The sequence below is a fragment of the Xiphophorus hellerii genome, chromosome 9 (genome assembly GCF_003331165.1).
Source record: "Xiphophorus hellerii strain 12219 chromosome 9, Xiphophorus_hellerii-4.1, whole genome shotgun sequence".
Classification (NCBI taxonomy): domain Eukaryota; kingdom Metazoa; phylum Chordata; class Actinopteri; order Cyprinodontiformes; family Poeciliidae; genus Xiphophorus; species Xiphophorus hellerii.
Window position 1 is genome coordinate 23611825 of NC_045680.1, and position 1144213 is coordinate 24756037.

At 40.4% G+C, this 1144213-nt stretch overlaps 51 protein-coding genes and 8 long non-coding RNA genes across 100 annotated transcripts in view; 30 read left to right on the forward strand and 29 right to left on the reverse strand.

Moving 5' to 3' along the window:
- The window catches only part of rai2 (retinoic acid induced 2), a 12599-nt gene extending 4235 nt beyond the window's left edge, over positions 1–8364 (forward strand). The window contains exon 2 of the mRNA XM_032572023.1: positions 4371–8364. Within this exon, the coding sequence (XP_032427914.1) occupies positions 4377–5993 (1617 nt within the window). The 5' untranslated portion in view covers positions 4371–4376 and the 3' untranslated portion in view covers positions 5994–8364. The remainder of the gene's footprint in view (positions 1–4370) is intronic.
- Positions 8365–11819: 3455 nt separating this feature from the next.
- LOC116725726 (sex comb on midleg-like protein 2) lies at positions 11820–28078 on the reverse strand. Of its 2 annotated transcripts, none has more exons than XM_032572022.1 (15): positions 27962–28078; positions 26035–26127; positions 25539–25613; positions 24946–25016; positions 22690–22924; positions 22513–22601; positions 22194–22437; positions 20002–20264; positions 18938–19031; positions 18611–18814; positions 18353–18514; positions 18143–18271; positions 16270–16491; positions 14983–15137; positions 11820–14900 (listed from the first exon to the last, which is right to left on the reverse strand). In XM_032572022.1, the coding sequence occupies exons 2-15, from the start codon at positions 26054–26056 to the stop codon at positions 14775–14777; spliced, it is 2091 nt and encodes a 696-aa protein (XP_032427913.1). In that variant the 5' UTR covers positions 26057–26127; positions 27962–28078; the 3' UTR covers positions 11820–14774. The 2 variants fall into 2 exon arrangements, with proteins under 2 accessions (XP_032427913.1, XP_032427912.1); XM_032572021.1 differs by having other exon boundaries at positions 14983–15140.
- Positions 28079–30940: 2862 nt separating this feature from the next.
- LOC116726332 (cyclin-dependent kinase-like 5) lies at positions 30941–86886 on the forward strand. Of its 2 annotated transcripts, XM_032573009.1 has the most exons (18): positions 30941–31076; positions 35112–35323; positions 39481–39515; positions 59384–59429; positions 60084–60220; positions 60314–60434; positions 60951–61010; positions 63034–63124; positions 63225–63414; positions 72940–73020; positions 73948–74114; positions 75035–76079; positions 77335–77436; positions 77817–77922; positions 79222–79345; positions 79554–79659; positions 81563–81724; positions 82853–86886. In XM_032573009.1, the coding sequence occupies exons 2-18, from the start codon at positions 35260–35262 to the stop codon at positions 83210–83212; spliced, it is 2997 nt and encodes a 998-aa protein (XP_032428900.1). In that variant the 5' UTR covers positions 30941–31076; positions 35112–35259; the 3' UTR covers positions 83213–86886. The 2 variants fall into 2 exon arrangements, with proteins under 2 accessions (XP_032428900.1, XP_032428901.1); XM_032573010.1 differs by lacking the exon at positions 77335–77436 and having other exon boundaries at positions 30942–31076.
- On the reverse strand, positions 68366–70139 carry LOC116726338 (uncharacterized). Its single transcript, XR_004340586.1, has 2 exons — positions 69131–70139; positions 68366–68897 (listed from the first exon to the last, which is right to left on the reverse strand). It is a non-coding gene; the product is annotated as an uncharacterized LOC116726338 (long non-coding RNA).
- Positions 86887–87077: 191 nt separating the features above from the next.
- On the reverse strand, positions 87078–91559 carry LOC116726334 (retinoschisin). Of its 2 annotated transcripts, XM_032573012.1 has the most exons (6): positions 91451–91559; positions 91141–91166; positions 90846–91047; positions 88327–88468; positions 88047–88242; positions 87078–87320 (listed from the first exon to the last, which is right to left on the reverse strand). In XM_032573012.1, exons 1-6 carry the CDS (start codon positions 91503–91505, stop codon positions 87168–87170), a joined length of 774 nt encoding a protein of 257 aa, XP_032428903.1. In that variant the 5' UTR covers positions 91506–91559; the 3' UTR covers positions 87078–87167. The 2 variants fall into 2 exon arrangements, with proteins under 2 accessions (XP_032428903.1, XP_032428904.1); XM_032573013.1 differs by lacking the exon at positions 91141–91166 and having other exon boundaries at positions 91451–91557.
- Positions 87328–88259, forward strand: LOC116726337 (uncharacterized). The gene is made up of 2 exons (XR_004340585.1): positions 87328–87980; positions 88075–88259. It is a non-coding gene; the product is annotated as an uncharacterized LOC116726337 (long non-coding RNA).
- Positions 91560–93219: 1660 nt separating the features above from the next.
- Positions 93220–112345, forward strand: LOC116726335 (AP-1 complex subunit sigma-2). Of its 7 annotated transcripts, none has more exons than XM_032573018.1 (7): positions 93220–93306; positions 95022–95200; positions 96991–97099; positions 97795–97932; positions 101973–102051; positions 109002–109010; positions 110138–112345. In XM_032573018.1, the coding sequence occupies exons 1-5, from the start codon at positions 93250–93252 to the stop codon at positions 102018–102020; spliced, it is 531 nt and encodes a 176-aa protein (XP_032428909.1). In that variant the 5' UTR covers positions 93220–93249; the 3' UTR covers positions 102021–102051; positions 109002–109010; positions 110138–112345. The 7 variants fall into 7 exon arrangements, with proteins under 7 accessions (XP_032428909.1, XP_032428905.1, XP_032428906.1 ...); XM_032573014.1 differs by lacking the exons at positions 101973–102051; positions 109002–109010; positions 110138–112345 and adding exons at positions 98914–98944; positions 105055–105117; positions 106377–106833; XM_032573015.1 differs by lacking the exon at positions 101973–102051.
- Positions 112346–113772: 1427 nt separating this feature from the next.
- LOC116726333 (synapse-associated protein 1) lies at positions 113773–118386 on the reverse strand. Its single transcript, XM_032573011.1, has 9 exons — positions 117927–118386; positions 117679–117797; positions 117513–117579; positions 116227–116300; positions 115978–116117; positions 115736–115857; positions 114664–114716; positions 114429–114558; positions 113773–114331 (listed from the first exon to the last, which is right to left on the reverse strand). Exons 1-9 carry the CDS (start codon positions 118099–118101, stop codon positions 114204–114206), a joined length of 1008 nt encoding a protein of 335 aa, XP_032428902.1. The 5' UTR covers positions 118102–118386; the 3' UTR covers positions 113773–114203.
- Positions 118387–119494: 1108 nt separating this feature from the next.
- Positions 119495–168917, forward strand: shroom2a (shroom family member 2a). 3 transcript variants are annotated; one of them, XM_032571761.1, is made up of 14 exons: positions 119495–119802; positions 121262–121463; positions 135244–135392; positions 148890–148991; positions 149296–149313; positions 149843–149965; positions 152381–154748; positions 155917–155987; positions 162415–162924; positions 163454–164011; positions 166322–166490; positions 166598–166870; positions 167578–167851; positions 167894–168917. In XM_032571761.1, the coding sequence occupies exons 2-13, from the start codon at positions 121266–121268 to the stop codon at positions 167848–167850; spliced, it is 4812 nt and encodes a 1603-aa protein (XP_032427652.1). In that variant the 5' UTR covers positions 119495–119802; positions 121262–121265; the 3' UTR covers position 167851; positions 167894–168917. The 3 variants fall into 3 exon arrangements, with proteins under 3 accessions (XP_032427652.1, XP_032427653.1, XP_032427654.1); XM_032571762.1 differs by lacking the exon at positions 149296–149313 and having other exon boundaries at positions 119512–119802; positions 167578–168917; XM_032571763.1 differs by lacking the exons at positions 148890–148991; positions 149296–149313 and having other exon boundaries at positions 119512–119802; positions 167578–168917.
- A 127-nt stretch (positions 168918–169044) lies between these two features.
- cldn34a (claudin 34a) lies at positions 169045–172469 on the forward strand. Of its 2 annotated transcripts, none has more exons than XM_032571764.1 (2): positions 169045–169163; positions 170723–172469. In XM_032571764.1, exon 2 carries the CDS (start codon positions 170790–170792, stop codon positions 171516–171518), a length of 729 nt encoding a protein of 242 aa, XP_032427655.1. In that variant the 5' UTR covers positions 169045–169163; positions 170723–170789; the 3' UTR covers positions 171519–172469. The 2 variants fall into 2 exon arrangements, with proteins under 2 accessions (XP_032427655.1, XP_032427656.1); XM_032571765.1 differs by having other exon boundaries at positions 170726–172469.
- Positions 172470–177509: 5040 nt separating this feature from the next.
- cldn33b (claudin 33b) lies at positions 177510–178658 on the reverse strand. The gene has a single exon (XM_032571267.1). It carries the CDS (start codon positions 178521–178523, stop codon positions 177825–177827), a length of 699 nt encoding a protein of 232 aa, XP_032427158.1. The 5' UTR covers positions 178524–178658; the 3' UTR covers positions 177510–177824.
- Positions 178659–180735: 2077 nt separating this feature from the next.
- wwc3 (WWC family member 3) lies at positions 180736–220006 on the forward strand. 4 transcript variants are annotated; one of them, XM_032572005.1, is made up of 23 exons: positions 180736–181242; positions 196687–196796; positions 197610–197876; positions 198478–198554; positions 200733–200812; positions 204136–204265; positions 204776–204925; positions 205671–205744; positions 208381–208629; positions 208756–208845; positions 209739–210304; positions 210984–211104; positions 211876–211956; positions 212053–212139; positions 213206–213401; positions 213490–213642; positions 215406–215512; positions 216025–216172; positions 216269–216433; positions 216527–216619; positions 217702–217935; positions 218511–218638; positions 219745–220006. In XM_032572005.1, the coding sequence occupies exons 1-23, from the start codon at positions 181097–181099 to the stop codon at positions 219809–219811; spliced, it is 3519 nt and encodes a 1172-aa protein (XP_032427896.1). In that variant the 5' UTR covers positions 180736–181096; the 3' UTR covers positions 219812–220006. The 4 variants fall into 4 exon arrangements, with proteins under 4 accessions (XP_032427896.1, XP_032427897.1, XP_032427898.1 ...); XM_032572006.1 differs by having other exon boundaries at positions 180739–181242; positions 217705–217935; XM_032572007.1 differs by having other exon boundaries at positions 180742–181242; positions 197610–197810.
- Positions 220007–220053: 47 nt separating this feature from the next.
- Positions 220054–231246, reverse strand: traf3ip2l (TRAF3 interacting protein 2-like). Of its 2 annotated transcripts, XM_032572009.1 has the most exons (10): positions 231060–231244; positions 228637–228745; positions 225242–225882; positions 225117–225159; positions 224139–224203; positions 223965–224062; positions 222712–222780; positions 222428–222544; positions 222274–222348; positions 220054–222178 (listed from the first exon to the last, which is right to left on the reverse strand). In XM_032572009.1, exons 2-10 carry the CDS (start codon positions 228699–228701, stop codon positions 222032–222034), a joined length of 1320 nt encoding a protein of 439 aa, XP_032427900.1. In that variant the 5' UTR covers positions 228702–228745; positions 231060–231244; the 3' UTR covers positions 220054–222031. The 2 variants fall into 2 exon arrangements, with proteins under 2 accessions (XP_032427900.1, XP_032427901.1); XM_032572010.1 differs by lacking the exon at positions 228637–228745 and having other exon boundaries at positions 231060–231246.
- A 1291-nt stretch (positions 231247–232537) lies between these two features.
- On the reverse strand, positions 232538–249909 carry chd1l (chromodomain helicase DNA binding protein 1-like). Its single transcript, XM_032573049.1, has 25 exons — positions 249712–249909; positions 249406–249518; positions 248271–248377; positions 248084–248195; positions 247963–247994; positions 247673–247754; positions 247402–247564; positions 246170–246325; positions 245982–246074; positions 245799–245895; positions 245536–245609; positions 243888–243998; positions 242629–242743; positions 240572–240725; positions 240295–240487; positions 239540–239685; positions 236796–236959; positions 236497–236702; positions 236270–236368; positions 236094–236164; positions 235615–235729; positions 234507–234615; positions 234181–234426; positions 233998–234079; positions 232538–233035 (listed from the first exon to the last, which is right to left on the reverse strand). The coding sequence occupies exons 1-25, from the start codon at positions 249803–249805 to the stop codon at positions 232916–232918; spliced, it is 3054 nt and encodes a 1017-aa protein (XP_032428940.1). The 5' UTR covers positions 249806–249909; the 3' UTR covers positions 232538–232915.
- Positions 249910–250729: 820 nt separating this feature from the next.
- On the reverse strand, positions 250730–253271 carry LOC116725241 (vesicle transport protein SFT2B-like). Its single transcript, XM_032571170.1, has 8 exons — positions 252989–253271; positions 252809–252898; positions 252217–252302; positions 251939–252020; positions 251710–251745; positions 251260–251318; positions 251139–251168; positions 250730–251049 (listed from the first exon to the last, which is right to left on the reverse strand). Exons 1-8 carry the CDS (start codon positions 253052–253054, stop codon positions 251010–251012), a joined length of 489 nt encoding a protein of 162 aa, XP_032427061.1. The 5' UTR covers positions 253055–253271; the 3' UTR covers positions 250730–251009.
- A 1810-nt stretch (positions 253272–255081) lies between these two features.
- LOC116726423 (vesicle transport protein SFT2B-like) lies at positions 255082–258204 on the reverse strand. The gene is made up of 9 exons (XM_032573145.1): positions 258072–258204; positions 257934–257975; positions 257755–257841; positions 257394–257479; positions 257196–257277; positions 256308–256343; positions 256152–256210; positions 256042–256071; positions 255082–255943 (listed from the first exon to the last, which is right to left on the reverse strand). The coding sequence occupies exons 1-9, from the start codon at positions 258129–258131 to the stop codon at positions 255850–255852; spliced, it is 576 nt and encodes a 191-aa protein (XP_032429036.1). The 5' UTR covers positions 258132–258204; the 3' UTR covers positions 255082–255849.
- A 1393-nt stretch (positions 258205–259597) lies between these two features.
- tmem45a (transmembrane protein 45a) lies at positions 259598–270064 on the reverse strand. 2 transcript variants are annotated; one of them, XM_032573219.1, is made up of 7 exons: positions 269849–270064; positions 265837–265891; positions 263281–263489; positions 262985–263197; positions 261641–261825; positions 261415–261557; positions 259598–260462 (listed from the first exon to the last, which is right to left on the reverse strand). In XM_032573219.1, exons 3-7 carry the CDS (start codon positions 263474–263476, stop codon positions 260366–260368), a joined length of 834 nt encoding a protein of 277 aa, XP_032429110.1. In that variant the 5' UTR covers positions 263477–263489; positions 265837–265891; positions 269849–270064; the 3' UTR covers positions 259598–260365. The 2 variants fall into 2 exon arrangements, with proteins under 2 accessions (XP_032429110.1, XP_032429109.1); XM_032573218.1 differs by lacking the exon at positions 265837–265891 and having other exon boundaries at positions 269849–270063.
- A 153-nt stretch (positions 270065–270217) lies between these two features.
- LOC116726474 (uncharacterized) lies at positions 270218–274626 on the forward strand. Its single transcript, XR_004340605.1, has 2 exons — positions 270218–270456; positions 274206–274626. It is a non-coding gene; the product is annotated as an uncharacterized LOC116726474 (long non-coding RNA).
- A 20353-nt stretch (positions 274627–294979) lies between these two features.
- lnp1 (leukemia NUP98 fusion partner 1) lies at positions 294980–302064 on the reverse strand. 3 transcript variants are annotated; one of them, XR_004340598.1, is made up of 5 exons: positions 301526–302064; positions 298047–298280; positions 297569–297667; positions 296327–297329; positions 295603–295694 (listed from the first exon to the last, which is right to left on the reverse strand). XR_004340598.1 is itself a non-coding variant. In XM_032573103.1 (4 exons), the coding sequence occupies exons 1-4, from the start codon at positions 301709–301711 to the stop codon at positions 295587–295589; spliced, it is 627 nt and encodes a 208-aa protein (XP_032428994.1). In that variant the 5' UTR covers positions 301712–302064; the 3' UTR covers positions 294980–295586. The 3 variants fall into 3 exon arrangements, 2 of the variants coding, with proteins under 2 accessions (XP_032428994.1, XP_032428993.1); XM_032573103.1 differs by lacking the exon at positions 296327–297329 and having other exon boundaries at positions 294980–295694; XM_032573102.1 differs by having other exon boundaries at positions 295578–297329.
- A 6723-nt stretch (positions 302065–308787) lies between these two features.
- Positions 308788–318744, forward strand: tomm70a (translocase of outer mitochondrial membrane 70 homolog A (S. cerevisiae)). Its single transcript, XM_032572422.1, has 12 exons — positions 308788–309098; positions 312094–312267; positions 312439–312565; positions 312658–312767; positions 314026–314174; positions 314575–314782; positions 314889–315023; positions 315564–315671; positions 315821–315937; positions 316758–316855; positions 316932–317054; positions 317135–318744. The coding sequence occupies exons 1-12, from the start codon at positions 308865–308867 to the stop codon at positions 317286–317288; spliced, it is 1737 nt and encodes a 578-aa protein (XP_032428313.1). The 5' UTR covers positions 308788–308864; the 3' UTR covers positions 317289–318744.
- Positions 318745–320042: 1298 nt separating this feature from the next.
- Positions 320043–333538, forward strand: tbc1d23 (TBC1 domain family, member 23). Of its 2 annotated transcripts, XM_032572965.1 has the most exons (19): positions 320043–320128; positions 321053–321164; positions 322281–322386; positions 323524–323728; positions 323811–323934; positions 324019–324143; positions 324221–324267; positions 324770–324873; positions 324969–325091; positions 325575–325667; positions 325752–325922; positions 327109–327151; positions 327325–327431; positions 328137–328279; positions 328461–328505; positions 329783–329871; positions 330421–330556; positions 330684–330878; positions 331832–333538. In XM_032572965.1, the coding sequence occupies exons 1-19, from the start codon at positions 320094–320096 to the stop codon at positions 331914–331916; spliced, it is 2088 nt and encodes a 695-aa protein (XP_032428856.1). In that variant the 5' UTR covers positions 320043–320093; the 3' UTR covers positions 331917–333538. The 2 variants fall into 2 exon arrangements, with proteins under 2 accessions (XP_032428856.1, XP_032428857.1); XM_032572966.1 differs by lacking the exon at positions 328461–328505.
- Positions 333539–334771: 1233 nt separating this feature from the next.
- nit2 (nitrilase family, member 2) lies at positions 334772–339893 on the forward strand. The gene is made up of 10 exons (XM_032572974.1): positions 334772–334877; positions 335029–335147; positions 335314–335434; positions 336391–336479; positions 336588–336681; positions 337708–337782; positions 337851–337929; positions 338026–338124; positions 339054–339109; positions 339419–339893. Exons 1-10 carry the CDS (start codon positions 334850–334852, stop codon positions 339517–339519), a joined length of 861 nt encoding a protein of 286 aa, XP_032428865.1. The 5' UTR covers positions 334772–334849; the 3' UTR covers positions 339520–339893.
- A 234-nt stretch (positions 339894–340127) lies between these two features.
- Positions 340128–346005, reverse strand: LOC116726303 (ICOS ligand-like). The gene is made up of 5 exons (XM_032572973.1): positions 345568–346005; positions 345160–345483; positions 343801–344064; positions 343049–343213; positions 340128–341461 (listed from the first exon to the last, which is right to left on the reverse strand). Exons 1-5 carry the CDS (start codon positions 345632–345634, stop codon positions 341394–341396), a joined length of 888 nt encoding a protein of 295 aa, XP_032428864.1. The 5' UTR covers positions 345635–346005; the 3' UTR covers positions 340128–341393.
- Positions 346006–346408: 403 nt separating this feature from the next.
- LOC116726300 (uncharacterized) lies at positions 346409–350923 on the forward strand. Its single transcript, XM_032572969.1, has 6 exons — positions 346409–347143; positions 347595–347769; positions 347919–348397; positions 348497–348671; positions 348760–349270; positions 350166–350923. Exons 1-5 carry the CDS (start codon positions 346997–346999, stop codon positions 349074–349076), a joined length of 1293 nt encoding a protein of 430 aa, XP_032428860.1. The 5' UTR covers positions 346409–346996; the 3' UTR covers positions 349077–349270; positions 350166–350923.
- A 613-nt stretch (positions 350924–351536) lies between these two features.
- gtpbp6 (GTP binding protein 6 (putative)) lies at positions 351537–355741 on the forward strand. The gene is made up of 10 exons (XM_032572967.1): positions 351537–352013; positions 352087–352224; positions 352298–352368; positions 352447–352577; positions 353075–353145; positions 353225–353383; positions 353495–353703; positions 354959–355107; positions 355266–355418; positions 355509–355741. The coding sequence occupies exons 1-10, from the start codon at positions 351662–351664 to the stop codon at positions 355633–355635; spliced, it is 1560 nt and encodes a 519-aa protein (XP_032428858.1). The 5' UTR covers positions 351537–351661; the 3' UTR covers positions 355636–355741.
- On the reverse strand, positions 355684–361508 carry plcxd1.2 (phospholipase C, X domain containing 1, tandem duplicate 2). 2 transcript variants are annotated; one of them, XM_032572970.1, is made up of 6 exons: positions 361273–361508; positions 359560–359696; positions 357680–357808; positions 357450–357605; positions 357186–357369; positions 355684–356170 (listed from the first exon to the last, which is right to left on the reverse strand). In XM_032572970.1, exons 1-6 carry the CDS (start codon positions 361352–361354, stop codon positions 355896–355898), a joined length of 963 nt encoding a protein of 320 aa, XP_032428861.1. In that variant the 5' UTR covers positions 361355–361508; the 3' UTR covers positions 355684–355895. The 2 variants fall into 2 exon arrangements, with proteins under 2 accessions (XP_032428861.1, XP_032428862.1); XM_032572971.1 differs by lacking the exons at positions 359560–359696; positions 361273–361508 and adding an exon at positions 358941–359482.
- Positions 357805–359137, forward strand: LOC116726305 (uncharacterized). Its single transcript, XR_004340576.1, has 2 exons — positions 357805–358249; positions 358423–359137. It is a non-coding gene; the product is annotated as an uncharacterized LOC116726305 (long non-coding RNA).
- Positions 361509–362185: 677 nt separating the features above from the next.
- plcxd1.1 (phosphatidylinositol-specific phospholipase C, X domain containing 1, tandem duplicate 1) lies at positions 362186–368179 on the reverse strand. The gene is made up of 7 exons (XM_032572972.1): positions 368076–368179; positions 367771–367903; positions 366350–366492; positions 366142–366270; positions 364826–364981; positions 364482–364662; positions 362186–364003 (listed from the first exon to the last, which is right to left on the reverse strand). Exons 2-7 carry the CDS (start codon positions 367877–367879, stop codon positions 363759–363761), a joined length of 963 nt encoding a protein of 320 aa, XP_032428863.1. The 5' UTR covers positions 367880–367903; positions 368076–368179; the 3' UTR covers positions 362186–363758.
- On the forward strand, positions 367746–368939 carry LOC116726306 (uncharacterized). Of its 2 annotated transcripts, none has more exons than XR_004340577.1 (3): positions 367746–367819; positions 368416–368597; positions 368771–368939. It is a non-coding gene; the product is annotated as an uncharacterized LOC116726306 (long non-coding RNA). The 2 variants fall into 2 exon arrangements; XR_004340578.1 differs by lacking the exon at positions 367746–367819 and adding an exon at positions 368047–368162.
- A 971-nt stretch (positions 368940–369910) lies between these two features.
- Positions 369911–382310, reverse strand: jade3 (jade family PHD finger 3). The gene is made up of 12 exons (XM_032571936.1): positions 382107–382310; positions 379626–379688; positions 378544–378603; positions 378358–378440; positions 378122–378279; positions 377855–378045; positions 376632–376843; positions 376144–376311; positions 375938–376054; positions 372830–373282; positions 372297–372414; positions 369911–371288 (listed from the first exon to the last, which is right to left on the reverse strand). The coding sequence occupies exons 3-12, from the start codon at positions 378590–378592 to the stop codon at positions 370492–370494; spliced, it is 2346 nt and encodes a 781-aa protein (XP_032427827.1). The 5' UTR covers positions 378593–378603; positions 379626–379688; positions 382107–382310; the 3' UTR covers positions 369911–370491.
- A 148-nt stretch (positions 382311–382458) lies between these two features.
- rp2 (RP2 activator of ARL3 GTPase) lies at positions 382459–390130 on the reverse strand. The gene is made up of 5 exons (XM_032571938.1): positions 389840–390130; positions 387914–388582; positions 386908–387022; positions 384118–384203; positions 382459–384002 (listed from the first exon to the last, which is right to left on the reverse strand). The coding sequence occupies exons 1-5, from the start codon at positions 389996–389998 to the stop codon at positions 383919–383921; spliced, it is 1113 nt and encodes a 370-aa protein (XP_032427829.1). The 5' UTR covers positions 389999–390130; the 3' UTR covers positions 382459–383918.
- A 3628-nt stretch (positions 390131–393758) lies between these two features.
- Positions 393759–426023, forward strand: slc9a7 (solute carrier family 9 member 7). Of its 2 annotated transcripts, XM_032571420.1 has the most exons (17): positions 393759–394673; positions 401160–401362; positions 401436–401513; positions 403801–403877; positions 403976–404088; positions 404190–404295; positions 405461–405602; positions 405736–405841; positions 406651–406739; positions 407105–407218; positions 408476–408587; positions 408675–408828; positions 413256–413324; positions 416210–416273; positions 417523–417605; positions 419161–419266; positions 422400–426023. In XM_032571420.1, exons 1-17 carry the CDS (start codon positions 394394–394396, stop codon positions 422661–422663), a joined length of 2160 nt encoding a protein of 719 aa, XP_032427311.1. In that variant the 5' UTR covers positions 393759–394393; the 3' UTR covers positions 422664–426023. The 2 variants fall into 2 exon arrangements, with proteins under 2 accessions (XP_032427311.1, XP_032427312.1); XM_032571421.1 differs by lacking the exon at positions 413256–413324 and having other exon boundaries at positions 393762–394673.
- chst7 (carbohydrate (N-acetylglucosamine 6-O) sulfotransferase 7) lies at positions 425617–435229 on the reverse strand. Of its 3 annotated transcripts, XM_032571423.1 has the most exons (3): positions 434990–435223; positions 431092–433758; positions 425617–429118 (listed from the first exon to the last, which is right to left on the reverse strand). In XM_032571423.1, the coding sequence occupies exon 2, from the start codon at positions 432378–432380 to the stop codon at positions 431109–431111; it is 1272 nt and encodes a 423-aa protein (XP_032427314.1). In that variant the 5' UTR covers positions 432381–433758; positions 434990–435223; the 3' UTR covers positions 425617–429118; positions 431092–431108. The 3 variants fall into 3 exon arrangements, with proteins under 3 accessions (XP_032427314.1, XP_032427315.1, XP_032427313.1); XM_032571424.1 differs by having other exon boundaries at positions 431086–435229; XM_032571422.1 differs by having other exon boundaries at positions 431092–435223.
- Positions 435230–435478: 249 nt separating this feature from the next.
- On the forward strand, positions 435479–449909 carry tubgcp5 (tubulin gamma complex component 5). 2 transcript variants are annotated; one of them, XM_032571418.1, is made up of 23 exons: positions 435479–435836; positions 435937–435990; positions 437502–437610; positions 437831–437927; positions 438005–438084; positions 438157–438292; positions 439043–439160; positions 439461–439550; positions 439752–439845; positions 440739–440991; positions 441428–441630; positions 442427–442542; positions 442829–443097; positions 443191–443389; positions 444119–444307; positions 444422–444604; positions 445231–445315; positions 445392–445512; positions 446374–446525; positions 447511–447636; positions 448707–448795; positions 448899–448999; positions 449104–449909. In XM_032571418.1, exons 1-23 carry the CDS (start codon positions 435703–435705, stop codon positions 449148–449150), a joined length of 3045 nt encoding a protein of 1014 aa, XP_032427309.1. In that variant the 5' UTR covers positions 435479–435702; the 3' UTR covers positions 449151–449909. The 2 variants fall into 2 exon arrangements, with proteins under 2 accessions (XP_032427309.1, XP_032427310.1); XM_032571419.1 differs by lacking the exons at positions 435479–435836; positions 435937–435990 and having other exon boundaries at positions 437835–437927.
- A 255-nt stretch (positions 449910–450164) lies between these two features.
- Positions 450165–486088, forward strand: cyfip1 (cytoplasmic FMR1 interacting protein 1). The gene is made up of 31 exons (XM_032571417.1): positions 450165–450412; positions 460880–461000; positions 462137–462226; positions 462650–462727; positions 463296–463397; positions 463477–463658; positions 464215–464311; positions 464647–464775; positions 465304–465408; positions 466659–466750; positions 466860–466977; positions 468256–468378; positions 468488–468613; positions 468695–468861; positions 469453–469600; positions 471686–471839; positions 471934–472090; positions 473833–473929; positions 474310–474386; positions 475787–475895; positions 475978–476097; positions 476198–476397; positions 477992–478079; positions 482792–482935; positions 483029–483119; positions 483224–483354; positions 483437–483509; positions 484353–484447; positions 484571–484809; positions 484908–485055; positions 485449–486088. Exons 2-31 carry the CDS (start codon positions 460884–460886, stop codon positions 485611–485613), a joined length of 3762 nt encoding a protein of 1253 aa, XP_032427308.1. The 5' UTR covers positions 450165–450412; positions 460880–460883; the 3' UTR covers positions 485614–486088.
- Positions 479391–481243, reverse strand: fndc9 (fibronectin type III domain containing 9). The gene is made up of 2 exons (XM_032571428.1): positions 481132–481243; positions 479391–480068 (listed from the first exon to the last, which is right to left on the reverse strand). The coding sequence occupies exon 2, from the start codon at positions 479994–479996 to the stop codon at positions 479391–479393; it is 606 nt and encodes a 201-aa protein (XP_032427319.1). The 5' UTR covers positions 479997–480068; positions 481132–481243.
- A 168-nt stretch (positions 486089–486256) lies between the features above and the next one.
- Positions 486257–492974, reverse strand: nipa2 (NIPA magnesium transporter 2). Of its 2 annotated transcripts, none has more exons than XM_032571426.1 (6): positions 492552–492974; positions 491696–491917; positions 490144–490200; positions 489786–489876; positions 489385–489545; positions 486257–488325 (listed from the first exon to the last, which is right to left on the reverse strand). In XM_032571426.1, exons 2-6 carry the CDS (start codon positions 491832–491834, stop codon positions 487679–487681), a joined length of 1095 nt encoding a protein of 364 aa, XP_032427317.1. In that variant the 5' UTR covers positions 491835–491917; positions 492552–492974; the 3' UTR covers positions 486257–487678. The 2 variants fall into 2 exon arrangements, with proteins under 2 accessions (XP_032427317.1, XP_032427316.1); XM_032571425.1 differs by lacking the exon at positions 492552–492974 and adding an exon at positions 492039–492149.
- A 1987-nt stretch (positions 492975–494961) lies between these two features.
- nipa1 (NIPA magnesium transporter 1) lies at positions 494962–498279 on the reverse strand. The gene is made up of 5 exons (XM_032571427.1): positions 498123–498279; positions 497945–497992; positions 497769–497859; positions 497096–497253; positions 494962–496434 (listed from the first exon to the last, which is right to left on the reverse strand). The coding sequence occupies exons 1-5, from the start codon at positions 498244–498246 to the stop codon at positions 495926–495928; spliced, it is 930 nt and encodes a 309-aa protein (XP_032427318.1). The 5' UTR covers positions 498247–498279; the 3' UTR covers positions 494962–495925.
- A 650-nt stretch (positions 498280–498929) lies between these two features.
- Positions 498930–572458, forward strand: herc2 (HECT and RLD domain containing E3 ubiquitin protein ligase 2). Of its 3 annotated transcripts, none has more exons than XM_032571166.1 (91): positions 498930–499054; positions 501902–502010; positions 506303–506396; positions 506496–506627; positions 509699–509921; positions 511581–511681; positions 514329–514470; positions 514870–514974; positions 515068–515239; positions 518704–518877; positions 519476–519664; positions 520142–520293; positions 521250–521407; positions 521529–521642; positions 521725–521976; positions 522663–522856; positions 523789–523989; positions 524072–524300; positions 524635–524759; positions 524914–525092; positions 525164–525348; positions 525900–526055; positions 526143–526328; positions 526451–526621; positions 526747–526850; positions 526968–527118; positions 533582–533796; positions 533893–534025; positions 534202–534329; positions 534905–535100; positions 535196–535329; positions 535776–535952; positions 536049–536185; positions 536949–537100; positions 537548–537739; positions 537820–538007; positions 538716–538908; positions 538995–539177; positions 539267–539451; positions 540908–541055; positions 541604–541800; positions 541897–542127; positions 542211–542349; positions 543116–543262; positions 543591–543733; positions 543840–544107; positions 544194–544327; positions 545041–545139; positions 545223–545391; positions 545489–545614; positions 545685–545793; positions 546080–546219; positions 546314–546504; positions 547367–547472; positions 548255–548346; positions 548444–548619; positions 548725–548836; positions 550341–550422; positions 550509–550743; positions 550821–550998; positions 551843–551924; positions 552779–552950; positions 553045–553189; positions 553315–553540; positions 554332–554503; positions 554618–554804; positions 554940–555083; positions 555974–556165; positions 556246–556399; positions 557220–557327; positions 557410–557541; positions 558043–558201; positions 558334–558452; positions 558822–558947; positions 559020–559175; positions 560338–560652; positions 560745–560959; positions 561299–561476; positions 561569–561730; positions 563638–563729; positions 563827–563966; positions 564908–565095; positions 565204–565401; positions 565489–565572; positions 566261–566402; positions 568128–568322; positions 568492–568604; positions 570194–570384; positions 570477–570582; positions 570682–570894; positions 571587–572458. In XM_032571166.1, the coding sequence occupies exons 2-91, from the start codon at positions 501939–501941 to the stop codon at positions 571857–571859; spliced, it is 14475 nt and encodes a 4824-aa protein (XP_032427057.1). In that variant the 5' UTR covers positions 498930–499054; positions 501902–501938; the 3' UTR covers positions 571860–572458. The 3 variants fall into 3 exon arrangements, with proteins under 3 accessions (XP_032427057.1, XP_032427059.1, XP_032427058.1); XM_032571168.1 differs by having other exon boundaries at positions 538998–539177; XM_032571167.1 differs by having other exon boundaries at positions 535779–535952; positions 571587–571859.
- Positions 572459–586785: 14327 nt separating this feature from the next.
- Positions 586786–637393, forward strand: oca2 (oculocutaneous albinism II). The gene is made up of 24 exons (XM_032572273.1): positions 586786–587069; positions 590083–590317; positions 595395–595496; positions 596253–596444; positions 596596–596653; positions 597663–597735; positions 598142–598299; positions 598811–598893; positions 599781–599934; positions 603771–603842; positions 604094–604159; positions 604468–604524; positions 605070–605194; positions 606131–606269; positions 609811–609943; positions 613875–614022; positions 614282–614339; positions 614542–614650; positions 620685–620812; positions 621454–621513; positions 622527–622631; positions 623931–624024; positions 625679–625772; positions 636556–637393. Exons 2-24 carry the CDS (start codon positions 590091–590093, stop codon positions 636641–636643), a joined length of 2523 nt encoding a protein of 840 aa, XP_032428164.1. The 5' UTR covers positions 586786–587069; positions 590083–590090; the 3' UTR covers positions 636644–637393.
- On the forward strand, positions 625779–633136 carry LOC116725874 (uncharacterized). Its single transcript, XR_004340503.1, has 3 exons — positions 625779–628364; positions 631269–631278; positions 633126–633136. It is a non-coding gene; the product is annotated as an uncharacterized LOC116725874 (long non-coding RNA).
- Positions 637394–657549: 20156 nt separating the features above from the next.
- gabrg3 (gamma-aminobutyric acid type A receptor subunit gamma3) lies at positions 657550–700213 on the reverse strand. Its single transcript, XM_032573280.1, has 9 exons — positions 699882–700213; positions 699539–699684; positions 686762–686829; positions 677248–677468; positions 674047–674129; positions 669391–669528; positions 664309–664461; positions 661482–661681; positions 657550–658542 (listed from the first exon to the last, which is right to left on the reverse strand). The coding sequence occupies exons 1-9, from the start codon at positions 699932–699934 to the stop codon at positions 658261–658263; spliced, it is 1344 nt and encodes a 447-aa protein (XP_032429171.1). The 5' UTR covers positions 699935–700213; the 3' UTR covers positions 657550–658260.
- Positions 700214–704032: 3819 nt separating this feature from the next.
- gabra5 (gamma-aminobutyric acid type A receptor subunit alpha5) lies at positions 704033–739179 on the reverse strand. Of its 3 annotated transcripts, XM_032572436.1 has the most exons (11): positions 738701–738967; positions 738611–738670; positions 736773–736857; positions 736554–736678; positions 734950–735017; positions 734194–734414; positions 728493–728575; positions 714799–714942; positions 707720–707872; positions 707227–707438; positions 704033–706479 (listed from the first exon to the last, which is right to left on the reverse strand). In XM_032572436.1, the coding sequence occupies exons 3-11, from the start codon at positions 736853–736855 to the stop codon at positions 706189–706191; spliced, it is 1380 nt and encodes a 459-aa protein (XP_032428327.1). In that variant the 5' UTR covers positions 736856–736857; positions 738611–738670; positions 738701–738967; the 3' UTR covers positions 704033–706188. The 3 variants fall into 3 exon arrangements, with proteins under 3 accessions (XP_032428327.1, XP_032428325.1, XP_032428326.1); XM_032572434.1 differs by lacking the exons at positions 738611–738670; positions 738701–738967 and adding an exon at positions 739047–739179; XM_032572435.1 differs by having other exon boundaries at positions 738611–738967.
- A 3899-nt stretch (positions 739180–743078) lies between these two features.
- Positions 743079–769124, forward strand: gabrb3 (gamma-aminobutyric acid type A receptor subunit beta3). The gene is made up of 10 exons (XM_032572438.1): positions 743079–743158; positions 743240–743331; positions 743473–743540; positions 755255–755475; positions 756611–756693; positions 757099–757236; positions 758154–758306; positions 761574–761818; positions 764365–764448; positions 765659–769124. The coding sequence occupies exons 1-10, from the start codon at positions 743079–743081 to the stop codon at positions 766004–766006; spliced, it is 1512 nt and encodes a 503-aa protein (XP_032428329.1). The 3' UTR covers positions 766007–769124.
- Positions 769125–789437: 20313 nt separating this feature from the next.
- On the forward strand, positions 789438–838369 carry atp10a (ATPase phospholipid transporting 10A). The gene is made up of 21 exons (XM_032572690.1): positions 789438–790385; positions 795322–795526; positions 796946–797031; positions 801154–801260; positions 801349–801480; positions 801977–802107; positions 804211–804463; positions 804545–804762; positions 804839–805033; positions 809422–809977; positions 815817–815920; positions 816293–816419; positions 817371–817555; positions 818796–819147; positions 821716–821792; positions 823427–823552; positions 823661–823861; positions 830590–830670; positions 830791–830895; positions 832613–832800; positions 832963–838369. Exons 1-21 carry the CDS (start codon positions 789961–789963, stop codon positions 833534–833536), a joined length of 4428 nt encoding a protein of 1475 aa, XP_032428581.1. The 5' UTR covers positions 789438–789960; the 3' UTR covers positions 833537–838369.
- A 3439-nt stretch (positions 838370–841808) lies between these two features.
- Positions 841809–852292, forward strand: ube3a (ubiquitin protein ligase E3A). 3 transcript variants are annotated; one of them, XM_032572840.1, is made up of 13 exons: positions 841809–842123; positions 842231–842294; positions 842370–842433; positions 844309–844354; positions 845669–845925; positions 846003–847204; positions 847304–847448; positions 847578–847783; positions 848532–848696; positions 849273–849428; positions 850334–850407; positions 850603–850746; positions 850856–852292. In XM_032572840.1, coding segments are annotated over exons 4-13 (2472 nt in total). In that variant the 5' UTR covers positions 841809–842123; positions 842231–842294; positions 842370–842433; positions 844309–844352; the 3' UTR covers positions 850977–852292. The 3 variants fall into 3 exon arrangements, with proteins under 3 accessions (XP_032428731.1, XP_032428729.1, XP_032428730.1); XM_032572838.1 differs by lacking the exon at positions 842370–842433; XM_032572839.1 differs by lacking the exons at positions 841809–842123; positions 842370–842433 and having other exon boundaries at positions 842150–842294.
- Positions 852293–853498: 1206 nt separating this feature from the next.
- Positions 853499–860943, reverse strand: cnga3a (cyclic nucleotide gated channel subunit alpha 3a). The gene is made up of 9 exons (XM_032572841.1): positions 860654–860943; positions 858728–858842; positions 858512–858601; positions 857052–857201; positions 856110–856169; positions 855440–855634; positions 855205–855306; positions 855017–855123; positions 853499–854909 (listed from the first exon to the last, which is right to left on the reverse strand). Exons 2-9 carry the CDS (start codon positions 858826–858828, stop codon positions 853513–853515), a joined length of 2202 nt encoding a protein of 733 aa, XP_032428732.1. The 5' UTR covers positions 858829–858842; positions 860654–860943; the 3' UTR covers positions 853499–853512.
- A 13624-nt stretch (positions 860944–874567) lies between these two features.
- tmem131 (transmembrane protein 131) lies at positions 874568–912827 on the forward strand. Of its 2 annotated transcripts, none has more exons than XM_032571306.1 (41): positions 874568–874862; positions 877717–877778; positions 877936–877976; positions 881616–881684; positions 883513–883633; positions 886952–887068; positions 887142–887264; positions 888189–888269; positions 888352–888502; positions 888589–888645; positions 889239–889300; positions 889389–889497; positions 889965–890073; positions 890160–890313; positions 890389–890559; positions 891876–891986; positions 892350–892484; positions 895188–895292; positions 895394–895480; positions 896101–896253; positions 896355–896430; positions 896856–896970; positions 897965–898103; positions 898197–898306; positions 898385–898457; positions 898564–898715; positions 898805–898947; positions 901668–901854; positions 903395–903580; positions 903661–903816; positions 905885–906297; positions 906378–906562; positions 906965–907095; positions 907179–907291; positions 907370–907522; positions 907621–907771; positions 910396–910511; positions 910999–911080; positions 911185–911288; positions 911386–911528; positions 911622–912827. In XM_032571306.1, exons 1-41 carry the CDS (start codon positions 874688–874690, stop codon positions 911898–911900), a joined length of 5400 nt encoding a protein of 1799 aa, XP_032427197.1. In that variant the 5' UTR covers positions 874568–874687; the 3' UTR covers positions 911901–912827. The 2 variants fall into 2 exon arrangements, with proteins under 2 accessions (XP_032427197.1, XP_032427199.1); XM_032571308.1 differs by having other exon boundaries at positions 907373–907522.
- Positions 912828–914047: 1220 nt separating this feature from the next.
- LOC116725341 (inosine-uridine preferring nucleoside hydrolase) lies at positions 914048–919008 on the reverse strand. 2 transcript variants are annotated; one of them, XM_032571310.1, is made up of 6 exons: positions 918908–919008; positions 916376–916577; positions 916080–916262; positions 915897–916008; positions 915686–915822; positions 914048–915124 (listed from the first exon to the last, which is right to left on the reverse strand). In XM_032571310.1, the coding sequence occupies exons 2-6, from the start codon at positions 916556–916558 to the stop codon at positions 914759–914761; spliced, it is 981 nt and encodes a 326-aa protein (XP_032427201.1). In that variant the 5' UTR covers positions 916559–916577; positions 918908–919008; the 3' UTR covers positions 914048–914758. The 2 variants fall into 2 exon arrangements, with proteins under 2 accessions (XP_032427201.1, XP_032427200.1); XM_032571309.1 differs by having other exon boundaries at positions 918813–918908.
- A 318-nt stretch (positions 919009–919326) lies between these two features.
- On the forward strand, positions 919327–926748 carry LOC116726013 (basic immunoglobulin-like variable motif-containing protein). 3 transcript variants are annotated; one of them, XM_032572467.1, is made up of 10 exons: positions 919327–919595; positions 919862–920402; positions 920530–920659; positions 922996–923091; positions 923966–924070; positions 924173–924267; positions 924341–924473; positions 924591–924674; positions 924753–924849; positions 925574–926748. In XM_032572467.1, the coding sequence occupies exons 2-10, from the start codon at positions 919919–919921 to the stop codon at positions 925877–925879; spliced, it is 1530 nt and encodes a 509-aa protein (XP_032428358.1). In that variant the 5' UTR covers positions 919327–919595; positions 919862–919918; the 3' UTR covers positions 925880–926748. The 3 variants fall into 3 exon arrangements, with proteins under 3 accessions (XP_032428358.1, XP_032428360.1, XP_032428359.1); XM_032572469.1 differs by having other exon boundaries at positions 919867–920402; XM_032572468.1 differs by lacking the exon at positions 919327–919595 and adding an exon at positions 919603–919707.
- Positions 926749–929057: 2309 nt separating this feature from the next.
- On the reverse strand, positions 929058–935806 carry LOC116726015 (homocysteine S-methyltransferase). Of its 2 annotated transcripts, none has more exons than XM_032572473.1 (9): positions 935698–935806; positions 934314–934426; positions 933243–933310; positions 932272–932429; positions 932078–932181; positions 931010–931171; positions 929765–929970; positions 929582–929661; positions 929058–929509 (listed from the first exon to the last, which is right to left on the reverse strand). In XM_032572473.1, exons 2-9 carry the CDS (start codon positions 934416–934418, stop codon positions 929409–929411), a joined length of 984 nt encoding a protein of 327 aa, XP_032428364.1. In that variant the 5' UTR covers positions 934419–934426; positions 935698–935806; the 3' UTR covers positions 929058–929408. The 2 variants fall into 2 exon arrangements, with proteins under 2 accessions (XP_032428364.1, XP_032428363.1); XM_032572472.1 differs by lacking the exon at positions 935698–935806 and adding an exon at positions 934535–934638.
- On the forward strand, positions 934804–960947 carry nme7 (NME/NM23 family member 7). Its single transcript, XM_032572471.1, has 12 exons — positions 934804–934970; positions 936791–936892; positions 936985–937151; positions 938398–938508; positions 941278–941328; positions 941492–941699; positions 941810–941915; positions 947051–947115; positions 948902–948970; positions 949166–949267; positions 957663–957770; positions 960587–960947. The coding sequence occupies exons 1-12, from the start codon at positions 934968–934970 to the stop codon at positions 960617–960619; spliced, it is 1125 nt and encodes a 374-aa protein (XP_032428362.1). The 5' UTR covers positions 934804–934967; the 3' UTR covers positions 960620–960947.
- On the reverse strand, positions 960667–972223 carry atp1b1a (ATPase Na+/K+ transporting subunit beta 1a). Its single transcript, XM_032572474.1, has 6 exons — positions 971959–972223; positions 966469–966597; positions 964986–965141; positions 964651–964835; positions 962313–962396; positions 960667–962204 (listed from the first exon to the last, which is right to left on the reverse strand). The coding sequence occupies exons 1-6, from the start codon at positions 972050–972052 to the stop codon at positions 961941–961943; spliced, it is 912 nt and encodes a 303-aa protein (XP_032428365.1). The 5' UTR covers positions 972053–972223; the 3' UTR covers positions 960667–961940.
- On the reverse strand, positions 966914–971952 carry LOC116726017 (uncharacterized). The gene is made up of 2 exons (XR_004340522.1): positions 968795–971952; positions 966914–968694 (listed from the first exon to the last, which is right to left on the reverse strand). It is a non-coding gene; the product is annotated as an uncharacterized LOC116726017 (long non-coding RNA).
- A 24945-nt stretch (positions 972224–997168) lies between the features above and the next one.
- On the forward strand, positions 997169–1003054 carry dpt (dermatopontin). The gene is made up of 4 exons (XM_032573270.1): positions 997169–997554; positions 1000424–1000549; positions 1002091–1002198; positions 1002358–1003054. Exons 1-4 carry the CDS (start codon positions 997280–997282, stop codon positions 1002422–1002424), a joined length of 576 nt encoding a protein of 191 aa, XP_032429161.1. The 5' UTR covers positions 997169–997279; the 3' UTR covers positions 1002425–1003054.
- Positions 1003055–1020458: 17404 nt separating this feature from the next.
- zbtb11 (zinc finger and BTB domain containing 11) lies at positions 1020459–1031798 on the forward strand. The gene is made up of 10 exons (XM_032571246.1): positions 1020459–1020990; positions 1022498–1022736; positions 1022831–1023062; positions 1023610–1024541; positions 1024847–1025149; positions 1026517–1026940; positions 1027936–1028053; positions 1028155–1028313; positions 1030645–1030820; positions 1030998–1031798. Exons 1-10 carry the CDS (start codon positions 1020681–1020683, stop codon positions 1031534–1031536), a joined length of 3432 nt encoding a protein of 1143 aa, XP_032427137.1. The 5' UTR covers positions 1020459–1020680; the 3' UTR covers positions 1031537–1031798.
- Positions 1031799–1031861: 63 nt separating this feature from the next.
- Positions 1031862–1071576, reverse strand: tp63 (tumor protein p63). Of its 4 annotated transcripts, XM_032571247.1 has the most exons (14): positions 1071524–1071576; positions 1066035–1066163; positions 1065806–1065935; positions 1051840–1052088; positions 1039413–1039599; positions 1039221–1039336; positions 1038157–1038266; positions 1037938–1038062; positions 1037608–1037690; positions 1037397–1037521; positions 1035159–1035304; positions 1033457–1033604; positions 1033086–1033179; positions 1031862–1032974 (listed from the first exon to the last, which is right to left on the reverse strand). In XM_032571247.1, exons 1-14 carry the CDS (start codon positions 1071574–1071576, stop codon positions 1032678–1032680), a joined length of 1992 nt encoding a protein of 663 aa, XP_032427138.1. In that variant the 3' UTR covers positions 1031862–1032677. The 4 variants fall into 4 exon arrangements, with proteins under 4 accessions (XP_032427138.1, XP_032427139.1, XP_032427140.1 ...); XM_032571249.1 differs by lacking the exon at positions 1033457–1033604 and having other exon boundaries at positions 1032849–1032974; XM_032571248.1 differs by lacking the exons at positions 1065806–1065935; positions 1066035–1066163; positions 1071524–1071576 and adding an exon at positions 1056976–1057234 and having other exon boundaries at positions 1032678–1032974.
- A 24147-nt stretch (positions 1071577–1095723) lies between these two features.
- LOC116725244 (uncharacterized) lies at positions 1095724–1101466 on the forward strand. Its single transcript, XR_004340353.1, has 2 exons — positions 1095724–1097079; positions 1097469–1101466. It is a non-coding gene; the product is annotated as an uncharacterized LOC116725244 (long non-coding RNA).
- Positions 1101467–1115898: 14432 nt separating this feature from the next.
- tprg1 (tumor protein p63 regulated 1) overlaps positions 1115899–1144213 on the reverse strand; it is a 33038-nt gene continuing 4723 nt past the window's right edge. Inside the window, exons 4-6 of the mRNA XM_032572917.1 lie at positions 1140036–1140212; positions 1123023–1123173; positions 1115899–1116993 (exon numbers count right to left, since the gene is read on the reverse strand). Of these exons, the coding sequence (XP_032428808.1) occupies positions 1116799–1116993; positions 1123023–1123173; positions 1140036–1140212 (523 nt within the window). The 3' untranslated portion in view covers positions 1115899–1116798. The remainder of the gene's footprint in view (positions 1116994–1123022; positions 1123174–1140035; positions 1140213–1144213) is intronic.

The window sequence follows — 1144213 nt, forward strand, 5'->3', positions numbered from 1 at the left end:
TTAAAAATACATATAGATCACTCGAGGAGTTCTGGGTGAAATATATTTATAGACAAAGAGGTTTTTTTTTTGTTTGTTGTTTTTTACCTGAAATGAAAAATGTTTTTGTACAGTTTTTGCTTAATTACTGTTCTGATGGTGTTCTTCACTCTAGTTAACCATTAATTAATTGCTAAATGAGTTTACGATTAATTTGATTAATTCTTTCAGGCATAAGTAAAGTGCACATAAAGTTTGTGGGTGAAACATGACAAAATGTGAAAGGATTATAGGGGTATATTAGTAATTTGCAAGGCGCTGTAAATAATGCTCGTGTCACAAGATCAAAGGATCTTCCCTATCTGAGACAACATTGACACAAAGAGAAGGCAGCGAGGTGGATAATGTGATAGGGGGGGGGAAGCGATGAGCACAGCCTCTCTGTGTACTTTGGATCGCTTGAGCAAGCTGGTTAGACTTCCTACTTTGAGTTTGACATTGTTCTCACATGATTCAAGTGAACTAGAGGCAAAGCAGTGACCTGTGAACACACCCGAGGAGGGGAAGGGGGGGACGGCTGATAACGTGTCACTCGAATGGCGATTACTTTTTAGCATCAGGTCATGTGATCTGGACTACTGCTAACACAGCTTTTAAATTCTCTCATAGCTGACTTATCTGAGCCTCAACACTTTTTTAAACGAGGGTTATGTTTATTTTCTTCTCCGTCTTCACTCGGGATTTTAGGACAGTGTTAAAGTCCCGACTGAGAAAGGCTTCTTTCTTGGGCATTATCGTGTCAAAGGCCTCATGACCGTCTTATCAAGCAGGAAATATGTTGCCTGTAATTTCCTGGAATGCATGCGAGGCCAGGGCATCTAAAATAATGGCGGGGGGGGGGAAGCGTTTCCGATTCATATTCCTAAATTAGATCCAGTTTTTTTTCTGCGTGCGTGTGTCTGTTTTATGCCTTTGATGAAAAGGGATCGTAAAATGAAAGTGATGAATGAACGATAAAAGGGTCTTGCCCATGGATTGTATCCAGCAAATGTGTGGTTTCTTGAGTCAACAGTCTGTCCTTTTGGCCCTGGCTGAGATCCCATGACTTGCACAATGAGTGAGGACATTATGAGGACAAAGCAGAGAGTGTGGCACATAAGTCTGTTAGTTGCATGTGTGCCGCCATGACAAGCTGGCTCATCATTCATGCATTTTTTTTTAATCCTCAAGTACAAGTTTTGTCTTGACAGTGTTTTAAAAAAAGAGCTTTGAACATGCAGGACATTGTAAAAATAAAGAAATACAAAAGTACTCATACGCCATGACGTTTTAGATTTCTAGATGATGGATGTGTAAAGCTTTATATTTTTCTTTATAACCTGCTTTTGAAACTTGTTTATCATCTTCTTCTTTGGCTAATGTAACTCAGACCATTGGTACCATCCAACGGCAGACATCAGGGGGCTCTGTGCTTATGATAAATAAAAAAGTAAAATAAATTTCTTGCATACATTTTGCTCTATTTGACTGTATATTTTAGACCAGACCATCATTTAAATGATCAAGAAAGCAGACAACAGATAAAAAGAGGAAACTATTGTATTTGTAGTACACCGACTAAACATGAACACAAGACTTTGTTTTAGATGAAGTGCTGCCAGCACATGCAGTACTTTCATATCAGCTAGGAATTTGTCCACCAGAGTTAAAACATTTACCAAGAGAAGGTCACAAAGGAAAACCTGACCAAGTTCTGATCAATACTTTTATCCATCAGTCCGATGGAGCCGATATCTCAGTTGCTGCTGTTGTTTTAACACTCTTATCCTACAGTGTGTGCTTTGTCTCACTACATGACACCGCTGTGCAACACATGTCCTGCCTGCGCCGACTCTCATCCCCCCACAGTCCCTCCTGTAATAATAAAACGTCTCTTGGGTGCTTGGAGAGATGATCACTCCAATATCAGCAGAGTCAATTATTCATACAGATGGGTGCAAGCAGGATAATGTTCAGCTCTTGGGGGGGGGGGGGGGGGGGGGGAAGGGGATGGGAAAAGTTTGATGTCTGTGACACATACCAACATAGGCAGCACCTTTATAGTGAATAACACCGTTAAATACACCCACGCAGTTTCAATTTTCTAATAAAAACGTGACCCTTCTCTTTCTTCGTGCAGCTTTCATGTAGTGTCGTGTTGCCTCAGTGAGCAGAGAGGAGTAGGCATGTTTCCCTTAGGCTGGTTTTATATTGTTCTGTAGCATAGATGAGACATTGTAATAAGGCTCTGATGGATTACTCTGGAAGCAGATGGTGGCTCGGTCATCTTGTCCTGCATTCATGCGTGAAAACATCCCTGAGCATGCTTTAACACAACCCAGTAAAAGCCTTTTGAAAGTTTTCACACCCTCGAACGTGTAGCTGCAGTGCAGCTAATGATTATTTTAGTAATAGATTATTCTGGATATTAATCCATTATTGGGTAAAAGAAATCTCGACACATTTTGCAGATTTTTTATTTAACCACTTATTTTAGACAATATTTGAAATACTTAAAAAAATTAAATTAAATTATGTAAAGAAAATAGAACAATTTATAAGAGCAAGAAGTGTTTTTTATCACAATAAAGGGATCTTTAAAATGTTCTGGAATACATATTTCTAAGGAGAAAAACTCAACATTTTGATAACTTTTAATGTCCCATCCCTGAACTCCTTACTGACTGAAGGTGAAAACAGTAGGTAAAAATCCCTTGGAGGAGTTTGTTACCGTTTGAGGGGAGTAAAAATGAAAAATGACCAAATATTGTCCTTTGACCCAAAATGGCTGCCTCTGTATATTTTAGGACATAGTATAAACATTTTTTTTTTCTTGATTTGAGGGGGGCGTGGATCTACCTACATACCAAATTACAGATCTCTACAAAGTACTGGTCGGCCTATCTCAGTTTAGGGGGCGATGTAGAGCAGTTTGATCACACCCACTTTCAATTTAATTAAAAACGTTTGATTTGTCAGGATTTCGAGTCAATTGTGGAACTCTTAAACCCTACTATGTGTTTATGTTTGGATAAATGTTTAAACTGGGCCACTTTTTGTAGCAGTCAGCAATGTCCTGGCATAATTCTTGGTGGATATCTGACCACTCTTTCTCAGGATGTTGGTCAAGTTCATGTAAATTGGGTGATTTCCTGCCATAGACTCAGCACAATCCACAATAGGGGGCATTACAGTATAGCTTAATACTAATCTGCTTTGTCTGTTCTAAAACCAGTTTTAAGTTGTGTTTTGGTATTGTTCTCTCCTTGGAACACAAAAGTGAAAAGTTAGAAAGTTCAACAGGAACCACCAAGGGGGAAGTCTACCATTAAATGAAAACCACCAGTGTAATGGTCACAGTGAAGCAAGTTTAACATTTTCTGCTTCCCTGGTGCATTGCCAAACAGTGTATGGGATAGTGAGGGACCTCTAAAGTTTTCATCTGAACAGCTAAGTAGTTGAAAGTTGGACACCTGTATGAACTTGTGTTCCAACACGACAATGATCCAAAACACACACCAAACCACTGGGTTTTGGAATAGATGCAGCTGGATAGTGGCTGGGCTCTCCCTTAGAGATAGGGTGAGAAGCTCAGTCATCCGGGAGGGACTCAGAGTAGAGCCGCTGCTCCTTCACATCGAGAGGAGCCAGTTGAGGTGGCTCGGGCATCTGGTCAGGATGCCTCCTGGATGCCTCCCTTGTGAGGTGGTCCGGGCACGTCCCACCGGGAGGAGGCCCCGGGGAAGACCCAGGACACGCTGGAGGGACTATGTCTCTCGGCTGGCCTGGGAAAGCCTCGGGATTCCCCCGGAGGAGCTGGAACAAGTGGCTGGGGAGAGGGAAGTCTGGGCCTCCCTTCTGAAGCTGCTACCCCCACGACCTGACCTCGAATAAGCAGAAGAAAATGGATGGATGGATGGATGCAGCTGGCTTACTTTGAGCTTTGCTGGCTTAAAGGTAGACCAAGTCTATGCCAGGAAACAAGTCCATTTAAATTAAATGGCACTTCCAAAAAGAAATGGGGTCAAATATGTAGTCAGAATTATGCCAATCATTGACAATAAAACTGCCTACAAAACTGTGTGGAAGATGGGCATTTTGTTAAGGGACATTCATCAAAATCATTACTGAGAGTAAATGTATATATTTGAGTCTTTATGTATGTATGATTTTGTTTTGGTGTGGATTAGAGACAATACACAAAAAACTGTGTACTGAGTGAGTTTCCACAATGAACTACTGACCGAACAGAAGTAGTTCTGAATCTCTGCTCATGATCATCAAATATTCAGGTTTTTGTGTTTCTGTATTAGCAGGAAGAACTAACTAAATGATATTTTTCACCTTTTCAGACCATCATGGAAGGCAATGACGATGTGCGTCTGAACGCAGCGCAGCCGCAGAATGATGCTGAGGAGGGAAGAGGGGAAGTCCTTGGTAAAGTGGAAGACGGATCAAACCCTCTCACCAGTGACTCTTGTGATGGCAGCGTGACCAAAGGAGGGCTCTCTAACCATGTAGACGATCCTTCGCCCTCAGTGGTCGGTCCCGCCGCCGAGTCTCCTGGAGGAGTGGCCCTGAAAGTGGCCACCACCGTTCTCCACCCGGTGTGTCTGGGAGAGAGTCCACTGATGCTGCCCATCCACCTCCAGATGGCCGGAGCGGCCGCGCCTCAGCTTGGACAAATAGGGGCGGCGCCATTTTTGATAGCAGGCCAAAGCCCGGTGTCACTCCCATTGGTCCTGGACCAGCAGGTCATCCAGCACATGAGTCCCAACATCATCCCTCAAACCGCCACCTGTGCGCAGCTGCCCCTCCAGAACAATGTCCTGTGTCAGAATCCTCTGTCGTTCGGTTTGCCTCCGGCTATCGATCCAAAGGCAGCTGGACAGACACAGGAAGCCAACCTGCTGTCCCTCCTGCAAAATCCGGCATTCGCAGCCATCCTGCAGGATCTTTTCCCTCCCCAGGCAGGATCTTCTGCCTGTCAGTCCCCAGGCTCTGCCTTTTTCCCCCTTCCTCCTCTCCCACCTCCCTACACCTCCCCTTTGGCTCCTCTGGTTCCACCTGCCACTCTCCTAGTCCCCTATCCCGTGATCATTCCCCTCCCAGTGCCTCTGCCTGTCCCTCTCCCCATTCCGATCCCCATTGCTCAAAGCGAGGACTCGAAAGGGAGCATGCCAAAACCAGTTTGCACTGTGAATAAAAGCACTCAAACGTCACCAAGAGATACTACCTCTCCCTCTTTATCTTCAAAGAAGTGCACACCTCATCCCCAGCCACAGAACGCGTCCCTGTCCTCACCGCCTCTAGAGGAAGGACAGGTCCTGGACCTCTCCGTCAGGGCGTGCCCGATCGAACCAAAACAGGAATATCCCAGTCCTCAACAGGACAACGTGCTTGATCTGTCTGTGCCCGGCGTCAGGAAAAAGTGTGTCCAGTCAGAGAGGAAAGTAGCTTTAGAGTCTGGCCAAGGCGCCACCAATGCCGCGTTGTCACTGGGCGTCGAATGTACTCCGGGTTTAGATTCCAAACTCCTGGGCAGCTTGACCTCGCTGGAGTTCAGCCGACAACACAAGTGGCTGGTCGACACCGGCGTCGCTGGATCCAGCTCTCTGAGCCAAGAGGCATCTCTTGGCGGAGCTGGGAACCTGGAGATAGTCAGCACATCGCAGACGGCCAAGGTCATCGTCTCCGTGAAGGATGCCATTCCTGCCATTTTGTGTGGGAAAATCAAAGGCCTTTCAGGGGTCTCCACCAAGAACTTCTCCATCAAACGGGATGGCAGCCAGGGGGCCTCCCTGCAGCAACTCTACGCCATGCCGTCATCGTCTCACGGGGAGCAAGACCCCAACAACCCCCATAAAAAGGTCACTAAAAACAGAGCCATCAAGCTAAAGAAGGTCAGCTCCCAGGAGATCCACTTCCTCCCAATTAAGAAGCAGAGACTTGCTGCGCTGCTGCCTAGGAAGTGAGAGGGCTCCCAGGAGGGAGGAGAGGGGAGATTAATGGCTGCATGGCTCCACCATCTCCCCGGATAGTATAATATAACACTCACATGAGGGGCATTCTGCACTGAGAATCAAACATTCATCTGTCCAATCAGAGAGCAGCTTTGGATCAGAAAGCGAAGCTCTGTGTGAGATATCAAATTTCTCTGAACTGCTGTGTTTTTTCTTTACTAAAGTGTGAGAATACGTTGTGTTATACTGAAATGTGTTGTGTATGGCAGCTTCACTCACCCATTGTGTGTCTCAGTAAACGGGAGACGTCGATTTTGTAACACCTCACATAAACTCAAACAATCCCTTTCAGGCACGGCTCCCATTCCTCCGTCCAAGCTTTCCGTTCCACATGTACGTTTTTCATGGAAGTGCACTGAAAACCTGACAAAAAAGTGTATACTTTGTTGACCAAGACTGTTCAAACATGTCACTGGAAATTCCCACTGACATCGAAGCTCACTGGAGCGAAGCGCGCCTTCCTGATTGGTCGGGGTGATTTAGCACGACAGGCTAACGACGACTTAGCATCTATTTGTCATAAATTCGTCGGACAAATCTTGCCAACAGGTGACAGTCGCAATGCAAAATGGCTTCTTAGTTTCCTGAAAAGCGAAGGCTTTTGTAACGGTTTTCACTTTTAATCCGCGAGTTGATGGGAACGTAGGGGAAACTAATGGGATGGGAATAAGAGCTGCTTTTGTTGCGTCACGATGCCTTGCGAACGTATTTTAGTTGTTTTGGGGGGTTTTTCCACATTTTGTCCGTTTATCACCACAAACTAGAGTCTGTTTTATTGGGATTTTATGTGATCAATCAACACAAAAAACAGCTCACAGCTGTAAAGTGAAAGGAAAATAATATTCCTAAAATAATGGCCATTTTTTGCCAGGAGATTTTGGCAACAAAATAATAATAATAAAAAAAAGGGGTTCCTTTGAAAAGATAATAAAAAAGTCACTTTTGACAAAAAAAAAAGAATAAAAAATCGACTTAGGCCCTTATTTTAGGAAGGTGATGATATATTTTACCATTGAAAAAAATATCTGAAAAGTGTGGCATGCAGATATCTTAAGTCACAACTTGTTTAAAAGCCTTTAACTCATTTTTGTCCCCAGTTTTTGCCTCTAATAATCTTAATTTGTCTCCCTATTAACCTCTGACCAGCTTCCCAATCACATCACCACATCATGATGCTGCCACCACCGTGTTTTATGGTGGGGAATGTACTGTATGTTCAGAGTGATTGGAACACAGTATATTTGTAAAAAAAAAAAAAAAGATAATCACAATGTAAATTTTCCTTTCATTTCATAACTTTGTATTTATTTGTGTTGGTTTGTCTAATAAAACCCCACTAAAAACAAATCAAAGATTGCAGTTTTAACTTGATAAAATGCGGAACATGTCAAGGAGTTTGAATACGTTGCAGATACTGTAGCCAAAGCTGATAAAATGCCTCACAGCGTACATGTAAAAGCCTGTAACACCTTACTGTTTGTTAACTTATTAACATTTATTTAACCTCCACAGTACGGAAAGTGTTTCCTTTACATTAGTGGAGAAAGAAAAAAAAACAACTACTTGTATTTTGTATGTGACTCGTCCATTATTAGTATTGATCTGACAACATCCTGCTTTCTTTTACCCAACATGTTGTGTAAAAGTAGCTCTTTTTTTCCCCCGTTTTGCTGTTGTTGTTGTTTCTCTGTGGTAAGGACCAGAGTTGTGAATGTGGAGCGTGTCGTTGATTTGAGTGCACTTTGTAATCGTTTTTAGTTGAAAAACTCCCCGGCCGCTCCGCCGAAACGTCGCCCTCGTCGTTTATGATGAGTTCAAGGGGTTGTGTAAAACGGACGAGCAGCAGGCCAAGAACTAACAGCAGCCACATGCAGACTGTCTGGATGAGCTGAGATGGAAAATACCTTGAAGCTCCACGTTTTTCCGTTTCTCTATATTTATGTCTCCTTTCCTCAGCAATCCCAGAATATCTGACGCCTGCGCTCCTCTCCAGAAGAGAGCGGCTTTGAAATAATCACTTTACATGGACTGGATCTCCCTCTAATTTATGATTTGTGCACCTTTTTATTTATGCAAATGTGTGTGTGTGTGTTTTTTTTTTTTCTTTCAATGTTCCAGACGGTCAAGCCAGGAGACCAGAAGTGAGGGATTATCAACAGCATTATTATCTCTCTACTTCTCCTCATGGCTGCAGTTTAAACAAATAATAATAATAAGGGTGAAGAATCAAATGTGGAAATGTGTATTTAATTATTTGCTATGTGTCGTGTGTGTGTGTGAGCTTTTTTTTATATGAGAGCAAACTACATTTTTCAAGCCCAGATCAGTGTGTCGACTTGATTCTTTCTTTGGGATTTCTCCTCATTTCACCTGACAACATGCCACACTTTTCCAGACCTAAATGTCCCTTTTTCATTTATGTTACATTTTAAGTGTGAATCAAGAACTTCTGGAAACTAAAACAAAACACACACACACACAAAAAAAACAAGATGTATGGATCGCTAACAGACAAACAGATGGGATTAACAATATAGCAACCTTGGAAGAAATATTTTTTTACGTTAATGAAAAGTAAAAAGTTCGTAGCAGGAGAGGAAGAATGTTTAGAGGAAGAATCTCGGCTGTTACCTTCGTCCAGGAATGTGTCAGAGCTAAACAGAACGTCAGGCCAGAAGGAGAGGAAAAAACTCCCAGAGAAAACATAAACACTTAACAGCAAGAGTGATCAGAGAGCAGATGCGACTCGTTGAAATTCAGCTTATTTTTGGCTCTGGGAGCACATTAGTTGGTGCCGATGCAAACACTATTTTAGAAGATTCTCTGCAAAATGTTCCTAACGTGGAAGATGTTAGCTAACTGCAAAGGACTAAGACTTTTCTGGTTAAGCAGGTAGAAAACATTGCAAAAAAAAAAAAAAAAATCCCACTTTTGTGGCAAAACGGTTTGGACATTAATGCTTTAGTTGAAGATGTCGGACTAGCTGAAATTTCTCTGACAGTCAAATTAGTGGGTCGATGGAGATAAAAGGGAGATAGATGTGCTTAAAGTCATCGTCTCTTAGCAACGGTTTCCACCAAAGCAAAGTGTGTAGCTATAATTGTTTTGCACCGCAATGGCCTCGCAGTCGTCATGGTTATAACAACTGACGTAAGACATTTGCAGTTTAGTAAGAGCATCAAGCTGAGCGACTAAAGGATTTCTCAAACACGAATCATAGCAACACTCCAGGTATGTTGTTGATGAAGGCATAACGTTATAACATGATGTAAAGCTCAAAAAAGTCAATTTCACATAATGCTGCCTCTTCAGTCTCCCGTGGCAACCACTCAGCTGTGCAAAACCCCTGGGTGGACATAGCCCCGCCTTCAAAGACGAAGCTCCTCCTCTGAGCTGCAATTTTCAAGTTTCCGAGCTCCGGTGTCACAGAGCAGCGCTCCTCCACCACTCTCCCATTCAGCTCCTTCAGACTAGCCAGCAGCAATCAGCAAACACCTGGTGGAACTGAGCGTCTGCTGAGCTCATTAAAAGAGCTACTTCTCAGTGAAAGGCGGGTAAAAACATTGATTAGGGGTTAATAGAGGAGCCATGTTGTGATGACTTCCAGAAGGCGGAGTTTCAGAAAGAGCAGGAGTTTTAAAAGTGATAGAGGCCCAATTTGAATATGAAGACATTAAACTAGACAGTTAAATTTCTTTTAAGTCATATTGGATTTGGATGTATATACAGTATATATATATAGCATTTTTATAACAACTGAAGGTAAAATGGTACTATGTGGTTGGAAAACACATAATACTGCCCCTTTAAGGATTGTGCTCTTGTGCTGCAGAAGCATGTTGCCACCGGAAACGTGCAACGACTGTTAAGACCAGACTAACATGCTGCAGGAAATACAAGGATGGACAGCAGATGAACTCTGCAGAGTCATTTTTCTCAATAAATCCTCCCGATTGTTGCATTTGGAAGACATCTTGTACAGGAAGTCCAACATCGAGGCATCCCGATGCCGTCTCACACTCTAACTAGATTTAGGATCAAAAGAACCTCCTCAATGAACTTCTTGCAACATTCCCAAACTCCACAATCTGGTCCACGATGGAGTGGACTGGTGATACCGCAAGAACGGCCAGGAAAGTTTCACAGAGTCCTCGTGTCAAAATGAATACAGTTCATTTGAATAATCTATTCAAAGCCACTGATTTGTCAAACTGTTTAGTGTGTTTATATCGACGGTGTCTTCACTCAGAAGTCAGGATGCGAGACGGTTGAGTGTAACATAATCAACGTACTTCTCCTGATGCTACAGATGACTTGATCTCCCAACAAGCACAAGTATTTACATTAGGTTAAATGGCGGATGACGCGCTTTGATTAATGGGGAATTTCCTTACTCTATCATTTGCAGAACAGATTTCTGGCCCCGTCTCTGCCTCTCAAGCTTGTGTTTCCACAGTGCTACTCCGAAGTTTACAGAGATTCATCATCGGCATTGCAGATGTCAAATTAATTTGAGGTTTTTTTAATGAATTTGAACTGTTGTTTTTTTTTTCAGGGTGATCTACAGTAGCAATTAGAAATTACACTTCAGTGATTTCTGAATACATAAATTTGGTGCACAAGTTTGAGCTGAAATATATACATACAGCCCCACCAATGTTTGGGTAAACGCCACATAATACGTCCTGCCTTGAAAACATGCTTTAATGAGCTTTTAGCATAGTTCTAGCTGAATATTTTACTTATCTTCCTATCAGAACTAGTGGGAGTTCATTTTAATGGATTGTTTTCTTCCATTAACCTTAGCTTTTAGTCATAATTTTTCAATAGAGGTCAAGGTTGTTACATAATCTTAATGTTGGCCTGTTTTATTCATCCCAGAAAAGATTTTGAGGAGTTATTTTGGACTGTTGTCCATTGGGAAACCCAATCCTGTCAGATGTTTTGAAGCATTGGAATAATAGAGATAGAACATTCCTAAACATCCTTGCAATTTTGAACCCATTTTGGCCGTTTACACTCTCCATTTCATCAAACTCATCTCAAAGCCTTTGGTCTTGAAATTTGGTGAGTTTGCTCATAAGGCATGGGGGACCTAAAGTTATCAAAATCCTCATGTTTCGCGCATGCTGAAGAGGCGTGGCCAGATCCTAAACTTTGACGCTATACTAAAAGAAATTTTAAATTATGACAACTCCAACAAAGAAAGTTGCAGAGGGACGAAATCTGCTGTGACTGATCCTCATCTGGTCCCAAACAAAACTCAGTGGTAAAATGGTGACCTTTGACCCAAGCCTCGTCTTGTGACAACAGGAGGTGCAACATTTGCTTTGAAAGGTCCTAATTTGACCCTCTTGATCTAATCAACATGATACAACTTTGAAGCATCAGACATGATGGATATTAATCCGACACTTAATAGATGTTTACACAAATATTTGTTGAGCGTGGCCCAAGTCATCCACAGCGCCCTCTAGAAGCAGTAAAATGGGAAGCCCCAAGTTATGCTTTGACTGAGGATTATGAAATTCAGTACACATATGTAATTTCTTAAGACCTACAAAAAAAGTCTCTTGAAACCATGGTCCAAACCTCATAGGAAGTCGGCCATTTTGGTCCAAAGCCGCCACTTACTTAGGGTATAGCTAACCAAACTCATCTCGGAGCTTTCCACTTACAGACTTAAGGAATTGGGGATCAAAAAGTTGACCGAAGAAAATTTAACCTTGTGTCAAATTCTTGCTTAAAAATTAAAAAATAAAATCATAATTCCACCCATCAAAAAGAATGATTTATAAACCCAAATCAAAGACATCCACACTGAGACACAGTAAATCAAAGTCTTCCCCTTTCTGAATATCCCTCATTAGTCAAAACAATCCCTTGTAGCTTCATGGTTGTAATTTCTTTATAGAAAAGGAAAAAAAATTACACATCGTAAACGCATAGACAAGTGATGTTTTGCGAAACAGATTTTTTTCAAGTACTTTAGAGAAGATGGGAGAGGGAAAATCGACAGCACTTCCGTCCTGTGTTGAATATAATATGGCACAAGTTTTAAAGTGGGGGAATGGGTAACAGGAGAAAAAAACTTTTTTCTTTTAATAGGTGTATTATAAACATTATGCTACAAAAGTTTCTACTAACAAAGACCACATGAACCTGAGAAATGTCATAGGTAAAGCAAGGCAGGATCTAGAACTGGAAGAAAGTGAACTAAAAGCACTGCGTTAAGTATTTATATATATATATATATATATATAAAAAAGACTGAAAACCACTGTTAAATACTCACACCTTTCCCCTTTTTTTAGCTTCACATTTCTATCTTATGCATATGATTTCCTTAAAATATTACGTTTCTACAAAATGTACATTCTGTTGCTGATATTCATGGTTAAACCCATAAAACTGTACAGATCTGTATACATAGCTAACAGTGATTGTTGTGGTCAATAGCAAAAACACTGAGGTTTCAGGCAGACCAACAAGCTTACATGAAACATGACTGATTACAAAAAACACACACTCTCTCACACTCACACACAAAGAGCAATACTTAACATAAGAAGCCCTTAGAAATGTCTCAAATCTGCATTCTTAAAACATTCTGCTTATTGAAATTGATAAACCAAAGCTTGTGACTTAAAAGAGTTTGACACTGAAGAACACGAAAAAGGTAGAGATGCTCCGAGAAATCATGGTGACCGGAATCGACACGCTGATCTTTTTTCTGTGAACACACCATTGTTGCTGAGAACAACACTCTTCGGTGTGCAGGCCGGTGTTGAGTGAAGAAGAAGTTATTAACGGTGAGGCGCTTGAAATCACGTCAGAGGAAGCACAGAAGTTCGAGAGACTCTAAAGCAAAGCTGCATCGTCTGCATGTCGTCAGATGAGCGTCGGGCCGCGGCGGAGCGAGAGAGAGCAAGACTTTCAGGAAGCAATTTAAAGCTGCATTCTCATGAAACGCATTGTTGTGTATGTGTTAGAGGGGAGCGGATCGATGCTAAATATCGATACTAAGTCAATATCAGTATCGCATCGATACTTTAGTTTCAGATTCCTTCTTGAAATTTGATTTTTGTATTGCAGTTTCTCAATTCTAACCTGAAAGACTTGCTCTCAAATTATAATTTCTTGCACTTTATTTAGAAAACAAAGCACACACACTTGTTCTGTTCTTCCATTGTTTCTGTTTGTCATGTAAATATGTCATTAAAGTATTTTAAACACTTTGAAACTTGATCAAAATTAATTTTGTCCTAAGTTTAAGCAAAAATAATTCAAAGAAAAAAAATCAAAAATGCATAAAAGGACAGAAGTTGGATTTATATATATATATAATACCTAGTAAGGTATTCTATAACTTATGTAGATATTGAATTGGCATTTCTATCTGCAAGAAATGAGATTTGTTTTTTTCTAAAACAAAAGCTGTTAACAAACACAACTGATTTCCCTTTTCATAAATTTACTCGGGTATTCGGGATGTGATGGTGAACGATAACGCTTTCGTCAACATTTATCAGTTCTTAACTGATAAAAAAACGTCTTGCAGTGACATTGCCCACTTCTTACGTAAAAGCAACATTATCCTTTTCAGCCTTTGACTGTTCTGCGACGGAATAATTTGGATTAGCAAAAGTCGGCATTTTGGAAACCTCAGACCTAAGATAAGAATGTACCTTCTCTCAGAAGTGCAGAGCCCGTTGTTTCAGGTCATGCTGACCGAGATAATACAAGAACTAAAGGAATTTTAAAGTTAAACGGCCTGTTTTACAGCAACTGCTCTCTCACACACATGGTGTGACGTCGCCTCCAACATAAATAGCTTATAAGCAGGGACTGTAGAACGGTTTGGTATATTATACCTAATAAAGAGAGATTGGCAAAAACTGAAGATCAGACATCGGCCACTGAATTCTGATCGGAGCATCTTTACCGATGAGAGGCAACTTCGAACCCGCTAAGACACAATAATATAGTTCATGATTCCAAAACCGTCCAGCTCAGTTAAAAAAATAAAAAATAGACAACGTTATTCCTGGCAATGACACTGACAGTCTGTGAAAATGTCTGTCTGGACAGCGCGGCATCCTTCAGGCAGATGATATACTTTTAGGCAGATGAGTAGGGAATGAAAATAATTAACGCAACAGTACAGATACAAGCAAAGAAATTCTCTTCTGACGAACGTTTCATGTTTGCCTTTTGTTTTTCTCAGTATACGAATCCTTTCTCATTAGGTAGAAATTCGACAGTAATAATAAGAATAAAAAAAAAAAACATTCTCCATCTTTGGGGATCCAAAAATCAGGATCAAAACATTTCAGCTCCTTTAAAAAAAAGAATAAAAAAGGGGAAAAAAGTCGTCCTTGTGTGATGCGACGTAAACACTACAGGGATCATTCTTGCTTTGGGATTTCTTAGAAGTCAGCGTTTGTTTATTAGACTTGAACAGCTTCTTATTCGCCGATGAGGGGGGATGAGGTAATGCGTCAGCGATGCACGGCACACTTTTTTCTTCTTCTTCTTCCCCCCCTAAACCCCTGCTCTGGAAGTCGCGTTGAAGTAGTAACATCGAAAAGTGCCCCCTCTCCTCCAGGAGGAGTCTAGTGTAACATGTAACCCCTGCGTGGCCCCATGAGTCAGGATCCAGCACCGCTGGCTCTTTCTCGGCTTATTGCTCACAGTTCTGATAGAGAATCACGGCCGCCCAGGCTCCTCTCTTTACAGTTTGCCTTGTTTCAGCCGCTCTATGTGATGGCAGAGCTTCAGAGCCGGCCCCAGTTTCAGACCCATGTACTTCATGATCATGTCACTCCGTAGAAGCATCAAAGCCTTTCCGTCGATCTCCTGCAGAAACCAAAAGAGAGACTCGTTACTGACGAAGACGAACCGTCACGCGGACTCCCAGAGTTTCTTTCTGTTGACTTACATGTTTTCTGAATAGTTCTGCGTGAGGCGCCAACGCCGTGGGGTCCGCGTCCCGGACGAACTGCATCACCTCCTCAATGGACCAGGAGGAAGGGTTTTTACTGGGCAGCTGCAATTTCTCTCGATCCATCGATTCGGAACCGGTGGTGGAGCTAGCTGCTGCCGAAGAACACACACAGAGAGCGCATGTAGCGTTCTTGCGGAACAACGTCTAAACAAATTTTGCTGGCCCATTAATTACCCCAGACATTATTGGGATGAACGACAATATCGTCGTTTGAGAGACAACTGTTAATTACTAGCACAAAAATGGCGTAATAGTGCAAGTACAAACTCTCAAAGATCAACAAACTCATTTCTGAAGAACATTTAACAGAGGAACTGGAAGAAAATTTTAAATAATCAACATAAATAAGCAAACCAAAAACAAACAAGATAGTTTTTGAAGTGTCTGAAAAACAAAGAGCAATTGCCGTGTATCTCGCACAAGTAAGTAAGCTTGTTCATTAAAAATCATGACGGTACGTACACAGCGTTTTGGGGAAATCTGAGAATTTACAGAAGAGTTATGAATTCAACATGTTTGAATGATGCACAACGTTTTATGAACTGTGATGTTGTGGAAGCTCTGGTGGAGCCAGCTGCACATTGCTCAAAAGAAAAAACAAAAACACAAAATCATCCACCCAAACACTTCCTGTCATCTTCATCGCCTCTGGCAGTAGCAACATCCAGCTGTTGATCACATGACTCGTGTCGGGAAAAAAGTGTTTCCATTGCAGTTTTACTAAATACATCTTTGTCTATATGGCTGAAAAATCACTTCATCTTCTTATTAAAAAACATGAATTTTTAAAAAATTGTCGTGTTTTCATTAGGCAAATTTATTTTCATAATTTCAATTTGCACAATTTTATGGCTAATGGAAACGCGGCTACTGTCTACCATTTTTGACTTTTTGTATTTTGTTTATTACACATCTCAGTGATTGTGGACTGTCGTGCCCCGTGTGCTAGATTCCCCCCCCACGGTTGGTGCGGTTTGTCGCTTCCTGCATGTTGAGCCCGTTACTAAGGAAACGAGGAGGGGAGGAGCAACTTGATGCACCGGAGTGAAGCTTTTAGTCATCAAGTCTCTTTGGTAGAAAGAGAGAGAGAGACGCGGCAAAAACAAACAAGCAAGCAGCTGAAAATCATCGCCTTCACTTGAATTATTAATGCGATCCATTGATTTACTGCTTATCGCGACACGTCTACGTGTAAAGCAGCGACGGAGTCTCGTGGCGTACCTTCGACTCGTCTGAGAGGCTGCATCGAGCTGAGCTCTGCCGAGTTAGATGAGTGGCGGCGCATCGCGGCGCTGCCGCTGTGATGGTAGAGGCTGTTGGCCTGAGGGTGGTACTCGGAGGAGCTCCGCGCCGTTTGGGGTCGGGGGGTCATGGAGTTGGAGGCTGAGTCCATGTACCGCTGCTCCTTGATGTGGCCGTTCTCTTCGTGCGGCAGAGTCTCTGCTGAAAGGGGGAAAACATAAAGAGGTTTTTTAAAACCGTCGGCCTTTTAACGGTGTTTGGTTTCAGTCCGCACGTGCTTCTAATCCTGAACCTACACGTAAAGGCAGACCTGCTCCCGAAATAGAGCTGCTGAGCAAAAACAGCAGCTCTCTGCACTGACACTTTGCAGACACTTAAACGAGGTATGACACACGCATTAATGGGGGAATCTATATTTAGGTAAATTACAGACAGAGTAAATACCAGAGCTTATTTGCGTCACATAGGTTGTGTGGGGAGAAAAAAAATGTCTGGCGAAATGTTACTGCAGAAGAAAACGCCAGATTTTTCACTTGATCTGTCCTGATCAATGATCAGCCTGTCGCAGTAAGCAGTTACTCTCATGATAAATTAAAATCAGCTCGATAATTTCCACCCTGCTGATTCATATTTTTTGAAGAGCTATTTTGTTTACACAGATTTTATTTATCGTTTGGGTTGTGTGTGGTTTTAATTTCCTTTTTATGTTTTGGTTGTCATGTTTTATTTTGGACATGTCTTTCAGTCACAGCGTGGAGTGTTCTGTAAAGTTTATTGCTCTTTGAGAGGACAAGCTTGATTACGTCGTTATCAATATATCACTTGAAAATGATCTCGAAATGATAATATTATCGTTTATCGCAATAATTAGCGGGACAATTTATCGTCCAGCATAATTTGATATTGTGACAGGCTAATGCGCCTGTACCTAAAACTCTACCAGGTCACAGTAATAACAACCGTCTTCGGTGTAGAAGTCCTAACTAAGTAAAAAACTCAAAAGCTGGCTATTTTCAGAATCAGCTTGGGTTTTTTGATATTGCCGATACCGACACTTAAGAATGATATCGTCAAACTTCTGGCATTGAGGCGTTATTGAGATTTTTTTATTTTTATTTGTGGAATTATTTTGTTAAAACCTAAAAAAAACAATTTAAATAGGTAGTTTATAGGTGTCTACAAAATACTTCAGTGACATATTTACATGATAAGCAGAAACAATAGACATTTATTTTCAAAATAAAGTGCAAAAAAGTATTGTTTGAGAGAAAATTCAAGCAAAATCTTTTTTACGGTAGAGTTGGACAACTACAATACAAAAATAAAATAAAATCTTCAAGAGAGGTCGTGAAACAAAAGTAGAAATCTTACCAAGCTAGTATCGATACGATACCGATACAATGATATTTTGGATCAATCTGCCACTCTCTAGTATTTCTACTAACAGGAAGGCTGAACATATTTGAGACAGTTTAATCATTTTGATCTTCCACCCTGAACATGGTGAAAGGCTGACAGGCTTTTAAATTAATATGTTGGAAATGCTAGCAACACTTAATGCTAACAGAAGTTTTTTTTTCCATAATGACTTTTATTTACCCATTCTTTGTTAATATACATAAAAGAAAAAAAAACTGAAATATTTTTCAGAGTGTCAATGGTGAGAATTGGCTGCATCAGCTGGACTTGATGGCGGGTTTTGCTTACAGCTATCTTTACAGCAACCTGCTTTGTGAATTCAGCGCAGAAATGCGGAAAATGCTAAATCGTAGCCGTTTGCAGTATTTCCTGGATTTCCTCTAGACTTTTTATAGAGTGAAATAAAAATAAAATAAAGAAATATGAGCGATACCTTCAGACGGGTGAGCCTCGGCTCGTAAATGTTTGGGGGAGAGAGGTGCGGCGTACAGAGGAGAGACCCCTGAGAGGCTGCGTTTACCGCCCCGGGCCAGAGAGGGAACGTCAAGCGCCTCTTCTTTCACTGGAAGCCAAAACATTTAGGAAAAAACTCATTTTATGAACAGTACAAGACCGCTGCGTACAGCTCGGCCGATTAATTTACCAGACTTGTTCCTGTCGTAGGCGGCGTAGTGGCTGAACGGCTGGCTGCTGAACAGGTTGTCACACTGAAGGTGACGGCACATGCTCTCTAGGAAGCGTAACACGAAAGAAGCACTGGAGGCGGACGGCAGTTTGATCACACGGACACCGCCGTCTGTTCTCACTTTGGAAACATTTTCATGGTAAAGTCATTAAATATGCTCCCTTTCTTCCCCTCCCCATGACACAAAACCTTATCTGTGTTTTTTTTTTTTTTTACCTTTGACAGCTTCGCCTCCCCCCGAGTCACTCTGCAGAGCGCTGAGGAGGACTTTCGGCTGGTAGGCGCAGTCTATACATGACTGGACCACTTGTTGGAGCACGGCGTTCACTGGCCCCGGCCCAAAGTGGTCCGGAAGACGCTGCATCTGCTTCCTGTCCAAGTGGGGGCCGCAGTTCCCGTGCTTATTCACGTACACGCACACTGAGGGCGGGACAGGAACACAAAGAGCCGCATTGAACGGATCGGGACCGGCTGAGCAGAGTCTTAAGTCGAAGCTGAACGTCCAGCGGTGGCGCTGGGAAGCAAAAGACGGTGTAGCCGTACCTGTTGAAACCACCGAGTTGAGGCAGGGAGGGTTTTCTTGTGGAACCTGGATGCTTGGCAGCTGCGTCGGGCTCTGCAGAAGCTTGGACCTTCGCTACAAAAACAGTAGAAATACTTTAGAATTCAAATAAATTGTTGGAACTGCAGAACAGGGCACCTAGAAATCTCAGAAAGACACATTTAAGACTTTTAAATGCCATTTTGAATGAAATTTAAGACCGAGATAAGTATAAATATAGGAGATGATTGGGGGATCCTGATGTACTACAATAAAGGACAGCAAAAAATTTAAAAATTCTGTAGTCTCTTGTTCTTCTCCCATTGCATATGGCGCTCTACAGCCGTAACACACGCTGTGACCTAGCTTAAAAGTTGATTTTTTCCACAGAATACATCTATCCTCATGTGGATTGGCAAAAGCAATGAGCGACAGTCGGAAGCAAACATCATTGATCAATAAATTTAAGCCTAAGAGTCGACACATGGATGGTGACGTCGCTCCCTCTTCGTTCATTTCCTATGGGTCTTGCAAGATGAGGTGACAGCTGCAAGCCCTCTTTCAGTAAAACGGCCGCTGACATTTTTGTATGTAAAATTTTGCACTTGTACGACACAAGAAAGTTGAAAAATGTTAAACTTTTGATGTTGTCGCAGCATTGGGTTTCATCCGGAGTGGTGCGCCACACCCAGTGTGTTAAGCCCACCACCCATGACAGGGTGAGAGGCAATAAAGCTACCTAGCTAGCTAGCTAGCAATGGTATATTAGCATCTAGTTAGCGGTAGCCTCATACACCTTGAGTTACAGAACGAAATAAAGTCTGTGCGCAACTCAAACTTTTGCCTTTTGCCTGACGGGGAAAAAAAACAAACTACATTTATAAAAATAAATACTTTCATGATAAAAATTTAAGAGCTGTAATTAACGTATTTATGGTTCACTTAAATTAAGACAGAAAATAAAGAATTTCAAACATTTTAAGGCTTTAATTTTAGATACATACATTTAATCCCTGTAGAAGCAACGTAAAATCAGATGAGGTGATGTGATTCCGGTTTTGCTCACCTTACTTCCTGATTTGGGTCCTCTTTTCTTGTGAACCCGGGGCACCAGCGGCATGTCGTCAGGAACGGCTCCGTTGTGGGAAGCCGCGGCCTCCGCCACGGCTTTGAGCAGAGCGAGCGTCTCGCTCTTGGGCCGACGGCCTCTCACCCCCTTCCTCACGGGCAGAGCGGGCAGAGTGGGGTATCTGTAGGGCAACTGCATGGAGCGCCTGCTGGGTTTGGAGGGCGACGACGGCAGAATCTGCAGGTTCTTCGGAAGAGTAACTGAAAGCACAGCGGAGAGAGGACGAACATGAGGAACGAAGGCCAACGCTTTTGTCACATTTCAATTTATTTCTCTTGTTTTGGTCAAAACACAGAAGAAAAAAAAATCCATCAATTATCAACTATAAAACAAAAGTGAAGACAGATTTACTAAATATTGTAGAAAAAAAAAATAAATGTACTTCTTTCAGTTTCAGCAGAATATCTCTTTTTAATAGTAGGCCTAAATTTTCATTTGATGAACCTACAAATTCCTCCAAGTTCATATTTAGTTTGTCAGATTTTGAACCCATTTCGGACATAGTTTGGAACTGTACTGTTGTGAAACTCTGAAAACTTAAAAGATAGTTATATTAAGAAATTATCTGGGAACAAAAATAGACGACCAACAATTCATTTTGCAATTGTTTACACCAAACAGCTCTGGGAGCGAGTTAAACGAACAATTCTTTTGTTGTCCACTCCAAACCTGCGGCTTTTTTTCTGAGCAGAACGTTGTAATAGAAATATAAAACCCCTCAGTGAGGATCGTAAATCTTGATGTATTTTGTCGGCGAGTCTTCTGCTCTCTCTGCCCACTCAGTCCGAGACGCGGCGTAATAGACACAGGACAGACCTCCTGCTTTAATGTAAACAGGTGAAATGTGAACCACATAAATTCTCCTCCTGCTCCATCCCACCCAGACAGCCACACTAACACACCGGCAGAAAGCGGTGCGTCGTTTCTGCACATCAATTCTCTTAGCTCAGTGCTTACGATATGCCTTCCTGCATTTTATCCACAAACGTTCCAAGAGATCCAAAAGAAAATCTGGACCTTCAAACTTAGACAGACTTATTTAAAACTTCAGGCAATGACACATTTTTTTTTATAAATAACAAAAAAAAAAAAACTCATCCAGAGCAAACAGATGGTGTATGAAAATGTATCATATCACCTCTTTTGCAGAGCAAATCTGACACGGTAAAAGCAGCCATCTTGTTTGCCTATTCTCTCTCCAGACAAGAAACGTTAAAAAAAAATGAAGCTCTGCTACTTTTTTCAACCATCTATCAACATAAATCAATATATTCTGATATTACATGGGTGGGATTGTTAAATTGTTCAATGTAAACAGCATTCTCAGTTTCTACACATAATTTATACCAGACTTATTCTTTTTCGGTAGGTCAGTGTTGAAATTGTTGGTAAGCTTCAGAAATCTTCAACCATGCATTTGCTTAGCAAATATTAATAAGATAAAGGCAAATTCTTTGAAGTGCAATTTGTGAACAATAAACAACTCTGACCCAAATAAAGAACCTTGTGGAACCCCGCAAGTAAACTTCAACAAAGGTTTTTCCACAAACCATACGGTTTTTTTTACGTTAACATTTTATTTGGAATGTAAATGTAACATGTCAGAAAAGATCCAATGATCAATGCAAAAATCTTTATTGACACGACAGTCAGCATATCCTACTTCTTAATTGTTGAGCTGCTTTTTATAATGTTTCCACTGGCATTTTTGTTATTTTTTTAAATTCAAAAATATTTCAGTTTTTTGTAGGCAGTTTGCACGGTCTAAAGACAGGAACAGTTCAACTTGATTTGATGCTCAAAAAGTCCCCAAAAATTTGTGAAGCTGCCTTTTGTTGCTTTTGAAAGAGTCAAAAGCAAAAATACCGACGTGAAAATGGTTAGAAATCAGAGTTAGATGTGTCAAAAAAAGCTACAAAAGAAGATTAAAAAGCATAATAAAATAGGGAAATGAATAAATTTTCCCACACTTTCCCAGACATTTAAAAAACTGTAAAGGAACGTTTAAGTTGCTGCGCTGCAACTCGAGGGGGAGATTTGAATCAAACACTGTTTACAAACAGCAACTTCTTCCCACAACAGTAACATCTGACGCAAATATCTGCTGCCACCTAGAGTCCAAACCTTACCACTGTTGCCTGGTGGCTGTAGGCTGTGCTTGGTGAGGGAGCACCAGCCCACGGGGAAGATGTCCCTGGAGTCGTACTTGCACCAGTAATCAAAGGCCCCCCTCCAGCCGTCGAACATGATGAACACCTCGTCGCCTCTCACTTCTCCGATGGTGGCGGGGCAGATGAGGTACGGGTTCTTCTTGTCCACCGCCTCCAGCTTCATGCCTGGCTTGAAACTGTTTTGAGGAGGTCTCAGAGGTTCCTAAGGAACAAAATCAGCGTTGAAAACATCGCCGTGTCGCTGTAATTTTAGAGTTTTTAAGGAGTCGGTACGAACATTTTTGAAGGCTGTTACTGGTGCCATCTCTGCTCCGTTCAGGGTTCTCAACAGGAACATGGGCCAGGAGGAGGCATTCATTCGAAATCCTTTGAGGGAGAAGAAGAACCTAAGACACGAGCGGCTGCAGGAAGCTCATGTCTTAGGTTTAGTGATGCGTCGCAGTGTCGGGCTTACCCAGCGGCGGCTGCAGCATATCTCCGTTCTTTTCGCAGGTGCCGATAGGCTGGATGTCGGACGAGTCCACCAGCCTCCAGAAGTCGTTGCTGTTGTCGCTGCCGTCCAGGCGGAGACGGAGACGAACCCCGGTTAAGCCCATCACCGTGGCGATACAAACCGAGGTGGAATTGCGAGGGTCGTGAGCCTCGAGCTTCATGCCCACTTTGAAGTCATTGGAGGGAGGGACTCTGGCCTGCAGACACGGCGTTATAGGTTTAGGACCTCAGGCGGAAGAAGCACAGTTTAGGTTAACAGTATAAAGTCACCTAAATAACACCTAAATAAATAATACATCAATCTCATATGTTAGTGTCTTAAGTAAGTGTAATATAACTTTGATAACTTATTTTTGTGTTTTTCAAGCCAGGCCTGGTTAAATATGCACAGGGCTCCAACATATTTATCCAGTTGTTTTAAACATTCTGCTCTAAATGTTAGCTGTAATACTTTAATACAATAATACTTTTTTACTTCCAATATGATACCAATATAATAGCTTTGAGTACTGGCCCTAACAATGAAACTATAGTAACACTAAACAACCTCTGGGTTGTAAATACTATTCATTATAACTACATTCTATCCAAACTATAAGTAAAATATAACCATCAATCAACTGTTTTGCATATAAAACTTGACAGAAATATTCACCCATGGTTGGTTTGAAATGTCGTTTAACTGTATGAAACGAACTCCAGGAGATTTCTTTCACTGCTTCTGGCAACAGGTTGAATGTCGGGCAATAAATTCCTCCTAACAGGGCTGCTTGTAGCCCCACATCATAAGCTTTATAGAACTGTCAGTACAGCCATTACATTCATCAGAAATAAAAGACAAAGAATGAATGGTGTTTGTCAGCGCATTTCTCAATTTAAAACTTTTACAAAATGTAAAAAGAAAAGACTGAAAACAGCAAAGAACAAATTACACCTCGTGAAGTAAAACCTGGACATATTCAGGACGGTTAGGGACTAAACCTTATACACTGGCTCCCTGCAGCTCAGAGAATAGATTTTAAAATACTTCTGTTAGTTTATAAATCACTGAATGGCTTAGCACCACGATACATTAACCCTCCAGCAGTCAATTTGACCTCACAAGCTTTTTACACTGGGGTTACGCTGATCCCGCGTGCGCTTTTATAAGGCTTTTTCTGTGTGGTTTTGGGAACTGATGTTCTGACGGGACAACATCCTGCTTTCCCATTGTCCAACCGTGACATCTGCTGCGTTCCTCCTGAGCATCATGCTAACACTTTGCTGGAGAGTTAAGGATCTGCTGTTGTTGAATCAACCTGCCACACCACACCACTCCAGAACCAGAACCAGAACCAGAACCAGAAACAAACATGGACAAGCAGCATTCAGTTTTTACGCTCCACAAATCTGGAACAAACTTCCAGAAAACTGCGAAACTGCCGAAACAATGAGTTGCTTTAAATCACCTAGAGTTGACATTGATCAATAAGTTTGGAGTATATTTGCTTGATGATTTTGGAGCTAGCTTTTGACAAAATGTGATGTTTATTTCTTGTTTCATAATTATTTTATTATTTATTATTAACATAATTGTTTTTTATGATGTAAAGCACTTTGAACTATCTTGTTCCTCAAAAATGTTACACAAATAAACTTGACTCGGCTATTAAATGTAACACTTTGTAAGGCCTTTAAGTCATCAAAGCAATTTTTCTAGACTAAGCTCAATATTTATAGAGACATGAAATAATAAAGATCCAAACTGAGAGCCTTCCAAGACACAAACATCTAATTTCTGGATTCATATGGGTGCCTTCATATTTCTGCCGTTTCTGTCTTCCGGTGAGACGTTTTAAAGAAAACGTGTTGAAACTGACCTGCTTTGGTGTTGTTTTCCCCCCCACTTTGACAACTTATTGTTTTCGACAATTTTCTATAATCGTCTTGTAGGAAAATGTGTTTACATGACACCGATAAATAATATATACCAGCAGCAGATCACATAGTTGGTATGGTCTGTTATATTTACTATCTCCCACAATTTATCAAAATTACTACAAAGAGGAATAAAAAGTAAATGCAATAGTTAACTACATGAGGATGAAATGTTTTCTTTTCAGGTAAGAAATGGAGGTGTGAATTTAGTGAAGAGCCAATCACACCCGCAGTTTTTTTAAACTGTCTTGTTTACAGTCAGTTTTTCCAAAGATCAAACTTCAGCTTCAATAAAACGTACCTGACGAAAGCAGCCTGCTGGCGCCGGTGTGGACGATGTTTCCTTCAGGTATTCTTCCCAGCTGAACGCATCTAGATGAAAAAAGTCAAAGTGCTGACGGTAATAACAGCTGAAACAACCTAAATAAAACATTTATAGTCCATAAAAGATTCCACTTAATGGCTTTAATGGAATGGTTCGGATTTAATTCTAAAATTTAGAAGCTAAGATGCTTCCCCACATTAAATCCTTTTGAATAAATGACACACTTGTATTTCCTTGCACCTGCTGGTTAATAATAAATATACAGTATATTAAAAGAAAGGTAAAAAAACATATGAAAAAATGCTTCTGCAATTTCATGAGAGGGGTGTGTTTTTTCTGCTCATGTTTCAGGTACATGATTATGAAAAACCGCCGCACCATAACCTGTGCCAAAAAACACATTAATTATTAAACTAATACAAGGAAACGGACGTTTAACGCGTCATATTTAAAAGAACTTGACTAAATAAACACATTCAAATGAAGCAAAATCGAGTTGGAAATAAGACAGAGAGAGACATCAAATCTAATAATCAAATGTCAAAACAAATCTAATAATCAAATGTTACCTTTAGTTGCTGCAGGGGTCGTACCTGGCAGTGGGAGAGGCTTTCCCAGTTTCTCTTTTTTGCCGTCTTTCTGATCTGAACAGAGAAAGTGCAAAAAGAAATGATGGTTTTATCTGAATGAGATATAATGCATAAAATATCAATGTCAATGGATTAAACCAATCAGATAATATTATATCATCCTAAACTTGAACATTTTGTTGATTAAAAAAACCTAATTCTAATATGTGAAAACACTGATATGAATACAAAGCACACAGAGACAATATTTAGGTCTGAAAGTGATTTAAGTGACACAAAACTACATGACGTCTTAATAGCAGTTGGTGAAATTGTTTCCCACACACTTTAAATTCAATTGAAGCTGCCAGGTAGATGTTTCCCAGCACCTAACGCTTCCAAAACAACATTTTTAAGCTCAACCCTGATCTCTAAAACCTCCAGCATGCTGTTTACATCAAACAAAGTAGAAAAAAAAAAAAGGACAAATTCTTGCCTTTTAGTGGAGTCTTTCCCATGTTGACGGATGAGGATGCCGTTAGGACGATAAACGGGGTGCGGGATGTTCACCCAGTTTGTCTGCGAAAATCTAAAAACGCAACAGATTAAAATCAGAGATGCTTAATGCTTCAAATCAAATTCACCATCCGAATTTCAAGGTGCGCAATGTCGCAACTGCAAATGCTTTTGCGAAAATGCAATAACGAGAGGTACACTGCGTTGATGTTCATCGTCAAGTGGACAAAACATGGTGCAAAAGTAGCATCAGCAAGAACTGGACATCTTTCCAAAATGGATGAAAAGACAGGAAAAAAAAAAAATCTGTCAGGAAAAGTCCAAAGAAGTCTCCAGTGAGACTAAATGAGCTGCAAGAACGTCTGGCAAATATTGGCTGTTTCACATGACAATTACCTGTTTTTCCTCGCATCTCTGGAGTCTGGTTTCGGGAACAACCAAGCTTGGTTAAATTTGCAAATAATAATACAAAATCTCATTTGAAGTCTCCTAAAGCTTGTGGGAAAATGTGAAGCTACTCCTGGATGTTATGGCCACAAACAGCACATTAGGTAAAAAAAAGAAACAAAAAAAAAAAAAACACCACGCCCACATTTTGAAGCACGGTGATGGTAGCATATTGCTTTGGGTTTGAACCGTTACTAATGCCTGTCAATTTCTGCTGGAAAAAAAAGAGCGTAATATGAACTTATAATAACGTTTTGAAATAGAGCCCAGAACTGAATCAGAGAGGATATCTCTGATTCGAAATGACTGGAAAATGTAATAAAATCTAAAAAAAAAAAAAGTGGTTCAACAACGTATTCGTTTATACAATTCGGTCAGCAGTTCAATTAAGTCACACATATCAATTAAGTTACACATAACTGAAAATACTTAACTTGATGTTATTTTTTTACATCACAAAAACTTGAAAAAGGGGAGGGAAGATGTTTTACTTCCACTGTAAATCGAATTAAACGCAATTATCTAAAAACAGTTATTATTAAAAATAATAATACTTTTTTTTTTTAAAGTATAAATGTGACGCTACAGTAGTGTGGTTTTCCAGTAACCCACTCCCACTCAGACAGGAAGCGTGAAGCGGACCGGGGTTTTTTTTTTTCACGAGCTCCAGAAGCCAGGCCCGTGGGGTGTGCTGGGGCTGCCCTCCACTCTGTGTACATTCCCTCAACTTTTCCATGTTTCAGTGAACGCAACTCTCCTGTAAGACCAAAAATGTCACAACAATGTCTGCTGAGAATAAAAATAATAATAAAAAATCTACCAACTACTAAAGTTAAGCTTCTATTTTTTTAGAAGAAGAAGAAAAAAAGCTAAATATTTCACGTTGAAGGTAACCAGACTTTGTATTGATTTTTTTTTAAAGTAAAATTCATATTACTGATATCTAGGTACACTGTTATTACTAATATTAGTAGCTAAAGTTACAACATAACCGAAACATTTCACCACGTAGAAAAGCACTATTTGGGTTTGGCGTTTCACAATATTTAACTCCCAAACTTGTTGTTCCTTGTCCACCTTCGGTGTGTGTCTCCCATCAGCAGCCTTCCAGTGTTTACTTGGTACCAGCCAACGGGAGTAAATATCGAGACGGGTTTACTTTCAATTAATCATTGCGCTAACATTTATTTCTGCATCACATTTGTGCTTCTAAAATATGTAGACGACGCCAACATGAACCACTTGCAGGTAATAGTCTGGGCCCAATGTTGACAACTGGAAGCGCTCAGTTGGCTAGCCACGGCTGCTGGCTAATAACTGGGCAGGCTAACCTTAGCCTTAACCTTCTTACAGTAGTTTCTTCCACATCATGAAGCAGAATTACATGTTTTTGGACTCGACTAGCTCTAAGTTTAAATGTTCTTAAAATGTATGTCATTTACTTTAACGAACGAACTTACAAGTGCCGTCTTTTTTTCGACTGAAGATCCACTTTTTTCTATTCGTCAGCTGCCATTTTTCGCAAATGTAGTGTATGCTTACACGCATGTAATTTATGCCGAAGATAGTATTGTGGCGAGGAGGAGTCACGAGACGACTAACTGGACGACGCTGTGCTCAATAAGGAGCTTCTCTAATGCCAATAAAGACGTGTGTTGTTCACGAGACTGTCCAACCAGAGTAAGGTTTACTCAACTTATCCAATCAGCGTCTAGACTGCGCCAGACGAACTTTTGGGATGCCATAAATAAATTGGAGTTATCCATCTTTCTTCGATATTTTTGTATACAGGATCTTTGTTATGGATTCTCCTGCTGTGGTTCAAAACAGAAAAAAAAAATGGAAACATGGATGTAAATTACATTTTGGTCATTTTAACAACATCTTTGTGAATGAAAAAACTCCTAATAATTGCGCTGCTGAGGAAATACGTCACGTAACGTGATGGACATTACATAACTCGTAAAAGGGTAACAGTTATCTAAATAAAAAAAATATAAACCCCCACACAATACATTTTAATAATATAAAACAGATATTTTTTTTGTCTTTGGGAAACATTAAGCTTATGGGAAAACATGTGCTAAGCAATCACACTCTGTATAAGAACATAGTGGTTACATTTCAACAGTGAATGGTAAAGTTTCCACAGGTCACAGTGCAAACTTTCATTATTATAAGAGCTAACGGTGCGTCATCACATGAACCAATCTGCAAATGATTCATAATCCAAGTTCGGTTTCTATTCAGACTGCCGTGTTTTCCCCACCCACCTTTTTTTCCGCAGGAGTTTACATTATCTACCCTACCCTATTAATCAACATGATAAGTCAAACTGATCAGTTCAAATCTGCGACTGTCTTTTTATTATAATAAATAAATAGCCCACAGCAAAGCGAAGAATCGTTTCTCAGAAATCTATTACTGTTTGTAAAGGAAATTGACACAAAACACAAACTGGCAGTAATACAAGTTGCAACAATATATTTTCTCTCATATGTATGCCATGCTAAGTTAAACCACAGTTTTACAACACGAAAATGTGTTCACTCAATGCATTTTTCTACAACTCTGTTGTGTTATATTGTTTTCAGTTTTCTGCAGTTAAAATACCTGCCTGTCAGATTTTACTTTTGACTACCCTTCTGGCTAATCATTTACTATTTAATTTCTTTTTCTAATAATTTATTGAATTTCAATTTAATTTAACTGTATTTGAGGTTACCTCTATCATGATTGGCAGCAAAATAATGCAAAAATCCATGTGCCTGCAGGTGTAATAATTTACACCTGCAGCCTACCAATCAAACAAGTTTTTGTTTCTCTATTGTTAATAGCAAAAAAAATAAAAAAAAGGTATATTATACTTCTACTTATTGCTGATGTATTTTTTTATACTTGGATGAAGTCGTGATTGTTTCACTGGACGTTTTACATTTTCGTCTTGCTGCATTCCCTGCAGCATATGATGGCTGAATTTTTTCATGATTTTTCTTCTTTTTTTAAATCATTGTGGTAAAATGCTTTTTTTTGCAAAGCTTTAGAATGTGAAATTTGTAGAATGTTGACAAAAACACTCCTAAAATGGACATTTTCAAGTATCAAGTTTGTTTTTTAATAGTTTTCGTTTATTTTTCAGTGTAATCTCTGAAAAATAGGACTTCACTGCAAATTTTCCTAAATTTCCAACATTGGATGTTTTGTATATAAAATGTTAGACTGGTTATTATTATTATTATTATTATTATTATTATTATTGAAGTATGTAACAAAAATGCACACAAAAAAACCCCCATTAGTTAAATGTTTTTTATGACTTTGCAACAATTCCTTATACTGTCCATGCATGTGGCAACAGTGGAAAGAAATGAAACCTTTGAAACAAGGGATGAAAAACACTTCCAGCAAAACCAAACGTGGTCCATGGTGTTTTTCATGGGAAAGAAAATCTAAGCCCATAAAGTTAGCAGTGGCAGTACCTCAGTTGACGATCCCAGAAAATAGCTAAATAGAAAAATCACTGGGCCAGTAGACCTATGAGTTGGAAACCAGAGAAAGGACACACCTTTAGTTGTAGCTCCTTCAATAGTTCTGTCTGCTGAGTGTAAGCAGAGTTTGCATTTTTTTTCAGCTATTTGTTTTTATTTTTTATCCCTACCAGCGTTATTCGTTTGTACATAGAAGGATTGCATTTCCCCAAACAAGTTCAGCATGGACAAATAACGAGAAATTGCTGATTTTAATCCCGGTTCAGTTACAGGTCAAATCCTGAAGGTGGCAGCACACGTTAGGGGAAATGCTGAGAAAGTTTTCCAGAAAATGCTAAAGTTGGCACGAGACCTAAAGATAAACGCAGATGCTGCAGGGATTCACCTTGCAAGTTCCCCAACTCTAACAACAACTGGGAAGTTCTGCCTATTCACATTTATGAGCTCGGCATCGATTTAGTGTGACTGCCAGTCAGAAAAAGGTTATTATACAACATCAAATCTTCACAGAGCAGGCCGTAGATATGGGGGGGGGGGGGCAAGTAAATTGTTATTACGCCATCGCAAACACCTGCCCCTGTCTTTTGTCATGTTTTATTTCACGCCGAAGGAATTTATGGCCCCCCACATTTTTTTTTTACGATATACTTTCCCTGTAGCTACAAGCCCTCGGTAATGACCCCTGGATGAATTATGCTATTATCACAGTGGACGCAGGGTGTGATTTTGTGAATTATGTAATAGAGGATTTGGAACAATCATTTCCCACTTCACACGAAACACCCTCACAGACCGCAACACAGTTCTTTCCCCCTCTCTCCCCGTGAAGCCGTACCTCTCTCTCTGATTGGCCCTCGCAGAGGGGGCGTGCACGTAAAAAAAAAACAAGCGCTTGGGCGTCTCTCATTGGTCGACGGCGGCGCCCATCAAAGCTGTTGCCTGGGCGATGCGCTTGCAGCTTGTCAACCTGCAACCGCACGATCCAGTTACTGTAGCCGCTTGCTGCAATGAAAACATCGTCGTTGGTGGGTGGATGTATGTCTGGGCCCGGTTCCGTCATTTTTTGCCCCCCAGAACCACTGACTGAGTGAGTAGTTTCTGTTATCTTATCGAGACGAGACTTGTCAGCTCTTTGCGGAGCGAGAATATTTTAAATACCAAAGCAAAAAAAAAAAAAAAAAAAAAAAAGGCAAAAGCTTGTGGTTTGTTTTGGGCTAATTTGTTGTAATGTATGTTTGAGGGAATCAGAATAGACACAAGTGGTTCTGTGAGAGCCCAATTAGAGCGCGACCAGGTTAGAAAGCTGCTAATGAGCCACTTCATATGAAGTTATCCTGATAGCCACTGTCTGTTTGACTTGTTGGATTTATTGCTCTGCATTAAAAATGAGGCTGCTACATTTATCCTGTGGGCAGTTGCTGCTAACACACATAACACCGCACAGGCTCCCACACACAATTTGCCCTGATGTTTAGCGCGTTGAAAACGATGGGAAGGCGTCTGGACGAGTCCGTGTGAAATACGAGTATTTGTTTTTCTTATATCTTCATCATTATGTTCCATTTGTGTTCTACGTTCGTGGAGCCTCCGAACAAATATGTTGTGACGTTGTTACACAGAGAGAAACACTCATCAGTTTGGCTCAATTTTAATGAGCACAGGTCCACTTCGGCGTCGGTAATAACTGTGATGGTTTACGGCGTCCTAATAGTGCCAACATTTTTACAACACTTTTTTTACAGTGGCTTTGCAAAACTATTCTCACCTTTTAATCTGTTAAATATTATGTTATTTTACAACTACTACTTATATATATATATACTATACTTATATATATATATATATATATATATATATATATATATATATATATATATATATATATATATTTAATTTTATGCGATGGACTGTCACAGTAGCACATATTTGTGAAATGGGAGGAAATTGCTGAGCTTTCAAAATATAATATATGCAAACAGCTGAATAGTGTGGCATGCATTTGTTTTTAGCCTCTTTTACTCAAAATAAGTCAGACAGGTTATGAAGGAAGTAGGGTTAGTATTGACAACAACATTTCAAAGAGCACCGTTCAGTCCAGAGAAGCAGTCACGGTAACTTTGGAGGAGCTGCACCAACACACAGCTCAGGTGAGGGATTCTGTTGACAAGTCTTCAGAATATTCAAAAATTGACAAAGTTTTTCAAATGTAATAAAAAAAAAATTCTCAGAACTTCAAAGAGTAGCTAGTAAAAAAAATAATTAGACATTTGGTTAGATTATTGTCAATAAATTAAGGAGAGCAGCTATTGCCAGTGCCTGGATCGATAAATTACAAAAACAATAAAACCACCTGAAAACGATCAGAGTTGTTATTTAGAATAAAACCTCTGACATTCGAGAATAATGAGTTTATTTACATAAATGTTGATACAAATGTCAGTTCAGCTCCGCTGTTGCTGAATAAGGAACATTAACTCTCCTTAAAAAGCAGACTTTAGTGATAGCTAGAAGTTCGCACAGTTTTGTTTTCGTCTTTTGTTTAAAAATTACACAGCGTCTGGTAGCACTGTGCACTTCTGCATGTTCAGCTTTAAACCAAACTATGTTTGTGTACAATTTCTGGTACATCATCAGTTAAATACGGTTGAGAGAAAATACAGAAAAAGCTAACTATACGCTTACCTAAATATGCCTTAATAATCCAAAAATAACTTCTTTTTTTTTTTTTTAAGTTCCTGGTGTTTATTTTTTACATTTTAACCATAATGTTTAAAGTGTGTGGGCGGGGTAACAACTGACTTTATCAATATAATCGCCCTCTAACCAATCAGAGGGTACATTTAAACGACTTAAGTTCGAAACGTGGAATAGGACCAACTAAACAACAATAAATGCCGAAGTAGTTTTCTGCTTATATTAAATTCGAACAATAGATACATTCCTCTACTTATTAAATTATTGCTTCCAATTGGATATTAATGAGGATGTATGCAAATAATCATTTGCTGATTTATTTATTATCATTATAATTATTGTGGCACTTTTGGCACTCGATACACACCACATGTATAGGCTTTGCCGTCAATTTGACACATTCCCTCCATTACCACGCATGAGTCATTCTGTTTATACAGACAGAAATATAAGATCCAAGGTGATGCTCAGTGCCTTTCTGATCATATAAGCCTTCTGGATGTAAGGAAATGACTTAAATCGGCTCTAAAACCAAAAGGTTGCATGCCAAGTGACACGATAACACACGACTGCAGGTGACTAAATGAAATATGTGTGTGTGTGTGTGCGTTTTTATATCTCCTTCTTTAAAATTGGCAACAGTTGCTGTCAGTTCACCCTCATCGATGCTTCGCTGGCTGAGTGAGATAAGACCACACAGCAATATTTAGCGATCAGGGAGACAGAGTTTATTTTTGGTGCCGAGGTTTTTGCATAGTGATGAGCGGCCCCAGTGCCCACAGCACCGTAGGAGACTGGGAGTGTGAGTAGGCAATGGTTAAGTCCTTGAGCTCTTCGGCAAGGGGAAGATGAATTGGGGAAAGTGGTATCTGGAGCCTTATCTGATTCAATAAGCCTAAAAAGAGTGCGTGGATACCAGAGGAGGAGCTTTAATCACGTTAAGGATGTGTGTGTTTCTGTTTCGTTCTGCTGAAAAGGTAGGGACAGTAGAAGAAGTCTGATGGCACATCTAAAGCTCAAAATTTCCCTATTGTATTCATAAATCTCTTGTCGGCTTTTGGTACGTACGCAATATTTAGAGTTCCCCACAGTCTGTGTTGCGTAGTGTCTCCAGTTGCTCCGAAGCTGTGTTATTTATGCTAATATTCCTAATAATATAATCAGTTATAGCCTAACGGGTGATACTTAAGACTTAAGTTATGAGGCAGAATGTTCGCGGTATAAACTGGGAGCGAGGAAATTGAATAATTAGGGCATTTTACAGGCGAGGGAGGTCTTTTAAAAGAGGATTATAAATGGTGGGATCCACTGGTTTTGGGACTGTGATTTAAAGCCTTCGCTGTGCTCATTTAGATCCTTCTTTATGCCCATCTTCTCACCAGACTTCAGCCTGTTCATACTGAACTGTATGAAGAGTTCACTTAATTTCTGATAAAGATACGATAACCAGCACCATGTGGTTTGGATGGGTAGTTTCTCATTTAAGCTAGCCAACAATCCCTAGATATCATACTGCAGGTATTTATTATAAAATCCATTGGTCTGAATGGTGACGTCTCTGCATTATGGAGTCTTATATGCAAGCATTAAAGGAAGTGTGAGAAATAACATGTCAGTTATAAACAAGGTTTTTCCACTGAGAGTTTACGATCTGATTATTTCACTAGTAGTTTTTCGTTAATACGAAGGAATTATTTACCTAAAACAAACTCTGGTAGCTTGCTGAAAAGTTACTTGTTAGTTATTTTGTCTTATTTCAAGTGTACTGAGGTAGAACCAAAAATAATTGGTAAGATTTTGTTGTTTTTCCAGTGTAGAAAATCTGTTATATTATAGTGTTACCTCTATAACAGAGATAGGGGGCACTTTGCTAGTTTTTGCACCATGACTCCAAATTTAACCTTTTTTTTTAAGTGAACCAGGGGTTAGGAGTAGTGCTGAGTTACTCTATCCTTAGTTCAATTGAACAGATTTTTTTCTGGCATTTCATTTTAAGGATTTTAAACATTAGGAATGGTATGATGGTGAATTTTTTCTCTAAATTCTCCCTAGGTGTGAGTGTGTGTGTGCATGGTTGTTTGTCCTGTATGTCTCTGTGTTGCCCTGCGACAGACTGGCGACCTGTCCAGGGTGTACCCTGCCTCTCGCCCGGAACGTAGCTGGAGATGGGCACCAGCAACCCTCCCGACCTCATTAGGGACAAGGGTGAACAGAAAATGGATGGATGGATGGATGATGGTGAATTTAAGCAGTTTTGAAAACTGCGAACTGTAGTGTGCATTGATGCTAGTAACTGCCCCACGCCTACAGTAGATAGTAGTTAATGCCATGATTTTGTCAAGACGATGGTTTAAACAATTTTCCCTAGTAATATTGTCTGCTGCCATTAGAGCTGTTTACGCTGTTTTAATTTGGTGCTTTTCTGCAGGTGAAGACGAGAAGGCATGAGGCCCATGTTATGGATTACGGCAGATGTGGCCGTCTGTGGGGCCGCCAGCTGGCCGCCGCATGCCGTCTTGTAGCCAGGGCCCCCGTGCCTGAGCTCCGTGCACCTCACACATCATACCTTTGACTTCATGAAGATTCCTGACATCTGTGATGTAATGAATAAATTTGAAGTCCTTGGGATTGTGGGTGAAGGTAAGGATGACTATTTGTTTTTATTTGATCTGTTAAAAACAGTGAGTACAAACCAGAAATGCTCTTATCAGGCTTTTTTTCTTTTTTTCTTTCTGGTTGATACCAATTTCAGGTTCTTCTTTGACGTCTGACATGCCAGATTTGGCTTTTTTTTTTAGCAGTTGTTTTAAATTAATAATAAGAAAAAAAGAAATTCAAGATTATCCCAGTTTATACATAAAAACACTTGTCCCTTATTCCTATCTATATTTTTTTATTTTATGCTTTCAGACTGAAATTGGTGGGAGTTCTAAGTTTTGATAGACTTCAGAATTAGAGGGAAAAAATTTTTTGATTTTGCAAAATAAGTCATACTTCTTGAATTTGTCACATGTTGCCACATTACAACCACGATTAACCTCCATCTAATCTGAGTCTGAGCTGTCTTTGCAAAGAACGTTCAAAATATCCTTTAGATGCGCAAAACACAAGTAATATTGACATACATAATTTTCCTTCTACTTACCAATATAATATATGATCTGTAATATAAAATCTTAATAAAATACAAATTATTTGTTTTTAACCTGAATAAAATATGAAAATGTTTATTGGGCACTCCAATTGCTTAATTTATTTCAATTATTGAACTAGATGTCTACAAAGAAGTTTAATAGAATCGCGTCTCTCACAGTGTTGGAGTAGCTGTTTGACTTTAGTCCTGATTTGTTCTTTTTTTTGTAGGCAATTGCGCTAATTGTTTTTGGTTGAGGCGTTTTCACAATTATTCCCTTCTGCTTTCGGACGCTGTGCGGCGGTTGCTTTATCACTTTGTTGGTGCGTAACCGTAGCAACAAGGTAGCGTTTTCTCACAACCGGGAGTACCTGATTAGCATCTCAAAAGCCAAAATCATACCTGAACTGCGACCCCCAAATCCCAGAGGAGACGGAGAGGAGGCTTCGTGGATGCGGGGGCAAAACCAGAGAGGAGAGGCAGAAGAAGGAAGTTCAATCCGTCTCTTTCATCGATCATAATGGGCCGTGATCAGAACCCTGACCCAGCCTCTCTCTGCCCAGCATCCTAACCACACCAACCAGATGTTCAAAGAGGGACAGCAAAAGCAAACCAGGTGGATTATCAGAGCTCGCCAAATACTCACGGTGTCACCCAGGATATGTTACAGTGGAACATCGTTTCTGCTGCCAGGAAGTTGAGCTGTAAGCATGCTATGCTAGTCATGATGCAGCAACAGTCTTCAGTCAGAGGCCTCTTCTGATTCACTGCAAGTCTGACTGCTACTGGAGATTCCTCCTGCCCACAGAGTCACCATCCACGACGACTCTGTGAAGATTCTTGCATAAAATGAGTTATGACACCATTTAACTTCGCTTTGTTTAAATAATATTATTTTTTAATGCTTTTTGAATACCGATCTACATAAAAGAATAGCATATAGTCAAAAAGATTGCAATTTGACATTAAGCATAATTCATTTGTACTACTCGACCTGTCACAGTAACAAACGTTGCTGGACGATAAATCGTCCCAGAAGCTATCACGGTAAATGATAATATTGCTGTTTTGAGCCCCGTTATCAAGTGATATAATGCTAACGCCTTAATAATTCAAGAACACATTCTCAAAGATCAATACACCTCAAATTCTAATGAGCATTTAACACTGGAAGACATTTCAAATATCCACAATAAACAAACAAAAACAACAGAAACAGCAAATAAAATAAATTACGAATTCTCTGCAAACAGAATTGTCCTTCAGACTAAAAAGACCAAAGCAGCACACTTTAATCATCCGGTTCTTGGCAGTAGAATAAAGAGAGAAACAATAAGTCATGCAAATGGAAATCATCGAGCTCGTTTTCGTCTGTCATGCGATTGATTGATTTGTTGCTTGTTGCGAGAGGTAGCAGGTTTACTCGGTTGCTTTACATTACAGTGAGTTTTGTATAAAACACGCATGCCGCATTTCCGAAGTGTCGTCAGCTTCAAGTGAACCACGGTGGGTCCGAGAGTTCGGCCCCTCAGAAAAGCTCCCTCTGGCTCGTCTTTTGCCTGGAGCGGCTCGCTCAGTGTAAAGTTGCAGCAGCTCTGAAGCGAGGCCACCCACTTGTCCCAGTTTTCACGCTCCTACACTGACATTTAGAATGTGCGTGTAGCGTGCCGCTAGAGGACACGGGGAAACTTTTGAGTTAGAGATTTAAAAAGCTGAGTGCCTCTCCAGTGATGAGTCGCTCTGGAAGGAAGGAACCCTGCGCTTTTAGGGCCACATTAAAATATAAAGCTGTACGAGTTTGTCTGTCTCACATCAACTTCAGCCTCTGCCTTCGCGCTCGTGGTCCAAACGTGTTCCTCTCGGTTCAGCGCTATTGATTTTGTCCTCCATTGATCGGGGGTCCAGTCAATTTTGCTAATGACTTAGGGCTAAGTGCTTTATGTAGGTTCACCCCAGCAATTAAAAGCTCTCTTATGTAACTATCTCCGCTATTTTTTTTTTTTTTTTTTTTAAAGAAGAAGGTTGTTATTAGGAAATACATTGCTGGGGTTAGTGTCTTTTAGCACACAAGCTAAAACTATGCTTTTGTTGTTTTTTTTTTTTTTTTGCTTAGCGTTTGGTGCGAGGTTACAATTCCTCACAAATGTGTTCATAACTCCTTGAACTTTTCTCCTTGCAGGCACAAACTTCACAGTTTTCCTTAGAGAGAATTTTGTTACAAAATATAATCTGAGGAATTTGTCATGCATTTGTATTCCCAGAGAAATAACGCTATGGTGCTGTGGGGGGATTCTTTTCTTCAGTTTCGATTGAGCAGTGACAATGTAATCCATCGGGATAAAAAGTATTTTTTATTTTTGTCTTTTTTCTCCATCTAATCCGACTGACTGAGCTATTTTGCAAAACAGAATGGGTAGAAATTGACAAAAGTGAATTTTAGAGATGATATTAATGCTTTTGAGACTTATGTTAGTAAAACATTTTTAAAGCTATGCTACTTAACAAATCAGTCCCAATAAAATACATTTAATTTTGTGGCTACTATGTGAAACGTACAACTTAAACATATAGGGACAAAAATGCTAGAGCAAGATATTGTATTTTAGAGCAGAAGCTTGCAGTTTATCCCATTTTACATGATCAATTAAACATTTTTTATAAAAAAAAAAAAAATTGGGGGGATAAACTTGAACATAAGAATTTACATCAAAAGAAAACTATCCCATTGATAAAATGTTTCTTTGATGCATTTGATTTAAATTCATGAGCACTAAATATTCAGCGATTGATCACAAATGAACAAATAGAAACTTCTATGCACCACAAATCTGGAACAAGTCATGAAACAGCCGAATCACCGAGTTCCTTTAAGTCTAGACTAAAAACAACGCAGATGTTTAGAGTTGCATTTGTGCCACAATAAATGAAACACTAACCAACAAGTTGATGTGTGAATTACGACACTTGGGGAAAAATTTGATGTTTCGATTGTTGATTTTTCTGTGTTTTTATGATGTAAAACACGTCGAACTGCCTTATTGCTGAAATGTGCGGCACAAATAAACTGGATTGATTGATTGATAGAAGCAACAAAAATATTTGTGGTATCAACAAGCCCGGGTTTTGTCCTCGGCATGTTAAGGTTGTCGGTGTTCCGCCGTTTTAGATTTGCAACCCGTTGGTCTGGATGTATTTACCGCATGTCAGAGCGGCTTCCTGCTGAGACAGACGACCAGCCGACAAACTGGAGAAGGAGCACAGAGCAGTTTGTCGTGTGCCTGCTCAGCCCAAGTCTGGTGTCCCCCAGGGGACACACGTTTGGGACTGCCAGGGTCGATAACATCAGAACCGCACCAGCTCGCCAACATTCCTATTACTGAACAACCTGTGCTTTTACAGGTTAAAGATGTTCTTAATTAATTTACATTAAGGTGTAAGAAGCATGACAGAAAAATAAAAAAAAAAAGATTTAAAACACTTTGTTGTTTTTGGACACTTGCTTCACTACCTTGACCAATGCAATAGAAGTTACATATATGCACTTATAATTGTTTTTATCAGCTTGAGGATGTTACCGCCCGCTCAGTTAATCCGAATGCATGACTGGGTGTTCGTAGAAATAGCTGTGATAAGTTATTATTAACACGGTTTGCTTTTGTTTTAGGTGCTTACGGTGTTGTTCTGAAGTGCAGACAAAAGGTAAGATCAAAACTTTGATTGCATTCCTGTCCTTTATATTATACACATAAAAAATGGTTTCAGAATGATTGCTTAATTATTACTTTAGGACGGATGTCCCAATCGGGACTTTTGGCACATTATACCTTGATACCTTGTATATGCTACAAAATAACCTGTATTACATGCTTAGTACTTTAGTACTTTTCAGATTAAGGATTTTGTAGATCTTTTTCTTTACAGGAACTGATATTTTCTCAAATGTAACATACCAAAATAAGGTTAACGAAGCTAAGAAAGCTGCTATAACATCTCATAGTGTGTCACCTGAAACGCTCCCATCTTAATCATTCATTCCAAAACATATATTTGACTCTACACATTAGGTTACATGCATCTTCATGTGAATAAAGTGACAGTTTTGAGGTTATTTAAAGCTTTCAGCATTTCACAATATCTCGTTTCAGATTTATTGGTTTGTTGAAAGGGAGCCGTCCTAACAGTTTGCACATGCTCTCTGAATGATTCGGGGGTTCGATCTGGTCTTTAGTCATATTTTATTGAAGCACACTGACCGCTAACCTTGGCACATTTGGTTTTTGTTCTAATACTATTCATTGATAATGTGTTTCATGAAATATTTCAGAGCTGTTGCAGTTACTGTTGTGCACACAATGCTTTGTTTTCCTGATTCATAAACGTAGCCCTTTTTATTGAACATCATAAATGTTAAGAATAGTGTTTCGGCTGCTCTCTGTGCAGTTCTCCTGGGACACCTCTGCTGTTGTTAGCTCATTAGTAAGGAAAGTAGCTAGTAGCTGGCCTAAAAGTCACCAGAGGTTGCTTGATGACCTCATCACCTAATTTGCAGAATTAACAGTTTCCCTGAAATTGTAACAGACGTCGGGGGAGAGATGAACAATAATAATAATAATAATAATTGCGTGACAATAAGGGAGTAAAAACTCAAATTTATTTTCTTATCTACAAATGAACTTTTTTTTAGTTGATTGCCGATCCATCCATCCTCGAGTGATCAGTCCATCACTTACTTGAGTCAATTTTGTTTATTTTTTTGTACATGGTTTTCTATTTTTAGTATTCTTTGTCAGCTTTCCAGTGGGGTGTTTTTGTCTTCTTTTTAAACCTATGACCATAGTAGGGATTGACAACTATGTACCATCTACATTACAGTAAGTCGTAAGTCGACCAAAAGGAGACGAAAGAAATGTAGTGATTTATTTTAGGAAAAACATATTGCACATTTTCACCCTGCTCTTCGCCGATACCTGATCTAGAAAGTTTTTATATATCGGGACCGATACAGACATTAATATCGTATCGGTGCATCTCTAGTTATGTAAGATGAGGAATGTTTTGAGTGAGGCATTTAGAGGGTTCTCTGACCTGACCCATTAGTCATTTTGTAGGAAAGTACCAAGAGGCTTCTGAACGCTCGAATACTGGTTGTAATCATTTTTGCATGAAATGGAGCTTCGCTGCGAAACCGTGTCTTAATTTCCTCCTTCTGTTTTCGTTTCTGCCAAAATGGCTCCCGGTTCGTCTTGTTGCTGTTTATTTTGTTTTCGTGTCCCCGTTTTTCAAGAAGCGGGGACACATCTACTGCTGCATAAAAGAAAATAGGAAGCCCATGAAAAGTAAGGCAGCCCACACTGCAGTAACAGCCCTTGTCATCTTAGTTCGTTTAAAGGAAGATGCCGTGGCAGAAATTGACAGCAATCCAATATGAGTGAGAGAAATTGCCTCCTACTTACAGAAATCTGCAAAAAAAAAAAAGAAAAAAAGAAAGAGGAGACAAAACATTTTCTTAACCTCCTTATTCAGAGTTCTTGATGGTTTTGTTCTCGCTCTGCAAACTGTTCGTCTGCCCTCATTACGTTGTGGAATCAGCTTTATCACTCAGTGCCGCTGCATTTTTCAATTCCAGGGAGTTGAGTTAAACCTAAGGAATGTAACACTTGTTTTTCAGCAAGCATTGTGAAACGATTAAGGCGAATTTGGGGGAGTGGGGGTGTGGAGGAGAAAAAAGGACAGTGCAGGGGCAGCACAGCCTGTAATTACTGGGCTTTATTATTCAAATTGATTGATCGCTCAGCCAGGCAGCTGCAAATGCCAATGTCTCCATTTTAAACAACAGGACGCACATCAATAGACCTCATTTCGGTTCACACAGCAGATGGAGTCTGCTTTCTGCCGCGCTTCCTTTGTTGTGTTTACTTGGGCAGAAATCCATCACCGGCGATCGTGACGGAACTGTTCAAAATGTTAGAACCGAGTAAAGGCCCCGTCTGCGTGATAGAAAGATAATTTCTCCACTAAGTTCTGCCCTTCTTCGTCACGTTCTCTGTGTTTTATGGGGTGTGTAAAAATACACTGCCTCGTATATATGTGACGCGTGAAAAGCATGCGGCTGAATTCTCTGGCCGCCGATCAATATGGACCGCTGCCATCTGGAAAATCTTTGCATTGTTTGTGTGAATGAACTGCCACGTCTTTCTCAGAGCTAACGCACAGATCCGGCCTGCACAATTACGCGCGCACAAAAAGCGCCGCAGAAATAGCACGCACGCTTTCAACACATCCAGTCTGCTGACGGTTAGCATTGCAAGCACAACACGCGGGCCCACAGAGGAGGGTTCACGATGCTGCGACTCTGGAGAAGTGAGTTCACTGTATGAGTCTGCAGCTGCTCGTTCTAACGGAATCCATCCGCTCGCCTAATCACGATGATTAGATGCAAAGAATGCGCGGATTTCGACGTAGAAGGGAAGCGAATACTCCCAACACGTACTTTCAGCAGTTTCCTCCCGGTAATCCGAATCTATTTGCGGACGCCGCATCTGCTGCACGGGATGCGTGCATGAAGAGAGGAGGCAGCTGGGACGATTATGATGGGAACAGAACGAGGGGGCTGATGCCACAGCGCGGAGGGTTCAGGTGTAATCTTTTGATTGTCGCCGATGCTCCATAGTCTGGGCATGCTGAAGGTGACCAGGTCCAACACACATAATCAGATTTTCACACAAAGAACTCGGCTGAAAAAAGATGGAGGGGGAAAAAAATGCAATAGATAAACATTGCAACGACAATGTTTGTTGCGATTCATAAAAACAAACGTCTTGCTCTCTCCCTGCTTCCAGTAGCTACTCTCTTGATTTTCAGCATTTTAGGTAAATCTGTGTCATATTTTGGGATGATATTGACATGAACAGTGAGAGTTAATAAATATATATGTACTGTACTTATACAGTATAAGTGAAGTTATTGCATTTATAGCTGTTCTTTTAAATATTAATGTTGCGCATACATACTACGATGATGATATATATTTGTGATTCGTATTGCTGTCTGACCAAAAACACATACAGATCAAATTCTAAAGCCTTGATCTGCTGATATATATTTTATCTAAACCTTTTTAAAGCACTAAAACTTTGTCATTTTCCTAAAAGTAAGTAGTTTTGTTTGCCAAAACTGATTTTGAAAAAAAAGAGTAAAACAATAAAATAAAAAAATGACGGCCTTTTTTTTTTTTTTGCCAAAAGATGATTTTGGTAAAAAAAAAAAATTGGCACAAAATGACTTAAGCCATTATTTTAGGAAGGTGACAATATAGGAGAATCAAAAGAACTGCATTTAACATTTTTTATGATCTTCCTGTCTTTATGTGTACTAGAAGCAGAGCAGATGTGTCATTGAGAGAGCAGTAGCTGTAAAAAGAAATATGTTGGAGGGTTTAAAGAGAAAGAAGTATAGAGAGAATACAAGGCAACACCCTAGAAGTTTGCTTCTACACCTGCAGAAAGAGAGAGAGAGAGAAAAAAGAAAAACAGAGCAGTCCAGGATTTCTAAATGGCAACTAATATTTCTAAATCTAGTGTGTTGCATAACCGGCAAAGAAGCTGGAAGCTTTAAATGCTAAAAAAAAGGCAAATGTGCAATCTGTTTAGCCTTCCTGTTATCTGCTGAAGACTCACTAGCAAACAGCCAACTTTAAATCTTTAATCTTTGTCACACGCTAAAGTATCAGTACACCCTGATTAGTAAAATGTCTGTTTTGGGTTGAGTTTCTAATAGTCAAGCTGAGAATAGTGTTCTCTGTGCATCTCCATACTTTGATATGTGGTTATCTCATTATTTAATATAAGTGAGGGCAAAACGTGTATAAACCTACGCTTTAACTAAAGCTTTGTTGTCGTATTGCACGGCCCATTTCTTAATGTTTTCTTGAGAATATGCTGGGAGATTTCAGAATCTGTCCTTCTTCCGATTTACATTCACCAAAAAGAAACTCGACCTTTTAAAATGACAGTATTTCGCCAATTCACAATCGATTTTTAGGGATTGTTTTTCTAAATTCTGTGTTTTTCAGTGCTACCCACACATTTATTCAGTCTTCCACCATGGCAGACGCACAGAATTAGTCAATATAAAGGACAGAAGATTTTATTTGCATTGTGACTTTACAGACAGCAACGCACGTTATTCTTGGACCGCTCTGTGTTGCTTGAATTTCCTTATTCTGTATATTTTTTTTTTATTTTTTGCTCTAAATATTTCAGGAATGATTCTAGAACCTTTGCATGCCTGCTGAAGATCAGCAAATATATTTTTTTGGAAGTCTTTTGAAATTGTGTTTTTGTTGTGTGATGATGATTCACACCCAGAAACGTTTGACCTGGAGGTCAGACTTTGGTAGCTCTTTTTTCCTTCAATGAAACATGGCACCCACTCACACCCGACTGCCGTTAAATTGGTTTTTAAAACTTAAATGTAGTTTCAAGCTCAAACTAGTTACTAATCGCGGAGGTTTGGATACTTTTGTCATAATAATGTAACAATAAAAATTTGTTATAGTAGAGTTTGGTATACCTTTATCCACAACGACAACAAAAAATAAAGAACCTTTTTATAGTTGGGTGAGAGTTGATCTGTACATATAATGATTTACATTGAACAAATTTGAGTTCTAAGATGCTCTACCTGCTTTGACCTCCATATACAGAGTAATTAGTGTTTACATCCTTTGAACATGTTCACGTTTTGTCATGCTGCAACACAAAACTCGGTTGTGTTTTATGAGGATTTTATGTGGCAGACATAAAAGTAGTGCATAATGGTAAAGTGGAAAGAGAAGGCTACACAACTTCAAAAAGATTTACTCACCAAAATGAGAGCCATGAATTAAAATGAAGCTCCCGTGATGAGTCAGTACCTTCCAGAAACTTCCTTACCTCGAACTACATCTGTGATTCTTTTTGGGCGGATGGGACCAGTTTTTCTTTTTTGGCTGTTCTTGGTGAAGAGTGTCTCTTTTTCATTACTTTCCTGGATTTAACTTTGACTGGGCCATTCATGGCATTAAAATTAGCCAAGTGCCTCAAAGCATTTTTTTAAGGAGTTACTGTTCATGATTAACTAACTTGGAAACAACATACTGAACTTGTATGTAGAAAGACAGTAAAATCAATAGGTGTTTTGTGTAAAGTTTATTATTTTATGAACCGGTCTTGCATGTTGACATTATATGACAGCTTAATGCATCCACATTTAATATATTGAAACAATGTCTGGAGTGCTACAGGTCAATAACATCGCCATACGAGGTATAAGATTCTGCTAATTCAGAAGAAATTTTTAAGAATAATGACTTTTCCAAACAGACTGTCTTCGTCTGCTCCTCTATTTTTTAATCAAACATAAGGTTTTGATTATATTTAATGTGAACATTTATTGTAGATTTATTTTTATGTATAAGTATGTACATCTAGCTTCAGATTTGCCAATAGTTTTTCAAATCTTTTTTGCTAAATATTCTGATTTTTACCCTTTTTCAACAAGACGCCGTCATGACTCTCACTTACGCAGAACAGCAATTAAGCAAAATGCACTTCAGCATAGATGGGCTTATCGGATACATACACTGAAATGTGGACTTTGAAAGTGACACAAGTGTGAAAAAATTTGAGTATGAATACTTTTCCAAAGCGCTGAATTAGTGAGTAATGTTTTTAGACCATTTCAGCCACTCAACCATTCCATCTATCCTACTGCAGAATGCATTTAAATATGGAGTTAAATTCTTTATGTGGCAGTGCTGAAAGTGTTACTTTGCACACCGATGAGATCTAGTCTCTTCTCACCAGAGCAAATTTTATCACAACTCTTTGGTACAGAAAGTACCCAGATTAAAAGTGCAGCATCCTGCTAAAGTACGTCAGATCGGGTCGAGCGCACTGGAACACGAAGAAGCTTTTGTTTTACTCCTCATCTTTAATTGATGTTTTTGTCAATGTAAATTATGGATACCAACAAAGAGGATCCAGCATTTCATTTGTGACACAATATGCTGTGAACTCGGTGTTTTATGGTGACGTTCCGGTAGGAAATGAGACGCTGCTAGATTCAGACATTGAGACTGTTGTTGCTAAGCATGGTTTCCAATAGAAATGCCGACATGCAACAGGAACGCGCACACACACTGAAATCTCGCTGTGTTGCGGCATCATGAGCGAAGAGCTGGCGTACCCCCAAAGAAAATAATCTTGCCTTCGAAACATTGTCTCATGACTTTTTGTGCTTCCTCAAATTTCATTTTTAAACTTCTGATGCTGAAAACTGCTACCTTTGAGTGTTCAACCTCTTGTGACAACTTACTCACCAAAGATTGTTGTTGTTGATGTTCAAAAGGAGAACTTTAAAAATAGTTTCCAACCACCTTCTAAAATCTGGTGAAACTTTGAAAAGTTTCATGATTTTTGTCTGTTTATATGACACGCGTGTTTAGGTTGTGTGTAGGGCTGGACGGTGTGGTTGAAAAACGCACCACGATATAAGCGTTTCATATCAGTCTTTATCGATAACTATTGATTTGTTTTTTGTTTTCAATATCTGAAATACATCCAAGCTGTTGCTGTTACCTTTCCTGTTTGTTCCACCGTTTTCACTCCATGCTTTTGTTGTTTTTTCTTATTTGTAAGCAGTTATGAGGCGCAGTGGTGAAGCCTTAGACTGCTGCTGCTCAAATTACACGACAGGTTGTTGCTAGGTAACCACAAGTTACTCGGCAGGTTGTTGCTAGGCAACCAGTGAGCAAGTGAGTTAGTCGATGCCCCCCACCTTTCTTAGCTGGCCATGAGAGGTTGAGAGGCTGAAGTCTTTCCTCTGCCTACATCCCCCAGAATGCCATGCGGCCCTGGATTGGAGTTCAGTGACATTATTGAACATTTCATCAGTCGTATTATCTTTTGATATTTATCAAAGTATGTAAGCAAAACATTTTTCTCTTTTTATTGAATTTGAATGGAATCATGTGTCTATTGCAATATATTATATTGTTATTGATCTATTGTCCAGATCTGGTTATGCATGTAAAAAAAAACAAGTTTTGCTTGCATGCTCTGGTAGAACTTTGTCAGTTCTCGATCACAGTAGATCATTTTCAGATCTTACTGATTTGTAGCTTTGAAATAAAAAAAATACAATTTTGAGAACATGTGGTTCTGGAGTTTTGCTGTGATTAAACCTTAGCTATTAGTCCCAGAAGCGATACCAACTTTTTGCTTGCGTTAGTTTCACCTTGGTTTCAGTGACTCACGTCAGAAGTCCTGTTTAATCTGTGTACGTCACAGAACACGCTTCATTCGTCAGCACCATCAGACGTATGTGACACACTTTTCAGCCGTCACTCTGCGGTATGTTTGCATTTAAAACTGTCCTGCCCATGTTTGGTAAATCTCGACCTGACAAAATGAGACCCTTTGTTGGAATACAAAGGCTTCTCTCTAGCAGATAATCTAAATCCTGGATAAGTCTTCAACATGCTCGCTGGTGGTTCCGTAGCATGTGGCTGTATGTGAGCTGTTTAAGTGAGTGGGTAAACACTAGTTGGTGTGAGTATTTGTGTAAGCGTGGGACTCCCCTTAGGAATGCATACGGAGGCACCCTGAATGTGCTTGGCCTCTTATTAACTCGTTCCCAAACCCACTTCGTATACGCAGAGGTAAAACATTAACTGTTCCTCATATGCATGCCATTTAGATCTGTTAGGCCCTTTTGTTAGTCAGACTAAATGTATCAAACTGAGCAGCATGTGGACGACCATGAGCATAGCTGCAAAGATATTCCTCGGCCGATCTAAACCGGGACATCCAAAAGATTTCAGAATGTTTAATTGCACCGTTAAAGTTTGTCCATCCCTGAAAAGCTGTCTGCCAACGACCAAAAACAATAACCCCTGCAGATCAATATGCTATTCATCAATACATTTCCATGGGGAGCCTGGATATTTACAATTTTTAAATATCCAACCTGAATAATAACTTTACTTTTTGTTGACATTATTTCTGGTATGTCTGGTTATGTAGAGTTTGTGGATTTGAAGCCTCCAGATATCTCACCTTTTGAAAACAACATCTCAGTGCAGTAAGGATGGGCAATATCAACTTAAAGTTTTATCGTGATACTTTGTGGTGCTTTTGTGATAACGATAAAAGTGATGATAACAAATTTTCATTACTCCATTAGGTAAATCTAGGTGTGGTTGTGACTACATGGCACGGCAATCAAAGCTCCACAAACACAAAACCTGGACACCAGTCAAGTACAAAAGTGTGATTTGTATCACCAAACTGTACACAGTAACTGCATTTAATCATATTTTCAAATTTAGGGATATTTACTCAATGGAAAAAATAGCAACTGTCGAGGAAAATTATTGATTTTGGTGCTTAATGCAGTTAATTTTATGCATGTGTAAAAGGGTAGGTTTGATACTCTTGTTTTGAACCGGACACACAGGGGTTAGAATGCAGATCATTAAATGGGGCCGCTTGCAGCCCGGCCAGAACACAGAAACATAAATTAACATTCTTGCAGGCAGTTGGGGAGAACTGCTGGAGGCCAGCATCTGCGATGGTGTAAAACTAATGCAAAATAGAAGATTGAAACCCCGTAACATTTAACTTCTAAGTATTAATACCATGTTCACTGAAGATTGTATTATCTCATATTAAAAACTATTAAAGGATGAATGTATTTGAAAAACTGTATTATCTGTGACGATATTAGAACCAAATGGAAATTGTTTGTATGAAAATGTTTTCTTTACTATTAGAAAATGGCTCAGGAATTATACTCTATTTTGTCCTGTATATTTTATGTATTATTTTGGCAGAACTTAATCTTTTGGGAGGCTGAGTGTGCAAAAGCAAAACTGGGGTTTGCAAAGATAACATTTTTTGAAAATTACAAGATGCAAGTCTCTTCGAGAACGTTAGGAGAGATAATGGAAGAGACGTCAGATTTATGGGTGTCTGCGAAATCTTATCTTAAGACTCTCGGCGCCGGGGACATTCGTACCTGGTATCGTCCAAGATTAACTGGTCCGCCTTTGTCTCTCGATAGAAACCAGACGCCTTTGGAACTTCGTTGTAAATTGGGAGACTTCTCAAGTTTCCTGTAGTCCATACGGGAGGTTCTAATTGGTTAAAGAGTGGAACGCCTTAGTAGAATATATTAAATTGAAGAAACGCCCACTCAGTATAAAACTTCATGTAAAACGTTAAAAATTCAGAATGCTACCACTGTTTTGCTTTTTGGCATAATAAGCTTTCTCCAGAGACGCGTCTCTGCCCCTTTTGTTTCTTTGTGTTTCATTTTCTATTTCTCCTGTTACAGGTAATGAATATATCTCTGTCTCTCTGCAGCTTTGTTATTGATTGCTTAGTTATGAATTAAACTCCGTGATCTGTGACGTCAACGCGCAGTGTCGTGGTTTCACTTCCTCCAGCCGCAGCCCGCCTGCCAGAGATTCCGGGACTCTAAGGAAGGAGAGGCCAAACTTTTTGTCCAAAGTTAAAGTTATATTATTCTTCCTTAATACAACGCAATCAATTCCAACAATACAGACAGTTTTTGAGGAGGTTTAGACATATTTGCAATGTCTAAACCCCTTCAAAAGCAGGAATTTATCATCACAATGGTAAATCATGTTAAAAAAAAAGATCACAATAAATGATAAACGATGCAATAAATGCCCACCCCTTAAATGCAGTACTGTCAAAAGTTCAGCACAGCTAAATTAAATGGATAAATAACATTCGAGGTAATTCAGTGATTTGAATTGGCAGTGTTGGAGTAAAAACTCATTTAAAACGTTTTGACAACTCAGACTTAACACAGTCATGAATCTATTAATTGTTTCTCATGATAAAGGTTTGCTGCAAAGTCAATGAATGTCCCGAATCTGGTTGAATTGTTTTTGTAGTGACTTGGATTGATTTGATTTGAGTCTGGATCTGATTGGATAGGAATTGGACCAGTCCAGTTGGTCCAATTTTGATTGGACCAATTAAATTTGGTTTAAATTGAACCAATTCAAACAAATTGGTGCTACCGTAATAAACTCCGTTCAAGAGAAGTATATACATGGAGAGAGTTGGAATAAAAGTGACAAACATTTTTTTCTCACCCTTGTTTTAGCTTAGGTTGAATTTCCAAAATTATTTCTACTTGCTAAATGCGAGAAACCTTGACGAGAACATTTTTAGAACGTTTTTTGTAACTTTCCTCAAATTCGACGTTTTGCATAGACTTTGGTCCGTATCAGGAAACTTACAAAAAATGTAGGACACTTACAAAAAAAAAATCTAAAAAATGTTCTTGTTAAGTTTTCTGGCATTTAACAAATAGAAATAATTTTGGTAATTCCAACTAAGCTAGAAGAAGTAAAGTTTGGTCTGATGTGACTTCACAGTGAGAAAAAAAAAATGCATTTGTGTCTTTGTATTCTGTTAATGTAAATGTCTTGTTTCAACTGTATATATACACATTTTAATAAAATAATGTAGACACTGTATTATTAAGACAGACAATAACCAGAGAGGAGCATCCTGGTTTGTCACGCGTACGGACCCTCTCGGTTCACAGTGTGCATTTTAGCTGTCACGTTCTCAAGTCGTGTGTCTTGCTGTGAGTTCCTCACTGCTGATTCTAAATTGCATGTATGAGCTTGCATAGTTGTAAGTGTTGGTATTATCGCTCTGACAGAGTGTCAACCTGTCCAGCGTTTCCACCGCCTCTGGATAATATTGGTATACACACTACATATAATTGCTGTTTTTTTAAAAGTAGCATACAGTGACTAAACCTCTAATATGTAACGCATGGTTTCAATTAACTTGAATTTTGGCTGCAATGAATACTATAAGCTATACTGTACATAACCAAAGCTACGTTCTTTTGGGCTGGTTAGTTTCTCTTCCAGAACCTTAGTTATTATTTCATGTCATGTATTGATGACGAGGAATCCAAGAGGAACGTATTGGTGAATGGCGAGAGACCGTATCTAGGGTAAAATGTACAAGGCAGAATAATCAGAAGTACTGAACATAGTAAAGGAAAGCTAATGAAGTTTAGTGTGATGCCAAAGAAAACTTCAAATCTTGAAGACTTGAAGCTCAACACCAAAGATAAGTCATTAAAACACCAGCGGAAAGAAATTACTGTAATGTCAGTAAAGATGTTTCTCTTTATTATTGAGAGAGCTTTAAAGAATTTCTGATACGCCATGTTGTAAATAAAAATGTACAGATGTTGCTTTTTTTGTCCAGACATTAAAAAGTGCTAACAGGAGCCGTAGCCCAGGGCCCCGAGTTTTTGGGGGCACCAAACATTTATTTTTAAAATTTTCTTACAAACACGTTTTACAAAAAAATGTACTTTACATAAAACTTAGTGACCAAGTGATTTGACAATGGTAGATTTTTCAGAATATTATAAGTAATTAAATCAGGAAAATTTTTAAATTATAAAGTTAATCTTTCAAATTAATAACAAAAATGCATTAATTTGTACCCACCGGCGTGTTGAACTACCTATTAATGTACTGTGATTACCCAGCAAAAAATGTGTTAAACGTGTAAAACACGTATTTGCTGGATAGAGCAAAAATATGTCCCATGTCCTTTCAAATTTCACCCTGGTTGTTTTATTCTTTTATAAGAAATCTTTGTTTCATTTCCTATAAAAAACAAATTTATTGGTTGAGGAAAAACTTTATAAATCTGAATCTTCCAGCTGTAGGAATAATTGTGGACTTAACTGTTTGAACAAGCATGAAAAGTCTCCAATACGGGGGTTTAAATTGACAATAACAGACTGTGGTTTGACGGTTCAGGCCGATGATATGCTGGCATGAAAATTAAAAAGAAAGAACATTAGTTCAAGTCGGACGGAAATACCTTTTGACAACGATGCCCCTGATTTACATGACATGCATGAAGGAAGAGACACATAAGCAAGCAAGATCATCAATTTAGCTCAATCGAGGAGTCGGGACTTTCATTTACTAGTCTAGAAGAAAAACTTGGAAGACAATAATATAAACTATCTAATGGCTGACATGATAAACAAGTCATTGCATGAGTTTAGCGGCTCATCAGAGCAGCGGAGACGACGAGCACATGGTCACAAGTCGCACTATTATTAGGAAGTGAGCAAGAACATATGTGGCACATGCCAGAACGAGTCTGCAGGCAGCGCTCGCTTGTTGTGGTGAATGCTCCTGGCAGCTCCGCCGTGGCGTGGGGTGGTATTTTCCTGGTGCGGGTTAGGTCCACAGAACCCCTGAGGGCTGACGACACATGCCGGCATGAAGGCATTCTATATGAACACGTTGAGCAAGTGAGGAAGCGGCAGCTATCATCTAGTCAGAGCTGTGTTTTTCAGAATGATAGCGTCAAGTACAAAAATATGCCACATTGCAAACTATATATCGTTTAAAAAAAATAAATCTGTCAATGCAGTAAGTGTCCGGTGGGATTTTAAAGAGTTTTTGTGTTAAAATGTACTCGGTGTTTATATCATTTTCACTTGTGTTAAAATTGCTTTCAGCCTGAGGCTTATGACTAATGCGCATGCTAGCTTGGCGCAAGTACTTCTGCTGTCAGTCAAGTTGATGAGCACAAACAGAGAAATGTTGTCTGGCTTTTACCACTTTAGAGATCGCCCTGCTCTTAGAAGTTTATAGGGCATTTTGGAAATTCATTTAAATGTGCGATTTTTAGGCAAAAAAGGAAAAAGTTTTGTTTTCTATGTTCATGTTCACGTAGCACCAGAACATTAAGGAAGAGTTTGGTTTTTATTTGAGACTAAGGGTGCATTCACACCAGCCCTATTTAATCCGCTTTAATCGAACTCTAGTTTGTTCCAGAAGGTCTGGTTTGTGTGAATCGAACTCTGATGTGAACCAAAACGGTGAACTTTTACCAAATACCTCGGTCTTGGTTTGGTTGAAGTGAACTCTAGCGCGGTTTGAACACATATGTGAACGCAAGCAGACCCACGGCTGCATTAAACACATAAAGAAGACTACAGCGCAAGGCATTCTGGGTAAATACAACCAAAACAAACGTGAGAGGCCAGGGTTAGGCTTTTCAAATGGTTTGGATCACTCAGTTGAAAATCTGAACTGTGTCAGTTGAAAATATAACAAATGTTGCAATTTGTTACATTGAAACATTTGCAATGTAACATCAAGATTTGTAGTCTGAATTTCAACTAAAACAAAATTTGCCTTATTTTATTTTTACGACACTATAACATAAAGCTGTTGCTTACATCACATAAGAAGTATTCACCCACTTGGATGTTTCAATTTTCTTATTGCTTTTACAAATCAGCCATGATCTACAACAATATGGATTTTTCTTTCACCCAAAAAAGGTAAATTAGTTTATTTCTGCAAAATAATATAATCTAAATAAAACATTTATATATTTCCTCAGGTCCTAATAATTTCTAGTTACAGTGTGTTATATCCTCAGGTCTTAAATGTCATATCCTGTAACAGAGCGGTGTAGTTAAAGAGTTATTTCTGTTTCTTTCCGCTTCATTCTTCCTCTCATATTGTTCCACTTTCCCCCCCCTGAGAAAGAAGTCTTGTAATTCCTCCAGTTTGCATTGTTTTTGTCTGCGGGTTTACTCTGTGATGAAAACAAACACGCTGCAATCTAAAATGAGTTATAATATACCGACTGGGTCTTTGAATCCCAGAACGTTCCACGTGAGATCCAGTGAGTCACCCTCCATCTGTGGTCAACTGTTGTTTGTCCTGATCAAGAACAAGGCAGGACATTTTTATTTTAGCATCACTCAAAGCTATTTTTGTTTCATAATCAATCTCCCTTTTGCAGCCAAAAAAAAAAAAAGGAGCTGATTCAATCGACGTAGATGCCGTTTTCTTCCAAATAAGACATTTATTTAGTCGGAGGAGAGAGAGAGAGAGAGAGAGAGAGAGAGAGAAAAAAGGAAAGACTGCCACCTCCTTTGACGGGAGCAGTTATTTTTGCAGCTTGTGAGTAGAAATTGGGACAGAAGAGACAGAAGGACTTTCACATCTAGCCTTAAATGGGTCACCTTGAGTGGAAGAGTTGCAGACGAGTTCCTATCAGGAGTCTGTGAGAAAAAAAGAAAAGAAATGAAGATGGCGACGGGACTCGTGTTTGCTGTCTGTGTCGTGAGGTTTTGCTTGTCCCCTGAGAGACACGGGCTGTTTAAAGTCCGTCTTACACTGAGGCCTGGTCCACTTGTTGATGCAGCCTGTTGTAGTGGTAAATACAACCAAAACAAAACGGGTGACTCTAGCAGGAGGAAATGGCTTGAAGTTTTCGCCAAAGACAAAAGAGAAATCCTACAAACGCTAAAGAAATCTGACGCTACTCCATTTCTGTTTGCATTTTGTCAAGAAGGACGTTTTTGTGTCATTTCCTTCCGCGGTTCTTGTTGCAGCGCCACCACAGGCGCGGAGGGGAGAACAGGTTTTTCAAATCGTTTGGATCGTTTGACGCAGTGCAACGTGAAAGAGAACCACACCACCTGAAGAAATAACAAATGTAGCCGTTTTGGTCCCCGATCGAAGCGAGTCTTCCGGGCTGTCGAGCGAGAAAATACCCACACAAATCAGCCTATGAGAGGCGATGGGAACGGTGTTCAACGCTTATTTTGCAGTGAAGGGGCAAAACTTTCTGTGTTCAAAAATACATGAATAAATGTTTAACTGGAGCACTTTGTTAATAAACCAACCCATCATGTTGCTTTAGCAGAAACTCCAGTACAGATGTTGCCAACTGGGATGCAGATGGAGGAACGTAGATGGAAGCTGTAGAGTAAGGCGGTGTGCTGCAGCAGCCCCAGCTGCTCTGAATCCACCCATCGCTGTCTTTGTGTATTGTGGTTTGAGAAACCATGCTGTAACATCAGCACTGCATCAGAGATGAATTTAAAAAATAAGAAGCATATGGTTTCTCCATTCCACACGCAGCAAATCATAAACCCAAACCTATTCTGTGCCTTTTGTAAATCAAAACAACACTGTATCATCTTTTCTGAATGAAATTGTTCCGCATGGGTGTGTGTGTGTTTTTTTTGTTGTTTTTTTACTCAGAGGATTTTGGGCATTGTTGTATCAACATTGTGATATTCTTCAAAACTTAAAAAAATAGGTATGGTTTCAGTAATCATTTGAAGATGAGTGATATTCTGGAAACGCTGACAGATCTGGATTTAAACGGAGTAAACTACTCCAGCTGAGATGAGTTTGTCTTAATTGAATGAAAATGGAACGCCATAAAAGCCATCAGCAGCTGGTTTACAACAATAAAGCAATAAGGTTGTGATTATTTCAGCGGTATAAACTTGTCACAGAAGTGTGTGGCCTTTCATCACTGTTAACTCTCTATCTGGGAAGCTCCTGAAGCTACGCACCAATCAGTTTTAGAATTTCTAAACTCAGTTTTTTTAAACAAAGTTTTGACCTGGCAATTTGGGTCAATTCAGATTTCTCTTTTAGAAAATGTTTATAATTAACAGAATTATTTTTTTTTTACTTTCCTGCTGTGTGAGATCAATAATTATGGAAAAAATGGTTCACAGCGATTTATCGCCCAGGTCTAGACGTCAAAGACCTGGGCGATAAATCGATTTTATCATTAAATCAAATTTTCTGTTTTTGAACATTTTATTTTCAGAAAATTTTGATTTTATTAATTTATTTTTTTTACCAATGCACTCCTTGATTTTCTCTAGTTCTATAGTTCAAAGTGTTAGCCCAAACAAGAACCACCATCTTTTTTGTTTTACAGCTTCTATTTATTTCGCTCAACTCACAGAAGGATTAATTGCCTATTTTTAATATATTTCATACCAATTGTATATTTTTAAGGATAAAATTAGGAGGAAAAAAAATATTGATTTAAACTCGAATTTGAATTGGAATTCTGAGATTTTATTTTTAAGTTTTATCGCCTGACCCTACTAGCATCTTTTATGAGAGACGAGAGACCCCCTACTTTAAATTTGAAGATTTCCAAATGGCTGCCAGTATTTCCAAATCCATCATGTTAAATAAGAGAGAGACTTGAAATATAAACAAATCAAGATTTACCTCCAATATTAATGTTTAAAGATTCTTGAAAAGGTCCATTAGCCTTCATGAACTGCCTTTTATGTCGTCAGGTCTTGTTACCTGTGAGCTGGGTTTTCATACAGCGCCTTACAAAAGTATTCAAATTTGTCACAAATGTGAATTTTATGTGACAGTCCAGTACAAAGTGGTGCATCATTGTGAAGTAGAAGTAAAATTGTGGAGCGCTGGCCCAGTCTCTAGTCTTTTGACGCCTCTAACAGGTTTTCTGTTCCTCACTGCCTTCTGTTTAACTCCACTCAGAGTATTCCACATTTCCACTGTGTATTTGGCTTTATGTTTTTTTTTTTTGTTCAGATGTCACCGATTAGAAAGAATGCTTTATCTTTGTAGGGACAGATTAACATAGTTCAGTGGGTATGAATATTTTTGAAGTGAGCTAGTGATTCTAGCAGAGGATTCGGTTTGACTCTCGGGGCTGAATCTTTACTATTCAGGTCATGGAAGAGTGACAGAGATTTTATATTAAATAATAATCCAACCCGTTTGGGTTTTTTTTTTTTCTCCCTCATAAATTAGCCACGCTGTCTCCCACATGGGAATTCCCCAAGATCTTAGAATAAATTGTTCTACAAAAAGGGTCAGAGCATCTAAACTGATCCCTCAATAGGTGTGTGAATTATTAACAAACGTACAAACGTAGAAAACCAGTTTGTCTGGCATGAGATGCTCGTCTGTTGAGATTAGCAAGCAAAACTTCTGCAGGACCTGCTCCCTGACTGCAGCTCGTTCTACGGTTTGCACTGGAAGCAGAAATAGCCTCAACTGTTACACATAGATGATGTAATGTGCTTCGTATTGGAATAAATGAACTGCATGTATGGGGTTTCCAAGGATTTTTAAAGTGACTAGCCACGAGGTTTGGTTGGTTTTCTGGAAATGAAAGGTGAATTTTGGTGCGTTATGTGACTCAAACCTTAGACATTTAGGTTATGTGATACAGAGCACATTCCTTCTAATTATCCGATAAAAATAGAAATAAACCTGCAGTTTTAGAGAATGAATTGAATTAAATTTATTTTTTGGTGATCTCAACACCAGGCTTTATATATATATACTGTATATACATGTATATATATATATATTTTTTTTTTTTCCAGTACAGTTTTTGTTAATGGAGACTGAGAATTAGGCCTGTCACGATAGCAAATTTTGCTCAACAATTAATTGTCTCAAAAATTATTGCGATAAACGATAATATTGTTTGAAGACTTTTTTACACTGATTTAATGTAAATGACATAATAATGCATGCGATTTCCTGCCAAAGATAGATACACTTTATTTTCAAAAGAACATTTAACACTTGAGCTGATAAACAAAATAAACAAAACAACCAAAACTAAAAATAAAATGGATTCTCAGTCTCCATTAACAAAAAACTCACTTGAAAAAAAAAACTAAACAACATAAAGCCAAAGTGGAAATAAATACTGCATTCAACCAAAAGAGTGCAGATTATGAAGTCTGTATACTATGTTGCCCTTCAGTAATCCGAAGGTTATCCGAAATTAACTTATTCACAAACAACTGAAGCAAAAAGTAGTACTGACTTCTTACTGACTTCCTCTTCCTGTAGGGTGAACTGAGGTCATTAAAACAGGCCATTGAGATCGCCATTATTGCAAAGCATCCTTTCACCATCTTGCACCGTCTTACTTAATGGTGTGGAACCATTCAAAATTATCGTCTGTGACGAATAACGAGGCTCCTTCTGGTCTCTTTTTCAGCCCAACAAACTGGGTCATAATTACTGACCCAATATTTGGTTAAAATTACCCAGCTGTTGTCCCCGGCAACATAAACCCAACATTTGGGTTAAAGAAATATGATGTATGAACACAAACTTTCACCACCATTTTTCTCTCTCACAGTAACAGGTGTGCAGTCATCTCTCTTCATTAAATTGCAACTTACAATGAAGTTTGTAGTTCACCCTTATTATTAATGGTGTGACAGCCAGCTTAAATGTTTTTAATGATACAACATTTTGGAGTTTTAAAATGTTAGAAAATGCTCTCTGAGGCATTTCGAAGAATAGAAACATGGAAACGTTACATGCAGTTTATGAACGTTCATGTAAGGTACATGCAGTACTCAATCTGTTATGTACTGCTCATAATGTATTATGAGCAGTACAGCTCATATAATGTGATCCAAGCGAAGTTTTTTTCCAGCCTTGATGTGCTGCTGCGGCACATGCATTTAAAGCCCGATGTTTCAACGTGCCGCATCCAGAAATCTTGATTGCTTGTTACCTACTGAGGAAGTCTATTTTTTCCTCCATTAGTGAGTAAAGGTTCGATAAAACACAGGTTATTTCGCTGTTCCTCGTTTCCTCTCTCAGCCGGGCTTGCATAAGGACAGCGCAGTGATGCATACGCAGCTCTGACCCCGCAGTGTGTCGTCTTATATCTCTCAGAGTCGGTAGGAGGGCTCTCTGTTCTCCCTCATCCGAGCTGGAGCGATTCGGTGCTGCCGCTGGCTTCATTTGGAGGGAGGGATGGAGTGCTGAACTGGAGCACAGCTCTGAGCCACAGGCAGAAATACCATGTCTAAATAGGACATGTCGAGGAAACGGGGCTGCTGGTGGTGGGGCACAGAACTTTGTGAACCGATAACAAGAAGTGACTTTAGATGACAGAGGCAAACTGCTGGCATTATCGCATGTCTGCCATACCTACGACAGACAGGAATTATTCATGCAGAACTGTCGTTAGCTGTCTGCTTCTGTACCACGTTTCTTCTGTGAGAGACATTTTAATGTAAAGCAATGTTTGTTTAATGTATTTCCATCTGGGCATCAGGTGTTGTTGAAAAAGACAATTGTCTAGTTTTGTTTTTACCTGGCCATACACTCATGAGCACAGCACAAAATTTATGGCTGGTATATATAATCCTGGTGGCAAATCTAGACTTTTGCCACGCAGTAAACTGTTTGCTCTGCTTTGCCTGCAAAGGCACATTATCATGTTTTGAACACCATGAAGTTTAATGAACCATGTTTCAGCTGCCGTCTGTGCAGCTTTCCGCTCACACTGGCTGTTCTCCAGGCGCTGTGACTGTAAAGCTACAGCAGAAAATACAGTTTCTTTCGTCATGGCTTGCTAAGCGTGCAACTGACATAAGGTGATAGAAGGTAGACCAAAAACTGAACACGTGCAGCTCAGTTTTGTCAGGGACCCCAATGGCAACCATTGGTCAGAAAGAAACGTTAGCCAATCGGACTGGACATTAAACCTAAGATTTAATATAATAAATGCTGGTAAAAAAACACTTTTTGTTTTGTTTTGTTCCAATGCTCTTGTTGTAACTATATACTGTATGTCATATGCAAGGATAAAGAGCATTAATTTCTCACAGAGTACATTCTCTTTCTAATGCAGGAAACCAATGAAATCGTGGCTATTAAGAAATTCAAGGACAGTGAAGGTAAAAAAATAATAATTCCAGTTAAGACTATTTGTTGTGGCCATTTTTGTTGAAATTCTTGCAATACACAAGTTCTATCCAATATATGTATATATATTTTTTAAATGTAACAATATGCTTAAGTTAGTTTGGTATCTAAATTTGTGATTAATTTGATAACTTTTAGACCCTCCCGTTAAGTAATCAGAGATGTTTTGTTTGTCAAATGTCAGTGTGGACTACAAGAGGCTTCTTTAAGTTATTGTTGACTTAAATGTCACAAACTTTTAAGTTCCAAAACAAAAACACTCCGCGAAAAGGCCGGGTGTGGCAACCGGTAGTTTGTTTCTGAACGCACCTTCTGAACTTGTGCGATCAGATTAAGTGTAGTTTAATTTACATCTGAGCTGTAAGCAATGACCTGTTCATATTTGGTCCATGTTTTTCAAAGAATCTGTTTCTGGAAATGTGTCCCAGAAACAGACTACCTGTTTCTGGGACAGACTACCCGCGGTCTTTTCTTGGAGTATTTTTCTTTTGGAAATTTAATGGCTGGGAGAGTCGTTGTGACGGAACCCCTTAAAATAATCCTTCACCCTTTACTTGATTTGTCCCCCAAATGGAAGTTCTTCTATACAATGGATTTGTTTCCCCCTCTCCCTTCCCTTAATGCAGAAAATGAGGAGGTTAAAGAAACAACACTACGGGAGCTTAAGATGCTCCGCACCCTCAAGCAGGAGAACATTGTCGAGCTCAAAGAGGCCTTCCGCAGAAGAGGGAAGCTCTATCTTGTCTTTGAGTATGTGGAGAAGGTAAGTTTCTACAAACAAGACATGGTGTTTGAACATATAAGCCCACCTGATCTGACCCGACGTGGTGTTTTGGATTTCTTTGCTCTCTTTTAGAATATGCTTGAGCTGCTTGAGGAGTTACCCACCGGTGTCCCGACTGACAAAGTGCGCAGCTACATCTTCCAGTTAATCAAAGCTATTCACTGGTGCCATAAGCACGACATTGTTCACAGAGGTAATGCCTAGATTCACCTTATGTTTTGGACTTTTTGTCGGAGCACAGAGGGTGCCCCTTGGTGATGAGGCAGCAAAAAGGCCCTCCAGTCTGAGAGAAACTCATGAAGCCACCAGAGAGCAGATCACAATGTGGTTTACTGTAGAACTGAGCTGTAAATTTTATCTTGAGAGAAGTCTAGTTTGAAAAGGTTAGCCGACGGATTCCGACGCCGTTCTATACTGTTCACGAATGAAGCTTTTGGTGAATCGCTGGCAGCAGATCAGGACGCCAGATGGCCAATGTGAGCCTTTGGCACCGTAGCAACAGAGCAGGGATCCAAAGGCGTGTCGTTTACCCGACTGCAATCTGTCCATTTTTACTTGTAGAAGGGCTTTTTTGGTTGTTGTTGTTTTTTCCCTTTCTTTTGAAAGAAAGTGCTGTTTTTCTTTTGAATGAGATGAATCCGTTGATGCAAGCACTGATGCAAGACAGTCCAGGTCGTCTCACTCCCTGGTCTGTTTTCTTCCTCTGCAGACATAAAGCCAGAAAACCTCCTCATCAGCTCCAATGACGTCCTCAAGCTGTGCGACTTTGGTGAGGCGCCTCTTGTTAAATTCTCGCGTTCGTTGCAGCTGCGGGAAAAGTTGCCAAACAGAAACAGTCAGGAGTGTTTCCAACAGCAGCCATATTTGGCTGACATATCAGTACTTGAGGAGTTCAGGCAAGCTTCGTCTGGTTATGTAAAGCTCCGCATGCGGCCCTCTCACACTGCTCCGCTTGCTGTCTTCGCTCATCTCAATTAACGAAACGTGTTGGGGAAACAAGAACCTAATCAGGCTTTGATTCAGTCTCGTGGCACCACAACAAGCAGAGGGGAGGGACGTAAAACATGGCAAAGCTGACACGACGCAGGCAATCTGGAGTGAGAGACTGACGGCCTGCTGTTTGCTCTGTCAGCCAAAGGCATTGAGAGAACAGACATAGGGCAAACAGTCTCCGCTGCGAAGGTTCATGTTTGGGCGCGTTCTCCTGCGGTGTCATTCTCACCGCGCTTTGTTTTGAAGAGACCCGCAAGCTTCCAAAACACTGTTGCCAATTCTCCAGTCAAGAAAGTAGCTTTTCGTTGTTCTAAAAGTTGCTCGAAACAATTAAATGATGTTTATAATCAAACCTGCATGGTTGGCTGCTGTGGGTAATTTTATTGGATGCTGTTGGAAGACACACTGCACAAAAAGTGGGATATTTGAGCCCGTTTATTTTTAATGCCACAAGTCCTACCATTGGAAATGAGATAATTACTTAGTTGTTTTTTTTTGCTCTGTTTTGTTTTCTTGTCTGTTTAGGGAATTTTTTTAAACTTTCTATTTCTATTTTAACACACGGTAAAAGGCCCGAATTTACAGTTGCATCAGGTTAAATACACTGAGTGATAAACGCATACGCCTTTTTATTCTCGCTGTCTGAAGTTAAATCAGACCAAACTTCTGTTGTTTCCACTTAGTTAAAATTACGAAATTTATTTGCATTTGATAAATACCACAATAATTATTTTGTTCTTAATTTTTTTTTCTGTACATGCAGAAGCTCCTTTGTGCATTTGACGGTCAATGTCTTAAGATACATAATACCGATCAGATCTGAGAAGATGAGTCTATTTGATCAATTTAATTCATGTAAGTTGATTAATTGTTTTTTTTAACTGGACTAAGAGGAAATGTAAGAATATTTCAGTTTAATACATTCAGTGTCAAATTTGAAGCCAGCTCTGCTGTTTTGAGTCCTGTCCCGGTCACACTGTGAACTAGAACCAAATTTAATTTGCACATTGACTGAAATTACTTTTTTTACTGCACTTTCTCGCAATCCTTGTAATATTTAAGGAAACATATGGCAAGTAAAAAATGGCTGGGATTTAAGATTAACCTTAAAAAGTTGCTGGCTGAGGTCTTCTAATGTCTTCAAATGTTTGTTTCCGCATTTTATTTTGCCGTTTGCTTGCTAAAGCTAACTTTAATACTCTGCTACAGTGTAAGTACTGTACGTCTTTATATATATATACATATACAGTATATAAGTGTTTTAAGTTCATTCCGAAAGAAAAAAGAGACACACAGGTGTTTTTCAGGTAAACAGCTCACTGTCTGTTATCCATTCAAAGTGAAACAAAGTAGAGAAAGCCTCTTAACTAATGCACAACGACCTACAGCTTTAGTCTTTCTGCATTAGTTAATTTATTTTGTTCTGCACATTCAGAGCTAAAAGCAGTTTCATTCTCGGTGCCATCCACAACTATTTATACCTATTGAACATTTTAATATTTTGTCATGTCAAAAACAGCTGTGTGTAATTGGGATTTTATGCGATCACCCAACACAAAGCAGTGCATACTTGTAAGAAATCTGAATTTAAAAAAGGCATCTGATTTTGAAAATGTGCGTAAACAACATGATTTGATCATTTATTACATATCTCATATCTCTCCCTCCGTACTTATTAGCACAGAGGCAGAACCTGATCTTGTACCATTTAAAAAAAAAAAAAAAAAAAGCTCATCTGTGTGTAGAGCATATCAGAAACCTTCCTTAATTACATCGCTCACCCTGTCTTCACTTTGCAGGTTTCGCTCGTAATCTCTCCGAAGGGACGGACGCCAATTACACCGAGTACGTGGCTACGAGATGGTACCGCTCTCCAGAGCTCCTGCTCGGGTACGCCCGCCGCCTCGTTAGCTTTGCTCGGCGGTCTCGCTCGATCGGCCATTGTCAAGCCGCGCCTTCGTTCACCAACCCCTTAAATCCTTGCTGGCAGGGCTCCTTACGGGAAGGCGGTGGACATGTGGTCGGTGGGCTGCATCTTGGGCGAGCTGAGCGACGGGCAGCCCCTGTTCCCAGGAGAGAGCGAGATCGACCAGCTCTTCACCATCCAGAAAGTGTTGGGACCCCTCCCTCCAGAGCAGATGAAGCTCTTCTATAACAACCCCCGCTTCCACGGGCTCAGGGTAACTCTTCCTTCGCCCTCAACTTCTTTGTCAACCTCCATCTTCTTTATATATATATATATCTATATCTATATCTATATATATCTATATCTATATATATATATATATATATATATATATATATATATATATATATATATATATACACTGTATATACAGTATATATATGTATACTGTATTTGTGTTGCAAGTTGGTGGGGACAAGCCCATATTTGGAGGCCTTGAGTCCTCGACGCGGACATCGCGGGTTTGCCTCCCGGACCCTGTGATCTTTGCCTTCATGTCTTTCCCCCTCAACTTCCCCCTGTCTTGTCAGCCTGCTGTCATATAAGGGACACTAGAGCCCACAAAAAGACCCCCTGGAGGGGAAAAAAAAGATATAAAATAAATAAATAAAGCTAAAACTTAAATGTGAATGCCATACAGTCTTCAATTCAATAAATTAGGATATACGTCCTGATCAGGCTTGTCAAATTAATAGTACCTTTCGAAAATAACCTTTTAGCAGGTATTAAACATACTACGAAATATAAATATGTTAAAACAGAAGTAATCTAATTAATCTATATAATGTATTTCGCTTGGTGATGGAACTGCTGACAAAGGAGCTTTTCAGTCATATTCTAATTTATGGAATCAGCCTTTATGTGCTCAATGCTTGCCTATATGAAAACAGTTTCACAATTCAGTAATATTTTTTGTGAAGAATTATCACATAGTTCCCTTTTATTGTCTGATTTTATCAAGTGCTAAAAACATCAACAACATGAGATTCTGTAACAATCAAAATGTTATTAAACATTTCAAAAGCAGAACAAGTAACTTCTGTGTAAAGCAAATGAATCCTTGTCAGTGCAAACTTTGTATTTTTCAATTATATGATTCTGATTTTACAGCTGTCCCTTAGTTGGTTGGCAAAACCTTTGTCCTGCTGAATTACACATAGCAGATGATATGATGTGTCTTTAATATAGCAAACATTAAAGACGCAAAAACTTTTTTTGGGTCTGGTTGGGCCAGTTGGTGAGTAAAGTGACCATTGATGTTACTGGATTCTATAAAATGTGGCTTAAAGCTGAGATGCTGATGTTTGGATATGTAAAAATATTATCTCTGCATATAAATCTATAAATAGTTCTGTTTCTGTCAGTTCTGTAAAGATACAAGAGAAAACAAAGCAAATTTCTCTTTTATATTGACCAATAATTTAATTTTACTTAATTGTCGCTGTAGGAGCCATGATTTAAAATTTAACAAACTTTGGCTCTTTATGCTTTATGAAATATTTCATCCTATTTGATGATTGCTCTGATTATCGCCACGGTCTACGAACAAATGATGCAATTTGTCCAGGGGAAAAATTTTGATAAACGGGTAATTGTATTTAAAAACACCAAACAGGGCATTCTGTGCGTTGCAGATTTATGTTTTTGAATTTGAACTTTGCGATCATTAGGAAGTGACCGCCTGAACTCTCGCGGTGGTTGATTAGCTCTAACTTAAGCACCTGCACTCCTGATTATCTGTCAGGAAATCTATGTGGCTCGTTGTTTTTGTGTTAATTAAACCGATATACTCCCAACTGCGCAGCAAGAGTACATGTTAAAGTGATGAAAGTTAAGCTAGCATAACTAACCTATTCTCCACTTTCTTTATATATATATATATATATATATATATATATATATATATATATATATATATATATATATATTTTTATTTTTTTTTTTTAATTAAAGCTTTTTACTGACCTGTGAAATCCGATCCCTTTGGACCTTGTTATCTTGCTGTCTTGCTGTTACCTTGTATTAGTGCTGACAATTAATAGACAATTAATATCAAGACTTTGCGTCTCCTTCTCAGATTCGTTGCTTGATTGTGTCATTTCCCCGACCACCGATATTCCTGACTCAGTGCAAAGCAGCAGCGCATGTGGCTCACTGCCGGCGCAGCAAGTCACGTGACGTCCAATCCACTAGATCTCTGAGCGTACTTGCCATTTACGTTTTCCAAAGGAATTTTAAAAATCATTACCTGTCTGTTAATGCAGCGTGCAGCTGCTGCCGGGTGACATAGACTCAGGCACATAAAGAAAAAAAGGTGCAGGAAATATTGGAAATATACAGTATATATGTATGCAGGATATATATGAGTCATGATAAGTCTTATGTGGCACGACGGCGGCTCATCAAACCTCTGTTGTCCTTTCCTTCTCCTTCCCCTCTCTGGCTGCAGCCGAAAACGTTTTGAATCGTTTTCGAACTGATTCTCTTGAAAAGTGATGTTTTTCTTTAAAAGAGATATCATCTATAAATTACTTCAAAGCCGTCCTTGAACAGATTAAGATAACACGTGTTCATAAAAATTTTTCTGGTTTAATATATTAGATAAGATTTCGGACTGCTCAGTTCTGCCTGTTTTGATCTCCGTACAAAATGAGCTGTTTTAGGGCTGTGTCACTTTAAATCCAAACCGGCTGCTGCTGGCCCCGCCCACCAACTCAAAGTTTACACTCGCACTCAAGGGCGAAAATCCCATCTCATTATTGGGGTGGACCATAAACAGGGACATTTTTTAAGAGCAATTTTGTGGCAAAGTTACAATGAAATGTAAGGTAAAATGTGGTTTAATTTTTTTGTGTCTGTTCAAGCTGCACCACCAAAAAAGCCTTTTGAATAACAAAAGTGTTTTTCTCAGTAAACAAGCTGTTGAGACCCATAGAAGTCAAACTAAGAGTCAAATGTTTAGATATGAGTTTGGTTCAGCGTCACAGATCTAATCTCTGCTACACCTTTACAAAAATTGAAGGCTCTGACTAAAAAGTTTTAATAAGTAACTCCACTTAATAAAATTCCTCATAAATATTGATTTATTGCAGTGGTTCTCAATACAAATCATGTGTTATTTAAATTAGAACTTAAGTTGCTCTAAACTATTTTTTTTTTTATTATTATTTTTGGGGGGGACGGGAGAGTTCATGTTCTTGAATGGCTGCGAACCTATAAATATGTAGAAATTGAATATTTGGTAAACTTAAGGGTCAGCACAAGAGTTTTCTAGAAAAATATTTAGATTTTATTTTGTGGTTTTAAAGGCTCTACGTTGAAGATGGTGAGAAATAAAGGGAAACTTTATTTACAAGTACAGCTGCTGTACCTCCTCTGCTCTACATACAGAGCTGTCGGCTAGTGCTAACGCGCAGCCGTTTCCTCCAGTTTCAAACTCTTCTTATTAAAGTAAGAGTTAAACAGCTAAATATAATTTAAAAACTGGTTACCGTCGACAGAAAAAAGGAGCTATGTCTATGAAAGCAATGTAGCAATTGAATATTTGGAAAGTATTGGGAAGCAGTTTTGCTAGTTTTGATTTCCAAGGCATAAGGTGGCAGATTATCATGATTCAGCCAAAGTAATGAAAAACAAACTGCAGTCTGATTTTTATTGATAATGTGTTTCTTCCTATTAAGCAGCGAAAGTAAATAAACGTGTTATATGTCTTTTGCTTTAAGTATTTACTTGCTGGAGGGTTTTTTATTTGTGCTGCAGAGCCACAGCAGCAACTAGCTCCTCACTTCAGCGGCTCTGACAGCCTGTGCCGTTCAGCGCTGCTGTTGCTCCTCCTACACTTTGGACTGAACCATTGTTCTAATAATGGTAGTAAAAATTAATTATTTTCTTCTTAGATGAATGGCAGATTTATTTCGTTCTTTGTTTCTATTGCCTTTATATATTGATATTATTTAAATACAAAGATTTATTTCATGATTTCTTTGGGGTATACAATTCTAGACTTTTCCAAGATTGGGGGGGGGTTCGGACCCCCCCGATCCTGCCAGGATTTACGCCTATCGCACTTAAAAGATGCACAATCACACCACTGCAAGTCTTTGAAAAGCAGAAGTGGAGCCTCCTGCCCAACTAACAAAAATGCAGCTCTTTAGATGTGCTCAAGCTCCATTTGGGTTGCTAGGTAACGGTCTGGGGTGAGCTGGGGTAGATCTGCCTGCTCATTTATGACATTACATTCGGAAGGTTTTTGGAACAACTCATTTTCCAGACACCAAAATGCATTAACTTATTGCCAAAAAAAAAGGCTGGGTGCTATTTTTTTTTAAAGTGCTTAGGTTGTTTTTAGAAGCAGTAGAAACCCAGATGGAATTATAAAAACATGCAAAATTTGACTTTTGCATGTCAAGTCTCCTTTAATTCTTGCAACAACATTTTTGTCATGTTGATCCTGAATTTAGTTTTAATATCAGGTGATACTCTCCAGCAAGATTGTTTGTGTTTGACGTCGAGGTCCAGAATTTGTAGTACATGCTAAATGAAATAAATAAATAAATCTCACAGTCCACCAGATTTCTGTGCGCGTTTGTCGTCTAAATGTGCGCCCACTCACTTAGTCTATGAGCCTAACTCATTACTAGACGTTTGCTTTTAAGCCCCTCTCCTGCAATTATCTTAACAACACAAAGAGATTAAGAATGCAAAAAAAAAAAAAAAAAAGGCTATTGCTTTCAATTCAAACATTCAGTGTTTGTAAAATGCTAATTTAAAAAGAAAAGCAGCCAGAAACACAGGATGTTTGATGGATGTTGTGCTGGCCGTCTACTGCTGCTTTCAGACGTGTGATTTGAAAAGAGCAGCTTCTGGATGTGAGAAGCACTCACAGTGGCGACGTCTTCTGTGGCGTTTAAAAAACGTTTAAAGCAACATCCACTGGCTTCCATTACATGCCTGTAAAATGTACACAGAGGAGATTTACACTGTCGGGGAATAACTCCACTGCTAGTTAGCTTAGCAGAAAGACCAGCAGATAAGCAAGGCCATACAAATGCATTCATTCCCCCTTAACCTTTTTTCATCTTGTCATTTTAGAGCCCCAGACTTCAGGGGGTTTAATATACATGTATATATATTACATTTTGTCACATTAAGAACGTAGGCTTCAATCGTTTTCTTTTTCGTTTTTATTTTAGACAAATACAGGGTGGAAAGAAACTTATACATGTTTTCAACATAATCCCATATTGTCCCACAGTGAGGAAATGCAGATGCATCAGTAGCAAGAGAAAGATGGATACAGGCATGCAAATTCACATAAAAGTAAAAAAAAAAAAAAGAAAAAAGAAAAACTGAAAAATGAAAGTAAGAAACTGCACAGTAATGGCAAATTTACTACATAAGAAAAACAGCACTGTGCAGTCATTAAAAATAGCATAGTTTGTTTCAAATTCAAAAATACTTCATTAAACCCAAAGCCAAATTAAATGTTAAATGTTGCTGTAGGTCATTAATTCAGATTCTTCAAAGAGTTCAAAGAAACTTAGTTCACACTCTTCAAAGGAATGTGCCACTGTAACCCTTCTCGTTCGTCACGGCGCCACTGTGGTCTTCCTTGCTTGGTTGTTTGTCACCTAGTACGATACAGAATGAAACATTCCTCACAATGTGACTTAGTGTCGCACGCATGTTGCCCCACAGCTGAAAAATAAAAGACACAGTTAGTGTCGTGACTGAGTGGTCAGCCACGACCACCAACTGGCTCAGCTCCCGCTCATAGGGTCATATTTTTCCAGCCTGACCACGAGAAAACTTTACAAATTATATCCGTAGATGTTAAATGTTCTTACAGTATTTTGCTAATTGTTGAACTAGAAAAATATGACCCTAAGTAAAAAAGAAATGTAGTGAAGAGCTGCTTCACTCGCACCTACCTCCACCAGCGTTCCTCAGAATCCTGGTGGGGGAAGCCGTGAGAGCGCCTGAAGGACCCGTTGCATGCAGTTACTCATCACACCACTAGGTGGCTCTAAACAAATGCATCAATTAAAAATCTCATCATAAATACATACTACTATTATTATTATTATTTTGGGTAAAATTCACATATACAGTACAGACCAAAAGTTTGGACACACCTGCTAATTCAATTCAAGCCCAGAAAGAGCCAGCGGTTCTGGATCCTGACTCATGGGGCCACGCAGGGGTTACATGTTACACTAGACTCCTCCTGGAGGAGAGGGGGCACTTTTCGATGTTACTACTTCAACGCGACTTCCAGAGCAGGGGTTTAGGGGGGGAAGAAGAAGAAGAAAAAAGTGTGCCGTGCATCGCTGACGCATTACCTCATCCCCCCTCATCGGCGAATAAGTAGCTGTTCAAGTCTAATAAACAAACGCTGACTTCTAAGAAATCCCAAAGCAAGAATGATCCCTGTAGTGTTTACGTCGCATCACACAAGGACGACTTTTTTCCCCCTTTTTAATTCTTTTTTTAAAGGAGCTGAAATGTTTTGATCCTGATTTTTGGATCCCCAAAGATGGAGAATGTTTTTTTTTTTTATTCTTATTATTACTGTCGAATTTCTACCTAATGAGAAAGGATTCGTATACTGAGAAAAACAAAAGGCAAACATGAAACGTTCTTCAGAAGAGAATTTCTTTGCTTGTATCTGTACTGTTGCGTTAATTATTTTCATTCCCTACTCATCTGCCTAAAAGTATATCATCTGCCTGAAGGATGCCGCGCTGTGCAGACAGACATTTTCACAGACTGTCAGTGTCATTGCCAGGAATAACGTTGTCTTTTTTTTTTTTTTTTAACTGAGCTGGACGGTTTTGGAATCATGAACTATATTATTGTGTCTTAGCGGGTTCGAAGTTGCCTCTCATCGGTAAAGATGCTCCGATCAGAATTCAGTGGCCGATGTCTGATCTTCAGTTTTTGTCAATCTCTCTTTATTAGGTATAATATACCAAACCGTTCTACAGTCCCTGCTTATAAGCTATTTATGTTAGAGGCGACGTCACACCATGTGTGTGAGAGAGCAGTTGCTGTAAAACAGGCCGTTTAACTTTAAAATTCCTTTAGTTCTTGTATTATCTCGGTCAACATGACCTGAAACAACGGGCTCTGCACTTCTGAGAGAAGGTACATTCTTATCTTAGGTCTGAGGTTTCCAAAACGCCGACTTTTGCTAATCCAAATTATTCCGTCGCAGAACAGTCAAAGGCTGAAAAGGATAATGTTGCTTTTACGTAAGAAGTGGGCAATGTCACTGCAAGACGTTTTTTTATCAGTTAAGAACTGATAAATGCAAAAACGTTATCGGTTGTTGACGAAAGCGTTATCGTTCACCATCACATCCCGAATACCCGAGTAATTTTATGAAAAGGGAAATCAGTTGTGTTTGTTAACAGCTTTTATTTTAGAAAAAAACAAATCTCATTTCTTGCAGATAGAAATGCCAATTCAATATCTACATAAGTTATAGAATACCTTACTAGGTATTATATATATATATATATATACAGTACAGGCCAAAAGTTGGGACACACCTTCTAATTCAATGGGTTTTCTTTATTTTCATGACTATTTATAAGGCAATAAATCCCACTTATTAACCTGACAGGGCAGGTTGACCTATGAAGTGAAAACCATTTCAGGTGACTACCTGTTGAAGCTCATCAAGAAAATGCAGAGTGTGTGCAAAGCAGTAATCACAGCAAAAGGTTGCTACTTTGAAGAAACTAGAATATAAGGGGTATTTTCAGTTGTTTTACACTTTTTTATTTAGTGCATATTTCCACATGTGTTATTCATAGTTTTGATGCCTTCAGTGTGAATCTACAATGTCAATAGTCATGAAAATAAAGGAAACTCATTGAATTAAAAGGTGTGTCCAAACTTTTGGTCTGTACTGTACATACATACACACTTTTCTCTCTGTTACACCACTTAGTACGATTAGCTAAAATAAATTACAAAATATTGCATATTTCTGCATAAAATCAACAACAAACTATGTATAAGAAATGAAAAAAAAAATGTGTTAAAACTTATTGAGTTTGTTGGAAGCAACAATGGTGATAAAATCTACTTCTCAGTGGAGAGGTCCTTCCTCTCCAGCGAGAGGAAGGACCTACGATTGTTCTCCTCTGGGCGCCTTGGATGCAGCAGTCTGTCACTAAAGGAGCTCCACAGTTCTGCAATAACTTTGTGAATGTGGACATTTATTTATTTTAGTAAGAAGTGATAAAGCTGGTAGAGACTAAAATATTTGCATCTGCCATTACAGTAAAAGCACCAGGGACATTTTTCTTCCACTTCCTGGTTATGTTTCTACTGGCCTGTCATGTGAAATCCCAACAGCATCCACCTGAAAGTTGTGTTTATGCCACCACAAACTTTGAAAATCTTTAAGGGGGAAAGAAATCCATCCATCCATTTTCTAACACACCAGAGGGGACAAGAGAGGTGTTGGTGTCTATCTCCAGCTACCGTTCCGGATGAGAGGCGGGGTCACCCTGGACAGGTCACCAGTCTGTCGCAGGGCAAAACAGAGACAGACAGGACAAACAACCATGCAAACACACACACTCACACCTAGGGAGAATTTGGAGAGACCAATTAACCTGACAGTCATGTTTTTGAGCTGTGGAAGGAAGCCGGAGAGAACCACCATGCACAGGGAGAACATGCAAACTCCGTGCAGAAAGACCCCGGGCCGGGAATCGAACCCAGGACCTTCTTGCTGCAAGACAACAGCTCTACCAACTGCTCCACTGTGCAGCGGGGGAAGGAAACAATTTTTTGTTTTTTTCAAATGCGGCCACAAGTGACACAATCACTAGAAACATACAGTAAATGTGGCCAAAACAGCACAAAAACCCACAGAGGTGTTTACATAACCACTTTCCTGCCAGATTGACCAAACATGTGGAATGGAAGGATAATGCCTCACAAACTGTGGCTAATTAAAGACAACAACTAAAAAGCTACTTAGTTATATTTTCTATTAAAATTCAAATCAGTCTCAACAAATGATACTCGTTATTTCTTATTATTCTTAAAAATCTATTTTAAATGAATGGGAGGAATAGATTATGGAAATGTATTTATTCTCTAAGTTACATTGTTAATTTGTCTATTGTAAATCGAATGGTTGGATTGAATCTGGTCAATTATAATCAACAATTATTTCCTTATTAATCACACTGACATATTTTAACAATAAAATTTAAGAAAATAAACAAGCAAGTATGAAAGCTAACTACTTAAACGAAGCTTATTAGTGGAGTGACGAGTGTTTTACTGTGGATACTTATTTAACTGTTAGGAAGAAAATATAGTGCACTTATTCCAGACTGTTTGTTTACCTTTTCAGAGGAATATCACCAGCCGGAGCGAGTTTACTCCTTCAAGGTCTCACATGTATGCACTGAGATATTTTTAGTAAGACAGAAGCACAGAGACTGTTCTCTCTTGGTCAGAGTGTCAAATCTGTGCATCTGTTTGTGTACAAGGTCAGTTTTATTGTGTTTTTTCAAAATAAGCTCACGTGTTCCCAAATGTCCAGAAAGGAGAAAAATTCACCAAATTATTAAGATCCTTTGTTAGATATTTGGTTCATCTTATGTCTAGTCCATGGTGTTTTCCTTAGAAAACTCCCCCAAAAAAACAAATTGTGGGGTCTATTCAATGAGTGGTCGCAAATAACGTTCTTAAAAATGTTGTATTTTAGTTTCCTGCTGTAAACCACCCCCAAACTTTGGAGCGAAGGTACCTGGGGATCATCGGCGGAGGCCTGCTCGATCTGCTGAAGGTAAGAAGAAAAGGGCTGGCAAAGATCAATTCTGCCTTGCTGAGCTGGTAGATTTATTTTTAGCATCTTGCTTTCACCTCTTTGCCAGTTCCAGTCAATTCCTCCTTATAGTAACATTGAAAAAAAAACAAAAAGAGAGGACAAAAAGAAAATCCTAAATTTGATTAAAATCCAGTTTTCCTAATAACTTGATCCTCGCGCTGACTGCACGCTGCCTCCTCGCCGCTCTGGCCTCTCTCGGCTCATATCCTGATTCTTAGCCCTGCTGTTATTGCTGCGTCTGCACTGTAAACAGGAGCTCCGTGTCAAGAATGTGGGCTGCGCAATTTTTGCACTTGCGCTTTTTTTTTCAGCAGATAAATGACTCACCGCTAACACGATGTCACCCTGGGACCGACTTCACAGAGGACACACACATCACCCTCGTTAATAATCAGCCTTCGGCGACGCGATCAAACATTTATTTTGCAAAACTTTTCGTCGATTCCTGCCGGGTTGCCAAAGAGAGTTTTGTTCTCTGTCAGTCCTTGTGGGAGAAGCGAGAGAAGTCGCTGCCCAAGGGAGTTTCAGTTGCGTGGAAGCAGGACGAGGCGAGTTCACGAACCGTCCTCACGTCCATGTTTCCAGCTTTTATTAAAGGCTACAGAGATAGGTTATTAAACATAGCAATAAGAGAAAGAGAGAGAGAAAAAAAGTGTCATAAATCATGTTTTATGTCAATGTTTTGCCTGTTTGGTGACTGTAAGACACAATTATGTGCAGCAGCAGCCTGACTTTCATGATAATGAAGATGACTCATAAAAAGGCATGACTGGATGTTCCAGCTTGTTTGTGAGGTCTTGATGTGCGGTGTGTGTGTGTGTGTGTTCGGAGGACTCATTTGCTGCCCCCCCCTCCACCTCTCCACCTCTCCTCCTCCCGCATCAGAACCTGCTCCTGCTCAACCCGACGGAGCGCTTCCTCACGGAGCAGTGCCTGAACCATCACGCCTTCCAGACGCTGCGGATGGTGGACCGGCCCGGCCCGCCCACGCCCACACCTGTACGCTCGGCCAAGAGGAAGCCTCACCACGGCGACAACACCACCCCCAGCAGGTCAGCGGCGAGCGCCGGAGCTGGTTCAGACGTGTCAACATCTCCCGGGTGTTCAGCTGTTTTCGAGCGGCAATATGTAACTTTTTATTTTTTACATATTTGATAAGACTGTCACTATGTTGTGATGGTATAATATAAGACAGATAATCTGTGAAAAAATCGAGTTCCTCCAACTCCTTCTAGTGGTTCTACAGTCATCTGCAGAAATGCACCGCTCCCGGGCAGGAAAGGCCAATAAGAGGCAGGAGGAGGGACTTAGCGCTGTCAATCAATCTCGTGTGATGTCATGACAAAGTGACAGTTTTAACAGATATGTAAAAAAAATAATATTTCTAAATTAACAGTTACATACTGCAGCTTTAGTTGACATGCTATTCACTTTGCAGTTCTGAAGAAGTCATGGTCAGCTAAGAGCTAACACTACCTACAGCAGTCAGCGCCACATCACATTTTAGCTGTCTTCATGCATATGAAGCATTTTAAGAATAGTTTGTTATGACACTTGTGTCCCAAACTGAAATGCCTATTAGACTAACTGGTTTGTAAAAGCTTCAGACCTCTGTGGGGGGTTATTATTGTTGTTGCCTATACCTCTTTATAAATTGGCTCAAGATTATGCAGTTGGGATGTAGACCATCTGAATAGAAATACTTAAGTCTTGCCAAAGATTATAACTTGGATTTTGGTCTGAAATTTGACCTAAATATTTTCAACATTTTGAAAACCCGTTTGAATTCCTTTCCAGGCCTGAATTGTAAGAGTCACTGGTGCAGGTCTTGGAACCTTTCATTAGAGTTTGATATTTTTTTTCTAAATCAAGAATGCAAATATTTAAATCTGTGTTTACCATTGCACCAATGACTCTTCAGTTTATTCTTTGAGTTGTTAGCTCTAGATGCTCACGTTGTCCTTTCACCCAGGAGCCACGGGGGGAAGAGCTCAGGAAGCCACCGGTCCAGCAGCAGAGAGTGCTCCAGCTTACCCCGCCAGGAAGACATCCTCCCGGGCAACGACAGCTTCCTCAACGGCAACATGTCGGCGGCCATCAACCTCAGCCCCACCCTGCATCCCAAGAACTACCAGCCGCAGATCTTCAACCACTCCACCGCCTACAGCATGGACCTGGCCGGCAGCAACCTGCCTCACCTGCTCAGCCCCGGCGAGGCCAAGGGCAAAGGCGACTTTGAGATCAGTCTGGGCTCCAAGGTGCTGGACGGACCCGGAGCGAAGTACCTCAAATCCAACTTCCGCTCGCAGCAGAACCGCCACTCCTTTGTGGAAGGCAAGACCAACACGCTGCAGTCGGGGGACAAACACAACCGACACAACTACGTGGACTCCCACGGTTCTGCGCCCTCCTCCTCCAAGTTCGGCTACCTGAACCTGTCCAAGAGCTACGGCACGCTCAGCGACGCCAAGTCGGTGGGAAACCTAAACGACGTGCATCTGTATGCCGACGAGCCCACGTCGCGCTACTTCCCGTCCAGCTGCCTCGACCTGACGGCTCCGAGCAGCCCGGCGTCCCGCAGGTTGGAGCGGCTCGGGCCCGGCACGACCGGCCGAGGGGGCATGCGCTCGGAGAGAGAGAGCAACACGCTGGACTCCTCGTACAGACGCTCGTCCACCCGCCACAAGGCCTCAGAGGAGGCCAAGTCGCCCGATTCCCTGGACCCGGGAGACGGCAGCATAGAGAGGAGCCACGGACACTCTCTGTCCGCGCCGCGCGACCCTCTGTCATACGGTCAGGGCTACACCAGCCCTTTCTCCTCGCAGCAGCGGCCGCACCGCCACTCCATGTACGTGCGGAGGGATCACCAGAGGACGCACGGCGGAGACGAGGGCCTGCTGGTGGGCCAGGGAATCCCCACCAGAGCCAGCAGCCTCCAGCTCCTGTCGCCCCAGCTCCAGCACCGCACGCTGCCGCGCCACTCCGGGAGCTCCTCCAGGGAGGACGACATGAGCAGGGTCAGTGGTTCGCCCACAGCGAACCTCTCTCGAACTAAGGAAAGCCTACACCCACAGAGTCCTGTCATATCGCACACCTACACCAGATTGCGTTGGATAACGCTGCCTCAGTCTCCTGTTTGTCCAGCAATGCAGCGCAGGATTTCTTCCTGCAGCATTGCAGCACACAGGCCTGTTACAATAACTAATTTTCCTGCGTGATAAATTGTCCTGCCGATTGTTGCGATAAGTGACGCTGTTTTTTTGAGCGCATTTAAAGCTGCACTATGCAACTCTTACAAAACATATGTTGTTTTCATATTTGTTAAAACTGTCACTACGTTGTGATGGTACGAAATGACACAGCATACACACAGCCATGATTGACAGCGCTAAGACCCGCCTCCTGGCTCTGATTGATTGTTTCTAGTTAGCACTGGGAGAAGGCAGAGGAGCTGGATTTTTTTCATAGATTATTTGTCTCATGACATACTGACACAACATAATGATAGTTTTAACAAAGATGTAAAAAGCATTTTTATAAAAGTTGCATCATGCAGATTTAAGTTCACGTTCAAGTTTCTTTTTAAAACTGCGGCAATATGTATTAATGAATATTTACAAGTAAATACATGAATTTATAGCCAGGTGGTTGATGTTAAATCAAAAATAATAAATACAGGAATAACTGGTAATGGTATGACAATGCAAGATCGCCTCTGAAAGACCAATAAACTTTAATTTTGCACACTTCACACTGGAATTGGAAGATATTTTTCATATCCAAAATAAAGCACAACCACCAAAAACAGTAAGCAAAAAGTAAAACCACACACAACCGAAACCATAAATAAAATGTATGATGAAGTTTCTGCAAATAAAATTACCCTTCAAAAATAAAAAAGAATGAAATCATCTGAATGGAAAAGATCAAGCTCATTTTAATTTATCACGCGATTAATTGATTAATTACTTAATCAATTAATTAATTGCTTATTGCGACAGCTTTAGCTGCATTCGAAAAAAGTCAGGATTTGTCCTTAGAAGTGAAGCTGGATCTGGTGACCCACTTAATTGCATAGACAGAAAAAAGCAGCAAAACAACTAAATAATAATAATAAAAAAAGGTCACATGTTCTTGTTAGGATGTAGGATGAATCATCCAATACGTATACTTATATACACAAACGGCATAAACGGCTTTTGCACTTGTGTGTATTTGCATGTGCTGTGATGCTGAGCTCGTCTTCATGCTTCGCCGTATCTCCATTGACAGAGCGAACAGGCACCCACTGAAGTTCCCCACAGCAGACCCCCAATAAGGGATTCCACCAGGGACAACACTGCATCTTTTCACACACAGCGGCAAAAAAGCGAGGTCCGACATTCTGCTTTGCACCCACCATTCCCCACCCACATCCAGCCTTCCGAGAGAGCGGATGTGGGTGGATGCTGCTGTCATGAACTGCTCTCTGTCTCTCTTTCTCCGTCTCTTTCTCCGTCTCTCTCTCTCTCTTTGCATCAGACGCCTCTTTATTTTTCTCTGTGTGCTTTGCTTCCATCTAATGTGACTCCTTATGGTAGCACAGCCAAGTTCGTCACTGCAGCTGTTTTATTATTACCAGTGATTGTAGGTAAAAACTCCCCCACATTCTTTTCCAATAAAAATGTTTTTGTTTTTTTTTTCTGATGAGACGCTTTGCTCAACGTTACCGGGCGAAGGTTTTATATGATCAGTGTTACTCCTGTCAAACTCAGGTTGGCCTGTATCATGACCAGCAAGCAGAAGACGGAGGTTCCTCCAAGGAGAATCGCAACATCTACAGTGAATCCATGCCCAGGAGGGTGGGCAGCTTCTACAGAGGTTTGTTTCCTATCGCTGCACCATGGAGGCAAACATGGCGGCTTAGATCAGGACCCCCTGGACCTTTTTGTAGGGAAGTTTAGTGAAGGGGCAGTAGTACATATTTCCGGGCACTTTGTGTCATTTTATAGCATAATCAAGTAAGAAGCAAGTGTTAACTTGAACTGTTTCAAAAATATCCTGTATATATAAAATATGACTAAAAATAAATTTGACTTTGGAATTTAACACCTTGAAATTGGGCTTCTGTCTCTTTAAGAAACTCCTGGTCTTTCTCAAACTCCGCCTTCAGGAAGTCATCACAACATGGCTCCTCTATTAACAGCATTTAAACCAGCGTTTCATTGAGAGGTAGCTCGTATAATCGAATCAAAATCAGATCAAATTTGATTTGTGTAGCACTTTTAAGCAACAAGGCATTTCAAAGTGCTCTGTATCATAAAAACACAACAATACAAAGTCATAGAACACACAGTCAACAACTGAAACACATCAGACTGGTGATTAATGTTTCACTGATTAAGTTTCAAAAGCAATTCTAGACAGCTGGGTTTTTAGTCAGCAAATGAGCTCAGCAGTTCCACCAGGTTTTTGCTAATTGCTGCTGGCTAGTCTGAAGGGACGTCTGCTGTGAGGTTGAAGCTCCAAAACTGCAGCTCTGAAAAAAAACCAAAAACACGATTAATAATAACAATAATAGTAATAGTCGTAAAAACCTATACAAAACTATAACAGAAAATTCTGTGCAGTTATTAGAAATAAGTAGGAATATCAACACAGAGTCATTAACATTCAGTCATTCACCCATAATACTTTTTTTTTCTTTTTCAAAGTGCTGCACTGCTGTAAATACGTTTAACCCAGAACTCCTCAAGTGGCCTAGTTTAACTTCACCTGGTTCAAATTCTTAAAAAAAAAATCTCCTATTAAGCATCTGATGGAATCCAATTATTAATCGGTTCCTCCGAAAAATCAACAGACATCGGCACTACATTATATTGATGCTAAGTCCAGCAGAAAGGTCTGTGCTTTTCACATGTTGATGTTAAAAGATTTTCTTTTTTTTATCTGCAAATGCATCCTTTGCTACAAATGATCAAACGTTCATAAAAGAAATGCTGTTACCGCACTTTAGACAATAAATGTTTTATGTTCTTATTCAAAAAATAAATTGAATCATTTATTTGCATTTTTTATGCATCTCTAATATATAACAAAAAAAAGACTTAAGTGGTGAAATGAAAAATCTTGCATTTTGCATCTGTTTATTGTGCTTTTTGGTGTTTGTTTGTCAAACAGTGCCATCTCCCCGGCCAGACAACTCTTTCCACGACAGCAGGGGCCCGGGCCGGGACTCCGGCTTGTCTGGGGACGGCAGCAGTTTGACAAATCACTCCAAGCGCCAGCCTGCCTTCGACCCCTGGTACCTGGATTCTGTCTTCGCTGAAGACGAAAAAAGACTAAATTCATTCACCATTTCTCCGGACAATGCTGCTACATTCAGTTACATCCTCCCCAAATTACATGGCGCCTTTAGCACAAGTTGTCAGATCTTTTTTTTTTTCTTCTTCTTCTTCTTCTTTTTTATGTCAGTTGGGATTCAACCTCTGTGCTCTTTGTTTTATTTTCAGGACTGGCCCAGATACTGTGGTCCTGAATGCGTCCGAGCCATCCAAAGAGAAGGAGAAGCAGGGTTTCTTTAGAGCAATAAAAAAGAAAAAGAAGAAAACTCAAATGGTAAGTTAAATTCTTTTCATGTCAACATTTCATTTCAACAACAAATCTTGCTTTAAAGAACAGTGATAGAGACCTGCTGTTGATGCACTGAGTGCATTGCTCAGGGACAATAAGGATTAAAACACTATAAATATAATCTGGTGAAATATTGCGTTATTCTTTCTCTTCAGTTCTTTCTTTGTCCTCCAATGTAAAGTATGAACCAGCGCGTCATCTTCCCCTAAGAGGTTGCAGTAAGAAGTTGTTCAATTAAGCTAAAAGTAGTATGTTCAGGAGGTCCATGAAGTCCAAGCAGCTTGCTGTGCGCTAACAAGGAGGAAAACTAAAAAGAGGTCTTCATTAGATCCTTCAGTAGCATAATGATCCAAACCATATGTCCAAATAACGGCAGAAATGGTTGATCAGACACAAAAACAATGGATACCTGAGGTCTAATCCACACGCAGTCAAGTACCTGCAAAAATAAACACATTTTTATGTGTTTTGACCTTTCATTCACATGAAAACACGGTTTAATGTCTGTAAAACAATTATTTATAGAAGCTCCAAACAAAGTAGGGCAATGAGAAAATTCTGTTTGTTTTGTGTTTTGCGTTGCTACATGGGGAACGCGGAGATTTGGGACAGTCTGCGACAAATAATGCGCCATTTTATCCACAGTCTTGCTTTGACACAATTCCCAAACAACATCATCTTGTGTTTTATTAACTTTATATTCTAATATAAATATGTACAGTACATATACGTATATGTAAAAACCGCCAAAACTGTCTGTCCGTCCACACAAGCGAGCCTCATGGCGTCTTCTTTAATTCCTAACGGGAAGCAATTTGATTGGCTGACTTATTGGTTTAGCTGGCCGTTACGCTGCCCCCTGCTGGTTTGGCATGTTTAAAACAACTCTCAGGGGCAGATTTGTGCGTGTGTGGATGAAATCTTTTTTGAAACCGTGTGTGCAATATCATGTTTTTAAACAATGTGTCGTGAATATTTATCTTTATAAAGACCTGGCGGCGTGTATACAAGGCCTCTGTCCCACAACCTAGATAAAACCTAGTAATCTAGAGAGATTGTTACCAACATTCAGAAGTCCCTCTCTGTACTCTCCAACCTTGTGAAATCTAAATAGAACACGGAACGTGCTGCAGTATTGGTGGTGGTGCAAAAACTCCCCCAAAAAACTCTATTCCACTTAAGTTAATGTATCAGACAGGTCCCTTTTTGTATTTGGCTCATCCAAAAGCAATTCAAGAGTGCTTAGGCTTCGGCTGAGCACATGTGATTCGCTGCTTATCAACGTAGCGCTAAACCATGAGATCAAGCTTTGCAAACCCACTGACTTGATAACAGAGTATAGATCAGAAAGGGAGTGGGGGTGGGGCTGGAGCTGCAGGAATAGTTCCTAAGCCACCATATTTTGACATATTAAACTGTCTACCACCTCTGCAGCGCTAATGGTGCAGCATGGAACCAGTATGTGAGACTCCATTCACATTTCTATTTATAATCGGCAGTTTGTTCAGATGCTGACAGTGGGTGGGTGTGAGTGGGGGGGGAGATACTGCTGATGACAGAGCACAAATAAACGCAATCTGGCCTCAGGGAATCAGGCAGCTAGAGCTGGTGGAAAAGAATATATGGTTTGGAAAGGCTAAACGCAGCTAATTTCTACTCTAGGTTATTTATTTGATGGAAGCGAGAAGAAGTTGGCATGTATTTTGCTTTTTAGATAAACAAATATCTTAGATGCAACTTTTATATTTAATTTCCTACAATTAAAGACAATCAAAGCAGAGATGAGTAACTATTGAATCAATATACACTTTAAAATGAGCTCACTGACTTTCCTTCTCAGTTTGACCACATAGTGTTTTGAATTGCACCTCTGCTCTCTGAATGTCAGGCTGCCAGCGAAGGCATCGACGCAGTCATCCAGAAGAGCTCCAGGTCCTCTGGTCACCAGAGCAGCCGCCACAGGAGCCGCGACAAGAGCAGAGACCGCAACCAGGAGCGAGACCGGGACAAGGACTGGCCACGGGAGAAACTCTCCGATTCACACTCTCCAGTGAGCCTCACACACACACACAAAAAATGTTTTTACCAATATGTACTGCTTTGTGATCTTTTTTTTTTTATGTAACTTTTTAAAAACTGCTAATTCCTGTAAAAGCAATCAAATTTCCTTTAAGGAAAGTGTGTCGTGGTCAATTTTTCACTTTGATTTGCTATTTTGGTTTCTAACCAAGATATTATCTGACTTTATTTGCATGTCTTAAATGAGGACAACGCATCAAACTTCTGGAAAACTGAAAATTTATAAACACAAGAGTGGTTTGTAAAGAAGATTTAGGAATGAAATCAAGTTTTCCTTCAAACTGTTCCAAAGTTTTTCATAAAATGCTAGCGAAAGGCATTTTAAAAGTAGAGGAGTTGCTCGGCGCTCTGTCTTCACACATTGCTAAAATGAGAAAGTCAGGTGTTTAGAAAGTTATACGCTGAAAACTAAAGAAGCAACAACTATTATCATTAAGGTAATAATTTTTTAGAAGTGCAGTTGGCTTCTAAGTGGCCAGAGCAGAGTGTATGTAAAGCAGCAGAGTTCAGGCTAGCTAACTGAACCAGCAGCCTGGCTTATTGACCAGCTAATATCAGCCTGTTAGACTCTGACTGTTACTCTGCAAAGACCAGAATGGCAAGTAAAACCCACAGTCACTTAAAAACGTAGTAAAAACTATGACTAGAACTGTGGGATCATCTAGAATCTCTTGATTGAAATATAACAATATTGCTATCTGCCCAGTGTGTGTGCCTTTTTGCAATCCTATAGAGAGCAAAAGGAGCAATAAAGAACAGGATTTTGTGAATGAAATGTAACAATACTGTCATCAATACAAAAAATAATACAATAGGCAGTGCCATTTATCTTTTGAATAAATGTGAAGTGGGAAAATTCAGAAACTCCTGAAATTTATGGTGAATGGCAAGTTGTTTCTTCTGTCAAAATATTTTTAAAATCATGTTTAAAATTAAATTTTGCTACTCATATTGTGTATACAGAATATGAGGAACACAGTAGGGCTAAGGACATGAAATTTGAGGGGGCATGTGCCCCCCATTTATCCCCCCTGTAGATCCGCCCCTGCTCTGCACTGAAAAACCCCACCACTGGGTCGTTTCTTTGTTGGTCTTTCAGAGTCAGCCCCTGAAGTCCCTGCGTAAGCTACTGCACCTCTCCTCCTCCTCCTCCAACCAGACGGCGTCCTCCGACATGCGCTACCAGCCGCTGCCTAACTCGGCCTCCGCTCAGGGCGGTTTCTCCGAAAGCCGGGGTCACTCAGGGGTCAGCACGCCCCAGCTCAAGAGCCGACAGGGAGCCTACCCGCTGCCGGGCCAGCTGGAGCCCGGCTGGCACTCGTCGGCCCTGGGGCGGCCCGAGGGCAACCCGTACCCCGAGCAAATGGGCGTCAAGGGGGGCCAGAACGGGCACGGCTTCGGACGCCCGTCCCGGTCGCGCATGCCGAACCTCAACGACCTGAAAGAGACAGCGCTGTAGTTGTCGGCCCCTCGCTCTCCTCCCGCCTCGGCGTCCCGCTTCCCTTCTGTTGCTCCTACACCTCTCACCCCCATAACTGGGTGCACACACTCAACACACACACACACACCAAAACACCAAACCTTCTGTCGTCAACACTGCTTGCAAACGGGCCGAAAGCCTTTTTATGTCGTAATTTTTTTTAAGCTTCCATGTTTGATAGACTTTATATTATTATTACTTCTGTAATTCTAAAATCAGATTTGTATTATAAAGTAAATATGTTATAAATTCAGTATATATATCTATATACATAGATATATATATATATATATGTATGGATAGGTAAAGTGTAGATTTTAAGTGTAAGTATTTTTTGCTTTTATTAAATATAGAAATATGGTACATTTTACTGTGTAGTATTAACTTAAGATTAAACTAAAGCATTCTGAACACATCAAGTCGAGCCAGTTGTTACAGCAGAAACTGGTCACATCAGAACTGATGTCCCTCTCACCCAGGATGGCAATTTCTTTCTGGCGAGTCGCCTTTTGGATTTGCTCTGTCATTCTTGTGCTACTAAAAAAAAGAAAAAAAGAAACAAAAGTCACAGCTGCACCGACAGTGAGATGGTCCAAACATCTGACTGCTCATTTGTAGGACATTAAGGTTATTGTGTCTTTATGAACTGCGGCCATTTTAGAAATAATGTAACCGTAAACTAAACTTCTATACTCTGACCTACAGCGCCCTCTGTAGGTCATGATAGAACACTGCATTGACTGTTTTCTAGCAGTCACGTCGTTATTCCTGCTTCAGTCTTACGCGGTTCAAATAGAGCGAAAAGTATGATAAATGTTTTTGAGATCATTTAGGTAGGAGCGTTTAAATTGAAGCAGCTCATTAAACTTGCTGTGCGTTGTGCACATTTTAGGGATGCAGTTAATGGTAGAGGACATCTGAAGCTGACGATGAAGTTTTTTTTTTTTTTTTTGGCGAATAAAAGAACCTTCACAGTGGCTCGACTTCAGTCCGTTTTAGAAATGAACTCTCTCCAACCTCTAGCTGCCATAGAAATAAGAAAAGCGTGTCTGACTCACTGTAAGAAAGTGTTTTTACAGCAGCTAGAGGATCATAGATTCATTCATACTGGTGCAGTGACTCTCAAAGGAACACTTTGTGTTTTTTTTATGTGGATATTATCAGTATTTGATCTTTTAGTTCTTAAGGTCAGAGCAGTTTATTTACCCTCATTTGCATCAGTGTTGTCACATTCTGCTAAAAGTAGCAGTGCGTGTGCTACTTCCAGCCTCTTTAAGCCTTTTTTACCAGGACTTTCTGCTCGTTATTATTATTTGCTATTTATAATTTATAAATTATTTGAGCAACTATTTCATCTAGTTATTCAGCCATAGCACCTTAATAGTTGTTGGCAACCTGGGTAAAGATGTGTAAAAAGTCTTTGAATGAATTATGTCCCCCTAATGGCATAATCTTACTGTGATTTTTTTTTTTTAAAAGCCAACTTTTACATTTAATATATTTATTCAGAGAGTAAAGAAAGGTCTACATTAATACAGAATTGTTTTTAACAAAATTGTAATTGTTGTTGCTGCTGGTACCTCTGAACTTAAAGTTGATCAGAATTTTATACAAATCTTCTAATAGTCGTCTCTCGTCTTCATGGGATGACACAGGGGCCCATTTCCTTTTCACTCACGCAGGACAAATCTCCACTGTTCACCTCTTACAGAGCATCCAGGAGCGTCACGTATTCAGTCTCCCCGGCTCCATGACAACCATCGTACGCTGTCTACACACCAAACTGTTATGTGTGAGTAATGCCAGAGAAAAGCCATTTCCGGCGAAACATAACAAAACTGGCGACTTCACCTGGAACCACTTGTTTATGTTGGAGGAGATTAAGATGAAGATTTTCACCAGTAAACACTCCAGGTGGGGTAGTGTGAAATAAAAGATTAAAATTAGCACCTCACACTCTCTGTGTTGTATAGTGGAGGATCTGAGATGCTGTCCGTTAATTTTGTCCTCTCAAGAACATTAAGAGTGCTTGGTCAGTCTTCAACATGAGAAATAGCTAATAACATTGAAACTAGAGACTCAAACAATCAATCGACTTACAAATAACTGTCGATTTAAATTAGTTCAAACGGATTAACTGATAAAGTCCACTTAGACCTTGTTTTAGTGTTGTAGTTTGGCCTCCATCCAGCAGAGGGCGATGCTGGTGAACCCTAAGCGGAGTCAGTCGATACAGGAATAAAAATGGCGGTGGCACACCAGAACGGGAAAGAGAGACGTTCTGGAGTGCGGGACGCAAAAGCAGCTTCATGCGGTTCTGTTTTAAAATATAAACACATAGTAGGTGACACAAAATGATGCTAACATTTAACAATGTTTTTCTTAAATTCAGCATAATATTAAAAAATGTAGCCCTTTATGTTGATACAAGAAAAACTTAAAATTTTAAGAAAATGGCAGCTCATCAACTAATCGTTATAGTCGATTGGTAAGATCAATCAACTTTAGATTAACTCATTATTTTTGATCACTTGTACTCCTAATTGAGGCCTAAATGGCCCATATTTACAGTCAGAGCAATAATCAAAAAGTGGGTGACAACCCCAGTTTACCATGTGAACACACAAACAGTAGGACTGTAAAGGGAGGTAGAAAATATTTTTAAAACTTGAAACTTTAAAACTTTAAAGTTTCGGGAAACATCTTTACCTGGCATGCCAATAATTTTTAATGTAACGGTTCGCTCATGTTTACAATATTACATGTCCTTTAAGTTGCAAAGCATGCTTTTATTTTATTTTTTATATTATTTAACCCATTCCGCTTCAATGCAGCGTTTTCAGGTACCTGCTCTCTGACCTGGCTGGGAGTTAATGCACCGCTGTGTTTCCGGACTGATTACCCACAGCCGAACCATTTGGTAGGAGCTTTTAAGATCATCTCAGAGTGAAGCCCAGTGATGGGACGATGTGTACTGTAACACTGTTTTGTTTTTGCTTCTTTTTTTTTTTATTGTTGGAAATGAAGTGCCATGAGAGAGCAAGCTCTGCAGAAACAAGTCTTAACCCCCCTTTTTTTTAAAGTTGCACCTTGAAGAGTCTTCGTGGCTCAGCAATATTGTCCTGACTCATGTAAATTCTTGCTCACTTCCTTTTCATCACATGCACTGTGTGTGCGTGCGTGTGTCGGCGTATGTGTGTGTGTGTGTGTGTGTATTTGAGAGAGGACCGAGGCATGTAACACACCGAGTCAGAGGCGTGACCGCGTCGTGTTGTGCGTCCGTACGGACTGTGCGCTCTGTACTTGTCACGGTACGTCGCTCTTTGAAATTTATCGTTTTTCCAAAGGAGCACCATGTATTATATTAATACTGACGTGTGACTACTTGTTTGGTAATATTTATAACAGAACAATGTTTTATCAGCTGTTTAAATGAGATCAAGTATTAAGTTTGTGCTTTTTGTTACAGACACGATTTAGTAGCATAGTCTGTGTTGACCTGCTTATTATTGTTTTCCTTTATCCTTCATCCCCCCCCCCCAAACAGGGAACATACGAATCCCTAACTCGACATAAGCGTAATGACTTTAGAATATTCATGTTTTACATCTGTGACTGTAAATCTCCAATAAAACAAGCTCATTTGATTCAAACAATGCAAAGCTTTTTCAAGTTTTTTAAATCCTCCAAAGCGAGATGTGAGCATCTCCTTGTTCGCAAACGACTGATCCAACACTGCCTTCATTTCGTTGGTGATTGAAAATGTGTGGATGTCTCCAGCAGGCATGTTCAAGGACAAATGTGAGATACTGAGTGTGTCAGTGTTGGATCGATGCCCTCTTTTTCTTTTTTTGGGCCCTTTTTTTTTATCCTTTTTTTGGCTTGTTGGCAGGAAACGAGTGAATGTGGGACGAAAGAGCGGGCCCCTTCGTCTTCAGATGCACTTGCTCATACACATCAGCAGCTCCATCCTGACGGCGATGCGGGTGTGCCAGCCCAGAGGCAGCAGGCGGATGTAACGCGCTACGATGGGGGGCCGCAGCAGGTTCTGCACGGTGGAGGAGCGGTCAGAGTTCCCGTAGAAGACCTGAGGAAAAGAGAAACGAAATGACTCGTTTTGTTGTCGTCGTTCCACACATTTTGTTGCAGCAGTGTGTAAAAAAAAAAAAAAAAAGAAAAGAAAAAAGTATTCATATCTTGTGAACCTTTGAACGTTTTGTCACATTGCAGCCACAAAACCTCAAGGTTCTCTGACAGACCAGCTCAGCCTGGCTGGCAAATGTGGAGGAGAAGGAGAAATGTTAGCTCCTATTTACGCTGACACGCCGAAAATGAAATCCAGCCCAATCTGTTGCTTCCAGATATCAGATATCTGATTGAACCTCTGAGAGATGGAAGAGAGTTAGAAATGATGGGAAAGGGAAAACAATCCTGGAAGTCCTGAAAGTTTATTTATGTGTCGGAATGGCCTTGTCAAAGTCCAAACCTTAATCTAATACAAATCTATGGCGAAACCAGAGTTATTTTTGCAGAGACGAATGGTAGTAAGCCTCAGTCTGGTCTAGATATCCCTCCCTCGTAGCTGTTTTTGCAACAAAATATATTTTTCCAAAGTGTTGAGCTGAAGACAAATGTCTATAAATGTTTTGTTTCTAATCCTTTTGCAGGATTAGAAACAAACCACCTCAGTGGGGTGGCAGAACCAATACCTTTGCTATTCACTGCATTAACAGGGTCACAAAAAGAGGTAGCTCTTACTAACGTTGCAGTTGTCAGTCACTCTTATGACCTGACTGCTGTTTGGTGGACCCACCCTGTTGTTTCCTGTTTGGTCTTTGTAGTAGATCCAGTTGAGCGTCTCCACGGTCCGGTACTGGATGCTGTATTTGGTGATCCACTCGTCTGCGTCGCAGCGGCCCTGGCTGAGGATCCCTGACACCACCCCGACCTCCTTCAGGTCGATCTGGATCCACTGGTGCTGGTCGTTGAACTTGGACAGCCAGGCACACCTATAGCAAAAAAAAAACAAACAAACAACAGATCCTGTTTCTGTTGCAGAATGTGCAGGGTAAGACGCTAACTGGGTCACTCACCCAAATCCTTGGTTGTTTAGGCGAGCCTTGCTGGGGGTCCAGGAGGAGTACCAGCCGGTGAACTGGTCCTGGCTGGAGCAGCTGATCTGGTCGGAGGACACGGATCCCGATTCGAAACCCAGGGGTGTGTGGTACGGGCATTCTGTGGAGGAAAAAGTGTTTTTTTGCCCCCTTCACCTTCCAGCTTTAAAACTACAGTACGTAACTTTTATAAAAAATATGTTTGTTTGTTTGTTGTTGTTTTTTTCATATTTGTGCAGCCGCACACAGGCATGATTTACAGCGCTAAGACCCGTCTCCTGACTGACTGGTTGTTTGCAGTTAGCACTGAGAGAAGGCAGAGGAGCTCGATTTCTGTCTCATACCATTCTGTCACAACATACAGACAGTTTCAACAAATACTGTATGTAAAAAAAAAAAAAAAAAATTATAATAATTTCTACAAAAGTTACATACTGCAGCCTTGATACAATTCAGTACGTTTATACAGATTAACAACACGTCAGAACAAATAGATCCAATATATACACAGCGACATGTAGTCAGTTCAAAGGTCAGTGACATGCAGAGTTTGAACCTGGCTGTAAAAAAGGCAAACTGCGACACCTTTTGGTAAAAGGCAAAAGGAGATTCATAACCTCCTCGAATTAAAATGAAGAAGTCGAGGATTGACTGGTTCTCTGTGGCTCTTTTAAACCATGTAGACTGTTTTTTTTTTTTTTTACTTGTCTCTAAACGGAATCAAAATTGAGAATTGTTAGGAACCGGAATCGGAGCTGAAACTGGAATGTTCAAAATCATAAGTTGCCCAACCCTAATTATGCTAGTTGTGTCCAAAAACATTTCATTTAATCGTCATTTAATCGCTCCTCCTGCAATCGCAGGGTGTTAAATTAACACGAAGTCAATTTAAAAAAGCTAATATGGAAGAAATATTTCTCTTTTACATTCTTATCAGAATGCTCTCTTCAGCATTTTTGATGAGCTGAATATGTTTTGAACTGCTTGATAGTAAAGAAAAAAGGTCCAGTCTTGAATAAACGACCATAAAGTTATGATTGGTCATTTACAGAAACTGTTAATATCTCAGAAACTTTCATCCATTTTGTCATGTTACCACCACAAATCTGAATATACTTTTGTTTCATCGACTAAAGTAGAGCATAATTATGCCCTACTTTGAAGTCGATTCAAAATAATTCAGCCACTGATCCGCAAATCAAACCTAACGGATTTCCTTAAAAAGTCGCCTAATTAGTAAGCAGTAAGTAATTCCCTGTGTGTAATTTAACATCAGTATAAATCCAGTTGTTCTCTGAAGGCCTCAGAGGTTTGTTAGGAAGCAGTAGAGCACCAGCAGCATCACGAAGACCAGCGAACACGGCAGAAAGGTCCAAGTTCCTGTACCCAGATTTACAGTGATCCGGCTTACGCTGAGCTTTGATACCGAAAGAATGGCGTGATAAGACAGGTGGAGATATTTGGGGCATTATCTGAAGCGCGCTACCTGCATACAGGGCAGGCCTTATTTTGAGCTCGCTAATCTGCTCACCACATTCCCGCACAGGTAATGGGATTACCCAAACAGCGTTTGTCATGCCAGGCTTGTTCAGCACAACGGCTCATATCTAAATCTCTAACTGTCATTGTTGATCCCCTTTCATTCACCATCCTGCGAAGAAAGTCGTACAATTGTCAAAGGTGGCAATGAAATCCACTGGAAACGACTGCGGGTCTGGATGAAGTGTTCGTCATTAGCATGTGTTGGTCAGGGGCGTGTCTAGATTTTATTTTTTTTCTTTGGGGGGCCAAACTTGAGTAACAAATTTAACGCCAAACAAAACACATATACCTGTTTAGTTTGTGAAAACCATGTAGTCGATTTGCTTGTTACAGTGGCTTAGGGCACAGGCTAATTTTTACGGATCACGCTATTTGCTAAGCTACGCTAGCCCTAGCTAATAATACAGCTGTATTTTTAGCACCGTCACGCTAACTCTATTCAACCGATCGACTTAAAAATCAAAATTATCGAACTGTTATGGACTGCAAATTGCAAACAACTGTTTGCTTACCCCCTTTTTCTCCATTATAAAGATTGTTTTTGTTTGTGTGTGTGCAAAAGCCTGAGGCTGATTTTTGTTATTGTTATTAAACAGTATTTACGTCAAAACGCCAATGGGACTAGAGACGGAAATGATCAACGTGGCTACAATCTCATGTATTTAGATATAAATGTCAGTTAACATGTATTGTTCCATTTAAAAGAAAAACTAATTGCAATTTTAAAACAACAAAAGGCGCATTTCTGTCATTTACTGCCATGGAGCGTGGACAAAACACTAATCTACGAATGATATGATATGAACAAACTGATTGACAGCTTTGGTCGGGGTGGGCAAATTATATTTCAAGGGCAAGGCGCCCCCCCGTAGTCACCCCTGGTGTTTCTCCTTCAAACCCTCCTAACAAATGGAGGACACTCGGCAGAAGCCAGAAGAGGCTTGCAGACTCCTCACCTGGCATGCAGTTCAGCTGGTGACCCTGAGGTGGTGGCAGTGAGGTCATCGACGGCACGGGCGAGATGGCAGCGGGGGTGCGCGTGGGCGAATCAACGGACTCGCAGTCACAGGTGCAGGCCTTGACGTTCCGCGTCCACGTCTCCATCACCTGCTGCTGCTCCTCCTGCAGCTCCTCCTCCTGCTGGACGGCCTCCTCTTCCTGAGGAACGGAGGGGAGGAGGGGAGGAGGAGTCAATCCAAGGTCACTCACCTTAAATCAGATCTCAGCCTTCTAGTGCAAGCGCAATCTCACCTCCTGTGATCTAACCGTGATCACGGCTGCACAAGTGTTAAAAAAAAAACAAACAGCAGTCAGAAGAACGGGTTACGTCAAAATTCAATATGCAAAGCTAAATCTCACAGAAAAAGAGAAATGACCCATCAGACACTTTTTTTTCTACCTTATTACTCAGTCTGTGTGTGAATAACCGTAATACTCTAAAGCAAAACTACAGAGCTCAGTCACAAAAAAGCAATCACTTGTGTCCTACAATATAAGCAGTGATTGTTGCAAATTCTATGAAGAAATATGAGGAAAATGTTTCACGTCCACAGCGACTTACCCTGAGAAAGGAGCAGGAGGAAGAACGCAGCAGCACAGTGAGTCGGGACCTCCATCTTCTTCTTCAGCTGTGCTGGAATGACGTGTGTGATACCCAACTCTGGTGGACAGGATTACTATAATCCACGGGCCTGTGATGGCCTCATAATACTCTTTAGTGGCACTTAGACGCCTCCCTTTGGGCAGCTCTGTTATACGGCATCTGTGCTTGTGTGGACAGCTTCATGTCAGCGCTGAGCAGAGAAAGAAGACAAGTGGTCATCAGTGGCCTGACGAACACGTCGCTTAGTTCAACACCGCTGACAGTTTCTGGTCTGTATTCTTCGATCGCCGGCTGCTGTCCAGCAGGAACGGCGTAGAAATCTGCAACCATTAAAAGACGACTTAATTTGGTGAAATAGTAAAAAGTATCTCTGTGACAAACGGTGCATTGCAAAAAAAGGGAAAAAAAGAGTTCTTCACATTATTGTAACAGTTTTTTTATGTCTTTTGTTTTATGTTTTAGTCACAGCTTTTTATGTAGACCCTTAACAGCTGAAGCTACAGATGATAAAGAACCAACTAATGACTTAAAATGTAGAGAAAATAATAAATGCATTATCAGGTTTTTAACAACTTCATCAAATTTCCATGACACTTAAAGTACCAGAAGTATTTTTAGGTGTATTTTTTGCCATTAGATTGGAAACTTTGTGCCTTTTTTTTTTTTTACAGAGGTGTCCACAAAAGGTTGTTCATGCTCTTAAACGAAATGTTTTTTATTGTTTTTTTGTTTTAAAACATCAAAATAGAAATGAAACGGTAGCTATTTAAAAATGACAAATTTCTAAATACATATCCAAAATTATAATTGTATATGTTTTTTTTGTTGTTGTTTTTTTGTTTTTGTTCTTTTTTCACGGCGTCATGTAACATTTGTGGCATGTTTTATTTTGCTGAACTGAGATCCAAAATGGCTCTTTGGATGGTAAGGGTTGTAGCCCACACTGCTCTAGACTCATGAGGGACGGATCAATAAAAACTTCAAGGTAACTGTTGTGTGCTTGAATAATAGTTTATCGGTCAAATCAAAAGTGTTTTTTATCAGTATGTGTTTTTAATGTTATGAATGTCAAAAAGTGCAAGGTATTTGAATACTGCGCTAAATAATCCCAGCTTTTGATTGTTTTTATTTTTGAGAAAAATTAAATTATCTATCTGAGATCAGAGTTCACGTTTGTTATTGTGATCTAAGTCTAATTATCAGCACTCAAACGCAGCACAGGAAAATTTTCAAAGGAGTCAGTGAACTAATTCTCATTAGGGCAATAAGTGTCTCTCTTCTGACATCAGTTTTTCATTGCTTTTTACTGGTCCACTGATATTTGTCACAGATTATTGTATTGTTGTACAGAAAATTGTAGATTTGGGGCAGGTTGGATCTGAGATTCATCCATTCACAACAGACTCCAAGTTGACCTAAATACTGGTCGATGCAGACCTGATTCTCGTTCCTTTTCCTTTAACATATGCTTAACTAAAATGTCATTGTCAGTGAACTACATTAAATAAACATTACTTTCTGTAAAACTTTAATAAAATCACGCTATCTCCGGGGGTTTTTGGTTTGATATTTGATGTTTTTAAGTTCTCATTAGCGCAAAGTCGTGATTTGATTGCTGTCAGAAGCAACCAATAAGATTTAGAGTGTTGAATTAAAGCGCTTAGAAGGCCGGCACTGTCGACACGTATTAGCCAATCACAGCCATCGCCAGCTTGTCGGTAGCCAATCGAAAGCGAGGTTTCACCTGCCTATGTTATATGGTGGAAGTGAGGCTGCTCATCTCTTCAGACGGAAATACAGTGCAGTTATTCATGGTGAGTAGCTTTAAAGCTGTGTTGCTGGAATGTGAAATTAAAAAGGCTTAAAATTATGGGTGGAATATCGTGTTTTAGACGATGTAGCTGACGTGAAAACCAGTGCTAACCGGAGAGTAATGGCGTTAAATGGCACTTCCGCTCCGCTGTGGTCATAACGGTGTGATGATGTTTAACCAACTGGTGATAATTGACCGAATAGTTTGGCAGCTAGAAGGACTTTGTCATAGAAACACCGTGAATGTGTCATGTTAATTTTAGGGGGTTATTATCTTAACTGTTTAGGTAAAAATTAAATCTGCTTTGTGAAAACAGTATACATAAACAGTAACCTTGTGAGACAGTTTTTTCCTTTTTTTATAGCAGGTTACTCTTTTGTACAAGAAAAATAAATTCTTTAAATTAATTTATTTATTTAGGTCACATTAGTTATTTATATTTCTGCTCCTCCAGGTGGCTGTAGTTGCCTCCAGAGACGTCACTACAATTGAAAGACACGGGAGGCTTTGCCCCAATATCTAGATTATTTTTCTTTTACGCATTTTCCAGGGGTTTTTTCTATATATTTTTTTCTCTCTCTCAACTTTAAGCGGTTCATATTAACAGGCAGATTTTATTTCCAAAGATACAATGAGTAAAGACAAAAAGCAATTTGCAAATACTCCATTAAGCGAAAAAAAATACCACACAATAAAAAATAAAAAATTCAGGAATAGTTGGGGAAGCAAAGTCATGTGTCAGCCTGGAGAGAGTCCATTGTCTACAAATGGAGAGAGCATGGGAGAATGTTGAACTTTCCCAGGAGGGGTTTACCCAAATTACTCCAAGAATTCATTAAAAAAAGATTCCCAAATGCTTGATGGGAGTTGTTGCCAAGGGGCAATTAGTGATTAGTTTTGCAAAATTACTTGCAATTAGATAGCAGGTGAGAGGTAACGATGTTTTTACACAGGGCCAGGTTGGTTTGGATAAGTTTTTTTTCTTTACCATCAGAAAGGGAAAATATGGTTTGAAAAATCCATTTTGTATATTTAAGCAGATTATTTTTGTCTGATATCAGAACTTGTTTCTGATCTTAAATGTTGTGACAAAAAGCAAAAAAAAGAGACATTTGTAAGGGGGGAAATTGTAATGTATTTATATTATTTATTTTAATACTTATAAACAAATAAAAAAGTATGTGTCTTGATTCATTGCACACTGATTGATATCTATTATTTTTCCAGATTTATTTTTGTATTTTTTGCTCACAGCTCAGACCCTCTCCCCCCAATAAATTTAGGTTAATAGAAAATAAGAATACATGAGATCAATAAAGTTATTTTTAATACAGAAATGCTATGTTGTAGCTTTTCAAAGACTTGATTGGAAGATACTTTTTTAAAATCAGTTTTATAAATAACTTGCTCATTTTTAGGACTTAATTCAATCTAGTATTTATAATAATCCATAATCTTTACGTAATTTTTAGTGAAACGTAGAATTATGGGTTGGCATGTTAAACATAACAACATCCATGTCGATGTTCTTAATTTGGCATAACTTGTCAGAACCAGAATGGCTTCCTTCTCCTTCACATAAAGAGAATTAGCTCTTTTTTATTTATTTATTTTTATACGTTTATTGTCGTATTGTGCGACTGTCTCTCCTTGCCGCCCACTCCTTCCTCTCATCTTTTCATTCACATCTCTTGTTTTGTCATCCCTTCATTTCAGATGCAGTTCATGCTTCTGTTCAGTCGTCAAGGCAAGCTCCGGCTGCAGAAATGGTACGTGCCTCTGTCTGACAAAGAGAAAAAGAAGATCACCAGAGAGCTGGTCCAGACCGTCTTAGCCCGGAAGCCTAAAATGTGCAGCTTTCTGGAGTGGAGAGACCTAAAGATTGTTTATAAGAGGTGGGTGGCGATTGGGCTTGTCCAAGAACCCGATCTTATCTGAACCTTCTTTGACTAATTGGTTATGTGGTTCGGTCAGGCGGATCAGGAACGGCTGTCAGCAATGAGATAAAACCATCATGAATAGACTACAAGTAGGAGGAGTATCAATTTTCCCCTCATTATATCCTGTTGCTGTGCCAACGGGCAAGCAGGCAGACTATTGGTGAGGCTGGGTGGCCCAGCCTGAACAGATTAACATGGTACTGAAGGTGCCTTAGCAGACAGGTTTATTTACAAGCTGTAGTTAAGTAATGAAAAGGGTTTTTGTCACTGCTGTTTTTTTTTCTGGACTGCCCATTTTCCTTAGTGAAATAGCTCAAACTCAGTCAGACTGGATGGAGTGTGTCTATGAACACCAGTTTTAAAGTCTCGCCTCAGATTCTCGATTTAAGTTTGTTTCCTGAATACGCACGGAGTGAATTGAAAGGGAAAAGCTGGTTTTGATCCTTTATGAGTAAGGTTCAAGCTGCATTGAAAGGTTAGGAGATATGAAACATGTTGGCTGTATTTTGATATTTGCATAAATGTATTATAAATTAGTGCAGTACTGTCACTGAAGTGGACTTGGAATATGACAAAACTAATTTAAAAGTGACTTTTCAGCAAGATATAGGAGTTTGTTTTAACTAAATAATCCCTTGACGTTGGTTAAAAAAGTACTAGCTCTACTGACAGACATTTTTTCCACGTTGTAACGTAATCTACCAGTGGGACTCATACTTTTTCATCAATATTAGGTAAGTATTGACTTTAAACAAGCTCCCATGTCTTTTTGAAAAGTTACTTGTAAGTTAGTTTTGTTTTATTTGAGGTGCATTAAGATGTTTGCAGTAGGAACTACACAACAACTTGGTAATATTTTGTGTTTTTGCAGTGACATGTCTTCTTTGTCTTCATAATGTTTGTCTAGATTAATACTTAGATTATGCAGCTGGACTATATTTAGCAATTAGCTTCTTCAGGGAATCAGCAGCAGGATCAGAAGTATATTGTTACTAAAGATAAACGTTTAAGGACATAAATCCTTATAAGAATTATTTTTATGAAGGAAAGCATCCTATTTATAATATATCATTTTAATGTGATGACTTGCAAAAGAGAGACGTAATGAAGTGCACAAAGAAAACCCCTATAGAGTTGAATCAATAACAGAAAATGGATCATAGTACAAGCAAGAAACTGCCTTTGTGTTTCCGGAAAGCAGGCAAGACCTTTATTCTTGTCTGAAACCAACTCTGCGGACCATCATCCCTCGCCGCCTCTGCTCGCCCCGCCCTGTGGCTGGAGGGGACCAGCTGACCAGCTTCTTTATTAGCCAATCATCACATGCTTAAAGAGAGCCTCTGGGATTATCGGGGATAAGGAACTGTGGCAGGGGCTTAACTGATTCAGCATCCTCCTCTGGCTTCTGGCGTTTTAATGAACACGCTGCGCACAATGAGCAGCCATCTTTAATAACGGCCGAGAACTCCTCTCTCAGCAGTATTTAAGTGCAAAGGGAAACCGCACTGAATATCACTTCTATGTAACGCGTAAAGTCATCTCTTCCTACCAGGTGCTGCACCAAACACATTTAAAGTTGCTGAAAATTATGACATGATCATTTACAATACCCTATACGATTGTACTGATGTTGTAATGATGATTGTGATTCTAAATATTGTGTTTTTCTGTTGTTTTTTTGTGTTGTTTTTGTTTTATGGTAAAAGAGGTTTATTTGAGCGCTTTGTGTTCTTGCTGTGTTGTAGATATGCCAGCCTGTATTTCTGCTGTGCCATAGAGGACCAGGACAATGAGCTCATCACTCTGGAAATCATCCACAGATATGTGGAGCTGCTGGATAAATACTTTGGCAGTGTGCGTTTGGATCTCTTGTTCAGTTTCCATTCATGTTGTATTGTTTTTTTTTTATTATTATTATTATTTTTTTTAAAGTGCATACGTAGCCAGATATCTGGGAAAACAGACACATTTTAATGTGTTTTGGCCTTTCAGCCACACAAAAACTCTGTTTAATGTCATTACAAATGATTACTTATAAAAGTTCCGACCAAAGTGGGGATTTGAGAAAACTTCGTGTTTGTGTGTGTGCATGGGAAAATGGAGATTTGGGGTCCTGCGCATTGCAGTCTGCGACAAAGTACCAATATATTATCCACATACTTGTTTGACACAATTCCCAATCGACATCGTCTTTGGTTTCATTCACTTCCTATTCTAACCCGGTTTTTAAAAGTAGTTTGCTCTATATGTCCACACAAACAAACATCCTGGTGCCATGTTTAATTCTTAACCGGAAGTTGCTTTGAAGCAATCTGATTGACTAAGAGGTTTTAGCTGTGCGCTACACTGCCCCCTATTGGTTTGGCATTTGTGCGGGTTCACAAAATCTTTTTTGAAACCGATCCCGTGTGTACAATGTTATTTTTAAACTATGTGACGAAGATATTTGTTTTTATAAAGACCCAGCTACGTGTGTACAAGGCCTAAGGCTGCCAGCAGTTGAGCTTAGCAATGACCACAGCGTGTACTGTGTATATTTACTTTTTCAGGTTTGTGAGCTTGACATTATTTTCAACTTTGAGAAGGCCTACTTCATTCTGGATGAGTTCTTGCTGGGCGGTGAGGCTCAGGAAACGTCCAAGAAGAACGTTCTGAAGGCCATCGAGCAGGCGGACCTACTGCAGGAGGTAAGACCTGCACTCACTGGTAAAGCAGTAATTATTATAATAATATAACATTTCAGCTAATTTCCATTTCTTTTTTTTACATCAACGACAAATAAAATGCATCTTTTACATTGTAGCAATGCTGCATTTTAGTAATGGTTAAATTAATGAGAATTTTGGTAACTAATGAGGTTAGGAACAAAAGGTCTTGTTCCTAAATAACAATAAACTTCCTTTATAGTTTTTACTTTTTCATTAGATTTGAACATAAATTTTAAATGTTTGTCAATTTAATAAAATGAGCAAGCTTTTAAAATGATGACTAATGTCTAGTAAGCAGACGCAAGTGATGCAGCTCATCAACTCACTGTGAAAAGCTGTAAATGTTGGTGAATGGGAGTCTCTGTGTATATTGTTTTCTTATTATAATCAGTTATTCTGTCTAGAAAAACTGACTTGGTGTCAGGATTGAAAATTCACTTTCCTACATGACATCAGACAGGATTTTGTCCTAAAACAAGTACAGTTGGAGCAATGTGTGTTGAAGCACATTACTTTCTTTGTTAGTTTTGTTGTTGGGAAGCCATGGAAGTGCTCTGGCACCACTTTGTCTGCAGGATATCAGTTTTTAAGATGTTACAGGAAGTCAAAAATATGGCAATGTACATCACCCAAACAAAAACAATACATTTCGGGCTTTGACTTTTTTTCTCAAAATCTAACAATCTTTGTACAAGGTCAGTGAGTGCAAAGGCATAGAAATGCCCCACATTTATAACAAAAAACATTTATATTTTGGTGTAAATGCACCACCACATATCTGCTGTAAGTCTTGGTTAAATTCTTTCTGGTTCTTAAATATTACCTCATTTTATTTTTTGTAATTTGTCTTGTCGTGCTTTTCAGTGTGCTTCATGTTTCTTGCACTTAATCGCTTAATCTCGATTGAAACTGACATGTTTCTCTCTGTGCTTGTGTATTCTTTGCTGTTGTGATTTGCAGAATATAGACTTTCAGATGCGTCTGTTTGCAGGTACAGTTTGTTAAACTCAATGTAGGCCTTCCTGTAGTTTTAGATCAGTAGCCCTAGATAGACTATAGCCATCAGAATTAACACACCGGCAATGGACAAATCTGACACCTGGATTATGACATGAAAATGAGAGTTTCTGGTGTGTTATCTGCTTCATACTGACCTCATAGCAAAGCGAATGTCTTATGGAGTCACAGTTTTCAAAGGGCAAATATCATCATAGCTTAAAGCCAAAAAACCTACAAATCTTCTAAATATGGAACAAATAAATTAAAGTTGGTATTTCTGTAAATATTTTACAGCAGAAATTTAAATTTGGCACTAGCTTGAAATTTTATTGCACCAAAACATATTTTGGTTAATATTACTCACAGTTAATAATCAAGTTAAGTGAAATGACAAAATAAAATTTTGCCAGATGCATTACTGTAGTGCAGCAAAGCCCTGGCAAGAAAGGCATAGGCTGATTACATGTTATGAAAAAAGTGACACTTTCAGCTGCTTCCATTCACTTCCACTACGTTTTACATATTAACAGGATAACTTTGGTAGTAGAGTTATCCTGGTGTCGCAGTAGCTTTTTTTTTTGTTTTTTTTAGAGAAATTACCAAATGAATAAATAAACTTGTTTTTGAGCAGGTGGTTTTGGGTCAGGGTACGTTATAATGACCATGGAGTTCAGTGTTCACACCTAAAGTCATCACTCTTCACAATTTAGTTTTTTTTTGGTGAAGTTCTTGTCTGCCCTTAGCTTGGGTGAGTTAAAAAAAAAAAAATACAGTTCTCCCTAAATACAAGTGAAAATAAAAAAGATGTAAACATGATATATGCCCTTTAAATGTTAACTCTGTAGCATAACTGAGCTTTTGTTCAGATGTTTAGAGGGTATCAGCGGGTTAACATCCATAGTAGTTCTGGGCTCAAGGCTTCACAGATTACTAGAAGAAAACTAAATGGAGATTCTCAGGCATCCAAGTTATGTTTGACCCGCTCACTGACCACAAAACAATCCAACTTCGCTATGATAAGGGACAAGCATATTTAGCACAAACATTGGAAAAATTTGTTTCTCCTTGTAAATGGTGCCTCATTTGTGGGTTGAGTAAAGTATACGGGTTGTGCCCAATAAATTTGCCAAATCCTTTCTGCCAATCCTAGACACCATATTCTGCTTTTTGACTTTTGTTTGGTGTTATGGGACTTGATTGAAGTTTGAAGAAATAAGATATATTCACACAGCTTATTGAGGGGACTCGGTGGTGTGTGGGAGAACTACTGTATACACAACCACAACCGCATGACACGTCTTCCTCATGCTGGTAGCCAGCTTGGTCACACACTGCTGTGGAACAGAATGCGATTCTTCAACCAGGATTTGTGGGAAACAACCAGCTTGGTTGTGTTCATCATTTTGACATGAACAGCATTCCAGAATGGATCCCTCCAGTGTTCAATGGGGATCAGGCCAGAACAAAACTGTATCCAAAGTATTTCATCTTCTCCAATCCCAAATCCTAGATGTATTGGTGCAGCGATGGTACTAAATGGACAGTAAGTTGTGGACATTAATGGACTTATTATTTAAATCGGACAGAGAAAAGATGGAGTTGAAGCAGGAGGGAAGGGAGACCACCGTAGAATCGCTCATGGTTTCACAATAGAAGACGAGGTCACACATTACGATTTGCCAAGGAAATATCACACACTTCTTGATATTTGTCGCAGGTTATCTTTGGTCATGGAAGCTCCTACTCAGTTCTCAACGTATCTGTAACGCCAAATGTCCACAGACCTCCGATTCAAGCTCATTGCCAGAGATTTTCTTTCACGACAAGAGATTTTGGCTAAGATGTCTGATAATTGCACAACATGGACCCTGCTTAGCAGTGGAGAAAAGGAATTGCTAATGGTTGCGATATTTCATGTCAATATCATTTTGTACAGAGATTGCCCCCAGTGATGACAAGCCTTGTTTTTTCCAGTGAGAGAGATGCTGCCTCATAACATCACACTGCCTCCACCAATAAGCTGTTTGGCACTGTCTAGGTGGATTTGACAAGCTTTTCATGAGCCTAACCCACATACCCAACTTGGCTGCACAAATGCATTTTGCATACAAATTGTGGCACCATTTAGGGTGAAATATCCAACGGTTTAAGATTTATTGCCAAGAAGCATTGCAAAGAAACTGTTGATATGAACCAGTTTACAATGAATGTAACCAGTTAGGCAGCAGGCTGATGGATTTGCTGTATGCCTTTCCTCAACATTTGGTGAGACGGCGCTCCAAAAGGCCCCAGCTAATGAGTTCTTGGAAGGGAAATCAGGTCACTGCTGACGAGCCCATTAACATCCACCAGAGAAAAGTAGTGTTATTTAGAGAGAACACAGGGACACTCTTTTCTATACACGGTGACAAAATGCTACACAGGTTTGGCTTTTTGGTGACAGAACCCCACAATGCATTACTAGCTTAAAATATACCAATAATACACAAACATCCTCCTGGTGGACTGCGCATGAATTAAAAATGCCCATCTTTAGTCATTCATCTTGAACCAATTCTATCTCATTGTGAAAGTATTGTACGTTAAAGTATAAAAACTGGGGGCATCAAGTTGTCTCCAATTTTACAAATTGGACCAAATTCAACTAAGAATTTGGACAAAACTGAAGTGAAACGGTTAGGTAACGTATTCATGGATCCAGTGTTGGGGAATGTAAATGAATCCCGTTGTAATTACCTGTGTGAAGCAGTTGCTGCTGCCAGGCAAGTCCAAAATGCCAGAGGACACAATGGTGAAGCCGTCTGTATTTACAGACAGCCGGGCTGTCTGTGCACAGACTGTCCTCTGATCCTTAGAGGATTGTGGTAAGTTCTTCCTCAGCTCTTTCCCTTTTAGTGTATACAATAGATCAGTGGGATGGTGTCTGATATTGGAAGAAGTGGAGTGAAAACAAGATGTCCATTTTAATCACCCCGAGAAGAGCAGAAAAAAAATTGATCGGCTCAATTCTGTATTTATAGAGCCAGAGTGAAGACTGGGGAAGTTTGCCAAATGAGGGGATCTTGTAAAGGCCTATCCGTGCCTCCATCCATTTAATTGGTAACTAGACTGGTGAAGTCAGTCAGTCAGCATGGGTTTTTGCAGCTCTGCGTGCCGTGAACTTCTGATTGCATGTGTTTCTGTCAGTCTGACTGTCTCTTAACTCTGAGCAAAACATACATCAGCACTAAAAGGGTTTTAGCTGGCATGAACACGGCTATACATTTTTCCGTACACACCCGCAGCCCTACTAACAGAGATTAAAATATAATCCAACTCTTTTCGGCTCAAGATAAGCTTTTTGTAGTTTACTTTTGAAGAAGAGTTGAAAATTAGATAAATTGTAAAGTTAAATAATATAAATGTTGATTTTGGTTTTTAAATGTGGATCTGTGGAGACCGGGGTTGATTTTTATACTGACAGCAGCAAGTACAATTGGTTAGCTTTCTGATTATTGAACAGGGAAATGATGTTGAAACTACTTATATTTATGACATCTTATGTTTTGGTCCCAAATTTAGTATTTTACTTTTGATCCTCAAAATCTGCAATATCAAATTATAGAATTAAAAAGTTGGACATGTTCATTTTCTTTCCACTACACATTCTCATTTCCTGCCTACATTTCAAGGGTCTCTGGTGCCCATGTTTAAGCTTTCTGAACTAATGCATTTAAAAACAGTCATACTTTGTCTTTTTGTTTTGCAGCCTCTAAAATTTCTTTTAGAAATCATGAAAATGAGATAGACGCAGTAAATAATGAATTTTAGTGCATTCAAGTTTGTTGGCTGGCAATGACATTGGCCTCGGCAAACTAATTCCTGGCAGCAGAGTCTAGAATGTCACCTTACTGGTAAGAAGCTGGTTGTGTGAGGCTGAGCGATACCAGCTAGAAATAGTTGGACTCACCCCTACTCTTCAACATTACGAAACTTGAACTGGTCCTGACCATGCCACACTTGACTATATCTTTACTCTTGCACAGCTGGTGAAGGGGTCATTGATGTTTGTCCAGTTCAAATATGTTTTGTGGATTTAGAAGACTTAGGACTTTGTCCCCCAGTGGCATTTTGTTGGAAGGTGTTATAGGACTATAGGATACTGGGTGGGGCTTTAAGGTTTAAGGACCTCAGCATAAAGTCAAGCTGGTCTCAATGCGTGTTGGGCTCCACCTTGTCCCCGCTGCTGTCTGTGGCATTGTGGGCCAGAATCAAGGTACACAGGTCTAGAGGACTGTGTCTGGCTTGGAAAGTGCAGGATCTTGTCATTGCTTTTTCCAAACGATATGATTTTTGTTGGTCTCTTATGAGCCAAACTTTCAGCGTGTACGAGGAAAATTCACAGTGAAGCTGCCAAATGAGAGTTGACTCCTGGCCTACGTCTGAGGCCATGGATCTCGACCTGAACAAGGGGAATGGCCTAAGGCTCAGTATCTACATCAAGCAGAAAAGTTTAGGTGTCTAGGTGTCTTGTTCATTGGTAATAGTATGATGGGTCAGTAGATGAATTGGGGCATTGTCTAGAGGCACTGCTGCTGTAATTGCGATATACAGTAGGAGCTGAGCCAAAAAGTAAAGCTCTCGATTCGCAGGACTGTCAATCGTCCGACCTCTAACTATGGTCCAGAGATATGGATCATGGCACAAAGAACAGGAGCAGCTTCCTTTGTAAAGATACTGAGAGGAACTCGGACTAGAGCTGCTGCCCCACCACATTAAAAGGAGATATTTGATATAGATTAAGCATCTGATCAAGATACCCAATGGGGACCTTGTTTTTTAAGTTTTCTGAGCACATCTAACTGGGTAGAACCCAGTGCTTACTAAAGAGTCCATGTACCACTGCTAGCCTGGGAATGTCTTAAGATGTTTAAGATCCAGTCTTCAACCTGTTACACTCACAACCCAATCTCAGATAAGTGGACGAATTGACAAATGGACCACATCTTCAGAAGTCATCAGGAAGAAGTTTGACTTTTGATAATGTCTGCGGCTACATAATCATTCCTTCATTTCAAAAAGATGCTTCTTGCTGAAAGTCAATTGGAGAAGTTTTTTTTTAAGACCGAGAGAAGAGGGTAAAACTATCCAGACAACATTTGTTATTTTTCTAACAGAGTAGATTTTTTTGAATGCAGTTCTTTTACTTGTGATTTCAGTCTGGAAGTCCAGAGTTATATCAGCCGCCCAATGACCATACACCCTGGAAAGACGTGAACCAGCTTCATGACCCTGAAATCCTTGAAGTAGAACATTAAGTTACCTATCTAGTGCTGCACCATTTCAAAATTGAGCTCTTTACTGGGTTAAACATTATATAAAATCTGAAAACGACAACAAAAAATCTATAATCCAATAAAGAACCAAGCTCATTTAACTATAAATTGTTTTTATTGTGGCGCCTCCTCTTGTTATGGTTGTTTTATAATCAAAGCAGCAGTCAGACCACATTAAAAGAAGACCTCCTGTGGTGAAGTTGCTGCAAGTTATACAAGAGGAAAACAATTTAACCAGCAATCTGCTTGATAGCACAGCGTAGAAATCAGGGTACACAGCTGGAGTTTTTAAAGCATTACTGTTACAATGAAGTTGTACAAGACAAAAAAACAGATGAGAAATCAGAATATAAGCCCTGTGTGGCTAAAACAGTGCAGGGGCAGTTGGGGCTTATTTTGGACCTGTTGCCTTGTGTTTCTAGGCATTAGTAAGGACATAGCCCAGTAATTAGAAAACATACCACAGCGGATTTGGTGGAAGCTATTTTGATAGGGCTGTAATTAAATTTTTCTCAAGCCCTGATCCTTCCTGTGCTGCCAGCGGGCAGATATTCTTTAGGATTAATGAAGCCTCAGAGGACTGTGAGCAGGTCAGCGTGGCAGACACCTGAGATAGGTTGAGAATAGATGAACTGGGCGGAGATGTTGAAGTTTTCCATATTTGATCTGGGGTTTTTTTGTGTTTTTTTTTTTTTTTTTCTTGAGCACATTCCCTAGACGAGTTGTAGAGTAGGTTGGTAGATTTGATCAAACGGTCTTTGTCCTTATGGAAATGTTTGCCTCACAGGTGTGATGGTCCCAAATATGGCGTCAGAAGCCTCTGGTCTTTTCCAGAATTAGGCCAGCTAAGGTGAATACTTTGTGTCTGTGGGTATAGGCTGTCTGTACCACTAGAGTCTGTAGGGTTTTTTTTTTTTGTATGTCTTTGTTTAGTTTAAGAATCTGTCTGTAGCTCAGTTTCTAGTACCATCCCTGGTTTCCTGGTAGTGGTGTCTTCACTGTTGACATTGTACAGTTGTGTTGTGAACAAAAATCTGTCTTTCTGTTTATTTTTGTTTATGTTGGCGTCATTACTGCCACTTTCCACTGCTCAACATAATATACAAACTCATTTGGGTTACCTTTGCACAACGGACTCACTCACTGACGGAGTTAAAGCATTGCAAACTATAAGATGTTCATAATGTCTGATTTCATGCCAATTACTTACGTTGCAAAAGTACTACAATATTAACTTCTTCCCATTTTGTCAGATTGCAACCACAAGCTTCAATGTAATTAATCTGGACTTCTATAGAAATATACGTCAGCAGGACAACTGTTGAGTTGAGTCTTGTACAAAGTGATTTTTCCATTATATATTGTTTATTGTAGTCAGTTATTGCATAATATTGAAAATAGTGTCTGTAAAAAGTATTCACACACCTTAGAAGTTTTACCCTTTACATTTTTTGTAGACAAATCAGTCATGATCAACAAAATTTGGCTTTTATGGGGGTTTTTTGCAAACAACATAAAAATTGTGAAATTGAACACTGATTTCTACCAAATAATTAAAAAGTTCACATAAAATAAGTACATATTCATCCCCCTTAAAAGTGACTGACCTAATTGAACAAAGGTCTAGCCAATTGGTGTTAGTAGTATTACACTGAGTGGAATGGAGAGCAGTGACTGTAGCATAAAGACAAGGGTCGAAGTTCACCTTCCAACAGAAACAGACCAGTTAAGATTAAGACTTTTTTTTTTCGCTTTTACTCTAAATCACAATTCCTCACTACTTACTCTCAGGCTATTACATTGAATCCCATTAAAACACATTAAAGATTGTGGTTGTAACCTGACAAACATTTAAGCAACAAGAAAACATTTGCTAGGATTAAAGCTAAGCTGAGTTACCCCACTTTACCCTGAAACATGATGTAGATGAGGATATTGTGTGACTCTCTTTGTCTAAATGGATAATTTAATACAAAGGACAGAATGAAGTGGTTAAATGCTGCATTTTGCCTGCTGCTCCGTGTCCTGCATGTCCTGCTGCTGAGGAGCAGAGTGTGAACGCGGTGGAGGCTGTTACCACTGAGTGTTGTCTTGTTTTCTCTCCCTCAGCCCCGTCATGAGTACTTTAATGTGCCTATGTACTGATTGGCTACCATCTGCTGCTGCTGCCGCTGCTGTCCGCCCTGCATGCTGCGCTTCTCAGTGCCTGGTACCTTTTCTCTCTGGCCTCTGAGCACCTGACCTTGTGTTCGGGGGTGTATCGTCGGCCTCACTTTCAATTCCACTCGAAACGTGGCAGCCGGGCTAAAGTGTTGTCCAGGAAGTTAACCACAGCTAAAATTCAGTGGTGGATTTTTTTATTATTATTATTTTTAAACTGCTCCTCTGGAACAAGAAAACATCACTTTTAAATCGAGCTAATATATTCATGTAGCTATTGTAATTGTTTACTTTATGCATTATTGCATGTCTGTCAACGGTCTGCTAAATTTTGTACATATTTTTTCTTTCTATATGTGGCACATTTGTGTATTTTCTTGCTGTAAAGAACAAAGTTTGCATCTTGTGTCCTCATGATCCATTGTATATATATATATATATATATATATATATATATATATATATACACTGCTCAAAAAAATAAAGGGAACACTTAAACAGGTGTTTAACACTTAAAGTGTTCCCTTTATTTTTTTGAGCAGTATATATATATATATATATATATATATATATATATATATATATATATATTTAATGAAGCTCAATTTCCTCTTATTAGACATTTTTGCTCCATCTTTTTCTCTTTGAGAAACTCTGACCGAAAATTTGAGTGAAATTCCTGGTTAATTAACTGGCGACATTCTTGGAACAAGAAGATATATTTCAAGCTCATTGATTTTTGGTTAAATAGGACACGTTAGCTCAGTTAGTCACGGGAGTCGCTTGTTCTGCGCAGCTCCCCGTCACTCTGTGGGGAAACACTGCCCCCTGTTGGAGATTCGGCAGCACAACCATGCAGGGAGTTTCACTGTGTTTCGGTCTTCTATTTGCTCTCAGGACCGGAGTATTTGCGTTTATAGGAAAAATATTTTAAAAATTAATAACAGCTCACTGTGTACGGTCATGCTAACTCTGAAGCTACTTAAACACAGACTGGAGGTTAATGTTAGTTATTTTATTCACAGATGTAATGGGTTTTTTTTGGTTCACAGAAGATGTTTTTGTCAGATTTTAATTCATGTTAAAATATGTGTGAATCTAAAACAAGTTATTAATTTACATATTTTGTGTGTGTGTGTGGGGGGGGTTCTGTCAGACTTGTTGCCATGATGACTAGAAGTTGTGTAACATTAAAATAAGTCTGAGACAATAGCAAAGACTAGCAATAATCTAGATTCTTAATTTCTGTTTGACATGACTCTATTTTCTTATTTTAAAATAAATGTTAAAAATATCACTAATTAGATATGTAATTTCCACTGAAGGTAAGTGTTTATAGATGAATTATATTAAAATTTATTTTGCACCAAATATAAATTGTGTGGATATATCAAGGACCACTTATTCTCAACCGAAATCTGTCCTCCTAACAAATATAAAAATCATAATTGGACCATTATGATGAGTTGAGTGATGTAATAATTGATTTTAACAATATATATAATAAATCACACATTTATGACCATTAAGCAAGTTTGTTTTTTTTTCTGTTGTAAACGTTTAATTTAAAATTTCTGTGAAGCCATGTAGCACATTTCTTAAACACTCAGGCAGATGTTTAGAAACGAAGTCATATTTTTTGTTGGAAAGAAACTCAATTGTGCCAAACATTGTGTGAAATATCCATACCACTTAAACTTTTTAAAATATTTTATGAGATTACAGACTTCGATTTTATTTGTACTTTATGTGAAAGACCAGCTTGAACTTTGACTGGTCCATTCCAACAAGAAGATGCTGACTCCATACCCACAGAGCCACATGTACCTTTTTACAGTATCCACTGAGACTCTATGTAATATTTGTCCAAAATGCTAAAGAATTAATATTTTAAACTGTATAAGTATTAAAAAATACATATTTTATGTAACTGCATTATCAGAAAAATACTGTGAATTTTTTTCTTTTTTGTAAAAATTTACTTTTTTTGTCTTTTGGTTGCAAAGTATGCATCTTTTTAAAATAATTATTTTCAATTGAAAAGTTTTGTGCGTTCCTTTTGTGCAAAAACAGTTTGATAACTTTATGTTAAAACTTAAAAAAACAAAAAATAAAAGTGCTTTTTTTTTACATTTAAAAATCTAACTATTTTTGATAAGCCAAGCTAAATAAGCTCATTGGTTTCATGTAGTTTTTAAACAAAGTTTGTTTAGCTGGACCAAAGTCCAAAATGGCTGTCTGGGTTGTGACGTTAGCCGACGCCTGGTCTGTCGCATAAAATAGAAAATAAAATATACTGAAGTTTGTAGTTCTACTCTGATCCAATATGGAAAAGGTTTAAGAGGCATAAATATATAACATGCTGTTAAAAAAAATATATTTAGAAAAGTTCTTGTGTAACATGCATCTCCGTGGTGTAGTCACAGAGTTTGAGCTTTCTTCTCTCGAAGTGCAACATCTTTACAGATGCATCAAAGTTGAAATGTTAGATCCTCTTTCTGTGTGAAGTCGATTTTCTGTCTCACTGCTCTGATGAAATTCCTCTCTTTACCTTTGTGCTGAACGCTGGCTTAGGACGCCAAAGTAAGTGTCTCTCCTTCTCTTTCTTTCACAAACTGATCCGTATGAGCGCGTGTGCACAGCTCCGCAGAGTCACAGTAACCTCCGACGTCTACATTTCAAATCTTGAACAATCGACAATAAGAAGAAAAAGATAGGCCCAATTTTAGGAAACGTTTTACTGGTCTACATCTACGCATGATGACACCAACTCCAACCTGTAAGATGGGTATCTGTTGCATGTTCTTGGTTTTAGTTATGGCAGAAATGTGACTCAACGTGTCGAAAAGCTAAACGGAGAGAAAAATTACAACAATATTTCAACATGTAGATTTCTTAAATAAACACTGACTAGAACAATATTAAGAGACATGCATAAACTAATGAAAAGTTAATCCAGTCCAAAACAGGGTGAAATAAAATGGAAAGGTTGACTTTTAAATCACAAAAACAATCTTAAAGGGGCAGTATTATATATTTTCCAGGCACCTAGTGCCGTTTTATAGCACAATTAAGTAACGACGTTACCTTTCATTATAAAAATATTCTGTATATTTCCAAACATAACTTAAAAGAAATTCAAATTTGCAAATTAACACCATGAAATGAGACTCTCTCTCTTTAAGGAGGTCCTACTTTTTCCGACACTCCACTTTCAAACGTCGTCACAGCAACGCTCCCCTTTTACGCCTTTAAAATCGTTCTTAGGAGATTCAATGTCAATGTCAAATTTATTTATATAGCACTTACATTATCCACTGAGGCTCTATGTAATATTTGTCCAAAATGCCAAAATTTACAAGAATCTCTCAAACATGCATGAAAGAATCAAAGCAACACTACAAGTATATTTTTGATGAGAAGAATAAAATTATGATGTAGAGCTAAAAAAAATTTTTTTAAAAGTCAATTTCACATAATACCGCCCCTTTAACATAGATCAGTTTCTTCTGAAACTCCCTCACTTGGTGACGTTTTGGTAGCTGGAAGGATGCGGTGAATTTAGAAGCGCTTCTTGTTTGTGCAGCAGCAAATAAAATAGATAGGAGCTGTTTATCATAACATGAGAAACCGTGTAAAAGTTCAAGAGGTCAGAACGTCTCTGCGGGGCGCCGAGGTTTCAGTGATTTCTCACCGCTCTCCCCCTACAGGATGCAGAGACCCCTCGCAGCGTGCTGGAGGAAATTGGACTCACATAAACATTTCCTCCGTCATCATCCTCCTCATCATCATCCTGCTTTGGCCTCAGATCCCTGTCCTGTGCTGGCTACTGTTCTTCATAGACCCGATAACTCTTATTCACAATCACACATTCTGACTGTAAAGTCATATCTAGCAGTTTCTGCTTTCTTATTTATTTATTTATTTTCCTTCTCAGTTTTCCAGTGCGCAGTGTGATGACATATGGGGAAAAACCCCCCAGCAGTTTATTATGCTTTTTATGTTTTGTTGTCAAATAAGGGAATAGATTGTGTCACGTTATTTAAAGGGAAGTCTAAAGTATTACGTTAGAACCAAAGAGTAAGGTCTCATCGTTGGGAGGTTATCAATAGCCGATAAGTTTTAAACTGAAGATGTGTGTGAATTAAAACGCACTCACTGTGATCACTCAACAACGCATCACTGTTCAGTCCGGAATAAACGCTGTAATATCTTCGTTTACAAGCTCACGCCGCTCTTATCGATCACACTTTGGCTTTACAAAAATAGCCAATTTACAGTCGAATGCCTTAAACCACTGACTAGTATTTTTTTTTTTTTTTATGGCAACAATGTAGCAGGTAAACGCGCTGGATTGGTTTTACTTCACGTAAAAGTGCAAGAATCAAGCCGACTGTTTTTCATTTCCATGTTTACAACTTTGTCGACTAAAAGTCAGAGACATGCAGCAGCTGTTAACGCCGCCCGAAACAAGAACTACCCATCCATCCATGGTTTATACCCACTTGTTCTTGGAGGGGCTGGTGTCTAACTTTAGACCCCCGGATAAATTTAGACGTCATTTCCTGCCTCACCGCTAACAAAGACATCTAGATGTTGCTGGACTAAATGTGGCAGCCAGTTGCCGATGCCGCTTTAAAGTGGTTTTGTAAGACAGATCAGGGGGTCATCAAAACGTTTACTGATTTTTAGTAACTTAATTCAAAAGTGAAACTTGTGTTTTATGTAGATTCTTTAGACACTTGGCGACATCTAGTTTTGATAGTGACAACTGAAAGCTGGCAAAAACTCCAAACTCAAGCAAATCTTAAACATTATTCCAAATTAATTAAAAGTTAATGGAAAGTTGATTGGAAGAAAACAATGTGGTCGAAAAAGGCAAACATGCACCTGAGCGAAGTTGTTCCCTCCTCCACCTTCTTCAAATTAAATAAACGTTTGTGCAGAAACAAATTTTCATTTGTGCGGCGACCATTTTAAAGATATTGATGTTTCAAGAGGTCATGAAAGGTCAAACAGACCCCCAGCTCCTCCCTCCCCTCAACATTTACCAGATCAAACAAAAATAACTTTCAGTAATATCCTCAAAACAAACTTTTTTTTTAATGCTGCAGCATTCTAAGACATTTTGGACAATTTGGAGATGGTCATCTAATGTTCAAATATGCCGGCAAAATAGGGCATTATGAAAGTCCATAAAGACACAGATGACTGAGTTTGTTGAGGGAAAGCTCGACTGGTCTGCTCAGAGCCACAACCTCAACCTGGAAGGACACTTTTCTGATCCATCAGAACAGAGTCCAGAGTATAGATTCTACCATGTCTGATGCCAAACGAGTGGATACTTTTGGCGGCATAATGAAATATTTTTCACTTTTGAACTGAATTACTGAAATGACCATTTCAGAGATGTTCCTGTGTGCTAAGTTGCACCTGTAAGCAGCAGAGTCCAAAAAAGCTGAATTGTGTACTGCCCGTACTTTCTAAACAAAGAGACGTCTCGCCGTAGGACGAAACGATGACACACTGTGGAGCATGTAAAGTACCTACTGACTGTGATCATAAAAATAATAATTTTAAAAAAAAAAAACTTCAGTGGTGAAACTTTCCGTTTCTAAGAAGCAATAGAAACATAAACCGTTGGAGTTTTTATGCATTGAAACAGTCATTTTTAACCATTTGATCAGAAAAGAAAAAGAAGCTGCACACATAAAATGCCTTGGACGCAGGACTGTACAAATTCCTTGTTATAAATGTGCATTCTTGTGTATGTCTTATTTTGGTTTACATGCTGATAAAATCCAAATTGTGCTGTTTACATCTTTTCTATACCTCCTGATGAGCGGTTTCTTGTCTAAAGAGTTTGTGTGACAGAATCTGTGTTGTGTTTACAGTAAAATAAAAGCCGTACATTACCAGAGTCGTGTTTATTGCTCGGTGTGAAGCGACTTGAAAATGCTTTCTTGTCGTGAGGGAGAACGATGCCGTCCTGAACAAGTTTACACTCTATCTTTTTTTTCTTTTTTTTGTTACCGATGACTTTTATAGGAGTGATAAAAAATAAAATGTAATTTAAGGAGTTGATGGAATTTTATTTTTTTTTTTCACAAAATTCATCAGATGGATTGTTCTATTGGTTATTCTGTCAATTAGTTAGTAGCGTAAAAATAAATTAGCATAATCTGCAGATTTTTCATTTAACACAATATTGCACAATTGGAAATACATTTTACAAATAGAGGCAAATAAACTAATGGCTAGAAAATTTCAGAAGAAATTTAAACGGGGCCTGCCAAAGTGTGCCTGTCGGTTCTGGTGCTGAAAATTAGCATCAATGCCAAAGTAAGCTACAATGTACTCAATAGCATGTGGAGAGTCACAAGCATGTTGAGTAACATGGATTTACTTCATTCAGTATGTTAGAATTAGTGTGTAAGCTAAAATTAGCCAGAATGCTAATGTTAGCCTAAATGCTGCCAGTGGCATGCGGGGTATCACTAGTATGTTGTCTTACAATGACTTCCTCCATTCAGTGTACTAAACATGGTCAATAAATAATAAAAAAAATAGCTAAAAAGCTTATTTTAGGGAAAAGGCTTCTGCTAATGCTCTGCAAGGCAGTGCACTAGTGGGGCGCAGTGCACTGCTACTGTTTATGCTAATGTTAATGCCCTGCCTCCTAATTTTTTATTTTGCAAAAGTAAAAATCAGACGTTTACTTTGTGGCACTTGGTTACCAGAAAACGCACTCATCTCTTAGCGACAGATTAACAAAAAAATATTGTCCTTGTTAAAAAATCATAAGATTTCTTCTGCTCTTTTGAAATTCTACTTGTCTTGTACTACTTAGCAAGAATTGTGCAGTTAGGGAATTTTGCAGAAAAGTGAAAATGTTATTTTTTTTATTTTTTTTGTCATTGGTGGTAAATATATTATAAAACAGATGTGCGACACAAATGTAAAAATCTGATTTATACTTCGTGACAGTTCATTGCCAGAAAAAAAACGGTCATCTCTTAACACCAAATTAATAACGTTATATTATTGTTTTAAAAACATAAGTTCTTTTGAAATACTACTTATCTGCTTAGGCACAAGAAATTTACAGTTGGTAAATTTTGCAAAAGTAAAAATCAGATGTTCTCTTCGTGGCACTAGGTTACCATAAAACGCTGTTGTCTCTTAGAAACAGACTAATAACAAATATTGTTCAAAAAACATAAGATTTCTTCTGCTCTTTTGAAATACTGCTTATCTTACACTACTTAAGAATTGTGCAGTTGGTGAATTTTGCAGAAAAGTTACGTTTCTTGTCATTGGTGGTAAATACATTATAAAACAGACATTCAGCACAAAAGTAAAAATCTTTATTCTTCATGGCGGTTCGTTACCAGAAAACAACGCTCATCTCTTAACACCAAATTAATAACAAGTAATATTATTGCTTATAAAACATAAGCTCTTTTGAAATACTGCTTATTCTGCTGACTCGTCCTTACTCGACTTTTGCCCAGCTAGGGAATTCTGGGTAAAACGCCTCACAGCGTGTCTCCAGCATTAGTCACAGCGACTCCATCAGAATACAAGCGGTTTCAGGTTCGAGTTGAAAGGAGGAAACTGAAACGGCAACAACTTCCTGAGCTTCATTGTCCAAACCAGGTCAGGACTTTCTGATAGTCGCATCACAGCCTTGCAAAGGATGTTAGACGGTAATTCTAGACTTCTTAGAGGACAACTAACGTGATCGTCGTTATGGTGATGCTGGTGAGGTCGTTATCACAGTTCCTCGTTAAGCAGCTCTTCGATCTCTCTGTCCCAGGCTTCATCGTGGATCTCGGTATCGGCCAACACGTCGTACTCCTCCAGCTCCTCCTGCAGCTCTCTCTCCCACTCAGGAATGACCTCTGAACAAAAAAGAAAGAAAAAAAGCAGTAAAATGACTGAATTCTAAACCAAAACATCCAGAAATGTTTCATGCTCCGGTTCAACCCAAAGATTTACCGTGTTTTTTCGGTTCCGTTTTGCCTAAAACCGGACGTTTGCGCAGCTCCTCCTCATCAATCGTGGACGACTTTAAAGCATTAATCACAAACTCAGACACGGGCAGCCAGGTGGAGATCTTCCCTTCGACCTTCGCCGGCACAAACAAAATGTGGGATAAGTTGTATTTTGTATAGTTATTTCCAAAGAAAAGCTTCGGCTGTGTTCGTGCTTTGAAAAAAATTTTATGAATTACCTCAGTCTGTGTGGGTTTCTGGGCAGCTGGGGAGCACAGATGTTTAACTGCATCTGGAGAAATGCGACATCAAACTGTGAGTGTTTTTGCTTTTTCAAAATACAAAACATGCAGGAGAAGGTGTTCTGGCCAGATGAGACCTAAAGTATCACTTTCCAGATGGGAAGCTTAGCTGCACGTCACCCTGAACGCATCGCTCCAGTGGGACTGTTATGAAGTGGTTGTGCTTTTCTGCATTGATCGAGGAAAATGCAATAAAGGAGGAAAGCCTTTCAGCGGCTAGGAAAGACAATTAACAGACACCCAGATCTGCAAGATCAAAGTACTGTATATCCATGTGTTTGAAGTGTTTAGACCTTAAGTAAGTGAATGGGAGAACAGGAAATTTTATTTGTCGAGGTCATAAGACAGGGGTGTCCGAACGTTTTTTGTCACATGGGCCAAAATCGTCAAGTCAAAATGATTTGGGGGCAAAAAAGAAAAAAAAAACCATAAAAAAGGAAAAATAAAAAAATATTGTGATTTTTGTGTTACCAACTTGCTAAACTAAACGAGACTACATTAAACGGGTAAAGTAGTCCCATTTTTTGTTGGAAGGGGACGTGTGAATTATTGTAGATTCAAAGAGTTCAGAACGTGGTTATATTGAATACTTTGTGTTGTCAACATTTTCCATTGTAAGACTTGATACTTGTAACGAGTTCACTCTGACTGAAAATAAAAAGTATCCTCCTGCATCAGCAACTTGAATTGCAATCGTGGGTCTCATAAAAATTAGTCCAGGGGGCCGCAAGTGGCCCCCCAGGGCCACACTTTCAACACTTCTGTCAAAGGTTGCTTTCGCTTTTACTCGGATTTGGGTGATTATGTGATTATGATGATGCACGGCATACTTTTCAGATATTTTATTTGTTAGAAATTAACAACTCAAATGTCTTGTCTTGATGTAAAAAAAATTACATTCAAGTTTAAGGAATATGCGTATGATACTGGACACTGTTCTAAAAGGTAAACATGTTAACCAGTCAAACTAAAAAACAAAGTAAGAGCTGTACATGACGGCAGATTGTACCTGTCTGATCAGAATCCAGGCATTCTGAGTCCTGCTGTGCCGTCAGAGTTGCGAGCTGAGCCGATTGTTTAATCAAAGACACTCGATAGAAGTAATTCCTCCAGAAGTCTTCCTCCTTCATCCTAAACCCAAGAAAATATTGAGAAAAGCAAACATACTCCATTCACTTATGTTTTGTTTTTCTTCTTTGAAATAAAACACTCCAAATATTGAACAGGAAGCCACCGGTGAAGCATTCTCACTCTTTGGGGACCAGATGGAAGCGCATCTTCCTGAGGAGCTCGTCTTCCTCCAGCATCGCCAAGGCGACGGGATGCGTTTGCTCAAAGTCGTAGTGAAACTGCACGCCAGCGGGAGGGTTTCGTAAAAAATTCCTTTTGTCCTGCCGTCCGTTGAAATCACACAAAACAGGGTTACAGTTCTTTTTTTTTTGTTTGTTTTATTTTTTAAATCACAACGATATACTGTTGAAGTTTTATGACGGTACTGACAGCTGAGAGAGCTAAGATTTGCTCTTGTATGACGTCCTCTTCGTCATAGCCGACCCACGGTGGCACAGGCACGCCTACAAACAATACCTCTGTTATTTCGACGGTGAATACAGGCTCTACAAGCTGCCATTTTTAATAAAAACGCTACAATAACGGCCATATTTATTAGCAACTCCAGTGAAGACGTGTGAAACGTAAATCCGTCTTTTATTGATGGAGTTAAAAATTTTGAAAAACACCAATTTTTCATTAGGGAATGAAGTTCAGAAATATATTCAAATATCTTCAAAAGAATGGAGCATGGAGAGAGGTGACCTTGGACCAGTGTTGTTGTTTTTAAGCTTTTGTGGCTCTGGCAGACTTTATTTCATGTTGTCATTATTTGAATTTGTTTGAAGTGTCTAGGTGGTGTAGTATTGGAGCTGGAGCAGTTCTAGTATGATCCAGATGCAAAAAAAAGTGGTAAAATCAACCTTTATTGAAGTTTCACAAATCATAAAAGTCCCACAAATCACAAACATTTTTTCTAAATATTCTGCTATTAGAGCGGAGTAATCCAGTCCAGGTTTGAAGAGTCTAGGTGTTGTAGTTTCTAAACAAGAGTCGATTAAAGATGCGGAAGGTAGTGAAAAATTAGGTGGAATCGCCCTTTAACCATTTCCCGAATCGGAAGCTGGAATCGGAAACCAACTTCAGCTTCCTGGAGAAATACGGCAGAAAAATACCGAAGATTGTTCCAGACCATCTGGCAGTATGAAGATGAAGATGCCAGAGAAAGACAAAATAGGACGGTAAGTAAATGGATACTAATGTTACCAGCTTTTTGCTACTTTATACTTTCATTGCTACAGTTACTTTTATCAGATTTCATATGAAAAAAGAGGGAGCTAAGCAAGGCTGGTGGCATCAACTCACTCACTCTTTAGTTACCAAGCAACAACCTGCTAGGTAACCAGTTTTGGGTACCTGGCAACAACCAGTTGAGTAACTTGAAGCAGCAGCTTAAGGTTTTGCCACCATGTCTCATAGCTGCTTAAACACACAAAAAACACGGCTTGGCATGAAAACTGTGGCTAAAACGGGAAAGGTTACACCACCAGTTTGGTTGTAATTAAGATATTTAAATAATAATTTAAAAAAAAAATAAAAATAATCATCAATATCGACTTGTATGAAACGCTTATATCGTGATAAGTTTTTCAGTCATACCGTCCAACCCTACATTAGCATGTAGCTTCACACATTTCATCATATATATCCACTGTTGGATAAAAGTGGCTACTTGCCAATGTTTTTAGCTTGTCTCTCAAGAACAAACTTGTCCTGCTCTTTCTGAAAATCACCCAGGATGGTCTGAGGGCAGGGAGATAAATCGCAGGTTATTCCTCCAATTATCACAAAAAACACAACAGCAAACAAACAAAAATCAAAGGACACACAACGAGCTCTCACCTTGTCTATGAACTCGTTTAGTTTGCCCCCCTCCACGCTTTCCCTGAGGCTTTGTGCCGTTTCTGCAACAGACTCCGTCAGTTTCTTGCAAGCTTTGCTGGCAAAGTTAAATATGGAGCCTGCAAGGGGAAAAAAAGGTCAAACGTATTCCAGCTTATTAGTAGCCTACAGGAAAAATAAACGAGCACATAAAAGAACCTGAGAGCAGAATGTAAAGGCCCACCCTGTGTTACTATGAGCCAACTTACCACTTAAACTGTGAGTTTCTTGAAGCAGCTGGGACAGTTCCGTGTCTTTTTCGGCAACATTTGTTTGTTTTTCTACGTCATATTCCATCGGGTTATCGTCCCTCCTCTTTTCACCAACAACACGCTGCCGTTTTTCTTTAACTTGGTCATTCTCGTTTTCCCAGTTCTTTAGCATATCTTTAAACTGAAGATTAACAACAATAATAAACTCCCTCTGAGATAAGCTTGTTGTGACTCTTTTAGTTCCCCTATTGGAAGCTGACTGCGTCTGGACGCGAACTTATTTCCGTGAAACGGGTGGGAACGTTACCTGTATGGCAGGCCGTTGTGATATATAATTCTGCTTTTATAAGTCAGTTATTAGTCTGCCTCCAAAACATTGGTTTTCCCCTCTTTGTGGAATAAAACCAAAAGACTTAAATTGGCAACCGTACACACTGTGGTGGATTTCAACATGGCTTCCTGCTCAGGGTGATACCCCCACAGGTGGATGGGGGGGAATTAAGCAATCTCCTCCTGCTACTTCTTTTTCATCTCGTTTTCTATCAGACGTCAATTTGTTGCATTACCCCCACCAATGGGTAAGGAGGCTGAACCAGGACAAGCAAGCAAAAGAAAGAAAGAAAAAAAAACAATAGAAAAAAACCCAACAACAACAAACTGTGGGGTATTCTTTTAACTAACCCGGTTACGATAAAATAATACAAAAAAGTAATCTTAAAGCATCCATGAAAATGACTTTTTCTTTGTTTTTTTCCCTTCTTTTTTTTAAATAAGACTATACAGTTCTTTTTTATGTTCGAGACTATGTATTGGGGCCTGCCACAGAAATGTTTATGTAATAAATATCAGATATCAATCGGCCCACATTTTCATAGTTCACTTTTTAAATCAACTTGGACAAAAAATACACAAAAATCTATATTAAAAACTTCTAAAGAATTATATTTAATTTAATGAAAAATATATTAAAACAATCATAACAAGGTATCAAGCTCACAAAGACAATAAAATATGTTTTTAGTTTATTCATCTTCAGTCCATTTAATAGATTAACTCTCGCTTTGCATTATCTTGTGTCCATGTGAGAGACGGGATCTTTGGCACAAGGCAATCCCGGACATTTCCCCTTTTAAATTTCTGCAGAAATGCTCTCATTAGTTATGTTCTTTATTTCTACTATTTCCCATTTAGCCATTACATGTTATTATATGCAACTTTTCAGCTTTGCTTTGTAGATTTATCTTCTTTTGTTAGATTCTCATGTCTTATATCTAATTAATTTTTAAACGACACATTTTAAAGTCTAAATGCTTGTTGTCGGTGAAGATGGACATCTTTTTATGCCTAAAGATTGTGTTTTTAATAATTTCTGAATAGAATAGAATAGAATAGAATAGAATCCCATTGATAGTCAGTGGTTTGTGTTGTTGCGTCAGATGTCCAGTAGGGGGTGTCTCATCCCAATCCTGGCCAGAGGTCCACCTGTAGTTGTCCAATGGCTGCTGTTAACTAACTAACTAACGGTAGATGGCACGCGTGTGCCGCTCGTGCCACACCGGTTATCCCTGTTGTCCGTGGATGGGAGCTAGGTTTAGCTTAGCTCATTTAAACTCTCAGAAGTGTGTCAGCGTTTCTTTGTGGGACTGTGTGTATGAAGCAGAGGACGGACTGAGCTGTCGCGGTCCGAACTGGACACATTCTCGACTGGAAGTGCCGCCCGGCGTCTAATTAAGAAGACCGAGGAGGTCGTTTGGTCGCATAAACTGTTGGAGAAGATGAAGTATGTGTAAGGAGGTAAAGCTGGGATATAGCTGCCTGCCACCCGACGAAGCTCTCCTGTTCGCCCCGGTTTATCCATAAGTTGAATTCCCAGGTAAGTCCAGTCGTATCGCTGGGAGTTTGGGAATAATATTTTTCGAAAACACAACTTGCGAAAAGGGAAGTTTACCTTGTACTTGTAAAAGCTTGTACTTTTTTCTATAAGGCTTTCTTTGGTAAACAAGTAGGTCGGTGTAACTTTATTTATTCGTCTAGCCGAGCGTGTTTTTTCGGTTTTTTTCATTGTCGGTCGACGACAGTGATAATGTGTTTAATTCTCTCTCATGTAAGAGCATTAAGTTTAATTCAGAGCGTCTGGACTATGACAGCAGCTCTGTACTTACTGCTACACACTTACATCCGTCCTGCACAACTGCGTTTTATACATAAAAATAACAAAAAATAATCATCCCCCCCTCAACCAGGGAAGTTAATATTTAATTTGTGTATTCGTGCTCTTTTCAGATTAATAGCTCTATAACTTAATGTAAATAAAAAATACTCAGCTATGCTCAATTATCTGTAATTTTTTTTAAATTGATCTATCTTGAATTTGTTAACAGTATTTTTGCTTAAAACTATTGTAATGTAGGACTTTGTAGTTACCTTTAATTATTCCAAGGGGTCATTTTTACTGTTGTTTTTAGGATCCTATGACTACAATACAAATGAGTTTATCTTTTAAACTGACGGCCCAATAAAGTGACATTCTATTTTATATGACTAAGTTGTTACAATTGTTGTCAGAAGTTAACAAATGTATTTCCCTGTCAGTTTTTAATGCCCACTTTGCCATAAAAACTCACTGTAAAACCCAACAGTGACATCAGTTTTCCATTGTTTGTCACAGTTAGGGGTTTACAGCTGCATTATGGAAACAATCACCAAGAAACCTCTGCTTGAGATGCAGTTCAGTACACAACTTGATTTCTAGCCGAATTAAAACCGTATAGCATACTGGAACATAATGGCATGTTTTGATATTATTTGAAGACTTCAGTTAAATGGCATTTTTGTCCATAAAAGAGACTTTCCATAACCCAGCTTTTATCCATTTACTGTGTGGACATAGGAATAACAAAAACAAAATCCTGCCTAAAGCAGTCATTGCAAATTGGGAAATAATGGAGGAGAAGATGGAAGTGCAACATGTGTATATAAAGAAAGCGTGATTTATATAGGTAATTAAAGGCACAATGCTTGAGATTTTTCATCGGTTTATCTAAAATGATTGCGGCGACTCTTGTGTTTTACTGTCAGCCTCTTGACGTCGAGTGAAACGCTTCAAAATTTGTAGCTGGTTTTAATCAACACAACACTGAAGCTGAGGCACAACAGTAAACAGAAACTGGAGACTGGGTCAGAAAATAAACCTCTTAAACCCTGTTCCTTTGGTAAACATCAGTTTGTAGTATTTGTACTAGAACTGCTTTGAGTTATGTCATGTGTGTCTGTTTAGTGGACATGTTTCAATGTTCTTGTTATTTTTTCCTTTTTCTTTTTTTGGTAAACAGTATAATGGATGCCGAGGGAGCCACTCGTTATCCGGAAGCAGAGAGTTTTTGGCATGCGTCGCAGAAATCTGCAGATCTGGATCACAGGACGAGAGATGCAGAGAGCTGGAGGCCGGTGCATGTGTTTCTGTCGGGAGGCGCACCGTGGGGGTTTACGCTCAGAGGAGGGCTGGAGCATCGGGAGCCTCTGCTTATAACAAAGGTAAATCCCCACAACACACACCCCCAACCCCTGCCTTATACATTTCAGAGCGAATGAAAGTTAAAGCTTACTGTCATCTGTGGTACTTTGCAAAAATAGCCAATTGCCATGAGATGTTTTTGAAATTTTGTCACACTGCAACCCCAAACTGCAATGTGTTTCTTTAGGATTTTATGTGAAAGCCCAACACAAAGTACTGGATAGTTACGAAGTGGAGAGAAAGAGGTGTGCGGGCTTAAAATGTGGCGTCAATTTGTCTTCAGTCCACTGTATTCTCATACTACTAAATAAAATAATGTCCGGCCAAGGGCCTTTAGAGGTCACCTTATTGGTAAATGTGTCATATGAGTATCAATTCTGAGAACAAAGTGAACATGAGGAAGATCATCCTAAAGTAAATGAGACGGACATTTTTTTGGTTGTTATTTAAAATGCTATATCTCGTAAGGTAAGGTAATTTTATTTATCCAGCACATTTTCAGCAACATGTCAGTTGCTGAAAATGTCCGAATTTATAAACTAGTAATAATTTCTCTGGATTATTGTTGGTTAAATGTTAAATGTTGGTTCTCCATCTTTGATTCTTGTTCTGGGTTGGTAAGTAGATGGTACTGTTTAAGTTTGTACTGGATTTGTAAACTAACTGGAGTTTCTCTAGGTCTTGCTCTAACATTATATTATATTATATTATATTATATTATATTATATTATATTATATTATATTATATTATATTATATTATATTATATTATATTATATTATATTATATTATATTATATTATATTATATTATGTTGGTCTAAAGTAATAGGTACGCCACAGTTTTATAAAAGTAGCTTGTGGAAAACTACGTTTGGGCTTCACCCCAAACACACCATCTTCACGAGAAACATGGTGGTGGAAGCATTATGCTGTGGAGGATGGTTTCTTCAACAGTGATGGGGAAACCGGTCAGATTTGGTGGGAAGGTAGACGGAGCTAAAAACAGGACAAGCGTGGAAGGAAATCTGTGAGAGGCTACAAAGGGTTTGAGACTGCTTCTGGGATTTTTGGGTGATGTCGGCCTAGTCAAAGCCAGGCATAAATACGTCTGAAAATCTGTGGCAATGCTTGAAAATCAATGTTTAAACATCCTCTATCCAAAGTAGTTGTGTTTTAAAAAAAGTGAGCTAAAGGTTTGTCCTCTAGTTGTACAAATCTTGTAGAGACACACTGCTAGGCCTGTCGCGATAAACGATAAATCGATTAATCGTACGATAAATTAAAACTATCGACGTCATTTCAATTATCGGCTTTATCGTCTCTTCCGGCCTTTTTCTCTTTCTGTTGATGACACTGAATGAAAAAAGGCTCAACTGCGGTGCTCTCCACTGACCCTCCTTCCTCATTTCCTTAGTGTAAAGCCCAGCGCACACGACACGATCTTAGAGCTGGCGGCCGATTGTCGGCCCATTTTTAAAACCTGACAGACCACACATTAGCCATGTGGTGTCCAACAATGGGCACAAAATAATGGCTACAAGTCCAGTGAACTAATTTTAAAACCAGGCATTAATCAATGCTTTACTACAATCTACCTGCAATGCATGTAACTAGTGTCAGCGTAAAGTCCTGACCGAATGAAAATCATTATAAACTATTTACGTCACGTTAACGAAGAACAGCTGAAAAGTTACCGGGTTTATAAACTGCGGTAGCAATTTCGCTCCAACTCCTCCCCTTGTCATTTCTATATTCTTTGCATGTTGAATAAACATTAATGTTGTTTCCACATCGGCTGGACTTCGGGTTGCGCCGTGTCAGCTGTTTGGGATTCCCCGACGTAATTTCCCCTCAAAAAACACAGAGGAGAATCCTCGCTTTCTGATTGGCTGCCTGTCACATTCAACAGGCTGCGTTAAGATCCCAGTCGGGGAAAAACCCTGATTTAGATCGGAGCGGCAACGAGGATCTACCGTAACAAACCACACAATCTTAGAAAGACCAACGATCTAAGATTGTCATAAGGGGAAAAATAGGAGCAAAAAATCATGTAGTGTGAATTATTGCATCAGGTAGTCGATGTGCCCATCTTCTCTATCTAAATCTAATTATTACTGAAGGGCAACATAATATACAGACTTCATAATCTGCACTCTTTTGGTTGAATGCAGTATTTATTTCCACTTTGGCTTTATGTTGTTTAGTTTTTATCAAGTACATTTTTTGTTTATGGAGACTGAGAATCCATTTTGTTTTTGGTTGTTTTGTTTATTTTGTTTATCAGCTCCAGTGTTAAGTATTCTTTTGAAAATAAAGTGTATCTAACTTTGGCAGGAAATCACATGCATTATTACGTCATTTCCATTAAATCAGTGTAAAAAGGTCTTCAGACAATATTATCGTTTATCGCAATAATTTTTTGAGACAATTAATCGCTCAGCAAAATTTGCTATCGTGACAGGCCTACACACTGCAAAAGACTAAAAATAGTGCTGGGTAGTAACTACTTAGATCTTCACTGTTTGTTATATTTACTAGAGTTTTGTTTTTTTTTCTAGATAGAAATACTTTTTGTAGTGTTACTGAACCACAGTTGAGTAAAATTCCTGGATAGTTTATCCAGTGTAGGTAACCTCCCCAATGGAGAACAAACATATTTTAAAGAAAAATGCACAAAACGCAGACAGCTGGAGTTTACATTAGAGTGAGACTTCTTGCTTGTGCACAAGCTTCATTATTCTAAGGTTATTTTGTTTCTGCTATTTGATAAACACTGTGTTTTGTATTGAAATAAAACTTTGTTGGAAAAATGTTTCTTCTTCTTTGAATTTTGTTGTATTCGTTATCTGTACGACACCATTGTAAAAAAAATCTAATCAGATTTTATGACCAGCTACTGAATACTCCAGTAGTCTTTATACAGTTTCTATTTGTAAAATGTAGAAAACTATAATTTTTTCTACTTTAGCTATGTATTACTTTGTATTGCTCCATCACATAAAATCCCAAAGGATTAGGAATGCTTTTGCAAGACACTTTTGTTACAAAACTCTGAATGTTCTGATTTCTTTATAGCTGACTGTATGCGACAAGCAGAGTGTTTTCCCCGTGTCACACATGGACAGTGAACTGAAATGTGAAAGTGCATGGCAGAGATGAGGATGACTAATTTTAATATGGTGAACACAGAGCTCTCTGTCTTGTCTAGTGGGATCTCTGACGTGAACAAGTTGTTTATAACCGTAGGAGTGAAGTGTAATATCAGCCTGTAACCTGTAGGTCACACCTCATCAACTAACACAGTGGTTGCTTATGCAGAAGTCCAGACATTTTTGTAATGAAAAAAGAAAACACAAAGGGGGAAATAATCATGGTTTGAAACTTGATGTTTGAACTTTTGAATTTAAAAGCTGAACATCGTGATCTCACCTTGTCTTTTTCATTCATTCATGCCTTTGGACGTCTCTGTTGGAGTAGGCCTGGGTGACACTTGTCATGTGTGATTTGTGGAAGAAAACCTCATAAACATAAAGCGAAGCAGAGGCTGCAGTTTGTCACTGCTGTATGTCGTCACCTTGTTAAATCGCTGTGTTTGGCTGCAGAATGTGCGCAGCGCCGCTGAGAGGGAGACTTCCTCTGGAACCTCATGTGGCCTCACTTCTCTGCTGCGCGTGTAATGATTTACTACGAAAGACCTTGCTTGTTAATTTGACACAGAAAAATACCAGCAACTGTTAGTCAGGAGCTACTGGTTCTCTTGAGTTTTTTTTGTGTGTGTGTGTGTGTCATATCTGCAGTGCTGCAAAGGGGTCTAAAGTTCATTACAGATGAGTAAAACTCCAGCATACGTATACGCAGGTTTTTAGCAGTCTGGTTTGTGTTGGTCTTTTGCAACATGATTAAATGTGTTTTTAAGCTTAGACTTTTTAAACTTTTTGCAGGTTTATAAGTATAAGTGGAGGCAGGTAGCAGTGAAAGGTGGAGGTCAATTATTGACTGCAGCTTAGTGGTTGAATTCAGACTCAACGTAATTGTTAATGTTTGGTCTCTGAGCAATACAGCTAAGCTCCAAGAGCTGACAGAAGTCAACCTTTTTGCATCAGATGATAAGGTTCTTTTTTTTTTTTCCATGTTCTGATGCAGTTCTTGTAAAAGTATTCACATCCTTTCTGCTTTCTTCGATGTATAAGTAGAGGACCACCGATCGGATATAAATATCTGTATCGGTCCCAATATTGAAAAAAAATTATAGATCGGGTATCGCTAACAATATGTTAGATACATTAATGCATGTCTATTTAGTCTTTTTAGGTTTAGGGTTAGAGCAGGGTATGCTTTTTCCTCTGAATAATGTAACGCTTTATTTATTTTACATACTATTTAGAATTTCTAGTTACGCTTTCTGAACCATTTGAAAGAAGCTTTGTTCCAGATTATTTTGCCAGTTTCTTTATTATTTATTTTATATTGGCTGCTATACACCTAATTGCACTGGCTGATCAGATTAAAATTAGTGAAGCTATTGGCGTATTTATATGTGTTGCACTGGTGCAGAGTTGCCAAATAAATTTGTAATTCGATACATTTATGTCTGTATTTAAAAAAAAGGAACAAAAAACATTTTAAGTCAATACAGCACTATTTTTCTGCATTGTATCGGTATTGGCCGCTACAGATGTCTGTATTGGTATCTGAAGTGAAAAAAGTGGATCGGCGCATTTACAGGTATGAAATTCTGTGTGTTTTGTTGGAATTTTATGTTTTAGTACGTCACAAATTAGTGCATTAAGTTGAAGTGGTAGCAAACGGTATTTATTTTTTCACAAATAGTCATGGAAGGTTTTCACATTGTCATTGTTTCTGGTTTTTGTGGCCTCTGAAAGATTTTTCTCCAGGATTGTCCTGTATTTAGCCTTAAACTATGACTAGCTTAACTTTGCCTCCTGAACACACTCATCCCTGCAGTAGGACGCTACCAACACCATGTTTTACAGTTGGAATGGTGTGTCCCAGGTGGTGTATAGTGTTAGAGTCCCATTACACAATTTAAGTCCCTCATACCTTTTCCCACATAGTCCTCACTGGCAGTATGTGAATCATTTTTTAGTAAATTCATGAAGAGAGTCGGTCATGTCTAGACTTCACACACGTTTTTTAGTTTGTTTTTTTTTAACACCACAACCTTCCTCTCTGTTACTGTTTTTTGAGTTTTCTGTTGGAGCTTTGGCATTTGTAGCATTTGGTTGAAGTTCAGCCTGAGGAGTATAGCTAGCGGTACCAGGAACAGGGAAGGAATCTTGGAGTTTTGTTGGATTTTCTGTGAATTATCAATGACAGCCAGGAGCCTGTCGGAATGACAGGATGGGATGAATTAAGCGAAGGTTGGCGCTATGCATTCTTTTAGTGTCTCTCAGATAAGAGTTAAAATGAGTTTGATTTAGTATGCTGTCATGAAATGAATTTGTTTTAAAATGTTTGAGGCTTTTCCTCTTTGATTTATGATGATCTAGAAAAGCTGGAGGATGATGTTTTCCAGCTTTATGTAATTCTAAGTGTTATATTCAGGTAGACTGAGTAAATAAAGTTTGCAAACATCTCTGCATTTTAGCCTATGAACAGAAGCCATCCCTTGAATCCACATTTCTGTCTGTTGCATTCCCACTTCTTTGCATATTTTCCAGCTCGCTTCAGGGAAATGTAATAACAAAGGTCCAACAGTCTGATGACAGGTTCACCGTATTGGTTAAAAAAATATCCTGGATCTAATTAAAATTCTCCAGATTCCTCTCATAGCTCAGGTTATGCTCAAAGTCCTCGTGGACTTAAAGTTCTTAGTCTCAATAAACCTAAATAATCCTGTTTTACACAAGACATCTGGGCACGCACCTCATACATGTGTTCCCTCTGCGAGGAACAGCCTTTATAAGGGAAAAAGTACCGTTGGCTCGTTCTGAACCAGTACCAGACGACGTACTGCAGAAATAACTCTGTTCTTACACGCTGCGATAAGTCACCCCCAGGTAAACAGGTTTTCCCAATTATTGAAACTTTTGTGTGGCAACATTGTGGGCTAGTTTTGAGTGCCGCAGGCCTGCTTAGCCTCCAGAGAAAAGAGGATTTAGAGAGCACAGTATGCATGCTGATGCCTCAGATAAGATTCAAAATGGATAGTTGTTGTGTGTGGGGGTGTGTGTGTGTGTGTGTTGCTGGAGGCACTTCCACATAAAGTAGATTTCTGCTGTATGTTAAGAGAGACTTGTACAAACTGATTATTACTGCTTCAAGTAAACAGGTTCATTCATTATCAGATACAGTGCAATGGTAGCAAAAATTGGATTAGCAAACACTAGCATGAAGTTCAGTAAACTGCTTTCTGAGTTCAATTTAGTTGAACTTTCAAAGTGGTTTTAATGATACGCGAACAAAAAAGTTAATATTGATAGATAACCACAAACAGACCTTACTCACCATGTTTACACTAAAATCTGGACGCTAACCAGAGACGTGGGCGATATTGCAAAAATGTCATATGAAATAAACATTTAGCTATCAGGTAAAGTGCATTCCTGCTACGTGAAAACTGATGTAGTCAGAAACTACACTTTTCATGCTGACCTATGCACACCTTTCACTCTTAAACATCTTATTAAAGGGGAATGTTCTTGTTCTGCTAGTTCAGAAGAACTCTATGCACTTTTAAAATTATCCCTTTTACAGATATTATACACTTCAAAAACTTCCTTGTCTTTTTGCCTATGCAGATTATAGTTCATGTTAGTGACCTTGAGCACTAACATGCTCAAAACTAGATAAATATATCTAGTTTGTTTTGAAAATGTCTCTCCCTGAATGTGTTTTTCAGCCTTGATCGTGTACAAACACATTTTCTGACCTTCTCTGGTGGGGTGACTTACACCTGATGATGTCACAACGAGTGGCTCTTCTTTGAGTCCTTCATCCTGGGTCAGAAGAACCCAGACCAACTTAGAAACTCATAGAAGACGCCCAATTGGGCAGATCAACCCTGATTCTAACAGACTCAGAATGTTATAAATTAAATAGGCAGTATTATGTAAAGTCAACTTTTTTGAGCTGTACATCATGTTATAATGTTATTCTGTCATCAGCAACATACCTGTACTGTTACTTAGATTTTTTTGAGAAATCCTTTTATCATGGCAACCTTAAAAACACTCAGTACCACCCACGAGATGTAGTTCCTCCTCAGTGTTGCAGTTTCCAAGCTTCCTCTGTGACTCCACCACTCAGCTCCTTCAGACTAGCCAGCAGCTATTAGCAAACACCTGGTGGAACTGAGCATCTGCTGAGCTCATCATACGAGCTACTTCTCAGTGCAACATTAGTAAAGAGGTTAAAGGGTTAATAAAAGGGCCATGTTGTGATGACTTTCTGAAGGTGGAGTTTCAGAAAGAGGGCAAAAGTTTTTAAAGAGACAATTTCAAGGTGTTAAATTACAAAGTACATTTCTTTTACGTCATATTTGATTAATACAGTATTTTTATAATAACTGAAGGTAAAAGTTACTAAAGTTGCTATGTTCCTGGAAAATGCATAATACCGCCCCTCTAAAGAAGAAAGTATACAATTACTGTCAAAACTTAAAAAAAGAAACATGAACATAAAAAATGTATGATGCTCTGGAGCTTAATTGATATGACACGTAAATAAATGATGGAAATCAAAAACCTTGATGTCCATAGCAAAGTGTGCATGAAGCTATGAGAGAATCACAAATATGAACCTGGCTGCTTTTATACGCCTTGGAGTGAGAGGCAGTTTTTAGTGTGGAAACATTTTTATTTTTATGAACCACACATGAGCTGGAAGCTGGTTCAGCAGAGCCGTACCTCAGGCAGGGAAACGCCAAAAAGCAGAAATGGATTTTAATGCCTGGTAGAACTGGAACCAAATCACCCCCCAGTGTTCACCGTCATGTTTACCTTTCAAAATATGAATCTTTTTATAGCTATGTAAAACAGCTACCTTTTTTAATATGTAAAGCTTCTTACCAGAGTTGCACTTCTTAAATTATTTTTTTAAAAGAATCAGCTGGATGATAGAGAATGACTTTTGCATTCATTATTAAAAATGTAATTCTTGAGATGAGCTTAACAAGCTCATCTCAAGACTTCAATGAATTTTATTTTTTTAATTTAACCTTTATTTAACCTTTATTTAGTCTCTTTGACATCAAAGATCTTTTTTATAAGGGAAACCTGTGCATGGCAGCAGCAGAATAGTTACAATAAAAACAAACATGCATTAAAATTTGCTCACAGAAACACTCACACACCGACCAAGTAGACGGGGATCTCCATTTTTCTAAAAGTCCTTCAATGTAACATTTGAGACATGCATCCTGAAACATTGTCTTCTAGACTTTTAGGCGTTTTCTCAGAATACAGAAAGGATTAACGGAGCGAAGGTGTGCGCGGCAATTGGTCCAAACTTATTTGTTTGTGTCAGAGTTTGACTGTGACTAAACCAAATCCCTGTTAAATGTGAAGACGAGAAGAGGAAACATTTTTATCTCGTTTAAACAGCTCTTTCCAGAACTTACAAACCAAATGCTAACCTCAGAGTTGTGAGAATGTATTTATGGAGATCTTTTGGTCTTTGAGGTCTTTATGCCCAAAGACAAAAATATTTTCCTGCTCTACCTTTTCAACCGAATGCATGAGCCAGATTCCATAATTTTTATAACAGCTTGGATCAAAATTATCTCTGCCGATGTTTGATAATGAAATATGTTAGAATCCTTCTTCATTAACACTTCGTTAATACCCTTTTGCAACGCATTTTGTGCATCTGGACTGCTGTCTAATTATTCATACAATTATGTAGTGTAGTGTTTTTTACATTCAGCTCTGATCTTGTCAGCTGAGCCACTAATGGATTCATTATGGAGTAATAGTGGAGTTATTAAACCATGCTCTGATCACTTCACCTGTATCCTCTGTGGTGTGTCTCAGTGATTATTTGTTTGAATGTTGAATCTTATCTGATTAATTCATTTAAAATAGAAAGCCATAATGAATTGAAACAATGAACCACTGCATGTTGTTTCATAGGTGACGGATTATAGCTCAAAATCTAAATCTAAGTAATTGATATAGTTCTTGTTTAAATTTGGGATTTTAAACAGCGACATTTTCCTTGAAACCAGGAAGTTTGATTTATTTAATTACACTTTACTCTAAGAAGAAACACTGAGAGCTTACAGTAACGCAGATACTGGTTTTTCCATCACTTAGATTGGATTACGAAATACTTCAAAGTCATTGTAAGCTTTGTTTCTATATGAACAAAGGATCAAGTGATTTTGTAATACGCAGTAAGAAGACATTCTAGTGACAAACCCACAGAGAATTATCAGCTTGCATTGTTTCATTGCTCCCAGCCTTTATGTTGCAACCCAGTGTGGGTGTCTGTGAGAGAGTTTAAGACGCTACTTTAAATAAGTAATGGGCAGAGGAGAACAGAAAAGACTTTGTATTTAGCATTTCCTTCTTAAAACTTGTTTGTCAAAGTATTTCCGTAGGATGTTTAAAGGAAAATCTCATTTACTTCTACATCTACCCTCCACTCCACCTCATTTGGGTAGTTGTTAAGGTATTCTTCTAAGAAATGGGACACTCCTTTAGGAAGCTCACTCATAACCTTTCCTCTCTGATTTCTCATTGTACTCGGATACAACGTAGTGTACCTGAATGCACCATGTAAACAGTTAATGGTTGTTAGCAAAGAACATCCACTACCAACACGATGCATCCAAATTAAGCCTGTCACGATAACAAATTATCCTGGACGATAAATTGTCTCAGTAATTATTACTATAAAAGATTATTTTGTTTTGAGACTACTTTGAAGTAATGCATTGATAATGGCACAGTAATGCAAGACCAATAAACTTACATTTTGTGAAGAACACTTGGTACTGGAACTGGAAGACATTTTAAATATCAAAAATCAAACACAACAACCACAAGCAACAAATAAGATGGAAATAAGTACCACACACAACCAAACCACAAACAAAATGGATTATGATGCCCCTGAAAAAATATTCTAACTCCTGTTAGTTTATTAAACAATTAATTGATTTATTGTGACAGACTTAGTCTGGATGTGTCAAATACAACAGTGTTTTTGTTTCTAACTATGTATATATGTTTTCTTATCAGAGTTTATGTAAAATATAGGTATGCATTTTATTTTTGTGTCTTACTGACCTTTAAGTTTTTTAGAAGACTCCAAAATAGTATTTACAATAGCGATTTATGTCACCAAGAAAGTGTTTTTTTTGTTGTTGTTGTTGGGTTTTTTTGTGTGTGTATTTTTCCCCCCTTGTATTTCAGTACATTCGTGAGTAAATTTGTAATCTTTTAAAGAAAATGTTAGAAAAGTTCTTTCCCTTCACCCACCCGCACAACCTCAGGTCACAGGATGTTTAAGAATCAAATGGGACTTAGTCAAAGTATTGTGTATTATTCCTTTTTTTTAAAAAAAAAAAAAACATTGTATTCGGATTATCTATTATCATTCTTTAATCTTACTTTCAAGCAAAGATCAACTTTGAAAAGCGAGGTCAGATTTACTTAAATAGCCGTGCAAATGCAACACTTAATTATTGGCTAGGATTGTCAAGTTAGTGTAACAACTCACTTGAAAGAGCTTAATATTCGCCTTGCAGCTTTATATACACAATGCTTGTGAACTTGTGTATATAAACGTCTGAAAGGTTGCTTTTAAGTGATGACCAATAATGTCAGTCAGTTTAGTGACGCGTCAGCTTGCTGCTCAGGACATCTGTCAGCAGAAATGACACATTCCTCACCCTCAGTGGCACCACATCCTTCCCTTCATGACACAAGGCAACTCCTTTTTTAGGATACGGTTTAGGATACAGCTGCTTTTGGACTGATTACAGCCTGGAGGACGACGAACAACAAGGGAAAGGCCTAACGCTCGGGCCCGTCGGGAGTCAGGAGGAGTGAAAACTGTTTAGAGAAGCAGACACTCTCCAGTTTTAACATTGAATGAACTTGAGCTTCATGTTTTCTTTGAAGAAGCTCCTGCTATTATTTAAAGTGTCTTCTTCCCATTGAGTAATGCTTCCTGTAAAAAGAACAGATTAACAAGTCGCTCTGGGAATGTTGCTGAATCTTTTGTGCACATAATACAGTTTATAGAAGACTCTTGGTACTGCACTGTTGATATGGCATGATCTTGACTTGAGCATAAATCAGGGCTGTCAGCTTCACACTAATATTTATTGTGCCCATTGCTTAGTCTGCACTGTTGTATTAAACACAACCTCCATCTACTATACTGACACAAAGAATACTTGTAAATGTTTTGGAAATGCTATGCCAGTGCAGCAAAATAATGTTGCTTTTTTTTTTGCTTTTTCCTTATCATTATATATTGTGTCTAACCATACTTGTCAAGTCTCCCGTTTTGGCCGGGGAGCTAGTTTTTTTTTCTTTTTTGCCTCCCTTTCCCACCATCCTCCCTTATCATTATTTTCTCGTAAATATCCCGTTTTGTGCCCCCCGCTCTCGCGTTAGTATACCCTCTATACTCTGTTACATTAGTCCTCCCTCCTCTAACAGTAGCACCGGATGGCAACACTCCCCGTATTCTCAAGTCCAAAACTTGACAGGTATGTGTCTAACCTAACCATAAATGTGTCAGTTGCTCTGTTATTGTAAGCTGCAGTCCTTTGTAGCTACAAAAATCTGAATGATCCAGGAGGTAAAAAAAAACACTTTTGGTCAGTTCTATTGATTTGTTTTTATCAGGACTATACCACACACACAAAAATAGGAAGCAGTTTAAATCAAAATCTTAGTATTAATGCATTGAATTTTTCAGCATTTAACATGGTAATGATGAATCAGAGCTGATTGAAGGGAAAACTAGCCACCATTTGGCCGGTCAGTGCAGCTCTAGTTGCACTATTGGTTTTCTGGAAAGTCACTTCCTAGTAAAAAAAAAAAAATGGAAACAAGAGATATGGAGACAAAATAGTGAAAGTAAAATAATTGCTATCTTTTTAGACAACTAAAGGCTCTCTGTTACTAAATGAGTCAACCTTATAGTTTGGCCAGGTGAGAAAAACACCTTTTTCTAGACATGGTTCTTCACAATGACTAAAATTAATTGTTGTTGGCATTTACATGTGGACAGATGCATTTGTGATGGTTATATTTCCTGTCTTTTCCACATAGATAGCAATTTTTAGACTAAACTTTCATGAAACCTAAATAGATGAGCTTTGAGTGACAGATTTGGATCACCAGATGGGGCCCCCTAAAGAAATAAATTCTGAAAACATTTATTCTTTCAGTAACTTTCCTACTTTGCCTCTTCACTAATATCTGAAGCCTTACTTTATGTCCTCTGCTTCACTGAAGTGTATCTCACGGCTTTGTTGAACAGGAATAGTTTTCCATCTTGAGTAATCCCAGGTGTTTTTTATCCGTTTTCAGCATTGTAGCTGTGTGAATGTATCAGGCTGTTTCTCCACAAAATCCACTACCATATCAGGACGAGCTCAGGAATCTTGCCAGCCAGCATGAAAACCGTTTGTCCAACCTCGCTTACTGCTCCCTTATAGAAAAATGAAAAGAACCATGGTTTGATCTTGGCTGCTGGAGGTTTTTGTTCTTTTTTTTTTGCAGTGAGGGTAATGGCCTACTAAGATATGAGAGTTGGTAAATCTACACATACCTCTCTGGTTGAGTCACAGCACCCTGCTACAGGTTGAGAGAAAAACTGATAATCAGCTGCAGAGCTGAGCTTTTTGTGTGCTAATGTGCCAGCTGCCAGGCAACGTCTCATGGCCTTTCTTTCCACGCTGAGCAGTTGTTGTTTTTTTTCCTTGTCTCAGATCAGACTTTCTGTGTCAGTGTGAGGACAGCGATGACCTTAACGATCAGTACTTATGACGCTTCAGAAATACCAGGCTGTAGCTGCCGTCAGCTTTAAGATGTTCTATCTCGGTTTGTCCAGCCTTTGTGTCAGTGTGTCCTCTGAGATATTCCAGCAGCAGAAATTGTGAGTCCAGTGTGCTGTGCTCTCTTCACTGTACATCCTCTTGTGTTATTTCAGGTGTCTGCCTTCAAACAAACACAGCGCTGTTTGTTTTTTCACTATGCCACAGGTTTGGAGTGCAGCTTTTTGAAGCATTTTGCTGCCTTTGAGTCTGGTCCTTAGAAGCTCGCACGCCTGCTGCTTATTTTGGGAAACAGCATATTTTGTCTGAAGTTGCTGTTCATCCATAACATTTAAACGTAATTAAAATCACAAGTGAATAAGTTTGTTCACACAGTCATTAAAAAAACACGCCATCATTCTCCTACCACTTCCTGTTGTCGTCTTTCTTTTCCGCCAGTAGTAACATCCGGTTGTTGATCACATGACTTGTGTGATGCGAAAAAAGTGTTTCTGTGCACCCGAAAAACCACCTTATCCTAGCAACAAAACATTTTATTGAAAAACATGGGATTTTTTTTTTTATTACCGTGTTTCTGTGAAGCAAATTTATTTTCGTAATTCCAGTTTGCACTATTATCTGGTCAATAGAAACAAAGCTACTGTAACTTTTATTGTTGTCACAATAGGACCGCTAAACATTGTGATAAAACTTGTGTCGCCCACCCTTACATCCCACATATACTCAATTTCTCTTACTTTGTACTGATGCATTTCAAATCATTGAGTCCCAATGTTGTCGGTTTATGTTTAGGTGCATTTTTTATGTTTTTGTTCCAGGTTGAGGAAGGCAGCAAGGCAGCAGCTGTGAGTCTCCAGGTGGGAGACGAGCTCGTCAACATCAACGAGGTTCCCCTGAGTGGCTACAGACAGGAGGCAATCTGCCTTGTCAAAGGCTCCCACAAGACCCTCAGTCTAGTAGTGAAAAGGTAGGTGCTCGGTCTCCTCCTGGATTTGCTGCCATCACCACCTAATAAGCATAAAAGTTCACCATGGCAACAGCTCCAAACACACCTAGGCGACAGAGAAGCAGAGATCCTGAACCCAGCAGCTGCGCGTCTGTAATTCAGTCCGTTCATTCTGGGATCCGCTTCACAGAGCTCGTGTTAGCTGGATGTTCCTGTTTAGCCAGGCTTGCTCTTAACTCTGCTTCCTGGTTTGTGGCAGAGTGTAAAAGAAGGAAGAGTGGGTGACATCATGTATGTTAGATCCCACACAGGCAGGTGTTGGGACATACAAGGGGAAGTTATTTTATTATGTGACTCTGAGATTTTTTTTCTTTTCTTTTTAAGTTCAGCACACCCTGTCAGTTGGTTTTGTGCTCTGTGTGATCAGGCAATACAGGTTTGTATAGTTTTGTCTGACATCAGTACCTTAACTAAACGCCTCGCTTGTTTTGCCCAGAAATATTCTAAACCTATACAGAATAGTAAGCCACTATTGTCACTAGAAGACACTTCTTATAGTGTGTTGATCCTTGTGTAATTCTTTAGGTTTGTTATGTGGGTTAAACTGATGAATCATTTGTCAACAGAGCAGCCGTCTTACTATTGGCCTTGTGTGTGTGTGAAACACTGGTGGCATTGTCTGTCATTGCCATCCGCATTTCTTTTTGCATTCTATCATATCATAGGGTAATCGCTGAACAGATTCGCTAGTACAAAGAAGTTCACTCACCATTTGTCTCTGCAAGGACAAGGCTTGGATTCTCACTTATTGTTATAGTCTCAAGAGATACGTTGTTTGTAGGATCTGGAAGCAAGTATGAGGTATTGTCTATTTCCATCTCTGGTCCTTTTTGTTTTAAGAAACACGGTCTAAATTTAACTAAAGAAGGCTTTTTGATTTGCCAGATTGTCTGTAATATGACATTTTAGTCTTAGGAAGTATTTCTAAACCATTTTTAGTTGAGATACACTGATCTTGCTGTCTCTTGCCAATATCAGTTTTGGGTTTTTTTGTTTTGTTTTTTTATTGTTTCACCTGCCAATTCTGTCAGATTCTAGTTTTTGATTCTAAAGACTATCACTAACCTTTCATATGATTTTCATTAAACTCAAAGTGTATCTAAGTACAGGTGATCAGCTGAGGTGTTTTTCAGACTGAGTACTCTGGCAGTTCTTAGCTTTGATATATCGAATCCAAAGCGGAAAAATAAATCAACTTTTTCGGTGTTTGACCTTCAAATCAGAGCAGATAAAGATAAAATTGTTTGATTTTAACTACTAAACAACTGAGTCATATGTATTTGTAGGCAAGAAGATTAGATAATTCTGATTTGGTAATGATAATAATAATACAATGTGATTCTAAAACCCTTCTAAATTTGAAAGAAATCTCAAAGTGCCGCATTAAAGGTAAAATGAGTAGAATGAGTTCTAGTCAATAAGAATAGAAATGTTCCTCGAAACAGTCTTCAGTCTTCAGTGGCTCTATGGCGAGGGCCATGGGACAGCAACAGCAAATGCTCAGTCATCCGACATGTGAACTTTAGTCCCGGTTGGCAGAGATGGTGAGTGTTTGAGTAGCAGATCCCGATGAGAAGGATATTATGGTTGTCTAAAGCAGCAGAGGTCCAGGAGGATAAGGAGTGATGGAGAGCCCTGCTAGAAGGTTGTTGGTGACTCTGATCTGAGTTGTTTCTGTACAAAGAGAAGACTGGAAATCAGACTGAAATTTTAGAAATGGATTGACTTGCTTGAGTTGGTCCTTAACAACTTTTCCAGAACCCTTTACAGAAAGGATTGGAAATGGGATTTGTCACATCAGACAGAAATTTGAGATTGTTAGCTCCATGGAGATAAAAAAGCCATACAGAAAGTTAACAGATTTAATCTGTTTCAATTACCTGCATTTCTGCTGACAGAGATCACAGCTGCATGTCTTGGAATGAAAACATAGATTTTGCAAACAGATAGACAATCTATGTGAAACCGAGTAGCTCCCCGTACTGGCGGACCTTTAGATAAGTCTCACTATTTTGGAGGCTAAAATATTCAAGTAGATTACAGGAAAAATAAAGATATTTTAAAGAAAGGTATTGGTATTTAGTATTTTGTACTGACTGTGATGGGTTATGCTCCATGAAACACTTCTAAAGTGGCATTAATCCCCTTCCTTGGAGGAATGATATGTAATCCCACATCGGCTTTTGAAAGGTATGGCTACTAAAGTTTTAACTCAGGATGGTTTGAATAAATGTTCTGTCTGGCTCTCTCATGGGTCTCAGTCAAGGAATTATTTTTACTCTCGGTGTTACCAAGAAATCTTGGTTAATGACTTTCTAGACAGTAGAGGAATCTCAGTTTTCACATGATTTTTGCCTGACACATTTTTCTTTTGAACCTGTGGGAGGAAGTGGATTACCTTCACAATACATTAAGCTGCTGGAGAGCAGAAGGCACGATTGGGGGATTCTGGATATTTTTACTTTAACATGCTTGTAATTCGTAATGGAGTGAGACATTACCTTTCAAGGACAAGTCTTGTTCGTATTGTGTTTAGCAGTGTTTGAATCCCACAGGACTCTCCGTTTGCTCGGATTGTCTGTGTTGAGGAATTCCTTTGTTCGGCTCGTCTCAAATAGCATCTCGAGTGAGTCATTTCCCAAGGCCATAATAACAAGTCTGGGTCACATTTAGAATACTGCGAAGTGATAGTGCGTTATTACTGAACCTCAAAGCTTCACTTCAAGTCCAATTTCTCCTACTTGTCATTCAGCTGCGATCTCCTTGCTTGCTTGTTGATGTCTGGAAATGTTCTATCCTCTGGCTTTGACATCGCTACCTGTAGTTTTCTTGGAGCCCTGGGGCCTCATGCATAAAATAGTGCGCAGTTTTCACACTAAAACTTGGCGTACGGAAAAATTTAGAAAAGTGCGGCGCACAAAACAAATCGGATGCATAGAGCTGTGCGCACGCAAGTGGCTGTGCGTCTTTCCTTTATTAATCCTAATTTGCGGGAAATAGAGCGCAGCTGGTGGTCCGCCCTGTCACCACCCATAAACACATATGTAAATTAGTATAAATACCTGGAAGTCTGCCACCACGTGAAGCAATAACCATGGCAACGTCCTTGTTCGAAGCAGTATAAGTATTTATAATAATAATACTTATATATTTTATTTAAAAGGTGCTTTGAGGTATGTGGTATTGTAGGAAAATTATACTGTTTTGAAAAGAGGTAAAAGATGTAAGTGAGAAAATAATTTCCAAACAATTTTTCAGCCAAAGCTGTTTGTGTTTGGATTGTACCTTGAAAAACATAATTATACTAAAAACGAACAAACTTTTATAAACTTAAGTTTGCTCAATGCAAAAAGATGTATATCATTGTTTTGGAAAAAGACTCATGGACCGACCATAAACCAATGGCTGCAGCAGATGTTATCTGCCCTCCCTCTGGAAAAGATTACGTATATATTAAAGGGAAAACAAGATTTGTTTGAGTTCATCTGGAATCCCTTCATTATGTATGTCAAGGATCTGAACATCTCGGAAGACGGTACAAGTGACTGAAGAACATGATAACTGCAGTTCCCAAAGACAATTCTATTTGAGGGCATATACTGTTGATTTTAATATCTCAATATAAAGATGATAGGTGGAATATGTGCTGGGTTGCATTAGGACCAGGATTGTGAGAGGCATTTGGTGTTTTTTTTGTTTGTATTTTGTTTTGACCTGAACAGCACTACTACTACTGCTGCTGCTGTCACACTTTGCAAACTGTTCAAGCTGTTTGTCTAAACTGCTAAAATTCCAATAAAGATATTTTGGAGAGAAAAAAAGTGCTTTGAGGACACATAATGTCACCTCACAAAAATAAAAGTACATTTTAAAGAAAAAAAATCCAAATTAAAAAAATAAAGAGATCCTGCAAGTGCCTGTTTGAACAGTAGAGCGTTCAGCCTGGATTTAAAGACAGAGAGTCCTTTAAGTGGGAATGTGGACGTTTATTCTAAATAGTAGAATCATGTACATGAGTTGTACATTTACAGAATAAAGATGTTTCATGTCCATAAGGCGCATTCACAAAGCGGTCGACTCGACTGAAGGATGACTGCAGCTGGACCGGTACCAGTACCGCACGGCTCTATAAGTTCTGCTTGGAGCTCCAGGATGATAAGTCTGGGCTATCTAAACGCTCATAAACCATCATCAACATTTCCCAGCAGATCAATATGATCTCTAATCAATTGCTCCCTCTGATTCCTTCCATTGGCGATGTTCTCCATCAGAGCCAAAGCGCTCCACAATTACGCGCCTCACCTTTGCGCAGTTACTTATATACGTGTGATTGCATACACACCTTGATCACCTTAAAAAAAATCAAACCTGTTGATTATTTTTAATCAGCAGGTTTGAGTTCATCTGCTGATCCAGTTTTAGTGAGAATGAAATGACCCCATAGATGCATCTAAATAACTGAATGTGGTCAGATCTCAGTGTATGTAGGTGAGTTTTGACGCTTTGTAGTTTGATATTGTCCACAGAAAAAGTTTGCGTGGCTGCCACACATTTTCACGCCAGCGAAAAAGTGTGCGTATATTCACGCAAACTTTGACGCAAAGTTAATTTTTTATACATGCTGACTTTGTGCGTAAAATATGGCGCCGCACATTTTTTGTGCGCACGAACGCTTTATGCATGAGGCCCCTGATGTTTTTCTTTGCTCTCCACCTCTGCCTGTGCACGTCAAATGTTATTTGTTAAACATCTTCCCATTCAGCTGAAGGATAATGTTGGATTGTTGGAATGGTTATCGGAAAGTTGTCAGAACCTGCCCCTGTTTACAGGTGTGGTTTCTCTGCACAAAGCATAAGGGCGGAGCTCGGTTTCCACACTTGTCCTTTTTGCACATGGTGACTCATGTGCGGTGGTTGGTGCAATGTCATTTTTGCGAGGGGAGGGGCAGAAACTTGTCACACGTCACATGGAGATCACATAGGTGTGGTTATATGTGGGAATGCATCTCACTCTCCCGAACGCCTTTTCAAAACTGCTTTGATCTTTTTGCTGTGTGAAGTTAAGTATCATTTTATAGGGCCTTGCAAACGTAATGACACCTCTTGAACCTTTACACATTTCACATTTACACATTTATCTTTACAGTCACAAACGTTGAGCTATTTTATCAGGATTTTTTATGTGATCAACACAAGCCAGAGTATAGCTGTGAAGTGGAAGCAAGATCAATTCTAAAGTTTTAGAAAAAAAAAACAACCTGTGGAGCATTCATGTTTAGACAAAATGAGCCAGAAAGAGAGATTTAACTAACTCTGAAGAATAAAAATTTACCAAAAATCCCTGAGGGATGGAGTTCTCGGGGCATGATAACAGAACCATCAAGTGTTTTGTTGCAGGCCATGCCGTGGTGGCGTAGGGGTTAGCGCGACCCACGTTTGGAGGCCTTGAGTCCTCGACGCGGCCGTCGCGGGTTCGACTCCCGGACCCGACGATATTTGCCGCATGTCTTCCCTCCTCTCCTTCCCCCTTTCCTGTCAGCCTACTTTCATATAAGGGGCACTAGAGCCCACAAAAGACCCCCTGGAGGGGGTAAAAAAAAAAAGTGTTTTGTTGCAAATAGTCAACAGGGTTACAAGAAAGAAAAAAAACACAAACGGACTGCCAAGGATGTGAGAAGAATAAAGCTACCATTAACCTGTTATCTTCCAATTCTGTCATATTCCAGAACTGCAACCAGATGTTCAGAGCTCAGAGACATGGGCAAGGTAAGGAAGGCTGAAACCCGACCACCACTGAACAAGACGTGCCAGCTGAAGCATCTAGACTAGGCCAAGAAATATCTGAAGACGAATTTTTAAAAGGTTTATTGATGAAATCAGATTGATGGACCCAGTAATGGACACAGAGCTCTACTTGGAGTTAGACACCAGGAAGATGGGGGTATTATTTGAGATTAATTGGTTGGATGAGTTATAGAAGGGTTACAAAATCAACTTCCAAACTTACTGCCAGTTTTCAGAAGACACTTTCTTCAAGAAGCAGTTGAGGAAAAAATCTGCATCCTTCAAAAAGAATAGTCTTTATGCAGGACAATACTCTATCACATGCATCTAAGTATTTCTCTATGTGGCTAGGCAATAAAGGCTTTAAAGATGAAAAATCTATTAGGGATGTCACAATCTCTTTTGTTTTTTTGTGTTTTGCCCCCTAGTCTAAGTCATTTGATTTTGCATATCGGCCAATACCGAGTTCCAATCCGATGCATAGGTCTCCAGTGAGTAGAGAAACGGTACACCATTGTTAAGTGTGATGATGGTTAAACAGTCATGGACTGACCTAAGATATTAAGATCCGTAGGTCAGAAAGTCCATGATTTCTGATCTACAGTCCATGATTATTCCAAGATTCCTACCTTGGTGTTTACCTTGGAGGGAATGGGTAATGACTTGAATCCTAAAATATTCCAAACTGAAGCTGTTTTGAATGTTTCATTTACGTTCCACTTTACAATTATGTACCACTACACTTTATCACATTAATCCCATTTGAAGTTTTTGCTTGTAAATTAAGAAATTCAAGAAATTTTAATATTTCTGCAAGGCAATGTGGATATACAACTTTTAAATCAATTTGATTGAAGGTATTTAGCATAAACATGAAATATGAATGGCTTGATTGTACTGCACAATTTGTTTAAGGCGTATTGTCAGGATACACTTGAATTATCCTGTTGGATTTGGAGTGAGTTGTTGACTGTTGTTCTGGCTAATAGTTTTAGCTATTCATAGTTAAAACCTTGCAGAGCTAGTATTAGTAATTTAACGACAGCTAAACCTGATAGTTAATTTTTACTTCAGTAGACCGTATAAAACAGTGACATTACCTTTTTCTATGGTCGCTAAATTCAGACAGTTTATATTTTGTGGCGATGCTACACACCCATACCCTCATTAGACATTTACTGCTGCATGAATGATTAAACTTCTCACACCTGTGGCATTGTGTTTCCCCCCTTCTGGAATCAGCATAAAAGTATCAGAGTGACTTCTAGGTTTCACCTTTTTTTTTTTTTTTTTTTTTTGCTGCTGGCACAATTATCTGCTGCTGCAAAGTTCAGTTTTAATGTTGTTGTCCTTGTAGCAACAAAATAAACATTCATACACACCAAGTGGCTGTTTTAGATTAACAAAAGCTTCAGCATTTCAGAGCAAAATCCAGTTATAGCAGGAAAAGATTACAGGGGTATGTTACAGTGTAAGCACTCAGTAGGGGTTCTGGGTAGTGGCTTACATTTAGCAAGCCTTATTTTTCTAATTAAGCTTACGCAGTATGTTTTGGAATGCAGATAACTAAATTCCTTTAAGTGGATTTCTTAAAATTGTTAGTATCTCAACATAACAAATTATACTTTAGAGACTAAAGCTTTTGTTTTTGTAGTTTTTAGTCATGCCTTTATTTCTCCACCATGCCTTCAGGCCCTTTAGGGAAATGTTGACAGTGACAGTCTACTAATATTGGCTGCTTTCAACTTGGCAATGTACTGTTTTACTTTGTACATGAACCCATATGGAGTCTTTAGGGTAGAATTATAAATTATACAGATTTTTTTCCTCATGAATTTTCACAGAATCCAATAGATTTATGAGCAATTTATCAAAGTTGTGGGGAATTTTTGTTCACTGATTTTTATCATTTTTTGATTGAGCAATGCTGATTTTGGTCAATTCTGATTCCTCTTTTAACCACTGTATAATGATATATATACTGTACATTTCCCTATCCTGCTGTTTTGATCTGGCATATTTATGTTGGCAGAAGAGGTAACTTCACACAACTCTTGACTGTAGCATCTTGCATTACCAATTTACCCTCTTTGGATCACCAAGACAACAGTCCCCATGTATATTCTCCCTCTCCCTCATTATCGTCTCCCTGATAATGAAATGGCTAACTAGTTTGAAGCTTACCCTCTGTTACAGCTTTGACCTGGAAGAGTGTTGTAACGGTGAGTTTGGGAATGGTGCGCAGATTAGAAAAAGATTGGATTTTGAAATGCTGCGTGTTAGGAGGTGTGAGTATGTGAATGTTGGACACAGTGTTATTGGAATGTGTAAAATGCTGTTTCAGAAACTGTAATATTTGGACTAGTTATGTCTAGTAAATATGTAGGTGATAAAATCTGTGTTGTTGCAGAGTTGTCTTTGATTTATTTTTTGCCATCTTCAGCCATGTTTTTGACTCATGCTTCATGTGTAACATTAGAAATGTTCTGTCATCAGGTAACGCCCATAAAAGAGTTGTAATGGGGAACATAGCCCTCCGGGATCCAGAATCAGAGCCAAGTCCTGGCTGACATCGCATATAAATATTTCACACCTTTTTGCCATTTTGACAGTTTTGTTAGGGTTGCTCACACTAATTATTCTTATTTTAGGTGCTCTAAATAATTACTTTTGAGGATTTTATGCATGTTGTGAGACACACAGAAGAATCCAATACAATTTGAGGTGGCATTTAACACATATGTAATGATACAGTTGGACGCGTCGTTCTCAGTCGGAAGGTTTCCAGGTGTTTCTGGGCCATGGGTCAGCACAGACAGCTCGTGACTTGGCAGCTGGTATGCCACTCAGCCCAGGAATGTGCCGGTCATTGCATGGTGCTCACAGTTCACCTCTCTCACCTACACCATGACTGGTCTGATTGTGGGGTTAGCTGAAGAAAGGCCTTTGTGAGCCTCCCTAGGGAGCAAACAGGACCCAGCAGCTCACCTGCAAAGTGCAGGTTTGGCAGTTTGAACCTTAGCGTTTTTTTTTTCCTGCCGTCCAATACTGTACATGATGCTGCACTTTCCTCCGTCACCGCCATGCTTTTCAACCTGGCTGATAATTACCAGCTGTCTATCATTTTTCTTGACAGCATTCCCCCTTTCAGCTGAAACTAATAGGTTTAGGAGTGAAAATATGTGAAGGTTTAGAGTCTGACTTTCCGTAACATCTCAGGGGACGCAGCACAAGCAGTGTTTCTAGATGGATTGCCTTTAGTTATTTTCTTTCTTCACAGTATTGAAACATAATGCTATTGAGGTTCTTGAAGAAAAATGCTTCCCCTGCAATAAGTTTTTGTGAACTTTAGTGCCTTTTATGTCAGCTTTAGGTTGCAGTATTTCTACACTAATCTGCATCCCATAATTTTTTTTTTTTTTGTCCATTAGAAAACGAAAACTGTGAACTGGAATGTTTTCCACTTTAAGAAGACAAGATAAAAACATGGGAATATTTTTAATTTCTTAGAAAAACTGTTGTGTTTTGTAATTTCTTATATAGTTATAAAGGAATATAAATTAAGAATTCTGAATAGATATTTACCTATTCAGCATGAGCACTTCAGGAGTATTTTCTTGTTATCGGTCAGGTTTAATTTGCACAAAACATGCAAACAAATCTGTAAACAATGATCCTAGCATTTTTATTTAAAACTGAAAAGCTACAATTATTCCTTCTGCTCCTGGAATAATGTTGCACTGATTAAGGAGATGTAGAAAATGGAAGGTTATCTATAACCTTATAGAATGTTAATCAATTTTGAACTCAAGGAAAAAAATGATTTTGAATAAATAATCTGATATTAACAAGGTAATTGCTCATACTATCTTCAAGAATAGTCATCCTGCAATCAGCTGCTAAAAAGAGTCACTATTTTTACCTTACCAGCTGTATTTTTAAATGGTATTGACATTCTTTATTTTTCAAATCCTGACTGTTTTTAATGACCAAAAATATCCAAACGACATTTTCTTTCTTCGAGGGAGTGAAAAGTGTCGTAGCCTTCTTTCATCCTGCTGACCAGCAGTATGCAGTAACAGGCGGCAACTGTTGCTCTGTTCAGAAAATTTCAAACAGTTAAAAATGTGTACAATTTTATTGTGGTTACCGCACCGTAATTAGTTTACTTGAAACCGTGTTCTTAGATCACAACATTGAATTTGATCATATCTACAATTACCAGTCAATACTTTTTGATATTGATCTGTGTTCACCAAGCAGGGGTAACAACCCCCGATGGTCAGCAGCTCCGCTCTTTACCGGATACTTTCAGGAAACCAAGCGCTCTCACACACTATAGATAAAGCTGTTGCCATGGTAATTGTTGAAATGCATGTGTGCCTCACAACAGGGGTGATGGCAAGACAAGAGTCCGGCATTTCATCCCCCCATTAGCATATTAGCCCCTTAGAACCAATGAGACAACGCAAGGAAGGGGGAATACTCACCGGGGACTGGCTATGACAATGGCCCTCCTCCCTTTTGGTGCACTTTTCTACCCCCTCTCTGGGGAAAGAAAGCCCCTGAAGAAAACCTCCCCTAAGTTGTATCTACTTCTGGTAGGAAAACTTGGTTTTACGTTCAGTGATGCCCATTTCAGGTTAAAATGTCTAAGTTGTCAGACAATATGAGTTTGTAGGTAATGTTGGTGCTCAGAAGTCAGTCCTTTTTATCTTGGTTTGTCTCTGAAGTATTGGGACCATTATGCCTGACCAGCACATGGATGCAGCTGGTCCCACTTTACAGCTCAAACTAAATTCCACTTTGATATTGGTGGACTGCTTTTAGGACTTGCATTAGTTGTGGTTGTTGTTGTTTCTGTATTCCTTCATCCACGTGTTTGGTGAGTCTGACTTCATCATTTATTTATTCATTTATTTTTACATTTTAACATTAAATAGTTTAAATCTACATCTTTCAATGCTGATGTTTTAGGTTGCCTGTTTATACATCAATGAATAATTGTGGATAACGGGACCTTCTTTGGTTTCCTTTGACCCTAATACTTTGTTATTGTTGTGAAAACCTTTTGTTTTACCTCTCAGTCTGAGGTCATCAGTCATTTAGGTTAAGTCGTGATCAGTAAGAATTAACATTTTAAAACAAAAAACCAAATTAAACTTTAAAGGATTGCATATAAAACAAATGATGAGGTTTTTGACCTTTTTTTTTTGTATTATGTGAATTTTTCTTTCTTGACTGCTCAGTAGAGCGTACGCTCTGTGTTCAGTCGGACTTCAAACTGGTCACTCAGAAAGCAATCTCTTCCCCTGCCCCCACTGCAGCCATCTGATTCACTTTCCTGACATATCTGTGCTTGCCCAGCTGTAGCCCTGACGATAGGCCTAATAAAACCAGGTTCATTTGCATACCAATGGCATGCGCCATGTGTGGCTAGCTGCCCCAGAAACAGGCCTGCAACGACACAAGGACGACTTGGGCTCCATGTTGGCTTGTCTTTGTCTTCTAAATAGGCCTTATCTCTAATCCTCAATTCATTTTATGGAATTGACCCACTTTACCGAGGCTTTACCAAATCTGTCTGTCTGAAAAAAGATCATAGGGTGTCAAAACTGTATTAATTTGATCCAAAAGCAAGAGTCATGTTTCCAAGAGAAACAAGCTGTTGGTTTGGACATTTCCTCATTACTTCAGTGAAGCAGCAGGTCCCGTTAACCTCACTTTTATGAGCAAATCTCCTCTTCAGTGAAAACCAAGGCAAGAAAACCTTTATCTACACTTCTGTACTACTGTAATGTTTTATATATATTCAACAGATTTATTGGCTGAATATTCTTCAGGTAACTCCATTAAAGAAATTGGAGCCTGATGCCCAGTAATCCTAGCAAAAAAACTAAAGAACTCAAATGTTTTTGAAACTGATTATTACAATTTTGGTTATTAGTTCATCATTTGTCCACCACAAACTACCGCCACGTCCTCTGTGGCTGCCAAACTGTGTCAGTTTTGAGCTCGAGTGGGGGCAGAAAAGATGTCTGGCATGCAGACGACAGCTTGAACAAAGCGGTGAAGTGGCTGATCTGATTGTGAGCGAGATTCTCTACTCTAAGCCCCCCTGACTCATGCTGGGCCTGTGTTCCCCCAGGGACCATATGGCCGTCTGATTATAGCTCACCTCAGCTTCACCCTCCTCTGACGATGAGAGATGGTTGCTGCAGTTTTGCTGTTGCCTGTAAATGATCATGTCCGTCTTACCTGGACTTTCTCATTTGCTCCAGCGTAATTAACTGAACACCGAAGTGTTTTTACCAGAAGGGGGGGCTGTTACATAGAGAATGAGTTAATTACTATTCAGAATTACTGCATGTTCCTTTGAATTAGAATCATTTGTACTTAAGTAGGATATGTTTTTAACCTCTGTTTTGTTGAGTTCGAAACTTCTTTCTGCCAGGTTCATACAGGTTTTCTGTTTGATCTAGAAAAGCTTGATATTTGGTCCAAATGGTTTAAGTTTTAGACAGATATGGAAGCCCAAAAGAAGGAAAAATGTTTGTCTTTTGATGCAATTTTCTCTTTTTCTCAAAGAGAAACAGCAAAGATTTTCACCAAAGCAAGTGGTTCAAATTCCCTGTATGTGTTAAGAGGACAGTTCATATAAAGCATTGTATGACCTCAGCTTATTCTGTAAATTTAGGGTGTTCTATGAAAACGTAGAAAAGAATATGTAAGCAGCTATGTGGAATACATAAAGTTGAATATTATAAATGTATTTATTCCAGTTTTATTTAAAATATGATTTTGATAAGATTTCTTAAATAAAATACTAAGCTTTAAAATGGGCATCTCAAAATCCAGTTTATATTAGAAAACTAGTACATATGAATAAGCAAAGCTTTTAAGTATCTGCAGTCAGACTGCCTTATGTTCACTGGAGGTGAAAATTCTTAAAGAGATAGTTTTTCTGTTGTTTTTTTATTAACTTGACTTCTGTTTAGTGGCTATGAGCTATTAGTATCTTGCACATACAGTAGCTGCTAAATCTCTTGCCATCCTTAATATAAAATTGATTGGAAAATAGAAATTAAAATGAATTGATTATTCCCAGAAGGTGAACTTAACTAGTCTGAACGGGGACAGCTCCGAAAACGATTTCTGTAATCCTTACAGATTAATAATCCTTTAAACTCCTGTCTCATTTGCATAAATAAATTATTTACATATTAGTCAATAGTTACAAGGTACTGTAGGTGGTAGGTCTGCAGTTCATGCCAATGAATTTCCCATGGGAAACGTGTAAGAGATCTGAGGAAAATTCCTAACAGAGTTCCTGTTACAAATGTCTTAAATGGTAAAATGACTTTACTAAATGAACACCATGTTTGATTCCTTGGTGATTAAAACCATAACTCTTTCATGTTCCAAATTATTTGTTTAGTTTTCCTTTTACAGGTGTGCTGTTTATCGCATGCATTTTGCAAAGCATCATCCTATTTTAGTTTTTTATTTTCTTTGGCTGCAGATGTTAAATTCAACCAACAGTATAGCGTCTTAAAACTGAAGCTATGTCCAACCTGTTCAGTGTTCACAAGCATATCAGCATTTTAGAATGTAAAATGGTGTTTGTGTTGTCCTGCTGGTGAGCCCTGTGTGTCTTCCTGCCCTTGCTGCCCAGGAATTTGAAAATGGTGGATATTGTAGCTCAGAAAATGCCCTCAGAGAATGACGTGCATGTGGCGAGAAGCTTTCTTACGAAGATTTTGCGAAGTTCCATGAGGTATGATTCTGTGACTTCACTGTAAAGAAGTAGTGCATATGTCCTGTCCACTCCCCCCCTCATCATGTCTGCCTTGTGAACGTTACTATAGAACTCATTTGCGTAGTAAAGTCCTTTAATATCAGCTTTCTGTCTCTGGGCATCTTCACCTGCATTGTCCTGTGATTCTTGTCATTCAGTAAAGTTCATTCCATTTGTGTGGCATGCTTTTTCATCCAGATAGACGTAGAATGCTTTTTGTTTGTAATTCTGAGCAAATGTGTTAAATTGTGTTTTGTGTTTGCCTTGTGACATGCTACCTCAGAAAGAACGGCTTTGAAGGGTATGTGACTTATGGCTAACTATCATCTGCACAAAGCTTCTGAAACAAATCTAAAATATATCATATTTCTTCCCACTGTGACTGATGGAGTGAATAAAACATATGACACATCAATGGTTTAAAGAGTTTGTTTGGATTTGTTTAAAAAGCTGAGTCCTTACAGTGCAACATACCATTTACTTGAAATCTCAACTCCAACGTCTGGCCTTATGAAATATCCATTTTCAGAGCTCAGACTGCTCAGGCATCCAGGTTTGCAAAAGACCTGTATGAGTGTACCAAAGTTTAATATACTAACACATACATCATCTGACACCTCAAAGCAAATGTGTTTTTAATACATACTTGTGTGCTCAATTTAAAAATTGTAAGTCAAACTCATGCTCAAACTTCTCACAAGACAACTATTGTCTTATTTTTGTACCTTTATGTTTGCTGATAAAGTCAACATGGAGTGGTTTATAGATGGAAAAACAGTGTTTTTCATCAGACTGGTCTGTAACCCAGTCTGTTTTTGCCCTCTCTGCAGACGGAATGAACCCATAAGCAGGCCTCACTCCTGGCACTCCACCAAGTTCAATGAAAGCCAATCAGAAGCTGGCAGAAGGCAGTCCCCGCCCACCACAGTGTGGCACCCCAGATATGATCCAAGGTAACTGAGATTTAGTTGTTTTGCTGCTGATTCTGAATTTGGGGTGTTTTTTCATTTACAGTACACAATTTCATGATTTTAGTTTTCAGAATTTAGAGTTGATTACTTCTCATTTAATTGTTTTACACAACTATTGCCTCAAACTTGTATTTTTATTTTTGAGATGACATGTTGGTGTATGGACCTTACCACAAGGGCTGCTTTTCATTGGCTGATGCCCATTCTATGTGGTCACGTGCGTGGCCGTCTCACAAACACATGCTTCCCGTTAGCTAAGTACAGCATAATGGCAGAACTGATACAACTTCTACACCTTGAAGCCTGTCTGCTACACAGTCTTACGTTAGCTAAACAGATCAATATGTATGTGTCTGTATCTGAAATACACTAAAGATTTTATTTTAGCAGAAAAGGCTTTGGACTAAACTGTTACTCGTGTTAGCCACGTTAGCACCAAAGCACCAAGTACAGCTAGTCAATCCACCATCGCTGTGTTCAGGGAATCAAGCCTGGAAACTTGATACCGTAACGGACTGAATGTTATGTTTTTAACGTAATCTTTGCTCGTCTTGCGGGGCGCAGGTGGTTGCCACGGTAACAGGTGTGCTTAAACTAGAAAAAGAGAGAGAGAGTAAAAAGGTAGGAGTGGTTTTGAGTTGATCACCTGTTCGGGTTATTTTACCTTTGTTTACCTTTGCTGTGGCTCATTACAGTCGCTGTAGTTTCTAAACGTTGGACTAATTACCTCGTTCGTTTGTGAGTATAGGTCATTCACAACAAACATCAAATAGAACAAATATATTTCATAAAATTTTAACAAACAAATGGCTTCTACCGTGGTAATTATGTGAAATTAAATTAATTATATCCCAACTTCAGAAGATTTGCCTTTACCTTTACAGAGCTTTTTGGTTCCTCCTATCAGTCTGTAGCTTCTCATATTGACGTCATCAAACCAAATTTCAGATCTACCATAACTGACTGACACCTGCTGGCCTCAGGTTTGCAACCAGCTTGTGACTGAGAAACCAGTAACCTCCTCCCAGATGATGACATGAACTTGTTAGTTCCTCTGTCCATTGTAGTAGCTGATATATTGTGAAAATCCGGTAGAAATGATGCACTACTCCAGTCATGTTTACATAGAAACAACGCGCTGCGAGGCTTTGCTTGTGAGACTTGCAGTCACGTGTGTCGGTTGTGGGCGGAGCTTGGTAAGGTCCATTCTGATGTCAATAGACCTTACTGAGTTACTCTAACTAGGCATGGAGCAGTGTGGGAGTCTTGTGGTGCAAAAATATGACATTTTCACAGGACATATATATAGAGTATTAAAAATATATATATTATTACAGGTAGAATTGTTTCTTTGGGAGTATTTATTTATCATTATTCTTATTTTGATGCATACATGCAGTAAAGAATCAAATAAACACCCTCTACATTTTGCGATAGTTTACAAATCCCTATTCATTATATATGTTTTAACAGATGATGTGAGCTCTGCTTAGCCTAACAGACACATGCTCTAAGGTAGTGATAGTGGTGTGTAATTACAACCAAAAATAACAGCCAAAATTGTCTCTCCCAGCAGTGTGCAGAAACAGGACAGGCAGCAGTTGAAGTAGCATTAATTAATGTTCCATATCATCTGATTACTCCGGCATATTCTCTAATGGAAATTCCTGTTAAAGTAACTCCAAACAGTTTGAAGGAAAATGTTTGCGGGTTTGAAGCTGTATCTTTGTCAAACCTTAGATTACTTTGATACCAGTAACTGGATAGTGTCCAGATCTTAATGAAAAAGTAAAATGTAGGGTGTCTCCTCATCCTTAAAAAGTTTAAAAGTTTAAATTCATGTATTTAAATTAAGGCCTTAAAATATCTTGAATTCCTAAAATATAAGTCCGCCATAAATATATTAATTACATGTCTTAAATTTTGCCGTATATGTATTTTTTATGTATGTAGTCGGTAATTAGCTGCTCTCTAGTTTTTAGTGTCCATCATGTGTAAGTGCAAATTTACCCCCAGCTGGCTACTTGGCTCACTTCTGCTGCCAACCCATACGAGGCGAGGTGTATTCTGTGCAAAAACAACAACAAAAAAGTTTTAACTTTGGGACTATGGCGGTAAGGCTACAGAGAGCCATATGCAGTGTGAGAATCACACAGTCACTGCCAAGAGCCCCAATCAGACCCCAGAAATGTAAGTTTTCATTAAGCTCTATTGATTGTAATACAGCACCGCCCCCAACCATCTCCTGTATTTATAGTTTTTTTTTGTCTTAAATTTTATTCAAGACGGCATGAAAAAGGTCTCAAAAGGTTTTAATTTTGACTCGCTGAAAGTTGCACATACCTCGCTATAGGAAAACCTCATTACTCATATGTTGTATTGTTTAATTTCTTGCAGCTCCAGCTCATCAATTACAGATCTCTCCTCTAGCTGGGAGCAGACAAACCTGCGCAGAGTGTCCGACCAGTTCAGCTCTCTTGGCAGCATGGACAGTCTAGAACATGGTCACATGTCGCCTGCTAAGTCAAACAACAGCATGGAGCACCTCGGAGGAGGGAAACGAGACTCTGCCTACAGCTCGTTCTCAACAAGCTCAAGCACTCCAGACTACTCGCTCTCAAAAAGCAATGCTGCCTCAACAGAGAACGTGGCCTATAAGGTCGGTCAGTGGGATGCAGGAGCAAAGCACAGCAATGGCAGAAACAGTCAGAATCTGGCTGCTGAGGGAGGCAGACAGGATGAAAGACTTGCATATTTTCAGATGCCAGGAGTTAACTCAGGCCACGGTGGCCCACAGGTTGAGGATTTGCCTGGGTCCCGGCACTCTTCTTCAAGCAGAACCGTCTTTGGACCTGTGTGGAATGTCCCTGAGAAAAAGAAGACTGTTTCAGCCTCTTCCCCTCCTCCGCTTCCGCCTGCACGTAGCGATAGCTTTGCTGCAACCAAGGCACACGAGAGAGGGAAGGTTAAAACTCACCCAGAAGGACCTGATTCACACCTGGCCTGTAAGGTTTCTGCCGAAAACCGTCGCAGTCACAACATTTCTCCAAAGAATGACAGTGAAAATGTTTATGGTGCATCTGATAAATACAGCCATACCCAATTTAGCTCCAACAAGCAATATTCCCCCTACAGCGCTGATGTTGGGCAACAACAAGCTCCCCATGCTAGCCAGCTCTCCCATCCAAGACAACACAGTGACAAAAGCACTTTCCATCCTCAACCCTGGTCTGTATCAAAGCAACAAAGTGTAGGTGGGTACCACAGCAGCTCACAGGAACCTCCCAATAATGGTTCTGCTCAACACTCGACCCAGAATCAGAGACGAAGTCTAAGCAGCTCGCTGTCTTCTGCAGCTACTGACCAAACCACAGAAGTCACTGGACCAAGCCGATATTACTGTGTCACCACATCCAATCCGCCTAACACCTCACCTTGGTCTGATGCACCAAATGACCGGAGGAGCGGTACCAGTGAAGATCCACCACAGGCTGGAACGGTCACCAAAGTCAAATATCATCTTCCTCAACAACATCAACACCCCTCTCACAACAAAGACAGCAATGCCTACAGCAAGCACCAAGTGACGACTGTTCCAGAAACTTCTGTACTCCAACACTTCTGTGACGATAGGGAAAGCCATAGAGGTCATGGTACACAAATGGCAGACCCTCCGTACGTCAGTAACCTTCCTAGGAGGCAGGCTGAGCAAAGACGGTCTCTGGCAGCTCAGCTCAAAGACTCTCACCAAGACATTAGACTTCAAACTCATGTGAGCAACAAGATCTGCCCTCAGACAACTCCAATGCTTCACTCTCTGTCCATGGATGCAGGAGATCAAGAGGAGAAAACCAGTGGCTCAAACGCCGAGGAGTACTTTGAAAGCAACCAGGTAAAACGCAGTGAGCGGTTTGCCACCACACTGAGAAATGAAATCCAGATGAGAAGAGCAAAGCTGCAGAAAAGCAAGAGTGCTGCTGCTCTCCCTGGGGCTCAATGTGAAGCAGACGAGCAAAATTCTTGGAAATCTACTGAAATTTCCACCCCAGCTTCTGCAGGGGTGTCCTTGCAGTCTAACTGCTACAAAGATCATGTAAAGGAAGCTCAAGCCAGGGTGCTCAAGGCAACCTCTTTCAGGAGGAGAGATCTGGAGCCTGTTTTGGTGGACCTTGCTGCCACTGAGGTCCAATCTAACTACCAGGCTCACAAAGATGGAAGTGCTCTGGCAACGGTCACGGAGTCGGGAACAAATCATTCCGCGGGTCACGTAACTCGCATTGGATCCCGAAAGCGTTTCCCTACAGAAAGGAAGGTCCGGTCATATTCTGAGCCAGACAAAATCTATGAGGTAGGGGTTAGTGAAGTCCCAGCTCTTACTAAAAACGCAAACTCTTCACTAGACCAACAAAAACTCTTAAATGAAACTGTGAAACAAGAATTTCCTGATTACATGCCGCCTAAAAGCCAATTGAAGTATCAAGGCAAAGATCAGGCTTCTAGCTGTGCAACAGAAAACACAAAGAAGGAAATCAAGAGCACTAAGGTTTCTTATTCTTCACCATCCTTCCAAGACAAGCAAAGACTCGGTACATTCGCTGAGTATGAAGCAAGTTGGAAAATACAGAGACAGCATCCAGAGAAAAAAGCGTCTGGACGGTATCATTCGGCCGAGAACATCCTAGATCCAGGACCAGAGGACCGGACCCAGAGGACGTGTTTCCATGAGAGATCCAGATCATCACCCTCAGCAGACATATACGGCCAGGTAAGTTAGAACGCCTTTGATTTCAGGTGTTCATTAATTGATAAAATTGATTAATTGAAGTTTTGGCTTATGAAGTTAAAATTTTTGGAAAATCTAGATTTTTTTCACTAATGCACTCCATAGGTCAGAGTGATGTCAGCACGCCCAAAGCCCACCATCTTGTTTGACAAGCGAGCTTTACAGCTTCTGTTGATTTGGACTTTGAATTCAGGTCAACTCTAGGACAAAATATAAGGCTCAGGCTAAGATTGTTTTTATTCTTTTACAATGATAAATTCTTAATATTAGCAGAGTAAAGCCATAATTGTTGGAGAGTGAATCAGTAATTTTATGAAAACTCCAACACAAAAAAGTAACAAGAAAAATATATATCATTCCTCATAAAGAGGACTTTTTTCCCCTCATAATTTTAAGTCATTCTCTTGGTAAAATAGCATCTTTATTCTGCTAATATTATGACAAGATTCTCGTACCCTGGTCCTCATACTGTGCCATACAATTCACAAAAGGAATGATTGAAATAAGTTGCTTTTTGACAGTATTTTATATGTATGTATATATTTTTCTAATAAGGAAAGTGAACAAATTTTTGAGATTTTATGTTTAAATCATATTGCCCAGCCCCAACATAAGAACAAAATTGAGTTGCTAGCAGTAATTATTAATTATAGGAACACTTGCTGAGTAAAGTCAATGCACTTCCTGGATTGGCTGCTTTGCAAACATCATTCCGTACCACTGGGCACAGGTATTTCAGCTTCCAAACTGCATTTTCTTTTGCATATTTTATATATGCTCTCTGGAAAAATTCTGCCAATAGGCAAATCTTCTGTGAATAATTTAGAGTTAACGCTTCACAGAAAAATGTATGAATACTGAATCCATGAATAGGTTTGATTAAAATGTGACAAATTCATCACGCCCTTCTGATTGCCTGTAGAGAAAGCACCAGAAGAAACGAGCCAAGTTAAATATTAATGTATACCTGTTTGCAAAGACACACCCTCATACTTGTAAATTACCTTGTAGGCATCAACCTGTTTAGTTTTGTATGGCAGTAAGAAAACCACCCAGCTGCAACATGAGCTGGTTTCAAGACGTTCATTTGAGTCTCTGGGATGTTTGAATGTTTTTGCATAAGACTGTGTTTGTTCATCCTCACTTACAGAAGATTCCAAAGCCCAACACAGGAGATTCCAAGAAGAGTGAACCTGCTGAAAAGCTCATCACAGACACAAGGTGAGTAAGTCTTGTGAGCATCAGCATAAATCTGCCAAAATACAATGTTTTGTTTTTTACATGTATGTGCACATGGGAATGTCTCTTTAAAGTTTTTATAGTCCCACTAGAAAAGTTACACACTGCTTGAATACTTTGACTTTTTTTAAATCTACCTTCATCATACTATCAGTAAATACAGTGTGATCTTCATCTTACCGCTGTTGCACTTTTCCTTTATCAATGAAAGAGGCCTGCGCAGGAACACTGGAGTCTTTATAATGTATAAAGGCGTTAACAGTGGCAACTGTGACAACAGAAGCCGTCTCTCTAGCCGAGCTTTGTGTCGATTACTGGAGGCTCAGCGGCGTAGGCGAGGCATCTGAATATGTCTGTGACAGTGAGGAAGTGTTTCTTCAGCACTTTGGGAATTTGATAGAGGGCCCAAGTTCACAGAATATACCTAGAGGCATGACATTTTTACCAATAAGGTCTATGATTGTTTTTTTGAGTTCTTCAGAATGCAGTTTATTATTTAGGAGTCTGCTTTAGTTCACGCTAACACAACTGTGTAAATGCAACTGTCTTGCAGTGAATTTGTGCAGTAGGTTGATCTCAATACTTCATAATTTACATTTTATTCTGCTTGGAAAAGTGCTTGTATTTAAGTCTGTTTGGCACTATAAGAGCGATAAAACAAATAGTTGACCGTCTTCTGCATTTTATATTGAGACTTGCTGGGCATACATTAGGAATGAACAATTATATATACTTATTGATGTTGTTTTTTGTTTGTTTTTTAAGTGTCAGAAGTATTTTAATTTATCTTCACAACAATAAGCTTGATATAATGATGCTGAATTTACAAACCTTACAAACTAAAAGTAGTATGAGGATTATTAATTTGACTATATTCCCACTGTTGGCTCCATGGAAGCAGCTAATAATATCAATATCTTTAAAAAATATGATTAAATGCAGTTATTGTGTGGTGTTACACTACTTAATGTCACTGGTGTCCCAAAGTAGTCCCCTGTTCTTTATTAATTTATTTTGCTAGTTTGGTCCTTGAAAGAGGTATATTGGTGATAATATCCAAAACAATATTACAGCTTTTATCAAAGGTGGGGACTCGAGTCACATGACTTGGACTCGAGTCTTTAAAATTAAGACTTGAGACTTGACCTGAAAAAAATGTTCAAAGACTTGGACTTGACTTGACTTGAAGCTGTTTACTTGAAAAGACTTGATAATTTACTGAGTCTTAAAATTTAAAACACATTATTTATAAAGTGGCCCCATTAATTTATTTCACTCATTCTGTATCAACATTCGCAGACCGTCCCTCTGTTCTTCCACACTCCGTATGTAGGTGTACGTAAGCTGCAGCACAACCAATCAAATTAACAGGATTTAAAAATAACAACGGGGGAAAAATTGAGACGAAAAAACACTCAAAGCAGATATGCTCCTGTGAGTAATTTCTTTTGGTTACATCAATCATGAAATATCCAACTAAAAACGGAGTGAAACATGAAAAACCTGCAAGACCAGGATCTCAGATGGAGATACAACAACTTCCAACTGTTCGGCATTTGAAGTTGCACAAAGAGATGAGCAGTATTTTTCTCTTTTACTGTGAGACAACTGACTAGCTAACGTCGTGTTAGCAACTCTGGGTTATGTTGGTGATACCGCTTATCTTTCACTTGTCTGCTATGTTTAGTCATGCTGTAAAAATCTGGTGATTCAAACGTATCCACATTAACGTGCACCGTGTTAGATCAGGAAGCCGGTGGATAGTGAGCGGGGTCCGGATCAGGAAGCAGGTTCTGGACCTGAACTCAGGGAAGAGAGTTTCTCTCTGTCTCATCATGATGATGAACCGGGTCCAGTTCCATCACAGGATGGATGGTGTATTTATAAGGGAAACTACGTTTTTTTTACACCCCTTTCCCTCCCTGCTCCCGTATTAGTATTTTCCCATAAATATCCCCTCCTCCTCTTACGTTAGTTTTACTCCCCCCCTCCTCTGACAATAGCACCGGACAGAGTCATTTTCCATATTCTCAAATCCAAAATATGACAGGTATGGGTGTATTTGAAGACATCTATGTTGGGAAATTATATTGACAATAAATGGATTGTTTACTGCAGTCGGTGCATTAAGTCTACTGCTTTTTCAGTAATAACTCTTAAAATGGCGGCGTGATGGTCGTTGCACAAAACCCATTTCCAAGTGGTATAACTTCCAAGTGGTATAATTTTGCTAGAAAAACAAATCAAAATCCAGTAATTTTGTTATCCTTCAAAAATTGCTGTAAAAGTAAAAAATTGTATAATTGTAAGGATCCTGAACGTAACGCTGTGGGGTAGCTCTGAGTGTTTCTGGATGGTAATGCAGCTCGTTATTTTGTGTCTTGGTTAGTGATTCTGGCAACATGTTTTTATCAATACTGAGATGTGAAATTGGCTGTAGATTTAACCCCACTTGGACTGACAGATATTTATTATACCACATTTATTATATTTATTATATCACATCCAAATTCAAAACCACTGTGCTTTATTTGCAATGAGTGCATTGCATGTTTGATTTTAAAAGAACACACAGTCTGTTATTTACATTTAGCATAATTTGAACATTGTTTAAAAAAAACAAACAACAAAACAAAACCCCACTCGAACGGACTTGAAATGCCAAGCTCCCGACTTGAGACTGGACTGGAGTTTTGCCTGTCTTACCTTGAGACTTGACTTGAGGAAAAAGACTTGAAATTTACTTGAGACTTGAAAAACAGTGACTTGGTCCCACCTCTGGCTTTTATCATTTTCACACTAAATACCACAAAACACTTACACTTTCTAGTTCATATTGCTATCCTTGATATACAAGTACAAATATAAGTCTTGGTATTTGAATGTTGTGCTTTAAAAAAAGTTAAAATGTTAAAACCGAGGCCAGCTGCTGTCAGTCTCCTGATATTTATGCTCTTTTGCACATTTATGTTTTTGATTTGTTTGGTATTTTTCCATGATTTCATCATTGGATGATGAAAGCCTGGCAAATCCATCCTTGTACCAATCAGGCTTGTCATGTGATTGTGGTAATTAAATAGCCACTGTGTAAAACTCCCAAATGCTTCACATACCTATAGGTTAGAGTAGTTCTTGGCATAACTAAAGCACCGTCAGGGTTAGGTTGATCTTGGTTTACAACCCACAACTTTTAAGAAGATATAAACATGCAGGGTTTGAGGAGAAGAGTTAACAGACAGTCTAAAAAACCCCCCACCAAACTACATTAAAAGAAAGCCGTTTTAGGGAACAGTACCCTCTATGTTCAAAATAGCTTCTGTGATTACACAAACTAATTCTTCGGCTGAGTATCATGATATGTGACTCACGACGTGACGTTTGCAGCCAGTTTTTCAAGAATGATCTTAAACTAAAGGAGTGTAAAGTAACTGATATTGAGCAACTTCATTGTTGAAGCAACTGCATACCACCCTCATGTTTGCGTTACAACAGCAGCGCAGACAGAGGATGTTATTGTTACGGTAAGGTCTGGTAGATGAGCTCATAGGCTTGCTCCACCCAGACGGTGATATTGATACAGGTGGAAAGTGACACCAGCAGGTGGCTTCAGTCACTGAGCGCTGATAGGCAGGACGCTCCCTTCATACTCCGTCGGATGGAAATTTAAGTGTGACATAAGGTGAGGTGGTTATCTTTCTAACATGTATTTGGATCATTTAAACTTGCTGACAATTTTATGAGATGTGTTTGATTTCTGTATTGTCAGTTTAGCCTGAACATTCATCTTCAGCCACAGATTGTGCCGTCCCTGGCAGAGGTAGCCTCCATCACTGGTTTGAAAGCCTACCTGTGGTTTACTCTTCTTTGCTCGGTTGTTTTAATTCAGCCATTAATTCAGGGCAATTTTCAACCATAATGAGCTTGCTGGGCTTGAAAGAGATTGAATTCTCTGCTCTGACTAGCAAACGTGAAGCAATAATAGATTCCTTAGATTTTTCAGTAAGATTATTGTAGTAATCAAAGAGGAAAAAAAAAAACTTTCACTGCAGATTTTTCATTTAATCGCGTAAGATTTTTTTATACAATATTTGAGGCATATAAAATACAGATGAACAAATAAATCAGTTCCCTTTTTTAAATAAAAGGAACATTTTATTCCTTTAGTGGATATTTGATTATCTGTAGCAAAGGATGTATCTGCAGCTAAAGAAAATACTTCTAATATCAACATGGGAAGTGCTCCGCTCTTTCTGCTTGGCTTAACAACAGTGTAGGGATGATCTGATTGTTTCTTTTGATAAAGCATTTTATAGTTTGATAGCATAATGTGCTTAGTTGTATTAACATATTTTACAGAATTTGAAACAAGTGAAACTAAAACAATGCCACTTAAGGAGTTCCATGTAGAAAATAGTATTTGTTTTTTTTTTCCTTAAATGCAATTATTTGTAGTTTTGTACAGTTTTGGTTTAATTTCTTCCCTGTCTGTTACTTTAGCAAATTGCATAATTAAGTCTGTATACTCTACTTAACAAAATTTGATTTTGTGTATTTTTGTTGTTAAAAGACAAGCTTACAAAAAGTATTTTGAGTTTAAATAAATCTGATTGTATTTTTCTTTTTCTAGTTCCACTGACAACTAAAAGCAGAGGTCCCCTGTAGCTCAGGGCCTCATTATGACTGCATTTAGTGTTGGTTTCATGCTTCCCCATTGAAACCTCCTCACATTATGTCGCAGGACAGAGGGAAGCTCTGAGCTCCACCAACAAACCTCCTTCAGGGCGACCTGTTAGAGCTTGTAAGGCTTTAAATCAGGAGCTTTGAGTTGTGGCGTCAGTCTGCTCCCGAGTCGCCATTTTTGATCTCGTGACTCCAGAATCAATTGAGCCTTTTAATCACGATTTGCCTGTTAATGACGCTGAGCAAAATTTGTTTCAGAAGACACAAGGAAATGTAATCTGTGTGTGTGAAACCATGATATTAGCCTGTTTGCTGCTCTCTTATGCATACAAAGCAAGCTGCATGGATCAGTTAATGACTGCTTTTAACTGTGCTGGGTGCGTAAATTATGCTGAATGATTGAACACTTAAAGGTTTACGTCTGTTTACAGTTCAGCAGCAGGCCTTTAATGACTACACTTCCAGTGACGTTTGCCTTATGGTGCACACTGCAAAAACACAAAATCATACTAAGGATCTTTGGTCTAGTTTCCAGTGCAAATATCTTAGTGCACTTGAAATAAGACGAAACTAATAACTTTTCAGCAGAAAGTAGGAGTTTGTTTTAAGTAAATAATTATTTAAAACTGGGGTATGTAACTTGTGTAAAAAATAAAACAAAACAAAAAAAATTTTTTTAGTAAATTTGTTAAAACTGTCACTTTGTCATAACTGTATGATATGAGACAGATAGTCTGTGAAGAAATTGAGCTCCTCTTCCTTCTTCCAGAACTAATTACAGAAATATATAGCTCGGTCAGAAACAACCAATCAGAGACAGGAGAAGGGTCTTAGCACTGTCAATCATCCTAGCGTATGTGCACTTCAAACACTCCCCTTTCTCTCGGCGTTGCTACAGCTACTTCATGATAGCGGTCCTGCCATGAATCCTCAGGCTAGGTAGCACAAACACCAATGACAGTAGATGAACTGTTTTCAATAAGTCGTTTCTTCACCATTAGCACATTTAGCAGCGCATACACAAAAGTGATTTACGGCACAAAGACACTCCTCCTGGCTCTGTTTGGTTGTTTTGGACTGGGAGTGGTGGGAGTTCATCAGATCAGTAGCGTTGCAAGGAGGTGGAGGAGATTGATCTTTTCACAGATTGTCTCATATTTAAAGAATTTTTTTAAAATAAAAGCTACATTAAAATTAATTTTAAAATGTGCTAGCTCCACTAGCAGATTTTTTAAACTTATAACAAGACATTTTTCCCACTTTGTAAGTGAAATAATCTGGCCAGTGGCATGAGCACTTTTTCATCAATATTAAGGAATTATTTGCAAGCTTCCATTTCTTGCTGAAAAGTTACTTGTGAGCTACTTTCATTTTATTTCAACTGCACTAAGATACTTGCACTGGGATCTACACTTTGTAAGATTTTGTGTTTTCCACTCTGACCTTTCCTCTAAAGAGTTAAAACTGGGACCACAACTCAGGCAGGAAAAAGTGATCTGCTCCGTGCAGACTTTGCGGGAACCAAAATATTCCTCTCCGCGCTGCCAGCTGAGCCGCTTGCTGAGCAGAGGGAGACGTGTGTCTTGTCATGGTGGCATAATCACAGTGGCTGATGCAGAGGGAGGGGGTGAACAAGACCCACTCTACAGCATATTATTTGAATAAGGTGCAGATGATAGGCTGTGCCTGCCCGCCTGTGTAATTAAAAGCTTTCTGCTGTGTTCCTCAGGTTCTCCAGCAGCAGTCCAGGTGACTGCAAAGTGGGAGAGGAGCCAGCAGAGATTGGGAATGACTCGGCGCCACCCCCTGCACTCATGACAGGAGCCAATCCTGACTGCAGACAGAAGTCTACTGCTGCTGCCACCAAGAACCACAAGTCTGTTTCTCCCAGTCCCACAGAGTCTTCCCACACTCAAGAAATCCACTTCACCGGCTCGCAGAGCGACGACGACGTCCTCGCCCAGTGCTCTTCAAACTTTGAACCGAACCTCACTTTTTGTCCCAATTTCTCTGCAAACACTGACTCTGAGCAGGGCAAGGGACTTGTGGACAAAGGACAAGAGGCAATACATCATCCATCAACATCCAATCCCCAGCCTGCCTCCTCTCCCCCGGCTTCCTCCTACAGACCCTCGGGGCTTTTCAGCATGGAGGGGCAGCGCTCTCCTTCTCCACAGTTCTCTCCACAGAGACTCAGCGACAAGCCTCCGGTCTCTCTGCACGACGACAAATCCCACAGGTAACGTTTGGATGAAAGGTTTACTCTAAAAGGGAGAGAGTCTGAGTTGCCGCACGCACAAAGGGAGCATAATGAGTCACTATTTCTGTCCGAGCAACATGTGAGTGTCATCAAGCTGTGGTAACTTGGAGGGGGGATTCTCTGCTTTTTTTTTGTGCCTTTTTTATTATTAAGGCTGCCACTAGTTTGGGATAATTCTTCTAACTAGTTAAATGTTTCTAAGACAAACACGGTTGTGTTTGTTCCTGGTTATTTTTTTCATATAAATCTAGCAAAATCAATGTCATCTGTTGTGAATTTCAGACGGATTTTTAACTGCGGCTAGTTGAAACTAAGAAAAGGGTGGGAGGAGTCTTAACTCGTCCTGGATGTTCCAGCACATTGGGCATGGAAAAAATTCCAGCTGCCAACATGCAGCCAAAGTTTGAAATCAAATCATTGGCTGCAGCGACTGCAAGAAGAGACCTTTTTTTTCACAGACTGAAATATCTTTAAATATTTTTTGTGTTTGGTTTTCTTTCTGTTTCAGGGTGGAGCACTTGGTAGAAACCCAGAATACAGCAGCGAGGAAAGTTCCCATCAGGATTGTACACTCTGAGGGAAGTGAGGAGCAGGAGAACTCTCCGTTCCTCCAGCAGAGCGACCTTCCTCACGGCGAGGTCGAGGGCCGGAGCGTGGCCGGGTTTGGCACTCCGCCGGCTCTGGGACAGGACTCCGTTTTCTGCGCCTTTACCCGGCAGAGGGAGCCCGAAACCACGGAGGGTACCGAGACACAGCAAGCTGCCCAGAGTAACCCCTACATGACCACGGTGGGAGATCATCCGAGCTCCAACATGGAGGAGCCCGGCAGCAAGACGGAAAGCACGGAGCTGAGCGAGGAGGAGGACCAGAAGAGAGAGGAGCTGGCGAGGGACATCATGGGGAAGGACAAGTCACTCGCTGATATTCTGGATCAGAGCAAGATGAGAACCACCATGGACTTGATGGAGGGGATCTTCCCACAGGAGGAGCAGCTGTTGGACGGAGCCCACCAGCGCAGGAAGGTGCAGACGAAGCAGAGCAACCCAAACCGGCCCGTCGAAGAGAGGTGAATCACTCTGTCCTTCATAGCGAACTGAGACGAACCAATCGTGCGGTTTTCACCTGATAGGCTATAAACCAAGGGTGTCCAAACTTTTTGTCACATTGGCAAAAAAAATGGTCAGCTCAAAAGTACTACTTGTGGGCCAAAAAATATCATTTTTAACAGGTAAAATCACCTGAAATGTTGATTCTTTTTACCTATAAAAAAATAATTATGCATGAACAATTTTAATTAAACAAAGTAATCCAATTTGTTTTTCAGGAACGGGATCATAGATCCAAAACTTCAGATTTTTTTTTTGCATGTTTTTCTTGTTAAATGAAAGTTTGCTTATTATTTTGGTGCGATGAAACCTCCCATGGTCTTAGCACTATGCTCAGGAGGAGTGCGGCAAATGTCACGGTCAGACAGTGGGGTGGGGGCTCTTTGAGCAGCGGAGGAAGGAGATTGTCCTGTCAGACCGTCAATTCACAAAACGACACAAAAACAGAAAAATTCATAAACGTACAAGTGAGATCAGTGCAACTCCACCAGAGTCAAAAACTGCTGGGGTCCAAGTGATCCAGGCTCTTAAGACCGCGGGTGAGTTGAAGAAAGCTGAAACAATATTTTGTCTAATCTCAGCAATAAAAAGTCTTTATTTGAAAACAATGTTTGTATTTAGCCATCTTTTAATACAGCAATTAAAAGCAGATTTGGGTACACAAAGATGTACTTTCAAGTTTAAGTGAATAAATAGATGTGGTCCTAGTTACCATGGCAACAGGAGGAACCCAAACTATAAACTCATCAATAAAACAGCATGGAACTTGATAATTTTTTTTATTTGAATAAAATCAGATATAGGTTAGGGACATGCTTCCATGCAGGGATGGGGAGAGTCTTGTAATTCATTCATACAATGCTGCTTTAAAAAAAAAAGTTTAATGTGAATTAGAACATTTAATGTCCCTTTTCGGATTAAGAAAGTACTTTTGAACCGAATTAAATAAAAACAATAGTCAGTTTGCACAACTCCAGAGTCCAAACAAAATGATGGGTGCACGGTTCAAAAGAACTGTTTCAGTCGCCTTTATAGTCTTGACCTAATCCCGACTTATCAGAAGGTCATCCAGCTCTGTTGGTCTGTTCACACGTTTGGTCTTTTTAAATCAAACCCAAGAGATTCTTCCTTCTTCAAATAACTAGCACATGTTCCTCCTCTGACGAGTCCTGCTTGCTTGCTGAACATTTTTGAATCCATGATCTCAAACTTTGCTGCCATTATGTCAGGATCTTAAATCGTGAAGGTTAAGATTTTTGTTGTGTTGTCGCTAAACTTTGAGTAGAATTGACAAAGCTGTTTGTTAGTCTTAGTAAAAGGGCTTGCTACTGTTTTGGCAGGAAACTGATGCAGCCACACTCGTTGGCATCCAGGCTAATGATGTGCAAGAAGCTTTCAATTTATACTGTTTTCAAATGAATCTTTAATCTCTGGTAAATATTCTTACACTCCCATCTAATAAAGATACAACAATCACTCAGGCAGCGATGGTCAGCAGGTCAAAAAGCTTTTTTTTTAATAAGTTCAAAGAAATCAAACAAAATTTCAGAACAGATGCACTGTTTTATAAATTAGAGTAAAATTTGAATCAATTTATGTTTAATTTAAAACTGCTTCATCAAAATTTGTCAAAATCACAATATGCAGGTCAGACCTCCCCAAAAAATTTGAAATTTTAGCAATATCACCTAAAAAAAAACCCCAACTTATTATTTTCCTGCTAAAAGACCCATTTCCCTGCAGAATCCTTTGGAAGAGAAACAGGCCCACATCATCACAGATTCTCCACCGTGCTTAGGAATGGGCCTGAAGCATTTTTTTAAAGAACATATCTAAATGGTTGCTATGGAGACCTATAGCCCAAAGATGACACTCTTTGCGGCTGTGTAACAGTGAGATCTGGGGATTTTAATGCCTTCCTGCTTACTTTGCAGTTTCTCATCATCCTAATAAACACGAGATAAAAGAATTTGACCGATAATTGTCACTTGTTTCCCCACTGACTAAATAAACTGGAAATAAACAAAAGATGAATACATTTAATGGGTTTTTTCTAATCTTGATCAGGAGTGCCAAAAATATGGTTGGCACTGTATTTATAGTTTGTTTTTTATAAAAGATCTTCTTCTGGTTTTAGAGCAGCTGTAGTTATTTTCTCTGAATCAGTTATGGCTTGGAAAGCTGCTCTCCTCTAACTAAAGGGGGTTAAAAATACTGCAGGTTGTTTTTCCTCTACTTTGATCAATTCCAACTAGTACTTTGCATTTCAGGGAGAAAGAGGACAACATGGCGGCGGCCGTCACTTTGGTGACCAATTCAACGTACTACAGCACCTCTGCTCCCAAAGCCGAGCTCCTTATCAAAATGAAGGACATGCAGGACCAGGAAGAGGAGGAAGACTCCGAGGACGAACTGGACATTGGTTTGAACAATAAAAAGGTACAAAGACGTGTTTCTGTCTCTTCTTACAGCATTCTAGAAGAACTTTCTTTTTTTATTTTTATTTTTTTACCTTAACGTTGGTGTTTTGGGACACTCCGTTGCAGCAAGAGCTGATCGACAGCCTCAGCAAAAAGCTGCAGGTGCTGCGAGAAGCTAAAGAGAGTCTTCTGGAGGACATCCTGGACAACAACGCGCTGGGAGACGAGGTGGAGGCCCGCGTCCAGCAGGTGTGCCGCCCCAACGAGCTGGAGAAGTTCCGGATGTTCGTCGGCGATTTGGACAAGGTGGTGAGCCTGCTGCTGTCCCTGTCGGGCCGCCTGGCCAGGGTGGAGAACGCCCTCAACAACCTGGAGGAGGACGCTACGCCCGAGGAAAGGGTGAGCAAACCGTTCATTACTGACAACGTCACCGTCCTAAAGTAACAGCCTGAGTCAGTTTCTGGTCAAAAGTGATTTCTCCCCCCAAAAATAAGTAAGTAAATAACCACCCCGTTATTGCCAAAAGATGATTTAGACCACACAAAAAAATAATAGTCACTTTTACTTGGATCATTATTTTATGACGGTGATGATGTATTCAATGACAGGACGAACTTTGTGCGGCCGCTGACTGCAGTTCAGGAAGAATGCAAATTTAGCCCCCAGAACAGGTTTTATTTTTAATTGGTGCAGAAAGATTACAGAAAATTGTTATTGGTAAAATCCAAACGGTTTATTTGTAAATAAAACACACTTTTTGCGTTCTGCCTATCCAGCTCCAAACACCTAAAGAGTGACCTAAATCCTGCTTTTATTTCTCCGAACTGACTACAAATACTTATTTTAATCAGGGAAATTTGAAAAACGCCTGAAGTTTTGACACTTCCAACAAAAAAGAAAAATCGGACTACTTATTGTGCTTAATTAATCTATCACATTATCAACTTGGTTAAAAAAGAAATATATGTTTTTATTAAAGATGTGACTTTTTTTGGGCCTCAAGTTTGTTTGACCTGACAAGTTTGGCCCATGTGACAAAAAGTTGAAAAAGTATGAAATTGTATTACCTGATTTAATTTTTTATAAAAAATGTTTTTTTATTTCAGCGCACATTGATCGAGAAGAGGAAGCTTTTGATCCGGCAACACGAGGACGCCAAGGAGCTGAAGGAGAACCTGGACCGTAGGGAGGGCGTGGTCTGTGATATCCTGGCCAACTACCTGCCAGAGGACAGCCTCGCGGACTACGAACACTTTGTGAAGATGAAGTCGGCTCTCATCATCGAGCAGCGAAAGCTCGAGGATAAAATCAAACTTGGCGAGGAGCAGCTCAAATGTCTGATAGACAGTCTGCCCATAGAGCAAAGACTGGCCATGTGATTAAAAAAAAAAAAAAAAGACAAGAAAGGATGGTGGTCATTAAAAAAAAAAACTGACCAGCTACAAAAAGTTTTGTCATGTACGTTCAGGCGTCAGTACAGTCCTGTCACCAGCAGAGGGAGACAGAGATCAGAACCTGCAGATGAAAAGCCAGTCCGGCACAAAGGAGTAGTGTTCTCTCCCTGCTTCGTCACTTCACCTTTTCCTTGTACCGTTTTGGACCGGACTGCATCGTCGGCACCGTTTGGACTGAATTCCTCTCCACCAACCACTGTACCCAACTTCCTGAACACCGTTTTTACTTTGTTTTGTTTTCCTAGTAATTTATTGTAGCCTTTTGAATCTGCAAAGTAAAGAAAAGAGGCAGGTGGGAGAGGAGTATTTTGTCGTCCGTTAATCTGAGCAGCCATGCTACCTGATGCGTGTTACAGTATTTATCGTGTTCTGAGTTTATTTTTTTGGTCACGTGATCTATTAAAAATCCAAATATTTCAGGTAACTTTAATGCAACGCCCTTTAGCAGATAAACTAGGAGCCTTTTCAGCCGAGTTCTTGTGGCCTTGCTTTCCTCTCTGAAGAAACGTCTCTTCACACGGCGCCGCCGAACAGAAGGAGCATCCAATTCAGACTTGAAGTAAATGTCCTGTTTGCAGTGGAAAACGTCACTATCATCACCTTCACTCACTGCTGTTCTTTTTATTTCACATTAACATGTTTATTGATTATTACCACTTCTATATGTTTGACCAAGTGTTTATATAATGTTTTATGACTTCACTGTACTTTGTTATGCACAGTGTAGAAACTGAATGTACAATTGCAGTTGTTGTTACTTGAATAGCACTATAAGAAGTTGTTTAGGTGGCGCCAAAAATCTCAAAGTAATTCGACCTGTCAGACTTTAAAACTGTGTGGCTTTTTCTGGGTTAAATCAAGCTGCTGGATGTTTGTTTTGCAGGTACACACTTTGCTACAGTTTTACACACTTCCATGCACCGCTGCATCCTGACACTAAACACTTCATCAGCTGTGCTCCCTCGTATAAAATAAAGAGTCTGCTGAAATCACACAGCTGTGAGAGGATTTCTTCGCTGCCATCCGTTCACTCCCCGGAGTTAACCATTAACTCCACCACACCCCTCTCTCCACTGATAAGCTTGAAGGTGAGGACTTTTTCAGGAAGTAGAGCGTTATTAAAAGTCAGATGTTGCTCATAGCTGAAGGAAAACCTACAGCGTTGCTCTGGTTGAGGCTCTCGTGAGCGCAGCGTCTGTGGAAGCACTGGGAGCAATCTGAACTACAGAATCATCAAGGTGAGTACGAGGAGGAAATGTAACTCAGTCATCTTATTTTGCTGCGTAACCTTCAAAGATTTAGACAATCATTGACAGTGAATTTTAATTTATTCTGGAGGGAAGATTCATCTAAATATAACCTTCAAACAAGCAAAAACATACTTTGAATTTTGAAATGTATTGCTAGCTCCTTATTGCCATTCACAGTTTACTCTTTACATGAAAGTAGGAAATATATGAACAGTAGTAGGAACAGCTGATCATACAAAAGGTGCTCAATAATTTATGTGTACATAGGAATATGATTTAATTAAAGCTGAACTTTGGCCTTGTTACATGATGACAGGTGGAAATTGTTAACAATTTAGAACCACGACTAACTGTAACAAAGCATTTTGGTGGAATGGACACTGGTAAAAGCAGAACTGAGGAATTTCCTTTGGCTGTTAATCCACGGCAGAAAACATTAACGTAAAATATTTCAGGTTTCATCGCGTGGACTTCATTCACTTTGATAATGAATGTAGAGAGTGAACTACGTTTCAAACGGTCCAGCTGCGGTCCTGGGAGGCCCGTTTCTCAAAGCGTTGGGTAGTTTTGTGTCTCGCCTTAAGGCCGTGTCTCGTTGAAGAAACAGGTTCAAGCAGTTTGGACTATAAAATCTATAGATTCTGCTGTATTTTCTTGCATTGACAAATTTAACTATAAAAAGTATTAAAAATGTTGTTGCATTCCTTTTCTTTTTTTGTCAATTTTGGAAATATATAATCGTACACAACTGCAATCAAGTCCACATAATTACAAATATTGCTCTTAAAAAAAATCTAAGAATAACTAGAACAACCTGCTATGTTGAAACTACAGTTACATTAAATAACTAATTATTTCACTATGAAACAGCACATTACTCCATCAAGTGACAAGATCATTTACATTTTATTGCTCCTCATTTCACCAATAGTTTAAAAGTAGCCACCCACACTACTTTTAGTGTTTAGAGGTTTGCTACAAATATCAAGTAGTTTATTATAAATTAAAGGTCTCGTGACCAAGTCCATTTCTCGATAAGTTAATAGTACAATAATTGCCTTTCCCAGGCGTCTTCATCAGAGGTCTTCATGAGCATGGTTCTTCTCTCTAAAATTAAAAAAAAATGCAAGTACCGCAACAAAGTTTACAATGGGATGGCTTAGATCAAACCATTTGCATGCGTTAGAATGGTTTAGTCAAAGTTCAGACTAATTAATTCGGAAGCTAAGCTTGAGCTGTTTTGCAAAAAAAAAGAATGGCTAAAAATATCATTAGATCTGCAGAGCTTGTGAAGCTTGTAATTCCACTCTCTGTGTTTCTACCAAGTCTTGACTCAGGAGGGCTGACCTGTACGCCACACGTTCCTCCCCTTTCTATTCCACTTTAACGTTAAGCACAGCTTCTTGTTGGTCGATCACCACAAATCCCTAAAACTACATTGGCGATTGTGGTTGTAACCTGAGAAAATGTTGAACAGTTGAAGGAGGTATGAAGAGTACACGTGTGTGTGATTTACACAACCTTGCATACCTTGTTTTCCTGTTTAGCAGAAGTAATGGCGCCCTGCGGCCTCTCGTCTCGTTGAGCATCAGCAGCCACACGCGGGGGGCAGGAATGATCTACCTGGCTCACACAGCTCACCGCCAGTTCCTGGGTCTTGTGTTGGGCTTCCTGGCGTGGCTCTTCATCATGACGACCACCGGCATCAACGAGTGGCGGCTCTGGTACGTGGACGACGTGTCCGTCGTCACGTCGGGCGTGGCCTGGGTGGGGATCTGGAGGGCGTGCTTTTACAGCCACGTCCTCCCAGAGGCCGAGTACTGTCGCAGCATCGGCATCTCGGACAGCTTCGCCCCTGCCGAGATCCCCTCGGCTCAGGTCCTGATGATGCTGGCGGTGATCACCGGCCTGCTGGGGAACGTCAGCGCGGCGGTGGCCGTGAGGTTCGCCTACTTCTCGGTGGAAGACCGCAGGAACATGAGGCTGAGCTTCGTGATTGCCGGGGCTCTCTACTCGGTCACGGCGGTGTTGTCCTTGGTGCCTCTGGTGTGGAACATGACCGCCGTTCTGAACAACAGCACCATAGACTTTCCTCCGGAGTTCAACCTGCCTGTTGCTCCGGTCCGGCAGAGTGTGGGAGCAGCCATCGGGATGGGAATGCTTGCTTCCATCCTGATGCTTACAAGCGGAGTGATTTTCTTCTGCTACAGGCATTCATCGCAAACCGCGGACCCGCTCAGCGGCCACTGGACGGTACCAACACTGCCGAAGAAGTCTGAGCTGCCCAACGGTGACCGTCAAGCGATGGATAACCCGGGGTTCTACAGTGAAGAAAGATTGTGATGGTTCTACATATTTTTCCTGCATTAACAAACACGTATATTTTGAGAACGTTTCCGAACTACAAAGCAGCCACATGTTGCTTTGTAGCCCGTATGTTAAAGATCAAAACATTCCTCCGGAATGGCAGGTATTGCAAAAACTCAACAAAGACGACAGCAGAAATCACCCTGATGAACGTCATCTCGTGTGCTACATACTCTGTGTGACAGGAATCCAAATCAATATAACCATCAATAACTAGATTATTCAATGTTTTTGTAGGAGACAATATTTTAAATGTTATCTCCGTCTAAGCTGACATGGCCGTCTCGTTTCCAGTGGTCTTTCACAAATGCCACCTGACCCTGATTTGTCAAGCTAGTGGCTCCTGAAGACCAGTAACGGTCTGCTGGTGTCTGGAACCAGACTGGTTGGAGAGGATACTCTGAACCCTGGAAGAACACAGACGAGACCTCTGTGAACCCGATTCATCTCTAAAGTACATCCTGCATGCAACGTCTGGCAGAAATATTCTCAGACTTTTAACCTTTATAGATTTTTTTTTTACTCTAAAACCACAAACTTCAGTGTAATGTCTCGCTACTGTATCTGACAGCATGAATGCTTAGTGTTCCAATAAGTTCTCAGAGGTGTTTTTAGAGAACAAATCCTGGAAGATCTAATAAATTTGGCAAAAAGACTTTGTTTTGAGATTGTTGCGGATCCTCTAGCACCGAACAAAAATCAGCCACCTTTACAATGTAATTGTTCAGATCGAAGCATTTTGACATCTTAAAACAGCCAAAACACCTGCAACACAATCAAACAATCGATTTAATTACAGGGTATTTTTCCTACACAACAGCAACACAAAGGGATTTCCACAGGGCGATATTTGGAGGTTGTAGAAAACAAACAAAAAAAACAACAAACAAATAATGAGCTCGTCAAGGCTAAGCACGAAAAAAAAAAGAGATGATAGTTAACAGAGATAAAGGACTGAGGAAACAACCATGGTAGCTATGGTGACACGTTTAACATAGACATTAAAATGATCAATCTAGATGCGTAAGTTCAGATAAGAGTGATAAAACCAACATCACAAATGGCAATATAGGAATGAAACAGTGAGAATCAATAGAGAAAGTAGAAAAAGATTCAAAAAACAAAATATGTACATGAAAATCTACATCTAATTCAAATAACTGATGTAGCGCTTCCTTCATCGCAACAGTAAAACAAAATATGTTGGCAAAAACAGTTGCGTCTTGTTCAGAATATATTTATTACAGGTTTTTCTAACACGATTTATTCTTTTCCTTCCGCTTCACAAGTCTCCTCAACGTCTGCTCGTCTATCATTTAAAATAAAAATACTTTAGATTACAGGGGCAGTATTCTATAAAATGGACTTTTAGAGCTTTAACATCGTGCTATAATTTGATCCCCTCGTCAAAAACATACCTGAGGCGTCGCCTTGAGAAATTATTTAATTTCCCATGGCAACCACTCACCTGCGCAAAACGCCTGGGTGGACCTAGCCCCGCCTTCCAGACCCGGCGGCTGACGAGCCTCTGATCTTCCACCTCCTCTCCCCTCCCCCACTGAGCTCCTTCAGACTAGCCAGCAGCAATTAGCTCACTTATTGACTTCTCACGGGAACGCTGTAAAAACTCTGTTAAAAGGGTTAAAGTTTCAGAAGGAGCAGGAGTTTCTCAAAGAGACAGAGACCCAATTTCAATTAAGTCATATTTGATGTATATATATATAGATATATAGTAGTTTTAAAACTGAAGGCAACAAAGTGATTGTGCTATAAAATGGCGCTGTGTGCGTGGAAAATACATAATAACTGAGGAGCTGGAGGATCATCCGACCTCTGATGATCGCTGCTGGCCTTCATAAATAAGGTGTTTCAATAAAAAATAAACAATAAAATAAAAATAAACAACAATAAAAGAGCCAGAATAGCTGAGTTTAATGTGTAAATAAAGGATACACGAGACATCATGTGTTGCTCGTTACGGCTGGGCTGAAGAAGGTCCCGGTGGGATTCTTCTCCTCTGATGGTCAGAAACTTGATTTCCGCTCCGTTGCCGCGCAGCGCCCCCAGCAGGCGGCCAGCCTTCTGGGCCCGTGACGACAGATCGGTGTCATCACAGCTCTGGCCGGTGGAGGGAGGCCGAGGTGTGGGGCTTCTGTCGGGCCTCCATGTGAGGACGGGTATCAGCGAGTCAGGTTGACCGGGGGGGCCTCGCTCACGTGACCCGCGTAGGACGAGAGCAGGCATGCGAGTACGCAGAGGGGCCCCGCCTTACTGGGGGGGGGGGGTATTGTTGCAAGGCAAGGCATTCCCCCCCCCCCCTCTCTCTCTCACACACAAACACACACGCAGGTCCAGCCGCTTGCTGCACCTCTCTGGAGGAGGAAAAGCAAAAGCTCCTCTTCTTGACTTCACTTCATTAGAACTCGGCTCCCTTTAAAAATCACGAAGTGGATTACAGCTGTGAGGCATTTACGTTAACATAATGGGTCAAGAACATTCCGGTAGGCTACATATTTAAAGAGTTGTTCATCAAATCCTGTAGCTCCCTCTCCCTGCGATCAACACACACACACACACACCTGCAGATAACGCTGGACAAACACACACGGTCCGTCCAGGCCCGGTTATCTAATCTGTCTCGCTTAGTCGTCAAATTCATCGGTTAGAAATCATTGCCAGAACACTAAAAAAAAAAACCACACACACACACAACTCTGATGATTGGTGCAGATGTTTCCAGTGTTTTTTTTGTTTTGTTTTTTTCCCGTAAGCCAACTGACTGGATGACAGTTTTGCTGGGATGTTGGCATTTTCCTGCGGTAAACTAAGATAAAGAGATAGAGAGAGATATAACTCACGGCGCAGGAGCAGCTGATCTCTAGCATAACTCCATGTTTTTATGTTGGTCAGAGATCAGTGATAACAGATCATAACATGTATGATTTGCTGCAATGGTGGAGCGTAACTAGCGCTATTTTTTTTTTTTTTAAGCTTTTAAACGTTTTACATTAGCAGGTCTGATTGAAGATTGACCGTCCTGTCAGATCTGTCGCTACAGAAAGAGCAGATGAAAAGTTCAAATCTGTAAGCGTAATAAAAAAAGAAAAAAAAATCTACTGGGAAAAACTCCATTGATTATGTATAAAAAAGATTTTTCTGAACTTTTTCTGCAAGTACATTTTTTTTATCCAGTATTTTTCACCAAAAAATGTATCTAAAACTCTTACAAATTATTTTCCTTGATCTAGGGGAAAATAACTTTTTACTTTACTTTCATTTATAAGAATAATATTTGGCTCACTCTTTCATGATTATTTAGACAAGTATGCCTTACCTTTACTATTTTAAACGGGCAGTATTGTGTATTTTCCAGGCATAGAGGGCCATTTCTAGCACAATCATTGTTACCGTCAGTTTTAAAAATGCTGTATACATCAAACATGACATAAAAGAAATGCAACATCGCAATTTAACGTCTTGAATTTGGGCCTCCGTCTCTCCAAGAAGCTCCTGCTCTTTCTGAAACTTCACCTCCAACACCTCATCACAACATTTGTCCAAAGTCCCATTTACAAACAACGTTTCACTGAGAAGTAGCCGCCATAACGAGTTCACCAGGTGCGCAGTTTCACCAGGTGTTTGCTAATTGCTAACAGCTAGCAATTAGCAGGGTGCTAGCAAGGAGCTGCGTTGAAACTGGGCGCTTGGTGAGGCCTGTGCTTTTGCTTCCTGAATGGTTGCCACGGGAGATTAAAGGATTTTCCCAGACACGCATGAAAGTATCAAAGCAACACTCCAGGAGAATAACATTATCACATGATGTAAAGCTTTTTGTAAAAAAAGTGGATTTTATGTAATACTGCACCTTTAAGGAAACTAATTTGTCGGCGACAATGTAAGCCTAAACATTTTTAAAAAAATTGTAGTACAGATTCTGGAACCATCTTGAAAACGTGGTTCAGTTTAAACAGCTTTCTTTGTTGTGTCATTAAACTGCGTTCCACGATTTAATAGTTTTTTGTTGTCTAGGATTTTTTTTTTTTTGAAACAGATAAAATATAGATATGTATAATTGAAATGCAATAAGTTAATTTCCAGGTCTTAATACAAAAGACGATGTCTAACATTGGGAATGTTTTGACCTGGGCTGTGGCTCAGCTAGTCAATTCCCCAGCCTGCTAATTATAAGCAGTGTATGAAAACTGTTTGTTTATCAAGCCCTCAGACTAAGTTTGTTTGTTTGAATTCGGATGTATTTAGACATAATCTGTCAAGACGCTGGCATATCATTTCCTTTTTATTGCGTCGCTGCCCAGACTCACAGGAGCTAGAAACATACTGCAATCCACAGGAGAGTCTCCACAATTGATATTGGACCCTTCCTACAGCTAATAGCTTTCAAAATGGTGGACTGGAGTCCTTCTCTGCAGTCCCTATAGTATGGAGGATCAAAACTGCCAAAATTAAAAACAAACGCCGAAATTAGCGGGCCAACAAAAGCCCTTTTATCTTTTCAGACGTTCCAAGTCGATGTTCTTTATTTGGAAAAGATTCTACCTGAAATGCCATGAAAAATATTGTTATTTTTGTCCCTGTAAATTCAATTGGTGACATCAACATCCACTCCTGATTGGCTAATCACTTTTTTTCTAACTCATGCTTGTCAGTAATATGTAAACAAATACAAAGATTTAGACTGCATTGTTGGTAACCTGCAGGAATACATAAATAAGGCTCATCACAGTGAAAACACATAAAATCTTATCGAGTATTTTTGGTTTAGTTTATAGTGCAAATATCTTAGTACACTTGAAAAGAGGCAAAACTAACTTACACGTAACTTTTCAGCAAGAGATGGATGCTTATTTTAAATCAATAATTCCTGAATATGCGAAATATAATCTGCCTGTATAATAATAATCAGATTATTTCACTTACAGCTTGTACTTTTTCATCAATGTTCAGGAATTATTGACTTCCAGTACGCTTAGGACATTTTGAACTTGAAACTAGACCAAAAACACTTTGTCAGATTGTGTGTGTTTTTGCAGTGCAGACGTTCTCTCTTTCTGCTCCGAGCGCCTCCGGCTCTGGGAGTCTCAACAGAACCACCGTCGGCGGGTCAGGAGTAGAGCCGGTCCCGTCTCGGGGGCCCCTCAGGAGACGTGCTCGTGTGACAACATCATTATCTCTTATTAACTTCATTCTGGAAGAGCTCGCTCCTCAGAAAGCACAACTGATAGAAAGGAAAGGTTTTCCGCAGCGTGTGACGCGTTATGCACCGCTGTACCTGTGTGCTTGCGAAGCCAATGCGGGCCCCGGCTCGGGACCGCGGTGAGCGGTGACACACTCTGACCCCTGGCAAATTTGTGTAATTATGTCAACGTGTGCTACATTCTTCGACCATTAAAGTATTCATTAAACACAGCTTAGCTCTGTGAGTCACCAGGAAATCTGATGGAATTAGCCTCAAGCTGTGTTTCCACCGCCGCAGACACACCTGACGGCTGTTTTTAGTCCCTTCGGCCCCCCCCCCCCTCCTGACCGGACCGGTCGTCTGAGGGTGGCTGTGGTTTGGCCGGTGCCTAAACCTGTGACATAACAGACCACAAACCAAGACACTGCTGCACACAGCCTCGGGTCTTTCAGCATTTTACCAACACAAAATTAACCCTTTGGTGGTTCCTTTGTTTTGTATTTACTTTTTTTTGTAACAACTTGTTCTGGTTTTTTTTTATCACATCTATATGCTTCAGATCATAAACTTAATTTTAATTACAGATAAAGGAAACCTGACTGCACATGTTTTTGCACAAGGATTTTATGCACGAGCAGAATGCTCACCTTTAGACCTGATCCGTATCAGACGATGCACCTCACCAGAAAACCAGAGCGGACTCACAAAAAATTAGGTTCTAAGAAACGATCTGAGCTTCAGGATTAAGAATAACAGACATTAGCAAAAAGCCTAATAAAAGCCTTTAATAGTTTATTTTTCATTTTGAAAGTGACAAATGAAAGCCATCCCATAATACTAAAGCCTCCCTTTATAAAAAATATTCACTTGTACTAATCACAGCAGGTCATCTTGTCATGATTGTGCATGTGAGTGTTTAAAAGAGCTAAAACATTACAAAGTAAAGCCTGTTTTTTTTGTTGTTTTTTTTTTGGCTGGATCAGCTATTACACATTATCTTGCATTTAATATATAAAAATCATTGACATCATTGGTGCAAAGCAGTTTGAAGTGCAGCTCTACAGGTGATCGTGTTGTTCTGTTCGTTAAACGTACTCGGAGCGTTTTCTGAGGTCACGGTCTCTCTTGGCGCGGCACCTCCTCTGTGGCGCAGGGTGGTGCTCCGCCTGGGAGCACCAGGTGGAGGTCACCATAATCAGCCCGGCCACCACGAGGAGGAACCCTGCTGCCCAGCCGCAGAACAGGGCGTCTCCGAACTCCCATCGAGGCACCACCTCGGGAACCTTCTCGTCAAAGAAATGCATCACAGCCAAATGGGCGACGTAGGACACGGGGACCAGACAGAGCACCCCGGACATCATCCCCAGCACCCCTCCAGTGATGGTCAGAGTCCTCTTGGTTCGGTGGCCTTTGTAGTCTTTGCAGCTGTTGATCAGGTGGAGCCCGGGTACAGCGACCACGATTCCCAGCAGGCCCACGGCGAGGGCGGTGCACATCGAGATGCGGGCCAGTTTGAGGTCGCTGGAAAGACCCAGCAGGCTGTCGTAAGACCTGCACTCCATGCCGCCGATGTCCTGGACCACGCAGGTCTCCCACAGTCCCAAGCCGTAGCTCTCGGTGGGCAGTAGAGAGGTGGACTTGGTCAGCCACTGCGGCAGGATGGTGCTGCCCAGAGCACAGAGCCATGCCCCGACGTAGACCAGCAGCCCCAGCAGTTCCAAGACGCAGGCAGGTGAGTCCATGCGTCTCCTTGCCTCTCCTGCCTCCACGTTCAAGAGATCCATGAGAGTTCCCCTTCACCGGCTGCGCCTGGGATGGAGAGGCCTCTCGGAGTCCGGTCAGGACGGAGGCTGCTCAAAGCGCCTGGTAATTAGAGCTGACTGCTCTGGCTCAGGGCTCGGCGCTTGTTCACAAACACTTTCCACTCAGAAGAGCACACATCTTCTGATGCAGGAAGGAGAGGGGGCTTGTTTGGACCTCCCCCTTTGTTATCCTGCCACCATGCCAATGGGCAGCAGGAGCAGAGGCAGAGATGGCTTTGTTTAGATGAAACCATTGTCAAGCATTTCCCCAAGCTGCAAGCCACAGGAGAGGTCATTAGACGTAGACAAGATACCAATCTATGTTACAGCAGAAAAAAAATAGACTTCTTTCATGTCTGTTTTTGCATCCTGTGTGTTTTATCCTGAGATATGTCGATGCCAGAAGACAGAAAGCCAAGCAGTTTGTTCTGTACACGTAAGAAGCAACTATTTCCAGATGTAAAACTCTTTAAAATGGAACCAAGACATGCAAAATGGCACAGAATGAGAAAGAAACGTAGATAAACAGGCTTCCATACATTCAAGAATCAATATAGTGCAAGAGCAACAGAACTGGGTTGCAAATTCTGTCGTGTTCATCAGTTTGGGCTAACTGCTTTTAGATTCGGTCTGCATGTGACTGAATGTGAAACAACAGAGCAGCTTATTGTCTCGTCTCTTACGAACACAGCAGAGCCTGTGGGAAACAATCGTAGGAGGCTGCAGATCAAAGCCGAGATGTGAGAAAATGTTTCCCGTTCTTAAGAACATTGTTCGAACCGCAAACAAAAAGGCAATAAAATCCCCAGCCGAGAGTTCTGATGTCCGGACAAAGACTCGGACAGAACAATACCAAATCAATCTCCTCGTGGAAGAGAAAAAGGAAGCTTCTCTTTGTATTCAAACAGTGTGAGAGGGACGACTTCAGAAGAAACTTCCCATACTGTTTGAAGTAAAAGAAAAAAAGATAAGGCAAAAAAACCCCCCTTCTTTGTTAATTTCTCTTCCTATTAAATTGCTTTGTTTGTTGTTGCTGCTGTAGCAGACACTTGTTAAAAAGTGACACCGCTGCAGTTCATTCATTCGGCCACATGAGGGCGGAAACACGAGCGATTTCTTCTGTTCCACTACAGTGAAGGCCAAATACACTCAAACATCAGACTCTAAAACACACAGTCAGAGCTACATTGGAAGGTGTTCGGGTTTGATTTTTCTGTTGTTATATTTAAGGTATGCAGGAAATGAACAAATAAATTCAGAGGCATAAATGAACTTATTGTTGGAATTCAGGTCAGCCATTTTTGTTAACTGTTGTAATATATGGAGACTTTACCCACCGACTGATGCATTTCACGTGTTTATTTCAGTTAGTTTTGATGACTTTGACTGACAGCTGTTCAAAACACCCCATTCTGCTTCTCTGAAAATTTGAATACAAATGGCAAAAAAATATATTTTTTTTAATACAAAAATGTCGACTTTAGGGGGGGGGAATTAGATATATGGGCCGTTATTTTAGGACGGTGACGATATGCACATAAACACGTTACATTACGTGAGCATGCTACATACACAAAACATATTTTTGACACTAATGGACCCCCAAATTTTTACCTTACGTTTTTTTTTTCCTTTTCTGTTTTCAGTTTTCTGAGGAACTGAATTTTGCATTTCTTGCTTGGAACATATCACTGTGTGTGAAATGAATTTCATCGGTGTCTGCAAAGAACTTTGTTTGAATTAAATTACTGAAACAAACTTTTTTTTAATAATAATTTTATTTTTTGACTAGTACGGCAGAGAAACCGATACGCTATGTGGATAGGAGACGCGAGATGGCGCTGTTGTACCGCTTGCCGCCGCAATCACAGCAGCAAACTTAGTGGGAGGAGTCCGGGTGTTTAAATCAAAGTTTTTCCTCGTTTTTACATTAAATATATTTACTGTTTTATCTTAGTTATAAAAAAAAACCTTATTTTTAAGCCGAACTAAAATGTGGACCAATACGTGAAATGTTTTTCTTTAACTTGTTTTGTAACGTAGCGATTCTTGGTGCGTTTTTATCTTCCAATGCTGTGGCGATAAAACTCTGAAGCGGCGCGACACTTTAAAGTGGCTTTAAATCCCCAGTCCGGGTGGTAGTAATTAGTCCTAATGAGAGCACTGGTTCCCAGTCCGCTCCCATTGGACGGAGGAACTCGCTCAGTCGTACGTCCGAGCGTTTATGCAAATCCGCCCCCAAATATGGACAGACACGAAGGAATGAAATATGGTGGAGAGGCGAACATGGAGGACCGCGCGGACGCCGCTGGACCGTTTTTAGGGGGCCAGTAGCGGAAGAAAGTGGATGTTCCTCCCGCGGGACTGTTTCAGCGGAGGACCTCGGTGGAAACTCGCCGTTTTCGCGTTTCCTTTCCCCATTGCGTCGAGGTGGAGTCGCTTTTGTAATGCAGTGAAGACCGACGACTTTTCTTTTTTTTCGGGGGTATAACAAAAAAAAAAAAAAAAAAAAGCAGGGCAAGGGGGGCTTCTGCCCGACTCGCCGTGTCGACGCTATGCCGTGGGTCAGCGGCGGTAAGCGGAGGGAGAGCTCGGAGCTGCCGCTGCCCGCGGGCTGGGAGGAAGCCCGGGATTACGACGGGAGAGTGTTTTATATCGACCACAACACCCGGCAAACTTCGTGGATTGACCCCAGAGATAGGTAGGTAGGCTGGAGGCCTGGGGGTAGTGGGAACACACACACACACTCACGGAGGTATGTTAATTCAACAAGTTAACTTTCTAAACTATGTGCGCACATGTAGGCGCTGCCTGAAAACGAAATATTTCCCCCAGATGTAGACTGGATGAGTGTTCCCTCCTTTTAATCAGATTCCAGCTTGATGTGACTTAATTAGCTGGGAACCTCTGATCAGCTGAGATTTAGCAGGAGATGTGGCCTCCTGAAACAGGGGTGTGCATCGTGTGTGTGTGTGTGTGTGTGTGTGTGTGTATCGTGTGTGTGTGTATCGTGTGTGTGTGTGTGCAACGCCCATCATATCAATGCACCATGCTGGTCACTTTAATGTGTTCCCATCGTGTCCCTCCACACACCAAGCCTGACAGTGTTTTGACAGGGAGTTGCTGCAGCCTCAGCCTTTCCGGTTTGTTGTGTTTCAGAGGAGTTTGGTGTCACCAGACCAGCAGCCTGTGTGTTGAACCAGTAGTAACCCAGTTTGTCTGGTCACCCAAGGCGCTTAGTCCTGAGCCTCAAGGAAGAGCAAGCTTGATGCTCCAATCACCTGAACCCATCAGTACACTCGTCGACTTGATGACTTTCAGTGACCTGAAACATTCCTGGCTGACGAATCTCAACAGAGAGCCATTGTTTTGCAGCTCTCCCTCTCCTCTTTCACACAGACACCTCCTTCAGATGAGCGGCGCGTCGAGAACGGCCTAAAAAGTCTGCTTGTTTATGTCAAAGTGGCCGTGGATTGTGTCTGTTTGTTTTTTTTCACTGGGGTTAAGGAGTGGAGCAGCAGCAGTAGTAGAGTGGCGAGCTTGAGACTCCAACTCCCAGAAACCTTTGTGGAAATATGTGAAGAATGCTAGTTGGGCCAGTGGGAAAGCTGCAAGGATGTGCTTTTGTGGGGACTTGGATTTCACCAGCCCAGAAACGGGCTCAAGAGGGGGAGTTGAAGCAGATTTACGAGATTACTGGGAATTATTGCAAGTACTTTACCTCTACTGTAATGTAAGGGAAAGGTGGAAATCGATCAAAGCAGCCCTTTATCGTACTTCTAGAGACAAGTGTCTTGTCTTTGTAGCTCATTTGAATCCTGCAAGGCGTAGAGCATGATAATGGGGGGGGGGGATGTCTTTTGCCAAATCCATATTGGGTCCAGTGTGTTAACTTGTAGATATTATTGATATTTTCAGAGATCGTTCTGTTCTTATTCAAACTCTGGCTGCTTTTTCACTCACTTTACACCCAGTCCATTATCCCCGGAGGTTGTTCTTGGACAAATGCTGCACTGGGTGAGGCTTCATCATTCTGTTCCTGGTACCCTTTTTTTTTTTTTTTTTTTTTTTTTTCCCCACGCAAAAAGAAAAAAATGATGATTTTACAAATTGAAACAATGGCTTAAACAGTCTGTAAGCAGTGTAAAATATTTTCATCTAGGGGAGTCGTAATGTCAGAAAAACAAGTAAACATGCCGTCTCGTGTGTATTCAGAAATGGTACAAAGGTTTCAGAAATGTCGCACAGTTTTTTTTTAGAAAATCCATGTTCAGTGCAAAATAAACCAGATGTGACCTCTCTCAATACTATGCATTTACAGCCAGATGAAAAGCAGGGTAAATTCTTTTAAAAAGAATAAAATAGTCATTTGATTTAGCACCAAATGCTAACATGATAAGAAGCAAACATCTGTATTTGTTTTCTATAGTGTGCAGTCATGTTTTCTCCATGCTTGAATTGTAAAAATATAAAAAAGTAATAGAAAACTCATTAGGGGAACCAATTACATACTTTTTTTGTTTTCTTATTTTTAACCTAAGTGCTTAGCGCCCTGGGCAACGATACCTATTGCCCATATTTAAAACAGTTGCATATCTTTTAATCATTTTTATTGATTTAACTTATAACTTTGCATTTTGCCAAAGTATACATCCTTCTGTAGAACAAGTTTTTGACATTAAATAGTAGAAATTGTTTTGCAAATTAACTTTTTGGTCCAAATGCTTGCAATCTCCAGCATTTATTTTTCTTTTTGAAATGGGACAAATCTTTTTAGTTCTGATCTCATCTGACCACAGCACCCAAATAGAACTTTTTTTTTTTTCTGTTTGGGTTTTTTAAACAGTGATGACAGATTTTTAATGGTCGTCCTGCCAACGAGCTCTCCTACCTGAGCTGTGGATCTTTGCAAATCTGATGGACGTCTTTGCTGCTGCTTCTCAGATTAATGGATTATATGTTAATAGGTTTTATTTAGGAGTATCGGCGTTGGGGAAACCATGAATACAGATGCACGCCACACATTTCAGATTTTTATTTGTAGAAATTTCTGTAAATTATTTTTCCTTCCTCTGTGCTGCTTTGTGTTTGCATAAAATCCCTGTAAAATATATCCAACTTTGTTGTTGTCGTTAGGGATATTTTGGAGAAGTTCACAGGGTGGAAAATACTTTAAGAAGGCAGCGAGACGAATCCACAGTTTTGCTGGCGAAAGGAAACTTTCAATTCTGAAATTCCCAGGAGATTACTGGCCGAGAACTTGTGATGCAGGTCACGTTTTAAAGAGCACAAGAAAAGTGGAAGCAAACTGTGAACCCTTATCTGTTGCAATGAGCAACTGAGGACTTGAAATGCTCGACATTTCTGGCCTCTGATTCCAGCAGGAGGGTGAACGCCATAGCTGGATGTAATCTAGATAAGAAAACCCAGATTTTCTTGAAGACAACCCCTCCCTGCTTTTTGATGAACCATTGTTGCACAGGGCTCATCGCTGTTTCACAACTTCTTCCAGTAGTGAGCGTCTGTCGGGAGGAGTTTGTAGGTTTGCATGACGAAAGGAATGTTTCCTGCATTTGTTCTGGTGCTGCTCGGTGATTTATTGGCCATCTAACAGAGGAATGTCTTCTGTCGCCACCTGAAACGGCCTTTCCTATAAATTTCTCTTTACCTGCTGCTAAATCTGACTGACATCAGATCAAAACGTTGTCAGGCTTTGACCTAATGTTTTTCTCCTTCACTTTGAAAGCTACTCAAGCGTTACGTAGACTTAAAAGCCTAGTTTGACAGCTCATCTGTTTAAAGCTAATTAAGAGGGCATATATCTTCTGCTCGCTCACTGTTGGTGATTTATAACTCTTTAGATGAGATAACATGTTATGATGTCATTTAGAGTCTTTAAAGATGGCATGAAGTCGCCTACTAAGATGAAACTGTCCTAATAGTTGGGTGCATTTGAGTCTAGCTAATAAAAGCTTGGTCTCTCGGTTTGTTTGTTTTTTGAAAGCAGTCCAAAAACGTAAAATTACACTGATCAGGTGTGAGATTCTCATAGTACTACAAAGAAAACACTTTCACTGTATTTGCTCAGAAATATCAAGGTAAACGATTTTAACATGATTGAATAGTTATTCCTGCTGGTCGATGTGGCTGAAGATGTATCACGGTATATTAGTCAGTATAGGTAATTATTGATCAGTCTAAATATCCAAATTGCTGCCAAACTGGTGGTGTGACCTTTCTTGTTTTATCCAGTTTTCACTACACGGCGGCGTTTTTATTTTTAAGCAGTTATGAGGCACGGTGGCGAAACCCGAAACTGCTGCTGCGCAAGTAACTACATGTTGTTGCTAGGTAACCAAAGAATGAGTTAGTTAATCCCACTAACTAGTTTACATCTTCTAACCTCTTCCTACATCTCCCAGAATGCTGTGTGGTTCTGGATTGGAGTTAAATGGAATTACTGAATATTCTCATCTATTGATCACTTATCTATTTCGATATATTGATTTATTGTCCATAACATTAAAAATTGTTTATTATAATAATTCTAATCGATGTAGAATTTATTATTTTTTTGATCACTTGACCTACACAAAAGTACTGCATGAATCGCTTGTGTGTAATCAGATGTCTTTTAATGTGGACCTTGGGGATAAATCTGCCTTCTGTGCGTGTAAAAGAGTTGGACTGGGCAATAAAGAGAAGGTAACCTCAGTAGCTTCAGCAAGAATTTGATTGGTATGTTGATCCCCGCCCACTTTCAAGGCGGGCCGAAGAGGGCTGACCTGGCCGACCTAGTCTGGAAATATGGGAAATAACATCTAGATGTTCCTTGATACCAGTAGTGAGCCCAGGCCTATAGTGGGCTATGATAAGGTTATGGGAAATGACTTTAAATGATCATCTGTTCCTCCAAAAGCATCTGCTATGACCTAAACTGATGAAGCTAGAAATGATGGGCTGGGTTGTTGATCTTAATCTCATACAAAGAGCCTCTTCAGGCCTTTTTTGAAGTGGTTCATCTACGCCATTGTACCGTGGTAGCGTCGTTTTTGAGAGTAAACTCATTCAGATGTTCCTGCGAGCTTCTCTTCTGTTTCTCAGCAGTTTGAGCGACCAATTCAGAGAGTGCTCTCCGCCTGCTGGGATCTAACGTCTCCCATGTGGGCGCCGGGGCCGTTCAGAGTGCACTAGCTCCGGGCTCGGCCAGTCCAGAGAATCGGCGGCGGATCATCGTCTCATCGCTGAAACGCAAGAACCATTCATCGCAATCATAATTGCCAGAGATGATAGTGATGTGCTGTAACGGAGCTGCATAGACCAGCCAGAGTTCATGCTTGTTCAGACGGACCTGCTTCGGGTTAGGTGGCGGCATGTAGTGAAAACTTGGATGGAAGTGTGAACGGATACTTGCGGTATACCTAGACAAACTCGCTTCGCCTTCAGTATCAGGGATGTTCACATCTCTACGAATGATGGACGTTTCTAGCAACGCCCGGCCATCTCCCGCAGATAACCCAGGCACTTCTGTGGGGCTTTTTTTTTTGTTGCTGTGGAATGAGCGTTTTGCTAGGCATCCCTACACTTATGCTCCAGGGGGTAAATGGGGGGCTCTTTGCTCACTCGTGCCCCAGACAAAGCAGCAGGACAGGGGCAGTTCCCATGTGTCTCCCTCCTCGCATCCCCGGGGCCCGCAGGCCTCCTTTATTAGCTCTGTTATGCAACAGTCATGGTCGGCCTGCCGCTCGGCAAAGGGAGGCCTTTATGCTTGGTCACAAAGCACACCAAATTCAATTATTCTGGAAAGGGTGAGCTGTGTTTCCAGCACTGAAAGGTTATTCACATGCACTGAACCCCGCTGTTATTTTGCTTCCCCCAGTGTTTTCATTATGATGGCTCTTTTTTGTCTTTCGCTGTGGAGGCTGTTGCTGAACATCGACTGTCATTTTGCCCTGTGTGTCTGAAGTGAGCCGACAATAAGGGTCAACCCACTTCTTGTTCTGGACCCCTTTCCTCCAGCTGACACCCCTTTGATGTCCCACTTCCTGTCTGCCTACCTCAGATTCCTTTACTACTATAAAGTTGACCATTAATTGCTTGAATTCTGCTCAGCATTCCTCTGTTTGCCCCTTTACCCTTTCATCACCATCATCATCAAGAGCAGCTGTGTGTTCTTTCCCTGTGTGTATATTGTGAAGAACACTACCTAAACAGGACATGCCAGAGTCAGTGGACTAACCTCGTGCTCAGGGGGCACCATTGTGTTTTTTCCCTCCCCTGTCCACACATCTGCACAATTCTCATTCAAAAAGGGGGGCGGAGGGGAAGCATGTAGTCGACAGGCCGGGGGGCTGGTATGAAGTTCTCACAGCATGATAGACTGGAGTAAAAATATTACGGGACTTACCCGAAAATTTAAAATCAAACGTGATACAATTTTTTTTTTTTCTTAAAGTAGGAAAAGCAACAATTAACACTGCAGCAAGAAAACCACAGTTTTCATTAATAAGATTTCTAAAAATTCCATGTGAAATGGGTTTTTTATATTGCATTTAAAATAAACACAAGCTGAGTTGTATCTTTCAGGTAAATATGCTCACTGCCCAGAAAAGTATGTTTTGTGTTTTTAAATGACACTGGAAGCATGACAAGCAGAGACCAGCCTATTTAGTCAGGCTGTCTTCTCCGACTGCTAGCCTGCAGTCTGCTGCTTTACAAGCATGTTGCGTGTAAAGCAACATGCCTGTTGCAATAAGCAAACGATCAATTAATCGCATGATGAAATAAAATGAGCTTAATTTTCATTCTGATTATCTCGTTTACAGAGACTTGATAATCCAGTTGGTTCCAGATGTTTGCGGCTTTTATTTTGGATATTTAAAATATCTTCCAGCTCCATTGTTAAGAGTTCTTGGAGAGCGCAATATACTACTTGAAAATGGTCTTAATATTGCATCTTATCGGAATAATTACTGGGACAATTTATCATCCAGCAAAATTTGGAAATCAGAAATATGTCATCACAATATTAATGTCGCTAAAGACCGTAAAGTAATAATGGTTGGATTCCTAATGTTTTGTGTTGCAGTTTGCATGGCAGACTGTATTTTATGCAAATCCCTGACAATGAACAAAAGTTGTAAAGATAACAGAGTGTTGGAGGCACAGCAAGAGAGCAGTGAGGAAAATGTGTATCTATTGTAGGTAATTTTGCCATCTCAGTATTTTCACATTATGAACACGGAAGAGTTCACACAACGTGTGTGTGTGTGTGTGTGTGATGGTCCATCGGGGGGAAAAAATCCATTTTGGCCAAAATCCAAAATGGCAGCCTTGACCTCAAAGGAAGGTTTATCAATCTCTTTCCATTTGTTGGTGCTAAGCTAACGTTAGCAGGGTGGACTTGCAGTCATACCATATGTGACAGGATTACTCCGCAGGCCACCTAACTTTTGTCAGTAAAAGCAAGAATTGAAAACAAAGAGTTACAATATATGGATTGCATGACTTAGAGTGTCATAATTCATTATTCTGCTGGTATTTGAGTATCGTCTCTGTTCACTAGGGTCAAACCCTTCGTCCCTGACAGCCGAGCTGCTTTACTTCGGTCGCGGTTGAGTCAGTGCTGCCTGGTCCGCTCCCGTCCATGTGTCCTGACGCCGTCTAAATGTGCACAGTGGCGGGACATCTCGGTCTACTTATAGAGACCTATTTCTATAAGATTCAACATTTAATGGGAGAAGCGCATGTGTCAGCTGCTTGCTCTGAAATGCAGCGCCAGAGAGGCTGGACATAAATGACATTCCTCCCAAAGTTGTTTTCCACGTTTCTTTTTTAACTCTGGCAGGAATTTCCAGGCCGGCGACGCTTGTGGCCCTTTTGTTTCCGATTGTCTGTGTCACGCAGTGGGAATTAAAGCAGGTGACATTCAGGGTAGAAGGAAAAAATGCGCAGAATTAGATGGGATCGTGTCGTCTGGGACGTCCGTTGTAGCATTTGCTGTTGTTCCCGGTCACAATTATGCAGAGGTTAAGCCCGCTTATTTCCTTAGCTCTTATTTGTTGTTTGGCAGCTTGTTTAGGGCGACGATAGGACAACGAAAAGGTTGTGATGGTTGGATGAGTTTATGATTTTGACTTCAGGAATGCAGCGTAGTAGGCGCTCTGCTGTAGCTGACATGAATTACAACAATATTTGTAGCATCTATGTCATGAAGATACACAGATTTAAACCCCACTGTCATATTGAGCTTTAAGACAACTTTATATTAAAGCGTTTTGAGGAGGAATACCATTCAGGTTTGGAAATGGAGAAGTTTCTGTTGGCAGCGTCGACTCATTTCAAAAGTTTTTGTAAAATCATGGTGATTTATCTCTTTATTGATTTAAAAAAAGAACAAATTAATATGCCGATTCAAATATAAATATACCATCATACAAACAAGGGAGGGGGAATGTGAAACAAATCAAATTACAATTTTCAGCGATGCAGCACTATCTTATTGTGTTTGAATAATTGCAGCTTTACAAGGGACTAAGGCAGGGGTGTCAAACTCATTTTTGTTTTGGGCCAAATCAAGATCATGAATGCACTTAAAGGGCCGGTTCTGCCGAATGTATTGATGGAAAACTCTTAAAATATCAGTAAATTCTTCAAAATTAAATGTTGTTGAACGTCTTTTCAGTCCGTCCAGGATTTTGATTATTTTTGTGTGTGGGGGTTTTTTGCGATAAAAGTCAGAGCTGGAATTATTTACAATATTTGCGCTTATTTTTGACAATAAATGTGACTTTTTATTACTCGCTGCATAGATCAAGGACTGTAATCTGACCTCCATTAAGGCTGAGGCAGCTGTTTAGGACAAGTAAGAGTTTTTGACACATTTTGAGAAAAATCTGCAATAAACTCCAAATTGTTAGCACAAAAAAGTGCAGGGATTTGTTGATTTTGTGTGAATTTCTACAGTAATTCTTAAGAAACTGGAGGGACTGATTGATTTAATTTGGCAATAAACAGATAAAAACTGCATTGATTTGAGTGAAAACATAATATTTAAGCACACTTGGTGTTTAGTCTAGAATCTAGAGGGCCACATAAAAAGCTATGATGGGCCGGATTTGGCCCACGGGCCTCAAGCTTGACACATGTGGACTAAGGGTTCATTCACACCAGCCCTGTTTAGTCCGCTTTTGTCCAACTCTAGTTTTTCCCAGAAAGTCTGGTTCTTTTCAGGAAGTTTGAATGCTCAATCAAACTCTGATGTGGACCAACAAAGCTAATTCTGGTTCCCCAAAAAACTGAGGTCTGGGTTCAACTGCAGATGCAAGCAGACCAGAGAGCACTCTGAAAGCAGGAAGTGGATTATAGCGCAGGGTATTCTGGGTAAATACAACCAAAACAAACTTGAGAGTCTAGCGCTAGCGGGAGGAATCGCTTGTGATCTTTTACCAAAGACAAAAGAAAAATCCTCCAACCGCCAAAATCCGACTCTACTCCATTTTGTGAAGAAGATTACGGTCATGTCGTCAATGGAGGTTTTTCTGAAAAAAACTGTGAAAAATGTAAACGCATGATTCATCTAAAAAAAAAATGTAGAGTAGATGACCACAAAACTGATGGATCCCTTAAATTTAAACATGTTCCGTTTATCATAAATTGCCTCACATCTGTACGCTACCAGTAAGGGAACTATTTACAACAACGGGGAACCTAGTTGACTGACATTTTACATCTTTGATTTACCTTGATACCAGTAGCCTACAGATCCAAAGTAACGGAAACATTTTATTTGGATTCTGTGATGAAATTCTAATAGTTATTCTTTCTTTTGAGAGATCTGCTGTTCACTTTGTGGAGACTTGCTGTTGCTGCCCAGGTGCAACGACTAGCTGTTGGGGACGACCCAACTTCACCGGCCGCTCAAGACTCCAGTTTCACATGCCTTTCCCATGCAGCAGCGCGTCGCCAGGCAGGGGGCTGTGGGGAGGGAGCTGTGGAGATAGAAATATCCTCTGGGACGACCCAAAATGGCTCAGATTATTCTAGAATTAGCAAATGTCTCCGACAACCAAATATGTTTATCTGAGACACTGCGAGACACGAGGGGACCCCGGAGCATCTCGTCCCTCCACAGCTGAACATGCTTGTCGTTTTCATGTTCTGCTTTTCCTTCGTCTTTAGATGACTGCCTCACTTTCTGTCTTCTGTGACCAAAGAGATGATGATGATCAGCGTGAAAAGCTTTGAAAATAAAAACATCCGTACCTACTTTGAAAGTTAGAAACGGCGCAAAAAAGCCTTTTCTTTAAATAGTGTGTGAATTTGGAAGGCAAGTATATTTATCTGTAATTTCAATGTAGTTAACATTTTAGTGATTATTCGCTTGTGGCTTCAAATGTGTGGGTCAGTTATCGATACCAAGATCTACAGAATCCTCCACAATTGACGGGAATCTAAAAAAATGCTGTTCCCACAGTTTACGAGTGAGCATAAAGTTATTCGGCTTCACCTTTTCCTGTGCACTGCTACCCAGCTGGCTGAAAAAGCATGTCCTACTTTGTTGTAGGACTGGTGATACGGTTGGAAAAACATTTCACGATGTATAATCGATAATTATTGATTAGTTTTGTTTAAAAATATTCAAAAGGCTGCTTGGTGACTTTACTTTTCCTCACATTTTCAAATCCTTTTTAAGTCAATGCACCAAAATATAAATTTTACACTTTACCAGCAGTAGGAATAATGGTTGCTTTTTAGGTTTAAATATTTGTATAAATGAGGTGAAAACACTGTATTTAAATTTTTTGTTTTTTTTTTACTAATCATCCAATATATATATATATTGGTGTTTGATCGACTCCTGTTTGAAAGTTTCTGAGGTGTGATGAGAGGGAGAGTTGATTGATTTAGGAGTTAGATGTAGTTTTGTAGTTGTTTGTTGTTGATGCATCTAACAAGCCAGTTATTACATTGTCCTTCATAAATAGCAGGATTATAGTTTGTAAATGATGGGCTGCTGATAACTTCTATTTGATTTTCAGTGTCAAGGAATTTTTTATTTTTTACAAATTTAAAGTGTCCTCTACACCGCTGGTAGCAATGAATAAATCAGAAATAATTGATTAAAAACGGCAGATTTGAAAAGTTGGTAAACTCAAAGTCCATGGCCTTGTTCAGCAGTACCACAGCTAATACTGTGATTTAATGGGTCACAAACCGTATTAGGAAGTAGAGAAAAACTGAACAGATTTAAAAACAAATATGACTCAAACAGAATACAAAGATATCTACGCTGCACTGGAAGACACTAAATTCAACTTTTCCGCACTCCTGGAGACTCGGAGTACGTAACAAAATGTATTTAAGAGCTAAAAAAAAAAAGCCAAAACATAAAGACGAAAAGCAAAGAGAGTGGAGGGTAGCCAGTCTTTCTTCTATCTCATGTCTGCCTAGTTTGCTGCCACAGCAGTTCTAGCTGTAGATCCGGAGGCTAATGATAATTAGACATGTTGTCATTTATACCCAATATTTCTACCAAAACAAAAAACAAGAAGATTATGAACTTCAAAAAGCCTAAAGGAATTTCAGGAAATAAAAAGTTGATGATCATCCTCTGGAAACTGCTCAGGGCCATTAATGCTGCGCTGCATTACATCTTAAACTGCTTTAAAGGCCGTCTTTAAATATGGACCATGAAGATGTGTGATGTTTCTATAAGCATCGGTCACCTAATGACTCACACAGCCAGCAGGGCAAGAATCTTCCTTAATACTCCTCTTCTAACACTCACTGCTGCGCTAATCCTGCAGCTGCCTTTTATAATGACGGCGTATAAATATAGTTATTATGAAAAGCCTTTTATAACCCTAAAAGCCAAAGGCAAGTTAATTTGGTGTTAGCCGTTTCACACTGTCAGCACTCCCAGGTTTAGTCCGGGTCACCGTGCCAGCCCGACAGGAGAATGACTCAAGGATTTCTCTCCCAGACGCAGACTGAGGTTAATCTCTAAAAATATTTTCGTAAACATTTCATATGAATCGGCTGCCACTCGCTCTTTAAACGGGTGGCATCATCACACCCCTCCCGTCCCGCTCCGCTCCGTCCTGCTGTGCGCCCGTCTCTTTAAGAGACCTCTCGGCAGTGGTTGGAGACTCTCTCCCAAGACATGAGTTGGAACACAAACGGCGCCATCACAAGACTGCGTAACAAACCAAACATTCAGAGACTCAGTGCTGTGAGCGGAGGACATGTTTTTTTTTTTTTGTCCCCCCCCCACTGTCTTTGTCTCTGTCGCTGGGTCAGAGGGCAGTTTGGGATTAAACTCCCGCTGACGTCACGTAGCTTCCCACATCCCCATGCATCTTCTGAACTTTCCTCTTTTTCCTTTAAGTCATTTTTTTTCTGTTTATACTCCAAGTATAGAGCAACTCCTTCATTTGAAACTCCTGTGTTGTATTTTTGTGTTTTTACCTCTGAATATGTGTGTAAAACCTAAAGTATTTCTCACTCTGTCCGATTGCTTCTTGTCCAAGTATTTAAAGAGCAGTTGGTGTCGGGACACTTGTTTGCCTTTCACAAACACTCAGAGCAGCAGCAGCAGGTAAGGAGCGTGGCCTTGTTTGCTTTGTCTCCAAACTCCACTTGTGCAGCTCCTTTTAACCCACTGCCGTCATGCCACTGGTTGTCTGTCATAGTTACCTGAAGCATGTATTTTCTTTTTTTGTAATCTTCTGATCATGGTTTAGTGAATCAAATGGGGGTTATTCAAACTTCAGTGAATTATTGTGGAATAAAATATATTTTTAATGCAAAGTCTTGGAGAAATAATATAAACCTCTTCCTAGATGAGATTGAAACTCTAGACATGGATTCAGATTTGATTATTTTCTGCAGATTTGTTATATTCTGACATAACATAAAAACACAGATTAACAGTCAGGTTTACCAAGGAGGATTTGGGCCACTGGGGGAAAAAAAAGACTTTATTCTCAGAATTTTGACTTTAATCTTCTGAGATCAAAGGTCAGAATTCTTTTTTTTGTTTTTCTGTGACCCTGATCTTCGTCACCCAAAATAAACCATCCAATTAATCATGAAAGATTTTTTTTTTTTAATTGATTGGTCAAAATAAGAAATGCTAAATATGCTGCGATAGTGACATGGCACATAGGACTTCTCATGGCCTTGTTGTATCAATGACTTTCTTTCTGTCAATCTCCCATAAAGCCAGATTTGTGGAATGCACCAATAATACTTGTCCTTTTGACAAATTCTTCCACTTGAGCTGCGGTTCCCTGCAGCACCTTCAGAGCCGACCGTGGTTAAAGACGGCCATGTTTCTGTAGGTGTGCCTTTACAATTTCTCATGAAATTTTACTTCATGTTACATCAACTGTAAGTTGTCTACAGGCCTCCGGTTCAGCGTTTTAAACCTGAACGTGTGCAGATAATGTTTATGTGCAGAACTAAGAGCACGACGCTGCAGTCCGTCGCACTACTTTAAAAAAAAACTAAACAATACAGAGCACTCCCAGCTGTCACCAGCATCCTCTGTTTGAACGCGCCAAGGTTTCTCATGCGATTTTTGCAGCAGCGATGAGGCATTCGCTGCAGCTCGTTTTACACTAAACTCAATTCCTCATGCCGGTGTAACCTGAAACGACCTCAACCTGAATGTAAACGTCACCGCTGCTTGAGAAGAATCAGGTTCAGGCCAAATGCGGCCGCCTGCGGCATTCGGCCAGACCAAGTGTTGCGAAGCATGTGACACCAGAGGAGTTCATTCAAGGATAACTCCTACACTGGATTGTCTGTTTATCAAGATTGTGATTTAAACACGTTTTACTGTCAAATGTCGGCACAGTCTTATTCAATAATTGTTATTGTGTATGTTCTGTCTGTCATCCTTAGTTGGAAATGTCTTGTCTAAATATCCCATCACTGAATTATTTTCAGAACCTTTCAGATTTTTGTCTAGTGCTTATTACTTACTGTTGGTTGATCTGTACAGCTGGATCTTTCACAGAACAGCTGTACGCCAAAACTAATGAGTCCATTAAACAGGTGGACTCGATGTAGTAGTTAGATGACTTTTAAAGGCGGCTGGTTGCACTGGATGTTTCTTTTCAGTACATGTCACATTGCAGCTTTTTTTTGTTTGTGAAACATGTAAAAAACCAACATTTGCCCCTTTTTTGTTCCTCACTTTTCTGAAGACAAAAATGTTTTTATCTTGTCAGAAACATGCTGCACTTTGTGTTGGTCTTTGACTTAAAATGCCTGTGTAAAACATAAAAGCTTGTGGTTGCAATGTGGCAAAAAAAGTTAAAGTGGTTTGAAGCCTTTTACAGGTGTAGAATATGTTTCATGCTATTCCTCAATTGCATAATTTTCTTACCCTGATGTACTGATTTATGAAAGTTTGTATGCTATCGATTATCTAACTTTAGTGAGTTTATTGTTTCATCTCCGTTTGAGGAAATAAATGAAAACATGACGAGGAAACCCACAGTCGTAACATTCTGGACTGCTGCACTATATCTCTGGAATGTCAAGAACAAACTTAACCTGTTGAATTCCCCAAAAATATGTGAAATGCTAAGGCAGTTCATTGAATTTGAAGCCCTGATTGTTTTTGACAAGCCCAACTCATTCATCGCGGAGTGTGATTCAGCACCGCTCCTTGATACTTTTATTGGAACATCAGACATTTTTATGAGAGTACGCCCTCTTTCGTAATGTCCTTTTTTTTTTTTTTTTTTTTTTTTGGAGAGAGAGAGGGAGAGAGTGGCTGACTAGCACGGTGCCTTCTTCTAATTTGAATCAGCAGCATGTGTCTGAGCGCCGACGGCATCGTGCCTGAAAACCATTTTGTTGACAGAGAAAAGAAAGCGGAAGTGAGATCCAGTGCAGTAGGTTTTTGGGAGAGGAAAGCTGAAGCGTGCGTCTCCTGAGGAATGCAGAGCAGAGTGTCTCGGCTACTCTCGCTTTGCAGTCCCGTCATTGTTTGCATGCCTTGCCAGTTACCAGGCCTCACGCTCCGAGTACAAGGAGCTCTGTGATTGATGATCAGCTACTGGTTTTAATGCCATCATCCAACCTGCTCACTGGTGGAAATGTTATGTGTACTGCTAGTTGCTGTAAACTGTGATTAAATAGTTTAGTGATTAAATGGAAACGTTTCTTTTTGTAGCTAGCATTCTGAACAAGCTTCAAAATGTTTTTATTGAAGAGTTCACGGTTTTCATTCTTTTTAATGGATAGGAAAAGCTTAAACTGATTTCACCTCGAAGCAATCATTTGTTCAATTTGATTTTAGTTATGTTAAATTTGATAGCATCTGAATGTATCTAAGCTTCTGAGGTGCCTTTCATTTGCTCTCTGAAATAGGAAATCCAGAATGTGAAGAAAATAGTCAAATGATTGAAAGTCTGTTTGCCACCAATCCTGACCCCATAATCCAATATGACAAGAAAATCTATAAAAAAAAAAAAGCACAACCGTTTTATTTTCACTTCTGACCATTTTGAGCTCATTGAATCAATTGTCAGTCATTGTGCTGTTCAAATTACGTTTATGATTGTATTTTTGATCTTTAAATGCAGAGAACATTCAGCTTCTGTTCGTAGTAGTGGCTGGCTCGTCAATAAGCACAACAATCTCATTAATTACTTCTACCAGCAATTTTATTATACTGGCCCATGCCTTTTCAATGGGCATACTTTACGTTTTGTGTCCCAAATCAGCCAAATATGGATTTTTTTCTACTACAATTTCCTATGCTAGAGCTGGTAAAATTGTTGCTGAAACAGGTTCAACCTGTGGTTGAATGTTGACTCTTTTTTTTTTTTTTTTATCTCTTTCATTAACTGACTAAACTCTAATTACATAATAAATGAGGCGAAAAACCCTGCAGGATGCGAACAGGAAAAAATTACATAATTAGGTGGGGAAAATACATGTTTTGATACTTCTCTGCTGCTTTGCTCGTCGTTATGCCAGAATCCTTAGTTTTTAAGGGCTCAAATAATGCTTCTCTGTTCACTAAAAATAAAATAGAAAGCAGCTATTGCCATATGTGAAGCAAAGTGCAAGATATTTAATGCCATGGCTAAATGTTCTCTCTTTTGTAACCAATTTATTCCAGGATTACGAAACCGCTAACGTTTGCCGACTGTGTTGGAGATGAGCTGCCTCTGGGGTGGGAGGAGGTTTACGACCAACAAGTGGGAGTTTACTACATCGACCACATCAACAGTGAGTAAATCTCTTTGGTCTCCACTTCCTATTGTAGTTGTGCAGAGGATGGTGAGAGGAGCTGGAAGCGTCACTGGAGTTCCTCTACCCACGGTACAGGATCTGTTTCAAAAAGGCTGCTGGAAATATGCTTTATTCAGCAGCTGTGTTCCCATTACAAATGTGTACAAAACTTTGTCGATATTCAACTCATGTCTGCAAAACACCATTTCTGAATTGTGGTGTTTCCATTAAGTAAATTTGTTCAAACAATAAGTCATTAAAAAACATGCCGTCACCATCCTACCACTTCCTGTCATCTTCTTCGTCATTTCCGCCAGTAGTAACATCCGGTTGTTAATCACATGTGATGCAAAAAAGTGTTTTCATTGTAGTTTTGCGAAATGCACAAATTTCTATTCACCTCATCCTAGAGCCAAAAACATTTTGCCATTTTATTTTCAAAATTGCCATGTTTCCATTAAGTGAATTTCATTTCATAATTCCAATTTGTGTGTTTATCTGGTCAGTGGAAACTCAGCTACTGTCAGAGAATCCTCAAACCAGCTGCATGAACTTTTTCTGGCAAAGCAGAACTTTAGCATACAGAGCTAATGTTTGTCTCTTTTCTATAATCAGTCCTATAAATATTTTTGTTCTAAATGCCCAAGAGACACCGTTTAGGTTTGCCATTTTAGTACACAATTAAATTATTTGATTTGAATGATCAAATTTCACAAGAAAAAAAATTATTTTGAAGCATTTCTTAACTTTAAAACGCAGTAATCCTACCTCAATTATTGCTGATGAATCAAGTTTGTTTCTTTTTGTCAGAAACCACCCAGATTGAGAACCCGCGGACACAATGGCGGCAGGAGCAGGAGCGCATGTTGAAGGAGTACCTGGTGGTGGCCCAGGAGGCCCTCACCGCCAAGAAGGAGATGTACCTGATCAAGCAGCAGCGACTGGAGCTGGCTCAGCAGGAAATGCTGCGATTGGACGAGCTTTCTGGAGACACCCACTCCATCACCAGCAGTAAGGATCGCCAATGTCAAGGTTATGCAAGACGGGACGGAGGGGAGAGACAAGAATATATCCCATGTAAACAAACGACGTTTATCATTTTTGATTTATCGTCACAATAAATTTCAGTCGTCAATTTCGGTAAATAAAAAAACAAAACTGACAGTGTTATCTGAAATGTTGTTTTTGCTACTTTCTCCACAGCATCAGTAAATGTCAAATTTGAAAAAGCAGGTACTGTGTGCAGTTCAGTGACATAAATCACACTTCTTTTAGTAAAATGGGGTCCTGAACAGTAGCCTGTTTCAAATGGGAATGTTTTTCAAGAACTATATTTGTGTTCACAGTAGAGGTGGGGGAGAAGGATTTAGAATTTTATTATGATATTTTATGGCACTTTTACAGTCTTTACTGTGACAATAATTTAAAAAACAACTATTTTTTACTTGTATCTGGTGATGGTGATTCACTGCTGGGGGAGATCTAAATCTATAGAAATTCTTCCAAAGCACAATTTTTTTTTCCCTCACTCCACCCTCTTGTTTTAGCACCTCCACCCAGTTCGCCCTCTGACCCCTTCACACAACGCTTCCATGGGGGCTCAGCTCCCAGGAAATATGAGGGCGAAGCCTCAAACCCATAACCACTATCCCTCTCTTCTCTCTCCTTTTGTCTGCAGCTTTTTCCGGCTCGTCTGCAAGTGCGAAATACGACCCTGATCAAATCAAAATGGAAATAGCCTGCAAACGAGAGCGGGTGAGTTGCTATCGATGGAGAACAATGGGATGTGGTGAGGGGCGCTTCGGGGGGCCCCGGGGTGTGGCCCCTACAGGATACCATGGCTCTGGCCGGGGGCCTCAGGAGGATGACAGTGAGGTCATCATCAAAGAGTTAGGCAAAGGAGAGGCCCAGGACTCGCAGGGCAAGGTTGGATGTTACTCTGAGATCAATGGCACGGGTCGGGGTCATTTTAAAGCAACGAGTTATGCCGCAAAAAAAGTGAGTGGGGGGGGAGGGAGTGTCGCTGTGTAAATCCATCTGCTGAAGCAAACTAGAGCCGTGTTAAAACACGTCCAGATTATGACAAAATCCCAGATTTAAAGCTGCATAAGAACTGATTATTATTCCAAAGCCATTCTTCAGCAGGGTGGGGTCAGATGTTCAGGTTTGACTAATTTAGGTTTTTAGTTGGGTACATTTTTATCAGAGATTCATTGATCAATCACTCAAAGATCAGAATTGACCAATTTTCTCTTCATCTGCTCTGATTGGCAGTCAATAAATGAGATAAAATGCCTCAAAACCAAGAACTCCCACTTATCCAGGGCAATAAATGCCAGTAACAAACTATACACAGACAGAAACAGGTTAGTAATCTGTCCTGTGTTGCATAAATTTACATTCAATTCAAACATACTTTATTGATCCCAAAGGGAAATTAAAGGCTGCTGTAATTCTTATTCATTCAATTTTCTTCAAAGAGTTATTGTAGACGGTGATGGCTGTGGGCAGGAAGGATCTCCTGTAGCAGTCTGTATTACAGTGAATCTGAAGAAGCCACTGACTGAAGACACTGTTTATCTATAATTTTTGCTTTTGCGATGTTAATTAGTTGTAAATCGCCCTGTTGCTATGGCTACACATCATAAAAGATGAGGAAAGTGTAAAAAGTATTGACAAAAATCAACCCGGCTGCTCAGCATCCAAAGCAGAAAGGAACAGCAGTCCAGAAAAAGAACATTTCAATATCGAAAGTAAACGATCCGCTCCAATGTGCTGCCAGCCTTGGTGACGCAAATGTAGATCTTCCATTTGATTCATAAACAACCCGAAACGCGTTTCTTCTCCTTTATGTGTTTTCTTTTAAGTTTGTTCAAAACTTAAAATGGACCAGTTGGAGACAAGGAAAGAGGGAAATTACTATTATCTGATTGATGCATCTCTATATTCTACAATAAACTTTGTTTATTGAAACATTATCTGCTTGTTAATGTGGGAGAGCGTTACTTTAACCATATTGTTTTGCCTACCTGTGGCGGTATTGATGCCGTTTGATCGCATTAGGCATTTTAGACTGAAAATTAACTTTTAGTGATTTAGTGGTAATGCTGCGCTCCACAGAGCTGGAGATTCCTCCGGTCACACTTTCTCTACCGTCTCACGACTTTTAGAAACGCGGTGATGGAAAAAGTGTCATTTCATCCTTTGCTAAGAAAATGCGGTCAAAAAGTCATGTCTGATTCCACAGTCAGGATGTTTTCAGGGTTACGTCAAATATGTTGATCAAAGTTCCTGTTACTATGAATCAAACTCAACTCTTAGCACGTGGATTTTAGTCTTGATTTAAGTAAGTCGGTGTTTTGGCAGTTTTTCAGTTTTCTGGAAGTTTTTTTCCAGATTAGTGGCGAATAGAAAACCAGAAGACCTGAGAGGTCTGGAAGGTTGAAGGAACAGAAGATCTTTAATGTATGTTGGTGCTAAGCCGTTCAGTGATTTATAAACTACAACAAATGTGTTTTAATGTCTGTTCTCTGAGCAAGGACTGTAAAACTGGATAGATGTTCTCTCACTTCCTGGTTTTAGTGAGAACCTGATTGAAATAGAACAAACTTAGAAGTGCTTTTCCAGTTTTTATTTTGAGTTTCTCTTGCAATGCTGAGCAGAGCTAAATAAATTTATTAATCCGATTGAATTTCAAGACTCTTAAAGCCGCGGCACGTTTGTCGGCCGCCCCTGATTGGGGTCAAGGTTTCCACGCTTCAGTCCAAAACCTCTTCAAGAGAGAAGGTCTCGGGGTGTGTGTGTGTGTGCCTCTGTACAAACACAGTCGAGCATTCCTCTGTGCCAGTAGTCATGATTTGGCAGTTTTTGTCCGTGGCGGTGAGAGGAGTCCATTGTTCACCATGGTAACCCAGCGCTTGCTTGTGTCCGCAGCTCTCCAGACTGAAGCAGGAGCTGGCCCAGGTGAAGCAGGAGCTGCAGTATAAGGAAATGGGAGTGGAGACCCTGCAGGAGTGAGTGTTTCTCTGCTTCTGTGTGTGTGTTTGTTCCCGGTCCACCCTTCCTCCCACAGCCAACCTTCTTCTTCCTACACTTGGCCCGGCTGCTCCCCACCCAGTGGCCTCTTCCCTCTTTTATTCCCTCTGTTTGGTCTCGTCCACAAAGTTCAGCTTCATCCCTGTCTGTGTTTCTGTCTCCTCTTCTTATCCAAATGACTACAGTTTTTTTTTTAAGGTTTAAAGTGGCCCTTTGACATATAAAACACCCTTTAAAGTAGTTCCAATGACTGAAAGGAGGAAGGTTCTTTCATAAGATCTATGAACTGGATTCTTTTGTTTACTTTCTTTTAATGTTTTGCTTTCAGACTGTTTCTTCTGACACATGCACACACACAAACCATCTCTCTGTGCTGGGAAGATTTCTGAGCCATTCCAAATTTCATGTTAGAAATAGAAGCTCCACCTCGCTGAGCGAGTGGGGAAAAGAGAGCTTTTGAGAAAAGCCAAATGGAGGGATTTTTTTTCTCTCTCTCTTTTTGATGGAAAAGGCGACTCCACCTCAGGAAGAGGATGCACCAGTGGAGTGCAGGGAGCCAAGGCTCAGCCTGGAGAGAGGAAGTTGTTCCACGGAGGGGATGGGAGCGGGGCGTGAGACGCGAAGAGGGAGGGGGCCTCTAAAGCGGTTTTCAAAAACACAGATATCTGGCTGCAAATTCCTCTGCACTTCCTGAGTCCTGGCAAAGAAGTTCCTTATCTCTTAGATAATACGCAACTCAAGTGATTCCCAGAATAGCCGGGAAGAATACACAGCTTGCAAAAAAAAAAGAGAAAGAAACACGGAGTGCTGCGATGTGTATACGTGCTCGTAGGCGTGTTTGTGACTTTGTTTGCTGGTCTGTGCGTGTCCCATTGTTCTGTGCGGATTGCTCGGGCTCAGAGCAGGAGTGACCCTTCAGGCTGTTGTGTTTTTTGTTTTTTCTGGTTAATCTTAGCTGTGATCAGCAATAAAGCAAATTGTTCACAACATCAGATAAGCTGATAAACAATTTCTGGTGTATATCCACCCCCAAACCAAACCCACTCGATAATAATCGTTACTATGACCCTTAAAGAAGTCAGGAGTTGCGGTTTAGGCTTCCTATCATCTTTGCGCCTCTTTATCTTTGCGAGTTTCACAAACGCTTTCAGGGCTTGTCCAGCCGACGTCCTGGTGGATTGTTGTCGCGCCTCGGCAGACTGAAGGAAATGCGAGCCTATGGAGTGGTTGGCACCGAGCGGTAGTTTTTAAATTTTCTTTTTTCGTTCTGGGGACATAAAAGTTTGAACCTCGCAGGCTCCACCAGAGGGTTGGAGAGGAGAGACGAAGCAGAACCTGTTTCTGGGTCAGGATGGACAGAACCTGCTGTTGAAGGAGAGCTAGCCACGCCCTCCCGGCCCCGCCCCTATGCAACCAGCCATTATTTTAGTAATCAATTAATCGGTTAATTGGATTTATTTTTTTAAAATGGCACATTCTGCAGATGTTTCATTTAACCACTTAAGCCTTTTTTATGCATTAGAAATTCATTTAAAAGTGCAAATAAATAACTCAATCCTATTCATAGCATTTCCTTTGTAAATCTGAAATGGGTGAATCTAAAACTATAGGAGTTCTGGGTAGAATATATTCACAAGGTTTTTATCTTAAATGCAAAATGCACACATTCTTTACACAGATTTGGATTAATTACTGCTTTATGTCTTTATTTCACCAAATGGCCTTTTTTTGAGTATTCGGTTAATGATTAATCGATTACTAAATTAGTTGACTATTTAAATAGTCTAAGCATATCCTCAATCAGAAAGCTCTTTATTTGGTATATTGTGTGATCATTTTGTCATATTTGAGTTCAGACGTTTGGGGGAATACCCGCTTAATATGAAAAACGCATGCCACACTTTTCAGATTTATTATTTTTAAGTTAACTTGATTTCTACATCGTCGGCCGCTTGCATAAAAAGACTTTCTAAATAAAATGAGTCTAATGTGGGGGGGAAAAACTGCAGTGTGTGAACACAGGAGGAGCCTTGCAGTTTGATTGGACTTATTCATTTCCTGTTAGCGCCTTGTGAATGAGCTGGCTCTAAAAATCATATTTCACTTACTAAACCTGGGAAAGCCTGGAAGAACATCTGAAAACAGAATCTGTGTCTCATGACTGAAACGGCCCAAAACCTAAAAATAAACTGCTGCGTTACTGATGAACGAAACCTCCCACAGAAATTCTTTCTCCCTTACAGATTCCTTTTGTTTTTGCTTTTCTTTGTCAAGTTTCACAAAATGAAACACAAATCAGTTTGAAATGATGTTTTTATTTATCAGGGAGGAGAAGGATATGCAATTATATTATTTTACATAACTAGGTCAAGTTAATTATGTGTAATTAACTATATTTTAGGTGTATTTCACCTTTATCATCCATTTCTGAACAAGACCTGTAGGATCTAGAAATCTCTTAAACAGAACCAACATGACCTCAGAAATGCAAAAGGTCACAGCATTTCCAGACTGAAATGCTGCGACCTTAAACAAGCTGTTAAAGGTGTAGTACGTAATTTTTAGAAAAAAATTCTTTTACGTATTTGTTAAAGCTGTCACTATGTGTAGTATGAGGCAGATAATCTGTGAAAAGATGGAGCGCCTCTGGCTTCTCCCAGTGGTCCTACTGCCATCTGCAGAAATATACAGCTGGAGCAGAATCAACCAATCAGAGCCAGGAGGAGGCTCCTGCTCTGTCAGTCATCCTCGTAAACAGCTGGTTCCCCATATCGGAGCCTGTAGTGAATGCTAAGGCTAGTTAGCATGGCCACTGATGACGCCACATTAACAGTTTACCTGGAGCGGTACGTTGTTTCTCTGCCATTAGCACATTTAGCTGCATATACAGGAGGGTGATTGACATCGCTAAGACCGTCCCCGTGGCTCTGACTGGTTGTTTCTGCCCTAACCGTGTATTTCTGCAGATGGCAGTAGGACCACATGGAGAAGGCAGAGGAGCTCGGGTTTTTCACAGATTCTCGCTCATATTATCCTACGTGACATAATGACCTGTTTTTTTTTTTTTTTCTTACATATTTGCTAAAACTATTTCTCATATTTGCTGTTTTGACATAGGGCCAGGTTGGTTTGGATAATCATTTGAAAATAACTTTTTGTATTTACTCATATTAAAATTACTCTGATCATTAAAGTGTCACAAAATGCCAAATCTAGCCTAATAGAGATACTTGAAGTGAATCAAAAGGAAGCTTAAGAGCTACTCGTTTGCTAAGCAACCATGTTTGATGTGTTTGTTCAGGATTGATAGGAAGATGTCCTGCAGTCAGACGAACTACAAGCTGGACGAGGCTCAGGCCATCTTCAACGAGCTGCGCAGCATCAAGAAGTCCATCAGCACAGGCGAGAAGGAGAGGCAGGACCTCATCCAGGTGACTGCCTCCTTCTCACTCCACCCACGGCTCGCTCAGCTGCAGTTTGCGTATTTGATGCTGACCTCTAGTGTCCGTTTCTGTCTACTGTTCTGTTCCACTCATCACAAAGAGACGAAGCTATCAGACATTTTTAGCTCTGATAAAGGAGCTGATTTTAATTGGAGATAAAAACAGAATCTTGTTTTATTAAATAAGTAAAATGGATATTAAAAAAAACAGCATAGGAAAAAGTAGTGTGATGTCAACAATTGGTTTATGCCAAACATGTTTTCTGTTCAGAGAACAATATTCCTGAAGCTCTGGTCTTTAGTTATCAGTCTGACCTTCATGTTTCTTTTAAAGATTTAAACTTTTCTACTTTTACACATCCAATGAAAGTCAAACAGCCTATCGATGCTGTTTAAGGGTTTCATTGATTTCTTTCGGTCTGCTTTCAGACTGAGGTTGTTTGAATATTTTTCTTTTGAATGTAAAGATTTATCTGAATATTTATTTTTTGTTTTTCAGAGCCTGGCTAAGCTGACTGTCCACTTCCAGACCAGCCTGTCTGTCAGCGACGCAGCCGGCGAGGTGGCGGACAGCACCGCCACCGCCGGCGACCCGTGCTATCCGCAGCAGTACTGCGACACCGGCTGCCAGACGGACATCATGGGAGAGGTCAGGGGTCATACAACTACCTTAATGTCTGATTTATACAGAGGTCGGCTTCGTGTATTAATGTCATAACGTCTCCAGCGAATAACTTCGTAGATTTGGATTGTGTTATCTGAGCTGCAACTATTGATTATTTTACTAATCGATTGTTCTACTGATTGAACGGTTTATCAGCTAAAATAAAATGGCCGAATTCTCCAGATTTTTCATTCAACCATTTAAGTTAATTTATACAGAATTGTAAACATGTTAAAAGATGCAAGTAAACAAGTAATTCAAATCATGTTTTAAGTAAGAAAAAGTTTAAAACTTTCTAATTGTCTAAAATGCAACAACGGAACATTTCTTTATTGTACGCTCGATCATTTATGGTTTGACTGACATTTTTTTTATATTAATTGGATAGCAAAGGATACTTAATAGGAGATTTTTGTTTTTACAAAATTTGAACCAGATGAAGCTAAAAACTACCAGAGTACTGGGTAGAACATATTCAGAGATTTTTTTTTTGTCTTAGACGCAAAATATGTGTGTGTATATATATATATGTGTAGAGTTTTGGCTTAATTACTGCTCTGAGTGTCTTTCAGCAAATGGCCTTTTTTGAGTCTGTATGCTCCAGTTAACGATTAATCAGTTACTAAATTAGTTGACAATTATTTCAATCGATTCATCACGATTAATCGTTTCAGTGCTCATCTGAGTCATCAGGCCTCGCTAACGTTTTGTGTTTTCCTCTTTTCTGAAGTACGGTTCCCAAGCTCCTTCCCATTTGGTGGACAAAGTCAAACTCAACTGGCAGTACGAAGAAGCCAAGAAGAAGTAAGTCTGCCCAGCTGTTTGTTTTGTCAGTGGTAGCACCGAGACACAGAGGCATGCAGCACCGAATCACTAACCTCTGCAGCAACGCGCCCCCCTCCCCCCACCACCACCTCCACATGCTGCCCCCTGGAAGGGTGGGAGGACGAGTTATGAATAGTATTTAGGTCCATCAGCCGCTGAGGGATGTCTGGTCAGCAGAAAGAGCTGGGTGGTCACATTCTTTGCTGGCCGTGCTGCTGCCGACTGTGTGCTGCCTTTGTGTGCTCAGCCAGAATAGGACTGCCCACTGCCCAGCCGCAGTGCACAGCCTGGTCCTCCACAAGGTGGCCCAAAATACAAACTGTGCTTTTAAACGACGCCGTTGGACCGCGCTTGACACTGCGGCGTTAAAAAAAAAAAAAAAGGGCTCGCGTTTCGTCTAATTGGGGAAACAAAAAGGCCGTATCATTACACCGGCTCAGTCGTAATCGTTTTTATGAGACTCATGTTGCTGTGGGGATCCACAAACGGCAGCACCAAGCCATGACATCAGAGTCAGAGCAGCAAAGAAGGGAAACTTTCATGCTGAGTCACTTCTTCTGAAATCCAGCTCATATAAACCGATTATTTTATCAACTGACAGCGCGATTCCTGAGATTGTTTCAGGTCTGAGTGAATCTCCCAGTCAGATTCCACCTGCAGGAGGTCGCAGCATGGAGACCGAGCGCTCTTGACTTCCTGTTGTTGCCATAAATACTTGTCCAGAGTAAACACATGTTGTGCTCTGCCAGCAGAATGAATATTGCTCTGTGTAGATAGTTACAGGTGGCTATTTAGAAACAACTTTTGTTATTAAATAGTTATTAAAAGTTGATCAGTTAAAAGATTTTTGTTGCTACCGTTAAAAGTATGGCGTGTTTTTACCATTTTCCATGTCTGGATTCACTTAAAGGAAGAGTTGCTTTTAAACCTGCTATCTAAAAGATTGTAGGTTTGTAGTTTTTTTTCCTACTACTTTAAAAAGTCAACAAATTGAAAATTAGTGGTGGGCTCAACTAACTAAAAAGATAATTTCCCTAACCTTATAGCGCTACACCAATATGGTATTTAGCCAAAGCTAATGCTAAAGCGCTAATTTCACTTCAAATTATATTTGGCCTTGAAAGACTAAAACATCAATTTAATGTTGACATTATGCAATGGAAATTTCGTTGAATTCTGTTCAATGACAATAAATGCTATCTATCTATCTATCTAACTTGTATGTTTTAAAATTCCCTTAGATATTGTATTTATATTTAGATCTTGTTCTGTCTGTTTCATATTATTTTCTTGTTTGAAATGGTTATTGGAGGAAAAAAAACAGAACTTGAGAGTAAACAGAACTGCTTCATTTCAAAATAAGAGCATGAATATAAATGTGTAACTACTTGAAGAATTAGTAGTGAACACAGATGGTGAACATTATTTAGCTTAAATTTGACAAAGCAGCCAAGTAAACTAGCGCTTTGTAGTTTACCCTGAAACATTAATTTAGGGAGAGCTAACGTTTTCAAAGTTAGCAAAAGCGCTAAACAAACATTTTGCTCTGCTAGTGGAGAATCAGCAGAAGTGTGCCCACTGTTGAAAAATATTTCGCTAATAACTGGGCTAATATTGTGCTTAGTGCTTTTCCTAACTTTTAGTTCTGCTAAATACCAGCGTAGCGCTTTGGCATTATCGAAAGCAATGTTTATGATTACTGCCTAAAGGTTAGCGCAAATAACCTTTTTAGTTATGACTATAAAGAAGGAAGCTTTATTGGCATAACCAGCTAATATTAGCTTGTTCTCTTTGTGATGTATTGTAAGGAGCAGAACAGGACAAAATATACAGAAATACGTCTTAATAAACACTCAAAGCTGCTTGATTATAATATTAAAACAGTCGTTCAGGCACAATATTAATCAGTCATACAAAACTGGACAGAACATGCAGGGATTTAAATTTATAGTTTATACACAGAAAAGATGAGAAACAGTTTTTTTTTTTTTATACATTATATTTTGTGGTGTGGAAAACTTAAAATATAATATACTAAATTTAGTTCCTGGAAGTCTACCTGCTTTTGATTTTTCTGCACCAACACAGATTGTAGAGGTTTTTGAAACAACAGACTAGGATTTGTATTGAGCTTCCCTGAGTGTATAGCTACATTAAACTGCAGGTCTGAAGCTTTACATATTTTGCCAGCTTTCTTTTTTTCTTTTGTGCAAAATAGCTTGAGCTCTTTCAGATTAGACGGGAAAACATCTGTGAACATCACTTTGTAGTGTTACACTGGCCTGTCAGTTTTAGTGGTTGTCCATGTCTTGGATAAGATAACGTACACTGAAGTTGTGGTAACACGACCGTCTTCATCACAGCTGATTTAAGTATATGGAATTACTGCACAAAACTGAAACTTGTTAGCTTGTTGATAGCATGACTAATATTTACATAAATGTTTGGTTTTTTCTGGTCTCCTGCTGGACGTCAGCCTGTGAACTTTGTAACTGTCATTTTTCCTTCCAACATGACTGAAAAAAATAAATGTACTTGCCTGCTCCTAACCATAAGAGTCCCAAGTATGAGGAGCAAATGAGAGAACTGAGCTGACTTCCTTGCTGTCCTGTCAGGGTGCAGAGCATCCAGCACCAACTCGCGCAGCTCGACAGCGAGAGCTGGTCGGGCCGCGCCGAGGCGGACCGCGACAGGGACTTCCTGCAGCTCCTGCGCGAGAAGGAGGCCCTCCTGCAGGAGCTCATCCTGGTCAGCAAGAAGCCACACGCAGCGGAGAAGCAGCAGCAGCTGGAGGAGGAGCGCTCCAGGCTGGAGGAGGAGGTGCAGAAAGCCCACAGCTCCCAGAGCCAGGGAGCCAATCAGAGGTGAGATGTCAGAAAAAGGAACACAAATCCCTCGAGGCCGTTTCTACTCGCACGTTTGATGCACCGCAACAGAGTCGGCTGGCGTTCTCATTTCACTTGTTGCGCTTTGGTTTCTCCTGCCAACAGGTTGCTGCAGCAGGAGAAGAGGAACGACCTGCTCAGGCAGCTGCAGGAGGCCACGCGCATCACCACCTACCTTCATTCCCAGCTGAAGAGGTGAGCCACACGCTGCTTCTTTCCTGCTATAGCAGTCAGCCTCACATGAGCTACGCAGTCGTTTAACCACCTAAACAACTTTGTTTCATGGCCGCTGTTTCTGTTTGTGTTCAAAGTCATGATTTCATCACGAGTCCTCCCAAAAACAAGCTTCCACTCAAAAATACCTCTGATCAGGTCACTTTACAGGAGGTCCTTCTTAAAGGGGCAGTATCATGTAAAATCAACTTTTTTTTTTTAAGCTTTAGATCACGTTATAATGTTCTCTCATCAAAAACACACCTGGAGTGTTGCCTTGATTCATATTGCATGTTTTAGAAATCCTTTAATCTCTATGGCAACCATTGGGAAAACACCTGAGTGAACCTAGCCCCGCCTTCCAGGGCAAAGCTCCTCCTCAGAGGTTTCCAGCATCCCTACACCTCTTCTTTGGGATTCCCCCACTCAGCTCCTTCAGACTAGCTAGAAGCAATTAGCAAACACTCTGGAACTGAGCGTCTGCTGAGCTCATTATAGGAGTTACTGCTCAGTGAAACGCTGATAAAAACATTAAGGGAGGAGCCATGTTGTGATGACTTCATGAAGGCGGCGTTTCAGAAAAAGCAGGAGTTCCTTAAAGAGACAGAGGCCCAATTTCAATTATGAAGTCAAATTTATTTTAAACCATATTTGATATGTACAGCATTTTTATAACTAGTGTAGCATAGCTTGTGCTAATAAATAGCGCTATGTGACTGGACTCACGTAATGCTGCCCCTTTTAGAGAGCTTTTCTAACTCATGCTGTATCCATACTTAATTACAAAGCTGTGTTTTTACAGTCGTTGTACTGAGGATAGAGAATAAAAACGCCTCTGGACAGTGTCTTCAGAGCTGTCTCTGGTCTGTCCCCAGCCTGTCTGCCAGTTCTCTGACGGTGTCCTCCAGCAGCAGCCGCGGCTCTCTGGCCTCCAGCCGGGGCTCCTTGGCGTCCAGCCGCGGCTCCCTCAGCTCCATCAGCTTCAGCGACATCTACGGCGTGCCGCAGTACGAGCGCCACGAAGGGGCGGCGGAGGCTCTCGACCCACATCTCCGATACCTGCTGCCCCCGGAGAGCGCGTCCAGGGACTGCTCGGTCTTCAACCCCGAACACATGACGCAGAGCAAGAGCAAGCGCTCTCACGACACCCCGCAGTCCCTGGCCTCCCTCTCCTCCCGCTCCTCGCTCTCGTCCCTGTCTCCGCCCAGCTCGCCCATGGACACGCCGTACCACTTGGCGCCGCAGGACTGCCCCCTCGCCCAGATGACGGAGGAGTACATGGAGCAGGCGGGGCGCGGCCTGCTGGAGGGGCTGCGGGCGCAAACCGTGTCGCACGGCGTCCTGATGGGCGGCGAGGACACGGTGAGCCCCGCCGCGCTGCACCAGCTGGACAGCAAGAGCCAGAGAGAAGGCGGGGCTCAGACGGCCTTCACCTCCACAGGTAGGCGGAGCGCAGCCCTCTCCTATAAACTATAGAAACTCATCTGTGGAATATTCTAGAGCTTAGTCTTCGATTTTTCTATCTATTTATTCTGACGATTAATCGGATAAAAATGTTTTAACACTTTGTAGATTTTTTATTTATTTAACCTTTTAAGCCTTTTTTGTACACTATTGGAAATGCATTAAAAGATGCACATAATTAAAAATTAATTATTTAAGAAAATAAACATTTCACTTCCATTAGTGAACGATTGATCATTGTGAGAAGCTCAGCTTTTCCTGCTTGACTTGGAGTCTATACAGCATAATGCTAACCTGCTGACTGTTCTATTAACCAATTAAAAATTGGATTGCAAAAGGTGCTAAATAATTTTTCGTTTTTACAGAAGTGAAGCTAAAACTATGATGCCACTAGAGGAGTTCTGGGTTGAACATATTTACAACCTTTTTTTCTTCTTTTTATCTTAAATACTGAATGTTTGTTCTGCATGTTTTGTACAGTTCTGGCTTTGTTGCTGCGCTCTTTGTGTTTTTGTTTCAACAGATTGCCCCTTTTTTTCAGTCTGTATACTCCAGTCAACAATTAATTGATTACTAAGTTACCTGACAGTTACGTCTGTAATTGATTAATCTCTTCAGCCGTAGCATATCCGGATTTTCTACTCCTCTGTTGCTAGGGGTGACGCTGCGGGGCAACAGCGCCAACCGGAGCGGCAGGAGAGCCAGGCGAGTCTCGGCGGGGGTTTCCGAGGACGCTCTGGCCACGGACAGCGGCGTGTTCGAGGCGTGGGGTAAAAGGTGAGAGAGCGCCCTTGCTCGTAACACATGAACAGGAACAATATGTTGTTGCTGATGATGTTGCCTTTAAATTCAAAGCAACAGCTAATCCCCACAGGAATCACTTCAGTTAAAATAATGATTCAGCTACTGCATGTCCTGAAGTGATTTCTGCAACTTGTTTCATGCATGGAAAGAAAACAGATTTTCCGCGCACCCTTAAAAAGTCTTTAATTCATGGATCTAAAATTAATTCCTAAAAATGTCTTTGATTCATAAAAGATGTAAGTTGGCCTTGAATCACAAGTCTTATATTTTGTTGTGGCAGAACTACTTAATCCCGTACATGTCGTGTTTTTTTTTTGTTTTTTTTCCTCTCAGAACTTTTCTATCAGGCAGAAGAGGATGCTAATCTACCCTTGCTAGCCTGCTAGCTAGAGTTTTTGCATCTGCAGCAAAGATCAGTTTTAGCTCCAGTTGGCTGGAGTTTGTTTGTTTTCACCGTTGACTGACTTCTGTTGGCAGACCTGCTACTTTTTGTGCTAAAGCAAACCTTTGAGCTCCGCATTATGGAGGTGAAAGCTGTAGAGAGCTGCACACGCAGTGTGTGAAACACAAAACCAAACAGAGCCCAGAAATGTTTGTGTTTGATCGTAACGCAGCAGAATCTCACTACTACACCGACAGACTTTTATGTCTTAAATTTCATTTAAGGAGGCATTAAAAGGGTCTTGAAAATGCTTAAATGTGTCTTGCTGAAACCTGCAGATGCCTTGTCTTTTGGTTCCACAGGCCAGAGGAGTACGACGAGGTTTCATACGCCAAAGAGGCGTCCGCTGCAAGCGAGCCCACCCAGATCCAGCTAGGACTGCTGTAAGTCTGTTCTGATCGAAGAGCGTTTTGTAGATGGCAGTGGGGCTGGGATCAGTTTCCCGCATGACCTCATGTTTTCTGTTTGTGTTTTTACAGGTGGGAATCCGCCTCTCAGTCTCTGCGGCTGCATGTGCTGCAGCTGAAGAGTCTGAACTGTTCGAATGTGAGAGAAAGCTATAAAGTGTGAGTATTTTTAGCTGTTTTAATTAAAGTAACACTTTTCCTTTGTAAATGCAGAATAGCAGAGAGCTAAAGTCTCTGACTATAGAACTGGTTTTCTTATTGAAATGATAAAGCATGACTATAAGACATTAGGTGGTTTTTCTGCTGTGATGAGCTGCCAGTTGGTGCACATGTAGTTATCAAGCATATATTTTTGGATTTTCATTGTTTCTTCTCACAATTGGTAGCTTTAAACTGCAACGCATACAAAAATATTCACACTCTTTCAACCATTTCACATGTTTATGGTGCAACCACCAACTTTGTGTGTTTGACAGACTGACACACACACTAGTACATAATTACTTTTGCAGTTTCCTTTACTAGCATAAGAAGTGTTGTGCACATTTCTGTTCACTCCCTTTTAGAGTTCAGTTCAAAGAATTTCCATCTGAAGACATTTAATTTTTCATTAACAGTTTTCTGTTGTCAGATTCTCCCACCCTGGCTGTGGATCTCCACTAATTAATGTCCGTTCATTCTTAAAAAGTTTTTAAATTTGTACGTCTAAAACAAGACCTTGAATAATAATAATAATTTAAAGGTAATTTATCCTTAATTACGTTAATCACGAGTCTTAATTTTTTTTTTTTTTTTCTTTTAGTGGAGTTTTTTTCCCCATGGGGACTTTTCTGTCGCACACAAAATGAAACATTTAATTTTATAAATATGCTACAGGGAAATTTAGAAAGTAAAAGGATTCATGTTGCTTTAATATGATCTTTGATACTACATGTATAAAAACAAAAAGGACATTTTGAGCCACACTCAGTACCAGTAGGTTGGCAGTAAAGCATACCAAATGTTTCTTGCCAACAAAACTCAAGAAAAGAAGATTTTCTTCAGACACGCCATAAAGATGAGAAGAAAAAAAAAAATCCAATCCATCAACCTTACTCTAAAATTAAACCTCAAACTACTGTGAATGTTTTCTTCTTCACGTGTTCAGCATAAACCCTGTTTAGATCTGTGCGATCCAGATGCGCGAAGCATCACCTGTTCTTCCTCTTGCCGTGTTTGTCTGAAGGTATGTGAAGGTCCACTTGATTCCCCTGGACGCCAGCAGGGCCTGTGCGTTCTACTGTTGCACCGCGTTGGAGCCGCGGAGCCAGATGACTTTCAACGAAGGCTTCCGCATCCCCGTCCCCGCCAACGCCCTGGCGGTGTGCGCCCTGCAGCTGTCGGTCTGCTCGCTGGGCCCTCAGGCTCAGGAGGAGCTCCTGGTGGGTCCGACGGGAAGCCGTCGCCGCTGAAGCCGCGCGCCTCCTCAGACGCCCCTCCTGACCCGTGTCCCTCCGTCGTTCCCCGCAGGGCACGGCCAAGCTGAGCCTGGCGGACTGCGAGGGAAGCGCCGACATGGTTTACCACTGGCTGCGAGTCCAGATGCTGACCGACTCGCAGAAGACCCTCTACAGCCGCCGGACCCACGACAGCCAGGAGGACGAGGCGCGGCCCAGAGCCACGGTAAACGGTCACAGCCACGTGGATGAATAGCGACTCGCGAAACTGTTCACACCCCTTTACCTTTTCCGCGTCGAGGCCACATATTTCAGCTCATCGGGTCAAAGCAGAGCTGTGCGTATTTGAGAGGCGGCGCAAAAGTTACGCAGGATTTTCAAGACTTAGAATCTAGAAAGATGATCTAGGTAGGTGTAGTTTCATTTTAGTATGTATGGAAGAAAAGAAAGTAAGTTATTGTTTAAAGAAATTAACAGGAAGTCCCCCTTAGAGTTTGTTACAACCTCTGAATTTGTTCTGATTTGTATTCGGCATTTATTGTTTTTATGGTGAAGAACGTGTTACTGTGGTGAGAATTTTGATTCATCACCTCATAAATTTCAATTAATAACAGTTTAATTAGTTTTAAATGATTAAATGCAGTCACTGCGTACAGTTTAGTGATATAAATCACACATTTATGTAAGCTGCATCCTGAAAAAACTGTTTGTTTTTCAAGAACAATATTTGTATTTGCGGAGCTATAATTACTGTTTTAACAGTCATAAGGTTAAACAAAAAACACCCAATAAATAGTTTATCATTATCACAAAAAATATTGTGATAAAATCTTAAGTCCAAGTCACTCAAAATTAGTTCTGATCATATGAAGCCTAACATTAACATTTGGTCTACATGGAGGTTTAAATTTAACACTGTTCCCGCTGTGGAACGGCATGGTGGTGGGAAATGAATGGAGCTAAATACGGGGCTGTAAAAGACCTGAGTGATAATTACTAATGTACTGAATACACACACCTCGCTTCTCTAATTTTAAGGGTATTTTAAGCCTAAAAAAATGGGGTTTAAATGTGTTTGAGATTTATATATATATATATATATATTACAGTTTTAAATTGTTAAAACTGTGTGACCTTTTCATCCACCTCATGATTACACACTATTTTATCAATCGCTTCCAGTCCTCAAAGAAATGCTCTGAAGTTCTTGGTTGTAATGTGAAAACTATTGAGTGACTTCAGTACTTTTATACCGATGGCAACAAACTCTGCTGTGTAATACGACTCGCCACCTGCAGGGGGTGCCGTGAGCGTGAGTTCAGTCCATCACAGTCTGTCCTGTTTGTGCAAAAGACTGGCTTTTTAAAATTTTTTTTTTTTATTATGATAACGAAGTCCTAATATTACAAGAATACACCGGTACTGATGCATGAATAAAGTTGTGATGACACATCAGTGATGTTCCCAGAATCCAGTCGTAATGTTAGGAGAATGAAATAAAAGTTTTACGAGAACCCCAACCCGAAAAATGACGCGGAAAGCCGAGCATCCTGTGAGGTTATACTGTGGTGTCAGTTTTACAGTTAAAGTAATACTTCATCTTCTAACACGTGTGTCAAACTAGAGGCCCGGGGGCCAAATCCAGCCCATCGCAACTCTTTATGCGGCCCTCCAGGCTCTAGAGAGCCACATTAATACAACCTTCAAGGTAACAGCTGTGTGCTTAAATACTGTTTTATCAGTCAAATCAAATCAGTTTTAATTTGTATGCTGCCAGGTTACATCAATGTGAAAATATGTTCCATATTATTTCGTTTTAAAAAGCACATCAAATGAACACACAGCTGTTATTATCTTAACGGGTTTTATCTGTTCATTCTGACCCAAACCAGTCCATCAAATGACCGAGTCAAAGCTTCAAAAAGAATCACTGACATGAGGAGGAAGAAGAGTTTTAGTGTGATGATGGTGTTTGCTCTCATGTCACAGGACGCTGTTGGCAACTTGCCGTCGCGCTCCTCCACCTCCACCCATCCGGAGGAGCTGGAGCTGCAGCGGTCGGAGAAGGACGTGCGTGGAAAGGCGACGCCTGAGAGGTGACTGTGTTGACGGCTCTGTCTGAGCTTAAATTCCTTCTGCTTCCAGTGTGAGGGGCTTTTGTTCTGTTTTTGTACTTTCCACCTAAAACTGGATGACAAACATCTTCAGATATCTCATAATTCATTTAATTTATTATTCCTGTCATTTTCTGTATTTATTCTGGACGATTAAAATGTCTTCCAATTCCAGTTCATTCGAATTTGAAGTTTATTGATCTTTGAGAATCTTTTGTTGCATTATTATGCCATTACCACTATATTACATAAACCAGCATTATCGTTTATCGTAATAACTTCTGGGACAATTTATGGTCCAGTAAATTTGATCATCATGACAGGCCTACATTTTGAATTTTAATCGCATCTTTAAATTTGAACTGCTTGAAGTCTCCTTGAGAAAATGGATTTGTCCGTCAGAAAGAAATGTGTCCTGGGATATCAGCTTAAGGCCGTGTCTTTGTAATTTGTGTTTTCATGACAAGTTGTGTGTGTGTATGTGTGTTTTCCAGGGGTCAGCAGGCAGAGTCTGTGGACAGCGGCTGCAGCACCAGCGCAGCGGTTCCAACTTTTTACTCGGAGGGTTTGTCCACCGAGGGTGTCTACCTCTCCACCGGGGGGCGCAGCGATCAGACTCCCAGCAGACACTTTACAGCAAAGGTAAAAGCTGCAGCTGTGTTTTGGAGGGTTTTTTTTTTTTTAAAGCTTTTTTTCCTCCATGAAAATGAGAATTCAGCAGCTCCGACGTGTTTCCAGGTCGAGAAGGCCACCATGACGGAGTCGCCGTTCCCGGAGCCGGTTTGGGTCCGACCCAAAGAGAGGGGGGGTCGCTGGGGTCACGGGTCCCCTTTCATGCGGGGCGGCACCCTCGTTCGCTCCCAGACCTTCTCGCCTGGCGCACAGAGTCACTACGTCTGCAGGGTGAGTTCAGATCAACAGCTTGTGTGTGAATCATTTTCTGGTTCTGAACATTGATTTAACTTTCTACATTTTTTATTTATCTGTTTTCCTCAGTTATATCGCAGTGACAGCGACAGCTCCACTTTACCAAAGAAGTTGCCTTTTGTCAGAAACACCATGGAGAGAAGAACACTGCGATACAAGCAGGTGCTGTCGCCTTACAAACAAACTTTAGTGTCCGTCAGGTGAATTTTAAGTGGATGGAGTTTTTTATTTATTTATTTTTCTTATATATAAAAAAAATGTTTTAAATCCTTGGTGGCAGGACCATGCTTCAGCAGGAATACATTCGAGTTGATGGAAGGAAAGGTGGAGCTAAATGCAGGATAATCCTAAATAAAAAACAAAACAAAAACATATTAGCAGTTCTGAGACTCTGAAGTGATGCAGAGGTTTGTTTACTTTCTGGCACCTTGTCCTTTTGTCCTCTGAGCCAAAATCACAGTTGATGTTACTCACCAACTATAAATGTTCATACTCATTTTATATTGGCAACACCTAATTAATTTACTTTTAAAATGTCTTATTTTGAATTCACCAATAAACTGTACATTTTACTAGACCACTGAATGTTTAAAGTAGCCAGATTTGGGTAGAAAAGTTATCTGTAGACAATAAAGATCCTGCGCTAATTAGCCTAATGTAATGAACACACGCATAAAGTTGAGCTGCAACTAACGATTATCTTATCAATAATCACTCGATTATTTTGATGATTAACTGATTATTTGGATTAAAATATTTGGTACTTTCTGCCAAATGTCGCCATGCAAGTGTCCTTTATACAATATTAGAATGACATTACAAGATGCAAAACAACCCAATATCTTGAAAAGAAAAAAATCTAAGATAACTCTTGAGGTGTATTTAGTAGAGCATGTTTATAAAGCTTTTTTTCCCACCTTGAATGCAAAACGTATATTTTTGTACACTTTTGACTTACTGCTCTGTGTGTTGTTCTGTCAACAATCTGTTTTTTTTATGCTGCATCCTACTGTTGAGGATTAATCAATTACTCAATTAGTTGACAATTGTTTCAATAGTCGATTAAACATGATCAATTAACAGTTTTAGCCATAGAGTGAAGCTTGTTGGATGCTTCGTATCTAATTTACTATGAAAAGAAAATCGTAAGCAGGTTTTTATTGGTCTGTCTCATGAAATCCGAATGAATCCTTCCAGCATCTTTGCTCGCTGTGTCGTTCAAGGCGTGTGTTTGTGTGTGCCAGCAGCCGTCGTACCGCTCCTCATTGGCCGAGCAGCCGACGCGGACCTCGCTGGACCTGGAGCTGGACCTCCAGGCCTGCAGGACGCGTCTGCGGCAGCTGATGGAGGAGCTGAGCGCCCTGAGGGAACTCAAGCTGCGGCTGGAGGAGCCGCAGGCCAGCGACGCCGACGAGCTGCCCACCTGGGCCCTGAGGGACGAGCGCTTCCGCTGCCTGCTCAGAGAGGCCCAGAGACAGGTAAAACCGGACATGGCGACGTTTACACGAGACCGCTGCCTGAAAACTGACGGCTATTTTCGGTCATTGAAAAGGGGAAAAGTTCCAGGTTTAGACTGAGTCGTCTTGAGTCAGCTGTAGTTGCAATTCCATGGCCACAAGACGGCGCTGTGGTTTTAGCGTGTTGTCTAACGCTCATTCGCTGTTGGCTTCAGCTTCCACCTCGCTAGCTTACATCTCATTATAAACAGAAATCCGTCTCCCATGAACAAAGTGTCCATGTAACATTTACTCCTTATCAGGAAGTGTGCTACACTGAATAGGTTTTGTCGCGCAACGCGTTCCGCCATTGTGTGCAACAGGCCGTGCATTCTTGCATAAACGGAGCAGCAGTGCGTTCTGCGCATGTGCGCTTTCATATCTGCCGAGTACTTCACACCAGCGCCGTTGAAGAGATTTTATTTTGAGAAAGAGAGAGTGACATGATGCTTATACGGACTGCTTCTCACCTCCGCGGGGTCTGTTACAGAAAAGTTTCATTCGGGGGCTTTGCTTGCCCCGCAGCAGCAAGTTGACTGTGGTGTCGCCCCCTGCAGGCCAACCAGAGCAAGCAGGAGCAGCGTCAGGAGGAGGCAGCAGAGAGGAGGCTGAGGAAGGCTTCCAGAGAGGTTCTGCAGATGAGAGGGCAGAACCAGAAGGAACCCCTGCCGGTGCAGACATTCAGGTTGGAAAACAAATTCACATCTTTTCACTTTACAGAAATTTAGATGCATTCTTTTTTCATAAAACATTTTGCAGAAATAGCTTCGTTTGCCTTGTTTCCGTCTGCGCCTGCTTGCAAGCAGCTACAATTTCCGGCGTTAAAGCAGCAGTGTTTTCGTCGGCACACCAACCCTGCCATAAATTATTGGGATATGACAACCATTTTCAGGCATGCCACTGCAAGAAAACAGAAACCTACCTGCAGAAGTGTTGCTTGGCTTCAGCTGCTGCTCTTTAAAAACAAAAATCCAGCACTTAATGCAAGCAAATTAGCTTCACCCTGTACACCACATGCCAAATTGGTAGCCAAATGAGCATTTTAGCCAAATCATAAGTATTTTTCAGCTCTAAACTGTTGCAAACTTGAAAGCTAATATGTTTTAATCAGATGATGTGTGTTTACGTAGGGATGATGGCCTGAAGAGATGGGCACTTTATATGAAGGTGACCATCGTTATTAGGCAACTTCTATTCCAAAAGACAGATTAGACTGACTGAAAAAATGGTAAAGTTTGCCAAAGAGATGCAGTAATCTTAAAAAAACATGATGCTGGGGTGTGATCACGGATCAAGTCAACACGTTCTTGTACAAAGTCAACAAGCCTCACGCTCAGAAAATGGGACGCTCATTAGCTGCCAACACAGAACCAACCATGACGCCGACACGTTTCTCAAAGGCTTTATGGGAAGATGAGAAGCTGCTTTGATTTTTTTTATTTTTCTCCTCCTTGTCACGTGTCCAAAAAGGCCAAAAATAGTTGGAAGTTGCCTGAGCTTTTCATCTCTGCAGCTCCTCCAGAGTTGCCACGATCCTCTCGGCCGTCTCTCTGATTGCTGCCCTCTCTCAAATCTACCATATCTGATAAATTGTCACAGCAGCGTCAATGTTTGTAACATGGCTGCAGAAAGCATGCTCAGTAAAATGCGTTCGCTAAATGCTACAATCTCACATAAATGTTTTTGGGTAAAGGTGGAAAAGAAGGATATAGAAGTAAAGGGGGTTAAGTATAAATACATGCCACACTTTTCAGCAACAGGTTTTGCATTAATCTGTGTTTTTTTCTGCAGAGAGAAGATGGCGTTTTTCACCAGACCAAGGTTCAACATACCTCCTTTGCCAGCTGACGATGTATGAGGGCTCACCTCTGTTTTTTGTGACTAAACATGAAGTATTTGTCCTTTTTTTTGTTTTTGTTTTTTTTTTCCCCCCCCTGGGCTCATGAAGTACAGAACTGTTTCTGTTGACGATACCAGACATGTGACCTGCAGATGAAGACCTGAATGTTTTTTACATTTTCAGAAGCCTTTGTGTGCCTTTTTCTTTTGTTGTTTTTTACAAACACCACACAGTTCTTGACGACACGGTTGTATAATTCCTTTTTTTTTTTTTTTTTCACGGGGGAGACGACGATTTTCAGACCTTGTTTCTGTCTGACCCTACTTCGGTTTGTGCTTACAAAAGGCTGGAAGACGGGAACAAAAGTCTGTTTGGACAAATTCACTGTACTGTAACTTATTTTATAGTACTTTTTTCTTTTTTTTTTCCTCGAAGGAAATAAAATGCTTCCTGCTTATTAAATGTATTTTGTAGTATTTGAACAAATAGCACTTCATTGTTTTTACAAGCATTAAAATTAAACTATTGCCTGATATTTGTTTCTGTTAAATCTTGAGAGATATTTACATAATAAAATGACTTTGTAACCAACTTTTGTTACAGATGTCATTATTTTGTCCTTAAAATTAATATTTCATGTGCCTTTCAAAATATATATGAGACTGTATTCAAATTTTCTTTTTAAATTACATGAACATTTTCAGTGAAGATAAAAAGCCCATTAATCTGCATGTCAACACCTGCTGTGGTGCATTTCAGGTGCAGGAGTTTTTATTTGTTGGCCGTAAACCTGCGCTGGGATGAACAACACCTATTCTGCCGACGCAGACGTTTTTATTTGATTTTTTTTTTTTTGCTTCAAATGTGTCACACAGCGTTACATGCAGATTCGTCTCAAACCGCACACGGGTTTTGATGACCCCGTTTTGAGTGCATTTCTGCCGATTCTTGAGAAGTCGTACCGCACAGCTGCGTCAGCTGCTTATCTCCTCATGACTTCCTGTCGAGGCGTTTTTCTACGCGAGCCGATGAGAGAGGAGCGCCGCCGGCCCCGAGGAGGAGGAGCGGCGAGACTGGATTTCTGCTGCATTCCTTCTGCCGTTTACAACGAAGGCGATGTTCCCACAGCTCGCCACTTGAAGGAGAAAAAACAAAACAAAACCCGACACTCCTCCAGGTGAAGAAAAAATGTAATAAAAATCCAGGCCTCTGCTTGTCTGATCGATGGCAACGAGGCGAGCCGACACTTTGGCTCCCGGAGAGACTAATGTACAGCGAGGTTAGCTTTTCAGCATCTTAATTTCATTTAAGGTTAAAATCAAAACAAACAAACAAAAAAAACCCAATGTAGACAGTAAGGTGTAAAGCAATGGTTTAAAGAGTTTTTAAAAAAGAAGCGATTTATGAAAACAGCAGGTGTTCGAAGTGACGTACCAGCTGCTGATCAGACCGATATGAGATCCTAGAGTCACTTTGAGTGAAAATACCACAAAGACAATGGATCTAAACACGATTTAACTGCTTTGATACGAAACAAAAATGATCCCTTCTGCTGCAAAAAACATCTTTATAGTGAAACTTTTGTTTTTAATCAAACATATTGAGAACTGGAAAAAAAAAAAAATTTTTAAAAAGAAAACAGATTCCTTACGTTGCAAAGCTCTGTAGGTTCTGATGTTCCTTTAGTTGGACTATTTGCGCTTCTTTTTTTGTTTTTGCAACAAGAAATTTCTCCTCCTTGGAAGCAAGAGGGAAGCTTTCAGCCAGCTGACAGGCAGTGCGGGAAATAGAAGTGCTTACAGAGAGAAAAATCCATACCCTAACCCTAACCCTTTTCTGTCGTCTCAAAAAAAAAAAACCCTACACTTTACACTTACTGGAAAAACTGCAGCGATTTTGTCTGTTTCTGTACCAGATGTCTCTGTATAGTTTTTACTTTTTTTTTTGTTTAACCAAGTAGTACATATGTGATTAGCTTGTAAAAAATGTATGAATGAGATTTTTAAACTGTTTTTAAAAAACAAAAGCAAACTGAACAAGATGTACCAAATAAAACTCTCCGATCCACGTTTCATGTCGACACCGACACGTTTCTCTTTGTGAATAAAAAAGAAAAAAAGTTAAGAATCTACAAAAGCACCTGAGAGTCTTTACAATCACAGATTAAAGGAGGACAGGCGCAGGAACATGTCCCCACTTGTCTCGGGGGACGGAGGACGCTGTCCTCGGGTCAGCGCTCTAGATGGGGATGGAAACGATGGTGGGCAGTTCCCCGATGGGGGGCGGGTTGTACTTCTCCACCCTCATCAGGCGTCTTAGGATGTCGTCTCGATCGCGCGGCCAGCCGTAGACGTGAGTGTTCTGGAGCCAGTTGGGAACGTGACACTGCAAAAAACACAAATCGAGACGCCAAGAGATTTTGTTTTTTTTATTTTTCTCCTCTCAACGCCATGGATCCGTGTGGCGTTACGACGACTTACCTTTTTAGCCCCGGGAAACAAAATGGGAATGAACCTGAAATTCTTGCTTCCGTTCTGGATGAACTCATTCTGAAGCTGAGTGACACACACACACACACACCGGTGAGTCTGGGCTGCGTTTTAAAGACGAGCTGAGAGCGGAGGCGACTCTGACCTGTTTGTGGATGTAAACGGTGTTGAAGGTCCTCTCGTCGTTCTCCAGGTCGAACGGAGACGTGGTCACCGTCTCGTAGTACTTGGGACTGATGATGATGATGATCAGGTACTCTTTCTGAGAGAGCAGATAAACATCGTCACTCATCAAAATCCACCGGAGGACGGCTTCCAAAGGCAAGTCTACTCTTGCTCCGGATGACACAACAGTCCATCAAAGAGATGAAAAGATTACCTCTGATGGGTTTTTAATGTTTCCATTCCTTTTTAAAGATCTGCTCTTACCTCGCTGAGGTACCGCTCCATGAAGTCGATCTTGCTTATGCTTCTGTACTGATGCTCAAAAATGTCAATCTAGAACAAAGACAGACATGTGTATGTTAAGCTCTTAACTAATTAAAGAAACCCCCAACATGGAGGTCCACACAGTCAGAAATGAACATTTATTGTTGAAACGTGTTACTATAAGCAGGGTTGCACTGCAAACTTAAATCTAGAAAAACTGAAATTTCACTTGGTCTTTTTTTTTTTTTAAGTCTGGGTAAGTGTTGATAAAAGTCTGATTTTCTGGAATTAATTTCATATTTAATTAGAAGAAAGATAAAAATTGGTATTTCCAGAAGATGAACTCCTAATCAACAATCACTGTGGTTTTGGAGCTGATGACAAACATTCATTTAAAGATTAAGAAAACTAACTTCTGGTTTTTAAACTAGACCCAAAGTCTCCGGCTGGGACCAGCTGAGACGCCAAGCATAGGATTGATCTTCCTACTCTTTATATTTCATGTTAAGACAGTTTCAGCACCAACAAAAAATAAACAATGGTGGAACACAATTTAAATAACTGGTTGTGTTTTAAGCTTCAAATCAAGGAGGGAATTATTATTTTAAGATTTTCCTCATTTTTGTATCGTTTATATCAACCATCAGCCACTCTAATTATTATTTCAACTTCATTTTCATAACTATTTTTCCTACTAATTCATGATAATAAAAGAAACATAAAGAACACGTCCCTTGTTTGGTTAGAGAAATGACGAAGAGTAAATTTAGCAACGCAGAGCCTCAGTCTGAGTGAAGCATAAGTTATGAAAAGGTAGAAATGAAGGGAGCATGTTGGCATGGCAACATTAACAAGGTGTGGTCAGCTGTGTGTCGTCAGGACGTCCCGTCCCACCACACATGTTGGCGCTCTGGTAAAGTTGGTCCACAGTGTGTGGAATCAGGCATCACCATCACTGTTGCTTAAAGCTCTCCGCTATAGACTCACTCTGAAGCTCTGATCATTCTGCGATGCATTCACTTGCACTCAGACATCTGACGTTAACTCATTAAGAACCAGTTCACACATATTCACATCCAACAGAGCGATAATATGCGCTTTTATTTAAAGATACATAGAACATTTTGAGTTGGGATGTTTGGACTTATCTGTAAGGGATTTCTACTGAGTATTGTGCTGCTTTGTTTTTCATTAGGAATGTCAAATAGTCGAAAGCACAGCCACAAAAAAAACAAACGACGATTGCCACATACGTGAGTGTCGAAGCCGTTGTGTCGCAGCAGAGCAACAAACTTGATGATCTCGTTGACGTGTTTGTCGTTGTCGGCTTCGTACGTGACGAAGACCCGCCCTGCGTTCAGAGACGGACAGTTAGAGGCGGCTCTGCAGCGGCGCCGTCTGCTGCTGCTGCGGCCGCCGAGACTTACTCTGCTCCAGAGAGAGCGGCGTGCTGTACGCAGGGTGTCTCTCTTTGACCGGGACGTTGTGGCCGCTGCAAGGAAACACAAAGAACTTCAGGGCCAAACCTTGTAATAAACACACAGTGAGGCTGGTTTAAAACTCGAGCAGGGCTGTCGGCGTTACGGCGTCTGAACATTTCATCACGCCGATATTGCATAACGCAGATTGGTCAAATGATCTGCTTTGGTCTAAAAGACAGCAGAAAGCTTTTGGGTTTGAACGACAGCGGGAGGTGAAAGGTATTTCCGCTGCAGCAACAAAAGTCGAACATTTTTCAACTTTCTTGTGTTGCGGCTACATGTTTGAGCTCGAAATTTCACATACGCGAATTATGCCATCGCACGAGTTCCACGTGGAGACGGACGTCTACAGATTAACGTTTAAACTTCCTTTAAAACTCCCTAAATATAAAACCCTGGAAAACGGAGAAATTTCACACATGTTTGGTTTGAGACGATAAAACATTTTCTGAACCATTTTTTAAACGTGCATGCAGCATGTTTCAAAAAAGAAATACAAAGAAGTTCTTGGTATTTCCTTGGTATGGGGGCAGTTGCCCAGGGCGACATCAGAAAGGGGTGGGACACCCAAGAACTGTAAAATAAAATATTTGATCTGTCAGTTGTTTCCTACTCTTTTTATGCATGTGTGATAAAGTAAGTTCCCCTTGATTGTCGTTGATAACAGAGAGACTATCTGCTTTCTAATACAAGAAAAACTAACCAGAAAAAAAAACAACATATAATTGCTTCCATTTTAACTGGTTGGAGTGCAGAAGAAGGAGGAGGTTGCCTGGGGCAACATTGCTGCAAAAACCACAACTGCGTGCATATTTATATTTCAAGCTTTCAAAGTTAGGCATAGTGATTAATCATGATTAATCACAGCATGAGAGAGATTAATCAGATACATTTTTTTTAATCAAATGCCAGCACTAAACTCACATGTGTGTGAATCCAGCTCCAGGGGTCCTGCAGTCTTCTGGGTCTAACAGACAAAAAACAGAATCAAGGAAACCTGCCAGCTGCACACTGAGCGCGGTTGTCAGAGAGTGGAGGACCAGACTTACAGTACGAGCTGTAAGCTGGGTTGTACTGAGGCCAGGCGCGGTTGTTGGCCACGGGCCGCCTGCTGAAGGCGTCCGCCGGACACTGAGCACAGCAGGGGGGGCCCTGTGGCGGGCACGAGTACGGAGACAGGGTGTGGTGGTAGAGCTCGGCCGAAGGCGGGTTGGAGTGCAGCGACAGCGGCTGCTCCAGGCTCATGTGGCCGCTGTGGTGGCTGGGGAGGGAGGCGGACTTGTCTCTGGACAGGCAGCTGTCCTGGGAGCAGCTGGAGTAATCCTTGTGGCCCAGGCAGGACGGCAGGCTGCTGGGGTAGCCCGTGCAGCTGCTGGCCAGGCTCGGGTGGAGCATGTTGACCTGGCTGGGGAACGGGGTGGGCTGGTTGTACCCGGCAGAGAGGCTGTGGGGCAGCCGTGAGAAGCAGAAGCTGGAGGAGGGGAACGACAGGCCCTGCTCTCGGTTCCACCCCCGCCGGCTGAACACGGAGTCGTCGGGGAACGGCGTGCGGTCCGAGGGCCGGCGGTGGGCGTCGAGGTCGGACGCGGGGTCCGCTCTGTGGACGGTGCTGGCTTTTCTCTCCTCTGTGTTCATGGTCTCATCGTCCTCTTCAGGCGTGTTGTGGCAGGTGCTCAGCTGGCTGACATAACTGGAAGCAGAAACAGACACTGTAAAACAAAAGTACTTTAAAAAATGAACAGTAAATAAAACTGTTAGGCTGTGAACAACAAAACATTATCTTACTGTAGAGAACACATTGAATAAAAATAATTCAATATAAATTTCAAATCATTTTAACAGTTATGAGATGTAGAAAATACAGAAATGTATTGCAAAAATCATTTTAAAATGTTTTTTTAATTCATAGAAAAATACCATGTTACTGCCAGCAGTTAATCAGGCTAAAATTAACTGCACTGATCGGCCAAAATGACAGATTTTGCTGATGTTTACATTTAAAGCTACAGTGTAAAACTGAAAACAAGACTGGAAACGTAATTTTTACAGAGCATAGAACTGCAGTTCTCAAACTGTGAGACAAATGTTGTTGTTTTTAAATTTATATACAAGCTAATTAACTTCTATGTAGAGCAAATAAGTAAAAACAGACACAAAGTTAAAAATCACTGACCTTTGTTCTAAAAAGCTAAAAGTCTCTCTTACTGAGGTGCCAGAGAAAGAGTCAGACAGATCAGTGTTTTCACCGGCTGAAAAATATCTCCTCTATTGCTGCTGCGCGCTGCTGGTCAGCTGGCTGATAGCTCCTACACTTTTTGATTGCTTATTGAAAAATTTGTCAAAATTTGTTTGTGCTCTGTGTAATTTCCCATTACACAGAGCACAAACTGTCATGGTTTCGAAAACTAAAGGAACAGCACAGTAACCTGTATTAATGAATGTAGGCTATGGAAACAGCTGCAGGGCATGGCAGGCGTGCTCAGCTGCGAACTGGTTATCCCAGAAAACAGCCCGACTCAAAATGCAGCTGCTTTTATCGTTCCTCCACTGTTCACTCTGATCACCATAAACAAAAGCCCACAGACGTCCTGTGCAGAGTTACACTGTAGCTTAAACAAATGCAGTAAATGTTAGCTGCAAAACATAACAGCTATCAATAAATGTTGGGCATAATTATTATTACTTTAAAAATCTATATTAAATAATTTTTGCAGCTGTAAGAACGGCGAATTAAACTTATTTTATATGTTTTGTTTTATATGTTAGTGTAAAAGACCATGATACTATTTTTGGGTTGAACAACATGTCGCCAATATATCATCATAGCAATATGAGTGTGTGCGATACTCATATCGCAGAGAGAGACTGTTTGCAGTGTGAAAATTCTTGGCTAACATAATATATAATAGTTTTAACTTTTAAGCTGTTTTTATGCTAACATTGTCATGGTTATATTGACCAGCTTTATCACAATCACAAATTTTGCCAATATCACACAGCCCAACTATTTTTTACAAGATATTATCAAACCGAGGGAAATGTCACACTGGGAATAGCATCAGATCCAGCTTAACAACGGTCTGCCAGGAAACTAGTGGGATATGCTAAATCCTGATAGCGTTTCTGGCTAATAACCATTTCAAACACTAACAGAATATGTTAAGTAACTGATATGCATTATATATGTAAGTGTTTAATATGATGAATCATATCACCAGAAGTGTAAATAAATGGTTTATATAACAGCCTATGTTTTAATCCCATGGCTGCTGTGTTGGTTTTTGACGTCAGCGTTACTGAAAAACACCAGACTTTACCACTTCAGCTTTTGGAGACTTCCTGTCTACCTTTTGAGTTTGGAACATGGACAACTCAACTTGATACACAAATCTGGATGCATCATTAATTTGCATCCTTCAACCATACTACACAGTAACACAGACAATAGTGATATATACTTTTTGCCTTCTGGTTTGTCGTTATTAAAAAGCAGCACCTCCAGGAAGTCCAAGTTCTGTCGCATTACTGTCTTCAAAGCGTCTCAGTTTGGTGGCTATCTGGAAACTTTAGTATTTTACTGAGCTGGAAATTGTCACAGAAAGAGTGAGAATACTTGTCCTAGATCACCGAGTGAAACTGAGCCATGATGCTGAACAGAAACGTCTGTTTTAAATCGCAATGGGTTTCCAAACGTCCCGAAAAACATTTGATGATTAGACTGTTTAAGTCAAAAAGCGATAAGGTTAGTCCTTTATTTACGAGGCCAGTCCTTTTTATTTAGGGTTTGAATGCAGCATCATATTAACCATACGAAGACATTCTCAAACTATTTTAGAAAAAACATACATTCACATCTTTACAAGTAGCGACACATGTATAGTTTTCTGTTTTAAATATCTTTTTTTCATATAAATTACTTGTTTGAATTGTGCACTGGCATTAATCAGCAACTTAAAAAAAACATTATGATGCAATCTATTAATTCATATTGGGGAAAACAGAACTCAGATGCATTACTGCGATGAAGAAATATGGAATATTGTCCTTTTTAATGGTTAGTGATTAAACAAAAGTCAGGACCAAAGACGTGGAGAAATAAATGAATAAGGTGATAAATATTTTTGATTCCTGTTTAAGTTGCTCACATTATAACCATTTTGTTCTACAGTTATTTTTTGTTGCAACAGCATTTTTCATTCAGTTCATCTTTCTGTTTGTTATTAATGGATTTCATTTCAAACAGGTTTTTTTTTTTAAAAAAATCAAGAGAACAAGCAAACAGTAGGACAGAGAGAAACACGTATAACCAAGAACAAAATTATTAGTTTGCCATCACTGTTCTGTTTCTTATCACAAAGATGCATCTACTGAAGCTCGCTGAAAACAACTTCCTAAAAAACAAAAAAAGCTCGCAGGTTCCCGTCGTCGTGTTCGTTGGGCTCACCTATTCGGGACGGGCAGAGAGCAGACCGAGGTGGGCAGCATCGTTGAGCTTATTCCACCTGACATCCATGTGTGTGTGTGTGAGCCTCTTTTAAGATGCGTTTGAACTTCTGTTAAGGATAAAACAAACAAACACAAAAAAAACAGATATCTGATGCAAAGGTCAGTATAGACAGAGCTGCGGCGTCTTGCTTTTTTTTTTTTCTGTTTTATCAGCCCACACCAGTGTGAGAGAGTGTTTGATTTGCATGTGTGCGCACCGGGACATGACAGCGTTTCTTCCACACAGGGGACTTTTCTCTAAGTGAGTGGAGTTAACACATGGGGATCAGGAAATGATGTCTGTCATTTACACAGGGGGAGAAATCAAACACTTTAACAGGTGAAACAGATATTCGCCCGCTGACAGATTTCTCATTTTTGTGTTTCGTCACCACTTGGATGTTTCAGATTGTCTAAACAAACTCTTCAAATGATGATTTTGCTCACTAAAAGGCAAATTCCCCTTATGTTAGAATGTAATCACACTCTTGTAATGACGTGTAACGATGGCACTTGACAACATGTAATGTTTCAATTGTTGACTGTGTGTTCTGACTTTGCATATTTGTGTTTTTATGATCTAAAGCACCTTGTTGCTGAAATGTGCTATAAAAAATAACATTTGATTTGATTGACTGATGAATTGGCTGAGATTACCCACAATGCTCTGTTCGGGTTCAGTCACCGCATCTCGACCTGGTTACGGCCAGATCTGCAGAATCAAGAGACGTGTCCCAGAACAGGCGAGAAACTAATTTATCAGCGTCTGTCAGTCTCGCAAGCGTTACAAAACCATAACGAAGGTTTTGGCGAACCAAAATTATTTCAAGAGTCCTTCAACGACTCAACAAGGCCACAAGGAACCCAGAAACAACATCTAAAGCACTGCAGGCTCATTCAAGGTCAGAGTTCACGATGTAACAATAAGAAAAAGACCGGGCAAAAAAACTGGCATCCATGAGAGATTTCCAAATCTTCACAAAAAAGACAAAAATTGAAAGTTTTGGAAGGTTTGCCACTCGTTACAACCAGCCGCGTAACGAGTTTTTCTAAAACATCATTTTAGAAAAATGATATCATACTAACAGTCAAACATGGTGGTGGCAGCATCATGGTCACAGTTGGGTTAAACAGCAGGAAAATGATCAAAATACACCAGCATGTCACCTGCTGAACGGTAAAAAAAAACAAAAAAACAAAGGCTCCAAAGTGGCTCTGATGTTACCTTAAATAGGTTGTAATGTTTCTTTAGTGTAGCGAAATCAAAACAATTCGGCTAAGAAAAGCAGGCCAAAATTCCTCCAGAGATGAAAAAGATTCATTTCCAGTTATCATTAACTTTCGATGGAGGTTGTTGCTGTCGAGGTACAACTAGTTATCAGGTTTGAGTGACAATCACTTTTCCACATAGGGTTATGTTGGTTTGGAAATTTACCCAGCTTATCTTATCTGCCTGCTACTAAAATTCGATCTGAAAGGGCAAATACTTTTTTTTCACATCACCATATAACTAATACAGTTCTGTAGCACTGCGTTTGCATTTTGAGGTGTTTCTTAAAACACTGGTTTCCCAACTTTGCGGCTTCCAAGCTGCAAAGCAACACTGCAATTATGATAATTATGAAGTCCAGGACGACAACAAGAGTCAGAACAACTGATGCTCTATTTTAAGACAAGTGGAAAACAAAAGTTTGGTAAGAGCTTCTGGTAGAAGTAATCATGAAACAAATGTTTGGAGGTAATTTCAAGACCCCAACATGGGTGTCTAGTGGCCTGTTATGGGTTCCCGACCCCACCTTCGGAAAACACTAGTTTTAAAGCACCACCTCACGATTCCTACCACCTGTTTAAATGCTCCGTGATGTTAACAATCCTTTCTGTTGACGGGGAAATAAAGCGGAGAGCTCTCTCTTCAAATCTGCATATAGGTTATTATCATAACAGCCGTATAAGCCAGTTTTAGGTGGGTTTGTCTTCCAACACCCCCCCCAGGATTCCCGTAAATGAAAATAACACTCGCTGATAACCTCCATGTGGTCGCACAGATAAAGCGGCTCGCTCTTTCCACTGAGGCTGACCCAGATACCGCTCCGTCAACTCGGACTCACTGCTCAACCTTCACGCATCCGTACACCTCCAGACACTCTGTAGGAGAATTATACAAAAAAAAAAAAAACCCCACAAAAAACCCTGTCACCTCCAAAACGCTTGTATGTTATCCAAGGGGTCCATGAGAACGCCGGTGTCCTCGTGACAGTTAACGGCATTTATTTAAAAAACCGTCATTTATTAAAAAACCGTCATTTATTAAAAAAACCGTCAGCTCAATTATCCAAAATAACAGACGGAATAACAACATGACGCAACTCCAGGTTAACTTACCGTCGGCGCTTCAGGTGAAAAAGTCTCATTTGAGTAGCTCAGCCAAAACTAGCAACGGTGAGTCGCCACTCCGGAACAGAAAGTGTACAGTTTTCAGTGCCGTCGTCCCGTCATGCCAGGTGGATGCTAGAGTGAAGCTTCAACTCGAGGCGAGGTGTTATTTAGTGCAGCTTTACCGCCCCGACACTGAAACCCCACCTTCCTCCTCCTCTTCCTCCTCCTCCACGCAGCATGGGCGAGGACAACAACTGCTCGGTTTCCTCTTCTAAACTAAACTAAATTTATCTTTTAAAAATTATCTCATTATAGATTAAATATGTTAACAATTTATCATCCAGGCAGGGGCGTATCAAGCTTCTTTTTTTTTTAAAGTAGGAGGTTCTGGGAAGGGAAATTACCCAGCAGGCAAAAATATAAAGCAATTTACACAGATAGAAATCACTGAGTGTTTCTAAAAGACACAGCATAGGACAGTGCAAAGAAAGCTGCTGCACAGAAACTGTCCAGTGAGTGGGAGTGAGTGGGTTGAACTATTTAGTAAAGTAAGAAAGGTCTTGGTAACACTTTATTTGAAAGGGTGTTCATAAGACTGACATGACATAATAACACCTGTTATGAACATGAAAGAGTCTTCATGAATGTTTGTTGTCATGAAGTGTCATTCGATAAATAATGACACTATTAATGCAAAGTTGACACTTTTAATGGACTTTCAATATAAATTTTAATAGAACTTTGCATCAGAAGGGTCATTATTGACCAAATAATACAAATTTTACACTTTTAATGAAACTTTGATGGCAACTTTGCATTAATAGTGTCACTATTTACAGAATAACACTTCATGACAACAGTTGTAAACATTCATGAATACTCCTTGATGTTCATGACTGTTATGTCATGTTTATGACAGTGTCATAAACCCCTTCAAATAAGGTGCTACCAAAGTCTTCATCATTGCAGAGCCCTGAAGGGTTAAGGCGGGTTTTCAAAAGTGAACTCTAAAATGAACTGGTAATCTAGCTTTTTACATGTGGAAAGTCCATTACAATAGTCTGGAACGAGAGGAAATGTGAGCATGAATAAGCATCTCAAGTTCCTGTTTTGACACAAACCTTATTCATACTTCAAAAGTCCAATCTGTCGCTTGATCAGAGAAAAAAACACGCTCTCCAGCTAAAGGGAGATATTTTTTAAGCTGGCTAATTTCTTCGTTTAGGCTCTCAAGAGTAAGCCAGGCAGAATAATTCATAATTTTTGAAGGCACAATACAGCTGAATGTTAACATAGATCACTTTTTTGTGCTTGCTTTTTGAACAAAACTGAATACATCCACAATAGCTAAATTTAGCTATTATGCTAATCCCTGCATATTTACACTGAAATGAATTGTGGTAATGTTGATTAATGTGTACTGTCCTAATCAAATGAGTAAAATATTGTTTACATCGCTTTTCCAATTCATCCACACCCCTTTGTTTTGGCACTATAGTGTGTGCCTGCATTTGATTCATTCAAGCACTAAAGGCACATGTTCACAAATAATTGTCATGTCATGTATAGGGAAGATGTTATGAGGGGGAAAAAAAACTACCAGACGTGCAAATAAACTGTTTATTCCTGCATGTATCTACCTTTAATAAAAGCAGCAGCCATAATTGAACTTTGAGTCAAGTGCAGGTGAGAAAACTTCATTTTCCCTTTTGGGAATTGAGTTAATTTATGAACTTCATATTCAGATTTGAATTAATCATCAGATTTAAAAATCATTGAAATGTAGTGTACATCCAAATGACACAATTTAAAAAATGGGATTTAATAAAATCTAATAATAACAACAATAACGCCGTGTGTCCTCAGAGCTGATGTTGGAAGTGTGCAGTTTTGACTTGTTGTTGTTTGGAGAAGCAGGACTCCAGCCAGGCCGTCTTCACAGGAACAGCCTGCTGGTTCTTATGGACCAGATCCAGCAGCTCCTGGTTTCACACAGAGCAGAGGAAAATTTCAGTGTTTAAGCGTCGAAAATTACTGCAGAACTGACACAGAGGCTTGCAAAGTTATTCACACCCCTTGAGCTTCCCCCCTTTGCAGCAACAAACTTCAATGTATTTTAATGGGATTTTATAGAGCAGCACAGAGTGAAGAGTGACTGTGAAGTGAATGAAAAAATATGTTTTTCTAAATACGCAAATATCGAAAGAATGTGGCAGTCAGATGTTCAGAGTCCATTGAAACAACGCTTTATTGAGCCACCTTCACTGACAACAGAGCTGCAAGTCTTTTAGCATATTCAGACTTTTGTTTTGGAGATTAATTTGGCCATTATATTACTAATTATGGGATGCTAACAGTCACCTAACAAAGAAAATGTAATGCTAAAACTGATCCAAAAGGTACTTTAACAAAGTACCTCATTCATCCACGAATGCGTGGGTGAATGAGTGTGATATTGTGTGTTTCAGGACGCAGTAAAAGTTATTTCTTTTCTTCTTTTTTTTTTTACATACTTGTTTTTTGTTTTGGTTAAATTGAACAGAATACATGTCACATTATATATGCAAAAAGTTTTGAAATGACTTCGTACTTGTTCTAATAACCTGGCATTTTAACAGCGGTGTACCATTTTGAGGCTGTTTTGGATAAACTACAGACAGGTGGTCTCTGTTTAATAATTAGGTGGTTTCTGGAGGAGATTAGCTGCACTGGATTTCATTTAGAGGCACCAAAGTGGTGGGGGTTGAATTCAAACACATGGTAAACTTATCAGATTTTTATTCGTTAGAACCAAATCGTCAATAATTTTCCTGCCACTTCACAATTAAATGCTGTGTTATGATGGCATATCGCAATAAAATACTTTGAAATTGGCGGCTGTTATGTGACAAAATGTGGAAAACCTTAAGGGGTGTGAATACTTCTGCTGTAAACTTGAGCTGACCTGTATTTGGATGTGATTCTCCACCTCTGCAACAATGTGTGTGACCTCTTCACTCATGACGTCCTCCTCGTCTCCGTCATACGTAGACTTCAGCTAAGGGGTTTCTCATTCTGTTCTCCATTACAAACCTCAAGCATTTAAAAAACTGTCGAATTTTGCACCCAGAAGTTAGGAAAAGGATATGTGATAAGGTAGCGGGCCAACCTCTTCCGTTCTGATGCGGGAATGTTGTAGAAAAACACTCGGACTCCCTTCATGAAGCTGGGCAGCTCCGCAGGGCTGAAGCTGCGTGGCAGAGCGGATGGACCGGGTTCTGTCTCATCCGTTGGCCCGTCTGTGCTCGGTAAAGGTGCTTGATTGGAAGCAGCAGTTGATGTTGCAGGTGTCTGATGAGAAACTGTTTTCTTGACAGCTCTGCTGTGATAATATCTGCCATTCAGATTAAGTGAAAACTGCAGCAGCTCTGCTCAGTACGGGCTCTGCCCTGGCAGGGGAACAATGAAGGATACATGAAGGTGGGAATGCCCCTGGAGGCCAGGTGTTTTCTGATGAGCCGCTCCGTCCCGTACCAGTTGAAACCTTTGGTGGAGTGACCGATGCGAGGAAGATGAACACTGGCTAAAGATACAAAAAGAGAAAACATGCTGAACTGAAGTCTGAACAAAATAAAACTGAGCACTAAACAAGAGATGCTCAGGTTATAAATATTATCTATGAGCTATTGCATGTCTGTCTTTCATTTTGGATCCATAGGAAGACATGATGCCTCAGAACCTACACTGAAAAAACACAAAATCTTACCAAGTATTTTTGGTGTAGTTTCTAGTGCAAATATCTTTGTACACTTGAAATAAGACAAAAGTAACTTACAAGTAACTTTTCAGCAAGCTACAGAAGCTTGTTTTAAGACAATAAATCCTTAATATTGATGAAAAACTACTGGTCCCACTGGCAGATTATTTCACTTACAACATGGAAAAATATCTTGTTACAAGTGAAACCAGACTAAAAATACTTGGCACGATTTTGTGTTTTTGGATGTTTTGGTGTTTTGACATGTCGAAACCTTCGGACCCTCATGCAGATTTGCTCCACTGGAACAAAGTCAATCCAACTGTGACACAAACTTTACACCACTGGCCCAGCATTGACATTAGGTGCCTGCATTCCTGAAGATTTACTCACCTCAGCATGATAAATGCTTGAAACTGAAACTAATGGCTTGCTCTACTTTATGATTAATTTGACTAATTACCATCTAACTTTTAAGGGGGCGTCCACAGACCACTGAAATATCATCCCATCAGTCGATCTTTAAATGAAACCAAACAGACATTATAAAGTAAGACGGCATCCTAGGCCGTACTGAAATGGTTAAATACCATTGAAGACCTTCACACCTTTGACCTCTGTATACATGCACTATTCTGAATAGAATAGCTTATAAAATGTCACCCATTCTTGAAAGACATGACATCACTTGGTGTCCCACAAATTTTGCTGTACCTTACTTACATTTAGACCTGCGTAACGCATTAATCAACACACCAACAAACAAGACCACAGGAGACAAAATTCATAGTAAACTTCATAAAATTGTTCCGTTCTTCCCCATACCGTTGTTTTTCTTAGCTGCAGAGTAAATCTTCTTCAGTCCTTCGTCCAAAGCACCGAGGAGGATCCCAGACAGGTTGTTGGCTTTGTCTCTTTTCTGTGCCACTATCAGGGCTAACTGGGGTGACGAGAAGGAGATTGAATCATGTTACCTCGTTATCTGATCACCGCTTGCAAGTCTGCAACCACACGAGAATCCAAGCAAGGTGCATCTTGTCATAATGAGCTCCAATATTGCAAAGATTTTGCACATATCGCAAAACACAAGCGTGAATTTTCCAAGCAGGTTTCAGCAACTCAGTTTGAAGGTTTTATGAGATGAAACAGTCCTGCCACGACAACATTTAAAACGTGTTTAAGGCCAACTTACTTTTTTTTTAAAGAATGTAAGATACTTTAAGACTATAGTTTAAGATACATAATTTTATTTTATTTTTGAAGCAGTTTGGAGTTTTACAGATTGCTCTGCGAACAGAACCTGCCTGATCTCGGCCGTCCAGTCTCGACTGTTTGTCGTCGATGGGGAAGAGGAGCACATTTCCCAGCTCCAAATCTGAAACAAAGATCCGCAGGGAATTCCAGTCTCCACCAAACCACAGAGACGAAGATGTCTAGTTGAATTACTGCTCATTTTCTTCGTCATTGCGGTTATCGTTACCTTTCATTTTCCCTGCCAACTCGTACCGCTTTCGTGGCTCATCTGATCTCACCTCCAGCGCCGTGAACAGGCCTCCTCTGCCCCACCGCCCTGAGTCATCTGCACACAAATTAACACTCTGATAAGAGGAAAATACAGCCCGAGACACGCTCCAAAGGTACTATGTTTTTGTTTATCAATTCCGTCACACAAACCATCCGGTCGCCATGGCTACATGGAGCCCTTACCAACACAGTGGACGATGATAGCACCTCCCCTCGCAGTGTGGGGATGAGTAACATCCCCCAGAACGTAGCGGATATCAGTGGAGGTTGAGTCTGTAGAGCACACGCTGATGTCATCCTCTTCCTCCTCTTCGTCTTCCTCCTCTTCTTCACTGTCTACAAGCTGCAGGCAAAGTGACTTATAGCCACAGGACTCCCACCAGGCCATTCTGCATGGATAGCCAAGAATCAAAAATAATTTATGAGTGACAAAAAACACAGGCATGTCAGAGCCCATGATGAAACAACTACAATATCTTTACTTTTTCCTGCGCTTCTCCTCTTCCTCCTGCCTCTTTTTGTCCTCCATCATCTTGGCTCTCTTGGCTGCAGCCTCCTGCCTCCTCTGCCGCCGGAGCTCCAGCTCTGCCTCAGTGAGAGGTTTCCTCTTCCTCGCTGGAATCGCAAACGCGACTGAAAGCGAAGACTGGAAGAGAATCGAATAATCAAGGACAAACGCCTCTCTAAATAATTCCTCATGGTTTTTAAAAATGTTAATAAAACCCCAGATAGTTGGGAGTAGCACATTATTAATAAAACTGTACATGTTTGTATGTATTTATGCTTCTCCATGTTGTAGACAGTAGGACCACAGGACAGGATGTTTTCTGTCTTAGTTACTTGATTTAATTTGGTCCTGTTTTACGTTACGTCGTTTTCTACTGAAGAATCTTTGGGAAGTGTAAAATATTAATCGCTCATTTCTACCTTCCTGGACTCAACACTTTCTGCTGCAGTTATGGGTAAGCTTATTGAAATAATTTATAAACCAATCAATTGCACGACAAATTTAAATGAGCTTTAGAAAGATTTTATAATTTGTTTGAGTTATGGTTTTGGTTGTGTGTGGATTTTATTTCAATTTTTACTTATTGTTTTGGGTTGTTTTGTTTATATATTTCGAACATTTAAAATGCCTTAATTCCAGTATTGATTGTTCTTTAGAAATGAACGTTTATTGATCCATAAGACGATGTTCTTGCATTATTTTTGTCATGATGTCTAAATTACTTGAAAATAGATCTCAAAATGACAATATTATTGTTTGTTGCAATAATTTCTTGGACAATTTATTGTCCAGAAAAATTCATTATCCGCCTTCGTTACTCCTGCTGTTTTTAATCTTTATTTCTGTACAGCATCTTTGAGTATCTGAAAATGAAGTTCAGAGATTCTCAGTTTGGATTTAGATGTTTGGACTTTGACTGGACCATTTACCCAAGAATATTGTTCTGTCCTTCGATCTATTGTATTATAAATCACCTTATACTTTTAAGTGTGTTGTCTTTTTGGAAGGCGAGACTAATCAATTAGTTTTCCCTGCTCAAGAGATTCATCATCTCCGCAGCATGATGCTGCCACCACCATGTTTCATTGTGGGGATGGTGTGTTTAGGGAAAGTTTTAGTCTCATCCAACCAGTTGCTACAGTATGTCTCCTAAATGGTCTGTGGTAACCAGCTTTTTCCTTCACCTTTGACCTTTTGGTCTTCATGATGCTTTTGGTTCTCTAAACCTGGATTTATACAAAGATTAAATTTTACACAATTTTACTCCATTTACTATTTAGGTGACTAAAAGCCTACCGGATTTTAATGAGAATTTTATCCCCAAAAATGTCTGACAAGTATTTTTCCCTTCACTACAAGACGCTGTAAAATTCAGAGTGACACCATAAACAAAACTAGATTTGTATTTCTTAGTCTATACATATCTAGAAAAGCAAATTACTTTCCTTTTCTTTTCTTTTTGTTTTAGATAAAAAAAAAAGGTTTTTGAAACATGGGAGACACAGAATGTGGGCCATGAGATCAAATGATCATTTGATCTTTTTTTTTTTTTCCCCCCCATCAGCTTTGGTGATTTCATGAGTCCACAAACTTCATTTCCTTTGCAGCTATTTCAAGTTAACTGGGACAAAACATCATCAGCTTTTCACTAAAGGAAACTGATCTCGTTTTATGCATCTGTGGCAGGAAAAGTAGAGCAAACCTCCAGGTTTCACATTTTGCTAAATGTGAAAGCTGGAATGAAACGCGTTTCATTAAACAAGTCAAATCAGTCGGTCAGGTGACAGTCGGCTGAGAGCAGGTCTGTGTTTTCAGCTTTATTAGTCCAAGTGGGACACCGACATCCTGGACTCAAAAGTGGAAGCAATGAATGTTTTTTTTCTTTAAGCAAAAACTAATTTAGTGGCTTGTCCTTAAGCTATAATGACTTAAATAAATAAATGATGCTGGGAGCAAAATGTTGATATTATTTTCTGATGATAACTGTTCAATGGTCATATGGAACAGATGAAAACTGCAAGGATTGACGGAAAACACTTTTAATGGGAAAATTATCTGGAATTACACTTCTTTTTTTTCAAACTTATCTAGAGCTGAAACGATTAATCGCCTTAATCATGATTAATCGATTATTGAAATAACTAATTTAGTAATCGATTAATCGCTAACTGGGGAACACAGAGTGTAAAACATGATATCTGGTGAGAGAAAACCACCTTCAGAGCAGTACTCTACAAACTCTACAAAGAGTTTTTTTGGCGGTAAAAATGTTCTCACCAGAACTCTTTAATAAAAACATAATTTTAGCTTCAGCAACTATTGATGTGAAGTTAAGCTAACTGGGTTGAGCTTTTCACTTGTTGATATTTGAAGTATTTTTGTTTAAGGTGTACACTAAAGAAATGTTCTTATACATTTGAGGCAATAACATGTTTATTTTAAATTAATTGAATTATTTGTTGATTTGCACTTTCTCATGCATTTCTATTGTATTAAATAAGCTGGTTAAATAAAAAATTTGCAGAATGTTATTTTGATTACTTGATTAATCGACGGAATACTCAGTTACTAAAAATAATCGTTAGCTGCAGCTTTATACTTATCCAGACTTGGAAAAAAACAACCTTGAATCAAATTCCAGACTTTACGAGATAGCAGAATTCCCAAATACCAGTGGAACATTTCTCTTAGTTGGAAGTGAAAGTGACAGAGTCTTACTCCAGCTTTGCGCCGCAGAGCTCGTCCCTCTCCTGCCGCTTTCTGAAACTCGGCCATCTGCTCTTCCAGGACCCGGTCAAAGCTCCTCTGGTCCTCTGAGCTCGGGTCTTTACTGTAGTCTTTCCCCTCAAAGAAGTACATGTGATCTGCAGGGTGAGACGATACGACGGTTGGATTAATCCAGGGCTGCAAATAACGATTATTTTAGTAATCAATTGATCAATTATTCTGACGATTAATCACGTTTTTTAAAGCAAATTTGACAGATTTTTCATTGAAGCAATATTAGAAATTCATTTTAAAAAACAAATAAAGAAAAATAACTCAAATCCTTTTTTAAATAATAAACATTTTGTTGCCTAAAATTTGAAAAACATGGCATTCCTTCAGTAAATCTGAAAAAGATGAAGCTGAAACTATGCCACCTGAGGAGTTTTGACTAAAACATTCTTATTTGTGAGCCTCTATACTTCAGTATTACGATTAATCATTAATCATTAATCATTTACTAAACTAGTTGACGATTATTTTAATAATCCAAACCTACATTAATCAAGCCAGGAAGTTGAGTCATGAAACAAACTGCAGACAAGAACAGGCTGATTCCTTACTGCTAAGTAGAAACTTGGACTAAAAAGCTATTTTTTAAAATTGTTTTACTAACTTTTGTAGACATGTTTGAGATTAAAGATAAAAATGACAGACATATAAAATGATTAGTCATTCAGACTAATTTGGGATTTAAAATCGCTTACTCTGCTCATCAGAATCAGACTCGTTCTCCACCTCTTCTTCTAGTGGTGAGAATCCATCATCATCATCATCATCATCATCCACCCACTGACCATCCTGTGACGGGCCCAGTATCTTCTCCAGTCTGACTTCCTGTATCGAGCTCTCGTCCGACGATAAAAGCTTATCTACTCCGAACTTCAAGATCTCGCTCAGCTGTTGAGGAGAAATCAAAAAGAGAGCTGGAAGAAGATCGGAGGGATCATGTTGACGGCGTGTTTCTGTTAAAAGATCACCGACCTGCAGACCCGCCGCAGCTGACTGCGCCTGATCCAGCAAAGAGAAGCGGCCCTCTTCAATAACAGTGTTGGTGAGCTGCAGCTTGGATACGGCTCGAGAGTACATGATCTCCTCCACGGTGTCTCTCGCAAGGAGGCGGATCACTTTCACAGGCCTGGAAAACATCAGGGTTCCTCAAAGGTTATCAATCAATCAATCAATCAATCAATCAATCAATCAATCAATCAATCAAATTTTATTTGTATAGCACATTTCAGCAGCAAGGCATTTCAAAGTGCTTTACATCATATCAAACACAGAAACACAATGCAAGATAGAATCAACAGTCAAAACACGACATTAAGTCAGGTTCCATCAATAAATTTGTAATTGATTACGTTTCAAATACAAAAGAATTTGTATTTAAAATGTTTTTGTATTTGAATTTCTGTGGGTTTTTAGTCGAGTTTGCATCCATAGAAGGTTTACCTGTTACACTCCTACTGTGTTATATGGAACTAAATATCTGTTGCTATTTTTATTCCCACTCACAATCACACAGTTTAAAACGATGTAAACAGCATTTTAATGGGCTTCTGGCACGAGGCTCCGTACACCTCTTTCATGAAATTTCGAGCAGGGACTCCGTCGTCCCTCACGGATTTTTGTGCAATTCTATGGTACCTGTTAGTGTCTAGAATTTACAGGGTTTGTGTTACGCGCACTGACCCTCAGTCACTCGCCGTTTTTCTTCCGGCACTAGGCTCCGTACACCTCTTTCGTTAGAGAGACGAACTGCGGAAACGATGGTAAATATCAAACCAGAGAGGACGCAGCTTCCACATTTTACCACGGGAGGGTCAGGTCCGCTTTTCAAATCTCAAAGCCAAGCTCAAAATTTGGTAAAAAAGAAAGAAATATTTTGCATCATTAGTGAATGCGTTCAAAGCGAATAGACATGTTTAGATCTGAGCAGGGTCTTTTTCAGACAATGACTTACACACATTTATATAACCAGACAAAAATGTCTAAGGGTCTTTTTTTCTAGAAACTTCTGGACATTTTAAGTGCAAAGTCCGAACTCTTGACACTGTTTGAACAATAACAGAGTCTCGTTGTGTTTGGATGCCAAAGATAATGAATCAACAAAATGATGAAAGTGGCTTCACATGTTCAAACTGTGCATAGGGTCATCGCTTCTTTTACTGATCTGGATCAGTTTAGATAAGCTTTATTTCAACATTCGCGGTTCTTAGACTTTTCAAATAAGGAGCATCAAAGCCTAAAGGCAAACATTTTATAGTAGACACTGAAAATTTTTATATCCATTCCTAAAAATAGCCACTTTAATGATTTTGTTTGGCAGTTTAGTTTAGCCACAGGTCGAGTTCAACCAGATTTAAAATTGGTCTAAAACCTAAACAAGGAGTACATTTAATATGAAGTACTAAGATTTTTGGTTAGAAAATGTAAGAAGTATCCTTAATTTTCCTTTTTCCATACTTATCAAGATTTGGAAAATTTTGCCAAAAGTAAATTCTATATGTTCACACACTTTTCGAGGCTCCATAGGAGTCCTGCGAGTCTACGTAATTTTCGCCATTTGCTCTGAACCTAAAAAGTATGAAAAGACGGGGGAGTAGATCAACAGAGAAGATAACTTAATTATTAAACATAATTGTTTCAGCGCTACACTGGTTGTGTCTCATTTGAATAAAAACTAAACTTAAAATAAATGGTAACCCATAAAAGCATCAGTCTGAAGAGAAAGGTCAGCGTTTTAGATGACGTTTCCTTCAGCAGGTAGCCTGAATGTTTCTAGTAGTTTCCATCAAGGTTGTCGGAGCACAATGCTGAGCTGTGAACAGGAAGAGCTCTTTCACACCAACAGGCAGATAACACTCCTGGCAGCTACAGATAACATTACTGGCATGAACAGGTCTACTTTCCCACACTTGCGAAAGCAATATCTGAAAATAAAAGGGAAGTCTTTCTTATGCAGAGTAAAATGCATTAATGCCAGTAATCAGATAGATTGTTTGCTATGCAGCTTCGTTGGAATGTTCAAAGTGCATCACCTGTTCTGGCCAATCCGATGGCAGCGCGCCGCGGCCTGCAGGTCGTTTTGGGGGTTGAAGTCACTGTCCACGAAAATAACAGTGTCAGCAGCTGTAAGGTTGAGGCCAACTCCGCCTGAAAGGACGGCGTTGTAAAGAGAAAACAGAGATCGTCTAAAGAGTCCAAACTTTCAGGTCTGACCGTTTCTGTGCTTCAGGATTTACAGCACAAAGCGTTAAAAAATGCCCTGCTGTATGGATTAAAAGGCCATAGAAACTGGAAACTTATACTGGAACTTATTTTTGTTAAAGATCCTTCAATAAGCTGCTAAGTGATTACGTCAGCTTTTTTTACTATTATTATTATTTTTTAACATGCCGTCTCAGTAGTTACATACTTTGAGCTAAGTGTGACTGTAGTGTGCAGTTGGGACATTTATAAAGCTTGAAGAAAGCGAAAGCTGTGACAGGAAATCGCCCTTGTTTCCCTCTGTTGAAAAAAAACAAAACAACTTCTGGCCTTGTTAGCACCAGACTAACATTCTGCTGCAGATCATATCGTTGTCTGATCCGTCCCTTTTCCTGTTTCTGTGTATTCTAGAAACTCAAAGTTTACGGACACGGTGTCTTGCAAGGGACCCCTTGAACTTTTTCACATTCTATAATGTTGCAACCGCATACATCAATGTGCTATGCTCAGATTGTGAGAGATGAGCCAACAAAAAAAACAGTAGCACATAATGCTAAAGTAAAAGAAAAATGGACTTATGGATTCCCCAAACTTTCAACATGTCTTAAAAATAGCAGTGTGGTCTGCAGTTACACGCTATACCGAATCATAATATCAGTATGTGCAATATTGCACCATGCGATATTGAGGAGGATGTGTGGTAATTCCAGTCTCTCGATGTGTCAGGCTGAAAACATGCATAGAAATAACAAAAGCAACGTTTTACTTTCCTTCAACTTTGGAATTTTTTAAAATCTGTTCTGTAAAATTTTAATAAAACTGACAGCGGTTTTAGTTTAATGTTATGAAGTTCACTTTTTCACTTTTGCAAGGCACCGTATGCAGAAAGGCTCACTTTTAAAACAACAAATTTAAATGAAGCAGAATTATGCTTCATTTTGCAGCAATCTGGGTGCTGCAAAATAAAAGTGAAAGGATAACAATGTCTGTAAACCGAGTTACTATGTAACAAAAGGTGAAAATCCAAGACATGGAACATTTTTCTAGCTTTTCATTCTGTATTTTAAACAAAAAAATAAATTCCAGTCACCTGCTTTAGTGCTGAGCAAAAACACAAAGATATCTTTGCTGCTGAAGTTCTTCACAGCAAGGTTTCGCTCTTCACCTCGAACCGACCCATCCATGCGTTCGTAGCTGTAACCTGAACAGAAAAACTAATTATGGTGCATGGCAAGGATTAAGCACAGAAAAGTGTCACTTGGCGAGAAGCGAGGCACATCCTGCATCGGTTGCTAGGGAAACACAGGACTAATAAACTTTTCAGCCTGTGATCCCCTATTTGCAACATAGTAACTTCCTAAAAGTTCACATATTATAATAATATAAGTAAAATAATTGTATGTATTTTAATATGAATTTATTTTATATAAATGATACAAAATATAAATGTTGCCTTGCAGCAAGAAGATCCTGGGTTTGATTCCCCGCCCGGGGTCTTTCTGCACGGAGTTTGCATGTTCTCCCTGTGTATGCGTGGGTTCTCTCCGGGTTCTACCCGGGTTCTCCGGCTTCCTCCCACAGTCCAAAAACATGACTGTCAGGTAAATTGGTCTCTCTAAATTCTCCCTAGGTGTGAGTGTGTGTGTGCATGGTTGTGTGTCTCTGTGTTGCCCTGCGACAGACTGGCGACCTGTCCAGGGTGACCCCGCCTCTCGCCCGGAACGTGAGCTAGAGATAGACACCAGCAACCCTCCTGACCCCACTAGGGACAAAGGTGTTAGAAAATCGATGGATGGATGATAATCATTTAATGAGACACTGACACTTAATGGGAGATTAAATCAACAACAACATATATTGCTATAGACAACTGATCAGTATCAACAGATAATACGTCTGATAGAATATTCAATATTGTCACCTTCCTAAAATAATGGACAAAAGTGTTTTTTTTTTAGGAAAGAAAGAGATGGTGACTTTTTTTTGGCAAAACGTGACGTAGGCCATTATCTTAGGAAGGTGACGACATACAAAACATTCACTAAACTCTGATCCGAACCGCACGGCATTCTGGGAGGTGTAAGCAGATGAAAGGCTTTAACCGCTTGGACCTCTCACGGCCAGCTAAGTTAAGTTGGTGGCATCAACTAACTCACACACTCTTTGGTTGCCTAGCAACTCACTCACATAATGGTAACGTGCACAGCAGTAGTTTCATGTTTTGCCACTGAGACTCATTACTGATTAAAAATAAAAAAACAACTGCAGGGAGTGAAAATTACTGATAAAACAGAAAGGGCACGCAGGCCACCAGTTTTCCTATAATTTAGTTATTTCAACCTAATACCAATCAATAATCATCGATATTGAATGATGTAAAATGTTTAAATTGTGTTATGTTTTTTTTGCCATTTCGTCCACAAATATTAGGATATTAATGTACTTATTTAATTTTCACCCAGTTGGCTCTACGTTCACCTCCAAGGGTCAAATCATATGATTCTGAATAACCTTTTGCGACCCCCACTTGGTGTCTCACAGAACCTGAATCAACACAGCAGTCCTGTCTCTGTATTGCAGACAAAGCTTTTTAGTGCAAAATAAATGAACTAATAATGTTGAGCAAAGTTTTAAAATGATAGAATAGGGTGTTGATACGCTTGAAAAGGCAAGTAACATAAATTGTGAGAATTACATTGACAGATGATGTCCAGACGTGTGTATTTTGTCCCACTCACCTCTGTACTCCATGTAGTCCTGAAGGATGTCCAGCATCCTCGTCATCTGAGAGAACAACAGGACACGGTGGCCCCTTCATCCAAAACAAAATGGAGAACTGTAAGATCATATCTGCTGAAGGGGTGTCCAGATTTTTCAACTTAGATTAAATTTGTTGCCTTCGTATTTAGAAATGCAGTAAACATCCCAGCAAACACAGACCCGACAGAGCTTAAAATTCCACTAGAGGGAGCCAAACAATAAGCATCGTGGATGTGCCCACCCTGTGTGTAGAAAGGCCAGGATGCTGTCCAGCAGGCACAGCTTTCCACTGGCTTCGATGAGGTGATCCCCGATCTGAAAGGGCTCCGGTTCCACCCCTAAAAACAGGAAGGAGGGACAGAATCACTCAGACACAACTCCAGCTTCTACAACCGAACCCCAGATGCATTTCGCCGCGTCTCACCGTCAAACAGGTATGGGTGGTCGACGCACTTTCTCAAATTCACCAAGATGTTCAGCAGTCTGTTTTTGCTGCCTTGCTCGTTTACAAAAGCGTCTGAAATTTTCCACACAGAGAGAGATAAGTGGATTTTTTTGTTTTGTTTTACAAATATCACCTTTGTTGCCAAGTGTCAGAACGCTGCGACTCACCATAATCCCGCATTAGAATGGCTTTGTAGTATTTCTTCTGCAAAGCTGACATGCCGTGGTACACCACCAGCTCTGTCTTCTTGGGCAGATCAAAAGCCACCTCCGACTTTACTCTACGGAGCAGAAAAGGCTCCAAGATGCTTTGAAGCTCTGAAGCTAGCAGACACGAAACATTGTATCATACGTATGTATCTTTTAACATGTCAACCTGAATCCTTTGTAGATAAGTAATAACATTTTGTTCAAACTAACCCCTTGAACCTCTTCCACAATGCACAACATGTGATAGACCAACACAAAGCGGTGCATGTTATGAAGAGAAAGAAAAAAAAAAGGCTACATGGTTTCGACAATGGAATTAGAAACGGTTTTCAACAAAGAAGAACAGGAATTGTGTCAATTGGTAACTTCTTATAGGAGCGGACAGAAGACACATGCAGGATACTTTTAGGTTCAGTCCTGGGATTCCTCACGTTTCATTCCTACATGTGTACAGTCTTTACACTGGCTCCCTGTAGCTCAAAGAATAGACTACAAAATACTGTTGTTAGTTTATAAATCACTGAACCTAGCAGCACAACACTGAAGATCTGCTGTTGTCATAGCAACCTTCCAGACCTCTCAGGTCTTCTGGTTCTGGTTCTGGTTCTGGTTCTGCTCTGCGTCCCCAGAATCAGAACCAAACATGGAGACGCAGCATTCAAATCTGGAACAAACTTCCAGAAAACTGCAAAACAGCTGAAACACTGACTTCCTTTAATTCTAGTCTAAAGGCCCACCTGTTTAGAGTTGCCTCTGATTAGCAGTTAGTGGAACATTAATGAATATTGATGTGCATTTTGGTTGATGATTTTAATAATGGCATCAGACACCAACTTTATAATGTTTATATGACATAAAGTCCTGTTGCTTAAATGTGCTACACAACTAACCATCATTATTATTATTATCTTGTTTCACAAATAAAAGTCTGAAAAGTATGGCATGCATTTGTGCTCAGGACCAATTACTCCAATGATACCTCTAAATAAAAGCCAATGCAATCAACTGCTCTCAGAACCCACCTAATTAGTAAACAGAGACTAAACACTGAGGTGGAGGTTCACTTTCCAACAGGTCAATGATCTTTTGTGTCGGTTTATCACATAAAACAACATTAAAGTTTATGGTTGTAATGTTTAAATATACTTTTACTCTGTATACACGAGTCGCATTGTAATTTTAAAGCATACCCAGAGCAGGTCGACTTCGCACATTGGAGTACGAGCTGACAAAGTTGTCAGCCTCTTCCGGTGTGAAGATGCTGGGCTGAATGAAGCTCAGCAGGGAGTAGAGCTCCTGCAGGTTGTTCTGAACGGGAGTCCCTGTGAGCAGGAGTCTGAAACCAACTGAAAACTAAGCAAGAAACACACAAGCCAACAGAGCTGATGTTCAGAGAAAGTACGAATGAGAAACATTAGAAGACAAAGCAGTGAAGAGGCTCTTCAAGACACGATGCAGTACCTCTGTCAAGGTTTTGTGCAGCAGAGAGTTTTGGTTCTTCAGCCGGTGAGCTTCGTCCACAACGAGCACCTCCCACCTCCACCTGAGGAGGAGCAACGTGTAAAAATGAGAGGAAACGGAGGGACGCGTCATAAAGTGATCGCACAAGCAGGCTTTATAGATTCACCAGTCCTGCAACGTCGGCAAAAATCATTCCACTCACAGCCGTTCTTTGGTCTCTTTAACAATCCACACCCACCTTAGTCACAACTCAAACGTCAACAAAGCCAAGTGAGCGAGAACCCACTGACCTTTTCAAGAACGATGCATCTTTGAGGCACAGCTGCGAATGAAATAATGACATATATACATGTTCAAGGTCCAAGCCAACGAAACTTTCAGCCATTTTGTTTTCGCCCAGCAGACGCAGACCTCATACGTGGTGAGCAGAACCTGGAAGTCCTGAGCGGTTTTTTCCCTCTGAATCTCAGCCCGTCTCTCTTTGTCTCCTTTGTAGCACAGCACAGTCAGAGACGGGGCAAAGCTGCGAAATGAGTTACAACTGGAATAATTTATACATTTACAGATGGGGCTAAAGCACCGACAGATTTGACTCTACCTTTCCAACTCCTTTCTCCAGTTCTCCATGACAGACAGGGGGCTCAGCACCAGAAACGGACCTTTCTTCCCCAGAGCTCCTGACTCGTACACCAGCAGAGAGATGGTCTGGAGAAGAAGTTCATTAAATGTGTACAAAAGAAGCAGAACTGGGAATTGTTCCTCCTGTTTCCAAACAACAGATTTAATGTCTTGACATTCTGCACTCTTTTGGAGGTTTCCACAGAAATTCAAACTGAAACTTTTAACAAAAATAAAAAGAGAGAAAAGTGGAGAACAGCAACAAGGAGTTCTGATTACTTTCAACAAACCAACAGATTTCCTGGCAAATCTCAAGAAATTTGAGAACTGAACTGTAATTTTATCTGCTCAACTAAATCCAGTTTTAGCAGAAGAACATCGATAACTTATGAGACATGTTTTCCACAATAATAAAAATGCATTTACCTGTTTCTCACTAGGGGTTGGCACTTATCATACAGTTTATCATTTATCAGTAAAATAAATTCTTATTACACAAATTTTGATGTATTGTTCTCAATACATTTCTGTTACAAAATTTTTTTTACTAAAACATTATTTTTAACCATTTTCTCCACTGTTTTTTGCCACGAGAGCATCAATAAATATCAGTAAATTCAAAAATATGATTACATGAAGCTCCTGTGTGCAGTTTGGTGATAAAAAAAAAAAAAAAAAAATCACATTTCTTGAAATAAGTGGCATCCTGCAGAAGCTTGTTTCAAATAGGAATAGCAGCATTTGTGTTTGTGTGGCTATGAATGATGTATCATGCAGTCACAGAGATACAGTTAATTTTAAAAAAATGATTAAATAGCTTTTTATTGTCGCTTTAGTAAGGCAGAATGTCATGATAAAATTCTAAGTCCATACCACCCACTTCTATTACTGGCACCATAGTGTTTTGCAAGCGAGAATAATGCACGCAATGTGTATAACTCACAAACAAAATAAATGACAAACTCTGAAACATGCAAACAATGGTCCTACAGCTTTGATATCGTGTTAAGACATACCAAAAAAAAATTGCACTATGGAGACTCATATAGTCTAAAATTGCTGCCCAGACCTTACATAGTCAATATGGAAGGTAAGTTGATGAATCTTAAGCACACCTGGCAGGTTTTACCCAAACCCATCTCATCCCCTAAGATGCAGCCCTGCTGGTCGTTGAGGCTCTGGGTCAGCCACTGCACCCCGTCCAGCTGGTAGGCTCTCAGCTGTATCCCTGGAAACAAGCAGGTCACCCAAAGCTGTCACTAGCAAACCACTCGTCCACAGACACGTACAGGTTTTAAAAACCACAGAACTGAGTTCTATAAACACATACTGACAATAGTTTATAACTAAAGGGAGCGCTGGGTCACTGTTTGAATGAACGTATACAAAGTTTGTAACTTCAGTCAACAAGAACTCCGTACCTCGTAAACCAAACGTCTGCAGGTCGCGCTGACTGAGAGCCGTCTTCTTTTTCTCGGTTATGGTGTTTCTTATTTTCCCCAATATGTCAGACATGTTGAAAGGAACAGAATGCGTTTATATGTCACAGTGTTGTAAACATGTACAGCTCTCGCTCTGTTTTTCCGTGGAAGACTTCCTGGTTGGGTGACGTGACGGCGCAGAAAGCGCGAGCGCGCTTTTTAAAGGGGCAGTGTTATGTCATGTGTTTTCCAGCCACGTCGAATCACAATCAAGTAACTATGTTACCTTCAGTTATTATAAATATGCCATATATGTTAACCCTTTCACAACATTTTTACCAGCGTTACACTGAGAAGTAGTTAATATATCGAGCTCAGCAGATGCTCAGTTGCTAATTGCTGCTGGCTAGTCTGAAGGAGCTGAGTGGAGTCGTTGCTAGGCAGAGCTGCTCTGTGAGGCGGAAGCATGATGCTTGGAAACTGCAGCGCTGAGGAGGAGCTGCGCCTTGAAGGCGGAGCTAAGTCCAACCAGGCTTTGCACAGCTTAACGGTTGCCAAGGAAGATTATTGCATCTCTCAAACATGTGTGAAACAATCAAGACAACACTCCAGGTGTTTGATGAGGGAATAACATAACATGACGCAACGCTTAAAACGGGTGATTTTTCACAATACCCCAAGTGTATTTGCATGCTGGATTATGATGCTTTTTAACTGATGGCTTCTTCCTCTCTGAGCGGCTTTCAGTACAGGACTTGTTCCAAAGTGGATAATGGCATTCTCTCACAGTCTGTTGCTTTTGTTTTGAGATTGAGCTGCACATTTTGATGTTCATCTCCAGGACGCAGAAGCATTCAACATTTATATGGTGTTCATACTTGTGTATTATTGCTTGAAACGACGACCCTGGCACCTTCAAACATCTGGAAGTCAAACCGAAGGACGAACCAGACTTGCTCGGGTCCACAACTCTCGTCCTGAGATGTTGCCCGTTTTCTCTTAAAATAAGTCATTCATGAAAGCTTTAATGTATTTATTTTTTTTTACAGATATTTACAAGTAAAATAATTAAAAGGCCACCGTTATAAAGATTTACTTCAAGATGATCCTCAGACTCAAGGGAAAAAACTTTAAAATCAACTGGATTCATAAGGCAAAAAATGGGAATCTGTTGAGGTAAAAAAAAAATATTTTTTCCACTGGAACAGGAAGTTTTGAGCAGCTTCATTCATCCCGGTCTTTAATATCCTACATTTATCCAACAAGTTTTGCTCCAAACAGCAGGGAGAGGGGGGAGTTCACTTTATGCAGAGAGCCACAGCTTTCATGATCGCCTCCCTGGAAAATAATCACACCATTTAAAAGACAACTTAATGTTTATGTTCATGCAAAAATATTTGAACCAATAGGGCTATAAGCTGACCAACCTGACAAAGGGGATGTATGAGAGACTGTACCTGCAAACAAAACACGGCTCCCGTTATAAAAGGTAATCTGATTTCACACAGAAACCAATGAGCTGCAATGCATGGGAGATTAAGAGCTTACCAGCAAAAGGACAAGATCTGCAAAATGCAAAATAATAAAGCAAGTCCAAAGTTCTTCCACTGAAAGACAAAAAAAATACTACAAGTGACTACGGAAAGTTTTTATAGCTGAATAGCAGTACCACTGTTTTGTGCAAAGTTTGGAGAGATCATGCAGATTTAGTCTGTAGTTAATATGCATGAATGTCCCAAAAATGTTTATGATTTTATTTATTTAATTTATTTTTAGGAAGGGAATCACAAAAAAATAATAATAATAATTGGTGCACGAACATATGAAAGTAGTGCCAATAATTGGAAACTTCTTTGCAGTTGGGTATTGTGTTAACCAATCCTTAAAGGATGGTTTGAATGAATATGTCAAAGACCAACATGAATGGGTTTCATCCCTGAGATGAGCGTGTGTAAACTTTAGGCAGGAAATGTATTCGCTGCTTCAAATTTCACTTACCCAGAAGGCAGCGCACAGAGTTAAAACAAGGCAAGTCTGGAGAAAAAGCAACAAAGACAATAAGAGATTTACTGTCTTTTTTTCTGAGCTGTTACGTTTTTAACTGTTTAGATATTTATGAAAACCTCAGTTTCCATTTCACTGAAGGGTAAAACAGCAGCGGCATGCTGCATGTAGCACTGCACATTGCTACATGCAGTGCTACATGTCTAACTCTGCACACTCTTACAAGCATGATCGTTGTGGCCAGTGCTCTGGTTTTGTCACACATCCTCTTCAGCTGCTTCATTGGGCCCATCAGAAACATCGTGCTGTTAGTTCAAATACAAATCACATTTTAAAAACAGTGGGTTAAAATGCATTTTAACATTCTGTGAGCAATTAGAACATACAGCTTTTTTAAAAAAAAAAAAAAAAATTGTCCAAATAAGTGAACGCTAACAATAAAACTTAAGCATTGTTGTGTGTGTGTTTTTTTTTCTTTCTTTCTACATTTATGATTCTTACCTGCAAAGGGCACAAATGTTTCCAAATGTGTAGAAGACGATGAAGAGAGTGAGACCAATTCTGGGCAGAAACAGCATGCATACTCCCTGTACCACACACAAACGCTGATTTTAGAACAATTTGACGTTATATTGCATTAAACCATATTTAAATATGACAGAGTTTAATTATTTCATTTATATAGTGCACTATATGAAATCATTTCCTCAGGCGGGCCAATCAGATCCTACCCTTTTGATTGGTTGACCAGGACAACAAGACTACATGTCAAACCAATTATGCTGACAAAAACAGAGGTGGATCTTTTTATTATTATTATTATTATTATTATTAATAGCATATTTCATTTATTGCGTGTTATTTAATATGCTAACATATAGATTTTTAATAAACTGAGGCATATTTATAATAGTGGGACTGTTGGCCCAAAACTTAAAAGTGAAATGAAGAGACGCACACACTCATCGCATCTTCCACATTCCTCTAAAACCAGCATAACCAGTCAGGCCACACCAGCGCTGCTCTGAGCTTCCTTAAAGAGCAGGCGAAACAAATCTGTTGTGAAAATGATCGGACATCAGAATATAATTACCAAAACTGTGCACGCGGCTCCCACAACAAAACAGGCGATGAATCCCTTTATGCGGGTCCCCCAGCCTAAAGTGGAGGCTTCGTTCACAGACTGCGGCCAGAACCAGCGCAGGTCGTTATTAGACGATTAATTGGTGAAATGTTTGCTCTGGTAGTGAAAGGCACGAATGATTAGATGTACCTGTAAAATGTTGCGGTCCTCTCGTCGAGACTCTTCCCCGCTAAGGACCGATTTTAATTTATCCATAATCGAAGATCCTTCGAATGCCAACGGAAAAAAAAAGAAGAGAAAATAAGTTTGGTAATTTTCTGGACAGAAAGAAACTTTGCTGGGTTTCCTCAGTGTGGAGTGGATGGATGACAACGTCACATTCCTTACAGACAATCAGTCAGAGCCTCACCTGGACAGGTGTGTGTGCTTCACGTCAGTCACACCTGGGAGCAGCAGCAGAGGTCTCACTCTGATGGATTTTTTTGCTTTGGTTTGTTTGTTTTGTTTTGTTTTGTTTTTTTTTATCCACTAGCAATGTCACGGATTATGAGCAAGCGATCATTGAGGTTTGGAAACGTGATTTTAAGATTATTTCCCCAAAAAAGTTTTTAACCTAACTCCATAAGTCTACTTAGTGGCCACTACAGATGTGTATACGAAACAGTCTCATTTTTGTCTGTCACCATGATTAAGTTTGCACAACATTTTCATCTGATATTTCACCGCATCGCAGTATCGACATTCTGGGCATAAACCCTTCAAAGGAAACACAAAGTCTTAGTCGCACATTTTTTTCCAGGACAGAGTGGTTAGTCTTTTGGTTGTACAATATCTTTACTGCTGGCCGGAGGAAACGGAGGAGATCCACTTGTACATTTAAGATATCATTTACTGTATATAAATTCAGATGTTATGATGAGTACTCTTTTTCAAATACATTTTTTTTCTTACTTGTGTAAAGGTTGTTCACTTAAAAACAAAACAAAACAAAAAGTATTTTTGGTCTGCTTTTCTAGAGCAAATATCTTAGAACACTTGAAATGGGAGAAGACTAATAAGTAGCTTTTCAGAAAGATTGGGGTTTGTTTTCCTTAATACTAAAGAAAACCTACTAATTCCACAAGCAGATTATTTCACTTATAAAATGGGGAAAATTATTGTCATAAGTGAAATAACACTGGGTTACAATATATATATATATTTGGACATTGTCTATGTTTTTTCTACTGAATTAGAACTATTTTTTGCCACTGAATCCAAAAAATGACACCCATTTTTTCCCAAATCCGATCTTCTGACTAAATTGGTTAAATTTTTGTGACATTATCAATACATTTCTTTTAATATTTCTCATCCAAAAAAAAAGGTTTTAGGAGAAAAAAACGTTTTCTAATGGAGTGTATTTAAAATGTTCCAAACTTGGATTTCTGTAAATTGAATAATAAACCCTGATAAGGGTAAGAAGGAAATTAATTGAACATTACGTCTTCATTGTGTAAAATCCTCCGTCTCTTTTCTGTCCTGATGGAGTCTCTCCTCCTGCTCATCACTTATTGATCCTCAGGAAACCGATCCAGATGTGAAAACAAGTCGTGCATTTTGATGCTGATGTTGCTCCATAGTTCAGAAAGTTGACCCGATTGAGCAAAACCTATGTGACTTTTGGATTCAGCTCATCAAAATGACTCTAAATCGGTTGAAAAACCCCCAGACTTTTCAAAATCAATATTAAGTAATTATTTACTTAAAACAAGCTCCTGGGTAGAGCTGGAAAGTTACTCGCAAATGAGTTCAGTCATATTTCAAGCCTACTGAGATGTTTGCACCACAAACTAGAACAAAACATATTTGGTAAGATTGTGTTTTTTGCAGTATGGCTACTACTTCGCCCATTTCCCCATGTATCTCAAGCCCTCTCTCTGTGCACGTCTCGCACTTGAGGAGAGAAAAACTCAGAAAGTGCTTCGTCTTATTTGACTCTAATGGCTCCTAAAAATAACGTCGACTTGAGGAGAGTGATTGAATTAGAGCCTGACCACAGCGCGGATCTGCGCAGGGCTTTGTTTTCACTCTGGATAATGACATTGTTGACTGGCGTACAACCCTGATAAAACCCTGCTCCCATTTAGTCCACTGATAAAACCGGACGCATAATGCATGTGGTTGCATTCCCTTCAGACAGGTGGGGGGGGGGGGGGGGGGGGGGTTCTGAGTGCATCTCCCTCTCAAGAGGGGATGTGAGTGTGTTTATTATATACACACACAAAAAGTCGATTGCTTGTTTGCTTGGCAGTAGGAGACATTTCGAAGATACTTTTCTGCCTCAGAGACTCTTAATGTTTTTATGGCTTTTATTCATAGATTATTGTGGAGACTGAGTGGAATAAGTCGACATATAGCGCAAGCACTCATCGTCGCATGACAGGTTTTGCGACAACTTGCATTATTTAGGCAGACAAAAGAAAAAAATCTGACAAAGTTTTACAAAAATTGAGTCTAGCAATTGCTCATTTATTTGGGGGATTATTTAGTAGATATAAATGAACGTTTCTGTAAACGACACTCAAACAACTTTTATGTGACATTTTCAAAGTTTTACGTTATTTCAAACTTCCAAGATGACATCGTCAGAGTGAGTTCATGGACAAATCAAAACTGTGTTCTTCACAACCGTTTTTAGCAACGGCGGCACTGAAGTCATTTTACTGTTTTGGTTGTAGTTTTGCTACCACGTTCTCCAGGCATTCGACCAACATGCTGACGGAATGAAAGACACTAAAAAGAAAGCAAAACAAATACCTGAGTATAAACCACTGATCAGAAGGGATTCGCTGTGGGAGCCTTCCAGGACAAACAAATAAAACACAGTTCTTTGGAAGTCTGCCGCGAAGCAAGATTCTCATCAGCTGACGAGGCGTAAACAAACCCAAATCATCACCCCTCCTCTGCCGTGCTTGTGAATCAGTGTAGAGATTTGCTTAAAATAATTCAATAATTCAATAGAATCACAGTAATTTAAAAAAAAAAAAATAAAAGTTACGAATTTTCTATCAGTAAGAAACCCGTCCCAGCGAATCTCGAACCTTCCTCCCAAAACACACGGATCTACACAGCTTGACAAGAGAGAACATCTTCAGCATCTTCCTGAAAATGTAAAGCACATAAATCAGACATGCAGGCAGCACCACGACACTGCATCACTGTGCAGAATTTTCAAACAAATTGCTCCTGCAGCGACCAACCTGACGTACGGCGTGAATGACAGACTGTACCTGCAAACAAAACACATTTAACGTCACTAAGTCACTGTAGCTGTAAAGACTGAAGCACTGGAGGCGGAAGAGCAGCTCACCAGGAAAATGACAATATGTGCAAAGCGCAAAACAGCATAGTAAATCCGAAGCTGTTCCACTGGAAGACAAAATGAATAATTATAAATGACTTGAGCTGATGCACAGAGAACCAGGAAGTTATAATTAGGGTCTGCTTTGCTGTGACGTTCACTCACCCATAGAGCTGCATAGGGAGTCAAAACTACGCAGGCCTGGGCAATGAGAGTAAACAATGAGAGTAACAGCAACAAACTGTTTATTTGTCCTTTTAAAACTTGAAACATTACATCCCTACACATGGTAGTATACAGCATAATTTGTTTGCATGTCTTTTTGTATTTAAATGCTTCCAAATCTAAAGAAACACATCATAGTTGGCTTGCTTAGTGCCTCTTTGTTAGCCGGATCACTGAGCACAACAAACATTTTTCCTCAGAAGTCATAACTTGAATTAGAGAATCATGTCACGGCCGAGTCAATGAGTTCCAGTTAAAAGCTAGTAAAACCACAGGAATTTCCTAGTTGCACTTTGCGTAAAAGCTGTCAACAATTAGCCACAAAAAAAAAAAGCCAGTAATAATGCATCTTATGCATACAAACATGAATGGAGGATGTTCAGGAAAACGCGTGATGCCGAATGAGAGGCAGTCAGACAGAAATTCATATTACTGTTATTTTTTATTATTTTTTATACATTTCTATGAAGTTAGAGTGCAAATGGATGTAAGTCAGCAAATCCCACTGCTTTAGCAGACTTGTAACAAAAACACGTAGTACATTGATGCAACGGGATTAGAATCTGTTCCCCCCAAAAAAATTGATATGGAGGACCAAGAGTGGCAAAATGTTTACATTTTCAGTAATTAAAGCAGTCTTGTCTGGAAGATTAATGCTATCCATGTACAGTTACTTATTTCACTTTGTGTGAAACATGTATAGAATGGATTATTATTATTATTATTATCATCATTGTTGTTTATCTATGTATTCATATGGATCTGGGATAAATAACAAATATTTTTAATGGAATAAAAGCATGCTGTGTTTAATTTGTGTGCTCTTACAAGCATGGTGAGGGCGGCCAATACTCTGGACATGTCGCACATCCTCTTCAGCTGCTTCACTGGCCCCACGAGAAACAAAGTGCTGTATGACAAACAAAGAAATATTCACATATATTACTGTGCTTTACTGTACAGAAGTAGCCAATAAGTGTTGTTGCTTTGATCCGAATTTTTCCATTATGCTGTTTTAATTCCTACCTGGAAAGAGCAAAAATGTTTCCAAAAGCATAGAGGCCGACGAAGAGATCCGTTCCAAAGTGAGGGAGGAAGCTCACATAAACTCCCTGATAGACACACAGGACAGCAAACATATCTTACAGATCTTTTATTGTTCTGAAGCTGAATCTGAACTCGATCTGTCACAGTAACACATTTTACCAGCAGATAAATTGTCCCGGAGATTACTGCGATAAAAACAATAATATCGTTGTTTTGAGACTATTTTCAAGTAACATATTAATAATGGCATAATGATTAAGGTTTGCCCTCTCAAGGAGGGACATGGTCACCTCTATAAAATGGGGCTTAAATACCAATTCAGTTCTGATTAATCACTTACCAGAATTATGGATCCAACTCCCACGAAGTAACAGCAGATGAATCCCATTAATCCCCAGTTTGTGGAGGATTCCTTCAGTTTTGGTGGCTTAAGCAAATTACAAGAACCTGATTAAATGGCCAATTGATAACTCAGTTTAAATATTAAAAGGGTAAAGATGAACTGTTTTTGTTTTTTACCTTGAAAACCTTCAATTTATCTTTTTGGTCTTTCTCTCGAACCTTAATACAAAAGTAACAAAATAGTTATGTGATAATCCAGCTGGACTCACAGTTTAAATAGTAACAGGTAAAGATGTTTCTTGTTTTTTCTTTTACCTGCAAAACCTTTGGTTTATCCTTTTGGTCCTTCTTTCGATCCTTAATTGACTGAAACATAGCTGGATCCTTAAAAATTTCGAATAAAACGAAGAATACAACTAATTTCTTCAGGAAGAGAAACCTCGCAGGGCGTTTGCACTTCAGGATGGATACAGTAAAACTGAGAATCAGTCAGAGGAGCTGTCAGTATTTCACCTGGCCAGGTGTACGGGTTCATGTCACTCATATCCGGTTAAAGCAGAGAAGAGGTCTCACTCCAATATATTTTTGTGTACATGCGTGTTTATCACTTTGATCAAACAGGCTAAAATATAATATTTTAATACGTCTTTTATGATATCATTATCCAATTTGGCCTTTTTTTTGTTAATACAACTCATCTAACTGATGCTTTTCTACATTTCATGACTTTTAAACAGGAATGTGGGCGTTTGTGTTTGAAAGGAAGCAGCGTCAGGCTTTGCATCATCTTTTCAATGTTTTGAGTGTTTAGTCTCTTCGAAATAGAAGATCTTTACAGTCTATTTTTCTTTTGTGAACCTGTTGCGTGTGTATTTTTTTTTTCTTCTATCGCGCCGTCAACACGGTAACAGTCAAATGTTTAGCGCAGAGAAACAAAATCCGCTACATCAGTAAGAGTGTGTGAAGTCAAAATTGATTCTGTAAAAATTCAGAAATTCATGCAAAGTCCAATCTTTAAAAAAAAAAAATTTCTGATTAAATTGATTAATTATAGCAGCTCTATTGGTTTATAAAGTTACTTGAAGTTATAACTACTATAATTTTTCAACACGTTACTTGGGATGTTTCTATGCATATTACATTTTAGAATACCCATTAACCTAGTCTGGTAAATTAATTTTTCTTTTGTAATTACAGAATAATTTATGGAGCTGGATGGAGTAATATGTGCAACACAAGCTAGAAAACTTAACTTGAAATATAGGAGGGTTTTTTTTTATATTGACAATCTGGTTCACTGCCCAGAGCGCCATTCCATCAGAGGGCGCCACAAGCATACACACACACACAAAAGAAAAGTCGGTAACACTTTATTTGGCGGGTTGTGAATAAGACTGTCATGACGCCGCCATAAACATGACATGACACCTGTTATGAACATGAGTAAACCTTAATGAATATTTATGACTGTTGTCATAAAGTGTCATTTGGTAAATCATGACACTTTTAATACAAAGTTGACATTATTCAAAATGTCTTTGTTATAGCAACTTGTCATTAACCAAGAAATCATGATCTGACATAAATTTGTTATAAAAGTATTACTGATTAAACTTTCGCTTTAATAACATAAAGCTACATATTTTTAAAAGTTTTGTCTAAGCATTGCTGTGCACTGTCTTATGTCTTATTTAATTCCAACTAACATAAAGAGCTATTAGTGTGTTTTTAAATGAATATGAGACACTTTTGATTGTCAGTAGTTCAAAATCCATAAAATACTTAATACTCAAACTTGTACTGGATTATTCAACACAAAGCAAAGATGAGTAAAATCACAATTTTAGTTCTATGAAATCTTTATTTGTCGCAACTGCACCCTAAACATTGTTAAAATCTGGTCCCATTCTCAAAAGATTTTGTTTCGATTCGAATTTATAAAAAAACAAAACATTTAACCAAAACAGATTTTTTTAGCTCTGCTTTCCCACCACTGTGATTTCTTATCCCACCACATCTCAGAAGGGCTCTGTTGGATTGCGGTCCGTTGACTTCAAGTTATAAAAAAGTGACTTATAAGCTAACTTGAAAATCTGTGTTTGGTTGGCGTGCCACAGATTCATGTTAAACAGCAAAACGTAAACATTTACACCGTTTGAAAAAATGAAAAATAAAAGTCAGCCTTGGATTTGGGTTCAGACCACATGCATGGTCTGACGTTCTCGCAAGAGGAAAAAGACACAATACCAGTATGCAAAGAACGTAAAGGCAAACTTATAAAGTTGTACTTTTTTTGCACCGGAATGAAGATGACTGTTTTATCAACATGTTGGCACAGACATAGATGAAAACAATCCAAATAACAGGCGACAAACTATTGTACAGACAATAAAGATATGGCAGAAATCAGTTTCCTGTCACTGCAAAAATAAATTATAAGTCAGGCTAAAAGGCTTTAAAGCTGATTAAATAAGGCAGAGGAAACAAGATATCTCTAAAGCATTCTTATAGCCCTGTTTTGTGTGCCTGTGTGCACCCTTAGTCGTGCTGCTGCTGAAGATGAAAGCTTTGCATCCCTGATTTGTTTTGGAAATGTCGCACAACAGTCCTCATAAAATCTCATCCTCTGACTCGGCATCCCGCTCCCGGGGCTTCAGAAGTCCCATTTCCATCGGAGGAGTCCTTTTGAGTCTGGAGCGAACCACGCTGAAGAGAAAACAAAAATAAATACCACTTAGGAGTAACATAAACCAGTGTGCTCGAGTGCTTTCCAGGGGACATACCATGCAAAATCCACCCCTGCTGTTGTATGTATTTTATTGTGGACTTGGGAGTCTCTAGGAGCACAAGGAAGTTGAATTTAGCCTCTTGTGATGCTACATGAACATTTTTATATTCTGTATGGGTCATATTATTCAATCCAATTAGTTTTCTCTGTTACCTATTACGTTTCTGGACGATTACCTCGCAGTATTTGCTGCAGAGCTGCTAAAAAAGGCTATGAACTTCCATCTAAGCAATGTCGCGGATCCGCCATTTTTATTTCTCGCAATGACTTTGTGTTCCAAGTTTAAGGATGCGAAAGCCACACGCGAATGAGTCAAAATGTTTGGCTTTTGGGTGTATTAACCCACACAATTCATTATACCATCTACTAGAGTCAAAAAATCTTCAAAGTGCATGGTAAATGTTGTTTTTCTTGGACATTTACTCCCATGAGTGGGTAAAGTCCGTTTGCCTACAGCATTTCAACATCAAGCACTGAGCAAATTCTGCTGGTATCAATAAGTATTTGCCAAAAAACTTTGTCTGATCCTTCTGCTAAGATGCTAAGATGACAACAAACTTTATTTTAGACAGAAGTTTATTGTGTGCTGATATGAAATCCTTGCCATTGTTTTGATAGCATTAGCATCGTGGAACACTGTGCGACCTGGAGGTGGGCGGGGTTTAAAGATTTAAAGAGACGGCACCAAAACGACTTGCTTTCAGAAAAAGGGGGAGAAACAGGGGAAAAATGTTGCAGTTTCACTCTATATAGACCATAATTGAATGATTTAAAAGGAAGAATTTAAAAGCATGACATGTCCGCTTTCATCTGGAAGCATTCCAGGACAACCAAACAGTTCTTCATATATCTATCGAAGCAGGTTCTTACCAGCTGACGGTGCCGTACACCACACCGACGACTAGAATGGCAAAGACGAAGTGCCAGGAGAAGCACATGGTGATAAACATCATGGTGTTGTGGTCTTTCATGTCCCACACGGTGCCGTTGGGAGGGTACAGCACGAAACCGATCTGTGAGCGAATAGGAAGGTTAGAGAGAGAGGAGCGCCCACCGATCTGAGCTTCAGTTTCTATGGGATCCCAGGCAGATTTACCTCCCAGAACCAGCTGCCTTGCAAGATGGTGAGGGTGCAGCACAGCAGCTCCAGGACGATGTTGTCTCTGTGGAAGACCTCCAGGAAAAATATAAGACTCTCACCAAAGATGGCGTAGAGCAGGAGCTGATGCACGTGGACGTCCAGCATGGTCCGTCCATGGAGGTGGTAGAGGAAGAGGAACCCTGAGCAACAGAAAACAGATAGAACTTGATAGAAATAGAGGAAGGAGTTCGACTTTATGAAAATTGTTAGTGTATTTCATCCGCTTATGGGGCCCTGCTAAAGTATTTATACCTCTTGAGAATTTCACATGATAGGTTTTTTTTTAGAATTTCTTAGAAAAATTTTGAATTAATATCAATAAGAACAACATTTAATTTCCCTTTGGGATCCATGAAGTATTTCTGAATTTGACTAAATATCTGTGTGTAGTGTCCAATATACTCTTACGTCCCACTCAATTCTTTGTAAAATGACTGAAATTACAACTTCCTGTCCCCGAAAGGACAGGAAGCTGTAATTTCAGGGACAGCTTATGTTTATCTGCCATGCCAGACACATGGCAGATAAACATGTATCTGCCATGTTTATGGTGGCAGAACAAAAATTATTCTTTGCAAAAAAAAGAAAAAAAAAGATCAAGCTCAGCCAGACTGCAGATGAACATGAATGTTCAAAGATTCTCAGATGTGTTTAGGTGTTGACTTTGACTGAGCCATCCTAACACGTGTTTATGCCTTAATCCACACCTGGAATCTCAAATTAAAGTTTTTGAGGACACACCTCATTTAAATGAGCATGAAATTAAGTTCCACAAAGTTTTGCTAGCAACTGCATCATTTGATCGTGTTGTGGTCAAGCAAAGACAAATCCAGAAACTGCAGGACACCGACCTGCTACTCCATTGTGTCTCTGGCTGCATGTTTAGGGTCATTGTCCAGCCGGACGGTATAAATCTCCACTCCACCTCTTTCTCAAGACTTTTGCTGTTTCAAAAACATTTCTCATAGATTCGCCTGCCTGCCTGTTGCTGCTGCGAACAGTCGTTTCTAAAGCCACATCCTGCCATCAACATGTCAGAAGGTAGGAATATCATGTTCGGCGAACAATTTCAATCTTGGAAGTAAGAACATCTGGGAAGAAATGTGAAGCTTTTTTGTTTGCTTGTTTCGGAACAGAAGAGGATTCAATTTCGCAATGCAAAATTGAAATTAAATAAATTATGGCTACTGAAGAATCCAGATGTTTCTCTCAGAATTCTGACTTTTGATTTGACAAGTTTGATGTCATAATTCTAAGGTTAAAATTAGTTATTTCCACACAGACGGACACAGAACACACCTTCGACAAAGAACGCGATCCCCAGCATCAGCTTGTCCAGGGCCACCGGGACGGCCTTGGTCGTGTGGACAATCAGAGACACGACAGCGGCCAGGCAGAAGAACAGGTACATGGTTGTGTGCTGCCAGATGTGCAACTGCTCCCAGTGTTTCTCTGTAAAGTCATACAAATGAAGCATCGGGCCATTTGCGGCATACTGCTCGCAGATCATACCTGGGGAGAGCAAAGGAAGTGTTAGCCCACCTGCATTAGGACGATTTTTAAAAAAATTGTAGAAGAAACAAAGACCCGCTCACCAATAACGGAGCAGAAGAGAAAAAAAGAGTTTTCAATGATCTCCATGCGTCGCTGCAAGGTCCTGCTGGCGAGCCGGGTGGAGCCAAAGCTTTTGTTCCTGCGGGTGGTGTGCCAGAGGGAGAACTTTCCCGCCCACCAGATCCCTATTAGCAGGAATATGGTGCCGGGGAGAACGTGGCCCTGGAAGCTGCCCATGACCCCACAGCACCTGCACGACAGCAAGCCAGAGCAATCATCGCCTGAATCCCATGGGTGGACTGGATTAGCCTCCTCTCTCTGTGATTTTGATTCTGAAAATCTCTTATTTTGGGAAGGTGAAGATACTGATAACAGGATAATGTTGCAAGTTTGCTCAAAGACCAATAAACTTTAATTTTGCGCGGAGCACTCCACACTGGAACCGAGAGACACTTTAAATATCTAAAATAAAACACAAAAACCAAAAACAATAAAGAAGAAGGAAGTAAAAACCAAGAATAAAATAAACAATGAAGCTTCTAAACAAGATTGCCCTTCAAAAAGTATTAACCATCAGATTGGATGGAATTGGAAGTATTCCAATGAGCTTGTTTCTGAACTAACAAGCTCAGAAACTCCGCTTGTTAGTTTCTTTTCCTCCGCTTCGTAATATGCTTAAATTCAGCGGGTCGTCTCGTCTATGAGGAAATCTACGACTTTCCTCTGCAATTACCATTTCGAGCCTTTTGATCCAACTCCTCCAGCGTTGCCATGGCTCCGTCTCTGATTTTCATAATACCGTAGCCCTCTCCTTCAACACCGCAGTCCTGCCCTCACCTCACGCTGACATTTCAAACAAAATCCCAATAAAACGCGCTGCAGTTTTGCATCAGCAACGTGATAAAACGTGAGGAAGATCAAGAAGGGCCAACACTTTCACAAGGAGCTGTACATAATTCACAGAGACGGGGGAGGCGTGTAATAAAATGAGATGGAAAAAGTGAAGGAGTGGCCGTAATTTGGGTAAACAGCAGCAAACCTACATCTGTTGGAGAGCAAATTACGTCGGAGGAAAGGGCTTGAACTTTTAATAGTATAGAGCCAAACATTATTTAGAAAAAGAAAATAAAACCTCCTTACACGGAATGAAATAGCCTAAAGAGGAAAAACACAAAAATACCCCCAAACACCCCAGCTGTACTCCTGTACTCTCCTTTGTGATGGAAATGACAAAGGGAAGCTTTTGAACATCGACAGAGCGTTTGAGATGTTAAATGGAGCTCATCTGTGTGTCAGATGGCTCCTTTCCCCGTGTGAGCTCTTCAGGCAGAAGAAAACCCTTCAGAAGCCACGGCGAAGCCCTTCCTCGCCTCACTGCAGTGTCACAGGAAGAGCCATCAGAGCCTGGGCGGCCTTAATCACAGCGGCCTTAAGCAACAACAACCGGCGGCAGCCAGCTGCGGCCGAGGCGCTGATCCACTCCAGGAAAACCTGGACTTTTGTTGTACTGAGAGCGGCGGTGAAGGGGGTTTATTCACTGATGTAGCCGATGCTACATCACGGAACATTGTTGGCATGCTGCATTCAGCTGCTTAAAGACTTTTTCTATTTTTACTTTTATTTTGTGCTTAACCCTGGTGAAAAAATAGTATAGTTTAGTATACTTAAGCAAGTTTTTTACATACTGTATTTTTCTGAAGTACACTTATCAAGTGGGTTCACTTATTAAGAATATACTACAAGTGTAAAATAAATACACTTTTAGAAACAAGCTTCTAGTACTCTTTTTGAACATTTATTTTTGGTACACTTTCTGAAACTATGTTTTTTTTTTTTCTACAATATGCTTTGAATTCTAATTAAATATATTACTAAAATTACACTTTGGATAATCATTTTAAAAATACACTTTGCATGTATTTGTATAAAAGTATGTTTTAAATGTACATTTTCAAAATATATTACAGATATAAACAGTACTTTTCTGAAGTTGCGCTTTTGGTGGTATATTCAAATAGGTTTTGTGTATATTTGAGTAAACCTTAATAAATCTCAAAATAAATACATTTCAATAATATTTGTAAGTACTTTGTAAATAGTGCCTAATAATTAGACTCTAAATATGTTGCAATTAAATACTTTTGGTGTTTACCTATGCTACTTTATGCTAACTAAGTATGCCTTGCTAGGTGCCTTCATAATCTTTTACTATTTTGTTAAAAAGGCAAAAAAATAAAACTTACTGTGTTATAAGAGGCGAAAAATTAAACATATCTAACAAACTATAAATCGAAATAGTGGATAACTTCAATCCAGCAGCTTCTGTCTCTATATAAATAAAATAAAATAAAATAAAATAAAATAAAATAAGTAACCAAACTACAAAGCGATAGCTCCCAATGAGCAGTTAGCAGAAGTTAGCATTTTAAAGATTAAACGTAGCTAAACTGGATAACATTAATAACACTAACAGTTAAAAACATATACAAAACATAGCGAAATTACTCGTGAAACACCGTATGCTATCGAATTGTTCTAAAATAGACGTTAAAATATAATACTTGAAAAGAAAACACAGAGCTGGTTCTGATACATACCGCAGTCACCGAAAGCAACGGGGAGGAGCTGTTACTATGGTAACCGCCAATTGCCCTGCGCAGCATAACAGATTAAAAAACACCAATAAATGTCTGAATAAACAACTTGTAGTTTAAACAAACCAAAAAAATTCAAAGAATAAATAAACAAATTTTAACAAACTTCACATCCGCAACGCTGCCAAAATAAAACTCTGTTTTACATATACAGGCAAGGAAGGCTCCCGGAAATGTTTTTTTTTCATCCGGTCCCAATCATCAGTTCTGATGATGCCACATGCATAGCGAGTCCACAACGTCTTAAAATTGTAAGTTATACTGGAATACTGTGACATTATATTAAAACAATACTCTGTCCTTCACTCAGTTCCTCTAAAGTGTACCTGTTGTTTTATTATGCTAATTTTCATTATCACGTGTATCATGTGTAAATTTTTAATATATTGACAGTTTGTACAATTCCCTGATGGCATATTAGCAATGTACTCTTTAAAAATGTGACTATATTGAGTACACAAAATAATTTGTTTCACCTGGAAAGTGTGTTGTAATTGACCCTTCTGTGTACTGGTGAAGCATGTAATGTACAAAGTGGCAAAGAAGAAGAATAAAAGACATTAAGTAACTGAAAAGTGTACTTCATTTGCAATTATGGTAAACCAAAAGTGTAATTGGAGCATACTGTAATCACAATACTAATATATAAAATGTATAAAATTTTAAAGATATTCTAAATATATTTTCATTCACAAAAATAGTACACTTAAGATATGCTAACCAAGCACGTTTATATGACATAAAAAGCCGTGTGCGTAAGCATAACTTTAGTTGTTCCAAAAAAAGCACATGATAGTACACTTAGTACACTTCAAATTGTGCTTTGCTACAATTTAATTACTATTAAAATACACTAAGCACAAAATCAGTTGTTCCAAAACACCATCCTTCAAGTTAACTAATCCTTAACTAACTTGAAGAATACTGATGATTATTCTGACTTCATGTATGCTAAGATTTATCGTACTTGTTATATTTATTTTCCACCAGGGTAAATATTCAAGGTCAAATCATTTTTAATACCCATTTGTGACAAGCTGAGTTGATACAATTAGATTTTGTAAAGGCCAACTGAATGTTACTTTGTTACTTGTAGTTGCTGTTAAAGTTCCATGCTTTTATTTTGGCAACATTCTGTATACCGTATCTATGCTGAGAGAACAACAGAGCTACGGGAGAAGGTTCACTGCCATAAAAAAAAAGGTTAAGAGCAAGATAGAAAAACGCACGAAAGGCAACTTAAACTTAGCTTCAGTCAATAAGACAATAACAAGCTAACGGCGATTGAAGTTTATTTAAGTAATTTAATTCTGTGACTGCTTGATTAATGATTCATGAGAGGAATTGTGTCGATGTAACGAGCTTTGCTTCACTAACGGTAAAAAAACGGTTGTAATTTTTATTCCTCTCGTTTAGCTCGTGCGGTGGTTGATTACCTGCAAGGTCGACTTTAATAAATCATCATTTTACCATCAGTTCCGGTCTTCTCAAAGTTGACTGAATGCTACATTATTTTTTTTTTATATCAAGCGGCAATCGATCCAATACCCATCAAACACAAGGTCAGTATCGCCGATACTGATGCTGATTCTGACACTGATACATTTTAAGTCTGACATATCATCAAACTTATGACCTTCAGACGTTTTTTGTTGCTGTTTTCTTTTAATTATTTTTTGTTCAAATCTAGGACACAATTTGGACAAAATGTATAGGTGTCTACTAGACTTCATAACATGATAAACAGTTGTTAAAGCAACAAATCTCTAGGAGGCAGATATCAGAATAAAGATACAAGTTTATTAAAACAATTGCAATTGGAGAAAGGTTATTTAACACACAGCGGTCAACAGCACACATGAGTCTCAAAGAACCTCTCTGACTGCGTCGCCTGGGCAGCCTCCTTTTATGCAGAGTCAAACACGTAGCCAATGGCGGGAGCATCAACCACACAAAGGAAGGAAAAAAACATAAGTACGGACAGTTTCTTCTTGACAATAGGGCACAGGTGACACACAGGTCACCCAGTGGAAACATCTGCAGGTTCGAGACGTTGACACCTTAACCGCAGTATACTCCTACATTTACTGACCTTTTGTTGTATGCGGTTTACTTGCAGAACCAACAGTTTGTTCTTGGATAGCTAAGCAGGACAAAAACCCCTATCTGTTTGTCCTTCCGTTCAACTCAGAAGTTGCGCATCCGCGCAGCTCAGAGCGTAGCTCAGAGGCCCCATTTAACGGCAGCTGCTGAGTGGGCTAGATTGTGATCAGAAGGTTTCCTGTTAAAACAGTCCCTATAGAACAGACAACTGTCACCCTTAACTGCAGTCAGTGTCAGAAGCTGTGACCTTTAACATACTTAACGCATACTGAAATGAAATAAGAATAATTGAGTAATAGGATTAAATGAATAAAACAATCAATAGTAAGGAAATAATAGTAAGGTAATCAATAAACACAAATAATAAAAGTAATCAAGTAAAAGTAATTAATAATAATAATAAAAGTATTCAAAACCTTTATGAAAATAATAGTCATTAATAATTTACTTCAACACAGTAACAATAGAGAAACAAAACAACTTACAAAGGGCAGAAAAATCTAATTTGAGAGCAAATCAAAACAAAGTGCTTTTATGGTAAGGTTGAGAAACTACAACTCTGAAATAAAATAAAATTTCAAGAGTGATTCTGAAACGTAAGCATCGATATTATCACGCTATTGTCGATCCGATACTGATACCGACTTGGTATTGTTATTGTCGATATTTTTGGATAGATCCCTCCATCTCTAAAGATCTGATTACTGCCACCCTCGCAGAACAAGTCTGACAGCAAGAAGCAGGCTTCCTACAAGTGACTGACCTACCAAAATTAGATCACACATTTGTGTTCTTCTGCTTTAGATAACAACGCCACAACAAACATGGAGCCTTTATACGTCCTGTTTCACTCAACATAAACATACCACAGCATTTCAGGAAAAAGAACATCGTATGGCGGTCGAACATGGTGGTGGTCGTGTGATGCTCTGGGGTTGCTTTGATCCTTCAAGTCCTTGACAACTTTCTGCGGGGTATGGAGCCATGATATATTTTCTTTCTGTCAGAAAATCCTGATTGAGATTGTCTAACCATGAGTTCTAAACTGAACGGCAGACGTGTTATGCAGCACCAAAATGGCCAAACGTACAAGAGAAGTCCACCTTCTTGGAATCTGGTTCCAAAAAGGTGAACTAGATTCATTTCTCACTGAAATGCTGTTGAACGACTTTAAATGGGACACGCATGAAAATCCTCCAATTAAAACAATTCTACAAAAAAAAAAATCCTCCACAGTGATGTAGAACACTTATTGTGAGTTATTATCACAAGTGCTTGATGAAAGTCCTTTTCAGCAAGGGTGCAACTGTGCTATGTTTAGAGCGTGACTTTTTGTATGCGTGACAAGTTGATTTGTTTGGCGTTTTTGCTTTTCTTTAAAAAATAATCTGATTTTAAAAATAGATTTTTTTTAAAATTATTTGGGTAACCCTTATCACAGCACTGATGTTTGTTAAATACATAAAAATAAATGTCCATCTTAGGTCTGGGTTGAAATTCTTCCTGTGATTTTTGTGAGGAAAATTATGAGGCTTTTTAAATAGAAAGTTTCAGACACAAACATAGATTCAGATGCGCGCAAGTTATTTATATTAGCTTAGTTTTTCAATTTTACAGCATCTGGGTACATGCACGAAATCATTCATTAGGTTTTAACAACATAGCTAAAAAGACATAATGCTTACAGAGTTAACAAGGTTAGAAAAGTAAGATCCATGTTTAATATTTGTCTGTGAAGATGAAGTTTTCCATCTAATAATTAGATACGAGCTGAAAGCCACATCTCCATAAGTTTCCATGGCTCTGGGTTCTCAGATACGGGAAAGGGGAAAACAAAACAAAACAGTCTTACCTGAGTTAGCTCGTCTCGGAAAACTAAAATATCGCAAGCATCAAGTATTTTCAGGAAGAAAAATGTGTTCCTTCTCTTTTTCCCATCACACAGATCGCTGTTCCCTTAGAAACGAACAAGGATATCTAGACTGTTTCAGCTGGACACAGAGTAAACACCAGCAGATTGTGAGCCAGATTCCCAGCAGCCAGATCCCAACTTTTTCACGCCACCAAGGATCTTTTCTTTTTTTTTTTTTTCCTCCTGTCTTAAACCCAGCAGGCCAGCGCTGCTCGGTGGAAAGAAAACATCCCATTGGAGAAGAGGTGGGCGCTGACGTCACAAGCTCGCGCTCTCATTGGCTGGCCGAGCCGTCGGTCAGCGGTGTCCACGTGTGCACTTTCTCTCCGCCCGCTGGCGCTCGTTCCCGGTCCGTCTCTTCTCACAGGAAACCGTTACTTTCCGTGGCGCGAGGGAGGGCAGGGCGAACCGGAACAAGAGCCCCGGCACGTCCACTGCAGCTGGAGGAGGAGGAGCAGGACGTCACCTTTCACTGAGGACGTGAGCGTTCATCCCTGACTACACTTCTCTTCAAAAACCTCCTCTGAACAAGGAGTATTATCGTGGAGGTATTCAAGTAACTAGGAAGTTCTCCATAACTATCCCAGATCTTTCAGCAAACCACTGGCACAACAGCAATACGCCTACATGTACATCATACTGGACAAAACAGAAAACTTTTACACTTTTAAAAATGTTTTTTCTCAGTGACTGTGAAAGGTTCATAACATTTGCTGTCACAAAAAGAACACGTTTTTGAGCACTGTAACGTCATAGCATGAATATAAAAGAATTAACATGTTAATTATATTGTATAAACACGATAATGTATTATGTAAATTTAATTTCATCCAGATTTCTGGAACATGCAGTGGGAATTTTAAAGTACCAGCAAAGTTTTTCCTTACGGCTTTTCCTGGGTGAATTATAAGCAATCCCATATTTTCCTGTTTAGGAATGTCTGTGTGTTTTATTCAGTTGCTTAATTTTGCATCATCTGATCTTCAGTGTCTGTATTTAAAGTATGTATTGTGTTTTTCATGTAGACCAAAAGGCCCAACTAGGTGCCTGCAAATTAACTTGAGCTGTTAAATGTAAAATAAGACGATAACATGATTCGATGTGAAACACGTAACACAAATATACAACAACAGCGTCATAAAATCTCTTAAATCTCTGTTCTGGCTTTCGGTTTTTACATGCTCCTCCCGACTGGTCGTCCTCTGGAGAAAGACATTTTTGACTCACCCTGGCCTTTGTATGTCCAAACCAAATAGATGCCAGCAGCCATACAAATGTGCTGACGCACCTGTTGAGCTCATGCAAAATTAGGACTGTAAAAACAAAGCCATTCGAGGACACGAAAGCGATTGCTTCACTCCAATTTCTCTTTAAACCAGGAGTTTGAGCCCATTGTAGAGAGACCACTTTATTATTTGTCGCAACTCAGCAGCAGCAGCAGTAGATTTTATTTTAAAGGCAGATTTGTGAGAACAAACTTGCAGGAACCTTTCAGTACTTTCACTGTTAGCACGTAGCTACTGCATTGCTGACACATGTAAACGAAGAGGCAGTATTTTTCATAAGATTTGCAGCACCTTCTGTTTGTTTGTGCTTTAATCGCCAACTCAAACCGTCTGGCCTGAGAAGCTCGTTCATGTCTGCGCTACTATAGAATTTCAGCAACTGTGAAAGCATTTTATTCTACGAGGGCTGCGTCAGGACTATATGATTCAAGGCATTTAGTAAATACGATGAGCAGCTAGATTATTGCTGTTGAAGTGAAACAAAACCACAATCTCGCAAGGCCAGGTCACCGCCGTATTTTTTTGGCAAACGTACAGGAGGAAAAAGTCAACGCAAGTTCTGAAAAAAACAGAATGTCGAGACGAATGCTGCCATTGTTACATTGTTTAATGTTTGAATCATTAAACTTGGGCTGCAGCAATTATTTTAGTAATTGATTATTCTGACGATTAATCGATTAATCGGGTAATAAAATTGGTAGATTTTTCATTTCACCACGTAAACCTTTTTTATACAATATTAAAAATACAAGACGCAAATAAGCACATTTTCCAGATCAGAAATTAAGCATTTTATTGCGTAAAATGCAATAATATTTTCATTTAGGGCATATTTATTGTAATTTTTTTGTCTTAAATCTTATTTTTTGTACAGTTTTGGGTTAGTTACTGCTCTGGCTTTGTTGTTCTTTCAGCAAACGGCCTTTTTGTGAGTTTGCATACTGCAGTTGACGATTAACCGATGACTGAAATAGTGACGATTATTTCATTAATCGATTAGTTACGATTAAACCAACTAATCGATTTTTTTTGCTCTATGCAGTTTTTCTCGCATTAGACCTTTCACGGATGTTTCATGACATAAAATAGGATGTGGAGATGTGTCTCTATCACCTTTGGTAAAAGCAAGACGGCGTTAGGTCGACATGTCACACACGTAACATGCCAGTAATCTGGCTGCACCTTTACCCTCCGTTATGATTATTGTAAAGTTGTACCAATGTGGCTATGATCTTGTTATTGAACTCTGGTGACCCTGAATGCTTCTTGATGAGGATTGCTCTCAGTGATGAAACACATGAAATGAAAGCGCCGGGTTATCTAGTCACACTGCTTCATGATACACTGATGGTTCAGTCAAAAATAATCTCAAGCTGTTTCCTTGTTAAGAAACCTTTTTAAGATTATATATGAATGAAAATATACTTTTTGGTTTTTAAGACACGGACAGCTTTTAGGAGCTAAAAATAAAAGTGCTTTGAGTATAATTGCATGTTTATGTGCTAAAATAAGGTGCAGACAGATGCAGAAGTTTATTCTCGTTGCACACCCTGTAAACGTCTCATTTGGCAGTGCAGGGCACACAGAGTAGCAGTGGTTGTTAAAAGCTTAGAGATGATAGCGGGCTTGGCTTTAAGTGTAAAAACCTTCACCAACGTAGTTGGAGATGGCCGTTGTTGATTTGTCCAATCTCAGAAACTACCCTTACCCGCGACAAGCCCGTGCAAGTTAGGTAGGGTGAGAACAGACAGACAGTCACAAAGAAAGAAAGGTGGTGCTGATCGGAAAAGAGATGTTAAACCTATGTGGGAGCAGTTTGCATGCATTTAATGGGATAAAAATAAAATCTTAACCTTTAAATGTGAAGTTATGGTCATACATTTTGTTCACACTGAGGCACATTTTACAGTTCGCCCCAGCCTAGTTGTAGTTCAGTGGCCAAGGATTCACCTAATCGTGGATTTCTCTGTGGAATGTAACTCTAAAATGATTTGAGAAAAATTTGCATTGAGCAAATCTGAGATATTCTAAAGAAAATGCAGCTTGGGAAGCTGAAATATCTAGGCATGCAAGTGCTACTCGACTTGCTATTGGTTCGCATCTGCAGAGTAGCCAATGGAAGAGTGGCTGTACCTCCAAGAGCGTACATGGGCTGAGCTGTAGATTTTAGCTTTTGCCAAAAGAAGATGTTAGATAGTGCCAACACAGTTTCCTTTGTGTGTATTAATCCATATGAAGGCATATTTGGTGTTTGGACTATTAAAGGGCCAGTGTTATGCATTTTCCATTCACATAGTGCCATTTTATAGCACAATCAAACTATGTTACATTCATTTGTTATAAAAATGCATCATATTTATCAAATATGACCTGAAAGAAATTTGACTTCATAACACCTTGAAACTGGGCCTCTGTCTTTCCTGCCCTTTCTGAAACTCCGCATCCAGGAAGTCGTCACAACATCGCTCCTCTCTTAACCCTTCAACGTCGTCTCAATTGAACAGCCAGACATTTGCAGACATTTGAAAATGTTTTTTGGAATGGATAATAAAAACGAAAATTGAGTGACCTCCAACTTCTGTAAGAAGTTTTTTTTTTTTTTTAATTGTGCTTAAAATTCAGAGCCAGGCCAGAAAACCAAACTACTTCAAATGGGCTTTACAAACTCTATTGTAGAGCCCATTTATATATGCCAAAAACTTGCTGATGGCTGTGTTAAGGAAATAGATTAATGAATCTTTTTTTTTTTCTCCAAAGAGTTTTTGCAGCGCTAGTGGCTCATATTTTTTTGACAGTAGGCAGACAGGAAGGAGGGTGAGGAAGACATGCGGTAAAGGTCGTCGGGACCGGGAGTCGAACCCACGACGTCCACGTCGAGGACTAAGGCCTCCAAACGTGGGGTGTGCTAACCCCCTGCGCCACCAAATCTTATTTTTATATGAGGCACTGTTTCAATTAATAAGCGAATCAAGATTAACACAGACTGCCTTCTGATTTGTATTTTAATCAAGGGTCAAGCAGAGAAAAAAAAGACCGCTGAGACTCCCGGCAGAAACCAGAAATGAAGAAGAGATGAAAGAAAGTACATCGCTTTTAATATTCACCAGCTCTCTTACAAAAAGGGGATAAAAAGGGAGTATCCCACCAGTTTCATTTTACTTCACAACTCTGGCATTTGCACCTGCAGACTGTGAACCTGGACAGTCCATCAAGTGTGTCCAACGAGCTGCCTCCAACATGAAGGTGCATTATAGATCAAATTGACTGATTGCTTGTTTGATTGATTGAAATAAAACAAAGTGTTGTCATAACAACTGTTAAAAATGCACGACTTGCAAAGAACATTGAGCAAAAATAGTTATGAGGTGTGTGTAGGTGCTTGTGCTGGCATATTAATAATAAAATCAACAAAAATCCAGAAATAAATTGACTTAAATGGAGAGTTCTTGTTTTATTTTTATTCTGAGGTTGGTTGCTGTATATTTTCATCTTAAAAAAGGAAAAAGTTTCAAATAAATCATGAGTGTATGTAAACTTGTTTCCTTTTTATCTGAAACTTTAAGACATAAGTCAATTATGGTATTATCTGAATATGCAATTTACTCAATGTCAGATTTAAAGGCCCAGCTTAGCAAAATCTTTCTGTTGTGAGTTAGATGAGAATGATAACAGATTTCATGTGTGTGTGTTAAATGTAGAGAAGTGGGCAGCGAACGTTAAACTTAGCTTAGCATAAAGACAGAAATCTAACCGACCATGGCCCACATCTGATCTGAGATCAGTGCAACTCTAACGGTGTGGCTGAAGTGAGAGAGCTCCATAAAAGAAGCTTAAACTCATTATTTACAGCAGAAAGCAGATAGAAACATACGGTTATTTATGGTTATTAATGTCTATGCAAAGTCAGTATCTGAAACATGTCACCTTAATGATAGCAGTGGTAGTACTCTCTAAAAACTGCTGGGCTTTTCCTTTTACCTGAATTGTGGGCTTGTCTTTTTAAAACAGAAGTTGGGCAGTTTTAATTAACAATTGGTTTAAAAAAACGTTTGTCAATTTTGTTCTATCAGGCAGGTCAAAAGCTGCCATTGGCTGATCCCTGTGCAGTCAAACGATTTTAAAAATGTCTGTCTTGCTCTAATTTCCTGTTGGTTGGACCATAGACTACAAAATGAAACCAGATCACAGAAAGCTAAACTAAATAACTTAACATGACTAAACTTTTCATATTTAGGGAGTTTTATGTTCCCCTATTGTCACTTTGGTGATGTTATTTATCTCTCCCACTTCAGCCATTATGTAACAAATTGTAACAACTTTCAGAACAGCCAGTTCCTTACTGAGGAGTTGGCAAAAGTGCGTATAGAAAAGACTAGAAAGAGCCTCATTATTATTCGCAGACCGCCATGTTGAAATGAACAACAAACTGATCTGAACCTCTTCCAAAGGATAAAATAAGAGTGTAGATGATAAAATAACGCTGATGTTAATGTCACTTATTTGTATTATTGACTTTAGTTCTTACAAGATGTAAGCTAACCAGCTTACCAGCTAGGTGATAAGCGCTAGCTAGCGCTAGCTGTAGTTATTATTTTGAGCAAACAACTGGTAGTAAACTCAATATAAACAATAATAATAGTTGTTTATATGTGTGTGTGGTTATTACACGTTCTCCCTGTGCATTTATAGGTTCTTTCTTCCACAGAGCTAAAACATGCACACTAGGTACACAGGCTCCTCTAAAGCACCACTAGGTGGCGCGAAAGGAAATGTATTGTCAATCTTTGCATGTGTTCTGGAGGTCGAACACGTGCAAAGATTACATGGAAACACAGTGGTCCAGTATTTGCCACAGTGGCATGATAAATTTGGGTTTCCAAAAAAATGGGTCTTTTGACCCCGAGGAAATTAGGAGTTTAAAAGAACAACCCTTAATGCAAAAAACACAAATTACTGAAAAAGGGTCCAGGCCATTGTTTCTCTGCACAAGCTTGTGAATTGATAGCGTTAACTGGTGCTTGTCAATTGGTTGCATATACACCCGATTCTCGTTAGGCTTTCGGTGTCCACAATTTTGGTGCCCTCTGGAAACGAAGAAATGGCACAAATATTTTAAATCACAAATTCGTTTCTCAACTTCTAGATGCTGTGACACTCCCTTCTCGTGCTGCAATAACTCAATGCCAAGCCCACATCCTCTCAACTGGCCCAATTTCAACAGGAAACGCTGCAGCCCACGAAGCAGTAAAGCAGGCAGCCCCACAACCTTGCAGCACCTCCGCGTACCTCTCTGCACAGAATCCTGACTCTAACTTTTCCTTGACCGATCTCCAAAAATTCGCTACCCCGGCCGAAAAAAACACCTGGAAAACTTCCGGAGCTGCGCTCATCAACAAGGTATGGGTTGGACCGACCGGTAACCCTTGTCTCCCTAAACATTTTTTTCAGATGTCAAATGGAGGTATGCTAAGAGAAATAGACCGAGTCGTTTACCGTCAGTTTTTTGAAATCAGCAGAACAATACTGTGGTAGCTGTGCAGGCACGTGCAGAGGGCGAAGGGGGCTTGAGCCCCTGCCCTTTTTATCCTTGATGCCCCTAGTGCCCTTTTTGAGTTTTGTTGTTGTTTTGTTTTGGGGGGTTTTTTCAAAAAAAAAAATTGTTTTGTTTTGGGTTTTTTTTTACCCCTCCAGGGGGTCTTTTGTGGGCTCTAGTGTCCCTTATATGACAGTGGGCTGACAGGAAACCGGGAAGGAGAGGGAGGAAGACATGCGGCAAATGTCGTCGAACCCGCGAATTTTTAGTTTTAATCTGTATGTCAGAAGGCCTGTTTGTACGGAGCCCTCTAGGGGACATGGGGATTTTTTTTTCTTTTGCGTTACCACGCAAAACTTTTGCGTTCCCTCGCAAAACTTTTGCGTTCTCTCGCAAAACCTTTTGCGTTACCTCGCAAAACTTTTGCGTTCCCTCGCAATACTGTACTGGTCAGTTATGCAGCATAATTGAACACTGTAAGCCTTTCTTACGGAGGGTGCCGTACTTTATGCTTTAATATAAGGTTATGTGAGGTTTTTCCATGAATGTTAGAATCTTTTTGTGAAATATCTGAAGTTTTATATCTTTCTTTAGGATAGAAAGGCGCCACAAACCTACGATATAAACAGAAACTTTCCGTAAGTAGGAAAGAAATAAAAATACATTATAATTTGGACTATTTCTGAGTTATTATCGCGGGTAATAAATCATCTGACAGTTTTGATTGCGTCTCTGTTGTGTTCGTAATCTGAATGGTTTAAAGAGCTGCTTTCAGTGCCGCTCCATCTTCGCCTTAACAGACATAAACATGCAGGAAAAAATCGATTTTCAATTTGTTTTTTGCACCAAACAGTTTTTATTATTAACAAGTTTTTATTATTAAAAACACAACAAAGTAATGATGGTAAAGGGCCGCACTGGGTTAACTCGGGGAATCTCATCTGTCCGTGTATCAATCAACTCTAAACCTTTTCTTTGTTCTGTCACAATTATCGATTTATTCCGTTTTGATGATCATGCTCCAAACTTTGCCAGGACTGACCGCCCCGCTCACCCGCTTCCTCAAACACACAAAGCCAGTATCCTTCCCATTCATACCTGGTGACGTCACTCCCACGTCGACACACTAAGTGTCAAAGCCGCGTGCTCCTGTCATATCAATAATTACTCATTTCATTCATATGGCTCTTACAGAGCCTCCGTGAAAACTTGTTTATTATTATTAACTGTTTGGTGCAAAACACTGATTGAAAATCGATTTTTTTCCTGCATGTTTATGTCTGTTAAGGCTAAGATGGAGCGGCACTGAAAGCAGCTCTTTAAACCATTCAGATTACGAACACAACAGAGACACAATCAAAACTGTCAGATGATTTATTACCCGTGATAATAACTCAGAAATAGTCCAAATTAGGATGTATTTTTATTTCTTTCCTACACTGAGAAAAATTTGACCAATGGTTACTTAAAAAAATTGTGGCAACAAAGTGACACATAATATAATTGAATAGATTTTAGGTTATACAATTTTGATTAAAAAGTATTGAATATGTTAACTTAACTTAAAAAAATTAAGTACATCTTAATAAAAGCAACAGCTGAAATGTGTTGGATTTAGTAATATCAAGCCAAATGATAAGTTATATTGCCAAAAAATATTTAGTAAATCCAAGTCAATTTTACAAGGAAAACTTATTTTTATTTACTAAGTATCTGAGCAAAAATGATTTAGATTTACTAAATATCTGGGGGAAATTGATTCCTATTTACTGATAATCTAGGTGAAATTAACTTATATTTATTAATTAAATGGGTGAAATTGATTTAGATTTACTAAACATCAGCATAAAAATTATTTGGATTAAGTAAATAATATAAATGATATCAACTCATATTGTAGCACATTATTGCTTAATTCAACACATTAACACTGTTGTTCTTATTTATCTGTAGCTAAAATAATTGATAAATTTTAAGATTTTATTTGTATCATAGGACTTTAAATCTATTCAATAATATTGAATGTCACTTTGTTGCCATAATTTTTCTGTGTCTAATTTACCCAATATCCTGACCAAACTTGAGTGGCATCAAAAAACAACAAATTACAATGCATAACACAGCAGCAGCATTTATTTGTGCAACTTTATAAAACGTGTTTATCCAGCACCCAACAAGTGCAAAATTCCAAAATACAACAATAAAACAGAGAAGGGGCAATATATATCAGTATCAAGTCAAAAACATAGTGCCACTCTGCTCAAAGTATAGTTAACATGATTTTTTAGAACCATCACATCAACAACAATCAACTTGGACTCAGTTAAGCTTGCTTCAACAATTTATCAATCACATAAGAGTTCACTTTATGTTTAAGAGGCATGCAGAGCACAAAACAAGTATGCACATAAAACGTACCTGGGGAAAACACATGACAAGATGTGAGAGATGTGCGAGACCTTTGAGGCATAAAAACTTCCATTTTCTTTTTTTGTATGTTTATGCTACATCTTGTCACTGTGTTGGGGCCCTTGGCTCCATGACACTTATTTTCCTTTTCGAAAAATAAGTTGAAAGACAGAACTGAACAAAAACATATTATATAAAGTGCAAATGAAACACAACAAAGTTTTGCAGTCTGCAGATCATCACCCTTCAGTGGTGAAGCCTGCATGGACTCTCCAAAAAAGCAATAGTGGATGCTCTATGCTGTATAAAAGGGACAAGGGCTCATGTGACAGACTTGAACAGATCCAAAGCCATATAACAGGCCGCACTACCACATATGAGAACAAGGGGTCAGTCCTTAGAAAGGGTGGTTAACTGTAATGTACTGCAAGAAAAAATACACATGCAGAAATCCACTGAACTGAAAATTACCCTAATTGTAACTAACTTCACAGAGCATTTCACAAAGTTTTGCGTGTTGGTTTTCACAGTGACTTGTCTATTCCCTTTTGTTTAGCAAGGGTCCGTTTTCTTAAGCCAGTAGTTTATTCCTGAGGCTGTTCACTTTTGGGGAGAGCTTTGAACTATCCAGCCCGAGGAGAAGTTTCTGAAACACTTCAAACGTGTATCTGAGCTCCTTTGGATAGGCAAGATTCACAGCATACGCCAACCCAACAAGCAGGGAGCAAGCCCTTGGAAAGTTACCCAGAGCAGTTAGAATTTTCACGCCGTCCACCACGATACCGATGTCTGGATCCTCTGACATGTTAGCTTTGACTTTGTAGATCTTCAGGCTTTGAACAGCAAGGTCCTGTGACACACTGTCTTCATCAGCATCCTGTAATAGCAAGAACATTGTGCATATCAGACAGTACAGCCAAAGGAGAAGGTTCCATTTCCCAAATTGCTTACAACTGTTTGGACAAGAAAATCTGGAGTTTGTCAGCCGTTGCTTGTAATGCACTCTATTTATGTCAGTGTTCTAGACAAATCTGAGATAACACTAAAAAAAAACGCACATAATTTAAAAATGAAAAAAAAACAAAACAAATATAAATCAATCATAATAATATATTATATTATTATAATATAATCAATTATACAATGATGAGCTGAACAGTTACAAATATTTCTAAATGAAGTTTCTGAAATTAAATCACATTACACTATTATTTCTTCCTGGCACTGTCTTGATGAATATCTTATTCTGCATTGCCTCAGTCTTTCTGTAAAAATGTCTTTGTATTCACAAAGCAGCGTCTTGGCCATCATTTCTTAGCTCGCTTTTAGGGACAAATTGCAAAGACTTAAAAAAAATCAAGTTATTGTTAGGTAAAGCATTCTTAGGAAAAAAATTACATAAATTACTGACAAGTTTTAAATTATGCCAGTTGGTGAAATCAAATTGAGATAGCATTCTGCACTAGCACTTAAAAATTCCTTAATGGAAAATAAAAATTTAAACACACTTAACAGAGGACAATGATATAGCTTGCCAAGAACTACTGGGAGAAATACAGTTATGACTATTTTGTGATTTGACTTTCCAACGAATACCAAGTAGAAGAGATGAGAGAAGTCACCTACTTTATATTTTAACATCTACTTCAACTTACATCGTACTCTTTTAAGAGTTGATCTGTAGATTCCCCAAGGTACAGCATCAAACATCGAATGATAACATCTCTGGTCATGTTGATGTCAGGATTGCTTGGAGTCTGAAACGAAAAAAATAAACAGCAGGTGGTTTATATTACTGTTAATAAGCTCAAGGATCCTTCCTGTGCCGTCTTGGGGACCAGTGTAATAAAACACTACTGAAACAAATTCTCATGCGATTATTTCATATTCCATTTATAAAGAGAATCACAGGCTAACCTCCAGTAAATTTAAGTAATGATATTCCAGAAGTTTAAACACAAAATTTTGAGAATAAAATATTAGCAACCATAATGCTCAATGAAGGATACCTTGAGTAGGACAGCCTGCAATCTCAACCCCATGCTTCCGCCCTTGGAGCGGAAGAGGTTCAGAAGTCGAGGAGTATATTCATCCAGTTTGGACATGAACTTTGATTCAAGATGCACCATTGTGATTCTGTGAAACTCACCCTGGATCTGAAAGACAAATCAAGAAACCAGTTTTAAAGCCTCAAATATTACAAACATACATACTGTTCTTACGACATTTTTCAAAAGCAAGAAGATGGATCAAATTTGATCTATAAAATAGATGACAGTAACGTAACACATTTTGTATCAAATAGCTAAATGCAGAATCACAAATGCAATCCTTCACATTGACTAGGAATATTTCTGATTAGCATGCACTTATAACTCACATGAGATGTCTCAAATAGAGCGGGCCATCTGGCTTTGATGTCCTCTATACTGGGTGATTGGTTGATGATTTCGTTTCTTCTGTGTGCAAATGTTTTGGCCATTTTTTCTTTTATCAATGCGTTGTTGTCCTTTTTCTTTATTTCAGTAAGCAACTGAATCCTCTCTTGTTCTTGACTTTCTTCATCCTCTCCAGCCGGGTAAGGAGGAAGGAAGTTTACCTCTGCCTTTCGAGGCTTTTTTACATTCTTTGCAGACTTCTGGTCCGCAGGGGTCTTGCGTTTTAGTGCATTGCATAACACCTCAGGAACACCGTAGCCTCTGAGTTTGGTGCGATAATTTGACATCTTGTATTTAAGGCTTTGCTGCCACCCATAGTAACCTGCAAAGGAACCGGGTTCCTTGAGAAAAGGATATTTATTGACAAGTGCCTCAGCAACATCACTTATCTGTGAACCAGATGGATAGGCTGTATAAGTATATACAGTTTCAGCCAGTTTCTGAAGTATGTCTGCCTTGATCTTAGAGGTAGTGAGAAGTGTTCCATTCTTCTTGTAGTCCTCATTGCCTCTTTCAAGGTACATCTCAGTTTCGTATGTAAACTGTGGAATGGGGAACTGCTTTGGCCATGGCTGACAGCGTTCTGTGGTACTGCGCCCAGACAGGATAATGGTGTCCTGTGAAGAAGATGTTCCAGCAGATGACTCTGCATTTGATGCAGTTGACTCTTCAAACGATGCAGAGTCACAGTCAGTGGACTGTTGAACAAAGGAACTGTCCAAACTTTCATGAGCTGCATACAAGTTCAGAAGAATAGGAGAAGTGTGAATAGGCCTGTCGCGATAAACGATAAATCGATTAATCGTACGATAACTTAAAACTATCGACGTCATTTTAATTATCGGCACTATCGTCTCTTCCGACCTTTTTCTCTTTCAGCTAATGAGACTGAATGAAAAAAGGCTCAACTCTGGTGCTCTCCACCGACTCCTCCCTTCCTCATTTCCTTAGTGTAAAGCCCAGCGCAGACTGCACGATCTTAGAGCTGTCGGCCGATTGTCGACTCATTTTCAAAACCTGACAAACCACACATTAGCCGACAGAAATCCTAGGTATAACGGTTCAATCGGGTTCGTTCCTGTCGTGTGGTGTCCAACAATGGGCACAAAATAATGGCTACAAGTTCAGTTAACTAATTTTAAAATCAGGCATTAATCAATGCTTTACTACAATCTACCTGCTATGCATGTGGCTAGTGTCAGCGTAAAGTCCTGATTGAATGAAAATCATTATAACCTATTTACGTCACGTTAACGAAGAACAGCTGAAAAGTTACCGGGTTTATCAACTGCGGTAGCAATTTCGCTCCAACTCCTCCTCTTGTCATTTCTATATTCTTTGCATGTTGAATAAACATTAATGTTGTTTCCACATATCATCTCCAATGTCCGCTGGACTTCGGGTTGCGCCGTTTCAGATGTTTGGGATTCCCCGACGTAATTTCCCCTCAGAAAACACAGAGGAGAATCCACGCTTTCTGATTGGTTACCTGTCATATTCAACAGGCTACGTTAAAGCTCCCAGTCGGAGAAAATCCCTGATTTAGATCGGAGCGGCAACGACGATCTACCGTAACACACCACACAATCTTAGAAAGACCAACGTTTTAAGATTGTTGTAAGGGGAAAAATAGGAGCAAAAAATCTGTAGTGTGAACTATTGCATCAGGTAGTCGATGTGCCCATCTTCTCTATTTAAATCTAATTATTACTGAAGGGCAATATAATATACAGACTTCATAATCTTTTGGTTGAATGCAGTATTTATTTCCACTTTGGCTTTATGTTGTTTAGTTGTTTTTTTCCAAGTGAGTTTTTTGTTAATGGAGACTGAGAATCCATTTTATTTTTGTTTTTGGTTGTTTTGTTTATTTTGTTTATCAGTTCCAGTGTTTAGTGTTCTTTTGAAAATAAAGTGTATCTATCCTTGGCAGGAAATCGCCTGCATTATTACATCATTTCCATTAAATCAGTGTAAAAAGATCTTCAAACAATATTATCGTTTATCGCAATAATTTTTGAGACAATTAATCGCTCAGCAAAATTTGCTATCGTGACAGGCCTAAGTGTGAACAACCTTTATGGTGCCTTTGTGTTTGATAAGATCACTGTTGTGAAGAGTAAAATAATCTTCAAATTCCAAGTCAAAATACTGAAGACTGAACTCAGTAGAAATCCCAAAGGTCTCCTTCACAATATTATGCAGCTCCTCCACAGTGGGCGGGATTCCTGATGGAAGGACCAACTTCTCAATTCGGTCGTCAATTATTACTCTGAGTTTTGCCTCCATCTCTGCCATCCTGACAAGAATAGACAAAAGTTAAATATATTCTTATACAGTACATGAAAAAAAAACCTGTATAAAAAAATTTATAAATAAAATCTGTACTTATTTAAGTGGAACACCACACTTATAATCATAACATTAAATGTGTGTTCCATAATTATGATTATTTAATTGCTAAAATGTCAACAAAAAAGGATACTGTTGTTATATTTCCAGAACAATGGGTTTAAAAACAGATGTTATGAGATGTAAAGGTTACCATAATTTATCAAACTTACCTAAAACAAATAACAGATGTGACGTTTGAGTGTGACCAAGCGTTTTCCTCCCACACTGTATGCAGCCAAGGGGTACACATCACCAAGTTTCTGCTGCTCAACAAGAGCAATTTTGCCAGTGTTCTCTAGTTGAAAAGATCTAAGATGCTCTTCATACCATGCATCTAGTAACTTTACAATAAAATGTGCACGGTTGTTTAAAATGGCTATCTGAATAATCTCAGCAAAGTCAGGAAGTCCCCCAGTAGAGCCATACGGCAAGATCATCCCAACAGTGTACTTTGTTCCATAGCAGGTGACAGTGTTAGCTAACTGCACGGAAGACAGAAGCGGTGATGGAAAAATCACCGCTTCTGTCAGTTGTGCCAGTTAAAGATCTCCATTGCTCTTGACAAGAAGGAAATACACAGAGTCTTGTCAAGAAAATCCGAGCTCATCCCACTTCCCCATGCTGGAGATTTTAGTTTAACAGTAATAATAAATAAAGTTATCTTTAAAATGAATCACTCAAGTGACATCAAGGCCCAACAGTAGACTTAAGTGTCAATAAATTTAGTTTAACAGTAATAATAAATAAAGTTATCTTTAAAATGAATCACTCAAGTGACATCAAGGCCCAGCAGTAGACTTAGGTGTCAATAAAATAAATCTGGTTGTGTGTGTTGTTTTGTCTCATGCAAACTTTGCTTTAATTCTACTTTTTTCTATCTAATCATAAGAAATCATAGTCAGTCAGAGAGAGTCATTAAACAGGAAAAGCAGGTTTCCTGGAAAAAGAGGAAGTAAGTTCCAGCCTGCAGATTTATAAAAATAGCTGAGACTATTCCTTATTTTAAAGCATGAAAGTTTTAAAGAATTAAATCTAAACATTTTGAGTAATTTGATAAGATTCAAAGTAAAATACTTATATTAATATTGGTTTACTTGTAATAATATTTACACGAACATTTGTGGGAACACTTACAAGAAAAACAAGTAACTGTAATTTTAGTATTAAATAATTAGAATCATGTATTATTCTTTGGGTTTCTTTTCAGAAAAACATCTGTAATAACTCACATTAGGATTATAATAAGTATAATTAATAAGTTATGGTTATAAAATCATAAATGAATGATAAATCAGAGAAGCTGAAGAAAATAAATGTGATATAAGTTATGGTTATAAAATTATAAATGAATGCTAGATCAGAGAAGCTAAAGAAAATAAATGTGATATAAATGTGATTTTTACATTGAACTTGAAATGGTGTAAAAAGGTGTAACTGCAATTAAACATCACTGATATGTTGGAGGTAGAGAGTAGGTGAAAGGTGAAAGGCAAGGAACTAACAGGAGAGCAGAGATGATCAACGCCTTATTTAGGTAAAAGGTTGTGCAGGCAGCAGACACAGGAGGTTGAGCAACCCCGAGACAAAGAAGCACAGACATTAGGACATAATGTCTGAAGGACAGTGATGGATGTGAGATCATCTGTCTAAGCAGACAGCCAATGAAAACGCACCAAAAGGGTGGATAAACCCTATAAAAGGTGGGTGCAAAAGAGGAACCTTTCGTTGGATCCTCCGGGCAGCTTCGAGCCAAGAGATGGACAAAGAACTCTGCAGCTGAAGAAGAGCCGGGGCCACAGAGCCGAAGACTGTCCTTCTCATGGAGACCAACCCGTCAGGCCCACAACCTGTGGCTTCAAATCGCACTTCTCTCATCGGCTGGGTTCAGACCCCAAAGACAAAGATGAAGACAAAGACAAAGGCAAAGACAAAGAAGAAGAACTGGTGCCTTTTTTCCTGCCAGCACCAAGTCCTGTGTGACCTCACCATCCATGCGGAGAAGAAGATCATCAGACCTACAGAGATTCCTGCCTTCGCCGATCAACATCTTCCTCCTGCTGCAACACCTTCTTCATCATCAAGCCAGGTCTGGGGTTCGAAACGCCAAACTCCGTCCGTCTCTCTCAAAGGTTCCCTTTTTTTTTTTAGTTCTCAGTATCAGCAGTAGGGAAAGATAGACTAGATGATTGATTTTACTTATTTGATTATTTCTGCTACTGAATTAAGCTGTACTGACCCTTGCAAAACTGCCTTACTAATAAAATATTTAGCATAAAGAAAATCTAAAAGATGTTGTGGACATTCAGTTAATGAGTCACCTTAAAGTTCTTTGATGGTTGTAAAATAGCTGTGATGTTTGATTCTGGAGAGGAAAAAGTTTAAAATGTTTTTAGGTTGCTGGTAGCCCAAATTTAAAACGTCATCCTTGGGACTCGCCCGAGTCACTAAAACCTACCTGGTTCAATAACAAATGCAAGTTGTAAAATAGAGAACGAGCGACCGTTAACAGGTGTGCTCTGTGAAACTAGTTGGCTGTAGGCTGCTCAGTCTGGCTAATTCACAGGGGGAAGAAGGGTGGGACACCTGGATGTAGGCCGTCAGAAAACCAGGCGAATCGTTTCTCGAAACCAGCTTAAACAGAGTTTACTTCAGTCCTGGACAGGGTAAATCCCGGCAGATTTAGGAAACTCAATTAACCCGTTAGAAGGAGAGCTGGTAGCACATCTCCCCTCTCAGAAGAGGAAGTAGAGAGTGAGACAGTAGAGAAAGAAGGGGGAGGGGAGGTGTTGCGCAACAACAGTCTGTAGAAATAGTTTATGAAGAAGCCAGAAGCCTTAATTCAAGTTCCTAGTGGGTTGCACACCTCAAAGTCATCGACATAAAGGATTATAGAGAGTTTTGTCTCTTCTCCAGCATAGAAGGCATTTTGCTTGAAAAGTTCGCCATCAAAAGTTGACGTAATATATCCAGTACTGTTTAAATGTCTGGATGAGATTCCCTCTGCAATGTGTTTATTCTTCAAAACCTTCTGCAAAGTCTCGAGAATAGGTACATATTGAAAGGTCTTGTTCTTTTGGGAATCAAGAATATATTCAACAGGATCAACACACTGGAAATGCTCCTTAAAATACCTTTTTCTCTTAAAAGCTGAACCAAGTGGACCACCTACAGCAAGTGCTGTACTAATGGGATGGAAGTTGCACAACTGTTCTGCCAAGTCTGTTATTATGGCCTGGTCAACAATGCTCTTATTTAACTTCAATGTTGAATCAAGTATATCTCTAACAACTTCAACAGATGCTGAAGATGAAATGAACTGAAGGTCTTCAACCAAGGCATCAATGCACTTCACTGAGGCATTATAGACACTTTCTAGCTTCAGCAGAAGTAAACCGATTCTTTGAAGAACCAAGTATGAAGGACTTTCCTTATCACAATCTAAACTTGTGCCCTCATTATCACTGGCCTCTAATGAATCAGAATGGTCAACAATCTGATCGTGGTGACTCTCATACACACCTTGCTTAAAATCGCTCGAAGAATAGGATTTGTGTGTTCTACTTTTGTGTTTCAAAAATGTATTGTATATATTTGTCCGAAAGCTGCATCCTTCAAATACACAAAAGACAGTTTCGTGGCTCTTCAGGTGATTTCCTATATGCTGAAAGTAGTCCTTCTCTGTAGAACAACTAGCACTGCAAACTAAACACTTAAAAGCAGAGATGATTCCTGGCTGTATACTGACATGAGCTGTATGATACCTGGACAAATGTGTGCGAAGGGCACCCTGTGTTTTAAATGTGCAAGGACAACTGTCATATAGACATGGCTGGGTTTGCCCACGACCAAATGTTGCGTGTTGTAGTCTGTAATGTTTTAGTAGATTCCCCTTTGTTGCAGACAAAGACTTGCAGATCTTACACTGCCACCCCATAGGCCAGAACCTAAGACAATAAGAAAAAAAGGTGTTTTTAAATTAGTGTATAACTAGTAGCCTACATCACTAATAGATCTAGTAATTAAATAATGTGCCAGGGCTGAACAATTAATCAAAATTTGATCAAAATTGCAATACAGCCTACTGCGATTTTCAAATCACAGGAGGTACAATATTTCTTAAATTTCTTAAATCTTAAAAAATGATTTTAAATGAAATGTTCTGCTGCAAAGATGTCCTGGCCTACACATCATAATCTAGAGACTTAAAAAAAAACATCCGTTACACATCCCTGCAAGAATCGCGCCATAATCATCTTAATTTTTTCAATGAAAATAAGAAAACAATTATACAAAATTATATTTCCCTCAGAAATTGCAAATCATTTCGCAACTGTAATGTCACTGAAAAGATCATCACAATTAAGTATTTTTTCAAAATCATTCAGCTCTATAATATACCAACTATGGATGAATCCAATCCCACTTCAAAAAATGAACTATCGTTTTAAGATGTTAGACAAAAATATGAAACAGATTTTAAAGTAATATGCACATCAACAAATGCCAAACAATAAATATTAAAATCAAAGATGCCCAAAACGGACTAACGAAACATTTCTCTCACTCTCTCTGTGGCAGCTCAGAGTCAGTATGAAGCTCTACGTACTGATTTCAACCCAACATTCACAGACTCATCTCACTGTAACTGTTTACCTGTCAGTGTGAGCTGCAACCACAGTTTGAAAGCATAACGTTTTTCCGAGAAAACAGGAAAAAACGAGGAAGCCGTTTGTGCCATCTGAATGTAACTAACGTAACGTTAATGGAGAGCCTCAGTGAGAGCCGGTGAACTTGGGTTTAGCAAAACAGCAGCCATTGTGCTCAAAACACAATAACAGACGTTCGATGAAAATAACGCCAAATTAAAAGAAGAAAGAAGAAACAGCGCACTTTGTCTCAAAATGTAACTATGCAAAACGGCTTCCGAAATGTGTAACGTTATAAAAACTGATTAGAAATCTGCTTTTAACATGCTACTTGAGTAAAAATGTTACTTGAGTACATTTTAATTGTAAAAACTAAATGCAGTAACTTTAAACGAAACTCCTAAGTTGATTAGCCTTCTCACCGTTGAAAACAACGTCTGTTCCTCCATTATGGTGCCCAAACATGCTAGCTAGCTTGTTAAGGTGGGGGAAGGGGAGCTTGGGCTGAGGCCAAAAAACTAAATTAAATAAAAGAGCAGCTTGTATTCTACGGCCACTATATAACGGTATTACGTTAGTCACATTAAATTGTGACATTGAGACTACTTTTTCAATCATTGCAATGCATTTAGTCAAATCAAAGACGACGTAGACTGACTGACTTCGAATCCTTCACACTATAACTTAATTGACTTGCTGTACTGTAAAGTTGCCATATTTGGTAATTTGCAGTAACTTAAGACAATGTTTAACTGCTACAGACACTTGAATTGTTTAACTAAGAACAATTAAAACATGTCTTACCTTTAAGCAAACGGTAGTCCATGAAATGCCAAGCAGACTCGATGTTCCTGTGATGAAAATGCCTCGGGCGGGAAAAATCAAGGCCTCCCAAATGAGTAAAATTTATCAATTTTCTGCACTTTTGACTTTACCAATGAAAATAAATAAATTCTACTTATTGTTTTTCTGCTGATTTTATTTAAATAAAAACAGAGTAAAATGCAATTAAAAAAATATTCAAATTTGGTTAATTCAGCTCAGTGAGATTCCAAACTGCACACAGTCTTTTTTATTATGTATAGTTTGCTCTTATTTATTTAGTAAATATTAATTAACCCTGATCACAGTTTTTTCAGTGTACTTACGGAAAGTTTCTGTTTATATCGTAGGTTTGTGGTGCCTTTCTATCCTAAAGAAAGATATAAAACTTCAGATATTTCACAAAAAGATACTAACATTCATGGAAATACCTCACATAACCTTATATTAAAGCATAAAGTACGGCGCCCACCGTAAGAAAGGCTTGCAGTGTTCAATTATGCTGCATAACTGACCAGTACAGTATTGCGAGGGAACGCAAAAGTATTGCGAGGGAACGCAAACGTTTTGCGAGGGAACGCAAAAGTATTGCGAGGTAACGCAAAAGTATTGCGAGGGAACGCAAAAGAAAAAAAAATCCCCATGTCCCCTAGGGGGCTCCGTATGTTTGTGCCCCTCAGCAATAATATTTAGCTAAATATAATAATTTAGTAAAAATAAACTGCTGCCCTCAGTCTAATAATGACTCTCAGAGCCTCCATGTCGTTCAGACTCCGGGTCCATGGTGAGGAGGAGGAGGATCTGTGTCCTCTAACTATCAAATTATGGGCAAGAATATTTTTTCATACACTGGTTTGTGAATAAAAACGTAGGTCTGATGTTGACGTTAGAAAATGTGTTTCTATTTATCCATCCATCCATTTTCTGTTCACCCTTTGTCCCTAATGGGGTCGGGAGGGTTGCTGGTGCCCATCTCCAGCTACGTTCCAGGCGGGAGGCGGGGTACACCCTGGACAGGTCGCCAGTCTGTCGCAGGGCAACACAAAGACATACAGGACAAACAACCATTCACACACACACACACCCCTAGGGAGAATTTAGATAGACCAATTAACCTAACAGTCATGTTTTTGGACTGTGGGAGGAAGCCGGAGTACCCGGAGAGAACCCACGCATGCACAGGGAGAACATGCAAACTCCATGCAGAAAGACCCCGGCCGGGAATCGAACCCAGGACCTTCTTGCTGCAAGGCAACAGTGCTACCAACTGCGCCACTGTGCAGCCTGTTTCTATTTATATTTTCATAATTGTCCTTGCAATAGCGAGACAAAACCTGCCTCGTCTCTAAACTCAGAAATGTTTCGGCTGCAGAGAAAACTTCTGATTTTAACTTCATCATTCTGCTAAAGGCCCGGTTCGCTACAGGCAGCTTGAGTCGGTCCAACCGACAGATAGAAAGAATATCTATCTTTATATCAGACATCCTGATATAAGACACGGTACCGACTGTCACCGCGAGTCGCAACGCAGCTCAAAGCCCTGGTACCACCTGGTACCACCCGGTACCACCTGCTGACTGTTCGCTCTGCTTCTCCTTAACGTTTCTACCAGGCGGGTTAAAGCCGCTGCTGACGGGATCTGGGCTGGAGGTTCGCGGCTGTAAATAGAAGTTACTGCAGAACCTCAAGTGTTAAAGGAAGATTCGGCCCAGAGCATTTAGAGTTCATGAAATAAACATCAGAGAAAATATTGTAGCAATAATTAGAACCGCAGCAAAAAGCCAAACATGCCACAATGAAATGGATCAAAATGTCTCCAAAGCATCGGGGGACTAATAGGGGATTCCAGGTAGATTCCAGGTGGATTCCAGAGATGCGCATCGCAGCAGCTGTTCCTCCAGGGCCGGCCCAAGGTAATATGGGGCCTTAGACAGAACCCCCCTCCCTCCAGAACCCGTCCTACTAAGAACCTCAGCATCACTAACATGTTTAAATATCGATCAGGTGAATCTGTGAGAGGGAGACCAGGTTTATTGGCCCAGTTTAAAATTAATCACTGATTATTGGTTATTTGCTGTGATGTATTTGTGAACAAACCCAATTCAAACACAAAGATATATTGTAGCCATGGTAACACAACAATCAAACTATCAAGATGATTCTTTAAACTTTTACAAAGTAAACGTCCTAATTAAATCCTAAATGTACTATTTATTTTTTCTCAGCTGAATGCATTAAATAAAATGTAATAACATTGTTATTCTCTGTAAATGATGCTGAAGGTTTAGATCTATGGTCTGTGTTACAATTAAACAATTTCTAGGGGCCCCTGAATGTCTGGAGGCCCCTGAATGGCCCCTACCAGCAGCTAATGAGTTTTCTTTGCCTTGATATCTCAGTCTTATAATTCTAGATCTAGAAGTTTAACATCTAACTATTATATAGAGTTAACCCCTTTGAGCTTTTGGATCTATAAATCAGTCTGCAGCCAGGTTGTTCTATAGGTTAAATAGATATTATTAGGGCTTAATTAGTAAAATGGCAGCAATTTTGCTTATTTCATTGCTTCATAACCTTTGACCTTCTCTCCTCTGGTCTGTTTAACAGCTACAGTCTCAGATCAGCTCAGCCCTCCAGGACTGTCAGCAGCAGAAACAGAAACTTTATACCTGTTGGGGAAAATATCGACTAGATTTGCTTTGCATTTCCCTGCATGATGGCAATGATATAGTAGGATCCAATTAGATTCTTGATTAATATGGGTTGTTGCTATGTTGTTGTACGGAGTTTTTGTTCAATGTGCCCCTTTTTTAAATTTGAGCCCCTGCCCCTCCAAAGGTCTCAGCACGGCCCTGTAGCTGTGTAGTCTGCGCTGAACACGTGTCAAAAGGGATCAAATTACACACTAAGGGAGCGCACCCTGTAGTCACGATGCCATTTCAACACATTATGATGGATTTCATCGAATGAAGCCCAGCAGAAAACAAAAAATATTGCCTAGTAAGAGTAGACTTGTTCTCAAAATGGGTCCAGGCATTACCACTAGCACTCATGTACATGCGCCGCCAGAAACATAACCTCAGTCCTTTTGAAATTCTCTTTGCAGGACCACCTAACCTAAGGTTGGGACCCCCGCAGAGACCAGAACCAGATACAATCACATGTGATGACAAAATGCTTAACTATTGCATCTCACTTACAGATCAGCTGAAAACTGTCAGACAGTAGGTCCTGCGAGGGATACCCACCTGCTCCTGACCACCCACACCACCATCAAGGTTGCTGAGAGGGCCACCTGCACAACTTTCCTATTATGGAGACAAGACCCAATGGACCCCAACTGGTCTGCTCTGTCTTGCCCCTAGACGTCCTCATCCATATTTCTAAACAACACTTACCACCTGTGGAACGAGGTGGCGTCGCCATCGCAGCTGCCCTCCTGACTCTGGTCCAGACCATAAGACCCTCATTCCAAGAACTGAAAATAATTTTTATGTACGTGTATGGCATCACTGTCACCGCAGAACTAGGTGACCTGTTCGATGTCACAGACCGCCTAGTCCACCCAAACTACGATGACCAAGACAACGCCGCCTACGCTGCTGCAGTGACTGCACTCCTGAACAAAATCAAAGAAATCTTACCCATTCAACATCAGTATTATATCGTCAAACAGTGTGTGCAAAAAGCCAACGAGACCCCATATGATTATTTCCAACGCCTGTTAGAAGTTTTTAAAATTCACTCCGGACTACAGGAAGAAGCAGGCTGGCGTAACTCACCACGCATCACCCCATTTGAAGGTTTTCTGTGCCATCGCTTCTTAGAGGGGCTAATAGAACCAATAAGAGAGGCTGCAAAGCAGTCCTACATTGGCTGGAAAAGCGAACCCCGCATTATTGAGATGATAAGCCACGCCACCTATGCATACGAGGAATTCATCGACAAAGAAGAAAAAGCGCAAAAGAAATAAGAAAAGATGATGGAAGACGCTCAGTTAGCCTTTCTCCAAGCAGTCACCAGACTACCAGACAACTACAGGTTTGGCCCAACCACCAACAACTTGGCTATCCTCCAGGCCCACCTCAACACCAAGGCCCTTACACATACAGCTCCCGCGACGCCTGTTACAACTGTGGACAGAGAGGACACTGGGCTCGGTTCTGCTCACATCAAAGAAATCAAGGAAGAGGACGAGGATTCAACCAAACTTCAATCCAGGAACTCAACAAGCACCTCAGGTAACCTGAGCTACCCACGGTTTCGGCCCACTCTGTAGACCCAACGTCTAACAGGGGCAGCATGACGCCAAACGTGCTGAAGGTGCCGGCCCTGGGAGGAACCATTGGGATGCTGGTCCTCCTCATCCCGGCTATCATCATACTCCAACTCGAGCCTCCAGCACCGCCTATGACAGTACCCCCACCACGATTCTACTACATCAGCAGGTTGAAATGAACTATATTGAAGGCACCACCATGTCCATAAGACTCACCACCTGTAGCTACCTTGTATCATAAATGTTTTCAAAAACCCCAGGGTCCAGCAAATCCTGGTTGAAACTTATGTCCAGCTCCAGAACCTCCGGGGAGAAGGTGTTAGGTTTGTACTGGAGCGCCCCGAATGACCACCCCCATACATAGAACACCTGTAAATAATACCTTTTATTTTCTATTTTTATTATACCTTCTTTACCTTTGCTTAAACTATCAGAGGATTGTCCCTCACAAAAGCAGCAGACTTCCAAACACAACCTGTGATTGAAATAACTCAAACCACTCCAACTGGGAAGGTTATTTTATGATGTTTTATTGTGTTGTCTCTCCTGTCAGAACATGCATTATATTCAAATAATTTTTAGCTATTGTATTGTTCCTTATGGAACAAAAGGGAGGAATTTTGAAAGGAAACTTATTGTTTAATCATATTTTATCATTTATTGCATTAACCATGTTGTTTCATTATTAATTTAGAAACGAAGTATCATGTTTTGTTTCTTTTTAACTTACCAGAAGAGTCATAAAATAAAGAATGTGTAGACAGTTGAACTTTTGTTTCCCTGCACAAACAGTTCTGAGATTTCTATGTGTGAAGATGATTAAAAGGTGTTGGTTCCGTTGTTAAGACCAAATAAGTTGTTTGTCTCTGCAGAAGTCTCACAGTCTATACAAGCAAGACAAGGAAGCTCATCTCGAGGTATACGACTGTGGTTACATTTATGCAAAAATATGCGCAGGAACTAGTTTCACACCTCTGAATAATTTCTAGAAATTCCTTTATTTCTTTTTGCAAAGCCACAACCCATGTTTAGTGCAAACATCTGTATATAAGATGCACGCTCTGTAACCTTGTTCAGAGATCACTGATGGATTTAATCTGCCTGTGCTGTTCTCTATCTGCAGTTTCTCATTAAATCTGATTTGTTCTCCACTATTTGCCTGAGTATCGGTCTCTGATTTTGTGCAAGTTTACAGTGGGATTATGTGTCCAGGCATAGCTGTCCATCTCACCCTCTCTTAGACCCATTGACTGCTGGAGACAGACAGGGTTGATTCATTTTATTGTTTGTTTAGCAATTCAAGTTGTGGACATTTTTTTCTGCTTACTTTTTGGTAATCTTTACGTTTGATATTGTCAGCTTTAATTAAAACCCACACTCAGTATGCTGTTGTGGCAAATCAGCCCAGTCATGGATCAGTCATTCTTTGGCATATGCAGGACTGAGACATCAAAATTACCCGAATTATATTGTTTTTCATCCAGACAGCAATTTTTAGAGTCCACTTTTATGACAAATTGAGGTAAAACCTTTGTGAATTGGCCTCTTTCGTAGGAGTTTGTTTCAGCTGACGTTATACATACAAATAAGCTGCCATTTGTCTGTAGCTGAGTTCGCTTAGTGTGTCCTTTAGTTTTGCTGTGAGCAGTTCAGACCGACCAGTTTGGCCGCAGGTTCTCCTGAAACGTGGGCTCCTCAGATCTCATTGCTCAGCGGCAAAGTCTGCCTGCTAGCTGGAGGATCCGGGCCGCTCCGAGACGAGAAGACAATCTAGAAGTGGGTGACCATGCAGAGGGAAGGGGTAGTTGGGAAGTGCTGGAGGTCTCTGGGGCCGGGAGGTCACAGGGATGAACATGCGAGTGCAAGGGCCGTCATGGGACAGTGGTGCGGGACGAAGACCAGTAGAGAGGCTTTATGACGGAGACGTGGACACGGCACGTGGGGCATGTCTGTCTCTTCCACAGCCACTGCTCCATGCACTGAAACACACCACAGAACAGACGGGAACGTCACCCACATTTATTGGCTAACTGAGTCGGAGATTTATACACATATGTTCTCATGGCAGCACGTCATTTCCCACATGTAGGAACTACATGCACAACAAGGCCATGTGGGAAGGACGACAATAACACGTGTTTTGTTCATTTCCTGTGAGATCCTCAGAAAACAGTTTCCTGTGTTTAAAAACGGATAAAGCTGATATAACCAGTGGTGGCCTCCAGGGGAGTCCGGAGGGGTCCGTGGCCCCTTCTTGAAAATTCTGGCCACCCCAGAGAATCCGGTTCATGTCATTGAAAAGCAAGCGGAGTCATCTTCCTCAATGAAGGCATAAATGTAAATCCCATTAAATAAAAAATAATAATAAAAAAATCATATTTCTGGGAGCATCACTAGAAATTTAACACAATATCAACTCTGGTTTCAAGGTCAACACTTGGATTGTAATAAACAGGGTCACCTATTAAAGTACATTGATGTCTGAGCATACTCAAATATATATATACACATATGCAGATGTTTTACCTACTTTATACATTTCTTTACTGTAAAGTGTAAGTTGACAGACAATGTTTACACCAGGTGTTGTAGCTTGCAGAAGTATTCATACCCAAGGAAAGATTTCACAGTAACTCTGGAGAGCAGCACAGACTGTACACACCATCAATCTGGACTTTCATGGAGAAGTGGCAAAAAGGAAGACATTGTTAAAAGAAATCCATGAAGACTCATTTGCAGTTTGCCGCAGGTCATGCAGGGAACGCAGGAATCATAAGGAATATGGTGCTCCAGTCAGAAATGACCAAAATGAGTCTTGCTTCATGCAAAATGCTTTCGGATGCGATAAACTATCACTGTACATCACCTTGAATATGGTTTTCTTTAAACGGGGTCAAAGAAGCTACTAATAGATAATGAAATGATGGATTGACATAAATACAGGGCAACCCTTCAATCACTATCGTTTTCCTTCTGCTTCACTTTTTGTGGGCCAACCACACAAAATCCCAAGAAAATACATTTAATTTTGCAGTTGCAACTTGACAAAATGTAAAGTTCAAACACTATGAATACTTTTGCAAGGATCTCTTCAAGCTCATAGACAACAAAAACCTCTGGTACATCTAATACTGCATATTATTAAACTCAAATGGCCGCACTTATTTATATACAGTCACAAAAACTAAGTTATTCTCTGACAAGTTCATGCTTTTAATTGTAAATTCAAACCTTTAGACTACTGTAAATTTAATGCCTCACTGTGAGGGGGAAGAGGTTAACTGGAACACCAAAGTCTGACCAGACCCAAAAAGCTCATAGGTCAGCTTTCAGGAGACGTTTTCAGGATTTGCAGATTCAGACCCGCCACGTTGCTGAAATAAAGCGATTCCTGACCATTGAAGGAATCACTAAATAAAAAAAAGATGGCGCCCTTCTGAGAGATTTCAGCGATGCCTTCGCAGGGAAAGCTGTCGACGCGGGGCGTGCTGCTCCTTCGCCGAGGAAATCCACCCATCCGCAGACTTTCTCCTCTCCTCCGTCAGCCTCCTGAACAGACAGGCCACCGTGTTGCTGCCTCTGCGTGGCGCGCTCGCCTCTAACCGCCGGGCTTCCTTCAGCACCCACCAGAAGGAGACATCAGACTCAGTAAACGCCAAGTTGGGGGTCAACGGTTTGCGAGGACGCTCCATGCATCTACAGAGTCATTTGCTACTGGATCGCTGTTTTCATACCAGGCCCCGTCATGCATGTGCAGGATTGAGATGTGAGATCTGATCTGTGGCATGCTTGGGATCACGTTGAACACAGACAGGAAGTATGCGGTGGATCTGACCTGAACACGTCCTCTTACCTCTTTGTGGAAGCAGTGTGTGCAGTGAAGTTCTTGAACTCCCTCTCCGTTCTTGCACATGTCTTCGTGGCAAATCAGGCATATCTTGTCTTTATCGCTCTATGAAACATAAAGAGGAACGAGATTTTCAGCGTCAGGGTCAGCAGTTCTTTTGTTTCTGATACTGTTATACAAAACTACAAAGGGACATGTGAGTGATTCCATTCGCAAGGAGGGGACGCTGATGTCACAAATCTGTACTAGCGTTACAGTGTTACATTTAGATTCCCCACAAACTCCTTACTTAGGACTGAAAGTTCTGCTAATAGGAGCTTTTTATTGTTGTTGTTACATGATGCAGATCTTACATGTCTTCTATCCTGCGTGCACATTAAGGTAACAGAACATTAATGCCCTCTAAGCGCTCCTTAATCCTGACAGCCTTCACCAAAAATGACTAATCAAGAAGTTAAATGATAAAATAGACATCAGTTCTAACCAGACACATGGTTTTCTTGTCAGTGAAGCACAGCCTCTTCTGGAAGGACTCTGTGATCTCTGGGATGGGGGTGATGCGGCTCTCCATGACGGCCGTCTTGGGCCGGTTTTCGTCCGAGGAGATGCGATGAACCCTCTGGTGAGGCCTGACCTCCCCCTTGTCTTCCCTCGTTTTGGGAATGGGCGCGTTGGTCGCCGTGTGGATCTTGTTCAGCTTCATGGCATCCAGTTGTGTCTGTACGTCACACAAACGAAGAGAAAATGGGTGTCATTGTGGGGTTTGTTCTTTTTTTTTCTGCTGAAAATACAAAGAGCCTCAGTGAGACCGTTTTCAATAAATGAGAAAACCACTCTGCCACTAATGTCCTTAGGTAACATCAACTAATTATAGCTAACCTCTGGACTCAGTTTAGCCAGTTAATTCATTAGCTATAATCTGACCACTGTGAGATGCAAGGCAAGTATTCCTTAAGGTGATGTAAGGTGAATATTCTGCGTTTAATTCGGCTCCCCGATGTTTTTCTGTCTGACTAAAGCTAAGTTATGTCAGAGCTCAATGGTGCTTTACTTCCAAGCAAAGTGAACAAAATGTACTGAGCTGCTTCTCAGGAATTATATTACACAATCACTTATACTGGTTAAAGCTAGAGATGCACCGATCCGATATTAATACCTGTATCGGTCCCGATATTGAAAATAATTCTAGATTGATCGCCTGTGACAATGTACCCGATCCATAAGGACAGATCTATTCAGTCTACTTCTATGCTTTGTACTTTGAGAGACGTCATGCTTTACTATTTATTTTACCTTACATTTGAAATTGCTAATTGCATTTTTGTCCGTTTGTTTATTTATCATTGAATGTTGTGCTCCTAATTTCACCGACTGAACAAATTGAAGTTGTGCTGTTTTTACATGTTTGTGAAACTATTGGTGTATTTAAGTGTGCAAAGTTATCAAATAAATTTGTAATTGAGTACGTTTACATCTGTGTTAAAAAAAAAAACAGGAAAAAGTCTGAAGTCAATTCAGCACTGTTTTTCTGTATTGGATCGTCATCGGACAACACTAAACCTCAGATATCGGTATTGGTATCGGAAGTGAAAACAGCGTGGCGATGGATCCCTAGTAAAAGCAAAATATACATTAAAACATATATTTATGTGTTATATGAAAAAACAATTATCCAGTGGAAAGTGACTCCATGTCGCTATCGTTCCTTTGTTTATGGCTAATTCATATACCCATTGGTTTACATGCAAACATTTTTGGGGTGACAGTCAAGGGACTAAAGAAACGCCGCCTACTAATTCATAAGCAGACAGAGAGACGGTCATATCACTCATGCATCTAAACATTTCAAACCAGGTCATACAGGTTGTCTCATTGACATCCAAGATCTCATTTGTAAGAGAGACCTGTTTTTATAAAACAAACCAAAAATCACAAACACAGCAAAAAAACAAGTACTTAAGAATTTTGACTCAATTAACCCCTTAACTGGCAGCGAAAAATTAGATTTGTCCCGTGGATGGGATAATGAGCTAACAAAAATATGAGCTAAAAACAAGAGCCAAGATTTCATGCTTTAACGTAGATGATTTCATCAACCATGTAATTTTTCAATGTTTTGCACCTTTATAGCATCTTTTGTGTAGTCTTAGTTTTGGTAATAAAAATATTAAAAATGATCAATAAAGAAAATAAATCCCCACTTTTATGAGTGAGCGAAATACACATGTCAAAAACTATTTCCCTAAATGCTCCATTGCAGATTTGGACCATGAATGTGTCAGATAACACCCAGCAGCTCCCTGTTTTACAAAAACCTCATCCAATAAAGCTCATCTGTCATGGCAGGTAAAACAAAATGATTTATTTATGCAAAGTCTACTTGCTGGGACTGAGTCGTTGAGAAAAATGTCCGACACATACACACACACACGTGCAAGCAAAAATAATAAAAACCTTTGACCAAGTCCGAATTGACATATGCACAAACGTAATAAATCAAATCAATTTAATAGTTCATTCGTAGATGGACCAGTCGATCAAACAACAATACGAATCAGACAGTTTTTTTGATCAGTGGTCGAGTCACGTAGCGAAGCGGCTGGAGGGGGTTTCCATTGATTAATTGTCAGAAAGCATCGGAGTCAGTTGATATGAGAATCAGCAGGTCAGAAGTCAGAGAAAACTGTAAACCAATATTAGCCAGGACATTAATGAGCGATCCGTCTCTTCTTTGTTTTTCTCATTTTAGGTTACATAACGGTTCGTCGTCGCCATCCAGTCTGATCCAGAATTAGCCACCATCCCCCACGAAAACAAAACAAGGCTCTATGTATTTCATTCATTTCTCCCGTATCTCTAAATAACTGTAAACATTAAAACTTTTTAAGGTTTCTCTTTCATTGATGAAACTTTAATAATATAGACCAACAGGGTGCTAACTATGATTTTCCAAAGCAATATAATATAGTTTAAAAAGGATCAGGTTTAAATATATATGTATATATATATATATATATATTTTATGTGCTACTGAATGAGCAACAAATCATCAGTTTAATGTTAATTTCAGCAACGTTTGCTACATTATCTACTGAATGCACACAGCTATTTTGAGTTGTAGACTGCAGAGGGCGTTCTTACTGTTCCTACAACTGGGATCTTAAAATTTGACGTCTAAATACCAGGAGAAAACAAAAACCAGGTTTCAGCAGAAATCAATTTAGCAAAAACTATAAATAATAATAATAAAAAAGAGATCGGTTTAGCAGTCAGATGTGGAACAAACACATCCTAGATTCTAAAGACCCTCTCAGCTCCCTTCACTATCTTTAACAGGGCCCAGAGTTCCACAAAGATGCATGAATACCTACTATATGCAGAGCCAGACTTTAGAAAGGGTTGCCAGTGGCAGTAGCCCAGGGCTTCAGTTCATAGGGGACTCCCACAGATTTTTAAGCTTTTTTAAAAGTTTTTTTTTTAACGAACGCATGTTTTGCAGTCATTGTCCTTTATCTAAGAGTCATTGGTCCATGTCAGGTGAGTTGTACAAATATTTGGGGATTGCTTTATTAAAGTAAACAATACTCAAGTATTGGTTATGATAATTCCTTTTTGGAACAACATGTTGAGCTAATGGCCATTTTTTTCTCTGGTACATCGGGCACCAAAACAGCTTCCAGCCCAGGGGCCCACATCTTTGTAAATACGGCCCTGAGTATTTCTTACACATGCGGTATAAATTTTTATCAAGGCAAATTCCAGGTCAGGACTTCTTTCTACAACAAGTCATAAAACATCAGGCATTCACGTGGAAGGGAACAGTCCAGACATGAATAAAAGTCACGTCTTGCTGTAATAAAATAGCACAGACATGAAAAGCTGCTTTTCTGTGTACATTATGCTGCTCTGCAAAAGTCAATTCAAGTGGAACTGAGTGCATCCGGGTGTTGCTCCTGTCCTTACCACGGTGGGGAGTGATGCTCTGCGATCGAGGTTTGTTTTCGAAGGCCGCCTGAAACTGCGTTTTCTCTCTCTGGAGTGTCCGCGGTCCGTTCCGTGACCCCAGTAGCTACTCATCCAATTGGTGAAGTTCCCATCATCGTCCTCGTCGTTTTCCATCACGATAGCGGGCAGCAGTCTGAGGGACATGATCACTGCTGTGTGTGCACACACACACAGGCACAGGCAGCCTCTTGGCTCAGCAAACCCAGCAGGACAGATTCAAATGAGATCCCAGCTCAGTGATGCAGAAAGCAAAGACCACGCTCAGCTGACCCACTAAAGTCTCTGACAGTCCTGCCACACACGAACGTCCCACAGGGGGAAGGTAACGTCTACTGGATGCCACTACGGAGCCTCTGGGCGCTTTTCGTCTGTGTTGTTGTTGTGTTATTCCTGGATAAGCCAAAAATAAAACAGCAGAGCTTTCGCTTGAGTCTTTAAATAAGAGAATCCTCGGTAAGCTCTTTACTGTGTGGCTGGCAGAGTTTAAAAAAAGGAGATGCTGGGAGACACTGAGTTACAGCTAGTAGTTTTTTTCAGTGGGTGGCTGTTGTGGCCTCTGCTTTAAATCTTTCCATTACAGTGGCGGGCCTGCGGGTAAACAGCCGATACCCGTCCAATTTGCCCATACTTTCCACTCGCAGGCCACATCAAACCTGTCAATAATTATGGAGTTCCGGTATCTGTGTCTCCCACACTCAGAGCCCGGGGCTCCCTGTGGCAAATGGGGCAAACCACGTCTCTTCGGGATAACCTGTCTACCGCTGCACACCGCCCTGTATTTTTTTTCATAGTGTCTTTTTTCAAGACACTCTTGAAACTTTGCAGTTTGTAGTAGAACTACAAACTTTAATTGGTTATATTGGGAGTTTATGTAATACAGACAGACAGACAGATATCCGCTGTCATTTGTGGCCATGCTAAACTACCGTTAGCATTCATGGCAGGCTTTGTTGTGGTGAACTAGCTGTAGCACAGCAGAGAGAAACGGGGAGGTTGTGAGCAGTGTGTACACAAGCTTGATTGACAGTGCTAAAACCCTCCTCCTGGTTCTGATTGGTTGTTTCTCTGGGAGGAGGACCATAGTGAGGAAAGTAGAGGAGCTCAATTTATTTTCACAGATTATCTGTCTTATAGTATGCTGTCACAACATGGTGATAATTTTAACAAATATGTAAAAATAACATCTTTATTTGTACAAGTTACATACTGTAGCTTTAAGTGACAAACAACAAAGTTATTTCTGCACCGTAAATTTGATATTTCAAAAGAATCTACAATGAAAAGCTTAGGTTGTAATAATAGAATACAGATAAAACATAAACAGGAAGTTCAAGACACTTATAAGCCTTTAGCTAGCAACAAAACATTTCATTAAAAGAAAAATACCTCTTGTAGCTGCTATTGCAGCAAAAGATTTATCCAAAAAAGTATTGATTTGGGAGCGAGGGGTGTGTGAGGGTGTGGGGGATAGACACACACGCAGCACACTTGTTTTTCAACAGGAAGAAATGAAACACTAAAAACTCCATTCCTGCTTAACAGATAAAGCTTCAGTATTCTCAAGCCCACAGAAATTCCTAAAGTCTAAATGAAACATGCATCGCTTTGACCAAAACGCAAGGTTGTATCTTTTCTACAGAGTGTTTCCAGTTGATTTAGCAACATCCAACAAGATATATCCTCCCCTCTTGCCTGTGGGACGTGTCTCTGCAGACCATTTTATCCAAAAATGACACACAAAAGCTTAAAGGAGGCCTGCAAATCCTGAAGGGAAAACTCAAAGCAGCAATCAACAAACTGGAGAGAAAAAAAAAGTACAAAAAACCCAAAAAGACTTTAAGCACATCCCAGGCGTGTGTTTAACTCAGATGGTTAGATTATGCAGCTCAAAAACTAAAGTTCATGCTTCATAATGTGAGACTAGTAGTTTATCTGTTGCATTTATCCTTTCTGACTGGGTCTAAAAAGTTGCAATTTTCCTGTCATTTCACTGAGTATCTTGTTCAAGCAACAGCAATAGGAGGCAGATATCAGAGCAAAAGTACAAGTTTATTACAGCAATTGCAATCGGAGAAAATCACACAGTGAGCATCAAGAGTGAACACACACGAGTGTCAAAGGAGTCTCTGAGTTCTCTTCCTTTTATACAGATTGGAACAACACAGCCTATGGCTGAGTTCCTTAAACATACAAGAAAAGAAAAAAAAACAAGAAGTACAGGCAGTTTCTGACAAATAGGTCACAGTTGGAACACCTGAAGCCTTGAGGCGTCGACACTTTAACCACAAACACCTCTGCATTAAAGAACTTTATCTCAACTGACCTCCGGTGTACACACGTTACTGCAAAGTCGACAGTTTAATCTCTAAGGCAGTTGGGTGGAAAACCCATCTATTGTCCTTTGGTTCAACTTACAAGTTTGCACCGGTGTAGGTCAGGGGCCCCAGAGTAACCTTTGGCCCTTTCAGTGAGCTCAATTGTGGTCAGGCATTTCCTGTTGCAGCAACCTCCAAAAGGCAAACAGTTTGCCACACAGAAACTGCAGTTAGTATCACGGCAAGCTGTGACCTTTAATGCATTGGATATATATAATATACATGAGTAAAATAATAAAAGTAATCAATAATAAAAGTATTCAAACCCTTTATGAAATAATAGTCATTAATAATCCATTTCGACAATCTCTTAAGATTTTACAGGTTTACATGAACTAATATCTAAATTAGTATTGATTTATGACTAACTTCATCTTGAAAAGAACATCTGACAGCACACCAATGCTGTGCTAAAGTTTTAAATTGTTTTAATTTTTAAGTTTATATGCGACTGATGAGAACTGGATGTTAACAGCGAAGCAATTCGACTTCCTACTTCCAGTGAATGCCTCGTTATTCCAGGTTCAAACTGATAGTAGACCAATATGAGGAGGTGGAATTTCTTTTACTTTACGATGGGAGTGACATAATCCGCCTCGAAAAATCTGAGCTGCTCTTTTGAGTTTGATATGTTCAAACCTAATATATCGAGGTTTGAAAATGTACTCCGGTCACAGTGCCTCTGAGCGGAGACATCAAGCACACAAATCTAGACTCTCAGGCCCATAAGAGGATTGCTTTTCCCACATTGTCTCCATTTAGCAACATGAATCTTAGGGAGGAGGGCTAGTCTGGGCAGGTAGGCTTACAAAACATGCTGGATGTCTTCAAAACTTCCTGAAGATTACAGTCATCTGTTATGTCAAAGATGGGAGTGAGTTAAGGTCAAACCGAAAGTCGAAGGGCTCTCCTCCATGCAAACTAGATGCTAAAACACCAGAACATTACATGAGATTATCCAACATTCAAATCACAGTTGAATGACTTTAAAGGCTCGTTAAATGTTTGGCAAATTAGATGCAGACGTCGATTCAAATCAATTTAAAGGCAAAACAAGGAAGAAGATGTTCATCTGTTAATAGATTTTGTGAATGCTAAACTGAGAAATTCATAAAGAAAATGTACATCATTGCTAGTTGGAACCAGAAGCTATCTGACTCTGCATACGCATAAAGACAAATTTATAAAATTAACAGAAATCGTAGGCTTTATGAACACAATATGCAAACACCTACAAAAAGATTGTTAAAGCAACATCAATCTAGGAGGCAGCTATCAGAATAAAAGTACAAGTTTATTAAAACAATTGCAATTGGAGAAAGATCATTTAACACACAGTGGTCATCAAAGTTGGAACACACATGAGTGTCAAAGGAGTCTCTCCGAGTCCGTTGCTCAGGGGCCTCCTCTTATACAGACTCAAACACGTAGCCAATGGCTGAGTTCCTTAACCACACAAAGAAAGAAAAAAAAAACAAGAAGTACAAACAGTTTCTGACAAATAGGGCATAGGTGACAAACAGGTCACCGTTGGATCTGCAGTCTCGAAGCTTTGACACCTTAACCACAAACGCCTCTGCATACGAGACCTTTATCTTAATTGACCTCTGTTGTACGTCTTTTACTGCAGAATCAACAGTTTTATTCTTAGACAGTTAAGTGGGAAAAAACCTATCTATTGTTCCTTTGTTCAACTCACAAGTCTTGCACCGGTGCAGCTCAGGGGCCCCAATTAACAGTCGGCCTTTGAGCCAACTCAGCTGTGGTCAGGAAGTTCCTGTTAAAACAGCCTCAGGAAGGCAGACAATTTGTCACACTTAAACTGTCATGATTTGGGTGGTGAGGCAGAGGCAGCAGACCCAGGGTAAGATGAATAAGAAGGTTTAATAATGAAAACAAGTCCAGAAATCCAAAAACATACAAAGTCCAGGCAGCACAAAGGAGAGGATGCAGAAGCTCGCAGGTAGTGACAACAGGTACTGGACAAACACGACGAGGACCCAACAAGGAACAAAGAACACAGGCGGGGTTAAATACACAGAGGGTAATCAAGGAGACAAGAAACACCTGGAAACAATCAAGGGGAGACAGGACAACACGGAGACTCAGGGAGACAGAAACTCAAAATAAACACAGATAAGGAACAGATCCCGACATAAACTGCAGTTGGTGTCAGAAACTGTGACCTTTAATGCATTTAGATATACAATAAAAATGAATAAGGAATAAAATGAGTAATAAAATGAGTAAAGTAATAAAGCAATCAATAGTAAGGTAATCAATAAACTCAAATAATAAAAGTAATCAATAAGAGTAAATAATAAAAGTAATTGATAATAAAAAGTATTCAAAAGTATTCAAAACCTTTATGAAATAATAGTCATTAATAATTCACTTCGACAAGATTCTTACCCTGTAAACCTGATTTAATTTTTTTTTGCATTATGTCATGTTGCTGCAGTTTCATTGGGAATTTATGATAAATTAAATGGAATAAAACATGGCTTCCACATCTTTTGAAATGTAGTTTCCATATGCATAAACTTCTCTTTACTTGAATACCAGTAAATAAAATCTGTACAACCACCTGATTGAGTAAATAGAATCCATCCATCCATTTAATAATAAACTAGTAATAAACATAAAGCTAATAACTAATAATAAAGAAACACTGGGAGCACAGAGAAAAGTGAACACATCATAGAGAGAGAAAAAACACAGCGATAATATCAGATATCAGGTATCAGAATGTGTAATATCAGATATCTGATATCATATATTGTACCCCTCCTGACCCCGCTGGGGACAAGGGTGTTAGAAAATGGATGGATGGACGGACGGACGGACAGACGGATATCATATATTCTTTATGATTTTTCCCCTTTTTACCTTTAAAGCAACAAGGTTTTATTGTGCCCCACACTTTACACATGTAACCAGATAACTGAGAACTTTACCTGGGTTATATAATGTGAAGAACCATAACAAACTCACCTGACATTGAAAATGGACCAGAGCTGCTCTCTGTTTGAGAACAGACGGCCGTGGGCACATATTGAGTTTTTAGGCTCCTGTCGTGTCCTGACAAAAGCTGTCTAAACTCAGAAATGAGAGGCAGAGGTAGCAGAAATAACAGCTATCATGATAAATTCACAAACATTAAAACAAAAAAAACGGTTATTTTTTAAAGTGCAGCTCCAATTTTGAATAAGAACTGAAAAGTAAAACATTTACATGATTGCTTTTATCTTCATTAAAGGGTTAGGGTTAAGGTTATGTACAGTTAGCAGTATTTGAAACTGCGAACTGTACATAAATCATTTTCAACGTCACGCTAATCCGACTCCTGTGCGATCCAGAACTGGGCTGATTAAAAGACTGCAACACCGCCATCTAGTGGCTTCAGTGAAACCGAAGCTATACACACACTAAAGCAATACCAAACCTTGCCTGTAAAAGACAGTTTTTGGTAGAAGAATATATTTTCTTACACTTGACAATTCGATGTTTTCAATTAAATTAAAATTGAATAAAAATATGAAATAAAGTAAACTCGTTCAGAAATGACCAAAGGAGGTGTTACAGGTTGCCAAAAGGTGATGATGACGTTTCCGCTGGACCGCTGTCCCTAAAGTAAACACGGCCGCTTCACATAATCAAGACTATGAGGAAGAGTACAGATATTCAGGTGATTTAGGCTACATACAGTTTCAGTTTAATTTCAATGACCTAATTGTTTAAATGTCTGGCCATAAAAAGAACAGAAATTGTTTAAACACAGTTTAATATCACAACTTCTTCATAAAGGCTAAAGGCAAGTTCTTTTTGGCAGATTTTGCAGTTCCCAGTTAGAAATACAACAAGAGGTGGGATTTCCCTTATTTCAACTAATGAAGGATGTCACAAAGAACCCATGATTCAACAATAAGAAACAAAGGGCAAAAATGTTGTCTATAGAAGAGCTTGGAGGCGTAAATCACTGCTGAGCAGTTAGAACACGGCCCATTTCACATTTCCCCCAGAAAAGTCTTGAAGATCCCAAGACTAAAGTAACCAAACACCAAACATTTTGGAGGATGTCCCACCTACATTTGATAAAACTAACATTGCATTTCAGACAATCAATCCTGAAAGAGAATGTCTGGCCATTAGTACTTGACATAAGTTCTTGGGTAAATGCGACAAGAAAATAACTGAAAACACACCAAGAAGTCCGCTTCTGAAAACAAATACAGAATGAAAGTGTTGGAGTGTCCTTCTGAAAGGCCTACCCTAACTCTGAATGACATAGCATGACTTTTCATGCTCGAAATCCTTCCAATATGGCTGAATTAAAGCAATAGTGCAAAGAGGAGTGAACCAAATGACTTGACAGCGAGTTGAAGTACTTTAAATTGCTCAGTTGTTTATTATATGAACATAACCCTTTTCAAAGTTAGCCTATTTTTTAAAGTATTTTGTTCAATTGGAGTCCCCTATTGCCAGTTGAGCAATGACAGTTTCATCTAATTCCTGCACTGTACTTGACATTTAGCAATTGGCAATTTAACAATTGGCAGGTTGATTCCAGCTCCCTCCCATCCTGTCAATGTGCCACTGGAAAATCCACCGAACTCCAAGTTCTGCATACATTCAGTTTACTCTCAGTGATTGCTTTGCCAAAAAAAAGGAGGAATAAAGCTCTTGTTCACCTTTTCTCGTGGACAGAAAATCTAATAAAAACAGCATTACGTCTGCCTGGAATAGATATTTCTTAAAATAGTCTGTTTTAAAGAATCAGTAGCACCGTCTCGCCTGCTGGGGGCAGCATCACATTTTCCAACCTGCTGCGGCGCCATCAGCCAAAGAGAAGCCCTCATCGGTTTCCTCACGCTGTGTGCTGGTGGTAGCGGCGGCTAACATTGCTAAGTACGGAGTGGATCATGGCTGCTTCAAAGCCAGTCGAGCCCCAGTCCGGGAGCGGGCTACCCCGCTGGCAGCTGGCACTGTTAGTCGGGACTCCCATTGTGCTCGGCGTCGGAGCGGTTTACCTGTGGAACCGTAACAAGGCGAAGCAACAGAAAGGGACCGGGGAGCGGAAGACTCCAGAAGGCAGCGCCAGCCCCGTTCAGGGCCAAGACGGCGCGACTCGAACCAACCGAGAGGAGGAGAACATGGTACTGTAGCCCAGAGAGGAGTCTTCTGGTCTCTGCGGGTTATCCCAACTCTCCTCACTTTGACACAGTTAATATTGCTGCTGGCTCAGCCAGTCGTCATTGTGTTCAAGTCCGGTCAAGGACACCTCACGGCAGCGCCGCTGTCAGTGACTGCGGGAAGGCAAGGCCGACAGCCAGTGGCTCGGTGCGGTGGATTAACCTGCGCTAACTAGCTGTCTGCCAAGCTAACCTTATCTGTGGAGCTAGGTTAACTACAGTGACTGACGTATTAAACCAGTTACATCTAAAGCCTCCATTAGTGATTAAATGTTCTTTATTGCCTCCTATATATTAAACCAACCTAATTGAAAGTAACAAAAATATATCCCATGTTCAATCTTCGCTGTTGAATGTTGCACGAGTTCCATGCTAGCTGGCTAACACCGGGGTCAGAAAGTCAAGGTGGGCGGGAATTGCTGTCAAGTAAACAGTAGCTTCACATTTATGGAGTTATAAGCGGAGCCCATCATGTCCTACGGGACGCAGTGAGCTAGCTGGACGGTCTCATTTTTTTCATTCAGTAAAGCTACAGTGAAACCCAGACAACGTTTTAATGTAGAGGGACACCTGTCCCAGTAGGCGTGTATGTGATCCCACCTGTTGTAAAGGGGTGTGAGGAAATATACATTTTCTATTCAGATTGTGTGCAGATTCGCCCTGTTTATCACAATTAATAGTCAGTTTTGTTGAAATTCAAACTGTTTTTGCAGCATGATTGTTGGTAACATGTTTCATATCGCCTCTCTGTGCATCATTCACATGATGTCTACTGTTTTTGCTTGACTTTTGAGTATAAAATAGTCTGCAGTCCAACCACACAATGCGCACATCATTCAAACAGTTTCATTACTTTAACTTTTTATTCCACAGAACAGACTGTAGCTCATGCTTACATGGAAACGACAAGTAAACACAGACTTGGACATTTTTAGAGTAGAAATAAAGATAAAGGAAAGGGGAAAAACCTCAAAGAATTAACCAATTGAGTTTAAATTCCTGCTACTTTAAAAGACCTTTGATTTACACTGCCCGTTTTTATAAACACCAATATTTCCATTTGAAAAACTGCAGTAGACGCCACCTTTTCATATTTGTTAAAATTATTTTGAGATGATTGTCTCCATGTTTGGAGGCACTTCTAGGTGGAATGTGTACATTCACAGTCTAGACTGTGTTCAACTGAAAACGACAAGTTCAGCTTCAGGATGAAAGGTCCCTCCATTGTCTGTAGAGGACTAGTTAAACGTTTAACCGAAATTCACTGAGAGGGACAAAACCAGGACAGAGGCTCTCATTAGAGAGGTTTGAAACAGGTCAGCTCATTTGATGTTTTCACACTATGGACAGAATAAAATCTTGACAGACCCAGACTGCCAACATTATTCATGTGAACTGATTCACCATGTTGGCTTTCCTGTACTAAAAGGAGAGTGCTGGATGATAATATAGCTGTAGTCCAATAAATTTGACATGCTTTTAGCAAGTTAAATAGGCTGAGAACTACTGTCCTTTTGTTTATGGAGGACAACAAGAGAAAATGTCTTCAGAAGGCTTTCCTTAAGGAGTAACAAAAGTCCAGACTACATCAAAGTTTAACTCTTGGTGCTTCTTGGTTAAAATATCCACTCTTTGCTTTCACCGCCTTCTGCTTGTGGCTGCAGCGAAGCGTTTGATATGTCATACTTGATGAGAAATAAACAAACCTGGAGTTTTTATTAGTGGAGCAAGTGAATATGGGTTTCTTTGGTATTTTAATGTGTGATGCACTTACACTCCTTATGCATTATTAGGGATGCAAAAAATTAATCGACGTACAATTGTCGATTTGCGGTTATTAGATTAAAATTAGTTGCAATTTAATTCTGATGGCGCCTCTGTGACCTTCTTTTGTGGTTGTAGTTTGGCCGCCATCCAGACGAGGGCGCTGATGGTCATTCTTAAGCGGAGCCAGTTGATACAGAAACAAAGATGGCGGTGTCATACCAGAATGGGAAAGAGAAACGAGTCGAGTGGAGGATGGAAAAAGCACTTTTATGTGGATTTGTTTTGAAAAACACTCAACAAGGTCCTTAAGTTTTATAATATTTAAATCCAGCGTATTAAAAATGTAGCCTTTGTGCGATGGCAAGACGGTCGACCCTTTTCATACAAGGGGAAACTAAGGTTTTTGAGAAAATGGCCACTTATCATTTGATTGATAGTTAAATCGATAGGATCAATCAACTTTAGATTAAATCATTTATCGATAATTTGCATCCCTAGTCTTTATAACTGAGAAATAGTTCAGCATCAGTCGTCATGTATTATCAAGGATCTAGTTAATGCTTACAAACCCAAGAACTGGCAGAGTGAAGTTTGGATTGATGCTTTTTCAGCTTGAACTACTTTGTTTGTTCCCATGAGAACATCAACAAAAGCTTCGTTTAGGTTTTAGGATGTGAGATAATACAATACCTTGTGGGCCTTTTGGCTGCACGGTTTCACTACTAAATTGAATCATTTTTATGAAGTGGCTGGTTTGGTAATGGCTGGATTTTATTATACTAGACGTTTTTGTGAGACTGACTGTGTGCAGTGATAGATTTTTGACCAAAAAGCATCTGATGCTTCTTTTTCAGATAATTTTTTAATCACTTTTGTAAAAATGACCACATTGCTACAAAATAAAGTTCGAAGCCCATCTTAGCCTTTCTGAGTGTAGCTCTCTCTAATGCTTGGAAAATGACACATTACTATTAAATATTTACTTGTTTTCAGCAGAGATGACTCTCATTAATAAATAAATACCATCCTTTATGTGTCAGAGTATTTTGTTTTAAATTGCCCGGGGGAAAAAAAAGTTCAACATGTAACACAAATTCATGCATCACTTACTCTTCAAATCAGACTCCATGGTTTTGTTTTGTTTTTCTTCCCTCGTTTAACTCGCGTTTACTTTGCCCATCTTTTCATTTAGAGCCCTCTGGACCGAGCCCAAGCTTCAAAGAATAAGGGCAACAAGTACTTTAAGGCTGGCAAGTTCGACAAGGCGATCCAATGCTACACAGAGGCCATTGCTCTCTGCCCCAAAGAGCAGAAGTCGGATTTGTCAACGTTTTACCAGAACAGAGCAGCGGCTTACGAACAGCAGGTTGGCACCTTGATCGCGGCCATTTTGTTTTAACCCAAAACAACATGGTGGAAAATGGTCTTCTACAGACCGTGGGGGTTGTAATCTGTTAGATTAATGACCCTCTCCAGCACGTTTGATTCTGCTTACTGGAGTTTGGATGCGTTAAACGAGGTTACCCTGTTGTTTCAGCTGAAGTGGACAGAAGTGGTCCAGGATTGCTCCCAGGCTGTGGAATTGAACCCGCGCTACATCAAGGCTCTGTTCAGGAGGGCCAAAGCTCTCGAGAAACTGGACAACAAGAAGGAGTGCCTAGAAGGTAAGCTTGCTGTTGTGTCTTAGATTAGATGTCCTTCAACAGTTTTCTGTAAATGTTTGACTCTTGCCGACTCTTTCCCTCTTTGTGCCCAGACGTCACAGCCGTGTGTATTCTTGAGGCCTTCCAGAACCAGCAGAGCATGTTGCTCGCCGACAAAGTGCTCAAACAGCTGGGAAAAGAGAAGGCCAAAGAAAAATACAAGGTATTGGTTTAGTTTGAGTCATGTATGAAAGTTGTGTTTATTAAAATGTATTTATTGAAGGTATGTCCCAGTCACAACATTTTAAAATAATAGACATCTAAACTCTGTGTTGGTGTGCTGCAGGGGTCTGCAACTGAGGTTCTTGGAGGTGCTTGAATTTAAATGAGGTGTTTTCAAGGTTTGGAAAGTGCTTGGCACTCATACTGCACAGTTTTGTATTAAAGTACAATCTAATGCTTGATTTAAAAGCCCAAATTTGAAAAATGTTATTTACAGTTGAAACCAGATTATTTTATACGCCTAATTAAAAAAAAAAAAAACATTCTCATGGTCTGAAGCAAAATCAAACTGAACTTTGTTTTACATAAGTTAGAATAACCTAAATTATTTCTATTTAAATGCCAGAAAACAACGTAAGAACATTTCTAGAGATTTTATTTGTAACTTTCTTTGTGTGTTGTGTTTTAACATTTAATTAGCGCAGCAAGGTCATCAGCCTTAACATGATTTGTTTGGATTGTTTCAGTGTAATGAATATTTATCATTCCTAATTCCCCATTTAATACATAAACATTATGAAAATGTATGAATTTTTTGTTAAGTTAGTGTTTTGTTCTCGGACCAGTAAGGTGTGTGTGTGTGTGTGAGTGTGAGACGCTTCCAAACAATTTTTAAAAACATATTTTAGTTTACCTAGTAGAATACTCCCACTAGATATTATTAATATCCGTAATAAATGATATCTTTTGATAGTGAATTGAAACTGCCTTCTTTATTTGATTTGTATTGATTCTATCTCCGAAGTTTGGTGCTGGAAAAGTTTGAAAAATGTTTAAATTATAATGTAGGAAAAGTTTACGAACCCTGCCGAACTGCGCCCTCTGTAACCTTCTAGCTGCCAACTTTTCAAAATTTCACCAGGCTGTTTTTTTGTTTTATATTACTATGTTGAAAGAGAGACTTATTATGAGTATTGAGACTCTGTGTGTTATGTAACTTGCTCTGCCTGAATTGCTTGCAGTCAAACAGCATATGCTCAGAAAAACAAGTTGTTACATTTTGAGTTCAAGGAACTACTTTCAGTTTTGGTTGCTGACAAATGACTAGAAGCCCAAAGAAAAATGATGTCAGCCAAAGTGGTACTTTCTCGTTGTAAGAGAGTGAGATCTGTCTTTAAAAACTTGAGGCTGAATCTGCAGAAACATAAACAAACAGGTTGACTCAGGTATCTTATTGTATTTTATTTTTCTCTCTGCAGAATCGTGAGCCAATGATGCCTTCCCCTCAGTTCATCAAGTCCTATTTTAGCTCGTTCACTGATGACATCATCTCCCAGCCGCAGCAGAAGGGTGAGAAGAAAGATGAAGATAAGGATAAGGAGGGGGAAGCGGCCGAAATCACTGGGAGGTCAGAATATTCAGTACATATCAGTTTCATTCATAAAATCTCTGGGGGGGGTTTGTTTGTTTTTTACTAACCTCGGAGGATGTTGTTACAAAACAGCATGCTGAAATGTTCTAAAGAAATAATTGATTGACGAAAAATAAATAAAATGTAAATAATACTTTTGGTTCTCTTAGTGTCATTTTGGTGTGAAAATTCACAGAAATTATTCTCTGATAAAATTAAAAGCTGCACTTTTTTGTTATATCTACCTTCTAAAAGCATTAGTTGGTTCTATAAAGTTTTTAAGAGCCACTGTGAAAAGTCCAAAGGGCTCCAGAATGCAAATGACTTGATTGGATTGCTATATGTTAGTTATACTGCAGCTTTATTTAGATTTTGTTTGTCATCCATTGTTTTACAGCTCTGGCTACTTGAAGGCGAAGCAGTACATGGACGAGGAGAACTACGACAAAATCATCAGTGAATGCACCAAGGAGATCGAGTCAGGGGGCCGCTACACGGCAGAGGCCCTGCTGCTGAGGGCCACATTCTACCTTCTGATCGGAAACGCTACGGCCGCCCAGCCTGACTTGGACCAGGTCATCAACATGCAGGAGGCTAATGTGAAGGTACACACTGTTGGTGTTTCAGTCAGAAATGCTAAGCAGCAATAAATACTCAGAGTGCATGTTGGAGAAGCTAAATGTTGGAACCTGCCTTTCATCATTCCTGCAGCTACGAGCGAACGCTTTGATAAAGCGTGGAAGCATGTACATGCAGCAGCAGCAGCCTCTGCAGTCTACGCAAGATTTCAACATGGCCGCCGATATCGACTCCCGCAACCCAGACGTGTACCACCACAGGGGTCAGGTAGGAAGGAGTCAAGTCGTCATCTTTTTTTTTTACTCCCAATTTACTGTTTAGTTTATTAAGTAAACTGTATGCCACATTTTTAGCTGAAAGGGTGGTCTGTTGAGAAAAGCATAAGATCATGTCACTGATTAGAGTTTGATAACATTACTCTTAATAGAACTCCGAATATATTAGTTTATTTTTCTTTTTTTTTATGACATGTAGCCATGTTATAGAATCAGAACTCCTGGTAACATATCAGAGAATGTTCACATCAACTAACGTCCCTCCGGGTTTCAGGATTCTTCACAGTAAAATCCTTTTTGGGTGATGGGTGAGAAAAAACTGACTATTTCAAGCAACAGGGATCCTCTGAGTTACTGTTGAAGGAAGTGCATGATATAAGCTCTGCAGAACTAAATCAAATCAGCTTCACTTTCTACTGCTTTGCCTTCAATCTACAAAAGGTGTTAGATGTACTGTTATCATGAAATGTGAGGATGTGATTTTGGAGTTTCTTCGACATTTTGCTAACAAGACCCGCGTCTTTCCTCTCAGCTGAAGATCCTGCTGGACCAGGTGGACGAAGCAGTGGGAGACTTTGACGAGTGCATCCGCCTCAGGCCCGATTCTGCTCTGGCTCAGGCACAAAAGTGCTTCGCCCTTGTGAGTAATCGCCGAAAATGAACTCGGGGAGCATCTTTTGCCTGATACCATTTTTAATTACTTAAACAAAGATTTTGGATTTTCCCTTTTCTTTTTTGTATCTACTGTATTTTAATGCTATTTGTGAATTCTTCTCTTGTAATCCTCAGTACAGACAGGCTTATACTGGAAACAACCCATCGCAGGTACAGACGGCCATGGATGGCTTTGAGGATGTGATCCGAAGGTTTCCAAAATGTGCTGAGGGCTACGCTCTTTATGCTCAGGTAGGATTGTTTTATTCTTTTGGGAGCTAACGTAAGAAAAGTAGTCTAGCAATCATAATCTAGCAAAACTGATCAAATGAAATTCTACTTTGAAAAAAAAGCTCTAGTTAAAAAGGTTTTCCTGCAACCTGACCATGTCTAGACTTGTCAGGATAATAAATCTTTCTGGACGACAAAATGTCCCAGTAATTATTGCGATAAACTATAATATTGATAATGGCATAATAATGCAGGTTTGGTTATTGGTTTGTCAAAGACCAATAGATGTTTTTGAGCAATTTACAGTGAAAGTGGAAGTTATTTTAAATATCCAAAATAAAACACAACAACCAAACACAATAAATAATAAAGAAAAACACACACAACCAAACCCATAAAATAGATTATAATGTCTGTGTAAAAGAAATTTCCTTTCAAAACTGAGTCATCAGAATGGAAATTATCAAGCTCATTTTAATTTATCATGAGATTAATTGACTAATTGCAAGGTTTCCCCTAGAAAACTTGCTACGCCTGGTAGTTGGGTGCTGGGGCAGTCATTCATTCAGCGGCCCGCCGTCTTTTTGAGTTAAAAGATGCTTAAAGTTGACAGGAAATTTGAAAATATCACTTGATATTTCTTTCAATATTGAAAGATTGAAGATTAACACCTGAACACCAACTATAAAGTCTTAAAATGCAAATATTTTAAAAAGACTTAGATAAATAAGCGATGCTTAGCCTGGTGGGGGCACAAGTAAAGCCTGGTGGCCCGCCAGGCTTATACTACACTCAGAGGAAGCCTGAATTGTGACAGACTTAATGACTTTGTTCTTTTCAGGCTTTAACTGACCAGCAGCAGTTTGGAAAAGCTGATCAAATGTACGACAAGTGTATCGAACTGGAACCAGACAATGCTACTACATATGTTCACAAAGGGTGGGCATGTTTTCATTATTTTATGTTCGTAACAGATTTTTGAGATTCTTTTAGTAATTGTTAAATGTATGCTCAGTTTGCTACAGCTCCAGTGGAAACAAGACCTCGACTTGGGTCTGGAGCTCATTAGCAAGGCAATTGAGATCGACAACAAATGCGACTTTGCCTATGAAACTATGGGAACCATTGAAGTTCAAAGGTAAGTATAAAACAAAACAAAAAATAATCGGAGATTTGTACTATAAACGTTTGCAGTAACTGGAGCTTTTATCTTTTCAGGGGCAACCTGGACAAGGCGATAGAGATGTTCAACAAAGCCATCAACCTGGCCAAGTCAGAGATGGAGATGTCCCATTTGTACTCGTTATGCGACGCGGCGTACGCTCAGACTGAAGTGGCTCGGAAGTATGGCCTCAAACCCCCCACGCTGTAACGTCTCCGCCAATTCGTCGTCAAGTCTTTGCTGCAGAACCCAACTGTGTTACCGTTTCAAATAAAACCTAATTTGTGGGAAGATAGAGAGAGAGAAAAATACTGGATATTATAATGAAAAGAAGGAAACCTGAGTGCGATTGTGCGTTTTTTTGGGTTTTTTTCACATTTAAAAGGGTTTGTCGGGATAGGAAAAGAGGATTTCTATTTCTGTCTCCGCTAGTCTCGGTGTCGGGAACGTGGTTTGACCATCGCAGTCTGTTCCCGACACCTAACTCGGCCCAACGTAATAGTGAAATATTTTCATTAGTCGGCGTAGAGGGGGGAAAAAAACGCACACGAATGTCAATGTACAGCTGTTCTAAGTAATACACAGAAATGTGCCGTTTTGTTGAACCAATTAATGACTTTATGGCTTTTGTGACATTTACGTCTACAGAAAATACTGTGAGTTCTATGAGGTTCTAAAGGACTGTTCACTTGGCAATTCATCCTGATCTGAAGGGTTTTTCTCAGCTGCTTCCATTTTGTAACATAGATCTTCAGTTCTGAATGCGAAATAATTATAGTCAGTCGTGAAATGTTTGAATTTGCAATGCTGGAATCGATCCCATGGGTACTGGGCCTAAAAGAAGTCTATTTTGTCATTTTTTAAATAGGTTTGCCTGTTTATTATTTTTTAATATATAAACTTTGTGCAGCATGCTCACTTTATAAATGTAAATGCAATGCTCAAGCTGTCTTGAACACTATAAAAAAAAATCTTAAAATCTATGTGGTTTGGGCAAAACCCCTCTGATCAGACAAACTTAGCCATCTGTGTGTGTGTTAAATGTTGTTTTTTTTTTAATTGCCTCTAGTCTCTGGAGATATCATCTGGAATATGTTTTTCTTTTTTCTAGCTCATAACTGAACAGAGATTAATCTTTTTTATTATGGTTATTTTTCCGTTCCTGATTGAGTCCAACACTTTGTCCAAGTTCGTAAGACATTGCTCTGCTACCTTTCCTCCCCTCTCATTTTCTAAAAGTATTTTCATGCTGACCTTATGGGTCCCATTCAGGCTGCCCACATGGAGCCCAGACGGCCTCTGGATCTAAGAGACTGCCTCTCATCAAATGGCTTCCCAGCATGACTTATATTTTATTAAAGTAGTCAACTGTTGAATCTGACATGCACAAAGAGTTCTCAGTTTTTACCGAGCCAACTGCGACCCCCTCCACTTCTGAACGCCTCTCACAGCAGTATGGCAGAGTTTTAGCACATTGATTATATTAAAGAATCAGAACCACTGCTGCTGTGTGTGTGGTGACTCCTCAATGTCAAAAACAGGATTTAACTGTAATTTTCTTTTTTTTTTTATGTAAAGTTACGGCTGTTTGATAGAAAAACTTCATCAATGTTCATGGTGACCAAAGTGGAATGAGTTCTAATAAAGTCATAATTCTTGGAATGAATTTTACCTCTAAAATGTTTCTTTGTTTAAACTGACCTCTGTTGTTTTTGTAATTCTCTGAAACTTTTCTAGCATAATTCAAAGTTTGTTTTGGGACATATTAAGATTTTTTTTTTTCTTTTGTTCTAATCTAGTACTGGAATTAAGATGCAAATTGAGTTCTGGTGTAATGTTAGTGCAGTGTTTATTTTTTAATATTGCTCACCTAGCCCTATATTGTCTTGGTAATATTTTATGCCATGCACTGCCTTGTTGCCCAAATCCAGATTATTTTCTCATTATTAAAATCTAAAAGTGGTCAGACTAGCATACCTGCTGATTTAAAGTAAACATCATGAACAATCTAGTTTATTGACTTCTTAAACAGAAGTCAAGAAACCTGGAAGTTTCTTTTACACAGCAAATAAAAATAGTTTTATTTGTGTTGGCTGGCACTCGGTACACTGCAACCAGTTCTCTCATGTGAGGAAGCAGCTGACTGCAGAGTTAACCTAAGCAGACAAATTTTAAAAACTAATACACAATCTGATATTTGATTAGAAATTTCTTGGTCTAACTTCTCAGGTGCTTGTGTTACTTTCTAAACAGCAAAAGTTGTTTTGCTTTTCTTTTTTTTTACAGTTAGAAACTGAAGATTTATCCTCGATTGTATAAATATAACATATTTCTCGTGTTGTGGAAGTTTACATGTCTTTAAGTCAGTGGTGTCCAAAATATTTTGCCAAAAAAAACCAAAATATTTTTTTAGTTGCTATTTATTGGTTGTCCTATTTAACTTTAAGTAAAAGAGACAGCAAATGGCATGATTAAAGGACGAATATGCATGTTGTTCCTCATATTTTCCATTTTAACATTTCAATGTCAGTAAAAACAATTTGTGCCAACAACAAAAAAAAAAGAAAGTTTCCATCTGTGATGGTGGGTATGGGGAGCGGTGGTAGGGTGGGGGCGTCTTACAATACCTTTGATTTGCATTATTACCATTGAATTTCAAGGGTTCTTTTATTTGCTGGTTCTGAATTGCAGTCAGAGCCTCAGGAAATCAATCCGACGGCCACAAATGGCCCCCGGGCCTTACCTTGAACAACCCTCAAGTCATTCAGTACTGCTGCGCTTGTCCCGTTCTAGCAAACTAAAAAAAAAAAAAGGTGTATAAAAACAACAGAGATAAAAAATAAAAAGTTGTTTTTGTAGTTATGGAGTTGTTCATAATGAGAGTATCCGGTTTTTACTCGAGTTCCCGTTGAACTCGTGGAGCTCTCCGGGTAATCTCAGCTGCTCATTAGCGACAGCTGTGCGTGACGTCTTCGCCGTGGTGACGACACGTGACGTGTCTCTGTCAACAGAACAATGGCGGATACCGTGGAGGAAGCGCAGGGCAGCTGGTGAGTCGGGTTGTTGTTGGCTTTAGATGTTTGGAGAATATTGGTCGGTCGTCAGGAAGCGGTGAGGGTTTCATTTGTTTAGTTCCCGCTCTGAAATAATTAAAATGTATTTTGTGTCGCCGCTCATCTGACAGTAAGTGGTAAATCTGAATCCAGTTCGGTGGCGGCAGCTAGCCTGCTAATATAACAATTAGCCAAGTTTCTTATCAGAACATCAAAGATTGAAAAATGGAGCACAAAAAGTGAAGTGTTTCTGTAGAAACAACTGTCTGCGGTTCATGTTAGAATCATTTTAGGTCACTGAACCAGATATGGTTCACTATATGTACTTGTTAGCCAGCATGCTAGTAACTAGCATTTCCTTAAATCCAACATTTCCAACCTCTCTATCTTTATTCTCATTTGTAATATTTAAACTACGTGGTGTGATGACATTTTGTGTAATATATCACCAGAATTCATGTAAATATTTTTTTTATCCATGTTATGAAGTAGTGGTTGATTCATAAAGTACTTTTGTCATCAGAACAATTTTGTTTACTGTATTTTACTGTAAATTAGCCTGTATAGACCGCTACTGAAGGTTTCCTAACAACTGTCTTCCACAGGTGTAAATAGTCTTGTTATTGTATTGATCAATTACTAAAACTGTCTACTATCAGCATTTGATTCATATTCGGCTCAGTAATTAAAAAAGCAATAGTTGGCATTTAGAAGAATAACAGTTTACCGTGGTTATAAAGAGGAAAAGCTTTGACATTTCCCACACTTGATGCTAGCAATGTACAATTGTTTAGAACTGGATTCTGTAAGAATATCTTAAGTTTGATTTTAGCTATAGAAGAACTCCACAAGGGTTTTATATGATCCATCTTATTGTTTTTGTTTTTGTTTTTATTTTAACTGTGTGACGTTGCCCCCCAGGGACCAGGATTTAGCTGAGGCTCTGGACTCTGGTGGGTCAGACAGTGAGATGGAGAGGGGCATCATGCAGATCCAAGAGCATTCAGTTGAACACAAAGCCAAAATGTGGAAGGTAAAGAGCCTGTCTTTTATGTCTAAGATGCCTCATGTGCTGCACTTCAAAGTATTGCCTTAAAATAATACAGTATTAAGAGCAAAGGGAGGTTAGAGTAAATACGAGTCTGACTCTTACCGCTGTATCCGTACACCTAAATCATTACATCGCCAAATATGTTTGTGATTTACACAGATTTTTCACATTTACAAGGGCACACAAAACCAAATGTGAGAAAGGCCTTAGAATCTGTTTATGCCTTTTCACTGAGTTTTTACTGCTATGTCCACAAATCTGCTCAGTGATGTAAAATCCTGCAATCATTGCAAAATAGACAACAAGGAGTTCTGAAGTACTGCGATCAACATTTTAAATCCATATTGCCCCTTACTAGGCCACAGACAATCAGTTCATGTTCTATTGACGTCACTTATACGCCTCTTTCTGACACGCCTCCAGTCTGTTATTTTTGAAACAGCATTCCTAACATACTTATTATTGTGTTAGGTATGCAAGTAATTACTGAAAGACGTGTAGTTTCAGTCTAACCTCTGTGAAAGTTTAGTTTAATATTTAACAAGTCAAAGAACAAAAGAACATGATCATGTTAAATAAGCCTTAAACTTTTTATTAAAGCTAAAAGGCATTCTAAAACATGGGCATTATTTATTACATTGAATGGTCCGGTCCCTATAATCTTTATAGTAAAGCAGAGAGGTGACTGTTGGCCTTCATTTACGTACCGTGAGAGGCGGGGTCTCAGTGGCGGTGGCTTGGAACCCTTTCATAACTGCTTGCTTTTCTATTTCCCTTTTGTTTCGCCAATGACCATTTAATCGATATGGTTCTGCGGGACTTGTTTGAGATATCTGTAGGATTATCCACAGAAGTCCAGTAGCGTTTGATATAAATATCACAATTGTCTGTAAATGGAGTGCTGGTTATAATTTTGCAGACAAGCACCAACAACTGAGAAAATCAGAACAATTTTTTAGGACGCTCCAAAAGATTAATTTGAAGAATATAAGATAAAATATCAAGAATTTATATTAAATTTGTTTCTGTCTTTGCTTCCCGCTACATTTAGCTCACAGGCTGATCTCTTCACATTTAATCTGTTTTAAATGTCAACAGATTGCCCTGAACGTCTCCGGAAAAGGAGACAGCCTGTCCCCGTGGGACGGTGTGCTTGATTTACCAGAACAGACGCTCATTCACAACCGCAGTCAGCAGCTGATTGGTGAGTCAATTCACATGAACATCGCAACAATCCTTACTTGTAGGTGTCATCTATAAAAAAAAAAAACATTAGGAAGACAACAAGCAACTTCTGAGCAGATAAACATTTACAACATTCTGGGTTCTAATCATTTTCAGATTAATATGACAAATGCAGAAAAAACAAGTCTAAAATGTGAAAATATTGTTATTTAGACTTTTAAATGGAATATAAAAACAAATCAAATGTTTCAAGGACGCACCGATCTACTTTTTTCACTTCTGATACTGGTACAGATGTGAGTATCGGCCGATACTGATCTGTTACTGAAAAACAACTGAACTGACTTAAAATGTCTCTTTTTTTTAAACACGGACATAAATGTAGTGAACTGCAAATGTGTTTCATAACTCTGCCCCAGTACAGCACACTTAATGCACCAATAGTTTGACAAGCTTGGTCAAACATGTAAAAACAACAAAACTTTAATTTGTCACGTCAGTGCAGCTAGGAGTAGAACAGCAATGTAAAATAAATCATAAATAAACTCACAGAAATAGATTCACTACCTTCAAACACACGAAAACTGCAACAAACCTTCTTTTCAAATGGTTCAGAAAGTGCAAGTAGGAATTCTAAATATAAAGTTAAATAGATAAGAAAGCATGATGTTGATCAGAGCACCCAACATAGAATTAGACTGAATAGATCTGCCCTCATGGATTGGTCACATTGTTACCGATATCCAGTCTAGATTTTTTTATTCAATATCCTCACAGATACAGATATTGATATCGGAACGATGCGTCACTAAAATGTTTTGTTTAATTCAAGATGTCTGAAGGCTGTTCTTGAACAATGTGTCATTATCTGCTGAACACGGGATTATTACTTTATAGCACGAGCTGAGGAGTCTTCTGGCTGCTGTTTTATTCTGAGTTCATAGAATTAAATTTCTTTCATGAAGTCTCACATCCTGACATCCGCCCAATCTGGTGAGGCTCAGAATAGAAACTCTTCTAAAAACGGATAAAAGTAAAACTAGACAGAGCTTGTTCTCCTGGTGCGTTGTTTTCGACTGTAACGCCTAAGACAACTTGTCTGTGAAGATATTAATCAGGCTCATGAGTGACCGCCCTCCTTCCCTGCCACGTTTAGACCAGCTGGGAGTTTCAGAGGAGGAGAGGGGCGAGATGGTGTCCGACGTGGAGTCGGTCATCACATTCTACTGCAAGTCCCGCAACATCACCTTCACCCCCGAGCTCAGCTTGCCTCACCTGCTCAAGCCGCTGCTGGGGCTGAAGTTGCCCCGCAGCGACCTCTACAACTGTTTCTACGCCATCGTGAACAAATACATCCCCAGGTAGAGCTTCCTCGCCATCATCCCATCTCCACATCCTCACTCGCCAGCGGGCTTTAATATCAACCGGGCGCTTTCGTTTCAGGGAGTGCGTCCCGAAAGGACGACCCTTCCACCTTTACAGACTGTTGCTGCAGTACCATGAGCCGGAGCTGTGCTCCTTCCTAGACACCAAAAAGATCACACCCGACTCCTACGCCATCAGCTGGGTAAGTCAGGACTTTCTGACAGTCGGGTCGAGTTGATGCTTTTCTCTCCGTAGCGTTGAGTGAAGTGTGTTTTTCTTTTTCTAGCTGGGGAGTTTGTTTTCTAGTCACTGCAGGCCCGAAGTTACTCAGGCTCTGTGGGATTCGTACCTCCAGCAGGCAGATCCTTTCCTCATCTTCTTCCTCATGCTAATCATCCTCGTCAATGCCAAGTGCGTATCCATTAGCGGGAGCCGTGGGATTGTCAACACCGGTTGTTTTTGTTCTGATTATGTTTATTCACCCTCAGAGAAACCATCCTTGCAGAAGAAGCAGAGAGCAAAGAGGACATCATCAGTCAGTTTGTTTTACCTGACTTTACACTGCAAAAGCACAAATTCTAATATTCCTGGTCTAGTTTCCAGTGCCGGATATATCAGAATAGGACAAAACTAACTTACAAGTAACTTTTTAGCAAGATAGAGGAATTTGTTTTAAGGCACTAATTTGTTAATTTTTTTTTTTTTTTAAAGTACTGGTTCCACGGGTAGATTATTTAACTTATAGCAAGATATTTTTCTCCCATGTTATAAATGAAATAATCTCCCAGTTGAAATAAAATCACTATCAAGGAATTATAGACTTAAAGAAAATCCCAATTCGTTGCTTAAAAGTTATCTGTAAATTGGGTTTGTCTTATTTCAAATGTACCAAGATATTTGCACTAGAAATTAGACCAAAAGTACTTGGCAAGATTTGTTTTTGCAGTGCATGTTTACACTTGTTCACTATTCAGCCTGTTTTTTTTTTTTTGTTTTTTTTTGTAAAGTACACTCAAAAGAGAATTTCTCTGTTCCAGAAATGTTGGAGATGTCTCCTTCTCTGCTGGAAGCAGAAGACATTGAAGATTTGTTTTCATTGGCCCAGCATTACCAGAGCAAAACCCCGCTGTCACTTAGAAAGGTAAGGCTTTGTGTGCAGATTAATGAAGCATTTTATGTGTGTTTGTTATCTTGTTAAAGCAACTTATGTTTTTTCCATCTTTGTCATCATGTTAGATGAATCAGAATCTGTTTGGTAGCAGCCTGGTGGCTCTTAAAGAGGAAGATACTGATCTGAGTCAGGCTCTGTGTCTCCCTGTGTCTGTCCCAGAGATCCTGCAGGCCAACCAGCTTCAACAGGTCAGTGACACACACACACACACACACGATTTCAGGCCCAGTAATTATTGCGATAAATGATGATAATGTTTTGAGACCATTTTCAAGTAATATATAGGTAATTATAATATTAATAATGCAAGTTAACCCTCTCAAAGACCAATAAACTTTAATTTAGTAAAGAACACTTAACAGTGGAACTGGAGGATATTTTACATTTCCCAAATAAAACACAACAATCAAAAGAAAACTAAAAGTAAAAAGACACAAAACCAAAAAAATAAATAATGGATTACTACTGTATGTCTCTTGTAAACACAGTTGCTCTTCAAAAAATATTTTTCATCAGACTGGAGATGATCGAGCTCATTTGAATTTATCAGTCAATTAATTGATGAATTGCTTATTGCAACAGGCTTCATTTTAGCCAGAAAATTTCCAGCCTTTGCAGAGCAAGCAGTTAGTTTGGTAAACAGACCGATAAAGATGCTTTTGGTGTTTTAGGATGGGGTGCGCTTCTTTGTGGTGGACTGTCGACCTGCAGAGCAGTACAACGCTGGACACCTGTCCACGGCCTTCCATCTGGACTCTGACCTGGTGAGAGACGCTAACGGTGTTGAACGTTGCATATGGATGCTTTTGTTCTTTCTTCCTGAAACATTTGAACTTTTCTTCCTGCAGATGCTCCAGAACCCGTCCGAGTTCGCTCTGTCTGTGAAGTCCCTGTTGGAGGCTCAGAAGCAGTCTTTAGAGTCGGGCTCCATCGCCAGCGGAGAGCACCTGTGCTTCATGGGCAGCGGGAGAGAGGAGGAGGACATGTACATGAACATGGTGCTGGCCCATTTCCTACAGGTGAAGAGCATGGCCCCGTGTTAAAAAGCGCATACCGATTTCATTCTGTTCACAGTAGAGTTTAGATTTATGGCCCGAGCCCTACTGGGCCACAATTATCTGCTTACCGTCTGGGTCGGGTCGGGCTTCCGTGGCACATTTAATAAACCTGCAAAACGTACAGCACAGAGAAAACCAAAGGAGAATGCACAATATAAAGTTGTGTTACTCCACATATTATGATGTTAATAGAGGAGTAGATAGTTTAACCTGCGGAGGAAATTAGGGGCAGAAGTTAATCAGACTGTAACAAGCACAGCGAACTGCATGCATGTGCCTCTACTCTTAATCAATCATACATCCCAGATGATTTGCACTTGACTCACCCTGTTAGCTTCACAACATGCTATTTTATTCCCTCATCAAAAACACACCAGTAGTGTTGCCTTGAGTTTTTTTTTTCATGCATGTTTGAGAAATCCTTTAATCTCCCGTGGCAACCGTTCAGCTGTACAAAACGCTTTGGGGGACATAGTGCCGACCTTCCGCCTCACAGAGTGGCCTTCCCTCACGACTCCTCCCACTCGGCTCCTTCAGACTAGCCAGCAGCAATTAGCAAACACCTGGTGGAACTACGTATCTGCTGAGCTCATTATGGAGCTACTGCTCAGTGAAACGCTGGTAAAAACGTTGTTAAAGGATTAATAGAGGAGCCATGTTGTGATGATTTCATGAAGGCGGAGTTTCAGAAAGAGCAGAAGATTCTTAAAGAGACAGAGGCCCAATTACAAGGTGTTAGGTTACAAAGTCCATTTTGTTTCAGTTACATTTGATATATAAAGCATTTTTTAAATAACAACTGAAATGAACATAGTTATTTGATTGTGCTGTAAAATGATACTATGTGGCTGGAAAACACATAATACTGCCACTTTAAACTAAAGGTTTAAACAGGAGAAGTTACACTGTTTACTTAAATGGTAGTATAAAATCAAAATGAGGAAAATCTTAATTAAAATAATATGTCGGGTTTACTTTGGGCTCGGGCACAATGCCTATGGGCTTTGGCTGGATTTTTATTTTACTTTATTTTTTTATACCCGGTCTAAACTCTAGTTCACAGGAAACAGGAACATGTTTCATTGTCTTCCTGATTTGCAACCTCAGTTCTGCATTTCAAGCATTTTTTTTTGTTTCCATATTACAGAAAAACAAAGAATATGTCAGCATTGCTAAGGGAGGCTTTATGGGTAAGTAGGTTAAAGTCATTCACACGCAGTTTCCAAAATATTTTTTAAAAATGTTTTAAGTATTTTTACAGTGGCACACAGGCTGCAAAAAATGCTGTGCTTTCAGTAGTGTTTCCTACATATGCTGCAGTGAAAGCTTCGCAGCATAAAGCCAACATTTTGTGCCGTTTCAGCCCTGCAGAAACACCTGGTGGACATGAACGTTGAAGGCCTCGACTCTTCATACATGAACTGGATAGTCAGCACATCTGGATCTCACAGCAGCCTCAGCTCTGTGGATGTAGGTGGAGGAAAAGGAAGGAAACAGTTTCTCACAAACGACTTTACGGTGCCTTGCAAAAGTATTCTCACAATTTGCACAAACCTCTGCGTCTTTTAATGGGATTTTATTGTAATGTGCAAAGCATATTGAAGTGGGAGGAAAAGGATAAATGGTTTTTAAGTTGTTGGGTTTTTTATGTAAACTCTTTGTGTTTGACTTTATTTTTTTATTTAATGCCCCTAAATAAAATGGAAGAGAAGTATGAAGAAAGGAAGTGTTGAAAGAAAGTATCTCCTATTATGCTAAAACATGTAGGTGATGCTTTTAATTTTTAGGGACTTGAATGCAGTCCCTTTAAAAATAAAATGCATTGCACACTTTTCTGATTTAAAATAAAAATTATATATATATATATATATACTGTGTATATATATATTTTTTGGAAGACAACATAAAGACCTTTTCCTTCAGTTTATGAATGATAAACCACTTTTGGTTCCTTCTGTCACATAAAATCCCAATAAATTAGACTGTGGCTTGACAAAGTGAGAGAGAGTCTAAGTCATATGAATACTTTCTCAATTCACTGACCTATAATTTTTTTTTTTGTTTGTTTAAGATTTCTATTGTTTTTTCATGATTGTCAGTTGCTTCTTGTTTGTTTTTGGGGGGTTTTTTTTGGTTGTTTTTTAATGTTATAATTAAATTTTCCCAACAACACAGGGAGAGTCTTTGAGCAGCCCTGGAGACGGCAAAGGCGTGAAGTCTCTGGTCAATAAAATGACTTTTGCTCTCAAGTCCAAGTCTGTTAACGTAAAGGAGAAAATGATCAGCTTCATCGAGAACACGTCTACGCCTGTAGACAGGTAGGAGCCCGGTTCGTTTCTCTAAACGCCTCTTCTCCATTAACTCTTAACTCACTCTTAACACCTCTCGTTGTTGGGGTGCAGTACGTCTTCAATCGCGACTGAACGCATAATTGTTTGATGAAAGCTGCTGTTTAACGTACCAGTTTTGTTAAAGTCCCTGTGCCTTATTCTACACTAGAATATCTTTCAATCTGCCTTGGCCAGAGAAGGTGATTCCAGATCGGTAAGAGCTCCAAACATCCAGCTGTCTGTCACCAGCATGCCCACTGGCTATAGAGGTGCACCTGTCCCCCCCGAGACGCATTAAAGCATGCCTTAGCAACCAACATCTCTGCCTTACTCTGCTCACTCACTCATAACGACACATTCCCCATGCAGCGAGGGCAGGCTCCGTTTAACATGTTTATTTTAAGGTCTGTTTTTCATGCTTTCACTAACGACATTTACAGAAGCTGCAGCCTTTAACAAAGTCTTCAGTCATCCTTGCTGAATCTTAAGGCATTTCAGGGTCAGCTTCGACTGTTTGCAGGCGCATCTCAATATGCTTACGGTTTATCTCAGTAGTTCCGTTCAGAAAGCGATGTAGTTCAAGCATTTATTTCTGTTGTCCCCATGTGCTGCGCAGAATATACACTCAGTACTTGGTTGGGGCTCCTTTTGCATGAATTGCGTCATCAGTGTGGCGTGGCATATATCAGTACACTTGAAATAAGACAAAACTAGTAACCTTTCAGTGAGATACAGGCTTGTTTTAAGCCATTGATTCATTAATATTGTAATATTTCCACTGGCATATTATTTTACTTGTAACAAGACATTTTTCTCACGTTATAAATGAAGTAATCTGTCAGTGGAACTAGTACTTTCTCATCAGTATTGAGGAACGCTTTGTGGCTTACCCTGCTTATGGAGGAAGTCTGTGACTGTCTGCTGAACATCTGTCAAGTCAGCAGTCTTCCTCATTTCTTTATCAAAGCTCCTTTTTTTATTGGTCTTGTGTGACTTTCAAATTTTGAGGAAACTGAATTTAAACTTTTCATGACCTGTGAGCGATTATTTTTCAGAAATAAATGCTTGAAATACATCGAGTACATCCGTTTTTTGAATAAAATTAAATTAGTCCATGTTGCGATGCGCCTGACAGTCCATCTTTCCATTTCAGTGTCTTCTTGCATGATAGTCAGGGCTGCGCAGAATGTTGGAGACAAACTCGACGCTGTGATTCGTTGGTCGGTAGCCCTGAATATCATGTCAATCTGTAAAGTAGAACCAAGCTGCAAGGCTCTTGCTTAACTTCTTTTTATATTCACCAGCATATAACCTTTTTTCTCAGCAGTCTGAGAGTCTCCATGTCATCGCTTTTTGTGTGCAAACTGGACGCCTTCTGCTTCTGAAAGCGTCTCTTTAACAACCGTTTGATATCTTTTTCTATTTTTTTTAATCATTATTATTATTGGGTAATATCACAACATGCACCGTTTTGTTTCCTTCTGCAAACAGACACGTGAGCAGCAGCGACCGAGTTGGGAAACCGTACCGGGGCGTGAAGCCGGTCTTTAGCATTGGCGACGAAGAGGAGTACGACACAGGTAAAGGCTGGATCCGATATTGATATCTGTATCGGTCCCAATATTGAAAAGAATTCTAGATTGGATATCGGTGACACGTCTTGCTTTATTCTTTATTTTACATTATATTTAGCATTCCTAATTTCACTTGTTGAACTATTTGAAGTTTGTTGCAGTTTATTTTTTTTTATCTGTTTGACCAACATAGTGAATCTGTTGTTTTGTCAATTTATTATTTATTTAAATTGGCTGTTATTCTCCTAGTTGCACTGACTGAGCAAATGAAAGTTGTTTTTATATGTTTAACCAAACTTGTGAAGCTATTTATATGTTTAAATGTGCTCTAATGCCGCAGAGCTATCAAATAAATGTGTACTTCAGTACATTTATATCTGCGTTTTAAAAAAAATAAACATTTTAAGTGAATTCAGCTGTTTTTCTGTATCAAATCGGTATCGGCCGGTACTGAACCTCAGATATCGATATCGTAAGTGAAAAAGTGGGTCGGTGCAACTCTAGCCGAAACGTCTGTTTAGGAGATGAAATGAGCAGCATGTGTTGTTCTCCCAGATGAGATCGACAGCTCCTCGATGTCAGACGACGACCGAAAGGAGATTGTGAACATTCAGACGTGGATCAACAAGCCCGACGTTAAACACCACATTCCCTGTAATGAAGTTAAAGAAACCGGTCACATGTTTCCCAGGTGATTTAGTCTTTTTTTTTTTTGGCTCATATGATGACATTGAACACATCAGAATACATATTTTAAAAAAACAAGGATATGAGAAAACGTGCCTCTTGAACTCTGTGTGTTTTTGTGTGTCTTCCAGTCACTTATTGATCACGGCGACCCACATGTACTGCCTCAGGGAGATTGCCTCCAGGAAAGGATTTGCTTACATCCAGTCCAGACAGGCGCTGAGCTCCGTGGTGAAGATCACATCCAAAAAGAAGCACCCAGAACTCATCACCTTCAAATTCGGGACCAACAATTCAGCTGGAGTGGAAATATCTGCAGTTGAGAGGTGATCACGTGTGAATAAACACGCCTTTTAAATATATTTAAAAAAAAAAAAAAAAAGGTTTTCAATTTTGACAGCTTACAGAGACGTCAAGATACAAGTTGCATTATGAACACAACAAAAAAAAGTTCTAATGTCTGCCTTTTAACAGTGGCTTTCCTCGTGTAAATTGCTCAACTGAGGTTGTCAATGATGCGCAAGGTTCTCTCGCCTCAGCAGTCAATCTCTGCAGTTCATTCAGTTTTGAAATGTTGAAAGCTTGAGATGTTTTTTGTAGGTCTAAATTGCTTAATTGTAATGAATCGATTATTGAAATAATCGTCAACTAATTTAGTAATTGATTAATCATTAACTGGAGCATAGAGACAAATTGCTGAAAGAACAACACACTCTTAAAAATCTTAGATTTAAATAAAAGAACTCAGCAAATTGTGCCAATTTGTTTTTTTATCCGATTAATCCTCAGAATAAATGATAGATTAATCAGTTACTATAATAATTGTTAGTTTCAGCCCTATAAATATTATTTAGGGATGTCAGAGTAAATTGGGCTGAATACAGATTTAAGGCCCAGTTTTCAGATATTTTTATTTCTTAATGTTCAAAAACTATGCCTCGTATATTTTGAAAAACAGTTTTTTATTTCAATCATCTTGTATGTGAGTTGACCTGAATGCAAAGTCCAAATAAATAGAAGCTTTAAAACAGGCTTGTCAAACAAGATGGCGGCCCTGGGCGTGCTGACATCACTCTGAACTAAGAAAACAGGAGTGAAAAAAAAAAAATGTAACTTTCAAAAACAGAAAATTTGATACAATTTTTTATCGCCCAGCCCTGTATTCAAAATTGAAAAAGCATATTTGGTCAACTTTTAATCACTCCTATCAATAAAATAATTTGGGTTTTTTGAGTGTTTTCGTGAAGCCAATCAAATATTTTCATTCTTCCTCTCCCAGATATTTGATACCAAACGCAGGCGACGCCACAAAAGTCATCAAGCAGCAGATCATGAAAGTATTAGACGCTCTGGAGAGCTCGTAAGCGCAGGCTGCGGTCGCAGCAGGCGACACAAACTGTGAGAAGACCCGTCTCCTCCCCCGCTCCCCCGTTCCTGGGCGTCCTCCCTCCTGGACAGATCCCAGTGCAGTGTTTGACTCTGACGCCCCCGCACCCCCTCCCGCTCCCCGTGTCTCCAGTTCCTGGGACGTTTTGGGACGCGCCGCCAACAGCAGGCCTGCGGGTCAGTGCTGCCCGTGTCCGAATAACTTAGGTGCTCCGCAGTCATCCAACCATTTTCCTGTGACTAATTTAAGAAAAATCGGTTATGTCGTGTGTTCTTCCTTTTACAGTGCAGTTTGGCTTTGATGTTGCTCTGGCCTTAACGTAGCATACTGGCCACCCAGTGGCGAATCTATAAAACCCCCATGCATAACTGACCTTTTGATTTGTCTTTTAGTTTTCTTGTGATCTTTCTTTACATACTCGGTAAATTTATTATTCATCATTTTTAGTATGTGTCAGCTAAGCTACATATTGGCAACACTGGCACAGAATTCCTGCTTTTTTTTTTCTTTCTTTTTCTGATAACGTTTCTCCCTTTCCATCAGGTAGCCTTAAGCAGAAGTTATTTGAAGGTGTTTATATATATATATATATCTAATGTATATACTGTGTGAACTGCTCTGTCAAAACAGAAATGTCATTATGAAAGCACATCCTGATGGAGAAAATACAGGAAACTGTGGAGGTTTGAAACATCCCTTGTTCCTACACTAAACGGTTTGCCTTTGAGTATTTCTGTGGGCCAATTTATTCTCATTTATCCTCCTTAGCATTCGTCTCTAAGCAGTTTGTAGCTCAAGAAGCCCCACCCAAGAGCTACGCTAGGATCACTCCAGGAGGTTCGGTGATTGCAGTCGACAAAAGCCGGAGAAACTCGTCCGCTCTTTCCTTCTCATTCAGTTTATTATGCAGGTCTCTTTGTTCGCCTCCTTGACTCGCATAGAAAATGTTTCGCTCCAAATAGGAATGAAATATTAGCTGACTGGTTATGTTTCCAGACCGGTTTGGTGTTTTTGGTTGTATTGACCAAACCGAGCCGCTTCGGTTGGCCTCATGGCTGTGATGTCAGTTTTGGGCACCAGCAGCGGCGGCTTCGCCCATCAACATGCAGTTTATGTTCTCACATTTGCTTTTGCTTACCGACGCATTTTTGCTTTAAGGTTTCCTGTGCGGGCAGCATGGGGATCTATTTAAGAGGAAATTTCAGTTTCTACAGCACTCTGTAAATTGTATTTATTTCTAATCGCCCGTATAAAAACTAAAAATCTTTTGAGAAATGCTATGGGGAAAAAAGAAAGCCAAACTTGAAACAGAAGGTCTTAATCGGGTTTGTCTTTTGGTCCAATCCATTCTTGTGTCGCCCTGTTTGTTGTGTTGTCGGTATTCTCTCTGACTGGAACATCCTCGACCGGGAGCGAGTCTTTACGTCACTCTGTAGCATCAGACAGGACGCCGACCACTATTTTGAAACAAAAGAAGCATAATTTACTTTGCACCTTACTGTACTGCTATTGTTTTCTAAACATTTCTGGTTTTAATAAATGGAGATTATTGGACCGCACTTGTAGACATGTTTATTAAAAAAAGTTCCATGTACTAAACTAAATGTGTGTGTGTGTGTGTGTGTGGTTAGTGGGAAATGATACAATGCCTCATAAATTATTTAAGGGTCACACACTCCTGCAATGGGAAACATTTTCTACTAGTTGAAAACATTAAAAATGGCCGCCAGCCTATCAGCTTTAGACATCTCATGAACTTAGGGTTTATCACATTATTTTGTGTGAACAAATACTGCTCTTGATTACCATTCTCATTAGTAATGCATTGCTTTAGAACTGGTCTCATTAAGAAGTGTGATTTGTATCAATACACCGCACACAATAACTATTCTTGTATTTATTGATGCTTTTATTGAACAAGCAGTGCAGAAAATAGTAAAACTATCGATCCCCACAATAAGGAAAGTTTTGGGGCGTTTTAAACATCAGTGATTGGAATTTATCGTGGCAACAATAAATAAGATGCTTATGAGAAATTTATCACAATAAACGATAAGATAAATTCCTGCCCGTAATCCTAACAAGGCGGTTAGTTGACCTAATGCTAAGATGTTGCAACAGATTCAATCTCGGCATCTAGTTGTTACAGGTCATAGCAGTAAATATATATATAAATATATTTTATCTAAACAAGCTCCAACACTTTGGTACTAATGTTATTTGTAAAAATGAGACTAAGGAAAAGATGTTTGGCAATAATACACAATGTGTTTCGAGAAATGTCAAAGTAAGTTAACAGCAATTGTCAAGCAGGGCAGCGGAAGAGTCATGATGTGGTCTTATAAAGCGCTAGATTTTATTAGTTTGAGCAGAGAAATGTAAGCAGGCTCAGTCTGTGATCCTTAGAGGTTAAGATCATACTGAAGCAGTTTTGCACCAGCTGCATCTAGTTACATAAATGTTTGAAAAAAGCAACTACAGTTTAAGGTCAGGTGCTGACCGGTGTTAATCTTTTTCAAATCTATTACTGTTTTGTTCAAATTGATTACCAATGAGCAGTTATACTTTGGACTGAACTCTGGTTGGACACCAACTTACCACCCACTGTGACGAGAATCTCAGCCTTTTCACAATAAAAGACCACGGTTTAAGGTCAGTACAAGAGACTCCCGAATTTATCTCAGACAACTAATTTGTGTGGTTTGTTTTTTTGTTGTTGTAGTTAAAAAAAACATTTTTATACTTATACTTTATCCATGGCTATATAATAGTACAGTTAATGAAATTTTTGATTGTTGTTGAAATGGAAGAAAAGTAGATATGCTCTTATTTTGAAAAGTACACATCCACCCGGAAGTGCTCAGCACCCTGCTCCGCTTTAGACTTGGAGATGAGCCGAGTTCTGCACATATGAGCGCTGTGACGAGAATAATGTCGAGTAAGTATGAAAGTATTTGTGTGAGTTACAGTTTTTCTAACTAGTTTAAATTTAGCCGTGGTTTGATAAAAATAAAAACCTCAGCAGTTCGTAACTCATGCCGTGTTGTCAGTAGTAAAGTCTCCGTGCTGACCGGGTTCTGTTGTCCCAGAGTTCCGCCTGGCTGTGGTCCAGCTGCAGGTGAGCAGCGTCAAAGCGGACAACCTGAGCAAAGTGCGGAGGCTGGTGAAGGAGGCAGCGGAACAGGGCAGCAAAGTGGTGCTGCTGCCGGTGAGGAGGTTATTTTTATTATTATTTACTGTATACAGTGACCTTTAGGTTTCTTATCACTCTCCTTGACAGTACAGGGAGTAACAAAATGTGGAAAAAATATTTAAATGGTATGAATACTTTTTTTTAAGGCACTCTGATAGTTTTCCTCCTCACCCCGATTCAGGAATGCTTCAACTCTCCGTACGGAACTGGCTTCTTCTCCAAGTATGCTGAGAAGATCCCAGGAGAATCCACGCAGATGCTGTCAGAGGTGGCCAAGGAGAACAAGCTGCATCTGGTGGGAGGTGTGGACTCATGCGTCGCCATGGTCACCCACATTAAACCTTCACATTTGAGAAGAAAGTTGCAACCTTGTCTCCAAAAAAAGCTGTTGATGTCTTGTTAGAAATTGCAGCTGAACGAGCTGCAGTTTATTGGGACCAATGTCGCAAATTGACATTCACTCACATCCTGTCTGTTTATTCTCAGGTTAAGATAGATGTACAAATGATTTTTTTCACCTGAAGAAATTCTGAGAAGTTAGAAATATTCCACCCCTTTTTTAATCCGATTCACCTCAATACGACCCAATGCATCTAATTACCTTCAGAAGTCACCTAATTTGTAAAAAAAGAAAAAAAAGAAAGAAAAATAGGGAAAAAACTGGTTAGTATCTGCATCAGTGTATCAGGAAAACAAATAGTGAACACAGAAATTGGTCTTTTTTATTTACATTATATTAACATAATGCATAAAAGAAAGAGCAAAGCTCTCTTATGGTGTAACAAATTTAAAACGGCACAAAATAATTAGGCATAGTGGAAGTAAGCTAATATGTTTTCTCAAGAAGCTAAATAAATGATTCTACACTTAGGGCAAAGTATGCTGCCATCTAGAGGATGTTTTATGTATAATCCAAAGTGAGGAGGGAAATAGTATTATATGGAAATACGTTTTTCTCTTTTTTTAATTGGCTTCCACTTCCAGAAAATACCGACTAATACAGATGAAAAGGTTGCAGCTGGTCAGAATTTTGGAAACTTTTTCTCAGAGTTGATCAAAACATCTCTGATCATCATCACATTTGAGTCGCTGATAAAATAGAAAAGATGAACCAGATGAACCGGATCACCCGGAGCTGGTGGGCCAGTGGAGACTGTGGAAAAATGAACGCAAATTAACAAACAGTTAGCAAACAATCCAAACATATTCCATGTTCATGTGACTGAATGGCTGAAGCCTCCTCCTTGTTGTTGAACAGGCTCGATCCCTGAAGAGGACGGAGGGAAGCTGTACAACACCTGCGCCGTGTTTGGTCCTGAAGGAGAGCTGATTCTCAAACACCGGAAGGTTTGCGAGTTCCTCACCCGCTCAGGTCTCCTTCACAGACGGAGCCGCGCCCCAGCGCCCGCTGCGTTCGTGTAACCCCCCCCTACCCTCTGCGCTCTCTCCCAAAAGATTCACCTGTTCGACATCGACGTTCCAGGGAAAATCCGCTTCCAGGAGTCCGAGACGCTGAGCCCCGGGAACAGCCTGTCCACGTTCGACACGCGTGAGTGGCGGACGGGGGGCGGCTCTCTTTGTGCACCTTGAACTTTTCCGCGTTTCATCACCGTTAGAATCGCACACTTTAATGTATTTTACTTGAATTTAAAAAACAAAACTTTTTTTTCCCCCCATATTTTTCTACAACTAAAAATCTGAAGAATGTTTGGGGACCAAATAACTTCTACTTCATTGGTCTGTAATCTCTGGCACTTTGGACCTTCCATAATTTCCCTTAATAACTGTGACTTAAAATGATAAAGAATTAAATGGGGGTGCTACGATAAATCGGCCCCGATTCATTTAATTTTGGGAAGATTAGTGATCGGCCAAAAATTACATGTGACGCTGACCTCATCTACCTCAGCACAGGTATAAAAATCAAGATTTGTCTTCTTCTGCTGTCCGGTGGGAGAGGTTTGGCTGACAGCCCGGCCCACCAGGTCACGTCTGCACGTTTGCAGTTAACAATCGTCTCCCCACTGTTGCCAACTCGGCAACTTTCTTGCCACATTTATCAACATTTCAGACAAAAATTTCTGTACTGGCCAAACTCGAAGACAGCAGGTCGGGATTTTTAAAGGTCGTAATCCGCAGTTGGCTAGAAAACTGCAGTCGGTGCATCCCTAGAATTAACTAATGCTTTAAATATACATTTAGTAACAAATACTGGCTTTATGTTATTATATTTTTTGATTTTCCATGACACTAAAAATGCAAACGATATTGTTTTAGATCCTTTATTTGTAATTAAGTCGGAAACTGTTTTTTTTTTTTTTCATTTTCCATCTATTTCACCATTCCGCATAAAGACGCGTATCCATCCTCTTTTCAGCAAACATTTTCTGTTTTTCTTTATTTTAAAACCTAAAAGCAGATGGAACGGACAAGCACTCCCGTCTCTAGGGTTGCCCTTTCACATAAAGCACGACGACGTTTGACAAAATCTATAATGTTCAAGTGGTACGACCAGTGTCAAGTAGATGAATCTTGTTTTGTTTTGTTCCTTCCCCTGTCCTCTTGGCTTTGGCAGCGTTCTGTCGGGTGGGAGTGGGGATCTGCTACGACATGAGGTTCGCGGAGCTCGCTCAGCTCTACAACAGGAAAGGTGAGCGACTGAAAACGACTCATTTGGACTGCCTGACAGAACGGCTGAAGAACATGTACCGTGCTCAGGCTGCCAGCTGCTGGTTTACCCCGGAGCCTTCAACATGACGACAGGCCCCGCCCACTGGGAGCTGCTGCAGAGGGGACGGTGAGACTGGAGCACGCCTGCAGGTTTGCGTCGGGCCGTCGAGATCCACCGCCGCGTTTAATAATCCAATTCCTTTGCGTCATCTGTGTAACGCAGGGCCCTCGATAACCAGATGTACGTGGCCACGGCGTCGCCTGCCAGAGACGAAGCCGCGTCCTACGTGGCCTGGGGTCACAGCACCGTGGTGAACCCGTGGTAAGACCGCAGGAGCACGGACAGACGGGCGGCAACGGGAACATTCTGAGTCAGTCTTTATCCTTAAAAAACAAAACAAACTTGTTACCGCGTAATTCAACTAGATGTGACGAGGCTGAAAGTCAACGCTTTGAGAACACCTGTGCTCTTATAAACTGAGGCTGCAGGTAGAAACTGTTTTAGTAATCGATTCATCGATCTACTCTTCTGGATCGTGTAACCGGATCCAACAAAATGGCACACTGGGAGGGGTTTTCATTTAACCACGAAAGACTAATTTGTACGATATTAAAACTGTAAATAAACCAACGACTCAAGTCATTTTTTTAAATGGGAAAAGTAAACGTCGTATTGCCTAAAACGCAGTAACAGCATTCATTTGGTGAACGCTTGATCATTTGCAGCAAAGGATGAAGCTGTAGCTGAAAAGATACCTGTGAAAAGCCGCAGCCCGTTCTGCTTCATACAGTAAAGATCTGATCTGTTGATTTTTATTATTATTATTATTTATTTATTTATTTTTTGGATTAACCAATTTAATAACTTGAAATCAAACGTCTCCTGGTTCATAGGAGATTTAAAATAATAATAAAAAAGAATTTGAGGCTACAAGTGTCACTTCAGGAGTTCTTGGTTGAACATATTTCCTGGCATGGAAGGGCTTTTTAAAAAAAATCTTAACATAAAAATGTAAATATTTTTTGAACAGTTTTGCCTTCCTTACCGCTCCAACTGTGTTGTTGTTTTAGAAAATGGCCTTTTTCGAGTCTGTGAGTGATAAATCGGTTACTAAATTAGTTGACGACCGTTTCGATAACCGATTAATCGCTTATCAATCTGATTTAATTGTTTCAGCCATATTGCAAACCGTTGCTGATGCTCTGTGCGGCCGCTGGATCCGATCTGAACCTGTTTGGATGTTTTTACAGGGGAGAGGTCATCGCCAAGGCCGGGCCTGAGGAATCCATCATCTACGCTGATATCGGTGAGAATCAGAGGTCTTTCCCTCCATCTGAGCTTTGGTACAGGAAGCTAAGAAAAAAATATTACTCGATACACAGGACTTCCAAGCGGTCTGGTAAAACTATGGAGTAGTTTGGGATTTGATTTCAGGATTTTCCAGATCTGGACTGGAGAAAGGAGATAGTTTTGTTTCTAGATTTTATTCCCCACAGTAAATGTCGTCCCTCCAATCGTCCTCCCTCCCTCCCTCCCTTCCACATGTCAGACTGTGTTTTCCTCTGCGATGAGGTTCTGCATGTTCTGACTCTGCATGTGTGTGGCCCGACTCCAGACCTGCAGTACTTGGCCGACATCCGGCAGCAGATCCCAATCAGCTCCCAGCGTCGGGACGACCTCTACGCCGTGACGGCCGTGCAGCAGGGATCGGGCTGAACGCTCCAAACAGGATCACGCTCCTCTAAATATGTGATTTCTGAAAATCCCAACATTAAATAATCTTGGTTCTTGTCATCAAGGAGACTGGGTGTTAATATTTAGTGCTTGATGGAGCGGTTGCGTTAGCCAGTCGTGCGTTTGAGTCAGAAGGGGAGCTCTGACTCAGGACCAGCCTTCACGTGAAGAACGACGAACTGGGAGGGAAAACGGTCAAGGAGAACTTTATTTTCTTTTTTTTTCATTTTTCCTCCTGAACCATTTAAATGTGTGATTTGAGCTCGTGTTTCAATGCCGCAGTTGTACGTGTGTGTTTCTCTGCTCTGGTTGCCCACTGAAATCCAGGTTAATAAAAAATGTTAAAAAATCCCAGACTCACTAACTAAAGTGTTGATTAACTCGGAGATGCTAAGTAGCAGACGGAGCTGTACGACATGCGATTCAGATGCAATAACAGACACCACATCTGAAAGACGTTTTTTTTAATAATAAGTCACCAAAGCACCTGTTTGTGGTCAGAATAAATCCTTACTTCAGCCCCTTGTGGCTTTAAAATGTAGAAAAAAAAGGGAAATATCTTATAAACCTTCACTTATGGAGGCGTGTCATTGATTAAAACAGACAAGCTTTATTTAGAAAGCATCCTCTCTAAATTAAGGGAACTTTAAAATGTTTACGGACAATTTAAAGTGCTTCAATAACGAAGAACAACACACACAATAAAGACATGCATAAACTCCATGGCTAACAGTAGCGCCAAACATAAAACATTTGCGGCTGTGTTCAACATAAAAGCAGCACCAAGTAAGCCAGCGCTTTGTTTTTTTTAATAGAAATTATATTTCTACAAGGCAAATAATTTAATAGAAATCAGCAGTGGTGACATAGTATGAGAATATCAGTTTGGGCTCCAGTGAGTTTCTTCATTTCCTGAACAAACAGAAGGGCTTTTACTCGACTTAAAGGCAGATTGGGTGAAAGCGGAAAAAAACGTAAACAATGCGGCCAACATGGTTTGAAATGCTTTACAGCATGAACCAAAACCAGGAGGACTTGAAGCAAAATGAAAAACGTGCGATCCAATCGAGGGATTAAAAAATAGTCACAATGGAAAAAAGTCAGAGCCGTTGATGGGGGAAGTTTCTTCTGTTGCCTTTGAGTGCTGTAAGAATTAAACAGTGTCTGTGTGAAGGCACGTTTTTGGCAAAAAGCATCAATAATGTCCCAGAGTTGGGGCAAAAAAAAAAAACGTTCAGAAGAATTTGTGGTTTGCTAAAGAGAAATAATTCCAACAATTAACCCCAATCTTTGAATTCAAGCTACACTACACTATAATCATGAAGGGTTTGGGATCACAATATGTGGAAACTTCTCATTCTACACCATCTGGTCTGTTTGTTGGGTACCAGGAATCGGTTCCAAATACTCGAGGAGGAGGTGGTGCCGCGTTATACTGAAGAGGAAATTGGTGCTTGAACAGGATGATGACCGCCCAAAACACCAATAAGTGACCAGTAACAGCATTACATTATGGAGTTAGCCGCCCGATCTTTGGACTTCACCATCAAAAGTCCATTTTTCCTCACTTCCTGTAGAGCTAGAGGAAATTAGACGCATGTTCTCATTAAGAACAGAATGTGCCATGCTACTAGTGTCCTTGTCATTTCTGACTGGAATCAATCAGCCGGCACATTTAAGAAAAAAAAAAAGTAGACGGCAAGCTTAGGATAAGCATCTAGAAAATGCAACACAATGACTCAGAAGTATTTACATGTCAGTGTTTTTTTGTTTGTTTGTTTGTTTGTTTGTTTGGACTGATCATAAAAAAGTGGCGGTGGATCCATAGATGAACTTTTTTTTCTTGTCCTTTTCTTTCACACGTCGGTCTCTTTTGGCTCCGGCATCATTTCCTCGGTCGCCTGCTTGTACTGATATCGTCGACCTGATGGAAACAAACATTCAGTCAGACACGGCGGCAAGCGCAAGGCGGCTCACTGTTGTCACAGGAGCTTTCTGTTTACACATCCATACTGTGACTTACAAAAGTATTTACACCCCCTGGATGTTCTTTTTTTTTTTTTTTTTTGTCATGATGCGTATTTTATCGGGATTTATTGTGATAGAAGTGGAGGAAAATGATATGGATGAAGAGTGCTTGTCAACATCGGCCAAATCTTGCCATAGGTTCTGAAAAAGAGAACTTTTTGACCAAATCATTTTTTTCCCCACATACGCCATTTTTGCCTTCGTTCCCTCTAAATGAAATTAATGCTGAGCCGCAGTGACTTTCCTAAACCATTTCCAAACATACCATCCAAAACTGATTTTTGTAATTAGCTTAACCACATTTTTAACCACATTTTTAACCATATTTTTAGGTTTTTAAAAAAATCTAGACGTCATTACGGAATAATATAACCTTATTTTTAATGAAAATATAGACAAAAAAAGGCTCACACCACAGTTAACAATCGCAGCTGCAACTGCTGCTCAAACTCTAAGCAGGTGTGTTGCATAAACACACTCAAAAGACCAACGTGCCAAAAACTAACGTAGTCGTATGTACATCTCGGACCAGTTTGATTTGATCTTTGACCAAAACGATTTAAGAGCCTCTTCCACCACCTTCAGAATGATTGACTGAAAATAGCTAACTGAGATAATGTCTAATAATAATACAAACCTCTAAAACAACATGATCCCTGACCTTTCTGTCGGTCACTAACAAAACTCTGGACTTGTAAGCAAAACAAACCACACACTGGGCTCCATTTATTAATCAGGGGATTTCAACAGATTTTATTTAGGGGCATCAGAGTAAAGAGAAGTAAATGTCACACAGATTTCTATTTGGGAAAAAATAAATAAAAAAATAATGATTGAACCTGCAACTGCTGCTCAAACTCCATGGATGGATGGATGGATGGAAAAATGAAAAAAAAAAAAAAGACATACTTTTCCTTTTTGTGTTTGAAATGTGACGAAAATGTGAAAAAGTTAGAGCAGCATGAATCACTTTTCAGAGGTATAAATAAACCTGGCCTGGTTCAGCCTGGAACAGCTGTAGCCAAAACGCATCAAGGTGGAGTCAAATCCTAGTTTGGACACTTCGCATGTTGGATCTTACTGGGTTCACCTTCAGAGTGAATTTATTTATAGTTATACTGAAATCAAGGAGCAATGAGGTTGTAAATAAACAGATCCAACTCAATGCACATGATGAAATTCCTACTGAGCTGCATTCTGTACCGACAGCCCCCCCAACAACAAAGGTACATACATTGATATTTAAAAAGATGAAGAAGCAGGAACAAAGATATATAAAAGGAACTTCTGTGTTAGAGTTTCACACCTAGCTTGAGAGTTTTGTGAAACTAGAGTTTTAATGGTTTTAAATGAAAACTATTAGTTTTGCACATATAGCTATTTGTGCAGATTAGACGCCGTTTCACGCTAACTCGAACGGCCTGAGTTGAAGAGCATTCATGGTTTCCTCGCTCCGCTTTCCGGAAAGTTTCGATGGGCTCACCTCTCCGTGGCTCCTCGTATTCCTTCTTCCTCCGCTTGCTTATCTTGTCCAGGTGGAGCTGATAGTAGATCCCGGCAAGCACCATTATGGCGACCACCACGCACAGGACGGTGCTGAAGATCCACATGCCCTGCGACGCGCGACTCCCGCTGCTGCTGGCTCCCACTGCGAGCCCAAACAGCGAACAGAGTGACGGCGTGTTCTGGCATCCGACGGAGAAGACCTGACAGAAGGTCTTCTTCAAATTAAGTAAAATTGGTGCCGATTTTTTGTTTGTGCCACTACTAGAGATATTAGTAAATGTTTCCAGAGGTCATCAAAGGTCCATCAGCCTCCCTCCCCCGCATGTACCAAATCAAGCAAATTTGGTGTCAATCAACTGTGCTGCAAATATATTTGCTGGACAAACATTGCACAATCAATTTATAGCAATTTTGTTAGATTTTGTTCATCTTGCACTTGTATTGAAGTCTTAAAAATTATAACGGCACAAACAAAAACATTTGCGGCACAAAATGTTTTTGCTGCACAAACTTATCATAGTTGACGGACACCGTATTTTGTTTGAGTTTGTAAATGTGGACTGACTGCTTGACCTTTGATGACCTCTGGAAACATATCTTAACATCTTCAAAATGATAGCGGCACAAACGAACATTTCTGCTGCACAAAGATTTCTGCTGCATGTTTGACACCAATCCCGTTTAATTAGAAGGAGGACCGTCGTCACCGAGCGCCAGCGTTAGACTCACGTTTGGCCGTCAGGGTTTCATTCGTGGACGGATTCGTGACGGTGCACGACACGGTGTCGTCTTTGGAGACGTTGACGGTCAGCCGGCTGGTGACGTTGTACAGATGGGAGTCGGGGAGCGCCTGGGCCCGGGTCGTCACGGCGCCGTCGGGGGGCTGCCGGCTGTCGTTGATGAGCCAGTAGACGACAGGCTGGGGGTAGCCCCCCCAGGACCGACACAGGTAGGACGATTCTTCCTTCCTCACCTCGGGGATCCTAAAACTGGCTGCGACAACGACAAAACTCACAAACGTCAGGCTTTTTAAATGATTTTGTGATCATTTACTGCAAGAAGCACATCTGAATAAATTAGGATATGTTTGAAAAGATGGCTGTTGCTCAATAGTTAAATTGAAAAAGTAAAATTTACTATGTAGATTTGTTCTTTTGCTAATAAAGAGAGCGTCTTCGTTAGGCTTGCCAGTAGAAAGCAAGAAGCATGAGGTGCTGTAAAACCTCTTGGTGCAGATCTGCACGGAGTTTGGACTCTTCCTCCAGACTCCACTAGTTGCACCTATTGCTTATGCACCTTTTTTCTACATAATCTTTTCCTTCCACTCAACTTTCCATCAGCATGCTTGGATACCACGCCAACAACCAGCTTCTTTGGTGACGACACAGAGTAGCTTACCTTCGCTTGTGCACAGTGACTGTGAGTGTCCAGTCAGCAGCCTTAAAGGGACAGTGTTATGTGTTTTCCAGACACATGATGCCATTTTATTAACACAATCAAGTAACTACGCTAACTTCAGTTGTTATAAAAATGCTACATATGTCAATTACATCTTAAAATAAATTTGACTCCCTGATTTAATTTCTTGCAATTGGGCCTCTGTGTCTTTTAAAAGTCCTGCTCTTTGGGAAGTCATCACAACATGGCTCCTTATTAACCCTTTAACAACATTTTTATCTGAGAATTTGCTCCTGTTCTGATCTCAGCAGATGCGCAGTTCCACCATGTGTTTGCTAATTGCTGCTGGCTAGTCTGAAGGAGCTGAGTGGGAGGCTTCGTCCACCCAGGCGTTCTGCACAGCTGAATGGTTGCCGTGGGCGATTCAAGGATTTGTGAAACATGCATGAAACAATGAAAACGTTTTGTTGAGGGAATAACATTATAACATGATGTACAGCTGAAAAAGTCGATTTTACGTAAAACTGCCCCTTTAAGCCCTGCAGACCAGATCACATCTGAAAGTCAGAATCACCAAAACCAGAAGGGAAAAAGTGCTCAAAACACAACACTCCTTTTGTGGCGCCTCTCTGTTTTAGTTGATTATTTCAAGTCCTTTTAATTGATTTATTTCAATGTTACGGAACTAACCTGCGACCCTGAGACACCTGGTACACAGAGGCGCGCTCTGGTTCTCCCCTGACAGCAGGAACAGGCCGTATCGGCTCCCGTCGTGTTTGGGCTGAGCTGACGGCAGCTCCAGGGAGAAGTTCCCAGTGGCCGCCGCGTCTGTGGGAATCCTGGCATAATTCACGCTCCACGTCTCCACGTTCCCATCCCCGTCCCACAGCGACCTGAACACGGCCTCGTCGTGGTTCCTCCACTCAACGGAAAAGTTCGACAGTCTCCCCAAGTTGGGGTGGCAGGGCAGCAGCACCGGCTTCCCCACTTCACCGAGGATACAGCCTCGCTGCTCTGTGCAGAAAGAGAAACGGAAAGAGACGAGTGAGGTCGGTCGGTGCGACCCGCAGCGTGAGCAGACGGCATTGGTCAGCTTACCCAGAGCGGCGCACAAACACGCGCAGCAGAGCAGCAGCGCCGCGCCGCGCCACGGTGCCGCCGGCATCGCGCCTTCCCTGGCGCACAGGAGCGCATACAAAGACCGCGGAGCGGCTCCTACGGCGTCTGGCTTTTCAGTTGGGAAAAGCGAAACTCGTCCATTATTGACACACTCCACACACGCACGAAAATATGTCGGTTCGGCCTCACTTCCTCGTCCTGCCGCGCCGAGCCGTACGCGCACCTTTCCACACGTTCAGTCATGCCGCGGCTTGTTCTGCCATACCTGATCTCCTGTTTTAGATCAGCAAAAAAATAATAAAATAAATAAATACCGCGGATAGGAGTTGATGTAAGAACAGTGAAGACTCCAGGCTCTTCAGTGTCGGTCAGTAAAGATCAGGTAAGGACCCACTTTATAGGTGGAGGTTGGTTTAACCTGCTAGACCGCTTTTTAGACAACACACACACACACATGTTGGTAAGGAAGTATGAGGAAGTATAAGGAAGTATGAAACAAACATGTAGAGAAGTATTTATAATAATAACATAAAACCTGGACAGGTGAGAAGAACTGTGGCGATATAAGTTTGTTAGTGAAATGTTATGCGGACAGAAATGTTCCAACATGTCAAATTAGTACACACGCATCCATTCATATTCAATTCATGCTCATTTTATAAATTAAAAGGTTGTTTTTTTTAAAGCAAGTATTAAACATACTTTTAGTTAAGGATACATTTCTGATTTAAAAATGATTTTTTTTATTGTTCTGATGCTATATTGTAATTCTACATTAGAATATAACAATAATCAATACAAATCAATAATGTCAAAATTTATTAAGCATATATATTCCACACATAAAAGGAAATTAAATATGTGAATCTGTGGGATACCATTAGTCAAATTGTGGAGACGAAGTTCTAGGCGTGTGAATATTTTCCTAAGACATCATGCAATATTAACCAGTCTAATATTAACCAGTCTAATATTAACCAGTCTAATATTAACCAGTCTAATATTAACCAGTCTAATATTAACCAGTCTCTATTTTAGGGAAGAAAAGCACAAACTTTATGGGTTTTTCTACTTTAATATGAAGATGTTCATATTAAAGGGCTAATGATGTTTAATTCGAAAGTGGAACCACATATTTAATTTACAACACAACTACTGTATATTCGATGATGAGGCTGCAAAACATCTCTTCATTCTCTGTTTCAAAGGTGATGCCTCTTCATATGAAATGCAATATTTTAAAAATAAGAATGTAAAAAAATATTTCAATAAAAAGAATTTTCCTAAAACGTCTGACTGATTATTTGAAGTTTTCTTTTTTTTTTATCTGTGAATGTTAATCTAAAAAGCACACGACTCTCCGAAACAAAACAGTCGTAACTCGGGTTCAGGACCCGAAATTTTGCGCATGCGCATAGCACGCTTAAACGTCGCAACCCCTCTCAAGAAACACACGCTCTCCGGACCATTTGCACGCATGCCCAAAACAAAGATGGAGGCGTCTGACCATGATTACAGTTACCCTCTCGCCAATGCTGAGGCTGAACACCAACAAGTAAGCTAGCTCTAACTTTTCACATGTAGCCCTATTATAAAAATACGTCTTTTGTATTAAATTGTTTGTTGTTGTTGTTTTTTAATTTGGCTGTGTCGAGTTGCGTTTCCGCGAAGTATCCAGCTGTAAGCGTCGCTCTCAGGCTCCGCCACTGTCAGGTCTTTTCCGGTTCATATAATTTTTTTGCGTAAAAAAAACTTTATTGAAAAAAAAAAAAAAAAATCCCTGAAACAGTAAATGAAGATGAAATATTTTGACGTGTGGTCAGGTTTCAACCAAAAATATGTATTCTACCCACTAGGATTTACATTAAGATAAAATTAAATGCAGATGATACGTTTTTACTTATTGAAACTAGTTAGACAGGATCTAATTTAGGAGGAGTATGAAATGGATGCAAGCCACACTTTTAGTTGAGCTTAATCTGATTTCCTGTTCCATTTTCCTCCAGCTCCATATAACAGTTCAGATGGGGCGTTCACTGCCGTCTGTGAAAAAGTGTTTCTGCTGTCCGTCTCCACAGTATCACTGTCCGTTTTGCGGGCCAGGATTTTTTAAGCCCACTAAACTGTCAAAGGTCAAGATCCATATGGACGGTCATTTTAATAAAGCAGTTTCCTATATAGGTATGGTGTTTTTATTTACAATCATTTAAACTGTGATTGCAATATTTCCCCATATATAGGGCGTGTACGTTTATGTGTTTATATTTGTATGTGGTAAATTTGAAGATGCAAATATTGGATTTTAAATCAAATTCCTTTTGATATTTCAGATTACACCATTCATAGATGTGGACTCAGCTGCAGGAAACGTCAACACTTTCACTGCTTATACTGCACGGCTACTGTACTCAGGAAAAGAGACCTTAAAGTCCATCTTTCATTCTGCCACATGAAACGCACCCGAACGTCTGTTCAGACATCGGACTCTTCAGCGCCGGCACAGGACCCAAACCCCACACGGTCTGCCCAGGACTCAAAACCTACACAGTCTACCCACATCCCAAATCCCACAAAACTTGCTTACTGCACAAAGTTAGAGGAAGTTCTGCCTTCATGGCTTAACAACACTCTCCTCTGTACCATGCTCCGGGACCCTGTAGTTCACCCGCGCTCAGAGAAACCCTCCGAGCTTGAGCCTCTTCACTCTCCGGACCTTGTTGGTACATGTGCGAAAGAGAATAAAATAAAGATGGCCAAAGATCATGACTGTGGTTCCAACCTTGCTGAGGCTGAACCAAAGGAGAACAAAGTAAATCTGTTTATGATGGGGTTTTTTTAAGGAACGTTTTTAAATAATTTTCCTTATATTTGGAGAAATGTGGCTTCATTTTCTTTTTATGTTTTGCAGCTCCATATTACAATTCAGACGGGGCGTTCACTGCCCTTTGTGAAAAAGTGCCGCTGCTGCCCATCTCCGCAGTATCACTGTCCGTTTTGTGGTCTAGAATTTTTTAAACCCACAAAACTGTCAAAGCTCAAGATTCATTTGAGTCGACATATTAAAAAAGCAATTCCCCATAGAGGTATGTTTCCATTGTTGTTGTTTTTTTATTTAATATTTAATGGACTGGATGTTAAATATCTAATAAATTTCACCTATTTATATTTCAGATTACACCATTCATAGATGTGGACTCAGTTGCAGGAAGCAGCAACACTTTCACTGTTTGTATTGTACGGCTACGGTACTCAGGAAAAGAGACCTGAAAGTCCATCTTTCATGCCACATAAAACATACGGAAACTTCTCCAGCTTCTGACCAGAGCTTAAACTCTTCTTTTGCGATGCCTACCCAAACCCTGACCCCTACATCCTCTGCCCAGACACAAAGTCCTGTAACGTCTGTCCTGAGCCCAAAGCCAACCTCACTTCCCCTCAACCCCCAAAAACTAGCTTGTAGCACTAAGTTAGAGGAAGTACTGCATTAAAGACCAAACAAAACTGACCCGTATAGCCTTCCTCAGAACCCTCTAGTCCAAACATGTGTCAAACAACTTTCTGTGGTGAAACCTCGCTGCTCTCCAGATTGTGGTGGTAAACGTGTTAAGGAGAATCAAATGAAGACGGACGCTCAGGACCATGATGGTTACAACGTTGGTGAGCAATCATTGAGGAAAACAAAGTGAGTTTTCTTTTTTTTTCTTTCTTTTTATTCATATAGTTTTGCTTTAATTATGAAGCTTCTTTTAAGTGTGCTGTTGAGAAGAGTTTCTTACCATGACGTGTTAGCTAAACACTAATGGGAAAACATTAGCGGTCAGCTGATGTTTACTATTGTAAATGGCGAACAATGGGGGCAGCCGTGGCTTTTCAAACTTTGCACATGTGTTGACATAACTACTATATGGTCTGTGAGACTCTGGGTCTTAGTAGAACTCATACTTTTTTTTTAGTTTGATCAAATAAACCAGAACACTGATTAGCTTCATGTAAAAAAAAAAAAAAGACATTGAAAAGTCAAGAAGATGCCACTTATCTCACATTGTGCTACCTTGGGATCAGTTCCAAGCCGTCCTGTTGGTGAGAAGGAATGAACCGTGGCAGGTCACCTCCGCATCGTAGTTTAAATGAATCAGATTCCCTGTTCCGTCTTCCTCCAGCTCCATGTAACAGCTCAGACGGGGCGTTCGGTGCCATCTTTGAAAAAGTGTCGCTGCAGTCCATCTGCACAGTATCACTGTCCATTCTGTGAGCGACGATTTTTTTTAAACCCACAAAAACTGTCAAAGACCGGGATTCATTTGAGTGGTCATTTTAATAAAGCAGTGTCCTACAGAGATTCATTGATTAATTGTGGTTAATTGTTTGTTTGTTTTCCATATCTAGGGTATATTATGCATGTGTTTATATTTGTATATGGTCAATAAAGGAAATGTAAATGATTTATACAAAACCATAGTAAAAAGAAAGATCAGCCTTCGTATTCTAGTGTTTTGCATTTATATATTTATATATGTTTTCATTTTTATATGGTGAATACTGAATATGCCTATTGAATTTCAACTTTGATATTTCAGATCACGCCATTCGTAGATGTGGACTCGGTTGCATGAAACAGCAACTGTACAGCTACGGTACACAGGAAAAGAGACCTTAAAGTCCAAAGTCCACCTTTCATTCAGCCACATAAAACACACAAGAACTCTGTCGGATCGGGGCCCAAGCTCTTTTTCTACATCCAAGGATTTAAGTTTTGAGACTCTTGAAAAAGACCATATCCCCAGATCCACTGCCCAGACCTCACGCCATATATGACTCGGAGCAGAAGCCCTGTAGCACCCCCCCAGGGACCCAGCATTATATTGTCTACCATAGTTTAAGCCCTACGTTACTTTTCCTTGTCCAAGCCTTACCAGTTTTCCTAGTACCATGAAGTTAAAGAAGGATCTACCTGTACAAATAACCAAAACCTGCTCTTGGTTATAGTCAGTCTCCCATTCTTACAGACTCATAAAAAACCTGTTAACATGATATTTTGAGTTATGGTTATAGAAACCTCATGTGAAGATGTTTTTTTTCTACAAATGATATTTTGATATTCACATAATGACCAAATTGTGACATTCTGTTAATTCAATGCTGATTTTCACAAATAAATGTGCAATTTTTTCACACAACAGCAACTTTATGTTATGTTAAGATATAACAGATGTATCTTAGGTTGGCATCAAGATCACCTAAGACATAGATATTTGAATGCATACTGGTTAAACCAAGACCATTGTGTATGTATGTATTATTGGTATTACAGTATAATAAATTTATTACATAATCATAAAAACCCTGTTATGCACATTTTGTGAAAGTAAAAAATAGGAGTATCTGATGTAAACATCAACAATTTATTTTAAAAATTGCATCATCAGATGGACCAAAATATAAAGTTATGTGGAAATGTTGGTATTCTAAAGATCAAAATGAAAATAATTCATGGAAATAATTTATGTACGTAATGTAAATGACGTAAATTTGGATTTATGTCATTGAATGAGTTGGAAATATATTTTTAAAATTAATTTCTTTCAATATAAAACGTAGGAAATTTTGACCAAAACTGCAGGTGTGTGTCTGTGTGGTGTGTTCTTTGGTTAAAGCAAGCTTGTTATTGATTTGGTGAAGTTGCTCACAGTGGGTCGAGAATCCAGAGTTTTTACTCAAGAGTAGCAATGGATCATAATAGTTACTCAAGTAAAAGTAAAAAATACTAATAAAAGTATTCCCCTCCAGCCCATTATAAAGTTATTCAAGTATGTAACTGAGTAAATGTAACTAGTTTGCAGGCAGCGTTCATTCAACAAACCGCCACTGCTTCTGTCCCGTGTCTAAATAAAAAGCGCCGCCGCGCCAGCAGGTGGCAGTACAGCGCCGCCGCGCCAGCGGGGGGCGCTGCAGCGCCGCTACTTTGAAAGCGCCGGGAGAAGAAGTTTCAGCTTGAAAGACGTAAACAGTCCACGCTGACCTGCAGCAACAGCGTTTCGCATCATGTATCGACGGTAAAACCCCCCGAGGCAGCATGAAGACTCTGAGGTTCGTTCATTCGCGACTGCCTCTCTTACCACGGAGCTGTCACAGACCCGCAGCCGCCTGCATGCTTCTCCCCGCGTCTCACCGAGGACAGCCGCCCGTCCTGCCGTCCAGCAGGTCCCTGGCGCTCTCCGCCTCCAGCCTGAAGAACTGGAAAGACCTCGGCAGCAGCTCACCCACAGAAGAGGAGGAGGACGAAGATGGAGACCTCCTGGAGGAGAAGGAGGTGGAGGAGCTGTTCCAGCAGCACGTCCCTGCAGGGATCGGACAGGGACAGCACAGGGTGTTCATCGTCCACCCTGATGTGAAGTGGGGGAGCAGAAAGCAGTACCTGACCACAGGTAACCAGTCCAGCATGCTCAGTTGAACAAGGCGGTTCCTCAGAGGGTTTTTTACTGAGTGTTTCATTTACAGCCGAGCTGATGATGGCCGAGGCCGAGGGACTGGTGAACACCTTGGACAACTGGACAGTGGTGGACAAGATCATCCTCTCCACAAAGACACCAGAGAAGAAGAAGATATTTGGAAAGGGAAACTTCCAGCTGCTTACAGGTACCACCGGCCTCTCAGCAGTCCTGCCCGATGGGAAAGTCTGGCTCTGAATGAAAATGTGTTTTCTGTCCAGAGAAGATCAGGCAGACCCCGGGAGTCACTGCTGTGTTCGTGAATGTGGACCGCCTGTACTCTGTGTCTGAGGTGAGACTGCGTGGAACCGACCGCGCTGACTGGTTCACTAGACTTACCGATGCCTTTTGTCTCCAAACCCAACATCAGAGGGAGTTCGAGGAAGCCTGGGGGGTGAAGGTCTTTGACAGGTACTCGGTTGTTCTCCACATCTTCCGCTGCAACGCCAGAACCAAAGAGGCCAAGCTCCAGATCTCCCTGGCAGAGATCCCCTTACTAAGGTGATCACACACACACACTACCTGTGTGTCAGGCTTCTCACACTGAGTGATTATGAAGGTGGAAGAACCTTTGTGCCGATAACAGGGGGTGTCCCTAAATCTGTTTGTCCATTGTTGGTCAATCTGTCCACCATTTATCCAGTTTTTCCATCCATCTGTTAGAGAACCCAAAAATTAGACCGAAGTGAGAGTAGTACCACTTCAACATATATATTTTTTTACTCAAGTAAGAGTAAAAAGAAAAAGTATTTGGTTAAAAAAAAAAAAGGTCTGAACAACTTATCAAAAATAAATGCCCACCCCCAATTTATACTTTTAAAGATTTGGTAATAAAATACTGAAAATTCTGGAAATTTGATTCTGGTAAAGTTTGGAAGTTGGACACGAAAACATGAGGTTTTTATTTAACCTCGTTTTTGTTGCACTCTTACGTCTCAGTGTTGCCCATTTCTGCCGTCTTTCCGTTGGTAAAAACCCACTTTGTGTTCCACCTGCAGGTCTCGTCTAAAAAACGACATGGCGGATTTGGATCAGCAGGGCGGGGGAGCGAGGTACATCGGAGGCTCAGGTGAGGCAGCCCTGAGACAGCCTGCGGTCCGCCGCGTCGACTAAAGACCCGACTGACCCTTCCTGATCGGTTCTTCCAGGGGAAACGTTGTACGAAGTCCAGCAGAGGCTGCTGAAGGAGCGGGAGACGAGGATCCGCTCGGCCCTGGAGAGACTTCGCAAAAAGAGGCACCTGCTGCGGTCTCAGCGGAAACACAGGGAGTTCCCCATCGTGTCTGTGCTGGGATACACCAACTGTGGTGAGAGCCACTGGAGACGCCGCTCGGAAAGTCTCGGGAACATCGTTCTCATTCGTTTTCGCTCGTATCCGTGTCAGTAGTTTTTGTTTTTTTTCCCCCCAATCTGTTCAGGAAAAACCACTCTGATCAAAGCTCTGACCGGCGACAGCGGCCTGCAGCCCAGGAACCAGCTGTTCGCCACCCTCGACGTGACCGTCCACGCCGGCCAGCTGCCCAGTCACATGACCGTTCTGTACGTGGACACCATCGGCTTCCTGTCCCAGCTCCCACACCAGCTCATCGACTCCTTCTCCGCCACCCTGGAGGACATCGTACACTCGGTAGGGAGTCCGGTTTCTTCTTCTACAATTGCTAAGTTATTACTTCAATAATCGGTTAATCGTTTCAGCTCTGTGCTCAGTTATTAGAATGACTAAGTCTTAAATTAAGCACTCTTTGTTTTTGGGAAAACATAAAAAAACCCCCAAAAAACAAGAAGTAATCAGGAAATCTTTTTGTAAGTCTAAGGCTGGCATTGGAAGCAGACAGCTGCACGTTGTCTGGTGGGTTTCGTCATCGTCATCCTTCCAAAAAACCAGCGAGGTCCATCCAACTCATTCCAGAGCTGCACAAGGGTCTGCACAAAAGCAGACCTGGACTTAGCCGCGTCTGCATTATTTATCCAGCAAAAGACTGTAATATTTGATGAATTTGAGCTTTTAATGCCGATGAAATATTCAGCAGCAGTAGATGCTGGAGACCACAGACTGTTGGAAGCTTTGATGACAAAGAGAGGTGGGGAAAATGTCGGGTCTTTGCAGCTGTGGTTGTTATAGTTTAGCATTAAAAAATATATATATATATATTAATATGCAGCCATGTACTATGTATGATGCAAAAATACCTTCATATTGATATTGGCCCACAATGCATTGCCAAAGCATTCGCACCATTTGAACTTCTTCACAAACTGTTGCATTACAATCGCAGACTTTGTGTTTTATTGGGGTTCTGCTGTACAAAAAAAAAAAACACAAAGCAGGGAATAATTGGAGATTTGAAGTAAAAAAAAAAAAAATTTTTTCGAAATAAAAGTCTAGAGGTGTGCTGTGGATTTGTATTCATCCCGTTGAGATCATACATGGTAGACACCAGCTGCAGTTCCAGCCGCTACTTCTCAGGGAAACGCTGGTGGAAAGTTTGTTAAAGGGATGATAGAGGAGCCATGTTGTGACGACTTCCTGAAGGTGGAGCTTCAGAAAGAGCAGGAGTTTTTAAAATGTAAAATTTACAAACTGAAATGCCTTTTAGGTTATAATTGATATGTGTAGCGTTTTTCTAACAACTGACGGTAATACAGTTACATGATTGTGCTATAAAATGGAAGACACATAATGCTGCCCCTTTAAAACACTCCAACAAGACGTCAGCCCCTCTATGCCACATCATTTTGAATGTTGTTTTGAAGATGAACAGAACCTAGATAAAGTTACAAAGGTGTTGACGAGGCCTTCCCTCAGGACCCAACACACCCCTAAGATTGTCACGGTTAAAAAAATATTTTTTAAAAAAGACTCTTTCCATTCTGCTCCCCAGGATCTGTTGGTTCACGTCAGAGACGTCAGTCATCCAGAGACGGTGAATCAGAAGGCGAACGTCCTGAACGTCCTGAAGAACCTGCAGATCCCACACCAGCTGCTGGCCTCCATGATCGAGGTCCACAATAAGATCGACCTGCTTGACAGGTGAGAGTCTACGCTTCCTCAGCGGAGGAGGACCTGCTTCGGTTTCTGCTTTGGAAACTTTGGAATCTGAGATTAAATCTGCTCCTGCTGGCATGTTTACGAGCTTGAAATGGCAAACTTCTCCTGTCTGCGTGTGTGTGTGTGTGTGTGTGTGTTAGTTATGAGAGCTCGGAGCCCGGTGCTGTGCTCATCTCTGCCCTGCAGCAGCGAGGCCTGGACGAGCTGAAGAAAGTTGTGGAGCAGGAGGTCGTAAAGTCCACCGGAAAGCAAATCCTAGACCTGAGAGTAAACCTCAGCTCTCCTCAGTTAAGGTCAGAACGTGACGTTCGGTCAGCCGGTTTCATTTTCCGTTATGAACACGAGGTGAGCGCGCGTGTGTGTGTGTGTGTCCCGGTCAACAGCTGGCTGTACAAGGAGGCCACCGTCCAGGACGTGCAGGTGAACGCAGAGGAAGGCTCGGCCGTCGTCAAGGTCATCATCAGCGCCGCTGCTCACGGACGCTACAAGAAACTGTTCGAAAGTAGGTGAGAGAGGAAGAGAGGAAAGAAAATGACTGAACTCAGAACCACGAAGAGCTTAGGAAAATACTGTGTTTACTCTGCAGCGATTAAAAGATCTGAGCTGACAAATCTGAGCCAGAACGAGACGTTTTCTTGTACGAAATATATACTTGGCTTCACGTAAGAAATGCAAACTTTTCTCGGGTAGAAAACAAAACGACCTCAGCTGGTTTTCTTTTTAAATCGGTGAACATTTTAGACACAAGAAATCCAGACGTGAAGCCGAAATCACTGCTGCTGCTGCTCCTTCATGGGACGGGCTGAGATCTTCGGTCGCAGTTTGTGGTTCAGTCCGATCACCAGGGAGCAGAGCGGAAGCGGACCCACGAAATCCCCCGCTATGATGTTGAGGCTGTGAGGGTCCGACCCGGGTCTCTGCTGCTCCACCCACTCCCTCAGACACTCCCAGTTGCTGAAGGTCAGCGTCCGCAGGGATTCCTTCGGGTTCTTGGCGATGTACGACCTCGGAGCCGTGAGGTTCAGGCCGGAGACGAAGAAGCCCTCTGTAGAGACAAGAAACCCTGATTGATGCCGTTTCTCTCCACCTGGAGGCGCCACTGATCAAAGTCCAGAACGAAACCCGAAAATCGGTGGCGAAACTTGAAAACTGGCTTCACTGTACTCAATCTGACTGAAGGTGTGAATCTTCACGTCTTGAGAAATTTGGCAATGAAGATGAACACGTGAAACCAAACAAAAGTCTAACAGCTGAGATTTTAATGTGACAAAATGTGGGGCCATTGGAGGCAGAAAGATAACTCTGCCAAAACAACTCAAAACTTTTCAGGTTAGTCTCAGACATTTTCTAGAAAAAACAAAGATATTTGAGCGTAAAAATTCAAAGATTTGGCTAAAAAGAATCCCCGAAATTTTGAAATAAATCTCAGAACTTTTCAAGGAAAAAAAACTTGGAAACTTCTGGGTGTTCAACTTTTGGACCTTTTCTGAGTTTGAAAAGTCACAGACTTGCTAGAAAAACCTCAGACATTTTCAGACTAATCTCAGAAACTTTGTAGACACAACAGGGAAATTTCAGCTTCAGAAGTCAAATAATTTCAAGAAAAATCTCAGAAATTTTCAGATTAATCTTAGAAATTTTCTAGAAAAAACAAGGATATTTGAGCTTGAAAGGTCAAAAATTTGCCCCCCCAAAAAAAATTACATTTTGAGATTAATCTCAGAAAGTTTCAAGAAAAAAAAAACCTTGGAAACTTCCGAGTTTGGAAAGTCACAAATTTGCTAGAAAGAAACTGAAATTTTCAGACTAATCGCAGAAATCTTCTAGAAATAAAAAAAAAGAAATTTCTGAGTTTCAAAAGTTAAACATTTCCTCCATAAAGTAAAATCTTCAGATTATTCTCAGAAATCTTCAGGGGAAAAAAAACAAGAGAGATGTCGACGTTTTTTCTAGAGAATGTCAACAAAAAAAAAAAGTAGGAAATTTACTCCCCTCTCCGTTTTTTGTTTTTTCCATCTCCAATGTCCCCGATCCGCCGCCGTCACAGCAGACCGACTCACCTGGTCGTCCCATGTCTTTGTTCCAGTCCAGGTAGCGGATCACTTCTTGTGCCGTTGTTTTATTCGCCCACCAGTACGGTATGGCGGGCCACAGCTGCGGGTGTCTGGCCACCAGCTGGGATTCGTAGGACAGGATGACCTGGTAACCGGACGCCCAGAGGCTCCGCAGGCTCAGGACCGGCTCCTGTTCGGGGGACAGAGGACACGGTGAGGCGGCGACTGGCGTTCAGAGCCGACATCGCCAGCGGGAGGAGGGAGCCCAACCTTCCGGGGACACAGCTTTGAGCCGAACAGCTTCTTCAAGTGGGAAATGAACAACTCGTGGCACGCGTCGTCCATTCCCTCAAAATGGCTGCAGGCCAGGATGACGACCTCCTTCGGGTGAGAGTTCAGCCAGTGCTCGACGCATTCCAGGGTTTTCTGTGGAGCGGGAGCGAGTTATGGTGGGAAAAGCCGTGATAAGCGAGAGAGCGGCTGACGTGACCGGAGCTCACCAGAACCGTCAGGTGTGTGTATATGACGTGTGTGAAGTAGAGGTCGTCGGACGGGTCGTTGGGTTTGTGCGCAACGCGGAGATCGAAGAACCGGATTCCCTTTGACAGCTGCTCCTCGATGCTCTTGTCCTAAACACAAGAACAAAACTCCACGTTTGAATTTAGCCACCTACTCAGATTTTAATCCAAAGTCCGATATATATATATATATATATATATATATATATATATATATTATTATATATATATTTTTTCCAATACCAGAAACATTTCCTATGATGCTGTATTAATAGCTAAAAACTAAACAAACTATAAAAAAAAACACCTAATCAGTCAACTCTGCAGTTTCTCTAATCTCCGTGGGATGTCCTCTCTTGCTGTTGTGCCTGTGAACTCTGACCTCTGGCTTCCAGCCCCTGTTCTCTCAGAACATCGAACAAACGGTCAGGTTCTGCTCTATCTGCGTCTTGTTAAACTTTGGACCATCTCAGCTGAAAACCTTCATGACAGTCTTGTGACTTCTGGCTCCAAAACGCCGACATCAGCGACCCCCTCATCTCCGTTGTGCAGGTAAGGTCAGTTTAAAAAAAAACAAAAACCTAACAAACAAAAAAGGTTGTTTCTTGATGAGATCAAGGCAATTTAAATATATGCACTATTAAAGGTTTTTTTTTTAATGTTTTTTTTTATATTTCCTCACCTAACAAAGTTAAATCTATTCTATGGGGTTTTTTCTGGGACAGATCAACACAAAGCAGTGCAGGATTTGAAGTGGAAGGAAAGCGATGTTTCGACGACTTCTTTCACGCGTGAAAATCTGAAAAGTGTGGCGTGCTTTTGTAGCAAGGTTACTTTAGGTTACTAAAATGAAAGAAATGGCAAACATTTTTGTCAACTGATAAAACTAAGTAATGAGGGGGAAAACTATAACAGGAACTATATTATACCTTTATAAAACAAACTAAAATTCTGCTTTCATGTTTATAAATCTATTTATTAGCATTTCGAACTGAAGTGAAATAGACTTTTTTTTTACACAGCACTTCAGACCTGCCTATGCATCTATCTGGTAGTGAATATTAAACGGTAGATACCATCTTCAGAAAATTGGTCCAATTATTATTATGTTTTCTCCCAACTATTTCTGTCGCCATTTTGTGGACAGTGTCAGTTAACTACTGCGATTACTTTGCTGTGCAGACCTTTGACTAGTTTAAATGAAATGACTTAACTGGATTCAATAAAATTTGAAGTGACGTACCAAGCGGGCGGAGCCATGGTTCCCGTTGCCAGGAAACACGAAACCAGCCACATGGCATTCAGAGTCGGCCCCTTTACTGTAACATTCCCTCTCCCTGTAGAACCTGAAGTTCCTGTCCGACCAGAACCAGAACCGAGCCGGGCGTCTCATCCACCCAGCCAACACCTCAGACAATCCACTTTTGAACGGCTTCATGAGAAAACAAGAGCACCAGGAGGCTTGGTCTTGATCCAAGAGTTGAACAGTATTAAGGTCTCTCCGACCGAAAGAGTTTCATTCATTAAGAGTCTCAGCGAACGTGGAGGAAAAAGATCCGTCAGAAAGAAAAGCCAACCTTTTGTTCTAAGTATTGAATGGCACTGCATGTTATTTGTTGTTTCTGGGTGAAATAAGGCAGGAAACAGTGGTTTTTATTTGTAATAAACCTCAGTCCTTTTCCTTCCATTTCATAATTAATCACTGCTTAGAGTTGCTCTTCATAAAATCTCCATTGAACACGTTGAGGTTTGTGTCACACTTGATCTGGGGAAGGAGAAAATGAACCCCGATATGTCCTTTCTTAAAGATGAGCTCTGAACACGTTGACGGGTCGTTTGTGTTGCTCCACATTTCTCCGTACCTGCGTGGTGGCCCACTTAAAGATGAGAGGCCTGGTGACGCAGTAGAAAAGCCCGTCCAGGAGCCAGAAGCAGTCCGACTCGGACCTGAGCAGGGGCGACGTTATGTCCAGACAGTAACTCATGGCGTCATGGCTGCCTGTAGTGGACGAGACGCCAAACGTAACTTTTGAGTCTTCCAGGAACGAGAAACGGGTTTGTAAAATGACGTCACCTCAAACCGGAGCGGCAGGTTGAAAGAAACACCTTTGTGTTATTTTTAGTCTCGCTTGTATTTTTAGTGATATACAGTATATATATATATATATATATATATATATACTGTATATCAAATATAATAGACTTCAAAGCAAAAAGGAATTTCTGTTTCCTTGAATGACCAAGAGTTCGTGTTCTTCACTTTCTATTTTTCTGTGCAAATGATATTTTTTTTTAGAGCACAATTCTCTCAATAAAATTACCCTTAAAGAAAAAAACACCCAAGCGGTGTTTTCTTTTTTTTCTTCTTTTTGTTAAACTTAATCTAGCAGTAGATAAACAGCTGGGGACTGAAGTATGGCTGTCCATAGCAGGATTTCACACAATATGTTTCACAAAAGCACACGGAAGAAAAAGCTCATTTGAGTTTGAGTTGATGACATCACAAGAGGCATAACGGTCATGCCGTCGAGCTAATAGTGGTACAAATGAAAGCAGGGGTGCGATTTCTGATCCGTTTCAACGTAGACTTTGAAGAATTGAGAGAGTCGACTCAGTGGGTCAGAGTTTGACTTCGATTTGTTCCCAAGGCAAGGGAGCGACGGCAGTAAAGATGGTTGTCTTCAGAACTTTGGTATGTATTTGGTTATATGCCTGTTTGAATCATTAAATTTCAAATAGTAGCGATGTATCTCTCTATGAACTCTGAAGAATTTTGATAACGAACTCTTAGCCATTCCAGTCTGCCCTGATTTTCTTGACCAGCCTCTTCAACGAGTTGACAAAGTTTCCTAAAAACAGGTACGACAAAAACGAAGAAAAAAGATTTTTTTTCAACCGAATACAAGAAGCTTTTGTGCCGCCAACAACAACAACATGCAAGTAAGGAGCAAAAACAGGAAACATGAAAAACACAAGAGACATTCTGGGAAGAATGCTAATCAGATGCCAAAAGCCTTGTGTGATGTCATCACGTCACACAAGCTGTGTGGAAACCTGGTTTTGGGAGAGCAGATATTATCTTTGTTAAATGCATATTAACATCAGAACAGAAGAAAAACAATGGAATAACTTATCAACTAAAGCGACTAACAAATTTCAAAGATGTGTACCTTGTACCTTTAATACTCCATAAAGTCAGAATAAACACCACCGGACCTAGTGGATGTCTAGCAACGACACGAACAAACTTCACATAAACTGCAGACTACGACAGCAATAACCCTTTCAAGATAAAAAAAATAATAATAAATATAAAACAGCACAAGCAATTCAAATGAAAACTTAAAGAAGGGACATTTTATGTTCAGTCATTGAGTAAAATGACTTTCCATTCCTGAATAAAATGAAGAATTTTGTATCAAGATAGCAATACGATTGAATTCAAGCATATAAATGAAACTGCTAATTAAAATATTTTTTTAAAAATCCGGATTAACATTAAAAATAATCTACAACATCAGAGTATAACTCCTACTGTAGGCTGCGGGGTTCAGCGTGAAGTGAGAGTGACCTACCAGGTATCGCCAGCTCTGTCAGGGGAAAGTCCCACAGCTCCTCCGGCAGGGCGGACATCCAGTCCTGGTTGTTGACGTCCATGTCGAGCCGTCGGTGTCCGAGCTGCGGCTCCGAGCAGCCGCTTTTACCGTGGGTCACATGGTTTTATCTGCTTCCCTCCACCTGATTCCTCAAAGCCATCGACCGCAAACAGCAGCGGCAGCAGGAGGAAGCCGAAGGAGGGAGGAGAAACTCGCAGTTTCCTGGTTTTCACTGACCAATGGCAGCAAAGGCACCACCAGAGGGCGCACGTTCAAAAAAAATAATAATAAAGCAGCTGGAACTGGGTTCGTAGGGAGTCGGCCATTTTTCCACTGAGGATCCAGTGGAAAAATGCGATAGTTATATCACAATATAGCTATACAATATTATAGTCTTAATACTTGGTGATCCCAGGATTAAGTTAAATATCATATTATTGGTGATAAAATTGTCACCAATAATGTGTTTAGGTCATCCTAAGGTATTTTTATGTAATGATATGTGTACAAATATTTTGTATAAATCTAATTTTTTGTTGTCACTTTTGCAATTTGTATTTGCATTACATACTGAGACAGGTAAAAAAAATTTATATATATACTATATATATGAGTCAAATGTGCCTGATAAGTTGACAGTTCTAAGAGAACCGAACAGAACCCATGACATATGATGTTTCTATCCTCCATCTTTATGTAAGGACATATCTTACAATATATCTCTTATAAACATTGTGCACTGAGAATGTATAGTGGAACTGTTGGGGGTTTTTTTGCCAAGTACCATTTAGAAAATCATTTTCACTTTGGTGACCCCAGGATTATGTGCAGCTGCAGTGGCGCCTCCACTAAACTCTTGTAAGAGATAAAACACCAAACCCAAAAGCCGTCGGAGGATTTCAGTTATTTTTATTAAGGCGTGATGCTGTGGCAGAACTTGCACTTTCTTGTGTAAAAAGTAACCAAAACAGAGCCTACTATCATATAAGGGACACTAGAGCCCACAAAAGACCCCCTGGAGGGGTAAAAATAAAAGTAACCAAAACAGCCTCAAGATTCATTTCAACAACTTACTGCTCTATGAATTCATTTTTGTAACCTGCCCCTGCAATTTTTTTTGTTTTGTTTTGTTTTTGTAATCATTGCTACTTTTGAAATTTTGCGATCTTAAATTCAATAAGGTTTGGATTATGTTTTCTGTTATGAGTTTGTGTACAGACTTTGGTGGAATTCCTCGGAAACATGTTTTAGTAAAACATGCAGAAGACATTCTGCCGCTTGGATTCTGATGATGCTTTATGTAGGACAAAATAAACGTGTAACAATCTTATCCTTTCAACTACATTTTTTTATGTCTACACTTTGTGTTCTTGCCATTGATGGAAATGTAAATATTGTTCTGTACTTGTTTTGTCTTGTGTTTCTTTTCTCTTTTTTGACGTGTATAAGGAAAAGTTCAAACTGGCCGACAAATAAATAAATAAATAAATAAATGTCTATCTAGTTCTGGTTTAGGTCTCAGCCTGTTAAAAATCAGTTCTTCCTTCATGCCTCCTCAGGACACAGATCACTTTTCACCTGCTTTAATTATACATTCCTGTATATAAAGTGGGTGTTTGTCTTACATAAGTGCCTTGAGGTGACAATTGTTGGAAACTGGCGCTAAATAAGCGACAACCTACAGTACATAACTAAGAGGACAGAAATGATGCATGTTAATCTAAATGAATGAATTATGAGACATAAATAAACGTCGTGGATTGCAACATAAATAATCTGCTCTCCAACAGTTCAATAACGGATATCTCTCTTTTTATTTTCCCCTCACTCGTTCCAGACCCGAATGTTTCTTCGGGGATTATTGACGTTTGAGCAGCTCGTCTCCACAGGCACGGCGGTGCAGCGTTCGCTTCTCACACCTCAGCAGGAGGTTAAAAGCTACTTTTAAAAACAGAACAATCGGTGCTGGGTTCATGCAAAGAAATCCTTGTCATGCATTTTTAATTTTGCATAAACTTGCATAAATAGTTTCCACATTCCATGACGCAACCCCCAGGTCTCGCAGTTGACGTGTCAAAGCTTTCACCGGCATAATTCCTCCAAAATGTTCTTATTTACCTTTACGAGTCCTCGGTGAGAGCAGAGTCTGTGCTCCCTGCGGTGGTGGGGGGAGTTCAGTTGTGCCGTTATTGCTTCGGTCAGCAAGTTGTCAAACCCGCTGCTGACTTGTGAAAACCGACACGGTGCGTTGCATAAAGCACGAACTGAATGTAAACAAAGAAGTTCGGGTCAGCGCGTAAAAAAAACCAAAACACAGTCTGCTTGAACTGAAATGTGCACGCCGCTGCTCCCCCCCCCGTGAGTGCATTTACGGTCAAATAAATAATTCAAATGTTTTCATCAATCCGATCAAAACAAACTGCTCTGATGTCTGCAGACGCTCGGCACTTTTCCGGAGCGAGAAGTCACGAGGACCACTTCAGCAGCTTCTCGTTCAGCGTGACGACGGTGGGCGCGAAGTGGCTCTCCGTGATGAAGTCCCCGGCGATGATGTTGAGGGAGCCCGCTCTGGGGCCGGGCGTCTGCTCCCTGACCCAGCCGAGCAGCGCCGGGTACGTGGACATCACCAGGTCCTTCAGGGACTCGGTGGGGTGGGTGCAGATGTACTTCAGGTCCTCCGTCAGATTGATCCCGGTGACGAAGAAACCGCCTGGAACAGAGAAAGAACATGCATTAAGTGCTTGTTGTGCGGATGCCATAAAGCGCCGTGAAATTGGGCCTCTGTCTCTTTAAGAAGCTCCTGCTCTTTCTGAAACTCCGCCTTCAGGAAGCCATCATAACATGGCTCCTCTATTAACCCTTTACAACGATTTTACCAGCTCTGCACTGAGAAGCAGCTCATGCAATGAGCTCAGCAGATCCTCAGTTCCACCAGGTGTTTGCTAATTGCTGCTGGTTAGTCTGAAGGAGTTGAGTGGGGTATTTATGAGGGAGGGCTGCTCTGTGAGGTGGGAACTAGAAAGCTTAGAAACTGCAGCTCCAAGGAGGAGCTTCGTCCTTGAAGGCGGGGCTAGGTCAAATACTTTGAGCAAAAACCTTCAGCTGACATCGTTCGCATCGAGTTTCGCCAGAAAAGGCCATCTTTCTAGCGTTTTTCACTCTTGAGGGCATTACAATCGGCACGTTACCTGGTCTACCGTGTTGCTTCCTTGCCTCAAACTCCTCGATGAGCGCCTCGGCTCTGCACTTGTTGGCCCACCAGTAGGGGATGTGAGGCCACAGGTCGCCGTGGGAGCTGGAAATACTGTGTTCGTAGGACACAATCACCTGGCAGCCCAAAGCCCACAGATTTCGAAGAGTCAGCACCTCCTGAAACGGAGAAGTTCTCATCAAGTTCCTGTGAATGAATGAGGCTTCCTCTCACGCTTTGGATTTTGTAGGCAAGTAATCAAAACACGAAACACCGAAAGAGTACTGAACTTTCGGGGGGGGGAAAAAAACAAAAAAACAAGAGCACAAAGGTTAACTGTACCGTTTTGGGGCAGAGTTTGGAGGCGAATGTGTCGCGGATGTTAGTGAGCAGCCGGACGTGGAGCTCCTGGTTCAGACTGAGGAAGTGGCTGAAGGACAGAATCACCACCTCTTTGGGATGAGCGTCCAGCCATTCCTTTATCTCCGTGAGGACGGTCTGTCAATGAGAAGATGTCGTTTAAAGGGGCAACGCTTTTCTGTGAAAGCTCGGTACTGGTAGCATCATGCTGTGGGGACGCTTTCTCAGGCAGAGACAAGAGGGGAGACGGAGTTCAAGGTCGACACTTGAAAACTGGAGACAGGGTTTATTTTTCCAATACATTTTAGTACAATAAGATCACTGTGATGTAGTCGATGTAGTAATATTACAGTCATATATTTGTACTGTTAAAGGGGCAGTACAAAAGAAACTGTTGTAAATCTTTCATTGAAAACCTAGCATTTTGCCAAAAAGATGGTTTGGCAACAGAAGGGAGACGATGGCGAAGACAAATGTCCAGCCAATTTGCATTTATCCATAATACAGGAAAAAATAAAAGCTAACTAGCTAGTTAGCAAGGGTTTTAGCATGTAGTTAGCAGTAGCCTCAAATGTTAGCGTGACAGTAAAGTCCGGCAAGAAAAACAAAAAAAAAGTTCAAACATATTGGATATTCCTGCCACATGATTATTGTATTGAAGGCTGACTTACATTTTTTAAATGAATTTAAAACATTATGGTTTTTCTTTAGATTTTAGAAGCGTGAATTAAAGACTTTTTAAGGACGAGTGGACACTCTGTTAAAAAGTCACTACTTGGGACTTCTTCGTCCTACAGTACATTCACGAGTCAAATGTTTGGACCTGTAAACGAGAAAACGTGTCTAAAGTTGTGCTTTATACTGTGTACTAATTTCCAACATTGACAAATATGAGCAAAAATATGCAGACAGTAAATTTCTCAACACTTTCCGTTTCAACTCCCTCCTTCATGTCCAGTGTCTAATGAATACAGGTCACTAGAGCCACAAAACTCTTAAAAATATTAGTAAAATAAAACAGGTGAAACGGAAAAACCTTCAAATAGAAGCTGCAACTATGTGGGTATAGAAATGTAAACACTGCAGAGTTCCTCTGCGGAGCGTTCAGGTGTTGGGTATCGATAAATCCAGCCTGCGGGCGGAAGAGGCTGACGTCGCACTAAGAGGCTCTTCACTTCCCTTATCTTTGGGTTTTTAGGGCGAACTCAGCAAGCCTCGGCTCGCTGGCGGTGGTTTATGACCCGAGGGGCGTTTTTTCGTACCAGAACCACTAGGATCTGCGCGCCTCTTGAGGTTACCTCGACGGTGAGCGTGGTGTAGACGCCGTGGTAGAAGTACAGGTCCGTGGAGTGGTCGTTGGGCCTGTGTGCGATTCTCAGGTCGCAGTATCTAACCCCGCAGTCCAGCTGCTGCTTTATGGTGAACTCCTGAAAACACACGCAGGATTCTCAGTGATAGAGCTGTTACACGTCTCTTCCACGGTGCGCTGCGTCCCAGCTGTATTACCTGCGTTATCGCCCACTTGTACACAAAAGGGCGAATGAGGGGCTTCATGTATTTGTCCAGCTTCTGGAGCATGTCCGGCTGCATGGGGTCCACGGGAGACCTGTCGTTCATGTCCAGGCAGTACGTTACGGCGTTGTGGCTGCCTGAGGGAGGAAACGGAGAAACGCTTTTGGTTGTTTGGTTTCGTGGACGGAGCCCTGCAAGGACTAATCTTAACCTTTGGACTTTGCCATATTTAAATCACATCACAAGCACAAGATTTTTTTTTACAAATAAAATTCTGAAAAGTGTGGCGTGCTTATATGGATTCAGTCAATACTTTGCACACCGGCAGACAGAAACTCCCGCTCGTTCGTTGCTGCAGGCTAGCTTGAGCTACTGAGTGATAAAAGGTTAAATCCACATATTTGCGCCGCAGTAAAATTTGACATGTCTGAAAACGTTCTAATGGTAAAATAATGACAGAGAAAAAACATATTCAAATTGGCTCTTGGAAATCCAAAAATATCAACATAGATTATGTGCTAAGATGTATAGATTGTAAGATTGTTTAATGCGTTTCTTATTGCGCAGTGTTATTTTTCTGGTTTTTATCTCTGTATTTAATATGTACTTTAGCATCAACCTGCCAGTGGGGCTAGAGATGGAAATTAGCCACCTTATTAGCTAGAATCTCATGTGTTTCCATGTAAATCTTTATTAATACTTATTGTCCCATTTATACAAAATAAACTTGAACTCAAATAGGATGTATAAAACATGCCTTCTTCTGTCCTTCTGTCTCAGGGTTTGGCTTGTCTCACTAAGCATTTAGATGATGGAGCCAAGCCAATATCCTTAAAGGGGCAGTATTATGTAGAATATACTTCTTTTTTTTTTTTTTTACCTCTACATCATGTTATAAAGTTATTCTCTCATCAAAAACACACCTGGAGTGTTGCCTTGACTCTTTCACGCGTGTTTGAGGAATCTTTTAATCTCCATGGCAACCATTCAGCTGTGCAAAATGCCTGGGTTGGACCCAGCCCCGCCTTCGAGACGCGGCTCCTCCTGCAGGAGGAGCTGCTAATTGTCGGGAGCAATTAGCAAACATGGTGGAAATGTTCATCTGCTCATTATAGGAGCTACTTCGCTGGTAAAAGTGGTTGTTAAAAGATTAACAGAGGAGCCATGTTGTAATGACTTCCTGAAGGCGGAGTTTCAGAAAGAGCAGGTGCTTCTTAAAGAGACAGAGGCGCCGATTTCAAGGTGTCATATTTAACATACATAGCTTCTTTTTTTTTTTTTTTTTAAGTTAACATAGTTTCTTGATTGTGATATACGATGGCCTTCTGTGCCTGGTAAACACATCATACTGCCCCTTTAACACAGTATTATCAGCACTGCAGAGGAAGAGGGGGGCTTCGTGTTTATGAGCCTACCCGGAATGGCCAGGTGGTACAGCGGGGTGTCCCACAGGGCGCACGGCAGGTGAGACATCCAGCTCTCCATGGGCAGCTCCCTCAGGCTCAGCTCGCTGCATCCGGACATGCTGAGCTCCGTCGCTCACTCTCCCTTAGAAAGCCACACGTTTAGAAACACGCATGACAAACGGGAGCACCGCGTAAGGAAACTTATCTCATCTCCCGTGTAGGAGCTACAGCGGTCAGGATTAGACTTTAATGAGGCGGAAACTTGTGCAGCGCGTGCTCCGGTAACCGGAGCCCTGCTCGTCTCGCGCACTTACTTGTTCAAATCGCAGCTGCTGACTGCAGACCGGCGGAACCGGCCGAACCACCGGACAAGGCTGACTTACAGCAGCACCAGCAGCGAGGTATCAAGACGAGCCGCCCATCCCGCAGAGCCCGGAAACAGCGCTGCTTACTGCGCGGCCATCATTTCACAGCAATAAATAAATAAATAAAAATCTGCCGCTTCAGTTTTTGCCATCAGCTCACTTTTTTTTTTTTTGGCATTGAGGGCGCTTTTTTTTTTAAATGAAATTTTTATTCTGTATTTTTAGATTTTCATCATCGGTTACCGATAGTTTAGCATGACTCCCTCCTCTTCCTCCTCCTCCTCCTCAGGTGCACGGGGCAGACAGCGCTGTTGTCCCGCGGGGAGTTGCAGCAGGATGATGCAGCCGGCTGACCGATCAGCAGATACGGAGAGGCAGTTCTCTTAAAGGAGCCCCCAGATTTAAATGGCCTGCGTCTCTGCAGCGCCAAGAAGCGCCAGGTGGGAGCAGGTGATGGAGTGTGACCCTCAGGTAAACCATGTTCCAAACACAGAGGTCAGAGTGACGGCGACCAAATGATGCTTTGAAAAAGATGGAGTGACTGATTGGAATTTTTACATTAAAGAAAACAAAAAAAACCTATAAAAATCATATTATTTATTTGTGTTTTTTTTCTCTATTTTTTTTAAATTTTCTTTTACCAGACTTGGAAAGATGCTGGACCTTTTGACCAGAATCAGGTCTGATCCCGCTGATGTCTGCCAGCTCCCCAAGTGACTCTTTGGACCTTCCACAATGACTTTGCCTAAATTCAAATTCAAAAACACTGCATTAATCCCAAAGTGAAATTAAATGTTGCTGTAACTCAAGTGATTCAAGATTCTTCAGTTAGGGTAAATTGTAGATGCTAATGGCTATTAGCTTTAAATGTCTCCTGTAGCATTCAGTATTACAGCGAATTTGATGCCTCTGACTGAAGACACTTGTTTTGTTTCTTTTACTATTGATATATTTTTAAACAAAAATTGAATAATAAATGCAGATTTTTAGTAATGTTTCAAGTTAATGGATAAATTGCATGGATTTTTTTTGGGGGGGGGGGGAGACAGAAGGAACCTAAAAGTACCTAATATTAGATTATTTTTCTTGTCATTTTGTTAGAAGCCATGTGTCAATTTTCTAGACTTAAGTTGATAGTTACGCAACTTCTGTTGTACTTTCAGGCAACATTCATGAACGTATGCATAAATATTTCCTCTAGAGATACATAAAGCAGAACAAACTAATGCAGCTCCAGCTTTGTACTAGAATAGGTTTTTGTCCCCAGGTGAAAATTGATCCAAGTGTCTGTTGCTGTATTTGGTTTGCTCAGGTCTCCCGGAGCTTCTTCAGCAGGTCAATAAACCCTGAAGCAGCACCAACCCCAACCATAGAGGGGAAGGAAGCAGAGATGGTAAAATGGGAACATTGAAGACCAAATCCCTCTGGGTTTGGTCTTCAAAGTGTTCTGGTTCCGTCTTTGCTCGAGTCAAAAGGTAACCAGCTCATTTTCTCTTGTTCCTAAGGCAGATCAGAAAACCATGAATCTGTGGTTTAAATCTTTAGATTTGACAACGCTGCCCTCTAGTGATCGATTCCGGAAGCTGAAACGGATCACTGACCGGGACGAGTATCAGCGCACAGCTTTGTAAAAACCCACTTCTGTGCTCCTTTTAAATCGGTATCCACTCGGTTTGTCGATGCTTCTGAGTGGGGGTATGTTATTCAAAGGGGATTTAATTAATTTTTTTAAATTAGTAAAAACTTTAGATTTGGCCTTTATGTAAAAGAATAAAACAACCCAGCAGGTTTGAAGCTCTTATGCCACGTTTATTACTGAAACAGGAGGACGTAGAACAGTAAAGATGGTTGTTTCACAGCTCGTTTTCACATTTCAACTCTGACGATGAAGGCTGCTCACGTGAGCGTCTGACCCCAGGAAACGAGGCGGTCCGACCGCCGCCTCGTAATACTTTGCTGCCACCACTTTCATCGTTGAGGGATAACTCGGGATGCTGGCGCGACGTAAAAGGAATGAAATAAAATAAAGACGAGTCTCGTCCCATTTTGAGACACACATGTAGTGTTTACTCACCGGAAACAAACTATAACCCAGTCGAGTGTGGAGCATTCGTTTTCAGAAAAGGCAGCTGATGTGGAAAACAAAAACATAAAAATAAAACCTTACTGGACAAATGTAAAAAAAAAAAAGAAAAAGAAAAAAGTTTGCAGTTGGTTGTACAAATCTCTCTCAGATGAGTTGATATTAGCCGTTTCAACCTCATGTATGGTCCTGAACCCGACACGCTGCGTCCTGTGGTTGCAGCACCGTCGGCGCCGTGGCTTGGTCCCTGATGAGAGGAGCTGGAAGCGTCCGCCGACGGTGTCACCTCGTCACCGAGTGTCTGGACCCCGCCGAGTGCTTCCCCTTCCGCTGGGCGTTTGGCTGCTGCAGCCCCACCTGCTGACCGAGCCGACCTTTGGCTTCGGGTTCGGAGTCGCTCAGCTCCAGGTCGGGGCAGTACCCGTCGCTGTCCTGGTGCGGCCGTCTGTTTTTGGCTTTGTGTTCTAGTACGGGTTTGGTCCACTGTTTCTCCTCGGCGGCGCTCTTTCGGGACAGTTTGTCCGAGACCCACAGGTCCTCCGTCGTCCGTACCAAGTTGATGGTCGCCTCCTTGAAGGATCTGCCGAAACGCTCCATGGCAGACTTGCAGAAGCTGCTTTTGTCCAGGTCCTCCTTGGAAACGTCCCGGGTGCCTTGTGTCTGGCAGGAGCCGTCCTTCTGAGCCGCCGCCCTGTCCAGGACGCCGTTGCACTTCACCGCGCACGCTCGGTCCTGGTCCAGTTTGCCGTTGCTGTTGGAAGAGTGAGCGTGGTGCACGAAGTGCAAGGCCAAATGTTTGCCTGCAGGCTTGCCGGCTAACGGCCCGCCGCCGGAGGACGACAGGCGACCATTGGGTCGGTCATCTTTGCGGGCGTGCAGCTGGGGCTTCCCCTGGCCGAGCCCCTCGGCGGCGTGTTCGTTGACGTTCCCGCTGTTGTCCGGGCACAGCGGCCCGTTGCCCAGCTTGGAGCTGCGGTTTCCGTTTCCCAGACCGGAACCTTTGGGCATCTTCAGTTTCAGGGTGATCCTCGGAGGAGGCCGGAACAGCATGTTCTCCACCGGGAGAGAAGCAGGAAGATCTGCAGGGGGTAAAACAGGGAAACATGGTTTAGGCTGGCAAGGCAAACGAGACGGTATGAAACCTGACCCAACAAGTTGGGCGACAGCATCAGGAAGCAGTGTTTCTGACGGAGCGATGTCGGGAGTTCGTTCAGATTGCTAAACGGGGAGCGAGATTCTCAGCAGATACCAGGAAGGCTGAAGGTATTTCAGTGAAACTGGTTGAAAAGTGACAGAATCGTCCATTTATGCCGTCATGAAAAATGACATTTAAGAAAATGTAGCAAGTTTTCAACAACACTTGAGCTGAAATAAAGCCCTAGAAGTTGTTCCTAGGTTTTGTTTTCTCCCTCTGTGTTAAAACTGCAATTTTTTCCAAATGTAATATTCCAAATATTCTAGGTTCATTTTAAGATACATTTTTTAAAATAAACCTCCCTTTAATTATATCCATAAATGTCAGTTATTAGTCATAAATTCAATGTTAATATTGGCCCAAATTCTTCTACCGATACGTAAAACAAAGAAAAAAAAAGGATGAAAGGAAAATTAATTAATTGTGGTAGACAATAAGAAAAGAAGCAAGTAGGGAACAAAGGAAGGAAAGGATGTTTAGTAAATATGATACCAGAAAAGATAATTTAGGAAATACAAGGGGGAAAAAACAGAGAGAACAAATGGAAAAACGAAAGGATGGAAGTAAAGACACAATATTTGATCAATACAATAAAAGAATAAAATCTGGAAATAAAAAAGGTTTTTCCAAAATCTTCATTGCCGAAACGCTGAAAAAATACTGAAATTAAATGTCCTTCTTTTCCAGACAGTTAAGGAACCCCGCACATCCTCTTCCAAAAAAGACAGTAACGCAAGATTTAGGTAGCAACCAACTCAATAAAAATTAAAATGTTAACAAAATGTAAGTTATTGACAATAAATACACAGAAACCACAGTACTGGAATTCTGCCCAGATACGACAGGACATGTATCAACACTGTAGAAATATAGAAATGCCTCCTGTTCTCACCAGAGGACATCTCCTGGTTGAGAAGCTTGAGATGCAGGTTGAACATTTGCTCCTGAGCTTTACTCTGCAGCAGCTTCAGCTTCTCCCGCCGGCTCACCATGTAGCACAGATTCCTCACCTGCGGACAGGAACGAACGGAAGCCGGCGTGAAAATCATCAAACGGCAGAAAGTGAACTGCATGTAAAGAGTTATTATCTAGCTGGAAAACAACATCAACCATGTCTAATATGCAGATCTGTTCTGATGTGTTTTGTTATGCGTGTGGCTCAAAACGAGCAACAAAATCCCAAAGATATGTTGCAGAAAAATCATGTCAAGTTGTGGTAAAATGTCACAACATTAGAATCTCCTAGACTGTCTGGTTTATAGAGAAGTGACTAAAACCACTACTGGGCAGAGGGATTTTTTTTTTGTTTTTTTTTGCTCCTGAGGCTAAAAATACACCGACTCAGCATTATGCACTGCTTCACTGCAGTAAAAATGGAAGTGAAGAAGAAGAAAAAAAATCCAAAAAGGAACCAAAAGCACCCACCCGCTCCAAATCCTGTCGCAAGTGCATGAACATGCGCATGCGCGTGTGGATGCTGTCCTCCTGCGGCTGCAGCACCAGGTTCTCCTCCTCCTCCTTAGGGGGCAGCAGAGGCTTGTTGAAGCTGGACTTCCTCTTCAGCTTCCAGTACTGGTAGATGAAGTCCAGCGGGCGCTCGGAGAGCCCCAGCTCCTGCGCCAGCTGGCCCAGCTGGATCAGCGTGTAGAACTCCTCCTCCAGCTCCTGCAGCCTCTGCGCGCGCTGGCCCACCTTGGCCGCCTCGCCGGGCGCTTTGGAGCGGCCCGGGCTGAGGCCGGCGTCGCCGGGCTTGCTGTGCTTCAGGCAGAACGACTTGAACTTGACTTCGTCGCCCTCGTCCAAGATGGTCTTCATCTCCAGGCTGTGCTCGAAGGCGCAGGTCACGTGGAAGGGGATGGTGCAGTTCTTCACCGAACACTACGAGCAGAGCCGAAATGTTAGTGGGTCGCTCCGCAAGCGTGACGGCGTTCAAAGCTGATGTCATGTTCACCAGTTGTTGAAATAATCGTCAATTTAGCAATCGATTACTCGTTAACTGGTACGTGCAGCTCTGGAAATAATTAAGAGACCACTTAAGATGATCAGTTCCTCTGATTTTACTTTTTTCTATGTTTGAGCAAAATGAACTTTGTTCTTTTATTCAAAATAATGAAAGAGATGCAGCGCTTTCAGACCTCAAGTAATGCAAGGAAAACAAATTCACATTCATGAGGAACAACAATACTAATGTTTTAACTCAGGATGAGTTCAGAAATCAATTTTTGGTGGAATAACCAGGTTTTCAATGGGGTTCAGTGCAGCGGGCTCTTCATTTTTTCCAGAGCTTTATATAGACTAAAAGAAAAAAAAAGACATTTGCTGAAAGAACAACACACTCAGCGCCGTAATTAAGACAAAACTGTATAAAATATATACACATTTTGCATTTAAGATAAAACAAACAAAAAACAAAACTGTAAATCTGCTCTTTCCGAAACTTCTCAAGTGGCAAAGTTTAAACTTCACCCAGTTCAAATCTATTCATCTAAATTAACTTAAGTCAACAGACCAGTCGTACGCTGTGTTGATGTTCAGTCAAGCTGAAACGGCTGAACTCTTCACATGTTGGATGTTAGAAGTTTTTTTTGTTGTTGTGTGACATCTCCATCCTTTGCTATAAACAATCAAGCATTCACTAAATGAATGCTGTTGTGTTTTAGGCAATAAAATGAACATTTCTTATTCTATAAGTTCAATCAAACGTGTCAATTTATCTGATTAATAGTCAAAAATTTGATAGATTAATCAATAACTAGAATAATCTGTAACACATTGCACTGTCATAAACATGAAGGAGTCTGTATGAATGTTTATAGCCAGTGGTGGAGAAAGTACTCAAAAAATGTACTTAAGCAAAAGTACAAATACACAGACAAAAAAGTACTCTAGTAAAAGTAAAAGTAGCACATTAACATTTTTACTTGAGTAAAAGTAAAAACATACTGGCTTTAAAAATACTTAAGTATTAAAAGCAAAAGTACTTGCTGAATGCATTACCTAATCGTTAACACAATACCTTTAAGTGTACCTATCGTACTTAATTATAATGTCAGAAATGTGCTATTTTAATGAACAATGTCATAGATAATGCATGTTTTTATTCTGTTTACTCTCTGTAACATAGTTTAGACTTAGATATGTGATTCTATGCATCATCATTTCAGGGATGGAAACATTTTGTCTCCTAACATGACATATGTTTGTCATGTTAGGAGACAAAATGAATTCAAAATAAATTCAAACTCTTCTTCGTTCTGCTTTGTTTCCATCTCTGTGCTACAATCCGCGGAGGTCTCCTGCCGTCCCTAGAAAGATAACGCCCTGGGCAGCTGCCCACATTGCCCACGTCAGAGACCACAACTGTCTGCACCATTAAACATAGCAATTAAGGCAATGCATAAACAGTAAACCACACTCAACTATGAACACTGACCAAGGAACAACAAGAAGTAACCAAGCAGAAGGAAGTGACGGTTCTCACCCTGTCTGCCACCATAACAGGTGACAAAAACAGTCAAAGAGCAATGAGCATGCTCTGCGTTCTTACGTTCTTGTTTTATTTATTCGCCAATTAAATAAAATAACAATAGGTACTGCAGTGTACGCAGAGCATCACAAGAACAAAGAACGGTTCTCAGTGAAGCTTCAGTCCTATAGGACTTAGTAAAGATCCGTCCAGAAGAATCGGATAGTTCGTGAATGTCATGTCACTATATAGCAGACTTTGGTCACAAAGTTGTCCCATATATGCGACACCTCAGTCAACACCTCCACACAATAATTCAGCGCATGAGTGACAACTTTTTTTCATCGCAGATGCAACATACAGTATGTGTCTCTGTACAGCTAGCTTTGCTAACATCACGTCCACAGAGCTTACTTTTCTTTAAACTTCCTTTCCAAGTGATGCTAAAAGTTGGATGAAGTCCCCACCATTTATGAAAGCGAAGCGCTGCTGATTTTACATGTCGCCAAATCTTATGATTTATGTAGCGGAATTCTATTACTGACGATTAGACAGACATCTTCTCCCGCTCAGAGGAAACCACTGCGCATGACTTGGAGTTCCGCGTGCGGGTGAAAGGAGGAGGCGATGGGAGACAACAGACACCCGGAATTAGTGTGTCGTTACTGCTTGGATTTTACAGCGCCACGTTAAGTCCCTGAACTTCACATTTTAACGAATAGCTCAATGCGACTTGGATGCAACGAGTAATGCGATGGTTTTGTAGAAATGTAATGAAGTAGAAAGTACAGATACTTACTGTAAAATGTAGTGGAGTAAAAGTCGATCCATTATTAAATCTACTTAAGTAAAGTACAGATACATGAAAATTGTACTTATACTGTTTATAGCTGTTGTCATGAAGTGTCATTTGGAAAAATAAAATTAATGCAAATTTGCATTAAAAGTGTCAGCTTAGCATTAGCTGGTAAATAATGACACCTTTATGCAAAGTTGCATTAAATCTTCCATTAAAAGTCAATCAAAACAGTCAAATTTGCCTTAAATGTAAGCTAAGCCACACTCACCTGAATGCATGCGCCCGTCTTCAGTTTGCACAGACTGCAGATGAGCGACCAGCGGCTGGGCGGGATGTGGGACACTTTGGTGATGGGCTCCATTCGCTCCGGACAGGCGATGCTCACCTGGAAAGAGAGCCGCCATTAATCAAACGCCTGCTACAGCCAGATGTGCAGCTATCAGGGCGTATTGCTGCAAGGCCTCACACACACACCTCGGGTATCCACAGGGCGCAGCTGACGTGAGCCCATTTGGTGCCGGCGCGTGTGGCCTTCATGGCGCCGCCCTTCTTGGGGCACAGCAGGCACTGGGGGTCGATGCTGAGGACGCACGTCCTGCAGAGCCAGTTTCCCACAGGCACTTTGACTATACCGTAGCAGGCCTGAGGAAGAGGCAGAGGCTTAGAACGAATGATCAAGCATACACAAACTGGATGGGATCTTGTTGCATTTTAGGCAACAGCTTTTCTTTTCATATTCAAGAAAAAAAGAAAATCTAATTATTTGCATCTTTTAATGTATTTCTAATATTGTGTTAAAAAAGGCTTAAATGGTGAAATGAAAAATATGCAGAAAGTTCCAAATTTTTATCCAATTAATCAATTGTCAGAAAAAGTTTCTTGCAGACCTAAACAACACAAAACAAGATTTTTGTTTTAAAGGGACATTACCCTTTTCGCGCTTTTTGTCTGTTTTCCCCCACCTGATGCACGCAGATGTTGCACTTGTCACAGAACACCATGTCGTTCCCTTCTTCGCTGTCCGGGGAGCGGCACACGTCACAAATCACGTCCTCGTCGTACTCGATCCCCAGGCCCTCCACCGTCTCTATGGCGTGCCTCATGTTGTCATGGCACTGCCTCTCCAGGGCCTCCATGACTCGCTCCATCATCAGCTCGTCGATGGGCACCTCCCCTGAACGATGGATAGAAACCACCAACACTGATGAAAGGCACAGCGCAAACCTTTAGAATTAAACCGAATCTGAACCTGTCCGATCCCGAGTATCGGATCGGCTGCTGACGCTGGAACTTTTGAGCGACTGTACTTTAGAACCTGCACAGTATTTCATTGATGCAGCAAGTATTGATTTTCCATAACAAGGTAAGATTTTTCTCTCCCTTTACACAATGACATTTACCACTAACGAGCGCTTGCATCTGTCTGTGTCTGTGATGAGAGCAGCTGAAACACCAGTCATTAAATTTTATGACGTTCAAAACAGAACAAGTTTTTATGAAACAGAAAATTTTTTGTTCTTGCACAAATTGGAACTGTACCGAGATATGCTAAACCAAATTATCAGTCATACCGCAGCATGCTAATGTTAGCCTAGCTTTACAGCACAACTACTTCACTTTAAAATATTAGCACCAGCCAAATGCAAATTTATTGAGAACCTTAGCTGGGTGTGTTGAGTCAGAACAGACATAACAGAGTTAACTTATGCTAGCATGTCAAAGCTATGCAGCAGAAAATCTGGTTGGCACAAAATGTCTGCTGCTTCAAAACAAGAGATGAATGCAAAATTAACTTTCACTGCATTTAGAAGCTATTGAGGATTCAAAGAATATTGTTAATTTATTTTCCAATCAGCAAACATCTTAATATAGGTGGCTGATCAGCCTTTTGTTGGTGAAAATTTCAAACTTTTCAATTGTTTTATAGACCATTCTAAAAAATATAGATACGATGGTTCCGTGTGAATTTAAAGGGGACATTTTCACATTATGAAGTAAATAAATAAATCTAAAATGCAAGGTGGATGGGCCAACAGATAGGTGGGCCAATGAATGGACAAAAACAACTTTAAAAATAATAAAAAAGTGTGGAAAATTATAAGAAATGACTTACCTCTCCACCTATCTCAGCAGCCTGGGGGCATAAACAAAAAGAGCCAATCTTTAATCAGCTGGATTTTCTTACCCATGTGACTCAGCTCACTGTTGAGCCCGTGCAGCCAGTACAGGTCCATGTCGTCCAGGTCGTAGCGGCACATGGCCTCCGCCAACTCCTTGATGTTGACGTATCCGGGTTCTGTCGCTTCCTGGCCCGAACACTGGATGTACTTCCTCTGGTGGGTGTAAAGCACTTCTTTGGACTTCTCTGCGGTGACTCTGAACAGGAGGGAAGCGAGGAAAACCTTTCAGTTGAGGGCGGAGAGCTGAGTGCTCAAGACAGGACGCGGCGTACCTCACGGACGGCTCGGGGATGGTGTCCGGACTGGCCAGCACCTGGACGCCCTTCTCCCACTCCTGCTTCCAGGCGTCCGCCAGCAGGTAGTAGTCCTCCGGCGACACGTGGTGGGAATCGGGGATCTTCATGGCACTGATCAGGTCTTTTCTGAACACCTGGAGGAGAGAAACGAAAGCAGAGATAAAGTCTAGTGCAAGTCATGATGTTTTTTTTTTTAAATTAGAGTTTCTTACCTCAGCAGGTTTTTTCGGGTCAGAGGCCGGGGTTCCAAATTTACTCTCATATTTGTTGGAGGAGCAGAAAGAGGTTGAAGGACCTAAAAGGAAAAAGGGATGAGTGAGTGTTGATTACAAAGAAGAGAAACACAAAGGAAGTACAGGTTCTTGTGTCAGCGGGCGTCTCGGACAGACGGGACTCACTTTCATTGTCGGAACTGTCGCTGCTGCTGGACGACCTGAGACGTTTCATCCTGTAACGTCCTGCAGGAGCAACGAGGCAGCTTTTAAAAGCATCAGTCGCGACTCCAATTTTAACAATTTATATATATATAAAGTACAGACCAAAAGTTTGGACACACCTTTTAATTCAATGAGTTTCCTTTATTTTCATGACTATTGACATTGTAGATTCACACTGAAGGCATCAAAACTATGAATAACACATGTGGAAATATGCACTAAACAAAAAAGTGTAAAACAACTGAAAATAGCCCTTATATTCTAGTTTCTTCAAAGTAGCAACCTTTTGCTGTGATTACTGCTTTGCACACACTCTGCATTTTCTTGATGAGCTTCAAGAGGTAGTCACCTGAAATGGTTTTCACTTCATAGGTGTGCCCTGTCAGGTTAATAAGTGGGATTTCTTGCCTTATAAATAGTCATAAAAATAAAGAAAACCCATTGAATTAGAAAGGTGTGTCCAAACTTTTGGTCTGTACTGTATATATATTAAAGATTTTATTTTGGGGAGGCATGGGGGAAAAAAACAATTCTGATTTTTCTTTTTTCACCTAGCACTAGTTGAGTTTCCAGAGTGATGAGAAGTACCATCTTGCTTGACAAGACAGTTTTACAACTTCTATTTATTTGGAATTTTTATTCAAGAAAATATAAAAGAAAAGCCAATTTTTTTTAAAAAAAAAGATATTTTTTGTCATTTGTAATTTTTCCAAAGAAAAAAAGTGAAGGGAAAAAATATATAATAAAAACCTATTAAAATTGAAAATTGGGCTTCTCAGTTATTTTCTGTAGGACATTTGAAAAAGTGCAATATTGGGGTGCACACTATTAGCGAAATCCTAATAATAACAAAAAAATACAAATGTATCAATTAAAAAAACAATTGAATCCATTTAAGGTATTTCCTGTTATTTTTTTTAAACAAAAAAGTGAAAAGAAAAAAAAATTACATAAAAACTGGAAATCAAATTTGGAAAAAATAAAATCTAAAAATGGATTTTTAAACCTAGATGTGGTCGACAGAGAGGATGATGGGTACTCACCATAAACGTCAGACTACAAAGCATGCTAGTGGAGTCTTCTGATAACTAACCTCTGTTTCATATCTGCAGGAGGGAAAACGTAAGTCAACATCGTGTTTTACGATAATATGTGTGCTCCTGCTGAACTTTAAATACATAAATAAAGAGTAAGATTTTATGTGACAAATCAACACAAAGTGAAGCATCACTGTTGTACAAGTCAACAGAAGAGGACGCAAATAAAACTCGAATGATTGTCACAGTAAAAGGTGGTCGAATGTCGCACCTTTAAAAATGTCTCCATCTGAAAACAATTAATTAAAACCACGAATCACATCCGTCCACCTTACTACTAGATACTACTCTGCGACGTGAAAATATGTCGAGGTTGTCATGGTAACACACCAAAGCGAAACTTCAAGGAGGTGCAAGCACTTCAGGAAGGCATTGTTTTCTGTTTAGACTACGGCTGGAGAGCCAGGTGAAGTCCAGAACAAAACGTTTCCAGTGAAAGGTTGAAATAAAATAAATCAGACTTCCTTCACTCTGGTTACGCTTCAGCAGAATTGAAGCCAAACAGATGGAAAAATAATAATAATAATAAAAAAAATAAAGCCAACAGCATGTGTCTTTATTCATTAAAAGTCTTCAAAAAGCTCACAGACCAGGAGTAACCTCCTATACAGTACGCTGTCTCAACAGACAGGACATGCCTCACATTCCCCATGAGGACAGGACGGCGGCGGCAGCAGGAGGAGGAAGACGCATCAAACTAGTTCCTCTTTCACCGAGAACAGAGGAAATCTGCCCAGGCTTTCGACTGATTTCATCCGCACGTTTTTCCTGCAGCGAAGCTCCTCGTTTGCCCTCACACGCTGGATTCAATTAACTCGCAATTCAATTTTAGTCGTTTAAAAACTTTTGTTTAAGCCAAAAACCTGACTTTTGTGTTCTTTCACGAGTACACGGAGATTCGCCAAAGAGCGACGGCCAACGCTTAACCTCGGTGAATTTCAGTGAGTCGTGAGATAAATACCCACTCGCTGAGAAGGGTAGGTGTGGGGGATTTCTCAGTGACTTCGCCATGCTTGAGTGGAAACTAACAAAACAGTCGTAACGGGTTGAGAAAGGTTTTGCAAGCACAAGCAGTAATCTTTTTTTTTTTTTTTTGGTTTTTAATGTTGCATAAATGAGACATTTTTTTTGAGAAGTAGTAGAAGTTTTATTTATGTAGCACTTTTTCAGCAACCACGCAGTTCAGAGTGCTTGTTGCTGAAAATGTATGGTCGAGTGTAAATGTATGGCATGCACATATTTTCATAGAATGTGAATTTCTTTCTCTTTTTTTGTCAAGTTACAACAATAATGTGTCACATGGAAGAGAACAATACAAATTGGTGCATAATTATGAAGTGGAAGTAAAGCGTTACAGGACTTCCGAACCGTTTCTGAAAACCAAGAGGTGTGGTTTTCTCTAACATTTTGTTTTTAATAGAAAAGGAATTGGAAGAAAGCTACTGGCTAATAAAGTCCTGTTAGCAGTTTAGTACAAACCACACAGAGGAAACAGTAAACAACCGGAAGAAGGCGTTCTCTACTGAACTTCATGGCCTACGTTTAAAGCGGTTTTCATTATCCCTGAAATGTCTGTACGCACAGGTAAACATGGTGGTTCCAGCTCCATGTTTACCTGGACGGACGGTGCTACATATGGCCCTGGAAGAAAACAACTTAAACACGGCTTCTATTCATCCAATCAGATCAAGTTTGAGCTATTATCCAGAGAATAATGGGCAAATGTTTCAGGTTGCAGATGAACACAGCAGGCGGACAAATTTGCTCAGTTGGCCTGAAAACAAATGCAAGCCACACTTTCCAGATTTTTATTTGGAGTCATAAATGGAACAATTGTACCTTGCTGGGGCATCCAAGGGGACTGAATACTTTTGGAAGGATCTATGAATGTTGATTTATGGCATGTCTACATGCTACTCTTTAACTAGAGGCACTTTGGCTTGAGAATACAATGATTTAAGGGGTTTCCACTGGATTTTACTCATTTCCACCGATATAAATGTGACGTGTGGCTATTGTGTTGAGCTAAAAGTCAAGCTGGGGGATTTATGTTGTGGTTTGCATTACTAAAAAGAAGAACTAAACGGAGTTGTTGGCGCCAAACACTCCCATGCACAGGCCTACACCAGGCTGCCTTGCAGGCTGTAAAGTCAAACATGGCGCCACCTTCGTACAAAGATGTCACTTCCTACAGACATTAAGGCGAGTATTTGCACAGCTCAAGTTGCTTAAATGCTCTGTGAAGATAATTACAAGTTTCTAAAGAGAGACTCCTCCATAGAGGAGGTAGTATTTGCTAAGTAAAAGCGCAGGAATGGCCTCGGTATAGCATGAAAGGAGCAGGCCCCGTGGCCTGAATAAACCATCCAGGGCAAATCCTGGCACCCTGAACACACGAGCATATTGTTCACATTCCTCCCATCTTACCTTCCGTCCACGGCCTTTCTCCGCTTCGCTCCCTTCAAACACACGGTCACACGGACCGAACATACATACAGTTATGAAAATATGGACTGTGGTCCTAATATTAAATTAAATGTAGGGCTTTTTGTATCCCACCACAGTGGGAATCTCCAGGCTGCACTATGTCCACCACCAACACGGCACAACAGCGCTATTGTACCGCCCGCAGCGACGGGTCCTAAAGCCCGCCGCTTTTCCTCCGCCCTGGGTGCGCTCGATTTTGCACTCTGGCGCTTGCCGCCATGGATTACCGCAAACACTGAACCTTATTGGGAGAATATCCACTACAAGTAAATAACCGTCTAGACAAAGAAAATAACATTTAATCTACGGACTTTAATATGAATCTGGCATTTCATAAAGGTCATAGTTACGCACTTAAAAATTCAGAAACAAAATACAGATGACATGCACTTCCTAGAAAAAAAAATTAAATCAACATACAGATACAAATAAATTGACAAATTTCACATGGCATGTTTTTATGGGTGTCCTTGGAAGTGACTGTAAAAACAGATAAGTCAGAAGTGATGTGGTTAAAATAAAAACAGGAACAGTATGGCATAGTAATGATTTATACGCCGTTCTTTTTTTTTGTTGTCTTTATATCGCTCTGGGTGTAGTGAAGTCTGTAAACGAGGTCATCGGTTTATAATGAGACATATGATTCATGTAAGTGGAATACATGTGAATTACGGAGGATTTGTTGTTTTTTTTTCATCTAGCAAAAACTCCAACTAAACTCCTCATCCAGAAGAGAGAGTAAACCAATTTAGTAGGACTAATAGTAAATAATTATTCAACAATAGTGAATCAACTAGTGTGCTTCCATTTTCAGTCTCTTTAAATTGACCTTTGGAGGCTTTGAACAAAAAAAAAAGAAGATAAATTCACAAAGAGGAAGAAGAGCATTTCCCTTTTGAACAGCGTCTTTTTTTCACATGTGTTATCAAGCTGAGTAACTATGCAAATTTTACTTTAGACATTCTGTTGTTCAGCTTTTAAAGGTGTGAAGAAGAAACAGAAGTTTTCTTTCAGTCATCTTACAAAATAACATTTTACAAAATATATATTCATATATAGGTGATGATTTTTTTTTCTATACAAAAGAAGTTCAGTAATGCATATAAAAAATATATATATGTAAAAAAAAAAAAAACAAGTTGCCTACTTTAAAAAGCCAGCCTCTCTCCTGTGTTTATGTGTTGGCGAAAACAGATAACTTAAAATCAACTTTTCACAACCTGGTTTGGGCCTAAGAAGTAAGAGTAAAAACATGGTCATCACCTATACAGCACATTTCATATATACACATTTTGAACAGAGAAAAATCCAGTATTTAAACCACAAACACATAATTCTAAGAGAAACCATATGGTTGAACTCATGTTCCCCCCCCCCATTTGCTCTCCTTTATCCTAGAAATCAATAAAAAGTAAAATTTTAAATAAAAAAAAAAAAAGCGCATTTATAGAAACAGCTACATTCACGAAAAATGAGAGCAGAGTTACAAAATACATTCACAGAAACATAAATAATCACAGCACTCTTAGGAACTAACATTTGAGTGGTTTGCAGCCTTTTCTTCCCTCGGCATTAAAAAACTAAAACAGAACAAAACAAAACCAAAAAAAGGGAACAACCTTTTCATGTGATTGTGGAAACTGACTCATTCGATCCAAGGCAACATCAAACGGTCTGCAGAATTTTCCGTCTTTCATCCCGTAAAAAGGAATCTCAATCAGCTCAGGCAGCTTGTTTGGACGGCCGACTTATTTACAAACCCATCTGCATGTCGGCAAAGTTGAAGAAGCTGTCGATGTCTCGGGTTGACGTATTCTTATTGTCTGAAACGAAAACCTGAAGGGAAAAAAAAGAAGAACACAAGTGAGCCTACGTGTGAGAGTGTTTAAAGAAGAAAAATGCTCCAAAAATAGAAAAAAAAGGAGAAAAAGAAAAAAGGAAAAATGCCTACCTTAGTGCCACTAAAAACCTCGCTGGCGATGGTCTTGCATGCTTCCACTGCTCCATCACCGTTCAGCTCCAGGGCAGTGACCGGGCCTTGAGTGGCGAGATAGAAAAATTCAGAGTCAGGACATCCACACTCCTGATCCCAGTGTCGGTACTCGGACCGATCCCAATCCCTTAAACATTCCGCTCACGTACAGTACAGACCAAAAGTTTGGACACACCTTTTAATTCAATGAGTTTCCTTTATTTTCATGACTATTGACATTGTAGATTCACACTGAAGGCATCAAAACTATGAATAACACATGTGGAAATATGCACTAAACAAAAAAGTGTAAAACAACTGAAAATACCTCTTATATTCTAGTTTCTTCAAAGTAGCAACCTTTTGCTGTGATTACTGCTTTGCACACACTCTGCATTTTCTTGATGAGCTTCAAGAGGTAGAAACCTGAAATGGTTTTCACTTCATAGGTCAACCTGCCCTGTCAGGTTAATAAGTGGGATTTCTTGTCTTATAAATAGTCATGAAAATAAAGAAAACCCATTGAATTAGAAGGTGTGTCCAAACTTTTGGTCTGTACTGTATGTCAACCAGGAAACAGCAAAGGGCTTTCCCATGGAGGCAGAGGTTTCATATTGAGGCTTCTGGCAGACTTATGCAACATTTATCACATTCAAACACACAAAACAAATGTATCCAAATGAGATCATGACAGAAAAAAAAAAAAAACGTGTCAAACTTGAGGCCTGTGGGCCAAATCTGGCCCATAACAACATTTTTATGTGGTCCTCAAGACTCCAGAGAGTTTCATAAATAGAACTTAAAGGTGACAGTTGTGTGCTTAAATATTAATTCAGTAAAATCAAATCAGTTTTATTTGTATAGTGCCAAACTATAATGTAGAAAGATGTTAAAATATTACTTCATTTGAGTACTCATCGAATGCAGAGATTATGACAGCATTACGACCGTTGTAGATGAGAAAAAAGGGATACATTTCTGCCAAAAAAAAATAACCTGTCTAATTTTTAGATTTATCTCAATTTTTTCTAAAAAATAAAATAAAATCAAAAAAATCTGATAATCTCAAAATTTCTGACATTTTCTTGCAAATTTTCAACTTCTGGAGTTTAGAAATGTTCATGTTTTTTCTAGAAAATGTCCTGAAATTCAGACAAAATGCTCTTTTATTGGCTTCTATCTACCATGGCCCTAACACACCATTATAAGAGACAGCTATAATACCTAACAGTTTGTCAATAGATAGTTTTATCAGTACATTTTGGCACAGCCGTTAGGGACACTCATAATGAAATGAAAATGAGTTTGACACCCCTGACCTACAGTGTCTTGCAAAAGTATTCATCCCTACATTTTCTACTGTAATCTGCTTTAACTGGCTCTATTGTGACAGACAAACACTACAAAGTACACATTAGTGTAAATGAAACAAAAACGTGTTTATATTTTGGTACTTTCATTCCAATTCCAGCTGCCAGTATTTTTAATAAACTACAGTGCTAAAGGTTTTACCTTCTCACACACACACAGACACACACACACACACACACACACACACACACACACCCACACACGAGACGTTGAGGGGTAATTGTAGTCTTAACATATCAGCCCACTATTTGCAGCTATTAGAGCTTCAACTCTTCTAGGAAGGCTTTCCATGAGTGTGTTTATTGCATTTTTTAAATCAATGTTCCTTAAGCCCGTTTGTGAGATCGGACACTGATGTTGGACAAGAAGGCCTGGCTCACAGTCTTTTGCAGGCACCAACAGGTTCTCTCCCAGGATTGCCCTGCATTTAGCTTCATTCATTTCCCGACAACTCCGACCCGTTTCCCTGTGCCCTCGAAAAGCATCTGCAGAGCAGGATGCTGCCACCACCCAGTTTATTCAGATGGATGTTACATTTAAGTGGAAAATCTCTCATCTGTTCTCCACACATAATGTTTTGCATACAGGACAGGAAGTTTAGTTTTTGTTTCGTTTGGCCAGTGGACAGTCTTCCATGTAACTGTGGGTTTCCAACATGACTGACGGCGAACGGGACTTCTCCATAGGTTTATCTTACCAAGAATGATTAGGATGTGTTCTTCTCATTTTCAGATGATGGGTATGAAACCAAAAAAAGAGATATTGATGTTGGTGTTTTTAAAGTAACAAAATGTGGAAAAGCTCAAGGGGCATGCCTACTTTTTTTTTTTTTTTTACCCCTCCAGGGGGTCTTTTGTGGGCTCTAGTGTCCCTTATATGATAGTAGGCTGACAGGAAACGGGGAAGGAGAGGGGGGAAGACATGCGGCAAATATCGTCGGGTCCGGGAGTCGAACCCGCGACGGCCGCGTCGAGGACTCAAGGCCTCCAAATACGGGTCGCGCTAACCGCTACGCCACCACGGCACGCCCAGGCATGCCTACTTTTGCAGGGTTACTGTATTTTTATTCTTCCCCTGTCCGTAATCACATGAGAAAATGAAATAAAGTTACGTTTCTGTTTATATTTGAAGTGATCGGAACAACACAGAACAGGAATCCAAAGAATTTCAGACATGCCCTGTTGTGTTTCACATGGATCTGCTGTATAATGCAGGGCGCGCACACACACGCACACACACGCACACACACGCGCGCACACACCCCTTCTATGATTACAACAGGCGGTACAAATGCACTAAATAGCTGCTAGAATTATGAAACAACTTCCTCAATTGACTGGGAGATATTAAACTGAATTACAGTGAAGTTGAGGAATTAGATGAAGTAAATGAAAGTACCTTTGTTGATCCACTCCACAAGGTCGTCTGCGTTGTTCTGAAACACACGCTTTGCATCCTCAGGCTTCATGGAGACCTCCTTAGTCTGGATCAGGACAAATCCTTTAGAAGTGGCCTGTGCAAGAAGAGGAGAGAAGTGAGTCCACTCCACGCTGGCTAAAAGTGAATCATGGAGCCTTTAAAAGATTCCTCATTGAAAGATGTGCCTGGCTGGAAGAAGTTTTATCCTTCCTCAGGAATCCGGACTCATGCTTGTGCGGCGATGAACTTTCTTTTTAAGTGACACCAAACATCTCTGGAATGTTTACACAGACAGACTGCCACTGTAGCCTGGTGGCCGGCATTTGTACAAAGAAAAACAAAAAAACACTTGCATGGAGACATTTTGCATTTAAGATGAAAAACCTTCTTTGTCTGTAAATATGTTTTGCACAAAATTCCTCACCTGGTTCAAAGTCTGTAAAAATAAAAAAACTCCTATTAAGGATCTTTTGCTATCCATTTATTAATCCAAAAAACAGATTATTATGCATCCTTTGCTACAAATGATCAAGCGCACACTAAAAGAATCCCATTGTTCTGCATTTTAGGCAATAACATTTTTACTCTTTTATTCAAAAAGTAATTTAATTATTTGCTTAGTTGTATCTTTTAATGTATTTTACCACTGTGTAGCAAAGGCTCAAGCAGTTAAATGAAAAAGCTGCAGAATTTGCCAATTTGTTTCATCAGATTAATTGTCAGAATATTAGATAGAATCAAGCATTTCTGTATGTCTCAGTCAGGACCATTTGAACATGCAGGTCCTTCTGTTTTATGCTTATCTAGGCTGTGTTAGTAATAGGAACAATGATTAATTCATTTAAAAAAAGAAGCATCTGACATAAGCTCTGACAACATTAGCACCACCCTTTCACCCATTACCCACAAAGACTTCCTCTTTCTACACACTTTCCAAAACCACAGGGTTCGAACAAAAAGCGCCTCCTCTCCCACCGACACTCACCTCATCGATCAGTTTCCGGGCATTCGCAGTGGTGTAGTCCCCGGCAAAGAAAACGAAGAGGCAGGACTCCTCGCTGTCTTTCCGCCTGCCTCCCTTCGTAAAAGGCACGATGCTCCGGGCGGCCTCGGTGGAGATCCGGACGGACTTGAAATCGGACTCCGGGTCGGGCGCCGGCACGAAGTCCGCCACCTTTGCGTCTTCCGGCAGCAGGCTCCAGTTGTTCTCCCCCGACACGGGCGTGAAGTCGTGGATGTTGCTCCAGTTGTTGTTGAAAATGCTCAGCCCGGCGTCCTTGAAGTGGAAGGCCAGCTCCGGGTAGTAGTACTGGAAGCAGCCGAACTTCATTCCCGTGGAGGACTCGATGATGGGCTGGGTGGCGCAGCACAGGAACACGTCCATCTTTTTACAGTCCCTCGCGCGAAACTGCTGGCAGGCCACCACGCACTTGATGTCTTTGCAGTCCCTGAAGAACACGCTGCCCTTCACGGGCCCGAAGACGATGCGGCAGTTGACGCAGTCGTCGATGTTGATGGTCGCCGAGTGGTCCAAGACGAAGATATTGCAGTTCTCGCAGTCTTGGATGACGAACGGCTTGCCGTTCAGCGTCCCAGGCAGCCGGCCCACGGTGACGTCTTTGAGTCCAGTCAGAGTGTAATCCTTGGGGTCAACCTGTGCAGAAACACCTGTGCTCAAACAATATCTTTGGAATAAAATATTTAAATACACGCCAAACATGGAGAAGCAGCATTCAGCTTCTATGGACCACAAATCCCACGTGTTCCTTGACTCACTGGAACATTGACCAACCCTCCCCTACAATACCCCACTCTGCTCCTATAGACTAGCTAGCAGTAATTAGCAAATCCTGGTGGAACTGCACTTCTGCTGAGCTCATTATATGAGCTACTTTTCAGTGCAACACTAGTAAACACATTGTAAAAGAGTTAATGGAGGAGTCAAAATTCTTAAGCCATTTTTGATATATAAAAAGTATTTTTTATAGCAGTTGGAGTTAACATAGTTACTTGATTGTGCTATAAAATGACGTCACGTGCCAGAAAAATAAATAATGTTGCCCCTCTAAGTAGCCTGCAGCACAACTTTGATCATAATCACAGTTAAATTTGGAGTCCATGTCACCCACATCTTCTTGATATGACTAAAACGTAAACTGTGATACAGAAAAACATTTATTTTAAAATAAAACTCTTGAAATGTCTTCACGTCATTTATGTTTTTGTAACCAAAAATAAATAGTATTTAAGCATCCTGTTCATGCGATTCCACCTAATGACCTGAAAGGTGTCTCAGTATGCTCTTTTAGGCCTAAATCATAATGCAGCTGGTGGTGTGACCTTTTTATTACACGGTCAACAAGCAGCGATTGTAAAGGGAAGTTCATCTACTGCCAAGCCTCTGAGGTCTCAACAAGGCAACATAAGGCTGGGTTCTGTTGTGTAGGACTGTAATCCCATAATGAGATCAGGCTGGCGACATGGGAGCATTTAGAGAGAGGTGGGCGACATCTTGAACATTCAAAATAAAAAAAAGTGACAAATTTAGGAGACCTGATCTGCCGTCTTTAATCGCACGACCTGGATGTTCATTTGTTTTATGCGATTCATTACTAAAAGCCATCACTGTCACAATAATTTTAGCTCAGAGTAACAATTTGTACTGCATTTGTGCTCTTCAAATTTTTACACCAACCCTAAAATCTAACTTCCCCCCCCCCCTGTCTATAGTAAATGTGTAGCTAGCTGCACCATTAACAAACAATAACTACCTGGAAGTTGACGCAACACACCAGACAAGCAACGGCGGGACGTCAAGATTATTTATACATACCTACCTACTTTACATTGCGTTTGTTTAATGCTACCAAGTTGCTATTCTGCTTGGATTTGTACCGTCCAGTCGCCTCACCTTTTCCCTCTTGTCCCAGCTGTACTGCTTCGGAGCCTCGTCGGTGTTGTTGCCAAGGGGAACCGAGTTACCTGCAGTATCAGCACTCGTCGTTGTCGGCGTGAGGTTCTCCTTCTCCGCCGACTTTCTTTTGGATTTCTTCGAGAAGAAGCATCCCATGTTGCCTTTTCAGCAGCGACCAGATATCACGGTCACCTCAGCCTGGAAGAGAAACCCACGACGAAATGTGAGGCGCGACCGTACCTACGTGAGCTACAGTTGACAGGTTTTTTTTCCCCTTTTTTTTTTAGCTTCCTGTTTCGCAGCTTCGTTTTCCAACCAATAGACACACGTGGTGGTACTTGTAACAGCCAATGACTGAACCAAACAGCGTGACGTATGTACGTAGGCGTGGCGAACAGCCGTGAAACATTCACGCACTAGAACTACAAATACGATTTCCGCAAGAACAGCGTAAAAGGAGTTTCCACTTGAAGCGTCGTATGTGTAAGGTGGGAATACACTCGTAATGCGTATTAAAAGTAAGCCATAATTTTATGCCCAAACACTGCATATTTTATTGACAAAAACGATGCAGTTTATCAGATTATGAAACATGCGTTTCCTTTTACTCTATTTCTTTTACTCTGCTTTGGGAAAAGGCAGTTTTTAAGCCGCATGCTACTTTTTGTTTTCGAATGCATCATTTGCAGGGAGTAGAAAATGAAACAAATTGAAGCAAACCCAAACAGATGTTATTTTAACTGACTACCCTGAACGCATCACCAGTTCCACACCAGACACTCCCCTTCCAGTGCTTCCTTTGCTTAAAACACATTAAACTGTACCAGAAACATAAATAAAAAAAAGATCAGATGACTAAAGAACACTCAGTTTAGCTCTAATGTGCTGATAGTCGAAATGATGTATTCGCTCATAGTTGTTTGGCGTTTTTATACATGCTGACCTGGTTCTTATGAGGATGTTCTGAAACTGGATTTAAATATACACATGTACAACAAACCCCAAACACCACGTAACCATCTGACAACCACATGTCAGATTAGCGTCCTACTTTAACTGCTAGGCTATTCTAGTAATAGGTAATCCCTATCACAACTATCTTCATCCTGTCTTTTCAGTACTTTCTCTCTTTTCCCTCCTGTAGCCACAACGACATATGCACAATTGAAACACAAAATGGGCACCATTGCAATACTCTCCAGCTTTGTTCCAGTAATGTGGAGATGATTTAAAAATAACTAAAGAAATAAATACAACCCAGTGACAGGCCATCCGTAAATGAATCACAGCTTAAAAGGTTGCAGCTTGAGGTCCCATGAACATGAATCAGACTGCATTCCTCACAGCAGCTGTTTTTGATGGTCAGGGATGATGAATGCTACTATGAAACATGCCTTGCTCATATCGCAGTGACTGACTCAAGTCCAAATTCATACAATTAAGATTTGGGTTTAGAGTCTGCATCTTCTCGACATCACACGTGGGTAATCCAGAGCGAAGAGCGTGATGCAAGAAACATGAAAATAGAAACATTTGGGACGGATTAACCTGTAACTCTGAATTCCCCGCCCTTTGCACACATGCTCTACGAGTGGCCTATTTCTCTTATCGACTCGCTGATTAAATACAAACATATTGAAGTGTAAGGAGTTTTGCAAAAGAATTCACACCCTTTTGTCTGTTTCACATTTCCCTTCACGTTGCAACCACAAACATCCAGGTATCTTAGTTGAGATTTTAAGTGGCAGACCAAAACAACATTAGTGCATAACAGATAAGTGGAAGACAATTTCACAATATTGCGCAAAAGTCTAATAGTTTTGCTGGTCTAAAGCAGAGAATGACATTTCTGCCCACTTTTCTTAGCAAAGCAGGTCAATCTAAGTCAAACTGGATACGTCTGGACTTTAACTAGGCCCTTCTATCTCATATGTATATGCTTTAGGTTGTTTTCCCGCTGGAAGGGGAACCTCTGCCTCATTCTCAAGCCTCTTAAAGTTTTTCTTCTGATCTATATTTAGCTGCACACACTTGCAAATTATGCACTACTTTGTGTTGGTTTGTCATATAAAATTCCAATATAAGATCTTTTGGTTTTAGAAGTATTATCTGCTTTAACGGGAATAAAAATGAAGGAAACTGACTTGATTTTTTTTTTTTAATGACCACTAGGGTTCAGTGCAACAACACCAACTTGAAGCCTTAACTAGCCCTGAAGCCTCACTCTGGCTCTGACTCAACAGCCACATTTTCCCATATGTTAACACCCCTTCTTTGTTTGAAAAGATCAGCAACTGCATAAGATCCAAATGGTGCAACTAAAACTGCACTTCTGCTGTACATTCACCAGATGCCACTCCAACTTTTCCACCACTAGTGGCAAGTTTTTACTTTCTTTTTGCTAAATGAAGCCCTGTCCTGCTCGTCTATCTCATTTGTAGATTTTTACATGAAGTGGAACAAGTAAGTCAGGTCACACCTGACGTGGGAATGTGCCTCCACACGAATCCAAAATGACCACTCGTGAACTGTGTTCAGTTTCCTGCTTCGAGTACTAATAAGCTTGCAGTTTGCTTGATTTCTGTCTGAGTGACCAAATATTAGAGTGTGAAACATAAAATAATGTAGGTGATGTTTAAACTCTGATCTCTAACCACCTGGATCAACATTGAAGGGATCAAGAACAAGATGTGTCCAGTGGAAATTAAAATATATACTAAAAAAATAACAAACAAAAAAACACCCATCTAAACTGTTTGCTCTGACACCGGGTCTTCACAGTCCGTACACTACTGTATATTGTCCAAAAAATAAAAAGATGCTTACAATTACACACATGAGCTTGAACGATATCCCATTCTTAACTCAAAAGTAAAAATTTTTTTGGGAACTCTTTTTTTTCTACAAATCTTATGAGGCGATTTGGATTTTTTCCCAGACAAATATTTGTGAGATCAGGGACTGATGTTGGACGACAGAGCTTGGCTCTAATTAATCCCAAACGTGCTTTAATACTGTGGTTCTCAACCTTTTTTCAGTGATGTTGCGTCTTTAAATTGATTTTTTTTTTTCCCACCCCAGTACCTCCCAACACACCAAGCACACAGAGCCGTGATTCACTTATTCAACTTTCAAACGGATAATTAATAATTATCAACAAAAGCACCAATGCTTGGAATCATAAAACAAAATCTACAGACTGTAAAATTAAGTTTATGGTCTTATTTTATAGAGCGATTTAAAATATAATGATTTTATAGACATTTTTCAGGTTATTTTTCAACAAAATTCAAAATATAGCAATCACCCTATGAAATCATTTAAGTTCCTTCAGTGACTTAAAGGCGTGTGACCTTTCAGACCGAGGGTTTAATGAACCTGTTCACTGATAAGAGTCATAAGCACTCCGAAAGGAAAGCAAATGCAGCCAAAAAGTGAGAAAATAAACTGAAGGAATAAGGTTGAAATTCAAATTCTTCATTTTAAGTCAGCAGTGTATTTTTATTTTTTTTTTTATAGCAACCAGTAGTGTTTTTTTTTTGATAGTGGTGCCATGTGATATGGCTCTTCACACAAGACACCACTTTTCAAAACGCTTTCTTCAGTTTTTAAAGACACTTAAAAGCATTCGAGCAACTGTAGTTCAAAATCTAAAATACCAAGACCAATCAAATCTGAACTGAATTACACTCCGATCATAAACTCTGTAAAAAAGAAAAAAAGAAAGTCTGCAAAGTTTTTATTCTTTTTATGAATATGCAAAAAGTAACCGTTTTTGGCATTCAGACGAACAGCAATATGGAAACTGGTCAAACTTGGACTAAAAGACAAAATTAAGAGATTATAGGGGGGAAAACACAGCTTGAATTTGTAAAAAAAAAAAAATAATAATAATAATAAATAGATAAATAAATAAATAAATAAACCTTATATTCTTAATACTGAAATATTCTCTGCAGGGGCCGGTGTCTCTCGATACTCCACATGCACCATCAGGTGCAGAAGGAGGAGCTTTGCCCGGGGCAGCATTCATGCAAGAACCGCCACTGTTGGTTTTCAAGTCCATTTCTCCTCCCAATGCGTTTCGATCTGCTGCCATCATAACTACTACAGACTAATGCAGCGCATTTGAAAGCCACTCCCCCTTTTTCTCCCAACATCTCCCTCTCCAGACCAGATCATCCCAAACGGGATATCGGATTCCTACTTCTCGTTTTTGGCCAGCGGCGGCTCAGATTTCCTGATTTCGAGAGGAGTGACCTCCGAATTGCACAATCATCAAAATCTCGGAGCAGTGACTCAGTAGCTTGCAGTTCGGTTCGGGTGTGCAGGTGGGCTCCTCCTCCACAGTGAGAGCGGAGCTTTTCGTTGCATTGCGCTGTGTGCCTTTAAAAGGTTGAATTTTTCGGTCTGTGTCTCCACTCGGCTTGTCATACCCACTCGGCTCAGCTGTGTGTGCGCGCGCGCGCGCGCTGTTCTTCCTGCTGTGACATGGCACAGAGGCTGCGTGTACCGTCAGCAGCAGCAGCAGCAGCAGCAGCATCCTAAACCATGGACGCTCTCGGGAACGCAGCCAGCGCGGCTCGGGGAACCAGGGCGACGCTGCTGCTGGCCTGGACCTTACTGAACGCGGTGTCGGGACTGAAGGCGGAGGACGGCGGAATGGTGGAGGAACTTGTAACTGAGAAGGAGGCAGAGGAAAGTCACCGACAGGACAGCGTCAATTTGCTGACATTCATTTCGCTGCTGACTCTCACCATTCTCACTATATGGCTCTTCAAGCACAGGCGGGTTCGCTTTCTTCACGAGACCGGGCTGGCAATGATTTACGGTGAGCTTGTTTTCAGGCGCGCATGACGCTGGTTCTCCTCTTGCATCTACACCACCACCACCACCTTCCCGCAGGCTTTACATGATTCAGTCTCTTCTCTGCCCCCACTCACGCGCTCGCATAGCCTCTAATTGGTTGGGCTCGTGCTAATTTCTAGAAGGTGCTTTCAGCGGCTCATCCCCTCACTTATAGACAGAACTCAATGGTTTCACCAGGGCCGGATTTAGGGGGATACGGGCCCCTGGGCTAGAGCGAGTTTGCATGCCCTGCCCACACAAGTTTCCTTCAGGCATTTGACTCAGGTTGATAGTCAGGTTTGTTTAGTTTCGTTTATGCCTTATCTGCTTAGTAATTGTTTCTCTGAAATGCTGTTAATGCTTGTAATTTCTAAAAATGTTTCTCATACATGCTGCATCATTTCTAGGTCTGCATGTGGTGTTGGGATGCAGTGAATGAAAGGCGCACACACTCGAAGGGAAAGAAGGCAGTCAAAGCTTGAGGTCAAGGGTTATGTTAGAGGTGTGGCTTTGACCATTTAGTGAATAGTCATGAACTTTTTGGTTTTTTTTATTTTTATTGGTCAGATACAATAAACATCATTATTTCAAAACAATCCGATGCCCAGGCCTGATGCAATAAGCAATAAATCAATTAATTGCATGATAAATTAAAACAAACTCAATCATTTCCATTTGCATATTTTTTTTGTTTTTCCCTTTTTTTTTCTCTCTTCCCACCAAAAACTGGATGACAAAAGTCTTCAGTTTGGTGCTCTGGTGTCAACTATCCCTTTTTTGAAGAATAATTTTGTTCACAGAGATCTCATAATTCATTTTATTTGCTGTCTGCTATTTTTATTTTAGATATCGAGTCTTCCAATGTTAAATATTGTTAGAGTTTATAGTTTATTGATCTTTCCGAATGAGTTGCTGCATTATTATGCCATTACCATTATATTACTAGAAAATGGTCTCCAGAGGAACAATATTATCATTTATCGCAATAACTTCTGGGACAATGTATTGTTCAGAAAAATGTGTTATTGTGACAGGCCTACTATAAACCTTGAATGACCCTTAACAGTTCATTTAAATGGAAAATGAAGAATAACAGGTATAACCAAGAATGATCAGAAAGAAACATCAAACAATGTCTTCAAAACAACTTGGCCAAAATTACAATATTTAAAACACGTGTCAAACTCAAGGCCCGGGGACCAAATATGGCCCACAGTAGCTTTTTATGTGGCCCTCTAGACTTAAAATTACATCAATAAGTCCCTCATGTTTTTTAACAAATTTGCAAAACTCACTCAAAAGTTCACACAAAATTCACACAAAATCTACAGATTTCCACACCTTTTTCTGATTTTTAACACAGATTTTTCTTCACATTCGTGTTAATATTTGAAGAAATTTTAACACACCGATGTCGAATGTTCTCAAAGAACGGCCCTTTAAGAACATTCATATTTTTGATGTGGCCCAAAATGAAAATGAGTTTGACACTCCTGATCTAAAATGAGTACAGTTCAGGTTCATCTCTCTATCTCATAGAACATGAAATTGAACATTTTCAACATCAATTATGTTCTTTTAAAAACCAGATTTTAATGAGTTTCAGAGCTTATAACTCTTCACAGGAATGTCCGTCTGTCCAAAGGTTTTCCTGCTAGATGGTGTTTTACAGTCATGATTTGTGCTGCTCTAGTCGATGTCATGCTGTTCTCTCTCAACAAATGGACGCAGCATCTCAGGTAGCTAGCTAGCAGTCGTATCGCTTGTAGTTTTAAAATTTCTTTAATCTGGTATAAGGGCGATTTTAAATCGTAACTTCTGCAGTGTAGATGCACATTTCCCACTGATGTAGCTCTTGTACATCCTGACTTGTGCGACAGTTCTGGAGCCTCCCGTGTTGTTTGACGAAGCTGACCATTCACTTGGTCCGTTTGTGCCTTGACGCTGCTCTGAATTAGATTACGGAGACCTGTGTTTTTGTCTCATGTTACATCCATTACTATGGAAGGAAATGCACCAAATGCAGTTAGTGAGTGTAAAACCAGCCTTAAATGGATTCTAATCAAATGTACTCTTCAAAGCAATCTGTCAAAAGTTTTGTGTACCAAATACTAAATGCAAGTTTATTGTGGAGAAATTCAGGCGTACCGGCAGCAAAGTGACAGGCAGCTCAAAGCATGTAGATTCACATGAAGATAAAAATATAAAAACAGAAAGCAAGAATAGCACCTGATTTAGTAAAACCAAACTAAAATACTATAATGTTGTTTTTATTTTTTTTTAAAACGTGTGCATCTGAGTAGAATCATTTAAAAAATGTCCAAAATGTTTATGCATATTTGTTCACCATTTACAAGAAGTAGGGGGGAACAAAAGTTCATGAAACGGAGATGTGCCAAAATAAGCTGGAATGTTAGTTGTACAGTTTTTCCTAATTTCAAATAACAGCAGGGATGTAAACATGTGTTGACTTTGTTAGGAATTAAATCTAGTGGTTATGCAGTTTATAACAGCTGCAGTAATGTTCCTTTGTGCATCTAGGATGAAGGGATCCATCACTGAAGCAGCTCTCTGATTCTGTATCAGCTTAATGGATGTGGTGGATGACGTTGTACAACAGTGATGTTCCCTAAGCTGGAGGTTTTCTGTCACTTTGTTGGTAGGGGCGACCGGACAATGGCTGCTGATGAGCTGTGTAAATTTGGTAGCTTAAAGTGACAGTATTATGCTTTTTTCAGCCACATAGAATCATTTTATAGCACAATCAAGTAACTCTGCTACCTTCAGTTATTATAAAAATGCTGTATATATCAAATATGAAATTTTACTTCGTAATTTAACACATCGAAATTGGGCCTCTGTCTCTTTAAAAACTCCTGCTCTTTCTGAAACTCCACCTTCAGGAAGTCATCACAACAATCGCTCTATCAGCCCTTTAATATCGTTTTTACCAGCGTTTCACTGAGAAGTAGCTCCTATAATGAGCTCATCTAATGCACAGTTCCACCAGGTGTTTGCTAATTGCTGCTGGCTAGTCTGAAGGAGCTGAGTGGAGGAGTTGTGGGGAAGGCTGCTCTGTGAGGAGGAAGCTCTGAAGCTTGGAAACTACAGCTCCAGGGAGGAGCTGCGCCTCAAAGGCGGAGCTTGGTCCAACCAGGAGATTTCCACTGCTGAATGGTTGCCATGGAGATCAAAGGATTTCTCAAACATGCATGAAAGAATAAAGGCCACACTTCCGCATATGTTTTTAATGAGGGAATAAAAAAAAAAAGAAGTTGATTTTACATCAATGCAATACTTCTCCTTTAAAGCAAAGAATAACAGCAAGCTAAAGGACTTCAGCTGTCAGGATAGTGATTTGATCTGTGTAATAATATTTGTACTGATTTATACTGATCTCTGTGAAATGCTGTTTCACTAAGACATTAATGTTTTTTTTTTTATTTCTAATGGGGACTCAAATAGACAAATTGATACTCTGAGAATTCTTGTGTTTTTGTGCCCATTTTACTGCTGAAAGTTTTTGCAAACAAAAATCAGTTCAGTTCATTTCAGAAATGAAACCAACGTTCTTCTGATTATTGGTCACAAATCTGTGCCTCGGTTATTGTCTGGTCAAGCTGTATGAAGAACAATATAAACCTGTACTGCATGTTGGCCACACATTTTGCTGCAGAACTTAGGCAGTCCAGTCGGGGCTACAAATGTCACTTATTAACCAGTGAGGGGGGGGAAAAAGGGCAGACTTTGATTTGTTTTGTTTTTTTCCTTTTAATTTAATCATTGCTGCTTTTCGACCCTGAACCGTGTGCCCCAGTGGGACATGTTAGCAAAGCAGACAATCCAAAACAGAAAACTGCCACTATATAACGCTGCAATAATGCTACATTTAAACACTTGGAGTTTTTGTTTTGGGAAATGCAGAAACGATGTGCACAAGCTGAGCTGTTTCTCCTTTTCACTTTTCTGTGTGAACCTGAACAAAGCTCTGTAAGAACAGAAGGATTATTCTGTAGCACGCTGAAAGTACCGATTAGCCGCATAAAGAACAGCCTAAACAAAAAAAGTTCTTACGGTACTTTCTTGTCCAGATTTATGGAAAGCACCTAAAACTCCCACTATCTGTGATCCGAGAATTTTTTTTTTTCTCCATTTGTTTTGTCTTCTTTTTTTTATTTTTTTGCCAGAAACCGAAACAACAGGTGGTTTGATCCGGTGTCTGCACGAAACCCCCTTTGCATATGTGTGTGTGTGTGGTTAGGCCAAAGCGTGTGAGTGTGATGTTCACATTTAACCCACCGACAGAGTGAATCAGCAAGCCTGTAGCACTCTGTTTTACTCTGTCCCATCACAGGATTTATGCTCCTCTAAGTGCCTCTCTCATCACTTTCCTCCCGACTCCGACTCTCTCCACCAGATTCTACCTGTCTTGTTCTCATTTTTCTTTCTTTGCCCTGCTGCGACTTGATCCAGTCTTCTGGTAAACAAGAAATGCATGGAGAATTACACTCACCAGCCACGTTCTTAGGTAGATCTTAAACAGCGCTTGCTTACAGCAGCAACTCAAAGCATTTTGGGATCTAGGTGAGGTAAGTTAAAGTTGTTAAAGCTGGACTCCGAATATTGAAAAAAGGGGGCTTTAGTGGCTTGGTCTGGGATTTTCATAAAAAGTCATCCCTCATGTCTGGAGAGAGTGGTGGGGGAAAAAATGAGAAACGCTTCAGGGATTGACAGTGGAGTGGACGAAAACGACTGATGATGTCAGAGGTCAGCAGACAATCGTCTGAGATGATTAAAAAGACAATAGCTCAAATACCTTATCATTACAAGCAAGGATTTCAGAATCCTATCTCTGAATGCAAATAAAAATGTTGAACTTTGGGTGCTACTTCTGTCCGCTAAGAACGGGAAACTGTGGCTATGACTCACACAGGCACAGCAATATCAGATAACAAATTGGAGAAAGTGTTGCCTATTCTCATGAGTTTGAATTACTGCAGCAACATTCACACGGTAGGGTCAGAATAAGGTGTAACCAACACCTAGGTTTGTCTTGCCTGTTCAGGCTGGTGGTGGTGGTGTAGTGATGTGGGGTGAGGGTATCAAATGCATTTTCATTTTGGGTCATATCAAGAATGTCCTTAAAGGGCAGGTTGTGCCAGAATGGATTGATGCATATTAACAAGCTGTTAAAATATTAATAAATATATCTATGTCTACATTTGATGAGTGCTGCTTAAAATTAAATAATAGTGAATATCTTTTCACACTGATCAATCCCTCCAGGATTTAATGACTTTTTCCTTTTAGTAATTAAAATGACAAATTTTGTGGAGCTAATTTAGAAATATTTGCAAGACATTTTGCAATATTTGCACTTCTGTGTGATATTAAATGTCTGCATCTAAGCTACAGTTTTGAAGCTTTGTTCTTCCACCTCACAGAGAACCCACTTCTCCTCCACTCAGCTCCTTCAGACTAGCCAGCAGCAATTAGCAAACGCCTAGTAGAACTGCTCATCTGCTGAGCGTTGAGAAGTATCTCAACACTGGTAAAAACGGGAGCACTGCCGTGATGACATCCTGAAGGCAGAGTTTCAGAAAGAGCAGGAGTTTCTTAAAGAGACAGAGGTCCGATTTTAAGGCATTAAATTACAAAGTCAGATTTCTTTTAAGTCATATTTGATATATCAATCAAGTTTATTTGTATTCAATTTCAGCAGCAACACAGTTCAAAGTGCTTTACATCATAAAAACACAAAAATACAAGTCATGAAAGACGGTTGACAACTGAGGCTTTACATTTTGTCAAGTCCCATCGTTACACATCAGAATGTCGAATAATATTTTATTATGCTACATATATACAGCACTTTTATATCAACTGAAGGTAACCTAGCTAATTGATAGTGCCATTTTATATCACAAAGTGCCTGGAGAAAACACAACACTTCCCTTTTAACTTCCTCAGCCTTCTTGAGGATTTTTGCTGACCGCATCCATCCGTTTACGACCACATTGAAACCATATTGCCATCTCAATTTCCAGCTAGATACTGCACCATGTGACAAAACTCAACTAATCTCAAACCAGTTTCTTATATATGGCAATGGGATCACTGTATTCCAGTGGCTCCAGTCCAGTTGCGCTCCTTGGTGATGTGGTGCAACAGGAAATTGATATCATGGATGTGCATCCAAAGAATCTGCATGAACTGCGTGATTTTAGCTTGGAGTATGGCCTAAAATCTGATGACTGTTTCTGACACCCTGTTGAATCTATGTGGAACAAAGGGAGTCTAACCCTGTACTAGCATGTGTAACTAATACAATGGTTGTTGATCACATATCGTCACCAGTTTTAACTAGAGTCTGGTTGCTTGGGAGTTGTTTGGTTTGGTTGGTTATGTCTATGCACGTGTGTCAAATGTTCCTATAACCCTCCATCTTTGTTCCGATTGGATTTATCAGGCTTGCTGGTCGGTGTGATCCTGCGTTACGGCATTCCAGCCACCAGCTACCACAACAAGACCCCCCCGAGCTGCTCGCTGAAGGAAGGGCCTTCCAGCACCCTGCTGCTCAATGTCAGCGGCAAGTTCTTTGAGTACACGCTGAAAGGGGAGATCAACTTAAGGGAGATCCACAATGTGGAGCAGAACGATATGCTGCGCAAGGTAAGCAAAAGGAAAAGCTGTCTTCATTCTGCTAATTTCACCAATTAATTGGGAATTTCTCGTCCCTCTCCAGGTGACCTTTGACCCTGAGGTTTTCTTCAACATTTTGCTCCCTCCGATTATTTTCCATGCTGGGTACAGTCTGAAGAAGGTGAGCTTTTGCGCGGTCTGACTGCTTCTGGGATTAAGTGAAGCGACACATTTACGGGAGGTGAGGCAGAGTCCAGCTGAAGTGTCTGCTGACACAGTGTTTCACTGGACAGATGGCTCGCAAACAAAACCTGTCATTGGCCAGATTGTGAGGACAGTCAACATAAGTGTCTCTTTGAAGGGAAGTCCAGAGCAGATGTCTTTCGTTTCCTCTTTGACATTTTTGCTGGCTCAGAAAAACGGCTGACTGTAGAAACAGTTTTTGCTTTTGTCTTCTTAAAGTGACTGGGTTTTATTTGGAGAATGGTCATTTGGATTTTAGTTGCAAATGTTTTCACCATTTTCATGGGGTCAATTTCCAGCAAAGTTTATGATCCTCTTCATAGCTGTCCATAATGTTTGTTACATTGGAACTATGCATGGGATGGGACAGTGTAAGATTCAAGCTGCTGGAGAAAACTACGGTCAATCTGACACTTTCTTTGGCATCTCATTAGAAGTGTAGGAACAGTCTAATTTATTTATTTTTGTTAAGGCTTCAGTTTGGAAGCCATAACCTTTTAAAACCTTGGTGTGTGACTGGGTAACTGGTCCACTCTTTTCCAAGATGCAGTATTTAAATCTTTATGATTCACAGACTTTGGTTAACTGGGAATAAAGCATTTAATTCACATTCAGAAATACTTTATTGATCCCAGAGGGAAATTAAATAATATGACAATATTGCCTTCGTAAACTTCGTAGGGTTGACTGAGAAAATTCATCAGTCTTGCTTGCAAATGTATTATACTGGATAGAACAAAAACTTTTGGTTTTTCTAAAAAAAAAAAAAACACTTTAATTGCCTCTCCTCCATGTATAGGACTGTGTGCTTATTATCAAATCCTGGCTTGCTAGTTTTAAAATAAGCTTATTTAAATTATTATTGGGTGCATGCTGATCCCTTGAAGGTATTGTATGTTACATTAGCTTGGGAAGCTGGTAGCCACTTCTGGAAAATAAAACCCAACATCAATGTGTTGCAGTTGGACAAATCCGGTGGTATCTGCCAGTTTTTGTGTGCAGTGACCAGGCTTATTACTGTTAGCATTACAAGCATTTTCCCTTCATTCTGTGCAGTCATATAGTTACTGTACTTGACTGTGTTCCTACAGCCATTGGCAGCCATATTGGAGGCCCAGTTTGGTTGAGGGCCTCCAGTTTTCCAGGAATTCTCATTGAACATTCATGGTGGTATCATTGGTTTGCTTGTAGCCAGTTTAAGCAGTGTTGCCTTATCTAAACGTAATTAGTTCGTACTTGTAAGCATTTCAGAAACTAGCAAATATTTTGCATTCTTTATCTACCTTTGATTATCAATAAAATTGTACAGTCTCAAAAAGACAATGACAAGAAAAGCAAGAAAAGTGAAGACTAACTAGCTATCACCGTTAGCCCTCGTTAAAACAACCATATTATTACATTTACACATGATGTTTATCTTGTTTTTTTCTCTCAAGATAATGTGTTCATAAATAACTATTCTAAAACTTTTTAGAAGTGAGTACAACTGAAATGACAACACAAAGTACTAGTTAGCATTGCATTAGCTCTTTAGCATCAGACGACTACCCTAACCTTATTATTTATTATCTAAACGGGTTTAGCGGAGCTTTTTAGGTTCCCACTTAGTGAATTTTGAACATTTTGTGTTGCTTTCTTCATGTTAGAATTTGCTGAGTCAAATGATAGTCCTCAGGAAAAGGAAGAAGAGGGTCAGGTCAGCTAGAAAAGCTCGTTTTTCTTCCACACTCACAAGTATAATTTTTGTTTTTGCTCATTTTAAGCGGCATTTTAAACACCAAAGCCACTCAGATTTGCATCTGATGTGTAAATTTGTTTATATAAAATTAGCTCAACATTGCTAAGCCAAGTTGTCACTGATCAGAATGTCAACAAGTAAATTTGATCAGTGGGACCGTTCTAGAGGAAGACGCACGTTTCCTGTAAAAAAAGAAAAAAATCCCTGGATCAGCTTTTTTCGGTTTACTTTGCAGGGACAGTCAGATGGGCTGATTTGGAAGTCATCTGTGTTTCGCTGCTTGTTTGTTTTAAAAGCAGTCAACCAGCTGTGTGGCTGACTGAGCCGTGGCAGTCACTGACCTGAAGGTTTCAGCTACAAGGCGTATTTATTCATCAGCATGATCAATGCTGTACTCAAGCATACAGATGTTGTTTTTTTTTCTCACCCTTGATCACAAAACAATTAGATTTGTTTGATTAGTATATTTCTTTTCCCCCTTTTTCAGAGACACTTCTTCAGAAATCTTGGCTCCATCATCACCTACGCCTTTCTTGGCACTGCAATTTCATGCTTTGTTATTGGGTGAGGTTCTCCTCTATGTTCATCAATCTTAAGAGAGATAACTCTTCCCTATCCCCCCCCTCCAACTGAATGCCTCTCCTCTGCTTGTCCAACCCCAGGAATCTGATGTACGGCGTGGTGAAGCTGATGAGGGCGGTCGGACAGCTGACTGATAAGTTCTACTACACTGACTGCCTTTTCTTTGGGGCCATCATCTCCGCCACAGACCCAGGTACAACTCGAGAGCAATGAAATACGCGTTCCAGCTGTGAACTAACTGTGAATGTGGCTGTTTGCTTGGATCTCTTCTTAATTGTTGACATGCACTTGCAGTGACTGTGTTGGCGATTTTCAACGAGCTCCATGCAGACGGGGATCTGTACGCTCTGCTGTTCGGAGAGAGCGTTATGAATGATGCTGTGGCCATTGTCTTGTCCTCGTAAGTCATGTTATTAGTTCAGTGAAGCTATTGTCGGAAATATGTTCCTGACCTTTAGTGGAAAAATATTATATTGTAGTGAATTTGTAGATATTTCTGAAAACAGGATTAGTCTGATTATGCTTTTAGCTTTCCACTGTTTAAAAGTTTCAGCTCACATTGAAAAGTTAATGTTTATTGGATGCAATGCTGCTTTAGTAGGTGCAGCACACGCTCACTTTCAGAAGAGTTGCTGTGGGCTGCATTAATCTGCATGATTAGTTGTGAGTAGTCACTCCACTGTATAAAAATTAGATACTTAACAGATACTTGAAGTTTTCCGCTTGATGCTCACGGTGACACACAACCCAATCCACCATTTTCCAGTAGAGAACCATGGCCTCAGACTTGAGCATGTTCAGTTTGAGTTGCTTAAGATGGCAAAACATGAAGTAAAATGGTGGCTCCTGTCTGACTAACCCCTTCCAATACACAGAGGATTTCTTCACTTTTCCATAAACTTGCTGATATGACACCCTAACCATAAGGTGTCATATTGAGGAGACTTCTCAAAATGTCATTCCAAAAAAATCCAAACTCCCTTTTTTAACTGAGCAGAATTGTGCTACACATGTTTTCCTAGCTATTGTTTTAGGGGAAATATTATCATCTATCTGCTCTATATAATAAAAAAAATAATGTTATTTCTAGTCCAGTAAAGTATTTGAACAGATTTGGTTACAAGTTACTTTGCAAATCAAACTGTTTTCATGCACAACATGTAAGCACTCTGCAGTAGAAGTTCACCTCTTTTTTTTTTGAATGTCATCAATGTATTTTATTTATGTTTATGTTCCATATTGCTGCTTTCTGAAATGCGGGTTTCAACCAAAACGCTTTTTCAAGTTGTTGAATTTCACACTGATTTGTGAAACCTGCTTCCTTTCATCGCTGCTCCTCCTCGACACATGGCACTCTACCTCCCTCTAGTGGAAGACATGAATCACTTGTTTCTATAGAAGAGATTGTCAGAATGCTCCACATGGTTAATCTATTTTTCAAAAAGACACTTGTGGTAAAAATGTAATGGAAGCTCAGTGTTACCAAAGTGAGTGTTGATAGTTTTTGACCCATACCAGAATTACACTAACTAGGTATGAATTGTGTGTTTTTTTTTACATCTCAGCTCCATCGTGGCCTACCAGCCTGCTGGTGCAAACACACACATGTTTGACGCCTCTGCCTTTTTCAAATCTGTGGGAATATTCCTGGGGATTTTCAGCGGCTCCTTTGTGATGGGCGCAGCCACAGGCGTCGTCACGGCTCTCATATCCTGCTCTGTGCTCACACTTTAAAATCCAACCGTATTCTAGACCATTGCTAAGAGCCTGAGTCATGTTGTTTCTGTTGTGTGTGGTTCATGAAAACGCAAAGCCTTGTTGGCCTTTAACTGGACTCTACGTCACCAAGTTCACCAAGCTGCACTGCTTCCCTCTGCTGGAGACGGCGCTCTTCTTCCTCATGTCCTGGAGCACCTTCCTGCTGGCCGAGGCCTGCGGCTTCACCGGTGAGCCGTCTTGATTTAGTTATATTCAAGTGTATGCCATGAAGAAATTTCCTTTAGAAGGTTGGAACTTGATTTGGACACTTTGGATAATTCTGGATAAGCATGTTAAAGAAAAGAAGAGTATGAAATTGAACTTGTCATGTTGTCACACAGGGTCTGGTTTAGATGTCAAACGAAGCATCATTAGGCATCTAAACCGTCTAACTAAACAAATTGGACATTCTTCTAATTTTTGTATATTTACATGAAAAAGTATCTGAGAGCACAATTTGTGTTTATCACAGAAACTGAGCGTGGACGATTTCTGCATATGCTTTTTCCCGATTGTTTTCTCGTCATGTTGAAAAAAAAAAAACATTGGGAAAAAGCATATGTGGAAATTGTCCACTCTCAGCTTCTGTAGATTACTGTAGGGTAAAACCGGACAAGCATAAAATCATGTTTTCCTGTTTTTACAAGAAGTTTTATCATCTAAAGAAAAAGAATTTTGTTTTAGTTTTCCTTAAATATATGGTTGATTTTCCTTGCATTTTAACAAGACGGTGCCTTCATCTGCTAGATAATCATGAGGTATTTCAGCACTAAAATAAAAATCTAACAATGCCCTAAAATTGCAAGTTAAGGTTTAAAGAACAATAATACTGCAGAGACAAATAATCTTCCAGAGATGCGGTGAAAGAACTTGTTGATTTATCTTTGTGATGAATTGTCCCGCCGGTTGCTTGAAATCCGCCAGCTTGCCTGTGTGATGCAGCATGTTGGTGGCGTTCGCTGTAACACCTGTGTGTGTGTGTGTTGTTCTCCAACAGGTGTTGTGGCCGTGCTGTTCTGTGGCATCACCCAGGCTCACTACACATGCAACAACCTCTCTGAGGAGTCTACAAAACGCACCAAGCAGGTAATATCGAGCCAGGGGGGCCTCTATCAAGCAGCCCCCTTAATTTTGAACCCTCTATAACTTCCGCCATAATCCGTCAGGGTGATGGTTCCAGATGGTACCACGATCAGCCCCGTGTGACCTTAATCGGGGCTGTCTGGGGACATCCGTCCTGACATGACTGCTCGGTTTCCCAGAGGGGACTCGGTCTTGCAGATTAGCATGTAAACACCATGCAGTGTGACACATTTAGATCAGTATGCAGCCTGACCCTTGTCGGTCTGTTTCAGTGGCAGTCACCCTGAACATACAGTGTAGCTGTTTAAAGCTCTTTGTGCCGTTTATTATTTCTAAGGCAAAACACTAAAATAGTTTTTCATTCACAGCTCTTTGAAGTTCTTCACTTCCTGGCTGAGAATTTCATCTTCTCGTACATGGGTTTGGCTCTGTTCACCTTCCAGAAACACATTTTCAGTCCCATCTTTATCATAGGAGCTTTTGTATCCTTCACTTTCTTGGGAAAAACAATCCTAATAGACATGAATGAATAATATATAACTCTTCAGGGTTTGCCATGGTGGTCACCCAGCAACCCACTGTGTTTTTGAGTTAAAGATGTTTAAAGTTCACAGGAAATTTGAGAATATGACTAATTAGTTATGCGTTATTGGAAGGCAATATTAACAATGCCTAAACACCAACTGAAAAGTCTTTTTAAAAAAAGGCAAACATTAGCAAAATACAATTAAACTCAATATAAATTTTTTTGCACTACTGTTGTTTTGTCCTAGTTAAAATGTCCAAAAATGTTTGATCTTTTATCCGTGAGTTGTCAGTTTATTTGCTGGAGTTGTTACTGTGTATTGTTGCACAGAGAGGCAGTGGTTATGGAAAAAAGACAACTGACCTGAGTCTCTCTGTTACACGTGTCAAACTTGAGGCCCGTGGGCCAAATCCAGCCCACCATAGATTTTTATGTGGCCCTCTAGATTCTAGACTAAACACAATGTGTGCTTGAATATTATGTTTTCAATCAAATCAATGCAGTTTTTATCTATTTACTGCCAAATTATATCAATCAGTCCCTCCAGTTTCTTGAGAATTATTGTCAACAAATTCCTGTTTGTTGACAAATTCCTGCACTTTTTTGTGCTAATAATTGGGAGTTGATTGCTGATTTTTTTCCAAAAATGGTCAAAAACGTTTTTACTTGTACTAAACAGTTGCCTCAGCCCTAATTGATGTCAGATTATAGTCCATGATCTAAAAAGTCGTATTTACCGTCATAAATAAGCACAAATATCGCAAATATTTCCAAATTAGTACCACAAACACTTTGATTTTTATTGCAAAAAGTATCAGAAAATCCTGGAGGGACTGAAAAGACGTTCAATAATATTATTTAATTTTAAGAATTCATTGACATTTTAATAGTTTCTGAACAGGTTTTATCAATATATTCTGGCACAACCGGCCCTTTAAGAGCATTCGTGATCTGGATTTGGCCCAAAACAAAAATGAGTCTGACACCCCTGGTTTATGTGTTCACATAATGACCATACTGTGTCACCAAACAGGCTCCTTAATCTGTCTTTGCTATCACTGCTGCTGATGTGTATAAAAACAAACTATAGTAAATAAACAAACCATGCTTAGTCTGGTGGCCCGTCAGGCTTATAAGACCATGAGGGAAACCCTAATTCTTGGAAATACTCCACAGTTGAATAGCATTGGACTTCTTAACCAACTTGTGTCAGATAGCCATATTTATCGGCAGAGCTCTCAACATTTACCCGCTGTCCTTCCTCCTCAACCTCGGTCGAAGGGACAAGATCAGGGGAAACTTCCAGCACATGATGATGTTTGCAGGTACAACATAAAATCAAAAGGCTCAACTAATATCACTAATCTCAACAGATTCGGTGTGTAACAGTTTTGGCATGGCGACCTTTCCAGGTTTACGCGGTGCAATGGCATTTGCCTTGGCAATCCGGGACACTGCCACCTCCGCCCGGCAGATGATGTTCACCACCACTCTGCTTATCGTCTTCTTCACCGTCTGGGTGTTCGGTGGGGGAACCACACCCATGCTCTCCTGGCTGCATATCAGGTGACAGAACCGCTCTGGAAATAACAAAACCTCATTTAAAAAAAAAAAAAAACATTTTGGGAGAGCATCATATTATGGACAGTTTATTTAAAAAAAAAAAAAAAAGTCCTACAGATAAAATTGTTGCATATAGAATGTCCAGGATTTTACTGTAATTAATTTTCTGTCAGGTGTTGAAGAACAACTCTTTGTTGCCATTTTAAAGCATCCTTGCAGAATCCAGAAATGACTTAAGATGGAGGTATAGTTAAAGCAAACTTGATGGCGTGTAAACAAATGTTTATTGTTGTTTGTCTGCATAATTATTTCTTACAGTTTTTCTGTCAGAAATTGAATGATCAAAAATTGACATGATGGCTTCTTCTGTAGCCCTTTTTTGCTGTGCTAATGTAAGATAATGCTAAGCTACACATTAGCCTAACTTATGCATTAGCTTAGCGCTAGATACATAGTGGCAATCAGTCCCTCTACTTCCTATTTGTTTACATTATATAACATTTAAATCATGCTTTTATGTTTATTGTATCTAGCTAAGAGGAAAATTGGGAGCAATTTGTGTATTCATTCACTATTGACTGACTTGTTAGCAACTACAGTCCACTAGTTTAGACGTTTGCTCACAGTAGTTCAGAAGAAGCTCTTAGGACTCGACATGGTTCTTCTTGTCCTTTGTACGAGAACGACTTGTACGTTTTGGAGAAGGACCCACTCGTATTCATACTATTCACACCCCAGCTAATCAACTGTGCTCTATTTAAAGTTTTATTTTGTGGTTTGTGTTCTTGTTCTGACCTTTTGTTTACTTCATCCTTTGAGTTTGTCACCACCCTCTGAGTTAGGCTGATTTTATTCCATGCCTGCGCACACAACCAATACGGCCACAGAAATCTGGGCGGCATGCAGACGTCTGTAAAGAGGCCTAGTGGGCATGTACAGATAATAACATTTAAGCAGACACGGAGGTATGACTTGGGATTTACTAATATCACCATGTCTGTGTCATACTTGCAGGACTAGTAGTAGTCTCTGGAAGTACTGTGCTAGTCTCACAAATGTCTCAACTAGTAGGCTTTTCGAAGGACTTAACTGATTAAAATATTTGACGACAATCTTGTCCGACACAGTGACACCTTAAATATGGTGAACCAGTTCACATCGAAGGCTCTACTACGTAATAAATGTTCAGTGTTCATTACTAGTGAACTACGATGTTTTTTTTGGCACATTGGTTTACTAATTAGAATGTTAAGCTACTCAAAGGAACTAAAACCATAAAAACCTCACCTGGTTTGTTTCAGCAAATCAACCAACGTGCATTGAGGCTAAACTAACGTGTGAATTTGAGTGTTACTGAACTGCTGGGCAGAATTTGAGTTAACTAAACATGCTACCATTTCATATCATTTAATTAATTAGTATGACGTGGCCTAATAGCATGGACATTTGTGCAGCCAGTGCAGCTAGCTTAAGTGTTGCAGTATTGTTGTGACTGTCAACAGTATTGAATGCGTACACAAAACCCTCAAACTTGGCATAAAAACATATTTGAGTCGTAAACCAGGCTTCAAGTTTGTAATTCAATAAGCCATGGGCTGCCAGGAGAGGGGGCAAGAGTTCTCTGCTGCTCTCTGAGAAGTATCCCAGGAGCTCTGTGGGGAGGAACAGATTTGTCCTCCAGTACAACTCCGACTACTTAAACCTGAGCCTGAGAAGAGAAAATAAATTTCATCGTCAGATTTCCATGACCAAGCAAGCCTGTGTCTGTGTTCTGCTGTTGCAGTAATTTGATTTGGTTCTTTTTTTCTTTTTTTTTTGGTCTGGGTTCTGGCACTGCTTCACTTCTATCCGTTGTCTGCCCATGATGCTCTGAGAGCTTCGCATTTATCACGATAAAGCGGATTATCCCGTTCCCGGCAGCAGCGGCCTGAGCGAGCAGGCTCTGTTTAATATGAGTAATGCCTCCTCAGACCGGACTGGAGCCATTGTTCGGCAGGGGCTTTAGAGCACTGCCAAACTCCCCCCCCCCCCTGTGAACTCGGCGCAGTAGACACTGGGACATGTGCTTTACTGCATGCAAATATCAGCTGCGTGGTTTCAGTGTAATCTTATGTAAGTGACTACACAAAAATAACTGGACACTTAGGGTAACGGCAGCCTGTTATTCAGCTCCATCTTCTCCTCTGTTTTATTAATGAGGGTCACGCTATCTGTAACTTGTTGCGGCTGAGCATCCGGTGAAGCTGTTGGGATCACCTGGCTCTTGGGTGACGACTGAAATGCGATGTGGGGCTGCTGCTGTGTTGTCTGTAAAGAAACGCTGCTGGTGTTTTGGCTTCGGATGAGGGCCTGTAAGCAGGCGAGCGTGCTGCTTATCTCGATGTTTGGCAGGGCAAGACATCAAGAGAAAAGAGACCCATGTTGCTTATTGTGGTTCAGGACAGGTTCTGCTAATCCATTAGATTTTTTTATTTTCAGGGTAATCCTTTCGATAGTTCACACAACATCGTTTTTGGCTGTAATTGAGTTTCTCCTTTGACTTTTCTCTCAGGTTATGATTTCTGCCAATCATATGAGGGTACAGAAATTATAGTTTAGTTCGCTTCTTATCTACTGTGCTTTATATTTGCAGCTTTCTTCACAGTTGATGCGCGTCAATTGTAAAGATATGTGCAAAATTCTTTAAATAAGTAGCTACCGTATGGACTTTGTGAGGCCAAGATGGAAATCTTAGTTGCAGCTCTGAGGATTTTACAGCTCCATCTTTTTAAAATGTTTGTAATTCTTCTGACTGCTGGTAATTTTAGACCCGCAGTCATTTTTTTCCCACATATCTTCTGACTTGTGATGATGAGAACAAGGCAGAAACACAGAAGGAAATGAGCTTCCGCATAGTTTCCTGGGTTATTGCAACCCTACAAAATGAAACTCATCTTTTATAGATATAAATGTTTCAGTGTGATTCCCAGACAAACTCACTCACTCTGAATTATCTTCATACTGGTTTACTTTTACATTACTTTAAAATTGATGCAGACATAAACAGATGGTAAAACTCAAAGGTGCCAGCCTGTGTATTGTTTTATCTTTTCATATACAGTTGCCATTAGTTCAGTTGCTATAAGCTGTTTTATATAAATAACTTCTCCTCTCCCCAGTTGTAGCTTTTCTTGGGTCGTTGTTTCCATAGATACAAACCACATTCACATCTTTGTTAATAATGGTAGTTTAACAAATACTATTATAATCATTTGCATTGTGACTATTTTTCCAGCAGATTCCTGTGAATGCTTTGAGACTCTGATTTATTAAGAATTATTTACACACTTTATAGTGAATATGCGCCTCGAGTTTTTCATAGACTTATGAGTGAACGCAAATAAAATGCCGAAACTTGATAAATGTATCTAAAATGTCATTTCAATGTAACACAATCAAACCAAAATGTCAGTGTATTAACATCCGACTCAAATGAAATTGTGTTTTCTGGCTATTATTGTTTTAACTCCTCCTACAGAAATGAGACTTTGTCTTAGTGCAAGAACTGAGGGAGGAAAAGCAGTAAACTGAGACGTTATTTTCCCCAAATAGCCAAACTCCCAGTTGCGAAGAAGTTGACCTTGTTCCAGTATAAGCACTGTTCGCTCATTCATCAGCTGAAGAGCAGTGGTGATGTCATCCGGCAGTAGTTTTTATGTGTTCATATGAACATCTGCAAAGACTCGTTGCCAAGTGCAACAAAAAAGAGGATTATGTTTAGCCCACACTGTTGCCAACAACTTCTTTTTTCTTTTTACTTTATTTCTTTTTTTCTACTCAGCTTCACAGTAAAATGTCACTCGCTTTGTCCTGCTTCTTGTTTCGTCACATTGTACAACCGCAAGGTTCTGTGTCTCTTATGTGATCCACTTCTGCTAAGCAGAGCAGAGCGTAATGAGGAAGCAGAAGAAAAATAATAAATGCTTTTCTAATTATTTCCTATAAGAATCTAAAACAAAGCACACCTACAGCATGATTCTGCCACCACCGTGTATCATGGCAGGGATGGCTATGACCTCCAGTATGGGATAGAGTCAAGTAATATTACTTTAATATCATTCACAGTCCAGCATTATGTTTCCTCACTTCAATTTTTCTTTCTTTTAATTATTGTTATCCAATTTTACCCTCCAAACAACTGAGGCTTATGAATGAAAAAGCATAAAATTTGCATGTGACTTACTTTATCATCTTCTTTTCCAAAGCAGGTGGAAAAAAAAGGACGTTTTTGTATCCAGAAATGTCATGTAAATAAAAACCAAAACAGCATTTCCTGAGGTTTATGATTTACTCGAATTCTCTGTTTCTATCCAGTGTTTGTTACTCCACCAGGCAAACGTCTCGCATCTCTGCCTGGTTTTAAATGTTCTCAAACCCTGTGTTTATGATAGATATAGATATGGGAACGGCAAAAGATTTCAGGACGAGGGCCGCCTCCACGGAAAGTGGGAATACTCCAGGTGCCGTATACGAACGCAAATGGGTTCACTGGTGCTAATTGGTGATGGGGGAGGAAAATCTCCTGGTGTGTTTTGGTGAAGGGGAGTAAAAGTGGGCATCTAAAAAAAATAGCCTATTTAAAAAAAAAACATCTGTTTAGAAAAAGGGTTTGAAACCACCTGAGCGTGGAGCTGACTGTGGCTGAGGTTGAGGCTCTGCTGCTGTAAAATGCTCCAGTCAAGGCTGCTTTTTGTGTTGTGAAAAAAACCTGTTCCTCTTTCTTTTTCATGTAATCTCTCTTGACTAGCCACTTTTTTCTTTCTTTCGTTTTTTTTTTTTTCTCCTTTCCCCCACACAAGATCACAATAAAACCAGCCCGCTCTACTTGGAAACGTCTGTGTTTCCAAGTAGAGCGGAAACACAGACATGTGGGGTAACATGTAGGGGGGGAAAAAAATCTGAACTGTGATTGCTTCGTCTTTTTTTTTTTTTTTCTTCCTCACTCTTTTCAGGATTTGCTTGTGGACAGAAACAAAATTGCTCGCAAGGAATATTTGACGGATTAGAAGGAGAGGAGTGGGTTGTTTGGGATTAGGATTACAGGGTGTAATGAAGTGGTTAGAGGATTCCCTCACAGCCTGTTCACGTAGAGCCGTTTGTTTCTTTTTATACTGGTCAGATGTGAGTCAGGCTCCATGTGCTCCCGTTTTTTTTTTTGTGTTTGTTTGTTATTTCAGGAAGAGAGCATTTACTGTGTCAAGTTTGTTCCTCCCAGATACTTCTCCGCTGCACTTCCCTGCATCATTTGCATCACTATGTTGTTTGCGTGCCCCCTGGCGTCCTTGGAGCCTCCTCCCTCCCCGATCCTCTCTGGTGTGTGTGTGTGTGTGTTTAGTTGAGACGAGGGTCTTAAAAGACACCCGGATTCTTTGGCCTCTGCTTTTGAAACTGCGAAGGTAAAGAGAAAGCCCATTTCCTCCCTGTGACAGTCATGGAGGGGTTTTAAAGATAACCACACACACCAGTCGGACGTTCCGCTGTGCAGGCAGGATCGAGTGGGATTTAAAACGTATCCATGACAGGCTACGCGTCTCTCCCTTGGCACCCATCCAGACGGATTGGAGTGAGCTCAACCAAAAATAAAAGCGCCCTCTTGAGAATCGGCCTGCTGAGGTTGAACACTTTTCAGCTGTTGAGAGACATTGTTGTAGAAATAAACCATGAGCGGCAAGAAAGACTGGAAATGGGCTCATGCCATGTAAATAAATCCTTTCCTTGCTTGGAAGTCACTTTGTCTTGCAGAGAGTTTTACAGCAGACTTCGGTACGGCAACATTATATTATCTGCTGGTTAGCTCAGCTTAATGGAAAGAAATGGCTAGAAAGAAAAAGTGTAGTTAGCAGCGTGACTGTAAGGGCGTCTCGGTGAATTAGAAAGTATGTAAAAGTTGTAAAGCTCTTATGTTGCATAGACAAATTAGACACAGTGATATATTTAGCATTTGTTTCATGTCTAATGAAAACCTAAAAAACAGAACATTATATAAGCAGACCAATTAAAACTTTTTAAAAATTACATAATTATAGCGACATGGTCTACACAATCGCACGAATCGCACTGCTGATGTGATGGTAAACAGTTGTTGATTTTGAGCCCTTGGTCACAAGAAATAAATTTGGAAAGTTAAGTGGAAGGGGAAAAAAATACTTAGAAATAGATGCACAAACAACTGACTAGCCGCAGCCTTACAAAGACCAAACCAAACTGAATTCAAGCGTTTTTTAGGACAATCAAAAGATCTGGACTGAGGCTGGAGCTGTGGTGCGTTCCAGTTACGTTGCACGTGGGTTTGACGTTACATCCAGGTTAACAGCTAATGGAAATCATGAAAATAAATGTGTCTAATGGAAACGCGGCAATAAAAAAAAAAAAGCCTAATTTTTCTATAAAAAGGTTTTGCGCTTTTTTATTTTTATTTATTTTTTGGCTGCATAGAAATGTGTTTATTTCTCAAAACTGCAATGGAAAAACTTTTTTCGCGTCGCACGAGTGACGGGTATCAACAGCTGGACGTTGCTCCTGCAGGAAAAGACGAACAAGATCACAGGAAGCGATAGAATTTTAATTTGTCCTTTTTGGATTTCGCAGGCGAAATTTATTTATTGAATTTATTTATTTATGTACATTTTTTAGATTAAAAAAATAAAGTTTGTAAAAGTTGTAAAAGTTTTACATGTTTTGTAAAATAAACATGTTTTTATCACAGCCTACTGTGATATGGGGCGGCCATATTGAAACTCAAAAGTCTGCCTTTGAAAAAGTCTCAGATTTTCCAGTTGATTTATTCTCCCCACTGGGAAATCGAAACTGGCCAGAAAGCCGGTCTGAGTTGAACCTCACTGGCAATCTATGGAGCATTATAGGATTTAATTACTTTGGTTTATTAACCATCCTTGATGGACAGTTAAGACGCATTAGCCTACTTTAATTGAAATGCTTTAATTTGGGAGCAGAAATCTGTTTTAGCTTTAATACTTCAAACTGCACTGTGGAAAACCATTGTTCATTAAGCTGTTTGTTGCACTTGAAACTCGCCCTTCTCTCTTTGGGTCAGGGGTGAACGGGAGATTTTCTGCACAAGTTAAAATATGACTTGGTTCTGAGGTTAATAATTTATGTTTTCATAGAAAAGAAAAATGCTAACAGGACAGAACAACCTCCACGTCTGTGTCATACTTACCCCATGTCTCTAACTTGCTTTGGGTTAAATGCTGATGCTGGTCTGCGTCTTGGGGAACAAGGTTTAGCACCTCAGCACTTTTGTGTGCTAGGATATGAATACGTCTTGTAACTGTTGCTAGGCAACAAGTTAACCCATGTTGTTGCTTCGTCTCCCGTGTTGCAGGGTTGGTGTGGATCCAGATCAAGACCTGCAGCCCTCTGGCGACAGCTTCCAAGTCCTCCAGGGGGTGAGGAGCTCACTCACATCCACTTTGGGATTCTCTGGATCTCTGCCACGTTCCCAACACGTTCTGTTCCACGTTCTGCTGGGGGTTTTTTAGGGGTTTTTCTTTGTAGTTTATGTGGGTTCAAACTCAGGAAGTCTAGACACTGAAATGTAGTCTCAGAAAGAAGAAGACGAAAGTAGAATAGGGAAGCTGTGTGCTGTCAGATGTTAGTTTAGGACTTGTCCCTGCAAGTCTACCTGCTAGATTGACTCTTGCCCAACCTGTTGACTCACAGTGACCTGTAAAACGCAATGTGATTTCTGTTATTATACTCTGCTACTAGATCTTAATCTTAAACAAAACGTCTTCCCAGCTACAGTGAGAGCAAATCTGGTTCACATGCCAGCAGCTTTAAAGTTTGATTGAAAAATACATGGATGAGGCATGACATTATGAGATGGGTATCATGAATGAAACTGATTATCTCTTCACTGTGGCATCTGTTTGTGGTGCAAACCGTAAGTAAATATAAGTAAAAATGGTAAAGAAAAAAAAAAAAAAAAAAAGTAAACTCTTCCAGAGATGTGCACAGATAGACAGTAGGACGTCCTACAGCACCTGCATTTTTCTTCTGGACAAAAAAAAAGTGTCCTTCTGAAATCTTTGCTTCTTTTAAGCATTTATAGTGCATGGTCCAGGGTAACATGTCCGGATTTAGCCTATATTGTTATAGCTCCAATTCTGTCCAACCAAATCTTGTTACCAATTTTCAAGGCTTTTAGTTGAGTTTATTAGTCTTAACTCTCTAAGAATAATTTCTGTCCTATATCACCCTGGCTACATACAGAAATATAGATGATTTTTCTTGCCACCACATTCTGTGCTCTTCTTTTGCTACCCTCGGCAAATCTCACACCACTATGTCAGCCGACCATGGGCCACACAAGCTGTCCTTTTGTTTTCCGACCTGAGCATCTGACCCGCAAAATGTCTGTGCACGCCCCTGAGATCTACACAGATAAATGTTGATCACAAAAAACTTTTGGCAGAAACACATTGCATGGAATCTCCCCGTTAGACAGGCGAGACGCACGCTGCGGGTCGGATCCACACGATAAAAAGTCAGAGTACATTAAACCGATTTGCATCAGACTCCTTATCAGTCACTGTAGCAGGAATAACAAGTGACTGGTGCTGTTGTCTGATTGCATTCACTGTGAACAAAGCAAAATGTCTTTTGATTTGTTTTTTCACTCATGTGTTTCTCTAGGATGGGAACCAGGATGAGGGCCAGAGTAAAACCAAACAGGAGAGTGCCTGGCTCTTCAGACTCTGGTATACATTTGATCACAAGTATCCTTTTTTTGTGTGTGTGTTAAAAATCCCATGTGATTCAGTCACAAGGTAAATATCTCAGATAATCCATCAGGATGACTGCCTGGTCCACATTTGCTATGCAAACTGGTTCCTCCTGGATTAGATAATTTGACATAATTGTGAAAAATGTTTTGCCTTTTCCTCCTATTGGCCCACAACAACAGACTCAAGGTAATACGTTTAGCGACGCATCCTCCCATTTCCTCCAATCTTCCCATCGCTGCTAAACAACTGTCTTCCCCAGGTGGTTGATTGTGTTTCTGTCTCTTTAAACGAGGCAGCTGTGTTTTCCAGGAGGGGAAAATCCTCTCCCCCAGGTGCCGCACGCTATTTGGAGCCAAAGAAAAGCAACAGACCATTTGATATATTTAGGTTGTTTCTCCCGAGTGCAACCGACTGTGGGTGTAAATATCCAAACGTGGTGCATGGGACCAGCGGATTGCGGTCCCCACCATTTGAACGCGGCACTTAGTTTTCCAAAGCAGCTTAACCTGGTTAAGCTGAGTCCTTCGCTGCAAAATCACACAAACTCACTGAGTTGTTTTGGTCTAGTTTCTAGTGCAAATAACCTAAAATGAGACAAAACTAACTTACAAGTAACTTTTCAGCAATATTTAGAAGCTGTTTTTATGTTAACAATTCCTTAAAAATTCTGAAAAAGTGCCAGTCCACTGGCAGATTATTCCACCTAACATGGCAGAAATGTCTTATGAGTGAAATAATCTACCAGTGGAACTGGTACATTTTTAGGGAATTATTGCCTAAAAACAAGCTCAAAAGATATGCAGTTAGTTTGCTCTTCTTTTGAGTGTACTAAGATACTTGCAGGCTGCACAGTTGGTAGAACTGTTGCCTTGCAGCAACAGTTCTGCAAGGTTCCCGGCCCGGGGTCTTTCTGCATGGGGTTTGCATGTTCTCCCTGTGCATGGTGGGTTCACTCCGGCTTCCTCCACAGTCCAAAAACACGACTGTTAGGTTAATTGGTTTCTCTAAATTCTCCCTAGGTGTGAGTGTGTGTGTGTGCATGGTTGTGTGTCCTGTCTGTCTCTGTGTTGCCCTGCGACAGACTGGCGACCCGTCCAGGATGTACCCCGCCTCTCGCCTGGAACGTTAGCTGGAGATAGACACCAGCACCCTTCCTGACTCCACTAGGGATAGGGGTGTTAGAAAATGGATGGATGGATAAATACTTGCACTTGACACTAGACCAAAAATACTGACACTAGACCCAAAATACTTGGTAAGACTTTGTGTTTTTGCAGCGTATAAAATTTTTTTATTTGTTCTCTGTAAAATGAAGAATCCGGATCAGGTGTAGAAATACTACAACGATCCCACCAGCACACATCCCTCTAAAATATTACATTTCTGTTGTAACGTTTCACTAAAACCTTCTATAAATCTTGTCCTCCAAGTTTAAGTTCAACCTTTATATTGAGAATATATATATTTATTTTTTTTTAGATTTGCAATGTGTGCCTCTTATTAATGTTTGAACGTTTTCTCTGGATTTCCCTTAATTACTTCCCAGTTACCTTAAGCCCATTTTGACACACAGCGGTCCACCTCTGACCTCCACTCTGCCCAGTTACTGTGGCCCGCTGGCAAGCTGCCTTACCAGTCCACGGGCATATGAAGTGAGTATTTGTAAAAAAAAAAAAAAGTTTTTTCAAAACTACATTTGATGAAAATATGCACATCTGTTTTGCCCCATTTATTGTTGTACTAATGTGTGGAAATATCTGGTTTGTAGAACACGTACAGTGTGAAGCTGGTAGATTTTCTGTGTGATACTTGAAAGATAAATGCTTTAGTTGAGGGTAAAAAATAAAAAATGAACTTAATTAAAAATCTTAAGGTATTAAACTCAAATTACTCACCATTTAATCTGGTGAATGATTCTGAAACACTTTTCTGACAGTCAAAGAGCCTTCAGGGACACGAAACATGAAGGCACAGCTGGAATATGGAGAGAGGGCCTATTATTTACAAATATCTAAGGATTTTTAAAAATTATTATTATTTAAAAAGCTCTTTTTAGCAGGTATTTGTTGATTGGATGTGTAGTTGCTTATTGGCAACAGAGAAAGAAAAGAGAGTGAGCACTTTCGCTTTTCCCCCAAGGATCTTCTATGCAGGAAAAGTTGGTGAGAGTCATGAAAATAAAATGAAGAGAACAGATTTCTCCTGACCTAACAAACTCTTTCCTTCTGCTGCTAATGCTTTTACACCAGGATAGGAAAACACATTTTGGCATAAAGGGAAGACGCAACATAAAACTCAAGGACTAAAACACAACTATATATGCAGAAAATTGAGGGATTTCTTGATTGTAGCATTTATGAGAATTGTGATTTAATTTCAGCTCCCTTTAAAAGGGGGTAAATACTTTTTCACATGCAGCTAGCTTAGAAGGGATGGCGCTTTTTTTTTTTTGCTTCAAAAAAAAAGAAAAGAAATCACGTGGTTTCATTTTTGTCACATGATGAATGAAATGATAATGTGAAGACTGCATTTTGTATTTACTTGGTCATCTTTGCCTGTAAGTGAGGGGGGATAGAAAAAGAAGCTGAAATCGCAAATGCTTTTTCACAGCATGCATGTTCGGCAGCAGCCACAAATATCACATAAAACTATATTTAATCTGTGGTAAACTGAAAGATATGCAGTGATAAATAACCTTTTTTTTTTAAAGCATTTGTTTTTCAGTTTAAAGCTTGTAAAGATCCTTAAATGTGATTTTTTTTTTTTTTTAATTTTATCCAGCTAGGGTTATTCTGGTGCTGTAGGTTTAATAAAATTAACAAACAGCCAAATCGGTGTGACAAACTGTCCTCAGAGCCGAGACTGTCCCTGAATACTGAAACTGGTTTCTTCCTCTCTGAGTTTCCACCAAGCATTCAGCCACACAGAGCCGAGGCCTTCGGCAGGCAGCATTTTAAAAACGGAGGGTTGAGGAGGGGGCTGCATTGTGCTGGCACAAAAGACGCTTTTCAGCTCCGGCTCAAAGATGACCAGTGTTCTGACAGACACTGCCCTCTGATATTTAAAACGCAGAAATGCCCATTGAAGCTTCGGTCACACTCACTTCACTTTCATCACGGCTCCTTTTTGTTCTCTGTTCTATGAAACATGCGGGGGATTTTTTTTGTTTGTTTTTTATTCCTCCCTTGCCACTGAAAATGATTGGTTCCCAATTGGATTCCTGCAAATAAAAATGAATTGTATTTAATTTGGTTTCTGTCATTTTTAGCTGTAAGCGATGTAGATGAAGATGTTTTCTCCCTGCGGTCAGGAAGCTGCGGCCATGCTGCGTCCAATCTGGACGTAGGGGGCTGCCAGTGCAGCCGGCCATGTGGGGAGAGCCCGGATTAAATAAAGCTCAGTGTCTAGTTCCTCTTTAATTATGGATATTATGACATGCCTCTCTACTGAAACTGATACGAGACCTTGAAATGCTGCTGCGATTCATAATGCCTCTACAGCTGGCTTAAGTTGTTTTGGGTTCTTTTTTCCTCTCGTATTTTATTCGTAGAAATTGAAATTACAAGCTGACAGAGGGGAACAAATTGAAAATCCATCAGTCTGCCTTTTAACAATCCTCCTCCCTCCCTCCTCCCACTGTGACGACCTGAATTCAGACCTTAATCTTTACAACTGGGCCACAAAATTTAAAGTTTCCTGTTCTATAAAAAACCCCCGCCCCAGCTACTTTGTTGACATTTACTGCTCGAACGGGACTAAATTCAGGATTTGTTTGGGCCTGTTTTGGGCCAGATGTTAATGCTCTTTGTGCTCACGTGACCGCTGCAGCAGCAGCAGGAGGAGGGGTGTGTGTGCGATCAGGGATGGCTGTGTGTTTCTACTTTAATTTGGAGGGAGCTTCTGTTAAACTATTTAAGAGCACAACCGGTTTCTAATGGATTCATTTCCAAATGTATCTTCTTTCCCCTTAAAAATAGTTCTGCAGTAATGCATAGTTATGTCATTTTTGTTGTTGTCGTATCCAGTGAGCTGAATAATCCTTTCATTGACCTGGCATTGACTCCTTTCCACCCCCGGTGGACATGGGGTGGCTATTGATTTCCAGACTCCCGATCAGTCCGGGTTGTTCAGCTGCGTGTCGTTTAATCAGAATGCAACATGTGTTTTCTTTAGGCTCTGGGGCGTTTGTGAGTCATCTTTGTGCCTGTTAGACTGGACATATGTGTGAATCAAGACGGCCTGCAGTTTCCTGTTTTTATCTTGCCTCACTAGTTGCTGCAGTTTTGGCTATCAAATGAAAGTCCCTCTCACCTAGTCTCCTAATTCATGTTAGTTAACTCTATCTATAGTTAACTAACATCTTTACCTACCTCAAGCTGATTAACTAACATACGTATATTAACCAAGATATTTCTAGCTATGCTATCCGTAGCTAACTAACATATCTCTAGCTACGTAACTAACATATCTCTAGTTAATTAACACATATCTTTAGCTAACTAACATATCTCTAGTTAATTAACATACATCTTTAGCTAACTAACAAATCTCTATCTATTGCTCTATTGATTTATAAAGACTTGGCTTCTGCCTTTTTGTTGTTTTGTAAAATATTTTGTTTTATTTTGTTTCCTTTTTTTTTTTTCAATATGGCTAGTTTACCAAAATAAAGCTAATCTGAAATGAAAGTTCCCCTCAGATCCCTGCTTCCCTCGTGAGTATGTATACTGTTGATGTCCATTCATCTGTTCTCACCTCATGTTTCACTCTGGGTTCTGATTTCAGAACCACGACCAGCTAAGGGATCCCGACACGGACTTGATCCACAACGACGCCGACCTGACCTTCACATTTGGCGACACCGCCATCAACGCCAATGGGGCGTCCGCCAGCAGGGCGGATGCCGCCGGGGGGTTGGGCTGGAGCGCAAACGGAAAGAGGAGCGGCAGCACGTCAGAGGAGGCCCTGGAGCGGGAGCTGGACTCCCGCGAGCAGGAGCTGCTGAGCCGAGGCACACGCCTGGTTTTCCCCATGGAGGATCACATCTGACCTCCCCGCCTCGTCCGTACCAGCCGCTCTCCCCGGCCTGACCCTCACCCGCACCATTTTGCCATCAGTTCTCTCCACTTTCACATGGGCAGAGTGCCCGGCGCTTCAGAGATGAGACGGATCTGAGATATGGGATCTGACAGGAGGGGAAGGGTTCATCGTGACCTGTGGCTCCTTCAAAGCCAGGGGAGCAGAGCTCCGGGAGCATTTCATCCTCATTAGATAAGAAGTTTATTCCAAAGAAGACACAGTACCCCTGTGGTGTTGAGGAGAAAAGAAGAAGAAAAAAAATCTTGCTGCTGCTTCACAGACTGTGTTCTCTGCAGAAGAGGATTAAAAACTTTTTTTTGGACAGGAAATGGAAGTGACGTATGCCCATGCAAGACTATCTGCATGTTCAACACTTTGTGGTTGTGCTGGAGGAGAAAATGGGTCTCATGGTGGGACGTGACCAGTGTGTCTTGACATAAAAAGACTTTGACTAAAGAGTTCTTTGGTAAAAGTCTACCTGAAGACATTTACTGCTAAAACCACAGTTTCTGGTTATCTACTGCTGAGAACGTAAAGGGACGTTGAAGGTGTTTCCTTCTCGGTCGTGATTTAACACAAGCATCTAAATGCCTATAGAGCCGGGCTTTTGTTTCTCATTGGCTGAACTGTTCATTGAAGGCCTGTCACATTTACAGATGGTATGTGAGCATCGTGTCATTCAGTTGACCTGGATCATCTTCTGTGTTAAATTGTATCTCATGACACAACTTAGGAATCCTGACATGTTTAAATTCCATTAAGGAATAAAAAAAAAAAAAAGGGCATGAGGATCTGCGCTCTAACATGATTAAAGACCAGCTTACACAGTGAAGTAAAGAGCTGGTCGCTGTAGCGTTCCATCTCAGCATCGTCTTTTGAATGTCTGAAGCACTTGTTACAGCTGCAAAACGTGTGACAAAGTGCGCAAATCTTTACAAGGCGGATATTAGAATTTTATTAGAAAGTGTTGGAAATTTTGTATTTTATAACAAGTGAAATTAATTATTTCAGTTTGCTAACTTCACAGCTTTTTAGTTGGATATCATTTCCGCTGCTGCAGTACTAATATTACTATAAATACTTTTTTGTTTAATTTAAAAAAAAAAAGTTTTTAAGTTTAACGGCTCACTACAAGGCCAAACATTAGCTGTGAAAAATACCATCAAAATTAAGTAGTGCCCAACAGAGGTTTGGCTCAGGTTGTCCTTAAAACATCGACACTTCAGATTAATCAGAATTATACTTTTTGTTTTTCTTTTTTTTACTTCTTTTTTATTGATGTGGCTTATTTTAGCTCAGTTAGCCTAGATAGCATCTTTAAGGCTTCATAATTAGCATGTAGGTAGTTTGTTACAGCTGAAAAAAAATAAAGTATGAAGCAGGGATGGCTTCTAGAGACGTACCTGTACAGATTTCACACAGAGTAAAAATGTATTTTGAAGAGGAAGGAAATTTTTCTGCACGTTTACCCTCGCATGCCAGCTTATTTAACATGAAGATCCATAATAAAAAAACAGAACACATTTCTATCTATATAAACACAAATATTTTTAAGTAAAAAAAACATTTAGAAATCATAGTTTTAACTTTTTATTATTATTATTATTAGCTTTAGAGATGGGCTGTAGGTTTCATCTTGAGAATTTTTGAACTCTTATTTTAACCTCTGGAGGATTATGCATCAGCCAAAATGATTGTTCAAAGTAAACATTAGTAACATTCCCTCTCTAGTAAATAATTCCCAATCACTTCACACTTAGATTGGATTATTGCTAGGACAGGACAAAACACAGTTAGCGGTCTCCCTTCCCCCCCTTTAGACTAAGCTAACCATGTTAGCTTGAGAAGCTGTACACTCACTTGGTCTGCGGTGTTGAAAGTGTAAAATAAATCTTGTGTATCAATTGCAAATTGACGACAGTACATAGTCAGTCAATTTCTAATTTCATAATTAATTTTATAATCTATACTAACCAATAGAGTTCTCCAAGAATATTAATTTATTTTATTATTATTTTTTTAGGCTGACTTATTAAAGATGTCCACTGAAATTAAATGGAACCAAAAAAATGTTTTCGATGGTCATCAAGACGAGCTCAGCTCAATGCAATCGAATTTTGATGCATTGAAATTTGGCACAACAGTGGCCGACCCGTTCCGCCGCTCTTACATCATTGGTCCAATTTCAGTGAGATAAAGGACGCTAACACGCTAACAGCATATAAATACTCATTTTGGAACTCAGAAATGTCATCTCAAAGCTCCTTAGCATATTAGTGTAGCATTAGTTGAGGTTTCTGCTGGTTTACTAAAAAAAACAACACGAGCAGTGATTTGTGTTAAAGCACTCTTGGCACTTTATAGCCCGTGGAGGAGCCAGAGGACTGACGTTTGTTTTCACTTTTACACATATGACAACTGAACTGCTTCCCTTTTTTTGTTGTTGTTGTTGTATTCACCACACAGCCCCGTTTAGCCCTTTAAATCCACCTTCCCACCAACGCCGAGTAGTTGCTGCCTTTATGCATGAGTAGACGGGGGGCAGGTGTGAAAGGCATGACTGTTGGGAGTTGAATACGAGGCCTTTGACGCCGGGGGACGGTCTCGAAGCCAGTTTTACGGCTCGCAAGAGACGTCCGGGAGGAAATGAATCCGGTAGAGTAAGCTGTTGCCAGGCTGTGCACAGAGCAGGACATTTAAACCGAGCTGCTGCAAGGAGAAGTGCTGTGAAGCAGAGTAATCTCAGCCCTTCACAGTCTGGTGATTATGTGCGACCGTGAAAACCCGCATGTACAATTTTAAACAATCACCTGCTCGCCCTTACTAAACACCGCTAGCGCTCACGCCGTCTCTGGAGAAAGGTGGGACGAGAACCTCGCAAATGAACCTTTGTGCAGAAAATGAAACCAGACAACGGAGATGCTTTCGCTTTGTGTTGAAAATGTCCCTTTCGGTCTCTCCTTTATTCGAAAGACAATTCACAGAACAGGAACTTGCATGGATTGAGACATGATGTAGTGTTGTCCCCCCCCCCCCAAAAGACAAGAGGGAGTACTTCACAGACCAGCAAACCCCAGAGAGTCACGCAGCACGGCAAGCGGAGGACGCCTGTTGGACTCTTCGCTAATCTTTCATGTGCACTTCCCGCCCTCCACACTGCTGTGCTGTCAGTTGTCCTGTCGGCTATATTTAAACCCTCTCTGCACCTGAGAAATACGAGATGTAGCCAAAGTGTCAATATGTGCACCTGTCGTTTCCAGCGGCGGCTGGCTGACGGGTTCTGTGTGCCATGGTCTGCATGTCAACATGTTAATAAAAACCTTGAAGCTCTGGGTTCCCCAGTGGTGTGCTCCACTTACCTCAGAAAGCCTTTTAAATTAAGGATCTAAAGCTGCAGCATGTAACTTTGGTGCTACATATTTGTTTGCGAGAATGACACGAGACAGAAAACCTGTGAAAAGATCAATCTGCTCCGCCTCACAGCAGAGCTACGATTGCTAGCGGAAGAAACGCACCCGCTCCCGACCCAAAACAACCAATCAGAGCCAGGAGGAGGGTCTTAGCGCTGTTGATCAATGCTGTTAAATGTGCTTACTGTTACAGGAGAAGTTAGCACTGGGAGAAGGCGGAGGTGCTCGATCTTTTCACAGATTATCTGTCTCATACCATACTGTCACGACATGGTGACGGTTTCAATAAATATGTTAAAAAAAATTTTAATAAAAATTACACACCGCAGCTTTAATAAAATGCACCAGAGTGGAGCTGAAATGTGATCTTCCTCACTAACTCACCTTGAGTTTAGACATTATAATTCCAAAAAAATAAAAAATAAATACATCAGTCACATAGTAGAATGTTAAGTTATAGTGATATTATAATAATAACAAATGATAACCAAATCTGTTGTAAATGTGCTTAGTGATGACTGTAATGGCCTTAAACTGGCACCTAATGCTTACTTTATGAACTAGTACGTCAATATATACATACATATAAAATGCTTTGCAAAAGTATTCATGCGAAACATGATTCAAGCCTGCGAAGAAAAAAAGAAAAAAGATTGCTGTGATCATATGGGAGCAACATTACAGAGGTAGAATCATTTCTTGAGTGGGGACAGACAGGGATTGATGTGGATGTGAATAGAGCTAAAACAAGGCAATACTGGAAGAAAACCTGTTTTCTTGCACGAAAATGACCTTGAAAACACAGCTAAAGCTACAGCCGATTGGGTTTTAAATCGTATCGTCTAAATCGAGGATCCGTGGCAAGACTTGAAAATCTGCATTGGCAGATATCCTTTGTCTAATCTGACTGAGAATGTCAGCTTTTTCGCAGTGGATAGAAAAATTTCAGTCAATCAGATGTGTGAAGTTGGGAGAGATGTACTCCCCAAAAAAGGTGAAAGGTGCATCTATAAAGTATCGACTCAGAGTGGCTGATTACATCTGGATGGCAGAGGATTAAGAGAACAGTAGTGAACAAACATCAAGGTACATTGGGAAGACGTTGGCGACGGTTGGGTATGCGCCACATAGGGATGCTGCGCTAGAGGGGGTTCCAAAATTACACCGTAAAAAAAATAAAAAATTAACCAGCATTTTCTGTATTTAATAGCTATCATCATTTCAGGTTCGAGTCTGGCTCCGCCCATCATCTTGGTTGTTGTGTCTTTGGGCGAGACACTTCACCCGCCTTGCCTTGCCTGCCGGTGGCGGTCAGAGGGCCCGGTTGGGGCCAGCACATTGAAGCCTCGCCTCTGTCAGATGAGGCAACGGTAGCTACAACCCAGTAGGTTGCCACCATCAGCATGCGAATGAATAGATGAATTCATTTCACACTACTGAATGTACAAGTGCTATAAAGTGCTATACAAGTACAATCCGTTTACCATTTGCTGCTCAGACACCAACATGTCTTTTTTTTGGGCCTACATTCAGAAAGCTAACCCAACCCGTAACCCTGAACTCAGGGTAATGAAACATGGAGTGAAACATGGTGGTGGCTGCATCACGTGATGGAGATGATTGGACGGGAAGACTGGCCAAAGTTGATTTGAATGTAGATTTCTTTGTTTAAAAAAAAAAGAAGAATATAATTCTTCACAATTATGCCCCACTTTGCATTGGGTCTGCTGGAAGAAAAAAAAAATCCCTACAAAGAACGTTTGACTACTTTTGCAAAGCATTATACATGATGATCAGCTGTTATTGAAGAATGTCCCATTTACGAGTCACGTGTTTTGTTGCTGAAGCCACGTTCCAATTGTACTTTTCAGTACAAGTGTTTTGGACAAAACCCAGCTGATGTAACAAAGAGGGTTCTTACTGGTCAATAATCAACCGTATGAATCTGGAAACCATGACTACAGAATTAATACAAGCAGTAGCAAACTTTCACTGAATTTAAATAGCTCGAAGGTCCTTCTTTTGTTCACATTTCCACAAGTATTCAAGTAAGAGTAATTCTAACAGAACCGACTTCTGAAATCGAACGTGTCGACGGTGTTGAACCCCCAGAAACGCCTCCTTGACCACGGGGACGTCACCGGATCGGAGGACGCTGTGGACCGTTGCCGATTAAAGGAAACAAAGAGGTCCACCGGTCGGAGGACAGAAGCAGGTCTTCAGGAATTCTGCGGTTGATCAGAAAATTTCACACCCACATGAGAGATTTGTCAAAGAGGCTGTTGCAGCTGTCCGGATTCCTGAGAGGGGCCAGGGGCGGAACAATACCTTCTCAGTCAGAGGGGTTTTTGGGTTTTTTCCCCCACCCCAGAAAAATGCTGTAGTTTCTTCTTTCAGCACTTTTAGTGAGCAGGTCTCTGTTTAATATCGGTAAGTCAGTAATGCTGGGGTTTGCTGTTGTGCTTAGTCACAGGCCGGACGGAGAAGTCGCTGCAGTAAGGCCGAACTTAACGCTGCCACCCTGGATCCATGTCCCGAGGAAGGCCCCCCCCATCTCAGGGTTTTTTTATGGCCCCGGTTTGAACAGGATTTGAGGAGGGATTAGTGCTTCTAAAAAGGACAGAGGTCGGCCAGAGAAATGGCAGCACAAACCAGCCCCCGTCTCTTGTTTTACCCCCCCTCCCAACTCCTCCGCGTCTCCACGGGACCCTCCTGGTGTCGAACAGGCAGCGCGGTGAGAAAATAAGCTTCCTTCTCCTCGTTTCAAATCCAACTGAGTCCGATTGGCTGCTGTTTCTCTCTCCCCCCAACCACCCCCACTCTCACACACACACATACACACACAACCTCCTCCTCCTCGTCTTTTCAGTATCACCATTTCTCCAGTTCATCGACCCAGCTCGGGTGAGGATAAAAACAACCCAAGAGGCACGCTTGAGAGCTCCTAGCGGACTGCATTCCTGCAGCCTGTTTTGTTATTCCACCTTCTGCCCCTCAGCCTTGATTAGGAGGACCCTGCAGGAGGGGAGAAACAGAGAAGTTAAACATTTAAGTCATGCTACTGCTGCACAGTGGATCAGAGGCATTCGAGTGGCGCAAAAAAAAGTGGGTATGTGCGAACGCGACGCATAGGGGCGCCACGCCAAAAGGGGCGCCATACGTCGGGATAGCTTATTTCTGGGTTTCTGTTGAAAACCTGCTTGGAAGTGGGTATGAAGGGTCTGCGTAGACCTCAGTACGGACACCGGGACACTGTGGGGAGGCGACGGTGGACCCCGACCTCCGCACTGACGGCTTGCAGGCCTCGCGGCGGTGAAGGACCTCGCTTTGTACGAGCTGCTGGTGACAGCGCGGTTGTAACCCCGCTGGGAGCCCTACCCCGTCGCGGACCGCCACGAAACGAACAATGGCTCTCTTCTTGACAGCACAGTGACTCACTGCCAGCCCCCCTCCAGCTACCCATGAGGGGACCGGGCTGTGCCAGGGACACAACAACGAGCCCTCTGTGGAGCAGCAGAGCTGTTGGTCGTTGAAGGGAGTCGAGATATTTCTGATGGTCTCACTTTGAAGGCTCCTGTTATTCACTTACACTAGCATTTAGACAGCAATATATATATATATATATATATATATTTTTTTTTTTTTTTTTTACAAACGCAATAAATCACATGCAGTGCATTGTTAATGTATTCAATATTTTTCCCCCCACTACAAGCACAAACCTGAACTGGGTTTTCTTAGATTTTATAAGATACACAAATAGTTGTATATGAGGAAAATGATACATGGTTTCTAAAGGGATTTTTTTGACAAAAAAAAAAAAAAAGCATCCACACAGCATGATACCACCATGGCCATGTTTCACCATAGGAGTGATGTGTTCAGGGTCTTAATCAGGATTACTTTCCCATCACAGAAAGCGTGAAAACGAAAGTTTCTGCCCCATCTGATCAGAACACCATCTGGCTTTCCTCTCAACACTTTCCCATAAAGGCCAGATCTCTGCCTTCCATCACTAGCGGCTATCCGGCTAACGGATTCCTTCACCTGATTTGTGGACAAATCTGCAGCTCAACCAGAGTTACTGTGAGCCTCTTCGTCGCTTCCTGTCCTGTCCGATTTAAACTGAGACTAAATTACACATAAATAGACTCTTATTTAGTCATTTTGGGTAACTATCCACCTTTGGGCATCAAACACAAGGGGTTTTGTGTACAAAATTTGTATTACTAAAAAAATAATAATAATAATAATAATAATAATAATGATTAAAAAAAAAAGTCTATAATTTTCCAGTCACATAACAACTATCCACTACTTTGGGTCAGAAAATCCCCAAGAAAATATTTGTGGTGGCAACAGGTCAAAAAGTGGAAAGGTTCAACACTATGTAACAAGGCATTGTCATTCATTAGCCAGGGCCGGTTAGCAACTGAAAGGGAAAGGCTCATCTGATCAGTAAAACTGTAACACAGCAGCAAGATATTATTGTTATCTATAACATTAAAACAGGGAGCAAAGTGCAAATTGCCAAACGGATATCGTGGTTCTATGACTTGAGATTGATAAAAAAAAAAAAAAATGAGATCAACAAGTGGCCCTCGGCCTCGCTCTACATTTTGGGAGGTTCAGACTCCCAAATGTCCCTGCGTGGATGTAAGAGGACGCGTTTAAATGTTCACACAGCGATTGCGTGAAGCGGCGTTTGACCCCGTTTTCTGTGATCAAAACGAGCGAACGTGTGTTTTTCTGGGGCTCTGGTTTCAGTCAAGTGAAGGTCACGGGTTATAACCCAGCAGCAAAGCACTCACCCACTTCCTGTGCTGATGGAAACGTAAGTATAACGCAAGGTAGAGAGAGACTGCAGTACTGTAGTCGCTGCTTTCTCTCTCTGAGATAAAATCTCAATCGTTGCATTTTTTTTTTTGCTTTTTGCACGCTCTTACCCCCCCCCCCCCCCCCACACACACACACACACATACACTCACACGCTGCTTTCCGATCCTCATGTGCTTTTCTCCACCGCGGTGTTCCTCTCGTAGCCCAGCTGCCTCATCACTTCGCTGCAGTAGGCCTCCACCTGGCCGATCTGCTCCACGTTCAGCCGCTCCCGCCACGCGTAGATCGCCTCCTTCGCGTCCCTGGACGATATGAGGAAGGGCTTGTCCGACGAGTAGCCCTGGCCGTGCGTCATGTTCAGCGCGAACCTCTCCAGCGCCGGGAAGCTGGAGAGGTTGGAGAAGCGGAAGAGCCGCTGCAGCTCCTCCAAGGGGCGCAGCACCAGGTCCTCGTAGCGAAGGCGCAGGTAGTTCCTCCTCACCCAGGGGGGAGCGTTCATCACCAGCATCACGTCGCTCAGCCAGTTGTCGCAGATCAGCTCCATGGCGCTCGCCACGTAGCTCTCCGCCCGGTTCATCCTGTTGCTGGGCACCAGCAGCCGCTTGTACTTGTCGCTCTGCTTCTTGCTGCGCAGCACCTGGATGCTCTCCTTCACCAGGGCCTGCTTGGTCTTGAGCCGCGAGTTGTGCACGGCCCGCGGGTCCCTGAAGAGCTGGATGATCTGCAGGTTGATCGCCGGGTCTCTCATCAGCGGGACCAGGGTGCTCAGGTCCAGAACGCGCACCCCCTTGATCACCATCACCGGGTACTTCTTGCACTCCTTCTCCAGCTCCCGCAGGTCCCGCTTCTGGCACTTGGCGCACTGGTCCTCCCGCACCAGCCCGATTTCGTGGCGCCGGTGCGCGTCGCACAGCGGCTCCGAGCAGATCACCTTGTTCATCTTCCAGCCGAAGATGAACGCCGTGGTGATGTTCTGCGAGCCGGCGTAAAGTTTGAGGACGGAGAAGTCGCAGCGGTACAGGGCGTTCATCATGTCGCGCACCGCGCCCTGCAGGCTGCCCGCGTCGCCGGGGTACAGCGCCTGCCAGATGTGCCACATGGGCTCGTACAGGTAGAAAACGTCCGGGTGCTGGTTGAACAGCTCCCCCAGAAACGACGAGCCGGTCCTCCAGGTGGCGTGCAGGTAGATGTGCGTCCGGGTCTGGGTCCTGTTCGTCGGCGCCGGGTTCTCCGCCGCGTCGCTGCCGTTGGCTTTGAACCCGTTATCCCAGAGGAGCGCCACCGTCTTCTCCAGGTCGGGGCATCTGGGCTGTTGCTGCGGCAGTTTGGCATTCTGGGCGGATTTATCCCGGTTATCTAACACGTAGGGGATAAGCAGAAGTAAGCCTGTATATGCCAGAATCAAAACCAAGTACTTCTTGTGGAGCCTCCTCTTCATTTCCTTTCGCCGAGAGGGGGGCTGGGAGCTTGTTTTCACAAGAGTCGGCGGCGCAGCGGTCTGTGGAGCGCCCCGGTCGCTACTGTAAAGTTATTCCTCTGTGTGTTAGTGTGGGTGCGCATCAATTGTCATCCGGCGAGGCAGAGCGGCGCTCTGGGTAGGCGTGGTGTCAGACAGCGCAACGGGTCTATTCATGTCGGACCGCCCCACCCGGAGGCGGTCCGACATGCGAGAATAGACCCGTTGCCGTGTTGTTATTGTTTACGTCCGGAAATTTCGCGCCTGCGCACAACGCTGGAGGGCGAAAAGACTGCTCTTTTACATAGTTCTGTTAACAAAAAGGAACCTGGAGATATAGGTATTATTATGTTTAGTACAATGCGCCACAGCAGAGGGGAAAAATAATGCAGAAAAACCTTTGAAGAATAACTAAAAACCACTCATAATCTTCTTTTTTTTTCTCTCGCTCTCGGTGTCGGCCAGGCTACAAGCAGACTCGTTGCCCATAGCAACTGACAACCACTAATGTTATCAGGAATCAACACACAAAAATACACGCAAGATGGATACTTTTTGTAAATTGTTTCAGGTGGAGATTTCCATGGCAAGTTTATGCCCTAAATGAGAAATGTAAAAACTTTAATTAATTTATTTTTTTTGCTATCTTTTTGTTGTTGCTCCTTTTCTATGGCTAGAAACGAGCTAAAATCATTTTATAGACCAAATAGAAAAAAAATAAGCGCCAAAAAAGTTACATAACTGTAAACATTCAGGGAAATGTCAGACTACTCTTGGTTTTATTAAAAAATATTACTTGTTTAATGTATTGTTGTGCAGGTAAAGGAGAAAAAAGTCATAATAATATTTATGCGTCATCGATTGTAAAAAAAAAAAAGAAAAAAAAAGAAGAAGCAGCAAATTTTGGCCCCAGAGGACTCTCAACTCGGGGACTTTAGCCCTCGGTGAAAACAAGTTTGGACACCCCTGCTTTAGATGATTTATTAAATATAGTCATGTTCCTAAAAATAATGGCCTATGTCTATTTCATTTTTTGTGTTGCCAAAATGCTTTTTGCATAAATAAAAAAAAGTCACTACCTCTTTTTTGCCAAGAGATGATTTAAAAAAAGACTTTCACGTTCACTTTGGCCATTGCGTTAGAAAGGCAACAATATGCAGCATAGTGGAAAAAATGCAAATATATATCAATTTAAAATTTTCCTACATTTTATTTATTTATTTATTTATTTGACCTTTCCTGAGCTCGGAGGATAAAGGATACACGTTTATCTCGTTTCCTTCCTAAACCCTGCTTGACTGGAAGCAGGAAGCAAACAGGCAAGGATGTGATCCTCTGGACTGCAGCTGGTTTTGGTTCCCTATTCAAAAAAGAGAAGAAAAATTCTTATTCCAACTTTCTCTATAGAATCTGTAGCAGCTTGACATGCAACATCAATCGTTGCTATGACAACAAAACAAGCATGAGGCAGACAATAAGCACTAAAAAGGGATCCAATCCCCGTGACTACACAGTAACGCTACACCCGCCCGTCCACACGCTTTCCAAAACAGATCATAACAATAACTATTAAAAAAATAAAAAAATGTATATGTCATCCAATCAGTTGCTTGGTGTTGTTCTCCAAAGAATAAGCTACACCTTCACAGTTTTCAGTTCCTTGAGTATTGTTTACAGTCATGAAAATCCCCAAATATTAATACAACTCGCCTGATATGGGCCTATGAGTTATAGATAAAGTAATTAATTGTTGCAAAATATGCATTCATAAAAGAAAAAAAAAGAAAAGAAAAATCCGTGGGGTTCCAAAATATCCGGGCTCCCTGCCCCTGGAAGTTCTTTCTTAAGTTTTGCCAAGCTAAAAGGAATGATATTGTGTGGCACAATATTCTGACAACAACAATAATAACAATGTTATTAGGCTGCAAGTTGTTAGCCGCACTGTCTTGATTCAACAGCAGACTCTGCAGCAGAATTGGATACGGTTCTTTACATATTTCCATAGTATCATCACATGTTGCTAAATTGTATGTGTAACTATTGGCACTTCTGTTGTTCTCTAGGATATTAAACCAGTGGCACATAGTTCAGTTCAAAGTATTTTAGTGATCATATTCCTTCCTTTCTGGTTTTGATAAAAAAGAGGGAACTATGTATGGCAACTAGTAATTAAGACCACAACAATTCACTGGTTTTCTGACTCTGAGGCTGTTTTTCATTGGAAAAAAATAGTGTCTTCAGTCAGAGGCTTCTTCAAATCTGTTCCAATACAGACTGTTACAGGAGATCTTCTTTGCCCACAGCCATTACCATCTACAATAACTATTTCATTAAATGATTTGCAGCAACATTTAATTTCCCTTTGGGATCAATATTTTTTTGAATTAAATTTGATTTGAATTAAATGTGCTCAACTCAACTGAAAGGTGACTTAAGCTCCAGTTTCAGCAACTAGAAGGCAGCTTTGAATTTGATTGTTGCTCGTTTAGCAACCATAAACGAGCAACAATAATGAAATAATAATAAAAACCTGAATTTGTATTACTCGATACAATTTCATCTCTTTATCGAATAATACATTTCTCTCTTACCTACACAAAAACGTCTTCCACACCGCCTCAACATCACCGCTACCCGAGTCATCCGCCGGTTGACTGCAAGGGAACGCGTCTTGTGTTCGTGCGTTTGCTCGGGCAAGTCACGCCCCGTTACAAATAAATAAAGAAACCACCAAATAAATTTTGCTCCTTAATTTAATATTTTTAAGCACGCTTAGCTTAGCTTGACGAAATAATCTATTTATTTTCCTCTTTGTGGAGCTGCTCAGAATCTAGTGAGAGTGAAGGCGGGGCTATGGCTAAATCTGTTTGTGGGCGGAGTTTAGTAAACTTAGAAAATGACAACAAACACGAAGAGCATGTATTAAAAGGCAGATAAAAGTGCACAACGTCTGGTGAGAAGGAGCACAGATTTATTTTGTTGTGAAAAGTTAATTATATCCGTAAATTTAGCCACTATTAGCATTAACCTTGGAACCATTCAGATGAGAGAAAGGAAAACAAACCCACGCCTCTATCTTGCGCATGCGCACTTGCTCTTATTTCCAGAGCCAAACGGAGCGCGGTAATGCAGAAAACGACTAACAAAAACAGCTTAACGTCTCACCTTTTTGTAGCAAATAAACCCATTTCGACCCACTCCCGGTTCCCGCAGAGCCACCAAAGCGGCTACATGTCAACGGCCGTCGGTTGGATGCAGCCTGTAGTAGCCTGAAGCTAACTGCAGCACCAGCAGCTGCGGCAACATGGCACACTGGAGCACCTTCGAGAAGGAGACGGAGAGAGAGACGAAGAGGCTGGTCAGGTGTCTCAGCGGAGTGCAAGACGAGGAGGACCAGAACTTCCAACTGGCGCTGAAGTTCGCTTGGTCAAACTTCAAGTGAGTCCGTCCTGCGCTGGTTGAGTCGGAGCTAGCCTGTCAACAACGCTAGCTAGCTGCAAGAAGGTGAGCTTGGCTAACTGTGTGCTCCCTCCGGCAGGTTTCATCGGTATTTGGATGCCGACAGTCATAAAATTCAACGCACAATCAATGGGTGAGTAAGTGTTCCAGGTCTGTCGTCTAATTTCCTCTCTTCCCTTTAGGTAGAGGGTTGTTTTCCTCTATTCACAGTTCCCACGCCCTCTGAAATATATACAATTTGATTTAATCAATTTCCTGCTCTGGATTAGTATGGAAAAGAAAGTAGAGTCTGGAAATTATGTGTATTTTTAGACTATTCCAAGTCTTATTGTCTAAATCCATCATTGCACTCTGCGGGTTTTTGTACGTTCTGTATTTCAAGTTTGGCCTTGATAAAATAAATATATTTATTAAATTCATAGTGGGCTTTTTTATTTACACATGGGCAATGAAGCAAAACCCCCCCCCCCCCCAAAAAAAGTCAAATTGCACAACCTTTAGTGTCAAGATAGATAACATAACATATTAGGAGCAAAGCATAGTTTTGTGATAGTTTGTAAGGATTTTAATCAAACACTTCTGCCAAAAAAATCCTGTAATTATAAGAATTGTGTCTCTCATGGTCAGAACTAACCTTGTAACGTTAGTTCTGAATTTTTCTTTTTCTAGACTTTTGATCACATTTTACTTCCCTCCCCTCTCCCCACTTTCGGACAGTTGTTATGCTGCGTAACCGTGGCAACAAGGTTTTCTTAATTGATTGGCATCCCAAAACCTCAAATCCTGCCTGAACTATGACCCCAAACCCTAGGGGAGTTGAAAATGAAGCTTCATGGATGCAGAGAGAGGAAGTTCAAACTTTCTCCTCCAATCCACAACCCTAACTACTTTCTAACTACCGAACAGATTAAAAGAGAAGCGGCAAATGAGGTAGATTAGCAGACCTTGCCGATAACTGATTGTATCATCCAGGACGTGTTACTGTTGCATATCGTCTCTTCTGCCTGGATATTGAGCTTTTAGCATGTCGTCACCGTCAGTGATGCAGCAACAGTTTTCAGTAAGAGGCCACTTCAGATTCGTTGCGAGACTGACTGCTACCAGAATTGCTTCCTGCTCAGAGTATTTCCATCCACTATGACGCATTGAATAACTCAGAACTTTGAAGTTCTGAATTATGATTTTTCCCTACGTTTTTTATGAATAAATAAAATGTTTTTGAATTGAATTTAATAAGCTAGTTGTTAGATGTGTTGAAGTCCTGGAATAATAGTAATTTATTGCATTTATGTTCATACTTTTTTTTAAAATTGACTTTTAAATAATAATATTATTATTGCAACAAAGTTTTGCTCAACATGTAGATTTTAAACGTTTAGTTGAATGACAATAATCTCTAAGTGAGCACACCCAACCAGGTAGATTCAGACTATATTTTTCAAAATGTTCTTTTCTTTTAGTGATCTAAACATTAGTTTTTTGTAGTTAGTCTATTTCTCAAATTTTTTCTTCCAGCTTAAAGTGTATTAGAAGCATGAGAATTTGTTTTATAATAATAAAATAAATGACCCACTTTGCACAATGCTGTTATGCATAATTTGTTTTTTCTTCTTCTTCTTCATTTTAATTTTAATTTTTTTATAGAATCTATGAAAAGCTGATGGTCCACTCTGACCTGAGTAAGGCGGGCAGCTGGAGGAGACTGACCGAGGAGTTCCTGACCTCACCACTCCCCAACACCAACGGAACGAAGGTAATGAACCGAGTGTGGAAATTGAAAACATAAATTCTGACACGAGCCAACACAAACAGCGTCGGCCAACACATTTCATCATGCCTTGTGTTTCTCTTCTTCTTTTTCTGTCTTTTAAATACCACAACATCCTGATAGCAGAAGGGGAAAACAGCGCTCCAGATTGCATAATCTGCCACTAAACTTTCAAACTGTTCCACTTACCTTTTTTTTTTTCTAGACAGACACACACTACGGGATCCTGTCACTGCTGCTTTTCTTATCAGATTCTCCCTCAAACACAAACTTCACTGAGAGACCCAGGGTGAAAGATGCTGGTGAGCTTCTTCTGGTATTTTACACTTTGGAATTATTCTCCCCCCTCCCCCCACCAATTAATCGCGTGTCCGTTCAGAACCGAAAGACGAGTTCGACTGGGCCAAGTACCTCATGGAAGGGGAGGACGTGGACGCCGGGCCGTTCCCGGACACGCCGGTGGGTCTTGGAACGACGCCGCCATTTAAACGCGTTTCCGTGGCCGCATGTTGTCACCTCGCTCTTCTGTAGGAGTGGTCGGAGGACGAAAGCGAGGACGACGACCGGCAGCAGCCAATCAGCAGGGAGGACTCTGGGATCCAGTTGGACAGAACCCCCCAGGAGGACCAGGACACCACCAGCAAGATGGTGCCAGTCGCGTGGACGGGTGCGCCGAAAACACAGAAACAATCGTAGAAATTATTCGCGCTAGACCCGCAAACTGGGATGTGTTTAATTTTCCGTTTATCTTTGCCAAAACAGAGGTTTCAGTCTGGGAAGTGTCTGTGAATGTCACCATTTCCAGTCTTGCCTATTGGTTTCTCAGTTGGATCTAGGTCTGTGATTTGACTAGGCCGTTCTAACTGACAGCACGTCATTGTAGCTGTGGCAGTATGTTTAGGGTTGTCTTCCTAGGAGGAGAAATTTTAAACTTTAAATCTTGCATCCTTCCATTCAGTTTTTCCCTGTATCCATATTATTTACACTCCCATGTCCCTAAATAAAAGAAAAGAATCGTCAGCATGATGCTGCCACCACCAGTTTTTCTTTACTTGGGATGGTGTGTTCAAGGCTATGTATTAGTCTTACTGTCACACGAAGCCAAAATGCAGTGGTTTATAAACTAACGAAGTTATTTTAAATACATATCTCTATACATGTGCATTGGAAGCCTTTTAAATTTTTATTTATTAAAAAAAGAAAGAAAAAAAGTACATCTTTTTTTTTTCATATGTACTTTCTGTTACTTTGTCGGTCTGGTACAAAAATCCCAACAGAATCCATTAAGTTTTTTAGTTGCAATCTGACAAAAATGTGGGAAATTACAGGAGGTATAAATCATTCTGTAACATACCGCAGGAATAGTGTGTTATAGTTTTAAAATAACCACGTTTTGGCATGTATTTCTTTTCCCCAGTGGGGGAACCAGACGCCCGGACCTGGCTTGAACAGCATGTGGTGACTCCGTACTGGGTCGCTCACGCTCCTCGCTTCTCCCACAGCTTGCATTTACACTCCAACCTGCTCAACGTTTGGTAAGATTTCAGACTCCTTTTAAGATCAAATTTGACTTTAATCAGTAACATGTGGATCTGAACTCAGAGGGAAAATTCTATTTTAGTACTGGTATCAAATTTTAATGTGGTATAAATCATAAAAGTGGGCGTTGAAATGTCACTAAGTTGCAAATTACACATTTGGAACTATACATAGGACGTTAATCTCAATACTAAGCAATATCAATGGTTTTTTCTATGTTCCACATGACATAAGCAACTTTTCCTCTTATTTCTGAGTGGAAAGGTTGTGTGACATTCAGGTGTTCTCGCTCTCAGGGACCAGCACTTGTATAACACAGATCCTCTGTATCTGCCGGAAGAAAAAGCCTTCGTCACCGAGACTCAGGTCGTACGGGAAACCTTATGGTAAGAATCCGGTGACGCTGAGCCTATTCACTCGCTTCACAAAAGTACACAGGAAACGATCTTCTGCTCCTCTTAAGTGAGTTTAAGTGTCTTGTTGATCCCCGGACTCACGGATCCTCCCCGGATCGATGAGGTAGTTATGTTGGCGCATTGATTATAATTTTTTTTTTTTGTCACAAGGATGATCTGTGTGTTTTTCAGGCTTCTCTCCGGGGTGAAGAAACACTTTATATTCCAGCATCATGACGGCAAAGTGTCGGTGAGGAATAACGTGGTGGTAACCCATCTGACAAGTGTAAGTTTTTTGTTGTTGTTGTTGTTTTTCTTTTTAAGAGGGGAAAAAAAACACAAACATTACCGACAGGGATGCAATCACTTAATCGAGTTGGAATTAGTTGTCGATTAATGGTTTATAAGTTTAAAAGTAGTTCCAAATCGATTAATAATGTCCCCTTAGACCTTCTTCTTTTTGTGTTGTAGTTTGCCCTCCATCCAGCAGAGGGCACCGCTGGTCATCCTTAAGCAAATCTAGCTGATACAGAAATAAACCAACTATAGAAATAATATAGAAATAGTTTTTTCCACATGTATAAAGCAATTAGTTTGTATTATTCAATGTTTCTTTTTAAAAATATGTATTTTTTTTTTGTCATACTAGCATTTTGCTCTTGGGGTGCCCCCTGGTGGTGTGGGGTTCCTAAGCAGCCGCTTAATTCGCATGTGCCTTGGGCCGGCTCTCTGTGAGTTTGTGCACGTCATGGGGGGAAGTTTGAACATTCTGAACATCTCTCTGTTCTTTGGGAATTGAGTGTTTTTTTATATATTATTTTCATCTTTTCACCTCTTAAGAGGGTTCCTGTTTTACATCTAAATTTACCAGGGTGAGAAAACCATAATTTTAAGTTTATTCCGTCCAAACTGAATAACGCTGGCTGATCCGAAATACTGTTAAAATTAAATGAAGTTTTAAAATTCAGCTTGTCGTGGAATATGTAGCCCTTTATAGAAACACGACGGAAGAGAAAATGGCCGCTTATCAATTAAGCGCCCATCGATCGGTGAGATCCTACAACTTTGGATTTATTAACATTAATTGATAACTTGCATCGCCAATTGCTGATATTTTACCAAGTGCTTTTTTTTTGTTGTTTTTTGGTACTAGGATGTTGTCGTGTTTTTGTTCTGCAGAACTGCCTGCACTCTGTGCTGGAGCACGTCGCCGTGTACGGACAGGCGGTGTTCAGGCTGCAGAGGTTCATCGACGAGGTGACGGGCCACAGCTCAGAGCCCGGCCCGCCGGGCCCGGCCTCCTCCCACAGCTACAGGAAGGGCTCGGAGCCGCCTTTCAGGACCTACCAGGCTTTTGTTTGGGCTCTCAACAAATACTCCGCCAGCTTCAAAGAAGAGCTGACCGCAATCGAGCGAGAGGTCATCAGCAACGGTAAGCAGAACGGCAAGCTTCGAGTTCATTATCGTAAAGAGTTTGTTTTGGATTCCCTTTGATAAGAGAGCCACAGCAGAGCTTCGCTATTAACTGTGTAAACAGTGAGAGGTCCCACTCTGTTCCTTTCACTTTCAAGTCATTTTTCAGGGTTGAATAAATACGGCTTTAAATGGCCATAGGCTATTTATGTTTAAGGCCATTTAGAATTGCTGTTTGTTCCTTAAATTGACCTAAAATGTCTGAGCTATGCAAACACAGATGTATATATTCCGAGGGACAAAATCTTTTGATGATTACCATGATGACATCTGCTCCATTCCTGTGTGCGCCTATCTAATCCTAAAGGGAAAACCTATCCATGTTATTACTGAGTATTGATGTGTTTCCCGAGGGGCAGCTTTCTTGTTTTGTATGAACTGTTGTCTGTTTGCAGATGAGACGGTGACCCTGTCCGGCGTTCTAGAGCGTCTCAGCCCTCACCTGGCCCAGATCAAAGTGTTGCACAAAGTCTTTTGCACGGGAGTCGCTGAAGTTCCCCCGGCAACCCCAAATGTTGTGCGGGCCTCTCACTTGCTCAATACTCTCTACAAGGCTATTATAGAATATGACAGTGTTGGAGATGCATCAGAGCAAGCGGTGAGTTTTTTTAAAAATAATTTTTATTCTAAACCTAAAGGTGGAGTTTCTGGGTATTAACAAAGAAACAGAGTTAATGAAATTTTATACATACTTCCGCGAATCCGCTACTGTGCTAATAGAGGAGCTAATTGGTTTTTTTTGTATAGCGCTTTTGCTAACTATGAAAACATTCAGCACACTTCTAAAGCGGTAATTTACTCGCCTGTTTTGTAATCTTGAAGTTGAATAAAGGTAGACATTTGTGTTGGAAGTTTGGGTTATTGACTGTCAAGAATTTTTCTAGTAGTTAAACGTTTATATTCATGCTCTTATTTTGACAGTGATGAAGACTGCTTATGCAGCAGTTGGTTCCCTCTTCTCTCTTTTGTTCTTTTCTCCCCCCATCCCATTATCTTCGTAACATAAAAGAAAACATGGAAAGTAGAGAACAACATACAAACATAAATACAATATATAGGGAAATTATAGAACATGTAAATGATACATGGCAAAATTAAATTGGTGTTTGAAGGTTGTAGTCTTTCAAGGGCAGATATAGTTTGAGTTGAAGTCGGTGCTTTACTATTAGCTTCCACTAAACACAAAGCTGATATAATGCTTTAGTATTAGCTTTCACTAAATACCAGGTTGATGTGCCACTTTAGCATTAGCATCCGCTAAATACAATGATGGTGTAGTGCATTAGCTTCCAATAAATACCGGCTTGGTGCAGTGATTTAGCTTTAGCGTAACTAACGTTTTAGCTAGCGGTACCCACCGCTGGTTAAATGTGTGGCCATTCTTTCTGTACCAGGTGGCTCTGCTCTTTTCTCTGTGGACTGAGACGGTCAGGCCATATTTGGAGATTGTGGATGAGTGGATTGTTCACGGCCATCTGTTCGACCCTGCCAAAGAGTTCATCATCCAAAGGTTAGCTTCAAGGAATCCTTACACACACTTCCCACATATGTAGCAAATTGTAAGCACAAATTTGAAGATGACTATTTTTTTATTTGTAATAAGATTAAAAAGAATCATTCACCTTCCATATCCACAACATGTTAATATGTTCCGCTTTGAGTCTCGATAAGGTGTGTAAGTTTGTAGTTGTGACACTGTTCAAGCAGTCTGACTATTTGAGGAAAGCCACCAAAGTAGATTCACAATTGTTAATATTATGAAATCCAGAACATCTATGTTTTGTTTTGTTTTCTAGAAATAAGGACGTCCCAGTAAACCACAGGGACTTCTGGTACGCCACCTACACCCTGTACAGCGTCTCCGAGATGGTGGACAGCGAGGAAAAGCTGAACGACGCAGCCAGCGGGAGCTCCGGTGGGGATCCGGGCTCCAGCAACAGGCAGCTCACCATGGTGTCCTTCCTCAAACCAGTGCTGAAGCAGATCATCATGGCCGGGAAGTCCATGCAGTTGCTCAAAAATCTGCACTGTAAAGAAGCCCAGGATTCCGAGAGATCCTCCAGAGGTCGGTGTTTGTCCTGTTAGTGCGTCATTACAGTATTTTTTTGATTTTATTTTGAAGGAATGTGTTCACGACCTCAGAAAAATAACATTGCAGATGCAGAGAGGAAGAGTTTGTACACGGTGTTTCTGGAGTCTGTGCAGTCCCGCCTGAGCAGCCCAGAGGAATCCCCGATCGACAAGATGACCGAGCAGCAGGCCACGACCAGGAGCATCATAAAGATGCAGTCCATCATGGCGCAGCACCTGGAGATCGAGGACGTCCACGATCCACTCTTAGCCATCAACTTCGCCAGGTAGCAACAAACCGAATCACCTTTTTTGCTTAACTAATGGTAACTGTGGCTGTGCTGGGAAAAATAATTAAAGTATTTCTATGAAAGCTACATGCATTGGAAGTAATGGCATGTATTCATATCTGATTTAAAAGGGCAGAATTATGTAAAATCAACTTTTTTGAGCTTTTCATGATATAATGTTATTCCATAATCAGAAACGCACCTGGAGTGTTGCCTTGATTTTTTTTTCATGCATGTTTGAGAAATCCTTTAATCTCCCATTGCAACCATTCAGCTGTGCAAAACGCCTGGGTGGACATAGCTCCGCCTTTGAGGACAGAGCTCCTCCTCAGAGCTGCAGTTTCTAAGCTTCTACAGTGCAGCCCTCCTTCAGACTAGCCAGCAGCAATTAGCAAACACCTGGTGGAACTGTGCGTCTGCTGAGCTCATTATAGGAGCTGCTTCTCAGCAAAAACATAGTTAAAGGGTTAATTGAGGAGCCATGTTGTGATGACTTTCTGAAGGCCAAGTTTCATAAAAAACAAGAGTTTTTAAAGGGACAGATTTTCTTTTAAGTGATATTTAATATATAGCATTTTTTTAAAATAAAAGAGTTACCTGATTGTGCTACAAAATGGCACTAGGTGCCTGGAAAACACATACTACTGCCCTTTAAAGACAGAGTGGGTTCAAAGAAAAAATTAGAAGCCCAAAATTAATGTGACATTCATGCACCTTCTTCTTCAGACTCTACTTGGAGCAGAGCGACTTCCACGAGCGCTTCTCTGGCGGCGACTTCATCGTGGACCGCTCGTCTCAGTCGGTCACCTGCCAGACCTTCGAGCTCACCCTGCGCTCCTGCCTCTACCCCCACATCGAGAGGCGTTACATCGAGTGCTGCGGCAACCTCATGAAGACTCTGAAGAAAGACTACAAGTAGGCACCGCTGTGTTGTGTTTTTAAATTTTTTTGAAAAATATTTTATTCTTGTTGCTCTAAGTGCTTACCGTTGTGTCAGGTCGTATCCAGCATGTTGTTGTTTTTCGGCAGGTTGCTGGAATACCTCCAAGCCATGAGGAACTACTTCCTGCTGGAAGCCGGAGACACCATGTATGACTTCTACACCGCCATCTTTGACAAGGTGCAGGAGAAGGAGAGCTGGCAGCAGCCTTCTTTTCTCAACATGCTGCTGCAGGAGGCAGTGGGACAGCGCTACCCGGAGGACAGCAGCAGGTACTACAGGTCTTTGCTGTCAGATAGATGTAGCAGAGTGAAAACTGTGCGATGGGGTATTAGGGCAATCCTCCCCACCCCCCAAAAAAAGAGCGACAGAAAATTTCCTAGAAAAAAATGTAACATTTTGAGATTAATGTAAGATTTATTTATTTATTTATTTTTGTTGAAAAAACTAGGAAATTCCTGAGTTTGAAAAATGTTAAATTTGCCAGAAATAACTCAGAAATTCTGAGATTAATCTCAGAAATCTTGTATAAATAAGGAAATTTCTGAGTTTCAAGAGTTGAAAATTCATAACTTACGAAACTCAGAAATTTTCTAGTTTTTTCCTTGTACATTTCTGAGACCTCAAAATATCGGAGTTGTCTTTTTTTGTGCATATTTCTGAGTTTTCCAACCCAGAGATTAATCTAAAATTTAAAATTTTAAAAAGTTTTTTTCTCTCACAATTGTTCGACTTTTGGAGCTCACAAACGTCCTTGTTTTTTTGTTTTTTTTTTCTAAAAAATTTCTGAGGTTACTCTCAATATTTTTTTGCCCAACATTTACTGTGACCCTAATACGTTGTCATAAATCTGATAATTGCAAAGCAAATATTTCCTTAAATATTTCATATCCTATAGGTTGTCGGTCTTTCTGGAGCCTCTGGACGCGTCCAGGAAAAAGCACCCAGTGAATAATTTAGAGGTCCTGACCCTGAGTTACAAGGTACACGGAGGCGTTGCGCTTCATTCATGCCTGGTAAATGTGTGGTGCTGACATTTGCTTGGTTTGCTCTCCTCAGGTCCCCTGGCCCGTAGATATTGTGATCAGCTCTGAGTGCCAGAAGATTTACAATCAAGTGTTCCTTCTCCTGCTGCAGATTAAATGGGCTAAATACAGCCTGGACACGCTTCGATTCAGTGGTAAGAACTGAGACGCTGACATCCACCACAGCTGAAAATTATTAAAATGATTATCTCTTTTTTCTTTTTTTTCTTAAATATTTTGGTATTAATACATCTTACCAAACCAAAGTCACCTTTTATTTGTCATTATCATTAGAAATGCTATTAATATTAGACACATCACACATGATGGGAAGCAGTTCAGTTATCGCTTATGCGTGAACATCCTCAGTATGGACCTTTAAGTAGTCCTGCCCCGTTTGTAGAGGGGGGAGGGGAAAGCTCCAAAGCATAATGGTTCCACTTCCGTGCTTCACTGGCTGTGTTTCCATTACAAATGTCTGCAGAACTTTGCCGATATTCTGCAAAAAAAAAAAAAAAAAAGCAATTTTCTATTTGCGTTGTTTGCATTAAATATGAAATGCAATTAAAAATCCAACGTGAATAGGCTTGTTCACGCGATAAGTCATTAAAAAAAAAAAACGCGCCGCTCCATCATCCTGCTTCCTGTCGTCTCCTTCATCTTTTCATCCGGTTTTTGATCATGTGACTCGTACGATGTGGAAAAAGTGTTTCCATGGCAACACACGGCGATTAGTATATTGCAAAATCTACTCATTTTGATTCAGCCGAAACATCAACTCAACCAAACGCTAAAAAACTTTAGTTGAAAAAAAAATGTCATTTTCAAAATTGGTGTGTTTCCACTAAGCAAATTTATTTTTGTAATTCCAATGTGCCCAATGGAAATGTAGCTGGTGTGACTGAGGCGTTCTTAGAGCGACACTGAGATCATGTCTTCCTCTAAATGCGGCGGGTCAAGTTAATACCAAGGCGTTTGTGTTGTTGCTTAAATGCTTTTCCTGTGCTTTTATTTAGATTTTGCAGAAGTCACAAAGAAACTGGAAGGATCTCCTGCTGAGGAAGCAAAGCTGAAAGAACCAATAAGCCAGCAGATTCACAGAATGTGTCTGCTGCGCGTTAAACTGATGCACTTCGTCAACAGCCTCCACAACTACATCATGACCAGAGTAAGAGGAGGCTTATCTCCTGTTCACAAGGAGACTGAACGTTTTCTAGGTTAAAAAAAATAGTCCAAGCTCAGTCAGATTGGATGGGGAGCTAGCTAGTTAGTTTTCATCTGACACAGATTCTTAATAAGATTTAGATCTGAACTTTGACTGGGTCTTTCTAACACAGCGACATGGTTTGATGCACTGCAAAAATACAAATTCTAAGTGTTTTTGGTGTAGTTTCTAGCACAATTATCTTAGTACACTTGAAATAAGATTAAACTAACTTCCAAGTAAATTTTTAGCAAGATAAAGAAGCTTGTTTTAAGTAAATAATTGCTTACTATTTAATTTTTAAAAAAAGGCTGGTTCAACTGGCAGATTATTTCACTTAAAACAAGACATTTTTTCCCATGTTAAAAGTGAAATGAATCTGCTGGTGCAACTAACGCTTTTTCAGGAACTGTTTCCTTGAAACAAGCCGCTAGATCTTCTTGAAGAGTTACTTGTAAGTTAGTTTTGTCTTATTTTAAGTGTACTAAGATATTTTCACTAGAAACTAGACAAACACACTTGGTAAGATTTTGTGTTCTTACAGTGTGCTTGTTAGATTTCCCCACTTGATCAGCTGATCTCTGAAGCTCCTCCAGTTTTGACATATGTCTCACATTTTGCTAATTTCTCTGGCTTTCCATGCAGTGCTTTCTCCACAGCTGTCCAAATGTCACTTTTTGTTTTTTTCTTCTTGCAGAACAGTTTCAATAGCGGATATTTGCAGCGGGTCTCTGTCATTGAGCAGCCTCTGATCCAAATCGTCTTAAAGCTTTGCAAAACTTTAGCAGCTGATTGTCCGTAAACCAAAACAACCTTTTTTACTTCCAGAGTCTGTGAGATGAAAGCACGAGCTTCAAACCACCTGAACTTTTTTTTAATTTTTATTTTTTACATAATCTTCTCGTTTGCAGTCTGAAAAGTGAGAGGTGTCTCCTCTGTGTGTTGGCAGATTCTGCACAGCACTGGTCTGGAGTTTCAGCACCAAGTACAGGAAGCAAAAGACCTGGACCAGCTGATCAAGATCCACTACAGATACTTGGCGACCATCCATGACCGCTGTCTGCTGAGGGAAAAGGTGTGCTGAATTCTGAAAACAATTATTCAGAGGGTAGAATGATCAACAACCAGTGGCACAATTATTGGTGTCGACAGTACCTGGTAAAACCCAATAAGACGTCACCGTGTTTTCAAAAGGAGTTCTTGCACAGAGAGTCAAACCCCACAGGCTTTCCGTAGGTTTAGGACCCGACACCAAGGTGGTAATTGATTTAGGAGGGGTTTTATGTCTGGTGAACCCATCCTGTGTCGATTTGATCAGCTGCTTTAATTTATCCTGATTTAAAAAGACCCGGTGAGGATCCATATTTAGTTTACTGCCAAAAAATGTGTTTTTTAAAATGTATTATTTATGTTAAATACACTGGCAATTGAAAAAAATTGTGGTACAAAGCATTCTAGCAAGTTTCTCAGGCCTTTGGGAAGAGAATCGGGCCCACAGCATCATAGCACCTCCACCGTATTTAACAGCAGGCATGTGGTTCATTTCCAAACATTCATCCTTTTGTTTTACGCCACATCCAAAAAAAGTGTTTGTTGCCAAAAGGTTTACCTGTTATCATTATTATTAAAGTTACTCATTTAAAATATTTTATTGAATTTTACCTGAAGCTTTTGCACTTTGACAGACAGAATAAAAGAGAGGGGAAAAAAAACATAAGGCGATTTTAGTCCTAAGAGCTAAAATACAAAATAAAGCAAGTGAATACCAATAATAACAAATCCACACTGAATTTATTTTAGGGGTTTTTACACATCTTTTGAGAACACTTGTCTGCATTTTGACCGTCATCACAGGTCGTCATGTTTTGACAACCTGTGATGACGGTTTTGATGACTTGGTGTTTCGAGTTCCAACTGTTCAGCTCTGCAGTCTTCACAGGTTGAGGTGATTAATTTGAGTGAATTACTTCAACGTAATGCTCTCTTTAACGGCCGTAGACAAAGTCATCTTGAAAAATTCTCAGCACAGCCACTTCTACACACACACACACAGTTCTTTAGCGCTATACACGTAGCATGAAATAGACAAAAATGAGGAACCGAGCCAAAAGAAAATCTCACTTCTAACACGTTTCATTCCCTCAGGTCAGTTTTGTGAAAGAGGCGATAATGAAGGTTCTCAATCTGGTCCTCATCTTCTCAGACCGATGGCAAGCTGGATTTGGCGCTTGGAAGTAAAGCCTGAATAAAAACCCCGCACTGCAACTTTGCTCAATTTTACCCCGAGGATGTTTGTCGGAGATCTCCATGGTGACCCCACGTTTTGTCTTTGTGCAGGATCGAGTCTATAGATAAGATGGAGTCTGATTTCAAAAACTGCCACATGTTCCTGGTGACTATACTTAATAAAGCCGTCTGCCGGGGCTCCTTTCCTCACCGTAAGCCAATCCTGTTCATTTGTGATTCCCCAACATCAAATGATTCACTTTACACAGACAGAGATAATGATTTATTGTTTGTTTCCCTCTTTTTGTTCCTGCAGTGGAGTCTCTGGCCCTCTCGCTGATGGCAGGGTTTGAGCAGTGCTGAGCGACCCTCCATGTTTCACCCATTCATCACTTTGCCTTTGACTGTTGTTATGTAACCTGCTCAGACTGATGGAGTGTGACAGTCATTGTTAGTTCATCAACAAAACATCAAGATCTTTATTTAAAAATGGTTTTTGTAAGTTATGTTTTTTATACAAAATGCCATGTTGATTGTAAATAATGTCATGTGTATATGCATAAGCACAAAATAAAGTTGCCTTGTTGCTTCTGGATAGAAAAGGCACAAAAGTTCAACAACAAAGAAGGAAATTAGAAAGTTGAGGTAAGACCTGGCTGACCGTTCGGAAAAAGTTTTATTTAAATGTATACTGCTACTACAAATTTACATGCAGTATATTAGTGGATTTCTGTTGAGTCAGAAACCTAACAATCCAATTAGGCCAAAAAACATGTCAGTTTTTCAATACTAGGTTTGAAAACATTGATTTGTCTGACAGTATACAATTTTTGGTATTTTTACTTATTTAAAACTGTCACCATGTTGTGACAGCATAATAAGAATCTGTGAAAAGATCAAGCTCCTCCTACTTGAGCTACTAAATGTGCAAATGAGGGAGAAAGAATTCATCCTTAGAGAAAAACCATTTCTGCCGTCATTGGTGGCCACGCTAACTAGCTGTAGCATTCAAGGTGCAAGTCAGGACAAAAATAATTTCCCTCCCTAATATACATGGAAATGTGGCAGTTTATCATAGAAGTATATTTCTTGAATTAAACAAAATAAAATGACAAATTGCTGTCTTGTTTTGTATAATTGAAAATACATTTTAAAGCAAAGTTTGTACAGTTAGATTCATATTTACTGTTAATTTTAAATATCTTAATTTTCTTATGAAAGTCCAACCTGATGAAGCGGTTTTTTTTTTGTTTTGCGGTATTTGTTTTGCGATAGTGTCGCCAGGGCGGGTATATTTTTGGCCCTAATCACCTTCCATATATGCGGGCTGACTGTACATTCCTGCGTCTCCCTGCCCTAGTGGAGGAGGCCTGAACCGCAGCTCGGAGCGCAGTTTCCTGTTGAGTTTCCCTGTTTGAGGGACAGGAACTCCCTGCTCTACTTCTCTCCCCCGCCCATGATAACACCAAGCGAGGAAAGACTTCACCGGCCAACGACAGACAACACTCCCACGGACCGAAAACGTTCGAGCCCGGGACGCCCGGGGGTCGCGAGACGGATTAAGCCACCGGCTACATGGCGCAGTAGTGGAGTGTATTTACGCACAAGTTTCCCAACAACTCCGGGTGAGTGGAAATGATTGAAGTTGGTTTCAGTGTGTGTGGACTTTCAGATACTTCGCCCACGACTTGAGGGTGGAAAAAAAAAAAACTTGTTGCACGGCTTTGGCTGTATTCTTTAAACCAGCGCTGTGTGAGAGCAACCAGTGGGACACGCGCTGATTTTAGACAGACTTCTGATAATTAGCTTGTAGAGGTGAACAGCTTGTTGCAGCGCAAAGCCATTTTCCTGGCTCACAGGCCCGAGCTGTGACTAATCTCAGGCCCAGCCACGGAACAGGGATAGAGCCATTACAGGTTGGAGGCAGGACTACACACACACACACACGTACACACACACACCAAAGAATTCGCAAGTTTTCACACTTTTCAATCGATGTATCTGTTGTTTTGTACCACCTGTTGTTACTTTCTGTTGTGAATTAAACGGACACACTATCTGGAGCCGAAACGTAGAACTTATTTTAAAGAAAGTAATTTAAACGAGCCAACAAAACCATCTGCGAAAGTTACAAATATACCTGTACTTTTGGAGCATTGTTGCCTTTTCCAAATTGTTTCCTCTTTTTGGCGACATTTTTCCTGAACTCATCCAGGATTGCTGTGTTCAGGAACTAGACCTCACGAGGCGTTCACTGCCCATTCTTCCACTGTAAACAGCACGTTAAAGGAGCATTTCAAATGAACCCGAGTAATGTTTGAAAAGCTGAAACGAACACCACATTTTTAAATACGTACGTCACAAAATGTTCCGCAAACTCTCTTCAGTGAACAACCTTTTTGACTGGTTAGAGTGAATGTTACTGTTCAGTATGGGTGTCCAGCTTCAGTCCTCAGTGTCCTGCCAGTTTCCAATGTGGTCCAACTATTTCCTAAAGTTCTGCTAATGAACTGTCATTTGATTCAGGTGTGTTGAACCAGGGTAACAACTAAAAGCTGCAGGATACCGAACCTTTGGGACTCAATTTGGACACCACAGGCATTTCAGAACTTCTTAGGTCAACTGTTTTCTACTATATCGGTCCAGAAAAAGTATTTTAACATGAAATAGATACAAGAACTTCCTCAGACAACCTTTCTTGTACTTAGCCAAGTTTAAAAATTGGCTCCGTTTTTGAGCAAAGTCACTGGGTTTCGCTATGAAACTTAAAGGAAAGCAAATCAACAGTAGAAAAAAACTTTTTGTTCCCAACAGTCTCTGTTTAAGAAAATGTGTATAAACTTCCCAGTGGAAAAAAAATGTCCAACTTCAAGCCTGTCATGACAACTGATTTTGCTGATAAATTATCCCAGAAATTATTGCGATAAACAATAAGAATTTTATTTTCAGACTATTTTCAAGTGATATGTTGATAATGGTCCAATAATGCAAGTTCACACTCTCAAAGAGCAATAAATTATAATTTTGTTAAGATCATGTAACTGGAAGATATTTCAAATAACCAAATACACACACACACACACCTACACACACACACAAAATGACCATAACCAAAAAATATAAGTGAAATAAAAACCACACAGAACTGAAACCATAAATGAAGTAGATTATGAAAGCTATAAACAAAATTGCTCTTCCAACAGTATTAATCATCAGAATTGAATTTATGGCCATCATTGTCATTTGATTAATTGGTTGTTGCGACAACATCAACTCCATTTGATTTATTTGATTTGCTTTTTGCCAAATTCCAAATGTTGTAAACGCTACACCTTAGACTCCCCTGATGTACGCTGTAGTAGTTCATGTGTTATGAGCTTGTTGTTATGCGTATTTTTTTTTTTTGATGTTCATTTTGCCTCTGCTGCTCTTTGTTGAGTTTGAGACGTTTTCTGTCGGCTTTGAAGTTACAAAAGAAGGAAGGAAGAGCGGTAGGAAGGCGATGAGGCTTGAAGATGCGTTTCTAACCACATCTGTTAGTGTTTTTGGTGACAGCGGTGCACATATTTTCTTTTTTTTTCTTCTTCTGTGGTTCTGTGTCTTTATTAAGGATACCATAAAGCCAAGTTAGGCCAACAACACACCTTTCGGTTTGTCGCACATTACAACCACTGAAACTAACCAGGTTTAAACTGCTCCAGGTGAGTGGATAAACCTTTATTAGGTTGCATGTTTACTATTTTTTACTCCAGAACGTCATCAGCCTCGAATCATTTTCAACTAAGTTTTCTTGAGTTGAGATTTGATTACACCTAAACTTAAACTTAATCTTGAATTCTCCAGAACTCAACCCTCCTCCTGCATTTATAACATTCTAACATTTATAAAGTGTATTTCTACATTCATCATAGCGTGCGCTTTGGATGAGTGTGGTTTTTGCACTGATACGCAGAAGCTGTGGTTGGTTAACCTGCAGCATGTTAAAGCTAAACGTTTTCACACCTCTGTCTTAAGATCGTTGCCCTGATACAGTTCGACGCACCAGCCTGCTGAATGTGTTTATTCTGCCACACTTATAAGAGGCACGACTGTCGTTCAAGGTGGTGTTAGATTCTTGCTTTTGCATCAGTTTCTCACTTAAATGTTCGCTTCCTTCCTTAGATAACTTTGATGACTTTATTCTGTTTGAACAGAGGGTTTAAAAGTGTCACACATCTTGCATTTTTTATGCATGATTGTAAATCGTTCTGTCCAACACAAAGGTGTTTCCTCTTTTAAAAAAATGTTAGGCTACTGTTGGATTTGTTTTGTTACCTCAAAATGCTTCTTCACTTTAGTGAGAGACTAGACTATGGTGGGAGTGATACAGGTGAACAGATTGACCTGTTTTTGGCAGGCCAAATACTTAAGAATAAGCTATTTTTATGTTTAGTAAATGCATCATACTCAAATTCACCCTTATTTAAGACATATATTAAAATGTCAGTTACTCGGGTAAAGTTTAGAGCCATTTGCTTTGTCACACAAGTGGGGATAATTTTATAAGTCTTCCAGTTACTGTTGGATTCAAAACTTTTGCATTTGTCAAGCAACCAGCAGCACATTTGCTTCTATTTTGTTGTCAAGCTTCATGACATAAATTGTAGCAGGTTAATGTTTCATTAAATCTATATTAAACATTAAGTTTGTTATTTATATAAGGTAACTTTTTTTTAGGAAGTTTGCTATTATAAAAACATGTTTTTTACATATTTGTAGCAGGATTGACAGTGCTAAGACCCTCCGTCTGGCTCTGATTGGTTGATTTTGAGCAGCATATTTCTGCTGATGGCAGTAGGACCACAGGGAGGAGGCAGAGCAGCATGATATTTTTATTTACTCTCCCCACAGATTATCTGCTTAAACAAATAAAGATAGCAACTATCCATCCATCCATTTTCTAACACTCTTGTCCCTAGTGGAGTCAGGAGGTGGGCTGGTGTCTATCTCCAGCTAACGTTCCGGGCGAGAGGCAGGGTCACTCTGGACAGGTCGCCAGTCTGTCGCAGGGCAACACAAAGACATACAGGACAAACAACCATGCACACACACACTCACACCTAGGGAGAATTTAGAAAGACCAATTTACCTAACTGTCGTGTTTTTGGACTGTGGGAGGAAGCCGGAGAACTCGGAGAGAACCCACAGGGAGAACATGCAAACTCCGTGCACAAAGACCCCAGGCTGGGAATCAAACCCAGGACCTTCTTGCTGCAAGGCAACAGTGCTACCAACTGTATAACAACTCTATTTTTATAAAAATATTGTTTTTTTATATAAAAAAAAAATACATACTGTAGTTTTAAAAGAAAGCTTAAAAAGATTTGAGAGTTTGTATGTGTGGTCAACTTTAGAAAGAAATTCAGAATCAGAAGAAATCAAAATTGGCATGTTGGATTTCAGAAAAATCAGTCAGAAAGAATCAGCATTGGCCCTTAAAAACCTGATCTGTGCATCATGTCCTGCAGTGTTTCCTGTGTTGTCTCATTTCAAACTAAAGTTATCCCTTAAGTTGACATGATGTTAGAGATGGATATCATGGATTTTGAAGCACAAATATTTAATTTAAGTAAATGTTAAAACCACAAATGTGAAAGCAATCGAAAGAGGAACTAAATTAGAAAATCTAATAGTGCAAATGTCTGGAAGTTTGAAATGGAAAATCTGTAGGAACCCTGAGCTTATTTCCGGTTTATTTCTGATCCTCACCACCTGCTGCTGCATGCAAAACATTCAAACTTCATTCTGACTAATCTTTATTTGAATTTAGTTTTTTTCCCCCCTTCCTCATTTCATTATATTTGGACTCGTCTCCATTTTTAGTTTTGTTGGTAAAACCAGAAAAAATTTCAATGATACTTCTTATACAAAGAGTCACAAATTGCTAAATGTTAACTTTACTATAAGCTAAAACAAGCTTTTTTTATATTTTGTTTAAAAAAAAAGATCTTGGAGGAACTGAATCAGAATAAGATGCAAAATATGGTAATGGTTACGAGTTTTGGTCGTGTCACAAATGGGTCATTTAGATTCTGCTGATAATAACACGCATACTTAAGCCTGTCGCAATAATCAATTAATCAATTAATAGCATGCTGAATTAACATGAGCTTGATAATTTATTTCCATTCTGATGATTAATATTTTTTATGAGCAATTTTGTTTATAGAAACTTCATTACATAGTGTAGTATGCGTAGTGTGTGGTTTTTATTTCTGTTTTATTTATTGTTCTTGGTCAAGTTCTATTTTGGACACTTGATCACTTCCAGTTCCAGTGCGAAGCGTTCTTTGCCAAATTAAAGTCTAGTGGTAATTGTTGCAAAGTTTATACATATTTTCTTAAACGGAGACTGTTGGGTACAAAGAGTACTTTCTGTTATTGACCTATACATACTTTTAAAAAAGTTTTTAGCATTAGCTGTAAATTAGAAATCTCACCAAATAGTCACGATCTTCGTGTTAAAGTCTCATCTTTAACCCAGGTGAGGCTGTGAAGGAGTCCTTCTGAAACCACTCAATTCAGCTAAAAGTAGAAAGTGTGACACATTTTTATTGCGTTCTTCTGCTCCAAGGAAAAGTAAGTGTGGAGCCTTCATTGCTTTATATATAAAAAAAGTTTTTCTATAGAAGAGTGGTTCTATCCAGGAACAGAACCCCAAGAATAGACTGACGTTCTAGATGAGCTCCGCTATCCGTACTCTGACCCGTTAGCGTCTTTTCCAGACTTCAGACATGGCTGCCCTGCCAAGCTCAAAAGGCCAAATGATTGGACCTGATTTAAATATCACACAAACCGATGGGTTATGGTTGCCTTTTGTTTGCGTGTCTGAACACCCGGGCTACCTCCTTTATTCTGGCTTAAGCTCCTTACTGTGTATTTACTCAGGGAGACGTGGTGTGCTGCTTCAGCAGACTGATTTAATCCTTCAAGAGAAACGACTTCCCATATTTCTTGTCAAATAGCAACAGGAACTGGGTTAAAGTAAAAACCCACCAGGGTTCCTTGTTTTAGACAAATAAAGGCATGGCGTCTTTGCACAGCTAAAGATCGCTTGTACTTTATGAAAGTGGTCTCTGTTCTTGAGTTACCAAAGAATTTCTGTCTAGCCATCAGGAAGTTGTAAAAAGGTTGGATATTTCTCATGAAAGAAAAGCTGGCCCTTGTCTTGAAGCCGGCTATGCGTCACGTGCTCGCCGTCTCTGAGGTTCATACTTCCCATTTTCAGAGAGTTAATTTGCAGTCGGTGACGCTGCGTGAAGTTCATTTTTACCAAAGTGACAATCCTGAGACATGTTAGTAATGCTGTCTTTTTTTATCCATCCTCATCATTCTTTGCTACCATGTTTCCTTTTGTCCTAACCACACCGATTGTTAGGTTTGATCAATTTGAGCGCTCTGGGATAAGCACCCTGATTATTTCATCAAGGACTCCTAACCAACCTCAGTCACATCCAGTTCACTGTATGGGGTTACAGTTCTAGAAATGAAAGGAAATATCAACCTGATGTTAGAAACCGACTAACATGGTTCATACATTTATTATTTGACTTAACAGCTTCATGAGAGCGGGTCGTTCAGAGCTTGAATATGACAAATAAAGTAAAATCAAGCTTTTTGTTCTGATGACGGACTTTCTGAAACTGTCAGCTTGCTGCAGTTAACCCCCTGAACAAACTCAGGCACTGCAGTCTCAATAGAAGAAGGAAGTATTTAAAAATAGATTACACATTGGGTAATGCATGAGGAGTTTTTATTTTTTTTAATCTTATGCAGTTAGCAGTGACTGCCATTAGTCGTATCATGCATGCAAAGTTTGCATTAGACCAGTCATTCATGCAGATACAACATTCTTACAATCCTAATTTTAAAACTTTTTTAAAAATCACCTTGCTGCCGATCAGGTTATCTGGGATTTCTCTGTATTTTACTGGAGCTTTTTTATTATTCACACCATGAAAACACCATCTGTACTTTTGGTGACCAAAGATATTTCCAAATAGCTGAATTCATCTTTGCTGTGGTTAGCAAAAGTAACTTGCTAATTTTTCAGCCAGCTAAGCAGCAGTGCACAGCAACAGGTGGGGGAGGAAATGCAGTGCTAGTCACTGCTCTGTACAGTCAGATTTCTAGGCCCTCTGGAACTTTCTCTGCCATCTTATTTAAAACAGTATAAACTAGGAATGAAGGATTTTATTTCTTTCAATTAGCATCAGTATCATCTTTGACGTTATGGTAAAAGATGCCCAGCAAACAATGTTGCCAGATTTGGCTAACTGTGTTGCCATTGACCACATAATTTTGCAATTTCACATTTCAAAAATCAATTTGCTTAACGGAAACATGAAAATTTTGAAAAAACCCCCAAAACAAAACACTTTTTTTCGATAAAACGTTTTGGTGCTAGCTTGAGATGGCATTGGAAAATCCCAATGGAAATACGTTTTTCACATCACATGAGTTGCGTCACATGATCAACAACTGGACGTTGCCACTGGCGCAAACCACGAAGAAGATGGTTTCTTATTTATTGGAAAACACCATAATTACAAAATGTTTTTTTTCCTTGACATTTGTAGTGGGAATTAAGCTAGTGCCAGTTTCCTGGCCGAAAACAACATAAAAACTGCCCACCACCAAAAAAAGCCCCAACCCAAATCTCAACCTCTGTTGAAACTCTTGTTAATTAGCAGCAAGTATAGTCTCTATATATTTTTTTGGTTTGTTTTTTTGTTTCGCTTGGTTCTGGTCTGCATTCTGACCAGAACCAAAACCCACTGGGAATCCAGATGACTTGACTCTTGATACACTGGTCTTGTTTCTCTTTGTGGCACCACGTCCTCTTAAACCATGAAGTTTATTTCTGGGATTTTTGTTTTATAGTACTATAGTGACACTTGATTTACCAGTTACTATTAATCGACGCTTTTTGGATTTATTGTATTAAGAACAAAGTTTTGCTGCCTACTACCGATTCCATTTTGTCCTATCAGCTCTGAAATGTAGCTTGAAATCAGTGATGAAATGTGACAAACATTGACTAATAGTGTGTGCAGCAAAAGAAGGAATACGATTTTCCATTTTTATCTGAATGAAGTCATTAATCTTTAATCTTTCAAATATTTACTACATTCATAACAAAATGCAGCAAAGAACTTGTTCGTAGTATTTATAGACTAAACAAAATGTGTTGTGTTTAGTCGTTTTTTTAAATGAATGCCTTAAAATGTTTTGTTATGAACCCTGCTGATCGTTGAAAAATTTACCAACTTTGCTCACTGTGGGTAAATTGCTAACTTGTTTGATTCATAGTTGCTGGCTGTCAAGTGAAGTGAGTCAGACATTAAAAGCCTGATGTGGGTAAAACAGATCTTTTATCTAAAAATAGCCAAAGTTTCCCTCAGCCAGCTGTGAGTCAGTAGGGTGGGATCCTCCATCTTTTTAACACTAACCCTTACAGCTCAAAAACGTCATGCAGTCTTCTTGCAACCTGCTGTCGGTTCTCTTTCCTTCACTTCCCTCTGGAGATCCGATGACCTGCGCTGACACCGATCCTCCTCCCGCTGACCTGCGAGGCTTTTGTCGGTTCTTCTGTGGGACGCGGTTATGATTGCTGCGCGTTTGTGTTTGCAGATTGTGACGTCCACCTGTTAGCAGCACTGTGGGAAAGCAAACCGAATCGTATCACATCACAGCCACAGCACTACTGTAGCTAGCACTAATCTGGTGGCTACATCGCTGAGGAAAGTGAAACTTCACAACACAGAAAGCTGCCTTCTCTTTTACTGCTGATAGTTTTTTCAATGGCTTGGATTGTGAGTCTGATATTTTTATTTGTAGTAACTCCTTTTATCGTCTTGTTCAGTGTACTATTATTATCATTGCTACTATTGGAACCTGCAAAGCCCCTAAAGGGACATTGAAGAACAAAAATTAACTGTCTAGTGCGCATCACATATCATATTGTGTGCATCAGATGATATCTGCTGTCCACGAGACACTGATTGGTGTGCGATAAAGTTGTTTTTTTTCCCCCTTCAATGCTGCTCAATTTTCGCTGTTGCAATCTTGTTTTTTATACATAGTTTTTTTAGGAACTATTTTTCTATGAAACTTTATACCCAATGATGCTGTAAACACCTTAATTTCCCCTTCCCATTCTATTTTAAAAATCAAATTTTTGACTGTGTTCTAGATGCTTTGGAAATGACTGAGTGATTAAAAATGAGCTTCTCTCCGTTTTTGTGCTCACAAGCTTGTCTGTACATGACTTAAGCAGAAAAAAAAACAGTCTGGTATGCTGTTGCCAAACTGCGGCCAGGTGACGAGGCCGTGTCTAAAGTAAAACACGGAAAGGTGTGCAGAGGAATGAGAGGGAAATACCAAACCGGTGAGACGTTCTGTTCAGCGGCCCACGGGTCAGGATTTAACACCGACCCGGATTCCGAAGCTGCGTGGACAGGAAGCGCTGGGCTTTTAGACAGCTGTTTGCACAAAAGAAACCAAAAATGTAGCTTTTTTTTTTAGTTTCCTGTGTTTGGGAAGCTCTAACATCCATCCTCCTCCTAGGAAGCTGCTCTAAGGAGAAGCAGGGGCAAGTCGCATACACCTTCAGTCAATATTCAATAAATTAGAATATTATTGACATTTTATAGATTCATTACACACAAATTCTATTCTTGAAAGCCTTTATTTATGTTAATTATGATGATTTTCCACTTACAGCTAATGAAAACATGACATTATTAAAGTAAAACTATTAAATCAGATCAATAAAAACCTTTTTAAAAACAGAAATGTTGGCTTAATGAAAAGTATGTTTTAAATCTGCTTAAAGGCCATTTTTCAGAGAATGAACTTTACTGATCCCCAAGGTGGAATTGCTTATATGCTGACAGCTACTCCATCCAAAGTGTTCAATATCAGTAAATACAAACATAGCCATAAGCAATATAAAATGTATTTATAAATATATATACATACAGTAAGTGTGGCATTGTCAATGATCTAAATATGTCTAAATATAAAATAAATGTCTAAAAAACAAGAAGAATGCACACAGAAATACATTCATCTATAAATAAATGAGTCCAGAAAGACTTTCATTTTTTTCATATTAAAAGAATGACATATAGTTTTCCTGGGACAAATACTTAATATTTTCCATTGTAAGAAAATTATGTCGGTAATAATTTTACCCTGAATATAAATAAAAAGTTTCCATGTGTGTCAACCACCTCCACCCACCTGCTCCACAGGTCAAATTTATATCATTCTTGAACTATAGTTGGGAGCCACAAATGGCCCCAGGGCCACCTGATAGATGGCCCTGGGGCCACTGGGGGCCCTTGACCTTTTGGATTTTCGAAGGAACTCAGTCCAGGATATTCCTGAAGAAAAAAAAACCCTATTAGAAGCTTCTTGAAGCTAAGATCAGAGTTTTATGTTCCAGCAGGACAGCAAACCTAACGACCAGCCTGAACTACAATTAGAGAGTTTGGATCAGAGCAGATTCATGTGTTAGAATGACCTAATCCAGGTCATTCTAGTCTAGTCCTAGTCAAAGGTCAAAGCTAAATCCAAATGTGGAACTGTGGGAAGACCACAAACTGATGTCCAGACATGCTCCCGCCAATGTCGTTGAGCTTGAGATGTTTTGCAAAACAAAGGTTTAAGTTTCTTACAGTTTCCAGTCATTTCATATTTGTTAATTTTCTTTTGTTGGTCTGTTGTTTAAAATCATTTTGCAAGGCACTGTGGCAGCTGTTCAGATGAATGTACAGCTGTCAGCATTTATCATATGGTTTGAATGACTTGGCTCAAATAGACTCATGTTTCACGTTCCTCTTCTGTTTTTTAAAAAGCATCTTAGTAAAGTGCATCAGAACAGCATCAGAATCTCCTCTATGTCTTTCGACTGAACAGAAATTGAATCAACATTTGAAATTGATTATTCTGGTTTCAAAGTTCTGCTACAATTCTGCAGCTACGGCAGCATAGTGATGAGTTTCTAGACTAAAGTTTTAAAACTTTTCTTTCCTGTTACTTTACAGCAATATGGCGTCCACTGTGACTCTAGAAGATGCTCTGTCCAACGTGGACCTGTTGGAGGAGCTGCCGCTGCCGGACCAGCAGCCGTGCATCGAGCCGCTCCCTGCCTCCGTCATGTACCAGGTCAGCGCTGGGATGACTCGTTTCCACCGCTGTGCTTGTTCTCTTTAGGGCGAGATGGTGCTAAAATACAATCGGATAATTTTTTTTTATACCAGGTCCAATTCTAATCGTTCCTTCTTGCTTTCTTTTCCAAAAAAAAAAGAAGAAATTACAAATGACAGAAAATATTTTCAAAAAGTGTTTTTTATTTCAGTCATCCCTCCTGTTAGTGTTTTACGACGGAGTGTCAGGGCCAGGCTACAAGACTTTTTTTGTTTAATTACAGGAAAGTTGTCACACTATTGGCAGAAAAGAGACGCAGTTTTACCAGACGAATGTCTTCAAATTATGGGGAAAAAAGTTGCTTTAATGAGGAAAAAGCTTGTTAGATTGTTACATTTTTTAGTTTTAGTTTTCATACTATTACTACTTAATTCTCCTAATATTAAGACTTTATTCTCAAGTTCTTTTGACTTTTTTGCCAATTGACATCATCCTCATATTACTACAACTGCATTCTTGTAACATTATGCAGGGTTTCCCCCAGCGTAAGCCAGTATAAGCCTGGCGTTCCACTAGGCTTTACTTGTGTCCCCACCAGGCTTATCATTACTTATTTATTCAAGTCTTTTTAAAATGTGTTCAGGTATTAATCTATCAATAACACGATTATCAAGTGACATTTTAAAATTTCCTGTCAACTTTAAACATTTTTTAACTCAAAAACACGGCGGGCCGCTGGATGAATGACTGCCCAAATGCCCAGCCACCGGGCTTAGCAAGTTTTCTGGGGGAAACTTGCTAAGCCCCCAGATTTTGACTTTATTTTTGTAAAAAATAAATAAATAATAATCTTAGCCTGACCCTTTTGCCGTATAGTTGACCTGAATACAAAGTCTAAATAAATAGAAGCAGTAAAACATGCTTGTCAAACAAGATGGCGGCACTGGGTGTGTTGACATTACTTTGGAGAGCATTGGTGAAAAAGTAATAAAATAAAATCTTCAAAAACCAAAAATTCAACTAATTGATAAAATTAATTTCTGTTGTTTTACTTTTTTTTTAATGGCAAGCTGATCTCTCTCTGTGCTAAAACGTTCATAATAATTCTCCATATTTGTTGCTCCATCTTCACTGTTGTTTCATTTTCCCAACAGCCCAACTTCAACACCAACTTCGAGGACCGAAACGCTTTTGTCACCGGCATCGCCAGATACATCGAGCAGGCCACCGTCCACTCCAACATGGTATGTCTCTGCTCTGCGTCTGTTCTCTAGCTGGGGGAAACAAAAACGCACACAAACTCACCAGAACGGGGTCAGAGGCCTTTTGAAGCTGGGATGTGGGACTTGGCCGTCCCTGCAACACATTTCATGCTGTGGAGCAGGAGGCTCACGGGATCCAAACCCTGGAGCGAACGGCCCAGGGACAAACGGAGGCTCTGAAGTCGCTCTTGTCGGGAATAGCATGTCTTTGTCTCTAATTAGTGAGAGATAATTGCTCGGGGTGGGGATCAAACCGGACTTTGTTTGGAGGAAGGGCGGGTTCCCCCTCCTGCCCTCTGGGAATTAACTCGCCGCAGAAGCAACGATGCATGCATGTTTGGATCTTGTGAGGTTTTGTTTCAGTTGAGGCTGTGTGAAGTGACTGAATATTTTTGTTTGGGTCAGAATGACATGTTGGAGGAGGGGCAGGAATACGCTGTCATGCTGTACACCTGGAGGAGCTGCTCCCGCGCCATACCACAGGTAAACTGGACTTTTCTGACTAGGGATGCACCGATTCACTTTTTTCACTTCCGATACCGATATCTGAGGTTATTATCGACCGATACCGATCTGATTCAGAAAAACGGCACTGAATGTACTTGAAACGTTTCTTTTCTTTAACAGACATAAATGTACTGAATTACAAATTTAATTAATAACTCTGCACCAGTACGGCTCACATAAATACACCAATAGCTTCACAAACCCGGTTAAATATGTAAAAACAAACCTATTGTCAACAACAGGTCGACAATAGGTTAACCAAGGTAGGTTGACTACCATGGTCAAACGTAAAAATAAATTGCAGCAAACCTTCTTACAAATTGTTCAGAAAGTGAAATTAGAAATATAATGTACAATAAATAATAAAGCATGACGTTGCTCAGAGCATAGAATTAGACTGAATAGATCTGCTCTGATGAATTGGGCACATTGTCACCAATACACAAACTATAATTTTTTTCAATATTGGTACCGATATTGGTATCAGATCGGTGTACCTCTAGTTCTAACTATGTTTCTTTGACCTTCGCCTTTCTTTTTTCAGGTGAAATGTAACGAGCAGCCAAACAGAGTGGAGATCTATGAGAAGACTGTGGAGGTCCTCGAGCCAGAAGTCACCAAGCTGATGAACTTCATGTACTTCCAGGTACCATCCATGTACTTCCAGATTTTCAGCTGATCATCTACTACGTTCGACTTATTTGAGCCTCTCTGTTTTCATCCAGCGTTCTGCCATCGACCGTTTCTGTGGGGAGGTTCGTCGTCTTTGCCACACCGAACGCAGGAAGGACTTTGTCTCGGAGGCGTACCTGCTGACCCTGGGAAAGTTCATCAACATGTTCGCCGTGCTGGACGAGCTGAAGAACATGAAGTGCAGCGTCAAGAACGACCACTCTGCATACAAACGGTATTCAGAAGCTTTACAGGCTGCAGTGCAGCTGCTGTCCGGTGCCAACACTAGATGGCAGGATGTTTGTTCAGGATGTCCAGATTTAAGCTGAGGGAAGACGTTGGCTGGTACCGATCTGGAAGAGGATAAAGGACAGTTTAATGTGATTTAAAAGAAAAACAATGAAATATTTAGTACATTAACTCAACATTTTTATTTTTTTGGTGTAAATAATGAACAAAACATACATTTTAATAATATACAGTTATGTTTTATTCAGCTAGAACTTCCTTTAGTTTTCATCTGTTCCCATGCCGAGTTGATTACAAGCAGTTGTAGTTTTCTGTGTGCATGCATAGGCGCCTGAACAAGCAGGAAGTGAAGGAACGACTCCACCAGTTTCTCCGAAAGTCACACGGTCGCCTCCGGTTCAGATTGTGACCCTTTCAGATTGTTTAGTGGTTGTTAAAAACACTAAACTGCATTTTTTAATCTTTGCTTTTGCAGATTGTTTTTATTTTAAATACTGCTCATAACCAAAAATAGTGTAAAAAGGATCTTTCTCTGTGTCTAGAGCTGCTCAGTTTCTCAGGAAGATGTCCGAACCCTCCTCCATTCAGGAGTCTCAGAATCTGTCCATGTTCCTGGCAAACCACAACAAAATCACTCAGGTTTGTCTTATTGTTCTGCACCAAATATTTGTTAAAGTGGTCATTTAGGACACACACTCATGATTTTTCTTGTCGCTTTTGGAAAAATAAATGCACAAATAAAATTTTAAGAAGCTTAAATGATGTTGCAGAACAGAGAATTCAAATAAAGAGAAAATAATCACAAGATTACATGAACTGTAACAGGAACTTATTTGTATTGGGCTTTATTACCATTATTACAATACGTTTCTTTAAAAATACTACATGGAATGGCCAACAGTCGAGTTGATATTCATTTTCATGTGATGCATATTTGAAAAATATTGATTGCTTGTGGTCTGTCTGCCCATCAGTCGCTGCAGCAGCAGCTGGAAGTGATCAACGGTTATGAAGAGCTGCTGGCCGACATCGTCAACCTGTGTGTGGATTACTACGAGAATAAGTTGTATCTCACACCCAGTGAGAAACACATGCTGCTCAAGGTAAATGGAACGGAAATTATATGAATTAGAGCTGCAGGATATTGTGGAAAACATTTTTATAATATTGTGGATATAGTTCGAATTTTATGATTTGCAATAAATAACCAGATCATTTTTAAAAAGTAATCTTCCTTCTTTGAGTTTAGAGCAAATCTAGACCACAAATAGTGAGTAATCTCTGTAGCTACTGGGAAAAATAAAAAGTCTTTTCATTTCAACATGAAGGTTTTATTGTTCTTCTCCAGGTGTCAAAAACATTTTGTGGCTTCTAATTTTACCTTCTAAACCATTTTAATGCTACACTAAATAAGCTTTACCTCGTTTATTAGGAGCATAAGGAGCCCAAATGCTCCGTACTTAAATGTTTAGCTGCCATTTATTGCAGTTCTTTATGATATCCATTTTGCATCTATTGATAATGCAACAACAATGTTTTGGCAATATATTTGCAGTCTTTAATACAAATGCAGAAGTGGATCATTGTTGACAGATATAGACATCCTCTTTGTAACTTTTTCACCTGTGCAGGTTATGGGTTTTGGCTTGTACCTTATGGATGGAAACAGCAGCAACATCTACAAGTTAGACGCCAAGAAGAGGATCAACCTCACCAAGATCGACAAGTTTTTCAAGGTAGAGAGACACATGAGCATTTTAATAAAATATTCTACACTTCATCTTAATTTGATGGTCAGCCACACAGAGTTAGTGGGCATAAATCTGGCTCAAAGCTCATCGTAGCAATGTCTGTTCAGTTGGAAGCTAAAGTCTGAATGGATCAGCGCATTTCGCCCAACATGACTCTGACACATTATAGCAAGATTAGTTTGATTTCCTTTCCTACTGATATATATGTGCAAAGTTCTTGAGCTAGCCTTAAAGCAGTAGTTGATGGTCAGATAAAGTGGTGGGCGCTGCTATCTGAAATGTTATTTGCACTAACCCTAAGGCACTAATCATAAACATTAATTTCACTAATGCTGGAGCTCTATGGTACTTAACGGAAGCTAATGCTAAACGTGAACTTCCAAATATATCTTCCCTTGAAAGGCTACAACCCGACATTATAATTCACATAATATAGTGCTACTAGGTATTGGTTTTATGTTAATATCTGGTTCCGTGTCTGTCTGTGATTTATTTTATTCCAGTATGTTTCTCATTTGAAATAAAGGTATTGGGATTAAAACAAGAGAGAACTTGAGGAAAGGAAATGGAATTGTTGTGCAAATGGTCTTCATGCACTTCAAAATAAGAGCATGAATATAAATGCTTAGCCATTTTAAGACTTCTTAACAGTCAATAAGCAAAACTGCAACACAGATAACATACTTCATTCAACTAAAAGTTTACAAAACAGCCATGCAAATTAGTTTAATTAGCATTTATCTGGAAAATTCATTTAGGGAAAGATAAGTGCTCTAAGGGTTTAATAGTTAACTAAAGCTCTAAGCGAAAAATTAGCTTCGCGCTCTGAAGCTTTGTTTATTTATCGCATTAGAGGAAGTGTTGGATATAAATAGTTCTACTATAGTAAATGACCATAAAAGGGCAGGAATGCAGATTAGCTCATTAGCAGTTATTTACTTCAGACTAAATATTCATTTGTAATTACAGAATATGTTCAGTCTGCTCTCTAACATCTGTTGAATGTTGCTGCTAATGTGTTGGGATGAAATTTGAGTGTAATAGAACTTATATCACATATAGCACATCTTAAGTTGCAGGTTGTCACTTCACAAGGAAACATCATGCTGACAAGATTATAATTTTATGGTCTAATTTAAACCACGTTTTAAATTTCTGTTGAAACTGTTGAAAATCCATCTGGGATTATAAATGCAGCATTTACAGGAGACATCTTTGTGTTTTGGGATTAACAGCAACTGCAGGTGGTGCCGCTGTTTGGCGACATGCAGATCGAATTGTCCCGGTACATCAAGACCAGCGCTCACTTTGAAGAGAACAAATCCAAGTGAGACTAAATCTGCATCAGAAACATGGAAACAATACAGTGCACACCCACAATTACAATTTGTTGTACACATTTTAATTTTTAAATTTTTTTTTCCTCCACCCTCCAGATGGACCTGCACCTCTATATCCAGCAGCCCGCAGTACAACATATGTGAGCAGATGATTCAGATCAGGGAGGATCACATGCGCTTCATCTCTGAGCTTGCTCGCTATAGCAACAGCGAGGTTCGTATGGGAGACGCAGGCCTGATGGTCATCCACTCAAATAATGCATCCCACCTTTGTACTTCAATACTGTGAGCCCAGTTAAAAAAAGAAATGAACCCGGGGCGTGCTGTGGTGGCGCAGGGGGTTAGCATGCCCCACGTTTGGAGGCCTTAGTCCTCGACACGGACGTCGCGGGTTCGACTCCCGGTCCCGACGACCTTTGCCGCATGTCTTCCCCCCTCTCCTCACCCTCCTTCCTATCTGCCTACTGTTGAAAAAATACGAGCCACTAGCGCCGCAAAAACTCTTCGGAGAAAAAAAAGGAAAAAAAAAAAAAGAAGTGAACCCTATGTCCACGCTCAGGTTGTTTTCAGTTGCAATATGATGTAAAAGTCGATCATTTTGGTTACGTGGTCAAACTCGAGGCCCTGGGGCCAAATTCAGCCCACCATAGCTTCTTATGTGGCCCTCTAGACTCCGGAGAGACGCATAAGGAGAACCTTCAAGATAACAGTTGTTTGCTTAAATGTTATTTTATCAGTCAAATCAAAGCGGTTTTTATCTATATACTACCATATTATATCAATCAGACCCTCCAGTTTTTTTGTTATTCACACAAAATCAACATATCTCTTCATTTTGCTGCGCTAATGGATAATTGTAAGGTTACTGCAAATTTTCCTCAAAATATATAAAATAAATTTGGTTAATCAATCTCTCTGGACATTTGTTCCAGATTTGTGGTGCAAAGAAGCTGAATCCTGCTAACGTTATGCGAACTCCCCACCTGTAGGTGCCAGTTATTTCTCATTTCTACTACTGACCTCAAGTTACAGTCCGTGAACGATACGATGAGTAGCAAAAAGTCACATCTATTGTCACACATAAGTGCAACATTTCTTGCAAATATTTCTAAAGTAGTTCCAGAAAATCTGTTATATTAATTGCAAAAAAAAAATCCCCCAAAACAATCATGAATTCCCAGAGGGACTGATTAGCGTGAAAAGATGTCCAATATTATTTAATTGGATACTACTTCAGATACTCATCAAATGCAGAATGTGTTTTATCAGCACTTTCTGCAACCGCCAGTCCTTTAAGCATATTCATGATCTTGAAATGGCCCAAAATAAATTTGACAGCCGTGATATAGGTGGAAAATTTTAATCTTCCTAGAAATTTTAATTTCCTGAAGGCTCACGAGTTAGTGTGATTCACATAGAAATATGAGGAAAGTCAGGATGTGGTGTGAGTTGATTTTGTTTTGTGTTTTTTTTTTTTTTTTCGTGATCGCAGGTTGTGACCGGATCGGGGCGTCAGGAGTCCCAGAAGACGGATGCGGAGTACAGGAAGCTGTTCGACCTGGCCCTGCAGGGCATGCAGCTGCTCTCCCAGTGGAGCGCTCACGTTATGGAAGTGGTACGAGAGAACAGGCTGTCTGCTCAAGACTTGGATCAGTTGTTCACAACACAACTGATGCAGTTTGCCCCTTCCGACCATTTAAAGAAAGTCTCCATCTCTCTCACAGTACTCATGGAAACTGGTTCACCCGACGGACAAATACTCCAACAAGGAGTGTCCCGACAACGCCGAGGAGTACGAGAGGGCCACCCGCTACAACTACACCAGCGAGGAGAAGTTCGCCCTCGTAGAGGTCTGTCCCATCATCACTCTGAAAACATGATTTCAGACTACTGGCAGCCTGGTCGCTCATCACATGTTGCGCTGTTGGCAGGTGATGGCGATGATAAAGGGGCTGCAGGTGCTGATGGGACGCATGGAGAGCGTGTTTAACCACGCCATCCGTCACACCATCTACTCAGCTCTGCAGGACTTTGCTCAGATTACCCTGAGAGACCCGCTGAGGCAGGCCATCAAGAAGAAGAAGAATGTCATCCAGAGGTCAGACCCAAAGCGACGCCTGATTTCACATTATGCTTAAAGTCTGATGATCAGAGGTGCAGAAAAAAAATTGATTCTACAGAGAATCGCAATTCCTAGTCCTAGGAATTCTGGATCGATTCAAAACGCTCAAAGGTCGTTCAGCGTTGAAGTTGTACGTCTTTGCTGCATATCGCATGCTGGCCACCATATAAATTTTGAATAATTCTTTTTTTTTTTTTGAGAATATGCCTGGTGGCTAAGCAAACCCAATACTGGTAACACACGTTACAGTACTTTATGCACAAACCTGTTTTTGTTCAAATATAAACTGATTGTATTTTTTATCACAGGAACCAATTTTGTATCCAAAATAAAAATGCTAAATGAACCAAAAATAAAAATCTCATTCAAGCAAAACCAAAAATAAATTGGATTATGAAGCCTCTGTAAACAAAGTTGGCCATCAAAAAATATCAATCATCAGAAAGGAAATAATTGAACCCATTTAAATTCATCATCATTAACTGCTTATTGCAGCAGGATTATTGCTGTCAGTTTTTTTTTCTCTTATGCTCAGACTAATTAAAGTTTCTGACCCGTTTACTGCAGCGTCCTTCAGGCCATCCGGAAAACGGTGTGTGACTGGGAGACGGGCCGGGAGCCGCACAACGACCCCGCCCTGCGAGGAGAGAAGGACCCAAAGGGGGGCTTCGACATTAAAGTCCCCCGGCGAGCCGTGGGGCCCTCCAGCACTCAGGTCTGTCTCCATTTCAACCTTTCTAGTCGTGGAACTGGCAAGAGCTTGACTAAAATAAACTTTAAGCAGATGAATCAGTGTCATTTACGCTAAATTTAAATGGTGCTATTTTATTGTTGGGCAGACATGATCCTTTATTATCATCCCAGCTATAATCCTTTCCCACACCTTGAAGGTGTCACCAGATCAGGCTCCGCAAGTTCACATTCATCAGGCTTATGAAGCTCATGGAGCCGGTGTGGCATCCAATTAGAGCGCAGGTTTGCACTGTTGCATCAAAACTGACTCTGGGCGAGACAGATGAGCCAAACTCTTTGGGTCTTAATAGCATGTTGTGTCCTGTAGTCTAGTGTTGTGTTTTTTTTTGTATTCGATTGACTTCTATTGGAGCTTTTCTTTGTCCTGAATGAACCTTAGGACTTTAGAAATGGCTGTCGATTAAAATATGATCTGTGTTCAGGAGTCAGGAGTTTTGTTGCTGAGCAACATTTCGGTCTAATAGTTTCGTCCATTACGTTGCGTAAACCCCGCCGATTTATCAGCTTAGAGCAGGCATGTCCAAAGTCCGGCCCGGGGGCCAATCACGGCCCGCGGTCAGATTTCATACGGCCCGCAGCTTCGGTATTATAATGTATTATTTATGGCCCGCCTGCATTGTGAAACAGAATAAATAAATCATAAAACTTGAAACTGTAATTCCTCCTTTCACCAAATGGTGGCAGCACCACTTTAATACTATCAGTCTCTGCCTCGGTGCAGCGAACCCCTCTCCACTCATTTCTGCCATGGCCACTGCAAAGAAAACGAGGAAAGTTTACAGTGAGGGCCGCCGCTTTCAAGAGAGATGGGAATTACAATACTCCTTCACTGAAAATCAAGGCAATTATGCTTGTCTAATTTGTAATGAGACGGTTGCCTTGTTTAAGGATTTTGACGTAAAGAGACACTACCAGACTAAACATGCCAACACATACAACAAGCTAACAGGGAGTGACCGTGCTGAAAAACTGAAGCAGCTCCAAGCTGCACTGGCATCACAACAGCGATTTCTTTGGGCCTGAGTCAAAAGAAAATACCACCAAAGCAAGCTACGATGTTAATGTTAATAGCTAAACATGGCAAACCTTTTACTGAAGATACATTTATCAAAACTGTGTTATGAAAATGGTGGAGAACATTTGCCCTGAGAAGAAGCAAGAATTTGCAAATGTTTGCCTGGCACGTAACAGTGTGGCACTGAGAGTTGAGGACATAAAACTGAGTGTTTTGAACGGTAACGTCTGTCACTATCAGCAGTGAAGAGCCAATCGAACATTTATGCACCTGGATTTATGGCACTTATTTTTATTAAACTCTTGAGTAAGATTTGGTTATTACTGTTGATGTTATGAACCTGTAGATGTGACACAAACTATTACTTTCTGAAAGACATTGTAAATGACAAGAGCAAAATTCACTTGTTTTAAGATTTAATAATAACAGACAACTTTGCGTTACTTATAACTCCTGTTTAAAATGTTCTTGAGGCAAAGATATTTTTAAACTCATGTAAATTTAAGGTATTTCATACAGTTTGTTCAATGTTATCTGACTCTCCAGATATGAAAGAAAAGCAGAATTTGTGTTTTTAGAGTTGTTCTCATCTGCCTGAGTGGCTTATATTTGGTTATTTTGTCATTTGAAAAATAAAGATAATTGTGACAATGAAAATTGTTTTATAACAGTGTGTATTTGCATGACACTTTTGTAGTTAAAAAATGTCTGAACAAACTATTGGCCCCCGCGCATCTTGACTTTATCAAATCTGGCCCTCTTTGCAAAAAGTTTGGACACCCCTGGCTTAGAGCTTTGCTCTTAGAACCAATCTACTGTCCAGATTGCTTCCAAGAACAGATTTCAACACTTGTGTTTTTAGTGTTTCTTAGATAAAAAGATAAAAATGTTACAGGTGAGAGGATGACCCAGAACAGAAGAGATGCAGTGAACTTCCAAACAAGCCAATTTTCTAAAAATCATTGTTGGTGCATTCTACTGCCACCAGACGGCTCACTTCACTTTCCTTTTCTCTGTTTATAAACGCCGCAGCTCTACATGGTGAGGACGATGCTGGAGTCTCTCATTGCAGACAAAAGTGGCTCGAAGAAGACCCTGCGGAGCAGCCTCGAGGGCCCCACCATCCTGGACATTGAAAAATTTCACAAGGAGTCCTTCTTTTACACACATCTGCTGAACTTCAGTGGTGAGGAGTTTAATTCTGTAATGGCAGCCATTTGAATGAAAAAACAAACAGAAAAAAGCCCGGAGTTAAAACCCTTCTCCGTGTCTTCATGCAGAGACTCTGCAGCAGTGCTGCGACCTGTCCCAGCTCTGGTTCAGGGAGTTCTTCCTGGAGCTCACCATGGGCCGCCGGATCCAGTTCCCCATTGAGATGTCCATGCCGTGGATCCTCACCGACCACATCCTGGACACCAAGGAGGCTTCCATGATGGAGTAAGTCTTTGTGTGATAAAACATGTTCTGGAAGCTATTCATCCTTTCTTCTTCTTCTCTTCAAACCCAGACAGTCGGCGTGTATCGTTTATCATTTATCATGATACATTTATTTTCATAAGAATTTTGATTAAATTGCAAATTGCAATTAGCAATGTTTAAAAATGCCCAAAACTGTCCGTATTGCTTGGATTGTGAGTTTTACTGTTTTCTTCACTGTTTGTTTAATGAGAGTAAAAATAAATTTGAAAATATGATTAAATGCAAATACTGCGTGCAGATTAGTGACACAAATCACACTTTTTTTATGTGACTGGTTTAAAATTAGTAATGTTTTTCAACAGTATTATTTGTGTTTGAGGGACTGTAATTGCTGTGACTGTCATACAGTTTTTAAAAAGAAGTAATAAATATTTTTTATTGTTATCACGATAATACCACAACATATCATGAACATCGCCCACCCTATCTGACAAACTGACACGTTTTCTGATTGGTTTTATCTACATGATACAATGACCCACCAGTAAAATAAAGGCTGTTTTACTCTGAGTGTTTACTAGACACAGTGCCTTTGCCTTTTTCATACGTCTTGAACCTTTTTACATGTGATGTTTCAACTACAAACTTTATTTTATCAAGATCTTATGTAATGATTAAAAAAAATAAAGTGTGGCTTGTATTCATCCTCCAAGTTGGATAATAAGCATCTATGAACATCATATTTCAAGCTATCCCACTGATTCGCTGTTGAATTTAAGTCTGGACTTGAACTAGACCATTTTAACGCATTAGTATGCTGTCATCTGCACCATTCTTTTCCGTTTCTGACTTTATTTTGAGGGCTGTTGTCCTACTGGAAGACAAACCTCTGTCCTATTTGAAAGTCCTCTGAGGTTTTCTTCTAGCATTGTCCGCAGCGTAATGCTGCCAACACCATGTTTCATAGTGGGATGGTGCGTTTATTTTTCCGTAGGGTTTTTGCTTGTAGCCCAGAAAGTTAAATTCTGTCTCCAACACCTTCTTCCAGATGTTTGATGTGTCACAGACAGACCTATTAGTAAAATCTATTCACTAATAGGGCGACATAAAACTAAAACAAGTGGCTGGACTAAATTTTACTTGGGCTTAATCTATTAAAAATTTTGGAGAGTTATAGCAGTGGAAGACTCTGAAGTCCATTTATCATGTTTATGCCACGTTTAAGCACTTTGTGTTGATCTGATACAATTTCAATTTAACACACTGACGTTTTCGGTTGCGACGGGGCTAAAAGTGTAAGAGCTCAGGGGCGTGAATACTTTCTCTGTGCACCACATGCTCACCTTTCTGACCAGATTCTCCAGCGTTGCTCTGCAAAGCTGGATGTTGTTTCTTCATGTTTTCAGGCCTGTTTTCATGTTGGCCACTGGATTACCGCGGTACGCTACAGATTTACATAAGCCATTAAGCACATTCTCTGGCACCGGCCAGAACTCTGTAATTCTTCAAACCGACGCCAGAATAAATCAACTTTATTCATTTGCTTGTGTCATGATGACATCATCTTTTTTTTCTTTTTTTTTTTTAAGCATTCACCTTGCAGGAGCAGTTTGGCAGAATGTGTTCATATTTTATCAGTCGATGGCAGAATTGGGACTCAATGATGTACAAATGTTACTGTATTGCATTCTGGAACTTTTTCAGGCACATTTGAAGTAAACCTTTATGAGTAACATAAAGTTTTCCTCAAATGTGTGCAGGTACGTGTTGTATCCCCTGGACTTGTACAACGACAGTGCACACTACGCTCTGACCAAATTCAAGAAGCAGTTCCTCTATGATGAAATAGAGGCTGAGGTAATGCACTGTAAAGTGTCCTGGATGATGTGATGGTCCTTTAGAAAAGCTTAATCTTTTATATTCGGTGTGGCAGAGCTTCATGACGAAATACGCTCCCCACCCCCTTTAGTACTGTATATTGTTTGCAGTCATGTTGTGCACCATAAATCCATGATTCAGCTCTCTTCAATAATCTCTGTTGCATATCTCTGATATATATATAGAGCCATTGCATAACAGTTTATAAATGTTGAGGGTTTTTCCTTTTTCTTTTCTTGAATCAAATTGAAAAATTGCGTAGGTCAAATTGCTGTAAAACCAGTTTAAAATTACTGCTTAATTACTGTTTAATCGTCTGTGTTTACGAGGGATTCTAACTCTTTATTTTGCTTTTTCAGGTCAACTTGTGTTTTGATCAGTTTGTCTACAAGCTGGCTGATCAGATATTTGCCTATTACAAGATACTAGCTGGAAGGTGAGTGCTTCTGTTTCCACTGTTTCTCTTTTCCAAATGAAAAGAAAGGTGTTTCTAAATCTCTGCGTGTTATGTGAGGTTGTAGTGGATTTTTGTTATGCAATGATTCATAATTTCAGGAAAAAAAATGATTTTAGAGTGGGAGGTAATTGGCCACTTTAGCTGAAGTTCTTTAGAAGAACTTCAGTTCAGGTTTCCTTATTCTCATCATTGTCAATAATTTGGTTCTGCAATGATTCTTTTGAGATATCACTTTCCAGAGTGAATGGATTATACAACAAAAAGTAACTTGAATTGATTGTGAAAATAGGATTTTGATGCAAGTTTCAGGAACAAATATGCTTTTTGTCACCATCAACAAGCCTCTGGTATAATTATGGCTTAACATTTTACTACTCTGATTTTTTTATTTATATATTTATTCTTTCTTTCTTTATTTTCAGTACATTTGCAGTGCATATTAATAATGACAATTTCTGTAAATATGCCTAGACAGTTAGTAAAAGTCATCCTAAAGGAGTGCAAGTAAAACTACATAATTACACTAAAAATTAATATATCAGAATAAAGTTTTTTTTATATTGGTCCATTAATCAAACCAAATGCATGAATGGAAAGAAATTAATTTATTGGACGTTTGTAACGTCCAACTTTGTCCACATTTTCACAACTTCTCTGTTGATTAGAGTTTGAATGCGAATTTGAACATGTAACGCCATCTTACATTATTATTTTATTCACTTTGTGCACCATCTGCAGCACAAAACAACCCCTCAGCATGACGCTGCCACTCCCGAGTTGTGTCTAAGATTTAACTGTCGATTTGAAGACTCATTGAAGAGAGTCTGCTCTCTTTATTATTCTATCCACTTTGTGCAGTGGCTAAGACCACCATGTGTGAAACAGACCCTCAGCATGATACTGCCACCATAAAATTAGTCTTCTGACAAATTTATTTTCATCTGAAGGATCCAATGATTGAAGTTTGGACAACAGCCAGACGACGTCAAGTTCAGTATCTGAGAACTGTCTTCTACAATGTCAAAAAAAAACCAAAAAACATCACACATCAAGTTTTATTTCATTATTTATTTGAGGGGTTTTTTTAGGTATGATGCACAGAAGAAGCAAGATGGCGTTCTCCTTGAATTGGTTCATTTTTCTTTTTAACTTGTTAGTCGAAAATGTCTTTATACTTATGAAACACAAAGGTGCTTCAGTGTTTTTCTCCTATCTCATTTGTCGAGATAATAGATGAAGAACTTAGCTGTAAATTTAAAGAAATAAGAAAAAAAACTTGTAAAGATTATTAAACAATCCAAAATATTTCGATACATCAGAATGAAATCTTTATAAGCGGTCCTTCATTCGAGTCTTTTCACTCCTTTTGAATCCTTCAGTCTTCTCCTCGATAAACGCTTGAGAGCCGACTGCAAGAACCAGGGTGCCAACATTCCCTGGCCCACTTCCAACCGATACGAGACCCTGCTGAAGCAGCGCCATGTCCAGGTGTGTCCCTTACCTGCTACTCCCTTCCCTCCTCTCCCCTTCAGCAGCCCTGCTTCCTTTACTAACAGAACCTCTCTCTCAGCTCCTGGGCCGCTCCATCGACCTGAACCGACTCATCACCCAGCGCGTCTCGGCGGCGCTCCACAAATCTCTGGAGCTCGCAATCAACCGCTTCGAGAGCGAGGACCTCACCTCCATAATGGCACGTCGACTCTTCAGTTTTTGGTTTTTATCTGGAAAGCAAACGGCTTCTTCTGCCGCCTTCTCTGCGCTCGCCAACTGTTCTCACTTTCTGTTTCCAGGAGCTCGAAGGTCTTCTGGAGGTCAATCGCATGACGCACAAGCTGCTCAGTCAGTTCTTGACCCTGGACAGCTTCGACGCCATGTTCCGCGAGGCCAACCACAACGTGTCGGCTCCGTACGGCAGGATAACGCTGCACGTTTTCTGGGAGCTCAACTACGACTTTCTGCCCAACTATTGCTACAACGGTTCCACCAACAGGTGGGTCGGCTGCAGTAGAGAGGCCGTCATGTTTAGTTCAGCTGCGGTTAAATTCTCAGGGATTGTATTCAAATTACTTTTCATTTACTTAGAAATGATGGCCAGCAATACATAAACACTGTAAAAACAGAAAATCAGGCCTCCATGTTGTAGTTTTACTCCGTGAGAATGCATTTACACAAAACAAAATGAGAATCGGATGCATTTAAGAGTCCGTTTTAGCAGCAAATTCCCTGTTTTGTGTTTATTTTCAGTTAAAAACAACAGAAGGATCAGTGAAAGGTCAGAAGGATCAGCTTGGTTTTAAACAAATAAATGCAAATGGCCAACTCAGCACAAGCAGAGCACGATGCCAGCTGCGCTGAGTTTGCAGCTGCCACAATTGTTCTGCTCATATTTGTCAGATTGACTCAAATAAATAAATGACACCTGTTTGTGTCTTTTTTATATTGTCCTAAATTTTGATTTTTCCTTTCTTCCTATTGAGTTTAATTTTTTTCTGGCTGTATTTTAGTTGCACTTAAAGATTTGTGGTCCGTCAACAAAAACAGAACAAACCAGAATGCAGTTTTAAAGACTGAATAAAAGGTGTTGATTTAAAAGAAAGAAAAACTTTAATCAACATTAATGTAGTATATAATGTGGTACATAGACAATACAACAATGCTCATTTCCTTTGCAATAAATTTCAATAAACCGCATAACAGAACAAAACAAGCTATTATTGATGACTGAGACTGCTGCTGTTGAATCAGCAGTCGGATAAATACGTTTTAAATTTTCCTTTATGACCCAGTTTTTTATGTTTTTACTTTAAACTTTACATTTTTAACTCTTACTGCAACTCTGGCATGTTTACTGATTAGAAAAGAATCATATTTTTAAATGTCCGTCCAGTCAGCCACTGGTCAGAGCAAATCAAGGCGAAACCTGGCCAGCTCACCATTTCCAGACTCATCAGTATCGTGTGTTTTCCAGCCACATGGTGCCACTTTATAGCACAATCAATGTTACCTTCAGTTGTTATGAAAACGCTGCATTTAACACATTGAAATTGGTCCTCTGTCTCTTTAAGAAACTACCCCTGAAAGTCATCAGAACATCATTCCTCTATTAATCCTTTAACAATATTTCACTGATGCACAGTTCCATCAGGTGTTTGCTAATTGCTGCTGGCTAGTCTGAAGGAGCTGGTATGTTTTTGATGAGGGAATAACACTACAACATGACTTAAAGCTCAAACAAGTACATTTTCCATAACACTGACTCTTTAATGACCATCATCTGGTTGTCCAGGTATTTATTAGCTTGGTTTGCATTTATTGAAATTACGTCTCTTCATTGTGCTTCGTTAGGTGCCGCATTAATGGACACGGTATTTTCTCTACAGTTACATAAAATCTGCGCTCCTGAAAGCTCTGAAAGTTTCAACAACAGCTTGTGCGTAAAGAGATGGGATTGTGGCTGATAGGTTGTACAGTTGCTGCTGATGGCTGTGTGTGTTCATTGTTTACTTTTCATCTCTGTGTAATGTACCCAGCTGTTTATGTTGCGCTGTGACGCGTGTTTGAATAATCTCCTTCTGTGCGTCCAGGTTTGTGCGCACCATCCTGCCCTTCTCTCAAGAGTTCCAGAGGGATAAGCCCCCCAACGCTCAGCCCCATTATCTGTACGGGTCAAAGGTCAGTGCATTCCTCTGTTATCACCGCTCCCAGAGAACGACTCGCTTTATTTCTTTGGATTCCATAAGCAACAGATTTTTTTTTTTTTTTTTTTTTTGTCGTGACCTGGCCAGCTGTGCGTAAAGACATGTTAAAGCTGAATGTTTACTGCATGATAATAAAATCAAGGGCTGAGCCAGATGGCTTAAAAATACAACCTCAGAAATTTTTCAAACCACATCTGATTTCTGATTTTAATCTTTCTTTTTCTTTTTGCATTCTTTTCTAAAAAATAAATTGCAAATGATGGAAAATATTGTCAGTAAGTGGCTTTAACTTCAGTCATTCTTTCTGCGAGTTGTACAGCACAGTATTAGGGTCAGGCTGCAAGAATTTCTGTTTAATTACAAGAATTTAGTTATAAAATTAACAGAATAAAGACACAATTTTACCAGAAAAATGTCTTAAAATTATAAGAAAATACTTTTTTTTATTAATCCAAGAAAAAAAACCTTGGACAAATAATTTACTTTTTTGTCTTGGAGTTTTCCTAATATTACAACTTCATTCTGGTAATAACTTTATTCTTGTATTATTCTGACTTTATTGTTATATGACTTTATTCTCTTATTACTACGACTGTATTCTGGTAGCATTTACTTTATTTTTGTAAAAAAAATAATAAATCTTTGCCCGACTCTTATATTTGGCTGTGCAGTTGACCTGAATTCAAAGTACAGATAAATAAAAGCTGTAAAACATGTTTGTCAAACAAGATGACATCACTGAACTGTGAAAATCTAAGAAGTGCATACGTGGAAAAAAAATCCAGATTTTCCGAATATTACATTTGCAAAAACTAAATATTTGATTGATCAATTAAATGTATTTATTGCCCAGCCCTAATGAAATTCCTACAGAATATAAAGGAAAGGAAACTTTATTCAAGGAAACGTTGTGCCGGGTTTCATGTCTCTTACATCTTGTGCAGAATGTTTAGGGAAAAACTCCTCTCTGCAAAAAAAAATCTAGAGTCCAAGTTAAAGTCTAGAAGGTTAAAGCTGAAAAAACCCTTTATGAGTTTAATATTTGTAGTAGAATGACCATCTTCACTGTATCAGCTTGTATGTTTAAATTAACTCACTTAAAATGGTTCAAAGAGTCTTGTTATGAGTGGTTGCTATGACGATATCCCTGTAAGCACAAATAGGATTTTCATTGAGCGGGGTAAAACGTTTGGCGATAATTCGGCCGGGGTCGGTGGGGAGCGCGGAACAATACCGTGGTGACCTCAATCCGCTCGATTAATGCCGGCTCTCTGTCAGCGCCGGCTCAGCCCTCATGCTCCGGGGTAATTACATGGCCGCCTGGCTGCGCCAGCATCAGCGACGTCTGCATGGCCGCGGCCCGCTTGATGCTCTCCTCGCTGCTGCTCCTCCTGGCCTGGAACAGGTGTCCCGAGCTGGACATGTCCTGGCGGGCGGAGGCCGTCACCACGGGGCGGCTCTCGGCGGCGCGGCCCGGCAGGGAGCACATGTTGTGGAGGCAGCCCCACAGCAGGATGCCGGCGATGACCAGCAGCAGCAGGCAGCAGGTCAGCCACACTCCCACCGCCACCTCCCAGCCCGCCCGGTCGTGGCCCTCGCTGCTCTCGCTCGGCGTGCTGAACACCTGGCACTGCTCCCGGACGGGGTTGGCGGCCTGGCACGTCACGCACAGGAAGTAGGCGGTTTGGGGCAGCAGGTTGCCCAGGTAGGTGGCGGTCTGGCTGACGGGGATGCGCTCCTCGTGCTTGAAGCTCTTGCGCTTGTAGCCCATGATGAGGCTGTTCCAGTTGGGGTCGTACATGACGCTGTAGAAGGTGTCCAGGCAGGCGGGGGAGGCGGGCCACGTCACCCTGGCCGAGGTGGACGAGATATTGTAGACCGTGACCACCATGACGACCGAAGAAGAGCTTCCTGTTTGGTTTCGCTTTATTTTCCAGCCACAGGCTCACAGCATTAAGTCAAGCTGTAAAAGAGGCGACGGAAGTACAGAGTAAGAAATGCTAAACGCTCATTAAACACAACTAAAAAAAACTCCTAAAGAAACTCTGATGGTGGTTGATGCATCCCATCCCATTCCCACTGAATGCAACTTATATACAGCTTGTATGTATATGATCCAAAACTACATCTTAAAGTGGAGGCATGAAACCACATCTAGGCCATTTTTCCATTATGCTGCCTCCATTAAAGCTTACTTGGTTTTTGGTGTAGTTTTTGGATTTAAAAAATCACCACGGTAACTCAATGCCACCAGACGTAAATGGTGCAAATCTCTCATCCGACCCACTCATTTTAATGTCTATTTCAACCAAATTTCATCTGTTGCTAAAACGGGCTTCAATTATTGAACCTAATGAAGGCTCATTTATTTTTTCTATCTTTAAATAACCGTTTAAAAAAATAAAATAAGAGTGCAAAAAAACCTATCGGAGCGACTGAGTTCTGTATGATGGATTATCTGTGAGCCGCTGGGAGGCAGATGAAGATGTGTGCAGATGTTCACTAAATTACATAATACAGGATTGTTAGTGCAGAGGCTTATCTTTACTGTGTCACCTGTTATGTGAAAGGAAAGGTGATGATCTGTCAGCCGAAACCATCGTTGGAAAAAAAAAAACGTGCTTTGGGTTTTAGTAGATTTAAATAATTTGAAGTTTAAATGTTCTGCATTTCCATTTTTTAATGCAACAACTAGAGTAAATAAATGATTACACTGATTTTACTTCTTTATCAACTTTTGGCTTCATATTTAGATGGTCCTCCATTTCTCCTCTTTCATTAATCTCTAACCCTGGCTATATGTTTTTAGTCATTTATTAATTCGAACTTGTAAGTTTAAAGGCAGCCATGTTTAAAACATTCAAGTTGGTCAATCAAAAACATGCACTCACATGTAACTTTCCTTCTCGATCAGATGAACATTTATCGACTTTCTGTTGCGTGTGCTGGCACAAGATATGATCTCCACAGCACCGAAGTTATTTTGAGACAATTCACAGCATAACGTGGATAAAATTCAGGCCTACCATGGAAACACTCCGCTGTGTGACGGTCCTCCCAGTGTGTTGAGCGTCGCTGCTGGTGTTCGCTCGCCTCTTCCATTATAACCAGACGGAGATGCTCGGTGCAGAGTCCTTCTCTGAGGGACTGAATCACAGATCAGTGCGTCTTTATCTCAGATTCTGCAACACTAGAGGGAGTGTTAGCGGATTAGAGCAAAGGGAGCAGGAGAGGGAGCTAAAATCTCCTGTTTGGGATGAAAAAAGTACATTTTCTCCCATCTGTGGGTCAGTCATAGGTCATACTCTCTACAGGGATTGTTTTCCGTTTCCTTTTTTTTTTTACTTGCTAGCTCCTCTGTCGACATTGTGGCGATGCAGATCTTTCATTTCCTGTTGACCAGGAATGTGGTGCGTGTCGTATCTGGAATATTAAGTGGTGAGATGAAATGTGCTGCAGCCACTTCATCCATCTGTCCAGCTGTTTCTTCCCACAGCGCAACAACCACGCTGTCATGGAGCCTGGTGTTCACATTTGTAGTTTTTAAAACGCTGGTTTAAATGTTTGATGAAGTCGATTAAATTAAAATCTGTTTCTTTGCCTTGTTGCGATCTGTCGACCTCGAGCACGCTTTTATTTTTAGCCTCAGGAGTCAGAACTTGTTAAAGTTGCAAGTCAGAAACCCTGAAGTAGTGATGATTAATAATTTAATGAAGAGCTGTTGCATTTGGCTTTATTAGTTAAAGACGCTGAACATTTTATCTTTGTTTTGGTATTTGCTCCATTTTTTATTTTTTTATTTCGTTTTGTGGTTTTTTTTTTAACCCAACTGTTTTATTATATTACTTATTTTGTCTTCTTTCAGATTCTTCCTGGAAATCAGATTATTTTTTAATTTTATTTTGATTTGTTGTTTTTTTACAGTGTGGATTTTTCATTTTGTGACCAAGTAAACTTTATTTAAGCACCTTTCACTTGTAAAACCATGACGTATAAATGCTTCTTTCATAAAATTGGTTTTGTGAGTATTTTTGAGTTTTTTATGACAAAGATTTTGAATTCTTTTAAAAAAAAATTTAGGTTAGAATTGCAAATATTGTTTAATTTACTTTTTTTTTTTTTTTTTTTTTAGACATTTGCTGTTAGGACATGAAAAAAAACTGTATTGTTTCTTAATTGAAAATGGCATCTGGAAATATTTTTATACAAATTTATGGACTATGAAGGATTTTTCACAGTTTTGATCACTAAACCTGACCTTTGAAGGGAGAGGGGAATACAAGGACCTGGCAGCCTTAAATAACTAAAAATAGTTTAGTTTTAGGCTTTCTTTTTTTATGACTTTCATCGTTTTTAGCTTATTTCGGTTGGTTCTATTTATCTTTGAACCTTTTAAATTCAATTTAATGTAAACAGATGTAGAAGACACTCCAACTCTTGTAAGTCAGTTTGTCTGTGGGGTTATGAGTATTTTTACACACTGACATTTAGAGCATTTTGACACATAAACTGGAGAGCTTATGAAATACTTTCCAACTTGCATCTGAAAAAGACCTTCAAAACAGACCAGATGTGGCTGAGTTTGAAATAATTTGCACGACAAATGACTTTTACATTAAAATAATAATTAAAAAAAGAAGGTTTTTCCTAATCATCACCTGCCTTTTTGTGTTTGTGTGTGGGCAGACCCTGAACTTGGCTTACAGCAGCACATTCACCACCTATAGGAACTTTCTGGGCCCGCCGCACATTAAGGTCATGTGCAGACTGCTGGGCTACCAGGGCATCGCCGTGGTGATGGAGGAGCTGCTTAAGGTCGTCAAAAGTCTGGTGAGTGTAATCTAGAAGACCACGAGTGGAGCTTCTGTCACTTGTCATTTCTCCATCATCAACATCGTTGTCGTCCTCTGCTCCGTCATTCAGCTCCAGGGAACCATCCTGCAGTACGTGAAGACGCTGATGGAGGTCATGCCCAAGATTTGCAGGCTCCCACGCCACGAGTACGGCTCCCCTGGTAGGTGGCAGCGCACTGAATGTTAGAAGAGAGCATCATATCTCAATTCAGCATATAACCCAAATACGATTATTAAGCACACATGCCTTGTGGTTTTGCTCCAGGCATCCTGGAGTTCTTCCACCACCAGCTGAAGGACATAGTGGAGTATGCCGAGCTCAAGACGGTGTGCTTCCAGAACCTGAGAGAGGTGGGCAACGCCCTCCTGTTCTGCCTGCTGAGTGAGCAGAGTCTGGTACGGATCGGCCCGCTTCGGGATGCAGCGCCGACTCTCTGCTCTGCAGCCGGCTGACGTTTTTCATGTCCGTGTCTTACAGTCTCAGGAAGAAGTGTGCGACTTGCTGCATGCTGCGCCTTTCCAAAACATCCTGCCGCGAGTGCATGTCAAAGGTAAGCACATTAACATCAAGACACAGTTAGCATTCATACTGCAAAGCAGCAAAACAACAAAAACAGTATTTCAGATGTACATATGTACTTTGTCTACACTAATCTGATCCTTCTACATTTCTGTCTCTGGATATAAGTTTCCCTGATACACACATCTTTTTGAATTGAGTTCCTTTCCTAAATGATTCCCTCCCCTTCTCACTCCAAGCAGTTTCTATTGTTTTATATGGAAGTAACTAATGTCTTCCTAATGTCATTCCAAGAAATTTTATTTTATTCCTTCTGTTTGCATTTTCAGGAATTACTTTTTCTACTTTTCAAAAATTAAAAACATTAAAACAGAAAAGATTTGTCACCTGCACATGACACCAAGTCAATACCTCTGATACTGTTGTTGATGTACATAAAAAAACCCACTTTGGACACTACAATATGTAATATTTTTTGAATTTGGATTTTCCCTCCAAAGCAATACCCTAGAATCTATACATTTAGGTTTTCCCAATCAATATATATCTGGTGTTGTAGAGTTACAGATAACAGTCCAATTATGGTTTTTTTTGTTTTTGTGCTGCAAAATGGTCTATTATTTGGCAAAACCATATTGTCTATTTCTAGATATCTCTTGTTTCTTAAAAAAAAACTGCTGACTTTAAAAAGAGATGTTTTACATAAATCATTTTCTCTATACCACAGGCTCCAAATATAAAGATTGGAGGTCACTTACTACAGATGACTGTCAGAAATCAAATCAAAATATTATTGATAAAATGTTTCTAAATCTTCCTGCACCAGTCAAATAAGTAGTCCCAACCCATTCTTTGTGTTCTCCTTGCCGTTCAGATGGGGAACGCCTGGATGCCAAGATGAAGCGTCTGGAAGCTAAATACACGGCGCTGCACATGGTTCCTCTGATCGAGCGCCTCGGAACACCGCAGGTAGAACCAGGCTAAGCGTTTCCGTGGTTGCAGAGTCGACATCGTAGCATCGTTCTTTGTGCTTTTTTAAAATCCTGCCAGAGTGACATTATGACCAGAAAACTATCGCTCCCTTTCCTTCAGCAAATAGCCATCGCGCGTGAAGGCGACCTCCTGACCAAAGAGCGGCTGTGCTGCGGCTTGTCCATGTTCGAAGTCATCCTGGCGCGCGTGCGCGGCTTCTTGGACGACGCCATCTGGCGTGGCCCGTTGCCCAGCAACGGCGTGATGCACGTGGACGAATGTGTGGAGTTTCACCGCCTGTGGAGCGCCATGCAGTTTGTCTACTGCATCCCTGTGGGAGCCCACGAGTTCACAGTGGAGTGAGTGCAGGATCTCTTCCTGTTCAACCACAAAATGAGCCGCTAAAGTCAGCGTGTTTATCTGAAACGTGTGTCCGCTTCCTGCTCCCTTCCTCCAGGCAGTGCTTCGGAGACGGCCTCCACTGGGCGGGCTGCATGATCATCGCCCTGCTGGGGCAGCAAAGACGATTCGACATCCTCGACTTCAGCTATCACCTGCTCAAGGTGCAGAAACACGACGGCAAGGACGAGGTCATCAAGAATGTGGTGAGTTGGAGAGCAGATCAGTAGCACAACCCGCAATGCACAGATAGATTTTATTACCGAGTTCCTGTCATTTATTTTCTAACACTCATTCTCCAGTTACTTCTGTTTTACTCTGTGACTAATTAATGACTTAATAAATAACAAATACTTCACATTTCTGTCGCCATCGTTGGCAAACACGAGTAATTATGAGGGAAATCAGAACTGTTTATTACCCCCATTGACTGTCCTCTTCAAATAAAATATGCTGCATCTCACATCACTGATTCATCGTGACAAATGAGCATGTAGGGAGGCACCGTGGGAAATCACTAGTTTTCCCTAAACGTACTGTAGGTGTGTATTAATGTTAAAAATATGGTAACGTGGGGCGTATCTGTGTGTTTTCTCCAGCCTCTAAAGAAGATGGTGGACAGAATCCGCAAATTCCAGATCCTGAACGACGAGATCTTTGCCATCTTGAATAAATACATGAAGTCTGGAGACGGAGAGAACATGCCGGTGGAACACGTCCGCTGCTTCCAGCCACCGATCCACCAGTCGCTCGCCAGCAGCTGAGGCGCTGCTGCTCGTCCGCTCGCACTTTGGGACCGCTTCTGGGTTCCAAACACTGTCAGCATTCTCCTGTGTTTCCCTTTGGCCTTCAGTAGCTAAGGACTATTAACTGCAATATATGGGGCCACTTTTTGAACGTTTTAATTTTTATTTTTTTTTGTTTTCACTTGTGCCTTATAAGAATAGATGCCGCCCTTTTTTGAAAGAGCTATTCTTTTGTACTTGGAGGTAGCTGTAGTTCAGGGAGGGAAATTAGTTTTATGAGTATTTAAGGGTTTGCTGTGGTGGAACATTAAAAGGGTGAACCTATTTTTGAGAAAGGAAAAAAATGGTAATTTTGTACTGTCTACATGCATGCTCAAACATTTTAAAGATTAATGAGAAATAACCCTCATCCTTATTATGTTAAGCAAATTATTCACTGTGCCTTGTTTGAAATCTTTTAATCACTTTAATTCAATAAATATGTAACAAATGGTTTTTTTGTCAAGAGATTTTTTTATGTAAAAAGTTCCCCCACCTACTGCCAGATAAGACTCCAAACATAAATTACTTTCAAGTATCACAAAACAAAATGTCAATCATAGTGAGGTTCTTGTCAAAATGTCATTGTCAGCAGGTCCTCAAACCAGAATATATTAGCTTATATTTTTGATTCATAGAAAGAAGGTCAGTGTGTGAAAATCCATGCACATATAACAAAGCATTTCTTTAGAAAATATTTACAGAGCTACAGAGGAATGCAGGTCAGTTAAAGCCGGGGTAGGTTACTTTTATAAATGTGTTTTTTGGTTTTTCATATTTATTAAAACTATCACAGTCGTGACAATATAGCATTACAGACAATCTGAAAAAGAAAATGGAGCTCCTCTGCCTCCTATAGCTAACTACTGACGTACGCCGCTCAGTCGTCCAATCAGAGCCAGAGGGAGGCTCTTAGCGCTGCTAATCTACAGCTTCTGTTGTCAGCGGAGCCTGCCATGAATGCTAAGGCTAGTTAGCATAGCCACAGATGACAGCGGATAAACGGTTTTCTTGGAAAGGTAAGTTGTCTCTCCACCATTAGCGCATTTAGCAGCGGCGTGTTATGGCAGTATGATTTTTGCATCCTTGCTCTGTTATTTTTATCTCCTCACACACACTGCTGCACGCTTGCATAATAATAACCACAACAGGTTAACACCCTTAGCGAGGGTACAGAACGACACTTGGCTAAAAGCAGAGCTTGCGCTCCATAATTTGCCCTGGTGTCAGACTTAAAAGGGCAATATTATGTATTTTCCAGCCATATAGTGTCATTTAGAGCTCAATAAAGTAACTAAGTTAACTTGAGTTGCTATAAAAACGCTACATGTGTCAAATACGACCTAAAAGAAATTTTATTTCCTAATTTAACGCCATAAAATTGGGCCTCTGTCTCTTTAAAAACACCTGCTCTTTCTGAAACTCCGCCTTCAGGAAGTCATCGCAACGTGGCTCCTCTATTGCTGCCGCTGAGAGGAGGAGTATGGGAGAAAGCCGCTCTGTGAGGCGGAAGCTCATAAACTGCATCTCCAAGGAGGAGCTGCGCCTCACAGGCGGAGCTAGCTCCAACCAGATGTTTTGCACAGCTGAATGGTTGCCATGGGCAATGAAAGGATTTCTCAAACATGCATGAAAGAGTCAAGGCAACACTCCAGGTGTGTTTTTTGATGAGGGAATAACTTTATAACATGATGTAAAGTTCAAAGGTTGCTTCTGACTAGGAGTGGTGGATTCCTTCCGACGGCACCAGTAGCACTAATATGAAGTGGAGGAGCTCGATGTATTCACTGATTATCTGTCTGTTATCATGTGTGGACATGGTGACAGTTTTAACCAATATGTAAAAACTTTTTCTCACAAGTTACTTACCCCCAGCTATAACCAAATACGACAGTCTGAGTAAATTAAGGCAAATTAAAACAAATACAATCTACTGGTCCATCCGTGTCCCTCTTCCTCCCCTCACAGTTGATTGTCTCATTATTTTAGAAGCTATCGGCACCAACCCAACGGTTGAGTCTGAAGACAAAAAAAAAAAAGTTTATTAAGCATCTAAAGAGGAAGTCATTGCTCCGTTTCTCCTGGAGACGCTGTCGAAAGGCACACCCCTGTCCTCCATGTCCTCATCCTGCAGCAGTTCGTAGTTGGTGTGAGCGGCCGAGCCGTTGGCCGCCGGGGCGCCGCCGCGCTCCTCCTTTCTGATGGACACGGCCAGCGTCGCCAAGCTGACGCTGACGTCTTTGAAGGCGTGCAGCAGGAAGATGCCCACGATGATGGTGAGGAAGCCGCTGAGGGTACCGATCACGTCGCCGGCGCCCATGTGCTCCCACTCTTTGAAGAGGATGGCGGAGCAGGTGAGCACGGACGTGGTGAAGAACACGTAGTAGATGGGCGTCACCAGCGAGGTGTTGAAGATGTCCAGGGCCTTGTTCAGGTAGTTGATCTGCGTGCTCACGCAGCCCACCAGACCCAGGAGGAGGATCCAGGCCAGGGGGTTCTTAAACACGTTGACGCCGGCGATGCCCTCCTTGATGGCGATGCCCAGGCCTTTGACGCAGGACACGGAGAGCGCCCCGATCACGGAGCAGATGGTGATGTAAACCAGGATGTTGGTCTGACCGTGGCGCGGGGAGACCACAAAGATGAAGATGAGAGCCACAATAATGACAAGAGTGGCGAAGAACAAAAACCCTTTAAAAAAAAATACAATGAGGAATAATCTTTTTAAATAGTATTCAAACCACAAACAAGAATGTATTTTATGTGCTAGAACAAGCAAGTTTCTCAAAAATTATTTTATATGTTCATATGTTAATCAGAGGTCTTACATCTTTTTGATCTTGTATATTCTGGGATTTTTTTTTTCTCAGGCAAAAGTTTGAGTTTCACTCAAATGTCTTCACTGTGTTCTTGAGACAGTAGAGGCTACCTGCTAAGTGCTAACATAACGTTGCTAGCTCACTAGTTTTGTTGGGGTCCATCATGGGAAAGTTGAAACTTATCGCCAGTTGTCTGGATGATGTTCATACATTCCTACGGAGACACGGGTCTTAAATTCCTGTCATAATGAACTTAAAAGTCTTAAATTTAAATTGATGAAACCTACAGAAACCCTGACAGGGGGGCTGCAACCTGCGGTTCCGGTGCCAGTCTTTACACCTTCCACAACGGCTCTTGTTAACTTCTGACTAAAAATTAAGAAAAAAACAGTTGGTGTTTTTAAATAAAGATATAGCAACAAATGCGAAATTTTTTATTTTGGCTGTTTAAAAAAAAAAAAATGTCTGCAATATTTGCACTGAATGTCCAGAAAGAATGACACTAACAGTATCAGTAATATGTTTTTAGGTAGGTTTTCTTTATTACACTAGGTTAGAATCTGTGCTTTTTTAATAAAAAAAACCCCAACCTCTTATGTTCTTTATTTTAAATCCTAAACAATAGAAATAAAACAGAGCGAGTTTTTTTTTTTTTTAACTCCTAAAGTAGATATTTTGTCTAAAATATTGTCTTTTATTTTCTTCAAAAGCATATGTTGCATTTGTGGCTCTAAACCTTTTTTTTTGTTGTTGTTGTCTTGAGAGCAAAAAGTCTCTTTACATTGTAAGTCTCGCTGTCCCCTGTGCTAGATCAACAAAAGGGTAGTGCATGTGTGAGCTTGTCGAGCAGAAAGTTGCGGAAAGCTTTGAGGCAGCATTTCACCTCTCTCGTGTGTGACGGCACCGTTTTATTCCGCCGAGTCATCCCTACCTGGGTCGACCAGCTTCTTGGCCATGTCCTCCAGGCTGTCGATCTCCTCCTCCTTCGGCGCATGAATGACCATGGTGGTGGAGCCCAGGATGCTCAGCAGGCAGCCCAGCTTCCCGTGCAGGTTTAACCGCTCAGTCAGGAAATACGACGACAGCACGGCACTGAAGCACAGAAAAAACAAAACACCACCTGTCATGGAAAGTTTAAACCTAGAATTGCACATGCTTGGAAACAAAACATACAAGATTCCACAATATCTTGTTACTTCAGGTCATTTACTCAAGAATGTACTGAAAAACAAAGAGAGGGCTGTTTGCTCCAGTTTCAAGACGGCATACAGCTGCACGATGGTTTTGATAAAAACTTTTCGGTGTGGAGTGCACGTGATGAGGCGTCTGTACCTGACGAGCACGCTGAGGGCTCCCAGGGGCGTGACCAGGGTGGCAGGGGCAAAAGCATATGCTGCGAAGTTGGCTGCTTCCCCAGCGCCCACTGAAATAAAAAAAAATTAAAAACCAAAAACGTTAGCATACAGTCAGAACATGTCGCAATAGAGCCAGACATGGGGAGGTTTGCCACACTGCAATAAAACAGGGTGAGTACAAACACACTGAAGCACACATATCACAGAAGCAAATCAACTGAAAGTTTAAAAAAAAAGTATATATATATATATATATATATATATATATATATATATAGCTACAGATTTGGAAATGTGATCAAAAACATTACAATAACACAAAGCTTATCACTTACTTGATAGTAAACCAGCCCACCACAACCATTCTTTAAGATATGCATGACCGCCCTGCCCTGAAAAACAGAAAAAAACCAACAGATTTTATTACTGCGTAGCGTATCAATAAATAGAGAGGAGTGAATCAAGAAGCAACCTCACGTCTAAGAACAGAGTAAAAAAAAAAAAATCATCATAAGGAGGCATCAGATCTTACTTACCACTCACTTTTTGAGAAGTTTTTTTTTTCCCAAAACCACCTTTTTGTACAGCGTCCATTTTGCTTGACCCTTTGCACTTTGTGTAAGTTTCCCAAAATAGGAGACTTTAAGTCTTCCATATTAGATTATTACTAGACTGGATTTCAATTTGCTAGACCAGACTGGTCACACTGGATCAGTCCGGCCTTTCAAAATAAAGCTTACAGATGCCATAATTAAAAAAGGGGACAGGGTCTTACAAGTCATACCAGGAGTCGGCAACGTTTACAATCCAAAGTGCCATTTCAGCCCTCACTCCTTGTAAATAAAACTTTAAGAGATGCAAATGTTACATCAACTATTTAAATAAGAATATTTTTTAAAGAACCCCAGTTTAATTTATTTCTGGGTTTTGAAATGCACAAAAACATAAAAACTTTGGAAAACGCGAGGATTGATCCACTTTTCTTGGACGGGATTTTGATATTTGGGGAATAAAATGACTACTTATACTTTTAATGTCATTCTATTGTAAAAACGCAATGCAATTATTTCCATACATATACATCAACTCCTAAGACCTGGATTTATTACATCTTTATAAAAAAAAAAACATCAATTGGTTCTTTAGCATTTTTGGTCACATTTATTATTATTATTAAACCTCGGAAGGACTAAAGAGACACTCAGCTCCATGCTGCGGATGTCTGCATTAGATCGCCAATTCTCTTAAAATAAGGCGTAGAAATACTCATCCAAATAAAAGCCTCAATATTTCATTGCAACATTATTGGAAAAGTAGGTTCCATAAAACTAGTGACTAAACCTGTAATTGGGAAGATTATGTTTGAACCCTAAGTTCTTCAGGAACCTAGACTAAAAAAGAAGAAGACAGAATCAAGATGATCCTCACACTAAAAGTCTTGTTCTTTGGTAGGTTTGATTATAAAGAACGTTGTTTAAAACTCATATTAGTTAATTTATGTTACACAAATGCTGTTAGACATTACGAACCATTAAAATATCATCTGGTCTTCATTACACTTGCTGTCTAAAGTGCATTATCGAAACTAACCAAAAGAAGAACCTTCAGATCTGAGGAAAAGGTCAAGTGAGCTACTGATATTAATGATTACCAGGAGTTGAAAAGACTCTGTGACACACACACACACATGAACACACCCTGCTCCAGGGAGCCGGTATAAACACGCCTGTAAAACACAGGGCAGGGATTAGCGAGTTTCCTGACTGGTCCGACTTCTGGTTTGGCTGTCAGCGATGCACATCAGCAGCAGGGAGTGCCTTAAGGGGAGCTGGCAAATTCAATCAGATATGTTGTGATCTGGGTGTTCAGACAAAGAGCGGCCGGTACCTGCCCGCATCGATCCCTTCTTAGCCAGCCTCAGAAGACCTTTCTTCTTCAGGATGAAGCTTCCACCGATGAAGATGCTGGAGCTGATGGCCAAAGCCAGGCCGATGTAGAAATCGTACTTCCCCCGGTCCTGACCCATGGTGATCCTGGATGTGTTGGAGTGATTTTTCACATCCACCACCAAGCAGGGAAGATGCTCTCCGAAGGAGCAGCTCTGGCAACCTGGAGGGAGGAAAGAAGGAGGCGGGGAGGGGGGAGATTGAAAGAGCACAATAAGAAACAACAACAACAACAACAACAGATTCCTCAGACTTCACGTCCGTCCCTTACAGCGGGAACCTACCGGCGACACAGGACACATTACACAGCGGGAAACCATAACCTGACGCGTTGAAGAAATCCATGTAGGGCGCAGCGCGTTTAAGAACATATAGTCCCTCTGCTGCCTTATCCCAAACAAAGACATGAGAGGCTGAGCTTATCCAACCGGTTGTCTGAGTGTTGCGCCGCCACGGACACAAAACCTTGTGAAACTCGGTCAGCTGCTATGCAAATGAACTTCTTTCAGGAGTTTGGAATCAGGAAGCAGCATTCCTGTATTGGTCAGGTGCGCCTTGATAGGAAGCTAACCTGAGGAAGCTCGGGCTATAATTAAGGCTCTATTATCAACCAATAAGCTGCTTCGGCAGAAGCTCTGACGCGCCTAACCCATTATTTGACTCAGCTACAAATAAATGGACACAGAGCACAGCGAGCCGAACACGTTAGCTACCATTAGCGTCACAGCACTCCTAGCTAAGCCACAGGAGTCAGTGTGAGCGGCGAGCAGCGCAGTTTGAGTCCCCACCTTACTTACCTGCTCAAAGGCGGCTGTATTTCCCCCCCTCTAAACCAAGCGAACAGCGACTGGCCAGCCTGCGTCTCGGCTCTGCTTTGGACGGTCACATACTGTTTCCTCCTTCTTCAACCAGGTTCCGATAGCGGCCACTGGAGGACTGCCACACCGCGAGCTGCTTCTTCTTCTTCTTCTTCTGCTGCTGCTGCTTATCAGGGCAGAGCGGAGGCCGCTGAACCGTGTGCCCTCCGCCGGCTGAAACCCAGTACCACAGAGATCACTTACAGACCTCTGACCGGGAACACGGCACCGGCTCCACGGGGTTCTACATTACAACACGAAGCCAGAATCAGTGTAAAAACAACTCAAAAGCAAAGAAACGGAAGAGGCGGCTCAAACTAACACGAGGCCATAAAGAGAATATATTTTAGGGCTGCTATAAAGGTTGGTGTTATGCAAAATCGACTGGTTTTTTTTAGGTTTATGTCATATAATAATGTCATTCCCTCATCAAAAACATACAAACATACTCCTCCAAAAATAATCAGTTCAAAACTTTATAATTAAATACAAGTTATCTGGATGTGTTACTATGACTCCGACAAGGCCTTTTTGATCACAACAGTAACAATAATTGTGTTCGACTGACTTAAAATTTATGCTTTCGATCCTACAACCATGCTGAGGATCTGTTGTGGTGCCAGGAGAGTCAGTGCACCAAGTGGATAAAATAATAGGTAGTAGCTGAGGTATGTGTACAGTATTTTTTGCTTGTATGCATAATTGTAACAAGAGGGATCCAGAGTTAACATTTAAAAAGATGAAAAAGTTGTTTGTCGTGAGAACATTCCACCCTGGAAAGAGAAATGTTCAAATGAATCATTAAACGTTTCGACTTAAACGGCATAACTTAATATGTAGAAATCCGACTGACACTGTAATATGAAAATCCCACAGATTTTACATTTATTACATGTAAAATCAATAAAGATTACAAAAAACAACATCTATGCGACGTTGTAATAAAATTAAATAAAAGTGTAAACCATCGCCAGCTTTAAAACTCCCTTCATCTGACTGAAACGAAGCAGTTGCTCTTCATCTTTTATGCAACACCGGTGCTCAAGAATCATCAGGTGAAATGGCTGAATAATTCAAAAGGCACAGTTCAAGTCCAAGTGTAGGTAATGCCGTAAGTACCCTGTGGGGAAACCTTGTAGATGAACCAAAGCGGAGTGATTTGTTTAGATACGACGAATGCAGGCAGTTTAATAGTAATTTGGAATGAACTGACAGATAAAGTTAGAATAACAGGGATAATAATGGCTTATGTTATTATAGAAAAACTAGGAGTCAATAACAGAATACCAATTCTGTTATTTAGTATTAAAAGAAACTTTCATCATCTTTGACTGACCGACTTACGTTAAGTGGAAGGGAAATTACACATGATTTTCAAACCTTTTCCTTTAAAACAAAAAATATGGTTGTTGCCAGGTAACCAAAGAGTGAGTGAGTTAGTTGATGCCACCGCTTAGCTTAGCTAAGCTCAACCTAGCTTAGCTCAGCTAGGTTGAGCGGCTAAAGCCTCTCCTCTGCCTACATCCCCCAGAATGCTGTGCGGTACTGGATCAGAATTCAGTGACATTATTGAAAATCCTATTAGACATATTATATATTGATATCGATCACATTGTACATATATTGCTACTGGTCTATTGTCCAGCTCTATTTCACTTGTAAGTATAAACCGATTGACAATTTGCCAAAACGAAGGAAATTTGATCTGATTTCTCAGTCTACCCCCTACAAGAGACCCGTATGGGTTTCATAAACAGGCACAACCTTTTAATTTTTATTTGTATAAATAGCCAGCCTCTTAGTAAAACATGGCAGTGGCACCATCATGCCTCACTGAGTTATAGGGGTGGAGTGTATGTCACGTGTGATCATTAAACATCTTTTTTCCTCTTCCTCATGCTGCATTACTCTACATTGGCCTAGTTGATAAAATGCACAGAGGTTTGTGGTTGTGTTTTGTCAAAATGTAATAAAGTTCTAGTTATATCACCACTTCTGCAAAGCACTGTATAAAGTCCCTACACTTCCTTACTCTTGTACAGCCCTTCAGGTGCAGAACGCTAGTGATGGGTAAATGAGGCGTTATGAAGCGTTTCGACCCATAGCAAAACTGTATCGATACTGTGTCGATACTGTGTCACTGAATACTGACACCTGCTGGACATTAAAAATCCCTACAGGCAACGTAGTTGACAGACTGATTTGATGACCTAGTCTATACAATAAGATTTAAGTCGTTGTATTTTATTGTGTATTGTATATTGTATTATGTCATATCTTCAGTTAAATTCAAAATATATTTGATATTATTAGACACAGTCATTAAATAATGTGAACATGTACCAAGTGATGAAAATTTAAGTGAACGTGTTTGGAATGAGGATGCTTGGGGACTGGGATTTTATTTCCCACAAATTTTCATTCAAAAAAATAAGTTTTTCCAACATTTTGAAATGTAGTCTGTTACGCTTTTTTGACAGCTTCTCCTGCTGTAAGAAAAAAATTAAGTAAATAATACATTTATATGAAATAATTTCTAAAAAGAAACTGAGTAATTTGTAGAATGGCTATATACCTGAGTTTATCCAGGGGTATCTGGGACTTCATTCTGATGCCTGGCCCTATAATGCCTCAGCATTGAGGAGGTGGATTTATTTAAATAAAACAGTTCTGTCAAACATATGCAACACTTAACCTGCAGAACATAATATGAAAGTAAACTAAGAGTCAATTTCAGCTGAGTTTGGATTCAGATAGATCAAGTAGAAACGGAAAAGACAACCGGATGAAACTACAACGAAGTGATAACCAATAGCTTGTTTTCTGACGTAAGATCAAAATGGTCCCAAACCACGATACCTTTCGTTTGCCTCGAGGCTCCATAGTTGACGTTGTACCGTAAAAGATCAAGAATTCTTTTGGCAAATGCATCCCGTTGACAGATTCGCTTCCTTATAAACACAGTTTGGCGCGCCAGTGTTCAAAACAGTTCACTGTATCGGTCACGTGACTTGCTGAAAGCAATACGCGCACCAACACGGGGTTTTGTCTAAGGGCTCGACACATCCGCCGACACGTCGGTTGCCGGACCCATCACTACAGAACGCCATTTTGTTCCCAGACAAATCCCACCGACTATCCGATAAAATGCTCACAATGTAATCAATGCTTTCCTCCTCGCACTTATGTGGTCAAAGGTCACGGCTGAGAGTTTCATCTCACAGCTTTGGTCACTTAAAGGGGAGGTAGTGCAGAGCAACAGAGTCTGTGTCCTGCAGAACAAACCTCCCCCTCGAAAAAACACCGTAACACAATCAGTCCGTCTTTTTCCGTTCCTTTTTCTCCTTCCAGGTAATCACAGCTTCCTGGGAAATTCGAAGGAGTATCACTCCCACACACACCGTTGTCAGGCCGCAGAGCATGGCGAGGCCGTCGGTGAACGTGAGTCCCGTCCACTCCTTGAACAGAAGGGCAGAAGCGAAAATCACAGTGGACGTGAACGTCACGTAGTATATCGCTTCAAATATGTTGGAGCTGAAGCACTCCAAGGCCTTGTTGATGAAGAAGAACTGGATCAGTATGCTGACCGCCAGCGCCCCCAGCAGGCCAAGGAAGAGAGCCACGGCGCCGACGTTTGGCTGTCCTTCGCCGAACACATCAGGAGCCACCAGGCCGAGTCCTTTGCTGCTCGGGACGGTGAAGCTTCCCAGAAGCGAACATATGGCGACGTACACCATGATGTTGGACGTCCCGTGAGCTGGAGCGACCCACACGATCAGGGTGACCAGGGCCAGCACCACGAGCAGGATGTAGGTTACAAACACTGCAGGAGGAAAGAGTAGACGATGAGTGACACGGTCCGCCATGTTTCACACGCACATTAAAAAGTGTTAGTAAAAGAGAAATGTACGACAGCATATTAGGTCCATTATAGATTGAAAAAAAAGAGGAGTACATTTTAAAATTAAACTCAGTTGTTTTTTTTCTAGAAAATACAGGAAAATTTCTCAGATCCAAAAGTCAAATATTTGCAAGAAAAAAATTTGACTTTTCTAAAGTCAGAATTTTGGGATTAATCTGAGAATTTGAGAAAAACCTTAGAGATTTTTGAGTTTCAAAATCTTTGACTTTTGAAACTCCAAAATTTCCCAAATGATTTTCTAGGCAATTTCTGATATAAATTTCAAAATTAATTATTTTTTTTTCTTCACATTTTTGACTTTTCAAATTCAAAAATACTTTATTGACCCCAAAGGGTAATTAATTGTTCAAAGTCATATTAATTGAATTTTTTTTTAAAGAGCTATTGTAGATGGTGATGGTTGTTGGCAGGAAAGATCTCCTCCTTTTCCATTTTCAAGCGCAGAAATTTGCCTGTTCTTTCTAGGAAGAAAAAAAAAAAAATTAGGTTTTTGGCAGAAATGTATTCCCTCTTTCTTTTTCTATCTACAATGGCCCTAATAACTCGGAGTATAAATTAGCACCTGGATCTGACAGTCCGTCTTCAAGCTCCTGCCTTGACGTTGCCACCGCTTTAGGGGCATGAGTGATGAGCACGACGGAGCCGCAGCAACAGATGATGCAGCCGAGTTTCCCCAGGACGTTTAAACGCTCCTCCAGGATCCAAGAAGCCAGGACTGCTCTGTATCCCAAGAGAACAACATTACTACAAATACAGAGTTCAAGTGGTCTCACAAAGGCCTTCCTATCAATTTCTGTTTTTCACATTAATAGATGTAAAAAGCCGGACACATCTATTATTTAAGTTTAGATAACAGCACCCTACTAAGACAGCCGATAACCTGATTTGTTTTGCTGACAGACAGAACTGGTCAATAAGGCACAAGAAACATTGTTTCTTCTATGACATCATGCAAAATATCGCGGGATATTTTGCGATACTATCGTGATAACAATACTTTTGACGATAACTATTTATTACTTATTTTTTAGGAAACTGTATGCAATTATGGCCCCACAAACACAAATAGCGCTCTTAATAAATATTCCCGTTTGCAATGTGCTACTTTTGAACACCAATCACATAAATAAGTGTGACACAAACTGCATTTTCACATTTCCAGCTGCCCTGTGCCCTCCGAGGAAACACATCACCACAGCATGATGCTGCCACCACCGATTTGGCCAGAGGCTTACCCAAACAGTACTCCAAGGGCCCCTAATGGTGTAACAATCACAGCAGGGGCCAGGTTATACGCCAGGAAATTCCCAACTTGACCAATGATCACTGAGAAAGCAGACGGGTGTGAGATCACATTTAGCTGAAAAACAAAAGCTTTCGAGGAACAAAACATTCTTCATGTCACACTCACTGCACAGCGTTCCACTGCACCACACCACATCTGTAAGGTACGAACACCCTGCAAGACATGAACGGCTTCAGACCGCGCTGCCTGAGATTGCACTCAACTTTATAATACATTTGTTTAGTAGTGTCACCACCGTCACGTATTTTTCCGAGTCTATCTGTGCTTGCTTCTTCCCCCCTACCTTTGTCACGAGACCGCAGTATTCCCTTTTTCTGCAGGACAAATGTCGAGCCATTAATAAAGCTTGATATTACGGCTATTGCTATCCCCAGCGGAGCTCCAGTCAGCCATGAGTTATCGGCCATTGCTATGTGCTTTGAGACCAGGGTTGCCAGATCTGATTGACCGTTTCCAGCACAAACACAATGTGAAAACACGCCCCACACAAAAAGCAGCGGGTTTTTGGTTGTCTCTTTTTTTGGACTCTTGGATCAGGGAGAGACGTATGTTTTTTTTGTGGTGCTATCATGTCCTTTTAAGTCTTAAAAAAGTTGCATTGGGATTTCTGTTTTACAGTGCTGGTGTAGAGTGACATTTGATTAACCAATCACTGATGATGTCATGCTTGGCAGATTTCAGGCATTTCAAAATAGATGAATAATATAAGTGCAAAGCACGGCATTTTATTAAAATGTAAAAGTTTTTTTTTTTGCTTTTCTGTCTCACAATGACAACTAGCCCACATTTTAACAACCCTCCAAAAAGCTGTTTTTCTCACCCCAACATGCTCATAAGAAGCCCAATTTCCCAATCTGGCAACACTAATTGTGACATAAAGCGTTTCACTGAGCAACACTGCCACCCAGTGGACAGTTTTCTCTCAATCCAGGTCAACTCCGCCTCTTCAACATCCCGCCTCCACTGCAAAAGTGGCGCGTGGTTTATATGTACGCCGCTCACCCGCGCGGGCGGAGCAGAAACTGACTGCACGCACCCCACATCGGGAGTAGCGGTGAACCAGACCTATCGCATCTAATCTAGCAGTCTGTATACGTAAATGGTTTCCATGCCTCCTTATCTGGTCCAAGACCCGTCAATCAAATCCATTATGAACGTCTTGTTAATGCAGTAAAGCAGCTGAGGGGACGAGAAGAGCTTGACAAGTGACCGCAGGTAATTTATGAATGTCTTGTCTTGGTTTGCGTTGTCTCGCAAGACTGTCCCGAACGCGGTGTTCCGCTTCCTTTTAGCGTCAGGTCTGCAGGGATTCTTGGATGACGGAAGCTAGTTGAGCAAGGGAAAGCTAGCGTTTTGTAAATGTTAGCTGGTTAGCCGGTGAATTGGTTAGCTCCTCCAGTCCCTGACTTGAAGCGTACGCTAGTTAGCGGTATACGGCTACGGCTGCGGTGATGCTGTGTCAGAGGACGGTGTTAGCCGCTGGAGGAGTCTGCTGTCACACTTGCTAGCAAGCGAAAACCACCGTGCCTGTGCTAGCATTCACAGCTTTCCTATTTTCATGCAGGCTCATAGCTGCATAAATTCCTGGCCTTAAATCACGGGGATATTCATGAAGCGGTATGTCGCATAAACAGCTTAAAAGTGTCAGTGTTTTGATTAAGTTGAAGGTATTATCGCTCATAAAGTTCATACACATGAGGGCTAATAGCTTTGTGTATAGCCATATGTCAGATATAGCAAGTCCATATCATGTTTGTTTTTTTGCTTATAGCAACATTTTTGACCCGTGTCAGGTGTTCCTGTATGCATAACTGTCATTGAATACTGATGTGATGCCGTCCAGTGTTTTCACAACAAATGATAAATCCTCCCAGTTGTTTACACCGATGTGATAATATGTCATGGCCTTTGAGTGTTAGCTCAGGGTTGCCAATTCTCACTCTTATCCACATAAGTCTCACTCCTAATACGGAAAGTGCCTACACTTAAAAGAAAAACTGTTTTTTTTTCTTCCCCACCCAAATTACTGTTTGTGTTTGTGGAAATATGGTTTTTGTTGGACTATTCTATTTAAAGGTCCAGCGCTTCTGAAAGAACCTGAATACATCACAGTTCCCCCCACCCCGTATTAGTATTTTCTCAAGTTGAAGTCATGAGTGTAAGATCTTGGGATCCTTTTTAGAACTTGAACTTAAAAACAAATCTGATAACCCTGAAGCACATTTGTGATAGAGACTGGAGTTGCTCAATGTATCATATTGCAGTTGTCATTGCACTATCAATTTGTGCAATATCACAAAAATAACAAACTCCTCGGACGCAATGTTTATTTGGTTATTATATTTCAAGCGCTACCCACTGAAAATCTGCGTGCCAATAATATTTTTGGCCTCCTTTGTAGAGGTTTGATGCCTTTAATTGTTTTCATTTTTGCAATACTCAATAATGATACAGCACATTATCCTAATATTGTTCAACCCTCAATTTTTTTTTTTTTTTTAACAAACTAGGGATGCACTATATATCGCCATCAACATCTGTATCGGTTGATGTTGGTTATTTTTTAACATATCGGCTCAATAAGTAAAACTGTGCCGATACTAACAACTGATGTTTATTTCCATCTTGTTGCTGTTTATGTTTATGTTTTAGGGAGGGGTTTGGTCATGTGGTATTTGTCTGGTTTGTGACAGTAATGAAGCGCAGAATTGTGGGGGTGTTTTAACTGAAGCAGCGTCAGCGGTGTGGTCATTTATTCACGTCATTGAAATGTATATAATTCTGGTTTTTGACCTCAGCTGCAATATTAATATCGGATATCAGCCCTAATTTTCATGTCAGACGACCCCTATAATAAGCACTACCTAGAAATGGATAAAAGCATTATGCCAGTTGTTGATGCGCTTTGAGTTTCCGTATTACCACTGCTTGATTGAAACTCTTGGATACTTGATAATAGTAAAGAGTAGTCAAGGCATTTCTCACCTTCGCCAATTCGTACCCTTATTCGTAACTACATGCTGCTGTTTCCTCCCCCTATTTTTCCCTTTTCTTCATGTAAAGAAACCGATTTGTTGGGGTGCCGTGATACCGTCTTTAGGAGGCCTTATTCCTCGACACAGCCGCCGCAGGTTCGAATCCTGGCCTGGTGACTTTTGCCTGGTCTTCCCTCTCTCTCTCATTACCTTCTTTCCTGTCTGAGTACTTTCAAATAAAGGGCACTAGAGCCAAAACAACAACAACAAAAAAAACATTTGTTTGCACATATTTAAACCTGTTTTTTTTTTTTTAGTTTAGATTTATTTGTGTTTAAACGAATCACAAAAGTATGGCCATTTAAAAAAAAAATCTAATAAAAATGTACATGTAATATTCTTAAAAGCTTAAAATTATACCCTCCTCTTTTTTCCGGCTCTCTCTCTGTTCCCCAATTTGACCCTTATGACCTCTGATCCAACCAGAATGGACTTCCAGACTATACTGTGACATTTCCCTAGCAATATACTAGAGGAGATGATAGAAATGTACTTTTAAATTGGCATGTATCAAAGTGCGCATGAAAGGTCTCCATGGCGACTGTGAAGTAGTGTATTGAAACGTCTCGTGACGAACCAACGAACATTGGTTTGTCATGAACAGTGAGTTTCTGATTCCTAGTTGTCCGCTAGGAATCGCGTCTCTTGATGAAACGTCCTTTAAGACCTTTTTATTGAGGACAAACGTCTTCGCCTTCCTTTGAAAGCTGGTAGTCCTCTCTGCGTCATCCTTCTGATGATTAAGCTGTTGTGTCCTTCTGTCCAAAATTAATAGTGTTACCAGTATTAAAGCCAGAGGTCACTGCTTTCCCACCAGCAGACTTCATCAGTAAGCTGACTCGCTACATCTGAATATTTCAGGCTGATGTTGTCCAAACATCTGTCGGTCGTTACTCAGCTGTTCAGAGGACGCCTCGTACTTTGAGGAAGCGTAGACTCCCAAAGTGAAGAGAGTGGAATAAGCATGCAAATTAAATATTTCATTAATATACGTTTCATGTGTAACGGAGCTCTTCGCTTGTTGCAGGTTGGCTGCGTTTGCAGCCAGGAGAGAAGACGGGAAGATGCCTTCTCCGTCTTTCACCCTGGACGCCCAGCTGAGATTTCATGACAAATGGCTGAAAATAGACTTACAGGTATGTAACCGTGGCGAGGCACAGATCGCCGGATTCGTCTTGAGTAACTTTGTCGATATGGCTGCTCTGTGCCATTTTTTAAAATGACCGCATGGTCAGATTTGTTTCCCTTAAACCTCATTATTCTGGTAAATAATCAGTGGATGATGTCCAGAACGAATTGATTATTACATAATAATCAATCAACATGTCTGATTGTCATGCTAGCAGTTGTACTTGTCCAGTTCTGATTAGCTCCTGCAGCAATGCGCTCCTGGCCCGATATTTTTACTGGCATTCCGGGTTAAGATTTGACTGGGGAGGGAAGCATTGAATTAAATTCCAGCAACATAATTTGATGGTGAAATATTGAATAAATCACAACCTTTTGAAGTAAAATGTTCCAGTGTAAAAATAAACTTCATGTAAACAATAATATGTGTCAGCCTGTGAATCAATTAGTTGCGTGATAAATTGAAATGAGCTTGGTGTGTTTTTTGAAGGGCAATTTTGTTTGCAGAGACTCTATAATCATTTTATTCATGGATTTGGTTGTGTGTGTTTTTATTTGATGTTTTTGGTTGTTGTGTTTTGGATATTTAAAATATCTTCCACTTCCAGTGTGAAGTGTTCGTTACAAAATCAAAGTTCATTAGTCTTTGAGAGGCTGAACTTTGCGTTATTGTGCCATTACATCGCTAGAAAATGGTCTCAAAGCAACAATACTATCGTTTATCGCATAACAAACTGTAAACGATAATATCGCAGTCATTTCGGGGACAATTTATCATCCAGCAAAACTTGTTATTGTGACAAGTTTAATTATCTGTTATTAAATGACTTGTTGCCATACTATATGAAACTCTTACTCTAATTGATTAGGGTGTTACACAATAAGTTTTTTATAATATTTAACTTTCACAATATTCAAATTCCACTCTTGAACAAAGCGGTCGGAAGGACAATATGTTTTCTTCAGAGCCGTCTTCGCTATACAGACAAGTTTTGGGAATTTGTCTAGTGGAATGTTGACATTTTTGACTTGCAGGGAGTTAGCTCCTTCGAATGTAGCGCTGACTGACGGCTCATGCAAACCAACACCTGGACCAATCGAGTACCGGAGTCCAAATGTCAGACGGGATTTCTTAAACTCTCCTCAGCTGTTTGTCCACTTGGTTGACTGTTGGAGCGAGGTGACATTGTGTTCCCTTCACTTAGAAAGACTATATGGATGTATTTAATCCTCTTGCAAAAGAAATAACATTTTAAGAGTGTCAAAATTTTGAGTATTGCAGAATAAGTTGTTTTTCTTTGATTTGTTTAAATAAAACATTGAATATTTCAGTTTCTGAGATGCACAAATCAGAATATTTGTGCGTCTCAGTCAGTTTCTGATTTCTATAGTTTTATAAGTTTGAGCTGCCAATAATTACTCTAGTTCAGTTTGATTTGTCTTAAATATTTTCCAGTAATATTTACATTTCAACTCGCTATGTCATTATTTGCCAAAGGGACAGAATCAGCCTGTGTTTGTGTAGCAATACCAGCTTTGACACGCCGTTTTAATATTTAAAATAAATTCAGACTCGTGATTTGAAGCCTTTTCAAAAGATAGAAAACGTAGATCCTCGCGTTTATTGAGATTTCCACAATGTCGACAACCTTTCTAACGGTAACGTGTCCGCCAACTCACAGCTTAAGAGCTAAACGCAATGAAGTACAGAAATCTTTCCGTAATGCATTCAGCCTTTCTGTTACCTATGAAAAGTCTTGCTCTCTCTCACCGTCTTGGCAGGATAAACTGTTGGTCATAAAACTTTTAAATAATTTTGACGTTTCTGCCTGGTTTCTCACCAGTCAGGACCAAACGGATAAAAATCATCTGATTCCAGACACCGTCCCATTTCTGGGTTCATCTCCAGTCGTTATGTTGTAACGTCGAGAAATCCTAGTTGACATAAACATGAAATAAATGACGGCTTCAAAGTTGGCAGTAAATTAAGTTAATTATACGTAAGCCTAATTAACTTAACGGTTAAGCAGTCAGTTAACCGTGTGATAAATTCAAATGAACTTGATAATGTCCATTCTGATGATTAATATCTTTTCAAGGGCAATATAATTTACAGAAACATCATATCCATCAATCCATTTTATTTATGGCTTTGGTTGTCTGTAGTTTTTATTTATTGTTTTTGGTTTTTGTGTTTTAGTTTGGATATTTAAATTGTCTTCAAGTTCCATTGTGGATTGTTTCTTACAAAATTAAAGTTGATTGGCCTTTGAGAGGACAAACTTGCTTTATTATGCCATTAAAAGTATATTGGTTGAAAACCAGTGGTGGGAAGTAACGAAGTACAAGTACTTCGTTACTGTACTTAAGTACAATTTTCATGTATCTGTACTTTACTTAAGTAGATTTAATAATGGGTACTTTCTACTTTTACTCCACTACATTTTACAGTAAGTATCTGTACTTTCTACTTCACTACATTTCTACAAAAGTGTCGCGTTACTCGTTACATCCAAGTCGCACTGCTCTCTTTTTGTCCGTTAAAATATGAAGTTCAGGAACTTTAAGGTGGCGCCGTAAAATCCAAGCAATAACGTGACTTAGTGTCTGTTGTCACCCATCGCCTCCCCCTTTACTAGCACGCGGAGCTCCAGACATGCGCAGTGGTTTCCTCTGAGCGGGAGAAGATGTCTAACTAATCGATAATAGCTGCATAAATCATAAGATATGACGACATGTAAAACCAGCAGCGCTTTGCTTTCACAGACGGTGGGACTTTGTCCAACTTTTAGCGTCACTTGGAAGGAAAGCTTAAAGAAAGGTAAGATCTGTGGACGTGATGCTAGCAAAGCTAGCTGTACTGAGACACATGTTGCATCTGCGATGAAAAAAAGTTGTCACTCATGCGCTGAATTATTGTGTGGATTCAGGAACGATCCGATTCTTCTGGACGGATCTTTACTAAGGTTGATGGGACTGAAGCCTCACTGAGAGCCGTTCTTTGTTCTTGTATACACTGCAATAGCTATATATAGCTATATATATATATATTATATATATATATATATATATATATATATATATATATATACACACACACACATTTATTTAATTGCCGAATAAGTAAAAGTTGAACGTATGAACACAGAGCATGCTCATTGATTGATTTTGTCTCCTGTCATGGTGGCAAACATGCAGTGGGAGGGAGGATGAGAACAGTCATGGTGCTCCTTCTGCTTGTTGCGCCGTTGGACAGTGTTCATAGTGTTGTTGTAATGTTACAATTACAACTGTAATTGTAACATAGCAATTACAGTTAATTGCTATGTTTCATGGTTTAATGGTGCAGACAGTTGTGGTTTCTGACATGGGCAATATGGGCAACCGCCCAGGGCGTTATTTTTATAGGGAAGGCAGGCGACCTCTGCGGATTGTAGCACAGCGATGAAAGCAAAACAGAATGAAATGAGTTGTAATTGATACTGGTTAAATATATTTCAGCTCTAAGTATTTATATGTAGGTGTTTTTATGGAAATGTGGATCTTTCAGATCAATCTGAGAACCAATTTTGATAGGTGCACTTCATTTTATTGTGTCATGTAGCGCAGGGCGCTGGTCTTGGTCTCGTGTTCAGTGGTCTTGACTACAACTCTGCTACGTGGCTCCTTGATTGCATGTCTTCCCCCCCACACCTTCGTTCCATCCCCTTTCAGTTGGATTTCTTTCTAAATAAATGTCACTAATGAAGTTAATGCTACGTTAGGACAGGAAATGAGATGTTTCCATCCCTGAAATTATGATGCATAGAATCACATATCTAAGTCTAAACTCTTACAGAGAATAAACACAATAAGAACATGTTTAATCTGGGACATTGTTTATTAAAATGGCACATTTATGATGTATTTAAATTAAATACTATCGGCACACTTAATGATATTAGCGATTAGGTTATGTATTCAGCAAGTACTTTTACTTTTAATACTTAAGTATTTTTAAAAGCCAGTACTTTTTTACTTTTACTTAAGTAAAATGTTAATGTGGTACTTTGACTTTTACTTGAGTACATTTTTGCCTGTGTATTTGTACTTTTACTTAAGTACATTTTTTGAGTACTTTCTCCACCACTGTTGAAAACGGTCTCCAAACGACAATATTATCATTTATCGCAATAATTGCTGTGTCAATTTATCGTCCAGGAACATTTGTTTGCATGTTTGCCTGTTTATGTGGTGTTTTTAAAAAAAAATTTAATTAATATATTTTAAAATTTTTGTATTACCTCTCCACCTTTGGTAGCGGGCTTTCTCTGCTGAAGGACTGAGTGAGATGTGGAATGAGATGGTGAAAGATGAAGAAATAACTTTCAACGGGGAAGAATCGGCTCACACAGGTATGGCTCCGTCACGTTAAGGCCAGATTGACTCATGTTTACGTATCAATGCCGTCTGCGTTTGTTTCTCATCATTATCAATATTTTTGGATATTCTAGAAGATTGCACTGATTGTTTCGGCGGTCAGAAGAAAGATGAGCCCGGCGACAAAGAGAAGAAAGAAGAGGAGGAGACGCCAACGTCCGCTCATCACGCCATCATCGAGACCTGGGATTGGGGACGGCAGCCAGGTAGAAATGTTTTTTTTTGTTGTTTTTTTTTCTTTTGGGATTTCTTCTGGGATTTCCTAAAACCTGATTGGTGGGTGTGACATGACGCTGCTGATTGAGCAGCCTTCAAAGCGTATCAAACATTACGCACGATGGCCAAACCATATTAACAACGTTACTGTCTTTCAAATGCAACATATGTTCCCATTAGGTTCTCACAAGCTTGAATTGAAAATGCATCCCACTTGGCCTTCCTTAGGTTATTTTCCCTTCTTCCGCTTCCTCCCTCTACTTCAGACTCTTATCTCTAGTTTTACTTCGCTCCTGAAACCAGTGCAGCGTGCCGTAACCAGCATCGCAGCCAAACAGGCAGGGGCTGGAGATGTTTATTCTTTTTTTCAGAACAAAGTAAATTTGAACATTTTGTGATATTTAAACTCATTTCACAAATGTAGGCTATGTTGGTGGCTTTTATTTTGCCGTGGTGGTATGCGGCAGAGCAGGGGTGTTCAACTCATTTTCACTTTGGACCAAGTCTTGTTTAGTACAAGTAAGAAAGTTTTTGACAATTTTTGAGAAAAATCTGCAATAAACTCCCAATTATGCATTAGCACAAAATAGTGTGGGGATTTGTTGATTTTTGCATGAATTTCCATGATAATTCTCAAGAAGCTGGTATAGACTGATTGATAAACAGCTAAAAACTGCATTGATTTGATTGATAACATAATATTTAAGCACACTCAGTGTTTAGTCAAGAATCTAGAGGGCCACGTAAATAGCTATGGCGGGCCGGATTTGGCCCACAGGCCTTGAGTTTGACACATGTGATGTAGAGCAAACCCTGGAGTTAGATGATGATGATGATGATGATTGTGACTTCTGTTTCCAATCGGTCCCGTTTCCCCGCTGAGCATCTCGTTGTTTTTGCGCCTTCCTGATTCTGAGTGGGGTAACGGATACCCTGCTGACCACGGCTCGTTTCACAACACCTAAATGTCGACCACATCCAGAGTACACTCGCCGTTTCAACACACCACCGACGCGCTCTGTTTATCTGTCTGACTTTGCAGATGAGCGTGTGTTTTGCTGGCGTGTCGCTTGTGGAAACTCTGAAATGACAACTTGCACTCTGCCGTTCCGAGTGGTTATTTTTACCCCGCAGAGCGTAGTCTTAGCGGGCCCTACGGCAGACTCCAGATGGGGAGGGGGTGGAGGCGAGTGTGTGTTTATTCGAGGAACTGGGTGGGACGGTGTTTTGGATAGAGGAGATAACCGTTGCCGAGGGGCGCAGAAGGCCTTGTCTGCCTACCCGGAGAGCGCGGGGTTTATTAGCAGCCATATAGCTGTTTGTCTCTGTCATTTTATTGACGGCGCCTAAATCTGATATTGCAGCGAGTGTAACCGGATCCATCAGAGCTCCGTTATCGATGCCTGTAGTTCAAGCGGCACACTTCCTGCTCTCCCATTGTGTGCTCAGATATGTGGAACATGTTTGTGTCAGCAGATGCGGCTCACATCTAAGCCCTTCGTATTGAAATCAGATCAGCGACGGGTAGCATCGTTCCGAATCCACGGGAAGGACACACAGTGCCTTCTGAAAGTATTCGCGCCGATTGAACTTTAACATTTTGTCCAGTTACAGCGTGCGTTTTATTGGGATTTTATTTGATCGACCAAAGCCTGTCGCATTAAGCAATGAATCAATTAATCGCATGATAAATGAATGAGTTTTTTTTTTTTTTTTTTTGAAGAGCAATTTTGTTGACAAACATTATAATCCATTTAATTTATGATTTTGGTTGTTGGGTTTTATTTTAGATATTTAAAATATCTGCTTATTTCAGTGTGGAGGATTCTGCAGAAAACTAAAGTTTATTGGTCTTTAAAGAAGGCAACCTTGCTTTATTTTATCATTATCAATATAATTACTTGAAAATTGTCTTGAAATGACAATATTATCGTTTATCGCAATAATTACTGGGACAATTTATTGTACATCACAATGTGTTATTATGACAGGCCAGATAGACTAAAGCAAAGTAGTGCATAGTTGTGAAGTAGCAGGAACTTTCCAAATCTTTTTCTTTAAAAATACGATTCTTAAAAGTGTGATGCATTCACCCCTCTTCACTCTGATACCCTTAAATTAAACCCAGTGTGACCAGTTACCTTCATTAGCCTCCTAATTATTAAGTAGTCTGAGTGTAACATAATCTCAGTAATATCTGATATTTATTAGAGATGCATCAGTCTGACATTATCTGTATCGGTCCCGATATTGACAAAAATTCTATTGTTATTGGTGACGATGTACCTGATTGATCCATTCAGTCTACGTAGTTCTATGCTTAGAGCTGGGAGCGACGTCATGCTCTATTATTTATTTTGTGTTATATTTAGAATTACTAATTGCTAAACCGTCTAAAACATTTGAAAGAACGTTTGTTGCAGTTTCTATTTACTTGTTTATACATTTGACCAAGCTTTTGAAGCTTATTGGTGTATTTATGTTTGCTGCACTGGTGCAGAGTTATCAAATAAATGTGTAATTCAGTACATTTATGTCTGTGTTTAGTAAAAAAAAAAAGAAACATTTGAAGTCAATTCAGTGCAGTATTTCTGTATCGGATCGGTATCGATTGATGCTAAACCTCAGATATTGGTATCAGAAGTGAAAAAAGTTCATCCTTAATGCTTGTGATTGTGAAGCCTTACTTGTAATGTGAAAAAGATCAAGTGGTCTGTGTAGTTTTCAAGCCACTGCATTCATCCTGTCTTTACTCTGACTCTAGCAGGTAAAGCTATCTATGTCTTAGCAGAGTATAGTTTGGCTACATGTCCGGACATCAGAACACAGATGACTATAGCGGGTCTCTTGCGACCTCGGTCAGTTTAGCTTACATACGGCTTAAGTAGATTTCAGCTGTGCTACATTGGAGCATCTCATCTTCCTGTGCTGTGCTGCACTGTGGGCGTGTAAAAGTTTCTGTTGAAATACCCCAAACAGTGCAACATTGATTATTCTGTTGGTGTGTTACCGTTGCGGTGTTTTGTTTTTCCTTCTAATGTTCCCTTTCTTGCGTGCTCAGATGAGACGGAGCTCAAAGACTGTCTGCTGGTTCTGGTCGAGGACCAGCAGAAACTCTCTGCACAGATGGCCAAAAGCACCCTGTCCGCCCAGCGCCTGCGCCAGCGGTTGGTCATCCTGGAGCGCTACCTCATCTCTCTCAGCCACAGCATGATGGAGGAGAAGTACAAGGTCCGCTGGAAGATGCCCCCCAGCCAGCCTCTGACTGCTACTGACAATAAGAGGTACACCTCATAAAGCCCTGTGGATGCTTGGTTCCAAATAAATAGATTAGATGAATGAAAGAAACTTTATGCTTATTTTTTGTTTATTTTTATGTAGTGGTCCATTATTGAAGCTAAGCTCCCATCCCCATGACATACTGGGATAATTTACGGTTCTCATTGAGTCGGTGGGGGGGCATCAAATTTCTAAATGGTTTGGACCAGAGCTGAAAACAAAAAAAAATAATGGAAGGAATTTGTGAATATTAATTTATTACTTCTAGGGTGTTAACACTGGCTACATAGAGTACAGATGTTTGATTTAAAATGAATGCCTTATGCACTACATTTTCTATATTACATGCTCTGTATTCTCATTTTGACCTCCTAGCACTTAATTTACTTAACTCTCTTTTTATTTATTGTGACAGAGAGATATTTTGTCCCTACTGGAGTTTCTGCGCTTCTCTAAAGCTACTGTAGTGTTTTGACAACATGCAGCTTTCATATTGGTTTCAGACTATTTATTTAATGCAACACACAAAGCTACAGTCTTTAAAAAACTCACTACTTGTTCCTGGTGTCCATATTTTAAACTAGGCAGTTTGGTGAAGTGCTAGGCTAATGTTAGCATGTGTGCTCTCTCTCTTTACAGATATATATATATATGACTTGTTGATGAGGTTTGCAATGTACAGGGTTTAACTGGATTATTAGTCCAACTTTTCTTAACTTTTAAACTTAGCACTTTATGTTGAATGTCATTAGATGCAATGACTAGTGACACACTGACAGACCAGAAGCTGCAGCAGCCAGTAGAGTCTCTCTTTTACTATTAAAACCCAAATTCATTAGATCAAAGGTTTTGCAAGCTGTGCTCATAGAAATTTGGCCTCGGGTTTTAAAACCTGCCGTGTAAAACACAAACCCACATCGCACTAAATCAGCAGATATTAGCAGTTGAAGTTTGTTAGGGAGTCTGATAGCGGCCATTAAAACACAAAGGGAAAAAAAAACAAAGCACAAGCCGACACCTGGGGTCAGGTTGGAACCTCTCTGTTACAGTCGGTACATTCAGGATTTCCACACTAAGACACATTACATGTTCTGTAAGTTTCCATGCCACACAGTGACCCTGAGTTGAGCTGCAGCTTAATGCTGTGCACTTTTTGTGGAAGCATCTAATTTTAAAAGTTTAAATCTGCTTTGTTTCTTTCCAAATTCTCGCTAAATATTTAGATTTTACCTCAATTTTAAATGAAGTAGAAAGGACCTTAATTAATATCTGTTTTTAATAGTGGGTACAGATGTGGTTACTACCCAGAAGCCAAAACATGAACTCCTGAACTAAATCTGTCACATTGAAGAAAAATAAACAAGTACTTTCTTGTGACTGCTCATGTGACACAAAAAGCTCCCAAGACTAATAGAAGAGCGACTCTGCTTTCCTCCACTTTCTCTAATTCTGAACCTCATGATGGAGCAAAGCCACAGTATTTGTCCCTCTTTTTGGCTGTTATTTAAAGGTGACCTTTAATAAGCTCCCCATCTTTATGATGTGCTATAAAACTGATAAAAGGCTGGAACGGTTTAATCAGAATATGGTAAAAGATGATGTTTTCCCCAGTTTGTGGTGAAACTAGAGTCATTCTGTCTGTCCATCTCTTGTCTTTATTCAAGTCCTCGTCCTGCCAGTAAAGGTGTGGAAGGCCTGGCCCGAGTCGGCTCCAGGGCGGCGCTCTCCTTCGCCTTTGCTTTCCTGCGCCGGGCGTGGCGGTCAGGTAAGAACGCCTCGGGGCGGACAGGGCTCCGTTCTTCTGTGGCAGGGAACATTTCTGCTGTCACCAGGTTGAAGAAGCTTCACTGAGCAGCTGCTAATAAGTGACAAATCACTGGAGAGTAAACAGACATATTTCATAATAACATGATCTGACCTCAGTTTGTTGTTACTGCTTGCTGAATAAGTGGTGGAAGACAATATATATGAATTTAGAGGTCTTTAGCTGTTTTATGACCTACTCATTGGTTAAAAGGCAAACTGGGTTTGTTCCCAGTAATCCTGTTGTAATCTATGAAGAAACAAGCCAATTTAAATGACATTTAGCCAAGAGTTACAGTAGCACCTTTGATGATTAAAATAGTTATGACTTCTTAATTGGCAATATTCCACATATTAGTGGGAATGGATGTTGTAGCAGCTCCCCAGCACTTGAATCACTCAGCCAGTCTCGACGGGTGAATTTAGCGTTTTATTTCCTTTGATGAAGATTTGACATGATCATCACAGTCACCACAGTTATCTCTGTCTCCGTGAAAACTAAAACGTATACAAATATTAGAATACAAAACATAAACTTACAATACAAACAACAAAACAAAACGTACCTCACTGCTTTCACTGGGGAACACCAAGTGTTGAATTCTTTGTGCCAAACATCTTGACAGTTCAAGTCATTCATCGGCACAGTGATTCTACCAGCTTCTATAGGGCCTGTCCTCATTAGCTACAGCAGCCCATGAGGTACATACAAAAAAAAAACCCCAAAACGTTACAAAGTGCAAATACCATTAAACAAAACAAAATATAAACCACCAACAATGCTAATCAAAACAGACAAACGTCCATAAACAATCTTCAACTTAATTAATTTAGAAAATTCACTTTGAATAATTTACTTTAAATAGTCTACAAATTTAAATTATTTAGCCAATTTATTTTAAATAGCTCACTATCCATTACAGATGTAATTTTTGACCCTGTATAGATTGAATTAAAGTTAAATATGCGCGCCCAGTTCTTGCTTTTAAAAGCCCCAGGTGAATCTAAGGGTACATTCACACCAGCCTGTTTGGTCCACTTGAATCAAACTCTAGTTAGTTTGCCTAGAAAGTCTTGTTTGTTTGGGGAGGTCAGAATGTGCAATCAAACTCTGATGTGCTAAAAACTATAGCGCAATGCATTGTGGGTAAATATAATCAAATGTGTGCGTGTATCGCTAGAGGGAGAAGTTGCTTGTACTCTTTTTGCTAAAGACTGAAGGGAAATCCTACAACTGCTAAAATCTGACTGCACTCCATTTTTGTTCACATTTCTCGGAGAAGGAAGTTGCGCTCATGTCTTCTTCAGAGGTTTTTGTTTCATTTTCTTCAGTAGATCTTGATGCAGCGCCACCACTGGTGAGGAGGGGAACAGGTTTTTCCAACGAGTTTGGATCGTTAGACGCAGTGCGGCGCGAAAACGAAGCGCACCTGCTGAAAATGTAGCAAGCGTTGCAATTTTGGTCCCGAATCAAACTGAGTCTACCGGACTGTCGGGTGTGAAAACATGGATTCCAACGAGAGCCTGTAAACTTCTGAGCTGAACTGTACGTTTTCTTTAAATTATGGTGGTACGCTCTAGTTTGAGGCTTTCACATTGGCTGGAAGTTGATTGGCTGAGGCTGAAGGACATGAGCAGGCTTCATCACTTCTTCTTAATACAGTGTTTCTCAATTCCAGTCCTAAGGCCCCCCTGCCCTGCATGTTTTAGGTGTTTCCCTGCTGCCACACACCTGGATTGAATCTATGGGTGATTAACAGGCTTCTGCAGTACTTGATGCCTGCAGAAGATTTAATGCAATCATTTGGATCAGCTGTTGTGAAATAGAGGCACATCTAAAAGCAGAGCAGGGTGGCCTGAGGACTGGAATTGAGAAGCACTGCCTTAATATCACTTTTCACACTTCCTTATGGTTAACCAGTGACAGCCTTACAATAAAAAAAAAACAATTACATTGTCAACTCATTTTTCTAGTGATTTTAAAAGACCCCCACACCCAAACTGTACCTCTGTTAAATCAACATGTTGAATTCACTCGATATTCTTTGAATAAAAGGCCACGGCCTTCATTTCCACCTCTCATTGTTAGCTTTGTGAGATGAGATGCTGTTGTTTCATGTGTTGGGCTGAGAGCTGCTTGTCTGCAGGGACTGGGTGGGAACAAAGGGGCGGCCTCTTCCTGTAACATGAGAGAAACTAACGCGCACACACACACACACATCGTTAAACCTATGGTTCTCATTTCAGCAGTAATTCTGGAATACGTAGTGAGAACAACAAAAAGCTTTTCAATTTTCTCAAAAAGCACACTATTTTTTTAGTCCCAGTCAAAATTACTATGGACTACACAAACTCACTATTCAAGATACTGTTAAAGTTAATAATAAAAAGTAGTGGCATATGTATATGTATGATTTCATCTAGAGTCCAATGATGGTTATCCTTTATTTATTGAAAGCGTGACCCTTATATGTCCAATTGTACGCACTATAAAAATGTAAATGTATATATGCTTCACTACACACTTACTAACAAGCTATAGATGTATATAAATATTTATCCATGTCTCCACAGTAAATCATATCACAAAATGTTTGTCGTTTCTGCAGGAGACGATGCAGACCTCTGCAGTGAGCTTCTCCAGGAGTCGCTGGATGCTCTGCGGGCCCTTCCTGAGGCCACCCTGTTTGATGAGGGGACTGTGTCTTCCGTGTGGCTGGAAGTCGTCGAGAGGGCCACAAAATTTCTAAGGTTGTGTTTGGTTTTGTTTTCTCTAAGCATCTCTTCTAAGCATCTGCTTATTCTATAGAGAATTACACATTTTCTGCTGTTTCTCTTCTATTAGCTTTTTGAGTTTGCAATCAGAAAGGTTTGATATGTATAACATTTTTATAACAACTGAAGGTAACAGTTAGTTGATTATGTTGTAAAATGACTGTGTCCCTGGGAAATGCATAATTGCCCCTTTAAGTAAAACTGACTCTGATTATCTTCAAAGTAAAATGACAGATCTTAAAAACATAGCAGCTTCTTTGCTGTAACGATTTACATTTTTATCTATCTATTTTTTTTTTTTCATTCTTGGTTGTTTCATTATTTATCATGTCACTCACATGTAGTTAATAAAAGTCTTGTATGTTTTGGGCTCAGTGACGTTCATGGAAGCGCCAGCGTCAAAGGTAACATTCCTCTTCAGGACGAGCACCTCGCCCTGGCCATCCTGCTGGAGCTGGCTGTGCAGAGGGGGACGCTCAGGTAACACCGCACACCCTCCCCCATGACATGATTTACTCTTCTTCTCATCTGCCCCGCTGAATCGTTTCCTGGTGTCTCTCTGTGCCCCTCCAGCCAGCTGCTGTCCGCCGTCCTGCTCCTGTTGCGTTTATGGGAAAACGGCACCAGAGAAATGGACAATGAGCGCTCCACCCAGGGAACCAGCGCTCCTCTCCTGCCTCTGTTGCAGCGCTTTCACAACATACACAGCAGCAAGGAGGAGCCGCTTCCTGAGGAGGATGCTGAGGTAAGAAAAAAATACAAAAAAAATCCAAACCAGCATCTAGAATAGCGGTACCACCCCCTGGGGGCCGTTCAGAGGACGGCAGGGGGTGCTGGCGGAAATTTTTACAAGAGGGGGCGCTGAGATTCCGTTGGGGGGCGTTTGCTCGAAGGTAAACTTTAAATGCACAACAAGAGACTTTGAGCAACTTGTTAAAACTGTATTGTGTAACATTAAAACATGTTTGGCTACAACCGTATCGATGGCAGCTCTTCTTCTCTTCAGTGTTTGTTAGCTTCTTGGCGCAGCTCCGCGCTCCTGCTACTGGTAGCTTAACCGCATCAGTTCAGCGTTACACCGGCTGATGACGTTGCTGTGATTCACTTGTCTGTTGTCTGATTTTCAAATATTTGGTTTTATTGAGGATTTTTGTACACATGTTTTGGTAGTGCTGTGATCATGTCAAAGCAGCAACTTATATTAAAACGTGTTTTATTGTCCGTCTGGATGCTGCCCGCTTCCATGAAAGGACAACGAAATATTGCTCTTATAAACATGTGATGACTAAAATCACGATACACTCACTGTGTATCCCTCAGAAAAATGCACTAAGTTAAATAAAGACATCCCTCCATGGGTGATTCCACTATAGACAGTGTTCATTTTATACAGTTAACATCGGCACTGTAAGTGGTTTGAAACGGTACCACAGCACTTTTGAATTTCAACCATCAGAATACCGGGATTTTTTTCCGTTGTTTTAGAAAGCTTATGTCAGTCTGTTTTGTTCCATCGATACGCTTCCCGACAGTTCCACACCATAGGGTGTAAAAAAAAAAAAAAAATTACGCGCACGTTGTGCAAAACTCAGAAACAGGAGAACGGGGACATAAAACGGAGCAACAAATTAGATGTGAATCATGGCATAAAAACAGAGAATCCGACACTGAACAGTGAAAAATCAGTGAGTGGCAAATCGACGCATGATGTGAAACACATGATGATTAGGTGCCGCAGAAGGGGAATGGCATGATGAGTGAAGATTACTGGTGGTGAGTGTCAATAAATGATAAAATAAAACTAGCAACAGGAAAGAAACTAAAGAAGACATAGCAATAAACCAAGAGAGGACAATACTAATCAAAGAACACTAAATGGAGATGAATGAAGAACAAAATGCAAGAATAAACTAAGAAACTAAATTAAATGAAGAGGAATAAGCTGGTATGGCAAGGCCTTTCAAGCAATAATTAACACAGAGGACTGTATGGCAAGAACAAACAGACACTATTTTCAGATAAAAGCTAAAATAATATTGTTGAAGTACCATCGGTTTGTTGAGACCACATCTAGTACTAAGAAGAAATATAATTTACAGACGATAACAGTAAGGACCTCATCACTTATTTATGTTTTTAATTAAGTTTATTAAATATTTATGTCTTCAATATTATTTTTCATGACAGTGTTAATGTAATGAGGCTGATGACTCCATGACACTTTTAAATGGACTCATTAGGATTTGATTAAGAACCAGCTTTGTTCTTTGTAATTTCTGTCCAATAAAAATTAATCTATAAATCAATAGACAGATCTATATAAAGATATAATCCATGTTTCTGTCTCATATTTGTATGACATTAAAAGGATCTGGAACTTTTGTTTTTCCACTGAAAGCTCTGGTTTACACAGTAAATGCCATGTGGGTGACATTTTATGGATGATACTCTGATGTCCCGTTCTCTTGAAGGCAGCACAGAGCTGCACCACTAGAAACTGACAGAAACACTGAAGAGAAGAAGAGTTATGATTAATATAGTTGCAATTCTATCCATATTTTAATGTTGCAGAGCTCTGTTCTTTTGCAAACAGTTCAAAGTTTAAACTGGTATTGTTGTACAGTTTTTATCTGGTCATTTTGTGCAAGATTTAGCAACTAACATCAGAAAATGACACAGAACAAGAAGATTTTTTTCCACTCTGATTAGCTGCTGAAAGGCCTACAAATTTTAACTTGGATTTCCATTCATTGCATTTTTTGTAGACGCCTGTAAAAATAATTTCTATTTACGTTTTTGTTCTCTGCGAAATTATTTTTGATGAAACGCTGATCTAGATAATTAAACCTACAAATTTTGCAAAACTTTTGGATACCATGGGAAATTCAAATAAAGGAAAAAGTAACTCTTAACTTTAGGTGCCGATTGTTGAGATTAGAGATCCACAGATAAATGGGCTGGTGAACAGAATCCAACATCTGTAAGCTTGAATGGCCTTGACTGGCAATTGACTATTCAGAAATAAAAAAAATAATTTTTTTTCTGCAAAGCAGATCATATTAATCTGTCACAAAAACAAAAAGCACACCATTTTGTATGCGGTTATGATCAGAGTAGACAGAATAATCGATTCCCACTGATTATTCTGATGATTAATTTATGATCGGATTAAAAAATTGGCACATTTTATTAATTTTTCATTTAACCACATAAGCCTTTTTTCACACATTAGAAATACATTAATGGGACGTGCTGTGGTGGCGCAGAGGTTAAGCACAACCCACATAAGGAGGCCTTAGTCCTCGACACGGCTGTCGCAGGTTCGATTCCCGGCCTGGCGACCTTTGCCGCATGTTTTCCCCCTTCTCTCATTACCCACTTTCCTGTCAATTAACTATCAAATAAAGGCCACTAGAGCCAATAAAACCTTTTAAAAAAAAAGAAATACATTAATATTTGCAAATGAGCAAATTCAACTGCTTTTTTTGAATAAGAAAATGAACATTTCCTAAAGTTCAACAATATAGCGTTCCTTTAATGAACACTTAATCATTTGTAGCAAAAGATGAATCTGCAGCTAAAAAATTAAACAGTCTATTTACCTGGGTGGGTTTTTTTTATAATAAATGGTGTTTTGTAGGATAGGAGTTTTTTTTTTTTTTTGACAAAGTGAAGCTAAAAATTCAAGTTTAGAAGTTCTGTGTAGCACATATTTACAGACAAAGAAGGTTTTTTTTAATCTTATATGCAAAATGTATGTATTTTTGTACAGTTTTGGTTTAATTGCTGCTTTAACTGTGTTCTTTCACAAATTCCCTTTCTTAAGGTCTATATACTCCAGTTTACGATTAATTGATTATTAAATTAGTTATTTATTATCTCAATAATAAATTAATCACGACTAATTCAGTAAATCATTTTAGCATTAGTGGATAGTGTTACAAGATGAAAAAGACTCAAAGTTAGCTTTTAATATTAGAAAATTGTTTTTTAAAAATGAAGTTAAGGGAACCAGAGAAATGTAAGAAAACAGATTTAGACTTTGAGCAGATAACAGGAAGGCTACGTTTGAGCTTCCGTTCTTGGATCATGCTGGGTTTGGAAATGCTGTCAGCCTTTTCAGCTTTTCTAAGGTTTATTTTCCATACCGTTTAAACATATTGTGATGTGGAGCTGTAACTGGGTCTGTCCACTAAATGTAATTTCTAGATCCTGACGGCGCCGCTCAGCCCCAACGAGAGTTTCCTGCGGTACCTGACCTTACCTCAGGACAATGACCTCGCCATTGACCTTCAGCAAACGGCTGTAGTGCTCATGGCTCACCTGGACCGCTTGGCTTCTCCTTACAGCCCCCCGCACTGTAACTCCCCCTCCTCACATAAGGTGATGGCTCCTTTTTTCTTAATCAATGCATAAGTCATCATCTTTCATGTAAATGTTGAGGTATTAATTTAGATTTATGAAGTTTTTCTGATTTGGGGAAATGCATTAAATTCATTAGTGCTTCATGCATTTAGTGAGATTCTAGTGTTTCTTTCTCCAGTTGAGAACAGTGCAAATACAGGTGGGAAATCATGAGCAGTATTTTCAGACTTTCAATTTGTGTCAACATATCATGCATGAAATGATTTGAATTCATCCACATTAACATTTAAGTATTAAACATGACCATGTCTACACTGCACAAACACAAAATCTTTAGTAATTTTGGTCTAGTCTCTAGTGCAAATATCTTATTACACATAAATGTGACTTTTCAGCAAGCTCCTACATCATGCTGAAAAGTTACTTGTAAGTTAGTTTTCTTATTTCAAGTGTCCTAAGATATTTGTACTAGAGATTAGACCAAAATTAGATTTTATGTTTTTGCAGTGCAGCATGTTTGTATGCATTCTGTGTAGATTCTCCGAAGCACCAGATCCTTAGTTCTGTCTCACTATTTAAAAAAAAAATTTTATTTAAATTTTTTTTTTAATTCCAGGGAACCTTGCAGGAGGTGATTGCTTGGGGCCTTCTGGGCTGGAAGCTGTATGCCAACGTCAGCGGCCCCATTCAGTGCAAGGCCCTGTCGAGCCTCGGGGTCATGCAGATCGTCTGTTCAGAAAAGGGATTCCTCATCCTCTCCAACAGCGGCGCTGTTTACACCCAGAACTACAAGAGCACAACCCTGGTCAGTTCTGCTTGGAGGTTTCCTGTTTGTAGGGCGGTTTCTGATCGACACGGTCAGAAACCATCAACGTCCCGTCAGCTAAACCAGTCCCACACCATTCCTGGGTTCTGTTCAGTTCATAGGACTATGATAGGGTTAGGGTTGTCATGATCCGATATTGATATCAGGAGCAGTCCGATATTGGCTAAAAAAAACAAGTATTGGATTATGTTGGCCCACATGCACATCGAGAGAAGTACTCCACATCATTTAGTCCGCTCCAGCATTTTAGATTTTATTATTATTATTATTTTAGTCAGACTAGGTCAAATTTATACATACTCCCGCAAATTTATACTTGCGGGAGTATAAATCTGTTGGTTACCAATGTGACGTAGTTATTAATGAGGTCTGGCCTATATGTATAATCAACAACACATTGACTCGTAGGATTTTTTTTATTTTTTGTACCCTAAATCTTCCCACCCCTGCTTCCAGGCTCCCATGCTGGTCCACTGCCTGAGCTCCAGGAAGATAGTGAAGCTGGCCGCTCATCCTGACGGCCAGCACTACATGGCCCTGTCATCCAACGGGGAAGTATTTTCATGGGGCTGTGGCGATGGTGGCCGCCTGGGACACGGAGACACGACGTAAGCAACAACGAATGTTGAATGGAGGGCCCTCTAACTTGTGATATGTGATCAAATGAAGACGATAGTAGTCTTGGGTAGAAACAGAAATGGAACTGGTTTTGTCTATTTAAAGCGGAACATGTTGCCATGGTGGCTGCAACTAAAGATTGTCTTAGTAATGGATTATTCTGACAATTATTCAGTTTATTCTATAAAAAGTTGCCACACTCTGCAGATGTTTTTTTTTTTAACCACTAGGTTTTTTTAATACAATATTAGAAATATATTAAAAGATTCAAATAATCAATAAAGTCTTTTTCTTTTAATTTAAAAATAAAGATTTTTATGCCCAAAATGCAATAATGTAGAATTCCTTTAGTGAAAGCTGGATCATTTGTAGCAAAGGATGAATCTGCAGCTAAAACATAATCCTTCCAACATCAGCCTACGAAAACCTCATCCAACTTAAAATCAATACCGTGTAGGGCTGATCTTGTTGACCATTCTTCTGGATTAACCAACTTATTGGACAGCAAAAGGTCGTTGGAAATATTTCTTAAACAGAATTTGAACGAGGTGAAGCTAAAACTCTCCAACTTGGGAAGTTTTGGGTAAAATATATTTACAGTGAAGGATTTTTTTTACCTTAAATGACAAATGTATTTTGTATTTTTGCATGGTTTTGACTTGGTTATTGCTCTGAGCTTGTTATTTCAGAAAATGTCACATTTTAGTCTGTATACTCCAGATAACGATTTATCGATTACTAAATTGATGATTATTTCATTAATTGATTTATTGCGATTAATTGTTTAAGCTCTAATTGCCGTTAATGGTTTATAGCTTTGAACAAAGGGGGGATAAAAGGGCAGAAAGACAGCTGGCACTGAAGGCCTTTTCGGAAAGGTGTTGCAGTCTGTGCTGAGCTGAAATCCAATTAACCTTGCCTCATTTCAAACGACTCTTTGCTTTAGTTACCTAGAGGAGCCCACAATGATCGCCGCCTTTAATGGGAAACAGGCTGGAAAGCACGTGGTGCACATCGCCTGCGGGAGCACGTACAGCGCTGCCATCACAGCTGACGGCGAGCTCTACACCTGGGGGAGAGGGAACTACGGTCGGCTGGGTCACGGTGAGGTCACACAGATGCAGTCGCTCACATTTATCCTTCTCAACATTTAGTGATGGATGTATTAGAACGCATTTTCTCTCTGTTTATATTCTGTAGTGCCTTCTCTCCTGTTTGTTTTTAGGCTCTAGTGAGGACCAGACGACCCCCATGCTAGTGACCGCTCTGAAAGGACATAAGGTCATGGACGTGGCGTGTGGGAGCGGAGACGCACAAACGCTCGCTGTGACTGAAAACGGTTGGAACAAAATAGTTTTGTCTGCTGTGGCTTCAACCATTTTTGCTTCTATATTTATGTCTGCCCTCTTTGCTTTCTCCAGGCCAGGTGTGGTCCTGGGGCGACGGCGACTACGGTAAACTGGGTCGCGGAGGCAGCGACGGCTGCAAGACGCCCAAGCTGGTGGAGAAGCTGCAGGATCTGGATATAGTGAAGGTGTGCTGCGGCAGTCAGTTTTCTGTAGCCCTCAACAAGGACGGACAAGTGTACACCTGGGGGAAGGGAGACAACCAGCGTCTGGGCCATGGCACGGACGAACACGTCCGCTATCCGAAGCTGCTGGACAGTCTTCAGGGTGAGTCGCTGATGGGGAAACAAAAGAGAGTTTGGAAGGTTTAGGAAAAGAATGGTTAATGCATAAAGGGTGTCTGCGCATCCTTAAAAAGTCTTACATTTGTCTAAAACTAAGGCCTTGAAATGTTTTAAATTCATTAAAAAATAATGTAAGTTGGCCTTAAATATGTTAATTGCCAGTCTTAAATTTTGTCATGACAGAACTTTTTAATATAGTTTTTCCCCCCCCTATAATTAAAGTTTTAAGTTGCACACGAAAATCGTCATTGGATTCTGTGCAAAAAGTCTTAAATTTGCATGTTTAAAACTTAGGCCTTAAATTGCCTTAAATTCATTTTAAGAAATGTTGGTTGCCCTTAAATACATTAATCACAGGTCTTAAATATTGGCATGGCAGGACTTATTGTAGTTTTTTTTTGTATCTTCAAAAGTTTGAGTCGCACGCTAACATCTTCAATCCAATCTGTGACTCGAGCCACTTGAGGCTACCAGTGACTAGCTGCTAGTATACCCCTGCTAGCTAGCTTTTGCCTCTGACATGGTCACAAAACCAGGTTCAGAGTTTTGCAGCAATTTTCCCCCATACTTATAGTTTTTAGGTTTTAAATTTTATTCTAAGACGGCACTAAACAGGTCTTAAAAAGACTTCGACCGGCATTACCCTTTGTTTTTTCTGTTTACATTCAGGAAAGAAAGTGGTGGATATTGCTGTAGGGTCTACACACTGTCTGGCTCTGACAGATGACGGAGAAGTGCACAGCTGGGGCAGCAACGATAAACTCCAACACTTTGATACTCTCTTCTCCAACAAGAAGCAGCCCAAAGCTCTCCCGGGACTCAACTCCAAGCACATTGTGGGGATTTCCTGTGGCCCAGGACAAGTAAGATTAACACTTTAATGCTCTTCAGATTGGAGAACATTTCAGCGTTTGTGATTGGACATCCTTGAAGATGATAGAATTTCAAATAGGTGTTTTCAAGATTTGTAAAGTACTTGATTTCTGTGTAAACCTTGCAGTTTTGTTATGAAATGAAGTCTAACATTTGATTTAAAAGCTTAAATTTGAAAAAAGAAACATAAAAAATACAGATATTCTCATACACCTAATAAAAAGACATGTCCACCTTTTTTCCCTTCATTGTCTGTGGTTAAATCAGAGTACACTTCTGTTGTTTTAGGTCAGTTAGTATCACCGAAATTATTTTTATTATATAAAAGCCAGAAAACTTGACTATTTATTTATTTTTGGTAACTTTCTTTGTATGTTGTTGTTAGGCATTCATTTTGAGCAGGAAGGTAACTTACCTTAACAATTAATATGGGATTGTTTTGATATTTGTTACTCCTAACGGCTCAATGACTTATTGATTTGCATAATTGAAATAAGGGTTGTCTTATATTCTGTAGGTTAAACTGCTTTATTGAAATTGGGGGATTTTTTTTTTAATTAGTATTTTGTTCTCAGACTAGTCAGGTGTATAAGGTGTGTGACAGAGACATTTCAAAACATACAATTTTCCTAAATTTTAGTTTCTTTTCCTTTCTGTAAAATGCTGATATTGTCACAAAAAAATGATTAACAGCAAAAAATATCATGTAATAATAAATAATGATCTTTTTAAAATTATTTTTATTAGATTTTTTTTAGTTCATTTATTGTTTTTATTGCCAAATTTTGGTGCTGGAAAAGTTAAAAAACTTACCATGAAACATCTTGAAAAGTTCTTGAATTGTACTGCAGAAACACTGAACAAACCCTGGTTTGCAGCGACTGTGACGTGACGAATTCCTTGGTTTGTTTGTTGCCTTTAGAGCTTCGCCTGGTCCTCCTGCTCGGAGTGGTCCGTCGGACAGCGAGTGCCCTTCGTGGTGGATGTCTGCTCCATGACCTTCGAGCAGTTGGATCTGCTCCTGCGCCAGGTCAGCGAGGGCATGGACGGCGGCTCGGACTGGCCGCCTCCTCAGGAGAAGGAGTGCATGGTGGTGGCCACGCTGAACCTGCTCAGGCTCCAGGTGGGCATCCTCAGGTTGAACCCGAGGAAGTTGCTGCTTTAGCCTGAATCCTCCTAAAAATGTATTTTTTTTTTCCTCCCAGCTCCACGCAGCCATCAGCAACCAGGTGGACCCAGAGGAGCTGGGCCTGGGGCTGGGCAGCGTTCTCCTCAACAACCTCAAGCAAACGGTGGTGATGCTGGCCAGCAACGCCGGCGTGCTCAACACGGTGCAAGCCGCTGCCCAGGCCGTGCTGCAGAGCGGCTGGTCGGTGTTGCTGCCCACCGCTGAGGAGCGGGCCCGGGCGCTGTCCTCGCTGCTGCCTAATGCTGGTGAGTAGGCCTGTCACAATAAACAATAAAACAATTAATCGCACGACAAATTAAAAGAAGGTCGATTATTTTCATGTGCTTGATCCTTTGTTTTTCTCTTTTCTCTCTCTCTTTTTTCTAAATACTGAATGATAAAAGTTTTGAGTCTGGTGCTTTGGTTTCAACTATCTCTTTGTTTAAAATATAATGTTTTTTACAGCTTGTATAATCCATTTTATTAGTTGTTTCTGTTGTTTTTGTTTGTTATTTTGGATATTTAAAATGTCTTCCAGTTCCAGTGTTTAAATGTTCATAATTTTGAGTAATTTCTACACCCCCCCACCTACCCCCCAAGCATCTGGTAATGAGATGAGTGTGAGTGCTGGACGGCGCTTCATGATCGACCTGTTGGTGAGCAGCCTGATGGCCGACGGAGGGCTAGAATCTGCTCTGAGTGCCGCCATCACAGCCGAGATACAGGTCAGAGCGTTAAAGCGAATGATAACTGCTGTGCTACCTCAGCATGTGGTTAATCTGTGCTTTGATTCGTCCCGTGGAGAAACCCGCCGTCAATTTCAGAAAGAAACGACGTCAACGCTAAGAGAAAACTGATTTCTGGTTGTTATGATGACAGGACATCGAGGCCAAGAAGGAGGCTCAGAAAGAGAAAGAGATCGATGAGCAGGAAGCGAACGCCTCCACCATGCATCGCTGCCGTACCGTTCTGGACAAGGACCTCATCAACACGGGCATCTACGAGTCGACGGGGAAACAAAGTCTGCCCCTCGTGCAACTCGTGCAGCAGCTTTTGAGGTACCTGCCGTTTTCACAGTTTCCAATCTTTCTGCTCTCCTCCGACGCATTCCCATGTTTGAATTCGACAGGAACATCGCCTCGCAGACCATCGCGCGACTGAAAGACGTCGCCCGGCGCATCTCCAACTACTTAGAAGCAGAGCACGTCAGCAAGGAGCGATCCGCGTCTCTGGATCTGCTGCTGCGCTTCCAGCGGCTGCTCGTCAGCAAGCTGTACCTGGGAGTCACCGACTCGGAGAACGGCAACGGATACAGTAGGTCAATCGGTTCGAGGACAGAGTAGGGCCGGCCGATAAATCGAGTTGATCTACCAGTCGATTTTTCTTTTTATGAGATAAATTTTTGGATTTCTGGATTTAAATTTTTTTTTTAATTCTTTACTTTTTTTTTTTTGGCTTGGGTTTCCATAGTTCAGTGATGTCAGCACGCCTAAGGCAGCCTTCTGCTGTTTCTATTTGTTTGGTCTTTCAATTCAGGTCAACTTTCCGATGGAATAGTAGGGGAAAGCTGACATTTTCTTCCAGTAAAATTCTTTTCTTTCTTTTTTCTCTCATGATTAAGCAAAAATTCTCATAACCTAGCCTCGACACTCAATCACCATGCAACTCCCAGAAGGAATGATTGAAATAAAAGCTGCGTTTTGAAAATATTTTCTGTCTTTTTCAAAATTCTTTTTTTTTCAGAAAAGACAAAAAAAAAAAAGATTTAAATTACGGTAGATATGAGATGTTATTTTTAGGTCCTAGTCCAAAACTATTCTTTTCCTGTTGGGTTTACGTTCAGCCGCGTTTCCTTTCCTTTGCAGATCCCGAGCTGCTGGGTGTCGGCTCCTTACTAAAGAAGTACATCGCCCTGCTGTGCACTCACATCGGAGACATCCTCCCCGTCGCAACAAGCATCGCGTCTACGGGTCGGCGACATTTCGGCGAAGTTTCTCGGGTTATTGAAGGAGACCTAACTGGTAGAGTCCTCCGCTCTGTGTTGATAAGGCTGCCAGGATCTTGTCGAGTTATTTAAAAATGTTTCTGTCTGTTGTTCCGTTTGTCAGGAGTGCTTCTGCCTGAGCTGGTGGTGTCCATCATCCTCCTCCTCACCATCGATGCCGGTCTGATGCAGGAGACCGGCGCCATCCCTCTGCTGGCCGGACTCCTGGAGCACCTGGACCGTTTCAACCACCTGGCTCCAGGCCACGAGAGGGATGATAATGAGGATTTGGCCTGGCCGGGAATTATGGGTACGATACGTTACTTCTCAAATTTTATTAAGAAAGTTGCTAAGTGTCATTGTAAATGTTGGGTTTTGTTGTTTAGCAGCTTTAAAAGTTTGAAGGTACTAACCTTTCTTCTGTTTTGACAGGATCCTTCTTCACTGGACAAAGTTCTAAGAACAACGAAGAGGTTTCACTGATCCGTAAGGCTGACCTGGAGAACCACAACAAAGATGGCGGCTTCTGGACGGTCATCGACGGGAAGGTTTATGACATTAAAGACTTCCAGGCTCAGTCTCTGACAGGAAACAGCATCTTAGGTAAATAAACACATCACCTAAAATTCTCATAGCTTTATCTTGCATCTAGAAAGTAGTACTCTAGTTTTCTTCATTTTTTTTCTTCTTTTTGTTGTTGCTGAAACAGAATGTCTTTTTCTTTCCAGCTCAGTTTGCTGGAGAAGACCCAGTGGTTGCCTTGGAAGCTGCCTTACAGTTCGAGGACACCAGAGAATCTATGCAGGCTTTCTGTGTCGGCCAGTACATGGAGGTACTCACCGTTCCACCTAGAAAATGACTAGACTTTTTTTTCTTCTTCTTCTTTTACATATGCAGGAAATTGCTGATTTCTATAGTTTTGAAACAGGATATTTTAAATTCTTTCCAGCCTAACCAGGAGACCGTGACGACTCCGGACCTCAGCAGTCTGTCTTCGCCGCTCATTGACACGGAGAGGAATTTGGGGTTGCTGTTGGGTCTTCACGCCTCGTATTTGGCCAAAAGCACGCCGTTGTCCCCTATGGAGCTTGAATGTGCCAGTAGGTTGAAGGACTTTTTAAAAATGATTTTTTTTTAATTTTTTATTTATTTGTTTTAAAATCTATCCAGAGATCAAAAAAGACTAATTATTCACTCGTCCTGGTGTTGAAATGAATGAATAATTATTAGAGACAAAAGAAATCTATAAAAAACTTTTCATTTAGTCCTGATTATTTTTTTTCCATTCATGTTGAGTCTTATATTAGCCTGCTTTATTTAATCCAAAAATGTTTGTTTTTAAACAGTTTGGAAAAATTGTTTCACTGTCCTGCAGTGTTGAAAATCAAAATTTGACTCACAACTTGTTCTTAAACTTAAATGTTGTGCATACAGAAAAACAACATTATCAGGATGTCTGCAAATCCCTAAAACGTCCTAAATTCACGTATCTAAAATTAAGATCTTAAAATGTCTTTTTAAAAAGAATGTTGGCCTTAAAAGTGATAATCACAAGTCCTAATTTTTGTCTCTTTCCTTTTTTTTCCTCTCAGTCAAAGTTTGAGTCACATAGAGACATCTTTAGGTTAAGTAATTAACCCCGGTTCTCTGAAACATGAGTGAGGTATCTCACTATGGGACACGACCCCAGCGCCTGTCCCCCAGAAGCTCTATTACATTACGCCAGTCTTGACTGGCCGGTAGAAGTGACGTCAGCTCCAGGAGGAGGAGCTTCCTCCTAGTATAAATGCCTGACGACACGCAAGCGATCTTCAGTCTTTTAAGCACACCTCTTCCTCGCTCCAGGCAAGGAGGGTGATCTGGTGAGATACCTCACTCATGTTTCAGAGAACCGGGGTTAATTACTTAACCTAAAGTTCTCTTTCAACATTCGTTTCGGTATCTCACTATGGGATGTGGCGACTCCCGTATTGCCAGATAAGCTTACTCGAAGACCAAAAGATGCATCCTGCAGTTATCCAAGTGTGGATCCCACGCCCAAAACTGTGTGAGCCAGAGTTGGTGCCATGACATCCAATCTATAGAACCTGGTGAAGGTGTGAGGAGTTGCCCAGCTGGCAGCATCACATATGTCCTCCAAAGGTATACCCTGAAACAGTGCCCAGGATGAGGCCATGCCACGAGTGGAATGAGCTCGTAGACCTGCAGGGGGTGCAAGGCCTTTACTCTGATAGGCCATAGCAATAGCTCCGACTACCCAATGGGAAAGGCGTTGCTTCGTTAGAGGTTTCCCTTTATGTGGTGAAGCCCATGACACAAACAGCTGCTCAGTTTTGCGAAAACCAGCCGTTTTCTTCACATAGATCTGAAGCGCTCGCACGGGGCAGAGCGTATGCAGTCTTTCATGCTCCTGAGAGGAGAACGGTGGAGGGCAAAAAGCCATCAACTCCAAAGGGCGGCATGGCAAGGCCGGGTTAAAAACCTTTGGTATATAAGCTGGATTGGTTTTCAGTAAAACCTTATGATTCTGCTCAGTAAACCGCATGCAGGAGGGGTTTACTGAAAAAGCTTGAATGTCGCTCACACGTTTGGTAGAAACCAATGCGACTAACAAGGCTGTCTTAAACGAGAGCACTTTAAGCTCAGCCTGCTCCAAAGGTTCGAAAGGTACATGTGACAAGGCATCAAGTACCATCGGTAAATCCCATGAAGGAGTGAGGCTTTTAGACACCGGCCGGAGCTGTCGTGCACCCTTCATGAACTGGCACACCAGAGGATGTTGCCCCACTGTCTTGTCTCCAAAGCCTACATGACAAGCTGAAATAGCTGCCAAGTATACTTTGACAGTTGAAAAAGCCAAACCTTTATCCAGCAGTTCTTGTAGAAATGTCAGAATAACTGACACAGGGCTCTGTATTGCGCTAAACATGGTTTTAGCGCACCAACCCTCAAATGCACGCCATTTTCCCTCATATGCGCTACGAGTCGAGACCGCTCTTGCGCTCTGAATCGTGTCAATGACGTTCTGGGGAAGCCCACTGGCTGCCAGATTCACCCTTTCACAAGCCAGGCCCATAGAGCTAGGCGTTCCGGATGAGGATGAAATAGTTCTCCACGTGCCTGTGTTAGGAGATCCCTGCGGAGAGGGAGCTGCCACGGCTCGCCCTGCAGTGACTGGAAAATTTCTGCTACCCAGTGCTTCCCTGGCCAACGGGGAGCTACCAGGATGAGTGAATGTTTCCTCTCTCGCACCCTGGCGAGGGTAGGAATAATCAGTTCCAGTGGTGGAAAAGCGTACAGGAGAACCGGGGGCCACTCGTGTGCTAGAGCATCCAGGCCCAACGGAGCACCTTCCTCGGTCAGGGAGAAAAAACTCGGACATTGAGTGTTTTCCTCTGATGCAAAGAGGTCTACCTCCGCCTGACCATACCGCTGCCATATTTGGGTTACAACCCCGCTGTGGAGTCTCCACTCCTTGTAGCGGGGATTGCCTCTCGACAGCAGATCTGCACCCCTGTTCATCACCCCTGGCACATGAGTGGCTCTCAGTGACAGAAGGCGTGAGCTGGTCCAGACTATCAGTCTGTGTGCTAGCATGTGTAAATGATGTGAGCGCAGGCCTCCCTGCCTGTTGATGTATGCAACCACCGTTGTATTGTCTGTTCTGACCAATACATGGTGCCCTCTGATAGAGGGCAGAAAATGTCTCAGAGCTAGTAGAACAGCTTGGAGCTCCAGACAGTTTATGTGAGCTGTCCGTGTTTGTGAGCTCCAGACACCGTTTACCATCATGCCCTCGTGTGTGGCTCCCCAACCAATTAACGAGGCATCCGTAGTAACAACTTTCCGTGTTAGGATGGTTCCCATGGCAACGCCGGTGTTCAGGAAAGCGGTGTGTTTCCACGGACTCAGAGCGCGTGCGCATGTCCCAGAAACGATCACCTTCCGGTGGGCATGGCGTATTAGGCTCAAATTGAGCGATGCTACCCACCGTTGAAACGGTCGCATGTGCAGACGGCCGAACGTGATGACCGACAGTGCTGACGCCATCAGACCAAGCAGCCTGTGACACAGTCTGAATTTCACGAGTGCGCCTCTGCGAAAAACTGCCAGACAAGCCTGGAAGGCTTTCAGTCGTTCTGCTGAGAGGCGTGCTCTGAACTCCTCTGAATTCAGGGACATCCCGATGAAGGTTATTGTTTGTACTGGGGTTAGGATACTCTTCTCCCAGTTTATTGTGAAACCCAGAGCCGCCAGATGTGATATCAGCATCGTGGCGTGTGCCATAAGTTCCACCGGAGACTGAGCTGCAATCAGCCAGTCGTCTATATACGTAGCCAGACGTATTCCCTTTTCCCTCAGAGGTGCGACTGCAGCCTCGGTGCATTTCACAAACACGCGTGGGCTCAGTGAGAGGCCAAAGGGAAGTACGAGATATTCGTACATCTTCCCCTGAAAGGCAAATCTGAGGTATTTTCTGTGAGGGGGGTATATAGGGATGTGAAAATATGCGTCTTTCAAGTCTACGGAGATGAACCAATCTCCTCGACGCACAAACCGTATCAGAGCTGCGTGTGTCAGCATCCTGAACGTATACCGTCTCAGATATGCGTTCAGAGCTCGCAGATCTAATATCGGCCGCAGACCCCCGCCTTTTTTCGGTACGAGAAAATATCTGGAGTAAAAGCCGTCCCTGCTGTGCTCCTGCGGAACCAGCCGAATGGCGTTTTTGTTCTGCAGAGATATTATTTCCCCCTGCAAAATGCGTGCGTGTTCTCCCCGGGCATATGACTGTACTATACCTTTGAAACGGGGAGGAGCTGTTCCAAACTGGAGCCTGTATCCTCTGGACACAGTCTTTATCACCCAATTTGATGCCCCGCACGCTCGTCACAGCTGGACTTTTCTCGCTAATGGGCTGGGAAGTGCTTCTGTGAAAGCATTGTTCCGTGCCGGTTGAGCAAGCTGTAGCTGCTGTCGGTCTGCTTTCTCTTTCAGAGACAAAGCTGCCGAGTACGCCAAAGGTGGGGCAAGAGCTCCCCCTGTTGGCCCCATGTGCAGCCGCACGGCCACGTTCTGTCCTAATGTCATTTTCATTATATTTCTTTGTTTTGGCTGCGCCCTCGGTTCCTGACCTGGATGCGCGCCTGGGAACAATTTTATTGAGTTTGTGGTGAAGGGAGATATTTGTGTTTTCAAACACTGGTGTGTGTTCGTGCACTGGTGTGTGCTTTCTGGCCACAGCTCTGGCTCCACTGAGCTCTGGCCATGTGTAAGCTTTCTCCTCTTCGTTCGGCTCTGAACTGCGAGCTCCAACGCTGGCTCTGCAGGCCGTTTGAATTGCCCTGAACGTGGCTTCACAAACTCGAACTGGGACAGAACGTTTTCCGGTGGCGGGGGAACAGGTGTCTGGCAGTGCCTGCTCTCCCACCCCGGGGCGAGCTGCCTAGGTAGCCCGCCTCTTTTTCTTCGCGCTAGCGGTGGCCGGAGGTTTGGTTCCCGAAGTCACCGGTGGCGTGAAGGGCTTTCTTCCCCAGGCACCCTTGAGCTCGATCTGCTTTCCCTGGCTTTGGTCCGCCGACTGCTGCTGAGGGTGGCGTTTAGGGATGCGGTAGCCCGGTCGGGTTGTCGCCTGAGCGAACGTTTGACGAGGTGCCGCAGAGAGAGGAGGCTGCGCTCTTCTGGGCAGACAGAGTTGCAGCGCTTCACCTTCTTTCTTTTTCTCCTCGCAGCGTTTTTGCATTGCTGCAACGGTGGGGCCGAATAAGCCCTTCGGGTCCACCGGCGTGTCGAGGAGTTGATTTTTCTCTCTTTGAGAGAGGCTGGACAGATCCAACCATCTGGCTCTTTCCTGAGTGACCATCAGAGCCATTGCTCGCCCTGAGGCCTGGACAGCGTTTCTGTGGAGACGGAGGCAGAGGTCTGTCACTACGCATAACTCGTCCCACAGATCTGCGGTTGCTGCACCCGCCATCTGCTCCTGCAGTTCTGCTTGATAAGCGAGGAGGAGGGAGAAGGCGTTCAGAGCTTTAACCGATGCTGCCACTGCCTTGTAGCTTTTTTCGTTTAAAGCTGACTGAAACGAATCGGCCTTGAACGGGAGGGTTGGTCCTGCCGCTGTCATGGTCGATTTCTGTGAGGGGTGCAGGTGAAATGCTAGCTGAGGTTCAACAGGAGGCAGGCGGAAAAAACCGCTGTCCTCCACGCCGGTCCAGTCCAGCGCCGACCCTCCCAGAACGGGGTTTTTGGCGGTGAGCGGATTACTCCAGGACCGGGTTGCTTCCTCGAGGCACTCCGGGAAAACCGGCAGCAGCTGTCTGGTGGAAGATTTGGCTTTTGGAAGCCGTTTCCCCTCATACCGAGATGTGGTGGTCTCGGCCGGGGTTTCCGGCCATTCAATGCCCAGCTTTGCAGCTGCTCTTCTGCAGACGTCGTGGAGGTCCGATGCAGTCGGGTTTGGAGGGCCGCTGCAGCGGGTTTCACCAGTTTCCGTGGGCTTTGCAGCCAAAGGGATAGAGAACGTCTCGCCGTCCTGCTCGTAGTCGTCAGACCCGAGACTGACGGATTCCACCTCGGAGTCAGATTCTGCACCCGCAAAATCACTGAAAACCGGGAGGTCGGCTCCATCTTCCTCCAGATCAAGAAGTGGTGCGACAGCATCAAGCTGGTCACCCCAACTGGCTTGAGCGAAAGGGAGCTCTCCCTCATCGGTCGAGGCAAGAACCGGTGGAGGGGGATTGGATACCCCCAGCACAGGGTCCGCCTCCGACAAACTAGCTTGGCGTGCTAGCCTGCGTCGACGGGTTTTAATAGAGAGCCGTGCACAATGTTCACACCCCGCTGGTGACGCTAACCCGTCCTGGGCATGTTGCGGCCCCAGACACGAAGCGCAGACAGAATGGGTATCTGCCCCAGCAATGAGGTTGCCACACGTGCAGGTTTTAGTCGGTAGTTTGGTCCTGTCCATTGCGGGTACGGGTCCAAGCTACGTGACTATCAGCTTCGTTTAAAATCAAAGCCAAAGGTCGCAGCTAGTTTGGAGACTAGCTGCAGCTGCTGCTGTTTGGTGATAGACCAGCGGTAGAAAAACTCAGAACAACCAAGCACAGCTACCGAGAAGCGTTCGGCGACCGAGTTGTTAGCTCGCTCTGCGAACAGTTAAGCTAGCCCAATAGTTACCGTGCTAGCCGTCTGAGAGTTGCTTCTGGGAGCGAGAAGAGGTGTTAGACTGAAGATCGCTTGCGTGTCGTCAGGCATTTATACTAGGAGGAAGCTCCTCCTCCTGGAGCTGACGTCACTTCTACCGGCCAGTCAAGACTGGCGTAATGTAATAGAGCTTCTGGGGGACAGGTGCTGGGGTCGTGTCCCATAGTGAGATACCGAAACGAATGTTGAAAGAGAACTTCATTGCGTCTTGTTCTGTGACGCACAAAAAGGCTAACTAGCTAGCTAGGGCATATGAATCAATCAATAAAAATGAATGCCAGTGACAATTATTTATAAACATTAACTCTGCTGTGAATTGAAAACATTTTCGCTTGTTTTTATCGTCCTTGTGCACAGAATGGCTCCAGTCGTCCATATTCTCTGGTGGCCTTCAGACCAGTCAGATCCACTACAACTACAACGAGGAGAAGGACGAGGACCACTGCAGCTCGCTGGGCTCCACCGCTTCAGATAAGGCCAAGCTCTACTCCCGCAGGATCACCCTCAGCGACCACGCGCAGCCCTTCCTCCAGGCTGTCGCTGACAACAACACTCAGGACCACACTGTGAAGGTAGACCAGTTAAATTAATTATTTACTAGCCTATTGGGAAGACATGAATCCGAATAATAGGGTTTTAATGTAATTTTTTTTTTTTTTCTATTCTAGGACTTTTTGTGCCAAATAGAGCGTTGCTGTAAGCAGTACCACCTTATTACGCCCATCACCTTCCCACCGGAGCATCCAGTGGAGGAAGTCGGCCGCCTGCTGCTCTGCTGCTTGCTCAAACATCAGGACCTCGGTAACCTAGCAACGCTGGTTTTCTTCTGACAAATTACCAGCTCTCTTTTATTTTTCTGCCACAAGATTTAACAGTTTGTTGTTGTACTTTATACTAGGAAGCTTGCATGGGTAAATAAAGATTTGTAAAGGCTTTTGTTTCTGCGTAAATTGATTGTGAACCCTTGTCTGTCACAGGTCACGTTGCTCTCTCACTTGTCAGCCCGTGTGCCTTGGGGGTGGACCAGGGGAAGCAGAGGTCCCTCCCTAAATCAATGATCGATGTCTGTCGCATGGTCTACCAGGCAAAATGTTCACTAATTAAGGTAGGAGCTAAACCTCTGAAGTCTGCAATCAAGTAATAATAGTATGTTGAAATGGCCACTTTGAGTTATTTCTAATGTTTAAAATGCCTTGGAAAAAGTGTTCACTTCTCATTTAGTTGTATGCATTTAATTAGTATTTTATGGGATGAACCAAAACAAAGTACTTCGGTGAGATTTGTGTTTAAAATAGATTTTTTTAACTTTACCAACATGTTTCTTCTGGCTGGAAGTAATGCTAAACAGGCAGTATTATGTGTTTTCTGCCATTTTATAGCACAACCAAGTAACTATGTTAACTTCAGTTGTTAAGAAGAAAAAAAAAAAGCCAAGTATGACTTGAAATACATTTTACTTTGTAATTTAACACCTTGAAATTGAGTTTTAAAATCTCCTGCTCTTTCTGAACCTCTAATTTAACTGACCTGAAACTGTTTACCTCATAAAATCAAAGATTCATTGAAGTTTGTCCTTGTAGTGCAAAAACATAAAGAAAAAAGTCAAAGTCAGGGGATATGAATGGTTTATTAGGGCACATTAAGTTGAGAATAAGTGTGTAAAATTTCGCCACACTCCAGACTCATCAGGAACAGGGCCGCTCCTATAAGGAAGTGTGCGCCCCGGTCATCGAGCGCCTGAGATTCCTGTTCAACGAGTTGCGGCCGGCGGTGAGCAACGACCTGTCCATCGTGTCCAAGCTGAAGCTGCTGAGCTCTCAACCTCGATGGAGGAGGATCGCTCAGAAGCTCATCAGGGACCGAAGGAAAAAAAGAGGTGGGGCTACTTGAACCATTCTGGAAAGTCCTTTTTTTGTTTTGTTTTTATTTTGGTACATGTGTGCTAAAAGATTTAGCTTTCCCTCCTTTTAGTGCCTAAGAAGTCAGAGTCTGCTGATGAAGAAGAGCCAAAGCTGGAGAACGAGGGGACCAACGAAGAAGCCCATAACGTCCACATTAGCCCCACTCCTGCAGACAGGAAGTCACCCACCGGAAAGACGTCAAAGGTAGATTTCTATGGCTCAGTAAGTAGCTGCGTTTCCATTGATGTTAAAATTGAGCAAATTGGAATCACGAAAGCAAATTTGCTTAATGGAAACACTGCAATTTAAAAAAACCTCACATTCTCAATTAAAAAGTTTTAGCACTAAAACGAGGTGTTATTTTTTGGCTGTGTCGAAATTAGTGTATTTCGCAAAACACCCTTTTCGCATCACACGAGTCATGAGATCAACAACCAGGCATTACTACTATCCGAAAAGACGATTTTTAATGATTGATGGCATGAACAAGCTTCTTAACTTGTAATTTTAATTCCATTTCTTATTTAATGGAAACACTGCAATTGCAAAATTAGCTGAATATCGACAGCTAGCGATGATGTTTGTGCTCATTAAATTTGCCAGTGCATTTTTTTCCGACTTTGCACCTAATCCGAATTCCAAATCCGAAGCAGGACAAGTGGCAGCCGCTGCTGAACACGGTGGCAAACGCCCAGCGGTACCGCTGGCTGAAACACAGCGTCCAGGGAATCTTCTCTCAGTCCAGCCTGATGGGCACCATCGTGGAGTTTGCGCTGAAGGAAGAGCCACTGGATGTAGAAAAAATGAGGAAGTGTCTCCTTAAACAGGTGAGATTGAAAGTGGGATTAGTTCAGCGCTCCTCGATAATCCAAAACCCTTAATTTAGAAAAGTGCGATTCTTTTTTGCCTCTGTTTCATCGCAGCTGGAGCGGGCCGAGGTCAGGCTGGAGGGAATCGACACCATGCTGAAGTTGGCCTCCAAGAGCTTCCTGCTGCCGTCCGTGCAGTACGCCATGCTCTGCGGGTGGCAACGGGTCATACCCGAAGGGACCAGCATCGGGTAGCTAACTGGATATACTATGCATAAAAAAAATATATATATAAAGTAATGTTGCATATTCTTTTTAGAGGTTGTTTTTTCATCATAAACTTAACTGGAAATCTCATGAAATGCATAAAACAGAAAATGTGGAACTATTTCACTTCTAAATAAAGTAAAAAACTTATCTGACTTATAGAAGAACCAACACCAAGCCTTTAAGCTACGAGAATTTTATATAAAGTCAATGCTGGAGAACATTTTAATAATTTTATTCCATCAAATATATTCAAACCAAGGAACTTTAAAAGTTCTTTTAGTTATGTTTAATACTTTGAAGACATTATTGCAAATTTATATACAAAAGTTCTTTGTCTTAAGCTCAAGTGACAGGATGTACAATTTCAAAAGTAATTTGTTGTACGTGCGTACTGCTTTAAAACAAATGTGCATTTTAGCGCATGCAGAAAAATTATGGCAGAGTTTGGATGAGGAGATCTAAAACACCGCTTGAGTATAAATCAATTTTTAATGCTTTATAAAGAAAAAATGAAGTCTTAAACATTTCTGAGTGTGAAAAAATGTTGTTTACAACTTATATTGTTAATCTAATGTCTACGCCAATGAAAATTTTGGTAATAATTGTGAAATGGCCAGATTTACCCAAGATTTTTTTCTTCTCTCTGCTCCCCTTTCACTCATGTTTATAAGAGAATGTGAGAACTGATTACATTTTTTAAATGGGGTGAATGAAATGATCAACTGATGGATTGGACCTTTTCAGGGAGCCGTTGTCAGACTGCCTTAAACACGTCGATCTGATCCCTCCCTTCAACCGGATGCTTTTGGAGGTGACGTTCGGGAAGTTGTATTCCTGGGCGATCCAAAATGTCCGCAACATCCTGCTGGAGGCCAGTGCCCGCTTCAAAGAGCTGGGTGAGTGCTGGGAAAAACGTCTGATGAGCGGATCATCACTTTCAGCTTCATATGCTCACGAGTACGGCTGCAGCCGACAATTATTTTTATAATCGATCAATTCAACATAAAAAGAAGTTCAAGACCCAAAACTGTTGAGATCTTTGTCTTTAAAAGAGCTTTTATCATTCGGCCCCTCTGTGATTTTGCGTCAGTTTTTTGTGATTGTTTGCAATCAAAATCACTATTATTATGGTCCCACTGTAGAAACATTTACAAGGTATTTTGATCATTTTTCCTCATTTAAACATCTTTCCAAATCTACACTTAGAAGAAAAAAAAAGCACTGTTTAAGCAAGTTGAATCACTCGATTTTTCTTGTGCCGTGGCATCATTGACTTTATTACGAGAATCTGGTGATTTTTACATACCAAACTTCATTATCCAATGATTTGCTGTCTGATGTAGGTGTGCAGCCGGTCCCTCTGCAGACCATCACCAACGAGAACCCGGCCGGACCAAGCCTCGGCACCATTCCACAGGCCCGCTTCCTCCTGGCCATGATCCACATGATGTCTCTGAAGCACGGCTCCAACAGCCTCAGCCTCTTGCTGAACTCTGGCCTTCTGGCCCTCACTCAGAGCATCCTCAAGCTTATCGGTGAGTTTTCGCCAGGTGACCCGGAACAGGTGGATTTATGAACCAATCTGAGTTTCTGTTTTACTCTGCCATGTTTGTAGGACCCAGCACAGACAGCAGCGAGGAGGACCTCAGTTTGTGCGCTCACGGAGGCTCCGCCACGGTCCTGGAAGAGTCCAGAAAGGAGGCGGCCCCCGCTCCCCTGCCCGCGTCTGGCCCAGAACTCGCTGCCATGATGAAGATCGGCACCAGAGTGATGAGGGGAGTGGACTGGAAATGGGGCGATCAGGTAAATAGATGTTTTTTATTTTTTAATTGTGGTTAATTTCTGGCTCTGTAATTAATTAATCGTATTTTAGTTGACAAAATAAGCAACATGTTCAGATCCCTTTTTGCTCCTGAATTCTTGAGTTAATAGACTTGCGAGATCAATAACAAAGATATTTATTGCTTTTAATCTGTTATTTAAGTTAATTAATCATCAAGTTGTTGCAAAATGCTTTTGTATCTAGTTGGCTTTCAAGTATTTATGATCATTCACGGAACTACTTTAAGAAAAAAAAGTTATATATTTCTAACTAGACGCTGACATTAGCTGTGGGGACGTCTGTGCTGCTGCAACATGTTTAGCATTGAGATGCTATTTTAGCTTGAATAGCTTCACTAATAAGCTAACTCCTCTTAACACAACTTGAACACAATAGTCTTATTTCAGCGTCCCATCAGATCGTTTTTTTAAAATAAAAATGAACACCCAGTGGGCCAAGAACAGTGACTGTGTTGTCCGTCGCTGTTCACGGATGTCACTTGTTCGTCAGAATTACGGGCGTGGCAGAAATGCAACACAAAGATATTTTTGTACTTTGTATGTTTAAAAAAAAAAGCGATTAATTGCATTAAAATCTGTGATTAATTAATTGAAATTAACACGTTAAGGCCCCGGCTCTCTTGTTATTGTGTTTAGTTTAAACGATTTAAGTCTTCACGGTCATTCCAGGACGGCCCCGCTCCCGGTCTGGGCCGGGTCATCGGAGAGCTGGGCGAGGACGGCTGGATCCGGGTCCAGTGGGACACCAGCAGCACCAACTCTTACCGGATGGGCAAAGAGGGCAAGTACGACCTGAAGCTCGCAGAGCCGCCGCCGGCCGCCCAGCCCACCGCCGAGGACTCGGACACGGAGGACGACACAGGTCGGTGTGCTCGTCTGACCGCAGCTGCAGGCAACACACGGACGTCAGAGTAGGAGCTGTAACACGGCTTCCTCCTTGTTTCAAAGAAGGCGAGCTGATAGAGAAGAGCAGCCACCCAACAGCCATGATGTTGACCAGCACCGTCAACCTGCTGAAGACGCTCTCTCTGTCCGCTGGGATGTACGCAGAGGTCCTCCAGACGGACGCCATTCGGACTCTGTGCGGACTACTGAGGATGCTGGTGGAAAGTGGAGTTAACGACAAGTCGAGTAAATAAACTCCTCATGATGATTGCGATTTAAAAATTTTTTTTTTTAAATTGGAGATCTTTTTAACAAGAATTGATTTTTGGTGTCAGGTTGTCACTCCCACAGGCTGGTGTCTAGGGAGCAGCACCGGAGCTGGTGCACTCTGGGCTTCATCCGCAGCATCGCCCTCATGCCTCAGATGTGCAGCACCCTGAGCACCTCCGCCTGGATTGGCCTTCTCATCCGAATTGTAGAGGGCCACCAGTCCTTTAACGCCATCACTCTGCAGAGACAGGTTGGTTAGCCGGATGTGGACTCTGGATTAAATTTAGCTATTGGTGTCAGCTTGGAAAGCGGAAGCTACAATCCATAAAGGTTTTCCAAATTATTTTTAGCATAGAGTGTAAGTGTAGGATAAAACAAACACCTGCTTTTAAATTTTGTTTTATTGTAAGCGTGACTTGTTTGTTTTTTTTCTTCTGTGCTTTGGAGTAAAATTGTATATGTATGAATGAAGTCATAACTAACTCCAGGACCAAAAGTTTAGAGAAAGAAATTTGTGACCCTGCCCCTCTTTTAAGCTGTGTTTTTTTATGGAACAGTGGCTGTGAAATGGAGTTTTATTAATTTAAAACCAAATTGTAAAAAAAACAAAAAACAACACATTTTAGCATATGAATGCTAAAATGTTAATTGCTAATAACTTTAGCAATTAACATGACTGGACATGAACAGCAGTCTTTCTTAGTGTGTCCACATCCTTGAAAAATCTCTAAATTCAGTCACCATGTGACTCGAGATGGTTGAGGCTACCACTAACTGCTAACATACCCTTGCTAGCTAGCTAGCTTTTTATATTTTTTTATTCTACCACAGATAAGTGCAAATTTATTACCAGTTACCTGGACAAAGTTCATAAATTTCTGTGGAGGTTCAGGTCTTAAATTCCATTCATACTGGTCTTAAAAAGGTCTTAAAGTCTTAAATTTGAGCTGGTGAAACCAGCAAGGATTTCAAACTCATTTTGTGGCAAAATATACTAATAGAAGTACCCATTAACAAATTGTTAAAATATTATAGTTTTCTCTGCAATAGATGAATACTTATTAAATTTTTACTATTTATTTTGCGTTGATGTAATTTGAGTTCATACAGATGAATTGACTGAGAAAATAATATTTAAGTACGCGATTATCTTAATGTTCAATTTATGTGACCCTCAAGAGTCCAGAGGGCCACATAAATGGTTATGGCGGGGCAGATTTGGCCTGTGGGCCTTGAGTTTGACACCGGAACCTTACCGAATGTATATCTTCACCACAACTCTTAAAATTTTCACACTAATTTCTAAATCTAAGAAGTTTCATAACAGATGGAGATTTGAAAGGATAAAATGGAGACACATTGCTTTAATACATTTTCCCTTCCTAGTGTCTCCTAAAGTCTTGCTCTCTCTCGCTCTTTCACAGCCTGCAAATCTTGACGCGTTTTAGAAAACAGAGTTTCCCACAATCAGGCAGTTTACTGGTCAGGGCCAATCAAGCTGGAAATTCTGTTCTGGTTGCAACCCAATGTCTTATTACATTTCTACTCTGAACTAAACTTAGGAGACAATGTGACAAAGAAATTTAATGGAAATTTTTTGTTTTGGAGAAAGGGAAAACATGGTCAGTCTCCTCAAGTACGTCTAAAGGCACTCAAAAAACTTAATCTATATAACAAACTCTGAGTTTTCTCTCTGTTGTAAACAGATCCTGGCACTGAGACTCCTCCAAGCAGTTCTGCCTTCATGGGACAAGACCGAACGCTCACAGGACATGAAGTTCCTGGTGGAGAAACTGTTCAGTTTCTTAGGAAGTCTTCTAAGCACCTGCTCCTCAGACCTGCCACTTCTCAGAGGTCAGATGAGTTTTATGTTGAAACTTTTTGTTCCAATTTTTAGTGTGTATATATATACATATATATATATGTATATATATACAGTACAGACCAAAAGTTTGGACACACCTTCTAATTCAATGGGTTTTCTTTATTTTCATGACTATTTATAAGGCAAGAAATCCCACTTATTAACCTGACAGGGCACACCTATGAAGTGAAAACCATTTCAGGTGACTACCTCTTGAAGCTCATCAAGAAAATGCAGAGTGTGTGCAAAGCAGTAATCACAGCAAAAGGTTGCTACTTTGAAGAAACTAGAATATAAGGGGTGTTTTCAGTTGTTTTACACTTTTTTGTTTAGTGCATATTTCCACATGTGTTATTCATAGTTTTGATGCCTTCAGTGTGATTCTACAATGTCAATAGTCATGAAAATAAAGGAAACTCATTGAATTAGAAGGTGTGTCCAAACTTTTGGTCTGTATTGTATATATATATATATATATATACACAGTATATACTGTATATAGTTGCATATATTTTAAAATTGTTTAATGTCTCCACAGAAGGTTCCATGAGAAGGAGGAAGTCCCGCCCACAGGCTTCTCTGACAGCCACTCACAGCAGCACTCTGGCGGAGGAGATCGTGGCTGTGCTGCGCACGCTGCACTCCCTCGGCCAGTGGAACAGCCTCATAAATGATTACATCAACACCCAGCTGGGCTCCATCGGTGATATTATGGCCGGCTGTCAGTCTGAAGCTGTAAGAGTTGCTGCTTTCATAGATTCAGCTGATTAATCCAGTCAGGGAAAAAAAAGGGTTTCATGGAACTTTTCCTTCTCGCTACTTTCATCCCAGTGTTTCCTGGAAGAGTACTTTCCCGACTCAGACAGTCCACTGGTCTGCAGCCTGATGGCGGTGCTGGCTGTGATTGGCGGGATCGATGGGCGCCTCAGGCTGGGTGGGCAAGTCGTCCACGAGGAGTACGGAGAGGGAACGGTGATGCGCATCACCCCAAAAGGACGCATCACGGTCCAGTTCCACGATATGAGAACCTGCAGGGTTTGCTTGCTCAGCCATCTCAAACCGGTATGAAAGACTTTTAATTGCTTCTCTGTTCGCAGAACAAACAAACAAACAGATTAATTTTATCTGCTGACCGTTTTCCTCAGCTGCCTGGCGTGGCCTTCAGTGTGCAGAACCTGCCTCTGAATGAGCCCATGTTGGCCGTTTGGGCTCAGCTGGTCAGCCTGGCTGGCAGCAAACTGGAGAAGCAGCGCATAAAGAAGTCCCTCAGCCGAGGACTTACAGGTACAGGAGGCAAATCTTTGTAGCTGCGTTTCCTTTAACTGTAGAATTAGATAAAATAGGGGTGCTGATGTGGCGCAGGGGTTAAGCACAAACCACATGGAGGCCTTAGTCCTCGACCCGGCTGTCGCAGGTTTGATTCCCAGCCCGGCAACCTTCGCTGCATGTCTTCCCCTTTCTCTCATTACCCACTTTCCTGTCAATTCACTATCAAATAAAGGCCACTAGAGCCAATAAAACCTTAAAAAAAGAAAATGAAATAAAGAAAACAAAGCAATTTCGCATCACACATTTCATAAAAAGTTGTGTCATTCCATGGACTTGAATGGAATGACACAGCGGCTACATATGCGGCGTTCCAAAATTGCTTAATCGCTCCCGGGGCTTGTCGCTCCAAGGGCTGAATAAGACGCTGACGTCTCCTCTGATTGGCTGACAGATGATGAAAGCTAGCGCCATGGCTGAATTATGAATGTATTTCATCAAAGTGTTTAAATCTCTCGTTTTTAATGACTTATAGCATTAAATGGCATATCCACGTGTGATTTTAATTTAAGTAATGGAAACACTGCAACTGCTACCTTTTTTTTAAAGACATTAGCAGAATATAGACGAAGATTTACGCACATTTGTAATCGAAACGCAGTTACTGTCAAACTGATCTATCATGATACTAAGTAAGCAGATATTCTACAGGCATTTTTTTTTAAATTGTTTCGTAATAGTGAAGTTTGATTGATGTATTGATTATATATAATTATGTTTGCAGCTGACCAGGTGGACATCTACCTCCTGCGCTGCCAGCAGCTGAGACTTTACATTTTAAAAGCAGGCCGAGCTCTGCTGTCTCATCAGGACAAACTCCGACAGATCCTCTCCCAGCCAGCAGTCGTTGACATGGGACCCAGCCCCAATGGTAACATATTGATATATATTGTTATTGATTTATTTCCCAGTCCTAATTTTAAGCTTTTTTGGGGGGCGGGGAAGATTTAATGTTTTCTTTTCGTTTGAAACGATCATTGTTATTGAAAGGAAAACACGTTTACTTAACAGAAAATGTATTTTCTTCCTACGAATTATTTTTTAATGTCAAAGTGAAGCACTTCATTCCTTTTTCTACAAACTGCCTACTTCTAAAGAGTTTTTGTGAGAATAAATACGGCTACATTTAGCCTGCCGCTGAGCAGAAATGTGACATAACACTGAGATGTTGCTGAATTTTCAAACCTACTTCTGCGCAGACGATCCGGTGGCGACGTCCCCCGATGTCGGGGACTTGTCTCCTGAGGGCCCGCTGCCCCCTCTGATCTTGCTGCAGCAGCTCCTGGCTGCTGCCACTCAGCCCTCGCCTATCAAAGCCATTTTTGACCGACAGGAAATGGAGGTACATGAGTAGACTTTACTACATTCAGCTGGTCAGCAGTAAGTTTGGTGCGCTGCATTCAGTTTGATCTCTGCTTGTACGTGTGTGTGTGTGTGTGTGTGTGTAGGCAGCAGCTCTGGCCGTGTGTCAGTACCTGGCCGTGGAGTCGGCCCACCCGTCCTCTCCGCTGTTTGAGGAGAGCAGCTCCAGTGAGGCCACCACACCCGTCACCATACAGCATGTCAGACCCCCCAAGCAGAAGAAGCAGAAGACCTCCCCTGTGCCTCCCTTACCCATCGTCCTCCAGCTGATGGAAATGGGCTTCCCAAGGAAAAACATAGAGTTTGCCTTGAAGTCTCTGTCTGGTACCACAGGCAGTACCTCTGGTGTCCCAGGTATAGTGTCATGCTGCGTATCGTTTCATTAAATACATAAAAGCTTTTAAATGTGCATCTTGATCGTAACTGAGCTCATATTTCAGGCGTGGAGGCGCTGGTGAGCTGGCTGCTCGACCATCCCGATGTCCACTTCACCGAGCTCTCTGATGCCGACACCGTGTCCGATGAATACTCAGACGAAGAGGAGCTGGAGGAGGCAGAGCCGACCTTCTCCGTTGTACGTTTCCTTTTTTTCCCTTCAATTTACACATTCTTTTTGTCTATTAAAGCTGGGGTACGTAACTTATAAAAAATATTCTTCTTACATATTTGTTAAAATATCACCATGTCGTGACTGTATAGTATGAGACAGATAATCTGTGAAAAGATGGAACTCCTCCTCTTCTTCCCAATGCTACTATTGCCATCTGCAGAAAAGCGACACTCGGTCAGAAACAGCCAGTCAGAGCCAGGAGGAGGGTTAATCATATTTGTGTTTGCACCTTTCATATCCTCTCCTTGCTTTCTGTTATACTACAGCTACTGTAGTTCTCCACAAAGAAGCCTGTGCATGCTCCGATGACGGCAGATAAACAGTTTTCTGGAATGTCAAGTTGTCTCTCCACTTTTAGCAGTTAGCAGCACATACACAAGATTGATTGACAGCGCTAAGACCTTCCTGCTATCTCAGATTGGTTGTTTTTGATCGGGACCAGTGGATTATGTCAGATGGCAATAGCGGCACTGGGAACAAGTGGAGAAGCTCCCCCCCCCCCCCTTTTTTTTTTTTTACCTGTCTGAAATTGTCATGACATGGTGACAGTTTTAACAAATATGTAAAAAAAAAAAAAAAAAGAGCTAACTTATTTTTTGGTAAAAGTTACATACTGCAGTTTTAAGTGCTATTCATGACAGGAAGCACTGATGGATTGCTCCTCTCTGCTACATTAGCCTGCTGGGGCTGTGGTGACTGAAAGCCAGACTTTTAAGAAGAGGTCAGATTTCCAAACCAACGATGATTATGCCGTCTACGTGAGAGAGAACATCCAGGTGATGTTCTGCCTGAGCAGAGTTTAAACTGCATCAAGGGATGAACCAATGTAATGACGGGGTTATTTTTGGCTTCCCCGCAGGTGGGGATGATGGTGAAGTGCTGCAGAACGTATGAGGAAGTGTACGAAGGAGACGTTGGGAAGGTGATCAAGCTGGACCGAGATGGACTTCATGACTTGAACGTGCAGTGCGACTGGCAACAAAAAGGAGGAACGTACTGGGTTCGCTACATCCACATTGAGCTGATTGGTACGCGTTTGCTCATTTGAAGGAAACTTGAAAATGGTTTTTTAGTATAACACCGTACAGCGTTGTTACACTTAAAAACCTTCGCTTGTATTTTCAGGTTTCCCACCTCAAAGTTCACCCTCTCACATAAAAATTGGCGACAAAGTTAGGGTGAAGCCCACAGTTACGACGCCAAAGTACAAATGGGGCTCCGTAACACACAGGAGTGTCGGGGTAGTGAAGGGTAGGTCTGATTTGGTTTTAAGGTGGGTGATCTCTGTCTGGCACTGTTTCAAACTAAACTCTGTTCACAGCTTTCAGCGCCAATGGGAAGGATGTGATTGTAGACTTTCCACAGCAGTCCCACTGGACTGGTCTGCTGTCTGAGATGGAGCTGGTACCCAGTATTCACCCTGGAGTGAGGTAACTTATAGTCCAGAAAATCCGGTAGTAGCACTGTGATTTCTTCAGGGGCTGAATACAAATTCGGCACACTTTTCAGATCTTTAAAAAAATTAGAAAACCATGTATCATTTGTATTTTCTTTCACCATTATGAACCATTTTGTGTTGGTCTGTCCCATAAAATCCTGGTAAAATACATGGAAATTTTTATTGTAATTTGGGAAAATGTTGAACAGTTTCATACTTTTTCCTCTTACTGCATCTCTCGACCTTATTACTACGTCAAAACTTCTTGCTACCCACAGGTGTGACGGCTGTCAGATGTTTCCCATTAACGGCCCGAGGTTCAAGTGCAAAAACTGTGACGACTTTGATTTCTGCGAAAGCTGCTTTAAGACGCGCAAACACAACACCAGACATTCCTTCGGGCGGATCAACGAGCCCGGTCAGTCGCGCTTCCCTGCCGACGTAGCATCCGTCCTGCACGTTGTTCGGTCTTTGAGTCGTTAACTTTCTTCCTCCCCCCTCACCGCCTCCAGGCCAGTCTCCAGCCTTTTGTGGTCGTTCGGGCAAGCAGCTCAAGAAGCACCACAACAGCCAGCGTGGGATGCTGATCGATGACTGGTCCCGCGCCGTTAAGAGTCTCAGCGTATCGTCCTCCGTCAACCAGGCGTCCCGCCTCATTGACTGCAGCGATCAGTGCTGGCAGTCCTCCGGCTCACAGGGAAAGGTAAAGCTGTGGCTCGACATTAGTACAGCTTTTCAATTTAAACTTTGTCCCGATCGGGATTTTTCTTTTTTCTGAAAAATATTGGAATCATTTAAGAGTACTCTTGCATATGACAGATTTTTCTGTTATATACAACATGAAAATCAATGCCAATCATATACATAGACACTCTGTAGTTTTGAAGGCTAATATTATATTTATAATTTAGCTTGTATGCTGATTATTTTTTTCTATACTGTATTTAGTTTTTTTTAAAATTTTGTTTACCTTTATTTTGTTATGTCCACTTTCTGCTGTCACAGCTTTAATGTCCCACTTTTGGTACTAAATTGATTATCTTCTCTTTCCTTAACATACAAATGTAATTAATATTGCCTCATATGATCAATATTAGTTGAGGTTTGCTGCTTGTGCAGGTGCTAAGCTAATGCTAGCATTTTAATTCTCTGTTTTGATATAACTTATTAGTTCAACATAGTGCATTTTCAGTTAACCTTTTTCAGGCAGAAAAACTACAGAATGTTTTATCTTTTTTCCTGCTTCATGAACTTAGAACTTTGAACGTCATACAGTTTAAAGACAAGGGGTTTCAGCTGCTTTCTGCACATCTCGTTACTACACCAATAACTTTATGTAGATAGCTGTGTTGAGCTGATAACATCACATTTAAAACAGTTTTTCTGATAAAATCAGACATCGCACCAATTACCGATGCCAGGGGTTAATTTTAATCGGGTATACTGACACCGAACATTTAAATATGACTCCATCTGGGACATCTGCAGCTTAGAACATGTACTAACAGGATTTCCTGTGTTTTTTTTTGGTCTGTTTGTTTTTGTTTGGGGGTGGGGGGTTGCAGCACTGGATTCGTCTCGAGCTTTTCCCAGACGTTCTGGTCCACAGGCTGAAGATGATCGTAGACCCAGCAGACAGCAGCTACATGCCCTCACTGGTGGTGGTTTCAGGTGACTTCAGATGAATATTAAATACAAATAAATACTAACCTGTTTTGCTTGGAACTGTTTCCTGTTTGATTTCTCTTAACAAATGTGTTAACTTCGTTATTTTGAGGCATCTCCCAACTGTCTTTGAAATACATTGTTGGAATTAAACGAAGAATAAAAAATATGTTTACACGATACAGATATCTGAGGTTTAGTATCGGCCGATACCGATCCGATACAGAAAAACGGAGTTGAATCGACTGAAAACGTGTCTTTTTTTTTAAAAACATGGACAAAAATGACAAATTTGATAACTCTGCACCTGTAAAGAACACTAATATCTTCACAAGTTTAGTCAAATCTGTAAAAACAACACAACTGGAACTTGTTCATTCAGTGCAATTCGGAGTATAACAGCTAATAAAAACATAAATAATAATGAATTTGAAACTGACAAATATAGTAGGTTTACTGCTGCGATCAAACATGTAAAAAACAAACTTTGAAATGGTTCAGAAAGTGGAGTTATGAATTAAAAATTTCATGTTGGATAAATAATAAAGCATGATGTCAGAGCACAGCATAGAATTAGACAGACTAGATCTATCCTTATGGATCAGGCACCTGATCAAGAATTATTTTCAATATCTGGACAGATACAGATATTAATATCAGATCGGTACGTCTCTCTTCAAAACTCAAAATGTCTTCTTACTATGCATTTCCTCCCCTGCCCCCTTTTGTTCTAATTTAAGGTGGAAACAGTAGTGTTTGCTGATCCTTTTTATTTGCTCTATTACCAGGTGGAAACTCTCTGAATAATTTAATTGAGCTGAAGACGATTAACGTCAACCCCACAGACACCACCGTCCTCCTGCTTACCGATTGCACCGAGGTTGGTAAACTTCCAGATGTTCTTATTGGTCATTTCCTCGAGTTTTGTAATCTTTTTTTTTCTTTTTTTTTTTTTTTTACCACGTCTCACCCATCAGTTTCACAGATACATTGAGATTGCGATCAAGCAATGCCGTAGCTCAGGCATAGACTGCAAGATTCATGGACTTCGCATGGTGGGACGCATCAGAGCCGAGGATGAGGACCTGGCCACGGTGCCCTTCCTGGCGTCCGACAACGAAGAGGAGGAGGACGAGAAAACCACAGCTGGAAGGTGAGGTGGTCCACACTTCTTACTGACGTAGCCAACATGCTGCTTTTATTTATTTGATGATTGAGGTGGTGGTGTGTTTTTTTTTTTTTTTTTCTTTTGCCGCAGTCTCGCTCGGAAGAAGTCACCAGGACTGGAGTCGGCAGCCACCATCAGGACCAAAGTGTTCGTTTGGGGGCTGAATGACAAGGACCAGCTGGGAGGACTGAAGGGCTCAAAGGTGCAGTTTAAATGAACAATAATCCTTACGGTATTATACACTGCAAAAACACAAAATCGTACCAAATATTTCTGGTCTAATTTCTAGTGCAAATATGTTGGTACACTTAAAATACGACAAAGCTCACCTACAGGAAATAGAATCTTGTTTTACGTTAATTCTTTAATACTGATTAAAAAGTGCTGCTTTTAAGTGAAACAATCTCAGTGGAACAAGACATTTTTCCTTTGTGAGTTATAATACATGGAAATGTCTACTCTCTCTGGTCAAAAGTGAAAACTCAACATTTGTTTATCAACATTTTTATGTTAAATACAAATGTGTTGTAAAATAGGCTATAACTCAAATATTAAGCAGTATTGATAAAGAAGCAGCAATTTTGTCTGTTTATTTAAGAATATTGTAGCATCTTTAGGGATATGACATTGACACCGTTTTGTTTGATAAACTCTTCACTGATCACTTTCAAACAAGTAACTCAGGCTGTATTGTGATCCCACAAGGCTTGTTTGAGTTGAAGATGTTAATTTCTAAAAACAATTCATTTTACTACTTAACAATTGTGAACTCTTTTGTGTTTTCTACGTTATAAAATCCAAATAAAATACAGACCCATTCAATAAATAAAAAAAAATGATTAAAACTTAAATTTTAAAGTGAAACATATTTTATAGAATAACTACACACAGATGGATGTTTGAAAGACTTTATTTTTGATCATTAGGATGATTTTCCATTAACAGCTCATAAAAACATGACATTTAAAGTTTTAATGATTTGTAATGTTAAAGAACATTACATCAAACCAGCAAAAAAATAATACTTTTTTTTTCTAAGCTTTCCTTAACATAACTAAACATACATGAACAATCGTACATGGACAAAACTACAATACAATAAGATTAAAATTATAGGAGAGGTGGTGTACACTAAACATGTAAATAACTAACATTACTCAAATTAATACATAGAGTCACAGGTTCTGGACAATTGACCATGATAAAGTTTTCCCATTTAAACCAGATCTTTTCTAATTTTGCAAGCTGACGTCTACCTGAAAACTAAATTTTTTCCATCCTATATAAATCATACATGATCTGGAGCCAGTCATCCAGAGATTGAACTTCTGTGCTCAAACATTTCCTTGTTACAGCTTTTCAGGCCGCTAAGCTTAAAATACCAAATAAGCGTTTAGACCTCTGAGGCCACGTCCACTGAATCCAAAAATCCTAATAAACCTAATCCCACTTAAAAGGAATTTGCATGCCTATGATTAAAAAAATACATTTTTAATACAGAAATGTGGACTTAAAGCAACACATGTTCAACACCTGGTTAAAAATGTTAATTTTTATAAAGTTTTTTTATTCTGATAAACCAGTCTCTGTACATTAGTTTGTTGCTGTGACAAAATGCTGAACATTTCAAGTGTTATAAATCAGTTTGCTTGGCATTGCGTGTCTCTATAAGACCCTTTAACCCATGCTGTGTACGTTCCCTGCAGATCAAGGTCCCCTCCTTCTCTGAAACCCTCTCTGCTCTCAACGTGGTGCAGGTAGCCGGCGGTTCCAAGAGTCTCTTCGCAGGTAAAACGGGGGGCGGAAAACCTTTATTTTCTCTTTGGCTCCTCCTGTATTATGTTTTGTTGGTGACCGCTGATCCACGTTCGCAGTGACCGTGGAGGGGAAGATCTACGCCTGCGGAGAGGCCACCAACGGCAGGCTGGGTCTGGGCCTCTCCAGCGGGACCATCCCCAACCCCCGTCAGATCACGGCGCTGAGCAACTACGTGGTGAAGAAGGTGGCCGTGCATTCTGGCGGGCGCCACGCCATGGCGCTGACCGTGGATGGGAAGGTGTTTTCCTGGGGGGAAGGAGACGACGGCAAGCTGGGGCACTTCAGTAGAATGTGGGTTTTTATTGGAAACGTCATTTCTGCCTGTGAGGGATTCAAAATGCTGAAGAAGCGTCTGACCTCTCCCTCAGGAACTGTGATAAGCCCCGGCTGATCGAGGCTCTGAAGACCAAGCGCATCCGGGACATAGCCTGCGGCAGCTCCCACAGCGCCGCCATCACCTCCAGCGGGGAACTGTACAGCTGGGGCTTGGGGGAATATGGCCGCCTCGGACACGGGGACAACACCACCCAGCTGAGGCCCAAACTGGTACGTGCAGCTCCTTTACTGGCCCCATCACCTTACAGAGCCTTCTCACTCAGCTCTTATGAAGCACCTGTCGAAATTAGTCAGATTTTTATAGATTTTGTATGAATACACAATGTGTATTCATGCATAGACCTGTCGCAACAATCAGTGAATCAATAAATTATGAATCACATGATAAATTAAACTCCATAATTTCCATCTGCATGTTTTTTTTCTTTTTCTTTCCTCTTCCTCTCTACTTCCCAAAATGGATGATAAAAGTCTTCAGTCTGGTGATTTGGTCTCAGCCAGTCCTTTTTCTGAATGACAATTTTATTTACAGAGACTTCATAATTAATTTTATTTATTGTTTTTGTTGTTTTTATTGATTTTAGATATTTAAAATGTTTTCCAGTTCCAGAGTTAAATGTTCATTAGTATTTAAAGTTGATTGATCTTTGTGAATGTGTTCTTGCATTATTGTGCCGTTTAAAATTATATCACTTGAAAACAGTCTCAAGGGCGTGCCGTGGTGGCGAAGGGGTTAGCGCGACCCACATTCAGGCAAACGTGGCCTCGACGCGGCTGTCGCGGGTTCGACTCCCGGACCCGACGACGTTTACCGCATGTCTTCCCCCTCTTCTTCCCCCTTTCCTGTCAGCCTACTTTGAAAAAAGGGACACTAGAGCCCACAAAAAGACCCCTTGCGGGGCAAAAAAAAAAAAAGAAAACAGTCTCAAAACAATATTATCGTTTATTGCAATGACTTCTGGGACAATTTATCATCCAGCAGAATTTATCCTGACAGAATTTGTGTGATCGGGCAGCGCAGGACCAATGATGTGTTTGTGTTTTTGTCGTGCAGGTGAAAGTGCTGCTGGGCCACAGAGTCATCCAGGTCGCCTGCGGGAGCCGGGATGCTCAAACTCTAGCCCTGACTGATGAAGGTATACCTGTTCCAACCTCTTGTCTATTTTGGCCAAATAGACGATTGAATATTTTAGGTTTAAGGTTACGTAACGTCAGTCAGAAGTACATCTATTCTGATCTTCACAGAGACCATGCACTTTCTTTAGCCACTAAGAAGATCCTAGCATAATTCTGGCTTGATATCTGACCACTCTACTTATCTAAAACGGTGACGTTTGATCCATTTCTTGGCATGGACGTGGATTTTATTATAGTTCGTAACATTTTTATTAGAGTTAAGGTCCAGGTAAAGAAACTTGACGTTGGCTTGTTTTATCAACTCCAAAACAGGCAGTGGAAACATTGTTTGGTATTTACACCATACTATGTCCAAAGTTTCAGTCATCTGCCCCAAACTGTCCCCTCTGATGATATAAAATTGTTCAGGACGTTTAGGAACAAGCCAAGATTCATTAAAGGAGCAGTATCATGTATGTTTCAGGCACATAGTGCCATTTCATTGCACAATCAAGTAGCTATGTTACCTTCAGTTGTTAAAAAATGGCATACATATCTAGCATGAAAGAAATTTAACTTCACAGTTTGACTCTTTGAAATTGGCCCCTGTCTCTTTAAGAAGCTCCTACACTTTCTGACGATAATAATTTTAACCTTCTGTGTGGATGCAAAAAATTTTACATCAAATTCAAACTTGGTCACCTCGTTTTAGGCATTAAAGTTGATCAAATTTGTACGTTCTGTCATCATCCCAAACTAGAAAAAGATATATTGCCATTCCATTGCCATGGAAACCGCACACGTTTCTGCGTGACATTTATTTAAATTGACTTGGAGAAAACGAGCCGAGTTGCGTTTGCATCTGTTTCGCCAGGCTTGGTGTTCTCCTGGGGCGACGGGGACTTTGGAAAGCTCGGCCGTGGCGGCAGCGAGGGCTGCAACATTCCCCAGAACATAGAGAGGCTCAACGGACAAGGAGTCTGCCAAATCGAGTGCGGGGCGCAGTTTTCCCTGGCGCTGACCAAATCTGGAGGCGTCTGGACCTGGTAAGACTGCCAAACGTTACTTAGAAGATCAAACATCATTTATCCATATTGGCAGGGAAAATTCATATTGCTTTTTTTTCCCTACACCAAACAGGGGCAAAGGTGACTACTTTCGATTGGGCCACGGTACCGATGTCCATGTGCGGAAGCCCCAGATGGTGGAGGGACTGAGAGCGAAAAAGATCGTCCATGTCGCTGTTGGAGCTCTGCACTGTCTGGCTGTTACAGACACAGGACAGGTTGGTAGTAATCACTGCAGTTCTGCTTCCGTCTCTGCTTTACCCTGTACGGTCCTGCATGAGGTTTAAATGGAAATACAAGGCATTTAGTTGCTTTGGAGTCAAATCTTGAGTTTCTGTAAAAGGTGTATGCATGGGGAGACAATGACCACGGCCAGCAGGGAAACGGCACCACCACGGTTAACAGGAAGCCCACCCTGGTTCAGGGCCTGGAGGGACAGAAGATCACTCGAGTGGCGTGTGGCTCTTCCCACAGCGTTGCCTGGACTACCGTGGATGTGACCACGCCCTCGGTTCACGAGCCGGTCCTCTTCCAGACTGCCAGGGACTCCCTGGGAGCCTCCTATTTGGGTAATTCCTCCTTTCCATGTGTGAAGCTAAGAAGTCTGTATGGGGATGACAGGGAACAGTCTTCATCTGCTTCTCTTGAGGTTGCATTTAAAGTAGTGGTGAGACTCGTTTAAAATTTTTAAAAGAGTTAATGGCATTGTCTGTAACTGTGTATTAAGAAAATAAGACATATGTTCAATTTAAAAACCATTTTTGCTGCTAAATTATTGGATAAATGGACAATAACCAAAATATTTATTGTTTTCAATTTGTTATTTAGGTTTTCCAACCATCAGATTGGTGCAAAGTTTTATAATATCCATTTAACTTTCAAGTGTTTCAGAAACTCCTGATCATTCATGAATCTTGTTTAGAAACACGGACTGTAGACGCTGACATTAGCGTTGGCGACATCTGTGCTGCTGCGACATGTTTAGCATTGAGTTGCTGTTTTAGGCTTGAATAGCTTCACTGACAGGCTAACGGCTGTCAGCACAACTTGCACACAACAGTCTTTTCCAGCGTCCAATCAGATCGTTTTTTGGAGCAAGAAATCAGAGCACATGATACTGAAATTACAGACTTGGAGTCTTCTTTACTCAAAAACAGCTTTGTAACAAAGGCGCTTTCACTGAGTAAAGTTTTCTTTTAGCTTCCAACAGATTTACCAGACATGGGTCAATGTGAACATTGTGATTTGGACCACATTTAATCCAGCCTGGTTTAATAAAAACCCGTCCAAACTGGTGCAGCTGTTCTGTCCTCGTAAATATCGTTGTGCATCGCTTTGTTTTGGTTTTCCAACATCACAGGTGTCCAGTCAGAAGGCGACTCATCGACAGTGAGCAACAAGATGAGCGGGCAGAGCAGTGCCAAGCCCAACCGACCCTCGCTGGCCAAGATTCTCCTGAGTCTGGACGGCAACCTGGCCAAACAGCAGGGTCTGTCCCACGTTCTGTCGGCTCTGCAGATCATGTATGCGAGGTACGCTGTCTCCAGGGACCTAAAACGCCCACAAACAATGGGAGTCGGCCGTATTTCCGCCTGTTAGGGCCGTAGTAGCTTTACTGACGGGATATGCGGTGTGGTTGCCCTTAGGGATGCGGTGGTTGGTGCTCTGATGCCAGCCAGCATGATCCTGCCAGCAGAGTGTCCCTCCAGCTCTCCCATCCCCCCACTGGACTCCTCCTCATCCTCCTGCGTCAGCGACGAAGAATGTCCCCCCGTTCCCGCTGAAGCTGAAGAGCGGGTCAGCCCCAACCCCTGGCAGGAGAAGAAGGGGGAGGTCAGGAACACTAAACCCGAACGCTTCATCTTCATTTCATGCAGATAATTTTCTGTTGAAGCACAGAAAGATTTCTGATTGGACCAAAGTTCAGTCTTTGAGAGTGGGACGTTTTCTGTGTTTGTGCGTGATCAGGCGCCATCCTCAGAAGACGCAGTGACCCCGTCATCAGCTGTGACTCCGTCAGCCTCCGGAGCCTCCGCCCGTCCCTTCATCCCCGTCACAGATGACCCGGGAGCCGCCAGCATCATCGCCGAGACCATGACCAAGACCAAAGAGGTCAGCTGCTAAATGTCTACCTCTCCATTAATCCGTTTATCTACCCTACCATACCATTCTTTTAGTCATCCATTCATTCATCTGTCTGTCGACCAATCTGGTTGCATTGACCTACCCCATCAGCAGCCATTAAAATCCCATGTGAATTATGGGTGGGCAACATGGACTGGAATTTTTAGCATGATAAATTGTGGTAATGTGATGGTGGTAAAAATGACAATAAGAACTATCATTATTACTTTTTTATGACTGTGACCTTTGCTGCATTTTCTTTACGCAAAGCTTTGTCAGTGTTATGCTAACTTAAAAAACAACACAATTTTGCAATTACATTGTTTCCAATAAATAAACGCAATTAAAATTACACATGAATAAGTTTGTTTATGCGATAATTCATTTAAAAAAGCTTGCCACGCCTTCATCATCCTACCACTTCCTGTCGTTTTCTTTGTGGTTTGCTCCAGCCGCAACATCTGTTTGGTGACCACGTGACTCGTGTGATGCGAAAGAGTGTTTAATTTCAGTACAACCAAAAAAATCACCTCATCATAGCAAAAAACTTTTTATCAATAAATGAGGTTTTTTTTAACTAGTGTGTTTCCATTAAGCAAATTTACTTTCAAAATGTCAAATTGCGCAGTCAGGTGGCCAATGCAAATCCAGCTCTTGTCATATGATGTATGTAAGGATTTAAGGAAACTATTACAAATAACTTCACAGAACCTGACTTCAGGAAATCCAAACGGGACCTTTCAATGTCTCCTAAAACGGGAACCACGAGAACTATGGACATCCGAATCTGGAATTTTATCATAAACTTGTGTGAATCCTGATTTTTTTTTTTTTTTTTTTTTTTTATGTTTTTTTACCTGTTGAACGTTTTCTGTCAGGACTCTGAGAACCAGAGTAAGGTCGCCGGTCCCGAGCCTCAGTACCTGGACGAGTTCACCAGTCTCCTCGTTCCCGACGACACTCGGGTGATCGTGGACCTGCTGAAGCTGGCCGTGTCCTGTCGCTCCGGGGACAAAGGGAAGGAGGTTTTGTCGGCCGTGCTGTCTGGCATGGGGACGGCTTATCCACAGGTAACACGGCGGATCCTCTCACCTCAGACGGACGGGTTTCAGGGCTCGTCGTCCTCACGTTCTCTCTCTGTGTCGTTCAGGTCGCCGACATGCTGCTGGAGCTCTGCGTCACCGAACTGGAAGACGTTGCCACGGACTCGCAGAGCGGCCGCTTGTCCTCCCAGCCGGTCGTCGTGGAGAGCAGCCATCCGTACACTGACGACACGTCCACCAGCGGGACTGTCAAGATCCCAGGTACGAACGCATCCCGAGGAGAAGAATCTCTCTAAGGAGGGCTGAAGCAATTAATTGTGACGAATCAATTAGTGAAATAAGTGTCAACTAATTTAGTAATTGATGAATCGTTAACTGGATTATACACTCAAAAACCTGCTATTCAGAGCAGAGCAGATATTAAACCAAGACTGCACCAAAAATAGATACATTTTCTATTTAGGATAAGAATAAGACAACCTTTGTCTATAAATATGTTCTACCCAAAACTCCTCAAATGGGTTGTTTTAACTTAACCCGGTTCAAAATCTCCTTTTTTTTTTTTAAGGTTTTATTGGCTCTAGTGGCCTTTATTTGATAGTTAATTGACAGGAAAGTGGGTAATGAGAGAAGGGGGAAGACATGCGGCAAAGGTCGCCAGGCCGGGAATCGAACCTACGACAGCTGCGTCAAGGACTAAGGCCTCCTTATGTGGGTTGTGCTTAACCCCTGCGCCACCACAGCACATTAAAATCTCTTTTTAAGCATCTTTTGTTATGCAGTCAGTTAATTTAAATAATAAACAGGTCCATTCTGCACTGTATCGATGTTAAGTCGAGCAGAGAGGCCTGAGGTTTTTGCATTTTGATGTTAGCATTTTTTTAGCTGCAGATGCGTTCACCAAAGGAATGCTGTTGTAGCATTTTAGGCAAATAAAATGCTATAACAGCATTTTCATTTTCTTATTTAGAAACGAGATAATGCTTTTACATTGTTATAAAAAAGTCTTAATTACTAAAATAATTGTTAGTTGCAGCCCTACTTTTAAAGCCTAATAAACCACCTCCACTTTGTTTGGAAGGTGCTGAGGGTCTAAGGATAGAGTTCGACCGACAGTGTTCGACCGAGCGGCGCCACGATCCGCTAACCATCATGGATGGAGCCAACAGGATCGTTTCCGTCAGATCGGGTAATCGGAGGCGATGCTTTACGTCACTGAAACACAAAAGAAGAGATGAATGAATCATAAAATAATGCTGCGCATATTTCAGGTCGAGAGTGGTCTGACTGGTCCAGCGAATTAAGGATCCCAGGAGATGAACTCAAGTGGAAGTTCACCAGTGACGGATCAGTGAACGGTTGGGGCTGGCGCTTCACCGTCTACCCCATCATGCCGGCTGCCGGTGAGCGGACATTTTTATTTACCAGTTCTAACGACAAAAGATTTATTTATGGAAGAAGATTAGGGCCACTGGAAAAAAATTGTTACTTTTTGTCTCAGAAAAAGAATTATTTTAAATGTTTAGACAAACATAGTTTTAAAACTTAAATCTACCAAGTAGATTTGGGACGGGCTTTTAGCAGGGATAAAGAGCAAGTTAATAAATCCTTCAGCCAGGGCTTGTAAGTCTTGTTATAAATGGCAAAATTGTTATAAATATTGTCATTCATAATTCGGACAAATCCGTATTATGTGATTATTTTTCATATACTAACAACTTGATTGACGTACACCTCAGAATGTTTGGTTTTTAATTTTAATTTTGACACAGATTAACACAGAAGTAGAATTCTGAGGAAAAAAAGTCAAAATTCGGAGGAAAAAACATCAAGATTGTATTTATTTATTTTTTTGGTGGCCCTATTCCTCTGACTGTGACTGAACTTGTCTTTTCTCCTCTTAGGCCCCAAAGATTTGCTGTCTGACCGCTGCATCCTGTCCTGCCCCTCCATGGACTTGGTCACATGCCTGCTGGACTTCAGGCTCAACTTCGCCTCAAACCGAAGCATCGTGCCCCGCCTCGCCGCTTCCCTTGCCGCCTGCGCCCAGCTCAGTGCTCTAGGTCAGCACATGATGATCCTACTAATTCTTAATTGTCTGAATGTTTACATAATCTCTTAGATGCAAGTTTATATTTGAAGTGTTAGAGTGAAAAATTATGGCGAGATTTAAGTGAAGTCTGTTTCCTGCACAGCTGCTGGACACAGGATGTGGGCGCTGCAGCGTCTGCGTAAGCTCCTCACCACAGAGTACGGTCAGTCCATCAACATCAACAGGCTGCTGGGGGACAGTGAGGGCGAGGCCCGCTCCATTGTGAGTAAAACTTATTGTTAATATTATTATTAATGTTTTAGTTTGCGAATTTTTTCTATTAGCTATAGTTTGGCCACAATAGACATTCATAATAATTTTTGTGCAGTACCTTTTATTGTCACCTTCCAAAAATAATGGCCTAAGTCATTCTTTTTTCACCATCCTTTGAAAAAAAAGAGGTGGTGATTTTTTTTACTTTTACTTTCTTACTTTTTGCTTTAAAAAAGTATTATTTATATTTTAGTAGCATAGTTAAGCAAGATAAGTCAGCTATCTTAAATCAAAGGCTGTTGTCTGGCCCACTAGTTTGCTAGCGATGCTATGTCTAATGGTGTATGAAGTGATGTAAATCTATTTAAATTCTTTCAGAGTTTCACTGGCAGTGCGCTGGCCGCCCTCGTGAAGGGCCTCCCCGAAGCTCTGCAGAGGCAGTATGAGTACGAGGACCCCATCGTCAGGGGAGGAAAGCAGCTGCTTCATAGTCCGTTCTTCAAAGTATGCTGCGGCGCCGGAGATATCGACACGTATACGTGTGTCTGTCGAACTAATTCTGACTTGTTTATCCAGGTTTTGGTCGCTCTAGCTTGTGACCTTGAGCTTGACACGCTTCCCTGCTGCGCCGAGACCCATAAGTGGGCCTGGTTCCGTCGGTACTGCACCGCCTCCAGAGTGGCGATCGCCCTCGACAAGAGGACGTCTCTACCTCGAGCCTTCCTGGACGAAGTAAGTCCACTGAGGCTGTGGGGACATTTCAAATTTTTGAATGCAAATGACAGAAAATATTTTCACAAAGTGAATTTTATTTCAGTCATCTCTGCTTTGATTTGTGCAACGGAGTACAAAGGCCAGGCTATGAGAATATTTGTTAAATTACTAGAATATACTCATAGCAGTAGCGGAATAAAGATGCAACTTTACCAGAAAAAAAAAACATTTGGAAATTACAAGAAAAGAGTTGTTTTAATGAGGAAAAAGCTTCGATATCGTTGAAGGTCTTTCGTAAACGGGTCATGTTGTTCGTGTTGCTGATAATTTGATGCTGATGTGTAGGCCTGTCGTGATAACAAATTATGCTGGACAATAAATTATCCCAGTAATTATTGTGATAAACGACAATAGTTTTGTTCTGAGACCGTTTTTAAGTAGTGTTTTGATAATGGCATACTAATTCAAGTTTTTCCTCTAAAAGACAACTGAACTTTAATTTTGTAAAAAGCAGTAAACACTGAAACTGGAAGACCAATAACACAACACCAAGCACAATAAATAAAATATAAAAAAAAAAAAACACACATAGCTGAAACCATAAATAAAATTAATGATGATATATCTGTAAACAAAATTGTTTTTCAAAATATTAATCATCATAGTGGAAATTATCAAGTTCATTTTAATTTATTATGCAATAAATTGATGAATCTCTTATTTCAACAAGCTTATTGATGTGTTGAGATTATTTCTATTAAGCATTAGCTGTAACATCAAAAATATAATTTCACATGATGCTCATCATTCCTCATTTAATTTTTTTATTCTTCATGTTGGAGTTTTCATAAAAAATTACTTTATTCTGGCAATATTACTTTATTCTCATAATTAAAAGAATCAGCAGATAAAATCATAACTTGGCCCTAATATTGCGTTGTAGAGTTGATCTGAATTTAAAGTCCAAATAAAAAGAAGTTGTGAAACATGCTTGTCAAAAACATGGTCGGCCTTGGGTGTGTTGACGTCGCTCTAAACTGTGGAAACTCAAAAAGTGCATTGGGGGGGAAAGTCCACATATTCCAAAAATTAAATCTTCCAAAACCAAAAATTCGATTCATTGCCTGGCCAAAACCTTGAAATGTCCGTAACAAGCGATTTCCTTCCCTCCGTGACGAAGGTGACGAAGAAAATCCGCGAGCTCATGGCGGACCACGAGACCATGAACGGACTTCACGAGAGTCACGATCTGTTCAAGCGGGAGCACGACGAGCAGCTTGTTCAGTGGATGAACCGGCGGCCTGACGACTGGACCCTCTCCGCCGGAGGCAGCGGGACCATCTACGGCTGGGGCCACAACCACCGAGGCCAGCTGGGGGGCATCGAGGGGGCCAAGGTCAAAGTTCCCACGCCCACCGAAGCTCTCGCCACGCTGAGGCCGGTTCAGCTCATCGGCGGAGAGCAGACTCTGTTTGCAGTCACGGCCGACGGAAAGGTGCGTCTGCTCCGCTTAATCCCGCCTGACCTCGCGAAACGTTTGCGAATGGCAAACATTTCGGCGCTAATCGACTTTATCTCGATCTTCAGCTGTACGCTACCGGATACGGAGCAGGGGGCAGGCTGGGGATTGGTGGCACGGAATCGATGTCCACACCAACCTTACTGGAGTCCATCCAACACGTCTTCATCAGGAAGGTGGCGGTGAACTCCGGAGGGAAGCACTGCTTGGCGCTCTCCTCCGAGGGAGAAGTGTACTCGTGGGGTGAGGCCGAGGATGGAAAACTGGGTCATGGGAACAGAAGGTAAAAACTTTTGAAACTCAAGGATGACTTTAACTTCCAATAGCTGGTCTTAAATAGAGATGCACCGATCAGGCCAATAATGATTGCCAGCGAATCAGAAAATACAAAATACAGGTTCTTTAGCATTTTACATCGTAGTAAATGAAAATTGCCATTTTCCTTCTTGTTTTGTTTTTGGCCTGCCGTTCTTCCACCGATTCTGTCTCACCAAGTTATTGGTGCATCTTTCGTCATAAAGTATTGACGCAAACTAACATTGTTGCCTGATTGGAGCCCAAACCAGTGTAAAAGGTTCTGCTTCTAACTGGGAAGTAACTGGGTTTCCTCCTCACTGCCCAGTCCCTGCGACCGTCCTCGTGTAATTGAGTCCCTGAGAGGAGTGGAGGTGGTGGACATCGCTGCCGGCGGCGCGCACAGCGCTTGCATCACCGCCAGCGGAGAGCTCTTCACCTGGGGCAAAGGTCGCTATGGACGTCTGGGCCACGGCGACAGCGAGGACCAGCTGAAACCCAAACTGGTTTGTTTGTTCTCGCTCTCCGTCTCTCTCGCCGTACTCCAGTTGTTGCGGGCCGAACGATAAATAATTCCCCGTCTGTGTTTGTTCTCCAGGTGGACGCCCTCCAGGGTCACCGGGTGATTGATGTTGCCTGTGGCAGTGGGGACGCTCAGACGCTGTGTCTGACCGATGATGACATGGTCTGGTCTTGGGGTGACGGGGATTACGGGAAACTGGGACGAGGAGGGAGTGACGGCTGCAAAATCCCCATGAAGGTGAACAGGAATTACAAAGGAAGCTTTTAGTTGTTTTACTCTAAAATAAACCTATTCACTAATATATCATGAAACTTCTAACGTTTTGGTATTTTTGTGTTTTTTTCTTTCAAATTGGTTTGTTTTAACGTAGTACAGAATTTTGACAAGGTGTATAGGTGTCTGTAAAATATCTATAGGGTTAGCAGTGTTTCCCCCAGTATATTATAAGCTTGGCAGGCCACCAGGGTTTACTTGTGCCCCCACCAGGCTTGCTTATTTTTGTATATATATACAGTACAGACCAAAAGTTTGGACACACCTTTTAATTCAATGAGTTTCCTTTATTTTCATGACTTTTGACATTGTAGATTCACACTGAAGGCATCAAAACTATGAATAACACATGTGGAAATATGCACTAAACAAAAAAGTGTAAAACAACTGAAAATAGCCCTTATATTCTAGTTTCTTCAAAGTAGCAACCTTTTGCTGTGATTACTGCTTTGCACACACTCTGCATTTTCTTGATGAGCTTCAAGAGGTAGTCACCTGAAATGGTTTTCACTTCATAGGTGTGCCCTGTCAGGTTAATAAGTGGGATTTCTTGCCTTATAAATAGTCATGAAAATAAAGAAAACCCATTGAATTAGAAAGGTGTGTCCAAACTTTTGGTCTGTACTGTATATATATATATTTTTTTCTATTTTTTTAAGGCTTTAAAGTCGGTATTCAGGTCTTAATCTTCCAGTCTTTTAATAACACGTAATTATCAAGTGATATTTTCAAACTTTCTGCCAACTTTAAACATTTTTTAACTCAAAAAGTCGACGGGGCGCTGAATGAATGACTGCCCCAGCACCCCGAGCACCAGGCTTAGCAAGTATTCTGGGGGAACCCTTGGGGTGAAGGTTCACATGAACAGAAACAATAGCAAAGCAAATTTGTGTGCATTGTTTTCTAAATACAGTGCAAAAAATATACTCTGCAAAGCAAAATCCATTTTACGGTAGGGCTGAGAAATTGCAAAACAAATGAAATTTTCCAAAGGGAATTGGAAACTAAAGTATCAGTCTTAACACACTGGTATCAATCCAATACTAGTAATGACTTGGTATCAATATTATCAATAACTTGGATCATTACACCCAACTCTACTAACTAGTAGAGCACAGTAGAACTGCAAAAAAGGGAGAACCAGGAAAAGATCCTCACTTTTCACAAATGACCTGCTATGCTAATATTATACTTCATAATATTTAATGCTAAATATTGTGAAAGTGATCCTTTAAATGTATTATATACATTGTAATTAAAGATATATTTATTCTAAGTATGTTAGCTAGTATTTAACCAATGTTTAAACAAGTTTGCCCTGAACATTGTGATTTATTTATTTATTTTTTGAAGAAAAGCTGACTCTTCCTGCATTTTTCTCACACTATTATTTCACTGGATGCGATTTCCAGTTTTGTAAAGAGTCTTCCTGTGTCGGATATCTGTCACAAAAAAAAAGTGTTTTAAACGAGTCGCCGTAGCAACACCATACATCTCATTATCAGATCAGACGGCTTTACTCTGCAGTTTGCCGGCCTGAGATAAGGATTCATTGGGAGCTCAAAGACAGACGATGCGTTCAGGGTGAGAAAAATGGCACCTGCTGTCACAATCTTAATAAGTGAGCGCAGACAGAGTCTGGTGGCTGTGGGTAATAAATCAGACTGTCTTCACCATCAACACCAGGCTGTTTTTTGGAATGCTTCCCACCTTCTGACTCATTGCGGCACAAAGATGCAACTAGAAGGAAGCGTCTCTGCTTTCATTTAACATGAAGCCTGCCATATAAATAACCTGTTCTCATTTACAAATGCATAGCATTACTTCATGTTGATTCTAAAACTATCATTTCAATGATGTTCAACCCTTAGATTGACTCTCTCACCGGCCTGGGGGTGGTGAAAGTGGAGTGTGGCTCTCAGTTCTCGGTGGCGCTCACTAAATCTGGAGCCGTCTACACCTGGTATGTACGGCATCTGTCGCACACAGACCTGTTTGGTCTCTGTGTTGTTGTTGTTCCATGACATGAACTTGGTCCTGTGTTTGTGTTCGACTGAAAGGGGGAAAGGGGACTACCATCGGCTGGGCCATGGCTCTGACGACCACGTGCGGCGGCCCAGGCAGGTTCAGGGGCTTCAGGGGAAGAAAGTCATCGCCATCGCCACGGGGTCTCTGCACTGCGTTTGCTGCACCGAGGACGGTAAGACATCTACTTTCCACAGATGTTTTGGTCTGCCCAAACCAAAGGTCAGCGACCTTTACAACACTAAGGCATCATTCACACTAGCCCTGTTTAAACTAGAACTGTAATGGCACTCTAGTTTGTTTGCCTAGAAAGTCCGATTCGTTTGGGGAAGTGTGACTGCGCAGTCGAACCAAAAAAAGCAAACCCTGGTCCGCCTAAAGACGTAGGTCTCAGTTTGGTAGAAATAAAGTCTGCCGTGGATACAAGCGAACTGGAGACCACTCCAAAAGCAGGAAGTAGACTAAAGCACAGGGCATTCTGGGTAGATACAACCAAAACGAACATGAGTCTAGTGCTAGCGGGAGAAACAGTTCATTGTCTTTTAACAGAGACAAAAGAGAAATCCTACACTAATATCTGATGCCACTCCAGTTTTGTTTGCGCTCAGTGTCTTCTTCAGAGGTTTTTTTTTGTTGTGTCCGTCAGTAGTTCTTGGTGCAGCGCCATCACAGGCGAGGAGAGGAACAGTTTTTTTTTTTTCTTGGTTTTTTTTTAGGGTTTGGCTTATTTTCACATTGTGTGTGAAAGTGAACCACGGCAGCTGAAAATGCAACAGATGTCCCCAATTGGACTGAGTGTACCGGACTATCAGATGTGAAAACACTCTAAATCATGCACAGGATGGCTCTATTTATAAACCTGGTTACTTTTGAAACCCCACAAAGAATGAAAGGAGCTCTATAAATGTATATGTGTATATACATTTGCAAAATTTTCAAATTTTGTATGGAAAAACCCTTTTGAATTTTTTTTTCTTGCAATTAATAATTGTGTTGAATTTTGTACCGCTTTGTCACAGAATGCCACCAAATAAAACATAATTTGTTATGACTAGAACATATCAAAATGTGAATAATTCACAAAAATCACTTTGTGTTGCCATATGGCGCCCTCAGGAGAAGTTTACACGTGGGGCGACAACGACGAGGGCCAGCTGGGAGACGGGACCACTAACGCCATCCAGAGGCCGCGGCTGGTCGCCGCGCTGCAGGGCAAGAAGATCAACAGAGTGGCCTGTGGCTCGGCTCACACCCTCGCCTGGTCCACCAGCAAGCCCACCAATGCTGGGAAGCTACCCTCACAGGTGCGGCACCAGCTCCGGCTGTCCACCGGGTGGCAGTAAAAGCTCTGCATTTCTCGTTTGACGCTTTGAAATCTCTGCTTTTTCTCCTCTTTGTTTGTGTTTTTGAAGGTCCCCATGGAGTACAACCACCTGCAGGAGATCACCATCATGGGCCTCAGGAACAGACTCCTCCTGTTGCATCACTTCTCTGAGCTTTTCTGCCCCTGCATCCCCATGTTCGACCTGGAGGGCCGGCTGGGCCAGACGGGGCACGGCCCGTCGGTCGGCTTCGACACGCTAAGGGGCATCCTCATCTCCCAGGGCAAAGTATGTCACCATGGAGATTTATCCTGCAGAAGTGCAGAGGATTATTTATTTATTTTTTTATTCATTTAAATCTTTTTCTGCAAACAGGAAGCAGCTTTCAGGAAAGTGGTCCAAGCTACGATGGTGAGAGACAGGCAGCACGGCCCTGTGGTGGAGCTGAACAGAATACAGGTAGCCTCCGATTTAAAGTCTGCATTCGCTAATCTAGGGGTGTCCAAAGTTTTTGTCACGTGGATCAAAATCAAATCAAAAATACTTGCAGGCCAAGAAAACTATAATTAAGAAAACAACTAAAACCAAGCAAATAAACTACTGATTGTTTTTGTTTTTTCTTTTTTCAGGAAAGATACGTTATTCATCATAGAGCCAAACATTTAAAAAAAAAAAATTTTATACATGTTTTAAAAGAAAAGATTAGTTTTAAAATTTTGGCATCCGTTGAACAAATTTATTTGTACTTTGAGAATAAATTTCTTTCAAAGCGCTAGCTAATATTTATCCAGGTTTAATAAATCACATAAAAAGCTGATTTAGGTGCAGTGAATTCAGCTTTTCAGTTTAAGTCTGTCTCCTTTGTGCTCTGCTTCCCTCCTCCTCTTCTCCCCTGAGACACTTCAGTGTTTCATGTGATGTCTTTCATAAGAGGATTTTTTTTCCCCTTTTTTTTCCTGGTGTGTGATCTGCAGTCCTTTCTGTCTGTAGGGAGTCCTGTTGTAACTTTACGCCCCACCGCTCACACACACAGCTCTGTTCTGTTGTTACCGTGTTTCCAACAGTAAATCAATTACACGCAGAACGGAAACAAGTCAAACTTTTTTAAAAATTTTGTTTGTTTTCCACTCCGTTTTCCACTCTGCAGGTGAAGCGTTCCCGCAGCAAGGGCGGTCTGGCGGGCCCCGACGGAACCAAGTCTGTGTTCGGTCAGATGTGTGCCAAGTTGAGCTCGTTCAGCCCGGACAGCCTGCTGCTCCCCCATCGCGTGTGGAAGGTTAAGTTTGTAGGTATGTGTTCATGTCCACAACGGGGACGCCACAGCTGCTTCCTCAAATTCCTCTGATGGGCGATCCGTCCTGACGGGTTTTTATGAAGCAGGCCAACAGAACATGGCAAACTGCTGCTGCTGATGGAAAAAATATAGTTCCGATAGTTTCACCAAAAAAAAAACAGCATTTGTATTCAACCGCCTTTACTCTGAAACCCTCAAAGTTAAATGCAACCAACTGCGTTCAAAAACCACCTCACTAGTCAACAGAGCCAACTTTTGTGTAAGTTGATATAAATCCAGCCGTCATTCATCACAGAACATCTGTAATAGCGGTACAACAACCAGCGGTCTTGCCTTCAAAGAGCCACTTAAAGCTAGACATAACTTTCTAAATATGTCCTACATAAAATGGTTTATTATGAACGTTAACAAAATTAAGCTCTAATTTATTTCTATTTTAAGATTTAAGAAATGAAACGAAACAAATCCATTTATACAAAAAGACAAAAAACATATTTTTGGAATGAGATGTGCCTCTTTTTAATATAAATGTAGAAAATGAAGAACAGTTAGCATAGTTTGAAGCTGGTTACGTTGGTTTGTCACGGCATCAAATTTAGCTGGACGATAAATTGTCCCAGTAATTATCGTGATAAACGATAATATTGTTGGTTTCAGACCATTTAAAGTAATATAATGTAATAATGTTAGTTTGACCTCTGAAAGACAAACTTCAATTTTGTAAAAAAAACACTTTACACTGGAACTGGAGGATATTTTAAATACCTAAAATAAAACACAACCCAAAGCAATAATTATTATAAAAAGGAAATAAAAGCCACACAAAACTGAAACCAGAAAAATGAAATAAATTATGATGTCTTTGTAAACAAAATTCCCCTTAGAAAGACCAGAATATGGATTGTTGAACTCATTTTAATTGATCATTCAATTAATTAATTCATCGCTTACTGCGACAGGACTAGTTTTAAATGTTGAAAGCAGATTTTGCATAAGAACTTGCATGAAAAACTCCTAAAATGACCATTTCTTAGTTCATGCATAATCAAAAACATTTCCTGTGGTTTTTGTGAGAGCCACAGGAGTCACAGCTTTGCAGACTCTTCGTTTAGCTCAATGCATATCCATGTGCTGAAATAGCCTACTCAAAGTCCAGATATAAATCTAATAAAGAGACTTTGTCCTTGGAAACTTTTGTGTGAACTCTCTTCATCTAGAACAGGGGTCTCAAACTCCAGTCCTTGAGAGCCGCTGTCCTGCAGTTTTTAGATGTGCCACAGGTACAAAACACTGGAATGAAATGGCTTAATTACCTCCTCCTTGTGTAGATCAGTTCTCCAGAGCCTTGCTAATGACCTAATTATTCTGTTCAGGTGTGGTGCAGCAGAGGCACATCTAAAAGTTGCAGGACAGCGGGCCTTGAGGACTGGAGTTTGACACCCCTGATCTAGACTGACTGAGCCTGCCCTGCTTTTCCATAAAGTCTCTAAATGTGCCAAGCTGTGCAGCAAAAGATGGTTTTAACTCAGTGGATCCGAATGATTTTCAACTGTTTATTAGTAAAATAAATAAACAAATCCCTACAAAATAAGTTTTTACAATGAGAGCACGTCTTATAAAATGCCAGAGTTCGAGTAACCCAGTTCTTCCACGGATCTGGCCCGGTTTGACGCCCTATTTTTTTTTTTATCTCTGTCTCCACCTCTCTCTTTCTTATCAGGCGAGTCCGTGGACGACTGCGGCGGAGGCTACAGCGAGTCCATCGCCGAGATGTGCGAGGAGCTGCAGAACTCGCTGACGCCACTGCTCATCGTCACGCCGAACGGCCGCGACGAGTCGGGCGCCAACAGGGATTGCTTCCTGCTCAACCCCGCTGCCAAGTCCTCTCTACACATGAGCATGTTTCGCTTCCTGGGTATAAATCCGCCTAGTCTCCTCATGAGCAAATCACGGAAAAATAACACTTATGCCAAAATAAAAAAATATATATAATCCAAAATAAAAAGTGTAGTCCAACAGTAGTCACCTCTGCTGTTGGCCATTTTCTGCAGTGTGGTTTGATGTGCTTTTCATGGTCTCTGCAGGAGTTCTCCTGGGAATCGCAATCCGAACTGGAAGCCCTCTGAGCCTGAACCTGGCAGAGCCTGTATGGAAGCAGCTGGCAGGGATGAACCTGACCATCGCTGACCTCAGTGAGGTGTGTGTGTAACAGTGGGGTGGGTGGGTGGGTGTGTGTGTGTGGAACACCGAGTAGAAAATGTTCTCCCAGCAGCAGAAACATTCACATATATAGTACGGCTCGGCGAAGAATCGATTTTATCAAATTTTTTGTTTTTTGGGTGTTTTTTCATCAAAGCACCGGGTTTCCATAGATCAGAGTGACATCATTTTGTTTTTACATGCATGTTTTACTACTTATGTTTGTTTGGAGTTTGACTTCAGGTCAACTCGACGACAAAATATTAGGGATAATCTAAGATTTTTTTTCTTAGCATTAACAGAATAAAGTCGTAAGAAAAATGTACATGTTTAAAATTGTTCATAAAAATCTGAAAAGTGTCATTGAGGGGATTTCAGAAATTCCTAATCTGAGACCGTAAGTGGGAAAATATTTTTAATACTTTCCCACTCCTTCATTATTCCACCATCTCCTTTATAAGAACTATTTTGTGTTGATTTAGCACATAAAATCCAAACAAAATCCAAAGTTTGAGGTTGTTACATGATTACATGACTGGAGGCTGAACCAGTTTTAAATGCATGCATGTTTTATTTGATAATGGCAGCGTGTTGCATATAAATAAACTCATTGACTCTGAGGTTGTAAGAGCAAAGTCCTCCCTTCACGTCTGACGTTTTTTAGCTCCTCCAGTCCACGTGATCTGCATCACAACATCGCTAAAAACACATTCCTATACATTCCCCCTCAGATTAAAACCCGAGCCTGGCTCTTTGTTGGTGCAGAACTCTCCGAATGTTTCTGGGAACTTCTCCTGAACTAGTTTCACGAAAGATAACAGTTGCCCCCGCTGCGCTTTTGGCTGGTGGCGTGAGTCCACTCCTGTCCTCACGCTCTGATCATACGCTCCTGCAGCATCCTTGGGAGAATGGAGGAGTCAGGGGAGGGGAAAAAAAAGAATTTTCCCTCTCAAAGCTGCTTTTGTTTTGCAGTTTTCTCCCCCCGAGATATCGCAAAAGGTTAGATGGCAGAAGAATGTTTTAGCACAAGACAGAGAGGACCGCCGTGAATCTCACGGGATGTGTGTTGTGGCCACAGCTGCAGTCACGTACACACAGACACACCCAAACTGCAAAGCACTGCAAGTAATTTATCCTGTCAGTTATTCTGACAATTAGTTGAGAAATCAAATAGAAAATTCTCCCGTTCTGTAGCAGCTACTTAATCTGTAAGAAATGTATGAAAGAGGAAATCCTCCGGTCCAAACATTACCAATTTGACAGCCTTAAGCGGCCATTAAATATATTAAAAATGCGAAACTAAATCTGACTTCTTCTCTTTTTACCTGTTTTTAAATGAAAGGACAGAATAAAGGGTCTCCAAGTTGCACAGTTTCTAACTTGTTGCACAAAGCATCATTTTTACTTTATTCCTAGCACTTAGCATCCATTAGCAGCTCACAGTGCGCTAAATAGTAAAACATAACTTAACGAAGCTTCGAGGAAGACGATTTGCCTCGGGGAAAGGTAAAAATGGAAATCATTTGCTGAATCGTTGCAGCCCTGAGCCAGACTCTGTGATAAGCGGTGACTTTGTGTTGCCCTCAGGTTGATAAGGACTTCATTCCCGGGCTGATGTACATCCGGGACAACGAGGCTACGGCGGAGGAGTTTGAGGCCATGACGCTGCCCTTCACCGTGCCGAGTGCCAGCGGACAGGACATCCAGCTCAGCTCCAAATACTCCCACATCACCCTGGAGAACCGGGCCGAATACGTCCGCCTGGCCATCAATTACAGGTTAGAAAACTTTCTGATGGCACAGATGGGAATTTTTTTAACTTTTGTTGTTTTTTTTTCCTAATCTATCTGGTTTTAAATTTCTTGTACAGACTCCACGAGTTTGATGAGCAGGTGTCTGCTGTGCGCGAGGGAATGGCTCGGGTGGTTCCAGTCCCTCTGCTGTCACTTTTTACTGGTTACGAGCTGGAAACCATGGTGAGACAGAGCATGCATGGCCTCCAGAAGTCGCCCTGTCCTGCAGCTTTGTGCCGATTCTGATGGAAGTACCTCCTCCTCATCCTCCCTCTGCTTTAGGTGTGCGGCAGCCCAGACATCCCGCTCCACCTGCTGAAGTCGGTGGCCACGTACAAAGGCGTTGAGCCGACGGCGCCGCTCATCCAGTGGTTCTGGGAGGTGATGGAGTCTTTCTCCAACACAGAGAGGTCTCTGTTCCTGAGATTCGTCTGGGGCCGCACACGCCTGCCCCGCACCATCGCCGACTTCAGGGGCCGAGACTTTGTAGTGCAGGTGAGGAAAGGTCCTCTGATCATCCATCCATCAATCCACCCAATCAGTCCAATGATTTGTCCATCAATCCGTCAATCTGTCCAGCAACCTATCCAATCAGTCCAACAATCCGTCCAATCCATCATTCTGTCCATCAACCATCCAACAATCCATCCATATTTTTACAGTCCATCCATTCAACAACCTTAGTGTCTTACCTTCCATCCAGCCATCTGTTGGACAATTGTCTGACCATCCATCCATCTGTACTTTCACAATCTGTCCGGTTGTCCTTCTGTTTTCTGTCTGACCATGCTATAACAGATCTGTTACATTTGGTGCCGTTTATTTCAGTAGAGCAAATTTCTGTATTCCTATGTAAAGTTAGGATGGTTAATCGTGCCAGTTCAATCCGCCTCTTCAGCTGCTACTCGTTGCTGTGTTCCTTACTTTCCTACCGACTGTTTTTACAGGTGTCTTATTTAATGCATGACCACTGCGGAAACATTTACCCTTATTCAATTAGATCTTTTGTGTTTAAAACAAAAATGGCTACAAATAAAACTATGAAAATGTGGTTTTGATTTGGAAACGTTAGCATCTCTGTTGCTGCATTTACAGTCTTTTGTTGAACAGCGTAGCGTGTTGAAGCAAACAAAAAAAGCAAAATCTTCAATCTCTTTCGCTAAAACCCCGGTTTCGTTTGTGTTCAGGTTCTGGATAAATACAACCCTCCTGACCACTTCCTGCCGGAGTCCTACACGTGTTTCTTCCTACTCAAGCTGCCCAGGTACTCATGCAAACAGGTGCTGGAGGAGAAACTCAAATACGCCATTCACTTCTGCAAGTCCATCGACACGGACGACTACGCCCGCATCGCCCTCTCCGGGGAGCCCGCGGCAGACGACAGCAGCGAGGACTCCGACAACGAGGACGCCGACTCCTTTGCCTCCGACTCCACGCAGGACTACCTGACGGGACACTGAGTTTTCTACAGACGGCTAGGATCCTGTGTCAACCCCACTTCACGGCGCACGCGTTCATACGAGCGGTCTACTGAGGCACAAACGTCTGTTTTGCGGGGGAGAAGGGTGGCTGTGCGATGACATTAAAAAGAATTATAAGCTAAATAAAGTGAAAAACACCTGTTTGTTTTTAATTTCTTTAAAATGATCAGCTGCACATGTGATTGTTGTGTTACATGGAAATAAGTATATTACAGTTACAGCCTAGCACTGTGGTAGATTCCTCCCTTTTGGTTTGTGTGAATTACCCGTCCCTAGATTGTATATAGAAACTGATGTGTGATAACACTAGGATTCCTTTTTTGTTCTTCTTTTTTAGTAACAACCATGTTTCTTTATAAATATATATGTATAAAAACATTTTTAAAGTCGATGTTTCTCACCCAGCTCACTGAAGGATCATTTTAAGATTTCTGTATTTACCCATCCACCAAGTTTGTGCACTGTCTCGTTAAAGAATGTATATGATTGTGCCATGTATTCACAGGGGTCATTCCTGCATATTAAATGTTAATACATTTCTGTTAATAAAGTGAAAATAAATCCTGCTTATTTAACAATGAGTGTTGCTGTTTTATACTTTAGTAAGTATACCAGTAAGCCTGCTTTTGTTTTCTTATTTTTATTTATTTTTTTCTGGTACAGTGAGATAATTAGCCTCTTTATAGATTATTTTTGCTTGTTTTTAGATGAGCGAGCAAATTTTAGTAAGGCTAAAAGCATATATTTGACTAATCATTTTAGTATTAATGGAGGATGTCCTGAATTTTTTTTTTAATTCATGTATCTAAAATTAAGTCTATGCAATGTCTTAAATTTACAAAAAAAAAATTACGTTGGCCTTAAATATCACAAGTCTTAAATTTTGTGGTGACGTTTTTTATTTATTTTTTTTCCTCGTAGGATTTTCTGTCAGGCAAACGTTTGAGTCACCCACAAACAAAAATGGCGTTCGTGACGGTAAGTGTAAACTTATCGTCGGTACTTATCGCCACTGGCTCACTTATGTTGCCAACTCATTTGATGTTGCATTTATTCTGTGGTAAGCTTGGGACTACTTACATATATATATATATATATATATATATATATATATATATATATATATATATATATATATATATATACTACGAGGAGTATATATATATATACTCCTCGTAGACCGCACAGTTGCCCGAGACTGCAAAACCCGACACACCAACCTGTGCATGGCTTGGATTGATTACAAGAAAGCCTATGACTCAATGCCGCATACTTGGATCATTGAATGCTTAGAGATGTATAACATCAACAGGACTCTGAGAGCCTTCATTGCAAACTCGATGAAGCTGTGGAAAACCACCCTTGAAGCCAACTGCAAACCACTTGCACAAGTGTCCATCAAATGTGGCATATACCAAGGAGATGCTCTGTCCCCGCTACTGTTCTGCATAGGCCTGAACCCCCTCAGCCAAATTATCAACAAGACTGGCTACGGATACCGACTCAAAAATGGGGCCAACATCAGTCACCTTCTCTACATGGATGACATCAAGCTGTATGCCAAGAGTGAGCGAGACATCGACTCACTGATCCACACCACCAGGATCTACAGCACGGACATTGGGATGTCATTCGGACTAGAGAAGTGTGGTCGGCTGATCACAAAGAGGGGGAAGGTCATCCGCACAGAAGGGGTCTCACTCCCAGAAGGAACAATAGCAGACATAGAGGACAGTTACAAGTACCTAGGTATACCACAAGCAAATGGCAACCTCGATGAGGTCACAAGGAAAGGAGCCACAGCTAAATACCTCCAACAAATAAGGCAAGTCCTGAGAAGCCAGCTCAATGGCAAGAACAAAATCCGCGCAATAAACAGCTATGCCCTGCCAGTAATCAGATACCCTGCTGGAATAATTAGCTGGCCAAAGGAGGAGATAAAAGCCACTGATATTAAGACTAGAAAACTACTAACAATGCATGGAGGATTCCATCCCAAATCCAGCACCCTGAGACTGTACACGAGCCGCAAGGAAGGAGGCAGAGGACTAGTGAGTGTGAGAACCACAGTCCAGGACGAAACAACTAAGATCCATAAATACATCAGGGACAAAGCCTCAACAGACAATGTGCTCAGTGAATATCTCAGACAACAGGGAACGGAGGTTGAGGTGCCAGAGATGCCATCATGGCAGGACAAGCCCCTACATGGGATGTACCACCAGCAAATAACCCAAGTGGCTGATATCAGTAAATCCTACCAATGGCTGGAAAAAGCTGGACTCAAGGACAGCACAGAGGCCCTCATCCTGGCCGCCCAGGAACAGGCCCTAAACACCAGAGCAATAGAGGCCCAGATCTACCACACCAGACAAGACCCAAGGTGTAGGTTGTGCAAGGAGGCCCCTGAGACAGTCCAGCACATAACAGCAGGGTGCAAGATACTGGCAGGGAAAGCGTACATGGAACGACATAACCAAGTTGCAGGCATAGTGTACAGAAACATCTGTGCAGAATATGGACTGGAAACCCCGAGATCAAAGTGGGAAACACCCCCAAAGGTGGCGGAGAACGCCAGAGCTAAGATCCTGTGGGACTTCCAGATCCAGACAGACAAAATGGTAATGGCGAACCAACCAGACATTGTCGTAGTGGATAAACAACAGAGGAAAGCCATTGTGGTAGATGTAGCAATACCAAGCGACTGCAACATCAGGAAAAAGGAGCACGAGAAACTAGAGAAATACCAGGGCCTCAGGGAGGAACTGGAGAGGGCCTGGAAGGTGAAGACCACAGTGGTGCCTGTGGTCATCGGGGCCCTCGGGGCAGTCACCCCCAAACTGGACCAATGGCTACAACAGATCCCAGGAACAACATCAGACATCTCAGTCCAGAAATGTGCAGTCCTTGGCACAGCCAAGATACTGCGCAGAACCCTCAAGCTCCCAGGCCTCTGGTAGAGGACCCGAGCTCAGAGGATAAGAACCACCCGCGGTGGGTGAGAAGGGAATTTTATATATATATTTATGTATATAAATCTGTGATACGAGTCTTAAATTTTATTGCTAATGGTCTTAAATGTCTTAAATTTTTGTTGGTGAAACCCTGGAAGCTATCTAAAACAACTATTAGCTTATTAAGTAATCAATTAATTATGAGGCAGATTTTTTTTTCAAAGCTGTGGTATGTAACTTTTATTTTTTAAAAAAGGTTTTTTTTAATTTTTTTATTGTATTTGTTAGTATGTTGAGACAATCTGTGAAAACAAAATTGTTCTCCCATTGCTCCCATCAACATTTTTGGATTATCTGGAGCAATTAAATGACAGAAAAGCCAAAAACGAGACTTTTTTGTGTCACTTCATATCCTTTATGAGGTATTCCATTTCTAATGTGGTGAAACATATTTATAGGCTTATGAAATTAATGACTGAAAGGAACTGGAAGTCCAAGTCATCTCACCAATCATTACAAATACTTTGTAATTATGTGATTACAAAGTAATTATCCCTCTTACTTTCTTTTTGAACCTGTAAAAAGTGAAGATTTTCATGAATTGTGGTCATAAAACCACTCAAATCTCACACGTTATTTATTCACTTTATATTCTCGTATCCAAATGAGGACTTATCATGAAGTATGAGAAATTGTGACCCCTGATCATAACAAATTAGCCCCTTCTGGTAGATTTTTTTTATTTGCTTACATTGAAAATGACTTTCAATTACAGCAGCTATAAAAAAGTTCCTCTAATAACTCCAAGTTGACATAAGATATGACAGATGGCACTATTTCATGTCAGAAATCGCCAGGATGCAGAACAACCTAAACTAAAAAAAAGTACTAAATGTCTAAGAAGCAAAATGAATCCCAATACAGTTCCCTAATAAGGACGGAAATATTAAGTTGTGTAATTCCTGTGTCACCCTCAGCATTAGTTTGGAAAGGCAAGTGTTAAGCAAATTGACACCTATAGTGATCAAAAGTGAGATTTATATCCTGGATTATTGGGTCTAAATAATTCTGTCAAACATGGTACTCCAGATTAGACATGATTTTACAATCGAAAATAGTCTTCCAACTTTGACGATGTCATACATTTTTGGTTCTAATCTGTGTTATCTGACATATAGCTGGGATTTTAGAAATGACTGCTATTTGTTCTAGACCAGTTAGTGGGAGTAGGACAGGTGGGAGTTTAGCGCTGTGGGATTAAAGAAATCCCCTCTGATTACCTGTGTGACTTCAGCACTGCGCCTCGCTCTGGAGCCGAGGAGGCCAAAGGTCACAGGGGAAACAAAAACTCCTCCTAAGACCCTGCGTAGCGTTTCGGTTCATAAGAATCTCCTTTAAGCGCGTTTGTGTTCGCCCATTATTGGATCATGAGAACCTCGGCCGAGTCACGAGAAACAGAAGAGAAATGTTTTTATGGCGGCTCGATTTGGCTTTAAAATCATTTGCATTCCTTGAGGATTTGGTGACCTTTCCCCCTGGAGTCATTACAGACGGCGTTATTCTGGCTTAAGTCAGGTGCTGCTCAGATATTAGAGCCTCAGATATTAGAGCGGGGACCCTCATTTACATCACTTGCTTATGGATTCTGTCACAGAACACAGTGAGAAACAAGAACATCTATCTAAAATTATTCACTGTGGGCAGATTGAGGTTTTGAGTAATCTTTCCCCATCATGTTACATGTGCTGGCTGGAAGTAAGAATACGTTTTTGTAGATGCAGTCTGATAGGAAATGTTTGGAGTGTGGGCAAAAATAACTGAATAGCTCAAAAGAAAAAAAAAATGGAGTGGCCTAGTCAATGCCCAGATATAATTCAGTTGAGATGTTTGGCGTGACAATGCAGTTTTGTCCATGAGACTTAATATGACGGATAGAGACAAAAGTGTCTGATGGCCTCAGATGGAGGTACCCACTGTTATTTGTCCTAAATGTTGGCAGCCACTGATTTAAAAAACAAACAAACAAAACAGAAACCTGACAGAGTGTGGAAGACATTTTGTGATGCAGAATCTGCAACGTTCCACAGCAAAATGATCTGGGATCAAGGAAACTTTGTATTTCAACCCATTGCAACTGCCAATGGTTCAACATCTCAACAAGCCGCTAAAATAACCTTTTCTTTTAAGCACCTTCATAAAAGATACAAAAGGTATTTGAGAACTTGAGCCATGGCTTCTCGACTTAACACTTTATGTTGCAACCTCAAACTTCAGACGGAAGTTTATTGTATATTATGACCGCAGCAAGGTTTCACTTGATAGTTATATGTTATTGGAATACTGGAATATTGATACCTGAAAACCTACTAAGAAGTCTTAAAAAAAAAAAAAAGCAATGATAAAAAAACAAAACAAATGCTAAGTCTGGTGGGGGCATAAGTAAAGCTTGGTGGCCTGCTGCAGATCAACAACCATCACATAGTAAAAGTATATAAAATCTGCTTTAAACACTGTAAGATGGTGCCGGATGGCTCTCTCCAAGCCTTTTCTATACTCACCAAGAATTTTTTTTTTTTTTTAACAAATAAAAACTATTCCAGCCTACATTTTTTTAAAAAAAACCCCGCCTTTCCCATATGATCGATAAAATAAGAAAAAACGAAGAATCCAGCTGATCCTGACTTCACACAGCTCTGATAATCCTTTGCTCCAGGCCGTGTTTTTCCATGTGATTTCTCTTTGATAGCTCTCACATCCGCCCACAAGACCAGAGTGCGGTCAGCCCCCCTGGACATCTCTTGTGCGCGGCTTTAATCCCGCTCTGTCTCAGCCGGCCCTCGCTCCAGACCAGGTGACTCCAGTCAGTCGGAAATCTCGCCTCCACTGGTTTCTGAGAACGAGGGAGGCGGACGCTGCGAGCTCCTCCGACTGGAAACATCGATTCAGCAGGCAGAGCAAATGGAAAGGCAGCTTTCGCCGCTGATCTGGGGGAAAGGTTTTCTGACAGCGTCTCATTCTTCAGGTTCTGTTTGTCTGCTTCAGCTGAAATGTGAAGTGGAGAAAAACTGGTACATGGTTTTGAAAGTTTTTTTGTTTTTTTTCCCCTCATTTGTATTTGGTTCGTGTTCTTACCCTGTTTAGTAGATCTTCCCATCAAATCGAAGCGGTTTCACTGCCCCTGCTGAAAACAATGCATTCCCAAAGCATAATACTTCTGCTGCCATGTTTCACCTCGGGGAATGCTGTATTCAAATTGGTGCTGTCAAAGAGTGAGAGAAAAAATAAAATATTTTGGTCTTATCTTATCAGAGACCCTTCATTTCACCCAGAGGCTCGATGAGATGTTCGGAACCTGTAGGACATTTAACTAGAGTTGGGTAGTAACTAGTTACATTTACCTTTGGAAATATGTACTTTTATTAGTATTTTTTACTAAGCTGCACTTTTTAATTTTACCTGAGTGATTTTATCACGAAGTGTCGCTACTCTTGAGTAAAATACGTTGCTACTCTGCCCTCTGTGAGGAACGTCACTGAATGAAGAACAAACTTGTTTTAACCAAAATGTCACCAGACACACACACACCCACACACACATCTTTTTTGTTAGATTCATAAGTTTTGCATTGAAAAACATTATATTTGGAAAAATTAGTCTATTTTGATATTATGTAATTATGGTATTTATATGAATTATTTACATTTTGGTCTTTGAAGTACAAAAATTTCCACATAGCTTTATATATTGTTCCATCTGATGACGTAATTTTTAAATATTGAAGTGATGGTTGTTTTGATACTTTTTTTTTTACTTCAGTGATTTCTTGAATGGCTACTCTTGGTTGAGTACAATTGTTGCCTTCTATATACAGTATATATATATATATGTGTGTGTGTGTGTGTGGATATAATATATCTACCTTTGCTCTAGTTTGTTTACTTTGTCCCATAAAACCCCAACAAAATACATTAAAGCTCTAATGTGGCCAAGTGTGGAGAGTTAAAGGGGTGTGAAAAAAAAAGTTTTTGCAAAGCACTGCACTGCAAAAATACAAAATCTTACAAAGTAATTTGTGGTCTAGTTTCTAATGCAAATATCTTTACACAAAACTAACTTTTCAGCAAGATAGAAGCTTGTTTTAAGTCTATAATTCCTTATTATTGATGAAAACGTACTAGCTCCATTGGCAAATTAGTTCACTTATAAGACAGGAATATTGCTTTCTTATAAGCGAATTTATCTTCCAATGGAACTAGTACTTTTTCATCAATAATAAGGAATTATACACTGTAAAAAAAAACGGCCTCATTTTACGGTAAAAAACTGGCAGCTGAGTTGCCAGAAGTTTACCGTCTTTATACGGTAAAAGTCTGGCAACCAAAACTGCCATTTTTTTACCGTATTTCTAAAATACGGTAAAATTCTGGCAACCAAAGCTGCCAGTTTTTTACCGTATTTCTAAAATACGGTAAAATTCTGGCAACCACAGCTGCCAGTTTTTTACCGTATTTGCTAAATGCAGGATTTCACCGTATTTTTGAAATACGGTAAAATTCTGGCAACCACAGCTGCCAGTTTTTCACCGTATGTTGTAAATGCAGGATTTTACCGTATTTTTAATATACGGTAAAATTCTGGCAACCACAGCTGCCAGTTTTTTACCGTATGTTGTAAATGCAGGATTCTACCGTATTTTTAAAATACGGTAAAATACCGTACTTCCTAAAATATTTTAAAAAAAATAAAATGTGGTTTTGCCGTAGTAAATACGGTCATGCTGACTGAGGCATAATATCTACATGAGTGAAAAACACATCCAGACTGTATGATATATTGACATTTTATTGTAAACCCTCCCCCCCAAAAAAAACTTATGGTAAATTACTGGTCTCTGTTCCTACCAGAATTTTACCATACAAATTATAGTACAACAACCAAGGAAGTGTAACTTGTCAAGCATTTCTATACAGAAAGTTATAAAGAAAATAATTTCTAATTAAACAAAAATACAGATTACGAGTAATCCACTTAAAGAAACAATTTCTATTTAAAAAGTCAAGTTAAAAAAAGAACTGATTCTATTTTATGTCCAGTTTCCTCACGGTATTACTGAGATCTGGAAAACAAAAACAAAACAAACAGTATGTGTCCACATAAGAGATAACATATTGTAGAAGACAAAATGGTGATAAAAGGATTCTTGTTCTGGGTTGAGAGTCACAAGTCGCTGAGATCAGACGTTGCTCAGGATGGTTGTAGTCTTCCCAGTCACAGGTTGAAATTGAGACTCGCATGTTGTCAATCGGGTGTTTCCTCTCTGCTGGAAAACAAAAAGAAAAAGTTAGAAAGATGCACTACATGAACATCTTATTCGCTTAAATGTTTGTTTCACCTTTGTTGACTTGCATATGGACACAGGTACTTCAACCAGGTGGTGTGATCATTTCTGACTGAAAATTCAGTAGTTAAACCTTTGTTTGTTGTCAACAGGTGTGATCCTCTGGTCTGCAACCAGACAAAATACACAAACTAAAACCAAATATAACTGTTTTAGGCAATTTATGAAATAGATACTCACCATTTATCTGAGTCTCATGAAGGCCAATAGGTTGTCTTCAACCATTTATGTAAGTTACATTTCCTGCAAGCTAGCAGAAACAAAGCTGTAAATGTGAACACTTTTCATACAGGCAAACAAATTGATACAGCTGAGACAATTTATGCTAGGTTAGTTTTTCTCAGTCACTTTTGGTGCATTTCTCGAGTCATTGTTGGCATTTACAAAACAGTAAGCGCATTTCTCAAAACAATTTGTAGAAACAGGAAAAATAGCATTTGTTTGCTTTCAAAATCCTTAGTTCAGCTCTTAAAATCCTGTCTGTTAACATATCAGTGACTCAAAATAATAAGTTATAGTCTCTCTATGTACAGATAAGACAGTCAAATCGATTAGTCATGAGAAGAGACTACAAAAGGATCATTTACGCCAGTGTTTCTCAACCCTGGTCCTCAACGCCCCCCTGCTCTGCATGTTTTAGATGTGCCTCTACTCCAGAACAGCTGATTCAAATGATTGGATGACAATCAAGTACTGCAGAAGCTTGTTAATCATCCAGAGATACAATTCAGGTGTGTGGCAGAAGGGAAATACCTAAACCTGCAGGACAGGGTGACGCTGAAGACCAGGATTGAGAAACACTGATTTACGCTTTTGCTATAATTTATTCATGGACCATGCCATGGTGATTCAGAAAGAAAAAGACAGAAATGCAGAGAACAAAAAAAGTAGAAAAGGAGCCACAGGACAATCTCCTCAAGGAAAACTGTACAGTGCTGTAGAAATTACATTACATTTTAATTTCCATAGTCACTTTGTTCCTTAACTCCACTGAGGAATCTTTTTTCCTCAGTGGGGTTAAGGAATGAACAGTAGGGTGGGAGGACCTCCATCAGCATCATGTTGTGGGTCTCAGCCATGTCCTGATGTTGGACTGATGGAAACTGGCAGATGTCCTCAGCCTCTTCTGACTCTTCTTCTGCTTTCCTCCCAACTATTTCCTCCTCAGCCTCACTCCTCTTCTTCTCTCTGGCTGTTCACTCTGCCCAGATACTTGTTCATCAGTTCTCAGACATGTAACATTGTGTTGTGTTCTGACTATATAGAGCATAATGTTGCCAACTGATGGTTCACAAGATGCACCTCCAATCTGTTTCAGAAAACTGGTTGATCGTTGGTTGAGCTAATGGTTCATACACTGACCTGTTAGAGAAACTCAGGACTCACTTGGGAGCAATTTACCAATTCAGGACAGATTTAGAAAATAATAGAATATAAATTAATTAATATATGATTCACATTATGACAACTTTAAGACTTATGCATGTTAAGACTTACACAATGAACTGATGCTATTTTGGAAGTTGAGAATTCAACACAGACACGTTGTTGTCCTGTTGTCCTCATTTTCTGTATACACCCTTTATCCTCCGGGTCAAAATGACCCGTCTTCAATAAACCCCCAATATAAGCAGCTTAATTGAATTTTAAACACCAAATTCTATCTTGTATATTGTCACTCACCACAAAATGTGTGAATACTTGACTTTTCCCTCTCCACTTGAATTTCTATAGCTTAAGAAAAAAAATGTGCAAAATGAGTTTCGAATGCATTTTTATTCATCACAGTGACTAATTTTCTTTTACTTTTCTCCAGTGAACAAGAGGATGTACAATACAAAAATATGAAAAATAACATAACCCATTCAACTAATTGGCACATGTAGGGCAGTATGCAAGTGCACAGCCTTTGCAGATATATTTCTTACACCTGCAGCACACAGTATGTGTTTTACAGTCTGAGGGCAGAACTGACATCTCTTCCTCTTACTTGGCTTAGCTGAGGAAGTGGCTGTGGTAGATGGATCCTCAGGTTGATCAGGAGCTGCTGCACTCTGAATAGCTTTCACAACTGCTGCTGAGGCTTCTGTGTGGGGGACATGCTTCCTTCTTTCAATGAGTGGAGTTACAAGTGCCTTTCCTAGCTGCTCCAGGAACACCCTCTTCTTGTTGTGCTTATGAGACATCCAGGTTGGGTTGATCTCTATCCAAATCACAAAGGCATTGTAGGAGGACACATCAATGATGTTGTGGAAGATGACCAGGGGCCAGCGGGCAGTCATTCTTCTGCAGCTATATGCTCCAATCACCTTATCTAGGTTGTCCACACCTCCTTTGTTTCGGTTTTATTCCAGGATGATGATTGGCTTCCTGTCCTCACGGTCACTAATGTCGCCGTCTTTGTGCAGTGTGCTCAGAAGAACTACATTCTTGTTTTTCTTTGGGAGGTAGGAAACTAGAGTGGTGGTGGGTGTGAAGGCAAACTTTGAGGAGAAGACCTCTCTCTCCTTTGACCCAAGCAGTGCAGGTGGGAGCTCAGGCTTGTTCTTTTGAACTGTACCAACCATGGTGATCTTCCTCTTCAGGAGCTGCTGTCCGAGTTCATAAGAGTTGAAGAAATTGTCACATGTCACATTGTGACCCCTCAGTCCCTCTGTCACATCAAGCACAACTCGCAACCCCTGGTTCTTCTCTGGGCATCCACTGGTTGACTTCCCAGTATAGACTTGCATTTTCCAAGCATAGCTTGATTCAGAAGCCACCCATGACTTGATCCCATATTTTGCTGGCTTGCTGGGCATATACTGCCGGAAAGGACAACAACCTTTGGACAAAAGACATTAGCATCAGTGATTAGTATCAGTGTCACAGAAAACAGTCAAAGAAATCAATAGTGAAAATCACTTTTATTACAAATATGAAAACAGATTACCTCTAAATGGAACCAGTTGCTCATCCACTGTTACATCAGGCTCTGGATTGTAGAGGTAGGGCAACCGCTCCACCCACTTGTCCCATACCTCTCTTATGGCTGCAAGTTTGTCTGTCATACGTCTTGCTGGTCTTGATTCACGGTCATCAAATCGCATCAGTCTTGAGTAGGTGTGAAAGAGTTTGACTGGCATTGTGGCTCGGAAAATTGGCCTTCCACTCTCTGCTCACTTCTGCTACTGATTGATCTGAGACACAACTAAAACTTTGTAACATTTTATGGTTTGTAAATAACTCTGTGACCTTGATTTCAACTCCATTTGCCTCACGGGTCATTTTGACCTGAAGACCATCTTTGTACCTTTTTTTGTACAGCTTACATGGAAATGAGAATAAAAGCAACACTGAACTTTTTCTATTGTCTGGGCCAATCTAGGAAAAGTCTTAAAATCTCAAGTTAAAAAAATTACATTTAGGGGATTTTTTGGGGGGGGGGGGGGTTTAACACAGTGGCGGGTCATTTTGACCCGAGGACAACAGGAGGGTTAACATATTTTGATCAAGACGATAAAAGCAAATTACAATTATAAAAGCATAGAAGTGTACATAACCAGCTACATGATGTACAAAAGCAAAACTTGCAAAACTAATTGTTTTGATGTGCAGAAGTGACACAGTAATTTGAAGATTGAACAGGTAGTTTTAAGAATTTCAATTCTGTTCTGAGAGATGCACCCAAACTGAGAAAAGCTGTAAAATATTAATATTTAAATTCTCTTATCTTCAAATCCTTCAACTGTCATGGACCCAGTGACTTTAGTGCAAGTATTTTGGGTGTGAGAGTCAAGAGGTCAAAGGAAAATATTAAATAATATCTCTGATGCCAAGCTTTATACTTCTAAGTATTACCAAAATATTGAAACAAAAGCTAACATGTTCTTCAGAGATTTAACTTGCATGCATGAACATTTCACACTCAAAGTAATTCAAATTAATTATTGAACCAAACTTGGAAAAAGTTGCTTCTGCCATTAACAATAACTTTAAGCACATGTAGTCTGAAGTAGACCAGAAATATAATCTATGCAGCCGTTCCTACAGAAACATTAATGGAAGTGTTGCATCTGTGAAGATTAAATGTTCCATATAGTAAAAATATCTAGCTGCAGTGCATGTACATAAACAGCATGGCTCAGAAACTACACATTTCTTTGTCAGTTGGTTAAAGTTAGCTAACTTCAGTTGAAACCGTGAAAGGGACTCACCTGTGATGTGTTGCCCTTCTCCTCCTGAACGTGCAAAAATAGCAGAAATTTGATTTCAAAGACAGTAGCAGCATCTTGACAAGGACCAGGCCTACTGGGCTCTCAGCACCCTAGTTAGCAACCTTAGTTAGCACAGTGACTTTACTGTGTTGAGTTCAGGACACCACTACAGGAACAGAGTTAAAAGAATCTTGCTGCTGATGCTGAAGGATCAAGCAGCAATGCAAACTAGATAATTATTTGTTTACATGACAAATAACAGTCTCCATTTACTGTAAACCCTACTATTTATCACAATAACAAAATGAAAAACTCTCTAGACCAGGGGTCCCCAAACTACGGCCTGCGTCATTTGGTCTGGCAATGCCGGATCTGGCCCGCCTCCTCATACCAGAGAGCATTCAGTGTATTTTTTCATATATTGTATTTTCTGGTTTGTGGATTTCTCTTCAACCACCAGGGGGCTCTTGAGCAGATGTTAAACTAACTTTCCCTCAAATATATACTAGTCAGTCCCAGTCACCGTTTCACTCACGGTTTTTTCCATTTCCATTCTGGGTAAAAATCTATCTAAAAGCGACCGCGAATGTGTCGTAGTCAGCAACCCCCCCCCCCCCCCCCCCCCCCCCCGTCGACAGTTTCAAAGACAGAACAGCCCCCCCCCCCCCCGCCGACAATAAGTTTCTAAGGTATCTTTCTCCAAAAACTAAGACCGGCCCCCGAGCAGAGAAAGGAACAGCTATGTGGCCCTCGCAGGAAAAAGTTTGGGGACCCCTGCTCTAGACTATTCTCTACTAATAGCACAATATTTAAAACCAAGTGTGGGATTTGTGAAACTTCAATGATGGGTGACTTTACAACTTGTATGATTTTGGATAACACTAGAATTGTTCTTTATTGAAGTTTCACAAATCAGATAAAGGTTTTACAAATCCCACACTTGGTTCTAAATATTCTGATATGAGTTGAGAATAATCTAGTCCAGATTTGAAGAGTCTAGGTGTTGTAGTTTTTTAGCTAGAGTAAATTAAAGATGCTGATTGCAGTGAAAAATTAGGTGGAATTGCCCTTTAGCCATTTCCCAAATTGGAAGCAGCAATTGGAAACCAACTTCAGCTTCATTCAAGCAAGAGGGGCTAACATACAGTTCTCTTAATGTTAATGATCAAATGCTCTCATAAATGATGGTGGCGTTGGCTGTAGGAGTTTGCTTTGCAATCGGTGGATCGCCAGATCGATGCCTGGTCTACTGCTGAGATTTCAGTTTGGTGTATTAAAGGCATTATTAAAAAAGAAACCAAAATATCACACCAGCATTCTGTTCTTTGTAAAAAATTATTTTGCAGTCTTGTTTACGCTTTTACATTGTAGATCTAAACATCAGCAAAATTTGTAATTTTGGCTGATTGCTACTGTTAAGTTTAGGGTAATTAACTGCTGGCAATATTACAATTTTTTAAGAACTTTACAATTACTTATATTTTTACACTATATTTCTGTATTTTCTACATTCGTGACTGTCACAATTATTTAGGATATATGTTTATTCAGTTATGATAATGCCATGTATTTTCTACGGCAGTATAATGCTGTGAATATTCTGGTCAGTAACTGCTGGCATTTTACAATTTTTTACCGTAAATTTACTGACTTTCTTTGCAGTTTCGACTTACGGTAGTTCCATGTAATTTCTACGGTAATGCAATGTTTTTGGATACGACGGTCAAAAACTGTTGGTTTTTTACAGTTTTTTACCGTAAATTTACTGACTTTCTTTGCAGTTTCGACTTACGGTAGTTCCATGTAATTTCTACGGTAATGCAATGTTTTTGGATACGACGGTCAAAAACTGTTGGTTTTTTACAGTTTTTTACCGTAAATTTACTGACTTTTTTTACAGTGTAGACTTAAAACAAGCTTCTTCTGAGAAGTTACTTGTTGCGGTGTGTAGAAGCCGGCCCTTTTAACTGCAAAAACACAAAATCTTACTGAATATTTTTGACTAGTTTACCAGTGCAAACATCTTAATACACTTTGAATTAAGACAAAACTAACTCCAAAGTAACTTTTCAACAAGACACAAGAGCTCGTTTTAAGGCAATCAGTCCATAATATTGATAAAAAAAATTAAATAAAGCACCAGTTCCACTGGTAGATTACTTCACTGATGAGACATTTTCCCAAAGTTTTAAGAGAAATAATCATTCAAGTGATCTAGTACTTTTTACTACTAGTTTCCTGAGTGGAAAGTTTCCTTTTAAAGCCACTTAGACTCTGCACCACCCACTCCCACTCGGCCCCCCTCCCCGGGCCCCTCCCCGGCCCCACCGCCCTCAGAGCTTTCAGGAGCGTCGCCCTCTTTCGCTGGGGAGAGCGCAGGAGAGAAGAAACTCCTCACCTTCTCTTGTTTTCAACCACGCCTCTGTGCTCCGACGTTACTGCAGCCTCCTCATCCCACCCCCAGCAAAAAAGAAGAAGAAAAAAAAAGTATTAATCAAACAAAAAGTTGAAAATAATTTGGATTACTGAAAAGTAAAGTTTTGCAGCAGATTTTTTTTTTTAATTCAGATCCAACACATCGTTCCTACCTGCGCCTTCAACATCATCCAGAGCGACTTTTTTTTTTTGTGCATCTCTCAAGGTAAGTTCGTCTGTTTTACTTCATCAGCGGCGTCAAAAATCTGAGTTAACCTTAAACGCAGAGAAATACCTTTACAACTTTGAATAAATGACTCTTTCCACCATGCGTCAAGTTAGTTTCGGTTTAACAAATGACATCCATCGTTTTGCAGAGCACTGCTGACAGATTATGGAGCAGGAACCTGCCGATTAGTCCCGCTCAGGTTCAGTTCGCTTTCAGCCTGCAATCTTTAATTGCTGTGAACCGAGCTGGAAAAACAGAAAAGAAAGCAGTTTGTGTTTTTTGACATCACCCAGGGCCTGCGGGGCCTGCGGCACCCGGCGCCCAACAAGCCCGTCATTGTCCTCGGGGGACGACGGAGCGCTTCCCGCGTTGCATGAGGCTGGACTGACACCAGGAGCTGCTTCCAGGAACAGTCAAATCTGACATCCTGAACGTGTTTATTTTTGATTGTTTGGATAATTGAGAGAAATGAATGTGAAGGTTGTTTTAGTTGGGATCTTCGCTTGCTCTAATCCAGCTGTATTATCTTTTTTTTTTTTACAGTACTTTCAGCTCGCTACTTAAAAAGCCTAAATGTCATGTGAATCCCTGCTGCCTTTCACATGAGCATTAATCCTGCTGGTTTCATGTGGCCTTTGTTCTTTTCATTCTCTGAACTTCACTCTTTATTTTCCGCCATAACTCCTTTTCCCCTGTTTTATTTGTGAGCGTGAATCTACCTAACAAGGCCGAGATCTCGCGCTGCTGCACACACTTTATGCACATTTCCCCTAAAATTCTAACTTTTTCTTTAAAGAAGTTGGAATAAAACCCAGTGTCGTCAGCTCCCGACATTAAGAGCTTTGAACTTTTGTCACGTTACATTCACAAACTTCGTTAACCTCTATTTTTATTTCACGTACCAAACGACCACAAAGCTGCTGTGAGTTAGAAGGAAAATGATGCTTGATTTGAAAAAAGAAAAAGAAAAAAAGTGCAGCATTGAGATTCAGTGGTGGTGTCAGCATCATGCTGTGGGGAGGCTTTTCTTCAGTTGAGTCAGGGAAGCGGCTCAGTCCGATTGAACTGACTGAATCTACGCAACTGGATTAGACTTTAACTAGGCCATTTTCACACATGAAAATGCTCTGATCTACTGTACATCAGTGCTTTACAACCTTTTTGCCTCGTGTGCCACATTATAAAAAACAAACAAACCATAAAATCCCAATAATAAACAGTGAATATGTGAATGAAACAAGGTAGTCAGAAAAAAATGACAAAAATAAAAGCATCTAAATGACTGTAGCGCTGAAACAAAGAAGACGTGTAAGACTTTTTAAAAGAAAGGAAGGCAGTTTATTAAATGTTCACGGGTTGGTTGTTTTCTGTTTTGTTGATTTATAATTTCTAGGCTTTATTTTCATCCACAAGAGCAAAATATGAGTCGGTCTTTCCTCTTGCTGCATTGAGACAAGTTTGATAATTGAGCGCTCCTAAATCTGCTGGGTCTACATCGTCCTGTTTATTGCCTCGATTTCATTAGTTAATGAAAAACAAAAACGTTTTGCGTTGCAGCAACATATTTAACATTTTCAGAGGACAATTAATTTGTCATTAAAAATGTTCCTAAAAAGTTTTAAAAAGCGTCTCTCTGCATCATGTTCGTGTTCACGGATCATTTGTGCCGACAGGCCAAATTTGTTACTTTTCAGATTTTTATTTGTTGAAATTTCTTTGCAGACCAAACCTTCAGTTTCGTGAATATGCATTACTTTGTGTTGGGCAAGGACACTTTTTCCATGACAAAATGTGGAAACGCTTCAATAGATAGGAGTGCACCAATATTACCAAAATTACCTAGCAATTATTCCTGGCACATCGAGTTCGGCTTAGTGCCAAGAAATGAAAATGTAATTGTAGATTTGAAGAGGAATCTTTTCAGGCGGAAACGCTCCCGGCCTTCGTCGTCTTCATTCATGCAGTGGATCACATGACTTCTGGCAGTGAAGCTGCAGCAGTGTAGCACCTGACTGCAGAATCTTCTTACTCCACGAAGCCTTCAGGGCCTCTCCTCATTGTTTCTTGTTATTCTGGCCTGCGCTGTTTCTAGTTAAATCATGCAACTCTGTTGGAGTCACTGGAAAAGAGGGACTGACTGTAGCAGCAATCAGTGGCTTTGTTCTTCTTGGATAAGTCAGTCAGTGTCCGGCAGACTTTACGACGGTATTCATGCCTCGCAGCGTTTAAAATATGTTGTTGCATGACAGAATTAAACTTCAGTGCATTTTACTGGGTTGGATGCTAACCAGGGCTGTAGCGAATCACTAATCTCATGATACAATATGATATGCGATATTCCTCTCACGATACGATATATATCACGATATTCAGCAAACGATATGATTCAATACATTTTAAAGGTTTTCTGAAAGATTTCAGAGGGACAGAGTGAGTGTGACTGTTCCATAGACTTGGATTGAATTAATTGAACTGATGGTGTAATAAATGTTGCTTTTGTTATACATTTGCTTTGTTTAAATGTTAATTGTGTGGCTTTGTGTATCTGGTGATGCAGAAAAGAAACCTTTTTTGTCTTATTCACTTGTACTAGATAATGTAATTTATCTATTTCATTTCATCATTTAACTGTAACTGTTTCCTTACATGTCATTTTTAATGTACATGTGCAATTGGGTAAAAATGTAATGTGTGATAGCTGTCATTTAATTCATGTGTATTTGACATATAAACTCAAAGTAGGTTATATTGTATCAATACTTGCGGATGAAAAAATTATACTTTCTGAGGAAAAAAAATATCGTAGAATTGCTAACATTACACAGCCCTAGTCCTGACTAGGTGAGCTTGTTAAAAACATCTTTAAAAACATTTTTTAAAAGATGCCTCGTTTTCCTTTTTGTCGCAAATCTGTTCAGTTCTTTTGTTATGACATAAGTTAGCCACATCGACTGAAGGAGCTGCATTTTTCATCAGGTAAAACGGAGATAACCTATTCTCTTCTCCTCAGGCCTCAGAATGTATCTGGAGAACAAAAGCAACCTGGAGATTGAAATGTCTCAGACTTCGGCCGCGGGCCATCAGGGCAGGAGCGGCCTCAGGTCGCCGGAGGCCGTGCCGGGGAACTTTGGGGAGCTGCGTCTGCTTCAGGGGATCTCAGAGAGAGGAGACACCCAGAAGCTGCAGCCTGCAGGACAGTGCGTCATCCATGCTGAGGACCTGGTTCCGGTTCGGCAAGAGAACGGGTACGTGGCTGCACCACTTTCTGCTCCCTCTCGGCTGGCAGCTGGCGTAAACACTGGCCCTTTCATGCATAGCGGCCAGTACAGTGGACAGTTATCGAAAAGACAATTTCTTGTGTTTCTTGTGGATTTTTATGTTATAAATGCACACAGACCACTGAAGTGAACACCAGTGCATCGTACAATACACTGCCAACCACTGGCCATCCACTGAAATTGCAAGAATATTTTTTGCTAAATCCAATATGGCAGTCAGACGAAAAAGCAACTCAGGAATATCCAGCTCCTCCTTCCACATCAAGTATCCCCTAAAGACTAATACCAGTGATTTATTTTCCAAATAACAACTTTGTATTTGGAGAAAATTACAACTCCAGAAAAATTTGTAAAAACTTTTTTTACAATTTTTTTTCCCTACCTTTTTTTTATGCCTCAAGAAAATCAGAAACACTTAAAAAAAAAAATCCTGACATAAAGGATCATAATTGATGCATGAAAGGGCTAATTTAACATTTCAGATCTGAGTCAAACCTGGTTCTCTTATTTGTGGTACTTGTGGGCATAGAGAGATTCCCAGTTTTTTGATATCTTTTTCGTTTCTCAGCTGAAAGGAATGCGTTCATTTTTAAAGTCCCGTCACTCCGAAGCCTCGGCCACGTTGACTGTTTTTACAGATTTCATCACAGATCCCTGTTTAAGGTAGAACCCTCTAGTCGAAATTGTACAAGTTTAAGTTGTACAATCCCCTTAAATGTTTAAGGGGATGATCAAATGTTCCACAAATCTTTAGAAACGGTGAACAAAACCCTTTAATTTAGCCCTGGGTTCAGCGTTATCATCGAGTCTTAGTGCCACGCCTTATTTTTCTAAAGCATACAACATGAGAGGTCACAATCCCCATTGATGCTAACAATAAAATATATTTTTTTGTTTCCTGGAACCCCAGAGCCACTCCATGATGGAGGGACGCTCTGAGTGGGGAGCCATATTATCAAAATAACTCTTCAGTCTCAGTAGTGAATGCCAGGAGAATTTACTATCCTGATGTTATTGTTGTTTTCTGTGGGATTCAAAACAGAATAATAGCAAAAACCAGACCAAAGAAACCTGTTTATCTTTTGTTTGTATTAATAATACCTTTGTATTAAAAACCACGAGCCGAGCCCCTCTCTGAAGGAGCATGTTTCCTGCTCTCGTTTGCTTCATTCCTTGGAGAAAAAAGCTAACAAGATTAACGGCCTCTCTTTCTTCTCACTGGATTAGAGACGTAACAAGATTTCAAATCACACATGCAGAAAGACATTACAGTTCACCTCCTTCTAGGTCAAATGTAAATCTTTAAATCCCGCGGGGATGAGTGAACGTAAAAAAAGATAAAGAAAAAAAATTCAACATTCCTTGAGATCTTTGAACAATCACACAGACCGAAATGTGTGTGAAGGTGGGTTTCTATCCCAGGAAAACTCCCTGGGCGGAAAAGAGCTAATCTCAAGCCTGTGGCCGTGACGTTGTCGGGATTATGCTGAGGAATTTGTGAACTAATTCGAAGTACAAACGATATCAGTGTGTCTTCTCGACAGACAGGTGCATTTGAATCTTTATTATTTCAAATAATGAGATGCACTGGAATGTGCTTCAGCAGTCACGTTTTAACCAAATAAAAATGTCGCGCATGCAGAAATGTGAATTAGTCCTGGAGTCATTCAGAACAGGATAAGAGAATAAAAAAAATGGCAAAAAGTTAAATGACATCAGAATACAGACGCCTTTTTCGTGTTGACTACCCAAAGTTTCCTGTTTGAGGTGTAAAAGCAACAAAGGGTAGTGCTGGAAAATCATTTTCTTCTGAAAAGATGTCAGGTTATGGGTTAGGAAAGCACTGAAACATGACAGGAAAAAAGTCCTAAGGCTCAAAAAGGAGTAAGAGTGAACAGTGCTTGCAACTTTATATGATCAAATCCACCACGCTACACCAAACATCTATTTTTACAAACTCAGTTTATGTGCAAAAAACTGCCTAACAAGGAAAACAAGTAATTAACACATGGTGAACTTACAAGTTTGTTCTCAGTAACAATGAAAATATTCCTTCCCACGTGAAGGTTTTGAATTTTGACTAAATATAACACGACCGGAGCCAGACCTTGATGATGGCTGGCAAACAAACAGAACTTTGACAATCCACTGATATCATTTCTACAGTCAGACAAGGTGGTGGCAGCATCATGGTTTGGGTTTGGGAGATAAACTAGTGCAGACAGAAACATCTGGTGCATCATGTGACCTTGAAACAAAGAAATACTTTAGGAATCCTGAACAACTCAGGACAGCAGGAGATGTGGTAAAGTGAGCCTCCCTCCTGATCTTCATCATCAGCAATGTCTTATTCACCTTTCTTGTTAACTTCATTTTGCTTTGAATGCCTTCGTTAAACCTGCCCACCGTCAGCACATCTACTCCCTACAACTTCAGTGTTCCGCTTTCCTTTTTTTTTCAATCACAGGCTTCAATCATATCTTTGCTTTCACAGACGTCCATTTGTGTTTTTGCTAAACCAAACATCCGTCGCTCCAGATTCTCTTCCAAATGTTCCTCATCGGTTCACTAGAGGTCACATTATTGTCTAACTCCTCCAAACAGCATGTAAGAAACTTCCAAAGGACGAGTCAGACAAAAAACAAAAAAAAGTTTTCGAAATGAAATGCAACACTTAGTTTGTCCACGGCAAAGAACTCAGCAAATCAAGAAAATAACAAAACGCACAGAACCCTGAAAGCGCTGTGAACAATTTCAGCCGGCGCTCCTCTGGTAGCAGTTGTTCAGTCAGACTCACTTGGCAGGAAACAGTTGCTTGATTACATGTTTGTTTGTGTCTCCTGTCCAGTATTTGTTGTGCTTTTAGCTCCTGCTGGCTATTTGCTGTCGTCTTCTGGCTCCCGATTTGTTTCCGTGGAGCTCTGCAGAGGGACACAATACGAATCTGAAGCAAATCCTCTGATGTCGGTGGAACACGCAGACATTACCAGACCCACTGTTATTAAAGTGAACCTGAAATTTGGAAGTTTTGCGGAGGAAGACCTGTTGTTGTCTGTCACAGGTGTTCAGTGAGATTATAGCTTTAAGAAACATTCAAAATCTGACCGTGATTCACTTCCTCTGACCTCCTTAGAGCAGCTCATTCTTTCACAAATGTTTTTTTGAAGCAGTCTTCATGGTTGGGTGTTGGATTTATTTGTGGAAGACTCAATAGGTTCCGTATATCTACGAGAAGTCATTTCCTCCAAACGAGCCGGGTGATTCTTTCCAATTTCACTCTTCTGTTCTTCTGTCCGGCCATAATCTGCTCTTAAACGCTTCATTAAAGCTCAGTCTCTCTGCTGAGACTCACTTTGCCGGAGTTGGACTGGGACATCCGAGTTGAGGAAACATTTGTAGACTTTTGCTAAATCTCTCTGTAGTTGTGTAAGCGTGTCGGCGGGAGATTAATGGGGCCGACCTAGCCAAATGTAATCCAGTTCTCTATCCCACAACCTTCAAACACAAAGGACCGTAGTGTCTGGAGAGCAGTCGGTAACGCCTACCGGATTGGATGCCAACAACATAAGCAGGGCGGATAAATGTAACTAAATGTCAGGTTTAAACTTCTTAATGTAACATCAAACAATCACCAAAATACATTTGTGGAACTAAAAATACAGTAGAAAATGTTTAGAGACTAGAACAAGTGGATGTTAACCAACCTCAACGAACACTGTCCTAATTCCTATGACGTTCAGCTGTTGTCGTTTAATAAGAAGAGTTGGATAAAAACTTGACATACTTTATTTAAAAATGTTAAATTTCACACTTTACAATTTCAAAAATTTGTGAATGCGTAAATTTCAACTTTACACAATTGAACACCTTACAATTTAGTATCAGTGATTCTAGATTGAGGCAAATATGTATAGACTGGTCATAGCACCTGTTACTGGGTAGGATATGTTAGGCAACAAATGAACAAATCACTGTAAAATGAGGATAAGAGGCTAAGACTCATAGATGCATATAAATCAAACTTGTATAATGTGTTTTTCTCTTTAGTAAGTTTACATATGCTACCCCCGTCAATCCAACAGGTGATCTACTGTAGATCAGACTGGATCGGAAACGACTTTATTCACCAAGCTTGTGAGCACAAAGGAAGGATTTGAGTTTGGTTCCACTTTGCTCTCAATGAAGAAAGTTTTTTATTTCTTGTAAATATGGATACATATATATACAGTGTTTTTACCAAACAGGACGACATGGTTGAATTAGTGCTGGTTTTATAAAAAAATGCGAGCACTGATCTGCAGGTGAAAGTTTAATCAGTTTGTGTCCAGGATGTGTGTGGTCTGCAGAGAGGTTAGCTGCCCTGTTCCCGACCCTTTACCAGTAAAGGTTCTGGACGGAGGGAAGGTCAAAGCTCAAACTGCCGAAGATATATATTATTTTCTATTAATTTGTTACATGTGGGGTGGCAGAGGTGTGGACCATCGAGGGTATCCATGGTGACCACGGTCATTGTCCAAAAGCGCCAACAACAGGCATGTGAGAACCAGAACTTACCGCAGGACAGAAAGTGGCTGAGTCTGATAAACCGCATTTTCTTTTACATTTCAGGAACGGCAGGGAGTGTGTGAGTGTGTCTCTTTCATTGTTTTGGCACTAATAGAAGAAGGCAGGCTAGGTGTGGGATAATGTCGGCCATGTTTGGCTTGGGAACCTCGGAAATCTTCCATTTGCCAAGATGTTACATCTTTTCAAGCATCTACCTGCTTTGTTGTACCAGGCAACTGCCAGCATCTCCAACATACAATTTAAGTGTTGAGATCAGACAGGCATTTTAAATAATCCTATTAAACAAATAGTAGATATTGTAATAGTGTGTGAGGTTGTGATAGTCCACCAGGTTACGAACCAACTGTTTTCTGATCTAACAAGGTGTTTCTTTGGCGTTAAGCCACTAGCTGACAACCAGAGTTTGTTCTGTGCCGTTTATGTCAGCTCAACTGTATTTCAGGGTATTTCAGCTCACAGTGCCCTTTTTCTTTATTAGTTTCAGGAACAACTTCAACGCTGTCAACTTTCTCAGAGGAAAAGCCAATTCAGCCAACCTTACAGAACGGTCGCCTCTGCTGCGATTCTCCCAAGATGACAGGTGAGCGGTTCATCTGCCTTTTGATTTTGGATGTTTACCTGAGGGTTAAGATTTCTGCATATTAACCCTACATGCATTTTTATGTGACATCAGTAGCAGCGGAGAAAGCCGTAGTAAATTAAGAAATCCCACACGTACGCAGGGAGAACCAGCATATCCCAAACGTCTTGTGAAAGGTTCAGCAACATCAACTTTTACTACGCCAGCAAGCCGACTTATTAGGACCCAGCTTTGTTTTTTCCACTCACCATCATCAGAATGCAGTGTTATAACCCTGGGGAACTGTTGGAAGTGAAGGCACAGCTTTCATCGTGAAGACAACCCAATAGGTTTTGACCAAATACCTTATTTTTTTGGCAACAGAGAGATAGTCCAAGCTCATCTCCAAGTCAGCCATTGAATTCCTTTACCAAAAAATGTCTCCAGACCTAAATCGGACATTAAATGTGTGGCGCTGTGAACAGGAGATGTCAAATCATGAGGAAGAGTCCAAACTGCGCAGGTTTAATGCAGAAATTGAAGCAAAAAGTGCATCAAAAGGCACAATTATATAATCACGTTATCGCAGCGTTTTGTTTTAAACTTCCTTCTCTCTATATATATACATCTGTACTGTATATTAGTTATAGTTGTACATTTTACATGACAAATACTCGGCATTTTAAAAATTGTGATCCCAAAACTGTCCTTTTCATGTCTCTGGGACTGAACGTTTGGTGACTCATAGTGACTGGTATGGGCTTATTGTTCTTTAAGTATTACGTACATGACAGTACATGAGCCCAGCTTCGTTGGAGTAGAGGAGCCATGGGACAACTGCTGCATGGACACAGAGAGACGTTACCGCCTGGGCAGCGAGGTGGCCGGCCTGTCGCGCTCCAACTCCTCAGAAAAGTACGAGACACTGGAAAACCTGAACCGCGGCTTCAGACTCACCAGCAGTATAAAGTACGACTCCCCGTCTCTTCTTACATCATTTATTATTCTGACACATCATACATGTACATTATGAAGTAAAATCTACAGGGTTCGAAGCCACTAACATACAGCAAGCTTACACATAATTTTTTTCTGTGTCCTGTCTTTGTTTTCTCTCCAGATGCTGCCTCAGAGTGTCCAAGGTTGTGGCTATGTTTGCGATTGTTGTTCTCTCCAGTGTAAGTTAGCTACAAAAAAAAAATATATATATATATCAAGGAGACTAAAGCAGCAAACTGTAAACAAATGTTATGTAATCTTTTGAGACATTCAGCTCTTATTTGCTTGTATTTTAAAAAGTTTCATTGAAATCATTCCATTGCTTGAGATCTACAGCTAGTCCTGGGAGATAATCAGCCCAGCATAGCACGGTCACTGAAGGGTGATTCGAATCTCTTCAAAAACACTTTGGTTTTAGAAAGGCCATGTGATTGACTTGAAGCAGCCGATCAATTGGTTAAGAACAAACCTTAATAAACTCTTGCTTTGAATAAACTTCTTGTTTCTCTTAAAACACATCCTTTGTAGCTATGAGGTAGCCTTGCTTGACACTTCTGACTCATATCTGTGGAAAATGAGAAATTAGCCATGATCCCTGTTCCCATGTTGTAACATCAAAGGCTCCCTTCACACCAGACTGGGACCTTACCGAACTATTTAAAATCCACCAGAGTGTGGGTTGAGGTCTTTTGGGGAGCACAAAGAAGGCAGTGATGTACTCTCCATTACAAGTGATGGAGCAAAAAAAGTGTGTGTGTCTTGACTGCAGTGTGGAAGAGTCTGGTAGCAGTGTAATCTCATCAATTTGTCGTCATGACAAGGGCATGTTTTACATCCGGTTTCTAGAGCGAGGCTCTATGACTTCAGTCCTCAAGGGACCTCTAGACGTGTCTCTGGTTCAACGCACCTGAGTCAAATAACCAGGTCACTAGCAGGAGTCTGGAGGACTGCACTGCAAATGAAAAACTGAGGAGGGGATTCAGTCGTTTTATTCAGGTGTGCTGGACCGGACGCACATCTAAAGGTTGCAGGACACCGGCCCTTGCACACTGGAGTTAACGATCCGTTAGATATTTGGTGTGAGTGGTCACATTTCACAATATCTATTAACTCAGTTAAAATAACTTGCAATTTCCAGCAATTTTTTGTGACTGACTCGTGCTACTGATTGTTTTCATCTGGTCTCAGCTGTTCTTCAGTATGTACCCGGATCGGGACAACCCCTGGAGGATGCTGGCCGTCTCTCCCACAGACAGCTTCTGTATCCTTTCTGCTGTTCAGTAGACGCTTTTTGTAAAGGACATTTTTGGCTATAGTGATCTTTATTTGACAGTGAATTGACAGGAAATTGGGTTGTGAGAGAAGGGGGACGGCAATATGGGCAGGACTTGAACTTGTGGCGGCCACTTAGGCCTCCGTACATCGGTCACGCGCTCTAACCCTCCACCATCGCCGTGGCCCTATGTGCTGTAGACACTTGCTGCTGTTACGTTCTTCAGTCAGAAAGAAATAAGCATGTCAAATATCGAACAGAACTTTATAAAACCGCCAGTGAAAAGGACAAGCGTGGCACTCAGCACACGGGCATGGTGGATATTTTCATCCTGCAAAGGATTTACTGTCAGCAAAGTGTCTGCATTTTTCTCTTGACGGTGCCCGTCTCTCAGCCATGAACGTGACAGACTTTCGGGATAACGCCTTGCTGAAGTTACAAGTGGCGGGGCCTTTTGCAGGAAGGGCTGTGGACTCCGCCTCCCAGGAGTTCATCCTGATCCAGGTGGAGCAGGCCGAGGAGACGGGGCAGCGGAGGAGGAGGACTCAGCAGGTCAGAGTGGCCATATTGGCAATATTCATTTATGTCATTTGAAAATGTTATCTACTAAACTTTGGTTTCATTACTATCTGAACTTATCCAGTTCTTCTAAATTAACACTGAACTCCCATCTGTTTAGAGTTGCCTTTGATGACACATTGATCAATTTGATGCATATTTGTGATTTTGATGATGACATTTGACAAAATGTAATATTTATTGTTCGTTTCATAATTGGTCACCGTATGACGTTTTTATTATGTAAAGCACTTTGAACTGCGCTGCTGCTGAAATGTCCTGTACAAATAATCTTGACTTGTGATTTATGTTCTGTCTTGGTTTCAGTTATGGTTATGAGCTCTGTGTAATGTTATATTACACACAGCTTTCACAGTTGGTCCTGTAAATATTACTATGCTTTTATCCTTGACCATAAAAAAATATGTATTGAACTGCTGAATTGGATAAATCAAATTTTTCCACAACATTTATGATCATGATTTGTTCTGCTGCTTGTTACCAGGTGACTCATAACTGGACCATTCCCCTCCATCCTGAACGGAGTGACCAGAAGGTGTCAACAAGAACCTTTGAGATGCTCAGCAGGTAATCAGAAGATTTAATGTGGATTGAAAAAGCTTTCACACAACTCCGCAATAGAAAACAAAGTACACGGTGTCCCGACTTGTACTTATTTGCTTTCCCAGATGAGCCAATAGGAGTCTCTCTAACCTTATGCGAGACGTCATGGCGATGAGTCTGTACTCTCGTAAATAGAGAAAACCTGTGCAGAACTTTCCTTTGTACTGCAACAAGGCAGGATGTCTTCCACGGCACTGGAACCTTTTCCTGAGTCAAACTAGAGCTGAAGAGCTGGTCTGGGGCCGGCTCTCAGCCTGTGAGCGGGTGAGGGCTGATGGGAAGATGGACGGAGCTGAACACGGAGCAATCTTTAAGACGGGAGTGGAGTTCAGCTGTTCTGACCTTAAGCCGAAGTAGAATTTGTGGCAAGATAAGAAAAATGATATTTGTGGCCGTCCTTCATTCACTCTGATAGAACTTGACCTGCTTTGTTGAAGAAGAATTAGCAAGAATTTTATTCTTGAAATGTATAAAGGATGTTTTACACAGTATTGACTCAAAGGAGCTGGATACTCATTACACTTTTCAGATTTTATTTGTGAGAAATTCCACAGACGTGTCACGTTTTCTCCAGGAAACGATGCGCTGCTTTGTGTTCGCCGATTACATAAAATTCAAATGAAACTCACTGACACTTTCAGAGCACTATGTTCTAACATTTTAACGCTCCTCTTTCCAGACAGGCTATCTTTAACATGACAATAATGACTTTTATGTTCCTTTTAAGAAATTGCTGTATATTTTCACCCGACCTTGAAGAAAAGCCTGCAGCCACATTTATGGAAACATGCAATGAAAGAGAATGATCCTCCATTTTCTTTGCTGCTGTGCCGTTTCATTTCCGCACCTAGTGACCCCATCGTCATCACGATTCAGGCCTCCCTGCAGGATAACGACGTGGTGCCTCTGTCCATGACCCACCAATCGCTCTACGTTACGAAGGAGACGCAGGTGGCTATAGCGGGAATCATCCTGGCCGGGGTCTATGTTCTCATCATCTTTGAGGTAAATGGCCTGCTATGCTGCCAGTGATGAACAGGTTTTTCTCCTCTGTCTGTGGCACAGTTTGCAGAATGACATCCTAAAGTATTTAGAAGACACAAGACGTTGTCACAGGACCGACAGGAACACACCTGTGCTTCTGTCTGGAGAGACATTTACTGGTTTTTATGTGTTCCCAATCAACAATTTATCTAAAATGCAAAATGTATATATTTTTTTTACAGTTTCGGCTTAATTACTGCTTATGTTTTTTTTTTTTTTTGCAAAAGTCCTTCTTCTGAGTCTGTATACTCCAGTTGACAATTTATAGATTACTAAAATAACCGGTTAATCACCATTAATCGGGTTAATCGCGATTAATCCAATTACAATCACTTCAGCCCTAATCAGTTTCATTATGTGTTATGTGAAGATTTAACTTTACTAAGTAATGATGTACAACAAAGTAGCAAAATTTAAAAACAAAATCTCTGGCATTTTGCTCCGTTAGGTGGGAAAACGAGTTTGATTTTGCAGAAAAGTCTGGCTTCAGCTTTAAATTACATGAACTAAAATAAAAGCTGGCATTCATGACGCTTTGATGCTTATGGAGTTTCATGTTGCTCCAGATATTTCCGTCATGCAGTTGTGGGCTTGTAGTCAACGACGCAGTCCTCAGAAACATTTCGGAAGCACTACTCGTCTCTAAAGGAGTTAATACGGCGTTAACACTCAGGCTGCGGCCATTTTCATTTTTAGCTTATTAGTCAAAAATAGCGAGGGAAGCTCTGTTGGTCACTTTATGCATGTCTGACTACAGTAAACACCAATGTGATTCATAGCAATTTAACAGCAGCAAAGAACTGATTACAAGTGGATGTTTGTTGTCGTTTTGGAGAACTGTGTGAGAGATCAGCTCCCCCTACTGATGACTTAGTTACTAAAGTTTTCTTTCTTTTATACACAAAGAAAAGAATAGATCACTGAAGCACAGAGGAACCTTTTTTAAGTAAAAAAAATAAAAAAAATTAGGTCTTCCACCAGTGTCCAGTAGCAGTTTTTTAAATGTATCATGTGGCTTTTTGCCCAGGGCAGCACAACCATGAGAGGCAACGGGACAAAAAGAAAGTTAAAGTTACGTCAGTTTTACTCACTCTGAATGCTCAGCTGGTTAGCATGGCCACCCATGATGGCGGATAAACAGTTTCTCTGTAGCTGTAAGTGGTTTCTTCATCATTAGCACGCTGAGAAGCGAGTTCACGAGATTGATTGACAGCCCTAAGACCCGCCTCTTGGCTCTGATTGGTTGTTTTCGGTTGGGAGTGGTCCATGTCTTCATACCCAGCACCAGCTCAGGGAGGAGGCGGAGGAGACGGACCTTTTCACAGATTGTCTGTCTCATAGCAAACTGTTACGACATGGTGACAGTTTTAACAAATGTGTTAAAAAAAAGAAGTTTTAATCAAAAGTTGCATACTGCAGCTCTGAATGGGTGAAAACTCAACTCAATTACGCTGCACTAAACAGAGACTCTAATCAAAATTTGAGCTTTTTCAAATCTGTTTTTTTGTAAAAACAGAAACATTTTCAATGCTTTCTTCGTGTCAGTGAAAAGCAAAAACATATTCACTGGGCTATCATACAGTTATTAGAGGTAATGCTTCCCATAAATTACAAATTGGCAGCAAAATAATGTTTTCATTTTTGCAGGACATGCTTAGTCGGGAGGAGCAGCCATGCATGTTAGTATGTTGGGAAAGAGAAGATAACCTCTTGTTCACTTGTTTCCCACATGTACATCAGTCATTTTTTTTCTCTTCCCCTCCCCATTGTCAGTCCGCTTTTGGATTTAATTAAAACAAGGCCGTCTCCCTGATCCTGGCAGGGCGTGAACTCACACAGCTGTTCCGGGGAGAACAGGAAGAGGGAAGGAGTGGAAGATGACAGCGCGTTATGATCTGCACAGACGCCATCGGCGTTAATGACGCGTCCGCTGTCATTGAAAGTCTCTGCCTTTGTGCCGTGCAGATGGCTTCGCCGAGCCTCTGCTTTATCATCCCCATCAGGTCCCAGGTTTTGTCTTGGCCTGACACGAACGTCTTAATGAGAGAGCCCGCACTGCTTTGTCATTCGGGACATCACAAAAGGAATCCACCGGTGTTGGTAATTGGACACTAACTGGGTTCTCTATTAAAACATTCATGGAAGACCGACGTAAAGAGCCACATTTCCATTTTATCTGACGTGACAAGAGACAGAGAGAAGCTTTTGTTCTTCTTCTCCTCATTCATTATTTCAACAGATCTGTCCAGACAGACAGTTTTCAGACTGTCTATAGATTTTTATCATTAATAAAGCCTAATAAGGTTCATTTTAATTTGGAGTATTCAGGAGGATTCGGATTGAAGACTGTGAATATTACAGTAAAGATATTTAAAGTCTTTATAGAGGCAGTAATATCAATGTTAAAACATGTGTGCTATATTGATTTAAATTAAAATGATTTTTTTATGATATGTATGACAACAAGACACGTTTTTGCTGTTTTTGCATTGCGTTTATTTTGTGTCTTGAGGTTTTATTTTAGGTCAACACAGCAATTTAAAAGCAATCTGTTAGAAATCAGACATGGGGAACATTTTTCACTATTGTGCAAGTAAAAAAAAAGAAACCAGGAAGTAAAGCGGCAGATCTTTGTTTTTGAAAACACGATGGGGATTGTGTCGACGTTAAATGAGGAGATGGTTTAGTTTACTACTTTCCAGCCATTCTTCACTAGCTGTCTGCTTCATCGTCCGACGCATCCTGACGCTGTCAGAGGAAGATGACTTTGAGAAGTGACCTTCTGCTGCTTTTTGTCCTTGACAGCCACAAAATGACTGACTTTGATTAGATCCGGAAACTGTACAGGATTTCCTCGGTGTGAACTTGCTAAATGATCCTGAAGTAAATCAGTTCCTTCACTGAGGATGTCTAAAACACCGACTTAAAATATGTATGCAGTTTAATGAAAACTGATACAGTAAGGACAAAGGTAACTTTGGGTAGCCTTCCCCAAACACCCAACTGGTATCCAGTGCAATACAAATTACAAGATATTGCAAAAAACCCAAAAAACAGTAGCAGTTCTTAACCAAAATAGTTCCTCCTACGGAAATTTATTCTGGAAAAGACACTAACTGGTGTCCTATAACTTTACCAGAACAATTAAGAAATCATTTTTGACATGAATGTTTTTAAGATAAGAAGCCTTGTTTTCATGGTGTAATAATTAAGCTCAGGCCTGACTCATTAATCAATTATTATTTTCATCAATTCATCAATAAAGACTTCATAAATCTCAAATAATGCTTAAAACATGTTGCTGTGGACCAACATGTAACTTAACCCTTACTTACCCTAACTTACGTGGTTACTTACCCTAACCATGTAACCTTAACCCTATCAATAATCAGTTTACGTTTAATCAATTGTTTTAGGTTTCGATCAAGAAAGGTAAAAAAAAAAAACGTAAATAACTCTTTAATTCAAATATGAAGCTATGACTCATCCATTAAGATGCCAACTTCAGCAGACTTCACCAAACATGGTATGAAACTTTAGTTCCTGAAACTGATTAACCTGTTCAGATCATAAAGGAGAAGCCCATCACCCCACTGACTGTGAAATATTTCTGCAAACACGCAATGCAAAACTTTAAGACGGTTTATTTTTTAGCAATAAACATTTATTAGCAACTGCTCATTAAACCCAGCAACATTGTTGGGTAAGAAAGGTAAATTACCACTGTCTGAAATACGCATGTCGCTAAACCGTTAACGCTGTTCATGTCTTAAGGTGCGCATCTTTTCCATTTTCAGATTGTGCATCGCACTCTGGCTGCCATGTTGGGATCCTTAGCAGCTTTAGCAGCCCTGGCTATCATTGGTGACGTAAGTCTCTTAAAAGTCTTCAGATTAGCCACCTTGTTGAGGTAAAACTCAGCGAAACCCAAAATCTGCTTGGGAGATCTACAGCTGCTGGTCATTGAGTGGTTGTAAAGTAAAATATTTTCCACTTTGTCACTGGAAATAGAAATGCCGCAGAGCTCCAGCTTTTTTCTTGACATATTGTGATGCTGATCTGTGAAAGCCAGTCGAACACCGGATCAGACTGAATGATCTTTAGTGTGTTTTATTCACAGAGACCCAGCCTGGTCACTGTGGTGGAGTGGATCGACTACGAGACGCTGGCTCTGCTGTTTGGCATGGTGAGATTAATAAAATACATCAAGACGTTTTTTTTATGGAGAATTTAAAGGTTATCACAATTCAGCACAGATGGAAATTGCTATTAAAAAAAAAATCAATAAAAATGCTCTCTTTAGACAAATTGGGATTTTATTTAAATTGGAATCCATTGTAGCTCCCACACAGTTAACCTTTTCCTGATTACATATATTTTTGTTTTTCAGCACTTATTAAGCTCCCATCAATTTATCATCCATGGTGACTGCGTTAAAAAAAATGAAGGCGACGTTGTTGTTGTTTTAAGCGGTGTGACCTTTTTGCTTCACAGATGGTGCTGGTGGCCATTTTTTCAGAGACAGGCTTCTTTGATTATTGTGCGGTGAAGGTGAGTTCATGGAATAATGAGGACAATTAGAAATGGTTACTCTGTTAATGAAGATAACCAACACAATCTATCAAAATGGAGTCCATTCAGAGTTTCCGACGTTTAAGTGTTTTTTGCATTTTTTTTCCCCCCTTACCTTTGACCATGTGGCATGGTGTTGTCTTTAAAAATAGCTGCAAAATAAAAAGCTGCTGTTAAAAAGTTTCTTCTGCTTTTTGTTTTTCTTTTTTACACTTACAAGCCAGCGGGTAGGGTTTGGGTTTTAGTCGGGGTTCGGTTTGGATAATTGTTCCCTTTTAGAAATGAAGTCATCACCATTTTCTTTCTCTTGTGTGTTTTAAAAAAAAAAAAAAAAATTTAATCATATTTTATGGTTCAAACTTTGTTTCGCTGAAGCTTTTTGTGATTCTCATATGTGAAATGTGATGATTTAACATAACTGGAACGCTAGTCATAGCAGAATAATCCATTATTAGTTAACCTATTACACTAGGTTAACTAATAACCTAATAATATCACAATATCTCATTGTGATATTTCTTCAGGCCTACCAGTTATCCAGAGGGAGGGTGTGGCCTATGATCATCATCCTGTGTCTGATTGCTGCCATTCTGTCTGCCTTCCTGGATAATGTGACCACCATGATGCTTTTCACTCCTGTCACCATCAGGTAGGGCAAAGAAACAAGTTTAAGAAGAAAAAGCTTTTTCTTCATGCCTGACATTTTAAATTGTCTCTTAAAATGAAAACATGTCCTGCAACAACAAATAAGCCTCAACTATGCCAGGGTGAAACGGTTAATTGGATAAATCTCGATAAATCAATTTTTGAAATTATTGTCACCTGATTTAGTAATCGTTTAATCGTAATCGGAGAAATACAGACTCAAAAAAAATAACGGGCTGTTTGATGAAAAAAACAACGTACCCAGAGCAGTAACTGTGTAAACGTTTTACATTTATGATGTAAAACCTTCTTCTTTTTTTTTTTAGCCTCACCTGGTTCAAACTTTGTAAAAATAGATAAATAAATCTCTTGTTAAGCACCTGTTGCTATCCATTTATTAACCTAAAAAATACTCAGCAGATTATAATATTTTTTTAGCTGCAGATGCATTTTTTGCTACAAATGACCAAACATACACTAAAGCAAAACTATTGTTGTTGCATTTCAGATGAAAATTATGTTTTTCTTCAAAAAACTAATTGCATTATTTAAAAAATGTGTCTTTTGATGTATTTCTAATATTGTGTGAAAAAAGGCTTGAGTGGTTAAATGAACCGTTTTCAGAATGCGGCAGGTTATTTTTCTATCCGATTAATCTTCAGAATACTCGAGAGAACAATCGATTACTAAAATAATCGTTAGTTGCAGCTCTGAATTCCACCCAGCAGGGAGATTTTCAGAATGAGCTGAATGAAGAGGGTCACAACATAAACAACGCTCAAATATCCGTGTCCCGGTTCATCAGCTTCGAAACATTGAGAACATGAAGGACATAACACTTTCATCTTTACGTTTCCTTTTTTTTTTCTTTTCTATTCCTGCGCTGGCGTCCGCTGCTCTACGCAATCTAATCAAGCGCCATTCTGTGGTGATTTTGCAGGTTGTGTGAGGTGCTTAATCTAGACCCCAGACATGTCCTGATTGCAGAAGTAATCTTCACCAACATCGGAGGGGCCGCCACAGCTGTCGGAGATCCACCCAACGTGATTATCGTGTCCAACCAGGGCCTGCGCAGAGAAGTAGGCACTTTCACAGCTCTGTGAGCTTAAACACGAAACACTGAAACGACCCAGCAGCTCAGCTCAGCGTAATCTGACACATCAACCAAACACCCTGGGAGAACTGCTTTATGTCTTGTGTGTGCGTGTGACATGGTGAAAAGGAAATTGCTGATTTATCCGTGCAGATGGTTCAGGGTTGGAGAATGACGAACCCGTTCAGTGTAAATGTGACACTTTCGTGTCACATTTTCAATCAGGTTGGTGATGCTTTCAGTTTCTGTTTGCTCTGCTGAGCTAAATGAACTGGTCCCCGTCGTTTCGGAGGCCGGTTCAAGCACCGACACGGGTGAAGCACAGCGGGGTCGAGTCGAACCAAAACATGGCCGAAAACGAGCAGACAGAGTCAGAGACCGGATGTGGTCGGGAGGCAGAAAGCTGAATAAACCAGGAACTGTAACCGAGGTTCGCAACTCTACAGAATAAAAATGCAGAGACCTGATAGTCCTGTAGTCTCGGTTTGGTTGGGAACCAAAATTACAACATTTGTTAAATTTTCAGCTGGTGCGGTTCGCTTTCACACCAACAGAATCCAAATCTGTGCTAACTTAACCAGTTAGTAACCAGAGCCCACATTTTAGGTTGCAAGAACCTAAAACGTTTTCACTATAACTTTGTTTAGTGTTTTATTACACAACGTTCAAATAAAATCAAACCAAGGGAAATCACCATGATAAACACAGTGGTGGCAGCGTCATGCTGCGGGTGTGCTTTTCTTTAACAGGGGAGAGGAAGCTGGTCAGAGCTGACAGGAAGAGGGGGGGTGGAGCTAAACACAGGGCAGTGTTGGAAGGAAACCTGCACTAGACTTTATGCTGGGTGAGAATGTCCTAGTCTAAGTTCAGATCCAAGTCAAACCGTGAATGTGTGGCGAGACTCGAATTGATGTTTGGAGACGCTCTCGGTTCAGTCCGACTGAATTGGAACCATTTTGCAAAGAAGAACGGGCAAAAGTTTCAGTCTTTAAACTGGTTTAAAGAGCAGGAGGGTTCCAACTGCAACCGCAGCAAAAAGCACCGAATCCGAGAGGGAAAATACAAAATGGATGCCAGGCTGTTTTGCCTTCTGCTCTGTATAATAAAATTCAAATAAAACCCACAAAAACAGATTGAGGTCGACACTCTTCTGCTGGCGGTTTCCGTTCCTTTACGTGGCGACGCTTTGAAGCGAATCGCTTTCCTCAGACGAACTCTGTGGCTGACGTTCAGCCAGGCGTGGAGTGGCCTGTGAGTGGCACATCCTCAGGACTCGTCTCTGATTACCGGAGATGCTGTCACTTCTGGTGCTGAACCTAAGCGTAAATCAGGGTGTAATCTGCTTATTTGTTAGATTGATTGAGTGCAGAGTGCTCATAGTGACTCTGAGATCCGCAGAGGAAAAGTTGTTTTTAAAACCGCATCAGAAAGTCCCACTGAGTCAATCAGCAGTTTGTCACTGTTGGAAAATGCCACAGACCTGTTGGCTCTTTATAAACCACGCCGCTCTGCTTTTTATACTCTGAGGTCTGCAGTGCCGCAGCCCTGGAAGACGTGACATTTTGCCAGCTGCTTGGTTTGGCGTCTGTCCAGAGCGTGTGACATTTTGGCCCTTTGCGTGTGTGGCGGTGTGTGGTTGGCTCCGGTGCGTCGTGGTCCACTGCGGGACTTTTGTCTTTCCCAGGCGTAAGCGCGGCAGGAGAGGAGCAGCGGCATGCTCGTTCGGTCTAGTCTGGCCTCTGGTAAGCTCTGCTTGTGGCTCAACAGGGCCGGTCCTTGCCTTTTTGGGGCCCTAAACTGCTTTCTTTGGGGGGAACGGAGGGGGACATACCAACATGTCTATGTATGTAACACACCTACCATTATTAGCATCATTTGTAATTAGCATGCATTATACTAGTGACATTATGACTGTTGATTTTAACCTTAAAGGGGTAACGAAGTAAAAAAAAAAATTATTTAGATTTTGAAATGAAAGAGTTGTATTTTAATGTGCCATTTTATTTTAACTATTAACATCAGCTGACAAGCCCTCAATTTAATATCTGATGTTTCCCCAACAGTGGCAGCAACTGTCAACAGGAGGAGATGAATCCTTATTATTTATAAAAACAATACAGAAATTGTTTTCCCTCTTAGTTTGCAATATTCACTGTTATTTAAAATGCATGTATATTTATCTGTCATGCTAGTTTGGTGCTCCTGGGGGCCCCCTGGTGGGGTGGGGGCTTTAAGCAGCTGCTTACCTTGCATATGCCTTGGGCCGGCCTTGCGTTGGGAGGAAATGCAAATGCAGGATACATGGGCTTGTTAGTTTTCTTTACTTTCATAAAAAAACAAACAATTCCCACATTAAAAACATTAAATCTTACAGATAATATCTAGTTTCTACTGCAAATATCTTAGTACACTTGAAACAAGACAGAACCAACTCACAACAACGGTAACTCTTCAGCAAGAAATAAGTGCTTTTTAAGTCAACAATTTCTTAATATTGATGAAAACGTAGTGGTTATAAGTGAAATTCACTGCCAGTGGAACAAGACTTTTTTTTCTCCATATTATAAGCTAAAATGTCTCGTTCCACTGGCAGATTCTTTCGCTCTGAACTGGTACTTTTTCATTAGTCCTAAAATGGTAAATGGACTGAACTTTTATAGCGTTTTGCGATCATTTTGACCACTCAAAGCGCTTTAGACTAGAGTCACATCCATCTAGTCGCACTCAGAAACACGCACACAGTTATAGAGCGAGACACAGATCAGTAGGCAGTTTGAGGCTTAGTGCCTTGCCCAGGGGCACTTCAACATGTGGCAGGAGGTAGCCGGAGCCGAACATGCAACCTTCTGACGACTGCTCTGCCCACAGAGCCCCAGCTCCTACGTTGTGCTGAAAAGTTACTTGTAAGTTAGTTTTGTCTTATTTGAAGTGTACTAAGATATTTACGCTAGAAACGAAACCAAAAATACTATTTAGTGTTTTGCACTCTCTGATCTCAACAGACAGAGAGGAGCTTTTGTCACAGGAGTGAAGCAAAAAGGTGACACAGTGAGAGGCGGTGTGACCCGTCATCATGAGTCTTATGTGAGAGAACCGGCAGATCATCCAATACGTTGCATTTGATTTATGCCTGATGGTCTCATTTTCCACTTTGTCTGTAGATCCTGCAGGTGTCACTATTAACCCGTTTTAAATATTTCGGATTATAAGTATTCAGAGTAGACCAAATAAAAACAGCAGGTTTCCTGTTTTGCTTTTGTGCTACAAGAACAAACTTGACTTGACCTGATGTGGACATACTGAAAAGTCCCTCACAGGGTTAAAATCTTCTCTGAGCTTTACTCTGGACTCTTCTTTTTCCACTCATCTCATTCATCATCAGTATTTTTTTTTTTCATGTGCTAAAACTGATTGCAGGACTTAGTTTGTGCCACCAGAACACAAGCAGGAGAGATTTGTGAAATCCTAACCGTTTTTTTTTCTTCTTTTGTTTTTGTTTTTTCTTCTCCTTCCTTGTCGTGTTGCAGGGAATAGACTTTGCCAGCTTCACAGGCTACATGTTTCTTGGAATATGCCTCGTCCTCCTCACCTCATTCCCTTTCCTCAGGATGCTCTACTGGAACAAAAAACTTTACAACAAAGAGTCCATTGAAATAGTTGGTGAGTCACTCATTTGGACCACAGAAATAGTTTGATGGGCACTGAGTTGAGGGCATAAACCTCAGAGGATCGCTGCTGCCTTTGTGTTTCTGCAGTAGTTTTAATTGTAAAACTGTAAAAAATAATGACATATTCAGCTTTTAGTTGGTTTAGGTTTGTTTTTTCAGCATTTGTGACAAACCACTAGATGTTATTATGACAAGTTTGCATAAGAGAAGTTATTTTTTATGCTACAGGCAGCAAATAAATAATTTTTTAAAATTTCTTTTAAAGTTTGCAGCAACAATATTGCATAAACACATAAACACAGTCCTTAAACGTTTTGACTGTTAGGTTCAATGTATCTTACTGGCTTTTTATGTAACAGACCGACACGAATTGTGAAGTGGAAGGAAAATAGTTCATGTTCTTTAAATTATTAGTATTTGTGTTGAGCGCTACTAACTCACAGCTTTGCATAAGCATTCTGTTACATTTACAGTGGCAATTAGAATACCCAAAACTGTACTCAAATCAGAGCAGCACTGCCTCAGCGTATTTCTACTCAAGCAAAAGATAAAACAAAAAGCAGCCATCCAAGAAATTACTCAAGTATAAAAGTATTTTTGTAAGAAGTCTACTTGAGTACTAACCGACCAAAACATCTGATTTTGTGTTTTCAAATGACGTTATCTTGCAGATAAAAATGCAAAGTTATGTGCAAATTATGGTATTTTAAAGATTGAACCCATGCAAACAATACAAATAACATCATTACAAAACAATATGCAGGAGGAAAAACACAACATAAAACTCACGAAGCTGATGCAGAATGTGTCGTACAGGCAAGGCACTTCCAGGGACAGTAGGATCCACAAACGATTCAGTCAGAACAACAAAACGTAAAAACAAGAATTCTCACTTTAATGTAAATGGTGTGAATCTGTCTAGTCCTTCTCCAGTCATTTTGACCGCCTGAAGTGCTTTACACTAGAGCCGCCTCCGACATTTATGCACCAATACGCAGGGCAACTTGGGAGGAATGTTGATTTGTGACGTGTGTCAGGAGGAAGCTGGAATCGAACCTACGACCTTCTGACTGCGAGACGACAACTCCGCCCACGTTTACGTCTGGCACATTTATGACTAAAACATGTTTGTTTGTTAATCATTTTATTTATTTGTTAGTTTATTCCATTCATTTACAGTTTAAAATGAAACATGTCTCATGTTGACACGAACAACAGTTTTGAATGAAAAGGAGTAAGAAAGAAAAAAATCTTGTATAGCCTATTCTTTCTCTCAAAAGTCAATTCGCTATGTTATAAGCAACTAAGTGTCAATCAACTATCAATGTAGATAGATCTTTAAACACAATACAGGCAATATGTACACATATATGTATGTATAAAAAAAGAAAAAAATATATTATCTTCGTAATGATACAGGACTCTAATCAACCAATGTACTTTATTATATCTTGATTTAATGAAGTTACTCAGGATGGGTTGAGTTTCTAGACAGCGTTGAGTTTCTGTCTAGAAACTCAACTTCATACTAATTTCACTCAAGTAAAAGTAAAAAATAAGGTTTAGTAAATCTACTCTTAAAAGTACATTTTTTTCCAAAGCGTCACTCAAGTAAGTAGAATTAATAAAACTAGTCACTACCCAAAATATGATATAATTTGTGATTGCAGTGTGACGAACTAGATGTAATTAAAAAAAAACATTTTCAAACCTCAGGAAAAAGGAGTAGCTGGTGTCGAACATCATCTGCGTCTCACCTCGGCTCACCGCCCTCGGTAGAGTCTGGTGACCTCACGGCGCCGTCCAGGGCGCCGCCAGGCCGCAGTCAGAAAAGCCTTTTCACTCTGACGTGCAGCTGCTCCTCATTCCCACTAGCCGGCGGTAATAAACGATTCTCTCGTCCAACGTTGCAGCCTGAGACCAGCACGTAACTCGCCTCTCTTATTGTCCTGCTGTCTGAACAACAACTCCTCTAACTCGCTGCACCTCAATTGTCTTTATGTATCCTTTAATTATCTGGCAGCGGAGAAGAAAGATGCGCTCGCCCATCCCAAATGGTGTCCGGAGTCAGAGGAGGCTCATTTAAAAGGAATTAGGAGCATAGAGTATATTTGCTTTGGAGAATGATTTTGTCTTCCATCCAGGAATCTATATTTTCTTGTGCCGTAATCCTCTTCACTCAAGGCCCTGTGGACTTACATAATGGGGACACTAATAAAACAGACGTTTGTGGGAGATTTTTTTCTTTCTTTTTTTTTTTTCTTTAACAATTCTTTCTTGTTTTGAGAAAATCCCAGCAGGGGATCATTAAAGCGGAGACCACCAGGCTTCCCTGTGGTCACCTCGGCTCTCTCATTAAAGGAGAAGCAGGCCGACTGTTCGCTGCCACACTGAGCTAAAAGAAGCCGTTCCCACTCATGAGGGGCCCGTCCCATTCGGACCCGATAACCCATCTGCAAAGCCCAACCCCGTGGACTATCCCGCTTCTCAGCCAGCTTGACGTACAGCGTGCGGGTAAATCAGCTCCGGCCCCCCTGCCACTCCTGGTAATTGTATGGATTTGCTTACAGGAAGGATTTTTTTTTTCTCCACTCCTCCACTTAGATCCTGTTTTAGGTCACCTAGCAACCTTCTAAAAAAAGATGGCTCCCACCGGTGTTCGCATGAGAGTCCAGCACCCTCGGGCTGTATCTCTGTTTCAGCACTGGCTGTCCCTGGGCTGGTCAATATGCTGCATTAGTCCCTCTATGGGGGACAGTGTAGCATATTGACCACCAGTGTCTTCTCATTCAGTCTCAGCTGTCAGCCGTTTTGCCCTGTGAATGTGCTGAACTTCATGGCTGTGTTGCTGTGGAGGCCCAGCAGAAGCGCAAACCGTGAAAAATTCAACTCAGTCCAAGCTCTGCTGAAGACAGAATTCTGGTCCTAAAAGATGAATCATTCCATATTTAATGCGTTATTTAATCACAGTTCAAGCTGAATAAAGCTCTAAACAGGTACAGAGCCTTCATGATGTGCTGCACTAGGCGCCGTGAAACAAGAAATTGAATTGTATTTAGAATTTGAGCGACTGATTTAATTCTTCTACAGAAAGAGTTAAACACAAAGAACTTCACCTTTCATATATTTTGTCTTTTAAGTTTAACTTACTAGTAAATAGGGGTATAAACATACAGAAGTAATTTTCTTACTCAAATAAGCCACTTTATGGGAATAAAAAGCATATTTAATTTATTACAAAGCACATTACTAAGCACACACACACATATAAATGGTTACTCCATTGTTTTATAAGGTAAAAACATGGGATTTTTACCTTTGGTGTATATACAGTATATATATATATATATATATATATATATATATATATATATATATATATATATATATATATATATATATATATATATATATATATATTATAAATGGAAAGGTTTTACTTTCCATTTAAAAAACCCCACTGCATTAAAAACATAATAAACAAAAGAAACACCCAACAATTACAACAGATTGAGATTATATGTAGAGCAGATTTCAGTGCCACTCCAGATTGTTAAAATGACTTGCAGTCAGAAGAAACAAATTGGAAAAGCTAATTGTTATTTATTGAGATTTTATACCTTCAAGATAGTTGGATATATTTAATCTAATATTTAATGCATCTTTTATTTATTGATTTTTGGTAGCTTTGGTCCTCCATATGTCATGTAAATAAATAAGAATTTACATCCTTTTGCTATTCTTATTAATTTTCATTTTACACTTTCAAGATAGTCGGATTTATTTAAACTAATATTGAATATATCTTTAATTTATTGATTTTTGGTGCTTTTGGTCTTCCGTACATTTCTGTAGGAGTTGTGCATTGATGCCTTTGTGTGTTTTGCCTCCCCTAAACATGTCTGTTTGTCCTTTAACCCCAGAACTGAAGCATGAGATCCTGGTCTGGAGGCAAACGGCTCAGCGCATTAACCCGGCCAGCCGGGAGGAGACAGCTGTGAAATGCCTTCTGATGCAAAAAGTGCTCAACCTGGAAAATCTGCTCCGCAAGATGATGAAAACCTTCCAGAGGTTAAACGAAAAGCCCACACTGCTCTTCTGTGTCACTCTCAAAATTGCATTTATTACATATCACAGAATTTGTTCTTTTTTTCCTTTGTATTTCCAAAAACAAATCCAAATATATCTCATTTTAAAGCTTCACACATCCATCAGATAAAGACAAAATGTATGTTCAGTCAGTGTAGTTGTTAATATGGTCGCTTGCCATTCAATTATTTTAATTTTTCTCTCTGGATTAACATAACTTCTGTTATCTTTTTTCAAACAGACAAATTTCTCAGGAGGATAAAAACTGGGAACAAAACATTCAGGAGCTGCAGAAGAAGGTGGCGTTTTGATTTTTCCCTTCAGAAATATTTCTCTCTCTGTAGGAGTTGTGCATTGATGCTATCTGAGTAATGAAGTGGGCTGAGTCTTTGAAAGTTCACTTTAGACAAATACCATCAGATCTGTGATAAAAATCAGCTTTTCAAAAGCCAAAGAAAATATTCATTATATATATATCTTTTTTTTTTTTTTACTCCACAGCACAGAATAACAGACACGGTTCTGTTGGTGAAATGTGCCTCCGTCCTTGGTGTGGTGATCTTCATGTTCTTTCTCAACTCCTTTGTTCCCAGCATTCATCTGGACCTGGGTAAGTGCTGCACTGTCTTCATCAGGCCTACTCTCGTCTCCACTGACAAGTTCTACCAAAATGTGAATTTGGTTATGTTTTCTTTTCGAACCATAATCGTGACAAAAACCCTCTGCGTAGCGTGATTCTTAACATGCTTCGGGACGAGATGTTACGAAAGGCCACTTTGACAAATTAATTTCATGTTGAATCCTCTGTGTATTCAATCTGAAACACTTTATCTACACACTTTCACATGACAGGAGCGCACTCTGGCATCTGAATGTGGTGAAAATGACTTCCTGGAACTTAAACTGAGCATCAGAATGTGTCTTGTATTATTTAGAGAATGGTCTGGTTTAAAGACAGAGGACAATTTTCAGACTGATTGAATAGTAATAGAAAGGCAACACTAGCAGGTGGTGGCGATGCAATGATGAGGATTGAGGAGGATATTTTTTGCACACTTTGGGTCCCTTAGTAGAGCATAATTTAAACACAACGGCCTCTTTAATTTATATAAGGCGCGGCGCTGCAAGTAGCAGACAACAGAAAATCCACATTGTTAAATTTAAATAGCCTAAACCTGGTTTCTTAAACAGGACGGTGAGTTTTTAGTTTTATTTTACTCCAATGAACTGAATCGAATATGCCACCTTTGGGATGTGGTGAAACTGGAGATTCGGATCATGGATGACAGCTGACAGAGACCTATAGAAACTATCATGTCAATAAGAACCAACATTTCTGAGCAGGTTTTCTGATACCTTGAATCTGTTCCATGGACAATTCAGACGGCTATATCCAAACCCCATACAAACAAGTTGCACCTAATAAAGTGGCTGCAAATGTCGTCACAATGACCAGATAATCACATCACTTCAGCTCATGCTATGTTATGCAAACGCTCAGTTTGCACTGACGCACATTCACTCGCTTCACCTCGGCATGCTGAACGCTTGGAGTGCCTTCAGCTGAAAGCAGCTTTGCATACTTTCTGATCAAAATGATTTGACTAATTGGGAGAATCTGTACAGCACAGATAATTCACCTTCAGTCAGATTAGAGGCTGATGAAAGCTTTCTCGGGGAATTTTACACCAAATAGACATCATCAAAATGAACTAATGTACTGTATAAACATACAAGGAGTTGATATTTTCCCCCCACATCTAAACTAAAGTAACACAGTTTTTGATACGGAGGATAACGCACTGTGAGAGAGGAAACAGTCATTTTGATAGCGGCTTCAACATACTTGAACAAATCTATATTTTTTCATTTGTTTTTAAAAAAAAAAAAAAATTTCTTATATTAGTGGCCCTGTATCTTGTTCGGGTGTTCAAAATGTCCCCAGAGATTAGAAAGGCAGTTTAAAATAGTTACATTTCAAAATCATTTTAAATAAAATATGCAGCCCACTAAACGTACTTTTTGTAAACTGCTCTCAATTTAGAAATGGCCTCTGTTGACAGGATAGGGGGTTTGTCATATTCTTAAGCACCTTTCAGAGTCACAAATAAGCCTCTTTTAATGGGTTTATCAAAGGCATGTTTTCATCGCCAACACCTGAAACGATTAAAGCCTAATGAGTCAAAGTGGCTCCTGTAGGTTTTTACTTCTGTTTGACATGCGCAGGATTGCGATCACCAGTGTTTTGGGTAATTATTGGAGCTATAGCAGAGCTTAGAGTTAGCGTAGCAACACGCCTGTCGGGTTCTAAAGTTGAGTAAGAAAATGACTCATCACTCAGTCAAAATGCAGCTTTTGTAGTTTCCATAAAGTTGATGAAATTGTGTGTTTGTGGCGTTGAAAGTGGAAATCATCCATAAAAATCAACATCAATATGTATATTTTGTTTTAATTACAGCTGCAAGTCTTATAAAGTATGTCACTGTGAACTTTTTAAAAAAAAACTCTTTAGTGTTGTTCATCTAGAGAGTAAAATTTTGCCCACGCCAGTCACACCCAGACTCTGTTTGATTTAGCTCTGGACTTTGACTGGGCCACTCCTAGCTAAACTAGCCCCATTCAGTATGGCTGCATGTCAAGGACTGTTGCACTGCTGGAGAGATGAACTTCCACCCGAGTCTTAAGTCTGTTTCAGCCACGAAAAGGTGAGCAGTTCCTGATGTTGAAAAACGTCCCCACACCATGACGCTGCCACCACCATGCTTCACTCTGCAAATGAGCAAGAAAAAACAATGTGTGGTGCTACTAAAAAAAAAACTTTTGCTAGATTCAAAATGTATTTTGACTTGTATTAATGTACTGCCAATGTACAAACACTTTATTAGCACTATTTTGTTGCCTTCCTAAAATAATGGCCTGGCATTTATTTATTTTTTGTTGCTGCTAAAAGTAATTTTAGTAAAAAAAAACAACAAACGAAACAAACAAACAAAAAACCCCCCTCTTCTTTCTTTCCAAAGGATGTTTTAGGCAAAAAAAGTAAAAATAAAATATTTTATTTAATATTTTATTTTAGGAAGGTGGTGATATTAAAATAAAGTTTGCTATTTTTATTTAACCTTTAAAGGACAAAAATCCACTGAGATCAAATACTTCTCTTTCAAGGCAGTGCAAGCCAAGAGGCAGCAACAAACACAAGATATTCGCAGCTGAAGGAAAAATGCCGAGCCATGAAAAACAGGTGCATGTCATTGAATTGGCCTCAAGAACATTTAGTTTGGATGTCGAAGCACTAAACAAGAAGAATTCAGTCAGTCTAGAAGTTTCTTGCTCCAAAAAGAGGCAGCAGAGTGAACGAAAGCGTTCTTACTCAGTTCAGTAGGAGCAACAGGGACAGAAAGAATCAGCAAATAATGTGAGTGAAAAACACAAGAGTCAAATTTTCTCAGTGCCATTGCAGTGCAAATATTAGCAGGAAACTATTGTTGCACTTCAGCAAAAGCATTTTTAATTTGCTTTAAAAATGGTGTTAAAGTTCATTTTCTGAGAGTGTTATTATAGACAAAGAAATTCACACAAATTAGCATAAATTATTTTCTTTTAGACTTTTTGTGAAAAACAGTTATGTAAATTCTTAAAAAGCCAAATTTACTGATTGAACGCACATTCAAAGTGCATTTCTTTTTTTTAAAATCAAGTAACATGTCAAAGTATGACTACATTTACACTACACTTAATTAGAGCATTTTCAGTTTCATTCATGTTCCAGCAAACGTCATCCGAGTCAAAGATGAACTCTGTGTTCTCCATGAAACGAACACAAATATGCTGCTGCTGTCCGCTACACGCGGTTTTCTGCACGACGCTGCTGTGTTTGCCGTCAGGTGTCTGTGTCCGTCTCAGCGGCCGCGCCGAGTTAATTACAGCCGACCGTTTGGGCGACATTCATCAAACGGGAGCGACCCCGCCGCACTGCGTGTCCTGTCGCACTTGGAGGGGCCGACGCCCGTTCAAACACACATCGCTCATTGAGGCGCGCCGGTCGGAGTCAGGGTTGACTGCAGCTGCCGGTCGGCCGGGTCTATTTGTTCACACGCTCCTTCAGAATTGAGTCTCATTAAAATTTCATTAGCTTGACATGTTAGGATTTAATTGCTGCCTGATTGTTCACCAAGTGATTCGACTCCGGTGCGGGGAGTCGGATCCACTGTGGTTGGGGCGAAACCGCTGTGATTGCCATGCTTGCGTTGCCACCACTGTGCTTGGAATGGACCAAGTGCAAAAATGAAAGCTTTAAAGTTCTACCTTATTAATCTCTACAGCACTTGGTGTTAGATTCCTTTATTTAAACAGTTCTAGGATCTAGAAAGAGTATCTGCCCCCTTACTCAGTTCCTTAGGTGCCTGTAAGAGAAAAAGCCCCGTATGCTTTGGCCTCATATACTGTGACACTGGATGTGACATTTAGCTGCTATTAGGAGTTAATGGGAGATGAAAACAGCGCTGGTGTTTCAGGCAAGTCGTGGTCGTCCGGATAATTCATTCAATCATTTGCCACTACACAATTTTCTCTGACATTTTCACTGGAACTCTCCGCTTTTGCGAGACATTTGGAGTCAAAAGAAATACATTTTCTCCCTTATGCTGTTGAACTGTGGCAGTGACTAACAGCTATGGTTAGCTAAGGCTGATTCTTGTAAAAATGCCTCAAAGCACCATTGAGTTTTCACATTCCAGTCTGTACAGTATTAACTACGTCCCCTCTATCCTCACTCTGTCACTTTCTTAGTTTGCCCTCCTCCTCTCTACGTCCCTTCAGTTGTGAAAGCCGTTCCCAAAGGTCTGAGCCAGGCCAATTATTGCTGCTTACCTGTTTAATCAAATTTTCTCCGAGTGGATGCACATCCACCCCTCTTTCAGAAACGCTCTCTATCGGCACCAGCTCATGTGCTCCAGCTTAGAACATGTTTTTTTGTTTGCTTTTTTTAATCGGAACAAGTTAGCATTGCATGAAGGAAGTCATTCATGTAGTGTAACTTGTAAGAGTGTTGAAACTATGGCGACATTCTGGTTTGCTTTTGGTGTGCTTTCTGTAAAACCTTTTATTATCTCTGAAAAAGTGCGAATCATTGTGAATACATGTCATAAAACAAAGGACAGACGCAGGTGTATGTTTAAAACAATTTGATGCTTTAAAAGCAACATTTTTCTTGTGATCAAATATTTACGTTTCATTGTACAAACCACAAACTTCATTGGTTTTACTGGGATTTTAGGTAACAGGTGTTGAGAATAAATAATTCCGTGTTTTCCTCTGTCTCTTTTAGCTGTTTGCATGCTCATATACACACACGCCCACGCACGCGCACACACCTACACACACATAGAGCACAAAGCTGTATGTTAGTCCTAATAATGAAATTCATGACTTCAACTCACTGACTCTCCTTCAACCTCATACATCAAGAACCAAAATGGAGAAAGGATAATTCTCCACACAGACCAACATAAAACATTGCAAAATTATAAGGAGTAAAAAAAATAAAAAAGTTCACCTGTTTTTACCAACAAATATTGTCATACAAATTCGTCCATGTTGGACGAATTTGTATGAATTTTTATTCAGTTCCCTTTAGTTATTCCCTTAATATTAAACCAAAATGGAACTTTAAAGCCTGCATGTAAAATGCTGTTTGTGGCAAACAACTAACACTGCACATCTCATTGAACGCACCCTTACCAAGCAGCAACATGGTGGAGGAAGTAGCAAAATTCCTTGCAAATACACCTAAAGTAGCACCAGACAATCAACTGGTGAGTTTTCCATAATAAATCTGAGCAAAACTTTGTCAATATTTTGCTAATGTCGAAAAAACACAATCATCAGATTATGTCGCGCCACGATCCTCCTACCGCTTCCTGTCGTCTTCTTCGTGTTTTCCGCCAGTAGTAATGTCAGGTCGTTGATCACGTGACTTGGGTGATGTGAAAGAAACGTTTCCACAGAGGCTTTGCAAATGAATTTAATTTCGATACAGCTGAAAATCACTTAATCTTTTTTAGCGAAAAACTTGAGTGTTTTCAAAATTGACATGTTTCCATTAAGCAAATTTATTTTTGTGACTAATTTGATTTGTGATTTTGACTGAAAAAGGGACTGTTGAATGAGTCATGTGTTAGAATGATATAGTCCTGTATGTATATCAAAGTCCTGTCCTAAAGTCTAAAAAAATTAGAGAATTAGACGCTTGAAAATGTAAATTTCCAAACGCTCTCTGTCTGAACTAACTGAACTGGGACTGTTTTGCAAAGATGAATTGGCGACTGCTTCAGTCTGAAGACCAACTTACAGTAGTAGTCCCACTAAGACGTGTAGCTCTTGCCGTAGCAAAATGTGGTTCTGAAAAGTATTGATTCTGAAGGGCTGAACGCAGAGCATCCCACTTCATGTTGGTTCGTTAACTAAAATCCCAATTAAACACCCGGATGTTTGAGGTTACAGACGGAAAAAGTCCAGGAGGTATGAATATATTTAGAATCTACTCTCTTATCGTAAATTTAAAACTAAAATTGGTCTCGGATGGAGATTTTGTCAGAGTTCCAGATGATCACCAGGTGATGTTTCCTTTGCTCTCTCTCTCTCAGGTTGGATCGCCATCCTGGGGGCCCTCTGGCTCCTAGTTCTGGCCGATGTCCAGGACTTTGAGATCATCCTGCACCGGGTGGAGTGGGCCACTCTGCTGTTCTTCGCGGGCCTCTTTGTTTTAATGGAGGTAGTGACCATGCAGTCCTTATGAGTGACGTTTAATAAAAAAAGCGTGTTTTTGTTTATCACTGCTAAAAATCCAAAGAGGGGATCAAACATTAATACCTAAGAAAAAAACATCTTAAATAGTCCATCTTTGACAAACAGCTTCACCTGATGATAAAAGAAAGCGCCTCATAAGTTAGCTTAGCCACACTGACAGCCCGCTTGGGTGTGACCTAAATGCAGTTTGGCAGTGAGCTCACATTGTGAAAAGTAATTACCTTTTTCTTCACCGACCAGCCGCGCTGCGCAGGGAAAGGAAAAGGTTGTCGACACAACGGGATATTTTGTTGTTTTTTTTTCTTTTCTGCCTTTTCGACTCTTGGGCACGAATGTGGCCAAAACTATTTGTTGGAATCATTGAAGTCTGTATCGTGTTAGACAACCATCTCCCTCAAGGACTACCTTCCATATGTGTATATATATATATATAATTCTCAGTGTCGGGTATGATAACAAGAATGCATTTATCTCCATCTGGTTAATGACTGCTAAATAGAAGCCAAATTGCTTTTCTTCTCTTTCTTCCCACCTCTAAGTAATTTTCTCTTGACTTTTTTTTTCTTCTCTCCCCTCTTTATTATTGATCCCCTTTTCATTTTTCAGGCTTTAGCCCAGCTGCAGCTTATCGACTATATTGGAGAGCAGACGGCGCTGCTGATAAAAGTGAGTCCTTCCTTCTTGACTCGCAGCCTCGGCCATCGTGGCTCAGGTATCTGTTTGGCTGGCATAACTGATAATTGGGCACAGGTGACTTGATATTGCATTTTTATGCATATTGATCCTTTGGCTCCGCACAAGCTCCGAATTCAATTATTTTGTTTACGTCTCTCTCGCTCCTGCCGGCGGTTGACCGAGCTCGCTGGTCATTTTCACCCATATTCTTGCCCCGGCGCGAGGTGCGAGCGAGTTGCCTCTTAGCGGAGAATTGAAGCAGTAATAGGGACGTCAGCCCACGTTTAGACACTGGTCCTGTCTGAGGCTAATAATCACACATGACAGGCGGTGTGCTATTGTGGATCCTTAAGTTGGTGAGTTTCCCCTAACGACGGACAGCGTGCCAGGTAGAGCCGCACCGTCTCTCTGTCATGGCCCCGACTGGAGGCAAAGGGGGAAAGAGAAATAGTTTCTTTTTATCCGGTTGAAGGTGGGAGAGAAAAGAGGAGCTCAAGAAGATTCAAACCAGAGACCTTCTCAGACTTGGAACATCTGCTGCTGGAGTCCTAGAAGCATGGGGTGGGCGATGTAGACTTAAAAATACCAAAGCAGACACCAAACATACTTATCGCAAAGCCAAAATACTATAGAAGTTCATGCTTCCGTAAATTTATTTACATTGTGTCTCAAAGCTTCAGGATGTTTTATTTTTTATTTTTTACATGCATTAGCATAACCGCTAACGATCTAACATTGATTAGTGCACTCAAACGAGTTTGCTTTACATTGGCAAAACCCAGAATTTGCAGGTGACATTCTAACAGTCAGCTGCTGTCCAATGAAAAATGTGAATGTTTCAGGGCCAATCCGCTGCTGTTGCAGGATCCAAACATTAAATGGCATCAGGTTAAATGCAGACAACTGGAAGAGCCTATTTGGTTTATTTAGTTCCCAGACTGGCTGATGTGGGAACACCATGAACTGTACTGGTTATGCGTCGCTCTGATTGTTTCCCCTCCCAGGCGGTGCCAGAGGACCAGCGCCTGGCTGTGGCCATTATCTTGGTGTTGTGGGTCTCCGCTCTGGCTTCTTCTCTCATCGACAACATTCCCTTCACTGCCACCATGGTAGGCCCGGTCAGGCCAACTCCTCACCCGATCGGCTACAAACAGTAAACGTTTCAATTTAAAGATAAGTCTTTGTAGGTTGAAATCAGGAAATCTTAAGTTTAAAATTTTAAGAAATATCAAATCAAGTTAGTTTTATCTTACAGATGTTTTGTTCTTTCCTGAAAACTGAAACTAAATCACAAAAGACGTCTCTGTTTCTTTTCTCTCGTATCGCCTCGTGTTTGGCTGCAACGTAAAAAGTAAAAGTCCGAGCAGTTTGGTTTGACAAATTCGGCAGAACATTTCCAAGGACGCCTGGTAGAACACAATAAAAGATTATAAAACCTTTCATGTGAACGCTGTCCTTCAATGTCCCTCAACGCGTTAAGATCACCAATTTAAATCAAGAAAACCTTTAACGTTACTGTTTACCTTTGTTGATGAATTTCTGCTAAAGGAAACATATTTTGTATCATCTAAACTTTAAACTTTTTCCAGCAATACCTGATTTCTACTAGAAATAAACTGACTTGCATAAAATACTCACAAATATATATTAATCTTCATTCATCCGCAAGTAAATAAATATGTCAATAGAAATGTTATCAAGATCTTCTTTCACTTAAAGGGGGAGTATTATGTAAAATTCACTTTTCTGAACTTCACATCATGTTGTAATGTTATTCTCTCATCAAAAACAGGCCTTGAGTGTTGCCCTAATATTTTTCATGCATCTTTGAGAAATCCTTTAATCTCCCGTGGCAACAACTCATCTGTGCAGAACCCTTGGTGAAGCAGAGTGCTGACTTTGATTGACTCCTACTTGGAGCTGCAGTTTCAAAGCTTCTGCCTCACAGAGCAGCTCTCCCCCCAACAGCTCCTCTGAGCTCCTTCAGACTAGCCAGCTGCAGTTAGCAAACACCTGGTGGACCTGCGCATCATACGAACTGCTGCTCAGTGAAACACTGAGGAAAATCTCTTTAAAGGGTAGATGGAGGAGCCATGTTGTGATGACTTCCCGAAGGTGGAGTTTCAGAAAGAGCAGGAGCTTTTAAAGAGACAGAGGCCCAATTTCAAGGTGTTAAATTAGGAAGTCAAACTTGAGTCATATTTGATATATATTACATTTTTATAACAACGGAAGGTAACATAATTATTTGATTGTCCTGAGAAAGAGCACTACGTGCCTGGAAAATATATAATACCGTCCCTTTAAACACAGTATTAGCTTCTTATTTCAGAAAAAAAGATGTCTGTTTTATTAATTAAAACCTATGTATATTTTAGTGATTTTAAATGTACGTCTGATTCTCCCAGATCCCAGTTCTCATCAACCTGAGTCAGGATGTGGACGTCAACCTCCCTGTGAAGCCTCTCATCTTTGCCTTGGCTATGGGGGCCTGCCTCGGTGGTGAGTTATCAATCTTTAATAGGAACGGAGCGCATTGTGGTTCGCGGTGACACGCCACCCAGACAGCGGGGGACTTTTACAGTTTGATCCCCTTCCTCAAAGGTGTGGATCTATAAGCATGGCCTCTGGCATCAGATGCTTTAGGTGACAGCCACAGTTTCAGCAGCTGTGCCTCCACCCTGGGAAGGCAGGGTTGTTTTTTTTTATTATTATTATTTTCATTTTTCAGAGAGAGGCTTCAAGGTCCTCAAAGTACAGCTGCTTCAGGCTCTGCTACGCCAGGCGTTGGGCTCTTCGTCGCAGTGGCGCTCTGTTAGGGTGGGAAGGACAAACAGAAGGAGGCGTCAGAGTGTTTGAGTTTAATCAACTGCAGTACGACAGATTTTGATGGAGCTGCTGTCCATTTCCACTTCCACTCCAACACCTTTTGGACACTAACACACTGGAGTCACACGCTGATTGAATCAATTAAGAGAACATCAGTTTTTAGCATCAATGAATTTTAAAAACAGTAATTAGCTACTGAAGGTTTTCTTTAGTAGCCACGGTGGAAAACTTAACCAGAACTTAACCCGTTATCAACGGGTTCCAAGCCCCTCCCAGCAAGTCAACTGGATATTTGAGATGCGCATCATTAATTTAAATAATTTTGTTTCCTGGTGTTAAACAAAATTGGAAATAGAATCTGGAACAAAAAAAAACTGGGAGATTAAATTTTTTCATGTCATATTGTCCAGCCCCTACGCCGTGTTGATGTCAACCAATATTGCCAGATTTATGTTGGAGGTTAGTTGACAACACCAGCTGTGGTTGAGGTTCAGTTTTTGCTCAAATGTTTGCATGAATGAATGCAAAATATTCTAACATTTAATGTATAACTCTGCATAAATTGGACAAAGAATACTACAACATTTTAAACGTATGCATCCAAATGTTGTCTTTGTAGAATCACCTCACCTTGAGAAAAAGGGACGTGTAGGAAGGTTTTAAATGACGGCTTTAAAAGCTCTGATGTTCCTGGCTGTGTGCAAGCTTCTGACCGGAGCGGTGCATCGTTTCAAAAACCTTTTTCAAACAACGTAATTGTGCCTCCAAAAACCCTCCTCCCAATGAGAGCAGGAAAAAGCCAAGAGCTTCTTTGGTTCCTGTCCATCTATTCTAATGACAGACATCAGCAGCAGTAAATGATGGCTACAGGAGGAGCAAAACATCGACGTGCAGATGGAGTTGGGCATCATCATGTCCACTTGTTCGTTTTGTCCTTTTGAAATCTGACATTTAAAGGACGCATTATGTTATTTACGAACTGAAAACGTTTTCATAATCTTAATCCACCTCCTGCAGACTTAAAAACGGCAGGTTGAGCCCCAACAACAGAAAGATTATGCCTCAGAGCCACGTGTCATTACTGAATGGCATTTAAAATGAGGGCTCCTGAAAAAGGATGCACTATTTTCTTTAATAAAATCGCAACCTTAGAGACGCTCGTCTTGTTTTCTTGCTTTGCCCTTTAACCTTTGAATGGAAGGATTCATGCTTTGACTTTTTCCAGCTTGTTATGCTTATGGAGCACAGTATGCTTGTTAACAAGGAGAAATACTGTATGTTAAATGTACCTTTGATTTTTTATTCATTTTTTTGACGGTCCTTTCAGGAAACGGCACGTTGATCGGGGCGTCAGCCAACGTCGTGTGTGCAGGCATCGCCGAGCAACATGGATACGGTTTTTCCTTCGTGGAGTTCTTCAAGTAAGCTTTTCTCCTTTGACAACCTGATCCTGTGCTTGAAAAGTTGCTTTTTTTAAAATTTGATCTGTTTGGCAACACTGTGCCACGGGCCACTCTGCCTGAAGGGGGTACTTACATATTAATATCTGTCATATGTCGGAGTGCGAAGTGCCAACAATGTGCAGAAGCTGCAGTTTTTTCAAAATGCGATATTGTGATCGCTGACCCTGCCGAGAGTCATCCCATTTTCAACATTTTACAAAATAACTTTTCCAATTTTTTCACATTGTAATTCCAAACTTCAAGGCAATGTGTTGGTGTTTTATTTGATCGAATCACGCCAAACAAAAACAAGCAACTGCACCTTCTGCACAATGTTTTTGGATTCCTCTGCATGGAGTAAAACACTCTTTCTCGTTGCTTAATTTGACGTTTTAAAAATAAATTTGCCTCATGACAATACACCAGTTTTGAAAAAAATTTTTTTTTCTGATAAAACGTTTTGGCGCTACTAGGATGAAGTTATTGGGGGGTTTTTTTGGCCGTATCGAAATTGGTTTATTTTGCAAAACTGCAACGGAAAATTTTTTCCCGCATAACACGAGTCATGTGATCGACAAGCGGACGTTCCCACTGCGCAAACCACGAAGAAGAAGATGACAGGAAGTAGTCGGAGAATCATGGGCATGTTTTCTACCGACTTACTTCATGAACAAGCTTATTCACGTGTGATTTAATGTCTTATTTAATGGAAACATCACAAGTGTGAAATTGCGTCTTTTTAACGTACTTCTTCAAAGCAGAGTGTATGGAGGTATCTACTGGGTCCTTTGCCATACTTCAGGGAGTTTATGAAACTGCAGTATTGTTCAGAAAAGAAGTCCACAAAATGTGAAGCCAGGCTCGTTGGAGGCTTGATTTGAGATCTTGATTGGTTGCAATAAAAAGCAAAATGCATTTGTATCTGAAGCAGGCTGCCTCCCCAGTTTCCACCTGCTCACTAATAATTTCCACGCTACTGATGTAACAGCCAGACATACCTGCAGTTTGCCTGTTAGAGACACAGAGGCGGTCAACAATGATGAAAGGTTGATAAATATGAGCCTGATTAGGCCTAACATGCAACCATCTGGAAATACTTTAAAAGTTTGACTTATGGGACCACAAAACGCTCTGAGTAATGATGAGAAGTGACAGACAGTGATGTAGTGGCTGAAGGGAGACTTTGATATCTGTCAGTAGGACTTACTTTAACTCACTAAAATCCACATCAAACATCATTATGCACGTGGAAAAACGCATCAGTAGCTGTGTTTCCATTGCAAATGTGCGCATATCTTTTGTCTATGTTCTTCCAATGTCGAGAAAACACAATCTTGCAATTGCCATGTTTCCATTGAATAAGGATTGAAATTAAAATCACATGTAAATAAGCTTATTCACGTGACAAGACCTTGAAAATCTTGGCAGCGACAGATGTAAACGGTTACATGTCATGGCGCTAGCACTCATTAGCCAATCAGAAGAGACGTCAGTGTCTTCTTCAGGCTTTGGAGCGACAAGCCCCGCCTACTTGGGAGCGGCTACGTATGCAGCATTTTGGGGAAATGATAGTGGATGAGTAGAGTTATGGATTCAACACATTTGAATGACACAAAACCTTTTATGAACACTGTGATGCTGTGAGAGCTGCGGTGGAGCCAGCTGCACAAAACAAAAACAAACCATTCTCCTCCTACTTCCTGTCGTCTTCTTAAGCGTTTTTGACTGTAGTAACATCCAGCTGTTGATCGTGTGAGAAGTATGATGCGAAAAAGAATTTCTATTGCAGTTTTGCAAAATACATCTGTGTTGATACGGCCAAAAAAGCACCTAATCTCAGTATAAAAACGTATCAAAACACATAGGAACAGGCATTTGCTTTGAATCTCATTGATAGTGATAAAAACGTGGGAGCTGTCAGTTCGACTTCCCCCTCCGTCGTAGTCGTGTTTACAGTGGCTGGAGAGAAGCGTTGCTCTTGGCTGCAGCGCTGCCTGTAATTGGCCGTCTGCAGTGAGGGTCACAGCTGCTTGGGTTCGGGGTTGGGGGGAGAGAAGTGTGTCTGGACCTCCAGACAGCTGGGACTAACTAGTGCTGTATCAGGTGGTTGAGCCGAGGGGCCGGATGAGCCCACGGGGGATGTGGATGCCTCTTTGATGGGCCATCACAAAGGAAACTGAACGACTCTCAGTAGCTCAGATCCTCTTTTGGTTGCTTATTTCATGTCTTTGTTGTTGTTCTTCATCTCCATCAACGAAACACGGTAAAAGCATCAGCTGTGTGTGTAGCTTATACTCCAGTTGGAAGGGAAGTGACTGCAGAGCGCCGTCCAGTTGCTGAAATGTTTGCTTATCTAGTGAAATACGTGTCAGGCAGGTTAAATGGACGTCTTGATCGCGGCACGATCTGATCTGTTAGCTCATCTGCGCATGTGCTGAAGAAATACTTCTGGATTATTCCTAAAACATACATCAACAAAGTGTAACGTACTTATGTATTTATTATTTATTGTAGTATTTTGATACTACAACAAGTAGTATTACTTATTTAATACTACTCGGGAAACTTCTAGTTTCCCGAGTAGTATTAGTATTGTCTATTTGAATGAGACAATTTTGTCCTTTCCTGCCTGTTGTAGGAAAGTACAACACAATGTCGTTACTAGACTGCTATGATGCTCTTAATGAATAATAATTGACAAAATTTAGTTCAAAAATAATAATTCAGTTGAGTATTGTGTATTGAACCCATGGGACTGTTGGCTAATACATAGATCCCACCAGTCTGAACTGCAAGGGAGCTGCGCCATCTTGGTAGGCAAGTGCAGCGCAAAGCACAGAGGAACCATGACTTCAAGACCAACCAAATGAGAATATATGCTAGAAAATAAAAAACAAATACAATAACGTAGGAATAATACGAGAATAAAGTTGCAGTATTATGAGAATAAAGACATAATTTTGCGCTACTATTGTAATAGTGTGACTTTATTTTCATACTTTGACTTTATTCTTGTAATATTATGATTTTATTATATTATTGTGACTATTCTCATATGAACCCAACTTTATTCATGTAATATTATGAATTTATTTTTATTATTTTATTTTATTATTTTTTTCTTGTATTGCTGCGATGCGCCATCATAGATACATCTGTACTGAAGGCAGTGCAAAGAGTGGAATTCAAATGAATGCCGTAAAAATGCTCCCTTCTCATTATCTGGTGTTTTCAGTCCAGTCTGGGGTCGTACTTCTGCTTGAGCAGAGCATGTCGACCATTATCCTCGGGAAGCAGCGCCGCTCTTGTGTTTTCTCCGTCACGCAGCCTCCACGGTGAAAGTGAGTGCATCCCTCGGGTTTATCTGAAGAGAGTCTTTGAGATTGCATCAGGACTTTCAAAGAGCTCCCATCAAATGCAATTAAGTCGGCATGTGAGTACGCAAGGCAGAAAGGAGAGTTTTCAGCCAAGGTGAACCGAGTTCCTCTCTGTGCCTGTACTGTGGCAACTACCTCCCCCCCCACCCACCCACCCGCCCTCTGTCCCTTCATGCTGTGCCTGTGATGAGGAAATGGCTGTTGCTCAGCAGAAAAGGATCCAGTGTGCAGAGGTGACCCTCATGTGTCTGACAGTGATACCAGCTTAGATTTCCTCCTCCATCCATCTTAACTGAACACTCGTTCCACAACCGGTGAGCTTTGACCTTGTGAGGCAATGTTTCCTGCTTCAGCGTGTTGTTTTTGTAATAAAAAAAAAATTATATATATATGATGGAAGGAAGGAAGCAACAAGTTGCGCAGAAGGACATATGTTATGCTATGGATCAATAAACACATTGCAGACTCTCCTGGGGCCAGTTGCTCCTTAAAGCTCCTCAACAGACCCAGTGGGAACGTGGCTCACGAACCAGTTAAAATGACCTTTAGGAAGCTGAGATGACCTTTTACTGCATTATAAACTCATGAAAACAACCAAAAATGTTGTGAAATGTTCCCTTTTTTGTTTTTTTGTTGTTGAGAAAACTCTTAAAGAGACCAGAATTTTCAGAACAACTTTTGAATCTATCAAAAGTCAATAGACACAGCATAAACAGTGGCACATATTTGTTAGAACTATGCTACCTCAGTTCTACAAATGCTGAAACAATTAATATTCACTAATTTTGCCAGGCTTATGAGAAAGTTTGCCTTCCTTTTTCTATTTAAATGAACCTCCAGCTGCTACATTCAGTGCTAATATGCCCGAGAGCCATTAGCCCGCTTTCAATTCATGAGATAACTTGACATTTCCATGTGCATATTAAAAAGGGAAATCCATATCCATATGAATTTAAAAATAGCCGTAGCAATAGGGCGATATTACTAACTTTAATTCACTTTTTGTAACAACTGACGCTTTTTTTTTTTTTTTCAACTCTTCTGTTGCCTCTGCAGTTTGTTTGACAAGCTAGCAGGAGGCATTCAAACAAAAAAATAAACACAATTTCTAAAACCTCCAACCTTTCTAAGCAATTTTAATATATTGTATATCTTATCTTAATTGAAAATGATCTGGGGCAAAATACACTTCTGAACATTCTACAGGTCTAATTTGTCATGAGGTGTGGTGCGGAGGGAGGTGAGGCAGACGCTGTAGGCCCAGGTAAGACGAATATGATGAAGATTTTAATTATAAATAAGTCCAGCAACAAGAAGCAGGCACAAGGAAACACTGACGAAACATAGACGCTAACATAGACGAGGACCCGACGAGGAACAAGGAACACAGGTGGAGTTAAATACACAGGAGGGTAATCACAGAGACGAGAAACACCTGGGAACAATCAAGGGGAGGACAGGACAACGAAGAGACTTAAGGACACAAAAAACTCTAAATGAACACAGAAAACACAGATCCTGACAGTACCCCCCCCCTCAAGGGCGGCTACCAGACGCCCAAAAAAAAAACCACAACAAGGGTGGGCGGAGGGGCGCCGGATGGGGGGCCAGAGTCCAGAAAAACAAAAAACTACCCACCATCGTGGGCGGAAACACAAGAAGGGCCAAGAGTCCATAAACAAACAAAAAACTACCCACAGGGTGGGCGGAGGCAAAGGAGGCAGGAACCACGGAGGTGGTCCGGCGGTCGTCCGCGGCGGCGGGAACCACGGAGGCGGTCCGGCGGCCGTCCGCGGCGCTGGAGGCGGGAACCACGGAGGCGGTCCGGCGGTCGTCCGCGGCGGCGGGAACCACGGAGGCGGTCCGGCGGCCGTCCGCGGCGCTGGAGGCGGGAACCACGGAGGCGGTCCGGCGGCCGTCCGCGGCGCTGGAGGCGGGAACCACGGAGACGGGAACCACGGAGGCGGGAACCACGGAGGCGGTCCGGCGGCCGTCCGCGGCGCTGGAGGCAGGAACCACGGAGGCGGTCCGGCGGCCGTCCGCGGCGCTGGAGGCGGGAACCACGGAGGCGGTCCGGCGGCCGTCCGCAGCGCTGGAGGTGGCGATGAGTCCCGGGGGCCGCCCACAGACGGCGACGACGAGCCCCCCGAGGCAGGGTCTCTGGTGGAGCACAGGGGGTCTCGGTCGGAACGCTGGGGGTCTCGGTCTCGGGTGGAACGCTGGGGGTCTCGGTCTCGGGTGGAACGCAGGGAGTCTCGGTCTCGGGTGGAACGCAGGGGGTCTCGGTCTCGGGTGGAACGCTGGAGGTCTCGGTCTCGGGTGGAACGCTGGGAGTCTCGGTCTCGGGTGGAACGCAGGGAGTCTCGGTCTCGGGTGGAACGCAGGGAGTCTCGGTCTCGGGTGGAACGCAGGGAGTCTCGGTCTCGGGTGGAACGCAGGGAGTCTCGGTCTCGGGTGGAACGCAGGGAGTCTCGGTCTCGGGTGGAACGCAGGGAGTCTCGGGAGGAACACAGGGAGTCGGGGTCTCAGGAGTCGGGGTCTCAGGAGGAACACAGAGGGTCTGGGTCTCAGGAGGAACACAGAGGGTCAGGGTCTCAGGAGGAACGCAGAGGGTCAGAGTCGGAACGCAGGGAGTCTCTGGAGGAACACAGAGGGTCAGGGTCGGAACGCAGGGAGTCTCGGAAGGAACGCTGGGGGTCTGGGTCTCGGAAGGAACACTGGGAGTCTCGGAAGGAACACTGGGAGTCTCGGAAGGTGCGCCGGCTGGAACGCCGGCTGATTCGGCCTCGGGTGCGCCGGCTGGAACGCCGGCTGATTCGGCCTCGGGTGCGCCGGCTGGAACGCCGGCTGATTCGGCCTCGGGTGCGCCGGCTGGAGGTGAGCCGGAGCGGAGCCTCGGGGCCGGCTGCGGGGGCGAGCCGGAGCGGAGCCCGGGAACCGGCTGCGGGGGCGAGCCGCAGCGAAGCCTTGGAACCGGCTGCGGGGGCGAGCCGCAGCGAAGCCTTGGAACCGGCTGCGGGGGCGAGCCGCAGCGAAGCCTTGGAAACGGCTGCGGGGGCGTGCCGCAGCGAAGCCTTGGAAACGGCTGCGGGGGCGTGCCGCAGCGAAGCCTTGGAAACGGCTGCGGGGGCGAGCCGCAGCGAAGCCTTGGAACCGGCAGCGGAGGTGAGCCGGAGCGAAGCCTGGGGGCCGGCTGCGGGGGTGACAGCTCCGGAAGGCGACGAGGGGCCGGGTCCACCGGCGGCTCACGTCGCTGTCTCCGGGCTGCCCGTGGAGGTGGCGGCTCCGGAAAGCGATGAGGGGCCGGGTCTGCCGGCGGCTCACGTCGCTGTCTCCGGGCTGACAGCGGAGGTGACGGATCCGGAAGGCGACGAGGGGCCGGGTTCACCGGCGGCTCACGTCGCTGTCTCCGGGCAGACAGCTGAGGTGACAGCTCCGGAAGGCGACGAGGGGCCGGGTCTGCCGGCGGCTCACGCCGCTGTCTCCGGGCTGACCGTGGAGGTGGCGGCTCCGGAAAGCGACGAGGGGCCGGGTCCACCGGCGGCTCACGTCGCTGACTTCCCGGACGGAGGAATCGACGGGGGCCGAATCCGGGGGGTGCCAACACCAGTCTTGTCCCCCGGAATAGCTCCCGCTGCAGGTCGGCGAGGGCTTCGGTTAGCTCCGTCTCCTCCCTGCCAGATCTCCGCCTCCCTCCGCTCTGCCTTCTTGGAGGGAACCTAACTCCAGCTGGGTCCATTTCTTTAGCAGCCTCACCGTTCGGTATGGTCGGGTCCTACTGTCATGAGGTGTGGTGCGGAGTGAGGTGAGGCAGACGCTGTAGGCCCAGGTAAGACGAATATGATGAAGATTTTAATTATAAATAAGTCCAGCAACAAGAAGCAGGCACAAGGAAACACTGACGAAACATAGACGCTAACATAGACGAGGACCCGACGAGGAACAAGGAACACAGGTGGAGTTAAATACACAGGAGGGTAATCACAGAGACGAGAAACACCTGGGAACAATCAAGGGGAGGACAGGACAACGAAGAGACTTAAGGACACAAAAAACTCTAAATGAACACAGAAAACACAGATCCTGACATAATTCAGCTGATTCATTTCAACCGCAGCAGATATTAAGTGTACAGATAAAATGTAATTCCAAATAATCAGCTACATGTAAAAAATATGAAAAAAAAAACCCATTGCATTGAGACATTACTTCCCATCTTCCTGAATAAGCACGGGGGGGGGGGGCAGTGGAGAGGAAGAACTCCCCTTTAACAGGAAGAGAACTCCAGTAAAATCAGGTTCAGGATGCCTCTACCAGCAGAAGGTTGAAGACATTTAAAGGGACAGTGTTATGTAAATGTTATTTTTTTTTAGCTTTAGATCATGTTATGTTATTCCATCTTCAAAAACACACATGGAGTGTTGTCTTGATTCTTCCATGCATGTTTGAGAAATCCTTCAGTCTCCCATGGCAACCTTTCAAATCCCTGGGTGGACCTACCTCTGTCTTTGAGGACAAAATTCCTCCTCTGAGCTGCAGCTTCCAAGCTTCTGCCTGACAGAGCAGCCCTCTGACAATCAGCTCCTTCAGACTAGCCAGCAGCAATTAGCAAACACCCGGTGGAACTGCACATCTGCTGAGCTCATTGTAGGAGCTGCTTCTTAGTGAAACGCTGGTAAAAACGTTGTTAAAGGATTAATAGAGGAGAGATGTTGTGATGACTTCCTGAAGGCGGAGTTTCAGAAAGAGCAGAAGCTTCTTAAAGAGACAGAGGCCCAATTACAAGGCGTTAAATTATAAAGTAAGTCATATTTGATGTATATAGCATTTTTATAACAACTGAAGGTGACAGTTACTTGATTGTGTTAAAAAAGGTCACGATTTGCCTGGAAAACACACAATACTGATCCTTTCAAACGTTAGCATGTGGAGTTAAGATCATATGCTAACACTAAAACATATTGATAATCGCATCTCTGCCAAAGTTTGGACAATAGGCATTTCTTAAACTTTTATATTAACACACAAATAAATTAATATAATTGCTTCTCATTCCTGGTAAAACATTTCTACTGTTTCTATTTAATCCAAGGATATCTCTGTTTTGTTGTTAGCATATTCAGCCAACAGATGAGCATGCATAGATGCCTCCTGCCATTTTTATAACCTCATGTAAGCCTTTACTAAGTGGGCTGCAGGTAAAGATTTTAATTGACTAAAATCTGCATAAGCATTATGCATGTCCCCTACTATTCATGCTGTTCTAACCACACGCAGGACAAATGGAATACAAAGTTGTGTTTATGTTGATAGGTGGTCCGTGTTAGAAATATTCCTCATCAGAATAATTAGGGATGCATATTTTTAAAGTCTGTCAGACATCATAAATTTACCAAGCTCAATAGAAATAGCAACAGAGCAGCAATGCTACATCGTTTTCCTGCTTCCTACACTGCCTTTGAAAAGTTTTCACACCCTTTGAGGGTTTATTTTTGTCACTTTACAAATACAAACGTGGAAGTATTTCCTGGGGATTTTAAGTGATAGAGCAACCCAAAGATTTGCATAACTTGGAAGGGGAAAGGAAAATGTGAAGGGTTTTCAGTCCCTTTGATTTAACTAAAAATCAACATAAAACCCAGAGACACCAATAGACATCAGATGTCACCTAATCTTTAAAGGAAGACTGGTTGTGTGTAATTTAAGCTGAGCGTGAATATTTCCTGAGAGACTCAGAGGTCTGTTACAGAACGTTGACATAAAGACAGAGAAACACAAAACTAAAATCAGTTAGAAAGTTGTCAGGAAGTCCAAACCAGGATCAGGTTATAAACTAGCCGATGTATCCAACATCCCACAGAGCATTCTGCGATCAATATAAAGAGAGTGGCAAAGCTGCAAACATACAAAGACGTGGCCGTCCACATAAAATTCAGTCTCTAGATAAATAAGCAGAGAAACGCCACCGTAGTGGCTTGCAGCTTTTAGCTCTGGAAGGTTTTGCAAATTCTGGACCCCGGGAATAAATAGAAATGTGTGCCACACTTCCCAGATTATTATTTTTACTGAAATATAATCACCTATCTTCCGCTTTACAGTTATGCACCACTTTGTGTTTGTCAATCACATAAAATCCCAATAAATCCCAATACAGTCTGTGGTTGCCAGGTGACGTAGAGCGGAAAAGTTCAAGGTGTATAAATACTGTAGTAACGTGCTACACCTCGTCTCACGTCGCCTCAGTTTGGTTAGGTAGACTGGCAACATGGCTACTTTCATTTAAAGGCACGACGTTTAATTACTGACATATAAAATGTACGTTTGTGAGATTTTTTTGTTTGTTTTTTGTTTTCTGTCCTCCAAGACTGATCTGTGTCAGAGACTGGAGGCAACCAGACTCCTGGCCCTGAGAGCAGCCATGTGTTCATCTAGGACATGGCCCACATCCAAATGAGAAACCATCTGCAGCGCTGCAGCCGTGTGAGGGAGTGTGTGAGACTGAGGCGGCTAATTCAGGAATAAAATCTGACACCAGCTTCAGTTGGGCAATAAAATAACTGCAAGTTATCCTACTGCGTGGATTAAACGGGATTTGTTTTTTTAAAGATGTTGTGCGATGTGAAAAGTTCTTTATGCCTGAGACTCCCGGAGAAAAAAAGAAAAAAAGAGATTGTGTCTTTTGAGCAGGTTAGCGTTTGTGTTTAACAAGATGGTGGAGAGCAGAGGAGCGTTGAGGAGCTCTGACTGGATTATGTTTAGCGATCGAAAGCACCACTGAAGGCTAAACAAGACTGAACCCGACACAGTCTGGCACTCGGCCGCTTCTCTTTTTAATCAGCAGCTTTTACATTCCTGAGACCTTTGATGACTTTGATTATTCTGCTTTTTCGCCTATCAAGTCACAGAACTTGCAACGCTTCCTAATAAAGTGCAGTGAAAAATTATTTGCAACCCTGCAGATGTTTTGTTTTGGCTGAAAAAGAAATAAAAGACATGGATCCTTCATGAATACAAATTACAGTTCCTAAATGAGGCTTTTCTTTATTAATAGTAATAATGGTAATCTAAAATAAACCGGAAATTGTGTAAAAATGAGCAAAATTTTAAAATGTTTTTTAATCACGTGAACAAACTTACTCACACGTGATTTTACTTGCATTTTTTATTTTACGGAAACTTCGCAACTGTGGAATTGCATTTTTTGTCTTATGTTTTTGCGCACGTTGGTAATGGAAACACAGCTACTGACAGACCCTGAATATGAAACAGTGTTGCTCTATGAGTGCTTATTTGTGTGTTTTTTTTTTGTTTTTGTTATTATTAAAAGTGATGACATACAGTTTCTGGAGCGTTTTAACCGCTGTACTTCCTGTCGCGTCCTCCAGGCTGGGTTTCCCCATGATGGTGATGACGTGCCTGGTCGCCATGTGCTACCTGCTGGCCACACACATCGGCCTGGGATGGAACATGTGAACCGCGCCGGCCAAAGAGACGGAGTGCGTTGGCACACGTGCGTGTACGTTTACGTACGGGCGTGTATGCGTGTGTGTAGCCACTTCTCTAGGAGTTGCAGCTCACTGTAAATGTGATGTGTAAGCTGACCGACCAATCAGATTACAAGCAGAACATGAAGCACTGCAGCCATGTTTTTTTTGTTTGTTTGTTTGTTTGTTTTTTTTTAAGCGTGGGGGATGTGTGGACCATCAGATTTACAAGAGTTTTGAACAAAAGCCGACTCTGAGAGAAGCGTTTCTTGGCTGCACTTCATATCTGTGTTCGTGGTGCTACGGCGTCAGAGGGAACAGCAGCTGCCGTCTGCCGTCTCTCCTTTGGAAATCCGTTTACAAAAGACGTCAAATGATTTCTTCAATCACTTATTGTAACCCTTTAATGAAATATACAACTAGAGACTGCTGATTGATTGTTTTGTACCAATTGAAACATCTGAAGAAAGGCCCAGTGAAAGGGATTTTATACCAGTTTATGTCTGTATTTCACTGTTACGATATACGAAATTTTCAAAGCAATAATTTGTTTTTCAGATTTCTCTGATTGTGTCCGGTCATTTTAATTGTACTGATTGGTCCCAGACTGGGTCTGTCACTCTGTCAAGCTCTGGTTGTTTTCTGTATTTCTTGTACGGCTCAACAACACGGAACGTCTTCTGTGTTCTCCGAATAAACGTTTCAGAAGACGAATAATAAATGGTGTCATATCTCTGGATTTTATTTTACTCAATGTGTTTTTCTTAAGCAGATGGAGGATGATGATGCAGCATGGACACACTAATTAACGTGAATTCAATTGTGTTTCTTATTTAATGGAAACATCACAATTGCAAAATTCTGGGGGTTTTTTCTTGACATCAGTGGAATATTGTCAAGGTTTTGCTCACGTTTGTAATGGAAATGCAACTAGAGCTAACTAATTTATAAATTCTGAACATATCTTCTTTCTTCAAACTCTGATTACTCAATACCATAAACAACACCAAAAATAGTCTGTGGCAGAATAATATGTTTGGCATTAGCAGAGAGACTTTGCCAAGTTTTAACGGCCACAACCCGCATACTGAAGTGAGCTGATCAACCGACCCAAAAATGAATACATGAATTTTTATTTCAAATGTGGCACCATTTAATGAACTGTCCTTCTAATTTCACAGGATTTCCTGCCAAGAAGCATTATTTGACCAAACCAAACTGTCCTACTTACAGTGCAAAATATAGATAAAAAAATGTAAGCATCTCCTTGGATGTCAAACTGACTTTTTAAAAAATCTGACAAATATACGCTGAGTAGCGATTCAGTTTTAAGAAAATAAATAAAAAATAAAGTCATTCACACCAACCTGGAAAAAGATAAGCTGGCAACTGGTTAGAGGCAACAGATGCTGTTGAGGATTAAATAAAAACCTGAAGTGGGAAACCACAGAAAGTCACTCAGCAACATTCTGCTTTTTATTTCAAAGGAACGAATCAGTGAAAACATTTCAACCAAGTTTACTGTCAGAAACTTTTCTTAAAAAAAAAAACAAACTACAACAAACAAACCAAAATGGTTCCTTCGTTTAGCCAAATGTCTTACATGAACAAACCCTCCACAAATCCCAAACAATACAGCGCCAGCTTGTTGGCTCGACTATTTCCTGTAAACTAAATAAGCCACTCGCATTATGGTGGCCCAAATAAATAGCTACCCCATTAGTTCAACAATGCAGGCGGAACTAATTGCATGGTAAACAATTTGTGGACATGTGGTAATGTCTTACTTTTATGGTCCGAACATAGATAAGCGACTCCAGACACAAAAAGGTTGGGCAATGCAAAAATCAAGATCTTCAATAGATGGGAACAATTATTTCAGGGAGAAGGAATGTTGTTCCTGAATACATTTACAGGTAGAGCTGTATTTTAAGTATCCTTTTAGAGTAACAGAATAAAAATGGGCTACAAAAAAATGCGCACCACATTCTTCCGATTTTTAAAAGTTTTGAAAAAACACGTAAAATATCCCATCCAAGGTTGTTATAGTTAACACAAAATACCCAAAAATGATAGAAATAAAAACGGTAGTTGAGGGGGGTAAACTATAACAGGAACTATGTCGCACATTTATAAAAGTAAAACATACTAAAATTTAGTGGTGTAATTTTTTGCGATTCTACGATATTCATTGATATTTTTTTCGTCAGAAAGTATCGCTTTTTCAGCCGCGATACATTAAATCTTACTTTGAGTTTTATGTCAAAATCCACATGAATTAAATGACAGCTGTCACACATGACATTTTTTACCCAGTTGCACATGAACATTATAAATGACATGTAATCAAACAACCAGTTACCATTAATTAAATAATGAAATGAAATAGATCAATTACATTATCTAAGTAAATAAGACAAAAAAGGTTCCTTTTCTGCACGACCAAATACACAAAGCCACACAATTAACAGTTAAACAAAGCAAATGTATAACAGAAACAACATTTATTACACTAATGTTACACCATCAGTTCAGGTAATTCAATCCAAATCTATTGAACAGTCACACTCACTCTGTCCGTCTAAAATCTTTCAGAAAATCTTCAAAATGTATCGAATCATATCGTTTGTTGAATATTGTGATATATAACGTATCGTGATAATTTTAGCTGCATAAATAAAAAAGGTCAAAGTATGAAAAAACCAAAACTAAGACTATAACAGATGAAACTAACCAATATAAAAACTAGCAAACACATTCTAGAAACTAGAACTAGCTGAATTTGGCAAACAAAAAGTCACAATGAAGTAACATAATCCTGATCCCTTCCTCTTCATAATCACGCATTACTTTGTGTTGGTGTATCAAATTAAGCCCCAAATTTGTGCTTGTAGTGTGACAAAGTGATGAAAACTTGAAAGGTCAGGAATACTTCTACAAGACACTGTGATCCATGTGTGTGTGTGGGTGTGTGTGTGATATTGAAACTACTTAGAAAACCAGACTAAACTGATTAATCTGCGTGCACAAAATGTGGAATTTTGATTACTGGCTGATAATCTGACTGAACAAATTTATTAAAAACCGGTTCAGTGGGAAAATTCATTGGGTTTTCGTCAAACAAGTGTCTTCTTTTCCGTGGCTATAAGACTCCTGTTCATTAAGAAGGGATTAAATGTGTTCTGGCCTCTGTAATTAAGACGAGGAGCGAAGGAGCTTAGTGGGATTCACTTTAAAGGTTATATTTAAAAAAGCCTCACCTTTCACACTCTTACAACGGGGAACATTTGTGTCTTTTTCCGTCAAGGTGGTAGTGAAACTACCTGGAACAATACAGTTGTCTTCAGAGTGTCGTTAGGGGCGTAAAGTGTCACAGCTGTGGAAAACATAACAAAAACAGCTAGAGTACTGAGAGGCCGCAAATGAGAAAAATTAATGACTGCACTCTCCGGTCCAGATATTAGGACACCTCAGGCTATTCTTAGACAGCATAACTCTCACAGACAAACTGCATGAACAAGCTCCACTGGAGGGAAACAGCAGATAGAGCGACGGCTTTAACACCGTTTCCTTCATACATAACACCGTTTTATGTACGAAAGACTTAAATATGTGCTTTATTGTTCGTATTTACCATTTATTCACCTGTAAAGGAACTTTAGCATTTTTAATTAAGTCCAAACGGATCTCTGTTTTGAACCTGCCTAACCAATTCCTCCGTTTTTTTGTTTTTTTTTAGGGAATAATGCCCAATCCAGCACAGTGATGAACCACACCGACTTGGCGCCTTATCTGCCTGATCTCCCACTATTTCTCCCCAGTCAAGATTTGGTTCCATCTGTCTGCTGCACTTTTCATTTCCTCTGCTCCTCCCGTCCACCTTCCCTTTCTTCAGAAGCAGCTCGTAAAAAAAAAAAAATGTTGCAATCGCATGCCAGCCAAAAGTTTAATAAAATTTTTTAATTAATTTTTTTTTGTCTGATGAGTATGCCAGATCATAACATGACATTCATTAAATTATTTTTTTTCTCTTCTTTTCTGCGCTCAGACGTGGTACCGCTGGTAAGCTTTAAAATGAGATATATTGTCATTATTTCCATCTTTTCCAACACTATATTTGTTTTTCTCTTCTTCTTTTTGCAGCATTGCTTACTGTGGCTTTACGGTGCTGCTATTGTTGAAAGGTTAGGAGTTCATCTTGAGTTTTTAGAAGAGGCAGCTACAGTATATCTCTTTCCATCTCATTTACTCTCACCGTCTCTTAAAGACCAGAGGTCTGCAGCTAGTTAAAATATCAAGGGTTGGTTATGTTTCTGATTTTTGTTCTTAAACCGGTTTGTGTCTAATATCTAAGTTACTCTCAACATTTAAACTACATTTGGTCATGTGGTTGCTGACCATTGGCTACATTTTGACCTTTTAAGTAATGCATCCAACCATTTGAAATAAAATCATCGGAGCCAATAAACCTGAAATATGCAAATGGCCTACATGGTAATATATCATGACTGTAAAAAGAGACACTACCATGTCATAGATGAAAAAGTTTACTTTATAAATATGATGTGGAGATTCCCCCCAAAAAACCGTAATATCCCTCCTTAGTTTTAGAAGTGCACATAATGAGCTATGACAGTCATGAGCTGAAAATAGTCCATTTTTTTAACATAATACTGCCCCTTTAAAAGTCTCTTTATTGGTGAAAGCAACACTGTACTAACTTGGTGTCGAATCCAGACCACATGTTCACAGTATCACCCACCACTACTTTTGGGCCTACATGCAAATCACCAAATGGTGGAGAACTACCACTGCGCAGGCCCCTGAACACACCATCTCCATGACGAAACATGGTGGTGGCAGCAGCATGCTGAGATCGATGGGAAGATGGATGGAGGTTCGTGCAAGACGTTCCCAGAGGACGACATGTTAGAATCTGAGAAAGACTTGAGGTTAGAATGGTCCAGTCAAAGGGAGCAAAGATTGAGCTTCATGTGAATTCAAATGGCATCTCAAGACTTCAGTCCGATTCGCAGGTTCAACCAGACAGGAGGACGAAATCTGACACAACACCTCATCATGACGCCTCTGAGAACGGAAACTCTTAACGACTGCTCCTCCACTCGGCTCAGAAACTCACCAGAGCTGTTGGTGATAATTATGTTGCTGCTCTTGCCGTTCAGGCAGCATTCCCTCATTGTTTCCACTTCAACCCACCAGACAAGACGTTTCATAGCTGATGGCTGCCGTGCCTCTTCGTGGTCGGACCGCGGTCCCGATCAGCGCCGATCAAAACTCACACACATTGTGCTGTTGTGTTCCGTAATAACGCGCCATTTGCATATCTGTGACAGAAATGTATTAAAGTCTTTATGCCTTATTGTTTATAAGAATGTATGAGGTGATGGGAAGTAAGGCTGCCTGGCGTCGACTTAATTGGATTTCTTATCTCAGCATTGTGTGCTTGATGAAACAGACTATGGGTGCGAGCACAGAAGTCACGAGTCAAGCAGGGTTTAACTTTTCGAAACTGTTTTCCTCGTACTTGTGGTCAACGGTCGTTCAGGCAGGTTGATATAATTTATCTGCCGATTAGGGAACACGCGCAGGCCTCCTATACGGGTCAGCTTTAACTTTAAAATGTTTCTACAAGGTATCTGATGAGATACTAAGTCCAACTACTAATTGAGTCGACATTCAAAATCTGCTTTTGCAACATTTGTTCTGCGGTACAGGGGTGTGAAAAACTATTTTCCCTCTTTGGGATTTCCACTTTTTTTGCAAGTTTGTCCTACTTCTGAGTTTAAGTATTAGTGAAAGACGACACATGTAAACACAAAGTGTAGTTTCTAAATGAAGGTGCTCGTCATTAATGGAGGAAATCCAGCAAAGAACAATGAAAAGCGATGAGCTTAAACCGCGAGGCAGCGGTGGAAAACAACTGAAGAACAAATGAACTGATCAGAGGAGATGTGGAACAGCTGTGACCGGGAGAAAACAGGGAAATGGGGAGGAAAACTAATTAACACAAAGGAAGCCGAAGAGCTACAAACCTGAAAGAAAGAGGTCTGGCAAAAATGTAAGAAAAACAAAATGCATAAGAAACAGAAAAGACTAAAACGTCTAACAATAAGGAACATAATCTGTGCTTCCATTGCAAATGTGCTCAGAGGTTTGTCAAAAACTTTTCGAGAAATTGAAATTGAGCAAGGTGTACACATTTTCAAAAATTGTGTCCAAAACACAGAATTTTGCAGCTAAACCATTCAATAAGAAGTGAAATAAAAATCACATGAATAACGTCACACAAGTCATTAAAAATGCGCCGTCCTCCTCCTATCACTTCCTGTTGTCTTCGTCTTTTTCGGCGGTAGTGACATCACGACTTGTGTGATACAAAAAAAAGTGTTTTGCAAAATAAAGAAATTGGATACGGCCAAATAAAATCCTACCGCCGAAACATTTGATCAAAAAACAAGAATTTCTTTTTTTTTTTAATTCATATTTGATATATCAAATTGTGCAATTATACAGCCAACTACAGAGAAATGTTCAGAATGTGGCAAAACCTCTAAAACAAAATGAACAAGAAAATGATGAAAACACAAACAGAATGTCTTCATCAGCCTGGAAATTCAACATGCTGCTTTTATCTAACTAAACTCAGCCACAGCTGAAAAAGTTAACGGAAGTGCTCATTTTTCTTTACATGAAATACGTCACACAATAATCCTCTGGTAATCAGAAAGTTGAGAGTTTGATTCCAGCTTCCCGTCGGTGCCGCATGACGTGTGTTTGCGGACGCCACTGGGTAAATGTCGCTCCGGCGCCGAGGAACCAGAAAAAAAACTCAAGTGTAAAATTCAGTCAATTTACCATTTATGATGTTCGGTTTTAATGGCTCATTTCACGAAGGCAAACTGTGATAAACACCCATTTACTTTCACTCTGCGGTTCGTTCAAAATGGAGGCATCCTGTTGTCAGGAAAGGCGAAGCACTTTGAATGATCAGCTCGAGGTGATGGCGGTTTTCATCCGTGGCTTTTCACACGTCTTGAAAACACTCCGCCTCCACCTGAGCCGGGTTCTGCCTCGGTAGAGGGCTTTACGTCTTTATTTCTGACATATAAGTGTAATTCGGAAAAATCGACCTTTAGATGCAATAAACGGTCGTGTTAAGTCCTGGCTGCGAAACACAAAGCCGGGACTCGTATTTAGACCTGCGGGAAAACAGTAAGAAAAAAACAATTTGTTGATTTATTTATAGGTGTTTTCCGAGGGACAGCCAATCATGTCGCTGCTCTGTACTTCTGGATTGGAAAGCCTTATTGGATTTCAGACACGGGGAATTAAGTTTAAAGGCAGACGTGGCAACACTTTGTTTCAATCTAAGACAAAAAAAACAAAAACAAAACAACCGTTAATAAATGTTTTTCTTTCACTATTACGATTGTTTTGCTGAGAAGCAGAGATAGAAGATGACAGTCGCTGCATTGCTTTTTAACACACGTCGTAAACATCGAGTCGTAAAGATGATAGCTTTTAAATTTGTTTCATGAATCGATTGTCAGCGCTGCTGTTTCTGCAACGATTCGCAGAGGGAAGAAATTCTCAGAGAAGTGGAAAGGAGATGGCCAACAGCAGCCTCCTGCTTTGGCTGGTCTGAGCAAGTAAATGAGAAAAAGTCCTGAGATAAAGAAGCCAACGTCTCCTGCTCTTCTCAGGTTTTCAGGAAACTAAGTGCTGAAAGGAAATGCTGCAGATTTACCTTGCATTAATTGTAAACAACAATTGATTACACTCCTTTATGTTTCTAAAAAAAACTTTAATTCAATTTTTTTCCCCTCATCATTATCGCACATTCCAGATATAAAAAGTGACAGTAGTGTGGGTGGGAGCAGGAACATTAAGAACGAATCAGAAAAACTTAAGCCAAAAGAACGACATATTAAAAAACACACACACACACACCCACACACGCACACCCCCACACACACGGGACACCCTTACACTTGTACTCCAGCGTACCACTGGATATGGCACATCTACTGTACTGCATGTTACACTGATGTCACAAGTATGAGCGGATAGATTAAGCGAAGCATCAGCTGTATAAGAAGAGAAAACGTGTAGACAAAAGAAAGACAAGTTGAAAATGTGTAACACCTTTCAGAAGTCTTAGAGGCCTTTAGCACAAAGATTGTCCATCGTTACACAAATGGGTAGAGTTAGGATTAGGGTTAGGATTAGGGTTAAGCCTAACTCTAACACCTTCAAGAATATCAGACATTAATATTTGTTACGCTGTAAGTTTCCGCTCCAGTGGCAGCTACTGCAACAGTACGGCATACAGAAAACAAGGTTCCAGTATGGCAGAGGAAACTGAACAGAAGAGTCTTTGGCTTATTTATTCAGGCAACACTCATCGAAAGCGGAGCAGTGTTTGCGCTTAGTCTGTTGAACTAAGTTAACAAAAAAACCCCCAAAAACACTCTAATAAGCCGAAGATTGTGTCTGCTTAAGGGCCAAAACACGGCAAATCACGAAAACACGCAATGTTAGAGATGTTGACACGGAGCATCGGCAACAGAGGAACAAGTTTACCGCCTCATCACCAGCTCAGCGTCATGGACGCCCCCAGATCTGCATAAGTCGCGGTTTTCCTCGGCGCAGATGACACGGCGCCCCGGAGCCGCTTTCCAGGCTCAGCCGTGGAGCGACAAAACATGCCAATACTGAGCTGGGACCCGAGCCCAGCCCCAAGCCCTCTCTTTGCTTCCCCGATGTTTGGGGGAATAATACTGCCTTGTGTGCTGTCTGGTCGAGGGACACGACGGGAAAACGATCAAGAAAAAATAATCAGAAAACAAATGCTGGTCATGGAGAAGCGGCGACTGCCAGAGGAGAAATATTTTTGCCAGTTTGACCAACACAACTTTGTCAAAAATGTCATATTTCACATTAAAAGGTAATGCATTTTTGTTTGCAAAAGACATATACTACAAAAGAATCATTGTTTTAGCATTCTGTGCTTATTGATGCAAATACAGGTCTGCTGTCATACACTGCAAAAACACTGAATCTTACCAAGTATTTTTGGTCTAGATTTTAACATTTTAATAAGCTTGACAGAAGACAAAACTAACTTGCAAGTAACTTTTCTGCAAGAAATAGGAGTCTGTTTTAAGTCAATAAATCCTTAATGTTGATTCAAAAGTACTAGATGCAGTGGCAGAATTTTTCTCTGATGACAAAACATTTTTTCCACGTCATACGTGAAATTATCTGACAATTGAAATAGCACATTGTATCAATATTAATTATCTTGTTGATAGGTTACTTCTAAGTTAGTTTTGTCTTAATTCAAGTGTACACACATAGTCTCACTGGAAACAAGACAAAAATTCTCGGTAAGGTTTTGTGTTTTTAATAGTGTCATGTCACATGAGCCAATATGTCTGACTTCAGTGCAAGGGCCCCATCTCAAGCAGTTGCCAGTATCCTCTTTATTTCATACTTAGTTTATAAGTAAATAAGAAAAAAAAGATTTTTATTTTTTGTTTTCTCTGCCTCTGATTCATCCATTGAAAGTGTCTCAATAGTCTCTGAATCACCAAACTGTATTCGTCTTGACAGAGGGCATCTATTCTCCGTTTGCTCTTTCACGTCTCCAAGTATCTTCTGGAGTAAACCAGAGAACACAGTTATAGACTAAACTAGGCTGATGCCTGTAGGAATTTTTTGACGTGATAGTTTTTAGGGTTAATAATCAAATGTGTTGGTAGTTGGGAAGCATTGCCCATGATAATAAGTATGGTCCTCTCCTGTTGTGTTTACTGATGCATCTAAATTGTGTGGTAAATGTCTCTAAATGTGAAGTAATTGAGTTGTGGACCTGTCACATCTTTAAGGTCTGTGTTGGTTGAAGTGCTCCTGTTTTGTATAGCGCACATAGACTGGGATGAAAGGTGTAGGACTTACTTTAACTGCGTCAAAACAGATTTCACCATCTTTTTATATGTCCACATTTGGTGATCAACTGACCTTCCACGACTTAAAGTGTAATGCTAAATGAGTCTCTTTACGTTGGAAAATGTTTGTAGGTTGTATGTATCAGAAAGTTACGTGGGCTACTGGTAAACGAAGCCACTCAAGTGCATCTTCATCGGCGCAGACAGAACGCCTGCATAGATTAAGTAACATTGATTGGTTATTGCGCCGACGTTTGAGCAGAACAACGGTGGATGTGTGCAGTATGCTGGAAAATCTTTTGACATGTCCAAGTTTATTCTCTATAAAAGGGGTTTAAACTCATTTTCGTTTTGGGCCCAATCAAGATCGCGAATGCTCTTAAACGTGTGCCAGAATGTATCAATGAAACCTTTTCACAAGCTGTTAAAATATTAACAAATCATATTATTATTATTGAACATCTTTTCAGTCCTTCCAGGATTTTGTGATTTTTTTTTTTTTGCAATAAAAATCAAACTGTTTGTGGTGCTAATTTTGAAATTTTCTTTTTAGCAAAATCTGCAGTAAACTCCCAATTATGTGTTCACGCTAAAAAGTGTGGGGATTTGTTGATTTTGTGTGAATTTCCATGATTATTCTCAAAAAACTAGAGGGACTGATTGATATAATTTGGCAGTAAACAGATAAAAAAAAAACTTCATTAATTTGACTGATAACATAATATTTAAGTCTAGAATCTAGAGGGCCACATCAAAAGCTACGGTGGGCCGAATTTGGCCCACAGGCCTCAAGTTTGACACACGTGCTCTAGAACAAGATGCACTGGAGGTGGATGCTAGGACATCATTGTCTTAAGATGGATTGAAATGAGCTTTTCTTGGTAAAATACTTTGAGGAGTGTAGATTATCAGGACAGAATGTGTTGAGAGACGCGTCTTTAACACAAAGCTTTCTTTATTAAGACGATGGATTAGGTATTTGGCTTCTTCAAGACCCTCAAAAGTCTTTTTCACAAAACACTGAGGCAGGATTAAGAGGCCTTTTGCTGCCACTGTGCTGTTGCCAGGTAATAGAAGAGTATTAACTGCCCTGTGTAAGGGTGAGCCGGTTTTCTTGAGTAGCAGTGTTGGTGAAAGTGGATGCCTTTTAGAAACAGATTTCCAACGCACACCGCCGAGGTCCGCTTGCCGCCGCCATTCGTTTCGCGAATTTTTAACCAGTGGCGCCCCCCGGAGACGGGGCTCGAACTGCAGCTTCGGCTTCGTGAACAAGGGTAGCAGAAACGACCAGGTAACTCACAGATGAACAAACTGAAACCGTGCAACTTCTTTTGGAACATTACAGGGAAATAAAAGCAGAAACAGTCTGTCGTGTTGCATGAAGCTTCACAGCTTTCTACGCTGCCAGACGCAATTTACACTTGTGAGAGTCGAGAATCATCAGTGGCATCAGCAGAGACTGCTGTGGTGGAAATCCTCCAGCCAGAGATGCTCAGCCTGTTAAAGATGTTTCACACCATCCTGGTGTTAAACTGCCAGCGCTGTGAACTTTCTGCCTGCGGCGTTAATCGAAAATATACACGAGGTCAATTAAAAACCCAAAAAAGATTTAACTCTTTGGTCGGGACCTGCAGACATCTTGTAGTTTTTCCCTAAACCTTTTTAGGAACATGAATTTCAAATCTGCCTCAGGGAAGTTTCATATGCTTTAAGAACAACAACTCAATTCATCATTTAGTTATTCTAGTTTGATTAAGAATCCTAATCCTAATCTAGATGAGCTCCAACCTAACTGAGCAGCACCAGAACCCAAATTGCAAGATTTGATGTATATGAGCATTTATGATCATCTTCATAACTTGTAATACTTTACTACAAAGGAAAATATATTGATATGCGCTGCAAAAAACCCAAAATCTTACCAAATATTATTGGTATAGTTTCCAGTGCAAATATCTTAGCAAACTTGAAATAAGATAAAACTGACTAACTAGTAACTTTTCAGCACAATATAGAAGCTGGTTTTCAGTCAATAATTGGTTAATATTGAGGAAAAAGTTGTTCTTTTTTTCCATTTGTATATTATTTATTGATATAAGTGAATTAGTCAGTCAACGGACTGTACCTTTTCATCAATATTAAGGAATTATTGACTTAAAATAAGCTTCTGTATCTTGCTGCAAAGTTATTTGTAAGTAAGTTTTGTCTCATTTCAAGTGTACAAAGATATTTGCACTAGAATCTAAACCAATAACACTTGGTAAGATTTTGTGTTTTAGCAGCGTAGGAAGGTCTTTAGGTGATGAAAAAGTTTAATTATAGTTACCAAATGAAAGTAAGAAGAGACCATATACAGGTACAGAGCTGAAGACATTAAAATGATTAAAGTTTTATCTACAATATTGACATATGGACAGTGAATCTGATGTGTATGTCACCCCCAACCTCAACTTCCTGTGTGAATAATCATTGGCTGCTGTGTAAATGATCAACCAATAAAATTAAATGTTAACAAAGTAGTGTTAACATAAATGATCAATGTGTTTTTTTTTTTGAAAAGACTGGAGTTGTTTTCAGTGGTAGGAGTCTGCTGTGGTTTCAGCCGTTATCAGACGAGCCGTTAGCAGCAACCTCTGGGTCCAATTAATCACGATTTATATTCTGTAGAATGAAGATAAGATAGTGCCGACACCTTTTAACCTCATTTCAGAGTTTCTTTTTTAACTATCTCTCTAATGACAAGCGTAGCACCTCGAAGGACATCTTATTGCACAAATCCTCGTCCTCTAAACACAGTTTGAAGACTAACATCTTCAAACGGGGTTAGGGTTAGGGTCAAAGACAGAGTCTGACTAACAAAGCAAAACGCATTAAAAGCACAGTCTTGCATTCAAATAACAGCCGTGTAAATGCCTAATGTGACAGGTTATGCAATCTATTAATCAGCCTGGATGCCAAACAAAGGAACAAAACAGAAGCGCTGCTGTCAGGCTGAATGAGCAATCACACTTTCCAGCATCTTGTTGATCAGCAGCCACTCTGCCCTCCTCTGCCGGCACGGCGATTTCCTCCAGTCACGTAATAGTGACCACTCAGTTTCACATCGACTGCATAATGCTACAGTTTGATTAATCAGTCTTCATACAGTGATGCTAGCTCTAGGAGGAAAAAGAGAGGCAGGGCGTCGTTAGCTTTAAATTTGCCACGGTAACCGGCCGCTGCGCACATCCTGCACTGTACTGTGCAGTACATCCTGTACTGCCAGGTTCTGTTTGAGTTCAGAACCTGGCAGACGTCAGGGTTTTAAGATTTTCTTCTGCCGTTGCGGACAAAGAACGACGTGGCCCTTGTGAGAAATAACTGACAGGAAAACAGTAACTGTCTGAAACAAAGTTAAAAAAACATGAAATCCTACAAAGAATTGTTGATCTAGTTTCTAGTACATAAATGTTAGAACACTTTAAACATACGTGTCAAACTTGAGGCACGTGGGCCAAATCTGGCCCGCCATAGTTTCCTATGTGGCCCTCTAGATTCTAAACTAAACACTAAGTGTGCTTAATTATTACGTTATCGAGGGCTTCCGGTTTGCCATGCGGACAGGTTAGACGTAGCAACGGACTGCTCCGGAAAAATCCAGACTTTTAACTAAATTCACCCCACAGAAAACTAATTCTACGCCGCCTATCAATACAAAAAACATTCTTGGCAAGTATTTTTGATTATTTGCGCACTAGAGATGGCCTGTAAGAGCGCGAAAGGAAGTAAGAAGGAGGACGCTAGCTTAACGCTAGAGGCTATCACCGCACTTTTTCAGCAGCATGGTGAGGATCTGAAATCTGAGTTCAAGTCTTCTGTCAACATGCTGGGCTCCAAGCTAGACCAGGTGCGGCAGGCCCTGGAGGAACAGGCAGAGCGTATCTCTTCCTTGGAGCTCGCAACGGAGGATCTGGGCCAGCGAGTGGCTGGCCTCGAAGACTCATGTGCTGCTCTCCGTGAAGACAACGCTAAGCTAAAAGATAAAGTGACTGACCTAGAGAGCCGCAGCAGACGGCAGAATATTCGCATCCTCGGTCTGCCCGAAGACACTGAAAGTGGGCGCCCTACTCAGTTTTTTTCCAACCTTCTCTGTGAGCTATTTGGGAAAGAGGTGCTCCCATCTCCACCAGAGCTCGATAGAGCGCACCGTTCTCTGGCAGCCAAACGGCCCGCAGGACGTCCTCCCTGCCCGGTGATCCTTCGCCTGCATCGATACCTGACTAAAGATCTCATCATTCGGGAAGCCAGGAAGAGAGGAAAGCTCGACTACAAAGGTGCGTCTCTTCGTATTGTGGAGGACTACAGTCCAGACGTCCTGGCCCAGCGCGCAGAGTATAAGGACATCATGGCGGAGCTCTACAAACGGGGCTTGAAGCCGGCTCTTCTCTTCCCAGCCCGTCTCCGCATTACGCAATCCAGCGGCACCAAAAATTTTTTAGGTTCTGTGGAAGAGGCTCAACAGTTCATCAAGAGGCTTCCAAAACCACAGGAAGACCAATAAAGGAGCAACGTTTTGCCGAGGGCTTTCTTCAGAAACACAGGCAGGCTGCTTTTCCTCAGGACGCAGTAGGTACTGTAAAAATAGACTTGTCATATTGCCGTATTTCCAATGGACTTTTTCTGGCCATCCTTCTGGCTGGTATTGGACTTAATGAATGGAAGGGTAGCTCTATCATTCCATTTCTTGTGGTTGCCTCAATTTGTATTGCAATACTACTTTCCTATGGTGTTTACGACAACCAGTAAACTATGTCTCAAAATCTATATCAATGTGGGGGGGTCTATACCTACTTCATACCCACTAGGAGCAGTGGTTAGTTTGCTATAGAAAGTTCAGTTTTTTTTATTCCAAGGTTATTGGTTACTGGAAGATTGGATCTCTAAGAATGTTAATTTTGAAGAGCTTGCTGCTACATTGTTATTTTTTGTTTAGCAGCTGTTTATGTTTGGGGGAGGTTTTGGGGGGGAGGCTAAGGTCACTGCCAGGGGTCCTGCAAGGTACTGCAACCTCTCTTCACCTCTTTTGTTCCAATCTCTGCCTGCCATACTGCTATCGTACTTATCAAAGTAGGATAACATGTACACTCTGAAATCGTATGAGTCAGTATTTAAATTTTTTAAGTTGGAATGTCAAAGGCTTAAACCACCCAGTGAAGAGAAGGAAGGTTTTTTCCCATATTAAACGATTCAACACAGATGTGGTGTTTCTGCAGGAGACTCACATCAGGACCTTGGACGGGGGTCGTCTCCTGGCTTGCTGGAAGGGACAATGTTTTCACTCCCATTTTCAGGTTAAGGCACGAGGGGTTTCTATACTGATCAGCCAGAATACTCCGTTTGAGGCCGATAATGTGGTGGCTGATAAACATGGCAGGTTTATTATTGTAAGTGGGAAACTGCATGGCACTCTGGTCGCCCTGGTCAATGTTTATGCTCCTAATACAGATGATGAGAATTTTTTTAAACAACTACTCTCTTTCCTACCTGACCTCAATAAATACTCACTGGTCCTGGGGGGTGATTTCAACTGTTGGTTGGACCCAGCTTTGGACCGCTCATCCCTTAAAAGTAATGTCATAAGCAAATCTGCATCAGTCATCCAAACCTTTTTATCTGAGTACGGGCTGTGTGATGTGTGGCGTACTTTGAATCCTGACAAGAGGGAGTACTCATACTTTTCACATGTACACAAAACTTACTCAAGAATTGATTATTTTATTACAGATTCTAAATGGCTGCAGCAGACCCATTCCTGTGACTATCATAGCATAGTTATCTCAGACCACGCCCCACTCACTTTGTCCCTGTCCCTTCCTCACCTCCCCCTAAGAACTGGATCATGGCGTTTCAATTCAACCCTACTGTCTGATGAAAACTTTGTAAAGTTTATTCAGGATGAGATACGTTTCTTTTTCGCCACTAACTTCTCCCATGAGACCTCCAGCCTTGTGGTGTGGGATACTTTTAAGGCCTACATTAGAGGCCAGATTATAGCCTACTCAGCCAAAATTAAAAAACAGTCCACCTATGAACAGAACAACCTAATTCAACAAATCAAAGAGGTTGATATAAAATATGCTCTGAATCAGTGTCCTGAACTGTTCAAAAGGCGCGTTGAACTTAAAACAAGGCTTGACCTCTTGACAACACACTCAGCTGAACGCCTGCTCTTACACAACAAATCCAAATTTTATGTGCATGGGGACAAACCCGATAAACTATTAGCGACCATGCTCAAGGGCTCTAGGGCAAGGCAAAATATCTCTAGAATTCGAAAACAAGATGGCAGTATAGTCACAGATCACGGTCAGATTAATGATGCATTCAGGGACTTCTATGAGGAGCTCTACAGCTCACAATCACAGACCAATTCCAACATGACTGTTGATTTCTTGGCTAAACTTCACATCCCTGTAATTTCACCAGAACTCAAGAACAGGTTAGATGAACCCATCTCCCAGGCAGAAGTCTCCCTAGCAATAGCCTCAATGCAGTCTGGCAAATGCCCAGGACCGGATGGTCTCCCCTCAGAATTTTTCAAACAATTCTCAGACTTACTCTCTGTGGAGCTCAGCTCCACCCTTACTGACTGTTTTAAACAAGAGTCCCTCCCTCAGTCATTTTATGAGGCTTGCATCACTCTTATTTCAAAAAAGGGCAAAGATCCAGTGGAATGCACCTCATACAGACCTATCTCTCTCCTAAATACAGATGTCAAAATCTTAGCCAAAATTCTTGCCCGTAGACTTGAAACTGTTTTACCATCGGTTATTTCAAAAGACCAAACAGGCTTCATTAAAGGTCGGCACTCATATTTCAATGTTAGAAGGTTGCTTAATATCATTTATTCCAGCGCCTCAGATTCAGATGAGTGTGTTGTCTCTCTGGACGCTGAAAAAGCCTTTGACCGGGTTGAGTTTGACTATCTTTTTGCGGTCCTTAGTAGATTTGGCTTTGGAGGAAACTTCATTTCATGGATTAAACTATTATACCAGCAACCGTCTGCCACAGTTCGTACCAATTTTCAGACCTCAAAACCTTTTAAATTACAAAGAGGCACCCGTCAGGGCTGTCCTCTTAGTCCCCTGCTTTTTGATCTGGCCATAGAGCCCCTCGCCATTGCACTTAGAACCAGTAAAGAGATTTCCGGCATTTGGAGGAATGATATGGAACATAAAGTGTCGCTTTATGCAGATGACCTTCTACTTTTTGTTTCCAAACCATCAACCTCATTGCCTTTTGCTCTCGACATATTTAACCAATTTGGTCAGATTTCTGGGTATAAGCTGAACCTCACCAAAAGTGAGCTTCTCCCAATAGGTAATAAAGCCAATATGTCAGTTCTAGCCAATCTGCCGTTCAGAATTGAAAGACAAAAATTCACATACCTTGGTGTCACAGTGACAAAAAAACATAAAAACCTGTTCAAAGAGAATCTGATTCAACTGTTGAACCAAGTGAAGGGATCCCTCACAAAGTGGACGCCCTTTTCCATGTCCCTTGTGGGACGTATCAACTCAATTAAAATGAATATACTGCCCAAATTTTTATACCTCTTTCAGGCATTACCTATTTTTATTCCTAATACTTTTTTTAATGAGCTAGACTCGACTCTCTCGTCTTTTATTTGGCAGGGTAAACGCCCAAGGCTTAATAAATTACAACTCCAAAAACCTAAACAGCAGGGGGGGTTTGCCTCCCCCAATTTCCGGTTTTATTATTGGGCCGCCAACCTTAGATGCTCAGTGTTTTGGTATTTCTACTACAACCTGGGTGACTGTCCTGACTGGGTGGCTATGGAGCTGCGCAGTGGTAACAATATATCCATTCCTGCCTTGCTCTGTTCCCCACTTTCACTCTCTTCAGTTAGCGCTATTTCAAACCCTGTAGTGAAACACTCACTGAAAATATGGGGCCAATTTAGGAAATACTTTAAGCTTCATGACTTTTCCCTCTTAAGTCCAATTGCACTTAACCATTTTTTCAAACCATCTGTTCAGGATGGGGTGTTTCTAGAGTGGCACCGGAGGGGGCTTACTTATTTTAAGGACCTTTTTTTAGAGAAGAATTTGGCATCCTTTGAGGAACTTAGCACTAAATATGGTCTACCTAAATCCCATTTTTTTAGATATTTGCAAACCAGAAACTTTATTCAGTCTCACTTATCAGGCTCAGTTTCTCTGCCAGAGTTTACACTATTGGAAACCATCCTATTATTGAACCCGACTCGTAAAGGGCTGGTTTCTTGGCTTTATGATAAAATGTTGAGTATGAGAGAGACCTCCTCACCTGAACTTAAAACTTCATGGGAAGAAGATTTGAATATATCTATACCAGATGAGACATGGGACTCTATACTTAAACTGGTGAATACAACGTCTCTGTGTGCGCGCCATTGTCTCATTCAGTTCAAAATAGTACATAGAGCCCATCTCTCCAAAAGCAAACTGTCTCGTTTCTATCCAGAAGTCACCCCATACTGCGACAAATGCAAAACTGCTGTAGCCACACTAGTTCATATGTACTGGTCCTGCCCCGCTCTTGGTCAGTTCTGGACAGATGTTTTTCGTACGATGTCCGGGTTGGCCAGGGTGGTGGTAACACCTGGCCCCCTCTTGGCTCTCTTTGGGTTCAGTGGTGGGGGGTTGCCTTTATCGGCCTCTAAACGGCGGGCCCTGGCATTTTGCTCACTGATAGTGAGGCGCACAGTTCTGACCAGGTGGAAGGGTGCTGCCCCTCCAACTCATAAACAGTGGCTATGTGACCTTATGTCGTGTTTAAAACTGGAAAGGATTAGATGTTCTCTTCAACACGCAACTGGTAAATTTGAAAAAACATGGGGACCCTTTCTTGACTCATTTCAAAACATACAATAATGCTCCAGATTAATTAAGTTAATTAATTTTATTAAAATGTGTTCCGTTTCTGTCAGGGATAGGAATGTAGTGGGTGGACCTACTAGGCAGTGACCTGGGTGGACTAAATGGGATTACTTTGGAGGGATTATTTTCTCTGTGTGTATTATTTTATGTATGTGTTAGATGCACTTCTTTGTACTCACAAACTGTATGTACTAAAGGGAAAAAAACTCAATAAAAAGACAGTGATTAAAAAAAAAATTATTACATTATCAGTCAAATTAATGCAGTTTTTTATGTTTACTGCCAAATCATATCAATCAGTCCCTCCAATTTCTTGAGAATTATCATGGAAATTCACGCAAACAAAAACAAGTCCCCACAATTTTTTTTTGTGTGAACAAATAATCGGGAGTTTATTGCAGATTTTGCTCAAAAATTGTCAAAAACGTTTTTACTTGTACTAAACAGTTGTCTCAGCCTTAATTGATGTCAGATTGTAGTCCATGATCCAAAAAGTTGTATTTACCGTCATAAATGAGCGGAAATATCGCAAATATTTTCAAATTAGTACCACAAACATTTTGATTTTTAAAAAAAGAAAAGAAAGAAAGAATCACAAAATCCTGGAAGTACTGAAAAGATGTTCAATAATATTATTTAATTTTAAGAATTCATTGATATTTTAACAGTTTGGGAGCAGGTTTTATCGATACATTCTGGCACAACCAGTTTAAGAGCATTCCCAATCTTGATTTGGCCCAAAACTAAAATGAGTCTGACACTCCTGACTTAAAATAAGACAAAACTAACTTAAAGGACATTTTCAGCAAAATATAGGAGCTTGTTTTAGGTCAATATTTCCTTACTATTTATTTATAAGAAAGTATTAGTTCCACTGGCAGATTATTTCACTTACAACATGGAAAAAATGTCTTATTAGTAAAATAGTCTGCCAGTGAAACTAGTACTTTGTCTAAGCTGAAAATGTACTTTTAAGTTAGTTTTGTCTAATTTTAAGTGTTCTAAGATTTTTGCACTAGAACCTTGATCCAAAATACTTAACAAGATTTTGTGTTTTTGCAGTGTGAAAAAGTTTTCTGCCTGTAGCAAAAAGCACGATTTGTTAAAATAAAATAAAAAACTCGCCTCGCTACGGTTATTTTCAGAGGTAAATCAGGTGTTCTCCTCAGATGAGTGGGTTAATCTAAGTGAGAACATAGGAAAATTCAATTACTATATAACCAGCTCATATTAAAACAATCATTCAATCTCCGAATGTGGCAAATATAATAATAATAGGATAAGGATAATTGTCAGTTGTTTGCATGAAAGCAAATCAGACACTAGCATGGCGTCCATCCATCTGCTTTAAATTAACATGTTTAAAACCAATATGCTTTAAAAATCCTAATCATTTTAACCTTTAAGAAACAAACCAACAAACAGAGCTACTAACATGGATTATAACAGAGAGTAAAAATGGTAGAAAGCAGCATTCATTGTTGTAGTAATGTAAAAAAAAAAATTTTTAAATATAAAACTTGACATAACTGGTTGTGCGTAAATGGAAAAGCAACAACTATTTATACTTCTGCTGAAGTAGCATACTTATAATTACGATTATTGTTTATAGAATAAACACCCAATAAATATATCAAGTCTAACAGTTGAGCTGCTATCATTGGACCATCTGCGTTAAATTAATGGGACGCCAAGCGGATCAAATGGTGTTGGGTGTTTGTCTTACATGTAGGCAAAAGCAAAAATGGTAACAGCCTTCGTTCAACCAGCTGCAGTGTGCAGTAACAGGTGGGGGAGGGGACAAGCTGCATTTTTCTGTGATCCACACCGTCAGAGAAAACACACATTACTCTGGAACTTTCTCTGGCATCTTATTAAAAGTCCTAAACGGAGCGCCGGTGATCCAGCCAAACTTGCAGTACCGTAATTCCGCCACACGGTAGCGCTATCTGAAAAATTCCAAGTGTTTCTGAAAGGGGAGACGTTGCGCTTTCCAGCCAATATCGGGTTATTACGATAATTTATTTTAGTCACAGGACATTTAGAGAACTGCGTGGAATTAAAACGAGTAAAAATATCCAGGTGGACATTTTAAATTTAGGACACAAAGGGTTTTAAAAGGACTGTAAAACCAATATAACTACAAAAATTTTAAACCTTGATTCGGGTAACACCTCATAGCTAGTCCCATCAAATAGCTGAAAGTAACGGTGAAGATATTCCAACAATAAGTGTGTCTATTGTACCACGTGACTACTTCATAAACTTATTGATAATCAGTCAAAGCCAGGCTCTTCCCATCTACTCTATAAACGATAACTCCCTGATTATTGTTACGGATAGCATCTACCCCTCCAAAGGAAGGCACTAGGAACGGTTTGTGTGTCCTTGGATTTTCATCGGCTCGACTCGACCGACGGCTGGAGAACAGTATTCCTACAACACAGAGCCGTCTACCTGCCTGAGCAGACTGGAGTCCCGGTGTGCGGCTCGCTGCCCGTTTGCCCCCACAGTCCTTTCTGAGTCGACACAGCAAAACAAAGGGAAACTCTGCTGTGTTGGATTCTCGCCCCCACAGCAGAAACAGGCCGGATGTTGCTCTCTTATCCACGTAGATCCTTCCAAAGAGCTTATTTGCTGTCACAAATAATACATCACTACTAACGGCCGTTACCTTCTGACTTTTGATTCCAGTTCTGCCGAGTGCGTTGTACTTAAAGGTAGAGATATCCGACCCAGTACACAATGTTGAACAGCAAAAAGGACGTGGGGAAAAACACACGCGAGTACGCGTCCAGTTCCAGTAGGTCTATGTGGACTCTTCCTCTTCTCCAAGCGCCTCCTTTGCATTCTTCAAAGCAGCAAAAGAAGCTCTGGCAGTCTTTCCCGTCCAGACACTCGTAGACGCAGGCGTCCTCGAACTCCTGCCAGTACATGGCGTTGTTTAGAGCGATGACGGTGTGCGGAGGAGGCCTCACGTCCAGCACAGAGAAGTTCTGAAACACAAGATGTTGTAAAATTAGATTGAACGTGTTGGAGCTAAAAAAATACGCTGAATTTCCAGGAAAATGAACAGTTTTGTTATACGCAGTGCCAAGCCCCCTCCCCGCCTAGCTAACACTGGACCAACTCTCCATACAATGGGTACTGAGGTTCGTTAAGTCTGCAGAGTTTTATCCTGATCAGGGCCGTCACATGGTTGTCATGGAGATCCAGCGGACCTGGAGGTTTCAGCTGATCTCAATCTTAAATTTTAGTGCAACAGAATACCAAACCAGACCAATGAATGACAGACTGCTGGAAGACGCCAAGTTTCCCCCCGAAAACTTGCTAACCCTGGTGGTCTGGTGCCAGGCCAGTCATTCATCCAGCGGCTTGCTGGGTTTCCGAGTTAAAAAATGGTTAAAGTTGACAGGAAATTTGAAAATATCAGTCTTAAAAAATGCAAACATTTTTAAAAAAACTTAAATAAATAAGCAATGCTCAGCCTGGTGGCCCACCAGGCTTATAATACACTGAAGGAAACCTTGAGACTGCTAGAACTAAAATCGGAGAAACCATTCCTGGGAATTGTAAAGGAAGAATTATTTATTATTAACTTTGAACAAAACGTTTGGCTCGTATCTTCCTTAAAAGCCGGGTCCTCTCGGCGAGCAGCGGGGCAGCTGTAAAGCGAAACTACAACAAGGCGTGTTGACGTCACAGATCACAGAGTTTAATTCATACAAAGCCACGCATGTATCAGTTAACAAAGCTGCAGAGGTACAGAGATATACATTTTATCACAAAATAAGACACACAAGGGGAGACAAACGAACACAAAGACAGACAAAGGCGCCCACGTGGAGAAAAGATGGAAAAAACTCTCTCTATTTTAGCGCTACATGTAACTTTATACTGAGTGGGTGTTTCCTCACTTTAATATATGCAAAGAAGGCGTTCTGTTGTTCAACCACTCAGAGACCTGTTCGGCCCCCAAAGAAACTTGGAAACTCCCCTCCTTACAGCTCAGCTTCGAAGGTGATCTGTTCTCTATCAAGCCAAACCGGAGGGAAACCCCCTAATCCTGTGCGTACCAGGCACGAATGTCCCCAGCACCGAAGTCCTGCTATAAATCTCGCCGACTCCCCTGGAGTTTCTTCCTCCCACATTCCAGCTGCCGTTTCCATGGAGATGCTAATTTTATGGCTTTTGTATGCTCTTAAACAGACAGTGGAAGGCGTCTGCTTGTCTCCTTCGGGCCTCTCTCGAAGGGTCACACAAAGCCTGTTTTTTCAAATACGAGTGATTAACACATGTTGGAAGATTAAGTGTATTTTTAGCACTAAATAATCATTTTCCTTAACAGAATGCAGAATGATGAGCAAAACAAGGATATTTACATTAAATGAACAACAAACGAAACAATATAGTATTTACAAATCAGGACATACGGAGCATATTTTAATTTAATCCCTTCAGTTACTCAAAACGTAACAACAAAAAAGCACCCACATTTTGAAGAACACCTGGTGTGGCGCAGTCCCAGGACTAATACAAATTTAATTGCATCAAATTCTTAGAAAAGTTTCAAGCAGCCAAGACAAATTTTTTGCATTCATTAATTTAATCTGAGATTATATCTTATGCTCACGGTACCTGTAATCTTAATTCAGTGAGAAACATCTGTAATTTGGAGTTGCATTTTGATCTGGACAGAATAATAACACGATTCCGCAGCTTCAAGAATTGACATTTGTTTACTCGTGTTGGAAAAACTCAACGATGACTGTACGCTACAGTCTGTAGTGAATCCCCAAAGGACGAGTCCTCACGGTCCGGACCCTGACACTGACAAGATGATGAATCACTACATGCTCTAATGGCATGAAGCGGTACGGCGCAGACTTTGTGTCTCCTAAGTGGGCGGAGGGGTTTCATTGTTGTAAAAGTGGGGCTGTCTGGGTGGATGACGGAGTAATTTGTGTTGTCTGATGTTACAAGTGGAAGTCTGTGAGGTTAAAAAAAAAAAACTGTCTAAATGAAAGTTAAGTTCTACTGGGAATATAGATTCATGTTCTCCTTTGCTTTAAGATGTTCTCATCTTTGCAGAAATATAGACTTTAAACTGAATGAATTTGCTCCAAATTAATTGAGCTTAATGACAGAATGTGACAAATGATTATTTGTTACATTAAATTATACACCCAAGACTTGCCGTTGATCCAAAAACGAATGTTGAATGTTTCCATTTCAACTTTAGATCTCTCTTTACCTAATACATCAATTTGTCCAATCGGTGAATATTTATTTATTCACCATATTTTTTTTAGCATATTTTGTTGAAATCGGTCTCGACTTCGACAGCTTTACGCCTTTTCCCGATGGTTTTCTCGAGATGACGTCTTAATTTCCCGATGGTTTTGTCGCGTTAATCTTGATAAGTCAAACGGCATGAATGTGAAGGATGGAGTCAAAGTCAACATACACACCAATCATCTCATGATCTCGAGAAAACAAACTTTTTTTGTCATCTCGAGAAAATCAACTAAACCAATGGAAAAAAGTATGAGGAAAACATTTTTTTTTAGCTTCTGTATTACAGGGGATTTTGTTTAATAATTCTTTTTTGTCCTTAAAGACAAATTTTGTTGATTGATTTTAAAAGCAATACAAAGGTAGCACATCCAAGGGGGTTACTGCTTTTTATAGACACTGTAGACCTTTGATAGAGTTAAATAAATGAATTTTTGTTTCGGCTAGGTGGCTACACTAACATTTGGGACTTGAGGTATGCTGTAGTTCTTCTATATTATATATAAAATCCCACTGTAGGGCTGTTACACCCACAACCTCTGGTGAGTCAAATTAAAGGACGGATGCGTAAATCCCAAAGTAGCTTTAATCCTAGTTGGAAGCCATAGAATAAAAGCTTGACTTTAGAGGCCAAACTCACCAGCCTTTGAGGTTCCATGTAGCTCGGCCTCCGAATGCTGTATGAGTAGTAATTTAACGTTGCGTACTCCATCAGGGCAGCAAAGACAAACAGGAAGCAAACGGTGACGAAAAGGTCCATGGCGGTGACGTAAGACACTCTGGGTAACGACGTCCTGGCCACACTACTCAGAGTGGTCATGGTGAGGACTGTGGTTATCCCTGAGAGAGCGAAAAGGGCAAAAAAAAAAAAAAATGCATTCAGTTGGAGCAAAATAACTATTTTTAAAAAATTTTTTATTTAACAAAATCACAGTCCAAAGAGCTGAGTGCCTTTTACATGTACACCTTTTCAGGTCGATCTGAGTTTCGGGGTGCGGTTTTGATTAGAGAGCTGAAAACTGAAAACTTTATAAAACTCGATGAGCTCGTAGCGACGCACTTAATGAAAAGATCTCTCAGTTTCTTACGCTCCAGTTTTTCCCTTCATGAGTTTTAAATGCGGTCAGGATGGGAAAAAAAAAGAAGAAATAAAACATCTGTTACTGATTCATTGACGTTCCCATGGTAACCAGCTGGCATCTCACACTTTTCCTTTATCCCTGGGCTGCCGCTGTGATTGCCCTCATCCTCCTGTGGCAAACATTTGAAGGTGTTGCCATAGCAGCAGGTAAACACCTGAGGAGCGTCCATGTTGACTGATACCTCACAGGAAATGAATCGTTTTCTTCAATATACCTGTTGACTTTGGTCATTTTATGCATTCATTATCTTCTCCTACATCGTTATGTCAAGAGATTAGGTTGTTTTGTTTTTTTTTCACCTACAATCAAGACTGTTAGAAGAGTTGTGATAGAAACTAAATACGACATTGATTTAACAGTTTAGCTGCATCAGACTCAATATTTGCGGCCACAACTTAAACCTTAAATCAGTCTCAAATGCGAGACATTGGTGACCAACATTGTGATTAGTTTGAATTTTCCTTATTTCTGTGACGCAGTGAATTAAATTAAACTGTGAAGGAATTTTCCCTCTCTTCTTTACAGCAGCGCTTCAGTTCGAACAGGTTTCAATGTTTACGTCAGCATGTCAGTCAGTTAGAGGTCTGGACTTTGACTGGGTCATGACAACGCCTCTATTCTTTTGTTGTTCAGGCACTGAGCGGACTGGAGACCGCTCCACATGCAGGAAGTGGACTGTAGCGCCGGGCATTCTGGGTAAATACAACCAAAACAAATGCTAAGAGTCTAGTGCTAGCGGGGGAAAAAGACAAAAGAGAAATCCTACAAACACTAAAACCTGACACCACTCAATTTATGGCTATAATTTGTGTAGAAGGAAGTTACGCTCATGTCTTCTTCAGAGGTTTCCGTGTCGTTACAATCAGGCGTCCCTGTTGGAGAGCCGCCACAGGCGAGGAGGTGGAACAGGTTTCTCAATTTCTTTAGGTTATTTCACACAGCGCAGTGTGAAAATGAAACGCAGCAGATGGAAATGTAGCAAATGTTGCAACTTTGGTCCCCAATTGAAATGAATTTACCAGAATATCAGGTGTGAAAACGCCGTTGGACGCAACTGAGCTGTGATGCCACATTTGAAATTTTCTCCTGGCAACTCTTCTAAGCAAACCGTGATATTTCAGTCTTTATCTGATGTAGATGTCAGGAACTTAAACGTTTATCATGCAAACTAAGTCCTACGACTTCAGAGATGGAGCTCTTCCATCTACAACCTCCAGACATACGCAGTCTGATCTGCAGGGAATTTACCAAAAACATTGCCAGCCAGCTATCTTAAATGTTTTCCACATTTCCTCAGCATCCAACGATAAACATCAAAAGGATTGAAGAATGTCTTCTAACCCTTCCAGGACTGATGGGCAGCAACAATTTCGTCTCCAAGCCGTTTCGCTAATGGTTTTCCTGCTGGCATTTTGTCAACACACACCTGCACGCTGCAGAAACTCCTGCTGGTATGGAGTCGGTCACACTTGCTGATGATTATTTAATTGAGTGCATTCGATTAGCAGCACCTGGATGCTAATTTTTCTCGTACATCCCAGGACAGCACCCAGGTTCCCCCTTTGGTTTTTCCCAGTTTTTCCAGTGTAATAATGATGGAGCGCGGTGACAGACGCCACAGCGTCACAACACAGACGCTGGTACTGGCTAATGGTGCAAAACGACAGAAATCAAATTCAAATCAAATTCAAAAATACTTTAATGATCCCAAACGGAAACTGAATGTTGTTGGAGCTCGTATTAATTCAAATTCTTCAAAACGTTATTGCAGATAGAGGTGGCTGCTGGCAGGATAAAGTCTCTTGTATTACAGCGAATAAATAAAAACAATCACACACTCACTCATCTTTTGAAAACACACTGAAAAAAGCAAACAGACGATTCAACTTCAATATATTGTGCTAACTGGTCACAAGTAATCAAATTAAAAAGTACATTTATTACGTTTAGGTTGTTATGTTAAACAAAGGTAAATAAAGTAACTTTGACAAACTTACTTTGATTTTATGTCAGAAATGAACATACATTTTTTTAAAGTTGGAGCTCCATTCTCTTTCCTCAGTGCATTTGCAGATGAGCGCAGGAATTAATTATATGATTAAAGTCAATAGTGAGAAAAAGTAAAATCATTTACCTTTATAAACGCCGGTGGTCTGCACAACAACAGAGAGGGCATGCACAAAAATAAAAAGGGCAGAACAAGACAGCGGCAGCGCTGGTGAACATGGACAAAACGAATTAATTGGAAAAAAAAAAGTGATATGAGATGATGAGTGAAATGTAAATCAACAAGACGTATAAATTTGGTTCTGAAATGTAAATGACCTAGAGCCGTTCTGGCCGGAGTGGCGTCCTTTTTGATCCAGAAGGAAACCCAGGAGAGAACCACGGTGAGAATGCAGGGGATGTAGGTCTGGATGGTGAAGTAGCCCATCCGTCTGCTCAGGTCAAAATACACCGTCATCACCACGTAGTCACCTGAGGTTACAGATATTACACCAATTACCAAATGCGTGTAAAAACAAGCAAATTGCAAATGTTGAAAGTTGAGCAGCAGAGTTGAGTATGAGAGTCGCACCTGGAAAACCTTCCTGGTAACAAACCAAACACAGATTTTCTTACTCTAAACCATTTATATGAATCCTGTCATTTCCATCCCACACGCAGCTGCTGCTGCTGTAGCTGCTGCAGCAGCAGCTGCAGTCTGTCCGGCGCTCTGCTGTGTGATTTATAGACCAGCAGAGGAGCTAATTGCACCGTTTCTACATTGACCACCAATTTCCAGTAAACACCATCTAAATTGTTGGAGGCTGTGTGATAAACGCAACACGAGTGTTTATGACGGGATGAATTGGCGAACCTGTCACTTGTATAATATTCAGAAAATATCGCTGGCTCAAAAGCAGTTCATATTTTCATTGATAACTGGTAGAAATGTTTTCTGTTTATATCAGTTTTTCCTGGTTTCACAATTTGAAAACGAAAACACAAATAGTGGTTGAATTTCATTCTTACATCTTTTTGCTGTATTCATGGTTATAATTCTGATTCTTTAAATATTATTTTCTTAAAAGAGCTGGAGGACACCATGTTTTTTCTTGGTACTAAGTTTCCATCAGCAAAGGTTATTTTAGGGGGAGATTTTAATGTGGTCTTTTCCACTCAACTGGACAGACATCCCTCTAGATTTACAAATAGACAGAACCATCTTTTGGACTTCTCTAACCGGCTAAATTTATTAGATATTTGGAGACATCGTCATCCTACTGACATACAATTCACCTGGAGTAACAAAACCTTTTCAACTCAATCTAGAATTGACTTCTCATAAGCAGATCCCTGTTATTTTTTTCTTTTCTTTTTTTGCCTTTATTGTTCTTTTTGCTATAATTTACCCTTCTTCATATGTATTTGAATATATTTTTGACATTTTGTTATGAAAACCTAACTGAAAAAGTACACATCATTTTATTTTACCAATGTTTATATGTTTATTTAACTTTTGTCTTTCTAGACTTTAACATCAACACCCTCAATATCTGTAATTATTCTTCATTTGTTTTTATAATATTTTAATATTTGACTTTGAGTTAACATCTGTATGTATGCTCATGTTATTTGTTTGAAATAAAGTAAAAAAAAAAAAGCACACACAAATTGTTTTCATTCAAACTTGATGAGTTTGTCATTTGTTCTGCTGAGGCCGTGACATCAATTTGTGACATCACGCTTTTCTGTATTACATCACAAAACTGCAATCTGGAATTTTAGTTGATCACAAGATACGTTCAGTCAGTGAAGAAGAGTTCAACAATTCAGACTACTGTTAAAAACGTACGGAGTACTACAAAAATGGATCAAACCCCAGAGTCGCTGATGGAGTCAGAGAGACAGTTGGGTTACTTCTTTGAAAGGATCAATGAAATAAGATTAGTTTTGGAAGAACCGAGCACGACATCCAATGACAAGTTAGTTAGGAAAATTAAAGTACTTAATTATGAACTTGAAAATGCCCATTTAAGAATAAAATCAAGACTTAGGATAGCAAGGGAGGCATCGCAAGGATTGGAAAAGCTGGGTAACGTGATAGAAGACTTTAAAATGGATCTGATGGAACTTAAGGACAAGGCAGAAAGAGAGGAGTCACTGACTGAGAAACCAAAAAAGAGAAATCTCTTAAAAGTTATTGCAAAAGGCGTTGGAATAAGCATAGCGGTAGGTCTGATGACTGTGGGGGCAAAATGTCTATGGGAAATTTATGGACCTTAATGGAGCCACCAGCTGAAGTGCATTATCCTGCACTATATCTGACCCAGAGAAAAGGCATTTTTAAACCCTGTCTTAACACCAACCAGGTGAGTTTGACAGTTCTTGTTTCCTAGCTACCAGGGTGTGTCGGGGTTCAGTGGAACCAGTGGTATGGATGTTGGTTCTCCAGAACCAGGGGATCCAGCCAAGCTCCATGTGGGCTTTGGGTGCACTAAACCTGGCAGGTTTAGGGTAAGGGTTAGGTGGCAGAAGGTAAGTCGGTGGTCCCCGGACGAGATCCGCGATCTGGAAACTGTGTACCCAGAACGAAGGTCACTGGGGCTTGGCCAGTTGCAAGGGAGCCAGGCGGCTGGCACCGGGCTGGGCGTTTCCAGGGGATTCCCTGGTACAGGGCCCAACCCTGGGAGCCGTCACCTGGAGCCCCACAGCCGAGCTCAGGTACCTCTGTACCCTGAGGTTGGTCAATGGGGCTCTGCACTGGTTGGTCCCAGCCCTGGTTCTGGGTCTGGTTCCAGTCCTGGGTCTGGTCGTGGGTTCAGATATGGACCCAGCCTTGGTTCTGGGTCTGGTTCCAGCCCTGGTTCTGCTTCTGGGTCCAGACATGGACCCAACCCTGGTTCTGGGTCTGGTTCCAGCCCTGGTTCTGGTTCTGGTCACAAGGCTTTGTGTCCAGGGCAGCAAAACACTCAGACAACCGGTTGGATAAGCTCAGCCTCTCATGTCTTTGTTTGGGATAAGGCAGCAGAGGGACTATATGTTCTTAAACGCGCTGCGCCCTAAATGGATTTCTTCAACCCGTCAGGTTCTGGTTTCCCGCTGTGTAACGTGTCCTGTGTCGCCGGTAGGTTCCTGCTGTAAGGGATGAACGTGAAGTCTGAGGAATCTGTGTTGTTGTTGGGCTCTCTCAACCTCCCGCCTCCTTCTTTCCTCCTCCAGGTTGCCAGAGCTGCTCCTTTGGAGAGCATCTTCCCTGCTTGGAATAGAATAGAATAGAATTCAACTTTATTGTCATTGCACTGTCACAAGTACAAGCAACGAGATGTAGTTTGCATCTATCCAGAAGTGCTCTACAAGATATAAATATTTATTTACGGATGTACAAGACTATGTATGTATGGACTATAGGGGGTTATAGCAAGAGATATAGATATTGTGTATAAATATAAATATGGGAGCTGTATGCACAGATTATACAGAATATACAAGAATGTTAGGGAATGGATTATATATGTATATAATATAATACAAGATAAATAATGGCAGATAAAATTTACAGGTTGCATGTGTGTGTGAAGAAAACAGTCCGTGATGTGTGAGGATAGTCCATGTGTTATTGTTGTATGAGAGGATAGGGGAGTACAGTCCTTATAGTTTATGTTTTATGTCAGGAGGCGTTCAAAAGCGTGACAGCTGTGGGAAAGAAGCTGTTCCGGTGCCTGGTGGTTCTGGTCCGTAGGCTTCTGTAACGCCTCCCAGAGGGCAGGAGGGAAAAGAGTGTGTGTGCTGGGTGAGTGGAGTGCACTCACCCAGCAGTGGAGCAGGACAGGAAATGACGTGGCCGGCTCTGATCCAGTGACTCGGCAGGATCCTCGTGTCTTAATCTTAATCTCTGTGGTGGTTTGGCGTTCACAGCGACTCAACACGCCGGGCGCAACACGCTTTGCTATTAGGGCGTCGCATTTCTGGACGCAACCCCGGACATGGCTCACGTTTTCTTTCAGGAGACACAAGCAACCTGCTCGATCAGAACGACACGTCTGGAAGCTGCTGCAGAAGCAGTGGGTGGAATGAAAACGACAAGATTCATATAAACGGTTTAGATTAACACGAAACAGTAAGAAAATCTGTGTTTGGTTTGTCACCGGGAAGGTTTTCCAGGTGCGACTCACATACTCAGATCCACCACATCCGCTTCTCTGGCTGCAGTGCAATGCAGATTTTCACAGGGGAACCGAATTTCGCACGAGACCGGCCACGTCATTTCCTGTCCTGCTGCGTGTGCTCACGTCTTGAGAAATAAGCTGAGCAAGAGGAAACAAAAGGGAATTTTCATGCATGCGAGTTACTAATTATGCGCTCCTGTTCTAAATATGAATGGGTTTTTTTGGCATCAAGGATGTGTGACTGATTGTGTCTGGTGCCTCCACTATCCGCAACCTTTTCAGATTTTTTTTTTCCTGCTCGGAAACCAAAACACAGACAGTAAAAAGGTGCGACAGTCAGATGTACGACAGTAAATGTGCGGTGAAAAGGTGTTGGCTCAGCGTTTTACAGAACCGTCATTTAAACCTTCAAACTGTCAAGAAATGGATTCAGAAGGAAAGAAAACATTCACCACATTTTAAGATTTGTGTGAAAATAAGATGAGAGGAAATTTTAGATAGTCTGAACACAAAATTATGTCTAGTAATCGATGGCTCTGTCTTAGCATTAAAAAAACTCATTACTGTATCTTTGCTAACATCTTATTTTCATATGTTGGCGCCTCGACTTGTCTGTTATTTCTTCTCAAGTCTTATTTACATATTTTTTCTACTTTGTCTTTTTGTCAACAACATAAGCAATACTCTACAATGGAAAAGTAGCGAATGAAAATCAAACAATAACTAAAAGCACATCATGATTCATGTCCTTCGGGGTCAGACAAAAATAGAACTTGATGCGGCGATGTGAATTCCTCTTTCGAATTTAGTTCACTTTAAAGCATTTACACATGAATGGAAGTCTACTGAATTATCTGCAGCGTTAGATTTTCATCACTACGTTCAAACTTGTTTTATTCTCGCCTCTTCAAAACCAAAACGAGAAATACAGCGGCAACATAGAGGTTTTATAGTCCGACACTTTTTTATGCAGTTCCTTAGACACCAATAGTTTTGTTTTTGTTACAAATGTGAATATTGTGCAAAATTTTAAAATTAAGCTCTTTTTATTTTTATTTGACATACAGTTCTGAAAGTGAACCATCCGTGCTAATCTTATCTCCTTCATATTTTTTGCCTTACATGGACCCATTTATGGTTCTGCTCATAAATCTTTACAACTTGAAGGAGCGTTTTGGTGTTCAGATGAGACCGTCTCATGCACGTCCACACCGATCGGCAAAAACGTCTCCGGGTCGTACGCGTCAGACTTTACCCGCCGTCGTCTTTATGACGTCCGTTGTGTTTCTGAGGCCCATGAAGTCGAACTGGTACAGACGCCAGGACTTCTGGTCGGCCGCCTCCACCGAGTTCTTCCTCCACTTGTAAATCATCTCGTCTTGCGAGTATCCGTCTGGAATTACACAGAGAGCATGTGACCCCTGGCGCTACATGGCACATCCTAATGATTGATCCCCCGCAAACACACCCACACACGCCCACACACACACAGACAGAACCTGGGTCACCCAGAGCTGCATTTGTCTTGAGGTGGAGGCTGGCTTAATGAAAAGCCCAGCCTGGAATGAAGACAAAAAGGAGAAGAAACGTGAGTTAAATGAAAGCTTTGGCTCAGTGATGTGGCCAGTCGGTCTTGTTGTGGGACTCAAACTTCGCACAACGCGAACCGAGCCTCGGGTGGGTTTTTACAATCGGTCATTGCAGGTTAATGTTGGGGTTTCTTTGCCAAACTCCAACAGGAGACATTATCGTCTCCAGTAGAAACACTGATTGGATTAAAATCCTGCTTGATAGTGATTTAACGTAATCAATTTTAAATAAACAATGTGAATTGTTGGGAAAATATTCCTCTAGTCCATCATAATTCACCAACTAATCCCCACTTAACGCTACACATTTCATTAAATCAAGCACAACTTCGTCGCTACCCTCACTGCGTGATTGGTTTGGATATTCAGCAGATGATAATGATCAGTTCATGAGAATGCTCCTGATTTATAAGTGAAAACATTTCAGACGACATATAATCATCAGGACCAAACGTCACGTTCACACGTCTCGTCTCGTTTGACTGAACCTCTCTGGAATCAAAGAGAGTTGACAAGACGATCACAGTCCCTTCAGACGGCGACTCGTTCTCCTCAAACTGGGACAAACACAGAAAACACACACACTCTACACTAGCCCTCAAAGGTATATACACACCCATTAAAAATTACAGACTATTAAGAAAGATGAAGTGTTCACCTACAGTATATATATTATTTCAAACTTTTTCCCTCCAGTAATGCAGGATATATACTGTATATCTTAAACTGAACAAAAACAACAACAAAGAAGAGGGAAGAAATCTAAAAAAAAATGAAAGAGCTGGTTTGATAAAATGTGCAAAAACGAACACTTTGAATACCCAGATTCATTCTTAATCAGTTTTAATCTGCCAACAATTATACTGGATCCAATTCATTTGTCAGAGTTCAGCTGGATCCTTTAGCTGAGACCAGGGCTTGTGGTGCGTTCACACTAAACGCGTTCTGAGCGTCTGGTTTACGTTCAGTCTGTGTTTAGGCGCGTCGAGAGCCTTTGCGGCGCGTGTCGAGTGTCTAGCGCGGCAAGATTTGGACTGTTTGGAGCGTCAAGAGTGTCCAGCGGAAAACAACGGCTAGAGCTGACGCGCCTCCGCATGGACTTTGAACGTAAACCAGACGCGCAAAACGCTAGGTGTGGACAAAAAGGCTCAAGCTTCTGCATTCAAAGTGCACACCTGTCGAACTTGAAGCGTCGGACGCGTTTTGGTGTGAACGCACCATTACAGTGAGGTTACACTGGATCAAAATGATCTCATGTTAAAAAATAAATCAAATAAAAAGATCAACATGCATTACATATTCATACCGTGGCTCAACACGCAGAGAGTCATCTGTAATTGGAGAAAATACGGGACAATAGCGACATTTCAAAGAACCACTGAAATACAGCGTGGCAGCACTGAGCAAACGAAAAGACCTGAAATAATTCACCGATCTAAAGAAACTCAAGAACTGATGGGAAACAAAGTCACTGACATTTATCAGCTTTGACAGTTAAAAGTCAATTTCACGCTCAATTCAAGAGTTTTATCCCTTTAAATATCTGTCAAAAATACACAACTGAGGCATCTGTAAACCATTTATTTCTAATAGTAAAGAATTAGTTGAGATTAGGTATCAATTTATAAAACCTGGATTAAAGTAGCTTTTATAGTATTCCTACTTCGAGTAGCCTTTGCTTTAGAAGTGATTTTTAAACACGTCTCCGTCTCGTTTGTCTCTCCGCATTAACACTAAGTATCTGTGTGGCGTTCTGATCGTTCCAGAGCCCAACAGGTACGGCGGCTCCGAAAATAAATACAACTTTTTTTTCCCAAATGAGAAGAGAGACATCGCCATGGAAACATGCGGACTGATCTTTGGGTAAGGAAATGCGTCTAATGGATCTCAGCGGGATGTTTCCACAGACCAGGCAGTCCAGCAGGCAGGTTTTAAGCCCTAACAGGCTGCATGGGGCGCAATCACACCGAATGGCTCCCCGATGCCACAAGATGACACATCATCCACGCCTCACGCCTCATTTTCAGCCCCGCGCTCCTTTCTTCAAAGCAGCGCTGAGATTGCCGTCAGATGGACGGGACAGCCTTTAAGAAGCTGAGCAACAAGACCCAGGAAGTAACCAATCGTGTCACAGGAGGCGTCAGCGGCGGACGGAGAATGATTCACCATCACAGAGCCGTTGGAAAGTAAGGACACCGCATCAAAGTCTGTGTTTTTAAGACACATTTAAATGTGGATATTTAATTATCCACGTAGTAGATGATATAACAAAAACCACAAATACTGAAGACAAATTTTTTGGAATTACATTTTGTACTCTTGTAAGAAAAAAGAATTAAAATCTTATTATTTAGTTATTTGCTAAACAGAATTTAGCAAATAACTTTGAATACATTGTAGATTATCTGAAGTGGGTCAAAATTAAACATACGGGCTTAACATAACCCAATATTTGAATGATTGTTCCTCACTGAGCTGCAGCTAAACTACTTTTTGCAGCCATCAACAAGATCCAGGCATAATCCTGGCTGATATTTTACTGGCCTTTGTGTCCAAAATGGTTCGTTTTAAATTGGTTGGTTTCCTGCCACAGATTGGGCTTTTCATCATGACCCATACATTTTGAAAAAGGGGTTGAAAAGGCAATTCCAGAATTTTAATGTAGTCCTGCTTTATTCATTACGAACTCAGGGAGGCAGCCAAATGAGATGAACACTACCAATTCTGATTATAGGAGTGAAAAAAAGTAAATGCCATATATTATATTTATATATCCACATCTGGCCCAAATGATGCATACACAAAATAAAATAAACTCAAACCTCCAATTCCATCCTGTTTTTAAAACCCTTTAAAGTTGCTTGTTGTATTATTGTTCTACTTCCCAAAAAATAACAGATTTTAAAAATCATTAACTCTAAAAGTGCTGCCAGAGCAACGGCATTTATACTCCTGTAGCTTTTAACTGGGAGAGCCGTTCTAAATACTCTTCACAAATGCTGAACACACTGCAGCAGGTACTGATATAACTCAGTTATACTGAATCTAAATCCACTTTGTGTTTAGTTAACTACATATTTCCTTTAAGGTTATAGATGAATAAATGCTATATATGTTATCCGAGCATTCATAAAGTCTCCCAGTTACGGCTTGCAGATAAAGCATCTCCTGTGCTGCTTTTGACAAATGAACAGTAGTCGCTGAGCGCGGCGTGTGGATCTCCATAGTGGCTGGCAGCACAGTGATCCATCTTATTCTGCCAGGTGGGTGAAAGCATCTCTGGAAGATTTAAAGGGGCGGTATTATGTCTTTTCCAGGCACACAGGGCCAATTTATAGGAAAATCAAGTAACTGTTGATTTCAGTGGTTACAAAAATGCTATATATATTGAATATAACTTAAAAGAAAATTGACATTGCAATTTAATGGCTTGAAATTTGGCCTCTGTCTCTTTAAAACCTCCTGCTCTTTCTGAAACTCCGCCTTCAGGAAGTCATCACGACATGGCTCCTCTGTTAACCCTTTAATAATGTTTATTACCAGTGTAGTTTATTACCCAGTAGCTCCTATAATGAGCTCAGCTGATGCTCAGTTCCACCAGGTGTTTGCTAATTGCTGCTGGCTAGTCTGAAGGAGCTGAGTGAGGCAAAAGCTCAATAGATGGGAAACAGCAGCTCCGAGGTCGAGTTTCGTCTGGAAAGCGGCAGTAGGTCCCACCAGGCGTTTTGTACAGCTGAATGGTTGCCAGGGTAGATTTCTCAAACATGCATGAAATAAACAAGGCAACACGCCTGGTGTGTTTTTGATGAGGGAATGACATCATAACATGATATAAAGCTCAAAAAAGTCGATTTCACATAATACTGCTGAAGAAGTGGGGACAATTTCTACGAAAGCGTGTTAGCTTGTACAGACACAACACATCCACAGTTTCTGCAGCCTTTTGTCATACAAAAAGTCATATCAAGTATAGTGATATTTTGTTTAAAATAGCAAAATATCAAAGTTTAGAAAGAATATTGTCACCTCACTAAAATAATGGCTGAAGTAATTTTTTTGCCAAATGTGATTTTGGCAAAACAAAAAAGAAGTCACTGCGTCTTTCTTGTTCAAAGATGATTTAGGCAACAAAACCCCCCCCCCAAAAAATCACTTGGCAGAAACTGATTAAATCCATTATTATTTAAGCAATCTGGGTATTGACATGCAGTCTGTATAAAACACAGATTGGTTTTAAAGCGCATTGAGTCCTTGCAGCTGTAAGTAAACATTAAGACCTTAAGGATTTATTGAAGCATCACCTAACGAGGTGGTGTACTCACAGCTGGAGAAGATGAGCGGGCACGAGTGTTCGTCCATTGGAAAGTTGTGTAGCTGCAGCTGGCACTCAGCATTTATAGTTAACCTGAAAAAAAAGCAAAAAAACAGGGAAAACAGAACCTCAGTTCATTAGAAACTTTTCTCAATAATAGCATGAATAATGTCTGGATCGGTTTCCTGAGGATCAATAAGTGATGAGCAGGAGGAGAGACTCCATCAGGACAGAAACGAGGACGGAGAATTTTACACAATGAAGACACAATGTTCAATTCACATTTACTACTTAGCCTTATCAGTAGTTATTATTCAATTTACAGAAATTCAGGTTTGTGACATTTCATTAATACACTCTTATAGAAAACAATTTTTTTCTCCTAAAACCTTTTTTATTTGGATGAGAAATATTAACGGAAATGAACTGATAATGTCATGAAAATGTAACCAATTTAATCAGAAGATCGGATTTCTCTAAATCAAGTGAGGCTGCACTTAGTCCGGATCATCTGGACCTCCTTATGATCATGATAGCAGCCTGCCTCCTCTCTCACATCAAACAGAACCAGAATCAGGCAGGACAGCATGAAAGGAAGTAAGTAGATTCTCAAGCATGAGGTGTGTTTCCCTGATGTGGCTTTCTCCACTTTGTTAGAAAGGATGCAGGATAAAAGCAGCAAATGTAATGTCTATGGAAAGACACATAGGAGTGAAGAGAGGAGGTAGGAGTTGTTTAAAATAAGTTTCTTCTTCTGCTTTTGTTTCTACTTTTCCATTCGCGGGTCGCCACAGCGGATCATCCGTCTCCATTTAGTCCCATCCTCTGCATCCTTTACCCTCACACCACCTACGTTTATCCTCTTTCACTACATCCACAAATCTCCTCTCTGGTCTTCCTCTTGGCTCCAACCTCAGCATCCTTCTACTGCTATAGTCACAGTCCGTCTTCTGAACATGCCCAAACAGTCTCACTCTGGCCTCTATGATTTTGTCTCCAAAACATTGGACATGAGCTGTCCCTCTGATGAACTCGTTCCCTGATCTTATCCGTTACATCCACATCGCTCCCAAAGAGAACCTGGACATCCTGAAATCTGCAGCCTCCACGTAGTTAAATCACAGTTCTGCCTATTGTCATTGCCACCGTCTCCCAGTCGGACAACATCTCTGGTCTCACGTCTACAGTTTTATGCAAACTTAGCAACAATAACTTGTCATTTGTCAACCGTACAACGTGTCAGTGAAAACATCAGAGAAGCATCCTGGTATGTTAGTAAAATCCTTCCTTCCAAAATATAAATGTGTAAAATGTGTTCTCAGATCAATCAGGCTGAAGATGGATTCAGTTAGCATCAAAATATGTAAATGACAATAAATGATCTGCTGGTGTTGCATCAACGTTCCAGACTTCTCAGGTCTTCTGGTTCCGGTTCTGCATCCACAGAACCAGAGCCAAACATGGAGAAGCAGCATTCAGCTTCTACGCACCACAGATCTGGAACAAACTTCCAGAAAACTGCAAAACTGACCGAAAGGAGCACCGACGACGCAGCCAAATTTGCAGTACCACAATTCCGCCACACGTTGCGCTGTCTGAAAAATTCCAACGGTTTCTGAAAGGGGAGCCGTTGCGTTTTCCAGCCGATATCGGGTTATTACGGTAAATTTCCTCCCGCCGTAGCAGGAAGTGAAATTAATCTGATGGTCACTCTTTTAATAGACTGTAAATTGCGAAAATAACTTGCTAGATATTGAAAGTTCCAGTTGTTATGCATAAATGGGCAAATATATTTACAAATATATATTTACTCACAGGACATTTAAAGAACCGCGTACAATTAAAATAACCAAACATACCCAATAGCTACTTATTTTACCTTAGGATAATTTAAATTTGTTTTTCAAGTTGCATGAACAAAATTTCTGATCTGACATCAAATTTTATTAAACATCACATTGAATTCTGCTCAGAAACATTTAGTATGAACAGGATATTATCTTCAACCATTAAAATAAACATTCTCCTTAATAACACCAGTCAGATCAATGTAAAGCACTTCCATCTCAGCATACAAAAACATGCCGCTAAGCACTCTGGGTAATAGTTTCCACTCCTGTTTTTTTTTTTTTCTTTAGTGCTAACCTAAAAACTCTAGTTTATTCAACTCTTGGAGGTTTGACAAAATTAATAACAAGTTAACACAACTTACTATTGTAAGTTTATCTCTCACAAACTCACACAATTTGGTTTAAAATGTAAAACTCACTAAAGTCATTTGACTTGTAGAAGACAGTAGACACACAGTGCAGGTGGGAAACAAAGTGTGTTGTTTTATTTTTGTCCTGGATGATCAGTTCAAAGCCTTCATCTCTGAGCAGAAATTTGAACTTGGTGATCATCAGCCAAGAGAAAGTCCATGTAATGCTAACGTGATTGCTAACAGTTAGCTTTCTGGAGAGAAGGTCTCCCCACCTTCACGCACCTGCTATTTTAAAGCTATTTTCCAGAGATGGGGCCCACATCTCATGTTTAGATGTTACTTGTAGAGATAAGATACAATGTTGGAAAAAACAAAACCCATGTCAACCACAAACTATCAAGCATGTTTGTAGTAAACACAAATTCAGGCCTGGAGCAGAAACCACTTTCTCCCCCTCTTGACTTGTCTGGAGTTAGCCATGCGATCGAATCTTTCAACACCAAAGTTTTCAACAGAGGAAAAAAAACCAACCAGGAGCAAATATTTCCTCGCAGAAAGTCTTCCTCATTCTGACAGCGGAGGTTTACCTTGAGGAAAACTACGAGGTAAGCAGCCAAGTCAACAACAGAACATTTCCTTACGCAGCTCGTCAAATGCCGAGACTGAAATCCATTAAAGCGTCACCTGATGATGTCTGAGGACGGCAGCTCAGATGCTTTCAGTCCCATCTGACGATTTGACGCTTGAGCATCGAAACAGACCTGTGTCAAGCTTTCCCCAACACGACTCAAAGCTTTACTTGCTGCCAAAGGTGCTTGAATCACTCGTCAGTCCGAATCTGTCCGTCCGTCTCCACAAAAATTGCAATCAATTATTAAATGTTCAAGAAATGCATTCTAAGCACTAAAGTTCAGTTTCAGACTCAAGAGTTTGATTTCAACAATCATTTTCTTTCCGTATAACACAGCGATATTTTATTATCTTTTTCGGCCGGATCAGCGTCATTACCTTAAGGTGTAAAGTATTTTTCCGTCGTTCCATATCCTGAGCAGCTGGTTCGGCATTGTGATCCAATGGGAGTCTGCGGTCTTGGAGTTTCTGAAGATGGTGTCCGGCAGCCAAATGAGTCCAACCATGTTGCTGTTCAAAGTCAGTATTTTCATTGTGCTGTTATATCTGAGGCGGCTGTCTGTCCACGTCTGGGCGAAGATGATGTCAATTTGGTACTCCTGTCAAAAAAAAAAAAAGAAGAGGAAAGGAAAGGAGCACATAAAAATCTATTCTTTCATTGAAAAGCTTCTTAAATGCTTTGTCTTGGCGACAGAGAACACAAGATAACTTCCAATTACAATATTGTGTGTTTGAGAAATATTTCTCTATGTGATCCATCAATCACAGGTTTCGACAGGTTTGACAGGTCGAAGTGTTCATCATTTTCCTTGTTGGTTGCTCTTTCTGTCAACACATTCGTTTCTATGCTAAGTGTGGCCTCTCTAGATCTAGGGATCCCTGTTTTTTTTTTGTTTGTTTGTTTTCTTTTGTCTTTTTGTTTTTTGCTGTCAGAAATGATAAAAGGCTGAACAAAAAAGAAAGTAAAATGTGAGAAACACGCCACAATTAATCATTCGTGCTAGATTTGCCTGTTAGCCCAGGAGATTGTAAGAAGAGTGCATCAGATGGATGATGATTGATGCTACCCAGAGCCTCGCAACGATATTCATAACTCTTGAACTTTGTTTTTTTTTTTACAACAACAAACTTCAATGTACTTTGCTGGAATTGTATTTGACAGACCAACACAAAATAGTGGATAAGAAAACAATAAGTAATTTGAGAAGTATGGCGTTTGTATCCAGACCCCAGAGTTAAACGTTTCTGGGTTTATCTTTCCAGGTAAATCTTTGCTGACTTTGTTCAGCTGGAGACAGAAAATGTTGCCTGTGTTTTTTTTTTTTTTCACACACAGTCAGATTAGATGGAGCAACCCCGTGAATGCACATTTTTTGTGCCAACATATGAATATGTTAGATTCTGACCGACTCCATTGTAGCTCCGGCTGTACGCCCTTTGTTCTGCTAGATTAAAAAAATAAATAAAATCCCAAGTGTTTTGCAGCGTCCATCAAGTTTTCATCCAGGATAGTATTTAGCTCCATCCATCTTCATATCGACTTTCACCAACTTCCCCATCCCCAAGAAAGAGTGTCTGCCATCACCAGGCTTCACTCTCATAAGGGTTTCTTTAAGGTAATCATTCATTATTTTTTCTTAAATAAACAAACAAGGTGAAGAAGAGATAAAAAAAAAAGATAGAAACAAGTTGTAAACACGGCTAGAATACCGTAACTCGCTAGCCGCTGGCTGCTAGCTGCTAATGATACAAAAATTTGCATCTTCTCCGTAGCTTTCAGCCTAAAACAAAACACTTTTTCATTCTTTTTGAGCCATTTGATCACTTAAAAAAACTTCATAAATTACTTTTTTCTTGTCTTATGAATAGAATCTATAAAAATGATGAGGAAACATGACTTTGATCATTCTACACTGAGCAGATATTCTTAGCTTGCTGCATCGTTGCATCCCTAGTAAATATACATTCGTGCATTCACCTGTATTCTCATAACTTTGAACCCGATTTCATTGGGATTCAGCAACATGGCTGGGAGTCCTGCAGGTCATGGTGTATTACTGGGCTAAGTGGAGCTAAGTGGAGCAGCTGCTAGCCGCGGCAGAAAAACACCCAATGCAGCCTTAGCAACGGTCGAGTCGCTTGGGTCATTTCTGGCAGCAATTCACAGAAGGATGTACAGCGTAATTAAAATAATGATATCTTCCCCTCTCCTTCCCACCCACGCATTTGAAGTCAGCTGCCACTGCCTGAAATGTTTTGACCTTATGCTCATTCTGCACAGTGGCTGGAATGGCTCACCAATTAGAATAAAGTCTACATTCACAGAGCCCGGCCTGCGGGTCATGACCTTTAATTGTTTCGCACTTAAGGGGGAGGGGGAGTAAGAATTTTATGGTTGTGGTTTTAAATGAGTTTAAAACTCATTTAAAAATATTTTGAGGTGACTGTATCGACTCTGACAAGTAAATCTTATCTAAGACTTTTTTTTTTGTAAAGGTGCTTAATTAATTTCACATTAGAAGGTGTTTTCATTATAATGAAGCATTATGATCCTTCACTGCCCTACCTTGTGCTGCTTCTAGTCTGAATAGGATTCATTGCTGTAAATAATTTCAACTGTTCACTTTCAATTATTATGGAGAATGTTTCTGTAAAGTCTGCTGATGTAGAGGTTCTGCTAAACCAAAGATCCTGCTGTGGGTTATAAAAGGACACATGATTTAAAGAAAATGACTCTGATTTATGCTAACAAACGCCACAGTAAAGAAAAAAAAGGAGCTATTTGACCCAAATAACAGAGACATGGATGACCTAAATTGGTCAAAACAGGAAATGTGGGATGTAGAGTTTTACATTTCCTCCTACACAATAGCCATGGATTCCTACATTTCACACATCTGAGCTACAAATAATCCGACACTGTAAATCCACAAGCATGTTTTTGTTAAACTCGTTCTCAGACACACTTCAAAATGGAATACATTTAAAGATTAGCCTAACCAAAATTCAAGCAGGTGTGAGGATTTGTGCAGCATCAGGCTAGTGTTTGTAAGTAAGTTGGTCACAACGCCAAACTACACCAACAGTGGCTAACACACGGGAAGCAAGAAAACTATATCTGTGTATTTTAAGCACTGGGACAATGTGTTACATTAGTAATGTTTTAGAAAACATTAGTAATTTTCTGGTATTGGTTTCAGGTAGCACAAAAGTTGGATGTGATTTGGAGCATTGGGTTGTTATTGTAACTATTTTTGATTGAATTCAAAAAACAAAGCTATTGTTAAACATTAAACATACTTAAAAGTCTCAGATCAAACACATTTTAATATCAGACACCCAGAGATTTTAAATGATCACTGCCATTTATTGAGGGGGAAAAAAGCTACTAAAACCAAATTGACCCAATATGCGAAACACCCTCTTTAGCAAATTATGTAATAAATGTGATTAATCAAGTTTTACTGGTGATTAAATTCCACCAGTAGAGCACCAGCCCTAATTACTTTCACACCTCTGAAGTCAGAAAATGATTTAAATAGAACCAGTGGGACAACACGAAGTAGGCTAAAATATCTCAAAATGATTAAAAGAAATTCAAGTGGACATGGGCACTGAAGTCAGTTACATCTGCCAGTCTTAAACAGATTACAAAACCACTTCTAAAGCTTTGGGACTCCCCAGTGACAGCCGTTATCTGCGACTAGAGAAAACATGGAGCGGCGTAGAGCCTCCCAGGAGTGACTGATCTACCAGAAATACTTCTAGAGCACATCAACGACTCAACCAGGGGGCCACAACAAAAAAAAAAACATCATCTAAAGCAGTGGTCCCCAACCACCGGGCCGCGGACCGGTACCGGTCACCGGACCAATTGGTACCGGGCCGCGCAATAAATAATGAACTAACAAAACAACATCGGAGTACTGCGGCGCACCACTCCCCCCCCCCCCCCCAACAACTCGATACTTACGACGCGCACCCCCCCGTCCACAGCAAAATTGCGAAGGGCTGACCGATCCGCGCGACTAAAAAGGTTGGGGACCACTGATCTAAAGCACAGCAGGCCTCACTTAGCTCAAAGTCAGACTTCATGATTCAATAATCAGAAAGAGAGAATGGGCAAAAAATGGCATCAATGGGAGAATCGTAAGGAAAACCCCTCACTAGTAATCAATCAGGACTCAACATCTTGTCTCACGTTTGCTATAAAACATCCTGATGACTCCCAAAATCATCAAGGTGTTTTACAGCAAGAGCATAATCTGGAGCTGTTTGGATAAAAACTCTCTAATGAGGCTGGAAAGAACCAATTATGCAAATAAGTGTACCAAATACAATATAAAAGACTCATTGACTGCTATTGAAAGCGATTGATGACAGTCGCTGTTGCTAAGGGTGACAAAAGTAGTTATAGGTTTGCGGGGTCATTACATTTTAACACAGGGTCGGATTGGCTTGGATAGATTTTTTTCCCCCTGAATAAATGTAATAATAATTACATATATAAAATAAACAGCTTTTTTGTATTTACTCTATTCAATGTGAAAATTTGCTTAGTGATTTGAAACGTTCAGGTATAACAAAAAAAGCAAAAACTAAATCGGCTACGGAAAAACGTACTTCATCCTGGTACTTTACAGGTTGAAAACAACATTATGCGTTCTATGCAGACAGCAGACGTCAAGAGATTATCCTATTTTTTCAGTTTTCTTGTCATGACATGTTACAAACAGGTATAAAAAGTGGGTAAAATCTGAGCCAACTCCTGTTTTAATGAATTGGACAGTCAAAGTAACCGCTCTCAGTCTGATTTGACCTGCTGAAGATTTTTTGTTGTTCTTCAACGAGTTCTAGGTTGGAGCGCATTTTCAGTCTAATCGCGCTGCAGTTACATTTATTTCTCAAACAGCCGACATCAAGGAAGCTTTACCACATCAACTCCTCTCATCCAAATGTGTTGGCGAATTTGTTGTTCAAGAAATTAGCATGTAGCAACGTTAAGATCAATCAATCACTCAAATCAAATTAAGTTAAAATGGCCACCCGTGTTGCAACAATGCTCTCTATTGACATTCACGATTTTTAAAGAAGCCTTTATTATAATTTTTTAATCTCCTCTAAAGCTTAACAAAAACTACAAATCAGACTTTTGTGTTGGTATGAAAAGGGTGGGTGTTTAATCGTATACATAGCACCCTATAGAGACAGTACGTTAAAACCCAATCTGTTGCTTCCTCTTTCGCTGCCCTGGTTTTCTGTTGACTCTCTACTGACTTAGCTTATAAAAATAACGTAGCTAAGGTAAAGTATCTAAATCTATCATTTCCTCCTGTCAGCCTGACTGCTAAGTGGAGTCACAGTCAGAAGATTTAGGCTAATGGGGACATACAGTATATCTGCCATTACAGCTGGAATCATGTGGCCAGATGGGAGTATCAATCATGAGAGAAAAGCTGCTGCTCATGGCTTAATGTCGACTTTGATGTAAGAATAATTTTTCTGCAACAGTTTTATCCGTTGCTTAAATCGAGCAGAAGATGGATAAAAAATAAATAAAAAGAAATGATGGCTGGAAGATGCAGTCAAGTTGCGGAGCAGTCTGGGGGGAAGACCGTCCAGACGGAGGACGATGCTGCTGCTGGGGGGGAGCTGGGAAACTCAGGGTTTATGAGAAACAAGCAGACATGGAATCTGTTGACAGACTAGTCCACTAATACAAGTAACTCCTCATTAAGGACATTTCAGATTTAAAAATAAAAAATACTCAAGCACATCGTCTCACTATACCCGCGTTTCATCCTCATCACAACCTCCCACTTTATGACATAAATGGACAGTATTGTGTGTTTTCCAGCCACATAATGCCATGTTAGAACACAACCCAGTAACTTTGTTACCTTCGGTTGATATAAAAATTACTATATATCAAATCTGACTTAAAAGAAATTTGACTTTCCAATTTAATGCCTTGAAATTGGGCCTCTGTCTCTTTAAGAAGCTCCTGCTCTGACACTCCGCCTTCCATTATGCTGTTTACAAACGTTCTCAGGAGCTTTGGACCGAGAAGTAGTTCCTCCAGGTGTTTTGCTAATTGCTGCTGGCTAGTCTGAAGGAGCTGAGTGAGTTGTGCACCACCGAGAATCTTCTGTTGGTTTATTTGTAGCTTTTTCAAATTGTTTTGTAGACAATAAATAGAGAAATTTCACATTCTGAAAAATAGACAACAAAAAAATCTAACAAAGGAATTATTTTAAAAAAAATCAAATTTAATGTAAAATCTACACTATTAAATCGTTTTGGGTTTTTTCTTTGTTTAGTTTTTTTTTACATGGAGCTCTTTGCCCTGCACCAGGTTCTGTACTGTAAGTGGGGCAGAGCGTACATCTCCTCCGCAGTGAGCTGCCACACTGATTATGCAGGGAGATGTGGGGACACAGTGTACACCGTATTTGTGCCGTCCTTTGGGAAATCTTGTCATGCTCCTTTTGCTGAATCCAAATCTCTCCTTGAGCCCCAAAAGGTTAGAATGTAAGAGAGGATGAGAGGGGAAACTTTGTGATTCACATGGTGGGACCGACGGATCGGGGCACTCAAGTTTTGCAAAGGGTGGAAGTGCTTAGAAACACGTTTCGGTTTTAAAATGATTGAAGACTGAAAACCGGAAGAAAAAGGTAGAATTGTGGAGGATGAACTCACAGCGGTCAAATGTTTGGTGAGACCTCATTTGTTTGTAGCCTAACTGTAGCTTAGTGATATGACGATTCACATCTGAAAGGTCAGAGAAATAAAAACAGAACAAACATCCTGCTTTAGCCGAGTTAAAACAGGAAGCAAGACAAATCCCCACCCTGTAAGAACTCTAAACCTGCTCAACTTTACTTCAGATGTAGCATTTAGCTTCTTTGCACAGCAAATCTGGAACAAACTTCCAGAAAACTGCAAAACTGATGAAACACAGAGTTTCCTTAAGAAAAGCCAGATTAGAGATGCCTTTGATGAATATGTTGGAACATTGACCAACATATTTGATCTATGTTTGCTTGAAGATTTTGATGATGGCATTCGACAAAACGTGGTGTCTATTGTTTGTTTCATAATTCAGGGTTTCCCCCAGTGTATCTTCAGCCTGGTGGGCCACCAGGCTTTATTTTTGCCCCCACCAGGCTAAGGATTACTTATTTATTTAAGTCTTTTTAAATGTTTGCATTTTTAAGACTTTGTAGCTGGTGCTCAGGTATTAATCTTCCAATCTTTCAATAATACATAATTATCAAGTGACATTTTCAAATTGCCTGTCAACTTTAAACATTTTTTAAGTCAAAAACACGACGGGGCGCTGGATGACTGACTACCCTAACGCCCAACCACCAGGCTTAGCAAGTTTTCTAGGAAATACCTTGATAATTCATAACTGTGTGATGTTTTTTATGATGTAAAGCGCTTTGAACTGCCTTGTTGCTGAAAGATGCAACACAAATAAGCTTGACTTTACTGAATGAATCCTTGTAAAATTATTGTCAAAGAGAAGACAACGTGGCAGGGAAAGATCAGAGAGTCAGTCAATAGAGTGGCGAGAAGAAAGCTGTTGGTGACATGTCCAGATATTTATTTATGAAAAAAAAAAATTCAAACCCTGAATCATTTTCCTTCAACTTCACAATTATACAAGACCTATTGATGGTGTGTCACATAAAATCCCTTTAGAATACATGTAGGATTGTGGCTGTGGTGCTATCTCTAAACACAGATACGCCTTTATCAACCACTCATACAGGTTTTGATATGAAGATGTGCAAAAATTTGCCGACACTAAATGCAACAGTGTGGATGTACAGAACGTCGAGTATTTATAGGGATGATAAATCCCTATAAATTATAAGTGAGATTAGAAACCACGTTCTTGCAAAATGAAGCAAGAGGCTCTCTGTGTATTTCCCCTATGTTACGAAGTTGTGGTGCTTTAATTATTGTTTACAGTTTTACAGCTAACAGTGGGGACATGACGCTTGCTTCCCTCTGACAGGCAATTTATGAGCTCCAGCTTTTGCTCCGCAGAACCAAGAAACATCCTACTCAGCTACTTTACAGACAACTTGGAGAAAGTCCCACTGTGTAGAAGGGTGTTACGTTGTGTCTTAATTTTGGATACGAAGAAGTTCCAAATACAACGAGGAGGGCAGGACACAAGCAGCAAGCAAGAAGAGCTGAACTGAGAGAAATCTCTTAAAGGGAAAGTACCATGTGTGTTCTAGGCACATGGTGCCATTTTATAGCACAATAGAGTAACTATGTTACCTTGCTAGTTGCTATAAAAATGCTATATATCAAATATGACTTAAAAGAAATGCAATTTAACGTCTTGAAATTGGGCATCTGTCTCTTTAAGAAACTCCTGCTCTTTCTGAAACTCCGACTTCAGGAAGTCATCACAACATCGCTCCTCTTTAACACCTTTTTCACCATCGTTGCACTGAGAGGCGCTGTTCTACCAGGTGTTTGCTAATTGCTGCTGGCTAGTCTGGAGGAGCTGGGTGGGGGAGTCGCCGTGGAGGGCAGCTCTGTGAGGAGGAACCTTAAAAACTGCAGCTCTGAGGAGGAGCTGCGCCTCGAAAGAGGGGCTAGGTCCACTCAGGCGTCTGAATGGTTGCCATGGGAGATTAAAGGATTTCTCAAGCAAGTATGGAAAAAAAAATCAACGCAAAACTCCAGGTATGTAATAGATAAGGGAATAACAAGAGCCTGACACTGAGCTGAACATACATAATGACTGGAGGACGGACAGACGGATGGACTGTACCCCTCCAAAGCACTTCAGACAGACCAATAACATTTTCTAATAACCATTACAATTCTCATTTCATTTGGGATTTTTCCTCATAGATGAACATAATAAGTCTCTTATTGAAAGGCCTTCGAATGTGAAAATCATCTACTTCAACTTGTAGTGAATCTGTGCAGAAAGGAACGAATCACCATCTGTTGGCCCACGGAGTCATGACACCCCGAATTATACGGCGCATTGCAATTAAAAACAGTGCAGGAATGACAACGGAGATTACTGTAAGTGAATTCATCTGCAACAAAGGAGCTCGAAATGGGGCTCAAATTAAAAGGCCGCTCTATGTAGTGCTACTGAATATGTTTTAGGTACGCAGGCACTTTAAGTAATCTTAAACCTAACCACACCGCCCGTCATAATTTGTGGATGCAAAGCGGACTAGAACATTAGAAATATGATGGGATTATTAGGAAATATTATTATAAATATAATAGGAATAATAGGAAATATAATAGGATTCATATAATAGTATTCATCATGAATCCATTTAGTTGCACATATCACCAAAAATCAACCTCCATATTTTTCAAAAATAATAACGACAGCTGGTGTAAAACAATTTTGCAGCAGACACACTAAGAAAAGCAATAATTAACAAAGAAATACAAAACAGTTTTGAAATATGAAAAGCATGACATGTTTCTCATATTTTATTTTGTAAAATAAAAAAAAACCTGCACAATTTGGGTGTGGATCATAAGAATCATAACATTTCAAGACACAAGAGTCAATGTCGGACTTATTCTCTGTCTCTCTCATTATTGTGGCATTCAGCAAACAGAAACAATTTTGGTTTGCTCTGATCTATAACCCTGTGTGTCAATTGCTGAGCTGTATTGCATCGGGATCATAACTGCGATTCAGTATTTTGCGAATCTCTCCCGGAGATTAAGATGATCTTATATTGAATGGAAAGCTTCCTTTATTTCTACATGCAGTAAATATTTTGCTAAAATATGTTTGAATAAATGACCAAAGTCGGCCCACAGCAACCCGTTCCTCCACTCAAACCTCCAGCACGCCACAAGCTACTAGTGAAGTTGGACTTACCATGTTGATTGAAGACACCGGTCCGATGCTGTTCACAAATATATCCACATCTATGACAATTGGTTTCACTGAAGGAGAAGAAGAAGAAAAATAACATACATTTTACTCATCAAATTGCTCACTGTTGCTCCACCTTCTACCTGCTTCTATAAATGAAAGTGAAGACAAAAAAAAAGGCCCTGAATTAAAGACACTTTGCTGTTCAGGAGCCTCTGAAGACAGAGGAGCTGCTGAGCGAAGAGGCCCTCAGGGCGTAATGGTCACACATTAGTCTTCATCGTAAACTGCTGTGATGAAACACCTCCATCAGTGTTCGCTTGAAAGAGACAATTATGCATCGATTATTCCCCAGCGAGTCGAGCCCAGAGCTACACTTTTTTAGACCTTATCCCATTAAGACCCGACTCTCTTTCCAAGTACTTTCATTTGGCCTTCTTTCTTTGGTTTCCGTCTCCGTGGCAATCAAAGCTGTGCCTTAGTTTTTCTTTTTGTTTTATTGTCTTTAAAAGGAGTATTTCATTGGGGGAAAAAAAACAAAACATAAAGAACGGATGCTATTGAGGTGACATTTTTCTATCCTCGCTGCAGATTTCAGTTTTCTACACGAAAAAAAACAACAACACAAAGAAAACAAGGGCAAAGCAAGTCAAAAGGCTTTTGCACAAAGGCGAAAAGGCCCAAGCATTGTGGAGCCGAGGTTATCGTGTTTCCCATAAATGTTTAGCAAAAACTCGATATTCACCGACAACCAAAACAACACGACGTTAAACTTGAAGCTTTTGTGATATAGACTCTTTAAAGAGAGATGCTGCGACTTCATATGGTATTAATACACCTTGAACTTTTAGGCATTTTTTTCTCTTTACATCTACAAAACGTCAACTCGCCAACTAAAAGTATTGCGTCACAATTAAGTGCAAAGCAACTAATAAATGATTTTCACAGTTTCATTTTCAGATCAAAATCCGAGGCCTCCAAGGTTTAGAGAACATCAGCGAACGAGCAGCGTCAAGAAGATCAAGAAACACATCAAAACATGTCAGGGTTAAGGTTGCAGAGATGGTTAAGGTTTATGCTGAAGGTTTTAAACATCTTACAGTGACCTGATTATCTGAAAGTGGACAAAAATGTGGCCAAGACCAGGTCATCCGCCTAAAGTAAGAGTTGGTGTACACAGAGCGTTTTAAGAGAAGCAGAAAATAGATCCGTTGTTAATCTGGAGGGATGAAGCGCTCAGGTGGATTTGGATCCAGGTTTTAAACAATAAAGAAATACAGCATCCTAATCTTTATGATTTACCTACAAAATAAGGTGATGAAAACGTGCAGAAAATAGACGAAAACACATGGGGGACGTCACCTCAACCAGGCACAGATTTCAGAAAAGCAACCCGAATCTCCATCTGGCAGAACACAGAGTTTAAGAAGCTGGCACAGAGACGGTAGACTCCAACGCCAAAGCTTAGGAAACCAAAGTGGCCATCAGCAGAGTTTGGGTGGAGGGCCAGGAGGCCACAGCAGTCAAGAAGGACTCTCACGAGGCAAATGAACATGAGGCACTTGCTTATTTCATTTGATCAATCTGGCTCACCATTTTAACTCCAGCTTCCCTCGTCTCTGTCTTTAGGTAAGATGGACCTCATAAGGGCCTACACACTCTTGTCAAATCTGATACATCCATCTGGAAAGGGAAAAAAAAATTATCTCCTGTCATTTTATATGAACTTTCTTTATAGTCTTTGTGTCTTGGACCAATCAGAGGATCAAAATTTCTCCGCCTGCCAGTCACCTTCTTCCTAACAGATGGGACACCGAAGCATGCTTAAGGTGAATCAATGCAGAGAGCCGCTTAGTTGTGTGCCATCCACAACCATTCAGCAGACGGGGAACAAGCAGAGTAGATCAGAACACCCGCCTTTAAGCTCTAACATTAGAATCATTCTGGGGTCTTTTACCTTAATTCACATGTTTCTACACCACGACTGAGTGAGCTCCTGTTTTATGCTCAACAGCAGACACTTCAAACAGACTCCGGGCAGGGAACTCGTTGTGTGTAAGCTGTCAGGTAATAATGTCAGCTGCAGAAACAGGATGCGTTTTGCCCTGGAGAGCAGCCACCCAGACAAGCAATTAATTGGAGACAATCAAGGCTGATAGCTGGTTCTCAACGAAGTGCATCTCCCCTCCTCTACTGACCTAAGCTTCCCTCCCAGACAGAAACCATTCAAATGCTGCTGTGACCCAGTGAATGGCTGTTTTCTTCACAGTCATGAAGAGATTTATAAAGTTTTTCATAAAGTCGTTTCAACTTCTGAAGCTCCACAAAACACTCTAACACACGTGTCAAACTTGAGGCCCGTGGGCCAAATCCGGCCCGCCATAGCTTTTTATGTGGCCCTCTAGAATCTAGACTTAACACAAAGTGTGCTTAAGTATTAGGCAATCAATCAAATCAATGCCGTTTTTATCTGTTCACTGCCAAATTATATCAATCAGTCACTCCAGTTTCTTGAGAATTATTGTGGAAATTCACGCAAACTCAACAAATCCCTGCAATTTTTTGCACTAATAACTGGGAGCTTATTGCAGATCTTTCTCAAAAATGGTCAAAAACTTTCTGACTTGCACTAAACAGCTGCCTCAGCCTTAGTTGATATCAGATTGTAGTCCATGTTCTATACAGCCAGTAATAAAAAGTTGCATTTCCAAATTCCTACCACAAACACTTTACTTTATATTGAAAAAAATACAAAAAGAATTACAAAATCCTGGAGGAACTGAATAATATTATTTAATTTTAAGAATTTATTGATATTTTAACAGTTGGTGAACAGGTCTATCTGCTTTTACTATCAGCAGATAGTAAAAGTGATGTAAAATTTTTAGTTTTTAAATGGTCTGAAGTTGTTGGAAGCCTTTTTGAAATCTCAAAGTTAAGGGAAGGGTTTATATTTTTGAGAGAGTAAACATCAAGACTGTTGCCTAGTAAAAATTAGCCTCAGTCGTCACCAAGGTTACTAAGATAAAATGGTCAAACAATTTAAAATAACATCTCGTAGTTATTGCATTATTGTTTTAAATTACTAAAACCTTGTTTGACTGTGACTGCTCTCTCTCTCTCTCACACACACACGCGCACGCCCACACACGCACCCACGCACACAACAGGGTGTTGCCTTTGCAAAAAATTATCTTGAGCACCTAAAGCTGAAAGCCTTAAAAAGAGAAATTGCAATTAGCTAAAATTGCAAATTTGAAGTTTGCATGAGCCAAATCTCCTGGAAGAACCTCAAGGCAATAAGTATTCTGTCCCGCAGTGGGTAGCTAGCACTTGGTAGAAAGCATCCAGAGGTGAGAAAAACGGAGATCCTGGAACCAAACCTTCTGTAAGATTAATGTGTCATTATGTTGGAAGCTGACAGTGACGCATTAGCTGTTCTCTCTGCAGGCTGACACCAGGAGAGTCTGGCTCTCTGACGAATGGACAGCTGTAAGCCAGGAGGAAACAAACTGCGGCTGCAAGTCTCTGTTTGGCACGCGGCTATTTGTGATAAAGATGGTCATGTGACCACACAGCTGGACGGGTTGCCGTTTCAGGGTGAAATATAATTAGAAACACTCTTGTCAGAACGGATTACCAGGTTAGCTTTATTCGGTGAGACTGAGATAGACCAAGCTAGCAAAAAAAAAAGGTCCTAATTGTCTCCTGCTTACTTGCTACTTTTCTCCGTTGGATGACAACAGCGTTATTATTTTATTGGCGGTACTCTGTTATCTTTATCCACTAAAAGAACAATGGAGTTTATGTCATGTGTTTTTTTTCCCTACCTTCCTACACGACTGCATGAATGTGTCTCTACTGCTGCCCTTTCCAGTCAACTTATTAATCACATTAGCTCACAGGAACTCCCTGTGACACGGCTTCACGACGGAGACTCGCCACCTATTCTTGGTGGCCATCGGAGCGGCGGCGCGATGACTGTTGGCACCGAGACCTCAGCTTCTGCTCTGCCGGTCCGGGCTCAGCAGCAAAAGGAACGCCAAAGGGCTCTGAAATATTCAAAAAGCAGAACAGATCACCCACCTCGGGCGATCATCTGTTACCCGGTAAGCAGACACCAGAGCCGCTTCAAGACGGCTCCTCAGTGACTCGAATCAAATAACTGCAACAAAGCTGCATCAAAGGGGACTTAACGTTCAGGTGGTTGTGTGTTTATCCACTTTGTGTTGCGTAGTTTGACCTTCATGAGGTCAAAAGACAGATCGACTTAAAGTGAGGCATATTTTCATCAACTTTTGATGCAACCAGAATCTGAAAAATCGTCAAGATGAGCTGCTGGTTTGTTTCCAACACTTCAAGAGAAATTATTTTTGATATTTTTCTTTTGTTTTCCTCACCCTCACGGCTCTGAGCAATTTCGCCATGTGACAGAGAAGAAAAACCAAGTCAGTCAGTCATTATGATTCCACTGACAGATGCTAACAGTAACTGGCTTAGTTACTAGGTAACAGTGCAAACAAAAGAGCAGCGCATTGGTTTCCACGCGGGCTCTCTGTCTCTTTTATGTCATCTGATTTTGTGTGTCATCGCTTTTAGTCACAGCGCTCCATGCAACGGAGACAGAGTAAAGTTGGTCAATTATAAGATGTCATTCTGATCTTCACCTCTGCACATTTCTCAGCGGAAGTCGCCGCACTTGCTTCCGCGTATTCACGAACTTGAATCATGATCCCGCTAAAGCTAGCGACCGACCGAGCCACTTTTGTCACTTCCGATACCGATCCCGATATCTGACGTATCGTATCGGCCGATAACCGATCCGATACAGAAAAACAGTGTTGAATTCACTGAAAAAGTTTCAGTTTCTTTTCAAACGCTGACATATTTCTGAACCATTACAGCACATTTAAATACACCAACGGCTATACAAGCTTGCTCCAACATGCAAAAATAACTTCAATTAGGAGTATAACACAAAATGGAAAATAAATAGTAAAGAAAACTGATAAAAACAACATGTTGACTACTTTGGTCAAACAGGTAAAAAAGAAACTGCAGCAAATCTTCTCTCAAATGGTTCAGAAAGAGCAAATAGGAACTCTAAATATAAAGTAATAATCAATCATAAAGAATAGAATTAGACTGAATAGATGTGTGCTTATGGATCAGGCACGTTGTCACCATAAACGATCTGTAATTCTTTTCAATATCAGGACCAATACAGATATTAAAAACCCAGATGGCGCTCAGTTTCTTTTAAAACAGGCCCCCCAAGTTCTGTGTTTTTCATTTAAAATCTCCAAGTAGTTGGAGATTTTTTTAAAAACTCAATGAGTAATTAAGCTCGAGTTGAAAAGTCTGACTCAAAAATGTTTTTCAAGGAATTTTTCCCATCACCCCGTTGGGACGCCGATGGTGACGAACAGCTGTGATGAGCTCCAGTGACCTTGAACGCCGCTCTTTGCTGCAGGGTTCTAACAATGAGCTCCAAAGATGTTTCTTGTCTTTTTCTTGTTTTTGCCATCCTGCTTTACTTCAATCCTTCGTTAGCCTTCAGACTTTGTCACAAGTCATTTGAAAACTTTTATTTCTTCGTTCTGACTGTAGATATTGGCAAGTGGAAGCAGTTAGCTGTTTTCTTATAGTCGTTGTCCTGATGCATGAGGGTCGACAGCCGTCTGCCTCACTTACATGCAGGAGCGTTTAACAGCCAGCGCTTGGGAATAAATCCAGGATCTCGTTATAACGAGAGAACCTTCTCGCTAGAGCAAATTGCGAAACTCGATAAAATGAGAAATTTAGGGTTATGACAGAGCGAGTTTTATGTCTGGCAATAGTGAGATATTTCCTAGTTTTAATGATGTGAAAATATACCCTTCTAATGGGTTGCAGCATAAAGAGGCTCTCCTTCTCATAGTGCTGCTTCTATACAACATCTAAAAATCCCAAGAGGTGTTGCTGCTTTACTGCTGCCACCTTTCTTATTTGAAAGGGAAAATATTTTGGATTTAATGAGAGAATAAATCTCTTTTTTTTTAATTTCATTGAACGTTTTCTCGTTTGAATGATATACCGCTCCTGAATTTATTTCCACGTTCTTGCAGTTAATCATTTCACTACTTAGATTCTCGAGTCGTTCCCATTTTGCAAAGTAAAGACTTAAAGGAAATGGAGCTGTGTGTCACATAATGATTCTGTCCCGGGGAAATAGGAAGTCATATATTAGCAATTAATAGTTCGTAGACCCTCTGACCAACATAAACAGAAAAACATTTAGAAAAATGACTTCAGTTACAAATATTTAATAGTAATTGTTAATGCTGGCAATGATTGTGCCACCAGTAATTTTGTTTTAAAGGATTTCCATTTCATAATCATTATATTTCTCCTTCCATAGTAAACGCAATCCAATTAAAGATGAGATTTTTCCTAAATTATCCATAAAATATCATGTTACTGTAATGAAATATAACATACAGTACAGACCAAAAGTTTGGACACACAGTTGTGTCCAAACTTTTGGTCTGTACTGTATATTTTATGCGTTTTAGGACAACTTGCCAGACGACGTGCTAGCAAATACATCCAAAAATGTTATTTCACTTACTCTTTTTGCAACTCAAGTATTTTGTGCAAACAGAAAAGCAATGCACACGTACAAGGAAGCTGGAGCACAACAACAATTACTACTTCGCTGTTCTCAGTTGACGTCGAACGTGTGTCGTATCATCAGCATAGAAATCCATTTGTATTCGAGCAGCGTGGTCGGAACAGCCCTAGTTGTTCAAACGCAAGCTTAGAAAGTCACATTCATTAAAGCAGAAAGGACTTTAGGCCGCCGTCTGTCATCAAAAGGCCCAGGTAACAACAAATGGCTCTCTGATTTACTTATCTGCGGCCCGTGGTCGGGGGAATTAAAAAACAAGGGCTAATTGCCCGCGCCGTGTTTCTCATTAGTTCTTTGAAGTCATCCACACAAGTTAATTTTGCCCAGTTTGGCCGGGCAATCAGCAATGAATACAAATCTGCGATGCACTAGAGACTCATAAATTGTGACTATGTATGTGTGTGTGTGTGTAACATAGTTGCTCCCTAAAGCAGCTCAGTGAAAAGGTCATCGTTCTTTTTTTTTATTTTTTATTTTTTTATAAATAGTCGCCAAATGACTGGACAACAACTCCTGAACAGTGCAGCTAAGAGCATGTGCAGCAGGTGTAAACGTTCCCTCAGGCTTAAAATACTTAAAATACTCGTTTTCTTTATCTGCTTCATCCATCCCAGGACAAGAGCCCACCGATTACTGGGGACGTGTGTGTGTGTGGTGGGGGGGTTGGATACTACACCCTGGAGATCCAGGCCAACGCTGAATTACAAGACAAAAAACCCCAAAAACAATTAAAAAAAACATGCGCATTTGCACACATAAGTTAGACTCGCCAATTATACTAACATATAGTTGGACAGGAAGCTGAGTTACCCAGAGGAAATAATTGAATATCCACTCCAGATATGTGAAGAACACAGTGGAAATCCCTGACAAGAGTCCAAAGCTGTGGCCTTCAGCCATGCAGTTAAAGCTGCACTTGGAAACTTTTATTAAAAACTTTTTTTTTTTTACATAATTGTTGGAACTGTCACAGTGTGTGAGGTAATCTGTGAAAAGAGTAGAGCTCCCCTGTCTCCTCCCACTGCTAACAAGAAACAACCAATCAGAGACAGGAGGTGGATCTTATCGCCGTCAATCATGGTCGTGTGTGTGTGTCGCTCTTCTGCAACGCAGCTTCTCACAGTCAGCAGAGCCTGTCAAGAGAGCTAAGGCTATCGTGAGGGCGGATAAACTGTTTTTCTGTAACGGTAAGTAGTTTCTCCACTATTAGTACATTTAGCAGCATTTTCACAAGGTTGATTGACAGCACCAAGGTCCGCCTCCTGGCTCTGATTGGTTGTTTTTGGCAGTTTGATAGTAAATTTTTACTGTCTGCCAGAATTTTACTGACAGACAGTAAAAATTGAATAACAAAATTCATGATCACTCTAAAAAAACACTGCCTGTCTGTATCGACTAGAGGTAAAAACAAAAGCTAGCTACGTTATCGTAAGTTATTTTTTAATATGCCGATTTAGTTGTTACAACATGCAGTAGTTGCATGCATGTTTAGACCACAACATGCGAGTTTCACCTCTGTAGGCGGCATTCATTTTGATTTTTATTCACCAATTCACCTGCAGAAGAGCAATCAAAAGAAAAATCTGAATTTTATATATAAAACAAGGAGAATGAGGACAGATATTCGAAATGAATCTGCTTAGGGAAATTAAAGCACAAATCTACATTATTGATTTGTTTTTTCTTGTATTTCATTTGTTTTATGTTGTTTAATTTATGCCTATGTTTTCAACTTCTGTTTTTAAACTCTTTACATTTTTCTGTAAAGCACTTTGAATTGCACTGTAAACCAAATGGGCGAAACAAATTCATTTTCCTTGCCTATTGTATTTTGACACAAAGCCGACTTTGTTGAAACATTGACAGAGCATCCTGCTGCTACAGTGGAGTTGTTTTTATTTTTATTCTTCACATCTGTCTCAGTTTGTCTTGACTTTGTTTTAATTGCCCTCAATGTTAGGCAAAAAAAAAGAAAGTTACGGACTTAAAGAATATAGAATAAAAAGAATTTGCCACTGCTGCTTTTGGAGAATCTTTATAAGTATTTCTAGTCCAGTTTCTAGTGCATATATTGAAATAAGACAAAACTAACTTGCAAGTAACTTTGCAGCACGATATAGGAGCTTGTTTTGAGTAAATAATTCCTTCATATTGATGAAAAATATGACATTTTTCCAATTTGACAAGTAAAATAATTTGTTTTCATCAATATTAAATAATAATTGATTCAAAACGAGCTCCTGTTTGATGCTAAAGAGTTACTCGTAAGTTAGTTTTGTCTTGTTTCAAGTGTACGGACAGATTTCCACTAGAAACTAAACCAAAAACTGCACGATATTGTGTTTTTGCTGTGTTATGAATTCATCCTTTCACTTTTGTGTTGAATCAAGCGTTTAATGTCCTACTATTTCATGACACGAAACTTTAAAATGATCACTTTATGATACACTTTATGTAGCTCAGTCGGGTCTTGGGCATTCCCGTGTTTTTCTGCATCCAGACTGCTGTAGTTTGCGTCACATTTTGACAGGAAAAGGTCAGGCGGGGCCGTTTTACTGACGACTACTTTAGCGCTACGTGTCACTAAATCCCACACGCTGCTTCTTAACGGTATATTTGGAGGAATCTCTTTTTGCAAAAGCAGATTTCAGTCAAGCTCAAAGGGTTTAAAGAGGATTTGGGACAGGGATCACTGCCGCTTAGTCTGAAACAATGCATCTTTTCATTTTCTATCCAGTCTTTTGTGGTGTCGAATAGGTGCTTTTTGTAATTTTTCAGTTTTTTAAAAAAAAAAGACCTTCACATCATGTCTGACAAGTACATTTTCCTTTAAAACACCTTTTCAGTCCTGGGATTTCATTGTCTGATCTGATAAATGCATGTAGGTGAAAAACAACAAAGGGAACTGCTCAGCATCTGACAGGCGAGGGAGGGGGGGACACAACCGACTGGCTTTTAACGACAGGGGAGGTGACTGAGCAGTGAGACAATCAGATGGGACTAATCAGTGCAAGACAGTCCAGCTGGGGAAGAACCTGAACCAAGAAGCTGAGGCAAAAATGGCACATAAGTGAACAAAGAGGGTGTAAGAGGACTCAAATGATTGAACTGAGCCAAAAACTAAAGACTTTCATTAAACCCTTCCAGACCAAACGTATCGGCGATGAGACAGCTGAATTTGCAGTACTGTAATTCTGCCACAGGTTGCGCTATCTGAAAAATTCCAACAGTTTCTGAAAGGCGAGACGTTGCACTTTCCAGCCGATATCGGGGTTATTACGGTAATTTCACCCCCCCACCCAACCCCACCCCGCCGTAGCAGGAAGTGAAATTAACCAGAGGGGCACTCTGTCTTTTAATTGACTTAAACTTGCCCACTTATCCATAACTTATAGTTATGGATAAGTGGGCAAATATATTTTACTCACAGGACATTTCAAGAATTGCGTACAATTAAAGTATGCAAAAAATATCCAGGCGGAGATTTGAAACTCAGGTTCTAACGGGTTAAAGTAAGGATCTAAAGAAATGCAAAAAGAACAGGACACAAAAATAGAACTGTGAACGGAAAGCCATTAGAGTCAGAAATAATAACAAACGATCCAAAAAGGCCAACATGTGGCCACCAGAGGCCCAGCTGGGGTGGGGTTCCTCAGGCTGATCACTGGTGTCTCTGTGTTCTGATAAGACAGCAGAAAGTACAGAGCAGTGAGGCAGATGAATGCGGCGGACGCGAGTGAACGCACGGCTGTGCTCCGCCGAGTGGGAGGAGCAAAAATTGGGGTTACTTGTTGGAGTCAGAGCGTCACACGAAGACGGTGACACCGAAAGAAACGACACTTAGGGAACCCGACTGTCGCTCGTCCCTCTGGGGACGGAGCTGAGGGAGATTTTCCACGGCCACTCGGAGCGTGTGGGGATCGTCTGCACCGATCTGCCCACCGGTCACAACAGGTCACCGGGCCGGCTGCAGGTCGTTCACTTGACTTGGGCTTCTTTGAACGTACGCAGAGCAACCGGTGCCTTCAAAACAGCAGCCAGCAAACTGAGAGCTTTCCATCCATGCAGAGTTTACAGGCCTCACAGTCCAGTCAGGCGTTAACGTCTGTTGATTAAAACACTGCTCCATGGTTCAACGCTTATTGTGGGACTTCGCTCATATTCCCACAAAAATGTTTTATGTGTTCCAACCTTTACTAAATGAAGAGAATCTATACCAAATTGTTTCTATATTAAAAGACTCTGACAGTAACCTTTAAAGGTGAACTATTATGCTACCTTAGCAAAGGTCTACAGGCTGCAAAACAACATTTTTTTTTGCACCAAATCATTTGTAAATAGTGAAATCTCAGTTTGGTCAGTTCTGCCTATTTCAGCTCCTGTCAGATTAAGCTTTAAGTCCAGATGAGCTCCTACCACCGACTGCAACTCAACATGAAAACAGTTGCAAACCGATGCGCAATTATACAACTGTACATCTTTGAAAAGCAGAAGTGGAGCCGCCTGCACAACCAGCAAAAATGCAGCAGGAGGTTTCTGGATGTTAAGTCAACAACAAAACACTTGTCTTTTCCAGCAGCCATTGTACAGCCCATACTGTGGTAAAGCCAGCTAATCAAACATGCTTGGTTGCTACAGGGAGGGGGGGGGGGGGGTAACATCGCGGTGCCTGTCGATTGTGATGGTGCAGACTTAATGTGTTAGAAAACCAGAAAGATTTTGGCTAAGGGGGAGGATAAGACGACAGAAAACAAAATCCACCAACAAGAAGAAAAAAAAGATGCTGTTTCCTCGTCACCTTGCTGGATACTTTGACTACACTACTGCGCAATCACCATCAGGAGATACATCACAACTTGCTTTTACTCAAATAAAAAAAATAGAATGTAAAATAAATTTTACTGTAGATGTTGGACAGACTCACAGCCTGTAGAAGGTGATCTAATAGAGGTGCTGGAAGAAAATAAGCATCTTTACAGGCAACATGAACAGACCAAGAGGTGAAAACGGTAACTATAGTTACAGTATACTAGTATACTACAGCAACATAACCTTCTTTACTCTTACCGCTTTGGTAACATTCATCTGTCTGTTATCTATTATCTGGCTGAAAAAGATACAAAATTATGTGAATTATGTCTTAGTGAATATTTTGCTGTATCCTTTTCCAAACTTCTCGTCCATTTATTAGTATTTATTTATTTTGCTCAACATGTTTTATTTATCGTCCTGGTTGAGAACAGAGATAGTTTGAGCTTCCTGCTACATTACCTCTGTTTCATTGTCTCATCTACTCTGGGTTTAGGGTCCTAGTCCAAGTATAAACTTGTTGAACAGACAGCAAAGAAAAACTCGAAATTCAGTTTAAAAAACCCCAAAAACTAAGCAGAATATTACAGCAGAATGAATCGAATGAAACTGAACACTGAAACAGACGTTCAGGCAGCACAGATGCATCAATAGCTGCTCACGGCTCCTTTTTGCATGAATTACTGCATCGGTGTGGCATTGCATGACCTTACGGGGCCTTGATTCTGTTTCTTAACAAAATGCACACTGTGCTTTAATTAGGACGTTGGAACACACACAGAAAAAAAATCCACCCAGTCCTTGTTTTCCTCTGCCCAGTTTGGATGCTTCTGGTGTCATCACAAAGAGGGCAGCACCGGGTCCAGGACACGTCTGTGTTTCTCTTCCCGCTGCTGTGATTTTTCCCTCAAACACTTTTTTTTCTTTAGCATCCTCTCACAGCTGCAGTTAACCCTGCTGCTTGGTCTGCCACACTTTGTCCTTCCACTCATCTTTCCCGTTGATATAACTGGGCGCAGCTCTCACAACTTGTTCTGCAGCGACCTTTGGTGAAGTCCAGGCCTGCCTCAGGCATGAAACTCTTTATAATAAACATCTTATTATTATTATTGGTCTTATGTACAATTCTAATTTTCTAATAAGTAGACATGAAATATTTCAGTTGTAGAATCCATATAATGTAAATGTTCAGTTTTGGAACTGATTTTTAGAACTATAATTAACTTCCCCCCCCCCCCCAAAAAAAAAGAAAATTTTTTTTTTTAATGTCCCGTTTCTGGGAAAAAAGAAGCGAGTCTTACCTCCAATGTCCGGCCTCAGCTTCTTGTCATACTCTTTGAGTAAATTATTGAGGATTTCCGTGGTGTCTGTTTCCTGGGATTTAGGAGCCAGCATTTGGTTCACAGTCACATCCTCGTAGTCCTCCTCATACTGCACCGCTAAAGAACTGGAGAGAGGGAAGGAAAGAAGCTCGTGTTTAACAGGACGTGCAACGCGCGGAGAGCGTGCGTTCAGAGGAACTTAGACACAAAGTTTCAAAGAAAAATCCCTGCAGCGAGGATATGGAAATCCGTTTCTTTTCTCTTTTTGGAAGAAAACGAAAAAGAAGAAGAAGAAGAAGAAGATGCCAGGTGCGCCGCTTACCAGGTGAAAAGGACCGACAGAAGTCCGACGCCAGCCAAGGAAGCGCGCGTCATGTCTCTCGGAGGGAGAACAACAAGTAGACAGAGACGTGTCAGCGGACCGTGCCTGTGCGCACTCCGTGGTCACCGCAGCACTGAGCGGAAACAGGAGCAGGAGGAGGGGGGCTTCATAGTTTCCAATCCAGCCGATATGTCTTTCGGTGTGAATAATAATAATAATAAAAACCATTTATATCCTTCCTTGGTGGCCGGCTCCCCCCACCTCCTCACCAGACACAAACTCAGCAGTTTGTCACCGCTGAGGACTGCAGCGCTCCTCCATCCACAGCGGGCGGCGCTGCGCCCTTTACGCAGGTGCGCACGGTGGCTGAGTTCTCTGAGAGGTGAGAATTCATCAGCTGAGAAATAAATAAATAAATAGAGAACTCCTCTGCGTCACACAGGGGTCGCTACACCTGCGCGGAAATATTTTTTGTTGAGCTTTGTGCCTCCGTTCTTTCCTCCCGATTAATCACGCAGTAGAATGTCCCCGATGTAGAGCGTCTGGAATTAGACTTGCAGAAGAAAACAAAAGTCTTTACTGATTCTCTTCGAATGCAAAGCCTGGAAAAAAAAAAACAGGCCTAAATACAACATGGGAAAAAGCAGAGCGCCATTCAAAATCCACAGCATGATGCCGGCACTACCGTGCTTCGTTGTTCAACGTTTATTTGTCACATGCGCAGTAGAAACGTTTTCCTTTATACAATAAAAAGCTTACTTTTGTCTGCAGGAATGTCATTTAAAAAGGTTTTGGTTTTTTTAGTACAAAATGTAAAAATAACCATACAAATTAGAGTTTAAATATAAATTTTATACAATAAGTACCGCTAGTAATATAAAATATCGGTAATGCGAATAAGATATAGAAGTGGATTATTGGTAGCGAATGTAAACATGGGCGCGCCACACTGTAAAAGCAAAAATGTATATTTGACAGCGATGAACAGTAAAATGATGACAGGACAAATCCGTAAAATATGAAACAAGTTAGAATTTGATGTAGGTTGTTTTCATGTTCCTTTTAGAGAAAACCTTTTGGTTTTGTCCTTTAAGTTAAAACGTTTTCTTTTATAGTGAATTATTGAATCCAGCAGAATTTTTTAAACCGTACAATCAAAAATCACACTGCCATCTTACCATGAAAGGAAAAAAACTAAATAAAATTCTAATAATTTTGCATCCTGGCAACCACAGCTGCCGCCGTTTTACCATTGAATTACCATAGTGATGACGATGATGATGATGATGATGATGATGATGATGATGATGATGATGATGCAGCTGTTTCTTTATATTTGAAACACTGAAACCATGGGTTGACTGGAAAAATAAAAATAAAAAATTGCCACACGTTGCGAATCAAAGTCACCTCTTTGAGTATTCCTCAGTTTGGAGGCGTCTGTGTGAGACGCTACATCAGCAGCACGAGAGGTCAGAGGGCGCTTTAGCTTTAGCATCTCAGCTGCAGAGCTAACACGTGCGTTAACTGAGCCTGAGCTGCTCTGGTCGCAGGCTGTGGAGCGTCGCTGCTGCTGCGCCTGACTTCTGTCACCCTCTAGTGGCTGAAATGAGAACTGCACACACTTGAAATCAAACACAAAGCCATATCAACTCTCACTGCTGTTGTGCTGCTAACGTGGAACTTTTCCCACACGTTTGCATATGCCTTGCCAAATTCTGTACAGTTTGCGTTTTGTGCAACACACATCCAGAGTTTCTTGAGTTTCTGATGTCTGCACATGCGTCGTTGTTTTTTTTCCTTTTCTATGGAGACGCCATTGTAGGGCCTCAGCGTCGCGCCGAAGGACAACTTTGAAAAGCGGTCGAGCTGAGAATGAAACCAGCAATCATTTCCACTTCCCCACTTAGCCACATGATCACCTACTCACAGCCATACATTAGCATAATGCAAAAGATAAAGCCCAACCCGACGGGCCCAGAAGGAATCAGCATGGATTTAATGGGCCGCACTCAGAATAAATATGAGCTTAATGAACTTATAGTTGTTTTTTAAAAGTTTTATGTAAGATGAAATCACCCATGGGTCTAATTGGTGCTGCTACCTGCCCTGCATATTTAGCATGTGCACCTATACACTCTGCATGTTAATCCCACAGTCTGCTGAATAAAAGAAGCTTGAGTGTGTACGATGCATTCGCTCTCTTAAAGAAATAATATGCTAAATTGTATGTGACAGCCCCTTAAAGAGTAGAGTTGATCATCATCGCTGCATAACTCCAACCGTCTGGACCAAACTCAAATGCCAAGGTGGTGTTTACGGTTTTCAAACTGAATCTGAAAAGTGTAAATTGTGTTTGTATTTTGCCATCTTTGATGCTCTTGAGTAAAGCATCAGAAGGTCCGCGGTTCAGGTAAAAGTTGTGTGCTCCTCAAATTCATGCAAAAAGTGCTCAGAAGAGAGAAATTGTTTTTGAATAAAAAGCGACGGTCTGGTTCAAATTTCACAGCAAGCCAAACATTGGACACGTAAAGTTGTGGAAGCAGAAAGCGCACTGTTCAGGAGAAAAGCAAAAGGACATTTTTTTTGGCATATTTTATAAAACATAACAAAACAAAGAACAAAAAGAAAACCCAACAACACTGCACTTGTCCCTGAACATACCATCCCCACAGTGGAACATGGTGGTGTCAGTATCATGCTCTGGGGATGTCGTCTGTGAACGTCCTTCCACTAAACTTCCTCCTGAACAGATCTCCATGATGAAACCTGCTGGTGGCAACATCATGATATGAAAATACCTTTTTATCAAGCAAGAGCTTTGAATTGTGTTAAGATGTCCTGTTTATATTCCAGATATCATTAACATATTTTCTTTTTTGCATTTTCATGTTTATTTCTGTTTAATTCTGTTGGATTTTTTTCTTTGTTTCATATATAAAGCACTTTTTTACCCACTGAAGGTAACATAGTTTCTTGATTGTGCTATAAAATAACACTATGTGGCTGGAAAACAAACAATACTGCCCCTTTAAATACTCCATCACTTCTAAAACCTGCAGCATCACCTCCACTTTTTGGTACTCAAGATTTGATATTCACTCCCCTCTCTGTGTTTTTCTCTCCAACGCTCCAATATGCGATTGGAGTCATTTGGTGCCATCAGCGATGGCTTAATTTGACGTCGACTCCGGCCCAACCAAACGGAAAAAAGCAACTTAAATGGAGCTAAATCTTTGACAAGCAGATGTGAGCCAGATGTCACTGTAGCAGAGAGACCCCCCCCCCCCCCCCCCCCCCACCCCACCTCCCCAAGATGGGTTTAGCAGTCCAACAACAGCAGAAGAGGCGTTGGTGTAATCAAAGGCCGAGCAGAACGGGCACAAAGTTGTTTCTATTAACTAGGATTACTTTTTGGTTTTGTCACGTCGAGTTCCGCAAATCCACAAATTCGTAGGCTCATATGAAGCAGCATATGTTTTTTTGCATATGTTATAGAATAAAAGCATTACCTGTTTTCCTCATTATCTAAGAGTTCTTCAGATAGCGTGAAAATTCTTGACTTGATTTTGCTTGACGGTCGTCTCAAAGTTGCAGTTACACCAATTTCCAGTGAGTCTTTCCAATCACACTTTTTCCTTCCATCCAACTTTCTAAGAAAACACTTGAGCCAGCAAAGAGCTTTTATAGCTTCAACAATTGTCTTCAAAGTCAGCAGTCATATGGTTGGATGGCCATAATAACTCTTTAACATCCAACCATCCATTTTCTAACACCCTTGTCCCTAGTGGGGTCAGGAGAGGTGCTGCCATAAACATACATATAAAGCCATGAACATCAAAATAATAAAAAAAAAAGTCTTAAAATGCAGTATTTCACTCTACGTGTAATGGATCTATAACATACACATACAGGTTTCGCATTTTTCATTTAGATCAGTTTGATTTCATGACGTACTGTGAGAAAAAGAACAGATGTTTTTTTATTTTTATTAAGCGCAGACAATCTGGATTTACCTGTTTACATACCACTTTTCTTTCAGTGTGGAGTAATCCAGAATGAATGAAACATCAGTTAGCATCCTTTCATTAAAGCTTAAATGTCAGCAGCAACATTATTGCTTTATTATGACTGAGCACTAAGAGCCGGAAGACGGTGCGAGTGAAGCTTTATTGGAATCAGGTACAGAACAAAGTGCACGTTTTTCACATTAGCACAGGCCTTGACATTTGTCACATGAAAAATGGGATAAAAAAAAAAAAAACAAAGCAATGCATTTATTAAAAAAGACGACTGGCGGATTGATGAAAACCTAATTAAATACAGGTAAAATGTTGACATTTTTAGCATGAACACAAAAAAAACTTGTCATTCACTTCAGCGTTATTTATTGCTTCAGGTATTTGCTGTTAAAGCACAGACAGCTTCTGTTTACTTCAATGTCATAATACAATATTTCAAAAAATAAATAAATAAATAAAAAAACTGTGCTAAAGCAGGCATTAGGTCACATGATAAAGTTCGGACATTAAAGCAAATTCAGCTAAAAGTAACGTTTGTATTTTTTGAGATATGGGTGAAAGAACCCATTACATTCCATTATTCTGTTAAAGTGATTTCCCTTTTTAGAAAAAAAAATATGGATACAATAAATATAGCTTTGTTTTTAAATAGACTGAATGAAAACATCATGGCCACTCATATGTCGAATGCAGATATGGAATGAACAGGCTCAGCTTAAAATGAAATAAAGAACGCATGGCTGTATTTAAATGTCTGAAAATACACAAATAAGAAAACAAAACTCAAAAATTAACAATTTAGGTTTTTCAATGTGTTGAAAATCTTAAATTCACTACATTGCCAGAAGTACTGAGACATGCCATCAACATGCCAATCACCTCCAAAATGGTTAAAATCCAACCAATTAGCATCTAATATGAGCTAGCTTGCTATCAAGCTAACAGTTTGTGTTTGTGGGTCACTTGAACTAAAAGTTTTTTTTAGTAACTTCAATAAAAAACGTGATACATGAATGGAATAAAATGAAGCAAAAGCAGGCTAGTGGTTTTTCCCCATTCTCTTGTTTTTATGCTAAATAGGGCTAAGCTAAGCTAAACAAAGCTAAAGACATCAGGTAGTAGCTGTTTTTTTTTAATTAATATTGTTAAATATTTCTATTTGAACCAAGGTAATGTTAATTGGTGTGGTCATGACGCTTTTTTCCAGCCACCACATGTCCGTCTTATTTTCATGCCAAAACAGGAAATTTTTTTTCTCAAGGCTAATCATCAAGTATGCTAGCTTTTATAAAAGACCAAAGAAACAAACTTATATCTATGAAAAAAAAATTATGTTTTTCTAAGCATAAAACCTTTTTAACTTGCCAGAGTTTAAACTACTTGACTCATTTTCTTTTTAAGCACTAAAACTAGCAACTAACAATGCTGTTGTGCAAGCGTTACATTGATATAAGTGCAAACTTTACTGGCCTAGTGGTGCTATTCTATAAGCAGGGCAAATATACAACTGTCTTAAGCTACTCCCGCACTTACTTATATACACAGTTTAACCTCATAGTTTGGAAACACACCACTTTCGCTTTAAACGTTTCCCGCTTTCATCTCCACTTAAACAAAAACTCAGACTGACTAAACTTAATTGAGAACAAGCCACCGTAAATTGAAAAGTAAAAAAAAAAGAAGAAAAAAAGAAAACGTGAACAAGTAGAGTCCACTACATTAACGTTCTGAACCAGGTTTCAGAGTAAGGTTGTTGCAGGAGTGCAGAGTTCAGTGCATTCATAAGGAGTCATCACACTCTCAAGGCAACACATTCAGCATGGCTATTTGGCTGCTTTTAACAAGAAAGCAAAGTTACATTTGCCTCGGTCCTGTTTCACATTCGTGGACCTCGAGGTTAATATTTACTGTACAAAGACTTTACAAAGATAAAAAGCGGTTTTGAATGATACAGTACAAATGTTTTACTTTGCATAGCATTTGGCCTTGCTTTTCCATTTCCAACTAAAAACTAAACGACAGAATACAAATGCCAAATGCTCAAAATTTAACAAAAAAAAAAACATTAAGTATAACCAAGTTCTGAGTGAGCAATCATAAGTTAATCTTTTAGGTCGGTAATCATACATGTTCTAACTCAAGGCAAACATGGCAGCACTTACCCGAAGCAACACACATGCAATAACTTGTAAATATCTTAAAAGAACAACAATTATGGTACAAGGACAAAGTGCTTGGCGTTTGTTGATTAAGTTCCTTGTCATCACTGGCCCTCAGTCTAGAACTCACTCGGCTCCTTTAATCACCGGCTCCCTGTTGAGGTACGTGGCCCAGTACACCAGGTTGAAGGTCCCAAAAAGCACGGGGAACACAATCCTGGACATCTTGTCGATCTTGCTCACGCTGTTGTAAGTCTTTTTGGGGTCCGGGGCCTTGCTTTCAGACGGTTTGAGCTGAATAGTTGTGCTGTTTGAAATGGTAGAGATGGACGCGTCCTTGGTGAGGTTGGCTGTGTAGTTCACACCGGCGGAGCAAGTGTTGTTGGGCTTCATGGACAACGCCAATGGGTCTTTTTTCTGCGTAGAAAGAAACGAGCTGTGGTTCTAATAAAACTGTGGTGGTAAATATTGGTGGTACAAGTTAAGGCGATACATGGAACAAAAGTAAAACCTGAAGGTTTTGCACTTGGTTTTGACTAAGGGTCTACCTGACAGTCCGGTAGGTTCAATTGGGGACCAAATTGCAGCGTTTTACATTTTCAGCTGGTGCAGCATCTCTTTCACACTGAACTGTGTTCAACAAGCTAAACTCTTTGAAAAAAAAACTGTTCCCCTCCTCACCTGTGGTGGCACTGCATCAAGAACTACTGAAGGAAACAACACAAAGACATGAATGCAACTTTCTTCCTCACAAAATGGAGTAGCATAATTCTTTAGCAGATGTAGAATTTCTATTGTGTCTTTAGTAAAAGAAAACGAGCCACTTCGGTCGCTAGCGCTAGACGCAAGTGTTTGTTTTGGTTGTATTTACCCAGTATGCCCAGCGCTATTGTTCACTTCCTGCTTTTGGAACGGTCTCCGGTCCACTTGCATTCACATATGCATTCGAACACTGCCAGAGTTCACTTCAACCGAACAGACACATTCACACCTCCCCAAATGAACCGGACTTTCTAATTAAAGCAGACTAAATGGTGCCGGTGTGAACCTTAAAAGAAAATTACATTTTCAAGCATTTTCCACAAATGTTTCTCCTGATGATGCTCATTTTCTAACAGCTCAGCAAGTTTTGAACAAACGTTTGAACAAACCCAGCGTACGTACCTTGGGCTGTTGGGCCTCCATTGCTTTTTTCCCGTCCCAGGCCCAGCTCCTTTTGGTAAAATAATTCACTGTGGCAAATTCAATGAGGGCTGAGAAGACGAAGGCATAGCACACCGCAATGAACCAGTCCATGGCGGTGGCATAGGCCACTTTGGGTAGGGAGTTTCGAGCGCTGATGCTGAGAGTGGTCATGGTGAGGACCGTGGTCACACCTGGCAGTGAGAGAGAAAACTGGGTCAGTCTTAGATACCAGAGTTGCAGTTCTATTACAGCAGATTAAGGCATGGAAAACAGCCGGCTGCGTAGGAGAGTATTATAAACAGATCACGCAGTAGTAGTAAGAAAAAATAAATAAAATAATTTGCCTCTAATCGTGGAAAGAACAGCTAAATGTCTCTTTGAAGCTGTGGGAATCCTCCTGCGGGTTCTGATGCTGCCATTTCAGCTAAAATATTTCAACCATCGCATAGCCCGATGCGTCTTCCAGACTCACCAAAGACGGTTCTTGCTGGCACCGACTCTCGGTTGAGCCAGAAAGAAACCTGGGACAGGATCACAGTCATGAAGCACGGCATGTAGGTCTGGATGACGAAGTAGCCTATCTTCCTCTTCAGGTAAAAGTGAGCCATCATCACTGTGTACTCGCCTAGAGACAACAGAACAGGTGGATTGTTATTTCTCCATGTGCTTTTGCTGTTTATTTAAAACAGTACACTCAACTATAAGTCAGGCAGAAGAGCTGATGGGAAGAATATGAATATAAGAATATAAGAATATTTCTCAGTGTTTAGACAGGAAGCTTGTATTTCAGAACTTTAGAAAAATATCATGGAGATATTTGTTAACTCGGCTCACATTAATTTTAGAGTGAGAAAATGGCAAATGCCTGAAAAGTTATATTTAAACTGTCTGGACATGTTGCAATGTCAGGTAGAGCTGCATACTATAACCTTTATTTAAAAGAAGAAAAAAAAAATCAAAATATGAGTTCCAGTTTGTTTTCCTTTTCAAACTTTTGTTAAGACTTTTTCTCTCTTTTCTTTGTTTTTTTAAGTACTCACTATAGATTTGTAACAATTAATCAGATTAATTGTGATGTTTCGATTAAGGGAATAATCGTCAATTAATTTAGCAGTCGATTAATCATTAACTGGAGTATAAAGACTCAAAATAAAAAATAACACCATTTGCTGAAAGAACACATTCAGAGCAGTAATTAATGCAAAATTGTACAAAAACATGTCCATTTTGCATTTAAGATTAAAAAAAAAAAAATAACAGCAGACTTCTTTGTCTGTAAATATGTTCTGCCTAGAAATGGTCGTTTTAATTTCACCTGGTTCAAATATCAGTATAGCGCTAGCAGACAATAAAAACAAACAAAAAACTCCCTTTTGGTATGCAGACATTAATCAGTTAATCCAAAAAATAGTCAACTGATCAGCTATAAATAGTATTGACTTGTTAAAGTCAAGCAGAAAAGCCAGAGCTTTTCACATGTTAATATTAGATGGATTTATTTTTTAGCTGTAGATTCCTCCTCTGCTACACATGATCAAGCATAAACTATAGGAATGCTATATTACTGCATTAAAGGCAAATAAATCTTCACTTTCTTATATAAAAAGAAATGGAATTATTTGTTTATTCGCATCTTTCAGTGTATTTTCTAAAACTGTTCAATGAAAAATCTGTAGAAAGTGACCATTTTAATCTGATTAATTGTCAGAATAATCGATAGAATAATTGATTTTCTACGATAACAGTTAAATCTGGCCCTAATTCACTGCGAGATCCTCACACGTCTCCCCTTCTCGTCACAGCAGGTTTAAGTTTTGTCACTAAAGTTTTGTTTCTGCTTTGTGAAAAATGTAAAAAAAACAAACAAAAAAAAACTGGCGGGCCCGGGCGACGTTTAAATCCAAGAAATAACAGGGGTTTATTTTTGTCGTAGTCTAACATTAATATTTGAAACTTTGATCTGATAGCTGATGAAAACCACAACGCTGTGGTTTGTTGGTTTTAAGTTAAGAACATACTCAACCTGTGACATTTCCTTCTCTTCCTCTCAGAAAAGCACCTGTGCGGCGCCCGGACCGCCCTGCAGTCGGCCCGCCCAATAAACCTTTTCTTTCTGGGTCATCCCGCCGGTGAACTCTGGTGACTCAGGCCGCGCTCACAGCCTCACACTGCATGCCCTCTCTGCGCAGTTGCTGCTTTTCCATTCAAGTCAAGCCCAGATTAAAAAGGGATTTTGAAAAAAAAACAAAAAACGGGCAGATTTCAATCCTCACACAAAACCACGCTTTCAGTAACTTCCAGTAGAAATAAACATGACTAAGACTGGTATTTACTACTCTTCCCACACTCTCTGTCTAGGATTTTCTCTGTTTTTAATCACGATATTATATGGTAATTATTGTGATTTGAGCTGCAACTAATGATTATTGTAGTAATCGATTAATCTAATAATTTTTAAAAAGCCACATTGTACAGATTTTTCACTTGACCACTTTTATATATTATTAGAAATACATTAAAGGACACCAATACAAAAATAACTTATAAAGGTTTTGGTTATAAAAGTATTTTTATCTTAAATGCAAATTATATATATATATTTTTACACAGTTTTGGCCTAATTACTGCCCTGAATAGGCTTTCTTTTCTTTTAGCTGATGATTATTTCAATAATTGATTAATCACGATTAATCCGATTAATTATTCCAGCCCTCATTGCAATGAAGATAAAAGTGATGATAAAAAAAATTTTGGCAATAGATTGCATAGTTGTGACAGCATATTGCTGCAGTCAAAGCATTTCACTATTAAAATTGTGATTTAGTTTTCTTTTTTGTTGGATAGTACACAGTAACTGAATCTCACCACATTTTTCAAATGAAGTGATATTTAAAGAAACACTAACGGCGGATAAATAATAATAATAATAATAATAATAATAATAATAATGTGTTTCGGTATTTAAACATCATCAGCTACAATTTATTGTTTTATCAATTATTTTTTTCTTTCTTTCTTTCTTTCTTTTACTTTTTTTTTTTTTTTTTTACCAAAGTGAACAATAAACAGAATTTGGTTGAATTGTTTGGCAACCAAGAAGAAACTGGACCGTATGAAGCCGATTCATACGAATTGGATTGAATTGACTACTTTCATGCAAAGTGTCCTAAGACAACATTTGTTGTGAGCTGGAGCTTTATTAGTAAACTGAATTTCACAGAAAAGTTGCTCTTGCTTTATTTTGTTTAGGTTTTATACAAAAGAAAACCCCACACATTTCTTTATCAGCACATATTTCTTAGTACCATCACTTACAGTGACAGTGGTGATCCCATTTATGACACCATTTGTGATGTTTTCCGAATGCGACAACAACAAGGCCGCTTTATCCTTTTATTATTATTATTTTTTATTAAATTGTGTTGCACTTGCTGCCATTAAATATCTGCTTTCCTGTCACATTATCTGACATTGACGTCGCTCATTTAAAGGAGAGTTCTCTCCTTTAAATGAGTGATGTATTTATTTTTACAAGGAAAGAAAAAGTAGGTTGTTGGAGGGAGGGAGGGGGGAGAAATATCATTGTATCCTGTTAATCAAGTGAAGATTGCATTTGAATGATTTCCTTGTTTTGTGAAATCCTGTCGAGCCGCCGAGTCTGATAAACTATAGAAAATCCACAGATGACTGCTGCTTTCTCCTGGCAAAGTCGGATTTTTCTGTCTCGCTAATCCCTTGTCACAATCTGCACTCTCTCTCTCTTTCTATGTGCAAGCACCACGTACGTGTGTGTATGTGTGTGTAACACAGTCCATCCCATTCTGTCAAGCCGGGCCACTCTTGATTGGGGACGTTCATCCTCGCCTCGCCAGAGCGAGAACGCCGAATTGGACCTGGCTCGGTGGCGCTGATTGCATGCAGGTGCGAAGTGAGGGTGACGGAGAGCGAGCGAGAGGGGGGGGGACGTGACGGGACGGGAGCAAAGTTTGAACGGTGCGAGCGATGCAACAAGCAGCATCATGTCTTCGGTGAAAGGAGTTCCCGGGTTGCCTTCACTCTGTGGACTGTTAGCCTGCAGACCCGCTCTGGGGGGCCACGGCGTGGGGGTCTCTGCTGTGATCTGACCTGACCTGACTGAACCTTCTGGGACTGAAAGTGGATGGAAGCCTCCCGGGTGTAAACAAACAAACAAAAAAAAACAAAAAATGCGGTTGTGGTGGATTTTACTGTTTGGGTTCTGGAGCGTCTGTGGGGAGCTACCATTCATAGCGGAGAACAACGCGGCCATGCTGGTCAACTGGTGAGTACAGATCCACGTCATCTGTTGAGCTGTGATCTGGAAGCAATATCATGCCTTTAAAAAAAACAAATAAAAAGAAGTTCGCCTATCACAACTTATGCTCCTGCAGCCGTATTTGCATCCAGTGTGGTTGAACCGGTGAGACCAGGGAGTCACTGCCACCACGTGTGCGCCCAGCACACTGCTGAGCTATTCTGGGCCTGCTAAGGAGGGTTTGAACTCCAGATTAGCTCGGCTAATTAAGAGCGTGCTGGCTCCGGGTGACTCGCCTTCCCTTTTTAGACAGCGTTTTGCTACGTGTGCAAACGGACCGCACTCTTCAGAACTTGCTCTGATCCAGGGTTTCCCACCCCAGTGAGCACGCAACAGATTTGTCTCCGATTTAATGCGTGTGATCATGAAATGGGTTTCTTTCATACATCAAACGGAGTATAGCACCTCTGTTTACATCTTTGGGAAGCCCCTCTTCCTCTCCCCTCCTCCTTTGTGACAGAGTAACAACCAAAAACCAAAAGTATTATTTTTACATAAGGGAATTAAGCAGATGCTGTCCAACCCCTCCGTCGCCTCCACAGCAGCCAATCCCTGCGCTGTGATGTCACTCGGTAAAAGCACAACTGATGGGCCTGCATACGGATTAACCCTACAGACCCAGTGGCTAAGACCACGGATAAGTGATTTTTTTTGTCCCCCTCCCCCATTGCCCCACCCGCCCCCTCCATGCGTCTGCCACCTCTCCTCCTGACAGCCCCAGAGACAGCTGGCTGTGTGTGGGAGGCGCGCTCAAATCCTGGAGATTCATTCATTGTCCCCTCTCTCTCTCCCCACCCCTCCTCCTGCCCCTTATCCAGCTTGATTTGAAAACATTTCCTTTCCACAGCAACTTTAACGGAGCAGGCTGCAATAACGCGGAGCGTAACGATGATAATAAAAGCCACGTCCAGGCCGGAGCTGCTGTACGACTGCTGAGCCACTGAGAAAATGGGGGGAAAGCTGGCTGCTTTACTTCCTCAAGGTTCTCGCCCATTATCCCACATTTTTGAATAAAGGCGGTGACCCTAAAATACTTAGATTTTTTATCACATCCAACATGTGGAACAATTGAATCCATTTTCAACAAATATGTGCGTTCTTACATTTGGTTTAAACTTTTGCTTTGCGGTAGGAGTGTCAAAATCATGAACAGATCATTCCTGCTTGTGTCCAACAGACTACAAAACTCTGAATGTCTTTATGTTGGAGTTTACTCTGGACTCGTTTATAGCCACATATTTCCATGAACATTCTTGCTCTTCTTTCATTTTGTTTATTTTATATTTAGGTCATTTTAAAATCCTTTCTAATTTCACACTTGTGCTATACACTTTATGTTACAAATTGCTTTGTTTGTATTTGCTAATATTTCACACTTTGCAATGTGAATAGCTTGTCCACAAATAAGCAATTTTCTCTTGAGGATCAATATGGTATATTCTGAAGGTACTGAAATACTCGGTTGTGGCAGACTGTATGGACAAAACCCATTAAAATGCAGTAACAGGGTTTCCCCTAAAAAACTTTCTAAGTCCGGTGGTACAGGCGGTAGAGGGCGTTCAGCGGCCCGTTACGCTTTGTGTTTAAAAATGTTTAAAGTTGGCAAGAAATGTAAAAAATACGCTTCCAACCGTTTCACCAAAGAAACTCTTTAACCCATCTTTGCTATCACTGTTACTGGTGTATAAAAATAAACATAAACAATACTTAGCCTTGGGGGGCTAAGTAAAGCCTGGTGGCCCGCCAGGCTTATAATATACTGAGGGAAGCCCTAAATAATAAATAGCTGTCTCTGTATTCAGAGAGTGTTAAATATTACTGAACATATTTTCACAGTGATGTAATGTGGCAGTATACAGATTAAAAAAAAAACAGCTTGGATTTGACTGGTAAAATAACATTTAAGCAGACATCTGTTATCTTGATGGCTCTATTTACGCAGCCATCTTGAGTTTAGTGGGGCCACATTAATAGGTATTGTGGGCCAGATTTGGCCCATGTGCCTTGAGTTTGACACATGCTTAGGAATAAATCAACAACAATAGATATCTACATCAATATACCAATAGATAATGCATCTGATGGAATGTTCAATAATTTCACTGAACTCCAATCCAGAACCGCACAGCATTCTGGGAGATGTACGCAGAGGAAAGGCTTTAGCTCCCAAGTCTTAAAGTCTTAAAATTAATTGAATTTGTACATTGTGCCATGATTCCACTCGTGAACTGGACCGCCCCAGTAAACCAGTTACCAGACGTGAGCAGCTCTGAATGATTTTAGCTCACTATTCCACAACAAACAATGGGATGTTTACGGGTCTTTGGGTGTAAAATTGTTCCTTTTAGCTTCTTAAGGGAAATTTCTATTAGATTGAGGTCAAAGCTTTGATTTGCCCACATAAGAATATAAACTGTATTCTTTAATCATTCTTTGGCAGATTAAACTGTGTGCTTAGGCTCACTGTCTTACTGCTTGGCCTATTTTCTCCAAAGACTTGTTTCAGTGTCTCAACATTTTGCTTTAGAGTACAGTGGTATAAACCCGGATGTAATGTTCCAGCAATGGCAGCAGGTTATTGGGGCCAAGAAGCAGCAAGGCAAAGTGCAAGGTCAAGGAAAGAGCTGCTCTTGGAGATTATCCTCTCTCCAAACATGACACATCCTCTTTGGTTTGTTGTGTGCTGGGTATATAATTTTAAAAATGTTTCGCCAATGTAAACCAGAAAAGTGTGGGGTGCATTTATATTCATTCTTCAGTCTGATAAATGAATCCGTTGGCACCAACAGACTTCAGAAATCCCCTTATCAGTAAGTGGAGTTCACCTGTGTGCCATTTAATCTCCATGCATGTTCTGTACAGCGACGCAGAGATCGAGGAACGCAGCTGACACACCAGGGCGAGTTGTGGAGAAGTTTGTTTTATGTTACAAAACAACATCCCGCGCTTTGAACACCTCACAGAACGCCAATCAATCCATCAGCAGACAGAAAGCGGCGCAGCGACCAACCTACCAAAACATGGCCGTCTACCTGAACTGAGAAAAAGGGCGAGGAGACCAAAAATGCTCCCACATACTTCATCCAACGTGCCGTTCTCGTTAAAATAGACGCGTGAGGAAAATTTTGTTCGCAGAGCAGCATGCGCCCACTGAACTGGACACCAGGCCTGGGTCTAAGCTCTACAGCTGGAGTGAGTTTGCGGTCTGTCCGCTGTACCCCGACTGGTGTAGATCTCCTCCGTTCCCGCCGTCTGGCCGATCAGGTGATACTGGTTGAGCCTCGAGCCTTCCTCTGCCACCACCACAGACTTGGCTGCGTCCTCAGTCCACTTGTAGATCACTTCTGAGACAGGGTAGGCATCTAGGAGAGAGGAGACATTCTTACAGGTTTATAATCGAATATGTGGATTGCTCAAGGTCAAATCCATACAGATGCATGGAGTCAGTGAAGATTGTGTTTAGACTAAGGCTGTCGACGTTAACGCATACGAATGATCGCATACGACAGTGAAGATTAATCGCGTTACCTATTTTGACCTAAAAGCTTCTCTACCGCGAAGGGTTACCTGCTTTACAGCAGCGCTGTCTTGTACTGCGGCCAGCAATGCAGAGTCACAAACACAAGTGGAAAAAGGAGCAAGGAGAGTCAGACTGGTGAGCTCAGCGGCAAAGTTTTCTCTTAAAAACACCTTAATGTACGTTTGGATAAAACCACTAATGTAGTGTAATATTTTCCCATGCTGCGATATTATTGCAATAGTTCATCATTATTGCAGTAATGAATTGTCCTTCCACCAAAGCACAACAGGTTTACAGTAAGTCTGTCACAATAAGCAATTAATTAATTAATTGCACGATAAATTAAAATGAGCTTGATCGTTTACATTCGGATAATTAATATTTTTTGAAAGACAATTTTGTTCACAGAGGCTCCATAATCCATTTTATTTATGTTTGTGATTGTAATGTTTCTTGTCCCTCCCCCCCCATATTTCATTTCTTGTTCTTGGTTGTCATGTTTTTATTTTGAATATTCAAAATGTCTTCCGACTCCAGTGTTGAGTCCTTTACGAAGTTAAACTTTATTAATGTTTAAGAGGGTGACCTTGCATTATTATGCCCATTATCAGTCTACTACTTGAAAATGGTCTCAAAACGACATTTATTGCAATAATTAGTGGGATAATTTGTCGTCAAACAAAATTTCTTATTGTGACTGACAGGCCTGGTTTATAGGTAATATTCCTGAATTACGTTTGAAACAAAATGACTTCTTTTAAACCTTCCTGCATATAAAAACATGGAAAACTTAGATGTTTGGTTTGAGGCGAGAAAAGATTTTTCTTTAACATTTTTAGGACAACGTGTATATTTCAAGCTCATAAAGTTAAAAATGCTGTTTAATCGAGATTAATCACGGCGCAAGAGCGTGACTGATCTGATTACCATTTTTAATTGGCAGCACTAGCTTAGACCATCAATTATCAAGACGCAAAACATTGAAGCTGCATTTCACAGCCTCCGTCACATTTATTGGCCTCCCTGGTAAAGATTTGTTGAAATTCTTGAAATAATTCACAGTTTTTATTCAGGGAGGGTAAACTTCCACAATTAGAAACAATCGTTTCAAAAAGAATTACACTAATTGCTTTTGCTTACCGTCAAAGTAAAAAATGTAACTGAAGCTTTGTTTATTTCTATCTTACCCTTTTGACCTGATCAGTGTTTCTTGACATTTCTGACTAACAAGCCGTAACTTCCTGTAGTAGAAATTTGACATGAACGCAGCATCAGAGCAATAACTAAGAAGTTTTAAAGCATCCTGAATTAGGCAAACGAGGCTCAAAGAGAGTTCAAGTTGGTTGGAAAGAAGGAAGTAAGGGGGGCAAAAAAAAAAAAAATCCTTAAACTTCAAAGTTCATCTGTAGGAAAGAGCGCCATGTTGATACCAACCCTGAGTGGTTTGATAGGCGGCTACAAGGCTTCCTCTCTTGGTTCATGAAGATATTTTTGCCTCTGTTGAGTTCTGAGGAAACCTTTTGGACTGGAGGCGACACGTCTTCAAGTAACAAGAGAAGACGTCCAGTTGTCTTTTACTTTGGATTATCTTGTCCTGCTTCTCTTCCAAAGGTCCTAAACACCTTGTCGGAGTACACGGCATAATTAACTTAAATGAAACATTGAAAACAGGTTGGCATTAGAGATGCACCAATCCGATATTAATATCTGTATTGATAGATATTGAACACAATTCTAGATCTGGTGTGGCAATGTTTTATAATTCGCTTTGCACTATATTTAAAATTCCTAGTTGCACTTTCTGAGCCATTTGAAAGAAGGTTTGTTGCAGTTTATCTTTTACATGTTTGACCAAAGTAGTCAACCTATTGTTTTTGTCAGTTTCTTTATTATTTATTTTACATTTTCTGTTCTACTCCTAATTGCACTGACTGAACAGATTAAAGTTGTTTTTACATGCTTGACCAAACTTGTGAAGCAATTGGCGCATTTATGTGTGTTTTATTGGTGCAGAACACATGTGTAATTCAGTACGTTTATGTCTCTGTTTAGAAAAATAAACGTCTCAAGTCAATTCAGCGCTGTTTTTCTGTATCGGATCGTTATCTGCCGATACTAAACCTCTGGTGTCTGTATCGGTATCCGAAGTGGAAAAAAGTGAATCGGTGCAGCCCTGGTTGACTTCATATCTTTCAGTAGAATATTAACCCAACAATATTAACAAATCAACCTTCTTCCACTCTCAATAATATAAAACAAAAAAAAAAACTTGTGGGTTTATCTTATGAGAGGATTCTCTTGTTATGTTGTGGTTTACCGTTGGATAAATCTTACTTTAACCCTCCTGTTATGTTCCGGGTCAAATTGACCCGTTTTAAAATTTACAAATTAAAAAAAAAAAATAGAAGCATTTTTTTTGCATGAAACGTTTTCTATTTGTCTTAATAGGTGCACTCTAGACATAAGTTGAAAATTTATTCATGTTACACATTTGTACCAAACCCTAGGTCTACTTTTTACATCGATACTGTTCGGGTCAATTTGACCCGGCAGTCAGGTTAAAGTGCAAAAAAAGATTTTAAAATGTCCAATTCTATATGTTTCCTTGCAGTTATGAACCATATTTCACCACACACACACTCACACCCACACACACGCAACCACACACACACAAGCCCACTTTCTCACTATTCTCTTTACTTCACTAGGAAACTGCGAGAAAGCAGGTGTTCACACAACCTTTGACGGGAATCTTTTCTGTTCCTGTGGACAAACTCCACCCACACTGAGTGACACTCAGCAGAAGTGGATGAAAACATAAATACTCTCTGCATGACTCATTTATCTTGATTTTAATCAGCGGGTCAATTTGACCCAGAACAGTATGTGTGTCTCAAGTTCAATTATAAAGATCACCCTTTGGTAAAAAAAAAAAATATAATATAAAATAATTTATATTCAAGGAAATTATTGTTTTTTTGTGTCTAGGTTTTTTTCAGTGGACATTAAAAATCTAAATTCCATTTTTTATGTCCAAATGAGTAAATGAGCAGGTTGTCGTCATTGATCCTTAATTTCTGAGAAATAATAAAACATCATTGCACAAATATTGATTGAAATGGTTAGTATTGGAGTTAATAATCAGATACAAAAACGTTTTGGAGGAATTTTTTGGTTTCTGACACTATTGCATGATTAAACACTCCCTGGGTCAAATTGACCCACGAACATTTTTGCTGTACCCTAGAAACGAACATAACAGGAGGGTTAAGCCAAAAACTAACAGCATCTAAGATTTCTTTGTGTCAATATTAGCGTCACCTCCTCCACTAATAGACGTTACATAAAAACTCAGCTGCAAATCACCTCTCCAAATGTCAGTGTGTGTTCACTATATATTTACATGCTCCGTAGGAGCATCCTTTGAGGGAAAATAAAGTTCGATGAATGATGTATTACGTGAGCGTCATTATGTAACGGGTATGTTTCTCACAATTTTCAAATACTACAGGTGCGCTGTAATATTTAATCCTGTGTTCAGCAGATGAATTAATGCCGATCCATCCTGCTGCCCTGACGTGGAGCTTAAAACGCACTAATGTCATGGATATTTACTCTTAGCTTCACAGATATACTCACAACTACCATAAAAAATGTCCAGATTTTGTGTAAATAATATTCTTATTTCCGCTGAAATGCTCTGTTAAAATACTGAATTAAGAAAAACAGTTTAATATATATATATATATATATATATATATATACAGTATATTATAAAAATCACTAATGTTGTCCAGCTGCATCACTTGCAGAAAACCTTCAAAAACTGAGGAAAGCAAAGCAAGAGGCTGTAAGCTTTTAGGTTGGAAGGCATCTAATTGAAATAAAACAGTATAAAAGTAAAACAGTCAAGTTTTCCTTCATTTTCCCTCGACTTCATTCAAGATGAAAAATAGCTGTACCTACTATTGCATTTTACATTATAATAACCACTTATTCTCTACTGTTGTACATAATCTGGAACCCAAAACCCTGAGAAAAACTAAACCGGCAAATTTTGTTACCAGCTGGATTATCATTGTTTTGGTGTGGAGTGCTCTAAATAATGTCTTGAACATTTAATTTCCTGTTGTAGTGACAAAAACAAATGTTTATTCCCTCCTCTGAATGGAAGTGCTGATTGGTGTCTAGCATTCTTTGTCGTATTGAACTGAACGGTGACATTTTTAATGTGATGGATTAAAGCAACTGCATTAATGGTGTGTTAGCCTTGTTGTCAGTTTGCTAAGATTTACCATCCTAATGAAAAAGAGGCTGTAGCAGGACTTATAAAAACAAATGCAAAATGTCTACAGTAGACCTTGAAACAATGTTTCTGCGTAGTCTCACGTTTATCTTCACTCTGATTCCCAAATTGTATAAATTAAAGTTACACCAGAATCCTCAAGGATCTTAAGGTGGAGTAAGTTCTTTTTTTTACAAAGTAATTTAAAAATACTTAATTTCATGGCAATTACAAATTTAATAAATAAATCGTTATAAAGTTATCTGACTGCTTCTGACTGAACTATACGTTAATTCTTGAGGTTGCTAAATATCTTTAGCTAAAAAAAACAGTATAACTTTGCAAATATTAACTGAACTAAAAGGTTCAGTTAACCTTTCAGTTGTAAGAACATAGAGATGGCCGAAAACAGAAAGTTGTGAGAGGGAAAGCAGACCCGGCCATTATGAACTAACAGAAAAATAAATAGCAAAAGAAAAAAATAATAATAATAATAATCATACCCTTTCACAAAGTCACTTAAGTTCTAATAGTAACATAAAAGGCAGGAAAAAATAGGCATCTAACTGAAGAGTAATGTCTATAGTTTACAGCCTAATGACTCAAAAAGGCCTAATAAATTAAAATATGCCTTTCAAAATTTCACTGATTCCGTTGTATACATGCAAAAAATGTCTAAAGCATTACATTTAAAAATAGCCAAGCTGCTTTAAGTTCTTCCTTTGGCCTTCATGTATCTATTTCTATATAACGTTTGGTCAAAGTTATTAATAGTCAGTGTGAAGGGACGGCATTAGAGCTGCAGGTTGTAGATTCCTGGGTTAAGCCATTACATAACGCGTCTTCAAGCTGCACTACAAATAAGACGCAGTCTTGACCTACAAAGCATTTGGACCTGTTGAATGGTAGACCAGATAAAAAGCAGCACATGATTTAATTTCCCTTGTTTGTTTTGTGATCATCACTCAGCCTTAAAATGACACGTTTAGGATAATCCGTGAAAAGTTTTGCTTCACCACAAATTCTGGACAAGTACAGCAAAGTGCGCCTCAGAACCGCTGGGACAGAAAGAGGTCAACGTTCATGGATTTGGAGCGCGTTCATGAGGCAGCGAGTCTCGTTTCGCAGCTCGTATCGCTTGCAATTTTTTGTTTTTGCCACGAACTTGGGAACAAAAGAGTCGAAGCGCGGCGTCAGCATAGCGAGGCAGGTGCAGCGGCTCCTCCACAATCAGCCGACAGAGTCTTTCACGGCCTGCGCTCTACGAGACATTATGCTGCTCATAAGAGAAATGCGAAACGTGCTAATTAATGGGCAAATTCCTTCATGTTTCGTTTTTTCTGTGCAGGGGTCGGTTGCATCGCTTTTAACCCTTTTATTTCAGATTTAACAATCACTTTATTTACCTAACCATAAATGTGGTTATGTAAACACACACAAATTTTAACTTTAGTAAAAAGTTACAACATGGTGTCTTGCTTGGCAGCATGGTTAGAGGCTGGACAAACAGACCAGGATCCCTGTTTTGGCTCAAGCACCAGTTTTGTGGCCATTTAGAATCATAAAGGTAAGAGTGTTAGATTCCAAGCAGCAGTTCTTAAAGGCTTAGAATAATAATAAAAAAACATGCTGTCATGCATAATCTGTCTATGGTATTGACAGACGTTTTAAAACTGAACTACGATAATTTTGTTAAAAGACAAACAAAACAAAAACAGCAACATAATTGTTCTTATCCATTTACACTGTCAATTAAATTATGCAGTTAGGGGCGTGCTGTGGTGGCGCAGGGGGTTAGCACGCCCCACGTTTGGAGGCCTTAGTCCTCGACGCGGACGTCGCGGGTTCGACTCCCGGTCCCGACGACCTTTGCCGCATGTCTTCCCCCCTCTCCTCACCCTCCTTCCTGTCTGCCTACTGTGGAAAAAATACGAGCCACTAGCGCCGCAAAAACTCTTCGGAGAAAAAAAAATAATAATAATTTAAATTATGCAGTTAATTAAGCAATCCATTTTTACTCACAAATGGACATTTCCAGGTTTTAAATTGGAAAAGTAAATCAGAGGTTCGTTAGGGATAAATTCCGATCTCAACTCTCCAATCTGAAAATCCAATATGGCTCCCTTGCATATAACACCTGTGTTAGCCTCAGTTTTGAAGATTTACCTTGCGAAATATTTCATTCTGTGAGGCGTTGCTGCAGTGTCTGAAGGCAAAGTTACAAAGATATAAATTGGTTTTTGCTTGCATCGCTAATAGCCCTTAGCATGCTCAATAATCATATCATTTAGCAAATGACAACATAAAACATGGGAGGTTAAATTAGATTAAGTTAGGCTTGATATGACAACCTTAAACGTAATTAGTTGCCACCAACACATGCTCCTGGTTAGATTTTGTTCTCAAAATGAACTAAATTTAAACTCTAAGTTAGGTTCAGGAACTAATGTCTTTCAGGAACACAGTAACTCCTGAAAGATTTCTGAAGCAATGATGACGCTTAAACAACTCCTCTTTTTTGCTCCTCCTGCCAAGTTGTTTGCCATCACAGTTAATTCACTTGCATTTAAACAGTTAATAAGTAAAGCTAAATTCTAAAATGTTAGAATTTTGAATTTATTATTTGTCACTGTATACATGACCAATGAGATTAAAGTCAGCTCCAAAACAGTGCAAACAATGTAAGAAATATGTACAATATAAACATAAATATGGTTATTTTTACAATATTAAATCAGTTAAGCATTTCAACTACCACCAATGGTTCCTGTATCACAGCTTGAGAGCCACAAATGTGACATATTTAGCCCTCACTGGAGGATAAATGTCTGTCTTACATTTTCTCCATGTTATATTTCATGGCAGCAGAGTCGTACTGCCATGTTAACGTGCTGACATCCTGATGGAAACAATTTGCCTTCTGTAAGTGACAAAGACAGCTGATATTTTTTTCTCCTTCTAATTTTCCTCATAAAGAATACAAACCTTATAAAAGAAAAAAACCCCTCTGTATAAGTTGCTTCCGGAAACCTTTTGTTAAGCTATCAGGATGCAGCTAGCTCTATTGTTAGCTGTCCCAAATAATGTAAAAAGTTGCCTATTTACCAGCTTTATGTTATTTCTAAAAGCCAAAGCTTTAATGGTATAACAGCTTACAGGATAGGTTTACCAGTTACACCAGTTATTCAGAGCAGTGCTACGTTAATGAGCAGAACTTATAAAAAGCGTCTCATGTCACTGGGCTACCTGGCCTGTTTAAGCTACTTTAAACATGCTAGGTTTATAGTAGTTTAGCATGTTTAACTACTGTGATACCTAGCCTGTTTGAACTACTTTATGGAGACATAAAGTCTCCAAGCAACTTTGTAATGGTAGGAACATAGCATATAGCTAATACTAATCTTTATTTGGGGGGAAATCACTCTTTGGATGCTATAATAAAAGAATACAAGTTTTGGTTTGTTTCCTGAGCAATGCATCCGTAATATTTCCATCCTATTCACTACTTTGGCACCGTTCTTGTGTTTAATCATCTGCCTTAAAATTTATATGTCATAAATGTACATTGGACACCAACAGAAAGCTGGTCTATCATGATTGTTGCCAGGTCTTGTAACAAATTCTATATTGGATTTAGGTCAAGGCACTGACCTTAAACATGCAAGTTGATTACATACAGTCAAGGTCAACCCATCTGCCCTTCAACGCTGACCAGCTTCCCTGCTTCTGTTTAAGAAAAGCTTCCTCCACTCATGATGCTTTCCCCACCATACTTCGCTGTGAGAATGACATGCTGTGGTGATGTGCAAAACGCAGCACTTTGTTTGTTGCCTGCCTTTGCTCTCATCTTCTACATGCTTCCTTTGTTGTAAATTAACTTCACATGGTTTTCTTTCAACAGTGGCTTTCTTCTTGCCATTGTGCTGTAAAGGGCAGACGCAAAAAGTTAAGCCAACAGATACACTCACCGGTTTTGTGGATCTCTGACATAAGCCTGTCTCAATAAGCAATTAATCAATTAAGTGCATGATAAATTAAAATGAACTAGATATTATCAAAGGTCAATGTTGTTTATACTGAGATTTCACAATGCGTTTTATTTCTGGCTTTGTTAGTGGTTTTAGTTTCCACTTTAGTTATTATTTTAGGTTGCTGTGTTTTATATGATATATTTAAAATATCTTCCAGTTTAATTTTTAAGTATTCTTTACAAAATTAGTGAAGTTTTTTTTTTTTGGGGGGGGGGGGGGGGGGGGTCAAAAGTCTTTTGGTCTTCGAGAGAAACGACTTGCATCATTGCACCAAATTACTTTAAAATGGCCTCAGTACAACAACATTATTGTTAATGCAATAATTACTGGGACAATTTATCATCCAAGAGACTCAGGTAACTCTGAGTCTCTTTTCTCCTTCTGTGAATAATGTTCTCCCTGCCCGGCCCATCAGTTTTTGTAGGTTTTGAAGTTTAGCTATGCTCCTTCCATTGCTCTATATATTAGTAAGACGTTTCACTTTTTTGTGTGTAAACCCCCCCCCCCCCCCAAAAAAACAAACAATTCTTCTACTTTACCATTATGTGTTACTTTGTGTTCATCTGTAAATAAACTTTAAATAAAACATTAAGTCTGTGGTTGTAAACCGACACAATGGTAAAGGACTCCAGGGTTCGAATACTTTTGCGAGGGACTATTTTAATGTAGGACAGACTTTAGCTACCAGCAGGTAGAGGCAGATCAGTACTCGAGTTGCGTTTCATGTGTGTTAGATTTATTTTCTTCCCTCAGCTACCTTCTTATGTGCAGACTAAGAGGGAATAATTAGCGTCAACTAAAATGAACCACGACACTAAAATTTGATGTAAATGGAAGTATTCCTCACAATATGTTTGGAGCCAAGCACTTCTATGCCTCTCAAACTCTGCCTTATAAATCACTAGGTAGTTTGAGAGACACAAGTTACAGCAGGAAGAGAATGAGGGGGATAGAGGCAGAGTTCAGTCCATGAAAGGTGATTAACTCAGCGCCAAAGGACAGGTCTACTTTTGCTTTGAAAGCCTTGAGCTCCTGGGTGAGTGCTGTCCATTAGGTCAAAGGATTAGCTGAGGTTAATGGAGTTTGAGGAAACAGAATATACGGCCAAGCAAATTTTACAGCTACACAACCGCAGATTGCCGAGGTATCTGTGCTCAAAGTTTATCTTACACGTCCTTTTATGGCCAATGCAAGACGTCTTGTGACAAGACATGTTGGTCCCCACCTTTAATGTATCAGAGTGTACACTTATCTCAAAGCTGCAAGGTATAAATGTAGTGAATATTGCTGTGAATGCAGCTTATAGTGTCTTGCACGTCTTTCTACCCATCTATCTGTCTCGCTCACGAATATGCCTTAATCCAAGCCAGTACATTGTGGGTCTGTGTGTAATGTTCAGGGTCTTTTGCAACAATAAACTACTTTCTTCCAGGATTGCTCTTAGTTCCACCAATCGACGCGTTATCTCTGACCTGCTTCATGATGCTGCCACCACCATGCCACACTGTGTAGCCTTTAGGATGATGTACAGCGTTTGATGTCAAGCACACACAAATGCCTTCTTTGAAATGTCTGCAAAATCTTACAACTTGCTTAAGACGACGACTTTCAATCTGCTGCTTGTTTTTTTTAGAAATGCCAGATCTGTGAAACACGCCACTTATAATTGTCCTTTCAGTTGATTTTCTCACCTGATCTGTGGATTTCTATAAGTCGTCCTGGTCATTATCTTGGTCCTCTTTGCTGCCTTTCTGACTAATGCTCCACCTGCCCGTTTAGGTGGACCGCCATGTCTTGTTGGGCTTGTACTTGTGTCAAACTCTTCCAGTTTTTGGTTGACTGCTTGAACATTGTTCTGTAACATTTTACCTCAGATTTCTCCCTTCAAGCGCCAAAGTCTTTTGGATGCTGTTGGTGAACTTTTGAAGCCTTCACAGAACAGCTGAATTTAGTTTGAAGGCAAATTGTTGAAATGTGGGGCTAAATACATATGTACTCCAAACTTTTTAGGGTTTACAGTTAGGCACAAGTTTTTGTTGGTCTATCATATAGAATCAAAGTTTGATACCTTGATGTTTTTGTTTTGTGATGGGACAAAATGCGATACAGGTCAATTTGCAAGTCGCTGTGCTCAGAATTAACTTTAACTCCGTGTTTATCCACTGTTCTGATGAAAATGACAAACACCTACAGTACAGACCAAAAGTTTGGACACACCTTTTAATTCAATGAGTTTCCTTTATTTTCATGACTATTGACATTGTAGATTCACACTGAAGGCATCAAACTATGAATAACACATGTGGAAATATGCACTAAACAAAAAAGTGTAAAACAACTGAAAATAGCCCTTATATTCTAGTTTCTTCAAAGTAGCAACCTTTTGCTGTGATTACTGCTTTGCACACACTCTGCATTTTCTTGATGAGCTTCAAGAGGTAGTCACCTGAAATGGTTTTCACTTCATAGGTGTGCCCTGTCAGGTTAATAAGTGGGATTTATTGCCTTATAAATAGTCATGAAAATAAAGAAAACCCATTGAATTAGAAGGTGTGTCCAAACTTTTGGTCTGTACTGTACATAAATGAATGAAAATTATGTCAGTTTCTGATTGTTAATTGGGAAATCAAAACGGAATCAAATTTCTTTCAAGAGCGTCATGCGTAGACTTGAGATGTTAAAAACCCGCTGGATGGAAATGCATTCGGTGAGTTCAGATCGGCTGAAGCGGTACCAAATTACGGTAAAAGTCACCTCAGGGCGACATACGAAAAAGGGAAACGGGTTTAATTCAAATCCAATTATATACAGTGCAGTTCAGTCCATTTACAATCCAATCCACTACACACAGATTGCGCAAATTCAATTTTCTAACTGAGAAGTCTCTTTTACTGTTGTCATCCCGTCTTTCCCTATAAGAACCATAAACCTCCTGGATGAGCTGGAAACAACTGGGATAAAGTGAACTGAATTGACAGTAATCCATCAGAAATTACAGCCAGACTGGCTCTAACGTCCACCAGGGCAAAGCCCTGTGTGCTTAAAGTTAAGATGAAGAGCAAAGGCGGCGTGATGAGGGGTCTCGCCGGCGGCGTTACAGAGAGAGTGAAAAGGAGCCTCGGTTGGCTGTCCCAATTATCCCCGCCGCCGCGTGGCATCAGCTGTGGGTGGAGGTGACCAAAGTGGGCGTGGAAGGGGATAAATGTGGTGTGATGCTATTCCTGTGAGGCCCGGGATCACCCTCCACACGTCAGAGGCAGGGAACACCTTAAATGATCGTCTTAAGCCTCCCAGGCAGGAACTTCCCAGATTGTTTTGGAGCTTTGTGGATCGAACCGAGGAGATGTTGCAAAGTGTACGACTGGAAGTTTAAAGGTCGAGTGGAAGGCTCTTTATGCTTCCATTGTGTGAGTGTGTGTGTATATGTTTGTTTACAGAAAGAGTGTCTTGGATAATTTAATTTACTTTATTTGGTAGGGACATCACACATTAACTGGCGTTTCTGTAAATGTGCCAGAATTTGCCTAAAGGACATTTTGGACAATTTGCTCAGTTTATCTTGTTAAAAGCAAAGGTTATGCAAACAAGGTCAAAATGACGTCACTGCGCTAATATTGTCAATTAAAAAAAAGCAATCTCTACAAATAATAAAGACAAAACAAGAACACGATTAAGAACACAAAAACCACATTTATCATAAAATGTATAAGAAGTAATTAAAGCTAAATGAATCCATTTAGATGAGAAAACACAGGTGGTCACGTGAAGGCACTAAGAGAAGGTACTTATTTAAAATGTTGAATAACAACAAGCATAGGCTCTGTCCTTACCATCCGTAATTCATTACATTTTAATCCAAAACCATATTTTGACAAAGTAAGCAATATTTTCAGTTAAAAACAATTTTTTTTTGCTGCTAAATGATCGAGTAAATAAACATGTGCGCTCAACAACAAAGATATTTGTTTCAAATTTGTCATTTAGGTTTGTCAACCATCAGAGCGGCGCACAGTGCGCTTGAAACCCAATCAGCTTTCAGGTGTTTCAGGAACTCCCCATCATTCATGGATCTTCTTTGGAAACTCGGAGTGTAGACGCTGACATTAGCGTTGGGTGACGTCTGCGCTGCTGAGACATGTTTAGCACTGAGATGCTATTTTAGCTTGTAGACTAAATCTGAGGGTTTCAATAAAAAAAAAATAAAATAAAATAAAAAGAGGCTTGGGCCGTGCCTAGCATACATCTAAAAATGATTTACAGAGTCTAATGTTTTTCATTTAAATATCGTGTTTTGAGAATCGTTTTTGCATTTTTCATAGCAAAAGAGATAAAAAAATTTTTTGACTACCTTTAACTTCATCGTTATGGTTAGTTCAAAGCTTATTCATGGCTCAGTCAAAGTCCAACTGAGAGAACCTATGAAATTTTTTTCAGAGAGTCTCTAATCTGACTGGTTTTGACCTTTTTGAAAAGGAAAAATGTGCACGAATTAACATTTTTTTAGATGTGGAAGGCTGGTAGAGTCACACCCTAAAGGACCCGCTGCTGTAATTACAATTCTGAATGCCATTCCTTCAGATTTCATTTGTAAAAAAGACAAAAAAAGGTATCATTTTTCTTCCACTTCAAATTCCTTAACCGTCACTTAAAGCTTGCAGTTTTGATGCAGCAACGTGTGGGAGAAGCATGACGTGTTTCCTGCAGTAAACAGAGGTGAGGTGGGATAACGAAGGAGGCCGGGCCGCAGCGCTGACATGTTGATTAATGGCTTAATCAGGAGGAGTGTGTCAGAGTCTAAATGGTTGTCTCCTGCACCACCACAGCAGCTCTGCACCTGAGGGATGAGGGCTGTCAAACACTCTGAGCTGCATCACGTGCAGAGCAGCACCTCTGCGCTGATAAAGACCCCGAAACCGAAGCAATGTCAAATCAGCTCCTGTTCGACTGTCTTCATGCATCCAGCTATGGCTTATGTTTCTTTTCCTTTCCTTCATCCTGTAAAGAAGCAGTTGCTCACCATGTGTGTGTGGGTGTGCGTGTGTGTGTGTGTGTGTGGCAGGAGGTGTGTTAACTTACAGCTTCCGAACTTAAGGGGACAGGCGTGGGCATCCATGGGGAAATCTTCCAGCTGCATGGGGCATTCTGCTGAGATGGTGAGCCTGAAAGAGGAAGCCCAACACCCAGATTCAGAAACTGCGCAGAGATGTGACATGACTTTTTTTTTTCTTATAATAATGACCTTGTTTTTCTCTGAAATATATATATAAACACACTGTGTAAAACTATAGAGAAATAATCCTTATTTTTCTACTCGGTAGCAATAAATAACCACCAGAGGAACTTTTGTACAGCTACAAATAATAGGCTGATGCAGCTCTGGGGGTGTGGAGTTTCATAGGGTGGAAAAAAGACGCCACCTATCTGTGGAAAGAAAATAAATGAACTCCAAGCCTTGTGCAATGCCGCCCTCTGCTGGCTGCGTCGTGAACAGCTGCAGTTTCTGGTGTGCTGGAGACCTCCGCGCGCCCGAATGCGGGTCAAAAATACAGCGGCTTGCAAAAGTATTCACACCCCTCGTACTTTTCTAGATTTTGTCACATTACAACCAGAAGCATAAATATATTTTAATGTAATTTTATGTGAAAGACCAACACAAAGTGGTACACAATCGTGAAGCAGTAAGAACATTATACATGATACGCATGAGAAAAGGGGGCTGGATACTTTTTCACATAGCACTTATGGATGGATGGATGGATGGATGGATGGATGGACGGATGGAAGGATGGATGTGACTGACTTAAACAACAGAGAGCGTAAGAAACTAGATGTTTAGTTAAGGGATTTTATAGATATTCTGATACCAGACCGGTTATTAATTTATAGGTGAGCTCTGGTCATTTAAAATTATTTCAGAACTCCACTGGAAGCATAAAAAATGTGAAATATACTGTTGAAATCAGATACTGTTTGATACCAAATCAGATGAAAAGTTTGATCTTAATTTTTTTTTAGCTCATTTAGAATTACAAAAAGTATTTCAAATTCCTAAATGCCAGAACGTTGACAGAAAATTTCAGAAGCTTTTCGCATTACATACATTCTCTCAGTAATTGGCAGCATTTTCCGTTAATCTGTATGACTTGGGTTTCAACATTCTGGTATCCTTCCACCAGCTTCTCACCACAGTTTGCTTGAGATCATGGATTTTTGATGCCCTGTCAAAAACATTGACTTTTGTGTCAATAAGCCACTTTGCAACTATGTAGCAGGATGCTTAGAATCATCAATCATTTCAGAAATTTAATATCAGCTTCATCAGAGCATCAGGTCTTCTGACAATCGGTTTTACTTCTGAGTGCATTATCTAACCGTTTTCTAGCTTTTTATGTTGCTTTTGTAGTGACGGCTTCAACCTGGCTGAGTGACCTTTCAGCTTAATGTCGCCATTATACATGAGTCTCTCTTGCGTCTCTGGAGCCCATTGTGTTTACACTTTAACAGATGACGGTCGGAAGAGATGAATTTTTACAAATCTGAAAATTATACCTAAAGGTGAACCAAACTTCCTTATTTTGTTGGATTTTTCTCTGATTTGGCATGCGAAAGCTGTGTGTGTGTTTGCCATGACAGAAACAGCGCAATGGATTTTACGTCTTAGAGGTTGTAACCAAAAATTATGCTCAGGTTTTGAACACCGGACGTGGTGGATGCATAGAAAGCGACAACAGCTCAGCTGATGTTGGATTAAATATCAGGTGGAACGATAACCATTAATCCTGTTTTGCTGAAATTTAGATAATAGGGATGATTAGAAACTGAGTCTTTGAATGAAGTGGATTAAGATGAACTTATTGAACAGTGGCTGTTTAAAAGACATACAAGACTGGATCGGCAGCACGATGTAACACGAGACTGAAGTGATAGCTGCTATGGGAAACATATGAAATGAACATAACTGTAGATCAAGTATTGAGCCTTGGGGACAGAAGAGTAGTCCCAAGCTTTTCAAGTCAAACTTCTAATCTGAAGGACTTTTACAGACTTTATCAATACAGGCACCAACCAGCCAGCAGCAGCTTCAGAACCAGTTTGATGTTTTTAAAGGGAAGACAATTGAATGCCCTTTACTACCTCATGGTTTGATATTTGTAAGATAGGGAACTTGGTTGAAATGTGCCAAATTTGCTATTTTGTGACCTTAGGACATAAAGACTTTTAATTATTCGAAGCACAAACACGGTGCTCTCATCGCCTCTGAGGCTGATTGTAAAGTCGGAGTCTGAAGTGAAGACAGAAAGCTGCTGTTTAATTTCGTCTTCACAAAGTTAGCAGTGCAGAAATATTACCATGTCGCTTTAAATGTGCAAAATTAATATTTCAACTCTGAGTGATTGGAATGAATCAGCTTCCATTAGTCATACGTCCAGAACCGGCCTAAAAAAAAAGAGCCCCCATAACCAATCAAAACAGAGCACACTACTACGGGAGACAGAATTACAAACAAAAAGTGCAATTTCTGTTGATATACACACGGCGTGTAGTGGAAGGTGTTGCACGGCATCAACTGGAACTGTATGTTTCCTTAGAGAGAGATTTTCAAGCCAGAGCAGTCACGGCTCTGCAGACGACGGTATTTTGCTCTCTGAAGCAGGAAAGAAGAGAGTAATGCACGCGTCCGATGTTTCTGTAATAACCTCGTTCCCAGAACACAAACCCTTTAATGGCCCATCGTGAGCTCATTTGTTCTCGATTGCCTCACTGGCAAAAATGTAGTGAAAATATGAAGGGAGGGGGGAGGGGGGAGTCAGTCGTCATTTTTGACACGCAGCCCATTTCATCTGCTCATGCTTCCCGAAGTTAATGTTTGACTTAGTCGATTTCTGGTTCTGAAAGGATGATGATGACCCAACACTGAAATGCAAGTGGATCTGAGTGACACTTGTATTAACTATGCCTCAACTTCTATTATTATTGATGCTTATTAAAGCTGGGGGAGGTTGGAGCGCAGCGCTATGTACGGCGCTGTTGTGCTTAGGCCTGTCACAATAACAAATTCTGCCGGACGCTAAGTTGTCCCAGTCGTTATCACAATAAACGGCAATATTGTTGTTTTGAGGCCATTTTCAAGTGATATAGTGGTAATGCTGCAATAATGCAAGCACACATTCTCAAGAATCGATAAAACCTTAAATTATAATAAACATTTAACACTGGACCTGGAAGGTATTTTGAATATCTAAAATAAATGAAGAGAAACAACAAATAACAGAAGACTTTATAGAATGAGGAGGTATCTGTAAAGAAAACTGTCCTTCAGAAATAAAACGGGCAAGTTGAGATCAAAGCACCAAACTGGACACTTTCTTTATCCAGTTTTTGGTAAAAAAAAAAAAAAACATGAATCATGCAAATGTAAATTATTCGGCTCGTTTTACGATACAATGCGATTCATTGATGTATTACTTATTGTGACAGGCTTAGTTGTGTTTGTATAAAGCCTTCATAAATCCAACAACACATTCACAGCGTCCATACCCATCAAATCGTTTCACCGTTTGTCAGATCGATACGTTTTATTCTGACTTTATGTGCCAGACCAACACAAAATGGCGTGTAACGGCGAAGTGGAAGGAATATGTGGTTTTCTGGGGGGTTTTTGACAAATAAAATCTGAAAAGTGTGGTGTGGACTTGCTTGACAAGCTTTGTAAAAACTGATACTTCTTGTTCACAAATGTTCGCTAACAAACCTCAAAGGCCTTCAGAGGGAAAGTCTTTTTATCGAGACTATTTACTAATAAATTGACTTCTGAATTATTGGTGTATGATACAGTTGATCACTTCTAGTGATAAATTTCTTAACCTGATAGGTTAAGTTGTGTGGTTTTCATGATAAACTCCAAACTAATGTTGTTAAAAAAAACAACAACTGTCTGTATTATTGAAATGGTAAGTTTTACTATTTTCTGTACAATGAGAGAATAAATAGATATTAATAAATTTGAAAATATGATTAAATGCAGTTATTATGTGTCGTTTAGGGATACAAATCACACGTCTACATGTGTGGTGTCCTAAAGAAGCATTGGTATCTTTTTCAAGAGCAGTATTTGTATTTATGAGGCTATATTTGCTATGAGTAACTTTTAAAAAAAAGTAATAAATAGTTCTTGTCGTCATTTTTATTGTTATCACACTAGTACCAAATAATATTGTGATAAAACTTTCAGTCTATATTGCAAATATTCTGAAGGAAAATTAGTTGCGTCGGACTTTAGTTTGCAGCATCGGAGTAAGGAGGAACAAAGATAAGTGAAGATTTTAAGCGTAAGAGTTTTTGAAACCATGCTTTGTTTTCCTCTCTAATTCATGGCTAAATGCTAGTTTGTGTTGATCTGTTAAATAAATAAAATAATTATTTTCCGAAGGATTGTATTTCTGACTGCTTCTGAGTTTCCAGAGCAATATGAAGAAAAGAAAAAATGTATATATATATATATATATATATATATATATATATATATATATATATATATATATATATATATATATATATATCTGTGTGTTAAAAAGGTAACTATAGTGGAGCTACAGAGAGTGAGGAGGGTCAAAGCAAACATTTAAAATTCGCCTGACCGCCCAGTTCAGAGTACGGGGACAAACACAATGATGCGTCAGTGCCGGGTCGACGGAAACGAGTGTGTGGGCTGTTTTCAGTGCAGCGGTGCTCAAAAAAAAAAAAAAACACTCAATGCAAAGAAGCAGCAGGTAGAGGTTTTAGTCATAAACCTCTGATGCTAATTGGATTACACAACATGTTTCACTCAACTCTAACGAATCAATAGCTGCGTTTCCGTGACAAACGTGTGAAACAAACGTTGTCGATTTTCTGCTAATGTCAAAACAACACCACAATTTCACGTTTGTGGTGTTGCCGTTAAGTAAGAAACACTATTAATAAGTTTGTCCACATGATACGTCATTAAAAATCATGCAGTGCCATCAACCTCCACCTGCTTCCTGTCGTCGTCTTCTTCGTCTTCTTCGTCTTCTTCAGTGGCAACATCCGGTTGTTGATCGTGTGTCTCGTTTGATGTGAAAAAACAGTCTCCATTGCAGTTTCGCTAAATAAACCAATTTCAATACGGCCACAAAACCGCCTCATACTAGAGGCAAAACTGTTCATCAACAATTTTTTTCCCGAAATTGAAGTGTTTCCATTGAGAAAATTTTATTTCAAAATGCGAAATTGTGCGACTTCATGTTGAATGAAAGCGCAGCTGGTCTTGTGAAGTGCAAAGCCTGATTTGAAGAAAAAAAAAACAGTAGCTGCCTTTCCATTGACCACATGGTGGCGCAATTTGAAATTTCAAAAATAAATCTGCTTGATGGAAACGAATCAATTTAGAAAAAAACTTGTTTTTCAGTAAGCTTTGGTGCTGGGATGAGGTTTATCTTGTGAAACTGCAATGCAAACACTTTCTTCGCATCACACTAATCACATGATCAAAAAACAGATGTTCCACTGGCGCAAACCACAAAGAAGACAACAAGAAGTGGTAGGAGGATGATGGCACATTGTGGTTTTTAATGACTTATCGACTGAACAAACTAGTTTACGTGGGATTGTAGTTGCGGCTCTTATTCAATGGAATCACTGCATTTGCAAAATTGCGTTTTTTCCTTGTTATCAGAATATCGACAAGCTTCTGAGCACGTTTGCGGTCGAAACGCAGCCACTGGTGCGGCGGCGGGACGGCAGCCTGAGAGCCCACCTCATGGTGTAGAGGAGCGTCCCGTCGTCTTTCAGCCGCAGCAGCTTGTTGGGCGTGGTCATGTTGTGCGCAATGGACTTTTTCCCGTTGAGGAAGAACGTGTCGGGGGTCCAGATGTTGCTGGCCAGCAGGTTATTCAGGGCCAGCATCTCCATCGGGCCTTTGAAGCAAAGCCTTTCATCTTTCCAGCTTTGACGGAAGAATACGTCAATGGTGTATTCCTGCAGAGAGAAGCTTCAGTTGCATCGAAATGGGACTTTATGTGGACGTAAATAGCGCAGTCTCGCCTCTGGTTGAGCAGATTTGCACGGAAGCCAAGAGCAGACGTTTTCCCCCGCACACATTGTCTCTGATGTTTTTCTGGAGAAAACAAATTACTCTTGAGAAAACAGAGATTCTTTTCTCAAGATCACGAGACCATTGGTATGTGTGTGTGTGTGTGTTAAACCTGTCTCTAATGTCAGGTTCTCCTCGTTCTGACATTGTCAGCTTGAGTTTGTTCTTGGCGAGGTTTTAAGGACACTGAGAAATTGATCATGAGTATTCAGGAACACATTATCGTCCCCTTATCTTGCAAAAATGGTCATTGTTACTTTGTGATAAGGACACAAATATCCCATTAACTCAAAAACAAATGCGACTACGCTCAGCTTTTGTACATTTGTGACATAATTTACACATAGTAAAACTTTTAATAAGAATTACTGTGTAAAAGATTCATAAAAAGAGCTAATCTGGGGGGGAAAAATTGCGTACCATTTCCGTATCAGAGACCGGACCGAAGCTTGTGACAAAGATGTTGGTCTTGATCTCTGTCACCTTCTCTGTAGGAAAACACAGAAAATTACATTGAAATCTTAAGTATACAAATAATTATTATATATATGAATCCAATTATTAAAGTGATGGTATGTAAGATTAATCTTACTGAGGTAAATCTGGATATTTTACCTACTCCACAGGTGTTGTAAGTTGTGGTGTTCCTCAAGGATATATTTTGGGGACATTTTGTGTGTGTGTGTGTGGGGGGGGGGGGGGGGGGGGGTGTGTGTGTGTGTGTGTAGTGCTATGTATTTGTCAAACACCGCATATCCAGGGAGAATTATTTTGAATCTTTTTAAAAGTTTTTAATCTGTTACTGTTGTCAGATGTTCAGTAGCTGAAAAACAGATCAACTCTACGTCAATAATATGTTTCTTACAACTCTGAAGCATGGCAACCCTAAAATCATAAATCAATCATTTGTGTCATATTTTTAACATTTCTTATTCAGATTTGACTGATTTTATGTATTTTAGTTTTTCTTTCCTTTAAGATTTTTTCCGTCTTGTTTTGGGGTTGGGGATAAGAAAAAGCATTCAGCATTTAAATCAACTACATTAAAAAGAAAAACAACCTACAGTATGTGATAGTAATGTGTAGCAGTATATGGCATCCCACATACTGAGACATCAGTATACGGGACAGTTCCAGCTGTCTGGGGCTCAGTTCCCAACCCTGGGCCTTTGCTGCATGTCTCTCCCCTTTTCCTGTCTTATTTACTGCAAATAAAAGTCACTAGTGTAAATTTAGTTCGACTGAGGCATGCGGACTTTGGTGACACCTAGTGGTCGCAATAAAAAAGACACATAAAACTGATTATTTGTTTCCTAAAATAATGGCCCAGGTCATTTTAATTTTACCAAGAGATGATTTAGGCAAAAAAAAAAGACTTTTATTTTATTTTATGCCGTTATATTAGGAAGGGAAGGTGATGATATTGAAAATATACTTTTCCAATTTTCCTTGAGGCCTGAAAATGCCAGTTCTTTTTTTTTTTTTCCTAAAAGGCTACAACGCGTAATAGAAAAATGTTTCATTTTCCAGCAGATTTGTTTTGATAAAGTTTTAGTTTGAAACTAACAGAAATTTAAGAATTGTGCCCATTAAGCCGAGTTTTGCTAAAATAAATCTGAGAAGTGCATCACAGATAAGTATGTGGTTAAAAAAGGTTTTAAAAAATTCTTAGTTTTATGTATTTAATGAATAGAGGGAAAGAAAGCTGATCTTTCATTCTCTGACCACACTACTCACCAATCAGAGCAGATCCAAATCTTATCTGTAACTATTCTACTGCTTCATCACCAGTATAATCAAAACAAAAATAGCTTCTTCTTCTTTTTTTCAAAATCAGAGCTGCTTTAGAGTAACATTGACGTTAAATCTCATTGAGAGAAGGTCGGATCAGATCACATTTCTTCTTCTGTAGAGATCAAGCTGTGGTTTCATAAACACCTCCTCTCCCTTGCAGTGATATTCAAGCTCTCCTATAACAGTCGCGCACAAAGAGTTGTAATGGCTTATTGATCCAGCGGACTCACCTCCCAGACCGGGCCGGAGTCTGTTGTCGTAACCGTCCAGCAGTCCGTCCAGGATGCGGGTGAAGATGGTGATGTTGTCATTTATCTCCGCCTGTTTGGGGGTTCCGGCTAAATCCTGGGAGAGGCTGGAGGAAAGACAACTTTTTAACTTTTTGTTCTTGTTGTTTTATTTATTTATTTTTTATGGATACCCAAACACGCCAGAACTCGGTTCCTCACCTCAGACGGCAGGTGATGCTCACAAGCAAGACACAGAAGCATAGACGTCTCATTGCAACGCTGGAGCACATCCCATCGGCCATTCCTGAAAACACACACACACACACAGTCGCGGCTCCAGCATGAATGGTGCAACATTATCCATCCATCCATTTTCTGTTCACACTTTGTCCCTAATGGGGTCGGGAGGGTTGCTGGTGTCTATCTCCAGCCAGTTCCGGGCGAGAGGCGGGGTCACCCTGGACAGGTCGCCAGTCTGTCGCAGGGCAACACAGAGACATACAGGACACCATTCACACACACACACACACTCACACCTAGGGAGAATTTAGAGAGAGACCAATTAACCTGACAGTCATGTTTTTGGACAGTTTTTGGAAGCTGGAGTACCCGGAGAGAACCCACGCATGCACAGGGAGAACATGCAAACACCATGCGGAAAGACCCCGACCGGGAATCGAACCCAGGACCTTCTTGCAACAGTGCTACCAACTGCGCCACTGTGCAGCCCTGGTGCAACATTAAGGATTCCCAAAATGAAGTAAAACATCAAACTCATAATTCAGAATTCGGGGAAGAATAATCTAGGTGAAATCAGAGCTCCCCATGTATATGGAAATTTTTGAAGAAGAAACATGTGGATGAAGTTTAGATTTTCTAAAAAAAAAAACCCACAAAACTAGACCTTTAATTTGGCACCGATTTACAAAATCAGACGCCAACTTCAGCAGCAGCAGTGTTCACACTGAACACACTGCAAAAGGATCGTCAGTGCCAATGTTCATCTTCCTAAAATAATGACCCAAGTATTCTTTTTTCAAAAATGATTTTGATCTAAAAAAAAATCATTTTTAATTAATAATTCTTTTTTTTAATTGACACTTTCTTTTTGAGACAATGTGATTTAGATTAAAAAAACCGATTTAGGCCATTATTTTAGGATGTCATAGTTGACAGATTGACAGATTATGGTTGTTGTACACCGTGGCCGCCCCGGAGTCCCTGCCACTCTGGGCAGAGAGCCTTACCGACATTGCCCCAACATGCTTTGAGCTACAGTAACTGGGAATTTCACCAGCAGCACAGTTCAGTAAGTGCTTCATCTCTAAATGAGTTAGATTAGATGTGATGTCTTTGCAAAAAATAAATAAAAAATCCTGTTTTTGTTATGCCCAATTTCAGTAAGGTAAATTGATTCACACATAGGGTTATGCTGATTTAATTTTTTGTGTTTGTTTGCACCAATATATATATATATATATATATATTGGTGCAATATATATATATATATATATATATATATATATATATATATATATATATATATATATATATATATATATATATATATATATATATATATATATTGGTGCAAGGCATGAAAAAAAGAGCCAGCATGCACTGAACTCTCCAGATCAGGTGTGTGCAGGTAGCCAAGCACAGTCGCCCTCCTCTCTGCGCAAAAAGAAAAAAAAAAGAAAAAGAAAATTAAAGCACACAATCAAAACTGCTAAATTCCTCCTTACATCAGAGCACCCCTTCTGTTTCGGACATCCCCCTCAACCCCCCGCCGCCTCACGCAGCCCACCCGCTTCTTGTCTTCCACGCGCTCATTAAGTTCCTCTCTACTGAGGCTTCCACGCAGGAAAATACCCTCAACCCCTGACTGTCTACACGTCCTGCACCACAGCTGGAGCTCGGTGAACCCCGACTCATCATCATCATCATCATCATCATCCGCCGCCCCCCCTCCTCCTCCCCCACGTACATCCACGACACATCCCAACTAACCGACGACGAAAATCCGTCACGATCTCGGCAGAAAGCTCCCCTCTCACCTGAAAGTCTAACCGACGCAGCAGCGTCTCCTCCTCCGATGCCCACACACACACGCACCCCTACACACACACACACACACACCCACCCACACCCACACACACACACGCTTCCCGCTACATCTCCCTCTCTGCTGGCGGACGACGCCGCGCCGCTCCCGCCGCATGTGCCGCAGTTCGCCGAATCTCACCACGGCAGAGGAAGAAACTTGTGCTGCTCTCTCAGACGCAAACTCATTGGCTCTTCTCCACCCCCAGCCCCTCCTGTACAACAAAGACTGCTGCTTTCAATGTCAGCTACAGCTCTCTCCGGAACGATTATTTTAAAAAAATAAAATAAAATAGACGACAAAGAAAGTAGGCGACAGAAACGAATAAGGCCCCCCACCCCCCTTCCTCCTCTTCATCCTCCTCCTCCTCTACAGCTGTGCGGACTGACCATCCTTTAGTTGGTCTCCGAGGTGCCGCACGGCGAGCTTTGCATTAAATCCAACAGCGGGAGAGGACGTAGTAAGATCCGGAATCCACTGCGCACTGAGCAGAACTGGGCGAGAGAGCAGGAACAGCAGGAGGATGTGTGAGGAGAGAGAGAGGAAGAGGAGGAGGAGGAGGGAGGGATGGAGAGAGGGTGAGAGGAAGAGAGAGGAGTCAAGAGAGACATGAAAAAAAGATTCAAACCATCTTTCTACAATCCAGCTGCTGGAAATGAACGCGCTCATCTGACTCACCTTCATGTTCTTTGACTTTATTACGCACTTTTATTACCGCGGTGTTCTCTATTAGTTTTACAAACGTATTAGGCGGCGTATTAGGGGCACTGTGGATAGAAACATAAGGAGGAGCAAATTTCTGCCACAAAAAACAACAACAACAAAAAAAAAAAAATCTGAGAAATGTTCTAGAAAAAAAATTTACACGGAAATTGACGAGTTTGCAAAGTCGAAAATGTGCCAGAGAAAACTTAGAAATGTTCTAATTAATTTCCGAAATTTTCTAGTAAAAAAAAAAAAAAAAACTCGTAAATTTCTGGATAGGAAAGGTCACAAATTTGTTAGGAAAAAAAAAATTCAGAAATTTTCACCAAAAAAACCCCTCGAAATTCGAAAATTTCCGAATTTTGAAGCTCAGAAAATGTCCTAAATTTTAAAATATTTTTCAACTTTTATTTACTCCTCCTTTTTTTTTATCTACAAAGGCCCTAGTGCCTCATGGTAGTATTCATAGCCTTGAACTTCAGTAGCCAGGGGCGCTAAAAAATGGGTGTGCACTGTATGTAACGCAAAGGGGCGCTGCATTAAGGGGGGCGCCAGATATGGGGTTGGTGGGGATTATTTCTAGTCAGCATTTTCTGTATTTAACAGCTTTGTAGGTGTGTGTATAAATTGTGTGACCAAATTTCGTGATTTGATATTGGGAACTGGCCCGGTGTCATTTATGCTACCATCATGCTATGTAAGGATCAAGGGTCCAATGAGTCTGCAGTGAGTGTGAGGGCCGGCCTTTGTCAAACCAAATCAACTGGATGTGATACCAATGCACTCTTTATTCTGAAGCACACGTTTCATTCTGTAGTTCATTGGTTCTGATGTATCTAGTGTTGGTGCAAATGTCATGAGAATTTGTCCTGTAGCATCTAGCTAAGCAAAACTATTCCTTATATAGGCGGGGGTTTCGTTCTCAAGTAAGTTCTTAAAAAATAAGATAAATATTGTGGACATTTCCATAGCAATTAAGCAAAACTCTTGCTATAAAGTAGTTTATTAAGCTCCACTAAAAACAAGCTGGCGAAATAAACTCAAACAATGTCGGCCCTGACTTCTAAAAGGCTACTGTCTGTTTCCTCATGGCCCAAGTAGGACACGCTGCCGAAAGCTGCTGCTTTTGTTGTCGGTGGTCCAGATTGCAGGAGGCGAAAATATGTCACACAGAACCTCTGCACATCTATTTCAGCACTCTCTGCTTTTCTCCCAAAAAATGGGGACCGAATCCCCTCCTTGCGGGTCGGGCGACAAGACGTCAGAGCGCCACGGGAAGACGGGAAAGTCGCGCCGATCTTTGATGGCGTGCGCTAAGAGTGGACAAATCTTGAAACAAAGCGCTCTGAAGCAAGTCCGAGACAGTCTGAAAGTCAGCACTGCAACAACAACAACAGCAGCAATAAATAAATTTAAAAAAAATAAATAACGCTTGCTCTTCTGTTTTCACAGGAACGCCGTGGATGGGAATAAAAAGCTGTACGCCATTTACGACACGAGGTAAGGGAACTCCTCGCTCCCTGAAGGGAAGCCACAATTGGATGGGTTTTTTTTTTTTTGCAAATGTTTACTGAAATTGCTGACGAAAGCCTGTGCTGATCTCTCGCACAAATCAAGAGAAATAGTTTCTGAGGGTCCAGTACATTCCAGTTCCCTGCTGCATTATTGAACCTCCTTCTCTCTCTCTTTCTCTCTCAACCACAAACGCATTAGCAAGCTGACAAAAAAAAAAAAAGCTTAAAAACATTCTCAGGAAATTCTTGCAAGTAATTGTAACCACTAGGCTGTTCATTTTCCTTTGGTCGTGTTCCACTAGCTCTAGAAGAATTTTGCTCCACTACAAATTAATGCAGGTAGAAGACAGTAGACTCTGAAGTTTTTATAAATTATGTTTTTAACATGTTAATTAAAATTGTCACCATGTTATTACAGTGTAATATGAGATAGGCAATCTGTGAAAACATTGATCTCGTCCACCTCCTCCCTGAGCTGCTATTGCCCTCCGAAGAAACGCACTGCTCCCGACCAAAAACAACCAATCAGAGCCAGGAGGAGGGTCTTACTGCTGTCAATCAACCTCATGTACTCACTGGGGAAACGACTTATTGTTACACGAAAACCGTTTATCGACGGCTGCACTTGCTAGCCTTAGCATTCACGATATGCTCTGCTAGCTGCAGCATAGCCTAGAGGAAATGGGGGGGGATGAGCAACCACAAGAGGGTGATTGACAGCTCTAAGACCCGCCTCCTGTCTCTGATTGGTTCTTCCTAGTTAGCAATGGGAGCAATGGGAGAAGGCAAAAAAGCTTGATTTTTTTTCTTTTTTTCAGATTATTTGTCTCAAACTACACTGTCAATGCATAGTGACTGTTTCAAAAAATAGTTGAATTAGTAGAACTTGTTTCTACCAATGCAAATTAGTAGAAATTTGCATTAGTAAATTTATGCTAACGCAAATTTGTAGAAATCTGGAGCCAAATTTGGTAGCTCACCAAATTTGGCTCCAGCCCAGGGGCCCACATCCTTGTAAATCTGGCCCTTGGTGCCCGGCCAAAATTCCTCTCCGACTCCAGCTCTCTGTGGGGTTGAAATGTTTAGGATAATTTTCAAGTGTACTTTCCCCCCCACCCACACATTGAACTTTGCATAAGTTCTGAAAGAGTTGGTGTACTTTCACTTCTCCGCTGTGTCCGCTATGGTTTGTCCAAAGTGCACAAGAACTTCTACTGGCTTTCAACAGCCGGCTCTCTTCTTTCTGTTTTTCCATAAAGGCAGATTTGTGGAGTGCATAACTCATAGTTGTCCCGCGTAAAGGTGGTAGAGATATGCATCAAAAAAAGAAGAAAAAAAAAAAAGAAAAATTGCGGATACAGTTGAAGCAAAGTGTGGTTCTAGAAAGTTTGAACTCAGAAAGGCAATATGCAAATGCACAGCACAAGATTTTATTTGTGGAACATTTTTGAATGTGCATCATTTTCCTTTCATCGTCACTCACAGTCCCAATGGAATACACCGCAGTGTGTGGCTGTAATGGGACAAAATATTGCAAGGTGCGAACAACTTTTGCAAAGAAACAGAAGTAGATACACATGGAGGCGTCGACTTAAAAGCAGCACTGCAGCTTTTACCGACTCTTGTTCTGAGCCTGTACATTAACAATGATTTCACTATGTCATGAGAATTTGTCCCGTAGCATCTGCAGCTCTGGTCCACACCGTAAAGAAACTGCGGCTGTAGATTTCTGGAGTCACGTGCTCTAATAATTAGACATGGCGCTTACATCGTTTTCTCAACTCTGGAAAACTCCTTTCAGCCGCCTTTCTTTTTCCCTTTCCCGTGGCTTTTTCTTTTTTTTTTTTTTTTTTTTTTTTTACCGAGAATGACTTGTTATTAGAACACTTTTAGCGCCAACAGTGAACACCAGACAAAAACTCCCCGTAGTTCGCGCTAAAAGTGCTCGGAAGCAGCCTCCACCCAGGATGTTGCTGGGAGTGCGGAGCGGCCACCGCGGGGCGGCTGTGCGCGGCTCCGCCGTCGTCTCACACAGGGACGGACCGTCCAGGTTACCGCGCCTGTGTCTGCTGGAGGCTGGCAACACAGACTGACACAGAGGCAGGAGTGATGTGGAACAACTCCCACCTTAGCTAGGAGCTTCACTCGCACCTTCATTTGGTCATTAAAAATAGCAAAAATCACTGAGAGAGTCCATAAGGGATGTGGGGGAGCCAGGGCAGGGGGCTGCTGGACGCCGTTTCACTGCCGCTGGTCGTGGCTGTGGTGTGCTGCGCCCAGAGGTGAGAGTGTCTGTGGGGGGTCCAGCCGGACACCAAAGTGTTCTCCACCAGGACTGACCGCCTTTGTGTGTTGTTTTTCAGCGTCAACGAGCCGGGAAACATGTCGTTTGTCAAAGAAACTGTGGACAAACTGTTGAAAGGATATGATATTCGTCTCCGGCCAGACTTTGGAGGTATGACTCAGGCTGTTTATTGCTATTGTTATATTTCATGTCGATGTTTTCTCCAACTGTTCTTTTAATTTTAGGACTGATAAGCCACCCTGTTAACAATTTTCCCATTATTTTATTGTATTTTGTTTGTTTTCATTTTAGGTCCACCGGTTGCTGTTGGCATGAGTATTGATGTGGCTAGCATAGACATGGTATCAGAAGTTAATATGGTAAGTTTATACCTAAACTGTTTGAGCTAAACTTTGACCACATTCTGCGAGATGGGTCGAGTTGCTGGAACTGAGTTTTAAATGGGCAGTATCATGTAAAATCGACTTTTTTTTTTGAGCTTTGCATCATGTTATCATATTATTCCCTCATCAAAAACATACCTAGAATGTTGCCTTGATTCTTTCATGCGTGTTTGAGAAATCCTTTCATCTTCCCATGGCAACCATTTAGCTTTGCAAATTGCTTGGGAAATACTGAGTGCCACCTGCGAGGATGAAGCTCCTCCTCTGAGGTTTACAAGCTTCCGCCTTGCAGAGCAGCACTCTGCCTCAGATCAACGGCTCAGCTCCTTCAGACTAGCCAGCAGCAATTAGCAAATGCCTGGAGGAACTGTGTATCTGCTTTGAAGATGGTCAGTGAAAAGTCCCATGTAGGCTCTGGTTTTCAAAGTCTAAAGTAAACAAGCAAATTATCCCCCATATCATTACACCGCAACCATTGATGTAAGCCTAAGGGAGTCCATGTCTTCCTGTTGTTTATGCCAAAATCTGAGCCTACCATCTAAATATCACTGAAGTTTTGACTCATTAAAGCAGGCAATGTTGAACAATTTGTCATCGTCCAGTTTCGGTCAGGCTGTGTGATCTGTTGATTCTGTGGTCTGTTCTCATTTGGAGCGTAACAATGTGAACGTCTAGAATTATGATTATTGTAGCTAAATCCATCGTCGTTGTAAATATTATGTTTTTGTTACAAGAACCAAGAGAGCACAAAATGACTGGTATTTTCATATGTTCTTGAGGCTCTTATTGTGAAGGTTTTCAGGAAGTCCCGTCTTTGTTTATCTGCTGCCTCCTGTTTTCACATAGTGGTCGTTTGACAGACTACAAAAAGTACGTTGTTTTGTCCGGCCGAGTTTAAAAGCAGAGCCTCTGCTACGATGCTGACAGTCCAAGAAAATTTAGAAACAACTTAAATAAGCAAACTTGGTAATTAAAGTTACTTAGAATTAGCTGTCAGGGTGATTTTGAGGCAGAAGATTTGAATTGTGTTGTTGCATGCGGTGAGACAAAAAGAAATCTTTAAGAAACCTCTCATGATTTGTCAGACGGACAATGAACCAGGTGCATTTAACACTTGGTGCAATTTAATAGCTGAAATATCCCAGTTTTAATGAACATCAGAGAATCCGCATTCCTATTTATTGTTATTATTACGGTTAAACGGTATGATTTTAATGGAAATTTTCTTTTAAAATTGTAAATTTCAACAGTAGAAATGTTATGTTGGTAATCAGTAGAACAGATGATTGCTGGTAGCAGTAGGATGCTGCTGTGGCCCATCTGCTTCAAGGTCACAGTGTTGTGTGTTCAGAGATGAGATTTCTGCACACCTTTATCGTAACAAGGATTTCTTTTTTCTTTTCATTTTTTTTGAGCTGCTGTTGACTTTCTGCCATCTCAAACCAGTCAGCCATTCTCCTCTGACCTTTGACACCAGTAAGGCATTCTCATTCACGTAGCTGCTGCTGGATAATTTCTCTTTTTCAGAGCATTTTCTGTAAACGTGAGAGATGGGAAAAACCCTGTAGATCAGCAGTTTTTGAGGCTGATTATAACACGCCGCATGCGAAACGACTCGAACCTCCTGTTTTCCTCCATGTTTGAGCCACATTTAATCGTCAGCCATGTCTAATCGAATTCTGTCCTGCTGCAATCCTAGCCCGTGAGCCTTTTGTAGCCAGAGCACTACAAAGGTTTATGAATAATTTAGCAACAATTTACAAGCACCAACTGCATGTCCTGGCAGAACATGCTAAAACTCGTGCACCACCCCGCTGTAAGTGCCAAGAAAATCACCAAGTCAAAGTAGCTAGCACCGCCAAACCTCCTCCACCTCCACTATATGACCCTCTGGTCTGTTTATTCACTGTAAATGTGCATTACATTAGATTTGCATGTCATTCGATTGACTATGGTTCTGATATGTCACATAACCAGTTGAGGTGAAATCAGCAAACATCACAAACGGAAAACACGCATTAAAGGAAAACCAATGACAAACCTCAAAGAGGAATATAGATAATTCATAGTTTATGTCCTGAAGCCCGTCATTATCCTCGTTGCCATTTGCTTCACATTAGCATCCGTCAACGTTTCTGGACCGACATATGAGACGTATGAGAAAAAGTGAATTTTTGCAGTTTAAAAAAAAAAAATGTATCTATTCAATTCAACCTCAAAGAATAATTTAGTCTTTCATATATGAAAGTCATTTAATTTAAGCTTTTTGTTCTTTTGTAAATCCTTATCAGACTTCATTTTTTTCGAGCTTCCACAAAACATTGTGGAAATTGAACAATAATGACTTTTTTTTTTTCTTGGCTGGTCAATGCTTTAGATGGATTGCAAATCAAGATCAAGTTTTAGATTTGAGCCTTTTTTTGATTAAAGGGTACATAATGCCGTAGGCATAATGTCTGACATTAGGAGTTGAAGTTGTTCCGGGTTGAGATTAGGTCATGTTGCAGTCAAAGTGCCTCATAACCCAATCTGGGAATGGAATGACATCACACCTGAGTTGAGCAAGTCAGAACATCAGAGGAATTTTATGACAATTTCAATTTGGTGCTGCTGGTTGATCTGATAGAGTTTGTTTTAACTCTTATTTTTAATTATTTCTTTAAGTGTTTAATTAGAGTTTACTGGAATTATATATACACAATTCTTATATTGGTGCATTGTTTGTTAGTAGACAGTGCATGATGACTTGTGTGGGATAGAAAACTTATTGGATGTGAGCGGTATTGACTATTGGCATATAGTCAATGTGCCAATCAAAAATACTTCATTGATCCCAAAGAAAAATTCAATAATTATTAATTATATACTATACATTTGATTTGATTTAGAAGAAATTGTTGACTTCTACCAACAAATTAGTTTTAACAGTAATTAAAGTGCAAAAAGTTTGTTTCATAATGAAAAGAACAGGCAAACGTTACAGTGCTAACTTGCAATAGAAACTGTAATAGAATTGACTCTTTGCAGATGATTTATGATTTTGTGAATACCCTGCACGAGACCAAATGTAATTCAGACAGGAAATGACTTAACACTCTGGCAAAGTGACGTATTCCTGATTCATCGTGGGCATATGTTGAAAATGATACGCAGATTTGCATTCGTATCAATCGTCGACTGGTTTATTCTGAACATTTTTCATCATGTATCAAAAAAAAAAGAGCGCTTAACTGGATAAAAGCAAAGGCCACCCCCACTTTTAACTTGGCTCTCGCTGTCCGCTGGGCCATGTGAAAGGATGCCGTCTCGTCTGTGGTGATCGGATCAGACTGTCTGTGCTAATGGCTCCGGGCATGCAGATGGGGACCCAGGAAGTGCATCTACCCCTCCAGCCTGAGGAATGGTCTCATCTAGAAGATAACACCCCCCCCCACCACCCTTGCACATCCCCTCAAATGGCCCTTGAGCATGTGTTAAAAACGATCCGGCCCTGTTAGCGATAATGGAGTTGCGTCTTCTGACTCGTGAGGCAGCTAAAAATAGCCTCAGCATCTTGATGGGCTATACATTATCAAACACACAGGATCACTGACAGCGCTGCTTTAACTCCACCTCAAAACATAGGCTTTTATTTTTAATGCCTGCAGCTACTATATGTATGATTTTACCATTAGTTTGTTTATAAAGTCTGTCAGTCAGAGAGGACTGACTGACAGATCCACCCATCTGCACGTGTGCGGTTAGCAGTGATCACTCCCGTGTTGCCAACTTAGTTACTTTGTCGAGAAACTTTTCAGACAAAAGAATCGGCCAAAATCGGAATCGGTAGATCAGCAAGCCTGTCACAGTAGCAAAGTTTGCCTGACGATAAATTGTCCCAGTAGTTATTGCGATAAACGATAATATTGTTATTTTGAGACCATGTTCAAGTGATATAATGTCAATGGCGAAATAATGCAAGAACACGTTCTCACAGATGAGTAAACCTTAGATTCTAATGAACATTTAACACTGGAACTGGAGGACATTTTAAAACATGTTAATTAATCAATTAATTAGTTGATGTGATGAACTCCTGAAGGTGAAGTTTCGGAAAGAGCAGGAGCTTCTTTAAGAGACACACGCCCAATTTCAAGTTGTTGAATTAAAAACTCAAATTTCTTTAAAGTAATATAATATACACGTACAGCACTTTTATAACAACTCTGAGTAACATGGTAACACTTTATTGTGCTATAAAAATGCACTATATGCCTGGAAGACACATAATACTGCTCCCTTAAGGATTGTGATTAGCCAGAAACACGACTACTGCTTCAAGACATCTGACTTTTGATTATGTCCCTTGCTGTCTGATGCAGTCTCTCTGCAGAAGAGTGAATTTCACCGTATCCTGACCAAACACAGAAAAGCCGTAGTCCAATTTAAACATAGCTTATGCTGCAGAGTTAGAACAACAGCAGATTCAAGACGGACAAAAAATGAAGTCGCCTATACAAGACATAACATGATAAGTAATTGGCAAGAAACAAGCAAGTAGTTGCATGTTTCTATACCATGTGTAGCAATTGACCTGTTTTCTATTAAGGTACCAAAAAAAATAACACTTCCAATCTGCAATATTTGCTACTTTTATCTATTCCTACTTCATATTTACTTTACGTAATTGGCAAATAAAAGACAAAAGAAATGGGACATATACAACTATTTTAGATCTTACCCACAGTGCAGAAATGCCCCCCTGTCCATGAAGCTCCTAATCCAGTAAAGCTCCCAGAGGTGTTTTTTACACACCGCCTCAGTATGAGTCAGCTGAAAGACAAATCCATCATGTGCTAAAACGTCCTCATCCATTTTGACACTTTAACACAAAGCAACTTTCTGCCTGAAGGAAGCGTTACCCTTAAAAACCACAGATGTTCTCCAGGATTTTAATGGAGGGGTTCAGTTAATAAGTCAGACACACAAAGCGGTAAAAAGCTGCAGGCTCCAACTACTCATAAAGTAAGAAGAACTCAGCTAGAAACCCTGGTGTAGCAACATGCAGAGTTTCACACTCCGTTACACAATGCTAAGATGTGAGCCAGTAGGAAAAGAAACCCCCTTAACTCCACTCTGTCAGGGTGCTTAACGCTGCAGGATGTAACTTTTGCAAAAATATCTTTTTTCCATATTTGTTAAAACTGTCACCATGTCGTGACGGTGTAATATGAGACAGATAATCTGTGAAAAGATCAAACTCCTCCCCGAGCTGTGCTATTACCATCTGATTAAATGCACCGCTCTCAGTCAAAAACAACCAATCAGAGCCAGGAGGAGGGTCTTAGCGCTGTCAATCAATGCTAATGATGAAAAAACAACTTACCGTTCAAGGAAAACCGTTTTTACGCCTTCATTTGTGGCCATATTTACCACAGATAACTAGCCACACACGAGCACTTATGACTGCGTAGCCATAAATGCTAACTAGCCTTAGCTAGCCTTAGCATTTATAGTGGTTGCTACACATGAAGCAAAGAAGGAAGATAGAAAGATAGGAAAAAATAAAGGGAGGGAAGAAGGAAGGAAGGAAAAAAAACAAAGCTACTAGGAATGAAAGAATTTAGATTTTAACATTTATTTTTCAATGAATATTCATTATGACATTACATTTTACACCCAAGAAACATTCACATAAACACAGAGTTAAAAACTAATTGTCCATCAACCACAGAACACATGACATTGTTAAAACGCCACTGAGAGAAAAACTCAGTCTGGTTACTCATCATTGAAAGAAACACAACCTCAGCTTTTAGCCATCAAAGCAGACATTTTTCTGTTATTTTCCACTCAGTAGCTTCTTTTATTTGTACAGCCTGCACCAAATATGAAAGCCATTTGAGACAAATCAGCCTTTGCTCTATATTTAACCATAACTTGTCAACTTTTTCAACCCTTTCTACTAATATAAATGGGAAAATGTGCTTGTACTATAAAAAAACTTAACAATTTCTACTTAGTAGCTTTGTTTATTGTATAGCCTGCTCCAAATAAAGAAAGAGGTAGCATGCTGCTGACCTTGATCTGCTCCACGAGACCCTCTAAAGACCCAGTTCTATCAGATGTTTAACTTCTGTTTTTAGTCAGCGTAATGAGGCTGAATAAAATTATCTAGCTATACACCAGGCCGAAAAAACTAGATTCACTATAAATAGTTAAAACTTGGACCTCATGTGTCCACTTCATGTAACAGAAAGAAATTTAATGGATGCAGAGGTAGAAATCATCAAATGCACAAAAAGCCATTGGCTTGCACTTGAATCCTACAGAGAAGATGTGACTGCCTCGTGAAGCGATGATAGACACTCCTTACACAGGGCAGGAACACTGAGTGCTATTCTTGTACTCCCAGCAGATACGGCGGTGTTAAGTCGACATAAACAGTCTTTGACTGGCACGCAGGAACCATGTCTGAGTATGAGATAGTGAACTCTCCAAACTGAAGATGACGGGCTCACCCTCCCACCGGGTCTCATTTAGTCTCTGTTGCTGAAAGCAAATGGTTTTCAGGGTCCCCTGTGGCCTGCATAACAAACAGCAGCCTAAACCAAAGTCCGTCTGCAGGCATTTTTGCGTTCAGCTCTTAGAATATCTGTGTTTGTAAGCAATTTTTAGATTGCATGAAGGTTTGTGTTAACGTTGATTTGCAAAGTGAAGGTGATGCTGAAGTATGTGGCAAGTCTTAGGAGTTTTGTTGTCATCACTGGTGCTTTATTTGTTGAACACTTAGCACATAATGCAAAGGAATGCATTACGTGCAGAAAGTACACTTGCATTAGTTTAGGTTTTATGTTCGTCCATTATTCTTTAGGACACATTCACACTAGTCTTGTTTAGTCTGCTTTAATCAAACTCTTGGTCATTTGTCTAGAAAGTCCGATTTGTTTGGGGAAATGCGAACGCACAATCAAACCAAAAAAGCTAACTCTAGTCTGCCTAAAAGCCTAAGTCTCTCTTTGGTTGAGGTGAATTCTAGTGCAGTTCGAATGTATATGTGAACATCAAGTGGATCAGAGACCGCTCCAACAGCAGGAAGTGGACTACAGCAGAGGGCATTCTTGGTAAATACAACCAACAGAAACGTGTGGGTCTAGTGCTAGCTCGAGAAATGGCTTGTGGTCTTTCACCAAAGACGAGAGAAATCCTACAGTACAACTGCTAAAATCTGACGCTACTTCGTTTTTGATTACATTGCATGAAGAATGAAGTTGCGCTCATGTCTTCTTCAGAGGTTTTTGTGTCGTTTCCTTCAGTGGTTCTTGTTGCAGCGCCACCACAGGTGAGGAGGGGAACAGTTTGTTTTGAAGGCTTTACCATTTGAAAGCAAACGACACCAACTGAGAATGTAGCAAATATTGCAGTTTTGGTCCTGAATTGAACCGAGTCCGTCAGACTATCAGGTGTGGAAACACCCTTAATCTCCTTTATGGTTTGGCCATGTTCATGTTAAGGCTTGACTCTCATATGGACTTCTCTGTTGTTTTTTGTCACATTTGAATGTTACAGATTATCAAACAAACATTAATATCAGACAAAGATAATATGAGTAAATACAAAATATTGTTTTTAAAATGCTGATTTTTTTTTTAGAACAACATTTCTAAACTAACCTGGTCCTACCGTATGTGAAAATGTAACAGCCCCCTAACCTCTAAGAACCTTGGATATCAACAACTCCAATCCACAGTCAGAAAGTCCTGGTAGTGTTCACCACGGTTCCCTGTTCTCTCCATTTGTGAGTAAAGGCTCTCACTGTGGCTCCCAGAAGTCCCAAAGCCTTAGAAATCACTTTGTAACTCTTCCCCGATGTCAATGTTTATGTTTCTTATCTTTTCTTGAGTTCTGGACGCGTTGTTTTCTTTTTGGCATGTTTTTGCAGACTTCCTGTTATCAGACAAGTTCTGTTCAAGTTTCTTCATTCCAGAGGTAAACAGGTAGCTTGTAAAATTAAACTCAAAATAATGTGGTTCATGGAGCTAATTCCAGTGAATAGATGAAAGTCTAATTTGTAAACTTCATTTTGTATTTACTCAAACTATGTTTAATGGTAATAAAAATTTTAAAAAAACGTTTGTTAATCAGAAGCAGTAAATTTGAACTAAAAGCAAAAGTAGCAGACATCTGCTGGGCATAAGTCTGTTTTCATTGCACCGTGTTAACAAGGGCCGCCTCTCTCTCCCTCCTCAGAGGGTTTGTTGCTGTTTGGACTCTAGAAATCTGGTTACACATCAGTTTTAATACAGATGTTGTCTTTCACAGTTATTAGTTTGTGAATTTCCTGTTTCATTTGATGAAATCCATTTATAGTCATCATTCTCAAATGTTGCTTGAGTTAGGAGATGAAATTATGACAGAGTCAAATCTAATTTCCCACACACTAAGACATTTACATTATTGGGGTTTAGCACTTAAATGGGCGCTATGTTTCTTTTACTAATAATAATAATAATAATACAGAATAAGCTAATAAGGATATTATAAAATGAGGGAACATCGATGTTCGTCCCTGCAGCGACTGGGAATACGCCATTTTTAACAGTGGGGCCGTTGCCTCTTTTGACCCAGCTAAAAGGCCTAATTTTAGTGTTTAGCTGTCCTACTTGTGTGCACTAAGAAGTGCATTGTTGGACTTCCCACTGCGGATCTCCGTCTCAGGTTCTCGCTCCATGTTTTCCTCTAAAATAAAAGCTGAACTTGCTATAAAAGAATGCCATTGATACATTTCAAGGGAGGGTTCCCCATAACTAACCCCTACCTAAAGCAATTTTAATAATAACCACATGCAAGTAGACACTGTCTGAAGTTTCTTCTTTTTACAGCATTTTATAATAAAATTGGTTGATTTTGTTCTGCCAGAACAAAACAAAAACATAGGAACAACGGGGAACTAACCCCGCTCTCACTCCTCCCTGTTGTACTGTGAGGCTGAATGCTGGAACAACAGACAGGGGCTGATGAGCTAACGGTTTGCAGGTGTGAGGGGAGCCAGCAGAAATCAGACTGAGAGAGAGAGGCAGCACGGGGCGAGGGCGAGCTAATGAGGAAACTAAGAAAGTCTAGGAGACACAAGGAGAAAATAAACACTAAATCACTAGTTCACTAAATAGAAATGAACTAAAACGGAAACAAGGCAGATTTAATCAAAGGAAGAAACTAAGGAACAAGGAATAATAATGACATAATCAAAACCCCAGAACTACTGCTCTAAAATAAAGTAAACTTGACTAATCTAGAGACTGAATTGTTCACCCCACAAAATACCTGTGAACACAGATTATCAAATGTTTTTCTAAGTTTTCCCAGGATTGTGATATTCTATATTTTAATCTAAACCATTCCATTATAGCTCTGGTGGTGTGTTTAACCAATAACTAACTTACAGATTTTCTTCCATTATTTCCCTGTTTCACACCATCCACTTTCCTTTCAACTGATGAAAAGCATCATAAAGCCTGACAAATGCTGCCACTCCCATGCAGCATTTGTCAGGCTGCCTGGTGTCTTCAGGGTGTCTCGTCTGATCTGACCAGTGTACCTTGTAGCTTCTGCATACGACATTTTAGGGCTTACCCTAAAATGTATGTAGGGATTTCAGAATAAACAAGACTGGATAGAGATGAGAAAACACTTTTCTGAAGGGAGTTGTGTGAAAAATAATAATTACAAACCACACCCAAGTTAATGAAGTTAGAAAATTCCTAATTTTGTTCTTTGTGTATCAGGGGTGTAAAAAAATCTCCTGATTTTCTTTTTTTTTTTAAACAACCAAGAATGCATTTTGTAAATGAAACTGTTCGGTATCAAGGGAGGAAAAAAATTGCAACCCTTCATGGCTCCCTGCGAGAGAAAAAAGTGATTTTCGGTGGTGACTAACCGAGGCCTGGACTGTATCCCACTCGGACCAGATCAGTGAAGAGATATGTTGGAGCTTCTGCTTCGGAGAAGCCGAGGTATCGTTTTAGGGGAGCTGCTGAAGTGGGATCTGAAGATCTTAAGCTGTTTAAAATAGCCACAACCCAGACGTGGAAGGAGTGTGTTGGTAGAACTTCTTTGCCGAAGCGCAAGAGCTGTTGTGCAACGCTGATTCATCAACCCACATATGCAGAACGGCGTCCTGCCTTTACAGAAGCCATGAGGGAGTCCGGATGGGGGGGAAGAGTATCTCTAAACAAGGAGGAAAAACAACTGAATAACCCCATCAGCACGAAACGGGTTTCGAGAAAATACGGTGGATCCACTGCACAGTCATCATCTAGTCTGACAGATGAAAACGCCCGCTGTGTGGTTTAATAAAACAAATGAATCCCGCACAGTAAACAGGGACAAGCTTTCAACACACTGGAAGAGACACTTATTGTACACAGACTGAATTATTTATAGGACTATATCTGGATCATATTACATTCTCAGATCGCGGAGTGTGATTCATTCAGCTCAAAACGAGCTGGAAGTTCGTCAGTCCTCCCTGGAGAGAATGCGCTTTTTACGCCCGGGTCGTTTCGTCCCGACATGCTGCTTCGGTGTGAGATTTTTGCCCGTTTTTTGCAATGCTTCATCCTGTAAATGTGCCACTTCAGCGAGCATTTTTGTGTTTTTATTTATTTCCCCGAGACCTGCTTATTTATTTAAGAGAGCATTAGTCAGCAGAACAAAACCAAGAGAGTTTGTAAAGAGCTCCATTAAGAGCCAGGAGAAGCTATTGTGTTTGATGGATGAACTTATGGTAGGTTTCTGCAAACGAAAGTTGAATGAATGATTCATGCCTCTGCAGGTATGGCTGGTAGTAATTAATAATATCTATCCATATAAAAAAAAACCCATTATTGATCAGCTTCAAACTGAATTGATTGTGTTGTTTCAGAGTTTGTCTTCAAAGCTTGTGAACGATTGCTGTAGAGTTTCCACCAGAAAACTTGTTAAGCCTGGTGGGGCGGTCATCCACTCTCAATAGAGAAATGTCTGTTTTTGAGTTAAAAATGTTTAAAGTTGACTGAAAATTTGGAAATATGGCCAGGTAATTATGTGTTATTGGAAGACATTTTTAGCAATACCTTAACACCAACTGTAAAGGCTTAAAAAACACGCAAACATAAAACAATACAATTAAAATAAATATAAATTTTTTGCACTTCAGCTGTTTCATCCTAATTACAGTGTCCAAAATGTTTTGATCCTTTATCTGTGATTTGTCAGTTTATGTGCTGTAGCTGTTGGCATGTAGACAAAAAAAAAAAACAGGCAGTGGTTATGGAGTTAGTGATGTATAAAAATGTTGTAATAAGTAAATGATCCTTAGACTGGTGGAGGCGCAATTAAAGCCTGGTGGCCCGCCAGGCTTATAATACACTGGGGGAAACTTTTCTTATTGTGATTTAGATTATTAGATTTCTTATTGTGTTGGTTCTGAAAATATGATTGCTCCTGGCAGATTGTACTTATTCCCATAAATATCACTTTTCTTTCCTGTAAAAAATAAATGGCACCAAGCTGCAATCATGATGTGCTGAATTTCTGCGATTCATCTAAAAAAAAATTTAGATGAGTTTTTTTGTAGCAAATTTACTCCTCTTTTATTTCTGTCTACAGTGGCACTAATACGCCATCGTGCTGTCTTAAGGTACATGACTGCATTCCTTTATTTACCACAGGACTACACACTGACCATGTACTTCCAGCAGTACTGGAGGGATAAGAGGCTGGCCTATGTGGGGATTCCCCTCAACCTGACACTGGACAACAGAGTAGCCGACCAGCTCTGGGTCCCAGACACATACTTCCTCAACGATAAGAAATCCTTTGTGCACGGGGTTACGGTTAAGAACCGAATGATTCGGCTCCACCCAGATGGAACCGTCCTCTACGGACTCAGGTGAGAGCCTTTAGGTCTTTCTGTGAGAACACACATCTAATATTGTTTAAAGTTAGCAGTTTTGACATGTTTATTCAGGAGAGGACTAGCGACTGTTCCTCAGTCCACTACTCCTAAGTATGTTGTTAAAGGTTTAATGAAGAAACGCTGTTTTGATAATGTGCTGAAGGCGGAGTTTTGGAAAGAGCAAGAGCTTCTTAAAGAGACAGAGGCCTAATTTTAAGGCATTCATTTTCTAAGTCAAGTTTCTTTTAAGTCATGTTTGACATTGTACTTTTATAATAGCTTAAGGTAACATAGTTTCTTGATTGCACTATAAAATGGCACTATGTGCCTTGAAAATACATAACACTTCCCTTTTAAAACGATATCAATTAAGAAATATTTCCATTGCTACATATTTTTCTCTAGGTCTGGGCAATAAATTGGTATAATTAAAAAGCTGAATTTTTGGTTCTTTGAACGTTTCATTTTTGGAAAATCAGGATTTTTTTCACCAATGTGCTTTTTTTGTTTCCATAGTTGTGAGTAATGTCAGCACATGTAAGGCCTGTCATTTTGTTTGACGACCATGTTTTTCTAATTTAGGCTGTAATTGTTTTCAAGTATGAGAATAAAGTCATAATATTAGTAGAATAAAGTTGTAAATATATGACAACTCCAACACAAATTGAGTTATAGAAATTAAACTTTGGTATGAGTTTTACAGATAAGTAAAAACTTAACTCTGTGGAAGCATGTTTGTCATTAAAAGCAACTTTTTGTCTCTTAATTTTAAGACATTCTAGTAAAATTGTGTCTTTATTCTTCCAATATTATGACTATATTCACTATAGCCCGGCCCTTCTACTCCGTTGTTCAGCTCACAGAAGGAATGACTGAAATAAAAGCCACTTTTGAAATTATATTCCATAATTTGTATTTTCTTGAAAAAACTCTGTTAAAATCGTAATTTGGATCTGGAATGAAAGAATTTTATTTTTAAGCCATATGTTCCAGCCCTACTTTTCCGACTTATTTTGGTGCAAACCCAGAACATGTCAGGTCGCGCCCCACTCCCTTCTACTTTTGCTTAAGCTGTGGCTCGAGGTCGGATTTTCGTAATCACTTCCCCACTTTTCTGTTTTTGCGTCAGAATCACGACGACGGCGGCCTGCATGATGGACCTGAGGCGCTACCCGCTGGACGAACAGAACTGCACTCTGGAGATTGAAAGTTGTACGTCTCGAGCCTCTTTTGCTTAGTAGAAGAAACAGGGGCAGATGGTCTCACTTTCCCATCACTTAAAATTATGAAGAGTGCAGGGAGCCTCATAAAGAAGACTCTTACACTCATCGTGGGGGAGACGGAAACTGCACAGGCAGCAGAATTGCTCTGGATTTATGTACCTGTCATATCTGGGCGATATTACTGGTGGCTGCCTCTCTAGCTAAACTTTGTCCATGCAGACTGGTTTTAGCATTAGCAAGCTCTGCTTTGTGAGGCTGCCATCTGAGCGGACATTAAAGTATTGACAGCTATAGATCACATGCAGCCATTTTCATCTCAGTCAATCAAGAAACAGATTCATTTTGTCCGTCCACCTCATGAGAATCACACCTTGTTCCTGGTTTTTCCTCACAGACGGGTACACCACAGACGACATAGAGTTCTACTGGAAAGGGGGAGACACGGCCGTTACCGGGGTGACCCGGATCGAGCTTCCACAGTTCTCTATAGTCGACTACAAGCTCGTCTCCAGGAACGTGGTCTTCTCCACTGGTAGGTGGAAGGGAGTCGGGACAATGGTGGTCAAAGGTTGCAGATCAGATCTTACATTGTGTCTCTGCCAGAGGCGGGTAGAGAACCCAAAATTGTCCTTGAGTAAGAGTAGCACTACTTCAACAAATTTCTACTCAAGTAAAGGCAAAAAGAGGAAATTTTACTCAAGTAAGAGTAGCACTGCCTCATAATAAAGTTGCTGAAGTAAAAGTAAAAAGTACAGCTTAGTAATACCCCTAAAGCTAAATGTAACTAGTTAGTACCCAACTCTGGCATTTGCTTGTAGCTTGAAGGATTAGAGACAGCATACAGAGGCTGTGTGTGTCCCTGTTTGTCTTGATGAATAATATAGTATAATATAATCACACTGCTTTTACCTTAAGCAATAAATTATTTTCTCTTTCTGTTATTAGAAGGAAAGGAGAGCTTGTTCTGCACAGTTAATTAGAATGTATTATGTACAGAGGGCTACAAAATCTTGCTAGCCCTGTTATGTTTACAGATGCATCTCAATAAATTAAAATATCATCAAAGAGTTTATTTAGTAACACAGGGAAACTTTATTGTGCTATATAGATTCATTACACACAGAGCGATTTATTTTAAGTGTTTATTTCTGTTCATTTTGATGGTTATGGCTTACAGAACATTAGGTTTTCATCCAAAATCTGTGTTTAATAAATCCATATTGTATATGTTTTCCTGTTTGAGCTGATTTACTAATATGAATAAACTTTTTTTAATGATGTTCATACAAATGTAAAACACCACCCAGCTTTTAAATGCTCCTTATTTGGTCAAATCTCCTTTTTTTTTTTTAAAATCAGAGTATTCAGAACTTTGACACCAGTCCTCAAATCAAACCAAAGTGACTGGCGAATCAAAGTCAGCTGCTTCCTCTTCCTCTTGTCTTGCAGGTGCTTACCCTCGCTTGTCACTGAGCTTCAAGCTAAAGCGAAACATCGGATACTTCATCCTGCAGACGTACATGCCCTCCATCCTCATCACCATCCTGTCCTGGGTGTCCTTCTGGATCAATTATGACGCCTCAGCTGCCAGAGTGGCTTTAGGTATGATGTGACCCGAGCAGGAAATGTTAACATACTGGTGTTTGTTGGAGAAGAAAATAGACAGATTAAAATGTACAGTAAGTAGAGAAAGGAATGCCAGGCAAAAGCACTCACATCCGTTGACGTTTTTGCATGTTCTGTCATGTTGTGAACGCAAGCTGTATTTTATTAGAATTTTATTGCTAGCCCAACACAATATAGATCAGCACTGTAAAATTGAAAAACATACAGAAAATATTCAATGGTTTCACATATTATATGTGAAACCCATGTCATAATACATTCATCGTTCATTTGCATTTGTTCCGAGGAGGATTAGGGTCACTAATAAACAAAAAAGAAATTTTTCTCTCCAAATTCTGACTTTTTTCTCAGAAGATCAAAGTCAGAATTCAGAAAATCAAAGTCAGAATTCAGAGATCAAAGTCAGAATTCAGAAGATCAAAGTCAGAATTCAGAGATCAAAGTCAGAATTCAGAAGATCAAAGTCAGAATTCAGAAGATCAAAGTCAGAATTCAGAGATCAAAGTCAGAATTCAGAAGATCAAAGTCAGAATTCAGAGATCAAAGTCAGAATTCAGAAGATCAAAGTCAGAATTCAGAAGATCAAAGTCAGAATTCAGAGATCAAAGTCAGAATTCAGAAGATCAAAGTCAGAATTCAGAAAATCAAAGTCAGAATTCAGAGGTCAAAGTCAGAATTCAGAAAATCAAAGTCAGAATTCAGAAAATCAAAGTCAGAATTCAGAGGTCAAAGTCAGAATTCAGAAAATCAAAGTCAGAATTCAGAAAATCAAAGTCAGAATTCAGCAGATCAAAGTCAGAATTCAGAAAATCAAAGTCAGAATTCAGCAGATCAAAGTCAGAATTCAGAGATCAAAGTCAGAATTCAGAAGATCAAAGTCAGAATTCAGAGATCAAAGTCAGAATTCAGAAGATCAAAGTCAAAATTTAGAGTAAAAAAACTTACAGTTCTGAAATTAAAATCAGAATCCTGAAACAAAAAGTCAAAAAAAAATTTTTTATTCAGTTGTTTGTCCCCATCAGCCTGTCTGAGGCTGCAGCCTTGTTGTGTAATAAGATACTCATGTAGATCTACTGATCTACTGGCACTGGGAGTAATGGTGCTTTCAGATTGGAACATCCTTACAGGAAGAGTCTTTATAACAGTTAGAAAGTTATACATTTACCGAAAGCTCAAAGTCCTCCACTTACAGAGTGAAAATTCAAACTCGGCTGTTTCCATTCGAAGCAAAGTTCCAGAATCGGTGTCAGCTGTGCTTTCTGAAAACACAATACTCCTCCTAACTCGATAGCCTTAATGGAAACCCTCATTCAGCTTTGCTGCGCTCTAAGTGCTCCCCGCGTTAGGAAGAGCACATTATGGCAAGCGATTATTAAATCTCAGCTATGCGTACAAAGTGATGAGACGATGTGGAGTATTTCAGGAGCTTCTGTGGACAGCCGGGTTTGGAAGCTCCTCCTCAGACTCGTAGCTCTGTAGGAAAGCAGACTCCTGCCGTTCGTCTCCTTCAGTGCCATCTCCTGGAGAAGGCCGCGGTCTGAGGCGGCGCAGGATCAGTGAAAGTTAGTCGCTGAGCTGTCTCAGTTCAGTCACAGTGTGGGTGATGATTCACAAATGTCTTCTTTTCTACTGCTGGTGGGAACCTGTAGTTATCTGGCATCATATACAGTACATTGCATCCTCTCATCATCAGGATTATTATCATATTAGGTGTGGGCTTTTAATGATGTATTTGAAAATATCTTTTTCCCCATGTTGGAATAATGATGATATAAGAGCTACAAGCTTGAATTTTTTTCTCTGCTTCCTATGCATTCAAATATGTACATATAATATGAATATATTATGCATATTTTACACATTTTATACATATATTCAGCTGTATACAATACATACCCCCAATAACTAGGGCTCTATGATATGACCTAAATATAAAATGTAAGTCTTTTTTTATACCAAATTTGATTTCCAATTTTATTAAATTTTTTCCTGATTTCTACACTTTCATAAAAGTATAAAACTTTTATTAAAAATGGTTTTTGACATATTTGTTAAAACTGTCACCATGTCGACCGTATGTTATGAGACAGGTAATCTGTGAAAACATTGATCTCCTCCAACTCTTCTCTGTGCTATTATCGCTGAAGAACTGCACCCCTTCCAGTCAAAAACAACCAGTCAGAGCCAAGAGGAGGATCTTAGTGCTGTCAATCCCCCTTATGTACTCGCTGCTAAATTTTCTAATAGCAGAGATTACAGGAAAACCGTTTGTCCACCGTCATCGGTGGCAATACTGATCATTTATGACAGGCTATGCAAACTGTAGGGTAGCAGAAAGCAAACGGGGAGGTAAAAAAAATATATATATATATATATAATTACATACTGCAGCTTTGACATAAATTACAACTGACAAAACATATTTTCAAAAACTGGCTCCTATTTCAATCATCCCCTCTGCGAGTTGACCAAATTCAAAGTCCAAATAAATGCAAACTGTACAACACGCTTGTCAAACAAGATGGTGGACCTTGGAAACCCACGGAGGGCATTGGTGGTGGAAAAAAAATAATCCAGATTTTCCAGAAATTAAGTCTTCAAAAGCAAAAAAAAATTGATGAATAAATCAATAAAGTGGATTTATTGCTCTGCAACACCAGTAGCATTTGGAAAAATGTCCTTCTAAATGTTCCAGAGAAATATTAGAGGGATTGTTTTATATGTACTTTTGAGCCTGTATGTATAATTTTGAATATGCATAGATTAGATTAAGCACATTTACATCCAATACAGCTAGATTAAATTTAGATGAGTTGTTATTCTTAAAATAATAATAACATAATTACAGTTGTTTTATAATCATTTCACCACAAAAAAAGAATAGCTTAAGTAAATAATTCATAGCTCTAGATGAATATGATATTCATGACATTGATGACTATATGTAAACATCTTGCCAGCACTTCCCCCTTTCCTGTCAGCCTACTTTCATATAAGGAACACTAGAGCCCACAAAAGACCCCCTGGAGGGGGAAATATATATATATTTATTAGGGGTTTTTCTTTTTTAAGGAATTGACTTTTTGTATCAAGTTGGATGCTTAAAAAGGGAGGCGCTGTGAAAAGGTTTTCAGAAAACATTTGACGGAGCGGGCAGCGCAGTGACCAGTGGCAATAGCCTCCAGGCTGACATTTGTCGTTGCTTTGGGATTCCCCTGCTAACCGGACTGCGATTCCCTCCAGGGATCACCACCGTGCTGACCATGACGACCATCAACACCCACCTGAGAGAAACCCTCCCCAAGATCCCCTACGTGAAAGCCATCGACATGTACCTGATGGGCTGCTTCGTGTTTGTTTTCCTGGCGTTGCTGGAGTACGCCTTCGTCAACTACATCTTCTTCGGACGCGGTCCGCAGATGCAGAAGAAACTGGCTCTGAAGGCGATGAAGGCAAATAATGAGCGCGGCAGGTTTGACCAACCCAAGGTGAGAATTAGCAAATTGATGACAAAGTGGAAATTGCCAACATCGTGCTACTTGTGTTGTTGTTGTTTTACTTTGCGTGGAATCCAATATTGGCAGCAATAGCAAAAATGAAAATGCATTTGAATGTACTTTGTTCTGCTTCAGCCTGGAGTCATTAACGTTAATAAAGTTACAGCAACTTGCGGTTAGATTAGATGTATTTTTTCCAAAAAACAAATGGACGGAAAAAAATTAAATGGTAATGATTTGCTTCATTTACAATTTTAACTTACTGCAGTCTCTGCTGTGGGAAACTCCTGACTGCGTTGGTTGTTTTTTTTATTTTTTATGGTGACAGAGTTTGTGCAGCAAATTATTTAAGCTGCTGATTCAAGCTTTGTCATCACCGTTGATTGGTATTTACTGCTGCAGGCATATAGCCTCCATCTTTACAAGTCAGCATGGAAGCAATAATCTTATCTGTAGGTTAAGAGCCAAAGTGACAATGGAGACTGCACACACTTAGTTGTAACAGAAGGATGGACTATCATGCGGTTCTGGTCAGAGGTCAGAGGTTTATATCCATTGACAACAAATCGTGGGTATGGCCATGAATTCATTTCAGGCTATTAATTATGCATTTGTGCCTTTCTTTCTACCTCCAGTGTGAAACACCAAACTTCTATACATTTTAAAAACTGTTTTATTGATTGAATTTTGTCTCATATCCTCAGGGTCAGAATTATGCTTTCATGCTCAATATCTACATACACCTTCTAGGCCTGTAGCGATAAACGGTAAATCAATTAATTGTACGATAAATTAAAACTATCGACGTCATTTTAAGTATCTGCATTATCGTCTCTTCAGCCTTTTTCTCTTTCTGTTGATGACACCGAATGAAAAAAGGCTCAACTCCAGTGCTCTCCACTGACCCTCCCTTCCTCATTTTCCTTAGTGTAAAGCCCAGCTCACACGAGCTGTCGGCAGATTGTCGGCCCATTTTCAAAACCTGACAGATCACACATTACCCGACAGAAATCCTAGTTATAACGGTTCGATCGGGTTCGTTCCTGCCATGTGGTGTCCAACAATGGGAACAAAATAATGGCTACAAGTTCAGTGAACTAATTTTAAAACCAGGCATTAATCAATGCTTTACTACAATCTACCTGCAATGCATGTGGCTAGTGTCAGTCCTGACTGAATGAAAATCATTAGAACCTATTTAAGTCATGTTAACGAAGAACAGCTGAAAAGTTACTGGGTTTATCAACTGCAGTAGCAATTTCGCTCCAACTTCTCCTCTTGTCATTTCTATATTCTTTGCATGTTAAATAAACATTAATGTTGTTTCCACGTATCATCTCCAATGTCCCCTGGACTTCGTGTTGCGCCGTGTCAGCTGTTTGGGATTCCCCTCCGTAATTTCCCCTCAGAAAGCATAGAAGAGAATCCTCGCTTTCTGATTGGCTGCCTGTCACATTCAACAGGCTGAGTTAAGATCCCAGTCGGGGAAAAGCCCTGATTTGGATCGGAGCTGCAACGATGATCTACCATAACACACCACACAATCTTAGAAAGACCAACTTTCTAAGATTGTTGTAAGGGGAAAAATAGGAGCAAGAAATCATGTAGTGTGAACTATTGCATCAGGTAGTCGATGTGCCCATTTTCTCTATTTAAATCTAATTATTACTGAAGGGCAACATAATATACAGACTTCATAATCTGCACTCTTTTGGTTGAATGCAGTATTTATTTACACTTTGGCTTTATGTTGTTTAGTTTTTTTTCCAGTACATTTTTTGTTAATGGAGACTGAGAATCCATTTTGTTTTTGTTTTTGGTTGTTTTGTTTATTTTTGTTTATCAGTTCCAGTGTTTAGTGTTCTTTTGAAAATAAAGTGTATCTATCTTTGGCAGGAAATCACATGGATTATTATGTCATTTTCAGTGTAAAAAGGTCTTCAAACAATATTATCGTTTATCGCAATAATTTTTGAGACAATTAATCGTTCAGCAAAATTTGCTATCGTGACAGGCCTAACACCTTCACTATTATTTGCTTAATTGAATGTTGCAAGCTTTTCACCCGTTCCTCGTTCTGGTGGGGGTCGCACTGACCCCGAGGGAGCATCGATGAGGTTTTGTGTGTGTGTGTGGTTTTGAAAACGCGTTCAACCAAATATTATGATGCCTTTGCATATATTTAATCCTGTACGTATAATTTAGGGAAAATTCACAACTTTTGAATCCAGTTCTTGTTTCATAAAAGTAGTTTGGTAAAATTAATCCACCAGATTGAATGGGATTCATGTCTGTGATGAATCTATGTACATTTCTGTCTGTAAGTACATTATTCATGAAAATATCCACAAAGAAGAATTTTAAGGAATGAGATTTTAAACATAAGAGTAACAGTGACTCTAGTTCAATCGTCCCAGTGTGAATCTTCTATTGGGTGGCCTTCCTGACTCCTTTAAAGCTGAAATGCCATAAGAACCTTCAGTGCCTACCTGATCAAAACTCAAAGGACATTATTTCTGTTTCTTTCGTCTGGCTAGTCCATTCCGGAGGGAGTCAACTGGAAGACCTCGTCGTCTCTTAAACAGTCCAATCAGGTTCAGAGCCGCCGTCACTCGCGTCAGGTGAGCCTCTGCCCCAGCCAGCTGGGTTTTAAAAACCATCATTTAAAAACATGTTTCAGTTCCAATTTAAAGCTGCATTATGTCACTTTCATCTGCCTTCTCTCAGTGCAAGCTAGAAACAGCCAATCAGAGCCAGGGTCCGAGTCTTAGCGCTGTCGATCACAATCTTGCTTTCTGCTACGCTACCGCTTCTCCCTGTCAGCAGAGCCTGTTGTGAATGCTAAGGCTAGTTAGCATAGCCACCGATGATGACAGATGAATGTTTTTTTTCTGTAACAGCAAGTTGTTTCTCTGCCATTAGCTCAGTTAGCACCGTGTACCTGAGTTGATTGACAGCGCTAAGATCCTCCTCCTGGCTCTTCTGTTTGGTTGGGAGGCGGTGCGTTTCTTCAGATTTCCTCCACCAGGGAAGAGGTGGAGGAAATCGATCTTTCCACAGATTATCTGTCTCATCTTACACTGTCACTGTCATATTTTAACAAATGTGTAAAAAACGTATTCTTAAAACACTAAAAAAAATTCTGCTTTAAGCTGATTTTTTTTTTGCGTGTTGTCAATCACTAAGTATGTATTTTGTTTAAAGCTATTTTTTGTTTGTGATTTTTCTTCATTGAATTGAATAAATTTATGTACGGTACTTGTACAGCTTTTTACTAACCAAATTGGCCCATGTTGCTAAAGTGAGTCAGTTATTGCTAAATACATTTGTATCATAAACTTGAGTCATACCAGATTGGACTGGAAAGAGTGTCAGTTTACCTTGTCTTATATATCATCACCTTATTCAAATAATGACCCAAGTCATTTTTTGCCAAAAGTTCTTTTTCGTCAACAACTAAAAAATAAATCACCATCTCTTTCTTTCCAAAAGATGTTTTAGACAAAACAAAAACAACACTTTTGGCCATTATTTGAGGAAGGTGACAGTATAGAATTTGTTACGTTACAACGTTGTGCCCTTTGTATTTATCTTGGCTTCCTGTGATTTATGTCTTCCTGTGTGGAAAGCTGCACTCGCCATGACAGTAGTAACAGGGTCACCCAGTGCAACCTTGATCTGATTTGTGTGAAGTGATTTAACTTTGGGACAGAGGAACCCTTCTCTCCGAAGGCCGCTCTGCGTTTTATCCCGTCTGTGATGTCATCGAGGCCGTTTTTTTTTTTTTGTTTGTTTTTTTTAAACCCGGCTGCCGTCTGCGTTTTCTCCCAGGTCGACTCCCACGGGAACATTCTGCTGACGTCCTTGGAGATCCACAACGAGGTGGGGAGGAACGAGGTCACCACCACCCTGAGCGAGACGCACAACTCCACCTCCATGACGTTCGACAACTCGGGGGTCCAGTACAGGAAGCCCAGCGCGCCCAACGAAGCGGGCCGCCACAGCCTGGACAGGAACGCACAGTTCAAAAAAACCCGCCTGCGGAGACGATCGTCGCAGCTCAAAATCAAAATCCCCGACCTCACCGACGTGAACGCCATCGACAGGTGGTCGCGGATTATATTCCCCTCCGCCTTCTCCCTATTCAACATCATCTATTGGCTTTATTACGCCCATTAACACACTGTGGTTTTGTTTTGTTTTTCTTGTTTGTTTTTTTTTTAAACCCATCTTTGTCTCGGTCCGCTTCTGGAATCGGAGAGAACGTTTCGATGCAACTCCCCTAACGTGGTAAAAATCCCAAACATTTCTGGGCGTAGCGAGTGCAGACTTTGGCCGAGAGAGCCGTCACTCAGACTGCGCGACGTCACGTGGGTTTTTACCGGGGGATAATAAAAAAAAAAAGACTTGCGTGTACAGACCGCCACCTTCTGCTGCGAACTTCTGTGAACAGCTGGGAGACGAAACATCTTTGCACCGCTGGAGATCTGTTGCTAGGACACCGGTGTTTTTAACGTGATCGCATTATCGCAGGTCTCTTTATAACAATGATGAGGCTTTGTTTGTCTACAAGTCTTCACTTTGGCTAATGTGGACACTCGGATTTCTACCTGCAGACTAAAATCTGTCTTAATCTTTGGATGTTTTGGAGAAATATTGTGGTTTTTAGCTCAGTACAAGTGAAATCCCGTCTAGTGAAATCACTGATGAGTCTTACAGTGCCTTGCAAAAGGATTTAAACCCCTCGAATGTTTCCACATTTTATCACATTTTAACCACAGATCCGAATGTGTCGATATTTATTTTATGTGATAGACCAACATGCACAAAATTGTAACATTTTAGGGATGAGATAAACAATTTTGAAAATCTACATGATTCCATTGTTGCTCTGGCTGAATGTTTTAGGTCAAAGTCCTACTGGAGGGTGAACCGCTTTTCCAATTTCAAATTTTCTGTAGCTTTAAACAGATTTTTTTTTTTTTTTTTCAGGATTGGCATCCAGATAATCTCGTATGCAGTTCCTTGGTGTTCATGACGCTGTTCGTTTTCTAACAAACTTCTTCACGGAACAGCTGGATTCAGACTGAAATTAAATTACACACACATGGTTTCTGTTTACTAACTAAGACTCCCGGTTAGACTGTACTCCAATTTCGTTTAGGGCATTAGTGTGTCGATCTATCACATAAAGTCCCAATAAAATCAAATAAAGTTTGAGTCTGGCATGTGATAAAAGGTGAGAAGTTCAGGGAAGTTTGAACGCTTCTGCAAGGAAAGGAGAGCCAGCAGCTTGCTGCGTAAAAAAATGGAATCGGGTGAGAGTCGGCGACAACGTTGCCAAAGATCCAAACGTCTGGCGTTGCTTTGCTTTGGAGTTTATACCACTAAGCGGTTCTCTTGCTCTTTAGCTCGCTTGGACCTCTGCAAACTTTCTGAAATGCAATGTACCAGTGTAAAAGCATATTCATTGTTACATGTTACTTCACCTTAAAATTCCTACTGTTGTTACTGCAAGAAAGGGCGATCACAGCCAGCACATTACTGACTCCTACTTTTCTTATTCTCAGCCCATCAGACAAAGAAAGCTTGGAAATATGTTTACATAAAAAAAATTACAGATGATGGATTATCTGTGTTTGTAAAAAACAAAGCAAAAAAAAAACCCCTTAGGTTTAATTTGGTCTGTCTTACCTGAAACAATTGATGTCATTGTGTATTTGATGCTAACTTACACTATATAACATGTCTGTTCAACACCTGGCAAAGTATCGCCTATGTTTTTGCTTTGTGTAACATACAACATACAGCTGGAAAGGTAAGGTATTCATTATCAAAAGAATGCCAAGCCAACAACAACCTAAATGTTTGGCTAAATGCAACTATCATTTCCATCATTAGAATATAAATATATATTTTTTCACCAATATTTTTGGCTAACAATCCAGTAACGGGGCTCTTATGACTTGGGCAAAAAGGATAGGCCATAATTCACTTTAGATGGATAATAAATAAAATGAGCATTATCTTCATAACACCTTAAAGGTCCATCAACTTCAGTGTGACCTGTCAACGAACTCGAAACTGACTGACTCCCTGCGGTGAAGTGCCCTGTTTTATAGCCACAGGCTCCGCCCACAAGAGTACAAACTAAAACAAAACAATTAGCTCTAACTCAAATAAGCTCTTATCAAAGTTTAAACAAATAAGAAAATAAGTAAACAATCACAGAATAGAAAAAAGGAACCTGTAAGCAAAATGCAATGCTCAGTTTGTCACACTTCCAAAAAGAATTAGGCAGGAAAGCAGAAAACAAAGACAGCAGGTCCCTACGAATGCTTAGGCACCGAAATGGAAATTTGGGCCGGCATCAATATTCGATATCATTTCTTGAATATTCGATATTATTTTAGAACATATATTTTACATCCTTTCCGACACCTTAAAAAAAAAAACCCTCACTGCTGACTTCACCTTCTCTGCTTCAGTTTATTTTGAAAAATGTAGGGTTTTTTTTTATATTGGTTGTTAATATTGTCTCAGTCGTATTAATCTGGCGGTGCTGATACGTTACATAATGACTAATACCAGCTGATGCCGATGTATCGTTCAAATCTCAACTAATAATGGAAGTAAATAAAAACGAATTTACTCCTTTCCCAAGTCAAACAGAAAAATCCTTTCAATAAAACCTTTATTATCTTTTGTACTGTTAACAACTCTGGGCAAACAGCTGGCAACACATCAGGCTTTGATTAGACCATAAAAAAGTTTTGATTAAGCTCTAAGCTCTGACTGGTCTGTCTTCTGATATCTAGGCTGAGCTTCCTGTTTTAATATGAAGCTACATAAACAGACGTCTGGCTGGAAAAAAAAAAAATTTCTTCTTTTTTTTTTTTTTTTACCAGATGTTGGGTTCATATGAAAAAAAACCTTTAAATTATTTCCCAATTTTGTCATCATGCTTTCTGTACCAATCTATTCTTGATATTTCTGGTGAAATTATTTACGGCGAACTTCACACTTTTCTTTCTTTTAGTCTCATTACATGGTGTTAGAGCAGTGACCGGGGCTGCCGTTTGAAAACTTGCCTTCAAGCCGTTTTCCTCGAAGCCTGGATGTACATACTGTGACAGAACATTTTCTCTCAGCTCCACTTAACTCACATTGGCTATCTTGTCATCATTGTTTTTGCTCAGTGATTTCCAGCCTTGCCTTGTTTCGTTTTTGTTAGTCCTCGCGAAATATTACAATTTCCTGTTTGTGATTGAAAAATACAAAAATCGAGCAAACAGTCTGAGATGATGTTCATTCTTTTCCTGAAGGCCCAGCCAGGAAGTGGACTCCTCCTAACCCCCCCGAATCCTCTCCCTGCAAAGTAAGGAAGGGCCTACAAAGTTTTTACAGTAACTGAAAAAAGGGGGGTAAAAAAAGAAAAGAAAAGCTGCTGGCAGACACGGCTTGCTACGCACCATCTGCACTGCTTGCCTGAGAGGCCTGCAGCGCGTAGGAGTGACACCACCTGTCAGAAGTCCGCCGAGCTCTGCGACACGCGGGAGCTCCTGCCTTATGGAACACTAGTCTCTGTAACAGGGGTGACCAAAGTGGGTCCTCGAGGGCCGGCATCCTGCATGTTTTAGTTCTCTCCCTGGTTTAACGCACCTGGATCAAATGATGGCTCGTTAGAAGGCCTAAGAAGAATGTTGACCTGCTGAAACGGTTGTTACTACCACCAGGGAGAGAACTAAAACATGATGGACGCCGGCCCTCGAGGACCGACTTTGGACAGCCCTGCCTCTATAAGAAATCGAACAAAAACAGAAGAAGAAAACACTCCTGTGACTTTGGAAAGGTTTCTAATTATTTAACAAACGACTCCTTTTGAAAACTTGTTTACCACCTGCCTCTACGAATGAAAATCAGTCATCAGTTGATCTGTACATGGGATCCACTAGCAGGAGCTCAACTCACCTTTTTTTTTTCTTGTTAATGACTATATGCACATTCGTGTAAGACTCTCACGTCCCAGGAAAAAGTACAGTGAACTATTTGTGAAGTTTACTTTTTTCATTCTTCTATGACAAGTAGGATAGCGTTAGCCTGGTCATTGTTCTATGTAATTCCACTAGATTTTAATCTTGTCCTGAGTTCTCAAATCCAGTAGACTTTCAATCGGGCCAATCAGCGAACAGAAGGACAAGCTGTGAACAATGACGCAGATTTTCTTCGCCGTTTTCCAAATGTAGGCCCGGTCCCAACACCCGCACTACGTTTCACGTACACTCTGCAAAGCGTGTACTCGGCCGAAGTGAACGTAAGGTGTTTGAAAAAGTTGCAATTTTCGTAAGTTCCACCAAGTTCTCCTTGCACCAAAGTGGTAGTAGCACAAAAAAAAAAGTGTCTAACCCTAACGTTCTGGGTTCAGAGTTTTAACATAAACCGCGTGGACCGGCAACCGGTTCTGTGACGGCGGAAGAACACAGCCTGCCGCGTAAACGTAGGCGTGCAGCATGTTCAGAAGAGACAACTTCCCTGGGAAATAAAATAAGCTGGGACTGCAGCACGCTCCGCCAAAAATAAAAACTAAAATAAATAAATAAAACACCCAACAACCCTGCTTTTAGTATTTGACTGTATAATTAGCGTTTTTAAGGGAAGCTGTCAGTTGGGTGGGCGAGAAAATGTCAGGCACACAAAAAGGCAAAAATAAATAGCTTGATAATTAGCATTCAAACCAGTGCTCATTCAAAACGGGCGTCCAGAAGTGTTAGAAAGACAACGTTGGACTGCAATGAATGAAACGAAAATATATATGGAGGTACATTTAACCACTGGGGTCAGACAACAACGAGAACCAAAAAAGAACCTTAACTCCGTGTCTTCATATCTTCTGATAATGGTACCCAGGACATGTGTGTGTGTGCAATAAAAATTTTAAAAAAAAAACACCAAATGGGAGATTTGATTGAGTTTCTTCGGAAAGCTGAGAAGAAGATAATTAGGCCGTGGCAATAATACATTTCTTGGTGTAATGAGACAGAGCTGGAATATCTGCACGCTCGCCCACAATAATGAATCGAAATGAGCGATATTAAACCTGGAGGCGGATGCAACAACACGAGCTAAGCAAGAGTGAACCCCCCGCAGCGACTTGGACCAATAATGCAAACAGTGATATTACCAGCAGCCTCCTTTTGCTTGTTTATTGGAGCCTTTTGGCAATAATGCTTGAGAGGAACAAAGGCAGCTGCTCAGAAGACCGAGGCGGAAACGCTCCCGAGTAGGATCGAGTTACCGTCGGTCTCCACACCGATTCAACAAACAAAAAGAGCTTTTTTCAGCTACCTGAAAACGCCACTTTTAGTTTTATTATGTTCTGTTTTTGTTTCGATGTCTCTTCAAATGATGTCGGTAACTATTAGCTTAGAGAGCAGGGTCGCCGAGTCTGATATTTTTCCGGTCCTTCCAGAAAATCTTTTCAAATCACATGAAAAATCCTCTCGCTCATTATAACTCCCTCATCTTTTCTGGCATTCTTTGACTTTCAGGTGGAGCATAGTCCAGGTTCAGCAGATAAAGTTGCGCTGAGATCAGTCAAAAGGCGACAAAAGTCAAAAACACAATTATAAAACCCCAGTTTTATGTATTTTTCATTTCATAGCACAATCAGCCATGCTACCTTCAATTGTTATAAAAATGCTGTACATTTCAAATATGACTTAGAGGTAATCTATAATTGAACACCTTGAAATGGAATCTCTGTCTCTTTAAGAAGCTCTTTCTCTTTTTGAAACTCCGCCTTCAGGAAGTCATCACGACATGTCTCCTCCGTTCCCCCTTTAACAACGTTTTCACCAGCGTTTCATTGGGAAGTAGCTCTTGAGCGACGCAGGCGGGCGCTTCCAACAAATGTTTGCTAATTGCTGCTGGCTAGTCTGAAGGGGCTGAGTGGGCGGGGGGCTCGGAAACTGCAACTCTGACCGAGTCAGGGGGAACTTTGCCCAAAAAGCCGAGGCTAGGTCCACCCAGGCGTTTTGCACAGCTGGATGGTTGCCATGGGCGATTAAAACAACAAGCACGAAAGAAAGCAACACTGTTTTTGATGAGGGAATGACATTATAATCAAAGCAAAAAAAAACAAAAAAAACATAACCCTGGCAGATAAAACTCCATGTTTGCGCATTGTTTATTCAGTAGAAGAGTCCCGAGTTTGTGTTAGCAGCTGACCTCAGCAGGCTGCTGGAGTATTGCTTCTGAGCTGCTGTTTGTCCAGATGGCTCTGCCGCGCCAACCCGGAAACCCGGAACCAAGCAGGAAAGGAAAACTAAAGTCACTTGTGTTCATATACAAGGTAAAATCATTTTTTCTAAAAAGCTGCACATAAAACCTAAATGTTTCTCCATCTAAGAAAATGTGAAGTATCATTCAATAAATGCATTTTAAATAGGTAGATAGAAGTAATTGCAGAATTTTTATTTTTTTTAATTTTTTTTAAAGAAGTAACGGGCAAAGGGACTGAATGACTCCGCTTCCTTTATCTCGCTCACTTAAGTTTATGCAGAGAACATTGACTGAAGCATGTGTCCTTCCGATCCTCCTTTCAGGATGACTTACTGCGCTCAGCGTGGCGCTGAAAACCTTTTTTGACCCAACTGCCCCATTAATGACCTTAATGGCCCAATTAGTGGGATTGTTCTGCCTACAGAGTGAAAGCATGCTGCTTCCAACCATGTTCAGAACCTTTTGGACCAGAGGTGGTCTTCAAGAAACAAGGGAAGTCCAGCTGGCTCCACTTAAGCACTTAAAATGATTGTGTTTCTTTTTTTACTTACTTTCACTGCGAAGGTCACATGTCAGAGATCCTCTGCTGTCTCTTTAAACAGTCGTCCATTTTTTCATTTGTCCCAGAACTTTGCACCGAAGCCTGTGCTGAGTGCAGAAAGAAAGTTTAATCATGGCGTTTAATGCTTTTTGTATTGCAGCATCTTTTAAAAAGTAAAAATGCTTCACCACCAAGCAGCAACGTTTCGATTTTGGCAGCAGAAGTTGGCGAAACAGTTCTGAAAGCATAAGAGACCAGGTTGAAAATGGTGAAAACAAAATTTTAAAGCGTTGTCGATTTATTTTCATTCAGTTCCAGGACAACCAGTGCCCGGTACCCCACTGCTCTTACGCTCCCTGAGTTTTCAAATGACATGTCAAGTCATTGGCCCGATCCAAGATGGCCGTTGGAGGATGGATGACTTGCGGTTTGTAATGGTTACTTTTTTTTTTTTTTCATGCCATTTTCATGTCGTTTCATGCTTTTCCTTGCAGCGGAGAGGAGCACCAGCTTTGAAACCCGGACTCCCAACACTTCAGTAGCTCAGAGCAGCTGACCTTTTGTTGACGGTCTGTCACTCAGACCCGTTTTAACCACTGAACTCTTTGAGTTTTCAGGTTGGCACAGCAAAAAAAAAAACATTTCGGCTTAAAAATCCGCACATTCCACGACGCGAGCAATTTACGTCAGCTGTTGGCAAATTACGACGCTCCAGACTCCTTCTGACGGCGCAACAATAATTGACTATATATTTTTTTTTTCATTTTATTTGTTGTTGAGTGTTCATTGTGAAATAGAAACTAACAAACGCACTCTAAAAACGAATTGATCTAGACTAGGAACAAGTCGCAACAAAATAAAACTAAACCATAACCAGAAACTCCAAACTAAACTTGCCATTAAACCCTTTCTTGCCTTTCAGATGTATAAGCTGATGGAGCCAAGCCTACAGCTTGCAGCATCGGCTTTCTTTTATCCTCTCGTCGTCTGAAGAATGGAAGTGAAATGGTGTGGAATTGTAAAGAGTGCGTGCGTTGCACTTCAGCTGCTTCGCAGGGCTCATTTTTGCGGGCATTTTAGATCGTCGAGCTTAAATATCACTGGTTTTCAGGCGGATTTCGTTGAGCGCGTGTTCAGCTGGACAGACGCAGTCGCTGTTCCAAAAACGCGCCATGATTAGCGCAAGGTCAGCAACCGTCACAGACAGTGGACAAAATGCTTCTTTTTGTTCTTTTTTTTATATATATATATATAATTCTATTCACATTTGTTATAGATAAAGTAAAGCTACATCAGAAAACTGATTGCTGTTGTCATGTTTGACCTTCCTCTCCTTTCTGGTCGGTCTGAGTGTTTGTGCAGCGGCACTCCAAACGCACCTATCAGTTCTTCAGTTTTTCTCAGTAACTCCCCCCTCCTCCCCCCCGCCTCCTCACCGCTCCTCATCTTGTGACCAAGTGTGTTTTCCCTCTGTGTTTATGTCGTGCTCGCTGGCAGGCGGATGAAATGGGTGTGATTAGTCAAGTGTGTGAAATGAAGCAAATTGGGCAGCCAGGGAGCTCACCCACATACTGTAGCTCACCGAGTTCAATTATCTTCTGTTTTGTGTGCAGTGGGAGCCGCTGCAGCTCAAGGTAATGGAGATTAAAGTGGCCTTTAAGTGTACATTTATAGTTAAAGATTTTTGTTGTTGTTGTTGTTGTTTTGTATTTCTTGCCCCGCCCCCGCACGTTTTGTCCTGTTAAATGTTTTCATGTGTGCAGGAGACAGAAAGCACAGAAGATGTTTCTTATTCATTAAACCTTTTCACATTTTTTTTCGCCTTGAAAGCACAAACTCAACTAATATTATTTTGTTATTATTATTTTTTTCTGTGGTCAACACAAATTAGAGCATATCTAACTATAATCTGATGGAAATCTATTGCAACCAAATAACATCAGAATGTTGTTTAAAGATTAAAAATTCCATCATGAGATGGTAAAATGACATGACAATGTTGGTATTATAAGGACCAAAATGAAAATAATTAATATAAGTAGAATAATAACAGAATTAAAAAAAAAGAAAAATCATGCTAAAGAAACGGGTTTTTTTTACAAATTGGTTTCTTTCAAATTGAACTTTTAAGACTTTAACAAACACAAAACGTTAGTGTCTGTGTTTCGTGAATGTTTGGCTGAAACAAGCTTGATTAGAGGATTCAGAAATGTTACTCAAGTGACGATAGCAATACTTAATAAAATTACTCAAGTAAAAATAAAAAGCATAGAATAGTAAAAAAAAAAAAAAAAATAGCCCTAAAGTAAATGTAACTAGTTACTAGCCAACTCTGGCACCAATGTCTGCATGGTTGAACTCTGTGTACTTGAGCTTTTTTTTTTTTTGAATTTTCAGCCAGTCTGACCACAACGTTGAGGTCATTGTCTTTTTGTGCTGCAGCTTAAAACCTTTACACAAAGTGCAAAATTCAGTTTTAATCTCCGTCCTTTCTGCGCGCTCTGATCAGAGCTGCGTCCCTTACGTCACGGTGTCACTTCCGCGGCTTATTCAGCAGTCTGCGTCGTGGCGCCCTGACCTTTACGCGCCCGGTGGGCTGTCGGCGCCGCAGGAGTCAGTCAGCCGAGCAAAGTGATTGTGGGCGCTGACCCTGCGTGTGACGGCGTCCAGGGTCCAGGGTGAACTCCGCCTCTCGTTCCAAGCGAGAGGCGGAGTTCACCCTGGACAGGTCGCCAGTCTGTCGCAGTTGATCAATATATATTAGACAAAATGTAATGTTTATTGCCGTTTTATAATTATAACGGTTTTGCACAGCACATTTGCTGAAATGTGCTTTATGAATAAACTTGACATTACCCGTCTGTAAGAGTTCGTAACACAGATTTATTAAAGTTGCCCTTAATTTTTGAGGTCTAGTTAGTTCTAGTATAGACTATAGAATAATTGTCCTTTTCCAGACTCGCATTCTAAAGAGCTCAAGGGTTCAGAAAGTCTCTCAAGTTGAAATGTGACTACAAAGAAGCCCAATTTGTTTTAAAGCAGCACAATCAAAGTCCTCCTAACCCAGTGCCCTCAATAGAGTCTTTTAGATCTTCATACCTAGATAGAAACTTTCACCCAATCTCTATTTTTATCAGAATCTTTTTTTTAAATTATTATTATTGTTTATTTATTTATTTTTATAACCAGAGCAGGCCGATCTGTGGTAGAGAACAGATCTTGTGTGCAAGAAGCAGCTGAAGGGGCAGCTTTGAAAACAAAGAGCTGATGGGCCAAAAAAAAAAAAAAAAAAAGAGAGAGAAGGAGGAGAGGCTGCCAGCTTCAGCAGCAACATCAATACGCTGCTGCATCTCCACAAGAGCACATCACTGCTACTGTACGTTTAAAATGTAGGAACTGTAACACACCAACACACACGCACACACACGATTCGAATGTAATCAAACTGTTAAGTCATAACAGGTATGCCAGGGTTACTCCGTCTTTCTTTGTTGTCTTTTTTAAGAAAAAAAAATGCTATTTTTATTGTTAAAAGTACAAGACGTCCAGAAAATCCCTCCGGCGAGAGTGTGTGTGTGAGTCGGAGCTCGTCTCGTACAGAGGCTACTGCATCAGACACTCTGCGCTCACTTTGACGCAGCGCCAGACTTTTTTTTTTTTTCTTCTTCTTCTTACTCTGAGAGGTGTGAAGGAGCTGCACTCTGCCGCGAGGAAGCAGAACCCGCGCGACGGCCACGTCTCTCCTTTTGCTCCGCACCATCGGTCCGAACGTTCACACGAAGGAGAAACGTGCAACACAGCAGTGGAAACGTATCCTACAGTCAATAACTTACTTACTATTTTTCTATATGAATCAAAAACTGAAATGGAGTCTGGCTTTTATTTGTTTTTCTTTTGAAGCGCTTCTTCACATCAAATGAAGGGAAATGAGGCGAAGAGCGAACAGAAAGCAGGAAAACGTTCAAGTCGAGTTTATTCAGCGACGAGGCAGTTCAAAGTGCTTTACGTCATAAAAACACAGTGCAGTGAAACAAGCTATTATATTTATTTCAAACTGTTTTTATAAAAAAAAGAAAACATGTCATCAGTAGGACAAGAGAAAACATGTGCATACAGAACCATGAACAAATTAATGAGCTTACCGCTTCCTTTCTGTTTGAAGAGTAGGAAAAAGTGAACACTTATTTAATCCGACGCCTTATCTCAGTTTAATGAAATATATCACTTACAGACTCAACAATTATCAGAAATTTGTTATTAAAACCATGTTATGGTCTTCAACAGGCTACAGAACCCAGACAGAAACCATTGCATAAACCAAATGATTACAAACTGACTCATAACGCGACAAGAAAATCTACAAGACCATAATAGTAATAATAATAATGGCAATAATGAAAATTGTCAATAACAACCGGACAAACGGCATCAGAATAGCTACCAACTCCTTTCCAAAGTGGCGCCTCCATCCTCCCACATGTAACGTGTAAACGTGTGACTGATGTGCGAGACGCGTGTTCACGGCACACTGTGGCGTTAATTCGACGCCTCTTATCATATTCCACATTTATCTTCGTCATCAAGTCCATACATTTTACACACAAACATTTGCAACTGCTTTTATTTAGAGCAGCAGGTCATTAATTATTTTTTGGGCAGCCAAGGTCAAACTAAAGGGCATTAAAACGCTTCTGTGTGTTTTTTATTACTACTGTCCCATAATTAGACTGTGATCACAGCTGCTCCCTTCAGGTTGTCGATCTTCTTCTTCTTCTTCTTCTTAACCTTCTGTCATCCCTCTCTCTGCCTCAACATGAACTGCTTGGATTTCTACACACTTTAGCTACTCCAGAGCGAGCCTACCCTCGTGTTCATGTCTACTGGCTCTGAAAGTCTCTTGAGCTTTTAGGAGGAAATCAGACGGGATGTTTAGCGATGCACCGCGCCAACGTGAGCAGTTAAAAATGATTCGTTTAAATCACGTGTGTCAAACTCGAGGCCCGGGGCGCCAAATCTGGCCCGCCGTAGCTTTTCATGTGGCCCTCCAGACTCCAAATTACATCAATAAGTCCCTCTGGTTTTTCACAAATCTGCAAAGTTCACACAAAATCAGCAGATCCCCACAGTTTGTTTTTTTTTCTCCTAATTTTACTGCAAAGTTTTCACAAAATTGGCCAAAAACCTTGGGCCTAAGTGACTGCTGTCTCAACCTTACTTGACGTTCTAGTCCGTGTTTGATACGCCGATTAATACAAAAGTCACATTAGCGCAAACACTGTAAAAATTCCTTACAAATATTTCTAAATTAGCGCAACAAAATCTGTGATATTGTTTGCAAAAATACACAAAAACAATCATAAAATCCTGGATGTACTAATCAGTGTGATTAATATTATTTCATTTTAAGAAACACTTATTGAATGCTAGTTATTGATATGTTCCAGTTTAATGCTTTCATCAACACATTCTGGCACAACCAGAGCATTCAGACTTTTGATATGGGCCAAAATGAAAGCGAGTTTGACACGCCTGGTTTAAATGGTAAACATCACATGTGCTTCAGGTTAAGCACATGATAATCGGCTCGGTTAGAAAGGTTATTTAAAAAAAAAAAAAAAACTCATCTTGCAAACTCATCTTGGCGTTTAGTAATTAAAGGGGCTTCACCTTTCGGCCGAATGTGCAAATAGTTCATGCCAGACTTCTGCTCAGGGCGAATTTCCCCCGAGCCTCCGCCAGGCTGCACGTTTCTGCACACTCTGCAAAACGGTCTCCATTGTGTAGGGAGATTCATCAAATCAATTATTGACTTAATTACTTTGATTTGTCGGGGGCCCCTCTGCACGGTTAGCAACCGAGCGCATTATGCATTCAAGGAGTAGTCGGCTAAATCTTTCTGTGAATGGATGACGAACACGGAGCGGCCATCATCTGAGAGGGCACAGCAGACGCTCTGCGGAGTGATTACGCGGCGGGTCCACAAAACCAGGGTGATCCAGAGGAGCGCCAGTTAAAAAAAACATTAAAAGATAAGAAAATTACTGTTAATACACGAGACCCTTTTAAAGATCGTCTGACGATTTTAAAAGCGAAAGCGAAATGTGTGAAGGGTTATCAAACTCTGAAAAACTGGGGTTGTTTTACTGTGCTGCATAACTGAAAGCACTACAGCAGGGGAGCCCAAAGTGGGTCCTCGAGGGCCGGCATCCTGCATGTTTTAGTTCTCTCCCTAGTTTAACGCACCTGGATCAAATGATGGCTCGTTAGAAGGCCTAAGAAGAACGTTGACCTGCTGAAAAGGTTGTTGGTGCCACCAGGACCAGGAAAACCGTTTATCCGCCATCATCGGTGGCCATGCTAGCTAGCCTTAGCATTCATGACGGGCACTGCTATCTGGAAGAAGCTGTGGGGTAGCAGAGAGCAAGGGGGAGTGTGTGAACAGTGTGTACACAAGGGTGATTAACGGCGTTAAGCCCCTCCTCCTGGCTCTGATTGGTTGTTCATGACCGAGCGGTGTGTTTCTGCAGTTAGAACAGAAGGAGGTGGAGGAGCTCAATTCTTATAGGATAAAAGTTTTGTACACGTTCAGAACAGCAAGGGAACAGTTCTCTGTGCATTTCCAGAAGAACCTTTCCAAATCCTGAAGCATATTTAGTGTATTTTCTTTTGCCTTCACTGAAAATGTAACCACCACGATAATGGAAAACTCTTCTCTATGAAACGCCCAAGTCTTTTGCTATCTGTTTACAACATTTGTAGATTCCGTCACAACACAGTGGATCTCATAGATATCCATAGAAACATCTTGAAACTTGCTTGGAGCTGAATTAGTCAGAGTTGGAGCGTTCCAGGGGACGTTACGGTCTTTCCCTCCAGCTCCGCCGAAAGAGTCTGGTGTTAACTTAAATAACACCTACTTAAAACAAACTCACAGACGTGTTTATGGTGTGTGTTTGTGTGCTTTTTTTTTTTATTAGCGGAGGTGAGGAGCAACAGCAGTGAGTGCAAAGCACGCAGAGTCTGACTGGCGTTCAATGAGAAAACTAATTGAATGGAGGTTTCTCCCGTGAGTTCATGAAGTGCACACCGGTCTGGTTAATTAAAGGAAAGCATGTTGCCATTCCGATGGAGATGAGTTTAAAATGATTATCTCCCTGAGCTTCCTAATTGTAAGATTCTGCTCCTCGCAGGACGCGGGCCGGTGTGACCCAAACGACGACGTTTAGGCGGGAGTAGCGCTCAGGTTTTGTTGCACGGGAGAAAAAAATTGGCCCGATTTAAATTGGCTCTAATTTGCTACAGAGACGACGTGTCCAAAGGGTCATTGGGGTTAATGAGCGAATACTTGCGCTGTGAATGTTCGGCTGTAGTTTAATTCTAGCTTAGCTTGGAGAATAACTAAGCTAGTTATTCTAGCACAACGGGTCGATGTTGTGACATCCACTTGATTCTCTTTACTTTAAAGGCTGTTTGTGGCAAATCCCAAACATTTAACAACCTGGTCTCATTGCCACCAGCAATAAACTACACTCCAAAAAATAAAAATTGGAACTCAGTCAATTGTTGAACTAAACAGATTGAGCTCTGTCCAAATTAATTAATATATAAGTTGGTAATTTCAAACCTGGCACATTTTAGTAAGTTTAACTTAAAAATTTTGACTTGTTAAAGTCACAAAAATTCCCCCCTTTTTTTTTTTGATGCAACATAACATGGCTGAATGAATTCAACAACCCAATCTGTTCCTTTGCAGAGTCCTGTGTCACATTGCGTTAAGAAGATACAGAGCCCCCTAGGGGACATGGAGAGTTTTTTCTTTTTGGGTTTCCTTGCAGTAAATGAGCAAATACACTAATGTGTATTTTGTATATGGTCATGGTGATATCAAACGTCATTATAAACTTGCAAATGCCTTGAAAGATCCTCAGTGAAAATGTGTAAATACATTCTTATCACTTTGGTGCAAAACAAAAAAAAGTTTGAAAATCGATCTGTTACTGCGTGTTCATGTTTGTTCGTGTGAGGCTGAGATGGGACTGCCAACACTAAAACACACAGTCAACATTGTCAGATGATTTTATTACCCCACGAAAATAAGTTAAAAGTAGTCCAAATAGTTTGAACTAGTTCAACATCGTTCAAAAGGAAGTTCATGTTTCCTTTTTACAGAAAGTTTCTGTTTATGTCTTGCAAGGAATTATAAGATTCTGCTCCTCGCAGAACGCTGGCCGGTGTGACCCAAACGACGACGTTCCATGGGTTGGGAAGCCCATGTTTGACCTGCTTTGCTTTTGCAATTTGCACATAAGTTTGTCACGCATTTGTATCCTAACTATAAACATTCAGATATCTCACTAAGGAGATTAACATACATGGAAAAGCCTTACAAAATCCCCGTATCACAGCAGAAAGACTTTCAGCCAACTGGTGCATTATTACGAGAGAACGCAAAAGAAAAAAGTTGTAAGGAGTTCCGTACAAAATATTGACCCTACATGGATGGGAGAAAATCTTCTAGCTTTTAGCAATAACTGAAGATTACTATTCCACCCTGAAAAAGGTTTAATAAATCACTAAAATATGCATAGATAAATATATACATATATGTGTGCGTGTGGATCAGTACAACATACAAAAATCTGAAATGTCTGTCGATTACTCTTGATTAAACTCGCACTAAGGAGCAGACCATAGTTAACCGTGGATTATTGTACACTTTTAGATGAATGAGTGCAGATCCAATGCAATGTGTGGCACAACGTTGCTGAAATGCAAATGCAGAAAACCTGAGTACGGAATAGCTCAAGCAGCGAAAAAAAGGCAACAATCAGCCGCTGAAATGTGCTGCATGAGCAGAGTCACAGTCCTTTTAGAAACGGGTGGGGAAGTACAAGAAAGCACATCGAAACGAAACAAGCTGGTTGGGACTAATAACACGTCCCGCAGAACTGAAAGCATGGCGAAAAGGGAAAAATAGCGGTCTTGAGAGCATAATTGCAACAGATCAAACTCGTCGCTCTGGTGTTGCACTGAATCTAAAACAAATCTTTGGTTTTGTTTTTTAGTGTAAATGGAAAACAAGCCTGAAATCGAAGCACTCTATGAGAACACGAGAAGGGTCTAAATGAATTATTTCCTGAGCCATATAATATGCAAACGGATAACTTTTGTCACAAAGGCCCCGAGGTACTGTTCATCAAACCTTACAGAGTTATCTGCAGCTTCAACAAAGTCACCAGCTTCATTGGTGACTCACCTAGACAGGAACACACTTTACTGTTGCTTATCTATGTAAAAATAGACCACGAAAAGCATCCATCTTGTGTATTCTTTGTAAGAAGGGTGGAGGACGGTGTTTTTCAGTCGGTCAGACAGATGCTTTTTCACATTGTCTATCCGTCAGAGTCGACCTACTTAATCAGAACACAGCAATTCAGATGCTGACATGTTACTGACACGCAACCAGTCAAAATGAAGGACCTTTGTTGAGTCATGGTGGCACATTTGCTTTGATTTATGAAAACGAGGGCTATGCGATCCATCCTGGTGTGTATGTCCTTAAATGTGTTGCATGGAGACTGCAGAAAAAAAAAAGGTTTGAAGAGTGTAAAGGTGAACACATATTAGCAGCTATAGGTTGGCTTTCTGGCAAAACTCAGAACTGAAAAGAGTGTTTTCATCATCCAGGAAGCATTGGGCTGACAAGAGTAATCTGTAAGCTGGATGCATAAATAAAACAAAAAAATTTGAGTTTAATTAAATTATGGTATTTTTTTTTTATCTATCTACCAAAGCTGTTGACCATGAGTCACTGATGCATGTGGGGAGTGATGTGTAACTTGTGTGGTCCAGTCAAACAGGCAAATTACTCTAGCTCAAAATGAATGCTGGTTCTGATAGAAAGAGATCAGAACAGACATATCATTTTTTTACCGTCCACCGCCACAAAGTCAGCAATGTTGTTGAACAGCAGAACTAAACCTGGGAACAATGGAAGAAGGCGGCCTACTCTGTTGGACCATGTGGATAGTCAAAGAATATCACAATGTTCTGCTTGGAAATCTCTATGTGTTACTTTGACCCTCATTTTGGCACAGGAATGGGTCGGGGTAGGAATGGATTTTTGGTCAATGTCCGATTTGCCGATTGTAATAAAACTCATTTGGCCAATAACCGATACCAATACTGATATTTATATGAAGCTTGTAGAATGGAGGGTTTTTTTTCTCTGTGGTTAACTGCTCTCTTGTTTTCCGTTTTGGCCACCATGAACTCATCGTAATGGTCAGAACGGTGGTTCTTGAGATGGTTATTTAGGTTTTGAAGTACTGTAGTACTGGGCAGTCATTGCAAATAAACATTTTCACTTGGTCCTGCTCTCCCGCCATGATCAGGTAGGCGCGCGCGACGTCGTGATGTTGTGCCGTGCTGCAGGCGTCATTGTCACTGGTTTGTCATTTTTTATCGGTGAGTTATTTTGACGGAATGGCCGGTGTCCGATATTAAATTTTACAGCTAATATCAGCCGATACCAATACCATGCCGATAATATCGTGCATCCCTAGTTTGGGGAGCGCAACGTGAAGCTCGAGGAGTTGACTTTGGCCTGTAAATTCCCCAAATTTTAAGTGTAATCATATACTGTATCTGTGAAATGTGATTGAGGACAAGTCCAAACTGTTCAAGACCTACTTTACTTCCTACGAACTCTAAAGCAGTGGTGTCAAACTGCAAACCCTCGAGGGCCAGAGTCCTGCAGCTTTTAGACGTTCCCCCTGTCCTACACGCTTGAATTACACGGTGAGCCTGCCTCACTAGCATGCCGTCCCGCTTTAACAGGGCTCTGCTAATGAGCTAACATTGGAGCCAGGTCGTGTCGAAGCAGAGAGACATCCAAAAGCTGCAGGACACCGGCCCTTGAGGGATTCAGTTTGACACCATGGCTCCAAAGGGTCATGACTGTTATGGCAGCAAAGGGGAAATCAACACATTAGATGGTCGTAATGTTATGATTGGTGTGTAACCCTGCATAATGTGTGTCTGTACTGGCCTTATGACCAGTTCCTTGATCACCATGAATATTGAACTTATCTGGCACTAGCTTGCGCAAACTGCTTAGCAGGTATGAACTGCAAAGGGGCAGCAAGGTTTCTAACGAGGCTGTGGGTGAACCTCCCCACCACTGTGGAGTCCCACTTTGTTTGTCTCAGTGTCACGCTAAGCCAAGTAGTCATAGAGAATGACAGACATTTCATAATGTTTTTTTTTTCCTTTTTCTCAGCTGCTATAGCTGTGAGAATGTGTAATGGTTTCAGTTTGGCTACATTTCATCATGTCATTACAGGGTAAAACTCACAGAATGGAAAGCCTTTAGGTCTCTCAGGAAGAGCTATTGCGCAAATGCAGCAAATAAAACATTTTGTTTGCTTGACCTTCCTGACATGGACATGGTATAAACTTCCAGTTTCCAGTCCAGACATGTTTATCAAATGGCTATATAATGAAAAGAGAGAAGAAAAAAGATTTTTTTCTCTCTTACAAAGTTACCCATTCTTACAATAGTTTAAAGATTACACCTGTGGTAGAGTGCCTCATTGGAGTATCATGCCCTCTTCTGGCAGGATGCATATCATCCGCATCTGTTGACCTCTTTTCTTCTCCGAGGCATTAAGTCAGCTGCCTTTTAAGTAATGTTATCAACTTTTCACAGAAACAATTACGTTAAACATGTTTGAGACTGTGTTGTGTCCAAGCAGGGTCCAGAGGACAGTATTGGATTTGTTTTTTTTTCGGTTTTTTTCTTTTTTTTTTTACAATTCTGTGCTGGTTTCAAAACAGCATCCCAAGCTTTGAACGTCTCAGAAAATTGAGAGTATTTCTCAATAGAATAGAGAAATGGTATAGAATAGAAATATAATTTAGTTCACAATGTGTGTAGGTTCAGGCAAAAGAGCAAAAAGTGTTCAAAATATATCAATAACAAGATTAAGAATGATATGTGGCACAAGATTGCCAAATACTGTGCAGTTATCAGAAAGGAGAATAGTGTATGCCGATCCAAAGGATGTTCAATTGAGTAGGAAAATGTTTTTTTTAAAGTACATAATATGAACATCGAGAAGACAAATTATTTATATAATGCTGTTTTATCATGCAGACAGTATATTTTATGTTATCTGTCATAAACTACATTCTTGGATCTGAATGGTCCTGTCAAAGTCCAGAATTAAATCCAAATGATAATCTGGAGCAAGAAAAATTTTAATTTGGTAAGTACATTTGGGGCTGTCTGAAAGAGCTTAAGCTACTTTGGAAATAATAATGGGCCACAGCTTCAGTCTCTGTCCTGTATGGCAGTGCAGCAATCAGAATTGTTTTCTGAGTGAGAAAACAGAAGCCTCACAGATTCACTTTCACAAGTGGAGCGTCACGGCTTTAGCACTACTAGAAATTGCTTTGAGTTTTGCTTTGGGATTTCAAATGCCGCGAAAAAGTTAAAAGCAAAAGAGGGCTAGAAGAATAGAGGAGAGAAAGAAGGATAAAGAGAACTGGAGAAAACACCCTGGACGTCTGCCTCTATAGCTGCAGAAAGAGAGAGAGAGAGAGAGAGAAAAAGAGAACCATGAAACCACACTGAGAAGCACACGGTACTAATTAACACAGGGTCGTACATAAAATGTTTCTGCATATGAACGTTTAATTGCCAAACTTCTGAACTTCTGACTCACAGAGCAGCCATCCTCCACCAGTCCACCACTCCGCTCCTTCAGACTAGCCAGCAGCAATTAGCAAAAACCTGGTGGAACTGAGCATCTGCTGAGCTCATTGTTCGAGCTCAGCAGATGCCGGTAAAATTGTTTCTAAAGGGTTAGAGTAGCCATGTTGTGATGACTTCCTGAAGGCAGAGTTTCAGAAAAAGTGGGAGCTTCTTAAAGGTACAGAGGCCCAAATTCAAGGTTTCAAAATTACAAGCTTAAATTTATTTGAAGATACATAATTTGTATAGCAACGGAAGATAATAATTCGTTGTGCTAGGAAATTGCACTATACGCCTGGAAAATAAATAATACTGAAAGTTTAAGAAAAAGGGGTAAAAAGAGAGAGATACCGCAAAAGATTTGCACCTATAACTCCAGTGGTTCTGCAATGACTCACAGCACAAATACACATTTAATACCACTGCAATGCCCAGATAAAATTGTTTCTGTCATGTTTAAGCTGAAGCAGACAAAGTGTACAAAATCTGTCTCACCTTAGAATTATTTTATTTTCCTTGGGGGGGAAAAACAAAAAAATCATAACCCTTTAGGTTTTTTTTTTTCTGCTGTCTTTTCCAGTGCGGCAGCTGGGCATTTGGAGGCCATACTCAGCCTGTTCTCTTAGCACCAATCTCTCTCTGCTCATTCATCATGTGGAAATTGAATTGTTCTCAACGCCAAGACGCCGCAGTGTACAATCAGCCATTATTTTTTGGCCCAACAGCTGGACGATGCGGTAGCAAATTGCTGGAGACCGCCCTGCAATAGGCCTTTGATTTATCACCTCCAGTGAACCTGCTGGCTGAGAGGCCAGTCAGCCTCAGGAGGCGCTAATATTTCAGCACTTTTAGAGGCCTGTCCTTTGGGTTTATAGAGGGGGAGACGGGTGACTGGTTCCTTTTGGGGTGTTTTCCCATAACATAGTAGTTCATGGTATCAGTCAAAGAGGTTTTTAACACCTGGCAGGAAACAAATTACGTGATGTGGTCTTTCTGTATTTGAGTTTTCAAACCATTAAACAAGTTTTTACTTCTGACAAAAGCAACCTGAAGTCATACATTTGAAAAAAAATATATAAAAAATCCAGTTTTCCAGTGGTGTCGGGTAAAAAGGCTGTTCCAAATATTTTGGCCTAATGTGAAAATCTAATTGGCCTCCAATTCTAACGACTGGTTGTGATTACTGGTGAGTTTTTTTACATCTCCGTGGAGGAATGTTGGTCCATTTTTTAAAGTTTTTTTTAGCATGAATTGCATGTCTTCAGTCATGTCACAGTATGTCAATCTGATTTAAGCCCAGACTTTAACTAACCCACTCCAGAACCTTCACTTTCTTTGTTTTTAGCTATTCAAAGATGGACTTTTTGGTTTTCTTCAGCTCATTCTCCTCCGTCATATAAGTGCATTTGAGTTTAATGCCACAAACCTATGGCTGGACAATGGACTTCAGGATTTTTTGGTACAGGACAGAATTCACAGTTCTGTCAAGTACTGCAAATGACCTTTGTCCTGAAGCTGAAATATCCTCAAGCCATCAAACAACCACCATCGTGTTTCACAATAAGTAAGTTCTGTGTTTGTTTAAAGACAAATAGACTGACATCTTTTTTCTTAAGTTTGCTTAAGTTCCCCTTTAGCCTTGTCATGACTTGTCTGATAAGAAACTTTGGTTGATGATCTAAAACAGTGTTTTTCAAAGTGTGGGCCGCCAGGGGGCGCTGTGTTGACCTCAGAATGTTGGAGGTAAATATCAGAAAAAGAAATATGCAAAAATAAAATAAATTTCATCTCCAAATGTTTTTATCTTAAAATTTTCATCTCAATTTTGTTGTTGTTTTTCAATCACGTTCACAAAAATAGAAGTTAAAATAATTTATTCAAATGTTCTATCTGATTCTTATTTTCTGATTGCCTGGCAGTTAAATTCATAAAAACTTCTTTGTTCCTCAAGCAATAGAAAAGTTTCTGACAAGAAAAATACCAAAGGGACCATCCAGCAGCTCTGCTCTGGAGAAAAATGGCACTAAGAACTGTGCGAATTAAATTAAATTTGATGTAGATGTATACAATATTACATATTTTCTTATAGTAAGAAGAGGGGATCGTAATAAAAAAAATTGCACTATGTGGTACAAGTCATATCACATTATCTGATAATGAAAAAAAATTCATGGCAATCTAAAATCACAAGGTATAAGGTAGCATTTATGCTAAATGAATGTATTAGTTATTGAATAGTGAATTAAAAAGAGCATTCTTAAAGTTGTTTACATATTTTGTAGCTTTGTATGTGGGCTTGCAAAGGGGGTTCCTAGTCAGAGGATAAAGCTGTTCGGCAAGGAAAAGTTTGGGAAAATGTAATCTAAGACATTTAAGTGTGACAAAAAAAAAGCAAAAGCAGAAGAAATCAATAACAGGGAACTACTTTCTCTCAGCACTGTGTGGATGCAGCGGCTTAGTGCCGTCCTTACTCTCCATTTCTACGTCTCAACCTTTCTACTCATCTGCTCTTCATTTCTTGCATTAGACACACATGTCTGTCAGCCTCTTATGTAGCATGTCAAGTAGTATCTTCTTTTCTTTTCTTTCTTTTTTTTTTACGGTGAACATTGCATCTTCCTTACATATAAAAGAGTTGTCTGTTTAGACTTAAATCTAACAAGGTTGGTTTTTCCAGAGGTGGCACTTCTGGAAAAACCAAGAAGTGGTTGGTACAAAGCTGAATGTACAAAGCTAAAGTACATTCAGCTTTGTACTTTAAAGCTGAATGTGTACCAACAGTGTATTAAAGGTTTATCCCTGCTAAAGATTTCTCTTAATACAGCTTCTAGCAATGTTTCCTTCCTCCGCCAGCCTGAATGGAGCTTTATGGTTGGGTACTTTGAAAGGAAGCATGGCCAGAAAACATCCAGACACTGTGCTGGCCGTCCCGGGGAAACACAATGTCCTCTGGAAAAAAAACATGACATCTTTGAATGTAGCTAAGCTGGGAAAATCTTGTTAGAACAAGTAACAGTGTTTCTTGGAAATGGTAGAGATATTAATGGCTGCATTTAGTTCATAAATACATGGGCCACAGTCAATAAAAAACAATATAAAAAATAAAATCTAAAGCTAACATCCAGCTGCATGCAGGGTACCAATACATTTAAATTTTAATCAAACGCTGGTAGCTTTTTTTAAAAATTATTCATAGGGGCAATTCGTTTTCGCAAAATATCTACAGTAAGGGGCAGCAGTATGTCTTTCCTAGGCTCACGGTGCCATTTTATTTGCATAATCAAGAAACTGTTACCTTCAGTTGTCATAAAAATGATGTATACATCAAATATGACTTAAAAGAAATTTGACCTTGTAATTTTAAAACACCTTGAAATTGGACCTCTGTCTCTTTAAGAAGCTCCTGCTTTTTCTGAAATTCCGCCTTCAGGAAGTCATCACAACATGGCTCCTTCATTAACCCTTTAACAATGTTTTCACCAGTGTTGAACTGAGGAGTAGCTCATATAATGAGTTCAGTTGATGCTCAGTTCCGCCTGGTGTTTGCTAATTGCTGCTGGCTTGTGTGAAGGAGCCGAGTGGGGGAGCCGCAGATGAGGCAGAAGCTCGGCTTGGAGACTAGAGCTACTAGGTGAGACCAAATGCTTTTGCACCCAAAATGGCTACCAGGGAAGATTCTCAAACGTGCATGAAAGAATAAAACAATGTTTTTGATGAGTGAATAACATTATAACATGGTGTAAAGCTAAAAGAAGTCGATTTCACATGATGCTGTCCCTTTAATTCCTTTTTTTTTTTGCATTTTGTGCAGTACATTTAAAAACCCCAAACTTTTATTGTGTTATTATTATTATTGGTAGCAGTAGTATGCCAAATTCCACAAAGTTGGTATATTACAAATTGTACACAGCCATTTTACGCCTTTTTAGCTTTTTTTTTTTTTTTAATCATTATTTATTAGATAAAAATGTTTCCAACCTTAGCGATTTACACATAAAAACTTTACTACATTTGACAGGAACAATTCAGTTTTTTCAGTCTTCCTGTTGGTTGTGTAAACTAAATCATACCGCGTGGCAAAAAAGAGAAAAAAAAGGCTGGGTCGAGGAGGGGCCACCGGGTCAGATTTCCACAAGAGTGCGACCCCTAACCCGCTCACAACCATCCCATTATGTTAAAACTGCGCGCAGTCGCTGATCTGTAAGCAAACCGTCAAGCTCGCGGCCTTTCGCTGTGACCCATCCATGTGTCTTACAGATCTGTGCTCCAGCTACGGAAAGTCCAAGCCCTCCCTGCTCTCCGAGCATCCTTCCAAACAGGCAAGGGGGGGGAAAAGAAGCCAAACAAGCAAAAGTTTTCCTGTCGCCAAAGCAGGAGTCGACATGGATAAAAAGGAGAGATTTTCGTGACCGAAGCAAACAACTTGGGTTAACTTTTTTTTTTTTTGTCCTTCGCTATAAGAATGATAACATAGTCTCCGGTTTTTGGGTGGTGTTTTTGTGTGTGAGGACGCGAAAACGGTAACAGTGGAAAAGTTTGAGGCGGCGTCAGACTATGGCGCGAGACGGCGAAGACACCGGGATGGCCAAGGCTTCAAAAGCCAAAAGGCAGCGAAAGAAAAAGCCAAAGGAGAACAAAACCAGGACTGTCCACGCCAACATCCATTATGACCACGCCAAGGGAGAGGACAACCCCAACAGACACTACGCTAGCAACAAAATCAAGACCACCAAGTACACCGTGCTGTCATTCCTGCCGAAGAACCTCTTCGAGCAGTTCCATCGCTTTGCTAATGTTTACTTCGTCTTCATCGCTTTGCTCAATTTTGTCCCGGTTGTCAACGCCTTCCAACCCGAACTTGCTCTGGCCCCTGTGGTTTTCATCCTGTCCGTCACTGCCATTAAGGACCTGTGGGAGGACTACAGGAGACACAGGTCGGATAAAGAAATCAACCACATGGACTGCCTGGTCTACAGCAGGTAAGCCCGGCCTGGAGTCCAGCTGGCAGCAGCAGCAGCAGCGGTGGTGTCCAGCAGGCTGGACGCTTGCTCCGTTTTGTTTCTTCTTTATTTCAGCCGTACACGCTGTTCTGCTCTAATGCAGCTGGTTCACTCGCATCAGCTGATGACGGAAACTTGGGGAAGAAAAAAAACCAAAACAAAACGATAGTCTTTAAGGTACTTGCTAACTAGTCATGTCCATTCAGCTTTTTTTCCCCCCCTCCTGCTTCCTCACTGCAAAAACACCAAATCCTACCAAGTAATTTTTGTCTCGTTTCTAGCGCAAATATCTTAATACTCTTGAAATAAGGCAAAACTAACCTACGAGTATCTTTTCATAAGATACAAGAGCTTGTTTAAAGTAAGTAATTCCTTAATATTGATGAAAAAGTACTAGTTCCATTGGCAGATCAATATCAATGAATTATTTACTTTAAACAAACTTCTATGTTGCTGACAAGTTACGTTTAAGTTAAGTCAAGTGCACTAAGATATTTGCACTAGAAACTAGTCAAAAATACTTGATTGTGTGTTTTTACTACCAAAGCTGTCTTGTGTACTTCAGAAGGATGATAAGTGATTTACAAAATTAAAAGTAGAGCACAGTGGTAAAGAGGTGTGGAATAAACTCAAGGTCAGTCAGATTTAAAACATGTGAACATCAGATTTCAAGTTGTGCCACAAATTCTCTGTTGAATCTGAACCATCCACCTTTAACCAAACGGTGCTGGAAGAATATTTACCAGATTTAAACGTTTTAGCTCCGTCTAAGACAGGGGTGTCCAAACTTTTAGTCGCATGTCAAAAGGATCTTGAGGACCAAAAATGTTCTTGTACAAACTCCACTACAATAAAGTAAGCATGCAATACTTTAATTAAACAACGTATATTTGTTTTTGGAAGGGATTTATAAATCATTTTAGATCATGTGGTTTAACAGCTTTTACCTAGTAATTTTTAAAAAAAATTTCTTATCAATTGGGGAAAAAAATGTAACAAGATTCAGTCGTTTCTGACCAACTGAATCAGGATTTAGGTCGTTTCTTTAAAATGTTTTAGCTGAGTTTAATACATGAATTAAAAGCAGATTTGGATGCAACAAAGCCAACTTTTGGTTTAAAAGTTGACATTGTTGCATCCAAAGTGTTTCCTGTAGGAGAATGCAAAATGCCAGATTATTTAAAGACAAGTCATTTGTGTTGTTTTCAACATTTTCTATTATCCAGAATATTTTTACTTTGTCTGTGATAAATCACATTGAATTCAGGTCAACTTTATGTTGGAGTATTAGGGCCAGACTAAGTTTTTTTTTTCAAATTAATTATAAGAACAAATTCATTATATTTTGAGGACACAGTCCTATCACCATAGAGTTGACGTAATATCAGAATAAAGTCATATCACCAGAATAAAGTTGTAATTGTCTGAAAACTTGACATATCATGAACAACATGAAAAATGGAATCAAAATTAGAATGCTTATCACATTAATTTCTGATCATTTTAAGGTTTATTTATAATTATTTTTATTTCTTGTAAAATTGTCTTTTCTTCCCTTTTTTTGCTAGTGAATATATTCTTGCAATTAAACAGAAATTCTTGTTGCTCGGCCTGGATACTCCAATCTCACAGAAGGGATGATGGAAATAAAAGCCACTTTTATTTTTTAAAAGAAAATTGGACATGGTATAAAAAAAATTGAGATTGTATTTTGAAGCCCAGCTCTGGTGTGTGCCATGTCGTTTTTTTGGATGATTGATCTCTGTATGTTCAGAGTTGATCCCTGGCGTGTCTGATGCTGTTTGCTCACCGATTTTCTATAACAAATCTCCGAGGCCTTCAAAGAAAAGCCGAATTTACTCTGAGATTAAATTACAAACTGGTTAGCTGATCAGTCTAGGTTTGAGATTTTTATCTGTTTAAAAAAAATGTTGAAAATCACGTATTATAGTCATTCTACCCCTGCGACAGACTGGCGACCTGTCCAGGGTGTACCTCTCTCCTGGAACGTTAGCTGGAGATCGGCACCAGCACCTCTCCTGACCCCGCTAGGGACAAGGGTGTTAGAAAATGGATGGATGGATGGATGGATGGATGGATGGATGGATGGATGGATAGTCATTCTACCTAACAAGTTTGCACTACCTTGTGCTGGTCTATCCATCACATAATATTCTTATCAGATACGTCGACGTTTGTGGCTTTTAATGTAATCAGCTGGGGGGGAAAAAATCAGTACTTTCCATAGCATGGTATAACGCAGGCTGGCCTTCGTGCACGTCACCTGAATCGTCACTTCCAGATCCAACTCTTCCGGCCTCAGGGCTAAAGCTCAGAAACAATAAAGTCCTCCCCAGATGTCCGTCAAAGAAAAATAAAAGATTGTTTCTGCTGATACCGCAGCATTTGCTTTTGGTTCCGACTCTATTAAATCTGAATGGCTTTCCAACCTGACGGCCCGTTTCTGACCAGTTTCCTGAGTATGTGTGCCCAGATTGTACTTCCCTAATGAAAAGCAGCACTGTCGTCCTCCCTCTATAGAGCATAATTTACAGCCATCAAAAGCCCCTCAGTGTTTGGCGGCTCCAAAGTGTTCACACATAAACTTGACCCACGTTGTTGTCAAGTTTGGACATAATTGGATTGTCTTTGGTGGCGGCGGCAGTGTTATGCTAAACATCCCGACCTATGGCGTTGCTGACCCGACTAAACTCACACAGTACCCTGTACACCTCTGTCCATGCATAAACATGACGGACTACGAATCAGCATCCATATGTTGGATATTCTGTAATGCAGCTAAATTCCTTTTAATTAGAGGGTTAATCTAATGCAGTTGGACCTTAATTTTTAAGTAATCTGAATATTAGCTTTAACGTTTTGAACCGTATTGTTTTGATGTTGCTTCATACGTCGGCGTTGACCAGTGATCATACTGGGCTGTGACTCAAAAGGGTTTGTCCCTGTTCACTACAAGCTTCAACACTGACAATATCCAGGGTTTTTTAAATTCAGTGTGTGTAAACAAAATCAGATAAAAGGGATATTCTTTTTCTGCTGGCTCTAAGAAGGAGCCAAATATTTACAGACCAACCAAGGGGAGTTTTAATATTTTTGATAACTAAAATGTTGAAACCAGAAGTTTACATACACCAATTGAAAAGATGCATATTTTTACTTTATTTTATTTTTTTCCGCTGTCTGCAGTTAAATTAGACCAAACTTCTCATGCTTTCTGTCAGTTAGGATAACCAAAATTATTTGTATTTGGTAACGGCCTAAAAAAAAAATCGGCACATTTTCCAAAGATTTTTTTTGTTGTAATTTTCTTCAAATTCAGAACTTTACATACATTTGGTCAGTATCAGGGATAATTGTCCTTTATACCGTATCGCTTATGTCAAACCCTTTGAGTTTCCTTCCAGAAGTTTCTCCCAGTGGATTGCTGGAGTTCTGTTCTCCTGACAGAGCTGGTGGAACTGAGTCGGGTTTATAGCCCATCTCACTTTCAGATCTGTCCACAACTTCTCCATAACAAACTACCGAAAAGTTAAAACATTGACTTTGTTGTCGTTATAAGTGACTATATAACCTGTGGCTGGATGCTGAGGATCATCGTCCCTTTGGGATAATCATATGAGCCCAAGTGATTACTTTCTGGTTTTCCACCTTATTGTCTTGCCTCATTAACATTATGTATCTATTTTATAAAGTGCACCAGTTCCTCATGCTGCAAAATAGCCCCACAAAGTGATGCTGCCACCACCATTCTTTACAGTTAGGGTGGTACAAGTATCCCGGTTTTTCCTCCAAATGTAATGAGGGTCATTATGACCAAACGGTTCCACTTTAGTTTCATCAGACCACAGTACATGTCTCCAAAAATGAAGGTCTTTGTTCCGGTGTGCATTTGCAAACTGCAGTCTGGCTTTTCATGTTACTTTTGGAGTGATGGCTTCTTCCTCACCGAGCGGTAATCACACTCTCATCAGCTTCAGCCAGCATCTACACCAGGTCTTGTTTTGGGGTCAATCTGCATTTTGGACCACAATTCATTCATCTCTGGGACAAAGAACCCGTCTAATTTTTGAACGGTATAATCGTTTGACATCCCCATCAGGTCTATATGTGCATATAAGTGTTCGAACAGAAGAACGCCGGGCCTTCAAGCATTGCTAAATTGTTCCCAAGGATGAACCAGCTGTGTGAAGCGTCACAGTTCTCTTCCTGATGTCTCGATACATTTCTTTTGACTTTCAAATCGTATCAAACAAGAAAGCACTTTGTTTGAGATCTGACCTTGAAATGCATACGCAGGTCTGACTCCAATGAACTCTATTGGTTCAGTTAGCTAGCCTATCAGAAGTTTGTGAAAGGAAACAAAGAAGGTTTGACTCAAGTCATACCATTTAAAAGAGAGTTATCCCCGATACTGACCAAATGTATGTCCGCTTCAAAATTCAAGGAACGTTACAAAAAAAATCTTAGCGCTACGTTTTGTGCCATTTAACAAATAAAAATAATTTTGGTGCTATTAACAGGCCTAAAAGACTTTTGGGCTGATTTCACTTCATACAGTAAGAAAATCTTTTTTTTTTTTGCCTTCGGTGTATGTAAATATCTGGTTTCAACTGGAAATTAAACTCCATATCCATTCAAATTTTGCAGCCTTATAAAAATAGCTTGTTTTCATTTTGTGGCAGGTAAACATGATCTATAATACATGGAGAAAATGTCATCAAATCAAAAACATCCAGTGCTTAAACTTTTTGAAGACCTTAACGTTGAAGGCCGATCACAGGAACAACAAGTCCCAACCTCCCAGTTTGGGCAAATCAGCAGTTGCAGCTTGCTTTCTTAGAAGTAGCACAAAGTCTGTGTGAAGTCACACACCGAGTGTATGCTGTTCCGGCAGAGAGGGCAAACGCTACGTGGAGAAGTACTGGAAAGAGTTGCGAGTCGGGGACTTTATCCAGCTGCGATGTAACGAGATTCTCCCCGCCGACGTCCTGCTGCTGAGCTCCAGTGACCCGGATCGCCTGTGCCACATTGAGACGGCCACGCTGGACGGAGAGACCAACCTGAAGCAGAGGCAGATCGTCCGCAGCTTCTTCGACCTGGTGAGACCGAAACAAATGTTCTCAACCTCATTTCCTCATGTGCTTGGTGCTACATCTTGCTGTATCGTATGATGATCCCTTTTGTTTTCAAGTTTAGTTTCAGGTTTTGTGACTAACTTTATGACTAAATTAACAACTAAATTTGATCACAAATTGCATTAAGAAGCAATCACTGCTCACTCCTGTCAGTGAGCAGTGGCCTAAGGTGTAATAGAAAGGCTTCTGAAGACTTTACAATGTACAAAAGGCGGTTGTGATGGAAACTCGGGTGAAGAATCTCAGTTATGGACCAAAAAAACAAAAATAGTTTTCTTCGGTTGACATTCCTGAGATTCTTTTCAAAACCCACCTGATAAATAAAAAGGAGATAATTTTCAGCTTTTGACAAGAACAATCAGAATATAAAAAAAGGGAAAAAATATTAACCAAATAAATACAGATTAAGGCAAATACTTGCATACACTATTAAATGAGACTACATTTTTTATGTCTTTAGCTCAGTTTAATAATGAAACTTATTGTAATTACAAATAGCAAAAATAATGAGCGACATATATGTTATAAACATTCACATCCAGAAATGTTCATACATTTCCTCCATGATTGAACTGCCTTTTAAAGTGTATGACTTGATCAAATGTTTTCTTTATTTTGGGTACACTTCTATAAGTTTCACATGTAGAAGTGTGGAGGCAGAATTAACCAACTCCCTCTGTGAGGAACTTTGTAAAAAGGCAGATTCAGCTAAAGAGCTGTATTAGTCTCTGTATTCTCCTTTGCAGGTTGCAGATTCCTACAGAGGCCTATTACTTATGAAAACCTTAACAATGGCTAATAACTTTCCTAGATTTTATTTTAAGAACAGAGGCATTTTGCTGCTCACACCACCACACTCAGCCACTTTCTAATTTGCACTGTGGTGTCGAACTCAACTGCAAGAACAAAATCAGAGAAAAGTCAGATTTTTATACTATATGATATGAAGCCAATGTACCCATTATATGAATATAATGCATAAATTACATAAAGTGCAACTTTCCCCTGAGAATAGTTGGCTTTTTCACATACATCTTGTAAACTCTGTTTATAAATTTCAATGGGCTTTGCGATGGCTGCTCCAAAAAATATGTTTACCTTAACTAATTTGTCTGCTTAGGTTTAGGTTTGGAAGACCCATTTGTGTCCAACCTTCAGCTTTCTGGCTGAAGTTTTGAGATGTTGCATCAATATTTCCACATAATGTTCTTTTCTCATGATATTTTGTAAATGTTTTGCCCTGCAACAAGATATGCTCTCTGTCTTGGGTCAACTGAAAGCAGAAGTTTGATTAGAGCAAATTTTACACACGTCTTAGCATCCATGACCAAAGTGAAGTGGGGGCTCCGTATATTTTCTCATTGGGTGTTTTTGTCTTCACAGGACTGTGACTTTGACCCATTAAAGTACAGCAGCATAATTGAATGTGAAAAGCCCAACAATGACCTGAACCGATTTCGAGGCTACGTGTGAGTATTACTTTTTCTTTACCTTTTCTTAATAATTTTTAGAACTTTTGATTTTCAATTGTGTTTGTACCTCATCGCTGCTCTATTAATTTCTATGTCCAAGTCAAGCAATTCGCAGAAAATAATCAATAAAACTGACATCTGAGAAAAAAGTACTGATAACACCTCCAGTTTAAAAAAAAAATTTTTTTAGTATCATTTGTCTTGGAGGAGGAGGAAAATGTAAAAAATTGTCTTTGAGGAAGAAGAGTAGAGACCTAACAAACTGGCACCATACCCAGGGATTTAAAAGGTTACCATAATATTCCTTCTCTTTCTCACCAGTATTGTTACTCCAAAGCACATGGGTGTGTGGCAGCACTTTACTTAAAATAACAGTCCCAGGATGTTTATGTTAGCAATCCAAGCAACTGTGAATGGAAGTAGCTGAAAATCCCACATTTCAACACAATCAAGTGTTTTACTTGTGACGACAGACCAGCACTACAGGAATGTAACCTTCAACATTTTGAGCACTCGAAGTCCCTCAGGGTGGGTTTCTCCTCTTATCTCCTTCCATATTAATTATTTTGTACTATACTTTTTGCAACAGAAGAACAACTTTTATGAGTTGAGGAACATCCAAAAGTTGTTCTGCTTTTGAAGAACTTCTTCTATTTACTTTCACATATCTCAGATGAAGGCTGTGTGAAATTAATTTATTCAACTTATTGCACTCTGTGCCACCTACTGTGTCTAAACTGAGGATTTTTACATTGTGTTCCAATATTATCCACTCACCAAAAACATACCTGGAGTGTTGCATTGTTTGAGAAATCTTTTAATCTCCATTGCAACCATTCAGCTGTGCAAAACGCCTGGCTGGTCTAGCGCCGCCTTTAAGGACACTCTGGAGAGTTGTAGTTTAGCTTCCTAGCTTCCACCTCACAGAACACCCCTCCCCTGTGACGCCTCCACTTGGCTCCTTCAGACTAGCCAGTAGCAATTAGCAAACATCTGCTGAGCTCATGATACAAGCTGTAAGTCAGTGCAAAGCTGGTAAAACATTGTTAAAGAGTTAATAGAGGAGCCATGTTGTGATGACTTCCTAAAGGTGGAGTTTCAAAAAGAGCAGGAGTTTTTTAAAGAGACAGAGACCCAATTTCAAGGTGTTAAATTATGAAGTAAGTCATATTTTTATATGCTAGCAATCCAATATATATACTGTATATCGCCTTCCATTTCATCTGTTTTCAGTGTTTCTCTCTTTAGCTTGTCATTTCAGGGGATTTCTATAAATTTCTTAAATTATGAGTTATGGCTTCTTTTTGCAGATTTGTTAACCAGTCATCTGTACTGTTTTGTTTTGTTTTTTTCCATATGTGCAACCTTGTTGGCAGTCCCACTCTGCTGTTAAATTTGCTGTGTCATTATCCATATAGTGCATGGTCATGGTGTTTTCTTCTGAAAGAATGACTTACCTGCTTTGAAAAACACTCAAAGGCACATTGTGATGTATTTGTGTCATACATTCAATTTTAGTTACTTTTTTCTGACACTAAGTTCTAACTTCATTTTTTTTAGAATGTCACGTCTTTGACTTGTTTGCTTTTATTAAATTGTTACATTTTCTCTGTAAATGATCTTAGATGGTGGTTTGTAGACGAGTCAAGAGTTTCAAAGTTAAACTTGGGTTGTGCTCAAAACTGAAACAGAATATCCAAGCAAAGGATATAGTCAGCCTTGTTTGGATGTGAGTTATGACTGTGCAAATTGCACAAACCTCAAGGTATGTAACAAAAAAATACATGCCTTGATTATGAGTAGCTGTGTTGTGCATCCAGTTTCTGTATTTGTACTGGAAATGATTAGGGTTGTTCTCCTAAGGCATGCTTGCTACAGTAAAAGTAAATAGAGATCTTTCACTTTTCTTTGCTTAGTTAATGACTGGTTTGGATATCCAGCTGTAATTCAGTCAATATAAGTCATTTGCTAAATGATTTATATATAAATCATTACAAATGTAACGTGTCTCATATTACAAATCATTCAACAATGGGAATACACACAAGAATTGTTTTGTTAGTTGGGGTTTTTTCCCTTTGGTTTTGGATGCTGCACAGCTGACACTTACAGCTCTGATATTTAAAAAAAAGAGAGAAAAGCACTCATCCTTTCTCAGTTTCCAAACATATTTCTGCCTGTTTCATTATTACACACCACTCTGCCTCTGACGGTGTCTCACTTCCTGTGTAAGTTTTTATATGAGAGCGACTTGACTGGGGTCAAACCAATGGCTCTGTTATGATCCCGAATGCTTGAATCTTAAAACTGTAATATCCCAAGACTTGGTAATTGAACAGTTGACCACCAGCCACCTAGATGTTAGTTGCCCTCTAGTCTTAACCAGCCCTTTTTTTTTTGAAGGACAGTTTTGTTTACAGAGACTTGATCATTCATTTTACTTGTCGCTTCTGTAGTTCATTAGAATTTAAAGTTTAGTGATCTTTCAGAATGTGCATTTTTACCATCATATTACTTGAAAATGGACTCAAAACAACAGCACTATGGTATCTGGGACAATTTATCATCCAGTAAAAATGTGTTCGTGTGACAGGCCTGCCTGGATCCCTGCCACTTCTCATGATGTCACTACATTAACACACTGGATTTTCTGAGCTCCCTGTGAAGGATCCATTGCGACTCGTCTTCAAACTATGACACGTATTCTTTGCTTAGAAGCACACCAGATGCTGCAGGTATTCAGTTGCCAGGCTACAGTGGAGCTCAAGGCTCACCAGTGCTTTATTACATTACGGTCAGTGACACCCGGTCTAATCTGGCTTCCCTTTGAGGGAGAGAGAGCGAGCAGCGAGCTCAGAGGGGGTTATCTCCTTTTCTAGCAGTGCTAGCTGTGAACTCCATTAAGCTGTGTGTGTGAGCTAACTGCTTAGGGATCGGGGAAACTCGTATTAATCTATAGACCAGTGGTGATGTGTCCGTTGGCTTGGTGTCAGAGGTCAGAGCGTGACCTCTGTTGTTGGTAAGCATTCTGACAGTAGCATCGCAGTGTCAGTAATGTTTCAAATTCCTAAGAGCTACAGGAAACCTTATGAAACATTTGTTAAAAATTGTTTCAGCTTTTGTCTGAAAATGATTAGGTCTTTGGTTATGCAATCATAGCGCATATCTGGTGTGTGTATTTAAATCTTACATGAAAGCTAATAATAGCTTGGCTTTTTCTCTTTTTTTCAGTTAAACTTTTCTTTTTATAAGGTAAACATGCAAAGCTTTTTTTTATGTATAAGCTTTGGATCAACAATGATTTAGACATCCCTTCTCTAATAAAATATCTGACAAAAATATTTCATACTTTATTTTAGCAAGTAAAAACAAATCACAATGTAATTTAGAATTTGTTGTTGGATTCAACTGAATTTACTTATTAATGAAATTCTGGATATGTTATATGTAGTGGTGTCAGATTAAAGGTTGATTAATACAAATGCAGACAACACTCAGATATTTAATATGTTGTTTTTGGCTATAAGAATCGGTTAAAAACCTGGAATTTTGTGATTGAAATGGGACTTGAAAAAGTTAATGGGGTGTGGATACTTCTATGAGGCCTTGCCTTCATTCAGACTTAAAACAGACAAGATGTAGGTGACACCTGAGGGAAAGCAGCAAGAAGTGAAAAGCCTCATTGATTCCAAATTTGAGAGGTTTCATTTAGGATCGGTGGGAATTTTGGCTTAAATCAGGGCCTACTGTAATGGTTCACAGCACCTTGGCAGAATAAATGTATGTAGTCTTTTATCAGGGTTCTTTCAGGGTCTTTATACATCTTTAAAAAAAGTCTAAAAGTTGAAAATCAAAATTTCAAGCCTTAAAAATCTTAAACGCCCAGATTTTCATCCACGGTCTGAAATGAAATTTCATCAAGTCTTAATATTTAATTTTGAGCATTCGCGATCAGAAGTTGAGTTATGTGTCGTGAAATGTCTTAAATAGTACTTGCTGAAACCTGTAAGAACTCCCGTTTAATTATCCAGGAAGGAATCAAATCTATAATTACTTTTTTCACCTGAACGATAATGATTTCTCTTTCATCCGAATCATTTCTTAAATTGAACTTTCCAGAATCCACCGAAACGGCAGAAGAGACGCACTTCACAAAGAGAACCTCCTCCTGCGCGGCTGCACCGTCCGCAACACGGAGGAAGCCGTGGGCATCGTCATCTACGCAGGTCAGTCTGACCCAGCGCCGTCGCCGCCGGACCTCGTCACGTTCCCCTTATGACCTGCCACCGACACGCCTCACTTCTGTCTGTGCAGGTCACGAGACCAAGGCCATGCTCAACAACAACGGGCCGCGTTACAAACGCAGCAAGCTGGAGAGACAGATGAATGTGGACGTGTGCTGGTGTGTCGTCATCCTGCTGGTGATGTGCCTGTTTGTTGCCATCGGTATGCAGAACTTTGTTTCATATGCACAAGTTTCACACATCGCCGTCAAAAACTTTTGCCCCATCAGAGGCCAGTTTATTCTTTGCTTCTTTTTTGTCATATTTAAATGTCTTTAGCTCAACAAACAAATGTTTATAAATGGAAAACAAAACTTGAGGAAAAGTAAATGGAAGACTTCAAATGATGACTTAGTTGTTAAAAAAAACAACTTGATGCTTTTCGACATATTTTTGATACCTTTCAACCACATTTTGTTTTAAGCGTAATGAAAAAGAATTGCTTGGGCTTATTGTCCCCTTCACCTTGTTTGCACTTAAAGTCGCAAACTGCTGGCTGGACATTGTATGTCAGGATTGTCCAGTAAGGAGCAAAATTAATACTTCCATTAAAGCTGCAATATGTAACTTTTATAAATAAAAAATTATATATATATACAACACACATTTTTTTTTTATGCTCTCCATCTTTCTGCTGACCTTTGCTGTTGCTGTTCCAGGTCACGGGCTGTGGATGTTTCAGTACGGAGATAAGAGACCCATGTTTGACGTTCTTAGTCCTGAAGGGACAGACTTATCACTCATGATGTCAGTCATTTATCTCTTCCTCACCATGATCATCGTCTTTCAGGTACGAAACTGGGAGAAGGGGGACGGACAAAGACCAAGTGAAACCCAGGGACAAACGTACAGGGACAAACCGTATCAGTATTTCTAAAAGATTCTCTCCACTGTACACAGGCAGCGCTGTAAATCAAAATGTTAGCTGACATTATTGCAACCTCTGAGCATATGACCTCTAAATCTTTATCTCCACTTAAAAAAAAAAAAAAAAAAACTCAGCAAGCAGTGAGGATGTATGCGCTTCATGCCTCACACAACCTCTCTGCTGTGCAGGATCAAGTTGGGGGAGGGAAAAGTTGTCACGGAGATCTATTGATCTGTTTGCTTGTGACCTGGATCATCGGTGAACGTGTCACGCCGCTCCGTGTCATAAGCAGCGGTCCGGTTTTGATCTGCGGGGTTTATGTAGAAAACGGTGAATGAAAGTCGGCGTGGCCGGTAATGTGCTTTAGCTGTGTAAACAGTGGCTGCATTTGCGGGGGAAGAGCGGCGGGGGGAAAGCGTGCAAACGTAACTGCCTTCCCAGATGTTATGACTCAGTCTTCTCAGCAAAAGCGTTAATGGAAATGTCCCATCACGACTCAGAGGCTTTTTCTGAAACAATCGAGCAAATGCAGAGCACATTTTTTAAACAGTCTTCCTCCAAGACCATGCGGTACTCTTCTGTTCGTGTATAAAACTGTGCAAAGCTTTTTTTTTAAAAATGTTTTTAAACTTTCTGACTTTTTAAATTTCTTTAAGAAAAGTCGACAAAACCCAACCAATTTAAAAGTCTCATATCAACTTTATGCGAGTCCATGAAGCAATGACGAGGCCTGTCAGGTCATTCTTCATTCATTTATACGTACATCAATGGCTTAAAAAACTCATACCATATATTTTTTTCCCATTTACTCTCGGTTTCTTTTCTTTTTTTTAATAAAAGTTTTATTGGCTGTAGTGGCCTGTATTTTACAGTAAATTGACAGGCAAGTGGGCAATTAGAGAAGGGGGAAGACATGCAGCATAGGTCGCAAGCCGGGAATCGAACCTGCGACAGCCCATATGTTGGTTGTGCTTAACTCCTGTGCCACATCAGCACCCTGGTTTCCTTTCTTAAAAAAAAGAAACAAAAGAAGTTACAAATTCTGAGTCTTATGACAAAGTTTCAGGGCCTGGCTACAAGAATTTTTATTTTATTATGAGAATATTATCTTAATATTAGTACAAGATGCCATTTTACCAGATGAAACATCTTAATATTACAAGAAAAAAGCTTTGATAAAGTTATTTAGATCTGATGTGACCAGCTCAATCTGTGCGACTCTTCGAAATGGTCTCAGTTTTTTGCACAATGACATTAATTTGATGCTGATATGTTAGAAGATTAAATATTTCTATTGTATTATCAGCTGTAAAACTTAACAAGATGCTCAGCCTTCTGCATTTTAATATTGTCGTTTTTCATGTTTTAAGTTCTCATAAACTACAACGTCATTCTCCTAGTATTACAAATTTATTTGTAATATTATTTTATTCTCCTAATTAAATTTTTTTTATTGTAGCTTGGCCCTAATATTCAAATTATAGAACTGACCTGAATTTAAAGTAAAAAAAAAAAAAAAAATCGTAGTTCTTATTTGACGTCACACTTTCGCAAACCTTGCAGCTGACAACCATCTTGGTAGGTATCCGTAGCTAGCTGTCATGACAGTTGCTATGGAGTTATGTCAACAGTAAATGAGCCACATTCTCTGTCTCATACAGGTCAATCCTGAAAGCAGTAAAAATGTTGTTTATGTCTTTCTCTTGGTCAAGTCTTAAAGCCACGGTTCATCTATGCTTTACACTGCGCTTGCCTACCAATATGGGGCTCCAGTGGCACGGCTCACTTCCGGTTCAGATTTGCAGGAACTGTGCATAGAAGCAGTAAAACTAGCTTGTCAAACAAGATGGCGGCCCTTGGCTTTCTGACATCATTCCAAACTACGGAAACCCAAGGAGTGCATTAGTGGGGGAATACTGATGGCAGCAGTTTAAATGTTCAGCTCTGAGAAGTGGTTCAGGCTGTCTGGTCACTTGTGCATTTTGTGCTCTGAATCCTCTCTGTAACTTTCCTTTCCTCTCCCAGGTGCTGATACCCATCTCGCTCTTTGTGTCGATTGAAATTGTGAAGATCTGCCAAGTGTACTTAATCCATCAGGACATGGATCTGTACGACGAGGAGACGGACTCCCAGCTGCAGTGCAGGGCGCTTAATATCACCGAGGATCTGGGCCAGATGCAATACATCTTCTCTGATAAGACGGGCACGCTGACGGAAAACAAGATGGTGTTCCGGCGCTGCACAGTGGCCGGGGTGGAGTACTCGCACGACGCCAATGGTGAGTTCAACGGGCCGACGCGCAACGCTCGTTTCCCCTTTAAGAGCCTTCCTAACGGCTGTGTGTCTTGGCGCGACGCAGCTAGAAGGATTGCCATGTATCAGGAAATCGATTCCGAGGAGGAGGAGTTCATGTCCCACGGAGGCACCCTGCCCAGACGGGACAGCGTCACCAGCCATCAGAGCGGACGCGTCGTGCTGCGCTCCCACAGCACCAAGTCCCATCGCAGGACGGGCAGCAGGGCCGAGGCCAAGCGGGCCAGCATCCTCTCCAAGCACACGGCCTTCAGCAGCCCCATGGTCAGCTCAGCGCTCCATTCAGCGCAGACCCTGTACACTCCAGTCCTCTCTAATGCTTCCCTTCTCTGTCCTGTAGGAGAAGGATGTCACCCCTGATCCTCAGCTCCTGGACAGAGTCAATGAATGCAGCAGTCAGCTGGACTTCATGCGCTTCCACCGCCAGTCCGTGTCCCACCTGCCCTCCAGCCTCTCTGATATCATAGATTTCTTCATCGCTCTCGCGATCTGTAACACCGTGGTGGTGACCTCGCCTAATCAGCCCAGGCATAAGGTGAGGCGCGGCGGCTCCCACAGGCCTTCGGTTTGATTTTGTGAATTTCTTTTGTGTATGTCCTTAAGTTCTCAACTTAAAAAAAGTCAGAATTCTGATTTTAGTGGCCCTAATCCTCTTCTTCACATTTCTTATGGTGTATTAAATAAATACAGAATTGAAGATGCATAACTTCACTGAATGAAGAACAAACATGTTCCAACCAAAAATACACTCTTTTTCTTGGTTTCATAAGATTTTTTTTATTGAAAGAAACTGGTTTGTAAAATTTTTCTTTTGCCTGATTTTGTTATTTTTTTATTGTTACCTATATGAATTATCATATTCATCCTTAAAATATTTAAAATTTCCACCTAACTTTATATTTTGATTTGATGATTGATAATTTGATCATTTACTCAGTACTTGAGTAGACGTTTTACCAAATACTTTTTAACCTTTTCTTGGATGGCTACTTTTTACGTTAACTGGAATAAAAACATGTTAAGTAGTTCTACTCTTACTTGAGTACAATGTTTAGGTATTCTACCCACCTCTGGGAACGGGTGAAGAGAAGTCAAGGCCCAAGACGGGTGAAGTCAAGTGAATGTGCATAGCCTGTAATTTAGTTTTCTAAGTTGCAATTTAATGATTGGTTCAGAAAATTGCTAATATTTGTGGCATAATAATCAAGTTTCTCATCTTTTAGGTTGTCAAGAAGAGTTAAAAGTTCTCAGTCATCCTTCCCAAGCTTCCACCTTCACCAGCTACTCTTTTCCTAAAACTTTCCAAAATAAAGCAAAAATGTCCATGTGCACGTACCTTTCACTGCCATTCTTTGATGTGCTGTGTCCAAACAAAACCGTGTATCCGAGTTTTGTTTTGCCCCTACGTGAGCCTGGGTGTGGTTGTCCTGTTCTGAGGTGATATCCTCCCCACCCGTCACACAGCTTCTCCCCCTCCACCTCCTGGCCTGCCCCCTTTGCCCCCTCCCCCCACCCACCCAGAGGGATGGAGCCATTGCGATTAAACTGTACAAAATGACACATTATTCATGTGAGCGTGTGTTTGTCCTTCAAGGTTATCGCTTTAGATGAAGAAAAAATACAAGCCTTGTGCAAAACAAAATCAGCAGCTTTGATGCAGCCTCCCTCCAGCTTTCGTTTCCGCTCGTCTTTATTGTTGTGATTTGTTGTTCCCGGTGCCGGTGCGATTGTTCACGTTTTATTAAGATGCCCTTGTAGCTAACCCAGCCCATTGAAGGATTTATACTTGTGTATTTGTGAGAGCCGTGACTCCTGCAGTCAGGGGACCGCGGAGTGAGTCACCCTCTGTGTTGTCGTACAGCACCACCCCGGCAAGAAGGACTGGCTGAAGGATTTTTGCCAGGAGATTTTCATCAGTGCAGGAGTGTGTAGAGGTGGATTCATGCTAATTAAAAAAGGAGGACAAAAATTGCTCTGAAAAGGTCCTAAATTTAACCTGCATAGAAAATACCTTTAATCAATTTTCTAAAAGTTAAGTAAATTTCTCGATCACATTGGTGTTGTTTAATATAATGTAAGTAATACATTGATTGAGAATGTATTGATGCCCGATTTGTTTGACTAAGTACTTCCAGGACTGGGCCTGTCATGATAACAACTGTCCCAGACGTTATTGCGATAAACAATAACATTGTTAATTTCTGTAATAATTTTCAGGTAATAGAATGATAATCCAAGTATACCCTCTCAAAGATCAATAAACCTTTATTTCTAATGAACATTTAACTCTGGAAGTGGAAGGCATTTTAAATATCCAAAATCCTAAAATTATTCTTTTCTGATAGGGAAGGCAAAACAGGACTGTTTGGAAATATGTTCATTCAAGAAAAACATAGACCCTTTTCTGCTAATTTATTGAATAACTAGACATACAAGTTCAACAACATAGATTTTTTTTATTAATCTATTTAGATTATTCAACCATCAGATTACTAATTTAGCTCTCAGAAGCTTCTTGTCAATCATGAAACTTCTTTGAAAAACATACTTTAGAAATGTGAACTGTGGACGCTGACTTTAGCATCAGTGCTGCTGCGACACGTTGTGCATTTTGGACTAGAATAGCTTTAGTGATAGTCTAACAACTTCTAGCACAACTTGAACACAACAATATTCTTTTCCAGTGTCACATCCGATTATTTCTTGGAACAAAATTTAACCCCCATCGACCAAGAGAGCCGACTTTTTCATCAATCCCCATTTGTGGGTGTCGCTTGTGCGTCAGAATTATAGGCGTACAAGAAACATGTGAATACTAAAGTTCCTGCTCATGATTTTTGTATGTAAAAATAAAAAAATCCTGTCCCAACTTTTTATTTTGAAATGGGTTCTTTTAACTTTTGTAACTCTGAATTACTTTCATACTACCTCAGTGGTACTGAAAATGAATTTGAATTCTGTTCTTGCAGTAACGACTTCCACACTCGAGGGGTGTTGCGGTTAACATGACCTTTTTCCAACAAGTAAACAAACCATTCTTACTGCTGCATGGTTTGTTTACTCGTTGGAAAAAGACCCAATTTCTCAGTTTCTGACAATCCAAACTGGATGAACTGCTACACATGCACTCCTCCCGAGTGCCTAAACTGGTAGTAACCTTTTGTGAGTGAGTTCAGTTTCAGCATTACAAACATCACCGTGGATTTGTTGGGTCCTTTTACTTTATCACAGGCCATTTGCTGTTACCTATTATTTGATCTCCTGACAAACTGTGTGCGATGGTGTTCAAATTTAGGTGGTAAAATGTTGAAACAGACCCCGCATTGCTACTCCACAGGGCAGCAGCTGTTTCCAGGCAGTATTTACTAGCAGTTGCGTACTTTCAGGCTGAGTGTACCAACCTGATGACCCAACCTGTTTTTCTTCAGCCAGCCTTCCTCTGCTTAGACTCCTGTCTTTCCCAAAATTAGCTCAATGTTTGCTCTCCTCGCTGATCCTCATAGTTGGGTCACATGGGTGAAAACTGCTTACGATTGACTGCCAGGAAGCTTTCAGAGTTTTTTTCTATGCATGTGTGAGAATATAAAGGTGGAAAGTATTTGCCTGCTGTCAGGAACCAGCTGTTTGTGAAATGTTGCAGCTACAGCTTGGTTTTATTTTAAAACTTTGAAATATTCTCCCTTTTATTTCACTTTCTTTAGTACATTTACTTGAAACCCTTTTGATGTGGCCAAGTTTAGGCTCAAACTGCATATCACTGAAGATCGTCATGTTGCCTGTGTGAAAAGTTTTAGTTTATGTCTTCAACACCTAGCAAGTCCAGGTTGTCGTGACTTGGTTAGTATTTGTAGGTTGCAGGATTATAGATTTATTGTGAGTAATGTCGTTACTATCTGCGTTAAATGAAAGGGTGTTGTTTTATTTTATGCTCTGAAATGTAGAAAACACTATACTAGGCTGTTCTTTGGACAGTGTGTCGCAAAAGTACTCATGTATAAACCTTTTGCCCTTTTTTGTTATGTTACTACCACAAATTTATTATATCATTTCCAGAGTTTCCCCCAGAAAACCTGCTGAGCCCAGTGGTAGAGGCACTACAGCAGCCCACCGTGATTTTGTGTTAAGATTCACTGGGAGAAACCTTGAATTCATTGGGATTTTATGTCATAAAGGTCATTCAAACAAATAAAATCATTTCTACACATAAACCTGTTTTGATCTAAACCGTCCCATTTGAGCTTTGCCTATATGATTAGCAGTGCTGTCCTGTCCTTTTAACTGTTTTCTGTCCAGGATTGTCTTTTATTTAATTGAGTTATTAACCATTTGCCAGTGTTATTATTGCGGTGGCTATTTAGTGAAAAATCATACAAATGTACGTGATTCCTCTTTGCGCCAGATAATGTTCCTGAAAAACGTACCCCTGTACAGTGGAATCGTACAAGTTGAAGAGAAACATCAACACTGCTGTCTGTTGGCATGTTTCATGCAGAAATGCGCTGAAACTTCTGACGGCACTTCGAGCTCTTTGGAAATAGTTCGACCCGGGCCTGGTGTCGAGTTTGGCAGGCACTGAAATGGCGCAATTTATGTCGTGCCTACGTGACATAATTCATTGGGACAGCCAATTTTCAACTATAACACTGTAAAGATAAGATAATATAGATAATGGATGGATGAATGGATTAACACACACCTTGGAGTTAAACAATTTAATTTTCAGATGTTGGATTGAGCAGTATTTCCATGTCCAAAAGTTTGGGATATTATTCTCCAAACTAACCCGGCTTCAACTTCGCCAAAACATTCTCCCCGCCCATTAATGTTTGTGGTTGTAAAGTGATGAAGTAAAGTTGAAAGGGTTATGAATACGTAACCCTAGTACCGCAGATGTGTATTTATCCTTTAATCTGTGTTTTCAAGGTCCGAACAAGGTTTGAACTGAAGTCTCCGGTTAAGACCATCGAAGACTTCATCAAGCGCTTCACCCCCAGCCGCCTGACCTCAGGCTCTAACAGCAGCAGCTCTTCCAGTCTCAACCGCTCTTCCAACAAGGGCTGCTCCAGCTTGCTCTCCTCTCCCTCGACAGAGAGCACACTAACCAAGCTGAACGAGGAGCATCTTTCCGGCACCCTGGAGCAAGCCTTCAGCGCCATTTCACCCCGCTATGACGAAAATCCGCCCGACAACCCCGAGGAAGGAGAGCTGCGCTACGAGGCGGAGTCGCCCGACGAGGCCGCGTTGGTCTACGCTGCCAGGGCGTACAAGTGCTCCCTGGTTGGACGCCTTCCTGACCAGGTGACGGTGGAGCTGCCTCACCTGGGGAAGCTGACGTTTGAGCTGCTGCACACGCTGGGCTTTGACTCCACCAGGAAGCGCATGTCGGTGGTGGTGAGGCACCCGCTCACCGATCAAATCACAGTGTATACCAAAGGAGCGGACTCCGTCATCATGAACCTCATCAAACTCCCGGACACAGGTAGGGAACTCGGCATGTTCAGTCATTTCTGGCTGTTTTCTGGGTTTGTGTAGTTTGAAGAGAAAGATGGTGGCAGAGGAGGTTGATATGGACTTAAAATGTTATCATGCTGTTTTGTGGTACTATTGTGGTAACAATAAGTGTGAAGATAGGAACTATTTATTACTTTTTAGGTGACTGTATGGCTGCGACTGCATGACACAACAATTATAGCCTCACAAACACAAATATTGTCCTTAAAAAACATTCGTTAGTAATTCACTTCTTTAGGACATCAGTCATATAAAAAAGTGTGATTTGTATCACTAAATTGCACACAGTAAGTGTATTTAATCTTACTTTCAAAGTTATTGATACTTATTGATACACCTTTATTGAACAAACAATGGAGAAAAATAGCAACAATAACAATACAGACCATTCTCATTTTTAAAAAAAAACATAATTAATTTACAGCAACAACAATAAATCAAAGTATTATAAGAAATGTATCACAATAAATGATAAACAATGCGATAAATGCCCACCTGTAGTTGGTGGTAGTCTGTGTTTTTGAGGTGAATTTCCATTCTGGTTTAGAGTTGTTGAGCTGGAAGGAGACCCTCCTGATCTTAAATTGTTTTGCATGTAAGATTAGTTGTGTTGTAAAGCTACAACACAACAGACTTTATGATGCCACTTGTTTAGGCAGCACAATATATCTCAGTTATCGTCATTGCAAAGACATCACAAAGAGATGATTGGAGTACAATATGAACTTGCATTTGACATGCTAATGCTGTATTTAGTCAGTTGGACAGTCTCATAGCAGAAGAGGCTCACACAGGACATGGACAGACAGTTGGCAATGTTTACCAGTAATATTGCCATCGCAAGATTTTCAAGATTGTGCACTTATGAAAACCTCTGATGCCTTCCAAAACACAAAGCCTGTTGATTGCACTTGTTCTTTTGGAAATAAAAGGGGCGGCGTAACTACAGATGCAAGCCACACTTGGTATTTTTGTTTGTTTATAAACATGTACCATATATGATACATTACTTTGTGTTATGTTGCATCAATAGTAATAAACTTCATTGACATTTGAGGTGGTAATGTGACAAAATGTGACAAGGTTCAAGGATGTTTTCACACCTGATAATCTGGTAGACTCAGTTTGATTTGGGACCAAAATTTCAACATTTGTTACATTTTGAGCTGGTGCGGTTCACTTTCACACTTAACTATGTCAAATGATCTAAACCAATTGGCAAAAACGTTTCCCCTCTTCGCCTGTTGTGACGCTGCACAAAGCATTACTGAAGGAAACGACACGGAAACTCCTGAAGAAGACACTGAGCGCAACTTCCTTTTTCACAAAATGCAAACAAAACTGGAGTGGCGTCACATTGCTGTAGGATTTGTCTTTTGTTTCTGATAAGACAGCAAGCTATTTCTCCCACTAGCGCTAGACTCTCACATTTGTTTTAGTTGTATTTACCCAGAATGCCCTGCTCTACAGTCACGTTCTTGCTTTTGGAGCGGTCTCCGGTCCGTTTAGTGCGGTTCGAATACATGTGTGGATGCCAGAGTTCGCTTCAGCCAAACCGAGATCTAAGTTTGTAGGCAGAGCAGAGTTTGCTTTTTTCAGTGCACATCAGAGCTCAATTGCGCATTCACACCTTCTTTTCAGCTTTTCAGCCGCAGCACATATGTCGGATTCTTTCTTTCTTTCATAACTAATGTAATAGTTCCTCATTTCCATTCACTGAGCTTTCCTCAGAATCCCCGCCTCACGCTTTGAAAACCTCTCTCTTAGAAGATCCACCTCTTACCTAAACTCTGCTCCTTTCCATGTCAACAAACAAGAACGCAGGTTATGTAAGAACTCACTTTGAGTTTAAAGACTGCTTTCTGCTAACTTCCCCAAATAAACTTCCTTTTTTTTCTTCATTTTCCTTGTTACATAGCCAAGGCGCTCCTTTATAATCTAATGGTAAAGGCGCACCAGGTTGTTAGTATTCCAGGCACACAAAGAAACACACTTAATTATGTTTTCTACTAAATCTGTATACACGGTAAAGATTCTTGGAAAGATTCAGTCCCCATTAAACTCTGAGGTTTGCATCTGAAGTCCTGCTTGCTACACCACAAACTCTTTCGTAACTGATAAACGGCATAAATAGTTATTTGTCATCATGTGGAGATTCAGCAGATAAGCCGAGCTTGGAAAAAAAAAAAGCGGCATTTTGTTTTCAATGTTTTATTTTAGGAAACGGATCAGAGAGAATGGCAAGACTGTTGGAGGCATATTCTTTTGCCTTACTTAGGTTTGGTCACATCCCTCCACAAAGATGTAAGGGTGAGACCTTAGAGTAAGCAAAACACAAAATAGACTTTTTAATGGGACAACAGAGCATACACACAAGCTGCATCCATGTCAAACAGAGCATTTTCTCTCCACATGAATACACTTCTTCCCCCGTAAAACATCTTTTAAGAAGTCATTTTCTGATTCCTTGTCTTATCCCTTAGAAAATCTGCTGTATCGTGTTACAGGAAGGTATGTAGTTTCTTTTGGAGTTTTAGGAAGTGAAGGTCTTCCTTACACTGCAAACATCTTACCCATGTCCATGTTCAGACAGTACAGCACTCTGCACGATGGTTTTGCTAGTAAAAATGTAAAAGAGTCACCTCAATAGTCCTTTCAGAAGCCACAAATCATATTTCCTTCAACTCCCATCTTGTCAACAGAAACTTCTTCATAGCTCTATGTAGGTAAGCTTAGGAAAAATGGTCAAGGCTAGCATGAACCTCTCCCCTAAGACTCCTTGCAGAATATAATGAAGAGAGAGGATAAATTAAAGTGACATTAGTTAAAAACTCTTTATCCCCTTGCTTTAAATGGGACATATTATTCAAAATCAACTTTTTTGTAGTCCACAAATACTTTTTGTTGTGTACTTGGAGTGCAGGTAAGTAATGAGCCTCTGATCTTGCTCATACTTACCTGTATAATAGTCAGAAAAAAGATTTTAAAAGAGAGACTGTGTTGAGTTCCAGTTTAATCCCCCTGCTTGTCTATGTTGTACTTGTTAAGTCATTAGAGACTCCCTCCATGCTGCAAGGCCAGGCACATTAACATGAAGTTAGTCATGTACTATCGACTCTCCTGAACATAAAGCAGTCCTGTTCAACTCTGAACACTGCAGTGAAAGTAGGAGTAGCGTGCTTTGTATTATGGCTGCAAAATATGAATATAACAACAAGAAAATAATAAGTTACTTTTATCCTGAGAGCTACAACAATTTAGTGTCAGTTGAATTTTATTGTCTGCTATCTTGGCTCTCAACTCTTGACTAATGTTTGTACACTTTGGCATTTTTCTTTCTTTTTTTTTTTTTAGCTTTTATGACTCATTTGTTTGTCTTTTTTATTTTTCTTATGTTTTAGTCTGTGTTCTTCATCCTAATAATTTAATACAAAGCAACCTGTGCACCGCATTTCCTTGGCCTCCTGTTAGGAAATGCCCGCTATTATGTCGTTTTGACATTTTTCTCCTGTTCATTAGTAGCAGGAAGTTTCAGCTTCACAGAAAAATGAGTCCTCAGATATGTTATCCTCCTGTCCCGAGTGCAGATGGACACTCCTATTTTGATTTCACATGTTTTTAGACTGGCATCCCCACATTCTCTCAGATAAGGCTGGATTACAAAATAATTACTCAACTCAGCATCCATTATGAGAAGAATGCAACTCTCTGGAATGAACGCTATGTGGTTTGCTTACCATTTTAGGGGCATTTATGCAGTTTTCTCTGTGAAATCCAGCACAATGGTGAGATTTTGGCCTCATTCCCCCTCCCTTAACTGATTTAATGGCTAATAGGTTTTGTTCATGCAGGTTGGGCTTCCCCATAACACTGATCTGTAGAGTGTTAGCTTTCAGACGAGGCTGTCATTTAGTGTTGCTCTAATAACATCGCAATTGGAGGAGACGCTGAATGTGGTCTGAAGTCCCTTGAGCCTTTAGAAATTGCAGCACGACTTGCGACGAAACTCCAGTTTCACCACTGCTGCATGGTCTTGTGTAAGAAACTGTATTATTTTCCGTAAGTATTGTGCTTTAAAATGAAAATAAATATGAAAAAAAAACTTTTAATCTTCATGTCTAGGTTGAACATGTTATCAGTTGACCTTGGTACACAGTGTTCATACAGACTTTCTTTTTTTTTTTTCACGTTATAACTGCATAGTGTATTTTATTGATATTTTATTCTCTTCATCCAGTTTGTGGTACTAAAGCGATCTGATCTGATCGTTTTCAAAGCGTCTGCAGTCTGAACGGTCATATCGCATTTCGTCCAACGTTTAGGTCGTTCTGCACCAAACATAAACTTTGGCTAAACATTATAAATATGAAACTAAGAAAGAAATGTGTGTTGCTGGAGCGCATCACATCACAGTGCCACCACTCTTGGTTCTGACTACACATCCAAACTTTTCTGCAGACGTTGCAGTCGATGCTCCACAAAAAGCTACTAGTCACTATTTCCTTTTATCAGCAACCACACACACACACACACAAAAAAAAGGGATTCGGCAAAAATAAAATATTGTGAATATCGCCTTGTGAATGCATCTTTGGTCTTCTTTAACCTCTGAGACCTTCACAGAACAACAGAATCGAATCGAATTTACTATTCCAGCAATTTCTGAAAGCAATATCGTTGCACTGGGTTTTATTTTGGAGCTTTGAATACTAAATGTAAATTGATGCCACACTTGGGTCCTTCATAACTAATTTTGCTGGACAATAAGTTGTCCAAGAAATTATTGTGAAAAATTATAATATTGCAGTTATGGGACCGTTTTTTAGCAATATATTGATAACGGCTCAAACATTAATGAGCCATAGCTTTGTACAGGACACTCTACACAGGAATGGGAAGATATTTTAAACACCCAAATAAAACAACAACCAAAAGCAATAATAAAAAAAAAAAACGGAAGTAAAAACCACACACTACTATAAACAAGATGGATTATGAAATTGTCCATCAGAAAATATGAATCGTCAAGATGGAAATGATCAAGCTCATTTTAATTTGTCCTGCGATTAATCGCTTATTGCGACTCTTCTGTTTGTGCAATATTTTGAAACCCATCGTTTTTCCTTCCACTTCACAGCTGTGGTGCTCGTCGCGATCTGTCTGCGTTCAGTCGCAGTCACATGCATTGATGCGAATGTCCTGTACCTGTCCATGTCACCTAAAAGATCGGAGGTTTTTGCCGACCCGATCCAGCAGAAAGGGAAACGCTTTCCTGGCGTTTGAAGCCTGTGGCTGCCGCCAGTTTGCAGCTCATTTGTTCCTTTTAGTAAAAATAATTTGGTTCGTGCGTGGTCGTCGCGGCCAAGCGGGGCTGTCATTAATGAGATTACATGGCTGGCAGTCAGAGTGCTGGCTGGTGCATCTGTGTCAGGAGAGCCATAAAGCCAATCTGTTGGTGTGCCTTTCCCTCTGGCCAAGATGCGGCGCCGCGGAGTCACGTCGGCGACGCTCTGTTACCAAACATAAGACCCAACATCCTCAGCAAGCCGCACATGCTTGTATTAAACCAATTATGTAACGCGGCTGAAATAGGATGGTTTTATTTTTGTGAGATGAAGAACTTCTGCCACCAAGCTGTGTCTGCTTGATGAGTGCCGTGACGTTTTTGTGAAAATATTGAGATGCATGGTTACTGTAGGTGTGAGCACAGATGGTGCTCATGTTTCTGTTAACATCTCTGGTGGTTTTGGTGCTAAATTCGAACCAATTCTTTCTGTTGTTGTCTTTTTATTTGTATTTTTTTTAAGGCAACACCAAAGGAAAACGTCAAAAAAAGATTTTCTGCCGGACACAGAACTACCTGAACCTGTACGCCGCAGACGGCCTTCGCACACTCTGCATTGCCAAAAAGGTAAGCGTTAGGGTTGTGTGTATCGCTGGGTTCTGGGCAGGCTGCGTTCGTAGTCCGGCACAGATGACTGCACGGGCCAGCCCTTCCAAACGGGACATGCTTCATGACTCAGCTGCAATCTGTGCCTCGTTCCCAGGCTGCTAATTTATGCGTTCACAGGCCGGGCTCCATGTATTCCTTGCTTGTGCACAGCCTGTCACCAAAGCCGAGGGATGTAACACCTTGTCAAGGTTTCACATTCTGCTGTGCAGGAATCACAGCAGTAATGTTCCGTTTACCCACAAGAAACAGAAAGCAGTGATTCTTAAGTTGTGTGTGTGTTTGAGTGTAACCTTCTGGTGTGTTTTTTTTGTGTGTGTGTGTGTGTGTTAGACTTTGAGTAAAGAGGAATACGCCCGCTGGCTGCAGCGCCACCTGGAGGCTGAGACGGCCATCCAGGGAAGAGAGGAGCTGCTCTTTGAGTCGGCGTTGAGGCTGGAGACCAACCTCCACCTTTTAGGTTTGTTGGGTCACCTTTCAATTTCAGGTCGACTTCATTCATTTTTAGACCAGAAAAAAATGTCTTCTGGAGAAGCATGGAGTTTGGTTTCAGTATTTTCCAGATGTGGATAAGTTTGGAAAAAGAAACCCATTTTGTGTCAAATGGTGTGTCCTTCCCATCTTGTCTTTTCTTTGTGTTTTTTTGCATTATGTCCTACTTTCTATTTATCCTTTGTTCCCATCTACCTCCTTTCCTTACTCTTCCTTCCTTTTCATGCTCCTCCATTGTTTCTTCCTTGTGTGCTTCCCTCTATGCTTCCTTTCTTTTATGTAATCTTCCTTATGTTCTTCCTCTGTTGTCCTCTTCCTCCCCTTCTTCCTGCCTCATGTCTTTCTTTCTTTCTATTCCTACTACCTGGTTTTCTTTGACTCATGTCCTTTTAAACTCCTTAAGTTTATCCTTAATTTCCTGGATCTTTTATGTTTGTCTTCTTTCCTTCCTTCCTTCCTGCTCCTTTGTATCCTTTATTCCTAGGATCCTTCTCCTTCTTCTGCGTTTGTCATTCCTTCCTACCTTGTCCCTTTTTCATTTTTTATCATAAATCTTTGTTTTTTCCATGTGCCCTGTATTATTTCCTGTCCTTTCTTCCTTGTCCTTAATTGTGTGCTTTCTCTCTTCATTTCTTTTTTCTGTTCATTCTTTTTCTTCTTTCCTTTCTTTCTTCCTCTTCTTTCTTATTTCCTTCTTCTTTCCTTCCTTTCTTCCCCTGTTGTTCACACTTTCTTTGTCTCTTTCTCTTTTTCCCTCTTTCTTTGTGTCTTTGTTCCTGTCTGTCTAATAACATAAATGACAGAGAATTGTGGGAAATTGAGTCTGGAAAAGTGTGAAATATGTATATGAGAAACGTGTCTGTATAATACTGGCGGTTGGGAAGCATTGTTGCAGACGCTGACATGCATCCGTCCACAGGAGCGACTGGCGTTGAGGATCGGCTGCAGGACGGCGTCCCGGAAACAATAGCTACGCTGCGGAAAGCCGGCCTGCAGATCTGGGTCTTGACGGGTGACAAACAGGAAACGGCAGTCAACATTGCCTACGCCTGCAAACTGCTGGACCCGGACGAGGAGATTATAACGCTGAACGCCGACTCCCAGGTGGGCCACAGCACCCAAAAGCTCATCCTGTTTACCTAATCAAGGCCCGTATGCTGAATAATCAATATATTAATCATGTACAAACCAAACATTAACGTAGGCTTCAGCCAATTCAAAGAGTCAAGGCGCACTGGGGTTTTACACAGCTACGGTTTCAAGACTGCTAAAATTCTCCATCATATCGTTGCTATGGTGTCGAAGCCTTTTCATGAGAAGCCAGAGGAAGTGAGAGCGTTTCCTGCTGCTGACTGAAGCAACAAAGGCACTTATATTTTCCCTCACTTCTAGGAAAGGCCTACACCAATCAAACCAGGACTAATCGACCTAATTTTGATGAATCATTATTGAAATAATCAACTAATTTAGCAATTGATTAATCATTAACTGGAGTATACAGACTCAAACATGTAATTTTCAGAAAAAAAGAACACAGTCGGAGGAGTTATAGAGACAAAACATAGATACATTTTGCATTCAAGACTCTTTGTTAGAAAATATGTTACCCAGAATTCCTCAGGTGGCATTTTTATCTGGTTCAAATTCTGTAACTAAAGTCCATCAAACTTCCTTTGGCTATGTAATTACTTATCGGTTAATCCAACAAATAATCACCAGAGCAGCTGTACACTGTATCGATGTTAAGTCGTGAAGAAAGGACTATGATTTTCACATGTTGATGTTAGTCGTTTTCTTTGGGGGGGTTTTAGCTGCAGATCCATCATTTGCTACAAATGATCAATCATTCTCTAATGGAATACTTGTTGCTGCATTTTGGATAACAAAATACATCTATTTAAAAATAGAATTTAATTATTTGTAACTTTTAATGTATTTCCAATATTGTTTAGAGGGAAGCTTAAATGAGAAATCTGCAGAATGCACCAATTCACCAGATTAATCGTTCAAATAATTGTCTAAAGATTAATTGATTACTAAAATAATCAAGACATAGCATTATGACCGCCCTCCATATGGTGTGTGGGGTCCTGCAGTTGCTGCTAAAGCAGCCCTGAGCTGTCAAAGGACGGACTCCACTAGACCTGTGAAGTTGTGCTCTGCCAGCTCGCCTTATTCCCTTAATGCATCCTGGTGCCAGTAGTTTTCCAGAAAAGATGATGTGATTTGTTGGAATCCGTTGCTGCTAAGGCATGTGGTTTCCAGATGCAAAGCTGCTCAGGCACTTTAGACATGTTGTGTCTAAACTGACCTCTACCTGACCCCGTACTTCTGTCTAATCCAGGAGGAGTGTGCTGTGTTGCTGGAGGAAAGTTTACGTTACATCCAGTCCAAATTCCTCTGCAACTCCAGAGACCCGTCCACCAAGACCTTCCCGAGTAACATAGTGCACTTCGAGATTTACCCATCATCATCCCTTTCCTCCTCCCAAACCGCTCACTTCATGGTGCACCGGCTGGGCTTGGTAATTGACGGGCGGACCTTGGCCTACGCCCTGGACAAGAGCCTGGAGGATAAGTTCCTGGCGGTCGCTCGAAGCTGCCGCTCGGTACTGTGCTGCCGGTCCACGCCGCTGCAGAAAAGCATGGTGGTCAAACTGGTGCGGAACAAGCTGAAAGTCATGACTCTGGCCATAGGTGAGCACAGAGTGAATGATGGAGTGTGACAAAAGTTTAGATTTCAGTGTTGCCAGGTTTTGCTTGAATCCGATGGCGCAGCAGTTTTCCTGAAACCTAAAAATTGCTCCAAGTAGAACAGAAGCAAAATGTTTACCGTCTCACTGGGGTGTATTAAACACGATTCCTAAGAAGTCAGGAATCTAAATCTTTTTCCATTTTTCCTCTAAATTTTCTGACTTTATTTCTTCTCCCATGTTCTAAAAGTTTGAGTGGCTGGAGAAATGCATCTTTCTATTCATCCAGCCATCAAACTAGGAATGTGCGATACATATACAGTATACGGTAGAAACAATAGAAATTGGGCCTACGATAGAGATCTGTAGTGTACCAGCTAACCGCGGTAATGATAGTTGATGACGCAATCATCTAGCATCAGAACAGAGAACGCGGGAAGCGGCGTGTCTGAGAGCACAAAGGAAGATCTCAGGAAAAAGGCAGGTGCAAAAGCGTCAATTATCCGGACCTGGTTCGGGTTTAACCTCCGGCAGTCTTAGTGTGACCCTCAGGAGGAGTGCGGCAAATGTCACGGTCTGACAGCGGGGAAGCGAGGTGTAAAAGTGCAGGCGAAGTCTGTGTGAAAATGCCGGGACGGCTCCCACGGTCTTAGCGCGATGCTCATGAGGAGCACGGCAAATGTTCACGGTCAGACATCGAGGAAGTGGGGTTGACACGGTGACGGTCTGACGGTCCGAAACCACACCAAAAAAAAAAACTTTTAAAAGTGCAAAGTGCAACCAATCTAGACTGTAGAGAGTCGCTTCCAATGCTTTGGTTTGAAATCTAGTAACTTGAAATCTAACCCTCGTCTGATGACATACCTTGCTGCAAGTTTATTTAGAACCCAAAAAAGTTTTTCTGTAACTTCTTCTGAAGGTACTGTCACAATAAATCAAATCATTATTGCAGTTTTAATGTTTGCAAAGGAATGCAATATATAGTTGGCTATAATATTTCAGATGCTTTGCATTTTAAATTCAGCTTGCTAATAAAGAAATTGCCCATTCAGATGAATTATTCTCTGCCTTTTATGCCTTTGCTTAAGAATAAACCTTAAGGACAGAGATGCAGTTTTCATCATCACAATATTTGAAAATATCACAAATGAACGTTGTCCTAATGCAGCTCTAATCGGAATTACCTTTTTTAATTGGATTGCTTCAGACTTGTAATTTTTTTAAAAATGTTCTTTTTTCTTTTTTTGCTTTAATCATCATCAGCTGCTGTGGTATCTGATTATTGAAATCTAGCAGTGCTCCTCGGGTGCGGGTACAGCTTAAAGTCGGAGCAGGAAATGATTCTGTTGAATTTAATGTTTTCTCCAAATTGTTGCCTTTTAAAATCTACACTGAGCAGCTCGTTATTTTGGACGTTTGGATGTAAGTGACGTAGCCGGCCGTGCTGACATGCACGAGGAGCAGGAGGGATCAGAATCCCGCGTTGAGCCACATGTGGGAAAAGTTTTGGTCTCATAAAAACAAACCCTCCGGGGGAGACCAGCTGTAGCCAAACAATCCAAAAACACTCTGGTGCCTGTTTGCCTGGGACTCATCATCAGATGTTTTTTTTTATTACCACTGGTCTAGAAAGTTTAATCGTTAGTGTGTTTTGTTACGTCGAGTTTCGATCATCCAATTCAATAAATCACACCAAACACAGCGACAGATTAATTCATCTGTTTTCTATTGACAAAGAAGATTTGACGGGTTGGATTGATGCTCTGAATTAATTTCATATAACTGAAAGGGGGACGATTTCTGTGGGATTACACTGCAAAAACATAAAATTTTACCAAGTAATTTTAGACTAGTTTCTAGTGCAAATACACTTGAAATAAGTAACTTACAAGTCTCTTTTCATATATATAGGAGCTTGTTTTAAGTCAATTATTTCTTAGTATTGGCAGATTATTTAACAAGACATTTGTCCCGTGATGTACATGAAATAATCTCCCAGTGGAACTAGTGCTTTTTATCAATAGTAAGGAATTATTGTCAAGCTCCTATATCTTGCTGAAAAGTTGCATGTAACTTGTCTCATTTCAAGTGTAATGAAATATTCGCACTAGAAACTTGACCCAAAACTCTTGGTAAGATTTCGTGTTTTTCTGAGACCGTATCAAGCAGCCAACACAAACATTTATCAGAGAGTGGGCTGAAATGTTGTCTCCCTCTGCCCACTATCGCTACTCCCACTCCCACACCTGAAGGAACAAAAACAAATCGTTTTTCTCACGGTAAAACAAAATCAAGACCTGCTTGTTAGTTCACCTCTAGCTACACAGGGACAGAAGAGAAACTATTATTCAGCACCAGTCTGCAAAAACAACAGCAAAAAAAAACTGCGCCATCATAAATCTAATCTGTCCTTCTCTGTACGCTGGACAATCTGAGCATCCTCTTATTTGATGACACAACTTTTTACTGCCTCCAGGCTGTCCGCTTCTCCCTTCTGACCAATTATATTTTCTGCATCTTTCTCGCTCTGAGGGACTGTTTTGTGTCTGTCTCCACGACTCATTAATCACAGGTGACGGAGCTAATGATGTCAGCATGATCCAGGTAGCGGACGTTGGCGTGGGGATATCCGGACAGGAGGGCATGCAGGTAAGGGCAAAATGAGTCCACGGCAGATGGAGAAAGCAGCCGCGTATGGGAGATCTTGTGTCAGAGGTGTGAAGGTAGGAAGAAAAGCAGGAGTGCTTATTTTTTGCCTGTAGTTAAGGACGGGGCTATAAATAGAATTGCTTTTGTTGTGCCGAGTCAGGAGACCGAGTCCTGCATCCTGCAGAGAAGCAGCACAGCTTGCGAGTGCCTCTGTGTCAGATTGAGATCTAAGGTCTCAGAGCATCTTTGCAACTGGCAGTGAGGGCTTTAAAAAGAAGGTTATGTCCTTCCTCTTGTGGACTCATTCAGTGCAGCGTCCAGTTTCAGAACGGTTGACTCTCACTTAGAGTTTAGATCGGGCCTAAATAAATTAAACCCCCAACCTAAAGGCGTCGTGTCTGAACCTGACCCAACTCGACCAGTTAACTCTAATTATGGACCTGAGCCCAAAGTAAACCAGACATATTGTTTTAATCATGATTTTACTGCTTTTGCAGGCTGTCATTTAAGTTAGCAGTGTAACTTCTCCCATCTTCCAGCTCCGTTTTGTCGCTTGTTGTAACCGTGGATGAGTCAAGTTCAAATCATCTGGGATGTGTGATTGATGGGAGCGGAGCAGGGTGGAGTCGCATGTCCATGCACTGGGCTGCGCTTGTTACAGTCTGACTACACCATGCTTACTGTCTTTAATTCCTCAACAGGTTGAGCTGTAGATCAACACATTCTTTCTCGTTTGGTTTTCTCTCTGCTGCATGTATAGCAGGTTTATTAAAGGAGTAAGTAATTGTGGCTCGACCCGGCCCGAATTTAGGTTGGGTTCAGACCCCGGGCATAAATGTAAACTCTCCTCTCACTGCAGCAGCAGAGGTTCCCAATTAACTTCCTGCAGAGCCTTCAGCCACATGCTGCTGCACAGCACATCTGCTCGCTCCTCTGTATCCTGACGTTAGCTGAACTTCTAGATGAACTGGACTTTTATTGAATTATTCCAGTCACTTTAAAGGGTTTGAATATTTATGCAGCCACTTTTTTATGTTTTAGATTTTTAATTGTCATTATTTTTGCAGAAATTAATTGGTCTAGAAACTAGACCAAACAGCCATATGTTGTTAGTCATGGCTGATTTCTAAAAGCAAATGAAATGGTTAAACATCCAAGTGGATGAATATTTTTAACAGGTACTGTACTTATTCTGCAACTTCTGATGTACGTCGGCCTTCGCTCACAAAGTTCATGCCTGATTTTGCTTCACAAGTCGCAGTAAACTCTGGATATTCCAGCGTCTTTTTGAGATGCTCGACCGTATTTCCTGCATTAAGACTATTAAAGCATAACCCAAACCAAACAATGTTGCTGCTGTTAATACTGCTGTTGACGGATAATCTCGACGTTTGGGGGTGTCATGAAGCGTTCGCGGTGTCGTCTGGGAGGGTTTTAGGTGGTGATGGATGAAACTGACACTTCCCTACTGCTGCAGCAGGGGAATCCCAATAAGTACACAACTTGTTTAAGTGTTATTGCTTTGGAGAGATTGCACCCATTAAAGATTGATTAAAAAGAGGCAGTTGAGTGGAGTAAGTCCAGACGTGTTGATGATGGGAGACTCAATCTGGGCCGCCTTTGGTGTTTTGCAGGCGGTGATGGCGAGCGACTTTGCTCTCCCTCGTTTCCGGTATCTGCAGAAGCTCCTGCTGGTGCACGGACACTGGTGCTACTCTCGGCTGGCCAACATGATCCTGTACTTCTTCTACAAGAACGCCGTAAGCCACTTTGTCCGCCGTGTGTTTTTTTTTTTTTATTATTATTATTATTTTGAACAAGGGTCAAAGTTTCTGACATCAGTCCGTCCCGTTGTTGTTTCCATGCAGATGTTTGTAGCCATCATCTTCTGGTATCAGTTCTACTGTGGCTTCTCTGGTTCAGCCATGATCGACCAGTGGTATCTCATCTTCTTCAACTTGATGTTCTCCGCCTTCCCTCAACTTATCACTGGTACTCTGGACAAAGACGTGTCGAAAGAGACGCTCCAGCAACTACCTCAGCTCTATATGAACGGCCAGAACTCTGAGGTCTGCTCTGTCGTTATACCACACCAGATCTGAGTTATTCACAGATTCATAAGGGATTTTCACCCCGAGTTCCCTTAGGTTTTCTGAAAGTTACTTGTAGATTTTAGTATTTTTTAGACGATTTCCGATGTCTGATTTTTTTTTTTCCTTAAATTTTAACGTCCAAACACAAATAGTTCACAGCATTAAAAATAATTTTCTATTCTCCTTTAATTATTTGTATTAGGCCAAAAGCGACACGCCAATCTGTGTGAGAAGCGTCACTAGTCATTTTGCAACTGCTGTGTTTCCAATAAATAAGAAACGCAATTAAAATCATGCAATAAGTCATTAAAAGTCATGGCATTGACAGGTGTAAACAGTTACATGATAGATGTTCATAATTAAGCCATAACTACAGCGCTAATAATCAGTCGTCTGAGGAAACGTGGTTTTAAATCAAATGGTTAGAGATTTTAAAGAGGTTTTAGAAAACCATTAGCAAGTAATGCTAATGGTTAGCATTACTTGGTTACTAACCAAGTGCTTGGTTACTAAGCACTTGGTTGTAAGTGCTTAGCATTACCAAGTTACCATGCTAACTTGGTAATGCTAACCAAGTAGCTTGGTTAGCATTAGTAACTATTAGTGTGAGTGTTGCCTAGCGATGTAGACCCTTACCTTAACTCTGAGATGAGTTTTTTTTTTTTTACCACAAATTTAGACTTTGTGAATATCTATGCTAAAACAGAATAACAACAGGGAGGCTGGGTAACGCTACTCAGAAGGCCAACAACTGGTCTTTCGAGAATAACCGAGTTATAAACCAGACCTAATTTTATTTTTCAGTTCAGTCTTTGACTAGTAATTTCATATCCCATTCACAGTTGTTGTTTTTTTTACTTAAATTGTTTGGTTTCATTTCTGTCACCATGTTTGAACTTTAAGATCTTAAACATTATCTCTCGCCGTTAGCCAATCTGGACAGCCTGGATTAGCAAACAGCGATTGTTTATCCTTTTTTTTTTTTTTTTTTTTCCCAAAATATCTTTATTAGAATTTTAGTGGTTTAAACAAACAACTTGATCAGTATGCAAATTGTGGCAACAACAATAGTAGTATTACTGTTCAAGTCAAAATAAAATACAAACAAAAAAGTACAACAAAATGTCTCTCACAATCCTGGTTCCAATACAACCCATCACATATTTTACATATCGTCTTTAAATTGAGATTTTAACAGTATATGTCCTCTAATAGAATTGTCTTTGGGAACTGCAGTTATCATGTTCTTCAGTCACTTGTACCGTCTTCCGAGATGTTCAGATCCTTGACATACATAATGAAGGGATTCCAGATGAACTCAAACAAATCTTGTTTTCCCTTTAATATATACGTAATTTTTTCCAGAGGGAGGGCAGATAACATCTGCTGCAGCCATTGGTTTATGGTCGGTCCATGAGTCTTTTTCCAAAACATTGATATACATCTTTTCGCATTAAGCAAACTTAAGTTCATAAATGTCCGTTCATTTTTAGTATAATTATGTTTTTCAGGGTACAGTCCAAACACAAACAGCTTTGGCTCAAGAATTATTTGTTTGGAAATTATTTTCTCAATTACATCTTTTACCTCTTTCCAAAACAGTGTAATTATCCTACAATACCACATGCAGTGAACCAGAGTTCCTCTGTCCTCTGTGCATTTCGGACATACATCAGGAATCTCCCTGTTATACCTATTAAGGTTCACTGGTGTTATATAAACCCGCATTAACCATTTGAATTGAATCATTTTAAGAGATGTGTTGATAGAACTGGTGTGGGCCAGTTTACATGCTGTTTGCCAATCTTCCTCAGACATCTCTAGCAGTAAGTCTTCTCTCCAAGCCTTAAGTCTATCATGAGATCCTTCTGATATATGTAACATTATTGAGTGATAAAATTCTGATATGATTCCTTTCTTCAAACTGTCTTTGTTAACATTTTTTCTAAAGTTGACTTGGCAGGTTTTGTCAACTCATTATTTTGACTCGTTCTTATGAAGTTTCTGAGTTGGAGATATTTAAAGAAATGTTTCCTATCTAGGTAAAATTTATGTTGCAGATCCTGGAAGCTCATTAGTATGTCTGAGTCTGGTACATAAAGATTCTGAATCATTTGGAGTCCTTTGTCTTTCCATACTTTAAATATTAAATCAGCTCTACCAGGTACAAAAAATTGGTTACCCCACACTGGACTGAACAACGATAAACAATTTGGTTCATTTAAAATTTTTCTTACATCTCTCCATACTCTTATCATATTCTTAAGAAATGGATTTTTAGTATGTTTCAGAAGCTTTGATATTGAATTTGAATATAAATATGAAGGCAGAGTCAATTTCAAATCCTGAGTCTCCATGTCAGTCCAATGTGGAGAATGATTACTGTAATAAAACATCATAGACCTCAACTGCACAGCATAGTAATACCAGTGAAAATTTGGGCACTTCAAGCCTCCTCGGTCATAAGGGAGGTACAGTAAAGATAAACGGAGTCTGGACTTCCTGTTGTTCCATAAAAAACGCAACATCATCTTCTTTATTTGTGAAAAGAATTCAGGAGGAGGAAGAGCAACATTCTGAAATATATAGAGTAACTTTGGCAATATGTTCATTTTTATTATATTTATTCTTCCAATCATAGATATTGGTAGTGGCATCCATCTTTCCAATGAATTATCTACTTCATTCAATATGAGTTTATAATTGGTCGCAGCAACCTGTTCAAGATCTGAAGAGATGTGTACCCCTAAATATTTAAATTCATCAACTATTTTAAACTGTAATACATCAGAGGATGGGCTAATTCTTTCATTTGCATTCATTAATAGAATAGAAGACTTATTTTTGTTTATTTTGTATCCAGATATCTCACTAAATAATTTAATTATTTCCATAATAATTTGTATTGATCGACTTAATTTTGATATGAATAAGATCACATCGTCTGCGAACAAGGAAATCCTGTGTTCTGTAGGTCCAACAGTGATTCCAGTGAGATGAGGGTGTGAGCGAATCGCAATAGCAAATGGTTCTATTGCCAAGGTGAATAGTAAAGGCGACAATGGGCAGCCCTGTCTGCAGCCTCTATTGATCTTTATTGGCTTAGATATGTTTCTGTTTGTTATTATTTCAGCTGAGGGATTATTGTATAATATTTTAACCCATTTTACAAAATTGTTTCCACAATTGAAATTTTCCATAACTTGAAAAAGATATTCCCAGTGAACCCTATCGAACGCCTTCTCGGCATCTAATGATAAAAGAGCAGAGTCTGACGTGCCTTTATTATAATGAATTATGTTTAATACTCGCCTCACGTTATGAAAGCCTTGCCTCCCCAAAATAAACCCGTTTTGATCTCGGTCAATTGTATTTGGCAAAACCTTTTGTAAACGTCGCGCTAGCAACTTAGAGATTATTTTCAGATCAGAATTTAGCAAACTAATTGGCCTAAAGTTCTCACATTTATTTGGAGATCTGCCTGGCTTTGGCAAAAGAGTAATCATGGCAGCGTTTATAGAGTGGGGGAAATAATTTGAATGAAAAATTTCTTTAAACATGTCTAATAATGGGGTCAAAAGCTTGTCTTTAAAGGTCTTATATAAATCTATTGGAAGGCCGTCTGGTCCTGCTCTTTTCCCTGATTTCATATTGTCAATGGCTAGCCCTATCTCTTCTTTTGTAATTTCTAGATTCAAGTTGTCCTTGTCTTCCTCTGAGAATTTTGGTATATTTAAATTATTTAAAAATTGATTTATGTTTTCTAATTTTATGTTTATTTGCGCTTTATACAATTCTTCATAGTAGTTCTTAAAAGCTGCATTAATTTCTTGGGGGTCTTGCAAGGTTAGTTCATTTGATATAATAGATGTGATTGGTTGTTTAGCTTCTAACTGTTTTATTTGCCATGCCAGTAACTTGCCCGCTTTGTTGCCTTGTTCATAGAATGTTTGCCTGAGTCGCAAAAGACTTGATGCAGCTTTTGAAGCTGAATATTTATCATATTCTGCTCTCAAAATCAATAATTCCTTTTCTAGTTGTGGGTCATTTCCCTTATTTACTTTAGCTTGAATTACTTTTATTTTATCTTCCAATTGTATTCTAGTTTTTTCAGTTTGTTTTGTTTTAGACCCTGTATAACTAATAATATGTCCTCTAAGGAAGGCCTTAAATGCTTCCCATTTTATACTTGCTGTTGTTTCTGTAGTATTAATTTGGAAGAATTCATCAATTTGTATTCCTAAATATTTCACAAAGTTTTCGTCTTGTAACCATTTATGTTGAAATTGCCATCTCGGCGGGTCTCTCTTTAATTTATCATCTTTATAAACCAAACAACACGGAGCGTGATCTGAAATTACAATATTGTCATAGTAACAATCTTGAATTCTAAACTGCAACTCTGTAGAAATTAAAAAATAGTCTATTCTGGAGTGGGTTTTAAAAGTACTTGAATAGCAGGAGTATGTTTTATTAGCTGGGTTTTTCTCTCTCCAAACATCCAGTAACTTCAACTCCTTCATCATTCTATGAACTGCAGCTCTACAATTGTTATGCGATTGATCTAGTCCGGTTGATCTATCCATGTTTGGATTTAATGCACAATTAAAGTCCCCCCCAATATGTGTGATCCTTTAAGCGTTGACAGGGTGAGGAATAAATCATTGTAAAAATTACTGTCATCCACATTGGGTCCATATATATTAGTTAAAATTAGAGTTTCTGACATTAGGGAGCCTTGGAGTATTAGGTACCTTCCTCTTTTATCTTTAATAATGTTTTTAATTTGCAGTGGCACCGATTCATGTATTAGAGTCATAACTCCTCTAGAATGGGAGGTAAACGGTGCCGTATATATATTGCCCCTCCACCTCCTCCTAACCTTTAAGTTGTTCTCATCAAGAAGATGCGTTTCCTGAAGAAATACAATTTTAGAGTCCATTTCTTTCAATCTATTCATGACTTGCTTTACTTTTTGGAGGCGTTGAAGACCCCTGCAGTTCCATGAAATAAAATTAAATTTTATTATTTGAGGCATAACCTAACAAAAGTAGCGGGTTGCTTAACCTTATATAAATGTGAGACACAACAAAACCGGATGCCAGAACACACATCCAACACACAAAACAAAAACAAAACCCTTCTACCATTTTCCTTCCCCAAACTGGGAGAGTCCCACCCCTATCTATTAGACTCCCCTTATGGCCAGGAACCAATCCACAACCAGTGAGGATCAGCAAAACCACTCTTTGCCTATTCTGCAGGAAGTATCCCCGTTGCTGCTAAATAACATTTTTTACCTCTGCCCACTGAAATTTAAAAACCTTTTAAAGGGCCATTTTACATTTAAATGCTTATTGTTACAAAATTAGGAATGCGGATATGTAACAAACTTAGGAACATAAACGCACTGAAATGCAAAGAGAAATATGTATACTGTATGGATACGCGCGAACTGTAAGATGTCATATAATGAATTTCAGTTATTTGCGTACTTTACTTTACATACCATCGTTCTTTACTTAGTGCTCTGTGTGTCCTGAGCTCTCTTGAATTTTCTTGAGAAACTCACTTGCTTCCCCAGGTGTTTTGAATGCCAATGTTTTGTTTTCATAAGTCACTAGAAGCGTTGCAGGGTGAGTTACTCCATTGCGAATGCCCAATTTACGCAGCTCCTCCCGGATCGGATCGAACTTTTTTCTCAGCTGGTGAAGCCCGGTGGCCAGATCGGGGTAGAAGCGGACCCGTTGTTCCTTGTAGAAGACGTCCTTTTTTTTCCCGTGCAGCTCGAATGACGGCTTGCCTTTCTCGGTAGTTGAGGAACTTCATTATCAGGGCTCTCGGTCGGGCAGCGCCGTCTGCTCTCGGGCCTAATCTGTGAGCTCTTTCCAAGCTCACCGAGGGTTGCTGCGCCTCAATCCCCAACGCCCCCGGTATCCACTTCTCCAAAAAAGCACATAAATCTGAACCTTCGGCACCTTCTGGCAAATTCACGAGCCTTAAGTTATTCAAGCGAGACCTTGTTTCCAAGTCCATGAGTTTGTCCTCCATCGATTTATTTTTAGCCTGCAAGGTGCTCACGTTAGCTTGTAGCTTAGCCACTTCGTCTTCCGCGGTGGAAATCCGGTCCTCTACTTGCGACATACGTTCATTGTAATCTTTCATTTCTTGTTTTACATCTTGTAGTGTCACCATCACTCCATCAAGTTTCGCGGAAAACTCGCTTCTTAATGACTCCAATGCCGCTAGGATTTGATCTGACTTACTACTTTCAGACTCGCTTGTCCCTTCTTGCGCAGCCATGTCTTTGTTAGCTTTGCCAGCTTCTCCACGGAGGTTGTGGTCGAACAGCTTCGTTTGCTTGGATGCTTCGCTTTTCCCTTTGTGTTGTTTAGTCGAGCTAGGCATTATACATCAGTTTGTCCTTTCTTTTTGCATAAATCTTTTGTGAACAGCGGTTATTTTCCCCTTATTAAAGCAACAAGCAGCAGGGCGAAGTTCGGTACGTCTTCTCACGTGGCTGCCATAACCGGAAGTCCCATTGTTTATCCTTTTAGTACTGCAGCTAATGACTTTTTGGGGGGATTAAATTGAGAAACCTATATAAGAACATTGGACATTTTCCTAAAGCAGAAGGCTACAGCAAAGCTGTCACTTCTGAGAGAGGAGCCAACTAACTGTAAATGCTGGGATTTATCTTGCAGGAATATAAGCCATACATGTTCTGGATGAACATGATCGATGCCTTCTACCAAAGTCTGGTGTGCTTCTTCATCCCTTACTTTGTAAGTTTTATGCTTCATTTCCATCAGCTCATGTCTCTCAGTGTTTTTGCTTGTTGTTGTTTTTACTCGATCATGTTTTCCTCTGTCCACACCCTGATCCTCCCGCTAACCGCCCCTCAGGCCTACGCTGACTCAGACGTGGATCTGTTTACGTGGGGAACTCCCATCACTACCATAGCTCTATTCACCATCCTGATGCATTTAGGGATCGAGACCAAAACCTGGGTAAGAGAAATGCCTTCAACTCCGGTGACCGTCCTTCTTCTGAGTCTTTTCAGCTATTTGCTCTTAGTCACATCCCTACTAGCATCCAGGTTTTATGTGGAAACAGATGTGAAACCAGAAATTCAATCAAAAAGCCCAAGATTTCATAATTGTTCCTGATCCAAAGTCCTGCCTATTTACTCCACTCTCTTTCTGCTTTACCTTTAGCTTAATTCCCTTGGATTCATGTCAAGCTGTCAGATTACAAGCCCCCCTTAAAAGTATTTTAGGTGACGGCAGACAGCGCTCTTTTCACTTCCCCCCTACAATAGCTGTGAACCTGTAATCAATGGCCGTTTTTGTACTGGAGTCCAATTTAATGACCCGTTGTAATTACATGCTGTCAGATTAGCCAGCGTGTTCAGCTGCAGCTCAGCAGCCGTGTGTCTACCTCCCACCATGTGCTGCATGGTGACATGCACCTACTGGATTTATGTACAGAAAGCCTCAAACATTCAGTGTTCTTTAGCAGCTATTTTGAATCCGTAAATGAGAAACAATCAGATTAAATTATTGAGACGAGAGAGCATTTTTAAAGTCATTTTCAGCATAACATATTCCTTAATCTGGATTATTAACGATGATTAAGAGATGTGTATTTCTTCTTCTTTTCATTATTATTTTTTATCGTTAATAACAGTAATTAACAAAACGTGTATTGCTTTTCCTGTATCCCAGGATATTCTGCATTGGGTCCATAGCCCAGCCCCCACATGTTTTGTTATTAATGGCATCCCATATTTCACTGCATTAGAAGCTGTGACAGCGCTCGCATCACTCTCAGTGACTTCCTGTTCAAAATAAACCAGTTTTCAGGCCATTGCTGCCAGCTGCACTGCAAAATGTTCGAAAAAGTGACGCAACATTATGATTGTGTAGTTATATTTTGTAGAAAAAAAAACCTGTTTTGTCACAGTAATGCTCCTGCATTGTTGCATTTTTTTTTCCAACGTTGCACAGGAGTAGCAGCAGAAGAAGAGCTTACAGGAAGTACACTCTTCTTCTACTCTTCACACAAACAAAGTCATCTTTGCACAACCGACGTTACATCTTAGTAGTTTTACTAATGGAAATTTTTAGAGTGTTGCTTCTTTTTTTTAGTACCACCTCAGAGCCTATCTCCACTTTTAGTTGGCATTACTCCCATATCAGGTAAAGAATTAAAAATGACGAACCTAAAAATCAATTAGCGTCTGCTTGTTAGTGTGAAAACTGAAACAAGAAATCTGTTCATCTAAGACAAAACAACCCCAACAACTTATTACCTCAATTACTATTAACTAATTTACAGTTTCAGTCACTTCGTCCAGTTTCAGTAAAATGTATTTGTTCTGTAGATACCGAGTGTTTTTTAGCTTTTTTTTTTTTTTTTTTTTAAGTCATTGTGTGACTTACACACCCTGTTGGCAGTCATACACATTCAATTAGATCACTGATGATGTCTGGTCTTAAAATCAATCTTTTAATTTGTCCTACCTTTTTTTTTTCGAAGGAGTTGTTCCACGTTTTAGTTCTAAATGAAGCTTTAAAAGTATGAATTGATTTTTGTCCTGATGCTTCTCGTCCGCTGACTTGGACTCTGATGAGACGTTTTTTTTTGGTTTTTTTAAATTGAGCCGTATTGATCCCCATTAGATGAGTAATTGTTTCTTCTACTTACTCTCTCCCTCCTCTGCAGACCTGGATGAACTGGCTGTCGATAGCCTTCAGTGTAGCTTTATTCTTCAGCGCTGCTCTGTTCTACAACGCCTCCTGTCCCACCTGCTACTCCCCTTCCAACTCCTACTGGACCATCCAGAGGCTGCTCCAGGACCCGCCCTTCTACCTGCTGTGCGTCATCACCCCCGTGTCGGCGCTGCTGCCTCGGTACGCTCCGGCTCCTATTTCGCAGACATCTGAAATATTTATGATGCGTGCCGTGAAAACTATTTCTGCTATTGATACCAGATGGTTTCGTTTATCCCGGCGTTCATCGCAGGAGCAGAGCCGAAGTATGTCCTGACGTCTTGACTTGATTTTCTTTTCCAGATATTTCTACAGGGCGTGCCAAGGCACTCTGTTTCCAAGCCCGGCGCAGGCCGGGAGGCAGCTAGATAAGCTCCCTTCTGACACTCGCAGGAACATCCTCAGTCTGAGCAGGTTCAAGATGGGGTCGCTGCTGGGTGCCGGACCCAACTTCCTGTCGTTCAGCAAGCCCAAAGTTAGCCAGACGAGCACGCCCGGCTCTAGTCAGGACAAGCAGAGCTCTGTGACGCAAACTCATAAAGAGAAGGGTCAAAAAATCCCCTCGGTGCTTCCCCGCCCACACGCCCCGTCGCACGCCAGACACAGCCCTCGGCTCCCCAGGAAGCCAAAACCTCATTCCACCAAACACTTGGATGAGACCTTACCGCCGTCGGGTCCGAGTTCGCCCGGCTGGGCGGCTTCCGCGCCGCTGGTCACGCAAATGGTCAGCATCCACCTGAACCTGCCCACCGACGGAGCCTCGCAGTGCGTTACATACACACGGAGCTCAGAGGGAGGACTCCGCTCCGGCCACGGTGCCGAGCCAGCACACAGGACCGTCCCGGCGGCAGAACAGGCGCCACACACCTCCTTATGATGTCTCACCGTACAACTCCTGGCAAAAACTTAGGGAGCCACTTGTCTGGGGGAGGGAAGCGCAGTCGGTCTGTTTTACTTTGTAAATGCTACAGAAACACCCGAAACTATTTCATTGAACAGCTGAACTTTGGTGAGAAAACTTCAAAAACGTGCAAGTTGTGTTTAATGGCACTTTTTTTAAAATCCAGATCAAGTAGAAGAAAAAACAGGATGAAACTCCTCGATTATTACATGAACCAAAAATAAAAAACCTCACTTGGAAAAAAATGTATTTATCAACCAAGTTCCAGTATTATATAGAATAAGCAGATCAGCTTCATGGACACTTGAAGTACCTATAGTCTGTGATTTTTCTAGCAAAATTCCATTATTTAGTTAGTTTTTCACTTTTTTAACACATTGATATTAAAATAAAAATACATTTTTTATTCTCTTATTATATCTCTTATTCTGATTCTCTTAAGGAGCTACAATAAGAAAAGTATAACAATAGATGTTTTTTTAGCATTGCTGCCATGAGCCATCATTAGCCATTTATTGTTGATTATTTTAATATTTTTAGGAAGAGAGTCAATGCCATGCTGCAGGTTTGAGAAAAACCGTCAAAAAAGATTTTAATACTTTAAGGCAAACTCAGAATTATAACTTAGTTGCTATATTAAACCGTCTTTAGCATCTTACGCTAGCATTTAGAATGGCTAAAATGGCGGTCTCCTTGTATTTTAGAATCGGGATTCTTAACTTTACATTTTTTAAAAGCTGCCAACATTTCTAAATTCCAAGCTGTCATAAATCATTTTTTCTTCTTTTATTCTTCATTCTTAGTTTTTAATCGCTCCTGACACCAAAATGGCTAGCATCCTCACTCAGTCACCACTTCCACAGCAAAGAGTGTTGTCGCCAACATAATCTGGTTACACTTAGTTTTCCCATCTTCTTAATCTAAAAGAAAAAGTGGCATTATTTGTAGCATTTTTCTTAGGCACATTTTATGACATCCTTAAATAATAGCTTTGCTTCATATCTGTTTTTTTTTTTTACTCCAATCGACCGACTGACCATCCTCACAGAGCAGTACATCCATATGTTTTTGGCAGGAGTTGTATGTTACTCATTCTCAATTTTGCACAATAGTTTGTTGTTTTTTTTACAATCATTTTTATTGTATTCTTTTTATACTATTATTTCTTTAAAACATATGCAGAAAGGTACTTTATTTTGTTTTTCCGTGTACAGTTAATGTAATTTTGCTTTAAAGATTTGGGAGAGGAAAGAACTGGAAAATCTCCTAAAAAAAAAAAAAATTCAGCTTTATTCCTGGGAAAGTTGTGACTTCTCAAAGATGCGCATCTCGTTGTCGATCGGGTTCCGCTGTGCAGGGACAGAACCAAGACGTTCCGCCGTCAGCTCAGCCTGCGGGGGCATTAAAACCTGGAACACACACCGCAGCGGCCTTGAATCCTCGCTGCAATGACTTCCAAGGACTGAAGTTTTCAGAGAAATCTCCTGCTTTTACTTTGTTTATCCCAGATAGTGGCCACACCGCTGAACCAGTTTGTCTATTTTGAAAGCAAAGCATCTTTATAGCTGGCGTGTTGCACAGTAAATTACACTGAATTGTGATTATTTTATTTTTTTTTTCCCTCAGCTGCACATTCAAGATATATTTTTTCTCTTGTGAAAGTTCACAACAGGTCTTTCATTTCAGTCTGTGTACATTGACTTTGCCAGGTGTTTTTCTGTGTTTTTTTTGGAGCTGAGAGGTTTTAGTTTAAAGAGTAAAAAGTCTGAAAGTGTTTTCATGTTGCATTGCAGGAGAATCATTTTCTGTTTTGTTTTTGTTTTGTTATTAATCCAACCTTTTTCATGTCAGGAAAAAGGTTGGAGAAACAATCATTCCTTTTCTTTTTCTGTTTTTTTCCAAAGACCAAATTTCATCCCATTTTCAGTGTGCTGGCATCCCGTTAGAGTTTAGTAACTACGACCCAAACAACTGGGTGTGCATGTAGACGGCTTCGAATGGTTGTTATTTAGACCCGATGACGCCGAGGTTCCGCTGTTTGCTCCAGTTCCACAGCGGTAACCTTTGGTGTTTAATTTACCTTGCCGTCCTCGTCGCTGCGTGTGGTGGACAGATAAAACGCGGCTCCTCATCAAGCAAGTGGCTATAAAGAAGCGGCTCTCCTTCACGCTGTTAAAAGCCCGGAGAAACAGGAAGTTCTGGTTTACCAATTAGACGTTCCTCGACGCTCTAATAAACGATGCCATCACGGCTCTGGAGCTAACCACAGAACACCAGCATGAAAGGGAGGTGGATGAGACCTCCTCCAAAGAGGAGCGCTCGACACCGCTTGTGTGTTTCAGATGACTCACCGGATTTTTTTTTATTTTACTTCCTGGCTGATTTCATTTAAAAGTAAAGTTGTTTTTTTTTTAATGGAGTGTTTATTAACATTCTCGTCAAAAGCTCAGGAATTATGCAACTCTCACGGTTGTCTGTTTTGGTCTGGAGTTTGGATTGAAAAGCCAATTTGAATTAATTTATTTTTTGTTCTGCCAAAGAAAAACTTTTTACCTTCCTTGAACGCTCCTTTTCCCCTGGATACAAAAGCGAGAGTTTATGTTGGCGTTTTGTCAGTGAAGATGTCTACAATGTCGCTGCTCCAAGCCAGTAATTTGAATGCAATACATTGCCAAGATACCGAGGTGCTGTCACTGCCACAAGCAGCCATGTTGTCTGAAATCATTTGTTTTACTCTGACTTTACAAATGTTGAGCTTTAAATCTGGTTTAATAAGTTTGTTAGATAAAGCTGAGCTATTGAAGTGTTTAATTGCCAGCGGTAACGTGATGAATTCAGAAGATATTAAAATGAGCAAGTTTCTCATTTTAGCATAGTTTTATGAGTGTTTTGCTGTCATAACGAGAAATCTTATCATTTAAATGAGACACTTTCTACGAAATTCATTTCCTAGCTTTGGCAGTTAAACAAAACAATGTTTGAGGCTGGAAAGATGAAGGCCAACCCTAACCTTGTTACTAGCTAGCTATGATGAGAGGTAGCTAGCATAGAAATTGTGTCTCTTAACGCTAAATTGTGTTTTTGGGGGGGGGGGGTTATTATTATTTTGTTGTTAAAAATCCATGCAACCATCTGGTTACTCATTTCAGTGTGAAGTAAATTCTGCTAAGTTAACACTTTAGCACATTTAGCAAGCTTTGTAAGAGGTAGGAGGCTTTTTGTAGCTCTAAACACAGGTTAGCATCCAGTCTTTAGTGCTAAGCTAGCTGTTTTCTAACTGCTAACTGGTACTCAGCAGGCAAACAGAACGAAGTTCAAGCTAGCAATCAGTTTTCTTAGCAAAATAGATATTTTCCAGGGGATAGAGAAGTCTTCAAAAACAGATTTTATCCACCAACACGGCGTTATGAGCGTTTTGAAGCTGTATTTACTTTTGTTCTGCCCAAAGATAAAGGGGCATACGAGGCCACGTTAATGCAAACCAGTAAAACCTCCAATGAGTCACCCAAAAATGGTCTGGTATTTAACAGCTGGAAAATCACAAAATTTAGTTGTTTTTTGTTTTGCTTTGTACCAAATGGGATATATTAATTAGTGGGATTTTGAGTCACTGGGAGGCAGCTTTTCTTCCCAGTCTAAGCTAAGCTAAATCGACCTTTGTGGCTCTCAACTTTATTATCGTTGAAGCAAGTGTGCAGATATAAAACTATTTCCTTGAAGCGCCGATTTGTTGCTCCTTAGCATGTTCTTACTTGAAGGGCCTCATGAGAACTTCTATCACATGCTGGGTTTTTTTTTTTTAGCTAGCCAAGTGTGTTTCTGCCAGTGTTTCGCTGTAAACCAAATCCCCAAGTGCTGAACCGTCTTTCCAATTGACATTCCTTCAACGTTTATATTTGCACTTTAAAGCATTTCATCAGACCCGTCATTGAGTATTTCTGTTGCACATGTTTATTCACACAATGTTGCAATGCAATATGCAAAAAGAGATGGGAGGTATTTTGTTCAACTAACACTATCTTTTTTTTTTCTTTTTTCAAGTGTGTAGAAACCGATGGGAAATTGACCAAACTGAACTTTTTACTGGGAAGCATTGCATTTACCTTTAACTGTGTTCAATGCATTTTTTAAAGCAAACCTAATACCAAAAGTAATTTATATCTACCTTGTTTTTCTTAGTAATAGTAAGTGCCTTGACACTGGATAAGAAATTGCTGGATCTGTTTGATTAAATATGATTGAGCTTTTTTTTTTTTTTTGGATTTTGTACAGATATTTATGAGGATGTGTGGCATCTTTGCCCCTGACTTTCCCACCTCCTCTCTTGTTTTCATGGCCTTTGCACACAAATTCCTTCTCTGGCATGTTGTTTAGTTTGAGACTCGTCAGTCTGTTTGCTGTGTTTCATCGGTTCTGTTCGTCCTGTACCCTCCATGTGCCAGAAAGAAGCTCCATCATGTTCTGCTGCATTCCGTCGTGCTGATTTCCACTTAATACAACATTGAGCTTTTGCACAACAGATATCTATGAGTATATGTGGTAATTGAGCTTTTTTTTGGGGGGGGTGGCAGGGGAATCATCCACTTTTTTGTCCTTTGTATTAATGCCAAGTTCTGATAAGTAAAACGTTGGCGAGGAATCCTGAATCGCTTCAGCTCGGTAAAGAATGTGGAAAACTGCACAAGGTTCAGTTCCACAATTTTTTTTTTGTCAGGTTCATGTTGTTTTTAGTTGTTCCAAATGTTCTGTCTATGGCTGCTTGTGATCAAAATAAAACTGCAAGAATAAAGTATAATTTTTACAAAATTACTTTTTATTAGACTGTAAATCTCTTTTTATAGCAAAATGCAACCCTTTCACCAGGCTGCACACTTATTTTAGTGAGTTTCTGTGATGATAATAAACCTGTCGGAATACATACGGAAGCCATTTTTTGTCAAAAGTGACTTTGGGAGAAAAAAATAAATAAAAAAAATTACTTTTGGCAAAAAAAAGCGACTTAGGCCATTATTTTAGGAAGGTAATGATATTTAAGAACACAATTTTGGATTATACATTATATGTATATAGCAGTGGAAGGTAATTGATGTTAAATTATACAATAATGTAAAAAAAACCCATCTTAGTGTTGGTGCATCACAACAACAAATTCAATCATTTTCTTTTAAAAAGCCTGAGAATCAACCATTCACCTTTAAATGGATTTTATTGTCGGGGCAGTATCATGTATATTCCGTTTTGTAACACAATCAAATAACTATGTTACCTTCAGTTGTTTGTTTCACTGAGAAGTAGCTCTTTTAATGAGCTCAGCAGATGCTCAGTTCCACCGGGTGTTTGCTAATTGCTGCTGGCTAGTCTGAAGGAGCTGAGTGGTGGAGTCACAGGGTGTTTTTTTGTTTTGTTTTGTTTTTTACACCCCAGGAAAACAGAAAGTCAATAATTTATTATAAGTTTGACATTTAATTGAGCAAAAATGAAAGAAAGAAAAAAATAGATGCCTTATTTTCAAGACGATTGTGATTGGCTGACAGGAAATGTTTTATTTTAATCAGATGGGTCCCGCAGCTCGGGTCCACCTTGCATATCAAACACAGGCTGCACTGCGAACAAAGCAGACAGGGGTTCAAACTGGCACAGCTTGACCTTTCACCCCTAAGACCAGTGCTGGAATTATTGTCATTTTCCTCCTCTGCTGATCTCCATCTCCTTCACAGCCCGATTGCAAACTAAATTAATCTTTTTTTTCTTATCTTTTTCTATTTTTTCATACACTCTTTTTGTGTTCACTCCTAAGCCTGCAGGACATAAAACTCCCAGCAGTGATCTATTTCCAGGGTTGCATCTACCCTCCTTACCCCCCCTACCTCCGGTGCACCATGGCAGGATAACCAAACGCGTGCGGTAAAAAGCGATTTTATTCGTTGTCACGCTATGAGAAAACACATAAAAGATTTGTAGTGATGATTAAAGAGGCTCCTCTGCTGAACGGAGGTATTCTTCACGCTCTCCTGTCATTGTCCCTAATTACTTTTCAGGCGATCTGCTGTGCTTGCCGACCACCTTCATTTGAATTTCATCAGAGGAAGGGCGTCACCGAGTCAGGCCACTTGAAGCTGCATTGCTTTATCGTCAAGCTCATATCAGAGGATTGTTTTAAAATAAGACTTGGAGGGGTTCGCCACGCCAACGGCTGTGTCCAAATGATAAATCAATGCTACTTTTTTAAAAAAAATATATATAATTTTTTCAGAGCCAGGACCATCTGTGTTGCTGTTGGTGGAGAGAGCTTCCATTCTGCTCCATACACAAAGCGTCGCTGTGCTTTTTGCAGCCCATCTTCCCACTGGTGCAGGAAGCAGGCCAGAAGAAGCAGCAGACGAGCTTTCAGCTGATGACACAAAGAAACACGAACACCTACTAATGATCCGGGCTCCACCTGTCAGCTGGGAGAGGAGAAATGATGGGCAACTCCACCTCACGCCTCGCTCAGATGTTACTTTTACTTTGAGTCTTGACCCAAAGTGAAATCGCGCGCATCCGGGCCTGATCACTGCCATCGGAGGGATTTGTTTCTGGAAAACACTGAGGAGAATTTGGACTTTTTCTTCTATCAACCCCACCCATGTGCTGAGCGGCTCCCAACTGTTAAAAATTATTCATTTGAGGAATTGCACCGAGTATAAAGTACTTAAAAAAAAAAAAATCCCGACCTTTTCGGGACACGTTAACGTTACATTAATGACTCATCCAGAAGAACCCAGAACCTCGCACTGAAGTAAAGTGGGGGCAAAAAGAAAGAGTGGTTGCGTGTGCCTGCAGCGACTTCTAGTGTTCACAATGAAAACTGCAGCCACGGTTTACACATTTTTATGTGCAGACTCAAATCTAGGACGGAGTATTAACAATAATACAATATTAAAAATGATTAATAATGAAATAATAGCACAGTTATACGAGAATAATCTCATTTTACTTCCACTTTATTCTTGTACTATTGAGTTTATTAGCGTAATATTATTTCTTTCCTTAGTGTGGACCTAATATTGTACTAACAAAACAAATAACTATAATTACAGACTTTAAAAAATAAAAAAAACCTCCATGTTTTAGAATAGTCTTATACAGGCACGTGTTTTGAACATATTGCCGCTCCAGCTTCATAACACTCAGAATTATGCTTTTTTTTTTTTAAAGAACTCTTCTTTACAGTAAGATTAGGAATACATCCGAACTTCGCAGCAGCTTCCTTAAACTACCTCTGGGTTTGCTTTGGCCTCCCCGGTGTCAGGTGTAAGCATGTTTTCAGAAGTGTGAAGCGTAAAACTCGATATCTGATCTGAGCATTGATAGAATAATAAATGTGATTCTTCGACACAGCATGGCGTGGGGATTGGGTCATGCATAATTTAAAAAAAAAAGGCTTCATGTCAGAGTTGGGCAGCAGCCAGTTCTCAATACCTGCTGCGTGACCAGTGTGATTTATTGTTTCTGGATAAGACTTGGAGCCCAGAGGGAGGAAAGAAAGCTCTGCCGAGTGTTTAAATCTCTGTCAGTAAGTGAAGAAGGGTTGAATCTCTGCGCATTCAAAGACCCTGCTCTATTTCTATCACCTATTTTATTTCTTTTCTGTGACATTTAGTGGGTCATTGTAACTTTGAATTCACAAAACATACACGGTAACTGTACAGAAAGCAGTCAGGGCTCTGTGTTCTCTGTAAATGAATCACTTTAAATGGACAAAACTGTTATTTGTTTTTCAAATTCTAAAACAATTTTACAGTGAACATTTTCCTTTTCACACTAAACTAAGCACACAGAAATGAAATAAACCAAGTAGTCTGACTTTTGTAGACAAGCGATATTAAGTGCTGCCAGGTTCGTCTTACTAAAAGAAAAGTTTGTACTTCTATTTTTTATTTATTTTTTTTTGTCATTTGTTTTTCTACTTTCTTGATCAGAAAAATATCCGTAGTGCATTCAAATAAGAACAGAATAGGAGTCACTCTTTAAAAAAGTGCTTGCTATATTCACACAAGTCACTTTTTAAAATAATTTAATGGATGGTATAGTGTCCTAATTGTTCCTTCTCTCCCTCCTTCAAATAAATCAAAGCTGTCGCTTTAAACTTTTCGTACCTGGCCCTTTAAATTCCTCCACAGGGCCCCGTTTTCAGCCCCGCTTTTACCTGCGGCGTTTTGTGCGTTTTCGTCACCCCTCGCAGTCGTGTATGTGGCGCGTGAAGGCGAGCGGAGCGAGCGTACACGACGCTTGACAGCGTCGCGCTGCATGCCGGGATACAGCTCGTTCTTGTTTACAAGATGACAGTGAAAACCGCTACACTCTGACTTAAACACGGAACATAAGTCCTCTTTCTGACGCCGGCGCACCCGAGCCGTGAACACGCGTGTAAAAAACACACAAGTAGTTTTCTCGAGACGGAGCCAGTGAAACGCGAGCACACGGAGCTGTCAGTCTGTCACACGAGAGATTTTTTTCGAGATTTTTTTTTTTTTTTTTGCACCGTCACTGACATACGCTGAACTATCTTGTCAAATCACAGGTTGGTTTGTGCTACGACGGAGTTATTCAATTGTGACAACAAGAGAAGTTGGGCAGGTGGCTCTAGTTTGGAGCAGAAACTGAAGTCGTGTTGTTTCCTTCGTTTAGATTCGCATCGCTGGAATAGAAGTGCCTGTAATAGAAACGAGGCTGTACTTCCTTTTGAAGTGTGGTGAGAAACTTTACTCGTCTCTTCCTCTTCTTTTAGTTGCTGTAATTTTCAAACCTGCCCGTCTTTTGATTTTAGGGAGGCTGCTGCTCACCGGGTCTAAAGGTTAAGAGCTCATTTATAACCAGGATTTTACACCTAGGTAATTTATATATCATGTGTAACCTGTTATCTTCCCTATGATTGTTTTTTTGTGTCAATTCGGGCCTCTGTAACTTAATAACTAAGGTTATTTTGTCCCTATTAGAGAGAATACATGTAATCTTTTTGCTGTGAAATGTCCTTGCCAATTAAATCCCTTCACGTCACAGCAATATTCACACATTTAGTGCTAATGTGATAAACATTTTGTTTACATCACCCTCAGCTTCAATACCTTCACTAGTTTCTTCTAATGCGGTTATCTTCATCCTTCTGACCCAGTCTTATTTTTAATGCTGCCTGAATTGGTTGAGGCTTGCAGGCATTAGTTTGTGCCTTACTCACTGTATTTCAATTGACTTGAGGTCTGGACTTTAAGGGAAAGATTGCAACACCTTCTCCTGTGGTTCTGCTGGTTCTGTTGATGACCCAGTTTCGCTTCAAGCTTCAGCTGTTGGACTAATATGCTGTGATTTGGTTTCATTGTGTTGTGCAGTTTTGCCAATCATTTCTGCTTAGGTCTCATCTGCCCAAGGGACATCGAGAGGGAGCTCTTGTTTTTATTGTCGAGACGTCCACCGGTGAGAAGATGTTTTCCACGTTTGGGATAAACATTCTCACCGAAGAATAACATCATATAGCTTGAAAGTGTCCTTATGGTGCCACTCGACCGAAAGACAAAAAGGTTACTCTCTAATATTTCAGTGGGCCGCCTCAGCTTTGATTACGACATCCGCCATTGCGTCATTTTTGATTGGCTTCTGCAACGTCACAAGATTTATTTCCAGCCGGTGGTGCATAAACTTTTCACCTAGATGTTGTATTGATGCTGGGAAGAAAAAGAAAAAAAATCCACTGATGGAACAACCTCAACGATCACCCCGATCGCTCAGGTGGTCAGCTGTCCTCACTCTTTGAGTGCACAATGTCGGTGAACCTGAACCCGACCGACTGCAGCTACTCCAGATCACAGCACCGTCATCACAGGCTGATACAGTAGAAACTATGCATGATGGGAGCATCTCTTCATCTGCCTTTCTTCTTACCCCGAGGCGCCCATCACTCTGGAACAGGGTAGATCTGGACTCATCGGACCACATGAGCTTCTTCCATTGAGCCAGACTCCAACCACATTTGCTCCTTGAAGACGATGGTTCCCCTCCTTCCTTTCAGTTTTTAGCAGTGATCAGGCTACAATTTTAATCATTTCTCCAATCTCTTTAGATATTTTCTCTGCTTTTTGAAGGCCATGGATTTAAAGCCTTTCCCATAAACACAAGGCTGTGTCTTTCGACATGGTTGTTTCAGAAACAAGAAGCTACTTATTGCATCAGTTGGGGTTGAAGAAAGTGTTGCCAGCTGACAAATAATCGCCCATGCAGTAGTCGTCCAATAGGAGGCTCTTGTACCTGTTTGCTCAGTTAAATCCAGGTGGATGTTTTTGGGGGCCAGGCAGCGTAAAAACAAAATAAAGTCACTGCTGATGTTTTTTCTTGACATTGTGTTAAACACACACAGGTCTACATTATCATTCACATTTAATTAGTGGGACCTTGCTGATGCTTTCTTGTCCTCTTTGGCATCTGAAACACTGTAAGGGCAAAAAAACATTTCCCTGCACCTTTAGGCAACGTAAAGGATATTAAAATGCATCGTTAAAGGGTTATGAATTCTCTTACTCTCCTGTAAATATGGCTTGTAGGGCTGCTGCTGCTGCTCTATAGATTAGCACATTAAATCTTCAGGTTTCAATGGAGAAAAAGTAGTCACCAAAGCCTGGTCAATAAATACTGTTAGGGGCGGGGGGGGGGTAAATATATTTTTAATATGTGCATCAAATAATAGGAATTTATACTTTTGCTCGTCATTCTTTCAGCTGACTGTCCTCCGGCCTGCAGAGAGGCGTCTGAATCCAGCCGAATGTAAGTCTCCTCTGACTTGAATCAACAATTTATTTGTTTGTTTCTAATAGACATGTTTTCTCATTATTCATATAATGCTGAATGGACAAGGTATTTGTTTCTAACTGGCATTCCACTTTATTTAGTCAGGAAATATTAACTTCCTCTTACGTTTCTCTTACAAGAAAGTGAGGTACACAATGGTTTTACAGAAATGCAGATTTGAAACCACAAAAACCTTTCTTAAATTTTATTAAGGTAATGCTCTGACGCCTATCTGGTAAGCTGCAGGCTGCCTTCCTATGCAAATACATACTTTAAGACCATAAAACACAGTATTATATTTATTCCTGGTTTACTGTGAGAATGTTTTGCTGGTCCCTGCCTACTGCAAAACCTTTGTTTTGTGTATTTAAATTATAGGCCTGTCACTATAACACATTTTGCTGGATGATAAATTCTCCCAGACGTTATTGTGATAAAACAGTAATATTGTCGTTTTTCAGAGCATTTTCAAGAAATACAATGGTTATGGCATAATAAAGCAACAACACGCTCTCAAATCTCATTAAACCTTAAATTCTAATGAACATTTAACACTGGGACTGGAAGAGATTTTAAATATCCACAATGAATAAACAAAACAACAGAAGCAACAAATAAAATGTATTATGAAGTCAATTTTGTTTACAAAATTGTCCAAAACACCAGACTGAAGATGTTTGTCATCCAGTTTTTGGTTGAAAGAGAAAAAAAAGAGAAAAACGCTAAATAATGCAAATGGAAATGGTTGAGCTCATTTGAATTGTACGTTGAAAAGTACATTGACCTTTTTCACTTTTTCTCTCAGACCAGCACAAAGCAGTGCATAACTGTAAAGTGGAAGGAAAATGATCCATTTGAGATCAGCGTTTGTATTCAGGTCCCCAAAACAAAATCTAGCCAGACCTACAGTAGAATAGTTTAGTATGTGTCAGAATGGCCTAGTCAAAGTCCAGACCTAATTCAGTTGAAAGTTGTGTTAGAACTTAACTGATAGCCTCTGTTTGGTCTTACGGAGTTTGAGCTATTGTGCAAAGAAGAATTGGTAAAAATTTCAGACTGAATGCAAATGCAAGTATTTTTTAAGGTCACCTTTAAAAACAAATAAAAAAAACAAAATGTCTTATTTTTCTTTGTCTTCACAGTCAGTACATGGTGTTCTGTTACACACAACTCAAATGAAACACACTGAGGTTGTCAAAATGTAGCATATTTAAGGAGGATGATCATGTTTGAAACCCATACATTGCTTATATTGTAAATAATTATTCCCTGTTTATTTGTTTCTCACAGGAACAGAGCAACTGCAAAGCGGTTAATTGAACGCTACTTCCGACAGTTGACTGAGGGCTGTGGAAATAGCAACTGCACCAATGAGTTTTGTGCCTCTTGTTCTACTTGTCAACCTCTGGGCAACAACGCAGCAGCTGCTAAAGCACTGGAACTGTTCAAGGTTAACGCCAAACTCTGCGACTACTACCCCTCTGTCGAGTCCAGGTCTGACGAAAATTCGCGGCTGAGGCGTGAGATGAGCACCGAGGAATTCTCAGGTACTTTCAAAACGGACTATGGATTGTCGCAGATGTGGGGTTTAAGTCGGATTTAACGGTTCGGTTTCCGATTGCAGATGTTCACTACCTCACAGAGCACACCGTGTGTAGGATACTGAGTGTCTGCGAGGAAGAAGGGAACTACTCTGCTCTCGTCCGCGTCATTGGCAGGATATTCTCCAACGCGGACGCTCTCATGAAGAGTTTCCGGAAGGAAGAACCAAGTGCCGCCGCCAAAACCCTCAATTCTCTTAAATCGAAAGGCGAAGAGAAACAGAGCGACCAGTCGTCAGAGAAGAAGCTCTCCTCCTCTGCTTCCTCGCCCGATGAAACTCCAAACGGAATCCCCAACTCCTTTGAGTCTTCGGTAGACATTGACGCAGTTCGAAGGGTCTACGACAAACTCCTGTCCGTCGACCAGGTGGAGTCTGCCCTGGTCAACGCCATCATTTACCTCACTCCAAACGTGGAACTTGACCTGGAATATCTTGATGTGTACGAAGCAAACCCAGATTATCTGAATATTTTCATCATAGTGATGGAGAACAGCAACCTTCACAGCCCGGAGTACCTTGAGGTGGCGTTACCTCTGTTCTGCAAGGCGATGAGCAAGCTGCCGCTCACCGCCCTCGCTCGCCTGTCCAAGCTGTGGTCGACGTTCGGCCTTCCGCACGTCCGCCGTATGATGGAGACCTTCCAGCAGCTCATCACCTTCACAGTCGTTAGTAATGAATATGGCGTGGAAAACCTGATAAACGACGACGAGACGGTGGTGGCTGCCACCAAGTGCTTGAGGGTTGTCTTCTACGCAATCATCCTCGGCGGGGAGGTGGACGTCGAGCACAACGAGGAGGACGACGAAGACGCCGAGTCGGACGAACTGACGCTGCACGAGCTGCTGGGCGAAGACCGTCTCTACAAGAAGGGCCCGCGGGTCGACCCTCTGGAGAAGGAGCTGAGCGTCCGTCCCATAGACAGCGTCAAACCCCTCATCCCATTTGAGGATTTTGTCAATGAATCGGTAAACGAAGTGATTGAAATGGACAAAGATTTTACCTTCTTCAAAGTCAACGCGGAAACCAAGTTTTCCTTCCAGAGCTGCCCCTTCATCCTCAGCGTCATCACCAAGAGCCAGGGTCTGTATTACGACAACAGGATCCGGATGTACAGCGAGAGGCGCCTCACCGCCCTCTACAGCATGGTGCAGGGCCAGCAGCCGAACCCCTATCTGAAACTCAAAGTACGCCGAGACCACATCATCGACGACGCCCTCGTCAGAGTGAGTCTCGGGGCGTCGGAGGTGTTGGTTCGCGTTGGATGTAACATGGTTGGAGCGGTCCCAGTGAGTGAATACATGGTGACATTTTATTTCTTGCAGCTGGAAATGATCTCCATGGAGAACCCGTCAGACCTGAAGAAGCAGCTGTATGTTGAGTTCGAGGACGAACAAGGCGTAGACGAAGGAGGAGTGTCGAAAGAGTTCTTCCAATTGGTTTTGGAGGAAATCTTTAATCTGGACATAGGTTAGACTTGAAATAATGTTTTGTATTAAAAGCTTAATGCGTGCGCTTTGTAACTGTTGAGTTTTTGTTCACGTTGTAGAAATCATCAAAAGCTTCCATTCACTTGCTTGTAAATGACTTTCTTAACAGGGATGTTCACCTACGACAACGACACCAAGCTTTTCTGGTTTAACTCGTCCTCGTTGGAGAACGAAGCGCAGTACACACTTATTGGGATCGTTCTGGGGCTCGCCATTTACAACAACTGCATCCTGGACGTTCATTTCCCCATGGTCGTCTACAGGAAGCTGATGGGCAAGAAAGGGACCTTCCTGGATCTGTCAGACTCACATCCAGTACACTAACTTTTTCTATATGATGCTACATGCTCATGTGGATGTGTTAACATTTTACCGACAGGGTTCCTGTCCAGTCTTGAAGCTTCCCTTTCTTCCTTCCTTGTATCCAATATTTATTCTTACTTTATGTTGTGTCCTCCCACTCTTACTGTCTTTCCTTTTCTTTGTTTCATATGTCTATTCTTTCCTTATGTTATTCTTTCCTTCTTTGTTACTTTCTTTTGTTTATCTCCTTATTAACTTCTTTCTTCCTTTGCTACTTTCTTTTTCACCCTTCTTCTTTCCTTCATTCCAGCCTTGTGTCCTTCCTTTCTCCCTCTCTTTCCTTCCTTCCTTTTCTCCTCTTTCCTTCCTTCTATTCTGCCTCTATTCACTCCTTGTGCCATTCTTTCCTCCCTCCTTCATCCTTGTATCCTACTTCTAGTTTTTCCTTTTGTCCACCTTTCCTTGCTTCCTTACTTCCTTCACTGTTCACTGCCTTCCTTCTTTCTTTCTTTTCTTCCTTTCTTTCCTTCTTCCTCCCTTCCAGTTTCTGTTTTCCCAGGTCCGATATTTAAAGGCTGATTATTTATGTAAGAATATCAGGGAAAGCTAATGTAAAAGGCATGGAAATCTGGAATTTGAGCCTGAAAATTTCAGGAATTTTCTGATAAAAAAAGTGAATTACCCCTATAAAGAGAAAATGCAGTACTTTTCTAGTTTCAGATCTAGCAGCCCTTCAGGTCTCATGTTTCTGCTGTGGCAGGTTCTCTACCAAAGTCTGAAGGAAGTGCTGGAGTACAGCGGCAGCCTGGAGGAGGACATGATGCTCACCTTCCAAATATCGCACACGGATCTTTTTGGAAACCCCGTACTATATGACCTGAAGGAGAAGGGGGACCAGATCCCCGTTACCAAGGAGAACAGACAGGTGAGCTGTTTTCCAACTTCACTGTGATTGTGGCCAACACTTCTTTTATATTTTATACACAAGGTTGTAAGCCTCAGTTTAGAAATCCACACGATGTAAATTCCTAACTTTATGCAGGTTGAATGAATTATTTTCAACTGGGGCATCATTGCCGTAGAGTCTGAAAAGATTTCTGTGTGACTTCCACTTAGGTTCTATTATCAGACCAGACTTTAAAGAAATACATCCTACAGATTCAGTTTGGTTGTAACATTATTCCCAGATCTAAATCCTGACCTAAAGCTTTTAGAACGAAGTATCTTCTATTCCAAAGACACTGGTTTTACGTCTAGTTACACAGATATAGAACATGCTGGTTCCTCCTTTGACTTAGGTGTGTTTCACAATTAAAAACAGGAATAAGAACTAAATGAAATGACACACAAGCTCAGCTGAACATCCTGGACAGTATCCACGACAACAACCCCACACCGACTTGTCATTTCAAGAAAGAAAACAACAAAACTACAATGAAATGTTTGAACTTTTTAAACATGTTGTTCTTTCTGTGTGTGTGCGTGTGTGTGTAATACACAGGAATTTGTTCATCTGTATGCAGACTACATCCTGAACAAAAGTGTGGAGAGCCAATTCAAAGCCTTTAAGAAAGGTTTCCTGATGGTCACAAACGAGTCGCCGCTCAAATACTTGTTTAGACCGGAGGAAGTCGAGCTTCTGATCTGTGGGAGCAGGGTGAGAAAAAAAAAATCAGCAACCTCCATTTTTAATTTTGTAATGAATTGAATCTAAATAGGAAACAAAATAACTCATTTTGTGACTAGTTTTATGCAATTTAGAAAATCTAATGCCTAGAAATTAAATAAAAACTTAGTGAGTGTTTTCTTTTTCTTCAAGATTTGGAAGCAAATCTTAAATGCTTTTAATTTGACATTATCAAGCAAAAGTATTCGCACCTCCTTTTCCACATTTCGCCACATTAGCAGTTTTTCAAGGACAACTTCATTAAATTTCCACAAAATAATGACATTGAAAGTACCAGGAGTACTTTTAGATTTTTTTTTTGTCATTAGGTTGGAAACTAGCTTTTCTTTTTAGAAGAAAAGTTGCCTATGCTCTCTTTTGCAAAAGTTTTTTTTTTCCTTTACTTTAAACCCGGAAAATTTAAATAAAAGTGTTTCTCTAAAAATAACAAATATTTATCCAAAATGATCATTATAAATCATCTTTTTTTCAAAATGGCGTGTAACATTTGGGGCTATAAAAGCCTTTTATGTAGCCGGACTGAGAGCCAAAATGGCTGCGTGGACTGTGAACGTCTATCGGGTTGGTTTTCAGGTGACAAACGTTTGTGGTTATACTGCAACAAAACATTGAAAGTGGATGTGAACGTTTGTAAGTCACTGCAAGAATTTCCACAGTGGTTTTACCCTCAGCTCCTGCTTCTGGGAAGGTCATAAACTGTAGTATGGAAGAGTAAAGTTAATGATTAACTTTCCAAACAAGTCTTTGTTTTCTAAGTATTTGGCAATAATGGACAGACATTCCTCTTGCAAAACTGCATCCTTTAATCTCATAGTTTAAGAAAAGATTAAAAAGTATTAAGAAGTGATAATATAAGTTGTCTCTTTTTTCCTTAGAAACTTGACTTTGAAGCACTTGAAAAGACAACAGAATATGACGGAGGTTACACTAAGGACAGTCAAATTATCAAGTAAGTCCGTTCACTGTCTTTAACTTTTATCTCAGCTATAAATGTTTTAATGTGGTTTATAAGCCATAGTGAAGTTTAGCATTTTAAAGCACTGAGAACTTTGAAAACTTCAGTCTAGAAATATCTTCTTTTTTTTTTTTTTTTTACATGCGGAATGCAAAGGAATCCTGAACTGATGTTTATTTTTGGCTGCAGGGACTTCTGGGAAACCATCCACTCTTTCGGAGAGGAGCAGAAGCGACTTTTTCTCCAGTTCACCACAGGAACGGACAGAGCTCCAGTTGGAGGTCTCGGTAAACTGAAGATGATCATCGCGAAGAACGGCTCCGATTCAGACAGGTACAACTGGTCCAGGCAACTTCCCGTTGAATTTCAACACACTCATCTCAAATAAACGTTTTTTTTTGTTTTGTTTTGTTTTGTTTTGTTTTTTTGCGGTTCATTGCAGGCTACCAACCTCCCACACCTGCTTCAACGCCCTGCTGCTCCCTGAATACTCCTCCAAGGACAAACTGAAAGAGAGACTCCTCAAGGCCATCACTTACGCCAAAGGTTTTGGAATGCTGTAATGGATTTCCAAAGAGAGTTGTCTGTCTGTGTGGGAAAGAAACAAAAAAAAAGAAAAAAAAAAAAGGAATACCACCAAAAAACAACAACAAACAAAATGCTGCAATAATAATTCTGTGCCTAATCAGTCTCTCACAGACAAACTCCACTGTTGGCCTTCCACGCTGAGCCCTCACTTGCTTTGTAACCTTGTCACTTGTGCAGGCATTAGAAACCCCAAATAAGTTCAGCCTTCTCCCATCCCCACATGTTCTGGTCCTGAAAAGGCGAAAACCCGTTTGTGAAACTGTGAAAGTGCGCTTACGTGTAGCACATAGAGTATATTTATGATGTCAGTTTGACTTCTGATGCCTCTGACGTTTTTGGAAATGTAGCAGTATTTAGTCCTCACTGGGCCTGATGGTGCTCCTTGGCTGCGATTGTCAGTTCAGTAGGCTGAGGTGAAGAAGCCTTTTGTATTACCTGCTCACTGACCTTCAGTTCGTTTTATGATTGAAACCTTTGTGCCGTGCCTCCTGTAGCGGATATGGACTGAATATCGTTTGCTGTGATCCTGATGTGATGGTGTTGGCTAAGTGTTTTAAAGGGGCAGTGTTAAGTAAAATTGGCTTTTTGTTTTAGCTTTACATCATGTTATAATGTTATTCCCTCATCAAAAACACACCTGGAGTGTTGCTTTTTCTTTAATGCTTGTTTGAGTAATCCTTGAATCTCCCATGGCAACCACTGTGGGCGCATAAACACTTGTTCTCACCTAACGCCACATTTTCCACTCCTTTCAGCTCCTCCAGACTAGTGGCAGTAGCAATTAGTAAACTACTTGCAATGCTCCTATGGACGGCTGTAAGCAGCTTAATGGAGAAACGTTGTGATGACTTCCTGAAGGCTGAGTTTCAGAAAGAACAGGAGCTTCTTAAAGAGACAAAGGCCCAATATCAAGGATTTAATTGCAAAGTCAAATTTCTTTCCAGTCATGTTTGATATATACAGCATTTTATAAGAACTGACAGTAACGTAGTTACTCGATTGTGCTATAAAATGGCACCATGTGCCTGGAAAGTACATAATGCCGCCCCTTTAAGATTACTTAGCGATTGGTTTAGTGTGTGAGATCTTTTAAGAAAGCGTCTCTTGGCTCGTTTCCTATGAGTTACTGATTTGCACACTTGCCAAATGTGCAAGGCCTGTTTAAGGGAAACAGCCACAATAAGTGTTTGATTTGGCCAAGTATCTCAGGTATGTAAAGAATTTGCAGAAAATGTGAAAACCCTTCTGTAAACTCTCCAATATGCAAGGTAAATAAAGGTGAAAAATTGTAGATTTGTTGTAAATTCCTGTATTCGCCTGGTATAAAATTTAACATTTGATTACTAGCCAAGTCACAGATTTCTTTTCTGTGCCAGGACGCTGGGCTAATGCTAATATCTCAGCAGTGATTTTGCGCCGTGTCATGTTACTCTGACGACGCACATCCTGGAGTCTTGAACTGGCCACAGCTGACAACAGCTCAACCTACTTTCTGGTTAATGTAGCTATTAACTATTTGACCACATGGGGCACTCAAAGCATCCCCTGCTGGTTAGTGCATGATTAAAAATGGTCAAAATAAATAAATAAAACTAAATGGTCACTTTAACTCTATTAAGTAAACAGTGCACTGTGATAAAACGGTACACTGTTCAAAAGGTGACAAAATGTGGTAGGACTTGATGTTTCCTAAAATGCATTTCATTTTCTAATGTAGCATGTTTTTTTTTTCACAGACCAACAATTTTGGCTGGATAGGAACCAGTGTGATATTACTTAGGTGGATGGTTTAAAGCTATCTAGAAACACCAACATTAAAATTTATTTCTCAGGTTAAGCAATAGATGCCGTATGAGGAGTTCTAGTGTTCAGCAGCTCCAGCTTGTTGTTAATTGACAAATTATTTTCGATTGCTAGCATTTAAAGAGGCTGGAAATGTAAAGTAAGGCAGGGATTGTTAAGACAGTAATAGTCATAAGCAGCTAGTTACTATCCATCAGAAATTAGTTGAATATGATCTGTTTTCAAAGTAAGTTTGACTCTTTTTTTTTTCCACACATGGACAAAGAAGTTATTTAATATGAACATTTTATTTGCATATAACATTCATATTTGTAAGAGTATGCTGACAGTAACATATAAACAATCCTGGCTTTTTTTAAATGTTGACATTTTTATACAGTAAACAATGCAGCTTAAGAAGAGCAATACATTTACCTCAATAATCTGAATTCTTATCAGAGGGGGGAAAACAGTCATCCTAAGGCTATGAAAAGCCAATGTTTGGCATAAACAAGTGCTTCCGCTCAACACACTCAAATTGTTTCAAGATGACAAAAGTAGCAGTTAGTCAAAAAGCACAAAAAGAGACTCTCTGCATTCACTGTACACAGTTTGACACATAATGTGGTGATAATAAACACGACGTATAAATAGTTAAAAATGTGGGCATTGATATGAAATAAAAGAGAATCACTTTCAAAGTTCTCCAGTAATGTTTTTTGTTTTTTTTCACTGGACCTTTTTGTCTTTGTCAGCCACCACTTCGGCGAGGTCCTCCGGTTTTATGGATTTCACTTTTCCCTCCATCTGAGTGACCCTCTGCTTCAGCCGTGCCTGGGTGGAGGTAAACTCTGCCATCAGCTGAGCAAACTTGGTCTGCATCCCGTCCAAGTTGTCCTGCAGTTTCACGATCTTCTCTTCCAGATCTTTGGGGTCCGCGCCCGCATTCGCAACCGCCTCGTCGATTAGGTTGTCTTTCATAAGGATGGCTTTGCCCTTTTCTTCCAGAGCTTTCTTGGCATCCGGATACTCGGTGAGCGCCTCCATCAAGTCGTCTTTGGACAAGGCGAAGAGATCAGAGTAACCCACACTTCGGATGTTGGCCGTTCGTCGGTTACCGGCTTTACTCCCCTTGATGCCTAAGATACTGATTTCTCCAAAGTATGCCCCGTCGCTGAGCACCACAAACTGAGTGACTCCATCATCCGCCACCACTGCCAGCTTTCCTTCCTTTATGATGTACATCTCCCTGCCAATATCCCCTTTCTTACAGATGTAATCTCCGGGACTGAACACCTGTGGCTCCAGCTTGAGCACCAACTCGATCAACAGACCAGCTTCGCAGTCCTGGAAAATTCGCACTTTCTTTAGCGTATCCAAATGGACGTTGATGGCGATCTCCGCCTTAAGCTTGTCCGGGAGACTTTTCAAAACTTCTTTCTCGTCGCAGGTCTTCTTTTCGGTCCAAAGATAGTCAAACCATTTGATCACTCTGGCCTCCAAGTCTCTGGTGACTTTTCGAAACTGCATGTACTGCTTTATGGAGTCGATCTTTGCCTGAAACTCGGCACGAGAGGCATTCATGTTGGAGATCATGGCACCAACGTTACCGACGATACTAGCAAAGATTAGCACACCGGTGAGAAAGTCCCCAATGACAAAGAGGAATTCAACGTCTTTTACTGGTGCTGGGGTTTCTCCGATGGTGGTGAGGGTGAGTGTCGACCAGTATAGGGAGTAGATGTACTTTCGTGCCAAGCGACTGTACTCTGGGTGACTGATGTTGGGATAGACCCACGTGTCAGATCCAAAGCCAATGCTTTTCGAAAGGGAAAAGAAAACACAAGCATTCCAGTGGATGATGGTGAGGATGTAAAGCACGAGATTGCTGATACGAAACATGTTCGGGAAGCTGGTTCTCGTCTCGGTGCGCTCAAAGAACTCAAAGAGCCTCTGGATTTTGCAAAGACGGTTGAAACGAAACTCTGGATTGTCAAATCCATACTGCAGAAAGAGCAGGTCTGTGGGTATCATTGAAATCATGTCATATTTGAACTGAGATGTCGTTCTGTATTTAGCTCTCAGTTTTTTGGCATCTTTTACCAACAGTCCTTGTTCAAGGTAACCTAAGAGAAGTAAAGCACAAAATAAGAGACCAACCCACAACATAGAGTGAAGATTAAGTTGCATAAAAAAAACCATTTCTTTCATTAAACATTTCCAGAATTTGGACCTGTTCTCGATCTGACAAATGTGTCCATGTAGTAGATGATGTCTGAGGTATAGTCCAAGACTATCCAGAGTTTGGTATACGAAGATTGGAGCTCATTAAAGGAGGCCCTAGAAAAAGAGAGAGAAGCAAAAATCAGCAAAGAAATGTTTGTATTCAGGAAAATAATAGTAGTACTAACAAGACAGTACCTTGTTACAATCATGATCAGGTTATAAAATACTGGGCCCGCAATGACACTCAGCCATCTGTAGTACTGGTCTGCAGCTGGATCCATAATCCAGATTTCTTTCCTGAAAACAACTTGGTACTTAATAGTGGCAATATGAAAAACATTACAGAGAAAACAGATTTTTTTTCTCTCTCTAAAATTCAAATTACAAGCAGAACTTGCATCGGCCTACAGTCTCTTAACGCAATACTCACGGAGGTTCCTCTTTCTTTTTATCGTCTTTCTTATCTTTCTTCTCGTCTTTCTTTTCATCTTTCTTCTCGTCTTTCTTTTCATCTTTCTTCTCGTCCTTATTTTCTTCTTTCTTCTTGTCTCCGTCCTTGTCGTCTTTCTTTTCCTCTTCCTTCTTCTCGTCTTTCTTGATCTCGTCTTTTTTGTCCTCTTTTTTGCTAGAGATCACAAGCTCAGTCTTAGCAGTGCTGGAAACGGACTCGGAGTAGGGAGGGACACGAAAGGTGCAAGCTACCGATCTACACAGGGAGCAACTTCAGGAAGACCAACTTAGGATTGAGGTTTTTGTTGCCAGGTCCGATGTAGGTCATCTTATCACCCAGCAGATGGCGCAGCGTGCTTAGAGCTCTAATGGAAGTAAATTCGTCTCTAATTTGCAAACCCACATCCACTTGCAACAGGAAAAGTTCAGAAGTCGAGTGGAAGGTGTCATTATCACCATAATTAGTATCAGAATTTATTTTTATGATGCTTGTAAAAGGAACCGGAAGAAGGGAAATACACTTTCTACGGTTTTTGTTCTTGCTACTGGCTAACTGGATTAGCTACCAGTACAAGGGGGGAGGCTACAAATACTACAATGAATAAATATATTATGTCTATATTTACTTCTGAAAACTTGGGTACACTTACTCATCTGTGTTGTTGCAGTTATTTGTGTTGTAAGCAGCAAGAGGCCATTTACTGGAAAGACTTAGAAAAAGAAAAACAGATAGAAACGTCTTAAGATATCTTTCCAAGATCTATTTCCAGATACTAAAATACCTAAAGGTGAAAGTGATTTTTTTTTAAATAAAAACTTAAGATCTTTACAGGTAGCCAACAAACTAATATACAAGATTATTTTTTGTTTTCAGTTGGTTTTTTTAACAGTATCAGTGCTGAATTTTATTTTCTTGTATCTTTGACAATGTAAAAAGTGCTGAAGAGGCATAGGGCCAATGGAAATTAAAATGTCAGAATCCTTTTTTTCAGAAGCTTTAATGAAAATAATAGGCTGCCCTTACTTAGTCTTTGTCTTCAGAATAGATACAAAACACATATTGAAGCCTTGTCAAAACTAGGGTTGCCAACTGTCTCATATTTGCCGGGATGTTCGGCATTTAAAAAAAAAAAAAAAACATCCTTCTGTTTACCGAGGCCAGCTTAAAAATTGTAAGAAAATAAAAAAACATTGTGTTGATTAAATTCCTCTTGTTAATCTTTCACATTAAATGGACATAACTCATTCAACTCATCAAACGTCGAATGAGTTAAATCCGATATTTAATGTTACTCAAATGTTGGAGAAATAAAAAATATATTGTGGGATGATGTCACAATTGATACATTACGTCTCGAGGCGCCGCACCTTGGTGGAGCTGTCCCCGTTTTGGAGGTGCTGCTTTGGCAAGCTTAATCATAACAGAGTGCAAACCCAGTGTGTAGAATCCAATGTTGAGCATTTGATTGAAAACTGTGGCTCTCCAGGTCAATTGTCTCGCTAAGTGATTTTGTTTAACGTAGCGCCTTTTCAAAAGACACTATACTGTAAATGGACGCCGTCTAGTGACTACAAAACAACAGCATGCTTACTTTTTCTTTCTGTGTGCGTCGCTCTCCCCACTGGTTGCATCTTTAAGGGCCGGGCCTCTGATGCGCTCCAGGAAGGAGTCATTCCTCTCCTCTATGGGGTTCACTCTGTGAGACACCCAGTCCCGCAGCATGAGGAAGAGGTAAGACAGCCTAAAAGGTCAGCGGGAGGTGAAACGGTACAAAGTGACATCGCTCTAGGCCGGGGATGGATTGTTCGTCATGTTGGCTTACAGGAAATACAAGTTGTGATGGAGGTAACTAATATAATGACAAATGTATCAAAAGACAAGTTCTTAATATTGATTCAGTACTTGTAGGGCTGGGTAAGGCGATGTGTAGGACCTCCAGATGATCGTTAGAAGTAAATGTGCATAAATGTATTGATATCCATAGTGACTATATAAACTTCCACCTTCTCCCAATATCCATTGACATCTTTTTATTGGTATTTTCAGTTTCTCCAGTCTTTGTCCTTATTCACCCCAAACACAATTGGAATTTGAACTGTCTTAGCTCACAGGTTCTGTTTAAATTTGGGTCAAGCAAAGGAAGGCATTGAAGGTAGAGATAGGCTGACATGTCAAAGTACATCCTCGCATTTACTTTCGCTTTTCACTTTCCGGCTGCACTTCTGTGCTTATGGCCTCCGTTGACCATACGATTGCGCAATTTAACATTTTGAAAGTAAACTCACTTAATGGAAACACGGCAATAAAACGGCGATACAAAGTCTTGGTGCTGGGATGAGGTGGTCTTTTGGCCCAATTGAAATCGGTTCATTTTGCAAAACTGCAATGGAAATACTTTATTTCGCATCTGGTTGTTGATCACTGGTTGCTGGCACAGTCACCACAAAGAAGAAGACGACAGGAAGTGTTTGGAGGATGGTGGTACGACATGTTTTTTAACGACTTACTGCGTGAACAAACTTATTCACGTCAGATTTAATGTAAACACCTCAATTGTGAACTTGCTGCTTTTTGACATTAGCGGAGTACTGACTATAGTTTGGGCACATTTGTAATTGAAACGCAGCTACTGTTGTCTTTACAACATTTTTCCTGCTGGAAGAGACAAACTAGACTTTGCATCTTTACTTCCTGTTAGCAGTACAGAAGTCATTCTGAATCAGAAATGATTTGGTCCAAATCATTGCACCTTTTTGGTGCAAACATCCACGTGGAGAGCAAACAAAGCAAACTCTACTTGCCAAGGAAAATTCTCAGAAGACTTATTAGATTACGGTGCATCTCTGAAATAACCAGGAAGTCTTGGCCTACATCTCTGTTTTCTTGTCATCCATTCAATTGATCTGGACCCAAAGAACTGAGTCGGCAGATGCAACACAATGAGTCCCTGGTGTTGTAAATCTAAATCTAGACAGTCGAATGAGTTTGGTTTCTTTCTCACTCTACACCTACTTATTAGCACTCAAAATGTAAAAGTGCATAGATGTTCACCTGGCCAATGCCCTGCCACCTCTGTGTGGGCTTCTATGAGACCCTGAGGACAAGGCTCTCGCGGAGGCGTCTTCACAAAGAGAGTGGGCCCTAGGAGACAGCAGATAAGGTAAAAGACATTCACTTGATCTTGGAATCTAAAAATGATGACAGCACTCCAACGATCTCCGGTATCAGAACGCAAAGTGAGTTTATTCCCTAATTTGGCTTTCAGACCTGCTGTCCCCATTTTCCATGGCAGCGAGTTCATCGTCGGATGTGTTGGTGGACGGCCGATGTCTTGCTGAAAAGGAGCTTTCACTGCACACTTTTGCCATCTTGTTGTAGCCGCCTGTGAGGAACAAACGCACACACACACACACACACCCCCTCAGTCGGACTGAAACATCGTCGTGAATTAACTAATTAATTAATGGAAGGTGTAAATGTGTTGACTGGGTCCCGACATCTGTGTGAGAGTGCCACCTAAACGTACTTCTTGTTCCGTGAACACTAAACAAGATCAGTGTCGTCTTTTGACGAACCCACCCAGCCGGCTTTTAAAATAAGCTATGGCTTACAGGTAGAATGCAGCGGCTGTGTTTAGTTGTTGTATACAGCAGGTTAAGTCTATTAGAGCGCAGCTTAGAGAGCAAGTACAACAGTAAGTGGCTGAAAGTCCCAGCAGCCTGCAGAGACGGCCTGATCTGGGGAAGAAGAAGGTCCAATTTTTACATGTTGCGCAGAGATTCACACCAGAGTCTGAAAATGTACGGCTGTCGTGATCACGTTCTGTTTTCACTAAAACGTGTCGTCTTGTCTCTGTCCAGGTGATGACTCACTGATCTCTGGGTAAAACCAGTGGTTGTAACACGTGCACTCATGTAGATTACAGCTAATACCGAGGAGTTAAGCTACCCCCAGTAAATTCAATCACACTGAGAGCATTGCCAAAAGGCTAAGTGTTTGAAGGGTGACGGGGGGTGAAACCAGCGGCGTCTGCGCCGTAAATATGAGGAGCATCACTCATATGGCGCAGCAACTCCGCTGACTTGCTTGTGTGCGTTCATGCGCCGCATCGAGAGAGCAAAGGTCACTCAGCGTCACTTCGCTTGTGGTTTGAATATTTTTTGAGTCAAAGGGTCAAAATCTGATTCTCAAGCTTAGTGTCAGGAAATGACACAGCACTGTCATTTCCTGCGTTGTGAGGCAAATTTACGGATTTCTTTAACCGAATTTGAAGGATGAGAAAGTACTCCAAAAAGCTTTGCTGTACACAGATTTATAATAATAATGATAATGGTAGTACTGGGATCGCACTTTTCTTAGTTCTCAGGGACACGTTATAGAGGAACAATATAAAATCAAACAATGCAAAATAGCAGAAGAACTCACAAAAAGGACATATCATGCATTAAAAGCTATTTTGAACCGATGTTATTTCCGTACATGATATGCAAATCTAAAGCAAGCAATACTACTTTACTATTCTGCAGCCATACAATGATTCAACAGTCTTTTATATATATATAAACAGTACAGACCAAAAGTTTGGACACACCTTTTAATTCAATGAGTTTCCTTTATTTTCATGACTATTGACATTGTAGATTCATACTGAAGGCATCAAAACTATGAATAACACATGTGGAAATATGCACTAAACAAAAAAGTGTAAAACAACTGAAAATAGCCCTTATATTCTAGTTTCTTCAAAGTAGCAACCTTTTGCTGTGATTACTGCTTTGCACACACTCTGCATTTTCTTGATGAGCTTCAAGAGGTAGTCACCTGAAATGGTTTTTACTTCATAGGTGTGCCCTGTCAGGTTAATAAGTGGGATTTATTGCCTTATAAATAGTCATGAAAATAAAGAAAACCCATTGAATTAGAAGGCGTGTCCAAACTTTTGGTCTGTACTATATATATATATATATATATATATATATATATATATATATATATATATATATATATATATATATATATATATATATATATATATATGCACACAGGACTTTTTTAATTAACAATGCATGTGTCCTCTAGTAGCCAAGCAACGACATTTTGTTGTGCTGTGACAGTAAATCTAACTCTAAGTCTAAATCTAACCATTAATATTCCATTTTGCAGCTAAATAATCACAGTGAACCTATTACTCACTTGTTTGATGATTCCTCACGCTGACATTCTCAGACTGGCCCCAGTAACCACAATGCTCTCATTTCTTTGATACAGTCCCATCTTCCCAAATGAAAATGGGATTTCTCTTTTCTTTCTTTCTTTTTTTTTTCTTTTTCTTTTTTTAACTACGTCTTTGCTGGCGATTTGTTTGATCCAAGCGAGGTATTCCAGTGGAGTAGTCCCCGGTGCGCAGTCACCACAAAAATAACTGAAGGCTGTCCATAATTAGATCCAGGAGCTCTGCAGCCTGAGGTCTGTGCAGACGGAGCGCCAGAGGAACAGACAAAGGGGGAGGAGTCCTGGAGCGTCGCTGCACCTGCCATGACCACGGCCTTCTCTGACAACAGGTTAGCAAAAACAAACAAACAAACATCTAGTTGCAAATGTTTACGTGGTCAGATCACAGCTTGCAGCTGGATTTGAATCGGTCTTTTTGGGTGTCTGAATCAGCATGACTACTGGAAGCTTAAAATCATAAGAAATCATAATCATAAGAATCATAATCATAAGAAAATGAATGCAGTTATTTTCAAATTCAAAAAAAAAAAAAAAATACTTTATTGACCCAATCCAAATAACATTTTGCTGTAACTCAAATTACTCAAGATTCTTCAGAGAGTTATTGTAGACGGTGATGGCTGTGGGACAGAAAGATCTCCTGTAGCAGTCTGTATTACAGAGAATTTGAAGAAGCCTCTGACTGAAGACTCTCTGTTTTTCTATGACCGTCTCATTATGTGAAATTCTTCTTTGCGCCGTCACCTCCAGAGGTTCCTCAGTCGTCCCAGACGTCTTCACCGGATCGTTGAACCGCTGTAATGTGTCTATTTCAGTTTTACACTGATACGCTAATAGCCCCCAACAATATTTACCATTTTCTCTTATGACCCTCATTTATTTGGTAATATTCAGTCCCTCACTAAAATATTTATATCCCTCAAATCTTTTCACATTTCAAGTCTTGACTTTGACTGGGCCACTCTTTAAAGACATGAATGTGCTGTGATGGCGGCTCTCCACCGACGGTCCACTGTGACGCTTTGCAACATTGTTTTATTTGGATCAGTCTAAATCTGAAACCGGAGGCTTTTCACGTTTGTAATATATTTTATATACACTGTGTAAAGATTATGACATAAGTGACTAAAGTTTAGGAGGCCTTAATTCTCTCACACACCTTTTCAGCTCTTCCCACAAACTCTCCAGGGACACGACATCAGGGTTTTGTGAAGACCACTTCACAAATGGGCATGTTAACAGATGATGAGGTATTTCATGTGAAGTGTAACGATATTTATGGTACTTCTAAAAGAAAACATCACGGGTCTCGTTATAGTGCCGTCGTGCCGTCCAACCGCCTGCTGCTCGTCGGCCCAGGCATAAGGTTAAAGAGAAATCCCTTGGCAATATACGGCGCTGCCAAGCTAATCCCAGATTAGACTTGAGTACCTATTTCAGCCAGCTAATGCCCCCTCGCTTAAAGCAATAGAACATTTTGCCTTTTGTGTTAATATTACGTTGAGTACGCCGCCGGACACACGCTGTATGTTTCCCTGCGATCGGCACTTTGATGTTTTCAGCTGAGAAAGTCCATTAGAGATCGTCTCCTTTATTTTGATTTGATCAACAACAACAAAAACATCAATTTGAAATGTTTTCATATCTACGGTTATCACAGGCTGAATGAAATGAGGACTGTGATATCGTTTAGATTAATCCCTACTAAGAGTGGGTTTAAAATAAGTTGCTTATTTTTAAGTGTGATCTATTTTATTTCAGTCAGGGAGTGAATTGGCCAGTAGCCCTCAGGTACAGTGATCTTATGAGAGCGTCTTGGCGTTCCTGCTAAAAGTCAGAGAGCCCTCACAGCATCTTAAATCTTAGCTTTTCCAAAGTACAGTTGTTCCTCACACATTAGCTTGCATGGGAATTTGCAACGAACGCGCACGTTTTGGAGTTTTCATGTTGTCTTTTGCTGCTGAGGACATTTTTTTTTTTCTGCTTTAGCTTCATTTTTTGGTTTTTCAGTTTCTCTTGTAAGTTACACTTTGCAATGAAACACCAAATATGTGTGGAAAGAAGGTTAGAAGAGCATCAGGAAGGCCAGCTCTGTCCTATGATGACCCAGCAATTCAGTGCAGATGTTAGGAGACACCAGGACTCTGGGTAACATCACACTGATGAACAGTATGTCCCACTCCAAGCATGAAGCTGTTGCTGAACTACGGAGCTCCTTCAGTGACAAACTGCTGCATCCTAAGTGCACACATGAGCGTTACCACAGATCCTTCCTCCTAGCAGCTATTACACTATGACCATCACTACTCCAGACAAACTCAATAAGTCTCTGTTTGCAGCTCTTCTTAAAAATAGTCTGTTGTTGCCTTTATATGCACAAATGTACATGCACTTTTGTACATTTTTAAAATGATCCCATCATGTGCACGTTCCTTTGAGTCGGAGAATACCTTTTTTAATAAGTGTATTTTTTGTCATGCTATAAAGTTGTCCTTATTGTACGGTATGTTAATCTTACTTCCTGTTTATATTTTCATCCTTGTGTGAATCTGCATTTCATTGACTTGCCTGTCAGTTGGTGCACCTGAATTCACCCAGAAAAGGTTATTTCTATTCTAAAGTAACACAATGCAACGTAACGCAAGTCAGCATAGCGCAACGCAGCGTAGGGCAACGTAGCGCAGCATAGTGCAACGTAGCATAACGTAGCGTAACACGGTGTAACGTAGTGCAGCGCAAAGTAGCACAACGTAGCGTAGCGCAACATAGCGTAACATCTTTATTGTCATTGTACTTTTCATAACTGTGCACACAAGCGCAACGAGATTGGGGCACAGTTCTCTCCATTGTGCAATAATATCAAACAAATAAATAATACTATAATACGCTATGCTGTACACAATCTAGCATGACATCACATAGTGTCAAAAAGCGTTTTTCAGGGTTACAGTCCTGTTGTAAAAACTGTCCCTCCCTCGGTTTGTTCTTGTTCTATTGTAGAATATAGCAAAGCAGATTATTTAAAGCTAGATGTTTAGTAGAAGAGATCTTTTGTGAGGCAACTAGGTCTTATGAAAAATAAAGAGTGGATTCACTAGAGATTTTTGGACCGCTTTCTCAAACAAAACATTAGCGAACCACAGGACCGGCACCCTTCTAGTGTGCAAAGCTCTTTGCGAAGAAAAATGTTCACCACAAAGTACTGTGATTCAGTTTGATCATAATTAAATTAAAGTGTTACTCATGTGCTTGAATATAATCTAATCAAGACAAATCAAATTAGATCTGACCAAATCAAACTTCTTGCCATTTTGTTGTGGTCTAAAACGAAACACGATCGGGCTTCACTGGGATCTCCGACGTAATCGAAACAAGAAAGAATTGTGCAATAATGTCGTGTAATATAAAGTACAGTTTCCTTACAAGGAGCAATCTAAGCTTGTCTCGTTTCATTGGCTGTTTGACTTCCTCATCCCTAAGAAAGAATCAAAGATTTTAGATGCCAGTCCTAATAAATTTTTAGGGTCTATTTTTTTCTGTGGGCCTCTTTATTCTTACTTTTGAGATTAGTTTTTGATGAAAGCTGATGAAGAACCACCATGTTGTCGTGTAGTTGTTGGATTTTGTGTCTTATGGTGTTGAACTTGTTCAGAATAGAAACATTTTTGTCCTCAGCATTTCAAAGTGCATTACACCATAGATAGAACATCATATGAAGCAAGCAGTAAATGTTACATTTTGTCAAATGCCATCATCAAAATAATCAAAAATGTTGACCAATGTTCCAGTTTCAGCAGAGGAAGTTAGCTCTCCAGTCTCTTATTTACGCCTGCTTTCATATTTTTGATCTCCATCTGATAGCCTTTCATGCTAACAAGATGTGTGGAAATTACAACATCCTAATTCCCCTATTTAACAATATTCCACTTCTTCAGGTTGTTGAAAAACATTACTGTATTAGTCAAGGTTTCCCCCAGCGTATTATAAGCCTGGCGGGCCATAAGGCTTTCCTTGTGCCCCACCAGGCTAAGTATTGTTTACTTATTTTAGTTTGTTTTTTTTAAATTGCCTTTTTTTTTAAGACGTTATATTTGGAGTTTAGGTATTAATTTTCCAGTCTTCCAATAACACATAATTATTAAGTGATATTTTCAAATTTCCTGTCAACTATAAAAAAAAATTTTTTTAACTCAAAAACACAGCGAACCGCTGCATGACTGCCGTAGCGCCCCAAGCACCTTGCTTAGCAAGTTTTCTGGGGGAAACCCTGTTAATTACGCATTAAAAAAAATATATATAAATAATGATTGTAGATTATTTTTTTGCCTGTCACATAGATCCTAACAAAAAAGCACTCATACACACAAAAAAAATGTTTCTTTGAATCAACTTCAATTTTTGATTTGATTAGTTTTGCTCAAGCTACATTTCCGATTCAAATAAATCTGATTTCAGAATCACAAATCAGAATTATTGCTAATAAAATTAACTGTACCAAATTAGAGTCTTTTTTTTTTCTCTTAAGTTGTTTCAGAAAAACCTTTTTTCTTTTTTTTTTGGTGTAGAGCAGATTTGGTTGCGGCTGCTGATCTGAGGACCGAGAGGCACCAAGGCGAAGCTCCCTGAGGCGGCCGGCCAAAAGGAAGCCTTATTCAGGCAGCAAGTAAACAACACAGCCAGCAGCTTTTGTACATATGAAAATTAACCCGATAATATAACTAATCTGCTCGCTCGGTTTTCATTGCATTGTTTAAATTCATTTATTCGTTCGGCTTCGTCCGGCTCGGTGCGGCTCGCCGGCTTGTCACATGGCCAACACAGGGGCACGAGGGTCATCAAATCACCACATTCACACACTCATGTACAGGTGTTTTCAAATCACTGATTATATGATAAGCATGCAAGAAAGAGGAGAGCACTCACACTGGCATCAGGGGAACACGCAAACTAAACAGGCAAGATAGAAACCGGAGACTTTCTGACTGCAAGGAGGCGATTTCAGTAAACGTGAACGTTAGCGTCTTGGCAAGACAGGCCTCATGATGCGGAGCTTTGCAGAGGCTTTGAGGCCTGTCAAGTGTTTTTTATAACTTCCTGGCTTTGCACGCTTGAAATAGGAGCATTTGACTGGAAGTCAGGAATTCACTCACTCTTATTTGTTTAAACCAGGGAACAGGAATCAAATAAAAGGTGACAATAAACTCACATGCAAACATTTTAGAGAAACACTTGATCTTGAAATAACAATTGATCCTAATGATCAACGTTATCATTAATTGTAGACGTGTGTTTCTCACAATTTCAAGAACACGTTGAGAATTATTTTTAGCCTGAAGTGAAGTGAAGTGAAACCTTTTCTGAATCAGATTTAAACTAAAAAAAAAAAAAGGTACTGAGATTAAACATATATAAACATGAAGTAAAGTTAAAGAAAAAAAGAGTCAATTTTACATAATACTGGCCCTTTAAACAAATTCACAGAGGTCAGACCTGTGTCAGATCTACATAGCAAACATTAACCCACGTCGGAGGGGAGACATTTTTAAGATGCCACACGTGCCTGTGATGATTATGAAACGCTCTCAGATTGAACTCTACAGCTGAAGGGTCCTCAGCGCTGCTGATGGTCGTCTGATGATGTGGAACATCGCTCATCAGATGCTAGAGGTTGAAGTGCGTCTGCTCTGTTTCGGCAGAGGAGATGACTTATCCCCTGCCAAACACTCGGACGTGGTCACTATAGCAACCACAAGGACATGTTTGACGTCTTTTGTCGAAGAAGCTCTTCTCCCTCAACGTGATGGTTTCTTTCTGTTTCGTGATTGTTTTACACTCTTCGGCTGTTTGTTCGTCTCTCTCCTGCAATTGTTACATGACATTTTATTTAAGGTTATTTTTTTTCTATATGTTACAATTATAGAAAGCAGAAGTTTTTCAAGCCGCTAAAAACAAAAAAGTATCAACAAATCGAGAAATTTTAAAGTGAAAAGTTTGATGCGTCTTTGTGCTCTGAAACTTGAGACAATGTACCTTTAATTAAACCAATACGTCGCTGTTATCCATATAATAGTGTCACTGCAAAAACACAAAATCTTACTTAAATTGATTTATATAAACATTAAATTACACTCATATGCTAGTAAACCAACCAATATGTACACTGCAAAAACACAATGTCTTGTCAAGGATTTTTGGTCTAGTTTCTAGTGCAAATATCTTTGTGCACTTGGAATACAAAGACAAAACTAACTTACTAGAATCTTTCTAGAAAGATATAGCAGCTTATTTTAAGTAAATAATTCCTTAATATTGATTTTAAAAACTTAGTACTTTTTACAGTACTAGTGTACTAGCACTGGCAGATTATTGCAACTATAAGAAGACATTTTTCCCATGTCCTAAGTGACATAATCTGCCAGTGGTAGTACTAGTAGTTTTTAAACATTCATGTTAAGAAAAAATTGACTTTGAAAAAAAATTCTATATTTTGCTTAAAAGTTACTTGCGAGTTTGTTTGTTTTTTTTAATCTCATTTAAGATGGAACAACATATTTCCACCAGAAACTAGGCCAAAAATACTTTCTTTTTTTGCAGTGTTAAGCAGAAGTGTGGGACCAAATATACATTTTCCAGAGACGCTACCTTTTGGTCACACTAAACATCGGAAACTATTAAACGCACTTGAAACTCTACCTTATTTAATATGAATTATTCATAACACAAGAGCTTTAGCTGCATTGCTGCAGAACCTGCCTGCAGCAGCTTTTGTATACATGACAATGTGTGTATAGGACAAGTTCACGTCTCAGCCAATTTCAGACATCGTTGGGATGCAGCAGAACCGGAGTTATGTTAGATTGCTCAAACTTATAGTATGTGGCGCTTCCAGGCCGACTTGAACTAAACCCAAAGGAATGCTCAAGTAGTATGGTAGTTCCCTGTGGGGGGTGAAATGAGACATTTTGCTTCCGGGAGGCTAAGAGTAGCTTCATACCTTCGCGTTGTCATTTCAACCCTTACTACTTTCTTTTCGTACTTGTAAACAAACCACCTACCTCGTCTCCGTTTGCGTATCCCACGGCGTCTGAGTTTATTTGTTGTTGTAGTGAAGAGTCTTTATGAGTCATGGAAATCAAGAACCACGAAAAAGGCTAAACAAATGTCATGTTTATTTCAGTCGCAGATTATTTGCTGGAAACTTTTTTGTAGTCACACTCTGTTTGCATCTATTTTGGATCTGAACCTGTTTGGGCCAGTTGACAGATTATGACCCCTGTTGACCCAAGATAAATATAAGTGAACTCCTGACCACTAGAGATGAAGCCATAAAAAATTATTTTTTTTTAAAACTCCTAGGCCACGGTCATTCTGGGGATCAATTTTATCATTAAAACTGTTTCAAAGGTGAGTAAAACATAAAGTTTATAAGCCAAAAGGTTGGAATTACTCCCCTACAGCTAACACCTTTAAGCACACTACTTCCTTGATTGAAATTAAGGAAGCAGTTGGTTTCCTTGAAATGGCAAACATCCAGAGGTTTTGTGTGTGAAATGTTTTTATTAACTTCAGAATAAAAGCAAGGAGAAGGCGATCAGAGGAACGAGTCCTGGACCAACATGTGCTGAAAGGCCTCTCAGCGAGGAAGAAGTAAGAAGGGATGAAATGACCTGCATTTAAGTCAGCATCCATTCCCCAAAGCTACATATTCTCTACAGTCTTTCTCCAGACTGTAGAAAGGGCTTACAGGGCAGTAGCCCCGGGCACCAAGAATTGGGGGGCACCAAAGATTTAGGATGTTTTCATAAAGGATGCAAGTTTTACATAGTACCTTATTTTAAAAAAAAAAAAAAAAGACCCTCATAGACCCATATATAATGTGTTGTTTTAATATTGTTACATTTTTATTAATGCGTACAATCATAAAGTATTTAGAGATTCTGAACTTCCTGTACGACGTTTTTTGGACCAACATGGAGGCCATCTCACTTTGGACGTTTTAAACCTGCTGATGTGTAGGCCTGCCTATTAACGTACTGTAATTTGAAATTATTATTTTTCTTTCTTATGTAGGGCAACAAAACTGGCTTTAGCCCAGGATAGAAAGGGCCCCTTTTCCTTCTAAATCCGGCCCTTTCTACAGTGTCTGATTTGTAGGGTAAAGCATAATTATCTTTGAAAAAAATGAAGTAAAAATGATATATTTGACAAATATTTTGCATCAAGCCCCTCGCTCCTTAAATTAGACAGCTAGCCTTTAAAAGTCCGAGTCTTTGTCATTGTATATTTCCTTACAGTGTACACAAGAATAATGAAATTGGTTCTCTCCTCAGTGTACTTATATTGAATAATAAAACAACAATAATTAATAAACACATTATCCACAAACATAACATGACATTTAATAGTGTCAAATATCAGCATTTACCAGGGCAAAACGGGTAAATCTGTGAAGGGAACACATCAGTACGGTCCTGCTGTTGTGTATTAAAGGTTGACTTCATGTTGCAGCTGAAACCTGTCTGCCCCCTATAGGAAGCTCGCAGAATTACACCGGTTTCACATCTTCAGCCGTATTTAGCCTTTATTCAAAACAGTGGAGGTAAATATAAAGAGTTATGTACGACATGCTGAGTAGATAGCCACATTGTAAAACATATTTTATCCAAAGATGTGTTCTTTTTCATTTTAATTCTCACCTACTGTGCTTGTACATTAACTTGTCTATTAAAGCTTTAGCAACCCAACCCCTGCATAATGCTCGTGTCAGCTTTTTGTGAGCTGTGTAATGCCCACAGACCTTACCTAGCTAAAACGGACAGTGCAGCTTCAGTGGTGATTAATGCCCCCTTAGGATAACCAGTCCATGTTTGATACTGTGCGTTAAAACATTTACTCCGAGGCATTCACACAACATGTAAAGCATCCCGTGTGTCTGCCGGGTACCAAACACTGAAAAAGCCCGTTAAGCGCAGTGATTTACAAATGAAACTCGCCGAGTCCCCGAGAGAAAGACAGAGGGTGATGAATCCGTTTTGGGACAAGACGGGTAAACATGGAGTGGAGGCAGAATGTGGACGTTCCTGTTTCTTACCTCGAGATTCTTTCCCATGTTTATGTGAACAATGTCAGGCAGAAAACGGCTGCGGCCGTTTTCACTCTGAACTTCGCCCCTGGCAGGGAACTCCTGCCCCCGAGCGCCTCCGTCCAACGAGCCACGAATATGGACTGCGGCCACTGAAAAGTCAACAACCGTGGCACCGAAACAATTTTAAGGGAAATATGTTGACTGGTGGATGTTTGCAGTGACATGGAAAAATATCTGCTTCCTCTTTGCTTTTACTTTTTCAGTCTCAATTAAATGCTTCAGATCATCAAACTAAATTTTAAATCACATTTTCTTTTGCCCTCAATAGATAAAATTTTCATTTGTAAACTGTTTTTTTAATTATTATTATTATTATTATTATTATTATTATTATTATTATTATTATTATTATTATTCTGTCAGTTTATCTTTGCCAGATAGTAAAATTCATTTTATGACGTGGAACAAAAAAACTCAACTGATTCATTTTAAGCTGATCTAATTCATTGTCTTTTTTTTGTATTTGTTTACACACAAAAACAGACCAGAATGACCTCTGTGACCTCATTTGTCGCCATGTCTCAAACATTTCCATGATGGGACAGAACAGGAAAAGTTGACGGTGGAGCAAACAGCTCTGCCCTGGAGTATTTGTTTGCATTTGGCAGAGCTTCTGAGGGCTAGTTTATGTACAATGGATGTCAATAACATTGATTATTTCATTACACATCAACCTGCAGAGGCAACACTCATACTTACGATCCCACTGATTCACACGTGTGTGAGAAACGATCAATAACCATGAGTCACAAAACATTCGATGCGGTCTGAGTTGAGGGTGCGGTTCAACGACGGACACCTTTATGTCCGGAGGTAAAGACTAAACAAACGGGTGGCGATGAAATTAGAGCTATTAAAGACATTCTTAACGAAAACCACATTAAATGGATCGCTTAACAAAGTGGAGTTATGTGAATACCACAAAACAGCCCATTTGAAAGACAAACGATGAGCGTAACTGCGGCGACACTTGCAGGAATGTCATGAAATGTGATTACCAATATCAGCTGAGCAATGTTAGTGTCTTTTTTTTTTTAAAGAAAAGTTGAAGTTTACTAATGAGCTAGACTCGCTTGGAAACAAAAAGTTGTAGTCTGAATTATAAATCCTAAAGCTGTCGAGCATTTCATGAACCGATGTGGTGAACTGCTTGGCGTTGTCAGTGAAGCGAATAGTTATGTCTGGTTGAGTAAGAAATGTGTCAGTAGTCTAACCAGTGCAAAAACATGACAGTGTGATTTATCAGTAAGCACTAATGGTCACAAGCTTTAATTTAAAAAACTCCAACATAGGTAAGCCTTCAATTCAACATCAACATGCCTTGTGTGTATTGATAACAACAGACATCACAAAATGCCTCCAAAAGTCCTGAGAGATCCTCCGTAGGATATCAGTGACAGCGGAGAAAGACACGTTTGACTTTTAATAATACACGTCTCAAACATGTAGACGTTTACATCAGCGTTAGAAAAATATGGACTAAATTTAGATTTAAAACCTTTGTTGCCAGATCTACACAGTAAAGATGCATTTAGAAACTCACGAGCAAGACTGTAGCCATAAAGGAAACGGTTGGTGGACAGATTTGGAACGATGAACTCATTGAAATACGATGCATCTTGGTCAATAAGAGCTTTATAGGTACAACAAGAGGAATTTTGACTCTTATCTTCATTCTCATTTGTAGTCACGCTGCCCGCAGCCTTACTTTTGCAAATGTATCAATGAAATATATACTGCTTTAAGTTAATAATGCCACGAGTAGCACTGGAAGTAAATAATATAGACTGGAGGTATGAAGTTCAGGAAAGTGCTATTTGAATGCTGTAGCAGTGACTCAATGATAACACCGCGCTGTACAGACGCTTCGTCTGCACCAATGGAAATTCAACCACCTTGCAAGTGAGCTGGTTGAATTTTGACATGAGGGAGGTGGAAGTGAAACCCACAACCTTTGGATTGGAAGATAGCTACGCTTCCTACTGAGTCACATTTATCTGAAAACAAGGAGATAGTGATGTCATGTCAAGTAGCTCTTTTGAAGCAGTAGCAAATGGAATAGTTTTAACGCTCTTCATCCCAATACACTATGGAATACTGCACACATCATAAACAACACACTTTATAGAGATAGCAGTTTTGATGAGTGTACTTAATTTCTTCACATTTAGACTCAGGTAAAAGTCTAAATGTGATCGATAGTAGATAGATATAAACATAGCAAGATACGACAGCAGCTCAAGAAATTTTCCTAGTCTGGCCAAGGGCGCATTGACATACAGCTTTGGAAAAAATGAAGAGACCACTGCAAAATTATCAGTTTCTCTGCTTTTATTTTGTATATGTTTGAGTAAAATGAACATTGTTCTTTTGTTCTATGAACTACTGACATCATGTCTCTGAAATTCTAAGCAAAACTTTAGTATTTATTTGCAGAAAACAAAAAGGGTGCAGCGCTTTCAGAACTCAAATAATGCAAAGAAAACAAGTTCATATTGATTTAGGCACAACAATACTAATCTTTAAACTCAGGATGAGTTCAGAAATCAATTTTTGGTGGAATAACCAGGAGGTGCAGTGGGCTCTTCATTTTTTCCAGAGCTGTATGAATGGAAGACTACTGATAAGCCCTGGAGGACTCCTTAATTGATTCACTCTGGAATCTGAGGAAAAATATTCAAAGTCAGGAAATACAAAAAGCCTTAAACCACACTAATAACATGTTCGGTCCTTTTTGACTTAGTGTGACAGGTTATTAGCATGATGCCCTGTATCAGCTAAATACTCAAAGTAGAAAATGTTGAAGCTTTGTAAGCATGGTGAAACATTGCATCATTTTCATCATTTGCCTATTAACATTAGGCATCGTCACTCTTATAGCTACCAGCTACTATGTCAGCCACTGATAGCTGTACTGGTCATCTGGAAGTGTCTCTCTTTTTTGAGATTTTAAAGTAATTACATTTTCTTAAAAAAGTATATTTTTGGGATCTACATAAGTGGTTTTTAGTTTAATTTATGGTTGACGGATTAAGAGTTTGTTTTATAGACCTTTCATGCAATTATGTTTTCCATCTTACGTGTACAGTTAGAAAAGCGTTTTTGCTTCGATGCTTTTGACCTCACAAAAGCGAAAATTATTAACAGTATCGCTATTAACATTGAGAGGACGGGGTAGCAGTAGACGGCATGAAATGACCAACCTTTGACACTCTTTATCACACAAGTGAATAACACCTTATCTTGGTGTTGTGTTACAAATGCTCTTTGACATTGTGGTTTGTTTGGCCACCCAAGATGAGCTCAACTGGATTTGCACTGCGCTCCCTTTTGCAGTCGGCTCTCTGCTTTTTCTGTGTGCCAACAGTGACAGCAGAAGTGAAAGTCACACCTCAAGCTACACTGCAGCTTTCTGAGAAGCAAGGGTCAGCTACTAAAGTTCACACCGGCCAAAGTGACAGGACTCGTTAGGATCACGGTATCCTTGGTTTAAGCTCATTTATTGCTCTCGAGCATGAAGTGTTGCCGTGTGCGCTCCAAAACACAAACATCTATCTTCATACTTCAGATTTTCTGCATGTTTACTAAAGCAGATGCCTTGATAATTTGGCTTTGGGCTTCACTATTTCAGTGTTCACTGCTTTTCTAATGTTATCATTTCGTTTGGACCAAAGAAAGGTCTACAACTGGGGGAGGTAAATAGCTGATAAAAGGAGTAACTACTTGGAGGCATTGCTGTCCATTGAACATGTTCTCTATTTGTCGTCTCACAATTACAGATATATCTACGTTGTTTTATTGGAATTTTACGTGTTAAACCAGCAGAAAGCAAGGGCTTCATTCTGAAATTGACTAAAACAGGATACATAGTTTTCTTTTTCTTTTTTATTTCTCAAAGAAACCAAGGCTTGACCACAGAATGATGCCGTCACCACTGTGATTCACAAAAGTGATTCACAGGATGATGTGGCATGTTAATATTCTTTCTATTCAAATCTAGAGAAATCGTATAAACTTGAGTGATTTGTCTTAAACTCGAATTTCAATGGATTACACAGTGAACTTGAATGCGGTTCAGGTTCAAACACGAATAAAACATGTTTAACATTAGAGGTCGGACAACACAACGCGTGCCACAGATTTAACAACACACAAACCATAAAGTTCTGACAAATAATCATAACTTGCCCGCTTTTGTTAGTTTTTATATCCATCTCGTCAACTGGATTCTGAATTCGGGGCTTTTCGGCAAACTTCGACTTTTCCAGTAACTCAGACGTCCTAGAACAAATAGAGAGCATATTTTCTCCTTATGTCAGGGTTTTTGGCGGGTAGATGTTCTCTCAATACGTATAATATTTTAACAACAAAGTTGTTAAAATATTAACAACTTTACTGTCTTTTTTTTTTTTTTTTTTTTTTTTTTTTACAAAAAAAGACAGTAAAATGGTGTCGTAAATGAGTCGAATGAATTTGATGCAGAAAAAAAACGGACTAGTAGCTTTAATTAAAAACAAATTGCTTAGATACATATGAATTTTGCTTGGTGTTTTTCACAAGCCTTGGCCATTAAAGTCGCTGCTTTTAAAGTAAAACATCTAAAATGTAAATTTTTTTAAAAGCGCTGTTCACTACAATGGTTCAGGAGGGAGGGTGACGAGTTGCTGCCTGTAGTAACCGGTGACGCGGCGTGAAGCGGAAGAACAGGAAGAAGAAGAAGAGGAGGAGGAGGAGGAGGCAGAAGAAGAGGCCACCGTCCTGTCTGAGTGGTTAGCTGCTGCTGCTCAGTGGAGCCGCAGTTTTTCCTCTCACGGCTATGATTGACAGAGGCAGCAGAGCTTTACACGGGCATGTCCGCACACTCGCTCGGTTGTTGCCGTAACAACAGAGAGACCTGCAGCATGGCGAGTCCGGAGAGAGCCCAGAGCTGCCGCTGCTCTCACACAAGAACAACAGCAGCGTGTGTCGGAGTCTTCAGGATCTTATTTATTGCTCTTATTCACGCCGCGCGGGCGGATAAACAAGGTTTGTAACTTAGCTGACTGTGTCCGCGTTAGCAGGCGCTAACTTCCGCAGGCATTTTCAGTGAAGTGCGGGTAAAGGTTAGCCTTACCTCCGCGGGCCAACTTTACCACGGCTAGCCCGCTTACACTGAATTATAGTTTTCCTTCATTGCCATGAACAAGGTTTAATGGTAGACTGTAGCGTTTATTAGCAAAGTTCAGAATGAAAGAAGTATGTTGGTTTGTAAGTGGCCTTTTAAACGCTCCTATGGGCGACGCTAGCTTCCTTCGTTCTCTGCTTGCTGTCATTCCGTCCATATAAGGCTAAGTTAAGCTAACTCTACATTTTAGAGAAGTCTGAAAAGGTACGGAGCTGCCTCTTAGCACCACGGCTAACACCAATTTTAGCTTAAACCTGTCACTGTATGACCTGAAAGCACAGGAATGAAGACATGTCAGAGAGGCTAAATAGTCCTGGTAGGGCAGGGAGGTGACTTCCTCATACCGAGCCATGTCTGAGGTGAGACAGTCGGGAGTTTTATTTTGTAAACGTGGCTTCTCGGTTTGACTCTTGACCCTCTCCCGGGTTCAGGTTGGGACGGACGGCTCGGCCCACAGGCTAAATGACAGTCCGGTTGTTATTTACCCAGCCGGGTTGCGGCTCGCTGCGGTCATATCATGTCAGGTCAGACAGGCGGACAGGTGACATCCACTGTCAACATCAGCTGTGGAAGCTTTGAAACGAGCCCTGTTACTGTTTACACTGCTTCCACAATCCAGAGAAACCTCTCCCAACTTCTCGATATTTGACTGCTTGAACCTTTTCATTCCTTTTATGCTACACTAAAAGCTGTAAATCCACGGTCTTAAGCTGCGGCACAAGTACAGCTGGTTGTTGCACTTTGGGAGCCTTTAGAAATGCTGGCACTGTTATTTGCAATGCAAATGAATTAGACTGATGTGGAGCTGTCAAGTGGCAAAAAGAGGATTTAAGCAGGTTGAAATTTGCTTCAATTGAAAATGCAGTGGAGAAAAATGTATTGCAGTGGCTTACTAAGGTTAAAAGTTTGGATCTGGGAGTAATGTCAAACCTAATGTAACCCTTTGCGCTAGCTTGAAAAGTTTTAGGAGAGTTGTATCACATTTATTTAACAAATTGCATCTTCAAAATTGTACAGAAATGGTTTTCATGGCCCTTTTGGATGCTGAGTTCTGTTTTGGTGAGGAACCTCCAACTTTCCAACTCAGGAATTCCAGCTAAAAGAACCAGCCATTAGCTTTTCCAACTTAACAACAAACGGACACACTCCACACACTGTTGTGTTAAAATATCTTTCAGAATGGTGATACTTGACCAACAAAACAATAAAACTGGTTTTAAGAAGAAAAACTATCTTTACATGCTTGCTCACACCTTCTGTCTGAAGAGGTGAGGTGTGATTTTAAAAAAAATACACAAAGTCTAATTTAGTTTGAGATGCTATTAAATGCATTTCACCAACTGTCGTCAAGCTTTGGTTTGTGCATTTTTATATTCATTATTAATATTTTGTAAATGGGCTACTTTCATAAAAGTGTTTTATCTTTGCACTCCTGGGAGTTTGTTGACCTCTGGATGGTTTCAACTCCAAGCCACATCGTGTTTCCACCCTGAGCGTAGGCTGGCATGAGGTTCTCACGGTGTGATAACCTTAATTAAAAATACCAGTGTCACAATACTAACACAAACATTTCAACAGAAATTATTGTACTTGGGGCTAATACATTTCTAATTTTATTTATTACATGGCTTTGACACACTGATGAAGCCAAATGTAGAAAAAAAAGCCAATTTTTAAATTTTTTTTTTGCTCATTTTTTTTAATACCTGATCTTAACTTGGTAAAGCTAAGTTAAGCTAACGCCCAGATCCTTCACACACACACTTGCTGCACTGTTTGTATAGGACAGTTACTAAGAAATGCCACAACAAATCTTAGGATCAGTGGATGAAACCGTGTAAACTGCACATTTTTAACGTGTTCAGCGTTAAAAAGTTACAAAAACATGATGTAACATACTCGGATTAAATGTTTAGTTTTTTTGGTTTTTTTTGGTAAATTGAATCTTTATAGGAAGGAAATGTTTCCAGATGTAAGTCAGAAGGTGGACACAGTAAAGACATCTGACCAGCAGAGTTTGGACTTCAGGCTTAATATGAGGGAATCCCATTGCAGCTGAAATAAAAGATGTCCGCCTCTCTAAGGCCTTGTTGATAGCAGCGCCATTGTAAAGGATTTACTACCTTTTTCACAACCCGACACCTTATAACATCCAGAAATAGATGCGCGGCGCAGGCACATCGTTCGGAGGGGCTGTCCTCAGTTCAAAACCTGTGGCTGAAGCCAAACGTTCCCCCACTCCGAGCAGATATGGAGCTTTAAATTACCCTTACAAGAAATTATAACCAGCGGCTCAGGGGGGTGGACGGACTGAGCGGAAAATGTTCTCATTTGTCAATAAGGAAATGCGAGCGGTTTCACAAAGCTATTTTTACATGACATCTAATTCTGCTTTTCTCTACAATTGTGGCCAAGTTGGCAGCTGTCGCCAGAGTGTGAAATTGGCATTTAAAAGCTGCGTCGTCTTCTATTTATATGTTTGGTTCTTTGCATTTCAAATAAGCTTTTTTAAAAAAAAATATATCGACTATTGCAGCACAATCAAATCACACCATGTTTTGTGCTTTTTTTAATTAGTTTTTTTTTAATATAATGTTTTATTTAATTAACTTTGTTAGTTGGTAAATGTACTGAGATGAAAAGCCGCCTTTCTAACTATGATGGTGGTGTAAATAAAGCTAATTGGGTGGGGTTTTTTTCTTACGTTTTTTACAGCATTCATTCAGTCAGACACAATTCTAGAGGTTCTACATTTTGGTGAGGGAAGCCTTTTACAGGTAAGGCCTTTCGTTTCCATCCATCATCTGAATGTTAACAGAGGATTATCAACCTGATTAAGAAACGCTAAGTTGGCACGCAATGCATCTGGCAGAGCTTCTGACTAAATAATCATGTTTTTTGATAATTACTTCCTGTGTGATTTTTGTCTTGCAGGCAGAGTCTGACATTGATTTCAGTTTATATCATCAACAGAGGTATGACATGTTTCTACTTTTGCTTTCTAATGATGCGTTTAAGCTTGAAAACAGGAACTGGATGCACAAGTTTGACATTCTTTGAGCTTTTTCTATAATCCAAGCTGTCAGAATATTGGAAAACCTACTTGTCTTTTGAAGTCTTACCTTTTGTTTTGAGGTTAAGTTGATGAATTTGCCGTCGTCCTTTTGTATTTCATGCTACCGATGCAATGTCACTGTACACCTGACAGCAAAACAACCCCACAGCATGATGCTGTCACCACCTTACCTGACAGTCGGAACGGTGTAACTTTTAAAAACATTGCCAACTATGTAGGCAGCCAAGCTGGAAGGAGTCAGTCTTCTCTGAGGCTCAATGTGCTCTCACATTACGGGTGAAACTGGTTTCCCATTAATTTAACATTTGAACTGTATTGATATATTTGATTAAAATGCGACAGAATTAGCAAAAAGGCTATTTTTCATCAGTTGCTGATGGACAATAAGTAATTTGTCTTGCTAAAAACAAAGGTTAAAGTGACCTGACCCAAATTTTGTCAATAAATACAATCAGTACGAACAGTAAATACAAAAATAAAAGAAGCTTCAACACAATTAATATAAAAAGTATTTTAAGTTCATGTCAGATTTAATCCTCGTTTGTTCCTGCACTGCTTTTAATCAGTCCATCTTTTTTTCTTTTTTTTTTAAATGACTGAGAGATTTCATACAATTAAATTAGTTTGAAATGGATAAATCAATTTAAGATTCTGGAGGAGGATGAGCTGCTTACCTTGCATGGAAACGTGTGGACGATGCTTGAAAGGTGACAGAAAATCGACCAATTAAAATGAGCTGCGAGTGGAACAGGAAGAGTGGTCGGATGTCCAGCCAGAAAGATGTCACAGGATTTTTGAAAGCTAAAAAGAGTGTGAGAGAGAGAGGTGCAGCTTGCTCCAGGAGACTCATCCAAATATTAGTGCGTGCATATGTTTGTGTGGATTTTGGAAAATCCACCCTAAATTTAAGTGTCAATAAACACAAAACGGTTCTTGTTTTTAAAAAGATTATAATTGGATGTGTTGATTTGATGTTCATTCCACTCGATGGGGAAAGAACAGTAGGACTGAAATGTATCTACAGTAGAGATGCACCGATCCGATATTTATATCTGTATCGGTCCCAATATTTTACAGAATTCTATATCGGGTATCTATGACAATGTGTTCGATCCATAAGGGCAGATCTATTCTACGCTTTATTCTGTTTACATTAGAGCTATAATTTCTATTTGCACTTACAGAACCATTGAAAGGTTTGTCACAGTTTATTGTCACATCTTACCAAGGTAGTCAGCTTATTGTTTTTGGTAGTTTCTTTATTATTTATTTTCCGTTGGCTGTTCTACTCCTGACAGAACAAATCAAAGTTGTTTCAACATGTTTGACCAAGCTTGTGAAATAATCTTGTATAAGTATATTTTTATAGATTGCACTCAGTTGGGATCTGTTGTTACCAAGTAACCAAGCGAATAAAAGGCCGCCTGCTGTACACTTGACTATTCCCCTGTTCTTATAATGTGACTGAGGTTGGAAAAATAGCTGCTGGTGTAGCTGCTGGGCAGACACGGGATACTTTTAATAGTGAGGTGCGACGGTATGGGGCAACCGACAAGTCAAAATTGCTACATATAGTGAGCCGCAAGCTTTCAGTCACCCATCTGGCCAAAGCGCAGTGAGCTCTCCTCTCTTCTCAGAACGGGTCCAGCAGGGCAGAGCTGTGTTGTCAGCTTGAACCGACCCGCAGGATCTCTCCACCGTACTCAGTGTGTGTACACAAACATGGCAGACAGTGGACGGCTTTGGGGAAGTTTGCCTTCTAGTCACTGTCGTAACATCCCTCAGTCGTATGCTGTTTGAACTACAGTGAGTCTCTTTGCAGTTGGACGCTGCACTGATTTTTAGGTTTAGCTTGTTTTTGTTTTTTTCTTGCAGTGTGCGTCTTCTGGGTGTGATTTGTTATGATGGGGGTGTCCAACAGATAGAGCGGTGCTCAAACTTGAAAACGCCTCTCCATTATGGCTGGCAGGAAGCTTGTAAAACTTAGCCGACTTGTGACTTCATGTTTCTGTTTTTGTGGTCTGCAGCCGTTGCAGTTACATGTACCTGGCATGCATCATCTACACATGTGTTTGCTCCCTGTGCAAGGAGGGTTCACTGTGTGCAGCTATGTGAAAGTCCATAAAGTCGTTATCTCGTGGAATCATAGCGTGAGTGCTGACAGAGGTGTGTCAAAGGAGTGTTTTGAATTTTTTTTTTTAATGCTCACACTTCCTCTTTTACTTCACCGTGTTGAGCTCAGGAATCAGTTTGTGTAAAGCAGCATTTTCTCTTCCTCTGGAATGACTTAACATACAATATGCATGTTTCCTTTTATGCATATTTTTTTACGCACAAGGCTTATCAACCACACCTTGGTGTTATTGACTAGTGGATGTAACAAACCTGCATCATTTCAAACCTGCCTATGTGTAGGACTGCCGTATTTGCATTAGCAAAAGAATCTTTCCTTGGTGGATCGGGCATCAAAACTGGCTCCAGCCCAGGGGCCCAAACCCTTGTAAGTCTGGCCCTGGTGAAGGCGTATGAATACTTTTGCAAGGCACTGCAGCTCATAGAGGAAGAGCCTCTGCTCTCTCAGCTCTGAAGCACTGAGACAAAATGTAGCCATTGCAAGCTATTTTTCTTTTCTTTTCTTTTTTTTTTTTTTCTTTACTCCAAAAATCTTGTCACCAGTTGTTATATTAGCAGCACAAAGCGGGGGCAGGCTCTGGGTGACGGTTCATCCCGCAGGCACATTCTGTCTCCCCGGGGATGTAAACCCATCCCGCCTCGGAATATCCCGGCTATTGGAGCGCTGCGCTCCGGCTCTTGTCTGCTCTTGTGAGCAGAGGCTCGGTAGTAAAAGAAGGTGAAACGGATCTCCAGCAAATTGTCCGACTGCAGGGCGGTGTTAACGCAATTAGACGAGTTATATAAACCCGAGCGTGTTCCTTTGTAAGAACAGTGTGAGATAGTATAATTAGGGGAGCACAGTTAGATTAAACTTTTGCCTTGGATGGGAAATCTTAATCACAGATGAATTAGTCATATACAGTATGTGGCAAGATAAACACATGATGTTCAGCTCCTGCTAAAAGACGCTCAGTTGACTGCCACGTCTGCCGTCTCTGAACTTCCTTTTGCATGAGATTTACATAAAGGCTCACTTTTCACGTTTCTGTTGTGTACTTCCTCCCTCCCGCGGGGGGAGCCGCCCCTCTGTCCATTGTTTAGATACACCTGTCGCTGGACAAGTTCTGTGAGTTTTACAAGCAATTCTGTCTAGAGAAGAACAACAACCTGAAAGTGACACTGAAAACTCCTTCTTTCCTTTTCTTTTCCTTTTTTGTTGTCATTTTCCAAGTTTCGTGAAGACTTTGGACATAGACATGGCAAGATGGGAAGGGATCTATTGTATTATTTACGTCCTAAAAAAAGCAAAAACCAGGAGTTCATTGGTCATCTAGTCTCTCTAACTTTTGAACTGAACCCAAAGCATGGATATTGCTGTTGCTTGCCTGCTCTTGCTGCTGTCACACCTTCCTGTCTCTTGCAGCACGTCCCCGCACCGAGGGAACTGCCGACCTATACGATTTGAACCTCCAATGCTAGACTTTCATGAACAGTGAGTATTGTTTTTTTTATCTCTCTGAAATATTAAACCTGTTAGTTTGGCATAGTTTGCTTCCTGTTTGTCAGGTTTATTTTTATTCATGCAGGGTGTCTGTGCGTCCTTTAAATTCATGTATCTAAAATGAAGGGATTAAAATTTTTTTAAATTCATTAAAAAAAATTGAAGTTGGCCTTAAATACTTTAGCCAGAGGTCTTAAATTTTTCCTGGCGGAACTATTTAATCTTGCATATGTAAGTTTTGTTTATCGCTGGATTTTCTGTCTGGCAAAAGTAGCTGCTAATATACTAGCTAGCTAGCTAGGCAGCTTTTTTTTCCTATCATGTGTAAGTGCAATTTTATCTCCATTTTGCTGGACATTGTTCGGTTTTGCCACAGGTTCACTTCTGTTGATGAACCATTCAAGGCTAGGTGCATTCTGTGCAACAAACAAAACATTTAGGCTGGACACTAAGGGGGGTAAAGACTTTAGAGAGCCATAGGCTCTGTGAGAAACACAAACTTGCTGCTAACAGCCACAAACGGACCCCAGAAATGCCCATTTTTGCTATGCTTGGTTATAATACAGCAGGAACCATCCCTTACATTTATATTTTTTTCTGCCTTAGATTTAATTCAAGGTGATGTTAAAACAGTTTTAAAGGCCTAAATTTAAATCAACATTAGTTCTCCAACATGTTTAGTGAAATTATGTTTGCCTTGCTGTTAAGATGATCTAAATCCTTTTTTCTTGTTGATCTCTGGATCGCCCAGAAGAAAACAAGTTAACTCCACAGCCAATGCATAGCTTCAACTACTCTCTAGATCACATACTTGTCTGATTGTGGAATCATACATCAGTGTTCTTTAAAATATATATTTCCTAGTTGAGGATTCAGGGAACTCGCTTGGAAACACTCAAGTTTGTTTTCATTCATACACATATTTCATTCAGTCCACTTATCAGGTCTGAAAGTTTTCATCAAGGCCCAAGAGCGTAGGATGGAAAGATCCGAGAAGTTTGTCCATTTGGCCTCCCATAATGACCTTCTGGGCATGGTTGGATTTCTGATGAAGCTGAAAATGTCCTTGTCTGATTTCTGTGGGAGGGAAAGTGATTAAAACACCACAAGAGCTGCACTTGATTTTCATACTGTGCCATTTTCATATCAGCCACTGGCTGCCTGACAGGTTGTAAATCATAGTCTATGGTGTGCTGTGAACGGTGTTTTAACAAGTTGGAGATAGTAACTCAGTGGTGTCGAATCCTGTCTCCACAAGACGGTTGCGTCTCTTATTTTACTTTAAGTAGTTAACACAAACGACCTCTTAAAGTTCAAACATGCGGACACTATTTTAGAGTTTTGTTTTTCACAGTTATTCACTACTTTAAAAAAAATTTTTTTAATAAAAGATACAATGAGGAAAAAAAAGACATTTAGCACAATTGGACGACTTTCAGGCTGAACTAAAACTAAAAAATGTAAAAGTAAAATAAAAATCCCAGTTAGGGTACCATGGTTGAGAATTTCCACACCTTGTGGACAGAAATAATCATAGTTGTAAAAGTTGTGACTGTGTGGAAAAAGACCAAAGCTTTATTTTCTAACTGACCCTATTTTGTTAATAATAATTGACTGCTCTCCATAACAATATTCCCAGTGCTTACTTATGTGAAGAGAACTGATTAAAATCAGCACTGGTAGGTTAAAACTTTGTAGAAACCAGGGATGTGAAATCCGCAGTCAGGTTTCAGTTCTTTTCCGTCTGAGCTCTGTTTTTCTCCACAGTGGTGATTTTGAAAACCTGCACTTACACAGACCTTCTCGTCTTCCTTCACAGGCCGGTTGGAATGCCAAAAATGGAGAAAGTTTATTTACATAATCCTAGCTCAGAAGAAATTAGTTTGATATCAATATCGGCAACAACAGCACATTTCCACGCCTCCTTTTTTCAGAATAGGGTAAGTAGTCATCACTTTTTAAATCGATTTTTCTTTTTGCTGTTGTGAATCTGATAAATGTAACAAGTTATCTGCTAACGGAAGGAAAACCATCTCTGTTCATCTTCAGTCATGTTGTCTGATCACAATGTTACTTAATGCCTGCAGTTCAAAAGCTATGTTGCATCCAACTTGGTTAATTTCTGTGAGTTTTTTTGTTTCCCCTGCTTCGTTTGCTGTAAACACAGAGAAATGTGAGAAATGCTAACATAGGTCACGTGTGCTCATCTATGGGAATTGTAGTCCTGAAGGGCCATTTGTGGCCCCTGGACTGATTTTGTGCAGCCTGCATCTTTTTTTTCCCCAACAAACAATTGCCTTTACCCATTTAGCTAAAGTGTTTGAATTGTATTTATTGCTTAGCAGATTAGAAAAGTCTCAGAAGATTCAAGTCAGAAATCTGGGGAAAAAGTAAAAAAAAAAATTCTTTCCCTGTTTTATTCCCCCCTTTATGAAGGTTTTTGGTGAGTAAAATGCTTGGACACCTCTGACCTGAGCTTTTAATGAAGGCAGGATGACGAGCTGTTTAACACACAATGAGCGATTGAATAATGGGAGGAAGAAAAAAAGCAGATGCAAGTGACTCATGATTCAAGCTTTAAAGCTTAGCTCATAGCGATACTCTGTGAATCATTGAAGTTCTAAAGCAATTTGTCCTTTTGTTGTGTAACTGTTAATGAAACAAGAGACGACATAATTTCCCTGGCTTTGTCAACAGATCAGTGTGAATTGGGTCAATAGGAACTAGAAATCCAGATACATGAAGTCCACACTGCAACAGCAGGTCAACGTTTAAAACGTTTCCAATCCCCTCACTGTCATCTGCTGGGCTGTCAACACAACTTATGGAAAATAATCATAATTCAGATTCCTGGTTGGTAAAATGTTGCATATCCGCTGCTGCTGCTGCAGCAGAACAATGACTTTACATTTTATTTTTGTCTTTATTGCTTTGCTTTTCTTTATTAGCAGCATCAGCAGCAACACGCTTCCACACTGAGATATAAAAAATACTAAGTGGCATTTGTGGAAATCTGTAGTAGGAAGGAAAACTTTTACATTTCTGGAAGCGTGTTCTCGGTGAAGGGAAACAACTGATTTTTTGTCTCCACTTTAAATCTTTGTTTGCTTTTTATTTTCAGTGACTTCTTCCCTGTAATTGTTTTATTTGTTGCAGTTTAGTCGCCAATAAAACTGGAAGACATTTGGGGTTGGAACAAGATGTTTTTTGAGGGTTTCAAAAAAGAGAGAAACCCTCTTTTTTGGGGTTTCTGAACTGAACTGAAGCTGGTTCAGTTTTCAGTGGTTTGCTGCTTGCCTCCCATGTTGTTGGGGTTTTTTTTTAAATACTGACATACCAAGCAGATGTTTCATCTAAAATACTCTCTGGCTCTCTAGCAGTCTGTGGCGGCTCAGAAACATTCGCATGCTGGCCGTTTCCTTCCTGCTGCTGTTTTGTTTTTTAGGGGTTTGGCAGAGGGTGTTAAGACACAAGCTGATAACAGCACAGATTAGGAGCATGAGGATTTTTATTGCACGATGATCAAAAACGGTTTATTTCACCTTCACACTGTTCATTTTGATCCAGATTAGAGCTTATGACCTCCAATCAAGTGACACACTTTACCACATTTTCTAACAGTGGATAAGTGAGAAAATTCTCGGAAATTACCAGTTTGTGATAGCAGATACTTAACATCGTACATTATTTACATCATTTCGTCAAACAGAGTGTGTTAAAACAGTTCTTGAATTAAGTATTTTCTTCTTCTTGGTCACAAAGTAGAGGTTGTGTTAAACAGCAGGGGTTTCACAGTTCCGGTTTTACAGTGCCGACTTCTGTCTGATCAAGGGTCTCAAGTGAAAGTTGTGAATGTCGAGTTGTCCAGATCAGGGATCGGCAACCTTAACAAGCCAAAGAAACGTTCCTGCCCCGAGTCCAGCTGAATAAAACTCGTTTAGAGCCACAAAAATCAAAGGAAGTTTCGAAGAGGAGAACGAGAAAACTCTCGCTTTTGATAAACATTTCCCACAGGAAACCACATTTCTGTTTCTATTTTTAGACTTTAAAACAAATTCAAACTTGAAAAGCTTTGCAGAAAAAAAAGAGGGTGGATACATTTTCTTGGAAGTTGTTGATATAACTATGTGTTTTTCTTTATAAAAAAAAAAAAAAAAGCTTAGTTTTCAACTGAATGACAAAAATCTAAAGAATATACCTGGAACTTTTAGTGGCATTCTGTTGTAAAGGTTCAATGCAATTATTCCATGAAATAAAACCTACTAGAACATGCATCTGTAGAAACATTAGTTAGTTATGTATCATTTTTAGTTAAAAATGCAGACCAGAGGCTCCAGACCCCTGCTATAAATGCTAGTTTGTGAAACACAGAATTATAATTGTAGCTTTATAATCTTTTACTACAGTGTTTAGTAAAAGTAATGACCATTAAATTGTTTTTTTTCTTAATTATTAAAATAATAATAACAGGTATGCTGTCGACATTGCGCTAGTCTGGTTTTATATTTGCATATCATTCTCACATCTGTGCTGCTGGGATCACATGATCTGGTTGCGTGTGTCGCATCAGACTGCAAATGATCATCGGTGGATCTGATGTGCTTCATTTCTTGCTTATTCTCTAAAACTAACAAAATATTTAAGATTCTATTTTGTTACCATTCGGTTGCTTTTTCTTAGTAATGTTAGTTATTCGGAGCATAAGGTTTTTGTGGTGTTTTTGAGAAACTCGGACACTTTCAAATAATCTGCACTGTTGATAAAATGTATGTCTTAAATAAGGCTAATTTTGACATTTTTTAAAATGTTTTTCCTTTTTAATGCAAGACGCAAAATTGAGGAAAAGGAGTAAAAAAAAAAACAAAAAAAACCACTGCTGCTGTCTGCACACTCCAGAACCAGAGATGTCTCCTTTAAGATGGATTTTGTGCCGTTTGGTGCACCGTATCTTAACACCATCAAACTTAAACATGATGTCGTTGTGAGAGCAGACTTTGTAAATGGCTCATTTTATTATAAATGCATCTTTTCTGGGAAACCTGCAGCAGAATCCCACAATCGCCATCTGAAACCACGGCCACCACCAGCACGCTAAAGTTAGCATGTAGCGTTTACAGCGCCGGCCGTTTTCATAGTGAATATTGCGTTGCCTGAGGTTATGATTTTGTGGGTTATTATTTCATCTGATGCATAAAGGATGATTTTTTTCTTGTTTCTTCTTTTACGTATATCCTCCCATTCTTCTGTTCTTCCTGTAGATAATTCCACCAGGAGGGAACACATCTTTTGATGTCGTGTTTCTTGGTCGAGTTGTTGGAAATGTAGAAAACACTTTATTTATTAATACGTCACATCATGGAGTGTTTACATACCAGGTACAAACAGAACAACCTCTCACTAAGGTTAGTTTTTAATATGCCACTAATTCTGCCTCTTTGTCTCCTTCAGGTTTTTGGGGTCGGCGTCCCGAACCCCTACAGGCTTCGGCCCTTCATCGGGGCCCGGGTCCCTGTGAACAGCAGCTTCTCCCCTCTAATAAACATTCACAACCCATACAGTGAACTGCTGCAGGTCATTTAAAGAGATTCTTTCAAACATTCTGAGCTTTTTCACATTGTGTCACTTTACACCCACAAACCTCAATGTGATCATTTGATCTGTAAGCCAAAATTATTTTTGATCTTTTACATAATATAACTCAAGCGATTTGATACTTAAGTTGTTTTATATTTGCACTCAAATTAATCTAATCATAGACCAGAGTCCAGTCTACCAAATGATTGCTCACTATCAGGCCTCTGCAGAGCTAAAAGTTGCTGAGTCATTTGATTGAGGTGTGTTGGAGAAGGGCAGCACCGAAAAGTCGCAGAATGGACTGGACTTGGGCAGCCCTGATGTAGTCCAGTGGTGCCCAAAGTCAGTCCTGGACGGCCGGCATCCTGCATATTTTAGTTCTCTCCCTGGTTTAACGCACCTGGATCAAATGATGGCTCATTAGAGGAACATCAACATTATATGCATTTCTATTGATCCTTTTAAAATGAAATAAAAACACAGCTGAATTTCCCCATTGTGGACCATTAAGGCTAGGAGGATGACGGGGTGGCATGTTTTTTTTTTTAATTGACTTATCACGTGAATAAACTTAATTCAAATTTCATTTTAATTGCGTTTTTTATTTAATGCAAACACTAAAATTACGAAATAGTTTTTTTTTTCTACATTAGCGGAATGTCGACAAAGTTTTGCGTACATTTGGAATGGAAACACAACTATTACATTTTCATTTGTAAAGAGCAATGGAAATCATCTGCATGTTTTCTCGAACGCCACAAATACGCACTATGTGCTGGTCTGTGGGTAAAAATTCCAATAAAATAACTTAAGGTTTTGTACTTGTGGCGTGACAAAATGTGAAGGTCCAAATACGTCCTTACATAGTGAATCTGCACCCGCTTTCTGGATCGGTTTGTGATGTTGCCGTACTTTGTTCAGGTGGTGGAGATGTACTCCAGTGGAGGAGATCTGCATTTAGAGCTTCCCACTGGCCAACAGGGAGGCACCGGAAAGCTTTGGGTGAGTCCCTCTTCTGGATGCAACCTTTTATTGTTTTTATCAACTTTTTATCTCATTGGTGCCAACCTCCTCCGCCTTCCAGGAGATTCCTCCTTTCGAGACGAAGGGGGTGATGAGAGCCAGCTTCTCTTCGAGAGACGCGGACAACCACACGGCTTTCATCAGGATCAAAACCAACGCTCCAAATGAGGACCAGTTCATCATCCTCCCGGTTGAGGTGGAGGTCACGTCAGGTCCGCTTCTAAATCTTTTTAACCCAGAATTCATCCATTCACCTCCTGCATCACCGTAACTCTTTGATTTTAATCACTATTCGCAGCTCCCGGTATATACTCCTCCACAGAAATGCTTGACTTTGGAACGCTTCGATCACAAGGTACGTGGAGTTACGGGAAAACGCTTTTTGCAATTGTCGTAAGTAGGGAGGCACCGATCCACATTTTTCACGTCCGATACCGATATCAGAGGTTGACACTGGCTGACAGCAATCCATTACAGAAATACAGCTGAACTGACTCAAAAGGTTTCTTCTTTTTTAAACCGCAAACATAAATGTATTGAGTTATCAATTTATTTACTAACTTTGCACCAGCACAGCACATTTAAATACACAAGCTCGGTCAAACATGTAAAAACAAATTTAATTTCTTCATTCAGCGCAATTAGGAGTAAAACAGCCAATGTAACAAAAATACCTCGGTCAATCATATAACAAATAAACTGCCACAAACCTTTCAAATGGTTCAGAAAGGGCAATTAGGATTCTAAATATAATGTAAGTTAAATAATAAAGCATGACGTCGCTGAGAGCACAAAGCATAGAATTAGACTGAATATATTCGCCCTGATGGATCAGGCACATCGTCACCAATACTCGATCTAGATTTTTTTTCAATATCGGTACCGATATTAATATCAGGATTGGAGCATCTCTAAACACCGATTGTCTGCTTTCTTTCCCCGACACAGATCGTCCAAAACTCCTGAACCTCCATCTTTTAAATTCAGGAACAAAAGACGTTCCTATCACAGTTCGTATTCCCGTCGCTCCCATAAAATCTTTCTCCTTGGAGACTTGCAGTAAGTGACGGGTTTTTTGTTGTTTCTTCTTCTCCTCAGAGTGTTCGCACAACACCATCAAACGAAGCCGTCACCGTAGATTTTAAAGCGGTGACGCTCAAAGCCGGAGAGAACAGATATACTAAAGTTGCAACCATTAGTTTCGATGGTGAGTGGGTGTTTTTGTTTGCTTTTAAAGGTGGGAATGATCTCGTTTTTGAAAGGCTAGTAGGGCGAAGGGAAATGAAATTGCATGCATGACCGATTGTGTGAGGGCTCATGATTTCTCTCGCCGTCTGCATGCACCAGTTTCACTGACCACTTAAGGAAGTAGAGCATGATGTCAGTTTCCTGAAAAGTGATCAAAAATGCGTCTGGGTTTGGTTCTTTGTGTTTAAAATGTTTTTGTTTTTTGTTTTTCATATCCACTTCAAAAAATGCTATATTTATGAAGGCACCATTTTGAAAATAGTATTTTCAGAGAGTTTTTGGTCCTTCTGGACAGTTTTATTCAAACTCTGGTTGAGCTAGATTTTTAAAAATGTTTTATTTGCTATTACACAACTTCCTCTTCTGGGGCCCTGTATCTTCTCACAGCAGGCTTATCCACTTTGTTTATCTATGTTTTTATTGCAGCCTCAAAAGCAAGACGACCATATCAGTTTTCTGGTAAAATAACAGTTAAAGCAAAAGAAAAGACTTATTCCAAGCTTGAAATCCCATACCAGGCAGACGTTTTAGAAGGGTGAGTTATTTCTTTAAGAAACATAGTGAACTTTTTTTCTTTTAGTAGTGCTTATTCCCTATTTTATCTATTTATTTTTCCTGTAGCTACCTGGGCTTTGACCACACGGCTACGTTGTTCCACATCAGAGACAGCCCTGTCGACCCAGTGGACAGAGCGATTTTCCTCACAAACGCGTTCAGCTTCGCGATCCGGATACACAACGTGTCCCTGCCCGACGAGGCTAAAATCATGTTTAAAGTGAGTGCCGGCCGAGCTGCGGTTCGCCAGGAGCTGAGGAACAAATTGTCACGAGTTCTCTCTTCTGTGTCGCAGGTGCAAAACTTCAGCACGCCCATCCTCATCCCGCCGCACGAGTCCCGCTACATCTTCTCCCTCCTCTTCCGGGCAGTCCGACCCTCCATTCACATAGACAGCAATATCTTGCTGATCACAAACGCGTCCAAGTTTCACCTGCCCGTCCGGGCTTACACAGGCTTCTTAGAGGTAGGAAGACGACGTCGAAGCAGAGAGTAGCAGAGTTTCTACATTTATTAAATTAAGTAACCCAAACCCTGTGGATCTAGGCAGTGTTGAATAAACATTGATGCATTTGTGGTGAAATTGGAGAAACACCGAGTCTATATATAGTGCATGCAGTATCTTTCTAAAGTATTCATGTAAGCTTAAGCTTCTAAAGTAAACGTAAGCTTTACGTTTTGTCATGTTATAACCAAACACTCTTTTGTTAAGATTTGCATGACAGACAAGCATTTACTAAGTGTAAGAGTGTGAAGGAAAAGTTTACGTTGTTTTTGAAATCTTTTACAACTGGAGTTCAGCTGGTCAGAGTCCATGGGTAGGTGGATATGGGTATGGGTTTAATCTGGAAGAAAAACCTGCTAGAGGCTGCAAAAGAGCTGATACTGGAGATGAAGTCAAGTTTATTTGTGTAGCACATTTCAGCAGCAAGGCAGTTCAAAGTGCTTTACGCCATAAAAACATTGTTTAGTATCTAATTGTGACACAACCAAATAAACATTACTTTTCATCAAATGCCATCATCAAGCAAATATCAGATATATTGATCAATGTTCCATTTACTACTAATCAAAGGCAACTCTAAACAGACAGGTTTGTATAGGAACTCGGGTTGTTTTACAGGAAGTTTATTCCAGAAACAATGTATGTTAAACAAGTCTAAAAAAAGGAGACCTTGCAGTTCACTCAAATGATCTAAATATTAAAGCAGTAAAATCGTAATTAAAATATGTCAGGTTTGCTTCGTTAATTAGTTTGATTGGATCGGGTTTGGACACACTATCTGCGTTTCTGTTACAAATGTCAGCAAAACTTTTGTCGAGCAAATTTATTTTCGAAATGTCAAATTGCACAATTATACACACATTGTCTATGGATTTTGTTTAGGCCTGCTCTACTGTAAAGCGGTATGAATACTTTTACAAAGCACTGTAATGAAATATAACAAATTGCTAAGACTCTGTCCAAACATTATGATCCAGTAAATGGGTAATTAGTCCTGAATTTCCCGTGGCCTTCTGTTCTTGTTTCCTCTCTTCCATCATGAGTCAGATTTTACTTCTGTTTACAATTAAAGGCTTAAAAAATATAGATTCATATTATTATTATTATATAACGATTGGATCTCCACTAATTGGCCCTGTTTGTACCATATAACAAAAATTTTACCAGAGAGCATATAATAGTCCCCGCAGTGTGACACTTTTATACAATATTTTAAACTGTTGAGACGTAAATGTGAAATTGTGATTTTGAATTAATTAATTTTTTTTCTTGAACAGCCCCTCGTCCTGCCCCCCAGTGTGAAGGAGAACGTCCTGGACTTCGGCGTCCGCAGCGCCACCGACACCAGCAGCATCATATTCGTGGTCGTCAACAGCAACCCCATCGAGGTGAGCAGTCCCGTGACCTGCCGACGTAACGATTGCGACATTTTGCGGGTGTTTTTCCAACCAGGTGTCCCCCTCCCTCCCTGGGCACACGCTCCAGTTTTTGTGCTGAAGTTCGTTGTCCAACGTCCCGTTGTGTAAGACGTGTCTACATAAGCCTTTTAGGTATTCCTGCTTGTGCTTTTCTATACTCTGAGCCCAGTGCAATCCGTGTCGCAACACAAGCGTTTGTGCCAACATCCCCACTTCTGCAGTCCTCGCTGATAAGTTGCAAGGAACATGGAATACAGTCACACATTGTCCTGCGAAACAAATAACTGGATGCCTCGTCCAAAATCAGCCGGTTCTGTGAATTCTGCTCTGCAGCTGGAGATAAAGTCCTGGCTGGTCACAGGAGACAGCCTCTTCATGGAGCTGCTGAAGACGGAGAAGGGGAACACGACAGCAGCCCTGAGTCGCCTGCAGGAGCTGCAAAACGCCTCAGCCTCGCATCACAAAACGGTGAGTTCCCCCCACCCCAAACGTTGCCCCAAACGATACATCTGGAAGCTTCTGGGAGCTTTTCATGCCTTCACAGTGTTTTCTTTGGAATCAGTTTGGTTTGACCTCTTCTGTTTGTTTTTTGAGGTAAGGCGTTATTGATCCGTGAGAGACTAAAAACAATACAAGCCATGCAAATTACAGGACCTTGCAACAGCAGTTTGAGATTGTGACGCATTGCAACCACAAGCGTGAGAGTGTGATGGAGCAACACTAAGCAGTGCAGTAATTGTGAAGTGGAAGGAAGATGTCACATGGTTTAGAAATCTGTTTGCAAGAAAAACCACAAAAAAAAAATCCTGAAAAGTGCGGTGTGTGCTTGTATTCAGCCTCTACCAGCTGTATGAGTCAGTAAACAGCGGTGTTTAAGGCTTGCCACATTTTTTTCAATGGGATTTACTCCTTAATTTTGACTAGGCCATTCTAACATATGATTATGTTGTGGCACAAATCACTCAGTTGTAGCACTGATTGTATGTCATGGTGGTATATTGGAGCCATTTTAGATGGGGTGGGTGAAGTAAGGTTCCTGTCAAATAACTCAAATTTTGAGATTAATATGAGAAATTTTCTAGGAAAAACTCAAATTTCCGAGCTCAAAAAGTCAAACATATGCAAGAAAAAAACTTGGACAATTTGAGATTAATCTCAGAAATCTTCTACAGAAAACTTAGAAATTTCTGATTTTTAAAAAGTTTAAAATTTGCTAGGAGAAACTCAGAAATAAACTTTTGAAATAAATCTCAGAAATTTTCTAAAAAGGCAATTAACATTGAAGCTTCAAAAGTCAAAAACATAGAAATGTTTGAGTTTCAAAAGTCAAAAGCGTTCCACTTTTGAAACAGAAAATTCCCAAAAGTTGAAAGTTTTCCACTTTTGAACTTTTCAGAATTTTTCTAGTAAATTTTCGAACAATTTCTTGGAAATTTACTCCTTTTTATTTATTTCTACAGTGGGCCTAAGGATCCATTTCAGTCATGTTTGCAGTTTATTTTTAACATGTTGGACCTCATGTTTTAAGTCTAGTCAGAATACAATTTCTGTATCAGCCAATATTAAACCTCGGATGTCTGTATCGGTATCGAAAGTGGATCGGTGCGTCCCCACTCTTTATGCGCTGACTCCTACCTCCGTCCGCTCCTTCTGAAGCTCCCTAAAATTCTTTAAAGGATTTTGCTCGACAATCCTCTCCAGGCTCCTGGTGTTCATATTTTCCTGCCATACTTTTTGCCTTCCACTCAACTTTCCTTTTCATAATGCTCCAATTTTTGGAGATACTAAATTAAGGGGTTTTTATTATCTGTAATAGGTCACATAATCATCAAATGTCCAAGATATGCTGACGAAAAAATTAACTTGTTCTAATTTTTTGAGCTGTACTTTCCATGATTGCAATGTCATACAATGTGAAATACTTCACAGAGTATAAAACCTGTATGAAAACAGTGTAAAAAAAACCCCAAAACAAGTAAATGAGCCGAAACACACAAATACACATTTGCTGACGTGTTACACAGCTGCAGTGGTGAGGCTGTTGTGACTGAGAGACAGCACTTTATTATCTGATATCGGTGTTGGTCTGCTTCCTTTTGAGATGAACAACTTGTGGCTGCAGAAGTTGACTTCCACTGAAACTGCTTACTGTAAGCTCTGCAGTTTCTGCTATGCAAGAATTTGACACAACTCAAAGCGCTGCTTTACTGGAATAGATTTTTTTTTTTTTCTCCCTCGTAATGATTTGAATGTAACATTATTTAAGCCGACTGTTTCTACAGCTCAGTTTACAACAGCAGCTTCTGTTCTTGTGTTCAGTTGGCAGTGAGGGAGAGGATTGAAAATGAATGTGAAATTTAAAAGATGTCAACATATTTCACCTCTAATGACTCTTGGTAAAAGTCCAGATGTATTTACTGCTTTAGTTGCTTCTTTTTTTTATGCAACAAATTATGAGAAAAGCCGGAAGTTACATTTATTTTTAATCTCCTGCATCAGTAAAATTACAGATAAGCTTTTAACTGAGAAATAGTTTAGCCTTCCCAGTAACTGTGGTGTTACTGGGACATGGTCCAGTAGGGATTTTTAACCAAAAGGTACAGCTTGTTCCTGTGGAAGAGGAGGAAAATAAATGGTTTCAGAGCAATAAATTGAATTTAAAAAAAGTTACATGTTTTCTAAAAGTAGCCAAGGTTGCATTCTAGCTGAAAACTACTTCTGAGAAATGCTTCAGAGGGTTATTAGTCTACAGTACTACCATGCACTAATGGAGGGTGATGATATGTTTTCACATTACATGTACACGTTTATGTATGAACCGTGCATCATTTCTGTCGATTTCACAATTTTGCACTGCTTTTTTGTTGACCAGTGCATCAAATTTCAATAAAGTATAATGGAGATTGTGGTTTAAGGTGACAAAACGTGAAAAACGAGCAGAGGTGAAAAAACGTTTGCAAGGCAACATTAAAAACAATGAAAGTCTCTCTGTTGTTGTAACTCGTAAAAAAGGATTGAGATCACCAAACATTACTGTCTTTAAATATATATATATATTTTTTTAAATAACAATTTTTGCTTCATCACAAAAAGGAAACATTACACAGTAAAACGTCATATTCCTACCTCACTTTAACAGAAAGAAATAATCATCCCTTCTTGTGTCTTCAGGTGATTCTAGCATCTGGCTATTATGCAGCTTTCAGAGTCACATTAGTCGCCAAAGCGCTCGAGGGCGTGTACGATGGAGCCATTCACATCACAACAGATTATGAGGTTGGTTTGTGTTGTTTTTTATTTTAGATTTTGAGGGAGAAAATGGCAGCTTACGTCATGCCTGATGATCACTTTCTTCTGGTTATTTTTTATGGTTTCAGATATTGACCATCCCAGTCAAAGCTCTCATCGCAGTGGGGACATTAAACAGCTCACCCAGGCACATCGTGTTGCCACCTTCATTTCCAGTGAGTAACAGGATTTCACACACGTTTGACTCACAAAAAGGGTACGGCTGAAACGATTGGTCGGATTAATTGTGATTGATTGAAATAATCGTCAACTAATCTAGTAATCGATTAATCGGTATATATGCAATTTGCCGTTAAGATTAAGATAAACCCTTCTTTGCCTGCAAATACAATCAGGTTTCGCTATGAAATTAATTGGTCTAAAAAATACAATCAGCTCAGTCCTACACTGTATTGATGAGTTGAGCAGAAAGAACCGAGATTTTCACATGTTGTAATTATGTTTCTTTGCTGCAGATTTATAATTTGCTATTACTAATTAAACATTCACTAAAGGAGTGCTGTTATTGCATTTTAAGCAATTAAATGTTTTTTTTTCTTTTATAAGAAAGGGTTGAATTGTTTACTTGCATATTTTAATGTATTTCTACTATTGTGTAGTAAAAGCTTAAGTGGTTAAATGAAAGACCTGCAGAATGTGACAATTTAAAATCCGATTTATCAATTAATTGTCAGAAGAATTGATCAAATAATCGATTACTAAAACAATTTTTTCAGCCCTACAGTGGGTTTTTGCCTGTGTGATGCGAGTCCCGTATCTTCCGTTGTCTCCTCAGGGAAAAGTCGTTCACCAAAGCTTCAACATCCAGAGCTCCTTCACACAAAAAGTCCGGCTGCAGCAGATCCAGTCGCTGACGGAGGACATCAGGTTTTATTACAAGCGTCTGCGCAACAACAAAGACGAGCTGGAGCCAAGACGAAAATCCAAGGTAGAAAATCCTCCTCGGGGTTTGAAATTGATTCTTTTGTTGCTGTTGTGGACATAAACTTATTTTTATTATTTTTTTTTTTTTTTTCCCATGTTTTCCAGGTGGCAAATATTTATTTTGACGCCAGCTTGCAGTGTGGTGATCACTGTTATGTGGGCCTGCCATTTGTGCTTAAATGTAAGTTTGGTGTGTTTGTGTGGCGTTCAAAGCTCACACAACCGAAGCTCAGATAGATCGGCTTTCTGTCTCCATGGGGACGCGGGATCATGTTGGCATCACTCATGCTGCGCAGTGATTTAAAAAAGAAAGTGTCACTTTTTATTTTCCTGCTTGTAGTAACTACTGCTGGTAGTGATTTATGGCAAAGCTGTAGGTCTGGCTAAAATGCACTTAACCTGATCTAAGATGATGGATCGTTGGTGACTGAATGTAAATCAGAGCTCCAGTTTATTACCTCTGTCCTCTCAGACCTTTCCTAAGCTCTTAATTTATCTTGGGTTTTTTTTTTACACATTCTGTATTTCTCTTTATTGAGTTTTCTCTTCCTTTTGCAAATGTTAACTCCAAGCGTAACTCTGTTTCTCTTCTATTTTATCTCGCAGCTGAATCCAAGCCTCACGGTCTGGTGTTGCAGGAGGATATCTGGGATGCTGACGTAGACCTTCATCAGAAACTCCTCAAACGATGGAAGGAGATCAAAGAGCGCTCAGGACACAAGTAATCATCTTTTCCGTCCCTCTTGGATGTTCGAAGTTTGTCGGTGATTGTTGCGACTTAAAATTGCTGATTTTGCGGCCCTGGGTTGTTTTGTTTGTTTTTTTATTTAGTTGCAATTAAAGTTGCAAATTTTGTTTTAAGCTTTATTTCTGCTAAAACATTGTTTAAAAAAAAATAAGTTGAAGTGTGTGCTGTGGTGGCGTAGTGGTTAGCGCGACCCACATTTAGAGTCCTCGACACGGCCGTCGCGGGTTCGATTCCCGGACCCGGCGACATTTGCCGCATGTCTTCCCCCCTCTCTTTCCCCCTTTCCTGTCAGTCTACTATCATATAAGGGACACTAGAGCCCACAAAAAGACTCCCTGGAGGGAAAAAAAAAAGTTGAAATTGCTGCACATATTTTTTAACAAAATAGACAGGACTTTAGCATAGTTAATATTTAAAATGAAAATAACATTTTTAAGTCCCTTCTTCAGGGTGTGTGCATATACTTAGTCTTAAATTAATTCATCTAAAATGAATCCCTTAAAATCTCTTGCATACATTAAAAAAAAAATGTAAGTCAGACTTAAATATATTAATCACAGGTCTTAAATTTAGTCATCACAGGACTATTTACTGTCATTCTATGTAGGATTTTCTCTAGCTGGAAGTTTGTGTCAGCTAAAGGTTTGAGTCGTGCACAGACATCTTTGCTCACTGCGTTCTGTGACTCAAGACTGGTAAAGCTACTGGTAACGAGCTGCTAACACTCGCTTCCATCAAAATTTATTATCGTGACAGGCCTGAATGAAACAACATGTTTGCACTATTCAGCCATCACGAAATGGTAATCCAGACACAACTCCATCCTGAAGGTTCAGTTTTCTGAAATCAAACGATGCGGGGTAAAAGAATAGCCCCAAAAAACTGTGAAAACACACCTTTTACTAGGTTTGAGTCTTACTATTCTTGCTGAAAAACATAAATGTTCTCCCTTTCTTTCCCCCTGAAGAATCGAAGCCATCTTTGAAGTCAACACGAACCTCCAGAAGAACATCGAAGCTAAAGTCACGGCCCATTTGACCTGGCCTTCACTCGTCAACTCCTCACAGAGAATTGTGTTCCCCCTGACCAGCACAAACAGCTCCTCTGTGAGTTAAAGCCCTCCGTTTCATGACACACACGCAGGATTATCTTTTAGCGTATTCGAAATGAAGGAAGTTTATGTTTCTGTTACAATGCAGGACGAGGAGGTGATCCTGCAGAACCCTTCAGATGTCCCCGTCTACGTCCAAGTTCTCCCGCTGGCGCTTCTTCCCAACCCCTCTGTGTTTTCTGGAAAGCTGGCCGACAGGTGACAAATCCTTTCAACTCTACAGGATCTATTCTCTGACCATTTCTCTAACTCATTGTCTGTTCTCTAAACATTCAGGTTGCCATTGGGAAATTTGTCCAGTATAAACATTGACACAAGCACATTCGAGTTCCAGGTTCACAGAAACCAAGTGAGCGCTGCATTATCTACTGGCTTCCCTCCTGCTAACCATAGCACTGCTGAGGCAGCATGTGAAACCTGTTAGCAGCTAACAGCCTCTCTTGTTTGTGTGGCAGACGTCCCTAATAAAGAGCAGCTCGGGGTTTGTCGAAGGCTCAACCAGACCCTTTGTCTACAATCTCATGCTGCTGCCTGGGGAAGTGAAGTCATTCAGCGTGAGGTTCACGCCCGTCAGAAACCACAGCGTCTCCTCCCTTCTCATAGTCAGGTAAAAGTATCTACTAAGGTCCAGAGAGCTGTGGCCTCACTAAATACAGTGGCATGTTTATCCACGGGATGCTTTGGGAATGCGTTCAGGAACAACCTGACTGTGATCGACACGATCGTGCTCCACGGACGCGGCACGACGGAGAGCCTGAAGGTGGCGGGGAAGCCTCCAGGGCAGGGCAGCTCGCTGAGGTTCAAGATGACGGAGGCGCTGCTGAAAGACTGCACAGAAAGTACGTTCGGATCTCTGGGAGTGAAACTGAGAGAGAGTTACATGGAATCTGACACTGTGGAACAATTAACCCGTTACCTGCCCTGCTGAGTGTGTAATGCAAGTTAAAGGCTTCAAAGTCTCTTGGACTTATTTACCAAAGTTCCTGAAATGGTTCCTTCTTCTGAAAAAATCTGAAATATGTTTTCCCCATATTTCACTTTAATTAAGAAAACTGGGGCTGAAATGACTCATTGATTTAATCATGATGAGTTGATTATTAGAATAATCATCAATTAATTCAGTAGTCGATTAGTTGTTTGGTGGAGTATACAAATTGGGGGAAAAAGGACATTTGCCCAAAGTACCGAAAATAGATACATTTTGCATTTAATATAAAAAAAATACCTTCTGTCTGTAATCATGTTCTACCCAGAACTCTTTCAGTGGCATAATTTTAGCTTTGCCTGGTTCAAATTCTATAAAAAATAAACATTAATCACGTTTTGCTTTCCAATTATTAACCGTTTAACCTAAAAAATAAAAATCAGCCGTAATCTGTAGAAATGTTTAATCGAGCAGAAAGGGTTGAGTTTTTCATGTTAGAATTATTTACTTCCTTTTCGCTGCAAATGCATCATTAGCTTCAAACGATCAAGTGTTCTCTAAAGTTATTGCATTTCAAGCAATAAAACTCATTTGTATATTTTAATGTATTTCTACAATTGTATGCGAAAGGCTTTAGTGATCGTGGAAAAATTTGACAGTTTTTTAATCCAATTGTGAGAAAAATGGAATAATCGATTACAAAAATAATGATTAGTTAAAGAAAACAAACATTAGGAGTCAGGCTGCATAAACATCTGTGGAGTATTAGTGATTATAGGCAACATGACAAGGACTTATTTTTTCTAAGTTCGTGAAAAGTACTTAGAAGTACTTGTATAAATGTGTTGTGCGTTGTGCGAAAGTCCCTTTGAATGAAAATGAGCTCATGATTTTCATGAATGTTTAAACAAGGTGTTTAAAAAAACGAACTGCTCAATTGTACATCCACAGTGACTTACAAATGTATTCCAAGCATTCCCACAGCATGATTCTGCCGTCACCTTCTGCTTTTATACAATATTAGAAATACACTAACAGCTGCATTCAGGGTGGGTGAAATCTGACAATATGTGAAAAAGTTCAAGCGGTAGTGCGAGTAGTTCTGCAATAACTCGATATAAATGTTGTCATAGCGAAACGGCAGGTGGACCGGGACTTAGGAGCGTCGGCAGACAGGCGTCTCTTTTCACGCACGTTTGATCAAATACAAAGAATGAAGGCAGATAATGCGCTAAGGACGCACAATCTAACACTTATAGGTCTTTAATATCTTATCTGTGGTGATAAAGTAGGGCTGTAACTAAACATTTATTTAGTAATCGATTATTCTGACGGTTAATTGATTAATCGGGTTTAAAATATTTGGCACTTTCTCCAGATTTTTCATTCAGCCTATCTTACACAATATTTGCAATACATTGACAGATGCAATTAAACAATTCAATTAGTTCATTACATGACAAAATAAAATTCAATGCAGTAACATTCCTTTAGTGAACGTTTGATCATTTGTACTGATGCATCTGCAGCTAAAATATATTTCATCCACATGTTAAAAACTGCTTGACTTAACAAAAAAGACGTAGGGGTAATTTATTTTTTAATTAACCAATTAATAATCGGATAGCAAAAGTTGATTAATGGGTGATTTCTTTTTTTATTAACAGAATTTAAACCAAGTGAAGCTAATACTATTCCACTTGAGGAGTTTTGGGAAAACATAATTTACAGACAAAGATTTTTCATCCTAAATACAAAACTCATGTATGTTTTTGTCCTGTTTTGGTTTACTTACTGCTCTGAGTGTGTTGTTCTTTCTGCAAATAGTCTTTTTTGCAGTCTGTATACTGTACTAAAAATCAATTACTAAATTAGTTGATGATTATTTTAATCATTTATCCCGATTCATCCTGATTATTCGTTTCAGCTCTATTTAAAGTGAGATATGGGGAAAAGAGATGTTCTTTTCCCCATTTATGGTTGAAAAATGTATCACAAATGCCCTTTTTAAAAGTCTATATTCCAGTTAACGATTAATCGATTACTAAATTAGTTGACAATCATGTCAGTAATCAATTAATCACAATTAATCGTTTCATCCCTATTATAAAACCAGTTAAGCCCAAAGTCAGAGACTTTTATATCAACTTTAAATATGTGGTTTGAATTTAAAAGGGCAACAAAGCTGTTAAAAGCTGTGGCTGCACTACCAGATCCCTGCCTCTGAGATGCATATACAACTGAACACAGTGACCCTGGAGAGCTTGAGGCGCTTTCATCGTTGTCCAGGCTTTTTCTCCCTTCACATAAGGAGATGTGTCTCCACGAAGACACATCTGAGTAGTCTCTGCCGTACGGCTAGTTTGGCAGGTTTAAACAAAGGGAAGGCACCTGACTGGGCCGGCCTCGTTTTTAACCAATCAGAGCAAACTGGGTTGGTCGAAAAACAAACACCAACTTTTGAGTCAGAAAGTGACTGGGAGGAAGGGCAAGCGTGTGATGGAAAAACACTGTTTCTTTAGCTCTAAAGCAATTAGCCGTGGCTCTTTCCCAAACAGAGTTGGAATAAAACAGCTTTTTCTTTTTTGTGTTTTGTTTTATTTTTATTAACCTTCGATCCGTTCCGTGTTCCAGAAATAAAAGTTAAGGAGCCAAACTTTACTCTCAAGAGAACCGTCAGAGTGGAGAACACTGGACAGCTCCCGATCACCATCAAATCGGCAGAAATCAACGGCCGAGCTTGCGAAGGATATGGATTCAAAGTTCTCAACTGTCAGGAGTTTGCACTTAAGCCGAATGCTTCAAAAGACATCGTCATACTGTGAGTGATCAAAACTGTCTTACTCTTACACTGGCAAGCAAGAAAAAATAATCTGCTTGTTTTTTAAGTTATTAATATTTTACTTTACATCTTACTCAGCCATCCATGTTGTGGTCTGTTTCAAACAGATTGCATTATATTGGTGAGGCTTTATTCAGACTAATGAAATGTAATTGTCTTTTTAACAATCATTTTGACCATTCTATGTGGGTCAACGGGTGTAATGAATATAATGGATGTTTTGTTATCATGCCCTGCACGCCTTGTTTCCAGTAATTAGTTTCCAACTTAAAGGGCCATATGTACTACACACATAATTTAAAAACTGTTAAATTAATAATTTGAAGGTACTGATTTTACCCGTGGGAACACATGTAACAAAAGCAAGGCGCAGGGGCCAAATCTGGCCCGCAGTACCTTTTTTCATGTGGACCTCTACACTCCAGACATCAAATCTACCAGGCCCACCACTTTGTCATGATTCCACAATTGTGGAAATTCACGGAAAATCAACAAGCCCTCGCATTCTTTCATGCTAATACGTAACTCTGACTTTATTGCAAATTTTCTGCAAAACATTATTGAAAACACCCCATTTAAGTGATCGCTAACTCCCACCTGTGGTTGGTGGTATTTCTTACTTTTATTTCACTACTTCCTCTCTATTACTTGATGCCAAGTCTGCGATCGAGTTGGCGATTAACAAAGTCTCATTTAAGCCTGTCGCAATTAATCAATTAATCGCATACTAAGTTAGAATGAGCTCAATAATTTCCATATTTTTAAAGGCCAGTTTTGTTAACAGAGACTTCATAATCCATCTTTTTAATGGTTGTGTGTGGTTTCTGTTTCCATTTTATTTATTGTTTTTGCTTGTGTTTTATTTTGGATATTTAAAATATCTGTGTTCTGTACAAAATTCAAGTTTTTTGGTCTTTGAGAGGTTAAAGGTACAATATCATACCTTTTATTAAGATTTTATTCTGAAAATGCTCTCAAAACAACATTATTGTTTATTGCCATAATTATTGGTAAAATTTATCATACAGCAAAATTGATCGTGTCAAATTTAACGTCATAAATAAGGGCAGATATTGCATTTTTCCTTGAAAATATTTCTAAATTAGCTCCACAGAATCAGAGATTTTGATTGTGTAGAAATCACAAAAACAATCCTGGAGGGACAATGTGAAAAACCTTTCAATATTTAATTTTAAGAAATGGCTCTCTATTAAAAATTTAACCGCTCTTTAATGAGTTTTATCAATCCATTCTGGCACAACCGGCCCTTTAAGAACATTCATGATCCTGATGAGGCTCAAAATGAAAATGAGTTTTGACAGCCAACCAAAACCGTGCATCTAGGCAGTTGCATTCTACCATTTGTTGATGTTACCGTGGCGACTCCATTTCATTCTGAAAGCGAATAAATGTTGATACTTCTGAATAGCCAGGAGTGAGCGACATACGGCTCAGTTCGCCGTCATTCGTAGCCTGAAAGGATGCAGACGGGTGAGCTTCGGTTCCGTTTCTGCTTCAGGTTTACACCCGACTTCACCTCGTCCCGAGTGATCCGGGAGCTGAAACTGGTGACGCGGGGCGGCTCGGAGTTCGTGTTCGTCCTGAACGCCTCTCTGCCCTACCACATGCTGGCCGCCTGCGCCGAAACCCTGCCCCGACCCAGCTGGGAGCTCGAGCTCTACATCATAGTGTCCGTCGTCATGAGGTAAGAGCGTCAGATGACTTTTACTTTGGGCCTTCGCAGACGACTCATGCGTTTCCCCCCCCCGTCTCTTGTCTTTGCAGCTCCATGTTTCTGTTGGTGATAGTCACCGCCTACCTGGAGGCGCAGAGCATCTGGGAGCCTTTCAAGAGACGCGTCTCGGTGGAGTCCAACTCCAGCATGGAGACGGGGAGGCCGTTTAACCTCAGGGAAATTGTCCAAATTCACAGAGATTTAAAGTACGTGACAGGAAATAAAAAATGTCTTCACTACAGTATTTTATATTTTATCAATAAATGAAAAAATCTCACAAATCCAAATCGTACTCTTGTAATAGCCAATCTCAGCTGCAGCTGCAGGATTTCATGCATCCAAGCAAAAGCTGTGCCTTTGAAGAGAATATCTCCAGTCATGACTGGGTGATTTAGTTGCATATTTCTGTGGGTCAGGCGGTGGAGTTTGGCTCCCAAAGAGAAACGGGTGTGTCCCCATGTCTACAAAGAACACTGATTATAGGCTCATTACTGGCCACACCCTCTCAGATGTGGACAATGATGTCCTACAACACTCAGATATCCTGGCCTGTTACTGCTACAGGCATTAAATTCACTTCTCTTCACTTTGAGTCCACAAAATGTACAATATGTTAAATGCAGGAAAAATCTGATCTGTACAACGGTGTATTATGGCCAGTGTATAGATAGAGGAGAAGAAAAGGGAGTGAATTTCTGCCAAAAAATTCCTAGAAAAAACCAAGGAAATTTCTGAGGTAGAAAATTGACAATTTGCTGGAAAAAACTCTGAATTTTGAGATTAGTCTCAGAACGTATATAGAAAAGACAAGGACATTTCTGAGTTTCACAAGTCGAAAATGTGAGATAATTTCTCACATTTAGTTTTTTCCAGCAAATTTTTGACTTTTGAAACCCAGAAGTTTAATTTCATTATTCTGGAAAATTTCTAAGATCTCAAAATTTCTGTTCTTTGATGGAAATATGCCATTTCTTTTATTCATTCAGCTGTTTGTTTGTTTGTTTTTTAAATCTTATATCAACAATGGCCCTAATACTCTGTTGTAGATCTGTAATTTAGACCTTAAAAATGTCATAAGTTCAATCACAGTTTGTGTTTTAAGGCCTCTTGTACGTAGGGAAAATCTCCTGTGGACTCTGGGTTGTGGTTTAGTGTCGGTGCCTAACCACTGTGACCATATCTGGTACTGGTACCTATCGGCAGCCAGTGAGGTGATTTGTATATATTATCTCAAAGTAAAGCTTTGCTCGGTCAAATTAAGCTTCTTATCTGTATTAATTTGCATTCCGGTCGGTGTGCCATGAAGAAGCTTGTTTCAAGCGTTCCTTTGGATCAACTTCTGACCGTTTTCATGTTCAGTTTTTAAACAACTAAAATGTAACCTAATAATTTGGAAGCAGTTCTTACTTTAAAACTTTTGCATCGCTTTGCAGAAGTAATTTGCATCCCTTAAAACTAAAACCTTTACTGTGTTTTATTGGGATTTCTTTTAGTCATTTACTAAAAGCAGTGCGTCCTTGTGAATTTAAAGGACACCCAAACTTCTGTGAATTTTGAACCTGCATCTGTCAATCAGATTTAAATCTGAATATCAGTAAAGTTAGCTTTGTATCATGAATAGCTGTTAAAGGTTTTATTTAGGTGACAAACATAAAATAAAACTTTTAAGAGACAGGAAATTAGGTTAAGCAACAACCGACTAGGGCTGCAATCAAGTAATCGATTATTCTGACTATTAGTTAATTAATCAGATTTTTAAAAATGCCACATTCTGCAGATTTTTTTATTAAACCACTTAAGCTTATTTTATACAATATTAAAAATATGTAAACAGAAAAAGTGCCAATAATATCAATTACTTTTTCTAAATAAGAAAATGAACATTTTGTTGTCTAAAGTACAGTAATGTAGCAAAGCTGAATAAATCCTGAAATAAGCCCTTCCAGCTTCACTTTACCTCAATACAGTGCAGGACTGATCTGTTGACTATTTTTCAATGACCAATTAATAACTGGACTTTGACAGAATTTGAACCAAGTGAAGCTTAAACTTGAAGACTTTTAGGTAGAACAGATTTACAGACAAAGATTGAGTTGGGTTTTTTTATCTAAAATGCTTTGTTTTAGCTCAATTACTTCTTTGAGAGTGTTGTTGTTTTTCCAGCAAATGGTATGATTTAGAGTCTTTGCTCCTTTACTTGATGATTATTTCAATCATCGATTAAACTTTTCAGCCCCACAACTAATCTGATTTCTCTGTTCCCATCTGGTTTAGTGACTACAGCGACTCGTCCCAGAACTCCAGGGGGTTTTACCCATCCAGCAACGGCACGGCGAGGGTCGGAGGTCGACAGAGTAGCCGGAACTTACTGGAACCCGACAGCCAAGACAAGAGGCCCAGGATGCCCTTCAGCCGCCCGTCTGTGCCAGCGGCTCCATCTCAGCTGCCCAAAGCGAGCTCAGCCTCCGGCCAGGACGGTCCACCGGCCCCCTGCCAGCTGGTTAATCGGAAGGCTCGCAACAGCAAACAGCTGGACCTCCCGGGTCAAAGTTCGCCCGGGTCGTCGTTGCAGGAGGATCCAGAGTACTCCAGCCTCTTAGGAGCCATGGACAACGACCTCGATCGCCCAGAGTCGCTGGCCGCCGAGGCTCTACAGGACCAGAGCTCTCGATCCGCTCAAAGCAAAGGTACCGTCTTCCAGACGCGATTCGATGTCAGCCGGCTCGGCTCCGCTGGTGTTTAAAAACCGTGGTTGTTTTGTCTCCAGTGTTAGAATCCAAAGGGAAGCAGCGTTCCAAAACAAAAGCGCTGAGAAAGAAGGAAGAGAAGGAGAAAAAGCCCAGATTAAAGACTCAGGGAGACGAGTTGAAAGACAACCTGGCAGACAACGACGACAGCTCCTCCACCACCACAGAGACCTCAAACCCAGACGTGGAGACAAACCTCAAAGAGGTACGTCAGAAAAACACAAACTCTTACCACGGATTTTTTTTTCTCTAGTTTCTACTGTAAATATCTTAATAGACTTGAAACAACACAGAAGACTTACAGGTAACTTTTCAGCAAAATATATGAGCTTGTTTTAAGCAAATAATCCTTTAATATTGATTTTAAGAAGAACTAGTTTCACTGGTAGATTATTTAATATATAACAAGACATTTTTCCATGTTATAAGTGAAATAATCTGCCAGTGAAATCAGCACTACTTCTAAATTGGTACACTGGAAAAAGGACAAAACTAAAATATTTCAACTAGAAATTAGTTGGGATTTTTTCATTGGAGTACTACAATACAGTCTCAATTTCAGTGTGAATATTTTCATAAAGCCACTTAAATGCATAATTTCTGATAGGAACCAGTGAAAAAGAAAGGGAGGACAACAACTCCTGGGAAGACAAAAGAGGAAACTTCAAATTTCTCAAGCAAACCCAAAGAAAGAAAACAAGAAGCTGCAAAGAAAGAGACTCAAACAGAGAAATCCAGGTTTGATTTGTTTTATTTTGTTTTTTTTACTAAAATGAGTTTGCTTTCGTTGGTTTATGTTTGACAAATCTTTATCGCTGCAGTTCTCTGGAGCTTCCATACGTAACGCCGCTGGAAAACAAGCAGCGCAGGAGCTTCGCGTCCAAAGCTCTTCACCCCCTCATCTCAAAGACGAGGCCGGCGCAGAAACAAAGAAGTGCGTTCCGAGCGTTCACATTCTGCTCCCGGTTTCCTTTGGGATCACTTTGGTGACCCGTTTTCGTTTCTTCAACAGTAGACGGGAAGCCGGACGACGGGCGGCCCCTGCTTTTAGCCAAGCTGTCGTCGAGCTCCTCCGTCCCGGAGCTGGGCCACAGCAGCAGCTCAGAGGGAGAGAAGGACTACGCTCCTCCAGAGTGGGACATCCCTCTTCCTAACAACAGCATGCGTGAGTGCACACTGGAAACTGTCCGGATCGTTCCTAGAGTCGGAATTCAAGTTCCAAATCACTCACCGCTTTTCTTTTTTCTTTTTTCCCACGTTCAGAAGCAGACAGCCTCCAGCAGATCTCCCTGCAGACGTTGAACGCAGATCCTTTCCTGAAGCGGTCGGCCACCGCGGGGACCTGCTCCCCTCCGCCCACTTCGCCCAGCTTACTGTCCCGAGGCACCTACAGCAGCGTGCTGAACAGCACCAGGTCCGTGGCCGGCTGCGTTTCCACTACCAATGTGCAATAAATCTTTGCCCATATTCCGCTAACGTGGAAAAAAAACCCCACAATTTCGCAATTACGCTGTTCAGAGGAGACATTACTGTCTGATTCAGGCATTGAAGCCACAAACCTCATACTTGGTGGCGGCTACTTGAAATTGTAGCAGATGCTTTTTCAGAAGAACTATGGATTTAACACATTCGAAAGGCACAACTTTTTCTGAGAAAACTGCACGTTATATGAAAAAAAAACAAAAACAAAAAACATCCTCCTACTCCTACTCCCTGTCGCCTTTGTTGTTTCTGCCAGTAGTAACATCCAGTTGTAGATCATGTGACTCTTATGTGAAAAAGGTGTTTCCATTGCAGTTTTCCAAATACGTATTTTCCAGAAAACCATCATCCTCGCGCAGAATGTTAACAAAAGACGTAAGTTTTTGTTGCCATGTTTCCATGTGGCACAATTTTTCTTATTGTGCCACATGGAAATTATTTTCACAATTTCAATTTGTTCAATTTTATGCTTAATGGAAACACAGCTACTAACATCATCTAATCATCAGAAAGAAACTGCATTTAATCATGCGTTTGAATTAGCTAATCATTATTGATGCGCTCCTAGAAGAAACATTGGAGAAAATAGCAAAAACTAACATTTCCCACAAAATCAAAGGTTGCGTTTTTCATGTACCATCAATAACTGAAATTGATCAAGATCGCAATAAATCAGAACTCTTATTACTAGAAATTTCACCATAAATGAAAGCTCCTCGAATGGCCTAGTCAAAGGCCAGACCTAAATCAACAGTCGAGAATCGGTGGCAAGACGTGAAACTTTACGTTCAGGGATGTTCTCCATAAAATCTGACTGAGCTTAAACGGTTTTGTAAAGAAGAGAAAAAAAACGTCACTGTAGATGTAAAAATAACGTTTGTGGCAAAATGTCTCCAGGAAAACTTTTTAAGGAACCTAAACAAACAGAACTACTCTGAGAAAAGACGTCAGAAACAAAGCCCAGCTTCATATGGCACACAAAGCAGCGATCTGTAGAAAGACAAACCCACACCAGAGCCTCACTGACCACTTCCTGTATTAGCAGACTTGTATTTCTGTGTTGCCACATCCTGATGCTCCTTTTATATCAGTTTAGCTTCTGAAGAAGCCATTTCATCCACTCTGCCCTGTGTGGTTTCCACGCACATTATCTCCTCCTCAGCTTCAGCCCCTTTTACTTGTTGCTTTCTCTTTAATAACTGGTAGTGAGAGGGAGAGCTGAGCGTATCGACTTGGTTCACAGACCGCTAATGGTGGCTGATAACTTTGGTCTTTTCCTAAAGTTTTCTCTCTGTGCCTGTTTGCTTTTGTGTTTTCCACAAACTGCCTTTTTATTCGACGCCGTCTGCAAATACGGTGGTTACTTAGAAAACGTTTGATTCATTCAGATAATCACGTTTTCTGCACAATTAAATGTGAATAGAGTGGGATGAAACATGTTGATGTGCATGAACAAATGAACCGCATCATAACGCCTTAATGAGCAGACACATATTTTTATATTTGAAAATTATTTCATTACTATTTTCTGATGTATCTAGGCGTTTGGGGTATAAAAAAAATTACACTTTTGCATGGTTGTAATAAGTTATGAAACAAATTTTAAAATATTGTAAGCATGAATCTACCTTGTTTTTGTATGTTTTGCATTTGAAAATGTAAAAACAAATACCACAAATCGGTATCAATTCAATTTATGTAGCAGCAATTAACTGACTTGAGACGTTTGTTTAAAAAAAATTCAATTGAAGTCATTCAAGTCATTCTTATTCAGCATGCATGTAATGACAGTGGATTGGTAAAACTCTCCTTTAACAGGAAGAAACCTCCAGCAGAACCAGAACCTGACTCAGTACAAGGATCAGTCTTCCTCTACCCTTGGAAAATCTGCACCAAAATACCCTGAAAATATACATAATACACAATAAAATAAAATAATCTACGTACATTTGAGGGTAAAATAAAGCTTAAGCACTGTTTGAATAGCGATTATCTATAAACTTAATGACTGAAAATAAAAGAAAACTTGAGTGTAACTGTTCTTCTATTGTACCCCTAACTGGACAACGTCTCCCCCAGGATACAGACACTTCACATTGCGTTATGTAAGCTGTTTAAATGTAATTCTTTTTTTTTTTTTGTAAATATATATAATAAATCACTCTTAAAGAACAACATTTTACAAAAGCAAGTCCTCTCACATCAGCATGTATATAAAAAATAACAACTCATACCTCACAATGTATGTCTTTGTCCATGCGGTCCGCCATTTTGAACTTTGTATACCTGCGTTAGTTTGTTTTTAAGCGTATCCAGCGATGTGAAGTGCAGGTGGTTGATGGCCCTCTGGTCTACAGCATGCGAATTTTCAGTATCCCACAGGATACGAAACCCATTAACGCTGTTGTAGTTTTCATCAATAATGTAGCTATTAATTGTTTTCTCGCCGCCATGAGTTGGGTCAACTTCTGCGTAACGTTGTACAAGCTGCTTTATGAATAAGGTGGATTAGTTTGATAATGCTTCTAAAGATTTGCCTTTGTTTTGTTTCCCCAGCGAGCTGAACCAGAAAAAGGCCCCGGGAAATAAGCCGTCTGCAGGAGCGCCACTTCCAGGCAAGAACGGCAACCCCACCTTCGCCGCTGTGGCCGCAGGTTACGACAAAAGCCCAGGTGAGTTTGCACCGAGCGAGACACCTCAGCCCTAACGGCAGCTGCGTTTCCGTTGCAAATACCCGCAGAACTTTTTCTGTATTCCGCTGATATCGGGAAAAACCACAATTTCGCGATTGCGGTGTTTCCATTAAATAAGAAATTCAATTAAAATCACACATGGGTAAGTGTGTTCACGCGATGACCCTTGTATTTGGAAGCGGCTACGCATAAATGCAGAGTTTTTGGGAAAATGCAGTCTTGAGTTTTTTACAGAAGAGCAACAGATTCAACCATTTTGAATGACAAACTCAACTTTTGATGAGTCGTGTGCTGCCGCGATGCCAGTGCTGCTGTATACAAACCGGTGTGATGCTAAAAGTTTTGTTTTTGTGTGTGTGTGAAAAACATGTTTGTTTGTTTTTTCTCATTTTGATTGTTTCCACTAAATGAATCTATGATTCAGTGATGGCTTTGCCTCAGCAGTAAGGTTAGATGTTCTCTGCAGGCGGCTCTGGTCCGGGTAAAGGCGACAACCAATCCAAGACTCTGGCCAACATGATGTCAGTGGAAAGTGACAGCTCAGACAGGTACGGAGAGAGAGAAAAAAAACATACATTCAGTCGGAAGCATCTACACGCCATTCCTAATTTTCTTCTTCTCTTTTCTTTTTTTTCTCCCTTTCCTCCTGAAGCTCTGGATTATGGAGTCCGATCAACACGGCCAGCAGTCCAAACTACAAATCTGACAACTCTTTCTCTGCTTTCGGACCCAACAGCTCCTTCAACCTGACTCAAGGTACGTCACACGCCTGATCCCGAGCCAACACCAGGATGTTGCGTAACACGGTTAGCCAGCCAAAATCACGCCGTGCTTTCTCGTGCGTCTGCTTTAGTTTTCAGTGGGATGAATCTCCCAAAGCCTTCGGAGCCTCAGCCCAGCTGGCCCGAGTTCACCCCGGCCATCTGGGACATGCCCAGCAGCGACCCCCTGCACTCCTGGCCCAGCAGCTCCGGATCGCCCACCGCCCCGACGGCCGTAAGCTCCCCGCCACCACGGCGCTTTCCGTCACCGCCGTGGCTCGCTCCGTTCAGTGACTCCATTGTTTTTGTTTTGCTTTTTTTGCCGCAGTCGTTCCTGGGAAACACTTGCAGCCCGTGGTCTGCCACCACACCCTTCAGCAACTCCATCTGGTCAACGGGCGCAGATTCCACGCTGCACCCGTACTCGCCGTCGACCGGTTCGCCTGCTCTGACCACTCTGGTGAGCGGCGCCGCCCCGTCGCCGACGCAGTCACCGACGACTCCCTCGGAGATGAGCAGGACCTTCAACCCCTGGAGCGCATGGCTTCCCACTCTGACCAGGCGCAGCTCCGAGCCCTGGCCCAGCTCGTCTGATACCAGCAACTAAACAGCAGCTGGCGAAAGTTACCCGTACGCTAAACGAGTCTTTTACTATCAGAGAAGCCCCGCCCCCTCCTCCAGACAGCAACGTTACGGGGAGCCATGGATGAGCGCCACGTTTATTTCTCTGCAGCTTTTTTATTCCTGAGGGCAGTGATGCTAGCTTTTTATTTGGGTTTGTTTTAACAGGAGACCCCTGAAATAAGCGCACTGTAAAAACACAATGCCTTTTTGTTCTGGTTTCTAGTGCAAATATCTTAGTATACTTGAAATAAGAAAAAAGAAACTTACAAGTAACTTTTCAGCAAGAAAAAGAAGCTTGTTTTGAGCCAATAATTCCTTAATATTGAAGAAAAAGTACTAGTGCTTTTACCGTCATCTTGCTGAGAATGTTCTTGTAAGTTAGTTTTTTTCTTATTTCAAGTGTAACGGGATATTTGCACTGGAAACTAGATCAAAATTACTTGGTGGCAATGTGTGTTTTTGGCAGTGCGCGAATGCCGTAGAAAGGCCATTAATGCTGCATTCCTTCTCAGAAACGTGGCAGAGCCACTAAGGGTTTAGTATTAAATAACTTATTTGACGCCACATTTAAACTCAGTTCTTATTGGTTTCTTAATTATAAAAAAAGAAAAGAAAGCTTTATTTCAGAGGCCAAAACGTACAGTCATTCACATTGGGATCACTGCACTTTTATTTGGCAGAAGGGATATTTAAAAAAAAAAAAAAAAATCTAAAATTGGATTTGTATTGGATGTTTTTTTTTGTATACCCATCCCATAAAAGTTTTAGGAACATTTATGTTGTCCATTTTTAAACTGGAATTATTTGGTCTAGCGATCAAGTAAAACTAAATTCCTCAGTTTGGGGTTTGAACTGTATTCTTATCGCCTTTGTTTGTCTGCAAATTTAATTAAAGGATTTCAGCAGAAAATCTGGGTTTTTTTCCTTGATTTACTCAGGGTTGTTTTTTTTTTGTAAAGTACCTCGAGACATTTGTTGTGAATTGGCACTAAATAGATAAACTAAATTGAATTGTTTGTACAAGTTCTGACAGAAATATACGAGGTAAAGAAGTTTCTTGGAATAACAAGAATATGTTCATAATGTGATAATCTGCCTCGAGCATCAGAAGTATAACTTCTGAAACAATTTTTAAATGTTTTGCCGATTACAAATCTGACAAATTATCAGCACAGATGATCACATAACGGATATTAATAAATTTAAACTTCTTTTTTTTTTAAGTTTACATTGGACCAAATTTGCTTCACCTTCATCAGACTTCAGTGATTACAGGAACACAAAGAAAAGCCTTTAAAAATGTCTTTGAGAAACTTGACTGCAGAGAAAGTCCAAGCAAGATGGAACCAGAACCCGGTCTTAATAACTTAAGTAAAAGAAAAGGGAATCGTGGTTTTTAAATGTTTTTCATGAAAAACATTTTTTGTCTGGCATTTTTGCTTTCCAGGAAATGCGTAGAAGAATGTGCTCAGGTAAGACTTGAGTCATTACTTCTCTTACTTGTTCACTTTTTTTCTTTTTTTTTTTTTACCCATAATGAATGTCATTGAGGACAACTCTATTTTATTTATCTATTTTTTTAAACTGACCTTTTGACTAATTTTGTTAATAAATTATTTAAGTTTTGAAATAGCTCTGCCTCAAACCGTGGCTGATCTGATTAGCGATGTTGGACCGCTGTTATTTTGAATAGAACTAGAGGAAAGCTAACTTCTCTGCAGACCCCACACATCCTGGACACAAGCTGCTTAAACCTTTTACCTTCAGGTCGGCAGTTATTGCAAAAACCAGACAGTTTCTTCCCCCAATCTATCTTTTATGAACATAATGAACACCTCAAAGCCAACTGTGACGTATAGTGTTCTTTAGCTGTCTTTTTAAATTTCCCTAAAGTTTACATATTTAATGTCAGCAAGAAGGGAGTATGAAACCGAAGTCCTTGTTTATGAAGAGAAACAAAAGATTTATCCTCTCAAACACAAACGGAGTAAAAGTTACATTTCATTTTCCATCATTACTTTTATGTGCATTTTAATGCATTTATTTTATTAGAATCAATTCTTCAATATGATTTTGTAGAATAAGGTAGGAAGAATTGATGATGCATTGAATTCCTGAAGGCATGTACCATTTCTCTCCGGGATATTTTAATAGGTACTTTAAGCACGAATAAGGGTAGAGTGACCCATCAACCTTCCTCTGGTTATGAGGAAACATCTTTAGATTTTCTTGTCTGGATGTTTATTTTTGCTTATGAAATACTGTCTGGAATCTGGCCTAGTGCTGCAAGGGTGCAGCTGCTGGTTCTCTTCAGAGTGTGTGCTGTTCCTCTTCCTCAAAAAGATAAAAACATGTCGGCATGATGCAACAATGCCCTCTGCTGGACCACTAAGGAAAAACTACACCTCTTGGAATCTTTCGCTTGTTATAGAAGGAATTTATGATGAACTTGGATACATTTTAAAATCTAAAACTGATCTTTTTTTTTTTTTTTTTTTTACATGTGATCTAAATACCTATGTTATATTTAAGGCACAATTTAAAAAAAAAATAAAAAAATTAAGTGTTCAGCACCAAAACTTTCTAAATGAAATGGCTTTAACAAGTGATTCCAAGAATAACACACAGCAGATTACTTTAAAAAAAAAACAAATTTTTTTAGGGTGATATTTTCACTGAAATATCATATCTTGTTTAACTAGAAATAGGAACGCAAAGTTTTGTCTTTCATGATAACCCATGTTTGTTTAGCAGCTAAAAAAAATTTTTTTTATCCTTGTAAAGTTTGTCCCTCGTTTAAAGGCATTGTCAGAAGAAAAATAAACCTTACAGCCGAACAGGTTACTTCCTCCGCGGTTGTTTGAGGGACTCCATTAGGAGCCGACCAAGCTTCTTCACATCACATTTAGACATGACCCTCACGGCGTGGCTCTTCTTCAGAGACTTTGTGCGATCCAGCACCAACATGCCGCGGCTCATGGAGCCCTGCAGCTCCACGCGCACCGGGCACTCGATGCTCTCCAGCACCGTGCCACCGTCCACGCAGGCCGCCATCGCGTAGGAGTCGTAAGAGACAAAGCCAGGCCCGAAGTACACGTCTCTCTTGTTCTTCATGGCTTCTTTGGAGTAGGCCCAACACTTCGATGTCACCGTCTTCATGAAGCGGGCCGCCGGGAAGTCCTGGTTGACCAGCTCTTCAAAGAACTCCTGCGAAACAATGGGATGTGGGTTGTTGGGTCATAGACTGCGCTTTAGGGCAAAGGCAGATTGGAAAAAAAGAGGAGTACATTTCTGCAAAAAACATTAAAATAAATAAAACTGGAATTTTTAGATTAAAGTCTGAAATGTTCTGGAAAGACGAGGACATTTCTGAATTCCAAATGTCAAAAATTTGAGAGGAAAAACTAAATTTTTATATTAATCAAAGAAATATTAATCTGTGATTAATTTCAACACTGAAGTTTCAAAAATAGATTTTTTTTCTCTCTCTCTTTTTTTTTATTTTCTGAGTTTCTAAAGTCAACCATTTAAGACTTAAACTGTTCTGAGATTAATCTAAAAAAAGAAATGCGTTTTTTTGGGGCAGAAATTTACTCCTTTTTAAATCTATCTGGCCATAATATGCCATCGTAACATCATCATCCAGTGTAGTTTTCATTTACAATACCTCGCAAAAGTATTCGTGCCCCTTGAACTTTTCTTGTTTTTGTCATGGAAACACTTATGGAGCCTAAAATTGTTTTACAAGACACTCTTTGATCAGCCTACCCAAGTCAAGGCATTTCTGCCAGAGTATTCCCACGTAGCGAGGTAAGTAGGGCAGACGAACTCTTCTAGAACAATGTAAGCCGACTCTGGATCCGTTGCAAAGTTGAACTCTGCACAGACGGTCACGTTCCCCTTTCCTGCAGTAACAGAAGCGAGCGTTTCGAGGCCAGTCGTCTCACGCATGGCAGCATTTGAACTCCTGCTTCCCTACCCTCCATGTTTCCTCCCATGATGAAGAACTCTCTGAGCTTTTGGGGAAAGCGTGGATCCAGTCTGACGGCCAGCGCCAGGTTGGTGAGCGGGCCCAGGGCCACCAAGGAGACCTGTGAGGGTTAGGGGTTTAGAAACGCCAGAGAGTCGCCCACACACACATAAAAATACTGGGACTTCTCACCTGATTCTCATATTTAGATGCCAATCTAATCATGGCATCGACAGCGTGCTCCTGTTGAATTTTCTCCTTCCACTGAGGATCTTTGTCTTCTATCACATCCCCAAGTCCATCAACTCCAAAGTGGTCACTGAATGGGTTGCCGACTCCAACAAGAGGACCAGCACTGCCTTGAAACACTGGAATCTGCAGGAATTAAAGCAGAAAGGACGGGAAACGGAAAGCCATGAATAAGGACTGTAAACTTTTATTCTAAAACACTGGAATGTAATTCTTCTTCAGGTTCTGCTCCAACTCACCCCCTGGCGCTCGCAGACAGAGAGAACCCGCAGAACGTTCTGACACACGTTCTCCACCGCGGCGTTCCCAAACACGCAGGTCACGGCCAGGACCTCCAGGTTGGGCGCCGCCAAGGCCATCATTATGGCCTGAGCGTCGTCAATGCCACAGTCTGTGTCGATGATCACCAACTTGTTTGCCATGGTTCACCTTCTTGTGATCCTGGACACGCCAAACATACCAAGAAGTAAATCAGTGTTTGTTTGTTTTTTTTGGCTTTAATGGCCTTTAGTTGAAAGTAGTTCGACATGAAAGAGGGTAATGAGAGAGGGGGAGGACATGCAGCAAATGTCACCAGGCCGGGACTCGAACCTGCGACCACCACCACAAGGACTAAGGCCTCCTTCGTGGCCTGGTGCTTTGCCCCTGCGCCACCACAGCACCCCCAAATCAGTGTTATTTTTCAAAGTTTATCTTAAAGGTGATAAAAACAAAGCAAACGTCCATGGAAAGGAAAGCATTCTAAGTTTTATGTAATCGTTGTCAAATTAAGTCTCTTAAGAGCCAGTCTAAACAATTATATAAACATCAGCGGTTGCCCAGGGCGTCAAGATGCTAGGGGCGTCATAAAATAATTTATGGACACACAACTTTGTGTGTTCTACAGACGATGGTACCCGTACTTTAAAAAGCACTCTGTCATGGGATGTACTATGCCAAGTTCATTTATCATATAACACTTATGGCGCATTCAGAGCAGCCATGTTTAATCCGCTTCAACAGAACTCTAGTTTGTCTGCTAAGAAAGTCCGGTTTGTTTGTTGAGGTGTGAATGCGTAATGAATTTCTGACGTGGACTCTGATCGCCTGAAAATATAACTCTGGTGCGTTTTGAACGCATATGTGGACAGGAGAGCGATCCACGGGCAGGATGCGGACTATAGCATCCTGGGCATTCTGGGTAATCAAAACAAACATGGGTCTAGTTCTTTTACCAAAGACAACAAAGAAATCCACTAGCTGCTAAAATCTGACACTACTCCATTTTTGTTTACGTTTACATTGTCTTCTCCTGAGGTTTTTCTGTCATTTCCTTCAGTGGTTCTTGGTGCAGCGCCACCGCCTGCAACAGTTTAAGAGCTTAAAACTTTCCTAGATCTTTGAGGCCTTTGTGATTCGTTCCTTAAGATAGATAGATAGATAGATAGATAGATAGATAGATAGATAGATAGATAGATAGATAGATAGATAGATAGATAGATAGCATTTATTGTCATTGAACAGAATTCAACGAAATTTGTTATTTGTTAGGTTTTTAGATGAATACAAATATAAATATTGAAGATTAGGAGACTTTAAGGACTGTGAGAATCTATGTCTGCTCTCGGAATGTGTGTGTTATGTGTAAGACGTTTGGAGCAGCAGGAAGCAAGCCGACAGACGGCCTGGAGATAAGAGCTGACACCTAGCAGGAGAGTGGATCAAAGACTAAGGTTCAAAGTTTTATGACCTAGAGGGACACGAAAACTGAAGTTTACGACTCACAGGGGGTCGGGAGCTGACCCAGAGAATCTCGGGAACTGGAAATGCAGGATGACACCATTGTTTAATAAGAGACTCTGTGTTGACAGCTATGTTTTCTGTTTGCTGCTCCTTCTAGGCAAATGATTTGTAACTTTAACCAGGCCTCAATGTAATAAATATGCAATTGCAAAGGAGCACGTTAGAACTGGTCCGGAGACAGAGATAAGGAGTTGTCCCTGGGCAGAGTTCTCCGTTCAGTCCGTCTCTCTGTGTCCTTATTTTTGTCCAGCGAGAATGTCAGGTTATAGATCATTGAAGAGTGCACTGTTCTGTTCTCTGGTAAACAATAAGCCACAAGTGTAGTCTTTTTGGTTACAAAGCTAATGTTTGATCCCAGTGTTGCAATTTTTTCTGTACAGGCTCACTAAGATGTTACACCTACCAGTTTACAATTTCCTAATAAAAGCCTCACAGATGAAAGCAAACATGATACACATTGTCGCGTATTAGGAATTACTTTTCCTTGCAAAAGTATTCACATCCATTGAAAGGCTTCATATATTTATACACCCATAAATATCCACATATTTTAGAAGTAGACTAGCAAATTAGCACATAACTGAAAGGTGGCAAGAAAATTACTGAATACATTGTTTCCCACTTTTTGTCTAATAAAAATCAAGTGTTTTGTGTGAAAATATTTATCGCTTTTTATTCCGACTAACCTTTAAAAAAAAGTTATTTTATTTCAAAATAAATTGGAATCTGTGCATTGTTTTTCCCCTTCAATAATACACATTACAGTTTATGGTTGTTTGTTAACAAAAATAGATAAGAAATCAAGCTGCATAATTCTAAGCAGAACCCAATCTTTGACAGCTCTCACAACCTATAATTTGCTGTGCGGTAGCTTGAAAATGTTAATAAACTTACCCTTTTGCCAATTTAAAGATGTTTGAGGAAGTATAATACGTCCTATCTTATACTTCTACTGTTTAAAAAGTATTGTCAGTAAACACCTGACTTACCTCAGTGTATGCTTTAAAGTTTAAACACCCACTTGAGTTCTTCTTCTTCTTCTTCTTTAGATTTTAACGGCAGCTTGCATCCAATTATGTTGCACTACTGCCCTCTATTGCCTCCTACCACCTACTCCTCAAAGACTCTTAAAAATCCCAGTGTTTTTCCCACTTGAGTTCTTTCTTGTGATTGGTTTAAAAATGTGGACCCGTTGCAATACGAACTGACGGCGGGGGGTGAGATTCGACGTCAGTGATGTACAAATACTACTTACTTTAAATTTAACGTTATAAAAAAAAAATCATATTATTCAAACTAAAAAGCTTTGAAATGTTAACTGGATGTGCGTGTATTATTCTTATTCCATTTATTATAGTTTTTATTTTTGAAATATTTGTTTGGGTCCCCCCCCAAATTTTGTCTCTGGAATGGTACAGTCCCGTGAGCCTGCTTGGGAGGAAGATACGGGTCAGTGGGGCGAAGTAACGGGATTTTCAGCGTTAATTGTTTACGGTGGCGGAGTTATTGCTCGGTAAATGTCAATGTAAAATGGCGAGCAGTTAGCTGACCTCCGGGGTCCCTAGAAACAGCCGAGAGAACAAAACACCCACCACGCCGACTAGAGGGTATTGTTTATGCCAGCTAACTCCAGAGTAGGAGGGATGTAGCTGCGCTCGCTCAGCTGCGGCTTCACAGGTGACATGATGTTTAGTTAATGTTTAATTGCCGCACAGCTAGCACCAGGCGGGCTAGCCGGGCTCTTTCTCTGGTTTTATAATACCTTTAACCCCTTTACATTGGGCTATAGGTAATGTATTGTTAAATTGTTTTCATTATGTTGCTTTGCTGTGCGTTAAACAACTGAGTCGGATCTCTGTTTTCATGTGTTGAAAGTAACCTCCGCGTGAGGAGTCTGCCACACCACCTCCATCTTTCCTCCAGCTCTGCTCTTTTATCCCCAGAGAAGACGCCCTCTTTCTCGGCCACCCCCATCCCCCATCACCGCACGTAGCGCCCCGATGCCTAACACATCAGAAGGTCAAGGAGCGAACCTTCCCCGGCCCGCGGAGCGGTCGGAGCTGCAGAGGCCCGCGGATGGAGAGGAGGAGGAGGACCACGGGCTGATCAGTTCTCTCGCTCGGGACGCCGCGAGGCTGAGGCGGGCTTCGAGTGCTGAGCTTCACCTGCAGTGGACCTGCCCGGTCACGCACTCCCGGGAAAAGTTCTACACGGTCTGCTCCGACTACGCGTTGCTCAACCAGGCGGCCTCCGTGTACTGCTGTCCGCCGAAGGTGGCCAGGAACAAGCAGGAGGACGGGGCCCCGCTTGGGAAGCCCAAAGCCTCCTCGGAGTTCAGCGGCGGTCACACTGGAGGGGGTCCTGTGGGGTCGGACGGGGACTGCGACGTGGATGAGGTGTCCTCCGGCCACGCTAAGCCTCTTCTGGCCTGGGAGATTGACACAGCGGACTTTAATACTGTATTCACTAGGAAAATAAGAACCAGTGAGCTTACCATAATTATCTTCTTTAATTGGCTGTATGGTCGTTATGCTAGTTAAACAACTTCCATATCAACTCTATACTTATTGGACAGTGTTGGTCCAATAATCTTGTGCCCTATTTTTTTCAGGCAATGGGAAGAAATGCAGCTCTAAGAAGATGAGGGCTTCAGACAGACCCAGCAGGAATCTGCAGGACGTCCCTGTTCTTGCATCCCTGGAGGAGATCAAGCAGAGGAAAGTGCTGGACCTCAGAAGATGGTAACATTGAACTCTGTTCCTTTGTCGTCTTAGCAAAAAACTTGCAGTTCCCTTTACGTTCTTTAAAATGTATCATATTGTGCCAATTTATAGGAGAAATATTATGTAAAATCCACTTATTTTTTTTAGCTCCACATCATTATAATGTTATTCCTTCATCCAGAACATAACTGGAGTGTTTTCGTGATTCTTTCAAGCATGTGTGAGAAATCCTTTAATTTCCATGACAACCATTCAGCTGTGAAAAACACCTGATCGGGCCTAGCTCCGCCTTTGAGACGCAGCTCCTCCTCCGAGCTGCAGTTTCCTCACTCAGATCCTTCAGACTAGCCAGCAGAGACATGTTGTGAGGACTTCCTGAAGGCGCAGATTCAGAAATCGCAGGAGTTCTTAAAGCGACAGAGGCCTAATTTCAAGGTGTTAACATTTCTTTTAAATCATATTTGATATATACAACATTTTATAACAACTGCACTTAACGCAGTTACTTGATTGTGCTCTAAATTGGCACCATGTGCCTGGAAAACACACAAAACCTTCCTCCTTAAAGCCTCAAACGTTGTAATATTTTGGTGGAATTTAATGCGACAGACCAACAAAAGTTAGTGCATAATTGTGAAGAGGAGGAAATCTGATGCATGGTTCTCAAAAATCATTTGCAAATAAAACATCTGAAAAAATATTGTATGTATTTGGCTATTCTGAGACAATACTAGCTGAAAGTCTTTTGTTGGGATGTCTCTACCAGCCTAGAGACTGAAATTTTTTGCCTGTTTTGCTGATCATGATGCTGCTGCTGCTGCCGCCGCCATGTATCATAATGTGGTAGCGTTTTCTTGGCGATATGCACTGTTGATTAGTGTTTTACATGTGTTTCAGACATTTACATTTGGCTCAAAAAAAGCTGCATTTATAAATTAAACTATACAGTCCAATAAGGTAATTGGATTTTATTTAGAGGTGTCGGATGAAAGAGGTCGAAAATGTGCTCCACTTTATAATTGCGTCCACTTTGTAATTGTAGGCTAATATGAGAATAATGTAGTGAAATTTGTGCTTGTAATGTCACAAAATGTGGAAAAATGCAAGAAGTCTGAACACTTCTGCTAGGCACTGTTAGCAGGCTACATAAGAGGCTGGGGTTATTACTGGACAATACTTTAAATACCGTATTTTCCGCACTACAAGGTGCACCACATTATAAGGCGCACCTTCAATGAATGGCCTATTTTAAAACTTTTTTCAAATATAAGGCGCACCGTGTTATAAGGCACATAGAATAGACGCTACAGTAGAGGCTGGGGTTACGTTATGCATCCATTAGATGGAACTGCGCTAAAGAGAATGTCAACAAAATAGTCAGATAGGTCAGTCAAACTTTATTAATGGATTACAAACCAGCGTTCTGACAACTCTGTTCATTCCCAAAATGAATAAACAGCTGTTTTATTATTTTCCCCGAGGTAAAGTCAGTGACGTGGTATTTTCGTGACACAGTTGATCTTTTAACAACAGCAAGGTATAACATATAGTGGAGGGGAACTTTTCCTCGATTCAATAAACACGTAAAAAACAGTCTGATGGGGCGCGACCCGTATTTGGAGACCTTGAGTCCTCGACGCGGCCGTCGCGGGTTCGACTCCCGGACCCGACGACATTTGCCGCATGTCTTCCCCCTCTCCTTCCCCGTTTCCTGTCAGCCCACTATCATATAAGGGACACTAGAGCCCACAAAAGACCCCCTGGAGGGGTAAAAAAAAAACAAACAGTCTGATACTGTTACGGTAAATCAAACGTTAGTGCAATCACAATATATATCCACTTCCGCACCATTGATTCGTTCATGTTAAATTCTCTGGCTGCTGCTCTATTCCCGTGTTCTACTGTGTGACTGATCGCCTTGAGCTTAAACTCTGCGTCGTAAGCGTGTCTCTTAATAGGAGCCATTTTGGGGTCTTTACACAAAACCCAGCGTGCACCGCGCGCTTCTTCTTCTACGGGGGAAAATGAAGTCGGCGGCTGCTTACCGTAGTTGCGAGACCAGTTGTGGCTCAATATTGGTCCATATATAAGGCGCACCGGATTATAAGGCGCACTCTCAGCTTTTGAGAAAATTGAAGGTTTTTAGGTGCGCCTTATAGTGCGGAAAATACGGTAGATCCATTTCAGACAGTCTGATGGCTTACTATAAATTTGAATTTATTTATGAACTAGTGTTTTTTTTTTTTTTTTTCTGCCTCCTTGTTTATCTTTATGTTTATTTGAGCCGTTCTACCTGCTTCGTGTGAGACGACGTTTCTCCGTCACGTTAACCCTTTACGTCTCTGTTCCTGCAGGTACTGCATCAGCCGGCCGCAGTACAAGACGTCTTGTGGCATCTCCTCTCTGGTGTCCTGTTGGAACTTCCTGTACAGCACTCTGGGTGCAGGAAGGTGAGCGGCTTGGGAGTCGCTCCGGTCTCATTTAGTGCGAGACTCCTGAACCCTGCCCATGTTTTCAATATCTAATCCAATTAGCTTTGCACTAAGAACACCCAAATTATGCTCGGATGCATTTTTCGAACCTGGACCTGCCGATTCCAATTGTTCTTGTTGTGAGTGCGCTAAATTTACCGAAAAAGTCGCTAATCTGGCAAACAGTGGGGTGACAGACCAAGTCTGTGGGCAGAGACACTGTCACATCTTGACTCAGGAAGCCTTGAATCTACGCAAGATTAAAATGAAGACTCTGGACCATCAAGGTGTTAGTCCTGAGTCCAAACAATAAGAAAATAACATCGGCATGTTGTTATTAAATGTTTCTCTATGAGCCTAGATCTTTATCCTGTTGGACCAATATGAAAGCAGGAGCAAGAAGAACCTTAAACAGCTTGAAAACCAAACTCCTTGTAACCAAATCCAGCTGTGTCGTGTCACCGTGAAGTGCAGAGATCTCTTGTGGGCAGTGATGATTGACGCTAAACAATAAATTGTGGGTGCCTCCTTTCTGGGTCATGACATTTCCATTTAACAGTAGGAACTATTCAACAGTAGCAATCAAAAGTAAAGTGATTTCCGCTGTTTATGAAAAAGAAACAATAGGGGAATCCATTCAAGCAGACACTTTTTAGAATATTTCACTCATTTTTTGTTGGTCCTGGTCAGTATGTAGATGTTGGGTGAATGCCAAGTTGATCTTGAGAAATCAGCCCCTCACAAGCTGTCTGGTTGTGTAAGGAATATGGAGTTGTACTTGCTGAATATGAAAGTTTTATGTGTGAAAACAATCATCTCCGTTTAACTTCATGTTCGCTATTGGCTTGGCTAGCCTTTCGCCCATCTCTCAGGAGGAGGCGCTGCACATTCTGGGCTTCCAGCCGCCTTTCGAAGACATCAAGTTTGGCCCCTTCACCGGCAATGCCACGTTGATGCGGTACACAAATGGTTTCCCTCCTAGCTTTTAGCAAAAGAAAAGTATTTATTACACCTTCTCAAGCGCTCCGATCCCTTTTTCCCCCCCAACTCCTCCTTGCAGGTGGTTCAGGCAACTCAATGACAATTTCCGAGTGCGAGGTTGCTCCTACATTTTGTACAAACCTCACGGTAAACACAAGACGGCTGGAGAAACGGGTGAGTCTCCCGTCTGCGGAGACCTGCTGGAGGAGTAATGTTAGAGGAGTAACAGCTGCTCTCTGCTCTGTAGCTGAAGGTGCGCTGATGAAGCTGACCCAAGGCTTGAAGGATGAGTCCATGGCCTACATTTACCACTGTCAGAACCATTACTTCTGCCCAGTGGGCTTCGAGGCTACGCCACTGAAAGCAGCAAAGGCCTACAGGTTGGTCATGTGACTCTTCATCTCGTAGAAGAATGCCATCACTTTCAGCGTTTCTGAGTCCAAAGACCTTCGGTCAACATCGTCATAAGAGACTGACTGCTTGTCTCCTGTGTGAAGGGGTCCTCTGCCCACAAATGAAATGGAGCACTGGATCTTAATTGGCGAGCCCAGTAGGAAACATCCAGCGATCCACTGTAAAAAGTAGGTTTCTCTTCGGTTCAGTAGGGAAATGTAACCGTCTCTCCTGCTGAGCTGCTGATCAGGACCTTCTCTGTGCAGGTGGATGGATATCGTGACCGACCTCAACACGCAGAATCCAGAGTACCTGGACATCCGCCACACAGAGCGGGGACTGCAGCGCCGCAAGACCAAAAAGGTTCCTGTTCTAACGCTTGGCACATTTTCATCAGGGTTCCTACAGTGGCTGGATAAGTCAGGATATTGCGAATGATTTTAGTTATTGTTCGTAATATTGGATCTGTATTAGTATTGAAACTATTTTTCTCTCTTTCATCCTTCCTTCATGACTTCTTTCCTGCCTGTTCTACTTCCTGTCCTACTTCCTTCCTTCATGTCCAACTTGCTTCATTCTTCCTTCCTGCCTAGTTTCCTTCCTTTATCTTTCCCTCCTTCTTTCTCTTTTCCCTTTATTTGCTGCTATGCTCCCTTCCTTTTCTCCTTCCTTCCTTTGTTCCTTCTTTCATTCCTTCCTTCCTTTGTCTTTGTTTCTATCCTTCTTTCATCCTACTTTCCTTTCTTGCTTCCTTCCTCTTGCCTCGTCTTCCTTACTTTCTTATTTCCTGGTTTACTTTTTTCCTATCCTACTTCCTTCCTTACTTCTTTTTGGCCATTTTTTCTGTTACCACAGTTTTTTGGGGTGGGGGGGGGTTTGTACTATTGATTTTTTGTTGAGCTCCCAGTCTTTGAGTATAGAAGGCCTCCTTTTCAGTCACCATAATCTTTGGTTCTTCCTATACTAAAATGAGTTTGCCTATTTTAAATCAAACTTTTAAAATAGTCAATAATAAAAAAGGTACAACGTAGGAGCTCTGCTGCGTTCCACGTTGAAGTGGTGCCTCTCTGAACAACGTGTGTGACAGGTGGGCGGCAACCTGCACTGCATCATGGCCTTCCAGAGGGTGAACTGGCAGAAGCTCGGCCCCTGGGCTCTAAATCTGGAGAACCTGCGCCACGACTTCCATCAGCCGGCCTCGGACCGGGCCCACGGCAGCGTGGCCGACGACTCGGAGGAGAGGACGCCGTCCAAGCGTCTGGCCCAGCTGGGACGCTCGCAGAGCATGGGGAGTCAGAAGGACACCTGCAGCTGGAAACGGCTGTCCAACACCACAGAGTACAGACAGAGGGGCTCCCCCGAGAGCGACCTGGAGGAGGACATCACAGACTGAGACGCTTCCTGTGGACATGCAGGGGCGGGACGTCGTGACAACCGACGACAAAACACAGAACAGATGATTCTAAAGGATAGGCCCCGTAAAAAACCTTGCAAAGTGTTGGTTCAGCTCATTGTTTTAACAGCGTTTATTTGTAGTTTTTAGGAAATATTTAAATAGCGTTTAAAGGTCTTTGTTGGTATTGGGCATTCCTTTGACCTCATCACATCTAAAATCCTTTTTCCTGTTTTGTGTCCCCACAAACACGAACAAGCCCCTAAGCTGTGACTCTATTTTTCCGGTTTCAGGAGTGACCCAAAGGCTACAGCAGCTTCAAAATATACGTTTCCACTATTTCATCTTAGCACTGCCAAAGGATTTCCTTGTTTTCCACAAGCGATCTAGCAAGGGGAGGAGGTGAACCAAGACTTATCCAGCCACTGGAAAGAGACAAATTCCAGTCCGAATAGAAGCCCAACTGGTCTTAAAATCCCATCCGAACTTTTTTCGGTCAGCTCTAGAACTTGCACTGACATCAACACTCTTCGGCATGAAGGTTATCACTGAATGAAGAAGACTCAATCTTAACTGTTTTGAATATTAGTTTCCGGTCCATGGACAGGGAATAGAGACACAAACACTGTCATCTTTTGCAACATTCATAAAAAATAATGGCAAATCATGAGGAGGGAAGAATTTACTACGTTAGCGTACTAGGGCTGTTGTAGATGGAGAGAGAAAAGAAGAACGTTTCTGCCAAAAAACAGGAATTTTTAGATCAATGTCAGAAATGTGCTAGAAAGACGAGGAAATTTCTGAATTCCAAATGTCAAAAATTGGAGAGAGAAAAACCCAACTTTTGGGATTAATCTCAGAACATTTATGGAAAAAAACAAGGAAAATTCAGAGTTTGAAAAGCCAAACATTTTCTACTTTTTGAAACTCAAAATTTCCAAGTTTGTTCTAGAAAATTTCAGAGACCTCAAAATTGCAGTTTTTTTCTAGGAAATTTTAAACTTTTGAATTTTCTTTTTTCTTTTTTTTTTCGAAAAATTCTGAGATTAATCTGAAATGCCTTTTGGCAGATATTTACTTTTTTTTCCATCTACAATGGCCACATGTATTTAGACGAGTGTTTGGTAAAGCTTCAGAAGCAAACAGTCGCATCAACACTTTTGAAGGTTTAAAAACTTACTTTAAACATCAAAACTCTAGAATTTTTTTTTAGTTCAATCACCCCTGAATGTAGGCAAGCTGCCTACATTCAGCACTGCTGTTCTTAGCCATCATCTCTTTATCGTGGACACATTGGTGTGAACACAGTCCCAGGTCTTTCTCTTCACCCTAACCTGGCTGCAGTGGTACTGTGGGCTTCATATCGAGCTAGTTCTGCCTAGAAAACGCACAACAGCATTACCCACAATCCCGTTTGGTTCAGAAATGACGCACCAACAGTGTTTATTGTACAGGTACAGTCAGTGGAAATGTCGCTCGCCTGGTTCGCAGTGGTTTAGTTCAGTGGAAATGGCGTCCAGTCAAAGTGTTGTGAAAGCGGCCAACGTTCTCCCGTGATTCGTGAAATCCTCCAGTAACAGATATGTGGATCGTCATGGTTTTTTTTTTGTTGTTTTTTTTTTAAAGAGCTGTACATGCGTGTCACATCTCTTTAAAAATGCGATCCTCATGTTTTCATTTCTGTGAACACGGTTTGGTTTGCAGCGTTGTGATGCCATCTGTGTTTCAGCTAACACAGATGTGATTAAGCAAGCCTGTTCACGTGGGATTCTCGTAGTTATTCATTTGACAATAAAATCAGATTTTTTTTAAAAATAACACCATGAAGCTGTCCAATTTCTCTCTCTACAAGTGACAGTGCCGTGCAGAAGTATTCATACCTGGCTACAACAGCACACCTGTGTGTACTATATTGAGATTTTGTGTTAGACCAACGCAAAATAGTGCAGACTTGTAAAGTGTAAAGTAAACGGGAAGATGTCTCAACCAGCTTTGTGCGTAAAGAGACTTGTACTCTTGTGGAAAACTGAGGTTCTGCCATGAAAATCAACAAAACACAAGAGCAAGCTTTGACCAAACATAATTTTGATTTATTTATAATCCAGACGGGTTTAAATTTAAATAAAAGGTTTGTTTCTGATAAAGTAGAAGGTCATCTCTCAATATTTATCTCTGGTGATGAACTCCAAGTCTTTCAAGTCGGAAGGCCTCCTTTCCATCACCCTGATCTGTTCATCCCCTCCACAGATTCTCTCTCAGTTAGAGCCATATTTTGGAGCCTAGTGTGTTCATTTTCTGCTTGGTGCAATACCTAAAAGTCACAGTAGGCGGCTCTCTTTTGGTTAAAAGGAGTCACAGGTCAGCTCTCAGCAGCGCTCAGCAGGTGTGCACATATTTTGACCGTCGTCGTTGTTTGTCTCTGTTGAACACTGCGTTGCAGCAATTATGTGAACATTTTGGTTGTACTAAGTTGACTGCAAGTGTGCAACTTTAAAATTAGCATCTTGTCGGAGACGGCAAGACCAATGACTATCCTCAAGTATTCGTTCATTGGATCCAGAAGGTCGACCCAGTGGCTGAGCGTTTTTTGTTTTCTTTGATTAAGAGCGAGTCACTATAATGTCTGATTCCGTTTTTGACTCTGGCTGGGCTAACCTGAATCTGACAGGTCAATAATTTGGTCCTAAACTGTACATACATGAATGTATTTAACCTGCAACCTTCACTGTTTTCTGCCAGCATAGCTTTTCATGTGGCCCTCTAGACTCTAAAGGGACGCAGAAATAGAGCCGTCAAGATAACAGTGTGCTTAAATGTTATTTTATCAATCAAATCACAGCAGTTTTTATCTGCCAAAATCCATCAATCAGTCCCTCCACTTTTTTGCGAATTATCGTGAAAATTCACACAAAGTCAACAAGTCCCTGCACTTTTTTTGCGCTAATACGCAACTGTGAGTTTATTGCAGATTTTTCACACAAATGGATCCAAGGTGCTTTTTATTTCCACTTACAGGTGAATGTGTTTCTTACTCCTGTGAGTAACGAGTAATAAAAAGTTGCATTTCCCCATCATACATGAGTGCAAATATTTCTAAATCAGTACCACAAACACTTTGACTGTTAGTGTAAAAACTCCCAAAAACAATCGCAAAATTGCGAATAATATTGAATAAATATTTCATTTTAAGGATTTATTTATATTTTAACAGTTTAATGGGTTTCAGAAAAACATTCAGGCACTTCTAAAAACATTCACGATCTTGATTTGGCCCAAAATCAAATTGAGTTCGACACCCCTGCTCTACGTCATTTGACGGGATGAAAATACAAATGATAAAATCCAAAACGACGAATAATTTTATTTATGCAGAGAGACTGCAGTTAGATGACTGTACAAGGTGTGCTGTGTAACCAAACGCGAACCACTGTTTCACCAAATACCACTTTATTGAAGTTAATCCGACATGATGAAGGAGAGCTTTGAGGTTTTTTTTTTTTACGGGGTTTGACAGGATCATAAACGCTCTTCATGTGTTGCTGTCGGCCGGATCCGATGAAGACGAGCTGCTTCCTTTCAGCTGCCGCCTCAACACTGCGATGTGAGCCGGACCGATGCGGCAGCAGCCACCTGCGGCGCACGGAGACAGAGCTCAGAGGAGACGCTGCGAAACTGTTCACGTGGGAAAGCGACGGCCCTCACCTAACAGAGTGGCTCCCTGCTTCAGCCAGGCGCCGCTCAGCTCGGGCGTCCATCCTGCCGTCCACTCTGACCTCGGCCATCTTCAAACGAAAAGGAAACCCAGACGGTTTCGGTGAGAGCAGAAGCTTCGAGCGACAGAAAAGCAGAACCACCACCACCAGCAGCAGCAGCAGACTCTCTCACCCCTGCTCGGCGTCCCACTCCTCCCCGCTGTTTGGGTACACCACCCAGCTCACGCCGGGGCCCAGGGCCGCCCTGGCCGAGTCCAGCAGCGGCTCCACCACCGCCGGGTGGCAGCAGTTGACTCCCACAGCGAGCAGCTGGGGCGACCTGCAGGCGAGCCGAACGGCGTCCACGAACGGGCTGCCGTCCGAAATGTGCTTCTCGTCCTGGGGATGTTGTGGTGATGGGGAAAAAAACCCCAACAAAATAACAAAACAAAAGCATGGAGGTCTTTTGGGGGGATTTAAAGTTACATCAAGTCAAGTTTATTTGTGTAGCACATTTCAGCAGCAAGACAGTTCAAAGTCTTGCTATAAAACTATAATGCACTAAGCAATTATGAAACAAACAGTGAACATTACATTTTCACTCACAGTTATACAGAAGAGTATTAGGGCAGCTGAAAGAAATCATGACTTTTAGCTCATAATTCTGACTTTTTCTGATATTTTTTTCCCTTCAGAATCAGAATTGTTCAGATTGTTTATGTTCCACCAGGAATTCTGACATCAAAGACAAAATTATGAGTAAAAAAGTCAGAAGTTTTTTTGTTTTTTTTTTGTAGTGGCCTCAACCCTTTTTCATATGAATCAAATGCAACACTAATTACGTTTCAGCAGTTTTGCAGTTTTCTGGAAGTTTGTTCCAGGTTTGTGGCGCATAGAAGCTGAATCTGAATGCTGCTTCTCTATTTTTGGTTTTGGTTCTGAGGATGCAGAGCAGAACCAGAACCAGAATACCTGGGAGGTCTGGAAGGTTCATACGATGACAACTGATCTTTAAAGTTCAGTGATTTATAAACTACCAGCAGTATTTTAAAGTCTATTCGCTGAGCTACAGGGAGCCAGTGTAAAGACTGATGTGCTTTAGCTATCTGGTTTTAGTCAGAACACCAGCAGCAGCATTCTGGATCAGCTGCAGCTGGAGGATGGATTTTGTTTGTGAAAACACTGTAGCAGTAATCGATGCGACTACAGATAAAAACATGGCTGAGTCTCTCTAGGTCTTGCCGAGACATTAGTCCTCTAATCCTGGAGATGTTCTTCGGGTGACGGAAGGCCGACTTTGTAACCGTCTTTATGCGTCTCTGAAGGTTCAGGTCTGAGTTTTATCACTACACCCGGCAGATTTTGTGCCTGGTCACCGGTTTCTAACTGTAATACCTGCAGCGGTGAAAGTGAACGGACGGCGGTCGCCAGCGGTTACCTTACAGGAGAACGACAGCCAGGCGTTGCAGTCCGGGAACTCCCTCAGCAGCTCCACCACGGCCTGGGCCTCTTTGATACTCGGGATGGTTTCAAAAGCCACGAGGTCGGCCCCCGCTGCTGCTAAGCACTCCACCTGCGCCTTATGCCATAGTTTGAGCTCCTGAACGGAGAACAGGTCAGCCATTTGTTAACGCTTCTCTGGTAGAACGCAAATATCTGCGTTCAATGATGACGTTTTCACGTTTTGATATGGACTTTTCTTTTTATCACAATATTTTGTGGTACTATTGTGATAATGACAAAAATAATAAACAAGATCATAGAAGAACGCAAATACTGCTCTGTAAGAATATTTGAAATGGGATTCCCCAAGAAGCTGGTTATTACGAGAAGAATGATTTATTTCATTCAGCCGCAGATATTTAATCAGATTTTTTAATTTATTTATATCTATTGATTCTTTTATGGAATAACATTTCTGATAATACTGTTTTTTTCTTGTTTTTTTTAACACTATTTGGAACTTAATGAGCTGATGATGAATTAAAATTCTTAACTTGTAAAAAAAAAAAAATCGCAATAAATAATAATTTATATGATAAATGCCCACTCTTATAATAGATGGAGCTAAATTCAAAAATGCTAAAACCTAAATTTCCTTCCAGCAGGAAAACGACCCAAAACATACAGTAAGAGAAATTTCATGAAGCATATTAATGAAATAGAGTGGCCCAGTCAAAGTTCAGAACTAAATCTTGATCTAGTTTGTAAGTAATATCAGGTAAAAATCTTTACCTCTAGATATGCAAACTTAACAGACACACAAAGTAGTTTCTACAAACATGCGATTCAAGGGGACAAATACAAAAGCACACCACACTTTACAGATTTTCATTTACAGAAATGTTTCAAAACATTCCCCTCCATTATTAAATCGATCACATAAAATGTCACTAAGCTTCATAGAGAAAGTAATGCTTTGTAGTATGTTTTTTAAATTTTTTTAAATCTTGCATCCCGTGACATGTACAGGAACTCGGTCGGCATGCGGCCAGGAGCCACTCACTTCCACGCTCATCCTCTGCGCGTACGCCCCGCTGTACTCTGATCCATCATGGAGGAAGGCTCCGTACGGCCCAACGGAGCCCGCCACCAACAGACTTCTGTCCCCTGGCGGAAAAATACCGACACGGCGTCAAAGCGTACGAAAAAACTCGGCTCACGTTGAATTGTTTTCCCGCGAAGGGTGCGGCTTGTTACCGGGGCGGAAAGTCTCCACCGTCTCTTTGGCCAGATGAACTCCGGACATCAGCAGCTCTCTGGCCTCATCGCAGCTCACGCCCAGGTGGCTGATGAATCCCTGGACGCTCGCCTGGTACGTTGCAGTCGTGATGACATCAGCGCCGCTGAGGAGAAACCTGTTGGCGTTTGGTAGCTTTCGTTAAGAAATGTGACCACTCAGCTAGAGTTTAGTAATTTGTCATTTTGAGATTAAGGGGATGGATTATTTCATCTAATTTAACATATCAAACAATGAAGCATGTTCTTTAAAGGGGTAGTGTCAGCTACCTTTTTGAGCTTTCCAACATGTTGTAATGTTATTCCCTCATCGAAGATATACGAGGAGTGTTGCCTTGATTCTTTCATGCATGTTTGAGAAATCCTTTCATCTCTACGGTAACCACTGAGCTCTGAAAAACACCTGGGTGGACCTAGCCCCGCCTCCTCCTCAGGCAGCTGCAGTTTCCAGGTATCCGCCTCACAGAGCTGCTGTCTCCACCCCAGCTCCCCCACTCAACTCCTTCAGACTAGCCAGCAGCAATTAGCAAACACCTGGTGGAACTACACATCTGCTAGCATCATTATACGAGCTGCTGCTCAGGAAAACGCTAGTAAAAACGTTGTTAAAGGGTTAACAGAGGAGCCATGTTGTGATGACTTCCTGAGCAACAGGGGCCCAATTTCAAGGCGTTAAATTACAAAGTAAAATTTCCCGTCAGTCCTTTTTGATACATGTAGCGTTCTTTTAAACAACTGAAGTTAATATAATAGTTTGATCGTACTATAAAATGGCACTATGTGCCTGGAAATTGCATAAGACTGCCCCTTTAAATGATTACATCGATTCGCAACTCAAACAAACAAGAAGCAGCGCCATCTAATTTACAATTAATTCATTAATTTGGCCCATTAGGCACTCACTGCAGTTCTCCAGTTTTCCAGGAACCTACCTGGAATGAGCCTCCTTTATTGCCTGGGGGTTCGTGTGCAAAAGCCTGGCGCTCCATAAAGGATCCCCCTGCAGAAATAAAAAGAAGATTCAATCCAGCTTTCAAAAATACATCTGTGTTTGGCTGATGTGTTTTCACCCTCATTTACAACATCCAAAGTTATATCTGGTGATACATTTCAAATATAATTTTAGTGTTAAAAAAAACAATGATTGAAAATTGTGCTAATTATTTTTCACAGCCCAATTTCAAGTTCGGTTTCTATGACAGCGACTGTTTTTATCCAAAATTAGGCATTATTAATTATGTGATTGAATTTTAAAGGCTGCTATTATCATTGGTTTTCCCGTTGCTGTTGAAGAAAATCACTCCCACAGTACCATACTGCCTCCACCATGTTTCTCTCTGGGACCTATAGCTGACGGGCAGTTCTAGTTTTCCATGATGTGACGCTCAGAATTTGGGCCTAAATGATAACTCTTGTTCAGATTTTATTAGAAAACAATAATAAAATAGATTATGCACAACTTTATTCTTACAAATAAAACATATTAAAGTTTGTTTTTTAATGAAAAACAGAAACGTTCAAGAGCTAGAGCAAGGTACTCTACGTACCTGTAGGTAAACAATAATCAATTAGAATATCTTGGGCATAAAAAATATATATATCAAAATCCAAAATGGCGCAATCTGGTGGATGCAACACGTTAGGGCAACCCTCCAGCAGACGAATGAAGGGCCAAATCATATCCTGATAACAATACTTAGAAATATTAAGCTGATTTTAAATAACTACACAATAGACCGTAGATGAATGGAAGAGAGTTGCACAAATCAAACGTGGCAAATGTTTGATCAGCTACAGAAAGATGTCTGAGAAACATTATAATGAATTAATTAATGAATCTTCAGGTTCGCAAATTAATTCAAACATTCATGAATTGAAACAACTAATCAGCTGGCAATATGAACATTTAAAGTTCTCATGAAATCGGTGTCAACACCGTTATGTTTATAACTGCTCGCTGGTTGAACTTGGACAGGTCTCTATTTATTTGGTTTCTGGTTCACCTGAAGTTCAGCTCCACGCGCCTCTAGTTCAGTTGCAAGTCCACCGTCCAAGATCAGGGGACCATCGCCGAGTATCATCCGTTTTATGCAAGCAGATGAAGCCATGGCAGACACTATAAATACGAGGGAATTGCACAAAACATTTTGTTCAAATAAGTCATTATTCTATAAGAAACATGAGAGCGAAATTAGTGGGAGAAGAGGAGGGTCAAAGTTCTTACTGTGTTGTTTTTCCGGGTAAACGGTCAACTGTTGCGTTCATGATAATCGGAATATTTTTGAACATGACATGAACCGACCAGATTTAAATTCGCCACTAGATGGCGTTTGAGACAATAGTTTCAACCAGTCAGCGCGATACAGTGGAAAGTCAGTGCACAGATTAAAATGTTTAGAAAATAAAGACAAACTGGCTAAGGCTTGGAATATATCATAATAATTAGGGGGTTTTTATCATATCTAAAAGTTTGGGACCACTGAAATGACAAAAAAGTTGGTTTTAAAGACATGACATTCGTCAACAATGTACCATGAATGCATCTCGAGTTGGACCTGCAGTTACTATAGCAACGAAGCATAGCCTGTGATTGCTAACGTTTGGCAAAACCGACAGTCTACCGTATCGAGCCATAGAGAATAAATTACCGTCTTCAAATGGTGAGTTAACGCATGTAACATTTATAACACTAATGTTAAAACTCCACGTAACCCAGTGCTTTGCTTAGAAAGTGAACGAACTAGATAGTCATTTGTTTGCTAACGTTAGCTTAGCAATATGAGCGTAGCAAGGGCTAGCAGACTCCCAATGTGGAGCTCACGTTCAGGATGTGTATTAGTATTAGCAGTTAAAGCTGCCCAAATAATGAATACCTGCACGTTTCTTTGTAACTAAATGCTTCCAATATATGAACATTTCTATTGTATTGACTATTAAATGCTATAGCTGCTAGCTAAAGCTTCGGCTAAACTAGTCTTAATGGTTATAAATGTTTATTTGTTACATTTATGTTAAATTATAGTTTAGATATGGAAAATCTTCAAAGCACGTCTTGAAACGGTCCGTTAATTAGGGATATCTCGAATTTCACTATTAGTGGTGACGCACAACTCTTTTAGGATATCCCTGCTGAGTGACACAGCACTCAATAAGTGAACACAAAAAGTGGTTTTCTTCTTCCATCAGTCAAAAAAGATTTGGTGAATATAATGTAATTTCCAGGGTAATGATACATGGTGAAAATAGTAAAAGAATAATAATTAAAAAAAGATGGTTCATGACGAAGTTCAGATTGCTGCTATCTGAGAATGTTGGAACCTTATTATTGAAGAATATTTTTCTCGTCAGGAAAGACAGAGAATTCAGTTAAATTCGAAAATACTTTATCTATTCAAAAACTCATCTCATACAAGTACGTTCAGAAAGTCTCCACTAGCAGTCAATCTTGCAATGAATGTGAAGAGGCCTCTGACTGAAGACTGTTGCTGTCACAGTCTCCTGATTGTCATGACATGCTAAGAGCTTTATAATATTTATTATGTAAGCTTTTGCAATGCTAATCAGCTGCTCCCAGTTGTAAAAATAATAAAATTTTGCCTCAGTTACATATCATAACATCTGTTCAAAAGTTATTTTAAAAAAAAGTAAGAGCAAAAAAGTCTCCCAACTGCACAGGATTCAAAACCAGATGGAATAATTATCCAAACATGCAACGTCTCAGTCAAAGACAACAAAAAGAACAAGTCAGAAAAACATAACAGAGCAGCTTCAATATACTGCTTTTGTCAGCGGTGAAATTCTAGAATGATACTACTTGGTGCAAAGTACTACTTTTGCTATTTTTTTAGTTCGTAGCGACTGTACAATAAAAGTCACATATATTTGTGTTAATACCAATTCATAAGAGCACTCTAGTAGCTGGACATTGAACCACGCTTTTCTTTCTTAGCTATTAACCAGCTAACACAGCTTTGTTAGCTAGTAGCTAGCTACTAGCTAGCTAACAAATCTGGCTAGTAAATAGCTAGCATTTTTATTTAGCTTTGTTAACTATTAATTGGCTAACAAAGAGATTGCCAGATGCCAAACAGCTCACACATCTAAGGCAAACGTCTTAAGTGAGCAGCGCCTGCTGCTGAGACAAGGAGGTTCAAGGTCAACCTAGTTATAGACCGTCATTGTTCGGTTGTTTTTAGGTCAGATTTATTTTCTCAGAATGACTAATTCCAATCACATAAAAAAAGGGCAATGCAAACACGTCGTCGGCGCTACCATAATGCGTTGGAGCTAGGTCTGGTCATGCAAGGCTAATAAAAACCAGGTGTTGACTTTGTTGCGTTACCTAACTCAAGTAGGCCTTTCACAATCAAGACACATGCATGAAGTAGAATAAACAATAGTGTATGAAAGTAGATTTTTGTCCCTCCAAGTCCTTGTGTCGTTTTTAACACATATCTAAATTATGTGAACTTTTTTTCAGGAGGACCGGTATGCTTTTCTCACAGAGTGGTATGATCCCACTGCAGCCCTGCTGCGGCGCTACCAGCTGTTCTTCTACCCTAAAGACAACTCTGTAGAAATGGTACCACTTCATGTATTTATTTTAAATTCCCCACGCTTTTTGTAAATGTCTCTAGAAAAAAAAACTAACATGTTTCTTCTTTATTTTTCCAGTTTGACCTAAAGTACCAGAGGATGTTTTTGAGAAGGACCAAATATGACGACCTCCATCTGGAGGACCTGTTTGTGGGGAATCGGGTGACCGTGTTCTCACGGCAGCTGAAACTGATAGATTACGGAGATCAGTTCACAGCAAACAAACTCGGCAGCAGAATAGAAAAGTACGCTTGGTTAGGCCGTGCAATAAATCTCTCTTATCCGCTTTAGTAACTGTACACACTGTACCTCACAGCAATCAACCCCATTGTATACAGAGTAATGACCTTATAATAATCCACGACCTGTAATTTGTAAACTAAACAATATATGCGTCTTTATATGGAACCCTGCCTTTAGTATCAAAGATTGATGCGAGTGTTTTCTTTTTTTATTTTATACTTCTGACATGAAGTATAATGTCAGAAGTATAACAAACTTTAATACATTTATCTTTAGCAGATGCAAAACCTTTTCACATTTTGTCACCTTATGTCCACAAACTGTTGAATAGGATTCTTCTCAACTAGCTTAGGTCACCTAGAAACTGACATTTTTGCCCATTTTCTTCTCAAAACAAGCTCAGTAGTGTTGCAGTGAATTTTATTTAGTGGAATCAGGGAAAAGGGGGTGAGTAAAAAAAGCTGGCCACACTTTTCATAATTTTATTTGTAAACTGTGTATCATTTACCTCAGACTTCACATGCACACTGCTTGTCATTACTGGCTTTAAAGTCAAAGGAATATATTGTGGAACTATGCTGTATTATGGAAAGTTAAAAAAAAAACATTCTTAAGCCTCAATTATTTTCAAATGGAAGCAGTTTATAGTGATGGGGGTGTCAGAGTTGCCTGTCTGGTCCAATAAAGGAACAATAGCAGAAAGCTCATAAATTGGCAGAGTCATGCTAAATCTGCTGGATTAATACAAAAGGTTGACTAATTGCAGAAATCATCTGATTTTATACATTTGTTGGCATCTAAGCACTGTAAAACAAAATTACGTTCTGCTACATTTTTGTGACTGGGTTCATGAGAAAATGGCCCCAAAATAAGACAGTGGTTCAGGTTTCTTCATCAAATCAAAAGTTGTGAAGAATTTGAGAATGTCACTAGTTAAAAATAAGGGTGATGGCTTCTTGGAGGGAACAGCCAAAAAGTAATGCTGAGACCTGAGATGAACTTCCAGGTTAATGTAAGATTAATATAATAGGAATATAGATGATGGATGGATGCCTCACAGCTAAGAGTTTCAATATATTTCAATCAATTTAAATCTTTCTGAGTCTGCATATGAATTTGTTTGTGAAAGTGTGAAGTGCCATCTCACAACCTTTGCAGTGAATCGTTGCTACATAAATAAATTGAACCTAATTATCGCCTGACGCTGTAAAATCTCGCATCATGTGTTTCTGTCTTTCTTTGTTCCAGAACTTTTGCTCTGGTGAAGCCAGATGTGCTTAACAAGATAGGCGATATCTTCGGGCTGATTTACTCTGCCAACCTGATTGTGACCAAAGCAAAAATGACCAAGCTTACATGGTAAGGTCACCCTGCCACAGGGTGTTTAATGAGCGTGCTGTTACTACTCTTTAAATTTATGACACGGTCTCGTGCAAGAGGGAGACACAGGCTGTTTGCTGGCTGTTTCTCCACTTAAACAGAAGAATGACTTTCTTCAGCGCAGCGGACATATGACTTGCCACAAGGCAAAAGAGCTTCATCTATTTATTGGTGGTGTAATCATTACCAAATTAGTTGTAGCCTCCAGGCAATAAGGATAGCCTTTAATAGCTCACTTTTACTTAGAGGACACTGAATGAAATGCCCTTGATGTGTCCTTTTACTTTTTAAGATGTTTTTCAAAGTGAAATAGGAGTACTATACTATACTGTGACTTCTTTGTATTGCTACTTTAAAATTGGAGGTAAAAGTGGCTAAAAGTATTAGGAGCCATTGAAAGAGTTCTATTTTTTTTTTACTTTAATTTAAAATGCCATGAGAACTGCATTTGAAATACTTTTTTTTTGTCTCGCTGCTACTTGTGGTTATTAAATCTTAAAAGTGACATTCCAGCGTGCGTGAGCGCTGTGTCATACTAAAAAAGTTGATTTACTAATATAAAAAAAGTTTGTGTCATTTTAGTGAATAGCATGGTTAGCACTGCTATTATAACTATAGCTGTATTACTGCTATTATTATTATTATTATTATTATTATTCTCTACAGTGTTGCTACATGTCTCCCAGAGAATGTAGATCTGCATCTCAGAATTCAAGTCCTGCCGATCTGGCATGTTCCATCACAAACAGAGATTGAAATCTCCAAAGCATCAAACTGAAACTTTGCCTTTTAAACACTTCACTGATGCTCAAAATAACAAACTTTGAGTTTCCCTTTCACAGTAACGACATCTACACCGGCGGGGGTGATTAGCTGGGGCCCAACCAGAGTTCAGTCCAAAGTATAACTGCTCATTGGTAATCAATTTGAACAAAACAGTAATAGATTTGAAAAAGATTAACACCAGTCAGCACCTGACCTTAATCTGTAGTTGCTTTTTTCAAACATTTATGTAACTAGATGCAGCTGGTGCAAAACTGCTTCAGTATGATCTTAACCTCTAAGGATCAGACTGAGCCTGCTGATGTTTAAAACACCTCAAAACTTTCCCTGTTGTTGGGGGGGATTGATCGTTTTTACTATTTCCTGCATTTTCTCAATAAATACAAAAATACAGTTAACGGCCGCAGTGATACAAATCACATTTCTTTATGGGACTAGTCTTAAAAGAAATACATTACAGCATTACAAATGAGAATGCTATTCAAGAGCAGTATTTGTTTGTGGGGCCATAATTGCTGTTATCGTTATTATGACAGTATCACAAAATATTGTGATAAAACCTTTAAGTCATGCCTGTCAAGTTTTGGACTTGAAATTAGGGAAATTTTTATCTGTCTGCTGATGTCATCTGACCAGGGGTAGGGGGATGAAGAAAAGTACTGTAAGAGAGGAAAGGGCGGGGGGAGAAAGACTAACAACTTTGATAAGGGGGTGACTACAGTTAAGGGTGGGGGGTAGGCGAGTTACTCTAATATGGGACATTTAAAATACTACTACAGGAGCACACCGGGACAGAGGGGTAACATACAGTAGTTTCCCACCCAAAACGGGAGACTTGACGGGTGTGCACCAAAGAGCAACCTGATAGGATTTCCATTTTGATCACAGATTGGAAAAAGTCATTGTGGGTCGAGCTGCACATGAGCTTATTCTGGTTTTCGGCCAATTTTTTGCAACCTGTTTTATGACTATTGAACAGTTGCTGACTGCATACTTCTGAGACACTTATATATTTCACCACGAACAGTTGTTTAGGTTTGGCTACTTCTTTTGAGCCCAGCGTGTTGGGATGAATGTCTTGAAATGGTTCTGTGGACACACACTCAAATTGGGAGTTGAGATTTATAATTCATTCAGTTACCTTTGACATTCCTCCTATATTAATACCCACTTTGCCATTTATAGGAGTTTGGGCAATCCATAAAAACTGGGACAAGAATGACTAAAATAAGAAGGATTACACAGCGTATTAAAGGTGCTCTACTCAACAATTACCGTATGCAAATGTTGCTCAGATAGATAATTTTGGTATTTGTTTTTCAACCCAACCCTAATATCTGTTTCTGTACAACTTTAGTTTTTTAGTTATTTGGACTTTACCACTGAGAGCATTTTAAAACTGTAATTTAGATTTTTTGGTATACTGGCTTCTCCCTTTCTGAGCGACTTTCAGCCCATGTCGGTACAGGATTCATCTCACTGAATAAGGAAAACCTCTTAGTATCTGCCGCTGGGATCTTTGGAAGACCTTTTGTGTTGGTTCTGTGGTTCATCCACACATTTTAAAAATTTTTTTTATTTTTACAAAAACACCTTTTTTATCTCTGGAAATCAAGGCCCGTCTGATTCCTGAACGGTGTGATTAGTGGATGTTACTGTGCCGTTTGCTGTAGCATATGTTTGCTTTATTACTCTTTAATTCAGAGCTTACCTAAACTGCCAACAGTAAACTGATATTATCAAAGTTAAAAACCCCAAACTAAAGGCGTGTACGATAATGACCTTGTTAATAAAGTCCTGCTTCACTTGCTGTCCAGAAGTATTTCCCAAAAGATAAGAGACTAAAGCCCAGAATTATCTCTGACTGCTCTTAATGACTCTAATCTGGTACACAGAGTTCACTTTAAAAGTCCAAGATCACTTGGTCACAGATTAACTTTGGTTTATGCTTTTGTTACATTGCAGGAGCCAAGCGGCAGACTTTTATGTGGAACATCAGTCAAAGCCTTTCTTCAAGTGAGTGCCTATGTAAATGATTTGCAGGCTTGGGCACAAGACCATTGCCAGAAGTGGCGATAATGATCCAAATGACATTGCAGTGACATTCGAAACACTGCAATGTGTTCCACTTCTCTATTCAAATCATCGGCGCTAAATTCAACGTTGCTCCATTTTGCAGCACCTTGATCCAGTTTATAATCTCCGGCCCTGTGGTTGCAATGGAGCTGACGGGTGACGAGGCCATATGCATCTGGAGGACGCTCCTGGGACCACCGGACTCCGCTGCGGCACGACAGGAAGCGCCGCAGAGCATCCGCGCCAAGTTCGGTACCGACGCCGTCCGAAACGTTTGCCACGGCTCCGAGTCACTCGCCGCCGCCGCAAGAGTGAGAAAAGTTTCGCCTAAAGTCACCCTTTGCCTGGGCCTTCGTCGCCCGTTATGTCCGTTCCCAGAAATAATGGTGAACCTGCGGCGATGTGTTTGTGTTTTTGTCAGGAGCTCGAATTCTTTTTCCCTTCCACGGTAGGCCACGGTCCTGTCAACTCGGCAGTCTGCGAAGACAGCACGTGTTGCATCATCAAGCCTCACGCCATAACAGAAGGTCAGGTCATCACATATCAAAGCAATGTTAAAACAAATCCTCGTAAAACTGAAGTACACCCCTTCTTTTTTACAACTCTTGGAATTTGCTGCTTTGTTCGAGGTTGTTGTCCTCTTGGATGATCCAACCTCGGTCAAGCTTCAACTGTCATTGACATCGACCTTTATGCACTTTATTACGCCATAGAGTTCATTTTGTCCAGGCCATTCTTAAGTATTTAAGGAGTCTTAAGTATTTCTTTGTCTAATATTACAGACTGTAACATATAACCTGCTGGCTAAGGCATAGAGAAGTGACTGTTGCATTTTACTGCTAGCTTCAAATGCACCATTAAGAGCCCAAACCTATAGAATTTATGCCAACAATAATTGGTCATTTCTTCTGACTGGCACTGTATGTTTTTACCTCGTGTTGTGCGGATATGTAACGCAGCTGTCCTGTATTACATACAACTCCCTGCAGCTATTGCTGTTAAAAGTTTTTGAGCCATGCAAAGACACTACTTGGTTACCAAAAATGACCCAGGATTTATCCTAATCCCAGACTTGATCCCCCGTTCATGGAGCATGCCACCGGGGCTCTGACCTGTGAAATGGGAAATTCTCCGGACAGAGAGAAAAGACCTGCGGTGTTTTTTTTTTCCTCCTGCACCCACTATGTTTATTTATTACATAGTTCCATAAAACAATCTTCCTCCTGAGGTTTACCTTCAGTGCTATCTGTTCTGGTTCAGGCCGGGCTGTCTTCTTCTTTTTTTTTAAACTCCTATAGAAACTGTGGTTTCAGTCTGACATTATTTAACCACTTCTTCTTTTTTTCCCAGAAGAGCTATATAAGCTGCATCTTCAAATAGTTCTGCATGTTATTTATTGAACAGAGACAATATAAAAACATACACTAATAGTCTTGATAATCCATTAGAGGTTTAGTTAAGACCAGCACTTCATGATGAAACCTTCATACTACAATGATAGCGGGACTCTAGTCCTCTGCTCTCCAACACGACTTTTGGCCACACCTAGATGGAATAGAGCCGCCATTAATGTAATCTCTGTAGACACACATGTGCTGCGCCTTCCGGGACATGTTCAAATGTTTGCCGTGAGAGAAGGTGGTAAAAGGACATGCATACGCCGGGGCATGCTTTATTTGTTTGTGAGACCTTGTTGAGCCAGAGTTAAGCTTGCAATCAAGTCCCTGATGAATTATCTCAGCGATTAATGGTGTTAATCATTCACGCCACCTTTGAAAAGGGTTAATATCCCTTAAACATTTGCTATTATGTTCCATTGCAGCCACTATTAAGATTTTATGTGTTAGACCAACGCAGATGAAGCAGGGTGCTGTTGTGAAGCGGAGCGAAAATGATGCGAAAACAGAGTTGGGTTAAAAAACGTCATCCCAAGCTTTGAAAATTTGACAGAACTCTGTTCATCGTATGAAAGTGGGAGGTTTATGGCACAACTGTAAACCTGCCCAGACTGGGTAAGGAGAGCATTAATCAGAGAAACATCCAGGAAGGGCTTAGGGTTAAGTCTAACCCTAACCCAACCCCATGTTAAGTCTAGAGGAGTTGCAGCGATCTACAGCTCAGAAGTAGAAATCTGCTGACAACAAATCCCTATCAAAATGGAGTACAAATATGGCCTGTGTGGAAGAGTTGCAAGAAGAAAGACACTATTGGAAGAAAACAAAAAAAGCCCAATTTGCAGATGCAGTAATTCAGTTTAATGTGATTTTCTAATTATACCAATAATTCTATCTGATTTATTGATGTCTGACTTTTATTATTATTTTATTGTTTCTCTTTTGCTGCTCTTGTATTTCTAGTTCGGTGACCTTGAGTGACTTGTAAGATTCCTTCAAATGTAACACATTTTTAGTACCAATCTCAACACATGCGATGCCAAAGACTTGAGACAGAGTAGTGACTCTCAACAGCTTGATCAAAGCTTGTTCACGTGTTAAAATGGCTCAAAGTTTGAGCATGGATCCAAATCTGAATGTAGGGCGAGACTTGAAGGGTGCTTTTTTGCTCAGATTTTTATTTGTAGAAAATGTTCCACTTGAGAGGTTTGCAATGCTTTATTCCACGAAATCCCTAAAAAAAAAATCCATCCCAAGTTTGTGGATATAATGTAGCAAAATGTGAAAAAATTTAGGGGTTGAGAACACTTTCAAGGAAAGCACTTTCTGTACTTATTGTAAGCAGTACAGAACATGTACTTTATATGTATACATTTAAGTAATATGTTTAAGTGGGATGTATACTTGAATGTTTGATGATTGTCAGAAGCTACCCACTTGTGTTTTGCTGCTTTTGTGAGCATTTTGATGGCAGCGGTTCAGTTTTCCAGAGAATATTCATGTTTTGTGCAAAAGGTGAAATCCGTTGCAACAAATTTGTCGAGGACATTTTAACTTCTGTTTCTTTATTTTATTCTTTTTTTCCTTTTTCTTTTTTAAAGACTGAACAACATTTTATTTGGTTGTTTCTAAAGCGGCGTGAGTTTGAAATGCCCCATTCTCACCAGGGTGTAACCTTAAACTTTCTCTGCCCTCTCTGCGGTCTGGCAGCGCAGGAGGTGTTTACGTGGAAGCAGGTGTGCTCTCTCTGACTTGAACAACTATTCCACCTGTTCACGACGGCAGCAAAGCAAAGTTCTTCATCTATTTCATGCTTCCAAATGGGAAAATGGCTCGAACTCATTAGCTTAGCATTTGTCTTTTCAATTTAATTAGCCGTCTTACTCGAGTTTTTGTGTGTTTACAAATAGGAGTTTATTCAAAAGCACTCTTGTTGTTTAAAACGGGATTCCAAAGGATTTACTGTCAGAGCTGTGATATATTTGGTCTGAGCCAAGAATAGTAAACCAGGCTGAACAATTTGCTCTGCTGAGAACAAAAAGTACCTAAATACTTGCTGTGATTTTCCCCCGGGGATCAACTACAAGTTCCTAATTTACGTGGCAGCTACGCCTTCAGAGCTTGGCCTATCCCAGTTATCCATGAAGGAAGTTGTGACTGAAAACGCACCCAGACATGACCGGAATAGAGAAGCTTCTGTTGCCAGGCACCCGGAATGGGATCTCCTAGCAACAGCAGCAGCTGCTTCGGGGAGCCGCGCTGATCCTGGGCTGGCTGCTGCCTGGGGAGGGCAAAAAGGAGGGTGGTTTATTACCTAACGCACATATCTCGGCTGTGACGGAGCCAGGCGGAAATTTATCGATGCTCGCTGCAGCACCTGGTCCAAAATGAAAGTCACGTCTGCACGCCGCAGCTTTCAGAGTTAATGCGAACTGTCTTGTCGGATGAGTACGCCGGCTACTTTTTATCAGGATGTCAGACTGAGATTATGAGAGCGGCGCCTTCATTCAAATAAGAGTCTGAGACAGTCTGACCTTCAATGTTACCGATGTGCCTTCACCGCTGCAGCATTTTTACACTGATGTACAGCCACGGTGACTCGACGCACACAGCTCAGAGTCTCTCTGTCGGAAAGGTTGACTGGACAGAAATGATGGTTTGGTCTGTGTGTACGTTGGGAAGCCCTCATCTAAAGGAGAAACTGAGGTCACTGCGTTGCCTGCCAGAGGTTTACGTACACCCATCATCTGACGTTATTGATTTCTATAGTCCACACATGTTTAAAATATAAATACCCTTCCCACTCATATTTTTGTGTGCAAAATGGACAGCCTGACAATGCTGTGGCTGGATATTTCACCTGCCTTTTCTATCAGTAATAATCGAGTTCATCAAAATTGGGTGGTTTTATGCAGAGCATATGACTCTTAAGCATACATTTTCAGCATGTTTGAGGTCGGAGGAAGTCCAGAAGCTTAGTCGGCTTGTTCTGTTTCAAAACCGGGTCGATGTGTGTTTGGGATCATTAGAACTAAGCCCGTCACAATAAGCGATTAATCAAATCATCACACAATAAATTAAACTGATGATCATTTTCATTTGGATAACATTCGTTAAAGTGACGGTCTGCTTTAGTATTGTTGAAAAGCCAGGATTTTGAAAACGTACAAAGTAGTTAGTTTTGCGCTACCTGCTGCTTTTGCCTGTGTTCCCTGTGTAAGTTCATAGATAATTTTTAAAAATTCAATTTTGATTGCCAAGACTTCATAATCCATTTTAATTATTGTGGTTTTGGTTGTTTGGATTATTTTTGGACTGTTAAATTGTTTGAGTTCCAGTGTTCTTTAGAAATTAAAGTTCTTTTATTTTTTTGTGGGTATATATGCCCTTATTATTACTGGGTAGAGTACTCAAAAATTGCAATCGAGTAATAGTTATAATGCACTTATGTTGTTAATAGTTATAATGCACTTAATAGTTCTAATGCACTTATGTTGTTAAGTTGGATAGGAACGAGGCAAGAGCTCGTTCTAAGCTTCTGGCTTGTTTATCATTGTCATAGCAACTCCATAGCTACTGTCATGACATTTAGTTTTGGTACCTACCAAGATGGCTGTCAGCTACGAATTTCCCAGAAGGGTGACCTCAGGTGAGAACTATGTAATAGTTGAAAATGGGCTCAAAATGACAATATTATCATTTATCGCAATCATTTCTTAGACAATTTATCGTCCAGCAAAATTGGTTATTGTGACAGGCCTAGTTAAATCTAATGTCTGAGTTTCAACTCTATTGATTCAAGATCTTCTTCATTGTATTGCCTACTTTTGTGCAATGCGTCAGCACCATTGTTAGCTGAACAACTCCTCAGCATGATGCAGCCACCACCATGCTTGATAGTTGATACAGTGGTCTCCGATCTGAACACTTAGACTCCTTCAAACATGCCTCTCACCATTGTGGTCGAGTAACTGAATCTTTGTTTTATTCCATTTTAAGTAGCAGCAAATGTTAGTTCTGATCAAATATTTCTGATTTAGCCCTTCAGTCAAGTTGAGTGTTGTCTTCCCACCCTGGAAAGAAAAAAGTTCAATTAAGTAAAGTTCTGATCATTATTAATAGTTCCAGTTTACAAATTTCTGTGCAGATTTTTCTCCATATTGGTCTCTTTTAAGATGTATCATCAGGATGACATTCAGGTCATTTGAACTCAAACGAACATGTATAAATCGGTGTAAGCTTGTTGAATGTCTGTGGTGTGTTCACAGGTCTGACTGGGAAGATCCTGAACACCATACATGAAGCTCGTTTTAAAATCTCTGCTCTTCAAATGGTAACCATTCGACACACATTATTCGCACCCTCTGATTTAATGTCCCTTGATTTAAAATTATTTTTCATTAAGCAAAAAAAAGTGAGACAAACCTTTGTCAAAAGATAATAAAAACGATGTAAAAAGGAGCAACAATTTTGGTATGCAAAAAAAAAAAAAAAAGGTATGTGAAGAATTATTTACACGTTTCTCAATAATCAATAGAAAACTCTTTACTGGCAATACGGCAGTCAAACTGTTCCTACAATTGTTGAGCCTCTTTATGTTTCCCCTGGTGTTTGGACGATTTATCTGTGGTGATGACGTTGTAATGTGAGAAGAAACGTGTTGACAAAATGAAAAGATTAACCCTCCTGTTATGTTCCGGGTCAAATTGACCCGTTTTAAAATTTACAAATTAAAAAAAAAAAATAGAAGCATTTTTTTTTGCATGAAACGTTTTCTATTTGTCTTAATAGGTGCACTCTAGACATAAGTTGAAAATTTATTCATGTTACACATTTGTACCAAACCCTAGGTCTACTTTTTACATCGATACTGTTCGGGTCAATTTGACCCGGCAGTCAGGTTAAAGTGCAAAAAAAGATTTTAAAATGTCCAATTCTATATGTTTCCTTGCAGTTATGAACCATATTTCACCACACACACACTCACACCCGCACACACGCAACCACACACACACAAGCCCACTTTCTCACTATTCTCTTTACTTCACTAGGAAACTGCGAGAAAGCAGGTGTTCACACAACCTTTGACGGGAATCTTTTCTGTTCCTGTGGACAAACTCCACCCACACTGAGTGACACTCAGCAGAAGTGGATGAAAACATAAATACTCTCTGCATGACTCATTTATCTTGATTTTAATCAGCGGGTCAATTTGACCCAGAACAGTATGTGTGTCTCAAGTTCAATTATAAAGATCACCCTTTGGTAAAAAAAAAAAAGTATAATATAAAATAATTTACCAAAGGTCAACTTCAAGGAAATTATTGTTTTTTTGTGTCTAGGTTTTTTTCAGTGGACATTAAAAATCTAAATTCCATTTTTTATGTCCAAATGAGTAAATGAGCAGGTTGTTGTCATTGATCCTTAATTTCTGAGAAATAATAAAACATCATTGCACAAATATTGATTGAAATGGTTAGTATTGGAGTTAATAATCAGATACAAAAATGTTTTGGAGGAATTTTTTGGTTTCTGACACTATTGCATGATTAAACACTCCCTGGGTCAAATTGACCCACGAACATTTTTGCTGTACCCTAGAAACGAACATAACAGGAGGGTTAATTTATACTTACATCTGCACAGAGTGTCAATAATGTTGCACATAACTGTAAATAAAGGAGAAATCTGGCTGAAAACCTGCAGAAGGTTGCGAAACAAAATGAGCAAGAAAACAAACCTAAACATACACCAGAGCTTATGGACACATTTGTTGTATCAAAGCATGTTCATGTCTTTAGGATGGCCCAGTCAAAGTCCAGACCTAATTTCAGACGAAAATTGTAAATAACAGCTAGCCGTTTTACATCCATGCTTTCATACCCTAATATTTGTGATGATATATTAAGTATGTTTTTGAGCTTGTTTCAAAGCTGCTGACACTCTTTAGAAGGAAGAGTTTCCATCTGATTAATACACGTTCTGTGTTTTCTTAATTCTGTGTACATCTGTTCAGTCTTCATAATCTAGTTGACACTTCGCCTGTTTTTTTGTTGTTGTTGTTTTGCTTTTTTTTTTACTCTATTTTTTTTAACCTCCTCGTTTTTATATATTTACAGTTTAACATGGACCTGGCGAACGCAGAAGAATTCTACGAGATCTACAAAGGCGTCGTCACGGAGTATCCTGTAAGTGTAAACATGACAGTGTTGTGCCGTCACGGCCATCATGCTCATTGCTACATTTAGTTACACAAAAACAAAGGCTCAGCGTGAGAAGATCTAGGGGGTTGATTAAAAAAAAAAGTGTCACAGGAGCTGAGCTGTAGCCATTATCTGTGTGTTTCTTGAGTCTGTTGTTACATTTTTGAATGGATTTTTCAGGGTATGGTGTCCGAGCTGTGCTCTGGATCCTGCATTGTGTTAGAGATCCAAGGCGCAGATATACCAAAGTCTTTCAGAGAATTATGCGGACCTTCCGACCCTGTGAGTACCTCTACTGTTCTTATTGTGTCTTACACCAGCACCAGCAGCAGCAGCAGCAGCAGCCGACTTAATATGAAGAACAACAAGAGGGAGTTTGGAAATGTATTTTTAGATACATTTTTGAATCACTATGAATTTATCAGGCTCATGTTTGGTGAAGTTTTATACATTTGTTGTTCAGAAATGCAATTCTTACAGGAACCCAAACAGTCTTTTTAATCAAACTTCTATTGTATTTTCTAGCAGTACACGTACACTGCAGATGTTTGCTCTTTATGCAGACTTAAAGCTACAGTTAGATGAGCTAGCTTTGATCTTTGTCACTTTTTAATTGAAAACCCTAGATATGATGTTCAGTTTCAAATCAAGGTGGCTTAACTTGTTTTGATTTTATGGCTTTCTTCTAAACCACAAAAGGAATTAGACCAGAGGATACTTACTTATACTTATCTACCAACCCTGAATAGGAGTATCTAGTTTATATACTTTGGATCAACATTATTAGCTTTTTTTTCTTTTGCTCTTTCCTTTGGTTTGTTATTTTGTTTGTATTTCCTTTTAATTCCTGTAAAGCACTTTGCATTGCCTTGTTGCTGAAAATGTGCTGCATAAATAAAATTCCCTTTATCTTTACGCCATATATGCGAAACAGTTTATAGCTCAAGCTAACTCACACAATCCTGAAACCAACCGGTGAAGAGTGTGTGGGCGTGTTTGCCGTCGATTAGAGCAAGGACAACACTTGATGTGAAATCAGATGAAGAGGCTGTGCTTGGTCAGCATGAGTGCTACACAACATACCTGCAGACTTTCTCCTCCAAATGCAGCTGCGACCGATGAGTCAGCTCTGTATCATATGTTAATAATTTCAAAGGGGTCAGCTTGTTTTTCTCTCCGACGCAGATCTTTTCAGTTTTTTCTTTTCTGTTTCACCATCCATCGGTCCTCCCTCGAAACACTCAGAGTTGTTCTTTCCATCGAAGCCACAAAAGAGGAACAAACTTCTGATAATTAGCTAAAGGAATTTATCATCACATGTCTATTAGGCTTCTCTTTTTTTATTGGTTCGCTAAGTAACTACAGTCACATTTTCCTTTGGAACGTTGATACAGAAATTGCAACATCCCTCTGACCGTTAAAAAAAAAAGAACGTGTTTTCAAGCCTTTAAATATTCAAAAAGCAGCAGCAGTAAAAAAAACAATTCCAGTTTAAACAAGAGATGTAAATTAAGGTTTTCCAAGTAACACTGTACTTTCAAGTCACTTCAAAACCAGCCAAAGCTTAAAGTAAAGTTTTCCCAACTGAAGTAAGATAAATGATCAGGAAGAGCCCTTGAAGTCACATTTCAAGGTGTACATTACATTTTGTACAGTTCTTACAAACTCCAACCCAAGAATTCCAACATGGCTGCATTGTGTTTAGTTTGTAGTAGCTGTGTTTTCTCAGATGCACATACAGTACTGATAAGTTGGGCTTGATCTTATTTCTAGAACCAACTTCTGACTCCAGAACAGGTGAGGGCAATACCAGAACCTCTATGATGACATTTAAGGAATTTATTGTGATAGCAATAAAGTGACGACAAAAACCATTTTAAAATTGGTCAGGCTTTCTTGTCAGAGCCTCGCAAAAGAAAATTCTGCTTTAAAAATAACACCGTTATCATAGAAAGTGCTGCAACTGAGCTGCTAAAATTTACAAATTTGAACATATTTTAAGCACTAAAAGTCACAATTATTATCATTTTGTCTGCTGGAGTTGGGCAATATGGGATTATAATTTTCTCTTGAGATTTATTGCAGTAATAATGCAGCGATAAAATAAAATGGTATTTCAAACTTAGTCGCAGCTTTGGATCGTGTACAATGTACAGCCAACAACTCAGTAGGCTGCAGGATGCAGCTGGTTTGCTTAATATTTGCTTTATAAAGAGTTCAAAGAGTTCAGCCCACGTGCCATCAGTACCACTTGCACCAAAGTCAGAGAAAACCATGCAATAAAATAGAACAGGACGAAGGTGATGGTATATTTTTAATGACAGGGTTTTTAGACATTTTGACAGTAAGCATGCTAACTGATGCGGTTGGAGAAGTCTGTGTTTGTCCTTCTTGGTAAATGTGAGAGTTTAGCTTCTAAGGAGTCTGAAATCCTAAAAATATGTCACTCTGAAGGGAACATATGGCTTTTGGTGACAACAACTTTGTTAGTTTCGCTCATCCCGACAGTAATCTGAAACATGGACTCATCTGATCACACGTCGGTGTCCTGCATTGTTCTGTCCATCTGTGACACACTCAAAGAGCTCAGTGGCAAACTCTGTTAACAGCTGATATACTGCTTGATTTTTGTACAACCCAGCATCTGGTTACCCTTCTGGTTGTAGCACTCGACAGTGTTAAGAAACAGGTACTTCTGGGTCACATTACAAATGTGCACAAAACTCTGTCAATATTCTGCTGACGGCGAATAAACGTAATTTCACAATTGCGGTGTTTCCATTAAACAAGAAGCGCAATTAAAATGTGAATAACTTTCTTCATGCGATAAGTCATTTAAAAAGCAGTTCTCCAACTACGTCCTAAAAGAGATGGCGCCAATGAAGCCTAGGTTTGTCACCTTCCTATTTTCCGACATTAGTAGATCACGAGACTCGTGTGATGCAAAAAAATTTTGCCAAATGGCTGAAAAACCAACCCAATGCTAGCTCAAAAAAAATGTTACCAAAATTTTTTTGTTTTTTCAAAATTGCCGTGTTTCCATTAAGCAAATTACATTTTCGTAATTACAATTTGTGCAATTTTATGGTCAATGGAAACACTCTTATGTTTTCATAACACTTTGCAGTACGACAACAAGACTAGAATGTTGTATATTGCCAGGGTCTTAACCCCCCCCAAAATTCCCATGTTTTACTTATTATTAATTTTATCACAATATTTTGTGGCGCTATTGTGATAACGATAAAGATTACAATAAAACTACTTGTTACCTATTTTTTAGGTAACTATGTGGCTGTGACTGCATGGCAAAACATTTTACAACTCCATAAGCACAAATACTGTTCTTGAAAAACTTGCCCATTTTAAACGGGCTTCTTTAGGACGACACTTGACTTAAAAAAAATGCGATTCATATCAGTAAACTGCACACAGGAACCGCATGTAATCATTTTGTCAAACAGCGGAGAAAATGGCCAAAATAATTCCAATCATACTGTCAGTTTTACTTTTTCGTTTACCATCGATAAGTGAAATTTGTCATGACAGCGATAAATCAAAATTCTTACCAGGATAAGAAATTTGTCATGTTAAATAAGAAACGATACAACAAAAGCCCTGCATGCAGAATATATTTTTTAAAAATAGTAACGGTGAAGTTGGCTGAATAAAGGTAAAATTGACAATCAAGATTGCTGCACTCCCGTCTCCCTCTGAAGTTAACATAAAGCACATTTGAAAACATGCTCTTACTTCTTAAACTATTTCTTTGCTTTATTTTTGACCCTGCTGAAGAGGTCGCCTCTTTCATCTGCTGCCGTTCCGTTCCGCGCCTCTCGCCCCGCTCAGGACTCTTTGACGGTCAGCACTTCAGACTTCCCGCACCAAGAGGGAGGTCAAGCTGTTTCATCACCGTGTGACCTTGGCCCCCTCCCTCCCCCGCAGCAGCATTTCCTCAGCGCTAACCTAAACGTTAGCACTGCCTGTCTTCACCTGTTTTAGATTGTGCTGCCTGAAGTCGCGGTGTCTGGACGGCTCCCAAAGTATGGAACATTTTCTTGTTGACTGGAGCGCAAAGACATTCCAGACGTTATTACGGAATTAAGAGATAAGGCTGAACTTTCTCCGTAACTAACTCTGCGCGACTGGACGAGGAGGTCAAAGCGTCTTTTACCAGTAGGGGGGCTTAGTTATTTGTGCTGAGAATAAGCTATGGATTTGTTCCGGCTGACTAATCTATAAACAGCACGGGTCTGATGGGAATCACCGTGACTGTACAGCTGGCTGCTGAGGTCAAATCAATTGACTCTAATGTTTCCTTATTGGAGAGAACGTAAACAATCCCAGTGCAAAAGGAGTTGCACACACAGATTCACACCTAAGCCTTCCTGCTGCCTTGCTCTGCAGCCAGTCAGTCACGGGCTCTTGACGGGGCCCCTGATGTGAGAGCCAGGGTACACGGTTCTGCCCTGTTAACCGGTTCTGAAGTACATTCCACAGAGATTGATTTTCCTGAAAGTAAATGCTTCCAATTTAAATCAGTGACTGAGGAAGCCATGTCTGCTACAAGCAACAGTGGGCCGCTGTTACATATATTGGTTTCATAATGACGACAAAACGAAGGGCTTAAAAGGCTCTCTTTGTGTTGGAGGCTACATTTTTTTTCCCCTATTGATTTTCTTTCCCATAATAGGTAAGATGACACCAGCTGCTGCCGCTGTGATAAATTTAGAGTTGCTGTTAAATAATAAATACTCCGATACCCCTAAATAAAACTCCATGCTGCAGAGGGAGTCCACCTGTGGTAGAGTTTGGGTTTCCTAAATGAAAAAGCGGGCCGGACCAGAATCATTTGCTTGACAGTCGCGTCGGGCTCGGACTTCTGACGCGTTTTTAATAAGTCTGGAAAACATCCAGCACAGAGAGAACCAAACGAGAAAACACAATATGAAGTTGTGCTAATCTACTTATGATCGTCTAGGAAAATAAAGACGGTAAGCAGGCAGCGGGACCTAATCAGACTGTCACTAGCGCAGCGTAATGCTCGCGCACGCAGCAGATGTCAAATCGCACATGCCAGGTGATTTGCACCTGACTCACCCTGCTGTCACAACAAGCAACAGAATGGAGCAAAGCAAAGGCTACAAGCAGGAGACGTTACACTGCTGAAAGCAGAAAAGCAGCAAAATTGTAATTAAAATAATATGTCGGGTTTATTTTATGTGACATAATATTATTAAGAAAAAATGAAATTCATAAAATTACAAGAAAGAAAGTCATAATATCACTGAAATAATGTCGAAGTAATATGAGAATAAAATCATATTACTTAATGTTGAGTAATATCAAGTAGCACTACTTAATATTACTTAAGTAATGTTATTAGGTAATTTTACTTAAATATTCCAATAAATTGATATTTATTCTAATAGATATTCGAATATTTATTAGAATAAAGTAGTAATACAACTTTATTCTGACATTGTTTAGATTTTATTCTCGTAATTATCATTATTATTATTTTTTTTTTCTTCATTTTTGTAGCTTGATCATAACTTAGGGCTCAGTAAATAAAAGTAATCAGTTGAGTCGGGATCTAAACTCGAGCCTAATGTTGTACATAAATATGGTGATTCAAACCGAGGCTTCATAGGCGTATAAAGACATATTCTCAACACTTACTCACCTTGTGAGTCGCCTGAGTGAAATCGGTAAGCACTGTGTGTGTGTGTGGGGGGGGGGGGTGTGTGTGTGTGTGTAAACGCCATGGACATCCTTTCCCTGACCTCTACAGGGTGGGAAGGACATCAGACATTTCTGGGCAGCCATGTGACTTCTAAGTCCTTACTGTCCACACGTGGTCGCAGTTACAGGAACCCCGGTCCGTTATGCCGAAAGCGCGCCTCGTCGTCGGCCAATGCGGTTGCAGGGAGCGGCGCCTCGTCCTCGTACTGCTAAGCAGATTTGTCCTCCCGTCCCTTTGAAGCGCGGCTTGGACAGGCCTCCAGGAGGCCTGTCCTGCAGCAGGCAGCCCGGCACTAATCAATAGAGGGCCAACAGCTGATGTCCTTCTTTGTTTTCACCTTACTTCTTAATGCAATGTCCTCATCATAATACTGATTTTCAAATGAACTGTTAACAGCAGAATATGATCTTGAAAGACAGCAGTTAAGAGTTATGTTAATCTTTGTTTTTGCTGGTTTTATGAGATCCGGCTGATATTTGATATGGAAAGTTTAAAACACTGCTCTCCCTGTTAGCAAGTGTACACAATACACATGTTGGCTTTCAAACTGAAAAAAATTACATTTTCTATTAAAGAGGCAATATTATGTGATTTCCAGGCACGTAGTGCCATTTTGTATCATAATCAAGTAACTCCAGTTATTATAAAAATGTTTTCTATATCAAATATGACTTAAAAGAAATTTGACTTTGTAATTTAAAGCCTTGAAATTGGGCCTCTGTCTCCTTTAAAACTCCTGGTCGTTTCTGAAACTCCGCCCTCAGGAAGTCATCACAACATGGCTCTTCTATTATATCATGGCAAAACTCCAGGTATGTTTTTGATGAGGGAATAACATTATAACATGATATGAAGCTAAAAAAAAAAGTTGATTTTACATAATTCTGCCCCTTCAGCATGATGAGATGAGATGGACTTGAACCCCTTCTTAAAGCCCTACGCTCTGTTGTTGAATAGGCTGGGATTTATTTTAGTTGTGTGTCAAACTCGAGGCCCAGGGCCAAATTCGGTCTGCCATAACATTTTATGTGGCCCTCTAGACTCTATTGAGCAACAATCTGCAACCACAGACTTCTCCTTCTCATTGTATTCGACCATGCGCTGTTTTTTTTTTTTACATAGTTTTTCCACAAATAGCATCATTTTACTAATCCCTCGTGTTTCTATAAACACGCTATTGTCTTAGTGCAGTTTAAAACAGAAATAAAATCATCGTTCTTTTGAAATCACTGCAGGTATTCATCAAAACTGAGAAGTTGTCTGTTTTTCTAAAGATAATGCCATCTTTGCAGCTCTAAACACAAGAAGTACTCATCAAACGGAGAGAAACTATAGTTCTTGGGAATGACAGAAAACTGCTAGAAGTGTTGCTAGCAGGGTGGGGATGACCTCAAAAGACCTGCTTACAACAGGAGTAAATTGTATTAACAATAATCCATATTAATGTCCCTAAGAACATAGTGGTAAATTGTTCTAGTTTATTTTAGTTTTTGCTAAAAAAAAAAGAAAAAGAAAAAAAGTCTAGATTAGTGTCTTAAAGGAAAAGTAATGCCATCAAGTTAAAATCCATAAAAAGTCGGTATATGGTGCAGTACTGCTTCTGGCCTCTTGGAGTTTTTACTAGAGCCTTTTTATCGGAATATAATAAGCATTAGACAAATGCTGCTCTTTACTAAAATAACACAGTACTGTCATACCTTCTTAGGTAAACATGTTGCTGCACTTTGAAGGCACAAAATGCTGAGAAATACATGCTTGCTAGCTTGTGTTGCTAATAGCAGTTAGCCTGTCACCGAGCAGCTAACAGGTTTATAAACCTGAAGACGACGGCAACCTTCTGGTTCACTGGCTCAGTTTGAGCTGGAGGGAGATGGACGCTATGTTAGTTCATTAATTCGAGTTGAAAATGAAACACAAGAGAGACACTGGAACAATGAAGAAAGAAAAAAAAAAAAGCTAAAATAAAACCAAGTGGTCTCTCTGAAGTCCTTGAAGCTCCATCTTATCTTTGTTTTTCCTCTCAACCAGGTTGGATTTCAGAGTATTTTCTTTCCCAGGCAGAGTTATGGAGGGTGCAGGAAAATGTTTTCTAAGAGCCGAGCCAGTCCGACCCTAAACATGGAAAATTTCACATCCCCTCAGGCTTCTGGGACATTTCCAAACCGTCTTACTACTGGCTATCCAAGATTATTGTCAAAGATTATTAACAAAGGTTATTGTCCAAGATTTCCACAGACAGGGAGTCAACAGTGTTCTTAGTAAATGAATTATTCACACTCTGCCCCTCCCTCTTACGGCAGACGCTATGGGGAGGGTTGCATTTCCTGGAGACGCGCACGGCAACGGAGCCCAGCTTTGACCTTGGGAGTGTCTGACGTTGAAAGGAAACATTTAGACTCAAAAGAAGAAGAAGGGAGAGGAAACCACCTGTGCAGCTGTAGGGCAGATTTGTGATATACTGATATATGGGAAATTATTTTAAGTTTCCTAAAGAAATAATAAGAGTTAAATGGTTTGTAATGTTCATGTTTCATTCAGTCCAGTGCTGTCGCTCGTTCTGTGAGCTTTACATAAAACTAAAACCAAAATATCCCTTCTAAGTCACTCTCCCCCCCATGGAGTCCATGAAAGCTTTTCTGCGTGTCAGTGTTTGTTGGGGTTTTTAAAAAAAAAAATTTTTTTAACTTCTCCTCCAGGATCACATGATCAGCTGCTGAGTAATCACAGTTTTATTAGCGCAGCAAGAGGACAGGATGTTCAGTTTCCAACCTCAGCTGTATCATCCACGCAGGAGTTTGACGTCGGGACGCCGGCTCGTGTGTCACCAGATGCTGCTGCTGCTGCTGAAAGTCTCAGCTGAATGACAATGGGACGGTGTGTCCTTGTGTTCATCAGGAAAGATATAACAATCAGGCTGTTTTCATGCAACAGGAAATCGCACGGCACCTCCGTCCCAACACGCTGCGCGGCCTTTATGGGAAAGACAAAGTGAGGAACGCGGTGCACTGCACAGACCTCCCAGAGGACGGTGTTCTGGAGGTGGGTCTCACACACACACACACACACACACACACACACAAATTATTCATAACCCTTAAGCTTTATTGGTTTCCCTACATTTTCCCGTGTTACAATAAAACAACGTAATAGTGAAATAAAAGGGAAAACAATGCATCGTTTTCTGATTCCTTATTTTTTTTCACAAATGCAAATCTGCTGCTGTGTGATACCCCAAAATAAAATCCATTCCAACCACCTGCCTTCAGAAGTCACCTAATTTACAACAAGTCACAAATGAAAAGGTTGCAAAACACTAAACACACATCCAGAGGAACACAGTGTGTTTTAGACTAGAGGTGCCCCAGTTTTCTTCAGCTGATCTCATCTCCCCCCACAAAGGTCTCAAAATCATCCACTGTCCCCTTTTGCTCTCCCATGAGAGCCTTGACCACTAATATGAGTCACAACAACATTCAGTTTCTGTTTGGGATCAATAAAGTATCTTTGACTTGAATTTGAATCTGCACATGCTCTGTTGACAACAGTCACACGCTGTTGCCAACTTAGCAACTTTGTCACTGTTAAGCCTGCTGCAATAAGCAACAAATCCATGAATCACATGCTAAATTAAAACAAGCTCAATCGTTTCCATTCAGCATTTTCTTCTTTTCTCTCTTTCCGCTAAAAACTGGAGGATAAAAGTCTTCAGGCTGAGACTTTGGTCTCAACCAGCCCTTTTTTCTTTTCTTTTTTTTTTGAAGGACAATTCTGTTTAGAGACGCTTCATAATTCATTTAATTTCTTGTTTCTGTTGTTTTGTTTATTTATTTTGGACATTTCAAATGTCTTCCAGTTCTAGTGTGGCGTGTTCATTAGAATTTCAAGTGTATCGAAAGAATGTGTTCTTGCGTTACGAGGCCATTGCCAGCATTTTACCTGGTCTCAAAACAACAATATTATCGTTTATCGCGATAACTTCTGGAACATTTTATCGTCCAGCAAAATTAGTTATCGTAACAGGCCCAGTTGCTTTATTTAGCTACTTTTCAGGCAATTTAAAAAAAAAAAAAAAAGAATCAGAATCAGCCGGTCAGGCTTTTTAAAGATCGGTGATCAGCTGGAAAACTGCAGTCAGCGCTCCCCTGGTTTACAGCAAAGCATCATGTTTCGCATGAGAGTATTGATTAATTGTGAAACGCAAAAGCACTCCACACTTTTCAGATTCCATTTCGTAAAAGAAATGGAATCTGAATAAATGGTATACTTTTTCTTCTTGTTCACAATTACGAACTGCCAACAACGTACATTGAATTGTGTGGCCATAGCATGACTAACAGAAGAAGAAGAGGAAAAAAATGGAGGGGTGCGTGTGTGTGCTGTTGCTAGACTCCTTATGCCACTCCCACACGTTTCCATCAGCGCGACTGTTCTCACCCCCACCAATGAGTCTCGTCATTGTCTTAGGGCCCCGTGCATAAGCAGCCACCTTGCATTCGTCCAAGAACAAAGCGCCCTCAACTCTGTGAAGCCGCGTCTTTAGACAAGTCCCATGACTCCGCTCTGTGGGCCGGGGCAACCTCAGATCACGCTGGTTTTGAGGAGAACAAGAGTGGCAGAGGAATTTGAAACAAAACCATTGTTTTCGCAGGCAGTGGGTCTGACCAATCGGACGTCATTGTTCGGGAGAACTCCTGATCTGTAACCCAGGACAAACGCTTCCTTGTTAAACATTAGCCTGTGGCCGACTGGGCTGCCATTTTCCCAAGACTGGAAACAGAGTGACCGCGAAAGGGCCCGTGCAGAGGAGAGGGGCTGAGTGTTACTGCGTGTGATGTCAGACACCTGGGTTCGACATAAATTAGATAAATAATAAATTAATTCAGATAATACTGTGATACATTTCCTTTAAAGCTGCACTGCAAAAGCAAAAAGTCTTACCAAGTACTTTTGGTCTAGTTCCCAGCACAAATATCTTGGTATACTGGCTGATAGTAAGACAAGACTAACTTACAAGTAACTTTTCAGCAAGATATAAGACCTTGTTTTAAGTAAATATTGATTAATATTCATATTTATGGAAAACTACCAGTTCTATTGGCAGATACTTTCACTTATAACAGACATTTTTCCCATAAGTGAAATAATCCACCAGTTATTAACTAATGATTAACTCAAAGCAAGTTCCTATTTCTTGCTATAAAGTTATCTGTAAGTTGGTTTTGTCTTATTTCAAATGTACTAAGATGTTTACACTAGAAACATTTAGCAGCGTGCTAACTGGTATATCTCATAAAATCAACCAAACTCTCCGTTAGGTTTGTTGTTTTTTCTGCCATTTTGGTTTGAAACATTATGTAATGAGGACAAAATCTAAGAAAAAGAAGAAAAATCGTGCCTTTAATGACATCACATGAGGCGTAAGGAAACTTATCCGAGTGCTTTTAAGTTCCTCTATTTATGTTTTTCCCTTTTCCCTCTTCTTTCACTTCAATTTTTTGATTCTCCAATTCAAAGCTACGTACTTACTAGCTTGTGTGGGAATGCTGCAGGAAAATGTATAAATAATAATAAAAAAACATAGACGCACACTGATTCCATGTTTTTTTTTTTTAATTATTGATACATTTCTTTGAGCATCAGGGTTGGCGGGAATGAAACTCGGCAGATTTTCAGAATCTGTGTAGAAATCAGTTAAAAGTCCTTTGTGTCGTAATCAGCTGTACTTCTTGGGCCTCTTGTGATGTCATCAGCGCAAAGCAGAACAAGCTGTTTTCTTCTGTGCTTTTTTAAGAACTCCGTTTTATTTCTTTACATTTGTTGGTGAAAATAAGAGTAACGTGGAATATCTTCTCCAGGTGCAATATTTCTTCAGGATTTTGGACGGATGAGAGCAAAGGAGGAAACGCGCTTCAGTCACCACACACAAGGACTTCACTGTTGTCTCAATTTTCCGTTTATTGTTTCAGCTTTATGCAGATTAAATAAAGTGACAAGATCAGACTCCTGATGTGTGTTTTTGATCTCAAACATTGAATTAAGTATTGTTTTTTTTTTTCACACCCACTACAACATCTTTATTACACATGATACTGCATTTGCCTCTGATTTTCTCAAACTTTTTAGACCAGCAACTTTGGTATTGGATTCATAAACATCACACGTTGAAAAAAGGAAAGAAAAAAAAAAAAAAGAAAAGAAAAAAAATTTACAACTGCATAAATATAAAATTCTTCCATTATGAAAATGGCTAAAAACATTCAATAGTAAGTTACATCACGGAACGTGACGTCTCCAGCAAAGCAGATTTCAAAAGCACTGAGTTGCCACGGTTTCCATGGAGGTGACAGTCTTCTTAGGCTGGACCCACAAAGCTTTTACACTATTAAGAATGAACTGATGTTAAGAGCATCAAACAGAACTGTCGTCTAAAAAAAAAAAAACTAAATGTGAAGCGGAGGAGGGAAAAAAAAAAGTGAGCAAACATATTCTACGGCGAACTTGAATAAGGAAATGCATAAAACCAAAAAAGATGGAGCGCAGTCATCTTTACTCAACACATGGGTCTTCAAGGTTCAGGGTACCATGCTAGTATTTCAGTTAGTCTGAGCACATTGACAAACACTCCACGCACTCACATAAACTACAGACGCCTGCACGGACACGAGCAAGCGAGCGAGCGCACACGCGCGCGCACACACCCATGCGCGCACACACACCTTGGACCACTAAAGCAGACATAAGACAGAGGAGATCACGACGGGGCTAGCCTACAAACTCTGGACACTTCAAAAATATATAGAGACCACGTGAGGATGAAACACCAATGGGGGGACAGAGACACAACTCGCTACACATCAGTAGTGAAACTGCAGTTTTACAGTAATCGATGAACATCCCATGGCTCGAGGATTATTTCTTTTTTTTCTCTATTTTTCTTTTTTACCCTCCCCCCCATTTACAGTAGAATAAATATTTGCTATTGCTACCTCTTTTTTTTTCCACTTTTTGAGTATTTTACATTCTAACTGGACAGAAAACACGAGAGAAGCTAGTGTAAAGCACACGGATTAAGTGTAGGTCCTGTAAATAATGAATGTTCAAAGACTAGTGGTGGTTGTTTTTTGTGTGTTTTTGTTTGTTTTTTTTTCAATCTGAACTCTTGAATATCTTTCTACGTTGTTTTTTTTTGTGCGCTCATCGTGCCTGGGGTCACGAGTTCACGGTGAACTTAACGTCAAAGCGTCCCTGATAGCGGTCCTTCTCGTTGTAGTCGATGTTATCGCCGTAAACTTTGCACTCGATGCGGAGCTCCTCCTTCAAGGTGAGGTTGGTGAACTGGATGGCCACCAGAGGCTGCAGGTAATTGGGATGCAGCCGCTTGCCGTAGTAGGGGTAATACTGGAGGGGGAAACCGGCGAGCCCCCCGAGCCCGAAGTACTTGATCTCTCCAATCTTGCTTTCGTCTTCTTCCCTCTGTGGAAGGGAATCACTGAGTTAGTACTAACCAACAAGCAGGGAAGCCCTTGGTTCTGCAAACCAATGGTCATTCTTGAACGGCAGTAATGAAATACACAAACCTACCCTGTTCTTGCAGTGAATGGGGATGTAGTTTTCAAAGGTTTTGCCTTTCAGGCCATCCGGAAGGGTGCTGTTGTTGGTAGGAGGCTGAAGACAGAGAGCAGAATTCCACACTGACGGTTTTTGTCGTAAAAGTAAAAATTCAGCCTAGGGCTGGACAACATCAGGAACAGATGAGCATTTTGTATCAGTCAATATCAATAATTATTGATTAGTCTTTAGTTTTAAATATGTGAAATACTCCCTGATGATGTGACCTTTTCTGTTTTAACTACAGAGTTCACTTTTTTTTTAAATATATATTTTAGGCAGTTATGAGGCACGGTAGTGAAATCTTAAACTGCTGCTCAACAGGTTGTTGCTAGGTAACAAGAGAGTTAGCTGATACCCCCAACCTTGCTTAGGGTTAGCTACGAGAGGTTGAACAGCTAAAGCCTTTCCTCTGCCTACATCCCCCAGAATGCTGTGCGGTTCTGGCTCGGAGTTCAGTGATATTATTGACCTTTCTGTCAGACTTATTATCTATTGATATTGAGCATGTGTCTACTGTGATAAGTATTGTTATTGGCTTATTTGTTCAGCCTATTAAAAACTAGTTGATGCACAATAATTGAACTCATCCTACAGAAGTGTTCAATGCTATCAGCAGTCGCATGATGCAATAGGAAACAGGAAGCATGCTCGCTACAGCGCTGTCCTGCAGCTTCAGTGCACTCATAGGAACGTCTGAGACGTAATGTGTGTGTGAAACCTGTAACTTTAATGTTTCATGTTGCCGGGTTTCCCCTTTAGGCGAAAGCATGTTTCTGTCAACCGCCTGAATCAAAATCATAACAGCGCTGCGTGGAAAACTCACCGACTTTCCCACAGCCGCGTCAAACAGTCGCCCAGGTGTTCTCACACATTATTACACCTTATTCAGCATTTGCTTCCCGTCAGTTTTGCATCTAAAATTTGAATCCTAGCGGCTACACTTATAAACGTAAATCAATCATGTGCATGATAATGCTCCAAAATGTTCTTTTGAGCAGGTCTACATACATTTATGCTCAGGAAACACACATGAAAGAAAGACTGGACAATGAATCGATAATAATATGCATCGCCATTGACACGTGATCAGTGTCAACAGGTAATACGTCTGAGAGAATTTTCAATCATTTCCCTGGACCGCACAGCATTCTGGGGGATACAGACAGAGGATAGCTGCTCAACCTCTCACAACCAGCCAGATGGTGGCATCACTCTCTGGTTACCTAGCAACAACCTGTTAAGTAAGCAGCAGTTGCAAGATTTTGAAATCAGTTTCTGTGCACTGCTGCCCAACTGGTTGAATAACCTTCAGTGCCTTCTAAGAAAAACAAATCTTGGTGTTTGGAAATATTTTAGGTTACAAAATCACTCCCGATGCAAAGATCAAACTCATCTGCAGATGTACACCAATCAAAGCCAGGAGGAGGGTCTTAGCGCTGTCAAACATCCTTGTGTACATGCCGCTCCTACTCTCCTTTCTCTCCGCTACGCTACTTCCCCACAATGGAGCCTTTGATGAATGCTAAGGCTAGTTAGCATAGCCACCAATAACTGCAGATAAACACTTTTGCCTGGAATGGTAAGTTGCTTGTCCACCGTTAGCACATTAAGCAGCGGGTACATGAGATTGATTAACAGCTCTAAGACCCTCCCCCTTTTGCTAATTGGTTGTTTCTGACCGACAGCAATTTTGCAAATGGCAACAGTAACACTAGGAGGAGGTGGAGGAGCTTGACTTTGTTTTCACAGATTATCTGTCTCGTATGTTCATGACATAGTAACAAGTTAAACTTTATATATATATATATATATACAGTATATATACTGTATATATATAAACTACATACTGCAGCTTTAAATAAACATAGAATCAGTCGATCACACCTAATTGAAAAATGGAAATTGAATATCCTGACTGGCTTTTTGTTTGAGATTTTGGTGTAAATGCCGCCATGACTCTGAGAATCTAGCGTCATTGTGTCAGTCTGCTGTGGCATTAGCAATGCACTGTGCTAAGATGAAGGACCTTTGAAGTGTTGTAAAAAGCTTCTCTTGCATTTTTCAGTTCCGAGACAGGATGACAGGACTCTGTGCGAACTGTTGTGGCCCTATCCACTAGAGGCAACCTCCCTAAGCAGAAAGCTTGTTTGAGGGGGGGATACAAACCAGCAGCGAATGTTAAAGAACATATGAAGCTGAGGGAGAAACTCACAGAGTAGCTGACTTTGAATACGTAACCTGCGGTTTGGTTTTAATCTTTTTAAGGGAAAAACAATTGAACCAGCAGCTCCATGCACGGGACACACACCTTTGGTCTGAAATTGACGATCCTGTTGAGCTTGACGATGAGGCACGGCTTTCCCTCACTGAAGCCGAAACTCTCGTCGGTTTCCCCGGAGCAGCTTCCAAGATGGCTTCTGTAGAAATAGCAACTTTTCCTCACTCCGTGATCGTCCTCGAGTTTGCCACGGTCTGTGTATGTCTTGGGGGACTCTGCAAATAGTGAATCAAAACACACACATATAAAAAAAAAACATATTAAATCCAGAATTTAACATGTTTGATGTGAGAAAAGGCCAAATCTCCATAGCTAATTGTCACACGCCAGTCAGTAATCAAATGTGACGATCCCTGGATACTTGCCACTGCAATCTTCATAATTCGAATCTTTGTCCTGCTCCTCTTTGCTGTATGGCTTGAGAAACGCCTTCATGCTAGCGGTGTACCTCTCGTACGAGGCCGGGACGCTCATCTGGAAAGAGATTTCAGATTTGTCGGAGCGGGGCGTGTGTGACAGACCTGAGGAACATCAAAAAGTTTGGGTAAGAAGAAGGAAATCAGTGAAAATTATAACCAATATGTTAAAAAAACAAAACACAAGAACAAAACAAAACCACTGCAGATTAATGATTTGTGGGAGGGCGGGGAGGGAAAACAAAGCCGTAGCAAGGTTCTGCTCTTTATCTTAGGACAATGCAGGGTCTTGGGGATTTTCCTCGGATGGTCTCTGGCAGCTCCTGGGACTGGTAATTTTCCACAGACCTCGCGCACAAAAGCTCCTAAGTGAAGGCGTGGCACCGGGGCAGAGTGAGATGGGCTCTAACAGCAATCAAAGACATAACTTTCATTAACCTTTCCTCTTTTTATTTTTTAAACCGCTGGGTGGATTTATGCGTCGCCATATACTTAAGCAAGAGGCCGGGCGAGAGAGAAGAGTGTCAGAATCTCACTTGTGAAAAGTTCACCAGTCCCCTGCCCCCACCCATCCACTCTCACGTGCGGCTCTCCCTCTCTCTCTCTTTCTCTTTCTCACTCTCTCTCACAATGGAAACTTTTAGCCCCAGAGTGGGAGGCGGGTTGAGCTCAAGAACAAAAAAAAAAAAAAAAGGAAGAAGAGTCTCTCTGCTTTCTTGTTCGTTCCTCTAGTGGAAGCTTGCTTCAGCTCACCGTCAGGCCAACACTTTCTGCCAGGCTTCTGCTGATCTCGTCGATTGTCGGTGGTTTGAGAGCGGCAGGAAAACGGAGCCGGCCATCTACAATGGCTGCTAAAAATACCGCAGAGGCTGAAGCATGTGCTTGCGCACACAAGTGCTGGCGCAACATGATGGGGTGGAGGAGGTGTGGGGGGGGGGTTGGGGAGGAGGCTTGGCACCTATGAAAACAACTTAGAAAAAAAGAAAAACGCTCTCTAAGCTTGCAGGAGATTCTCTAAATGCTTCTAATGCAACGGCAGCGTTCGAATTTTAAACACCGCCCCCCCCCCGGTCTCCTCACAGAGGTGGATACAAGCTCATTCAGGGATGAGAAATGGCATTATTTTCCTCTAAACAATGTTCAACAAGCTCTCCGTGTAAAAAGCAGGTTGCTGTGATTCGTAATCCCAAATCGTTTCAGTTCTCCCGCAGCCTGAGGGGGGAACCATTGACTGGCTGGGAGAGAGTGAAGGACAAAATGGCTGAGCCTGTTCGAGGTCAGAAATAGAGATAGAGTTGCTGCTTAGAAGCACACCTAGACCGTTTTTCTTTCTCCCGCGGCCGTCCGACCGCGCCGTCGTTTGGCGACCGGCGAATCGCTCAGGAGGAGGGAGGGTCGGGGGGAGGGGAGGGGAGGAAGTTCCCGGTTTTACCTGGGGGAGCCACTCTGTCCTGGTGGGTGGGCTTGAACTCGTGTATCGTCAGCAGCAGAGCCTGAATGGTCCCGATGAAGATCGCAGCCAAGCATCCGTAGAAAATCACGTAGAACAGGAAGATTTTAACTGGAAAGAGAAACAGGTGGAGAGAGGGCCGACGGTCAGAGAAGCACCAGTCACATCAGATGCTGAAAAAGCTTCGATTTTTTCTAATTGAAAACAACAATTTCCCCCAGTTACAGGTCTATACCTGCCTTATGTTTGGACTCTGATGCACTTTTTGGAGCTGAATTAAACCTAGATGCTGTGATGCAGAAATGTGTATAAGTTTCTTCATATTCTGTTGGAATCAGAGCTACTTACCTTTTGAGATATTTTTATTTGAGGTCTTATGGTCCTTAGGGAGGAATAAAAATCTGTAGTTTAACTGCACCGTGTTAGGAAAACATGCAATTCTGATTGAAATAAATCCTTTTTTTTTTTCTCGCCACCATTACTGAATCTATAACCTAGAGTAAAGGTTATTACAACTGGCCAATTCATATACTTTTGGCATGTAAAATAATGAAAACATGGCTTTAAAAAGTGCAATAGGCAAACATTGGCATCACACATTGCTATAGGCATCGGAAATTGTTTTTAAGCCTGTCACAATAAATCAATTAATCGCACGATAGATTCAAGTGAGCGCGATAAACAGTCGATAAAGAGACGCTCCCGTTTAATATCGTTGAAAAGCCGCCATTTTGAGAAACGCTGCAAATATATGACCCTCAGGACGAAGTAGTTGGTTTGCACTACCTGCCTCTTTGTCCGTTTTCCCTGTCTTGAGCTGAATGATTACTATCTTTTGAGAGCAATTTTAGCTATTGAGACTTCATAATCCCTTATAATTACTGTTGTGTTGCATGTTTTATTTGTTTATTAGGGGTTTTTAAACTGTTTTCCAGGTGCGTTGTAAAATGTTTTCTTTAGAAATCCAAGATTTCATCTTTGAGAGGGAGTACTTGCATTAGGAATCCATTGTGATTATTATCATACAAGTTGAGGATGGTCCAAAAATGACAATATTATGGCTTATCGCAATCATTTCTGGGGCAAAATTGTCATCCAGTAAAATCTGTTATTGTGACAGGGCCTAGTTGTTATGACAATGATAATTCCGATTTGATATATTGTGTAAGTGCAGTCAGCAACTACTTCATTAATCCGGACTGTAGCTCTTAAAACCCTTTGTTGTTTTATGGACATAGCGAAGCATTTAACAGCTGAAGCTCCTCAGACTTAGTTTTCAATTTTTTCTTTTAAATAAGCTCAACCTAGCATGAAGTTTGAGAAATAATACACGTTTAATTAGCTAAAACTCTCCTCATTCCAAAGTTGGCGGTGAAAGGAGTCTCTCCACACTTCCAGCCCGATTCAAACATTACTCCAATTACATAAAGGCTGCAGAGTCGTGCTTCCAGTGCGACGGGTTGAGTCACTGTCAGGCGCCACCGCTCGCTCTCATGTGGACACCCCCTTTCCACCCCCAACGTGTCGCTTCCAACAGGTTCCTGGATAAAACACGCTGTCCTCACCTCAATAAACAAAGAGCTCCTTTATTTATGTTCCTGTAGTGGACTGAATCTTATTAGTTTCCCTTGTTGGCAGAGTTTCATTAAGGTTCATTGAGGGGGGGTCGGGGTGGATATACATTACTGTTACAGTGTGCATCCACTGTTGGCTGCTTGGTAGGAGTCTTTTCGTTCAATCATCCCTGTAAAGGTTCAGTTTATCTTGCTTGGTAGCTAAAACTGTCAAGTCTCAACAGAACCCCTGATCAAACGTTGTTGTGTCTTTCAAGCAATGCTTAGAAAAGGTCAGCTTGTTGTGTTGCCTAAACTTGACCTTGTCAAGATGTGAGGAAAAAAAAAACCCAGCACGCTCTACACCCTTACACTCTTTCTGTACCAGAGTTCATGTTGTTTCCTCTTCCCCACTTGCGCCTTCTGAAACTCTTCCCCCCACTTCCAGGTTCTCGTCCACATCAACCGGTTTGGCGAGTCAACGGCCTCCACCTCTTGAACAATAATCTCTTCCAAACAGACAGCAGGGGAATGAGCAGGCTCACTGGGCCCTACCCCGCTCCAGCTCTCTGCTTGGCTCCGATATTCGTCCCGCACGTGTCTGAACGCAACAGGCCGGCATGTTTTTGAGCGATACGATCTCATCAGAAGCTCTCTAGAGTTGGGAACGGGTTAAAAAGAAAAGAAAAAAAGGAGGTAGGGGGTACAAAACGCCTCTAGAGAGAGTTGAACTTGTCGTTGGCGCGGTGACGCACCTGTCAGGAAGTAACTGTAGACATGCTGACATGCCACGCACGTGGAGAGCGACAGCTATTTCTCTCTCCAACACTGTGCCACTCGCTGCCTGTTGTGAAAAGGTGAAGGGAATTTGCAAAAACAAATGTTTTTCTCCTCATGTATTAGCTTTTCAGGCAAGCCAGCCAATCAGATCTCACCAGGTCAACTTTTGTTTACTTCCCAAAAAAAAAAACAAAAAAAAAAAAACACATAAATTTGGAGTCATCCAAACATGAATATGTTCGTATAAAATTTGTGAAGCCACCAATAGCACCCAGCCTAACTAATTGATACCGAGTTCCAGTGGTCTTAAGAGATCCGAGACGCAGATCATGTTTACTTTTAAGGGCTGAGGAGCATTAAAAATAAACATGATGTGCTGTAGGACTGTGATAGAGGCAATAGCTTAGAATCCAACAAGAAAATGAACACAGCAGAATCAATGTATCTACATTAAAGAAGCTGTAGATACATTGATGTATCAACATGAGATACATTAATGTATCTAATCTTATTCCAACGTAGTGGAAGTTGTTAGTTTAGATACACTTAATAAAAGGGGGAGAAAAAACTTGGGATTTTGCAGCACTGGAAGGTCATGAATGAGAGCCGATCAAGGAATTTGTCCGATTCCGACTGTTGCATTTCTTGTACCCATGAATTCAACGAATGAAGGAACTGGTTTTGAACAGTTGTCTGTTTATTAATTCTATTAATTAAATTTTGCCTCAGCAACATTATTAAATAAAACAGCTCTGGGTAAAGTCACCCTCTTCAACAAGTCGTACCCCGCTTTGGCGCAAATTCGGTCTCTGCCTTCTTCCATTTTATGCCTGTAAGCAACTCGTTTTGTTCCCAAGAACTTAAACCATTCTCTTTCTATCAGTAATTTCAAAACTTATAGTCATCATCCTAAAATGTTCTAACTTTATGTATATTTAAATTTCAGCATACGATACTTTACAAAGCTTTAATATTCCATGCAATTTGCATTTATTATGGTTCTGATTCAGTAATATAACTCTATATTAATATAACTCTAAGCAACCTGCTGCTGGTGAGTAATGTTTATTGGAATCACATAATCAAATTTCCGTTCAAGCTAAGTTAATTGTGGAAAATAGCGCTAAATCATCGATGGTCAAAGAGGGCACAAAACGTCCCAGAGGCGGATGCGAATCAATCTCCAGCTGTGAAATGAAACATCCGGTGTAAAATACTAATAATAGTAAAAAATAAATAAATAACTCCAAAAATGCTCTTATGGCTTTTGGTTTACGTGATTCCAGGTAAGCGAGTTTCAAAACAACGCCAAACACAAATCGGAAACTGTAATAGTCAGTTTTCTCAGAAGCGGAGTTGTGGGCAAGAAGGGAGCCTGGTTGACAGGCAGAGTTTGAATGGAGAGCCCCTCCCCCCACCGGCCTGCCGCGGCGTGCTGTCCTGCGCAGGGACCGTCCCCGCTGATCTCTCCCCGCGTTTGTTAAAGCTCAGAAAAGTGTTCAGGCTACTGAAACTACAGCCGATTTAGACAGACATGTCTATGTAGGGACGAAATAACGGGCCTCTTTCAGACTGTCGACCGACCGCTCCTCGCAGTTCACGTGCTGAAAAACACAAACAAACTCTTAGCCGGAAATAAGTGAGGGCAGTTCAAAAGGCGGGCCGTAGTTCCCTCTCCGGCTACTGAAGCTCGCCACAGATAAACCTGTTGCTTTCAGTGGACACTTTTAGCTAATGGGGCGTCACTTCCCCCCCCCCACACACACACAACAACAACAAACACAGGACGGACTCTCGCTAAGCCTAACTGCGGGCATGGTAACATTAGCTCTGTAGTGACACGAGCTGATTGAAATCTGCGCAGAAAAGTCGCTCCCAAGAGTTCGCCATTGGCGGTGCGTCTACAACTGCTCGGATTCTTCCTCCCCACCGCCTCAAAGAATGAGGCTTGTGTACCTCCAGCTTTCATTAAGCTCTTAAATTAAACTTGCGGAAAGCGTGCCGACCCGTGTCTCACGTCTTTGAAAAGGGGGGGGGGAATGAATAAATAAATAAATAAATAAATAAATAAATAAATAAATAGCTGGGAGAGACAGGCAGGCAGACAGAGGGGCGGCCCAGGAGACATGTGAGTCGTGATCGGCTCTCTAGCACAGCACCGTGTTCCCAAACGGTGAGACTCGCCGCCGGAGCCGAATAATAATTGAAAAAAAGAAGAAGAAAAAAAGCGGATCATTTCTAATTGGTAAAACGGTTTAGCAACAGTAATTAGGACTGTGTAACGACTGTTGGCTATCCTATCAAATCATCCCCCAGATCTGCCCGCATTAGTCGAGCTTCCACATCCGTCTTAAAGTATTGAAAACGGCGCTAAAACGATTATCAAGAGTTGGATTCAATAATCCGGGGTATGAGAGACAGACGGGGCCTAGCAAAATTAGCCATCCGCTTTAGAACTGTAGAAATATCCCGTTTCCGCTTACTTCTCCTTGGTGGGAAAAAACAAACAAACATTAAAACCGTGGAGGAAATCACAAACATTTAAGCCAAACTCGTTTAGTGGACGGTCCTGGCCCACAACAATCTGTCCTTCAAGATGACCTTTTTCTAAAGGGCAATAATTGACTGGCACGACATGGGCTACGCCTACGGTGATCATTGTCTATTACGATGTATTATCAGTGAACCCTATCTGAATCCAGATAAATAATTAAGCCGTCATCGCGGAGATGTCATTCAGTTGAAGCGAAAGTTGATTGGTTTATCGAGCTTATTAATCAGCTTATGTTTTTCATTACTCTTGATCCGGGACAAACTCTTCGAAGGAAACCGGTTTCGTGTTTGGTGGCTGGAGTTGCAGATGAGCTCGTCACGGATTTAGCAGAGAAACTTCTCCCCACAGTCTGCACTGAAACCGAAGTCACGACTCGGCGTGTCAGAGCCACCGTGCTCTAACAGGTGCTGGCTGTCTGCAGAGTCAGGAAATGAGGAGGAGAAGAAAAAATGGTTTCCATTCTCCCTTGAAATAACGTCAGGGCTGCCATCCTTCGCCACAGACGTCTGACGAGAACTGGTTCAGTTCAATGAAGGGAGGAGGAAAAAAAAGAAAAAAAAAAAAAAAAGAAAATGGAGTACTTACGCCAACTGCCCCCTGTTCGTCCTAGAAACTCTCTCTTCTCTGAATTCCATAGAAATTTCCTCCATCCGCCGTCGCTCTCCTTTTTCCCAGCCATGTTACCTCCACAGAAATATCCCCCCGGTTTACGTTCTGGAAAGGTTTCGCCGGAGTTTTTTAAAAAAAGCTGCGACTGTTAACTGTCCTTCACAGGAAACACGAAAGGACAGTTTCGTACCCGACTCCTCCAATTGTACCACTCGCAATTTATTTCGCGGGGAGCAGCTCCGCCTGCAAACTCCTGTAATAAGTTACCATCGAAGAGGGAGGGCTCAGCTCAGCAAATCACAACCCTCGGCTGCGTTTTGCGTAAGAGGCGAACCGGGGAGGGGGGTCGCTCCAGACAGGAGGCGCTTATCAACGTACAGAGGTGTGTGGGGGGTGGGGGATCAAGGGGCTACACAGAAAGTACCCAATGGTTGTTGCAGACGTTTAAACGATACCTGTACCGTTTGCAACCGGTTTTTTTTTTAACCCCCCAATAAACCTCGGTGACATCAAAGGTACCTCTGCATGTTCAAAGGCGAAAAACTGTGACAACGTAGGTGTTAACAAGCAGAGCCAAAGTTTGTACTCAAGTCACAGTAATGTTATATTGTATGACAATAATTCTACTCAACTAAAGCCTATGGAGCTGTAAAACTTTCCTTAGAAGTACAAAAAGCTACTCAAATACCCTGTTAAGAAATAGAATGGAACATGCAGTACTTTAACTTTCATGTAACAACTAGCACACTACAAACAGTGCTAGTCCATAGCTAGTCTTAATGAATGAAACTACTTCAAAGCAGCTAAATTGTGCAGATAATAAGCCCTTTTTGTTTTTGACACAAGCTACATGCATAAAAGCAACAATGCACTTCTGAACTTGCTGGATTTCTTTCTATGACTTAACAGAGCCCATATACATCAGACTTTAATGAGTCATTTAAATAAATAAAAAAATGTCTGCGTATTGATTTCACAGTCTGGAATCTAAAAAGATTAACAAAAATGCTAACTGCTGCTATGACTAAAAAGGGTGGCTTTGTTTCAGTTGCCAATGTACACACGGGTCGTATGGACGGATGTTATTGTTTACATCCGCAAAATTTACATCCGGAAATGTTGCGCATGCGCACAATGCCGGAGGGTAAAAAAGACGAGTTTGTACTTGCTATCCATAGCCGCGCTGCCGCAGTAGAACAATTTCGTTCAAAAATGAAACCTATTTATGTAGGTATTATTAATTTAGTGAAGTGAGCCACAGAAACGGAAAATAACGCAGAAAACCCGATGAAGAACAGCTCAAAACCACTCATATTCTTTTTTTTTTTTCTTTTGCTCCGTGTCGGCTTTACGCTACAAACAGACCAGTAGCCATAACTGACTAACAGCTCCATTAGCCGACATTATATGCATCCTGATACACTTTGTTTTAACTGAACCCAAACAAACATAATTCCTACATGACCGTTTGACTAAGCTAGCAAAACTGACATACTTCCTCCCTCTATTTTTTAATGAACATTTTTTTTACTGACCTGTGAAATATTGGGTCTTGTTTCCTAGATGGCCTTGTTTTGACAATTAGTAGCAAAACACGGTGTCTCATTTTCTTTTATATATCACGCAAACATTTAAGATTTAGCATGTTATGTTAAATGATAGTAGTCATCGTCTGCGAGCAGTTTTTTGCCCTAAAACAGTGAGCTCGTGGGCGGAATCTTGCGTAACGTAGCAACGTACCGTTGTACCGTTGGCGCCATTTTGACGGTAAATTTTTCAATTTAAAAAACTAGCTCACTTACAGTAAGCATACCGCCAGTTAGAATTAGCCTGTTTCTAAGCAACTGTATTAAATAGCTAATTAGCCAAATTAAAACAGGCTGTAAATGTGCCAATAACAACATGAAGCAGACTAGCATGGAAACACTTAAATATGAGCTCAATGTTAGACATTGGAGAAAACTAAAAAAGGAGTTTATAATCGGTAGGACACATGCTAACTAACGTCTGACTTTAAAACAAACACATGCTGTTGATGACATTGGAGCAATAACATAATCAAAGCTATTTTAAATAATCATTTCCGGTTTTTGCATATTCTTTAATTTTTGTAGTCTGGAGGTTTCAGTAGAAAATGTGCTTGTTAATAAAGTCATGCTAGCTAAATACTAGGAAGTTATTACAGACATTTCATTCGAACCATATTGCTCCTAAAAAAACTTTGCCAACATGTAAAGATCTGATTGGTATGTTCGAAAATGTAGTATATCTGAACTAAACAACAGTAGAAACCTATTAAAAAAAATTTATTTTTTTTTTAAGTCATGACAATTACCCATGACTTCTATTCTTTAACCTTTAATAACATGTTGTAGAAGGCGAACTTACTTCTGGTCTGACTGAATTAGACTTTCTTTCTTTTCTTTTTTTTGTTAAGAAACTGATTTGTTGCTTAGATACACACAGAAAAACCTGAATGCAAATACAGAAAATATAGATTTTTCAATATAGTTTTTAATATGTTGCTGTGAAAACAATTGAGCAAAACAATTTGTTGCTTTAGTGAAGAATTGAAGCTTCTGTTGAAATCAGCGCTGCAGCTCAGAATCACTCCTACAATGAGTCAGAAAATGAGGACACTGTCCTGAGAAACCAGATAGTTACTCCATGATTACTCATGAAAGAAGGCCTTACCATCATTGACTCATACTACATTTCACAGCAGTATTAAATCAAACTGAATGGAAGGCCTATTGATTATATGAAGTATTATATGGCTCAATAATTCACCCATGACATTTTTATTTGAGGAGTAAGAGACAATAGATTAAAAGTAACACCACAAATAAAATATGTTACTGCACAAACAGGATTTGCTTTTATTTTTGTTCTATCTGACTTGCTGACTTGAGGTCAGCGCTCTCTTCCCCATAAGGTTTAAGGTCATATCTTTATAACTTTACAATATTTTGCAAAAATATTCATGTCCCTTGAGATTTTTCCTATGTTCCTACAACCACCAATGCATTTTAGTAGGATTTCAAATGACGAACCAAAAACAACAACAAAACAACAACAACAAAAAAGTGGTCAATGATTGTGAAGTGGAAGAGAAATGATGATACATGATCTTTCCAAATAATGTATTGCAAACGCCTTGCCACACTGTTCAGTCCATCACCTGAAAAGTAAAACAGTATCTCACATGGCATCACTTAGAGAAGAAGCTGAAGAAGCTCCTCGGAACTCTGGAGGAGCTGCAGAGACCTACAGCTCAGCGGCGAGAATTAAATTACTAATAGCTGTGCTCGCTGCAAATTTGACCTTTATGGGAGAGTGACAGGAGGGAAAAAAGAGAATAGGGAGTGAAAACTATTAAAGGGAAACTGTTAAATATTTTCAAACTGAATCAGAATTATTTATGGCCCTATTATTTAGATAATCTATAATTCAGTTTGGAAAGGAGAACTGCGTCATACACTTTCCTGTTTTTGCACCGTCAAAAGTAAACAAAGTAACACGCTCCTTTTGTGGGGCTACTATTGATTCTGGAGTGATAACATGGCAGCTCTCTGTTTACATAGATGAAGGCTTTGTCAAGACTACCAGGAGGTGAGGCATTCTGAGGCAGGTTGTGAGGGAATCTGGTATGCAGACTGTCAGCTGGACTTGAGCTAGTAAACAAAAGCACCTCTATGCAGCTGGCGTCCTGCGCTGGATCTTCAACGGCTCAGTGGATAGGAACGGATGAAACAAAATACATATATATTTTCAAATGAGTCATGGTATAAGAAGAAACTAAGAACCTCCTAGAAAACCCATGTCAGAAAATACATGTAAATTAATTTGCTTTTGTGTTTTTTTTGTTTACTTTTAGTTAGAAAATCAAATTAAAAACCTGACTTTGACATCTTCACTTTATCATGCCGAGTTCAGGTTAATTGCAAAGTATATCTTGTCTCTGTGAATTGTTAAAATTACCATTAAACATAACACTTAACTCCTTGCTGAATAGCTTTCTAAGGAGATGCAAATAAATTCACTTCAATCTGACAATGTTATGTCTCATATGTGTGACTGTGACTCACTGTCACTTCTTCAAACAGTTTTGGATGTCTTCCTATTTTTACCAACTTGCTGTAGTAAATAAGACAAGTCCTTTATTTTACCACGGCTTAATAGGAACTGTTATGTCAAAAATAAAAGTATTTTGAACCTTAAAAAAAATCCAGATTGATTTTTTGTATAACAACAAATGTACAAAGTAGGGTGTTGTTTACCATAAAAAAGATCAATAAATGGTAGGGGTTGGCATTTATCTTATTGTTTATTATTTATCATGATAAATATTATTTATCGTTGTCATGATAAAGTCCAATTAATGATGTTTAAACCCCCCAAAATTGTCCTTATTGTTGGGGATTGATAGATTTGCTGTTTTCCCCACAGTTTATTCAATGAAAGCAGCAATAAATACCAATACATTTGAAAATACAATTACTGTGTCCAGCTTAGTAACACAAATCACATTTTTTTGTGTATCTGGTGTCCTAAAGAAGCACATTACAAATGGGAATATGTAGCAAGAGTAGTATTTGTTTTTGTGGGACTGTAATTGCTGTGACACACAGTCATGTTATGTTAAAAAAAGAAGTCAGATTTATCTTTATCACAATATTAATGCAAAATACTGTGTTAAAACCTTAAGTCGATATCGCCCACCCCTAGTAAATGGAACAATTCGGCTTCTTCACAGCCTCAGATTTGGTTTTTGTCTTATTTCACACATGATGCTCACCGTTTTCTTTTTAACTCCCCAAATAACAAGTTCCCTCTTTGGGGCCACGTGATTGACCTTTATCATAAAGGGAGCCTCTCTATGTGTGCTGACCTCTATGTCAGCCTGTGTTACAGGTGGGTGAGCAGGCGTTGGCACGCGATCACTTTGTACGCTGAGTGATCAACATCGACACACTGGGCTGCTAATGTCCTAGCGTTGATCTGACAAGAGATCAAAATCTCCAAAAAATAATAACTTCTTAATACGCCTTAAAGCTTTTTACATATAGTCACAACCACAAACCTCAATATATTTTTGTTATTTATTTTTTTTGTGATAGACCAACACAAAGCTTTGGCTTAATTACTTCTCTGATTATAATGTTCTTGTTGCAAATTGCCTTTTATAAAGTCTCTATTCTCCAGTCAACCATTAGTCGATTACTAAATTAATTGACGATTATTTCAATAATCGATTTATCACGATTAATCCGATTAAACGCTCCAGGCGTAGCTCCGTCCCGTCTCTGTTTTTTGTTGTTGCCTCTCACAGGTTTTCTTCCAGGATTATCCAGTTTTTTATCTCCACTCATCTTCCGACCCACCCTGACCAACTTCCCTGACAGTCACGAAGCACAACATCCTCACAGGATAATGCTGCCACCACCGTGTCTTACCGTAAGCGTACTAGCGGGGATGGCATTTATTTGCCTGGAGGTCAAAAAGAACAACTTTCAGCAACTTTTTCTACACGTTTACTGCGTCTAGAGGCGCCAAACGGAATTTCTTGTGGCTTTATTTCAACAATGGCTTTCGTCTTGCTACTCTTCCATCAAAGTCATATTTGGGGAGTATGTGGAGATCTGTGTTGCAATGGGCTTCTTGGTTGCTCCTCCTTGCCAGTCTGGCCAGTTTAATGGCTACAGTATTGTATGCACAGGGAGCGGGGGGGTAGTTGGTTTGCCAACAAACCAACTATATTGCATTCTTCTCTGTCTGTTACCCTAACACTGCAGGACCTCAAACAGTTTCCTCAAGCTGCCAGGATAGAAAATCTAAACCAAAGCAAACAAAACACGAGCCTCTTGGCTACTTCCAGCGTTAATGCTTCACATTAATCAGATAAGTGTTTGATTAGTGGACGGTGTCAAAGCTGCCGCCGCCGTTTCCTTGCAGTGTGCCGGCCTGCATGCTCTAATGAGGGCCGTTCTGATGAGCGCGTCCAAGTTAAGGGAGGCTCCAGTCGGGTGATCCGAATCCTCGGGGTTGGGGTGCCTGTTTATGTTTTTCTGCTGCAAACTTGTGACTTTTGAACAAATAGTTCCATAATTACGGCGTCACAGGCAACTTGCCTGCGAGCAAAACCCCTGAAAGTTTCCACACATATTCTTATGCTTGACATGTGTTGGTTTTTTTATGATATAGGAGAGCGTGATCCATATTTCTATAAATTATCTGGACATGTGCATTCACAGATTTAGCTGTAGAGATGTAGACATTTCTCTGTTAAATTTTGCTGAACATTTGGGCATTTTTTGAGTTCCTGTTTACAGCGTTATGTAACAGGCAGTACTTTTTTTACTCTTCAGGCTTACATGAAAAATGAGAATTATTAGCTAATGCTAATGATAACACGAAATTCTCTGATTGTGGGTTTGATACTATTACTACTTTTTCAATATTTAGGGAATAAAACATAACATATTCAAGGGAGTGGGTGGAAGTATAAACTAAAGTATAAAGCAATCTTTAACCACTTACATAATCTTACATTTATTACCTGTATAATCAATACATATAAAAACTACATTTAATCTCTAACCTGTCAATATCTTTTTAATTTTAACTACAGTGGATGAATAATCACTATTTATTTCAATTTCACAAAAAAACAACAACAAACAAAAACAAATCAAGTATCAATAACAAAAAAAAAATCCACCAACAATAATTAATTAATACTATGAAATGTTATATTTAGCAATAATCATATTTTCACCTTCCTGAAATAATAACCTAAGTAATTTTTTTTTGGGGGGGGGGGAAATCCCCACTTCTTTCTTTCCAAAAAATATTTAAGGCGCACAAAAAAAAATCACTTTTTCAAAAAAAATGACTTATGCCATAATGGTGATGACATGTTTATATGACCATTTGAATAGTTTTACAGTAAATCCATTGCATCTGTCATAAGCTAAGCTGCCTCCATTTAAAGACAAAATGCTGCAAGCTAAGCATGCAAAACACATTGACTGACATGAGAGCAACAGTGATTAGAGCTACATTTAGCGTGTAGCGTGTCCTTTTACAGTGTGAAAATCAAAGTAGCTGGAGCCGTTCACGAGAAAACACAGCAGCAAGAACGAAAACTACAAACACTGGAATGAGTTGAAACAACCAAAGCACACATGCTGCAACTTTTGTGTACAGATCTGCCTGTCTGTCTCTGAGTTGCTGATATAATGGAGGCGTTCCCCTTAGCCTTTTATTCACTTTGTGAAACCATTTGCATGCTGGCATTAGGTTGCCTACCTTTTCCCCTATCACCTGGCTCAATGCAAATGTTGGGCCTCCAGCCATGAAGCAGCGAGAACTATTGATACCACAATGCATTGCACTGACCTACTTTCAGTTTCGGCAGGAAGAGGAGGAGTTTCACTGTGACACCAGCAGACTGGTCCCGGGTGACGTTGTTCAGTTTGATTATTGATTATTACAACAGCGTCTTCACAGGTCTGTCCAACAAATCAATCAAACAGCTGCAGCTGATCCAGAATGCTGCTGCTCGCGTTCTCACTAAAACCAGGAAGATAGAGCACATAACACCAGTTTTAAAGTCCCTCCACTGGCTCCCTGTAGCTCAAAGAATAGACTTTAAAATACTGTTGTTAGTTTACAAATCACTGAATGGCTTAGCACCACAATACATTAAAGATCTGCTGTTGTTGTATCAACCTTCCAGACCTCTCAGGTCTTCCGGTTCTGGTTCTGCTCTGCATCCCCAGAACCAGAACCAAACGAGGAGAAGCAGCTTTCAGCATCTATGCACCACAAATTTGGAACAAACTTCCAGAAAACTGTAAAACAGCTGAAACACTGACTTCCTTTAAATCTCGACTAAAAACCCACCTGTTTAGAATTGTATTTGAAATGTAATCAATTACAAATTTATTGATGGAACTTGACTTAATGCTGTGTTTTGATTATTGATTCTATGTTGCATTGTGTTTCTGTGTTTGTAATGATGTAAAGCACTTTGAAATGTCTTGCTGCTGAAATGTGCTATACAAATAAAATTTGATTGACTGATTGATTAAGTTACAACCCAAGTTTTCAACATTTTTAGTTCACAAAAAGGAGGGAAACCAACTACTTTGGTGGAAAATGGCGGCGGCAGCGTCATGCCTTTTTTCAGCAGGGACAGAGAAGATGTTGGCAAAAATATGGAAAAGACTTGAAACCGGTGCGCAGGGTTTGATGTAACATGATGTAAAATTGAGAAATTCTCTATTTTTCTTTAAATAAGGCAACAAATAGAACAGGCTTATTTTTATTTACTTTTTATTTTTAAAGAATTTATAGATTTCGTTAAAGAAAAGGATTATTATCAACCAGGTAAAAGTAAAACTTAAAAAAAAAATCACAATAAACTCAATTTTCCATTTAAAATTGAATGAATTTTGTAGTTTGTGTAATTTAAATGTGCCAATTTTAGCACTTGAGCCCCAAAGTTTTTACATCTCTATGTGTTTAGATCTATGTGTTGGAATGACCCAGTCAAAGTCCAGACTAAAAGCTTTCTGAAAGATTTCACTGAGACTTAAAAACTGATGTGCTCACAGAAGCGCCTGACGAGTCCAATCACACTCGGCTTGAGCTACTTTGAAAAGAAGGAGCAGAACTTCTGCTGGATGAATATAAATGCACGCCACACATTTCAGATTGTTATTTGTTGGGGGGTAAAATTTAAACCATGTACTAATTACCTTCCATTTAAAATAAAAAGCTTTACTTTGTGTTTATCCATCATATACAATCGAAAAAAATATGCACTATTATTCAAGGTTGATACGTGACAAAAAAGTGCAAACAACCAAAGAGGGGCGACTACTACTGAGGGATCTGTAAACGTTGACATCACTGTCACTCAATCTGACAGATGATTATTAGTTATCAAGCACTGGAGCAGTGGGAAGCAGCTAAAGGGCCGGGTCAACTTTTGCACAAAGTTATTTACAGCAGGCCGAGCAAGACACTAAGCTTCCATGTGACGGTGCGGGGTTGTTGCAGGCGATCTCTCTCTGTGACCGAAGCAGAGCTGGAAAGCAGGGGGCCTGTTTGCTGCTGAGCGTTGGGATGCAGGTCGTGCCCTGCAGGCGAGGGTTGTCTGAATTACACACCAGCATCAATAAAGTTGCGCGTCACGCTATTTTCCATGCGGTGACCACAGCGGCTGATGATCCCTTTTCCATTGCAGTTTTCAAAGTTCCACTCACTCCGAATGGTAACAACAGTTTACGGCGCAGCGTTGCGCATCAATGTGGCAGTTCTTTATTTTTCTGCAAAACGACAAAAAAAACCCTTTTCAAGTAGGCTTTACTGCACTGGACTGCTCTTTCATACTCTATGGACCAAACAAGATCATTACAGTCAGTTTTTAACATGGATATGGGAAGCCACGTCAAAACTAGAGGAGTGGTGGAAGAAAATGTTAAACATGAACAACAAGAAGAAGAAGAAGAAAAAAGAGGGGTGGGGGGGATTACTGGAACAAGGATAATGTGACTTTAATTAACTAAATGTGTTTGTAAGTGTGGGAAAGCATGGAGGAGCTGAGGGAAAATAACCGTTGACCTGCAGTGAATACACAGGGGAATGGTGAGATCAGGGAAACTAACCAAGTATGAGAAAACACTGTAAAAATGACCCTGAACTCAGTAGAAAACCAAAAGAAAAATCTAAATAAACAGGAACACAAGAGAAACTGAAAACACAAAGGCTAGTTAAACTTATCGCAAAGTCTTTAGCATCGTGATGTTATTGTTGCACCAGCTGAACACTACACCAGTGGCAGTAAGTAAATAGGTGGGACTGATTGACTTTTTTGAGTAGCAGTGGTGTGCTTATGTTCACTAGCGCTCAACTTAGTGAGAATCGTCAGAATGAGTAGAAGAGGCCACACTAACCAGCGTCCATTGTTACATGCATACATAGGCTGGGCTATGACTGACTTGTACACACTTGTGCCAATGGCTCTTGGTTCAGTTCACAAAGATCTTCCACTGATAGTGACTTGGACTCATTTATGTAAGAGTTCATCTTGTCAAAACACGTCTCTTGACTATAAACGTTAAAGACACAAGGTTGTTAAGCAGCAGGCGGTTGGCTCGGCTTCCCATAGAGATGGCTAATAGAGCATTCATATGGATGGGAATCATTATTTGGCAGCTATGTAATTCTGAAGAGTTTATTGGCCCAGAAATTTGGTGTTACTGTATATAAAATTTTTGCTCAGAGATTTTGCATCTTTTCTGCCGTTAATGAAATGACAAAGCTACCCCACTCAGATCAAACTTACACCTTACTATTATTATTCGGTAATATTTTTTTTCCTCTTTGTTCTTTAAAGTTAAAATAACTTTTTTTTCCTGTGTGTATCTGTTGTGGGTGTTTGTCATTTCACCTCTTCTCTGTGTCACGTCTTTGCAATTTTCAACGTTCCTCTCTCAACTTTTACGGTAATGAAATGATGTCGTTTACTGTGCGATATTTTGTAACCGCAAAGTAATATTTTAAAGTAAAATTTAAAGTAATTTTTCATAGTCTACTGTTGGAAAAGGTGGTTGTGTGGCTCCAACAGATAATATGGACCAACAGGAAATTTCTTAAATATTTTGGTTTGCTCAAGAATCCGTCAACTGGCCAAAACTGGAAGCAGCACCAAAATAAATAAAAATAGAGCACCGTATAATGTTTTCTGGTAATAATTTGTAGCTAAATAAAATAAAGTAGACGGTATTGATTCAGAGTCAACGAAAGTACGTGACTACAATAATTTAAAAAATTTTTACGCAATTGTTTAAGTGCGAGATGAAAGTAGAAGGAGGCAAAATGGAAATGTGTCAGGAGAAAATGGAAGTATTGATTGGTGAAGGGGTGAAGTGGTATGAACTCCTTTGTTCACAATGCTTGACATTGTTAAAGCCTTTTAAATTCAGATGTACAACTCTCCTTTTAACTAACTTTTGGTTAGTTGCCATTATTATGGACCTTTCACTCCAGGCCATGAAAAGGGTTTTTGTTGTCATTCTTAAGGAATCTCCTGCAGTTTTGGATCCCATTCCTATTCGTCCAGTAGCACATGTTTTCTATCTTAGACAACAGGCTGGCCTTGAAATTCATTATCCCAGATGTTCTGAAAATTCACATTTAAGTTAAGCTAGATTGTTCTTGAGTACCTTTTTTGTGTGGATTTTTATTTTCAATTACGTTAGCAGAACGGTTCAGGATTTTGGAAATGGGGTTCTGCTTAGAAGGTGCAGTGGTTAATATCAAACCTGCAGCAAATAACTCTCTGTTCTATCTTGCTATCTTTATTTCGTAACAATCCAGATTATTTGGCCTTGCGTGCTTCTACCACTTCCTGTCATTTTCTTTGTCTTGTTACAATAAATGATTTTCCAGGATGAAGGAAAATCAAGGAACGCAATCAAGGAACTATGTTACCTTCAGCTCCTTGTGATACAAAATGAAGTATGTATCACATATGATTTAAAAGAAAGTTGACTTCATAATTTAACATCTTGAAATCAGGCCTCTGTCTCTTTAAAATCTCCTGCTCTTTCTGAAACTCCTCCGCCTACAGGAAGTCATTACAACATGGCTCCTCTATTAACGCTTTAACAGCATATTTACTAGCATTGCACTGAGAAGTAGCTCCTGCAGTAAGATCAATTCCACTAGCTGTTTGCTAATTGCTGCTGGCTAGTTTGAAGGAGCCGACGGGGGAAATGAGCTCTGTGAGCTGGAAGCTTGGAAGCTACTGTGAGGAGGAGTTGAATCTCGAAGGCGGAGCTTGGCCCACTCAGGTGTTTTGCACAGCTGAATGGTTGCCATGGGAAATCAAAGGATTTCTCAAACATGCATGGAAGCATGAAGGCAATACGCCAGGTGTGTTTTTGTTGAAGGAATAACATTATAACATGATGTAAAGCTCAAAAAGGTCAATTTTGCATAGTACTGCCCCTTTAAACCTTCAAACTAACGTGAAATCGGAACAAAAATACTCCTAGAAAGTCACTAAACCATGAAAGCAAATGCCTCCTCTAAACAAAAGGAGCATCCATCAATAGGTTCCCTCCTACACGGAAGGAGCAGATCAGTGTAAACAAACACAAAACACACTCCTTTCTGGTTTCTCCATGCTGGCGAAGCAGCCAGCATGGAGGATCCTACCAGAATAGACAGGAGATGTTTGGTTCAATCAAACACTCAGGGTTCTAACGCGCAATAAAGTCAGGCCTGTGTTCTCAAGGACTCCCTTCTACCCTCTTACCTACGTTTTTATTAACATTACTCAAAACTCTACCAGTGTGTTAAGGTGAGCTTACCTTACCCTTCAGATACAGGACCGGTGTGATCCAACCCATCACTGAGTAAAGGGCACTGAAAGAAGGGGGGCCAAGAGGCCAATGGCCTCTCATGTCTTTCACAGGGTGCAGTTTTATGTCAACAGAAGCTGGAGAAGTTGTTGCTGTGTGTTTGTGCTTAAACTGTTTAACTATTTCCTTTCATATTCACTTCCTGATGTACCAGCTGCGGTCAAGTTCATCCTGAAAAAGTCAGGAAATCACCTCCTGCTGCTGCAGCGTTTAGTGGCTCCGATGCTCAGGCTCACGTTGCATTCACTGACCTACTTGTTGAACCCCAGCAAAGTGTAAGCATAAGGGTGTTTTTTTTTTTTTTAAGTGTACTATTATGTGCATGATATTGAAAGGCTATAATGTCAACAGATCAATCAATCTTACTATCTGAATTAATTACATTTTTTAATAGACAAGGAGGTTCTCAGTATGCCACTGAAATTAAGAAATTAAAACAGAAGTGGTCATTTATATAATCACCAATAATTTTATTATTAATCAGACAAACTGATATATTTACTTGTAATTTAATTGCATAAAACACAAAAACAACCAAATGTATTCCATTTTCAACCCACTGCTACACTTTAAGAAAGGCCATTTTGTGAATAAAAATGTGGAACTATTATCATTTAACTTCTATTAAAAGCTTACCAGATTCTCAAATCTGTATTAAAACTTCACACAAATGTTAAATTCAACTACGAAAACATTTAATATTCAACCGTAGAGTATTCCTTTTAGAAAACAGATTTCATAAACACATGTGCATTTAGAAAATTTAGGTCGGCATACGAGTATGAACTTATTAAACTTAAGAACAAATACTGTCAAATAGCGAAAGAAATGAAGATTCTCTTTTCTTTTCTTTTCTTTTTTTTCCCCCAACAGAGAGCATACACAGCATCAACAGGGAACAACAAAGAGATTTGATTTGAATTTCAAATACCTCTCAAACCCAGACGCTGATTATCTGTGCTCTGATTATGTGCTATGATTTGATTCAAATAACACGAAAAGCTGTAAAAACAGCGAAGCATGAGCGGAATGGATGTTACTCTTTACATTTGTGATTGTGCTGATGCTGCAGATCAACACGCAGCTGTCAGATCTGATTATGGCCGTGTCACATCATTAGCCATACGAAAGCGTTTTAAGTCGTTAAGGTGTGCCTCTATCGCTAAAACTAGAATATTTAAGATGAATTTAATTGTAAAAAAAAAACAACCATTAAGGTAAGGAAATGGCAAACATACACATCTATGATTTACCTATTCATATCCACGTTGCTGCTTTCTACTTATGTCACTGGTGCGTTGTGAACAGTGGACACCCATGACTTTGGCACAGCGAGCAGCCGTTCAGTCCTCCGTGGTTTGAACACTCATAGCGTTGCCATGCTAGTCACGCAGTTTGAGCAACAAATGAAGGACTGTGGTTGTACGGCTGCATCCTGCAAAACACACCACTCATCCCAAGTACAAACATTAACAGTTTGTGCTCTGGTTTTGTTGAAAAAAATATATATATATGTAAAAGACTACAGTAAGATGGCTGAACAGAAACTGAACTCAGATGCACAAAGGCAAATAAGGAAAACAGAGAAAAAACACTTTCTCCATGCAGGATAGTGATAGCAAATTTATCCAGAGTCTGATTTGTGTTTAAACAAGTAGCTATGAAGAGAAAGAGGAAAGTTTCACAGCTGACAGCTCTCACTACCGAGGAATGTTTTCTGTAGCGCAGCTGAAACGCTACTGATTTTAAAGTCATGATGGCTGAAGAGACGCTAAGTTTATTAGGCAGGAGAAAAACCTTTTCTCTGCACACGACAAACCCGGAAAGCCAGCACTGTCATGAATTGCAGTGGAGGTGGTGGAGAGGATGATGCTGAGAACGCAGGTAGGAGTTAAGGAATGATAATCTTTAATGAGGAAAATACTCCAAACAGCACAGATGAGTAACAGCACGAGCTCTTATCCAGGCAGCACAGGCGAGCGACAGCAAAAGTTAATCTCTGGCATAAACAGTGATGGACAAGACGAGACTGAAAGAACAGAATTGACACACTGGTACGACAAGACGCTAAACGAGACGAGGACCCGACAAAGAACATTCTTCTTCTTCTTCTGTTGCGTTTTATGGCAATTTACAGACTTTGTGCATTACCGCCATCAACGACAAAGAACATGGAACACAGGTGACATTAAATACTCAGAGGATAATCAGGGAACGAAACACACCTGGGAACAAACAAGGAGTAGACGGGACAACACGGAGACTCAAAAGACACAGAAACCTAAAATAAACACACAGAAGAACTCAAATCAACACAGAGAAAACCCAATCCCGACAAGCACTGCACTATGTTACGCGTCAAACCATCAATAAGATGTATCAAAAATGGTCAACATGCTAGCATTAGCATGGCATTTCAGCAAACTGTTCAACTTTATTAAATACTGCGATGTACCATCTTAGTGGTTCTGTTTCTATTTCTTTATTTTTTGTTGTAAAATGAAGAACTTTGCACCATCCTAGGGCTGAATATTAGGGCCAAACTAAGAAATTTAATTTTTTTAAAATCACGAGAATAAAGTCATAGTATTAACAAATAGAGTAAAGAAAATGATAATCATGACTTTACTATGAGAATAAAGCCATATTGTCAGAATAAAGCTGTTATATGACTTTATTCTCGTGAACTTTATGCTACAAATCAACCTTAACTTTATCCTATTATAACTTTATTCTCCAATATTGTGACTTTATTCTCATATGAGTTTGTTATGACTTTATTCTCATTATTTTAAGGCTTTAGTATCATAAACGTATTTATTTTTATTTTCTCAGCATGGCCCTAATACTCTGGTTGTACCATCCCAATCTTTTGCCCTCACAAAAAGTTCAGTGACTTAAAATTTTCCTCCGTCTTAAGTAATGTCAACCGAGCTCACTCCAGTGGCACTGACTCGCTGTAAATGAGTTTTTAGCCTCCTTCTTCGCTTGACTACAGTGTCTGTCAAAGGAGATAAGAGTTGCTGTGTGCCCTGTCCGAGCGTAGCTAATACATGCCCTCAGCTTGTGAGCTACACTGTCAAACTGTGACACACGACAACAGCCCAACAAAGACATTTAAATAAGAAAGGGTTGGCGTGACGCTTATTAAAAGATGAAATATTTAAATGCTTCCTTGCAGTAGTCCCGTTTTGCAATCTCTTGTAATGGAGGGAGACACTGACAACAGGCCTAAAATACTTGAGGCCTGGTCACGTTCTGGGCAATCAGTCCTGCAACGCGACTGTCACCACGGACACGGCCAGCCAAGGCTCAGACGCTTTCACCTCCAACCCCCGGAGCAACCGCTGCGCATTGTTCTAATGAAGCTACCGCCTGAAGCAGGGTGATTTGTTTTCTCCATGTTATTACGGTGGCCTTTTGGCTGCCCCCTTAATTTTGTCAGTGCAGCACTATTAAACCACAAAGCCCCTGAGGGAAAACGCAGAGGGAGACTCCTGACATCCTCTCAGTTGCAGCTGTCTCCAGTATGCCGGACGTGGCTTTGTTTTTAGTAGCGGTGGGACTCGGTTCAATATTTTCATTGATTTAATTGTAGGATCTGTATTTAATTAATCACAGTTAATAGCATTTTAATTAATATCGACATAAAAAGTCACATTTTCCATTCAAAACTTCTTTTTTCTTTTTTTTTGGTGCTAATTGATTGGTTAAAAAGACATCTGGGCTCAACTACAACAGTTAGTATAAAGGCAAAGCCTTATGATACCTTTTATTTCTATACATAGTAGTCACTTAGCATGCTCCACATTCTATTCTTGTTTAAAATATAAATGTATATATTTTTCTAATAGTTTGTCATAGTACAGAAATTTGGGAAAGATAAATACCAGGCTTTTTAAGAAACTAAAATGTCTTTGTTAAGATCGTTGGGTGTTTGAGTTCTTGGGGGTCATTTGTTCTTCTATTATTGCTCAAAAGGACTTGCTCTACCTGTTTATTCTTTTGTATTTAGTCTCTTTAATTCTTGTGCTCAGCTCTTTGTGCCTTTGTTTTTTTATTTCCTCTAGTTAGCTTTGTTCTTCTCCCCTTGATTTGTTTTTCCTTTTTTAGTCCTAGTTCAGTCTCTCCTTGTGTTTATTAATAACCTTCCCTCATCTTGCAAGTCTGCTCCTTTCCACAGCTGTTCACGATCACCTGATTTCCTCACCTGCATCCAATGTCATTCTCCACTCCGTCCTCCGTGTGCATGCAGCTCTCTGGTCTCATTGTTCTGGTTCTTTCTGTGACACGGTTCATCCCCCGGATTTTTTGAAAGTTTTTTTTTGGCTCAGGTGGGCTTTATTTGAAAGTGGGTAAAGAGAGAGAGGAAAGAGAGGCTGGGACTCGAACCTGCGATGGCTGTGTCGAAGACTAAGTTGGTTGTGCTTAACCCCTGCGCCACCACCGCACCCCTGTAATTTGAATGTTTATAAAATTCATAATGTTAATCCCTAATCCCCATCTGCCTGTACCAAGCCTTACGCAACGGTCTTAATTTTTCAGCTCAAAAATTGATGGGATCAACTTAAAAAACTGCTTGAAGATGGAGCTTTTTTCCCCTTTTTTTTAAAGCACTGAGTTTATATTTAGACGTGTATCCACTGTTTGCGAGAACTGCTCTACATCTGTGTCACATGAAGCTGACCTACTTTTGGCACCTGTGTACAGGTATTCCAGGGCGACTGGACTGCATTCCACAAAAGTTCCTCTAAATGTCTTGGCTTTGCCTCAGGAACAGTCTGTTTGACGTCACCTCACATGCGACATTAAATAGACTGTGGGGTGGCACACAGCCGCTTTTTAACCAAAAACCAATCTTTTATTCGGTGAAAAGATTGGTACTTTTAAGCCAAAAGTACCAATCTTTGATTTAACATAAAGATATAATCACGTTTGTCAAGTACCAACATGGTGCTATCTTGCTTGTGTTTGTTTTGCTGAAGTTCCAGTAATTTGATGGACATTTCCCTTCAGAAAAAGACAACATGACCTGTAAGTTTACAATGTATTGAAGCTCATCCATGATTCCTGCTATGGACAATATAGACCTGATACTATAGTTTGGGAAACATCCTAATTTCATGTTGCCTGACTCACCTTGCTGAACAGATTACTGTAGTTTTATTCAATATTTGAACCTTATGGCAGCTGGCTTTCTTATAGCTCAGCATTTTCTGATAGTTACAGGACTCACAGATAACCGTAGAGCTTATTTAATCACCTTGCAGCTGATCATTGACAGAGTTTTCATCATTTTCATCATTTGCTTGGAGTTTTAATGTCAAAGCATTTGAGATCAGTGTTCCTCAGCAGCCTATCCTTTTCTGGATATATATATATATATATATATATATATATATATATATATATATATATATATACACTGCTCAAAAAAATAAAGGGAACACTTAAACAACACAATATAACTCCAAGTAAATCAAACTTCTGTGAAATCAAACTGTCCACTTAGGAAGCAACACTGATTGACAATCAATTTCACCTGCTGTTGTGCAGATGGAATAGACAACAGGTGGAAATTATTGGCAATTAGCAAGACACACTCAATAAAGGAGTGGTTCTGCAGTTGGGACCACAGACCACTTCTCAGTACCTATGCTGTCTGGCTGATGTTTTGGTCAGTTTTGAATGTTGGTGGTGCTTTCACACTCGTGGTAGCATGAGACGGATTCCACAACCCACACAAGTGGCTCAGGTAGTGCACCTCATCCAGGATGGCACATCAATGCAAGCTGTGGCAAGAAGGTTTGCTGTGTCTGTCAGCGTAGTGTCCAGAGGCTGGAGGCGCTACCAGGAGACAGGCCAGTACACCAGGAGACGTGGAGGAGGCCGTAGGAGGGCAACAACCCAGCAGCAGGACCGCTACCTCCGCCTTTGTGCAAGAAGGAACAGGAGGAGCACTGCCAGAGCCCTGCAAAATGACCTCCAGCAGGCCACAAATGTGCATATGTCTGCACAAACGGTTAGAAACCGACTCCATGAGGATGGTATGAGGGCCCGACGTCCACAGATGGCGGTTGTGCTCACAGCCCAACACCGTGCAGGACGCTTGGCATTTGCCAGAGAACACCAGGATTGGCAAATTCGCCACTGGCGCCTTGTGCTCTTCACAGATGAAAGCAGGTTCACACTGAGCACATGTGACAGACGTGACAGAGTCTGGAGATGCCGTGGAGAGCGGTCTGCTGCCTGCAACATCCTTCAGCATGACCGGTTTGGCAGTGGGTCAGTAATGGTGTGGGGTGGCATTTCTTTGGAGGGCCGCACAGCCCTCCATGTGCTCACCAGAGGTAGCCTGACTGCCATTAGGTACCGAGATGAGATCCTCAGACCCCTTGTGAGACCATATGCTGGTGCGGTTGGCCCTGGGTTCCTCCTAATGCAGGACAATGCTGTCCTGCCTCATGTGGCTGGAGTGTGTCAGCAGTTCCTGCAAGATGAAGGCATTGAAGCTATGGACTGGCCAGCCCGTTCCCCAGACCTGAATCCGATTGAGCACATCTGGGACATCATGTCTCGCTCCATCCACCAACGTCACGTTGCACCACAGACTGTCCAGGAGTTGGCGGATGCTTTAGTCCAGGTCTGGAAGGAGATCCCTCAGGAGACCATCCGCCACTTCATCAGGAGCATGCCCAGGCGTTGTAGGGAGGTCATACAGGCACGTGGAGGCCACACACAATACTGAGCCTCATTTTGACTTGTTTTAAGGACATTACATTAAAGTTGGATCAGCGTGTAGTGTTATTTCACTTTAATTTTGTGTGTGGCTCCAAATCCAGGCCTCCATTGGTTAATAAACTTGATTTCCATTGATGATTTTTGTGTGATTTTGTTGTCAGCACATTCAACTTTGTACAGAACAAAGTATTCAATGAGAATATTTCTTTCATTCAGATCTAGGATGTGTTATTTGAGTGTTCCCTTTATTTTTTTGAGCAGTGTATTTTATTTTTTTTCTTGTCAGTTAAGTATTTCATCAAAGAATATCCTTGTTCTGAATTATATGTGAAATGATCAATTTTACTCAGACTATCTGAGAGGAATGTCTAATAACCAGTATGTAAAACATTTGCTGCCGCTGGGCCTTAAATAGGAACCACCTGTTTGACATCATTTTTGTTTACAGAGTGAATGACCTCACTGACTTAACGCTATGCTGCTATATCTTTATACTGTTTCAATAATAACAGAATTACAGTAAATCAGCTTGCTTTTAATAACTTTTGGGTCTATTAGTACCATGGCATACTTTGCCGTTTCTTTAACAGGTTTTCATTACGCCATGACTGAGTTATAAGAAGCTCCAAAACCGGAACATAGTTCTATAGCCTGTAACCTTAATTTGACCTGCTCCACAATTTAACTGCTTGCTCTATTCCTTAGTCTTCATAATGCTCTTTGTTCTCTAATGTTCTCCAACAATCTTCTAAGGCCTTTATTATAATAATAGCTGGATTAATACTGAGATTAAATTACACAGCTTGGTATTGGTGGTTAATATTTTCTAATTAAGTGATTTCTAAAGGCAATTGGTTGCACTGGATTGGACTTTACTGCAAGAAAAAACTTGTTTTTTTTTTTTAGCAGATTTTCATTGCGAATTAAAAAAAAAAAGTGCCTCATTTTCTTCCACTGTACAATAACACACAACTCAATGTTGGGTTATTATATGAAGCTGCAATAAAATGCATTCACATTTGGGGTTGTAGCGCGACAAGACATGGAAATGTTTGAGGAACATGAATCATTTTGCAAGACCTTCAGAAAGCCTGACAGCCGTGTTGACGGATAACAAAAAAAAATCTCCCTTTCTGGAAGCTAATTATAAGTACATCAGGCCTTTGAACACGACTGTATTTAAACACGTACTTGTACACAGATACTTAAGGGGGGTGATTTAGTGACCTGGCTGCCTGTATGTACAGGAGGGATCTTATCTGACTCATTTGAACATCAAACGTTGTGGCGGAGCACAAAGGTGTTGAAGTTTATTGTGTGCTTACAAGTCGAGTGGATGACTTTAATCTTTGTCCAAGTGCATTTGGAGATGTTACAGAAATAATCCGTGAGGGGTCCGTCCAGTATTAGCTTGGTATTTTAAGTGGGACCCTTCCTATTATACGTTTATTTTGAGGCGGTGTATGGAAGTATGTAAAAGTATTTCCTACTTCCTTTATTTTTTTCACCTGATGTCGTGTGAAAGTGTCTTAAGAGGTGCAAGATGTTCGGTGAGGCCCCTCTGAGTGTTAACATGAAGCCGGCAGTATCTCAGCTCTGGGTTTTACGTGACGAAAAGCAGATGTGCCCTGCAGTTTCTAAATATTTACCTTCAGCAAAGATGGGTATTCACTTATGCACAGCTGAAACGAAGAGCTCGAAACCTTCTCTTCGTTCACCTGACAGTCGGTAGGCTGCAAGCGAACATCTGAGCTAGACTTCCTCCTGCTTGTTTTTGTGTACTTTGAAAGTCACGCTATGTTTTCATTTGCCAGATCAGCCGCATTTTTGATAGGGTTGGAGCTCAGCAAGCCGATCAGGACACCGCGGAGGCGGCGTCCAGTTACAGGCCCGGCTTCCTCTGCAGCGTGATCTCCGGCTCGCAGAAGCTAGGATGTCAGTCAGATCAAAGTGGGGTTTTTTTTTTAATGGAGCCCTAAATTCTCAAATGGTGACCAGAACTGCTCTAAATAGAGGAATTTTAAATAGACGGCGGCAGCATCTAAAAATACCTCCCCCGTATCTGCTCCATTTTGACGTTTGTGGAACTCCTCTTGCAGTGACTCACAGACACCATTCTTTAAGCAGTGCTACCGTTTATTTTTAGCTACTTTGAGGATGATCTCTGACACGAGATCAGATTCTCAGGCGCGCGGCGATCAAATAGGTTCCTGTCGTCATCAGTCAACATGGAAACATGATTAGGAGAAAGGAACATCGTGTTTGAAGTATTAACGGGAGGTCATCTGCTGCTGCAGCTGAACTCTTCGAGTGCTTCCACAGTGGGATGATAAAATGTGCAAATTACAATAGAGATGTTACTGTCAAAAAGGCAAATACTACACTATATAGAGTAACAGTGCTGACCTTACTGCTACCAAGCTAATATTTTATGCTTAAGGACAACTAACACAATTTAACATGATGGTTAAAAGCGTAATTAAATTAAACTAACTTAATTTAATCTATTTAAATTCATCATCCAAAAGACTTCTTCAGTTGAAGAAATGAAGAAGTCTTTTGGATGGGGCAAAATGTCTTCACAAATCAAGAGAAGAAGTCCTGTTGCCTTCTACTCAACCGTTTAGGATTGTCATGTTCCTTAATGACAGAGAATCTACAAAAGCATATTTTAAAGGGGCAGTATTATGTCACATAGTGCCATTTTATACCACAACTATGCAACTATGTTACCTTCAGTTGTTAAAATACCTATATCAAATATGACTAAAAAGAAATTTGACTTCATATTTGAAATTGGGCCTCTGTCTCTTTAAGAACACCTGCTCTTTCTGAAACTCCGCCTTCAGGAAGTCATCACGTCTCTTGTCCAGCCTACAGGTATTTTTGGACAGCTGAATCGTTGCCATGGAGATTAAAGGATTTCTCAAATGTGACTGAAAAAAATCACTGAAACACTCCAGGTATGTTGTCAATCTTATTCTTGTAATAAAATTCTAGAATTATTTTAAGAGGGAAGCTTCATTACCTCTCTGACCCAATGAACACCAGCTAACTGGATAAGCTAATGTTTGTTAGCTACTTAGCATCTGTAGCTAGCATAGCTAAGTCTTATTTCCATGTAAAAGCAGTTTCTCAGGTAAAGATAACTTTTGAACAAAACAGAAAAGGGAGACTGCATTTTTAAGCTGAGGTGATTTAGCTTTACGTTATTTATGCTACTGTAGCCAGCCTACATTTTTAAGTTGAAAGTCTCTTTATATTAAATATTACCCAATATCCCTCTGAGTGTAAGGACGTAATATAGAGCATTTTTAAAACTATAACAAAAAAAAGTAAAACCTACAATCTTCACAGAGATGCATTTTTAGAGAGCTCAGTGAAAAAGACCAGAAGGAAGAAAATGAACTCATCAAAAAATGACAAACTACCATGTTATCCTCTCTTGGTTTTGTATTGTGGGTTCTGCGGTCCCCCGCTTTTGTCTTCTCGTACTGTTTTCTTGGATCGTCCTTTTGGGGTTTTTGTTTTGTAGTTTGTGTTGCTTTCTGCTCTCAAGACGAAGGAATCATGCATTTGACAGGACCGTCACCTGGATACATGCATTCCTAAACGACAATTGCAAAACCTGTTGTTTATGTTGTGATAACTTTTTAATGCCATTGTTTTTTCCTTTTTTTTTTTTGCTAGGCTCAACATGTTAAAGTGTGACTCCTGCTTCTTATTTACAGCATTGCTAGCTATAAGTTTATACGTCCAGTTTTTTTTTTCCTGTTACAACTAAAACCTCCAATGTATTTAAATGATATTTTGTGGAAGTAGAGAAGAAGGGGTGAAGAGAAAGTCTTCATGATTTTTTGTGTTGATGTAACATTTGATAGCTGCACTCGCATTAGCTTACTAGCTAATATGAAAGAGCGCACATACTAAAACAGCCTTTCTCCTGAATAAGGGCTACTTTCAAGTTCACTCTGTGATGCTAACGCACAAGCAATGCATGAATAGACACTCCTGGCATTAATGAACAATTCACACTCACTCACTCTAGCCTAAAAACTGCTTGTTGACTGATGTGTTTCCTCTTATATGTGTCCGTCTCTCTGCCTCCCACAGGCCTTTCAATCCTGGTTGGTCATGACTTGTTATGTTTGACGCTCTTTTGTGCCTTTCTAATAACTTTCAAAATTGCAATCTGCTGGTTTTCCTCAGAAACTTTTTAAACTACTTTGAATGATTAATTGAGCGTACTGTTTGGTAACCAGGATCAACTGGAATGCATGTGTGATTGAATTTATTAATGTTTTTTGTAAAGTACCTTGAGATGACATTTATTGTGAATTGGTGTTGTTTAAATAGATTGGATTGAATCTAATTGAATATCCAAGCTTAATATTATTAGATGCCAATAAACAACACCTACACTCTAACCAGTATGTTCAGTTTTAACTGTGTGCTGGTTTCATTTAACCCATAGATAGATGGATGGTCTCTGAACAGCTAACCATCAACATAAAGCCCGTCTATAGTTACTACTCCTCATGCTCACTCGGCGATAAGTCTACCTCATCAAAAGAAGAGCTAGCTGATGGATCTACATCGGGAACTTGTCATTAACACACCAGTAGATGCGTTCAAGCCAACTCAACTCTTTGTTTAAAGTTCCCAAATTTTGGTACAGTGGTTCTTGACTGACTAGATTCTTGACTGGTGTGCGCTATAAAGCGTCACCTGGAAGCTTTAGCTTCCGCTGGAGGAAATCTTGCATGATCTCCATCGAAAGACGAAAAAACAAGTTTGCTTCTTGCTTTAATATCGGGCATGTCATAGCATGTCTTTGTTGTATTGCTTTTGTCGTTGGGGAGCCGTTTTGCCACTTGTTGTTGGCTAACAATCCCCTCAGAGCTAGTGAGGGTTCCTTGTTGAGGACTTTACAAAGGTCAGTCTGGCCTCAAAGCTGGTTAGCTTCTGGTCAATAGCAACAAGGATATCAACACAGAAATTGCCAATACTTATCAACATAGAGCTGGAGGCTGTCCTAGGTTTTTTCCCAGGGTTTTCTTGGGTGGAACGAAAAGGACATAGGTGAATATTTTGATTTAATTTGATATATGGCTGGTTTAGCCTGAGCTGGATCATTTGTTCATTAGTACTCCACCATGATTACTCATGACCAACTCTCACGAGATGGTCATGGTCTAATTTGTGACCTCCCCAAGAAAACTTAACACTGCACATCACCTTAAGCGTCACTACAAGGTAGTGGCAGCATGATGTTATGGGGATGCTTTTCTACAGCATGGACAGGGAAGCTGGTCGGAGTAAATGGGAGCAATTATTGCTTGGGAATCAGTTGGACGTCTCTCCACAAAGAAAATGATTAGTGCAACCGGAGCTAACTCTTTCTTGCCCCATGTTCTTCTGACTTCAGTGTTCCATGCACAAAAACAGCTGTAATCCTCATACATTTGCTCTTATGGTTTGGATTTTTTTTTTTGTATAAAGGGGGCTTACATGCAAACACAAAAGTGTGGTTAAAAACTAAACCAACATTTAGACATTTCAGCATTGCCTGGTGGGAAATCCAAAAGTACTGTGAAGTATAATTATGTTGATTGTGATGTAATGGAACAAATTTAGGTAAAGATGGTCTAAATTATGGACTGAGCTGTTTCTTTCAACCCTAACTGCAGCTGATCTAATTTCAGTACGTCTTGTCAATATTACTGCTTCTCAGTTTCCACAGAACTGTCCCCTAAAACGCCTGCAAAGTGTTAAAATATTCACTCGGTAAAAGCCTGCCACATGAGGATCGAGGTGGTTACCACGTGAGCATATTTTTCCATTCAGGCAAAAGCATCGCATAAATATCTGAATTACATCTAAACAGAAAAAGCATGTGATTTAAGGTGAACCCTTATTTGCTGAAAGACTCGGTGTGTGTTCTGCGACGCAGTCCACCTTAAAAAGTTAGGTCAGGACAACGTTTGGAATTGTCCCGCGACCAGCAAATTACACATCCCTCCTGGATACGAAACATCTGGACAACTGAAGGGCTCAGAGGAGCTTAAAGTGAGACAGCTGTGAGACAGTACAGCAGACAGACTCTGGTCGTCGACATGAATCCTGCTCTGCTGGCGTCTGTCTTGTCTTTGCTGGCCACAGTGGCAGCTCAGCCATATGACCATTATGACATGGGCTGGGTGAATGGCTACCGCCAGGGCTTCAACTTCCAGTGCCCCCATGGAGAGCTCCTGGTTGCCATCAGGAGCTACTTCAGTGAGAAGGAAGGCTCGGACCGACTGTGGTCTTTTGAGTGCCAGCCTGTACCTGAGAATCAGGGTGAGCCAAGCGACTGCTGGTGGGACGACATCAACCGAGCCGGATTGGAGTGGTGGGTACTGCCTTTCTTTGACTCCTCAGCTAGATAGGCTTTTAGTTGCCACACACTGAGAGTAGGATGCCTGAAATTCAAATATACGGATCTCCAGGGTGTCAGTAGATATACAGAAGAGTTGGGTTGAACATTTCCTATAAAACAATGATCGATAGTCATTTCATAGCTGTTCACTCACTTTTTAAATGTATAGTTTAGAGTGAGGCTAAGTAAAATAGATTTAATAAGTAATAAAGCATATTTCAAATGACCAAACCTAAAGTTGATTGGTGGTACAAATCCTGGGTTGGGACATGAAGTAAGTGACTTTGTCTTGATGTTTGAGTTGAAGAGAAAATTCAAATTCAAAAATACTTTATTGATCCTAAAGAAAAATTAAATGTTTCTTTGTTGAAATTAAATGGAAGCTCAACTAAATGAAAACCTTATGTGGAGGGATCTCACTTTTGAATCTGGTTAAGCAATTCAAACTGACATAAAAAATAATCTCCTTTTCACTCATCTGGGGTTCAGACATTGATCTAAAAATGTTAATTCTCTTTGGAAACAAACTTTACAAAGACGGCTCACTTTTTTTTTTTTTGAACGGAGGTTCAGCTGAGGCAGATACCTGCAAGTCCGCTTTACCATTACTACTACTAATAATAATAATAAATTTTATTTAAAACACACTTTACATTTACAGAAATCTCAAAGTGCTGCTATTAATAAAACAATTAACATAAAACCGCAACAAACAGTGACCATAAAATACAGCTTTAAACATTCCTATCCTGTTGGCTGCAAAGTTCATATGAAGTGAAATTTCCTGTGCGCCCAATGCGTCTGCACTGTGTTTGCAATTAACCTCCCACATATCAGATAATGTTTTAGCATCAATACTTTGTTGTTGTTTCCCAAAGAACTAGCTAGAGCTTCTCTTTGGTTAAAAAACAACAACTTTAGACTTAAAAATTGTAAGTAAGTCATAGCCCACCTTCAACACATACTGCAAAACAAAATGCTAGTATTTTTGCCCAGATTATCCTCTTCTGAGGTTGATACAATTTTATTGATTTTTACGAGCTTTATTTTTAAAGAGCTATGACTTTCTGGCTCTTAATCCATGAAATGCAGCGTACTGTGGTGTGTGCTTCCCTTGTAAGGTTAGTACTACCAGCCCATGTCTTCTTGGCATGAGTATGAGAGGAGTTGTTTTAAGACGGTATAATATGTTTGTCTTGGGCCCAGTTTGACTTGTTGTTAGCTTTAGCCTCTGGTAACAAGTGCGAGAACATTTTTAACTGGTTACAATCTCTCCGCAGATCCCCAGTTAAAAAAAAAAAATCTCAATTACTTCTTTAATAATTGAATATTTATTAAATAAAAATATAAAACAATCACATAGCCGGTTGTTACACATCCGAGAATTGTTTTTGCCCATTTTAAAGGATTAGTTAGTTAAGTGTTGAGAAAATTTGAAATAATTTGCATTTACTTTGCTTTTCAAACTAAGTATGCAATTTTCAAATCTATTTTTGACAACAAACAGGATTCATGTTTAGAACAAAATTTTTTTCACAAGTGATAATTTGTCACTTGGACAAATTCTAAGCAGACCCGGCTAGCAACCAGCCACTTTTTAATAATTAACTAAGAAGGGACAAAGGATGTTAATGAACATATCAATGTAAATATGTCACAATCAGCCATCAGGTTACTTTATCTCTGTAGTTAGTTATGAAAATGATATATTTAACATTAGTTGTACATTTATGAATAACTCCTAAGTGGCACCAGTATGCAACATTTTCATTTGTCTCAAACTGAAATTGCATGACAGATTTCACACGTGTTCCTTTTTTTATTGCCATCATAAAATGCCGGATTCTGTTGGAGAAGCAAAGCAGGCCCTCCAGACCCGGTATGAATCATCATCTTTCTCCGATACGTTTCCAGGGAACACAGCCGTGTCCAAAAAATTCTAACATCTCCGTCCAGAGTCCTTTGTCAGAGGCCCATTTAGAAATCCTTGCACAGGATTTATAGGCCGTATGGTTTTAGACTTTTTAAAAAATCTTTGCAACACGGCACTCATAAAAATCGAATGGTGTTAACAGACTGTGCGCGCACAATCCCGACCAAGCCTAGCCAGTTAGTGGGTACATTTAAAAGAAAGAAAAAGATAGATGATAGAAACTTTATTAATTCCTTTGGGATTTTACCTGCTGTCTCTCACACAGCAGCACATCAAATATATATAAAAAAAAAACTTTTAAAACAAAGAAGCTGCTGTTGGATTTAAATGTGCATTTTTAGATGCCGAAACCAAAAGTAAACACCTTTCTCTAACCATCAGTTTCACTGAAAGCTTTTCTAATTAAGGGATTTAAATGACCCTCTGGAAAAAAACACCATTGAAAGGAGGAATTGTAGTCTGACGACGGCGTGCTTCGGTCAAACAAAACCTAAACCACTCTATATCTGCTTCTGATGACAGGTGTGGTTTGGAGAAAAAACGCACAATTTAAATCCTAAACTTTTTCCTTTGGGTTAAGCTTAAGTGAACTCAATGCACCACTTGGACTACAGTGTGAAAGTTTTTTTTAGTTTTTTTTTTTATTGCTGCTACGCCCGCCTGTCTTTATCATAGCGGGCTGATTGGATTCAACAGGGTAGAACATTGCCCTGCAGGAAATTACCCCGACTGACTGAAAGCTGTGTTCATCTTTGCCGTGATAAGTTCCTACACACGCAGCATTTCCTGTTGTCCGGTTCTGGTACATCTAAGATGTCCAGAACCGGTATAGTCCAGTATAGGGCCAAAGCAAAAATGAAGAAAAAAAACCCCAAAACAAACTGTAACTCATAACTTGTGTCTTTGCAGGACATCCACCTGTACCCGGAATGGCCTGGTGGCGGGCGTTCAAAGCAAGTACTTTGAATCCACCCTCGACCGCGAATGGCAGTTCTACTGCTGCTACTACAAACGCCGCTGTCCGTACTCCTGCATGTACGTTCTCACACAGTACGCCGGGCACGTTGAGGAAGCAGTCTGTCACTTTTTGGCACCTTCTTTCTTGAGAGTTAGATGATGCAAATCGAGAGCAACCACAAGAGTACGGCACAAAGAGCTGGGAGAAAAGGCTCATTCACATTCACAATACGCTCTAGACAAAAACAGTTAAAGCACCCAGAAGAATTTGTCATATCTGGATATGATATAGCACACATCCAGAAGTATAGCAGATGTCCAAGTGTATCAGGACTTGACCAATGAGCTTGAACTGGGAGTGTTGTGTTGTGCAACCATTTAGCAGATTTCATAATGACTTGCTAGAAGCAGTGAGGACATAAGGATGAAAAGGAATTTCTTGATTTGACCACACAGCCTCGATCAGTTCTGTTATGTAAAGTTGCACTGTTCTTGTTGGCCATTTAATTTCTTTTGTCTGTGATTATGTGATTTCAGAATTGGGTAGTAACTGGTTACATTTACTTGAGCAGCGTTTTTATAAAATATGTACTTTTAGGATTATTTTTTTACTACACTGTACTTTTTACTTGCGTAATTTTATCACAAAGTATCACTATTATTAGTTGATTAAAATGTCTGGTTACTCTGCCCTCTGCGAGTAACGCAACTGAATGAAGAACAAGTTTTTACCAAAAAAATTCACATTTTTAAATTTGTTTTCATGTTATTTCTATAAATTATTGTCATTTTGGTCCTTAAAATACCAGAATCGCCACATAACCTTATGTTTTGCTCTGTCTGATTATGTAATTTTTAAATATCAAATGACTGATGTTTTGATCAGTTACTCAGTAACTGAGTAGCATTTTTATCAAATACGTTTTTACCCTTAATGAAGAAATATCATGGATGACTACTTTATGCTTCTACTTGAGTAAAACTATGTTGAAATGGTGCTACTCTTACTTGAGTACAATTTTTGAGTACAGGTTAAAACTCCCCATCAGGCTCCTGAGTCAATACTTTCTGTAAAAGAAGACAAAATTTTACTTTTCATCTCTTCTTTGCAAAACAACTCAAGTTCAGTCAAATTGAAATAAGAGCATCTGTGAGCATTGATTTTGAAGTATTCCCAAAGTTCCTGGATTAATGTCTGAGCTTTGACTGGGCCAATCTAACACAAATATGCTTTGATCTGAGCAGTTACGGCATAGCTGTGGCTCATTGTCCCCGCTGTGTCCCCAAAGCATGATGCTACCACCGCCGTGTTTCACCGTTTGCTGTGCGTTGATACATTGTTAGTTTTCCAACATAAATATTTCCTTGCGAGTAAGCCAAAACTCACTACCGCTGCCAAGAAATAGCCCTACTTACATGCACCAGTTGGAAATTCTCCATAACAGGAAATGTATTAATTCAAATTGTTCAAAATATATGAGATTAAAGCACAATCCAGAGTTTCTGCTTGGCTCCTGCAACTCTCAGCAAAGTAAGAGCAGAAATTTGGTACCTGTAAATGTTATATATTAGCCTCTACATTTTAAAAACGTTAAACAATCATCCGCTGCGTTCCTCAGGAAGACCGCCGACGTTCCTGAATACTACAGAGAGGAGGGAGAGATGGTCATCCCTGCTTATGGCTACTTCATCCGAGGGGCCCAGACCACATTCAGCGGAGTGCTCAGGTTAGGCCTAAAACACCAACAACTTATTTGTGAATGGACACAACCTGTTCAAATGCAGCCTGGCCAGAAGGAAGATCATTTTGTTGTAAATAATGCAAGAACTCCCCACAAGACTCGCTTGTCGAACTGACAGTTTTTCTTCTCGTTCCTTTATTTCAGAGATCGGCAGTGGAAGTACATCTTGTGCAGACTGACGGACTTTGACTGTGAATTTGAGAATTTATAGTCCTTGTAAGGAAGGTCTTATTTACACACAAACATGTGAAAACATATAACCACTAGTTATTCAGTCATACCACAGTAACGACAAAGCATAAACGTATTAAAGCTCTTGTTTATGTCTTTTCATGTAATAAATAGACCAACTTAAGGAATGTTGTCTTGTAACCACTCTTCTTTTTTTATATTGCTTTAGCATTAAGAACTGATACATGATGACACAAAATGATACACAGTGAAATAAGCATCTGCACAGCTGTGGAGTCAAGAGAACATGTGAGCTCCACAGCTTTTCACCTGGGGAGGACTGTTAACAGCATGTTTTAAAAGTGTTTCCCAGACCGTAAAATGTTTATAGCATTTTGGACAAAAAAAAAAAAAAGGCTCTCTTCTACAATTTCCCAGCAAGAGAAACAAAAGTGCTCAGTGAGCTGTGTGATTAAGGATATTCTTTGGATGGAAAAATTGGAGCTATAGTTTAGGGTAATGAGGAGGAACCAGGCATTATGTGTGTTGCAGCCAACTGTGTCGCACCTACTTTGAGTGGATGCCAAACCGTTTCTTCGTGTATAACATGCTATGTTTGCCATTTTTATCTGTGTGAAAAAAAATGGAATAAAAAATATTTATTGTTAAAGATTATTGTGTTTACTTTATGGAAATACATTTAAAAAAAAAAAAAAAAAAAGTAAAACATTTAAAATTTCTTTGCACATCATATAAAAATGACGCAAAGGGAACTAACTATATGGGAAGTAGTGGGAGTTGTGGGAGAATGATGGGAAAGTATGAGCTTCCCAAACGTTAGCTGAGCCATGATGAGCTCCTTTGGGCTTAAGTTGGCTTAAGGTAAGATATAAACTGATGATATTGCCATAACAGAAAACAGAGAAGGAAAATTGTTAGTGTGCCTGCATACTTCTTCAAAGGGTTTGACATCAGGGATTAGGGTTTTGGTGTGTATCCGCAGCGGTCATTGGGTGAGAGGCACACCCGTAAGGACAATTTTGGGAAGCTAATTAACTTAACCGTCACGTTCTTGGACTGTGGCAGGAAGACGGAGAACCCGGAGAGGGCATGCGTGAATGTGGCTTTATCTGGGAAAATAAGAGTGAGTTATAATGCTGCACTGAATTTTCCTCAGAAGCAAGAGCGAATTTTCTCACATCCGAGTTACAGATGCTACTGTTAGCAAATTATTAGCAATTTAAGCACAAACCAATGTATTTCTCACTGCTATATTGATCCAAATGAGGTTTAGCTAGTTTCAAATGCTAACTTACACTGTTAGCTATTTACTTGCAATTTAAACACAAACCAATGTATTTCTCACAGCTACGTTGATCTCAACGAGGTTATACAGCACTTTGAGTGCTACAGGATTAATGTGATACAAACCATCAGAAGATGGTCAATAGATTGACCAGAGATTTTTTAAAACACAGTTTGAGAAAAAACCCTTTTTTCTAACTGTGAACAAGCATGTCCGTCGCTTTATTTTTAGCGAAGAGGCAACTGAAAACTAGACAAGCACAGAAACATGGACTACACAAAGTTCTAGACTCATTAAAATTTAATTGAAACTCTTAGCCATTTGAGAAACCTTTACTCTGCTTCCGCTTTGTGTCTTCCCAAAAATGTCTCCTTCTCGTGAGTCCAGTTTGTTTTACTTCGTCTTGTGTGCTGGATCGTTACAGCTCGCCTTTGCAGAATGTGAACTCGGACCAACAAGTACAGCCAAGATGTTTGGCTGCCATTTTGTCCGCGTTCTTAGTCCATTTGTTCTGGGGTTTGTTCACCGACTCAACCTTCCAAATCCATTCAAACTTAATGGTGTGGACTGGATAAAGGTCACCGGTCTCCCCGCGCCGTCTTGAAAGGGACAGGCGACCGGGGCCAGTGTAGCTTTCAGCTTTGTTTGTTTATGGCAGCTGCTGTCTCCAGGCTCAGGGCCAAACACCGCTGGGGTTACACAGCTGTCCCTTAGAACGGTGGCCAGTGGAGAGCCACACGCGTGCAGCGGCCTCCTGCCCTCAGAGACCTCCTATCCCTGTGAGGGAAAGCCTCCTTCCTGAGTCCAAAGATTTAGGAAGATTTAAAGTCCCGCTTCATCCTCTCCTCCCACCTACAAGTTTTCATTACAGCAAGATGAAGAACGATCCTTTCAAAACAATACCTACTCTGGCTGTAATTAAAGTTTAGAGGAGAAGCCACAAAGCTATTAAAGTCTCCTTACTGCAATCACTTTTAGAATCTGTAGTTAGCTGCCATGTAATTAAGTACTAAATATACTTTTATGGCAGCAAAGCAACATGGAGAATAAGTTTCCAAACTCTGCCTTTTTTTACCAGAAGCAAACGTTTTCATTGTACGACGCGTAAAAGACATATGCCACACACTTGTGGCATATGTCACAGATTGAATGTTTTACTTATAAACGCAATACATAAAAAATGAAGCTGAAAGGGTGTAAAACTGAGCAAAACTCCATAAAATTAAAGTCCTGGTGATAAAAATGAAACAAGGATTTAGGGCTGAAACGATTCCTCGAGTGATTCGAGTTCCTCGATTATTAAAATTCCTCGAGGAAAATGTATCTGCCCGGAAGCTTCCTTAAGTTATGTTTTATTATTTAATGCACCGTGTTCCGGTCGGGGTATTACTTGCGTTGCGCAGAGCGCTCTCACTTCCGCCTGAGTTGATGACGAAAGCTAAGTGTTAGCAGCATAACGTCCAGAAGATTTTATTGATTCATGATATTGTCCGGGTTTTTGTAGTTTTTCGGGGGACCAATGAGCATAAAATGACGGGAGCGATGCTTGGAGTACGGCGGCCTTTCTCTTCCGGGAGCTGCTGGTTCATAGCGACCGGCGGGGATGAGCACGGCGGGATTATTTATAATAGCAGGTAGACTGAACACTGCGGGCGGCTGTGCTTTAGATGCGTCATTTTACGGACAAACCGGAAAATAAATTTCGGATCATTCCGATCGTTACACACCTGGTAGATGTGTTTGTGTGTGACGAACGAAGGTGCCGAATCCCGTCGCTATTATTGCTGAACACAAAGCTATAAATGTCCGGGCAAGGTGAGAGTTCATCTATTAAACTCACTGAAGATGAATACATAAACCAAAGGCTGGAGTATAGAGCCTGCCTCTTTATTATTAAATTGAATATAATTTCAGATTTTTGTATAACTTTTCTTCAGGCTAACTTAGAAACTGAGCTATTATTGTTACAAGTTAATTTTCCAAACCACATAAAAGTTATTGTTAGGGAAGCTCAAATGTGAAAAATTGGACTTATGTTGATATGCAATAGCAATACTGCTGTTATGTTAGATTTACCAATCCGATAACTCGATTAATCGTAAGAATAATCGGTAGATTACTCGATTACTAAAATATTCCTTTACAACAGCCCTACAAGGATTTCATTCTAACACCTGATTACCAGCTTTATGAAAACGTCTTAATGTCAAACTATCGGATAAATTCAAAGCAGTGCAGAAAAATATGTACTTTTGTATTGGAGACATTTTATAAATGTAACACTGTTTCCAATCACTCTTGGTAATTTTTGCAAACAAAAATAATGGTAGTCATTTTGACAAAAAATATTCTGCATTCTGCATTCAGCTGTCCTAAAACAGCTCATAGGGTTGTTGAGCCGTTAAACACACATCTTGGACTCACTCGCAGTAAAGAAACCACTTTAAATATGAACGTGAATCATAAATCCTAGATTTAAAAAAAAATAATAATATTGGCCTTTAGATTCTTGAAGCTAAGTGCTGCTGAATCACATGAATAACTGATGAGCAAGTATGAACATCTCTGTGAAACAAGCAGAAGTTTTCATTCAGATGTCACTAGCAAAGACGTTCGAGCAGAGAAGTGTGGCTGCAGATCGATCTGAGAACGTAGACAAAAGCAAAAAAAAAAAAAAAAACTTCAAATATGACCTGGCGAAGCAATCTTTTGCTTTCACTGGAAGGCTGGACTGCAGCTTTTTTCCAGGTTTAGGTATTTCTTAAATTTTCCCCAACAGACTTGTTTGCTTCTCGTTTGAATAGTACGGGATAAAAGTCCAATTATTTCGTGGAAAATTATTACAAATGTTTATTCATTTTACTACTACACAAAAAACTGGAATTTTAGGCAGGGGTTGTGCAGACTTCAACGTATAAAGGTGTGTTTCAGTCACCCATTACAGGTTGACTCATAGTGAGCTTTTAAACCACTAAATACTATTGGCCCGTTACGCAAACCCGAGTGTGTGGCGTTTTATCGCCATTCATTCTTTTATTGCAGGGACTTTGCCTTGAAGATTACTGGCTGGTTGTCGTTCTAATCTACTGAGCTATGCGATCGCATACCTACACTGGCCTGCGAAATAAGATCCGAGCAGAACTTTCGGGTTTGCTCCCCATAAGAGTAAATAATATACTCAACTCTTGATTTTTACATACAGCACATTTAAAAAGTATTTATGCTTTTGTGCTTTTTTTCTTATACAAGCAAAAACTTTATGTGATAGATCAACGCAAAGTCACAAATTGTAAAGTGGAAGGATAATGATACATGTGCAAAAAAAAGGGGGTAGAGGAGTCTGAAAAGTGTGGCTTACTTATTTATTCAGGTTCCTCAGTTTGATATCCCTAAATAAAATCCAGTTACCTTCAGAAACCACTTAATTAGTAAAGAGACCCCCTGTGTTTAGTTAGTTAGTTAGTTGTCCAAGTTACAAAAAAAGATAAAACAAATTGTTTTGTAGTTTTCTTCCTGTTTGTAGTTGACCACAAAGCAAATGTCTCATTTCACATGTTTCATATTTTTATAGGGACAATTGTTGATACACTTCAATATTTGCAACCTCAACCTATTTGCAACTTATCTGATTTTGTCGGTATAATCACGGAGGCAATCTGGTCGCATAAAAACAAAATGTGAACACTGTTGCAGAAGAACTAACGCTGCACAAGACGTGGTGGTGGCGGCAGCGGCATTATGCTGAGGGCATGCCTATCTTTTGCAGGGACAGGGAAACTGGTTATGAAACTGGTTATGGATGGAGCCGGACACCAGGAACATTGGTAAGAAAACCTGTCGGCATGACAACACAGAATATAAAGCCTGAACTACAATGGAACACTTTAGATCAGCATAAATTCAAGTGTTTCACTGGCCCAGTGTTTGTAAAACGTCTTTTTTTTAAACTTTTTATTCTTTTGCTACAACTGTACAATTATTTGCTAGTTTGTGATGGTTTATCATATAAAATCTCATGAAAATACGTGGCAGTTTGTAGATGTGGCGTTACAAAATGTGTACAGGTTTTGATGTCAGGAGTGGATTTTAAAGCTTCTCTTATCGAAAATATGTTAGAAGAAACTCCATCCCAGTCCATCCCACAGTGACTGCTCTGTTCTCAGCCGGTGCGGGAATGTGGGGCTGTGTTTGGGATGTGTGAGCACCATGCAGTGTGACCCTGACCCCGCCCCGGGCCTGCACAGATAGGCTGTTTATTTTAGGGAGCCTCTGCACTCAATACCGCTGCTCTCACTTGTGGATAAAAACAGCTGCCTTGTTTTGTTTCTTGACAGCACGGGGGCGCACCGCAGCGCAAACTCGCCACACAAGTCTTCAGTCTTCTTCACCGAACCGAACCGCTTGTCAAACAGGAGACAAAACACAGAGGAGCTGCCCTGGAAACGTGCTATGGCTTTTTAAAATCAAGAGTCGGGTGCAGAGGTTCGATTGAAGGCAGATTGTCCTCGAATTCAAATATGTTTACGCGCCCACGCCAGCTGTGTTTTAATGGACAGTACAATCCCATTGAATTTTGATATTTGGAAAATAAATGTGGTTAATGGAACCACGGCAATTTTGAAAAACGTCTTGTTTTTCCATAAAAACCTTTGTCGTTAGGACGAGGTGGGTTTACTTGGACGTATCAAAATTGGTTTACTCCACAACAGAAACGCTTTTCCACATCACTCGAGTCACGTGATCGGCTACGGCTGAACTGAAAATTGCAATCAATGTCTTGTATCTGCAATGTTCAATGTGTCCCTAAAACAGACACACAGGCATCGATGAGTGTAAAATGCCAAGAGCTGGACAGAGTGAATGCAGAAAATGAGACGCCAAGACAACTGGGCTTTGAAGGGACCAATTTCTCTGACTACTTTCAATTTGACAGTAATTAGCAGAGAGCGTCAACAGACAGTCCAGAAAGTGAAAAAGTATAATGATTCAGTAAGAGTTGAAGCGGGACGTGTCTTCAAGAAGAAAGGCATTCTCAAAAATTGGGTTTGACACGCTCCTTAAATCAACTGAAAACGTCAGGTTCTTCGTCAGGGTCTCCTCTCGGAGGTTAGGATAGTCAAACCTCGGATTCAGGAAGAGCGGTGTGCTTTTCGTCCTGAACCAGCTCTACACACTCAGCAGGGTCCTGGAGGGGTGTGTGGGAGTTCGCCCAACCGGTCTACAAGTTTTGTGGACTTGGAGAAGGAGTTCGACCGTGTCCCTCGGGGAGCACAGTGGGGGTTCTCTGGGAGTATGGGGTACCGGGTCCTTTGATACGGGCTGTTAGGTCCCCGTATGACCGGTGTCAGAGTCTGGTCCGCATTGCTGGCAGTAAGTCGGGCTCGTTTCAACCTTAAAGACCTGGAGCTCATCACCAAAGATAAATCATCAAAATACCAGTAGAAGAGCGTGAAAATCTGCTCAGAAATCGTCTTTATTGGCATTAAATTCTGTAAAGTCAATAAAAGTTTAACCACTGACTATGGAGAAGAGATAAATCTTTTTTGCATAAAGATTTTTAACAACTTTTAAATACATTTTTTGGTTGTTCTTTGAAGATAAATACTCCTTTTCCATTGTTTTCTAAGAGTTCCCCATCTCATTTGCAATGGGAAACAATCTTCTTGATCAAATAAGAAGCTTCTTGCGAGTAAATGATGTTTGACTGTAACTATACTCTTTTAACTACATGGAAATATGAAATCATGAAATAAACTTAGGCACAAACTTTTTAAGTCAATAAAGCTCAGTTAGTAAGTATAACACAATTTATGATTGACCAATAATCCAAAGAATAAACCTAAAAACATTTGGACATGACTGCAAAGACTCACTTTAAGTTATATCTGTGAATTTGGCTTTGACCCAAAAAAAGTAATACATTTTTATGATTTTGGGGTTTTTTGGGGTTTTTTTTAAATGATGTTTGGAAATTTTTTTGCAATAAGCTCATGTGTCCCCCCCCTCCTCCACAAAACATTCCTGTTGGTGTAGATAATCCACATTCACTCTCTGGAATTTTAACGGGGATTGTTTCTTTTGTGAGGAACCTATTGAAGTGAAAACTTTTGGCCACGACAGCCACAGTTGGATGGTTGGATCCCACTTTGGGCCAGTGAGAACATATGGCTCTGGCTCTTTCTGGTTTGGTTCATGGGATCATTAAAGTTTAATTGAATTTTGGTCACATTCACCAAACCAAAGAGAATGTTAGTCAGCTGGCTTAACCCTCCAGGAATACGTACAGGGAATAAAGTTCCACCCGACGAATCTTCATCACGCAAAGTGGTTTAAATTATAACAACACACACCTTCATTTTCTTCTTGGTAGATATTCTTTATTTGAAACGAATGAATAATATAGGACTACATGTACGTATGTACACCCCATACATGCATTCATACATGTAAAACACACAAGGATACAAAAGCAGTGTTTTGCAATTTAGGAATCAGTCATTTTAAATATTTTAGAAAATATTTCGAAAAGGAGTGAGAAGTATACACTTTAAAAAAAAAAAAAAAATTCCCACTCTTTTATACTATTATTATTCCAAAATGCACCTAAATAAAATAGATGCTGCAGAACTAGTAATAGTTTAACTTACTACATACAAAATAGCCTTGTCAATAAACATCTACGGGTGCAGTAGAGTTCAGTAAGAGTTGAAGCCAAAGATAACTTTATGCCATTTTTATCTTACCTATCTAGTAATATCCCATATATTTTACTCCATCTTCCATATAGCTATTTGGAAGTATTTTTTAGACCTTTTTTTCGAATATATTTATGTTTGTACACTACTTCATTTCTTAAGTCATGCTGTCACTCCACAGGTCGATCTTCAAAATTATTCATTTTTTTCCTAGTGGCTCAACAAAAGTTGATGACTGATTTAAAAAAAAAAACCAAATAAATCGTTCATACCCCTGGAAGATTTAGATTTCAAATCGTTTTATTCTCACGAAAAGCTTGTTCCTGAAAGGAAGAGAAACAGGCGCAGTGTTCTCCTCCTTCCCCCGCCCTCTTTTATTCATTTTATGTAAAAAAAAAAAAAAAAAAAATCACATAATGTAAATTATCGACACACTTTTGAATAATATGGAAAACACCACCTTCCAGATCAAAAGATTACCTTCAGTGATGACCTTTGAGGTGGTGAAGATTTTTTGTCCCACAAAACTTTTGCATGGCTCATGCAAAAACACAAAATCTTACCAAGTACTTTTGGTCTGGTTACTAGTGCAGATGTCTTAGTACATTTGAAATAAGACAAGACTTACAAGGAGCTTTCCATCAAGATATAGGAACTTGTTTTAAGTAAATTATTCCGTAATATTCATTAAAAAAAAAAAGTACAACCAGATTATTTCATTGATGCCAAATTTTTTTCTCCACATTATAAGTGAAATGATGTGCCAGTGGAACTAGCGTTTATCTTCCTGAGAAATTACTTGCAAGTTAGTTTTGGCAAATTCCAAGTGTACTAAGATATTTTCACTAGAAACTAGACAAAAAATACTTGGCAGTATTTTTTGCTCTTGCAGCGCAGTCCATCCATTCTAGCATGAAGAATGTGGAAACATCCATGTTTAGCCTCCGGCGTTCTTATCTTAGGCTCGTCTTAGTTTTTATGTAAATATGCACCAGAAAAAGTGGTCAAATAAAAAGCCCGCCCAACTTAGCCACTCATTTTGGTCACACTCTTAAAAAGCCATAAATAAAGACCCACGACGCGGCCAAAACTAAACTACACTTAAACGCAGCGTATAAAACCCAGCTATGGGTAGCTACTTTTTCACTTTAAGTGCAGCATAAAGTGATGAATCCGGCGGCGTCTGCATCACGACCTCGCCTTTAGACCAAAAGCCACCTTATGCCGACGTGTGAAGGCAGCACATACAGAAGCGGCTGACCGTGGCGGGACGCAAACACAAGCGGGAGTAAAGACGCACCAGCCGCCCGCAGCAGGGCGTTGGGGTGTGGCCGCCACAGTGATTTTGGAGTCAGGTTTCTACAGCTAATGATTCAGATTCGCTCGTGTGTAGTGCAAGAAAAGCAAACCTCTGAAAGATTTTCTGTTGACCTCAATCAATATATGATGGGGATTTTCAGGAACTAGAAGCAAGTTGTTTTTGTTTTTGTTTTTTTTTCACCAGAAGAGAGTTGCGGATTTGTGTTTGTGCAACCAACTTGGCCTCGTCCTGCGTTCTCAGTAAGAAGGTGTTGGATTATAGAAGGGGGTTAAGAATAACAGCCCCCTCCTGCCCCTCACCAATACCACCTTCTAGATGAGTGGGGCAAAAAACAAAAAGTGCGTGACGTGGGAAGGCGGCCAAAGGTTGGTGGGAACAAGAGGTGCGTAAGCTGAGCTCGGGGGCCTTACTGGTTCTCAGGCTTCCCTTTGCTTTTCTTTATTTTCACTGCTTGCAGTGCACCTCCAGACAAAAGCATCATTATTGCTCTTGGATTCCTTTCCGGTGACTTCTCGGGTTTGACGCGGCGCTGAGGAAATCAGGCTGTTTACGGGCAGCGACGGAAGAATCTAAATGGATCTGCGACGCGTTAGCCAAGCGTTGATGGTTAGCCACACGTCCCCGGCTTGGTATTGTCTCTCTCATTAGCGAGGATGGGGCTTTTGGTTCGCATTGCCTGGAAGGCCAGAGATATCTTTGTTCTGTTTGTGACGGCTGCTGGTTTGTTCATCCATTTTACTGAGAGCTCAGCATGTGTCAACATGTGCCTCTTCCTGTTGTGTGTTTCTAACCTGGGATCCAGAGATTAGTCGCACTCTGAGGTTTTCTCATGATATAGAAAGGGCCTCACAAGGTTAGGATCCATGCTCAAGTTACACACGCACCCACCCACACACACACACGACCGTTTCTCAAAGCTGGCCTCCCTGACATATCAGATGCAAGGGAGGATCTCAGTTTCTAACAGTATTTCAATCGATCGTAGCTAGAAGGTGCAAGAATTTCTTAACGTCAAGTCTAAGTATTGATCCTCAGCCAGAAGTGATGAAATGCAATCCTGACTCCACCAAAAAAACACCAAAATAGCCCTTTAATTTGGTGCTGCATCCAAAAATTCAAATTAGACATCAGCCTTGGTTTCACTAGCCATCGTCAACCGGAATATTTCTTAAAGTGTCTACGTCGTGCACAACACTGGGTCGGACTTTTTAACCAGTGAGAGCACGCTGGTTCAAGGCGGCCCCTCAGGCAGGGCCACCCTGGGTGTTGGCCCTGATCGACTGTATCAGAAACTGCAGCTGTTTATCACACAGAAAAGATCTGTGCAAGTTCATTTCCACTAGGAGACAAAGAATCGGTTTTAATTTTTATGTTTTCGACACAAGTAGTAACTAAGTCGCTGCTGTTGTTGTTTCCATGCATAAACTATCAATAAAAATAAAGGGGAGAAAGTGATATGTGGGTTAGAAAATCATACAGATGGGCTGAGAGCGGGTCCAAGGGTTAGTTTGTAAAATACACTGCCTGGCCAAAAAAAAGTCGCCACCTGGATTTAACTAAGCAAATAGGTACAAGTCTCCTATTGGATAAGTACTGCATAGGCGATTATCTTTCAGCTGGCAACAAGTTATTTAACCCCAGCTGATGCAATGAGTAACTCCTCATTTCTTAAACAACCATGGCAAAAGACACATCCTGTGGTCGTGGAAAAGACGTTAGTCTGTTTAAGAAGGGTCAAATCATTGGCATGCATCAAGCAGAGAAAACATCTAAGGAGATTGCAGAAACTACTAGAATTGGGTTAAGAACTGTCCAACACATCATTAAAAACTGGAAGGATGGTGGGGAACCATCGTCTTCCAGGAAGAAATGTGGTCGGAAAAAAATCCTGAATGATCGTGATCGGCGATTACTTAAACGTTTGGTCAAATCAAATCGAAGAAAAACAACAGCAGAACTCAGGAGTATGTTTAATTGTGACCGCAAAAGCATTTCCACACGCACAATGCGAAGGGAACTCAAGGGGTTGGGATTGAACAGCTGTGTAGCCGTAAGAAAACCTCTAATCAGTAAGGCTAACCAGAAAAAAAGGATTCAGTTTGCTAGGGAGCATAAAGATTGGACTCTGGAGGAATGGAAGAGGGTCATGTGGTCTGATGAGTCCAGATTTACCCTGTTCCAGAGTGATGGGCGCATCAGGGTAAGAAGAGAGGCAGGTGAAGTGATGCACCCATCATGCCTAGTGCCTACTGTACAAGCCTGTGGGGGCAGTGCTATGATCTGGGGTTGCTGCAGTTGGTCAGGTCTAGGTTCAGCAACATCGTGTGCCCAAAGAATGAGGTCAGCTGACTACCTGAATATACTGAATGACCAGGTTATTCCATCAATGGATTTTGTCTTCCCAAATGGAACGGGCATATTCCAAGATGACAATGCCAGGATTCATGGGGCTCACATTGTGAAAGAGTGGTTCAGGGAGCATGAGACATCTTTTTCACACATGGATTGGCCACCACAGAGTCCAGACCTTAACCCCATTGAGAATCTTTGGGATGTGCTGGAGAAGGCTTTGCGCAGTGGTCAGACTCTCCCATCATCAATACAAGATCTTGGTGAAAGTTTAATGCAACACTGGATGGAAATAAATCTTGTGACCCTGCAGAAGCTTATTGAAACAATGCCACAGCGAATGCGGGCTGTAATCAAAGCTAAAGGCGGTCCAACAAAATATTATAGTGTGACCATTTTTTGGTGGCGACTTTTTTTTTGGCCAGGCAGTGTAGGTTAGTTTGGTTTAACCTATTTTACAGGTTAAAGCAAACTAACCTGTAAAGTAGAGGCTCTCACCCATCAGGTAATGAGTTCTCATCCCAAAACGTGATCTCTGTGATGTGAATAAAAAGGTTTGAACTTATTTCTAGTTTTTGTTTGTAAAGATTACTGAAACCTAGGTATCATTTTTCTACTGTGCACAAAGTGTGGGAATCCTTTTATTAGGCACTTTAGCTGCATGCTTGACTCTGTGCATAATTAAAGTTTAACTTACTATTGCTTATTTTTGTATCTGTGTGATGTGCTTCCATACGCAGACGTTCCCACTGCCATTCTATTGTATCATTCTAAATGTTAATAATTTCATTTTGCCGGTGACCTCTCTTCTTCATTATAAAGCTTCTTTATTTTTATTTTTTAAATTTTTTTTAGTATATTCAAACTTTGGAGTGAGAGAAGTGAGAATAACCAATCCGCTCCGTCTCAGAGCTAATGCACCAGAGTGAAATGAAAGAAGCACAAAACGTTTTACAGTCGTGAAATTGGACAAACAAAACCCCATTAAAGACTGCAGGACGTTCGGAGGGCTTTTAAAGAGCGGCATAAATAGACCGACAATTACAACCTCTTACATAACCAGGATCCATCCTTCTCGGACTTGGACGTCCTGGACTTTGTCTTTCTGATGTCAACACATAAAAACGATTAAAGGAAACCGTACGTTCTGGCTAGCCCTTCATGTATCGCCTCGTCTTTGCAGCAGAGAGCCAGAGCCTCTGCAGGTGTTTTTGAAAGAAATGTGCAATGGAAAAGTACCCGGCTGCCAGAAAAGGCCGCGGCCGGCTCCTTATCTCTCTGCCCGGCCTTGGTTGTAACAAAGGGGAGACTAGGCTAGATAAGGCAGCTTGAAACTTGCTCACTTCTCCAGCTGTGCTCGTCCACAGACGCAGAGACACATTTATCTTGTCTGGGATTCACGGACAAATGTAGACGAGAAAATACGACACTTGGCAAAAGAGGCTCCAGTTAAACACTGCAGCAGAGCGCAGATCCACATAGCAAATCCACCTTTACCCACTTTTATTTACAGCTCAAATGCTCAGGAGGAGAACAGACCTTTTTTATAATTAGTTTAGCACAGATGGAGGATGTATTTTCACTTAAGTAAGTTAGACATTTAGCTTGCTTCCTTTCTTTCCGTAGGTTAATCAGAAATGGGGATTTATGCCTCAGAGAGCCGTATGAAAGCCCGACTAATTATCAAATTTATTTATCTGTAGGAAGTCATGATAACTCTTTTAGTGCATGAAATAATTACTTGAGAATCAGTAATTAGATTGTGTCAATTATTTGTCTTTCCTGGCAAATATTACAATTTGCTTGATGTCTTTTGCAATCAGAAAAGTACATCTTCCAGATGCACTTCTGGCCCAGGCTGGGTATTTTTTTTCTTTTCAAGTCATCATCCCTTAAAATCAGAAGTCCCGCTGTTGTGTTTAGAGCTCGGCTTACTATAGGCACTCACGTGACTGCAGTGCGGACAACTCAAATGATGACATGCAGTGATTTAAAGTCAACCTTCAGTCTCTATTTTTAATCTTTTTTTTTTTTTTTATGTAAAAATACAGTGATTACTTCCTTCTTTGGTTCGGTGGATGAATATCTTGTGAAAAGTATTACAAATTTAAAAAAGGTTTTTTGTGACAGTATATTATGATACAGATCATTTGTGAATAGATTGATCTCCTCCAACTCCTTTTGAGCTGCTATTGCTGACTGAAGAAATGTGCTGCTCCTGACCAAAAACAACCAATCAGAGTCAAGAGGAGGGTCTTAGCGCTGTCAATCAACCTTGTCAACACACTGTTAAATGGGCTATTCGCAGAAAAACAACTTATTGCTACAGAAAAGATGTTTATCTGCCGCCATCGGCAGATAAACGTTCAAGCTAGCTAGCTTGAACATTCTTTCATTCATGTTTGAGAAATCGTTTGGTCTCCTGTGGCAACCGTTCAGCTGCGCAAAACGCCTGGGGGACCAAGCACCGCATTTGAGGCAAAGCTCCTCCTTGGAGCTGCAGTTTCCAAGTTTCTGAGCTGCTTCTCAGTGGAACACTGGTAAAAAAAATATTGTTAAAGAGTTAATAGCAGAGCGCTGTTGTGACAGAGACCCAATTTCAAGGCGTTAAAACAGGAAGTAAAGGCATGGCATTTTTTTTATAACAACTGAAGGTAACATAGTTACTTGATTGTGCTATAAAATGGCACTATGTACCTAGAAAACCCATAATACTGACCCTTCAAGACCCATTTATATTGTTTCATCTGACAGCTTCCTTGTTTTGAGTGCATTTCCTGTCACTCAGTGCAACAGTTCATTAGTGTGTTCAAAGCTCTACAGATTTATTTGGATAATTAGACAGTTGTTGGTGTTGTTTTAGGAAAGCTAACTAGGTGGTAATTTCATCTTTTTTTTTTTTGCAACATCAAGAACTCCTGTCCTGGTATAGTTAGGATCCTGTAGATAATTGGTGACAAGCTTAGCTCAGCTATTTTTCCTTCATGCTTAAACAGCTGACTGCAGCTATCTGTCTCTGAGGTGATGACGGGGTTAAATGGATGAAAACGAGGAAAAACAAAGCAGCTCTAAAGTGTATCTGTAACACCATCACAGATTATATCCAACATTTAAGCAACCGGCCATGGGAACCAGACGAAGTCGAGGGTTAGTGTTTCATTTGCTCTGGCAGACCAGGACTGGCCTCCCTCCAGTTCAAACAGGTTTCCTCCCAGCTTCAGTCAGGACGGCCAATCACGGCTGCGGGTTTGGTACGGTAAGAGTTTGCCAGTGAGTTGCGGCGCTCAACGCTACGTCACGCATCGTGGGTTTGATGGGTTGCAGGTCTGTCCAATTGTGTCCAGACAAAACCCAGAACACCTGTTGGACATCACAACAGCTGAGATGTAGTATAAACTCCTGAGAGGAAGTGATGTGGAGAAAGGCCAAAGAGGATGCAAACTTCACCCTGCCTTCCTAAAGACAAGCAATTGGAAAAAAACCTCCAAATTAACTCCCATAAGGAATCCAGTTTTTCAAATCATTGTCAGAGGGGAAGTAACACTTCAAAAAGGTGTTAAATATTTAACTTATGTAGAACAAAGATGGTTTTTGTTACAGTGCAACAGAATCACATAAATTATGATTATAATTAAGAATATGACTCAGGTTAACCTGTACCAAATATTCTAAAGAGTGGAAGCTTGGGATTTTTTATTTTATGTTTGGAGACTATCGATGTCTATCAATACTTTTGTTTCCATTACAAATGTGTACAAAACTTTGTTGATATTCCACTAATGTTGAAAAAATATTGCATTAAATAACAAATATTGTTAAAACCACATGTGAATACCTTTTTGATAAGTCATAAACAAACATCCCGTTCCATCCTCCTCCTACCACTTCCTGTCATCCTCTTTGTCGTTTCCGCCAGTAGTAACATCTGGTTGTTGATCGTGTGGCTTGTGTGATGCAAAAAAAGTGTTTCCAAAATTTGTTGTTCCAAAATAACATGCTTTAAGTTAAATAATCCTTAACAAACTTGAAGTATGTTTCTGATTAGTCTGGCCTCACGTGTGTTATAATTTTATATATTGAGTATGTTTATTTTTCACAAGGGATTCTCAATGAAAAGTATACAAATTTTAGATCTATGTTCACAATTCCAGCTTTTGTGGAAGGTCTTAAGCAATCTTAGTTTGTCTATGTCTTGGGCCGTCTCTGGTTAGCCTACACCAATCACAGGTGACTTTTTAAGCATTCCCCAGCCAATGAGAAAAGGGCAGCCTTAACCAATCACTAAAGCTGCATTTAATCTTGGCCAGCGGTGTCAAACTCCAGTCCTGGAGGGCCACTGCCCTGCAACATTTAGATGTGCCTCTGCTGCACCACACCTGAATAGAATAATTAGGTCATTAGCAGGACTCTGGAGAACTGAGGAGTTTCAAGGAGGAGGTAATTAAGCCATTTCATTCCAGTGTTTTGTACCTGTGGCACATCTAAAAACTACAGGACAGCGGCCCTCGAGGACTGGAGTTTGACACCTGTGATCTAGGCTAAAACAAACCTTTAAGTGTTGTGTCCACATCCAATGTACATGTTACATGTATGAGATATACATGTAACAAGTGCAGCTTTACATTCAAACAGTTCTACGATAATAAGCATTCCGTATTAAAACACAATGTGATTATTTGGGGATTATTTAAATCAAAATGAGATAAAAACAAAGGTTAACTGTCCTAATCTTCAATTATGTCTAATAACAAAGTCCAATCCAGGTGCAGATGACTTTAAAGTGACAGAAGGATGCAACAAAAGTTTGGAATGTCAGAAAATCCTCATCATTTTAAGAGATTCATCCAACATATGCTTTCGCTTGTTTAAATAACGCAATTTAACAAGTTGACTGAAATGATCAGAAGAGCGGTCTTTGGAGTGCTTGAAAACTGCTTCATATTTAGCACATGAATGTCCAACAAATTTGTTTTTCCTCTTCCCTTCAGAGCCAGTGTCTGTGTGAAGGCGCTGAAATGAGTGAGTGCTATCTGCTAAAGCCAGAGCATTCTGCAGCGCCTCCTTCAAGGTCAGGGGAAGAGGGATGAATGCGAATGCACAAAATACATTCAGGTTTATGGCTATAACATGGCAACTTGAACGATTTTCAACGCTTTATCCTGTTAAAGGGCAGAAACGAATTTTTATTGAAATCTAGATATTGGGGCGCGGTGAGGGGGAAGATCTTGGAAACATCTACAGCGTGAAAAGACTGCCACGTTTACTCTCTGCATAGACAGATGGTTTCACATCTCTTTATTGTAAAATCTCCACCCAAACCAGTCCAATTATTATGTGTGTGTATTCATTAGGTCTGCTAATAACTCAGCAAAGAGACTAGGCAAGCACTATATCACCATACTCACCTTTATCTGGCTGTAGCCTTGGTGATGAAGAGACTTGTTCCTTGTTCAGAGGGCAAGTAGTTTTGTCTCTTTGCCCCCTGAAACTCAAAAAACATTTGTTTTATTAACATTTGCATGACTTCATGCAAATGTTAATTAAACTTCTGTTTGTAAAATCATATCCCCAATAAATGTTTAAGTATTCAGCCTTTGTCGACAATGTTGATGACAGAAACTGAAAGATGATGAAACAAAACTCAAGTCTGAAGTCATCTGCTTTCACACTGAAAAACATCTTATTTGCATGTCCAGACAGTGAAGTGTCCCTCTTCCCCAAATGTTGTTCATGCTGTAAAAAAAAAGAAGAAATGATAAAGGCTGGCAAATACAGATGAAGTTGTATCAAATTTATGTTTTTATGTACTTTGACTGAATATGATTGTACTGAAAGGCAACCGGGTATGAAAAGCCTTTGTTCTATTAATGAAAAAAAGCATGCAAAATTAAAAAGGCTTTTTGCCTCTGAACCACCTTAGCTTGAAGCAAATGTGAAAACCATTAATGGGCTGCTTGTTTTCTTGGTCTAGCCACCCATCTATAGGTTGAGGTTGGTGGTGACGGCACTTAAGGATTACCCTAACGCACCATTCATGCAAAAATTTCCATGGAAAATAAATTACACACGTGTTGTTGTTGTGTTGTTAGATTATGGAAATTTTAAAATGTGAAACTCCTATTTAGTGAAAATATTTGAATATAGGACATGTCTATAATTTACTACTCTGTCCTACATTCATTCTATGACTGAAAAATATGTTTTTAATTATTTGGGGAATTTTTGTATCCAGAAGTTAAAAGTTTTATTTATTTATTTTTTCAAATTAAAGACGAAAATGTAAGTAATAAAGGTCACAACCGTCCGGATGTTTTCTCCTTGAGAGGACAGTTGGCGCCCTCTTGTGGTGGATAAGGTTAATCGCTTACTTCCGCTTCTGACTACGCAAAATCCGGCTGTGCAGCAGCCATTTTGTCTGTTCGGGCAAGTCTACCCTGGCTGTTGCGAACTGCAGTTCCACCTTAGCAAACAAATTAAAATGTTGCTGTTTTGGCGTGTTTGTTTCACCTAAACTATACTCTAGGTCTATAATAAAAATCATACTTCTCTGCCGAGGACTGAGGAGGCCTCTCTAATTCAAGAAAAGACCGCATTTCAGCGGGGAAACACGCGGATAAGCCGAGCCATGTCGTGTGAAGAAAGCTACTTGGCTATCCTACGCTATCTGACAGATGAACGGGAGCCTTATGCACCGGGGACCTCCGGTAATACCAAGAGAAAAATACGGAAAGCGGCGGCCTGCTACGTGGTGAGGAACGGGACTCTGTTTTACCAGCGACGGCAGAAAGGCCAGAATGATTTCACCGAGCTGGAGGTGGTGCTGCAGGACTGCCGGAGGAGGGAACTTATCAACCAGGCGCACATTATAGAGGGAGGGGAGCACCTCAACCAGCAGCTCACCTGGGAAATTATCTCTCAGAAGTACTGGTGGAGAGGTAAGACCCCGGGGCGAGCCGTCCCCAGCAAACCGTCTGTCTTTATACCGGTGGGCTAATTTAGTCCATTTAAACGTTGTCAGAAACAAACGGAAACCAGTTAGCAGCTGACCCAAACATTCAGCTGCTCTCTGCTGCCAACTAGCGGTGAACTGGCGAAAGGATCATTTCGCTGGATCAGAAATGTTTCCCAAGTATATTTTTAATTCCTCAGGGGCGTAGCCAAGGGGTGTCCGGGGTCACTAGGCTAGATTTTACACAACCAATCCTGAAGCTCTTTAAAGCTTCTTTCACAAAACATTTCCATCTTCCTCTGGGCATTCATAAATCCAAAGAGGATACAGCGATGACAACACACGTCCACACAACTCTTAAAATCTACCCATCTTTTCCGCACAATAATTTCAGACAAAGTCCATGTAGACATCTTGTTTGTAGCAGAACGAAGGCTTTTAAATTTAAAACGTAAATTTCATTCTGCTTTTGGTCCAAAATGTTTTCTGAGTCTTGTTTATGTTTGTTAATCCTGCTGCTGGCTGGATTAATCATCGGCACAACACTAGTGATGTTGTGTGGGTTCTGATCCACAAAGCTGGATGTGAGCATGTTGCAGCCAGTTTGACATGCGTTTTGCATTTCAAATGCGAGAAATAAATAGGACTGAAACTAATGATTATTTTTTGTAATCTTTCTGTTATTGTGACGATTAATTGGCTAAAAAAAAAAAAAAGGTCACATTCTGCTGACTTTTGTTATTTAATCCCGTTTTATACAATATTCGAAATACAGTAAGAGATGCAAATAAATAAATAACTAAATTCCTTTTTAAAATAAAAAAAGTAAAACATTTTATTGCCTAAAATGCAACTAAGTAGCTTTCTCAGTGAAAGCTTGATCATTTGTAGCAAAAGATGCGACAGCTAAAAAAAAAAAAAATCCTTCAAACATCAACATGTGAAATACTCAGCACTTCTGTATGACTGATCATCAATAAAGTCTAGGGTCTGATCTGTTGATTATTTTAATCAGTTGGTTTAACTGATTAATAAATGGATAGCAAAAGGTGCTTAGTAGATTTTTTTTATACATATAACTTGAGCAAGTTGAAGCTAAAATTGGGCCTCTTGAACATTTTCATCTTGCGTGCAAAATGTATTTATTTTTGCAAAGAGTTTGGCTTAATTACTGCTCTGAATATGTTCTCTTTTTTTTAGTCCAGTTAAAAAAAAGTCATTCATTGAATTACTAAATTAGTCGACGCTCATTTCAAATACTGAAACTAATATACTAATATTACATCAGGTCGAAGCTGTCCTCTAATCATGACCTACATGTGACTTTGTGTCACAAGAGTTACACAAACAATTAAGAGTGGATTCATTTAAGATTTTTCTTTTCTTTTTTTCTACTATTATACAGTGCAGAAATCTAAAATATTTTGTTAACGGACGCGTCAATATGTTCATGCGCGATATAAACATAATGGTGCCTTCTTCTTCTCCTCCAGGGATCCTGAAGAACGTGAAAGACCACATCAGAGAATGCGCGCAGTGTCAGAGCAAGCGCAGCGCGGACGACGGCTCTGGGCCGCGGCCGTTCTCAAGGCAAGGGAGGCGGAAGTTCGGGCCCCTGGAAGACGAGGACGACGACGAGGAGGAGGACGGAGAGGACATTTTCTTCTCGGCAGACCTGTCCTCCCAGAGACCCAAGTTAGCCAAGGGGACGACTAAACACGAAGTGGTTTACGTACGTGGCTGCGGCTGTGTGTGTCAGAAACGCGAGTCTGTGGCGCTTCCAGCCGCTTTTCAGCGGTTTGCTCTGCAATCGTTTTTGTTTTCAGGTGAACAGCAAAGGAGAGGTGAACCAGTTCCTGCCCAAACACAGCCAGACCATGCTGGACAAACTGAACCAGCAGCGCATCAGCAACCAGTTCTGTGACATCACGCTGCTGATCGAAGGGGAGGAGCACCGCGCCCACAAGGCCGTGCTGGCCGCCTGCAGCGAGTACTTCAACGAGCTCTTCTTCGAGAAGGGCGCCGTGACGACGCACGAGGCCGTGGTGGACCTCTCTGGTGAGCGCTCTGCTGCTCTCGCCCACGTTACACACACCCACACACACATACAATGAGAGAGTAGTAGTGGGGTGGGATTTCAGTGTTTTCCTGTTCTTTGTAGGAAAAGTATGTGATGAAACACATACTTTATCCCTTTTTCTGAATGTTGTTTCCATCCTTCATTTTTTCATGTCTTCCTGTCTTTCCTTTCTTTCTCCTTATTTCACATTTCCTTCCTTCCTTCCTTCATTCCTTCCTCCCTTCCTCCCTCCCTAATGTCCTTCCTGTTTTTCCTTCCATGCTGCTTTTTTCAAGTGTTTGTCGTTCCATTCTTCCTTTTTTCCACTTATTCTTCTTTCCTTCCTTTTTTTCTCACACATGTCCTTCCTTCATTCCTTCCTTTGTTGCCTCACCCACTTTAGAAACTTCCACCCTAAATTTATGGTTCATCCTTTTAACTCTGGTAAGTTTCTGTGGAAATGTCTGCAAAGCAATTAAACTCTCCCTCTCTCTCATTCTCACACTTTCTTTCTCTCTCTCTTTCACTCTATCTCTCTCTCTATAGGTTTTGCTAAGTCCAGCTTCCTCCCGCTGCTGGACTTTGCATACACTTCTGTGCTGACCTTTAACTTCTGCGTGATGGCCGACATCGCCAACCTCGCCCGGCACCTGCTGATGACGGAGGTGCTGCAGATATGCGAGTCGGTGCACAAGCAGGTGGAGGAGCAGAAGCTGACGGTGTACCAGAAAGGAGACGTGCACACGGTGGTGGCGGGTGCCCTGGTGACCGACGACGCCAAGGTGGAGCCGGACGCCTACATGGTGACCATAGAGGACGACGGCAGCACCGTGGTAACGCATGGCGCCTGCATCCAGCAGCCGGTGACGGTCCTGACCCACGCGGTGGCGGGAGACGGCGTAGAGGCCGGGCAGAGCGAGACCGTGGCGCTGATCGCTCACGGCGGGGAAGGGGAGCACGGCGACACCCTCACGCTCATATCGGGATGCGGCGAAGGACTGGAAGGCGAGACTATGACGGTGGTGACGCACAGCGGCCAGGCGGGGGCCAGCGAGTCGCTCGCCGTGGTGTCGGCCTGCCTGGCCATGGAGCAGCCGCAGGTGGTCGATGCCGGCGCCTTCGTCCTAGACGTGGACGCCGACAGACACGCCCCCTCAGAGGAAGTGGTGCTGGAGTCAGAGGCGGCCGCTCCAACCGAGGCTCAGAAAGAAGAGACGCTTCCCGTCCCTCAGAAACGCAAGCGGGGCCGTCCGCCCAAGGTGAAGCGGGAGGTGGAGGTGGAGGGGTGGATACCGCCGGAGGAGGATCCCGTAGAGGAAGAGCACGGCGACAAGCAGGAGGCGACCCCGGACGACCTCAGCGGCAGACGACTGCGGCAGCGCTACATGGCTGAGGGCGGCTACGCCCGGCTACACATGGGCCTGGAGGAGGAAGAGGAGGTCAAGAGTGTAACTCCGCCCCCTGCCACGCCCCCAAAGGTACAGCTGATGGTTTAGTCCAAGTTGTTTGACGGCTTGGGCGATATGGACTTAAAGCTTTATCTTAATATTTTGTGGTACCAATAAGTGATAATAAGAACTACTAATTATTTCTTTTTTAGCTCACTGTATGTCTGTAGCAACCAGCTACAGACGCTACAGACGTAGCTGGTTGCTACACACACAAAAACATCCCCATTAATAAAGTTCCTTGGGACGCCTGGCACATGAAAGAAAATTGTGATTATTTTCACAAAACTGCACCCAGTGACTGTTTTCCATTTTGAAAAAACGTCACATCACAGGTGGGTCCGAGGAAGAGAGGGAGACCACCAAAGAGGCCGGTGGAGCCTGAGTTTGAGGGCGAGCCGGAAGCCGTCATGGAGGAGAGCGCCGCGGAGAGCGTGACGGTCGGAGAGCTGCGACCTGACGAGGTGGCAGCGAAGGCGGTGGAGCCAGAGGCGGAGGCCAAGCAGCAAGACGGCGCGCCGCAGAACGCCGGGAGCGAAGAGCACACCTGCTCCGAGTGCGGCATGTCCTTCCAGAGGCGCTACTCTCTCATCATGCACACGCTGAAACACGAGAAGGCCCGCGCTTACAAGTGCAGCGTGAGTGTTGATGAGAACAGATCCATCTCAGTAGATCAGAGATTGTTGATCGCAAACAGAGGGACTTATTTCTGTTTATTTTAGATGATTATGTCTTTCAGATAATAAGTCTAAATGAACAGAGCCCAGGTTGCTCTGTTTGTTTGCGTTGTTGGTCCTGCTGTCCCTCAATAAATCAAAGAGTCAGTAGACAGTCAGCCAAGTACAGGGATTTGGGCTGAAACCATTAATAGGATTAACTGTGATGAATCGGTTATGGAGATAATTGGAGTTTGTAGACTCAAAAAGTCAATTTGCTTAAAAACACAACACACTGTTTCTTTTTTGTACAAAATGGTACAAAAAATAAGGTACAATTTGTATTAAAGATAAAAAAAAACCTTTTCTTCGTCTGTAAACATGTTCTATTCCAAACTCCTTATTTTGTAGCTGCAGATTCATTCTTGCTACAAATTAGGGCTGTTGTAAAAGAATATTTTAGTAATCGAGTACGCTATAGATTATTTTTACAGTTAATTGAGTAATCAGATCTCTCTCTCTCTCTCTCTTCCTACCGTTCGCTCTGAAACGACAGAGAAGCTGTCACACTCCAAGCATCGCGGCAGACAATTTAACGATGCTTATTTGCATCGTTAAATGCAACATTTCATGTCATGCTGCTAGCACTTAGCAACAACTCATAGACGGAAGTGAGAGCGCTGCCCGCCACAATTAACGACCCGGCCGGAACACGGTGCGCTATGTCATAAAACATAGTTTAATGAAGCTTCGAGGTACATGTTCCTCCAGGAATTTTCATAATCGCGGGACTCGAATCATTGGAGGAATCGTTTCAGCCCTACTACAAATTGTCAAATGCAATAGCATTAGCGACTGCTTTAGGCAGTAAAATGAATTGGATTATTTATTTGTACCTTTACGCATTTTTATTAAGTGTTTAAATGAAAAATCTGCAGATATTTTTTATCCTATTAATCAATTAATTGTCAGAATAATCGATTACTGTGGTTTAAAGATTATTAAAGTATGGATTTGTATTATTACAAATTTTTTCTTTATGGGTGATTTTTGTATATTTGCATTTTTTTCCATCTAAATTTTATCAGAGTTTTAGTAAAATAATCATCAAAGCAGAACCTGGTCCTCCCGGCTTACTTCACAATCCTTGTCCCAATTTCTGTTTTCCTTTCACTTAACTTTCCGACAACATATTTGGATACAGAGGTCTGAAAAAAAAAATCTGCATTTTTATTTATTGTGCTTCTCAATACAGCTTTTTTTTTAATTTAATTTTTTTTTTACATTTTCTTGCATTTCTATAAGATCTTGTGGTTTTTGTTTGTTTTGTTTTTTTTGTCGTTCTCCAGCTCTGCAGTAAGGAGTTCCAGTACGCCGCCTCGCTCCAGGCTCACCTGGCCCGACACAAGCAGCAGAGAAGCCAGCGGGCGTCGTCCGTCCCCAAGGCCCTGGCGGAGCTGGGCCCCGCGGAGCGAGCAGAGAGCGAGCTGGACGACAAGGCGGCGGTGGCGGCGGCGTACACCCGCCGGGAGTTTGTGTGCGACATCTGCGGGAAGACGCTGCCGAAGCTGTACTCGCTGCGGATCCACATGCTGACCCACACGGGCGTGCGGCCGCACACCTGCAAGGTGTGTGGCAAGACGTTCGCCCACAAGCACAGCCTGAAGATGCACCGCGTGCTGCACGACGTCACCAAGCAGTTCCAGTGCGAGTACTGCAAGAAGACGTTCGTCAGCAAGAGGAGCATGGAGGAGCACACCAGCCTGCATACAGGTCACACACGCCCACACACACCCACGCACACACACACACACACAGTGTGGTTGTTAAAAAACTCTCTCCTCTGGGTGGGTTTAATCTGTGCTGGTCGCTCACACCTCACCACTGGATTGGTTTGAGTCATCAGTGTCACCCAAGGAACACTGCGGTGTATTTAGGAAGTATTACCCACAACCCGGATCAGATCACCATCATTTCTACATTCCTCACTAAACTAAACTAAAAGAAACAAATTGAGCCTCAACGTCTTCCTCTGGTTTATTTCTCTTCTTTTGAAACTACTTTAAGAAAATCGTCTGAAAATGGCACCAACAGAGAGCTGTTACCCGACATTAAACTGTCGTGCCGTATCTGAAACATCACACATGAAGACCTAAACTGCATTAATTAAAGGGGCGGCGTTATGTAGAATCAACTTTTTTTGAGCTTTACGTCATGTTATGTAGTCATTCCCTCATCATAAACAAAGTGTTGGAGTGTTGCTTTGATTCTTTCATGCATCTTTGAGAAATCCTTTAATCTCAGTTCAGTTGTGTAAAACACCTGGATGGGCAGGTGTTTTACACCCCAAGTTTCCGACATTCCACAGCTCCAGCCTCACTCAGCTCCTTCAGACTAGCTAGCAGCAATTAGCAAACACCTGGTGGAAGTGTTTGCTGTCTGCTGAGCTCATAGGAGCTGAATGTTTTTACCGCAATAATTATTGAAACAATTTACCATCAGGTTTCCACAAGCCTGAACTAATGATGCTTTCAGCTTAACCTTTTCTCTTCCTCTACTTCACTTGGCTTGGTTTTTCAAAATAAAGTACATTTTAACATATATTTAAAACCCTATAGGTTCACTCCGAAGGTGCTGTGCCTCTTTTATTTCACCGTGTCGGTGCGTCGCCATCACAGAGGAAACCATGAAAAGCTCAGCTCAAATTTCCCATTTTTAAAGTCCTCTCCTCCCCTCCCCTCCCCTCCCCCTCCAAATTAAATCCACAGGTGAGTCAAAGTACCTGTGCAACACCTGCGGCGCCACCTTCCACCGAGCCTCGGCTCTGAGCAAGCACTTGAAGAAGCACCAGCCCAGACCAGAAGTGCGTCCGTTCTCTTGTTCTCAGTGAGTGACCCGGCTGCCGTTGGCCCCTGTGACCCAAACACAGACGAGACAAAAACCATCCACTGACTCCCTCTCACTCTCCCCCCTCCCTCCGCCCGCAGCTGTGAGAAGAGTTTCTACGAAGCAAAGGATCTCCAGCAGCACATGAACAAGCACATGGGCCTGAAACCCTTCCAGTGCCAGGTGTGTGGGAAGTGCTACAGCTGGAAGAAGGACTGGTACTCGCACGTCAAGTCCCACAGCGTGTCGGAGCCCTTCAAGTGAGGAAACACGCACCTATTCCTCCTGATGGCCACACTGCCTGGCAGGAGCATTTTGAATGTTCTATTTAACAGAATTGACAAAATAGAAGGAAAATGATGCAAAACCCTTCACAAAAAGTTTAGCTTAGCCTCCTTTACTTTCATAGCTGTGAAATAACCCAAAAGCCGCCTCACTCCTTGCTCAGTCTTCACAGAGTTAAAGACATTTCTACTAGGCGTTTAAGGAAATCTGTGATTTATTGGCACCGATCGGTAAGTTTGGGATACGCCGATCTTATCTACCTCAGTAAAGGCGTAAAAGTCAAGTCAGTCGTCTCCTGCTGTGCAGTGAGAGGCTTGACTCTTAGCTCCGCCCACCAGGTCATGTCTGAGCGTTTGCAGTTAACAAGAGTCGCCCCACTGTTGCCAACTCAGCGGCTTTTCAGTTGAATTGGTTACCGGCCAGAAAACTGCAGTCAGTTCACCGCTGGTTCAGTTTACAGTAGCAGAAATCTGCCTGAAATCCTTCGAAATGTTTAGATTTCACTTTGGCATTTGGAAAGTGTTTGATATTCAAAATGCGTAGTTTTGTAGTTAAGAGCAATCTAACGCTTGAAAGAGTTATTAACAGTTAAAGCAGATAGTTTCAGAGACAAACGTTACAACAAATACCCTTCTACCCTAACTTTAAAAAAATGTTCTTGCCAAGTCTTCCTGGCATTTGGCGAATTTAAATAATTTTGATACTTCTAATTGACCTAAAAAATAAGAGACGTGTGAGAATTTAACTCCAGACGCGAGAAGAAAAATGTCATGAATATTTAACTCTGAGCTAATAGTATTAATATTGATAATTGAAATAAAGGTTATTTTATATTTTAAATATTAGTTATTGAAATTTGGGATTTATTTTGTTAAATAGATGTATTTCAGGTTTGCGAGAGAGAATGTAAAAAACCACCATTAGACACTATTAATAAACATTAATATCGTAGTGAATTGATCTTTAGTTCATTTATTTTTATCTCCTAACTTCAAATACCTCTTAGAGCCACCAGAGGGAGCCATTTCTAACTCCTGACAGGCAGCGCAGTGAAAAACTGCATTTTGGCTCATTTCAGCCCAAAAAATAATTTCCTTCAATGTATAAAAACACTGATGTTGCCGTTTTACTCTTGTAATTGTTTATTTGTTTATGTTATTTTTAGGATAATCTAATCTGCGGTCAGTAGGAGGTTTTATCACGATGGGATCTAATTCTCTCTAGATGCCGTTTTCAGGCAAAGCGTTCGACTTGTTTCTCTGATTTCAGGGTTAAACAAAGTGATTCGGTTCGATTTGGTGCAACAAGGAAAAGCAAAGCGGCTGAGCGAACAGCTCTCACCTCACTGGTGTGTTTTTATTGAGCCCGACTTGCAGCTTCCTGAAACAACGAGGCTGAGGGCAACAGTGGGGAAAAACCCCGTCATTAACTGAGCAATAAGATACTGAAGGTTACCTTTGAAATATGTTTCTCTTCTAACATAAATGACAGGAAGAGTTGAAAACTATTAACTCATTATTTTCATCATCTTTAAATGTTTTATTGTGCAGGAGCCGTGCGCTACACGCATCACTTGCCAACAAGCAGCTGATTGCTGATTGCATGGCATCAATGGAATCACTTCATCTTGGCGTTATCTGCTGTTAAAACAGAAATGATTTTGTTTGTTTTCCAAGTCTGGAAAATTGGGAGCCAATGAAAAGAAATGTACAAGGATGAAAACTTTGTTAGGGGGATATGGCTGAAAGAATAAAGTATCAGATTCTTTTTTTTTTTTTTTTAAATCAAATCCAAATTATACAACAATGTTTTAGGGGCATTGTAGATATATATATATATATATATATATATATATATACAGTATATATACAGAAAATTTCTGTATAAAAATTTTATGTTTAAAAATTTCCAACTTTTTAAACTCAGAAATTTCCAAGATTTTCTTTAGAAGATTTCTGAGATTTAAACCTGCTTTGCTTGCTGACATCACTCTGAACTATGGAAAATTGACCAAAAATGAAGTTTTCAGAAACATTAATCAATTGAATCAATTTCTCGCCTAGCCAAGTACGCTGAAACGTTGTTTTAGTCTCAAACGTTTAGTTCATACTCCCAGCCTGTTCCACTCTCACACCAACACATAGTGTCTCCACCTTTAGAACGGTCCAGTCAAAGTCCAGACCTAACCTCAGCAGTAATGTGGGGGCGCTCTCTGTCCGAGCCGACCAAGCACAGAGGCCGTGTTCTGAGAAGTATGCAGGTCTCTGCTGATTGGCCGGCTGCAGTGAGCGTGTCCGTGTCCTCAGGTGTAACGTGTGCGGGAAGGAGTTCTTCGAGAAGGCCCTGTTCAGGAGACACGTGAAGAAAGCCACGCACGGCAAGAAGGGCCGGGTCAAGCAGAACCTGGAGCGGGAGTGTCAGCAGTGTGGCAGGAAGTTCACTCAGCTCAGAGAGTACCGGCGCCACATCAACAACCACCAGGGTGAGCCGGCACAAACATGTTTCAGAGGACTTTTGGTCTGGTTTCTTTAGGAGCTTATTTCAAGATATTTGCAGTCCAAACTGGATCTTAATTATTTAGTAACATTTTCTGTTTTTGCAGTGGGACGAAGAACATGTTAAGTGTTCTATATTCTTACTCTTTGTTTAATTTTTCTAGGAGTGAAGCCGTTTGAATGTCTGACCTGCGGCGTGGCCTGGGCCGACGCCCGCTCTCTCAAACGCCACGTCCGGACTCACACGGGCGAGCGGCCGTACGTGTGCCCGATGTGCCAGGAGGCGCACATCGACGCGCGCACGCTGCGCAAGCACATGGCCAAGTACCACGTGGACAGCCTTCCGGGGAAGATCATGCTGGAGAAGGACACCCTGCAGTTCCACAACCAGGGCACCCAGGTGGAGCACGCCGTCAGCATCCTGGCCTCCGACCTGCCGCCCGAGCTCAGGCCCGCCCACCCGACCGCCGCCGAGGAGCTGGAGACGGTGCTGATCACCGAGGAGACGGTGGAGGCCGTGGAGGCGGTGCAGGCCGCGCAGGCCGCCAACGAAGGCTCGATGGCGACGCTGTCGGATCAGGGCATCATGCAGGTGGTGAACTACGTCCTGGCCCAGCAGGCCATGTCCGGGGTCAAGGAGGAGGCGTCGGAGGAGATTCACACCATGGAGGTGGAGGTGGCTCACGTAGCGGAGGTGGAGTAACGCTTCACCGAGCCAGGGTTCTGGACTCGACTACAAACTTGAGCAGGTGTTTGTTCAGTTTGTGTGACGTGTAAAAAAACCAATGAGATTCTGTTTAAAACAGAGATGCCTATTTTTCTGTGACTGTACATTAATGTAAAGTAATCTGTGTGTGCGACTTTGTGTGTTTTCTGTAAATGGCCTAACTCAAGCAAAACATGGTCAGACAGCATAACCTGTATGAATCAGATTCTCAGGATAAATAAAAGTAGAAAAAAAAGTTTTTTTGTTTCTTTTTTAAATCCGAACCTTCAGCTGTGAAAGTTTAAAGTCAGGGTGCCTACAATGACAAGATATTATGAACTTTATTTTGAACTTATAACAAAATACCCTTGATATATTTACAAAACATACAAAAAGCAAAGCATTTAATTCGTGGTTTCACTACTTTGACTTGAACTAATGCTCACACCTGAGCAGCTTGAACGGCTGCGCAGGGTTACAACACTTGGCTCCTTTGTAAAGACTTTATATACAGAATTATATACAAACATTTGGATTGCTGGCACCTTATTTAATGAAAGAATACCAAAACATGTCTGTGGTAAAACAAATACTTGTGTTTGGCTTAAACAACTAAAATACATCAGTCATGTTAAAAACAAAAACACTGGGTCAAGAGCATTAGGCCTATATATGGCTACATCAAATGAATGACCATCTCAAAGAAACGTACTTCAAAAGCTGACTGAATAAGGTGGCGTAAAAACTACAGCTACAGTAGAAAACAAGCTGCTGCTCCTGTCAATTAATACTTCTTACAGAAGAAATGAAATGTTGACAATCCATTCCGCCTCCACAAATAAAAAAAACAAAACAAAACAAAACCACTAATTTACAGAACCAGAAGCAAAAACCCAGACAAGTCAGCAACATTGAAATACTCAGCATTTCTTAAGTGCTCTCAAGAAATTACACAATACAGCTGTGCTTATCACCAGTAATAAAAAAAAAAGACAAAATACAAAATGAACATAAGTGCATTTCTGCAAAGAGATTTGTGGCCCTTTTTTTAAACGAAATGTTCCATTTTTTTTGGCGTGAAATGATGAGCAATGAGGCTCTGGGAATCGAGAGAGAGAGAGAGAGAGCGCAGCGGCTCCTATTCCCCCTCCTCCTTGATGCGCTGCTGCTTGTTGCGGCGGGAATCCAGGTCAAAGGAGAAGTCGGACCACTCGTCGCGAGGCGGGAAGGAGATAGTCTGGCGCAGGGTGAAACGTACGGCGTCTATGACGCGCTCGCCCCGCGCCTCGGAGGAGCCCACGCTGACGGTGGAGGCGCCGCTGGTGGTGCGCACTATGTGCGGCGGAGGGGAAAAGTCCATGGCCTGTCGGTGCTCCATGATGCCCTTCCAGATGATGTGCTGGAACTCGGCGGGGATCTTCAGCCTGGACAGGTCCTAATGGTCATTACACAGGGGGGAGGGGGGGAGGGGTTAGTATGCGCAGGCCGAGCCCCTCTCTTCTCTCTAACCCATCATATGACTCGTGTTGGATAGGCAAGGGCTCACCTCCAAGTTATAGTTCTCAATCTGGTACATGTTGGTTAGGCCTTGTGCTGTGAAGTAATCCAAGCAGCCTGCACAGCCCAGCCGTAGGAGGAAGCTGCAGGGGGACAAGCAGGAGACTGTTGGTCCGTTCTCATCACACCACCAGTGAAAACATTCAGCTGCAGCTTCCAGGTTAACGTTTTAACTCGCAGTGTGAGGTCAAAGCGTTTTGGGTTTTATTTGTCTTTTAAACCATTCTAAAGTGATGCTGTCAGCTAAAGAGAAAATTCTGATTACTCAATTTAACAGGTACAGCGTTCCTGCAATGGTAAAAGGCAAGCAAAAACCAAAGAAGCGGCATGGATGTGTGGCGACAAGCGTTGCTTAGATACCTGGAGATGCTGCTGTCCATGGGGTATGGAGGAGGGGGGGTACAGTGGGAGGAGGGCACCAGGGGCAGCTGTTGCTGCAGGGCGTGTGTGGGGCTCAGTGAGCTCATGTCAGCACTCATGGGGATGTGGGAGCCCATAATGGGGGTCACTGCAGAAACAAAGGGAGCTAACGTGAGCCTTCATCTCACTGCTCTGGGTGGAAAGGTCAGCGGAAACAGGGGGGTGTGGGGGGACACTGGGGGGGGACACTACTTCGCCAATGGCTTTTAGCCAATCAGTGAACACACCATACATATAACACCATCGTCACTACTTCCAACACTCTTTAGTGTGGAAGTAGTTCCTGAGAATCCCGAGTCTCTAAAGACATTTTGACATATGAAGCTCGTTTCTATGGCAATATTACAGAGCAGGAATCTAAAAGTGTTGAATTTATGCATCTGAAATTTAGGTGTCTTATATTCATAAAAAAAAAAAAGTTCTTTAAATACATCACAGGACTTCAGGATTATTAATGTACATAGTCTTCTTTTGTGACTCAGAGCAGTAACTAATATATGCTAATATATCCCAGCTAGCTTTATTATGTCCATCATGGGTTAATTGTAAATTTATCGCCAGTCGGCCCAATTGTTCATCTTAGCCATTGGTTCACTTCTGTTCCAAACTAAAACCATTTATTTATTTATTTGCTATTTTCATTTTCGTCTCTGTCAGAGTCAAGTTAATAAGGATCTACTCTATCAGAATACAGACAGTAATGCTAATAGTACTAATCGCTCTAATGCCTTAAAGAAGATGCTAATCACAGTTTAGCTTTGTTTTGTAACAAACTCACACAGTGTGACATCACCTCTTTGTTTTAAAGACCCCTGCATAGTTACAATAACTAAATATTAAGTTCATTAACTAGTTGGGTTTTGTTTGGAGGACCAGGTTTCTTGTAGTTTCTTTCAGGTTTGTAGTCTTTTGTGGAAGCAGGTCATGTATCAGTCCCTCCAGGATGTTGCCATTTTGTTTTGTGGCCTAAAACCTTTTCAAAAAGTTGCAGTTTTGAAAAAGGACAGGAATTTAACAGTTAATACTTAAAAGTCCAAAAAAACGTTTTCAAGTGCTTGTTGGAACGAAACCCAAATTAAATCATGTGGTCATGTCAAATCAGAGGTCAAAGTGCAAAATGAATTCCATATTAGTCATTCAATATGAATCGTTTACATAGGAGAAGCTCTCAAAATGGTTTTAGCAAAGAAAAAGAAGAGATGCAAATCTTTAGCATCATACATGTTTTCGTTTCCCATGTTCTTCTTTCCATATCTGGTGAAACAGGAAGTTCGATTTGAGTGGGGCTGATTGGTCAGAATCCAGCCGAGTTGCTGGTCAGAAGAAGGAAATCAGGTCAGATTAGCAAAGAAGTTGGTGAGACTTGCGAGTCTGTGCAAAATTTGCAAATGTCGAGTGAATCCGCATTAATAGTCGCGATCTCAACGTCGCAACTTCCTGGAGGCACTGATTTAAAGTTTTAAAAGAGCGATCCGTCTCTGCAGCTTAGAGTTTCACAAAAAATGATCAGAAATTGGCCAGAAAGCCTCCGATGGGTGCATCTCTACTTTTAGCATGCCAGCAGCCGTTGTGGGGCGTGGCGGGGCTCCAGGGGAAGCTGTGTGTGTTTGGCAGCGGGTGTCTGGGCGGACAGCAGACTTACTGTCGGTGAGGCCTCCCGTCATGCTGGAAGGGGTGAGCGTGTTGCGCTGCTGCGGGTTGATGAGCTGGCTCACCGACGGCAGCTTGTTCACTTTTCCGTGAGTCGGGGAGCTGGACCCGTAGGGGGTCGGGGACTGCATGGAGGTTCTGGAGCGGGAGAGAGAAGAGACGACGCGCCGTTAGCGACGCCCTCAGAGTCTGAATACGAATCTTCCAGTCATGGCGTGTTTTTGTTTCTTTTTTTTTAATGACAGAAAAAGAATCAGATTCCAGCAGGAAAAGTTTTTTATTCCGTTTTATTATATCATGACAGAAGAGCGTGCAGAAGCCAGCAGGAGAAGCTGATCTGTTTCAAACAGAGAGGTCACATGGTGCACATCTCAAGCTTGATCTATTCGAAGCCGACTTTGAGGAAAAGTTCAAACGCACAAACTGTCCTGCAGCGGCTTTGGAAAACATGACCTGCACTAGCAGGTAGGTTTTACTCATACCCTCAAAAAACCCAGAAAAAGTTTGAGTCCAGCTCTCAGAACAACACAAAGGCTCAAAATGTTTACTTTAGGAGTCTCAAATAGAATAAAAAAAGAAGAAGAAGAAGCAATCAGGCTTTGTTCCTGTACAAACCTCAGCCTAGAGGCTGAAAGATGGCAGCGCTTCACAAACAGCATGCAAAGTCAGTCAAATGAGTCTGTCCAGCAAAATGAGCCCCACCACAGGACGGAGGAGGGACAGGAGAAAAAAATAATACTAAAGTAGACAGAGAGGAGGTCCGTGTAGGCCGGAGGAAGATGAAGATGAAGAGGAGGAGGAGGAATGTGGAGCAGTTTCAGGAGGAGCTGCAGCGCCGCCTCTGCTCTCCTGCAGACTCCAGGAGCTGGCTGCCCAGACGGCTTTTTATCAGGCTGCAGGGAGGAACCAGAGACAAGAGAGAGAGCAGAAATAAGGGCTCAGCGCAGGAGGAGAGAGAGAGAGAGAGAGACCCTGCAGTGGGCCAGAGGTGAAGAAAGCAGCAGGAAAATATTCACCAAACCTTTGACTTCAGCAACTTACTTACTGCAGTGCAGCTGCTGGCCAGAAGATGGCAGTGTACGCACACAGAACAGAGCATTTCACCACAGGGAGGCGTTCAGTGTGAATGCAGACAGAACTGAAGTGATTTATTTACAATGGAGTGAAGGAGTGAGGAAAACCACAAACACACGAGACAAGCGGAGCTGAGAGGAACACGGTTCTGAACGGTTCAGAAATCACTGCGTGTGTTTCACTGTCAGGCAGCAGAAACACAGCGTGACCTCACAGTGAGGCAGTAACCGTCTCCTGGTTGCCATGGGTCGAAGGCGTCTGAAACACTTTGACTCTGCTGAAGCTGGCAGAGCAGCCACAGAGTGTTACCGCCAACCTGAGAACTTAAACGCCGCCTCTCGTCAACGTTCGGTTTCCTGGCTCCCGACCCGAGAGAGAATGAGACAGGAGGGAAGGAAAAACTGCCCCGGCTTAACGCCAGGCTCGCCCTCCAAGGGTGGCAACTTTGAGGGATTCTGGGTAAATTTCTGGATAGCTGCGGTGCTTCACCGGCAGCGCGATCAAACCCGTGACCTTTATCCATCAAATCTGCTCGGTTAGTGGCGTTTAGCTGGAGTCATGCAGAAAAACTGCAGCTAGAAATGCACCAGAGAGCAGCTGGTCAGAAAAATCTGACACAACTTAAGTTTACTTAAAGCTGCAGTACGTCACTTTTGTAGAAAAATACAAAAAAAGTTTTTTTTTTTGTTTTTACATATTAGTTGATAATATGTAAAATATGACCTGTCTCATGTTATTCTATGGCAACATGGAGACGGTTTTAACAAATATGTTTAACATTTTATTGTAATAAGTCACGTACTGCAGCTTTAAGTTCCTACATTAAAAGCTGGAACTGATGTTTACAATCAGCAAAGCTAATAACGCTAAGCACTAACATAAGAATTTATACTCAAAATACCACCTCTTTGTTTTAAAATAAGAATAAAAGCCCACTTTACAGCGAATGCTCTCTCACCCAGTGTGTCGTCACCTCTGGTCCTAACAGAGATGACTTTATTTTCAACTCTTTTCATTCTGGTTGCTAAACAGAGACCAGGATTGGCTGAACTGGATGGTAAAGGTCTGAGCCTGGCCACAAAGCTGAGGGTTGCATTTCTACTGTTGCTGGAAAACCTTTTGCTTTCGTTTCAGAACAATCAGAGCTGGCACTCACTGTTTCTGGAGGAGGTTCTGCTGCTGCTGTCTGTACGACTCTATTGTGTGTTGTGGCAGGAACTGCATGAGCTCCAGAGATTCTTTGATTTTCACCAACATCTCATAGATTTCACGACCTTTGATCTGCAGTGGACAAAACAAAGTTAGAGAGAGTTAGGAAGCAGTTTGTAGCTCAGACCAAAGTTTTACTCTATAATTTATAGACTTACAGGTAAACAAAACACTTCCTCATCTGTAGATCTTCTCTTCTTGATGGTGGACATCTGGATGCTTTGGGAAATCTGGCGGTAAGCTGGAAAAGAGCAGGAAAACCAAAGCAGAGTGAATGGAAGGCCGTAGCGTGTTGGACACTTACACTGAGGCAGGACAGGAGGAAGGATCGAGCAGGGCGGCAGGCAAAGGGGATGCTAACGCTAGCGCTGATGCTAACATTCCCGCAGTGTTAGTGGTTGAGGCTCCTGGACACGATCTGCACGTCACGTAAAGCCAAAGCTCATCAGCCCGCCACCAGCCCCGGCCCTACTTACGGCGCTTCGTACCCTCACTGCTCTTTGAGTTGTCCGTTACGTGCTGCTTGCGGATGCTGTCCTCGTCCGCCTTCCGGTCTCGGCCCGGGCAGGCGCAGATCCGGGCCTCGAAGCAGCGGCGGCCCAGAACCTGTCCACTGGGAGGGGAGGGGGGACATGGAGACTCTGTCAGAAACAAAGTGAGCGAACCGCGGCGGCGGCTGCTGGAGAGGACGGAGCGGCGTCTCTTACTCTCTGGTCTCCAAGGTGACGATGATGAGGATGGGGCGCCGGTTCATTCCGCCCACGCAGCTCGAGTTGCACATGAAATTATACAAGATTGTTGTGAATTCTGTCCCGACCTGAAGAGGGGGAAACAAAGACGGAGAGAGATTGGACTTTTTAAATCTCTTTTAAAAATATGTTTGTCACACTTTTACTCATCTTGTTTTCTGTAACTCATTGTTTTAATCTGTTTCATGTCGTGACGATTGGTGTAAACCGTCCACTGCTGTTTTCAAGGTGCTTTTCTAAGAAATATGACAAAACATTGATTTATTCTTATTTCACGTTGAGCTGTGGCCTTTTATTTAAATCTGGGCAGATGGATTATAAAAACTGCTGCTATATATTCAAACTAAATATTTACCATTTCCTTACAAAACCTTAGAACACCATGAAGATGAACCTTTTCACAACTTCAATGTATTTTATTTAATAGACCAAAACAAACTAGTGCATCATTTTTGAAGGGATTGAAAAACTGTTGGCACTTTCTTTTTTTTTTTACAAATAAAAATGTGTTAGGAGTGCATTTCTATTCAATCCCTCCTGAGTCAGCACTGTAAATAGCTGAAGTCCAGTGAGATTGGATGGAGAACTTAGGATATTTTCAAGTCTCAAATGGATTTGGTCTGGACTTTGACAGGGCCATTTGAACAAATCTCCTTTGATCCGTTGTGGTTTTTGGCTGCCTGTTTAAAGTCATCCAGTCTTTTTCCAGCCTGGAACAAGATGCTTCCACCACCATCTTTGTGATATTGCACCATCTTTGTGCTGCTAGATTTCTAAAATCAAAAAAAGTTGCACTTTTCCCAATCAGCCTAACTTCTTCTGCATTTCTGCTGCCCCCCCCCAAAGCCATCAACCTTTAGAGTACTGACGGCTTTCTGCTTGCCACTTTCCAAAGGCCAAAAGTAAAAAAAAAAACAACTTTTTTTATTCGTAAGCATCTTTAAAACCATGCATCTTTTATCTTTCACGTAGTTTGCATTCATAAAGTGGCAAACCGTGGAAAAGCTCGAAGCTTTCCTCACCTGTGGAGGCTCGTATGGAACAAATACGCTCTGTCTCCCGGTGATGGTGTCCTCCAGGTACTGGGCGTGGCTGTTTCCCTCCACGCGGATCAGGTGGCTCGGCGGCGCGATCTGACCTGGAAGCGGCGCCGTCGGGGTCATTAAAACGCTTCGCACAAACAACAATCACAGAACGTGAGGTCTGGGACTGACCGTCGTTGAACTCGCGGCTCAGCTCGTGGTTCGGGCAGCGCTTCACCACCTCGGTCACGTGTTCGGCTTTTTTGTAGACGGGCATGGCCCGGATGACGGCCCCCTGCGGAGGCGGGGTCAGCACTTTGATCTGGATGGGACAGGTCTTGGCAATCTGGCAGTAGAGCTTCTTTAGGTCTGTCGAGTACTGAAACATAAAAACAGAGTTGAAATTGAAAACTCTTGGGCCAGCTGTGGTAGAATCTATTGAGGAAACTATCCATTAAAATATTAAGATTAATATTCATCTCAGTGTTGGATTAGTAACATCTTACACAGTAATAATTCACAACAACTTTTCACATTGATGTAATTTAGTTCTATACAGGAGAAAACAGCTTGAAGCTTAAACTATTAGTGTGGCTCTTTGGTGTCAAGAGGGCCACAATGATAGTGTTGGCGGGCCGGTTTGGCCTGCGGGCCTTGTGTTTGACACCTGTGCATTAGAAAATTTAAACAAACAGGAAATATCATCTGCACTGCAAAAACACAAACTATTATCAAGTATTTTCTGTCTAGTTTCTAGTGCAAATATCTTAGTACACTCAAAATAAGACAAAACTGACTTATAAGTAAGTTATTGATGAAAAAGATACAGGATCCAATAGTTTATTCCTATTGTGCCAATTCACAACAAATGTCGTCTTAAGGCACTTTAAAAAAAAAAAACCATTTCAATTCAAACACATACATTCCAATCGATCTTTGTTATCAAACAGTGCAGTTTGATTGATTATTCTAAGTAGATTAAAAAGGTTCTAAGGAAAGCTTGGAGCTTCTTTTAAGTGAATAATTTCTCAATATTTGATTTTTTTTAAATATATTAGTTTCACAGGCCGAAACTAATAGATTATTTAACTTAAAACATTTTAAAGATGAAATAATCTGCCAGTGGAACTAGCACTTTAAAAAAAAAAATCAATTTAAAAAAATTGTTGACTTAACACAAGCTTCTATAATCTTGATGAAACTAACTTACTTTATTTGTAAGTTTGTTTTGTCTTATTTCATGTGTTAAGATATTTGCACAAAAAAATGTAATTCTTGGTAAGACTTAGTTTTTGCAGTGTGGAAGGAAAACATGTTTCTGTTCTTAGATTTTACAGTTTGCATTTATTATCTCCAACAGATTCATCTTGGAACACCTGTTGCCCCGACTGAACACTTCTGGTTTTTCCCTGAAGCAAAAAGTGCAAAACGCAACACTATGATTATGACCTACATAAATAAACACACACATATATATATATAGAGAGAGAGGAGGTTTGGTGGCAACAAGTGTGTATTGGCAACCTTAAAAGTGTGGTACAGAGAGCCTGTGGGACTTCCGCCATAAAATGGACCCCTCCAGGAGTAATTAGACGGGGGCCCTGGCTTTGATCAGAGTTCTGCTGAAGCATCTGACGGTTACTCATCATACAGAGCAGCGCTTGTGAAGTGGCTGCCATGCTCCAGCTACATATTAGGCCGGGTGCAGATCTGACTTGTGCGCTTGGCTGAAAATGAATCGCTTTCAGGTCTGAGTGCAGGAGTGGAGGACTAATCGCGCGATCCGCCCGTGACCGATGCCGAAATGCAGTGGTTGCTCAAACACAAGCTGGCCCGCGTTCAACTTGGCGAGCCTCAGAGTCATAAATAATGGATGTGCCTTGATCCCTGGCACTGCTGGGATTGATAAGCAGTAAGCCATCAGAAAAGACTGAATTGTTACTAATAGGCACAACCCAACTGTGTAAACAAACCATTCAAATCACTGCTGTGTAAGCAGGGCTTTAAATCCCTCTGTGTGCAGAAGACAGGCTGGGGGTGGAGGTGAATATTTCCTTGTCAGAGAGAGAGAGAGAGAGGAAAGAAAAAAAAGAAAAAGCGCCAGCGGCTGTGTTTGGTAACGCAAACACAACATGAAATTCCTCCTCTATTAAGTGTAATTCCAGTGAATCAAGGAACTCATCCCAGTACCAGGATGTGTTGATGTTAATTTTCCCCAGCTTGGCACAAACACACCTGACTCCTCTCTCCACGCAAAACCTGTTTTCTTATTGACCTCAACTCAACCAGCAGGTTCTGGTTTACAGAAATCAGTGCCTCACAAAGGCTCCTGTGTGATTTTGTCACACTGTGACTGCAAACGTCACTTTGTTTTACGACCGGCCGAGACAAAAGCGGTGCATAATTGGGAAGCGAAAAGGAAAAAAAGGATACAGTTTTAAAACTTCCTTTTGTATCCCTGTTAGTACCTTTGACACACATTATCTTGGGTTTAATCTAAGCTCTTTGATCTAAATCCTTCCACGCTGCAGAAACACAAAAAAAGTATTTTTGGTCTAGTTTCTAGTTTAAATATCTCAGCACACTTAACTTACAAATGTATGTTCAGCAAGACATGAGGGCTTCTGTTAAGTCAATAATCTACTAATATTGATTTTAAAAAATACTGGCTCCACCAGCAGATTATTTCACTTATAACAAAACATTTTCCCATGTTATAGGTGAAGTAATTTTTTTTTATAGAAATATTAAGAAATTATTTACTTAAAAATAAGCTCCTATTTCTTGCTGAAAAGTCACTTGTGAGTTCGTTTTGTCTTATTTCAAGAGTAGAAAGATATATGCACTAGAAACCAAACCAAAAACACTTGGTACGGTTTCGTGGTTTTGCAGTGCATGTTTTCTATTACAGTTTTTAACAGATTTTCCTTCACAACCTTTCAGGAGCTGTGAATCTCTGCAGCTCCTCCAGAGTTAAAATATTGCAATATTTCTGTAGATTTTCTACGTTTATTGACGGACTGAATTTCCGACTGGTTTCACTGGATTTTAGTTACGGTGTGGCAGAGTAAAGGGGGGTTTAAAGCAGAGTTTAAACTTCACCACAACTTTCTCTCCAACTCCCCCGCTGCTCTCTTTGGTCTTCATGTCGCTGCTTGTTCACTAATGTTCTCTAACAAACCAAACAGTTGGATTTATACTGAGATTAAATCACCCACTGGTAGATTAAATTAACATTTATAAATTGGGCGAATTACAAAAGCAAACCATTCACTGGACTTTATGCAAGTACTGTACGTTTAAATGTAGGCGGGAATGAGTTCATAAATGCACACCACACTTTTCAGATATTTCTTAAAAGTTAAGTTGATAACCACATTTAATCTTTACTGCACATTTATCTGCTACTCAGCTTTTTATCAAACAGCAAAAGTTAAAGTTGTAAGAACAGTTTGGTGAGACTTATATGATGCTACTTAAATAAAATGTTAAAGACAGACCTGAGAAAACAAAACCTTGAGTATTTCTTAGTCTAGTTTCTAGTGCAATGAGACAAAACTAACTGACAAGTAACGTTTTTTTCAAGATATAGAAGATTTTTTCCATAAATGAAATAATCTGCCAGTGGAATTTTTTTAATCAACATTTAGAGATTTGTAACTTAAAAACAGCTCCTATATCTTGCAAAAAAGTCACTTGGAAGTTAGTTTCGTCTTATTTCAAGTGACATTTGGACTCTAAACTACATCAAAATTAACTGATAAGATTTTGTGTTTTTGCAGTGGAGGAATGGTGACTTAAAAATCCAAAGCGCAGTTCAGGCTCTGTGACACGTATGTCAACACGACAGCTGAACTGATTCTTCCTTAAAATCAAAGCGCCTTTCTAAAACCACCGCTTCTTAAGAAGAAGAAGAAGAAAAAAAAAACAAAAGAAAAGAAGAAGTTAAGATAAATAGTGGTGCTTGTCCCCTCGCCTCTAACCCGATACTCCCCGTACGCCTCTGTCAATCAGTTAAATGAGGTGGAGAAGCCAAACGCAGGCAAGGAGAAACAGAAAAGGAGAGCCGAGGATTAGGAGGTGAAAAACAAAAGAAAAAAGAAAAAAATGATCATTTAATGGTGTGATCACAGAGAAGGATTTATGTAGCAAAAACAACACGAGGTGATGCACAATGATCCAATCAGAGATGTTTGAAGCAGTTTGTTTAGATGATCTTAAACCTCAGCGTTTACGCGCCATCATATGCAAAGCACACACACACACACCCACACACACACACACAGAGCAGGAAATCATCCCAGCCCTCCAGCTACAAACTTTTAAGAGCACAACTATGTGCTGCTGCTGGTGTGCAGGCGTGTGTGTGTTTGCTGTGCAGAGAGCGAGTAGATGCTGCTGAGAGCGTTCAGGGTGGAGGAGGACGGCGAATTGACTGATGAGATCCAGTGGCTCACACAGGGCGCGGTGCTCAGGTGTTAACGTGTAATTATGGGCCTTTCATTGGTCACAATGTGAATTACACAGGCGAGGAACAACACGGCCGCACAATGCAGAGAGCCGCTTAATCACAATCATTTGAGAGAAAAGAAAGAAAAAAGAAAGAAAGAATGAAAGAAAGAAAGAAAAGAAGAAAGAACTGTTGGTGGGAATCGCACGTGATTGGCCCGCTGGACATCCAACACGTGGAGCGACCAAAAGAAACACATGCAACAACTGCACTGCTGCTGCTGCTAAACTAGTACTGGCAAAAAACTGCAAAAGGAGAGTTTGAAGGGATATGTGTGTGTGTGTGTGTGTGTGTGTGCCGTTACTTTCTAAATTCTGCTGAAGTTCCCCTGACAACGAAAGAGGGAAAGAAGAAGAGAGAAAGAGAGACTTCCTCTGCAGCGCAGGTTGAGGCAGGCCCACAGCTGTAGCGTTCTTCTCTCCCTGACAGGCGCTGCGGGCGCATGCAAGAGTCAAGTCCTGACAAACATCAGGCCTTAAACAAGCACTGTTTGGCGCCTCTGGTCTTGTCTTCTTCATTCCTGACATGTCATGTCATGCCTGGAGCGTCTTCCAAACCTGTTTAAATCAACAATAATCCAAAAGAGCTGCTTTTTCCCCCCTCTCCTTTCCCCTCTTTCCTCCTTTTCCTGCTTTTTGAGGAGCAGAAGCGAAGAAACCGCCTTTTTATTTAAAGAAATTGGGACGTTTTAGAGGCCCGTTTCCATCCCCCAAGAGAGAGAAACGTCTGCCGGTCGTCAGCAGAACTTATCTTGACCAACCGATCATGTGATGACACGCGTCCTGAGGCTAACCTGTACGCTGCCCTATCGCCACTCGTAGTCTGAGGATCCAATACACATCACTCTCCTGCTCAATTCTCTCCATCCTGCACTCTTTTTTGGTTCAAAATAAGCAATAAAGCAACCATAAAAACCAATGTGTATTGATTTCGGAGAAAAGAAAAGGTAAAACTGTTCGTTTTGCTTAAAATTATTTCCAAAATCTATTTTTGTACCTTAACTGTTTGGTGGGACTGTAAAGTAGCATATTCTATGATGTGTGATGTTTTAAAGTTTTTTAAACAGGTCGCTGTTGAAAATAATTTATTCTCAATCAACTTACCTGGTTAAATAAAGGTGATATAAAAAATTAAAAAATCTGGTTTAAGCAACTACCTGGCAGGTAAACAATTGTTACACTACAAAAACACAAACTCTCACAAAGTATTTTGGGGTAGTTTCTAGTCCAAGCGTCTTAGTTCACTTGAAATGAGATAAAACTAATTCACTAGTAACTTTTCTGCAAAATGTAGGAGTTTGTTTTATGTCACTGATTCTTTGTTTTGATGAAAAAGTGCCAGTTCCACTGGCAGATGAACTTATTACAAGACATTTTTCCCATGTTATGAGTGAAATAATCTGCCAGTAGAACTAGCACTTTTTCATCAATATTAAGGAATTACTGACTCAAAATAAACTCGTATCTTCCTGAAAAGTTACTTGTAAGTTGGTTTTGTCTAATTTCAAGTGCACAAAGATACTTGAACTAGAAACTAGATTTTGTGTTTTTGCAGTGTAACAATTGTTTCCTGATTGCCTGATTCCTTGACTTTTTTCTGTCATTGCCATTTTTCTTTTTCTTCCGAGTTGTCCAGCTAACATTTTGTGCTTTTGATGTGTAAATTAAAAAAAAAAAATCACTAATAATATTTGCTAAAAAAGTGACTTTTTTAAAGGAAGTAAAAAACAACTAAACAAAGTCGCGCAGCACCGGCCCCGAGAAGAAGAAAAAAATTTGACTCTGGTAATTGTAGCTGTAGAAGAATGTGCTTTTCCATGACGATCATGGAGAGATCCCAAAGCTGTCATAAAACTTTTCCAACTCTGTCTTGGAAAACAAAAAAAAAAAAAAAAGTTTTCCCCCCTCCACCTTTTTTCCCATCTGCGGCTCTCAGGGCTCGTCTCTCTCCGTGCGATGGGCGAGTCGCGACAAGCTCGTTGACACAAACAAGTCTCGGCCCAATTTCGTGAGGCGTGGGACGGGCCCGCAGATGTTCCAGGGGCAAGCTGCGTCTTGCTGCCTTTCGCTGGAACACTCTTCTCTTTGAGCATTCATAGCCTGTCCTTCTCCTGCGGCGCAATGTGAGATGCAGCCATCAAGCTTAACTCTCCTCAAAAAGACAGAGCCCTCTGCGAGAGCACAGGGTTCAGGAAAGAGGCACACGGTATTTACACAAGTATTACCTACAGGCCGTCAATCCATTACTGTAATCCCCCCCTGAGCTCCGCGGCGGCCCCCCGATTGCCCGGACCATGGCCGCTTTCTGACGGCGGCGGATAATACACACGGCAAACACCACCAATCTTTCGCCCTGACAATGGTCGCCTCATTTGCTACACTCCATTAATTCACAAAAAAGGAGATAAAACTGCTTATTTGTTTGACCTTTCTGCTTTTAATCTGACCCATTAGGCCGGAGGCTGCCAGCGGGGGGAAACCGTGTGGGAGACGTTCTGGGAAGGGTTGACGTGTTGTGTAGGGGTGTATGCGTGTGTGTGTGTCACACTCATCCTAGACAGGAAGAGGTTAAGGTGTGGGTTAGGGATTAGGTGTGTCTCCGTAAGAACAGTCATCAAAAAGTACAGTACACAGTCCATTAAGTCCCGTGGAAGATCCCACAGGTCTTCAAAAAAAAAAAAAAAAGAAAAGGAAAGAAAAGAAAGAAGAAAAAAAGGGGCATTAGTGGATCTGTGCAGCGCCGGTGACATCTTCGGTGGCTCTCTGCCATCCGTCCGTCAGTCCAGCCGTTGAGCTATCGGGCTTAGATTAAGGAGAGCTTTGAGGCAGAGCTCCTGAGATCAGGCGAGGGAGGCTCCTTTAAGACGAGAAGCAACGCTGTAATCGCTAGTCTTTTAGGACGAGGCTGAAAAAAAAGAACTCTATGTGAGGCCAAGGAGGAAAAAAAAAAAAGAATCAGCCCAACAAAAAAAAAATATAATTACGTGAAGCAGAGCTGTCATGGCTGATGAATGTTATCAGTCCCATTAGGATTAAGACTTGGGTTGAAAGCTGGCAGGTTTACGATAAGAAAAAAAAAAAAAAGAAAAACATGACATGTCTGCACCTCTGTAGTGTTAAACTAATATCAAATTTAATAACGTCTAAAAATATTTTTTCAACTAAAAAATTAATTAAACTTCTAGAAAGAAAGAAAAAATAGAGAAAAAAAAGCAAAATCCTGGTTGAATAAGTGTGCACACCCCTAAACTAAATGTTTGATGAATCTTTATTTGTTTTAAGCATTTGCTTTTCTTACATTTATAGTACTTGTCCACTCTACTTGCAAAAACTGAGCATGAATTTCACTGAAGGTGATAATAATTTTCTCTCAGATTTAGCTTTGCACTCCAGTTAAACGCTTTGGTTACCTCCCATGAAGCCCTGAGCTGGTCATTTGGATGCATGTTTTTCTGTTTATAAAAACCCATATTTGTCGTCAGCGTTCCAGCAGACACCTGAAGGGTTGTGAGCAAAACCAGACGGGAGTGTGGAACCATCCATAACTTCATTCACTCTGGTTCCATCCAGAGAGCAGCAAGAATGATTGGAACAAAATTTACAACAAAAAAAACCCCCCAAACACAAATAGTATCAGTATCAACCTTAATCAGTTCAGTAAAAATGAGTTCATGATCAATGTAACTGGTATTAAAAACCGTTGACTTATGTGTTATGGTACATTTAGTCAGTATGAATAAGGTTGTATTTTTGTTATTCGTTCATTTTTTTTTCTCTCTGTTGACATTTTTCCATCTTCTGCTGTGAATTAGTTCTCAATCAATTGACTTGTTTAAATGGAGGTTAAATAAAAAACACAAAGCCCAGCACATGCTGGTGCCACCACCGTGCTTCACTGTGGGTGTGGAGTTCTTTAGGTGATGCTCAGTGTTTTTGTGCCGAAGCACGCCTTACTGAACTACATTCTGCAACAAGGTTTTGGGACCAACTCCTGACTGATACATAAGGAGATTGTTGTAAACATTTGCATAAATGTAAACTGTGACTATAGTTAAAAGAAGGCAAATATAAACAACTTTGTTGCAAGATGAAGAAAAGCTTCAACAAGGTATTCTTTTTAAGGATGTGCACAGTTACGCAACAAAGTTTTTGCAGCTTTCGGTTTTGAATTTTTGAGTCCATTTTAAGTTACGTTGTCTTTGGTACAATCTCAATGACTCAACCAAACTTGATGCAAGAAATGCTTTAAGAGTACTGACGGTTTTTGTGTAAAAAAAACAAGAACTTTTAAACGATATTCATATGCAAATCAGTAAGTACTAGGTCAAGGTGTTTGTTGGAGTGTAACAACATTCAGACCGACCCAACCGGTCTTGCATCATCATGTGTTGTGACTCTGGGACTCTGGCTGTTTCCCCGCGTGAAGTCAGTGATGGGATGTGTAGTAAAGCAGGCTTCTGGGGCGTGCCTATTGCCAACCACCTCATGGTTCTACTTCAGACAAACGCTTTTGTTTTTGGGGCTGTGAAAATGAGAGGGATGAGTGAGGCGGTGTGGGAATTAGGTGACTGCTGCACTCCCACAGTTGGCGTGGCGGGTGAGTAAGGAGAGCACTCCCTGGGGTTTATACGGGAGGCAGAATAGGTTGAAATCAGCTCAGAAGGAGCCGAGGTTTGAAAATCACTACTGATGATTCAGGACTCCTTATGTAATCATCCAGATGTGTCTCAGAAGGTCCATGATGCAACCGCAGAGGATTTCACATCCTGACTCTCAATGGCGCTGTCCTATCCCGATATATCGCCCCAAGCCACGATCTTTACAGGTGTCCGCTAGAGAGCATCGGTGCACCAGCCAGTCAGGCTGTCTGAACGGAGAGGCGCGGAGCTGACGCGTAAACAAGCAAACAGGTGGAGCGCCGATGCAACAGCTGTCCCTCAGACCTGTCACACACACAACCGGAGCAGGAGCAGCTGGTTGTGTGGCTTCCCTGTCACATGGTAACATCTCGCTGCATGGGGCATCGCCGCACCTGGAGCAACGATTCTGCTTGTTTACGACTTTTGTCAACACAGGTGAACTTTGCTCAACTTTAGGGTCAACTGAGGCCACTATGTCAACAATAATTCAATCTTTCTCTAGGTTTTTATTTTTAAACTCTTTAATACAGAACATTCATGCTCACAGTCTCGGCCTGTGAGTTAAAGTAATGCTTCATAATCTACCAATAGTGTGTTTTAAGACGATTGGTTCAATGATGTCAGTACTCCGTTTCTACCAGCAGGAGGTCACCTGTTATTTTAGTTTAGTCATAATGAGTTGGTTCAGATGTTTTTGTTGGAATCAGAACCACAATGAATGGAAACAGGATGTAATATGAATATACAATATACAATTAAATTAGAATACACATGAGATTTAAGCATTAATATGATTATTTGCATAGCTACACAAAAAAATCACTAAAAGAAACAAACTGATTCACATTAGTACATCGGTATAAACTAGTTTAACAGTCCAAATGGAAAGTGGAAGGAACAAAGATGGACCGACCTGCAACTTTCTGGACAGATCTGATGTTAATATCTGTATGGGTCCAGGTATAGAAATAACATTCTAGATTGAGTATCAGTGATAATACACCCAATCCATAAGGACAGATCTATTCAGTCTAATTCTATGCTTTGTGCTCTGAGCGACGTCATACTATATTATTTATTTTACATTATATTTAGGATTCCTAATTGCACTTTCTGAACCATTTGAAAGAAGGTTTGTTGCAGCTTATTTTTACATGTTTGATAAAGGTAGTCAACATATTCAGTTTTAGCTTCCTTATTATTTTACATTGGCTGATATACTCTGAACTGCACACACCGAACAAATTAAAGTTGTGTTGTTTCTGTTTGCCCAAGCTAGTGAAGCACTTGGTTTATTTAAATGTGCTGTGCTGGTGCAAAGTTATGAAATAAATTTGTAATTCAGTACATTTATGTCTGTTTTCTCTGTATCTGCCAATACTAAACCTCAGATATCTGTATTGGTGTTGAAAAAAGTATCCTTAATATTTATTTACTTAAGATTTATATCAGTATGTTTCACTCTTAAACAAGACAAGGAAAGTAGTATGCACAACTGCAATGTGGAAAAAAAAAAAAGGGACAAAAACCCTTGTCCCCTTTTTTAAACATTTTGAGCAAACAGCTAAAAATGTTTGCCCGGTTCAGAAAAACTACAGAAAATGGAAATAACCAGCAGTCAGGAAATATGAGTAAAGGTTTTTTATGTGGACAAAATATTTAACACAGATTCTTTAAATAAGAGTTTGAATCTGTGATTCAATTCTAAGATGGTTTAGAAACCGAAACACCAGCGAGTCTCATTGATGACTCAGAAGCCACAACAATAGAAAAGGTAAATGCTGAACGGTGAAGCAGATCAAAGACAAAGGATAACATCTAGATACAAACTGGGGCAGAAAAGAACTTAATGTTTCAGAAATTCAGGTTTTTAAAAAAAATGTTTGATACAAGAATAAGGAACAAAAAATGGAAACTTCTCAAGATTGCACAAGAACACCGTAGTCACTGAATTGAGACTCAGTCAAGCATAAAAGATCCCCCCAAACCCACCAGAGGAGTGTCAACACATGAGAGCAAACTGCAATTTAAACTGTATCTTTAGGGCTTTTAGTTCAGAGTTTGACACAAAACATATTTTCTCTCCTTTCTCTGTTTGTAGTGAGAAGTAGTTTAGGACACACTGATTTTCTGAAATCAGTTTTTGGCTGAAAATCTACAAAAAGACGCTTCGGCTCTCAAGTCCTAAATCCTATTTTTTATAACCACGACTATCATTCAGGTCATTTCAAAAGGCTCCTGGTAAAGAAACGTCTTAGTTCAAATATCTTGTATATGTAGACACAACAATGATTCATTCCTCAAGTTAGGTCTCACTGCTCTGTTTGAGCGATAAGGCGAGAAGCAAAAAAAGACAAACAAAAACTTCTGGAAGAGCTCCAAGACTTAAAAAAAGAGAAAAGTCTGCCAACTTGAACTAAAAATAAATAGCATACAAAATTGGAGAAAAGCTCATTTTCCTTTGAAGTTAATTGATTTTAACCTGAAAGTTTTACTTTTGAGGACAGGGCTGTAAATGTCTTGGGTGGTGACGGTGTCTGTGGTGAGTGATGCTTCCCCCCTCCCTTCCTGTCAGCGAGTTAACTAGAAGTGCCTGAGGTCCAGACGTGATTTGAAGCCATACATCTAAAGTGACATTCCTTCCTTGCCAAATGTAATTGTGCAATTCAGGACTTTTAACGTACACCTGAATCTGCCTAGAGCATGGGGAGTCAGATAAGGAGTTCAAACGTAAAAAGAGAGTTCCTTTAACCTCTAACCTGAAAAACTGCTTCATATGATGACAGCTAAAACATTAAAGCTTTGGTTCCCTTTGCATCTGATACTGAAAGCTTACAAAACTGACCGATGTGTTAAGAAATACAGTTGTTAAAGAAGATTTTAAGAAAGGTAAAGAGTGAAAAAAGCTAAAATGTTAGAATTTGGTTACTGCAGTTATCAGTAACTTACCTGGATTTGCCTCAAACTGAACTGATTTTATTTATGGTTTCGGTTGTGTTTGGGCTTTAATACCGCTTTTTAAAAATCGCTTTTGGTTATTGAGTTTTATTTTGGATTTTTTAAAATGTCTTCCACTTCCAGTGTAAAGCGTTTTGTACAAAATTAAACATTTATTATCATTGAGTAGGTGAACTTACATTATTACGTCATTATCAAGTCACTTATTGCCAAATGATGATTTATGCACAAATACACTTTTGACAAAAAAAATGAACTTTAGGAAGGTGACATATATTACTTGAAAATGGTCTCAAAACAACATTATCATTTATTGCAATAATTACTGGGACGATTTATCGTCCAGCAGAATATGTTATCGATACAGGCCTACTGATGATTATGATGGAAAATTTGTGTTGTTTTCAAACTGTAACTTTATCAAACCTTGGTGATGCAAGCAGAAACCTTCAGAAGAATAGAGCCAGGTCTCCACAGTGAAAACAAAAACAAGAGACAGATGGGACTCTTACCGTCCAGGTGGCAGACTTGGCCGTGCTGGACTGCTGGAAGGACACGTCGAAGGTGTGCGGCCCGGCATAGTCTGTGTTGGAGGGGATGGCCGGTGACGGGGACAGGGCGTCGAAGGTGGAGCTGGGCTGGGCGTAGGGCGACGGGGCGGTCACGCTGTTCGGAGCGTGCTCGTTGTTGTAGGGGCTGGTGGAGGTCGAACCATTGTTCTGCTCCATGCTGTTCAGGAGCCCCAGGTTTGTGTACTGCGACTAAAGAGGAGATGAGCAGAACGATGGGGAGGGAGAACAAAACAAAGGAATGTGGTCAGAAACTACAACGGATTTTTTTTTTTTTTGTCTTGTTCATTTCACGACTAGTGTATTATCAAAGCTTGACGGGCCACCAGGCTAAGTGTCGTTCATCTGAAATAGTTTTTTACACGGCAGTAACAGTGACAGTAAAGACAGATTGAGCTAGGCTTATAGTTGACGCATTGAACCGGGGGTCCGCACCAACGGGGTCGTCCCTGATCCTGCCCGTTGGCCTCACATGGCATTATTTCCTGGTCATGGTGCCTGCTCCTCTACCTTTGAATTTTTGTAATCTTTTAAATATTTTTGTCACAAAAACACAGTGGACCGCCTAGGTGCCACTACCACCAGGTAGCAGGTTTTATCAGGGAAACCCTGTTGTTCCTTATAATATAAACAGATCAGACACTGAAGTGGAGTAAATTAGAATAAACAGAAAATTGGGGAGAAAAAAAGTTACAATTATGAACTACATAAAACCCTACAAAAATCAATAGAATATGGTTAGCCACATTTATCATACATTTGTTTGAAATAATAAAAAAAAAAATCTAAATAATCTATTAAATTATCTCCTCTCCATCGGTCGAACTCTCCCGAGAGGAGGAATTCAAATGTCAGCCTTCGAACAGGATGGAGAGTACGTCTGGGTCAGAGCCAGGCCATTCGCCCCATTCCTTTCCGTTTATAAATGGCACATTCCTGGACGAGGTGCCGTGTCTCGCTCGTCGGAGGGCCATCAATCTCTCGGGGTGGGGGCTCTTGTTTATTTCAAGCTGACCACAGCTGTCCGCCTCACACCCACCACGTTGCCAGGTGTTAGTGTTGTGCCAGGTGACAAGCAAAACACAGAGAGAGCCAGAGAGAGAGAGCGAGAGAGGACGTGGTTTATACAACAGATAGCCAAGGAGGGGATTTAGAAATCGATGAGCCATGTTTATTACTCATGGATCCATGTGCTGTGACTCAGGCAGAGGCGAAGAAAAGAGTCAGACTGACACACCTGAAAGAGGTCATCCGAGTAAACCTGGATGTGTTTGAGCAACAGAGGCTCGCTGTTTGGATGAGGGTCACTTAGCCTCCACCTCACCCCCTCCGGAAACTATGACAACAGAGCTCATGGGAAGCTTTTCTGCAGGACAATTATGGTGGTCATGCAGGTGTTAGGAGACGAGTGTTTAGTGAATGGAGAACAGAAACTCAAACTGAAAGAAAATCTCCTTCTGTTGGAGATCCTCCAGCTTTTTGCAAACACACACACACAGGCTCTCACAAAGGACTAAACACACACACGCTTGAACTCAAAGGGCTGCAGAGTCCCTGTGATCCGAAAGCAGAAGAAAAAGATACAATCGAACGGTTTCGTTTCAAAGCTAGATATGTTATTAGTGTGCCGACCTTTTCTGCATAAATGTAATAAAAAAGGGCGGGCCCTGATTGGCTGAGTTTTCTGTTTGGGCGGCGTTTTCCCGTATGTGAGAGTGACTGACGATGATATCAGAGCGATCCCTTTGAACTGTGGAGCAACTTCCACCGAGGCGCTCAGGCAGTGAGATGACACAGCCACCCGTAGCACCTGATGCAGGAGGGCCGACCATGGGGGATGTGACAGGCACCAATTATCAATCCTGAATTATTCTAAAGAAAGATAAGAAGAGGGGAGAAATAAAGCTGATGCTGGCCTGAGACCAAACAGATAAAAGCTAAAGAACAGAAAGCGGAGCGTCTGGCACGCTCCCAAATAATCCTCGTCATGGCCCAACTGAATATTAGGATCAAAGATGAGAATAAGACAAACCCATAATTGGGTAGTTAGCAGTCTCACCTGAGCTCATCGGGTTTTCATGTTTAATTGGCTGGAAGTGGGATATTCAAAAGAAAAAGGGCTTGTGCAAGGCACTTTTTTGCCTCTCTTTGCTTCCTTTAATGAGATCTCATTCCACTATAATACAGTAACAGGTTAATAACCACTTTAGCAGCTCTTAAAAATTCCTCCCGTTTATGGCCGACAGTATGCTTGGGCCGCTGGGATGTTGGGAGTAAATCAGCAGTCCTGACATCCTCACAGGCCTTTAATAAAGCTGCTGAAGGGTTCGGCTGACTGTTTCAGGTCTGTTTCTGTGTCTGTGATGAACGCTGACTGAGGGGAACCGCTTCAGGATGGCAGGGGGGGGGGAAAAAAAAAAGAGCGCTGACCTTTACAACGATTGCCTGTTTGCTGCAATGTTGGAATCCAAATTATGCACAACACATATCAGGAATACCTGGAATACACTTGGCAGCACTAAATTAGACGGTACTGATAGGGCCAACACATTCCCATTTGGTATGGCATACTAACACATTAAATTACCCTCTGCTCCATCCTGCTGTGTATTCATTGATAAGCCAATGACAGATGCTATTAAAGTATCCATGGCTTTTTTGGAAAACCAAGAGATGCACCGACCAGGGTTTTCCAATGCAACACTTTGACACATATAAGCTGACTAATGTAAACTTTGTTTTACTTCAATGCGTAGATGTAAAGCAGAAAGCATGTTGACAATAAAGATGTGCTTTTGAACCAAGCAAAAAAACAAAACAATCAAAGGCTTAACTTTATCCTGCTCTGATGGTTTCTTCATCAAAGCATAACATTTAAATAATTTTTTGCAAAATTCAAAGCTGAATCAAAGCACATTGTTTTTAATGTGCTTAAGTTTCAAAAAACTGAAAGCTGTTAGTTTTGATGAGTTTTATGATGAAAAAAATCAAATCGGATTTAAATACACAAGAGAATTTAACGTTACCAAACTAAAATCAGATCTGTCGGCTGTGGCTCGTAGTGAGCCAGGTTCTGCTGGAGGTTTCTTCCTGTTAAAGTTGAGTTTTTCCTCTCCACTGTCATCGCTACACGAATGCTCAGTATGAGGGGTTGCTCTAACAACTCAAGCATTGTGCTAGTCCAGGAGGACTGAATGCTGCAAGCAGTTGACTCGATGCAACCTGCTGGGTTTCCTTAGGCAGTTATTCCAAGTGGTCCAAAAAAAGTTTCTAACTGAGAACGGTGTACTGTTTGATAACTAGAATCAAATGGAATGGGTTGAAATGCTGTGAATTGTCATGTATGCTCAGTATGAGCTATATAAATAAACTAAATTGCACTCAAACTGGCCAGAGCTGAATAGGAATGGTTGGTCCATTACTTGCCAAAACTCTTAATATTTCTGGCTAAACTTCAACAAGTGCTCCTCTTGCTGCATTTATTGGTCCAGCAGTGATTATACAACAGACTGGTGGCCTGAGAGACAACAGGAGCCAGAGCAGACCTGGCCTGAGGGGGGAATAACTCCCATTCCAGCCTCTCTGGTGAACCTCCATGCTCCCTGGGCTGGGGTCTAAGTGCATCGGGGGGACTGTGATGAGTGACCACAGGGGTGGGAGGCATTAAAGGCTCAACAGGGGCTGGGTGGGGGCAGGGGCCATTGAGGTGGGGGCTTGGGTGCGGGTCTATCTGCACCTCATACCTGCTGGGGTGGGCAGAGCAGGTGATTGTATCTACATCAACATACCATTAAAGCAATTAGAAGCCTGGACCAAACAGCAACGCCTGGCCAGCCCTATTCTAATGACCACAGCGGCTCCCTGGAGACTGGAGACGGGGGCAACCTGATACCCCGTGTGCTGCAGGTATTGAGCTGGACACCACTTAAAGTAGCCCCCCTCCCGGGTCCCTTCACCTCCCACCACCACTCTACAACTTAAAAGACAGGGACGTGACACACCTGCTATCTGCAACCTGCAATCTGAGAATCTATCAACCAGTCAACATCTGCACTGGACGGAAGATTGGGCTGGTGAAAGAAAATCGACAGTTTTAGACTAAAGCGGTGATGATGGGAGGCTGAACCTTTTTTTTCTGGTTTTATCTTGTTTGGTAGCGAACATAATGATTAAACGAGTGATTTTAAACAACACCTTATAATGTCTATAATGTCTAACTTACAGAAAAAGAGCAACATTTATTTTCGCCAAAGACATTTTCTTCTAAAATGTTTTGTGCACTAACAATGTGCATGTCTGTTTATTCTGTCAGGGGGAAAAAAAGGAAAAGTTTAATTTTCAAACTGCTCCAAAAATGTCCATCTTTACACATTGTCACCTTCCTAAAATGGTCCAAGGCATTCTTTTTTGCCATAATCACTTATTTAAAAAAAATTACTTGGGCCATTATTTTTAGGAAGATGACAATATTATTCCTATTTAAATTACAAGCTTCTTTAGTGTAGAAACACTGACATTTTGTAAAATGTACAAGAAGCCAATAAAACCTCACGATCTTCATGACAGCTCTAATTTATTTCTGCCATGTTTCCATTTCGATAACCACTGTCCAACGGTACGACAGGTTTTTGCACCATGTAAAATGCCCGCCTAACAACCCGACACAAAGCAAATCACGTCCCCTGACTGAGGCCGTGCCCAGCCAGACAGCAGCCATTTCACAAGAGCGAAGGATTCAAACAGGTTTTCAGGTGTTTACATTCTTCTGCTCTGCCGCTTCGCAAAAAGATCCACACAAACATACACTGGTATATAAAAATAAAACCTATGAGGGGAAAAAAAACCCCAAAAACCTTAATGGCGAATAATTTTTTTTGGCATTGTTTCCAGATTTTAAGTCATTAGTTTATTTGTCATGTTTTGGTTCAGTCAACAAGAACCAAAAAAGGATTTTTAAGGATTTAGTAAGTCAAACTAAAATAAATAAAAAAGGAGAAGGCCTACACTCTTGACGTGTTTTCAACGATGCTGGGGCCCAACATCTGAAGCTGGACCCGCGGGCCGACTGGCTGGTCTTACCTCATTGTAGGAGTTGGTGGTCGCTGTCTCCAGGTACAACATGTTGGCGCTGAGGTTGAGCAGAGCTGCTGCTGTTTGCTCCACTGGCTCCAGGGTTTCACAAATCTCTCCTTCTCTCTCTGAAAGGAGTGGATGTGCACTACGGATGCAAAGTAGACGAGCGGGAGCTTCTTCAGGGATCTATGGGTAGTTGGTTTATAAGTTCTGGAGGAGAGGGGAGGGGTTTGCAGCTACCTGTCCAATACCTGACTCCACACTCCACACCCATCCCTAGAAGAAGAGCCTTCTGAGTCGACCTCGGTGGAGCTGCTCGGAGGTAAACGTTGGAAGGGGAGGGAGGAAATTATTTCGATTTTGTAACTTCAGATCCAGCAGAAGCAATGTCAGCTGCTGCAAATTAACTTCATTTGGGATTTTTCTTGATGCTTATGAAGGTTAAATATGTTTAAACTAAAATATATATATATATATTAAAAAAAATAATTCTAGACTTAAGGAAATCTAAATTCCATTAAAGACATTTATTCCTGTGGATGTTAGACATCTATTGTTTAATTTCCCTCTGGGAATTAAATATTGAATTGCATTAAAGCATAGCAACAACATACGTTTGAATAAGGGGGATAATGAAGAACACGTAAACATGAGAGTGAAACACAGCAGGCTGCAGAGTGTCAGCTGTAGACTGGAAGAGGGTAAAGTTTGCATATGAATTGATCTCCTCTCCATCCTGTAATCAGTCGAAGGGTTGGGAGGCTCTTTGGGAAACAATGTGGCTCCTGTAGATTGCTTGTATCTACCAGAGATGACTGCAGCAGATCTGTTTTGGAAACATGCATTGTTTCTCAGGTGCTGTACTGGTGATGACAGTAGGACTGCAACTCTCTAGAATCTCTGGCAATCAAACGCTCGGAACTGACTTCTTTCATTTTCATTTTTGTGAGCTTGACAAGAAACGAAAACATTTGCGGGAATTATTCTATGCTTTGCCATGCAAAGGAATTCACGCTCCTTCAACGTTTCTACTTTTGTAACGCTACACAAATGTCAGTGACAGATTAACAAAAATTAGTGCATAACTGAGAAGTGGAAGGAAGAAAATAAATGCGCTTAGACTCGCTGTCACAACAAATTTTGTTGGATGACAAATTGTCCCAGTAAACAATAATATTGTTGTTTTGAGACCATTTTTAAGTGATGTATATTGATAATGGCATAATAATGCAACCATGCCCTCTCAAAGACCAATACATTTTAATTTTATAAAGAACACAACACTGAATCTGGAAGATATTTTAAATATGCACAAAAAAACCCCACAAATAAAATTATAAGTAAAATGGATTATGAACTCTCTCTAAATAACATTTCAAAAATATTAATCAGAATAGAAATGAACAAGCACATTTCAATTTATCGTGCAATTCATTGATTATTGTGACAGGCTTACATTGGTTTACACATTTTTAGTAAGTAAAAATCTCAAAATTGTGACAAGCATTTATATTTAGACCCTTACAGTGCAACTGTCTTCAGAGGTCAGCAAATTAGTGAATGGAGTCAATCTACGTCCAAATAATAGATAAATATAAATGAATAAAGGTTTGTTAGAGAACATTAGTGAGCAAACAGCATCATGAAGACCGAGGAACACAATAGAGAGTGAAGTTGAGTGGAAGATTAGATTAGTGAAGTTATAAAACAATATTCCATCTCATTCAGCATTGTTCAATCAACCGTACAAAAGGAGAAAGTGTGCGGCACAACTACAAACCTAACTCTAGAGGAGCGACAGACTGCCACAGCTCAGGTGGCTCAATCTGCTTACTGGACAACAATGTTATTTGCACTTTATTTAAATGAAAGAAAGATGTAAGTATTTCTGCTTGAAGTCTGCCACACACCATGTGATGAGCCATTTGAACTTTCCATACAAATGCGAGGTGGAAATGTAACACAGCACTTTGAATACACCATCCCCACTATGAAGCAATCTTCTGCCCAGGTTCCTCTTGAAAATGAGATCTAGGTCTCAACGGGGTTTACCTGGTTAAATAAAGGAAATAAAATAAAATAAAATAAAAGCACTGTGGTGGCCGGGTCATGCTGGGAGTGCATTTCTTTAGCAGGGACAAAGAAGCTGCACAGAATTAATAGGGGAATTGATTAAATTAAATATTGAAAGAAGAAAACTTGTTAGAAGCAGAAAATGACTTGAGACTGAGTTTGGAGGGTGAACCTCCAGCAGGATGACTAATTAAAGGCACGTAAAAAAGAGTTTTCCTTTCACTACATAATTATGCACAACGCTGTGTTGGACTATTGAATAACAGCAGAATAAAATATATCACAGTTTGTAGTTGAAACATAAAAATGTAGAAAGAAATCAAAGGGTCTGTTCATTTTGTCAGCACTGGGTTGACTAGAAACGCAAGGCTAAGACAACTACTCAGAAACGTAGAGAAGAAGATAGCTAGCGTCAGCTAGTCACATCTGCTAACTCTCTAACATTTAAATAAATCAGTGGAAGAGAGAGCTGGAGGTGCCTTTTGCACCATGTTTTGAATCAGATATTCCTTTGGGGAAAATAAAAATGCTCACTGTTGGTAAAGCAATGCAGATGAAAGTACCTGATAATTAAGAATGTGTGCAGAAGCTTCCACTTTTTTCAGGATTTAAATGTGACAAATATTTTGGTGTTCAGTTAAACTCTAAAGCATTATTTTTCAAAGATGTTCTTTTATGCTAAAAATGAGATTACAATAAAGAAACAAGAAAAATCTGCAGACTGGTATATCCAGTATTCAAACTGTAAGCTGCAGATTGAGTCACGCAGCACCTAGAGAGCAGAGCGGTCAGTGGGACACAAATCACATGCATTGCTGCACAGCCAGCGGGGCAGACGCTCTGGTCATGTGGGCTGAGTGATTTGAAGCTATCTGAAAACTTAAGCAGACCTATGATGTGAATTTAGCGTCTCCTATTAAGCAACCACACCCTGTTCAGAGCCAGAGGCTACAGGCCTGCAGGTCAGCCTGATACAAAAGGGAAAAATCAACACTTGAAAAAGCTCAATCCAGAGGGCCGAGCCGACGCTTTGGAGAGAGACAACTAGCTTAGCTAAACAAACTTCTAATTAAGCTGAAACAATACAGATTTGTAAGATGCAGTTAGAGTATCTGGTGTTTGTTGTAGAGAACAGTGGCTTCATTCATGCTGCCGGATCTTTAGCTGTCTGATTTAATCTATGAGGTGCTTTGTTCTGCATAATGTACCACAAGACAAGCCATCATACAACTTTACCTTAAGCTTTGAATTAGATCACATATACATACATACATACATATAGATATATATATATATTTCAATGTGTAATAAAAAGTAAGATATTAAAGGTCAGTTTAAACGGTGCAAAAATGAAATGCAGCAGTGTGAAAGGATGTATGGCTATATAGGATCTGCAGGGGGATCAGCAAATCCAGGGGCTCAGACAAAAGAGGCTTTTCTAAAGTTTTTTTCCTCTTTAAGAGCCTGTTTCTAAAGTCGGCCAGATTAGTTTAGTATCAGGTGTCAAGCTGCAGTGTCTGGGTAGGCACAGACACCTGACCTAAACACACAGCAAGCTCTCATCCCGTCTGACAGACGCAAGCGCTCAATGGAGCATCACTTGGGTGGCGATCCTTCAAATCAGCTCTTCCATTTAAATCTACTTTAGAGCAGCGGTTTCCCGGTAATCTGTTGGCCAAAAATAAAACACAGTTTGGTTTATCAGAGAGCAAAATCTGCATTTGTTTGACCTCTGTGACAAAGAGGACTGTTACTGTAAATCCCTTAAAAACTGGACAAATTGACCATAAACCTCACAAATTAGTCTTTGCTGTCTAAAGACTCTACAAAACAAAAAGAAAAAAAATAAACAGAAGAGAGAAGAGTGGTGTCAAACCAGAATCTATACAATTTCCTCTGGTGATTGGCAAGTCAAATCCTGGAAAAACACGTAGAAAATGAAGACTTGTCTTTGGGTCTATGAAGTGATAATGGCTGAACCGAATAATCGGTTAATCCAATTAATTGGGTTAATCGTGATGAATCGATGACTGAAATAATTGCCAACTAATTTAATAAACAACAAATTATTAACTGGAGTATAAAGAGTCAAAACAAGATAAATAAAACCTTCTTTGTCTGAAAATATATTCTACCCAAAACGTCAAGTGGTAGTTTTAGCTTCACTTGGTTCAAATTCTGTAAAAGAAAGAAATAAATAAAAATAATCAATGTATTAAGCATGTTTCCTATCCAATTGCTAACTGGTTAATCCAAAAAAATAAACAGATCAGCCCTACACATGTTGATGTTAGGATAGGTAGCAAACATGCATTCTTTTCTACATTTCACTAAAGGAATACTCTGTTTCTGCAATTTAAACAAAATGCTTATCTTACTAGTCAAAAAAATTATTAGATTGTTTATTTGCACCTTTTGATGTATTTCTAGTAATGTATAATAAAAAGGCTCAAGTGGTGAAATGAAACATTTGCAGAAAGTGTTATGATTAATCGTCAAAATAATCAATTAGTAAAATAATTGGTAATTGAAGCCCTAACAGAGATCAACCAAAAGTATCAACTTAGCTATATTTGTAGTTGATGTTAGGAAAATTAACTTTGAATCATACATGTTTTGAATTTAGTAATATACTAAATCTGAACAAATGCAGAGGGAACACTTGCTGGATACAGATTTATAAAACAATATGTACTTGAGCCTTTAAATATCGTCCGGTTCCTTTCTTCACGTTTTAAAAAAGTACAGTTTAGAAAATAAGTGACAGGACTGTTCTGTTGGACCATGAGAAGCTATTATGACAAACAGCTGCGCCTTAAAAACACCTCTTCACACGCCGGAGGCAAACTGGCGGAGCATTAAAACTCTCCATCACGTTCTGTTTCTAATCCAGGTTAAACGTCAAGCTGTGCTCCACGATGCTTTCAAAATATCAGAACTAAGGTGGGTGACCTCATTTCTTTTTTCCCAGGTAAAACGTAGGGAAAAAAACTCAAACATCTAAGGAAGAGTGAATAGAAATGTATCAATAGCTTTGACTATTAGTTTGTACTGCTAGGATAAGAGCTGTGCTTTGTTCAGTTTAATAAACGGCGTAAAAAACGTTCCTGCGCTCCAGCTCAGAGCGAGGGGGGAGGCGGCGCGGCAGAGGTGTGGCCAAACAGCACAAACCCCAACACAAACATGTAATTAGATCTCCGGGACGCCGTGTGTCGATTGAGTTACTCCGCGGTGAAGCCGTTTAAACTCTGACCTGTGACAGAAGAGGACCTCATTCTGTCAGCTTAGCCGCTGCATCTTCCACGCACAGCTGATCAGAGCTTTATCTCCCGGTTAAATCAGCTGTTTGGGCCCGGGACAGAGCCTCTCTCCAGCCGCTATTCCTGCAACATTCCTCATGTTATTCAATCGTCTCCTCCCCCGCACCACCACCTTCTCTTTTCCGACCCCCACCTCTACCTGGAGAAGCACTGATAGATGGGAGCGGAGACCTCTGCAGGAGAGGCAGGTGCTGTGGTAAATTCTTGCCCTGAAGCTATAGAAAAGAAAATCCAGAATAAAAAGGAATTTCAGATTAAACACAAACCTTACAATGCAAATAGTTTCCCCCCGGGGTGTTTGAGCGGCATAAGAGTGGAGAGAGAGATTTTTTTAAAAAAGGGCCACACCTTTTCATGAGTGGAAGACGAAGGGGGATAAGGTGAGGTCGGGTTTGCCCACCGCAGCTTTTAATCAGAGCAGACTTGATAATAACAGTCGTGGCTTGGTGACTGGCAGGCTGCCACGGATGCTCCCTAAGTTGCTGGCATGCCAATCACTGAGCCACGCCCCTCTTTTGGAGTGGAGGAAAGTGGGTGGTGGGGCCATTAATCACCGGTTCAAGAGAGCACACGCCCCCTTGGGGGATGCACAGGAGTAACATCACTCAGCTCCTTAAACAGAAATTTTATTTGCTGTGGGTTTTTTTCTTCTCCCTCTCTGGCTGGACAACGACATTCCAACACAGGGAGGGGAAAACACACACCATCTCCAAGGAGCAAAACCGACAAGAGATCATGTGGCGCATGCTTTATTAAATACTTATAGGACATCTAAACATGCACTTATGTTTTCATCAATTTAGTTGAAACTTAAAACTAAACCAGTAAGAATAGTAATATTTCACTATGAGTGGAAATGTCTCTATTCTTATGGGATTCATTTTTTCCAGGGATGCACCGATCCACTTGTTTCACTTCCAATACTGATAGATATCTTTGGTTTAGTATCGGTCGAATCCGATCCAATACAGAAAAACAGTGTTGAAATGAATTAAAAAGTTTCTCTCTCTCTCTCTTTTTTTTAACGCAGATATAAATGTAGTGAATTACAAATGTATTTGATAACTCTGCACCAGTACAGCACATTTAAATACACCAACAGCTTCACAAGCTTGGCCAAACATGTAAAAACAACTTTAATTCGTTCAGTCAGTGCAATTAGGAGTATAGCAGAAAATGTAAAATAAATTATACAGCAATTGATAAAAACAATAGGGTGGCTACTTTACTCAAATGTGTAAAAAAAAAAAGAAATGCAACAAAGCATCTTTCAAATGGTTCAGAAATGGCAATTACGAATTCTAGATATGATGTGAAATAAATAAATATTCATTGACGTCGCTCGGAGCACAAAGCATAGAATTAGACTGAATAGAGCTGCCCTTATGGATCTGACATATTGTCACAATATCTGATCTAGAATAATTTTTCAATATTGAGACCGATACAGATATTAATATTGAATCGGTGCATCTCTAGTTTTACCTAGCAACCACATACTATTTATAATGATTCAATAATAATGTAATGTTGTTGACTGTGTGTTCAAATATATGACTTTGTATTTTTGGGGTTTTTATGATGTAAAACACTTTGAAAGGCCTTGCTGTTGAAAAGTGCTACACAAATAAAATTTGGTTGGCTGATTGATTGAATGATTGTCTGTGTTGTTACTCCCGTGCGAATCGACCATGTCAGTAATTTATAAAGTAAAAATTTCAGTAAAAGTTGAAGTTAATCTCACAGTGTGTTAACGTCATATCCAGGGGATCTCTGTACATTTCAGCTAAATCTCAGGTTTCGGTTGTACTGTGAGAATGCGCCACCTACACAGCAGACGTTGGGGAGTCATTTATTTATTACATGCTTATTCTGTGTAAATAGAGACAAAGTCTACTAACTTACTGTTATTTGTAAAAACGTACATACTCTAAATTTTTTCACATTTTGTCACAGTGAAATAAAAAATATCAATGTATTTTGCGCTTGTTTATTTTTACATTATCATAAGTATATCATATGGACCCCTTAATACACAAATACTTGTTAGATTTTTATTTGTTAAAATCTTTGAAATTCACTTTCCTTTGGGTTCTCCTTCACAGTTATCCTGTACATTACGTAGTTTGCTAAACTGCAGTTTGTGTTTGTAACTTAACAAAATGTGAAAAGGTTAAGAGTATAAATACTTTTGCAAGGTGTTGTATACATTGAGGCTTCGTGTGTGACAAGGACAAAGAAAAAAACAATGAAAATGCAAAATTTAAACAGTTTTTAAATGTTTTTTTTTTTTAAACGAAAAGATATTATGCTTAAAGTGACAAGCGCTAATAAAGCTTAGCCTAGTTTGATTTTCAGACTGGAGGGGATCGTGTGACAATCTAAGTGCCCATCCAACCATGAATGCAGTTTGTGATCTACTGTTCTCAGGAGCCGGGGGGCCACCCAGGTTAAACGCAGCTCAGTCTAGATGAGATAAAATCCTTCCTGACAACATTTCAGACAGCCACAGATAAACCGGCTTTCTCACAGCTCTGCTCAGATCCTCATTTACACAACTAGGTCCAAAGAAATTCCACTGCTAACATGAAAAATGAAAGCAGAAAGAGCTTTAGCATTGAAAGTCCTAGTGAGGTATACTGAAAGTGATTTCTGATGGTGGGTAAAGAGACAGACATTACACTGTTCATGTGGCTGAAGGCGTCACAGCTTGAAAGAAAGAAAGCTACAGAATGTTACTTTTACAAAAATATATATATGTTTTACATTGTTGTTACAGTGTAATTTATGATCAAATACACAGCTGCATCAGAAATAACCAATTAGAGCCAGGAGGAGTGTGCTGCACTGTCAATCACCCTAGTGTACACCCTCCAACTTGCTCTCTGCTAGGTTACAGCTGGTTCACCTCAGCATAGCCTACTACAAATGCTAAAGCTAGTTAGCACAGCCACAAATGAGAGTGGATATACGGTTTTCCTGGAACAGCAAGTTGTTTCTCCACCATTAGCACATTGAGAAGCACATACATGAGATTGATTGACAGTCCAAAAACCCTGGCTCTGATTGGTTTATTTTGATCAGGAGTGGTGGATTTTCTCAGATGCCAGCAGTAGCACTGGGAGGAGATAAAATTTTTTCACAGATTGTCTATCTCTTACCGTACTGTCACAACATGATGACAGTTTGAAGACGTAAAAGATATTTTGTAAAAGTTCATACTGCAGCTTTAACAGGTCCAAAAACAGATTTGAACATTTCTGCTGTGTTTGTATCCTATTGGAAAAATCACCTGACTTGCTGCAGTGCATATTTAAAATTGCAGTACTGTTTTGTTTTTCATTATTGCTGCTTCTCTACATCCCTCAGTAAAATGAACTCAGACAGCAGGTACAGAGAGTCAAAAACAACTAAACTCATTTCTGTGAAATCGGCATACTTACAGAAACCACGTCGTCTGGCTCATGCATCGTTATGCAGTCCATACTGATCTGAATGGTGTTCCCCGCTGAGCCATCAGTCGGACTCTCTGTGAAGTTGAGCTCAATGGGCTGGACTGAATGGATGGTAGACCTAAGCAAGACATAACAAGAACATTGTTCATAGGCACTTTTAAAAAAAGGATAATTGAGATGGGTTTTTTTTGTTTGTTTTTTTATCATATTCACTCACTGGTCCAGCATATCAAACAACTGGTTAAACACATCCTGACTGAAGAAGTCAGCCGTCTGTCCCGGCTGGCTCATGGTAGTAAATAACGAGCCTTCTCTCCAGGACAGCAGAGATGACGGATCCCTGAGTCTGCAAAGAGAGACATCTTTGTCAGTCAGTTATCTTACAACAATCAATTATGTAATCAGGTTTTGTAGAGCGTTTTAATTTGTAGTTTTTATTTTTAAAAAAGGTGTGCAGTCAGCAAACAGAGTCAGAGTTGATGTGCAGGGCTGAGATGTGGCCACCCAGCCAGGGGGAAGAAAGGAAGGAGGAGTCCTGCTGGCAGCCATTCGTGAAGTCACATCCATTGTGAAAAAGTCAGCCTGCATAATACTGAATATTTGTACTACACATAATGGTGATTATGCACCATTCAGACAGAGGCACTTTGACCTGCTCCCCTGAAACATTACACCTGCCGCGGAGCCCGGCCCCACCATTGTTCCTGCTGGAAGCGGCGTGCGCGCTGCAGTCTGAGGCGAGCGGAATTCCCCCCGTGGTCTATGCGATAGCGCTGCCACCGCTTCTGGTATGTGTGTGCAGCCGGACGAGCCCGGGAGGTGGGCTGATGGGGCCAGCCGTGATCCGAAGCTGGCACTATTTTAGGTTTTGGAATTCCCCAAAGCTGTGCGATGAAGGATATTAATACCTGACTTAAGAAACACAGGCATATCTAATGAAGCAAAAAATTCTAATTATCCGCCAGACACCCACGGGGGACTGTAGAGTTTCAGATGAGGGATTACGTTTCAGCTTGCAATGTCAAAAAAAAAATTATAATAATACTGCGGGTGCGATGTTTTTGTTTTTGTCCTGCTGATGAGTAAGCTCTTCAGTGTCACACTTTTGTAGTTGGAGAACAAGTTTGAAGCTTGAGTTTATTAAGTGCACCGACAATTAGAAACTCCACATTGCTTTGGGTTTAACCCTGAAAGGACTTCAAATTGGATTCAGCAGGTTGGTAAATGTCTCCTCAGCTGGTTTTATTTAGCAACCTGAACCACTGCACACGAGCTCCACCACTATTGTTATTGAAAGCTGAATAATAACACTTCACAACACTAATCTGTCACATCTTTCTTCTGTTTATGAAAGTACAAAAGGAAGCAAATTTTGTGTTCTCACAAATCATGTACATAATAAAAACTGCAACAGTAAAGGCTAGTGTGAATCGGATAGCTCTACACTGTGTAAAGATTCACTAAAACAGGGTTTTTAATGAGAAAAGGCTTAAATCCACTTGCAAAAGTTCAAAAATTAGAAATTTTGAACAGTATTTTGAAACCTGTCAACTAAAATCAAGCTCAGCTCTGAAAACCACACTTCCACACAAGATGAAATTAGACCACGTCTAAACCAAAAGACTAGGTCAGATCCTGCTGAAACCTGAGGTGCAGCAGGTTTTTAAAAATTTAACTATTATAGTTTTTGAAAGTGGCCTGAAAATAGTCCAAATGATCCAAAAATTACAAAACAGAACATTACTTCTAATTTCACTTCATTTTAATGCCATGACTAAATTGCCTAATGGTTGAACTGGCTGTGTCATTTCCATGTTTAAATTAATTAAATCATCTACTTATCTTTTTGGAATTCTGACTTTAGGGGAAATTCTTGTTATGAATGGGAACATGGGAAATGTTTCTGTATTTAGAAGGAAACTAGTCTTAAGATTTTGGCATTTTCCAACAAGTTAGTGGGTTCTTTCATCCTCTTCAACCTAGTATGTCCTTTTTGATACTTTCCTCCACTTTTACGACACCTTATATAAAGTGGTTTGGATTAAAACAAACGAAAAAAAGACATACTTTTTAACTTTAACTAATACAATAAAGGTTTCTCAATAATACACTGAGTGCTAAAGAATCTGTATTTATTCTACTATCTGTGGTTTTTAACAAGCAGACGTTTTATAGAGTATTGTCAAGAAAGAAATCGCCTCCCATGTGCCTCATACTGATAAAGTACTACTGTTTTTTATAGAACATTTTGTAAATTAATTGTGGAGCCATTCTGCTTAAATTATAATTTAAGCTTAAATGGGTCATATTTTTAGAGACGAAATAAGTCTTCCTTTAAAATAAAAACAGGCGACATAGTTCGTGAATTAGCCAATGAATGTGCTTAACTTTTCTTTGGCGTACAAGCTAGGACAACTAATTTTAAACTGAACTGAACTTTTATTCCACTGGGTGTATTAGCATATGTTTTTAAAAATGACGAAAAGCCACATTTACCTTCAGCAAGTGCTTTATCCACCTGAATACCATAAATATTACAAAAAGCCGCTCGGGTTTTCTCACTAAGCTAATCGCACGTGACAAGCCTAGCATATTCGGCTATCTCAGAAACTCTTTAAGCTAACCGCACTAATATTAAAAAAACATATAACTTTCCTACATTTCCCCCCTTAATTGCACAAAATGGAGAGTTTGTGTGACTTTGACGTATTTTTTTCAAACTACGGTTATGAAATTACCTGTAATGAAAAATGCAATGCACCGAACGGCCAGCGTGTTCGAGGATGTCCTTGAGGCCTGCTAATCACTGATTAGCACGCTAAGATTAAAATATCGCGAGATGATATCTGTCGCGATATGTAACAGTTAGAGCTAAGCTGAACAGCAGATGGAGAACCTGTGACATGTCTGTTTGACAAAGAGAGCAGATAAAGGTGTGTTTTTACCAGGGCTTTAATAGTGTTAAGCTCTTTTTAAGTGCAGCTTTAATCCTCGGTCTTTTATGTCAAACTAGTTTAACAGTCATCTCATTATTCTGAATAAAACTCTAATCTTTCTCCCTCGGCATTTTATTTTGACCAGTGACAGTACAGACTGCATGAATTAAAGTAGAGCATCAGGTTTATAGTGAGAGAAAAACAACCTCCAATACATTTTTAAATCATTCACATCATACATGAACAGCTCAAGCTTACTCACGTGTGGCTTGCTCACTTTTTGTAATCTAGTTTCTGATTTATTAAAACAATATAATACTACTACAACAATGTCATTCTACAGACTAGGATGTACAAATTTCCCCTTCACATTTCAACATTTAAATCAATAGGTTTTAAAAATCCACCCCTTTAAAAAAGAGGAAAAAAATTATTAGAACTGAACTTGGAAAAATGACATTTTACAAAGAACAATGTTGTTTAATGGAGATATACATGGCATAAAGTAATTCCATCTCTTTCTTTTAGGGTTTATTTCTATAAGATTTTTTTGCTTCTCTTTATTTCATGTAGCAATTTAGTTTTGCTCCACTGGTTTGGAGGGTGTTATCCCTTTTTCTCGCAGTTGGTTTCTCTGCGTTTGGGTGTCGGGTTACTCAGAGAGCTTTCCAGGTAGCCAGAGGCAAAGGCTGTTCAGCATCCACTTAAACACAGCGCAAGCGCCTCCAGACGAGACAGGGCCAGAGGTCACCGCTAAACAGGGACGGCCATTGTCTCTTGGCAGGTTGGGCACAGCGGCCGATGAAAATGCAATCAAAACAAACAGCCTGGGCTATCGGGGGCCCTTCTCCAGTGTCGTTATTAATCACTTTTCAAAGGCTTTAAGAACCGTCTCCCCACTCATCCGTCAGACCCGACTGGAAGAGGGACATGACTGCAAAACAATAGAAAGCCCCAGTGTCCCTTCCCTCATCCCCTTACTTTTAGGGAGGCGAAACAGTTAAATGGTAGTGAAAACATGGTGGTTTGTTCATTCGGGGGATAGAATAGACACTTCTAGAGAAAAATTCAATCACAACAAAATGAAGGCTGCCGAGCTTTACATTCACAAAGACAGTCTGAAGCGCCACTGATCACAGCTTTACTAAGAAAAACTAAGAGGAGATTTTCTCTGGTCTTTTTTTTTTTAACAGGAAATTTAAATGGCTGTTCTTTTTAACTTGATGTGCTAACAGACTGTGGGGACATTCTCTATTTCCATAGAAACAAGGAACGAACTCTGCTGGAATAAGCCTTCTGGTGTAGATTCGGTAAGAAAGGATGAACAGATCGACAAGTACATAGACCTGGAATTAAATTGAAAAACATGAAGTGATTTAAACTACTGAGATGTTGATGAATTTGTAATGATTTACTGCACTTCTAATCACGAGACTTAGATCATTGTGCTAATGTATTCCAGCATATGTTCAATTTCCAACTTTAAAGTGGAATATTTATATTTTTTTTTGCTTGGTTTTCTATATAGATTTATACTGTTTGGCTTGTTTTATCTGCTTTTTTCCTTTGAATAATAAAAGTTTTATTATTCTTTTATATTTATATATTTATATTTCCAATCAATGTTCTACCTTGATATTCAGTTCCTTGCTTTTTTAAAATAAAAAACTAAACTAAATAAATACATACATACATTTTTCAGTAATTGATTTTATATCACTGTTCTTTATGGGTTTTGTTTTGGGTTTTTTACCAGTATTATTTATTGTTGTTTTTCTTTTTCTTTTATTAACCTGTGTTTTTTTGTTTTTTTTAAATGAACTTTTACCTATTTTCTTCATTTTTCTGTCAAAGTTATTTAATTCTTTTGCATTATTTTTTATTGTGTTTTTTTTTTCAGGAAATATATATATTTTTTTATTTTATCTTTTTCCGTAAGCATGTAGCTACTTCCAGATTTTCAGAATAATATGATTTAAGTTAAGTTTTGAGCAGTTTAATTTGCTTATATAGCACTGAGATGAGCATCTCAAGATAAAAGGGTCCAACTCATAACCAGTAATGTAGAAATATCAAATCAGCCCAGTTCAAATAAGCACAATCCAATCATATAGGCAGATTTAAATTCAAATGCATACCGTTCAGCTAAATTAGGGCAGCCAAATTCAGGTGGTAAAATAATACCAGTTTAATGCCAAAGAGCCACTTAGTTTCTCATCACACAACTGTAAAGTTACCATAATATAATGACATATCATCCTAATCATCACCTTGGTAAATAAAGCTGTCAAAGGGTTTCATGGACTGAGAAAAACCACTGAACGAGAAGCCCCCTTATTAAATACTCTTTGTTTTTTACATAAACTTCACGGTTTAATCCTCTTTAAATAATTCATCAGATGAAGATCTTTGGGTACGGTTTTGTGTCTGCTATCAGCCCTAAATACCCGTCCACACTACCACTGTTGCCATAGGTGAGCCACACATAAAAATATATCAGGACCAAGCAGCAGCTGAGCATCCGGGCAGACGCCACTGTCGTCAGGGCGCTTTGGACCTCCATACACACTCGGCATCAAACAAAGGACACGACGTTCCCATTATTAGCAATTAACAGTCATTTCCCCCCCAAGCAAAGCTATTAAGACAATAGTAATAAGAAGCATCAATTTTCAGTGCATTTGTCGTTGTTAATCGACAGATGCACTGATTTCAGTCGGATACTCATGAAAAGTCTCATGATATCAAAACTGTTTACGCGAGTACTTACCGACGAAATGGAAACTCTGGGTAATACTGCAAGGCTGCGTAAGGTGAATTCATGTTGTCATGCCAAACTTCACTTTGAACCTGCTTGTCGTGAGCGCTACGTGAAGAAACACCGGTGCTTGAGCTACAAAACCAAACTAGGCTTACAGCAAAAACAAATGACCTCCACAGACATTAATAGATTACAACTAAAGAGGCCTCGGTTAAAGTGCCGCGGGGTACAGTGCAGAGTGGAGAAAGTTTCAGAGATGTTTTGAATTTAGGTATTTTTTTTCTTAGGCTGCTGCGCTGATAGGAGGGGCCTTGGCTGACCCGCTGACCAATCCCCTGCTACAGTTGTACAAGATATCACTCACTCTCTGTTGCCAGGATATAGATATCAAGCAACTACATTTGACCCCTGTGCCCCCCTCCAGCCCAACACACACACACACACACACACGCCCACACACAGACGACTACAGCCCCTACATCCTGAAAAGCTCCTTCTCGTCCTCTTCTTTTCCATGTGCTGCTCTGGCCTTGTTCTGACATTTCCACCCAGATTCCAAAGCGGTTTCGGACAGCTGAGAGCGCGTCTGTTGCGTCACGCTTTAATTATAGATCCGCCAGCGCTGGAGAGAAAATGAAATATTCACTCAACTCCATTATTTCGGGATTTTTAAAGTGAGATTCTGTAGGGGAAAAAAAAAAGGCTATAAGCAGGTTATATCTTAGCTACGGTAATTAACTCTTTTGGTGTCTTCATTTAGTATGAATGCAAATTAGTTTGTCCTTGAGGTTGATGCTAAAGGTTAGCCAGAGAGGGGCAGAGGTCAAGCGGACTTCTCTTAAACAACTCCGATTTTATAAAATAGTTTATTCCGATGCTATTTTGTATCCCCTTAACCGCTTCTCGCATTCACATTGAGTGTTTATTTACAAGGAAACAGGTGAGTACATGTACAGGAAATGGAAGTTGGAGGTGGTGCGTCATCATTAACCTTCCGATGTCAAGCAAGTAATGTGAACGGAACAAGCAAAGTTCCAGGTAGAAATTTTTACAATTAAACGTTCATGAAGATGTTCATCATGAGCTGAAGCATAGGCATTATTGAAATCCTAATATTCATTTTGACATTATTGTACATCTAAGGCAAAAAATTACTTAATATATGTTTACACCACTTTACCACTCTAACCCACAGGGACCAGAAACTCGCTACATTTCGGTATGTGAAACAGACAGGAAGATCATCAGTGGCGTATCGCCTCCTTCCACTGTTTTCTGTGTAAATACAAATTATTATTTATATATATATATATATATATGAAAGCAAAAATGACAACAATTTAAAGGTTTACAAATACCTTTAAACCTTTCTCCATTCTCAAACTGTCATAGCAGTTTGAGAATGGAGTTGTTTTGAGACGGGAAAAGTTCACTTTGGTCTTTGTCCCACTTGGACTGGGAGTATCTGGCAGAATAATTTGCACTAAATTAAAATGAAAGTACAAAACGTGTCCTACGGGTTGGAAGGCAATTAATGCTTCTTTCTTCTGAACTGTCCCTTTAAATAGAAGCACCTTTAATCATGTGCCAAGTCAGTGAAGAGAGTCAGAGGGGAAAACAACATAAATCAGCAAAAATGCTACATTACTTGTCTTCTCCAATACCTTGTCAGTTTAAAGCAGCTATTAAAACAAAACATAAGAATAATTTGTTTTTAAGCTTGAGCATTTGTTGCTTTGGCCTCCATTAACTGCTATGTAGGCAGATACCGTGCCAAATCCCTGAACCCACTTCCCCTGGTCCGGACAGTATGGCGATGTAAACCTAGATGTCTTGTGTGGTTTTTGGAAATGAACAGCAGATGAGTCAGCATGCTAAAATAAAAAGATAGGGTCACGGAGGGGGAATGATAATAAATAGATGTGGTGTATCCAGGGAACACAAACCTCTAAGCTGCTCCCTTGTAGTTTTAATAAAGATGTAAAGTGTCAGTCTTACCTCCCGGAGAGCCCAATCTGTACCTGGGAGAAAACACACAGATACGGCAGATCTTGTTAATGTCCGCCGGGCAGAACGCGTGGTCGGAGTAACGCTGCTCAGTAAATGTGCGGTAGCGTTCACACCCAACAAACTCTAGTTTCACATGTATTTTACTGAGATTTTATGAGATAGACTAACAAAAAGAAATTCAATGTTGTGAAAATGGCACATGGCTTTCCATGCTATTTATAAATATAACTACATGAAAAGAGTTTTGTGCATTTGCACTCAGTCCCCTTTACTCTGGTACATCTAAACCAGGGATCTCAAACTCCAGTCCTCAAGGCCCGCTGTCCTGCAACTTTTAGATGTGCCTCTGCTGCACCACACCTGAAGAGAATAATTAGGTCATTAGCAGGACTCTGGAGAACTGATCTTCACAAGGAGGAGGTAATTAAGCCATTTCATTCCAGTGTTTTGTACCTGTGGCACATCTAAAAACTGCAGGACAGCGGCCCTCAAGGACTGGAGTTTAAGACCCCTGATCTAAACAAAAATCAGTGCTGCCAACTGCCTACACTCTGCGTAATTTAATCTCCAAACAAATCCAACAGTTCTTTTAAAGGTATGAAAAGTTTGTTAGGAAACATAAGTAAATAAACAGACAGGAACACAGCAGAGATTTGTAAGGAAGTTTAGGTGTACACCATGTACGAAAAGAAACCAAAAAATAAATAAATACAAGCCTTGGGGCCCTTGGTTGCATGTCTTCCCCTCTTTTCTCTCTCTCTCTCTCTCTCCCTCTACCCCTTTCCTGTCTGGTAACTGTCAATGATGGCCATTACTGCCAAAAAAAATCATAGTAAAAATAAAGGGACGTAGATAAGACCTGACCCTCTAACTGTCTGGCGAAGACGGTGACAATCGAAGCAGCGAAAACAGTTCCTGGTAGCTCTGGAGGAGCTGCAGAGAAGCTGTTTGCCACAAGCCATGTAGGTCCACAGAAAACACAAAAAATAAGTCAGTAAAACTGAACAATCTGGCTACAAAAGGTGAGTGCTAGAATGTTTCCTAAAGCAGTTGGTTGTGTGCTGGGGATAATCGTCCTGCTGGAACTCCCAAATGGGTTTAACACATGCTGGCCCATGTCAAACCAGCATGTGCTGCAGAAAACTTGGTGTATTCCACCCAAAAACCTCGGCCCCAGTTCGAAGGCATGTGTGAAGACCAAGGGGCCTGGAAACGGACTAGAGCACATGGAATTCTGGGTAAATACAACCCAAACATACAGATTCTAGCGCTAGCAGGAGAAATAGCACATTGTCTTTTGTCAAAGACAAAAGAGAAATCCTACAACTGCTAAAATCCGACGTCGCTCCATTTTTGTTGACATTTTGTGAAGAATGAAATTGCGCTCAGTGTCTTCTTCAGTGTGACAGACTGGCGACCTGTCCAGGGTGACCCCGCCTCTCGCCCGGAACGTTAGCTGGAGATAGACACCAGCACCACCTGACTCCACTAGGGACAAGGGTGTAAGAAAATCAATGGATGGATGGATGGATGGATGGATGGATGGATGGATGGATGTCTTCTTCAGTACGTCTAAGTTTTTTGCAGTCTGAAAAAATTGTGTGGTTATACCCAAAAGGTTTAAAAGTCCAATAAACCAAAAGAGTCAAATGAGTTCAATCTGTTAATAAAACTGGGCCCTGTATGATATAGGTGACCAAAATCAAAAACAGGAAAAACATCCTAAGTTTTACTAGTTTTTTTAGTTATTTTTTTAAATTTTTGTTTATTTCAATTAAAGTTGTTGTTTAAAAAAAAATCTAAGATCTATGAAATAATTCCTTGAAATTGGAGAACAAGCCTAACCAATAAAACATGACAGGATGAAATTGTTGAAAGAAATATATTAAAAAAGATATCCCCAATTTTCTCTCATGATTAATTTTCATTTATGTTTTCTCATTTTGTGACCTCTACACTGTTCTGCGCTCCTACAGGTTGTTATATAGCCCTAACTTCTAACCATGGCAGATATTCCACTTGATTTACAACTGGTATACCACATTTGCAAACTGCGGTAAATAAATCCCAGCATTTGATTGCTGAACTTCAAAGTAGAATCGAAATGCAAACTTTTAGAGAAAAGTATAAATCACAGTTTCAGGAGTCATGAACAAATAAAAAATTCTTGTTCACTAAAGAAGAAAATATAAAACATATCTGTTGTACCTCCTACTAAATCCCAAGGGAAATTACATTCAAACCATTTTTTAATTATAAATAATTTATTAAATTTAATTAACAACTGAAATATCACTGTTTTGTGTTGGATATGCATAAGACTACTTGCTCATTCACTTTAAACGTCATGCTAAATGTAAAACTTTCTGCTGAATGTAGGGGGAGCAGGACAGCAAATTTCTAGTGTCACATATCTTCAAAATACTCTCATCAGAAATGGTCAAACTTACTTTCGTTGTTGGACATTGTTTTTGGAATTGACTATAGCTTATTCCACAAATTTTCAAGAGGGTTGACATTCGAGCCAAAAGGTGAGTGTTAGCATGTTTCCTAAAGCGGTTGGTTGTGTGCTGGGGATAATCGTCCTGCTGGAACTCCCAAGTGGGTTTAAGTTTCAGCCATATACCTTTTGATTGGAGCAGAAGGTTAATTATTATCCATCACTCCCTCTATTTTGTCCAATACATCTGCTACTCAATGGTCGTTTCATGATCCTATGTTTGCCATCTAGTTTTAGGTTTCTTGTCATTGTCATTATGGCCAAACTGCTCAACTATTAAGACCATCCAACAACAGAAGGTGGTTTACTTGCCCATGTGGGCAGCTCCAAATTCCAGTTGAGCTTGAATGTGTCAGTTTTGAAGCCTTGGTTGTTGATTGGCAACTCCCTGGCTTCAAAGCAACTTTGAAACGACTTTCTAAAATTACTTGATTCACTTTGGAAAGTGAAACTTATTTTCCAGCATCTTCCAGCTTATTACAGACTGGAGACTTGGTAGTTTCTGGGTTCTCCATTAAAATGAACCTGTTAATTAATTTAATCTGAAAGGGACAATTTGGGTCAGATAGTTGAAACTTTGACACAATTGTGAGCTTCAGCTGGACGATGATTGAAAACCAATGAATGAAATGCCATATACCAGTAGTGCCAAGAAGAACAGTCAAATATCCAGCCTGCATTATGCCGGGAGCAAGTTAATGGCTACAAAACACATGTGGTCCAGGTACAACTCGGTTAGGAATGTTTATCTGAATATCCATGAAAGTGGATTTACATATTTGAGATTGTAAACCTAATTTGGAACCTGTGTGGATCAGAGAAAGCCTACGCTAAGACATCTGTGAACATGTATGTTGTTCCAACCTAGAGAATAAAGGTTCAAATCCAACATTTAAACTCTAAGTTAATGACATTCGAAGACACGATGAGAGTATTCCGTCACTATATTTCTCAGATTGTCCACAATCTGCTGTCTTGAATATCATTCATAGCAAACTGAATCAACAGCTGAATGCTTCTCCCTGGTCACAGCGAGAAATGCTAATCAGCTTGTTCAGCTGCTCTGCCGAAAATCAAAGCCAAGTTGTTGCTGACTGGAAATCTACTGTAAAAAAAAAAAAGAAAAGCGGCTTGTAAACCTACATGGTACTTTGTCATGTTATGTTTTACTGCAAATTCTCTCTCATAACCTCTTTCATTTGCCCACTTTGACTTCATCTGCCTCTCAACACAACAAGGGCAAGCTGACCTCCAGGTGTCATTAAATCTGATATTTACAGTGACATCTGAAACCCTTACATCATTAATTACTCCAAGGCTCGGGCTTCGGGTCGCAGTCACTGAACCTCTATTACTTCATATCAGATGCATGCGTGTGTTTATGGCTTGGCAGCTACGTCAGTGACATCTCTGGTACTGTCATCAGTAGGAGCTCACTAATGTCTAATGTGGTTATTATTCTCACAAGGCTCTGGTTAGGGAGCGCTAAGCTCTTAATCTGCAACTGTATCTGTAGTCGAAAAACACACAGTGGATGGCAAGCGGCCTGCGCGATTTTGCAACCCAACATCTCTTCAATTCATTCTAGCGTCTTCGTTGTCCTGAAGGCATTGTGCAGACCCATTCGCACAGCCTCAGAAATTTACTGGATGCCAGAGAGCAGTTGGCGGAGCAGCTGATGGAGACTGGCCCGGCGTTTCGCCGCACTATAGAGAGCTGTGTTATCCGTGTCAGTCATACACACCGCACTGCGGACGGTCTCTCTCGCGCTGCGTGGGGAGCTATGTGGGCATACTTGTGCGCGTCTGTGTGTATATTCCAGTTGGTGACTAATGCAGGGGAAATCCAGATGAGTCAAAACTACCAGTGTCCGGTGAAGTGTCCGAGAGGCGACAATTTCCAGCCTATGGACTAAACTGCCCAGCAACGTATTGTCTGTGACATCGGAAGCATGTCAAAAGTGGCAGAAGGATGAACGGCACTTTGCAAAAAGCTTAAACTTTTAAGCATTTTGTAGACATAAATAATAAACGTTGTTGTATTCAGTGATGATGACTATGTGGTATTCTAAGATCTTCAATGACATTTGCACACTGAGCTGTTATTAACGTACTTAAGCGCAGCATTCAACACCGTTGAACATGATATAGTACCGGAGCGACCGGAGAGCTGGGAAGGACGTTCTGGTACAGTACTTGACTGGTTTCAAGTTTTACTTAAAGATCAGGAACGTCTTAGTGTCAGTAGGTAACTTTACATCAGCGTTAACAAAAATCACATGCGGGGTACCCCAAGGTTCAATATTGGGCCCAGTCTTACTTTATATCTACTGCACATATACCCGCTTGCAAATAACAAATAAAATGACTTGCTTTGTGACTTTTAAAATGGATCTACTTAACTACTTTCAGCTACTATCATTCAAAGAAAACACAAGGCGATTAAAAGTCTCGGTGTATTATCTAACTTCAATGTCTGTACATGATGTCATAACAACACCTGGCTGACATTGCTACAATTATTATATGGCATGGTGTTCTCTGCATACTTGTTGTACTTTGTTCTATGATAAAATAAATAAATAAAACAAATAGCAACTTAACATGATTAGGCAGATGATACGTGTGGATGTAGCTGTCTTCGGTTGTTTTAACTGAAGACGCTAAAGCTGTCACATTTTCATTATATTCGCATTTTTAAACATTGATCAAATCTTTTGCACTCTTGGTGAAAACGTCAACAATAGCCACAGTGGAGGCTCTGGAGCTGCAGGTTGAAGAGCCCTGGTTAAGAAAGAAAAAGTAGACTCGTGTTATAATGACCCAGTCAAAACCTGGGTCATTTGGAGCACTAAAAAAAACCCAAAAACAAATATATGCAACAGGTCGGGGGTCACAGATATAATAAAGAATCTGTGGCAAGAATTTGAAAACAATTATTTGCATGTAATTTCAGCATCCAGATTTGCAAAGGCGTTGGAGATAGACACACGACAGGTGGCTCTATTGACAATGACACTTTTAAAATTTGCAAAAAAATAAATTAGAAAGTCATGCATAATTTTCCTTCCATTTCATAATTTGACCACTTTAAATCATTCTGTCACATTGTAAAGTGACAACACTGGGTAAAAGAATTCAAGGGGTGTGAAGACTTTGGCAAGCTGCTAAGTGTGGGAAAACCGATGGAAGCATTTGAGGACAGAAAAACAAAAAGACAGCAGCTCATCTGTGACAACAAAAATTTATCAAAACATGTTTACACTTCAGCATAAAATCACTTCCTTGAGTGCAAAAAAAACAAATACTCCGTCCCACAAACCAGTACCACACATTCAAACCGGCGCTGAAGAAATACAACCGTGAGATGGCATTAGTTTCCCTTTGTAACCAGTTAAACCAGTCTGCCTTACTGGATCCCGTGTCATAATACGTAGCTTCCCAGACAATTAGAGATTCTTTCCCACGATAAGGTTTGTCAAAAAAAAAAATTTTTTTATTTTTTTTTTCCTCTTTTCCCTCATGTGTGCCTTTTGTCACAGACGCTCAAAAACCATCTTTGTTGTGATCTTGAGAAAATCAGTCCAGCTCGAGGCTAAAGTGGCGGCACGCCAAGCAGGAACGGCCCGTCGCCCGTCCAACCACCTTCGGTTGGGAACCTGAATTGTTTGTTTGATTTTCATGACTAATAATTTGTCAAACGCCAACTGATAAATTAATCTGAAGGAAAGCCTTCGCTTTTGCAAAATCACCTTTAGCACAGTACTCTAAAGATGTGCATTGACCAAGGTAGAGCACCGAAACGCAGCGCCGCAGTAGACTGCCTGCGCCACCTTGACACTTTGCGCTAAGCTCCAGTTTTGCATTAAAACTGGTCATCATGAGCATCTATGCTGCAGGCTGCAGTGCTTGCATAGGAATTCAAAATGTTCACACCAAACAGTCAGGTGAGTATACGGTGCTTTTTCGTTGACTGTGGCTAAAATGAGTTAGCAGAGAAAACCTGCTTTGTGATCACACACATCCATCACACTCGGAGCGTATACCTGCCGCTTTCACTTTCTGCCAGTTTTATGACAAGCAAGCGGAGCAGGAGAATCGCTGCGACACGATATCCAACACCTGGTCTGCGAGAACCCTGAGAGGAGGCGAGTTTGCCCTGCTCGTTAAAATGTTTGGCGGCTTTTGGTGAGCAAACATCACCGTTTAGTTAGTCACATCCAGTCACGGTGACTCACTGTTTGCACACCAGGCAATATTTGTGTTTTCGCTGATAAAGATGATGGATTGCAGAAGTCACTGAGAAGTCAAAAACCTACAGCTACTGCCGTGTGTGACCCTTGAGTTATTGTCTTCGGGTCATTGCCAGAGCCGCAACAGGGAACCCTTGTTTTTCTTGACAACTACTTTAAAATGAGCTTTTCAAATTAACACCTAAACATTTTTTATTGTTTTTTATTTATTTAAAATAAAATATTGAAGTCATACAGGCCAAAGCGATTAGCGAGTTTGATTGTATAATTTTTTTCTGTATTTGTGTGATGTGATCTTTACCACACACCAGGTGAGGAGGGAAGCCTCAGTTTGCACATTCAGATTTAAAAATCACACAAAAAAGAAAATGCAGCTCCAACTTTAAAAAACTGTGTTAATATATCGCAAGTAACTGAATGAAGTTCATCAAGCTTTATGTTTGTTTGCCTCGAGAACTTCATAAACTTAATAAAGTAAGTTGGATAAACTTCATTTACTTGTGACCAATTAAAGTAATTAAGTTTAAGCTGTGTTCTGTTTTTTTCAGTGCAGTTTCACGCTTCAAATTTGATTTGGCAATTTTGAGTTTTCCACTAATAATCAAAATATGTTGTTGTTTTTTTTTTCACATCACTATTTATTTTTCACTCTTTACTTTTGCAAACTCCATGGACCGGGATTCAAACCCAGAACCTTCTACCTGCAGCTTAACGTTACGTTCCACGACCTTCACAGAAAAGCAATCTAAGCTGGTTAAGCAAGTGAACAGCTTCTTGAATAACTTTTACTTCTCTACTTTAAAGAAAACATATTACCATGAATGTTTCCAACATTCGCTTTGTGCTTTAATTCACAAAAAAATCCCCAAAACAAACAGAAATATTATAGTTGTCACGTAGCTGCAACATGCTGTGTCAAGATGTTATGATCACAACCCAAAAGACGTTCAAAAACAGATTCTACCACTTTTACTGAATCAAAAGATTTGATGCTAGTTGCTGATCCCGTCTGTTAGAGGAAAGGGAGTTTTTCCTCCAACAGACTATTTAAAATGACAATTGCATTGAACTGAATTATACTGACCACACATTACCTTGCAGAAGCTCCAGGGCCTTTCTGTGTGTTTTTCTTGTGCTTAAGAAGATTTTCTGCAGATATTTTCTCTCTGCATCCAAAACCACAGATCTCAGGATAATTGAACTCCCTAAGATTGGCACTAATTACTCTTAGGACAGAACAGATATACCAGAAGCAGTGTTGGACTTTATGTGATAGCAAAGTTTAAACTCTGATTTAATAATGACACCCAAGTCAACAACAATGACTTCCGTCTTATCCATATGAAGGTGGAAGAAATTCAGACTCAAGTAATGTAGATCCACTGACAGTGATGGACTATGGCCAAGATGTAACACAGAGAAATGGAGTTGTCTAATATCAGTGTAGATATTGTAAGAGATGTTGAAAGACTCCATAATCTGGCCAAAGAGCATCATGTAGATGTTGAATAAAAGTAGGCCGAACACGTAGACTTGAGGAACTCCTAGTGTGTTTTTTCTTCTTTTTTTTTATACTACATGCGTTTAATTTAAAACACACATTTAAGGCCGGTTGTTATTTATTTGTTGGTATTATTGGAACGTTGGGTTTGTCCAACAATAAAATGAAATTCTTCCCAGGGATTTCTCTCTTCCTGTGTTCATCTACTCCTGGCTCTGCATTTGGTCTTTATTTTACTCAGACGATTTTTTTAAAACTTTTTTTTTGCCTCAATTATAAATTCTTACTTATAAATTATAATTATGAATTCAACATTTTTTGAAAAATGTTGCCAACTCGAGGTACAAAAATAGGAACTTCGGAAAGGCAAAAGTATGACGACTGACAAAAAAAGAAGGAAAAATAGGGAAGGGACAGTGACTTTTTGTTTGTTGAAAAAGTAACTTTTTGAATTTCATTTTCAGAAGACTTTAAAAAAAGGCTTTAAATCTGTACATCATTGGACATATCATCATTATTACTGCAAAAGATTATTCCATTTCGAAGCAAAACCAAACTGAAGCAGACTTTTCAGTTCAGTTCTTGAATATATAAAAAAAATATGAACAGCAACGAGACAACCCCCCCCCCCCCCAAAAAAAAACATGGCCGGCAGTTCTTCAGGCATAACCAAGATAAGCAGGATTCATAGCGGATCAGAGAGAGAGGGAGCAAAAAAAAAAACCAAAACAAAAACCCACGAACCTGTGGATTAAAACCGTTTCAGTTCAGACGAGAACAACTGGACCGCTTTGCTTTTTTTTCCCAGGAGAGAGAATCCCTTCACCGGCCGGAGTAAACACAATCAAAGCTTTCCCTCCAACTGGTCCCAGATCTGAGGAGCAGATCAACCAGTGAACCACAAAGCATCAATCACGGCTAATCCAACACTAAACCTGCCTTTTGATGTCAGTCAACATCCCTGATGGGGCAGAGCTGGCATCAGGTGCGGTGTTAATAATTTCCCCATTTACAGCAGAGAGAGAGAGAGAGAGAAAAGAGCCAAAACGCTGAGCTGAAACAGAGAAGACCTAATTAAACCGACAACGATCTGATGGGAGATTTAATTAGTACGCGGAAATAAACGTGCGCCTCAAATTACAGCTAAATGTTCATCCCTGGAAAACTATAACCGAGCCATTATCACTAGATAATAAAAAAAAGATATATTTAACTCAAAAGACTCGCTCTCACTCAAAACGCTCCTCAGCCTTTTATTTTTGGGCCGACAATTAATTAGGATTAGAAGATGATTATCCTCTCACATGCGAGCAGGGCGTTAAACGAGGAAATTGTTCCAAGAGTCGAGAGCTTTTTTTGGGGGGGGGAGGTCGGTGGCGGCGGGGTTAAGGGGCGCTGATATTTTACACTGAACGAGCAGGTGCTGCTGGGACCTGCTTCAGCACTTCTGCGCAGTAATGTAATATTCTTTCATATTCTAACTTTCAGAAATATAGTCCATGATGTAAAAGTTGTGGACCGGTGTTTAGCAACCACACTGCCGGTATCCCGGCAACAGGTTGACAAGGTGTGATTGGTCTCCCTCTCAACCTATTAAAAAGCATGTATGCGTAGAACATAATGATGCTTGCACCCGTCCGCATGTAATCCAAGCGAGGGGTTAGAGTGTCCTTTGTCACCGGAGACGCTTTTAAAAATAAAACACGCTGTCGACGTACTGGGACGCTTGGATGAAAGTGGATATTTCAGAGGCATTTCTTAGAGTCTCAGATGAGTAGATGGATATAGTCCTGCTGTGGCATACCAGAACCATCGGACAATTACACGTCCGACAAGCTGAACTGTTTGTGAAGTTTGGGGGAAAATCTGTTGTTCTGAGAAACTTGGACGTCTTCTCTGGACTTTTTTGGCCTCAACCCCCCAAAAGGAGCATATGGCGCTGGCTTAGTTTCGCCTGTGCTGAACTCACTGTCAAAATTCCTAATCATGAGTCACACTCAATAAAACTCGCGGGGCCTCGACGTTCGACAATGACCCCGCCTTGCTTTCTGCCTTGGCTGCCATGAGGTCAGCCTGTGTGAAGCGGCGTGTAATCCTCTCTGCTAATTGACCGGCTTACAGAATTTTCACCATATGAAAGCCAATCTGTAAAAAGCAGGAGGTAACGGGAAGGGAATGCGTGGAGAGTCAGGAAGGGCCGGCTACCAGCCGGGTAACGTCACTTCACGCGGAGACGTACCTCTCCTGGTGTGAATGTTTGTGATTGTGCCTCTGCTAAGGTGCAACGGACGGTATGGCAGACTCGGATGGTCGGTTGTGCTCCTCTGGTTTTTTATCCTTGGCGGATCCGTGCGTGATGCGTCCGGCTGCTGCCAAACCATGCCGGAGCAGCGGAACGCCTTCCCACCTCGGGATGCTGATGATGATGATGGAGTACGGACTTGTAAATAGGTTTACGAGTGCCGTTTGTTCGCCCGCGTTGTTGGTGACGACCTCCGGCTTCACATCACATAACCTATCCAGAGTCTGACTCAGTGGCGGCCTGCCTGAGTGACACCTGGTTCTGTTTTGATGCTTCCAGATGGAAATGAACTCTTCTGGTTTGGTGAGCTCAGCCCACAGGCTCCATCCAAATGAAAATATGGATGAGAAAAAAATGAGAAAAAAAGAGTGGCATAGAACAAATGATGTAAGATGTGTACAATAGACCTAAATTGTCCCTGACTCTTGATAAGGCCTTTGCTCAAAATGGTTGCATGACTTGGCCACAACACCAGTCCCTCCTTAAAGGGGCAGTAATATATGTTTTCCAGGTATATAGCACCATTTTGTAGCACAATCAACTTTCAGTTGTTATAGCAATGCAGTATATGTCAACTATGACTTACAAGACATTTCACTTCACAATTTAATCCCTTGAAATTGGGCCTCTGTCTCTTTAAGTAGCTCCTGCTTTTTCTACAACCCCGCCTTCAGCACGTCATCACAGCTTCTCAATTAACCCTTTAACAAGATTTTTACCAGTGTTGCACCAAGAAGTAGATTGTATAATGAGCTCCACAGATGCGCAGTTCCAACAGGTGTTTGCTAATTGCTGTTGGCTAGTCTGAAGGAACTGAGTGGCGGAGTCGCGGGGGAAGGCTGCTCTGGGACGCGGAAGCTCAGTTGCCAAAATGCCTTGGTGAGACAAAATGTTTCTCCAAACAGAATGGTTGCCAGGGGAGATCACAGGATTTCTCAAACATGTACGAAAGGATCAAAGCAACACTCCCGGTATGTTTTAGATGAGCGAATAACATTCTAACATAATGTGAAGCTAATAAAATGTGGATTTTACATAGTACTTCTTCCTCAACAAGACCATGTCCAGTTGTTCTCAAATCAACTACTGGAGCCAGACAAATATTACAGCTAAAGCCTCTTTTCCAAAATAACTTAAAGTCGTACCTAAAGATCTACTTCTTCTTCTTCAAACCTGGCTATGGACTAAAACTTCTACAATCAATGGAGGGGGTTGAAGTCGACCCACCTGTTCCGTCCCTGTGATTCACATGAAGAACCCATAACTCATTCTTTAATGATTCATCAAATGATTCGAGTCCCTTGATTTTTTAAATTCCTCAAGGTAAATTATCTGCCTCGAGGCTTGATTGAATTATTTAGCACACCGTGTTCCGACTGGATGACTGTTGTCATGTGTTGCGCAACGCTCTCACTCCCGCCAATGAGCTGCTAATGGATGCTAAGCGCTACTAGCAGCTACGGAGGGAAACGCAGCTAAGTGCGCGTGTACAGCATGACAGAGTATCCGCACATAAACAGGAAACAGAGTTTAGAGCGCATGAAAAATAAAAATCCAAACAGCCCGAGACGCAAACGTTGGGTCCGAGTCCGATTCAAGCGAACTCTGCAGGCCTGAGCCCAAAGTAGACAGTGAAAGAAAACACGTGTGGATCTACTAAACACTGACTCCAATATTTACTCACTCACTTGTTTTAGGTTTGGTATTTTGCTTTCATTGACATTTTGTAGAAACCAGCCTTCACTTTCACAATAAGGGGGTTTTGTTTTGTGATTTTTTTTTTAATAAAATTTTTTTCGAAAAAGCAACGTTTTGTTGATCAAGACTGATTTGGAAAAGAAATAAAATGGCTAAACATTCAAGGGGGTGAATGTTTTGGGGTTTTTTTTTTACATGCATTACAAAATGAGTCCATATTTCCATTTTATAAAACTTGCAACCAGCTGATTTTATTGTAATATGATCCATAAAAAGCTCAACTTTGACTGTCACCCCGCCACTTGGCGGCTGCAGAGGTTTCACACCAGACATTTATTTTTGCATTATGCTTTTTATGACAAATGTCCTTGCTCAACATCAACTTGATAACAATGACAACATAAATATTTTGTTACCGTTTAGCTTGACGCTAAGTCTGTATTAAAACATTATTCCTCTACGCAAACCTCTATTAAAATCATAAAAAAAATTAAAAAAAATCTGAAAATTGTCCTTTAAGACTTCAGAGTCACTCAGTTCCCGCAGCAGTGATGCAGTGATGACCCATTTACCAGGATGTGGCTCACTCATATGTTGTGTCACATGAGGTTTTCCTCTCACAGCGTACCATTCTGCATACACAGTTTGACATTGTCTCTGATGTTGCAAGACAGTTATGATTTACCAACTTCCTCAGCAATATGCTCTATCTATTGTTACGGATGTGAGAGTAGCTGCAGTCTGAGGCAGCGGGACGGTTGCGCAACAACCACACACCTCCCTCACCTGACATAATGTGTTTGGAGCGGTCCATTGCGATGCGTAACCAGTACCCTGAGGTCATGAAAAAAAAAAAAAAAACTGTTGTCAGTTGACAACAAGGCACAGAGTAAGACAATAGAGTAAATATGCCCAACTTACGTTTTCATTTACTTGGATGTTTCAATATATATACCAGCACTTCCCATCCTTCTGCTTCTTATACATTTTGTTGCAGATGCTAGAATTTTTTTTCTTCTCGGAATCTCGAGGCAAAAGCTGATTTTTGTTTTTATCACCACAGGCTTGTTAATCCAGAGTTTTACAACGTTTCGCAGTCATTGTTTAAAATTTTTGTTCAAGCTTCTATGGCAGCAATCATTGCCTCAAGTCTTCTTCGGTAGCTTTTTATAACTTTGGCGCACCTGGTTTGGGTGGGTATTTTTTTTACCACTATTCTCTGCAGATCCTTTCATGCTCAGTCAGGTTGGATAGTCTGAGTTAGAAGACAGTCAAGTTTAAGTCCTTCTAGAGCAGGGATGTTAAAGTGTGGCCCCCTCCGACAGCAGTTAAAGAACGACACAAGGTTGGCCCTCCAGCCCACAAACTCAGTTGTTCATGGAAAAGAAAGTTTTAGGTACAAGCCAGAGAATTTTACTGTAACTTTATAGGAAATATGACCACAAGCATTCAGCGACATTCACTCAAAAGCAAATGCAGCAAAGGGTTTTTGAAGGAAAAGCGACTGTTTTACAATTCTTGTTTTTCAGACACAAGGTTTTGTGTTTTTCCTGGACAAAAACAGGAAACATCTCCAAAATGTCAGAAAAACATCATTTATTTTCATATAAATATTGCATATCCCCAAGATTAAACAAACAAAAAAAGACCCAATAAAAAAAATGTAAAAACATTTTTTGTGGCCCTCCAGAACTTTCCACTTAACTTGTGTTGGCCCTGGCGGAAAAACGTTTCGACACATCTGTTCTAAAGGAAGCTTTGAAGGAAACTAATTACTGCACTGTGAGTTTGAGACATTATTTTTTTTTGGAAGATAAATGTTTATCTTTTTCCCCCAACAATTTCTTTATTGAACTTTTGAACATTGTGCATAAAAACAGAAGAAGTTGCTCCCTTACAGCCTTTCCCGTTCGTGCAGGAGCCTCCAGTGAGACAGTCACGTATGGTTTACACCAGAAGAAGGGGGACGAAAACTAAATAAAGCGTGTTAAAAACATCCCAAAAAATTATAATTAAAAAACTCTAAACAAATAAAATATAAAATACTTTTGTCTGCGCCGTGATTGACTACCTGGTGCTTGTTCCTCTCCAGACGTGAAGCTTTGACTTCTGGTTTCGTGCCAGATTCTTTTAAGGTGGGATGAAGGCTAAAGGATGCTTCTTTATCTTCCTCACTGAAACATCCAGTATTAGTTCCAAAGAGTCACCAGGCAATGTCACCATGTCACTCTGCTACTAATTGCTCATTTCCACAGTAAGGTACAACACCAAGGGAAAGGAATGACAATCAATGAGATCAGGTCAAATGGAATTTGGATTCCTGGCATCAACAAAACTGTAGCAAACTTTATACGCCAATGTGTAAAGTGTCGTAGACTCAGAAGAGGAACAGAGGAACAGAAAATGTCTGATCTACCAACAGTGCGCTTAGAGCCATCGCCACCATTTACATTTTGTGGAATGGACTGTTTCGGTCCCTTTCTAACCAAACAGGCTCGAAAGGTGCACAAGCGTTATGGATTTCTTTTCACTTGTCTTTGTTGCAGAGCAGTCCACATTGAAATGTTAGACGATATGACTACAGACGCATTTATCAATGCGCTCCGTTGTTTTATAGCCATAAGAGGAGCAGTCAGTGAGATAAAGTGTGATCAAGGAAGCAACTTTGTCGGAGCTAAAAATGAACTGCAGGAAGCTTTAAAACAAGTGGACTCTAACCGCATTACCACATTTCTGGCCGAGAAGCAGTGTGACTTCAAAATGCACATGCCTCATTCAAGCCATGCAGGAGGTGTGTGGGAAAGGCAAATCAGGACGGTTCGAAACATTCTGCGCTCGACAGCTTCACTTTCGTCAGGCAGGATGGATGACTCATCTTTAAGGACATTCTTTTATGAGGTAATGTCGATTGTGAACAGCAGACCCCTTACAGTGGATAACCTCAGTGACCCAAACAGCCCAGAGCCGTTGACCCCAAATCACCTGCTCACCATGAAATCAAAGGCAGCCCTGCCCCCTCCAGGTAAATTAATCAAGGAAGACATTTATGCACGGAAAAGATGGCGGCAAGTGCAGTACCTATCAGAGCAGTTTTGGTCACGTTGGAAAAGGGAGTATCTATCCAACATCGCAACAAGGCAGAAATGGCATACTCCAAAGAGAAACCTGAAGGTTGGAGATGTTGTCATGGAGAAGATGGACGTTTTACCTCGCAATGAATGGAGATTAGCACGTGTAATTGACATAGTAACTGATAAAGATGGACTTGTAAGAAAAGTAAAGATTCGCTTTGGAGAACGGAAGATGGAGAAAGGACAATGTTCCCGTAAAATTTCTATAGCGGAACGCCCAGTGCAGAAATTGGTTCTACTATTAGAGACTGTTTAACTATACTCTATAGTTCAAGGTGCATTCTTTCCTATGTATTGTGATTTCATAGAGGTTAAAGGTTACAGGTCATTTCTTCTTTAGGAAATCATTATCGCTCCATTTGTTTAGTTAAGCTCTAATGATTTGGTGGGAGTGTAAATGACCTTACTAGTATTTTGTGTTTCCTCATGTAAATAAGGAGTATTTGTTGACATGACAGTCTATGCTTTTATTGTGAAAGGGCTTGGAACGGAAAGGTGGCAAACTGTAGACAATTAACTGCTCGGAGAGAGAGCGCGCACGGGTCGGAGCGAAAGGTAGATAATTACGGAGTAATTCTAATTAAGGTGTAGACAATCAGTTAATTGGCGCTTGGTTGATGAGGGAACAAGGTGAGTGTTTTGTTGTGTAAATATATGTTTAGTTTTCCTGCGGAACTTGTAGTTCGCTATTGAGTGTGACGGTTTTGTTTTGCCACTAGATGGTGCTAATGTTCTTTGGTCAACCGTCAACAGTTGAAATACGTTATATTTTATTTCATGACACAGGGATGTTAAGAGTTTAATAAATACGTGTATTGTAACACATAATTATAGCATGAGAAATTACATAAGGTAAAAGGTTCAATGTTAAGGTAAAAGGTTAGAACTACACTGTTTGAGTTACTAATGGTATTTTATTTGTATATTTTGTAGCTCTTACGGTGTGTTCACACACAAAGGCTGTAGAATAAAGGACTGTGAACCATCAGTTTGAGAGACCATCCTTTCAACCGGGACGCTACACCGTATGCATCAGTCTGCAGATGCAGGAGAGTCGCTCAAAGTTTTTCAGACGAATCCTGTATCCTGCTCACTCAGAGAGGGGACCAAACTTGGATTCAATAAAGGTTTTCGCTGACTCAGGGGAATCAAACATTTTTGTTTCGCCATTCATGGTTCTGTAGTAGCTTCTTTATCCCATTGAAGGCAGCCCGGCGTCTGGACAGGTCGATGCTGTAGTCGGGAAAGATAAAAATCTGCTCCCCTCGAAACTCCAACTTGCCTTTCCGTCTAGCCAGCTGTTGTATCCGCTCCTTCTCCTGGTAGTAATGGATCCGCACAATAAAGGCCCACGGGCGTTTTCCTTTTCGGAGGCACCGGCGCTGCCACTTGATGAGCCCTGTCCAGGAGTGGAGCCTTTTCCAGACCGTCGGGACCCCCAGTATGTCGAATAACAGGTCTGCAATGAATCTGGTGGGGTTCCCCTGCTCCATTCCTTCAGGTATTCCCAGTATGCATAGGTTACAAAGCTTTCCCCTATTTTCCAAGTCGTCTGTTTTTGCCAATAACTTATTATATTGGTTGTTTAGGTCCGCATAGTAGGTTTCCACAACTTCCAAGCGCTTGTCCAAATTTTCCAGGCCTTCTTCATAGTCACCGAATTTCTTTGTGAATTCGTCAACAGCAGCTTGAATGGGTGAAACTGCTTTGGCGATTTCCTCTTTAATTTCACCTCGTAGGTTTTCGTTTTCCTCTCGAATTACTTCTTTAACAATATCGCTGAATGTAAGCAGCATGGCCTGGTCTGTAGCCGCATTGCTAGCAGCCTCCGGGTTATTAGCTTGCGCTCCTTTAGCAGATGGTTTAGATCCATTTTGTTCGAGAAAAGACAGGAGTACGCAAAATAACGTCGACTTTCCAGTTGCAATTCAGAATATCCAAGAGTTGGGCTGCTTTGGTCGATTTTTAAAACTATTTTAACCAAAAATGTTGGGACCTCGTGGTGCGCACGTCTACTCCATAACGCGACCCTAGTGGTCAGAATGTAGACATTTTTAATAATTATAATTTCTAATAATAACTTCTAAGGCAGGGTTACATCATAACTCATCATTGCAGCATCAATTTGAGCATTAATAACATTGCAATATTTCCGACTGTAAGAATTAATAGATGCTAAAGGATACAATGTAAAAAACAATCACATTCTAATCCACATTCCTATAATCAATATGCTGCAGTCAAACAAAAACATGGTTCTCTCTAAGGATAATATAGTTCAATCATGTACAGGGCATCACCGTCTAAGAGGCCGGTCCCGACTCAGAGGCCTGTCCCGACTCAGATCGGGATGAGTCCTGACTCAGATCCTGGTCCAGAATCGGAAGTCGGTCCAGACTCAGAGGCAGGTCCCCCCGACTGAGATCCCGGTCCAGACTCAGATCCTGGTCCTGACTCAAATCCCGGTCATGACTCCGATCCCGGTCCAGACTCAGAGGCCCGTCCGGTCTCAGGGGCAGGTCCCGACTCAGAGGCCGGTACCGTCTCAGAGGCCGGTGCCGACTCAGAGGCCGGTCCCGACTCAGAGACCGGTCCCGACTCAGAGGACGGTACCGACTCAGAGGACTGTCCAGACTCAGAGAATGGTACCGTATCAGAGGTCGGTCCGGGATCTGAGGCCGGTCCAGACTCAGAGGCCTGTCCGGTCTCAGAGGACGGTACCGTCTCAGAGGTCGGTCCGGGATCTGTGGCCGGTCCGGACTCAGATTCCTGTCCGGACTCAGAGGACGGTACCGTCTCAGAGGCCGGTCCGGACTCAGAGGCCTGTCCGGTCTCAGAGGACGGTACCGTCTCAGAGGCCGGTCCAGACTCAGAGGCCTGTCCGGTCTCAGAGGATGGTACCGTCTCAGAGGTCGGTCCGGGATCTGTGGCCGGTCCGGACTCAGATTCCTGTCCGGACTCAGAGGACGGTACCGTCTCAGAGGCCGGTCCGGACTCAGAGGCCTGTCCGGTCTCAGAGGACGGTACCGTCTCAGAGGCCGGTCCGGACTCAGAGGCCTGTCCGGTCTCAGAGGACGGTACCGTCTCAGAGGTCGGTCCGGGATCTGAGGCCGGTTCGGACGCAGAGGCCTGTCTGGACTCAGAGGACGGTACCATCTCAGGGGCCGGTCCGGGATCTGAGGCCATTCCTGTCTCAGAGGCCGGTCCGGTCTCAGAGGCTGGTACCGTCTCAGAGGCCGGTACCGTCTCAGAGGCCGGTCCGGACTCAGAGGCCTGTCTGGACTCAGGGGCCGGTACCGACTCTGAGGCCGATCCAATCTCAGAGGCCGGTACCGACTCAGAGGCCGGTCCCGACTCAGATCAGGATTGAGTCCTGACTCAGATCCCGGTCCTGAGTCAGATCCCGGTCCTGAGTCAGAGGTCCATCCTAACTCAGATCCCAGTCCTGACTCAGATCCCGGTCCTGAGTCAGAGGTCCATTCTGACTCAGATCCCAGTCCTGACTCAGAGGTCCATTCTGACTCAGATCCCGGTACTGATTCGGAGGTCGGTCCTGCCTCAGATCCCGGTCCTGAGTCGGAGGTCGGTCCCAACTCGGAGGTTGGTACCGACTCGGAGGCTGGCTCAACGTCTGGTCCACAGTTAAAGGGTCCTTGAGGCTGACCAATGTCCAAGTCGTCTCCACAGCAGACAGCATGTCGGATCCACTTCCAAGCCTTTCTTAGATGGTCCTTCCGCAGATGAATTTTCCTGGGTCGTGTCAGGGTTCTTCTGAAAGTCTGTATAAGTTTGTAAAAAACTATCGGATTGTCACTTTCGATCATCTGAAATAACAATTTTCTCACTATATCATCATTGCCGCCGACAAGTTGATAGATATCTTTGCAGAGTTTTCTTTCCATCTCATCAAAAAATACGAAATCTATGTCCTTCAGTTCTTTCCAGAGTTCTGGAGCAAGCTTGTGGTGGACAGGGTCAGTGTGCTTCATTGTGCATCTAGATGTATGACTGGACTTGTTAATCAATCGCCAAAGAATTTTTTCCACCATATCTCTCCTGTCATCTTCGGTTCCCCGTTTGAATCCCATCTCGTTGGCATCCCTCAAAAATTGTTCTGGTTCCATGTCTGCCTGAGTATAAGCCTCACTCAGGCAATTTTCATCAGAATATATGTCCTCATTAGGAAAAAAAACCTTTCTGATCTTTGTTTTTGCAGATGTAAATGTTTTCTTTGTAGGAACAGGATTCTCCAGGTGTTGTTTGATTTTTTTCACAATAACTACGTGTCCATCTGGGTTATAAAGAAGGGCAATTAAGTTCAGTCCAGAAGCGAAGTTGAACGCATCTCTAGCGAGACTTTGGAAAATCCTTTCGCTGAGTTCCTCTGAAATGTCTGATAGCACATCCACATTTAGTTCTCCTGTTTTGCTCAACAGTAAACGCAAAACTTTCTGGTGTTGCTCACAGAAGGTTTCTTTGACGAGATGCAGAGTTGGACCATCTGCCACCTTTTCAATGACTTGCCACAGAAGTTGACTGAGAAAATTTCTCTTTCGATAATCAGGAGTTGTTTGACCTGGATGGACTTTGTTTGAGCAGGTCTTCCTGATCATTTTCCAAAATGAGACCTTAGGTCTCACAAAAACGTCACTCTGGGAGCTTTTGTCCGTCATCTTCACTGCGCTGTCCAAAATATCCAAATGAATTTTGTGTTGACTGACCAGAGAATTAACTGATCAGTTGGTCATGGACGTTATGACATCACAGAGGCATCCTTAGAAGGGCCTCACGACACTGACATCATTTCAAATCAGGCTGATGACATCATTGTCAGCAGCATGGCAACTGTTGCTAGGGTTCTAATAGCTCACAGTGAGCATGCGCTATGAAAAAAATAAAATCTGTGGGCACTAAATACATTTTTCCCACAAGTCTGAACTGGAAGTGACCTGTGCATGTTCGCCAGAACAGAGGGGCCAGGGAACCATTGGACCCTCCATTTTACTGCCCTATACATTTTTGCATTCACACTATTGAGTTCCACTTCTCTGGTTAATTTCGCCGAGCTTCTCCTCCTGCATACTTTGTGCTATTTTCACCATTCAACTTTTATGCTACTCAGCTTGCTCTCCTAATGCCGGCTGTATCTCTTGGTATTCATAACCTTCATACTTTTTATAATATTCAGCTTTTTATGAATTTTTCACCCATGGGGAAACGGCTTCATCCTGTGGCAGAATTGAGAATTACAATATAAAATGTCCGTTGTGTTTCACAGTTCATGTCTCGGGTAGGCTTCAAACGCTTTTGCCATTTTCACCAAAAGCATTGAGCATTCAGCATTCACACTTGCATTTTCATAGGAAATGCACACTTTCTAGTTTCTTTCTTTCTAACATTAGCCTAGCATTGCGACAGCAATCTACATCTGCAAAAACCCTTAGCAGAGTGAGGTTCAGTAGTTTACTATGGACTTTTCGCAGCCTATTTGCCACAACATTATTTTTTCAATTTCACCTGGTAAACCCTTTAATATTAAAGTACTTGCAGATAATTGAGAGATACATTTACATACTTTAGATTTTAATGTTGTGTTTTTGCTTTTAATATCGTTGACTTGGCCTCTGTCATAAAGGCCAAGTCAACGATATCCTTAAACAAAAACTCCTGCTAGCAATTAAAACCAAGAATTTTGGTTTCGTGTAGAGGTTTGACTGAAAGCTGGAATAAAAAAAAAAGAGGAAAAAAGGTTGTTGTGTAATATTTACCTAGTTCCATTTTGCTGACCATAACCATTGCTGAGTTATGGTCAGCAATGGTCAACCATTGCTGAGTTCACCAGCAATGGTCGACCTTCTGAATGGTTCGGGTCAGCGAGGGGAACTGGGTTCTTGTTCCCTTCTCTTACTCAGTTTGGCTTGGCCGTTAGGAAGCTTTGTGGACTTTAAGTTTTATAGATTTTTTTTGTTGTGCTATTGTGATAATAAAAATCACAATAAGAACTATCGTGATTTCAGCTATTGCTAATTTTGTAGGTGACTGTGTGATTGTGACACATCCAAAAAAAAAACGTGTCACAATTTTTTTTGTGATGCACGACACAGCAGTCGTAGCCCCACAAACGTAAATATTGTTCTTCAGAAACATTTCCATTAATGTGACTCTTTAGGACACCGGTCGCAGAAAGAAGTGGGATTTTTAATTACGAAACGGCACACCGTAACCATGTGCAATCATATATTCTGACATTTATTAATGTTCACATTGAACAAACGGTGGAGAAAATAGTAAAAACAGCAATTCCGACAAGAGAGACGGTTTGAGGGGGGTTTGAAACGTCAGTAATTGAAATTTATTGCGACAACAATAAGAAATTTATCACGATAAATGATAAACGATACTCACCTCTCATTCTTCTTCCATTTCAAAATAATGGAGAACAAGACATTGAAACGACACTGTGTGCTTTGACACGGTCGCTGTTGGTAAATTTTATGTGGTAACCTGGTTATCTAATAATATTTGGGTTTCCTAATACTCCTAATTCCTAATATTATTAGGAAACCCTAATAATGGGTTCCTAATCAAATGAGGAGCTGGAGTGCTGCTGACTTTTATTTATTTATTTTTTTTGCTTAGTGTCATGCAGTCCGTCTTTGCCAAGCAGGAAAAGAAGTCTGAAAAACAAATCTGAACTTCGCCACACACAGTGGGCTAAAACCTGAAAAAGTTGCAGGACAGGTTTGTTCTGCCTCCGGGGAGCGAATGAGGACGGGGTGGGTGGAGGGGGCATTTCACACCGATTCTCCCTCTTCACTCATCCCCAACAGTAGAGAGGCAGTTACCGCTCGGGCCACTTACTAACTGTTGGAAACGTGCGTCCATTTTCACAGACGGACCGGGATGCCTCCGAGCCCAGTCGGAGAAAAGCCCGGCTCGATGACAAACCTCTGAACTTTCACTCCTAAAGCAAACACGTCGCTGGGAAGGTGAGTGTAAACAAAGTCCTGTTCAGTGCTGTAAGAAACACATTGTTGGTGCTCTCATATTTGCAGTTCTCTTTGTGTGTGTGTGTGTGTGTGTGAGAGAGAGAGAGAAGAGAAAAGAAGAGTGGAAGAAAAAGGGGATGAATATGTCATCAGTTGGATTTTCCATTAAAGTTAAAGAGGCCAGATTGCTCCCAGCCAGCCCCGCCCCATCCCGCCACGGCCAAACGGCGGCGCCGAGTGGCAAAACAATGTGCACACACACACACGCGCGCACGCCCGCCTGCAAACACACACACCCTAAGGTATAATGAATAGAAACATAATCTCAGAATTCAAACAATGAATGCTTTGTGACTTTTAATGAGTGAAAGAATGACATCTTTATTTCTTCTTGGGGATTAAAGCGTAAAATCACAGCTGCCGTTTGAGTTCAGATTCCATCGGTCACATTTCCCCCACAAACAATGGATGAAAGTTACATGTCAAACCATAAATAATTGTATAGATGCACAAACCTACACAATACGTAAGATGAAATCAAGTCACCCTCTTTCTGAGTATAAAGATTTTTAGCAGCATAAAACATGCATCCTAAAGTTGTTGTGTTTTTTTTTTGGAGGGGTGGAGCATAATATGAAAATAAATGTGACTCTGTTCCTTTTCTGTCTTAAGCCTTACAGTATAATAATAACACTTCACTATGCAATTTACAGCAATTTTGTAAATAGAAGTAATTTGTGTTAAAGATGCAGCATGTCACTTATTGATTTGTTTTTCTACATATGTTAAAATCATTAAGTTGTGACTGTGTAACATAAGAGATAATTTGTGAAAAACAAACAGCTGCCAACCACTCTGGTGCTCAACCCTCCTACTTGCTCTATGCTAAGCTACAGCTGGCTCACCACAACATAGCCTGTCACGAATGCTAAGGCTAGTTAGCATGGCCACTGGTGACGGCGGAGAAACGGTTTTCCTTTAACGGTAAGTTGTTTTTCCACCATTAGCACACTGAGCAGAATACAGAAGGTTGGTTTTGATTGACAGCACTAAGGCCCTCCTCTTGGCTCTGATTGGTTGTTTCTAACTGGGGGCGGGGCAGCTCTGCAGACTGCAGTAGCACCTCCGGGTGGAGGTGGAGGAGCTCGATGTCTTCAGAGATCATCTGTCTCATACTGTCTGGTGAGCAGTTTTATTAAATATGGAAAAAGCATATTTTTGTAAAAGCTACATTCTGCAAAAACAGAACAGACAGTTTAATTAATGACATGTGGGAACGTGTATGGAGGACTGATCCTGCCACATTTCTAACTAAAGAGAAAAAAATAAATAACAAAATAATGTGCCAAATGTTGCAATCAAAATAATAATATAATAATAATGTATTTTTTTCTTTCCCAGACTTATTGTTTTAATTCATTTTTTCATATTTGGTATTTAATACTTGATTTTTGTTGTTGTTGTTTACACTTTTATCATACATTGATTTTCTCACCTCTAATTTCTCCTTTGCTTGTTTTATTTACAGATATCTTTTTTTAAATCTCCATTTTCTTTTTTTTCTCCTTCAGACTCTTTGCAAGACTTGAGGTGTAAAAAGGTGAAAGGGAGAGAAGGGGAGCCTGGTGGGCAGAGAGTCAGAGTCAGATTCTCTCCTATTGGTCAACATCAAGATCCCAGCTCCTCACACACACAAAACTTTATTGAAATCTCCCTTTTCATTTCCCTTTGTTGTTGTTGTTTTTTTTTTTTTTTTAACTCTTAGCATACGCAGTCTCCAAGCTGCCAATTTGCAACACTGCAATACCCACCCTGCACCAGGAGATGGCAGATTGTCAACAGTAACAACATCAAAATTCCAAAGAAGAAGGCAAAGCAGGCGAAACAATCACAGCTCATCTTTTCTCTGGCCTTTTCGGTCTTAAACTTCTTCAGCCTATCTGTTTAAGATGGTCAGAAAAGAGCGAGACATGTATGAAAAAAAACCATTTAAAATGCTTCATTGTTTTTTTTTTATTTTTAGTGCAGAAAGTGATAATGGCCATGTGGAAAATGGGCCTCTGTGTCACTGTCTTTAATGTCTTTGCAAGACAGTGCAAAGCTCAAAGCTAACTAAGCGTGTAAGTTTATTAAAGTAAAGTAATAACAATATAGCAACACTGCTACTACTTCTACCTCTGCTAGTAGTAATAAACTGCTACTAATAATAAATTACTGTCAACGTCGCCCCGCCATTTAGGGTTTTTTTATTACTTTTGTTTCATCCTTCTGCTGATTTGTTGAAATTTCCTAGGAAGTAATCCAATACTGATTCTGACTGATGTTGCAACAACCTGACAGAGACACAATGCAGTCATCTTTTCTACTGTTGAGAGAAGGAGGTTTCACAGTAGTTCGGTTGTCTTTTTTTCCATCTAATTTATAGAGCCTAGAAGCAAGAATTTGTCCAAGTTTTCAACTTCACTGAACCCCGGTAATGATCTATCGCTCGTTCTCCAACAGAATTATGGCTCAGAGCAAATAAGCATGCATGGTTTATTAAGCTGTGGGAATGTTTTTTAACAACCTCCATTTTTATTTTGCCCTCGGGCGTCCAATGAGCTCCATACATACGGCTGGATGGTGTTTTTCTGTTGAAATCCATGGTGGTAACTTGAAAACAAAGAAACAAACGGGGGGTGGTGGGGTGGGGGGGAGGACCTGTGGTTGTTAAAAGCAAATGTTCCCGGTCTATCCTTTAGCTGTCAGCCTACAAAACCTTTAAGGCTAATTTTTAAATAGTAACTTGGAGGGATGGATGAGAAATCAGATAGTGACAAGAATGGTCAGATTTTCAGCTTGACTGGCTCTGAACAGACACCAGAGAGACAGAAACTTTAAAATAATTCAGTCTTTTGCCAGTTAGTGAACGGTAGAAGTGGGCGGATCGATCCACAATATCGATAATATCGATACACCAAATCAGTATCGGATAGATTCTAGAGTTTATGCAATAGTTTAGAGAGTTTACTTTAGATTCAGATTCGCTCTTCATATTTTAATTCATGTTTGTATTGCAGTTTTTCCAACTCTACCGCTAAAATAATTTTGTTTTGACGTGCTTTTAATGATACTGTTTTGCGATGTATTTAGGAAGTGCACACAAATCATGATAATATTAATTAAGTATTTTGTAGATAACTACTAACTTTGCCCAAATCCTGTCCTAGGTTTGAACAAAATAATTCAAAGGGAAAAAACCCCACAAACCTAAATATCAGAGGTTTGACGATTTAATCTAACTTGAAAAGTTTCGGTATCATTAGTATTGGCGATACACACTGGTGATTTACTTGGTATCGGATCAATACCAGAATATTGACCCCTTCCTAAAATAACAGCCCAAGTCCCCAGCTCTTTCTTTCCAAAAGATGTTTTAGGGGGGGAAAAAAATCATTTTTGGCAAAAAAAATGGCCATTATTTTAGGAAGGTGACAATATGCAGAATCACACAGGACCCAACATAAACGCCAATAGCTTTCACTTGCAACCAAACTTCAGTATCCATGTCAACGCCTAATGAAGTAGTTTACAGATCAGGAAGGTTTTCGAAATCAAGTCAGAAAATGCCAGAAGATGTAAAAAGTTATTTAAAAACCTAAACATATTTTGTGCCACATTTCGGCACATCTATGTGGTTCCTTTAGGCTTCGTGACTAAACGAGCAGATAACAGGAAGGCTCAATTAAGTTTTATCCTTTTGAGCTTCTCTCTTCCATGCTACGGGACACGCTGGCTTCACAAATGTTGGCAACCTTTTTAGAAACCTCAGAGTTAAAGTAAGTATCCAAACTCAATGCACATCGGTAAAGCCATTGGTAACCCTAGCAATGCTAACTGCTATTATAAGACGGTGCAGACAGTTTAAAATGTCTACTCTGTTGTGACGGCTTTGAAATATTACGGTGACTCCTCTCTCACTCAGTCACAGTACGGTCGCCCCTGCTCCTAATATTACTGATTAATGAACGTTCATGTCATGGAGGATGGAAACATGTATTCTCAACACTGTTCTCCTGTTATAGCGCTAAACGAGAAATTCAGCTATGGCTGGTTTCAGCAGGTCCAACCAGAAATTACCAAAGAAAAAATGAGATTGGAGAAATTCTGATTGGTTCATCTCTAGTAGTTTGTAGCTATTTGGACAGAGAAGCCACATAATTATGTAAAAATGCCAACAGTCGTTCTAAAATTAGCTTTGGCTAGAGGCAACGGTGTAGTTAGGGCATCCTCCATTGAACGAATAGTTTCTCTAGACAAATAAGGTCTAGAAAATAACCAGCTGCAGTGATGAAAGTTACATTTCTCATTTTTACATAACGTCTTCTTCCATTTACTCGTAAATAATAATAATTAAAAAAAAGCTTGTTGATAATAGGTTTCAATACTGTTGGTACTCTCTAAGATTAAACGATCCAGAAGGCCGCTTAAACAGACGTAAAGCTTCGAAGTCTGACCAAATTCTTGCTTGAGCACAATCAATCAAGTTAAGTGACCCAAAATAGTATTTTGCTGACATTTTTTTTCCCCAGTGCAACGGAGGATGGGAAATAGATTACTGACAGGGTAATCTATTTCCCATCTGACAGATCGTCAGAGTGCCAAAATTACTGTAAGGTGATTCTAAGGCGGCCATATGTTCCCACACACACATACACACAGGTGTCATCACACCTACTCCTTCCTCAGCATTAGTCACACAGAGTCAGCTCAAGAAGAAAAGGCCCATATCCATCAACAGGAGAGGCCTTTCTAAACACCACGCCATCCCTCTTATCAAAACAATGTTAAAAGCGGTTGACTAGATTTCAGCGATGCCAGGAAGCGCACGCATGCTGCTGAAGTCATCCCGGGCCCGGTTCACGTCCCGTTGGAGTGACCGGGAGCGTCTGTGTCTGTCCGTGTGTGAGCCTGCGATCAGAGCAGTGAGCACCGTGACCTGACAGCCGTGTTGATGGCACATTGCTTCTCATCGCACGCTGAAGACTGCAGGAATGTAAACTCTGTCCGCACTCTGACATCAATGCCGTCAGCCCAGTCTGCACTGAAAGAAATCCACTTTTGGACCTCCGCTCGCTCAGTCGAAAGTACTTCGGTGTTGTTTCTTTTTTGGACGTCGAAAATTGAGAGCCCAACGCGCGTGTTTGTCGTCTGAGGACGATTGTTCCTCGTTTTCCTACAGTGTCTGGTGATGGACTGATACGATGTAGGGAATAATGGTGAAGTGGAGGAAAAATGACCTGAAGGTGAAACTGAGACTTTTACCAAACTGAGACATTTTTGGCAAAACATCTGTGGAATCATAAGACAATCCGTAACTGCGTTTCCATTGCGAATGTGCGCAAAGCTTTGTCAATGTTACTGTCAAAAAGCCCACAATTTTACAATTTAATTTTTCCATTAAATAAGAAATGCAATTAAGGTCATGTGTATAACATGCCGCGCCATCATCGTCCAGCTACTTCCTGTTGTCGTCTTCGTAGTTTGCACCAGTGGCAACATGCGGTTGTTGATCATGTCACTGGAGTGATGCGGGGGGGAGGGGGGGGGGGGGCGTTTCCATTGCAGTTTTACAAAATAAACTAATTTTGATACAGCCTCCTCAAACTGATGAGAGGAGGTTGTAAAATGACCAGATACAGAGATGCTATTAGCTTCTTTGTTATTTGCTAACCTGGTCAATGAACAATTAGCAAATCCCAATGTTTTCTGAAATTGAAATTCGGGACAAACGGTAAACACGGTAGGTTTGACGTCATTCTCATATCCCAGTATACTGGTGAAATGAAACACCACAGAAATTTTGAATATGTCCATATTTTCCAAACAAATACAAACATTTCTTCTGAATTTGCCAAAAGCAGACTACATAAAATTAGTAGCTGCTTTTCCATTACAAGTGTCAATACTTCACAAGTGAAAAAAACAACACAATTTCACAATTGCAGTTTCCATTAAATAAAATACGCAATTAAAATCACACGTGAATAAGTTTGTTCACTCGATAAGTTATTAAAAAACCTGCCGCGCCGTCATCCTCCAGCCACTTCCTGTTTTCTTCTTCGTGGTTTTGCACTAGTGGCAACATCCAGGTGTTGATCATGTGACTCGTGTGACGTGAACAAAGTGCTTCCATTGCACTTTTGCAAAATAAACCTATTTTTACACGGCCAAAGAAAAAAACACCATCTCGTTCTAGCGTCAAACATTTTATTGCAGGCAGAGTTTTTTTTTCTAAATTGGCATGTTTCCATTATGCAAATTAATTTTCCACATGTCAAATGGCACAATTATGTGGTGAATGGAAACGCAGCTCGTGGTACTTGCGCTGCCGTATTAAAATTTATTTTAAGAACATAGATCAAATTAAAATAACTACAAGATAAATTGATATATCAGGTCATGTTGTGTTTTGAACCTGATATCGGTTAAGTGGGTGACACCCAGTCCATCGCAGACACTCTCCAGAGACCTGAGCTCTTCTTCCAGCTCTGCTTACCTGACCAGTAGGAAGGTGTCACAGTGCCACCAGCAGGCTCTGCAATAAAGGACAAACTCTCTGCTACCTCGCTTCTGTAGAGGACATTCCTCCAGTGGGGCCGTCCAATGAGCCCATACCCAGCAGAGGACCAGAGTCTGTCATGACTCCAGCTGTGAGTGAGTAAAACACAGGTTTCCTCCCTTCAGTGTGTTCCTCTGGGTCTTAGAAATTGCTGCCCTGAGGCCTCAGTCCATGAGCGCCGTGACAAGCAAACACTGCAAAACCACAAAATCTTACCAAGGAGTTTTGGTCTGGTTTCTAGTCCAAATATCTTATTTCAAGTGTACTAATTTACAAGTGACTTCTCAGCAAGACATAGCAGCTTATTTTGGGTCCATCATTTATTTATATTGATGAAAAAGTGCTAATCCTCCTGGCAGATTATTTCATTTGTATCATGGGAACATTGCTTTTTATAAGGGACATTATCTGCCAGTGGAACTGGTACCTTTTCATTAATATTAAGTCGAGTTTATTTGCACAGCACATTTCAGCGACAAGGCAGTTCAAAGTGCTTTACATCATGAGAACATAAAAGCATCATAAAGTGAAAACCAGACACAGTCACTGCATTTTGTCAAGCGCCATAGTTAAAATCATCAATACACATCAAATATGTTGGTCAATGTTTCATTTATTATGGCTCAAAAGCAACTCTAGATTTGATTTAAAGGAGCTCAGTGTTTCAGCTGTTACGTCGTTTTCTAGAAGTTTGTTCCAGATTTGAGGGATATAGAAGCTGATATTAAGCAATTAATTACTTAAAAACTACTTCTTGCTGAGTAGTTACCTGTAAGTTATTTTAAATGTGCTGAGATATTTGCACTGAGAAGTAAACCAAAGTCACTTGGTAAGATTGTGCTTTTTGCAGAGAGAAATATTTACTGTGTAAAGAGTCCGTCCAGATAAGAGGGGCAGGGGGACTTGGGCCATTTCGTCTCTGCTGAAGGTTGGCAACGGTGAAACTGGTGAAACTGTAGCCCACAGCTGTTGCCAGCCTGACATCTCCTTGCCGTCACAATTACCTCCCGCCTCTGGGACACCTGCGCCCGACATGGCGGCCGTGTCGGGGGTAGGGGGGGGCACATCCCAGGAGGTTGCTGGGTACACGGCGGTTCACGCCAGGAGCTGCTGCGGAGCCCACTTCACGGAACGGAGGGGTGAGGAGGGGAGACGAGCTCTTGTGTCAGGGGTCAGGCTGGGGGGACGGTTAGAGCAGGGCCGTCTGTAACCGCAGCTCACGCTGACATCTTGACCTCACTCGTAAATTGCTCCACTTGCTAAGGAAACAGGGCCTTCAGGCGGCGAGGGCTACCGGCTCAGACCGGTGTGGTTAGCATTCTTGGAGGATGATGATAATACTATTTTGACATGCGGCCCATGCGAGGCGTGTTTGCGCACTCATAAAAACTGAAAACAGTGGAGATTTCATTACAGGTCCAGAGAGCAGTGTCAAATAAAAAAGGTTTTTGAAAGTCGTCACAAATCAGCGCCACCGCAGGACAAGGTAGACATGGGGACTTTTTTCTTTAGCATTGTAAAGTCTAAGTGGCATTTAAAAAAAAACAAAAAACACACAACTAGGCAGAGCTTCTATCCAACACAAACTTCCAGAAAAGGGCAAAACAGCTGAAACACTGATTTCCTTTAAATCAGGTGGTCAAGACCTGTTTAGAGCTGATTTGATTAGCAGTAAATGGAACATCGATCAGCATATTTGGTGTATTGATGATTTCGATGACGGCATTTGACAAAATGTAATGTTTATTGCCGTTTTTCAATTGGTAACCGTATAATGCTTTTATGATATAAGGCATTTTGAGCTGCCCTATTGCTGAAATACAAAGCTTTCAAATGTAAAAATACTTTATTGGGCTCAAAGAGAAATTGAATGTTGCTACAGGAGAGCTTTCATGAGCAACTACAGCAACTGTCTGAAGAGTCTGGTACAATTTGGGTTACAGTGACATTTAATGTCCCTTTGGGATCAGTAGCTGCGTTTCCATTGACCATAAAATGGCGCAAACTGAAGTTACGAAAATAAATTAGAAAAAGCAATTTTGAAAAAACAACTCACATTTTTACACTAGGATGAGGTGGGGGTGGAGGTTTCCACCTTTTTCGAAATTGGTCTACTTTGCTAAACTGTAAAAAAAACAGTTTTTTTTTTTTTTGACATCACAGGAGTCACATGATCGACAACCGGATGTCAGCACTGGTGGAGAAGACGAAGTAGTGATGGCGTGGTATGTTTTCTAATGACTTGCATTAAACTTAGTCAGTACTGGTAAATTTAACGGAAACACCGCAATATCAAAATTATGTTGTTGTTTTTTTCCACATTAAAAAAAATGTGGAAAGTCTACAAAGTTTTGCGCACATTTGCAATGGACACTGAGCTACAGAAATACTTTTTGAATTGAACTGGATGGAGGAAAATGAAGGAAGGAAACTTCTTCGCAGCTGCAAAAGATCTAAAACCGGGCAATTTCAGTCTTTTAATGCCCAAACTTTAAAGAGCCACACCCCAAGTGACCTGCAGATGTAAAAACACAGTCATTTCATAAAGCGTGCTCTCTCCACATTAGCCGAACGTGGAACGCAGGTGCCCGGTTCCCTGTGTTGGTAAGCAGGCGAATGTTAAAACACTTTACTCCGACCTCCAAACATGAACTCCCAACATTCATTAAAGTTAATGATCATCTCCGGCTAATCACAGCCTAGGTAGCGCAGATCAGACACTTTGTTTTCCGTCGCAGCAATAAAATGCAATCCCAGGCGTCGGATTGCAGGCGGCTATGCTGTGCATGCGCAGCGGCTGAATGTGGGCTGGTGAGTACGTGTCTGCTGCTCAGGCCGTGCAGTCGCCCCCTCGCTCCGTCTTCCACCGCTTGGCATCAGCGCTCAGTCCCCACCACCGTTGATGGCCTGCATCCTAAAACAAGAGGCCGGACGACTGACGAGCCGACGCAGATTGGGAGTCGCATTCGGTCTGAAATGCAAAATATGTCGGGGAACGCAGTCGTCACCGAGCCCTGCTTTCATGCCGGCCTGGTGGTTTTCAGGAGCTGCAAGTACAGACTGGAAGAGAAGCTCAAAAGCCACACTTTCCCCCTGATGTTTATCAGAAAAATTGAAAAAAAAAAAAAAATCACTCCAGCACATTCAGAGGCGGTTTATTTAAGTGACGATAACAGACGCGCAAGTCTGTGATTGAGCGATGATGTGAGGCACGTTTATATTCACTAAATGGAAAATGAAAGCGGCCTAAAGAAATGCTTCTGTGAGCACGACCCGTGTTTTATTAAATATATCTAGACGTTACATTAAAATATTAGGGTGCAGTTAATCTACATGGAGCAAAATACTTTGGCGTGTTAAAAAAAACAAACACTTGAAGCAGATGAGAAGGGGTTCACACTGGCTTAGCTACAGGAAACTAAAGGCTACATCATACCTTGCTACTTAAATCAACTTAGCCAGCTATGATATGTTTTTTTGTTTTGATATGTTAAAAAAAGAAAGTTGTCTTCTTAATACATCCATTCTGACCTAAAGTTATTTGAGGAAACTATGCAGCTCAGGGATGGTCAATATGTGACATGTTAGCCGTTTGTGGCTTTTGGACTAATTTTGTGCGACTCCTGATTTCAATTCAAGGATGGTACAGATTTGGCTGCAAATGGTGGTAATACAAACGGACACTTCTTAAAATGATTGTAATCTCATTTTGTTTATGGGAATAGGCTAAAATACTTTCTACACCAACAAATTAACAAACAGTCCACTGAAGAAGCTAGGAAGCTCTGCACATACTGTTAAGGTAAACGTCTGAGACCCTTTTTGGACCTACTGTGGCTTATTCTCTACTTTTCTTTATTAATGAAAAGTATGTGTTTTTACAGATTGATCTCTGTAAAAACAGAAATAAATCTGGTTTTAATGGTGATTTAATTCACCATCAAATCATTTGGTATTTTTAAATTAGGGGGGGGGGGGAATGGTCTGAAAGTACTTTCAACTGCAAAAGGTTTGGACAATGATCAACCTGTTTTCATGTGTCGTATTTATTCGCCTAAGCATTTAGCTAAAATAAAGCCTTATTTTAGCTGCAACAAGGCTAAAATTTCATCAGATTATTAGAAACTAGGTGCTTTAATTGGGAGCAATATTACCCTGTGATAAAAGATATTACTTAAAATATAGAGAAAATATATGTTTTTTTTGTCTATCCAACATAAACTATAGGGCTGAGGTTAGCTAAGAAAATGCTGGGTTTTTAGGCTAAGGCTAGGTTAGCATCCAAATGGAACTAGCTAACTTGCTCCTGCTTTAAAATATCAAGTTAGCTTTTTAAAGCTAAAAATAAAATTATATCTTTCTATTAACTGTATTTCTCCTCTAATATGTTGTGTCATGTTTTTTTTACCACAATATGTTACCTTTACCTGTTGCTATATCCTTGCTGGTTTAGGGATTAAACCAAGTGCTACTCTTGGTAAGCGTTCTGGGGCAAAATCAGTATTGTGATATCTATCAATACAAAATAACAAAACAAACAACAAAAAAACTTTTTAGAGGATGCCATTTTTAAAAATTAGTTATTCAATTGCTTTGTCTTTGCAGGAAGAAAAACGACGAGTGACTGAGGGTCATTGCGCGTAACGGAGTGTCAGTGTAAATTCTAGACACTAACAGGTACCATAGAATTGCACAAAAATCCGTGAGGGACGGCGGAGTCCCTGCTCGAAATTCTGTGAAAGAGTTGTACGGAGCCTTGAGCCAGAAGCCCATTAAAATGCTGTTTACATTGTTTTAAACTGTGATTATGAGCGTGAGTGGGAATAAAAATAATAATAGATATTTTGTTCCATATAACACAGTAGGAGTGTAACAGGTAAACCTTCTACCCACCTGTTTAGGATTGTATTTGAAACGTAATCAATTACAAATTTATTGATGGAACCTGACTTAATGTCGTGTTTTGATTGTTGATTCTATGTTGCATTGTGTTTCTGTGTTTGATATGATGTGAAGCACTTTGAAATGCCTTGCTGCTGAAATGTGCTGTACAAATAAAAGTTGATTTGCCTTGCAATAGTATTCAGCAACCTTTTCACATTCCTTCACAGTTTACAAGATTTTTTGCGAGGGACCAAAACAATGTAGTGAACATATTAGCAGGGGAAAAGACAAAAACACATGGATTTCAGTTGTTTTTACAGAAATAAATCTGAAAAGTGTGGCGTGGATTTGTATTTAGTCGGTTTTACTCCGACACCTCTAAAGAAAATCCTTCGCAAGACAAAAAATATTCCAAGAGACAAGAAATGTAGGAGAGTATTTTTTCAAAAAAGAATAACAAAAAAAAAAATAGACTTGATGGAGTCAGATAAAGGTTATACTTTTTTTTTTTTTTAAACATCCTTCTCAGCTTTTGTTTTCCATGAAGTAAATCCAGGGTGTGTTCTGGGCTGTAACATTCTGCATAGTTGGGAGCGTTAGTGGATCTGACAGTTCTCCAAGTGTCCCATGGCTCCGAGTTCAACGAGCACACTTCCAGACACAACAGAGACAGCTGGGAGAGGGATAAATAACAACAGTGTCTCTAGCTCCATTACAAGACAGCAATTCAGACAACAAGCCAGTAGTCTCCGTGCGCAAACACAAAACCTGAGTGGGCAGACGCACGCACGTGCACGCGCGCCTCCTGCTCACACGTTCGCTCCTTCACACTTACTGCTTTCGCCGCTGCGAGGGCAACAGATGGAAAAACGAGCGAGGTGAGAAGAAGGGGAAAGCGCCTCAGAAAATAGGAAACGCCCGTTGGACTCGGCCCGTTAGCAACCGGCGCTCCTCTGACAGGTGTAACGTGTTTACCAAACAAACAAGCGACGCGGATGTCAGAGAAATGAAAATGGTGACCTGAGGTGGCTTGACCTGTGAAAAAGAAGCCCCGGTCTCCAGGCTGGCGTATCTATAAGGACGTTGGGAGGTATTCCAGAGAGATGAGAAGACTGCGTGCCACACCAGGATTGCGAGAGTGTCTCGCAGAATCTGTCTCGAGTTACTCGCCTCAAGCATCCCAGGCAGCTCTGGTTGTTAGCCGAGGCCATCCGGGGTCGCGGGCCCTGATGGGCAGGTTTTGAGCCTCTCGCTTTCAGATTCCACTGCGGGGCAACGCGTCTCGCATCGCGTTCAAGGCAAAATAACCACTTGGACCTGTCGAGCCAGACATGAAGACTTCCGTTGGGAGGAAAGGCGGCCTTGACCTCCCAACAAAACCCATTAGACCGCGCCGTCTATCCAGGAGGCGGCTCCTTTAGCAGCTAATTTGTTTATTGGGTACTTAATGTCGTTTCCTCCAGGTCACGCTTCGGTAGATACAATGCAGGTTATTTACATAGCACCGGTTCACAACAGACGATACACCTGAAGGCACCGAGCTAGGATGGCTGATGAAACCGATCCAGTCATATAAACCAAGAGGTGTCTAAAATCACTCAAGTTATTGAGACTATTGAAGTTAGAATGTAACTTTTCATTCAGTCAAGAGGTTTGCTTCTTCATTTCTCAAATAAGAAATCTCTGTAAAGGTCAATATTACTTAAAGTCAGAAGAAACATGTTGGCAAAATTAAAAAAAGATTAAATCTAAATCTGCTGGGTGCAAGAATAATATTGGCCATATTTTTGTGTTCAAAGCAATTCCTGGATAGAAAGGAAAGTTGGTGTACAAAAATAAAAGTCAATCAGACAGGAATGCTTTACCTGCTTGGTCGTAGTTTGTGTTTCACACAGGAAGATCATTGGTGGCGTACCGCCTCCAACTTTCCTTCCTGGTATAAACAAGGCTTTGACGTAATCGGCCGCCCAGTGAAAAAATGACGACGGTTTAAAGGTGCGTTCCGATCATTTCCCGCCAACATTTTGTACGTTTGCAGTTTTTGTTATTTCTCACCAATTTTTTTCCCTAGTAAGAAATGGAGACGTTTGTTGTTTCATTCTGACCAAGCGCCAGTATTTTCATTTGGAGAACCTTGAGCACAATGTGAAAACCAGAAGCCACTCGTGCCGCATTTCACTCAAATTCCGTGCTCCAAATGGGAATCAGAACCAAAATAAAAGCAAATAAAATGTAATATAAAAAAAAAAATTAAACAAGATTTGATCAAAATTAAATTCTACAAGAGAAGCCCATGTATCATCATAACTAATGAGAACTCCTCAAAGTCTACGGACGTGGAACTGTTGGTATTATTTATGAGAGCTAAATGGAAATTGAACTTTAATAGCTGCTTAGCTGTGGCGTTTCTCCCACTACCCCATTAGCTTCAGCCTAATGGGCGCGACTAATATGAATTTGTAATGAATAAAGAACCCTGCTGCAGGTAAGATAATAACCGCTCGGACACTTTTCGCAGAACCTCACTTTGAAATTCCTAAAGTATCTGTTTAAGTTTTTGGAACTGCCAGAATTGAGCCGCATCATCAATAAACAGGCTTGTTTTTCTTGTACTCACCGGTGTCATTTAATAACCGCAAACTGTGAGTTAATTTCTTTGATGCTGTTACTGGGTGGAGAAAAAGAAGAAAAAAAATGAAGCTAAGTACACATATTGTCTAGCCCAAGGCAACAGCCTACCTTTGCAGAAAGGAATGCAGTTGCACTAAACCTCATTTATCTTGGCCAGGTTAACCAAGTGGAGCTTCATCCATACATCAGCTCATTAAAAAAGTGGTTTAATGTTTTATTTTCCAGATCTCTCAATGACTTTCAACATTTCATTAAGTTCTTTCATTTAGCTTGTCAGTTTGTTTCAAACTCAGTATCTTATTCGGATTAGAAATAGGATTTCCCCTCCATTAAAGCTATGCTAATTGGAGACTTATTTGTTTGAACGTGACATTTTAGACTACAGTTCATTTTAAGATCGCTAAAATTAAATCAGTGGCTTATTCCAGATTTTTATTTTAGAGTGATTTCTCCATTTATTTATACCCGCTTTATCATCCTTTTCTGCGATGACGTTGCGTTTTGCGGTCACGTCGTGGTCGCCGTCCTTGACACTCTGCGGCAATCGCGCTTTTATGTCTCGTCTCAGCCGCCAGTTCTCAACTGTCATGTAAATCTTAAAGAGCAACGCAGAGCTCTGACTCGGTTGTTCTACCTCCGGGGCTAAACATAATGATCTAGAAAAAAAAAAGAAGAAGAAAAAAAAAAAAAAGAAAAGAAAAAAGATCATGCGAGGACAAAGGGTAAATCGCTCTCAGTAACACGCCCTCCTGTATCCTGCACGCACATCTGAACTGGTGCTGGTTCCTATTCATCCCGAACTGTGGCGTCGAAAAGAAAGCAGCGGCGCACAGGCGAGGCCACATGCGTCGTCTCCCTCCTGCACTCGCAGCAGAACGATAAAGTCGTGGTGATTGCAGAGTAAAACTTAAAGAGAGAGAGAGAGAGAAAAAAAGAAGGTCCAAGCGGTTTCCATGGAAACAAAATAAAAGCACACGCTCTAGCACAGCTGTTGTCGGGTGAGAAACTTCATGAGCATCCATTTATCTGCCTGCTGATCCTGTTTTCTGATCACCTTTTCCACCTTAAAAGAGCAGAAACACGAATGAGGCGCTTCGCTCCGGGCCAGAGCCGCTCCGTCAGGCAGCAGAGACACGTCCTCGTTCTGGGAGGAAACGCGTTAACCCTTTCCGACCCTCAGGTCACGGTGATACGTGAAACCAAAGGGGGTCGAACCCGGCCTTATAATTTACCTTGAAGAATTACAGCTGCACAGACTGCTGGGTAACCTCCTGCTTCACCTCGTCTTCTGACAGTCGGAACATTTTTGGTTCATTTTCTGTTTCTGGTCATCTCAACGCGACTGTTGAGATATAAGCACACAAGGGCGAGTTTAGGGAGACAAGTTTCCATTGTGAGATCATTGAAATAAAGGATTAGCTACGCTGATTGTAACACAGTTTGGTAGGTGATGCGTTTCTGTTCTCCAGGCCTGAATATTCAGGGTCACATAAAGATAGTTACAAAATCGGCCTTCTGTCACCAGGACTAAAGGACGAATGTCTCCGCAAGATCTAACGGAGCTCATTCATTCATTTGTCTTTCGTTGCATTGATTACTGGAACAGTGTCCTCACAGGTTTCCCTAACAAAAGTCAAACCTTCAGCTGCAGCTGATCCAAACGCTGCTGCTGGTGTTCTGACTAAAACCAGGAAGTTAGAGCACATCACCCAGTTCGAAAGTCACTGGCTCCCTGTAGCTCAGAAAATAAACTTTAAAATACTGCTGTTGGTTTATAAATCCTTCAATTGTTTATCACCAAAATACTTTAAAGATCTGCTGTTGTCATAGCAACCTTCCAGACCCCTCAGATCCTCTGGTTCTGCTCTGCATCCCCAGAACCAAACATGGAGAAGCAGCATTTAGCATCTATGCACCATAAATCTGAAACAAACTTCCAGAAAACTGCAAAACAGCCGAAACACTGGCTTTCTTTAAAATCCACCTGTTTAGAGTTGCCTTTGATTCATAAAAACTGGAACTTTGATCGACATTTGATGTGTATCAGCTTAACGATTTTGATTTTAGGTCCAACAACTTTTTTCCTTTCTCTTTCAGTCTCCTATTTGCCTGTCATTTCAGTTTTTAAAAAATACATAGTAGGAGTTTCACACGTAAAAAACCCCAACATTTTAAACAGCTGCCGATCTCAACACCAGAATAAAATTCACCCAAATTGATCACCTTGCAAAAACACTCAAGTACTACACCTGAGACTCTTCAGGGCTCAGTTGGCACAATGAAAATGTTCAGATTCATGACAGTTACAGTGAGACAGAACGAGTTCGGCTTGTTTGAAACAGTTGGCAGCAGGATTCATTTTCATCAGGAACAGGAGAGCAAGACTTAAAGGTGCAACCAGGTCAAACCACAAGAGCTTCAGAGGGGTTTCCCTTTGGGCAGATGAGACCAAGGTGTCAAATGTATCTGACCATAATGTCAGCAAAACACAACTGTCTTTGTACGGAGGGGGAAGGGTGGTGATTTGGGCTCGTCTTCTAGCCACAAACACTGGGTGAAGATTTATAGAGAAAATATTTCGTCAAACTTTTTATTAAAAACCTGGTTTTTCCCTCCCGAATATGAACTACATAAAAATACATGACTGAAACCGTGATTGAGATTTTTGTCAACTAATGAAAATGAGATGAAGTATTGGTAAAATTCAGTCAGATCGTACTCACGTAGCCGCCGGGTCTCATCTTTGGACCTAAAGGGGAACAATCTATTTATAATTCATAGATTATGAATTATAAATAAACCCGCTGAATTACACCATGTTGTTTTAAACATGCCAAACCCATAGGGGGCAGTGTAGGGCATAGTTAAAACCTGTCAGCCAATCAATATCCTTCAAAACAATCACAGCTTCCTGTTAGGAATGAAATAAGAAGCCAGGGGGCTCGTTTTTGTGGACAGGGATAAGTTAAAATACTTTTATGTGCTTTCTTTGAATATAAAAATAAAAATAACTCGAGTCATTGTTGATTGGGAATTGTGTCAAAGCAAGTATTGATGTTGGCAGCATTATGCCTCCATATTGGGGGGGGGATAGCCGGTGTAAAACAGCTGACCCCCACGTATTAGAGCAGTTGGACTTGTAAAGAATAGGGGTGCACTGATTGCATTTTTCGGGCCGATCGCCGATTACTGATCTTTTAAAAACCTTAACCTGCCGATTCCGGTTTTGGCCGATACCAAATTTTTTTTGTCAGAAATGTTGCTGAATATAGCAAGAAAGTTGTTGAGTTGGCAACAGTGGGGTCACTATTGTTAATTGTAAACGTGCAGACATGACCTGGTCTGCCACTCAAACCTTTCTCACCGGAGAGCAATAGAGGACAGTGGTTGATTATTACACATAAGATCGGCTTCATATGTAAAAATCGTCCGATCTCCGATCTCTTAAAATTAAGAAAATCTGCACCAATAAATCGGCTGGCCGATAAATCAGTGCATCCCTAGTAAAGAACAAGTAAAATGCGTCTGCACAAATGTAAAATTCAGCTCTGACATCAGTCATTTTTCCATTGCATACCCAAATAATAAAGGTCACATATGTGACGTCAGGACCACACCGATTGTAATGAGCTGACCTCTAAAAATCTCCATCTTTGATGTACAAACACAAGCAAGAAAAATTCTCAAAACTCCATTTTTTTAAAATCAAAAGTTTTTAGTATTATCAAGAGTTTATATTTGTGTTACATTGAACATTTTCCAGATATCGGGCTGCAAGTGGAAAGGTGAACCTCGAGTCTACAGGATGTTGTCGATGCACGTCTTACGCCTTATTTTCTAACCTTTTCAGAAAAAGACAGTTATAAACTAAGTTTTTTGACGTAACATCAATATGTGCTTATGCACAGTCACATTCAAAACTTCGGAGCAGGACCGAAACGGAGACAGGAGAGTGGAATTATGATGCCAGACATTTATTAATGAATAGGGAAAACTTAGAAAATTGATAACGAGGACCGCGGAGGGAGAGCGGGGGATGGAACGAGTGGTGATTAATGAATCTGGAGAGTTAAATATACAGAGGAGGGTGGAAATGACAAAAGAACCAGTTACAAGTAACTGACTGCAACTGGGGGAAGCGAGCCAATGAGGAGATGACAAAAACTAAGATGGAACCAGAAGGAAGCCTAAACAACAGAAAATACTAAATGTAACTAAATAAATCCAACATTTAAATTAAGGACTAAACCACAAAACTAACAAGAGAATAGGAGGGGAAAAAATCTAAATGCAAAAGAAAAAAAGAAAAAACTTAAAATGAGAAATAATTAAACTGACAAAGGGAAAAACTAGGATAAGGGAAAATAAGGAAAAGAAATCAGTAGGAATAAAGTCCATAATGATAATTGATCACAACAAAGAAAGGATTTTCCTTGACGATGGAAGAATATTTTCTCTATAAGAAATATATACACTTACTATTTTTGATAATTGCTCAATATGTTGTTAGAATCTTGTCTTTACTGCATTATATATTCTTCCAAACTTCATTTTTTATGTATTTTAATACTTTATTAATAGTTTGTGTGTACCTACACGCCTCAATTCCCCGTCACTTCGCTTCTGCTACACCTGGGTTTCTGCTCTACTTCAGTCAAATCTGTAGCTAATTTAGAAGACTAAATACCATTTTGATCCTGTCTACAGTTTGATTACAGCTATGGCTTTTGAATCTTTCAAACATCGTCGTGTTTGTATGCCGCAGACATGCCTCGTCGCTGCGCGGCCGTGAATTCATGATGAGCTGCGGCCTTGTGTGGGTGGCATGGCAGAGTGGTGAAGACTGCCGAGAAGATCGACAAGACTCTGCAAAACATCCACGAACCCCGAGTCAGGAGGCAAGTGTAGGACTTCTAGAATAAATATTTCCCACACTGGCTGTATATACAGGTTTAATTGTTCTCTCAGTGCCGACTGTCAATATAAAAATAGGTTTTCTGCAGGATTATTTTTCATCTGTAGACAGGTAGGGTTGGGTGATATGGACTTAAAATTTTTATCGCAGTGTTTTGTGCTATTGTGACGATAAACGTGACAATAAGAACCATTTGTTGCTTCTTTTTTAGGCGCCTGTAGAGCTGCGACTGAGCGACACTTGTAGCTCCACAAACACGACATTCTCATTTGCAATACGCTTCTTTAGGACACCAGTCATAAAATAAAATAAAAAAACAGAGTGTGATTTGCATCACTAAAATGCAGACAGTAAGAGCATTTAATCTTATTTCCAAACGTATCGATACACTTTTACTGAACTGAAAATGGAGAAGAATAGTAAAAACAACAATCCCGACAGTTTAAGGAGTCATTAAACATAATTAGTTGGAATTTATCGCAACAAGAAATCAAAAATAGTCCCATGACTAGAAATCGATCCCGATTAATGATAAACGAAATGACAAATGACAGGTACATCTTCAAAAATTAGAATAACGTAAAGTTAAACTTGTTTTTATACGTGTGTCTGTAAGTAGCATGAACTGCATAGTTGTATGATTGACTTCTTGAAGTTGGGTCTCTGAGGGACAGAAGATGAATATTGGCTCCAAGAACTAAAGTGAGGCACAAAACATCTTCTCATAGAAAAATATATATTTTCTAAACGGGCTTCTGAAAAGTATGTTCAATCTTTGCAGACTCGGTACCTGGTTGGGGCTCCTTTTGCATGAATTACTGCATCAATGCGGCGTGGGACGGAGGACATCAGTCTGAAACGATACTGAACAGAACACAAGGAGGCTGTGTGTGTGTTTCACCATGAAACAAGCAAATAATTATGACCATTCTGCATTAGGACCAGAGAACAATGAAAATAATGCACGGCATGTTGCTGTAAAATTATTTATTTGGATACATTCCCGATCCCAGCTCCATCACTTTACTCCCAAGTGCATTTTGTCATTAGAGTATATAATAACAATCAAAAACACGTGTAGAAGCCAAAGAAAAATGATTCGGCTTCAACTCATTTCCACAAACCACAAAATATTAATCAGATCGGAAATCATTTTGTATTCGCTAAATTCTTCATGAACACCGCTTTGAATTATTTGGTTGCCTTGTAAAGACTTAATCTGCTCTTCCACTGTAGAAATCAACAAACGCAGGCTGGAATGTTAAGATAAACCAGCTGTAACCCAAGAAATAAAAATGATTAACAACAAAAAAAAGGCAGAATGTTCTTCTGTAAAGAACACAAAAGAGGGAAACCGATTCTTATGAGGAAATAAACCAAACAAGGCATAAAAAAAAAATCATGAGCACCAAGATGCAAACTCATGAAACTAAGGGAAATTCCTCAACTGTATGCACTGCAAAAATACACAGAGAATGATAAAAACTAAGCTGACAAATGAGCCCCTATGCTCCAGTGACTCTCTAAGGGGCCAAATGGCATGGGGAATGAGCTCCTAACAGAAAAACCGGGGGAGGAAGAAAAGAGTCTCGTTGCGAAAGAGTTGAATTACCATATCGCTGGGGAGCAAAGGGAGCGGGGGGGAAAAAGCTGCTTTAAGCCAGAAAGGAAAGGAGAACCGCTCTGAAACCGGGAATATTTCTGAGAATCACAAGGCAGTGAATGAAGAGCGGCGGGGACTGAACATTCAGTAGAAGCAAACAAAAACAAATCTTTGACCCGCTTTTGGAAGGTTTCCATTAACTTTTGAGATTTCAAAAAAAAAAAAATCAGAGAAAACATCCCAAACATCGAAAAAGTTACACCAAGTTTAAAATCCGAGGTTTCCTCGGGCCATGCAGTAGCCCAGTTTGTTCTGGTTTCCGAGGAAGGACATGGCGCCCACGTACGCCTCGATGTAGATTGGCTGCTGCAGGACCAGGACTCCGTTGGCTTTCCCAGGAATCGGCTTTCTGACGTGGGCTCTCTCAGCTGCATCCTTGAGCCTCTCGGAAAAAGTCTGTATCTGAGGAAAGATCAGAAATGTCAACACAGAGAAAGCCTTGCTCTCTGACAGAGAAAGCAACATTTTAAATGCATCCAATGAAGTGGTGAAGGTTCTGGTGGGCCAAAACAAGAACACTCATGTATTCATCCATGCGGAAACGCCTAAACATGTTGTGCAACAATAGATTTGGCTATGAATAACTAATAAATACCAAAACATTTATTAAAATTTTTTATTTAGATCAAAATGACCAAATTGGGGCACCACTTATGATGGCATATTAGTGCCACTGTAAATAGGGAAAAAAAGGAATAACCTTCAGACAAAAACTCAAATTCTGAGATCAGAATTATTTTTAAACTCAGATTTTTTTTTTCTAGAAAATTAATCTCAGAATTTATGAGCTTAATAAAATATACTTCTTTTTTTCTGACTATCATGGCCCTTGCATGCCATCCTACATCACTTGATTATCAGGGAAAGCCAAAAAGTTTGAAGTCTCCATTATTGTTTATGAATATCTGCATAATGGTTTGTTGCTGAACAGCAATGAACTCCTCTTGAAAATAGGAAATACTTCATTCAATAAACACACTAATTAAAATGAAAAGTAAAGTGAAAATTTTACTGACAACTAATAAAACTACAAAAAATCAAATAGCACAAGAGAATAAATAGGAATAAAATCAATGACAAAGTAGTTCCTTTAAATATACCGTGGAATTGTGTTTGCAGGAACAAAGAACCGCGTTGTCGATGCAACAGCGTCCCAGATTTTTGGCCGTAAAGATGTTACTGGATACACAAACAGCAACAGATGGCAACAGGGTTCTCGAAGGTTCCACCAACTCACATTAAGACTTTCTAAGACCATTATGAATGAAATTTAAGACCGATATCACAAGAGAAATGTATAAACTTTGTTCAGTCAACTGGCGCTAAATTTGAACTTACCCAAGACAGAAGCAATAAAAAGATAGCTAGCGAGGCTAGCGGTGAGTTAGCGGTAGCCCCAACCGCCTCTAGTCATGGAACTCAAACCTTTGGCTGACAGAAAAGTGCAGCGAGAAAAAAAATACATAGAATATAAGGGATTAAATAGTCCTGTCGAGACAAAATTCAAGACCTGTGATTAATGTATTAAAATCCAGCTGACATTTTTAAAATGAATTTAAGATATTTCAATGCCTTGATTTTTTTTTTGATACATGAATGTAAAACTTTTTCTATAATGTCACAAACACACTGAGAAGCTCCTTCTTACTTGGAAGTGTGAATAAAAATAGGTCAAGGCACGGCATTCTGGGATTTAGAGTTTTTACCAGTATAGTATTTTCTACATGTCATTCAGTTCTTGTTTTCCAGACATAACTGAACGCAACAGATAAAACACCGGGTTACAAAAAATATTTGTTGGACGTTGTCTTTGTTTTTTTTCAGCTGAATTTGGACTATTTTCACTTCTGGATCGAAAAATTACATCCATTTTTCGCCGTCAGGTTTTTATTCTAATTTTATTTAGAGAAATACAATCTTCTGATTAAATTGGTTACGTTTTTGTGACATTATCAATTTATTTCCGTTCATATTTATCATCCAATAAAGGTTTTAGTAAAACAAAAAAAAGTTTTCCCAACAGTGTATTTAAAATGTTACAAACTTGGATTTCTGTAAATTGAATAATAACCACTGATAAGGCTAAGTAGTAAATGTGAATTGAACATTGCGTCTTCATTGTGTAAAATTCTCCGTCTCTTTTCTGTCCTGATGGAGTCTCTCCTCCTGCTCATCACTCATTGATCCTCAGGAAACCGATCCAGATGTGAGAACAAGTCGTGCATTTTGATGCTGATGTTGCTCCATAGTTCATAAAGTTGACCTGATTGAGCAAAACCAGTGTGACTTTTGGATTCAGCTAATTAAAAATTACCCTAAAACAGTTGAAAAACCTCAGACAATTTTTTGTCTATTGACCAGTGTGATGGATGGAGACGAGTGATGCACATCAGTAAAATTAAAGCAGTCCATTCCAGTGTTAAGGATCTACCAGTTCTCACACACAGGGATGTAGATCCCCTGGATTCCTGATTAATTACATTCTTTATTTTAGGGCAATAATATGAAATGATTTCAAAAATTGAGACAAAATACAGAGTTTACAAGATAAACTTCTGTTTATCTTGTTTAGAGGACCAGTGCAGTTTACCGCTTCTATATCCATTATTAGGAAACTGTTTTGAGGGACTCTCGTATGTCAACATACATCTATGTCCTAACCATAAAGTGCTGCCAAGCATAACTGTAATTTCTGCCTCAGCGGGGTAATTAAATCCTTTCCTCACAGCAGTAGCAGCATATTTACCTTGGTGCTACACAGGAGCTGAGTTACACCCAGTAACTATGTTGACCTCCCAGAAAACACACCTGTACGCTACGGCATGAAGAAATGAAGTCAGAGTGTTGAATCACAGCTTTTCACTGGAGATTGTTTCAGTCAGTGGCAGAGTTTACAGTCAGGCATATTACAATGTGCCATATGCTACTTTCATTATATATATATATATATATATATATATATATAAGTTGAAAAACAGTTTATAAGTTGAAACTACCACTATATTGTGACAGTATGTTATGAGAGAGATAATCTGAAAACAAAAAACAAACAAACAAAAAAAAAATCCAAAACAAACAGCTCCTTTACCTTCTCCCGGTGCAAACTAGAAACAGCCAATCAGATTCAGGAGGCGGACCTTAGCGCTGTCAATCATCATCCATGTTGCCCCTTGCTCTCTGTTTGGGCTGCAGCTAGCAGAGCCTGTCAATGTTCAGGCTAGTTAGCAGAGCCACTGATGTTGGCAGATAAACGGTTTTCCTGATACGGTAAGTCGTTTCTCCACCATTAGCATATTTAGCAGCGTGTAAACAAGGATCACTGACAGCGCTAAGACCCGCCTCCTGGCTCTGATTGGGTTTTATTTCTTCAGATAGAAATAGCAGCTCAGGAAGGAGCTGGATTTTTTTCACATATTTGTCTCACGTCACACTGTCAAGGTATGGCAATAGCTTTAACAAATATGTAAAAAACATTAAAAAAAAAAAAACCTACACACTGCAGCTTTAAGGATGTTCCCACTTTGGCAGCCACTTGAAATGTTTGCGTTCCTATCTATGGCAACTACCCTAAGGCACTGCATTTAATGTAAAATTCTCCAATTGACACGAAAACGTCAGATTTTAGTTAATGCTAGCGCACAGTTATGAACCAAGGGGGGGGGGGGGGGGGGGGGGGGGAAAGAGACTCTCAAATAAAATAAACAAAGGTGAAAGTAAAAACAAACATGATGTTGTTTGGCACACTATTTAATCTGTCCATAACTCATACTGTGGCGGCACACACACACTAATGATCAGGTTCAGACATGTGGAGGTAAAGGATCTTTAGCCTCAGGGAGAAAAAGTTTTAGTTTTAGTCCGACTTAAACTGTTTATTGTATCGTTTCTAGAAGCAGCCTCACCTCATTTACAGTTTTCTAAAGCATCTTGTTGCAGAGGATCCGTTTCTGTTTAAATAAACCTTTTTTTTTTTTTTTTTTTAACCAAAGACGGGATCAAATTCCTGATTGCAACATCACTGATGACACCTTTTAAAAAGGAGGTTGAGTAACGTTCAGCAATTTCCCTTTTAAATTCCACACCTCGAGGTGTGAAGATGCACCGTCTTATCAGATCTAAACTCGGCAACAACTCGTTGTGAAACTACATTCGTTTCAAAAACGACTGAACGCCTTTGAACAAAAAGATCTTCTCAAATTCATGAAAGAGCGCTTTTAAAAACCAGCAGCTAGAGAACAGAAAGCTGAAAAAAAAAAAAAAAAAAAAGCTTTGATGCAATATTTCACAAACCGGATGGTGAATCACGCATCCAGACTGACTCAGACTCGGAACAAAAGAGTGGACGATTCTAGGTACTGTGGTTTGTTAAAAAGCCCCCCTGCATCCCCCCAGTGGGGCAGGAAGGCGACATGACCTCCCGCTGTAACATACACAGTTTGACCTCCACATGCGCCGTGATGTAAGGTTGATCGATATGCAACATTTTACCAACCGATATTTGTCAGTCCCTTGTGACGCTTGGACTTTTTTTTGTGTGTGGACGGAACAATGGCCAAAAAAATGTAGGAATTAGTGGTCAAAAACCACAAAGTCGCCCATTTGAGATGACCTTGGTTTTAAACGGGATAGGAAAGGTAAACCGCAGGATGTAAACAGAGCGGTTTTAGCAAAGGACTCAAACATGACGAGATTACACGAGCGCTACGTGTTATGTTGGCTATGCTAGGCAATCACCAGCAGAGATATGGAAAAATATGTGAAGGACGTCCTCAGACTCGCACAGCGAACCTTCGCTGGAAATGTCTCGCAAATCAAAGTGCATGAAAAACTTTTCCCACTGACGTCACAAATGGCAAGAGAGTTAATTATCTGTACCTGCCGGCCACAAGCGTGCCTTCTGAACTCTACGGAAGCAGATCAGGGTCACTGACAAATTCTCACTTTTTTCTCAAAACTGTTTATGCACCATAGTCTTAAAACAGAGCCTGCGTCATTATTTATTTGTGACTCAGCGAATAATATGTGATGTTTATGTTTTTTCCCTATTTCTCATTTTGTTTGTTGCATCTTTTTACTGTGGACCTACTTGTGTGTCTGGAATATTTTGCACTTTTTAAATGTGAATTTCATTTTGTATGCCTGCTATTTTGAACATCATTTTAAAGACGCAGCTCGAACAAAAATGTCTCATAATTTCAGATGATGATGATGATGATGATGATGATTTGGACGAGCTTTCAGTGTGAATAATGTGCAGGTTTACAAATTTCACAACAAGGAGGAAGCAGTCGTGTAAGTTTCATTATTTTCCTGTCCGTATAAAGAGTTACGGTGGTAATCATTACTTTGACAGTCACATTTTTAAACCAAAATAATATATATATGTGAAAATAAAAATGTAGCTCAGTAGAAGAAACTGAAACTCAGTTTCTTGCATTTTATGTTTGAATACAAGAATAATGCAAGAATAATTTATACAGGCTAGAAAATCACTAGTGGTGCAAATGCTGGTTGTTATTTGTTAATATAAGGGGACAAATTTTGGTTAATGTATGCTTTACTAATGTCACTACTTAAACTCGCACTGAATCCAGGTTTCAATTGATAAAGAGAGCTAGGAGTGTTTATCAATTCACAGTTTTGAGGCAACCGATCAAAAGCTAACTGCGCTAACAGATCGACTCTAAAGATGGAGGACAGAATGGAGAAGAAACGACGACTAGTTAGAGGTGTAATGAGATCAAGTCTGATGGAGACGCCAAATATTTCTCATCAAAGTTTGTCTTGAAAACAACCACTACTCAATAAAAACTTGAAATCTCTGAAACTCCAAACAAATTAGTTTTCTTGTATTTTGCCTTCAGCACCAACTTGTTAGATTAGATCATGCAGCTCGTTCCTGGATCCAGGTGTGTGTGTGTGCGGGGTGGGGGTGTGTGTGTGTGTGTGTGTGTGTCAGTTCTCAGAGCTGAAGATGATCAGTTCCAAATAAATCGTCTTTGATGCTCCTTTTCCAGTTAGTCATTTCTCTGTTCTGACTCACTCCACCGCACCATCAAACATGGAGATGTCAGAACAACACCTACACCTGGGTTAGAGAAAGGCAGCTGGAAGCAAAACGCAACTGAAGCCTCAATGTGTCGGGTTTTCTATTTCACTATGAAAATCACTAAATTGGGAAGGATTGATAGGAATGTATCTTTTTTTCTTTATAGAATAAATCCTAAGGCAGAGAGTGCGTCTGCGGATTATTCCAAGAACTCCAGAAGAACATTGTTCTATTCTGAGAACAGGATTGTTGTAACAAGCTAAATTCCTTGAAGCACCAGTACATGGGTTCTGTGATGAGAAAAAAAGAAGAACCGCGTCTCTCTCACGGCGTCAGCGTTTTCTAATAATTAGAAAAGCAAAAATGCCATCAGTCCACCTACGTCACAGAGAGCAGCCAAGGTGTCGATGTTCCTCACAGGGTGGTGAGTGAACGTGGTGAAGGGGAAGTCGTTGGCAAAGGGGTTCCACCTGGAACTGAACGAGGGTTCCCTCAGCCGGTCCCAGAAGATGCGCACTCCATCCCCGTCTCTCCTGAAAAAAAACCCAAAAACACACAGAAGCGGTTTTTTTGTGTGTTTTTTTCCCCGTCAGGATTGGTGACACTTGGCCCACGCGACAGCCTCTCAGCTTCCTGTCACAGCCGACTCGTGGCCCTGAACGTGCATCTTGTTTTTGTTTTGCTTCGGGAGCCACGCGCAATCTGTCAATCTCTCCCTGGCTTAAGACAGACACCCAGAGGATCTGAAGGAAAGATGTTTGGGTTTTTGTTTCCTGGACAAGAAATTATGTGAAAAGAACAACGCTGCCTAAGATATAAAAGAGCTTTCACTGCTGCTTCCAGCGCTGTGTAGGCTTATAGTTAGACATGAAAATTTATAGAAAATCACAATGAGATTCCCACAGTAGGACACCCATAACCAGAAACACCACAGTCTTATTGTATCGCAGTATTTTCACAAAATATATCACACATTTAGAACAGGATCCAACTGCATTTGAAAGAGAAGGAACAAATATTTTTACTGCTGCCAAAATATGTATTATAATTATAGTTATGTCAGCTATAAAATTTTAACACAGCAGAAGCTGTGGGTTCAAAGTAAGGTTGATTTTTCCCCCCCCTTTCTTAAACATGTTCTGTCCATCAGTGTAGCAATCAGAATTGTTGTCTAAGTGCTAAGAGCAGATTTACTTTCATAAATGGAGCATTGCAGCTTTTGCTATATTTTTCCACGTGATATACAAATACATAGATTTAAGGCTTGATTAGAAATTGCTTTAGGCTTATATCAATGCAACTGAGACCGAAAAGAAAGGAAGAGAGGTGTGGCAGAAAGAATAGAAGACAGGAGGAAGGAAGGATGCAGAGAATACAAGAAAGTGGCCTAGAAGTCGGCTTCTACACCTGCAGAAAGAGAGAGAAAAAATACAACTGAGAAAGCACAGTAACACAAAACATGCGCATATATAACAAAGACATCACGGGAAAATACACGGTACTAATTAATACAAGATGGTTTTAGAGACAACCACAGCCCAAGACTGTATCAGAAGCGGCCTTGGACCCAGACGCCCAGGAGTCAAGGACACACTGACCCTCAACCAGACCCAAAACAAGGAGAGGTGGTTCTCTTCATTCCAAGATGGAAGCCAGCAGACCATCCAAGCCCCCCACAGCTACAGTCCAAGGGCCTGCGTGAGTAGTGGTGCGGTGGAGCAGGTGGAGGGACAGACTGGGGAATACTGCACATCAAGAAAAAATGTTTCTCAGTGAGGATTTCAAACCGAACAACAACAATCTTGGAATAACTACTTTCAACGTTTTTTTGCCAAATGAATATCAGTAAAGAACATCAGGTTTTAAAAAAAATGTTGCTGATAAGGAGAGTCCTTTGGTGTGGTGACATTTAGTGGGACGTTTGGACCATGTGTATGGTTTATTGGTTTAATACAGCACCATTCATGAGCATCTGACATCAGACAAGCTTCTTTTCCAACGGTGGATTGAAAGCGTCATCAGTACCAACCTAAGAAGAAACATTTTTATTCCAAAGTTAACTCAAACCAGGGTTGTGGGAGCTGTGCCACCTCTGCTTAACATGTACCTAACAACACGTTAGGCGTCACGCTGGGCAAAATGAAAACTACATTCCCATTGAGAATGAATTGTATATGCATGTGTTCCAATTCAATGCATCCTTTGAATAAACTTACGATGTAAAGTCAAAGCAGCAATTACACAAGAATGTAATTCCTGTGTCACCGTATCATACCTGCACACCCACACATGTATGCATCACCAGATAAGTAAAGTGATCTGTTTTCTGAGTGAATACTTAATGCAGACAATCTTATGTATGCCAGGCTTAGCGGTAAGCTAAAGTGCACTCATAGCCTCGTCATTCTTCTGCTCCTCTTTCTTCAGTTAGCTTTAAAGTAAATACTGCAATACAAATGAAAAAGCCCCAGGGTCATATCTTTTCTCAGCTTAATGAAAACCTCAGGAGACCGGAGTGAAAACACACCCCGACCATTCAAAGATCTCATCTTCGAAATGATGTGGGTGCTGACCTACATGCCTGTAAGATCCCTGCAAATCTCTACATACTGTACGCCCGTCAAACGTGATCTGGGGATCTAAGCGTGCAAGACCTGAAATGAATGCAAGTTTTTCTTGGCCGCCCCTCAAGTTGCGGTGGGTCACAGAAAGTTTCAAACAGCCTCCTACATATTGTCAAAGCAATGCTACTTGAAATAAATGAGGACAAAAATGAAATAATCACTGGAAGTTTGAAAAATGTAAAAAAAAATAAAGAGGTGTGAGGAGGTTTGCCATTTTAGGACACCGCTCTTCTGCAGTCTTTGCCCCTACCTGGCCCCTCCTAAAAAAATATCTAGACATGCCCCTGTTGACAGAGTCTGCTGATAAAGACACATGAACAAGCTGGCTGACAACCATCTGAAACAAAGCAAAGAAGGAGCATTTGTTGTACGATAAAATAAGTAGCAAAGTGACAAATTAAAATGATTTGTAATCACGGTAAGAAGAACTGGCTAACGTTAGTCGCTAACAATTCTAAAGTTCCCATCTTATTAATGTCAAGCTCTAACGTAGATTAAGACAAGCATGAATATTACAAAAGAAAAATATGAACCTTTCATTGCATATAACCCTTTCTTGTGACCTGAATACATTGTTTGAAGTCCAGCAAAAACAAGTCTTTTGTTTAAAACAAATTCTCATCATGAGAGTATAACAACCTCTTCAAATTAGATCAAAACTGGCTATAAAAAAATCCCCATCTTGGAGCTCCAGCATCATTTATCCCCAACAAACTATTAAAGTTGTTGCTAACCAAATGAGTATTTGGAGGTTGAAATGTCCAGACGTCTCCCTCTGCCAGCGCACAGAGCCCCCCGCTCCCCAGCCCTTCAAGGAGACACGTGTCAACACTGACTTATGAAAAGATACATCCACTAATGAGAAAACCAATCCAAGGGCGGAGAGCTGAGCCGCAGCAGCGTTCTTTTTAAAATCAGCTCTGGAAGGCTCTCGTCTTTAAGACTGCCGATTTGGGCTGCGGTAATTATAGAAGGCATGATGTCCATCAGCTGTAAAATCATCTCAAACGGTTTGCATCCCAAGTGAAACCGAGCAAGCCAGTGGTAAATGCTTGGCTCAACACAGACACGAGCCAAGAATTGAGAACTGCTGGCCCGGGGTCACGGTCCAAGACTCACATGTGTGAGAACAAGTGTAGAGGGAGGTGGCAGGGGGGTGTAGATCAGTGAAAAACAGGCAGGATTTCAAGATTTTAGATGATATGTGACTTGGCAATAGCCACTGAAACTTAAACCATCTGTACAAAGAGCGGCACATGCAGTCATTGCTGAATTGTCGATTTGCATCTCAATATATTAAGATCGTCTGATTTTGTCAGACGATCTTAAAGTTAGCTTGATGAAAACCAGCCCTCGTTCATACAGAGGGCCTGGACACTCCACTATTGAGAAACGATTGCTTATTGGCGGCGTGGACTCGATTGGATCTGATTTTACCCAATTGCTAATGTTTGGTCATCACCTAACATAATGCAACAACACAGCTGCGCAGGAAGCTATGCTATGAAGCTTACCAGAAATTGCGTGCGCTGTAAATGAAAGTCCACCCATTGCAAAGAAAGAAGTGGTGACGACAACAGTACCAGCAATAAACGTCTCAGACGGTCCTTTTGCTCAGACTTTAATTACTTGGAAGCGCGGAACAACTCGGACTGAAAGGCTTTGTTCACTTCCGCCGCTGCTATTGCCAAACAACACTCGTAGAAGCAGACCACAATTCTAAAACGGCGTAGAAAATCATCGTCATTATTCATAACTCCACTTTCTGTTCGCTGATTGGTCCGGGTTGAAATTCATCCAAAGAAATTGGGAGAAAGAAAGGGAGAAATCCCAGGTGGAGCACTGAAGGGAGAGGAGAATCGAGAAAGGGATTGGGCAGGCTAAGTTCAAGAGTACAAAGTTCTCAATTCCCAATCTTATGGTGTTAACTTATTTTATAAAGGAATCCTTCTTGAAGAGAGATTTCCACAACTGCAATTCCCAAACTTGGATGTGACAAAGAGCTCTCCGGGCGGAAGAGTAGAAGAGGTGGGTTACCAAAGAGACTGCAAATATGCTTAGCAAAATTATTAAAATTTTAATATTAAGTATTGAAATTTTGTGTTGTAACTAATTTTTAGCAATTTTTAGTCGTCCGGTCACTACTGGGAAGGTTCACCACCATTCCATGTTTTCTTAACATGTGGGTAATAGTTTTAAAACCTTAGAAATGGCTTTGTAACTCTTTCCATAAGGATAAATGACAATGACCGTTCCTCGTCTGTTCGCGAACGGCTGTGATCTGTTCCTATTGGAGATCTTTTAGCCTACGTCACATTGTCAGACAGGACTCAGTCATTTTTGATTTGACCAGTGAAATCGAACAAAAATGTTAATCACAATTTAGGGGGACAGAAAATTTTCCACAGTTCTATATATCTGAAGTACTTATTTATTTTGCTGATAGAGAAATTAAATTAACCACAAACCTAAAATATGAGGACAGCTACTAGGACTCCAGATATATTAGGAGCCATTAATCAGACATTCTCCAAAACCCAGTCACTAATAAAAATGTTAAGATGTTTGATGTGATATCTGGATGATAAACAACTGTAACCACCGTTAGAGGTGTTTGTGGTCAGAGCCTTTGTGACAAACGCCGAGCAGAAACAACAGCTGGATTTGATGCGAGCTAGTAAAAACAAATAAAAGCAGAACGCGGGCGATTTCTCAACGCTGTTCTGATTTTGCTAATGACCTGTCATGCTGATGTGCAAATCTTACCACATGCCTTGTGCAACAGTTCGCTTCCTGCCAACCAGAATTAAACACCTGAGGCTAAACAATAGCTGTTGATATGTCATGGTGGCAGGGAGGGGCTGCATCATAATGCAATCACCATACCCTGTTTACACAAGTACGCTCAGAATGACACCGCCGCTGCCGCTGAACACTTTTGAGTCTCCCTCCTACCTCCCCCCCCCTACCAAAGGAAATGCGGTGCGGAGAGAATAGGAAGGAGGGCTGACAAAAAACCCCAAACAAAATAAAAACCTAACACAAAAAGCAAATCTCGGCTTGAAAGAGTGATTGTATTTCAGCAAAAAGCGGCTGAGGACGATGGAGTTTGCACACACTGCCCCTTTTGTAGGCGCGTACTGCTGTTTCTGCCCAATCAATGGGAATATATAAAAGCTTTGCTGAATTCCAGAGGTAAGCTATCACCAAGAGAGGGACCGGCCCAAACAGGCAGAGCAGGGCTGGGCTTTTCAGGCAGAGGCTTTGCTAGTTTCCCCCTGTATTTATGCGGCAGAGCTGGAGTTAGGACTTTCACTGCGCCTCGCCTGGATACAGTCACCGAAATCAGAAAAAAAGGCAGGTTTCAGAAACCGCCTCAATAACACCCAATGGAACAAGAAAAAAAAAAAGGGTCAAGAGGTCAAACTGGAGGAAATCTCCCACTATTGACCTCTCCTATAAAGTTAGTTTTAACACTGTTTTAAAGCAAAGTAAACATTGAATTCCAATTCTGTGTCCAAGAGAAGAAAAGTTGCTTCCTGGTCTTTCAGGCGTTTAAGTCAACATAAAAGACACATATCAAGCAAGTTCCAGTTGTCACGGCAAGTGCCCCGAGTTGTTTCAAAGCGCACAAACAAATCTGATCCGATTGCTCAACAGCACCTGCAGGTTTGTCAGCCATCCACTCACCGAGATGTGAAAGGCTGAAAAGAATAAGAAGAAAGGTGGGACCTGGAAAAACAAAAGGAAAGGGTAAGGCCTATTTACATTATTCGTTACATATCTTCTTGTGCATCCTATGAAGACATGTGACCGTGCTACTGGGGAAAAACAGAATAGGAAAAAAAAAAAGAGACTGTAATGCTATAGCCACAGGGCTGGTGGCAAATATTCCCATCGTGGAAAAAGCAGAGTCCACAAGCTCTGAAGTTTCAGCAGCATGCCTCATGAGGACATGAGGATGTGTGTTAGTATGTGATATGATGTGTGTTATGAGAGCAGCGTGTGTGAAGATTTTATCCACCTTCTGCACTTTTTAGATCATGCAAAGGTTTTCTTTGGGTCTGTGCATGTTTTGATAATTTGATTTCCTCCTTAAAAACATGTAAGGCAAGACAAAATCATGTTTATGAACTTTATTAAAATAACAAAAAAAATTGAAATAGAAATATGAAGTGTTTGCCTTAAAAAAAAAAAAAGAAAAAAAAGTGTAAGGGTTTAAATTTGGTTAGGTTGGGCTGGTGACCTGACCAGAGAGTAACCTGACTCCCGTCCGGTGACCGCTGGGTAAAGACGCTGGGCTAAAGCAATAGAGGCTTGGATGGATGGACAGATAATTAGAATGATGAGTTAAAGTCACAGTTTTCTGACTTTGTCTGAAAAGTTGCTATAAAGTCACTAAGTTAAAAGACAGTGGGGTAATTGTTGTTAACCACACACGTGGAGACGTGACCTGGTGGGCAGATCTGTCAGTCAAAACTCTCAATGCAGAGCAAAAGGAACCAGTGGCTGATTTTCAGACCTTTGCCGAGGTAGATACAATTGGTAGATGAGATCGGTTTCTTGGGTATTGACTGACTGCCAATCTCCCAAAATTCAAGGCAACTGCCCCTCCCCTCCTCTGAGCTGCCGTTTCCGAACTTCCGCCTCACAGAGCAGCTGCCCTCCACATCTCCTCCACTCAGCTCCTTCAGACTAGCCAGCAGCAATTAGCAAACACCTAATGGAACTACGCATCTGCTGAGCTCATTATAGGAGCTGCTTCTCAGTGAAATGCTGGTAAAATGTTGTTGAAGGGTTAATAGAGGAGCCGTGTTGTGATGACTTCCTGAAGCCGGAGTTTCAGAAAGAGCAGGAGTTTTTAAAGAGACATAGGCCCAATTTCAAGGCACTAAATTACAAAGTAAAATTTCTTTTAAGTCATATTTGATATAAACTTTTTATAACAGCTGAAGGTGACATAGTTACTTGACTATTCTAGATAATGGCACTAAGTATTTAATTGCTACAAAGTATCGGCAAATCTTAAATCTTAATTCGTACCGAGAAGGAACAAATTCTGACGAGGACATCTCTGTTTTTTCTTCATTTCTCAGAAGCTAGGCTTGCGCTCTGTATGGCACTTTAATGTTGGGCAATAAACATTATAAATATCTACTTCATTTCAGTACTCTGTTATACAATAAACTGTTAAGATGTTTTAGACTAGTTTGTTTATGCAATAGAAAAGTTGTTCTCCTGCATATTATGTTGCTTATCAGCTCCAACATTCCTTCCCATGGAAATTCCCTGCTGCCCTAAATATCTCCACAACAATCCACCATTTCTCTGTTTTATGTTCTTCTTTGTCCTCACCAATGTCTCTGTATGCAAACAGACTGATTTTAACACCTAAATATCTTGATCAGCATTGGTCATCAGCTTCCCATCTTAGCAGATGGGACACGAGCCAAATGTAAAGAAAAAAGAAAGTGGGAGTCAATCAAAATAGAGATCTGCCTTTATCTTGCAGGTCTTGTGATATCAAAACAACAGGGTGGAGGTTAGCCGGGGCTGTCTGAAGGGTTTCAGATTCTTTGGAAAGCATTAATTTGTCAGCACCACCTCCAGAGTAACTTTAAATGTACGTCTTATCTTAAGGCTGATTTGTACCGGTAACCCAATCCAATGAAAAGATGAGGTGATCAAGATGAACACAAACATCCTTTGGTTTCATTGTAAAAAAAAAAAAAAAAAAGGAATTAAAAAAACCCCAAAAAAACTCTGGATAGTGGACCCAGCTCAACCAGCACACCCAGCCCCCAGCAGGGCGTCATGATACCATCTCTAAACTGCAGCGGTCTTGAAGTTGCGATTATAAGCAACGTCTACGCGCGTAAACCCATACGTACATCAGCTCATGCCTTCCCCTGGTATCTACACAAAAAGTGTGCATCCACTTTCCGCATTCTTTAGCCCAGTCAAATGAAACCTTGGAAAAATTCAGGCTCGTTTTAACTTTAATAGGAAACGAAGAAGAACGAGTTAGACACAGTAGAAACTTCAGGAAGCCTACAGCGATGGGTTGGTTTCGCGATTAAGTTTATCTTCTTTTATAGGGTCTATTTCTACTGCGACTGTTGCGTAGGTGAACCACATCTGCTAACATGACCAGTTAAAGCAACTTTTTTTGTGATTTTTCTAGTTTTGTAGATATGGAGCCTGTTTTTGTGCCCGTGTTGGTTTCGACAGGCTGATCTGGTTGTTTGGGACTAGTAACCTTTGGGACTTAATTGCTCTCTGCAGGCTCTTTCATAATCATTATCATCATCATCTCTGGTCTCCCAAATCAAAATACTTCCTCGTGAGACGTATCATTATAAAAATTTTTTAAGGCTGTTGCATTTATTCTTGTGCCAATTTAAAAGGTTTGCAACTTCTGCCTATAATCTGCTATCAGAGGTCTGTCCACGTTTGTCAGGCCTGGAGAAAAAACATGCATAATCTTTGAACGCAATCAGGTTTGGCATCATATTGAAACCAGGAAGTGTCATCACAATATATGAAATCAATCAATAAATAAAATTCCAGGGTTTGTAAGCTGTTTTGATTTTACTGAACAACCTGCTTGTCATTGTGGGCAAATAGTTTGATATATGTTTGGTCTGACTGGGAGTAGGAGATATGGACCTAATGTTTTATCACAATATTTTGTGGTACCATCATGAAAGTGACAACAACAACAACTGTTTATCACTTCTATCTTAAGAAACTAAGATAGAAGTACACAAATACTGCTCTTGAAAGACATTTGAAATACATTTCTTTTGGAATCCAGTCACATGACAAAGTGTGATTTGTATCACTTCACTGCACACAGTAACTGCATTGAATCCATCCACCCATTTTCTTACACCCTCGTCCCTACAGGGGTCGGGAGGTGCTGGTGTCCATCTCCAGCTAACGTTCCGGGCGAGAGGCGGGGTCACCCTGGACAGGTCGCCAGTCTGTCACAGGGCAACACAGACAGGACAAACAACCATGCACACACACACTCACACCTAGGGAGAATTTAGAGAGACCAATTAACCTGACAGTCGTGTTTTTGGACTGTGGGAGGAAGCCGGAGAACCCGGAGAGAACCCACAGGGAGAACATGCAAACTCCGTGTAGAAAGACCCCAGGATGGGAATTGAACCCAGAATCTTCTTGGCAGCAAGGCAACAGTGCTACCAACTGAGCCACTGTGCATCCTTCCTTGAATCATATTTTCAAATTTATTGATACTTTCATTGACTAGTGAAAAACTTCTTCTTTAGCTGGAATTTGTAATTTGTTGTGACAATAAATCAAAATTGTTGTATAGAAATGGCTCCAGATGACTTTAAATGGGCAACATGGTGTGTTTTCCAAGCATATAGTGCCATTTTATAGCACAATCAAGTAACTAACGTTACGTTCAGTTGTTACAAAAAAATCGAAGGCGGAGCTGCTCCTTGAATAAGTCCACCCAGCTGAATGGTTGCTATGGGAGATTAAAGCATTTCTAAAACATGCATGAAAGAATCAAAGCAAAACTCTAGGTATGCTTTTGATGAGGAATTTACCTCATAAGATGAAATCAAGCTTAAAAATGTCAATTTTACCTAAAACTTCCCCTTTACGTTGGAAGGGGATTAAAGGGGAAGTCCCCTTTAAGGGACTTAAAGCTTTTCGATGTCCACCGAGTTCTTCGAACTTTCCCACTGTTCAGAGGATTGTGTGCAAAATAATTTTTCTGCTAGCTAGGAGAAACTACCAGCTACAATCATAAACACACACAAGAGATTAATAGACCTTTGCCTCGTCCTCACAAGACCCCAAATAACATTCAGCAGGAAGTATTATATGATTTCAGTGTATTTAAGCCGTTTACATAATTATGACCTGAACTAGAGAAAATTCAAAGTTCTCTGAGCAAAATGTAGGTGAATATATGAATTTTATCAACACCGGTGGATGAGTGCTTTCTCAAGGCTTTGCAACAATTTTCTTCTCTCAGCAGGTTTCTTGTGCAACACCACACGGCAAAAAACCACTAAATCTTACAAAGCATTTTTGTCTAGTTTCTAGTGCAAATAAAACTTACAAAACCAAATAAATAAAGTTTTGAAAATAAATAAACAAAACTAACTTGCAAGGACCTTTCCAGCAAGATACATTAGCTTGTTTTAAGTCGATAATTCTTGAATACTAATAAAAAGCGCAAGTTCCACGGATAGATTATTTAACTTATAACATGGAAAAAAAAATCTTGTTATAAGTGAAAGAACCTGCCAGTGGGGCCATTATTTTTTTAAATTATCACTATTAAGCAATTATTGACTTAAAACAAGCTCATATATTTGGTGTAAAGGTTCTTGTAAATTAGTTTTGTCTTATTTCAAGATATTTGCAGTAGAAATAGTGCAAATATCTTAATATTTGCACTATCAAATATACTGCAAATATTTAGACTCTAAATATAAGAGAGTATTTAGACTCTTGGTAAAAGTCTAAATACTCTCTTGTATTTAGACACCAAGTATTTATACAAAAATACTTGATAAGATTTTGTGTTTTTGCAGTGTACGGTCGGCAATGTTCAAGGTAACTTAATAAAAGTAATGACTACCTCATTTCCTGTTTATGTGGCTGAAGGTCGCATACCTGTTAGAAAGTTTGTCTCCTGCGTCATGACAAAATGTAATGTCAAATTGAAAAGAAAAACAGCATTGCAAACAGCTGGGTCTTTCTCAAACTTCTTTGCATGTCGTTATAATATAGTGAGCACCGACTCACTGCCCTCTGCTGTTTAAATAATTAAGCTGCAGCGGCGTGAAAAGGTGTGGTCAAAGGGAGAGTTCAACGACAGAAAACGGCACATTCTACCCATTTCTTAGGGCTTCTGCTGTAGCAATCGCTGCTCCACACCCAGCTTTTTGAGACAGAAATAAAAATGAAGCAAAAAAGGAGATGATTCTACATAATTAGTTTGTCTAGACGGTTTGGAAAGAAGCCTCTCAAAACATCTCTAAACAGATTCTGAATACTGGGTCCTTTTTGTTAATTTGTGCACTTGGAGAGCATGTTGCAAAAAAATGTCTGAAGGGTGAAATCCGGAGATAATGGAGGCCAGTCGCTTCGGAAACTACTTTAGTTTTATTCAGCAATTGCTTCCCGTTAAACAAAAAAATACTCCAGAAATTTTAGGCATATATAGAAACAGATAAATAAATTGTAGGATTGTGATTTCTTTTTAAAGAATTGAGCTGTAAAGTTCAAAAAAAAAAAAAAGAGAAAAAAAATCTAAGGGAGAAATCACAGAACAATGAACAGAGGTAACTGTTTGCACCAAAACGTGATCAGAGAACAATTTGACTCTGCCAGATCTGTGAACATCGGTATCGGAGAACGCAGAGGACGCGCAGCAACAGATGCAGGATGTGATTAGATCAGGACAGCAAGCAGCTGTGGGGATGTGATGAAGGCGATGTGGCGCTGCTGCATTGACCCGCTCTACCGAGGGTGCACACTGACATCATGTGGTCAGACGACCGTCAGCAGCACGCCTCGACGATGATGACACGAGCGCAGCTACAAAAGCCACCCCGGCGTTTGGCGTTGCGTTGCCCCGAGAGAGCGACGTGTGTGAATGAATAACCCGGCAGCCGGAGGAGCTCAATGATGCCTCTGGGCTCTCGTTCATAAAAGTCTAATATGGAAACGGTGTGGGAGTGAATGATGAGATGAGCGAATCGGATTTACAGCATCAGGCTGGTAAAAGGTATGAAACCATCTCCAAGCAGTTTAGATGTCATCTATCAACACTCATAAAAGATCCCCTGCAGGGCCGAGCAAAAGTATTTAGAACGTTTTGTTTTTATTATATTTTGCCACATCACAACCACAAACCTGCGTGTTTCTCACAGATTCGATGCGATAGACCAGCACAATGTACTGCACATGATTATGAAGTGCAGGGAAAAATACTCTACAAATAGAAATCTGAAGTGTGCTTTTTATTTATATTGGATTATAGTTTAGCGGAGTTGGATCATAGAACAGGCTCCCGAGCCGAAACGGCACGAATGTTTACGCCCGTCACAACTTTTGCTGGATGATAAATTGTCGTGGGAGTTATTGCGATAAACGGTAGTGATGTTGCTTTGAAACCACTTTCCAGTAAGATAATGGTAATGGCATAACAATAAAAGTTCACTCTCTCAAAGATCAATATACTTTAAATTAAGGACATTTTAAATATCTAGAATAAATGAACAAAACAACAGAAATAACTAATAAAATGTCTAAACTTTTGTTTAAGCTCTGGTTCTCACTGTAAATGCCATGTGGGTGACATTTTATGGATTATACTCTGATGTCCCGTTCTCTTGAAGGCAGCACAGAGCTGCACCACTAGAAACTGACAGAAACACTGAAGAGAAGAAGAGTTATGATTGATATGGTTGCAATTCTATCCATATTTTAATGTTGCAGAGCTCTGTTCTTTTGCAAACAGTTCAAAGTTTAAACTGGTATTGTTGTACAGTTTTCATCTGGTCATTTTATGCTAGATTTAGCAACTAACATCAGAAAATGGCACAGAACAGGAATATTTTTTCCCACTCTGATCAGCTGCTGAAAGGCCTACAAATTTTAACTTGGATTTCCATTCATTGCATTTTTTTGTAGACGCCTGTAAAAATAATTTTTATTCACATGGCTTTTTTGTTCTCTGGGAAATTATTTTTGATGATCAATACAGACACAACCATAAAAATCAAAACATCAACTATAACGATAGTAATATTAACAATAAAATAATATTCAGTGAAAAGTAGCCAACAATTTCTTTGATGGGGGGCGGTGAGGGACCTGGATAATGGACCGGGGGGCGCTGGCCCAAAAAAGATTGAGAAACGCTGATCTAGAATAATACACAAGCATTTTCATGGCCCTTATTGAGGTGAGAAAATCAGAAAAACCGACAACATTGTTGGTGTTGTTACCATTTTCTGCCAGTGTTGCTTCCATGAGAGCATCAATAAATATCAATATATTTTAAAATGTGACTAAATGCAGCTGCAATGAAAAGTAAGTGGTAAAAAATGATTCATTTTTCTTTTAATTTCATTAACACGCTTATTATGACTAAAACTAATATTTTGGAGCGCTCAAGTCAGAGTCCCGACTTGATCTAGTAAAAAATAAACATCCGTGGAAGAAGTGAAGGATTAGGGTGATGGAGGTGTTCCAACCCTTAAAAGACCTGGAGCTCATCACCAAAGAAAAATCATGTATTGAAATATGCAAAAAAACTCCTTAGCGATCAGAAGAAAGGGGCAATTCTTTGTCAAATACGTCTGCCTTTTTTTTTTCTTATCACAAATTAACGTTAAACAGCATTAAAAACAAATCATTCAAAATCGAAACATTTTGAATATTATGAATAATTTTGGGTCTCAGTTGTATGCACTACTTTTGGTGGTTCATCGCATAAAATCCCAATAAAATAAAGTGAAGATTGTGCTTGCCAGGATGAGGGGGAGTTCAAGGTGTGTGAATGCATGCCACATTTGCATGGTGATGCTGCCTACTGATAGCAGCTCTACAAAACCCCTAAAAGCCTGACCGTATCAAAATGAAAAGAGGAACAGTGTGACAGGAGCTGGGTAGTTTCCTTCACTATCAAAAGCTCTATTCAGGAATAACTATGATGGCACCTGCATGGCCCAGATGCTTTCAGCAGATCAGTCCAAGTAACGTTATTTACAACATTTCTCTACCAAAGACTCACATTACCCTGTCAGAACCAAATAAACACTTTTTTTTTTTTAGAAGTTAAAATTTTATTCCTACTCCATGTATTGCAGTGCTAAAGGGAGCATATGCAAAAGTAACTTTTTAAGGCCTTAATATTTTTTTTGGTGTGTATTTTGAGTGAAAACACATGTAATATTTTCTCCCAGTGCTGCATCTTTATATTCTTATTGGGTTATATTTTTCAGGCTGTTCGTTTTTTCCCCCTATTCGCTTTAACATTTTCTTGTCTATGACGTCACCGCATCTGCTAAACAAGGTCATGACTTCCAGCTGATCGGTTTTGTGAATCTGGCAATTTTTTTTCCTTGGAGCGATTTTGTTTGGTCCAAGTTCACTTATGCCAAAATCGCAAGTAAACAAGTGGTTCTAGCGTGTATTAACCCTTACAACACCCCCTCCCCTGGCATCAGAGCCTCTTTGAAGTGTCTGGTTAAATTCGATTTTTCTCAGAAATGTACCCACATCGGTGGGGAAAGTCCCCCAACACGTAAGGTTGGATGGACAAGTTTTCTGCTGTCGACATCTTTAATAAACTTTGGAATAAAAAGTTTCTCTGCCGGTAAATACTTGCACCGTTGCTTTCAAACTACAAAAATGGTCTAACAGGGTGGAGTGGAACGCATGAAATGTCTAATTCATAAAAAAAAAAAAAAAACAACAAAAAAAAAAACAGTACAGTACAGCAAAACGAGTTGCCCAAAAGAGCGTTTCAGAACGAGGTAAACTAGGAGTTTGTGGAGATACAGTAATGAGAAATTCAGGCCAAAGCATTCTACTTTATATAGACCATAAGTAAATGATTCACATGCGAAAAGGTAGGATTTAAAAGCATGAAATATCCACTTTAACAGATTATTTCCTGAGCCTAACATCTGTTCTCATGAAACAAAAAGTTCTGTGGAAGGTTCAAGCAGCAGCAAGACTTTGCTTTTCATATATACATGAACACGATTGCAGATCCACAACCAAGACAAGAAAAGGACACACTTCCTGTGGGACAGAGGAAGAAATCTGAGAAGGAAAAGGAGCTAAAAGAGAAAACAGACAGAGGGAATGTTTGAGGCTCAAGTCTTTGCTATTTGAAAACTGTGTCTTTACAGCCGGACTCCCGGTTGGCTTTCGCAGGCGTTTTATGTATAATTCAGTGCAGCGTGCCGAGATAAACCCTCCAATAAAAGGCCGCGCTCTCTAAGCTCGTCGCGGCACATTACGTTTTATTCATCAAATTAGTTTTAGTTGGTTCGGTGTCCCCCGGGCCCGTCTTTAAAAGGTTTACATGAAAGGAGGACATTAATTTTGCCACTAATCAGCTAAGTGACAGCTCCGAATGACAGCGATGCGCCTCACCCGAGAAAAAGGCACAACTCGCCCGTTTTTCATCCTCCTGCGAAGCGAGTTCCTGTTCCCCATTGTCCCCGTGAGCTCCCTGCGCCCTGTTACACTTTTCATTACATCCTTAGATATTTATTTTAAATGGACTCTGTCTGATACAAGATTAAAGAAATATATTAAAAATGAAAAACTGGAATAAGTAGGTCAAAAAAAAATCGAGCAAGCATGCTTTTGCTGCAAAGAACACCGGTTAATCACGAGGAACAAGGACATTTTCTCACAGGGAATTTTAGCTTTTGTGAAACTAATTAGAGCGCAGAGCTCATATAATTAGGGCTAATATTTGTAATCCTCCAAGCTGAGGGTTTTTAAGGCTTCTAAATTGCCAACTATCTCCCTGAAAAAAGGGAAATTTAAGTAGCAACGTCAACCAGCAACCTGCACTTCGACTTCTAAAAACCGATCAATATTCCAAGGTTAGACAAAATCACACAAAAAAGTACATCTGCAGGAGAGCTTCAAGCTGAAAATCACTGCTGACCAAAATTAACAAAGATTCATCTCACATTTTGCCAAAAAAAAAAAAAAAAAAAGAAATTTGTTGATTAACCCAAGGACTTTGGGCACCGACAGGACAAACGTGGGCCCTTCAGAAAGCAACAGCATTCCAGGAAAAGAAGATCCAGCCTGGTGGAGCATGACGGTCTTCAATAATTTAGTTTCAGTTTACTTATTTAGCATCAATTCACAATTGTCAACTCACACCAGTTTGATTCTAGTTAAACAATGAAGCCCTTCATTATGCCAACAAGTAACAATTTTCTAGTCGGTTGCATCAAGTCTTTGATTTGACCTGCTTTGCTTTTCCAGGACGTGAACGACTTGATGAGACTCGCCATGAATTCTGCTCTCTAGGAGAAAACCCAAACCTGCAATCAGTTTGTAGCCTGAAGCTCAAACAACAAAAGAACGCATGGTCAAAGATAAATAAGCTTTCAATTCCAATCAACACTTAACATTGGAACTAAAAGACATTTTAAATATCCAAAATAAATCAACAAAACAGAACCAATAAATAAAATGTGTTAAGAAGTCTCTGTAAACAAAACTGTCCTTAAAAAAGAAAGGGATAGTTGAGACCAAAACTGGAGACTTTTGTCATCCAGTTTTTGGTAGAAAGAGAGAAAAGAGAAAAACAATAAATCATGCAAATGGAAATTATTGAGCTTGTTTTCATTAATCATGTCATTAATTGATTTATTGATTATTGCAACAGGCCTAGCTGAATTAAACCAATTTTACAGAGAAGAGCAATTTAAAAGATTCATTTCCATTTACTATAACCTCTATGTTGAAGCTGGCGCTGGGATTAGAGTGAAATGTCTTTTTCACACAGGGCCAAGTTGCTTTGGATTGCTTTCCCCCCCCTTACTAAACAAAGACATCATTTGAAAACAGATTTGTCCATTTACTCCGGTTGTCTTTGATACTAAAACTGATAAGATTTGAAACATGTCAGTGCAACAAAACAAAAAAAAGCCTGTAGGGGGGAAAAAAATACCTTTTCACAGCACTGTATGATTGAATTATGCTGCTGGAGAAGTGGAGGGACTTACTTGAGCAGCGAGCGCTTTGGGAAGCTGAAGGAACCGTGAGCGATGCGGTCTATGTAGTTGAGCTGGATCTTCTGGATCTGCTCGCAGCAGAGCAGGACGAAGTCGTACTTGAAGATCAGAAGCGTGTTGTCGGTGATGACAACAAGGCGCTCCTTCTCGTTGTTCCAGTGATCGACTCTGAAACGGCCACACAGTGAGACATTATCAGTACGAGAGGAAGGGAAAGGGCAAGACGTGTAGGGCAAACTGTAGGCTTCTTGTAGAGATAAAGTCGTAGCAGCTTGGTGGCTATTGAGGATAAAGCAAGAGCTCATGATATCAATATGTCGCTAAACCTGTCACAATAAGCAATTAATCAATTAATGACATTATAAAGTAAAAAAATCTCAAAATCTTGTGTTTTATTTTTGATATTTACAATATTTTCCAGTTGCAGTGTTAAGTTTTCTTTACAAAATGAAAGTTCATCAGTCTTTGAGAGGGCGAACTTGCATTATTATTCCATGTTATCAATATATTACTTAAAAATGGTCTCAAAAGAACAACATTATCGTTTATCGCAATAATTACTGGGACAATTTATCGTCCAGCAAAATTTGTTATGGTGACAGGACTACGTGTCACAATAGTTCTCAACGTTGTGGCTGTCGCTTGTTGTCTTATAAGCATTTTGAATCATTTGTGTTGCAGCATTTTGTCCTTTCGGAGACAAAATAAAAACCAGTGCGACCGGCTGATTATTAGCCGCTAACGATGCTAAAAGGAGTCATCTCCATCAGAGTCCTGTCTGGACAGAACTAAAGAAACACTTTGCTGTTTTTGTTTGGGCAGTATTTTATCAGACTGATCCAACACAGAAAAAAAATTAGATTCTTTTAAGAGGTTTCAAATTTCTGAAACAGTCCGTTTTTCTGAAGTAGGATCACTTTAGAAGTAGACAAAAACCGCAAAATATGGACCGAATTACTCTACACGATATAATGAAATAAACCCATAAACACACTAAAAACAACTTGTGAAATATGAATTAAAAGTTACCCACCAAACATTGCTATAACCTCTAATTTTATTAATACTCAAAATTCATTGAGCTGAATCTTAAATCTAGAGGTAAGCATGATCAAATAAAATCAGAATTTTATCAGACCAACCTCACAATTCTGTGAAAGTTTGACTGCAAATGTAATCTCCTCGAGTTTCTTTTCAGTTTTACACTAAGTTTGATTCTTAATAGCCAAAGCTGAAAAATTAACAACAGAGATCTGCTTTTTATTTTTTTATTTTTTTTGAGAATAACAGCTTATAAAACCAAAGACAATGAGAAAGACTCAAACAGATGTAAATAAGCTGGCAAGACCACTTACTTCAGAAAGTTTCTGTTTTAATTTACCACGTTGGTTCATTTTCAAAATGATTCTGACTCAAACTCAGCATCTACATCAACTGTAAAAAAAAAAAAAAAAAAACATTTATCGACTTAATTGAAAAGTTGCAACTGAACTATAACTTTGTCAATTTAGAGTTTCGTCCAGCATGTCTCAAAAATGTGTCGTTAATGAATGATTTTTTGACAATAAAAATTATAGCATCAACCAAAAACAAGATTTTTTTTTTTTTATGAGTAGATTTACAAATTTAAGAATTACTGAAATAGAATTGAAAAACTTAAATTCTCATATCTAGATGTAGACATCCTCCTGGGTGATAGCAATTAAAAAAATATCACTTTTTTCTGTAATATTTAATAAACAAAATGATTTTTCAAATAAAAAATGTTGTTTCTAACGTAATATTTGCTACTATACAAACTTCAAACACAAGTTGAAGTACATAATAAGACATTGCTAACTAATTATGGGTATTTAGTGTTTATCCATCCATCCATCCATCCATTTTCTGTTCACCCTTGTCCCTAATGGGGTCGGGAGGGTTGCCGGTGCCAATCTCCAGCTACGTTCCAGGCGGGAGGCGGGGTACACCCTGGACAGGTCGCCAGTCTGTCGCAGGGCAATTTAGTGTTTAGTTTATGGCAATTTTGAAAATAAATGCAAGAATTGCAGTGCTCTTCAGATTAATAATGACACTTTCTCAACCAGTGATTTAATAATGTACTAATTCTATTTCCAATACTATTTAAAAGTACGCAAAATGTTTGAGTACAACCAGAAAAAAAGAAGAAGTTTACAATACTCCTTTCAATCTGTTTTACATTTTGTAAGAATGTTTTTTAAAGAAAGTGACCCGACATTCTGCCTTTCAGCTCATGTCTTTCCTGTCTTATTGCATAACGAAGCTTACCGTTATTGTCACCGACATTTTCTGTAAATAAAGTATTCAAATAGTTTTGTTCCTGAGCAGGTTTACTGCCCAAACCTTTTCTTTATAAATAGAAAGAAAAAAAAAGATCTTTAAGACAGAAATCCTTTACCTGATGTCATTGATAGACTGATTGCACAAAAGTCATCACAAATAATTATCCTTAAACATAAACTAGGTGACTCTAGGTATCTGCAGGCTAAACTTTGAACGTTTCCTTTAGACTCTTTGACATCAACCACAGCTCACACACATGCTCCACTGACTAGACATTTACATCAGTGCTACTCAAATGTTGTAGGAATGATTCAATAGTGTTATGTGATCTCATGCTAAACTATGCAGACTCTCTGTCTGCGCCGATGAAGAGTCACTCACTTCAATAGGCTAATTGTTTGAAGTGGCTGACATGGCAGGGGAGTTGGTGCTATTTTTATGAAGCTTGACCCATGACAAAATTGTTTTTGATATGCCTACATATATGTTTTAATGCTTTGGTTTATTTATCTTTAACAGTATTTTTGCATGTGGAATCAGAAGTGTACTTCACTTATTTAACCTGATAAGAGAGTAGATTTATGAATAATGTAAAATCCTGATAAATAAAGCCTAAAAACCTAAATCTCACCGTATGATCAAGATGTCTTGGTTTGAACCATGTGACATTTTTTAGGTCATGGAAGAAAGAAAGGTAGCTCTACAACATTGTGACTGTAAAAAGCATAAGAACATTCAAAACTGGTTACTAATCGCTTGTCAAAATGCAATTTTAGTCCATCGGTTCAGATGTAAAAGAGAAAAATAAATCACCAAGAGGTTACTTTGAGTTCTCAAACACAAAAACATGTTTTGCAAATCTCTTCAATTATGTACTGTAAAACTTTCACAATTTCTAAAAGTGCCCTTGGCAAACATCATACAATATGCATGCTGGCTTTTCAAAATCCCTGAAAATTTCACTGACTAAAAAAAAAGAGAAGGTACCGTCAGTTTAGCAGAAGCACATCAGTTCCCAGAAAATCTCCTGGCGTAATTAAAATTACTAAAAAGTCTAGTTTTTTTGTTCCCCCATCATCCCCCCATCTTCTTCTCTTAAACATCCACACACACACGCACACACACACTTCCTTAGAGCCGTGCTAATTCATGGTGGCATGGCTCCTCTCTCAGAGTGGCTCTCTTTCTTACGGCCCGCTGAGCCGAGCGTGCGTGGCCCTCTCCCAGTGAACCACTCATGATTGAAGCTGGCAGCCAGGGGCCAAAGAAGACAGTTCACTGCACAGCCGAGGCATCATGGGATAGGTGTGGGCGAAGAGGTTTGACTCCAATAATCAAATGACTTAACCTCGACTAGGTGTGAGCATTGTGGAGTTGCGGAAATTCAGGAACAGCGTGTGGGCGGACAGAACGGTGCAGCAGCAGTCGAGAAGAAGAGAGCGGGAGGTGAGGAGGAAAAACTTCTACGCAGCAACCTGCAGTTTCTTTGTTTTGTTTTTTCTCCACTATTTGGAGAACCATCGGGGAAGAGTATTTTTACTCCTTGGACAAGACAGAAATTTACAGTATTTCACAAAAGGATTCACACCCCTGGAGCTGTTTTCACTTTTTTTTTTTTTTTACTTTACAAAACTGAATTTCAAATCAGATTTTATGAGGTAGAGCGTAACGGTGAAGTGAAAGAGAAGAGACATGGTTTCTGTAAGATTTTACAAGAACCAAACAAAAGGTTGGTGTGGATTTACCTACCATCTTTGCACAAGTAGAGATTAAACTTTTCCCATCATGCTTTGGAAAACATGTCAGAGTGTCTGTGATCAGTAATCTTAAGCCTTGACACAGATTCTCAATTAGATGCATGTCTG

What these genes read in the sequence shown, in the direction of transcription:
- LOC116725726 (XM_032572021.1), bottom strand. Translation starts at nt 26,056, where the DNA reads ATGGGAAAGACTCCACTAAAAG. An exon ending in TATGCTGCAGCCGCCGCTGG is followed by an intron (nt 22,602 to 22,689) that starts GTAAGCCCGACA and finishes TCTCCCTCAAAG; the next exon opens with GATTTCGAATGAATGCCTCC. An exon ending in CAGTAACAGCCTTCAAAAAT is followed by an intron (nt 22,438 to 22,512) that starts GTTCGTACCGAC and finishes TTTGTTCCTTAG; the next exon opens with GAACCTCTGAGACCTCCTCA.
- LOC116726332 (XM_032573009.1), top strand. Translation starts at nt 35,260, where the DNA reads ATGAAGATTCCTGACATCTGTGATGTAATGAATAAATTTGAAGTCCTT. An exon ending in GGGAGGACGACATGAGCAGG is followed by an intron (nt 76,080 to 77,334) that starts GTCAGTGGTTCG and finishes CTCCATTGACAG; the next exon opens with AGCGAACAGGCACCCACTGA. An exon ending in AAAAGAAGAAAACTCAAATG is followed by an intron (nt 79,660 to 81,562) that starts GTAAGTTAAATT and finishes TCTGAATGTCAG; the next exon opens with GCTGCCAGCGAAGGCATCGA.
- LOC116726334 (XM_032573012.1), bottom strand. Translation starts at nt 91,505, where the DNA reads ATGGAGGTCCCGACTCACTGTGCTGCTGCGTTCTTCCTCCTGCTCCTT. An exon ending in CTAAACAACCAAGGATTTGG is followed by an intron (nt 88,243 to 88,326) that starts GTGAGTGACCCA and finishes TTTTTGCTATAG; the next exon opens with GTGTGCCTGGCTGTCCAAGT. An exon ending in ACCAAACAGGAAACAACAGG is followed by an intron (nt 87,321 to 88,046) that starts GTGGGTCCACCA and finishes TCTTTTCCTCAG; the next exon opens with GTCTTCTACGGGAACTCTGA.
- LOC116726335 (XM_032573014.1), top strand. Translation starts at nt 93,250, where the DNA reads ATGGTGGAAGTGAGGCTGCTCATCTCTTCAGACGGAAATACAGTGCAG. An exon ending in ATACAGTGCAGTTATTCATG is followed by an intron (nt 93,307 to 95,021) that starts GTGAGTAGCTTT and finishes CCTTCATTTCAG; the next exon opens with ATGCAGTTCATGCTTCTGTT. An exon ending in CTAAAGATTGTTTATAAGAG is followed by an intron (nt 95,201 to 96,990) that starts GTGGGTGGCGAT and finishes GCTGTGTTGTAG; the next exon opens with ATATGCCAGCCTGTATTTCT.
- LOC116726333 (XM_032573011.1), bottom strand. Translation starts at nt 118,101, where the DNA reads ATGCTAAAGAACTGGGAAAACGAGAATGACCAAGTTAAAGAAAAACGG. An exon ending in TTCCATCTGGTCCCCAAAGA is followed by an intron (nt 115,858 to 115,977) that starts GTGAGAATGCTT and finishes TCTTGGGTTTAG; the next exon opens with GATGAAGGAGGAAGACTTCT. An exon ending in CCTGGATTCTGATCAGACAG is followed by an intron (nt 114,717 to 115,735) that starts GTACAATCTGCC and finishes GCATTTCTCCAG; the next exon opens with ATGCAGTTAAACATCTGTGC.
- shroom2a (XM_032571761.1), top strand. Translation starts at nt 121,266, where the DNA reads ATGGATGCCGAGGGAGCCACTCGTTATCCGGAAGCAGAGAGTTTTTGG. An exon ending in CACCCCAGATATGATCCAAG is followed by an intron (nt 149,966 to 152,380) that starts GTAACTGAGATT and finishes AATTTCTTGCAG; the next exon opens with CTCCAGCTCATCAATTACAG. An exon ending in TTGGTTTGAACAATAAAAAG is followed by an intron (nt 166,491 to 166,597) that starts GTACAAAGACGT and finishes ACTCCGTTGCAG; the next exon opens with CAAGAGCTGATCGACAGCCT.
- cldn34a (XM_032571764.1), top strand. Translation starts at nt 170,790, where the DNA reads ATGATCTACCTGGCTCACACAGCTCACCGCCAGTTCCTGGGTCTTGTG.
- cldn33b (XM_032571267.1), bottom strand. Translation starts at nt 178,523, where the DNA reads ATGGATCTCTTGAACGTGGAGGCAGGAGAGGCAAGGAGACGCATGGAC.
- wwc3 (XM_032572005.1), top strand. Translation starts at nt 181,097, where the DNA reads ATGCCGTGGGTCAGCGGCGGTAAGCGGAGGGAGAGCTCGGAGCTGCCG. An exon ending in GGAGTGGAGACCCTGCAGGA is followed by an intron (nt 200,813 to 204,135) that starts GTGAGTGTTTCT and finishes GTGTTTGTTCAG; the next exon opens with GATTGATAGGAAGATGTCCT. An exon ending in GTGAGAGAAAGCTATAAAGT is followed by an intron (nt 212,140 to 213,205) that starts GTGAGTATTTTT and finishes GTTTGTCTGAAG; the next exon opens with GTATGTGAAGGTCCACTTGA.
- traf3ip2l (XM_032572009.1), bottom strand. Translation starts at nt 228,701, where the DNA reads ATGTCAGGTGGAATAAGCTCAACGATGCTGCCCACCTCGGTCTGCTCT. An exon ending in TCTCTGCCCGTCCCGAATAG is followed by an intron (nt 225,883 to 228,636) that starts GTGAGCCCAACG and finishes TTCTGCTTCCAG; the next exon opens with TTATGTCAGCCAGCTGAGCA. An exon ending in CCCAGCTTACAGCTCGTACT is followed by an intron (nt 225,160 to 225,241) that starts GTAAGTCTGGTC and finishes TTTGTCTGTTAG; the next exon opens with ACCCAGAAGACTGCAGGACC.
- chd1l (XM_032573049.1), bottom strand. Translation starts at nt 249,805, where the DNA reads ATGTCTGACATATTGGGGAAAATAAGAAACACCATAACCGAGAAAAAG. An exon ending in GCGAAGTCGACCTGCTCTGG is followed by an intron (nt 246,326 to 247,401) that starts GTATGCTTTAAA and finishes CGTGTCTGCTAG; the next exon opens with CTTCAGAGCTTCAAAGCATC. An exon ending in CAGCTGCGGCGGGTCTGCAG is followed by an intron (nt 240,488 to 240,571) that starts GTCGGTGATCTT and finishes TCTCCTCAACAG; the next exon opens with CTGAGCGAGATCTTGAAGTT.
- LOC116725241 (XM_032571170.1), bottom strand. Translation starts at nt 253,054, where the DNA reads ATGGATAAATTAAAATCGGTCCTTAGCGGGGAAGAGTCTCGACGAGAG. An exon ending in CTCTGTGCGCTGCCTTCTGG is followed by an intron (nt 251,319 to 251,709) that starts GTAAGTGAAATT and finishes TTTGTCTTTCAG; the next exon opens with TGGAAGAACTTTGGACTTGC. An exon ending in TCATACATCCCCTTTGTCAG is followed by an intron (nt 251,050 to 251,138) that starts GTTGGTCAGCTT and finishes ATTATTTTCCAG; the next exon opens with GGAGGCGATCATGAAAGCTG.
- LOC116726423 (XM_032573145.1), bottom strand. Translation starts at nt 258,131, where the DNA reads ATGTTTCAGTCAATTAAGGATCGAAAGAAGGACCAAAAGGATAAACCA. An exon ending in CTCCCTATGCAGCTCTATGG is followed by an intron (nt 256,211 to 256,307) that starts GTGAGTGAACGT and finishes TTTGTCTTCCAG; the next exon opens with TGGAACAGCTTCGGATTTAC. An exon ending in CACATATTGTCATTTTCCTG is followed by an intron (nt 256,072 to 256,151) that starts GTGAGCTGCTCT and finishes TTTTGTTTGCAG; the next exon opens with GTACAGTCTGTCATTCACGC.
- tmem45a (XM_032573219.1), bottom strand. Translation starts at nt 263,476, where the DNA reads ATGGGCAGCTTCCAGGGCCACGTTCTCCCCGGCACCATATTCCTGCTA. An exon ending in TCTCTTCTGCTCCGTTATTG is followed by an intron (nt 263,198 to 263,280) that starts GTGAGCGGGTCT and finishes TGCTCTCCCCAG; the next exon opens with GTATGATCTGCGAGCAGTAT. An exon ending in GATCGCGTTCTTTGTCGAAG is followed by an intron (nt 261,826 to 262,984) that starts GTGTGTTCTGTG and finishes TCTGTTGCTCAG; the next exon opens with GGTTCCTCTTCCTCTACCAC.
- lnp1 (XM_032573102.1), bottom strand. Translation starts at nt 301,711, where the DNA reads ATGTCCCTCAGACTGCTGCCCGCTATCGTGATGGAAAACGACGAGGAC. An exon ending in GAGCATCACTCCCCACCGTG is followed by an intron (nt 298,281 to 301,525) that starts GTAAGGACAGGA and finishes TGTGACGTACAG; the next exon opens with ACACAACTGGATGCCATGAA. An exon ending in ACAAGAAAACCATGTGTCTG is followed by an intron (nt 297,668 to 298,046) that starts GTTAGAACTGAT and finishes TATGTTTCATAG; the next exon opens with AGCGATAAAGACAAGATATG.
- tomm70a (XM_032572422.1), top strand. Translation starts at nt 308,865, where the DNA reads ATGGCTGCTTCAAAGCCAGTCGAGCCCCAGTCCGGGAGCGGGCTACCC. An exon ending in TGTACCACCACAGGGGTCAG is followed by an intron (nt 315,024 to 315,563) that starts GTAGGAAGGAGT and finishes CTTTCCTCTCAG; the next exon opens with CTGAAGATCCTGCTGGACCA. An exon ending in CACAAAAGTGCTTCGCCCTT is followed by an intron (nt 315,672 to 315,820) that starts GTGAGTAATCGC and finishes TGTAATCCTCAG; the next exon opens with TACAGACAGGCTTATACTGG.
- tbc1d23 (XM_032572965.1), top strand. Translation starts at nt 320,094, where the DNA reads ATGGCGGATACCGTGGAGGAAGCGCAGGGCAGCTG. An exon ending in ACAAAGCCAAAATGTGGAAG is followed by an intron (nt 321,165 to 322,280) that starts GTAAAGAGCCTG and finishes AAATGTCAACAG; the next exon opens with ATTGCCCTGAACGTCTCCGG. An exon ending in TGCTGGCCCATTTCCTACAG is followed by an intron (nt 325,923 to 327,108) that starts GTGAAGAGCATG and finishes TCCATATTACAG; the next exon opens with AAAAACAAAGAATATGTCAG.
- nit2 (XM_032572974.1), top strand. Translation starts at nt 334,850, where the DNA reads ATGAGCGCTGTGACGAGAATAATGTCGA. An exon ending in CCTGTCCACGTTCGACACGC is followed by an intron (nt 336,682 to 337,707) that starts GTGAGTGGCGGA and finishes TGGCTTTGGCAG; the next exon opens with CGTTCTGTCGGGTGGGAGTG. An exon ending in AGCACCGTGGTGAACCCGTG is followed by an intron (nt 338,125 to 339,053) that starts GTAAGACCGCAG and finishes ATGTTTTTACAG; the next exon opens with GGGAGAGGTCATCGCCAAGG.
- LOC116726303 (XM_032572973.1), bottom strand. Translation starts at nt 345,634, where the DNA reads ATGCCGGCGGCACCGTGGCGCGGCGCGGCGCTGCTGCTCTGCTGCGCG. An exon ending in TGAAACCCTGACGGCCAAAC is followed by an intron (nt 343,214 to 343,800) that starts GTGAGTCTAACG and finishes TTGGGCTCGCAG; the next exon opens with TGGGAGCCAGCAGCAGCGGG. An exon ending in ATACGAGGAGCCACGGAGAG is followed by an intron (nt 341,462 to 343,048) that starts GTGAGCCCATCG and finishes TGTTTCCATCAG; the next exon opens with GTCGACGATATCAGTACAAG.
- LOC116726300 (XM_032572969.1), top strand. Translation starts at nt 346,997, where the DNA reads ATGCGCATAGCACGCTTAAACGTCGCAACCCCTCTCAAGAAACACACG. An exon ending in TAAAGCAGTTTCCTATATAG is followed by an intron (nt 347,770 to 347,918) that starts GTATGGTGTTTT and finishes TTGATATTTCAG; the next exon opens with ATTACACCATTCATAGATGT. An exon ending in AAAAGCAATTCCCCATAGAG is followed by an intron (nt 348,672 to 348,759) that starts GTATGTTTCCAT and finishes TTTATATTTCAG; the next exon opens with ATTACACCATTCATAGATGT.
- gtpbp6 (XM_032572967.1), top strand. Translation starts at nt 351,662, where the DNA reads ATGAAGACTCTGAGGTTCGTTCATTCGCGACTGCCTCTCTTACCACGG. An exon ending in GCAGAGATCCCCTTACTAAG is followed by an intron (nt 352,578 to 353,074) that starts GTGATCACACAC and finishes TTCCACCTGCAG; the next exon opens with GTCTCGTCTAAAAAACGACA. An exon ending in CTCAGCTCTCCTCAGTTAAG is followed by an intron (nt 355,419 to 355,508) that starts GTCAGAACGTGA and finishes CCCGGTCAACAG; the next exon opens with CTGGCTGTACAAGGAGGCCA.
- plcxd1.2 (XM_032572970.1), bottom strand. Translation starts at nt 361,354, where the DNA reads ATGGACGTCAACAACCAGGACTGGATGTCCGCCCTGCCGGAGGAGCTG. An exon ending in GACAGAGCTGGCGATACCTG is followed by an intron (nt 359,697 to 361,272) that starts GTAGGTCACTCT and finishes CGTCCACTACAG; the next exon opens with GCAGCCATGACGCCATGAGT. An exon ending in CAAAGCTGTGTCCCCGGAAG is followed by an intron (nt 357,370 to 357,449) that starts GTTGGGCTCCCT and finishes TCCCCCGAACAG; the next exon opens with GAGCCGGTCCTGAGCCTGCG.
- plcxd1.1 (XM_032572972.1), bottom strand. Translation starts at nt 367,879, where the DNA reads ATGTCCGGATGCAGCGAGCTGAGCCTGAGGGAGCTGCCCATGGAGAGC. An exon ending in ACAAGTGGGCGATAACGCAG is followed by an intron (nt 366,271 to 366,349) that starts GTAATACAGCTG and finishes GTGTGTTTTCAG; the next exon opens with GAGTTCACCATAAAGCAGCA. An exon ending in GAAGCAACACGGTAGACCAG is followed by an intron (nt 364,004 to 364,481) that starts GTAACGTGCCGA and finishes TCTCTGTTCCAG; the next exon opens with GCGGTTTCTTCGTCACCGGG.
- jade3 (XM_032571936.1), bottom strand. Translation starts at nt 378,592, where the DNA reads ATGAAACGTCTCAGGTCGTCCAGCAGCAGCGACAGTTCCGACAATGAA. An exon ending in AGACGGGCGCATGCATTCAG is followed by an intron (nt 373,283 to 375,937) that starts GTGAGTGTGGCT and finishes CTCTGCTCGTAG; the next exon opens with TGTTCGGTGAAGAACTGCAC. An exon ending in TGCGACAGGATTTGGAGCGG is followed by an intron (nt 372,415 to 372,829) that starts GTGGGTGCTTTT and finishes TCCTGTCCGCAG; the next exon opens with GTGAGGAATCTGTGCTACAT.
- rp2 (XM_032571938.1), bottom strand. Translation starts at nt 389,998, where the DNA reads ATGGGATGCTTCTTCTCGAAGAAATCCAAAAGAAAGTCGGCGGAGAAG. An exon ending in GCTGGGACAAGAGGGAAAAG is followed by an intron (nt 388,583 to 389,839) that starts GTGAGGCGACTG and finishes GTTTCTGCACAG; the next exon opens with GTTGACCCCAAGGATTACAC. An exon ending in CCCGGAAACTGATCGATGAG is followed by an intron (nt 387,023 to 387,913) that starts GTGAGTGTCGGT and finishes CTTCTTGCACAG; the next exon opens with GCCACTTCTAAAGGATTTGT.
- slc9a7 (XM_032571420.1), top strand. Translation starts at nt 394,394, where the DNA reads ATGGACGCTCTCGGGAACGCAGCCAGCGCGGCTCGGGGAACCAGGGCG. An exon ending in CGGGCTGGCAATGATTTACG is followed by an intron (nt 394,674 to 401,159) that starts GTGAGCTTGTTT and finishes TGGATTTATCAG; the next exon opens with GCTTGCTGGTCGGTGTGATC. An exon ending in CAGGCGTCGTCACGGCTCTC is followed by an intron (nt 405,603 to 405,735) that starts ATATCCTGCTCT and finishes ACTGGACTCTAC; the next exon opens with GTCACCAAGTTCACCAAGCT.
- chst7 (XM_032571424.1), bottom strand. Translation starts at nt 432,380, where the DNA reads ATGAAGAGGAGGCTCCACAAGAAGTACTTGGTTTTGATTCTGGCATAT.
- tubgcp5 (XM_032571418.1), top strand. Translation starts at nt 435,703, where the DNA reads ATGGCACACTGGAGCACCTTCGAGAAGGAGACGGAGAGAGAGACGAAG. An exon ending in TTCGCTTGGTCAAACTTCAA is followed by an intron (nt 435,837 to 435,936) that starts GTGAGTCCGTCC and finishes TCCCTCCGGCAG; the next exon opens with GTTTCATCGGTATTTGGATG. An exon ending in ACTCTGAAGAAAGACTACAA is followed by an intron (nt 444,308 to 444,421) that starts GTAGGCACCGCT and finishes GTTTTTCGGCAG; the next exon opens with GTTGCTGGAATACCTCCAAG.
- cyfip1 (XM_032571417.1), top strand. Translation starts at nt 460,884, where the DNA reads ATGGCGTCCACTGTGACTCTAGAAGATGCTCTGTCCAACGTGGACCTG. An exon ending in TGGGGCCCTCCAGCACTCAG is followed by an intron (nt 469,601 to 471,685) that starts GTCTGTCTCCAT and finishes TAAACGCCGCAG; the next exon opens with CTCTACATGGTGAGGACGAT. An exon ending in ACGAGGTCATCAAGAATGTG is followed by an intron (nt 485,056 to 485,448) that starts GTGAGTTGGAGA and finishes TGTTTTCTCCAG; the next exon opens with CCTCTAAAGAAGATGGTGGA.
- fndc9 (XM_032571428.1), bottom strand. Translation starts at nt 479,996, where the DNA reads ATGGTGGTCACGGTCTACAATATCTCGTCCACCTCGGCCAGGGTGACG.
- nipa2 (XM_032571425.1), bottom strand. Translation starts at nt 492,099, where the DNA reads ATGGATTTCTTCAACGCGTCAGGTTATGGTTTCCCGCTGTGTAATGTG. An exon ending in GTGGGCTGGTTTACTATCAA is followed by an intron (nt 489,877 to 490,143) that starts GTAAGTGATAAG and finishes TTTTTATTTCAG; the next exon opens with TGGGCGCTGGGGAAGCAGCC. An exon ending in CAAGAAGCTGGTCGACCCAG is followed by an intron (nt 488,326 to 489,384) that starts GTAGGGATGACT and finishes TTTTTTTTAAAG; the next exon opens with GGTTTTTGTTCTTCGCCACT.
- nipa1 (XM_032571427.1), bottom strand. Translation starts at nt 498,246, where the DNA reads ATGGCCGATAACTCATGGCTGACTGGAGCTCCGCTGGGGATAGCAATA. An exon ending in GCCCTTGGAGTACTGTTTGG is followed by an intron (nt 497,254 to 497,768) that starts GTAAGCCTCTGG and finishes CTTGGGATACAG; the next exon opens with AGCAGTCCTGGCTTCTTGGA. An exon ending in AGACGGACTGTCAGATCCAG is followed by an intron (nt 496,435 to 497,095) that starts GTGCTAATTTAT and finishes TTCCTCCTGCAG; the next exon opens with TGTTTGTAACCTACATCCTG.
- herc2 (XM_032571166.1), top strand. Translation starts at nt 501,939, where the DNA reads ATGCCTTCTCCGTCTTTCACCCTGGACGCCCAGCTGAGATTTCATGAC. An exon ending in CCTCAGCCGAGGACTTACAG is followed by an intron (nt 542,350 to 543,115) that starts GTACAGGAGGCA and finishes TTATGTTTGCAG; the next exon opens with CTGACCAGGTGGACATCTAC. An exon ending in GCCGAGACTTTGTAGTGCAG is followed by an intron (nt 570,895 to 571,586) that starts GTGAGGAAAGGT and finishes GTTTGTGTTCAG; the next exon opens with GTTCTGGATAAATACAACCC.
- oca2 (XM_032572273.1), top strand. Translation starts at nt 590,091, where the DNA reads ATGTATCTGGAGAACAAAAGCAACCTGGAGATTGAAATGTCTCAGACT. An exon ending in TTCAGGAGCTGCAGAAGAAG is followed by an intron (nt 614,340 to 614,541) that starts GTGGCGTTTTGA and finishes TTTACTCCACAG; the next exon opens with CACAGAATAACAGACACGGT. An exon ending in TTCCCTTCACTGCCACCATG is followed by an intron (nt 622,632 to 623,930) that starts GTAGGCCCGGTC and finishes TGATTCTCCCAG; the next exon opens with ATCCCAGTTCTCATCAACCT.
- gabrg3 (XM_032573280.1), bottom strand. Translation starts at nt 699,934, where the DNA reads ATGACGCGCGCTTCCTTGGCTGGCGTCGGACTTCTGTCGGTCCTTTTC. An exon ending in CTGTCGGTCCTTTTCACCTG is followed by an intron (nt 699,685 to 699,881) that starts GTAAGCGGCGCA and finishes CCCTCTCTCCAG; the next exon opens with TTCTTTAGCGGTGCAGTATG. An exon ending in ACATGGAACCTCAAAGGCTG is followed by an intron (nt 658,543 to 661,481) that starts GTGAGTTTGGCC and finishes CTTGTGTTTCAG; the next exon opens with AACTTCTCTGTGCTGGACGT.
- gabra5 (XM_032572434.1), bottom strand. Translation starts at nt 736,855, where the DNA reads ATGGCCGATGGGATGTGCTCCAGCGTTGCAATGAGACGTCTATGCTTC. An exon ending in AGCATCACCTGCCGTCTGAG is followed by an intron (nt 736,679 to 736,772) that starts GTGAGGAACCGA and finishes TCTTTCCTCCAG; the next exon opens with CCTCTCCCAGGATTTAGCCG. An exon ending in TGGAGGCCCAACAGCCCAAG is followed by an intron (nt 706,480 to 707,226) that starts GTACGTACGCTG and finishes CTTTCTACGCAG; the next exon opens with AAAAAAGACCCATTGGCGTT.
- gabrb3 (XM_032572438.1), top strand. Translation starts at nt 743,079, where the DNA reads ATGTGGGGGAGCCAGGGCAGGGGGCTGCTGGACGCCGTTTCACTGCCG. An exon ending in GTGGTGTGCTGCGCCCAGAG is followed by an intron (nt 743,159 to 743,239) that starts GTGAGAGTGTCT and finishes GTTGTTTTTCAG; the next exon opens with CGTCAACGAGCCGGGAAACA. An exon ending in TGGTATCAGAAGTTAATATG is followed by an intron (nt 743,541 to 755,254) that starts GTAAGTTTATAC and finishes TATTTACCACAG; the next exon opens with GACTACACACTGACCATGTA.
- atp10a (XM_032572690.1), top strand. Translation starts at nt 789,961, where the DNA reads ATGGCGCGAGACGGCGAAGACACCGGGATGGCCAAGGCTTCAAAAGCC. An exon ending in CATCAAACTCCCGGACACAG is followed by an intron (nt 809,978 to 815,816) that starts GTAGGGAACTCG and finishes ATTTTTTTTAAG; the next exon opens with GCAACACCAAAGGAAAACGT. An exon ending in GACCAACCTCCACCTTTTAG is followed by an intron (nt 816,420 to 817,370) that starts GTTTGTTGGGTC and finishes ATCCGTCCACAG; the next exon opens with GAGCGACTGGCGTTGAGGAT.
- ube3a (XM_032572840.1), top strand. An exon ending in GAGCACCGAGGAATTCTCAG is followed by an intron (nt 845,926 to 846,002) that starts GTACTTTCAAAA and finishes TTCCGATTGCAG; the next exon opens with ATGTTCACTACCTCACAGAG. An exon ending in ATCTGTCAGACTCACATCCA is followed by an intron (nt 847,784 to 848,531) that starts GTACACTAACTT and finishes CTGCTGTGGCAG; the next exon opens with GTTCTCTACCAAAGTCTGAA.
- cnga3a (XM_032572841.1), bottom strand. Translation starts at nt 858,828, where the DNA reads ATGGCAAAAGTGTGCAGTGAAAGCTCCTTTTCAGCAAGACATCGGCCG. An exon ending in AAAAAGAAAGAGGAACCTCC is followed by an intron (nt 855,307 to 855,439) that starts GTGAGTATTGCG and finishes AGTTGTTTTCAG; the next exon opens with GAAAGAAATCTGGATTATGG. An exon ending in CTGATCATGATTGTAACAAG is followed by an intron (nt 855,124 to 855,204) that starts GTACTGTCTTGT and finishes CTCTTTTTCTAG; the next exon opens with GGCCTCCTTTAATGAGCTCC.
- tmem131 (XM_032571306.1), top strand. Translation starts at nt 874,688, where the DNA reads ATGTCCGCACACTCGCTCGGTTGTTGCCGTAACAACAGAGAGACCTGC. An exon ending in TGGAGACAAACCTCAAAGAG is followed by an intron (nt 906,563 to 906,964) that starts GTACGTCAGAAA and finishes AATTTCTGATAG; the next exon opens with GAACCAGTGAAAAAGAAAGG. An exon ending in CTCCTTCAACCTGACTCAAG is followed by an intron (nt 911,289 to 911,385) that starts GTACGTCACACG and finishes CGTCTGCTTTAG; the next exon opens with TTTTCAGTGGGATGAATCTC.
- LOC116725341 (XM_032571310.1), bottom strand. Translation starts at nt 916,558, where the DNA reads ATGGCAAACAAGTTGGTGATCATCGACACAGACTGTGGCATTGACGAC. An exon ending in CTGTCTGCGAGCGCCAGGGG is followed by an intron (nt 916,263 to 916,375) that starts GTGAGTTGGAGC and finishes TAATTCCTGCAG; the next exon opens with ATTCCAGTGTTTCAAGGCAG. An exon ending in CATGGGAGGAAACATGGAGG is followed by an intron (nt 915,823 to 915,896) that starts GTAGGGAAGCAG and finishes CTGTTACTGCAG; the next exon opens with GAAAGGGGAACGTGACCGTC.
- LOC116726013 (XM_032572467.1), top strand. Translation starts at nt 919,919, where the DNA reads ATGCCTAACACATCAGAAGGTCAAGGAGCGAACCTTCCCCGGCCCGCG. An exon ending in GGCAATGCCACGTTGATGCG is followed by an intron (nt 924,071 to 924,172) that starts GTACACAAATGG and finishes TCCTCCTTGCAG; the next exon opens with GTGGTTCAGGCAACTCAATG. An exon ending in CAAGACGGCTGGAGAAACGG is followed by an intron (nt 924,268 to 924,340) that starts GTGAGTCTCCCG and finishes TCTGCTCTGTAG; the next exon opens with CTGAAGGTGCGCTGATGAAG.
- LOC116726015 (XM_032572472.1), bottom strand. An exon ending in ATAAAGGAGGCTCATTCCAG is followed by an intron (nt 932,430 to 933,242) that starts GTAGGTTCCTGG and finishes AAACGCCAACAG; the next exon opens with GTTTCTCCTCAGCGGCGCTG. An exon ending in GAGTGGGACGCCGAGCAGGG is followed by an intron (nt 929,662 to 929,764) that starts GTGAGAGAGTCT and finishes TTTCGTTTGAAG; the next exon opens with ATGGCCGAGGTCAGAGTGGA.
- nme7 (XM_032572471.1), top strand. An exon ending in AAAATGACCAAGCTTACATG is followed by an intron (nt 938,509 to 941,277) that starts GTAAGGTCACCC and finishes GTTACATTGCAG; the next exon opens with GAGCCAAGCGGCAGACTTTT. An exon ending in CACTCGCCGCCGCCGCAAGA is followed by an intron (nt 941,700 to 941,809) that starts GTGAGAAAAGTT and finishes TGTTTTTGTCAG; the next exon opens with GAGCTCGAATTCTTTTTCCC.
- atp1b1a (XM_032572474.1), bottom strand. Translation starts at nt 972,052, where the DNA reads ATGGCTGGGAAAAAGGAGAGCGACGGCGGATGGAGGAAATTTCTATGG. An exon ending in ACGAACAGGGGGCAGTTGGC is followed by an intron (nt 966,598 to 971,958) that starts GTAAGTACTCCA and finishes TTCTCTTTCCAG; the next exon opens with TTAAAATCTTCCTGTTCTAC. An exon ending in GAATTATGAAGATTGCAGTG is followed by an intron (nt 964,836 to 964,985) that starts GCAAGTATCCAG and finishes CACTATTTGCAG; the next exon opens with AGTCCCCCAAGACATACACA.
- dpt (XM_032573270.1), top strand. Translation starts at nt 997,280, where the DNA reads ATGAATCCTGCTCTGCTGGCGTCTGTCTTGTCTTTGCTGGCCACAGTG. An exon ending in AACCGAGCCGGATTGGAGTG is followed by an intron (nt 997,555 to 1,000,423) that starts GTGGGTACTGCC and finishes GTGTCTTTGCAG; the next exon opens with GACATCCACCTGTACCCGGA. An exon ending in ACATTCAGCGGAGTGCTCAG is followed by an intron (nt 1,002,199 to 1,002,357) that starts GTTAGGCCTAAA and finishes CCTTTATTTCAG; the next exon opens with AGATCGGCAGTGGAAGTACA.
- zbtb11 (XM_032571246.1), top strand. Translation starts at nt 1,020,681, where the DNA reads ATGTCGTGTGAAGAAAGCTACTTGGCTATCCTACGCTATCTGACAGAT. An exon ending in GCACACCAGCCTGCATACAG is followed by an intron (nt 1,026,941 to 1,027,935) that starts GTCACACACGCC and finishes TTAAATCCACAG; the next exon opens with GTGAGTCAAAGTACCTGTGC. An exon ending in AGCGTGTCGGAGCCCTTCAA is followed by an intron (nt 1,028,314 to 1,030,644) that starts GTGAGGAAACAC and finishes CCGTGTCCTCAG; the next exon opens with GTGTAACGTGTGCGGGAAGG.
- tp63 (XM_032571247.1), bottom strand. Translation starts at nt 1,071,576, where the DNA reads ATGAATTCACCTTACGCAGCCTTGCAGTATTACCCAGAGTTTCCATTT. An exon ending in CCAAGTCTGCCACCTGGACG is followed by an intron (nt 1,039,600 to 1,051,839) that starts GTAAGAGTCCCA and finishes TTTATGTTTCAG; the next exon opens with TACTCGACAGACCTAAAGAA. An exon ending in ATGGACAGCAGCATCTCCAG is followed by an intron (nt 1,033,180 to 1,033,456) that starts GTATCTAAGCAA and finishes GTCCCCCTGCAG; the next exon opens with CTTCCTCCTACGGCTGGGCT.